General features: G+C 44.8%; 10 protein-coding genes, 2 long non-coding RNA genes, 43 other non-coding genes and 3 pseudogenes across 101 annotated transcripts; 52 read left to right on the top strand and 6 right to left on the bottom strand.

Moving 5' to 3' along the window:
* Window positions 1–88578: 88578 nt before the first annotated feature.
* On the bottom strand, window positions 88579–147299 carry LOC120397610 (programmed cell death 6 interacting protein). Of its 2 annotated transcripts, none has more exons than XM_039523747.1 (18): window positions 146978–147299; window positions 139784–139838; window positions 137280–137349; window positions 134715–134842; window positions 131299–131452; window positions 129011–129111; window positions 127892–128023; window positions 125872–126094; window positions 121483–121606; window positions 119708–119885; window positions 112381–112492; window positions 111256–111425; window positions 109820–110068; window positions 103197–103331; window positions 101925–102019; window positions 92069–92204; window positions 91222–91403; window positions 88579–89228 (listed from the first exon to the last, which is right to left on the bottom strand). In XM_039523747.1, exons 1-18 carry the CDS (start codon window positions 147181–147183, stop codon window positions 89063–89065), a joined length of 2616 nt encoding a protein of 871 aa, XP_039379681.1. In that variant the 5' UTR covers window positions 147184–147299; the 3' UTR covers window positions 88579–89062. The 2 variants fall into 2 exon arrangements, with proteins under 2 accessions (XP_039379681.1, XP_039379682.1); XM_039523748.1 differs by having other exon boundaries at window positions 127892–128008; window positions 146978–147298.
* A 42275-nt stretch (window positions 147300–189574) lies between these two features.
* CLASP2 (cytoplasmic linker associated protein 2) lies at window positions 189575–470476 on the top strand. Of its 32 annotated transcripts, XM_039523712.1 has the most exons (42): window positions 189581–190968; window positions 203593–203671; window positions 220614–220717; window positions 224170–224261; window positions 224607–224682; window positions 227746–227843; window positions 257421–257491; window positions 302083–302229; window positions 319458–319537; window positions 324871–324963; window positions 325358–325503; window positions 328936–329071; window positions 331650–331720; window positions 333001–333060; window positions 345764–345841; window positions 348249–348416; window positions 357487–357542; window positions 360482–360655; window positions 366874–366897; window positions 375942–375959; window positions 377997–378098; window positions 378230–378256; window positions 393524–393694; window positions 394774–394881; window positions 401322–401428; window positions 408595–408618; window positions 409096–409340; window positions 416294–416357; window positions 416755–416757; window positions 425405–425568; window positions 426351–426429; window positions 426557–426607; window positions 432068–432211; window positions 439305–439448; window positions 445540–445646; window positions 446333–446486; window positions 448720–448948; window positions 458184–458377; window positions 460284–460412; window positions 464803–465009; window positions 467087–467203; window positions 469748–470476. In XM_039523712.1, the coding sequence occupies exons 1-42, from the start codon at window positions 190774–190776 to the stop codon at window positions 469832–469834; spliced, it is 4623 nt and encodes a 1540-aa protein (XP_039379646.1). In that variant the 5' UTR covers window positions 189581–190773; the 3' UTR covers window positions 469835–470476. The 32 variants fall into 32 exon arrangements, with proteins under 32 accessions (XP_039379668.1, XP_039379646.1, XP_039379649.1 ...); XM_039523734.1 differs by lacking the exon at window positions 439305–439448 and having other exon boundaries at window positions 189575–190968; XM_039523715.1 differs by lacking the exon at window positions 378230–378256.
* Window positions 470477–483654: 13178 nt separating this feature from the next.
* On the top strand, window positions 483655–541984 carry UBP1 (upstream binding protein 1). 3 transcript variants are annotated; one of them, XM_039525426.1, is made up of 16 exons: window positions 483655–484550; window positions 498269–498420; window positions 506821–506897; window positions 510946–511051; window positions 511534–511640; window positions 513393–513545; window positions 513698–513808; window positions 514349–514456; window positions 523819–523922; window positions 525693–525747; window positions 525982–526075; window positions 532870–532960; window positions 533695–533807; window positions 536317–536459; window positions 537545–537596; window positions 539817–541984. In XM_039525426.1, exons 1-16 carry the CDS (start codon window positions 484438–484440, stop codon window positions 539852–539854), a joined length of 1617 nt encoding a protein of 538 aa, XP_039381360.1. In that variant the 5' UTR covers window positions 483655–484437; the 3' UTR covers window positions 539855–541984. The 3 variants fall into 3 exon arrangements, 2 of the variants coding, with proteins under 2 accessions (XP_039381360.1, XP_039381361.1); XR_005594256.1 differs by lacking the exons at window positions 537545–537596; window positions 539817–541984 and adding an exon at window positions 533125–533258 and having other exon boundaries at window positions 483656–484550; window positions 536317–536337; XM_039525427.1 differs by lacking the exon at window positions 514349–514456 and having other exon boundaries at window positions 483661–484550.
* Window positions 514801–675785, bottom strand: FBXL2 (F-box and leucine rich repeat protein 2). Of its 12 annotated transcripts, XR_005594259.1 has the most exons (18): window positions 675609–675785; window positions 643402–643463; window positions 589423–589477; window positions 587668–587742; window positions 575913–576007; window positions 572235–572303; window positions 572053–572148; window positions 571628–571754; window positions 571354–571428; window positions 569423–569553; window positions 557506–557566; window positions 553274–553318; window positions 552495–552551; window positions 545397–545609; window positions 543945–544212; window positions 534542–534636; window positions 525604–525860; window positions 514801–517687 (listed from the first exon to the last, which is right to left on the bottom strand). XR_005594259.1 is itself a non-coding variant. In XM_039525430.1 (15 exons), the coding sequence occupies exons 1-15, from the start codon at window positions 675609–675611 to the stop codon at window positions 544105–544107; spliced, it is 1272 nt and encodes a 423-aa protein (XP_039381364.1). In that variant the 5' UTR covers window positions 675612–675785; the 3' UTR covers window positions 540280–544104. The 12 variants fall into 12 exon arrangements, 3 of the variants coding, with proteins under 3 accessions (XP_039381364.1, XP_039381362.1, XP_039381363.1); XR_005594258.1 differs by lacking the exon at window positions 525604–525860; XR_005594260.1 differs by lacking the exon at window positions 525604–525860 and having other exon boundaries at window positions 514801–516025.
* LOC120398224 lies at window positions 547771–551661 on the bottom strand. Its single transcript, XR_005594266.1, has 3 exons — window positions 550778–551661; window positions 548470–548547; window positions 547771–547906 (listed from the first exon to the last, which is right to left on the bottom strand). It is a non-coding gene; the product is annotated as an uncharacterized LOC120398224 (long non-coding RNA).
* Window positions 675786–698731: 22946 nt separating the features above from the next.
* On the top strand, window positions 698732–766081 carry SUSD5 (sushi domain containing 5). Its single transcript, XM_039526043.1, has 5 exons — window positions 698732–698825; window positions 711285–711462; window positions 727787–727905; window positions 744252–744440; window positions 764400–766081. The coding sequence occupies exons 1-5, from the start codon at window positions 698732–698734 to the stop codon at window positions 765668–765670; spliced, it is 1851 nt and encodes a 616-aa protein (XP_039381977.1). The 3' UTR covers window positions 765671–766081.
* Window positions 766082–769612: 3531 nt separating this feature from the next.
* LOC120398634 (cartilage associated protein) lies at window positions 769613–814329 on the bottom strand. 2 transcript variants are annotated; one of them, XM_039526184.1, is made up of 7 exons: window positions 813681–814328; window positions 807887–808036; window positions 806468–806639; window positions 802630–802758; window positions 798491–798636; window positions 794458–794541; window positions 769613–776254 (listed from the first exon to the last, which is right to left on the bottom strand). In XM_039526184.1, exons 1-7 carry the CDS (start codon window positions 814152–814154, stop codon window positions 776195–776197), a joined length of 1215 nt encoding a protein of 404 aa, XP_039382118.1. In that variant the 5' UTR covers window positions 814155–814328; the 3' UTR covers window positions 769613–776194. The 2 variants fall into 2 exon arrangements, with proteins under 2 accessions (XP_039382118.1, XP_039382117.1); XM_039526183.1 differs by lacking the exon at window positions 769613–776254 and adding an exon at window positions 789396–790321 and having other exon boundaries at window positions 813681–814329.
* A 6669-nt stretch (window positions 814330–820998) lies between these two features.
* On the top strand, window positions 820999–821117 carry LOC120399782. Its single transcript, XR_005595379.1, has one exon. It is a non-coding gene; the product is annotated as a 5S ribosomal RNA (ribosomal RNA).
* A 1503-nt stretch (window positions 821118–822620) lies between these two features.
* LOC120399764 lies at window positions 822621–822739 on the top strand. Its single transcript, XR_005595362.1, has one exon. It is a non-coding gene; the product is annotated as a 5S ribosomal RNA (ribosomal RNA).
* Window positions 822740–824237: 1498 nt separating this feature from the next.
* Window positions 824238–824356, top strand: LOC120399777. The gene has a single exon (XR_005595374.1). It is a non-coding gene; the product is annotated as a 5S ribosomal RNA (ribosomal RNA).
* A 1501-nt stretch (window positions 824357–825857) lies between these two features.
* On the top strand, window positions 825858–825976 carry LOC120399763. Its single transcript, XR_005595361.1, has one exon. It is a non-coding gene; the product is annotated as a 5S ribosomal RNA (ribosomal RNA).
* A 1502-nt stretch (window positions 825977–827478) lies between these two features.
* Window positions 827479–827596, top strand: LOC120399780. The gene has a single exon (XR_005595377.1). It is a non-coding gene; the product is annotated as a 5S ribosomal RNA (ribosomal RNA).
* Window positions 827597–829106: 1510 nt separating this feature from the next.
* Window positions 829107–829225, top strand: LOC120399762. The gene has a single exon (XR_005595359.1). It is a non-coding gene; the product is annotated as a 5S ribosomal RNA (ribosomal RNA).
* A 1516-nt stretch (window positions 829226–830741) lies between these two features.
* Window positions 830742–830850, top strand: LOC120399788 (annotated as a pseudogene).
* A 1481-nt stretch (window positions 830851–832331) lies between these two features.
* LOC120399760 lies at window positions 832332–832450 on the top strand. Its single transcript, XR_005595357.1, has one exon. It is a non-coding gene; the product is annotated as a 5S ribosomal RNA (ribosomal RNA).
* A 1487-nt stretch (window positions 832451–833937) lies between these two features.
* LOC120399759 lies at window positions 833938–834056 on the top strand. The gene has a single exon (XR_005595356.1). It is a non-coding gene; the product is annotated as a 5S ribosomal RNA (ribosomal RNA).
* Window positions 834057–835546: 1490 nt separating this feature from the next.
* On the top strand, window positions 835547–835664 carry LOC120399783. The gene has a single exon (XR_005595380.1). It is a non-coding gene; the product is annotated as a 5S ribosomal RNA (ribosomal RNA).
* Window positions 835665–837162: 1498 nt separating this feature from the next.
* Window positions 837163–837281, top strand: LOC120399758. Its single transcript, XR_005595355.1, has one exon. It is a non-coding gene; the product is annotated as a 5S ribosomal RNA (ribosomal RNA).
* Window positions 837282–838790: 1509 nt separating this feature from the next.
* On the top strand, window positions 838791–838909 carry LOC120399757. The gene has a single exon (XR_005595354.1). It is a non-coding gene; the product is annotated as a 5S ribosomal RNA (ribosomal RNA).
* Window positions 838910–840420: 1511 nt separating this feature from the next.
* On the top strand, window positions 840421–840539 carry LOC120399787 (annotated as a pseudogene).
* Window positions 840540–842059: 1520 nt separating this feature from the next.
* Window positions 842060–842178, top strand: LOC120399767. The gene has a single exon (XR_005595365.1). It is a non-coding gene; the product is annotated as a 5S ribosomal RNA (ribosomal RNA).
* Window positions 842179–843673: 1495 nt separating this feature from the next.
* LOC120399756 lies at window positions 843674–843792 on the top strand. The gene has a single exon (XR_005595353.1). It is a non-coding gene; the product is annotated as a 5S ribosomal RNA (ribosomal RNA).
* Window positions 843793–845307: 1515 nt separating this feature from the next.
* On the top strand, window positions 845308–845426 carry LOC120399776. The gene has a single exon (XR_005595373.1). It is a non-coding gene; the product is annotated as a 5S ribosomal RNA (ribosomal RNA).
* Window positions 845427–846951: 1525 nt separating this feature from the next.
* On the top strand, window positions 846952–847070 carry LOC120399755. The gene has a single exon (XR_005595352.1). It is a non-coding gene; the product is annotated as a 5S ribosomal RNA (ribosomal RNA).
* Window positions 847071–848575: 1505 nt separating this feature from the next.
* LOC120399789 lies at window positions 848576–848685 on the top strand (annotated as a pseudogene).
* Window positions 848686–850186: 1501 nt separating this feature from the next.
* Window positions 850187–850304, top strand: LOC120399774. Its single transcript, XR_005595371.1, has one exon. It is a non-coding gene; the product is annotated as a 5S ribosomal RNA (ribosomal RNA).
* A 1471-nt stretch (window positions 850305–851775) lies between these two features.
* LOC120399754 lies at window positions 851776–851894 on the top strand. Its single transcript, XR_005595351.1, has one exon. It is a non-coding gene; the product is annotated as a 5S ribosomal RNA (ribosomal RNA).
* A 1496-nt stretch (window positions 851895–853390) lies between these two features.
* Window positions 853391–853509, top strand: LOC120399753. The gene has a single exon (XR_005595350.1). It is a non-coding gene; the product is annotated as a 5S ribosomal RNA (ribosomal RNA).
* A 1493-nt stretch (window positions 853510–855002) lies between these two features.
* Window positions 855003–855121, top strand: LOC120399752. The gene has a single exon (XR_005595349.1). It is a non-coding gene; the product is annotated as a 5S ribosomal RNA (ribosomal RNA).
* A 1488-nt stretch (window positions 855122–856609) lies between these two features.
* LOC120399751 lies at window positions 856610–856728 on the top strand. The gene has a single exon (XR_005595348.1). It is a non-coding gene; the product is annotated as a 5S ribosomal RNA (ribosomal RNA).
* A 1498-nt stretch (window positions 856729–858226) lies between these two features.
* On the top strand, window positions 858227–858345 carry LOC120399749. Its single transcript, XR_005595346.1, has one exon. It is a non-coding gene; the product is annotated as a 5S ribosomal RNA (ribosomal RNA).
* A 1495-nt stretch (window positions 858346–859840) lies between these two features.
* LOC120399772 lies at window positions 859841–859959 on the top strand. Its single transcript, XR_005595369.1, has one exon. It is a non-coding gene; the product is annotated as a 5S ribosomal RNA (ribosomal RNA).
* Window positions 859960–861440: 1481 nt separating this feature from the next.
* On the top strand, window positions 861441–861559 carry LOC120399748. The gene has a single exon (XR_005595345.1). It is a non-coding gene; the product is annotated as a 5S ribosomal RNA (ribosomal RNA).
* Window positions 861560–863048: 1489 nt separating this feature from the next.
* LOC120399674 lies at window positions 863049–863167 on the top strand. The gene has a single exon (XR_005595288.1). It is a non-coding gene; the product is annotated as a 5S ribosomal RNA (ribosomal RNA).
* Window positions 863168–864637: 1470 nt separating this feature from the next.
* LOC120399747 lies at window positions 864638–864756 on the top strand. Its single transcript, XR_005595344.1, has one exon. It is a non-coding gene; the product is annotated as a 5S ribosomal RNA (ribosomal RNA).
* A 1464-nt stretch (window positions 864757–866220) lies between these two features.
* On the top strand, window positions 866221–866340 carry LOC120399775. The gene has a single exon (XR_005595372.1). It is a non-coding gene; the product is annotated as a 5S ribosomal RNA (ribosomal RNA).
* A 1460-nt stretch (window positions 866341–867800) lies between these two features.
* On the top strand, window positions 867801–867918 carry LOC120399779. The gene has a single exon (XR_005595376.1). It is a non-coding gene; the product is annotated as a 5S ribosomal RNA (ribosomal RNA).
* Window positions 867919–869365: 1447 nt separating this feature from the next.
* On the top strand, window positions 869366–869484 carry LOC120399768. The gene has a single exon (XR_005595366.1). It is a non-coding gene; the product is annotated as a 5S ribosomal RNA (ribosomal RNA).
* A 1481-nt stretch (window positions 869485–870965) lies between these two features.
* LOC120399786 lies at window positions 870966–871082 on the top strand. The gene has a single exon (XR_005595382.1). It is a non-coding gene; the product is annotated as a 5S ribosomal RNA (ribosomal RNA).
* A 1463-nt stretch (window positions 871083–872545) lies between these two features.
* On the top strand, window positions 872546–872664 carry LOC120399741. Its single transcript, XR_005595338.1, has one exon. It is a non-coding gene; the product is annotated as a 5S ribosomal RNA (ribosomal RNA).
* A 1458-nt stretch (window positions 872665–874122) lies between these two features.
* On the top strand, window positions 874123–874241 carry LOC120399729. Its single transcript, XR_005595327.1, has one exon. It is a non-coding gene; the product is annotated as a 5S ribosomal RNA (ribosomal RNA).
* A 1472-nt stretch (window positions 874242–875713) lies between these two features.
* On the top strand, window positions 875714–875832 carry LOC120399717. The gene has a single exon (XR_005595317.1). It is a non-coding gene; the product is annotated as a 5S ribosomal RNA (ribosomal RNA).
* A 1461-nt stretch (window positions 875833–877293) lies between these two features.
* LOC120399706 lies at window positions 877294–877412 on the top strand. The gene has a single exon (XR_005595310.1). It is a non-coding gene; the product is annotated as a 5S ribosomal RNA (ribosomal RNA).
* Window positions 877413–878872: 1460 nt separating this feature from the next.
* On the top strand, window positions 878873–878990 carry LOC120399781. Its single transcript, XR_005595378.1, has one exon. It is a non-coding gene; the product is annotated as a 5S ribosomal RNA (ribosomal RNA).
* A 1456-nt stretch (window positions 878991–880446) lies between these two features.
* Window positions 880447–880565, top strand: LOC120399695. The gene has a single exon (XR_005595302.1). It is a non-coding gene; the product is annotated as a 5S ribosomal RNA (ribosomal RNA).
* A 1458-nt stretch (window positions 880566–882023) lies between these two features.
* On the top strand, window positions 882024–882142 carry LOC120399684. Its single transcript, XR_005595295.1, has one exon. It is a non-coding gene; the product is annotated as a 5S ribosomal RNA (ribosomal RNA).
* Window positions 882143–883623: 1481 nt separating this feature from the next.
* Window positions 883624–883742, top strand: LOC120399675. Its single transcript, XR_005595289.1, has one exon. It is a non-coding gene; the product is annotated as a 5S ribosomal RNA (ribosomal RNA).
* Window positions 883743–885182: 1440 nt separating this feature from the next.
* Window positions 885183–885301, top strand: LOC120399784. The gene has a single exon (XR_005595381.1). It is a non-coding gene; the product is annotated as a 5S ribosomal RNA (ribosomal RNA).
* A 1482-nt stretch (window positions 885302–886783) lies between these two features.
* On the top strand, window positions 886784–886902 carry LOC120399770. Its single transcript, XR_005595367.1, has one exon. It is a non-coding gene; the product is annotated as a 5S ribosomal RNA (ribosomal RNA).
* Window positions 886903–888395: 1493 nt separating this feature from the next.
* On the top strand, window positions 888396–888514 carry LOC120399771. Its single transcript, XR_005595368.1, has one exon. It is a non-coding gene; the product is annotated as a 5S ribosomal RNA (ribosomal RNA).
* A 1452-nt stretch (window positions 888515–889966) lies between these two features.
* On the top strand, window positions 889967–890085 carry LOC120399773. Its single transcript, XR_005595370.1, has one exon. It is a non-coding gene; the product is annotated as a 5S ribosomal RNA (ribosomal RNA).
* A 1508-nt stretch (window positions 890086–891593) lies between these two features.
* On the top strand, window positions 891594–891712 carry LOC120399761. Its single transcript, XR_005595358.1, has one exon. It is a non-coding gene; the product is annotated as a 5S ribosomal RNA (ribosomal RNA).
* A 1509-nt stretch (window positions 891713–893221) lies between these two features.
* On the top strand, window positions 893222–893340 carry LOC120399750. Its single transcript, XR_005595347.1, has one exon. It is a non-coding gene; the product is annotated as a 5S ribosomal RNA (ribosomal RNA).
* Window positions 893341–894278: 938 nt separating this feature from the next.
* Window positions 894279–977692, top strand: GLB1 (galactosidase beta 1). The gene is made up of 16 exons (XM_039522898.1): window positions 894279–894407; window positions 914663–914832; window positions 920646–920796; window positions 921530–921590; window positions 926112–926206; window positions 937306–937486; window positions 938553–938611; window positions 939332–939453; window positions 939557–939597; window positions 940207–940319; window positions 953466–953540; window positions 956486–956575; window positions 958913–959026; window positions 960192–960323; window positions 969513–969752; window positions 977028–977692. Exons 1-16 carry the CDS (start codon window positions 894342–894344, stop codon window positions 977286–977288), a joined length of 1971 nt encoding a protein of 656 aa, XP_039378832.1. The 5' UTR covers window positions 894279–894341; the 3' UTR covers window positions 977289–977692.
* On the top strand, window positions 894321–901071 carry TMPPE (transmembrane protein with metallophosphoesterase domain). The gene is given in 3 exon segments (XM_039522899.1): window positions 894321–894407; window positions 898050–898530; window positions 898532–901071. Coding segments are annotated over 2 exon segments (1320 nt in total). The 5' UTR covers window positions 894321–894407; window positions 898050–898143; the 3' UTR covers window positions 899465–901071.
* A 51442-nt stretch (window positions 977693–1029134) lies between the features above and the next one.
* CCR4 (C-C motif chemokine receptor 4) lies at window positions 1029135–1032631 on the bottom strand. Its single transcript, XM_039527417.1, has 2 exons — window positions 1032467–1032631; window positions 1029135–1031000 (listed from the first exon to the last, which is right to left on the bottom strand). Exon 2 carries the CDS (start codon window positions 1030988–1030990, stop codon window positions 1029914–1029916), a length of 1077 nt encoding a protein of 358 aa, XP_039383351.1. The 5' UTR covers window positions 1030991–1031000; window positions 1032467–1032631; the 3' UTR covers window positions 1029135–1029913.
* LOC120399294 lies at window positions 1032582–1039582 on the top strand. Its single transcript, XR_005595071.1, has 3 exons — window positions 1032582–1032660; window positions 1038000–1038065; window positions 1039045–1039582. It is a non-coding gene; the product is annotated as an uncharacterized LOC120399294 (long non-coding RNA).
* A 47523-nt stretch (window positions 1039583–1087105) lies between these two features.
* Window positions 1087106–1102527, bottom strand: CX3CR1 (C-X3-C motif chemokine receptor 1). Its single transcript, XM_039521772.1, has 3 exons — window positions 1102418–1102527; window positions 1100981–1101052; window positions 1087106–1090074 (listed from the first exon to the last, which is right to left on the bottom strand). Exon 3 carries the CDS (start codon window positions 1090059–1090061, stop codon window positions 1089003–1089005), a length of 1059 nt encoding a protein of 352 aa, XP_039377706.1. The 5' UTR covers window positions 1090062–1090074; window positions 1100981–1101052; window positions 1102418–1102527; the 3' UTR covers window positions 1087106–1089002.
* Window positions 1102528–1153433: the final 50906 nt, after the last annotated feature.

Raw genomic sequence — 1153433 nt, 5'->3', positions numbered from 1 at the left:
TTGATGTCATGCCTATTAATTACTGAAAAATACAATAATGTTGTAAAGTAGCTCAGTGTGTGAATGGAAAGCCTAGATGTTCACATAAGATCACACTGGGTTTTTTTTTTCTTTTTTTCTATTTTTCCATAAGTGGCCATAAGGAAACACAGATATTCAAAGTTTAAAGGACTGAAAAGGCATTGCAGTGATCTGCTCTTCCACTGGGAAACTGGGGAATCAATACAAGGTGTTTTTGTCTATTGGGATCGCAGGTGATAAGAGGAGCATCACTGAAAAGACATTGTAGAGCACTTCCTGGGCTACAGTCTTTGAAACACTGTTCTTGTTATACATAACAAAACTGTGAAAAAGGAAAGCTATCAAACCCAGGCACATCCACATGCAGAGGGGTTACCTAACCATCATAACACAATCATAAGGTCAGTCATTTAAATCCAGAACCAAACACCTCTGAACTTTGTAGAAATTCAGATCCAGATCTGAATTTTGTAACTGATCCCTACATCTGTAATAAACCAAATTAAAAATCAAGATCCAAACACCATCAAATGTTGTGGAAATTCAATCCAGATCTGAATTTTAGAGCTCAGACTCATCTCTAAAAAAATAAGGGGGACAGGGAACAAAGATATTAATAAAATCTAATCTGCAGTAAGAAATTTTTCTTGGAAGTTAATTTGCATCACATCAGAGCAAACCAAAAGACAAGAAAGAAAGGTAGTGTCAGGAATATGTGCATGAAGATTAAAACCTCAATTCAGCAAAGCAAGTCGTTATATACCATTGACTTCAAAAGGACTTAAGCCAGTATTTAAGTATTTTGCTGAATCAGGGCTAAGCTTGAAGCAATGGACTCTCTCAGTTGCACAATAATAAACAACCATTTGGGCAATAAATGAGCATTCACTTTACACATGAAGCAATAACATCTGATTGGAGTCATTTTCAAATTCTCTTTAATATAGGAGAATTTGATAACCTCGTCAGGTAATACAGCCGTAAGGAGAATATTTATTTCTTAGCCCACTTGTAATCTGGTATTGCAACAACTGAAAAACACCATTGCTTGAAGATACAGTCTTATTCACTTTATTCCCTACTAGGTATGAACTGAAATAGTCAGAAGCTTAAACAGAAGCTATTTTGTGTTTCAGTTAAGAAACAATTCAAGTCAAACAAACAGCCCGTTCATTTACTCATAAGGGGATATGTTTTCAGCCAGCCTCCATTTATGCATCCCCAAAATGGATTTTGTGCATTCAGAGAAGTAGTTGTGCATGTCAGTCAGTTACCTGCATGCTTAAATGCCCAATGTGCATACACAAATACCTATTTTGTGCACACAAACATGGGAATTGTGCCTGGAAATAACATGCACCTACAAATTTTGCAGAGGCTTTTTGAGAATATGCCCCCAGTGATTCACTGTTATGCCATACTATCAAGGTTTGTTTTCATCTGTGTCTCCTTCATCTCAAGTTTATTCATAGTGAAGGCATAACAATCTTCTGTCTGTTATAAATACAAAAAAATATATAGCTCACTTTGGAGATTACAAACAAATCCTTGTCTTTATTCACAAGTGCAAGGCGGTTAGAGAAACAACAAATATCTTTTTCCACTGAGCTGAAATAGCAGCATTATATAATAAGCAAAGCCAAGGACTGGGAGTGAGGAGAGCTGGATTCTGTTCACAACTCTGCCACTGACTTGCTCTGGAACCAGCGTTTCTCAAACTGGGGCCTTAAACTCTTTGTGGCTTAGTTTTCCCATCTGTAAACTGAGGCTAATAAGACTTCCCTACATTTCTAAGCATTTTGAAATCCTCAGAGAAAGAAATAAGGCCAAAGTATTGTTGTTATGAAAGCTCTATAATAGCTCCTTAGGAAACCTTTAGAATGCAACACCTACTTGGGTTCATGTACAAACATAAGATACATAGAATATTTCAGTATAAAGGTTACTGGTTTGCCTGTTCATAGGAATAAAACAGCTATCTAACCCCATTTTGGCATGTGTCAACACCTAAATTGTTGGGTTGAGCTTCTAGGGATCCTATGCCAAGAGCTACAACAGCAGCTGCTCCAGAGCCTCCACACACCATTTCCCAATCTACTTAGAGTCTAGGGTTGCCAACTTTCTGATCGAACAAAACAGAACACTCTTGCCCCGCCCCTTCTCTGAGGCCCTGCCCTGCTCCCTCCCTCCATCGCTTGCTCTCCTCCATCCTCACTCACTCGCTCATTTTCACCAGGCTGGGGAGGGCTGGGGAGGGTCCCTTTTCTACCAGGTGTTCAGTTGAAAACTGGACACTAGAGTCAGGGATAGGGACAGAAAGGGCTGGAAACTCCTTCAGAGACCAGTGGGGTGGTTTCTGATGGAGTAATTCATACAGGCAATTGTCTGTGCCATGTATGAACCAGGAGTTCCGGCTGTTTGAGTTTGGAGCTGAGAAAGAAGCAGAACAGCCCAGGAAGTTTCTGATTTACTCTCACTCCCTCCAAAGGGGGACTTTGCACTACTGTGGGATCCAGTGTGTGGTCAGATAATTCCAGCCCTGTGAAGATCAACATCCGGAGAAGCAGAGACCAGACCTGGTGCCTGCTAAATACAGCCAGCTGAGACCACCACTCCAGACCAAGGAGCCAGGAAAGGCCCCTGCCCCCCTCAGGGGTGAAAACACTCTAAAAGGGGCCCCTTTAATTCTCTTTAACCCAACCATCATTTGCAGCACTGCTACAATCTTCTCCGGACTCATCCTGAGTATCCCATCTGCCTGGCAATGCACCAGGCAGGGAGATGGGGGTTGGAGAACAGTTGTGAATCTTGAGAGGTGGGCAGTTTTATTATTTCATTAATATTTTTAGCATGTCTGCATTAACCTTAACCCTTTCCTTCCCGATAGCCTCTGTTTCCTGCCCCCCTTTGTTAGCTTATCGGTTTTAGTTATGGCATTTCATTTGTTGGGGTTTGTATTATTGCATTTTGTATCTTGTGCACTGGGTTATACTCCTTGTTCAGAGTAGCGGTATTAGTCATTTTCCCAAGGGATGGCAGCCCTTGTATCCTAGGCACAGAGAGGAACCACCTTGGGTGGAGATACCAGCCATTGCAACAAAGAAGCCAGGACTCACCCAAGCCATGCAAGGATGGGGGAGAAGCTGCTCTGATTAGCAAGCAGCAGGGAGGAGCTTTGAGCCATGCATCAGGGGAGGAGCTACAGACAATACGCTAGAATAAGGAACTATTAAGGCTGTATTCAACCTGGGCTGGAGGAGAACATCTGTCTGGAGAGCAGTGAATGGCACAAGACACCTGCAACTTCCAAATTAATAAAGAAGGGCTTAGAGCCAGCCAGCACAGCTCCAAAGTGGGCAGGCTCTGGCCAGGGAACTAGCACAGCTGACTCATCATACCTTCCAGAAAACCTCCACCAGCAGTGATCCTATTGATCCCACCACAAATTAAAACTGCCCTTCTCTGGTGAAACCTCCATAGGACCATGTAAATGCCTCCTGCCCTCCGATCCCTCTTGAGTAGCTGACTCCCTGAAGCAGGGGTATAATTTGCCAAGTTCCCTCTCTCTCTCCACACCCAAGAAAGTGAATCTAGCCCCTAATACACTACTTTTGCATTAGGACATGTTTGAGTATACTCAACAAAATACTGTATGCTAACTTAGTGTTTAACAAAGCACTTTCGTAATTCTATCTATTTTTGTAAGTTTGCTCAACATTTTCAAACTTTATGTATACTATTAGCATCTGAAAATTATCCTCCATAATAAGTATAAAGTAAGGCCATGAACTGCTCTTAAACTGCACATGCCCCTCACTCTGATCTTAAGAGTACTGAATGGACCTAAGTCTTCACTGAAAAGCAAAGGTGCGATTGTAGCATGGATAGGCATAGCCATGCTGGCTTTAATTTAGCTGGCATGAGTAATAAATAATAGCAGTGAAGGCATGGCAGCATGGGCTAGTCAACCAAGTACAAGCCTGCCAGGAACCCTAGTTAGGTATTTGGCCATCTACCTGATGCTAAAGCCCAGGCCATCACATCTACACCACTATTGTTACCTAGGCTGGCTGGGTTAAAGCTAGCAAGGGCATGTCTACCCAGGCTGCAATCACACCTTCACTCTGTAATGAATTCATACCCTTAGTGTCAGTCTTACGTATTGGACCCCAATAATGGGCTTCAAGCCTGCCAGAGCTGCACAGCCCAGGCTGGATCATCCAAATTTGCTGAATGTTAATCAAGTCACAAACAAAAAAATGTCATTAGTTAGTCAAGGTTGCTCTCATCAATAAACCAAACCATAAAAAATTAGGAAATAGAAAGATAAGGATTAAAAGATTACAAAGTCAAGCACTCTTAGGTTAGGGAAACTCTGAATGTTGCCCAAGCAACCTTAATTCAACCCTCTTGTGCATGTGTACTATGATGCGCTCTTTAATTAGATGCAGAACCTGTGAAAAGTTGGGTGTAAGTGACTTGGCCAGAATCACATAGAAACTCAGGGGCAGAGGCAGGGCTAGCATCAGTTCTCCAGGACAGAATTCAACTCCCTAACCAGAAAACCACCCTTTCTCTTCCTGTAGTCCACTGCCCCAAGTACTATAACTAGTACAAGCCCCCCAGCTTCTGCAGCAAATGAGGCAGAGGTCCTACAGACAGTGGCGGATTAATGCATCAGCCCACAGGGCCCCGCAGGAGCACCAGAACTCTGGCCCTGCCCCTGCCTCTCTTCTCCTTCTCTTCCCCCAAGGCCCCACCATGCTCCTCCTCTTCCTCCCTGAGGCCCCACCCCCTGACCAGACCAAAAGCCAGAGCCCAGCTGTGGTATGGTGAACATATTTTTCGTGGGCACGCAGAGGAGCTGGCCCGAGCCCCTCTTCCCTCCCCACATGTGGAGGAGTTGGCCTGATCGTTATGAATTTACTTTGTTTTTAATATTTTATATTGCTATTTAAATAATAAAGCACTTACGCATTTGTTGTCTTCAATGTGTATTTTGTTACCACTGTTATCTTTGTGAAGCTCCATATTTCAACTCTCAGTGCCATGTTGACCAGTCTATTGAAAATAGTATTAAACTGTAGTCAGACCAAAATTTTTTAATGCAACTTCCTCTTAACTGCACGTTCTAAATGATATTCTCGCTTAATGACATTTCCAATTTTTTTTAAAAAGTTGAATATTCAGAAAGCAATAGCCTCCAATTTGTAACAAGCATTTAAATACAATACGTCAAACAGAGCTGGAATTTTTCGTCTTATTTTCATGTAACCCTTTTTGAGGAAAGTAACAAACAATTTCCCTTTGACAAGAAGCAGTGTAACCTACCACAGTACAAACCCAGAGAAGCACAACTGGAGCTTATCAAAACCCAGTGCTGCTTCCATTGCAATTCCTCATGTGACCTTTATTTGCAACAATGTGATGGTCCTCTGAGGTAAATCAGTTACCAAAAGCAGCAGTTGCCATGACAACCAGGGTCATAGTAACTCTCCTCAAGTATGGAAATAAACTGGAGGGAGGGAGCACTGAGTGGCTGATCATCTCTGATGTGACAATGTTTCTGCTCAGGCACCTGCAGGGGGCAGCAAATGTGCATCAAGTGGGGAAAAAATTAGGCTTTTCAGGTTTTCTGGTTTTTCCAAATTTCCTAAACAACCAACAACATACAAACACAAACTACACAACGGAGATCATTCCACACATGTTAATTAGGGGTTGAAATTTGGTTCAAATTCCCCATGGCATGTTTACCAGAAAGGGTTCTGAACAAATGTGAGACCCTGTAAAACAGAAGTTCTGACACAATCTTAACTATGGTCTCACTACTGTGAGATCATAAAATAGTGATGCCTCCACCATCCTTAGGGGGAGCTAACTAAGAGCAAAGGAATGATGTATCTCAGGCACTGAGCATGCATGCCCCAGGCCCAGTTCACATACGGCTGATTCTTCCTCAGCTGTCAATCACCCATGGAAACTGAATAAGTCAGGTGGTCAAAGAGAAAGGGCCCATCAGGTTCCAGGGCTATATGGGAGTGGAGAATTCAGCTGTATAAACTCCCCAACTACCTGAAAAAATCTGCATCTCCTGAGTGCAGAGCAAGCACAATGGTCCTTCCCTCCCCACTCCACCCCCTTCTATCATTAAGACTGGTCAGGCCAGTGGCCAGTGTAAAATTGGCAAAAGCAGTGGTCAAGAGCTAATATGCCCCCACTCTATAACATACAGCTCCACCAGCATTCGGCCCAAAATGTAATCTCTCTTTGGTTATAAAATGATTTTAAAGGGCCACTCTTTGCTCTCTGCTATACCTGTGCAAACTTATTGGAGCTACTGCCCACTTACACTAAGGCCCCTTAACATTGCTAGAGTGGTGTAAAGGGGCCTTAATGTAAACAAGAGGCTATCCTCTGGTCATCAGATTTGGCCCATAACTTTTTGTTTTGTTGTATGTGTAATCTGATTGCATTACCTAAACAGCTGTTAAACCTATCAATGGCTTAAGTGCTCCTTACATATCCCTTCCCCCTCTTCACTCCAGTGTTGTGAAGTTTAATTTAATCCAGTGTACATTTATAAATATGATATTTTTCTAGGCAAAGTATTTGGAATGTCACTGAGACTCTCATTCCTGTATACTGGAGTGTGATCTTCATCTGATTTTAATGTGAGAGATTAAAGATGTATGTTGAAGATTAACTGTAATAAGCTTCTTCCTTCTGAGTGGTTTAATGTAATTCTGAGTGGTTTAGGAAGCAGATTATTGTCCTGCCTGCCAGTTCGCACACACCAAAGTTTATTATCATTGCTTGACCAAATACAAAAGAGTTTATTAAGACAATTTATCTTGACTCTATGTGCTCCTACACACTATACAGTATTTGGTGTGTAATACTTAAACCAGCTACTGCTTCTGCTACTGCTACTGCTGCCATAACAAGCTGTAGTGCACAAATTATTTTCCTCAAAATCTATTACACTCCATACACTGAATGTCACACTAGTTCTAAAGGCCAGAATGTTCCTGCACATTTTTAAGCAATAATACTAAGTGCTCTAAACAGACAGAGACAAGAGTTTTATATGGGGGAGAGGTGTGGATATGAGACAAAGGAGCTGCAGCTCTGTTCTACACTGTAATTGGAAAAGCTGTATAAATCATTCATAACAAATAACCCCACAAAGGGACCCTGATTGTGTCCCGTCTCTGAGCTGGATTAGAAGCAAACACCACCTGCTGTATGCATTACGTAGTGTCCTAAGAAGTTTTTATATTTGATACAACTTTACTTTAGTGTGATTTCCATTATATAAATTGTATACATTAGCTAATGTTAGCTAATGTATAGCTAAATAAACAATAGCAGAGGACTTGAGGCATAAATAAAGGAAAAAAATCTGTTTTTAGATGAGATTTGAAAAGAAAAAGTCAGTTAGGCAAAGAGAGACATGCAGGCTGTGCCAGATGCAAAAGCTGTGAAGGATAAGACTCTACTACCCTCTAAAACTGACTGCTTTAGAGTTCAAAATGTTTCCTGTGTATATATGGCTAATAATCCTGCATTTCACTGGATTATCCTATTGTTTGTGGGATACTTTATAAACCCAATGGGGAAATATAGTATCTTGATCACATTACATGCTTCAGTTCTGACAGGATTTGGGGATAGGTAGTTCTAGTTAGGTCTTCTCCAATTCCCACGTAGTCAGACCCATCTCCCTAAGGAGCTGCTCTGACTGCTGTGTAGATGTTTATGTGTAAGTATATTGTGTACCTAATTATCCTTTCCTGAGAAACAAAGAGACAAGACAGATTGTAGCGGTAATTTTTTCAAAGAAAAGAACAATTAGAAAATATGCATATTGTCATAAAATCCATATAAACCAAAATTTGCAAGTGTAAAATAGCATTTGCCCATGCACTAGGTAATTTGTATGGCTAACTACCTATCTGCATATATAATTACTCTGTTTTCTAAAGTTTGGGGGTATTTGGGTCTACAGTTAAGCTTGGGTCCATTTCTGGTTTTAAAGACAAAACCATTATGAGAAGGTGAATCTATTGTAAAAATAGAGGCACTTTCAAAATCACATTTAGCTGTTCTGGTTTTGAATGTAATGGTTTTAAACTGCATTACCTTCAAGTCAATTTTCAAGCTAGTGGTGGGATACCTGTAATGCAATGTAATCTCTTCATGCGTAATCATATCTTTGGATGATATCTTACATGCCACTGACACTTGACAGTCAGTTTGGTCAAGGACAGTTAAAGGGTTGTAAAAGTCAAAATAACATTTTTCTTAAAAACCTCTTTATATTGCAGACACTGTCATACAATCATGGGTCCTGATCCCTCCCCTGCCTTTCGCCTTATGTAGTCATTTACACCAGTATAAAATGGGTGTAATACACTACCAATCTGATAAAGTAGATGCACAGGTATAAATGACCCACTGATTCTGTCAATGTTCCTAAAGACTTCCAGATTGCTAGGACAATCTGAGTCTGAGAATGAAGTGTGTCAGGAATGACAAAGAAGAGTGGAATGGTTTTCACTGAAGGAGAAAAGTATGAGTCATACACTTTTCAGCACACTTCTTTGTTTCCCTGGTAAATAACTTCTAGGGCCAAATATGCTTTTAGCACTCATTACACAGAATACTCTACTCATCTCACACTTTCTTTCACCATCTACTTATTTAAAGTACATAATTGTAAGCACAGAGTGGGATCACAGTTTGTCACTTATAAGTATAAACCACACACGTGCGAATACAGTGTAAAGCCTTAGTAAAGAAAAACAGATATGGATTTAGCACAAGGCCTGGTCCACATTACAAAGTTAGGTCAACGTTAGTCTCCTTGTGTCAACCTAGTGTGCACATGTCTACACTCAAATCTGTCTGTGACAGATGTATGCGCCTCATTAAGGCAACACATAAAACCACCTCCCCAAGCAGTATTGAGCCATGGTCCACCTACTAAGGTCGACACAGTGCAAGTGTAGACACTTCATGACCTATGTCGACCTTAACAACAGTCCTCCAGCAGTTGTCCCACAATACTCAATGGTGAACACCACACAGGGATCATGGAGACTGGAAACCACCCCATACCCCTTAAAACACTCCATATATTTTTGAAATATCTTTTCTTGATTGCCCATCTTGGCAACCATACCTAGCAGCTCTCCTTTGTTGTGTGCAAACTGCCCAACCCACCATGCTGGCTCCAAGCACTAGACATACTCTGGCCTAGAGTAGACAGGAGGTATTGGATTTCCTGGGCCTGTGGGGAGAAAAGGTACAGCTACGGCCCACCATAGAAACATGGACATCTATGACAGGTGGAAGGGTATGACAGGGATCAGCGGCCATTCTACATGAAAGCAAAGGAACTGAACCAGGCACATCACAAGGCCATGGAGATCAACAATAGATCTGGTGCTGCACCGCAGACCTGCCTCTTTTACAATGAGCTGCTGCATGCTATACTTGGTGGGCACCCCTCCAGAACCCCAAAGAGCACTGTGGGTACCTCAGTAGAGCCCAAGACACAGACCCCTGCCATGAACAATGAGGCAGCAGAGTTGGGGGGAGACCGAATTGGGGGAATGAGCCAGGATCTGTTTGATACTCCACCGCAGCCTAGCTAGTCCTGCCAGTCAAGCACGGACGAGTCCAATGAAGAGGAAGGAACCTTGGGTATGTGTGTATGTATTTTCCCTTCCAATGTTTAAATGTAAAGATGGTGCCCAACCCATGCCCATATTAACAAGACACAGGCATCAACTTTTCATTGTTTTACTCACTTATAAGAGGTAGAGATGGCATCTGCTTTTCATTCCCCTGTAGGGTTAGGTGTTGGGGGAGCATGTAGAACAATTTGTTTATGTACATCAAAATGTTCCTTATATCCTCCTGAGAGATCTCAGTTAACCTTTCATGGAGATACTGGGCAATCCTCTCCCAAAGGTTTCTAGGAATGGCAACTTTAGTTCTTCTTCCATGGTAGGACATTTCCTCACACCACTCTGCGATGAGTTTAGTTGGCAGCACAGCAGTAAACAGGCTAGCAGCATACAGGCCTGGGCAGTTTCAGGATGCCAGTAGCAGCTCAGTGCCATCACCCTATATTCATAGCCATGGAAATAGGCACCAAAATTGTATTGTTTCATGCAACCGAACATTTTAATGCCCTCCTCCTTCCACTCTCCACCCTACCCGCACCCACCTCACCCCTAGCAGGCCACACTCACCATGGCTGGGACTGGAGAGCAGTGCTGACACAGCCAAAGTGTTAGTAAGCATGTCTTTTTTTAAAAAATTATAGGATAAAGGAAGGGAGTTTTGAAACGTATCTTTCGCTTTCCCTTGTGTCTGTATATCCAATGATACATCTTCTGTTTTATCTGTAGCTGCTACCATTGCTTGAGGCAGCACTTGAGGGGTGCCTTCTACACACCAGCAGAATGCCTGACCCTGAGGAGGAGGTAAAAGAAGAGGACTAGGGAAGATAGATTCAGTGAGCTCCTGCAAGCCAGCATCGCATTGGACTGCAAATAAAGGGCCTGGCGGGCCAACATGCAGATGGCATGGAGAGGGACAGTGTGGACAGGAGAAAATGGAGAATGACCCAGGAATCCCAACAGGAGAAGGTAAGTGAGATGCACCAGGACAAAATGAGGCTTCTGAGGCAGCAAACACAAAATCTGTATGCTCTGGTTGACCTACAGGTCCAACAATCCTGGACTCTCTATCCTTTGCAATCCCTAGAGAACTCTGTGGTGGTAGCTCCCTACACTCACACAACATTCCACTCGGCACCATGGGTCACATCCCTTCCCTACCGCTCCGTGCCAGGAGATAGTAAGGACAGTAAGGACCACAGCTTTATCTACACTGGCCTGTGAGAGGCATGGTTAGTGTATCTGTAACCATAATGGGCTGTGTTTGTGCACTGAAATGGCCAGAAAGGTTTGTTGCCTGTCTAATTTTCAAGTTCCATTCTATTAACTTGTATTAAAAGTTTGTATTATATCGTCCTTTTTTACTTGTAACTTTTTGCACTGTTTTTTGTAACTCAATAAAATTCTATTTTTTAAATAAACTCATCCTTATTAGTTCATCACACATGCTACAGAATGTGTCGCATACTCAAAAGCTACTTGTAAGTGTACAGTGCCACAGAGCTCATACGGTCAACAGAACACCCAATCATGTGGACCAACTCAAAATGTATAACTAGCGTCACATAATTCAGTGTGTCAGTTAAAGACAGTGGAATAATTATAAATGTACAGCAAGCACTACACAGTTCCTAATAGCCCCCAACCCTGCAGGGCCAGAGTACAGTCCAGCAGAGCACATTAATGTGACTGACCGTCAAAGTGCTCTTTCCAAGCCTCCCACAACCACATAGATTTACACTGAGCTCTTGTGTCTCGCTGTTCAAACTCAGCAGACAGCTGCTCCACCTCCACCCTGTTGGCAATTTTTCCCCTCTTTGCCTCACAGATATTATGCAGGACCCAAGAGGCAGCTATAACCAATGGGCTCTTTTTCCAGCTGAGATCCAGTCTTGTGAGTAAACACTACCAGCATCACTATAATCTACCAAAAGCACATTCAAATGTCACCCTGAGCCTGCTGAGCATCTTTTCTTGGTGCTTTACAGGTGGTGTGTGTATAGTTTCATGAGCTGGGGAGCAAGGCATAGGCTGGGTCTCCCAAGATCACTATTGGCATTTCTGTATTGCCAATGGTAATCTGTCTGTCAGGAAAGAATGTCCCTGCTTGTAACTTTCTGAACAGTTCTGTGTTCTTAAAGACGTGAGCATCATGCACCTTCCTTGACCAGCTCACATTGATATCAGTGAAGTGTCCCCGGTGATCCACCAACAGTGCGGGTCTCATTTGGTGTCCCTGTGCTGGAGGTCTGGAGCAAGCCAGGCACACAGATGAAGAAATGTGGCCTTTCACACCCAAAAGTTCTGTAGCCATTGCTTATCATCCCAAACCTGCATTACAATGTGATTCCCACCAGTCAGTGCTTGTTTCTCAGGCCCAGGAGGAGCACTCCACTTTCTGCAGCTGCTCTGGGAACACCACCAATGACCTTGAATTGTTTTTCATTATGTCCTTTAACAATCTCTCCTCAAAGAAATCATCATGTCCCCCATTGTTGTGATTCTACCTGCAGGTCTGCAAATACTGGAGGATCATGCGTCCTGTATTTGCAACGTTCTTGAGAACAGTGCAGAGCTGTGTGGACTCCATACTTCTGTGAGAGATGGTGGACACCCAAAAGTGCCTTGCGGGTTTGTGGGATTTTTTTTTAAATGATGCAAAAATTATGGGCTATGAATGGCCTTATGGGCTGGGAACTTGAACCCTAGCTCCCAGAGAACCCTGCGTGACTCATTTTTGCCCCCCAACCCATTGCGAAAACTTCCCAAAAGGCATTGTGCCAGACAGCAGCACGTGGCACATTGGGATACCTACCCATGGTGCACTGCACTTTGCATGGATACAAGCACTCTTGGTGAGTATGTGCAATACCAATGCAAGCAGCCAAGTATGCACATGCACAAGCAATATGCTAACTTTGGCAGCTGAATGCTGACATAACTTGTGTTCACAAAAGATTGTAATGAGACGTGGCCCAAGTATGTGCATGGGCAAAGAGCACAGATGTCAAAGGTAGAGTTTATGTGGCTTACATGACCTTTGTGTGAATTCTGTATGTGTGGCTTATGTTTCCTCAAAACATGTAATGGATATGTAAGCCATGCATGTGTCATATCGCCACATAATGTCCAATGGAATATCTGTAAAGCAGATGAGCCAAATGCGGAGATTCTGATTCTCATCAGGCTTAACTGATCCAGTGGTAAAAATGCCAGAGACCACCACCACTTTGCCTATGCTAGAATTAGTGATAAGTAAAATTATCTGGTATCAACATGGCCTATGATGACTAAAGAAACAGTGAACCAGTGACATCAGAAAAGCCAAGAGGAAGTTGAGAAGTTGAGAAGGAAAAGGAATCTTTGGCCTTGTCTGCACAAGAAAATTGTGTGCATTTCCCTAAGGGGAAGACTCTTCTTTCAGTTTAAGAATGCATTAGCTCACAATTTTCTCATGCAGACAAGGGTTTAGACTGTTTCAAACTTTGATTTCTAATTTTGTTTTGTTTTGTGTGTTTGTTAACACTTACCAAATCATACTGCATACAGCTGTTTGGATTCTGACACTGGGTGGTTCAATTATTTTTTGTAGTGTGGGAGCTACTCGTTCAAGCTTTTTGAAATGCATTTGCTCTGTGTGGATCTCAGCAGACTGTTTGAGGCTGCTGTTCATTGCACATTTCAAATCTGTGTCATGTGCTCTGGGAAAAGTCATAGAGGAGGTCACGCTCTATGGTCACTAGTCCTACACATAAAGAAGCAGTAAACCAGAGAAAACAAGCATGAACCTGAGCCTTGCTCATGTTCTAGCAATGAGATTTGACCATAAAGAAACAATTTTCTAATTGCAGGGCTTGCAAGGCCACACTAATTGGTTTTGACAAAAAATATCATGAAGCAATTTTCAACCAAACTTTCAAGGACTTCTGTAGATTCACTAGTTACTGGTACTCTCCACATCACAGAATGAGATTAACTGATGCAGGTTTCACATCACCACCACCAAATTGGGTAATTTTGGATGATGACTTTCCCACTTAATACACACCAGCTTTGTGGAATTAATCACCAATTGACATCAGGAATGTCCTTAACCTCCCCCTGTGTTTCAGTCTAAACTTCAGGTCTTTGTTTTTCACCAACTTTTTACTGATTTTAACTGCTAATGCTGTGCAACCCACTGGTCAACATTTATTCCGTATCCTCATCTGTTCCCAATCCAGAAAGAATGTGAATCGGTTACATGTCCCCATCAGTTATGCTGCTTTTTTAGCTCTAGCTGTTTAGTCTAATGCTTTTAGTTCCAGAGGTGCCTGGTTCAATTCTGCCAATATGGCAGCCATTACAACTGCATGATGCATTTGCTTTATATTTCTACGTTTATTGTTAAATCCCTTCTGATTTGTCACAATGAGTCACCACCAGAAAAGTTTGCATTGTTATACTGAGTCTATTTTATGACCTGAGTGGCACACCAAATTAGTTCATTAGCCTTTCACTCTGGAATTCAGTGGCAGATTAGCCACTGGGCCAAAAGGGCCCATGCCTAGGGGCCCCGGCCAATTGGGGGCCCTTGACAAAATGGGCACCCCCGTGCCCCTACCCACTCTGCCCACCTGGCACTCCTGCTGGAGATGGGGTCAGGGCACTGGGGCTTGCCCCACTCGCCCCCCCCCATGCTCCTGCCAGGAAGCAGGTGAAGCCCCTGCGCCCTGACCCCACTCCCCTGGCAGAAGCACCAGGCGGGCAGAGCGGAGCAAGCCCCTGACCCCGCTCTCCAGCAGGAGCACTGGGAGGACCTCCTCTTGCTCTGGCGCAGCGCCCCACAAAACAGTAATCTGCCTCTGCTGGGATTGTATTGTTTGAATCTTCTCTTAGGTTACAAATACAAATCAGTTTGTATCCTCAGCCGACTCCCCGGTTGGCCATATCACAAGCTGATAGTCTCAGGAAGGCCAATAATGGAAATACTGGGGATATGGCAGATTAGAACTGAGGTACTTTGGCAGGACTCTGGGTAGGAAGCTTGCTTAGTATCTACACAGACTTAGATGAAATTCATCCTATGCACAGGGCCTGCCCACAGTAGCCTCTATAACACATTAGTCCCAGTTAAGACTTATTTTGAAAGGATAAGAGAAGAACAGATGCTAAACGATAGATGGGAATCAGTTTAATTGATTTCTAGGAAATATTATGTATTAATAATCAAAGACGGCGTGTTCAACGAAAGAGGTGTAGGAGGCATATTAAAAACTTGTATAGGAGTAAGAAAAAATGTTAAACATATTATATTTCAAAAGAACCAACAGGAAGATTAGCACTAAGGGTTTTTTTTTAATGAATACTAATGCTTAGCCCTTAGATTAAGATAAAAATATGTAGTCATCTTCCCAGGAACTCTGGTTCACGCTCCTGAAAGTTATTTTGTTTAGAAGGCAAGGCTATTGCTCCCCATACATAACCACCACCCTATGCTATCCGTGCATCACTATTGCCCACCCAGCAGTAAGCCTCTTAGTTCTAATCAGTGAACTCTTATCACACGACCCCAAAATATCATCTGTTTTTAATGAAAGAATTGAGGAACTTCCAGTAAGTTCTGGCAAATTAGAGAAATTGTGCACTGAAAACAAAGAATTTCCAACTTGGATGCTTAAAGTTAGGCTCCTAAGGGTGTGATTTTCAACAGTCACTTAAGCGATTTAGGATTTGGAGGACCTGGACTCCTAGATCATTTAGGCGTTGTTGAAATCCCACTCCTAAATCCACATTTCGACACCTAAATAAAAATCTTCTGTATTTCCAAAGTGACTTTAGTGGGATTTGTGGATGCTGTGCTCCTTTGAAAAAAATCAAGCCACTTTTATTCAGGTCTCTGAGTATGGATTTTGGAACCTAACTTTATGCTACCAAGTTTGAAAATGTTGATTATGTCTTGATTTTGCTGTGATTTTCAATTGAAGCAAAGTGCAGAGTTTTCACAGATCCAGCTAGTATTGAGACCTGCTGTTACTAATATATTTAAAGCCATTGTTATATGTTACAATATCAAATGTATAAGAGGGCCAGAAGACAGCTATGTGCAGGGGAAGCAACATTTCAGCAGATAAAATAAGACTTCAGTGAAGGCTCTGAGCCCAGAGCACTGTTATATTTATGAACTCTTGCTTCTGTTTTCTCTTTTGTTCCACTTCCAATTCTAATATAAACTCTTTGAAAAGGTAGATTGTGTTAGAGTGCTCACCTACTGGTAAGCTAAGCTAATTGGGCTCAGTCTGTCTCTATTTCATCCATTCAACCTCAGTGATTTCAGTGGGTTGGAACAAGGACAACTGAGGGCAGAATGTGGCCTGTACATTCAATCAGAACAATGCAACTGCATTTACAATCCATCGTTCATTCAACTAGCTCAAAATATTAGATTAGTTACAACAATGGGCAGGTTACAATATGAAGGAAGACATATTAATAGAACTTATTCTTGTAACATAGGAATAATGCAGCTACAAAAAGAGATTGAAATGACCTTATATGTTTCAACCAAACCGTATGCATTGTTCATACATTCTATAGCACTTAGAAAAAAAAATATTTCCTAGAATGCAACAAAATAAGGACTTAATCTAAGATGAAGGGCACATTATTAAGTCAACACACAAAAATAGCCATATTATATAACAATAAATTAGAAGGAATGTGGAAATAACTTGTAAGGTGCATAAACAATTGAAGAGAGAATGTTCCAGGTATTGATGGGTCATAAAAGCCAATTTTAGAAGGTTACGAAATTATTTCAATTAAACAGAACAAATGTCACCACTAAAACCATAAGCATCTTAATGAGATCATCTGTAACATGGTGATGCATTCTGAGGCAGAGAGCTAACATGTGTTAACATATATACATGGATATTTAAAGAAATACATTTGGACAATATTGGGAACATTTTCCCCCTCAGAGTGGGGAAAGCCCTTGAAAGATGATAGGCAAGAGTCCCTGATACCCCCCCTAACATTAGGGCTTGAAGAAGATCAGCATGCAGCAAAAGAACGAAGAAAATTATTTCTTCAAATCTGGGTCTAAACTCAATAAATTAATTTAGTCTGGAAAGTTCGAATGGTCTCCTGGGAGAAGCAACTCTGATCTGATCCTGATGACATGCAGAATAGCTTTGCAACAGTAATACTCCACTAACTTAAATGAAGTTATTCTTGATTTCCTACACCAGTGTAAGGGAGAACAGAATTAGGCTGCCTTCATGCAATGTAACCAATTAGTTTTTATAAAATGACGATGGTGAACAAGATATGTAAAACAATGAATAGAACAGAGATGGTATATCAGACATTCAAATTGAGTCTCTTCTAATACATAACAAGCAGCCATTGAACAAAATTGACAGGCAACAAATTTAAAACTGATAGAAGAAAATAGTACTTCACACAATAAATAATTTACCTGTTAAACTCATTGCCACAAAATCCTGGAGGCCAAGCACTAAGTGGGATTCAAAAAAAGTTGGTGAGAGCATCCACAGTCACATTGGATAATTTTTTTTATAAGGGGTATAGAGCCTCCTTTCTATCCCTTATATACACGCCTCAAGCTTCAGAACCTGGGTCAGGAAACAGGAAATCCTCTATGGTTATTTCATTACTGTCCCTTACAGAGTTTATTGCACCTTCCTCCGAGGCATCTGGTGCTGGTCACAGTTAGAAATGGGATATTGAACTAGATCAGGGGTGGGCAAACTTTTTGGCCCGAGGGCCACATCTGGGAATAGAAATTGTATGGCAAGCCATGAATACTCACAAAACTGGGGTTGGGGTGTGGAAAGGAGTGAGGGCTCTGGTTGGGGGTGGGGGCTCTGGGGTGGGGCCAGAAATGAGGAGTTCAGGGTGTAGGAAGAGGCTCCGGGTGGGGAGTGGGGTGCATGGGGGTGAGGGCTCTGGAGTGCAGGAGGATGCTCTGGGAGGGGAGTGAGGAGTTTGGAGGGCAGGAGGGGCATCAGGGCTGGAGCAGGGGGGTGGGGTGCAGGAAGGGGTGCAGGCTCTGGCTGGAGTGTGGGCTCTGGAGTGGGGCTGGGAATGAGGGGTTTGAAGTGCAGGAGGGTGCTCTGAGCTGGGATCGAGGGATTCGGAGGGTGAGAGGGGTATCAGGGCGGAGGCAGAGGGTTGGGGCATGGGGAGAGGCTATGGGATGCAGGGTCCAGCAGTTCCTGGAAGCAGCGACATGTCCCTTTTCCAGCTCCTACATGAAGGCATGGCCAAGCAGCTCTGCACGCTGCCCTGTCTGCAGGCGCTGCCCCTGCAGCTCCCATTGGAGCTCCAGAGAGGACCATTGGAGCGGAGCCATTGGAGCACATAGGAGCCGGAGGAGGGCCATGCTGCAGTTTCCGGGAGCTGCGTGGAGCGGCCCCCAACCCTGCTCCCCGGCTGGAGCACTGGAGTGGGGCCATGCCATGGTTTCTGGGAGCCACATGGAGCGGCCCCAGACCACGCTCCCCAGCAGGAGCTCGAGGGCCAGCTTAAAATGTCTGTTAGGCCATATCCGGCCTGCGGGTTGTAGTTTGCCCAGCCCTGAACAAGATGGACCACTGGTCTGATCTAGTATTGTAATTCCTATGTTCCTGGGAATATATAACCAATTATTTCAAATGAGACTGATCAAACTGATCAACAATTCACACTCGTGGCACCTAAGAAGAGCATTAAGCTTGTGGACACTCCCTACACATATTGTTCAAGAGCTTGTTCAATCCAAAATTAAAGTTTACAGACCATGTGTCTAATGGTATAGTTATTTTGTTCAAGAAAGAAGCAAGCACAGAAGCTAAAGACCCATCATGTTTTATGATATTCACTTCTCTTTTTCTCCAAGGCAGTCTTCTGCATGATACCTGCATTAAGAAACTGCTTTCATGGGCTTGTAAGAAATACAAATTCTGTTCCACTGTCCTTCAGACACATTGGGAGAGATGAATGTGAATGACAGCTTTCTGTAAATCTCTTTTGGCAGGTGCATGATCCACCAGGATGCCATTCTCAGGAAAGCACAAGGGAAGAATTTATAATATGAAATTGTCAGATGAAAGATAGCACATGCTCCCATGTGAGTGGGCATGCTGAGAATGAGTTCTGTCCTATTCCAGACTTCTCATGGAATGGCTTGAATATCAAAGACGATAAAGTATATGCAAATTTAACCCAGTGAACAAAGAACAGACAAAAAATGAGGGAATGGTGAGAATTAGTGTGGAGGAGAGGGAAAGAAACACAAATAGAAAGACAAGCACTGCCTGGTTGTCTGATGATTCATAAGAAATTCTAGGCTCTGCAACTACTTCCACTAAAGAAGGGGAATTACATAGATCAAAAGAATTACTGATGGATCTCACAAATTGAAAAGCAAAGTCTTGATTCCAAGATTCAAGGGCTGAATGTATCGGTCAAACCTTTGAGAAAGAAACTAGGAGGTTTCATAGTTGCACAGATGGTGAAACAAATTGGGATATTTAAAAGCAAGTAGCCATGAAAAGTGCAGAAAACTGAGACCCAGATAAAAAGATCAGTGAACAATAAAAGACCAGTCCAAAGAATGAAAAAAACGGAACCAGAAAAAATAAATTAGAGAATATCTATCACAGAAACACAAGTAGCAGGTGGTTGTGTATGTGGTAATAGAACTTCATTCTCCACTTCCTTGCACCTCATGTAGTCATTTACAGCTGTGCAAAGAGGGTGTAAAATTCTACCAAACCAGAATGGTTATCACTTTACATGTACTTTGCACAGATGTAAATGACTACACAAGCTGCAAGACACTCCAGTGTGTTGAGCATAGCATTTAGCCATCCAGAAACCAATTAGACAACTGACTGATTTTATTAGAAACAAGATTAATTCATATGCACTTAACAGAACTGATGGGCAAACTGGAGGGGAAGAATTCTACTGGTTTCTTCTTCCACAGAAATTCTGGGTGAGTTCTTACCCTAGATAGGATCCCTTTGTGTCATCTGAGGTGGTATGAAGGGCTGGAATACCTGGCCCACTGAAAATTTCCCCAGGAGGCTGGAGCTTTTGGTGGGAGTCAAACTCCAAATGCCATCATGACCACTAGTCCCAGAGTAGAGAGTTTGCTAAAGATGAGAGGAACCTTTCCCAGAATACTGCTACATGCCACCAATTCTCTGCTGGTGGATGGTCCCATGCAGTCTGGAGTTGCACCAGAACTGAAGCTGTGTAGGACAGAGGATCAGCAAGCCATAATCAGCTCTGAGTTCAAGAGATAGCCTGGACCTCCATAACCAGCACCAAAACTCTCAGCAAGCATTACATCATATAAGGATACTCTTGATCATACCCTGAGGAGGTGACACTGTTGCCAACATCTTTTGGAAGCCTAATAATAAATAATAATATTAAGTACTTTTTCTCCATTCATCTCAAGGCATTTTATGAAGCTGAGCAAGCATTGCATTTCCCATTTTACAGATGGAGAGAGGCACAAATAGATTAAGTGACCTGCCCAAGGTCATGCAGCAACTCAGTACAAGAGCAATCACATCCTATGCACTGGACCATGCTACCTTCTTGCAAATTAACCCTTTGATGAGTATCCCAGAGAGCACACCACAGATAACTAGCAAAACTGACATGAATGTAAAACACTTCACTGCTGGTGATAAAAACATCAAGTTTTGTTGGTTAACACCTTTGGGACGACTGTGAAAAATCAATCAATGGCATACAAATCATAGACTCATAGGGCTGGAAGGGACCTCGAGAGGTCATTTAGTCCAGTCCCCTGCACTCATGGCAGGACTAAGTATTCTCTAGACCATTCCTGACAGGTGTTTGTGTAACGTGCTCTTAAAAATCTCCAGTGATGGAGATTCCACAACCTCCCCAGGCAATTTATTCCAGTGCTTAACCACCCTGACACTTGTTCCCTGTCAGCTCTGTGTTCATGGGGAACCAGGGCGCAGTACCCAGCCTGTCTGACTCATGAAAAACCTTCCCCCCGCCACCCCCCGCAGCCTCTGCTTGAACCAAAGCTGATCAGAAGAAAGACTTACAAAAAGCAATGGAAAGGCAGTGGGAGACACCTAAACCCCTGGGATAAGGGTGACAGAATTAAGGAAACTCCTCTAGCATCATTTGTATCGAAGATGGGACAAGGAGGAATCTCCATTAGCATACAGAATGGAGAACAGAGATTCCAAGGCAAGAACCACACGGAACTCTGGGCCCAGAAAAGCAGGGAAGTATGGCATGATGGGGGGTGGTCTCTGCTCCAGATGTTAATGAACCCACACCTGCACACACCCAGCTCAGTAGTTATCAGACCAATTCTAGTAATAAATCCTTTATTGTTATCCAAAATACTGAAGCTCCATAATTGCTTTGTGAGCTCCCTCCAAGGAACACCAACCAAAGCCAGGAATGATCAGCTCCCATGGTCTAGCCTGAACAAAACAACTTTAGTATTCTCCCTTGTTTAAACATAAACAAATCTAGTGTTCTCCCTTGAACCATTGTTGTTTCTCTACAAAAACCCCTACCCATGCTCAAGTAAGTGTTCTAATGCCTGGATCCAAAATCTGCATCAGTTCTATTAGGACTTTATCTTCTCCTGATTGATCATGCTGGGGGCTTTGCCTGCCTCCAGCACTTTATTTTCCTTTTTATAGATTGGCACTATATTTACCCTTTTCCGGTCTTCAGGAATCTCTCCCATCGTTCATGACTTCTCAAAGATAATTGCTAGTGGCTCAGATATCTCCTCAGTCAGCTCCTTGAGTATTCTAGGATGCATTTCATCAGGCCCTGGTGACTTGAAGACATCTAACTTGTCTAAGGCCTGGTCTACACTAGGACTTTAATTCGAATTTAGCAGCGTTAATTTGAATTAACCATGCACCCGTCCACACCAGGAAGCCATTTAATTCGACATAGAGGGCTCTTTAGTTCGAATTCTGTACTCCTCCCCGACGAGGGGAGTAGCGCTAAATTCGACATGGCCATGTCGAATTAGGCTAGGTGTGGATGCAAATCGAACTTAGTAGCTCCAGGAGCTATCCCACAGTGCACCACTCTGTTGACGCTCTGGACAGCAGTCCGAGATTCAATGTTCTGACCAGCCACACAGGAAAAGCCCTGGGAAAATTTGAATTCCTTTTCCTGTCTGGACAGTTTGAATCTCATTTCATGGTTGGACATCGGGGCGAGCTCGGCAGCAATGCAGAGCTCTCCAGCAGAGGAGTTCATGTAATCTCTGAATAGAAAGAGGGACCCAGCATAGACTGACCGGGAAGTCTTGGATCTGATCGGTGTGTGGGGCGAGGAGTCTATGCTTTCGGAGCTGCGCTCCAAAAAACAGAATGCAAAGACCTATGAGAAGGTCTCCAAAGCCATGAGAGACAGAGGATACAGGCGGGATGCAACGCAGCGCCACGTGAAAATCAAGAACCCCAGACAAGGCTACCAAAAAATCAAAGCGGCAAACGGACGCTACGGAGCCTGCCACCTCTGCCCCATCAGTGACCATGGACTCTGACGATGGGACAGTGTCGACGGACAGTTCCTCGGCGATGTTCACGGACGGGGAAGATGAGGAAGGGTTTGTGGAGGACGAGGCAGGCGACAGCACTTACAACGTTGGTTTCCCCGACAGCCAGGATCTCTTCATCACCGTCACGGAGATCCCCTACCAACCCTCCCCAGCCGTTAACCCGGACCCTGAATCAGGGGAAGGAGCAGTCGGTAAGTGCTTTAACCATGTAAACTTGTATTCTTAATATAACAGGAATCTGAAGTATGTGAAAAGGAGGTCTCTATATATATGGGGATAGAACAGAAATCCTCCTGGGAGATCTCCACGAAGCTCTCCTGGAGGTAATCGAAAAGCCTCCGCAGGAGGTTCCTGGGGAGAGCTGCCTTATTGGGTGCTCCGTGGTAGCACACTTTTCCGCGCCAGGCTTTCATGAGGTACTCAGGGAGCATTGCCTCCCCGAGCACGGCTGCATAGGCCCCTGGTTTGTGCTGGCTTTCACGCAGCATGCGCTCTCTATCTCCTTCAGTGACCCTCCTCAGGGCGATCTCGCTCGGCGACTCCTGCATCTAATTAGGAAAATTACCGTAATGTTACGCCTGGTCCAAAGTATTTTTAAAAAATCTCCGGACAGACGGCGTAGCAGAGAGTCAGCACGCTGCTGCGTGACAAGCATAACGGAAAGCCAAAGAATCAAATGGACGCTCATGGAGGGAGGGGGGGGACTGAGGACGCAAGCTATCCCACAGTTCCCGCTGCGTCCGAAAATCATTTGCATTCTTGGCTGAGCTCCAAATGCTTCTAGGGTCAAACACAGGGTCCGCGGTGGTTCAGGGCATAGCTCGTCAATGTACAGCCACCCCCCACCCCCAGAAGGAAAAGGGAAAGAAATCATCTCTTGACTCTTGTAAATGTCACCCTATGTGTACTGAATGCTGCTGGTAGACGTGATGCTGCGGCACGCTACGGTAGCATCCTTGGCCCCCCTCCCCCGCCTCATGGGTGACTGACGGTGCAAAATGACTGGTACCCATCCTCATCATCAGCCTTGCGGTAGATGGTGTAGTGCAATAGGACTGCTACCTGTCCTCGTCATCAGCCCATAAGTAGACGGCCTACTAACCGTCTTCATCATAGCAACAGGGGGCTGAGCTCCATCAGCCCCCGCCCTTCATGTGTAAAGAAAAGATTCTCTACTGCCGGGACTATCATAGCAGCTGGAGGCTGCCTTACCCTCATTTCATTTCCCTAACAAGTCACTGTTTCTTATTCCTGCATTCCTTATTACTTCAGCATACAAATGGGGGGACACTGCAACGGTAGCCCAGGAAGGCTGGAGGAGGAGGGAAGCAACAGGTAGGGTTGTTGCAGGGGCACCCCCTGTGAATGGCACACAGCTCGTCATTCCTGTGGGATCTGACACAGAGCGGCTGTGCTCTGTAGTTCTCTGATACACTAAAAACCTAGTACAGTTGCCCCATATTCTAGGCGGGACTGTTTCTATTTTTAGATACCATAAAGGAGGGATTGACTCGGGGAGTCATTCCCAGTTTTGTCTTTTGCGCCCCCGGCTGATCTCGGCCAGGGGCACCTATAACAGAAGCAGAAGGTGTAGTGCAATAGGACAGCTACCCGTCATCACCTTGCCAATTTACATTGGCGTGGTTGATGGTGCAATATGGCTGATAACCATCTCTGCTGTCATGCAAAAGCAAATGAATGCTGCTGTGTAGCGCTGCTGAATCACCTCTGTCCGCGGCATCTAGTACACATACGGTGACAGTGACAAAAGGCAAAACAGGCTCCATGGTTGCCACGCTATGGCGTATGCCAGGGCAATCCAGGGAAAACGGGCTCAAAATGATTGTCTGGCGTTGCTTTCCCGGAGGAAGGAATGTCTGACTACATTTACCCAGAAACACCTGCGACAATGAAATTTGCACCATCAGGCACTGGGATCTCAACCCAGAAGTGCAAGGGTCGGGGGACACTGCGACGGGGTAGAACAGGGGCAGAGTTTATGCTTTCAGGATTGCCTGCTGCAGGAGTGCGGACGAGATAGGTGCTGTGCATGGTGTTATTCACAGACACAGACTAGACTGTGTTCATTGTTCGCAAAAATGTATCTTTGCAAGAAATTCACTCCCTTTTTCCCATCACACAGCTTCGACTGTCTCCAGACCTGCCACAGCATCCCCCTCACAGAGGCTGGCAAAGATTAGGCGGCGAAAGAGAAAGACACGGGACGAGATGATCGCTGAACTTATGGGGTGCTCCCGAGCCGAGGCGGACCAGCAGAGCCAGTGGAGGGAGACCCTCTCTCTGTACCAGCACTCACACAGTGAACGGGAGGAGAGGTGGCGTGAGGAAGACAAGCAGGCAACTCAAACGCTGCTTGGACTAATGAGGGAGCAAACAGACACACTCCGGCGCCTTGTGGATGTTCTGCAGGACCGCAGCCAGGAGGACAGAGCCCCCCCGCAGTGTATCTGCAACCGCCCTCCCCAGCCACAAAGTCCCATACCTCCCGTCACCCAAAGTAACCAGAAGGAGTGGCACCAGGGGCCGTGAAAACTGTCACTGCACCCCAGCAGAGTGCTCAAGTACCCAAAAGCTCTCGTACCCTAATTTTTGAGAAGTCCTTCCCTTCCTGACTCACCCTAGCCCCAATCCCAGTTTCATCCCCTGACTGTCTGGTTAATTATTAAAAATACTTTGCTGTTAATTACTGTTTCCGTCATGCTTTTTTACAGAACGCTGCGTTTGAAGGGGTGGGTGGGTGGGTGGGGAAGGGAGTAGGGTATTGCATAGGACAGTCACCTTTAGCAGGGTACAGAGACGGGGGCAGGATCAGCAGCAGGTCACACACACAGTGCAGTCAGTAGGCACCCTGGTCGGTATGGGAGGTGGTTTGCAGGTTCTATGTGGGTTGGGGGGTATGTGACTTTGTAGCGGGGGAGGGGAGTTACAGATCTCATGCAACGGTCCCTGTCCTGGACCACAGAGCCACGCAGCAGAGGAATCTGTATCCGTCCTCCCCCGCCACAAGGCCACATAGCCCCCGCACACAGAGTCCCAAAAAGGAGGGATGGCAGACTCCGTTGAAACAACCAGTCCGGCACTGCAGACCGCTCTGGGAGCAGGAGCCTGTCATTCCTCGAGTTTAGAGGTGGTCTTTACATCACCGCACACCCTACCCAGCACAGTCTGCGTCCCAGTTTCAACCCTTTAATGCAAAGTCATCAATAAAGAAACCTTTGTAAAGTTACAGTGGAACATGTATTTTATTTTTAAACGTGTGTTGGAAGTGGGGGAAGTGGGGTGGACGGGGTATGTAACTGCAGATGCTAGTCAACAGTAACTTGGTAAAGAAACAGGGGCAGGTTCAGCTTCTCTGTAAAGAAACTGAACAGTCACAGGTCACGCTGCTCGCTGCTTGCTGGTACTTGAAGAGTTCCTTGTCGCTGTGCAAGGCGCCTGCATAGGGCTTCACGAGGCAGGGCATTAGCGGGTAGGCTGGGTCTCCGAGGATCACTATAGGCATTTGCACATCCCCAAGAGTTATTTTGTGGTCTGGGAAGAAACTACCTTCCTGCAGGCGTCTAAACAGAGCAGAGTTCCTGAAAACACGCGCGTCATGAACTTTGCCTGGCCACCCAATGTTGATGTTGGTAAAATGTCCCCCATGGTCCACCAGTGCTCGCAGCACCATTGAAAAGTAGCCCGATTTCTCAGCAGCTGACTGTGGAAGAGGTGGACGATAAGGTGCGAGGAGTTGACAACGGCCATAACTGCAGCGGGGCTCCGTGCTCGCAGTGCTGTGGCGCCCGCGCTGTCACTGAGCAGAAAAGTGCATGAACAGATTGCCCGCAGGCACTTTTGGGGAGGGAGGGAGGGCGTGATTGACGGTTCAATGATGACAGTTACCCAAAACCACCCTCGACACATTTTTTCCCCCAGCATGCATTGGGGGGAAATCCCAGAATTCCAATGGGCAGCGGGGAGTGCGGGAACTGTGGGATAGCTTCCCACAGTGCACCGCTTCCAAAGTCTACGCTGGCCCCGTTACTGTGGACTCACACAGTCGAATTAGTGTTTTTAGTGTGGATACACAAATTCGACTTCATAAGGTCGATTCCACAAATTCGACTTAAGTTGATTCGAAATAGTCTTGTAGTGTAGACATACCCTAAGTAATATGTAACTTGTTCTTTCCCAATTTTAGCCTCCGCTTCTACCTCATTTTCACTGGCATTCACTATGTTAGATGTCCAATCACCACCAACTTTCTTGGTGAAAAGCGAAATAAAGAAGTCACTAAGCATCTCTGCCATTTCCACATTTTCTGTTCTCTCCCCACTCCACCACCATCTTCATTGAGTAATAGGCCTACCCTGTCCTTGGTCTTCCTCTTGCTTCTAATGTATTTGTAGAATGTTTTCTTGTTACCCTTTATGTCGCTAGCTAGTTTGATCTCGTTTTGTCTCTTGGCCTTTCTAATTTTGTCCCTACATACTTGTGTTGTTTGTTTATATTCATTCTTTGTAATTTAACCTAGTTTCCACTTTTTGTAGGACTCTTTTTTGAGTTTCAGATCTTTGAAGATCTTTAAAGCTTCCACCACCCAGAGTAGCTGCCAACTGTCTTCAGTTGTTTTTCCCCTTAGACTTGCTTCTTATGGGATCTTACCTACCAATTCCCTGAGTTTTTCCTAGTCTGTCTTCTTGAAATCCATTGTCTTTATTTTGCTGTTCTCCCTCCTACCATTCCTTAGAATCATGAACTCTACCATTTCATGATCACTTTCACCCAAGCTGCCTTCCATTTTCAAATTCTCAACCAGTTCCTCCCTATTTGTCAAAATCAAATCTAGAAAAGCCTCTCCATTAATAGCTTTCTCCACCTTCTGAAATAAAAAAATTGTCTCCAATACATTCCAATAACTTCTTGGATAATCTGTTCCATGCTGTGTTAGTACAATGTCTTAATATATATTGATCTGGAATTTCATTAGACAGAGAGAAAAATATAGAAGAGTTTATCAGAGCAAATGGCAATGGGTAGTGCTGTCTGATTTTACATGAGATGCTCTAGAGGTGGTCAGAAGAGAGGAAGTTCCATATTCCTGATTCCAAATCAGGCCTGCAGTAGGTTTTTTTTTAAAAAGCCATAAATTTTATAAGTTAATAATATCTATAGAGAAAATGCTCCAGGGGCACAAAGTATCCTTGCAAAATTCCACTCCCCTAAGGGAGAAGGGATTGTTTGGTTTTTTGTTTTGTTTTTGCATAGGCAAATGAAATATCATTTGTTTCCTCACTATCATCATAGAGGGTGAGCAGACTTTATGACCAGGCTGTTAGATTTCATGACAATTTTGCAATGCTGACTTACAGATATGAAGAAAGAACTGGACTGTTGCACATCTTCTTCCTATGGAGAATGATGGATATTTTGAAGATTATATCATTCCCTAAGAGTCTATGTGCCAGATCCTCGGTGTAATTTGCCATAGCTCCATCCAAGTCAGCTAAATCAATTTACACCTCTGAGTACCTGATCCATTGTTTATTACATATGACCCCTCCAATCCATCTAAGAATTTGATTTTATGGATTTAAAGTGCTTAGATGTTCCTGTGAGGAAATTAAAAGATCAAGGATCTCTACTAATGTATTACAAGATGGAAAAGGTAAGACTGGATTACATGCACCTAATTCTTCTTTATTTTAATCTCACAAACCACAGAAAATATCCTGCTGCGCTAAGCCAGCCGAACAAAAGATGAATTAAAAGAAGAAGAAAAAAGAAAGATGAAATATAATCTCCAAACAGAAGAAAACTATGAATTCAGTCATGCTGTGGAATACCTCTAAAACAATGTAGTTGCATTTGGATGAGTTCACCTCTTTCATATTGCAATAGAGGTCAAAACCTCTACCTTAAGATTAAATACTGCAAACAATATGCCACTAGGGGAATAATCAGATGATTAGAAGCAGAAAGGATTATTTACATAAAACGGCTACATTTACTGTCTGATTTGTATAATGCTTTTTGCAAGTCTCAAAGTTAAAGTATAAACTGCTATGTACATTTAGGGCTCATTTTCTTTTTCTACCACTGAAATGTAGCTACCATGGAACTGCAATGTTGCCTAGTCTCACAATTTTATTGAGAGATTTACAATTTTGTGTGTTTTTCATAAAGTCCCAGATATCAGATTCAATTATTATGTGAGAATCTCAACTGTCATTTTAATGAAAAAAAGTTTCTATCCTTTGGGTTGCAGAGAAAAGCTTGAAAACAGGGACCCTAAATGCACCAACACCAGCAGCCAAATAAAAAGAATCTCAACATTCTTTTAAATCTCAATCTCATGATTTTTGGGGCTTGGCTCATGTTTTTTTAATGCTTGCAGTAAGAGGTATTGGCTGCAGTATTGTTGTACAGTGCCTGCACCCACACCCCCTGCCTGCACCCACACCCCCTGCCTGCAGCCAGCCCCTGCCCGCACCAGCCCCGCACCCCCTGCCCTGTCTCCAGACAACCCCTGCCGCACGCCCCTGCCTGAAGCCAGCCAGTCCCGCACTCCTCTGTCTCCAGGCCTGCCAACCCTTGCTGCACCCCCCTGCGGCCCTGCCTGAAACCAGCCAGCCCACCCCACATCCCCCTGTCTCCAGCCAGCCCCACACTCCTTGCCCTGCTTGCAGCCAGACCCTACCTCCAGTCAGCCCCTGCCCTGCCTGCAGCCAGCCCCATGTCCACTGGTGCCCTGCAGTTCCCAGGGCAGTATCCCTGCACACCTGCTTCAATGAGAGGGGCAGGGAATAGCTGGGACCCACACATGTGCACACCCTAGGGTGACCAGACAGCAAGTGTGAAAAATTGGAACAGGGGTGGGGGGTAGTAGGATCCTACATAAGAAAAAGAACCCCAAATCGGGCCTGTCCCTATAAAATCTGGACATCTGGTCACCCTAGCACACCCCCAGGGAGTGGTGGGGACCCACACATGTGAAACAGAGCTCATTTCTAGTTCAGGCCCATCTTTTTAAAAAAGAACTTTAGGTAGGGTTAACGTACATCCGTATTTTCCCAGACATGTCCAGCTTTTTGGTTCTTAAATCGCCATCCGGGAGGAATTTTTAAAAATACGGACGTATGGTAACCCTATTGGTACAAAAAATACATACTGTGGCACATTCCTAAAAGCAGGGCACATTCCTTAAAGCAGAACTTTTTACAGGGAACCGGTTGCTAAGAAATGAAAGGCTTTTTTTTACATGTTTTTTTTTAGTCATCCCTGCCGGGGCCCCGCCGAAAATGTTCGAATTGGGCCCCGCACTTCCTAAAGCCGGCCCTGTTCAAAGCAATCAGATCCAAACCTAATCTCTACCCCGATTCAAACTCAAATCCAAACTTTGACTCCCACTGAAAAGCTACTCCAAAGAAACATTCCTCAGCCCATCTCTAATTACCATATATAACTGTTATCAGAAGAGCAGACTAATATTCAGGTACAGGTGAGTGAAGCCAAAGCATTAGGTTGACATCAAATAATTAACAGGGTATAAGGTATCTGTAAAACTGACTTACAAGAAATGAGGCCTCTGCAAGAGACTGGAGAGGAAGCATTCTAGAGGGTTCCCTAAAGCACATTAATACTGGGAAATCAGTTCTTAAAATAAATTGGTTCCAGGTTCACATGAAAAGGACTGGGATTTTCAAGTGGAAAGAGTCCTGCTTTATGTGAATCAGTTTTCATTTCAATCACTCCACCCTTCCCCACATGTTTGAAAAATTCCATTTTGACACCAAGCTTCTGACTTAATTCACAAGGTATAGAAGACAAGAGATGGAATACTGGGCCTTTGGAGAGCTTTTGCTAAAGTTGTGAAACTCAGTGAAAAATGGTAGGGATTTTCCTTTTTGATAGGTTTGAGGATTATCTTCCATCACTGGAAAAAGTTATAAAATGATATTCTGAGAGAATACCTGGAATTGATATTTCAAAGGACTTCTTTTGAAAGGATGATTTATAGATCACAAGACCAATGGGTCTTTTATCAAAGAAAATGGATTCCTTTTCTGAACTATTGAGAAAAGATTGATGGCATCCTATAGCATAGTTCTACTTGTGTAAATTGTTTAGTGCTGGTAGATTACTACAGTTATATCAACTCAGGTCCTATTACACTGCACACAATACAACGCACATACTAAATTGCAGATGAAGTAGGTTCTTTCTGGTATATTTCAGGTTCCCTGAATGCAAGATTTTAGTACAATGCTATCTATCATGATGTATTTTATTCTGCTTGAGTTTATTGATCAGAGTCTAATTAGTTGTAGGATATGTGGCATGATAGATTGACACAAATGGTGTCACATATATAGTTTTATTTTCTTTCCATGATTAAAAAGGTGTGTATATGTGAGTATTTAATATTTATATATGTGTACACACATATTTACATATATATTTGATATGTTATAGTCTGATCCCATTCCCCTCCAAACCCATGATTAAATTCCCATTGACTTTAGAGTGAGCACAAATAAGCCATATACTGTGTGGAGATGCCTTTCAAAACTATATCCAGACAATGGGAAATAATGGTGGTTTGTTTGTTTTTTAAGGACAAAAAATATCTCATTAGCTTTTTCATTATCATCATCAGCTCTTCAAGAAGACGTTTTCCCCCAAGGGTTAGTTACTAAGATGTTAACAACCAGAAAAGAGTCTTAAACAGTCTGACCAAAATTTACTCCCCATCTCAATTAAACCAGTTAATTTTATGTGGCATCTGTGGTTTTATATTCCTGTCAGACCCCCTGTCACCTAGAGAGGCTTCCAAGATAGATGAATTGAAATGTTAAAACAAATAAACACAACGTTTTCTTAATTTTTTTAATTTGTACATAATAGAGAAACAAAAAATTGTGATTTTTTTTTGATCTTGTGCAGGTTACCTTTGAATGGTAAATTGCAATTCTTGCCTAAGATCATCCAAGACTACACAAGGATCTGCCCACTCTTATGTAGAAGTTGGAAAAAGGGGGAGGACAGCCATCTGCTTCTGTGCCATTCCCTTCCCCTGCACTTCCCTTCCCCCCCCCCACCCCCAACACACACACACAAGCATGCACACACACACAAAACTCAGAGGAAGGCATTCCATCAATCTGGGGTCCACGTGAAAGAAGATGGTAGAGACAGGGGAAGAGTATGTGTGACAGGGGTGATGCAAATCATTTCCCTGCCACCACCTATTTTATAGAGCCTAAAGTAAAAAATTTTGGGCGGTAATAATTCCACAAAGCCCTCCCTCATGGCCAGCAACAGGCAAGGGTGATTCCTGCAAGTGTTGGTCCAATGGGACCGTTCTCCTTACGAACACGGAAGAGAGGGGTCTCCAGGGGCTAGAGTCAGCATGGAAACACAAGGTCTCAACAAAAATGGTCTCCCACAGCTCTCCAGACCTACTGTTGCCTCTTTTTGGACCCAGCAGTTAGTCAACATTTGGTGCCTTGCCAGGTTGTTTCTTTTGGGTAGAGAAATTGATTACAGCATCGGGTACATTCTTATGCAATCCTGTTTATTTACAAAGAATGTACAGTAGAACCTCAGTGTTACGAACACCTCAGGAATGGAGGTTGTTTGTAACTCTGAACAAAACGTTATGGTTGTTCTTTCAAAAGTTTACAACTGAACATTAGACTTAATACTGCTTCAAAACTTTACTATGCAGAAGAAAAATACAGCCTCCCCCTTTTTTTAAGCAGTTTACGTTTAACACAGTACTGTACTGTATTTGCATGGGGTTTTTTTGTCTTTGCTGCTGCCTGATTGTGTACTTCTGGTCCCAAATGAGGTGTGTGGTTGACTGGTCAGTTCGTAACTCTGGTGTTCATAACTCTGAGGTTCTACTGTACAGAGTCCTATTTCCCTGAGCACAGTAAAAGAAAAAACAAAAACAAACAGAAGCAAATAGTTTCCTTGTTCACAATTTTCAGTTCTGCCCCTCTGATTAGTTCTGTCTCTCTGCTCTCACTCAGGGCTCTCTCAGGGCTTCATTCATGACTGCTTCTCTTTCTGTCTGCAGGCTCTCTCTTTACTTTCTGCTGGCTTCCTTCCTCTCACTCACACACAGCTTGCCAGACAATCCCCAAGCTCTTGTGTTTGCACTCAAGAAACCCCCTCATGCTTAGCTTCTGGGCAGTAGCCTCCTCTTGGTTCCAGCTCTCTCACTACATAAAGGTGCATTTAATTGCTCTTCCATTGATCCTGAAAGAACAGTGCTTAAACACATCCATTGGCTTTAACTGAGCCTGTGATTGTTTACAGATCAAAGACGTACTTGATGGCAGTCATTAGTACCTTCCACCTAACACTATTCTCTGGGGATTAGCTACAGTATGGCCAACCCCAAGTGTTCAAAAATCATAGCAACACCCCAGAAAAGCACAACATTTGGCTTGAGATATTTAAAAAAATATGTTTGAACATAAGAACAGCCATAATGGGTCAGATCAATGGTCCATCTAGCCCAGTAGCCTGTCTTCCAACAGCAGCCAATGCCAGCTGCTTCAGAGGGAATGAACAGAACAACTATTGAGTGATCTTTTTATTTGCCTTCTGGTTTCTCAGAAACATGTTTTCAAGCTTTTTCTTCACAAGCATAAAAGCTAGAAACTTTTTTTTTAAATGAAAGCCGAGATTCTCTTGTCGTGCCTTGACTCCAGGAGCCAGGGACATAACACCAAATATCACAAGTCTGTGAATAAAACCTTGGCAGCATTGGAACTGTGCCTCCTAATGGAGAGGCAGGAGAGGAACTCCACAAGCTGATCCTTGTGGAGATAGCCTCCTTTCCTTGAGCCCTCTACCATGTTTTTTCCCATGTGATGGGATGGTCCTGGCTCTAGTAACTGGGTGCCATGTAACTGAGTTGCAGAGAAGGTTCTGGTGACAGCATGCGCAGGGGAGAAATTCTTATGAAAAAGACAACGTGCTGTATTGTAATAATGTATTACAAAGTGGACTGGTATTTTACTTGTTTGTATTTTGTTAGCCTAATCAATTGGACACCATGATAAGGATGAGGATAAAGTCAGGACTAAATCTCCCACAGAAGTTGCTCTTTAATGTAATAGGCTCCTCTCTAATATACTTCAAGGACAGCTCTAGTTTTTTGTTGTTTTATATTTCTTTATTTTCAAATCCCTACATGTGCCACATTGTAAAAGGGGCTAGTCCTATAGCTGCTAATAAGAGTTTTGTTTCTCCGATGTTTTTGCTGTTGTCTATGTGCTTTGTTCTGTTGGGTTAATGTGGCATATCTCCAACACAGCCTTGGAAAATAATAATGTGATTTGGGTTTAGTATCATCATTAAACCTGATTAGCAAAGTGTGCTCACAAAAATCCATAATTAGCTTGGAAGACAAGAAGATTTTTTTTTGTTTTTTGTTTGGTTTTTTTTGCCAAGAAACTGAGACGACTTTGCTTCAGTTAACTGAATTTTTTTTTTGTAAATAAGTGTCTACACCACATTACTTTACCATTTGCATTTTCATACATCCTGTAACAATGTTTTTATGAAATATACCAAATATGCTAAAACTCTAAATTTTCCCTTAAAGTGATCTGCAGGCTTTTTAAACGATCAACTTTTTTTTTTATGTTGCTGAATACACAAATAAGTGTAGAGCATCTTAGAGGTGAAGAATGGTTTCATGATTAGGGCACTAGCCTAGAACTTAGGCGATTTAGCTTCAGTTCCCTGTTCTACTTCTTTTGTCCTTATGTACAGTGATGGATTGCTGCATGGGCCCTCTTCCCCAGTGCCCCCAGCCAATTTGGGGGCCCCCAGGAGTGCCGAAACTCTGACCACACCCATTGCTCCTCTGCTCCCTCCCCTCCCCCACAGGGAACCCCACTTCCTGGCCAGGCCGGAAGCCAGAGCCACCCAGGCAGTTCAAGTCATTGTGGGGAACCCCAGACCCCCCACCTGCCCTGGGCATGGGGGTGGGGTGCCTGAGAGCAGCCTCTGGCCCATATCCCTGCCCCTCTGGGGCAAGTGGAGAGTCCAGGGGCCCAGGGGTTGGGGGAAGGCATAGCCCTTTTAACAAAAGAAACCTGCCTTAGGGAAAAGTGAGAGTGAGGAGCACCTCATCATCAGCACCAGCCCCTGCTAAGCCGGGGCCAGCAGACTCTGTGTGTGGCTGCAGCTCTCAGGCCTGGTTCATAGGCAGCAGGTGAGTCCCGTTCCAGGCAGAGGGACACCAGCTTAGGGGAGGGGGAGGTTGTAGTGTCAGGAGCCAGGGAGGGGACACGGGCAAGGTGTGGGGATGAACATAGGGTCATATTTCACTCCTCCTCCCAGCGCAGGCAGAAAACTTTCTAATTGCTGAAAACTGGACATCTCTGCCCAGCACTTTCCCCCAGAAGTCCCCCGCCTAGGGAGACCAGATGTCCTGATTTTATAGGAACAGTCCCAATTTTGGGGTCTCTCTCTTATATAGGCTCCTATTATCCCTCACCCCCTGTCCCAATTTTTCACATTTGCTGTCTGGTCACCCTACCCCCGCCAGCCTCTTCCCTCAGGCCCCACCCCTCCGCTCACTCCTCTTCCCACTTCCCTCTGTCGTTCACTCCCCTCCACCCCATCGCTCACTCCCTCCTATCCAGGAACTCACCTGTCACCTGCAAAGCCAGGCTGGGAGGAGCTGAGTGGAGCCTGCCTGCCCAATCATGGCATGGCAAGGCAGAGAAGGGGGTCGGTCCCTGAAGCGAGAGGCTGAGAAGGGGAAACAGTAGGGCCGGGGGGGGGGGTCAGTCTCCGGAGCCAGGTGTGGGGGCGGGAGGATCGACAGGATCCCCCCACCCAGGGAGTGTCAGCGCTGGCACCTACCTCTCTGCCAGAGAGGCTGGAGCTGGTCTGGGATCCAGCCAGCCAGCCACTTCTCTCCCCCAGCAGCTGAGCAGAGAGCAGCTCCTCCAGGCTCCAGCAGCAGCTGCTGCTCTTCCTGCCCTCTTGGCGGGGAGCTGCTTGTGGTTACTCCAGTAACCAGACTTTTAGGCCTTGGCTACACTTGCAAATTTGCAGCGCTGCAGCAAGGTGTGAAAACACACCCTCTCCAGCGCTGCAAATTGCGGCGCTGCAAAGCGCCAGTGTGGTCAAAGCCCCAGCGCTGGGAGCGCGGCTCCCAGCGCTGTACGTTATTCCCCACAGGGAGGTGGAGTACAGACAGCGCTGGGAGAGCTCTCTCCCAGCGCTGGCGCTTTGACTACACTTAGCGCTTCAAAGCGCTGCCGCGGCAGCGCTTTGAAGTGCAAGTGTAGGCAAAGCCTTAGTGTCAGCACTGCTGACTGGACACTGCCAGGTCCCCTTTTTAACTGGACTTTCCAGTCCAATGGGGAAAGGAGGGTGAGGAGAGAGAAGGGGAATGTAGGAGTGGGGAAAGAATGAGGGAGCAGGGGGTGGGAGGAAGAAGCAGTGGGAAAGTGAGGTGGGGAAGAGGCAGTAGGGAATGGGGTGAGGTGAGGGGAAGAAGCAGTGGAGAAGGTGGGACGAGGGGAAAAAGAGGCAGTGGAGAAAGGAATGGGATGGGGGGGAGAGAAAAGGAATGGGGAGAGGAGCAGGGGGCAGGGCCCCATGGCAAGGGGAGTATGGAGAGTCTCAAAAATTCTTTGTGCCCAGGGCCCTAAGAAATTTTAATCCACCTCTGCTTATGCATATCACTTAATCTCTCTGCATCTCAGTTCCCCATCTGTAGAATGGGGATAAGAGTACTTCCCTACCTCAGAGGGCTGTTGTGAGGATAGTTGGAGGGGATGGTCTGATGGGTCAGCCTATCATGGCATGTGTCCCACTGGCAACTACCAGTAGCAAAAATCCTCAGCTGCTGGAGACAGGACACTAGATGGGGAGGGCTCTGAGTTACTACAGAGATTTCTTTCCTAGGTATCTGCCTGGTGAGTCTTGCCCACATGCTCAGGGGTCTAACTTACGTAAATTAAGCTGTCATGGGATAAAAGGGAAGGTCCTTTCATGGATTGAGAACTGGTTAAAGGACAGGGAACAAAGGGTAGGAATTAATGGTAAATTCTCAGAATGGAAAGGGGTAACTAGTGGTGTTCCCCAAGGGTCAGTCCTAGGACCAATCCTATTCAATTTATTCATAAATGATCTGGAGAAAGGGGTAAACAGTGAGGTGGCAAAGTTTGCAGATGATACTAAACTACTCAAGATAGTTAAGACCAAAGCAGATTGTGAAGAACTTCAAAAAGATCTTACAAAACTAAGTGATTGGGCAACAAAATGGCAAATGACATTTAATGTGGATAAATGTAAAGTAATGAACATTGGAAAAAATAACCCCAACTATACATACAACATGATGGGGGCTAATTTAGCTACAACGAGTCAGGAAAAAGATATTGGAATCATCGTGGATAGTTCTCTGAAGATGTCCATGCAGTGTGCAGAGGCGGTCAAAAAAGCAAACAGGATGTTAGGAATCATTAAAAAGGGGATAGAGAATAAGACTGAGAATATATTATTGCCCTTATATAAATCCATGGTACGCCCACATCTCGAATACTGTATATTCAGATGTGGTCTCCTCACCTCAAAAAAGATATTCTAGCACTAGAAAAGGTTCAGAAAAGGGCAACTAAAATGATTAGGGGTTTAGAGAGGGTCCCATACAAGGAAAGATTAAAGAGGCTAGGACTCTTCAGCCTGGAAGAGAGAAGACTAAGGAGGGATATGATAGAGGTATATAAAATCATGAATGATGTGGAGAAAGTGGATAAGGAAAAGTTATTTACTTATTCCCATAATACAAGGACTAGGGGTCACCAAATGAAATTAATAGGCAGCAGGTTTAAAACAAATAAAAGGAAGTTCTTCTTCACGCAGCGCACAGTCAACTTGTGGAACTCCTTACCTGAGGAGGTTGTGAAGGCTAGGACTATAACAATGTTTAAAAGGGAACTGGATAAATTCATGGTGGCTAAGTCCATAAATGGCTATTAGCTAGGATGGGTAAGAATGGTGTCCCTAGCCTCTGTTCGTCAGAGGATGGAGATGGATGGCAGGAGAGAGATCACTTGATCATTGCCTGTTAGGTTCACTCCCTCAGGGGCACCTGGCATTGGCCACTGTCGGTAGACAGGATACTGGGCTAGATGGACCTTTGGTCTGACCCGGTACGGCCGTTCTTATGTTCTTACCATATTTGGGATCAGGAAGGAAATTTTCCCCCATGTCAGACTGGCAGAGACCCTTGGGGAGGAGGGTTCGCCTTCCTCTACACCATGGGGCATGGGTCACTTGCACGTTTAAACTAGTGTAAATGGTGAATTCTCTGTAACTTTAAGTCTTTAAACCATGATTTGAGGACTTCAGTAACTCAGTCAGAGGTTGGGATCTATTACAGGAGTGTGTGGGTGAGGTTCTGTGGCCTGCGATGTGCAGGAGGTCAGACTAGACGATCACGATGGTCCTTTCTGACCTTAAAGGCTATGAGTAAAATATACTAGAGAGTCTGGGATGCTCAGATGCTTTGATATTGGAAGCTATGCAAATAGCAAAAAAACAATACATTTTACAATATAAATAATTTGGACTTACCTATTTTTTCTGTTTCTCAGGTACATGCCCCTGTGATTGTCAAACTCTTATTCCATTACATCCCAACATGTGCTGTTCCAGCAAAGTCACCATTACAATTCAGTATTGTTGGATCATAGAGTCTGCCCATAGAGCTTTAGGTCTGTCTGTGACAGATTAAATTGGGATCAATGTTTGGGTCAATCTGGCAACACACCCCTGTTGCCCCCACAACTCCACTCCTCCTCCTACAAACACACATGCAAACCCCTCTCTACATGGATTTAGGAAGTTTTCAGTGGAGATCCCACTTGATTTTTTCCAGTCACATCACCTCAGAGTGGTTTTAAGGCCCTGCATTTTTGGATGATGGAGACCATAGGTAGCCTTATTTTGTTGTCTTACCAAGAATTTGCAGATCTGTAACACAGCCCTTCCCCTCCCCAGTGTGGCAGGATAACAGAGTATTAAAGAGTAAAATTCACCCGTGCAGAGGGGTAGAACAACAAAGCCTATGCAACACTTAAGTGCTATTTGCACACTGAACTCAGTTCAGAGACTTGGGTTATGTCTTTCATGACTGAATGATGTTAAGGTTTGAAAAGTTGCTGTTTAAATATTGTAATGTGGTGGAAATGTTAAGGAAATTTGCAAATTATAAACATATGCTCATTATAAAAATGACACATGCAGGACCACGCATCTCTCGGGAGTAAAGATGGAAATAGATGATCCCTACTTAAATATATGGGGAGGGATAGCTCAGTGCTTTGAGCATTAGCCTGCTAAACCCAGGCTTGTGAGTTCAGTCCTTGAAGGGGCCATTTAGGGATCTGGGGCAAAAATCTGTCTGGTGCTTGGTCCTACTTTAAGCAAGGGGTTAGACTAGATGATCTCCTAAGGTCTCTTCTAACTCTGATTGTCTATAAATAAAGGGCTCACTTCAAAGAAGCCTACACCAGCCTCTTTTGTGCACAGGCTTAGCATCAATATATGCATGTGCAATTGATAGAATGTATTTGTGCAAAATCCTTTGGGACAGTTTTTTTTTCACCCCAGCACCAGGCTTTAATCAGATGGATAAAAGAACCTGCATTAACCTATCCTGACATTTTCCACTTGTAGACTGGAAGGGTAGGTATATCATCATATAACTGAAGACCATACTATTGGCATTCATATACTCAACAGAGCCGACAAACTGCATGTGTCAAGTGGTGAAGGTCTCAAATCATAAAATACTAAGAATCTATAGGGGCAGAGTTAAGGTTAATATATGAAACCATTATCTAGAGTTTAACAACAGATATTTAGGCCACCAGCTACCTTCCACTGAAGTGAATAGAAAGACTCCAGATGATTTCAGTAGGAGTTGGATCAGGCACTATAAATACCTTATAAAATTTAAATGTGTATTGCAAAACTATATAGCTACATCATACAAACCAAATCAATGGAAACATTCTTTACCTTCATCTTTTCACACTTACATGAATTGCCACTTCCCTGTCATATAATACTTTAAAAACAAATGAAAAAGAGTCAGCCACCGGATTAATGATGATGAACAGAGAGAAGCGGTGATTTCCTATTTTAGCAGCAACAAAAAAAGTTTAGAACAACCTTCAAGTGTCATCAGGAAAGGCAATGCAGAAATTCTCCCTCTTTCCATGACACAATTCTGTCAATTAGTTGAATATAGCAATTAACAACCCTTTTCTTTATTATTTGTGAAGAACCAAAACTTTCTAAGGATGATAAATGGCTCCTTGGAAAGTACAATGCTGGGTTCTGCTAAATTTGCACTTTTCTTTTCTCCCTCCCACCCGCCACCAATTCTTTCACATAATCAATGTGGGGAAAACATCCCAAGGAAGAAAACACCAAGGAGTGATCTAAATGAAAATAAAGTGCCTTTCCATTCTGCAAATGACCAGTTTGAGGACACATTCCTACCCACAGTAATTAATGGAAAAGCTAACATTGAGGTTCAGTTCCTAATTTTGCTAACAATTTAATTGTTTTGAAACTAAGTAAAAAATACCCAGTGTATTCAGATTATGACCTTTGAGAATTCTGGCTTCATTAGCATTTCAAACAGCACAGCACAAAATTAAGATAGGAAATAGACTTACGATGTTCCTTCATCTAAAGTGGTATGTATCATTAATGTGCACATAATTAAGAGCTGCCAATGTTTGTCCCTTTGTCTCTACTAATAATGGCATATTATGCAAATAGCATTTTTTCCCACTAATATTTATTTGGGGATTATTCTTTCAGTTTATTTCAAGTGTATTGATTAAGGCAAATTATTCTTCTCCCGCAACCCGGAGCACAGAGAGGGGCATTGCATTGCCCCACCAGACTGGGATAAAAGAATCACACAAGTTAGAGACAGCATGCAGTTATACCACACTGTGCTGTGATCCTTTCAAATCTCACAGGGCTAGGCTGACTGGGATACCACCAAGGATCATCTAGGTGCTCCAGGCAGGGTGCTAATGTTTCAGTAGGTAGCACATCTCTCTCCAAGGTATATAATGTTGCTAGAAGATACTAGCCAGCTGAATGGGACATCCTTTTTTTGTTGTTTTTCTCTTTTTAATGAGACATGAAAACAATGTTCTGACCATTTGCCATCATTACAGGTAACTAAATTGATATGTGCGTTACTAAACAGCTGCTGCATTCCACCCAAGAGAGAGGTGCATTTCAGTGGTGAGTGAAGTCATTCCTATATAACTCTTACCTAATTCAGAGGAATGCAACTTAATTAATACTGAAAAGCACTTCTGAATCTTGAGATGAAAAGTGCTATAGAAAAATAAAATGCATCCAACGAAGTGGGTATTCACCCATGAAAGCTCATGCTCCAATACGTCTGTTAGTCTATAAGGTGCCACAGGACTCTTTGCTGCTTTTATAGAAAAATAAGTCTTTACTGACAGGTCTATTGATCATAACAAATGCAGCCCCCTTCTAGTGCAGGATTTTTCTTTGTAGCACTAGGGGCAACGGGCCTGTTTCCCCACTGCATAACTTCAGTTTTACACCACGGTAACTCCATTGAAATCAATGGAGTTATGCTGGCATAAAATTGGAGTAAACATTTTAGCGAATCAGGCCCAGTGTCAAGTGGTAAGAGCAAAGGCTTGGAAGTCAGGACACCTGGCTTCTATTCCTCAATTCCTTCTAAATTTCCTTGTAGCCTTGGGCAAGTTACAGACTCTGTACACCTCAGGCTCCTCATCTATCAAATGGTAATAATATCCACCTTTGTGCAATATTTTTAGATCCTTCCATGGAAAGTGATAAATCACCCTAAATATCATTCGTTGGCACGATTCATCAGTACACTACATCTGCTTTGTGCTGCTCCACTGACAAAACCAGCAAAGCCAGGGTTACAGCTGCTTTGGGTTGCCAGTGCAGCACAAAGCAGATGGAACATACAGGTGAATGTGGTCATTTATTATTATGAAGTATTATATTCTCTGCTTTCGTTTTTACATGTCTCAAGCAGTGGAGTTTCCACCACTCTCCCCTGGAGACCATTCCACATTCTAATAGACCTCAACATTAGGAATTTTTCCCTGATATTCAGCCTAAATTATCCACTATTTAATTTCATCCCATGACTCCTAGACGTACACCTTCTTGGATGATTCTGAACTATCCTCCTTCCTTCTTGGTGTTTATAACCTTAAAATACAATACCTGTAGGCAGTTATATTGCCTCTGTCATCAGCTGATTAAACCATATGATGTGTTCTTTTTATTCTTTTCTGTTTAGACAGGCCTGACTGAGAACCTCAGAAGACACCATTCAACCAGCAAGTTCATGAACAGCTGATTGGTTGCATGGTGGTCTTGGCTCCTCCTCCTTATCGCTATATGCTATACTGCATTAAATGACAGCTAAAACACACCCAACTATTCTCCTAATATATCACTTTTCCACTGTATATGTACTTGCTACAGTGATGTTAAATGACCACAAATGGCGGGGAAAGTGGTCTGCTCTATGAAAAATAGGAGGAGAGGAGTCCACAAGACCACTTTTGTATTAAAATGTTGTGCGCACTATAAATAAGTTTAAGAACCGCTGGAGCAGGAAGACAGACATTTGGCTGGTTGGTTCACATAATGAAAATAGGTAAAAACTGGCATCGCTAGGCTGCTGTGCAATTGTCTCAATATCACAGATTAAAGTATCAACCTCCTAAGGGTTAAAGGAATAATTATTATGGGGCTAGGAGATTTATTAAACAGGAATAGCTCAAAGATTAACCAGATTTGCCAATCCCAGCAGAGAACTAAAATTAAGATGTAATATTTTCTTTTTTCCTACCCGTTTATCTATGTTAAAAAGACAATTTATACTTTGTAGTTTTCTAGTTTGGCCAGTGTACTTCACAGCAGGCAGGTAATATTAAACTGTCTATCACAACATGCTGCCCTTTCCCAGTTGTTATATTATCAAAGCCTATTGAGATTAGAGCCATAGGAACCTGAAGAAAATTCTTTCATTCCCTTTTTGCTCAGTGGCTGATAAAGTTAGAAGCTTACACTTCTGTTGTCATCTTTAATGGGGGAAAGTGAAATCCTAAAGGGTCCCCCAACAGTACTCAATGCAATCAAGATTGGGAAATGTTACAAAAATCCAACAAACTCACGTACACAGGTGTCACACAGTATCTTCCTGGGATGCCATAACAAAGTGGGAAAATTAGCCAGGCAGGAACCAAAAGCCATTGTTGCCACTCAAAAACATTGGGGTAATCTGTTCAAAGATTACAGCCATCTATCACTCATGGCATGGATGAGAAAAAGATGGCTGAAGTTAAATCCTAACTACAAGGAAGGGGAAAACACTTTGAATAGCTTGCCACCACAGAACTGCCTCCATTAGCCAAAAACTTATGTCCATAAATCATCAAGATACCCTGCAGTTCAAAGGTGGTTTTAGATGCCTTGCTGGCTCTGGACTCACACGTACCATCATCCAAGAAAAAAATGCATCCTACCACTTCTGGCTAGGAGACAACAATACAGCCTTACTGACCCGATTTTGATCATACGTGCCCTAGTTACTTCTGGATTAGATTTTGCAGTGCTGTTTATATAGGCTTCAGAGCATCAGCCCAGAGAAAACTGCTACTGGTGCATAATACAGCAACAGTTCTGCTCCACCTCTCTGGCCTAGAATCACTTGCCAACCCCATTCTCCACTCTCCTCACTGTCTCCCTATAAAACACTGCATTAAGTTTAAAGTTAATATCTAAATCCGTATTTTCAAGGCTCTAAATGCTCTAGGACCAGGATATCTAAAAGACCACTTCTCTCTTGACATGTCCACTCCTCAAAAACAATTTAACTGTCTACTGAAAGGATTAAATTTGTATGTGCAGGTGACAGGTCTTTCTTGGTTGATGTCCAAGACTGTTGAAATCACTCCCATAGGAGCTAAGAGCATGTCTATAATAGAGTTTTTAAACTCAAGATTGACAGTTAACTCGAGTTAACTCACCTTTGTACACACTAGTCTGGAACTCCACAAACATTTGTTCCAAGACACAAACATCTGTGGTGTACACTAGGGCTCAACCCAGAGAAAACTGGTACAGCATATTTAGGGTAAACCACAAACAATTGTGTCCTGAGACAAACCATCCAGACAGCACTTACAAACGTGTTAACTGCCATGAGTTAATTGGCAGTCGAACAAGTTACAAATCTCTAATGTAGACAACCCAAAGTAGAACAAGGAATTTCACCATAAGCTGGCTTCACTTCTCCACTCTTGTTTTTCCATGAAGTAGGGCATGGCATTGTAGATAATTTAAATATTTATTTAAAAGAAAAAGAAAGCACATCCACCTCATCTTTCCCTCTGGAGCAGAGGAATGGAGAGGAAACTAACAGAGGCCAGTCTCCTTGTTTATTTTAACTCTGGCAGGCATTTGGATGCCATGATGATGGGCACAATCCAAGGAATGGAACAGAATAGAATAAATGGTTTTGCAAAGAAAACTGTACTTCCACTGTATTTCCACGTACCTAGAACTGTGTCAGATCCCAGTTACACTTAACATTATTCTATATGCAGTGTAAATGAGGCATGATTCTTTGACCAGCCATAGCTGCTGATTCTCTCTGTAGCTATGGTCAAAAACAGAAAGTGGCCCTTCTAAATTAAGAAGAGGACCTGGGGAAAAAAAGAGTCTAAGAAGGCCACATATTTTATTCCAACTGTCTCCAATGACCAATTTATTCCCAGGGATGCCTGCCACAGACCCCATTAATACACAATGGAAAGCATTTAAAATAGGGGAGATTTCTTCCTAACTGCTTTCACCAGACTTGTCCTTTATCATGCCTTGTCAATAACACCTTTCTTCCACTTGCTAAGGCCCCCTGCTACTTAAAAAGGAAAACTGCCTCCGGACAGGCATGTCCCTAAAAAGAAACCACAGAACACAAACTTCCTGTCCATCCTCTGGCTGCCGATTCACATCCTCGGGGATGACAGTCTGTGAAGAAAACTTCAAACGCCTCCACAGTTCAGAGAATGGAAGTGGGGGAAGGAGGAGGGGCTAGAAAAAACACACTTCCCACATGGATTGATTTTCTAATCTGTTTTACCCTCAAAAAATGTCAGTATGAAATCCTGCAATATCAAAGTTTGCTTTTGATGGCTGTTCATTGTTTATCCCCAAATCACTGTTAAATCCAGAGAAGAGGATACTGTAGAGAGTAGCTAAGGACGGGTTCTCTTTCCAGCTCCACCACTGACTCATTGTTTGGCTTTGGGCAAGACATTTAACCTTGCTGTGCCTCAGTTTTCCATCTGTTAAATGGTGATACCATTATTTATACTTTTTTAAGCCCTCTAAGATCTTTAGCTTAAAAGCACTATAAACCCGATCTTCTGCTTGTGGAAACCAGCATAGCCCTAGCTGGGGATCTTGCCCTATCTATGTCCCAAATACCTTGGTTGTCAGTATTTTTTGGAATAGGGTCTATAGATGGGTCCCCAGGGGCTAAAGTGTGTGTATTTTAAAAAATGTTATACACAACAAATGTGAATGTTTCAGTTTTGCTGTTGTGCCCTTCACCCCATAGTGTCTACTTGCAATTATATGAGTTGCAGGCTTGGCACCCAATTCACATGCAGGCATAAAACATTCTCCATCTTACACTAAACTCATTATTTTTGTTGTAGCACAGACATTTATCCATGAGGAAAAAAATCCACCCAACCACCACCCTGCAATCCCCAAATACAGCAGTTTCTCTATTTTGGAATAAAAACATTCAGTGGATCTTGTAAGAAGCTTGGCTACACATATCCTCCTTCAGGTACCAGCTGCTTTCTTCAGACATTTTGATTCTTTAAAACCTCAGTCAGAAAGACTTGGCCCAGTGGTGCCAAATCACCAGCATTGATAAAGAAGCTCTGAACTGGAATTGGTTCCACCCTATTGCAGTCACTTTTTCTGAACAGATAACAGTTTTGTCCAGTCTACACTAGTTCAGACTTAAACCAATTTTCAATACTGGTTCAACAGGACCCATGTTCATCAAAAGACCCATTTTCTGGAGTAGACAAGTCTGAAATACATAGTAGCCACCTATGTAACAGAAAGCACAAGCAAAGGGGAAAGTATTTTTTCTGGCCTGGGCTAAATGGTCAACTACTTGATGTGCTCACAGTATAGATATAATCTCTTATGAAAAGTACAAACAAAACTGCTGATGCGAGGTCATGAAGTCCCAAACAGACCACAACATAACCTAAGCAGGGGACATGTTTGAATTTGAAAGAGAAACCCATTTACTAATACCCTTGTTCATACCTAACAAACAGAAGTAGCTGAACAGTGATAACCCCTATCAAATTGCAATATGCATGTACAGTATTCCAGAGGTTCTGATCACTGACTATGAATGCCAGTCTTCAAGGGCAGAATTTTAGTAATTTGCTAAGACCTATCAGTTTGAGCACATTAATTCTATCTATCTGGTTTTTTTCCATAGCACCTATCACTATAGTAACTAAGCTTGTCACCAAAATACCTGCAGAGTAACAGGATGGCCAAAAGAGCTACTTAGGCAGTGAAAAATAGTGTTAAGAAAGCTATACATAGGAGTAAAGATCTGTATCTAGCCCTGTTGAATCTTAAATACACCAAGCAAAGGACTGTCTTCCCTAGCACAAATGTTAATAGACAGACAAACTGGGATTTTAATTCCCACTAGACTTCAGTTTCTCAAAGATAATCAAATACCCCACTTACTCAAATAGCTTAAGAAATAGGAAATAAAAGTATTGTATTACTACAGACATTCAAAACCCCTTGCCAGGCTCACAGCTAGACACCAGTCCACCCAATGACAGAAGATAACTGCTGGAAGACAGCAAGATTGTCATCCTGTAGTAATGCTGCAGTCATCTATTGTGGAAACAGACAGCCTGAGGTACTAGAGAAATCATCAAGATTTACTTGAAATACTTGAGACTTCCCAGATATCTTTTGATACAGGAGAAAAAGCTTGATTTCTCAGATGAAGAACAGCTGGGGATAAAAGAGGATCAGCATGAGCACCTGCAGACTCCAGTATCTCCATAGTCACCAGGTCCAAGTAATACTTAGGTGAAGCCACAAATTAATCAACCTGGAATGAGTCATGTTAGTGCCTGTGTCCTGTGAATACCAGCCAGATCTACACAGCATTGAAATACACTATAGATTAACTAAGTAAGGGCCAGATTACATGACCATTACTCGCATTGCCTTTTATCTTACTCTGTGAATGGTCCCACTGATTTCAATTAGTTACTATGGTGATGAGGGCTCATTAGATAGAAGATAATGTACTCAAACTGGTGGGTCTTAGTAAATTTCTAAAACACTGTCTTACTCTATGAATATTCCCATTGAAACCATTTGCTATTTCAAAGTTACAGACTTAAAGTAGCTAAATAGAGCAGTAGGGCATAAGTGTAGGTATTGAGTTACTAGTCTCAGAGGGCTCATTTGTGCAACACTTACTCATGATGATGACCACATACCCCCGTAGTCCTATGCTCACCAACGTGTGGCTTGCAAAATCAGACCCATAGTGACTATCCTAATGATATCATGTAACATTAGTATGGTAGTGACTTTGGGCCAGATTCTGCTCTCTGTACTCATGTTGAGTAGTACCTTACTCCTCAAGTAATCTCATTGATTTAGCTGAAAAATCAAACTTTCATTTTTTCTCCCACATCAGTTGGATTACTACTGAAGGAGTAAAGCCCTACTTGACATGAGTACAAGTAGCAGAATTTATCCCCATGCTAATACCTGAGTTATACATCTGAGCATGCCCAGTACAAACTAGATGTTTCCAAAAGCCACAGCAGACTCAGACTGAGCTGAATGCTTGTGTAGTGCACAGAAGTGCTGTGCCTTGTCTCTTGACAAGCTGTACTAAAAACATAATCATTTCTTCAGGTTTGCCAGTATGTGGACAATCTCATTTAAAAATACCAAAGGACCAGCTGCTATCACATATAAACAAACCTGAACCATTACAAATAGGGAAACTGCCAACACATATGTTGAAGAAATATAATAGACTTTTTTAATATTAACTTTGTATTTATCATTTTAAAAGAGAGTGGTATATACAAAAGGGTGGACTACACCTTGGGATAGAGGGCCACCACAGAGCCTGTACAACACCTAAGTCTTACCTGAGCCCTCAAATTATGGATTGAAACGGTGCATTATTCTTGCACTCAACCACTACCCAGGGATGAGTGAATTCCAACCAACAGGCCAAAAAGGTGTGTGATAATGATAAACCATCAGTAGGAAACAACTAAGTATAAGAATTAACCAATTTTTCACCTGAAAGTCTTAAAATAACTTTGGCAAAGAAATAAACAGGGCAATCTCTGTTTAAGAACTTGTGTAAACTTATTAAAGCTAGGTTGGAGACTCTGGATTTATCCTACAGCATTTCTAACCTACAAAACAATATGACACATTTATTTAGGTCCAATTTAATTTGAACTTGTTCCTTAACAATAGCTGATTGACTTTAATGCATCAGTTCCATAGAACTTTACATTTTTTAATTTTAGACAAAAGTTTACCAATTTTCTAATCAATTTTTCCCTAATTAGTATCTATAAAGTATTTAAAGTGAAATCTTTCTCTCCCAATGCCAAAGAAGACAAACCTATAGAGAAGCTTGACCTACAGGATGGAGAGAGTATATCCTAGGAGGTATAAACATGTGAGGAAATTCCACTTTCTTCTCTAGTCTTAAGGTGAATAAATTGATCAAACTGCTTCGGTCACCTCAATTGCTCCGGAGAACTTTGCTTCTTTGGGCCTAGAGGACCAGATCCACAAAAGTATTTAGACTCCTAACTTCCATTGAAACTAATGTGAGTTAGGCTCCTCAATACCATCAAGGATCTGGACCAAAGTGCCTAGAAGAAAAAGTTACACAAGAAGTCAAAGCTAAGCCACAGCAGTAACCACTAATACAGAGGTCCTCAAATATTATTCCATGGAGAATTTGCTGGTGATTTGTGGAGAGCCAGCTGATGGCCTGTTGTTGGCTCCTTCTTTTCATCTGCTATGTTGAACTAAAAGAAGCTTTAAAATACACTAAATAGTTTCCTAATATGTTTCCATGTGAGTATTTGCTGTAGCTGACACAGAAGGGTATGCAGTCTACATGATTGTCAAATAAGTATCACATATGACAAATGTCAAATCCTTCTTTCTGATTTTTCAGAGAGATGTTGAAAAAAATCACACTGCCTGAAGTTTGTCCATTTCATCCACCACAGGACGAGAAATTAGACTTTGTTTACACTAACATTTTTCTTCAAATTCCCACCTTTACAGCTCCACCATTGGTAACCACAGTAGGACATCCGAAGAAGTGGGTATTCACCCACGAAAGCTCGTGCTCCAAAACGTCTGTTAATCTATAAGGTGCCACAGGACTCTTTGCTACTTTTACAGTAGGACAGCTACTGTAGACAGACAGTTGGTATTTTAACCACCATGGCATCTAGACCAACTCAGAATAGGATTAGCTGGCGTAGGAGTTGAAATGCTGGTGGCCAATATACACTATTATCCCCACCATTGCAACCACCTGGTGGTAGTGCAACAGAAGGAAATCTAAAGAAAAATGATAGTATAGCTACAACTACAAAAGATTATCAGAAGCTGATGAAAACACAAATCTACACTACCTAAGCTCAAGAAAGGTGACCAAGTACTTTTAAAGGAGCCAATCAATTAAATAGATGACCATGTTGAATTCAAGGAGAAGAAAGGAAGTCTTCTTACGGCTGAGACTGGTAACCATATAATCACCCAGAACGCATCTTTCATCAAAAGCAATTGGCTAGCTCAGTTCTGAGCTGAACTTTCCCCAAACACCTGACTCACATATGGCCACAAGCAGAAGTGTGTCTGTGTGTCTCTGACAAAGTTGTTATGTTTATACACACATATCATGAACAATATAGCACAATTGTAGTAGTATAAGTAAAATGTGTTCTCCTTGCGTGTAATGCTTTCTTCCAAGTTTACCTCATGCTTGAAAAGTTGATAAAGCTGGATAAGCACATTAAGTATTTTCCTAATTTATTAGAAAATATTAGAAGACTCAATTACTAATTTTTGTAAAGAAAGGGGAGTGTTGTTTTATAGATTCATAGATTCCACAGCCAGAAGGGACCAGTGTGGTCATCTTGTCTGACCTCCTGCATAACATAGGCCCTAGAACTTCCCCACAATAATTCATAGAGTATATTTGTTAGAAAAAAAATCCAATCTTGATCTAAAAATTGTCAGTGATGGTGAATCCACTGCAAAACATGGAAAAATTGTTCCAGGGTTAATTACTCTCATCATTAACATTGGTTGTTGTGTTTATAAAAGAGCTGATGTCATTCAAACAGCTCCTAGAAGGACTATACAATCAGCAAGTGCACCACTATGTAGAGTATGTTTGCCCACCAGATAGTTCATGATGTATCTGCGCATGCTTAATAAAACTGAAAACATATGCATAGATGTAGGGGGCCAAAACACTAACTCTGGATTTAACAGTCAGAGTTCCCTGTTTATTTTCCTTGCATGCCTGGAACACCCACAAAACACTCCAGAAGGCTTTGAGCAAAGCCTTCTAGGGTGCACTATCACGGTCTCAGGCTCAGAACAGAAAATAAATAGCTTCAGATGCTCTAGGAGATTAGCGGTGCTGTAGGCCATGGAAAATAAATACAGCTAAACAGTAGGATGTAGATTACTTTTGCTCCTTTAAGCTTTACACTGGAGAGATGGATGGCAAAGGCAAGTCTGGAAAGGGGTTCCCACTGTTAATGATGCCCCTGCCTGAGGAAACGATCACAACTCCATGTTAACACTGTCGACCACCTTATCCTGAAGAGGAGAAAGTCTTGTGATCGTAAAAGGCAATACCACTTCTACCACGCCCACCACCCTTTGAATACCCAAAACTCAAAACAGACCCCTAAAACCAGCATTCTGGAAAGCTCCTAAAGTTTTTTTTTTTAATTCCCATGAGCCTTTTCACTCCCAGGTTTGAAGAACAAAAAGATTGAAAGAAAAACCTGGTCCAGAGTGAGAAACAAAATTATGAGTCATAACTCACATAGCCAAGTCTAATACCGTTCAGCTTGCAAGGTGAAAAAGTAGCACATGAAGACTTCTGTTTGTGAAGTTGACTCTGAGGAGACTGAACTTGGAGTGAGACATGGATGCACAGGTCTTATCCTTCAGAACCTCCCAGGCTATATATTATCCAGCTACCGCAGTTCCATATGGTAGCATGGCAGGCCAACAACTCCTAGAATTTCATCTCTCTTTCCCACTGTTTTTCCTCTCATGTTTGGTCTCACGCCACTGTTTAGATACAGTCTCCATGCTCTATGTATTTGTATCTTCCAAGGGCAGGGATCTTATTAGCTCTCTCTCATTACTACTGGAGTTCTTCCTCAGGGGCTTCAGCTGATGGCTGATTCAGACAGCTTCAGGTAACTTCTTGAAGAGCTCAAAGCAAAGAAGGGGTAAATTAGGGACTACATAAAGCACCAAAAATAGAAAGCTCTCCTCCACCTGGCAGGTCCTTCCAAGTAATGTTAACTCTAAAAGGCTCACTGCCACTATATTAGTGTGGATGGAAATTTCAAAGGCACAAATGACAGTTTAGGCACCCAACTCCCGTTGACTGTTGGTGATATTAGTAAAAGCTGTACTCCAGCTGCCATTCTAACCCCTCTACTCGGTTGCTCATAAATTTCTCAAATTGTGTGAGATTAAATTTATTATACTTATTCTCAAACCATAAGTGATTTTGTTCTAACTTTTTTTTTAAGTTAGTTCAACCACTTTTCAGTTACATAAGCATGGGGAAAAACTCAAGCCCTGATCCTGCAATCTAATCTTTGCAGGTACAAGGACCTGTCCATGTTGATCTGACTATAGGCTCAGGGCCTAAGTTTCCTACATGCTGTGATCAGAAATGGTTTACTTAGATGGCTGAAGCTAGAAACTTCAAACTTGCCTCCTTTGAGACTTAAAAATCAAACTGAAAACTAGGGCAGTATTTTTAAACTACTAATGCATAAAGATGGCAATTTCTGCATGTTCACTAGAGCTTTTCTATCTGTATTTCAATTTTTAAATGCATCCTAATGATGTTAAAAATGTTCCCATTCAGTGCACCCTCCTGTACAGACACAGCTGATGGAATCTGTAAGCTTTACAAACTGAATATTTCCAGTTCAAGGAATGTATTTCACTTAAGTGTAGCTTGTAATTTCTGTAGACTTAATAGCTCCATATCAAAGGACTTGCAAGAGCAGTTAAGGATTGCTAAATTAAGAATAGGTTTTAAAAGCCACTAGAACTGTGAAGTCTTTGAAGATTTTGTGTACTGAAATCCTATCTATCTAAAGTGCCCAATCACTGTGGTATCTATTTGTGAAGTACTTCCATACATGAGGACTTTACCGCATAAAGACATCCCTATAATATTTATAAGAAAAAATATTTCTTATCATCTGTACACTATGATGTAGTTTGTTTTTCTGTACAGAAATTCATCCTTGTGCAGAGGACCAGCAAAAGGATAAGTCACTGCTTAAGCCCTATTACTTGTTTTGAAGATTTAAGTGGTGCCTACATATTGGGCTTCTACACAGGAGCAAATTTCATGCTATTTGAATACACACCCACATGAGATCAAGAAAACACATATACATACATACATAGCTATAATCTTAAGCTGGTTCACTAGTATTTTGCTCAGTAACAATGCATTCATCTTTTATTTTAGGTGAAGTTGAATTATTTACATCTAATACAGGGGTCGGCAACCTCTGGCACTCGGCTCTCCAGGGTAAGCACCCTGGCAAGCCGGGCCAGTTTGTTTACCTGCCATGTCTGCAGGTTCGGTGGACCACGGCTCCCACTGGCTGCGGTTCGCCATCCCAGGCCAATGGGGGCGGCGGGAAGCACTGCGGGATGTGCTTTCTGTGGCTTCCCGCCTCCCGCATTGGCCTGGGACAGCGAACCACGGCCAGTGGGAGCCGCGGTCCGCCAAACCTGCAGACATGGCAGATAAACAAATTGGCCCGGCCCGCCAGGGTGCTTACCCTGGCGAGCCGCATGCCAGAGGTTGCCGACCCCTGATCTAATATATTGACTCATTTGCAGCTTTTATAACTTTTATTTTAAAAAGTGTGTTTTTTGATTCATTTCATGGGCTGAAAACTCTCATTGTGTTACTGAGTGTCTTGTGGGATTTGGTTTTTTTCTTAGCGCTTCTGGTGGCTGTGCGAGAATCTCATTTTTTTTTAAATTAGCAAGATTCTAGCCCTTACGGTTGCAGATAAAAGCTTGAAAATAAGGCTCAAGTGCACCTTAAAGACTCAAAGCCAGAAGGCAAATAAAAAACCCCAAATTTATTTATTTTTTTAATTTCATGATTTTTTTGCAGCCCAACTCATGATTTTTGCATTTCTGGAGGTGACAATGTGGATGTGAGTCATTCACATTTAAGCAATTTGTTGGAAGAAATGTAAATAAATATACTGTGTTATTTTAGTCATATGTAAGGTGAACCGTTTCCAAACATTCAGCATAAAATGAACATTTAGTTTGCTGGATTACATTTAGACAGACATGGGTGAAATTATAGTACCTCCAGGATGTCTTAAACATTTAACTATGGTGTAAAATATATATGTCCCCAGGTATCCATGGAAGACATTTAACTGCTGTATAGTAATACAGGGAGTATGTCTAGTTGTAAGAGGAGAGGATTGAAAATCAGGAGTGCTCATATGCTTTTATATTAAGTATATCAACAAATCAGGCATATCTGATTGTCACACTTTCCGTGCCTTGGAAAGTTTTTCTGCATTAGCACTGCTGAGGTAACTGTTAAGGTTTTGCATTAGAGGGCAAGTTTGATGAAGTTGGTGTAGGTATTGCTTTTAGGATTTGTTGGAGATGGAAGTAAAAGTATTAGGGAGCAGCAGAGTGTGTTATCGACAGTATTTTAGGCAATATGAAGGTGGGAAGAAAAGCACAAATCTTTCCCCTTACATTATTTCCCTGCTTTTAAGGTTTTGGGTGATTGAAGTTGTGCCCACTCATGCTATCACTGTTCCATAATACAGTAGAGCTTACCTATTAAAAATATGGAACACATAATACAGCAGTAAGCTGTATTAATTGTTAAAAGTTAATTTTCCATAGATTTTTTAAAAAATTCAAATGACACAAAATACATTTTGTGCAGTGTTGTTTTAGCCATGTTGGTCCCAGAATATGTGAGAGTCAAGGTGGGTGAGGTAATATCTGTTATTGGACCATTCTCAAACCACTCACCACACAAAGGGCCAGCTTCCTCCAGGACACAACCAACTTCTTCCAGAAACTCCATAGTATTAACAACCGCCCTCAGAACAGAACCTTGCATCATGGATGTCACCTCCCTATACAACATCCTTCATAATAGTGGTATAGCCTGCCTCAATTATCTACAAGACAATGAACAACACTCAGATATCTACCCCAAACACATCGCCAGTCTCATCCATTTCATCCTCACCCAAACCAATTTTACATTCAACAATCTCTTTGTCCAAATCATGGGAACAGTCATGGGTAGTAGGATGGCTCCCCAGTGTCAACCTCCTCATGGGCCAACTTGAGGAAGACTCTCTGAACAAATGCACCACAAAACCGACCTGAGATATGTCAATGCTATTTTCATCCTTTGGACAGATGATCTAAACTCCCTCAGAGATTTACACTACAATTTCAACATTGACCACCCATCCATCAAAGTCTTTCTATAATACTCACACCCCACCATCAACTTCCTTGACACCATGATCTACTTCCAGCAATGGAATTCTATATACAACTATATACAAGAAACCCACAGATCACCACATTTACCTTCTCAGATCCAGTAACCACCCCAAACAAATCAAGAAATCTGTTATCTACATTAGGCATTCAGAATATGTTCTCAGGAGAAAGTGCAGGATACACACCATAACACACTTAAAAGCACTGTCATTGAACAAGGATACTCCACAGAGAAGTAGATTTCATCACGGAACAGGCCATGCAAATACCCTGAAAGAACCTGCTTCAATACAGAAATAAAACCCCCTTCAATCACACACCTCTAGTTGTTACCTACCACTCCACACTGGAACTCATACAAGGTATCATCAAACAATTAAAATCTATACTTGATGGGCACCACATCCTGAAAAAAATATTTCCCAAACCCCTTCTTTTGGCCTTCAAACAACCCCCCAGCCTTGCTACAAGTTCATTATCAGAAGCAAACTGCTCACAGACTGGGACATACGAACTCAAAACAGTACCAGACCCTGCCAGAGCAACAGAAGCAAAACTGCAGACATATCTCCACATATCTCCACATCCCTACCTACAACACACCTTTATAGATCCAGTGGTCCTACACATGCCTGTCACAACATGTGGCATACCTCATCCAGTGCACTAAATGCCCCAATAATAACTATGTGGGTGAAACCAGACAATCACTACACTGTTGAATGAACTCACACAGAAAAATGATAAAAGACAAAAACACCATATCACTCGTGGGCAAACACTTTTCACTCCTTGTCCTCAAAGGAAATCTGCACAACACCTTCAAAAGATGAGCCCAGAAGCTTAAATTCATAACTTTGCTAGATACTAAAAATCATGGGCTTAATAAAGACCCTGGATTTATGGCATAATACAACAATCTGTAACCCACTGAGACAAGGTGCATCAACCCCACACTGGTGAGATAAGGGTTAAGGAACTACTCTGGATGCACGAAATCACACCACCTCACCACTGCTGGGCATGCTTCCTGTGACAGGAGCATTCAAAAGAGAGCAGCTCAGCTCAGTCTGGGCTGACCTAGGAGAAAAGCAGTGGGGTGCAGTAGCATCCTACCAGAAAGCCACCAGGGTTCCATGCCACCAGGACCAAGTCTCGCAGCCAAGCCACGGGAGGCCCTTCAACCACAGGAACCGAGGGTGATGACTCAATGTTGCCAGTAGAGGAGACTCCTCCAGAGACAGACCAGAGAGAACACAGGAAGGATCCCCCAGTATAACCCATGACAATGCCAGAGGGACCAGAGCAAGGGTAGGAAGCAACCTAGGAAACACTCGTAATGGTACCAGACCCTATGCCCAGCACAGGGGCTACTCTGTTTTCAAGGGCCCTGGGTCAGAACCTGGTGGAGTGGGGTGGACCTGGGTTCCCCTACACCTCCCCCCAACACATCCAGAACTGTAACCATTAGGTGAAGTGGCCTTTGGACTAGTGTTGCACCCCAGAGTATCACTATTTGGTGGTAATGCTCGCCCAGAGTACAGTCAGCTCTCCACACCCACTAACAATCTTTTTTGTCTTATGACTGCAGATTTGTTAACAAGCCACTTCATCTTGGGACTGGTCTCTTAGAATATGTTTTAACTATTTATGCTAAACAATCTGTTCCACCTTGTATTTACCTCTGATTGTCTGACCTGAAGTAGAGCTCTGTATAGTTCAAAAGCTTGTCTTTTTCAACAACAGAAATTGGTCCGAAAACAAATATTACCTCACCTACAAAATTAGATCATACTTTTAAAAAATCCCTTACTGAGTAACAAATTATATTGTTCAAACTGAATGAATGTTACTTTTAATTATTTACTTTTAATTATTTTTGCTTTTTATTTACTTTTTTGCATTTCTCTGAGCTTGGTGTCACCTTATGTAGAATACATAGAATCAGTGCAGTGGGAGGATGGCAAAGGCATGGATGACCACGGCAATGTTCAAATCCATCTGAAGGGGAAAAAAAAAATGTTGCACCCTTGTTGACAAGTGCCAATGGTAAATGCACTCCTGGCATCTACTGTTACCTGTATGATGCTGGCAAGCCAGATGCCATCGTTTGCCAAGACTGCAGGCATTAGCTAAGAACTAACAAACTCCTAGCTTGAGACCAGACCAGTTCAAATATATGTTAGTTTTGCTCAGAATAGGTATTAGACTGATAAGAATGTATTTAGTGTTTAGACTCTATGAAACGCTTGTAAGTTGCTGCATGCATTAATTTCACTTGTAATGTTGGTATGCCATGCTATAAGAAAATATGTAAGTTTTGTTTTATAACTTTGAAAATGTTTTCTCTGAACTTTTCAACCCAGACACAGGTATCACCCCCACCCCCCACCCCACCCTTCACCCCCACGTACACATCCCAAAAGACTATCAAAATAAAATGGGCCAATAAGGAAAATTGGAATACAAAGGATTGGTTAAGGGCCATATCGCACCTGGGAAATGCTACATGCAAGGAGGCTCGTCCTGTGAACTTGGAAGCTGAATGAAAGAAATAAAACAAAGCCACAGAAAAATTTTCCATCTCTCTCTTTGCTGTTTCAACTCTAACAGGGCCAGAGACTCTAAACTGAGGCAAAGATCCCCAGGGGTTAACCCTGGGTCCACCTTGAAAGATGCTTTGAATTGACAGATCACTGCAACTCTATCACTCTTAGGATTTAGATGATAACTCATTTGTGTGTATATGTTTGCTTGCTTTCACCTGTGAATAACTCTTATTTCTTTTTCCTAGTTAATAAACCTGTCGATAGTTTATTATAGGATTCTTCTTCACATATGCGCAACATGTCTCAGGTGGCATGTGAACAGGATTCCTCATCAAATTTGGTCCACTGGTTGAATAATTAGCTTCCCCAGTTTGGGCCAGGTATTGACAGGGAGTATGACGTGAATGCTGATCCATGCCCCCCATTACAGGATTGGCTACAGGCATTGTCTTTGGTGTAAGATCTGGGGTACCAATTGATCTGGGGATAAGTGACTGGTCTCTTTGGACTGGAAGCAACCTGAATATTGTGTGATTTTGGGGGGGCGTAAGTAATCGTTTATCACTAAATGCAGTTTGTCTGGGTGGCAAGACAGATTGGAGAGCCTAAGGGGAATGTCTGTGACTCCATGCTAAGACTGTTACAGTGATCCAGGAGTTCACATTTGTTACTGACTTGATGAAATCTAATCACAGAATACACCACCATTTTGGGGTGTCTTCCTTGTTCTAACAGTCTGCCCTCAGGTAGGCTCTCACAGTCATGAGCCACTCCAGACAGCATGACAACCTGAACATCTGGGAGCAACTGAACGCTTGCTGTGCTCTTCACAATCTTTGTGAAGCCAGAGGTGAGCCATTTCCCCTGGAATGGACCTATGACAGCAAGGAGTTGCTGAATCAGTACCCTCAGCCAGAAAGTGCAGCTACTGCTGCTGGAGCTGGATGCACTCAGACAACAGAAGTCAGCTTTGTGCTCCTGCCTTATGGACTTGCATGGCCCAATGGAAGAGGGAGAATAATACCTTTACAAATGTGCTTGTGGGGGAGGAGGGAAGGGGGCTGATTAATTATGGGGAGGAGGGGGTCAGTGCTTGGAGATGCAATGACTTATGAAAGACTTGACCACTTATCCACTGGTGGCAGGACTGAGTCAAAGTAGGTATTGATGTACAGAAGTGATTGAAGTATGGATTGATGTAGCTAACTATATTCAGAAATATAATTTGTATATGAATTCCTAATTCCCTCATATCATGTCTTAGTTCACCTTTTTTATTTTAAATACCACATTTTGTATGAGGTGATGCAGTGATAGCAATAAACTTTCTTGATAAAATAAAAGGCTTTATTTATAAACATGTATTGAAAAAGTACATCATTCACCCATTGCCACACAGGCCAGCTGCTATTACCACACCAAAACACCAGTAACAACAGAACCTTAAAAGAAAAAAAAAACAAAATAAAAATCAAAGTGCATAAACAAGGGCAAACAGTGAAACCATGTACAAGACAGAACCCCACTATAGCTGCATGTTTCCTGGCCCCCTGTTATCCTTTTCCTTCTTTCCCTGTTTTCTGTGATCTTGGAACCAGGGGACAGGGATCATAGAATCATAGAATATCAGGGTTGGAAGGGACCTCAGGAGGTCATCTAGTCCAACCCCCTGCTCAAAGCAGGACCAATTCCCAACTAAATCATCCCAGCCAGGGCTTTGTCAAGCCCGACCTTAAAAACCTGTAAGGAAGGAGCTTGAACAAAACCGGCCCCAGGACCGACCCTTGGGGCACTCTGCTTGAAACCGGTTGCCAACTAGACATGGAGCCATTGATCACTACCCATTGAGCCCAATGATATAGCCAGCTTTCTATCCATCTTACAGTCCAATCATCCAGCCCATACTTCTTTAACTTGCCAGCAAGAATACTGTGGGAGACCATATCAAAAGCTTTGCTAAAGTCAAGGAATAACACATCCACTGCTTTCCCCTCATCCACAGACCCAGTTATCTCCTCATAGAAGGCAATTAGGTTAGTCAAGTATGACTTATCCTTGGTGAATCCATGCTGACTGTTCCTGATCACTTTCCTCTCCTCTAAGTGCTTCAGAATTGATTCCTTGAGGACCTGCTTCATGATTTTTCCAGGGACTGAGGTGAGGCTGACTGGCCTGTAGTTCCCCGGATCCTCCTTCTTCCCTTTTTTAAAGATGGGCACTACATTAGCCTTTTTCCAGTCATCCGGGACCTCCTCCGATCGCCATGAGTTTTCAAAGATAATGGCCAATGGCTCTGCAATCACATCCGCCAACTCCTTTAGCACCCTCGGATGCAGCGCATCCGGTCCCATGGACTTGTGCTCGTCCAGTTTTTCTAAATAGTCCTGAACCACTTCTTTCTCCAGAGAGGGCTGGTTATATCCTCCCCATACTGTGCTGCCCAGTGCAGCAGTCTGCGAGCTGACCTTGTTTGTGAAGACAGAGGCAAAAAAAGCATTGAGTACATTAGCTTTTTCCACATCCTCTGTCACTGGGTTGCCTCCCTCATTCAGGAAGGGGCCCACACTTTCCTTGACTTTCTTCTTGTTGCTAACATACCTGAAGAAACCCTTCTTGTTACTCTTAACATCTCTTGCTAGCTGCAACTCCAAGTGTGATTTGGCCTTCCTGATTTCACTCCTGCATGCCTGAGCAATATTTTTATACTCCTCCCTGGTCATTTGTCCAATTCCACTTCTTGTAAGCTTCTTTTTTGTGCTTAAGATCAGCAAGGATTTCACTGTTAAGCCAAGCTGGTCACCTGCCATATTTACTATTCTTTCTACACATCAGGATGGCTTTTTCCTGAAACCTCAATAAGGATTCTTTAAAATACAGCCAGCTCTCCCGGACTCCTTTCCCCATCATGTTATTCTCCCAGGGGATCCTGCCCATCAGTTCCCTGAGGGAGTCAAAGTCTGCTTTTCTGAAGTCCAGGGTCCGTATTCTGCTGCTCTCCTTTCTTCCTTGTGTCAGGATCCTGAACTCGACCATCTCATGGTCACTGCCTCCCAGGTTCCCATCCACTTTTGCTTCCCCTACTAATTCTTCCCAGTTTGTGAGCAGCAGATCAAGAAGAGCTCTGCCCCGAGTTGATTCCTCCAGCACTTGCACCAGGAAATTGTCCCCTACACTTTCCAAAAACTTCCTGGATTGTGTGTGCACCACTGTATTGCTCTCCCAGCAGATATCAAGGTGATTAAAGTCTCCCATGAGAACTAGGACCTGCAACCTAGTAACTTCTGCTAGTTACCAGAAGAAAGCCTCGTCCACCTCATCCCCCTGGTCTGGTGGTCTATAGCAGACTCTCACCACGACATCACCCTTGTTGCTCACACTTCTAACCTTAATCCAGAGACTCTCAGGTTTTTCTGCAGTTTTATACCCGAGCTCTGAGCAGTCATACTCCTCTCTTACATACAATGCAAGGAAGAATGGAGGACTCCACAGGGGAAGGGATCAATATGGAGGACTGCCTGCCCTCTCTCATCACTCCTGGGGCCTGATTGCATGAGCCACCTAGCCATTTACTTTTCCAAACTGTTTCTTGACTTCATCACAGGGGATACAGGTTTTGGTGTGAGTGATGCAGCAGGAGCCAGTACTTTTGCAGCCATTAGTGTCACCAGCTGCTGAAACAGTTCTTTTTGCTGAGCTCTGTCCTCCTCCCATAGCTGCCATTCCTGTTCCAGGAACTGTGAAGCAAATGCCTCTTCCCACGTTGAACCTTGTCCTCAAGCTGTGCAGCCAGCCTGAGTCTTTCCTCTTGCCATGACTTTCCTCTAGCTGTAAGTCCCCATCTTTGGTACTCAGCCTGCTTGTTGGCCCTGTCCAGAACTTCACCATAAGTTCATCATGGAAACACTATCTCTTGGAACAGTCCATGAAAGTATATTGGCCGAGTCTTCTGCTGCACTCTGGGCGAGTTCTGGGGGTACTGCAGGCTGTAGAAATTGAGGAGCCTGGAATAGGACAAAACACAGAGGGTTATTGTCTTAAATAGCTCAGTGCAGGAGCACAGAAAATATCCTTGTGGAATTTCAAGGACATAAAATGTTACTTTTCCAAACTGAACTTCAATATATTATGAGACAGATGCTTAAGATCACAGAAGCTCCCTGGACACAGCCTGGTTAATCGCAGTGAAAGAAGTGCAGAGACAATAGTAAGTTTAACAACTCAAAGTTGCTTTCCCTCCCAAAAAAACCAGCAAAACCTACTTAGGTTGGGGGTGAGAGGAGGGTGGTCAGTGGCCATGCTACAAAAGCTTTTTCTATCATTTCAGGCCTTCCACATTGTGAAGGACATAACTGTTCTTATGGTGCCAGATTGGCAAAGGGAGATGTTGTTATTCCAAGCAGCTGGTGGAAAACCTGCAGCATATAAGCGAAGTATTCAAACATACAGTGACTGAACAGCACATCTATGAGTGGGCTGGTCATCTATTGAGATGGCCCTGGAGAATATGCCCTGCCCTTTCCTGAAAAGTGACTACCTATCTGGAGTTCCTGCTTTAGGAAAAGTTTGCAGCTATCAGCACATAGGATTGGGTCAGAATTCATGAGGAAATCAACAGGATGCTGCATTAGTTTCCACACATGGCTTAGCCATTCTCCTCAACTTTCTTCTCCCCCAGCACATTGCTGGACAGTCGAATTTGGGACAAATGAATGTGTCACCTATGGACTGCATGGACTACGTTTAACTGAAATGAACCCCCTCCCGACCATCACAGTTTCCATGCAGTTCATTATATCATTCAGTGGCTACAGGGTGCCAATGTAAGGTTATTATTTTTAACAAACAGAAATGCTCTAGCAAAAATCTGTGCCTTTCTAACAAAAATTCACTTTCAAGGCTTTTTTACTTTTTCTATTTCCTGGCCACCATTCTGAACTGCACATGGGAGCCAAGCCATTGGAAAACAATCCACCATTACCGGATACACACTGCTAGCTAGGGTTTCTAATAACTTTTGCCTTCGTTCACAGAATGAAAATCCCTCTTGTTCCTATATTAATAAACATTAAAATAGAGCCAGAAACTTACCAGGCTCTGGGGCAGCTTCTTTCCCTTCTGTCTCTCCTGCAGGCTCTGCAGCAGGCTGTTCCTCAAAGGGGACATCAAAAAGCTTTATCAAGTATGACTGCAAGATGTGCTTCTGCTGCTGCTCCTGTGGCAAAAACTCCTCAGGGACCAGTTTCAGCAACAGAGTCACTTGCGGGACTCATTCAGAGCCTGCTGCTAGTTCCCATCAGTCCCCATGCTGGATTCTGGGGCCAGCAGGGCACCATCCCAGCTCACTGGGTCATCATGCACCACTATCAGCTCCAGGCTCAGCATAGTACCCAGCACCCTGGTCAACCTCCTCATAAAACAGTCTTGATGTCAGCAAGTTACTCAAGGTGCAGTTCTCATCCCTGGCTCTCCTGTATTAAGTCTTGAATTGCTTAAACCGCTCCCTGCACTGGTCACTGGTCCAGCAAATTTGCAATGATTCCAGTTTCTTCACTATTTGCTGTTATGCGCGATCACTCCTGCTACTCTTACTAAAGTCCACTGATTTACTGGCCTCGCAGCAGACATTTACCAACATCTGGCTGTGCTCCTGTGACGCCACACTCTGGGCAAAAGACTTCTTCTGTTCAGTCTCCATTGCAAACACAGGAGGCTCTCTGATTATGTGTTTGCAGCTCAACATTAGAAGACAATGGAAGGGTTAAATGCTGACTCACCGAGCTGCTGCACTACACCAAGGGAGGTTGCTTCTGTTTCCCTGCAGTTGATTGATGGTTCTTGGCACAGAGAGGACAAAGCTGGCCCATGGGACTGTGGGGTACTTTTGGCAGACTCCCAGTAGGCTGTGTCTACACTTTAAAGCAATAGGGCTCAAACTCTGGGTCCCAGCTTGACTGAGGCTCGAATCTTCCACCCCCTCAGGGTCCTAGGACCCTAGATCCGAGTCTGAGAGATTTGTGGGTAGATGGAAGGGGGGGAGGGATTGGGCTCAAGCCTAAGTCTGAGCCCAGACTTACACTGCAGTGTAGACATACCCTCACTGACCCCAAATATTTCGGGAATTAACTCCCTACACCCACCTCAGTAAACTTCCTCCAAACAAGAAGTATCTGAGCTAGGGAGATAACCGGATTAGTTACCGGGACTAAGGAATGATTTCATCAATGAGGGTAACACAACTGTTTCTTTAACAGAAGCTGGCATCTCTTCCTCCACATGGAGGTGTTGATAAGAGTGGCATCTATCAAACTCACATGTTGCAGCCCACACATCTCTCCACATTTACAGAGCCTCAGTGAGCGACACCACCCCAGCAAAAAAGACTCTGACTCTTCTAGGCACAGTTGTGCTAGCAGAGTTTCTACCTGCAAATTCCTCACAGCAATAAATATCCAGCTCTCATCAGATAAAAACTACTGGAATAATTCCTGCTAATCAGGGCTTTGCTGGTGCTGTGATGGAAGTGAGGAAACTTGCCTTTGTTTTTTGCACAGCCCCGGCATAATCTTTCAAAAACAATGTTGCAGCTGGTCAGATGGAGACAAAGACTTCCACCACCTGGTGCTCTATTGTTATGCTTCACCTGTGACAGATCATTTGTATATTACAGTGAACTAGCAAGCCACAGATGGAGAAGAGGGCATTTTGGTGCCATTGTACTGATCAAAAATAAGATATAACTTTTGTAACCCTTCTGCCGTGAGCAAGGGCCAGTTTCAAATAGTTTTAGGAGGGACCCCTAGTTAATAAACACTACCAGATCAAACCCCCCTACTCAGAATTTCTGAGCTCACTGCCTGTTCCTTGTGTCATGCAAGACTTGGTGTCAACATGGAAATAAACTTGTTAAAAAAATACTGTGGATCCGTTAAATTAAGTTATGCTGTACAAAGTTTAACCCCTCCAAGGCAGGGGGATGTGCCCCACAGTTTGAAAACCAATGGTTTAACTAGTAGGTATCTAGACTCCGACCTAATCTGCTCTGTACAACTGAAATATATCATGCTAGTTAGTGCAGATTGCTTGTTACTATAAGTTAGTACGGTAATAAAAGATAGACCCACACTAAAACCCTACGATCCAAATATCCCCAATTTGGGAAAGGTCAGAGGAATTAGAATTAGAATTTTGCACCTTAGACTCATTTCTAGCAATGATTCATGATCATAAAGAGCCTCATCGAGAACTTAACAGCTCTTGGAAAACATCCAGCTGATTGAAAAATAATTGTATTGAATCATCTTGTGCATAGCAAGCGATATGCTGTACTGGTGCATGGTTATATAGCTAGCAGCATATAAAGAAATGACTAAAATACCTGTACTGAGAAGACAGATTTAACAAGTTTCCTGTTTATTATCTTTATCTTCAGATTTCCATGAAACATTTTCCTAAATTCTGATAACGCTGATATATCAAAATTAAGAGGAAAATTGAGATTTCCCACCCTCTCTCTACTTCTCCAAACTGGCAAAAATTAAACTGCAGAGACAATTCTGTCTTCAGAGAAGAAGGCTCACTGATGTGCTCATACAGCACCCCCTGCTGGTCAGTTCACAATTCACAAACTATACAGTGTTTCACTTTAATCGTGTTCCCTTTGTTCATGGCTCTTACTCTACAGCAGGCCTGCACAACTCGTAAAGCGGCGAGGGCCACATTCCTCCAAAGAAAACAGCTAAGGGCCGAAACCTCCCGGCCCCGCAGAAACACCCCGCCCCAGGGCCGCCCAGCCCTGCGGAAACAAACCCTCCTTCCCTAGCGCCGCCCCACCAAAACAGCTGTGGGCCAAAAAGGAAGGTTGGGGGTGGGGAGGTGATACTTTATTTTAAAACAATCAGGGGCTCCCAGCTGAAGAGGTGGCTGGGAGCCCTCAGGGGCAAATTAAAGGCCCGGGGCTCCGGCAGCTGGGGGAACCCGGCAGGGCCAGCTCTAGGTTTTTTGCTGCCCCAAGCAAAAAAAAATGTGGCTGCCCCCCGTCACAGCCCTGGGCTCCCCCCTGTGCCCTCCTGCTGCCCCAGTCCTGGGCTCTCCCCCCACCCACACCCCCTGCCGCTGGGCTTCCCCCTTTCCTCCCCACCAGTGCCCCCCCCCACCTCCTGCCACCCCAGCCCTGGGTCACTGGTAACTTGCTCCTAGGGTGGGTCATTCAGCAGGAATTTTGGATGTGCACAAAACACAGACAGGATTGGTTCCCATATGGTTACAGAGCTGCAGTAAAGTGGAACAATTTTCAGCTTGTGTGATTGGAGGATATCTGGATGCATATTATAAGACTGTCCTCCATAAATGAGGAAAAGTTGAGGTGCCTTTATTATTCTTTTGTTCCACTCTTTCTTTCTATGGGGAATTTGCCAATGCAATATCACTGTCTTCCTTTTAAACAAACAAAAAGGCAATGGCTGTTGAAAATAGCAATTCCAGTCCTAATAAGCATTTCTTGCTCAATTTTATCCTACTTTTTCTAAGCAAGTTACAGTGGATCAGTATATTTGATTTGGGAGAAATGAAGTAACAGCTGCCCAAACTGAGCTTGAGCACTCCTGAATTTTGAGATGTTCAAATCTGGAAGGCAGGTGCTGGGGGCGGAGGGCTGTGGGCTCCACGGGGGAGCATGGCAGCAACATGTCTGGAGCTGCATGGAGCCAGACACGCTGGTCTGAGTGGCACAGTAAGGGGGCTGGAGGTGGGAGAAGGGGTAACGGATTCCGGGGGGCAGTCAAGGGACAGGGAGTAGGAGGGGTTGGATGGGGCGGAGGTTCGGGGGGGCAGTCAGGGGACAGGCAGCGGTTGGATAGGCATGGGAGTCTCAGGGGTTCATCAGGGGACAGGTAGGGGGTGAGGTCGTGAGGGGACGTTGGGGGGATCTCAGGAGGGGGCAGTTGGGAACAAGGAGAAGGGAGGCTTAGATAGGGGCTGGGGTCCCAAGGGGCAGTTAGGGGCAAGGGTCTCAGGAGGGGGCAATCGGGGGACAAGGACCAGCGGTGTTAGATAGGGGGTGGAGTTCCTGGGGGGCAGTTAGGGCAGGGGTCCGTGGAGGGGGCAATCAGCGGCCGCAGGCCGGGATTCCAAGGGCTCTGGGCTGCCCTCCGCTGTGGGCAGCGCAGAGCCCTTTGAATCCCGGCGGCGGCTGGGATTTAAAGGGCTCTGCGCTCCCCGCGGTTGCGGGCAGCCCAGAGCTCTCTGACTCCCGGCCGCGGCTGAGATTTAAAGGGGTCTGGGCTGCCCGCAGCAGAGGGCAGCCCAGAGCCCTTTGATTCCCGGCCACGGCTGGGATTTAAAGGGCTGTGGGCTCCCCGCCGCTGCAGGCAGCCCAGAGCCCTCTGACTCCCGGCCACGGCTGGGATTCAAAGGGCTCTGGGCTGCCCGCAGAGCGCCGTGTGCGGGGGATTCCGAATCCCCCCACAGGCCACACAGTGAGGCTCCGCGGGCCGCATGTTGTGCAGGCCTGCTCTACAGGAAAGGTTGTGCAGAGAAAAATCAAATCTTTCCATGGACAGCTTATTTAAAAATAAAGTACCTGATTCTTTCAAGTGATAACAATATTACAACAGTTGATACTACAGTAATTTGAAGTTGCATTGTGCTGCAGTACGCAGTGTCTTGAGGGTGCGCGCTGTAAATTTCTCCAAAGATTTATGGTACCAAATATCCATTACAGACAGCACCGCGTGTACAGGCAGCATTCCTCCCAAGATCTTGAAAAATAAGTGAACGGCCCAAGAGGATTATCATGGCATTAACTACTCTGATTGCATTCCCTACAGTTTAATAACATGGGAACTATGATTGCACTTGTATTGGCAGAACTGTAGACGCTTGGAGCAAGAAAAATTGGGGATTATTAACAGAATGTGAGAAAAGAAAAGGTCACTTGTTGAATTGCACATCTCAGGATGCAATAGTATTAAGTTCTGTGGGGGCAAAAGTAACATGCTTTCCTAACACAGTTCTCAGGAGATTCATGACACTAACAGTGACTCTGTTGGGGTGGCCCTGGATTTATTTAATCTTATTATGACAGTGTTTTGGCTGAGAGCTTAAAACCATAAGTCTGGCAACAAAAATTTGCAGTATCTGTCTCTTTTAAATATTATGGTATTTGCTAGAACATAGTTTGATAAATTAAAATTTATCTGCAGATAGCAGTAACAACTGTACATGGCTTACTCTTTGATGTTTCCAAAACATCAATAACAGAAAGAATAATGTATGTTTATGCAAATAAAAAATCTGGAAAATGGGATCTGAGCAAAGTGGTGGCTATTAACTGCATTGTTCTTCCTTCTTTTTAATGTTTTCCCACAGGCAATGTTCTGTCTCCATAGGAGTTTTTAAGTTTGTAGTATTTTATGGGAGAGAGAGAGAGAGAGAGAGAGAGAGGAGATAATGGAACAAACTTACAGCTAAAATTACAAGCTACCAATGAGATTAAACATCTCTTTCCTAGGCACATTTACTGAAGTTCTGTTGTTCCAGCTCCCTATGCTTGTTAAAGTGCAAACGACAATCTGTAGTTGCTTATTTTGTATCTAAGCAACTGTCAGACTCCATATCTACTAATAAGAAAGGGTATAATTATATGCTGCTACTTTAATTAGTAGCAGATGCCTGTGTTTATGAAATAAAATGTAAGATTTTCTGCAGTGCAGAATCTTGCTTATATGCAAATTGCAAATGCACTTTTGCAAGTTTTAAGCGCTTTGCATGACCCTGGCTATATGCATCTGTTGTTTATGATAGATTATGGGTTCAATACTCAATTGCACTAAGCAACTGATCGATGGAGCTGAGGGGTGGGAGAGGTAAAGGTGGCTCTAAATTATTTTTCTTCCTCCCCCAATCCTGGGGCTAGCTAGAGGTCTGTGGACTGGCCCCCTAAAGACTATTAAGCCAGCAAGGATTGCCAGAGCACACTGCGCTCTGGCCCACCTCCTTTGGTTCCAAAACACCTCCTCTGAGGGCTGGTTGGGGCATGAGGTGCTACTGCAGAGCTGGTTGCACCAGTTTTACACTAATTGAGGATTCTCCCATGTTGAAGGAATCCTTAACTGCCCACTTAGGGCAGGTTTAAGGCTTCTGTGCTGCTCTAGCAGCACAAAATGATGTTAGCAAGGCTGAAGATTTGGCAAGAGGTCTCATAACATTTTTCTTTAGGAGAAATAGGAAAGACAGGGCCTACTGCCAAGGTTGGTTCTTCATGTATCAAAGCACACCATGAGTACATTAAAAATGAAAGCTACAGCCTTCTTCACAAAACAATGTAAATGTATATACAAAACATACTGTAAGGGAACAATCCGGCACTGGTAGGGGCCGGGAAAGGATAGTCTAAAAAAAGTATATTCCACCTCTAACTTCTATGATTCTACACTTTTTTATTAGAAGACAACATCTGACATCAAAAATTGTATGCCCATTTACTGAGATTTCTAGTTAATAACTGCAAATTGCAAGCCTCTGTGCCTGCAAATTAGAGATGCTAACAGAATAATTGATTGCTCTGTCTTTATTGGCTGTCAGTCCTTTTTGGTGTCCTACCCTGACATTTATAACTGCCATTCATACAACTAATAAGGAATGTTGTTAGAACCAAACCAATGAGACTGGCCAGCAAAGTTTGTCTCTTTGCTCTTCCATAATTGGCTACTTGTTACATACTCTATGTCTTAGAATTTATGTGCATTAAGTAATGAACAAGTAATGATTACTGATCAAGATTCGGGATGTTTTACATGAATCCTGAATGTCTGTCTGTTGCTGTACTTCATGCTTCCTAGTCCTGTAGCAGTTCTTTGCACTCATAAATTGCTCCTCTAGTCCCATTACTCATTAATCAAATTACAAGAATGAAACTTTGTTACACTGTACCTCTATAGTCTATAATGGCTCATGGCTGCATAATTTATGGCTTTGTATTCTTTTTACTTCTCCTTTAAATCTGCAAGAACTCTGCTGTCTGCAGGGAGTGGCAACCATTTTTGTGTTTGCTGCCCTACAGGCCATCAGAGAAGAGACACATTGAGTGCTTTCCCCTGGAGACTTGATTTTTGTTTTTTTTTTTTGTTTTGTGGTTCTCAGCTGAAAATTAAGGCCACTCTGACTGAAAATATCTGTTTGCATTTTGTGTGTGGAAAAACATGACAACACAGCAGGCACAGTAATACCACCATAATTATTATTACTAAGAACATGTATGGAGGCAGAAAAGGTCTTGTTGAATGAGACACCTGGTAAGAATTTGGAGCACAAGTAGTTAATCAAAATCTTTAGTAACTACTTTATGAGCTGGGATATTTGCCACCAAGACAGTAATACTTCTGTATACATATTTCAAAAAGCCAAACACCTCACTGCCTCTATCATCTAGTTCAGCCATATAAAACCACTACAAGGTGAACTAGTCAGTATTTTAGGGAAGTAAACAGTAACTTTATTTAAATTATTGTCACTGGTGTTTAGCAATACTTTAAAACTCTCCTCTATAACATAAGGACTTTGTACCTTCTGCTACACACTCAGCCATTTCTTACAATCCATGCACAAGCAACACTCAATTAGGCCTTGTCTACACTACAAGACTATTTCGAATGTACTTAAGTCGAATTTGTGGATTCGACCTTATGAAGTCGAATTTGTGTATCCACACTAAATACACTAATTCGAACTTCTGAGTCCACATTAACGGGGCCGGCGTCGACTTTCGAAGCGGTGCACTGTGGGAAGCTATCCCACAGTTCCCGCAGTCCCCGCTGCCCATTGGAATGCTGGGTAGAGCTCGCAATGCCTGCTGGGGGAAAAAATGTGTCGAGGGCGGTTTTGGGATACTGTCGTCATTGAACCGTCAATCACGCCCTCCCTCCCTGAAAGCGCCGGCGGGAAATCTGATCGCGCCCTTCTCTGGTCGGTTACAGCACGGACGCCACAGCACTGCGAGCATGGAGCCCGCTGCGATCATCGCTGCACTTATGGCCGTTGTCAACTCCTCGCACCTTATCGTTCACCTCTTCCACAGTCAGATGCTGAGAAATCGGACGAGGAGGCTCCGGCAGCGCGGTGAGGAGAGTGGCGCAGGCCTCTCACAAAGCAGGGTACGCCGCGCCGTGGAGATCATGGTGGCAATGGGTCAAGTTCATGGTGTGGAACGGCGATTCTGGGCCCGGGAAACAAGCACGGACTGGTGGGACCGCATAGTGCTGCAGGTCTGGGATGAAACAGAGTGGCTGCAAAACTTCAGGATGCGTAAGGGCACTTTCCTTGAACTGTGTGACTTGCTGTCCCCTGCCCTGAAGCGCCAGGACACACGGATGCGAGCAGCCCTGAGTGTGCAGAAGCGAGTGGCCATAGCCCTCTGGAAACTTGCCACGCCAGACAGCTACCGGTCAGTAGTGAACCACTTTGGGGTGGGCAAATCTACCGTGGGGGTTGCTGTGATTCAAGTAGCCCACGCAATCGTTGAGCAACTGCTCTCAAAGGTAGTGACTCTCGGAAACGTCCAGGTCGTCATAGATGGCTTCGCCGCGATGGGATTCCCAAACTGCGGTGGAGCTATAGATGGGACTCACATCCCTATCCTGGCACCAGCCCACCAGGCCAGCGAGTACATTAACCGAAAGGGCTACTTTTCAATGGTGCTGCAAGCACTGGTGGACCATAGGGGACGTTTTACCAACATCTTCGTCGGGTGGGCAGGCAAGGTTCATGACGCGCTGCGTGTGTTCAGGAACTCTGGTCTCTTCAAACGCCTCCAGGCAGGTACTTTCTTCCCAGACCACAAAATAACGGTTGGGGATGTGCAGATGCCTACAGTGATCCTCGGGGACCCGGCCTACCTGCTAATGCCCTGGCTCATGAAGCCCTATACAGGCGCCTTGGACAGTGAGAAGGAACTCTTCAACTACCGGCTGAGCAAGTGCAGAATGGTGGTGGAGTGTGCTTTCGGACGTCTCAAGGGGAGATGGCGGAGCTTACTGACTCGCTCGGACATCAGTGAAAAGAATATCCCCGTAGTTATTGCTGCTTGCTGTGTGCTCCACAATCTCTGTGAGAGCAAGGGCGAGACCTTTTTGGCCGGATGGGAGGTTGAGGCAAATCGCCTGGCTGCTGTTTACGATCAGCCAGACACCCGTGCCGAGAGAATATCCCAGCGGGAAGCGCTGTGCATCCGGGAGGCTTTGAAAGCTAGTTTCCTCGCAGAGCAGGGTAACCTGTGACTGTCCACTTGATTTTAAGAGAGCCTGATCATGGGCCTGTGTCTGTATGTGTCGAGTTAGATCTGAGCTCACAAACCCGGTTCTCCAAGTTTCCCCCACTTCCAAAGCACGTTTTAAAACTAGTGAAATGTAACAGTAATTAATAATAAATCTTTCGTTGACTTTGCATTTCTGTTCCTGGGTTGAAACATGGAAGCATACTGTGCTGGGTTCGGTGTGCACTGATGTACAGACCGCTTGTCCAATACAGGACGGACAGCCTCCTGCTCCTACATAGGTCTGTGGGGTGGGGGACGGTTTAAAGTGATTGTGCATGTAGGGGTGGGTTTGCAGGAATGGGTGGGTTTGCAGGAAGGGGCGAGGGGTGCCGTCTTTGGATAGGGGTTTGCATGATGGCTGTGGGCTGTGGGTTTGGGCGTTGGAAGGGGTGAGGGGTGTGGGGGATGGGTGAGTATCTGTCCCTGGATGAGGGCTCTTTTTGGGGCTCAGGGCAGCGGAGAGGCTCGTGGCTACGGTCGAAGTGCATGGTAAGGGAAGCCTGCCTTTACATTCAGGGATGGCAGGCGCCAGGACCCTGGACAAGCATACACATCAACGAATGACCCGGGGCAGCATACACCACACAGACTGACCCTGGTGCCTAGTGACTGCAGTCTGTGTGTGCCCTGCAGTTGACCCTGCCCCCAAGTCTGTACCCTGGTAATGTGGGCTATGCACTGCAATTAAAAATCCCCCCCCACACACACAAAGTCTTCGGACACGAGAAACGTGACGGAAACAGAGAGTAACAGCAAACCGCTTTTAATAATGTTATACACAGTGGGGGGTTGAAACTTGGATTTGGGACTGGGTGATCCTGTAAGGGAAGAACTTCTACAAATTTACAGCGCGAGAGGTGTCTTGTACATTAGCGCTCTGCTGCGGTGCAGTGACAGTTCTCACGGCTCCTACCGCCCCTCCTTCTTGTAACTTTGGGTGAGGGGGGGACAGGACGTCTTGGCGTTGGAGGGCGGTTGCAGATGCAGTGCAGGGGGGCTCTCTCCTCCTGCCTGCGGTCCTGCAGAACATCTACAAGGCGCCGGAGCATGTCCATTTGCTCCCTCATTAGACCAAACAGCGTTTGAGTCGCCTGCTGGTCTTCCTGCCGCCACCTATCCTCCCGTTCGATGTGTGTGCGATGCTGCTGACACAGGGTCTCCCTCCACTGTCTCTGCTCTGCCGCCTCGGCTGTGGAGCAGGCCATCAGTTCCGCAAACATCTCGTCCCTAGTCTTTTTCTTTCGCCGTTTAATGTTAGCCAGCCTCTGCGAGGTGGATGACGGGGCAGTCCGGGAAAGAGCCGAAGCTGTGTGATGGGAAAAAGTAAGTGATTTCCTTGAACAGATACATGTTTGCGAACAGTGAACACAGTCTAGTCAGTTTCTGTGAACAAGACCATACAGGGCACCTAGTCTCACGAGATCTCAGGTGCCCTGTATGGTCTTGATTTCGGATTTCGGAGATTTTGGAATACGCTTTCAGTGGTTGCAGTCTTCCACAGGAGAGACGCCAAGCGGGGAGGGACAGCTGAATCCGTCTAGCAGCCAGTCCCGGTAAGCCTTACAGTAGAGTCTGCTTAACAGTTAATGGATAGCTGTGCCCTCCCGCTAAAGGCAATCTGGAAAGCATAAAGTCTGAGCCTTTTCCAGCCCCTCCCGGCAGTGCATGGGAAAGATCACTGTATGCTTTTCCTCTGTGGCCTCCAACACGTGGCTGTTAAGCGAGGGTCATTCTTATGCAAAGTAAAAGTCTACCATTCACAATAGTAACAGTACACTAATTGCCCTAATTAGATGCAGCACTTCCAGAATGACATTACCCTGAGGCGTGTCACTCGGAGTCAGAGAGAGCGGATGCTAAGAGAAGCCCTGCACAGACCAGGACCATATGCTGCCATGCTTGTGGAGGCGATGATTCCCCTTTACATTAGGATGGCCTGGCGCGGAAGAGTGTGCTTCCACGGAGCACCCAATAAGGCACCTCTCCCCAGGAACCTCCTGCGGAGGCTTTTCGAGCACCTCTTTGAGAGCTTTGTTGAACTGTCCCAAGAGGATTATTGTTCAATCCCTATATGTGTGGACCTACTTTTTATATAGTTTTACATTGAAAAAATTTTATATAGTATTTCTATTTTTTCTATACCTGTTTTTTAAAAATTAAATGTTTCCATGTTTATAGCACTTACCGCCTGATCCTTCCCCTGATTCTGAGTCCGGGTTAACGGGCGGGGACGGTTGGTAGGGGATCTCTGTGAGGGTGATGAAGAGATCCTGGCTGTCAGGGAAAGCGGGAGTGGGTTCGCTGTCGCCTGCGCCGTCCTCCAAAGACCATTCCTCATCCTCCCCATCGGCGAACATCGAGGAGGAACTGTCCCGGTACACTATTCCGTCCTCGGAGTCCACCGTCACTGGTGGGGCAGTGGTGGCAGACCCACCTAGAATGGCATGCAGTGCCTCGTAGAAGCGGCATGTCTGGGGCTTGGCTCCGGAGCGTCCGTTTGCCGCTCTGACTTTTTGATACCCTTGTCTTAGGTCCTTGACTTTCACGCGGCACTGCATCGCATCCCGGCTGTATCCTTTGTCTTTCATGGCTTTCGAGACCTTCTCGAAGGTCTTTGCATTCCGCTTGCTGGAGCGCAGCTCCGAGAGCACAGACTCCTCGCCCCACACAGCGATCAGATCCATGACTTCCCGGTCAGTCCATGCTGGGGACCTCTTTCTATTCTGGGATTGCCCGGACTCCTCTGCTGGAGAGCTCTGCATCGTTGCAGGTGCTGCGGAGCTCGCCCCGATGTCCAACCAGGACGTCAGATTCAAAGTGCCCAGACAGGAAAATGAATTCAAATTTTCCCGGGTCATTTCCTGTGTGGCTGGCCAGAGAATCCAAGCTCGGACTGCTGTCCAAAGCGTCAACAGAGTGGTGCAGTGTGGGATAGCTCCTGGAGCTACTAAGTTCGATTAGCATCCACACCAAGCCTAATTCGAGCTAGCCATGTCGAATTTAGCGTTACTCCACCTGTCGGGGTGGAGTACCAAATTCGAACTAAAGAGCCCTCTAGTTCGAATTAAATGGCTTCCTGGTGTGGACGGTTGAGCGGTTAGTTCGAAATAACGCTGCTAAATTCGACTTAAAGTCCAAGTGTAGACCAGGCCTTAGAAGCTAAGAACTCCTCAGGTTATACTAAATGTCAGCAAATTTTTGCTACATTACAGCTATTATAATACACAGACACTGTCCTCCCTCCCATCCCCCGCCCATGCACAGAGAGTAGATCCCTCAGTTAATCCCACGATATGCAGAACACAAGTGGTGGTATGCAAAACTGACATAACCTTTCAGTTACATTGCTTTGATCCGATGGCTGCTCTGTACATGCCCTGCTCTATGTTGAATTAGAAAAGCTCTAAGTTATACCAGCCTATATTGGCAAAAAGAGGCCAACTTCTAGTGTAAATTCATCCTAACCACATCCCCGTTTCCAGTAACCACACCCACTTTCCTGCTACATCACCGAAAAAGATGTAGTATAAAAGTCCCAATACCAGCTGAACACTGCTGCAGCAATCAATCAGCTTCCATTGGGGTGATCTTTGTGGGGCCACTTACTTAGGTTTTGTGGACAAAGTTCACTGGTGGAGCGGCACTGTGCCTGATCTGACTCACAGGCTATGTAAGAGAGGTGGCATAGGGGAAGGGACACTTTATATATGAAGAACTGCCTTTTCTATAGAGATTAAGATGAATGTCCTACCCTCTAGGACTTGTATTAACTGATGCCACAGGAATACTGCTACAGTATATCAGTATTTCAACCTATATATAATTCCTCTGCTCTTCTGTGTGAGTTGGTGAGCTATTCGGTTGTTTTTTTTCTCCGTTAGATTTTTATATATATATATAAATTCCCACAGACTTTCCTGCACGTAGCTGCTAACAATCCTGTGATGTGGTACCATGTATTTAAAATAGCCAGAGGCAAAAAGTAAAGCAATTGCCAAAGCCCAAATATCTCATTCTGCAAAACTAGCTTTCTATAGATTTACAGGTGGTGTCCAGGTTTTGCTAATATGTTCCCAACAATCTCCTTTTATAGCCTTTATTTTTCTTCCTTAAGCCTATATCATTTCATTTTGACCCTTAACAACACTGTTCAAATTTTTCCACACAACCAATGATGCTACTCAGATAGAGGTTTAACAGCAGTGCAGTGGACAACTCAGTATAATAATCAGCCCATTTCTTTCCATATAATGCCACCTAGTGTTAGCAAATTACCAATTGCTCATAGGAATGAAAAGACTCTTTCCTATGTATATAAAAACAGGGGCTCGGGCACTGAAAAAAGTTGTTTTTATTTTACTGTACTGAAAAAAATTGGTTAAAGTTGGTGATATGCACACACTGGAAATCAGCACAGCAGTCTGGCAGCTCAGTCACTGTGTTCTCATCTGCTAAAGAAAACCTTGAATAGATCCATTTCCCTTTCTGCTTAGGGAACTAAACAATTGCAGGCATCTGCAGACTAATGGAGAATTAATTGACAGAGGATGCTGATGCAGCATTCTGTGCATTATCAAAAATACAGTTAGTAACAATAGCTAGTGTGCATAATGAAAAAAAAATGTGAAGAAAAATCTCCATCCGACTCTTCTTCATGTTGTTGTCATCTACCACCAGCCCCTATGCTCCCCCATTATCACCTGGCTTTCAGATTTTGATATCTGGACACATACACCTCTTTCCCTCTCCTCACAGACTTAAAATTTCATATTGCTCCTAGTCCCTGACCTCCTTGCCCCCAGCTTTACTTACTGTTGATGTTCAAGACTGGGTCAGTTTCCCCACTCACCGTGGTGGCTTACTCCTTGGACATTCCCATTCCCTATTTTCAAACTCTGATTCCCTCCTAAAACCCACCTCCATGGCATTTGTTCCAAATAGAAACTGATGTGATCCGTTGTGATCATCTTTCCTTCCAAGACCATTCCTCCTTTGCCTGTCACTAGCTCCAAGGTTTCTTACCTACCCATTTGATCCTACCCCTTCAGCTGCTCACTTCTTTTAAACTTCCTCACTTTCACACACACCCTCCCCAGTAGCCTCACTCTCTTCTGACTCTTTCACATCAAAATAAAACCATGTACCCATTTTCCCTCACCCTCAAAAAGCTACCTGTAAGCCCTACCTCTCCTGCTACCGCCCCATTTCCCTGCTTTCCTGCACCTCTAATTTCACTGAAAGAGCCATTTACAATCATTGCCTCAAATTCCTCTCCTCCAAGTCCATCCTTAAACTGTTAGAACCTCGATTCTACCCTCCTCACACCACTGGAAATTTTCCCAACATGGTTTCTTATTATGTATTACTATTAGAGAATAGGTCTGAAATCAGCAAAATGAAATTCAATAAAGAAAGACAGGTGCAAAGTATTTCACTTAGGAAGGAAAAATCAAATGCACATCTACGAAAAGGGGAATAACAGGCTGGGGATAGTACTGCTGAAAAAGGATCTGGGGGGGTTATACTGGATCACAAATTAAATGAGAGTCAAAAATGTGATGCAGTTGCAAAAAGGTTGATATCATTCTGGGGTTTATCAACTGAAGTGTCATATGTAAGACGTGGGAAATAATTGTCATGCTTTACTCAGCACTGGTGAGGCCTCAGCTGGAGTACTGTGTCCAATTCTAGGTGCCACACTTCTAGAAAGATGTGGGCAAACTGGAGAGAGTCCTAGAGGAGAGCTACATACATGATAAAATGTTTAGAAAACCTGACCTAGGAGGAAAGGTTAAAAAAAACTTGTCATGTTTAGTCTTGAGAAAAGAAGACCAGGGAGAGAGGAGGGCGGACTTGATAACAGTCTTCAAATATGTTAATAAAGTCTGTTATAAAGAGGACTGTAATAAATTGTTCTCCATGTTCAGTGCAGGTAGGACAAGAAGTAATGGGCTTCATCTGCAGCAAGGAAGATTTAGGTTAAATATTAGGGGTGGAAACGTTAGAAGGGTAGCTAAGCTCTGGAATAGGCTTCCAAGGAAGTTGTAGAATCCCCATCATTGTAGGTTTTTAAAAACAGGTTGGACAAACACCTCTCAGGGATGGTCTAGGTTTACCTCTGTGCCTCATCTCAGGGAGCTGAACTTCATGACCTCTCAAAGTCCCTTCTAACTCTACATTTCTATGATTCTATTATTCTCCTTGGCCAAATCTCAGGATGCCTATTCCATCCTCATCCTACTCCACCTCTTTGCTACTTCCACACTGTTGATCACACCCTTAACATCCTGTCCTCCCTAAGCTTTCATGCCATCGATCTCTCCTGGTTCTCCTCCTATCTCTCTAACCATTCATTCCTTCACTGGGTCTTCCTCTATCCGGTCTCTGTCCTTAGTCCCCTCCTTCTCTCTCTCTCTCTCTCTCTTCACCGTTTCCCTGTATTGTATCATCTGCTCACATGGTTTGAACTGCCATCTCTACACTGATACACTCCTTACTTCTGACAGTCCCACACCTCTGCCGGTCTGCCATCTCCTCCTGGATGGCTCACTAACAACCCAAAGGTGACCAAAACTGACCTCCATATCTTTCCTCTGACACACTCTCCTTTCCCCTCCCTGCCACTGCCAACATTACCACTACTGCATTTCCCATTTTAGCAGTCTCCAGCTTTTCGAGCACTTCAAATCCATCAAGTGTTTTGCAAAAGCCTCTTGGTAATGGAATACAGAGCTTTTCAAAAGGTTAAAGATGAGCACGAAGACTGATCATTCCTCTTGTCTACACAGGATGATGCTCCAAGTCAGGCTTCTAGTGCACTGGCACAGTGGACCTGGGAAGTTTACATTGTTTCCTGTGCTGTACCTGTTCTGTGAATAAATAGGCAATTCTCCTGGGCCATCAATCTGGCAGCTTCCCTGAACACAACACATTCATTTAAATAAAACTTGGCATTGCTTAATTGAAGGTGATAGTCCCTCCTTTAAATCCACCTCTTTAAATCATACAAAGCTGCCCCTTTTATGTATATATCAAGCCAAAAAGACCAGTTGATAATGTGCAGCAGTTTTCATTGTTCAATGATACCAGACTGCCCTCTACTGTAGATACAGCACTTAGCATCTTTCCAAGTGAAAAAGTTCTGTCGTGGTTCATTATCTGTTAACAACAAGCATTTGAAAATTTCTAGTAACTATCAAGACAAGCTCTCATCTAACATGTATAAATGTGACCCTTCTTCACAGATTTCCAGGAAGAAACATTTGTGGTCAGTATAATTGGAAGATATAACACAGAAATACATTTCTGTTAGTGAGATGATCTGGTTGCAGACTAAGAAAAACTCCAAAATAAGTTAGTTTACACAGTTAAAAAAAGTCCTGCATGGCCTGACAACACTGAGACTTAGAAATCCTTTGGGAACACATAACAGAACAACAAATGGGAGCTGTAATGACCTGTAGCCACATCCATAGACTGATAACACAGCCATTAGCTGCCAGGTTATAATAGCATCTTCCATGTATATACAGGTCTGTCTCATCTTACGCTGGGGTTACGTTCCGCAGTCAGCGCATAAAGCGAAAATCGCGTATAGTCAAAATTACATTGAGTGTAATGGCGGGCGGAATCACCCGCACTACAGAAACAGTATTTAAATTGTTATTTTTCTCTTTTTTGTTGTTGTTTTCTTGTTTTTGCTGACCGCATAAAGCTGAAATCGCACATGTTAAATGTGCCTAAGATGTGACAGACCTGTAGTACTTTCCATCCATACAGTTTGTATTAGCTTTCAAGGCCCTTTACAATCTATCCCCACCCTATCATCTCTCATTCACTAATGCTGCTCACCTCCAATCAGGCCACCATGCCAGCCTCCACTGCCCGCTTTTAAAATTTTCAAATAAGCACCATCATTCTTTCTCCTATGCTGCCTCACACACTTATAGACTCATAGACTTTAAGATCAGAAGGGACCATTATGTATTAAAGTACTATGGGCTCAGCTCCTGTTGCTAAAGTTTTAAGCTTAACAGAATGAAAATCACCTCTGGTGCTTTTTTCAAATTTGGAGACTCCAGGAACACATGAAGAGCAAGGTTAGCCACCCCAGACACAATCACAAGTGCAAAGTCTTATTTGTACTACAAGTTTTATTAAAGCAATAAGTTACAATTACCCATGCATATATAAATCCTACAAAAATCCATGCTATGACTAAGACTGTAGTCATACTCACATCCTCAAAGATATTCTAGGGTCTGATGGCTCTCTCAACAGATGATCAATAGAGGGATGATTCCTGCTGGGGTTTCCAGTGGGGTCATTTCTTGGGGTCTTCCCACATTTACCTAATCAGGGAACCTCTTTTATATTGTTGTTCTAACCACACCTAACACCTTATTCACATGCATGAGGTTTTCAACCCTCTTTTCCTTATCTGTACTTCCACACCCCATTAATACTGAGGTGCCCCATTTTTATAGCTTGTTTCTTAGTTCCTCTTATTCTCCTTAGCATCTATGCACAACATGTAACCTGGGTCAGGACAGGACAACATTCCATGATGTTACAATTAGGTATCTTGTGATCTTGGACAATACATTGCCATCTATTGCAATCTAGTGTCTCTTAACTTCACCTAAAATGTGACTTTACTGGCATAGGATTATTCCTAGGTCACTCACTCAGATCAAGTATTCTTAAGCCTATGGCTTAATATGGCTAAGTTAAAATCTTACAGGCCACGGCCTGTAGATTGCATTCCAGCCATGCTTTACTTATATGCCTAAAACATAGTCATCACTCTTAAATACTTCTCAATCTTATACTGCTATAATCCTACAATTTAAATCTATTGATCTTACATTAATTATATATGAAATAGCATATGAATTGACCATAACACCAAATAACACAATGATAAATGGATGATAAAATGAACTAATTGATTACAAATCAAAAAAACAACTAAGTTTTGCACACAGCAAATCACTTTATCTATCATTGGAATGCAGGCATTTAGCAGAAAATAGCATCTTATTAGAATAAAATAAAAAATAATTAGCACTTTTCTTCCATTCATTTCAAAGTACTTTTCAAAGATGCGTATGCCTTATCCCCATTTTACAGGTGGAGAAACTGAGGCAGACAGAGGTTGATTGATCTTCCCAAGGTCACATCAAAACTCAAATTTACTTACATATTTCCCTGCCATTAAATTAACCATGAGAGTATAGTGATCACATTTGTGCGTAGATTCAGCACATTCATTTCAAAAGGCACTGTGGATAAGAATTGGGTGTGCTATATAAGAGATCTGGTTTCGAGTACCAGATCCACTAGGGATGATCTTGTGCAACCTCTGTTAAAATTATTTTTTTTAAATAGGTGAATGGTGCTTGCTTCCTAGGATAGCATTGTAACACCTTACTAAGTAAGGGCTATGAAGTACACAGAATTAACACTAGTCAGTAGAAGAGCTGAGATTAGACTTCATTGCTTCCAATCCAACACACATTTTTCTAAATCAAAAGGGGTAGAGATGACTACTGCTATGTACTTCCAGTCTAGAGTTCTAGTTTTGGGCCTGCCAGGCATGAGATTCAGTGGGGGTTTGAAAGAGTATGCACTGCTGATGACTCATAAGAAGCACTTGGAGGCTGGAGAATACTCAGTGCAGATGGAATGTTCGGATATTTTAACAGCAAGCCTCTAACCAACTATTGAGCATGTACAAATGACAATTTTCAGAGGCTTATTAATCAACAAAATCTGAGCAGATTTTCACTGGGACAAGCAAAGGTACCCTCCTGTTCACCCAGCTCTATCCCTCTACCAAATTTCATGTTCTTGCTTCAAAGTATGGAGTTTAGTCTCAGCCAACCTTGTATTGACTCTGCTACTGGCAGTAAAGTCTCATCTGTTTCCTTTTATCTTTGAAACTGCCAGTGAAAGTAACTAACTATTACGGACATTTTTCTGACATCCTAGTGACTACTGAACTGTGGAGCAAGTTCACTTCCATGAGATTGTTAGGAAATGTTCTCCCTCTAATCTTCTTACAAGGACTTAAAAACACAATTCCCTTTTAAATCACTTTTCTTCACTGTCATACCACGGGCTAACAATGAAAAACTATTAGGTGTAGCAATGGGGTCATAATCAGTTTGTTCCAATTCTACTGTAATAGTATTATATCCACTGATTGTAAGAACAAGGTAAACTTTAGGAGCCAAGACCTATCCTGGGAAGCCTGCATGCAACCACCGATGCCAATAGTAGGCACAAACTTGTATCAAACAATATCATTTGGCCCTAATTATAAAGTTTATGGTGATTATTTTGCCAAAAATAAACTACACCAAGGCACAAAATGAACCATTTAACACATGAAAGAGTCTGCTTAAAAACATAAGAAACCACTATCACAGTTCAAGGCAGCGGCACCTGTATTCCCCATCTATGGTATAACAAGGGGACAGTCAGGTCTCTGGCTCCCCAGTCATCACCTCTCTTGGGTGGAGACACGTGTCTCTCTCTCCCTTCTGATCAGGCTGCACAGTTCCCTGTCTTCACTGTTATCCCCAGCAGAGATAGGCCTGCTTGCTTTCTCTTCAGACGGATGGTTAACAGTGTGATTGCCCACAATTATAATTACCACAGCTCTTTTTATACAAGCCTATTTTATTTGTAAGGTAAAAGCACTACAGAGAAAACATAAAAAAATAATAAAAACCTATGCGCATACTAATAAGCTTCCCAGACATCACCCCAGTCCTAACATGGGCTCTGGCAGGAGCAGGTCTTCAACACCCGACCCAAGGGTTTTCCTTGTAGCTTCAAGTTCATCACAGCTTCAACTCCGAACAAGCACACCAGTTTTATGGGATCTCAGTAGGCCCAGTCCTTTTAATCCTTCACTAAGGATTGGGGCCCTCTATGGACCACAGGTCCTGTCCGATTGCTGGATGAGGAAAAAGGTCCTGAGCCAGTTATAACCAGGCTATTTATTCAAAATCCTTTCTTTGTCTATGGGCACCTGAAGAATCCAGTCTGAACTAGTATATGCAAACCTCACCACGAGTGTGGGGGGGGGGGAGAGGGGCTTCAAAGGGACTGATATCCAGAGGAATTACATTAGCATTCCCCTCCTCCATCTCCCTTACCACTGCCACATCAGCATGGTTCAATGTGTGTTCTGAAGCTTAGTATCTGTTGTGATAAGAAAATTCCAGTCTCCCTGTCAATTCAAGTCTTTGCTCTTTTGCCCAGTTTAACAACATTTCCACTATTTACGTCAACACCTGCCCACCAAGAGCTAATGAAACAACTTCATTTTGATAGGACACTTCTACTGGCAATAGAAGGGCCTTACTGGATTTACAAGAGAGGAATACTTCACAAAATAGCTGAGGGAAGATATTCCAAATCAACTACTTTGAACTGCAGCAAAGTAGCTCTAGGCTGAAGCACAAGTACAGATGATAAAAGTATTGTTTTGTTTTGTTTTTTAAATAAACTACACCGGAACAAAGTAACATTTAACCAACAGTTGTAACACACAACTTTGTGCTTAAAAGCAGATACATACATGAAAAGAATGAATGGATTTTTCTATTTTTTTCCCAGAAAAATTTCAAGAACATTGAAGTGAAAGCTGAATGTAGAACCCAAACTTTCTAATTACATACAAATGCAAGAATAAGCTAGAAAGGGAAATTTCTTAGTATCGGAAATTTAAATTCTAGGGAATATTTATCCAGAAGTTTAATTTTTGTACCACCGTAAAACAAGATTTATAAATTGAGGCATGAAAACTTTGAGCACTAGGGCCAGTTGTAATATACAACTTTATAATTTAATTTGAAAAATATTGCATCAGGCCCATTTACCACTGAAGTCTGCTGAAGTCAATGGAAGCTTTCTACTATTTTCTAGTGGAACCAGAATTAGGCCCTAATTGTTGGTTTAAAAATGCAGTTATCTACTCTACTTTTTTCTGGTCTATAAAGAGCCCATACCAACCAGACATGAGACATTGCCCTCCCTTGCACCTTATACTGTATATTCATTAGAAAAACTAAATTTGGGAATCATGTTCCTCTTCATTCAGATGTGTTTGCGGGGAAAAAACACAAAGCGCCCATCTTAAACTCAGCTGTGTGGAAAGTGCTTCCTGTAGTTGGAACCTGATTCACATTTAACTTTTACACTTTCCCTTGATAATAGCTAGGCAAAAAGGACACACAGATTCAGATTTTCTAGATAGACTCGTAGACTTTAAGGCCAGAAGTGACCATCATGATCATCTAGTCTGACCTCCTGCACATCAGAGGCCACAGAACCTCACCCATGCACTCTTGCAATAGGCTCATAACCTCTGACTGAGTTACTAAAGTCCTCAAATCTTGATTTAAAGACTTCAAGTTACAGAGAACCTACCATTTACTCTAGTTCAAACCAACAAGTTGCCCGTTCTCCATGCTGCAGAGGAAGGCAAAAAACCCCAGGGGGTCGCAGCCAATCTGACCTCGGGGAAAATTCCTTCCCAACTCCAAATATGGTGATCAGTTAGACCCTGAGCCAGGTCAGACCCACCAGCCAGAAACCTGGGAAAGTCCTTAAAGTCCTCCCCATCTAGCGTCCCATTTCCAGCAGCTAGAGATATTTGCTAATAGCAGTCATGGAACAGACCATATGCCACTGTAGGCAATAGCACCATATCATTCCCTCCATAAACTTATCAAGTTCAGTATTGAAACAAGTTAGGTTTTTTACTTCCACTACACCCCTTGGAAGGCTGTTCCAGAACTTCACTCCTCTGATGGTTAGAAACCTGTGTCTAATTTCTAGCCTAAACTTGTTGATGGCCCTTTTATATCCATTTGTTCTTGTGTCCTCTCTCTAATGGAAATACTTCACCTGATACATCCTAGGATTGTACTAGCCTTTTTCACAGTTGCATCACATTGGCAGCTCATAGTCATCCCATGATCACCCAATACACCCAGCTCTTTCCCCTGTCACTTCCAAATGATACATCCCCCGTTTATAGGAAAAATTCTTGTTGTGAGTCCCTAAATGTATGACCTTAACTATTACATTTCATCCGATTTCTATTACTATTACTCCAATTTTCAAGGTCATTCAAATCTTCTTGTATGATATTCATCTCTTCCTCTGTGTTGGCAAATTTTGTCATCTGCAAATTTTATTAGCATACTTCCACTTTTTGTACCAAGGTCACTAATAAAAATGAAAAATACTGGTCCCAAGACCGATGCCTGAGGAACTCTACTAGTAACCTCCCTACAGACTGTGAGCTCACCTTTCAGCATGATCTATTATCTCCCTCTTGTCCATTTTAACTAATAACGTCTCATGTGCAACAGTATCCGATGTCTTACTGAAATCCAGATATAAAGATCAGGGTGGTCTGGCAAGATTATTTTTTAAAACCATGTTGTATTTTATCCCAATTACTGTTTACCAATATGTCCTTAATTACTTTCTCTTTCAAAATTTGTTCTAAGATCTTGCATACGGAGGTGAAACTAATGGGACTATAGTTTCCCAGATCACTTTTCCCTGACGATTCTTAAATATAAATATAGGTATTCCATTTGCAACTTTCCTGTCATAAGGTATGACTCCTGAGTTTAGGGATTCATTAAAAATTCTTGCTATTGGGTTTGCCATTTCATGTGCCAGTGCCTTTAAAATCCTAGGATGGAGATTATCCAATGCCTTCCCCCCTAATTTGGTACTATTAAGGTGTTAGAATTTCTCTTTCACTTCTTATGTGATAATTTCTACTTTCATATCCTCATTCCTAGTGGCTGCTCTGCCATATCCCCAAGCTCCTAATTACTCTTATTAAAAACTGAGTGAGGCAAAGTATTCATTTAGGTGCTAGGCCATGCCTAGATTCTCTTATCTCCAGGCCATCCTTAGTACTTCACACTCCTACTACTTCTTCTTTCCTCTTTTTCTTTATATGACTAAAGAACCTTTTACTACTGGTTTTAATTTCTTTTGCAAGGTCCAACTGTGGTTGGGTTTTGGCAGTTCTCACTTACGATTTCTGACCTCCAAGAAATAGCTTTTCTTGCTGATCCATCCCTTCTACTATCTCTTAATAACCTATTTGAGATACTTGTTCATTCTGTTTGATCTGTAGCCCTTCCCTATGAATTTTCTTCTCTTGCTTGGGATGCAGGTTTCAAAGTTTCTGCAACTTTGATTTAAAAGTAATTCCAATCCTCCTGCAAATTCAGATCCCTGAGTTCTTTAGGCCAGGCCGCTTCCCTAATCGCCTTAGCTTTGTAAAGTTTGCCCTTTTAAAATCAAGGACCCTAGTTGCAGACCTATATTTTCTATCCTTCCGTTTAGTTTAAACGTAATTAACTCATGATCACTCAAACTAAGGTTGTCCTCTACAGCCAGTTCCTCTATGAGGCCCTCACTACTTACCAATACTAAATCTAAAATGGCATCACCTTTTGTTGGTTCAGTGACTATTTGATGAGGAAATGTCAGCTATTACATCCAGGAATATCTGGGCCCTCCCTTATTAGTAGCACTTGTTCTCCAATCTATATGTGGAAAATTAAAGTCTCCCACAATCACACAATTCCCCATAGACCACTTTAATTAAATAAATACTTTCTGTAAATCAGATCCTGGGGTTCTGTAGGCAACCCCAGTAAAACCGATTGTTTTATCCATTCTATCACTTCTAATTTTTTTACACTCTACTTAGTCATTAATATACGCTATTCCCCAACCTTTACTTCTTTCCTGAACAGCACATACCCTTCACTACCTGTACTCTAGTCATGACTACTATTCCACCATGTTTCTGTTATCCCTGTAATATGTGATTTCACTTCTTGCACCACTAATTTTAATTCACCCTTTTTGTTATCCAGGCTCCTTGCATTGGTGTGCAGACATCTTAGTGGTTTCTGATTGGCTCTGCAGATTCCTTGATGCAGCATAATGGGAGTGATTGCATGCAAAATGCAAACCTTGGAGGCGAGGTGAGGGGGGGAAGAGTATATATGCATATAACAGGGTTGTCCAAACTTAGTAACCCTCTGAGCCACATATGACAATCTTCAGAAGTTCAAGAGCTGCGGTGTGCCTGCCAGGGCTTCAGCCCTGTTCCTGCTGAAGTCCAAAGACCACAGGAACTGACTTTTCTTTTGCCAGTGGGTGCTTTCCACCTTCTGGTTTCACTGTGCACCATGTACATGCTCCTGCCACCTAGCGGTTGTTTGTGGGTGCTGAGCACCCTCTATTTTTTCAGTGAGTGCTTGAGCCCCCAAGCACCCATGGAGTAAGCACCTGTGCCCAAGACTCCCCTTCCCATTAGGCAGAAGCCAGTGATATGCAGGGGGGGGCATGTGGCTCATATGCCCCTCCCCCACAGATTTTTGCCAGGGTTTGCTAGCCCTGCGTGGTCATATGGTGCCGCCAGACCCCCTCCCTGCATGGCCACTGCTGGAGCTGGCAATAGGCAACTGCAAACAGTGAGAGCTGGAGGAAGAGCCACTGCCTCTCCCACTGGAGCTAAAGCAGTAGCCCCTCCCTGCAGCTTCCAGCTGTTAGCTCTCAGTAGAGAAGCAGTAGCAAACACTTAGGAACTGCAGGAAGGGGCTGCAGAGGGTAAGAGGGAGATGTGATTCATGCTATTAGGGGCGGGGGAGGCAGGGGAATGAACATTTAAATTGTGTCCTCCTACTCTCAGCAGGCATCAGTCATCTCTGGCAGAAGTCCTGAACTCCTCCCCCTACCAGTATGGTATGCAGAGAATGGGGAGGATAGGGGTGCCCAAAGCCACAGTAACTCTAGAAGAGCCACATGCGGCTCACGGGTTGGTCTCCCCCGGCAGATAATTTCCTTACAAAAAAAAAAAAAAGGCTTGGGAAAGTTTAAGAGGTTTACACTCAGATGTCATGGTGACTGGTGCCCTCAACAGCCTTAATGTTTTAATCACATTTGTTTACATCAGATATTTAATTTGAAAAAGTGGTAAAAGTTATAAAAAGTGGCAATAGAAATATTTGTGTTAGAAAGGATACATTGTGTGAGGCAGTTCAGAAAATCTAAAATAAATTGACCCATGGGACTATGGCAGGAGTCTGTCATACTGTAGACCAAACAGCACTACAGATTATCCAATCCCTTATCAAATATATACCTCTAGAAATGCAGGCTATCCCAAAGACATGGTTAATAGATGTTTCACAAAAACCATGAACCACAATCAACTTCCTCACATAAAATGAAATGCAAGCCTACACATCATTGCTGAGGAAGGAAATGGTGTGTGCTGCTTCCCCTTTGTGTCCCCCTCCTTGCTTCAAAGTCTACAGAAGCCTCTCAGGTCTCAGTTATGTGGCTACAGATGGGTAGGTGAGAACACTGCAAGTAGGCCAAGCTCTACAGAAATATTCCCCAACCCAAAACCATGAGCCAAGAACAGCACATTACTGCAGATTTACACTTGGCCCTTGGGAAGATCATTCCAGATGCAGATAGCTAGAGAACCTCTAGGGGTAGCAAGGGATGAATAGGAAAGGCAGCTGAGCAGGGAGTTAAGATGATCGTCCAGCAAGCTCACTTTTTACAAGTTTCCTCTCTTTTCTCACGCTAGAACAAGTGTTACAAAAATCATCTAGCTGTGGTAACTACTGCCATTCTTAACATGGTTTAATTTACAAAATTGCATTGATGACAAGCTCCCATAGGGAACTGTTTAGCCTTTTTCTTTGCTGAGAAACCTCAAAATGTAAATGGTATAGTCTCTTTCTTAAAATATGGAAGATGAGGTCTACGGTAGTCATCAGATCCCTATTTTAAGCCTGGGGTAGATAGGCCAGAAAACATTGACAATCTTGTTTTGAGAAGTTGAGTTTGAACAGCCCAGTTTTGGTGCTATGCCCATGCCCCTAACCTTGAATTGGTGAATGCAGTGAGCAGCTAATTCTCCCAACTTTCTGGAGGTTTGGGGGAGGGGGGAAGGGTGGCAGGAGGGAAGTGAGGGGGCCCATGAAGTGACAAAAACTTTTAAATACTTTTTGAACTGAACAACTACTTTTAGTGTGTCCTAACTCAAATCCCTTGCCAATTTCACTTCAAATTTGGTAGGCAAATTCTACCAGACTTAGTCTAACCAATGCTGAGCTGGTTGTTCCTTGGTTTGCAGATTTGCAGGTGGAATAAATGGAAACTCAGTTGCAATCTTAACTATGGAACAGCTGCTTCTGTTTCGTAAACCATCAGAAGTCAAAGGACAAATCCACAATAAGTCACACAAAACATCTTTTTTATGGTAATGAGAATAGCAAATGTTTAAAAAAATTTAAACTATTCTTACATCATTTATTTTTTATTTACTTATATGATTTACAAGGCCTTGATTAGACAAAATAGTAACTAAACTCAAACAAAAAGAGATACAAACCAACAGAATATAGAAGGAAACTCTATGTAGTTCTGTAAAATATATATCACACCCAGTGCACGCACTGTTCAAATATCCCCATTACTATTGAATTGAAGATTTTTTTAAAGAAACATTTTGGTTTAGTTTAAGTGCAGTTACAGTTTTCATACAGTTGAATTATGCTGTAATTTAATTCTGATCACATCATGCCTAGTGTTTGGACTGCAGCAGCAGCAAATCTCTCAAGAGGTTTAGTGCAATCAGAAACTGGAATACAGCTTTGAGTATTTAACAGACAGGAGCTAGAGACTGCATTCAGTAGAGTATGATACATTAATTGGAGCTAAAGTTTTAGTATGCTTATTGCAAGTTTCTCTCATTTTTAACAAGCAGAACTTCTTTGCAGACATGTTATTGCTGTGGGTAATAAGGCTGTTGAGGGTAAGGGTATCCAGGTTGTTGAGGTCCTGGGTATGGCGCTTGTCCAGGATTTTGATACATTTGTGGTGCATATGGCAGATTATACTGGCCATAGGTGTAAGGATTGTAGCCCATTGGCATTGGCATCTGGCAATACCTGTGGAAAACAGCATCCATTAATTGCAAAAATTACAAGTTAAATACTGAGACAGCAATAGGATGCAGCATTAGGGAGAAAGCTAAAAAGGAAAGAAACCCACAGGAGACAGTTTCAACTTGTTTCCCGTTACAATATTTACTACGGCACATAACCTTTAGGAAACAGATATTAAATGCAACACAATACCTTGAAGTGAAATTCAGCTAAAATGAAAAAACCAGCAGCTTTTCATAACTAGAAAGACCATGACCCTGGCTCTACACCTATTTTCCCCCCTTCTTAAAAACAATGTTGAATATAATTGTATTTATTTAGTATTTTCAGACCGTTCCAACTCACTGGTTAAGACAAGGTCTGCCTGGATAACACTGTGTTCAATCAGGGGCAGTACTCACTGCAACAACAAAGGGGACTACTAGGAAAAGTGTCTGCCTCAGAAAGGGAGATATCCCATTCACTCTAGGCTACAAGGTAGAAGAGAGACAGGAGTGGGAAAAGTCCACAGGAAGATAAGCAGGCATTAGCAGAAGCTGCAGCTGACTCCCAATTCTGGGTATGCTCCTAGGCAGCAGGGAAAGAAGTCTTATCTCATGAGGTCATCCAGATGTTTGTACAGGATTCCCTTACTAGCCTCTTCCTCTCAATGTCGCCTCTAGTTGCTACTTAATTCTCCATTCTCCCTTTCACATTTGTGTCTGAGGCAGTTAGAGGATATACAGGACATACACAGCAGCAGGTACCAGAGGAAAGGGAGACAAGAGGTCGTATATATACTGCTGGCGGTGACCACAGGAAGAGTTAGGGGTTCTCAGATGATGACGACTCCTTCCCTTTGCTTTCCTGGCAGCTTTGCAGAGTGCCAGAGCAAGCTATCGAAAGCTCCCTCCTGCCCTTGCTAGAGTCTTCACAGTTCTCCCCAACAAGACTCAGTCCCCACCCTTAGAGATGCCACATGCCGTCTTTAATAAGCAGGATCACAAAGACTCTTTGTCAGTTGACCCAGAACTGCTAGTGCTACACCCTATAGGCAGACCCCATGTCAACCAAGAAGCCAAGATGTATTCAGCTTTTTCAGATTCTAATTGCAAAATTAAAATAGGCTCTTTAAAAAAAATATTTGGGATTTCCAGAGTGTAGGATGTTGCTGTCACTAAGAGAGTGGCAATACCAATTCTTTAGTTCTTACACAAAATGCACTACTTGCAAGAGCTAAATGAAGAGCTGATTTCTACTTCACGAATCTTCCCTCAGCATGTAGCAATATAAAACTCACTACAATGGTAGGTACATACGTACATAGCTCTTACATCAGCAAGACAGAATTGAAGGCTATAAGCTACTTTTATAAGCTACTCAAACCAAGTAAAGGTATTTTGGGAGGTTCCCACAGTCTAGCTACTAGTCTCAAAGAGGGAAGGGACATAAGATATAAAAGTGAATACCCAATACTAGTTATAGAACAAGAAGCCAATATTGCAAACAGAAGAGAGGTCTGTAAAATTCTATTTATAATGCTTCTTCACATAAACCAATTAAAGACAAAGCCCTTTTACAAGAGCATCTCAAACTCTTCCCCTCCTGCCTACCCATCCTTCCCTGAAAAAGTGCACTAATCATGTCTAAAGCAGTATCATGGACCATCAGGAGCCCTCACATTTGCAACTATCTGACATTGTTCTAGCAATCATTATACGTTTTAGCTGACTTTAATATGATGTAAGAACTAGAAGCAAGGAGAGCCAGCACTTTGTGACTAGTCAGTTAAGCAAGGACCCCCAGAGCAGTCCACAGACCACAGTTTAAGAATTAACATGTATCTGAACTGCAGACATGACAAATCAAAGAAACATCAGATCTTAACACAGAAGACAAAAACCCAGTGTCCACTAAAAGCAGCTTATTTAAATTCAATTCATATTTAACAAAATAATCTAATTACAGCACCAAAAAATGATTATCTATGAACTACTTAAGCATTCTTATAGTTTACCCTGGGTATCCTGGATAGGTTGGGTAAGGTGGTCCCTGTGCCTGTGATGGTGCAGTGCTAGCTGCAGATGAACCAGGTAGAGGAGCTGGAGAAGCAGTAGCTCCAGTGGCTGTCGATACAGGAGCACTTGCTGTAGAAATCACTGGTGGTGGTGGGCGTGCTGGTGGTTGTGGTTTACTAGACTAAAAAGGGGGGGGGAGGGGTAAGTTAGACCAAGTTTTTCAAGGCAAGCACCAGGTTCAATTCTAGAAGGTTTTTTTTGGCTTTACACAATGTTATACATTTATGTTGCTGTATAATTGCTTAATTCAAACTTTCTAGAAAGTTTGAGACAAATGCAAGATGATAAAATGGAAACTGAAACAAAGTTAACTATAAACCTTATTAATTGCAACCACTGTGACATTTCCTGAATGCTTTCCCACCCCACCCCCCTTGATTTGGCAATAGATGTTAAAATATAATACAGTAGAACCTCAGAGTTACAGACACCTCAAGAATGGAGATTGTCAGTAACTCTGAAATGTTCATAACTCTGTGCAGTTCAGGCTCCAGATCCAGCAGCTGACACTCCAGGCCAGGTTTCAACAGCAGCTGAGCTCCCTACTCAGGCCTGGAATGAGTTTGCCAGCTTGATCCCCTCCCGGCCTGCAGGGGGGTGTGTGTAAAAACAGCATGCCCCCCTCCCTCCAGTTGACCGGGCAGTCTAACGCTGGTGTTTGTATCTTTAAGGTTCTACTGTACTCCAATACATTAAAAAGACTGCTAAAAGTTATTATAATCAAATACTGTTACAAAGCATGGCCCGTCTGTTATCAACTTGTATATAACACAAGCCTTTACTTACCACCATGGTTCTGGGTGCTGGAGTTGGAGTAGTTGATGCAGCAGGTTTACTTCCTCCGGCTGCTGCAGTTTGGTATGCAGGCTGTGAAGGAATAGAGGGAGCACTGGGTTCTCTAGCAATGCTTTGTTGTAAGTCTCTATAAAAAAAAAAGAGTAAAAGTATGGTTTAGATTTTAGATGAATTTTATATTTCTGTTCACTAACAACCTGAGGCAAGACAAGTCAGGATCTGGCAGTGCCAATCTTATTTTAAAGTGTAACACTTAATACTGGACCCACTTTTGACTGGAGAATGATCTCATCTTGTTCAGTCCTTCCTCCAGCCAATCCTTTTAACAATTTGCACAGCTATTTCCTATTTGGGCTCCAAATCCACCCAGAATATAGCTTAAGTGAGCCAAGCTTTAGGAAAAAACATACTCCTAGAAAAATCAGGAATGTTTCAGCAACTTTGAGCGTCTCTGAAAGGTATGTCTACAGCATATCTCCTAGCCCAGGCAGACAGGCTCAAGCTATCACATTAAAAAACAGCAGTGTGGATGTTACAGCAGCGGCTAAGACTCCGGCTAGCCACTCAAGCTCAGACACCACCACTCCCCATCATCCTCTGTCCAAGCTTGGGTAGCTAGTCCACAAAGTCCAAACTGCTATTTTTAAACACACTAGTTCAAGCCAAACTAGTGAGAATCTCTCTACTAGTGTAGACGTACTCTTAGGTTACAAAAGGTACCGCTAGACTAGGACATACTGATACAAAAATCTTAAGCTCTTTGCTCTGCAAAGTGATTGTGTTTCACATACAGAGGACAAATCATTTCACATTACATACATTTTTATTTAATTTAGAGTAAGACCAACCATGTTTCAGGGTAGGATGGAAAAGTTAGTCTCTTAGATACTCCAGTGGATATGATCTTCTGGACTAAAATGAACAGTCTAAGGGCTTGTCTACACTGGCAATTTACAGTGCTGCAACGCTCTCACTCAGGGGTGTGAAAAAACACCCCCTTGAGCACAGCAAGTTTCAGCGCTGTAAAGCGCCAGTGTAGACAGTGCACCAGCGCTGGTAGCTACACCCCCTTCTGGAGGTGGGTTTTTTTAGAGCACTGGGACAGCAGAGGGAAAACATTTGAATATGCAAACTGCCAGAAACCTGCAGCTCTCAGAACACTTGTTCTCACGTTCTTCAGCATGCGATCTCTATTTCTTTAATTAAACTTCATTAAGCAAGCATCTTATAAGATACATAGAGAGTTCAGATAGTATAAGATACTAAAAGTAACACCAAACTACCACCCTTTTCTTATATTAGAGTTCCATGGGAATTCCAAGCCAGCAGTTTGGAGATTTAAGTCAGACATTCTGAGAAATGTAGCGTATTCAAAGATGTTGGGATAAAATTAAATATTTGAGATTTGGCCAATTCTACTGAGACTCTTTGGGAACCATTTAACATTTAAAGGAAGTCTATTTCACATAAAAGTATGATAAATTAGATAAAATCAGAAAGTGTCACAGCTAGAAATTTATACATGGCATTTTGAAATAGAAAACTGACAAAGATAAAAATGTATCATTCTCTCCAATCTCACTAATAATAAACTAGAGTTTCATACTATGACAAATATGAAGGTCAACTCAGAAGAGGGAGACAAAACTGGACAACTATTGGTCTGGCTGGTTAAGCGAGAAAGAAAATTGTCATTGCAGTTAAGGGAATGAGAGATCTCTTATGAACAAGAGATCAATACTGTCTTGGTGGGTTTTTATAAGAAAGGTTATATGAACAGCCAAACTCAATTTGCTGCAGACAGCGGAACTACTATTTATTAAATACCACATCCCCAAAGTGTCACAAACAGACTGCAACATCTTAGGTGAAGGGATTTTTAGGGGCGAGATCCAACAACTAACTAGCATATCTACTCTAAAGTTAAGCCCTGAGCTTTATGCTTAAAAGAAACCCTATCCACACTTATGGTATTTTAGCCAGCTTAAAAACCATTTAAAGACTAAAAACTAGCCTTTCAAAGCTACAAAGCTCTTACAACAATGTTAGAAGTAAAATCCATTTTAATGTTCCTCCTATATCTTGATTAACATGAAAATGAAAAAAAACCTGTCAAATTATGGCTCCAAAGGTTCCAATGCCAAACAAGAAACTACCTGGGGGATGGGGGGTGTTTTACTGACAAATGTTTTACTAGGATTTTAGATTTTGCATAATGCAGAAGAGTTTTTAGTAGAGATGTACTACAAATATCCTGAAGAGTCTGATCATCTTAACCTGTCCTACAACAACTTTCTGGTGGTGATCAATTCTTAGTACAAGCAGTAACAGTGCTAGTGACACTAACCAACTACTGACAGAATAGTGGTAATATTTTGTTTGCACTAATTTTATAGCTTTAACCCTATACACTGAGAAAGTGAGACTGTCAGGCTTAAAAGTGAATTTGGGAATCTTCACCTCAAATATACCACAGTGGAGAAAATTTAGGTTCCTCTTTGCTGGCCTGATGATGTGGCAGGCAGGCGAACAACACTATTAAACATTAAGATTTACTTTACAAGCACAATTTCCATATAAAGCACTTCTAAAAAAAAGGATAGGATTGGATTTGGGGATTAAGTGTCAATAGGGCATGCGTACTGATTAAAGTAACATTCTCCAAGTAGCTTCAGTAACAAGCAGCCTTCACCAATGCTTTGGTGAATAAGATGATCTGGTTAGAAAGACAGAACATATGTAGCTTTGATAAGCTTTCTTCTTAAGCAAGAAAAAGGCCAAGTGGTTAACCCTCAAAAAGCATATTACTGTACTAACCTTATCCATGTACATATTACTGTTGCAGCATGATACTGTCACCCTACATGTGAAGGGTGAAAAAGCTATGTTATTGCCAACTATTTGTACTGTGCTTGACTAATCTAAATGACAACATAACTGTCACACAAGATCAAACCGCAGTTCACTCTGGTACTCAGGTCTCAAGCACTTGACAATGCTGGCTTATTCACCGAAAGGGATAAAATTAAGGCTAAGAATCAGCCACGGATTCCATTATTTTTATGAGACCTCTACAACTGCCTCAAAATTCCATTCATTCAGACCCAGGGGGCAGGGGAGCGGAGGGCACACCTTAGTTTCTGCCCTGGATCCCAGCCAGCCTAATGCTGGCCCTGGTTGTTGCTTAGCCAATAAGGTTTTTGTAACTGAGCAGTCAATCATGAGGAGCATATGTGGGAGCTTTAGTTGCGTGAGAGAAAAAATGGCAATGCCAAAGTACACTGAGGAGCAAAATGGCAAACACAACTGCTAAGCAGAGAAACAGTAAAATACTCAAATGGAACGTCATGAAAGTGGCGGATTGATGTATTGTACAGCATGTAACGCTCCTGTAGATTACACACGAAAAGCAAGCTGTGACAAACATACAGAAACTACTTTGCATAAACGTAGGGCACAAGGCGTTGAATCGGGTCTGGGCAAGAAAGCTAAACTACACAAAATGGTGAGCGACCTGTTTACTGTAAAGTCCGAAGAACAGATGCATCATAGGACAGATATTTACCGAGGCTTTCTGCACTGCTAACATTCTACTACATGTCTTAGCTTTTCTTAGCAGAGTAGTCTATCTGGAAAGCTCCATGAATAACATCGGCGTTATACCTACCACAGATCATCTCCAAAAAACATACCTGCCAAAGCTTTTTGAAAGACATGTAAATGCCCTGAAAGAACTGCTGAATCAGTGTTTTGGAACTGGTCTCATAGCAGTTGAAACTACTGATGTTGAAGGGTGCTACATAGTGAATATATCCCTGTTTGTCTTTTGCAGACACTTCAAGCCAACAAGGGGAAGATAGTTTGGAATTGAAGTCTTTGCTAATAGCGTGTGTATGTTTGAAGACTGTTAACTTTAAAACTGAGTCACGCAGCGGTGGAAACAGTTCAGAAATACGGAATTCTTTCTGAAAAAAAGTCACTGCTTTTGTCACTGGCAATGCTGTATATATGAAGAAAACCTGGAAGCAGAGTCTCAAAGCACTTTGTCTAAATGCAGTGCACGTAACATACACGGCACATCTTCTCAACTTAATGGGCAAAACCTGGAGAAAAACAACATTTCGAAAAGTAAATGAAATTGTCATTGCCGTAAAAAGTGCATTTACTGCTTGCCCTGCCCACAAAACACGGTTCAGTCAATCGCTGCAGCAAAAGGAAAGTGCCTGCAATTCCACCTTCACCAGTAACCATATGGCGGAACAGCTGGTTTGAAGCTGTCCATTTTCGTATCAGCCACCTGCAGGATTATGTGGATTTTTTTTGAGGAGTGGGAGTGAAGCTGTAATTCATCTGTTGAAGATGTGGTCACTCAGTAAATCAATGGAAATAAAAGCAGATATTGCAGCATTAGAACTGTTTGCACCAAGAATAATGGCAACTCTCACTGCTTATGAAAAAACAGAAGTCAGATCCCGTAAGGCGGCAAATGACTTGGCTGATCTTGTCAGTTGGCAAAGTCCTTCAGTGACACAACTGACAATCTGCTAGCTAAGAAAGCCTACATAGCTGGTTCTGAATGGTTGTGTCAACCAGCTGCCAGCTTTTTTTAAAGCCTGCTGAGCGTTTGATCCCCATCATCCCACACTTCTTGACCTTGCATCACTAAATGTATGTGTATCTATTCCCATGTTTGAAGACGAGTTGGCAAAAGCAGGGTTTTGTAGCTACAGCAGTGCAGTTTCTGAAATGAAGTGCCCTGACATTGTAAAATTTTTGGTGCAACTTAAGATCGCTTTCCAGTCTGACCATAATAGCGCTGATTAGTTTGCCAATGCCCGATAACACTGTGGACTGCTAAAGATCATTTTTGTCTTACAAAGATATCTTGCGAGATGACAACCTGGCACAATACAACAAGCTGTTTCAGAAATGTGGAACGCTCTAACTCAGGGGTCTCAAACTCAAATGACCCCGAGGGCCGCATGAGGACTAGTGCATTGGCCCGAGGGCCGCATCACTGACACGCCCCCTTGCTGCCCCTGGCCACACCCCCAATCCACCCCTTCCATGAGGCCCCGCCTCTTCTCCACCTCCTCCCCTAAGCGCGCGGCTCCCCGCTCCTCCCCCCCTGCCTCCTGGAAAGTGTTAAGCGCCACCAACAGCTGTTTGGCAGCGGGAAGCGCCTGGAGGTAGGCGGAAAAAAAAATGAAGAGTAATATAGTAGTATAGTATTAAAATATAGTATGCTATTTAAAGTTAATTTATTAATTTCTTTATTAACTTCTTTAACTGTAATGTGAAACGTCAGTGCTAATTTTGACAGTCATTTCATTTTTGGCCACTTAGCTGGCAGCGTTTTGCATCAACCAGAGCATCAATATTAGGTTTGATATCCTGAGACGAAACCAATCTCAGTGTTGCTTGCAAATGTTCATCAGTGAGCCTTGACCTTAACACAGATTTGTTAATCTTCATGGAAGAGAAAAACTGTTCACATATATATGTACTTCCAAACATTGCCATTATCCTTGCAGAAGCAGAGAATAACATGGGAAATCTTTCTTGTGAAAGAAACCTGTAGAATTCTGGAATTCCAACATCTGTATACTTCTGCTTCAAAATCGTGTCACACTGAAGCTCCACTAACTCCATCTGCATTTCCTCTGCAACATTGTCAATTTCAACAGCAAATGGTGTGGAAAAAAGTTGAAAATGTGGTTCAAGTGCCTTGAAATCTTTAAACCGCACATCAAACTGTTTGTGTAAGTTAGAAATGATCTCTGCATATTCTTTCAAGGATTTGGGTTCAACTTTTCCTAAGGAATTCAGAGTTGAGAAATGGATCAAATTGCCAGCAGTCAGCTGTTTCCCCCATAAAGTAAGCTTGACTTTGAATGACTTAATACTGTCATACATCTGTGTTATCACCTGTTTTCTACCCTGAAGTTTCAAGTTCAGTGCATTCAGGTGATCAGTTACATCTGTTAGAAAAGTAAGGTTGCAGATAAAAGTGGAATCAGCTGTGGAACCTCCTTGTTTTTCATTTTCATGAAGGAATCAATCAATCTCCTCTTTAAGTGCAAAAAAACACTTCAAAACATTTCCACAACTCAGCCATCTAACTTGAGTGTGATACAGAAGTTCCTCATATTCACTGTCCATACTTGCTAGAAAAGAAGTGAACTGTCTGTGATTCAGCCCTCGTGCACGTATAAAATTAACAGTTTTAACAACTACATCCATAACTTCTTTCATTTGTAGACTTTTACTACACAGGGCGTCTTAGTGCAAAATACAATGTATACTGGTGAAGCTAATTCCTGGTATATTGAGGCTGTTCAGTTTGGTCTTCAATAATCCAACCACACCAATGTTTTCAGAGCACATTGATGGCGCACCGTCCGTAGCCAAAGATACGAGTTTGTTCCATGGCAGCGCAGCTTTTTCAATGCACTCTTCCAATCCTTGAAATATGTCATGTCCTGTTGTGGTACCCTTCAGTGGTATTAAGTCTAGCAATTCTTCAGTTATATTCAAATTGCAGTCCACACCTCTAATGAACACTGCACACTGTGCGGTATCTGATACATCTGTACTCTCATCAAGAGCAATTGAAAATACTTCAAAGTCTTTTGCCATTTGAATCAATTGTTTTTGCACATTATCAGCTAAATCCGTTATCCTGCAGGCAACTGTATTTCCAGACAAGCTTATGCCTTCAAAAACTTTCTTCCTATCAGGACATAAAATTTCACTGGCCTTCATAAGACATTCTTTTATGAATAAGCCTTCTGTAAAAGGTCGCGATGATTTAGCTATCATTTCGCTTATCACAAAACTTGCTCTTACTGAATCTTCGCTAGACTTGTTAATCCCTGAAAATAAATTTCTTTGCTTGGCAAATGCTGCTTTAAGTTGCTGAACTTTTTCCTCTCTGATTTTTCCGGTGAATGCATCATATTTTTCACGGTGCATCGTGTCATAGTGCCGACGCACGTTATACTCCTTGGGAACAGCAATCATTTGCTGACAAATAAGGCATTGAATTTTATCTTTTACCTCTGTGAAAAAATATAAATTCTCCCATTTGTCTTGGAAAACTCTCTTTTCTTCCATGAGTGTTCTTTTTTTGGACGAAGTCATTTCCAAGCAGTTTTAATAAATATATACACTCAGGGTATGGCTACACTTACAAATCTGCAGCGCTGGTAGTTGCAGCGCTGGTCGTCCAGCTGTGCAGGGCCAGCGCTGGTGTGTGGCCACACTTACAGCTACCTGCAGTGTGGTGTGCACGTGAGCGCTGTTGGGAGGAGTGATGAATTATGGGCAGCCCAGCCAGCATTGGCAGCAACGTGCTTTTTTCAAGAGGGGTGGGGGGGGGGGGACGGGGGAGAGAGAGGAGAGAGAGAGAGAGAGAGAGAGACACTGTGCAAAAAAAAAAAAAATTTTCCCCCCCCCTTTAACTTAAAACAACCTGCATCCAACATATCTGCTCTTCCCTGCCCCCTCCCCCCCCCCCCCTCTCAAGCAAGCAAAAAACACTCAACCCCTGCAGGGTTATCATCTCATTTCATTGAGAGTTGACAGTTATTGACAGCTACAACAAGGAGCTATCAAGACAAAACACAACAAAAAAAAAGGAAACAAAACAAACAAAAGAATTAAATTATAAAATAAAGGATTCTTATAATATACCTGGGCGCCAGGAGGCCAATAAGGCGCAGACACTCCACACAGCGCTGCCAAACCCTTATACCCCACCTGGAAAGCAGACCCCCAAGCAGACCTGCAGCTGCTGAGTGCGCAGCTGCAGGTGTGTGCAGTAGTGTGTGCTGGGGACAGCTGCAGCGCTTGGCGCCTCTTGCAAAGCAGCTCAGCCAAAGGCCTCAGTAGTGCACCTCACTCAAAGGACAAAACACGCACGTAGATTTACTGCCTATGGCTCGGGGAGGGAGTTTGGGTGGGGGAGGGGGTCTGGAGTGCAGGCTCTGTGCTCGGTGCAGGCTCCAGGCTGCAGCAGGGGGTGGGGGTGCAGGCTTTGGGACGGAGTTTGGGGATAGGAGGAGGTGCAGGGGTGAGGGCTGTGGGGCTGAGGCTCAGGACTAGGGCAGAAGGTGCAGGGGAAGGGCAGTCTGCTCTGGCCCTAGTGCAGGGGGGCGCTAGGACCCTGCGGCAGCAGGTGATGCCGAAGCCGGCATGGAGTCAGCTCAGCGTGAGCTCCCGGGCAGGCTCCCCGGCGGTGAGGGGGCAGCAAGGGGGGGCCCAGGAGACACGGGGGGGCGGCGGGTGGGGGGGGCAGGTGGGGCCAGGGGAGAGACCCGGCCCCAAACATTGGGGAGCAGCGCGCGGGGAGCTTAGGCACAGAAAATAACTTGGGGAGGGGGGCGGGGGTGAAGGGCGTTTGGCAGCAACAGGAAGTAACTGGGGGAGCTCCGCGGGCCGCAGGGAAGAGCTTGCGGCCCGCGGGCCGCATGTTTGAAACCCCTGCTCTAACTATTAGTAAATGACCATTTTACACTAACAATTAATCTGGTCAGTAGTCAAAGTTACATAAGGTTTAATAGGCAATTAAAAAGCTTCTGTATTAGTGTAGTAAAAACTGCATTACTGTGTGCACAATTTGTTTATGGCCTGCATCCTGCCCATGACTTTCAATAAAAATACCCATGACAAAATCTTAGCCTTATGTTAGATCACCACAATGAAGTAAACTGAATGGGTAGCATTAGGTTTATGTTACTGGGCACACAGGGGGCAGGATGATTTCCTGATGCCAGATGACAATGACCTTATGACCTGAAACATTCAGCTTGAATACTTCCCTTCAGAAGTACAGCAGAAACAAAAAGATCCAGAGAAAAGTGAGGAAAAACCACTAAAGGCAACAGAGGAGTTGTGGAAGAAGCAGCGTTCTGAAAATGAACAGACTTAGTTTAAGAGTATACGGAAAAGCAGTGCATCAAGTGACTAGTACAGAGAAGTCCAATTGGGTTATCATAGAACAAAGGCCACAAGACAGTTTTCTCAGGGGCTGGTCCAAGATCGTGGCAGGAGCTCTCTCATCACCTTTTACCCCAAGCAGAAGGGGCATTTCTTTGATCTTGCCTTCTCTGACATAAATACATAGCAACATGCATATTAAAAAACATTTGTCTCAACAAGACATTCCATTGCACATGCTTCTCACCCTGGGGAGAGGATGAGAGCACAAAGATATGACAGAAAGGTAGTCAAAGCTTAATGTGCTACTGGAATGTGCACAGACACTATGATAATGAGGATGGTAAAAAAAATATCTATACAAAAGTAGAGTATGAAATAGATTATAGAAAATACTTTTTCATTTTACTAAGTACCACTTGAGAATTCCCTACTACAGGATACATTGAGGAAAATCAGTTAGTACAAGTCAACTCCAAATATCTATCAGAGGACATCCAAAGTATTAGGACAACTGTAATTTCTGACAAACAAATAATGAATTCTGGGGCAATGATCTTCAGCTTTAAATGGTATTTATCTGAAAAAATTTTAAAGGGGTAGATACTAGTATGAATAAGGCTAAATTATGCAGACACTAGCTAGGATAAAAATGATAAAAGCATCTTGTGAAGAGATTTCTGGAAGTTTAATAATTTGTTCAACTGCTCCCTTTACCACTGTTTTGATAATCCTTTCAAATAATTTTAATGTGTTAGAAAGACAACTTATTCTTATGAGAGCTGTACTTTATCCAGAGAGCCATCCTTCCTCCTCTCAGTTTAGTACCATAGTAAACACAACCATTGTACTTATGACTAATATATATTATTTTCGTTAGCGCTTAAACAAAATACTAGATTCTTACTTTAGAAGTTCATCTCTTTCAGTCTTACGGGCAAAAACGATGTCACTGCATTTGTTTTGGAATTTCAGCAAGATCTCTGTCAATTCATTGTAAAACTATCAAAAAAAAGTGAACATATTGCAATGAATATAGTCTTAAGATCTGCATAAGCATAATTCACACCCCATTTAAAAAACAAGTTAATGTTTAACTCTTAACATTATACATGTTTTTATAAATTGACTCAATTATGAAGAGACATTTCATGGCTCAAAACTTCTGATTCTAGTAAAACAACACCACGGAGATACATTTGCTCTTTGTTTGAAAAGCACTAGATCAGTGGTTCTCAAAACTACTTGACAACCACTGCATCCCCCAGCCCCAAGACCCCTATGCCCAGTGCCCACCCCGAGACCCCTCCACAGAGTGGGGCCAGGAGCGGACCCAGCTGTGCCGGGTGGGGCATGGCAGCCAGGGGCCCCAGACCGCGGCTGTGCCAACGGGCCAGCCTGGACCCCAGCCACGCAGGCCCTGCAGCCTTTAGCACACAGCTGGATCACAGCTGTATGCTAATTGGGCCACACATTGAGAACCACTGCACTAGATCAATCAACTAGTCTCGGCAACTGCAAATATATTATAAATGGAAGACAAATTTGTTTCAGCTCAAACAGAGATCAGAATATTTAAACAGGAGATACTAGTTTAATAAAATTTAAAATCAGACTATTACATAAAACACTAGTAGCCAGTACTATAGGGTTAATGTTAATCTCTTACTGATAAACAAGGAAGACAAATTGTCCAGAGACAACTTTCCAGTATCAAAAGTCAAAAAAAAGACAACTGAGTACGGCCTTCCTGATCTCTCTCCAGACCACACAAACAGCAATGCATACAAATACAAGTTTTATGAAGTGACCTGATATCACTGTAGATGGAGGGAAAAAATGCCTCAAATACTAGGGCTGGTCTACAGAGTCTTGCACTGAATTAACTAAATTTAACTAAAAAGGTATAATTCACACCTGTTATTCTGGGGGGCGAGGGGGAAGAGTGTGTGAGTGAGAGCGCTAAGTCTTTATACAAACATGACAAACAAGTTTTAAAACTGCAGCAATTCAGGAGTTATACAGATACACATTTTAGAGGGCGAAAAAAAAAAGAGTAAAAACAGTCAGCCAAAGAAAAGAATGCATCTGACATAACTGGAAAGTTTGCTGTTGCTTACATATAGTTCTGCATGTACACAGCAATGTACCCTTTCTGTCTCCCCTACGGTTACTATACCTTTGTGCCTTCTTTTAAATTGGCTACAAGTTCCACAAAGTTGTCATTTGCTACAGCTAAATTCTTCAGAACTTCTTCTCTTAAATTAGATTCATTGTTTGATTGTTTCATCTTTGAAAATTCCTGATGTGCATTCTGCAAAAAAAAGAAAGAAGAGTTTTGGTCCCAAGGGATGTCTAAATTCCTGAAATTTAAAATCCAAGGCATTCAAACATCAACACAGCAATATCTCCAAGGATTAAAGGCAATTATGTGTAGCGTATTTAAGAGACTTTTGCATTTAAAATATTGGGTGTAAACATGAATGACGTATTGTCATTCAGAAATAGGTTTCTCCTCCTGAAAGTAAGGAACATCTCAAATAGCCCCTGCAGCGGCAGAAGTTGTAGAAACGTTTACTAGGTTACAAACAACAATTTCATGTTTAAATAGTTATTCAGAAACTTCTGGACACTTACTCAACATCTATTGCATCATTATTTTGTAGTCATACAGAAACATTTTTGACGTAGTAAATAAAGACCAACAATATGATTTTACCTTTTTAAATTCAAGCTTCTCTTTCTTGAGAAATAACTAAAAAACTGTCATTAGAATGCTTTAACCACTCTAATGAGTATTTACTACTTGCACACCAGAAAGATTTCAACAAGGATGCAATAATTAAGCTTGTGACCAAGTGAAATGTTGTAGAGTTTTGAAGATCAAACATCCCACACATCTTTCATATGCAAAGTACAAGAGGGCACGTAAGAGGAAGTAATTATAAGGATGCTTGGCAGGACCTGCATTAGGTACAGAAATGAGAGTTTCCCAGCTTTATCTCTCAATTATCTAGAGTTTCCCTTTTTTTCTTTAAAGGGCAGTTCCCATCTCCAAGTACAGGTTTCAGACAAAAGAGCAAAAAGAACTTCAACAATTTCCCTCCCCTGCTCTTCCCCCATGACTGACCATCTCCCAGTCACCAAGCACCCACTTCCTTGTTAAAGGCAGGGGCTGTAGCATTGCTCTAATACCAGAGGGAATCAAAGGAACAGAAGAGAGCAGACAGGCAACTGTAAACTGTTAGGCGGAGACTGTGGACTCTTGTTCTAAGACTCCCACCAACTGGCTTAGAGAAAAAACATTTGTATCCTTCCTAAAAACTGTAGCTCTACAATGAGCTTTTCCAGTTTGTAGTAATGAACTGTGATACTGGCCACTGACAGGCCCTAAGCTCCACCAATCAGAATGGAAAGAGTTTGAATGCTCATTTCCCAAGCATTTTTTGCCTGTGATTTCCTGCTACATTTTTCTGTAAGAAGGTTAACTGATTTATACACTAAACAGTGAAACTGGAAATCTACAAAGCATGCACTTCTTGTGGCCTGATTTTTAAATGGTATTCCCCTAGAAAGGCCTACAGAAGGCTATGTCTTTGAAGCAGAGATCTCAAAACCCTTGTTCTTCAAACAGGAAAGAAAAGAAACCAAAAACTAAATGCCACAGTAGGATTTGAAGGTAATTGGTTTTCCAGATGTGAGGGAACATCAGCAGTCTGAGAGGCTGAACCAAGTCTTAGACCCTTTCACAACCCACGCCTTCAAAAGAAGTTATACAATAGCTTGAACCAATGTCCAGATGAAGTTACCTACCTGTAACTGAAGGTTCTTTGAGATGTGTGGTCCCGATCTGTATTCCACTGAGAGTTATACATGCACACCATGCTCCCAGAGTCAGAGAATCTGAAAGTAGTGTCCATTGGGTCTGAGCATATGCCGAGTCATCTCATGCCTGCACCCAAGGCGATAAAGTGTGGGACAGAGTGACCGCGTCTCCAGTTCCTTCTCCACCATGAATCTGACAGATCCAAAGGAGTATGGGACATGGAATACAGAGACCACACATCTCAAAGAGCCTAGTTACAGTATGCAACCTCCTCTTCGAGTGATGGTCCCTACTGACTTCGGTTTAGGATGATTGACAAGCAGTACGTAAGTTGAAGGAAGGTGCGAGGATGAGGATAGAAGGGTCATAAGGAGAACTACCGTGCCAAAGGAGGCATTTGCCATCAAGTCCTCCACCAAGGCATGGTGCGTGGCAGAGGTGTGTACAGAATTCCACGTGTCTGCTCTACATATGCCTATAAGAGGCACATAGAAGGGATGCCATGGTCATAGCTTGAGCTCAAGTGGCGGTAACCCATACTCCTCTGGGGGCAAGGAGGCTCAACAGTGGAGTTTAATAGAGACAGAAATCCATTTGAAAGTTCTCTGGGTGGACATGACCTCTAAGTCTCTCTGCTACTGCAACAAACAGTACAGGGGATTTCCTGATTGGTTTCATTCTCTGCAATTAGAAGGCCAAAGCTCATTGGACATTGAGGGAATAGAGTCAACGCTCTTCTGCGGATGTGTGTGGTTTTGGGAAGAAAACAGGTAAATGAATGGATTGGTTAATGTGAAACTGGAAGACTACCTCTGATAAAAATTTTGGCTGTAGATGTAAGGAGACCTTATCCTTGTGGAATACTGTGAATGGCAGGTCCGCCATCAAAGCTCCAAGTTCAACGACACTTCTACTGAGGGACAGCAACGAGGAAGGCAACATCTGATCTAGAAACTGCCACTCTGTAGTTATGATTAGCAAATGTATGGGCAGAACTCCAAGTTACTGTGCCTCAAATCTCCAAGATAGAAACCCCTTGAAGACATGCTATAGATGTCACCTGAGCCCTAACCGAAGAAGGAAGGGGAAGTTTATTCAACATATAATGTAGATTATATTAAGATTTCTTTAAATATCTCTGGATGGAAACAGTCAATCCCTTTGATTTACTGCTAAAAACTATAAAGAGCCTATGAGATGTACGCAAAAGCTTTACCCTAAAAAAGGTGAAGAGTTATGGCCCTAAGTAAATCACACATATGAAGCTTTGTCTCAGTAGAAGAATTGTGAGGTTTGAGGAAAAAATAGAGATAAATGTATACATTTGTTTAATGGAAGCCTGAAACAATGCATAGCAAAAATTTCAGATGTGGCCTAAGAATAACTCTGTTCTTCTGGAATACGGTATAAATGGGGCCACCTAACTATAAAACCCTGTAAATCATTCACTCTACAAGCTGAAGCGATAGCTCCTACAAATGCTGTTTTTGTGGAGAGATGATACACTGAGCATGATGACAGATTCAAAATGAGGGTCCATTAAGGACATCAGCACCACAGTCAAATCCCATGTAGGAAAGGGCTCTTCAAAATGGTGGAAACGAATTAATCCTTCAGAAATTTGGAAATGGGTGGGGAGGTGACAAGAACCTGAGAGTGGCAGAGATAGTGCCAATTGACAGACCCAAATATTGTAGGGACAATAAATAATCCAGAACAGACAGAATACTCCACCAGCTGAGTATGTCTGATTAGCCCCTAGTGAGATGGGTTTCCTTTTACCCCTGTGCCAGTACCACAGCTGGATCAAAAGCTCCTGATGATTCAGATTAGCCAGATAATTTCTTTGTTGTGAGCTGTAGAGATTTCAGCTCCAGGTGTAGCACTAGGCTGTGGTTTTGTGAAATTCAAGCCCAGATGTCCAGGAAGACTGAAAGCAGACAGGGTTGTCAGATAAAAAGGTATATTAGGTCAGAGAACGAAAATGGATACACCCACACAGGTGCTATCAGTATCACCTGGACCTTGTCTTGACATATCTTCCTAAAGACTTTGGGACTTAAGTATGTGTGGGGGGAAGCATATAGCAGCTTCTAACCCCCACCAGATCAGAAATACATCTGGAGAGCCCAGATTGACTCTTCATAAGGAATGAAACACAGGACGCTTCTTAATCACTTCAGTGGCAAATAGGTTTATGATAGGAACCCCCCCAATCCCGAAATACTTAATCGAGTCCATTTGTCCAGTCTCATGGTTAAGTAAGGCCCTCCTGCTTAGGTGACCCTCTAAATTGTTCTGGCAGATAAAGGCTATTAGGATGATCAGTGGAAGAACGTGTCAAACCCAAAAAATATTTACTTCCTGAAATAAGTGGGGGGAATGCTCTGCAAGCTAGACAAACAGCTCTGAGCTCTAACATTTACGTGCAATTGAGACACTGTCAGAGACCACAGACCATGAATTTGAATGCTGTTGAAATGAGCACTCTGTCCTTGCTTGCATGTGTCTATTACAAGAGTCCTTGAGGGGAGGTAGCTGAAACAGGACTCCAATACCCAGAACATGATCTGTCCACAAACAGAGATGCCAGCACCCTTGGAGGGACTTCTATCAATAAGTCTAAGCTGCACCTCGTTCAGTGGCAAACCAGTTTTAACCATTCCTGAAGAGGACAGAAGCGCCATCTTGCACATGGAGTCATGAAAGTACAAGTTGCCATGTGAGCCAGCATGCTTAGGCAGACTTTCACTGAGGTCTTTGGCTGTGTACAGAAGTTTGAAACGAGAGTCACTGTGCACAACCTGTCTTGAGGACGGTATGTTCTGTAGATTGAGATGGGGTGAGAATGGACTTCTAGCTGATTAGGAGACCTAGATGGACAGAGAAGTGAACACCTCTGACAACTTGCTGAGAAGAGAGACCTCAAAAAAAAAATTGTCAAAATAGGGGGTATATGTGAAAGTCTTGCCTCTCAGGTAGTAGCAACTCTCCTGAGACAATTGGTAACCACCCTTGAGGTGGCTGAGATCAAAAGGTCAAACTGAATTGGTAATGAGGTCCATTGCTCACATTGACCTCATTCCTCTTCATGAACCCTTCTGACAACACCCTGATGCAGATAGAGACCAACCCTCTCCTTCAGCAGCTGCAATCAAGATGGTGCCTCCAGAGTACTGCAACTGAGGGGTCTATTCCCAATACTTTCTCATTCCAAAAAGGAGAACAGAGGTTGGTGTCCTATACTGGACTTCAGACCTCTCAATATATTCATCCATTGGATGTCTTTTCAGATGTTTACCCTTTCCATCATTAATTCCATCCTTAGAGTTTATGAACTGGTTCACAATTCTCATCACAGGACATTTCTTTCCATGGTGCAATCCACACAATTTCTTTTTAAAACCCCATAGCAGAACTATGTGTTTTCAGTTTGCTCTTTTAGAAGTTGCCAAGATCAATGCAGGGCTCTGTCACACATCTTTAGAGGATTCAAGGATACCCTCATTGATTGGCACAGCCCAGTGGCCTTATGAAACTAGATGTAAAATAATTTGCAAGACCTTTTTGAATAATTTCAAGAAGTATCTGCACCATTTGTGTAAGAAAATCCTGAAATGCCTTAAAGTCAACTATTGTGCGAAGAGTGGATGAAATAATTGCTTCACCTATAAATGAAGATGAAACAGCCAAGACAATGGACCCAAGGATGACAGAAAGAAAGACTAAGCCAGTTTCCAAGAAGAATGAAGTGTCAGAGACAGAAGACCTGCTACTTCCCAGAACAGCATTTCTGGTAGCCAGAGGACTGGTAGACATCAGTTTGGAAACAGGTTGTTTCCAGTGAAGAACTTTGGAGTCCGACACTCCTCATTGACTTCTCTATCATGGATACTTTTAAAAACAGGCATCATGAGCTCAAAGTGTACATTTAGAGAAAGATTTACAAACTGAACATTTGCTTGCAATATGCGACTACCCTAAACAAATACATTTAGTATGTCCATCACTTGCAGACAAAAGGTGATTTGAAAGTGGGACATGTTTTGAAGCCCAGAGACCAAGACTCAGCCATGACATATACCTTGGTACCAAGTGGAGAGTCAGAAAACAGAGTGGGTTTTTTTAAATCAACAGGCACAAATAAAATAGAAACACTAACTAGAAAAAAGTATCCTAACACTATCTAAGATAGTATCCATATATTTCTCTGCACTATGTAGCTCTGTCTCAGTCATGGGCAGTAAGAAGGACCTGAGTGGCAGCTGGGGCTGCTCTGCCCTTTATGACTTGGGAGTGGAGGTGCGAGGACATACAGGGTATATGCGCTGACTCAATGGACACTGCTGGCTACACTATTCTAGACACCCCACCCCACCTCCTCCCTGAGATATATCTACCAATGTGGACAAATGCTTGAAGAATGTAGTTTCTACATGGGATGTAGTCAAGAAAACCACCATCATGGGCTCTTGAGAGACACGTTTCCTTCTGCCCAAATTTATGAGCAAAGCTGCTTCTTTTACCAGTTTTGCTTCTGATATCACCTGCTTTTTGATGTATGAAACTAGGATGAAATTGTCAGAGTGAATTACAGTTTGAAAGTTATAAACTCTAATTGGCATATGGCTGGTGCAACTTTATACACTGGTGGGCTTCAAGACTCTGATGAAGTGTCCAACTATAGTTGCTGATTAGGAGCGAGCTGTACCTCGGCACTCAAACGTGTCTTTCCAACCAGATAGGATGGCACAGTGTAAAGTGACATTCTCATTGGGAATTATTTCTTTATCAAGGATCACTTGATCAGCTATTATTTCAGCATAGCGGGAGTCCTGAGAAGGAAAAAGTAAAGACTAAAAGGTTAAGTAAGGTATCTGCAGTCCTGCTATCTCAGTAGGCCCTGTGGGTCTGGGAAAGTACTGCAAAGTTTATAAAAAAGTCACATGGAGAAACCTACTGTTAATGTTTTATACCTGAATGTTTTTGAGAAGTTCATCCTGCTTTTTCAGGGTCTCTTGCACCTTGTGTGTTAAACTTCCATATATCCGGTCCAATTCAGTGACCGAGATGGCTTCCTCATTTATAGCACCATCTTGTGCAAGTGCAGTCAGAAATTTGCTTGTCATGTCAAAATTTACAGATTTTAGGTCATTCTCAAGTTGTTCTCTCTCCTTCTTCACCTCATCCAGGCTAACTAGTAGAGATCTTAAGACACTAACAACCTACGAAAAAAAGTTAATATTTGAACTTAGTTTTGAAGCAAATTTGGCAAGCTGTACTCTACTACTCATCTTGCATTCCTCGCAGATAATTCAATATTGGTGACCTCTGATATTCAGTTTACATTCTGAAACAACTTTCATTACTATATCTTTAATGGGGGAAGCCAGCTCACTTTCATAATACTTCACTTTCCTTCAGAAGTCTTCTCCATAATTGACAGGAATGAGAATTTCAACATGGATCAAAGGGTTTGACTAATAACCTTAATTTAAATTTTATATGCTATGAAATAACTTTAAGAAGTTATGACAACACAGCCATGAAAGTAGTATCAGGTTATATGGACACTATGTATAGAATGAGGTTTTACTTTCAAAGCATGAGCTACCAGGATATGGTACTTTAACATTTTTGTTTCTTTATATATTTAAAGCAACATTCTCCTTTAAAGACTTAACGTCAACACTGCAACATTAAATATTAAAGTACTAGGAAGGATTTTTAAGGATCCATGAAATAGCTGCAAACATTTGACATGCTGTCAAACATACTGCATTCAAACTGCTCCATAGTAGGCAACTAATCATACTGACACAGTTTAAATATGGCTGCTCTGGAAATTGGATTAATTCTATTGCTTCATACTTTAGATAGGGGCTCTCAAATGTTTCCATACCATTGTCATCTTAACATCCTATGGATCACCTCTGTTCCCACATGCTGTCAACCATTTGATCAATTTTGGAACCTTTTGTTTTAGGTAAAAGGACAGAAGAGGGAGCAAAATAAAAATGAGATCCGCAGGTTACTAGAAGATAATTTCTGTAGCCCTTTCTGGGAGCAAAACTTCCCTTGATTTTAGTACCAGCTGTTTAACTCCCTTTTATACTCTAGAGAAGAATTAGTTTGGGAAGAAAGTAGGTTAGGTCTAGCACTCCCTTTTCCTAACTCTTAAGGGGAACCCCAAATACTGTAAAATAGTGCAGTTTCATATACCATGCCACTGTTATCCTGTGCAAGACAACTCATTCTAAATGTTGTCCAGATAATTGCCCATTTAATTTCATACAGATCATTGGGTTTTTTTTCCCTTTAAGAAACTCTAGACAAACTAAATAACGGTTGTCCCAATGCATTGCCATTCAGTGTAGCCACTAATATGCAACCTTCTAGTTTCTTGCCTTACCTCACTTCCCTGAATGGTTTTTGCTGGATTGGCAGAAGGAATGGCTGCATTCAATTCTGGCTCTGGTTTACACAGAAGTGAAATTGTATCCCGATGAGTCTGATAGCGCTCTTTAACATGTCCATCTGCCTGTATAGCTTTATCCAAAATATTACTGACATTGGCTCCCTCTGGCAATAAAACAGAGGTAATATTTAGACGACTATAAAGCCGTGATTTAATCCAAGTCTTATACTACAGCAACATTTGTACCTTTCAGCAATTTGTTATAAGTTTTCAAACACAAGAACATTCAAACAGAAGTCCTGTTCATGCAATGAAGGTTTAAAATGTCTAAATTAAAATCCTCATTTGTTGATTATTCAAGGAATTAAGAAAGTACATTAAAAAATTCTGTGGTGTGAATTGCACATCAAATTTTAAAAGCTTGCATGTCAGTTCAAAATTTCAAAATAAAAATCAGAAGTCAAAGAACATGGTGATGGGTGATTAAGTGCAGTGTAAGGAACAGCGGTTTAAAAATTGGATTTTTACAGACAAATTCTTTCGGAAAAGGGCAACAAGTGACTTTTTCTAATCCATCCAAAACTTAATGAAAAGCAGCATACAGTTCTTAAAACCTAAAACATGAAGTCCGTTATACCCTAGAGTACAGACTATTTAAGTGACACAATAAACCAGATATTTTGTTATAAGATCAGCCTCTTTTCACACCGCTAGTGCGATCTGGCTGTACAACTAGTATATACAGATAATTAATAGAGGCTTGTGTAGATATGAAATGTATATCTGCATCTGATCCGCAAAAATGGTCCACAGAAATAAAGTGGATACCTGCAGATTTTGCAGGACTCTATGAATTAACTTTGTGCAAAAGGGGGGCGGGGGGTAGGGAAATCGATCCTCTGATGGCACAGAACCAGCAAAGAGACTCCTATGGCAATACCCCCAACCTTGGTTCTAGTGGCGTAATGAGAGCACAGACGGATCTTTCTTCAACTGAATTGATCTTGTTGAAACTAATCCCTGGTATTTACATTACGTGAAATTACAATTTACATTAAATTTAAGAATTGCCTTTCATGCAGCAGTCCCAGACTCAGAGAAGTGAAAAGTGAGATTTACCTGCCCTCAAAGGTTTGTAGAGTTCACTGGATGGTGTTCTTTGCCAACGCTCTTTGAATTTTGCTCTTAGATCATTGTCTGTGGCTTCCTCTTCACTCAATAATCTTAGTGACTTAAAGAATTAAAAAACAGTGTTACACGCAATATAGTTTTCCTAACTATGAAATGGCTTTACAACTATAAGTTAAAGATAAATTTTAGAACATAGTAATAAAGCTGAAAAAAAGACTTATTAAACCCAACGGTCCATCAGTTATTTCAGTGAATAAAAGCCCAAAGAGAAGGTTAATCACCCTGTGCAGTAACTGTGGTTCTTCGAGATGTATCCCCCTATGGGTGCTCCACTCAAGGTGTATTTCCGCTCCATGTACCTCAGATCAGAGATTTTACGTAGCAGCGTCCGTTCGGCCTGCACATACATCCCCTGCAGCTTGTGCCCTGCACCAAGGCTATATGGAGCTGCGCAGACAAACTGACCTTAGTTCCTTCTCTACTATGGCACTCGTTGAAGAACTCTAAAGCAGAGGGGAAAAGGACTGGCAGTGGAGCACCCATGGGGGACACATCTCGAATAACTACAGTTACTGCACAGAGTGAGTAACCTTCTTTTCTTCTTCGAGTAGTGTCCCTATGGGTGCTCCACTCTAGGTGACTATGGAGCAGTACCCTCCGTGGAGGGGTGGGGCTTTGGAGTCAAGTCTAGGATTGAAGATAGAATAGTAGAGCCAAATATGGCATCAGAGGCTGAGTGACTGCACAGTAATCAGCAAATCTATGAATGAATGTACAACTCGCAGCTCTACATATTTCTCTGATGGGAACATTCTTAAGAACGGCTATTGAAGTAGAGAGGGATCTCATGGAGTGAGTTAATACTCTAGAGCAGGGGTCAGCAACCTTTCAGAAGTGGTGTGTTGAGTCTTCATTTATTAACTTTAATTTAAGGTTTCGCGTGCCAGTACTTAAAAACACATTTTAACGTGTTTTAGGTTTCTCTCTCTAAGTCTATATATAACATAACTAAACTACTGTTGTAGGTAAAGTAAACAGGGTTTTCAAAATGTTTAAGAAGCTTCATTTAAAATTAAATTAAAATGCTGATCTTAAGCTGCCGGCCTGCTCAGCCTGCTCCCGGCCTGGGGTTCCATTCACCGAGGCCGGCAGCGGGCTGAGCGGGGCCGGCGGCCAGGTCCCCAGACCAGCAGCAAGCTGAGCTGCTCAGCCCGCTGCCGGTCTGGGATTCTGTCCGCTGGCTCCTGCCAGCCAGGGTCCCAGCTGCCAGCCCTGCTCAGCCCGCTGCTAGACTGGAGTCCTGGCCCTGCCCACAGAGTGGATACTTACCTTCTCCCTGGTTTTGGCCCATTCTCTCTTCCTCTCTCTCAATCTGCACTGAGCTGAGGGTGGGAGTGCACTGAGCACAGGGCTGGGGGTGAAGGAGCAGGCTGAGGGTTGGGGTGCAGGGTCTGGCCAGGAGCTAGAATGAGGGAGGGGGCTCAGGGTTGGGGCAAGAGGTTTGGATGTGGAGCGCTTACCTGGGCAGCTCCCATTTGGTGCAAGGGATGCAGGTGGGAATGCAGGTGGGAATGTAGGGGGCGGGGGAGTGCAGGAGCTCCCATCAGGGCAGGTGGTGTGGGGAATGCAGGAGTCAGGGCAGGGGGTGTGGAGGGGGCTGGATATGTGTGGAGGGTGCAGAAGTTAGGGATGGGGTCATGAGGGGAATGCAGGGAGCTGGGATGCAAAGGGGATGCAGGGGTCAGGGCAAAGGGCGGGGGGGGGCTGGGACCAGGGGGGTGCTCCCAGCCCCCTGCCCTGAGCAGCTCACGGCAGTGGGCTGGAGGGATACACCCCACTCCTACCCCGCTTCCCCAAGGCCCCGCTCCTGTCTCCCTTCCCCACCTCCTTACCGGTCTGAGCAGCGAGGGCACTGGGGCTGCTCTTCTCCCCACCGTCGCAAGGGCCATCAGCAGCAGGGAGGGAGAGGAGGCGGCGGGGCTCGACGCAGCACGCTGGGGGAAGAGGCGGGAAAGCTTGGCTGCCAGCAGAGTCTGCCCTACAGCAGGAGCCAGCAGGACCAAGCTTGCTTCTGCCACCTGCCCCCGCCAGAAAGGGCCATAGGTGGGGGGGGCAGAGAGGAGCGGGCTGGGTCGGACAGCATTTTTAATGGCACACTGCTGCCTGCCAAGGTTCGGCAGCAGGCTGAGCGGGACCCCGGCGGGCAGCAGCGTGCCATTAAAAAAAAAAAAAAAAAGACGGCTTGCATGCCATCTTTGGCACGCATGCCATAGATTGCCAACCCGTGCTCTAGAGGAAGGTTGATGATCCTAAGACTGGTATCAAAAAGGTAATGCAACCAGATATCCATCTAAAGTGTCTTTGCTTGGAACTTTGAGATCCTTTAGTTCCATCCGCAATGGAGAGAAATCTGGGAGATTTCCTAAAGGGCTTAATCCTGTCTAAGTAAAAGGCTGATGCCTTCCTGACAGAGTGTATGTAATGTCACATCTCCTTTATACTGGTGTGGCTTAGAGAAAACTGGAAGGTGAACAGTTGATTTATGTGCAAGGCCAAAGATCCCTTTGTCAGGAACTTGGGATGTGGTTGCAATGCGATCTTATTCTGTTCTGGGGGTGGGGAGGGGGGTGGTATGCCATCTCACCCACTCTTCAGAAGTCATGGCTACTAGAAATGCAGTTTTCATAAAGAGGTGTAAAAGTGAGCAGGTGACCTTAAGTTCAAAGGAAGGCTTCATAAGACAGAGTACCAAGTTAGGTCCCATTCCAGTATAGGGCATCTGATTTGTGGGAAGAAATTATCCAGTCCCTTGAGAAACCTTGTTGTAGGATAAGCAAAGACTGAAAAAACTCTACCATAGGTGGAAGGTTATAACAGCTGCCAAATGCTCTTCTTCAGAGCTTAAAGATAATCCTATCACCTTTAGCTCGAAAATGTAAGTTACTACAAAACAATAATGGAAAGAACATAGTTGAAACACCAGTGTTTGAATATAATCCACTTTTGGTATACGTGTCACGTGTAGATTGTTTCCTGCTATGTAGCAGCACTCTTTACACCCTCAGAACAGTTTCTAATCCTGCAACTCATCTATAAACCATGACTTGAGCTGAAGAACTGCAATACTGATTTGATTGGCATCCTGAGAGAGAAGATGGGGGACAGTCTAGCGAGTGATCAGTTGACAAACAAAAAGCTGAGCGAGGTAAGGAAAACACTTTTGTCTCGGCCACACTGGAACTACGAGAATAATCTTGGCTTTGTTTTTCTTTATCTTGAACAGCATGGGAAATGCAAACGGAAGACTTGTACTCCAAAGAAGAAGAAAGGCATCTCCAGGAAGTGGTGACCCAGACCACTTCTCAAGCAGAACTGGGAGTACTACTTGTTCTTGGTTGTGGTGAACAGCTCTATCTATGGAACACCAACATTGAAATACACAGTGGAATATAGTGGGATCCATCTCTCACTTGTAAACTTGCAAGAAGCATCTGCTGTGGTGTTTTGTATGCCCAGAATGTAAGCTACTGATACTGATCTGGTTTCATATGCACCAATTCCAAAGGCTCACTGTTTCAGTGCAAGGGAAGGTGATCTTACTCCTCCTTAGCAGTTTACATAAAACATGCATGACATGTCTGTCATTATCTTTATGTATTTGGCCCAGATAAGTGTAAGGGAATGGATACAGGCCTGCTCTAAGTTCAAGCAAGTTGATATGCAAGTGGACTCAAGAAGAGACCACCTGCCTTGAACAGTGAGTGTCTAGGTGAGGCCCTCCCTCCACTCCCCCCGGAGGGATGCATCTGTTATTACTAAGAGTTGAGCAAAGGGCACCCATGTGCAAATATTGTGTTCTTCCACCAGAAGAGGGATTTTTTTCCCCCACTACCAAAGGCACGGACAGTAGTTTGTTTAAACTTTGCTTGCTTGGTGAGAAAAACAGTTCTGAGCCTCCCTTGGAGGCAGTGCATGTGAAGTTTTGCGTGATTTATTACCAAGGTGCCAGTTATTTGTCCCAATAAAGACAATTTCTGGCCAATGTTTGAGGGCTAACTTGGACTATTAGTGACTAAATTGGGTAGGGTTACAAACCCACATGAAGGGAACAATGCTTCAGCCATTACTTTATCGAAGTCAACGCCTATGAACTCCAGACTTTGTACTAAAGTTAAGGTGGACTTTCAGATGTTTAATTGTAGTCTCAGTTTGAGAAATAGATATACTGCCCTCTGAGTGGCAACTGAAGCTTTGTCGAAGGATCATTCTTTCAGCAAGCAATTGTCAAGGTCCGGGAAAAAGAGTTCCTTGTTTGTGAAGATGAGCCACAATCACAGAACAAACTTCGGAGAACACTTTGGGTGCAGATGAGAGACTGAATGGGAGCATTGTGTATTTAAAGTGCTCTTGACCCAGAGTGAAGAGTAGGAACCTTCTGTGGGAGGGGTGGATTGCTATAGGGAAGTAAACTTCATGAAGGTCAAGGGCTGAGAACCAATCCCCCTTGGTCCAATGATGACACTGTTGCAAGAGTTACCATTTTGAATCTGACTCTCTATAAATCTGTTGAGTAACCTTAGATCTAGAAGAGTCCTCCAACTACCATTCTTTTTTGGAACCAGGAAGTACCTGGAGTAAAATCCCCTACCTCTGTGCTGGATGGAAATTGGTTATTTGGCACCCATATTCAGTAGAGTTGATTTCCTGTTGCAAAAGGTGCTTGTGAGAGGGCTCACAAGAGTGATGGGAAAGAAGGGAGGTAAGGCGAATGGAGTATCCTGTTGAAATGATCTCCAACATCCACTTGTCCAAAGTGATATGTTCCCAGTTCTGACAGAAACGAGAAAGGCAATCTCTCCAAAGCAAGGGAGCAACAGATTGTTGCAGCAGATAAGAATGGGGAGGGTAACTCAGTACCTCGCCTAACCCATCCAAATTGGTGTTTCGAAGTTGTGGGTTGTGAGGCTGATGTTTGACAAGTAGCTGGTCTCTTCTTCTGGACCGTTGTCGTTTACACTGAGGTTTGTCATGTCTCTGGGAGGCAGGAAATTGGGTGGGATGAGACCTTTGTGCAGTCTGGGACTCACTGAAATTGTGTAAATTTTTGTGTAATTTCCCAAAGAGCACAAGGTAGTTCTAGAGTCAAAGTATGCAAGCATTCATCCATTTTTTCTACAAACAACTTTGAACCATCAAAAGAAAGATCCTCAACTACATTTTGGACTTCCCTTGAAAAAACCTAAGAGCTGAAGCCAGAAGGCCCTCCTCATGACTACTGCTGTGGAGATAGAACAAGCGGCTCTACCCGTGGAGTCCAAAGAGGCATGCAGAGATGTTCTTGCAAGCACAGTTGGCCTGCAGCGATGATCACATGAATTACTCCATCTGCCTGTTGGAAGATGCTCAATAATGGTATTCAACTTTGAATAGTTAGTATGGCTGTATTTCACCATGAGGGTTTGATAATTGACAATTCTAAGTTGTTAGGTAGCCTATGAGCATGACTTATGGCCAAAAAAAAATCAAGATGCTTTAAATCTGTGTTATATGGAATTAACATGGTGCTGTCTGCCATGTTCGTGCACAACGTCAACCAGAAGGGAGCTGAGGGATGGATGCAAAAATAAAAATTCAGAGTCCTTGGAGGGGATGTAATACTTTTTGTCTGCCTCTTACAGGTTCCCCCGTCACTTGATAGAGGTGGAGCAGTCAGAGACAGGCAGAGACTCTTGTCAGAACCAGGCAAATCTCCAGGGAACAAGAGATGGTCAGTACCGAGAACTCATCAGGAGAGATTCAGGCTTTTCTGTTACTGCCAAGTCCAAGGAAATGAAAACTGTTGCATATTGAAACAGTGTGTGGTACTGATGATGCAAGGTGAGTAGAGATAATGGTGGCATAGGGCACCCACGGCACCGAATGAATGACCAGTAGGTGTCAGTTTGGTCTTTTGCAGAACCGAAGTGCTGAGTACTGAGGTCCTAGTAGACTCTGTCGGTACATATTTAGAAGAGCTGGTCTTCTCTGTTGCTCTGACTTGATAGTACTGATCTTCAAGAGCCAGAACCCTTAGTCCCTTAGGTTTGCTGATGGTCATGGTACTTGAGGAACGTGCAGACTCATGGGTACCAAGTTGGATATTGGTAGGTGCCAAAACAGGTGTCTGAATTGGATACCATCTTTGCAGTAGCTTCTCTACCACAGGACTGGAAGATTGCTTTCTAGGGTCTTTTTGAGAGGATTCCTGAGACTTCCTCTTTGATGCTCAGGGGGAGTGCTGCATCAAGATCAAAGCAGCTGACCTGTTCTGAGACCACTGTACAGGCGGGGCTGCTGGCCGGGGTCAGAAGCTGATCGGTGCAAACCCTTCATCATAAGATGACGTAATTTCAGTTTCCAGTTCTGTCTTGCCCTCAACTTTAATTTCAGGCAGAAATTACACTTTGTGGGGGAAGTGTGACTCCCTAAGGCAGCAGACACACTAGGAATATCCATCACTGACCAGGATGTCTCTTGGCACGAAAGGCAATGTTTAAACCTTGGAAGACCTCCCAGGATTTCAGTTCCGGGGGGGGGGGGGGGGCACAGAAAAATAGGGGGAGGGACAATGGTTCTTATGCTAAAAGTGTAAGTAAAAAAAAAATCTTAAAATTTCTTTTTAAACTATAGGAATTACTATAGCTAACTAACAAAGGAAACTAAGAGCTAACACTTTAAGAATCAGGAAAAATACAGTTGAGGTATACTCAGCTTGGACTCTGAAGTTCTGTCTCAGGCTGAGGCAGCTGAGAAGGAATGAGGGTGGTTCGCCCATTCAGCTCTATATACCCTTGGTGCAGGGCACGAGGCTCCGGGCCACGCATGTGCGCTGTTGAACAGACACGGCTACCTAAAATTTCTGATCTGAGGCACACTGGGTGCAAGAGCACCTAGAATGGAGCACTCAGAGACACTACTTGAAGAAGTAATAGTGACTATAATAGGTATCATGTTCTTACTTTTACCAGTTTCCCTCCCCACGTAATCTCAAACTGAAAAAAAAAATCAGTCAAGACAATACCACATGTGACAGGACAACTGTAGATAAAGTGTCTACCAATCTCCATGCATATCTTTGGACTTCACATTTAAAAGCTAAAACCTTAACACACAATCAAGTGCTTTTATCATGTCACTAAAGCAACAAAATTATTTTAGACAAATCAAGTTAATTTTTTTAAAAAATATAACAAGCATGCTTTACTATTTAAAGAAGCTGAGTTAGATTCCTAAAGTTGCACATTTTAAAGATTATTTCAGTTGTTTCTAAGCTTACTTCATCTAAAATCTCCCTGTTTCTCTGTAGCAGTTCTGGTAGATCTTTGATCAGCTGATCAATGGTCTGGATGCCTCCCTGTTCAATAACAGACTTAGACTTCTGTAGAATAGACTGAGGAACACTATCACCAGACACATCTTCGATGGCAGCAGGCAGGTTCAGAGAAGCCAATACTCTGAGAAAGTCAACGTATTCCATTACAATTAGTACACCACAAAAATCACAGCATCAAAAGAATCATTTTGGTATCCAAATTAAACAGGCCATAAGAACAAGGGGGAAAAAAGGAAACAAACAGGCGCATAATGTAATCTTGGATAACAATTTAAAAACTGGAAAAGTTTAAAGATTATCCAAAGGACATACTTAACCAAAAAAGCAATAGTTTAAACATTTTTAAAAAGGTAACTTAACCTATCATTTTTCCTTTGTATTTTAGTGCTTATAAAGCATAGCAGTAGACTTGCAAACAATTTTAATTAATATATGACAGTTTTGAACACAAATTTTATCTACTTTCATCCAGAACCTTGGTTTTATATTTAACTTGTATTTACTTAAGTCAAATTCTTGTTTCAATGCCTTGAAACAATATTCAACGGCTTGAAAGAGTCATTTATGCAGGGGAATAGTAGGGACTTTTCCTGAGCAAGCAACATCAGCCTCTACAGAACTTAAGTTTAATTTAAAAAATTAAACCTCTAGCCTCATGCTTTGTTCATGAGGAAAGCCTTTAAAACCATGAGTTAAATGTAAAACTGCTGTTTTCTTATGTCTGCAGAGCAGAAACTCTAATGGCTCTGATGCTTCTCATAGTTTTGCCAATCACTACTGTGATTCAGATGCCTGCAGGAAGTAGGGAGACCAAAAAGAATTAGGTCCATTTCACTTCAACTTTGCTCTGGAAAACAGAAGCAGACAGACACACTGTGGAATTATTTAATGGGGAGGTTGACCAAACACAGATGTGGAAAAAGGGATAATGTATTGGAGACTCCCTCCTTGCAGCAACCAGAAAAAGTGATTCTCTGGCTAAAGTAAAAATAACATGTCCGTACTGCTATATCCCTTTTCATCCAAGCCATATACCATAGGGCAGCCACCAGGAGCCTTTGAGGTGACAGGGATGAGAAGAGAGAATGTTCCTCCTAACAGCCACAGGTGGTGGGTGGGGGCTTCAGTTTATAAAGACACCTACTAACTGAAGACAAATACAAAACCAATGATGCTCACAAGCAGACTGTAAGGACAGCACTATGGCAGACAACTCAGTAACCTTCCATTTCCCAGAAGCTTAGGAGGGGAAGGAAATGGCTTCACATCTGGATGTTGCCCCTAAACAGTGTAGCCCTCAATCTTTTGTATTCATATGTGGCTAATGGGATTTTAGTCCTCTATTAGATATCTGGTAAAATTTCCAAACCCTATTGAGTGGCAACCTGGTTTACCTCCTACAACAGAAGAAGTCTATTACAGTATTTACTGGCCCAGTCCTGTAAGACCCTTACTGAGAAGTGCTGAGCAAATGGAAATTAGAAGTGATTTATAACTTTGCAAGACTGGGACTTTTTTTTAAATTCATTCACATATTCTCCCCTCCATCACCCAATTTTTGTTTAAACCAGAGATTTAAAAAAAAATCTGAACAAAAAATATTTAAATAAATCTCCACTGAAGTGGATAAAAGTAAAGTTTTGATTATTCCAGACAAAGACTGACTCAGTGAAAAAATGTTTTGAAAAAGATCAGAAGTCTGAATAACCAATACTCACCCATTTGCCAGATTGGTAGCTTCTCTCATCTGGGCTATTGATCTATTTACCAAGTCTGCCTTTCTCTGGTTGTAGAGGCTCAGAGACTGCTGCACTGCCAGAGGAACCATCTTCTCAAACAGATCTGTGATTGAGGCAACATAATTATTTTAATGCAACTATAAAGGTGACCATAAAACATGGAGCTTCTTTATATCCTTAGGGATTCATCTAGACAATTACTGATAAAGAAATTTCACAAATCCAAGTTTCTAAACTGAGTGGGAAATACCACTGAGGAAAGTCAACATCTCCTTAGGCCTAGTACCAACATTCAAAACTTGCAACTTCAGATTTATCACAAAAGACTCATGGTAGAGGATATGCATAGGATTTCAACATATTGCATTAGGCAAGCTGTAAGATTAACAGTAGGGGCTGTCTTCAAGTTAAATCTGTAGGATAAGAGCTCAACAAAACTCCTTCAGAGACCAGATTATGTGCTTCATCCAAACATTTTTGAGATAGAACTAGTGCAGATTTGAATAACTAACTTGAAATTGAAGATTTACCCTTTGCAGGGGCCTGTCAGTAATCTTTCTGACACTAAAACCAATGGCTTAATGCACAATACAACCTTTTCTTAACTGTTATTCTTAGAGATGTGTTGCTCATGTCCATTCCATTCTAGGTGTGCATGCCCACGTACGCAGTCGGAGATTTTTGTCTTAACAGTATCCATAGGGTCGACTATAGCGCCTTTGAGTGCCACGCTCATGTGTTGGTATATTAGGCGCTGCTGACCCTACACCCTCTTAGTTCCTTCTTGCCAGCAACTCTGACAGAGGGGTAGGAGGGCAGGCAATGGAATGGACATGACCAACAAATCCTGAAGTTACAAAAAAGGTAGGTAACCATTTCTTCGAGTACTTGCTCATGTCAATTCCATTCTGGGAAACTCACAAGCAGTATCCTCGGAGGTGGGCTCAGAGTTCACAGTCTACCAGCTTGCAGTACTGCTCTACTGAAGCCAGAATCGTCCCGGGCCTGTTGGGTAAGTGCGCAAAATGGGATGTGAACGTGTGGATGGATGACGTGTACGTGTGTGAACGTCCTGGATAGGCACTTGGGCTAGGAAAGCTGCTGAGGAGGCTTGCACCCTGGTTGAATGAGCAGTTACAAATCGCCAGAGGTGGCATCTTTGCCTGATTGTAACAGCAGCGAATGCAGGCAGTGATCCAAGAAGAAATTCTTTGAGTGGACACTGGACAACTTTTCATCCTGTCAGCCACCACAATGAACAATTGCATCAACTTGTCTTTGTAGAAGACTGTATAGGGCGGTTCTGAGGTAAGTGCCCTAATCTCGGAGACCAGGCAGGCAGATATTATCGCAACTAGGAATATGACTTTCCAGGACAGGAGAGAGACCTGGAAGCCAGAGGCTCAAAGGGGGAGGAGGTGTCCCCGTGAGCTGTGACAGCACTAAGATTCAGGTCCCATGGCAGAATGGGGTCCCTGATGTGCAGGTAGTGGGAGGGAGAGCTGGCCATGAACTGCAGGGTGTAGCCTGAAGATATGTCAAGCACCCAACGGTCTGAGGTCAGCTGCGACCAGGCCGACTGGAAGGGGCACAGGTGGTTGAGGAAAGCGCAGGGAGGTGAATCCTGGAAAGTGACTGGGGCGCCGTCCTTGGGCGCATCCTCAAAATGCCTACTTCTGGCTTCCTTGGCCTCTGGAAGAACCAGGCTAGGTGGAGGAACGAGAAGACGAAGGGTGACACAGTTTAAGTCCTTTGTCTCTGTCTTCTTTCTGTAGGAGCTAGACTGAGGGACAACCCAGGGCCTCGATGGACGTGGACAGAAAGGCTTTCTAGCCTGCTGAGGGGTGTGAAGGCCCAAGGAATGGAGGAGGGTACAGGAATCTTTAAGGCCACGGAGCTGTGCATCAGTCAGCTCCAAAAAAGATCCCTGCTCCCTCAAACAGAAGGTCCTGAAGGGTAGTCTGCACCTCCTGGGACAGCCCAGAGGACTGTAACAAGGAGCTGTGCCTCATGACCACCACGGAGGCGACTATCCTGGACACCGAGTCCGTAGCATCCGAGGCCATCTGGAGGGAGTCTGCACCATTAGACACCCAAAATTGCAGGCTGTCCATCAAATAAATTTTCCTGCCAAACAAGTCCAGCCTCTTGGCATCTATTTTTCGGTGTGCTGCTTGCCTAGCCCTTTCACTGACGGCGGACACGACCACCAATCCTGCTGGAGGGTGACAGGTATTCAACCCCCTTTGCAGGGACATAGTACTTCTCTTCTGCCTTCTTGGAGTAGGTGCAATGGAAGAGGGGGTTTGCCACACAGACTTGGCAATTTTAAGGACCCCTGAGTGGAGGGGCTGTGCGACCCGGGCTGGGGTGGAGGAAGGTATAACATTAAAGAGATCGTCTGACTTATCCGCTAGCTCCTTGACGTCCAAGTTCAGGTTTCAGCCACCCTTTTGAGCCTGGCACTCCTTGAAGTCGTCAGGGGACCTGCTTGTTTGCGAGGGGCCTGCCACCACTTCGTCCAGAGACAACCAAGATACTGTACAGCAGCGGGAGGGGCAACTTCCCCTTTCTCGTCCGGGGACGGCTCCTTGGGCATCAGGGCCTGCTGTGTCGCCCCACGTGGGATTTGGCACTGTGCTCCGACTCAGGTGCCAGCTGTGCCGGGGGCAGCTTGTCCGATCCGGCCTGGGAGGAATGGTGGGAGTATGGGAGTGGCATAACAGGTACGCCCCAGGGGTTCCAGTACTGCCACTGAGTGGGCCATTGACCCTGCCTCCACACCCCTTGCCAGAGAAGCCATGCCAGTCTCAAGGGCCGGTGGCAATTTGCCTTTTATAGGCAAAGGACTGAAATCCCCTTCAGGCTTGGACCACTGCCTTTCCGGTGACCAGGGCGGAGCCATAGATACCCAAGTCTGCTGACTGATCCTTGTCAACGACCAGTAAGGAGAGGGAAAGGACTGGTACCTGCCTGAAGAGTGTACCAGGGAGCCAGAGACTGGTGCTGCGACCAGGAATGATCCCGCACCGGGGCAGAATCAATGCCTGGGAGACCACCTAAGCGGTGGTGATCTGTGCCATGGCGAACTCTGGTGGGAGGCCCAACGGTACCATGGGTATGGGGATCAGCATCACGACTCAGATGTCCCATGCCTTGTAGGTGGAGACCTTGGTGTCAGGAACCAAGAGACCAATTGTCAGGGACCGAGACTGCAGTGATGGGGACTGACGCCTGCAGTCCGGGGATCAGGTACGCTCTGATGTTTTAGGGGCGGTCCCATAACCGGCTTGCCCGTAGATGCTGGGGCTTTGGCTGGGTCTGTCGCTTGGCTTTGTGTCTGCAGTGCCGGTTGGCCTGCTTGGCCGCCAGGCCCACTTTGGGCATAGATGACCTACAAGGGGATGGTACGCCCTGCCACTCCCAGGAGTTGGGTCCCTGGCTGGAATAGGGGGGTCTCACGGCAGCGGTATGCCTGTGCAGCTCTGGAGCGGGCACGCAGCCTGACAGAGGTCCTTTGCCTGAGTCATCTTTTTTCTGCAGTGCCAGAAGGCCTGTTGACTTTGATGGCTTCTTCGGCACTGGGGAGGTAGAACGGTGCTGGGAGAGTTCTGGTGCCGGTGGTGTGCTGCACGGAGCGCTGACATACCAATGGAGTCCAATAGAGAGGTCTCCGAGATGGGACGAAGCACAGCCTCCATGAGGAGTGCCCTCAAGCTGATATCTTGCTCCTTCCGAGTTCAAGGGCGAAGGTTTTTGCAGACCCTGCACTTATCCTTTCAGTGGGATTCCCACAAACACTTTAAACAGCTCTCATGGGGGTCACTAATGGGCATCAACCGGCTGCACAACAAACATGGCTTAAAGCCTGAGGAACTGGGCACACTCCACTTTCAGGTGAAGTCCCAGCCGGGACTCTAACTCCTAAACAACTACTCTAAGTACCTATCAACTAATAACAAAGGAGACAGAACAATGGCCTGTAAGAATCCCTAACGTTCTTGCAATGCAATACAAGGCGCTCTGACCAACCATCACAGGCGGTAAGAAGGAACTGATAGGGCATAAAGTCGACAGCGCCTAATATACCAACGCATGAATGCGGCACTCAAGAGGGCACTGCAGCCGACCCTACGGCTACCGCTAAAGCAAAAATCTTTGACAACTGTGCACGTGGGCGCGCACACATACCTAGAATGGAATCAACATGAGAAAGCACTTGAAGAATATGTTATTGGAAATTGAACATTAACTTTAATATTGTACATCTAAATCACAGAGCTACGGTTGAACTTTAGAGCCCATATTAATCTTACATACAGGCAAGATACATTTCACCTCTAAATCTGCTCTGAATATTTTGCTTACCAGTGAACTTCTGGCTGATAGGGACAACAACTGAGGTAGATTTCACAAGACTGGCTTTGCCAATCGGATCTAGATCTTTCAAGTCAGGAACCCGGTCATGATAAATGAAGTCATTGTCCTTCTTGGCAGCTGTAAGGGCGCGGTTGATTTTGTCAGACAAATCTTTTACATTTACATATTCATCATAACGAGATGCCACTGTTTTTACCAAGTCTGATGCATGCTAAAAATCAAAATACACACAATTACAATTCAAATAGTCTCTCCATCCAGTCCTCTTCCTAGCAGTATTCCATCTCTCTAACACAAACAATATATAGTAAAACAGCTGATCATCTTAGTTAGCCAACTACGGATATTGCAAAGGCATAAGATTCAGCATTAGCTGCTCCCTGCCTACTAAGGGAATGTCCCCATCTAAGGATTTTGAGAAGAATTAGCAAAATTACTTATTGCAATACACTCACTGACTTTATATACAATTCTATTGTTAACGGGATCACGAGTCCTCTGCAGTTCATACTAAGACCTTGTCTACACTACCACTTTACAGTGCTGCAACTTTCTCACCTCAGGGGTGTGTGAGTGCTGCACCTTGTGGAGGTGGTTTTTTTACAGCACTGGGAGAGCTCTCCCCCAGTGCTGGTGCCGCAACTACACAGTCACAGTAAAGCACTGCTGTGGCAGTGCTTTAACATTGCTAGAGAAGACATACCCTAAGTAATCTCACCAATAGTCTCAAAAATCTACAGAATTCAGTTATAATTTGGGAAGTAGAGGATGGGGTAAAATTATTTCACAAGACCACTCAAAAAAAGCTAACACTATCTCAGCTCCAAGGACTAGGACTGAGTTGATTGTTCCTAGTTCAAGGAGCCTCGGCAGATGTTACAATATGTAGTTTCCTTTGTGTCCCCTTCCCATTTGCTGCTAAAGGTTCATGGGAGACATCATGTACTTCCACCCCTGTTCTCCAGTTCTTGCCTGTTTCTCGAACAATGTGCAAAAAAGAAAGGTTAAGATACAGCTGCACACCTAGGTTGTAATTCTACAGCCATCTCCCTGCTACCACTGTCTGCCTACTAGGTCCCAGCTCAGACTTTGAAAAGTTGATAATAAGGAATCCGGAACCCCCCTCTATCCTGACCTGCCACCTACACCCAGAGAAAACAACCTTCACTCCCATTACTAACCAAATGATATCTATTTTCCCTGCTTCGACCCCACCACCACCAGCCACAGGAGACCCATTCTCCCACCTGAACCTGCCTCTAGTAGCACAGACCTCCCATTTCAACAACCAAAGAAAATCATTTCCCTATTTGAACAACCAAATATCCCACAGCCAGAGGCCGGAGAGCTGTCCAACCAAACAAGGTTATTTATAAAACCCTTTCTACTTATGTCTAACATACTTATAACATTAATCAACCATTTAACAAGTATTTTACCTTAAGGGCACATTTACAGTTTATAAAATAGACCATTTACAAATGGGAAGTGTGTTTCTTAAGCCATGTCCTGTGATTTTTAGACTGAAATATTTGAAGCAGGCCTGAAACAGTGGGTGGTGGTATATTAATTTAGATTAAATATATATGCCAAAGCATTAACATAACTTAGTCACTATCCAACTTTGAACAGTTTTAAACAAGGTTTGAGATTTGGCATACAGAGACCTCAGTCTGTTTAGTACCACTAACATCATTAAACATCCTTTTGAACCTTTCATTAAAACAATGGTTTTCAACCTGCCGCCTGAGGACTGCTAGGGGTCTGTTGATTATGTTTAAGGAGTCCACGAAAGGGGACCATGAAAATAAAGTTTCAGATCCCAAAAAAGGAATTCAATTTTTCTGATCAACAGTATGTGTGGGTTTTTTATTTATTTATTTATTTTTTTAAGGAAACTTGTCAATCTTAGTGATCGGAGTTTTGCAACTCAAAGTAGATAAGATTTGTCATAGGTAGTAATTAAAAAGGTCTTCCTACATTTCTTAAGAGTTCTGTCCCAACCCACCTGTAATCTCCCGATTTCTTCACCAAATTTCTTCTGCTGCTTTGCCAGGATAGACTGGTGATACTCTGCATTGGCCTGCATAATGCAGTGCTTCGCAGCCAGAACAGGAAACACCTCCTGGAAATAAAAATACTGACCAGGGGAAAGTCCAACCACATAAACCACCACAGACAACATGGGATGCAGGAAGAAAAAGGAAGAAGAAAAGGAAATTAGAATCACCCAATTAATGGTTTAGATAGGTTAAAATATTAGAAGTAAATGTTAGAGATGTGTGACTGCATGGATTGAATTCAGTCAAAATAAAAATATTGCTCTGGTAAAATTATTTCAATTGTTTTATGTTGATCTGGGGATTGCACTTCATTTAATTAAAGCCATGAAGTCACAACATTTACTTTACAAAGATTAGAAATTCAAACATGCATTAGAAAGAATAGTAGAGAGGACATCAAAGATCCCAAGACAAAGTACTTTAAAAAAGTATGAAGGAATATTTAGTCCTCTTCGTTAATCAAGTCATCATACTTCAGAGGTTGACGTGATAGTTCTACATCTACTTTTTTCCCCACATAACCATTAATAAGGATAATAAAACCATTATCCAGCAGAAACCACTGCAATAAGTTTTCATTTACAGTGAACCAAGAATACTTAAATAATTATCAGTAGACCTACAATAATAATAGTTTTACGGTCACACCAACAAAATAAAAATTATATAAACCCCATTAGAAAGCGTTAGTTTGAAAAACAAATTTAGTAAGGAGTTAAATAAGCCATCCCTAAATATACTGTCACAAGTTTACCCAAAGTAAAAGTTTTAATAAAACAGTATTTCATGTATTTCAAAATAGTATTATTTTAATACTAAAGTGATTAGCTTTCAAAGAAAGCTCAAGTGTGCTTCTGACAACTGACAATATTTGAACTGGAGGATTTTTCTGGATTCTTACAGTTACTCAAGAATTCCCAGGGTTCCCCCCTCCCCCATTGCTACAAAAGCGTGATCATAAAAATGCTTGAGAAACCATCTTAGAGATAATTTATAGAATGCAATACTCAACTAGAGTTATGTTAGTATATTTTGTATTTTTTTTTTTTAGCAGCATTACTAACCTTGGGCAAAGTGTCCTTATATTGACACTGTTTGAAAGCATCACCATAATAATCTGCAGCTTGGTTAGCCAGTTTAGCTATGATAGCATCTTTCATTTTATCTGGAATTAAAAACAACAAAAAGACAAAACAAAAAACATTAATACAAATGTTTTCATGAAAAGAAAGGTTACTCACTTGTAACGAGCTCAGGAGGGACTCTGCACATTCACACACAAGATGTGGTGGCAGTGTAATTCTGACAATAAAATGCTTCATAGCAGTGTCCACTGCAGACAGAAGGAGCACTGTTATGAATACGATTAAGACGACATGCTCTGGACCAAGTTTTCAAATTCAGAATATTCAAATAAGTTTAAAATCTCAACTAAAAATTGCTATATTGCTAGTTTAAACTCCATTTAGTGCTGTGTTGGAATGAAATGCCACACAGAGGTCTTCTAATGAGATTATTTAGCTAGAATGTCTATTTATACCAATGTTGTATGCAGTGCAGTTATAGCTTTATCAGTCCCAGAATATTAGAGAGACAAGGCGAGTGAGGTAATATCTTTTATGGACCAACTTGTCTCTCTCACCAACAGAAGACGGTCCAATAAAAAGCTGCTACCTCACCCACCTTGAGCCAAAGCACATAATAGAAAGAATGACTGCTTAAATTATAATGATGCATCTGGGATACTTTTCAGACAGTTTTGTCAAAATCTCCTTTGTTGGCAACCTCATACATAAAAGCTGTAAGTACCATGAAAGACAACATCTTTATTGTACAGAGGTCGGAAAGGAATCCATGCCTGTAAAGCAGATTTCTCAGGAAGAAGGAAAGTCTCACCAAGACCTACAAATCGTAATGTGACTTGTCTCTGCCTGTGATCAGGAGGAAGATTTTACATGAACATTTTGGTTCAAAAGTGGGCCAGGAATATAGGTGGGCCAAATTTTTCTGAGAAATATTAAATTGCACAAAACTATGCATGTTTTCATAGGCTGTATTTGGCAAAGAGACCATTCTGCAACAGCATTTGATTTCAACTTTTACTTTTGAAATGCATTTTGCTTTGAAATTTGGCACACCAAAAAAAGATTTAACACCTGACGACGACCCAAAACTAAAAAGATTTTTTTGTTTCCAAATGTTTTGTTTGACTCAAAACTTGGTTTTTGTTTCAGCAAGAGGAAAACCCAAAAAAATCAGTTTTGGTTCAAACCAATTATTCTCTTTCCCCCATTTCAGCCCCCACACTGAAAAAATAAACTATTTGTTCACCTTTAGCAAAGAATGTACTAGTAAGTTTTGGGGTGTATTCTACACCAGTGCTTCTCAAGCTATCTGATGTGGGGGACCAGCAATTTTTTTTTCCAATGTGCCAGGGACCGGTGCCATATTATCCTATTTGACGCTCTTATGAGGAAACTCGCCGCGGACTGGCAGCTGATGGCTCGCGGACTGGACCACCGCTTTGAGAAGCACCGTTCTACACAATGTACCCCAAGACAGTGGTCCCCCTATGTAATACTGTCAGCAGCCATGAATATAGCAAGACTGAGAGGCATCCCTACTTATTTTTGGGAAGCTTCATTCTGGTCACCCTGCTTCTCACTGCAAGGAGGTGCTGCAGACCTAACATGAGCAGGGTCTGCTCTAGCAACATATTTTAACACTGTAAATTCTTCATTTAGACGTTCCTGATAGAGGTTATAAAAAACTCAGTTGTTCAGTTTACTAGTTGATACTTAATTATTTTCAATCTGTCATAAGATGTTATTAGTTGTTTTCCTTCAACTCTGCCCCTCTGCAATATCAAAAAAAGGTTGTCCAATGCCATGAATCTACAGGAATGACATTGAAGCATTTTATCAAGGAAAATTAAATTGAAAGACAGAATTCAAGTCATCCAGTAGTCTAGTAAATAGCGCTCTGTGCCACATGCAAGACCTGGGATAGATTTCCAACATGAACATGGTCACTTTTCAGGCAGCATGCTCAGTCCTGGCAAGACTCGGGAAGAGAAAGATGGGATGATGAAATGGTACATCTCACTTCTCAAAATCAAGTCACAACCTGACAGCTGATATTCACTATGATAAGAAGAGTTAAGGAGAAATGTTAAGTTTTCACACAATCAGTACTTCCATTACAGTGAAAAGAACAGTTGAGGGACAAATGAGGCAGTTCTGAAAGGCCCACATGATACTAAACTTCATTTCTCAATTTAATAAGTCAAAATCAAAACATTTGTGGAAGTTGTGAAGAACACCAAGTACACTTGTAAAATGTAAAGTTATACCTCTTGTCGCTTTTAAGAAAAACACCTCTTGAGCTTGAGCCAACATAATAAGACTAAGGGTTCCAACTGTATCTGGAGAGATGTCCACTGTAGGCTCTCTATTCAACGCAGACAAGACTGTGTCTTTAATGTGTTGGAAGGCACCACTAGCAAACTGAACCAAAACAAAAATGAATACATTATTCTTCCTGTATTTCAAACAAACTTTTGCTAATAAAAAAGGTACAGCACAAACAGATGTCTGAGAAACAAACTTACTTTTATAGTTAACAACAATGCGGAGACCAGAAAGGACAAAATCTAGAATATGGGCTTTGTAACTCTTGAGATCCCACCTGTTCTAAGACAGCTGAACAAGGCTGACTGAGAAGCTATTAACCAAAGCTATAAAGGAGAAAAGTATATAAATATGGAAGATCTCCTTAGTTGAGTGCATTGTATGTCTACATTATAAACTTAAATCGACCTACATTAGGTTGACTTACAGTCACTGCTTTAATTATTGCAGTGGTTCATGTTCATACTGCCCCCTTCTTCTGTCAATGGTGTGCATCCCCACCAGGAATGCTTCCACTGACTTAAGAGGGGCAGTCTGGGGGGGCTGAGACACTGGGCTCTCAGCTTCGCGGGCAGCTCCTCACTGGCAGCCCAGCTCCCTGCCAGCAACAGAGCAGACGCAACAGGCTTCTCGGCTCCTCACTAGAAATAGGGCAGCTGACTGGACACCAAGTGCCGATCTCCCCGCCAGGAGCCCAGGTACACTTCTCATCTGGAACATAAGTGCTCCCAGCAGGGACCAGGGAGCCAAGAGCCTGGGCAGCAGCCGTGAAATTGACAAGAATGACAGCCAATACATGTAAGTAATGCAATGTCTAAATGGACACTGCATCACCTTAACTACACAGACATAAGCCCTATGCCTCTCATGGAAGTTAAGTTATTGTGTCGGTGTAGTAGGGCACTTACAGTGGCAGGAGCAAGTCTGTAGTGTGTACACTGCCATAATTAGGTCAATGTAAGCTGCCTTATGTTGACCAAACACTATAGTGTAGACCAGACCTAAGTCAAATGAAGTGGAAAGTTAAGATTAATATGAATTATATTAAGAGCACTGAGATACAGGCTAAGACAAGGGCTACTAAGCCTCCAAGTGCAGGTTAAAAGGTAAAAGTTTGTTGTCGTGGTATTGTACTCCATAGTTATGGGCATTCTGTGATCATTAATAACTTCCTCTGAAGCATCTAGTCATGATCAAATACGATACTGGTGTAAGCGGACTATTGGTCTGTTCTGACACTGTAATGTCAACACTTCTAAATGAAACTACTGACATGGAATTAAGGCGGTCTTACAGCAATGCTAAAGATATATGAAATAAGCAGTAAAAAGGAAGGTTCCTCATGGTTGTGCACAACTGAGTTTACATTACAGCAGCATGGTATAACAAACCATGATTGAAAAATATCTAGAGGGGTACCACCAGAAAGGAAATGAGGTGGTACAATAAGAGACAGATGGATGTAAATACTGAAGAGGCAGGGAAGGGAGCACGGAAATTCATGGATTAGTTCTGTTAGAAGTATCAACACCAGTCCGGGGAGAAGAGTTGCAAAATACAAAAAGTTAAAACCGGGTAACCTAAACAGACTTTTCTGAATCTATTGTCTCTTAAAATGATTCTATGAATAAGGCAGTTTAAGACCAAGAAGATGTATGCTATCCATAATCATGGTAGACAAATTGAAGTTGCTGTAGTTTTGGTTTATTTTGTTGTTGTTGCTGAGATGATTCAATTGTCAGGTTAACTATGACATTTGTCAGGTTAACTATATGCAAACTACTGAACATGTATATATCAATTTCAGTACAAGTTCATTGTCTTTTAAGTATAGGTTGACAAAACAATTGTATACCTTTTCTCTAATGTGTACATAATCCACAATACATGCACATCTAGAGAAAGTTTTATACCTTTTACATCAATCTCAGAGAAGTTACCTATGCTTTCCACATTATGATAAAGATTTTGAGAGGTACAAAATTTGGAAATACAATTTAAGTGATATTACACAATTTTTTCCTGTATTGACGATACTGCTATGGAAGATACTGAGTAGTTAACGTTAGAGAAGGCACTTCTCATTCTAGAGGAGGAAGTGTGGAATTCCAGTTATTGGGGTTCTATCCCCAAATTGGCCAGGGACCTGCTGAGCGACTTTGGACAAATCATGTCTTCATCTCTCAGCATCTCTTCCTTCTACCACCCTTAGATCTGTTTTATCTTCTTAGAGAACAAGCTCTTTGGAGTAGGAACTGTCTGCACAAATGGGGCCCCGACATCTGGCTGAGACCTTAGCAATGGTACTACAAATAAACTTCAAAAATCATAATTGCACTCCTTTGAAATACTGATGATCATACTCTTATCACTCCATACTTCCCAAAAAGGGGCTGTTCGAACTAAGAATACTGCATAACTGAAGAAACAAGTTATGAAAAATCTAATGTTTTTCACAGCTATTATACTTCTTGGGGATTTTTTTTTTTTAAATAGGCAGTAAATAAGATGTTGGAGAACACAAAACTACATTTTTCATAGCCCTTGCTTCCCACAGATATGATTTTTATGCTCCACCTCAGCTTTCTATCATAATTAACCACCTACAGTTCCTTACAGTGTTACAAAACATTCCAAAGCTAAGCCTAGCTAGAAGCAACACTGTATTTTTGCTGAAGATATCCTTCAATATCCCAAACTTCCTTGTTTGACCCAAAAGCAGGCAAAGAGTCCAATAAGGAATTCTCTTACCACAGCCAGAAAACTCAGTATTTTGAAAGAACATTTGAGATGGCTCGTATATTTTCATAACAGTAAAAGCAAATCCTCAAAAATACTACAGCAGATTCAAAGTTTGGGATGTGGTAGGGAATTAAACATTGTTGCAATGCCCAGATTTCTTTGGACTCCTAATTTTGGAGAGGGGAGATGTGACGAACTCAACTTAAAGATTTTGAAGAACTTATTACCAAGGACATAACCAATACAGTTCAAAGGCTTCAGCAAACACAAAGATAATTCGCCATCTATTTATGATTCTCAAGGAACTTGCAAACAAACAGTATTATATCATACTTTAAAAAAAGTGTAAATATCAGTACAGAACAGCTGCTCAGCAGACCACTTAACGAAAGGCAAGGATGGGAGGTGGGGAAGAGTCACAATTACAGGTTAAAATAGATGTTTATTTGGGGTGTTCTGAGTTTGGCCAATTAGAGTTCTGGTGTTCAATCAGAGGTCAACAGTTTCAAGTTTTTCAGTAATGGGGGGTTAAGATATAGTTTTTTCTTAATTGGAAATTTTTAATTTTAAGAATTAATAGTTTCCAATGTTTGTCAGTACAGAAAGACTTCCACACCTGATAATGTTTAGCAGCAGTTTTCAATCCTTCATCATTATCCAGATTCTGCTCTGATGCAATCTGACTAGCTAATGCTCCACAGTTGAACAAAACGCAGGTCTTCTCATATCCCAAACTTGCCAGAGCTGAAACCAAAAAAGCCAGAGTGAGCATTCTGTGAGGAAAATAAGCTTCAGCATTTTGCCCTTCTAAAGACAAGAAGGCCAGCACTTACAGGAAAGTAAGTACCTTCAGAATTTGGAGACCACCAGTAGTTTCAAACAGGAAGCTAAGGAAGCAACTGTATGGAACTTTTAACACCCAAATCACTCTGATCCTGCATGTTAAAGAGAACTACAAAGAAAGAAAAATCCTTGTTTATCTAAAGAAGGCTGAATCTTACATCTAGCACAGCATTTCCCAAACTTTTGAAAGATAAGCCCCACATTAGGAAAATGAAGTCACAAAATCTTCAGTTCCAGCATGTATTATTGTTGAAGTCCTGCTCAAAGTGAGCAGTCACTTAAGAGTAGATTGTGTAGCTGTGCATGATACTTCCTATTTGATGCTTTAAACAATCAGTGAAATAGTCGAACATTTAAACTATCATCACTGACATTTAAGTTAGCACCTACTGAAATGAATGGAGCATTTCAGACCTGAGAGCTATTGTTTCACGATCTCTGCAAATTCTGGCAGATCTCTCTGCTTTAGTTACGCTAGATTTCATGTTGTCAAGATTCTCTCTGCAACCATAACAGCTAGAGACTTTGGGTATGCCTACACTGAAGCTGAGAGGTATGATTCTCAGCACAGACAGACTTACTCGGGCTAGCTTTGTTTGAGCTAGAATGATAAAAATGGCAGCGTGGACACTGCAGCACAGGCAGAGGCTTGGGCTGGCCACCTGAGCTTGAACCCAGAGGGTTGGTGGGTTTGTATTTGGGCAGCTATCTTGAGATGCTGCCTGTGCCGCAATATCTACGCTGCCTTTTTTTAGTGCATTAGCTTGAGCAAAACTAGCATGAGGGACACCATGCCCCAGGCGTTCCTAATCTCCAACTGTCAGTGGCTGGGACTGCATGATGGGACAGATCACTCCAAATTGCCTTGTTCTATTCATTTCCTCTGAAATATCTGGCACTGGCCACTGTCAGAGGCAAGATGCTAGAGTGGATGGACCATTGGTCTGACTCAGTATGGCCACTCTCATGAGTTGGTCATCAGAATTGCGTATTGCACCTCCCAGCTGCAGGGTAGAGGCATCCTTATTTAAATTAAGCCTTCATTCTGGAGAACTGAGAGGCCTGTCCAGCCCCCAACAGTTCTTCACAGCCCAAGAGGATGTACCTAACCCACACATTGGAAAACACTTGGCTCTGAATATCAAGCAGCCAAGGCCATAAATAGCCTTGGAGAAGTTATTGGTCATACGCAGCTGCCACGACGTGAGATAAGATAAATTCACTGCTGCTGGAAGTGCTTTCTCCCACCCACTTGCACTGCACCCTTCTCTGCTCTGAACAAGACTTTCCCTTCCCCACACAGTAGAGCATTTTGTAGGAAACAAACTGGGGCAGGAGGGAGGACAGAAAGGAAAGGGGAGAGAGGTCCAAAGCGATAAGGTTAGAACAAAGCAGCTGCAGGAGGGAGTACACTGTTCCTTTCTTCCCCTCCCTTCAAATAGTGACCCAGGGATTTTAATATTTCCTCTCCATGAACTGGTGAACATGTCCTACCAGGACACCCCTCAACAGTGAGCAGTACTGTAATAAATGCATCTGTAGGGCTTCAGTAAGAAACCAAAATCAACGTACTGAGGAAGACATGAAGTCAGTCTTATTTATCCAGCTGAACACAGTGATTGCCCGTACTGCCAAGTGGAATGGGGGAAATGTTTGTATTTTATGGGGAAAAAAAAAAAGTGTGACTTGGTCCCCCCGTTCACTTTTGTATTATGACCTTCTAGGACTGAGGGGTTTAAATTCTTCTCTAGGACAGGGGAATAAGAGATGGGTGTTGGTCATGTGCATACGTCTGGGTTGGTAAGTATGGACCCCCAAGAACTCTCAACACATTGAATTACCTCGAAGGGAGGACCAACCACCAGACAACTTTCAACGACTACCTCCCTTGGCCAGCAGAGCACAGGAAAACAGCCTGAGTAGAGCTTGAAACAAAGAACTGATGTTTCAGGAACTGTAGTAAGTATTCTGCTGACCACTGCAGACACACAATCCTGGATAGTGGGGGCCAGAGAGGAAGGTAGTGCTCCAACATGGTAACATGTACAAGCTTGGCTTTTTCATTCCAAAAAGAGGGACCCCAAAAATACTGTATCTAATCGGCTAATAAAAACTGCCTTGTTTTGAAAAGGCTGTTCTGCGTCGCTGCAAACACCCACTGATTGCACAGTTCTAAAGGGATAAAATCTCCAAGAGGCGTTCTAGTGCCTGGATTCACTGAAACAGCCACAGTAAGAAACAGTGATGTTGAAAACCAGGCCACCATCAAAATACAAATGTTTTCAAAATTCGTTGTTAGAAGTATTACTTGCATTTTATTTTCATTAGAATTACATACCAAGTTTGACAGATCCTCCAAAAAGCGACCCTTTATCAAAGGCATCTTTCCATGTAAAGGTCACACAGATCTGAAAAAAAGGGAAGGAGAATGCACTGCATTTCATTTTAGAAAGACTTATTTTAAAATGACATCCAGTACACAGTTTTGTTTTATTCTAATTAAAGCATTATAATGCTTAGCAATGTGTAAGTAATGTTACAAAAATCCTATGAACCTTAAGACAGTCTTTAGTTTCACATATAAATTTTCCTACTCAACTTTCTATCTGAGCTTACACAAAATTTCTTCAATAAGCAAGGTTCACAGATTCTCACAACGGGCCTTTAATGCTCACATTTTGGAAGCAGAATTATACCTGTGAATGACAGGGCAGAACCTCCTTCCCCTGAAGAGAGTGCCAATGTGAGAAATTTCCAAAGCTACATGGAAACCTAACCACTCTCCAAAGTAAAGTACACTTTTTTTTTTTTAAACTGTGATGGATTTGAAGATGCTCTACAATAATTTAGGAATATCATCTCTTGCCTGGATGATTGTGCTGCTTACTGCATGCATATACTGATTTAATTCAATAGCAGGATTGTTCAGAAATGCACCCAGGAAGGAATGTGTATGTGTGGATCCTGATACACACTTCCTAGCAAAAAACTTCAGAGACAAAACAAGAGCCATTCACTTTGAATTTCCACTTCTGAAACTCTGCTGCACTCAAACTGGTTTTGCAAAGCAGATCCAAGCTCAAGGAAAAGAGAACAAAAAACTATCTGAATTTTAAAAGGACACTCCCTCAACAGCAGAGGGAGAGAGAGAAGTAGGAGACTGAGATGCAGACACCCAGAGGTTAGGGGTCTGGGGCAAACTAGGTCTGTCTAGGAGTCTGAATGAAAGACTTATGTCGACTTTTAGTTGTTTTAATAATCCTTTTTTCTTATGTTAATATTTTGTTCCTATTGTTAAGGACAAAAAATACTTCGTTATAGGAAGGCTGTTTGAATCTCTATTCACAGCTGGTCACAGACTCCACAGAGAACCACCACTGGTACCGAGGGTTGCCAGCTCTGACAAGCTATTCTCGGAGATTTTCCACCCCCCAACATGATGTAATGTCATTTTCTTAAAATATCCTATTAAAATCTCCTGGATTGCTTTCAATAGCCACTGGGAGATCAATGCCAATTCCAGGAGACTCCAGGCCAATCTTGGAGGGTTGGCAATGCTGAATCCAGTTGTAATTGCCAAGAAAGCATAGTCAGTACATAGGACTATCCTAGGACCCAGTCTAAAAGAGGGAGAATCGTGGTATTCCATCCCAGGAAAGGCAAAGTAGGAAGATTTAGTCCTAATGGAGGTGCACTCAGGGAGACCAGAGAAAGGGTCAGAGGTGTAACTAGCCTTATAACCATGACAAGAATTACTAGTAAGAGATCTTTGAGAATTTTCCACTCTGAGCAACTACTGCTAGCAGAAAAGGGTGCCTGCCATATTTTATCCCCAGGGTGGGTGGGATTTGTAGACCTTACTTCTTGAAAAGGTTTGAGAAACTCAGATAAGTTCTTCAATTCTTCAGCATGGCAAAGTGTAAAGATCACCACAAGAGAATTTATCACAGGAGGAAGTCCCATGCCAGAATTTCTGCAACTATATACAAAAATATATTCACCTCTGGGGTCTCTTTACCATCACTTCCAATTATTTCCACTTTACTGAGCCATCCTAACTTGGAGCACCCTTTACAGACTTCAGTAGAAGCTCTCTTTGAATAAACCTTGCAGAACTTAACATGTTTGAAAGAAAGACTAAGTTGCTGTCATACAAATCTTTGTAAGAAGCGTGTCAGTCTTTCTGCCAAAGACATCACTGTCTGAAAGGAGCACACCTTGAAAGAACAGAAATGGTGACTTCTGCCCTATAGAAACTGGCGCAGCCAATTCGAAATGAATGACTGATGTCTTCTTACACCTCAAAGACTAATATAGAACAAAGAGCTAAGAGATCTACATCACCTCTTTGCTCACAAAGAATCTGCAACCCTTATTAAAAATAAATCAGGTTTAAATACAAAATTTAAAATAGTATATACTAGCAAATAAGGTGATTGCAAATTAACCCTATAGCTGAATAAGTGCCACTGTTACGGATGGACCAGATCATAGTGGCCTCCAGGGAAGGGAAAAAAAAAAAATCACGTTTTTCTGAGCCTGCATTTTGGCATCTGTAAAATGAGAGCAATGATAGTTACCACAGGTGAAAATTCAAAGTATCAGGATTAAACACATCCACAGCCACATGTAAGTAGAGAGAGAGAGAGAGAGAGATTAGGAAATGAAGCTAAAAGAGATTAATGTCTTTCCTGGGAGAAGCACTGTCTTAGACATAGGCCTAGAAGTAGTAGTAGTAGAAGAAGAAACAACAATTAAAAAATAAAAAAGACATCCTGGTTTCCATGAACTATTGTTCCAATATAGTATATGTGAAGCCAATGTAACTCTTTTACACCTTACCTGATTTTCAGAAAATGGAAATTTTGGCTCTATGGAACACAGCTGATCGTAGTATCTAGAGCAACAGACAAAAGAGCGGAGGTAAATACCAGATTAAGAGTTGTATTGGTCTTGTTTACATTGAAGAAGAGGGAGGGTTGCCCTCCATATGTAAATAATGGAATTCCTCCACTAATTCTGCAACATTTTGGGAGAGATAACTAGAACATGCAATGTGCCTCCACTGTGGCAGCAATCACTGTGGAACTAGGAGGGGAGGTGGATGAAGGCAAGGGATACTGAGGACAACGTGTCTCTTCCATTGCACTTCCCACATGTGGTAGGAGGAGGAAATAGATTCTTATGCAAAGGGTCCACTGTATGAACACATGATAGACAAGGAAACAAATTTGCCCTTGACATTCATGATCATGTTAAATTAAATTTAACATGATCATGACACTAACACAACATTTGCTAACCATCACTATGCTGATTCAACTTCTATGTTCTCTCTCTACCCACAACCATTTGTCTATTTTGATTGCAAACTCTTTGGTCACTATTTTTGCCTAGCACAATCAGGCCCCATTCTCTGCTGGCCTCCCAGAACTACTGTAATGAAAATAAACTAGAGTGTTGCACATTTCCATAGCGGAGCTCGTTGCACACACCAAGGGCTCCTTGTTTTCTTCCTGTCACCCCCACAAACTCCCTGTGCGCCACACTCCCATTCTCCTCTACTTCAGGGATTCCTTGAAAAACCCTCCACCTCCCCATCCCTCATGCCAAGGCCTCTCTCTCTCTCTCTCTCTCCCCACCCTTTTTCTTCCCCTCTAACATACCCATCTTTCCCTTGAACTGGAAGGGAAGCGCCCTCTCCTTCTCAGCCCTCCACCCCAACCCAACCAAGCAGGGTTTGGTGAGACAGGGCACTAAAAAAGAAGAAATAAAGCCGCTTTTATTCTCCACTCCTGCTGCTAAGCATCCAACCCACAGTTGTGCAAGCCTCTTTTCTGGTTTACTCAATTTGCATCAAAATCTATAGGATTCTGCCCACTGATGCCTAGAACACTCCCTCAAGGAACTAATTTGATACAATGTCCAGAAGTTACATTACATCCAACAAAGAGAAATGTCATCACTTTTGATTAGGGCCTCACTTAGCCAATAAATACTGGACCACAATATGGGACTTCAGAGTGGTAGCCGTGGTAGCCTGTATCAGCAAAAACAATGAGGAGTCTTTGTGGCACCTTAGAGACTAACAAATTTATTTGGGCATAAACATTTGTGGGCTAGAACCCACTTCATCAGATGCATGGAGTGAAAAATACAGGAGCAGGTATAAATATATGAAAGGATGGGGGTTGCTTTACCAAGTATGAGGTCAGTCTACCGAGATAAATCAATTAATAGCAGGATACCAAGGGAGGGAAAATAACTTTTGAAGTGGTAAGAGAGTGGCCCATTACAGACAGTTGACAAGGTGTGAGTAACAGCAGGGAGAAATTAGTATTGGGGAAATTAAGTTTAGGTTTCGTAATGACCTAACCACTCCCAGTCTTTATTCAGGCCTAATCTGATGGTATCCAGTTCACAAATTAATTCCAGTTCTGCAGCTTCACGATGAAGTCTGTTTTTGAAGTTTTTGTTGTTGAAGAATTGCCACTTTTAGGTCTGTTATTGAGTGACCAGAGAGACTGAAGTGTTCGCCTACTGGTTTTTGAATGTTATGATTCCTAATGTCAGATTTGTGTCCATTTATTCTTTTGCACAGAGACTGCCCAGTTTGGCCAATGTACATGGCAGAGGGGCATTACTGGCACATGATGGCATATATCACATTGGTAGATGTGCTGGTGAATGAGCTCCGGATGGTGTGGCTGATGTGTTTAGGTCCTACGATGGTGTCCCTTGAACAGATATGTGGGTAGAGTTGGCACCAAGGTTTGTCGCAGGGTTTGGTTCCTGGGTTGGTGTTTTTGTTGTGTGGTGTGTAGTTGCTGGTGATTATTTGCTTCAGATTGGGGGGCTGTCTGTAGGTGAGGACTGGCCTGTCTCCCAAGGTTTGTGAGAGTGAGGGATTATCCTTCAGGATAGGTTGTAGATCCCTGATGATGTGCTGCAGAGGTTTTAGTTGGGGGCTGTAGGTGACGGCTAGTGGCTGTCTGTTACTTTCTTTGTTGGGCCTGTCTTGTAGTAGGGACTTGGTATATTTAGTACTGAACTAAAGCAAGGAAGATCATTCTAAAATGAGGGACCAATAAATTTAAGAGACTATATTTCATGATCCATGAATTCTAGAAACATACCTTACACAAGTGGAAAGGGTAGAAGTTAGCATTTTTCTCTATATTTCACTCTTGGCAGGTGACAAAACTTAAAGTCAAGTCACTCAGAACAATGGCTTCCTTCTTTTCCTCAATAACACCTCCATTCTGATAGGAATGTAACAGGCTCTCTAAAAGTGCTAGTTAGAGATTAATGCTGTATACCATTTGCAAACTGGACTTCCAAGTGGATTGCAGATGACAAAGCAGTTTATTTCTAGCACTTCAAGATAGCAGTTACTAAAAACATCTTTAAGTCAAAGTAGTTACTGAATGTATGGCACGGAGAGAGAGGGGGATGATGAGCTGGTGATGACAGAAGTGATTTTAAAGTTCCAAAAATCACACAGCCTGCTGAAGTATTTGTACTTACTTCCTGTTCACATCTAGGTGCAGTTCAAAGCATTAATAATTAAGTTACTTTACATTCTTAAAAAATACAGGCCTAGTCTACACATAAAAATTAGATTGACCTAGCTACATTGCTCAGGGCTGTGAAAAAGTTTGCACCTTCTGCAGAGTAGTTAGGTCAACCTAAGCCCACTGCAGACAACTTGGCTGTCAGAAAAATTCTTCCCTAGTCCGAACTACCACTTCTCAGAGAGGTGGATTACCTACATGGAAGGAGTTTTTCCATCCATCAATGTAGGAAGCAGCTACACTACAGTAGCACAGCTGCAGCTGCTTCACTGTGGTGTAGACATATCACCTATATACCCTTAAGTCCCTAAATGGCCTACAACCTGGCAACTAAAGTCAGCTAGCCAACTCTCACCATCTTAGAGTCAAATACTCTGGGAATGGCTGTGGTAGAGTTCTCGCTTTATGACCCTTACACTCCCTTTGGAATTCCACACATATACCCCTTTTTATGGGCTTCTAAAGCCTAAATCTAGTCCACTACAGAGTGGAGTGGGATGTGAATTTATTTAATGTAGCTTCTGTCTGATAGCCTGCTTTATTTCATACAGTACAAAAATAAATTCTTATATTAAAAAGTTTGTTAATTTAAAAAAGTTGACTAAGAAATTCCAGTTTGATATAAATAGGCATGTCCTTTTTAAAAATCCTTATTGAAAGAATTATTCTGCTTCCATGTTGACATTTATAAACATCTTTTCGAGCAAGTGAATGCTATGCAGTGAAAACACTATGACTGTAGACATACACAAAGTCAACCAAAAAAAAAAAAGATTTCCCTCCGTTACTAGATTCTTAAGTTGTAATAATCGTAGGTGTTACCAACGTAGGGACAAAATTCTCAGACAAATGAGAACCTCAACTTGTTGTGTTCCTGCCACAGAGTTGCTGGCGCCTTTAAGACAGGTATAGGCCGGGCTACCCTTAAAAGGCTCCTTCCCCTTAAATTAGCTTATCTAGGCAGTTAATAGAAGAACACACACCGGAGCCTGTTAAAAAGCCATCAGGGCTGAGCTGCAGGATGGTGCGTGTGACACACATTGAAATGCCATGCAGTAACTTTGGAGACCATAATGTATCAAGTGTGTTCATTACTGTGGGCCAAGGACTGAATGCAACTCCAGGGGATCAGGTTATCACAGCTCCCACAAAAACAAAAAACAGCGGGGGGTGATTAAGGTGAATCATTTTGATTGTAATTACCTCCAGAGAGATGCCAACCCTTAGGGAAGCTTACATACACTGGTTCGAACTCAGTTTTCCAAATTGTAGAGGGTCTGGAAAAACTTTGGCCTACGAAGACCCCATAAGACTGATGTGCAACCTCTGGAAAGCTTTTAGCATGCAAATAGGAACTTTTGTTGTTGTTGTTATGTTTTCTCTGTATGCTTTTACCTGAAGAATAAATGTGCTTTCTTAGAGAGCTTGTGGTAAGCTGCAACTGCTGACAATACACTGTTCATAGCCCTTGTAGAGAAAGCTTCCCTTGGTGTGATCTTTATGGGGTCACTTAGGTTTTGTGGACAAAGTTCTGGCTCACAGGGTATGTAAGAAAGGTGCCATAGGGGATGAGACAATTTATATATAAAGAACTGCCTTTTCTATGGAGATTAAAACGAATGTACTACCCTCTAATATACAGGTCTGTATTAACTGATGCCACAAGAATACTGCTACAGTATATCAGTATTTCAACTTCTTCTGCGTGAGTTGGGAAGCTATTGGGTTGTTTTTTGTGGCAAAGTTAAAGCATCACTGTAGACACTGTCTCCCTCAGTATCCCACAATGTCCACTGTAACCGCTCTGCTCACTGTTTTGAACTCAGCTGCCCTACAGGCATGCACCCCTCCCAGGCCCATGATGGGGGGGGAGTGAGAGGGCCAGAGGGGCCCCCAGACACTGCCACAGTAGCAGCGGCAGGCCCTTTAAAATTGCCCAGGCAGCCCGCAGGACTCCTAGGCACACGCGGGATGGTACCGGCAGCCGTAAAGGCAGCCAAGCGCACACATGGAAGCCCTGGCTGTGCTGGAAGAGCTCACTGGGCACCAGCCAGCACAGGCAGTGGCAGCAGCTCACTGGGCACTAGCCAGCACAGGCAGCAGCACCACCCAAATGTCAGGCAAACCGTTCTGCTCTGGGCCCCAAAATTGCTGTCAGCAGGCCTCTTTCAAAATTCCAGGAAGTCCTGATAGCTGAGCATGCCATTCAGGTAGCAAAGAGCAAATCATCATCATGGAATTCTCCTGCTCTGCCCACACTAGGAACACAACACCAAGCAGGTTCCTGGTTGGGGTGGGAGAAGAAACGGGACAGGACTGCTGTGCAGAACCAAGGAGGAAGGTGGGGACTGATGAACTCAGCTGCATTCCATCTAGCTATGTATACATGTGCCCCTCCCTTTTCAAAGCTTCAGGAAGCTTTGTCATTTCTCAGAGCTGAGAGACAGAGCTGCTGAGGACATTGTTCAGAGGAGCCTGTGGGAGGACACAGAGGGAATCACAGAACCATAGGCAGGCAAAGCAGGATTGGGTGGGGGGAGGGGTCTAAACACTGTTTCTGGTCTCTCCCCACACACATTAATCCCTGTCTCTCTCACACACACATTTCAGTTGAAAAGCAGCTGGCAACCTACTAGGATGCCCCTGGAAGGATGGGATTGAGAAACCTTCATCATGTGATGCTGTACCTACCCCAGGAGGCATTGCACACCTCTCCCAAAGCACCCTGCAGCCCCTGGTACAATGGGATAGCTACCCACAGTGCACTGCTCTCTGTGTCGATGCAAGAGCTGCTAGTGGGGATGCACTCTACAGACACAAGGAGCATAGTGTGGACATGCAACACTGGTTTAATTAAAGCTGTTTAATTAAAGCGGCATAACTTTTGTCGACAAAATTCTTAGTGTATACAAGGCCTAAAAAATTAGTGTCTTCATTCAAATTCTGACCATTTGTGTAGTATGGTTCTTACATTTACTTCCCTCCCTCTAAGCTTCCACTGTGTACTTTCAGAACACAAAACACTCTGAAGTACTGATTTCTCTTTTACTATCTTGTAGTGTAAGCCTTAGGTTGGTCTAATTTGCATTTCAGAGGTCTGTTGCTCATATGGACCTTTTTACAGTATCTTTTGCCTGTGTAACTGGACAGCATAACTTGCTCTCCTAGCTGTCAAAGCAGCTTACTATTTGGAATATTTCCAAGATCTTAACAGGGATTTTGCCCCATTAATGCAGCACCCACAATTTGCCAAAGGGCTTCACATACAACATAACAGACTGCAGCCATTCCTTCAATTTAGCAATACATGTGTCACAAACTACAAGTCCCAGCATGCATCCTTATCATTTGGACATTAGTAGAAGTTACTTGGCAGGCTGAAACCTGTAATCAACCCCAAGATCAGTGTTTCCCAAGCAAACTGTGCCTAATCCAGCGGGAATGAAGAAAGATGGAGCACTTTCATGGGTAAAGGCACAGGTGGGCCGCACAGCATCCCCAACAGCTGGACACAGAAGCAGCTCAGGTGTACAGCGTTGCAGGTTAGAAGCAGCACTACAGTTGCCCACGGTTTTTTTTTTCTCCTATGCCACTCACACAGAGTGCAAGAGTCCGGCCTGGCACGGCAGAGCCACGGGCAGACTCGCTCATACCAAGCGGATCACAGACATGCGCTGCTGGGGAGGCCGGCAAGGGGCGCAAACGACAACAAGAAGTTAGGCAACAACAAACGTGACAGAAGCGAGGAGAAGGAAAACGGAGGCGGCGACGCGAAGGCAGCTCATCTCTCGGCACAAGAGGACGCGGGGCGGGACTGGGGGGGGAGCTGCAAGCCATAGGAAAGGGGCAATAAGGTCCGGAACTACCACCCACGGCAACGGGCCGGAGACAGCGGCCGGAGCGCGCCCCCCGGGCTGCACCTCGCTGCCCCGACCCGCGGCCTCGCTCAGGCCACTGGGCTCGCGGGGATCCGGCCGCCAGCGCGACGCGACGTGACGCGACGCAGCCTCGCCTCACGGCACAGGTGTCCCGGCAAGTTGAGCGGACCCCTGACGTCACGCAGGAGCCGCCCAGGCGGCGCGAGCACATCCCAGGTAAGAAACCGCCGCTCTGTGAACACAGCCGGGGGGGGGGGGGGACAGAAACCCTGTTACCCCCGGGGGGGGAGGGGTGACGCGAGGCAACGCACGGGGCACTGCAGCCCACAGCCCGGGCCTCGCTGGGACACACCGGGTCCGCTCTACAAGTAACAACTACCGCCCGCCCCTTCCCATTCCTGCTCCCCCCCGCCCAGTCCCTTGGAGTTCCTGCCCGCGCGCCCAGCGGCCGCCAGAGGCCGCCGTGGGTGTCTGCTCTGCACCGGCCGGCGCCGACCTGTCCGGACGGGACAGCGGCACAGGCCTGGCGTCGCTCTCCTCCTCCTCCCCGACCCCCACGCCGTGGAGCCCGCCCGCCCCCGCACCTCGTCAGCGTCTCGAGCGAGCTCTCGTGCTTGTCGAGTGGGCGGCCGACCGCGCTCTTGCGCAGCTTGTTGAGCTCCTCGGCCGCGCGGCAGTGATCGCTCTGCGCCTCCCCGGCCGGGTACGTCTGCTGGATGAACTTGCAGAGCGGCTTGGCCAGGTCCACCTCGGAGGCCTTCTTCGACTGCACCGAAATAAAAGTCGCCATGTTTCCCTGCCGCTGCCTGCGCTTGGTGGGCCGGTCCGCCCGCCCGCCCCAGTACTGAGAACTGCCCGCGCCCACCCGCCGCACTTCCGGGATCTGCGCAAACTCTGACCTCAGCACAGCACATCAGTCAGGTGCCTCCCCCCCCTAACTCCGCCCGGTTCCCTTAGCCCCGCCCCGTAACGTCATCGCCGAGCTCCCTCTCATAGCCCCGCCCACTTCCTCTCCCCCCTGGCCCAGCCCCGCGCCTCAAATCCTTCCCGCTCCCTGTCCCTAGGGCTCCCACCCCTCAATGGTAATTCAGCGCTAGGTGCCTGCGGCGTGACGCTTCCCTTCTGCTCAGCTGTTCTCAGTAACCAAGGGCGGGCAGAGCTGAGCAGGGCGATGCAGGCTGTGTAGCTTTCTTGTGAGCCAAACGAAAGCTGGTCCCTGGTATTATCCTTACACGGTTGTTCTCGTGCCCTCCCCACGCTGTTTATTTCATCTACTTTTATGTTTCTTAAATAAGATTGCAAGCTGAGTGTTTATTACTAGAGGGGCCTTGGTCTGCTAAGACTGCTGAGTGCTAGTGTAATGCAAATAATAAAACTGAAGGTATTTTTACTTTAAAATTTGTTTTTCTACATTGATATTTACTATATTATAGAAGGAGTAGGTAATCACTGTTATATTTAGATTGCCTTACACTTTTCATTAAAAATATTCTTGCAGTCTTTTTTTGAGACACTCTAACAACCTCCATTGTTTGCAGTTGGCTGCAAAATTCAGCAGGGAAACAAAGCCTCAAGCTAGAAAAGTGCCCTCCCACTTTTCCCCTCCCTTTGAAATTTCATTCAGGTTTGGCTGAGTTCTAAACTTTTGAAAATCACCATTTCACTTCTGTCACTTGTGTGTTTCAGAACATTTTGTCAGCATATTAAAATAACAACAGAAATATTTCACCCTGTCTACACAGCACACTACACTGTGAACACCTGGAAGCTGCTGAAGCAGCAAACGGTGGGAGAATAGGCTCTCAAAATCCAGCCCCAGCCTATGATTCCAGCATCCCATCACATTCCATCCCCTCCGCTTGTGGCACCACATGAATGTCCCCCAGCTCCCATCAGGAGAGACAGCTGGACCAGGCTCCCCTCATGTAACCCCCCCAGGATTTAGCATATGATCCCACCAGCTCATCTCCATTCAGGGAACACCACATGGATCAGGATGTCTCCTATAATCTAGTTGAAGGGAAGGGAAATACTTGGCTGGGTTGGGCTTCCCTTGACCACCCATTAAATGGAGTATATGGCACCAGTGGCTCACTCCCAGCCCCCACTGGGATGGTAGTCTTTTTCTGCTACCGACTAACAGTCCTGTAGCTTGAGTAGTAGCTATCTGTGCTGAAGGTTCATGGTTCAAATGCTGCTGATAGGGGAAGGGGGGAGATTGTTACAGTGGTATATAACCTAATTTGTTGTTATATTTTCCCCTTTTAAAAAAACTATAAAATTGCATGCAAAATTAAAAGAAAGTTATTTAAAGCTGCAAAGTCAAGCACTCAAAAGATAGGAAATACCTCATGCAACTTTAGTTTGCTCTCCGTGTGTATATGCACTATTATGCAATCTTTAACTACATGATCACATGCAATTTTTTCACAGGTCTCCTGCCTAATTCAGTGCAAAGGTTGGACACATGATGAGGCAGAATTAAGTATGCACAAGCCATCAGAAATCTGGCATTTCCTAACTTAACATCACTTGACTTTACAACCTAAATAACTTTATTTTAACATTTGTTTTGTATGCAATTGTTATTTATTTATCCAGCACCATAAGTGGGCATGACGCTTTCTTTACAGACAAGTAAAAAAGACAATGGGCCCAATCTTGCATCTACTGAATTCAATGTGAACTGTGATACTGATGTGATGCTGGCAGACCAGGTGCCAGCTCATGCCAAGGTCCAGGCATCCTCAGGAATGGTGGCTGAAGCATGAAGGACCATACGAATGTTTAGCATATCTGGCACATAAATACCTTGCAAAGCAGGTTACAAAAGTGTCATGCGAACGCCTGTTCTCACTTTCAGGTGACATTGTAAATAAGAAGCAGGCAGCAGTATCTCTCGTAAATGTAAACAAACTTGTTTGTCTTAGGGATTGGCTGAACAAGAAGTAGGACTGAGTGGATTTGTAGGCTCTAAAGTTTTACATTGTTTTGTTTTTGAGTGCAGTTATGTAACAAAAAAAATGTACATTTGTAAGTTACACTTTCACGATAATTGCACTACAGTACTTGTATGACGTGAATTGAAAAATACTATTTATTTTATCATTTTTACAGTGCAAATATTTACAATAAAAAATAATATAAAGCGAGCACTGTACACTTTGTATTCTGTGTTGTAATAGAAATCAACATATTTGAAAATGTAGAAAAACATCCAAAAATATTTAATACATTTCAATTGGTATTCTATTTAACAGTGTGATTAATCATGATTGATTTTTTTAATTGAAGTTATTTTTTTGAGTTAATCATGTGAGTTCACTGCAATTAATCGACAGCCCTAGTTAGTATAGTTAAAATAGATATTAGTGTTATAAAAATCTGTTTTGAGTTTAGACTTTATGGAATGCTTGTAGGGTGCTGCATGTAATAATCCAACTTGGAGCTAAGTTCAAAAGCGTAGTATCTGTATCTCATGGTATAAAGTTATATTGTGTTTTTGCATTGTAAACCTCTATAATTGTGTAACTCACCAAATAGGAAAAACAACATTAATTAAGGTAAAGTGCTGTTCCTGCACACAAGATGGACCACAGAAGGCAAATGAGGTATTGTGTAGCATTAAAGGACAGAGACCTTGTTGATTGTATTCCCTACTCCCTCTAGGAAGGGGAGGCCTGCACATGAACCCATCCCATCAGCTTAGATTCTGGGTTGAAGGGGATAAAAATCCCTGACAAGGAGAAACTGGGATCTTTATGCTGGCTGGACTCTGGGGCCAAAGATTCCTAAACATAAGCAAAAGATCGCCATGCTGCATGGGTCAGCCCTAAAGGACACACAGAGCTGCTTATTATAAAAGCTTATATTACCTTTTTAAATCTAAGACTACTCGTTTGTGTGTGTATGTTTCCTGTGTTAACCTTGTAAATAACTTCCTTATTTATTTTCTTATTGTTAATACATTTTTAGTTAGTTTATTACAGGATTGACTACAGGCATTGTCTTTGGTTTGAGATCTGAGTACAATTGACCTGGAGAAAGTGACTGGTCCTTTGGGACTGGGAGTAACCTGACTATTGTTTTGATTTGTGATGTAAAGTGACTGTCTCTGTCACACAGTCCAGCTTGCCTGGATGGCAAGATAGACTGGAAAGCCCAAGGGCACTGTCCATGGCTCCATGGTAAGACTTACTGGGTTGGTGAAGTCTAATCATAGAAAGAACATACAACTAGTTTGAAGTTTCTGCCTTGCTTTTTGACAGTGTCCCCTGAGGATTGCTTTCGAGCCCTAGTGACCTTTTGTTGGACATTGCTTGACTAATCCATTCAGTGGTTGTTAGTATTCCTAAATCCCTCCCGACAGCACCACATAAATTATACTAGATAATAGTATAAATCACTAGAGCTTCAGACAAACCAATATACCGACACATCATTTGCTCCCTTGCCATGGATTTATTAATACTTCTTTACACTTCTGTACTGCATTCTTTCTCAAAGAATCTCAAAGAATTTTACAAACATTGATGATTTTCCAATTGCCTCCTAACACCTCTGAGACTATAAGTGTTATTCCCAATTTACAGACGGTTAAGAAAGACACAGGGGGTACATCTACACAGTAGCTGGGAGGTGTAATTCCCAGCTCAGATAGACACCCACATGCAAGCTCTGCTTCAGCTAGCACACTAAAATAAGTAACTTCACCATGGAAGTACAGGCAGCAACTCAGTGTAGCCACCCAAGTACATCCTGTCTGAGACCCTAGATACATACTCTGTGCTGCTATTTTTAGGCAGTATTCTGGGTAGACATACCCTGAGAGATTAAGAACTTTCCCAAAGCCACACACTTATGAACAGAATTCAAATCTTCTGACTCAGAGTCTTATGCTTTACACAATAGACCTTATTTCCCTTTTTTAAAAGATTTTATGTACTAGAATTAAATGCAAATTTATCATGTGACCTGGTTACAACACAGTCTTTCCCTACAATAATTAAAAGGTTTGTTGTTTTTTTTCAGAACAAACAGGATTTAAACATGTTTTTAGCATTATGCCAGAGCCATGGATACAGTGAATTTTAGTGTAGATAAATCATTAGCTGTGCCCAGATCTCCTGTCTTCCTCCCGCAACATAAATTATGTATAAAGAGACCACAGACCAAAGTGGTCTCAAGTGTTCTGGCCTTTTTGAAAGTCAGATTTTGTTCTCATTTCACCAGTGTTTTTTCAATGTGCTACAATACTTTTTCTGTCTGTGAGAGTTTCTGATATTGAGGAAAAGTGTGAAATTTTTATATTTGCTTTGTGTTCTTTTTCATTAATTCTGTTGACTAAGGACATTTACATTAATGCAGGATGTTTATTTAGTTTTGGTTTTATTTTTTCTGGCCTTGTTGCTCTGTCCCTGAAATGATAATCCTCTGTAACTTCACAGACATTCCAGCAGCAACTGGTCCTGATATCACAAACAGATGAAAAACAAGCAGCAGGACTGCAGATAAGGGACCTAATTCCTGGGTCTATTAAGTCTACTTTGTTCTGGTCCCCTGATTAGATTGCACCAGTCATTCTCCCATCATTGGGGAATTATCTAGCAACACAGGGATGCCATAGCACTGACTATCACCACTCCTGCCCATGTGACCCCATGCTCAGCTGATCCTCATTTGTGGAATGGACCCTTGATAACATGGGAGACCAGTAAATTAGAATTGCCTTTAGGCTGTCCAATTTATGCGAGGGACCAGACCAACTGCAGTCAGATCCAGGATTGGTGGAATGTCATGGTAATTTAAAGCCACCTTTCCCCGTCCTCCTCTGGTCCTGCACCAAGCATAGCTCTTTACACTGGGGAATCTGACCCAGGATCTTAGGGCCATATCCTGCAGCTGTAACAAGACAAATAAGGCATCCGGACTGGCACATTTCCACCATACAAGGGGGTCCAGGCTGCAGACCGGACAGATTGGGGGATTGTGACGAGTCTACCAGATTCAGATTCATTACAGTATCCCATAATTAATGGGTGCATCAAGCCTTTGGGAGCTTGGTCACAATAACCAAAATGAACTACCCATAATCAGACTCTGCACTGAGAGTTCGAAAAGGCTATGAAAATAAATAAAAATAGGGTAGGGTGCTTTTTACATAAGATTCTTCCTGATATTTTCTTGCTTTCTCCCAGCAGAGAGTATATTTTTTCTACTGCACATTATTCAATAATTCATGATAGCCTGCCCAGCCCTACTATTCTGACAGCTTCTGCATTTAGAGCACATATCTCTCTTCCTTCTACTCAGAGTGAAAGAACTTTTAAACCTGTCCCTGACAATCCTAAAATGGCATCTATACATTACATAGGGACCTTGTTCCCCCCTTCTGTACCACCATACAACTGGTCTTTCAAGGGAGCTGGGTGGATAGGGGGAGGGGATGTGACTAGTGGAACTGTAATGATGAAGATCTATTGACCAAAACGTTTGTGGAAGATGGGTGTGGGGGTTGTGTCTGAAGCTACAGAAGCATAAGAATATAGGAATTGCCATATTGGATCTGACTACAACACCCCATCTACTCCAGAAGTTTCAGAGGAGGGTGTAAAATTCTCATGGTGTATGAGCGCAATTTATTTCTAACCCCAGGCAGTTACTATCCTGTAGCATGAGGGACATGTAGCCCAGAGGAAGAGTCTATCATCTCTTCTTGCTCAAAGCCCATTTACTTATGGTTTTCACAGAACACAAGATTTGCTCCTAAGGAATTATAAATCCATTTTACTGCATATTTAATTGATATTTATTATTGTGTTATAGTACTCAAAGGTATGCTCGGCACTTAACAGAAGACAATAACATTGCAAGCGCTTCAAGGCAGGGACCATGCCTACCTGTGTTTGTATAGAGCCTAGCACAATGGATATATCTACACTGCAATTAAACATCCATGGCTGGCCCGTGTCAGCTGACTCAGGTTCACCAGGTTTGGGCTATGAGACTGTAAAGTTGTGATATAGACACACAGGCTCAGGATGGAGTGGAGACTGAGCTCTGGAACCCTGCAAAGAGGGAGGGTCCCAAGCCCAGGCTGCAGCCTGAGCCCAAACATCTATACCACAGTTAAACAGCTCTGCAGCCTGGGATCACAGCAGTATGATCACATGGTGACTTAGGTTAAGCACATATACAGTACCTCATGGTAGTTCAGATATGTTTTTCTTTTTTATATGAATCAAAACTAAAAAGATAATAAATATTCTTGACATGTTTATTGTGAGCATCACAGAAAAAGCAAATTTTCAGGATAGATTTAAATGAGGAGAGGCTGCTGACTTTGTGGACCAGAATACGAAGAGCATTGCAGATATAGGACATGACATGAAAAAAAGGTGCAGAGATGCTTGTTGGAGATATAAATGAAGGGGAGCAAAGTGGACTGGAGAATGAAGCAATAAAAAACTAGATCAGGTGGGGAGGAAGAGGTGGAGTTATACAGCACCTTGAAAGTCAGCATAAGATGTTTATATTTGATACAATGGAGTTACTGAAATAATTAAAAAAGCAGGGATGATCTTGGACGAGTTAGGAAAATAATTTTATCTGCTGCATTTTGGATGGAGTGTAGCATAAGTCAAAGAGTCCATACATTGATAATGATATTTACATTAAATAGTTCAAAAATATTAGCTATAAGCAGAATTGTTTCTAAACAGAATGCTGCTCAAAGTTTTCTATGAGGTGTCAGTAGCCTCCAGAGGCAGGCAGTATTACTGATTAGGTTACTGCAATGCCTGCATTTGTTATTCAAATTCACTATGTACTGTGGATTCAAAACTACAGGAAAAGTAGCTCTTCATTAAACCACAATGCCAGCTGTAATCTTGGGTCTCTGTAAATTAATAAAATTGAATTTATTTTAAAAATACTTAAAAAGAACAACCCATTCAAAAGATTTGTTGTGAACAGTGTCAAACTCATTTTTTTTGTTTGTTTTTGTTATGTTTTGCATACTCTTAGACAGCCACAAAGTAAGTACTCTTTACTGTTCTGATACAGTATTTCATATATATTGTTTGTACGTCTCCATATGTTCATACAAAATTTACAGACCAAAAACCTGGTGGAGGACAGTGACAGTTTTCAGCTCAGTTAGAAATAATTCAGGAAGATACTGTCAAACACAGCGTAGTTTTTTGAAAATATCCATATAAAATGCAAATCTGTTTCTTAAAACAAAGGATTTGGATAAACCTATTTGTAATTAGTTGTATTGATCTGATCTGATATTTGCTCCATACTAGTGAAGGATCACATTCTTCCCTCTGATACACATGTCCAACTTAAATGGAGTCAGTGAAGGACTTGTCTACATGGGGAATTATCAGGAAGTTATACTAGCATAAGGCAAGGTGTGAATCTATACTCCAGGAGGTATAACTCCAAGATAATTAATGTAAAAAGACCAATTTTATTCCAAAAGAGAGCATCCACATGTGGAGTTATACAGCTATAACTACTGCAGTATAGATTGCCTGCTGGCATAACCCCATAGCGTAGACTGAACCTACAATAACGGAAGCGTTTTTTCCATCACTTGAGAGAAACAAACTCCCCAAGTAATAGCAGGGTTATTCGACTGGCCTAGCCATGTCTACACCAGGGATTAGGTTGGCTGAGCTATGGTGCTCAAGGTTGTGGATTTTTCGCACGCCTGAGCACTGTAGCTATGTCAACCTAAATTTTAAGTGTAGAGCAGGCCCTTGCCATATACCAGTATGACTTCCTAATAACTTCCAGTGTAAAGAAGCCTGAAGTCATGCATAAGTATTCAATCCAGATTTGGTCATGAAATCTCTGCAGTCAACATGTATTTAGGACGTGAACCTACATTTTTGGTACACCTAATCTCTTACATTAGTGGGAGTTTTGACTGCAAACGGTTCAGGGCATTGGAATGTAAGTTCCTTGGAGAAGGAAAAAAGTCATCTATATTTATTCATTGCTGAACATGTTGAAGGCCCTTAATAAACCATGAATACCGCTACTTTGCATATATAAATTATATTAATTTAAAAATACGTGTTTACCCATAGGACTAACTGGGAGATAAGATACCTGTCATATTGCAATGAGGCACATGAAAAGTAAACAAACAAACAAAAACCCAACTTCATGTGATAGTGTACTCAAAATTATCTTACAATTCTCTTATTCTTTCTACGAACATTTCTTTGAAATATTGCATAATTTCAGCAGCCCCAAACAGGGTTACTATAATCCCTGTGAATACAATAATCCCTGTGTTATTGTTCTAATGCTATACATCTTCAATTAAAAGTTAAAAGAATAAAGGATTAATGGCACTAAGGAGATGCAATCTTTTTAGTGTACTGTTTGGAAAATCTAGTTCCTATAATTATGCTGTATTTTTACTAATGATTCAATGCATTTGAAAAATGTACGACTTCATTTTTTAAAAAAGTGAGAGAGTCCTGTGGCACCTTATAGACTAACAGACATATTGGAGCATAAGCTTTCGTGGGTGAATACTCACTTGGTCGGATGCATGTAGTGGAAATTTCCAGAAGCAGGTATAAATATGCATCTGACGAAGTCGGTATTCACCCATGAAAGTTTATGCTCCAATACGTCTGTTAGTCTGTAAGGTGCCACAAGACTTTCTGTCACTTTTTACAGATCCAGACTAACACAGCTACCCCTCTGATACTTGACTTCATTTTTTTAGTACATAGTCCTTTATTCATTCCATCAAAGAGATGAATTTATGATTTTACTAAATGCTCTAAAAAACTCAGCTAATACCCCTTGAGATTACCTGTAAAATAGCTATTTTGAAAGTCAGGACGTGTCCACTTCAAATTCCCCTGTCCATGTTTCAAACAATGTTTATGTATTAATAACTGTAAGTAATTTTTTACAATAATTGCAAAGTAATACCCCTTTGACTCTCTTAATTGTTGCACTATGGGACGCATTTAAAGCAACAACTACATGGGACACTGTGGGACACATTTAAAGCAACAGAAGGATCCCTTTGTAGATCTTAAGAAATGTATTTCATTCTTTATAAGGCATTCGTCAAAATGCACCAGCAATTCAACTTGAATGTTTCCTTCTGAAGTTTAGGGTGACCTCCAAAGCAGGGGCAGCTCTAGCTATTTCGCCGCCCCAAGCATGGCGGCACGCCGTGGGGGGGCGCTCTGCCGGTCGTCGGTCCCACGCCTGCGGTGGACCTCCCGCAGACGTGCCTGCAGAGGGTCCGCTGGTCCCGCAGCTCCGGTGGACCTCCCGCAGGCGTGCCTGCGGATGCTCCACTGAAGCCGCGGGACCAGCGGACCCTCCGCAGGGACGCCTGCGGGAGGTCCACCGGAGCCGCCTACCGCCCTCCCGGTGACCGGCAGAGCACCCCCAGCGGCATGCCGCCCCAAGCATGCGCTTGGCGTGCTGGGGCCTGGAGCCGCCCCTGCTCCAAAGAGACCAAATGAGTTTGTGCCCTTTTTTTCTTTCTTTATGAAATATAAAGAATGTCTCAGGAGTTTTTCTTTTTTTGAATTAAGAAAAAAAAATTCCCCTCTTTATATTAGAATTTCAAGGAGAACTGGTAGGGTTATGACATCAAATATACCAACAAAATTAAACCTGATTAACAGTGAGAGGTCCTTTACAGGTCACCATTAAATTAATCTTTAGCTATTAGGGATCAGAATGGGACTTTAATGTGTGGCAGATTATTCCATATCTGCCTAATGAGGCATTTCTTGCACCTTCCTCTGAAGTATCTTCTGCCAGCCACTGTCAGAGACAAGATACTACTCTAGATAGACCACAGTCTTGATTCAATAAGGTCATTCCTATGTATATTCCTAATGAAAGTTGATGATATCTGAAGGTGAGTAGGTAAAACTGACATTAAAATGGTGCTCAAAGCCTCTATAGGTTAGTTTGTAATGCTCATACTGTCCATTCAGAACAGGGTAGGCTAAACCCACTTGTTTACCTTGAGTATCATCCAATTTCTATTGCCTTTACATAATATATCAGGTTTCAGAGTGGTAGCCGTGTTAGTTTGTATCAGCAAAAACAACAAGGAGTCTTTGTGGCACCTTAGAGACTAACAAATTTATTTGGGCATAAGCTTTGTGTGCTGTGTATTTATACCTGCCTCTGTATTTTCCACTCTATGCATCTGATGAAGTGGGTTTTAGCCCACAAAAGCTTATGCCCAAATAAATTTGTTAGTGTCTAAGGTGCCACAAGGACTCCTCGTTGTTTTTACATAATGTGTGTGTCTGGTTTTCTGCTATGCTTTTATGCTTTCTCTCTATGCCTCTCTGGGTGCATTTATTTCTAGTCTCTTTTTGCTCCACCTCTCACAGTCCATAAAGGGCATGAGTCATAGTAGTTAGGTAGACATGACTCATTATAATGGATCAATTCTTTCTCTTATCATATGTTTTGTTCCTTGTAATGAGTGTCATTTTTCCACTTGACCTCACTAATGTTATCTGCTTGACATGTTAGTATATTTATGATTCATGAGACATCTATTTTTAGTGAGGAAGTGACTGAAAAATATTTTTCCCTACTTCATTGTCTGGATGATATCATATTAATTCTCCACTGTTTACACACTGATTACTTAAATGTTCCTGTTCTTATTGTCCAGTAATTTATGAAGTAAACCAACTGTAAGCATTACCATTTATATGAGACATATGAAATCTAACTTCAGACATCTTATGCAGGACAACCAAGTCAGTGGGAGATGAGAAATTTTTCTTGAATGTGGAGTTTGGGATTATGCACGTGATATGTCTTTCAGAAAGAGTAAAGAGGTGGGTTTGTTTGTTGTTTTTTTGGACTACAGATGAGAAACTTTAGGTCAAAAGAGTTTATTTCAAATAGTCATAATATTATATAATAATTTATACTGTTATAGTGCTGTGACAGGGTGCAGTGAAAATGTTGGTCACTGGCAAACAGAGAGTTAATTCCAGCTCAGCTTCCCCCTCCCATTTCACAGGTACTCTGTGCACGTTAATAAGTCAGGGCCAGAAACTGCATGATAATCAGGTTCACAAGCAGGAAGGCAGAAATTTATAATGGTGGCTAGTTAGGAGATGGAAATATGGAATGCTGTAGAGTAAAGAAGACACTGCAACCAGTTACAAGCTGAGGTGGTGGTTCAGAATTAGTTTTCTGAGAATATAAAACCAGTTTGTTGTAAATATTTTCCTCTTAGTGCAATGAGGAAGGGAGTTTAATATATTTTAAATGTTTAGATTTTGGAGGAGGAAGGTTGGGAGTGTTGTTTTTTTGTTTGTATAGAATCTATTGAATCACTGAATGCATTTACAAGTGCCTTTTGCCAAAGGCTTCAAAGCACTTTGCAAATGTTAATTGAGCTTCACAATAACTCTCTAAGGCGGTTATATATTAACACACCCTTATTAAAAATAGCAGAGAAGTTGCCAAGGTCACACAGTCAATGGCAGAGTTAGGTCAGGAACCCCAGAGTTCCACTTTTGTGGCATTCTCCAGTGTTCTATAGCCAGAAGTTGTTCTCTCCCTTTTTGACTTCCTTACCCATCCCTAAGACTATTGGTACGTCTACACTACGGGACTATTCCGATTTTACATAAACCGGTTTAGTAAAACAGATTGTATAAAATCGAGTGCACGCGGCCACACTAAGCACATTAATTCAGCGGTGTGCGTCCACGGTCCGAGGCTAGCATCGATTTCTGGAGCGTTGCACTGTGGGTAGCTATTCTCTAGCTATCCCATAGTTCCCGCAGTCTCCCCCGCCCCTTGGAATTCTGGGTTGAGATCCCAGTGCCTGATGGGGCAAAAATCATTGTTGCGGGTGGTTCTGGGTAAATGTCGTCAGTCACTTCTTCCTCTGGGAAAGCAACGGCAGAGAATCATTTTGCGCCCTTTTTCCCTGGATTGCCCTGGCAGACGCCATTAGCATGGCAACCACGGAGCCTGTTTTGCCTTTTGTCACTGTCACCGTATGTGTACTAGATGCCGCTGACAGAGGCGATTCAGCAGCGCTACACAGCAGCATTCATTTGCTTTTGCATGATAGCAGAGATGGTTATCAGCCGTTCTGTACCATCTACCATGCCATTGTAAATTGGCAATGAGATGATGGTTACCAGTCCTTCTGTGCTGTACCATCTGCTGCTGTCATAGGTGCCCCTGGCTGAGATCGGACGGGGGTGCAAAAGACAAAAATGGGAATGACTCCCTGAGTCAATCCCTCCTTTATGGTATCTAAAAATAGAATCAGTCCTGCCTAGAATATGGGGCAAGTGTACTAGAGAACCAGTGTATCAGAGAACCAGAGAGCACAGCCGCTCTGTGTCAGATCCCGCAGAAACGATGAGCTGCATGCCATTCACAGGGGGTGCCTCTGCAACAACCCCACCTGTTGCTTCCCTCCTCCCCCAGCCTTCCTGGGCTACCGTTGCAGTGTCTCCCCATTTGTGTGATGAAGTAATAAAGAATGCAGGAATAAGAAACAGTGACTTGTTAGTGAGATAAAATGAGGGGAAGGCAGCCTCCAGCTGCTATGATAGTCCAGACAGGACATTAAGCAGTGTGGGGGAGAGGAGCCCAGCATCCCACTGCTATGATAGTCCAGGCAGAACAGAATCTTTTCTTTACACATGAAGGGCGGGGGCTGATGGAGCTCAGCCCCCTGTTGCTATGATGAAGACGGTTACCAGCCGTTCTGTACTATCTACTGGGAAGTAGTAGCACTCATGGGCTGATGATGAGGACGGATACCAGTCCTTCTGTACTATACCATCTGCCACAAGGCTGATGATGACGATGGATATCAGTCATATTGTACCATCAGCCACCAAGGAGTGGGGGCGAGGATGCTACAGTTCAGTGCCGCAGCATCGCATCTACCAGCAGCATTCAGTAGACATAGGGTGACATTTAAAAGAATCAAGAGACAATTTTTTTCCCTTTTCCTTCTGGGGGTGGGTGGGTGGGGTAAATTGACGAGCTATGCCTTGAACCACCGCGGACAATGTGTTTGACCCTACAGGCATTGGGAGCTCAGCCAAGAATGCAAATGCTTTTTGGAGACTGCAGGAACTGTGGGATAGCTTGAGTCCTCAGTCCCCCGTCCCTCCCTCCATGAGCGTCCATTTGATTCTTTGGCTTTCCGTTACGCTTATCACGCAGCAGTGTGCTGAGTCCCTGCTGTGCCCTCTGTCTGGAGATTTTTTTTTAAATGCTTTGGAATTTCGTCATCTATAACAGAGCTCTGATAGAACAGATTTGTCTGCCCATACAGCGATCACATCCGTACGGTCCATGCTGGAGCTCTTTTTGGATTTGGGACTGCATCGCCACCCGTGCAGATCAGAGCTCCACGCTGGGCAAGCAGGAAATGATATTCAAAAGTTCACGGGGCTTTTCCTGTCTACCTGGCCACTGCATCCGAGTCCTGATTGCTGTCCAGAGTAGTCAGTGGTGCACTGTGGGATACCGCCCGGAGGCCAATACCGTCAATTTGCGGCCACACTAACCCTAATCCGATATGGTAATACCGATATTAGCGCTACTCCTCTCGTTGGGGAGGAGTACAGAAACCGGTTTAGAGAGCCCTTTATATCGATATAAAGGGCCCCTTAGTGTGGACGGGTGTGGCGCTAAATCGGTTTAATGCTCCTAAACCGGTTTAAATGCGTAGTGTAGACCAGGCCTAAGCCTTAGCAGAAAGGTTTTCCTGGCACATGCAAAGCTGGCTATGTAGCTCTGAGTCCCAACTCCTGAAGGATTCTGAAGGAAAGAGGTGGAGTGGGAGAAGGTGGAGGTATGGCCACATTGTTCTTTTGCATCAGCTATTCTGTGCTGGTGCAGTACTACAGTGGACCATGGGAATAGTGGTACAAGTTAGGGCAGCCATCATAGTGGCTGTAACCTGTGCCAAGGATCAAGCTGGCCTCTGGCAGCCCCGGGATGTGGAAAGAAGGCACATGTTTCTTCCCTTTGTTCCCTGTGATAGATTGCATTGATACAGGAATGAATCTGGCCTGCACAGTTTCATATTCTAACTACTAGACTACACTCCCATAAAAAAATTAAAAGGTGTCAAAAGCTGGGCTCTGTATGGAAGGCATATTTCAACCTTGAACAAGGTGACTCCTAAGCAGTGATATGTTGCAGATTCTTCCATAATGAATATATATTTTATTTGATATAAGTGATGTGTGTGTATCGGGTTAGATCAGATTAGATTACAACACAGAAATACTTTTAACATTACACAATATGTCTCATGTCGACCTTCCAAAATTGTCATGAAAATTTACCAGCCTAGGCACAAAATTTTACTCCCACATCATTTACCATGATTCACTTATATATAAACTTGCTACAAAATTAAATAAATAAACTTACTTCCTCCAAGTGAGTAGAATTTTACAAGGGTGGATGTTATAGAGGTGTCACAACATACTTCTTCACAATCATCTGCCTTTTGAATTTCCTTAGAAGCATTGACTAAATAGACACAGAAGCTTATGATAACCTTATAATTAATATAATAATTTTATTGACTTTTCATAGTTTTTGAAAACTTTAATAAATTGATCATCTCTTTAAGAAGAGATTTATTACTAGGTCTTGCTTTTACTGTTGAAAACCTAAAGTCTTTTAAACAATGATTCATTATTATGCAAATTGTGCTTCCTTTGCTCCCCCCCCCACCACCATCATCATGTTCTCATTACACCTGTGGCATTTAGGGCAGCAACGAAGCTCCTCCACTCCTGTCTGTTTCTGGAAAGTCTTTCAATGGTTCCCCAGCTGTACCCCAGGTTTTTCAGCTCGACTTCCACAGCTCTTCGCCATGTTTTTTTGGGCGGCCCCGTTTTCGCTTACCTTCAGGTGTCCATCTTATTGCTATTCTGGTGATGGAATCAGTGTCCATCCGAAACACCTGGCCAATACATCTCCAACGCCTCCTGGCAACAATGGTGCTCATATCTTCTTGGCTACACTGTGTGAACAGATCTTGGTTTGAGATTGTTCTGGGCCAAAAGATACGGAGGATTTTTCTGAGGCAGGTTGTATGGAACTAAGACAGTTTGGACATGTCATACTTTCTCATTTCCCAGTCTTCTGCACTATAAAGTAGTGTTGAAGGTACACAGCTCTGATAAGTCTTGAGTTTGGTTTTGTTGTATTTTGATGATTTCCAGACTGTATTTATGCTTCTGAAGGTGTTTCTGGCTTTATTGATTCTGCTCCGGATGTCTTGGTTTGTTCCACCGTCCTGGCTGATGGTGCTGCCCAAGTATATGGATGTTTCTATATTGGTGAGAACATAATCCTCTATCAATACTGCTGATGGTGGGGCAATATTAAAGGTCATGATATCTGTCTTATTGTGGTTGATTTTCAGTCCTCTGTCCTCTGGTGTCCATGCCTTGTCAGGGCAGAACATCTTCCATGCTCTAACAATCTCCAGAATCTGTGTTGGTAGGGGCTTTTTGCTCCTGGCAGGTTCAACCATGCCAGATTGGTCTTTGGGGGAGAGGCCAAACAAAACAGACACCGTGGTCCTCCAGGTTGGGGGTTAGGCACAGGGCTAACAATCCTGTCCCATAAAAAACACAATATGTTATGGAAACAGCAGCAGAGAAATCGAACATTACTGTATATGATGGCTCTCAGGAGTCAATGACTCGCTCGCCCACCACCACCAACTAAACGGGGAACTGGTAGAAGTGCCAGGAACTTCATTTTTTAGCTACAGGATAAAGCTAAAACTAATATACTTCATGCTGTGCCTTTGATTTAGTTCTCACTGGGGCTGGTAGATTTGGTGCATACATTGCCAGTTATGGATGCTGTGATGGCAAAATTCAGCTCCCAGTGTGAAAAGATTAAACTGTACAGTGTTATTACCTAATAATGTAATATTGGTCTTTCTTTTTATTAGGACCTTGGTTTTCTCCCTAATGACAAGTAACACCTAAAAGAAACAATAACCGTGGAACACTTTAAATTGTCAGATTTAATAGTATAGTTTTTGTTTGTTTGTTTTGGGGTTGACAGGACTAGGATTCAAATAAAATCAACTACTAGTTAATGACGGGGAAGGCAATTAAACTGCAGTTAAAACTGTTGTGGATGTGCATTAAAGGGATAACTGCAGTTAATCTTAATTAAAACTGGAAAAATCTTTTAGATACAGAAAAATTACAGTTATTTAACCACATCATAGGTCATGGTTGGATTATTTGCACTTGAATATACATAGGACCCAGACCTGTACTTCTTATTCAGACAAAACTCCCATTGAAATCAACACACTGTTAACAAGAGACTGCAGAAACCTATTTTATGATGGGTGGGTGCTGATCTTCATTCAGACAAAGGTCCCCAACCGTTTCCCAATCTCAGAAAGCTTGTATGCATTATTCTTTGGTGGAGGCTGCCTCTTTGTGGCAGGACATTCAATGAGTTGTATGTTCATTTTAAGATGTTGTGGAAAACGTTTGTACCCTGTGCTATTCACTTATATTGCATGTTCATTTTCTAAATTTTTATACATGTATGTAAATGCCATTCCCATGACAGTTCATGACCATATATATTTTTGGCATCTAAAGTGCAGAATACCATGGACTGGTAAACACTGAAACCAATTATAATATTCTGATATTTAGATGTTGAAAATAGGTGGTCTCTGATTGTCTACCTCATGCCTGCACAAACCCAGTCTACTTCATCAAGCAACATTAAGGTATGTGCCTACATTGCAGAGAATGTTACTAACATTGGCTCCTAACTCTCTTGCTCCTTGAAACCCCGCAGAGCCCAGTCTCTCTATGGATGAGCTTCCTCACTATCCAAGAGGGTCTTCCGTAACTCACTCTTCCTAGATGGCAAAGTCTAATTGATTCATCTATCTCCTCTGCTTGCAGAAATGCCAAAGTCTACCTCCCCTGCTTGCAGAAATGAAGTAGATGATCAATCCACAGCTCCCTTCCCTTATATATGTTTAATTAATGGGTATTTTCATCACAAGCTGGGAGAGTTGTATATTACTGTAGCCTGGTGAGGTACACATCTCTTTTTTTCAACAATACATGAATACTCTAGATGACTGTTTTGAACATGTTATGCTTCAGGATTGTTTGCATATTTAAGTGCATTTGTAAATACTGCCAAAAAAGTTCTTTATTCCTAAATGGAGGCATACCCCTGCAGCTCTTACTCGGCACACTCCCATTAAATTCAGTATCAGAGGGGTAGCCGTGTTAGTCTGGATCTGTAAAAGCAGCAAAGAGTCCTGTGGCACCTTATAGACTAACAGACGTATTGGAGCATGAGCTTTCGTGGGCATCCGACGAAGTGGGTATTCACCTACAAAAGCTCATGCTCCAATACGTCTCTTAGTCTATAAGGTGCCACAGGACTCTTTGCTATTATTAAATTCAGTGGGAATCTTGCTTGAGCAAGGACTGTATCAGATCTCAATACTATAGATTTTTGTGAATTTCTGAATCTGAACCCAGATCTTGCATCCTAGTCTCTATCTCTATAAAGGGCCAAATCAAAACCACAAATGTGAGCAGCCCTAAATTTTGGCTAGAGTTCAAACTCTAGATTCAAACCTCAGTTTTGCAGCTCAGGCCTATCTCAAATTTAGAGAGTCTGATTGGACTAGCTCTGCAGCTCTTACTCCTGCTTTATCACAATGCCCTGTGATGAGATCTGTGATACAGATTCTCCATTTTTAGAAATGGGTATTCTTCAAGTGCATCCAATAAATGGAAGAGGCTCCCTGATTAAAAGAACACTCTGTTAGCTATTGTGAGAATGTCATTTATTTATGTCAAATGCACAAGTTTTTGTAGTTCATGAAAAATAACGATATATGTATTGGGGGCTAGAGACCAGTTTATGTTAATTACTACTGACAATTTTCAGTGTACTCTAAAGTATAACACAAATTCATCACTATTTCATAAGGACCTGATTGTGCAACCATTCCTCACTTTTGTGAGCACTTACATGAAGTAGTCTCAGTGACATTAATAGGTCTACTTGTCAGAGTAAGTGTTTCAACCTGGATAAGATTTGCTCAATCAAGGCCTAAATATGAAAAATGCTTAGTTTTATTAAACAAAACACTCTACTGGTCTCTGAATTTATAATCTTTGCCCTTGATACTACATTCCTTGCCCACCTAAAACTCATGATTTAGGTGGGCAAGGATCAGGCCCATCACTGGCATTTTAAATCACTTTAAAGCAACCCAGAGCATGTAAAATGAGTTTTTGACTTCATTAGGAGTATGGACTGAATGAGCTTTTAGACTAGTCACAAACAGGCAATATTTGGCATATCACTGCTTTTTTTTTTTTTTTAATGAAGTGTGGAATAATTTCTTCCTACCAGTGCCTAGAGTGACAGAAAATAGATCTTAATTGCATGCAAAGAGGGATCTAGAACATGCTGGCTACTGTGCTTTTGTTTCTGTTGTTAATTTGAGCACTGATATAGTGGGTATATATCCATTTAACCTTTTCTGGAAAATTCATAAAAGTGGAGGGGCAAGTGGTATGAAAAATATTGCCACACAGAGATTTTTCTATTTCAATGAAAATTTATTTTAAAATAGGCTGGTTGTTATACTGAAGTATTGCAATGAATATAACAATGTTTCTGTAATGAGTCATACTAATTATTTTTAAAAATCAAGTTTATCACTGTAGGATTACAGAGACTTCCAATATTCAGTTAAAAATAGATTAAAAAGTGCCCATTTCTGCTTCCAAGAATTTGCATATTGTTCCTCAACATTTTTGTTGAGAATAATAGAATGATATGGTTGCCTTTATTAAAATGTGATTTTCCCACCCCTTTCATCTGTATATAATGACTTTTTTCACCAAGACGTGCCAGTTGGATGAGCGATTTCTTTTAGTAGAAACCACAGCTCTGAAAGAGGAACAAAAACTCTATTCACAACCTAGCTCTAAAACAATCTCCTCTGTTCAATGTGACTATGTTAAAACTCTCTGAAGTTCCCTTATCTAACTATTTACATTCTGGAATATAGCAGCAGTTAGTGCTTAGAAAATAATTACTATAAAAGATGAGGCTAAATTGACATCTGTTTTGTTCTGTTTTATGAAATCCCTAAGATTAATTCAGCTTTACTGATTAGGGCAAAATAAACATGTCAACTTCCTTGTGGTTATATAACAAAAGGATTTGTGCAAATATTAAATAAATTATTGACTGCAATATTTGTCAGAGTGCATATAGAAGACTTTGAAAATGGTTTCAGTAAACATAACTGTAACTTCTTCAACTGCTGTCCCTGTGGGTGCTCCACTTCAGGAGTCAGTGCATCCCAGTAGCAGTGTCTGTCTGGGTCATGCATAGGCGGTAGTCATCTTGTGGCGCCATGGACGTCTCATCAAGTGTGCGAGTGACCCGACTCCCTCAGTTCCTTCTCAACCATCCTCGGCCTGAGATGGAGCTCTGTGGTGGTGTCCCAATGTCTCTCACAAACCTAGAGAAACATAGTTAGAAATAGTTTAATTTTTTTCCTAGTATAATTAGTGTTAGTTTGGTTAGTCTTAGTCAGTTACAAAAAAAAAAACAAAAAAACCCCAACTTTCCTCAGAGCGGGGATCACTTAACCCCACTCAACAATGCCTGGTTCCCCAGGTTTTAAAAGATGTGGCTTGTGCCACGATGCTATGCTCATCTCAGACAGTCATTCTCTCTGTGTTCGCTGCCTCAGTGAGTCGCACATTCCCCAGAAGTGCACTCACTGCAGCAATTTGAAGGCGAGGGCCAGACATGATCAAGACCTCTGTCTAAAACTTATTCTGATGGAAAAATCTCTCTGACCGGCCCCCGATCCAGGGCAACAGACTCCTTGCACCGGGAGCTCGTTGGGTACATCGCCTTCAACTAAAGACAATGCTCATTCCTCTAAAAGGTTGAGGAAAAGAGCTACAACCTCACAGTAGAGAGAGCCAAATAAAAAGAAGCAGTCTCCTGCTAGGTTGCTGTCCTCAGTGCCGTCCACTCCATGGGTGAGCACTTTTGAGGCACTGGTCACCTCTGGTGCTGTCTGCACCAGGATCTCTGCCTAGTCCCATAGGAAGATCAAGGAGTCGACGCACATAACTAAGACTGCCTCCTCCTCTATGGCACCGACCACATCAGTGAGAGACACTGCACCAAAGCCCTCAGCAGTAGCTATGCCTCCACCACCGGTGACGACGACACTAATGACACCGACAGACAGAGCCAAGATGGCACCATTCGCACTGAACAAGTCGGGCCACAAGTCATTGGCACCATCAACAGTCCCATCTAAAACAATGACAGCACCAAAACCAATGGCACCACACCAATTCCTACAACAAAAAGACATCATGGTATCTTCAGTACTCTTCTGCACTGATGGCTCCCTTGAGCATACAACACCAGATCAATCAGCCTCACCCACCGCCCCGCTGTTCTCTAGCAACAAGGATGACAAACAGAAAGAGAGTGCCTTCTCTTCACACCACTCTTCACCCACTGAATGCAGACTACCCTGGGGACCCAGAAAATCAAAGGCCCCCTATGGACAAGACATGCAACTTTGGTATGGGCAACCAGGGATGGGCCCACCCATGGCCTTTCCCATGCAGTGGCCATTCTGGACCTATGGGCAGCATAAAGGGCTCATTACAATAGACCTTCAACCCCACCCAGAGATGAAATCACTACCACCATTCTCCATACTGGAGACCTCTGAAGCCCAGGGGCAAACAGGGGATGAGAGGGAAGAGGGCACCAAGCAGGACATAACATCACCTGCACAAAAGTCTTCATCGTCTCTAGATGAAGCCATAATTCCCCCACCTCCCACCATGGACAACTGTTTAAAAGGACAGCACAGAGTCAGGATATTCCACTCAAGGAGATGCAGGAAACCCGGCACAAACTCCTCCACATTCTCCAAACATCGTCAACTTCTAAAATAGGGCTGCCCAAAAATAATGCCATCATGGATCCAGCAGAGACTGCTTGGCAAACACCAGCTACTACCCCACCAACATGTAAGAGGGCAGACAAAAACTATTACATGCCCAGGGTATGGTCTTCCTTTTTTCTCACCCCCACCCCCAACTCCCTAGTAGTAGAGGCAGTAAACATATGCAGCAAACAACCGCAGTATAGATCCACTCCACATGACAGAGTGTAAAAGACTCGACCTCTTCAGATGAAAGGTCTGTTCTTTCGTGAGCCTATAATTCTGAGTTCCAAACTAAAGCGCGATCCTAGCCAAATATGACTATGATAATTATGGCAAACTGAATTAATGTATTAATGACCTCCAGAGGAGAGGAGTGCACAGTGCAAAGTCATATAAATCGAAGGACAGCTGGTCGCCAAAATGGCACTACAAGTGAGCCTTGATGTGGCAGACATGGTGGCTAGAAAAACAGCCACCGCCATAGTAATACGTAGGCCATCATGGCTGGAGGCCATGAAGAGGTAGGGCCTTGGCTGGAAGAGGTGGGGCCTCGGCCAGAAGAGGCAGGGCAAAGGGAAAGCTTCACCCACCGCCTATGGGAGAATGTATGCATGGGGGTCCGCTTTCACCAGGACCCGCCATCCATAATGATCACAATAGATGCCTCGTTGAGTGGCTGGGGCACCCACCTGAATCAGCATATGATCCAAGGGAGATGGTCTTCTACAGAGACTCAATTACACATCAACCTCCTAGAATTATGTGCAATTCGCAACACCTGTCTTCACTTCCTCCCACTGATAAAGAATGAAACAGTACATGTGATGACCAACAACATCGCCTGCATGTTCTGTATACATCGACATGGAGAAGCCCACTCTCACTCCTTATGCATCAAGGCCGTGAGGCTGTGGAACTGCTGCATAAACCACAATATAAATGTTTCAGCTTCTTACCTCCTCTGTTGCCAGAACACGATGGTGGACACAGTGAGCAGACAATTTTCACAGGGCCATGAATGGGAACTGAACAGCAGAGTCTTACAATCCATATTCCAACAATGGGGCTTTTCTCCCATCAACTTATTCGCGACATCATGAAATCACAAATGCCCACTTTTTTGCTCAAGAGCAGGACTGAGACCTCGATCACTGGGGGATGCCTTCCTAATCACATGAGATACATCACTCTTTAATACATTCCAACCGATACTGCTGCTCTCATGGGTGATACACAAGATATGTGTTGACAAAGCCAAGTTCATACTGATAGCCCCGACGTGCCGCAGATAGACCTGGTACCCTTACCTGATACACATTGCTATAGGGCCTCCACAAACTCTCCCACTTTGGACGGATCTTCTCTCACAGGCCGACAGTCAGATTCTCCACCTGAATCTGGAAAAACTTCACCTGAAGGCATGGCTCCTACATGGTTCCATCATGACAAGTTAGCTTGCTCAAAATAGGTTAAACACATGCTACTAAACAGCAGGAGATCAACCACGTGTAAGATTTACCTCCAAAAATGGAAAAGGTTCTCCTTATGGTGTCAGAGCAAACCAATAACCACAGTTTCCGCACCGCTCCCGTTAGTGTTGGAATACATACTGGAGTTAAAGAACTTGGGACTGTCAACAAGTTCCATTAAAGTACACCTCGCGGCCATTACCGCCTTCCATCATACGATCAACGGAGTAATAGTATTCACATATCCAACCACCAAACACTTTCTCACCAGTATATAGAATGTTTATCTGGAATTATGCCATCCTTCCCCAACATGGGACCTAAATCTGGTGCTCAAATGCCTTACCTGCTGGCTATTCGAACCCTGTTCCCTACTTCATCTATCAATGAAGTTGCAATCACTTCCACCCAGTAAGTAAGAGAGATAGGGGTTGTCAAGGCTCATTCCCCATACACTGTATTTTTTAGGGACAAGGTCACCTTGAGACTGTACCCAAAATTCCTACCCAAAATATCATCTTCCTTTCATCTAAATCAACTGACCCACCTTCTTACATTTTATACCAAACCTCACGGGAACACAGAAGAGACTATTCTACATACTCTAGATGTCAGATGCACAATAACGTTCTATCTGGACAGATCTAAGCCTTTCTGAAAATCCTCAAGGCTTTTCATTTCCACAACCTAACTTTTCAAAGGCTCCGCTATATCCACACACAGACTATCAAAATGGATCTCTAGCTGCATCCATAAAGTATATATATATACTTAAGCTTCTAGTATCTTAATTAGTCCTTAGTTTGAGAAATATCAGGTTTGCACATCTGTAGCCAAAAAAATTCCACATCAACATCTTTGCCTACCTCTTCTGATTTTTCTTTTAAAAAAAATGCAGCATAGCATATTGAAATTTAAGCCCAGAAAATTTGGATCTAGACCTAATTTTCAGAAAGCACAGAATTTGAGTTGCTTGGATTCAGGGATTAGGTATGGGCTAAGTTTTTGTCATGTATATTTTTAGTAAAAGTCATGGACAGGTCATGGGCAATAAACAATGATTCATGGAAGCCCATGACCTTTTCCCTGACTTTCACTAAAAATATCCCTGACAAAATGTGAAGGTGCATTCATCACTCACTGCTGTTGGGGCTCCTGGGTCCCCCACCACTGCGGTGAGTTGCAGCTCTGGGGTCTCCCTGCCCATCAGGGCTCGGCTGCTGTGGGGTCCCCTCATACTCCACGGTGGCTGGGCACTGGGGGGGGGGTGCCTCGCCACTCGCCGTGGCTGGGAGCTGCAGGGTTCCCCCCTCCGCCTGCCATGGCTGGGCAGCTGCAGGAAGTCCCCCTGCTGCAGCTGGGCAGCTGTGGGGGTACCCCTGCTGTCCCCCTTGGCTGGGCAGCTGCTGTCCCTCCACCAGGGCGGGAGCTGTGAGCTGTGGGGGGGCTGGCGGGGAGCTCCATTCGCAAGGGCAGAAAATGTCATGGAGGTCAATGGAAGTCACAGATTCCGTGACCTCCGTGACATAATCGTAGCCTTAGATATGGGCCCATTGTGGTTGATTTAAATGATTCTATTTGACTAACCATTTAAAATTTTTACTATTAAAAAACCAGCCAATATAAAGCCTAAAACAAACACCATACATTGAAGTACATATAATTTATAAAAAAAAAACTTGGAACCAACAAAATACATGCAAACAGCAATCCCATGGTCTTCCATTATAACCTTTTCCTGATGTTAAAATGTTAACTGTGTTATTAATGTTACCAGAGCTGTCCCTTGAGTATGGCGAATCGGGGCGACAGCCCTGGGCCCCGTGCTTTGGGGGCCCCTGTGCCGCAATCAAATCGTGAGGAGGTAGGCGGGGTGGTGAGGCGGGAGGCAGGCAGGCGAGCGGGGTGAGGAGGCAAATGGGGAGGCAAGCAGCAGGCGCGCCCCCTACTAGAACTTCCCCCACCCCTCAGTGCCTCCTGCCTGCCAGCGGGCCCCACCGATCAGCATCTCCCATTCCCTCTCAGCACCTACCGCCTGCCACGGATCAGATGTTTCGTGGCGTCAGGAGGCGCTGAGGGAGAGGGGAGAGGAGTGAGGGTTCAGTGCGCTCGGGGGAGGGGGTGGAACTGGGTGGAGAAGAGGCGGGGCAGGAGTGAGAAGAGGCGTGGTGGGGCCTTGGCGGAGGGGGTAGAGTGGGGGTGGGACCTGGGCGGAGCCAGGGGGACCACCCATCAGCAGATTAGAAACTTGGTGCCTATGTCCTGGGCCCCGCACCCTCCTAGGAACGGCCCTGAATGTTACACTAAACTTTGGGGTCTTTATTTATTTATTTAGCATGTACAGCAATACACAATATCTTATGCTTTAACTTTTATTCCTAATGTTTAAAATTCACCTTGTAGTGGAGGCTCAGCACAGACGCTGTACAATCACTTAAATTTAACCCCTTGGGTCCTGACCCACAAAGGGACTTAGGCAGTGTGACACTGAACATCTGAGTGCTTAACTCTTAGGGACCTAGAACAGGGGTGGGCAAACTACGGCCAGCAGGCCGCATCCGACCCATCAGCTGTTTTAATCCGGCCCTCGAGCTCCCCCCAGGGAGCAGAGCCTGGGACTTGCCCCGCTCTGGCGCTCCAGCTGGGATGCAGGGTCGGGGGCTTGCCCTGCTCTGCACGTGCTGTGGCTCTGCACAGCTCCCGGTAGCAGTGGCATGTCCCTCCTCCAGTTCCTACGCATAGAGGCAGCCAGGGAGCTCCATGTGCTGGTCCCTTGCCCTAAGGGCTGCCCCTGAAGCTCCCATTGGCTAGAAACCACAGCCAATGGGAGCCGCAGTGGCAGCGCCTGAGGTCGGGGCAGTGTGCAGAACCACCTGTCTGTGCCTCCACATAGGAGCTGGAGAAGGAACTTGCCGCTGCTACCAGGAGCTGCTTGAAGTAAGCGCCGCCCAGACCCTGCACCCCTGACCCCCTCCCAGGCCCCAACCCCCTGCCCCAGCCCTGATTCCCCTCCTGCACTCCAAACCCCCCATTCCTGGCCCCACCCCACAGTCTGCACCCCCCAGCCAGAGTTCTTCCCCCTCACGCCCCAACCCTGATCCCCCTCCTGCCCTCTGAACCCCTCAGTGCCAGCCCAGAGCACCCTCCTGCATCCCAAACTCCTCATTCCTGGCCCCACCCCACAGCCTGCACCCACAGCTGGAGCCCTCATCCCCTCCCCTGCACCCCAACCCCTGCCCCAGCCCTGATCCTCCTCCCACACCTTGAACTTCTAATTTCTCACCCCAACCCCAATTTCATAAGTATTCATGGTCCACCATACAATTTTCATACACAGATGTGGCCCATAGGCCACAAAGTTTGCCCACCCCGACCTAGAAGATCACAAGAACAACACTCTTATCCACAAAACTTGAGTAAGTTGCCTAGGCTTCTATACACTGAGTTGGGAAATATATGCATCTTAGATTGTGACCCACAAAATTTGAAACCATCTCTCTCATAAACAGAAGTTGGTCCAATAAAAGATATTACCTCACCCACCTTGTCTATCTAATATCCACAAAGCCAACATGCTAGGCAGGGGGCTGCCTAAACTAGCCAACAGGTGATGCTGCCCTGAGGGGGGTGTGCTAAGCCACGCCCCTCTCTTAGAGATAGGTCCCTAAGTCTGGCTGCAGGGAAGCTCTTATTTCTGTTTGCAATCCATTAACTGGGGGGAAGGTATGCATCTGGCTGCCTAAGTTGTGGGCAGGATCTGAAACAAAATAGCCCAATATGGAGGGAGGGAGGTCCTCCCTTATAACATCTAGCCTAAAGGATAGAGTACTTGCTTGTCCTAAGAGGGCAAAAGCTTTGTCACCATTCAGGCAGTGCCCTGATCACTAGACTGATACCGATCTCCCTCAATGTTTCCTGTTGAACTTGTTTCACTTTAATTTAACAATTAAATATTAATTGGGCCAGAGAAAGAGTTAGAATGACTCTATAGCTTAATAGTTAGTGCAGGGGTCGGCAACCTTTTGGAAGTGGTGTGTCAAGCCTTCATTTATTCACTCTAATTTAAGGTTTTGTGTGCCAGTAATACATTTTAACATTTTTAGAAGGTCTCTTTCTATAAGTCCATAATATATAACTAAACTATTGTTGTATGTAAAGTAAATAAGGTTTTTAAAATGTTTAAGAAGCTTCATTTAAAACTAAATTAAAATGCAGAGCCCCCCAGACTAGTGGCCAGGACCCAGGCAGCGTGAGTGCCACTGAAAATCAGCTCGTGTGCCGCCTTCAGCACCCGTGCCATAGATTGCCTACCCCTGAGTTAGTGCATTCACCTGTGAGGTAGCCATTTTCTCTTCAAATCCCTTGTTCCCCTTAAGAGAAGGGGGGACTTGACCTGAGGGGCTCCCACATGCTTGGTGAATACCCTATCCATTGGCTAAAGGTTATAAGAAAGGGTCCCTTGCCCCAGGCTGTTTTGTGTGAACTTGTCCAAGGCGCCTAACCTGCTACCTACCAGATCAGGCCCCTGCACATGACTTAGGTGTCCAAACACCTGTCTTCCCTGGTTTCAAATTGCTCTTGGGCTTAGGCAGGAGGGAGGCAGTAGTGTGCATGCCCAGAGGAGGCAGTAAAACTTAGGCACTGAGTGAGTTTAAGTGCTTACAGGTTTAGGTAGCTGCCAAGCAGTTTTGTGGATTGCAGTGGTGCTTAAAAACAGGACATAGGTGCCTAACTACCTTTGTGGATTGAACCTGAGGGCTAAGAGCCTGTGCTTCTCCTCCAGCTGCAAAAACTGTCTCTGTACTACCTGACATCGAGTAGAGGGAAGTATAGCAATATGTGTTGGCCAGTGGTGAACCATGGGATTTGTGTTCAGGTAAATCCCAATGGCCCCACTGCATTACACAAAGGGCTCCCAAGACTTATGGTTGCTACATCAGTCCACTGGCACTGTGGCATCACACTGCTGGCCAGGAGGTGGGAGTGAATCTCACTTCCCCATCCAATCTGCACTTCTCCCACGCAGAGTGAGGTTGCATGGATGAAGTTGGTTTCACTCAAGTTTAATGTAACTGAATTTTAAAGTGCAGTTTTTTTCTGAAAAGTGACTGTAAAATTAGCACCTTCTTACTCTGCAGATCTGTCCCTTGTCTGTATTCTGTTGTACCTGCTTACGTGTGAGGGAACAGAGAGACGGCTGACAGGCACAGACAGTAGGGGTTAAAGAAAACCTGTGGGTTCAGCTAGGCCTGTCCCACTTGTAGCCAATGCCAGGCCTAGAATGGGGAGAAAAGAAGAGATCCTGGCTCAGTCGGGGTGACTGGTGAAGAGGTAGGAGCTCTCTGTGTGGCTATCTGAAGGCACAGATGCAACCTTCTGCCAATGCAGCCACTGGAAGCAAGCAAGCAAGTTTTCTCCTGCCAAGCCCCAACTGTGGGAAAATTGGACTAGAAGGGCCATGCCCCAAACTAAAGGACTTACATAGGGAGCAGTTCAAACAACAGATTCTGAGCTGGGCCCCCTCCCTCCATCCCGGTTGGGAGCAAGATCCATCTCCCCTCTCTAGGGCTGTGAGTGGCCCAGGACTATGAGGGAAAGGAGGGCAGGTCCTCCCCGCAAGGCCCTAACCAATGATCTAGCCGCTAGGCTGCCTGGCCACCGAAGGCCCTATCACATGTCCATGACAAAATAGGTTTTTACTGCAATTAGCTCCTGTTTGTTCTACAGAGCCAACCTAGCTGAAAGTGTGAGCTGGATACTAAGCTCTTTAAGGCAGAGATGTTTCATTTACTATGTTTGTGGTGCACCTAGTAAAATGGGTCCATGATCTAGTTGACCTCTAGGGACTAATGCAATATATGTATTAAATAATACAATCTTGTGCACAGAGTTGTTGACTAAATTCTAGTTACAAGACTAATTAACTGCACTTTTGTGAAACCTCATTAAATACCATGGGATTCCATATTTATTGGCTGGTTCCATGTCAAATGAGGCATTTACAAGCAAAAAGATTATTTTTCTTTCAACTGCCAGCCCTGTAAACTCTGACTGGGTTCATTCATTCTCCCACATTGTTATGCTATACAAAGCACACGGGATCTTTTATAGGAAAGGGCAAATATGCAGCATTTATTGAAAATACAACAGTTAGCATATGCTTTTTAGATACACACACACAGAGTCCTGACTGTTGATGTTTATAGTTACCAGTCTGTTGTAGCTCGAGTCAATCTAATGGCCAGTTAGATCGAGTACGAGTATGGAGCTGGACTCTTGTCGGTCGCGATCCGATGCTCCGAGGCTTTGCAGGATTGAACCCACAGTTGTAAATTCCCATTTGAGTCCATGCATTTTGCAATGTCATCCTGTAATCATTAGTCCTTAAGTGGTGTTATCATTTGATGGTTATTGACAGGCTTCCCATCGTTATCTTCTATTTGTTGTCTCGCCTTCGGGGGTGCCTGCCTCACCTCTGAGGTCGTCAATGCTGCTAACATGTTTAGCATTGGATACAATGGATATTTTCTGATTATCTCCTGGTTTTTCCAAGTCTCTCACTTTTTCTTGACCATCTGGACATCTGTGATGGCTTTCACACCTTATCTTTTCCTGATGCTTGCATTCCTCATTCACACAAACAGTCTCTTACAGAAACCTTCAAAGGTATACAGACAGCAGTATTGTATATTCAGCAGAATACATTGTAAATCAAGCCTTGCTAAATCTTATAACTAAAACAATTCACATTGGGGCTTCAGGCCCTCAACAGTCCTCTAACCTTATAGATACAATACAAGATCCTGTCTCTTACTTACTAAAACCTTAAAACAAAGAAATGTATATTTAACTAGCGTGCCTAATTTGTAATACCTATAGGAAACCATAGTAGACATTATAACTTATCCTAAAACAAAAGGGTGACCATAATCAGTCAGAAGGATTGTTCTGGTCTGTTATTCCTTTCTGCTATTTAAAAAGGGTGGCTGACAGGATGAAATCAAATCATACATTAATTCTTATGGGACATTATAAAATCCTGTTCCTACAACATCAACACCAGTAATAATTCTGCCCCCATTTTGCTGTACAGGTTGTAAAGTTGTACAATCACAGTAGCCAGTAGAGGGAGCTCTCATGCAGCCAGATAAATTAAAGAAGGGCTCAGGACCTGTTGTCTGAGCTGCTTCCTTAGTTGAAAGTGCCAAGGAAAAGAATAGTAAAGTTATCTAAGTCCCTAAGAATTCACTGTCGTCTTAAATTCATTGCAAGATGTTAATGCACACGAAGCTTAAATCAAAATCATGTTAAATGTATTATATATATTGCTTCAACAATAGAATTAGAGCAAAAACCTTTTTTTCTCTCTTTGGGACTGATCCTGCAACCCATGCTCACCTGTGTAATCCTTTCTCAGACAATAACGATTGCTCAGGTGAGCAAGGATTGCAGAAACTGGCCCCTGTATAATGTTTGATTTGCAAGTAAAGCGATGGTATTGGCCCACAAAACTAATTACACACTCTCTTCTTCTGCCACACTTATTTCTCAGCAATGGGGAGACTTGGTCGTGTTGGATAAATCTTTCTACTCCATTTAAAAAACTGCATAAGTATCAGTATCGTGCATGCCAATGCACACTGATTGGTTTCAGAAAACAGCAGATACATAATTAAGAATATATAATCCCGTATCACTTTGTTAGTCATCACATGCAAATGAGGTATGCAAGACCTTAAAAACTAACATCCTGAATGTTTTGTATACATCAGAGGTTCTCAAACTGTGGGTGGTCCACAAGCTCCATTCAGGTGATCCGCAGATAGTTCTCTCTAAGGTGTGCGCCTGGGAGACCGCACACTAGACAATGAAGGGCCACCCACCTAATTAATTTAGCTGCATAGGAGTGGCTCCACTAATTAGGTGCCTGGACCTTGGAGAAGATGCACATATAAGGTGAGGTGGTGACCTTGGGAGGGGGAATAGAGGGTAGGTAGGAGGGAGCAGTGGGGTGAGAAGAGGGGGTGGGGGGAATTTGGAATGTGCATGGCTGCAGCAGCCAGAGAAAGAGGCAACTTTTCCCAGCTCCAAAGTGCTTTACAGTAGTTAGCTAATGGTACAAACAACATTTGGAAAGATCATTAAGTGGTCTGCAGACACCCTCAGCAATTTTCAAGCAGTCCGTGGGGGAAAAAAAGTTTGAGAACCACTGATATAGATGTTAAAGATTCCATGATACTTTTTGCAAGCATAGGGGTTTTGCTGGAGTCCTTGGTGACATTTTTAACTTCCCCTAATGCTATGCTTCATAGTGACTACTGACTGGCTCCTGCCTTCCACCCCTCAGACTGTAGTAGTAGTATTTTATGTTTGTATGTTGTATAATTGAGAATGAAGGCTTCTGCATTGGAATTTGATGTTCCTGTTCAAAATGTTCTGTGTAAATTAATTCTGTTTTGTGTGTGACTAAGGAATGGGTGTTAAGAGATAAGTGTGAAGGCCATCACTGACCAGGCAGTAAGTAGTCCTGCCATTTGGTGTCGGGGCGGGACATGAGAGTGAGGAAATGCAACACGTGGAGCACAAGCGTGTACAGTTGGTTCCTGGGTGCGGTCCAGAAGCGAACTGGCTGCAGGACACAGAGCCGGCTTGAAGTATGGGAGTGGGGAGGCACCAGGAGGCTGCAACACGCCCCTATTGAAATGTCAGAGGAGGACAGATTGATGACTCTAAAGATGAGACAGGCACCTATCATTGGGGACAAGATAGCTGTGATCAAAACAGCATGAGACTTGATGAAAGAACAAGATAAAGGATGATAAAGGATGAGAAAAATAATTTAAGAAAACAACCATTCATCAAACAACAATTGATTACAGCATGACAATGCAAAACTTATTGGTCCCAATGAAGGAAAATCACTATATAAACTGGGTGCCTTGCCATGAAACTTTGGGTTCATCCTGCCAAGACTTCCCTAGAGCATCGTGTCACGATCAAGAGAACATGGCTCCTCCATACCTGTGATCAACCTAGCTGGCCACTAGATTGATCCAGATTCCGGATTGGTAACTATGAGATTTGGGGGGGGGGGGTGTGAATGCATATGCTAATTGTTGTATCTTCCCCTGAAAAAGATCCTGTGTGCTTCTTATAAGCATAACAAGATGTCTGCAGAATTTTGGATCTTTTTGCAGTGCTTAGATCTGTTGGAATAGAGGCATTAGACAATAAAGTGTAATTACTAATGATAGTAATTTAAATATAGTATCTATATTTAAAAAGTTTGTAGAACTCAATAAAAATGTAATCAAAAGTTTAGAGGATTTAAGTTTAATGTTTGAAAATTCAGTAGCAATATTTTGTTGCTGTACTACAATACGCATTTCCACACAGCATTATGGAAGAGTTGCACAGGAAGCAAAAACATCACATTTTTGTAAAGGAAATATTTTTGGATTGGTTATAAAACTTAAGAATAGCAATTCATAATGAATCGTATCTAAAAGAGTATGCATATGTACAGGCCAGAAATAATCATGGTCTTGACAAACTCTACAAACCTTTTTCTCACAGTAAACAAAGTGAGGCACAGCAATATTTACATTGAACAATGAATATGTAAATATTGACATGATAGAACAAAGTGTATTTATAAACAAGTAGCCATTTGACATTGTTTTCTTTTTGTTCTATGTACTTGTCTGTAGCAAATGTATATTGCTTTTCTTTACCCAGAACGTTGTTTCCTGAACCACTGTAAAAAGAATCTCTCATGTGTATATGAGAAATTAGAAATGCAAATCATTAAAGGTAGCTCAAAACCAAGTTTGTATCATTATAATTGTTTACATGTCTAAAAATGTTTGACACCAAGGGCAAAATTCATGCATGAAGTAATCCACTGAAAACAGGGGAGTTATACCAGATATTAATCTGTCCCCAAATATTTAAATTAAATGTATTTAATTAATGCGACAGAGGAAAAATATTAGATTACAAGTTTCAATTTTTGACCATTTCACAAGCAAGCATTCATGTTAAAAAATGTCAAAACATCTGTAATATGAGTTTCAGTTCAAGAGACAAGGTGAGTGAGGTAATATCTTTTATTGGACCAATTTCTTTTGTTGAAAGCTTGTCTTTTTCACCATTACACAGAGCTCTTCTTCAGATCTAGGAAAGTATCAGAGGGGTAGCCGTGTTAGTCTGGTTCTGTAGAAGCAGCAAAGAATCCTGTGGCACCTTATAGACTAACAGATGTTTTGTAGCATGAGCTTTCGTGGGTGAATACCCACTTCTTCGGATGCAGGCAGTGGAAATTTCCAGGGGCAGGTGTGTGTATATATAAGCAAGCAAGAAGCAAGCTAGAGATAACGAGGTTAGATCAATCAGGGAGGATGGGGCCCTGTTCCAGCAGCTGAGGTGTGAAAACCAAGGGAGGAGAAACTGGTTCTGTAATTGGCAAGCCATTCCCAGTCTTTGTTTAGTCCTAAGCTGATGGTGTTAAATTTGCAGATGAACTGGAGCTCAGCAGTTTCTCTTTGGAGTCTGATCCTAAAGTTTTTTTGTTGTAAGATGGCCACCTTAAAATCTGCTATTGTGTGGCCAGGGAGGTTGAAGTGTTCTCCTACAGGTTTTTGTATATTGCCATTCCTAATGTCTGATTTGTGTCCATTTATCCTTTTCCTTAGAGACTGTCCAGTTTGGCCGATGTACATAGCAGAGGGGCATTGCTGGCATATGATGGCATATATTACATTGGTGGACGTGCAGGTGAATGAACCGGTGATGGTGTGGCTGATCTGGTTAGGTCCTGTGATGGTGTTGCTGGTGTAGATATGTGGGCAGAGCTGGCATCGAGGTTTGTTGCATGGGTTGGTTCCTGAGCTAGAGTTACTATGGTGCGGTGTGCAGTTGTTGGTGAGAATATGCTTCAGGTTGGCAGGTTGTCTGTGGGCGAGGACTGGCCTGCCACCCAATCTGGACTGGCCTGCCACCGTATCTGCTCTAACCCCGCAGACAGAGACCAACACCTAGAAAATCTCCACCAAGCATTCTCAAGACTACAGTACCCACACGAGGAAATAAAGAAACAGATCAACAGAGCCAGATGTGTACCCAGAAACCTCCTACTGCAAGACAAACCCAAGAAAGAAACCAACAGGACTCCACTGGCCATCACATACAGTCCCCAGCTCAAACCCCTCCAACGCATCATCAGGGATCTACAACCCATCTTGGACAATGATCCCACACTTTCACAGGCCTTGGGTGGCAGGCCAGTCCTCGCCCACAGACAACCTGCCAACCTGAAGCATATTCTCACCAACAACTGCACACCGCACCATAGTAACTCTAGCTCAGGAACCAACCCATGCAACAAACCTCGATGCCAACTCTGCCCACATATCTACACCAGCAACACCATCACAGGACCTAACCAGATCAGCCACACCATCACCGGTTCATTCACCTGCACGTCCACCAATGTAATATATGCCATCATATGCCAGCAATGCCCCTCTGCTATGTACATCGGCCAAACTGGACAGTCTCTAAGGAAAAGGATAAATGGACACAAATCAGACATTAGGAATGGCAATATACAAAAACCTGTAGGAGAACACTTCAACCTCCCTGGCCACACAATAGCAGATTTTAAGGTGGCCATCTTACAACAAAAAAACTTTAGGACCAGACTCCAAAGAGAAACTGCTGAGCTCCAGTTCATCTGCAAATTTAACACCATCAGCTTAGGACTAAACAAAGACTGTGAATGGCTTGCCAATTACAGAACCAGTTTCTCCTCCCTTGGTTTTCACACCTCAGCTGCTGGAACAGGGCCCCATCCTCCCTGATTGATCTAACCTCGTTATCTCTAGCTTGCTTCTTGCTTGCTTATATATACACACACCTGCCCCTGGAAATTTCCACTGCTTGCATCCGAAGAAGTGGGTATTCACCCACGAAAGCTCATGCTACAAAACATCTGTTAGTCTATAAGGTGCCACAGGATTCTTTGCTGCTTCTACAGATCTAGGAAAGGCACTCAGAGTGTCACAGCTAAATACAAGGTGGAACAGATTGTTTAGCATAAGGAGTTAACGCATGTTGCAAGAGACCATTCATGGGGAAGTGGACAGTTAACACCTCTGCAGTTCTAGGACAAAGGAGGGTTAGTAGGTTACAGGTTGTTGTAATAACCCATAAATTCAGTGTCTTTATTGAGTCCATGATTTTGTAGTGTCTAGCAAAGTTATGAATTTAATCTCCCAGTCTCATCTTTTTAAGGTGTTGTTCAGGCTTTCTTTGAAGATGAGGACTGAGAAGTCAGATATGAAGTGCCTATTTTGTGATAAGTATTCACCACAGGTGATATGGTATTTTTGTCTTATCATTATTCGGTGTGACTACATTTGAGAGCATAGTGATTGCCTTGTTTCACATAGTTGTTATTGGGGCATAAAATGCCTCAACTGAGGTACACTTCATGTTGTGACAGGCACGTGTAGGATCCATGGATCCTGAAAAATATATTGTGGGAGGTATTGATCATCAAGGCTACGATTGTCATGGAAGTCATGGAATACATGGGTGGGTCCCTTCCTCCTTCCCCATTTTGTCAGGGATATTTTCAGTAAAAGTCAAGGACAGGTCATGGGGTTCTGTGAATTGTTGTTTATTGCCTGTGACCTGTCCATGACTTTAACTAAAAATATCTGACAAAAACTTAGCCCTAATCATCGTAGTAGTGGAGATGCATCTACAGATTTTGCATCTGTTTTTCTGACAGGGCTGGTGCCACTCTGAGTCAGTATGTCCTGTTCTAGGGGGGAGCTTGCTTCTGATGATGAGCTTGGAGATGCTGGGTGTTTAGTCCTGGGGGAATTCTGCACGTGTGCAGAATTCATGTCCCCCACAGATTTACTTGCTTCCCTGCAGAAAAATGACTTTCTGACAGGGAAGCTGCAAGAGCAGTCACACACCACTCCTTAGCTGCGCAGGTACGTTATTTCTATGTTTTCTGCCTTTTTTAGTGCGGAGATAAAGGAAGAGAGGGACACACATCAAGGCCCAAATGGGGCTCTGGGTGATTGCTACTTCCCACCACCCAACACAGATGTAATGAGGTTAAGTGGTGGCCATATAAAGAAATGAAAACTACTGATTATTCCTCAAGATAGGGCTTTAATGACTTGCGGCTATAAATGCAACACAGACAGAATAGGAAAAGAAAAATTAAAGACCAGCATTGAGTAAGGATTAATATAAATGACAAATTATATTGCAAACAAGCACAAGTACAGGTAATGTTATGCATTAGCTACTTATCACTATAAAAGCATGTCCTTAACATTGGCAGATTTTACTGACAGGCATAAGTACATGCAAAGCTATTATTACTTATTAACTATTAACCTTACTAGTTTTATTCCTGCCCTTAATAATTATAAGTACAAACAAAGATACTATAAATTAACAACTTTCTACTATTTCTAAACAATATAACACTAGTATTAAACTTTTACTACTATTTGTAATACTGCAGCACTAATATAATCTGAGATTAAATTATCCTGACACTATCATTTTTTAATACTATAGTGTCAGTACAACTTGAGATCAAAACAGCTCGAGCAACCCAGACTTCTTTACTCCATTACCTTATTTTGCATGCAACCAGACTTTTTCTTTTAAAACCTTACCCTACCGAGAATATGTTACCTTCTAGTCGACCGATCTTTGCATTGGCCAGGTGCAGATAGTTGGTGCAGTTCAGGTTTCCTCGGTTCAGGGGGTGCGGGTCAGACCGATCAAAGAGAATAACTTCTTAAACCAAGATATATAGATATACACACACACACCTGAGGTTCTACACATTTAATCTCATCTGCCCACCGTGTTTTGAAGCAGATCAACCAATCAGGTTAGGCCAAATTTAGTGTTGTCGCTTTGGCTGTATAATTCATGCTTACTTATTTTCGTGTAGCCAATTATTGTTTTAGTTTATAAATTATGCTCAAGGAGATAGCTTACTTCTATAGAGCCCACTGTCTCGACTGTGTTTTTCCTTAGTTTTCTAGATAACTTACCCCTAAATGGGCTATTGGCTTGATTGTGGGTAAGGTTATCTTGATGACCTATGCCTAAAGGCCTAGCCCATCAAACCCACATAGGAATCAGTTTTTTGGCTGCAGTGTCTCTTAACTACAAGTTTCAAAGGTGGTTTCAATAAGCCATACCCAGGGGCATGACCTATTATACCATATAGAAGTCAGCATAAAATGTTGTCTGGTTGTAGGTGTGTTTTGATCACAAGTTGCAGCTTAATTTTACAAAGCTTGCTCTATAAAGCTTCCAGAAGTTTTAGGCCTAATACTGGCAATTCTGTTGTTCATTTTAAGCTTGACAACACTTCTTGCTCAAATTAATCACATTTAGGACATGATACTACATGCTGTGGTTCTGTAACCCACTTGTATGGGATGGGGGTGTGTGCAGTACGAACAGGTTTGGTGCACAATTCAGGTTGGAAATTCACCTCATAGGGTTAGTGTGGGTTATCTAATGATTTTTAACTCCTGGTGTTGTAATAATGTACTTTACCCGTACCTTCAATCCAAAAGAAAGACTGACTGAGAATTTGATCTTGAACTCAGGTACTTGGGACAAATGTTTTCTAAAAAAGCTACCCTGCATGTTTGCATATCAAAAGGCAGTTTCCAGTTCAAAGATGACAATCCCTGAACTGAACAAACTGAACACAGAAGGCTTCTCTTGGGAGGCAAGCTAATACTTGCAGACATGAAAACCACTTGGCTCCTGTAAGAATATAATGAAAGTTGAGTTTCAAACTCTGCTTTTTCCAAAAATTTGTCTGATGGACTGAAACATTCTACAAGTATTGGTAGCCCAACAGTGCATTTTTGGAAAATGAAGCAAAATCTAGTCAGCTAATCTTTTAATACATCTGGAAAAAATAAGGAATGTACTAGTTTTACTTACTTTATTACTTGTAGCATTATGGAACTTCACAACTCCAAAGTACTGCACTGAGGAATATCCTAGCTCAAGAGCTGTTTTTTTTTCTTGTTTGTGTATTTATTTTATCCACTGATAAGATGCACCTATCAATTAGTCTCTCAAGGCCCATTTATAATAAAAGCAATTTAAAAACTGCACTAAAAGTTTTTATAACCCAGTTTTTCTTAGCTAATATAAACTCCACAGCAAGGATAGCAAACACCCAAATTAGGTGCTATTTAAAACCTATATGGATATGGGAACATGAAACTGCAAAGCTATCATGATGGGAGGCGGGGGGGATCATAGTCTTTTCAAATTTAAAATTACAATCAGCTTTAAACAAATGAACTTACTCTATTTTATTTGTTTCAGAGTAGCAGCCGTGTTAGTCTGTATCCGCAAAAAAAAAACAAAAAAAAACAGGAGTACTTGTGGCACCTTAAAGACTAACACATTTATTTTAGCATGAGCTTTCGTGAGCTAAAGCTCACTTCTTCGGATGCATAGAATGGAACACACAGACAGGAGATATTTATACATACAGAGAACATGAAAAGGTGGAAGTATGCATACCAACAGGCAGAGTCTAATCAATTGAGATGAGCTATCGTTAGCAGGAGGAAAAAAAACTTTTTGAAGTGATAATTAAGATGGCCCATAGAAGGTGTGAGGAGAACTTAACATAGGGAAATAGATTCAATTGGTGTCAATAGACCATGGTCAATAGACCATGGTTGGGTCATTACACCAATTGAATCTATTTCCCTATGTTAAGTTCTCCTCACACCTTCTATGGGCCATCTTAATTATCACTTCAAAAAGTTTTTTTTCCTCCTGCTAACGATAGCTCATCTCAATTGATTAGACTCTGCCTGTTGGTATGCATACTTCCACCTTTTCATGTTCTCTGTATGTATAAATATGTCCTGTCTGTGTGTTCCATTCTATGCATCCGAAGAAGTGAGCTTTAGCTCACGAAAGCTCATGCTAAAATAAATGTGTTAGTCTTTAAGGTGCCACAAGTACTCCTGTTTTTTTTTTTATTTTATTTGTGTTTATGATGCTAGTTCAGAGATGGGCAAACTATGGCTCGCAGGCCACATCCAGCCTGCGGGACCGTCCTGCCCGCCAGCCCGGCCCTTGAACTCCTGGATGGAGAGGCTAGCACCTAGCTCCTCCCCTGCTGTCCCCGCTCCCCCACAGACTCAGTGCGCTGCCAGCGCTCTGGCCTGCTGCTCCTGCTGGGCTGCGTGGCTGCGAGCTCTTGCTGCTCTGAGCAGCATGGTAAGGGGGGCGGGGGGGTTGGATAAGGGGCAACGGGTCCCGGCGGGAAGTCAGGGTGTTATGCTATACAAAGCACACAGGATCTTTTTAGAGGGAAAAGGCAAATACGCCACATTTATTGAAAATACAACAGTTAACATATGCTTTACAGTCACACACACATACACACACTCCTGCCAGTTGAGGTTTATTGTTACCAGTCTGTTGTAGCTCGAGTCAATCTAATGGCCAGTTAGATCGAGCATGAATATGGAGCTGGGCTCTTGTCGGTCGCAATCCGATGCTCCAAGGCTTTGCAGGATTGAACCTACAGTTCCATGGCAAAACACCCCAGCTTTATAGTTGTAAATTCCCATTTGAGTCCATGCATTTTGCAATGTCATCCTGTAATCATTAGTCCTTAAGTGGTGTTAATCTTTGGGTTCTCTGCTGTTATCATTTGATGGTTATTGTTGGGCTTCCGATCGTTATCTCTTATTTGTTGTCTCGCCTTCACGGGTGCCTGCCTCACCTCTGAGGTAGTCAATGCTGCTAACATGTTTAGCATCGGATACAATGGATGTTTTCGGATTGTCTCCTGGTCTTTCCAAGTCTCTCACTTCTTCTTGACCATCTGGACATTTGTGATGGCTTTCACACCTTATCTTTTCCCAATGCATGCATTCCTCATTCACACAAACAATCTCTTACAGAAACCTTCAAAGGTATACAGATAGCAGTATTGTATATTCAGCAGAATACATTGTAAATCAAGCCTTGCTAAATCTTATAACTAAAACAATTCACATTGGGGCTTCAGGCCCTCAACATTCCTCTAATCTCCTTAACATAGATACAATACAAGATCCTGTCTCTTACTTACTAAAACCTTAAAACAAAGAAATGTATATTTAACTAGCGTGCCTAATTTGTAATACCTATAGGAAACCATAGTAGACATTATAACTTATCCTAAAACAAAAGGGTGACCATAATCTGTCAGAAGGATTGTTCTGGTCTGTCATTCCTTTCTGATATTCAAAAAGGGTGGCTGACAGGATAAAATCAAATCATACGTTAATTCTTATAGTACAATTATAAAATCCTGCTCCTGCATGGGGACAGGGAGTGAAGGGGGGTTGGATAGGCATCGGAGTCCCAGGGGGCCCATCAGGGGGTGGGGGTATGGATAGGGGCAGGGCAGTTAGGGGACAGGGAGCAGGCGGGGTTGGATAGGGGGCGGAGTTCCAAGGGGGCGGTTGGGAGGAGGGGGTGGTCAGGGGATGGGGAACACGGGGGTGGTGGTGTGTTGGATAGGCTTGGGAGTCCCAGGGGGCCTGTCAGGGGGCAGGCGTGTGGATAGGCATTGGGGCAGTTGGGGACAGGGAGCAGGGAGTGTTGGATAGAGGTTGGGGTCCTGGGATGGGGCAGTCAGAAGACAAGGAGCAGGAGGGGTTGGATGGGTCAGCGGTTCTGAGGGGGGCAGTCAGGGGCAGGAAGTGCTAGAGGGCAGATAGGGGGCAGGGGCCAGGCTGTTAGGGGAGGTACAGCCTTCCCTACCCGGCCTTCCATACAGTTTCACAACCCTGATGTGGCCCTTGGCCAAAACCCCAATGTGGCCAAAAAGTTTGCTCACCCCTGTGCTAGGGCTTAGCAATCAACCAAGAACAGAGGACCCATTGTGCTAGGCATTGTACAAAAATAAACTAAGAGGCAGCCTCTGCCCCAAAGAATGTACAATAGAAGTAGACAAGACAGACAAAGGAGAGGGAATAGGAATGAACCCATAACCAGCATGAACTATGTGGTGACAGCAAATGTCATGTTAATTCCTACTTTTTTGGGGGGGGGGTGTCCTTCAATCCTTATTGGTGTAGATAACTAGAGGTTGGGGATGTCTATGGTTTGCATTAATAAATAAAGGAAACACTGAGTTTGGAACAGAAGCGCATTTATCTCACTTCAATAAAGTGGACAAGTTTAGTCATGGTACAAACCTACTCATTAAAGCAATATGCAACAGCTCTTATTTTATTACCTTTTCATGCTCACCCCTCCTGCCCAATAAAAAATTGTCCATGCCCCTTTCAGTGGGGTTCTACTGGGAAGGAATTAGCTATCGGTTCTCAAACTGTGAGTTGAGATCCTATTTTAATGGGGTCACCAGGAGTGGCATTAGACTTTCTGGGACCCAGCTCTGAAGCAGAAGCCTGAGCCCCACTGCCCAGGGCTGAAGCCAAAGCCCAAGGGCTTCAGACCTAGGTAGCAGGGGTCGGGATACGCATGTTCCTCTCCCCCCTGCCAGCTGCAGGCAAGCCCTTGGGTTTTGACATGCTGCCTGCAGCAGCGGGTCTCCCATCTTGGGGTCATGCAGTAATTTTTGTTGTCAGATCGGGGTAGCAGGGCAAGGAAGTTTGAGAATGACTGGATGGAAAGAACGACACAGAGGGGATGAGCGCAAACAGCCAATCAGCACCTGGGAGAGACTTCCTGTGAAAACTACAGCGAGCCCTGCAATCTGTTTGATATAAAACAACAGTAAGACAAGATGAGGGAAGTTTTTCTTGGACTAATATTACCTCGCTCAGCTAGTCTCTCTAATAGCCTGGGGACTGCCAGGGCTACAACTGCACTGCAAACATAAAACAGTGTCACCTCCCTGCTTGAACTGCTCCTGCACCAGGGCTGGCCCAGATTCTTCCTTGTAGTTTCCTTCCCCCACGCCGGCAATGCTGCTAGTAGCCAGGGTGGCGGTGGTGGGGCGGGTCTCAGTTCTGCGCCCAGGGAACTGTCTGGACCCCATTTGACACCCCCCCCCCGCCCCACATGACTTTGGCTTTGCAGATGGAGAACGTGCCCGAGCACTCCCACTGCAGCTCACTCAACCCGCCTCTCGAGGGACCCTCTGCTCATGCAAACTGTTATCCCTGGGTCCCCCGCTAGCTCACAGGCGCCTGTCTCCGCCCCGCTTTCGCTGGCGTGCGCCGCTCCCTCTACACGCCTCCGCCCGGCCCCAGGGGACTGCAGCAACAAGAGCACCGCTGCTGCATGCAGGCTAGCGGCGCGCGGGGGCTTTCAAAGCAGCATCAGCAGGGCCCCTCCCAAGGGGTGTCCCCTGCACTGCCTGAGAGCCACGGCCGCTTTCAGAGCGTTTCAGCTGGTTCCAGCATGCTTTAGCCTCTGCTATTTCTCTCTTCCCCGACTCAGTCGGCCCACTGATTATTTAGGAAAAGCGCTGTACACAGGCCCTGCACAGACATCTAAACATAGAGAAGGACCCTACCCGCTATGCTGGGGAGGTGGTGGCCGAACGGTGGCAAGCACAGCAGCCGCAGCCGACAAGCGCATGCGCCTGCTGACGCCTGTAAAGATGGAGCCGCAAGACCAAGCGCGCGCCCTGCAGCGAGAGTAGGGGAGGGGACGGAGTGCGCGCACGCTGCAGCGTGAGGCGGGAAAAGAGGTGGAGGTCCGGAAGGGGGAGTTGTATCGCGCGCACGCGCACGGAGGTGTGCGTGAGTTGGACTTGTGCCGACGGAAGGCACGCGGGCGGCCGGCCGGCGGCGCGGGGAGCGAGCTGGGTTCGGTGCTGGGAGCCGCCGCAGTCGCAGGGGAGCGCGCGGGAGTGTCGCGCGCCCTGAGAGCCGCCCGGCGGCGCGGGGAGGAGCGGGGCGGGGCCCGGAGAGTGAGTGACACCCAGAGGCGGGCGCCGGCTGAGCCGGGCCGGAGCTGGGGACGCAACTTCCACAGGACTGAGGAGCCGCCGCAGCCAGGAGACGCGACTGAGCGAGCCCGCGGGGTCCCGCGGCTGCCGCCCCCACCTCTTCAGGGACGACCGGGCGGAGGAGGCGCCGGGGCCGCTGCGGAGCGAGTCCGGAGCGGCTGAAGTTTAGACCTGTCGCGGGGCGGGTACGCGGAGCCGCATCCATTCCCCGGGCCAGGGAGCATGAAAGTTCCGCTCCGGCCCCGCCGCTGCTTCCGGCTGCGTTTGGCGACAAGGCGCCACTACCCACTGCGCTGAGAAGCGGCGGCGGCGGGTCCGTGCCGGGCCTGCGGGCTGGGGAGAGACACGCCAGCAGCTCCGCCGCCGGCCTCTGGGGATCCCCTCAGAAAGTGCCTGTGGCGCTGACGCCCCCGGTTGGAAGTTCGCGAGAAACGAAACTTGAGGGAAATCGTGAAAAACACTGAAAACTGGAATAAAAAAAAAAGCTCCCCCAAATCAGAGGATCCTGCGAACACCCCCTCCCCGACTGCGTCACCAGCAGCCTCACAAGGGAATCACTGGAGATTTAAATTTTAATGCATTTGAAAGGATTTTTGTTAGTGTGTTTCTTGGTTAAAGGCCTTGTATTTCACCTTGCGGAGTTTGTTTGGAGAGAAGAACAGAGGGAAAAAACATCTCCTTTCTGCTGGGCAGGGCTTGGAGGTGAAACGTTGGTGGCTACTTCTCCAGCTGGGCACTTCTCCCCACGCTACCCGTCACTTTCTATGTGTGTGTTTTGTTTTTGGTATTGAAGCAGTTTGATTCTTTGCCTAATAAACTTTTTCGTTCAAATCCACGATGGAGCCTGGCAATATGGACTATTTCTATGATCAGGTGCAGCAGAAAGATGTGAGTCGCAGGATGCAAATCGGCCAAGAATTGCTGGAGTATCTGGCTGACTCAAGTAGATCCACTGACCTCGAGCAGGATCAGCAGCGCCTCGATAAAGTGATTGACGAATTAACAGGATGGGTTAACTCTAGTAATTTTAAGGTAAGAATGTTGTGTAGAGGTTATGTGTAACAGGATTTTTCATGTTAAAAAGGGATGGTGTTCTTAATTATTCTTAAATCATAAACCAGCAAAACAGGACCGCAATTTCTCTTACCTATCATATCCTCTTTCTTTCTTTCTTCCACCCACAAAGAGAGGTTTTTCAGAAAAGTGGATTTTGTTGGTTGGAAAGATTGTTTTACAACGTATTTCTGGCCTGTAAAAGGAGTTCATATTTTCTGCTTTCATGTTGGATAAAAATAGTACTAGCATTTGTCATTTAAATTATTGCATTAAAAAAAGTAATTTATGGAGAGATGTTTTGGTGCATTTTTTTTTTTTTTGGTGTGGCTCTTGATTTTGGGCAGCCAAAAGCACCCTGTTTTCTCACATTGTATGTCATCCTGATTTTTGTCCTCTCCCATTCCATACACCATATATTCACTCAGGTACGTATTTTATGGAGTTGCCTTTATTTTCTGTAGGCTATACAAGTGATATTTCACTAAATGTGTATTGTATCATCTTTTCTGTTTCATAGGGGTTAACTAGTGATTGCTGTTTCAGGGTCCAAGTGTAAATTTGAGTTTATCCATGCTATCTTTTGTATAGTTTCCCAGCATGAGTAGCTATGTTGTATCTTTCTGGAGGTCTGTGGTGACTCATGTTTCAAATTGTTCTTTATGCATTTTTAGCGGATGTATACAAGATAGTGCTAATTCTGGGTGTATGGAGTGAATGTGGGCAATTCTCTTGCCTTTGGATACCCAGTAGAAACATTGGCAACGTGGTCATATTGTCCACTTGGGTAACTATTTAACTGCAGTTGCTTTGCACTTCAGTCAACTGGTGGCAGTGTTGCTCCATAGTGCTGGACTCAGGTCTGTTAAGTGAGCATAAGGGGTTTTTTTTGTTTGCAGGGCTAGTTCCATATACAAAATTGATTGTTATGTACTTATGACTACTTGATTTACCAGTCATTTTGAAGTACCTCTCAAATTAATTCTGTTGAGCTGTAATCTTCAGAGAACTATTGACTCAACAGGCAAATATCGGAACAGTTTGTACAGTATAGTAGTACGTTTTAATGGTGGCACAGTAATTAAATTTTTTTTAAGCATTTATAGATGTTACAGATCTGTGAATTATTTTATAACATTTACCCCTGATTTTAGGATTGAGCTCTGAAAACTGTCAATTTCAGCTATTTTCACAAGCACATCAATTATTACAGGTCATGTTAGTGTAGAGATGGCTCCTTATTGAATATTTAGCACAATTGTGTGTTCTTGGTCTTAAATTGCTGAATTTGGGGTAGAGATATTTCATATAGGCGCATAACAAAATTGGGTAGGTTTGAAAGAGGATAATGCTTTTAGTTTGGATGATGAGCAACTGATAGTTTTTCTCAACAGGATGTTAATTTAAAAAAAGTGCTCACTTAAGATAGGCAACAAAGACAAGCATCACCTCTGTGTGTTCTGTGTAAAAGCTCACAAAAGATACCATTAGCTACAGATAAATCCATGCTCTTTTCGAAGTGTAACTTCTTTCTCTCACATCAGAATGTTCAGTTTGGTTTAGATGTAAAGATGACTGGGTGCCTTGTTCTTTAAGACTGGTGGAAAGGCAAGAAATATGTCGTATTCTGAATTATCAAATACTGTACAAATAAGGCTCTTACAGAGCTTAGTAGACTTTAATAATGTAAAAGGCTTGCAGGCTAATTAGGATTCAGTTTTGCATTCCCTAAGTGCATATAACTCCTTTTTGGCATTGAATTTTATACACACAAAGAGCAGGATCTCTTTCTTCCCCCCCCCCCCTTTCAAAAACAAAATAAAACAAGGATGTTACATCAATACAAGGATAGTAGGAATTGCAATACTGGGCTCGTCCAATTGCTCAGTTAATCCAGTAGCCTGTCTATGATGGTAGTCACCACGAGATGCTTTAAAGGAAGATTAAGAATCTTCTCCTTGCGCTTGAGGAGTTTGTCTTCTATACTTTATTTTATCAGCTGCAGCAGTGGAAGTCATCCATTTAATTGTCTTAAGTTTATTTTAATCATACCAGACTCTTGACTTGAATGATAGTCCTCTGTTAATGAATTTCACAGGTTAATTGTGTGAGAAAATAATTTTATTCATTTTCCAAGGGACTGTCAACTTGATTCTTTCTTTCAATGTTGAATGCATTTAAATAATTCTGTACTGAAGGATTAAGATTTTTTAAAGTGTGCCCTTCATGACCTTTGATCTGTGAACTGAATGTAAACTGTTAAGGTGTTGGATTCATGATACCATAGATACACAATTTCAGTGTGGTTGCTGCTGCATCAGTAGAGTGGAATTGCCAAGACACCAGTCATCTTCCTTGCAGCAATGAAACTGAGGGGGAAAAAAACCCTATTTACTTTAATTCTTTTGGGGAAATTGGATTCGCTTAACATAGTTTTGCTTAAAGTAGCATTTTTCAGGAACATAACTACAACATTAAGCGAGGAGTTAGTGTACCTCTGATTGAATCTTGGGGTGGGGGGAAGCCCGCGGTTGCTATGGCTGCCCCGGGACTGCTGCCAGGAGCCTCCGAGCTGCGGCTTCTCCTGCCAACCCCAGGGCCAGCCGCATCGGCTGCTGCTCAGATCGTCCCCAGAGCCCAGCTGGCTACAGAGTGGCTCCTGCAGTGGCCGGTGTGGCTACTGCAGAAGTCACGGAGCCCTAGTGATGATGCAGAAAAGGCAGAAGTGTTCAGTAAATATCTGTCTTGTATGTGGAAAGAAGCAGGATGAGGTATTCTTATCATTTGATGAAGTACTTTCCAGTCCATTAGTAATTGAGAATGTTAGTTAACATCTAATAGGGATAAACATTTTTAAATCAGCAGGGCCAGATAACTTGCACCAAAGAATCCTAAGAGTTGGCTGCGGTCTTTGGTCTGATGATAATTTTAAATAAATTTTGGAATATGGGGGAAATTTCAGAAGACTGGAAGAATGGTAAATGTTGTGCCAGTATTCAAGAAGGGCAAGTGGGATGACCCAGGTAACTATAGGCTAGCTAGCTTGACATAAATGCTGGGCAAAATGATGGAAAAGCTGATAAGGGATTCAACTGATAAAGTATTCAAGGATAGAAATATAGTTAATGCCAGTCAACATAGTTTTATGGAAAATAGGTGTTGTCAAACTTGATTTCATGTTTTGATGAGATTACAAATTTAGTTGAGAAAGGTAGCTGCATGGACATAATATACTTATGCTTTTGTAATGCATTTGACTTTGTATCACACAATATTCTGATTAAAATGTTAACACAATATCAATAGAGCACAAGTTAAATAGATAAATAACTGGCTAACTGACATCTCAAAGTAGTTGTGAAAGGGGAAATATCATTGAATGAGGGTGTTTCTAGTGGGCATCCACAGGGATCTGAAGCTATTCATCATCTACATCTGTGATCTGAAGTAACTATAAAGTTAGCAAAGATAAAATTTCCAGATTATGTAGCATTGGCAGAATGGTAAATGATGACAGTCAGTCACACAGAGCGATATGGATTGCTTGATGAGTTGGACCCGTTCAGACAAAATGCATTTTAATCCATCTGAATGTAAAGTTATACATTTAGGAACAAGAAATGCAGGCCATACCTACAAAATGGGGTAATACATCCTGGAAAGCAAGAACTATGAAAAGGATTTAGGGATCATAAGTGAACAAGCAACTGAATGCAAGTTCCCACTCTGATTCTATGGCAAAAAAAGCTAATGCTACATTTGGATGTATAATGGATGTAGCGAACAGGAGTAGGGAGAAGATTGTCTTTATCTATGGCGTTGGTGAGACAGTTCTGGTATCCATGTTTTAAAAAGCATGTTGACAAATTTGTAGAGGGTGCAGAAAAGAGCCACAAAAGATTTTAGGGCTGAAAAAAATTCCTTAGTTACTTGATTAGTGTGTAAGTACCTTCATGGGGAGAAAATATCGCACCAAAGGACTCTCTTAATCTAGCAGAGAGAGACAACAAGAACCAATGTCTGGAAGCTATAGTCACACATTCTAACTGAAAATAAGGCACAGTTTTGTAGCAATTATGGTAATTCATCATTGGACCAGACTATCAAGGATCTTTTGATGTCATATAAAGACCGCATGCCTCTCTGGAAGATATACTTTGGTCAAACACAAGTTTTTGGACTCCAATACAGGAGTAACTGGGTGAAATGTAATGGACTGAGATATTCAGGATATCAGATTAGATGATTTAATTGTCCTTTCTTGTCTTAAACTCTACAGATCTCTGATAAAATAGAACCCTTGGTTCTGCCTCATCTCCATTGCATCTGTGTCTGTGTCCGTTGGTCCTTTGTGCAGCTTCTTTCTGGGTGTTGTCCCAATGCTGTTCAAAGAGGGTGTTTTCAAAAGGAGGTGCTTGCTTCTAACCCCCAAGGCTGCTCAGATGGTCCCTAAAGCCAGCTGCCCAGTGCTGTCCTTTAGTGAGTCCACTTGACAAGTTTTATTGTTGTTGGGTCTGGCTTCCATCCCCTCTCCAACTGCAGCTGTCTGGAGGTGCTTTCCTTCCATGCCTTGCTCATTCACACCTCATTCATTCAACAGGGCAATTGATTAAAGCAGGGGGAGGAGGGGCAGAGATCTTATTCTACTCCTAGCAAAAAGACATTTTTTTAACATTATACCAAGGCTCAATACAACATTTTCTATATAAGGATCTCATACAAAGTTGTATGAAAATAGAGGCATAATACAAAGTCATATGAAAGTTATGTGAAGATGCTTAATGCAGAGATTTATCTACACCAACTTGATCCAAGAACTCTTAACTCCTCACTGCCCTGGGCTTTAAAATCAGAGACGTTCATGCTTACTCGAATTCAAAGCATAGTTCATTGGAGCAGTGTTAGATTCCAGATCAGTGAGTTTACCATAAGAAAGATTCCAAATGATAGTGAGCCTCATCAGCCAACTTAGATTACCCCAAAACACTAGTGCGAACATGCCTCAGACTCTTGGGATGCATGATCTCATACACCTATGTGATGTGATTTGCCAAACCTCACCTATGTTCCATGCAGGAGCCGTTGAAATCAGTGTGTCTATCCAGCAGGCATCACATGGACAATGATTTTCACAGACCAGGAAGAACGCCTCATAAAACTGGTGGAAAGACCCTCTTTAGGTGTGGAATGGAGTACCTGTACTTACGAAGATGTTAGTGACACATGCTTCCATTTAGGAATAGAGAGTTCATCTAGATCACCTTCAAACTCAAGATCCATAAGGTAACCATAGGTCCTCTCTCCTTATGATCCACCTGGCATACAAAGCATTCCTATCTGAACTCCACAGATCCATGTAATATCACCACAGCTAGGCATTTTGCCAAAAGATGAGGCAGCAAGATTGTCTCTGCTCTGTTAAGAGGCCATTTTGACTTTGGGGTTGGTGCATTCTGAATTAGATCACACCAGTGGCTCTGCACTTTCCCAGTCTTCAGAATATGTTGGCAGATCAGCGCAGCAGGCAGTTCTCAGGCAACCATGAGCTGGACCGGATTAACTTTTTGTAGGCCAGGCGCCAAACATATTTGTCGGCCCCCCAGTGGGGAAATAGGGCATGCGATGGGGGGGCGGTCCGCAGAGTGAAGGGCTGGTTGGGGGCAATGAGGCACAGTGAGAGTGGCCCCACTCAGCCCAGCACAAGGGCACTGGTTACAAACCCACAATTCCTAGACATACACTGGCCTACCCAGCCCTGTGCTGCCAGCATGCCCCTTCCACACTGCCCCTCTGCCCAGTGCCCTGCCCTTATGCCAGCGCTCCCTCCCCCAGAGACTTCCCCACAGATCCCTATGCCCAGCACCCCCGCCCCTGCCTAGAGACCCCTCCTGCTGACCTCCCACCACAACTGCACAGCACCCTGCACACCATACTCCGTGCCGAGCTCCCCCACCCACAGATCCCCTACTGTCCAGCACCCCCTTCACAGTCCCACCATCCCAACTGTACAGTGCCCCATATTCCTGAGGGAACTCTGCATCAGATTCTGTGCATAATATTTTAAAATTCTGGATTTATTTAATAATAAATGTGGAAGCTCCACCACGGCAGTGGAGAGCACAGGCCACAGGCTGCATGGAGGTGGGAGAATACCCTGCAGCCTCCCCCGCCCCTCTGGGACAGGGACTTGGCAGTGAGACTGAACCTGATGCTGACACAGCACAAGGGCCAGGCCTGCCACAGAAACACCCTGGGGCCCTGCCCCTTTTGCGCCAGGCACACCAGATGTGGGCAGGGAGGCTCAGCCTGGCAGCAGATCCGAGTGCAGGGGGACTTAGTGTGGGTGTATCCAGATGGGGGTAAGAGGGTTTGGGGGGTGGCAGTCTGGGTGCAGGCAGCTCAGTGGGGGATCTGGATGTACAGGGAGGTGCCAGGTGCAGGGGCAATGGGAGTCTGCAGGGGGGATCAAGTGAAAGTGGTTGGAGCTCAGCGGCAGGGGGGAGTCTAGGTGCAGGGGAGGTGGGGTTGTTGTACTTAAAGTACTGCACAGGATATTTTCAGGGGCAATAAGGCAAACACCACATTCATTGGTAATACATGCATCAATCAACACTGTATCATATTCATATGATCTGTATTACACTCATGCAGTCACATACACACACACAAGCACACTCCGTCTTGTTGTTGTTACCAACTAGTTGCTCCCCTTAACTTCACTGGCCAGGTGAGTTAGATAGGGGAGTGGTGGAGCCGGGCTTCTGCCGATCCGAATCGATGCTCCCATGTTGACAAGATGAGACCCGGGGTCCTCTGCAAGACACCTCACATTTATAGTAGCTTCCCTCTCATGCAAATCTGTACTAGATTCAAAATCTGTGTCTGTGTCCTTTGTGCGGCTTCCTTCTGGGTGTTGTCCCATTGCTGTTCAAAGAGGGTGTTTCTAAAAGACGGTGCTTGTTTCTAACCCCCCTGCCCCCCAGGCCGTCAATATGTCAGCTCTTCTTCAGTGAGCCCACTTGACAAGTTTTATTGTTGTTGGGTCTGGCTTCCATCCCCTCTCCAACTAGCTGTCTGGAGGTGCCTGCCTTCCACGCCTTGCTCATTCATATCTCATTCATTCAATACAGCAATTGATTAAAAGGGCGGGGGAGATCTTATTCTACTCCTAGCAAAAAGGCACTTTTCTTCTACTTTAACTATCCTTAGGGGCTATAACGTGCGTTAAGCCTTGGTATAGTTTTCTATAAGTTTTTGTACATAGGGATCTGATACAAAGTTCCTATATCAAAGGACTTGATACAAAGTTGTATGAAAATAGCTTAATACAGAGTTATATGAAGAGGCATAATACAAAGTCATGAAAGTTAGAGGTTATATATGGATAGGCTTAATACAAGGTTATATAGAGAGGCATAATACAAAGTCATATGAAAGTTATGTGAAGATGCTTAATACAGAGATTTATCTACAGGGTTCATTTGGGTGGGGGTCTAGGTGTAGGTGGTTGGGGCTCAGTAGAGAGGGTATTGGGGGGGCTCATCAGGGTGGTACAGATGCAGGGGAGGTGGGGCTTGTCAGGGTGAGGGTTTGATGGGCCTATTTAACAGGGGAGCCCCAGCTACTGCCAAGGGGATCCGAATGCTGGGCCCCCGTTTTCCCCTATCCCAGAGATCGGCAACCTTCGGCTCGCGGCCCACCAGGGTAAGCTCTCTGACGGGCTTGGCCGGTTTGTTTATCATAGAATCATAGAATATCAGGGTTGGAAGGGACCTCAGGAGGTCATCTAGTCCAACCCGCTGCTCAAAGCAGGACCAATCCCCAGACTGATTTTTGCCCCAGATCCCTAAATGGCCTCCTCAAGGATTGAACTCACAACCCTGGGTTTAGCAGGCCAATGCTCAAACCACTGAGCTATTTACATGCCGCATCCGCAGGTTCGGCCGATTGTGGCTCCCACTGGCCGTGATTTGCAGCTCCAGACCAATGGGGGCTGCGAGAAGCCGCGGCTAGCATATCCCTCATCCTGCAGCCCCCCATTGGCCTGGAGTGGCGAATTGTGGCCAGTGGGAGCCACGATGGGCCGAACCTGCGGATGCAGCTGGTAAACAAACTGGCCCGCCCCGCCAGGGGGCTTACCCTGGCGGGCCGTGGGCTGAAGGTTGCAGATCCCTGTCCTATCCCCTTCTCTTCCCCATCCCATGCCCCTTCCCCACAACTCCATCCCCTCCCTATCCCACCCCCTTCCTTCCCCACTGCCTCTGTCCCCCTACCACGGGCAGTCACTGTTGTACAAGATGGAGGATGGCTCCCAGCACACAGAAGGGAGCTCAACCAGCACTAGGACGCAGAAGGTGTTGTCCAGCTGCAAAGTGTCAGGATCTGAGTAGCACCTTCTTTTTTTGGCCGGGCTGTGCAGGCAGAGTAGGTCTGCTCGTTCCACTCCCCCTCCCCAAGACTCCACCCCGCCTCTTCTCTGCCTCCTCTCCCCAGGTGAGCATGCTGCCACCACCCTCCTGCTGGCAAACAGCTGAACCGCAGCTGATCCGCAGCAGGGAGGGGAAGGGTGAGAACGGAGCAAGCTGTGAGAGGAGGCAGGGGAGGGGAGTTTGGCTGCCATACTGCAGCAGGAGCCTCCTCGGTGCCAGGAGCACCAAGCTTCTGCCCCCCCCCCCCCCGAAGAGAGCGGGGGGCGGAGAAGAGTGGGCTTGGCCGGGTCCCCCCTGGAATATGGGCCTGGCTCCATGGCGCCAGTGGCTCCATGGCAAATCCACTACTGACCATGAGTGGCCCTCAAAGACAGTCCTACAGGACATGTTTCATAAGTGGGGATGTATATCAATAGACCTCTTCGCCCCGCAGACCAGACAAGTGTAACGTTTTATTTCAGAAGGTGTGCAAGTTCAGGCTCCCTGACAGACATCTTCTCTTCCCTCAGACTTCTAAGCTTATTGTATGCCTTTCCACCAATCCCCATGATCCCGAGGGTTCTGAGGAAGCTATTACAAAGCACATGACTGATGATTATGATGATAGCCCTAACATAGGCTAAGTAGTTCTGGTATTCAGATCTGATGATCATTTCAATACAGCCCCTCTTCATCTTATCCACCCTCCCGGTGTCTCACAGAACAATGTTCAGATCAAGTTGGATATCCGGCATGGTAACTGGATGATGTCCACCACAAGAAGCTGTTGAGCTGAAGGTCAAAACATTTTGCTCCAAAGCAGAAAAGTCTTAGCTGGTGGGAAAGAAATATAGTGGCCTCTTTAAGGGGTCATCCTCTTGGGTGTGGCTGCAGACTAGGGATGATTAGGGTAGGAAGTAATAATCTGACTAGGTAGATAGGCTGGTGGGACTCATGTAAGCCATTGCCCCCCTTCCTGCATGGGGAAGGTGCATAAACTCTGTTCCTCCACCTTCAACCAATGTCATACCTAAATTAGCAGCACCCACCATCCCATCCCTGTTTTTTTGGTCTGGTGTGGACGTCGTGCTAGTTTCCTCTTTTGGATTGGCGAGAAGTTTTTCTCACTGCCAGATTAGCCTGGATGGCTGGTTTTCACCTTCCTCACAGGAGCTCAGTGACCCTGTGGTGTACATCAGGAGGTAATGGTAGTGTTGTCATATTTTAGCACGTGTGAGATGTCCAGTTCAGGTACTGATTTCATGGGCGGGGGGAGGGGGGGGTGTCTGGTTCCTTGATAAATTGGAAGTGGACTGTAGTGGAAGGAATCCTGCAAAGAGGCTGTGTAATGGGTTTAGGGCTCCTAACATCTGGTACTCTGAAGAGACAACTCCCTTTCTCTTGCCTCTTAACCATCATATTAGGGGAGGGTGTTTGGGGTCCAAACAACAGGTTTGGGACCAGTTTTTGTGTGTGTGAGAGGGCTGACAGCAGCTCTTCACCAGCTGGAAACAATTAGAAAGGAATCATGACCCACACCGTATGAATTATTTGCTGGATAGTTCCCAGAATAGTTAAATTAATAAAGATGCAACCTAATAAAACCACATCCCTTACATCTTGACTGTTACATGTCCAGGATGGTGTTTTCTTTGCACCTGCGGAAGAGACTACTGCTGTCAAGGGCTTGTTTAGTGCTTCAGTAAAATCTGGTTCCAGGTGCTTAACAAATTACTTACACCAGTTCAGTGCCGTGACTTCTTAAAACTTCAGCAGCAAACATAAACCTCTTGAATGGTTCAACTCCAACCTTGAAAATGATTATGGTTGATGTGATTGATGGATGATTGTAGATGTCCATATTATAATAGCATTTTCCTCTTCAGCAATTAGGCCTCTATCCTGGTAATTTATGTTGCGGATATTGGCAAGAAAATGAGGTGGGTAAGTGCTTGCTCCATTTGCTTCTTCACTGCCTGCAATTTAACTTCATTGGGTGTTTCTTCCTGCAGTGTTGCTTAAAATTCTTTCCAAATTTCAACAGCATCAGTAATAGAGCAGCTATATTTCTACAGATTGTCCAAAGCTTTGGAAACAGCTTTCAGTATATTAAACTTATCTTCTACATTTCACTTAAGTCCGATGTTGACTACTTTTGCTGTGTGTGACGGGTTCCCCAGGGTGCAATCTGAAACTGGGGTACTGCTGAGCCCTCTGGTGCACCAACCTGGGCGCTCTCTCTCACTGTGATGCTGTGACAAGCTGCAAACCTCTCCAGCTACTGCACTTACACAACCATCCACAGGCAGGGATACACCCAGCTGAGTTACATGAATGCTTCTCCTACCCACTCATGAACTAACAATAGAGAGACTCCAGTGAATTCCCACAGCTCCCCAGCCCAGGATCATCTTGCCCTGGTCAGAAGCCTGACCAGTGTAAGTTTATTACCTAGTCTGCCCATCCCTCAATGTGGAGAGGACATGCACCAGCTTTTGTATGCTACTCAGATTTTCCAAGCACTTCAACCAAAACGCATTGTTTTAGGTAAAATATAAAACAGATTTATTAACTACAGAAAGATCAGTTGGTTACCTAAGAAATAAAAGTAAGATTGCAATCTGAGTTCTATAAACTAGACAGGATTTGAATCAAGGAACTTCTCACTCTGATGGTATAGAGCCTTAATACAAGATAGGATTCTCCTTTCTAGTCTGGGACCACCTCTGCCATTCCAAATCTTTGTCCACCAGATGTGCTTCCAGGTGTGGAGTTGTGGGAGGAGAGTGGCCAAATGATGATATCACTTCTCCTTCTTTATAGGTTCTTCCAGCTTGCTGGAAAAATCCTTTATTGTGATGTGAGTTAAGCAGTGTCCATTGTCTGTGTTCCCTCTGAGAAGTCTTCATTGTATACAGGTTCTCAGATAGTTCTTGGTAGTGGAAGGGTGGAATCCCCCTAATTGGCCATCAGTGCTGTCTGGCTTCTCCATTGTTGTACCTGAAAGCCTGGTTGTGGGTGTTTTCCAATGTTACAACATATTTCAGTAAGATACACACAGCAAAGCTTCATAACTTCACATACAATGATGGCACATACAATCCAATGGAATATTCATGTTCAGCAGATCAAGACTTTTAAAATGATACCTCACAAGGTATACTTTGTACAAAACGTCACAATTATATTACAGTGGTGAATATAGTGATGCCAGGGTGTTGCTTTGGGGTAGTGTGTGTCACACTCTGAAACTTCCATCTACTTTATAGAGAATTTCTTCGCAAATTGTCATCCGGATACGTCAGTAACTAATAAATAACTCAAAACAGTTAACCACTGAATTCCATCGGACATTGTGAGGGATAATTAGTTTTGATCCTAATCCCTTCAGTGAAGCTGAAGCAAAGTGATTGTTAGAGAATTATTTTATAATTTTAATGTTTTACCTTATTCCTGGCATACCTGAGTGTTTGGCTAAATTTTTTTTAATCTCATGATTAATTTTTTTAATTGCGTGATTAATTTTAAGTTTGGAAAACAGGAATAGAAATAAGCTTAAAAGTATTTGAAAATTCTGGCAAGTACAATAAGATATTACTAAGTGATCTTCATGGTTAAAGATAGGATGTCCACATGTGCTTTCAACTGCATAGTTAAATACCTAGACAGCTGGCCAGAATGCCTTTAAAAATGACCTCCTTAGTCCAGAGGTCACATGACCTAGATTGCGCATAGGGCTAGGAACCTTACAGTCAGTAATCAGACCTGGAAACATAATTGATGTATCTGTTGTTCCTTTAGCAAATGAATTTTAAGTAAATCATTGTCAATTACAAATGCAAAAATTAGACAAATCGTTTGAGTTTAAATCCATTATAGATGAGAATATGAAAATGTTGCATTCCTAAAAATTGCTCCCTTTTGACTGAAGAATGCAAAGGTATTGAAAAATCCAAAGTGCATCATATTATGTAAACAGACTAGATGAACCCTAAATATTGTAAAAATTATTCACTTTATATAAAATCTTTAGAAAATAATTGTCAGCTCTCTAATTCGAATATTGATCTGATGGTTCAATATGGGTGATTACAGCAGTAGCTAGTCCAGGTATTTATAGACAGATTAGAACATATTTTAAAGAGCTGTCTTGTGATGCACTATATACATCTAATACTTTATTTTATTTCTACAGGTGGCGTTAGTTGGATTAGATGTCCTAGGTGCCTTTGTTGACAGACTATCAGGACACTTTAAATCCTATGTACCAACTGGTGAGTGAAGTACCAGTTAATTCTCCTTTTCCTTCAAAGAAAAATATAGGAAAAATATAGAGCAGTTTTCTTAGTAAACATTCTTATTTTAGTAACTATATCTGACAAATGGCTGAGAACTTTTGGTAGTAACTATGACCCTAATCAGGTAAACACACATGCTTTTTAGTGCAAGTGTATCTGCAGGATGAGGGCCTATATGCCCCATTAGGGTTTGACTTACAGATACTTATATTAACTTGTTGATGTTATGTATGTACTTTACCTTAATGTTTTAAGACAGCTGCATTGTGAAGAATTTTTTCTATCATTGATTTTTTGCTACACAGTTGCTTACTGTTGTCCATTATCTAAAATTGTGACAACTTGATTGTGTTACTTTAAAATTGTATTAATAAATTGCAGTTTCTGTACAATGTCTTAACCAGGGTTCCATGTATATATAACCTGATTCTGCAGCCACTATTTGCTACAGAATTCATCTCCTGCTGTAGAATTGTGCTGTAGGATTTAAAGTTTTTCTTAAAAAAACAAACAAACAAACAAACAAAAAAACCCAAAACTCTTAACAAAAATCCAAACGTTTGATTGCAAATGGGTGCAGTGACATCTGCCTAAGTGCAAAATTCTGAGAGGTCTGAACTAACTACACTGTTTGACTCATTGGATTGCTGACTTTGAAACTTAATGTTGATACTGTATTTAAATATCAGAACCATTTCTCTACTGGTCATTTTAGCAGAAACATAGTGAAGGAAGATAATTTCATGGAGAGTTCATAAAATTATAAATTTGTTGGTTACCTTGTTGCAGAAATTACTTACTATGTATTATTTCCATCTATGCAGAAAATGTTTTTTTTAATTAAATCGCTTTTCAAGCAAAATCAATGGCAGTGAGCAGCATATTACTCCATAAAGTTCTTGCCAGAACTTTAATCCTTTTTTAAACCCTGATTTACATTGTATGTCAGTTTAGCTTACTTGGTAGCTCTCACCTCTGGGCCGGAAGGTGAGGAGCTCAAGTGTCACACTAAGACTTTGAGCTCGTTGTCGATTTTGACAATGCAGAGCAGTAAATAGTATAAATATTAATTTGTATATGCCTATAAGTACAGGCGTCTGGGAGCTTTAAAATATAATTAAATATAATTGAAAACGTGATTAAAAATAAGGCAGCTTTCTAAATCCTAGAGCACGAACACCTTCCATCATACAATAAGACAACACACACTATACTTAATATTTAAGAAACATGCTTAATGTAAGAAACTACTAAGTCTTTCAGCCTGTCCTGAAAGATGTCAGATATATTTGTCTTATGTGTAGAGTGTGTTCTGGAGTTCTGCAATAAATCGTCATTTATTGGTCTTGCTTTCCATCATCTCAGGATTAAACCTGGGCTTTAATGTGATTTTTATATATAGATAGTACTTTTGGCGTACGCAGTCGAACAGATACGTAAGTCAAGTCTTTGCTCAGAAGAGCTTACAATTTAAATATTTTACCATGTTGGTGTTGAAATAAAAACAATGCCATTCTACCCTGAGCTGTGAACGCTGCATATCTGCTCCATGCAAACTGAATAAGTAGATGCTGATAAACCAGCAAGTTGCCCCAGCCCATCTGTGATGCATTTTATCCAAGTTGAGCTTGAGTGCTTGTCTAAACTCAACTTTCACCAGTTTAATTCCACTTAAAATTGCAGCTTCAGTTAAACTGCTTCTACTTTATGTGTAGACCAAGCCTTAAATTGCCTTGTGAGATCTGCTCTGGGGGAACCATGGGAATGCCAGGGGAGGATGGAACTTCTGCTTTTTATGTGTATTCACTGTTTATATGCCAGGTTGATGAGAAATAAGTTTAACTAAGAGCCAGTTTTTCTCCAGTCCATCAATGCGCAAAATCACTTCTGTGGTTGTTAATGTAGAAGGAAAGAGATATGGATTACATTACCCTAGTAGTTTCTCTTTTCAGCCATCTCTCTGTAAAACACTGCTATGTTGTTGCACTGTATATTCAGTGTTAAAAGCTTCTTGCACACTTGTGCATAACTAAGCCTGAACTAGTCAAATAACGCTCTCTTGGGTGTGAGCATACTGTGTTTAAACAGTCTGGGTTCTAGAAGAAAATATTTCCAATCCATATCTTGGCTCTATGAATAGCAGTACTGCTTACTTGAGAGGGTGTAGGACTATAAATCTTCCTATAAACTTTGTGCTGAACCCAAAGCTCCCATGGTCAAGCAGTGGGAAAGAATCAAAATTATGATTCTTTGCAAACTAAAGCTGTAACATTTTAACAGATATGGCACTGCCTATTATGGTCATAGTTAATGATGTGGGCTGGTGGCCAGTTGTGTATTGCAGATTTACACTTCAGACTAGTAGTGTGGTATGGAGGGTGAGGGAGGGCTCCTATTACTAGACAGGAGAATATTAAGGGAAGAGATGGGAGCATAAGATCTCCAAATAGAAGACAAGATGGCTGAATCTTTTTTTTAGCAAATGTGTATATTCTCTAATATGCCTCTTTCAATCTGATTTTGCTGGATCTCATCATACATCCAGATTAGAAATGGAGAGCGCTTTTCCAATCAGCTCTTAAATATTACTTTGAAAATTGAAAATGCTGATGCAAACCATTAACTTCCCCCTCTCCTTTTTCTTCATTTATATACTCCAGGAAGTAGTCTTTGTGGTTTGATATTCTTACTTGAAAAAGTGTCACAGTTTGAATGTATTCAAGGATGATCACTTACTATATTTATTAAGCACCATTCTGTCCCATTATTCTGAGATTAAATTGCTACAACTCTTTTATATAATGGTGTTGGGTATTTTTTAAATCCACGTTACCCCAACTGGAAATTTGTCTGCTCTTTTGGTATATATTATTTTCTTTAATGAAATAAGAAATTGAAGGGTTGTCTCATGTTCCCAAATCCCGCGTTTTCTCACTTCATGTCTTGTCTTTTTGAAAGATTGGAATGTTCCTATGCATGATACTTACACTCCCAGTAATAACTGAGCTAACACATTACCTAAGCATAACATGTCAGAACATGGGCATGTGCAGTTACATTGGAATGTAGCTCTTTAAAGGTGGGGCAAGAGGAATAACTGTCACTTAAGGCATTTGCTCACTTAAGAATAAACAAGGGTTTTGTTAAGGAGTGAAAGCAAAACAAAAGCATGGTTACCTATATAGCTTTATGAGCTGCCTATATCCCATAAATTAGGTTTAGCCAAGGTCAGTAAGTACAGTAGTTACAACACAGGCATTTTAATATGACCTGAATTGCTCATTAGTAATCTTTGTATGGAGGTATACCATAGGGTAAAATGTAACTAATCCGATTTCCTAGGCAACAGTGTTGCATTGTAGTGAGTGCGTTTTACAAGGTGATGACCCTTTCTTTTCAGATTAACCATATTACACATTCTTTGCAGCTATCATCAATGTTGATATTTCTGGGAGTTCTGAGAGAACTGAAATGCTGAAATTATTTTTTTAAATACCTTAATTGAAGGTAATTGAACTGTTTTCACAACCAAAGAGATTATTGTAGAAGTTTAAGGATACCTGGTAATTTGTAAGAACAGAGAGGTACGTTCTGGAGAAATTAAGCAAATTAAGCAGCATTTTTTTAAGAAGTGTCTGTCTTTGAAACAGTGTAGGTCTCTGGTGTAATTTAACACCTACTTCATGAAGATGTGATTAAAACAAAAGCCAGAGATTACGTAAACATGCATTTCTATTTTTTCTACCACATTCCATGGCTTGCAAAAATGATTGAAGTATTTTTAAAGGAGTGGTACATAAGAGGATGAAAAATAAAAGAATAAATGTATGGAGAAATGCCACAAAAATAGTGCTTTGAAACTCTGTACAAGTCCTCATTCACCAGTTACCTCCTTTTTTTTTTTTTTTCCAAAAGGAGGCAAGACAGTTAACCTCATCCCTCAAATTAATTCCTACCCCTTCCTCTAACCACAATCATTGTACTGAAGAATCTCAGCACTTCACAGATATTGGGACTCTTATTTGATCTTTGGCTGTGAACAGTGCAGCATAGAAGAACAATGATATGATAGAGGCCTATAAATTCTTGACTGGTGCAGAGAAAGTGAATAAGGAAATGATATTTACTCCTTCACATAACACTAGGGCTCACTCAATGAAATTAATAGGCAGCAGGTTTAAAACACACACAAGTAAGTATTTCACACAATGTACAGTCAACCTGTGGAACTTGTTGCCAGAGATGTTATGAAGGCCAAAACTGTAATAAAATAAAAAAAAAAATTAGGTAAGTTCATGGAGGATAGGTAGAGCCCTGCACAGATAGATGCAAATTTATATGTGTGGTGCAGCAGGGCTCTACTGGGAATCACAGTGGCAAAAGCAGCAGCCTATCAGGCTACCACTGCCAGGAGCCAGTGCCCCAAGCCGGCAGCTTCTCCGGCATGACTGTGCTGCCCACAACCCCACTCACTGGGCCAGGCACCAGGCTCACTGGATGCTGTGCCTGGTTGCGCTAGGGCATTGGATGGGGCTTGACATCAAATAAAGTATGTAAGGTCTTGGAAAAAATTTTGAAGGAGATAGTAGTTAAGGACATTGAGGTCAATGGTAATTGGGACAAAATACAACATGGTTTTACAAAAGGTAGATCGTGCCAAACCAACCTGATCTCCTTCTTTGAGAAGGTAACAGATTTTTTAGACAAAGGAAACGCAGTGGATCTAATTTAACTCGATTTCAGTAAGGCATAGGCATTTGATACGGTTCCACATGGGGAATTATTAGTTAAATTGGAAAAGATGGGGATCAATATGAAAATTGAAAGGTGGATAAGGAATTGGTTAAAGGGGAGATTACAAGGGGTTGTACTGAAAGGTGAACTGTCAGGCTGGAAGGAGGTTACTAGTGGAGTTCCTCAGGGATCAGTTTTGAGACCAATATTATTACTGTCCTTGGCACAAAAAGCGGGAATGTGCTAATAAAGTTTGCGGATCACACAAAGCTGGGAGGTATTGCTAACACAGAGAAGGACCGGGATATCCTACAGGAGGATCTGGATGACCTTGTAAACTGGAGTAATAGGATGAAATTTAATAGTGAAAAGTGCAAGGTCATGCATTTAGGGATTAATAACAAGAATTTTAGTTATAAACTGGGGACACATCAGCTGGAAGTAACGGAGGAGGAGAAGGACCTCGGAGTATTGGTTGATCACAGGATGACTATGAGCTGCCAATGTGATATGGCTGTTAAAAAAGCGAATGCAGTTTTAGGAGGCATCAGGCGAGGTATTTCCAGCAAAGATAAGGAGGTGTTAGTACCATTATACAAGGCACTGGTGAGACCTCATCTGGAATACTGTGTGCAGTTCTGGTCTCCCATGTTTAAGAAGGATGAATTCAAACTGGAACAGGCACAGAGACGGGCTATTAGGATGATCCGAGGAATGGAAAACCTGTCTTATGAAAAGAGCTTGGCTTGTTTAGCCTAACCAAAAGAAGGCTGCTCTTTATAAATATATTAGAGGGATAAATATTAGGGAGGGAGAAGAATTATTTAAGCTTAATACCAATGTGGACACAAGAACAAATGGATATAAACTGGAAACTAGGAAGTTTAGACTTGAAATTAGATGAAGGTTTCTAACCATTAGAGGAGTGAAGTTCTGGAACAGCCTTCCAAGGGGAGTGGTGGGGGCAAAAGACACATCTGGCTTTAAGACTAAGCTTGATAAGTTTATGGAGGGGATGGTATGATGGGATAGCCTAATTTTGGCAATTAATTTGGCAATTAATCTTTGATTATCAGCAGGTAAGTATGCCCAGTGGTCTGTGATGGGATGTTAAATGGGATGGGATCTGAGTTACTATAGAGAATTCTTTCCTGGGTGCTGGCTGGTGAGTCTTGCCCACATGCTCAGGGTTTAACTGATCGCCATATTTGGGGTCGGGAAGGAATTTTCCTCCAGGGCAGATTGGCAGAGGCCCTGGAGGTTTTTCACCTTCCTCTGCAGCATGGGGCATGGGTCACTTGCTGGAGGATTCTCTGCAGCTTGAGGTCTTCAAACCACAATTTGAGGACTTCAATAACTCAGACATAGATTAGGGGTTTGTTATTGAAGTGGGTGGGTGAGATTCTGTGGCCTGCATTGTGCAGGAGGTCAGACTAGATGATCATAATGGTCCCTTCTGACCTTAAAGTCTGAGTAAAGTTACTGAATCTCTCTAGATTTTTTTTGATTCCAGCCACCACCATTGCTTGAAATATATATTTCTGCAATAGTTTAAGGGCTTGTCTGCACTACTGCACAGGGTTGATCTAAGACGGGGGTCGGCAACCTACGGCATGCAAGCCAATTTTGAGCGGCACACAGCTGCCTGCCGCGGTCCTGGCCCCCAGCCCCACTGCCCACCGCTCTCCCCTGCAGGGGCAGGAGGCAGAAGCTTGGTTCTGCGGCAGCCAAGCTTCCCCCTCCCCCGCTTCTTCCCCCCATGTGGTGCTTTCCTTCCCGCCCCCTCGCCGTCCCTGTGCCAATCAGCTGATGGCCCTAGTGAGGGGGAGGGGGAAGCACGGCAGCGTTCACACAGCTCCGTATAGGAGACAGAGAGAGGTAGGGATGGGGCCTTGGGGAAGGGGGTGGAACAGGGCATATCCCTTCCAGCCCCCTGCCATGAGCCGCTCAGGGCAGGGGGCTGGGAGCACCCCTACGGGCCGAGCACCCCAGCCCTCTGCCCTGCACCCCCACACACACCCTCCAGCCTTCTGCCCTGCAGCCCCTACACCCTCCAGCCTTCTGCCCTGCAGCCCCTACACCCTCCAGCCTTCTGCCCTGCAGCCCCTACACCCTCCAACACACCCAGCCTTCTGCCCTACACCCCCCACATCCTCCAGCCTTCTGCCCTGCACCCTCCACCCCAACACACACCCAGCCCTCTGCCCTGACCATTGATCTCCCCCACACCCAGCCTTCTGCCCTACACCCCCCCACACCCAGCCTTCTGCCTTACACCCCCCCACACCCCAGCCCTCTGCCCTGATCCCTGAATCGCCCCCACCCCAGCCTTCTGCCCTGAACCCCCTCCCGCCTGGGGTCCCGGTGGCAGGCCCTGCTCACCCCGCTGCCGGCCTTGGTGAACAGAACCCCAGGCTGGCAGCGAGCTGAGCAGGCTGGTGGCGAAAGATCAGTATTTTAATTTAATTTTAAATGACGCTTCTTAAACATTTTGAAAACCTTGTTTACTTTACGTACAATAGTTTAGTTATATAATATAGACTTATAGAAAGAGACCTTCTAAAAACGTTGAAATGTATTACTGGCATGTGAAACCTTAGTGAATAAATGAAGACTTGGCACACCACTTCTGAAAGGTTGCCGACCCCTGATCTAAGATATGCAACTTCAGCTGAAGTCGACGTACTTAAACCTACTTACTACAGTAAGTTGACAGCTGACACTTTCCCATCGACTCCGCTTGCGCTTCTTGTTCTGGTGGAGTACCGGAGTTGACAGGAGAGCGCTCAGTCGATTTATAGTGTCTAGATGCACTAAATCGACCCCCGCTGGTTCAATCACTGCCCGCTGTATTGGTGGGCAGTGTAGAAAAGCCCTGTGTCTAGTCAAAAAGTTGACATTTACTTGTGCCCTGTGCTGTGCCCCCCTTTTTCCTGGTCTCGTGCTGGTAAGATACATCCTCATCAACTTTATTGTTGAAGACCTTCCTCTTATGCTGGCTAACCCTGTGTCTTCCCAAAGGCCCCACATCCATTACTAAATACATTAATCCTCCCTTCCCCCCCAAATAATGCTAGGCAGTGCCCTCCTCAAAAATGAATTTTTGCTTACCCCACAGTGTCTGCTGCTGCAATGGAAGGAGGCCTTATGCACATACTACCCTCTACTGAGGTGTCATGAAGCTGAGATTTCAGTCCTCCTGTCCCAGGCCCTATCTTCCAAAAGAAGAGCAGTAGGCTAAGGAGCAGTGATGTCCTGGCAGGCTGAAGATCTGTGAGAAGCTCCCTGCTACGTTGGAGGTCTCTTGTACTGGGGTGGCCTTGCCATGATCAGTCTCCCAAGCAAAGGTTAGGTGTATTGGCCTCTGCCATCAGCCACCCCAGCAGTGGGGTAGTGGGATCTTTGCAATGCAGAGCCCTCTGTGAGCCTCTCCTCTTCCTAAGCATCGTACTCAAAAGTGCAGTAGCTGCTCAAACTGAAGAGGCAGCTGGCAATCTCCCCTCTTTCTAGTAGTAACAGTCATCTACCACTGTTGTATGCAGCATTGTTGTAACCCTCTTGGTCCCAGGATGTTAGAGAGACAAGGCGGGTACCTTTTATTCGACCGGCTTCGGTTGGTCAGAGAGATAAACTTGAGCTTGCACAGAGCTCTCCTTCAGGTCTGGGCTGAAGGAAAACCTGAAGAAGAACTGTGTAAGCTGGAAAGCTTGTTTATTTCCCCAGCAGCTGTTGGTCTAATAAAAGATATTGCCTCACCCACCATGGCTAGTAGCAGCAGCAATAGCCTTGGCACAGTCTCTGTAGAAATAGGAAGACATGACTGCAGAGATTTAACTTCAATTTGTGTTTGTTTGAAAAGTTTTCTTGACATGTACAAAAAGGCTAGGGAGTCCTTTTTAAAAAGAGACAACATCATTAGCACATGTGCTCCAACACTTTCATCCACCTCTGAATTAAAGGATTTGTTTTATCAGCAACTTAACAGTATCATCAGCAAGCTACCACAGGTGAATGACACTATCTACTGGGAGACTTCAACGCTAGAGAAGGCTCAGATCACGAGATGTGGCTGCTATGTCTTGGCCACCATAGAGGGGGCAAAACTGAACAACAGTGCGCAAAGACTACTGGAGCTCTTTAGCCTTTGAGGACTGTTTATTACCAACACCTATTTCCAAGGTAGTCACTACTGGAAGGTCTTGCTGAGATATTCCACATCTGGACACTAGCACCAATTGGATTTAATTGCCACCCACCAAAAACACCTGGATGTTCTCCATGCTTGCAGTTTTCATAGTGCAGACTGTGACAGACAGTGCGCTTGTATTCTGTAAATAAAATTTTCATTAAGGAAACTCCATTGTACCAGACAAAGCTGTTGCCCTTGCGTTAACATTAATACACAGAAGACCGAAGGTCATGTCTCCCATTTACTTTACTTTTCAAGGAAACTATGTAATTGATTATATTTCCCTGAATCCTGATGCAGCATGGAACACTGAATTAAAAAAAATATATGTATCTGCAACCTTAGCTTTTGGAAAGGACTGTACTGCAGATAAAGTCTGGTTTGCGCATACTCTGGAGAAATGCTTCCAGTTATTAAAGCAAAGCTCGCAGCATATCTCCACCACAACATGAACCCCTCTCCTGAGACGCGCTAACTTCAGAATGGCCAAGAGCACATTGCAACAAACAGCAAAGGCAATGTTCTCACTCAGACTGGCATGGTCTGTGCGAGAAGATACAAATGTTCTTTGAGAATGGAGGTATAAGTAGTATATATGATGGAATCAAGAAGACTGCCTCATTGGAATCTCTTAATGCAGACCTCATCATTGACAGGAGCAAGGAGATGGAACTCTTGATAGAACAGTATCACAAACTTTATTTACAGGAAACCACTGTTTCTGAAGCAGCACTATGTGCACAATGTCTTGCTTGCCTGCTGGAGAGAAGGAGCGGTACCATGGAACATGAAGAATGCCAACATCATAATGTTGTCTAAAAACAAAGGTAGTTGAAGTAATTGCAACAACTACAGAGGAAGTTCTCTCATTAGTGTTACTGGCAAGGCATTCTCATGGGTCATTTGCAAAAGAGGCAAGTTCTTGCCAAATGCATATCTCCAGAGAGTCAGTGTGGCCTACATGTCAGTAGATCTACTCTAGATGTGGCCTTCACACTAAGGCAACTGCAAGAAAAGCATCAAGAACAAAGAAAACCTCTTTACGTGGCCTTCATATATCTTAAAGGCTTTTGACCTGGTCTGGAGCAGTGGCCTTTTTCAGTTGCTATAGAGAATTGGTTGCGCCCTAATCCTCCTCATTCTGGCATGAAGGCTGCAGTCTAGTATGATGGTGATCAATCTGACTGCTTTAAAATCCAAAGTGGTGTCAAATGGGATGTGTTTTGGAACCAGTGCTGATCCGTATAGTTTTCTCTCTGCTGCTTTGCTGTGCTTTCTAATTTAGTAGTGAGGTGTACAAAATGAGATGGAAAACTCTACATTGCATGTCTAAGAGCAAAACTCAAAGTAAAACACCTGCTATAAGAGAATATTTTGTGGATGATAGAGTGCTCATCGAACATAGCAAACAGGAGCTTCAGAAACTTTGCAATAGTTTTGTGCTAGCTTGTGCTGTATTTGGAATAGCTATTGGTAAGGCTAAGATTTTTGTCATGGGTATTTTTAGTAAAAATCATGGACAGAACATGAGCAATAAATAACAAATCACAGAAGCCAGCAGGTTTAAAACAAATAAAAGGAAGTTCTTCTTCACTCAGCGCACAGTCAACTTGTGGAACTCCTTACCTGAGGAGGTTGTGAAGGCTAGGACTATAACAGTGTTTAAAAGGGAACTGGATAAATTCATGGTGGTTAAGTCCATAAATGGCTATTAGCCAGGATGGGTAAGGAATGGTGCCCCTCGCCTCTGTTTGTCAGAGGATGGAGATGGATGGCAGGAGAGTGATCACTTGATCATTGCCTGTTAGGTTCGCTCCCTCTGGGGCACCTGGCATTGGCCGCTGTCGGTAGACAGATACTGGGCTAGATGGGCCTTTGGTCTGACCCGATACGGCCTTTCTTATGTTCTTCAGCCCCACTACCCTCACCGGGGCTCAGGCTTAAGTCACAGAGGTCACGTAAAATCATAGAATCTGTGACCTCCGGGACTGACTCGTAGCCTTTAGCCATTAGTTTTAAGAAGAGAGTGATTCTGGTACAAGATGTGTTGACTGCATCAGAAGTTTCAGTTGCTAACATCATGCTAGAAGTTGTGTACAAGTTCTTCTATTTAGGTTTAAGTGTTTTGGTTAACTTATCTCTAGATGGAGAGTTTAATTCTTGCATTGGAAAAGCAACTATCACCATTTGGCCAACTGACCAAGAATTGTGGGATAACCAAAAAAACTAACGCCGAACACCAGAAGATAGGGGTTTACCAGATGTGCGTTTTGAGCACGCTGCTGTATGATTGCAAGACTTGGGTTTCCTAGAGCAGTCATGAGAGAAGGCTAAACACCGCCTACATCTACTGTCTTCACCATGTTTTAACTGTGAAGTGGGAAACCCAAGTTCCTGAAATCAAAATAGTTGGGGGGAAAAAAAACCTGTCAAGTCATTAGCTCTTTAGATTACTCTTTACTCCATTAGCGTAGTCATCTGCACTGGGTGGACTATGGACACATTCCAAAGGATCTCCTGTATGGAGAACTTGCAGGTGCTCTAATGCCACTGGGCTGACCTAGGTTCAGGTTCAAGGACGTTTGCCAGAGGGACTTGAAACGTTCAACAGTTACATCTCAAGCTGGGAAGATGCAGCTAGCAACAGGCCACACTGGGAGGCTGTGCTACGCCAGGGAGTCAGAGGCTGAAGAGAGTTGGTTGAGAGAGAGGAAAACAAAGAGTGAAGAAGAAAGTGAAGCAGGCCTCAAGCACTAGTAGTGCGCTGGCTTCATCCTCTGGCCCTGCACCTGCCCTGTTTGTGGCAAGGACTGTTGCTAAATTATTTGACTTTTTAGCCACTTGCAATTCTGCAATGTGACACATGGTCACTGAACTGCTTTGGCACCTACACCATCGTCTTTCAAGAGGGAGATTTGCAACACAGAGTTTATAGATGTTGATAGCACTCAGTTGGGAAAGATTACGAGTTGCTTTCAGTGAGTAGTTTGTTTGTTTGTTTGTTTTTATTTTAAGCCTTGGTCATTGCATATCAAGATAAAGCATAGAATGAAAATATCCAGAGAAGGGCAACAAAAAATGGGTTTACATACAATGGACGTTTAAAAAGGCTAGAGTTAACTACATTAGAGAGAAGAGCCAAAAGAGAAACTTTTAAGGTTTGAGTGTTCTGGTCTTGCAGTAGGGAGACTATAGTTAAGATTGTGTCAGACTTATGTTTTACAGGGTCTATAACTCAGTGTTTCACCTTAATGAATGTATGTGTGAAGTGATCACTATTGTGTGTTTGCATGTTACATTTTTAGAAAACTTGGGAAAACAGGAGCACTAGAAAAGCCTTTTTTTCTATGCAGTGAACATTTGGTGCTCCCTGGTCTCAGGAGGAACGGGAATGAAAGTAGAGACTGAGTTTTGTTAAGTTCCTGCTGTGCTCCTCTGTGTTTGTATAGTGTATGTTACATTGTTTGCTTTCCTCAGAAAGGGTTACCTGAATATAAGATACAAAATTCTAGCTCCTTGTAATGTATATTGTTTAGATGTTGCTTTCAATTTGAGAGGTATTACTTTCTGAATATTTACCTTTTTTTAAAAAGTGGGAAATCATAGATTTGAGTCACTAATCAGTTTTCTGTCACACAATTTAAAAATATCATTTCGAAATTGCAGTAAAACTACAGTTTTATTAAAAAAACAGGTGTTTGAATACAGTTTATTTTCAATATATGGGTTGGCATGGCACTGATTGGCGAAATGTGGAGCTTCACATAGATAAAGATAACAAAGATAAATGGAAGACAACAGATATGTAGGTGCTTTATTATTTAAATAGCAATATAAAATGTTTTGTATCAGAAACTAAGGAAATTTGGATAAAAAGCTGTTTAGCCATTGGAATGAGTTACTTAAGGATGCAGTGAATTCTGCATCATTTCAGTCTTTAAATTAAGCTGGATGTCTTGCTAAAAGATACACTCTAGATCAGGGGTCGGCAACCTTTCAGAAGCGGTGTGCCGAGTCTTCATTTATTCACTCTAATTTAAGGTTTCACGTGCCGGTAATACATTTTAATGTTTTTTAGAAGGTGTCTTTCTATAAGTCTATATATAATATAACTAAACTAGTGTTGTATTGTAAAATAAACAAGGTTTTCAAAATGTTTAAGAAGCTTCATTTAAAATGAAATTAAAATGTTGATCTTATGCTGTTGGCCCGCTCAGCCCGCTGCTGGTCTGGGGTTTTGTTCACCTAGGCCGGCAGCAGGCTGAGCGAGGCCTGCGGCCGGGACCCCGGCTGGCAAGGGTCCGTCAGCCAGAACCCCAGACCAGCAGCGGGCTGTGCGGGGCCGGCAGCCAGGACCCAGAGGGCTGGAGTCAGGGCTGGGGGCTGGGTATGTGGGGGGGTCTAGGTGTCGGGGCAGAGGGAATGGGTATGGGTGGGAGTGCCAGAGTCAGGGCTAGGGTTGTGGGGGGGGGGGAGGGATGAAGGAGTGAAGCAGAGGGCTGGGTGTGTATGAGGGAGGTACAGGGCTCAGGGCAGGGGCCTGGGGGTTGTGCAGGGCAGAGGGCGTGGGGTGTGTGTGTGTGTGGGGTCAGGGCAGAGGGCTGGGTGACTGCCCCCCTAAGAACTCTCAACCCCGCTGCTCCTTGTGCCCTGACTACCCCCTCCTGGGACTCCTGCCCCCCAAGACCCCACCCCCTATCTAAGCCTCCCTGTTCCTTGTCCCCAGACTGGACCCTGCCCCCTACCTGTCCCCAGACTGCCCCGATCCTTATCCACACCCCCGTCCCCAGCCAGACCCCTGGGATTCCCATGCCCCATCCAACCACTCCCCGCCCCCTGATAGGACCCCCAGAACTCCCGACCCATCCAACCCCCCCCCCCACTCCCTGCCTGCCCCAACCCCTCTCTACACCCCTACCTCCTGACAGGACCCCCAGAACTCCCATCTCATACAACCTCCCCAGCTTCTTCTCCCCTGACCACTCCCTCCAGAGGACCCCCCCCAACAGCCCCTGCCCCCCCCACAAACCCTGGGACTCCCATGCTCCATCCAACCCCGCTCCTGACTGCTCTCTCCAGAGACCCCACCCCTAGCCACCCCCTCCTGGGATCCCACCCCCCAATACAACCCCCCCAGCACCCTGTCTCCTTACTGCCCCCACCCCTATCCAACCTCCCCAGCCCTGGGCCCTTAACATGAGGCTCCACACAGAGCTAGATACGCTGCTCCGTGGGAGCACATAGCCCCACCCCTCCAGTTGAGCGGGGAGCATGTCTGCCTCCCCGCAGAGCCCAACGCTGCCCCGCGGGAGCGCGCAGCCCCCAACCCCCAGAGCGCTGCGCGCGGCAGCAGGGCTCCATGGGAGGGGAGGAGGTGGGGGAGGGGCCGGCAGCTTGCTGTGCTCGGCCTGGCGTGCCAGCCCGGGAGCACTGACCCCGCGGCTTGCCGTGCCGGGAGAGTGGGTCCGTTTGCCCTACCCATGCGCATGGCTATGCTTCTGCTCCCTGCCCCTGCGGGGGGAGCAGAGGGCAGAGGAGAGCGGGCTGGGCTGGGCAGGATTTTTAATGGCATGCTGGAGTCCCAGCAGGCTCCAGTGTGCCATTAAAAATTGGCTCGCGTGCCGTCTTTGGCACGGGTGCCATAAGTTGCCGACCCCTGGTCTATATCAAACAAGATTATGAGCTTGGTGCAGAAATACTGGGTGCAGTTCTGTGGCCTGAATTATGCAGAAGGTAAGGCTAGATCATAATGGTCTCTTTTGGCCTTATCTTTTCTTTAGCTCAGAAACTGAAGTTGTCACAGAAGTAGCAGTGTAACTCACTGTGATCTAAACTCTACTATGGGTACCTGCTGACTTCCAGGTGGAGTTCCAGGAGTTGGATATGAACTAAAAAGCACTAGATGACTTGGTAACTGCTTAATTGAGAGACAGCAAGTGTCTCAATCATACTACCATAACTGATCAATAGACTCTTGAGAGAAAGAAGGCTCTGCCAGCAGCTATATGTTAGCTCCTTTGACTTTGAAGAGGTTGTCTGAGACCATTGGATAGGAAAGAAGGAGTCTGCTATGGAACACAGGTTATGAATTTGGCATTTTCATCATGGTAGAGCAATAAAGCCACGTCTAGAGCCTCTCCCTGTTTTAAAAAAAACAAAAAAAAACAAAACAACTTGCATAGTTTTGGTCTAGCAGTTCATCCAGGAGGTTGCTGCATAACCTTAAAACCCTATTGTGATGCTGCCTTTTAATCAAATTTAAGTTGCAATTTGGGAACACAGCTAATCAAAGTTTTTACAGGTCTGATATTGATTTCCATTACCGCTTTTTGAATTCAGCACTTGAAGATAGTCATATTATTTTTATTAAATAGTATTAAGGGTGCTTATGCTTAATATTGTGCCTTCTTGTACCCGGATTCTTGTGGAAGATACAACCTTAATTTAATAATACGTTTTGTGATTCTGTATAGATTTCAATAATTGTTATGCCTGGAAATATAAAGTTGAGGGAATTACTAAAAAAGGGCATGCATAATTAGAAGAAAACTTCATCTAAAAACAATTTCCAGGCTAGCTTTTTGAGCTGGGGTAAAATGTTTTATTTCTGAAGTGTTACCTGCACACATTAGGGCACCCCACCTTTTCCCAGTCCATAGGGCTCCAGGCGTAACCCCGTTAATTTAGACGCCCCAACCTTTTCCCAATTCGTAGGGCTCCAGGCGAAAAGCACCTGCCCTTACCCAATTCGTAGGGCCAAGGGTGCAACTAACTTGGTCAATTTAAGTACCCACACCTTTTCCCAATACATAGGGCTCCAGGTGTATACTGCTTCTGCAGGTGTGCAGGACCTAATACATAACCTCTATTTATTAACAGTCACACATTAATGGCACACGCTACACATACAGTGCTCACCACTCCCAATAAGACAGATGAACTTTTCTTGATGGCCAGTCAGGATCAGGTCCATCTGGGGGACTCCAGTTTCTGCACAGTATTGATGGCAGAATGATGAAGTCTGGCAGCTCTGATCTTTGGGGCTGTATCCTGGAGTTGGTTCCCAAAGAACTTCCTTTTGGACCTCCAGTTTATATAGTGAAATTTGAGTCCTTTTTAGCTACATTTTAACCAATCATTATACTAAAATTTTACTAACCAATCCTAGCATAGTGTAACAAAATTCTCTAACCAATCCTACCCCACCACCTTAATTAATTTATGCCTAGCAAAATTAATTATGTAACAGACAGAAACAATTAAAGAACCAGGCAGAGACCATACAAATAAACAATAGGGAAGTGAGGACCCTAATGACAAAACAATAAAGAAATGAGGATTTCACAACCATTGATGTGATTTCTTGACAGACAGGATGCTATCAAACTAATTTTTATTTAAACCATCTTAAGATCTGTTTCTTTATCTGGTGATAGTGGGTGCTATTAGGATGGGGTCTCCTTCACAGCCTGATATTACATTGTTTTAATGTAATTTAGATAGAATGTGAGGATGAGACTTCCTGCTTCTCAGCTAATGGCTGCTGCTTGGCTGCTCTTTTAATCTGGCTGCAGGCAAAGGCCTTAGGCTCTAGGCTTTACAATATGACTGCAGACAAAGGCCTTATCCTTACAGAAGTAATATAGGCTGAGAAGCCTTTGTCTGACATTCTTTTTGAAGATCAAACTGAAGTAATATATATGGTTGGCAAGAAGGGAAATACCTGTGGCTTAGTCATTTTGATAGCATTCTGCTTCTTAATTCAAGTCCAACACATTGTTCTTAAACACGCGTGAGATAAAACCGATTAGCAACTCATTTAAATAATTATTTTTTAAAAATCTTTCTTTAAAATATTTTGGACTTGTGTTCAGTCATGTCTTGATTTTTGAAGTAGAGAAATCTTAATTCTGCTTTAAGAAACGTTTCTAATAAATGTTGGTCTTAAATTGATTAATACATATTTTAATTCTTTTTTTTTTTTTGGTCCTGTAGTTCTTCTAGCATTGATTGATCGAATGGGAGATGCCAAAGACCAAGTTCGAGAGCAAGCCCAGACTCTTATATTGAAATTAATGGACCAGGTAGCACCACCAATGGTATGACCACTTCTGGAAATTCAGAGTTAGGCTCTGATTTTACAAACATTGACATGTGATCTTAACTTGAAAAACAAGTCATTCCAATGAAGTCAGTTGTTAAGTGTGCGCGCAAGTTTTAGTTGGATCATTGTTTTAATGTGTAAACTATATTGGACTGTTTTGCTTTAGCTGAAGATATAACTCTGACACTAAGCATACTGTTTTTACATTATATATGTATTATATATAAATCAAAAGCGGATCTTTTCATATCAAGATGGCAGAAGTATTTAAGTTAAACATGGTTGAAACTTCCAGATGGGCTTGAATTTTAATTAATACAGTGGAAATAAGCTTGTCCCTCAACTTTCCCAAAATGAAATTAATTAAAAAGCTATGGTGAATAATACATCCACATCCACATAAGGATAGTCTTGTGGTTGACACTGGATCACAGCTCAGAAAATCTGGGTTACTGGATCTGTCGCATAATTCCTGCCTGACCTTGGGCAAAGCAGTTAATCTCCCTGAGCTTCAGTTCCCCACGTATAAAATGGGTTAAAAATACTTTCCATCTTTTGTCTGTCTTGTTTACTTAAGCTATGTCTACAATGTGCACCTTACAGTGGCACGGCTATGCCACTACAGCCATGTCATTGTAAGGTACACAGTGTAGCCGCTCTTTGTCGGCAGGAGAGCGCTGTCTCTCTCTGTTGACAAAATAAAACCACCCCCAACAAGGGGTGGTAGTTTTGTTGGTGGGAGAGCATCACCCACTGACTGAGCACTGTCTACACACGTGGTTTTCATCAGTCAAACTTTTGTTGGTTGGGATGTGTGTGTGGTTTTTTTTCACACCCCTGAGCGACAAAAGGGCTACAGACGAAAGTGTAGTGTATACGTAGCCTTAGACTGTCTCTTATTATGTGTTTGTGCAGTGCCTAGCACAACGGGACTCTGTTTATGGTTGGGTCTTCTAGGTGGTTCTGTAAGACTCCTATTAATGTAAGTCTGAAAAATGGAAGATTGCCTAATTGGATCTATTGCTTAAGCAGTATTATTGAGGCGTCTTGGAACAGGGAGGGATAGCTCAGTGGTTTGAGCATTGGCCTGCTAAACCCAGGGTTGTGAGCTCAATCCTTGAGGGAGGCATTTAGGGAACTGGGGTACAAATCTGTCTGGGGATTGGTCCTGCTTTGAGCAGGGGGTTGGACTAGATGACCTCCTGAGGTCCCTTCCAACCCTGATAGTCTATGATTCTGTGATGAATAGTAATGCTATTGTTACTCAACTATTACTAATTCCCTCGCAAGGAAGCCCTCTTTGTAAGTTTAGATATGGAAATTAATAGGGAGACTCTTAGTTTTGTAAACCAGAGCAAGGTACTTTAAACCGCTAAAACCTGTGTATGTTTGTTCAGAGATGTGGGGATGAATGTGCAGGGAGCTTGGATCTGTAAACCTCATCCACAGCTAGAAAAAACTTTTGAAAAATTGTTTGTGTGACAAAAAGTATTGTAGTGTGATTTAAGCAATCCTAAAAATACATAGTTATCTCTCCTGAACTCCTTCCGTCCCCTGTCCTCAACCAAAAAGGATGTAGTTGCATGGGTTTCTTACTGAGCATTTCATCGCTTCTGTAATAGCCTGTTCCTAGGGAACAGTTGAATTGCTTGCTGGTAAACTCCCTTCTCTTATACTGAGATGTTGAGGATGCTTATTTCTGAAAAGTAAATAAAATACAAAAAACCCAAAGGCAATAAAATAGAGAACAAAACATGAGAAAGATATAGTAGCATAATTATAAAAATACAGCAAGTAAATGCATGGATGTGGCAAGCCAAATATGCGAAGCAGATGCTAACTATTGCTAGAGCAGATTTCTCAGAGACCCATGTGATTGTCTCTTTTTGGAGGGATGGGTGGTGGTGGTGGGGTAGTTTAAGTAATCCTAAATTTCTGTTTGAAGATGTTTGTTTTACTACCCTACAATCTCTTGCAGTTACTTCTCTGCCTATTTCTTGTCTCTCTGTCTGGCAAGATGAGTTCCTTATTTTCTCTGTTTTACCTCAGAAGATGGGCTAATTGGAGTTGCATGTTTTCTTTCTTGCCAGCCTATGCTTTATTGTTCATCTGTACTGTTTTTGCAAGCAATACTGCTTGTCTTCTCTAGTTTGTTCTCTTTACAATTTATACATTGTAAATGTAAGATTTTTCAAGCAAAAATTGATTTAAAATTTTTGATTACTATAACCTTTTTAAAGCTATTCTAAAATGTGCTACATAATTATGAACAAGGATGTTATCTAGTGTTTAGTACTTCTTACCCTACCTCTTTTTGATTAGCATTGTTGCTTTCAGTCTTTTTCAGTAAGAATACAATTTTAATAGTTTACATAGGTATGCTATAGTGTACTGTTTGGTGTAACTATGCTACATCAGAATTGCGGTACTTGAAGAGGCTAAATTATAGAATGCTGCATACACTGAAAAATATGCTATTCCTCAGGCAGTGTGCAGCTGTTGCTAGGTTACATTATTCTCAGATGCCTGCTCAATGATGGCAGCATTGCAGCTGAAGGGGCTTGCAGTTTGAGTCCATGTACTTGCTTTTAAATATCACTGGAATTCCAGAGTTTTGTAAGCTCCAAGTTGCAGCATTAACTATGTGATACAGAGCTCCAGAAGTACTGGGAAATAGAGAATTAAAAAAGATAAAACGAGAAGGGAATGAATAAAAACAGACACAAGACACTGAAAAATGACATGCAGGAAAGCAAATGAGGGATTGTTTAGTGTAAGAAATTCATAGTAAAAGAAATGGCAAGAGATCAACACAGAAGCATACTGAAAAGCAGAAGCAGAAACCAATGGAATTGGAGAGCAAATAGAACCAGGATAAATGAATGGGGAAAAAATTAAAATATAAAATGAAGAAGTGCAGAAGAAATTTAATGCAGGAGTAGAAGAATGAGTACTGGAAGAGACTAAAAACTGGGAATGGGAGGAGATTTTGATAGGGAAATAAGTAAACTATTGGACAAAATGAATAAAGAAAAACCTTTGCTTAAGTCATAATAGTAAATTTTAAAGTTTTGCTTAGGTTTTGCAGTTGAATTACAAAAGGAAAAATATTTCAAAATATATAGAATTAGGAGAATGAAATATTGGGAGTGAATAAAGATAAACTGTTTTAGAAATGTTTCTGGTGTGAGATTTTCTGTTGCTTAATGTAAATAATCCAATGATGGGGAGAGGTGGGCGGAGTTGGTTAGTGTTCCATGTTGTAAAGCCTGTTTTAAACCTCCCCCCTCATTTTTGTTCAAAACATTCCTCCATTTTACAAAACAAAACTTCAACAGAAACTGTTGATATGATAAGAATATTCTGAAGTTTTGATTTCATTATAGAAGGTGAACAGAATTGCATTGTGCTAGGAGTAATTCAAAGCAATTGTTTTTGTTTTAATAGTGTATTTGGGACCGTCTTGCTGTTGGTTTTAAACACAAGAACTACCGATCCCGAGAAGGAGTGTGTTTGTGTCTCGTTGCAACCTTAAATATGTAAGCATCTTGTTTTTATGGAGACATAAAATATTAAAATTAGTACTCTATCCTGCTTATTTCTGAATGACTTTTCCATCTGAATTTAATATTTTAAGATGCTTGATGCATTTAAAAAATGCTCTTACTAAATTGACTAGTCCAGGCTTTCTGGAGTTAGCTGAAAGAATGTTCTTTTGGCGCGCACGTGTGTACACACACTCACTCACTCGTGTGTAACCAGTGTGCCAAGAGCTGGGGAATCCATGAAAATGTTTACTTTAGCGATGCTAAGCTACAAAATAAAACTTCTGTTTTGGTGTGGAAAAAGTGTTTTTCTCTTGATTGATTTTATTTTATTTTTAGTTATGGTGCACAACCATTAATCCTCAGCAAGTTGGTACCACACTTATGTATCTTGTCTGGAGACTCCAATAGTCAGGTAAGGGTTTTATTGCTATATATTACTCGTACAGTGTGCATTTTGATATTTAAAAAATTGTAAATTGATGTTATGTCCTTAAAAAAAAAAAACCTTTATAAATCTTTTTTATGCTGTCTTTTAATTCCACCTATTCAAGCCTTACCTGTTGGCTTTTTCTCCCCGAGCCTTATGTGTTGCCAGATGGACACAGTGTTGTGGGGAAACAGTTATGGTGTGTCTGCCTGAGTGGGGCCTGTTGGCTCTCTCATCTCATTTGTTTCCTGTCTCCAGCAGCTTAAATCAAATCACTGTCTGATAGTCATTTTTTTTAGAACATATTCAGAGAAAAGCAACAAAAATAGTCGAATGACAGGAAGGATTAACCTCAGACAGAAGATTAAAATGAAATTTGTATAGCTTGACTAATTGACTAAGGAAACATAGCAAGTACAAAATGAACACATCTTGCAGGATGCAGACAGGTGAGGCGAGATATTTAGGGAAGTACAAGGATTATAGGTAAGGCTAAGATTTTGTCATGGTTATTTTTAGTTAGTCATGGACATGTCACGGGTAATAAACAAAAATTCACAGAAGCTGAGACCTGTCTGTGACTTTTGTTGCTGAGGCTCCATGTTTTCCCCAGCTGGAAGTTGCAGGGAGGCCCCCCTCCACCCACAGCGGCTGGGAACTGCAGGGTGACCATATTTCCCAAAGAGAAAATGGGACACCCCTAGCTGCTCTCCCGAGGCGTCCCCCCAGGGCCGCCCAGAGGGGGGGGCAAGAGGGGCAATTTGCCCCAGGCCCCGAGCCCCACAGGGGCCCCCACGAGAGTTTTTCGGGGGCCCTGGAGCGGGGTCCCTCACTCGCTCCGGGGGGCCCGGAAAACTCTTGCGGGGCCCGGGCGCAGGAGCTTCTTCTGCTCCCGGTCTTTGCCGGCGGGGGGTCCTTCCGCTCCGGAGTGGAAGGACCCCCCGCTGGCGAATTACCGCCGAAGACAGAGCGGGACCCGCTGCCGAGTTCAGCTCGGTCTTCGGTGGTAATTCGGTGGCGGGGGGCCCGTCCCTTCCGGGACCCGCCGCCGAAGTGCCCCGAAGACCGGGCTGCACTTCGGCGGCGGGTCTGGTTTCGGCGGTAATTCGGCGGCGGGGGGGGCCCCACCGCGGGTCTTCGGGGCACTTGGTCGGCGGGTCCCGGAACGGAAGGGCCCCCCGCCGCGAAGACCCCGGGCCCCCGGAATCATCTGGGCGGCCCTGCGTCCCCCTCCCTGTGCGAGGCTGTAGCTCATCGCTGGAACCCTGAGGAGGGGTCCCCTCAGGAGTATGCTGCCTGCTGCTGGAACCTTATAGGGGGCCCCCTGTTGCCTGTCATTGCTGTCGCTTGTCGCTGGAACCTTGCCAGGGCCCAGCTGGCTGCCACCTCCAGAATCCTTCAGCCCCTGGGGCCGAAGCAGAGATTGTTGCTGAGATCTCTGAAGTCACAGATTCCACAACCTCCATGACATAAACATAGCCTTAACTATAGCTAGTAATGAGATGAAATTAAGCAAAGAGATTGCTAAAATGAAAATGAGGAGAAAATTATTCAATGATGACATTTGCACTGTCGAATAGCCTTCAGATGGAAGTGGTTGGAGCCCCACGTGTGGTTTGTTTAAAATTGGACTTGGCAGAGCACTAGAAAATACAGTGGGGGAGGGGGAAGGTTTTGTTGGGATATGGACTAGATAACAGGTCTTCCATCTAAGTTATATGCTTCTGCTTTCAATTAGGCTAGATCCCTGTCTCCCTGATTAGCATAGGGAATTGTTTTCAAGTCTGAAAGAAGCTCTGGCATTTTGTGACTCACTTTTTTTTCTTTTCATTCTTTTTCTTTTTTTTTTTTTAAACAAGTCATGGTATGGGACATATCTTAATAAAGTGAATATGTTGTTGACCACCTGCGTTTCTGTTCACAGATCAATAGCTTTCCTGAACCAAGTACATTAATACTTTACATGGAATAGTAATATTAAGGAATTTTGTTTTAGCTGTCTTTAATATGATAGGTATGATGTAGTTTTTGGAGATACTCTCTTCCTTCTTTCTCTTCCCCCACTCCTCTGCATATATTTCTCTACTGACTGGTCCCCTTATTCTTTCCCTATCTGTGATTCTTTGTAGTAGTGCTCTTGCTTGTTTCTGGCTGCTTTTTCAGGCAGTTGGGTTCTTTTTACAGTGAAAAGCACAACTGGATTAGAAGCAGCTGGAACCAGAGGAACCAGCAGTATTTGATCAGAATATATGGAATAATGTTTGGGATTGTTGATCTAGTGTAGTAGGACTCTGAAGAAATTAACACCCTACCCCCACCCCTGGTTTGATATCTGTGTCATCCCCTCCGTGTTTCAGTTTGTAGTGTCACTGAGATGGCCGCCTCCCCAGTGCCCCCTCTTGGCTAGAGGTCATTCAGCAGGTAGGCCTGCCTCAGTCTCCTGCTTTCCCTTCTCCCTTTCAAGGGGGTTCTTGGCTTTTGAGAGTCCAGTGAAACAATCCTGCTTAGGGTATGGTTTATTAACTTAGTGTTCAAAACTGAACACAAAAGCCTTCTCCCAGCTTTAAGCTGGCCACAGCCTCAAACTCCCCGGGTTCTCAGGGTCCTTCTTTCCTTAGCAGGCTACTTCCAGCCACAACAGCCCCCCAAATACCTGAAGCAACTTCCCTGGTCTCAAGAGCTTCTCTCAGGAGCCTTTCTCACTCTTTTTGTAGTCTTTCTACAGCTTTCTAAGCATTCCCCCTTCTTTGCTGCTTCCTGCTGCTCTTTATAGGAGAATCAACTTCTTCATATTCAGTTGGTTCTACTAATTAACCCCAGACTGCATCCCAGGTGTGGTAGGCTAATTGAATGGGGAATGGCTAGAAAGGTCCTTGAAATAACTTTTTGTTACCCACCTCTTCCATCCTCATGCTTCCAACTATTTGTGAGGTAAACCTGCATGTTGGGTTGTCATAGGGGCACTGGAAGATTGGTTATTCATTGTGTTATGTCAAATATAATCTTCTACAATTTAAAAAAAAATCTTAATTCAATATGCATTCACAGGTGAGAGATGCTGCATTATTGGCAATTGTGGAGATTTATAGACATGTAGGAGAGAAAGTAAGAGCTGACCTTAATAAGAGGGGAATTCCCTCTGCAAGGTAAGTCATTATTTAATTTTACCACTTAATTATTTTGATCAGTGCCTAGAATGCATTAAAATCCTGCTACTATTAAATATGCAGTGCCATTTTTTATACCATCTGTCAATTCCTTTTGTTTACATTATAACTTCATTGCTGTTTCTAATTCTGCTTGTTATGTAACAAATTATATGTAACCAGAATTGAAAACTCCTTACTTCACCTTTTCTGCTGGAAGATGCATGGGCTATATGATGCAAACAGCTTTATCTCCAAGAATCAAATCAGATTTTTTTCTAAAGTAGACCTGGGCAAATAAGGGGGAAAAAATCCTTTAATGTAATAAAAAAAAAAATTGTAATGAACTTTGAACAAATTTATTCAAATATATTGTATCCAACTATAGATTTGTGTGAATAGGTAGGGGTGTGTGTGTGTGTGTGTGTGTGTGAGAGAAATTATTTATTGGAAAATATTTGGAAATCCTCCAGTAGCCTATTCTGCGAATGTTATTTAACCTGCTCTAATTCTAACACTATTAGTAGAAGGATTTCTTTCTTAGGGATCAAGAGTACAAAAGCTGCTTAATTCATATTCCCAAACAATTCAAGAGTTGATATTCAACTATCCAAAGTCTCAGCTTGTCCACACCAGATAATTGGAGTAGGTAGGAGCAAGACATGGCTCAACTAAACCCCTTCCTGTGTCAAGACAGGATTCAAGGCATCCCCATTCTGATAGAAAGCATAAGCTAATAGGTGACAGTTAAGACCATGCTGCAAATGGTGGATCTGATGACTGCAACTATATTCCTAGTACACATCTCCTCCACATCTTCATGTGAGGCAACCTTGGACCTTAAGGTCCACTGAGTGGAAGCAAACATCAAAGGGATTTACATTTTATCTGGGTAATAAATTTATCTTTTGGTCTCTCTATCCTGGTGACAGTCCAGGGACAAACTGCAGTTAGGTATGTATTTCTAAATTCCTACCATGTAAATTATAGTGACGATGGTTGTGTCCATTCTGAAATGCGTAAACCACACACAAATATTCCACTCTCAAGGAACTTGGGTTCTCCAGGAGCAGCATCTGCATGTAAATGTACCTGAGATGGGTGGATGCATGTAGGACCAACAGCTTCCTGTTTTCTCAAAAGGTTTTCCTGGTTCAAACAGGCAGTCGGACCATCATGTTTTGCAAAAACAAGCAGAGACGTACTGGTGCTTGTTATGAAGCCCTTCAGGGGAGGGGAGTTGGCTCTGTCCCACAAAACATTTTACAGCCATTCTGTACCTGTCATGCAAGGAGAATACAGTAGTAGACTGAGTTTATCCTTGGAATAAGCTCTTGCAAGTGGTCTCTGGATCAAGTCTGGATAGACTCATAGACTTTAAGGTCAGAAGGGATCATTATGATCATCTAGTCTGACCTCCTGCACAATGCAGGCCACAGAATCTCACCCATCCACTTCTATAACAAACCCCTAACCTATGTCTGAGTTATTGAAGTCCTCAAATCGTGGTTTAAAGACCTCAAGCTGCAGAGAATCCTCCAGCAAGTGACCCATGCCCCATGCTGCAGAGGAAGGTGAAAAACTTCCAGGGCCTCTGCCAATCTGCCCTGGAGGAAAATTCCTTCCCAACCCCAAATATGGTGATCAGTTAAACCCTGAGCATGTGGGCAAGACTCACCAGCCAGCACCCAGGAAAGAATTCTCTGTAGTAACTCAGATCTCATCCCATCTAACATCCCATCACAGACCACTGGGCATACTTACCTGCTGATAATCAAAGATTAGTTGCCAAAATTAGGCTATCCCATCATACCATCCCCTCCATAAACTTATCAAGCTTAGTCTTAAAGCCAGATATGTCTTTTGCCCCCACTACTTCCCTTGGAAGGCAGTTCCAGAACTTCACTCCTCTAATGGTTAGAAACCTTCGTCTAATTTCTAGTCTAAACTTCCTAGTGTCCAGTTTATATCCATTTGTTCTTGTGTCCACATTGGTACTAAGCTTAAATAATTCCTCTCCCTCCCCAATATTTATCCCTCTGATATATTTATAAAGAGCCATCATATCCCCCCATAACCTTCTTTTGGTTAGGCTAAACAAGCCAAGCTCTTTGAGTCTCCTTTCATAAGACAGGATGGAATCATTCTCCTCAACATGAAGCTATCATGTTCTGCACTGGTACTGACAAAAAGCAAAACTTCTGTGTGCCTGTCTACTTCTGTAGCAAACCTCATGAAAGATAAATGTTAAACGTTCCTAGTAGCTCTATGCTGGTTTAGACTGACATGGTTCTCATTTCTGTTTGTAGACGGTGAAGGCTAATCTTTATTATAATGAGAGTCTGACAGCTGATCATTACTCTTATAGAAACTTATTTTTACTGCTCTGTGGTTGAGTAACTTTCATTATTTTAAAGTACTGTAGTTGGTCTACAGTTTGAGTCAATTTAAAGTAGTTTTATTCAATCAGTTTCTCAACGATTCCGTTATATGACAGTGACTTATAAAGTGGATCATGAAGTTGTAAAGTTAATATGTTACTGAACATGTTTTCCTTTAGTATTTGTACACAAATATAGTTTAGACTGTCCATATTGTTTCATTGTGTGTGTACCTGCTTAGTTTGCTTAAAACAATTATTCATGTAAGATCTTACAGATGATGCTTCAATGCACTCTGCTATAAAGTACTGGCAAAGCAATGCTTGTGTCCTAAATTGAGGAAAGCAGGAAAGTTAATTAAGCGCAGTTTGTAAGAAATTTTGTGTAACTTAATTAATGTATGAGGCATATCACACCTAATTAAGATTCCACTAGATTTAAAAGGTCCAGTGATCTGTTTGGGGTTTTTTTGTTTTATGCTTTTTTGGTGTTTCATTTTTGCTTTAAATATGTAGGGACTTTATAAAAACTTAAACAATTTCACGTAAAGTACAGCTCTCAGTTGTTGCAGGATAATTTGTATACTAGGCCCTTTGCACCGTCTCCCACGCTGGGTCTAAATTGTGTGTTAAGACCCTGGTTTCTAAGGCAAATTGGAAAATCTGCAACCTTTTTATTGGAATGAAGTAATGGAGATTTTTATTGAATTAAACCTGAAGACCAATACAAAAGCAACAAAGAATCCTGTGGCACCTTATAGACTAACAGACGTTTTGCAGCATGAGCTTTCGTGGTGAAACCCCCTTCTCTTGTGCAAGAAGAAGAAGATTCCATAAGAAGTGGGTAATTATGCAAAAAATGCTGCCTCTCTGTCTATTGTTAGTGCAGATTCTTTTTGCTTACACAGATCCAGACTAACACGGCTACCCCTCTGATACTTAAGACCAATACAGTCATTACAGTACACCTTCTTGTGTTGTAATATAATGCAGTTTATTTTGCTAATCCACCACAGATTTCTGAGTGACACAGATCTTTGTATTGGCAATTTATAATTGTCTCCAAGAAATTGAAGAGAAGCTGGGAATTTTGATAGATGTGTTGAGGGCATTATTGGGGCTTTTGACGCAAGAAAAAGCTTGAGTGGTTTCAGTTACGGGGTAAACACATAGGTTGGATACTTTTTGCTGAAATAATTTTGTTTTTAAATTTCCACCATTCAGGCTTCAGAGATTGCCCCACTGAAATAAATGACACATCTTAAACCTTTCCAAGCTCTTTGTTTCAGGCAGTCTGCAGATGTGTGAAGACAACACAGTATAAGTTTGCATTGATTGTTATCTTCTCACCCATGAATGCAAGAGAGCCACTTTTTTTTAAATTAAGGCTGTAGATTGTGGAGCATACTTAACTGTGGAATACACAGTGTCTTGTTCATGTATAGACTGGGTCAGGGTGGATTTGATTTAAATCATGATTTAAATCACTAGTCAGAAGACTATTTTGAAAACTTTTCAGATTAGTTTTACAGCTGTATCAGAAAATGAATGATTGTTTAGTTACTTCATTTACCAAAGGTAATTGAAGCAGATATTTATGAAATCAAGGGAGGTGAACTATCTCCAATTCAACAGGTTAATCATTAATATTTGGAGGATTTTCTTGCCATGCTGTATTAGGAGGAGAACATCACCAGACAGACATTTAAATTGTTTTATTTAACTAAAACAACAACGTTATGTTTTCTGGATTTTTTTCTTAAAGAGCAAACATATATTGTTTTAACAAACAAGCATATGAATTTTTTAATTTAATTAAACATTCAAGTTTTTTTAAAATCAGGTTTGTTTTTGTTTAACTAAAATAGTTAGATGAAATTACTTAAAAAAACAAAAATTAAATTGACTATGTCAGCCAGGTCAACATGAGAAACTTAAAATATTGGTTTCTGCAGCTAACTCGGTCATCTACACCTTCATTTTCCTGTTTGTTCAGAATCTGGAAAAGAAAAACAAGATTTCCTGCTTTTTCAGGTTCCCAATGATTTCTCAGTTCGGAATGAATTGGTCCAAAGGAAGAAAATATTCTTTCTACACCAGCAGAAGAAGCTACTGCTGTTAAAAGTGAGATTGTCACTTCAACAGTCTCTGAATCCAAGTGCTTAAGTGACTTAAAACATCATCAGCAAACATATTTCTTGAATGGTTCACCCTTAGCTCTGAAGTTTATTATAGTTGGCGTTATGGAGGAATGATTGCTGGATGTCCGTGTCATAACTACTGAAGAAGAGGAGTTGGTTAAGGTTTGACCCTGGTACTGAGTATTGAGAATATTTGCAAGAAAATGAGCTGCAGACAGTGCTTGTCCCATTTTTTAAATTTTTTTTTATTGCTTGTAATTTAACTCTGTCATTGCATTTTTCTCTTTTTAAGATCTCACTCAGTTCCTTCCAAATTTCAACATCATCAGCAATAAAACAGCAGTTTCCCTGCATTTTTTTCAAAGCTACAGAAATAGACTTCAGGGTACTCAGCATGTTTTCAACATTTCTCTTATGCCCAATGTTCAGAACTTTGGCAGTGACAGTGCCATCTATTTTTTTTCACGATTTTGTTCACAAACTGTCATCAGATTAGGCCAGTTCTTGATATAGTGCTCAAAACAGTCCACTACTGAGTTCCATCGTACCTCTTGTGGGAGAGTTAGCTTGATTCCTCCCACTTTTTTTCAGAGCAGCTGCTGCAAAGTGGTTGTTATGGAAGTGTTTTTTCAATTTCCACAACATTAACCTTTATTTCTAGAACACTGAAGTCTTTGGCTAGGAGGTGCATCAAATGAGCACTGTAACCATATGTTATTAGCTTGGGACTCTCAAAGATGAGAAGAAGAAATAGGATACATTTGCAGCATTGTCTGTGACCAACTGCATAGTAGACATTTGAATTTTTTTTCACAGTTTGTATAGAAAATGATGGTCATCTTGAAGGTGGATAGTCCTCAGAATCCTGTATGTTGAGGGTGGATTCTCTTAAACAAAATAAGTCAATGAAGTTATTACCATACTGCTCATTTACTATTACTCATTGCATTCACTGACACTCAGTACTACTTTAAAGGTGACCCTTCAGGCAGTGTCGGATGCCACTGATATGGCTGCAAGGTCTATGGCTTCCGCAGTGTCCATGAGGAGGGCATCGTGGCTTTTGCTGTCTGGGCTGTCCAGCAAGGCGCAGAACTCCTTGCAGGACCTTCCGTTCAGTGGCAAGGCCCTGTTTGCGGAACAGATGGACATGTAATTGCACGGCCTGAAAGATTTCCGTACAACGCTTACAACCCTTGGCCTTTATGTCCGGGCTCCAGCCAGGACCAAGTTTAAGGGCTTGTCTACACTACAGGACTATTTCGAATCTACTTAAGTCGAATTTGTGGATTTTTTTTTCAAATTTGTGTTGTGTATAAATACACACAACACAACTTGACTCCTGAGTCCACATTCACGGGACTTTTGACTTTGGTGCACTGTGGAAGCTATCCCAGTTCCCACCCGCTTCCCCTGCCATTGGTTGGATTTTTTTGGAATTGCACCTGGGGAAAAATGGTAAAAAATCATTGCGTCGTCAATCCGCCCTCCTCTCTTCCTTGGCTCTCGAGCGCGGAAATCTGTTCGCGCTCTTCTCTGGTCGCGGTTACGCGCGCGGACTAGCGCAGCACGAGCATGGAGCCCGCTGCGATCATCGCTGCACTTATGGCCGCGCGTTGTCCTCTCCTGCCCACTCCACACCTCACCTCTTCCAAGATGAGATGCTGGGCTCGGGGCAGGCTGAGGAGGTGAGGAGGAGGAGAGAGAGTCAGAGTGGAGAGGCAGTGGCAGGAGACCATGGTGGTGGGGGGTGGTCAATGGGGTGGGTGGGAATCAAGTGGTGGGTGGAGGCGCAGATCTGGTGGACTGCAGGACCAGGTGCTGCAGCATGGGGACACAGTGTGGGGATGGTCAGGGAGGATGCGCGAAGGGCACTTTCCTTGCTTCTGACTTTGTGCCCTGCCCTGCCCTGGAGACCACCCTGAACCGCCAGAGCACAAGGATGCGTGCAGCCTGGCTGCCCAGCCCTCTGGCCATGCCCATAGCCACAGGAGCACGGACGCTACGGTCAGCCACTTTGAACCACTTGCGTGGGGCATGGGCCGTGTGGGGATTTGGGTCATGGAAATGGCCACTGGCCTGCGCAACTGCAGCTCGTCAATGTCCAGGCAGTGGTCCAGGTCATCATAGATGGCATCGGTATGGGGCTATGGGGATTCTATCCATGGGGGGGGCATCTGGGACTATGCCACCCTCATCCCTATACCCTGGCACCAGCCCAGGAGATGCAGTTAAACAGTAACCGAAGGGCTTACTTTGCATGGCTGGCGTGGTGGGTGCTGGGTTGGCGGGCAACGGGCATTCAGGTTGGGCGTGTTCGTGCGCGTTTCAGGAACAGGCAGGTTCAGGTCTGACAAGGCTTTCCACCAGGCAGGCACTTTCTTCCCGGTGATCAATGCAGATGTTGCCTGCCAGCTAGGGACCTGGCTCACCCCGCCTATAGCTGGGCCTTGCCCTGGCTCATGAAGGCCCTATACAGGCGCCTTCTGGACTGAAAAGGAACTGAAAAACTACCGGCTGAGTGCGGCTGCGTGGGTGTGGAGAGGTGGTGGAGTGTGCACTGGCGTGGCGGACAGATGGAAAACTTATCCCGTCGGAGCGGCTCCTTGCTGTGTGCTGTTATCGCTCTGTGCTGCTAGCTCCACTGTGAGAGTAAATCTAAGTGAGAGGAGGGCCTGGCTGCTTTGGCGCAGAGGCAAGGTGGCTGCCTTTGGCTGCTGTTCCAGCGTCAGCGAGCACCGTGAGAAGATATTAAGCCCAGCGGCGCAGAGCAGCATCAGGAGGGCTTTGGCGAGTTTCCTCGCAAGAGAGGGTAACCTGTGACTTTCCCCTTTTTTTTTTAAGATGAGTCTTTAAAGTTTTCCCCCTTTCCAGGTAATTTTTAATAAATTTTTACATAATTTATTAATAATAAATTAAATTTTTCGTTGACTTTGCATTTTATTTTATTCAAGAATGGTGGAAGCATGGAAGCTTTCTGTGCTGGTTAAGGGGTGGTTTTGGTTTGGGTGAGGTGGTGGGGGGGGAGGATGAGGTGGCCAGGGTGGGCTGTGGGTGGGTTGGGGGGGGGGGAGGGGGGTGGGGGTGGGGTGAGAGGCTCTGCTGGATGGTCTAGATGAGGTGGGTTTGGGCACTCGGGGGGGGGGATGTCATCCACGGTCCAAATGCACCAAGAGCAAGCACCAGCACACACCAATTGAACACCACCTGGCACCAAAGCCTGCACAACAGTACACCCAGAGGCCAAGACCCACCCAGTGTGTGCCTGGTGCCTGGTGACTGCAGTCTGTGTGTGCCCTGCTGTGTGACTGCAGTTGCAGCAAAGTCTGGCCAGCTGACACAGCAGCAGCATGCAGAACAGAACAGCCCACAGAAACACAGAACATCACAGAAACACAGAGTCTTCCCAGTACAACAGTCAGTAACAGTAGTCAGTTACACCAAAGAGCTTTTGGGGTATTGAACTTGGGTTGGGAACTGTTGATGCTGTAAAGAAATGTGTAGTGCAATTCTCAGTCCAGACAGTTGTCTCTTGTCACTTTGGGGTGTGCTGCGGGTGAGGTGCGTTGCAGGGACGGGCCCTCATGCACTGCAGGCCTCCTACTTGGGTCTTGGGTGTTTGGGGGGGGCGCGGGCTGCGGTCTTGCAGGCTCATGCGACCCAGCGGCTCAGCATGCGTTTGCTTCCTGGCGCTGGTCTTGCGCCTCCTCCAGTTCCAGGACCGGCGCTGCCGCGCTGCTGCTCTCGACTCTCCAGGCCTGCCGCCTCCACTCTGTTCCCTCCGCTCTGCTCCTGGCCTCTTCTGCCTGTGCTCTGCTCTGCTGGCATCGCTCTGCCGCTGGCTGTCTGCCAGCTGGGCCGGGAGTCTCTGGAAGGAGCCCAGTTCCTGGAACATTCCGTCCCTCTGTTTTCTTGGAAATAAGCATCTGGCAGTCGGGGATAAGCCCAGCAGATGGATGTGAAAGTGTAGTAGATTTCCCAACAGTAAACAAGAAGGTTCACTCCAGTAGTCACAGTCTAGTCATCAGACAAGAAGAGTTGAGAGGAGTCTGTCAGAGAGCGGAACTAAGTCTCAGGGAGAGATCGCTCTCATTAGGATCCTTAGGCGCGTCCTTCATGGGCGCGCCTGGCTCTCTAGCACACTGCATGGCTCTAGAGCAAGAACAGAGTGCTTCTCAGTTAGTTGCAAGCTGTGCTGTACAGAAGTGCTAATGTGCAAAGCAGAAAAGATGAAAGCAGAAAAGATGGCTGCCTGCAGGGGCTGCCAGCAAGAGCCAGAAAGACCCCTGTATCTGTTCCTCTTTCCCCTGTCTAAAGTATGCAAGTGCGAGCAGCAAAGTATTGTTAGCGAAATTCTGTTCTTTACTTCATAAAAGTAAAACTCTAGTAAAACTCTAAAGTCCACCAAAAACAAAAAAGCTCCAACACTACATAGTAACAGTACACTAAAAGCTAACTATGCACAATAGATACAGTACCGACATCACAGAGAGGCGTGTTAGGCAGAAGCCCTGCACAGAGGCGGACCCCCCCCTGCCCACACAGAGAGGCACGATGCTGCGCGATGGTCCCCAGACCGCACCCTGCCCTGCCATGCTCCCATGGCACCTCTTGGGCACCTCTTCAAGCCCCTCTAAAAGTGTGCTTCTTGGCAAACCTCTTGCTGAGACCTTTGCTGAAATTTCTCTCCTGCCCAGAGGTTTGCTGCTTCTTTTCCAGCTTGTCTCTGAGAGCTTTTTTTGTTTTTTTTTTTATATTGTAAAAATATTTGTTGTAATTTGTATTTGTTTAAATTTATTTATTTTCCTAAAAAATGTTTATAATATTTCCCCTTTTTTATAATGATCCTTCCCTGATTCAAAGGAGTCCCTGTTTGTATCTGATCCTTCCTGTCCTGATTCCTGTGAGGAGTCCTGAGAGAGAGGGGCTGTCAGAAAGGCGGAGTCTTGAGATGATGAGTCCCTCCCTCCTCTAAAGAGGATGCTCCCCATCCGCCCCCGGAGCGGGAGAGGACTAAGTCCCTTTCTCGTCTCCCCCCTCCTGGAACACTGGTCTGGAACTGTGGCACTACACTATTCCGCCCCTCGGAGTCCGCAGTGTGTGGGGGGCTGGCGGCCAGGGCCACCCGGAATGGCATGCTTTTTTTACCCTTGAGTCTTTTGTCTCTTGGGCGGCGCTTTCACGCGCTTGCTGCGGCTTTTGTCTTGTCTTATTATCCTTCACTTCGCAGGTCTTCTGCGTTCCGCACTGCACGCGCTCCTTGTCTTTGGTGGGTTCCATGACCTTCGAAGACCACATCTCGCCCGGTCAGGCCTCGCCCTCCTGGCCTTCCCGAGCACACCTGGATCTGGACGAGGATCATGGCTTCCTCTGCTGGGACCTCCATGCTGGCTCTGCGCCTTGCTTCTTTGCCGTTGCTGCCGCCTGATGCGATTCTGCGAAGAGCGAAGCAAGATTGCTGTCAAATTTTTTTCATGGAATGCAAATTGGTGATTCAAACCAGAGCTGTGTCAGACAGCTGCGGTCATTCTAAGTGCGCGGGTGTGTGGCCCGTCAGCAATTCAAGCCGACAAGCTCCCCCAGGCGTCATCTAGCTAGCAGCACTGTGGGCTAATTCCGGCTAGAAAGCTGTGTGCCGACATTACTCCACAAAGTAGAATCTGGTTAGTCGAGTGTGCGAATTAGGTGGCTTCACCTTGATGGTGATTTCATAGATTACTGATACTAAGCCTCAGCAGGCTCCCACCCCGACCACCCATTCTAAGTATGAGCCCCCTTATAAAAAGACAAGGGACTATAAGAAACGCCCACAGAGGCAGTCCCGGTCTGCCCTCCAACCTGGGCCTTCCAAGGGTAAACAGGCAGGAAAAGGTCAATTTTAATGGGACGCCTGGGGATCAACCCACAATAAAGCTTCCCCTTCTCCAGCCGATTGTGCGCTTTTCTCCCGGAGTGGTTGCGGCTGATCTTGAACCAATGGGTCCTCAACACTGTCTCTTAGGGCTACATCCTCCAGTTTACCTCTACCCCACTCAACAACCCTCTGTCCCCGTCCCTCCTGGGGGACCCCTCTCACAAGGCCCTGCTCAAGCAGGAGGTGGAGCGGCTCCTTGGCTTAGGAGTGGCGGAAATGGTGACAGCGGAGTTCAGACACAATGGTTTCTACTTCCGCTACTTCCTTACCCCGAAGGCCAAAAGGGGGCTCAGGCTCATCCTGGAACTGCGAGGCCTAAACCAGTACAGATAAAGCTCAAGTTTTGCATGTTCTCCCTGGCCTCTATCACCCCCTCCCTGGATCTCAGGGACTGGTACGCCGCCCTCGATCTTCAGGACATGTACTTCCACATTCATATATTCGAGGGGCACAGAGGTTTCCTCCGTTTCACGGTTGGGCAGGAACACTACCAACTTACGGTCCTTCCGTTTGGCCTGTCCACTGCTCCCAGGGTATTCACAAAGTGCATGTCTGTGGTAGCAGCCTACCTCAGATGTCGTGGGATTCAGATCTTCCCTATTTTGATAATTAGCTGGTCAAGGATAGCTCCAGGGCTCAGGTGTGGGATCACGTTGCGCTCCTCCTGTCCACGTCCGCCACTCTGGGCCTGATGGTAAACGACACCAAGTCCAGCTTAGTCCCGGTGCAGCACATTGAGTGTATTGGGGCAGTCCCGGACATGACATCGTCCAGGGCCTCCCTCCCACTGGACAGATTTGAGACACTAAAATGGCTCATCGACACAGTCACAAGGTTCCCCGCGACCACAGCCAGAGCGTGCGTCCAGCTTCTGGGTCACATGTTGGCGTGCACATATGTGGTTCGCCATGCCAGGCTCAGGATGAGGCTCCTCCAGCTCTGGTTGGCCTCTGTGTTCTCCCAGTCAAGAGACAGGATGGACAAAGTCCTCACTGTGCCTGAACCAGTGATCGCCTCCCTAAAATGGTGGTTCTTCCTCCCCGGGAACATGCTCCATGGGGTCCCGTTCAGGGGCAGACCCCCATCAATGGAGCTGGTGTCCGATGTGTCGGACCTAGGGTGGGGAGCCCATGTGGGGGAACATTCAGACCCAAGGTCTGTTGTCTGTGCAGGGCCTTGCCCTGCATATAAATGTCAAGGAGCTCAGGGTGATCTGTCTGACATATGTGGCCTTCCACTTGCACCTGGAGGGTAGAGTGGTCAGGGTTCTCACGGACAATACGGCCTTGATGTTTTACATGAACAGGCAAGGTAGGGCCAGCTCCTCTGCCCTATGCCAGGAAGCCCTCGGGTTGTGGGAGCTGGACCTTATCCTTGTGGAACACCATGTACGGGTGGTGATCACATCAGCTCAACGCGTCTCGGAGCTCTGGGCCCTGACATCCGAGCCCCTGTATATGGTGTTCCACAAGGATACGGTCCAGTTCTGACTGCATTCTTCATTCCTCCCCAAGGTGGTCTCCACCTACCACATGGGTCAGGACATCTTCCTACCAGTGCTCTGTCCCAGGCTCTATGCGTCCAGTGAGGAGTGCCACCTCCACGTGCTGGATGTGAGATGGGCTTTGGCCTTTTAACTGGAATGTACGAAGCCGTTCAGGAAATCTTTGCAGTTGTTCATCACCTCTGCCAAATGTATGAGAGGTTGGCTGATCTCCATTCAGCGGCTTTCCAACTTGATCACCTTGTGTATCTGTACCTGTTATGACCTGGCGGGAGTTCCTCCGCCGCTGATTGTGAGGTCACACTTGACTAGGGCGCAAGTCTCGTCAGCTGCCTTTTTGGCCCATGTCCCCATTTGTAGGGCTGCCACATGGTCTTCGGTTCACATGTTCATCTCGCATTATGCAGTTGTCTCCCAAACCAGGGAGGACGCAGGTTCGGCAGGGCTGTGCTCCGTCCTGAGAGTCTGTGAACTCCTACCCACCTCCAACAGATATAGCTTGGAATCACCTATTGTGGAATGCACATGAGCAATCATTCGAAGAAGAAAAGACAGTTACCTCTTCCATAACTGGTGTTCTTTGAGATGTGTTGCTCATGTCCAGTCTACCTCCCACCTGCCTTCCCCTCTGTCGGAGTTGTCTGGCAAGAAGGAACTGAGGTTGGGGGGAGCGCACAGTGCCCCTTATACTACGCCATAGAGGCTCCACTCCAGGGGTCGCTAGGGGCACTCCCCTAAGGATACTACTAGAGGAAAAACTTCTGGCACTGGAGCACATGACGAGGGCACACTCCTATTGTGGAACGGACATGAGCAACACATCTCGAAGAACACCAGTTATGAAAAAGGTCTTTTAAAGAGAGTGGCCTTAGATCTGAGCATACAGATGGAGGTAGTGAAAGTGTCTTCCTGCAGCCTGGTTGACATGTTAGCCACTGTGGGCCCTTCAAAAGTGAGGGCATTATGGACTCAATTAAGTCTCTGTGGCAGACCATCGCATCCTTTCCCCCTGCTTCAAAAAGGGCTGAACAAAAATACTATGTTCCCACCCAAGGTTGAGTTCCTTTAGCCCCCTCCCCCTTTGGGATCCTTGTTGGTATCTGGTGTCAATGAGTGAGAAAGACAGGGTCATCAGGGTACAACCCCAAAATCAAAGGACTCAAAGAAATTTGAGTTCAGTAGGAAAGTTTATTCTGTCATGGGGTTATAACTCAAAATTACAAACCAGCAGACGTTGCTGGGCAGATATGATTTTAACATGTGGGACTCCATGCAAAACTTCAAAGACTTGCTTCCACAAGAGGCCGGGCAAGAGTTCTCCTCACTAGTGGACGAGGGAAAATCAGTGGCGACGGCCTCGCAGGAGGTCCAACAAGACTATTCAGGACCTGCCTTTTGAAGGAGCTTTGCACTTTTCTGAGCAGACAGACGTGAAGCTTCATGGATTAAAAGACTCGAGAGCAACCCTTAAATCCCTTGGGTCGTATACCAAGCACTGTAGAAGGGGGGTATACTCTCCAGTTTATTTCTAATCCTCCTTCCCACTCTCCCTCCTTGTTCAGCTTCAGGGACCCCTCTCTGGAAGAACTTTTGGTCCAGGAGATTCAATCTCTCCTTTGGGTGGGAGCCATGGAAGACGTTCTGCAGAATTTGAGGAAAGGGTTTCTTCTCACATTATTTCTTAATTCTGAAAGACAAGGGAGGTCTCAGACCTGTTTTATAACTTTGTCAACTCAACCACTATCTCAGAAAGATAAAGTTCCATCTGGTCACCCTGGCATACGTTATGCCCGCTCGGGCTCCCGGAGACTGGTACGCCACCCTTGATTTGAGAGATGCTAACTTTCATGTGTCAGTATACCAAGGACACAAAACATTCCTCAGATTCATAGTGAACCAGTAACACTGTTCAGCCTGTCTGCAGCTCCTTTGGTGTTCACAAAATGCATGGCAGTAGTGGCAACTTTCTTGAGGACCTTAAGGGTGCAGGTCTACCCTTATCTACATGATTGGCTAGTCAAGGGCTGGTCCAGGGCTCAGGTAGTGTCCAACGTTTGACTCATCAAGTTGACATTCAAGGCAATAGGCCCTCTGATAAATGAAGACACGTCTTCCCTCTTTCCGGTGCAGAGGATAGAGTTTGTATGGGCTGTGCTGTATTCTATCCAGGCCAGGGCCTACCTCCCAGAGGTTCAATTCCAATCAATCCGATCCCTGGTAACGCATCTCAAATATCATCCAATCACAACAGCCCGAAATTGTATGAGGCTCCTAGGTCATATGGCCTTGTGTACATATGTACACAATATGCAAGGCTGCATCTCAGATCCCTCCAGATCGGTGTATTCACCAAGTCATCTCCATCTCGACACTGTACTTGTGTACCTCCACATGTTCTCTTGTCCCTAAATTGATGGTTGGATCCTCTTACCGTTTGTGTGGACACTCCTTTTATACACCCAAAACTGTCAGTGACTTTGGTCTCAGATGCGTCAGTGCTAGAATTCAGGTCCTTTTGGTCTTTGGCAGAACTTTCCCTTCATGTAAATGTCAGGGAACTCAGAGAGGTTTGCCTTGCCAGTCAAGTCTTTCTGCCCCACATTAGGGGCAGAAACTTTTGTCTCTCAGACAACACTGCAGCCATGTTATATCTCAACAGGCAAGGAGGCGCTTGCTCTTCCCTCCTTTGTCAGGAAGCAGTGCAGCTATGGGAATTTTGCATAGCCCACTCAATCAATCTTGAGACCTCTTATCTTTTGGAGGCACAGAATGAGCTAGCAGATCACCTCAGCAGGTATTTCTGACACTCATCAGTCCACTTAACAGCATTTGGCTGCACTTTTCTGGTTAGATCAGTTAGTGGGGCAGCAATTTGGCTGTAGTGTGGTACAAATCGCCTGTGATATCCGGCCAAGCCTAAGAAGGATTGGACCTGTTTCTTTGACCGTGGGACAGGCCAGTTTTGGATAGCCTCCACCTTGGCCTGTAGGGGGTTAATGGTTCCTCGACCCACCTGGTGCCCTAGGTAGGTCACTCTGTTTTGGCCTATTTGACACTTTTTGGCCTTAACAGTTAGTCCTGCCTGCCTGATGCGCTCAAAGACCGTTTCCAGGTGTTCTAGGTGTTCGGGCCATGAGTCAGAAAAAATGGCCACATCATCGAGGTGCAGTTGCCTACATTCTCCCAATCCTGCTAGTAGACCATCTACCAGCCTTTGGAAGGTGGCGGGTGCATTCCGCAGTCCGAACGGAAGCACATTAAATTCATACACCCCTGCATGGGTGATGAAGGCAGATTTTTTCTTTGGCGGGTTCATCTAGTGGTACTTGCCAGTATCCCTTGGTTAAATCTATTGTGGAGATGAACTGGGCATGTCCCAATTTCTCCAAGAGCTCATCGGTGCGTGGCATTGGGTAGTTGTCAGGGCGGGTTACCGCATTAAGCTTTCGGTAGTCCACGCAAAAGCGTATTTTCCCCATCTGGTTTGGGAACTAGAACCACTGGAGATGCCCATGCACTGGTAGAGGGGCGGATGATACCCATCTCCAGTATGTTTTCAATCTCCTGTTTTATAGCAACTTGGGCATGAGGTGACACCCGGTAGGGTGGGGTTCTAATCGGGTGAGCATTACCTGTGTCAATGGTGTGGTACGTTTGCTCAGTCCGTCCTGGGTTGGCTGAGAACAAAGGGCCGAAGCGAGTGCACAGCTCCTTGATCTGTTGCCGCTGTAGACGTTCCAGGGTTGTGGAGAGGGTCACCTCTTCCACACCACCATTTCTTTTTCCTTCGTAGTAGACACCTTCAGGCCACTCAGCGTCATCTCCTCCCTTGGCTGTAAATTGACAGACCTGTAATTCTCTGGGGTAAAAGGGCTTTAAAGAGTTAACATGGTACACTTTAGGTTTTAAGGAGGAATTAGGAAATGCAATGAGGTAGTTAACAGCTCCCAGGCGCTCCTGGACCGTGAATGGTCCTTCCCATGACGCTTCTATCTTATGGGCCTGTAGCGCCTTCAAGACCATGACCTGTCTCCTACCTTGAAGGAACGCTCTCTGGTATGTCTATCATACCAGACCTTTTGCTCTGCTTGAGCATCCTTTAGGTTCTCTTTAGCAAGGGCCAAAGAGTGTCGGAGGGTGTTTTGTAGGTTGCTTACAAAGTCCAGAATGTTAGTTCCTGGAGAAGGCGTAAACCCCTCCCATTGTTGCTTCACCAACTGTAATGGCCCCTTAACCTCATGGCCATACACAAGCTCGAATGGTGAGAATCCTAAACTGGGATGTGGTACAGCCCTGTAGGCAAACAGCAATTGCTGCAACACTAGATCCCAATTATTGGAATGTTCATTTATGAATTTACGGATCATGACCCCCAAAGTTCCATTAAACCTCTCCACCAGGCCATTGGTTTGGTGGTGGTACGGGGTGGCAACCAAATGATGCACCCCATGAGCTTCCCACAGGTCTTTCATGGTGCCTGATAAGGAAATTTGTTCCCGAATCTGTAAGACTGTCGGAGGGCCAACCTACCCTGGCAAAAATGTCAGTTAAGGCCTGGCACACAGTTTTAGCCCTGGTGTTGCCTAGAGCTACTGCTTCCGGCCATCTGGTAGCAAAGTCCACAAAAGTCAGTATGTACTGCTTTCCTCTGGGAGTCTTCTTTGGGAAAGGACCCATAATATCCACAGCTACTCGCTGAAATGGGACCTCAATTATGGGAAGTGGTTGGAGAGGGGCCTTGACCTGATCTTGGGGTTTTCCTACCTTTTGACATACCTCACAAAACCGGACATAATTGGCAACCGCCTTGCCCATCCCCTCCCAGTCGAAGGACCTTCGCAACCTGTCTTTGCTTCGGTTCACCCCAGAATGGCCACTGGGATGATCATGGGCTAAGCTTAAGAGCTTTTCCCGGTACTTAGTTGGAACCACCAACCGTTTTTGAGGATGCCAGCCTTCCTGGTGTCCACCAGAAAGAAGCTCTTTATATACAAACCGGGATCGGTTAGAAGAGCTGAGAGGCGGTGGGTTGCTCCGTGCCGCCGCCCAAGCTTTCTTAAGGCTGTCATCGGCTTCCTGCTCAGTCTGGAACTGTTCCCTTGAGGCTGGAGACACCAGTTCCTCCATAGACTGTGGACTTGGGCTTGATCCCTCTGGAAGCGATGTAGGTGATGAGGTTGTTTCCGTTGACTGTGAACCGCTCTCCACTGGTGCACTAGGTGATATTTCAGGCTCTGGCTGAGCCTCTTGGGTAGGGTTGTCTGCTGCTTCTGCCAGTTCAGGCTCGTTGGTGCCCTCTGGCGGTGGAGTTGCAAGCGCTGGCGTCAGTGGTGGTGCTGGTTCTGCCGCTGGTTGCTCTTCCAGTTCTGGTTCTGGGACTGGATGTACTATGGCTGCTGTAGTTGTTGGCATGAGATCCGGTTCCACCACCTCTGTCTGGGTCTCTGGTAACACAGACGGGGTCCTGGTGGATGGCTCAGGAACAGGGATGGGAGTGCCTGCTCGTTTGGCCTGGCTGCGGGTGACCACCTCCCCCCCCCTTGGCCAGCTTCACATGGTTGGCCAAGTCTTCCCCATGTAGCATGGGGATGGAATAATTGTCATAGACAGCAAAAGTCCACTGTCCTGACCAGTCCTTGTACTGGTCTTCAGGGATGCTGTACCCATGGCAGGTTCTTTCAGAATTTTTCAAGAAGGCCTCAGTGTCCTCACCTGCCATGTAGGTGGGAAATTTCTTGGGATGGGGAACAGTGCCTGGAGAAGGATTGTTAGGGTTGGCTGGAACATGTGGGTTAGCTCTTGCTAATCCCAGGGCCTGCTGGTGGGCCTCCCTCTGGAGCTCCAACGCCCTCCTGTGGTCAGCCTCTTGCTGCTTCAGCTTTCTCTTGTGGTCAGCTGTTTGACTGGTACTTATGTCTTTGTGCTTTTTGGTGCTGGCCACACCCCTCTGCAGTCAGTGAACTGTTTACCCCAATTCCTACCCCTTTCTATTCCCGGAGAGACTGAATAGAAAAGAAACAAAAACTCTGTATTTGTATTTGGTGTTATGCTGATGTAGCTGGTTTACAGCTACCAACTGTGCTTTAGACTGAGAAAGAGAAAAAAAAATGTCCCCCTCCTCCTCACAGCACTAAACAAACCGGTTTTGCAACTGTGTCTTGCAAATTGCTAAGTACCCTCTCAGTAGGTGTCCCTTCTAACAAAAGCCTTGTTAGAAAACCCTACACCTCCTTTTCCTCAAGCTGCCTGTCCAAGCAACCAGAAAGATAAACTGCTTCCAACAAAGCCTGCTGGAAAACTTTATTCCCTCCAGCTAGCCTCGCTGAAAATCTTCTTCTAACAAAACCATGTTAGAACTGAATACTTCTACCCCCCTCTCTTCTCTCAGGTTGCTTTCCTGCTCTAGAAGAAGAGAATAGCTCCCTTCAGCTTAGCCCAGCTGAAAAAACTCCTTCTAACAGTACCTTGGTAGAAGCTGAATACTTCTACCCGCCGCTCTTCTCAGGCTGCTTCCCTGCTCTAGAGGGAAAGAATAGCTCTCAATGGCTTCTCTGGTTCTTAATTTATCCCAGCCGCTGCCTACCATGTCATAGGTCTCACCCCCACTTAGAGCTGTTGGGTTCCAATATGGGGACCTGCATGGATTTATCTAAACTTAAATCCTAGTTTAGATCTGGTAAAAGCTGCCACCACCCAATAATGTACGTGTATTGGGACACAGTCCTTCCCCAAAATCCTTGGGGATTCCAAGAGCCCCAAATCCATGGAGTTCTTACACCCAGGAGAAATAAACCATTCCCCCCTGCTTCCTCCCCCCTCCCTTTTCCTAGGAGAGATACCGGGATCCAACTACAGAGAGATGCCTCCCTCCTCCCCTTTCCCTGAGAATCCACCCAAGGAAAGATCAACCAAGTCCTTTACAGAAAAGATTTATTCCCCCTCCTTTCTTTTTCAGTAAAAGCAATAACAGTACAGAATTAAAGAAATTCTATAGCAAAACACAGAATTGCAAATACAGAAATAAAAGTATAAGAATACTAGTTCCTTGCTAATACTCACTAGCTTGAATAGAAGAATTTATTGCAGAAACCTGGGAGGACTTGATTAAGATGTCTGGACTCCCTCAACTCCCAAGAGAGACTCTCTAAAAAAACAAAGAACAGGAAAAAAAACTTCCCTCCACAGGGATTTGAAAATATCTTGTCCCTCATTGGTCCTCTGGTCAGGTGTCCACAGGTACTGCTTGTTAACCCTTTACAGGTAGAAAAAAAACCTTAACCCTTAACTAACTGTTTATGACAGTAATAATGAGTGGTCTGTTGTCCAGATGTGGCGAGACACATTTTCCAGCAGTAGGACATACCCTGAATAGACCTATTTGCATACAGGTACAACAAAGTGTCGGCAGTTCTGCTCCCTACAAGGCCACACTATGGGTTCCATCACAGATGCCTTCTTGCTGCCTTGGATGGGCAATTTTGTTATGCTTTTCCACCTATCCTGCTCATGCACAGAACACCGCTAAAGATTAAGCGAGCCCAGGCCTGGGGTATTGTGATAGCCCCAGCACGGCCCCACCAACATTGATTTGCCATTCTACTAGATGTTTCAGTGGCGTCTCCAGTCCCATTTCTGTTGCATCCAGACCTGATCTCCCAGGACTATGGTCAGCTGCTCCACTCGAATCTGAGCTCCTTTCATCTGATGGCCTGGAAGCTTCATGTCTCAGTCCCAGAGAGCAGGCTAGCTCAGAGTAAGTTTGTAAGAGTCCTCCACCAGAGCTACTTACCTCTTGAAATGAAAGCTGTTCTCAGTCTGGGCATCCCAACGTTGAGTCTCGCCGATGCATTAATCCATATAAAACATACGTAAATATGTATTGCACCTGAAACAGCAAGACTTAGCAATCTCCTCTGTCAAGACACACCTGGCAGCAATATCAGCTTTCCACCCTCAGATGGATAACCAATCTGTTTTTTCAAATGACAGATTCCTCAAAGGCATAGAAAGGTTATACCTTCAAGTAAGGAAGCCGGTTTCTCGTTGGGATCTGAACCTGGGGTCAAAACTTGTGGGACCACTGTTTGAGCCTTTAGCAATTTGTTGCTTATTATGCCTCTCCTAGAAAGTGGTTTTCTTAGTTGCTATCACTTTGGCCAGCAGAGTGTCAGAACTTTGAGTTCTCCCATCAGAGCCTCCGTTACACAATCTTCTTTAAGGATAAGATGTATTTACATCCTCACCCCAATTTTCTCCTGAAAATGGTTTCACAATTTCAAAGCAATCAGGCAATTTACCTACCTGTCTTTTACATGAAACCTCATGCAAGTAGGAGTGAATAACGTCATCACTCGTTGGATGTTAGAATCTGTCTAACTTTCTACATAAAAAGAACTAAACCATTCTGGAGGTCCACCCAACTGTTTGTGGTTGTAGAAGACAGGATGAAAGGTCTCGCAATATCTTCAGACAGTTTTTTGTCCTGGATAACTTCATATATTTATGTTCAGGGCAGGTGTTTTGCTACCAACTAACCTGACTGCTCATTCAACAAGATCGCAAGCATCCTCAGAAGCATTCTTAGTGCCAATCTCTATTCACAAAATGTGTAAAACAGTAACCTGTCTTTGGTGCACACATTCTCCTCCCATTACGCCATCAGTCAGCATTCAAGAGATGGAGCCAGATTTGATTGAGCTGTACTGCTGTCTTTGTGTACATGAACTCAGATTCTTCTGCCTACTTAACTGCTTGGAAGACACCTAGAGTGAAATGCATGTATGCAATCATTGGAAGAAGAAAAAATGGTTATTAACCTTTTGTAACTGTTGTGCTTTGAGATGTGTTGCATGTGTTCATTTCATTTTCCAGACTAAACACATCCAGTTTTTTCAATCTTCCCTTATAAGTCATGTTTTCTAGACCTTTAATCATTTTTGTTGCTCTTCTCTGGATTCTCTCCAATTTGTCCACATCCTTCCTGAAATGTCGTGCCCAGAACTGGCCACACTACTCCAGTTGAGGCCTAATCAGCGCGGAGTAGAGTGAAAGAATTACTTCTCGTGTCTTGCTTACAACACTCCTGCTGATACATCCCAGAACGATGTTTGCTTTTTTTGCAACAGCATTACAATGTTGACTCATATTTAGCTTGTGGTCTACTATGACCTCCAGATTCCTTTCCGCAGTACTCCTTCTTAGGCAGTCATTTCTCATTTTGTATGTATACAACTGATTGTTCCTTCCTAAGTGGAGTACTTTGCATTTGGCCTCATCGAATTTCATCCTATTTACTTCAGATCATTTCTCCGGTTTGTCCAGATCATTTTGAATTATCCTATCCTCCAAAACACTTGCAAGTCCTCCCAGCTTGGTGTTGTCCGCAAACTTTATAAGTGTACTCTCCATGCCATTGTCTAAATTATTGATGAAGTTATTGAACAGGATCGGACCCAGAACTGATCCCTGAGGGACTCCACTCTTTATGCCCATCCAGCATGACTGGTAACTCTCTGGGAATGGTATTCCAACCAGTTTTGCTCCCACCTTATAGTAGCTCCATCTAGGTTACATTTCCCTAGTTTGTTTATGAGACGATCACGCAAGACCGTATCAAAAGCTTTACTAAAGTCAAGATATACCACATCTACTGTTTTCCCCGTCCCCTCCCCCAATCCACAAGCTTACTACTCTGTCAGAGAAAATTCTCTCAGGTTGGTTTGACACGATTTGTTCTTGACAAATCCATGCTGACTGTTACTTATCACCTTATTATCGTCTAGATGTTTGCAAATTGATTGCTTAATTATTTGCTCCATTATCTTTCCAGGTACAAAAGTTAAGCTGACTGGTCTGTATTTCCCGGGTTGTCCTTTCCCCCCTTTTTATAGATTAGCACTATATTTGCCCTTTTCCAGTCCTCTGGAATCTCTCCCGCCTTCCGTGACTTTTCAAAGATGATCGCTAATGGCTCAGATATCTCCTCAGTCGGCTCCTTGAATATACTAGGATGCATTTAATCAGGCACTGGTGACTTGAAGACTTCTAATTTGTCTAAGTAATTTGTAACTTGTTCTTTCCCTATTTTAGCCTCTGCTCCTACCTCATTTTCACTGGCATTCATTGTTAGATGTCCAATCACCCCTAGCTGCCTTGGTGAAAAGCGAAATAAAGAAGTCACTAAGCATCTCTGCCATTGCCACATTTTCTATTCGTTCTCTTCCTCCCTCCCCCCCATTGAGTAACGGGCCTACCCTGTCCTTGGTCTTCCTCTTGCTTCTAATGTATTTGTAGAATGTTTTCTTGTTACCCTTTGTCTCTAGGTAGTGTGATCTCATTTTGTGCCTTGGCCTTTCTAATTTTGTCCCTACATACTTGTTTTGTTTATACTCATCCTTTGTAATTTGACCTGGTTTCAACTTTGGTTGGACTGTTTTGATTTTTAGCCAGGCTCATCTCTTGCCATACTTGCTATCTTTCCTACACAGTGGGATAGTTTGGACTTGTTCCCTTATTAATGTCTCTTTGGAAAAACTGCCAACTGTCTACATTGGAGTTTCCTAAAAAGAAGGAACTGAGAGACCGTGCGGTTTGCTGGGTGCTTTATACTGGTTCTAATAGTGTGCAGCAGCATAGGGCACAGAGGGAAAAATTTCCAGCAACTATTTGCAAGGTGCATGCACACTGGAGTGGAATGGATATGTGCAAAACACCTCTGAAAAGAACAGCTACAAAAGGTTAATAAACAGTTCTTTTTTTCTGGAAATAGTTGAATTGGAGAGGATAGGGTTTCTGAATTCTGCAAGAGTTGTAGATGGCACCCACATCTCTGTACTTTGCCCACCAAAAGGGGCGAGTGAGTGTGTGAACGAAAAAGTTGTTGTTCGTTTCACTCTGCAAGGCTTGGTGGACTACAGAGGCAGATTCATGAATATCAACGTGGTTCACGATGTGAGGGTGTTGAGGAGATCAAGATTGTACTTGAGGAGGGAAGAAAGGACTTTATTCCTCAGAAATTATGTGGTTCTCTGCAATGTATGTGCCAACAGTTACTTTTTGGAACAGATATGTGGGGTTCCCCACTTAGCTCATGAAACCACACCCCAACATCTGCAACCCCGGATCAGGGGAATTCAGCTACTAGCTGCAGAATGGTCATAGAGTGCATGTTTGGTAGGCTGAAAGCTCATTGGCGCTGCCTGTGTGTCCATGTGGATGCCACTGTGGCTAGTGTTTGTGTAATAGTTCCATGCCATGTGCTATGTAACGTTTGGTAGAGTAAAGGAGAGTATTGCCATCCAGAGTGGGCGCAGGACGGATCTGGTTTACAAAATCTGTATAGACAGCTGGATTCCACCCACATGCATGCTGGTCGTAGTTCCCAACATGCAAGGGAAATCCAGGATGCCATATATGCACATACCTTGGAAAAACAGAGAGACGGAAGGTGGCACACTGTGCATCTGGTTGGCACATAGTTGTGGGGCTAAATATATTTGTGACGGTTTTGTTCCTCTGTAACTGACCGTCATTAACCGTCCTCTGACTGTTAACTATGGCTGTCAAGTGATTAAAAAAATTAATCATGATTAATCATACGATTAAACACCAATAGAATACCATTTATTTAAACATTTTGAATGTTTTCTACATTTTCAAATATATAGATTTCAATTACAACACAATAGAAAGTGTACAGTGCTCACTTTATATTTTTTATTACAAATATTTGCACTGTAAAAAAACAAAAAATAGTATTTTTCAGTTCACCTAATACAAATACTGTAGTGCAATCTCTTTATCATGAAAGTTGAACTTACAAATATAGAATTATGTACAAAAAAACTGCATTCAAAAACAAAACAATGTAAAACTTTAGATCCTAGGTCCACTCAGTCCTACTTCTTGGTCAGCCAAATCGCTCAGACAAACAAGTTTTTTTACATTTGCAGGAGATAATGCTGACAGTTTCTTGTTTACAATGTCACCTGAAAGTGAGAACAGGCATTTGCATGCAACAGTGCTAAGATATTTACGTGCCAAATGTGCTAAAAATTCGTATGTCCCTTCATGCTTCAACCACTATTCCAGAGGACATGTGTCCATACTGATGACGGATTCGCTCGATAACGCTCCAAAGCAGTGTGGACTGATGTATGTTCATTTTCATCATTTGAGTCAGATGCCATCAGCTGAAGATTGATCTGCATCCTAAGTTCCCCCTGAAAGTGGTCTGAGTTCCACCTCAACCAATATGTTCACATTCTGGTCTTCCATCCTAAGCTGTGCGCCATCCCTGCGGACAGGGCTCGTCACTCCTTTGATGTCTGCCACGCGTGGGCTTTCTTCCTGCATGGAAGTTGAGCCTTTCTCTGCCAGACTGTTTGTTGCTGTTGCTGACCGCTTCAAGGGCCAAACCCTCCCCTCCTAACGAATCTCAAAATGGGTCTCATGCTGCATCCATGAATGCTATAGGCTATCCAACACCCCTGCCACCCAGTGGAATTACAGGGGTCACTCAGTGTGGGCGCAGACAGCCACATCTGCCTCCTTGCGGACATCTCCTTGCAGGCTGTCTGTTGGGTGCCAATGTGGCGTTCCATACATTACATCAGTAGTTCTTAACCTGTGGACAATCAGCACATAGCTGTGGCCCATGTGACACCCTCAGGGCCATACAGGTAGTATATATATTGTGTGGATGCTGACCACATAACACAGTGGAGAGCTGCATATGCAGTCGACAATGGTAAATAGGTGGAAAACACTGCATTACGCAATCGCCAAAGGGACAGTGGAAGACACTGCAGTAGGCCATGCCATACTACAGGCTGCACTCCTCCTGGCATCCTTGCACCCACCTCCATGCTGAGTACTCCGTGCCCATGTTTGGAATACATATAGGAACCATCACTCTAAGAAGAAGAGGTGATTACTTACCTGTAATGGACATTCTTCAAGATGTGGGGTCCCAATTTGTGTTCCAATACCCACCCTCTGTTCCCATCTGCTTGGTGGTAAGTGGGTGACTGCAGGAGTGTTGACCTGCACAGCCTAATATAACCTCACCGGAGACATGAGGTGATGAAAGATGTATGCATGGGTCAGTGGCCATTGCTACGAAAATCTTATGTGTCTGGCACATGGCGCCTATGTGCACCCACGTTTGGAATACAGATAGGGACCACACATCTCAAAGACCCACCAGTTACAGATAAGTAACCTCATCTTCCAAGTACATCTTACAGCAGGGAGGGGCTCTTTCCAAACCAGTTGTTTATGCAAAACTATTATCAAGTACCCATCCATGGTCCAGTCAGGAAAAGACAATGGTGTACCGTTAGTTATTGGGAAAACGTTGAAACAGTTTGTAACTAAAAAGAAACCACAAGTCTTGGAAAACTAGGAGAAGAGGGAATTTCTTTCATGATGAATCGCCATAGTCTGAGAGAAAGGAAAAAAAGACCCTTGAAAGAGAAGACGCTTGAAGTGAAGAACATAGAGAAACAGAGAGGGCCAACGTTTACACAGGGTGCTGTCTGTGAAACACCGTATCCCTTTTATGAGAGAGGTCCATTGGGAAACTTCAGAGGCAATAGATAACTTTATATTTCAAAAGGGAATTTAGCGAATATCGAAGTGTAAACCCTGAAGTTGCATCTGATTTGTTTTCTGTGTAACTTGTATGCATTTGTTTTTCATTACTATTTCATCTTTCAATTTTTCTGTTAAATAAAACTTTAGTTTATTTTTACCCCCAAGTAGCCCTCTGTTGTGCAAACAGTGTGGATTATATGTGCCAAAGTGAACTGATAACTGGGGGCAGGTTTCACTCCTTCAGGGATGACGAACCAGAGAGAAAAAGTCAGAGTGCCTGGTAGTTAAGAACTTGGGGTAGACCGGTTTGGGAAGACTCAGACTGGAAGGGCTGTTGCGGTCATCCTGCAGAGCGTAACTGGGCTGGTGAAAGCCAGGGTCATACCTTTATGGTTGTAGGTTTGTTACTGGTGTCAGGGCTTTGAGTCATAGTAGTGTAGCATTAAGTCACCCAAGATTATAGGGCTGAATGTGACAGAACCCCTTACTGGTTTCAGTGATCCCCGAAATGTCACACTGCTACACCAGAAACTTGCTGAAATATGCTTATGGGACTGGGAGGCAATTCAACTGGAAGTTGACTATAATCTAAGATAGCATACAGAGTTTCCATGGGAATAGAAAAGTGAACCATGAACGCCGCCGACCCCCCCAGCCCTCTGCCATCGCTGTGGTCTCCGGCCCTTGTATCTAGCCAATAGCAGTGAAAAGAACAGGGAAAGAATAAGACCCAGCACAGCTTTATTTCATTCCCTGAAGTTTCAAGTCAGAACTATAAGCTTCACCTCTCTGCAGCAAAGCGACACTGCACTTGTATTTATGCAACTGATGGACTAGATCTTCCCCCACCCCTGTTTCTCCTAGTTTGTGCAGCATGGCTCAGTGTGGGGAGAGGTCAGACACCAAGGACAGGGAAGGTAAAAATTTTTATAATCTTCCACGGAAGAGAGGACTGCTGTGATGTTCTTTGGACATCCGAAAGTTTTCCTTTCTCTTCCTGAACCTCCCTCTCAACCACTCCTTCCACTTCCGTGCAGCTCCCTTTTGTAAGGAGACATTAAGACCAGTGAGAGAGGGGAGGAGCACATACACTGTGTAGTCTTCCAGTGAAGAAGAGAGAGCTGTTAACTTCTACAACCAGCTATACATTTTCAACACCTATTCTGTACTCAACAAGGATCTTTCTAAACCCACTTCCTCCCTTCCCTTGGTATGTATGGCCCCCCCCAAATTTTTGTTGCCTATGTATTGTCCCGTAAATGCACAGATACAGATGAAATAATTGTTCCATACATTCTATAGCTTCTGCCAAATGTGTAATAGTGGGAACTCAATTTTATTGCTATATGGTATTGTCTTGCTCGGAGACCATTTAGGGGTGAGTGGAGTGAGGGCTGGGCTTAAAATCAGGAGTGTGGCATTGTAGCAAGAGGGGATATTGGTGAGAGGGTGGTGCTCCATTGTAACTTACCAGCTTTGGGTTCTGGCTCCTGCTGCAGCTCGGGGTCCTCCTGAGGTTTGTCCAGGTGTTGGGAGGGGCTTGCTCTACTGGCTCCTTCAGATAGAGGTATAGAATGACAGGCTCCTCTTTTTCTGGAGCTTCTTTTTTGGACCCTTCTGCTTCCTCACCATAGCCCTTATGGACTTCCTTTCAGACAGTAAAACCAGCAGGATTAAGGAAGGGATTGTGAGCCACTTCTGTCTCTGTACTGGGAGCCCTTGAGAGCACCCAGTTCAGCTCATTATAGAATGGGCACGTATGAGGATCTCTCTTGGAGCGACTGAGTCTTTTGTCCTCCAGTATAGAAGCCTCAGGTGCTTCATGTGTTTCTGTCAGTAGGCTGGAATCCGGTAGGTGCCTGCCTGCTCCACCCTCCATGAAATTTGCCAGTACAGATAAATGTTCTTGCTGCTCTGGGTGAAATTGTGAAGGGCAGTGTACTCTGACCATACACGGTTCAGGACCTGGGTGTGGGTGAAGGACCAGGTGACTAGTCTCAAAACGGAATGCATGTTCACCTGTAGTGAGCTAAAGAGTAAAAGACCTTTCTGAAGTGGTCAGTGGAGTTCGTTACTGCTGGTGACAGTGGGCAGACAGGGACTTTTTTATAGATTGGGTAAGGGGTCAGGCAGGAAAGGGTTCCCTGCATTGTGTGAGTGTGGGTGGAGGACTGTTGAAACTCGGGATCTGCTACATGCCTCTTTCTCCCGCACTGGCACAGGTACAGGACTGCCGCAGCCGAGGCATGTACTTACCCCACAGGTGTACTAGCTTACTCCCTTCTACTCACATGCTTCTGGGGTTGAGATGTGACAGTAAGGGGATTATGGCACAACCAGGTGTATGGACAAGTGTACAGTCACTAGTGCAGACGTAGCCTAATTATTCTATGCTCTATTCTTTTTGTAAAAGGTCGACATATTATAGTGATATATTCCCAGCCTGGAAAATGTAAATATTTTAATTATTTTATATTAAACTGCAATTTCCATCCATTGCTTTCAAGTTTGTCTGTTTCAATAATACATAGATACAAGTACATTTTATCTCCTAGCACTTTGGGCTAAATGAGGAATATGGACAATATTAACTGAATACAGTAAAAGCTTTGTCATCTGGCATGTTGGGGCAATGAGGGGTGCTGATAAGTAAAAAATGCCAGTTAATTAATAGGGAGGGAATTTGGGTGCAGGAGGGGGCTCAGGGCTGGGGGTTGGGGCATGGGAGGGGGTGTGGGGCATCAGCTGTGTGAGGGAGTTTGGGTGCAGGAGGGGGCCCAGGCAGGCAGTTGGGGTGCCGGAGGGGGTGCGGGGTACTGGATCTGGGCAGGGCTCACCTCGGACAAGTCCCTGCAAGTGGCAACATGTCCCTGCTGCTCCTAGTTGGAGGCGCAGCTAGGCGGCTCTGCTGCCTCCACCCGCAGGCACCACCCCTGCAGCTCCCATTGGCCTTGGTTCCTGGCCAATGGGAGCTGCGGAGCCAGTGCTTAGGACTGGGGCAGCGTGCCTCCGTCTAGAAATAGTAGGGACACGTTGCCTCTTGCAGGGAGCTGTCCAAGGTGAGCACTATCCGGATATGGCACCCTGAAGCCCCTCCTGCGCACCAACCCCCTGTCCTGAGCCCCCTCCTGCATCCAAACTCCCTCCCAGAGCGTACGGCCTGCACTCCCTCCCACACTCTGAACCCCTCGGGGCCGTTCCTCCACCTAGGAGTAGCAGGGACATGTTGCCACTTCTGGGGAACCACTCGGAGCCGGATAGGGAGCCTACTGGCCCCACGCCAACCGGACTATAAACTGGGCTTTTAATGAAGATCAGAAATGCCGGTGTATAGAGCTTTCCCGTTGCTAAAGAGTCGGATAACACAGCTTTTACTGTAGTTTCTTTTACTGTCTATTTACATGCACTTAGAGCACTCAGCATATTTCTGTTCTTTTTGTAATCATACATAAAATATTGTTACCTTTTACTTTAATTAAGAGTAAAATGTTTAGTATGTTTTGAAAGTGAAATATAACTACTTTTTTCCTGCTACTGGAAAGCAAAACTACTCTTATGAACTGTAGCTTTATTAAAATAAAACAGAGATTTTGACAAATCTGGTAATTGCCACCAAACATATTCAATCTTATCCTTCATTTTTACAATATATCCACTACTTTACTTTTTAGAGCTTTACATAAATATGCTAGTATGTTCACATAAAGCATAGTGTATACCATTAATATAAATGTAATGTAGTAATTTTTTTTGTCATGTTAATTGTAATGTACAATTTTATTAATTGCTAAGTGAATTTTGTTTGTTAGAATATGTTGAATTTATTCAAGAGGAAAAGTCTTTCAGATATTGTTTCCATAGATTTCTAATGGCTGAAATAATAAACAGCTTGAGTTTCAACCATTTGTCTATAAATCTGCTCATGAAGAAAATACAGCTAGAACTGAGTTGGAGTTTAGTTTTTATTTTTCATTTTGGTGGTTGGAGAAATATCCCTACTTCATTCACAGACGTTAAAATTGATCTTTGCCCTTATTTCCAGGTTACAAACAATATTTGCAAAATTTGATGAAGTGAGAGACTCTGGAAATATGATTTTAAGTAACATCAGTGGTAAGTATGCAACTGTATATTGCTATTCAAAGTTGGAGGTTAATGTAACTCACATTTAACCTTTATTAAGCACTGTAATCTGTTTTGTGGAACTACTAGCATTACAAAAGTGAAGCTCACGTTAATCTGTTGTAGAAATACGCATTTAAGCCACAATCTGAACGTTAGACATTAGGGTAATTCTAACAAATGCTTACTTTCTCATACTGATGGTCTTTTCTTGAAGTCATTGTTAATATCCTTTTCTGCACAACACTCTTGTATCCCACTATGTGAATGACTAAAATATCTTGCAGTGATTGCTTTAAATAATTTCATTACTTACATCTCTGCACCATTGCAGTGTAAAAGTGGTAAAAACAGCTAGTTTTGCTGCACCATTGAAGCAATTAGGTCCTCAAACTATGTTCAGAATAGTTACTTTTGTGCTCAGTAAGGGGTAATGAGGAGGTTTCAGAAAAGCTATCTAAATAGGTGTGTGTAATTCCTTATTACATTTTCATACATTACATACATTTAACTTAGACCATGTCTCTCTCCAGGAATTAAACATAAATATATTGACAGTTTTTTCTTTAAAAGAAAAATATTTGAGTGTCTATAAACAATTGTAAGAGCATTTTGATACTGTTGTAGCTATTAGAAAACTTGAAGTGTGTTGAAGTAAAGACTCTGATCTTACTCAAGTTCCCTGTACTAGCAAATTTACTTTGCTAGATTTTTTTTTAACTGTAGTTTTGATGCAGTTCACTGAAGCAAACTTGTGCATTGAATTCCTATTGTAAATTCCCCATTGTGGTTCTAGTATAGTATTTGGTTTTAGTGAAAGAACAGAAGCATCACTCATTATTTTAATCAACAAATTACTTTGAGTTTTGTGTGTTAAGTGAAAGCCAATTATAAAAATTAATACTGCAACTAAAAAGGTGCTGCATCAAGAGACTTCAATAAGACTGCTTTTGGAGCTTTCATCATTCTTTTTTGTTGTCTAAGATGTAAGAAAATCCTGATTTACATTTATCGGATTTTTCTGATCGTTGTTTTTTGAGACAAATCTAGATTGCCTTAAGTGCATTCTATTATAATTTTAAAAAGTAGAGAAATTAGAGTTAATGTCACCCTGTTTTATTTAAATATAAATGCATTTTCGAAAAATTAGTATTGCGATTGATACAGCAGGGCCAGGGAGCAGTGGGATAGTGGTCGAGGGGAGATATATAAGCCCTAGGCTAATTAAGGTGTGGTTCCCTGTAGACTAGGAAAGGTTACTACAGGTTAATTGGAGCCCTAATAAAACCCCCGTGCTTCAGGCAGTCAGGTGGTACAAAGAAGGAGAGAGGACTGGAGTTTGTAGGTGTGTGGCTGAGACTTCAAAGACCAGAGAACCAGAGGAAGGGAAACCCTGCCCCAGCAGGGCAGGGAGACTCCCTCTCCCACAGTCAAGGATCAAGCATAACCCTACCCCAGAGGAAAGAGGGTAAGAAACCCCTAGGGTTTGAGAGGGGCAGGGGCTCAGAGTGAGGAGCAAGCCCAGACCGCTTCCCTCCTCTACTACCTTCTCAGGCCACTAGTGGGGCCCTTGTCACCTGAAGACCAGGGATGAGGGGTGGTGTCCTAGCCCTCCACCAAGAAAAGCATGGGACCCACCATACCAATCCTATAAACCAACTTTCTTTGTCCTCTAAACGGTAAAATTTGGTGGACACTGCACTAGACAAAAGGCTAGAGTGGTCACATTTTGGGAGGGCACTAGGAAGTCTGGGATATGGGTGGTTGGACTTGGGCCTGTATAATGCAGTGTAGAAGCGGGAGATGAAGATTGGGACCCAGGGTTTAACAGTTCCTAACCCGATGTTAGAAATGAGTGTAGATGCTGAAGCCCCAGGTTAACAAACCCATGGTCTGCTAATTTGAGTTCTATTAACCCTGGGCTTAGATTGCAGTGTATACATAACATTAGGGCAGTGGTTCTCAATCTGCGGCCCATGGGCCACTTGCAGCCCAATCAGCACACAGCTGTGTCCACATGACTTCCTCACGGCCATATAGGTAGTATTGGATGTATTGGATGATAAATAGGTTGAGAACCACTGCCTTAGGGAATGTCTACACAGCAGTATGCACTTGTGTCCTGACTCATGTGTATGTGGGCGTATATTAGCCAAGCCGACTTCTGAGAGTCCATGGGGTGGGTGGGGAATGTGCAAATCATAGCTCAACACGCACTCTTCCCCATACCCACTCAAGCACACCAGTTCAGGTTCAGCTCACCTCTTATGTGGATTTGAGTGTGGATTGGGGGGGGGGCGGGAAGGAGAGGAGTGTGTGACATTGGGCATGCAACACAACCCACTGCAAGCATGCATTGTAGATGTACCATGATACTGCACTCCTTATTGGACTCTTGTATTTTGAGATTTGCCTCAGTCTTTTTATCTGACTTTAAGCAGGTTGCTTAACATCTCTGAACCTTGGTTATCTTATCTGTAAAACACAGGTGTTCTTTGAGTGCTTGTTCATGTCAATTCCAATTAGGTGTGCACATGCTGTGTTCCCCCCAGCAGTATGTCGAGTTGGCTCAGGCACCTTCTGGGGTCGCGCCTTTAGGGCGCTGGATATAGGACCCTGCTGACCTGCCATACTCTGTTCCTTCTTACCACCTGTGATGGTTAGCCAGAATGCTCGCTCTTCCTTTGGCAAGCGTGTCTCTAACAGGTGAAGTTTCATTCTTTTATATAGTTAGTTTACATAGTCGTTAGTAGTTTTACATACAAGTTTCATTTGGGGGTTTCCATCCACTTTCTTCCCAGTACCAGGGCATGCCTCGGTCTCCAGGTTTTAAACCCTGCGAAGCTTCTGGCAAGCTTATGCCCAAGAATGACCCCCATTCTTCTTGGTTAAAGTGCCTGGGGGAAGCTCATCAAAAAGAATGCTGCAAAATTTGCAGAAGTTTCTGTCCAAGGACACAGAAGGGGAGAGATCAGCATCTCAAGTTAATACTCATGGAGGCAGCTCTCCATCTGCAATTGGACCCTGAATTGACGGAGCCAACCCTGAGCATCTCATCATCTGTGTGGAGTGCACTGGCACCGCTGGTACACAAATCGGCCCTGAGGAAGACTTGAGTAGAGACCCTCGGCACCGACAGGACAGGGTCAGCACCGCTCACGTTCACCAGTGCCTCATAAGAAAAAGAGACCTGAAAGGGATTGCTTCCCTATGTCCAGAGGTGCAGAAGGAGCCCGCCGCCGTGAGACCCATGTTGGGCCTTGCAACTTCAGTCTCGTCTTCAAGGGTCACGTTGACTCCTGCCCCTACACGGGACTAGTCGAGTCCAGGCCCCCATCTTTCACCAGTCAGTGAGGGCCATGACCTATGGATGCCATCCATGCTGGAGGCATTTGAGGTGGCGAGAGACCTTATCACCAAGGGCAGGGAACAGGACCTGCTTGTAGCCACAGCCTTGTCTTCGCCCGATGAGGTGATGGCGGGCCCCTTCCCTGGAGGATAGCAGAGTGCTCCAACAACAACTCAGGACGCTGGCAGAGAACCTGGCAATCCAGGCTGAGGAGGTGGATGCAGCATCGGACCCTATGGTCCACATCTTGGCCCCTTTGGGCCCCTCCCATGTTGCTCTGCCATTTATTAAAACAAAGACACCACTAAAACTCTCTGGCAGACCCCTGCCTCTTTGCCACCAACAGCAAAGAGAAATGAGCGGAAGTACTTTGTTCCCTCTAGAGCAGTGGTCACCAACCCGTCAATCGCGATCAGCTGGTTGATCCTGGGGAGTCTCTCAGTTGATCGTGATGTCCGGCTGCGGCAGTGTAGCGGGGCTGCCGCTAAGGCAGGCTCCCTGCCTGTCGTGGCCCTACGCCGCTCCCGGAAGCAGCCAGCATGCCCCTTGGCAATGGTCTCTGCGCTTTGCTCCTGCATGCAAGTACCAACCCTGCAGCACCCATTGGCCAGGAATGGAGAACTGTGGCTAATGGGAGCTTTGGGGGCGGTGCCTGCAGAGAGGGGCAGCGCGCAGAGCTACGTATCCACCCTCTCCCCTCCCCAGGGGCCTCAGGGGCGTGTTTGGCACCTTCCAGGAGCAGTGTGAGGCCGGGGCAGGCAGGGAGCCTGCCTTAGCTTTGTTGCGCTGCCGACCGGGAGCTGCCTGAGGTAAGTGCTGCCTGGTGGGAGGCCACAACCCAGCCCTGAGCCCTCTCCCGGAGCCAGCACCCCTTACTCCCTCCTGCACCCTGACCTTGCTGCCCCAGCCTTGACCCCATACACCCTCCTGTACCTCTGCCCCAGCCCTGACACCCCCCCCCCCCGGAGCGAGCACCCCGTCATGCACCTCAACACTCTGCCCCAACCCAGAGCCCCCTCCTGCACCTCAACACCCTCCCAGAGTTTGCTCCCCCCCCCTACACCCCAACCCCCTGCCCCAGGCTCAGCCCAGAGTCCCTCCCACACTGTGAAGCCCTCGGCCCCAGCCCAGAGCCCACACCCCCCTCCCGAACCCCAACCCGCTGCTGCAGCCTGGTGAAAGTGAGTGAGGGTGGGGGTGAGTGAGCTATGGAAGGAGGGGAGGATGGAGTGGGTGGGGCTTTTGGTAAGGGGTCATTGCCTCAGGGAATGGGCAGGGTAGATCCTTGGTTGCTCTTAAATTCAAAAAGTGATTTTGGGCGTGAAAAGGTTGGAGACCACTGCTCTAGAGGCTGTGAGTACCTCTATACCCACCCACCCCACTTGCAATGTTCCCTATAATTTTTTTCATCCCAGTGTGGAATAAATTTTATGTGCACCAACGTATGTCCGGATGTGCGACACCAGTAGAAACAAAAAAAACTAGATATAATGTATATTTAAAAAAAGTTACCATAGGGATAATTACTCCAGCGAGGACAAGTTAAGCATTTTAGAACTCACTACTCAAAATTAAATTTAAGCATAAGAGAAATAAAAATTATGAAATGCATAGACCAGTCAAAACACTAAAATAATACACTTTTGAAAGAATAAAATTACAGCGAATATGTGTGTATTGCAGAAAGTACCAAGAAGAAACCACAATAATAATACAAGTATGTGTTGGGAGGTGAGTATGAAAGAGAGAGAGTGTGTGTGTGTGTGTGTGTGTGTGAGACCCAGAAACGGTGTGTAACATTGTAAGCGTGTGACTCAGAGACTCTGTGTGCAGATATGACTCGGAGACTGTGCGCGTCCGCTGCTGGGGAAATCTCAGAAACAGTGCACTGTCTCTTTAAGAAAGGCGCTCAGTCACTCACTGTTCACTGCAGCAGCTCTGAGTCCTGAGCCAGGCTGTCCCCTCTCCTCTGCTCTACAGAGATGTGGTACAGGGGCAGGGGGAGAAGGACATACTGACATCAGCACCCTCCTCCTTCCCCCTACCTCCCTCACTGTACACAGCCAGCAGGAAAGTCCCAGGAGCAGCTGCAGGACAGAGCAACGTGAGGGGGGAGGGGCACCTGAACACATGTTGCTGGCATGTGAATCTCTCCTTGGCAGCTGCCCAAGCGTGCAGCTTACAGGGAACACAGCTGGCTGAACTCTCTAATGGTGGCTGTGGCAAATGAGGGAGCGCCAATGCCCATCCCCAAAAAATCAGGAAACAAAAAAATTGGACCTCTTTGGGAGGAAAATGTATTTGACTGTGGAGCTCCAGCTCCGTATATCTAACTACTGTCCTCGGCAGGTACAACTACAGCACCGCTGAGCGATGGACAAGTTTGTGGAGCTGTTAACAGAGGACTCTAGGGTGGAGTTTTCCTCGCTCATGGAGGAAGAGTAACTGGTTTCCTGTGCTTCGCTGCAGGCAGCCCTTGATGTGGCTGACTCAGCGTGCCAGAATGTGGCCTCAGGGATAGCCATGAGAAGAAGCTCCTGGCTGCAGGTCTCTGGGCTCCCTTACGAGGTCCAGCAGTTGATACAGGACCTCCCCTTTGAGGGTTCAGCCTTGTTTTCAGAGAAAACAGACTCACGGCTCCATAGCCGTGAAGATACGCCTGGGGGCGACGCACCAGTCTGGACACTGGATCCATCCCGCCTTACATTTTTGTGCCAACTGTCCCCTTTCTACCTGTGCGTGGGCCCGTATTACACTGGATTGCTGGGTATTCTGCACAGTAGAAAGGGGAGAGTCCCTCCAATTCTCTACCCTTCTGCCCTTCCACCCCCGCTTCCCCGTCCCTCTTCAGTGACCCTTCACACGAGCAACTCCTCACATGGGAAGTGCAGTCGCTCCCAACACTGGGGGCAGTGGAAGAGTTTCCTCAGGAGCTGAGAGGCAAGGACTTCTATTCCCGGTATTTCTTAATACCAAAAGCCAAAGGTGACCTCAGACCCATCCTAGACATGCAACATCTCAACCGGTTCATGAAGAAACTGAAGTTTTGCATGGTCTCTTTGGTCTCCATTATCCCTTCCTTGGATCCAGGGACTGGCATGCTGCCCTCGACTTGAAGGATGCTTACTTTCATATTTCAGTCACGCCGTCCCACAGAAGGTACTTCAGGTTCGTGGTGAACCACAATCATTATCAGATCAGTCATCCCGTTCGGCCTGTTGGTGGCTCCTCAAGTATTTATCAAATGCATGGCAGTTGTGGCTGCGTTCCTACGCAAGCGTCGTGTGGAAATCTTCCATATCTTGATGACTGGCTAATCAAGGGCTTCTCCAGGGCGCGAGTGCAGGCACAAGTCAGCTTCATAAAGGCTACTTAAGATGACCTGGGCCTTCTGAGTGTATAAAAGTCAACCCTATCCTCTGTGCAGTGGATAGAGTTTATAGGGGCAGTATTGGACCCTACAGAGGCCAGGGCATACCTCCTGGAGTTGTGATTCCGGTCCCTGGGCTACCTCATTCGAAGCCTTAGGCTGTTCCCTACCACCACAGCAAGGAATTGCCTAAAGCTTCTGGGTCATATGGCCGCTTGCAGCTATGTAGCACAACATGCCAGGCTGAGACTCTGGCCTCTTCAGTCATAGCTGGCCTCAGTGTATCGCTCGGTTCAGGATGGTCTAGACAAGGTTGTCACTCTATCTTGTCCTGTCCTCAACTCCCTCTTGTGGTGGATCAAACTGCAGGTGGTGTGTGTGTGGGTTCCCTTCACCAGACCACAACCAGCCCTCTTGCTGCTGGTGGATGTGTCAGTGTTGGGGTGGGATGCGCACTTGGGAGACCTCAGGACACAGGGCCGCTGGTCTCAGTCAGAGCTCTCCCTTCACATCAACATCAGGGAGCTGAGAGCGGTCCGCCTAGCATGCAAAACATTCCAAGTTCATCTGGAAGGGAAGTGTGTATCGGTTATGATGGACAATACAACAGCAATGTTGGGGGGAGTGATAGCTCAGTGGTTTGAGCATTGGCCTGCTAAACTCAGGGTTGTGAGTTCAATCCTTGAGGGGGCCACTTAGGGATCTGGGGCAAAATCAGTACTTGGTCCTGCTAGTGAAGGCATGGGGCTGGACTTGATGACCTTTCAGGGGCCCTTCCAGTTCTATGAGATAGGTATATCTACGTATATTATATAAACAGATGGGGATGCACGCGCCTCATCTGTGCCAGGAAGCCCTCAGACTTTGGGACTTTTGCTCACTCGATACACCTGGAGGCATCGTACCTGGAGTACAGAACGAATTGGTGGTCTATCTCAGCAGGTCCTTTCATGGCCACGAGTGGTCCCTACACCCAGATGTTGCAAACACTATCTATCTTCCAACAGTGGGGGTTTCCCCAGATAGACTTGTTTGCCATGCAACGCAACAGGAAGTGCCTGCAGTTTTGCTCCTTCCTGAATCACAGCCCAGGCTCCATCACGGACACGTTCCTCCTTCTCTGGAAGGGACACCTCTTGTACACGTTTCCTCCCATACCTCTCGTTCACAAAGTGCTTCTCAAGGTTCGGAGGGACAAGGCCTTGGTAATACTGTGCCCATCAGCACTGGTACACATCTCTCCTGGAAATGTCTGTGGAAGCCCCAATCAGCTTACTGTTCTTCCTGGACTTGATAACTCAGGATCATGGTCATCATTAAAGGTACATCTGGCTACTATTTTGACTTCCATCCAGGCATGCAGGGTCTGTCAGACTTTGCCAACCTGATGGTGAGTCGTTTCCTAAAGGGTCTCGACGGACTCTACCCTCACCCTAGCGCTATGTTTCTTGTTGTATCTCTCATACAAGGTGGAACTCCTGATAGCAATAACATCGGCCAGCAGAGTATTGAAGCTCAAGGCACTAACTTCTAAGCTTCCGTGGACAATGTTCAGCTCAGACCTCATCCGGCATTCCTCTCCAAGGTCGTCTCCCAGGTCCACATTAGCCAGGACATCTTTCAATCAGTTATCTATAAGCTGCACTCAAGCAGCTGGGAGAAAAAACTTCACTCATTGGATGCTCGCTGGGCTTTAGCCTTCTACATTGAGTGAACAAAACTGATCCGGAAATCCATTCAGCTGTTTGTCATAGTAGCAGACAGAATGAAGGAGCTTCCAGTCTCCTTCCAAAGGATCTCTTCTTGGATCATGGCCTGCATCCAGGCATGCAACGACCTGGCAAAGGTACCTGCCCCTCCGCTTACAGCACTCTCCACAAGGGTGCAGGCATCATCAGCGGCGTCCCTGGCCCATGTTCTGATGCAGGAAATATGCAGAGCTGCGATGTGGTCGTCAATGCATACCTTTACCTCGCATTATGCTATTACCAGCAGGCCAGAGACAATGCAGCCTTTGGTAGATCAGTGTTAGTCAGCGAACCTTGAGCTCTGACCCAGCCTCCAAACTTGGACTTGGTAATCACCTAATTGGAATTGACATGAACAAGCACTCAAAGAAGAAAAACGGTTTCTTATCTTCTTGTAATGGTTGTTCTTCAAGATGTGGTGTTCACGTCCATTCCAATACCCACCCTCCTTACCCCTCTGTTGGAGCAGCCGAAACGAAGGAACTGAGGGGATGGCATGTTGGCAAGGCCCTATATCCAGCACCATAAAGGTGCTACCCCAGGGGGTGCCTGAGCTGACAAATACTGCTAGGGGGAAAACTTTCTGGCTGCTGTGCACGCACCGCGTGCATACCTAATTGGAATGTACATGAACAACACATCTCAAAAAAAAACAGTTATGAGAAGGTAAGTAGCTATTTTTTAATGCTTATGCGCCTTGGTGAAGGATTTTGAGATCCTATGGGTGGCAGGTGCCATATGAGTGCAAATTATTATATTCCTTTCAACTCTATCATCACGGAGGCAAAATCTCTTGCATTAAATATGTACTTCAGCACATTTCTGGTTATACCTTAATGTTTTCTTCTCAGTTTAGCAGTTTTCAGTACACTGATTTATTTAAAAAAAAAAAAAAAAAAAAAGGGGGCCAACATCAAAAATAAAATTAAAAAAAAAAAAAGCTTCCCCTATCTCTCATGGAAGGCAGATTGTGATTTTGACAAGGGCAGTCTATGCTTTCTATATTTGCATCCAGATTGAAATTTATTGTACTGCTTCCTGTAGCAGCATTGCCAGCACCTTTTAGTACCTTTGCCAAACATGGCTGGTTAGAGGCCAGATTCTAATTTCCATATGCATTTGGAGTGACACTGATGGAGGGAAAATGGTTTTGAACCTTGTTTTCCTACTTAATGTTTGATACATTAAAAAGATCTGAAATGGTTTTTATTCTTCTTTTGGGGTTTAAAAAAGAGAGGGTGTGCGGGGAGCCCATAGGGCTTCTACATACTTAGCATTTTTACAGATAAATGTAATCTTTTCTGTTTTGCTGAAGGTTTCTCTTAGAGGGCCCAAATATGTGGCTTGGGAACATTGACTTAACTCAGGGGTTCTCAAACTGGGAGTTGGAACCCCTCAGGGGGTCATGAGGTTATTACATGGGGGGGGGGTCACGAGCTGACAGCCACCACCCCAAACTCCGCTTTGCCTCCAGGGTTTATAATGGTGTTAAATATATAAAAAAGTGTTTTTAATGTATGGGGGGAGGGCACACTCAGAGGCTTGCTGTATGAAAAGGGTCACCAGTACAAAAGTCTAAGAAGCCCTGACTTAACTGAAGGGAAGGATCTTTGATTCTTTAATCAAATAACCTTCTGCCAACTATTAAGGTATTTCAGTTAATACCTATTGAACAAAATTTTCAAAATAAAATACTAGGTTAAAACAATCTGAATAAAAATCACTTCCAGATTTAATTTCCATGTTTGATTTTTTTTTTAAACTTTTTATTTCTCTTGGAGTTTGTCTTCAATACAGTTTAATTCAAGTTAATTAATTGCCATTTAAGTTGAGTTAGGCATGAAGATGAACCACAAATGTTTGTACCCTGGAACAAACGTTTGTGAAGTATCTAAACTAATAAGTACAGATGTGTTAGCTAACTTGACTTAATTGGCGATCAGTTAATTTTAATTCAAAAGACTAGTTGCCTGTGGACTTCTCTTGGAAAAAACAAAGTAGAATAAAATTTGCTTTAAGAACCTCTGAACTTTTTTCAAAAATGTTACAGGTCTCCTTTATCAAACCATAAACAAACTAAATAAATAACCCCAGTCTTTTTCCTTTTAATACTTTATGGGCTGGTGTTTCTACCAAACAACATCTGTGTTGCATTGAATGAGAAGAAACAGAGTTAGAGCTGACATAAAATAATTTTGCTGTGGATGTGAATTTTCATCTCCTTCCCTGTCACGTGGTTTTCCCCATCCTTCCAAAAAAACCAGAACAAAAAACAAAGAAAAATCTGATGGCATCAGTTTCAACCACGCTAACCCAAATGCTATCCTAAAAAAGTAATCTGAGGCCTAGTCTACACAAAAATTTGCATTGGAATAACAAAAGGTATGAATTGAAATTGTGTAGTTATTTCAGTACAAGTCTGTGTGTTGACACTAGCTGCTCCAATTCCGGAATAAGTGTTCATACACAGATTTGCACTGAATAACTATATAATTTCAATCCACATCTTTTCTACTTCCAGGATGTTTCTGATTTTGTCAACTTTAAATTGATGCTAAGATTCAGAAGAATTATATAGAAGCTAAGATAAGGGATTTTGGACAGAGAGAGATAGGAGGATGGTGACAAGTTTAATGACGTAAAGGCAACAATCAGACATGTGACGAGGTGAAATCACTAAGGGAACAGATGTAGTGGGAGAAGAGGAGGGGACCGTGGACAGAATTCTGTGGGATCCTCATGTGAGGTGAGAGCGCTGAGGAGGACCCACTGGAGTGGGCACTGAAGGAGCAATAATTGGGGTAAAAGAATGGAGTCTCAAAAGCCAAGGGAAGGAAGGGAAGAATGGAAGGTTTTGCATAGATTGGCAAGAGAGCCAAGGCAGGGATCTATAGTTTTTTTGCTTTGATCAAGGGTCTTGATCCCACTTGTCTCCAACCTTAACTGATGTTGTACATTCATTCTGTCTTCAACTGAGCTTTTCTTTTCTTGGCTATGCCTCTCGTAGTACTGCAGTCACTCAGTGGTTTCTTTCCTATCTTCTGTCAGTCAACTATTTGGTAGGTGATAGAAGCAGGCGTCTTTTCTCCAGCATGTATAACACAGATGAATTAGCTAGTATGAAAACCTTTACCTTTGTGATTTGGGTTTTTGTTCACATTTATAGTTTTGTGCAGTTTTGTGCTTAATACTATGGTGGTATAAATTCATGCCAGTTATACCAACTCATAGGTTTACTGCCAGCTTTTACTCTCCTGAATTCCCATGGAAATCAATGTTGTATTCCTGCAAACTGGAGAAGGTAATTTAAAGCACCTCCCCATTTTCAGCAAATAAATGACCATTTCCATGGAAACAGGAGTGGCAGCCACACTAGAGCTGTTAGAACGCTTGTTCTGCTGGCTGAGGTTTGTAAATATGATTTCTTTGAGGATCTGACAGACTTCTAGTCTACAGGATTGTAAATGTTGGGAAGAGGGTATTAAAGTAAAAGTAATTAGAATAGAGAACATTAAGTTGGGTTTTTTTTTTCCCTCTTCAGTGGGAGAAATGATTTGAGGGTAATCTGAATTGGCTGTCTAGACACAATCTTTGCAGTTATCCCACTTAATAGTATGTCTCCACTCATAATGCCCATTTTATAAAAATAAAATGTGATAGTATGAGGTGGTGTGTTAAAGCTTTTTCTATCACAATTTTAGGACAGATATTATGGGTGGAAAGGCTATGGATGAGTTATGTAGGTCTTTCCAAACAAGTGTCAGTAAAAACTTCATAGTATCCCACATCACAAAAATATTTGTTTTGCCACTTATTTTGTTTGTTTTTAATGCTTTCCTCTAAGTTTCTCTCTGCTATTGTCTCCCTGTAAGTATAGTTGCTGTGGAAGCATTGATGTCATTGATATTGGCAAAGCTCCCAAATGTGATTCAAAATGCATTTATATAAAGGTTTTGGAAATATGGGCATTTGCTGAGAATGTCATGGCTATATGTGAGGTATAAATTATTACATTCATTTTATGACTAGCAAACACAATCCAAGTGGCCAAGGGGTAGTCATGTGATTTTTAGTTTTCATTGTTGTTGTCCTAGCTAGCTAATAGTTTTAGGCATCAAAAACTATTGATCAGCAAGACATTAGCTGAGACAGGGAAATATAACCCTATGACAAAATGTAAAAAAGAACCTTGGCCTGAATTTTTTTTCCTCCCAGAGTTGCTGAACACCTGCACCTCTCACTGATATAATTTTAATTAAAATTGCCCAGAACTGTCCTCAGCAAATGAGTGCCCCTCCCTTCTTATTTGAGATATTTTAAATTATTCTGTAGTTAAATGCATATTGCACTTGAAGCACCTCTTCTTTTAGAGGTGTCTACCATGCCATAGGAAACAAATTGGGTGTGTGTTGGGGTCAGTTTTTTTTTTTAAATCTAGATTGTGTACCTTTAATTACCTACACATTTATTACTTTTTTACAATATTACACTCTTTATACCTATATTCTTGTATTATGTAATATGGAATGTAAGAATGTTAAAAAATAACCAAGGAAAATAAATGGAAATAGCTCAGTTTTCCAGCAGACTTCTTTGGTAGATGTGACACTGTCACAGTCTATATGCATCAAGTGGGAACGAGCAATCTGTTACAGGTCTCATTTGAAAAGAAAGGGAAAGATTTTCAAGTAGATTTGAATGCCCCAAATAATGAGATTATTGTGCATCTATATCTTAAAGCCCTTTTCTTTTTAAAAAAAAAAAAAGTTTGCAAGTTGTCTTCTTAACAATGCAATAAAGGGACTTCCATATCAAATTAGAATATCCTTGTATCACTTCTTTGGGCACAAATTTTATGTAAAAATCTGATTTTTGTTTTTTCTTTGTATGTAGTTGAGTAGCATGAAGTGGCATTCTTGTAAATAAGGAAACAAATAGCTATATTCTTTCTGCATGGAGGCAGATTTGTATGCATTTTTTATCTTTCTTTGTAGGAAGCACTTGTCTGTCTTTATGGGACTGGAAAATAACTGTTGTGTTTCTTTTTGACAAAAGGTATATTACAGACTCTCTGCAGCTGCACGGTTAATTGAATTTCAGTCTCTGTCTCCACCAGAAGCAATTCTTGCTTAATGTGACACAGCTTTGTGCACACAGAAAAGCCTTTGACAGACTGCCTTTTGACGTGATTTGTTTACAGCAACCAGAAATGTTTTTAGACAATAAGAGGTTAATTGAGAAGATTTGGAATATTATTATTTTGTGCTTCTTGTTTTCTCTTTGTAAATAGTAAAGGATAATTATAAAAGGATAAGAATCCCTTTTAAAAGATGTAAATCAGATAATCCATCAGATGAGGTGATGGTCACTGATTGCAAAGGCATCTTTAGGGAGTAGATGCAGAAAGTGATTACTGAACACATGCCTTGTGTTTTGATGATTGCATTAAATGCTTTCTATGGGACAACGTTCATTGGCCAGGAGAGATTTATTTAAATAAAAAACAGGCCAGACCCTTTGTAAAGAGGAGATAAAAAGGAACCGAAATCTACCAGTATGTGCACCATTAATGTTTAAGATAGAATGATACTGGATATGCTAAATTGAAAGCAGTTTTCTGCAAGAGGTAGGACTTGTATTTTGAAATGGTGTAGCAGCTGTTGGCTATTGCAGCATAGAACTGCAGATCTGACAGGGTCACACAGTACTCTGTCTTCATGCTGCACTGGATTGAGGGTGGCGCAGGCACATACAGTCACTCATATAGTTGGCTGTCACTTGATCTGTTTCATTCAGAAAGCTCCCAGTAGCATCTAAATTGTATAATGGCTGTTGGGGATGGTGAGTAAGATTTTTATGGTTGTACATATCCATTTTTTTTGTGTACATTTGTGTTGGCTGAAACCATCTTTTAGTCTCTAAAATATTTTGCACAAATATTATTGTATGTTTTCTGTGGACTAATTGTTTTTTGTAGCTTTGCCACTTTTAGTGTATTTAAACTGATAACATTGAGAATAGCAATTTGATTTGCAAGCCAAATACTTAACTCTGTCATTATTTTGTGTGGTGGTCGTGGGGAATGTGGCTGAAGAGGATGTGTCGTGTATGTAAATGATGGGGAAATATCCAAATGCTTTTATAGTGAGAAGACAGCTTCTGGAGCAAAGGCTGATTCTTTTGAAGCAAGGTTTGACCATATTAAGTGCATCAGAGTCTTCAGTATTCAGGCTGACATCTTATCCTGAGGTGCTTAGCATCAGCTGAAGTCCCATCATGCAAGGATAATACAAACACCTAAAAGGTTTCTTTAGACACTAAAAATATTAACCTTAATACAATATTTTGGTAAACTTTTATTTTAAAATCAGGTCTTTGGACTTTTGTGGCATTTTCTGTAATTGAAATAGTTATTTTAAATAGATTAAATGTTTCCCATGTGCATTTTGTATTTGCACATCTGTCCAACAAATAGAAAAAATGCTATTACCTAAGTGTTTATTTTAACAGAACTGGGTAGTATCTGCTGGAATGTAGTGTGTTAAAATAAATAAATAAATAAATGAAGAAGAAGAGAAAAGAAAAATACATAACCTAACCAATATTTTAGGGTATTAGTAAAAGGTTTACTTTTAGAGCTAAAATATAAATACAAGAAATAAGCGTCATGTTGTTGTATTTTCTTCAGCTATAATAGCATTGTTACATAAACCAATATGAGTGGTCCAGTATTACAAGGCAAATGAAATAAGTTGTTTATGCTTTGATTAGATATAGTGCATGTGGATAAAAATGTGGCATAGCTTGGCTTTGTTTACTTTTGCAATTTTGCCTAAGGTGGTTGTATAACTGGATTGCCTTGGTAACCTTCTTCTGATTGTTCAGACAGGCTTTCAAAAGGCTCATCTGACTTTAAATATTTTATGTGGTTCTGTGTGTGAATATGCATATATATACTTTTAAAAAATCATCTTAGAAGACAAGCTTATACTTCAATCTTGCTAAAATGTATACATGGGAATCTTGAGAGAGATGTTCTCCTTTTCTAAGTCACCCTGAAAGTTTTCTTTAGGACTTGAGCTTTTTTATATTCACCCTTTCAGCTAGTAGCTGTACAGTATTGCAATCAGAATAGCTGTTAAAATTGCTGTATTATATTTCTAGAAATGTTGTCTATTGACATAAAAGAGAGACTATTCCAGTTACACTTGTTAGATTTTTTTTCTTGATCATGAAAGACACTTCCTCTCCCCCCTCCTCCCACCATTGATGCAAATTGTTTTTGACCTTTAAACACTGCTGTTTTACTTCTTTTCTGTAACACCGGCAAGCTCCATTATTTTCCTCAGAAAAAGATCATGGATTTATTTATGGAACTAAACAGATTGTAAACAGTTTCACTCAGGTTTTTATGTGACGTACCTTTAATTATATTTGTTTTTCATGTAAGGTATCTCTCATTCATATTCTAAAAATGGTTTGTGGTAACTTATAGTTCAAGGGCACAGGCATGTTAACAAATAACCATATTCTGTCAACAAGGCTAAAGAATTTTTTAGCTCTGTGATGAATTCAGGTTTACAGAGTTGGGGGTGGTTGTGGAGCTCTTGTCTGTATAAATTCATTCGTCATTAACACAAGAACTAAGAACAAAGTACTGTTCAAGCAGACAGCTGACATCCTGTGTAGGAGCTTTGAGCAATAATGTCAGATACAATTAACAATGTGTAGGATGATTATGTAGCAGTTTGTCTTGCTTAAATCTACTGCTTCATACATTTATGAGGAATTCAGTCTTCTGATATTGCATAGTGGAATGATTAGGATAAAGAAAACAGTAACTGTGCAGTAAACTTGATCCCTTTTTAATAATTTAAATGTAGATTTTGCCATTTTGGTTTTGTGTGTTCTAGATAACCTGTGCCTACGGGCTAGTAAACACTTTGAATAAATTTTTAAGAAACTAAATGTAATCTTGGTTTTAAATCCTCATGCTACAGAATATTTTTTTTTCTTTTGTAACAAAGCGAAGTCAGTAGGCATATTGGTTTTGTTTATGTTCAATTTGTGAAGACCTATGTTAAAATGCTGGAAAATGTTATACAGGACTGTTGTTAAATTCACTATCCTGAATTTGTACTGTTGAATCAGCTTCAAATTGGATTAAAAGCAAACCCTGTGATATCTGATATAAAAGTTCAGCTGTAGATATATTGTAAAGATAAGGCGGTTAGCTTACAAATTTTATGTGGGGATACTGGTATTTCATAAATGAATTTTTGGTGGGCAGTCTGGCTTATTGTAGTATGTTTTTTGCAATTATGCAGTTTTCTCCAGAATACAAACAGAAAGGTATATTAAAATGTGGTTACTAAATTTTGAGTTATAATTTTATTTACATTTACAGTTCTAATCACCATAATGAATGTGGGGGAGAGTTAGGAGTTTTTATTTGCTTTCAAGTCAGTTGTCTCAAGGTCTCCAGTGTTTTGTTTGAATGCAAATCTAAAAAAAATTACTATATATCAGACAACATAAATGTTTCAGTTTTCACTGTATGGAATATGTGCCAACATGACAATAACATTGCGTCTTATTTCTGAAGGCATTTCGCATATTTAGGTGATTGTAGGTGCATGATTGCTTTGCAAATCAGATTCTGAGGCTGCTAAGGAGAATAAGTCAAGAACTGTTCTTGGCACTGGATTTCTTGTGAGCTGTTCCTTGAAGAGGATAATGCAGCTGTCTTTATCTGCTGGTAACCAGATTAGGGCTTTTAGGATGTAGCTAACATAATTGTTGTGTACTACATCATCAATACAGGGTGGTACACACCCTTCTTCCTAGTTTGTAATTCAGTTGTTTCAAGATTTTGACACATTGTTGGCTGCTAATTAGTGCAGTGGTGTTTTTTGTCATTTCAGAGGCACTGGGCTGCCTTGCTCAGATTTGAACAGAAAAATTGGGATATGGATAAAAATTCATTCATAGATAAAACTAGATCTGTGAAAGCAGGGGGAGAGGGGGCATATTAAAACCACTCTGATTTAGGAATTAATGGTAAATTCTCAGAATGGAGAGGGTTAACTAGTGGTGTTCCCCAAGGGTCAGTCCTAGGACCAATCCTATTCAATTTATTCATAAATGATCTGGAGAAAGGGGTAAACAGTGAGGTGGCAAAGTTTGCAGATGACACTAACTAAACTACAGTTAAGACTAAAGAGCAGATTGTGAGAAAAAAAAAGAAAAAAAAAAAAAAAAAAGTGATTGGGCAAAAAAAATGAAAAAAAAAAATTGTATGTAAAAATGTAAAAAATAACACAAAAAAAAAAAATACCCCTATATACATACATACAACATGGGGCTAATAATTAGCTAAGAAAGTCAGGAAAAAATCTCTTGGTCTAGGAGTATGATTCTGAAGATGTGAGTGTGCAGTGTGCGTGCAAAAAAAAAAAAAAAAATGGAAATAATTAAAAATAATTAAGAGGATAATAAATATGAGAATATATATATTATTATATATATATATCACACATCTCGAACATTGTACAGATGTGTGGTCTCATCACCTCACCTCAAAAAAAAAAAAAAAAACTAGCACAAGAAAGAAAAAGAAAGAGAAAGAGCAACTAAAAAGGTTTAGAGAGGGGAGGGGATTGAGGAGGAGAGGAGAGGACTCTACAGTTTGGAAAAGGAAAAGAAGAGGGACAGGGGGACATGATATAGGTATATGAAATTGAGTGAAGTTGATGAGAAAAGTAAGGAAAAAATATTTACTCTACATATTTACATAATACAAGAAATAAAATAATAGAAAATTAATTTAAAACAAAAATAAAACAAACAAAGTTCTTTCTTCTCTTCAAACTTTAGGAAACTTCAACTTGAGATGAACTTGAGGCTGTGGAGGTGAGAAGGCTAGGACTAGAACAATGTTTAAAGGGACTGGATAAATTCGGGGTGGCTAAGTCCATAAATGTCTAGCCTAGCCAGGATGGGTAAGGAGGTGTGTCCCTCTGTCTGTCAGATGGAGGAGATGATGATGATGGTTGATGACAGAGAATCATTGCTGCTTTGGCTTTGCACTCAGGGCACCTGGCATGGGCATGTGGCATTGGTGGCAGATATTGGGCTAGATGGACCTTTGGTCTGACCTGCACACCTTGTCCTCAGATAATAGGTCAAACGTATTGTACTATCTAAAAACATAATCAGATTTGTGAGAGAACACACTTGTCCACTGTATTGTACTTTTATTATACTTTACCTTTGTTGTGCCACACATTTCCCCCTTATATTTTAATTCATTTGTATCTGCTGATCAATGGGATTTCTTAATAGAATTCCATCATACTTACAAGATACTTCAGTGTTAACTTCTGTCAATTGTCACATGCCAGAATTTGATCTCTGAGTATAAAGTGTATGCACAATTGGTTTGGGGAATATGGAAATTTACCTTTAAATCCCACTCTATGTAATAATATGTAACAATTTATGTTTTTGTCTACTTTAAAAATATTATTGCATTAATACATACGTAATCCTAGAGCACATGTGCCGTTATCTCCTATCTTATTGTTCCCTGACATTCTTTCTTAAACAGCAGTGTCTTTAGTAAGTCCTTAATCTGATTTACTGCTTCCTGTAAAATTTGGATGCTGTACAATTTCATGATATTTTATTTCTGGCTGTAAATATTTTACATTAAAGATTTATGTAGCTTTAGATATATTTGAAGATTTTATTGTGATATTTAAAAAGCATCCAATGGGAATGCACATCAAAAATGGACATAGCCTAGAAGTTATTTCATTTTGTGAGAAGTCAGTTCCCACACAAGAGATTTCACTTTATGTGAAAGATGGGTGTGACAATCTCTTCTTCATGCTTGGACTAAAGTATATTTACGGGACACAGCTATGTTGCTAAGGACCAGCCCCAGCTCACTTTCTAAAAAAATGTTTTTTGCAGATAATGGTAGCCAGAATGTACTCTGCGGAAATGGAAATAAATCAATCAATCCCCACTTCAGTTCTTTTATAAACATGGTCGTCCCCCCACCCATGTTAATTGTGCTTACAAACTAGTATTTTCCCTAAAATATCCTTCCATTGCTACTTCTGCTGTCGCTCCCTTAGTGTTAGCAATGCTGGGAACACTAATGTTGTAAAAGGCTACAAGGTGGCTGGCATTTTAACCATCATGTCTAGACCTGCAGGGCAGATCTGGATGACATCGGGTTCGATGCTTCTCGAGTACAAGTTAGTAGAAAAACTCCCATTGACTCTAATGGAACAAGGATCAATCTCATGATGATTAGAATGCTGGCTGCTGCTGGCACCTTGACTATACTAGGGCACCTACAATTGCTGCCAGCAATTTAGCTGCACAGGGGCTAGCAACAGTATAAGAACTTGAAGGAAAAACATGTGGTGTAAATGAGACCAAAGGGCATATGAAGACTTATTGAGATAAAATTTTAGCTAAGAATAATTATTGAACAAATAAGCATATCTAGGTACAAATATTAATATGAATGTAATTTCTTCCTTTTTCTAACTTTTATGTATAATTAATAATTACACCCTGAGTAGCAAAGTAACTGGAAGAAAAAGGAAAGAAATGTATTCTGACAAGTTCCCATAGCTCCAGGCTTAAAACATTTTTATAGGAGGTTTATGATACAGTGAGGGAAATTAATTTATATTCAGAATACTATAAAAGTGTAAACAATCTTTGTGGAATTAGACAAATTCAAAATTATTGATTTTGGTGTGTTTATGTAATGTTTTAAATGTAAGATTTATTGATGAGTGAATTAAACACTTAATTCTTTATCACAAATTCTACTTATTCCTATCTATGGAAACTAAGTTGCACAGGAATTGTATTTAAATAAATAAAAAGGATAAAAGTGAGGGGGGAAATATCTCAGTTAATTCTATGGCTTTGTTTGTTGGAAAATTTCCCCCTATTCTCAAGTCCTTAACCATCTCATTCAGAGAGTAAATTTACAAGTTGTGTAGCAAGAAGAACACTTATCAGTATGTATGTTGAGAGAGAGGCAGGTGGGACAGAACAGCACGTGCTGAGGAACCTCTCTTCTAAAAATATTGGGAGGAGGACAGGGCTAGAATATAAGAGTAGTCAGAATCGATCATATTCCTGAGTGGTTTTTTTAGATACAGTGGAACCTGACCAAATTGGAGGTTTCTAAAATATTCTGGCAAATCTTTGTTTCTGCTATCAGTTTTCTAGTCTGCCTTTTCATTGTGCTGAACACTCATCCTCCTGAAAATCAGGCCACGTTAAGGTGAGTGTAGTTGGGCATTGAAAAGTACTAGTCACTTCTGAAAATTTAGGCCAAATTATATGGGGAGAAAAAGTTTTAATTTCTGCCTCACTGTATTTAGCATTCTTTCTATCCATAAAACATCCATGTTTATTTCAAAGCACTAGTAATTCTTTAATTTTCAAAAACTTTGAAAAAAATCTGTTTTGTTCTGCATCTTAACTTTTTAATTGAGAAAATAGCTGAGGATATTAGAGTGGAATAGGAAAATGGTTCATGCAAAATACAGTTTTTAGCCTTTATCTGTTTGTTTAACTATTCTCTCTAGTACAGTATGTAAAGGTTGATGTAAAACTAGGGCAACTGGAAATTGGGAGCAATCTGCAGCATTTTTAAAGCAAATTAACTCCAAAGCACATACGAAAAACCATTTCCTTCAAAAACTATGTATTTGAATAACTTCTAAATAAAATTTACATATTTCAGTCTTGTCTTTCTTTAAAAAAAACAACCTCAACCCTGACCTCTTTTGTTTTCTTCCTCAAAATTTTCCTGCTGAGACCTTGTAATTCCTGTACCTCTTTCCATCCCCCTCCCCCTGGCAAGTTTATAGTGCTCTTAGATGATCTTCCTCCTTTCAAGAGTATTTGGGGGAAAGGGGGATTGATGACACACCATATATGTGATACATCATTCTCTATATTTGTATTTTAAAATTTACCTTATTCCTGTGAAACAACTTTTTCAATTAATTTAGCCCCACTGATGCATACCATCCAGATACCTCTGTCAGAGATTATCAGCAGTGAAATAGCTAATTTTGAGTTTTAAATGGTGGTTATGAGGTAACAGTCAACACCCATTATGTAAAATGGGGCAGTTCAGACTTTTCCTAGAGCTAGTGTGTCTACCTGCAATCTCACCAATGCAGAATGTAAATCTGGTTTAATAGTCCTTTTTAGCCACTGGAATGACTAGAAACTTATAAGTGCAAAGTAACAGTAAAAATGGTGTTTGGGGCATTCCTGTTTCTTTTAGTGACTTCATATCAAATTTACTCTGTTTTCAAAATATAATCTGATTATTTTTAACAGCTAAACGTGCAAACTCAATACCAGATCTGAAAGTTGACAGCTATTGTTTCTGCTGCACATATAATTTACAGCAATAGTGTTTCTATGAGCCATGTTCTGCTCTGTTATATTTGTAGAACCCCAATGGGATGAGAGAAGTCTGGCCCAGCTCAGTCTCCAATAGCTTTCTAGCTGTACAGAACTAAGGAGCAAATCTGTCGGAAGAAGTTGCGGTTGATATTTAATAACATTTTAGGATAGGAACATATGTTAAATTTTGAAGAAAACATGGGAAATATCACAAATCTATGGAGAGAGACCCCACATTCACACACTAGCATGGATTTTCTGTGACACTTGTTTCAAGTGACCTTACTTCTGACCAGCTTGTAGTTACTGTGTAAAGGCAAGGCTGGTTGTTTATGATCTAGCTCACAAGCCTCCCCATTATTATACAGTGTCCCAGTTATCAGATGGTAAGACCTCTTAGTCCTTGATATAGGTCAATTTAGAATACCTTGTTTAGGTGTGAAAGTTTTTTACAACTTTGCCTGTCTGAGCCATAAACTCCACTGAACATACCACGTGGTCACTTTAGAAGTATTTTAGCTTTAAAGGATTGAATATAGGATTTTGTATGGCTTTTATAGAACATCCCCACCACCCCCAAACAAACAAAATAGCATACAAGTTGCTATGGGGACAGCAAAAATTGCCCATCCAGTAATAGCTTACTTTGAAGAATAAGTCCTTGTAGTCTCTTTAGACACCTTTTAAAAAAAAAATTGTGTGTCTAAAACAAGAAGTTGTAATTTATGAACCAATAATGATTTAAATAGTCTCAAGTTTGCAACACATATGGTGGCATTTTTGTGGCCATTGGCATGTTTTCTTATGTCTGTTAGATTTCATTTTTAAAAATGATGGCAATATGTTAACCAAACAGTCTTTACAAATAATAAAAAATTACACATTTAAAATATTTTCTGTTCATTTAAACAAACAAACCCAGAGAAGGTTAGCCTATGGATGCTTTTTGGGAAGAGGGACTGGATTTGGAAATAGTTAACTAGAGCCTGAAATGTTTGGCATCTTTCAGTGGGAATCACTAGTACTGGTGTGCTTTAGGCCAGGTCTAGACTAGAAACTTTTGCTGGCATAGCAATGTTAGCTAGAGGTTTGTGGTTTTTTGCAACATTTCTATGCTGAGAAAAGCCTTAGTGTAGATGCAGATATACTGGTATAAAAGTGCGTTAGTCATTGTAGTTTATTTTGCTCACCAAACTGGTATAATTTATATTGGCAAACTTTTTTTTGTGTGGGGGGGACAGTATCAGCTTCACCTACACTTGGCGGGTTTTGCCAGATACCTATAAGGCCAAACTTTTTAGTGTAGATTAGGCCTTAGTCTGAAAATCCCTGTATGTAGAGTGGTGTAAGAAAGGGTATAAAACAAGCCTTCATTAAGCAACTGCTTAACTGATAACCCATATCACCTTTCTTAGGAGTCTTTTAATTTTGACTTTTTAACTGAAAAAAAGGAGTTGAGAATTGAATTTAGTTCTAGAGTTTTATGTTCACAAAGGTGAAGTTTTATCCTTAACAGAGTTAATAGTATGTTATATATAAGAAGACAAAAATAGTATTGATCTATGATTCAGTAAACAGAAAAGCAGAAAGTTGTTCATATTAACCGTTCAGGTTTTCAGAATTAAATTACCCAACCACAATAGAAAATAACACTTATACTCAGTTGCTGTCTGGAGAAGGTGACTTTGTTTAGATTTTTGACCAAGAGTTCCTCAAAATAGGGCCTCACTTGTGCCAACTGATCATCACCTCTGGTGTTGCTAACACAACAGAGGAAAAACAAAGCCAGATCACAAGACAATTTGGTTAATTACTTACATGCCAATTTACCAAGGTCTCCTTCCCAATGGATTTATAATAGTCAAACCTTTTAACTTATTTTCCAATTATATTAGCCCCAGGATTAGATTAACACTAACTACCGGAGACAAACTCCTACATTTGACACACTGTGTAAACTGAGGGCAGTTCAAAAAGCTTACACACTTGTTGTCATTTTATATTTGTATACACCTAGATCTTGAAAGGAAGCTTGAAATTATTAACTATGATACACATGTACAGTGTTCTACAATCTTAGTTAAGAATAGCCTGTTCAGCTTCAAAGCTACAATCTTGATTAGAACCTGTTACAAAACAAGGTTACACACTGTAACTCTTTGACAATCTTTAAAACACAAGCATGTGCTTTTCCTTACTAGTTAGATACCCAGTTTCGGGGAGTAATCAGTTGACTGATTTGGGTCATTACCCAAGAAAAGGTTTCTGCATTACTTATTGCCAGATCTTTCTCCAGCCATCAGCTTTTAGCTCAGTTGTTGTTCACAGCAGGAGTTGACACTGCAAACACAGGTGGAGTAAAGGATGGACACAACTATAGTCTTCCTTGTGCACTAGTAGTTAATGTGAATTGCTGGGAAAGAGACAGTTAAAGGTGTCTATCTGAGATAGGTACTTAGTGTCATGAGGGGGACTCCCAAGTAACCACCCAGGACCAGGGCCAGCTCTAGGTTTTTTGTCCCCCCCCCCCCCCCAAACCCTCTGGGAGAGCAACTGCCAAAGTGTCCTGAAATTGTGCCCCCACCCCACCCCCCAGCACGTGCTTGGTTTGCTGGTGCCTAGAGCCGGCCCTGCCCAGGACTGTAGTCTTCTCCCTTCCAGGTGTCTTCAGCTTTTGGAAAGTGATATGCTGAAGGAAGCAGATTGTTTTATCCTATTTTTTTTGGTGGTCCAAAGTTGTTCCTTTTCTTGGAGGTTCTGGTGTGGATCGGTCAGATGGTGATCTATACTTCTAAAGATTTGAGATGTCCAACTAAAATGAGTCATCCTTTCTATTCAGTTTTTGAGTTCTTGAAGCTGGGACTGGAATTTCCCAGTCTCTGTGCAATACATCTTTTCACACCAGCTTGTGTAAGGCAAGTTAGGCCATAACTGTTGGTACAGCCATATTGTAATATATCTTGAACGCCGTGGCAATACGCCCTTCCCTCTATATAATATTCATATTTTGGTATTCCAATACTGAATTAAAATATTTATCCCATCCCTAATTTAAAGTGAATTAAAACAAATAAAAAATAAATTGGCTTCCTTCCATCTCTCCTTCCCCAACTATCTGCCACATTGATTAAAGGAGGCTAACAATTTTTAACATGTGCATGACTGTTCATTGTGGCATGGCTTCAAACTGCCAATCAGATTACTCTTCAGGCTTGTTCATTTTTTTTAGCATGCTATGTATGTTAAAAAAAAGTCACATACTATATTATCCCTTTAAAATTGTTACTAGAGGGACGTTTTTATTTTGTTCATAAATTGATATGCTAGTTCACACTTTCAGCACCTGTGCAAACTTGAGTTTGATTTTATTTAACTTCTCCTTTGAAATGGTCCATAATTAGATTACTCTATTAATTAAGGCTGTGAAAGATCAATTTAGCCTGTTTGCACAGATATTGTTGAAAACATCTTGTAATTTTAGTAATAAAGCAAATAATGATGTATGGAAGCTCAGTGTTTGTAAATATTAAAACTGATTTTATCATGAGATGTTTTGTCAGGGTAACAAGCCAGAAAGATTCTTAGCAGTGGTCTGAATAGAGTTGCTGCGGCTGGATTGCATTTGGCAAAGCAAGAGAGGAGGAGATCACGTTGGTCAAGATGCAAGAGGAATTTTAGCTTTGGGGACTGAGGAAAGGCAGGATTGTAGAGATGTTTTGTGGAAGGATTTGGGGACAAGGGGTGTGTGTGTGTGTGTGTGTGTGTGTGTGTTTTGAAAGTGCTAAGTGAAGGAACCCCCAGATTAGACCCGAATGAAAGTAATGGTATTGTCTATTATGATGAAGAAAGGAGAACGCAATACGTAACTGTTTTGTCATAAAATTGCAGTGGGTTTAACTTTTTGTTGCTTTGGAATGTAGCACACGTGTTTCACTCTCTTTACCAGGCTTAATAATTGGGGTTGTAGGTATGTGGTAAACTTTCAAGCAATGATATGGACAAAGACTTCATTGATAGGAATGGAGAGGAAAGATTATCTTTTTGCCAGTGTTACAGAGGGAAAAGTGATGGAATGTTGATGCTTGGATGTGTAGGAGGAAGAAGAGAAGATGTGTCTAATGCTAATGAGCATGTGGGACTGGTAAGGTGCTGATGAGTTTGGGAGGAAGATGTGATTCAGCATGCCAGGTCCTGTTACTGACACTTGGATTTAATCTCAATAAGTTCCTGTTGTCTGTGTGACTACTCTGTGGCAACCACTCCTCCAAATTTGCATCCTGGCTTTCTGGCAAAGCATATTTTTCCTGCATTCCATCAAAATCAACTAAAGTATGGTGAAAGAGGCTTGTCAGCCATGCTCATCTTCATGTGAAATCTGAGTCCAGGTTTATCAGAGTAGTTTGGAATATGCCAAAGAAATATTCGAGGGAGAGAGGGGGACATATTTATTAAAGATATACTGTGTGAGAAAGGTGAGAGAACATACTTACCGTAGTGCGTTACCAAATCTATTACAAACCAACCAAGGTAAAGTTGCCCCAAAGAACTGGGTTAAGAATCTTTGATAAACTGTATTTACAGCAGTGGTATTGTAATTTGTCATTCTCCCTCAAGAGCTCCAAGCAAGAATGAACATGACAAGGTGAAGTTCAGGAAAAATGCAAAGAATCCTATGGCACCTTATAGACTAACAGACGTTTTGGAGCATGAGCTTTCGTGGGTGAATACCCACTTCGGCATCCGACGAAGTGGGTATTCACCCACGAAAGCTCATGCTCCAAAACGTCTGTTAGTCTATAAGGTGCCACAGGATTCTTTGCTGCTTTTACAGATCCAGACTAACACGGCTACCCCTCTGATACTTCAGGAAAAATGTACATTGTATTTTTCAGCAATTTCCCAGAGCCTGTAATTAACAATGGATGAAAAATCCATATATACATTGAACTCGAGATCTGCAGCATGTAGATAGTCAAGGCCATACTTTAACTCCCTCCTCCATATTTGTTCTGATTTTTCAGTAGGCCATGCTGAGACAGATAGTATGCCCAATGCACCAAATGAAAAGGATAGTAACCACTCTTCAGTGCCTTGTACTGGACCAATGAAAAACAGGGCAGAACCATTTAACTACTATAGGAATATGCCATAGGAAAAATATTCATTAAACTATCCAGGGGAAAGAGAAACTGATAATGAAGATGCAGCTGGAGAACAGAGAGAATGCAGGAAGATTATATTGAGACAACTCCTTTGTGTTCTCAGCCTACTGATGGTCCCCCATGCACATGTTTCCTAGTCCCATCTTCCTCATATCGTTCAGACTCCGCAGACCTCAGTTACATTGACGTGATAGAATATTTCTTCTATTAAACCCACTGTTTTCTTTCTTCACTGGGATTGTTATAAATTGTGTAATTTCTACAGATTCAACAGAAAATGCTTTCATACATGAAATATTTTTATAATTATACCATTCTCTTGCTCCACACTCTTCTTCATATGAGAATTAAACATGATCAGGAAGCTTTTTTTTTGTTCACATGACTTTCTAACTCAGAAAAAGACTGGCAAGTGGAGACCCATCTTGGATTTAAGAAATCAAATTCATGAGAACACAATGTTTCAGAATGGTGACTCTAACCACAATAATTCCAGTATTAGAGAAGTGAGATTGTTTCTCAGCCTTCGACCATCAGGACTCTTATTTTCATATTACCATCCAACTGTCACACAAGATTCCTGAGGTTCACCCTAGGGAAACAACATTTCCAATACAAAGTAGTACCCTTCAGCCCATCCACTGTCCCAAGGGTTTTTTCCAAGGTTCTTGCTGTCGTTGCAGTTCACCTACGCTGACACGGCGTAATGATATTTCCATACTTGGCCAACTGCCTCATATGGGCACCAATCATGGCTAGAAGCGATAAATGCCACACAGAGCATGATAACCCTTTTCACAAACCTAGGGTTGCAGATAAACTTGCAAATGTCCACACTGGTTCCTGTCCAAAAGTTGGAATTCATAGGAGCCTGTCTCAACACTACCCCAACAGCACATCCTCACCCTAGTCAGCCTAAGTTCAACAGTGAGGAACAGCCCACAAACATCCGTCTGAGCGTGTTTACAACTCTTGGGGCACATGTTGGCAACTATGTTTGTTGTCAAGCATGCCAGATTCCACGTGAGATGCTTGCAGACTTGGCTTTGAACATATATATACCGCACAGACTCTCTCAACAGATGCCTCACAGTGCCATGCAGAGTAAAAGACTCATTAACATGGTGGACACAACCAAAGAATGTCTGCTCAGGAGTCCCTTTCCAACAAAAATCTTCAACCATGACAATCATGATAGGCACATCTCTAATAGGTTGGGGGGCGGGAGAACATCTACTCAACAATACAGTCCAGCAGAGTCAAACCTGCACATAAACTTACTGGAACTAAGGGCAGTTCAAAATGTATGCAAGCACTTTCTCCCTCTAATCAAGGACAATGCCATTAAGATCCTCATGGACAATATAGCATGCATGTTTTATATAAACTACCAATGGGGAGCACAATCATACTCTATGTACAGAAGCAGTATCCCTTTGGAATTGGAGCATCACCAACAACATAGAGATACCAGCATCCTATCTGCCGGGATGCCAGAATACAACCGTAGATGTACTAAGCAGGGGTTTCTCAGAAACCCACAAGTGGGAGATGGATCCTGGAATTCTCAAATTCATTTTCAAACTATGGGGATTGCCCAACATAGATCTATTTGCAATGGCTCGGAATGCCAATTGCCCACAATATTGCTCCAGAGCAGGATTGGAACACCACTCCCTAGGCGACACTCGCCTCCTAAAGTAGGAGTTGCCACTGATGTATGCATTTCCTCCCACCCCACTCCTAAGCTGAGTCATACATGCAGGACAAATCCAGGGTCATTCTCATAGCGCCCACATGGTGCAGAAAAACATGGTTCCCTGAATTGCATCACGTGGTAGTGAAACCACCTCGAACCCTTCTCTTAGTACCTCACCTTCTATCACAAGATGCGGAATGCGCCCGTCACCCCAACCTCACAGTACACCTGAAGGCCTGGTTACTCTATGGCTGACTTGGGTTGAGAAGGCCTGTTTTGAGGAAGTAAAAGTATATTACTGAACAGTGGGAGACTAAGTACAAGAAAGACGTATATCTGTAAGTGGAAACGATTCTGCACCTGGTGCCAAGATAAACACAATTTGCCATAATCATAACACACACACACCCCAACCGCAGATCCTGGACTATATACTAGAACTTAAAAAATCAGGGCTATCCACAGGCTCCATCAGAGTATACTTGGCTGCTATTATCTCCTTCCATGACAAGTGGATGGGGTCACTATATTTGCTCACCCGACGATTAAACACTTCTTTAAAGGCATTGAAAACTCTTCCTCCACAATAAGAAACCCTACACCCATGTGGGACCTCAACCTCATTCTTCGCAGACTCATGGGAAAGCCATTTGAACCCCTTGCAACCTGCTTTTTATTGCACTTGACTATGAAGGTGGCTTTCCTCATTGCAATCATGTCCACCAGACGGGTGGGAGAAATAGGTGCCCTAATGGCACACCCACCTTATACAACATTCTTTAAAGATAAAGTAATCCTAAATTCATACCCAAATTCATAAATTGCCTCCCCCTTTCATTTAAACCATTTACTTACCTGTATTTTTTTCTAAGCCACATGTGGATGGGAAAGAGGTCTCACTCCACACATTAGATGTTCGCAGAGCATTGAAAGATTAAAAACATTTAGAAAATCACCTAGACCAAACCATCTCAAAACAGAGACTATCCAAATGGATATCAGGATGTATCCATTTGTGCTACCAAAAGAACAATTTACAAGCTCCACCACACATACTATACCAGAGCACTGGCAGCATCTGTGGCCTTTCTCAAGAATGTCCTTATCACTGACATTTGCAGAGCAGCTACCTTGGATATCAGTCCATACTTTCACTAAACGCTATGCTTAGAGCAGCAATCTGCATTGGATACTCATGTTGGACTTACGATGTTATCCACCATCAGTAGACCAGCTCCGAAGCCCCTTCCCTCCACTGAGGGGCACTGCTCAACAGTCACCTACATTGGAATACCCACAGGGACGCTCCTTGAAGAAGAGAGGGTTACTCACCTTGTGCAGTAACTGAGGTTCTACGAGACGGTTGTCCCTGTGGGTGCTCCACTACCCATCCTCCTCCCCTCTACTTTGGTGTTTCAGGCTAGTTCTCTGAGGTAGAGAAGAAACGGGGATGGTTAGCTGCATACTGCTATGTAACCGCTTGGAGTGGTGTGAGATGGCTATGGCGTGCATGCAGCCCAACCGGGCATTGCTGTCACAAATCTCCAATTACAAGCTCAGGGCATCAAGACACCTAAAGTGGAGCACCCACAGGGGCAACCATCTCGAAGAACCTCAGTTACTACACAAGGTGAGTAACCCTCTCTTCTCTGCTGTTCCAGTGGCAAAGTACTGGCAGAGGACATCTCTTCTGTTAGCTTTCCCGACTTTGGCAATTCACTCTCTACAAAAGCTTCTCCCTCAGAAAATAGGTATTACCAGGCTGGATCAGACCTTTGTCCATCTAGTCCTATATCCTGTCTCCCAGAATGGACATCACCAGATTCTTCAGATGAAGGTGCAAGAAGGTGAGTAAGTAGATGTGGGATAATCTATCCCCATCAAGGTCTCATCCTAATCTCTAGTAGTTAGACTGATTTAAACCTGGAGCATAAGTTTTTCTCTCCTCTGACTCTTATCAGTATAAACTACCATAACTCCATATAATCTTGTTAACTGTATAAACCTCCAATCTCTCTTTGAATCTTGTTACATTCTTGGCCTCAACAACATCATGTTGCAATGAGTTTCACAGTCTAATTACATGTTATTTTTTGAGTGATAGTTGTTGTTGTATTCCACTGAGTGTTAAGCATTCACACCATATGACCGGAGTCACAGAGTTTTGGAAGTAATGTCCAGTGGTCCGTGCATGCTCCCTGACTCGCCTCGTGCTTCCGGCCAACACGATAAAGGGTGGGTTGGACTGACTGCATCCCCAGTTCCTTCTCACAGCTGCATGGTCTAGGTTGGTATTTTCAGTGACCATGTCTGTGATGCATTTCAAAAAGATCATAGTTGTCGTTATTTTTACCAGTTTTATTTGCAGTTTTACTAGTTTATATCTTTCCTAGTTAATAGTTTTAATGTTAGTTTTAAAATCGCTTTGGGTTTTTTTCCCCCCCCTACACTGAACCTGTGCGTGGGTGCTGGACTATGCCCAGGACCCTGGGCGTGAAACTTTGTGCCTCATGCCCACCATCCTTCTTGGTCAGCGACAACCATCAATGCTGCCTCTACTGCCTGGGAGAAGCTCACATCGTAGCTAGGTGCAGGATTTGCTAATCCTTTCCCAGATAAACCCGAGAAGGCTGAGCCCTTCATCTCTGCGGAGCTGGCCATGAGACTGCACTTGGAGTTAGACTGGGGAACCCCCCACATAATTCGGCTTGATTCAGCGAGGAGCTTGCCTCCTGCTACTACATTCAATTCCGGTGCTGGCAGGATCACCCCCAGGGAGGGGGGCGTAATCAGGAAGTTTGAAAGTACTCCCATAAGCATGGGGCTATGTCTTCATCTAAGTCCAAGAAAATGGACATTCCCTCCACTAGGTTGGCCCAAGGGTATTGAGCTCATTCAAGTACCACAAGCATGAGAAGAAGACCCAGAAACTATGGGAGCCAACTGTCCCGGGCATTGAACCGCTGGTACTGCCGTCACTGGCACCCCACAAAGCATGAGAACTGCCCATCCAGGGAAAGTTATTGGTGCCAGTACTGATGTCTGGGAAGGAAAGAGTGCTCCTGACACTGGGAAGATCCGGATTCTTGACTGAACCCCAAGAGTTCTTTGCCTTACCCAACCCAGTGTCCTGTCCTTCGTTGGGTCCCTCCCTTCCAGGGAGATCGTATCCCCTCCATGAGATGTGCCTAGGACAGGGGTGGGCAAACTACGGCTCATGGGCCAGATCCGGGCCATAAGCCATTTTAATCCGGCCCGTGAGCTCCTGCTGGAGGGTGGGGTCTGGGTCTTGTCCCGCTCCGGGGCTCCAGCTTGGGAGCAGGGTTGGGGACCACTCCATGCGGCTCCTGGAAGCAGTGGCATGGCTCCGCTCCAGCTCCTATGCGTAGGGGCAGCCAGGGGGCTCCGCTCTGCACATTGCCCCTGCCCCAAGCGCCATCCCCACAGCTCCCATTGGCTGGGAACCACAGCCAATGGGAGCTGCAGGGGTGGTGCCTGCAGACTGGGCAGCGTGCAGAGCCGCCTGGCTGTGCTTCCAGGTAGGAGCCGGAAAAGGGACATGCTGCTGCTTCCGGGAGCTGCTTTAGGTAAGCACCGCCTGGAGCCTCGCCTGCGCCCCAACCCCCTGCTCCAGCCCTGATCCTTTGAACCCCTCGATCCCAGCCCGGAGCACCCTCCTGTACCGCAACCCCGTCATCCCCAGCCCCACCCCAGAGCCCGCACCCCCAGCCAAAGCCGCCACCTGCACCCTGAACTCCTCATTTCTGGCCCCATCCAATTTCTATTCACAGATGTGGCCTTCGGGCCCACCCCTGGCCTAGGGTATGTGGTCTCTTGCCCTCCTCACAGGTACTATATTAGGTTCCATTGGCTCCAGCGGTACCGCCACTAGAACCAGAGTCCGCCTTCTCCCCTTATGATGAATCAGAACCAGGAGAAGAACAACCTCTTCCATACTGTTCCTATACACCATCACTGAGCCATGCACATCCATGGGAACTGCTACTCCCCATCTTCATCGGAGCCACTGTTACCTCATGCCATGGGGACCTCTGCAACCTCCGGTGGATCTGGTTTATTGACCATATTGGGGGCCCTGGGCACAATATCCTCTCTCGGAACCTGCCTGACCTGCAGGAGAATCACCGCCTGCTTCCCCCCAAAGGGATCCATTAAGCAGATTCATAAATCCAATAGCGGAGGAAGGATTTTACACCCTGGTCGTGGTGGTTCTACTGGAGCCGACTAGGGTTCCCATCCTCCTCACTGGATGAAACGGTAACTACATTATCTCCCTCCCCACCAGGTGACTTCCTAGAGTTCCAGGAGCTTCTAAAGAGAGTTGAGGGAGAATTACACATCCCACTGTAGGAGATTCAAGACTCGCAATGTAAGCTCCTGGATATCCTACACACCTCAGCACCGGGGAGGATAGCACTCCCAACTAACAATGCCATATTGGTTCCAGCCAGAGCTGTATGGCATACTCTAGCCACATGTTCTGGCACTCCTAAAGGAACTGAGAAATGTTACTATGTCCCAACCAAGAGATCAGAATTCCCCTTCTCCCACCCTACTCTAAACTCGCAGATGGTTCAGACTGCTTCAGGGAGGACCAAGCAGCAACACCCTCTGTTTACTGGGGACAAGGAATGGAAGTGCCTCAATCTTCTGGGGCGGAATATCTTCTCTTCCTTCAATTTGCAGTTCTTGATGGCCAGTTATCAAGCACTATTGGCTAAATATTCCCTATTATAACAAGATTATGCCTGCTTCCAAACCCTTGTCAGGGAAGGGAAACTCATAGCTAGAACTGCCCTCCAGTCCAAAATAGAGGTAGCTGATACCTCCTCTAGGGCCATGGCCACAGCTGTCATGATACATAGGGAATCTTGGCTTCATGCTTCTGGTTTTCCTAAGGAGATCCAGAACACCATCAATTACCTCCCCTTTGAGAAATCCCATCTTTACAACCATGTAGACTCCTGCCCCAAAATGGAAGTTCCGTTGCTCATCGCCCACACACAGGTACAGGTCTCCTCAGTTCTATCACCAGAAGCCTTACAAACCTCCACAAAAATGCCATCCCGCCTCGCTGGCTTCCTCGTCTCAAACCCAGCCTGAGGCCAAGAGATATTTTTGATACGAGCTCGAGAGCCGCCAGCCACAGACCTAACACTTTGCAATCCCTCCACTCCCTTTGGGGGACCCTCCCCACTCCCATTGGGGGTTGCTTATCACTCTTATCACTCATGGAGTGCAATACTGATGGACAGATGGGTGCTTAGTGTCATCCACCATGGCTATACAATCAAGTTTGTAAAGCTACCTCTTCCAAAATCTCCCTCCTCATTCCCCTTTGGGGGGACCACTGTCATGACAGTATCCTCTCCCAAGAAGTGAACTCCTTATTGCATCGGGGAGCAATACAGCACATTCCTCTGGAATATCAAGGAACAGGGTTCTACTCAACTTACTTCCTGATCCCCAAGAAAAAAGGCAGTCGGAGATCAATCAACCTCTGCCACCTCAATTGCTTCATCTGCAAACTCAAGTTTCATGTGTTCCCGTTGCCAGTGATAATTCCATTCCTAGAAAAAGGCATGTGATTCACAACACTCGATATGAAGAACGCTTACTTGCATGTTGACATTCATCCCACCCACAGACGTTTGCTCAGATTTATGGTGAGCGCTGATGATTTCCAATACTGAGTACTTTACTTTGGAATAGTTACTGCTCCCAGAGTCTTCACCAAAGAATTTTCCATAGTAGCAACTCACATCAGGTGTTATGATTTTCTTGTTTTTTCCATTCCCCGATTACTGGCTCCTGGCAGCCATGTCCTGCCAGGAAGCCCTTGTATCAACCTCCAAACTACCAGTACTCAATCTCCTTGCTTCACTTGGAGTCAGTGTCAACATAAAAAAAATTGATCCTTAACACCACACGGTCACTAGACTTCATCGGGGCTACCATAAATTCTATCATGGCTTTGTGCACCTACGTGACCCCTTTCATAAGACTTCATTTTCGCTGCCTTCAATCATGGCTCCAGTCTGTGCACTCACTGAGCTGTCACTCTGTGGACCTCAGGCTGACATTTCTGGCCAAGGTACTGTCATCCCTTCTGTCATGGACAGACCTACATCACATACACCTGGCGTTCCCTTTGTTTCCTTTTCTCAGAGCAGAATTATCACCAATATGCCCTGGTAGGCTGGGGAGCTTGTATGGACAACTGCACAGGGGAAGGCACATGGATGCATTGTGAATCCAGAATGCACATCAGTATCCTGAAACTTTGAGCAGTGTGAAAGGCATGCAAATCCTCTCTCTCACTCATTCACTCTCATCATGTCCTCATCTTGTCAGACAACAGCACCACGGTTTTCTATATCAGAAACAAGGGGGAAGGGAGATCGTTGGCTCTCTGCATAGAAGTGATCAATCTCTGGAATTAGTGCATCAAATGTCAAATCACTCTATCCACAACCTATCTACCCAGGATCCAGAGCGTGCTTGTGGACTTACTCAGCAGACACTTTGCAATCTCCCATGAATGGGAGCTTCATGATATGGTGCTACGCAACATCTTTGAACAGTGGGAGGACCCAACCAGAGGTAGATTTGCTTCTTGGATCAAAAGCATCCATGCCATGTTCTGCTCCAGGGAAGCCCTCAGATATTGCTCCCAGGGTTATACTCTCCTGCTCTAGTGGTCACTGGTCAGACCAACTCAACTACAGGTTTCCTCCGCTGCCGCTCCTACCTTGAATACTCCACAAAATCCAACAAGACTGGGCAACAGTCATCCTTATTGCCTCCTCCTGGCCCAGAAAATTCTGGTTCCCTAGCCTCCTCTGCATGTCATTCTGTCCTCCGATTCCCATCCTAAATTTAGGCAATTTCCTGACCCAGCATGGTGGCAGAATCAAGCACCCCAATCCACATTCACTCCATCTCAGGGCATGGTATTTGGATGGGCGTTTACTCTAAAATGGGCATGCACCTCAGCTGTACAAGACATTCTCTCTAACAGGAGAAAGGACTCCACTGAACAATGTTACCAGGCTAATTGGAGGTGTTTTTCCTGTTGGGCCCAACATAAAGGAGTTCTACCAGAAGAGGTGGAAATCCCCCCTGACCCTGGAATACAGTTCTATCCCTGAAGTCACTAGGTCTCACCCTCAGCACTCTGACAGTCCACCTGTCTGCGATCAGCGCATTCCATCCACCTGTGGAGGGTTGCTCTCTTTTTACACACCTGCTAACCCCTACATTTCAGAAGGGCCTCCTCAAAACCTTCCCTCCCCTTCAAATGATCGCACCTCCATGTGACTTGAATTTGGTACCCTCAGGTTTAAAGAAACCCCAATCTGAACCACTGGCATCATTCTCCATGTTCCTCTTTTCAGTGAAAGTTGCCTTCCCGGTTCCTATCACTTCGGTTCCTATCACTGTGATGGCAGACCCTCCATTCAGTCTTCCACAAGGAGAAGGTGTCCTTAGGTGGTATCCCACTTTCATATTAACCAAGATTCACTTACCTGTTTTCTTCCCAAAACCACATGCCTCTGCAGAAGAATGTCGATTCCATTCCCTCAACGTCTGGTGTGCTCTGGCTTTCTACCTGCAGAGAACAAAACCTATCAAGAAGTCCCCTAGAATGTTCATTGCAATAGCTGCGAGATTCAGGGGACAGACCATCTTCATCTGGAGAATCTCCAAATGGATTTCTGACTGCATCACACTTTGCGACCAAGTGTCAGGCCTTCCTCCCCCTACCAGAATACAGGCTCACTCCACTAGAGCTCAAACTACGACTACGGCCTCCTTCCAGGACGTGCCTCTCATAGACATATGTAAAGCAGCCACATGGAGTTCAGTGCACACCTTTGCAATACGTTACACCCTGGTGTAGGACTCGGCGGCGGATGCTCCCTCTGGCATGGTGTTCATCTGCACAACCCTTCCTTCTTATCCTCACACCATCTGCCAATGTAGGTACTACTTGTAAGTCAACCTCCATGGAATATAGTAGGGACCATCACTCAAAGAAGAAAAGGAGGTTACTTACCCTGTAGCTGGAGGTTCTTCAAGATGTGTGGTCCCTATCTGTATTTGACTTCCTGTCCTCCTCCCCCTCTGTTTCGGATCTTTCAGATTTGTGGTGGAGAAGGAACTGGAGACACGATAAGTCTGCCCTGCCCTTTATTGCATTGGATGGGAACAAGGGGAGTCAAAGCACCTGCGCGGACCAATGGACACTACTTTGAAAATTGTTTGACTCAGGGCGCATGGTGCTCATGCGTAACCCTCTGTGGAATACAGATAGGGACCACACAGCTCTAAGAACCTCCAGTTACATGTAAGTAACCTCCTCTTGTGTGAGAAGTATTTCCATTTATCAGTTTTGAATTTTCCACTTTTCAGTTTTGCTTATCCCATTTTAGCTTTCAAAACTGTTATGCAGAGCAACTAATGGAAACTATTGGGATAGTCAATATTATTGCACTTTATTTCTAAAGTCCACCTCACTTACAGACTTCTATAGGCACATTCAGTAGCCACTCACTTCCTGAATCAACAGCTGACAGTAGCCTGACTTGAGTGTCATTAAAGTATAGTTTCGTTAACTGAGCAAAGGTTAGGCAAGGTCATCAAGGATCATGATAGGGTCTCACACCCTGATAGGATTAGTGATCTGATAGCATGATGTTAGTTACTGTTATTGATATACAACATTTATATTGCAGTAGTGCCTAAAGGCTGCAACCAGCTTGGGCCATAATGTGCTAAGCGTTGTACAAATATAATAGCAGATTATAATTGTCAGAATTCTGATATCCACATTAAAAATGGATAGACACTCCAAAAAAAAAATTAACTGTGAAGGCTTGAATTTTTTTATATTTCCCAGTCCTAGTACTAAATCTACGAGCCAGAGTAAAAAAGACTTGTATTATCACATGCCCAAAACCTTGACCCCTACAATTTAGAGGAGTTAGAGTTGTGTACTATTTATCATGTACTGTATTTAACTGAAACTTAATTAACTTGATTTACACCTGGCCATTTCTGACAACTAATCACTACCATTAGTGATTCCAAACCATTCACTTGCCCTCCTAGGCTTGTGATTCCACAATCTTCTTGACCTCCTTTAACATTGGATAACATTCTCCTTCAGGAAGATTATCATCTTCTCTTCTCCTTCTGTACTCTTTCTGTCTGGTAAAATCAATACGTTCTTATTATTTCAGCTATCATTTCTATATGGATAATTCCCAGATTTCTCTCCCTTTTAGCTGGAGATGTAAAATTGCACAGCTACCGACATGCAGTTCTAGATATTTTGCTACAACCTGTAACATAATGTGAGAAAATGGCTTGTTATCCAAGATTGGAGCCAATAGTGTAGGAAGCAAAAATCTTTGTAACTGATGCAAGAAACAGGTCTTCCTCACAAGTAGATAGATGCTGATAACAGGGCCGCCCAGAGGATTCCGGGGGCCTGGGGTCTTTGGCAGCGGGGGGCCCTTCCGTTCCAGGACCCGCCGCCGAATTACCGCCGAAGACAGGGGTGCACTTCGGCGGCGGGTCCCACTTTGGTGGTAATTCGCTGGCGTGGGGTCCTTCGGCCCTGGAGGGGAAGGACCCCCCACTGGCGAAGACCGGGAGCGGAAGAAGCTCCTGGGCCCGGCCCCGCAAGAGTTTTCCGGGCCCCCCAGAGCGAGTGAAGGACCTCGTTCCAGGGCCCCCAAAAAACTCTCGTGGGGGCCCCTGTGAGGCTCGGGGCCTGGGGCAAATTGCCCCTCTTGACCCCCCCTCTGGGCGGCCCTGGCTGATAAACAGTTGTGTGCTGCAGGAATGTACTCATAAAGCACTTCATGTTAGCACTGACAAAATGGCCCCAGGGAATGCCTGATGCAGGGGGCAGAATGCTCACTGAGAAATGCATGGCACAGCATTGAGGGATGGAATTAAAACAATGAACTTAAAGTGGTGCGCCTGCAGTCCTTGTAGCTTCCTTTTTTGTGCTTGAGAGAAACTTTTGTAAGCTGCACCAGTTCAACTGAAATTGAGCTAAAGATTTTATCCCAGATGTTCCAAGAAGTCATTGCAACCCGTGCTTGTAAAACCTGGAATGGAAATTGTGTTTGCAAACTTAAGGGGTTCCAACTATCTGACACAGTTCTTTTTTTACCTCATGTAGAATTTTGGAATGATCCCTTGTAATTGTAAACAAGCTTTGGTTGAATTTCCTAGAGAACAAACCCTCTTTAGAACCTTTTTATTTAATTTTTTTAAAATCCAGTACCTGTCACAGGTACTTGGGGGAGGGGAAAGTGGTCAGTTGAATTCTACCTTGTTATATTAATATTTTGACAAATATCACAGCATGGAGGCTACTTTCATTCAAGATATTCAGTGGTTTATTCACTGCCAATAGTTAAGGCTTTTTGTGTTAGTATGATGAGACATACTGGATCTGAAATCCTTATAGCTTGTTTTAGTCTCTGCTATTAGGCTTCTGGATCATTAGTTCAGTACAACTCCAGTTCTGTTTTTTGTTGACCTTCAGACCTTGCTCTGATTTTTTTTTTCTGTTTATTTTCAGAATTGGCCTTTAAGATCCAATTTGACCAATGACTGCACCACACCTTTGGGGTTTGTGTGTGTATGTGTTGTCTGACTTGCTGGGGAAAGGAGTATACCTCTTTAAGGGCAGGGGCATAAATGTTGCATGAGGATGCTGAATCATCCCCCCCCCCCAGCTGACTGGAAGAGGGCAGGGGAAGCCCTCTTTCACCTGGACCAAGCAGAACGGCACCCATCCTCCGAGCTTTGGAAGTGGCAAAATACCAGGTTTGGTCAGGATCTGCTGTAGGCACTCTGCTACCTACTCCTTTCTTGTCGGGCTGGGAAGGAATTTTTCCCTCACTACCAGGTTGGCCAAGGCAGTGTGTGTGTGTGGGCGTTATTTCCCCTTCCTCATAGCGAGTTTGGGCAGGGCTTAGTTTGGGCGAGTATGGAATGGGGGTTAGGCTATGATGTCGCAACTCATTCTGTAAATGTGGGGCAGATATCCAGTGCAGGTGCTCATTAGGGAAGGGATACAGTTATCAGATAAATGGTTTGGTTAAGGATTTAAAGGAGTATTTGTTAAAGGAGCAGAAACAGGGAGGTTTGTGGCTTCTGTGACTGGAATGGCAGGGATGACTTTTCCCTTCTCCTTTATAGCCCACCTTATCCTTCATTTGAGGGAGTGGGAATGGTAAGGTCCCAGCAGCGTGTTGGCTGGGGACCAGGGTGGGGGAAAAAAAGGAAGGGACTGATGGAAGCCCACCGGGTAGATATTGAAATGATCATGGAGTTACCTACACTGTACACTTTTATCTGCCAGGTACTCCAAGACAGTTGTTAATAAAGTTGCAACCTAATTAAACCACATCGAGTGTCTCCTGGCCTTCTTTGGGTATAGTTGGACAATTAGCTATTTATTTTGCCCTGAATTTCATCTCATGGTGATAGAAGCTAGTGTTCTGTGATTGTGCTTGATCTGTGGCATACTCTTCCTATTAGAAACTTTCAAACTCATTCTGCATTTGTTGTTGCTTTCAGTTTGTTCAGCCTGTATTGTAGAAGTATACAGGACTTCACAGGTTCTAGGTGACTCATTAAATACTGTATATGCTATAATAGTCATGGGCAGCAAGTACAACTCAGGACTGTTAGTCCATGCTAATTGCCATGTCTGGATTTTAATCTTAAAGATAGTGTTAATCCAAATTTTGAGTTGCTTTAATTTTTTACTTTGTCCATTTTAAGAGAAAATTTGCTTCACATTAGAAATGAATTGTCACTAACTAGTAGGAATATAGGCTTAGATTTTCAGAGAGACCTGAGCAAATTAGGTACCCAACTGTCACTGAATTTCAATGGGGAGTTGGGTGCCTAAAGGCTTGTCTACATGATGGGGTAATGTGCTGTATGGGAATGTGATTTCTAAAGCGTACTAACGTTGTGCATGAATTGATCCATGTTGATACTGCTAGTATGCTTTAATGTGGTGTTTGACGTAGTACATTAAAGCACTGTAATGAACCTTTCTTTAGTGCACACCAGTAGGGTCTACATGACTTACTGATGAGTAACACATTATTGCACTTTAGAAATCATACCCTCCTAGAGTGAATTCCCCCACTGTATAGACAAGCCCTGACTCCCTTTTTCTTCTTTAAAGAGTTCACCTGTATTGATTTAAAATTAAGTTGCTGAGTCACCAAACCACAGTCAGAGAAATGACTGAAATTTGAATTCTTTCATCCCGTTAATTCTCCATTTCCTTTGCAGCTTAATTCTGTTCATTGCTTGCTGTGCATTGCTTGCTTCCTGAAAATCTGATACCTTGTACAAAAGAATTGAACATGTGTATTATGCTAATGTATGTTATAGCAACACTCTATTTAAAGTTATGGATCAGCTTGTATAACTCTTGCTTTCAGTAACTTGTAACTTTCTGGAAAAAATATGATTTAGGGTTCTGGTTTCTTGGTCCCAAAATAAATTTTGTATGTGTGATATTTTGTGTGTGAAAATTGGCCATTTTGTGGAATCCTAGAATGGGAAGAGGTGTGTTTTTTGTTTTTGTTATTTCCCCCCCTTCACATCTTGAGGTAATTTTCAAACAATTAAATTTTAAAACTTCATATATACTTTACACATTATCCCCCGTTATTGCAATTTCCTATATTTAGTGAAAAAAATTGACTTGGAAATAGTGAAATTAATTAAATTAGAAATAATGAAATAAATTTGAAAACTGCATGCATAGACAGGACTTCACCAGGGCTGCTAATCTCAGGATGGCCAGATGCAGTGTTTCAGATGTACACAGTGGGCTAATTTATGGCCAGGAGTAGGTGGATTCAACTCAGTTGATTTTAGTGGATTTATACCCTGCTGAAAAAAATGCCCAAATCCGGAGTGCTGCAGACAGGAAAATATACAAGTGTATTTATTTTCATGATTAGGTACGTGTGTGTGTGTGTGTGTGTGTGTGTGTGTGAGTGAGAGAGAGAAAAGATGTGAATTTTACATAATACTTGAAGCAACTGTAATACATTTATATAAGCCTGTAATAATTTCTGTAAACACAGATTTGAAGCTTTGGATATATGCAAATGCTGTTATGGGTCTTTCTAGAACTGGAGTCTCCCTGAAGATCAGTGGGGATTCTGTTGTTTATAAAAACCAGAGACATAAATACACACAAGGCTGGGGGGAAGTTGCAATTCCTATAAAAAACTATAATTAAATTTTTACTTCATGTATTATCAAATCTTGCATGTAATTTTTTTATCATCTTAGATTTAAAATTTCTTATTAAACTAGGTGTCGTCATATTCAATTTATGTATTTGTAGGATTATAGAGTAATGTGTGCATTTTCAGTAGAAATCTGTCCAGTATTCTTTTTAAAGTCCCCTGCAGCTTCATATATACTCTGGAATAAGAACTTTTACAAATGTAAAATCAGCAGAAATCTTACCATTACTTTTTAATTGCACTGGAAACCGTTTTATTTTTAATAAAAATTGTCTTCTCATTCACTATTTGCAGCTCATAGACTGCAGAATTGTGCGTTTGACTATGTGAAAGTCTAACCTGTTTTCATAATCAAAGCTGAAAAAAATGCAGTATGTATGTATTAACAGTGAAAAATAAATTTAGAGTTGAGTTTTAATAATCAGCTACTTCTGGTATCATAATTTAAGAAGTTTTAGGTGGATATTCATCATGTTTAAAAAAAGATGTTAAAAATTGGCTTCATCTACAGCCTGTTTTTTAATACTATTTTGAAGTTACCTTGTTTCCCTGAGTCAAAATCCTCAGTGTTAACCACTACCATTAACATTTATTTCATGCAGCATTAAGTTTATAAAACTTAATCGTGTGATTAGATTAATAGGTCTAACAGTTTCTTTAAAAATGCTGATGTCTACAGTTACCTTTTTAAGACACTAAGAGTTAAATCAGTGTCTTTTCTTAGTTAGAACTGAAGTGTATTCTCCCAGTTCTTGTGTGAGGACTGAGTACTGTTTCCATGGAAACTCATGGACTAATGTGTGTTTCTTCACTGCCCTTCCTCTTGCATTCTGTTTTGCTTACATATCCATACACAGAAGTATTCTTAATCACATTCTCTTATAATGGTAGTTAAAAGGAAACAAGCATGTTTGAGAAAATTTTCAGATATACAATTCCTGATGTTTTCTGGGTTTTTGATTGATTGTAAATGAAAGTAGAGGTTTAATATTGCTATATGTTGTTTTGGTTAAACAAAAATATTTCTGAAGTGATACTGTCATTAGGAAACTAAAGTAAATCCCAGAATGCTCAGTGTTTTTACATCAGCTGTCGCTATAAATGCCATTTGGAAAAACATGTTTGCTCTGATATGATAGTGAATGTGTCTTCCCCCAGGAGATTCTTTTTAAATATAGCTCATTTTATAGGGAACGTTTTGCCATTCAGTGTACACCAAGGTTAAATAAACATGAAAATTCCTGAAATAAAAGCAGTGCTGTGATATTTTTTAGAAATGGCAGGTTCAAGTGAAGAAATGTGTGCTAAATTGGCTTATATCATTGTTATGCAGCTGTGTGTCAGTCTCACCCATCTCGTTTATGATATGAACTACAGATTTGTTTTTACGTGCATTACAGGGTTTAGATAAATCCAACTTTTTCTACTAAATGAATTACAAAATGGTCGCAGTCTGCTTCTGGAATTCTTTTTAATAAAAAAATTAATTTAAACACCAAGTGCAACACATCCTCTATTGAGAATATTTTAACTGTTAGCTGGAGATGAGTTTCTGACTTGACTGAACAAAAGACAAGTCCTTGTATTTTTGGGGTGTGTGTGAAAACCCTCAAGCAAAGTATGGCTATGAAATTTTTAAAAGGTTGAAATTGTGGCTGCAGATGGTGTGGGTGTGTGTGTGGGAATGAATTTATATGTATGAAGAATTTTCACCTCTTCATCTGGCAGTGGCTACCAGAAGATGATGTCACCTTGAAGCTGATTGGTTGTTTCAGCACCTAGTGCAGGGAAGAGAGAGAAAGATGCCGGCACAAATCTCAGTGGTGGAGCTATGGTGTTTTCTGACAGTTTTGGATAGAATCTTTGATTGGTATTGAGAATCTATTGTGTGTGGCCATGTGAGGTATTGGGAGCATCCTAGTGTGAGGGGAATTAAGAGCTATCAGAGGAATGAGGCGGTTGATCTGCAAGCGGATCTGTGATTGTAAGTTGCAAGATCTGGGTGGAAGGAATGAGACAGGGAGTGTTGGTAGACACATTGTGGGAGGATGTGTAGCAGAAAATGCATGCATGAGTAGAGGAAAAGGGAGCAGCATTGCTCTTGGATAGCCTGGAATGAACTGAATATTATATTTATTTTTTGTGAAGATGGACAGGAAACATTTAACCTGTGCAGAGAATTTTTCTTTTTGTGATGTTGACTGTGTAGGATTCATTTTTGTGTTTAATATTATAATGGTAATTTCAAATCCAAAGGCAGTATTGTATAAAATCTTGTGGTGTTAAAATGCTTTTTATTTTTCTTTGTCATCTGTTTCCCATGCCACAGACAAAGGGCAAAATTAGTATTGATTTTTATTTCATCTTCTGGTAAATTTCTGTGGAAAGTGCAGCAGAGCAATTTTTAAAAAAACTCCTCTGTTCTCCTAAGTAAATTTATTTTATGTATCCTTTTGTAGATAAAAGCTTTGATGATGAGGAGTCAGTGGATGGAAATAGGGCATCATCAGCTGCCTCAGCTTTCAAGGTTCCTGCACCTAAAAAACTCGTGAATCCTTCAAACAGTGCAAGAAAACCAGGTTCAGCTGGTGGGCCTAAGGTTGGAGGTAATATAAATCTACTCACACTCTGATATGCTTTTCCACCAAACCTGACATAGCGAGCACAAATCAAAGAACTTTGGAGGATGATTGTTTATTATATACAATTAACAAAGCTTTATTAATGAGTCCTTGGTTTTGCTTATTGGATGGATGTAGTACTTTAGCTGCTATATATGTGGGTATATAAGCATACAGTTAACACATAAAGGGCTACAAATGTTTCTGTCATAGAATGGGTGTCATAAATCAAATGAACGTGTCGAAGGTGGAAATCGGATTGATGAAATTGCTGAATAAATGTGTGAGTCTCTGATAACTTTCAGGACAACCAGTTATTGAAACAAACATGTTTATAAAATCTGCAATAGATTTGTAGAATTCAACTTGTAATGGAGGCCCACTCTTTTTTCAAATGGTTGAAGAACCTTGATGTACCTCAACAAAACAGAGGGGTGTGGGCATCTAGTACACCTTTAGAGTTTTTTCCCTTCTTAAATTGGATACAATAACTATGAAATATATTAAAAAAACAGAAAAAGCTGGTCAATATACGAAACTGTTAACATGATTTATATGTAATAGAAATAAGCAGTACATCGCTTGTTCTTATTATGTATGGAAGTTAATCATTTTAGTTAGAGAAATCTGTTTGTGATCTGTGGTATCAGACTCATTGCATGGAGTTCATTCTAATTCTATATCTAAGATCTAACCAGAAACTTAATTATTACTTCTTTTCCAACCATTTTATCTATGAAATGAAAGTGAATATTTACTACTAGAAGGATGACAGTTGGCATATTTGCCTTCTCAGTATTCAGCAAATGATATAGTTTGGGAAAACATTTATTTCCATTTCTGCTTTGAAGTACCTGAAAATTAAAAGGATCTGATTTCAGCCTGCTGAGGGTGCAATTTTTTCATTATGCCAGTCTTTAGCTATTCATAGCTTTTAATATCTAATTATTTTTAATAGTGATATTTTTTTTTTAGATAAGCATCACTGTTTTGTTTGCTGGAACCTGTCTGCAAGATTTTTTCAATTCTAGGTTGCTCATCTAACATTATCTGTTAAATGTGAACTGCCCAGTGAAAACGAATCGGCAAGATATATGTATTACGTGTACTCACCAACCAAGTTGTGGGGTTCATTAGCATACCAATAAGATACAACTAATATATATCTTTTCTCCCTTCCAATATAATAGTACTTTCTTGTTCACTGAAGATATTCTCAGAAGGTGATGATATAAGTACTGGCATAACAGTTCAATTTATGATGTCGGCGTGAACCAGGAAGTACATAAACAAAAGGATTTCACACAACTTGTTTTATTTTTTAAAGTTGCTTAATATTTACTTTTCTTGCCGAATACCTTTCTCATCCTGGTGCTCGTGGACATTTAGTACGGGTATCTATCTAGACTTAATTAAAATTTTTAGTTTTGCTTTGTAGGTCCCTTTTATGATAAACTGATGTTTAAAAGGAACAGGATTGTACATTAAGAGCATTGGACTATTTTTTTTTCAAATGTTACACAGATGTAATACTAGAACTGAATTTTTGAGATTCAAAATTCCTTCCGTTACAAAGTAGGCAAAGTTCTTACCAAGCTTTTAAAATTGTAATTCTATTAACTGTAGCCACTCTACTAGTATGATAAACAGTTAACCACTCTACTAAACTATCTAAAACTTCATCACAGAAGAAATATTAACTATAAAATAATAAACTTTAAATTGCTGAAACTTTATTTTGCTTTCTTTCTTTTCCTGATTGACTGCCACAATTTAAAAAACAAGTTTCAGGAAATTAGACTGTACAAAAGTAATCGCACTAGTCTAACAAAATTGAGACATGTCAAAAATAAATGTTACTTTGCTTTATATATTTGCCTTTCCTATCAGTCTTCCCTTTTCAGTTCTGGAAACCTTAAAGGTGTTTCTTCTCTCGCTTTCTATATAGATTTAGCCAGTTCACATTGCTGTAGTCAAGGTTTTGAAGATGTTTTAAAAAAAAATTAGGCTAGCATATTTGATGGAATAACTTAGTCTTCTCTCAGAGAAAGATTATACAATTACTGTGAATGCAAAAATATTCCTAGTATACGGATACTGTTTCCCATTCATTTCAGGCTGGTAAAGATAACAGAGGTTCTTGGCTTTTTTGGTTTTGTTTTGGTTGGGTCTTGTTTACTGTAATCAGGCTAAGGATTTCTTGTGATCTTGGTTATGCAAAAAGGAAGTGTTGCCTCTAAAAGAAGAAAATTAGTCCCGGTGTACACTACAGAGTTAGGTTGATGCAAGGCAGTTTACGTCAACCTACCTCTCTAAGTATCTACACTAAAATGTTGCTCCCGCCAATGTAACTCAACCATTATGCCGACTTAATAACTTGACCTCCATGAGAGGCGTAGCACTTAGGTTGATGCTGTGTCAGGTTAGACACTGTTATTTATGGCAACTTTAGTGGCCTCCAGGAGGTATCCCACAATGCCCCATTATGACCGCTCTGGTCACGGTTTTGAGCTCAACTCTCTCTCCTTTTAAAGCCTCTCAAATTTTAAATTCCATTATCTGTTTGCTTTGCGTGGAGAGCTCACATAGCAACTGCCTAGCTGACCATGCCAGCTCCACGTAGCAACACGCTCCTACCTGGAGTACACAGAGGTGGTGGATCTCCTGGTTTTGTGGGGAAAAGAGACTCTGCAGGCACAGCTCTGATCCAGCCATAGAAACGCCAGTATCTATGAGCAGATCGCTCAGGGCATGGGAGAAGGACTACAACAGGGATATACAGCAGTTCACGTGAAAATCAAAGAGCTGCAGCAGGTGTACCAGAAGGCAAAGAAGGCTAACAGTTGCTCTGGAGCGGAGCTGAAAACATGCTGCTTCTACAAGAGACTGCATCCTTTGTGGAGGCCCACTGCCTGTGGATACTTTGACGGGCTGGCACATAGTACATAGTGAGGAGGAGGTATTGGACGAGGAAATGGAGGAGTATGGGGAACAGATTACTGGAGGATCCAGTGGTGCGGCAAGCCAGCAACTCTTTCTGATGCCGGAGCAGTTGAGCCAATCCCTACCGTACAGAACTGGCGAGCTGATGTAAGGGAAGGAACTTCTGGTAAGCATGCAGTTTGCTTTGGTATTGCAGTTCATTTGCTATTTTTTTAATCAGGGTAGAAGATGTAGTGAAATAATCAATAGAGGAAGAGTTGCTATCTGCTTCTCGTTCCCTTATATAGTGAGGCAGAGTGGGTCCTGGGGAATGCACACTGGGATGTCCCATGAATCCTCCATAGAGATCTCAAGGAAACTTTCTTTGAGATGGTCTGCAATCCTCTGCTGAAGGTTTCTGGGGAGGGCTACCCTATTTCTTCCACCGTGGTAGGACACTTTTCCAAGCCAGTCAGCAATTACTTCAGCTAGCACCCTTGCAGCACACAGGCTAGCAGCATATGGACCCAGTCTGTGTCCAGAAGTGTGCAGGGGCTGTTCCCTTTCAGGGGTTACCCTCAGGAGTAAGATGCCAGCTAAAATCACCACCACTTGTGGAAAACAGTGCCAGTATTCAGTTCAGTTGCCCTATTCCACATATGCTGGTGCCTGTGTGCTCCCCACCCTCCTTGTCCCAAATTGACCCTTTCTCCCTGGGCCGTACTCACTATGGCTGGAACTGCCACCGTGCTCTATGAATCCCAGCAGAAGTGAGACTGCAATAATTGTAACTTTTATGGATCAAGGGGAGTGAAAACACTCACAATAATACCTCTGTGCATTTTGTCTTTTGCAGCTGGAAATGTGGCCTTGAGGGTCTCACCATCCACACCAGTGGAGCAGTTCAGCCAGATGAGGAGAAGAAAGACAACATGGGACTACATGTTCCAAGAGATCCTGCAAGCCTTTGCTTGGAGGAGTGCACTTCTGGACAGAATGGGAAGGGAGCGTGCAGAAAGGAGAAACATGCAGCAAAAGGACAGACGCAGGAAGACATGACAATGCTTCTCAAGTGCCGGACGGACATGATGGAGACTCTTATAGACCTCTGGTCTAAGTCACCTGTGGTGGTCATCTCCCACTGCAGCCTATTGATAACTGCATTCTGGGACCTCCCTACCGATCCAACCCACCCCATATGTTCCAGGGCCACTGCAGTACCACTACCCCTCCACCCTGAGGAAAGAGTACAGAGAATCACAGCCGCACGTACTCTGAGAATGAATGTTCTTTCCCTTTTAAAGGTTCTTTTCCCTGAATTTATATAGTTTCATTCAGTCACAATTGTTTTTGCATATGTTTGAAATAAACGTTTATTTATGGAAAATTAATTCATCTTTATTAGTTCACAACATAAGGTGGCTGGAGCTGACATCATTAAAAGATAAAAGCAATAGGTGCATTCACAATATAATATTATCACACACAGAGCACTCTTTACAAGGCTCGTACCAGGATGCTAAAAAACAATGCCCAGCAGAGCACAGTACAACAATAACACATTACTGTGGCTCACTATTGAAACAGTTTTTCAAAGCCTCCCTGAGCTTTATAGCTCCCTGTTGAGCTCTTCTTATAGCCCTGATATCTGGCTGCTCAAAATCAGCAGCCAGGCATTCCACCTCTGTGCTCCACCCTGGTGGAAAATTGCTTCACAGTTATGACGACACGCACAGCAGGCAGCTATAACCATGGGGATATTTTTTTCACTAAAGTCTAATTGCATGAATAGACAGTGCCAGTACCCTTTCAAATGGCCAAAGGCACCTTCAATAGCCATTCTGCACCTGCTGAGTGTATAGTTGAAGCGCTCCTTGCTGCTGTTGAGGTGGCAGGTCTACAGCTTCATGAGCCACAGGAATGAAGGGTAAGTTGGCTTGCCAAGGATCATGATTGGTATTTCCATATCCCCAATGGTAATCCTCCGGTCTGGAAAGAAAGTCTTTGCTTGCATCATTCTGAAAAGCCCAGTGTTTTTAAAAATTATGCATAATGCACCATCCTACACTGATGTTGGTAAAACATCTCTGGTGATCCACCAGTGCTTGCAATACCATAGAAAAGTAGTTCTTTCTGCTGATGTACTCGTTGGCAAGGTTGTCTGATGCCAAAATAGGGATACGCATGCCATCTATTGCCCGACCACAGTTCAGAAACCCCATTGCTGCAGAACCACTCAGAATGTACTACACTTTGCCAAGCGTTACAGTCCTTCACAGCAAGACCCAGTTAATGTGCCTGTATACTCGCATCACAGCAACCCCCCCACAGTGGATTTCCCAACTCCAAATTGATTCCCGACTGATCATTAGCAATCTTGTGTGGCCAGCTTCCACACAGCAATTGCTTCTTCACCGTGAGTGCAGCTTATTTTGGTGTCACTGTGCCGGAGGGTTGGGGCGAGCTCCACACACAGTTCCATTAATGTGTCCTTGCACATCCAAAACTTCTGCAGTCACTGCTTGTCACCCCAAACCTGCATAATGATGCGATCGCACCAGTCTGTGCTTGTTTCTCTGGCCCAGAACCAGTGCTCCACCATCTGCAACTGAGCTGAATGCCAACAACAACCTTGAATTGTTTCTTTCTACATCCATCAGCCTGCAAGGCATTGTTATATCCCTCGCAGCTTCTCTGGCAACTCTGAAAATGCTGAAGGACCAGGTGTGTTGTGTTCGTAAAGGTCAACACACCACTGAATAGCAGTGCTGGATGCATGCTTCTCACAGAGATGGCAAATGCATGGGTTTGTGGGGCTTTTGAAAAGAGGCACAAAACATTATAGGATGCAGATATTATGGGATGGAGAAAACAGCATCATGGTCCGTTGAAACCATGTTCTCATGTTCACCCATATGCGACTCAAAACAGTCTGTGCCAGATAATGGCAAATTGCAGAGTAAGATTGCTACCCATGGTGCTCCACTCTCTGCTTCGCTGCAAGAGCTGCTTGTGAGGACGCACACCACTGGCAAAAGGACCGTAGCGTGGACATGCAAAAGCAATTTAATTATTGTGGTGGCTGTATGTCGACACAACTTAGGTTGACTTAATTTTGTAGTGTAGACTTGCCCTTGGTAATAGTAGAAGATTTAATCTGATGATATGTGAGGCAGGAGTGCAAGCGGAATCTGTAGAGAAGTTAGTTGGCAACCTCTAAAGTCTCTGGAGAGCATGAGTGAAATCAGATTTTTCAGATGCTTATATTTGAGAGGCATTTCAAAGGAACAGAAGGCGCATCTCTGTCAAAAAGGCAGTCAATCACCTGCCAAATTTTCAAGTCCATGCTTTAAAGCATGAAAGTGCTTGAGCTTCTCAGTAAAAATGTAAGATTTTTTTTAACATGGAGAAAATATTTGTCTACAATTTTATTCTCAGAAACAGCTGAAACATTTTAGCTGAAACCTGTATCAGCCATAGCACCCAGCATGGAAAATCTCAGCCCAAATGGTTCAAATTTGGCAAAGTTGTAAGCAACTGAGCCCAACACTGCTCATAGTTTTACAATGAGCAGTGTTGGGCAACTTTAATAAATGTTTCTACCTGCATTGCCTTTAGTAACTAAGATTACAAAATTGGGGAAGAAATGTGTATAAACTCAGCTGAACAAGTTCTTGCTATTAATTTTGTTTCACTTAGGTTTAAGGGTGGTTGATTTTAGTTATGTTCAATTTTTTTCTTAGAGAATGAAACCAGAGTGTAAAAAGTTTACACAACACTTTCACTTTAATAGCATTGATTTAAAATTGCACCTTTAGCTAATCTGGTGCAAGCTTATTTTTATGCAAGGCCTTAGACAAACATAAGGGCTAGTCTACCAATGTAACTTACTTGGGTATAAATTGAACTGTCTCTTTTAAACTAATATAGTTAAACCAACGCAAAATGTTCTGTGGACACTCCTATATCAGTTTGAATGACTTATTAGGTTTATCTTAAACCCATTCCTAACTGACTTATACTAAACTGAAGTAAACCAGTCTTACATAGAAGCATCTATTCAATCTTTTTTTAACTGGTTTAATTATTTCTGTTTAGATTCACGCCTGAAGTTTTACTGATGCCACTTGTGTAGAAAGAAAACTTGTATAAGAGATGCACTATTTGGGGCAATATCCAATCACTAACATGCAAAATGTACAGTCAAAATATATATCAATTCCTATTTACTGAAGCTAAGTCTATGCTACGATCTTTTGCTGGTCAAGGATGTGATGAGGTGTGATCTCTGACTGACATAGCTGGGCTGGCAACAGCCCTTAGTGTAGACACAGTTATTCTGGCAAAACTGCAGCTTATATAGCTTATTGCGCTCGTGTGTGTGTGTGTGTGTTTGGAATAAGCTTTACCAGCAAAAGCAGTGTTTTGCCAGTGTAAGCTATGTGCGCATTAAGGCCATGTCTAAACTATGAGTGTTACAGCTATATAGCTACAGTCCTGTAGTTATGCCACTGTAATGTAGGTGCATCCTACAGTGACAAGAGGGTTTTCTGTCGTTGTAGGAATTCCAACTCCCTGAGCGGCAGGAGTTAGGGCAACAGAAGCATGTCAACCCAGCCATGTCTACACCAGGGTTAAGTTGGCATAGCTACAGCACTTGGGGGGCGGTGGAAAGAGCAAGGAGTACTTGTGGCACCTTAGCCTAACAAATGTATTTGAGCATAAGCTTTTGTGGGCTAAAACCCACTTCATCGGATGCATGCAGTGGAAGATACAGTAGGAAAATATATATGCACAGAACATGTGCATTTTTCATATTCCTGTAAAATGGAGCTAATACCCAGGTGAGTTGTGAAGATAAATTAATATTAGGGAAGCACTCAAATACTGTGGTGATGAGAACTATAGAAAAAGCCTATGAAGAAATTAATAGCTCTGTTTACAGCCCAACTTAAGTTACTTCACACTATCTGAAGCCTTTGAGCCACATATAGAATATCGAAGAGGAAGCAAAATATTGAATAACTTCTCATTAAGTAGGCACTGTCTGTTTTGAGGACTGAAGGAGGCAGGAGTTCTATGGAAAAAATAGTATGTAATGATGTAATTAGACTATATAATAATGCATATGTACAAGAGTACCAAATTAAAGTTGCACAGGTAACCTTAATTCTGGCATTTCTCAACTTTTGAGGCCTGGTCTACACTGGGGGGGTGGTATGTCGACGTAAGATACGCAACTTCAGCTACGGGACTACCGTAGCTGAAGTCGAAGTATCTTATTCCGACTTACCTCCTGTCCTCACCGCGCGGGATCGACGGACGCGGCTCCCCTGCCGACTCCGCTACCACCGCTCGCTCCGGTGGAGTTCCGGAGTTGATGGGGAGCGCGTTCGGGGATCGATATATCTAGATGAGACGCGATATATCGATCCCCGATAAATCGATCACTACCCGCTGATACGGGTACCCTGAGTGCTTAACTTTGCAACTTCAATAATGTTCTTTGAATGTTGTGTTCTTGCATGTAATTTATGTGAATGCACCAAGCCCTTTATCGTATATCAAGTAGTTTTAGCTGATTCAGAGGTTATTTAAGAGAAGACTGAGAACTTTTGAAAATATGAAATCAGAGTTCAGTACATACTTTAACTACTCCGTACTTCCCAAAAGCCTGTGAAATAGGCTTGCAGTTTGCTCTGAAAGTCAACAAATTTGGTGTATTTCAGACCAATGGAGAATGTAGCTCCAGAGCCTCCATTAATTGTATCTGTAGTGGCATGGCATCTAGAAATGGGAGTTCTTCGAGTGCTTGCTCATATCCATTCCAGTTAGGTGTGTGCGCCGTGCGTGCACGTTCGTTGGAAGATTTTTACCCTAGCAACTCCCGGTGGGTTGGCTGGGTCGCCCCCTAGAGTGGCGCCACCATGGCGCCGGATATATACCCCTGCCGACCCGACCGCTCCTCATTTCCTTCTTACCACCCATGTCGGTCGTTGGAACAGTAGAGCACGGCTTAGCTGTCCTCCACTTCCCTAGCTTCTCCTTGTTCTTGTTATCTCTTGTATATAGTTGTTTTAGTTATATAGTGTAATTAGTATAAATAGTTCTTAAATAGTTAGATTAGAAATAGTTAACGGGGTTTGGGCATTAGCCCTTCCCCGCACCCGGTGCCGGGGCCCATGCCCGGTTCACCAGGGTTCAAGCTGTGCTCGGCCTGCAAGAAGCCGATGCCCACAAGCGATCCCCACAACTCGTGTCTGAGGTGCCTCGGGGAATCGCACGTATCAGATAAGTGCCGAATTTGCAAGTCATTTAAGCGGAGGACAAAGAAGGAGACTTTCGCTTAAAGACTCTCCTCATGGAGGCAGCTTTAAACCCTTCATCCTCAGCACCGAGTGCTGACCTCACTGCCAGCAGCGCTCCTCCGGCACCGGAACGTGCCGGCACCGCCAAGACACCATGGCACCGGCCTTCTCTGGTGCAGGGTCCTGATCGGCACCGATCCCTCTCACCAAAGCAGAAGAGGTCGAAGTCTTCTGCTTTTTCGATGCCTTCGGTGACTCAGACTCAGCCCCATTCGGACCGCCCGGCACCTACATCTGCTGCGGCACCGACGGCTGTGGTACTGTTGACTCCGGTCCCGAGAGGGCCGTCGAGTCCGGTACTGGAGAGCTCCCCGCCTGTGGTTGAGCTTACGGTCCCGTCTACGCCTGAGACTTTCTCGGCTGCAAGGGACCTTATCGCCATGACGGAGTCGACCCTGCCTCAGCCCCCGGCACCGCCGGTGCGGGTAATACCTTGGAGAGGCAAACCGGCAATGATGACGCCCCCATTAGTTGCCTCGGCAGCCCAGCGCCGATCCCGATCCAGGTCCCGGCGCCGTTCGCCTTCTCATGGCCGCTCACGATCCCGACGCCGCTCCCAGTCCCGGCACCAATCGCTGTATCGGTACCGGTTGTACTCGCGGCATGGATCGACATCTCGGTACCGTTCCAGCTCTCGGCACCGATCCCGGCACCGAGACTCTCGCAGCCGTTCCCGCCGGAGACCGTCGAGATCCAGGTCGACCTCCCGGCGTAGGGCCGGTCGCAGGTCCCGGTCTCGCTCTCAGCACCGGTACGACTCCAGGCACCGATCCCCGGCACCGAGGAGATCACCAACAAGGGAGAGGGCCTCATACTATCGCTCGGCCCCCCCCGGCCGTCCAGACACCCGTCTGGGTCTTCACAGGCCGGTAATGCGTATGCCCATGATGCTGATGTGCCTGCTGCATTGTTCCACGAGCCCTGGGCTCAGGATCAGGGACCTCAACAGTGGGGTTTCTGGACACCGTGGGCATACCATCAGGCCCAAGGTGCAAGTCCAGGTCCGTCGGGCTCTGTCACCACAGAACATCGGGTGCCGGAGGCAACGATAAGCCGTCCTCCTCCCTCTCCTGTAGAGGAAGTGTCGGCCCAACCTCAGGACTCTCAACTCCCTGGCGAGGCACGACCCTCCCACCATGACGAGCCCTCGACCGACCCACTTGTCCCGGGTCTCTCCTCCTCTTCCTCCCCAGATGAGGCTGTAGCCGGAACGTCATCTGTCGGCCCTCCCCCTATCGACCTGCGTGCCCACCAGGACCTCCTCAGACGAGTTGCACAAAATATGAACTTGCAAGTCGAGGAGGTACCGGAGGTGGAGGACCCAGTGGTGGACATTTTGTCATCTGATGCCCCCCCAAGAGTGGCTCTTCCTTTCATTCGGACAATCCAGGCCAATGCCAACACGATCTGGCAGTCTCTGGCCTCCGTCCCACCTGCTGCACGTGGCGTGGAACGTAAATATATGGTGCCCTCCAAGGGCTATGACTATTTGTATGTCCACCCCCCACCTTGCTCTCTCGTTGTCCAGTCGGTTAACGAGAGGGAGCGCCACGGACAGCAGGCTCCAGCCCCTAAATCTAAAGACGCTAGGCGCATGGACTTGCTGGGGCACAAAGTCTATTCCGCAGGGGCCCTCCAACTCCGCGTGGTGAACCAACAAGCCCTCCTTAGCCGCTATAGCTATAATACCTGGGCGGCGGCGGACAAATTTATGGAATTGCTCCCCCAGGACTCCCGTCAGGAGTTTGCTGCTCTCCTAGATGAAGGGAAAAAAGTGGCTAGAACGTCCCTACAGGCTTCCCTAGACGCTGCGGACTCAGCGGCCAGGACGCTAGCTTCAGGGGTCACTATGCGACGTCTCTCGTGGTTGCAGGTCTCAGGCCTCCCCCCAGAGCTCCAATATACAATTCAGGACCTTCCCTTTGAAGGCCAAGGTCTCTTCTCGGACAAAACTGACCCTAGGCTGCAAAGCCTTAAGGACAACAGGGTCATTATGCGCTCATTTGTAGGCATATTCCAGTAACGCAGCGCAGGCCCTTCCGCCCTCAACCACACTGCCCGTACCCTCAGCCCAGGCAAAGACAAGACTTTGCCAGAGGGCAGGGCAGGACTGGTCACCTATGGCAGTCGGGCAACCAAGGGGGCCAAAACCGAGGTCCCTCCAAGCCTCCCACAGGGCCGAAACCTTCCTTTTGAAGGTGCGCCCGAGGGCGTTGTACCAGTTTCTTTAAAGGATCTGTTCCTGCCTTTCTCCAACCGCCTCTCATTTTTCCTCCCTGCGTGGTCCCAGCTAACTTCAGATTGCTGGGTCTTAGGCACGCTGGAATTTGGGTACCACCTCCAATTTATTTCACGCCCCCCCTCCCACCCACCCTCCTCGTCCCTCTTCAGGGACCCCTCTCACGAGCAATTCCTCCTTCAGGAGGTTCAGGCGCTTCTTGCCAAAGGAGCCATAGAGGAGGTGCCAGACCACGAGTGGGGCAAGGGGTTTACTCCCACTACTTCCTAATCCCCAAGGCAAAGGGAGGTCTCAGACCCATCCTGGACCTGCGGAAACTCAACACATTCATGATAAAGTTGAAGTTCCGCATGGTATCCTTAGGGACCATTATCCCATCCCTGGATCCCGGAGACTGGTATGCCGCCCTCGACATGCAAGATGCCTATTTCCACATAGCCATCTACCCACCTCACAGAAGGTTCCTCCGGTTCGCAGTGAACCGACAACATTTTCAGTTCGCGGTCCTCCCCTTCGGCCTCTCTACAGCCCCAAGGGTATTCACGAAGTGCATGGCTGTAGTCGCCGCCCACCTCCGCCGCTGTCGGGTACACGTGTTTCCGTATCTGGACGACTGGCTCATCCGGGGGACCTCCGAGGCGCAGGTGACCCATCACATCCGCATTGTCAAGGACCTATTCCTACACCTAGGCCTACTGATCAATGCGGAAAAATCCACTCTGGTTCCCACACAGAGGATAGACTTCAGTGGCACTACCCTGGATTCAAACCTCGCCAGAGCCTGCTTACCACTGCCCCGGTTTCAGGCAATGGTGGCCATCATCCGGAGTCTGCAAGCTGTTCCGTTAACTACGGTTCGCACCTCCCTGGGTCTCCTGGGTCACATGGCGGCCTGCACGTTTGTGACAAAATATGCCAGGCTACGCCTCCATCCCCTCCAATCGTGGTGTACCGACCCCGCAGAGACGCCATAGACATGATAGTCACCATTCCCCCGAGCGTCTTAAACTCCCTCAAATGGTGGCTGACCCCCTCCCACGTCTGTACATGGCTGCCGTTCCATCCACCCCAACCCTCGGCGTCCCTGACGACGGACACATCATCTCTCGGTTGGGGTGCTCATCTCGGTCATCTACGCACTCAAGGCCTTTGGTCACTCCAGGAACTGGCCTTGCACATCAATGTCCGGGAGCTGAGAGCAGTCCGCCTTGCTTGCCAGGCATTCAAACAGCATTTGCAGGGCCGTTGTGTGTCAATATTCACTGACTACATGACGGCCATGTACTATATGAACAAACAGGGTGGGACAAGGTCCTCGCCCCTTTGTCAGGAGGCCGTGCGACTCTGGGACTTCTGTATAGTCCACTCCATAGACCCTGTAGCGTCCTTTCTCCCGGGGGTTCGGAACACACTGGCGGACCGCCTCAGCAGATCCTTCCTCTCTCCCGAGTGGTCGCTTCGCCCGGACATTATTCTTTCGATCTTCCAAAAGTGGGGATTTCCCCAGGTAAACCTATTTGCGTCCCGTGAGAACAGGAAATGCCAGATGTTCTGCTCCTTTCAAGGCCTCTCACCGGGTTCCATGGCGGACGCCTTCCTTATCCCGTGGACGACGCACCTGCTATATGCTTTTCCACCGTTTCCCCTCGTCCACAGAGTCCTGCTCAAAGTACGCAGGGACAGAGCCTGCTTGATCATGATCGCTCCAGCGTGGCCCCGGCAACACTGGTACACCATGTTGCTGGACATGTCCATAGCGGACCCCATCCCCCTTCTGCTTCACCTGGACCTGATAACTCAGGACCACGGCAAACTACATCACCTGGACCTACCGTCCCTCCACCTCACAGCATGGCTCCTGAGTGGTTGACCCAGTCCGAGTTGCGTTGCTCCGCCCCAGTGCAACAAGTGCTCCTGGGTAGCAGGAAGCCTTCCACTAGAGCAACATATTTGGCCAAGTGGAAGCGTTTCACGTGCTGGTGAGAAGCACGGCACGTTCTCCCAACCGAGGTTTCCATTCCCACCATCTTGGACTACCTTTGGTCTCTTCAACAACAGGGCCTAGCACTGTCATCTTTGAGAGTACACTTGGCGGCCATCTCTACCTTCCACCCAGGAGACACTGGCCGCTCGGTTTTTTCCCATCCTATGGTATCTCGATTCCTCAAGGACCTGCAGCGTCTATACCCACAGGTCCGCCGCCCCGACCTGGGACCTTAACCTGGTTCTCGACAGACTTATGTCGCCCCCGTTTGAGCCGTTAGCAACTTGCTCCCTCCTCTACCTCTCCTGGAAAACCTCCTTTCTCGTGGCCATTACATCGGTGAGACGAGTTTCAGAGCTTCGAGCTCTTACGGTAGACCCTTCCTATACTGTATTCCATAAGGACAAGGTGCAGTTGCGACCACATTCGGCCTTTCTCCCCAAAGTGGTATCGGCCTTCCATGTTAACCAGGAAATTTTCCTTCCTGTCTTCTTTCCGAAGCCGCATTCATCCTTCAGGGAGCAACAACTGCACTCACTCGATGTCCGTAGAGCTCTCGCTTTTTACATCAAGCGCACAAAACCCTTCCGCAAAACCCCACAACTCTTCGTTGCGGTGGCTGAGCGGATGAGGGGCTTACCCGTTTCCTCGCAGAGGATTTCCTTCTGGGTGATATCCTGCATCCGCACATGTTATGCTTTAGCTCATGTTCCGCTGAGCCACATCACTGCGCACTCTACCAGGGCTCAAGCCTCATCTGCCGCTTTCTTGGCTCACGTGCCTATACACGAGATTTGTCGTGCAGCTACCTTGTCCTCGGTCCATACCTTCGCCTCCCACTATGCCCTGGTCCAGCAGTCCAGGGATGACGCAGCCTTTGGCTCCACAGTTTTACACTCTGCGACATCTCACTCCGACCCCACCGCCTAGGTAAGGCTTGCGAATCACCTAACTGGAATGGATATGAGCAAGCACTCGAAGAAGAAAAGACGGTTACTCACCTTTGTAACTGTTGTTCTTCGAGATGTGTTTCTCATATTCATTCCAAACCCGCCCTCCTTCCCCACTGTCGGAGTATCTGGCAAGAAGGAAGTGAGGAGAGGTCGGGTTGGCAGGGGTATATATCCGGCGCCATGGTGGCGCCACTCTAGGGGGCGACCCAGCCGACCCACCAGGAGTTGCTAGGGTAAAAATCTTCCGACAAACGTGCACGCGTGGCGCGCACACCTAACTGGAATGGATATGAGCAACACATCTCGAAGAACAACAGTTACAAAGGTGAGTAACCGTCTTTTCTCTCGAGCAAGCAAAACCAAAAGCCATTTAGGACTTTATGGGCCAAAACCAACATCTTAACTTCCACCGTGGAATCAAAAGGCAGCCAGTTCAGATCATAAGAAACTTGTCATGTATATTAGAATAATAGAAGACTAGGGTTGGAAGAGATCTCAGGAGATCATCTAGTTCAACCCCCTTCTGAAAGCAGGACCAACCCCAACTAAATCATCCCAGCCAGGGCTTTGTCAAGCCGGGCCGTAAAAACCTCTAAGGATGGAGATTTCCACCACCTCCCTAGGTAACCCATTCCAGTGCTTCACCACCCTCCTAGTGAAATAGTTTTTCCTAATATCCAACCTAGATCTACCCCACTGCAACTTGAGGCCATTGTTGCTTGTTCTGTCATCGGCCACTACTGAGTACAGCCTAGCTCCATCCTCTTTGGAACCCTCCTTCAGGTAGTTGAAGGCTGCTAACAACCCCACCCCCAACTCATTTGCAGACTAAATAAGCCCAGTTCCCTCAGCCTCTTCTCATAAGTCATGTGCCCCAGCCCCCTAATCATTTTCATTGCCCTCTGCTGGACTCTCTCCAATTTGTCCACATCCTTTCTGTAGTGGGTGCTCCAAAACTGGACTCAATACTCTAGATGAGGCCTCACCAGTGCTAAATAGAGGGGAATAATCACTTCCCTCAATCTGCTGGCAATGCTCCTACTAATACAGCCCAATATGCCGTTAGCCTTCTTGGCAACAAGGGCACACTGTTGACTCATATCCAGCTTCTCGTCCACTGTGTAATCCCCAGGTCCTTTTCTGCAGAACTGCCGTTTAGCCAGTCGGTCCCCAGCCGATAGCAGTGCATGGGATTCTTCCATCCTAAGTGCAGGTTTCTGCACTTGTCCTTGTTGAACCTCAACAGATTTCTTTTGGCCCAATCCTCCAATTAGTCTAGGTCACTCTGGACCCTATCCCTACACTTCAACTTATCTACCTCTCCCCCCAGCTTAGTGTCATCTGCAAACTTGCTGAGTGCGCAATCCATCCCATCATCCAGATCATTAATGAAAATGCTGAACAAAACCGACCCCTGGGGGTTGAAAATGGAGGTTTGTTATTTGTTACTGGAGGTTCTATGAGATACGTGGTCTCTATCTGATTCTAGGAAAAAATATTTAGGAAAAAATATTTGATATGACGTCCCCTATTACCAACACTGAACAAGGAAGAGTACAGTCCACGAATAAGAACTGTTATAATTTTCTGCCTGCACATTCTCAGGATTCAACAGAAAGACTAGACTCCCGCTGGAGGAAGATAAGGAAATCTAGATATTATTAGAGGAAGGCTGAAGACCATCAGTTTTCAGCCTCCATAGCCTCCAACCATTTGGCATAGCTGCTGTGCTCTTAGTAAGGGCCCTTCTCACAGTTGGTCCAGGATACCAGCTATTGTTATCCAGACAAATCAAAGTGGAAATAACCAGTCTCCAACTCTCTTCTTAAGCTAGTAGAAAAAATTTGGTCCCATTTAAAGAAAGGTGAAACTTCTTGTATCTTAATGCAGTTCTGCCAAGCACTTAATTGCAGCTAAGCCTGAATACAGTAATCTGATACTTCTGTCAGCCAATAATAGCATCACACCAATATTAGTCAGTAGGGTAGGACCAAGGGAATCAGACTGCACCAATAAAATATGTACCTTTTCCAAAAGGCCTTTGACTGCTTGGCTGAAAAAGGGATGGGGCTGTTTCAGCATCCCTACTTAAATTACTTAAAATGAAGATTTACTTTAAATATGATTTTTAAATACACTATTAATTTGTGTGGTACATGTTCAAGGAAAACCTGTTTTATTTCAGTAGATAGTGGAGGCATTCTGTTCAAGCCTGTTGTATGGTGATGGGTTTCAGTTGGTTTTTTTGGCAGAAAATGTGGTTTCAGCAAAAATGAATTTTTTTACTGTAAAATGTTGATGGGGGGAATTTTTTTATGGTAAAAATTGAAAAAAATATTTTATATTAGGTTAACAAATTTAAATGTTTCAGTTTGAGGATGTTGAAACATTTTGTTTTGCTTGAAAATGTCAGAAAGAAATTTGACATTCCCAGATCAAATTTTTTTTGTAACTTACTATTTTGTGGAAAGTTGTGGTATTTTGATTCTGTCCAGATTAAAGATGAAAACAGATGTTAGAATATTAAAATTTCCTATATATTAGAAATTCGATGTTTATCAGTTCTATTAAATTTTTCACCTTGCCCATCTTTTTCACCCAAATAAGGATTACAGTGTAACTAAAGTTTTAAATATAAATTGAATGTATTTGAACTAGAAAATCTTTGTAAATTTGAAATGTATTCGACACCATTAAGCAGTTGATGTGGTTTTTTTTTGTTTTTTTTTGTTTTAAAACTTACATAGGTGCATCTAAAGAGGGAGGAGCTGGAGCTGTCGATGAGGATGATTTTATTAAGGCATTTACAGATGTTCCTTCTGTACAGGTAAGATATTGTCATTCATGCTCAATTTTATTTTCAGAAGAAATGTCTTATTTCTGTGTGTTTTGATTTGCAATTCTTTGTGTCAACAAGCTTCTTTAATCTTTAATTTTTTTCTAATTATGCTTTGTTGTCATGAAATGATCAGCCTTTAGCTGGGCATTGTTAAATTTTCCCCTTCAAATTATTGCCAGTGCCTGCACATACATACTAAAAATGGGTGTTGGCTTCCATTATATTTTTAGGCTAGAATTAGAAGTTAGCCGTAAGATTTGTTCTGCACTGAACTTTGGTATATTGGTCTGGTCTAGGGCATTAATATTATTTCTAATGTAGGCAAAGGACAGTTTGTGCTGAGGATATTAAAAAAAAAACAAAAAAAACCCAACCCAAAATAGTGTTGTCTTTTAACAGCTTTCTTGTGTAATTTGTGTCATGGAGGGTTTGATTTTTTAAAATAAGTTGACAAGAGGTTTGAGTCACATTGCTAATTTCCTTTCTGTTCTTTGTGAATAGTGGATTAAAATTTACCAAGATATTAACTTTAGGAGTTGTTTAATACACTCATACAATGCCTGTGTTTACATATGTTGGTTATTACTTGCGTTCAAAATGAACATGTAAACTTTCTGTGTCATGGTCCCTATCATATGAATAGGTACCCTCTTTTTAAAAAAAAAAAAAAAAAAAGTGAAAATATGTATTTTTTTGATATAGCAGCTAATCATGGAAATATTTGCTTTGGAAATAAATGCAAATGTATAATTGAGACCAGTTTTGCATCATAATAGGATCGATTCCATCATCATTGCATTGTTCCTGGTAAATAGTATCAGATTAGTCGTTAAGTTTTCCATTGATGGTTATTTCCCAGCCTCTCTTGGAAACTCTTTGTTTCAACTATTAGTTACTAATTAACTTTTTATTTTCTTTTCAGGTTCAAGTCCATTATTATTTTATTAATCTTTTCCCAGTAACTGCTGAGAGAAGTGACCTTGTTCTCATTGAAGTGTTATTTTACATGTTTAATGCTGATACATGATGTGAATGAAAGAAGACATGATTTTATGGAAAATCTAGGATTGTACTTAATTAAATGCTGAACTAGACAAATGGTTTAAAAAGCAAGGCTAATGTTTTCAAAGTTGGTGCCTAAAATTTAGGACCTGAATCCAGCACACCCAGAGAGATTTTCAGAAGTGCTTATTTCTAACAGAACTCTTTTGAAAAGTCTAGCCTCATACCTGGGTGCCTAAATTACGGGTGCTGAGTTCTTTTTGATATCTGAGTTTTAATTAAGTGGTCTGAATTATCAGAGTGCTGAACTATAGATATTTGGTGCTTCTTGTGGTTGGGCCATCTGTTAATCTCTCTCTCTGGTTGGGGAAAAAATAAAAAAAACCCCCGTATGAACAAGAAGACTGAGAACTCATTTGTGATTACCATAAAGATTACCAAGGATGTGTATGTGTGATCACAGTGGGTGTGTTCCTTCCATATGACAACACAGCTGTTTGTTAGGTATACTTCTGGGGACATCTATAGGCAAAGGCGCAGCTGACCATTTTTGTGAAGTGAATAGTTTATTGCAGGTATCTCCATAACACCCTGGCCCCACCCATAAGCAAATCTTTGCAGAATTTCAACCCTTATGCTGCAAGTTCCCCCTCCCCCCCCCGTTTACATCTTGCTCCTGCGTGGATGATTTTGAATGCAAATACACCACTCTTTCTTACTAGCATTTAGTAAGAACCACAAACCAAAGGGCGGGTACCAACCAGATCCATCCAATGGTTCCGACTTACTCTTATGGGATCCGTTGAGTACTAGACCTGGATCTCCCAATCCACTTCTCAGGGGCTCCCCAGACATCAGGGAGGGTCAAAACCTGTATCTCATTTGAGGATATTTTCACTCTGTTGTAACCACAATATTCTTTTTTGTTGGTCCTGGATCTCCTTGGAGACATCCCTACACCTGAAGAAATCACCTTGAGAGGAAGATGATCCTCTCCTAATGTGTCCACAACTCATAACATCCTCCCACTGGTATCTATGTCACCACCAGGAGAGCAGGAGCCTATTATTTCATCAAGAAAATCTGTCGTTCAAGATGATGCTTCCCCCCTCATTGTGCCTGACTGGCCAAGACAGTTCTGGTTCTTGGAACTCCTGAGGATTTCAACCCATCCTCCCATCAACATCTGACCACTGCCAGATCTGTTAACACAACACAATGGTACAATCAGGCATCGCAGCCCAGGACCACTACAACTCAAGGCCTGGTATTTGAATAGGGATCAGATGCAGAGCATACATGTTCAGTGGCAGTTCAATCCATTCTTAACCAAAGGAGGAAGGACTCTATCAAGAGAAGCTCTTTGACCAAGTGGAAGTGCTTCTTTTCTTGGTTACAACACCACCAGCCATCTCCAGATCCTCTGTAATCCCTGTTTTTGTAGAATACCTGCTTACCCATAAGACATCAGGCCTCTCTATCAGTTCCCTGCAGGTCCACCTTGCAGCAATCAGAGCTTTTCATCCTCTAATTGAGGACTATCTGTATTCAGCCAATGATGACTAGATTCTTGAAGAGACTTATTAGAACTTTTCCAGCAGTGGTGAAACCAACACTTCAGTTGGACCTCAACCTTACCAAATCTCACTTTGAAGCATTAGCCACCTGTTCTTTGTCCCATCTCTGGGTGAAAGTTGTCTTCCTAGTCACTATCACGTCAGCCAGGAGGGTGAGCAAGCTGGGAGCACTCATGGCAGACCCACCATACACCATCTTCCATAAAGTCTGTCTTTGCCTCCAACTGAAGTTCATTCCTAAAGTCATTTCAAAGTTTCACATGAATCAGACTATTCACTTATCGGAATTTTCCCCCGAACCATATGCCTCTGATGCAGAGAGAAGGCTTTAGTCCCTAGATGTCTGGTGGCCTTTTATCTACAGAGAACAAAAGCAATTAGAAAGACACCTAGGCTTTTTATCATATAGTAGAGTGATCAAGGTCTAAAGGTCTATCTGTGCAGAGACTCTCTAAATGGATCTCAGGCTGCATGGAGGAGGTGAAAGTCCATTCAGTTAGAGCTCAAGCAACCTCTTCAGCATCTCTGCAAAACATACCTTTACTAGATGTATGTAGGGTGGTGACCTGGAGCTCCATACATGCCTTTACAAGACATTACATGTTAGTTTAGACCGGGGTGGCCAAACTGGCTCGTGAGCTGCGTGCGGCTCTTTTACAGTTAGTGTGGCTCCTGCCCCCCTTCTCCCTCCCACCATTCTCTGCATACCAGACTTGGGGGCGGGGGGGAGAGCTTGGGGCTTCCGCCAGAAATGACTGGTGCCTGCTGAGGGTGAGGGGCACAGTTAAGAGGTTTGAGCCCCCAATAACTTGAGTCTCACATCCCCAGTCTCACCTTCCTCTTTCGCTCTGCGTCCCTTCCGCTCCCAGATGTTAGCTCTGCATGGAGAGGTAGCGGCAAACAGCTGGGAGCTGCATGCAGGGTCCTCTGTTTTAGCTCCTTGGGGAGAGGCAGTAGTAAAAGTAGCATCTCTCCCTGCAGCTCCCAGCTGTTTCCCGTTGCCTTTACCTAAGGCACAGCCCCCAGCTTGTCAGCTCCAGTAGCTGCAGTGCAGGGAGGGGGCCCGGCAGCACATGACCCCATATGTCCTCCTCACACATTGCCTCTGGCTGAAGCCCCGTGGACAGCAGTACTACAGTCATACCATCTGCAGCCTCGCGCCCACGTCCCGTTTGACTACTGCTTACTAATCTCCCACATGTGGAATACACAGGGATTGTCACTCAAAGAAGAAATGGATGATGTTTACCTGTAACTGGAGGTTCTGTAAGATGTGTGGTCCCTATCTGAATTCCGCTGCTCTGTCCTCTCTGCTGTGGATCATGACCAGATCCTTGGTAAGAATACAACTGGAGAGGCATTGGCCTGTTCTGCTGTTTATACCTTCGGTTCAGAGCACAAGGAGATTAGCTCCCATGTGCGCACCAACGGACACGACTTACTAAAAATGTCTGGACTCAGACACATGTGAATACAAATAGGGACCACATATCTCATAGAATCAGGTAGGGACCACATATCTCAAAGAACCTCTGGTAACAAATAACAAACCTCCATTTTCAACATACTACCATTTTCCAACAACAACTAAATTTGTCAAAAAATTATTTGAAGTTGCTTAAGAGGAACTTACTTGGAACTCTGTCTCTGACCTGCTTCCCTCTGTTGGCTGGAGAAAAACCAGAACTTCAATTTAGCATATTTCGTGAAGGCAGAAAGGAGCATGTTCTGGTTAGATCCTGGGTAGTAGAGAAGGGTATGTGAGTGTAGGGGGTGGAGTAGAGAAATCAGAAGGACTTCATTAACTTGATTGTATATGAAAGTGGGTGCTTTAAACACATACATTTTCTTAAGCTTTTAATTTTCCTCCTTGTGAAATCTTCTTCCTTATACATGAACACTGGAATTGACAACAGTAGTTAACAAGTTGATTTTTGTTTTGTCGAGTTGTTGGTTTGTTTGTTGGTCAGTCAAACTTTGATTTTTTTTTTCAGGTGAAAAGGTAACCCAAACTGTGAAAATAGAGGCCTTCTTCAAAATATAGTTTTAAAAAGTGTAATAAATGTACTAAATGCATTTATTAAAGGAATGTACAGAAGGAACATTGAAAAAACCTAATTCTAGCTATGCATCACTGGGATACATATTACTTGCATAGATGTTACTGAGATTCTTAAAGTATTTTTCAAACAAATTGTTGGTTTTATTTGTGTTGTAGAATGCCTAGCAATTCAGTCAGGGCTCTATTGAGCTAAGTGCTATATACACATAAGAAAAAAAAGTCCCTGCCCCAATATTATTTCCATAGTAGAACAATTTTATATACATACTGGGAAATTAGATTGAAATTTAATCACAGTAACATATTGACATATTTCCTAAACATTTCACTCACGATGAATTGTAGCTGAATCAAAAAATTAAATTACTAAAATTAGTAAATCACTGGGGTTGGTGATTTACTTGTTCTACATACTGAGACTGAAATCTTTCCTGAGATAAAATGTTTATCACAAAATCAACGTTACACTTTTGAATTTAGAAGGCCTTGAATGACAGTTGTGTATATAAATAAAAATTTGTTCTAAAATAGAAACTCTATTAGAATCTGACTATGTGGAATTTTGTCCTTAATGTTTTCAAAATTGTAGTTCAATTTTTTTTAAACCTAAGACAATTGTTGTCCCTTTTCTCAGGTAAAGATGAAAATATTAAGTCTACATATTATTTGTTTTTAAACAGATCTATTCTAGTCGAGAGCTTGAAGAAACATTAAACAAAATCAGGGAAATTCTCTCAGATGATAAACATGACTGGGATCAGCGAGCCAGTGCGGTATGTTTTTTATCCAAACAGATTGTTCTAAAAAAGCTTTCACAAAATAGTGAAGTATTTACAATTGAGATTAATTCAAGAAATTTTTATATTAGATACACTTTTAAAGATGGAATTGTTTTTCATATTTTTATGTGGTGGTGTATCATTACAATATCAGTTTGAAAAAAAACCCCTGGAATATATAGAGAAATATATTTCTAACAGTGTTTAAGTGGTAATTTTTCCAAAGGACCTCTTCTGAGTCTGTGTGTGTATGCACAAAATTATGTGTACACACATATATATGTGCCTTGCAGGTAGTGACACTTGCCTGTAGGCTTTACATATTTTAAAAGCTCTGTCTCTGTGCAGTCAGGAGTATTGATAACTAACTGTCTTAATTTTGTTGTAGCTCAAGAAGGTTCGATCGCTGCTTGTTGCTGGAGCTGCACAGTATGACTGCTTTTTCCAGCATCTACGGTTGTTGGATGGAGCTTTTAAATTATCAGCTAAGGATCTCAGATCCCAGGTGGTTAGAGAAGCATGCATTACTGTAGCGTAAGTACATGCTTGGTTTTAAATGGCTCTAGATCTAAATAAGGTATATGAGGTATATGGCTAGCAACATCAAGATTTAAAAAAAATACATCTCAGCTGTGCCAATGCACCATCAGCTAAATATGTGTTGAGTTCCTGAGTACCATACCTGGTTGGAGGGTGAAGTCAGGATTTGAAGCTGTAGAACAATGCATATAATCTAAGGCAGCACTCTTCATTGTAACTGCGAGTATCTTCCATGATGTAGAAGATATGCTATATCTTGGCTGAATAAGACATCCGCTTGAAAAGAGAGCGTTTATATAAAAGAGCAGGGGAATATTTTAGTTAGTGAAATATTTTTACACTTAGTAATTTACTTAAACTGTTCTGAAAAGGTACATGAATGTATTGTGAATTAAGCATAGAAATAGTCATGTTAGATTTTAATTTTAATTTTCTATTGAGAATAATTCATGTGCTTTATATTTGGATAATGCCTTGTCAAAATGATTTGTTTTGAACAACAGATGTGAAGTCTTGAGTGACCTTCAGTGTATATCACTTAGGTTGGGACAAAGTTTATGTTCCCTTTAGAGAACAAGTGCAATTCTTTCATAGAAAAGAAAATCACTTGTAGAAAAACAGATGAGCCATCATTTGAGTTGTGCATTTCAGTCCTTATGATAACCAAATTGGATGTGTTTACACATAACATTAATCACTATTTACTCAGAAACTCGGGTTCCAAGCCTCAAAACAATTACTCCTGGGTGCTTGTTACCATGACTTCAGTGTGGCTATTCATAGTAACAAGAACTGTGCCCTGTAGCATTTTCAGGAGCAGGCCCTTACATTTAATAGTCTAGTCAATTGATTGAAAATAGAAGTGAAATGAGGAACTTCAATATCATATCATATATACATGTAAGTGGTCAAATATATTTAATGTAGAGCTGTCAATTAATCTCAGTTAACTCACGTGATTAACTCAAAAAACGTAATCACAATTTAAAAAAATAATCGTGATTAATCGCACTTATAACAATAGAAAGCAATTGAAATTTACTAAATATTTTTGGATGTTTTTCTACATTTTCAGTGTCGATTTTAATTACAACACAGAATACAAAGTACACAGTGTGCTTACTTTATATTATTATTTTTAATTACAAATATATGCACCGTAAAAATGATAAACCAAAGAAATAGTATTTGTCAATTCACCTCATACAAGTACTGAAGTGCAATCTCTTTATTGTGAAAGCATAACTTACAAATGCAGATTTTTTTTTTGGTTACATAATTGCACTCAAAAACAAAACAGTGTAAAACTTGAGTCTACAAGCCCACTCAGTCCTACTTCTTATTCTGCCAAATGCTAAGACAAACAAGTTTGATTACATTGACAAGAGATACTGCTGCCTGCTTCTTATTTACAGTGTCATCTGAAAATGAGAGCATGGCATTTATGTGCCAGATATGCTAAACATTCATATGTCCCATGCTGATGATGCATTCTGCTTGATAATGATCCAAAGCAGTGCAGACTGATGCATGTTCATTTTCATCATCTGAGTCAGATGCCACCAGCAGAAGGTTGATTTTCTTTTTTGGTGGTTTGGGTTCTGTAGTTTCCGCATCAGTGTGTTGCTCTTTTAAGACTTCTAAAAGCATGCTCCACACCTCGTTCCTCTCAGATTTTGAATGGCACTTCAGACTCTTAAACCTTAGGTCAAGTGCTGTAGTTATTTTTTAGAAATCTCACGTCGGTACCTTCTTTGCATTTTGCCAAATCTGCTGTGAAACTGTTCTTAAAACGAACATGTGCTGGGTCTTCATCCGAGATTGCTATAACATGAAATATATGCAGAATGCGGGTAAAACGGAGCAGGAGACAATTCTCCCCCTAAAGAGAACAATCACAAATGTAATTGACGCAGTATTTTTTTAACGAGCATGATCAGCATGGAAGCATGTCCTCTGGAATGGTGGCTGAAGCACGAAGGGACATATGAATTTTTAGCGCATTTGGCAGGTAAATATCTTGCAATGTCTGCTACAACAATGCCATGCGAATGCCTGTTCTCATTTTCAGGTGACATTGTAAACAAGAAGCAGGCAGCATTATCTCCTGCAAATTGTAACCAACCTTGTTTGTCTGAGTGACTGGCTGACCAAGAAGTAAGACTGAGTGGACTTGTAGGCTATAAAGTTTTACGTTGTTTTATTTTTGAACGCAGTTTTTTTGTACATAATTCTATATTTGTAAGTTCAGCTTTCATGATAAAGAGATTGCACTATAGGATTTGTATGAAGTGAATTGAAAAATAAAAATTTTTTGTTTCTTACAGTGCAAATATTTGTAATAAAAATAAAGTGAGCACTGTACACTTTGTATTCTGTGTTGTAATTGAGATTAACATATTTGAAAAGGTAGTAAACATCCAAAAATACTTAAAATAAATAGTATTCTATTGTTGTTTAACAGCGCAATTAATCGCGATTAATTTTTTCAATCGCTTGCCGACCCTAATTTAATGTTCATGGTATTCTCAGAGATGCAAAAACAGAAATAGACATTTTTTTCTGTGGTGTTGGGGGCTTTCCCTCACAAATGAAGAAAAAAAAATCCATATTTTACCACAGAGTAGACAGGCACTCTTCCTTCTAAATGTGTCTTCACAAAAGACATTATTTAACCCTTTGGTACTCAGAATGTCACTTGCTTCTGATTACAAGCAAATCTTGCATTTGCTCTGCACTGGTGAAAACTTTGCTCTTAGCAATGGAGAGTTAAATTGCTATGAGTATGGAAATGATCATCTACTCTGAATTTATGGCCATAACCCTTGAATAAATAAGATGGGGAGGGACTGCAGATTTCATGCATGGGTAACTGACACATTTTATAGTTTGCCTATGGCAGGATAAATTATTATGTAAAACTCAAAATGTCACTTAATGTCATTAGGATAAATGCTGTGTTAAATTACTTTTAGAATTCAATTTTAATATATTGCATTTACAGTGAATGCTTGATGTCCTTGAGAATAGCCACATGAATGTTTTGTTTTCCAAGTTTATGCTGTCATGGTATGGTGAGAAAAAAAAACACTGTAGGTCCTAAGTAATGGTACACACATTAACTTCAGGTTTTTAAAAGTGATATTTTACATGTAATCTTAATTGTAAGGAAGCCTAAGTCTGAGAGACAAAATTACTTATTGTTTAAACTTTCAAGTTGTCCGTAAGGTAAACAGTGTGATATTCATTAATTCCGTGAATCTTTTTTCATTAGGAAGATATAGACTTGGAAAAACATAAATTAAGTACTATTATAGCCATTGTTTGGAAAGATCAGTCTTTAAAATGTCTGATTAACTTTCCATTTCTTGTTTTGAGGCCATAAAATTATTTTTATTAACTAATTTTATTTCATTTCCTGAACAGTCATCTTTCAACAGTTTTGGGAAACAAGTTTGACCATGGAGCTGAAGCCATTGTGCCTACTCTTTTTAATCTGGTCCCTAACAGCGCCAAAGTCATGGCAACTTCTGGCTGTGCTGCAATCAGATTTGTCATTCGTGTAGGTATTCCTCTGATGGTATTTTATGCATTTGGTTGATAAAAAGTAACTCTACTCAGTTAGTCACTCCTAACACAAATCTGTTGCCAGTTTAATATATATTCCATATTCACATAGTCATTGTTTTTAAAGACTGAACTGTAAGGTTTGCCCCGGGGAAGTAATTTTTTTGACAGATGAACAAAATGTCATTATTCATCATCCATCACTACCATCATGGTAAAGTGTGGGCGAGGAGATACTGTGAAAGGCATGTGCATTTTCCTGACTGTTTTGCGAAGCTGGGCTATTTGTTAAGCGTATACCAAGAAATAACATTATCTTGAGGGAACGGCAAAGTGAATTAAACTGTGGACTTGCTAGTAATGAAAACATCCATTTTATTTAAATAAAAAAAATCAGACTGCCTGCAGTTTATATATAAAAAGCTCTTACCCTCTTTAGCCTTTACAAGTAGTAATTACAATTTTACACTGACCTTATCCACACTTCAGCTGGATCTGGGGTTGTTTTTGTAAATTGTTAGAGATCCCGTCAGCTTAACTAGCTGCAAGTGTTTTTATGGCATCCACACCTAGTACTCTTCCTAACCATGTTTTAAGAGAGTATTCTGGGAGATTCTGGACAGCTGTCACTTAGAACCTAAGCAACAGCTGCTTGTGCTAAGGACCATGGGTGTTTTTCTTCCAGAGCATTCTGGGATGTCTAACTGCACAGTTAGGAGAGGAGGAGAGGAGTAGTTTTTTCAGTTACAATGGCATGAGTTGGGATGTCTGTACGCACCAAAATAACTATTTCTAGTTGCTCACAGAAGCCAAACTATATACTAGGTGTCATGGGGTAAGATGCAAAAAGTGAATACAACCAATGATTTGCTTGTTGCAATTTAATGGGGAAAAAGGTTTATGACAGGGCGTAAACTTACGTCCACATAAGACTAACAGGCGATAACATACCAGATAATAAATTTGACAGTCAAATAATTCGCATCCCAGTGTGCTCCTAAGCCTTATCAATCAGATAGCTTTTGCAGTGTGCCTGGAAGGTCAGCAAATTTGAGCTCTTGTACCAAACGCTGGAAATGAGCCAAAGGACCCTCACAGAAAGCACCCTACCCCCTGGCTTGTCTCTCTAATCATGAAGGGTGGTCAGGTACCTTGACTGATATTATTCATGGCAGTAGGGCACTCGGGGGGGGGGGGTGTGTGCAGAGGTGATCTGTCGGGGCAGGTCCCAGGCTATTTAGGACTTCATACGTCAAAGCTAACACTCCAAACTCCTCCTAAAAACCAGCTGGCTGCCAGTGTAGATGCTGGGGTACTGGTGTCTTGTGGTGTTAGTGAGAGATCCCACTTATTCTGCAGCGGCTTCAGTCTCTGAATGGGCTTAAGGTGATTTACTCCCATCTTCAGTCTTGTTTGCCGTTTCATTGTGTTTCCTGTTCCTTGACCTGGCAGTGCTTAGTGTGGTCTGTTTTCCCTTCCTTTCCACCACCAGAGAGGCGGGACTTCGCTCAGGCAGTTGAGCGCTGGCTCCAATGTTTAAGCTGTTGAAGTGGGATTCTGATAAAAAGAAATGTATCTGTGGACAACATTAAAGCGGTCTTATTAATGCAGTCTCGAAGTCAATTTAAAGCAAGCCATAGACCAATATTCTGTATTTTTCAGAAATATTGGATTACATACATAATTTTGTGTATTTTTCTAATTCCTTTGTGATGCATTTTTCTGAAAGGCCTGTGTCATGATGTAAATAGCTCTAGACCAAATATTGTAAAGTAAGGCTGTTGCCTCTATTTAAAAATCGTGTTCCTTCCCCAGTAGGGTCTCATTACCACATGTCTTATATGTTGATCAAATGCTCTTATTCATTGATGAAAACAGTACAAAGTACAAATTAATTGATATTAATTTTTAAAAGTCAATGTTAAGTGAAAAATACACCAAATCCAGTTGCTGTTCTGGAATTTTTCAATGTTTATTTATTTTTAATGTTGAGAGAAGGCAGTGCATTAAAAACAGAGAAGAATCCTGCTGTTATGAGAGGTTCACATGGTCATGTGTCACATTCACAAGCTATGGGGAAAAATACCATGCACTGAATGGGTTGCTAATAATACAGTTTAAAAAAGGCCATGCAGTCTTTATATTATTTATAACAGTTTACTTTTTATGCTCAGGTATTGATTAGAATAACATCTGGTATTGTGTGGAAGCAACATCAATTTAGATTTTCTGTGGGGAAACAGATATGGTACATTTCAGCCTTCAAAGGTTTTTTTTGGTGGCTAAATGTTACATAAATGAGAAAATTGGGGTATGGTCAGAAATGTTTTTCCTTTGATATTTTTATATCTTAATTTTACATATGTTCATGACCTAGTCAGGGAAGTGTACTTTTACATACATTCTTAATTTGCATTAAACAATTAACATTTTAAATCCTATATTTAATCATTATTAATTTTTCGGCAACAAATAAAATATTTACTACATTCATTTGAAGTTTAGCACTCTGATTTCAGGAATGTTTTTGTCATTGGTTTCGTTGTGTTATAACATTTATGGATTTTTTTCAGCATACCCATGTGCCCAGACTAATACCTTTAATAACAAGCAACTGTACTTCAAAATCAGTTGCTGTCAGGAGGTGAGTATTTTATAAATAACAAATTATTAAAACTGTTAGTTTATATTTCTTAATTTTATAATAGACTACTAGCAAAATTATCTTCAAAATAGTATGTTTTTATTGCAGTCACTGGAATATAATGTGAAAATCTATTATCTAATAAGCTACCACGCACTACAGATAATTGAGATTCAACAAATTGAGATTCGTCTACATGCTGGTAATGAGTGAAAAACTTTCCTTAGCAAATATGTGAGGGGGGCCTCACCTATCAATTTCTGCAGAATTGAAGCTTTGATTTTTTTTTTAAAGTTTCAAGCTTATTTCACTGCAAAAGGTAACCTTCCAAATGGAACCTAAATGTAAATAAATGAAGTGTTTTCCCAAGTCTGAAGTGTTTTCCAAGCTCCAGTGCTTCTGCTGCCATAGGTTTCCTAAGCGGTAATAGACTGAAATTAACATTACTCTGGTCAGTTTTGCTGCTGCAGTTCAGAACCCACTGAGCAACAGTGAGTGTATCCAATTTGTCATTTTTATGCTAATGCCACTACTTTGTAAATCTATGAACAGCAGCAGAGGCAGACACAGAGGTTATTCATGGGGAAGGGGCAGCTCAGAAGCATTATAGATTTTGCCTCCCACTCTGACAGCTCCCTGAAGGGCTTGAGTGGAGTAGTGAGACCTGCTCTTCTATGGAGCAGGGGAGGGATAGAGTAGCAGAGACCCTCCTCCACTTGAAGCCATCAGAAGGTTCTGCAGGGGGACAAAAAGACATAAAGTTTCTTGCATCTTCCAGCGCCTTGGTGATTGGACTTCTAAATTTATAAGACATGAGCTAGTTACAGGCTGTTACAAAAGATGATACTCTCAAGCAAGGAACAGGACTTGCTGTCTTGTCGAAAACTCACCAACCTCTTCCTCAACAGGTTTGGTGTGGTTGATTTTCTCACTGGGGAATTGCCACTTGGCTTAGCTGGTGGGCATTTTGTGCTAAACATGTTAAAGCGGTTGTATTTGTAGTAACGCTTGTTGAATGTCAAGTGGTCATATGAACCATTTCTGCTTTTTAAAATGCAGTGTGATTGCATATAAGTGGTAAAAGATAAACAAGGTGCAAAGTAAGAAAATTTTCTACCATTACAACATAAGAAAAGCAATTTCCTAGTGTGTTAAGTGTGAGATATTTTATTATATGCAGTTGTTATTTTCCAGGAGGAAAAAGAACCAAGTTATCACCTATTATTTCAGGAAAGTAGAGAATTGCAGGTTTTTAACGTTTTTTTCCTATTTTGTTTTAGACGCTCCTTTGAATTTTTAGACCTGTTACTGCAGGAGTGGCAGACTCATTCACTGGAAAGGTAGGAGCAGTGTGTTCCTTTTTGTCATCTAGAAAAGTTTTCAATTAATTTCAAAAGAAAAATCCTTCATTTAAATTCTACAACTAGACCACTTAACTAATTTGTGAAATAGACTTTCACAAATAGTTTACTCTGTATAACTATACTATTTGCTCTTATGAATTATCCTATCAGTGTTTTATTGCTGCTGTTTAAACTTACCTTGGGATTTAGAACTGGTATACAAATACTTACCTGAAATTAAAAGGTTTTCTTAAATTTTGTTTTGTTTCTCTTAGCATTAATGTGATGGAAAAAATAATTTTATGATCCAGTAAAACAACTGTATTTTGAAGAGAAAACAGATATTTTTCTTCAAGTTGTTGTCCCTACAGGTGTTTTATGTCTCATGTGTGCATTACATCAAACTTTTTATCAGCATGCCCTCAGGACCATGCCTTTGATCTGCTCCATTACGAGAATATGTAGGGAGTGGTGGTCCTCCTCAACTGCTTGCAGCTTGAGACAGTGTTGTGGTATCTGCTAGCTAGCTACACAGCTTGTTTATTATTTTTATGAAGTATTTATTTTTGTTAGTTAGCTTTTCATTTATTTTATAGCCCAAACGTGTGCTTGGGGTGGGGGTGTTCCCTCTTCCTTTTTTGTGGTCAGGGCTTCTGTTGCCCTCAGCCCGTGTTTTTTTTGTATCCTTTCCTACATGGATTATGAAAACTCAGGACTTTCCCTTAGTGTTGTATTAATCAGTGTTATACTGATTTTAATTGTAGATTGGTAGTTGAGGTGTTAGTTACATTTTTTGTGGAGGGGATGCAAGAAGGACCTCCAGTCTCTTTAAAACATTATTACTATTCCTTCACTAAATAATTATTACAAATTAGGTTCTGATGATACACTGTGTCTGGAATTTTAATCCTAACATTAGAAAGAAAAGGAAATACTACAAAATTGTTATTACTAGAAATGCTTTCCAAGTTGGTGGTATTGTACAATCTGTGTGTTTGGCTGTATAGATGCAATATGAAACTATCTGAAAGGTGGGAAAAGATTCTTATCTTCTCTCCTAATAAACTAAACAGTTACATAACTTTTTTGTCTAGAGTGAAAAATAGGATTATGATGTTGGAAATACTGTGACTGAATATTTTTTCTAAGGATGAGTATGTTACCCACCAGTGGCCTAAATTAATGTACAGTAAAATGACCTTGAAAATATTTTACACATTACTCAGGATACACAATATACTATGTATTGCTAGCATGTTAAATCAGAGAGGTAAAAATATATCTCAGTTCCCTAAGAAAAGACAAAATCAGTATTTTGCTGCGACAGTATTTGATAGGTATTATACTGGCTGACAATATTCAGTGCATTTTAAATCCAGTCTGAAAAGGATGTAAATAAAGCATATTAATCTAGGTACTTATTGGCCATAATCACAGTAATAACTGGGCATCTCACAGACTTAAATATATTTAATCTCATTAACACTCTGGTGAGGTAGGAAAGGTAGTATTTTTTCACAGCTAGAGAGCTGAGGTACAGAGCAATTAAATGATTTGGCTACGGTCACATAGGAAGTCTGTAACAGAGCTGGGAATTGAACCTAACCTCCTAAATCCCTGTCCAGTAACTTAAATGCAAGATCATCCTTTCCTAATACTGTGGTGATATCTTATAAGTAATGAGACTTCTTTGCTTTCAACTACTAATACAGTATTTCCGAGTAAATAATCATTCTTCTTCAAGAGATGTCCCTGTGGGGTCTCCACTCCAGGTATTGGTGCATCCCTGCGCCTTCGGTTGGAGATTTTAACAGTAGTACTCATACCAGTCACGCATGCGCAGAGCCTTCCTCCTCCTTCCCCCACCCCCCACTCTGAGTGTACCTTAATAGTACGCATGCGCGACCAGTCTTCTCAGTTTCTTCTCCAGCGTCCCCAGCCTGAGATGGAGCTCAGCAGACTCGTTAGAGACTTTCTCTCCCTTTGTTACAATTACCTTTCTAGTTAGTTTGTTTGTTACCAGTAGTACTTAGTTACCATTTTTCTATCTTTTTTTTCTCTCCTAAAATAAATAAATGAATAAAATAAATGAAAAAAACCTTTTCTTTGTTCCTGTCAGCAGCAGCCGCATCCGACATGCCTGACTCCCCAGGCTTTAAGCGCTGCTCTGTCTGCAATGATGCCATGCCTCTGTCAGATGGCCACGCAAAGTGCATAAAATGTTTGGAGTCCTACATCCCCCCCCAAAATGTGCCCACTGCAGCAAACTTAAATCTAGGGCACGGAAGGACAGGGAGCTGAAACTAAAACTGCTCCTCCTTCAAAAATCATTAGGGTCAGCTTCAGACCCGGGCGCGGACTCCGGCTCCGCTGCACGCTACAGCCCCCCACCTCAAAGAGAGAAAAGAAAACTGCAAAAAAAAAAGGGCACCTTCTCTCAAAGGGAACTTTGCGGGAGAAGACTTCCACTGACAGGTTTACAGCCTCCCTCCCAGCCCTTCCCTGGCTGAACACTTTTGACACGCTAGGCTCCTCCGGTGCCGTGTAAAACCCGCCTGTGGCTGCGGCGGTACCGACAAGCTCCGGTGCCGAGGCTTCAGGCTTCCAGTTGCCTGCCTCTCATATGTCACTGTTTGGCACCACGACGGAAGCCATGCCGACACATGCTAACGTGCCTGACCCCCCGCAGGCTGTTGTTGCTTTCCGGGCACTGACACCTGCTAACTTGGCTGGCAGTGAAACAATGCTTAGGATACCGGTGCAGAGGAAATTTTTTTCGCAGCACATTCCTCTTGCACAGCCCTCCCCTCACAGAGGAGCTCCAACACTGCAATTTACAGAGTCAAGGGACCTGCTGGTATCGCCTATCCTGCAGTCACCCCTACTCAATGCCTACTTCTTTCCAAGTGCTCAGTCAGGGTTCTGACAGCCTTCCTCCAGTGATGAGGAAGGTGGACTGCAGGGGGAATTTTTACCACATCAAATCTCTCATCTTCAGACCCCAATCAATAGAGGTAATAGAAAAATGACCTCATCCTACTATCAGGGTCCTGCCCCATTCTGTGTAAACCACTGAATGGCACCACCTATGCCCTTCCCTTCCCTCCACAGTGGCAATATTGGGCGCCATGGGCATCTTCTCCTCGAGACCACACTCACTGTTCCACCTCAACGATGCACGACACCTGTCCGGCACCGCCAGCTGATGAACCTGACACTGACGTAAGGCACCAGGCAGCACCATCACAACTGCAGGATCAGTCACAACCTGCCTCAAACCCAGTAGACCCAGTTGTTACACCTTATGAAGCCTTACTTCCTCCTCTCAGAATTTCAAGACCTTTTCAAAAGAGTTGCCAGTGAGTTAAGAATTAACTTGGAGGAGGTTCCTGAACAGCAGCATGAGTTAACAGACATCCTGCAGCCCTCTTCTTTTAGGATTGCATTACCGATCAACGCAGCCCTTTTGGAACCTGCTACGGCCATCTGGCAGACTCCTGCTACAAGCCTACCTACCTGTAAACGAGCGGACCGCAAGTACTTCATCCCTTCCAGGGGTTCTGAATTCCTTTTCACTCATCCAGTGCCAAACTTGCTGGTAGTAGACGCAGTCACCAAAAGAACAAACGCCAGTTCTTCTTCGAGTGCCTGCTCATATTGATTCCAATTAGGTGTGCGCGCGCCGCGTGCATGCTCATCGTAAGATTTTTTACCCTAGCAACACTTGGTGGGTCGGCTGGGTCGCCCCCTAGAGTGGCGCCGCCATGGTGTCGAATATATATCCCTGCCGACCCAACGGCCCTTCAGTTCCTTCTTACCACCCGTGTCGGTCGTTGGAACAGTGGAGCGTGGCTTAGCTGATCTCCACTTCCCTAGCTACTTGTTAATTCTTGTGTGTATATAGTTCAGATTTCTATAGTTGTAGTTAATTTTATTAGTTCTTAACATAGTTAGTGTATATAGTTAAGAGGGGCTCGGGGATTATCCCCTTCCCCGCACCCGGTGCCGGGGCCCATGCCCGGTTCACTGGGTTTCAAACCGTGCTCGGCCTGTCACAAGCCGATGCCAACAGGAGATCCCCACGACTCCTGTCTTAAGTGCCTCGGGGAAGTTCACCTCGCAGATAAGTGCCGTATTTGCAAGGCCTTTAAGCCGAGGACAAAAAAGGAGCGGGACTTTCGTCTCAAGCAGCTCCTGATGGAGGCGGCTCTTACCCCTCCACCCTCGGCACCGAGCGCTGGATAGTCTACAATCAGAAGCACTTCCTCAGCACCGGATGGCACCGGTACCGCTAAGGCCTCTCGGCACCGACCGTCTCCGGCACCGACGTCTGTTCGGCACTGCTCCCTCTCCCCAAGGGTGAAGAGACAGAAGACTCTGGCTGCTTCCATGACAGCTGCACCGCAGCCAGAGCACTTGACTAGGTCGGACTGCCCGGCACCGACACCTGCCACGGCACTGACAACGTCGGCACCACCGATTCCGGTCCCGCAAGGGCCATCGAGTCCGGTGTCTGAAAGCTCCCCGGCGAGAGCCGTGGTTGAGCTCACTGTTCCCTCCACGCCGGAGACATTTTCCACGGCGAGGGAGCTGATCGCAATGACAGAGTCTGCGCTGCCTCAACCCCCAGCACCGCCGGTGCGGGTCATACAGTCGATCGGCAAGCCTGCCTTGATCAGACCACCCTCTGTCGGCACCACAGCGCGGCACCGTTCACGATCGCGGTCCCGCAGATGTTCTCTGTCCCGTCACCGATCCTGGTCCCGACGCCGCTCACAGTCCCGGCACAGTTCTCCTTCTCGGTACCGGTCGCACTCGCGGCACCGATCAGCGTCCCGTTCACTGGCCCGATACTCTCGGCACCGATCCAGCTCCCGGCACTGCTCCAGAGGGAGACTCTGCCCAGGGCTTTTCAGCCCCTCCATGGCCATCTCGACACACATCGGTGTTGTCTCATGCAGACAGTTCCTATACTCAGGACTGTGATTCCAATGTGCCCACCAGTGTCTTCCAGGAGACCCAGGCCCAAGACCAAGGCCCCCATCAGTGGTCATTCTGGAGACCTTGGGCGTACCACCAGGCCCAAGGTGTACCTGTAGTTCTGTCTCGCTCTGTCCCATCAGAGCACCGAGTGCCAGAGGCTACTGTTAGCCGTCCCCCTCCGACCGGTACGGAGGAAGCTCCAATTCAGCCACCAGACTCCCAGATCCACCTGGAGCAGGAGGTCGTCCAGGAACAAGAGCCCACACAGGACCGCTTGTCCCTGGCCTTTCCTCTTCCTCCTCTCCAGATGAGGCGGTGGCAGGAACATCCTCCTCGGGCCCTCCTCCAATCGACCTGAGGGCCCATCAGGACCTCCTGAGATGGGTGGCACTCAGTATGAACCTCCAGGTGGAGGAAGTCCCGGAGATAGAGGACCCGGTAGTAGATATCCTATTGGCTGACGCACCCACAAGAGTGGCTTTACCGTTTATCCGGACGATCCAGGCCAATGCTGATACCATCTGGCAGTCTCCAGCCTCTATCCCGCCTGCTGCCAGGGGAGTTGAGCGCAAGTACATGGTGCCCTCTAAGGGGTACAAGTACTTGTATGTGCATCCTCCTCCCTGCTCCCTCATAGTGCAGTCTGTCAATGAGAGGGAACGCCATGGCCAGCAAGCGCTGGCTCCAAAATCGAAGGAGGCTAGACGTATGGACCTACTCGGCCGTAAGGTGTAAGGTGCCCTACAACTCTGGGTGGCAAACCAACAAGCCCTGCTTAGCCGCTACAATTATAACACCTGGGCGGCGGTGGGTAAATTTACGGAGTTAGTCCCTCAAGACTCTTGTTAAGAGTTTGCCGCCCTCTTGGAGGAGGGGAAGAAAGTGGCGAGAACTTCCCTCCAGGCCTCATTGGATGCAGCCGACTCCGCAGCCAGGATTCTGGCCTTGGGTGTTGCCATGAGACGCATTTCATGGCTTCAGGTGTCAGGCCTCCCGCCGGAGCTACAGCATACCATACAGGACTTGCCCTTTGACCGTAGAGGCCTGTTTTCTGAAAAGACTGACCCTAGGCTACAAAGCCTAAAGGACAACAGGGTCATTATGCACTCTTTCAGCATGCACACGCCGGTAACTCAGCGCAGGCCTTTCCGTACCCAACCTCACCGCCCTTACCCTGCGCCTAGACAAAGACAGGACTTTGGCAGAAGGCGTGGCCGGGGCAGTCGTAGGCAACAGTCAGGACCCCAAGGGGGCCAAAATCAGGGTCCCGCCAAACCACCAGCGGGGCCAAAGCCAAACTTTTGAAGGCATCCCCGAGGATGGCGTACCAGTTATTACCCATCATCCATTCCCTCCCTTTTACAACCGCCTCTCCTTTTTCCTCCCTGCGAGGTCCCATCTAACCTCGGATCATTGGGTCCTACACATGGTGGAATTGGGGTACTGCCTCCAGTTTATTTCGCGCCCCCCCCCATCCTCGTCCCTCTTCAGGGACCCCTCTCTCACGAGCAATTCCTCTTGCAAGAGGTGCGGACGCTCCTCGCCGTAGGAGCTATAGAGGAGGTACCAAAGGATGAAAGGGGCAAGGGGTTTTACTCCTGCTATTTCCTAATCCCCAAGGCGAAGGGAGGTCTCAGACCTATCCTAGACCTGCGAGAACTCAACAAGTTCATGATAAAGCTGAAGTTCCGCATGGTATCCCTAGGGACCATCATCCCATCCTTGGATCCCGGAGACAGGTATGCCGCCCTTGATATGAAGGACGTGTATTTTCACGTTGCCATTTATCCTCCACACAGAAGGTACCTCCAGTTTGTGGCCAACCGTCAACATTTCCAGTTTACGGTCCTTCCGTTTGGCCTCTCTACAGCCCCAAGAGTATTCACAAAGTGCATGGCTGTAGTTGCCGCCTCCCTCCGCCACCGTCGGATACATGTTTTTCCGTATCTAGACGATTGGCTCATTCGAGGGACCTCCGAGGCCCAAGTCATCCGTCATGTGGCCATCATCAAGGACCTATTCCTGCGTCTAGGCCTGATGATCAATATAGAGAAATCCACTCTGATTCCCACACAGAGAATAGAATTCATTGGGGCCATCCTGGACTCCAATCTCACCAGAGCCTGCTTACCTCAGCCTTGGTTTCAGGTGATGGTAACAATTATACAAGGTCTATGGAACTTCCCGACATCTTCGGCTCACACTTGCCTCGGTCTCCTGGGTCACATGGCTGCCTGCACATTCGTGACCAAACATGCCAGGCTACATCTCCTTCCCCTCCAATCGTGGCTCGCCTCGGTATACCACCCGGGCAGAGACAGCATAGACGTGATCGTCACGACCCCCCCCCCCCCCGAGCATCCTAGGCTCCCTCGACTGGTGGTCGACGCCCTCCCTGGTGTGTGCAGGGATGCAGTTTCATCCGCCTCAGCCCTCGGTGTCCCTGACGATGGATGCATCATCTCTCGGCTGGGGTGCTCACCTTGGTCAGCTTCGCACTCAAGGCCTTTGGTCAGCTCAAGAGCTGGCCTTGCATATCAATGTCCGAGAGCTGAGAGCAGTCCGCCTTGCGTGCCAGGCATTTCAGCAGCGCCTACAAGGATGTTATGTCTCAGTGTTCACAGACAACACAACGGCCATGTATTACATAAACAAGCAGGGAGGAGCACGGTCCTCCCCTCTTTGTCAGGAAGCCATCCAGCTCTGGGACTTCTGCATAGCCCAATCGATAGACTTGGTAGTGTCCTTTCTCCCAGGGGTTCAGAACACTCTGGCAGATCGCCTCAGCAGATCCTTCCTGTCTCATGAGTGGTCGATTTGTCAGGACGTTATCCATTCCGTTTTCCGGAAGTGGGGCTTTCTCCGCATAGACCTCTTCGCTTCTCGCAAGAACAGGAAGTTCCAGGCATTCTGCTCATTCCAAGGCCTCTCCTCAGGCTCGATCTCGGACGCTTTTCTGATGCCGTGGACGAGCCATCTGCTGTACGCTTTTCCACCATTCCCGCTGGTTCACAGGGTCCTGCTAAAACTCCACAGGGACAGAGCGCACCTGATCATGATCGCTCCAGCGTGGCCCAGGCAGCACTGGTACACCATGTTGCTCGACCTGTCGATAGCCAACCCGATTCCCCTGCCTCTATGCCCAGACCTCATAACGCAGGATCACGGCAGACTTCACCACCCAGACCTGCAGTCCCTGCACCTCACAGCATGGCTGCTGCGTGGTTAAACCGATCCGAGTTATGTTGTTCTGCCTCGGTACAACAGGTACTCCTGGGTAGTAGGAAACCTTCCACTCGGTTAACATATCTGGCCAAGTGGAAGCGTTTCTCCTGCTGGTGCGAAACGCACAATGTTACTCCCACTGAGGTCCCGATCCATTCCATCTTGGACTACCTCTGGTCTCTCAAACAGCAGGACCTGGCGGTGTCGTCACTGAGGGTGCACTTGACAGCCATCTCTACCTTCCACCTAGGGGAGAGTGGCCGCTCCGTATTCTCGCACCCTGTGGTTTCTAGGTTCCTCAAGGGCTTGGAGCGCTTATACCCCCACGTTCGCCGCCCCGCCCAAACCTGGGACCTCAACCTGGTTCTAACCAGACTTATGACTGCCCCATTCAAGCCGCTGGCAACCTGCTCACTGCTATACCTGTCCTGGAAGACAGTTTTCCTCGTAGCCATTACATCGGCTAGACGAGTCTCTGAGCTTTGGGCTCTCACGGTGGACCCACTGTATACTGTTTCACAAGGACAAGGTGCAGTTGCGACCACATCCGGCCTTCCTCCCTAAGGTGGTATCGGCCTTTCATATCAACCATGATATCTTCCTTCTGGTCTTCTTTCCGAAGCCACACTCATCGCGAAGGGAGCAACAATTGCACTCCCTAGATGTCCGTAGGGCGCTCACATTTTATATCGAGCGGACAAAGCCCTTTCGTAAAACGCCCCAACTCTTCGTCGCAGTGGCAGACCGAATGAAGGGCCTACCTGTCTCCTCCCAGAGGATTTCATCTTGGGTGACGTCGTGCATCCGCACCTGCTATGACTTGGCCCATGTTCCATCGAGCCACCTCACTACACATTCTACCAGGGCTCAGGCCTCTTCTGCTGCCTTCCTGGCCCACATACCCATCCAGGAGATCTGTCGTGCAGCTACCTGGTCCTCGGTCCACACCTTTGCCTCACATTATGTACTGGTCCAACAGTCCAGAGATGATGCAGCCCTTGGCTCAGCAGTTTTGCATTCTGCAACATCTCACTCCGACCCCACCACCTAGGTAAGGCTTGGGAATCACCTAATTGGAATTGATATGAAGAAAAGACGGTTACTCACCTTTGTAACTGTTGTTCTTCGAGATGTGTTGCTCATATCCATTCCAAACCTGCCCTCCTTCCCATTCTAGGAGGTGACTCAGCCGACCCACCGAGAGTTGCTAGGGTAAAAATCTTCCGACGAGCGTGCACGCGGTGCGCGCACACCTAATTGGAATGGATATGAGCAACACATCTCGAAGAACAGTTACAAAGGTGAGTAACTGTCTTTTTCCCTGCTCTACCGCATCCAACAAGGACAGTAAGTGACTAGATCTGCTTGGACATAAAGTATATGCATCTTCCACTTTACAATTTTGCATTGCTAATTATACTGCTGTTCTGGCAAAATATGACCACAAAAATTACAACAAATTCATGGACTTTATTGATGACATTCTGGAAGAAAAGAAACAACAATTCACAGCTCTAGTTTCTGAGGGACAAATCTACTGTTCTTCAAGCAGCTCTTGATGCAGCCAACACTGCAGCAAGATCCATTGCTACAGTAGTGGTCATGCGCCAAGGTTCATGGCTTTCCTCCTCTTCCTTTCCTCAAGAGGTCTAGAATACCATTGAAGATCTTCCCTTCGGCGACAAATTCTCTTTGCCTCCACGATGAACGATGTACTTCATTCAATGAAACTCAAGGACAACTCTCCGGTCTCTATGAATTCAAACCCCTATGATCAGAAGGCGACAATATCGATATCAACCCTACCAGCGTCCACACTACCCCGCATATACCCAGCAATTCCATAGATCACATGAGCAACGACAACAGCAATGCCAGAGACCCATATACCATCATTGCCGTTCCAATTCCTCGGCAGCATCTCAGCCCCCTCCAACTAATGAGCAGATTTGAAGCCTTGGTCGAGGATTTAGAAAACAGTGTTCCCACTTCAGTGCTTACACTGCATGTCCCTATTTTTGGACACCGCCTGCGACCATTCTCCCATCAATGGCAGAACATTACGACTGAAAAGTGAGTTATTGAGGTTGTCACAATTGGCTATTCGATCCTTTTCCTATCTTTGCCTCCTACTCACCCACCCTCCCTGTCCCTCTTCAGGGACCCCTCTCATGAGCAACTGTTGGGTGGGGTGCACACATGTCCCACCACACAGCCCAGGGCCTATGGTCTTAAGCCGAAACCTCCCTGCACATAAATGTCCTAGAACTTCGAGACACATGCAATGCCTGCCGTCACTTCCTCCCATTAATCCGGAACCAACATGTATGGATAATGACAGACATCACCTGCATGTTCTATGTAAACAGGCAGGGTGGGGCTCGCTCTCAGTCACTTTTGCACAGAAGCCATGAAGCTCTGGAATTGGTGCCTTGCGAACATTTGGATATCAGCCGCCTATCTTCCCAGAGCTATGAATACCACAGCGGATGAATTAAGCAGACGCTCCACATGTGGGGCTATACAACATAAATTTTTTCACAATTGCGAAAAGCATGAAATGTCCTGAATTTTGCTCCCAAGCGGGACTGGGCAGACATTCCCTGGGAGATGCGTTCATGATCCCATGGCGCCAGGACTTGCTGTATGCTTTTCCTTCTATACCGGTTCTCCACAGAGTTCGAACAAAGATACGGACAGATTGTGCCATGGTAATTCTGATTGTCCCATCGTTGCCCAGACAACCATGGTTTCCGGTCCTCACCAGAATATCAATCTGCCCACTAATCTTGTTGCCCCTCACTCCAAACTTCCTATCGCAGCAACACTGCTGATTTCTTCACCCCAACCTGTCCATGCTCCACCTCAAAGCTTGGTTCCTACATGGTTCTCCCAAAACGAACTAGCATACTCTGAGCAGGTTCAAAGAGTGCTCCTACATTGAGAACACAATCTACTCGCATCACCTATCTCCGTAAGTGGAAGTGATTCACACATTGGTGCTCACCTAAACAACAACTTCCTACTTCTCTACCTCTCCCAATCATGCTTGACTACCTATTAGACCTCAAGCAATCGGGCCTTTCTTTCAGCTCAATCAAAGTCCACTTTGCTGCTATTACAACTTTTCATGACAAGATGGACAATACCTCTGGTTTTGCTCATCTAATCACCAGGCTCTAATCCCTATACCCAGACATTAAATCTCCTATCCCTCCGTGTGACCTTCACTTAGTTTTATCCTGCTTAACTCAACAACCATTTGAGCCCCTAGCCACTTGCTCCCTCTCTATGAAAACAACATTCCTAGTGGCAGTCACCTCTGCCAGATGGGCAGGAGAAATAACAGCTCTCATGGCAGACCACCATATACACTATTTTTTAAGGACAAGGTTACCCTCCAATTACATTCCAAATTCCTTCCAAAGGTGCATTCGTCATTCCACTTGCATATGTTAGACGTACGCAGGGCTTTGTCCTTCTATTTGGAGAGAACCAAGCTCTTTAGGAATTTGTCTCCATCACAGAGCGTTCCAAAGGGACACCTATTTCTACCCAGAGACTTTCAAACTGGATTTCTGTGTGTATCCGACTGTGCTATCAGATAAAGAAAATGACGCCTCCAGTCGGCATCAGAACTCACTACACTAGATCTGTGGCTACCTCCATGGCTTTTCTATGCAAAGTTCCCTTGGCTGACATCTGTAAAGTGGCCACTTTGTCTTCTGAACACACATTTGTTAAGCACTATGCCCTTACTCAAGGACCTCTCTCTGATAACACAATTAGGCAGAGCTGTATTATCTACTGCATTCCTACCAGATACGAAGTCCCTACCTCCTTGAGATACACTGCTTTTCTATCACCTGGAGTGGAGCACCCACACGGATATCTCTCGAAGAAGAGGAGGAGGAGGAGGTTACTCGCCCTGTGCAGTAACTGACGTTCTTCAAGATGAGTGTCCCTGTGGGTGCTCCACTGCCCATCCTCCTCCCCTCTACTTCGGAGTTGGGGTAGCCTCCATTGTAGAGAAGGAACTGAGGAGACTGGTCGCGCACGCATACTATTAAGGTACACTCAGAGTGGGGAGGGGGCAGACTCTGCCCTTGCGTGACTGGTACCATAAAAGACCCTTGGCATAGCTGCAGCTGCCCAGGTCAGTTGACTCATGCTGTGGGGCTAAAAATTGCAATTTAGATATTTGGGCTAAGGCTGGTGACTGGGCTCTGAGCCCCCGCGAGAGGAGTGGGTCTCAGAGCTCAGGCTCTAGGCCGAGCCTGAATGTCTCTACTGCAATTTTTAGCCTGACAGATTGAACCCCTTGAGCCCAAGTCATTTGACCTAGCTCCAAAACTTGGTGCCGCGTGTTTTTAATTGCTATTTAGATGTACTCTGTATGACTTAGAGAAACTTAATTAACAGGTAAGAAATTACCTTGGTATAATTAAATTTGTAAAAGTAAAAACTAACATGAGGAATGTTTGTCTTCTAGGCATGCAACTGTCTTGGTTGAAACCATCAAGAAGGGCATTCATGATGCTGATGCTGAGGCAAGAGTGGAGGCAAGAAAGTAAGAGTTTTGAGTGAACTTGTAACCTTGGTTGAAAGATTTGACATTTTATACCAAGGGAAGGGAAGTCTATATATTGTAGTACAGTAACTCCTCACTTAACATCCTCCCCTTAACATTGTTTCAAAGTTACGTCACTGCTCAATTAGGGAACATGCTCGTTTAAAGTTTTGCCATGCTCCCTTATAATGTCGTTTGGCTGCCTGCTCTATCCACTGCTTGTAAGATTCTGTGGAAGAGCAGCGACTTTACAAGGGAGCATTGCATAAGTTCCTCTTCTCCACCTCCTCCCCCTCCCTCTCCCTCCCAGCGCTTAGGACTTTCTGAGAGGGAGGAGGGGGAGCAGGGAAGGGCTGCGTCTCCACTGCTCCCCCTCCCTCCCAGAAAGTCCTAAGCGCAAAGCGCTGGGAGAGAGAGGGAGGAGTGGGGAAGTGCCGCATCTCCACTCTTGCCCCTCCCTCCCAGAAAGCCCAACTGTTTGGCAGCGCTTAGGACTTTCTGGGGGGAGAGTGAGAGAGCGATGAAGTGACTTGCCCAAGGTCACACAGCAGGTCAGTGGCAGAGCCAGGAATGTAACCCAGCTCTCCTGAGTCCCAGTCCTGTAGCCTCTCCACTGTACCACTCTGTGTAGTGGTGAAAATAAAACTGCTAGTAAGTATTGTTAGCATTCAAATGGTCTCAGTTAGGATTTGAAATCCTCACCTGATTGTGCTAAATGGAACTGGGGAGGGCTAAATTCACTCCTGTTTGGCTGCTTTAGTTTGGCTGTAGACCATTAAGGCAGACCACTACTGCTATGCCACCAGGCCAGTCTTTTACATTTGTGTAATGTGCAATGAATTCTGAATTACATGAAAAGTACATCTGTTTAAAATGCAGAATCAGTATCTAGTGTTTCTCAAGCACCTTCTGTTTTCCAAAATAATAATACACTTCAAAGGCAAACTTTGAAGCAAAATTAAATCACCATAAATCTTAACTAACTTTTAAAAAAAAATTTCCTTTTGAGAAATACCCTTTATATTGTGCTGGTTCACTGAAAGTTTCTTAGAATGGATCATTCTGTGACATCACAGATACTATTGGCTGCTAATATTTGATGGTATATTCTGGGGTATCTTCAGTGAGCAGGAAATATCTAAAGATATATCACAGAGAATGTGATGGGAGGACAGAAGTTACTTTGGAAAGATTAGTTCAGACTTTTGTGCTAGATGCCTCCATAACCTGGCTAGTGGAGAAGCATTCAGCACATTTAAGTGCTGGTGTGACTGGGAGCCACGCTGAGATTGCTTATTTAGGGCAAACTGCAAAGAATGGGGCAGACAATCCCCAAAACTGGTGGTTATTCTGATACGCAGATTTACCAAGCCAACAACAAAACAGCTTCTACAATACCTTACTGGTTACCCAGAAGCTAAAAACATAGTTCCCTAAAAGCAGCCCAGCCTTTGGGCTCCCACCCAGACAGCCAAGTCAAATATGAGTTTATTGAAAATCTTGTTCATCATATGAAAAGTTCTACCAATCCCAAAGGATCAGACAGGTTACCAACCAAGTTAATGAATATTTCAGATCTTACACAAATACATGCTTACAGCCAATTCTTATTAACTAAACTAAAATTTACAAAGAGAAGAGGGAGAATATTGTTTTAAAAATCATTGTACATACAGACATGAATGTTCTTCTTAGGTCAGTTTCATAGTGCAGATGGTGAGCTTTGGAGTTGTACAGAGTTCTTTTAGAATTAGTCCATAGGTTCAGTCCAATGTTCAATATCAGGGTGATCCAGATGGCACTGGAGATCTCAGTCTTGTGGTCCAAGCTTCCCCTGATGAAGCATAAGCAGATTTGAGATGAAATGATCAGGTCCCAAGAGTTTTTATAGAGATTTTTTGCAGCCTCTTTTGTGAACAATAGTCTTTTGAAGTAACCTTCTCTTTCCTAAGCATCACTAGTAGTTACCTTATACTAATCAATGTAGCTAATTATTCATTAAGCAGTTCATAGACAGTTTATCTATATTTCACTTTGAAGTTAGTAATAATGATGTTGTTATACTCAAGTTTCATCTAAGTGTTAATCCTCCCTTTTGATCTCTGCATCAATAGAAACTGTTTACATGGTTAACATTAATGAGATATAAGTAAACACATTCAAGTAGTATTACCCTAACAGTACAGGTTTCCATTTCAAAGCTCTAGTCTATCTAACATGAAATGGCCCTAATTACCATTTACATACTTTTTAACACCTTTTATAAAGATTGAATTTAGGTCAATTAGCCTGCTAGTTGTGTAACCTTTTCTAGTCTGTGTCACAGCTGGATTTTCATTTTTTTCCGTGTAGTTTAAAAAAAACAAACCCTTTCACAGTTCTACCTAGCTGTTCTTTTGTTTTGTAGGACTTACCTGGGTCTTAGAAGTCACTTTCCTGGAGAAGCAGAGGTCCTGTACAATAACCTTGAGCCATCCTATCAAAAAAGTCTCCAGACTTACTTGAAGAATTCTGGCAGTATAGCATCTCTCCCTCAGTCAGACAGGTCATCTTCAAGTTCACAGGAGAGTCTCAAGTAAGTGTCACTGAAATGATTCCCAGTCTGAAAGAACAAAAATTGTCTAGTTCTAATATGCCTACAGGTTTGAGTGGTAGCTGTGTTAAATCTGTATCAGCAAACATAACGAGGAGTCCTGGTGGCACCTTAGAGACTAACAAATTTATTTGGGCATAAACTTTTGTGGGCTAAAACCCACTTCATCAGATTCCTGGAGTGAAAAATACAGTAAACAGTATATATATTATAGCACATGAAAAGATGGAAGTTGCCTTATCAAGTGGGGGGTCAGTCCTAACGAGACCAATTCAATTAAGGTGGAAGTGGCCTATTCTCAACGGTTGACAAAAAGGGATGAATATCAACTGAGGGAAAGTTACTTTTGTAGTACTAACGAGGCCAATGCAGTCAAGGTGGACGTCGCCCATTCCCAACCATTTTCAAGAAGGTGCGAGTATCAACAGAGGGAAAATTACTTTTTGTAGTGACCCATCCACTCCCAGGCTTAATTTGATGGTGCCAAGTTTGCAAATTAATTCCAGTTCTGTAGTTTCTTGTTGGAGTCTGTTTTTGAAGTTTTTTGGTTGAAGAATTGCCATTTTAAAGTCTGTTATTGAGTGTCCAGGGACACTGAAGTGCTCTCCTACTGGTTTTTGAATGTTACAATTCTTGATGTCTGATTTATGTCCATTTATTCTTTTGCATAGAGACTGTCTGGTTTGGCCAGTGTACATGGCAGAGGAGCATTGCTAACACATGATGGCACATGAATGAGCCCCTGATGGTGTGGCTGATGTGGTTAGGTCCTATGATGGTGTCCCTTGAATAGATATGCGGACAGAGTTGGCAACGGGGTTTGTTCCTAGGTTAGTGTTTTTCATTGTGTGGTGTGTAGTTGCTCTTGAGTATTTGCTTCAGATTGGGGGGCTGTCTGTAAGCAAGGACTGGCCTGTCTCCCAAGGTCTATGAGAGTGAGGGATCGTCCTTCAGGATAGGTTGAAAATCCTTGATGATGCTCTGGAGAGGTTTTAGTTGGGAGCTGTAGGTGACGGCTAGTGGCATTCTGTTAATTTCTTTGTTGGGCCTGTCCTGTAGTAGGTCCTGGGTACCCTTCTGGCTCTGTCAATCTGTTCTTCAAGTGCTTGCTCATATCAATTCCAGTTAGGTGTGTGTGTGTGCGCCATGTGCACGGCTGTCAGAAACTTTTCTCTAGCAGAGACCTGTCGGGCCGACTGTGGAGCCCCCTGGAGGGGTGCCGATATGGCACTCTGTATATGACCCTGCCAGCCCAACCCCCCTTCAGTTCCTTTTTACCGCCAGTGACGGTTGTTGGAACAGTGGTCACTTGCTCGCAAGTGCTTCACTAATCTCTAGCTCTTATGCTTATCTTTGTATATAGTTACCCATTGTTAGTTAATTGTTCTCTTCTAGTTGTTAATTGTAGTCTTTAGTGGTTGGAGGGTTTTTCCCCTTCAGCGAGGGTCCTGCAGGGCTCTGGGGCATGCCATCCCAGGGCTTCAAATCCTGTAGCTCCTGTGCCAAGCGTATGCCCATGGGCAACCCCCATGACTCCTGTTTCCAATGTCTGGGAGAAGCCCATCAGACAGATAAATGCAATATCTGCAAGGCCTTCAAGCCTCGCACTAGAAAGGAGAGGGACATTCGTTTTAAAACAACTCCTCATGGAGTCTGCCCTTTGTCCGCAGCAGGACCTGGCCCTGAGCACCTCGGTGCAGAGTGCTCCTCCGGCGGTGCCATCCACGGCATTGAAAAAGGACTCGGCACGTCCTCCCAAGGGCCGGCAGTCTCCCGGGGCCCAGAAGAGTTCCCCTCGGCACCACTCCCACTCGCTGGCTGCCCACTAGAAGCAGGCTAAGGACAAGCCTCCACAATGGGGATTGGTCCTGCTTTGAGCAGGGGATTGGACTAGATGACCTCCTGAGGTCCCTTCCAACCCTGATATTCTATGATTCTATGATTGTAATGGCCTGACGCGGAAACCGCAGCGTCGGCAGGGCACGGTGCGGAGCATGGGCCTACGGCTGACAGACCCTCCGGTCAGGCTCAACCTTAACGGCCCCCATCTCCCCAGGAAGCCCCACACTCCTGGACTCTCCGTGGCTGCAGGTGGAGGTGGTCATGCTACCCTCCACACCGGACACTTTCGCGGCCACTGGGGGGCTTATCGAAATGACAGCGCCCAAGTCCCCAGTCTCAATGCCTTTGCTACCCCGAGGCCTGGCACGGTCCAGGGGCCAACTGGCTATGTTCGGGCCGTCTGCCCCCCAACCAGGATCTCTGCGCTGCTCTGAGTCCTGGCGCCGCACTTATGCCCCATGCCGGTCTGACTTGTGGCACCGGTCCGACTTGCGGCACTGGTCTCGCAGCCCTGACCCTCAGAGCCGTTTCCACTTGAGGTGGTCGTCGGCTGATAGGTTGTAGTCCTGCTTGAGTTCCAGATCCCAATCTGTGACCTTGCAGCACCGCTCACATCGACTCGGACTGCACTTCCCAGTCGTCCCTCTGTGTCACGGCACCGCTCCCGTTTGCAGCACCGTTCCAGATCTCACTCTGGACACCAGTCCCACTTTGGCTCGGGCCTCGATCGCAGCGCCGCTCTAAATCACAGCACCACTCTCCACCAACGTGAAGCCCTACTTCACGGCGCCGATCAACCTCCTGGCACCGCTTCACATCTCCTTGCCATTCCTTGCATTGGCACCACTGGTCACTGTCCGGTCCTCGTTATTCCCCATGGCACTCATCCCATCCATTCAAGGAGGAGGAGGCCTCCGTGGGGCAGTCCCGCACTGCTCCCTCTTGGCCCTCCCACTCAACGTCGACCTCCCTCAGGTCAGGCAGAGCATTGGGGGCATCAGAAGCACCCAGATCAGGGCCGGGAAATCTTAGACAGGACGCTTCAGCACCCCACTGGCAACCCCAGTGGCAATTCTGGACCCCTGAGACGTACCATCAGGCCCAAGGTGCCCCACCCCGGCGCTCCCCCACCATCCCATTTGGGGTCTCGCTTCCCTGAGGCAACCATCAGCTGCTCATCTCAGGATCCATCTCAGAACCCAGATCCAACCCCATCCCCAGTGGAGGTTACACCCGGGGGTTGGGAGAAACCAGTCCTAGAGGATCATGAGGCCAACACGGAATCGGTGGCTTCTTCCTCGTCATCTCCTGACGAGGCGGTGATGGGTACCTCCACATCCGGTCCACCACCCATGGACTTCAGGGCCGAAGGGTGGCCCTAAATATGAAGCTCTAGGTGGAGAAGGTGGTAGAGAACGAGGACCCTGTGGTGAACATCCTGGCACCAGAGGGTCCCTCTCGGTGGCCTTACCTCTGCTAAAGACTATCCAGTCTAACACCAAGACTATTTGGCAAATGCCTGCCTCCATTCCTCCTATGGCCAAAGGGGTCGAAGGAAAGTACTTTGTCCCCACTAAAGGGTACGAATATTTTTTCACCCATCTTCCTCCGTGTTCCCTTGTTGTGGAGGCAGTGAATGAAAAAGAGAGGCAGGGTCAGCAGGGGCCTGTGCCCTAATCAAGAGATGCTAAATGCCTTGATTTGTTTGGGAGAAAAGTTCATTCAGCAGGGGTCCTTTCTCTCCTGATTGCTAACCAGCTTGCAGACCTGAGCAGATACAGTTACAACACAGTCTGTGATTCAAAAGTTCAAAGAGCTTCTCCCATCCAAGTCAAGGGCTGAACTGGGGGCCATCGCTGAGAAGGGCAGAATTGTAGCCCGGACTTCCTTCCAGGGTTCTTTGAATGCCGTGTACCCGGGCGTCAGGTATCACGATGAGATGCAATGCTTGGCTCCATTCCTCCGGAAGTTCAGCAAACAATTCAGGACCTCCCGTTCAACAGCCAGGGCCCATTTGCTGAGCAGACAAACTCTAGACTGCGTAGCCTGAAGGACTTCCGTAATACCATTAAATCCCTTGGTATGCATACCTCGGTGACCCAAAGGAAGCCTTTCAAAGTGCAGACCACCCAGCAGTGGTCTTTCCCCACTAGGCCCAGGCAGGACTTCTCCTGCAGGAGGAATAGATATAGGCGGTCGTGCCCTCCTCCTGGGCAGGGGCAGGGCCAGGGCCAGTCCAAGCCCCCTCCAGGCCCTAAGCGCCCCTTTTGAAGGTGCGCATGAGGACAGATTACCAGTCCACAGCCCATCCAGTTATCCTCCCTTCCTGAACTGTCTATCCTGCTTCTACTGTGCATGGTCCCTTATTACATTGGACCAGTGGGTGCTCCGCATGGTAGAGGCGGGATATTCTATCCACTTCTGCTCCTCCCCATCCTCCCATCCCCCTTTCCCATCCTTCTTCAGGGACTCCTCTCGCAAGCAACTTCTTATCCAGGAGGTTCAGACCCTCCTCGCTCTAGGAGCTGTGGAGGAGGTGCCCCAGGAGCTCAAAGGCAAGGGTTTCTACTCCCATTACTTCCTCATCCCCAAAGCAAAGGGAGGCCTAAGGCCAATTCTGGACCTGAGGGAACTCAACAGTTCCACATGGTCTCCTTGAACACAATCATCCCTTCTCTGGATCCGGGAGACTGGTACGCTACCCTCGATACGAAGGATGCCTATTTTCACATATCTATCACCCCGTCTCACAAATGATTCCTCCGCTTCATGGTAAACAAGGTACATTATCAATTCACATCTCTCCTATTCGGTCGATGCACGGCTCCCTGCATCTTCACCAAATGCATGGCAGTCGTGGCAGCCTTCTTTCACTGCCATCACATGCATGTCTACCCTTACCTTGATGACTGGCTCTTCCAAGGCCGCTCTCGTTAGCAAGTGGAATTGCAGGTGCAAATGGTCAGAGACACGTTCAATCACTTAGGCATCATTTTCAGTGTCAGCAAATCCGTCCTCACCGCGACTCAAAGAAAAGAGTTCATCGGGGCAGTCCTTGATGCCAATCAAGCGAGAGCGCACCTCCCAGAGGTGTGGCATCTGGCCCTCTCGCAGATAACAGCAGCCTTTGCAGCTTTCCCACCACCATGGCGAGGCAGTGTCTCAGGCTGCTGGGCCTACGTGGTGCAGCGTGCCAGATTGCGAATCAGGCCTCTGTAAGCATGGCTCACACCGAGTATCGCCCTGGCCATGACAGTCTGGACAGGGTTCTGACCGTTCCAAGGCATATTCTCAATTCCCTATGATGGTGGCTTGACCCCGCATGGTGGCCACTGGGGTTCTTTTCCACCCTCCCCAGCCCACCTTGATTCCGGTAACGGACGCGTCTGCACTAGGCTGGGAAGCACATGTTGGAAGCCTGACAACTCAGGGCTTATGGCAAGTGGAGGAACTGGCTCTGCATATGAACATCAAAGAGCTCATGGCGATCCGCCTTGCATGCCAAGTGTTTCTGTCCCGCTTGCAGGGCCACTATGTAGTGCTGCTTATGGACCATACCACAACTATGTTTTATATAAACAGGCAAGGCGGAGCCTGATCTTTTTCTCTTTGTCAGGAAGCCCTCCTACGTCATCCACTCAATTCTCCACAGTTGGGAGTTTCCCCGAATCTACTTGTTCACTACATGGGCCAACAGGAATTGTCCAACCTTCTGCTCCTTCCAGGGTCAAAACCCAGGCTCGATCGCAGATACTTTCCTGATTCCATGGTCCAGTCAACTGTTATATGCCTTCCCACCATTTCCACTCATCCACAAGGTGCTTCTCAAGGTCCACAGGGAAAGGGCGGACGTCATACTGGTGGCTCCAGCTTGGCCTCGCCAGTGCTGGTACCCGCCATGGACCTGTCAGTCCAGTCCCTGGTACATCTACCTCTCGCTCCCGACCTCATCTTGAAGAATCATGGCTGCCTCCTTCACCCAGACCTTCAGTCATTCCACCTCATGGCCTGGAAGATCTGTGGTTGAAACAGGCAAAGCTCGCCTGTTCAGACCCGGTGAGGTAGGTACTTCTGGAGAGCTGCAAGCCATCTACCAGAGCCACTTACAAAGCAAAATGGAAAAGATTTTCTATTTGGTGTGCCCAAAGGCAGGTGCTTCCGCTCCAGGCTTCAATCTTGTGTATCCTGGATTATCTCTTGCACTTGAAGGACCAGTGCCTGGCATTCAGTTCTCTCAAGGTCCATCTCGTGGCTATATTGGCTTTTCACCCCCGTGTTTCCAGGTGCTCAGTGTTTGCGCACCCCATCGTGGGACGTTTCCTGAAGGGTTTGGAGAAGATTCATCCCCTGAAGTAGCCGCCAGTCCCAACCTGGGACCTTAATTTAGTTCTTTCTCACCTCATGGGTCCTCCCTTTGAGCCATTAGCTTCCTGTTCACTCCTCTACCTCTCTCTTGCTTTTTTGGTGGCCATCATCTTGGCACAACGCATGTCTGAGCTGCGGGCCCTCACGTCTTAGCCTCCATACACTATTTTTCATATGGACAAGGTGCAGCTTAGATCTCACCCAGCCTTTCTTCCCAAAGTTGTGTCCCACTTTCATGTTAGCCAGGACATTTTTCTGCCAGTTTTTAACCCAAAACTGCACGCCGGCCCTCATGAACAGCAGCTGTGTTCGCTGGACGTTAGAAGGGCGCTCGCCTTCTATACTGACCGAACGAAGCCTTTCTGCAAAAGAACCCAGTTGTTCATCACTTTAGCAGAGCAGATGAAAGGTTCGCCAGTCGCTTCCCAGTGGATCTCCTCCTGGATCACAGCCTGTATTCACGCTTGTTACGACTTGGCAAAGGTTTCTCTGCCTGGCATTATGACTCTCTCCACGAGGGCACAGGCCTTGTTGACAGCCTTCCTGGCCTATGTACCTCTTCAGGAAATTTGCAGGGCTGCCACGTGGACTTCAGTGCACACCTTTACGTCGCACTACGCCATCGTCCACCAATCTCAGGACAATGCAGCCTTCGGTAGAGCGGTGCTTCGATCTGCAATACCTTGACTCCGACCCCACCTCCGAAGTAAGGCTTGGGAGTCATCTACCTGGAATTGATATGAGCAAGCACTCGAAGAAGAAAAAACGATTACTCACCCTTTTTGTAACTACTGTTCTTTGCGATGTGTTGCTCATATCTATTCCATTCCCCTCCCCCCGCCCCCACCTTCCCCTCTGTCAGAGTTGCTGGCAAGAAGGAACTGAAGGGGGATCAGGCCGGCAGGGTTGTATATAGAGCGCCATATCTGCACCACTCCAGGGGACTCCACAGCTGGCTCAACGGGTAGCTGCTAGGGAAAAGTTTCTGACAGCTGTGCATGCGGCACGTACACACACCTAACTGGAATAGATATGAGCAACACATCTTGAAGGACAACAGTTACAAAAAGGGTGAGTAACCGTTTTTTTCTTCACTTCACCAGGTGGGTATTATAGTTTTAAGAACTCTTGATAGAGATCCTGTAGGTGTTTGCCTCTGTCTGAGGTATTGGAGCAAATACGGTTGTATCTTAGAGGTTGGCTGTAGATAATGGATTGTGTGATGTAGTCTGGATGAAAGCTGGAATCATGTAGGTAAGTATAGAGGTCAGTAGGTTTCCGGTATAGTGTGTTGTTTATGTGACCATAGCTTATTTGTATACTGTAGTGTGCAGGAAGTGGCTCTCTTGTGTGGACTGGTCCAGGCTGAGATTGATGGTGGGGTGGAAATTGTTGAAATTCAGTTCCACTGAACAGTGGAATAGTGTAAGTTCTATGATGAACAAAAATGAGTTAATTTTATCTTCACAATTACTTCTTCAGTTTTCTTTTTCAGTATTGTTCTAATTGCCAAAATGAAGTTGAAATTGGCACTTAGCTGCAGGACAGTACTGCTGTCCTCAATAGGTACAACTTATCTTCATCTAGAAGCCTCATTGGAAAAGGACTGGCCTTTCTTCATAAATAGAAGCTGCATGTGGTGATGGAAATAGTAGTATGTGGAAGTTCTATCCTTCAAATTATGGAAGACATCCTGAACATATGAAGTTCTGTTCTTAAATCACATCTAGTATAGGCTACAATAGAAATCTGTGTGGAAAACAAATATACTACTTCAGCTCTCAGAACCAATCTGAATTATGGTGCCAAATTTGGGGAAACCAAAACTGTAAAGACCTTAGTCTAGATTAGTGATCTTCCGAAATGAGTTAATTTGATTTTCACTGATTTTGTTTGTGGGCCAAAGGGGAGTAGAAAGAATGCCCCCCGCCCCCCAAACACTGAAAAGTTAATTTTTTGGTAGCAATACTTTTAACTAGTAGCCTTAAAAATTGAGTCCTTTCCCTTATCTATGCCAAATTTTAGCTGCAATATGTCATTTGTAATTATATAAACATTTTTAAATAGAAATTTATGGGGAACGGTGTTGGCAACACTATCTTCAACAACTAATATGTACTTTCACAGATGGCTTGCTCACCCTTTGCTTAAGCTAATGCATAATCACTACTAGGAACTTGATTTGTAATTTGTTCATGAAACTTGAAGGGTTGCATGTGGACTGAATATTGAATTGTGGATAAGATAGAATCTTACCAAAGGACTTAACATTGCTAGGTAGTATCTTTACATCTGTGTGTTGGGAGCCATGTAACTCCCAAACTATTTAAGGTACATTGTGTAGGAATATTGGGAGCAGGATTGGAAGAAAATGTAGAACAAGAGTTGGAGCAGGGAGTAGGTTCAGAAGAGAGGGTTTTTTTTTTTTTTAAGTGGGGTTTATGTGTGAGGAGGTGTAGAAAGCAAAGCAAGAGAAACAGAATCGAGCCACCTTCAGCACCCAACATGTTTCTCTCAAGCCTCTGGCTGGAACTAGATAGTTCTGTACATCTGCAGTTTATATTAAAGGGTTTATATTATGTCTGCAGTCACCAAAGTATTAAATAATACTATAGCAAGGAATTAATTTTATAATGTGCAAAAGCAGGTGATGTATTAGGATGAGCATGCTTTATGGGTCATTCTGTATAGTATGTGTGTTACCTGAATAAATGTCATAAAGTAGAAATAGAAAATGGAAGTAAAAAGATGCAGAACTGAAAAGTGTTTTCATAATGTATAATTGCTCTTTGGATCCAATTGAGATTTATCTTACTAATGTAGTTATTGTTTGCTTTTCTTTCAGTCGTCCTTTATCTTCTAAATGGTCCACAGCCAGCCCAGCAAGTATAGCTGGCAGAGGTATGCTTTCATTGCTGTACAGTACACACAAATAGACTTGTTTCTTACAAATTGACCATCTAGAAAGTTATGTTCATATTTTAAATTAGACTTACAAAAAAATCTTAAATTATGGCTATTTTTCTGTTTATTCTGATACAGAATTGTATTATTATATGCGTTGATACCAGTTCCACTTATAGTTAAGACTACTATCACTTGCCATTGTAAGACCCTGTTTTTTCTGTTATATATAACCTTGCCATACTTCAGCTTTTTGGGCTGAAATTTTCTGTGGTGGGTGCCTGCCTCAAATGGAATTTATTTTCCAGCTAAAATAGTTCAGCCGTTTCAGAGAACAAGATTAAAGAAAAATACGGGTTTTTTTTTCCCTTACCAAAAAAAAAGAATCCTAAATCTATATAATAGAGAAGCTCTAGTGCCTCTGTGCTTTGGAATAGGGACTTGAAATTTCACAGTGGGATAGCCTTGGTGTCAGGGATGTACCTTTTTGTCCCTGTGAAAATTCACCCAAATGTGGCCAAGTTCTCAGCCTTTGGAAAATCTCAATTCTTCCTTGCTCAATAGAAATGTATTAGAGTTTGGCAAGTAAATTCTCAGAGGATTGTTCTGGGTATGCTCTAGTGTGGGACTGTAGTGGCTGAGCGAGACCTTTCCTGCAGTTGCCCCTTCTGGTTGTTGGGTGCCAGACACAGGGATGGAGAACAGGGAGAGTCAGTGATGAGGAGAAAGAGAAATGAGTCTGACTGGACTGCAGAGAGGGTTGCAGGAGCTGAGAAGTAGGGGATCAATATGGTGGTTCCACAAGAGAGAATTTGCTCAAAGTACATTTGCCTGCCAAAAACAAAATGCACCTCTGCCAATTGTTTCAATATTAATATTTGATAGACACACCTGATTTGATAAATATGAACAGTCAGTAGTTTCACTCAGTTTAATAAAGTTCTAGAAATAACACATCCTGGCTAATATAAGGAGGTTCACTCTGTAATAAGGTAACATTCTGTTAGTGAGATTTGAGAATTATATTGCTGCATAATTTTTCTCTAAACAAAAAAAAAATAAACTCACTGTTGTAATTATCCGTTTGTTTCTGATATTTACATGACCATGATTTGTAAATCCCTTAAACTTCCTAAATAAATAAATAGATACACCTCTACCGCAATATAATGCGACCCGATATAACACAAATTCAGATATAACGCGGTAAAGCAGCACTCCAGTGGGGTGGGGCTGCGTGCTCCGGCGGATCAAAGCAAGTTCGATATAACATAGTTTCACCTATAACGCAGTAAGATTTTTTTTTGCTCCCGAGGACAGCGTTATATCAGGGTAGAGGTGTATTAAAAAAAACAACCCAAAACACTATCCTCTATTAGGTTGAAACTGTAATGTTCAAAAGGTAGTTAAATGCAAGAACTGAAGTTACCTGTGCAACCTTAATTCACCATCTTATGTGTTTGCATTGGTAAGAATCTTATACTATTTTTTTATACAGGACTGCTGCATCATTCAGTGAGCAAGATGGACCTGATCAGGGAATAAGTCAGGGTTGTGTCATGAATGAGACTGTTGTCTCTAGGACTTTTGCTTAATCTATTGCAGAAATTGGAAGGGTGTTTTGAGTGAGGCAGGAGACTACAGGAAGAGAAAGGATAGTCTCATAGGCAAGGTAGTTGAATTGTGCCCCAGAAAATCAAATTCTATCCCTGTTTCTGTCACAGAGATCCTATTTGATGCTGTCTAAATCACTTAAACCACACCATTTTACAGGTGGCCATTAACTGTGTTTCTCATTTTCTGGATGCCAAACTTGAGACCCACCAGTATGATTTGCAGAAATGCTGAGCACTCACAGCCATAACTGAAGAGAACTAGAGCTGTGCTGTGAACATATAAAGTGGTAAAAAAAAATGCTAAGTACTCTTAAAAATCTGGTCCTGGTTTCATCAAGTTGGGCATTTTAAATAAGTGGACAAATTTGTCCTTATCTCTTTGCCTCAGTTCTTCAGTTGTAAACTGGAAAAAATAATACCACCTAATCTCACAGATAATATGAAGATAAATTAATGTTTATGAAGCACTTGGATACTATGATGAATAGACCACAGAACTGCTTATGTGGAAATTAATGATTTTGTACTTCGTGCATGGGGGTAGGAAGATGGAATGGTGTGTATTAAATAAGGCCTGGGACAATGCATTGAATGAGGAAGGTAAAAGAAATGAATGATCCCCCTTCCGTGAGCACTATCTATTCTATGGACTGAATGAGGCAGGGGTCCTACTGGAAAAAATAGTATGTTATTCTGTAATTAAAGATTATATCGTAATACCTGCACACAGCGGGGCCGCATTAAGGTTGCACAGGCAACCACAATTCTGTCATTTTAGTATCTTTTGTGGGCTTGATTTTTGCAACCTTAGCCTTCTGTTAATATAGTTACTTTATATCAGTGGTCCCCAACGCGGTGCCCGCGCGCGCCATAGCTCCCGCTGGGGCATTTATGTGCACCCGCCTACTGACAAGGGAACGCTTCCGCCGGACAACCTGCCGCCAAGGAGCACGGCCGCTGGACAACCAGCCGCTGAGAAGCGGCAGTGCCAAGAAGTGTTGTGCCGAAATACCGCTGCTTTTCGGCGGCATTTCGGCGGCGATGCTTCTCGATGACACTGCTTCTCGGTGGCATCTTGGCGGCTGGTCATCTGGCACCCACCACACTCTTCTGGGAACATGAATATGTTATTGCAACAGAAAGGTTGGGGACTACTGCTTTATATTTTATATTATATAGGATTGTATTGAATATATTGAATCAAGTTAACCTTATGGTTTATAAGACCATATACTGGATAGAGATGGAAAATCTTAACCAAACTTTTGATAATAAGTGGGCTTAATTTAGATTTAATTTTACTATCTTTACTCTTTTTAGTTTCAGGAAGTAGCAGCAAGACTGCTCCAAGTCCAGGAACACTGCAGAGGTCCCGCAGTGACATTGATGTTAATGCTGCTGCAGGTGCAAAGGCACGGCATGCTGCTGGACAGTCAACAGGAGCTGGGCGCTTGTCTGCTGCTGGTCTACCTCCTGGGTCCTATGCTTCACTAGGTGAGAGATCCTGGTTTACTGTAAACTGTTTCTTGGAGTTCATAGAAAGCAAATGGTAATGAAAAAATACTTCCATTATTGGGAAGTACTGTGTATGGATATTTGGTGCACTCATAATAGTAGTACCTAGGCACCAAGTGCTGGATTAAGGGGCATCAGTATTGTCTGACTAGGAGTTACTGTCTTGGCTCCCTTTTTTGATTAAATGTCTTTCTATGGATAATTTTAAGAGAGAGCTAATTTTGAGGCATGGAGGTGTTCTGGATCCTTTAGAGCTTCCTTTATTGAGGAAGAAGGCCAGTGCAAAGTGTGTCTTCATTATGCTCTTAAAATACATGAGACACTCTCATTTGATCTCCGGCGGCAGATAAATAGAAGGGAGCAGTCATGGTTTCTGCCAATTTTAGAGGCAATATACCAGTCGCCATTAGAAATCTCAAATTTCCATTTTATTTAAAAAAAAAAAAATCTAAAATACTTTTGTAGCTAAGGCATGGTGAAGTGTTTCAAACTATATAAAATGGTTGCAGTATTCCATATTTGCCACTGTTTTGTACAACTGTGTACATGGTTGGTTTGGAAGAGTTCTTCATAGGTTTTCCAGCATTGCTGTGTATATTTTCACCTAAGTTGCAATTTTGTTGATGAGTAACATTACTTCTGTTAGCCATAAGAAGTGCTACCATGATATCTGTCTGAGGAGAGGTCTTTTACTGGTATCACTTCTGGTGTTAGATGCTGGAACTGTTGCAAACTCCAAACATGAACTCTGAGTCATAATCATGGTCTGCTTCTGGATGCAACAACAACAAGCTTTTCTTCAGGGCTCAAGGCAAGGCTGAGATTTAGCCTTAACTCTACAACCATTGTGGTAGGGAAGAGCAAAGGAAAGAGGCATGATAGAGACAGGAGAAGAAAGAGAAATGGTCAAATTAAAATAGTGTTGGAGGAAGAGATAGAGAATAACAAAGTTATCTTACCTATGATAAAGTGAAAGGATTACTTTGGTCTTTTGCTAAGTTTAAACAGAAAAAACAAAATTTTGGTTAGAACAGTGTTGTGCTTTCAGAACACACAAAGGACTACATATTTCATTCCCCTAGACAGGATTTTAAAAGAACACACACATTTTCAAGAGGGTAAATGCTGGCAGTTGTATGCAGGGAAATGACTGGGAGGAGGATTTACTCATGCTGTTAGTTTCATAGCTATTTTTTAGTGGATGCATTCGGGACCCGTTCCAACATATTCTTTAAATCTTGCTTTGATTAGCTGGAAAGTATTGTCTCACTGTCATTTGGACCCTTTGTGACATACATGGGGCACAGTCCAGACTAATGAGTAGCTGTGTTACCCCTGCCCTGTAACGTGGGGTGCCTTTACAATGGTTTTCTGCTGTAGCCTCCAGCTCAGAGACTGCTCACAATCAGCCTCCAGCATGTAAGTCACTCCCAGCTGTCCGTTTGTGTACTGCAGCCAGTCAGCCACACCTTGGCTCTTACCAGCCTGGGTTATACTGCAGGGTGACCCCAACACACTCGTAGTCTTAGATTTCCCCCCAGAAATTTATGTCCTATACTGCCCAGTCCTCTCCTGGACAGTACAGATTTATATAAAATCCATTATTCCACCCCAAATGGAATTTCCCAGACACTTCATTTTAAACACATTGGATTATATTAAAAAAACAACTCACAAGTTTATTAACTACAAAGAGAGAGATTAAGTGAGTACAAGTAATAAAGCATAAAAGTCAGAAAGATTTGCAAGAAAAATAAGATAAAATGCAACTGGTGCCTAACTTAACAAACTCAAAGCAAAGTTTTCTCACCACATGCCTTCAGCAGTCTCGCTGACCAAACTTCTTAGTCAGCATCCCTTCTCCCAGAGTCCAACAAAGGCTTCTTTTGTCACTTCTGGTGCTGTGAATGCGATGGGCAGGGAGAAAAAGAGGAGTGCGTTGGGGTGTTTGTCCATCTTTTTTGTAATTGCTCTTCCCCTTTTGAATAACATTTCCAGGAGACAAAAGGCTATGGGGAAGGGTTTTAGTTTCTTTTGTTTCACTTCCTGCTTGATGGCTCTGTTTACTGCTTAAATGAAAATTAAGTAGAGCACACGTTCCTTTGTTTGAGACAGACCTGTTTGCCAGCCTCAGTTTGGAACATATTAATAACACCACACAGTGGAGTCTTATAACTTCCCATGCAGTGTTGCCACAAACATTTTATCTGGACAATAATGACCAGCGAATTGAGTTTTCAAATGATACTTCACAAGGCATACATTATACAAAGATTATTACAATAGTGTATAGGGTGTGGGGACAGGTACATTCTGTCACACCTTCTTAGATTAAAATGGAAAAAATGAACATTGAGATGTATGTTTGATGGAAGAATTTAGTTAATACTGTTTGTGACATTGATCTAGAGGGTTAAAGGTAAAACAGAATATGAGTATATGTTAGTGCAAATGAAATAGGTATTATTTTTTACTATTCTCTTTCTCTGAATGATTAGTGTAGTGTTGACTAGTAATGCAAATTAGAAAGAGTTCTTATAATCAAGAAATAATTGTAAAAAGATTGTTTCAGCCCTTTCTTTGTGTTCTGATAGTGCCAAACAATAGATTCAATTAATAGAGAAAATTTACACAAGAAATATAATTTAAAATTCTACATATTTTTATTTTTGTCTGTGGTATCACATTCTTATTTATGGTCTGTCTGAATCTGCGTAGTATCATAATAGCACTAATAGGCTGAGGTATTTGAGTTTATTATGGTATCCTTGTACTTTTAAAAATATAGTGTTTATAAACTGAAAATGTAGCAGTATTAGAATTGTGAAGGAAAGAAGGGATATGGGGAAAGTAAGAAAAATGTACCACATACTGCAGAATTTTTTTTCTTTATTGTTCTCAGCATATAATTACAGTTATACATATTTTTATTTTCCTTCTGTCACATGTGGGTTCCTCGTAAATAGGTCTTATATTATGTTCTAAATAGCTGGCAGCTTCTCATAGAGACAGTATTAAATGCATAACTGCCAACTATACCGATGTGAACGAAAGGTAGGAAGAATAGTGAGAGGCCAGTATGGCTCCATCAAGAGCTCTTTAATGACCTGAAAACTAAAAGGAATCGTTCAGTAAATGGATTTGTCAATGTAATTACCTTGTTTGACAGGGTTACTGGTGTGGCAGATAGGCAGGAAGCAGTGGACAAGATCTTGATTTTAGTTAGGCTTTTGATACAGTCCCACATAATGTTCTCATAAGCAAACTAGGGAAATGTGTCTAGATGAAGGTGGGTATCAATCAACCTGTGCAAACCATTTTCAAAAAACAGTTCTTAATGGTTTTCAGTCAAATTGGAGTGGGCGTATCTAGTGGTGTCCCACAGGCATAGTCCTGGGTCTGGTCCTATTCAATATTTTCATTAATGACTGCAATAATGTTGTGGAGTGTGTGCTTATAAAATTTGCAGGTGATACGAGGCTGGGAGGGGTTGCAAGCACTTTGAAGGAAAGGGATAGAATGCAAAATAACCTTGACAAATTAGAGAATTGGCCTAAAATCAAGAGATGAAATTATGTAAAGACAAGTGCAGAGTACTACACTTAAGAGCTCTGGGACCCTCCCACACCACAGGGTCCAGCCCAAGCCTGACTGTCCACACAGCAATTAAATAGCTCTGCATCTTGAGCCCCATGAGCCTGAGTCAGCTAGCAAGGTCCAGTCCTGGGCGTCTAGTTGCTGTGTAGATGTACTGTATAAGGAAGTTAAACCCTGGAATTAGGTTTCCAAGGGTGGTTGTGGAAGCACTGCCTTTGGAGGTTTATAAGAACAGATAGTTCAGGGATGGTCTAGGTTTACTTAGGCCTTCCTCAGTGCAGAGGAAGGATTTGATAGCCTCTTGAAGTCCCCTTTTCTATGCTTCTGTAAAATATTAAGAGAATACTGTCTACTTTTTAATGTTATAAATTTATTTCATCCTGCTTTTTTTTACAATAACCTCTTAAAATAAAATGTTTTTCCAGAAATGACCATTTCTGGGTCTGTGCTTGCAGCATGACTGATAAGAATTTCTCAAGATTCAGAATTCTGAATCTTATGTAAACTATTGCAACAGTGGGTGGTATGTGCCTGCCCCTGCTAAGGATGTGTGGTCTGGGACCCATATATTTGTTGGCTGTGGATTCATCATAGAATCTACCTTGCAGAAAGGTGCCCCAGAGTCTCAGCTCTTAAAAATAAATGATCTAGTACTCTTAGTTAAGAAGATGCACTCAGTTTATATTTTTCAGGGTAACTGAAGCAGTGTAGCATCCCAGAATGTGCTGGCAGCATGAAACAGTACTGAGTAAACTGTCCCTTTTGTCCCTTTCATCCCAATGGGGTTGTTGAAACCTAAAATGACTGTTTAAATGGACAAATTTGTTAATTATTTCATTGCTGAGCATCTTACCAGAAATGTCCTACAAATGTGCTTATCTTGCTTCCAGTTTGGTTTCCATATCTTTCCATGTGGAGAGTTTAATATCAAAATAAATACCAGGGCCAGTGTTATTCGTGTTCATATTTAATTATAAACTTTTTTTTTTAATTTAAAGTAGCTGTAGAAATCAGGACCAACTTATTGGAGCATGCAGGTCATTAGTTACCTCTGCCTGTCATTGCTCGTTTATTATTGATGAAAAAGGATCTCCCCTGTGCTGTTACTGCATTAGAACTTATTTGTTTTTGTAGCTATTGAATCAGGAAGATATTCTCTGCCAGACTTTAGCCATTTTAAGGTTAGTTCTGCTTCGAGGCCTGAAATTACTAGCATCCTTATAAGCAACATTCAGCGGATTATACATATCTCACTAGTACAGGGGTTCTCAACAAATTTTTTGGCAGCCTCAGAGTGCAGCCACCAACTCTGGTTGGTGGCCGCTCTGACAATTTTTTTCCCAAAATACTTAGTTACTTTAGGAAAAACAAACAAATATGCATATTTACGTGTCCAGGTCATTATAATTGATTCATGCAGGGTTTTTTGTAGACTCAATAGTAAAAATAATGTACAGTTATATTTTGGTGCCCCTGGCCCCCGCTGCCTCCCCGGGCCCCACTGCTTCCCCCCCATTGCCTCGAGCTCCCTTCCATGGTCTCAGACCCCAGGCTCCCACTTCTTGCCTCTGGACCCCACCAACCAGTAAGGCCAGCCCTGCAGAAGCCCAGAGCTAGAGCCCCATGGCTGGAGTCAGCGGTGGGCTGAAGCCCTGAGCCCACAGGCAGAGCCCTGCTACTGTGGGGAGACTGAAACCCAAAGCACTGAAGTTGGCGGGAGGCAAGGCGCTGAAGCCCACCTTAGGAGGCCTGCAGCTGAAGCCTGCTGCCAGAGTCCTGTGGCTGCCGCTGCGTGAGGGTGAACTATAGCCTGTTGCCCAAGCCTCTGGCTGAACTGTGGAGGGGCGGGGAGGCGGGGGCTGAAGCCCGCTCTTGAGTGCTTCAGGGAGGGGCCACTGCTTTGCCCCTCCCCCACCTCTGCACAAGAGGCTGTTGTGGCTGGAGGAAAAACCCCTGTGGCCGCATTTGAGAAACACTGCACTAGTAAGTATTGTAGTGGTACTCAGCCTTTATTTTGCTTATATTATACTCAAAATCTTTGTGCTCCTTTTCTTGCAATACACACTCCATGCCAAATGAATAGAAAAATCTTTAATTGCTGCAAGCTGTACGTACTAGTTGCCCTTCCTTTTTTTCTGCTTTTATTGTGCTGTCCTGTTTGTTTTTTCTTAAATGTCTACTGTCTCCCCCTCTGAGGTTTCAAGTTAAGTGGCAGAATTTCAGAAGTGGGGTCATAGTGGTTCAGTAACACTATAAATATATGTTAATTTGAATTCTCATTGACTGTTGAGCACAAAGCAATTGATGTATCCTGAAAAAGTTCATAACCTTTGCTTCCAGGGTTTGCTCAAATCTAGATAATGCAAATAGGTTCCACATCTTTTTTGGGGGATCTTGTACCCTATCTTATATTTTTGCATACATTAGGTTGGGAACCACTAACTTTTCTAGAGTTTACACAAATGAATTTGATCTACAAATGTCTTCAGTGTTTACTATTAATATAGTTTCTTTAATTAATGTTTTATGACTCTGTTATGAATGTCTTTATTCTAACACACTAAGTTTTCCCTGTTTCTTTGCTTGCTCTTTCAACAAAGAGGATACTTCTGACAAGATGGATGGTAAGAACTTGTTTTGTCTGCCCTCTTCTAATCCTATTAAAACATCTTTTGAAATTACATTTCATGTAAAGTACTTGATGTTTGTACTACACACCTCTATTGATCAATATGTAAAATGTCTTCATTAACCCCTCTGTATACTAATTTTAGTCTTAAAGTGGTTGTCTTTTGTATTATTACTGTATTTGTCAATATATCTTGACGTTATGGATGTCAGGTGTCCAGCTTTAAAAGAAACTTCATTTATCTTAAATCTGATGTTATTTCCATAATGACCAATCATATTATAAATAGAAGTTTTTGTCCTTCTTCTTTATTTAGACGCCAACTTTGCCAGCTAGGGTACCATCAACTTGAAAACTAAATCTTGAAAGTTTTGTATATGCTACTGTGAAAAGTTTGTGTATTTGGCAGTACCTTGTGTTTCAGAGGTTCAGGGGCTTCACAATTTCTCCTGTATTGTCAGTCAGTTTCTTTTTTGCGGGAAGACCTTTATAAACATCAATAAGGGAACAGAAAATTATTGTAAAATATTTTAGATCTTTTAAAAATTAGATGTATTATGTAAAAAGTGCTCTTGTAAGAACCTAGATTTTAAAATAGTCACATTCGGGGACATTAAACAAGACACTGTTAATTTTAATCAGTTTAATTATTTTTAAAAATAATTATTGCTGATTAGGCCGACATTCATGGATTACATAGCCTCCAGCATGTTTAACAGAATGTTTTAAAGATTTATAGACTTTCCCTCAAATAGCATTTTAGTATTTGTTCTAGCTGTATATTAAACAATCTTTAGCTAGTTGTCAGCTATATCTCCTGTCATAATTGAAAAGGCCTTCTGAGAAGCAGCATTCCTCTAGCAATTGTTACTATGCGACCGCTAGATGCTTCCAATAAGTAGCTATAACTAGTGCTTTATCTGCTTCCTGCCTTGCCGTAATAGCTGAGTTTGATATTTGCTCAAGGATATTACCATTGGCCATGTTGGTTTGAAAGATGCTGAAATCTATATAAATGTTTCACATGTATTGTAACTATATCCCGGTGTTTAGAAAATGAAGAACTATAGCTACTGTTGTCAAAGCAGGCACCATTCCCTACCATCATCCCTATCTTTTCATCCATTATTGAGTCAGATGAGCAAATAATAATATTAAATACACACTCATTCTGAACCACATCGTAAAGGCCATCAGAGTCTAGCAGACCTCAGGAAGGATTGAATTCCAGAACCAAGGTCTCCATTGAAAATGCAGTTAGGTGGCACACAGGAGAAGAGATTTTTAAAATACCAGAATCCCAAACCATTTGAAGAATTATGGATAACCAGCATGGTGAATTGCACTTTGCAGCTAATTGTAAGCCAGTAAAGATCATGGAGTGCAAGTGACGTTCTTCAAGTGGCTTTGCATATTCCCATTTATGGGTGTTGCACCCATTTGTGTTGCCTTGCGGTAGAATCCGCTTGCAGGAGTATCAGCTAGAGCAGAGTTGGCCACGCTGAGCTGGAGAAGGAGCCAGAATTTACCAATGTACATTGCCAAAGAGCCAGCAGCCCCCCATCAGCTCACCCCCTGGCTCCCAGTACCTCCTGCACATCAGCAGCTCCGCCGATCAGCGCTTCCTCCTCCCTCCTCGCACCTTCTGATCAGCTGTTTTGTGGTGTGCAGGGGGGCTCTGGGCGGGAGGGGGAGGAATGAGGGAATAGTAGGCTCAGGCGAGGGGGCGGGAAGGGGTGGAATGCGGGCAGGGCCTGTGGCAGAGCCAGGGGTTGAGCAGTGAGCACATTGGAAAGTTGGCGCCTGTATCTCCGGCCCCGGAGTCAGTGCCTGTACAAGGAGCCGCATATTAACTTCTGAAGAGCTGCATGTGGCTCCGGAGCCACAGGTTGGCCACTCCTGAGCTAGAGTGCTCTTTCACCCCTCCAGTTGGCATCCTGATGCACTAAAGATGGAGGCTATAAAAGGGTTGGAGTGCCCTTCTCACCTCTGTTCCTTCCAATCACATGCCAGGACGGATGTGAATTCTCCAGTTCCTTGAAGCCAAGAGTTTTCTCTTCAAAATTAGTGTCAGCTTTCGGTTACCTACTAGCAGTTAGGGTACTTCCCCAGTTCTGAGGAATGGTGGAATCGAGGAAGCAAAAGGAACCTGATTTAAGAGATGCGCTTCCTGTCCAGCCATTTTCCTGGTATCAGAAGACATGTTCCTAAAGTGTCTATGTGAAGGCCTCTTGACATCTGGGTGTTTGATTTGCCTGACCCTCACCCTCAGAGCCCTCCAGGATGGGGAGATTTGTCTCCAACTTCTGCTTTAAGGAGACCCTTTAAGGTTAGACCCTCTTAAGGTTAGACTTTGCTTCCAGGGACTACCAACCTCTGCGCTGGTGGTCTCTGGGTGGCTCTGGCAGACTGCAGGGTTCCAAAAAGCCACATCCTCTGAGAGGGCTGGACTTGGTTCCTGTGCCTCTCCCCTTCAAACCTCCAGGGACATACGTGTCCAAATCAAGGCCTGTGTGATCACATCCCTCCACCTCGGTTATAGAGAAAATGTCAAGAACCAGCCTGGCCACCCTCACCAGTGCAGTATCTCATGCCTTACAATTGTCTAACTCTGACTGGGCCTCCACAGCTGCAGAACTGGCTCCAACTACCTCTTCCAGATCCTAGAAGATGGACATGAGTGGTACCTGTGAACAAGGACCATCAGCCTGAGATGCTGTGGCACCAAGGAAAAAGCAGCATAGGAGCAAGACTGCCAGTGTTAGCAGTGCCAGTTCCCATGTATCAGTGTTATTGGTTATGCTTATTTCAGATAACACTGTTATGGCTCCTAAGTGGAGATCAGCCCCATCCCCAGTCACAGCAGTGAGGGAGATGAGCCCATGTGGACCATCGGATTCGGTGTCACAGCAGACCTTGCTCCTGTCTTGACCCCAGCCACCTCCTTGGTTCCGAAGACTTCCGCTACAGTGATGGCCCTATTCCACCCTCTACCTCTGGAGCATGTCTTGGATCTGGCTTTGAAGTGCATGGCACACAAGAGGGGAGACATGTGCCTTCAGTTCCTGGATCCTCACCTTCATCCCCAGTTATGAATTTGAGAGATTAGGCAGGGTAGCTCCAGAAGCTTGCAAACCACCTCAAGTAAGTGCAGGTGCATTGCTGCATAGTTGATTGCCAGCACCTGTGTGCCAGTGGATAAAAACATAAGGCAGCAAGTCCACAAAAACTTTACTGCTCAATAAAGTTGTGCCAGTTGTATTCACCCCTTTTTGCCCCTTTACAGTAGATGAAACGGACAAGGGCCTCTTCAACACTAGGCCCAGGAAAGCAGTAGGAATGGACAGAATATAGGCAGAATTCCTCAAGAAACTGGGCCGGGTACTGGTCTTAACCAGCGACATAGAATCTGTGAAATCTAGCAGTTAAAATTAAAAACAGTGGCAGCATCAATTGACCTTTCTTCTGCATATGATACTGTATGTCTCAAAGGTCTCTGGCTGAAATTGGCATGGGAAAGCTAATGATAATCATCAATACTCTCATCAAGATGCCGAGTAATAGAAGATTCACTGTACATGTTGGTGAATCTGCTAGCAAATCACAGAGACTGAACAGTGGCATCCCACAAGGATCTGTTTTAGCACCTGTTTTAGCACCTTCAGTCTCTATACCAGTGACATTATGGTCACATAATCCCATAAATTCATCTATGCAGATGATATTGCACATTGCTCATGATGCCCCAGAACATAATAACCTCACTAGACTGGTAGCCAGACAGGACCAATGAGCTCAAAGGTGTGCAGTTCAATCTCTCAGATCCACCCCAGACAGTGATTTTATATGCATCATCCAAAGGTTGAAGGGCCACTTGAACCACTTAATGGTTTAAGGATGTTTGTCTTCTCAGGAAAGAATTTTGTACATCAACGTACTGGAACTAAAAGCTGTTCACCTGACCCTAAGATTGTTCCTCCCTCACTTTCAAGGGAAGGTCATGCAAGTAGTAGTGGACAAAATGTCAGCAGTGTATTATATCGTCGAACAGGTGGGTGCTCACTCCACCCCTTTTTCATGGGCGATAAAGCTATGGAATTGGTGTATCCACCAAGACGTTTATGTAACAGTACATTTGGCCGGGGAAGACACTGTACAGTCAGGCCTCGATTTAACTGTGGTTATGTTCTTAAAAAAACACCGTGCAAATAGAAATCGTGTTTAAAAAAAAAAAAAAGATTCTAAGGGTCTATGAGTTTAGGTTCCAGGCTTACAAGATGATCTTCCTAATTTATACAATACAGTATAATACTACAGGTTTTATTAAAAAAAAATTAATGACATTCAAACTTACTACAGTACAGGTACTAACCTTTATTCATGGTAAAGATGAACTTGATACAGTATCAGCATTATCATCATGTTGTTGAAGTCAGAACTCTGAGGGTTCATCTGGGGAGGCCGGGGAGTGTGGCGCAGTGGGGTGGGCCCTGACTTCAGGTGGGTGGGCAATAACGGGATGGGGGAGGGGAAGCAAGAAGGATTGGGGCCGCCTCCACTCACCTCCTCTAGCCAGCCGTGCGGGGGGCCATGGACACTCTGGCAAGAGGCCACCCATGCATGCACCCGCAGCAGGGAGTTGGAGCGCAGGGGCTTGCACCGCTCTGTCCAACCGCCTGGCGCTCCTGCGAGAGAGTGGGATCAGGGGCTCACCCCACTCCTCCTGCCCGTCCAGCGCTCCAGCTGAGGAGCGGGGTCCAGGGCTCGCCCTGCTCCTTCCAGTGCTGCAGATGGGGAGCGAGGTTGGGGGCTCGCTTTGCTCCGCCCTCCCAGGGCTCCTGCTGAGGGTCAGGGGCTTGCTCCGCTCCATGCCCCCCGCCCCCGATGCTCCTGCCGGGGAGCAGGGTCAGGGCACGGAGGCTTGCCCGCTCCCCGGCTGGAAGGCCAGGTGGGTAGAGTGGGGGTAAGGCCCCTGACCCTGCTCCCCAGCTGGAGCTCCGGGCAGGCAGAGTGGGGCAAGTTCCCAACCCCGCTCCCCAGCAGGAGTGCCAGGTGGGCGGAGTGGTGCAAGCTCCTGCGCCTCGACCCCACTCCTGGGGCCCCTGGCCAGTATTTCTGTGCCCCCCGTGAGGCTGGCTGGAGGGAGTGGGGAGAGGCACCCCATTCCTCCTGCCTTTCCTCCCCAACTCCCATCATTGCCCACCCCCGCCAAGTGTAGGGTCCTGGCTACGCCCCTGATTTGTGCATCTTGGCGACAGCGCTCCACCATGTAAAAGAGAATCCCTACCGTGTACAAATATAAAGGGTCACAATTACTTGACTGTGCATAACTGAAACCGTTCAAAGAAAATACCATGTAAATCGAGACTTGACTGTAGTTGCATATTGCCTCAGTAAGAATGCCTCCCTGAAGGACCAGTTAGTTCAGACTGTTTTTTCCAGATGGCAGCAACCAATTGTGGACCTGTTCATGACAAGTTTCAACATAAAAAGTGTCATCTTTTCGGTTCCAGAGCAAGTAGGGATAGTCTGTCTTGAGCGCTTTTTTTCTGCACTGAGGGAAGGGTTTGATGTATGCCATCCCTCCTTTTCCCTTGATGCAAAAGGTGGCAAGGAAGATACATCTGGACAGACCAAGGAATAATACTCATTGCCCTGGCTTGGCACGTCTGCAGTGGTTCACAGACCTTCAGCTGTCCGGCGAAGTTTGTCTCCAGATCTTCTGTGCAAGAAGGGGAGCAGGATTTTTCACCCAGACCTACAGACCCTTCATCTGATGGCATGAGTCGACTCTGTCTGCACTTGAGCAGTCGTGTTCTTCATCTGTGCAGGATATACTGGTTAAATCCAAGAAACAATCCACTAGAAACTGACTGTCCAAAATGGTCTATATTTCAGGCGTGGATGCAGAAGAAGCCTGATCCTATCTAATTCATTGATAAAGGTTAGGGTGACCAGACAGCAAATGTGAAAAATCGGGACGGGGGTGGAGGGTTATAGGAGTCTATATAAGAAAAAGACCCAAAAATCAGGACTGTCCCTATAAAATCTGGACATCTGGTCACCCTAATAAAGGTTCCTTTGGCGTCCATCTCCACATATCATATTCAGGTTGATGATAGATTGCTGTTTGTTCATGCTTCAGGTAAAAAGGTTATGAAAGGTTTGTCAAATGCGTATCCTTCTGCTAAGAATCACGTCCCTTCTTGGGACCTCAGTTTGGTCTTCACCACTTTGATGAAATATCTGTTTGAGCCCATAGCTGAAGTGTTTGTTGCATCATTTATTCCTGAAAACTGCTTTAATTATTGCCATTACATCAGCCAGTAGAGTGAGTGAACTGAATGCACTCATGGCTGATCCATCTTTTACTTAGTTTCAGAAGGAAAAGGTAGTCTTTAGACATGATCCTTAGTTCTTACATAAGGTGGTAGCTGATTTCCACATTTAAAACTTCTAGCCTGTTGTTCTCATATGCCAAGAATAATATGAGGCATTATGGGTTCTTCCCAGACTATTTCACAGTGGATCAAGCTTCTGTAACTTTGAGTTATATGCTAGTGAGAGTTCCTGTGCCTGCTTCAATCAGATCACATTCTACTAGAGCTGTGGCTACTTCCTTTGCTTGTCTGAGGCTGGTGCCAGTTGCTGAGCTCTTCAGAGCTGCAACCCAGATATTTTACACACCTTCACCCAGCATTGTCCTCTGAATTTAGTTTCTAGAGCGCATGCTGCGTTTGGCAAGGCAATACTTCAGTCTTTATTCAACTAGGACTCTGTTCCCATCTCCAGGTCAGTATCAGCACTGCTTATCAATCTATCCTATAAGTTGGAATATGCGGAGCTACTCAAAGAAGAAATGAAGGTTACTTACCTGTCACTGGAGTTCTTTGAGATGGCTCTGCATTTTCACAGTTCCCACCCTCTTTCCCCTCTCTGTCAGAGTTCTTGTAATTATGTTCTCTGGCTGTATGGTGGAAGGAACTCAGGAGCAAAGGGTGCTCTGTCCTCTTTATAGCCTTGCCCTCAGTGCTTTGGGACACCAAGTGGCGGGGGAATGCGAGAGCACTCTAGCTGATACAGCTAAAAAAGGCTGCTACCACAAGGTGGTAATTGGAAATATGCAGAGCCCTCTTAAACTCCAGTTTACAGGTAAGTGACTGTCACTTTTTGCTTATAGCAGCCCAAATTCCATAAGGTATTTATCTGCCCTATCGAACAGCAATGTACAGTTCTGTATTCTTTTCTCTGATTTCCAAATCAAAAATTGATTAGGTTGCATATCACTTTTATAATTAGCAGCATCCCAAATTCACCTTGAACTTTTGTGGTCAAGCTGTTTTTTTGTTTTTTTGTTTTTTTGTTCCATTTTGTGTATCATCACAAGTAATATGGCTCTGCAAGCCAAGTTCTGCTCTCAGGTAGACATGTGCAACCCTGTGGTCTTCAGTGGATTTTCAAAGGTGTCTGGAAGAGAATGGGACTACGCAGATATAACTGAGGACGTAGTTTGCTCTTCAGGACTTCTGTTACTTCTGATGGTGTGCAAGATAGAATAAACACAACTTGATAAGAGTCCAGGATGAATTTGCAACACTGGCAGTTTTAAAAAATATATATTTTATATGCAAACTGGAAAAACTTGATTTGGAAAACTGAGAGACACTCTTGCAATGCGTTTTTTAAAAAGTCATTATTAGGATAGGGTGGCACTTTAAAAGACAGGAGTGTTGCAGTCTGCACTAGCTGGAGCTTCTGAGGCTTCAGTGGTGATCCTGCTGTAAATAAAGTGTATAGAGTAGCTCAGTCTAGAAATGTGAGTTCAGTCCTTGAGAGGACCACTTAGGGATCTGGGGCAAAAATCTGTCTGGGGATTGGTCTTGCTTTGAGCAGGGAGTTGGACTAGATGACCTCCCGAGGTCCCTTCCAACCCTGATATTCTATGAATAGAAGAGGCAAAAGTGTGCACAGTTATAGCAAGGTTTACAGAGAGGTTAACCTCCCACAACCTCTAGATGAGGTGAAGATGCTGAATGGCTTTTGATTACTACAGTCATCTCAGAATTCAGATTTCAGAGTAGCAGCCGTGTTAGTCTGTAAATTTGTTAGTCTTTAAGGTGCCACAGGTACTCCTGTTCTTTTTTCAGAATTCAGAAACAGCATTGGATTAGAAAAACATTACCAACCAATAGTGGGAATATTTTACAAATCCTGTCACTTCCCGAATATATTCACCCAGAACCCACAGACCATGGTTTCAAGGGAACCTCAGTGTGGGGTGGAGAAACGGTGCTTGGGCAGCTTTTCTCCTCTTCCCACTCTTTGGTTTTCAGAACACTGATGTGTGTTTTACCTCAGATTTTGTCATAACTGTCATGTATGTGCATACTTCGCCTCATTAAACTAGCATAAACACTCCAACTGTGACCCATTTTCAGTAACCTTGTTTTTCTCACAGCTCACTTTTCAAAGCAGGACTTAGTCTAAAAGGGGTGTACATTTTTTAAGGCATCAGTTTGAACTTTGTTTGAATGAATCCTCCTTTCTAACATCTTCCATCAGCTTCTCTCTGCCTAGTGTTTAATGCACTGGGTCTGTATTGCTTACTTCAACCTGGAGCTTGTATTGGAATTCTATATGCAAATGTGCACCATGTGCATCTGTCACCTAATTTCCTTAGCAGTTGGTTGTGGTAGTACGCTTGGTAACAAAGTCTGTTCTTGACATGCTACTTAACTCATGTGCATGATGAAAACGTCCATTTTTCTTTGATATTCCATGGTTTTTCAAAGAAAGTTTGGGGTCCAGCAGTGCATTGTGTATTTCTACAATCAGCTCACAATGTAGCCTTTGGCCTTCCACTGTAGTTTAAGGATGAAGTTGCAATGCAAGAGAGCAGAGGTTAAGATCCGTTCTTACATAATAAACATATTTTGTCAAGGTACTCTAATTTCATATAAGTAGTCTCACATTAAAAGGAATTGAATCAAAGAATAGTGCTGTTTGGAATATCATTGTTTTATTATTTTTTCTGTTTAGGAACAGCTTCTGAAGATGGTAAGAAAAATTAATCTTTTGTTAGAACAGCAAATACTTCATCTTCATGTTTTCATTTATACAAACTATGTTCTAGAAGTAGAATTAGCCCATTGTGGTGGTTGGGGGCGTCATTCCATTTGGCTTACGCATCTAATATTTGATTATTGAAGTAGTATTTTTGTTAATTCTTTTGCTTTATGATTTTGGTTCTCAGGCAATCATTTTCAATAAAAATGTCATTGCTTAACATTTTACTATAAAATTACAGGAGTATTATGTTTTTATCTTTTAAATTATAAACTAATTAGGAAAAACTCATCTGTTGATCAGATGTGCTCACACTCTCAGGAAGCAGGTGCTATTATTAATTATCTATTTGAAATGTGGAAGAACATTATAAAATGTATTGTTAAAACCTTTCTACGCTAGCACCAGAGAATCAATCAGTATGCTTGCCTCATAACATTCAAACAGATTTTGTTTTTTACTTTATTGGAAATTAAATCAGGCCTTTAGTGATAATTCAGCATCAACCAAATTGGTGGCGCACTATATTCCTAAACGCTTTGGGCCAGATTCTGTACACAGTTACGTGCCTGAAACCTCATTACGATTAGTGGGGAAAATATTGGCAATGCATGGGGTGACAGAGGGTAGAGTTTGTCCCAATCAATTTAACCAGTAATGGTAATACATTGCTTTCTAGTAGCTAAGTGAATAACCTCCTTTATCCTGGCTCTCTTCCCACAGACTTTCTTCTGTGGACTGTTCCCTCTACTTGGATGAATAATATTAACTTGGCTGGTCTTGAAATCCTGAAGGGGCTGGAAACTAGATATAATGAGCCTGTGTGCCTAATTCTTCTGGGTCAAGGATTGACCGTATATGTCTGCAAAACTTTTTTATTAAAGTTAACGCAGTCTTAAATTGAATTAATTGTTGCGCTAGAGCGTCACTTCTCAAGCAGTTTCTTCTTGCAACCTTCCAAAATTGTGTCCAACTCGCTGTTCTAGGTATTGTTTTTGTGTGGGGCTCTCAGATTGGTTTAGGACTGTATGCAGAACTCTGGCTATTCACTTTTAAGAGTAATCTGCCTATTAACTATCATTCATACTGCTGGAATCCTCCCTTCTTTTGTAATTTCATTGCATTGTCTAAACATTGAGGAATAGCGATCTTGTCAGACAAAAGATGATCTTATCAGTTGGCAGTCTGGAGAGAGATGAATTCTATTTGGGTTCTGCCATAGACTTCCTGAGTAATTTCAGACAAGTCCTTAAAATCTGTGTCTCAGTTCTTCCTTTCGTAAAACAAGGGTAGTATTTCTCTACCTCACATGGATGTTGAGACTTATTCATTAGTCTTTGCAAAGTTCTTTGAGAACCTTGTATGGAAAGTGCTTTAAAGTATAAAGAATTACTTTTGTGTCCACATTCATAGGCATGAGTATAGTGGTATCCTGATGTACAGAGAAATTAGATTGCAGGTCTCTAAAAAAACGGAGCAGTGCTGCTCAGAATTGTTGGCAAGAATCCTTAGTGGCCTGTTCAAAAGAGAGCCAGGGTTGGCTTTGTTACCTGGAGGACGAAAATGGAAAGTTAGTAAAATTACAGCCTTCAAGTAGTAATGAGTAGAGTATGATATTTGTTACATTAGGTACTTCTCTCCTCCTAAATTGTGAAATATTTTCCTTGACTCTTACTTCATAAGCTTTACATTTAAAAATATAAAATCAGTGTATTTCTGGAGAAAACTAGAGTTATCTAATTTGGTGTTGATGAAGATGAGCTAGTTTAAATTCTAAATAATTCTTTATTGAAGTACTTACAGTCAGAAAGAAAAGTGTTTGTGTTTCTTAACTTGCAGTTAAATCTAGCGCGGTATTTAATTTTCTACTATGAGTTGGGTTTTTTCAAGTGAGGTTTGGATGATTGAGTTTTCCGGTATGTAAATCTTCAGTTTTCAACTATAGTAACATAATAAAACATTCATTAACACTATGACATCTCTATTCATAATGAAGACCATTTTCTTAATGTCATTTTTACTTTATAGGTCGTATACGAACAAAGCTTTCAACACCGTCTGTTGGAATTGGAAATTCAAAGACAGATTCTAGAGGACGTAGTCGAACGAAAGTGGTCTCTCAATCTCAGCGTATGTATTGCTCATTTATCAATAATACTTGATAGGCCATATGCTTAGCATACATTCGTTGACCAATGGCAATGGTCAAAGCTAATTTAAAAAACATAAGCCGCATACTGAGTTGTTGTTCTGTGCCTTAGGTTCATCATCGCCAGACAAAAATGAAGGTATTTTTTTTTTTCGGTGCTTTGGGTCAGTAGTATTTGCATGCTTTTGAAATCTTTGATAATTTGTGTTGTCATACTTTTCGGAGAAAAAGTAGGGCTAGTTCACCCCTTAAAATAGGTTGTATAACAGGAAATTAAATCTACCACTAAAGCCAGTTTGTAGTCTTAAAAACCCCCAACAAAACCTTCTATACTAACTAGCTAGAATACTTAGATATGTAATACAGAAATTAGGTAAAGTGGGTGGTGTCTTTTTGTACTTATAGATGACATGAAATCTTAGTTCTTCAGTACCCGAATCCTCTTGTTTTTTAGTTAATAGTAGTCTAAAAGTATAATTCAGTAATTGTTTCCCCCTCTACCTTTCACTATAAAGTAGACACTGCCATTGCCACCTGGGTGTACTCTAGTTTCCTACATATCACCAGTATCTTTACTCCTCAAATTTCCTTTTGTTTTGCATTTAATGTTTCTTTTTAAATTCTTCACTGAGGGTTTTTCACTGGGATTTTTTTCTACCTCAGCAGCAATAGAAATAGTTTAATTTTGGAGCTAAGGTGGTGGTTATTTAAAATATACAATGTTTAAAAGTGATTTGTGTTATCTAGGCTTTAAATGATTTTTAAAATTTTGAAATGACAATATGTGTAGGCTTGGAAAATTTAGGTATTTATCAGTAAATGTCTATTTCACTGTATACATATAAACCAATGAAAAAATATTTCCACTGATGATAATTAAAACTTACAGACAGACACCATAAGAAAAATTATGTTTGAGAATTTATTAGAGTTTGATTTAAGGGTATTTACTTTGCATATTTTGACGTGATGTTGACAGTTTGTTTCTTTAACTGTTATAAACCTTTAACTTCTTCGAGTAATGGTGTCTGTTGTAGTCCACTGAGAGTTTACACATGCACACCATGCATCCAGAGCTAGAGAATTTGAAAATAGTGTCCACTGGTCCATGCGTGAGCCCTGGTTTGCCTCATGGTTTCATCTGAGGTGAGAAAAAGTGAGGCGGCGCAACCGTGTCTTCAGTTCCTTCTCATCACCACCTGGTCCAGATTGGAACTTTCAGTGTCCTTGTCTCTGAAGCACCTTTAAAAACATGGTTGTACATAGTTTTAGAATTTTACAATTTATAGGATTTTTAGCTGTTTTATCATAGTTTATCGTAATGTTAGTGATTAGGATAGATAGGTTTTTTTGGGGGGGGGTGTTTCCTACCCTCCCTCCTGCTCTTCCCCGTACTCTCACACGGGTACAATGCCTAAGACTCTGAGCTTCAAATTCTGTGCCCCCTGCTTGTGTTCCTTCTCAGTCAGCGACAAACACCAGTGCTGCCTCTGCTGCTTAGGAGAAACCCACATTACATCATGGTGCAATATTTGCCAGTCTTTCCGCAGTTGTACCCGAAAAGGTTGGGGCCTTTGCCTCCGGAAGTACCTTATGAAAGTCTCCATGAGGACTTGCTTGGACCCCGGCCAGGGGAATCCACCCCACCCCACCCCACCACATCGTTCTGAAACAGTTAGATATGCATCTCCTGCTACTGAGTCTGGATCCAGCACTGGCGGTACCACCACTATGGAACCCACACCGGGGACTAGTCTGGAGGTAAGGAAGCATTCCCATAAGCGTGGCATTAAGTCTTCCTTGAAAACAAAGAAAGGAGATACTTCTTCCATGAGTTCGAGTCACGGAGAGGGAGCGCACTCTAAAGTGCATAAACACGAAAAGAAGTCCAACAAGCAAGGGGATCTGGTGGTCTCAGGTACCAAATTGCAGGTACCGTCAACATTGACACCCCATAAAGTGTGGGACTCGTGCGATCCAGGGAAGTCCACTACTCTACCACCACTTACCCCTAACATCAGGAAGATTGGGAAAAGCACCAGAGCCCCAGGACACCTTCATTTTAGAGGAACCAAGATTGTCTTGCATGTTGGGATCCTCGACCTCTTGGGAGACTTTCTCCCTCTCATGACATGCCACCCCTCACCTCCTGCTCTAATGGTCTACACGCTTCTGCTGACTCTGATGGTACCGCCAAAGGAACTGTAGTCCACCTTCTCATCTTCGGAAGAGTTGGATGATGGAAAGGGACCATCAATCCCCTATAGCAATACATGTATTCTAGAAGGCCATCTGGATCATGCAATACCATACGATGCAACCAGCATGGACCCACTGGTTCCCCACGCAAGGGGATCTGCCTCAACTCCCTCCAGACTGAGCATACTGGCCATATTGTGGGCCATGGTCCCAATACTTGGCTCTCAGAACTCACCTGGTCTGCAAGGGAGACTTCATCTGTCTCCCCATTAAAGGGGCCGTTGAGTAGAAGCTCAGATACAATCCTGGAAAAGAAGTCCTTTAGCCCAGTTCCAATAGTGCCACCGGAACCGGAGAGATTCCCTTCCTCTTCCCCAGACAAGGCAGTGACTTCAACGTGCTCCTTGCCTTTAGCTATTTCCAAGGTCTCCTGCATAGAGTAGTGGGGGAGCTTTACATCCCCTTGGAGGAAATCCGGAATACACAGCATAAACTCCTGGATATCCTCCATTCATCTGCACCAACTAGTGTCGCACTACCTATCAATTATGCCATCCTTAAACCAGCTAGGATGGTATGCCACACAATGGCCACATGCACACCTACCTCCAAGGGAAAAGCAATGATATGTTCCAGCTAAGGGGTCTTAGTTTCTTTTCTCACACACCCCTCGAACCCACTTGTGGGTCAGGCAGCAACCGAACAATCCAGGCAACAACACACACCTTCCACATCATCCATCAGAGAGGGCAAGCAGTTGGACCTTTTGGGCCATAAGGTCTTTTCCTTGGTCAGTCTCCAATTCAGGATTTTGAACTATCGGGTATTACTAGCCAAATATGTTTTCCTGAATTATAACAAACTGGAGGAATTTTCTGACAAACATCCTCCACAAGACTGGGCTCATTTCCAGGTGATCATAGAGGAAAGGAAGCTGGTGGCAAGAACAATGCTCCAATCAGTGGTGGATGTGGCAGATACTTCTTCCAGGACTATGGCTGCAAGCATAGTCATGCGGAGGGGGATCGTGGCTCCATTACTGTGTTTTTCCTCGGGAGGTACAGAACACTATAGAAGACTTCCCTTTTCATGAATCCCATCTTTTTAATCAAAAGATTGATGATTCCCTTTATACTCTCAAAGACTCAAGAACTACCCCATGTTCACTGGGTATTTTTATGCCTGCTCCAAAGTGTAAGCTCCACTGCCTGCACCCACACAATGCTACAGATCCTCCCAGTTTTTCTACCAGAGACCTTATGCACCTCCACAGAAGAGACAAAAGACAGAGATCCCACCCTCCGGGACCACCTTCACAGGCTTCCTCCTTGCAGATGCAATCCCCATCTAAAAGGTATTTCTAAGACATTCTTGAGAGCCATCAGCCATCTTGCCTACTGCCATGCAACCATCTTACCCCCTTCAGAGGCACTCTTTTTCCAAGCTTGGAGTGCAATAACAGACACATGGGTGCTAAATATCATCCACCATGGCTGTATGATCGAATTCATCACACTATCTCCTCCATAGCCCCCTGATCCCTCCTCAGGGACTACCGTCATGACAGCATCCTCACCGAGGAAGTGAACTTCTATCACTCCCCATTGTGGTAAGATGTTTCCTTGGAATATCACGGGACCAGATTCTATTCAATTTACTTCCTGATACCCAAGAAGAAAGGCAGATGGAGACTAATTCTAGACCTCTGGCTTTTCAGTCGCTTCATTTGCAAGCCCAAGTTTCACATGGTCACACTAGCAGCAATTTCCCATCACTAGAAAAAGGCATGTGAGCTCTCAATATGCAAGACGCTCCCACATAGACATCCATCCAGCCCACAGATAATTCCTAATGTTCACGATCTGCTCCATTTCCAAAACAGGGTTCTCCCTTTCGGACTAACTACTGCTCCCAGTGTCTTCATCAAGGTTTTTGCAGTCATGGTGACCTACATCTAGGGTGACCAGACAGCAAGTGAAAAATTGGAATGGGTGTGGAGGGTAATAGGAACCTATATAAGAAAAAGACCCTAAAATCGGGACATCTGGTCACCCTACCTATATCAGACGTCATGGAGTCCTGGTATTCCCATATCTTGACAACTGGCTCCTGGCTGCTCAGTCCAGACGCAAAGCCGAAGTTTCAACATCTGTGTTGCTCAGCCTTCTTTTGTCCCTTGGGATCAGTATCAATGTTGAAAAATCAACCTTGGACCCCACACAATCCACAGGTTTTATAGGGGCCACCATCAACTCAGTCATAGCACAGGCCTACCTATAAAGGGACAGGTTCCATACACTGAGAGAACTAATAACTTGCATTGATAACAATCCTTATGTCCCTGCCAGGACTTGTTTGTCTTTCCTTGGCCACATGGCTTCTTGTACATATGTCACTGCCTTTGCTCAACTCCACCGTTGCTGCCTCCAGATGTGGCTTCAGACTGTTTACTCACCCAGCCATCATGCCATGGACCTCGTGTTGACAGTCCTCTAGTGGTGGACAGACCCACATCATGTCTAAATAGCGGTTCTCCTCCTTCCCAGACAAGACAATCATCACCGATGCATCCCTTAAAGACTGGGGAGCACACATGGATGATCACATGACACAGGGAACATGGACTACTCAGGAATCAAGGATGCTCATCAACATCCTGGAAGTCTGGGCTGTAAGGAAAGCATGTAAGAAAAGCCTTTCTCCTGTTCATCTGTTTCCGTCATGTTCTTACTATGTCGGACAACACCACCACTGTTTTCCACATCAACAAACGGGGGCAAAAGTCAACTGTTCTGTGTGTAAAAGCAGTCAGCCTCTGGAATTGGTGCATCACCCACTTTTCTGCAGCTTCTCTCCCAGGGACACAGAACGTGATTGCGGACTCAATTATCAGGCAGTTTGCAATCGATCACAAGTGGGAACTCCACGACTGCATAACTCACTACATCTTTAACTGATGGGGATGCCGACCAGAGACCTCTTCACCTCTCACATAAACAGCAAATGCAACATGTATTGCTCTGGGGAGGTCTCAGACACCACTCTCAGAGCGATACTCTCATACTGTCCTGCTCAGACCAAAATAACTATGCCTCACCTCCTCTATTGCTCCAACCACAAGTATTCCACAAGATCAGACTAGACAGAGCAACAGTTGTTCTGATAGCCCCCTGCTGGCCCAGACAGTTCTAGTTTCCCAACCACCCATCCATCAGTTCCTATCCCCACAGTTCACGATCTGCTGGTGCACTACAACAGCTAGATCAGATGTCCCAATCCATAGGCGCTCCACCTCAGAGCATGGTAATTGGATGGGCATCTTCTCTAGAATGGGCCTGTTCCGCAGACATGCAAAACATCCTCTCTAGCAGCAGGAAAGAATCCAGTAGACACTGTTACTGGGCCAAATGGAAACATTTCGCCTCCTGAGCCTAGCAAAAGGAACTTTCCCCAGAATTGGTGGGGATCCCCTTCCTCCTGGACTACCCTCTGTCCTTGAAGGCATTGGGTCTCACCCTCATCTCTCTAGAAGTCCACCTAGCTTCGATTAGCACTTTCCACTCCCCCCAATGGAAGGGCACTCCGTCTTTACACACCCGTTAACTGTTAGGTTCTAGAAGGGCCTTATCAGAACCTTCCCTCCCATCAAACCCTTTGCTCCCAAGTGGGATCTTAACCTAGTTCTATTTGTACTAACGAAACCACCCTTTGAACCGTTGGCATCATGCTCTATGTTCCTCCTTTCAATGAAAGTTGCCTTTCTTGTTGCTATCACTTCTGCAAGAAGGGTCGGTGAACTTGGTTCCAAGATGGTGAAACCCCCTTTCATGATTTTCTATAAAGATGGAGTCTCCCTGTGCCTGCATCCCAAATTTCTACCAATGTACACCTCCTAGTTTCACATTAATCCATTCACTTACCTGTTTTCTTCCCGAAGCCACACACATTTGCAGAGGAACGATGACTCTACTCCCTAGACATCCGATGGGCCTTGGTCTTCTACCTATAGAGGACAGGCCTCATCAGGAAGTCTCCCAGACCGTTGGTGACAGTAGCAGAAAAACTCAAGGTCAGACAGTCTCCACCCAGATAATCTCCAAGTGGATTTTGGGTTGCATTACATTTTGCTATCAACTCTCTGGCTGCCTCCTGCCCACTGGGATGCAGGATCATTCCACGAGAGCTCAGGTGTTGACCACAGCCTTCCTCCATGACATGCCACTCCAGGACATCTGTGGGGTGGTCATGTGGAGTTCAGTGCACTCCTTTGCTACACACTATGCCTTGGTACAGGCCATGACAGCAGATGCCTCCTTCAGCATGGCAATCCTCTGCTCAACAGTTCCATCTCCAGCCTTGCATACTCCTCCAACTTAGGTACTCCTTATTAATCACCCTCAGTTGAGTACAATAGGGACCATCACTCGAAGAAGAAGAGGAGATTACTTACCTGTAACTGGAGGTTCTTAGAGATGTGTGGTCCCTATCTGTACTCCACTTCCCACCCTCCTTCCCCTCTGCTATGGATCTGTTGGATTCATGGTGGAGAAGGAAGTGGAGATGCTGTTGGTCCGCCTTGCCCTTTATCACCTCATATGGAAACCATGAGGTGAACCAGGGCACATGTGCGGACCAATGGACACTACTTTCAAATTATCCAACTCCAGACACATAGTGTGCATGCAAAACCCTCAGAGGAATACAGATAGGGTACACACATCTCGAAGATAACAACAGTTACAGGTAAGTAACCATCTTTTTTTGAATCTCAGCATCTGTTTTAGTTAAATTATTGTCTGACCCCTCATTGTCTGATATCCCCCCCATAATTTCCCACAACTGTAAACATTTAAAATTGATAAAAATAAAAAATGCTTGAAACCCATAATTATGCTCAACCATGAAAACATAAATTGATAAAAATGGTGCTTAAAAATAAACCATGATATCCATGAAAATTATTTTAAAAAAAATCAGATTCTGCCAAACATAAATATAAGTGGTCATTAAATAGTGGGGTTTTGACTTTTCCCCCCCCCCCACATTATCAGTTTTGTTTAAAAAAAAATAAAAAAAAATGCTATCCCATTCCACTCAGTATGCACTTTTTGTACAAAACATATTTTTTTAAATTAACAATTTGGGGCCTGATTTTCAAACATTCACCTGCACTTGTATATGGCTAATTACTGTGCAGTTACCAGGACAGCACAAACACATACTGTCAGGTACAAGAATTCAGTATGTAAACTTTTTGTTTGTAAAGTTGGCAAGTTTGTTATGAAACCAGTGAGATATATGACACACCCAATATAATTATAACCACTTTTCAGAGTAGAATGATGCTTTAAAGTGCACAGAAAGTGTAGTAACTTAAAAAGGTCATTAGTCCATAACATACCCTTTTTTAGATAGTCATGGAATAGCAGAAATTAAAAGTGAACAAATACATTTGGTCATAAAATCTTCCTTACTATAAGTTTGCATTAATTTTTCAGTAACAATTTCCTGAAGACCTTTTTATTTTCAAAGGGACGCTGGTCAAACTTGGCCCAGAATTTGCAGGTTCTGTGAAAAGAAGCTTTTACAAAATCTAAAGACCAACAGACATACGCATTATACTCATAAAAGAGCTTATTAATCAAGAAATTTTGATGGGAAATTACTCAAAATAAATGTCAAAAAAGGGTTATGCCTAAATCATTGATGGATATTCAGTTTCTTCAGAGGTGGTCAGTGTTAAGAGGTTTGTATTCTAATTGAGTTTTAGTTAATTAATTCTTCACATTCAATAAAATGTAAACTTAAGCTTTTAAGTTGCATTTTACTGGTAATTGTGGTTGTTTGCAAAAGAACTCACTTTCTGTCTGGATCAGAGCCTGAAGGGATGAGTTGGGTAGAACTCCCTGATGTACTACTGAAATAATTGGATGGCTTTACATATGGTAGTATGGAAAAATAAATCTCCCCCCACACCTTCTTAACTGGCAGCCCTACTCCCACTCAGAGCTGAATCCTTCAGCAGAGCTCATTGCTTACAAACCTCAGGAGTGTGAGAAATAAGAATTCCTAGACAATGTAAAAGAGGATTAATAGAGCAAATAAACATAACTTAATAATAGTCATACTGGGTCAGACCAAAGGTGCATCCAGCCCAGTATCCTGTCTTCCGACAGAGGCCAATGCCAGGTGCTCCAGAGGGAATGAACAGAACAGGTGATCATCAAGTGATCCATCCCCTGTCGCCCATTCTCAGCTTCTGGCAAACAGATGCTAGGGACACTATGCCTGCTCATCCTGGCTAATAGCCATTGATGGACCTAGCCTCCAGGAATTTATCTAGTTCTTTTTTTGAATTTATCTAGTTCTTTTGTAGTCTTGGCCTTCACAACATCCTCTGGCAGAGTTCCACAGGTTGACTGTGTGTTGTGTGAAGAAATACTCTCTTTTGTTTGTTTTAAACCTGCTGCCTATTAATTTAATTTGGTGACTGCTAATTCTTGTGTTATGAGAAAGAGTAAATAATACTTTCTCCACACCTGTCATGATTTTATAGACCTCTATCATATCCCCCCCTTAGTCGTCTCTTTTTCCAAGCTGGAAAATCCCAGTTTTATTAATCTTCTCATATGGAAGCAGTTCCAGACCCCTAATCATTTTTGTTGTCCTTTTCTGAACCTTTTTCCAACTCCAGTATAAATAAAAGTGGACAGGAGAGGGGCAACTGAAGCACAAGTGTGCCTGACATTTTGTGGCATAATTTTTCTAAAATTCTAATTTAAATGAGAATTTTTGACATGAAACTGTGAGTGAAAAGTTCCAGATTAGTCAGACCATTTTATAATGGATTACATATTAGGCTTAGTTTCCCACTTCTTACAGATAATTGTAGCACAGCGTTCCCTTTCTGTTGTCTTAGACCAAGTCTCCATATTTTAAAAAAAAAAGTCATTTTATAACAAGATATTATTGTCTCATACTGCCAGTATAAGTTCTTTTGAAACCAAAACCATTGTGCTAATTCAGGGATAGAGCAGTTGCTACTCTTGTTTTCAATTTGGTTCTGGCTAATTTATTAGGGATTGCATGGTGTGACTATGTTTATCTCTATTAGAGAAAAAGAATACATTTTCTGATTGAAAAAGAATTATTTTGCTTTTCCCTCAGATGGATTATAATAAAGGAAATAATAGAAAGTATGACAAAATTTAATTAAGTCTAAAAATTTTGACTCATTTTATTATTATTATCTGAAAGTGTCTTGTCGGATTACAAATGTGTTCCAGTTACCTGTGCTTCCCCTTTTGGAGCTGTTTTGATCACCCACCTCACTCCCAGCCAAATTTTCCATCATTGTTTTTGTCTTGAATAAGAAAATGTTTGTGGCCTTTCATGAAAATTGCTTTCTTCAGCTTTTAAACCTTTATTTTTTTGCAGTCTTATATTACTTGAAAATATTCTGAAAGTTGAGTTCATATTTAATTGAAAATAATGTAATTCTTTAGTATTATGCAGTTAGAAAGATGGAAACTTGTAATTTGCTTTTGCAGCTTTGCTTCATCTGATTTGTACACAAGCATCTGAACCTAGTTCTTTAGTTGTGGAAGCTACTAAAATGCATTGCTTTTCGCATAACTCTTTTGTGGCTTTTTTCTCCTGTCTAAACTGACTAAAGCTTTCTTGTTTCCATTTGCCATCCATTTTTAATCTGCTCTGCTCCCTCCCTCTTCATGGATTATAAACCTTTACCCTAATCCTGCCTTTTGCACTTGTTCAGGATCACAGTCTGCTAACCCTATTGGTGGTAAGACTCTCAGAATTTGTGTGTGCATTGTTGTGTGATCATTTGTCTACATATCCCTAACATAGGACCCTATTCAGCAGAAATTCCAGCTCATTTTCCGTGGTCCTACAACTACTTAATTTAATGTAATTCTTAGAAGGAAAAACATTTCTTCTTTGTAATTGTGGAGTATCATCTTTGTAATTTTTTTTTCTTCCACTATCAAAATAGCACTAATTGCTTAGACCTGCAACTGTTCATGGTACTGTGTGTAAGGTGAACAGTTCTGAAGATACGAGACTTCGCTGAACATGTTCAGTGAACATGTTCAGTGTACCCCACAGTAGTGGTCAACCAGATGTAACAAACTTCTATAAACAGCAGAGTGATGTATGTAACTTTGTTGATCAAGCACACTTTTTACATTTAGCGAAGGGGAAGGGTAAAAGATTATCAGGTTTTGCAAGGTTCTTCAGGGAATCAGCTGGAAATTCTCTAGTACAGAGGACAGTTATTCTATATTCTGCCAGGTCTTTCTGAATCAATTGGGATGGGCTCGATGATCTGCAGAGGCTCTGCATGAGCTCTTAATTCTCACAAGACTGGTAGAAATGTCTGCTTTTCATCTCCGTAACAGAAACTAGGTTCATGACTTCCGTGCTGCACAATATTGCATGTCTCTCATTTTTGCTGAATAGGCCCATAGATAGCAAAGGGCATTTTGCTAAATAATCATTTCAAGTGTCAATTCAACCAACAAATCATATAGTTTATGCATGGTACATTGTTTTCAGTTTCCCGACTTCCTTTCCCCCCCCCCCTCCATTTTTTCAGTCATTTCTTGCTATCAAGCTTTAATCATCTTGTGGTCCAAAAATATGCCTGTGGACTTTTTATTGTTATAGCATCTTTGCTTTTTGGTTGACACTGGTAGTTCTTGTAATGTAAGAGTACTATGAAACTTACTTAAGCTAATAGATATCTTATAGCGTTGCTATGCTTACACTGTTTTCCTTCTTTTAAATGGGGCTAGGAAAATTATTAAAGGCTTCATTTCACTGAGCTGGTTTTGGTTAAAAGTAGCTTTGCTTTTTAATTAAGATTTTTAGGTGAAATTGTTTTTATTCTGCATTTGGCAATGATGACATATAATTAAACTGATTATTGCTGTAAAATACAGTTTTAATTAGAGTATCGGTAAGGGATATGAATGGACCATTTGTTAGGTATTAAAATGTAAGATATCCACAGCTGAAACTTCAAAGGTGAAAGTGACCAGTTTCTTCCAATGGATGCAATATGCTAAAATCAAAGATCAAATTTCTAATAAATGTATAATTTTTATGAATAAAATTTGCTAAGACACTTTAACAAAGAATTTTAACATCTTGATCAGGTGTGTTTTTTCATAATGTGTTCCAGAGGTTGAAAACTGTAGTTTTAAAAAAGCTTTCTTAATTGAATTTTTAGAATAACTTCCATGGAAGTCAGTGGGAGTCTTTCCATTGTCTACAGTGAGTGTTAGATGATTGGGCTCCAAGAGAGTAGGATTTGAAGAAATACCAGGGCCTACTTCATCTTTTACATGTTTAGAAAATACAATAGTTATTTGTTGTGTTGTGAAAACCAAGGTGATCAGTCCAGGGATGTTACAGAACTAAATTAACTATTTGGTTTAACTACTGGTGGTTCAGAAAATAGCAATATGTGACCAACAGTCCCATATAATTAATTTTAAAAATGAACACACAGTTGTTGTTCTACTATATATTCCCTATGGGTACCCCACCATAGGATGTGCATATGCCTGTGCGCCCTCAATCGAAGACTGAGGCGTGTCTGTGGGCATATGCAGAGAGGTGCCTTGTGCTTTGAACAGGGAACATAAGGAGTTGCAAGCCTGTCACCACAAAGTTCCTTTTCAGCCACTTGCGGCTCGAAAGACTCTACTGTATTCAGCTTCTCACCTTCACTTTGTGAATTCTTTACTTAATTTATTTGTTTTAGTAATTTCTTTTAGTTTATCTATTTTCATTGTTACGTTTATTTTGCATAGCAGCTGTTGTGTTGGTTGGGGGCAGGGGTTGAGACTTGCCATAAGCCCTTTCCCCATATTGATGGACACTCCAGCAGCCTGCAGTGTTTGGGGGAACTCTCACAAGCCACAACCCATTTAAATGCAAGGTCTGTCTGGATTTCGAAGGTCTGGAGGTGGATGCTTCTCCGCCTCCATGTCCCAGTACATTAGGTTCTATGTTGCAGACTGCCTCAATCACAGTTGCTGATTTGTTTACAGCCCCGGACAATAAAACCGTGTACAGGAGGAGCAAGAGTCTCAGGCTGAGATCTCACCTCCATCTCTGAAGTCCTCTTCATCTCCAAATGAGGTGCTATTGTCACCACTGCTCTCCTATGCTGATGATTTTGGCTTCCCAGGATCTCATGAAAAGGCTAGTGAATTCACTTCAGATCCCACTAGAGGAAGTCCAAGAGTTGGTGGACAGAAGTTCAGGCAGCAATGTCCAGACTATTAAACACTATTCCCATCTTTGGAACTCTGCATCAATCACAAAAAAATACACTCTATCTGCAGTACAGAGAGGAGACTTTATAGGAGTTACTCTGGACTTCACAACAGCAAGAGCCTAAATACTGAGGAGAGATTCTTCACCCTATCCAACCAAATCTCAACATTGCAATGCAGCCCACAAACAACAGTGAGAATTTGTCTGTAGGTTTTAGGCCGCGTGTCTGCCTCCAGGTATGTGACACCCCATGTGAGGATGCACCTCAGGTTGCTTCTGTACGTGGATAAGGACAGCGTATATTCCAAACTGACGTAGCCTTTCCTAACATATCACAATGCCTTAGAAGATGTTGGACTACCTTACATGGTGGAAGGACCCATGAAGGGTCTGTATTGGAACCCCATTCTTGTATCCAGCACCTTTGAAGACCCTTACAATAGATACATCTCTGGGATGGGAGCTCATCTACAGGGAGACTTAGCACAGAAATCAGTGCTCCAAATCAGTGTCTGGAGTTAAAAACAGATAGATGTGCTTGCCAACACTTCTCTCACACCATATAAAGTCACTCAGTCAGAGTAATGCTGGACAACAGGATAGCGATGTATTAAGTCAATTGCCAGGGCAGAGCAAGACCCCAGTCCTTATGTGCATAGTTAAAGGCTGGAATCTGGTGTGTCTCTCATCAGATAGAAATATCAGCAGCCTGTTTACTAGGTTTCCACAATACAATCGCAGACTCATTGAGCAGGCACTTCTGGTGAGATCATGAATGGGAATTCAAGGACTCTCTCTTCCACAGGATCGGTCAGACCTGATGTATACCGGGGTAGACCTTTTCGCTACCCTGAACAAAATGAAATGTTTCCTGTTCTACTGCAATGGAAGTTACAGCTATGACTCTCTGGGGAATGCCCTGATAACAACATGGCCTTGTACCCTTCTTTGTGCTTATCTACCTGTACCATTAATCCTCCAGACTCTTCTCAAGCAAGGAGTGAGAGCTAGCCTTATATCACCTGCTTGGCTGAGACAGGTGTGGTACTCAAACCTCATCCACCTCTTGGAGGTAACACCCCTCAGATTTCCTATTACAAAAGACCTATTGGCACAGGTCTTTATCCATCCCATTCCCTTCTCTCTGAATCTGAGAACCTGGCTGCTCAGTGACTCTCAAGCATGGAATTGACCTTTTTGGATAGAGTTCAGTCAGTTCTCTTATCTAGTAGAAAGCCTAGTACTCATAAAACTTGCTTGCAAAGGTGCAAGCACTTCCAATCATTGTGCTTCCTCACATCTTCTAAAGGCTAGGAATTTCTGCTTTCTAACATCCTGGGCTACCTATTTGAATTAAAGATGTAGGGTTTCTCAGTGAGCTTTATCAGAGTACATCTGTCACCATCACAGCCTTCCAGTCATCTATCCAGGGCTTCAGTCTTTGCCAGACCCTACAGCAACCAGATTTCTTCAGGGCATATACAGCTTGCTTTTGCCCATTCGACAGCTGGCTCCCCAATGGGACTTGAACCTGATTTTGAATGCCCTAAAAAAAATCCCCTTTCAAACCAATGGCAACCTGCTCTCTCCCCAATTGCCTTCACCTCAGCAAGGTGAATGTGAGGGAGTGGGAAGATCTCATGGTGGACCCACCACGTACCACCTTCTACAAAGACAAGATTATATTACATCCCTATCCTTGCTTCCTCCCAGATGTTATATTCCTCCCTTGGAATATGAGATTACCCAGGAAATTCACCTATCAGTTTTCTGCCCAAACCTTTTGCCTTCAGAGAATAATCAAGCCTTTGTCCACTGAATGTCAGGAGGGCCCTTGCTTTCTATATAAACCATTCTGGGCATCTCCCAGACTATTTGTATCAATTGCAGATAGGATGAAGGGTCAACTGATTCCCACACAGACTAAGTGGGTTTTGACTGCATCCTGACCTGCTCTGAAAATGCTGGTGTTCACAGAGTAACAGCACATTCCATTAGTGCTCAGTCCAGATCTGTAACTCCACTGAAGGATGTTGCCATAGCAGAAATCTGCAGGACCCCTATTTGGTCTTCTGTGCATGCCTTTGCCAAACATTGCTTCATCTTATCTGCTTCCTGAGATAACTCATTTGGTGATGTGGCTTTTGTGTGTGTCCTGAACTTACCTCCTCATTGAGCTGCTGCTTGGGTGTCTCCTACAATGGAGCACCCATAGAGACATATACTCGAAGAAGAAGGAAAGGTTACTTCCTTATAGTAACTTGAGTTCTTTGGGATGTTTTGTCCTTAAATGTGCTCTACCTCCCGCCCTCCTTCCTCTCTGCTGTGGAATTCAGCTTCACTGTCAAGAATGAACTGAGTGGTGGTGGGCTGACATCTCCCAAGATGCACTCGTTCAGAGTAGGAGGAACTGCTCTGTACAGGCATGGGCTCTCAGACACTACTTTGCAATCTCCAATCACGGATGCATGGGCTTGCATACATCCTATGGTGGAGCACCCATAGGGACAAAACCTCTTGAACTCAAATTGCTGTAAGGTAAGTAACCTCTCCATCTTCACATTTGGGAATATTGGATGCTTTTGTAAATACTAGTGAAAGGAATAATGTTTTTGGTGTGCGGTTACAATTGCTTGCTATGGTGCTCATATAATCCTAAATACTGTGATAAGAATTTTCAGACTTGCAGGGATATTTTTATACCTATATCTTTTGAGAGGTGCTTTATTTTTAAGACTAGGTGTAGATCTTACAGATTTTCTCAAATTTTACATTTTATCTTGTAAGTTCTTCCAAACTATTTTTTTCAAACCATTTCAGTCAAACATGTTGTTTTTCTGTCTTTTTTTATCCTCGCTATTTATCTGCAGTTATTTATTTGTACTTATTTTGCCTTCAGCTGGTAGTCGATCTGGATCTCCTGGAAGAGTTTTGACTACAACTGCACTTTCAACTATGAACACGGGGGTTCAGAGAGTGTTAGTCAATCCAGCAACAGCACAAAAACGGAGCAAGATCCCACGAAGCCAAGGATGCAGTAGAGAAGCAAGTCCTTCTAGATTGTCAGTAGGTAAGAACTATCAAGTAACCTTTTAGATTTCTTTACAGATGATGTTACTTTATGCATTTGATGCCTAGTTACAGACGGTTGGGCTGGAAAACATTGAAACTCTAAAATCTGACTGGGGACCCGCAAAGCAAACTCCCAAAGGGAGGCCTATGATTTGCAACACAGTTTTAAATTTAAGGTGGTACTATGAAGATTGCTGTTCTCTGAATGCACTGATCTATGCCTCCATGCTTAACTCTTAAGCAGAGAAATGGAAGTGTGGAAGGAGCAAGTGAATTGGGCCTCTATAAAAATCCAGCATTGTTGGGAAACCTCAAAATCTTCATGGCAGCCTGGAAACACTGAAAACTGGGAAGAAGACATCAAGACAATTAGCATCCTTGAAATACTTGGGGTGTGTGTGTGTGTGTGTGTAATGTAAAAATGAATGCATTATGCGTCATATTTTCCCCAAGTACAGCCTCATGGTATAATTCAATTATCTATACTCTCTTGAAATATGTCAGTAAATAAAACTGAGGTTACTGCTATCCGTAAGCTGGTTTTCTATAGTATTTGTATTTAATTTTACCATACCTTTACCTTAAACTGAATTATTTCCCCCCTTTTTAAATAGATTGTTGTACTGTACACTAGTGTAGCAAAAGCAACATTTATTTCCACATGAAAAAAGAAAGATTAGCTGGAACTAAACTGAGTAAGATATTGAATGAACTACTGTGTTTGTATGCTCTTCACAGGCTGTACTGATCAATGTTTCAACTATAATCTGAAAAATGTTACCATCCTTTTCAAGCATTTTTCAACTTTCTTTAGAGAGGTTCCAAATTCACGTTAGTTTATGTTGTGGAGAAAATACTTTCATCTGAACTGGCTGCATTTAGTGCAATTTGTCAAATTCGTAAAATGTCAGAAAGAAGATAATACTGTAATGCTACATGAATAGAGGCAACGTATGTTCTTAGAAATACGTAATTGATCTGATTTATTGCACAAACAAAATTACATTAAAATTACAACTTTTCTTGTGTCTTCTCCCTTTCTGTGCTGCTGTTTGTCTGTACACTGAATCATACTAGCACGAGGCAGCCGCATTCCTCGACCTAGTGTGAGTCAGGGGTGCAGTCGGGAGGCCAGCCGTGAAAGTAGCAGGGACACAAGCCCTGTCCGCTCTTTTCCACCCCTTGGTAAGTACTTGGAGACCTTTGTTGTGCCTATTTATGCCTTTCATTATCTACATCTAGTGAACCCATGCATTCTTCATTTAGCTTATAGTAGCTAACCATTATTTTCTTTGAACTCATTTGCCATTTACTTTGCTAGAGTATTGATCAATGTGTGAATGAAATGCACATTAAAAAAGTAAATGTCACAATGGTGTTAGTCTTATCCTTTACACCAAGAATCTGGGAAGATAACCTCACCCCACAGTTCCTAGATTGAGGCTTTAGAAAAGGCAGTTCTGCTCAGAAAAGTGACTGTAAAAATGGCATTGTAAGATTACATGTTTTTGTCTTGATTTCAATATCAAAGGCTTGCATATAAATAAAAAACTAAGTGTGACTAGGTTTGCTTGAGCTCAAAACCTGGGTTTTTCTTCCTGCTCCCTGGATCAGATTGATCGGATTTATAACTAGTTTGATATTGCAGGAATAATAAAAATTATAGTGTAGTTACTAAACAACTCTATTGATAGAAAAGAAAAAAAAATTGCTATATTGTCATAATAGAAGTAAAAAAAAATTAAAATTATGTTTTTGTCACTAAAGTAAGTCAGTATGAATCTCAGTGCAGATTAGTAGCAGATCCATTGAGTTGGAAGATGCCAGTTTCATGCAGTCATTTTTCAAAGCAGACTTGCACTGTAAGAATAGTCTAAATTTTTTGGAAATAAATGGAAGCAAATAGTAAGGGCCCTTGTCAGAGTGGGTGAACCTAAATCCAGTTTTGAAACCTACTTTCAGTGTCTCAAAAACAGGATAATACACAATTAACATAGGTCACTACATGGGGGAGAGGAGACTGGCAACTTCTTTACATTTCAGATTTGCACAACCACAGATACTTCAGACTTCTTTCCTAGAGCTACTGTAAACAATGACACAGCTTTCACATGCAATACTGCAATTTACTGGACTGACACTTAATATATTTGCAAGTATCAAACTGACATCTATTTACAAAACCCAAATGGAAGTACAGGAACCCCATAGTTGGCTTTAAAAAAATCAATAGCTTCAATCATAAATTATTTTATCTGGTTGAAAGTTGCCTATGATTTAGGTAGCAAACTTGTCTTGAAAAGATTATTTTAGTTGGTTTGTGGCTCCTTCTGTAAGGTAGAAAATGTATCACTTGAAGGTTCTATTTGAAATTTACCTACTTTGTATGAATTTATCATAGATTTTTAGTGCCTTTTTTATTTCTTCCCAGTTCAGTATAGTTTACAGCAAAGATACCTTGCTTCCAACTCCTCAGCTCACTCCCAAAATATTAAGATATTTACTCTATTTTCAACATCAAATTGAGGCATCACAGTATATTCCTAATTAGCACCTGAAAGTCTGATCGTTATTTTGGGCTCTTAAGGCAGTTTGCTTCTTTCAGCCTTATTTTTACTGGCAAAGAGTTGGGTAAATAAATGGAAGCTGTCTCAGTATCTAATACTAATTTAACCAGATGCTATTTAATCAGGAAACCTAATGAATGAGCATGTTATATAGGATCCACTAGTCAACTCTTTATCAACATGCAACTGATAGGTTCTTTGGTGTACTACGTGTTTGCTTTAAAAAAGGAGAGTGTTTTCAGATACTTCTATGCTTCTTTTGCTACTCTGCAGCTTGAACAGTTTAATTGTTTGCATGTTGTATGTGATTGACGTGTTATGCCAAGCCAAATGCTCCATATTTTTAAAACACCATTATTAAAATAACTCCATAATGTTGTTGTTAGACATTGGGTTACTGGGACAGCTGTTACTTGAAATGTTATTTTTGTTGTTGTTGTTGAAGTTTTTAACCTCTGTGTTCAGATGCCAAATGCCACGAGTAGGTTGTATCTGTTGCTTGTATCAAGAATGTAAAATAACCCTATGGAAATCAAGATTTAGTAAAAAAATGTCTGTTCCTGAAATAAATATCACAGGACTTCTTACCTTTCTATTTCCTGATTTCTTTGTTTTCAAATTTCCCTAGTGATTAGGTAAGCCCAGTTTGTCTTATTCCATATAATTAGTCTATTGTCAAATTTATTTCTTTAAATAATTCTGCAGACCTTACTCTCTCAAATTTTCCACTGATTCCAGTGGAATGTAGACTAAGTAAATCAGCTGTCTCAGTGGTTAGTTTTCTTTTATAACGTACGTGACAATTTTGCAATATAACCCTTCTACAACTGTAGACTGTTGTTAATGGCTCCCAAAAAATAATATTTTGTTTGCATAATGTGCCAAGTTTATGCCATTTCTATGTGTGGTATATAAACCTTTTTGTAATCCCACATCACAGTGGGATTACAGATGCTGATATCAAAGAAGTGAGGGGGGGCACCTATTTTAATTCACTGCTCCAAGAAACAAGTGATTTATATGCAAGTGAATATTGATTTATGATATACAGTTAATTTTAAAGGTTTATATTTTTCAAGATTAGTTTCTAAATTCCTTTGACCAGAAAGTACATTATTTTTTAGTCCTTTTCAACATTTTTCATTATAACAAATCTTTAAAAATTTGGTAGAATAATAACCAAATTAAATAATTAGAGATGGTCCATTATAATATCAGGAGTACAAAGAGCACTCTTGAAGAAGAGATTGTGGAATAAAGTCAACTTTACCTGTTATAATATGTTATAGCCATGTATTATCATATTTTGGCTTGCTTGTTTTATATAATTGTGGAGAGAGGGGTTGTTTTAAATAGTATTCCTAGTGATATTGTGAACTCTTAATTCATATCTTGAGTGGAAGAATTGAATTTTCAGTGAAAGATTATAGAGAAATTGCTCCCACTATTGCATGTGTTCAAAGCCCTGCAGATAGCATGTGTCGCTGCCATTGATTTTGCGTTGACTTTTGTACTGCTGAGTGTCTAGTCGAGTATGCTGGCATATGATTGCCAAAGAACCAAGCATCCAATAATATAGTTAGTGGGGGAGAAAAAACATACTTCATAGTTAAATAACGTAAGCATATTTATATTGGTGCAAAATATATTAAACGTTGCTTAGTGGATTACAAAATTTACAATGAAAAAATGTCATCTGTTGCATACTAAGGGGGCTTGTCTTCACTATAAAGTCAACTCAGGTTATAAGTGGAATGTTACCTGTAACTCGAGTCCTGTCCATACCAGGACTGATTGATTTAAATCACAGATTTTATTCATTATTTAAATCAGCAAGCAGGAAACCTTGACTTAATAACTGATTTCAATCTTGTTTTGCATTTGTACTTCCTTTCTTTAACTAATCATTTTTAAATGCGAAATATGTTTTGATAAACGTACTTGTTTTTCTTATGTATCAACCTATTTAATGTAGTTATTTTCTTACAGACAGGTTCATTCTCATTGGTTTGTATAACCATTAAAACATGCTGATTTGCAACCAAATAAAGCCTTTACACTAAATTTGGCCGTACTTCTTACTAATCAGGAGGATGTACAAGATCTGTACATATGTATTTAATCAATTATATAGCTTGTCATACATTTGTTCAGATTCTTAATTTTTACAATTAGAAAAAGGTGAATGATACAATTCTTTCCTAGTAGATTACAATTTTTTATTCAGGGTTGGTGTCAAGATATATTTGGATGGAAATTTGAATTAAATTTAAGTAGTACAAAACCAGCATTTTCAAATTGTTAGTTAAATAAAACTACCTTAAATATGTTGATACATAAGAAAAACAAATAAGTTTATCAGAACATATTTTGCATTTAAAACTAGTTAAAGAAAGGAAGTATTAACTGTAGTTAGTAAACTGATGGATTGTTTATGGTCACCATGATCCAGATTTTTGAAGGTATTTAAGTTTCATTTCCAAGGGAAGTTAATCCTAAAAACTTGAAGGACATGGTGACAGATTTTCAAAGGTATTTAGGCACCTAAAGATGCAGAAAGGTGCCTAGTGAGATTTTCAAAAGCAGTTAAAACCTAAATACCTTTGACAGTCTGGCCCCATATCCTTCAGATGTTTAGAATTAGTAGATCTCATCCTCTCCCACCTATTTTTATTCATAGATTAGAAGAGGAAAACAAGCTTTCCTGCTTTTTCAACTCCCAATCAGTTTCTCAGCTTTGAATGAACTAGTCCAAATGAAGAAAATATTCTCTCTGTACTTGCTAGCTAAACTGAAACTAAAATTAAGGGGCAAGCTTTTCTGCACACCAGTAACTGAAAGTACTTGCATTTGGAAAAATGTAAATACAGGTTGTACCTCTCTAGTCCCGCACCCTCAGGACCTGACCAGTGCCAAACCAGAGTATTTGCTGAACCCCGGGAGGTCAATGCAGAGTGCCGGGGGTCTCTGTAAGCATGTATGTAGGGGATGCTGCAGCACCCGCAGACAGTGCACCCAGCGTGGCCCCCGCATCAGCTTGGCCCCGCTGCCACCTGGGGTCCCAGCTGTCGGCTTCCAGCTGCTAGCCCCTCGCCCAGGGTCCCAGCCCTGGCCCCAGGTCCTCCCCCTCCTTCCCAGAGCTTGAACTTGTGAATCAGCTGTTCGAGGCACTCCAGAAGCACTGGGTGGGAGGAGGAAGAATTGGCAAGTGTGGAGACACCAGCATGTGAGAGGCACGGGGGAGCTTGGTGCTGGTGAATGCTCCGCACCCACTAATTTTTCCTCATGGGTGCTCCAGCCCCGGAGCACTCACAGAGTCGGTGCCTATGCCGGACCACGGATGTCACCAGACCAGGAAGTGCCAAATTAGAGAGGTTCATCCTGTACCAATATACACTTCATTATAAACACTGAAAATAATACAGATTCTTAATTCAGTACCTGACATTGTGATATATTTATAAAATTTGAGTTGACTTCAGAAATTAAAGATATTTTCACCTGATTCTAGATATAATTTAAAAAGCAGCACTCTTTAATCTCTTAAAATTTGAAGAGGCTAATTGATGTAACATTTATTTATTTAAGTAGAATAATTGTAAATTTAGGCCTTAATAGAGGTTTAAAATTAAATTTGAATTTATTTTAAATACTTTATTATTAAAAATTAAATGAAAAGTTATTTATTTTATTAAAAAACCACCTTTTTTAAATCATTTTTTTTATCCAGGCACAAAAAAAACATTAATTTGAGCCTAGTGGTACTTTTAACTTGAATTAGCTAGCCTTTCAAGGGTATAGGCTACTGCTCAAGATAGCACAACTTGTCATCTGCTAATACAATAACTCTGTGCAGTAATCTAATTATTCTGTGCAGTTCAAGTATTATTTTGCACTGTGGCTGCTATCATTCAAGCTAGGCTCTCCACTGTAGACAAGTCAAATTAACTTTGCAGTTAAGATACAGACTCAGTGGGCTGTTTTATCAGGCTCATATAGTGGTGTATATATGTGTTTTCCTTTGAATTAAAGAAGGGAATGCTTGCTTTAAATTTTCTGCTGCATGAGTTGGCTTCTGAACAATAACCCACTTGTTATTTAGTTGAGGGACTTGTTTTCCAAAACTTTATTTCATATTTTCTCTGTTAATTTGTTCTGTTTCATGCAGTAATGCTACATCTGTTTCCTAAAAAGTATTCTCCTTATCTATACAGTTGTCACTGTACCTTGCTTCCTTGATAATAGATAAGGTTTATATGATCCTGTTATTGCAGCTTCCAGGCATCACTCCAGATCTACTGGTGCCCTCTACACCCCAGAAGTATATGGGGCTACAGGTGAAGGATGAGTACACTTTGCTGTCATCTGTGCAGTCATCCTGGATATTTTTTCCCACTTGGTTTTCCTTACAATCCATTTTTTAAAACTATTATTTATTATTTACATTAATTTGAGTTCTGTGTTTTGGATAATCAAGGTAGATGTGTACACATTGCAAGCTTTTCTTTCCCAAGGTCAACTCCCCTCCCACCCCCATCCCCAAATAATTTATTTACAGGTTTTTTTACTGGCAGATTTACTTTATTTTAGTTCCTCATTATTTGGTATTTGTAGCACTTTTTATGTATGTAGTTCTATAACATAGCGCTGTTGGTATCCCTCCTTTATATTTTGCATTTTATTTAAAAAAAAAAAATTAAAAAAACCCAAATGATTAATATATTTTAACAGGTGCTCTTCAAAAGAAAAGTAGCTCTGTAGTGCAAACGCTTCAGTTGAGCCTCTTGATTCCTTTCTTTCATAGTACAAATATTTATCAGACATTCTATTTAATCATTGATTAATTTTTGTTTATTTTTCCCATTCTTTTGCTGCAAAAATACAAATCAGATAATTGCCACATCCATTCTTTTTTTAACTTTTCAGTTAAATGAAATTAAGCAGAGCACTTGCCAATTACTATACTTCTGGTTGGGTTTTTTTAAGTGACTAAAATTCTATTTTCCATGTTGCAATTCTGATTTAAATGTTTATTTTCTTCTTCTTCTGTTATGACAGGTACAGGGTTTGGGATCAGTCAGTCAAGTAGATTGTCATCATCGGTTAGTGCTATGAGAGTTCTGAACACAGGTTCTGATGTAGAAGAAGCAGTAGCAGATGCGTTGGTAAGACTCCTCCATTTGTCATTTTAAGTAGATTAAAAACTTTGAACTTTACCACGTTATATTTGAATTTGTGTTATATTGGGTCGCGTTATATGGGGGTAGAGGTGTATGTATTTATATGCATTCTGAACTGTGAAACAGTTTAGTTCCTTAGGTTTGAAATTACGTTTGTTTACCTGAGCTAGCTCATTGAGGTGGAATTTTGATTAAATGATAGCATGAACAGCTAGTGTAATACAAGACGAGTGATTGAATTTTTTTTCCCTTTGAATAAAAACTAAAGCTCTGAACAAGCAAATTAATGATGTGTCCAAAATCTGAAACTGTTCCAATATCTTCTCAAGATTGTAGATTCTTTGGATCTGGTTTCCATTTTCTATGTCTTGGCTCAGAATTATGTTAATTATTGAAACTTAAAAAATAAAACCAAATGTTGAAAGTTAAGTTGCTCTGCCATTGTACCTCTGTAGAACAAAAGGCAGACTTGTGATTCAGAGACCGACTTGGCTGTAGTTTTATTTCCCAGCTATTGTCAAGTTAATCAATCCAGATGGCACTCAGTGTGCAAGGAGATCCTTTTGGGATTTGCCATGATAATGACTGTCAAATTGATATCACAACTTCAAAATGATTAAAACGTGGATAATAGGACATTTGTTTACCTTGTAAATCAGTACAACACAACAGGAAAATAAATATATACGCATATAAAGTTGGTAACATGTCATATTTATCCTATACTTTCTAGTATCTAAATGTATTTTGCATGTTATACAAAAAATGAAGAACCTCTTTACTGGAGCTAAGCAGCATTGAGATTTTTGTTCCATAAATTATAGATTTTGAAAAAAATTCCATTCTATAGCAAAATTGGGTAAAAAAATAGATATATATATATTTTGTGGGGAGCTGGCCAGGTGGTGAACCGGTCAGACAGGGAAATGACAGCTCACCTCCTTAAGAGGCCCCAGCTCTGCAGTGCCCCATTAGGCAAGCTACCTGGGAGCTGCCAAAGAGCTGCAAGTCTGGGAGCTTGGGAGCCAGGAGCTTGGAAGTCTGGGCTCCACAATTATCTCCAGCTGGGCTGCCAAGGAGCCCAGCAGACAAGCTGGCAGAAAAACAGGTAGGTGGGTTTCCATTGGAAACATGCCTGATTTCCATCAGAATGTTATCAAAATGGACACAGTCCCACAGATGTCTCAATTTCAACTAATTGATGCTTTCTGATGGAAGAAGTTCCTTTAGTGAATTTCCAACCAGTTCCACTTATTTACCTTTCTTTGATATTTTTAACCACCAAAAATAAAAAGTTGATTTAATATTTTGAAGGGATTTTCTTTACTTTTCCTCTATTAAATCAAGTCAGGCCTAGGCATATTTTACTTTGTTGTTGTTGTTGTTGTTTCTGTATTTTCTTAGCCTTAATTTCACATTAGCAAATGTTCAAATTCAGATTAACCTAATATCCTGAAATCAAAGGTGGTCTCCTGTGTTTTGTCATAAGTTGGTATTTAGCATGTTGTCCTGTAGTACGCCACTTATATTCATAAAGTCATCAGTTAAGTGATTCCTTGCTTTGTTTTTTCCTGTCCATTACTTTCATAGGTCAATGTGCTTTATAGATTAAATGTTTGGAGGACATAGGTTAGTGTGTCATTGGCAGAAACCACTCTGAGTCAGAGTAATTGTATCATAGCTTTTTAAAACTCCTATATCTGTACCTTGGCTGAGATAAAAGTCAAGAAAATGTTCTCCCCTTCCTCCATTGCTGAAATCCTGCCAAGCAAAACTGTTCAGGTGTGACTGACCTTTTGGTAAATCCTGGCTACCTGCACTCAGAAACTGACCAGTACCTCTGATAGTGAGGAACTTTCTGTCAGCTTCATGGAAAAGAACAATTAAGATTCAGTTTGTCTGTGTGTGTGATGGGAGGGTGGTGTCTTAGAGGGAGTCAGGTTTACGAATTTTGTCCTCTGCTACTGTTTCACTCACTGAGGTTTTAGAAGGCTGCTTACCTGAATGAGAAACTATCAGTTTTGTGCTTCTGATACTGGAAGATCACACTAATAAGGAATGCCTCTTCACCCACTGGAGAAGGAAATGTCATCTGTACATCTGTCCACCATAACCTCTTGTAGCAAAGCCCCAGGCATGGGTGGTCCCCAATCTTGTTCTAATTGGTAGTGACTATCCATTTGGATGAGAATCTGGCTCTGAGTTTATTTTGCTCTGATGCAATACAGGAATCTGTCCCTCTCCAGGTTCTTGTAAAGGTAGAACTCCAGTATCATGACATCTATTTGTAAATATAAAATATTTGTAATGTAAATTGCCCTAATTCTCTCTCTCCCCTCCTGCCCCCAGCCCCACAAAACTGCTACACTACCATTTAATTGCGAGTCAAGGATTAAAGATTTATTCTATTCCTGTTTATTTGGCAACTGTTTTGGGCTATCATGGATCAGTTGAATTTAAAGAAGTGTCTCTGCAGGGCTTGGTCACCTGAGTCACGTGGCTCTTTACATGTTAGAAATAACTCGTTAATTAATAAGCGCACCCCCTCCCTTCTGTTATGGTATTAATATAGTCTGCCCAAAACTGATGAATGCTACTTTCAAGCTATTCTGATTCTACCAATTAACATTTCTTATATGAATGTTCATTTTCCTGGTAGCAGAGAGTTCAATTAATAGAGCTTCAAGCTCTGACTGATCTATTTTAAATCAGGTTGGATTCCTTCCAAAGGTCGTGAAATAATTCCACATACAGTTAAGCATAGGCCTACTTGTTACACTGTTTCAGTGCTGTTTGTTTTAGGAGCATCCCTCAAGTTATTCAGCATTGAAGAGTGAGAATTCTGTGCAAATTGTAATGTTAATGAAGGGAAAAGTATTCACTTATACTTCTGCTTTTTTGACTATATAATCAAACAGGATTCTCACTACACACCTCTGATTCAGAGTTTGGATAGCGGGTTTCTTTTGCAGAGGTGTATTTTTTTTTTTTTCCCTCTAGGGTGAGAAGTCTGTTTTTCTCAATCCCTTGGCCTGTTTGGGTTTCATGTTTTTGGTTATTTTTTGAGGGTGTTAGTTGTTTTTTGTTTTTGTTTTTTGTATTTTAAAATTAATTCTTCTTCGAGTGCTTGCTCATATCGATTCCAATTAGGTGTGCACGCGCTGCGTGCACGTTCGTCGGAAGATTTTTACCCTAGCAACACTCGGTGGGTTGGCTGGGCGCCCCCTGGAGTGGCGCCGCTATGGCACCGGATATATACCCCTGCCGACCCATCCGCCCCTCAGTTCCTTCTTACCGCCCGTGTCGGTCATTGGAACAGTGGAGCGTGGCTTAGCTGACCTCCACTTCCCTAGCTACTCTTAGTTCTCTCGTCCCTTGTTGTGTATAATCTAACTTTTGAAGGTGCACCCAAGGACGGCGTACTAATTACAGGCCAGGATCCTTCTCCTCCCTTCTCCAACCGTCTCTCCTACTTCCTCCCAGCGTGGTCCCAGTTAACCTCGGATCTCTGGGTCCTACACACGGTGGAATATGGATACCACCTCCAATTTGTTTCAACCCCGCCCTCCAACCCTGTCCCTCTACAGGGACCCCTCTCACGAGCAATTCCTCTTGCAAGAGGTGCGGTCGCTCCTCGCCATGGGGGCTATAGAGGAGGTGCCAAAGAATGAAAAGGGCAATGGGTTTTACTCGCGTTATTTCCTAATCCCCAAGTCGAAGGGTGGTCTCAGACCCATCCTAGACCCTTGGGGCTGTGGAAAGGCCGAAGGGCAGGACTGTGAACTGGAAGTGCTGATGGTCGGCCTTTCCACAGCCCCAAGGCTATTCACAAAGTGCATGGCCATGGTCGCTGCATGTCTCTGCCGACGTTGGATACACGTGTTTCTGTATCTGGACGATTGGCTCATCTGGGGGACCTCTGAGACACAAGTCGCCCAGCATGTGGGCGTCGTCAGGGACCTATTCACTCGTCTAGGCCTGGTGATCAATATAGAGAAGTCCTCTCTAGTTCCCACACAGAGGTTAGTCTTCATAGGAGCGACCCTAGACTCCACTCTCACCAGGGCCTGCTTAACACAGCCGCAGTTTCAAGCAATGGCAACAATCATCCGCGGTCTGCAGAATTTCCCGACGACCTCAGTTTGCACTTGTCTCGATCTCTTGGGCCACATGGCTGCATGCACGTTCGTAACCAAGCACGCCAGGCTCCGCCTCCATCCATTACAAACTTGGCTCAACTCGGTATACCGCCCGAGCAGGGACTCAATAGACACAATAGTCACCATTCCCCCGAGCACTCTAGGCTCTCTAGACTGGTGGCTGACTCCCTCCCTGGTGTGTGCAGGGCTACCGTTCCATCCTCCTCAGCCCTCAGTGTCCCTGACGACGGACGCATCTTCTCTCGGCTGGGGCGTGCACCTCGGAAGCCTTCGTACGCAAGGCCTCTGGTCACCTCAGGAGCTGACGCTGCACATAAATGTCCGAGAACTGAGAGCAGTCCGCCTAGCGTGCCAGGCGTTCCTGCAACATTTACAAGGCCACAGTGTCTCAGTGTTTACGGACAACACAACAGCCATGTACTATATAAACAAACAGAGAGGGACTTGATCTTCCCCCCTTTGTCAGCAGACCATCAGACTCTGGGACTTTTGCATAGCCCACTCGATAGACCTGGTAGCGTCCTTTCTCCCGGGGGTTCGGAACATTCTGGCGGATCGACTGAGCAGGTCATTCCTCTGCCACGAGTGGTTGATACGCCCGGATGTTGTTCATTTGGTTTTCCAGAGGTGGGGATTTCCCCACATAGACCTGCTTGCTTCCCGCGAGAACAGGAAATGCCAGATGTTCTGCTCCTTCCAAGGCCTCTCACCGGGGTTGATCTCGGACGCATTCCTGATGCTGTGGACGAACCGGCTGCATTATGCCTTCCTGCCGTTCCCGCTGGTTCACAAGGTCCTGCTAAAACTCCGCAGGGACAGAGCGCACCTAATCTTGATCGCTCCAGCGTGGCCCAGGCAGCACTGGTACACCACGCTGCTCGATCTGTCACTAGCCAACCTGATTACCCTGCCACTCCACCCAGACGTCATAACACAGGATCACGGCAGACTTCGCCACCCAGACCTGCAGGCCCTTCACCTCAAGGCGTGGCTGCTGCATGGCTAAACCAGTCAGAGTTGCATTGCTCTGCCTCAGTACAGCAAATACTCCTGGGTAGCTGGAAGCCTTCCACCCAGTCAACGTATCTGGCCAAATGGAAGCATTTCTCCTGCTGGTGCGGCACACACAGTGTTACCCCCACTGAGGCCTCGATCCCAACCATCTTGGATTACCTCTGGTCTCTCAAACAGGAGGGCCTGGCGGTATCTTCATTGCGGGTACACTCGGCGGCCATCTCTACCTTCCATCCGGGGGGAGTGGCCACTCCGTATTCTCGCACCCTATGGTCTGTAGATTTCTTAAGGGCCTGGAGCGCCTATACCCACAAGTACGACGCCCCGCCCCAACCTGGTTCTAACCAGACTTATGTCTCCCCCATTTGAGCCGTTGGCAACATGCTTGTTGCTATACCTGTCCTGGAAGACAGCTTTTCTCATAGCCATTACATTGGCCAGGCGAGTTTCCGAGCTTCGTGCTCTAACAGTGCACCCACCGTATACTGTGTTCCACAAGGACAAGGTGCAGTTATGTCCACACCCGGCATTCCTCCCTAAAGTGGTATCGGCATTCCATGTCAACCAGGATATCTTCCTTCTGGTCTTCTTCCCGAAGCCGCACTCATCACGACGGGAGCAACAATTGCACTCCTTGGACATCCGTAGAGCGCTCGCATTTTATATTGAGCGGACAAAATCATTTTGTAAAACGCCCCAGCTCTTCGTCGCAGTGGCAGACCGAATGAAGGGTCTACCTGTTTCATCCCAGAGGATCTCATTGTGGGTAACGGCGTGTATCCGTACTTGTTACGACTTGGCTCATGTACCCTCAAGCCACCTCACCGCACATTCTACCAGGGCTCAGGCTTCATCTGCCGCCTTCCTGGCTCGTGTACCTATCCAGGAGATATGTCGTGCGGCTACCTGGTCTTCGGTCCACACCTTTGCTTCACATTATGCTCTGGTCCAACAGTCCAGAGATGATGCAGCCTTTGGCTCAGCAGTTTTGCATTCTGCAACATCTCACTCCGACCCCACCGCCTAGGTAAGGCTTGGGAATCACCTAATTGGAATCGATATGAGCAAGCACTCGAAGAAGAGAAGACGGTTACTCACCTTTGTAACTGTTGTTCTTCGAGATGTGTTGCTCATATCCATTCCAAACCCGCCCTCCTTTCCCACTGTCGGAGTAGCCGGCAAGAAGGAACTGAGGGGCGGATGGGTCGGCAGGGGTATATATCTGGTGCCATAGCGGCGCCACTCCAGGGGGCGCCCAGCCAACCCACCGAGTGTTGCTAGGGTAAAAATCTTCCGACGAACGTGCACGCGGCGCGCGCACACCTAATTGGAATGGATATGAGCAACACATCTCGAAGAACAACAGTTACAAAGGTGAGTAACCGTCTTTTATAAGGCATTCTAGTAATTTGTTTCTATAGAGAGTCTTTGCAATTCCAGAATTGGGTGGAAGGTTCCAGATGCTGAGAGCAAAGCTGGTCAGAAAACTTCCACAATAGAAAAAGGGGAAGAACATTTTGACAAAAAATTCCAAAACCAGGAACATTTGATTGGTTGGTGCTGAGATAGTTGACTGTACATAACAAGGTCCTCAAGTTGAATTGCCATTGTGTAAGAGAGCCAGAAAGTTTTAAGCTGGTAAGCTTGTGTCTTACCTTAGTTTATGAAGACCTAATAAATTATATTATAATGTATTTTTCTGGAAAAGTGTAGATGGGGTAAAATTTCTTATTCATAATGCATGATATGGCAGTGTTACATATTTTATATCAGAGATCGTGAGGGCAAAGAATAAATAAAGTTGCATGCTAATAGCCATTTTCTTCAATATAGTAAAAAGAAAAAAAAATAACCACTGTTGCTTCTAGTGACAGATGATACCATAATGAAAATTAGTTATAGTACTACTAGTACATGGCAATTATCCTCAATTGTTCTCAATTTCTCTATTTCTCTTTAATAATTTACTGCTATCAGCTCTTAGGAGACATACGGACTAAGGTATAGAAATCACTGTTTTCCCCTTACTTCTGATAGTTTAACATTTTAATATAGTATGTACTAAGATTGTACAAAACTAAACATAAATAAAGAAGTAATAGAAAATGTAATTTTAATCTTTATATTGCTAGTTTGAAGTTGTGTACAGTTGAGTGAAATGACTAAATTTCAGTATCTCTGTTCTCCCTCTATTATGATAAATATTTGTATTTTTCACAAGTAAAACTTATGCAGAAGAAAATTGATTAGGTGGATAACCTGTCATGTGCTATTTGCTTCATTTTTACTTTTAGAATTCTATATAATCAATCTGGCTTTAAGATATTAATGTTGCTTGACTTGTTGAACAATGGAATTGGAGCCATAATGTCAATGCAGGTGATCAGTGAAGGTGCTAGCCTTTGTATAGATATGTGCAAATACAAAGTTTGACACTTCTTTGTGATCATTGCTAATCTGGGAGTCTGTATGTGATAGAAAAAGCCTGTACGAAGGAGGTACGAGTCGTATGGAATGTACTCTGATGATGATGCCAACAGTGATGCATCCAGTGCCTGTTCAGAAAGATCATACAGCTCTCGCAATGGCAGCATACCTACATATATGCGGCAGACAGAAGATGTGGCAGAGGTCCTCAATCGCTGTGCTAGCTCCAACTGGTCAGAAAGAAAAGAAGGTCTTCTAGGTCTACAGAATTTATTAAAAAATCAGAGGACTTTAAGGTAAGAAAATGTGTCTTACTCAAGAACAGATTTCCGGGGGCGGGCGGGGCACACTGTTTTGCAGCTGAGGCTCATTTTCCCAGTACCTTTATGTGTAGATGTAGCCTTCAGGTAGAATTGGAGTTTCAAATTACTGAAATAAGCAAAGTAGTATATTCTTCTGAATAAATAATGCAGATTGCAATGTTTCTGTGAGATCTCTTTGCATTATCCTGTAAATGGAGAAAAATGATGATAATCAGTTTCCTGGTATGTAAAAAAACAGTATCTAATTTCCTGCTTTCTTGGGACAATTTTTTTTAGAAACACAGCTTAAAAACCTGAAGTCTTTACTTGCTGAAAATGTAGACTTTATCCAAAGTAAGATTTCCTTAGCTGCTGCTTTCCTAGCATACACATCTGTGGATGCCCAGAGCAAGGTCCATGTCTTTCATTGACGTAGCCTGGAGGAACCTGTGACTGTAGATCTGGATATTAGATTCACATAGATCAAATACTATGAACTGTGTAAAATTCACCAGTGGCCAATTCTTTTAGCAAGAAGGAGGACAAGGTACTTGCAAAGTCAGAAGAAACTGCAAAAACTGGCCTCAAACCAGGAATGAAACATGTTTAAACACTTTTACTTCTACAATAAGTACCAGAGATCCTTGTCCCTCATCCCAATACTCTTAAACTATCGAGAGTTGAAATTCTGGAAATAGCCACCGTCTCCCATTGCTCAGAATGGGGAGTTAAGCCAAGCTACCTGCACAGAAGAGTGAGGATTCCTGTGTGTTGGGATTCCCTCTGAAAGTGTTTCCACTCAGCTTATCCAGAACACCGGGTCCAGTTCTGGCAGAATTCTTCATCCAGTTCTCTGGGATCCAAATCACTCAGTTTGACTCCAGATTTCATCACTCAGGTTCCTGTATTTGGCATACAGCAAAGCTATGCTGAGTTGATCAGACTCAAGCGTCGGGGTTGGATTTAGGGCGTACTATGCATCCAGAGTTACACAGAAAACCTCTTCTTTTATATACATTTACACATTATATTGCATTTGCTATACATTACATCACACATTTTTGGATTGGCTTGGTTATTTTGCAGGAACCAATCCCTGTGCAGCATGTTCTGTCCATGTGCTTTTCATGCAGAACAAGATCTTCATATTGCAGGTTTATCTTGTCCATTGTCATTAGCATTAGGGTGTTGCTGCTTATTTTAGCTAGCTGTCTCCAGCATACTGCTTGTCAAGCCCCTGTTTACAACTTAACTTTCTATTCACCTTCCAAATCATGACCACTAAGAAATGAGACAAGTTACTTATGTCAAGCTAGGCCTACACTATGCTATTTTCAGGGAGCTAGTGGTTACTTTGAAAGGGCAGCTTAGGACAGCTGTGGCCATAGACGGCAGGTTTGTATAATTTTTGGTGGGGCCCAAAATGGTGGTGCCCCCCCCACTCCCACCAGGGGCGGCTCTAGAAATTCCACCGCCCCAAGCAGGGCGCTGCACCGCCCTTCCCGGTCCCACGGCCGGGCAGAAGTGCCCTGTGGCTCGGTGGAGCATCCGCAGGCATGCCTGCGGGAGCTCCGTCCGAGCGCGGACCAGCGCAGTCATGCCTGCGGCAGGTCCGGCTCCTGTGGACCTCCGCAGGCATGACTGCGGAAGGTCCGCCGAGCCAAATGCCGCCCTGCCAGGACAATGCCGCGCGCCTGCTTGGCGCTGGGGTCTGGAGCCGGCCCTGGCTCCTGCCCTGTAAGCCGATATAAAATGAAGCTACAATGCATCAGTGCCACAAGATTACAAAGGTCAATTAAAAGTGGAAAGTCAGAAGCAGCACTTGCCTACTTCAATATACAGTATTATATTTTGTTGCACCTGTTGTGATGAAGTGGGAATGTCCTTAATATTTTCTCTGAATACTGTATGGGTGCCTCAGTTTCCCCTGCAAGATGCCAACTGAAGGACAAAGATCAGGGGCCTCCTTGTCGGGAAGAGACACAGAGGCCAGAGGAGGGAGTGTCAGTTTGGAGCTGGCTGGGGAAATGGGGAGAGACCCAGAATTTGGTTCTGGGCTCCCCACCCCCCAAGATGGACCTGACAGAAGGGTTCTGTTTTCTGTACCTACAAGTTCTGTTTAAACTGTGTTCCCGTCATCTAATAAATCTTCTGTTTTACTGTCTGGCTGAGAGTCACATCTGACTGCGGAGTTGGGGTGCAGGGACCTCCGGTTGCCCCAGGACCAGCCTGGGCAGACTCGCTGTGGAAAGTGCATGATGTGGAAGGGCATGCTGAATGCTCCGAGGTCAGACCCAGGAAGGTGTAAGCTTATTGCCCTGGAGACAGTCTGCTCCGAGAGAGGAGGCTCCCCCAGAGTCCTGACTGGCTTTGTATGGAGTTGTTCCAAAGCATCACAGCATCCCCTTCCACACCGTGCACTTCCCAGAAGTCTGCAGAGGCACTGACACTCCCTCCTCCGGCCTTTGTCTCTTTTCCAGGCATTAGGAGGCCACCTGATCTCTCTGTTCTCCAACACCTTCAGTTTGCACCTTGCAGGGGAAACTGATTTGGGAGAAATGAAGTAAAAGCTGCCCAAACCGAGCTTGAGCACACCTGAATTTTGAGGTGTTCAAATCTGAAAGGCAGGTGCTAGGGGTGGGAGAGGGCTGTGGGCTCCATGGGGGAGCATGGCAGCAACTGTCTGGAGCTGCACAGAGCCAGATACGCTGGTCTGAGTGGCACAGTAAGCGGTTTGGGGGTTGGAGAAGGGGTAGGGAGTTCCGGGGGGCAGTCAAGGGACAAGGAGCAGGGGGTTTGGATGGGGCAGAGGTTCGGAGGGGCAGTCAGGGGACAGGCAGCAATTGGATAGGCATGGGAGTCCAGGAGGTTTATCAGGGGACAGGTAGAGGGGTTCTGGGGGGAAGTTGGGTGGGGTCTCAGGAGGGCAGTTGGGGACAAGAAGAAGGGCGGCTTAGAACGGGGCTGGGGTCCCAAGGGGCCGTTAGGGGCAGGGGTCTCAGGAGGGGCTAATCGGGGGACAAGGACCAGTGGTGCTTAGATAGGGGGTGGAGGTCCTGGGGGGGCAGTTGGGGCAAGGGTCTGGGGAGGGGGCAATCAGCGGCCAGGGGCTGGGATTCATAGGGCGCTGGGCTGCTGGCAGCTGCGGGAGCCCTGAGCCCTTTAAATCCCAGCCGCCTCCCGGCTGGGATTCAGGGCTCTGGGCTCCTGCCCCTGGGACAGTGCAGAGCCCTCTGACTCCCAGCCGGCTGGGATTTAAAGGTTCTGGGCTCCCGCTCTTGCAGGCAGCCCAGAGCCCTCTGACTCCCAGCCGCGGCTGGGTGCAGGCAGCCCAGAGCCCTCTGACTCCCGCCGCGGCTGGGATTTAAAGAATCTGGGCTCCCGGCGCAGGCAGCGCAGAGCCCTCTGATTCCCGGCCGCGGCTGGGATTTAAAAGGCTCTGGGCTCTCCGCGCTTGCAGGCAGCCCAGAGCCCTCTGACTCCCGGCCACGGCTGGGATTTAAAGGGCTCTGGGCTCCCCGCTCTTGCAGGCAGCCCAGAGCCCTCTGACTCCCGGCCGCGGCTGGGATTTAAAAGAATCTGGGCTCCCGGCGGCTGCAGGCAGCCCAGAGCCCTCTGACTCCCGGCTGTGGCTGGGATTTAAAGGGCTCTCGCTCCCCGCGCTTGGAGGCAGCCCAGAGCCCTCTGACTCCTGGCCGCGGCTGGGATTTAAAGGGCTCTCGGCTCCCCGCTCTTGCTAGCAGCCCAGAGCCCTCTGACTCCCGGCCGCGGCTGGGATTTAAAAGGCTCTGGGCTCCCCGCGGCTGCAGGCAGCCCAGAGCCCTCTGACTCCCGGCCGCAACTGGGATTTAAAAGGCTCTGGGCTCCCCCCCGCAGCGGGCAGCCCAGAGCCTCTGACTGGGCTCCCGCACTTGCAGGCAGCCCAGAGCCCTCTGATTCCTAGCCGCGGCTGGGATTTAAAAGGGGCGAAACCTAGCTCCAACTATTGGTGGAGCAGAGCCCCTGACTGTAAATATTCCTGGGGCTAAAGCCCCAGGAGCCCATATAAGTCGGCGCCCATGGCTGTGGCCTTTGTTTCATTGAGGACAATAGAAGATGGGAGCCATTTTGAAAAGGGCATATCTTGATGAAATTATTTGTAGAAGAACACTATTCTTTAGCTCCTGTTAAAGAAGAAATGCTCAGTTTATGAAAAATAATGGTGGAAGTGACAGTCTTAAAAAAATATTTTTTTAAAAAATACCCCTTGACCAGATTTACTCAGCAAGGAGAGCAGGAGGGGAAATATTGAGGGGTGATGTGCAGGGGAATTTGGAGCGTAGGAGAAAGGGGAAAACAGGGGAAGGGGCAGGATGGAGCAGAAAGCGGGTATGTGTGGTCTGTCTCCAAAGTGAGTAAAGCATCCAGAGTATGCTGGTTAATCTGGTCCGAAAAGTTGAAATAAAATACAGATCTTAGGGTTCTGCTGCAGATCTTCAAATCAATGGAAATACCACATGGCTAACACTACTCATGGGATTTTTTTTTTAGTGTGCAAATATGAAGTTTTTTTAAAAGTGAATCATATCTAAAAACTTAGATTAAACCATAGTTAAGTTTGATTGTATATTAGTAATGTAAGTAAAAACATTACATTTAAATATCCCGAAAAACAAGCAGTAGAAACTTAAGAAATTCAGATTTAAGATTAAATTTAAAAGAAATCCAAACATGTTAATATGTAAATACACAGTTAGGGCACCCAAATAACCTTATTTCTTCCTTGCAATGATACCATGAGGGAAGCATTTAAAAAAATTATCAGATGTCTTTAAAAATCAGTTTAGTTTAATCTGGTACTGTAGTGCACTATTCATAATTGTTAGTCATCACAATGATATCTTTACAAAGCAGAGTTAAGGTTTGTTTGTTTACTTAACAGCATTCTCATACCTTAACATGTTTAGATTTCTTTTAAATTTACTCTTAACTCTTAATTTCCTGGGTTTGTAATTCTTATTTGGGGGATAATTACAACATCCCTGTAATATTTTTATCTTTAAATTACTGATATATGTTCTAGTTTAACATAATTTTTATCTGGGAACCTTGTACGGTGTTGAAATTATTGGTGGCACTGAAGAAATAATAAATAGTGATAGAAGTCCTTATTTAATAGCATTAGAGACAAAATTTAAACCAAGAGCTCCTCAAGACAGAAGAATTCCTAATCTGTGAAGTCCTAATTTGTGTCAACTGGAGGTGCAATCCTGTGTTCAACAGAAACTATTTGATACTCCTAGGGTATATCTAAACAGCTGGGTGCTTTCCAGCACAGGTAGACAGACATTTGCTTACTCAGCTCAAGCTAGCGCACTAAAAATAGGAGTGTGGCCACAGCGGGCCAGGCCATGGCTTGGACTCGCCACTTGAGTACAGTACAATCCCGCCTGTCCCTCTGGGTATGTAGAATGGATAGCCTGAGCCTCCACCAATCTCTTTTATGGCTACACTGCTATTTTTAGCATGCTTGCTCAAGCGGAACTAGCTCATGTCTGTCTGTCTGCCTGCATTGGGAAGCACCTTCCTAGCTAAGAATGTCTCAAAATATACCCTGTTTCATATTTCAGTCGTAAGTGGAAATTTAAACAATGTTTTGGTTATATAACGTTTTGTAAGTGTTACTATAAAGCAGTGATGAGCTGCCAAATTTTTAACAACCGGTTCCCTCCTCCCTCCAAAATTTTAACAACGGGTTCCCTCCTTCCCCCCCCTCCGGGGGGGGGGGTCGTGCCCCATCCAACCCCTCATGTTCCTTGACACACACACTCCGAGACCCCTGACCCATCCACCCTTCCCGCCACCCAACCCCTCCTCTCATTCTCAATGGCCCCCCAGAACCCCTATCCCATACAACTACCCCTTCTCTCCGTCCCTGAGTGCCCCCACCACCTCATCCAACCCTGCTCTTTCCTGACTTCTCCCCAGGACCCTTGCCCCCATTCAAGCCCCCTGTTCCCGGCCCTCTGACCGCCCTGCCCCCGACCCACCCCCCCCCAACCCACCCCCTCCCGGCTCCCCTCACCCCCCTGCCTGGGGACCGGGTCCACACTGCCAGGACCACGACCGGCGCCGCGGGGCCCAACTCCCCGAGCCCGTCCGGACCAGAGCAGGCACCGCTCGGCGGCAGCCGCTCGGCCCGACTCCCCGGGCCGGCACCGGGGCCCAGCCACTCGGCGGCAGCCGCTCGGCCCGACTCCCCGGGCCAGCGCTGGGCTGGAGGGAGCCGCGGTCTGGGACCGGGAGCTGCTGAGCCAGCCATACCTCCCCTCCCCCTCCGCGCCCCAGCTTACCTGCCTCCATGCTGTTTGTTCAGGCTTCCCACGAACATCTGATTCGCGGGAAGCAGGGGAGGGGGAGGAGAAGGGGGCGGAGCAGGAGAGGAGCGGGAAGTGAGTTTGGGCCGGAACTTTTGTTAAATTTAGCAGCCCTTAACAACCGGTTCTAAAATGGCTGCTAAATTTAACAACGGGTTCGCGTGAATCCGTGCGAACCGGCTGCAGCTCACCCCTGCTATAAAGGGACATTATTGGATTAAGTCATATTTAAAAATAAATTTTGTCTGTATTAACATTAGATTATTAAAACTGAAAATTGTAAAATTAACTTTATTATTAGAGACATTTAATAGCTACTTTCACTTTGGCTTCTAGTCAGTTTCACTGGTTGTTCTGTACTAGTACCATTGTTAAGTTATTTGGGTTGCAAATAGTGCATAAGAATGTTTAAATTGAAGTTAAACTTCAAATTAGATTGTGAGCAAAAATGAAAATATTTCTGTTTGAAAAGGTATTTTTCAAAATCTCTTAATCTGAATTTTGGGCTTGAAGTATCTAGTCTGTGTCCTTTTAAAATAATTCTTACAGTATCCCATAGTTGACTAATTAATTGTTACGTCATTTTAACAGTCGCGTTGAATTGAAAAGATTGTGTGAAATCTTCACAAGGATGTTTGCTGACCCTCATAGCAAGGTATGTTTTATTTTTTTCTGTTGATATTCCTTTGTTTACTTGTAGTCAGCACATTGAAATATTGTAGATTAATACTGTAGAACAATTTCTGTAAATGATATTAAGTATTAATTTGCACACTAAAAGTATTTGCCATAAAGGTGTAATATAAGCATTGAATTGTGAGAGGTGGTCATATGAGTTATTTAGGAACTCTTTGCAAACAGGTGGTGAGGCATAGGTATGTGTTCTTAATTTTCACTGAGTTAATTGATAGAATGTAAGGAAACTGTGGTGTTTTGATCCACTTAATTTGAGATTTGAAACAAGTTCAATTTTTCTTTTATTGATACAGGATAATTGAGGTAAAGTAAATAATACTTTATTGTACCTAAATAGAAATTTATTCAACATTTAGAGAGTGTTCAACATTCTTAAATATTCTTGTAAGCTCGTAGTATTGGTTGCAAAAGTAAAATGAAAAGTGATTCTCAGGAACATATTGAATTCATCAGATGCGAGAAATATTAGTTAAATTTACAAAATGAAGCTGATTAGCAACCCCTGGTATATACTTCAGATGCTTTCTAGGGTATATGTTTTTGAGTGATAATGGATTATGTGCGTCTTCCTTTATTCTCATAGATAAATGACTGGTTGGAAATTAGGGCTCCACAGTTTATTTAATTCTTTTTATATGGTCATTAATATGTAGTAAAATACAGGTAAAGAATATATTGCTATCAGTAATAAAACATTATCATGTTTTGTTCACATTACATGACTTTTTACAAGGCAAATATAGACCAGTACCTCATAAATCAGGATGACGCTATAAAAATTAAAATATTCTTTTGGGTTTCTAAGAGCAATTTGAACTAACTTATTTTATTGAATCTCCACTTTTGGGTTATATTTTCAGTTTTGGTTGTTTGCCTTCTCTCTCTCTCAAGTGGGTGGACCATTGTGCCTTATTTAATGCTCCATTAATGAACTTATAGTGAAATGTCTCAGAAAACTGGGCACAGCAATACAGATGCTGATATGAAAATAAATATAAAACATTTTTAAAACTTCATGTTTGTTTATAATTTAGGGCTTATCTTGAATTGTAGGTATTCTGTGGATTGAAAGTAATAGGTAATCATTTTGTCTGAGATGTACAGCATATGCTAGTTTCTATCCATCTATCAGTATTGATTAAGTGATAGCAAAAACACTCAAAGTTTCACAGCAAAACAGAAAGTAGTTCATCTCAGTATTTTACAACTCTACTATAAATGTCACAACTGATGGCTGCTGCTAATAGAATACTGAAAAATGCCTATCAAAATGTTAATGTACACTTGATAAACCTTCAGAACTTAGTGATATGTTAACTGTACTGAAATCCTGACTAATTTAAAGTTAACAGTAAAGCACCAAATTAACTTGTCAAAGTTTGTCTGCTGTTTACCCTTTTTACGGATAAAGCAGAGTAATAGCCACCTATGGCAAGATTAGAAATTCGGGAGTTTTGGGGTACACGTGAGAACAGAGGCTTGAACCTGAAGGGTAAAGGCCTTGAGGATCATAGTGAGTCAAGAGAGGAGGATGCAGTGGAAAAGGGAAAAATTGAAGAAGAGATGCCCCAGAGAGATCAAGTGAACAGCCAGAAGTAGAAGAGGGGAGGAAGAGAGAATGACCACACACAAAAAAAAGAGTACTGAAAAATATAGAATTCCAGGAGATGAATAATGGCGGTGGGTACTGCTGAAACAAAGTGATAAATGTATGAGATGAGCATCTTGTGTAAACTTCTGCATAATTTTGCTTGGTCATGCATATACAGTATTCTTTTAGCAATATTGCTGTCTAGAACATTTATGTAAACTCCATAAATATACCAATGTTGATGAAATGGCAAATTGCTGATTTTTGTCACTATTTGACTTGGATGCTAGTTAATAGGAGTTTGGCTGCTGGTTTACAAACGTTACATCAATTGATATATCAAAGAACTACTGAGTGAAAAGTTTCTTTATACTAAAAACTTATTTTCCTTTGCAAAATATGCAGAATTAAAAATATTCCAGCTTGAAATTGTATATGCCAAATATAGCATTTAAATTATTTCATGAGAAGAGTGTACAAAAAACCAGAAGTGACATCATAAGCATGCATGACATCTTTTTTGGAATGAAGATGACTTTAAAATAGATACTGAGATGTCATAAAGAATTATCGCGTTCAATATGTATATAATATCTCTCTCCTTTTCGTGTTTACTGGACACATTGATATAACAACACCTCTTTTTTTTTGTAAACTGAGGTATCATCCATTTTATATATAAACCAAAGTTTGTAACTGTATAGTAGTGACTTTTAAAAATATTTACAATTAACCCCAGTTCCAATCACTGACTGTGTTGCCACCACTAGATATTACCAACCATTAATTGTCCAGCAGCACATTCCGCAGCAGGATACCCCAACTTTAAACATCAAAGAGTTAATTAAAAATTAGGTTTTTTATATGTGAGGTGACCTTATAAAATGTTTTCTAAGAGTCTTTCTCCCAGCTTCTACAGGAATTATTATAACTACAATATGTAAAGGTGAGAAGGTCTAATTTTTTAATGTGTTCCAGTACATCTTTAACCAAGTATAAGAAAAAAGTAGTGTAGTTGTGTCCTTCTGGGAAAAAAATTGGTTTTAAGGAAAAAAATGAACAGGAGTGAACCAACTGCTTATTTCCAAACTATTCTAAGAACAGTAGAGACATAATTTTAAATTTACTGTACAGGTTTTGAAATTCCTTTTTTATTTTTTGTGTTTTTTCTTCCATACAGGAACTTTGCATTGATGGAAACTAATTTGTGTGTTTTTATCTTTTTTCCCCTTTTTTCTTTTTGCATGCTGTCCCCTGTGTTGGAACTCTCTTTAGAGAGTAAGTTGGATCAATATTTGCTGGAAATCTAACCTTATTGCATGATTGTGAAATTAACGCTTTTTCTCTATTTTTTTCCTCCCCCAAAGAGTTCATGCAGTGTCAAGCCTTTCGCAATTCATATAGAATTATGCGTGGTAATGTTTTGAGATGTGTTTTTCTACTAATTAACTGACCTTATTTGGTTATGCACTCCTGTTCTATATTGTGGTGATTGGCGCATCTGAAACTTAATTCATTTTAAAGAAAGATCTCAATTATAGTTATTTTTTCTTACAATATCTGTTTATTTCTCCACTATCAAAATGTGATTAAGATGACTGATTTCAGAATTTAAAATTTAATCATGAAAACAAAGACTGTATCTAGAGAAACTAGCTAATAGCACGGATGGATTGTTCCCACTATAATTAGAGTTTGAATTCCAGCTTCCATTCTAATCTCACTCTTTTGTTTTGATGCTCATATAAGTTTCTCAAACAAATTGTCCATGCTTTGTCTCCAATTCAGAGGTGTCTGGGTTTTTTGTTTTGTGGGGGTTTTTTGGGAGGTGGTGGTGGTTTGTTTTTTAAATTTGAGCAAAATCACTGAACCATTTTTGTGTTATTCCCAGACATAAATAGACACGGCTGAAATTAGAAACAAAATTTCAAATTTGTTTTGTTTTGTAGGCATTAATTGAGACAAGACAAGGGTTGAAGATAATTTAATTTAATATGAACATTTATTTTGGGAAATCTGAAGTGCTCTATGAGCATATAAATGTTTAACCAGCTTATTCAGCCTGCAGATTTCAGTATAAGAGGCACCAAACCAAATAACTCCAGATCAAGAAATTTATGAGTGCCTGTGACAAAGAAAGCAGAGTTTGTAAGCTCCTGGCTCAATTTCTTAATGTTGAAAAATCACCAAAAAAAATCCACAATTAATTGTTATGATTGAACATCAAGTACTCAGAAGTTAAGGTTTCCCATAATATTTGTCTGTGCTGTATATATGTTGTATTTCAGATTCCTGCTTGCATTGTTAAATGTAAATATTAGAATATTATCATTATTAACAAATACTATTATATAGGGAGAGCTGGTAGCAACTGCTATATTTAATTTGCGTTTCTCATTATAATAGATTCTTGTGACCCTTTTGTTAAGAAACTCATAACACTTCCTTTGTTTGCTGTAGGCCTTTGAACTTCGACATAGTTAAAAGCCTTTAGCTAGAGAAGTCTGGTTTTGGCTCTGCACTTGCCTCAGTTTTCCCTTCTGTCAGGTGTCAAACAAGACACCGTATCTCATGTTTTCACAATACTGCTTCCTCTTCTGGGTGTGGATTAGTACCATAAAATAATACACACAACCTTCCAGCCGTCTTTCATGAATTCATTTAGTCCATTTAGTTTATAATGGGCTTTGACATCCACATAACCCTCCATCTTGGCTAAAAGTTCTTCCTGTCCTTTATCAGGGCTTCCCCTTCCTAACAGACCTCCACATTCTAAATCCTTTACATTCCTTTCTCCCTGCAGGTCCCTCAGCTGACGCTTGTCCCTCAACAAGTTGGTACTGTTCTTGCAGTTCTCTCTTCTAGGCCTTTTGCCTGGGAGCTCTGAAGAGTTGTCACCTCTCCAGCAAGCTTTTTTTCCCATACTCTCTGACTGAACTCAGGCTGCTCTGATATTCCCCAGAAAACCTAGTGACCCCTTATGTCTATCTCTTAGGGGAGAAAACCTAAGCCTAGCACAGTTGAGGCTGAGTCAGAATCCTCTTAAAGAGCCAGCATACCCTGTGACAGTATTATAGTATGCAACTTTAGATTTTCAATTAATTCATTTGCTAACTGGTAGCAAAAGAGGTATCTACCAATAAAACAGTAATGTTGAATTTTTTCCAGTAGTCCCTTATAAAATTAATTTCTTACTTTTCTATGATGTCCAACAAACTGAAATATGCATCTTGTCCTTATGAAAGTACATTTGATGTAACAATGTGCTTGATTTTAAACTTAATTATGTGTGTACATATGTACGTAGTAAGACAGCAAATAATTTTGTGACTATCTTTACATTATTTCTCCAACTTCATAATAACTGAACTTGAAAATTCACGTGCACTGTATGACATGGATCTTGCTTCACAAAGATCAGTCACAATTTTCTTTGAGTTTTTCCCCCCAACCAAGTTTTTTGTGTTTTTGTTTTTTAAAGGAAGGAAACTCAGACACAACACTTACTGTAACATCATGGTTGAGAATTGAAAATGTACAAAAGCCAAAAAATTGAAAGCTGTAATTTTCCCAGCAATTCTAACTCTATCACACTGCATGTATATAATGGTATAGATGAGTACACAGCAGTACAAAATATTAAATATGTGCTGGTGTCAGATTTATAGTTGCTGTGGAAACCATAACTTCAAAAGGTCCTTCTTTTGTACATTTAATTCTCAAGCATGACATTAGCAGTGTTTTCCCCTTCCCTCACATTTAATAAATTGGGCTAGATGAATTCTCCGTTGGTAAAAGGAGAGGCAGATTTCACCTCCCTTCTTCATAAAGGGCCATAACAGCAAGAGGAAAATTCATTCCCTGGGAAAAAACATAAGAATTGCCATACTGCATTAGACCTGAGGTCCATCTAGTCCAGTAACCTTTCTATGAGGGTGATCAGTGGGCTTGAGAGGAAGGTATAAGAACCTTGCAGTGAGCAGATGTGTGGTAATCTTTCTCCAACATTAGGTCTCATCCCTTTCTATAGTTAGATACTATCTCAGGCCCTGAAAAAGGATATTTAATATCCCTTCTATAATTTATCATTAACTACGACAGCTTCAGATATCTTGCTGTCTGTAGCAGTGTCCAGTATCCATTCCTTTTTTCAATCTTGCTAAATTCTTGGCCTCAGCAGTTTCATGTGGCAATGAGGAAAGGCACTCCCTCCTTTAGGGAACAATAGTTTTAATCTGTGCTGTACTCCTTATTAGTCCCCTGGCTGTAGTGGGAATGCACCAAATCAATACATGCCCAAATCACGTCTAATGCCTGGTCTGCTACTTCAACACACGTTTTTGGGGTTGGCTGTGTTTGCCGTAGCAAAAAAAAAAGTTGTGGATTCCTTGCTGTTCAAACATTTTCTGAGACCAATGGAAGCTGGTGTGGACTAATTAATTTGGCTTATACAATGCAAAACAATAAAAAGGTGGTGTTAACATACGGTTAAGTTTGAGAAACAAACATTCAGAAATCAGGTAGTTCCAAAAATTACAGCTGTGAGAGCAATCTTAATTCAGCCATGTTGCACATCCTATAGATACACACACACAGACACAGAGAGAGAGAAAAAAGCTACTTTAAGGGTGTTATTTAGATTCCAAAGTTAAATGCTCAAAAGTTAGGAAATGCCTGATGTAAGGTTAATCATAAACCCTTAATTTGCCCTCCTTGGACATCCATCCTGTGCACTGAGGCAGGGGTCCTGCGCGCAAAAAAAAAAAAAAAAAAAAAAAGTATGGGATCATGTAATTAAGGACTGTGGATAAAATTTTCAAAAGCACCCAGGTCCCATTTTCTAGAGTTTTTATAAATCCATATAGAAACTTAAGTCCCATGGATGTTCAAAATTTCAAATTAATTACAATTTTACCCTGTACTACAGTGTATATGTACAGGGAGCAGCATTCCCCAGGCGATGTTAAATATGACATTTCCTAACTTTTGAGTGCTCAACTTTGCAATTGAAGTAACACCCTTTAAAATAGTTTTTTATATGTAATTTTCTAGGTTTATTGTTGTTTTGTGTTTAAAGAGGAAAAAGGTAAAGATGGGCAACTGGAGCGCTGTGTTGGGCCTGGGGGAGACCAGCTTGGCCCTCTTCCCACCCTTTTCCCCCTACAGCTATTTTGACAGCTCCCAGGTATTCCCAGAGATATGTGTGCTGCTGCAGTGGCAGCATGGGTCCAGCTCTTTTGAATGCTCATGTTCTGTTATTTTGACATGTTGCCAAAATATTCCTGAAGAATGCAAGTGACAGCAGGGAAATAGTGATATTTTAACAGTTGATATCTCAGCCAAACCTAATGGAGTTTCCTGGGAGAAGGAAAAGGCACTTGGAATGCCCTGTTACAAGTCCAGTTCGCTTATAGTTATATGTAACTCAGGCAGATTAATTGACATAATTTGATCATTTGACTTTCCAGTGCTACTGTTTGGAGATTTGTATGTACAGATATAATTCTGCAAAACACATTTAGAATGGCCTACACAACAATCTGTGTGCTATTGCTTATGTGGAATCAGAGTTAAAGTCCTGAGCTTGATAGCTTTTTTTTGTTTTGTTTTGTTGTTTTTTTGTTTTCTGTGCCCTTGAATTATTAGTGGGTAGGAGCGCTGGTTGTGGGGACCTTCTAATGTGGTTCTTGAGTAACCCCTCCCCCACCTCAACCAGGAGCAGCACTGAAGTAATGTTCAGCCTTCTCCCAGCAAGAGAAACATCAAGGACAATAAATGGAAGGGAGGAGAATATACCCTACAATATTTCATTTTAAAGTGGGAAGAAAATGTTTTCTCTTGAGGAACCTTTTACCTATTTGGGACAGGAAGATGGTTTTTAATACTTAAAATATTTAAAGTAGCCCTGAAGATTATACTGTTTGGTGTCTGTAGAATCCTGAGAGAATTTGAATGTATATTTGGCATCCAGTGCCTATTAACCAAGTGCCAGCCTCAAATACCTAATAACGGACACTTGTAAACTAAGCATATGGATTTGCACCTTTAGTGTGTTGGCTATATATATCTTCATGACCGTATGACATCGGTGTTAAAAAGTAATTATAGTGAACTCTCTCATGCATGCATTTATGCAGCAGTGTGTTATGGCCTAGATTAGGCTGGAATTCTGGCATAATACATACCTTTAAAACTGTATATCTAGAACATGTATGTTCCACTCCCGCATAAGCACATGTAAATCCAAAAGCTAGTGAAAGGTCCTAAAAAGAAAAAAAAAATGCCACCTAGCAGTAAATTTTATATATACATACACTTAAAAACCCCAAACCCTAAAATACTACTTGATCTTAAGGTTGTACTATAAGTTTTGAAATTTGTTTTAAAAAAAAAAATTGTCATTCACACTTACACATTTGGTGCAGTTTGCAGTATACAAGTTGACATAGGGTACATCTACCCTGGAAAAAAAAATACTGCAGCAATTCTTAGCCCAGGTCAACTGACTAAGGCTCATAGAGCTTGGGCTAATGGGGCTAAAAATAGTGTAGATGTTTCCACTCGGTCTGGAGCCCAGGCACCGAGATCCTGGCTGAGTTTCAGAGCCCAGGCTCCAGCCCAAGCAGGAATGTCCATGCCGCTATTTTTTAGACTCAAGAGCGTGAGCCCAAGTCAGTTGACCTGGGCTCTGAGAATCACTGCCAGGGGGAGGTGCTATGCAGCATAAATGTACTTATAGATCATTTTCCTGAATATTTGCTTCCCAACACCACTCTTCCAAAATGTCATAATAGTAGCTAATATGTTTTTAGAAAGATTAATATTCCATATATTTCAGAAGGACATAATAATCAGAAATGTACTGTAGTTTTTCCTCAGCTAGGGTGAATAATTTGTTTCAGAATACTGCAAGAACAGAGAAGCCTGTTCCATTCTCCAAATCGTCTATGGAAAGGAACAAGCATTCTCTTGATGCAGATCTCCACAGATCATATTTTAATTAAGCATTCTGTGGCCTCTTTGCTTTTTTTTTTTTTAAAAAAAAGATAAGCCAGTTTTATTGTCTACGTAGAACTGACTTAATTACATAAAGCTTGAAGTGGAAAGAAGTTTAAATTTAAAAAATAAATAAAGTTGTGCCAGCCATCACAGTAAACATTTATTTACCCAATGATACTGCATGGAATAGCTAATTGTCAAACTTCAGCTGAAGTTGAATAGCAATATTCTCTTGTATCACGGAGACCAATGAAAAGCAAGACAGATTGTTTTCCTGCTTGGCTGCAAATCACTGCCTCTGTCTGCCTTTGATTCCCCTACTGCTTTCTTCATCATTTGTGAGTTCAGCACAGGTCAATGTCATTTCCTTTTCTTTCCCCCCCCCCCCTCCTTTTTCCCTTCTCTGCCTCCTTTAGGTGTTCAGCATGTTTTTGGAGACCTTGGTTGACTTCATCCAGGTCCATAAAGAAGATCTACAGGATTGGTTGTTTGTGTTGTTGACACAGCTATTGAAGAAAATGGGTGCTGATTTGCTTGGGTCTGTACAAGCAAAAGTTCAGAAGGCACTTGATATCACAAGGTATTACATTGCTGACAAAAATGTGTGTGCAATTTTAATTGGCACCAGAGTATATTCCCACATTTCTTTCTTACTGTACTGTAAGGATATTGGCCCCAAAACACAACCTGTGGATGGCTTTAAAATGTGACAAATAGTAGTAGTAGTAGTTTTCTAAATACCAGCCAATTTAAGGAATTCAGATTATCCCAGATATTTTGAATGCTTAACATTGAAAGATGAATACAGAATTAGTTTTCTAGATTATGGAATGCACATCCTAGCAGGATTGGATTTAATAAGTCACATGCCGTTGAGAGATTTCATAGTGGTAGCCGTGTTAGTCTGTATCAGCAAAAAGAATGAGGAGTACTTATGGCACCTTAGAGACTAACAAATTTATTTAAGCATAAGCTTTCATGGGCTAAAACTCACTTCATCGGATGAACTCCGATGAAGCGAATTTTAGCCCACGAAAGCTTATGCTTAAATTAATTTGTTAGTTTCTAAGGCCATAAGTATTCCTGTTCTTTTTACTGTTGAGAGAGTTTTTGTTTGTCTTACATGTTAGCACATATAATTGCTTGAAAGTAGTAAGATCATTTGATGTATGTTCTTTCTACATTAGCTGGATGTTTCTGGAAGTATGATATAGCATATCTACCCAGAGATTAAAACAAGTAGGCAGATATTGTAGTTTGAAAGGTAGACAAAGTTTTTATAAGTTAGAGCGACCACCTGTACTGTTATTAAATGCATGCCCTATGCAAGTAATGTGTTTTGCCTGATTCTTTATTTTTCAGGGAATCTTTTCCAAATGATCTCCAATTCAGTATTTTAATGAGATTCACTGTTGACCAGACTCAGACACCCAGCTTGAAGGTAAGAATTTACAAGTCTAAATTGCAAATGAAATATTTGTTGATAGAAATTTGCTTTCTCTTACTATTTGGATTTGTGTTGCAAAAAAGGTTTTCACTTGGTGGATTTTGTTTTTATAAACTTTCAGACAGTCAAGCCAGCGCTGCAGGACCAGCTTCGCTCTTTTTGGAGCTCCAAGGTTTTTTGTCTGCATTATTGCCTTTTTTAACCCTATGTAAAAACTTTACAATGTTTGATAATTTTTATTTGTATGCATCCGTCTATGGCTACTAACCTTTGCAAGAAACTTTAAGCATGCAGATATTCAACTTCAAGTGATATACTAGTGTCAGAGCGTTTTTTGCAAAAACAGACCTGATAAGACCACACTCCAATGAATACAGAAGCAACAAAAATATGGCCGCCTAACACCAAGCTGGTTATGCAAACTCACTCTATCAAGTCTTTTCTCATTTTATGTTTGTGATTTCCCAATCTTCTTTTCTGGATGTAGTTCTGACAATGAAGGTTTTTCCCTAAACTACTTTCATCTTGTATGTTATGGGCATATTTAAAATTTAAATAATGTTAATATTAACACATGTACCTAAATTTTCATTCTAAAACATATTACTTTTATGTTTAGTGCATTATTTTATTTAAGCTTTTCTAAAAGTAATGTGTTGCATTATATATGCACGCATTTTCACAGCTTAAGAATATGTTGACATAAAAATGGTTGTACAACCTAAAATTAAAACTGATTTCTCTAGGACATGTACAATTAGAGAAGAGGTTGGCTTTGGTATAAATGCAGTAAATCCTAATAAGATTTACAAATAAGGCAAATTGGGGAAATAACAAGCATATACAAAGCTGGATTTTTCTGCTCTGTCCTGCACGAAAATTTTTTACACAATTTGGAATGTTATGCAATGTAACAATGCACAAGATTACACTTTTTTCCCTGTACACAGTGGGGCTGAAGTCACATGCAAATACCTCATTTTTTTGTTTTGTTTTTGCTTTGTTTGCAGCACAGTAAACTTTATAATATTACTCACTCTGAGGACAGTTTATACTTTGACTACTATTACTTTGTGGTGGTGTATTAAATAGCAGCTACTATCTTATGATGTGATCAGAGTTGTTGAAGAAAACAAATGTAGTAGTAATGAAATCACACAATTTGTTCTGCAACATGTCCTTAAGACAGAGGTTTATTGCCGGAAGATTAACGCGTTGATTGCTGCGAGTTACTTTCTCCATAGAATTCTGATGTAATTACTAAAGCATGATATGCTCCCTTTTGTGAAGTTCATACTGTAGATTTGAAAGAAAGCATGGACTTCTGGTATGAGGATGGGGTCCAAAGAGTGGAATTCCTTAAAAATTGGAGCCAGAACTTAAGACCGAGGAAGCCAAGGCCAAGACCATCCTCCTGATGACAGAAGAAAGTTTTTTGTTTTGTTTTGTTTTTTTTAAGACTGATTTAGGGAACAGACCGAGCGGTTATCATAAAGATTCGTCAATGTTAGAGAAATATAATATTTCTCTAATAGAAGTTGGCTGGAGAAGCCACCTCTTTCTTAGAACTGTGGCTTCAAATTATTGTCTCAATATGTGTAGTTTCAAACAGATTTTTAAAGAATATTTTAAATATTACCTTTTTTGTAAAGTTTGCAGTTAACAGGCAATAATCTTGTCTTCAGAAATCCAAGAACTTATCATACACTATTCCCTACCCCTCAACTTCTTCCTAAAATTTACCACTATCACTGAAGAGCCAGAGAACATATTTATTAGAAGTAATCAAAAATGTAATATAGTAGGTAGTGTTAAGGACTCTACCTACCTGTGTTAGTATTTTGTACTGGTACCCATCCCATAGTACTTCCCAGGGTTAATTGGATTGGCATAGCAAGATTCCTTTTGAACTTGATGGAGTCCGGCTCTTCTCCTTCTATGGTTTTCAGAAACTCTTGCTGGAAGGGATGGTTATGTATCGGTGAGAGAGAATGGAGTTTGTTGGAAATATCATTCTTGTTATGATGGCAAAACTATATCAAAGAGGAAAGTCTTTTAGCATGACCTAATAGTGATCAGATTCTGGATTGCTCATCTCTTTGGGAAATTGTTTTACAGACATATCTCCCTCAGCCAAGAGTGCCTTGACTCTGGCTCACACACTCTGTGTCCTGGACTTTGTGTTCTGTGTTTTGTCCAAAGGAGCACAGCTGTCTCCATGGTTCATAGATAGCTATGTGGTTTTTAGTGAAGCTGGGACATGACCCATTAATGGCTTTGAAAATTGGAAGTAGGGCCTTGAACTGGCCTCAGAGGTAGATGGGGAGCCAGTAGGGGACCCAAAAAACAGGAATAATGTGCTTCTGAAGACCTAGTCCATGTAGGAGGCAGACAGCCAGGTTTTGCACCAGCTAGCATCTTCGCATTGTTTTCACATTCAGCTTCACATACAGTGAATTAAAGGAATGCAGTTTGAAGGTGACAGATACATGAAAAATACTGGCCAGATTGATGGCTGGAAGGAAGAAGTGAAGGTTTTTAGCAAATATTACCTGATCTGGGACAGTGATAAGTCATGTAGGACCATTTTGGCAAATGCATCATGCTTATGTAGTAGTTTGAACAGGATTTTATTCAAATAAATAAAATACATGACCAGGAGCTACTCAATGCATTTACCTTTACCTCTAAATAAGTTGTTTCCCACATTGAAGTTTTGAGAGAGGAACGATTCTAGTATGCTTTTACAGATTTATTACAAAAATAAGAAAACAAATATAAATAAGTAATATATGTCACTAACTAATTTACTTCCTATACAGCTCAAGATTACAATTGAAATACAATCAATAAATCAGTGGAGCACCTATAGGGACATTACTCAAAGAGAAAGTTACTTACCTTATACAGTAACTGGAGTTATTCAAGAGGTTTGTCTTTTGTCCTCCACTAACCGCCATCTTTCCCCTCTGCTTTGGAGTCTTTGCTTTTGCTGGACTTCGTGGTAGAGAAGGAATTGATGGTAGTTCATCTGACACTGCCCTATATACCCTCAATAGAGGGCACAAGGTTAGCTACAGCTCATGTGCGGACTGAATTGGCACTACCAAAAGTCCCCAGTCAAAGGCTCGTAGGGAGCATGCCTCACTGAAGTGGAGCACCCATAGAAACAAACATCTTGAACAACTCCAGTTACTGTACAAGGGGGGAGGGATAGCTCAGCATTGGCCTGCTAACCCCAAGGTTGTGAGTTCAATCCTTGAGGGGGCATGTAGGGAACTGGGGTAAAAATCTGTCTGGGGATTGGTCCTGCTGCTGAGATCCCTTCCAACCCTAATCTTCTATGATTCTAATGGTCATCTTTTTTTGTTCTTCAACATAGAAGTTTCCACAGACACAGAAGAATAATGTTCTTTCAAAAAAAAAACAAAACACCATGAACTAACCTTTTTCAAAATGACTGTCATCTCTTATTGTTCATAATGGGACTGAGGTCACAAGCTGCCCTTTAGATGGTTCCTACTTCTACTCACCTGCTATTCAGTACTCCTCCCTGTCTGTAGACAACATAGGGGCCACCATCTTTCCTGAAGACAGATTGACTCTACTTCCATTGGGAATGCTTTTCTTCACAATTTTTAACTGTTGAATAAGCCTTATATCTTGTTCTTAGGAATTTTTGGGTACAGATAGCTGGGTGCATTTTTGCACCATGTTATCATTGGTTTCTAATCGTAGCATCTGGCTTTAAAGGTATATGTGGTGACAAGATGGCCAATGTTAGTATGGTGGGTCCTGCTCTTTTCTTGGTGGGGGCTAAGATGCCACCTCTTCCCCCTGCTCTTGGGGCGCCGAGGGTCCCACTAGTGGCCCGGGAAGGTGGTAAAGGAGGGAAGCGGGGAAGGGGTCTGGGTTTCTCCTCACTCTGAGCCCCAGCACCTCTCAATCCCTGCAGGTTCTTACCCTCTTCCTCCTTGGGTGGGGTATCTTCAGTCCCTAGATGCTGGGGGAGAGACTCTCCATCCCCTGCTGGGAGGGTCTCCCTTACTTCGGGTCTCTGACCTTTCAAGTCTCACAGCACACCTCCAAGCTCCAGTTCTTTCCTTCCTCCTTCTTCTGACTTCCTGAAGCAGGGGGTTTTATTAGGTTCCTGACAAGGCCTTAATTTACTGCAGGTGCTCCAATTAACCTGTAGCCACCCTCCCTAGTCTCCAGGGAACCACACCTTAATTAGCCTTGGGCCTATATATTTCCCCTCTAGGACTCTACCACTGCTCCCTGGCCCTCCTGTATCACAATGTACATTTAAGATATCATTAGCAGATGGACACAGCGATGTCATAAAAAGGCTCATTAGCCTTGTGGGGGAGGAAATAGTATATGCGCACAATTATACTTGATTGGATATTAGAAAGGAGATGTTTTGTTTTCAGTATGTGTTTTGAATTACACATTTTGCAAAATATAAGTAATTTTAAGATTTTTATCTCAAAAAGAGAAAATTCTAGCTGCCGGGTTCTCAACAGTATTTTCCATTGACTTATGTACCACAAAGAGCTTCAATCCGTGGGTTATGTGTAACTTCAGAAAAGGCAAGACCTAACAGCCAGCAAGAGGGGGAAAGAATTAATATGGTTAAATTACATTTAGTTTCAGTTCCTTCCACTAATGTTTGTCACTCAGTGCATTGACACACTTTATTTTTTATATATCTGAAATAGTAGGATGACTGAAGGAAGCTTTTAAATGATCCATGTTTATTCAGAACCGTTATCAGTGCAAGCCACCAACACATTAAAAAAAAAAAAAAAACCTCTCAAGTTTTACTGTGCATAATCTCAGATCTAGCACCATAGTTAATGGAGACAGAAACAGCTAAAAAGTTAAACCAGATCATCCAAATAATTACCCACCCCATTTCCTTGTCTCATTTATGCCTATTCATAAACACACTGACATTCATTAATGTAGTGAATTCCTTCAAAGAAAAGTGTGTGTACTGATTGCCATGTGTATTATTGCTTACTTACTGGCACTGCTTTATTGTAACAGTCCTATTTCCCTTATGGTTTGTTTATAATAGGAAGATGTTTTACAAAAATTATCCCCTAACAAAGATGTTTAATGCTCAGCATAGATTTCTGCTGCTAAAGGGACTGCCAAGGGATTCTGAGTACAAATTAAATACAAGTTTACTGGAAGAAGCCAATTACGTCTGTATGTATCCTCTCCAGTTCATCAGGTGGTGCTCCCTATGCCAAATATAAACAAACTAAATAGAAAGTGAATGGCTAAACAGTTGCACATGCAGTATGCTAGTATTTTTATTTAATGTTAGTGAGAATGAAGATGTCTGTTAGTACAGTAGACTCGTTTACAGATTATAGATACTATATGGGTATTAAACAAAAACATTGACTCCAGGTAATTGATTTTAAAATCAGCTAAAAGACTTCTGATAAAATTGCCAATATTTAATTCACTTTAAAAAAAAGTATCTCATTTTGTCCCATTATGTTAGCCATTCTGGATTATTTGTTCTAAATAAATAGAACCCTGTTTCCTGAGTACAATCACATTTACAGCACACTTTTGTTTTTATCTATTTACCTGACTCTGCTTACCTTTGCAGGTTAAAGTTGCAATTCTTAAATACATAGAGACTCTTGCACAGCAGATGGACCCAGGGGATTTCGTAAATTCAAGTGAAACTAGGCTGGCGGTATCTCGGATCATCACCTGGACAACAGAACCGAAAAGTTCAGATGTTAGAAAGGTATGTCCATTCATGCTAAAAAATGTAGTTAGTTTTTCAGGGTTTTTCTTCAGTAGTTTTTAAAGCTGAAACTTATTCTGATTGTCCTATCAGAGTTAGGCGCTATTTGTATGTGGGTTATCACCATATTCCTAACTAATCCTTTAACAAAAAAAATGTCTTAGGGTTTTGTAATTTAAGACAATTTTTCCAGCAAAGGAGTCCTACAAAAATTTCTCTGTAGGTTCATTCTTTAAGGGTATGGAGAACCTACTCCATTTCACGATACATAGATTAAATTAAAGCATGTAGTGTCAAAATAGATAAAATAAAGCCTCTCTCTTAGCCTATCTAGACTAAGAGAGAGCTGTGTTTTTTAAAATATTTGAGCTTAAATGTTATAACTAATACAATTTAAAGTTCTAGACAATGCAAGTTATATTCTAGCTGGTTGGGATGAACCTATCTTAGGGTAAAAGGAATACTATTGTTTAAAACACTGTGTATGACAGTAAAATTTACTTAAGTGGCCTTCTCTAGACAGCTTTAACTAATATTACTCCAACAAGGGCCACCTTCTGTCCCAGTAATAATACATTGATCACAGGAGGAGTGAGTAAGAAACTAAAATTATAGTTCATCTGGTTGGATGTTTGCATCTGGTTTTACACATTCTTTGTATTTGACAAAAAGATTTAAGGAGCAATTGTTGAGTTGGTGACAATAGGAAGCTGACATTTTAATAAAACTACTACTTTGGCATCAAAGAACTCTTCATACAGAAGCTACTGCTGGTAACATTTGCTGTGGAAAACTAAAATACACATTCTACAGAGATTTTTTGCAGGAAGTGAGAGGGAGTTATGTTTCCCAGTAAAAAAATTGATTAAAAAGAAGAGATTTGGTTTTCACTAACAGATTATTCTGTATTGTTTATCTTTTTTGGGTCACTCCTTTCTTCTTGAGATTTTTATACCAACTTCCCACCAGCAGGCTTTAGAGAATTCTATGACCACTCCTTTGACAGCTTCTCCCTCTCTTAGAACTTGGCACCTCTTTCTCTCTTTTTTTTGTCTTTTCTGGGGAGATATAATCTAATCACATGATTACAATTATCTGTTCTTTGCTGATCATTTGTAGACCTACCTCTGCTCGCTCTAGCTTTTTCTTCATGGTGGATCTATTACTAACCTACATTAAAATAATTTCTCCTAAACCGGCCCTTTTCTACTCCTGTTAGCAACTCCACCATCATCCTTGTCCCTCTGGCCCTGACTGTCTTAGCATCATTTTTCTACTACAAGTGTGTAAAAGTATACAAAATTACAAAAAAAGCAGATTTCACAAAGTCTGTAAAAAGAAACTTCATTCGTTGTGTGCAAACAAAAATTGGTGCTAAACTTAAGGAAACTTAGTGTGTTTCTCTTTGAACTGGATCATCATTTAGCAAGAAAATGGAAAGTAACTTTTTTTAAAAGGCAAGTGTTGTATTAATTGAATATCAAACTTACACATTATGTTCTTAATTTTGGTGTCCTCTTTCAATCATTCTCTCCACTTCTGCCCCCCCTTTCCACTTACAGTAACTGTTGAATCCTGTTTTTTATCAACTGCTCAAAAAAGTCCATCATTCTTTGCCATTTCCATTGTTGAGTCTTGTCCAAGGCTTTATCAACTCAACTGAGCTATCCCTACTTGCCTTATTGTAAATCAGTCCATCCAAAACACTGCTCCCAAAATCATGTACTTTGCCTGTTGCACCAGCCCTGCCCAGACTCTTCTTCAGATCCATTTTCTTAGCTTTCCTTGTCCTCCCAGATCATGCTAAACTCCTAGTCCTTTAAGCTACTGAGAACAAGGAGATATTGAAAACGAAGGATGTGAGGGAGTCTAACAAAATGCTCCTATTTACTGGACAATCATCTGAATTAAACTGCTCCTTAAAATAGTGAAGAGGATCTCATCAATCTACTCAGTCATCAAAATGTATAGCAGTATATGGCACAAAGTTGGTCAAGCAGGTGTTCTCCAGACAAGCACAATATTCTTTAACCATTAAGACTTCATTTAAGTTGCTTATCACACACACACACACCCCCTTTTTTTAAACTAACTTTATGATTAAAAGGGGAGGGAGTCTTTTTTATTTTTAGTAGAAGTTGAGGTATTTGAATCGTTTTCTAATTATGTGTGATATATGCTGGTGTCCAGCAGTTATTTTTAAATGAACTACATGTGAACCCTTTCTGTGTCTGACAGTTTTTTAAATATTTTTTCAAACATTTTCAGAAATTTATTCTCCTGTAACTTAGTTACACTATAACACTAGCTAGAGCCCATTAAGGATGTGAACAAATTGGAGAGAGTCCAGCGGAGAGCAAGGGAAATGATTAGGGGGCTGGGGCACATGACTTATGAGGAGAGGCTGAGGGAATTGGGTTTATTAGTCTGTAGAAGAGAAGGGGGGGGGGGGGGATTTGATAGCAGCCTTCAAGTACCTGAAGGCGGATTCCAGTGAGGATGGAGCTCTGCTGTTCTCAGTGGTGGCAGAATACAGAACAAGGAGCAATGATCTCAAGTTTCAGTGCGGGAGGTCTAGGTTGGATATTAGGAAAAACTATTTCACTAGGAGGGTGATGAAGCACTGGAATGGATTACCTAGGGAGGTGGTGGAATCTCTATCCTTAGAGATTTTTTTTTTTTTTTTTTTTTTTTTTTTTTTTTAAAGGCCTGGCTTGACAAAGCTCTGGCTGGGATGATTTAGTTGGGATTGGTCCTGCTTTGAGCAGGGGGTTGGATTAGATGACCTTCTGAGGTCTCTTCCAACCCTAATCTTCTATGATTCTATGACTTGGGTATTTATATGGATAACAAGAATATTCAGAATTATTACATTTAATGCTAACACGTTTACATTAATATTTATGAGGAAATTGGATTTGCTTAACACCGTTTCGCTTTAAGTCGCATTTTTCAGGAACATAACTACAACGTTAAGCAAGGAGTTACTGTAATATAATCTCCAAGTATTGTTCAGCAAACCTACTTTTTTCATCTCACTTGTTTTAGTTCCTGTTTTTATTTCCCTTCCTGGTTAAACTTCGTTTTTCTCACTATAATAGATCATACTATGTCTAATCTTGAGTTATCTTTATTGTTTACTTTTTTCCTCCACAACTCTCTCTCCCTTTATCTATACTGTGTTCTTTACATCCCCTTCAGTATTTTTCTCTCACCACTTTTCTTCTGCTTCTCCCGCCAGAATCTTCTTACAGTATTTCTCTGTTCTGACTTCTCATGTTTGAAAATATCAGACATCTACTAGCCACAAACTAATGCAAAACACTGGGGGTCTTACTGTCCATAGGCACCACCCAAACGAGAAGCCAGTCCCTCTAGTTTCTTGGAAGGGGGAAGTTTATGATGGTATTCTTCCTAGGTGGTGTCTCAGAATACGAATTATCTTTCAGATTTGCCTCTGTTTAGGTGTTAGTGCTGCTTACATTATCAGTCATAAACTCCTCAGGCTGCTGGAAGGGAAGAAAAGACATGCATACTCTGGTTCTCTCCTTTCATGCTGTCTTTCCTCTCCAGAACTTTAGTTGTTACAAGCCTAGGTGGGATTCTGTAGTTCTTGACTCCATCCCAGCCTTCTTTTTTGATTGCTCTTCTGCATCAGCTAGCTCCAGTGCTTGCTTCTGCTTCTGCTCAGAGCTTTCAAGCACCAGCAGAATGAAATATGACCTTATTCTTGTAGATCTCACAGCTGCACACAGGACTCTTAACATTAGTGAAAACTGATCAGACTCTGGTCAATTTTCATTCTACTTTAGCTTGGCAAAGTTTTAAGCATGGGAGGTCCAGGAGCAGACTACTGACTAAAGGAGACGGCATTAATTCACTTTGCACTTGGTTCACATTTGGGAATTTAACTTCTCAACCGCAGAAGGCTAGAAATATAAGCCAGTAATTTCAAAAACGGGTGCCTGAAGTTAGGTTCCTATGTTCATATTTTAGGTGCCCAAAGTGCCTGATTTTTTTTCAGGAGTAGTGACCATACAGTAGATCCATAAATAATTATTTAGAAACCTAACTTTAGCATCATTTTTGAAAAACCTGGACTTCATCTTTTTTTAAATGAAAGCTTAAGATTCTGTAGGGTTTGGTGACACTTGTCCAGAGAAGTTTCATATTCACCCTGAGCAAGTGAATTTTTCAAGACCTGATAACACTTTTCATGAGCTTTATATTCAAGGGTCTCTTTAACCTAAGTCAGTGAAGTTTAAGTAGTAAGGCACATGGTAGTCTATCTTATCTGATGATTAAAATCTCTAGTGTGGGTTCTTATGTCAATAAGTAACTGAATCATGAAGGAGCTGCCAATAAGCTTTATCATCTGGAATACTTCATGTAATTACATTTTCTCATCTTACTTTTTGTTACCGTCAGAGAGCCACTTGCAATAGCCAGTTGCCCTGAGCGTCAAGATTACACCAGTAAATCTTCGAAAGTGGTATCCTGACATTATTAAACTGTGTTTTAAATGGTTTTCACTTAAATAGATTTGAATGAAAAATTAGATACATAATAACCATTCACAGCAACTTGCTCTATTTTTAATAAGTGGTAACTTTTTAAAATGAACTTTTCAATTATATTAAAACAAAGCAGCTTTTTTCCACCTACTTTCTACAAATGACATTTCCCATTATGAGCATTTCCAATGGACCATTTGCTGTTGGTCATTGAACTGGACTTTTTTCTGGAGGCTAACATTCTGTGCTCCAGAATCTCAGTTGTGTTTTCAGTTTTATTTTGGGTTTGTTTTTAATGAAAAGTCTCTAACATTCCTAGTTTCAAAGGTCAAATTTTAAGGTCAACAGTATGTAAACCAAAACAGTGATATGTGCATCAATCTACAGCCAGCCTGAAACAGTAGTTGCGAGAGGGTTGTGAATTAGCCCAAATCATTTAAAGGCATAGTTTACTATGAAGCAAAATAATGACCAATTAAACATCAAAATCGATAACTATTTGATTGGTGGTCACAGCATGTAAGAAAAAAATAGACAATCACATAAAAAAATCTGCTGTGAATGTAGCTCCACCTGAGACACAAAAATAAAACTTCATTTGTGGGCAGACCTTGGGAATACCATTTTTATTTCTCAATTTGACCCCCAATTATAGGAACATGTTGACACATGCTACTTCTCAGAATCGCCTACAGTATCCAAATAAAATGTGCATAATTAGAAGCCGCGATACCTCGAGATGGCAGGATTTGAGCCTTATTGTGATGGACTCTGTACAAGTATAAAATACACTTCTACCCCAGAAAGCTTAAATTCTAAATAATTTTGAATGATGCCTGGGGGGAAGGGCTTAAAATACAACAGAGAAGAGAGAGAAGATAAGAGTGACAGTAATAACCCAAGGTTACATATAAGATTAGCTACAGGTACAATCTGGAAACTTTAGAGTTCTGGGGGGATTTATGTCTCAACTGGCAAAGAGATCAGTGAATTACTACTAGCCCTGTATTTGTAAGTTTAACCAGTTAGGAGTTGATGAATCTGTCAATTTCCCTTTGGTTTTTATTAACTCAAATTGCATTGAAGTGAAGAGACTAGGACAGAAAGGAGAAAGAGGTTTAAAGATGTAGCCACTCACCAGTGAAGAACAGTTGTTCACAGCAAATTTATGTTTAACATTTTAATATTTTACTTAATTACATTTAAACACACACATGAATATTTGCTGATGTATGTTTTCAGTGTTAGCCGTCCACTTAAAGTTGCTACAGTTTATTACTCTGGAGAGAAAAAGAGAAATATCTGAAAGAATGTTCTAAATTACTTTAAATATTTTGGTACTTAAGCAAGTTGTCTGTCATTTATTCAAGCATTAGACACTGGTTCTGTCCAGCACATGGCAGACCTTGTTGGTGAGCTGCTAGATATAAGTGGTTCATTCTGGTATGAAGCGGATTCCAGATTAAAGTATTAAATAAGTCTATGTAATTCAACAATATCCCGCCTTTCATTGATAGGTGACTGGCCTCTTGCCACACTGGCAAACCTTTTGGCCTCTCAAATCAGCATTGACTAAATTGTGTAAATGATACTAAATCAGCTAAAAAAGTTAGCTAACAAATACACTGCATAACTAATTACGTTCTACTGTCATTAACAAAGCTGTGCTTTTGATACAAGTCAAGGAAAACAATTTTACAACACCAGTTTAAAAACAAGTATTTACCTCGTAAAGGCAGGGAGGATCTATAAATTGCCTAACAAATAAAAACTTAAAATCAGAAAAATTATGCAGCAAGCCAGAAGCTCTAATATTAATACTTCAAATTTTACTTTTCATCTTCAGAGTGTTTTGCAATCTGCTAAATTAATTCTTAAAACATTTACCTCGCAAGGTAATTGTTCATATTTTATAGATAAGGGAAACTGAAGAAGAAAGAAGTTAAATGACTCCCCATGTGATCTTGGGGAAGTCAGTGTAAGTTAAAGACCTATGATCAGACCACAAAACTATGCCTGCTGTTCTCCAGCTTAACAAATCTATTTGCTAAATTAAAAAATAAAGATTCTCAGTTGATAAACTTGTGGGTCACAACCCACCTGAGAACTCACCAGAAAGTGTCTGGGGAAGAGGCAGGTGTGTAGCAAGTTGGCTCCCATCATGTCTGAGGTATTCTGCTAAATATGAGTCTTCTATCATTTGGAAACTATTCTGTTTTAATGCCAAAATCACTTAAGTCGTCATGCCATTTTGTTTGTCATTTCATTTGTTGTTACTAGCACAAAGCACTCTGGGAGAATATCTCAAAATAACTTGTTGCTAGGAGGATCATGGGAAGTAAAAGGGTCATCAGTGTGTGACCAGCAAATGTCCATTGTTTTTTAATCATGTCTGCCGATACCTTTATACCTATTTTAATTATATAAAAACTTCAAGAAATCAGCATTGCATTTCTGCTATCTTTTTTGATTACTCCTTTCTCTGGAATCCTTACTGGTAAAATAAAGCAATTTTCAATATCTAACATTTTTAAAACAAAAATTCACATATAGTTTTCATTAATATTTTTTTGCTCTAGGCTGCACAGTCAGTGCTGATTGCCCTATTTGAACTAAATACCCCAGAGTTCACAATGTTACTGGGTGCTTTACCAAAAACATTTCAGGATGGAGCAACAAAGCTTCTCCACAACCATCTCCGGAATACGGGCAATGGTGGTCAGGTATTTACACTTATTTTTTTTTGCTCTGAAGCTACTGATACTTACTTTCATCTTCATCTTAATATAGGTTGTTCTTAGAGGGCTTGCTCATGTCAATTCCAAGTAGGTGGGCGCGCACTGCGTGCAGTCATTGAAAGGCTTTCCCCTAGCCATACTCATCGGATTGGCTGTGGAGCCCCCTGGAGTCATGCCTTCATCGTGGTGCATATAGGTCCCTGCCAACTCGCCGTCTCTTCAGTTCCGTCTTACCGCCCATGACAGTCATTGGAGCTGCTTTTGTCTCAGTCCCCTAGTGGTGTTTCTCTTTGTACCTGTAAATAGGTAACTTAGTGTTAATTAGTGTTTCAAGTAGTTTTTATAGTTAGATATGTTTCTGTTGGGGTTTCCCCGACTGTGTTCTTCTCCTGGGGACTGGGGCATGCCAGAAGCTGTGTGGGTCCTGCCAGAAACCTATGCCAAGGGGTGACCCCCACGACTCTTGTTTAAAGTGCTTGGGGGAGGTCCACCAGACGGACAGGTACAAGATCTGCCCAGGTTCTGGCCAAGAACCAAAAAGGAGAGAGACTTTAGGTTAAAACTACTCCTTATAGAGTTAGTTCTCCATCCTCAGCTGGCACAGCCCATGTCGGACCCAAAAATCTAAGGAGGCAAAGAAGGTGGACCTCTTTGGCCGAAAGGTCTACTCTAACATAGGGCTCCAACTTCAGATTGCCAACCAGCAGGTGGTCCTCAGCCTCTACAATTTCAGTTCTTGGAACACTATGACTAAGTTTAAAGAGTTGCTTCCAGCTGAATCCCGGTTAGAGTTTAGGACCATCATCGAAGAGGACAAAGTTATAGCAAGGACCTCATTGTAAGCCACACTTGACTCAGTGGACTCGGCAACCCGCATGATGTCGACCAGTATAGCCATGTGAAGGAGCTCGTAGCTGCAAGCTTCAGGCTTCCCGCATGAAATCCAACAAACAGTTCAGGACTTGCCCTTCGATGGATCAGGGCTGTTTTTGGAGCAAACAGACTCTAAGCTCCACAGTCTCAAAGACTCGCAAGCGACATTAAAATCTCTCAGGCTCCATATACCAGCCCCACAAAGGAAGCATTTCAAATGTCAGCTTCCCCCATTCTTCTGCCCTACTCATCCTAGACAAGATTACAACAGGCCTCCTCCCATTACAAAAATAATGGGAGGAGGCCACCTCAGCCCTCATCCACCCAGAGCCAGGGCTCAGTGAGGCAGTCTTCTGGCCCCAAGCAAAACTTTTGAAGGTGCACCTGGGGGTGATGCACCAAGTAAAATCCCAGATCCTTTCCTCCATTTCGTGAACTGTCAATCCATTTCTACCATGCCTGGGCCTGGATCACCTTGGATCAATGTGTCTTATTCATGATTGAATTGGGATATTCTCTCAAATTCTGTTCCATCCCTCCCACCCACTCCCCTTCCCCTTCCCTCTTCCGGGACCCTTCTCACGAGCAACTTCTCATACAGGAGTTACAAATGCTCCTAGAAGCTGGAACAGTAGAGGAGGTCCCTTAGGAGTTCTGGGGCAAGGGGTTTTATTCCCGGTATTTCCTAATCCCGAAGTCCAAGGGCAGGCTCAAGCCTATTCTAGACCTGCGAAACCTTAACAGATTCATGAAAAAGTTGAAGTTCTGCATGGTCTCCCTGGCTTCCATTATCCCCTCACTGGATCTGGAGGACTAGAATGCCGCCCTCAACTTGAAGGGCATGTACTTTCATGTGTCGATAGTCCTGTCCCACAGGCGGTTCCTCCACTTTGTGGTCAACACCACCCATTATCAGTTTACAGTTCTCACCTTCGGGCTATCGGCGGCCCCTCGGGTGTTCACCAAATGCATGTTGGTCGTAGATGCCTTCCTGAGGAGGTGACAGATACTAGTATTCCCATACCTAGACTACTTGCTAATCAAGTTCTGCACCAGAGTTCAGGTGGAGGAGCATGTGAACCTGGTACGGTTGATTTTTGGCAGGCTCAGGCTGATACTGAATGTGACATAGTCAACTCTAACCCGCACTCAGAGGATAGAGTTCATCGGAGCTCTCCTAGACTCAGGTCAAGCCAAAGCAGTCCTTCCGGAATTGCGTTTTCTGACCATGGGTGCCATTAGGGGGCTTACAATGATATCCTCCTACTATGACGTGAAATTGCCTGAAGCTGCTCGGTCATATGGCTGCTTGTATGTATGTAGTTCAGCATGCGAGACACTGGGTCTACAGGCCTGGCTGGCCTCAGTATACAGGCCAAACCGAGACCGCCTACATACGATAGTCACTCTTCCTCCTCCAGTTATCGAGTCCCTCCTGTGGTGGCTCAACCCACAAGCGGTGTGTGCAGGAGTACCCTTCTCCAGGCTCTGTCTCTAGTCATGGAGGCATTGGCAATGGGATGGAGGGGGCACATCTAGGAAGACTCAGGACTCAAGGTCTCTGGTCCCAGGCAGACTTTCGCTGCACATCAATGTCAGGTTGCTAAGAGCGGTTCGCCTTGCTTGCCAGACGTTCCAAACCCATCTGGAGGGCAGATGTGTATTGGTATTGACCGACAATACAACAATGATGTTCTATATAAACAGACAGGGTGGTGCCCGCTCCTCTCCCCTATGCCAGGAAGCTCTCAAACTGTAGGACTTCTGCATTGCCCACTCAATACATGTAAAGGCATCGTACATTCCGGGCTTTCAGAATGAGCTGGCTGATCATCTCAGCAAGTCCTTTCACAATCACGAATAGTCGCTCCATCCGGATGTCATGATCAACATCTTCCAATGATTGGAGTTTCCCCAGATAGACTTGTTCTCAACAGGCACAACAGGAAGTGTCAGCAGTTCTGTTCTTTCCTGAATCACAGCCTGGGCTCGCTCATGGATGCTTTTCCCCTGCCCTAGAAGGATCACCTACTGTATGCATTCCCACCCTTCCCACTTGTACACAAGGTCTTGCAAAAAGTCAGAAGAGAGGGAGCATCAATGATCTTAATAGTGCCAGTGTGGACACGTCAACACTGGTTCACCATGCTCCTAGGCCTGTCAGTGGACACACCCATAATCTTGCCCCTGGTCCTGGTCTTGATCACGCAGGACCACAGCCGCCTCCAGCATCCCAATCTAGAATCTCTCTATCTCACAGCTTGGAAACTCCATGGCTATAAACCCCTTGGAGCTCACATGCTCAGACTTTGTTAGGAAGGTTCTTCTTGGCAGTAGGAAACCAATAAGAGCCACTTATTTGGCTAAGTGGAAGCGATTCTCTATTTGGTCATTACAAAAGGACACACTACCTTTACAGTCATCAGTTCCCTTTATCCTGGACTATTTATAACACCTGAAACAGCAGAGCCTGTCAGTGTCATCAATAAAGGTGCACCTGGCCACTATCTCGGTTTTCCATCCCGATTCGGCTGGCCGGTCAGTTTTCACTAACCCTATGGCTGGATGCTTCCTCAAAGGACTAGATAGACTGTAACCTCAAGACAACCAATCCCCCCATGGGATCTCAACCGGTACTCTCAAGACTGATGGGTCCTCCCTTTGAGTCCCTAGCAACATGATCTCTTCTCTCCCTCTCCTGGAAAGTAGCATTCTTGGTGGCTATAACTTCAGACAGGAGGGTGTCTGAGCTTAAGGCCTTAACTTCTGAGCCTGCATATACTGTCTTCTGTAAGGACAAGGTGCAGTTGCACCCCACCCACCTTTTCTCCCAAGGTAGTTTAACAATTCCATGTGAACCAGGATATATTTCTTCCGGTGTTCTTTCCTAAGCCGCATGCTAGGAACTGGGAGCGAATGTTCTACTCCCTGGATGTCAGGCAAGTGTTAGCCTTTTCCATCAAAAGAATGAAGCCGTTTGGGAAATCAACGCAACTCATCATTGTGATTGCAAAGCGAATGAAGGGTCGTCCAGTTTCGTCCCAAAGAATCTCTTCATGGATCATGGACTGCATCAGGGCATGCTACGACCTGGCAAAGATACCTGCCCCTGCGCTGATGGCATATTCCACAGGGCCAGGCATCCTCAGTGGTGTTCCTGGCACAAGTACCTATTCAAGATATCTGCAGGGCAGCAATGTGGTCATCGATCCACACCTTTACATCACACTGTGCCATTACGCAGCAGGCCAGAGATGATGCCGCATTTGGCAGAGCAGTGCTGCAGTCTGCGACCCACTGAGCCCCAACCCCTCCTCCTAGGAGATGCTTGGGAGCCCTACTTGGAATCGACATGAGCAAACACTTGAAGAAGAAAAAACAGTTAGCAACCTTGTCTTAACTGTTGTTCTTTGAGATGTGTTGGTCATGTCCATTCCAAGAAGCATCTGCCTGCCCCTCTGTCAGAGTACTCCGAAGAAACTGAAGAGTCGGTGGATCAGCAGGGACCTATATACACCGCCTGAAGGCGCAACTCCAGCAAGCTCCACAGCCAACCCAATGGATAATGCTAGGGGAAACTCCTTCTGACGACTGCACACACGGCACGCGCACACCTTCTTGGAATGGACATGAGCAACGCATCTCAAAAAACAGTTACGTGAAGGTAGGTAACTGTTTTTTTTATTATTATTTTTAGTTTGGTTTTATTTATTTGCAAGGGGCTTCTAATTAGGAGTCTCCCTTAATTTATAGTTAACAATGTTCTTATTTTAAAGAGAGGTGTATGTATATATGTATTTCAAAAAGCTGAGAATTCTCAGCATTATTACTTTTAAGTAAACTGATCATGTTAGCTCTTGGTGCTCTTAACTTTCATAAACAGTAATATATCTCATGCCAATTTCTTTAGTTTCTGAAATTACTTATATCTAGCTAGGTTTCAGAGTGGTAGTTGTGTTAGTCTGTATCAGCAAAAACAACAAGGAGTCCTGGTGACACCTTAGGGACTAACAAATTTATTTGGGCATAAGCTTTTGTGGGCCAAAACACACTTTATCAGGTGCATGGAGTGGAAAATACAGTAGAGAGGTATAAATATACAGCATATGAAAAGATGGGAGTTGCCTTATCAAGTGGGGGGGTCAATGCTAACGAGCCAATTCAATTAAGGTGGAAGTGGGCTATTCTCAACAGTTGACAAGAAGGGGTGGAAATCACTTTTGTAGTGCTAATGAAACCAATGTAATCAAGGTGGCCCATTTCAAACAGTTAACAAGAAAATGTGAGTATCAGTAGCGGGAAATTAGTTTTTGTAGTGACCCATCTACTCCCAGTCTTTATTCAGGCCTAATTTGATGATGTCCAGTTTGCACTTTAATTCCAATTCTGCAGTTTCTCGTTGGAGTCTGTTTTTGAAGTTTTTTTTGTTGAAGAATTGCCACTTTTAAGTCTGTTATTGAGTGTCCAGGGAGATTGAAGTGTTCTCCTACTGGTTTTTGAACGTTATAATTCCTGATGTCAGATTTGTGTCCATTTATTCTTTTGCATGGAGACTGTCTAGTCTGGCCAAGGTAAAGGACAGAGGGGCATTGCTGGCACATGATGGCATATATCCCTGGGCAGTCAATAACTTAAAAGTGGCAATTCTTCAACAAAAAACTTCAAAAACAGAGTCCCACGAGAAATTGCAGAACTGGAATTAATTTGCAAACTGAACACCATCAAATAGGCCTAAATAAAGACTGGGAGTGGATGGGTCACTACAAAAACTAATTTCCCCCTGCTGATACTCACACCTTCTTGTTAACTGTTTGAAATGGGCCACCATGATTACCTTGGCCTCATTAGCACTACAAAAGTTATTTCCATCCCTTCTTGTCAACTGTTAAGACTAGCCCACTTCCACTTTAATTGAATTGGCTTGTTAACACTGACCACCACCACTTGGTAAGGCAACTCCCATCTTTTCATATGCTCTGTATTTATACCTCTCTACTGTATTTTCCACTCCATGCATCTGATGAAGTGGGTTTTAGCCCACAAAAGCTTATGTGCAAATAAATTTTAGTCTCTAAAGTGCCACAAGGACTCCTCGTTTTTATCTAGCTAGCTAGTCTCAGAACTTTTATGGTGTTAAAAACTAAATATAACATTAATTTAAAAGGAAATATTATTTTTTACTAGAATACCATTTTTTTCATAGGGGTCAATGGGAAGTCCTTTAACAAGACCTACGCCACGTTCACCAGCCAGTTGGTCCAGTCCTCTCACTTCCCCAACCAATACATCACAGAATACTTTGTCACCAAGGTAATATAAGGCTACGTTATAACTTTACATGTAAACTTGGTGTTACAGGTTTTTTTGTGTGTTCTCCTGAATTCCGACCCCATCAAAAACTGCAGAAAGAATTTTACCCAAGTTAAATCAACCATGGGGTACTTAGAATAATCACTTATTAAAAACTATTAACTAGGACCAATCTCCAGACAACTTAAAATTTTGGAGGGTAAAAGGAAGTAACCAATGAAATGCTCTACGGCTTAACAGCCATTTCTACCAGTCTAGAGGATTTCATAGGTCATGTTTTTGATGCTGATGGATTTAGTAGTTTGAAGTTTTAAATGTTAAAAGTGTAGGCAAGTTCACTATAATAGTTTATATTTTATATTTAATAGAGAAACTGTGCAGAAGCTCAAGGCATTAATACTTTAAGCAGTAGAGACTGGAGCAACAGTCTGCTTCCTCCTGCTGCTATTCCTAAATAAGCAGACCCCCTTGTTGGCCATCCAATTCCACCACTTGAAGAAGTCCAAGTATCAGTCATTGGTGGTCTCCTTAACAAAAGAAGGCAGGGGTGCCATTGAGAGGCAGCCACCACAGCTCCCACAGGAGTGTGGTTTCACTCCTGTGGCCCCACTCCTCAGTAAAATAATAGTCAGAAAATAAATTGAATCTTTTTATCCCCTTCTTCCATGTTTTCCCTGGATCTACAGTGCATTCGATTATGACACAGAAAACATGAATTCTGAAGATATTTATAGTTCTCTTCGTGGCGTCACTGAAGCCATTCAGAACTTCAGTTTCCGTAGTCAGGAAGATATGAATGAGCCTGTGAAACGGGATTCCAAAAAGGACGATGGTGATTCAGTGAGTGTTTGAATGACAACGCGAGGAGCTGATTAAGTACAGCTGAATTGTCTCTTTAAATGGATTTGTATATCTAGGGTAGAATTTTCAGAGCACCTAAGTACCATTTTCAAAAGTGCCGTAGGCCTTTAGGACCCTAAATCCTATTGACTTTCAGTGAGACTCAAGCTCTTAAATGTCTATCCATGCCTATCAACCTTTTGAAAATGGGACTGAGGCTCCTTAAGGCACTTAGGTGCTTTTGAAAATTGTATTCCTAGTCTTAAAGTAAAGTAACCTGTTTATGTTAGAGCTGTCAAATTCTAACTACAAAAAGCCATGCTGCTAATCAAGTCTATATAGAATGCGATCACTTTAAAGCCTGTTGGACTATGGCTTTAGTTTTAACTTGCAACTGCTTATTGGTGTTACCTGTTTTCGACTAAGTGATCTGCTTTATATTCTTGCTGTTGCACTGGAGGGCGACTGTATGATTTCTGTCCCCGAATAATATCATTTGAATGAAATATGTACTTCATGAAATCTCTTTCAAAGAGCAAAACTTCGAGTAAAAAGAATTCTAGACACGTTTTGATGTGTGTCCCTCAAAAGGAGCAAGTCCAAACAAATGTTTTATAGTGTCTAAAAGCTGTGGGCAAATTTTTCAAACTTGGGTATCTATGGTTCTGTAACTCAAGCTCAACACAACTGAAAAGCAGGCCAATTATTTAGGTGTTTAAATATCGATTTCAATATCTAACTCTAAGCTTCCCCTATGAAAATGTTGCTGTTTTGTGTTCAGTTCAAACTCCTAAGTCCTTTTAGGCAATGTTCATACACACCATTTGAGAGGAAAGCTAAGCTTTCTGAGGGCTCGTCTAAATGAACACTTAGTTCACAGTAAAGTAGCATTTAAATCTATCCTGCACTAGCGTGCTGTGCACTAGGGGTTTGTTTGGTCCCTACTTCTGTGCGCTAAAAGTTCCCTAGGGCAGTGGTTCTCGAACCTTTTTTTCGCAGACCACTTGAAAATTGCTGAGGGTCTCGGCAAACCACTTAATGATCTTTCCAAATGTTGTTTGTACCATTAGCTAATTATTGTAAAGAGCTTTGGATAAAACCGCTATATAAGAAAAAACTTAATAATAATAATAATTTTTTGTTCTACAAATAAAAGTACACAACTCATACTTTAATATCAGTAGTCTTACCTTTCTAATGCGATCGATGTGCCCTCTCTCCCCCGCCATGGCAGCCCCCGAGCTGGGGCTGGGAAGGAGAGGAGGGGTCTCCCTCTCTCCCCCACTACAGCAGTCCCTGAGCTGAGGCTGGGAAGGAGGGCCATCTCTCCCCGACAACTGCAGCCCTGGAGCTGGAGAAAGTCACCTCTTTCTCTGGCTGCCGCAGCCCTGCACATCCCAAATTCCCCGCCCCCCTTGTCACCCCACTGCCCTCTCCCCCCTAATTGTCCCAAGGCCACCACCTCATCAAATATGTGTGTCTTCTCCAAGGTCCAGGGACCTAATCAATGTAGCCATGCCTGCATGACTCCACTAATTAGGTGGGTTGCCCATCATTCTCTTGTGTGTGGCGTCCAGGCGCGCATCTTAGAGGGAACTATCTATGGACCACAGTTTGAGAACCTCTGCTTTAGGGTGCTCAATGCATGGCAGCAGGGTTCAGATGGACACTTAGTGAACGGCACAATAGTATAGGGTAGATTTACAACTCAGCCTGCTGCGAACTAAGTGTTCATTTACACAAGCCATAAGTGTTGAGAAACAATGAGCCAATTTAAGATGTTAGTTGGTATTCTGTGGCACCCATGGAACCTTGCAAACTTTGTAGTTTGTCTTTGGATTGTCTACATGAGAACTTAGCACACAGCAATTTAGGGTGTGCATTTACAGCCCACTACCTACTCTGTACAACCCCCACATGTGGACACTGTTACTGTATGATAAGAGGGCCGTCATGTGCTTTAGCTTAACTCTTTAAAGTACTGGATTTTAAAGTATACTAAAAGCTAAACCACCCAAAAGCACTTTTAGTGCACAATAGGAGTCTCCACAAAGGAATTAGTGTAGAGTAGCTAGAGTGCGGTAAATGTACACCTAGCTTGCTGCACACTAACTTCCCTGTGTAGACAAAACTGTTGTTTGCTACTGTTAACCTAAGAGGAATAGTGAACTAAAAAGTGAGTGAGATATTTAATATGTTTATGGGGAGGGGTGTTTTTATTTTTTCCTGGCAGATTTGCAGTGGCTCTGGAATAGCGGATCTGAGAGCAGGAGGTGGAGCAATTGATACAGGCCGAACAGCTCTTGATAACAAAACATCATTACTTAACACAATGCCTCCCCACTCCTCTCCACGTTCACGAGATTATAACCCGTACAATTACTCAGATAGTATCAGTTCTTTTAACAAATCTGCTTTGAAAGAAGCTATGTTTGATGATGACGCAGAGCAATTTCCTGATGGTAAGTTCTAGATTACATTCTTTGTTAGAGGGGAAATCATAAGATTTGTCTACATGTGTTGCGTATAGTCATTAAGGTTTTCATATAATAAATAGAGGTTAAGCTAAATTAGCTATACATACAAGTATCTGAAGGAACCGAACTGCTGATGCAATAAATCATGTTTTTCAGGCTAGGTTTATTAAATAGCAAATCCTATCTGAGTAATGTGAAAAGCAAGCAGTTACAAAAGCTATCAAACAAAATTCCAATGTAATGGAATACTCCAGTATTAATATTCTTCCTCATAAATACAAAGTTACAGGAAAAGTAAGGGATTAGGATAAGAGAATTGCTAACTGTAGCATATACTATATATTTGGGTTTAGGTTGTAGTAAGTATATTTTAGTGCATGACAGACAAAAAGAAAAAATATTTGTAGTTATGTTGCTTTATCTAATTTTTTTTTTCAATTTGTCAAGGGAAAAAAGATCTTTGTGAATTACATAATGAAAAAAGAAACTGGGTAAAACTAGTTTTGGCTACAGATGAAAGATTAACAGCACAGAGTTTTGGTAGTGAAATATTTTTATTTGAAACACAAGTCTGGGGTATTTTGTGTTGACTTAACATTTTTTTAAATGCCTGTGCAGAAAAGGTGGCTGCACTCAGACATGTTGACATAGATATTCAGCTTGCTGCTTTATAAGCTAAATTTTAATGTTTTCCGGTATATTTTCTTGTAATGTTTATAACCAAATGTTTTATTTTGCATTTGTTTCCTTCTCTCATTCTTTCTTGCTCATTTTTCTTCCCTAATTCTGTATCCTGTAATAACATTTTCTGTAGATATGGTGCTGGCTGTAGTTCCATTGTAAACTTTATGTTCCTAATTATCAACTGGTCTGAATTGAGGCAAAACACTGATGACCAGCTGAGGATCTGGCCTCACATTCTTGAAACAGAAAGATGATGACCACTAAGATATCACCCTACTGAGAGTTTGGTTTGAAGTATGTCCAGAGGTAGCAGTATCCCCAGGATTATGCAGCACTGCTTTGTCTACCTAGCCCCCTCTCAATCACTACTCTTTCATCCATGTCAATCAGTATAGTATCCTCTGTGTTATTTATTTATATTGATATTATATTCAATTTATTTTCCATTACCCCCAGATACTCAGTGTATTGAAGTTGCTTGGATTGGAGGGAATGGTAGTTTAACAACTGGGTAGGGAACATTTGTGGCTTTTGGTATTCAGTTGCAGGTTAGAATATGCACAACTAAATGGTAGATGGGCAAAAATAGTGGATTGTGGACCAGTGGAGAGATTCCTCTTTAAGTAAAGGAGAAAGAAGCTTGTAGTACCTGTACAAATTTACTAGTGTCTGGTAAACAATCTTTACTGTCCTATCAAGTAGACCTTGAGACACTTAAGTAAAATTATATATTATTTGAATTACTCTTTCATTTTGATAAATACCTCATGTTCATTAAAAATACATTTATAAATGGTTTTAAAGTCTAATGGTGTTTACCTTATAATCATACTGCTATCCATGCTCAGAAACAAATTCAAGTATATAGAAAAGTGATTTTGTTCATGATGAAATGATTTCATATTAAGCTGAATACACAGATTTGTAATGAAGTCTTATCTTTTCGCTTTTCTTTAACATAGAGCATACACCAGCAAAAGGCCCTTGGCCTCTTGACACTCCCAATTGTACAGGCTGTACACCTTACTGAAAATCTCAAGGAAACCTTTTAAAATATGACGGCAATGCAGAAAAATTGGAAGGGGGGATTGTTGCTGTATTGCTTCAGTAGATAGTGAATATTTTGACATGAGTATTCAGTTATAGTCTAATCTTTATTATGTCATTAAGAGTAGTTCTTATTAGAGACTGATGAGAAGGGATTTCTTGTTTCTGTCTCAACTGTAGCTCTGTTATTAAGCAATGATTTGCCATAGGAACTACCTGAAAGAAAACAATACACTGGCATTGTTTGTATTCAGCTTTAGTAATTGTACTCAGAGTGAGATTTATGAGATTCTCTACTTGGAAAATTAACTTGTATTCAGCTTTATTTTCTTGAAACGTCACCATTTATATAACTAGTTGTCAGCATTAACAGCCACTGTCAGTTAGTCTTCAATTATATTTTATGTAAGAGAAAAAGATACGATATGTACTGGATCTAACCGAAGTGCAGTTCTACTTATTGACATAGCTTTTTACCAAGTGATGGTTGGGGTGAGTAAATGGCCAGCGTTCGTGTTTTACTATTTATTTAGGAAGTTTTAACATCTTTACATATCACTGATAATGTAAACATAAGAAATGAAATGTTAATCATTACAACTCTTAGCTTTTCATTTTGGTAACAATATGCAGTAATGTAATCATTACTCCTGGGAGGATTCTGCACCAAAAAATTCAAAATTTGGCGTATTTTATTTGTCAAAATAGTGCAATATAATCACACCAGTTTCAATTGTTTAGGGAATTTATTTAAACTACAATACAGAAAACGTCACAATAACTATTCAGCATTTCCTAAACACAAGAAAGTTAAGTTTACAAACACTTGGTATCTAATACCCTGCATTCAAGTTATAATCCTGGATTTTCATTTAAATTACATTACAGAACACCAAAGAGGGGAAAAAAAATACAGAATGTCTTTTTAAATTGCTCAGACTTTCACACATGAAAGTCATACAGTTTTGCTAATCATTGTCCTGGACTTGACTGGGTACTTTGGGAAGTGCTTGCTTCTGATTCTCCTGACATTTTATTGACTGCTTGGTAAATGCTTTATTTGAGGACAAAGTCTTTTTTTATTATTATTATTATTTTTAAATGGGTAAGTAAAATAAATCCTGAGCTGTAATCTAACCCCATTGTGCCACTTTGGCACAGGAAAAATGTGAGAAAGTACATCGATCTTCCTAGCTGATTGCCTTACTGTCATTTATAAGGCTTTACATCACTGTGGCAATGTAGGGGCATTAAAACCTTTTACAAGTTTTGTGCTCCTGGGGGAATTGACTGAGGGTATGGCTACACTTGCAGCCGAACAGCGCTGCCGTGGGAGCGCTCCCACGGCAGCGCTTTGAAGTGCGAGTGTAGTCGCTGCGCCAGCGCTGGGAGAGAGCTCTCCCAGCGCTGCAGGTACTCCACCTCCCCGTGGGGATTAGCTTACAGCGCTGGGAGCCGCGCTCACATTGGTGCTTTACAGCGCTGTAACTTGCTGCGCTCAGAGGTGTGTTTTTTCACACCCCTGAACAAGAAAGTTGCAGCGCTGTAAAGCGCCAGTGTAGCCAAGGCCTAAGAATGAGAACAGTTAACTAACAAAAGAAACATTAACAATGTTACTATGCAGGCAGGCTGCTACATTTCTAGCTCCGGGAAAAGCCTTCCTCCTGCGCATGTCGTTTCCCCCCAACCCCCACAGATTCGCATTTTTCTGCTTGGGAGACACAGAAATATGCGAGCCATATGAATTCTGCACCAAGTAAAAATAATCAAATCTTTCTATTTAGCAGGGTGTTATCATATTACAGTGTGAGCCTCCTTTAACACCAAGGACATGGTATTTCTCGTGATTTTAGTAAATTGAATGAAACTACTGACTTTACTTGTATTGATCATTCCAGGCTGTCAAACATTAGTATTCCAAGAATTTGGACAGGCATGCTGGAACTTTTTTTTAGCATAACATAAGAATGGCCATACTAAGTCAGACCAATGGTCCATCTAGCCCAGTATCCTGTTTTCCAACAGTGGCCAATGCCAGATGCTTCAGAGAGAATGAACAGAACATGGCAATCAAGTGATCCATCACCTGTTGTCCACTCTCAGCATCAGGTAGTCAGAGGCCTAAGGACACCCAGAGTATGGGGTTGCATCCCTGACCATCTTAGGCCCATCAATGGCTATTAGCTGTCCTCCATGAACTTAACTAATTATTTTTTTAACCCAGTAATACTTTTGGTCTTCTCAGCATCCCATGGCAATGAGTTCCACGGGTTGACTGTGCATTTTGTGAAGAAATACTTCAGTTTGTTAGCTTTAAACCTGCTGTCTATTAATTTCATTGGGTGATCCCTGGTTTTTGTGTTATGTGAAGGAGTAAATAACACTTCCTTATTCACTTTCTCCACACCAGTCATGATTTTGTAGAATTATATCATATTCCCCCCTTAATAGTCTCTTTTCCAAGATGAATAGTCCCGTCTTTTAACCTATCCTCATATGGAAGTTTAGCCTTAATAATTTTTGTTGCCATTCTCTGTACCTTTTCAGTTTCTAATATCTTTTTAGAGATGGGGTGACCAGCACTGCATGCAGTATTCCAGGTGCGGGTGTACCATCGATTTATATAGTGGCATTTTGATATTTACTGTCTTAGCTATCATTGTCCTAATGGTTCCTAACATTCTGTTAGCTTTTTTGACTGCTGCTGCACATTGAGCAGATATTTTCAGAGAACCATCCACAATGACTCCCAAGATCTCTCTCTTGATGGGTAACAGCTAATTTAGATCCCATCATTTTGTATGTATAGTTGGGATTATGTTTTCCACTGTGCATTCCTTTGCATTTATCCACATTGAGTTTCAGTTGTCATTTGTTGCCCAGTCACCCTGTTTTGGGAGATTCCGTTTGTAACTCTTCACAGTCTGCTTTGAACTTCACTATCTCGAGTAATTTTGTATTGCTACAAACTTTGCCACTCCCTGTTTGCACCCCTTTTTCCAGATCATTTATGAATATGTTGAACATTGCTGGTCCCAGTACAGATCCCTGGGGGACACCACTATTCACATCTCGCCATTCTGAAAACTGACCATTTATTCCTACCCCTTGTTTCCTGTCTTGTAACCTGTTACTGATCCATGAGAGGACCTTACCTCTTATCCTGTGACTGCTTACTTTGCTTAAGAGCCTCTGGTGAGGACCTTGTCAAAGGCTTTCTGAAAGACCAAGTATACTATATCCACTAGATCACTGTTGTCCACCTGTTTGTTGACCATCTCAGAGAATTCTAATAGATTAGTGAGGTATGATTTCTCTTTACAAAAGACGTGGGGAAAAATCAACAACAAATCGTGTTCATCTACATGTCTAGCCCTTGCACTGTGTCAGGTCAGGTGCAGCCTCACTGCCGAGTCCCTGTACTGGGGGAGGTGGGACTTCAGGGTGAATTCCCACCTCAATGCAGCCAGTGGCCTGTGCTCCCCACTGCTAGAAATGCGGAGATCTGTGGTTTTATTAATGGCCCCCTATCACAGACTTCCAGTGTAACATTGGACCCATCATTTAAGGCTTGATATCAAAGGGAGTCTTTCCATTGATTTAAAAAGACAGCAAATAGGGGACTTAATTAACCTGTGCCTCAGTTTCTCCATAATACTTGCCTGCCTCACCGGAGTTTGTGTAAATTCACTGTTTTGGGTTAGATGCTTTGAGGTCATCAGATGGAAAGTGCTTAGAACTGCAGTTTTGCAAAGTGTTTTTTACAATTCCAAAAGCTTTATGCTTCATTCTTGCAGTAAAAACAACAAGGAGTCTGGTGTCCCCTTAAAGGCTAACAGATTTATTTGGGCATCAGCTTTCTTGGGTGAAACACCACTTCTTCAGATGTATGGAGTGAAAATTACAGATGCAGACATTATATAATGACACATGAAGGGAAGGGAGTTACCTCACAAGTGTAGAACCAGTGTTGACAGGGCCAATTCAATTAGCGTGGATGTAGTCCACTCCCAATAATAAATGAGGAGGTGGCAATTCCAGGAGAGGCAAAGCTGCTTTTGTAATGAGCCAGCCACTCCCAGTCCCTATTTGAGTCCAAATTAGTGGTGGTAAATTTGCAAATGAATTTTAGTTCTGCTGTTTCTCTTTGAAGTCTGTTTCTGAAGTATTTTTGTTCAAGTATAGCTACTTTTAAATCTGTTATAGAATGTCCAGGAAGATTGAAGTGTTCTCCTACTGGCTTTTGTATGTTACCATTCCTGATGTCCAATTTGTGTCCGTTTATTCTTTTTGATCAGCATTTATGCAGTAGGCACTCCTCCCGATTACAGGAGAATTTAAATTTGGGAGTTTATGGGATGACGACTCCTCCCACTGTGTGATGGTGGAGCAACTTGCCAGAAGGGGGTTAGGAGCAGGGCCTCCATCATCACTTTACACAATAGAAGGCAGGAGGGCTAGACAAAGATGCCAGCCAGCCTTATGCTATGTGTGCAGTCAGTCAGTGTGCTGCAGGGAAGGCTGGATCACCCTATGCTGTCCTGTCCTCAGGGCCAGTGCCAGCTAAGCAGGACTGGGCAGCTGAGACTAAGCAATAAAAATGGCCAGGAGTAATGGATCCTCCTCCACCTGGGCCAGAGCCCTTCAGAGCGTTCCCACAGGTAAGCAATGGGCCAGGGGCAATTGGTTTTTTTTACTTGTTCAAATTCTGCAATGGGCAGGGCCAGGGGAGTGCTCAGCGGGGGGGAGAAGGGGAAAGGAGAGAACTTGAGCTGCGGAAGCCTGGGGGGGGGGAGGGGTATGGAGGGAAGGAAGTGGAGGGCAGAGGGAGGAGGAATATGGTGGCGGGGAGGAGAGGATAAGACTCAACTCTTTTCAGTGGATGGGAGATTACATTTGCCTGGTGGCCAGTTTCTCATGAGAGTGGGGCTGGGGATTTGGTTCCACCACCCCTGGGGATATAGGGTCTGCTGGTCTGGTACATAAAGCTGGCACCAAAATGCTACCTCAGTGGGACTTTTTGCCTTCTTGGCTCTGTGAACTAAGCGGATATTATTGTTGAAGTAGCAGCCAGCCTTTATTTTACTGCCAGGATTCATCTCTAGCTGCAGCAGCCCACTCCCCTTGGCAGTTCTTATTCATTGCCTGAGGTGCTTACTGCTGTTGGAACAATAAACATAGGAAGCACTCTAGTTTGTTTGTCTGAAGAAGTGAAAATGAGGTGGCAGCTTTTGCAGTCTGACTCCAGCCATTTTCTTCCTGTCTGGGTGTAAATGCCATCTGAGGGTGAGGCCTAACACCTTGTTTTATTGTGTGAAGAAAGGACAAAGATTTCTCAATTAACTTTAACTGCTCTTTGCCATTGTATGTTCCCCAGGATGAATGAGGGGGTCGGGGCACTTGAAAAGGCCGTTTTGCAGGCTGCCTGCAAGTCAGCTATCAGGGTATATCAAAAAACCTGTGACTGACATTTTTTATTCCCAAGTTTAGTGCTTTTAATTAGGTACCTTCTGCATGTCCAGTCTTCACAAACACCATCTGGCACAGAGTGGAAAACATGCTCCATTTTCTTTAGAAAGAAACTGCAGAAAAGTGAAGGGTTTTTTTCAAATACATATATTTTTTTCATTTGCTTGGGTTCAGGGATTTGGCTGGAAGGGGATGTGCACGCGGGGAGGGAAGAGAAGAGGGAGACAGTGGGGAGGGGGTGGGGCCTGGAGCAGAGCAGGGGTGGAGTATGGGTGGGGCCTCAGGCAGAAGAGGCTGTCTGGGGTGCTACTGCCTCCCCAGGTGGAAGCTTCACCCACCACCCATGTTCTTCCTGTAATTGCCATGATCACCTCTGGAGCCTTTTTAAAAAATTAGTGTTGCATTAGCTACGAATTCATACTATGCATTTAATTTAATTGTTTGGTACCCAGAGCAGTATTATACAATGTCAGTCCTTCAAAAACTGCAAACTTTCTTAGCACATGAACTTATGCAATAACCTTTGAATGCGTGAAGTCAGCGATGTTGATGGGAATATCATGCTGATTAAATTTATACTGTGGAATTAATCTGTCAGGGCAGAATATATGCCTCGTTTCCCTAATATAATGTCCATATGTGTTCCCAGTAATACAATTTATCATGGTATCTTATCTTCAGTGTGTGTGGTAGGACTAATGTGGCCTGGGTAATAAAAATAATCATACTCAGTAAAAGTTCTCTGTTCCAGTCCTCTGTACTAATTAATGACTATCATAGGGTTGAGGCAAAAAACCATTTCCTTTAGGTGAACATTAATGGTCCATTTAGAGAATTTGCAAAGCATGCATTATTAGTCATATAAACTCTAACATACTCATTTATGGACAAAGGGGAGAGAGCTACTACTTGAATAAACATTTTTGTTTTCATGTATCCATGTCCTTAGCTATTCGTCCAAAACAGAGGATAAATAGAACAAGTGGAGTTCTACTCTGTGCACTGAGTAGAAAAAGTTTTGATCTAAAATATTCAGTAGATGGTAAACATTTTACTGAGGTAGTGAAAATTTACACAGCTCTAATTAATTCACTTTTTACTAGTTTCTTCTCGCCAAAATGACTTGTTACTAAATAGTAATAACGTAATAATAAACTCAAGGACTGATTAACGTGGGATTTATCTGTATGTGATGTCATAACAAATTTTGTTGCAGAAATATTTCACTTGTAGCTTAGTGTCAACATGAAATAGTCCTAGAGAAAGATACAAGACTCTGTTTAATTGCCATGTTTTGCAGATGTGAGAAAATTTAACTCCTTCCATTATATGCCTTGTAAAATAGAAGTTTATTTGAGAGAGATTTTTTTGTTTATATGTTTACCTTTTTTCCTTCAAAAAGTACTGTGAGGTTCTTAATCTTCTGCCTGTATAGCAAGATACAGGCAGACGGCATGAGAGTTCCCTTTTCAAAGGCCAGAAATATCTTACTGTTTGCTAACGAAGTAAAGACAACTTGATATTTGAATTCACATTGAAGACCAGGTTTTATTGAAGTTTTGCAGGCATCTTGGGTTGACTGCCCAATCTGTATAAGTATCAGTCTAGTTATTCATGTCTTGTTCAGCACTATAGTATCCCTCCCCTATATTTTTTTAAATTCTCCTACACAGAGAGCTTGTCCTAGGGACAGCAGCCTGAGCAGCAGCAGTCGTGTGGAATTCCCAATCTAGTTAGCATCACATACCTGTTCAGTCATTGGAAGATTCAAGCTGTCAGTTTCCAAGTTGTTTTTTGCCATCATGCCAGACATTTGTTTCTCAGGAATGCTGACCACACTGAAAATACAGTATTTGTGTTTATTTTGAGGGTAAAAATGTCCTTGCAGACAGAGCTGAGAAAAATAAACAACAGTTTCTAGGCTGATAGTTTTAAGGCCTATCTCTGCATTATGTGATAGGAGTTGCTTTTTATCACCTCTACAGTTTGAGGAATATGTCCATTTATTCCTTTTTAATAGAGCCCCCCATGGACCATTCTGATCTGGTTGCAGAGTTGCTGAAGGAATTGTCAAACCATAATGAGAGAGTTGAAGAAAGAAAGGCTGCTTTGTATGAGCTTATGAAATTGACTCAAGAAGAGTCCTTTGGTGTTTGGGATGAGCACTTCAAAACTATACTACTTCTGTTACTTGAAACTCTTGGGGACAAAGAGGTAAGTTCAGACTAACCCAAAGTTGACTGTGCACAGAAGTTGCTTTTGACATTAGGGCCCATTCTTCAATAACACTTCACATGGATGAAATTCATATTGGGTTTAAATAGTATCTCTAGAAGGGGATAGACAAGTTTCTGTTAGTAGTAAAATACTTTTTAATTACAGTATACAAATGGGACCGAAGAAAATGCCATTAAATTTAGAATAATCTCAGTGCCCCAAAAAGTAAAAAGAGACAGTAGTCATGTTTACTTTACAGGGTTTTTTTTGTCTTTTGGGTTCTCCTAGTATCCAGTCTTGTTGACTCTCACTCTGTCCAAAGTTCTGTGCATTAGGCAGACACAATCCAGCATCTGGTAATGGACTGGATAGGGGTGAGGTACATGGCTTTTTCTCCATACTACATATTTATGTTGAGATAGCAATTTAAAAAAATAAAATACAAAATAACTGAAAAATACACACCCTTTTGTATCAAAAAAGCATTTCTCTGATTCTCCCTTCCCTGTTTCCTATACTGGCTCCATGTTTCAGGTGATTTTTGTGGTGGATGACAGTATAATGCATATATATTATGCACAGCGGGTACTACTAGTTTGAACTCTGGGGTGGGAGTTATGGAAGCTTAAAATTGGTTGCTCATCCTTTTTTTACCTTAGGGTTTGGGGGTATTTAGCTAATTACTATGAAATTCAAAGTATTTTTATTTGTAGGTCGCCTTCTAAGTGGGCCATGCAAAGCTTGCCTTTAAAAATGTATAAGAAGTGTGTGTATACTAGGGATGTAAATATCGTTTAAAAAGATAACCACTTAAACTATAAAAGTAAATTGTTTAACCGGATAACCAATTAAAAGGAGAGGGGACCAGGTACCTAGTTTGTCCTGATGTGGCTTCCGCAGACTCTCCATGCCACCCCAGCCGCAGCTTCCCTTCCCTTCACTGACCAGTGTGCCATCCGCCTCCACAGCCAAACCCCTTCCAGTGGCACTGGGGGAGACCAGGGACTACTTAACGCACACTGACTGGGCTGGGGCCGGAACAACTGGGGCACAGGTCAGTCTCTGTTGCAGGAGAACCGGTTCAACACCCACACACACGGGATTAACAGTTAGTGTGGATTAACGGTAAGACTAATACTTACCAGTTAACCATTTAACTGTTTAACATTTTACATCGCCAGTGTATACATCTCCCTCCTACCCCATATTCTTCTCTTTTGGAAAGGTGGTTTCCCTAGCTTTCTGGAAGGATACGAAACCTAGCTTTCGCTAGTCCCTGCTATGTTCCAAGGTATAAAATTCTAAAACACATACAACATTATGTATAGGAAATACATTTTAAGTAATTTTAGAGGTTTCTAAAATGTGGTTGCTATAATTGGCAAGTCCCTTTCAGTTCTGTATAATTAGACTTACTATAATTAGTATACCATAGTTAGACTTGTAACTAGACATTTCTTCTCAATCAGAGGGGCTCAAAAATTGAATAACATTTATTAAAACTAAAATATTTCTAAACCATTTTTTTTGTAAAATAAGTGATTTAGACAAAATATGGGAATAGTGTTGTGTACAGGTTTTATTGGCACTCACTTGGGATAATCTGCATATGTTGTATCTACATTCGTTGCTTAGTAAAAACTTCATAACACCATGTAAGATATATGTATAGAGCGGGGGTGAGAATATGGGTTGTGATGATGTAAAGTTTTTTCTGGTAGTTCCATATGCTTAGAACTTGAATGAATAGGCTTTTACTGTATGCATTCGGGGGGAGCATATTATAATTTACATTAGATTTCCACTATCAAACAAGTTTGTGTCCAATTGTTGAGCTAATATTAAAAGCACATTGTCTGTTCAAAGAGAAATAACTCAATTATATACAATATTTAACTTTTAGCATGCAATCAGAGCTTTGGCATTGAAAGTTTTAAGAGAAATTCTAAGGAACCAACCAGCAAGATTTAAAAATTATGCAGAGCTTACTATTATGAAGACACTAGAAGCTCATAAGGATCCTCATAAGGAGGTTAGTAAGCGGCTCTGTGTGTTTTGTGTATTTGAGGATGTGACGCATGTCAAAGCACAAATCAAATGTAATGTTAAAAAAATATGCTTGAAAAATGATTCAAATGCCAGTGGGGAAGTAATTGGTTTGATAGTCAAGGATTCAGCAAATATTGGTTAATAAAGGCATGCTATAGTAGGAAGGATTGCTGTTTTATAGACCCTGAAATGCACAATTTCAACCCTAATAAAGTGGATTCCTACTTAGCTGTTGTCCCCAAATGACACACAGATGCACCGAACAAAATATGAGCATCAGGTGGATCACTTTCAGTACTACTAAAAGGATAAAGGAGATTGCCTCCCTATAAAGCTATAGGTTCTGGAAGAAATGTGTACACGGGGAAACATTTTTATATTGTATTATCACCATCATGTTTTTGCGTTTCAAAGTGTATTTCTCAGAAAAGTAGAAGCATAAAATGTACGCTACATCTAGTTCAAGAGAGGGAAAGGTGAGAAAAGATGCATCTTGATACTATTTTTGTAAACAGAAAAAAAGGAGCAAATATCTTGCTCATCATTTTAGTACTTCTCTAAAACAAATTAATCTGACTGCAAGATTATGCCACCTGGAGATTTAGAAGCTCTTTAAAAGTAAACAAAAGGTGTCAGTGGAAAACCCTATGAGAAACTACTTGTATGGTATGGTGTTGTTGCAAAGAGCATATATGATGGTTCTGTGTCCATTGACAAATTCTAAAATGTTTTGTAGCAACATGGTTAATCCAGAGCCTGATAATCCATTTTAATAATATACAGAAATGCTCTCAATTATGCATAAAGATACCAATACTTTAGAAATTCCTTGACATGTTGTTTGCTGTAACATATATGCTGTTAATAGTGCGACTTCATGGTTTTAAACTGTTTGTGCAGTCCTGGGGTCATGCAGCTTTAACCATGTCCCTTCAAAGAGAAGAACCCTGCCCTGCCACTGGAATCAGTGCGGTATGGGACTGCAGCTTTTTCCCTACCTAGTATCTTTGGCAGGTTAGTGGCTGGGTGGAGTGATGGGGGAGGCAAGAAATTTCACATCTGGCCTTGCACTGTGTTGCTTTGACCAACAGCTCAAACATCCTCCAGCATGTGTTGGAGGATGAGACTGAACATGACAAGGGGCCACAGCTCTATCCCATCCAGCTTTTTAGCCAAATTATACTACTGGGGGGACATGCTTGAAAGTTCTTTTCTCATAGCGTTGGTGCAGCAATAGAGGGGGAGCAAAGGGAAGACATGGATATGACAGGATAACCAGGTGATGCAGAGGATCAAGAAGGAAAGGGAAAATACAGTGAAATTAGGTGTGGAGGGTAAAAAGGAGAGGGTGGGAGAACGTGTGGAGAGAAGGAAGCCACAGTAGCGCGCGCTCTCACACGCGCATGCAAAAAATCCCAGATGTAGGACATACACATTCAGGGGTGGGGAGAGAGAACAGGAGACATAATTGAACTGATATATAAAAGAAATATAACTACAATGTCCACTGTAAAATTAGGGTTTCCAGGTGCCCAGTTTTCGACTGGAACACCCCATCAAAAAGGGACCCTGGTGGCTCCGGTCAGTGCCACCGACCAGGCTGTTAAAAGTTTGGTTGGCACGGGGCTGGCAGGCTCCCTATCCAGCTCTGCGCAGCTCCCCAGAAGTGAAAACATGTCCCTCCGGTTTAGGGGCAGCAAGGGGAGCTCTGCATGCTGCCCCCACCTCAAGCGCAGGCTCCACAGCTCCCATTGGCCGGGAACCGCAGCCAGTGGGAGCTGTTGGGGAGGCCCCTGTGGGCAGAGGCAGTGCGCAAAGCTGCCTGGCCATCCCTGCGCCTAGAGGCTGAGGAACGTGTCACTGCTTCAGGGGAGCCGCCTGAGTTAAGCACCACCGCTGCCCCAACCCTGAGCCCCTGCCCAAGCCCAAACTCCCTCCTGGAGCCCGCACCTCAACCCCCCACCTGGAGCCCCCTCCTGCACCCTGAACCCCTCATTTCTGGCCCCACCTGAGAGCCCCCAGCCTTAGCCCTCACCCCAACCCCTTGCCCCAGCCTGGTGAAAGTGAGCAAGGGTGGGGGAGAGGGATAGCTCAGTGGTTTGAGCATTGGCCTGCTAAACCCAGGGTTGTGAGTTCAATCCTTGAGGAGGCCACTTAGGGATCTGGGGCAAAAATTGGTCCTGCTAGTGAAGGCAGGGGGCTGGACTCGATGACCTTTCAAGGTCCCTTCCAGTTCTAGGAGATTGGTATATCTCCAATTATTATTTTTTATTATTTTATTAGGGAGTGACAGAGGGATGGGGATGAAGTGAGTGGGGAGAGTGGCCTCGGAGAAGGTGTGGGGCCTCAGGACCAGGGCGGGGCAAGGGTGTTTGGTTTTGTGCAATTAGAAAGTTGGCAACCCTACATAAAATTAAGCAATTCACATAAATATTGCTTTTGAGGTTGGTAGGCAAAGAAAGACAGAAGTAAACATTCCTCTAATTTTTTTAAATTTAAGTTTCACCAGTGTTTTTCAACCCCAATTTTTTTTTACACTATGTGGAACTAATTGATTGCCTGAGCTCAAGCTTTTGAAACTTGTGACTGCAGTCTCTCCCAGGCCCCTGCCCTCTCACATTAGTCTCTCGTTGTTTCCTCTTTTTCCTCCCTCCCCGTTTATTCCATACAGTATATTCATTATTACATTCTCTCCATCACTTGTTTTCCCTTCCCATTCTACACCCTTTTCCTCACTGTGTTCATGAAAGAGAGAAACAAAGGGAGAAAGGGGGGCAGAATTGAGAAAAGAACAAGAGCTTTGTAGACTCTTCTTCCTCACCGCTCCTGAGAGTCCCCACACACAATCACGAGATGTGGCAGGGAGTGTCTTGGTGCATTCACCTCTCCTACTTCCCTGGAAGTGGACAGGGAAAGTGCAAGCCCTGGCATGTGAGTTCAAACTCACCCTACCCCCTCCCAGAAGCAATCAGTGAAGGGGGGATGTTCTAGAGCAGGGGTGGCCACCCTGAACCTGAGAAGGAGCCAGAATTTACCAATATACATTGCCAAAGAGCCACAGTAATACATCAGCAGCCCCCAATCAGCTCCACCCTGCCTCCCTCCCACTGGCAGCCCCACCTATCAGTGCCTCTCCCTCCCTCCCTCCCCGAGGGAGGAGTGAGGGCATGGCAGGCTCAGGGGAGGGGGCAGGGGGTTGAGCAGTGAGCACACCTTGTACATTGGAAAGTTGGCACCTGTAGCTCCAGCCCCGAGTCGGTGCCTATACAAGGAGCCGCATATTAACTTCTGAAGAGCCGCATGTGGCTCCGGAGCCACAGGTTGGCCACCCCTGTTCTAGAGCACGTAGCAAGCAGCACTCTGTACATCACAGAGCTGGCTGTGTGCCGTGCCAGCCAGCGGGGAGCACAGTTGCAGAGCATGTCTTTTTAGGTAGAACCCTGTCCATTATCCCCATTTGTATCAACATCCTCTTCATCTGCCAGCTGTTAGCACCCGACTAATAACTGTTATGTTCCCTTACTAAATCCTCTATTAGTTGAAGATTCTGGTGCAAATTTTTGCTATTTTTTTCTAACTTTTATGCAAGTTAGACTTAGTTTTAGAAGTAAAAATATACTGTATGTGCTGTTATCTAAAATAATTTTCTTGAATGAATAGAAAATCTTTGTCCTTGATCAGCAAGGACCTACAAGAAGTAGAAAATTACAGTAAGGAAATTGTGTGTTAAAAATATTAACAAAAACTTCAACAGTCTGTCAAGGGTGGATGTGGAATAACAATCACTAAAGAAGCAACAAAGAATCCTGTGGCACCTTATAGACTAACAGACGTTCTGCAGCATGAGCTTTCGTGGGTGAATACCCACTTCTTCACTTGCATCTGAAGAAGTGGGTATTCACCCACGAAAGCTCATGCTGCAGAACGTCTGTTAGTCTATAAGGTGCCACAGGATTCTTTGTTGCTTTTACAGATCCAGACTAGCACGGCTACCCCTCTGATACTAATCACTAAAGAGATTCCAGGGTTGACTCAGCACCTATTGTCAGGGAGACTTGGGGAATGTTGATGTCTGTATCGCCACAATGCAGAGGTTAGGCCTAGATTATTACCCACAGTTTCAGAAGAGTCGCTTGCATTTAGGATCTACTGGGTGCCGAGGATTTTTTAAAATTTGTCTCTAATTGTCTCTTCCAGTCCAAATCATTTTACAGTACTGTAGATATGTAATTAAATTGTAAATAAAACTAAATAAAAATACAAACATATATTCATTTCACTGCAAGGTTCAAGAGCAGAACTGTCAGAATTTAGATTGCACAAGCATTTTTTAAAAACTATTTTCTCCGTTGTTTTATTTAATCTTTTTTTAGGTGGTGAGATCTGCTGAAGAAGCTGCTTCAATGCTCGCCACTTCCATTAGCCCAGATCAGTGCATCAAAGTACTTTGTCCCATTATCCAAACTGCAGATTACCCCATTAATCTGGCTGCAATCAAAATGCAGACAAAAGTGATAGAGAGAGTATCTAAAGAAACGCTTGCTCAGCTTTTACCGGAGATTGTGCCAGGTCTAATACAGGTAAGAAACCAGAGCAGATGTAAAGAATTAAACTAGAAGTTTAAATCTCTTTAGTATTTCACTCAGCTCTCATGGAAAACTTTGATTTGGGTAGTACATGGTTGCATTTGTGGCCCTGTGATGGGGTATATAAAGCCCACGCTGGCCCAGGAATGGTTAGAGAACGCTTGAGAGCTCTATCTGGTAGACCTGGGGAGAGCGTGGTCAGGTTGAGGGAGGAACTAAAAAAAAAGTGTGTGTGACAGTCTCCTGGGAGGAGAGGCTGTATAAGGAAGGGTGGGGAGTGGGAGAAAGGTATAGCTGCAGAAGCCAGGATTAGCTATGTAGTGAGCCCAGTGAAGGGGCAGTACTCGCAGAAAGTTTCTCTCAGGAGATTGAGTCACAGGGAAGAACAGAGAAATGGAGAGGCTGAAACTTCAAATCCAGCAGAGGTGAGACAGGTCCAGTGGTATTTATAGTGTAGACTCTATTTTTGTTGGAAAGGCGGACCAAAGGGAAGCCTTTGGGGTTTGCTGTATTTGTTTCAATGCTGGTGAAGGACCATATTGCCCTGGCAAAAGCAGCACTTTAAAGGAATCTGCCAGAGGCCCAGGTCCCAAACACAGAGGAGACCCTCAGAAAAAAAAACAACCCACAATGGGGTGCTCCGAGACAGGTCCAAAATATCTTTGTTGTTTGGAGCAGCATCATTCTGATTCTCAGTCAGTTAGACTTGGACTTTAAGGAGATATATTAAATTTTAATGTGTTCCTGAAGAATAAAATTATTACATTAAATTTCAGCTTTAGGGACTATTAATAGATTACTTTTAAGTAGTGGTTCTCAATCTGTGTTTCAAAACTGTCCTGTAAAGCTCTCCCTTCATTTCTTAAAATTAAATATTTTAAGAACGAGGGGAGTGGAATTTAGTTTTTGGAAAGAGTCCATGAAGTTACTTTTCTTTTGTGAAGTTGCCCAAAGAATGAAAACATTGGAGAATCTGTTTTGGGGCAACTGAGGTCTGTTTTTGTATTGATGTGCAGAATAATCTAGAAGTTATCTTACTGAATTTAGTTATTTGCGGTTTTTAATTGTGCCGTTGATTAGAAATGGCTCTCATTTACTTCAACAGACCATAATGCACAGAATCCCCAAGATCTTAAAAACATTAAAAAAGGTTTATCCAAGTCCAACACATTTTCAGTCTTTAGATTAGATTACTTGAAACCATTTTAGTGATACTTTATTTTCAGGAAGAATTCACATTTCTTAATCTAGTAGCTAGTGATGATATACATTGAAATTAACATTTGAGAAGTCCTGGTTTATGTTAAATAAATAATATTATGCAGTCATCATGTTTATGTTCCACGTGCTGATCTCTACTAAATCATTAAGAATCTTAATACAGTGATGTTATGATTTCACCTATTAGATGCTCAGCACATTGCAGGATCTTACCGTACATTTGGGTGATTTAAATTGGCTCTATTAAGTCAGTTTAAATGTTTTATAAATTGGAGGGGGAGTAGCTCAGTGGTTTGAGCGTTGGCCTGTTAAACCCAGGGTTGTGAGTTCAATCCTGAAGGGGCTGCTTAGGGATCTGGCACAAAAATCTGTCTGGGTATTGGTCCTGCTTTGAGCAGGGGGTTGGACTAGATGACCTCCTGAGGTCCCTTCCACTACCTACCCCCTTCCTCTCTACCTCAGAGTTCTATATAACATCTGGACTCAACAGTTAGAGGGAAGGAATTGAGGTGGTTGGTGGATGCATTCTTGTCGAGTAGGGCAATGATGTTGCACGCATGCAAGATCTCTCATGCTTCTCAATGGACGTGGATTTTCAAGGCAGTTTCACAGTTCTATGCTTGGGGCACCATATTCCACAAGTGTAAATGCACAGAGGTGACTCTCAAAGAACAAATAATCTCTGTTTACCTGGGCAAGTTTAATTTTGGCATTTTCTAACTTGGGAGTGCTTCTCTTGGTACCTTATTCATTTAGTGTGATTTTTGGGGGGGATGTATGTATAAAAAGAAATATCTCTCAGAATTTTAGTCATATGCTAGCTATTAATGTTCATTTCCTTGCTGTCTAGGGTTATGATAATTCAGAGAGCAGTGTTCGTAAGGCTTGTGTTTTCTGCCTTGTAGCCATTCATGCAGTAATTGGCGATGAACTAAAACCACATCTCAGTCAACTCACAGGCAGCAAAGTAAGTGGAGGATGCCATTTACAGAAATCGTAGTCCCTAATTGCATGTATATGTTTACAGTGTAGTTGTGAGCAACTATTAAAACTAAGAAAGTATATATCTGAAGGAATAATAACCCAGGTTGCTGAAGCTACTAGCAAACAGAGAGGATCAAGGTGACTTTCATATGTGAGACTCAAAAATATGCAAACCATAAATCCAATCTTCATGCAAGTGAATTTCTCATTGATTTATAAGAAATGCTAAATTAGGCCCCAGGTTTTGCTGTGTTAGATTAGATTTGGTTATATTATAAATTAGCTCAAAAGCACAACTGTGCCTCAAAATATTAAAAAAAAATTCTCCTTGAAAAATTAGATTAAGGAACCTTTGCATAAACATCCTTAAGATGGTTGAGTACACCTTCAAAATAAGTGTATTTATTTAGTGTTGTGTATATATTACATAAAATGGTAGGTAATTCCACAGTGAACATAATCAGTGTACTGACTTTCATCTCCACCATTGCTCCATCTGGTGTTGCCTTTTGAAAATGTCATTGTTTGGTGGGAGATAAATGTACAGTAGAAGTAAATTAACCAATTATGTTTCTATCTGTTCCTCTCCTTAAGTAATTTGCATGCCACAACCTTTTAAGTACATTTTATTTCTGTATTTGAAAAAAACACAATCTTCAATGTGTGTCTTTCTGGATGGCTGCACATTTGCAGAAAAATTTAATTTACATAGAGACAATTGAACATTAATTATATATAATCTTGTCCTGGGAAATACATAAGATGACTCACTTTTATGCATTATGATGAGTGATAAGATCCAAACCGTCCACTGTGTGGATATTGCCCCCCTCCCCTTTTTTTAACATGATTTTACAAAGGGTGACCCAAAACCAAGGACTTTTTAGGGAATAGAAAACCCCACTTACCCTGAGCATTAAGGGCTCCCAAAACCCTACCAGTGACTAGAATCAAAATGGGTTTTCTCCAATAAAAATAACACCAACTTATTCACAGTGCTTCTAAAATTTAGGAATAAACAACATTAACCCCAGCTCAACTACTTCAGCTTCCCCCTTTTTTGTGTGTTTAACTCCTTGTGAGCAATAACTCCTTGTGAAGAATGTTGGTCTGTTTTGAGGTTTTCACTTACAGGTACATAAAAAGATACTTCTTCCTTTATTTTAAATTCACCTAAAGATTTTTTACTTTCACCGAAGGGAAAACAGCTCAGTTATTAAAGTTGGATGAATATTTTTTGGTTACCAGATCTCCCTTATAATCTTTAGTTTAATCGTTAGGGTACTGTGCTGAGTGTGGGAAACTCAGGTTCAATTCCCTCTGCCTCATGAGGATCGGTGACTTGTACTTGGATCTCTCACATCCTAGGTTGGGTGCCCTAATCACCACACAAGAGAGTCGCTCTTACTCTTTCCCTGGCGAAATGACTATGTGTTGTCATAAATGACCATGAATATCTACTATAACTGACAATGGGTAATCATTGGGCCAGGGAGAAAGTGTGAGAATTACTCAATAGCCAGATGGTTAGGTCATCCATGTTGGTTGTGGGAGACCCCAGTTCAAGTTCCTGCTCCACATCAGGCAGAGGAGGGAATTGAACCTGGGACTCCCATGTCTCAGGAGAGACCCTAACCACTGGGTTACTCCTGGGGGAATTCTGCACAATGCAGAATTTTGCAGAAAATAATGTTGTTCACGTAGAATTTCCTTCCCCCCCACAGAAATGGGCTCAGAGCTACTGGTCAGCACTAAGGGCTGCTGGACCTGGCAAAGCCCAGCTTGTAAATAGAAGGCATGGCCGGGAGGAGGGGGAGGAAGAGGGAACTGGAGGTTTACCAGCAGCTGCAGTTCCCAGCACACCCTGATGGAAGGAAGCAGTGTCATGTGGGAAACTCCATGCAAGCCTGGGACCCAGCATCAGTCAGTTTCTCCCTCTGGATTCCTGGACGCTGCGGGGTAGTGGGTGTGAGTGTCTGGGCTGCGGGGGGAGCAAAGAAACAGGAACTGGGTTGTCGTAGGGGTTTCTTTAACTCTCTACTTCTGGGGAAAATTTTGTGTGTCTGTATTGTTACAGACATACTTGCTGACAGCTATTTTGAAATAAATTACCAAATATTGAGCCCAGAATTTTTAATTATTTTGGTGCAGAATTCCCCCAGGAGTACACTGGGATAACGGTTATAAAAGAGGTCCTCTTCTCCCCTCCCCCAGGCATTTTGTGACTCTAGTCCTTTATTTTTGTAAAACCGTTTAAAACTGAAATGAAAAATGTTGGGTTGAACCGAAATGTTTTGTTTCAACCTTACTCTAAATATTTCAGACTTTTTGATTCACCAAAACAATTCATTTTTGGTTTGACCTGAAACAAAACTTTTTTTGGTGTTTCAGAATTACCAGCAAAGCAAAAAATCCATTATTCACTCAGCTTTATTTAGAACTTTACCCATGCTGATAGACTATTTTAGAATTTTTACTGTGTTTCTGATAAATGTTAAACAAATGCATTTCTGAATTAAATCTGCAGATGAAATTATTGAACCTTTACATCAAACGTGCACAAACAGGTTCTGGAGCAGGTGACACAGCAGCAGATGTTTCTGGACAAAGTTAATGAAACTGACTACAGTGAACCAGGTCTTCTAAAGAAAGGACAGGCACTCTGATATCAGTGAAAGGAAAATTCTCACACACACCTTTGGAACTCTTTTTTTTTTTTTTTTCCAGTTTCTTTTGTTTTCTTTTTTTGTTATTTTTTTTAAACTGATGGCTACCCCTCAGCCTGCATGTGACTGTTGCAGTAGAATTATTCCAAATCCAAGGAGAAAACAGTATTAATATCAGCTGGTCAAAACACAATAAATTTTAAAAATCTAATCCATCACTTTTCCTGTTCGCACTCCTCTGTGTGTCTTCCCATTAACTTTTACCAGTGTTATGACTGTATTTAAAAAGAATTTTTAAAAATGCTAATTAAACAGGAATGCTTTAAGCTTTAAAAGTTAAAATCTAAATTCTGTTGCTTTTTTATTTTTGGCTGCAGAATAACATGCCATTTTATTGCAGTTTTGTTTAAATATCATATTTGCTAGAAAGAAGAAATTTATATGAAACAAGGCAGGACTAGTCTGAACTGCAACTAGACTCAGTCACTGTGTTGGTGGTACATCATCTTATTTGTATCTTGTTTGGGATATTCTGGAGTATGAGAATTATGCCCATAAAAAGCTGGATTGATCCAGTTCTTTGAAAGTGATATTGTTCATTGGTTGTATGTTTGTCCCATAAATAAGAATTTATTGTGAGCAGTAGAGGACTAGTACAGCTAGCACATCATAATGTGGAAGACAGCCCGTTCAGGGTCCAGTGTTGCAGAACTGGTGATAGTGTGACAACCTGCTTTCTAGCAGCAGAGAAAACACTTACTTGATGGACCTGAACCATCCTTGTCATTATCCTTCTTCAAGCAGGATGCCTCAGAGTGGAGTGCTCTGCCCAAGCATGCTCAGTATGTATTTATCTTTATCACTAGAATGTTTCCTCTCAACCTAGTTGCTGGAACCAGTAGTGTTGTATTGTAACTCACATGGGGGGTATATGACAACAGTGCAGTTCATTGGTTGTCTTTTTAAAAGCACTACAACATTCTGCACTGAATTTTTAGGGTGGCAGGGGAGAATCACAAGCACTATGAATCTTGCCACTTTTTCAAAAAAAAAATGTTTTGGATGAATTGGGAAAGCAGCACCAAATTATTTGCATGGTTTTCTTGAATAGCATCATCAAGACACATCTGGATTAAGGTGTGAAAATGTTTTCAGGTTGTTGTTTTATTTTTTAAATTTTAGTTTGTTAATAATGCTTCTTTGTATTTATGATAATGGAAAGAGAGAACAAAAATCAAGTAAATATATGTCCTTGAATGTCTTTCTGTTTCTCAGACGTAATCAACAAGCTACTTAGCTGAGAGATGGGGTAAAACAGCACCCTGTCCAGGAATGATGGAACCTGGGTTTGTTTTTGTTTTTACTATGGTATGGTCTAGTTTTAGGACATGTGTCCTGGTAAGAGAGAAAATAGCAGTGCCAAGGATGTTCTTCTGTTCTAGGCTAAAATTCTCTCTACCTCTTCAGGGTGATTACTTTACTTTTGACTGAGCTGCTGCCCATAGTGTCTTGTGGAAAAACTGTCTATAGAAATCTTTTTTTTAATTATTTTTTCAAATCACCATTTGCTACTGTGTATTTGAAGCCCTGTTCTTTATCATGTCGCCAAATATCATAAGGAACTGCTAATGCACTTCAATTGCTAGTTACCTTGAAAGACAAAACTGACTAAAAGTGGAGCTTGATACTTGCAATTACCTTCTTTGAGAGGTCATTTTCACTTAAACTGAAGTGAATCTGACAGAGAAAGTTGAGACATGGTTATTAAAGAAGCAGTTTGCTGCTGTTGCAGAGATGTGTTTTCTTTGGGCAGGGGGAAATGTAGAAATGTATGTAAAAACTTTAAAAAAGGAAAATTCTCATTATTTGTCACTGGACCTTTTTTTTTTTAGCAGCTGCATCAGGAAAGTAGTGTCTCCCTTTTCTCTCCTCCCTTGTGTGCAACTTTCTCTTTGTTTTCTACTGTTTAACTACATTGTGTATTTATAGTTCTTTGCTTACCATTGTGCATATACTGGCAATAAAATGTACATAACATTACTTGAAAAAAAATTAACAATGTATACAGGCCGTTTTTCTGTTTTATTCAATCATGTTATGTGAAAAATTATAGATGTCATAGGCACCAATATTGTTTTCAAAAGATTCTGCATAATTGCTGTGTGTTCAGAATGCTGCTTTTTTAGATATTCTAAGTATCCCATTTCTCATAAAGGATTTTGCTATCTTTATTTCAGTGGTACAGAAAATCCCAGTTTTTTTAAATTGTCACTCAGATTACAGTTTAACATTCCTACTTTAAACCTTCTTCATAAGTGTGAATGTATAAGGTCTTAATTCTGTTTGTTCTGAAGAGCGTTCTTTTAAGGCTTGACCTCAGGAGGACTTCGCTATTTCCATTCTTTCTGAACATGGAGTCTGTCCCATTTACACTACAAAATAACCCTATTTAAATATGTTTATGGCCTCATGTTATAACCTTTTTTTCCCTTAATGATGTGGGCAGGAAAAAAAATCTATCAGTCCCTTTGCGAGAGATGTTATCTTGGGTACATAGATAGCAAGGCTAAAAGTTGGTGTGGGGATTGTTTATGTTCACAAAGACAAAGAAATCTTGTTTTTATAAGAAGCTTGGACCACAGTCATGTTTCATACCATATTTAAACATCCCATTTCCTAAAAAAACTAAACGTAAATTTTAAATGTTTAAAAATTTTTAATCGTCAATAATGACTTGCTGTCAACCTGACCATATCTGCTAGTCACAGGGAACAGATTGCTGAGTATGCACTTTCCTGTGAAAAGGATCTGTTTTGTATTCATTTAATCATAGGATAGGAGTGTGGAAGTTTACAATAAAAATGCATATTGTTCCCATTGACATTGGACAAGCTACAATAATCCTTTACTTGGGCTTTATTTCCTATATTGTAAATAAAAGCTAGCTCAGTTTAATTGCAAGTATAATTAATGATGTCTTGTACATGTTAAACTGGAGATCTCTAATGAATGCGCATAAAGATGTAGTGCAGTGAAAAGAAGTTTTACAATCTTGCTGGTCAGCAAAAAGTTCAGATAGTTCTAAGGATGATGTCATCTCTTAATAGCCTTTCTTTCCTTGTAAGGTTATAATGCAAAACTTTTAAGATGGAACACATATTTTGAAACATATACCTGTGGCTCTTAAAAAGTTTGATTTTGGGGGTAGAATATCTATATTTTGCAGTTGTATGTAAAAATAAAACCACAATATATCCAGAGTCAGAATAATAAATGTAAAGGTGATTTGACATGCCAATTGTCTTAAAATTAAAATTTGATTGTTGTGTTGTGCTCAACCTAAGCCCCAGCCAGGAAGTTGGGGTAATTAGTTGAAGTTGAAGGGACACTGTAAACTTGAATTGTGTTGATTTTTAATTTTGTTTAAAATTTCCTTTAAAAACTACAGACAACAGATTTGTTTTCAGTGTTTTAAGGGCAGAGTCCTATGATAAGGATTAAATGCTTGTGTCCTGGGAAAAATATTTTGGGGATATCTGTGCTAGCCTTTACAAACGTGTTAGTTACCTTGAATTAATTGGCAATAAATTAATTCAAGGTGAAAAGTCTATTGAAGACAAACCCCAACTGTCAAATTTCAATTTTCAGTAAAGGAAGCATTTTAAAAGAATTCTCAAATATAACTTTCAAATATAACATTTTCCTTTTGAAAACAAATACATACAAGGCAAAGCCAGACTGAGGAGTAAGGCTGGTGAATTATGGAACAATAAATGCATTTGATGCTTAATGGTAACTGGAATTATTCTATTTGTTGTGGTAATGTTATGGCAAGGTCAGTTACTATGAGCCATAGACTTAGAGTATGGTAAACATTAAACTAAGCAAGAAGAAAATAAAGTGGTGAGGTTGGGACCAGCAAGGTTATCAGAATGAAAACTAGCGTTTTTCCATTTTAGCAAACTCTTACCAGTTTTGCAATTGCAAATATCCTGAAATAGTCTAGTACCACTGAATTTTTAATTAATTTGTTTTCATTACAATTTATTTCAAAGAACATTTTTAATAAATACCTTTCTAATTCTCCAGTGTAAATTTTGCCCCCAACCTTTCCAGGCATGCAACTATGTAGACTGCAAAGATACAACTCACTGATCAGAAATGTTCTCTTAAAATTCATTGAATGATACATAATTTTAAAAAGTTTGTCTACCTAAATACAGCAAAGATTTTCAGAAGCACCTACAGGATATACAGGTCCCATTTGAATCTTTGTGCTTCTTAATACCTTATACAGTGAAAATTTCACTATACACCTTTAATAAATGTTTGTCATATGAATGCATTTTCAAATGCCCAAATGTGTGTTTCTGGACTGTTTCAGTCTCATGTAAACCTTCCAAAAATATGAAAGTTAATGTTGAGTTCAGGATGAATTGTTAGCTTAAAACTGTTGAAAATAGCCAAAACATCACTGTTTCATAGATTAGGGGACTGGTAATGGAATACAGAGCCTAGGTTACCAGTCAAAGTCCACTCACTCCAGGTTAATGATGAGAGATTGATATTTGGTGACTAAGTGAGATGTATTTGTGAAATAAGTTAGTAGTCTGTCTAGCTCCTACATATAAATATTTATATTTCAAAAAATGCTGCCTGCATGATACACCTCTACCCCGATATAACGCTGTCCTCGGGAGCCAAAAACTCTTACCGCGTTATAGGTGAGACTGCATTATATCGAACTTGCTTTGATCCGCTGGAGCATGCAGCCCCCCCCACGAGCGCTGCTTTACCGCGTTATATCCCAATTCGTGTTATATCGGGTCACGTTATATCGGTGTAGAGGTATAGTTAGCTCCCATGTTGATAATTTCTGTATGCATGCCATGGACTGATTGGGTAGAATTGCAGTATACTCTCACCATTAGAGATCATTTCTTCAAGTCAGTCTGAGGCGCTTTAATGTAGTCATGGGGGAAAATTTGAGGTTGCCCAGGCCTTATTTGTTTTATAGATTAACAGAGCATTTCACTTTGGCTTCTTGCCCTGACACAAGCTCTAATTTGTTCCCATGTTAACAAGTGCCATTTTTCTCCACAAGTCCTTTAAGCCAGGTTTGTCTCCCTCTGCAGTGGATTAGGAGATAGCACAGCCAGTCTCTTCCTCTTACCATCCATACTTCTTTTGGAGACCCCACCCTGAATTTGGAAAGATGGAACAGATAATTGACAGGCAAGCAAGAAGAAATCATTTTCCTCTTTTGTTATAAGTATCAATCATTTATGTATGTATATTTATGAAAACATTGTCCTGAAGAAAGTTTACACCTTGAGTAGCCCCAGCTATATACAAGTTTCAGAAGATGATAGGGAGTAAGCCTTACCGTCCCAGGTAAATACTGAAGCAAATTTCCAGGTGGGAAGCTTCCAAGTTTATTCAGACTGTGACTGCCACATTATTTAACTACCATAAGACAAAGCTGAACAATTATTTTAATACTATCAGCTTTCAAAGAGGTTTGTAGTCAAGCTAGATCCTCTGAGAAACTATTGCAAAAGTATATGCTTTTTATAACTCATTTTAGAGTTCTTAATTAATTTATGAAACTTTGATCAGAGGCCATTATCAAAAAATCACCAATGAAAATTTATTGTATTTACAAGTTTTAGAAAAAAAAATGGGATGATTTAGTTGGAAAATTTCCATAGTGATGTTTACAAAAGCATTATTTAAAAAAACTGTCAGTGGTCTGTTACTGTTAAGCAGTAGTGACTGATAACATCAGAATGGCCATGCTGGGTCAGACCAATGGTCCATCTAGCCCAGTATCCTGGCTTCCAACAGTGGCCAATGCTAGATGCTTCAGAGGGAGTGAACAGAACAGGGCAATTACTAAGTGATCCATCCCGTCGTCCAGTCTCTGCATCTAGTAGGCAGAGGTTTATGGACACTGAGAGCGTGGGGTTTTGTCCATGATCACCATCTTGGCTAAGAGCCATTGATGGACCTATTCTCCAGGAACTTCTCATTCTTTTTTGAACCCAGTTATATTTTTGGCCTTCAGAACATCCCGTGGCAACAAGTTCCACAGGTTGACTGTGCATTGCGTGAAGAAGTACTTCCTTATGTTCGTTTTAAACCTGCTGCCTATTAATTTCATTGGGAGACTCCTGGTTTATGTGAAGTGATAAATAACACCTTCCTAATCACTTTCTCCACACCATGATTTTATAGACCTTTATCATACCCCCTCTTAAACTCTTTTCTAAAATGAATAGTTCCAGTCTTTTTTAATCTTTACTCATATGGAAGCTGTTCCATACTCCTAATAATTTTTATTGGCCCTCTCAGTATTTTATCCAGTTCTAATAGATCTTTAAGATGGAGCAACTAGAACTGCACACAGTATTCAAAATGTGGGTGTACCATGGATTTATATAGTGTCATTATGGTATATTGTCTTATTTTCTATCCCCTTCCTAATAGTTCCTAACATTGCTAGCTTTTTTGACTGCCGCTGCACATTGAGCAGATATTTTCCGAGTCATCCATGACGACTTTCAGGAGTAGTAACCACTAATTTATAACTCTTCGCAGTCAGCTGTGGACTTAACTATCTTGAATAGTTTAGTACTGTCTGCAAACTTTGCCACCTCACAGTTTACCCATTTTTCCATATAATTTAAGAGGATGTTGAACAGCACTTTTCCCAGTACAGATCCTTGGGGGACCCCAATCTTTACCCCTCTCCTCTTTGAAAACTGACCATTTATTTATGCCTCTTGTTTTCCTTTCTTAACCAGTAACTCATGAATCCCTCTTATCCCATATAATTGCTTACGAGCCTTTGGTGTGGGACCTTGTCCAAAGGCTTTTTGAAAGTCCAAGTACACTATATCCACTGGATCACACTTGTCCACATTTGTTGACATCCTCAAAGAATTCTAATAAATTTAGGGGTGTGGTGGTTTTATTTTTTACAAGTTGTGTCTTCACCAACACATCAACATTCAGCTGTGTGTGTGTGTCTCTCTCTTCTATATTATAGTTTCATAGTTCAAACTGGTACTGAAGTTAGGCTTACTAGCCTGTAATTGCCAGGTGTTCACCTCTGGAGCCTTTTTTGTGTTATTATATTATTCTAGTCATCTGGTACTGAGAGGGTAGTAGGGTGATTTAGGCTACATACCATACCATAGTTAGTATAGTTCTGCAATTGAGTATTTTTCTTTCAGAACTCTTGATACCATCGATACTATATTCTGCTTATTACTGTATTGTTTATTTTTTTTTATTAAACTTTAAAAAACTCCTTTATCACAACTTTATCTCATTAGAATGGCTCAGGTTGGGGAATCTCCCTCACGTCCTCCGCAATGAAGACTGATACAATGGCCCTTGTCTTCCTTGAATGCTCCTTTAGCACCCCAGTTGTCCAACGACCCGACTGATTGTTTGGCAGGTAAAATATGTGCCTCTTTTGGTGCAAATTGGCACATCATACAGACACAAAATTTGCTTCTCAAATGTACCTTTATCATCTAAGGGTATGTCTATACTATCCGCTGGATCGGTGGGTAGTGTTTGATGTATCGGGGATTGATTTATTGCATCTTGTCTGGATGCAATAAATCGATGCCCATACTCCACCTCGGCAGGAGGAGTAAGTGTAGTCGACAGGGGAGCCACGGCAGTTGACTCGCCACTGTGAGGACGGCCAGGTAAGTCTAACTAAGATACTTAAGCTACGCCAATAGCATAGCTGAAGTAGTGTATCTTAGTTTGAACCCCCCTGCTAGTGTAGCCCAGACCTAAGGATAAGTCCTCACTGGCAAAGGATCTCAGGATGTCATCTAGTCCAACCCCCTGTTCAAAGCAGGACCAATCCCCTGACATTTTTGGCACAGATCCCTAAATGTCCCTCTCAAGGATTGAACTCACAACCCTGGGTTTAGCAGGCCCAATGTTCAAACCACTGAGCTATCCCTCTCCCCCTTCTCCAATACTAGTCCATAGGAATTGACAAATCTTTCAGAATGCAAAGCTAACCTGAAGAATGAGAAAATGTCACAAAATATTAATTGCAGCAAAACATATCTTGTTCTTGACACATTCATTCATCATTCATTCATGGAGTTGATGGGTCCTCTCCAAGAGGTGGATGTTACTGATGGTGTCTGGCCAGCGGATCTGGAGAATCCTTCTGAGGCAGCTTTGTTCTTGACACAGTCTAAAGAAAATGGATGTGAAAAATCTCTTGTAGTTGGAATGTTTTTATAATAGACAAAGGAAGCACATTAAATTGAAGTTCAAAACTTAAATATGTAGCCCATACGGCTAGCCTGCTTGCTTGCTTGCTTGATTATATCCTTTTTTATTGGTTTGTTTGTTTTACTATAATAGATTTATAGCTTTGTATTAGAATATTTTTGGTAGTAATGCAAGGAACCTACAGGCCACATCCTGTATGAAGAGCTAAAGCAAGTTAGCATACATATGTTTGTGGTGATAGACATAGATAAGTGGCCTACTGATTGTCCTCTACTAATGTAACATGTACACCACAAAGAAGATAGAAATAACCACCACCAAACTAAGATACACTACTTCACTACACAAGGCCAGAAATAACAGGTTTGAGAATGAGCTAATTGTCATAAATATGTATGAATATGCCAGCCTGTAGAGTATGCATAACCCAATATTATGTGATAGTGAGGAAATTAAGTTTGCAGATGGAAGGTTGGACACACAATGCTCAGGTTCTATAAGAGGGGCAAACCATCATGTGAGTGAGTTCGTTCGTTTTTCTGTGGCTATAGGTTTCTAGCTCTCTGGCTTTCCCTAAGTTTTTCATCTTCCACTCGAGCATTGAGGAAGCTGGACCAGTGGACTCTTTTTTTAGTATGCCAGAGATGAGGCTGGTCCTTTGTCTCTACCACCAGGTTCTCAAGGAAGGGTGTGAGGATGTTAATCTAGGAAGTTTTATAGTAAATGATACCACATGTACCTCTAGAACAGTACTATTTCCTTTTAATTCTGGGGTTTGGAACTTTGATTACTTTTCCAATTTATGTTAATAAAAGTCTTGAAGGCTGTATTTTGCTCTCAGCATGAGTGTCCTTGTCATACATCCCAAGGGTCCTTACAACATGGAGGAGATTTAGTGCAACTGAGAGAGAGAGAAGTTATCTCTGAGCATTGTAATCCAAAGGGTTTTGTGAGTCAGGTGTTTGACGAGGAAGTAGAGCAGAAGAAAAGGAAGACTGAAGAGATATAAGGGATTTCTGTTGAATGTTTTAGTGGCTTGGGCAGAAATCGAATTAAGAAAATAGTCACTCAGAAAAGCCCAGCAAGCTTTGGAGGAGAAAGAGAAGACTATCCCGGAGCTAAAAAATCAGCTGCGTGTTGCTTCGGAGGCGTGATTAGTACTTTTCCAAAAGGGACAGGAGTTGGAGGGAAAGTTAGAATGGACTTAGTATCATGCACAGAAGGCAGGTGAGGAAACTCACTGGTGGCAGGAGGGAACAGCTGCCAAATTAAGATTGCTGGGTGGCTATACATCAGACTGTGGTCAGTTGTTGGATCAAATCAGGGAGTTGGAAGGTATTTGCGATGTAGTTAGAGAGAGAGAAGGCGAACTGACGCATGGCACCAGAATATAGGAGGACTTCAGAAATGCCCGCAACCGCAAGCTCCTTGAAAGAGATCATGAATAAAGAGGTGCAGGTGGTGACACAGATTGTCAGAGAGATAGGGGATGAGTTAGAGGAGGATGGAGTATCAGTTCCCAGCCCCATTGGTTTGGTGGAGCCAAAGGAGATAAACCAACCTGCAGGGACAATTACCAGAAGTAGGGCAAGAGAGTTAACTCAGGCTGACATGGTACCTTCAGGAGCAGAGTCAGAGACTCAGATTTAAGAGCAGCGGGGAGAGTCAGAAGAGGAAGTTAGCAGTGAAGCAGCTATGAGAAGTCTGCCAGCAGAAAAGGGAAGTCCCAGAGTGGCACAGCAGAAGATGGGAATTGAGCATCATTTTAGAGGAGACTAGTGATGCAGAGGAAGAGATTAGCGGAGGAAATAACTTTCTTCTGCATTCCTCACTACTAGAGGGTGTAGCCCCCCCCCCCAGGGCATACCTGGCTCCCCTGACTTTAAGAGGTGCCTCTCCTGCAAAGAATCGATTTCAGTAACGGACAAACACTTTCAATGTGTCCAGTACCTGGGAGAGTCCCATATCCCTCAGAAGTGCTCCCTCTGCCACCAGCTAAAGCTGAGGTCTCACAACCAGGAGCTCAAGTTAAAACTCCTCTGTATGGAGAAGGCACTCCAGTGCCAAGCCCGGATCATCCACAGAGCCTTCAAATTCAAAGGTGGTAGAGTCGTGGGGAAAAAAAAGCAGATTCCCCCCACCAAAGGCTTGAGAGAAAGAGCTCCAAGCCCCCAAACTGAGCTGTTGGCCTGCCAGAAGGGTTCCCCAGGGCAGTCAATCACCTTGGTATTAGCGGCTCTGAAACACGGTTCCTCCGCTATGAGCTCTGCCGCACTGCTTCGAGACACCAAGGGCTCAGGCTCTGAGGCAGAGGTATCGACTCATAAGGACAAAGACAAATACCATACTGTCTCTAAAGGAGGGTCACCGAGAATTCTGTCTAAGGAATGCTCTGCATCTTTACAACCATTGATACCGACAACATAGCACAGACTCTCCTCTGTGGTACTGAGTGAATCAATGGTACCACAAGAGTTCCGGTACCCTGGAGACCTGCTGATTGGGAAACAACCATTATCCCCAGTGCTCGGTCCTGGGGCCCCAGTAATGAGGATATCCCGGTGCCCAGAATCACCCTCCGCACTGGGCTGCATACCACGAATACCCTGGTCAGTGCCACCCTTACTCAGAAGTCTGACTGACCAGGAGGATGTCATTTCCCTGGCCCCTCATCATAGCCTGCTGTCACAGTACAAGATGACCTCCTGAGGTCCCTTCCAACCCTGACATTCTATGATTCTATAAAACTTTACTTATGAAGTTACATTAATAAAGTGAACAATTACAAACAATTTCATCAATTCTACACAGGCTGCCCCGGGGCTGTGGCGAGGAGAGAGGATTCCCTCCCTCCCCCCAGCTCTCTCTCGCTGCAGCAGCCCGGGGTGGAGGGAGAGGCGCCTCTCCCTGCCTGTGTGGCCCTTGATAGCCTGCTGTGCGGCCGCGCAGCACAGAGGGAACTTAGGAGCCCGATCTCCCTCCCTGTGCACAGAAGCACTCAAACTTTGGAACTGGTGCATCCATCACAACATGCTAATCTCAGCTGTCTGTCTACTAGGGATACAGAACGTGACAGCCGACAGTCTCAGTTGGAACTTTTCTCATGATTACAAATGGGAACTGAACTCCTGAGGTGCTTCAAGACATAGTTGCCCTTTAGGGAACCCCAACTATAGATCTCTTTGCTACTTACTGGAACAAGAAATTCCAGTATTGTTCCAGGGCTAACCTGGGGAAACATTCAGTGTCAACTGATGATGAAGTAAACTGCAGAATTGCTAAAGCCAGCTCTGCATTTGGCCGATTGCGCTCCGTCTGGGAACGTGGAGGGATCAGCTACCAACGAAGCTGAAGGTCTACCGAGCAGTGGTGCTTCCAACTCTGCTGTACGCCTGCGAGACGTGCACTGTCTATCGGAGTCATGCACGAAGGCTCAATCACTTCCACATTTCCTGTCTGTGAAAGCTTCTAAAAATCAGATGGCAGGACAAAGTGCCTGATACTGAAGTCCTTACCATCACACTGCTGATGAGAGCCCAGACTAGATAGGCCGGACATGTTGTGAGAATGTCAGACAAGCGCATTCCTAAACAGCTCTTCTACGGAGAACTCACCCAGGGAAAGCGCTCCCATGGAGGACAAAAGAAGCAGTTCAAGGACACGCTGAAGACCTCTCTGAAGTCCCTCGAGATCAACATCGCCACATAGGAAACCCTCGCACTGAACCGTCCAGCATGGCGCAGCCTCATTCATACAGGCAGTAATACCTCTGAGGCGAGGCGTACTGCTGAGGCTGAAAGAAAGCGTGAGCTGCGCAAGTCCAGAGCTGCCCCCACATCATCGACAGTGCCATCACATCTGCCCGACGTGTGACAGGACGTTCCACGCCCCAATCGGACTGATCAGTCATCTTCGGACGCACAGAGTCCGGTCATTGAACAAATGAGTTGTTGAGGTCTTCATCGACAACGATGGACGAACATCAGTTATTACAAGCAAGGGAAACCTTACATTGGGTTTGGGATCTATGCAGTTCCACCTGAGGGAAAAGGAGAGCATTGGGAGAAGGCATATTCCATGCACCCCACATTAGGCCCAATATACTGAATTAGCAGCAGTGGCTTGTGTTTTGGAGTAATGTGTGCAAGTTCCATTATGGAAAGTGAATATTGTATCCCAAGCCATCAAAACCTCCATCCCTTGATTAAAAATTTGCATTTTCTTTCTTATTTCTATTCTCTTCAAGGATTCTGAATCTGGTATCTGTGTAAGGCCCCATGACTTTAGCATCCTGTGATATTTTAATATAATTCCTACCTCTTTTGCCACATTTCTCTACCTTTACCATTTTCAGAAGTCATTCCTTAACCCCAGCACAATATTCCAAGGCTCTCCAAAGTCCTGCTCTCAGTTCAGCTTTTTTTTACAGCTTATATATTTATTGGCTTTAGAGCTACAGTTTCTCTTACTATTTAAAAAATTTTATCCAGAGTTTTAGTAAGACCGTAGCAGTAGTCTGGCAGTGGGTTGATCTAGCGCTAAATAAGCAATTGTTTCCCATTGTTTGTTGATTTTCTTCCTTTTTTTAAAATGACTGGTTACACTTTTAATTCAAGAGTAGGTAACAGCTATAGGTAATTGGCTTACATAGGGAGGGGGAGAGACTAAGGTGCTTAGATATCTTGGTTTTACAAAGACAGTTATGGGGCTTTGTCTTACAGTGGTGCCTATTACCCCACCTTGATTTTCCAGAGGCCACATGGTTTACTGTCCTCAACATCAGCAATAGCTTTTGGATGTTATACTGGCCCCCATTTCCCAGTACTGAGTTGTGTTTAGTTTTCAAGGGGTCCAATATTTCGGGACCCATTTAACCCCTAAGGTTCCTCTGCATTATTTCCTGCTTAGATGAGGCAGGTCCTGTTGCAAATTTCTAAACCAATAATGTTAAGACCTCCCTATGGCAAAGTGCGCCGGGGGCAAATGAGAGGAGAAAATATGGGGTTTGCCTGCAGAGCAAAAAAAAAAAAAAAAAAGGCCCAACGCTTCACTACTGAGCCAGTCCCGATTTTCTGAGACATCTGGTCCCCCCGCTGCCTCCCAAGTGCACCCCAGGCTCTTAACACACACCCCCCTTGCAGGCCGCAAGCGCTCTTGGAGCCAGGCCCCGCCCCAGGCAATGACGTGCCCAGGCTGCCCTGCCCATTTCTTTGCCTGTCACTCTACTGCCGGCCATTTCCTTATCCCGGAGAGTGACAGAGCCCCACCTCCCTTTCCAGCATGGATTGGTTCCTACAGCTGTCAGTCTTAGCCTCCAACCAGTAGCAAGGGCAGGGTTAACGCAAGCGCTGTTGGTGCAGGTACGTCCCAAATCCGCGCCGCCAATGAGGGCGGGCTGTAATACAGGCCACCAGGGCGACAACAGTTCCCAGCATGCACCAAAGGCTAAGCGCGAGCGGGCTGCGCAATGCATGTTGGTGTTTATAGTGACTTCTCCCGGAGTCGCTCGCAATCGACGTCGCGAGGCGTGGGGCACTGCCTTTTGATTGGCTACCGCCTCCCTTCGATGTCCTGATTGGACAGCCTTGCTGCCCGCCAACCAGCTCCAGCCAACCTTTCCTCTCGCTATGGCTAAGCCCCGCCCCGGTAGGGGACCTGAACGGGGAAGGGGAAATAGCCGCCCGCCATGTTAGTACAGGTTCTGTAGCCGCGCTGGAGCGGAGACCCCGGCAGAGCCCAGTCCCCGGAGCGCCCGACAAGCAGCGGCGCCGCCGCGTCTCTCAGCGGGGTGCTCGGAGCCTGGCCGGGGAGACGGGGACAGCGGTACCGGGAGGGAAGCGGCGCTGGCGGCCCGGGCTGTTCTCGCCGGCGGCGGGTCCCCGTCTGGGCTGTAGCCGGCGGCGGGTCCCCGGGCAGGGGGCGGTGCTGCTGCCGCTTCTCCCGTGAACGATGCGGCACCCGCCGCTGGGCTGGGTCGGAGCTCGGCCGGCGGCGGCCCCTTGCTGTGTCCGGGCCGAGGCCGCCGGGTCCCGGGCCCCACGCGGCGGCCGGGCGAGCGCAGGATGCTGAGAGCGGCCCCGCGCCCTGGTGCTGCTGCCGCGGGGAAAGGGCCCCCCCGGGGCTGAACGCGGACTCTCCCCTTCCTCTCCCGGGCTCTCGGCGCCTCCCCCGGGCCCTACCCGCCCCCGCCGAGTCACCGCCTCCCACAGGAGTCGCGGCGGCGGCGGCGGGGCTGAGCTGCTCCTCCCCCCGGCCGGGCCGGGCCGCGCGGCGGAAGATGGCGTGGGTGCTGAAGATGGATGAAGTGATCGAGTCCGGGCTGGCGCACGATTTTGATGCCAGCCTCTCCGGCATCGGGCAGGAGCTGGGAGCCAGCGCCTACAGCATGAGGTACCCGGACCGCCGCGGCCAGGCAGGCCCCGCTACGCCGTCAGTGCTGCCCCCACAGGCGCTGCGACACTCCCGGTGCCTGGCCACATGTTGGGCACCAGCCCAGCGTGTACCCTCCGCCCCGCTACGGTGGGGGGGGGGGCAGCCAGATCCCGGTCCCTTCTTCCTCCAGCACGTGCCCAGAGCCCGCCTTGGGCGTTACTCCTTCGTACAGAGACGATACCCCCATACCCCAATAACGTGTACTGGGGTGGGGACGCGGACAGGCAGATGGCACCGTCTACAGTAGCCCGTGTTTGCAGAGACTAGTACTGGGTTGCTCTGAGCCTCTTGTGCAGCTTAGCTTTAAACGTCTCCAGGGATGGGACTTTCTAATAGGGAATGTACCCAGGTTGCAGAAGTCTTTCCAAAATGCAGATATTCTTAACATAAGCGCTGCTAGTTTTAGATCTGTGTTCTTCCCTAAATCTACTTTTCTTGTTCTTTTGCATCCTTCAGGGTGGTAGTCTGTCATGTTTCCCAAAATAGGTGTTAACTAAATAAAAACAACTTAACTAATTTTTCATTAACTAATAACTTTTATTGTTCTTCCATGAGCTCTGATAGTCAGCATTCTTTCAAGCATAGTATCTAGTTGTACTTTTATTAGGCAGCTCATCTTTTGCTTAATAATGGTGACTGAGTCGCTGTGCAACCTAAAATAGCAATGGCTTTTATTGTTTTTTTTTCTATCATGACACTTTTCCAATTCATACCCAATTTTACAGTCTGTTCTCATTAGGTATATTTTCCCATTATGGGTTTCCAGGTGTTCTTTTCCACTGAAAGTGTTTAAGGTGCCCATCGCTATGGCATCTGGGTGCACTTCAAATTTAAATGTTTATTTAGAATAAATAGATTATATTTCACCTTCCTTCCTTTACTGGTAACACCAATCTAGTTAACCTTAAAGGACAAAGATGGAGTAGTGAAAAACCTAGCCGTAGGCTCAGTGCCAAGAAGTTCCAGAACCTGATTGGGAAAGCTTAGATAAAGAGACAAATCTCATATTGGGCAGTAAAGGTAACGAGGCGTGAACTTGGACATGTATCCAATAGGACCTAATTTCAGAGGCGGGGACTTGCTGTTTAAAATGCTGCCCTTCTCTGCACATCATCTTTGGACCAGACAAAGCATTTTCTTAATAACAGATGACCTACTGGTGCATAGGTGATAGCTGGCTACTGAGATAACTGGATTTTATTCAGTTTAAGGTTTTGTCAAGTAACAAGTACCTTGAATTTAGTCCACAAAAGAATTGGTATCAAATACAGTATGTAAAGCACAAGTGTTTTATATACTCTTGGTAGCTTACTCTAATCAGTTTGGTGGCAAAACTGAGCATTAGCTGAAGCTTCTGAGTGGTCTTCAAAGTCCAAGTATTCTAGTGTGTATACTTTCCAAGATGATTCTCATTTAATTCACTTACCTGCACTTTTAAAATAGCGATTTTTGTTAAAGGTCTGCCAATCTGACAAATTAGGTACTCTCTTTTATTATTAACTTCACAGGTAGCACATTCCCACTTGAGATTGTTGATATATATTCACTCAGCTCTCCTGTGTGGTAGCCCATCTTTCTGACCCATTCTCTTTATCTCAGTCAAGATCTGAGATGCTTCATTTCATGGGAATGAAGTTGTGTACCAGGTGGTGCAGGGCCTGCAGTTCTTGCCTGAGCTGTTTTTATAATCAGTTATTTTTGTGAGGTTAACTTTTTCTTCTTGTCCATTTCTTTATTTTTCTTAGTTTTTTTTTTTTAAATTATCATTTATTTCCTCTAGCTTACTAGTAGGCTAGTTCCTAATAAAACTCTTCTCTCAGGTATGTTTTTAAACACTTCTTGTTCCCTGTAACCAGTCTGGCTATCATTAACTCACTCTACTTTTTATTTATTTTTTAAAATCATTGTTCAGGCTTCCTCTCAAATGTCAGCTGATTTTATACACCTATTTTTGGAGCATTTTCTTTGTTTTATTTGAAAGAAAAAGTGTGGTTAAAAAAGCAAACTGACTTTTGAGTAGTCATGTGTAAAATGTGGTGTTTCTTCTGGTTCTTTATTATCTAGCTGAGGAATTCTGATCTGAGCTTTGTTTATGATGCCTTTCCTTCCATGCTTATAGATTTTAATTCTTCCTATTGCATGGTATTGTTTCTTAGCTCCAGTACTGCTGCACCCTGTGAATCCATTTCTTACTATGCGAATGCTCCTCTTTTCTCAGTCATGTCTTCCTTTGTGTTTGGTACCCAATCTGAGATTTTGCTGTTTATAGAGGATATAAATCATGGTCTCATAAGAAGTTATCACTCAAATAGTAGCCATAGCAGCAGCATTTAAAACATTTTTAAATTAAAAAAAAATGTGCAAGTTGTAAATTGCATGTAAGAATCTAAAGTCAATATTGCACATATTTTTAGGGTTACAATAAAGCACAAACTAAGTTATTTTTAGATAACCTATGGGCAAAAACATTAGCACTATTTTGCAATTTTCATCTTTAAGTATGTGGTCAAAGGAATTATCTAATTGGGATTGTATTAGTCTTTGGATAAAGTTCAGAGTAGATTACCCAAATACGTTGGGGTTTTAGGTACCAACAACAGATATGTTAGGTCTTGTATCTGCAGTAGGACATAGTAGGGTATGATTTGGGTTAATGATGGTGACATAAATGGAAAAATAAAAGCAAGTGATGGAATGTAAAGAATGTGACCATGAGTCTATTCTCTTGTGCCTGTTTTTGTATGAGCAGTCCAATATTTGTAATCTCTGGAAGGAAGTGACAGAAGAATGTGTTCATCTTTTGAAAAATAGGCTTGCTATATAGAAATAAACTTCTAGATCATATGTCCATGCTCTGTCTCTCTAAAGGAAGACTAGCATGTGCTTCCTGCCCCACTGCCAGTCTTCAGTATTTGATGACCTGAACACTATTTTTCTATGTGGGGATTCTCACCCAAGTTGATGGTCAGTTTATGTCCCAAAGTATAAGATGTCAGCCAGACCAGCATTTCTCCAAATAGAATTCCTGTGGATGTCTGTTAATCAATGTCAATATTAAAGGGATGCTGTCAACCTGAAATTGACTAATTTTAAAATGTCCAGGTTTTAATGATACTCTTTAAATAGATCATGAAATTTAAAAATATATTTAAAAACATCTTTTTCTGATCATCTGTTTAAGTGTCTTTTATGCTACAGAGAAACTAACTCTACATATGAAACACTTGATGTGTACCTAGTGCTGTTAAATGTACAGAAAACAAAACAACCCCCTGAACCGGAGAGAGAAAAAAATCAAATATTTTTTGCTAAGTTCTTTCAGTGATGGTAATTTTGGCTGTTACGAGTAACTGTACTAGCTATGACACTCACAGAAACATGACATTAAGTGCTTTTAAAGTAGGTCCTGTCAAAGTTCATGACCAAAACCAGTATGGTTCCGCAGCCCTGTGAAAAATTCTTAAGCTGTGTATTCTGAAAGAAGGTTAACGTAATCCAGATGCAGTAAACGTGGTTCTTTTGGGGCAAATGAGTGTGTTTTGTGTGTATTTTTTTAATAAGGCATCAGATAGTGAAGGCTGTGTCAAGAGAAAGTGTTCATCTAAGAAACGATTCACTTTTTCTGTGGTGGAAAGAGAATTTTTTTCTTTTCATATCATGAGCGCCGTGAGCCTTCATTTAAATTAAATCAGATTACTAATATAGTTTTTTCATGTTCTATACTTAGCCAGTTTTGAAAAAACTCTTTTGGTTTAAAAACTGCAGTTTTCAGTATTCATAAGTTACCTGCCAAAATATGGCCTACCATTTGGGGATTTGTATATTTAAACTCTGTAACTGAGAGCCAACAATAGCCATTAACAGTGAGCTAGAAAAAAATCATGTAAATGTATGTGGGAAGTAGGGTGACTAGATGTCCTGATTTTATAGGGACAGTCCTGATGTTTTGGGCTTTGTCTTGTATAAGCTTTGTGACAAAGTTCCTCCTCTACCTTGGTGGGTCCTGCGCTTATTGACAGATTTGCTCACCTCAGTGATCTTCCCCATAGTCTGGGTCAACTTCTCCTGTGTCTGATCAGGAGTTGGGAGGTTTGGGGGGAACCCGGGCCCACCCTCTACTCTGGGTTCCAGCCCAGGGCCCTGTGGATTGCAGCTGTCTATAGTGCCTCCTGTAACAGCTGCATGACAGCTACAACTCCATGGGCTACTTCCCCAGGGCCTCCTCCAAACACCTTTTTTATCCTCACCACAGGACTTTCCTCCTGGTGTCTGATAACGCTTGTACTCGTTAGTCCTCCAGCAGCTCTCCCTCTCACTCTCAGCTCCTTGAGCCTCTTGCTCCCAGCTCCTCACACACACTTCCTCTCCTCTGGCTCCCCCTTGCCTGACTGGAGTGAGCTCCTTTTTAAACCCAGGTGCCCTGATTAGCCTGCCTTGATTGGCTGCAGGTGTTCTAATCAGCCTGTCTGCCTTAATTGGTTCTAGCAGGTTCCTGATTACTCTAGTGCAGCCCCTGCTCTGGTCACTCAGGGAACAGAAAACTATTCATCCAGTGACCAGTATATTTGCCCTCTACCAGACTTCTGTACCCCACTGGTCTGGGTCTGTCACAGCACCTATTACACTCCACCCCCTGTCCTGATTTTTCACACTTACTGTCTGGTCACCCTAGTGGGAAGTGTAATGCTTGTTAGTTAAATTACTACTATTCAAAACTGTGTGTGCAGTAGAGAAACTAAGGTTTTGTCCACTTTTGTAAATTTACCAAAACAGCTATTATGAAATAGTTACTTTGGAATAAACCCCATGTGCAGAACTTTATTCTAGAAGTGGATTAAGCTAAATCAGGAAAAAGTACTCGTACTCTGGAACAAGAGCCTTAACACCAGAGCTTATACCAGAATAACTATTCTGGTATATGCAGCAAAGAGTCCTGTGGCACCTTATAGACTGACAGACGCATAGGAGCATGAGCTTTCATGGGTGAATACCCACTTCGTCAGATGCATGCTATTCTGGTATAGCTATTTCAGTATATTTCCAATTGTAGACAAGCCCTTAAAGGATCTGTTCAGTTTGACTTTGCTGCATCTTGGGAAAGTTAGGAGTGGCCTTGGGGTTGGAACTGCGTCTCTTGGGATTAAGAACCAAAACAAAGAATGGAGGATGGGGAGCTGAAATTAACACAATCATTCTTTCACCCTGACAGTATCTGAGGGAACTCCTTACAGCCTGGGGTGTTGGAGGTTTGTGGAACTTCAAAAATAATCTATTCCCTTGCTAAACAGAGGCCTTGCAATTGAACAGGATCCATGGACACTAGCTGGCTAGAACTCCCAGTTCTTTTCCCCACTAATGGGGGGTGTGTGTGAGATTGTTTGGATCTCACAGTTGGGGTCCCCCCTCGTGGATTATGTTGGTGTCTGGCTGTTTGTCTCATAGCTCTTTAGATGCCCGATAAACTGCTCAAGCTCTGCACTAACAAAGTAAAATATTTAGGTGAGTGATTCAGTACATACTTCTCATGTATTTGTGGGCACTTACTTTTGACAGATCAAATTACTGTTTAATATAGTTCCTGTAACATTACATCATTTTCTAAACAAACTTGAATCTTTGTCCAGATTTCTTGTATAGTTACACACATCAAATTATCTAAGTCAGCGGATCTCAAGCTTTAGCAGCCCAAGGCCCCCCATTTTGATTTAGAAATTTCAGGGACCCCCAAACCCCTCGCTAAGCCCCAGGCCCTGCCCTCATTCCCCCCCTTCTCTCAAGGCTCCACCCCACCCTTGTCCCTCCTCTTCCCTGTTTCTTTCTGCACCCTTCTCCAGTGTACCCCGTCCCCGCGCCTCCCCTTCCCACCCAGTGCCTCCTGCATGCCGCTGAACAGCTGTTCCCCAGTATGCAGGAGGCACAGGGAGAGAGGGGGGGTGGAATTGATCAGTGGGGCCCCCAGTTTGTGAAACACTAAGTGATCATTGAGTTTTCCTCTTAATATTTTAAAACTTCTGAGCTGCTTTTTTAACAATAGATCAAACCGCTTTTGCACTTCTTTTCTTTAAATATTATATTTTGTGTTTGGCTATTTTTTTCCACATACAAATATAAAGCACAATTTATATGAATATAACCTTATTTTTATTGTAGTAGATCCCAGAAGTCATGCTCCAATTAGGACTGCAGGTTTGTTATACTGGGTGCTGTGCAAAACGTAGACACAATCCGTGTCCTGAAGAACTTGCAGTCTAAAAATTTATGGTATAAAAATGTCATACATAAAACCATATGATTACATATTACAGATACCTTTTTAATAGAATGATAAATGTGTTTACATTTTTTGTACTGCTATCAATTTTTATTTATGGTAATGACCCCAATATTCTAGATCAGTGGTGTCCAACGTTTTTAGCCTGATGGCTGAACACATTTCTAAAAGGTCAAGGAGACATAGTTAGTACTTCAAGACAGATTCTGTTGAACTTGCCTAGCTAGTTCCTATGCCTCCCTCCTTACAACCTGTGATGAAAGGTGTGTGTGGGGAGCAGAGCAGCAGAGTGGCTTTGCATACTGCTTTTCAGTATCCCCGATGGCATTGATCCCATGACCATAACCAGCTGGCACAAGTTGGGGCAGCCAAGTGGTTTCTGTAACCTGTGCTGAGATGGGCAGAGAACAAGGGAGATGTAACTGGTGGCTGTTTCTCCGATTCTCCTTGCTCCTTTTCCTGGATTGCTGTGGGTTGTATGAGAAAGGGGAGCCATCCTTTGCTAGGTGCTCTCACAGGAACGACTATAAGCAGTTCCATAGAGCGTGTTGAGGGCTTCATAGTACACAGTCTTCTGGGAGCTTTCCCCTCCTGAACTCTGATGGCACTGTGCTCCTTACAGAGAAGACGCAGATTCTCCAGATGGGCTGAACATTTTGAAGCAGTTCTCAATTGACCCTCAGTCATCAATGATGAGGCCATTGACAAGATGCCCCAGGTTGCAGTCAATGACTCCATGGATGCTTCACCAGAAGAGGACGAAGTGAAGAAAGCCATCAACCAGCTGTCAAGTGGCAAATCCCCAGGGTCAGATGCCATACCAGCAGAGTTGTACAAAGTCGGTGGACCTGTGCTGCTACGGAAACTCACTGAGCTGTTTCAGTCCTTCTGGAAGCAGGGATCCATTCCACAGGAATTTAGAGACGCGTCCATCATGCACCTCTATAAGAGGAAGGGCAATCGCCAGGTATGCAACAATCACCGTGGAATCTCGCTGCTCTCTACAGCGGGGAAAGTTCTTGCACGGGTTTTGTTGAACCAACCTATCACTCACCTGGAGCAGGGCTTACTGCCAGAATCACAGTGCGGCTTCCGCAAGGGGCGTGGGACTATTGACATGATCTTCGCTGCGCGTCAGCTACAGGAGAAATGTCAAGAGCAGAACCGTGAACTCTACACAACTTTTGTGGACCTCATGAAAACGTTCGACTCTGTCAGTCGCCAGGGCCTGTGGAGGATCATGTTGAAATTCGGCTGTCCAGACCGATTCATACGAATGGTACGTCAATTTCATCACGGTATGATGGCTTGTGTCCTGGATAACGGTGAAACATCTGAGGCCTTCCCAGTCATCGGCATCAAGCAAGGGTGTGTTTTAGCACCCACTTTGTTTAGCATGATATTCTCTGCCAACTCTGACTGATGCCTTTCAACACTGCACTGAAGGAGTAGGCCTGAAGTACAGAACCGATGGGAAACTATTCAATCTGAGGCGACTGCGTGCCATCACCAAGGTGAAGGAAACTGTACTTCGAGACTTTCTCTTTGCCGATGATTGTGCTCTGAATGCTAGTATAGAGCCAGAAATGCAAGCCAGTATGGACAAGTTTTCATCTGCATGCAACAACTTCGGCCTCACCATTAACATCAAGAAGACTGAGGTCATGCACCAGCCAGCTCCCCGCACTCTGTACTCAGAACCGTCCATCCCTGTAAATGGACAGAGACTTCAGGCAGTGGACCACTTCACGTACCTGGGCAGTACTCTTTCTCGAGCAGTGTCAATCGATGATGAAGTAAAGTGCAGAATTGCTAAAGCCAGCTCTGCATTTGGCCGATTGCACTCCAACATCTGGGAACGTCAAGGGATCAGCCTACCAATGAGGCTGAAGGTCTACCGAGCAGTGGTGCTTCCAACTCTGCTGTACGCCTGTGAGACGTGGACTGTCTATCGGAGTCATGCACAAAGGCTCAATCACTTCCACGTTTCCTGTCTGCGAAAGCTTCTAAAAATCAGATGGCAGGACAAAGTGCCCGATACTGAAGTCCTTATCACTGCTGATGAGAGCCCAGACCAGATGGGCCGGACATGTCGTGAGAATGTCAGACGAGCGCATTCCTAAACAGCTCTTCTACGGAGAACTCGCCCAGGGAAAGCGCTCCCATGGAGGACAAAAGAAGCGGTTCAAGGACACTCTGAAGACCTCTCTGAAGTCCCTTGAGATTAACATCACCACATGGGAAACCCTCACACTGAACCGTCCAGCATGGCGCAGCCTCATTCACACAGGCAGTAATACCTCTGAGGCGAGGCGTACTGCTGAGGCTGAAAGAAAGAGTGAGCTGCGCAAGTCCAGAGCTGCCCGCACATCGACAGTGCCATCACATGTCTGCCCGACGTGTGACAGGACGTTCCATGCCCGAATCGGACTGATCAGTCATCTTCGGACGCACAGAGTCCGGTCATCGAACGAATGAGTTGTTGAGGTCTTCATCGACAACGATGGACGAACATCATCCTCGGCTCAGGCTCATAGCCAGTTGACTTTCCATCCTGCTGTCTCTGAAGCTCCCGCAGCCTGTCAGGGAAGAAGGCAGTGGAGTAGCCAGAGTTACTGTCCTCTCCTATAAAGCAGCAGGGGACTTTCTGAGCAGCTGCAAGGCAGGGGGGCCAGGGCTGCTGCTTGCTCCTCTCTCTCTCATCAGAGCTGTTCTGGAGCTGCTGAAGAGCTGCAGAGATTGGGAGGATTTGGGGATGATGGATTTGTCCCTTTCTTGTAAGTGACTACTTACTTTAACATTGCAGAGCTTGGCTGTGGGAGCACAAGTTTTACCTTATCAAATACTCATTAATACATACATTTGTGAGAAGTCACAATTTAGAGCCCCAAAGGCCACAAGTGACCTCTGGACCACAGCTGATATATCAATGCTGCATACATAAAAAAAGATGCTTAAAAAAAAGATTGATCTAATAAAAAACTAAAAAAAATTGAGTGTCAGTTTCACTTTTTTAATAAAAAATTGAAAAAAAAAATTTTTTTTTATATATAAATATGACGACTCCCCAATTACTCTGTGGCCTTGGGAGCCAGCTGTTTTCTTCACAGAGGAAGTAGTTCAGAAGGGATTTGTATTTGGGAAGGGAGGTGACCTTGTGGACCAGGCAAGGAAGACATTTCCAAGTGTAGGGCTGGCATAGAAGAAAATAGAGGTCACTGTGAGAAGGATGTGAAGACAAAATTGTCTGAAGCATGTTGTTGTGAGCATTGTTTGTTTTGAAAAAAAATCAAAAAAGAGGAGCTCTAGCTTGATTGATTTTCTCCATTGGAGAAGAGGAGAGAGAAAAAAATAAATAGAGATAGAGAGATAATAGATATATATAAAAAAACAAATTTAAGGTGGTAAAATAAAATGAAGAAAAAGTTAGATGAGAGAGAAAGATTAAAGTTGAGTAAGTTTTTTTTTTTCAAGTGTAAAGTAGAGATTATGACTGCCACCTGTGCCAAAAGTGTAAAGAGTCCAGGGTGGTTAAATCTCTGCTTTTTATTGAAATCAGATTTTTTGGTTTACATTAAATATATTTTTATTTAAAAAAATAAACCTGCTTAAAATTAAATTTGAAATTTTGACTTAGATGCTAAACTTACTAAATGTAAAAAATAAAATATAATAATAATAAGATAAGAGAAGAAAGAAAAAATAAATGAAGAAAAACCTATAATAGATGGGGTGTGCTATGTGATGCTGATGTTCATCTTCAAATCAAACATTTATTTTTTGTAAAAGCAAATTTTTTGAAATTTTGAAATTACTTCACTGAAAATACTTCAGCTTTCTTCACTGGAGGAGGAGAGGAGGAAGGGGATCCCAACTAATTCTCCCCAAATGACTATTGTGAGCTGTTTATTAAAAACTTGCCTATGCCGATGAAAACTTGTGAAGAAAAGCAGGACAAAATAGATGGAACTATGGCAGCCAAAAGTAATCAACGTAAGACTGAACATAAGATTGAAGAGAAATGTAGAAGATATGCTAAATATACTGAAACCTGTTTCTATAACTTTGGAATTGTTGCTTTGCTTTAATGCTGTGAAAGTTTGAGTTTCAAGCAAAGCAACACTGATAGATAAATAACAAACAAAAAATTTAAATGTCAGTGTCAGTGCAGCAAGCAGATGAAGAAATACCATCTAATTTTTTTTTTTTCTTGCTAACAACACAAACACAAGGTAGTAGCCTAACAGCCAAAGAGGAAGATAGAGGAAGATAGATGTTATCTCTCTCAGTCATCCATATCAATCATCATATCCATAATATATACAGGATGGAACATGTCTAGAAATACACTGTATCCTGGTTAGCATAAAACTTAGTGTAAAGTTAGTTAAATATAAATTGCAAAGCAACATGTGGTTTACTGGTCTTCTATGAAGTTATGGGTTCTTTCAATGTGGGCATGGTTTCCAACCCCCATTCTGCTTTAAATAAAACCTGTGGGAATATTCAGTCTTAAAAATCGTGAGTGGTAAATAGCATTGCTTCCTCAATTATTGTGGAGAAAAATTTGAATAGCAGATAGTCTTAAAGGTGATTTGTAAAGCTAAACTGAATTCATGCATGGATGTATACTGAATGCCACCACTAACCAGAGTATGGAAGGCTTATTCAAGGAAATAAATTTAATTTACCTTGGAGAGGCTGGGGAGAGAAGAAACTTCCTTCTAAGTATCTTCTGTGTTTTGTTTTTAAAGCTAAACTATTAACCTACACCTGTACTGTCTGGCTGCTGGAGGCATTCAGTTTATATTTTCTGGGTTTAACTAAATTTTGGTTTGATTTATACAGTTCACCTTTCATTGTTTAGAAGCTCTTTGCCACTGGTAAGCATTGGTCCCTGGATTCTGACATTGTCAGCACCAAATGCCAGATTCTCTGTTTTTTGTGCTGGGGAATTTTTAGAAGCCAATGTGGTATATATTGAATTTTAAATAGTTGCCAACTGATATATCTCAAACAGTCGTATATTGTTAGTACTGCAGGTAGAAAAAAAGATGTTTAAATGATGGTAACTGTCTACTGGAACAAATAACTGAAAGTGTGGTGGATTCTCCGTCACTTGAAATCTTTAAAACAAAATTGTCTTTTTAAAAAAGAAGCTGTAGCTTAATCAGAAGTTATGGGTTTGTTGTAAGAATTATGGAGTAAATTTCTGTGACTTGTGTTATGCAGCAGATCAGACTAGATTATCTGGCCTTCAGCATATTTGAAATAATACATCTTTTCCCGAAAGGTGCTTTCCACTGTATGTAGACCATGTGTATGTGAGCAATATTTTAACAATGGCACAAGTTGCTACCTTGCAACAATATTTTTTTTAAGTATGTCACCTCTAGATTCTAAAATTATCTGAACTTTTTCCAGTTCTGAGTGTGAGGTTACGGTTACCTGGGTATTGTTGTTTTTGCCTTCCATTTCCTCTCAAAAGGATTGCATGGCTTATGGAATATTCTTGGGGATTGTTGGGCAGATGGCATCTCTCCATGTGGCTTCAGCTTTTAAACAAATGGTCTAAAGAAATCTTGAGTTAAACGTTTTCCATTACAGTAGAACCTCAAAGTTACGAACACCTTGGATACGGAGGTTGTTTGCAACTCTGAACAAAATGTTACAGCTTTTGTTTAAAAATTTTTTACAACTGAACATTGATTTAATACAGCTTTGAAACTTAACTGTGCAGAAGAAAAAATGCTGCTTTCCTTTTTATTTTTTTAGTAGTTTGTGTTTAACACAGTACTGTACTGTATTTGCTTTCATTTGTCTCTGCTGTTGCCTGATTATGAACTTCCGGTTCCAGATGAGGTGTGTGGTTGACTAGTCAGTTTGTAATTCTGAGGTTCTACTGTATTTCCTGTCATCACTTTCTATTCCTTTTCTTTGTCTGGGGAAGGCTTTATATACTTGGAGCTGGCTGTTTTAGACAAGAGTCAGCAGAATTTACTAAACACTTAAGTGAAAATACATGCTTGGTAGCTGCATCCATATTGAGGGTGGCCTGATGAGTAGGAAGATTCACCTCCTAGATGTATCTTAAGTGATTGCCAACAACCTTTGTTCATAAACATGGGCAGAACAGGAGCCTTCAGATGGATTCTTTTGTATTTTCTTAGCTGTATTGTCTGTGATTACCACACTGGCAAGGTAAATAATCTTACTTATTTAGTGTACATAGTGTATGTACAGTAAAGCAAGTAAAGCAGGCCATGAACTTGATGTTAACTTTGAAGCTTGGCACCCTAACTTCCTCCAATAATCCTTCTTACTTTCTTTGATCTGCTGAAGTTTTACTCATGACTTGGCCCTTTAAACCTTGTCTATGCTGTACTTCTAATAGAACCTCCAGGAACTTGGTTGCAGCCTGCTTCCAATTTATAATGTAGGTAGTTTCTGTTTGTCTCTGTCTGTTTGGCAGTAATTTCACCTTTCACTAGGAAAGGGACTGTTAGTTTAGGTGCTTGAGATAAGTTGCATTGTGTAGGTGCTGCGACAAAACTCTTCTTACTGCAACTATAATGGCTTTAGACATTTGAGCTTGGAGTTCTTTCACTTAGGAGTGTGAACCTATAAGCAATATATCATATAGAACTATTCAAGTAGGTATATCTCTTAACCTTGCTTCCCAGATGGAGAAACTGAAGCAGAGCAGTCCAGTGACTTCAGAAGGTCAAAGTATATTAGTGGGAGATGAAAGAATAGAAACCATGTCTCGTGACTCCTTCCCCAGTTCTAGACATAGTCTTATCTGCATTGGTAGTTTTGGAAAACTTTCTGTGTCTTGCTTCCACCTGTCCAGCTCCACCAGAGTCTAGAACTAGCAGATCTCATCCTTCTATACTACACAATTTTATTCATACATTGGAAGGGGAAAACAAGTTTTTTTTTTCCACTTTATCAGCTCTCTTTAGTTTCTTAACTTTGAATGATCTAGTCAGTGAACTGAACTAGTTAAATGAACTGCAATGAAGAAAACATTCTCTCTGAACCTGCACAAGAGGCTACTGCTGTCACAAGCTGATTTAGCACTTTAGCTAACTCTGGTTCCTGGGGCTTGGCCAGTACCTTTGACCAGTTGAGTGGTTTGACTTCCTTTAAAACTTTGCAGCAGACATGTACTGCTTAATATTTTTTAATTTTAATTTAAATAGATTATAGTAACCTATTCTGAGGCCCAATCTATTTTAATTTAAACAAAATCTGATTTAAATATATTTGATTTTTTTTAAATTAATTTTTATCCACTCAGCTTTTTTAAAATATTTTTCCCGTGGTGGTTCTGATTTTGCCTTTGTTTTGTAAGATAAATGGATGCTGCTTTCAGACTGACGTTGTGGGATTTTTGTTTCAGTGATGTTTTGGCACTGCCAATCTTCAAGCAGGAAGATTCCAGCCTTCCACCAGACAGTGAGACCAAACATCCGCCGTTTCAATACGTTATGTGTGCTGCAACATCTCCAGCAGTCAAATTGCATGATGAAACTCTTACTTACTTGAACCAAGGTTAGTATGTGTCTTCTGCATATGTTGTTTACCATGGATGTAGCTTAATGAATGTTGGGATGCTGAAAAGTATAGGGATGAAAAATAGGAGTGGTATCTTCATCTTTAGAATTTCCATGTGAAAATGAAAGACCAAGAGTGCTGGGGGAGGTTTCTGTTTACAGCTTATAGCTTTGTCTGTCAATTTCAGTGACCTCTAGCAATGCTTATGGTATTCCTCTTATGTCTTTCCTGACCGTCATGTATGCCAGTATGTCCGACTCTCGTGACATAGGTCCATTTCAGCAATATAACATGGTCTAAGAGCAACATGTAAATATGCATGTTTTAAATTAAAAAACACATTACATCATATTTGCTTTTATCGACATATTCCTTGATGGTAAATTCAAGCAATTTGTATTTAACTAACAATAAAAACCAACAGTTGGATCATTTCTTTGGTCTGCAGTTATATGATGAAAGTGGTCTGGGACTGTATTTTAATCACTTTTCTAATGACATTACTAAAAAGTTACAGAATACCGAAGAAGTGGGTATTCACCCACGAAAGCTCATGCTGCAAAACATCTGTTAGTCTATAAGGTGCCACAGGATTCTTTGCTGCTTCTACAGAATATAACAGTATGTCTAATGTTAAAGTTGACTCCTGATATCAGTGGGAGCTGGTGGGTGCTTAACACTGTAGAAAATGAGGTAGGTAGGCATCTAACTACAGGCACCCAATTATGAAAATCTTGACCTTGATGTCACAGATATCTACTTGGCATTCTGTGTTCCTGCTTGTGGAGGGATACATAAGCAAATCTTCATTAGGTGAGTAACTCTCACGACTGCACAGGATGCTACTAAAATAAGGCTTTAGTGACTGCTACATAGGGATCAGATAGGACTTGCCTCTACCGATCAGATTTTAATGTTATGTTCCCATACTTTGGCTTCCTAGGAAGTCTCCTTCTACCTTAAACTTTAAGTCCAAGCACTAGACCACTGGGACAATCTAAGAACAGGTAAGAAGAGGTGATAACAAAATGTATCATGAAACTTCAGCGCTTAGGGCAGAGGAGTTAGAGAAGTCAGCATACATGCAGAGGGTAGTAACTAAACTTCCAAAAGGTTAAAGTGCACCCAAAACAGTGAATTAATCTTTTAGGTGTTATTCTGCAAAAGTATTTTGGTAGCTACAAAGCAGTAGGAGCACCTAAAGCCAGAGAAATCTAAAAAATTAATATTAAGTTTAAAGACTAAGGGAATCCTTCTGGGAAGGGAATGTGTAGGGATAGAAAAATGCCACTACTGAGAGGATCCTCTGCAAGTATTGGAAAAAGATACTGAAATTATTTTGCTTCACGGAAGACAAAGGTCAAGCTTACTTGTATGTAATTAACTAGAAAATCAAGCTTAAAAGACCTGTTACTGTACTAGTATGAAAGTGAAGTGTTATTTCACATTTTAAAGGATACTGTCTGAATTTTTTTGTACCTGTGGGTAGCACTCAAAATGAATATAAATAGATTTGGTATAGGTGGGTTACATCACAATTTTTTTCTTCATTCATTTGACAACATTTTATATATAGTATGTTTAATTGTGTCCCCTTTATAGCTGATCAGTTTCTTTTTGTGGGTTTTCACCCAACAATAAAGGAAAGAGACGTTATTTTTAAGAGTATGAAAATGTGACTTGGAAATGCCCCCAAATGGGGAAGGAGACACATGAACAGATGTTACTGTATGAAACTAATTTTAATTAAAATAGAAACAATTCACTAGACGTTAAGGTGGTGTCCTTTTTAAATATGGTTGGTTAGGTTATTTACTTGGCTGATGTTTTTAATGTGTGTTTGTTTTTTTGAGATAATTCAAAGGTTAAAATAATTGTGATCTTAAGTGGCAGTTAACCAGGGCTCAGGCATCTGTGTAACAATATAGGTTACTGTCAAGTCTTGGAAAGCTATTTATGACTGACGTATATTTGAAAGGTAAATTCTGAATGTTCTATCTGTGCAAATATTTACAAAGTAACACATAAAGGTAGATGTCCTTGCAGCCCTTAAGTACTTTACTGTCTGTGTCACTTATAGGAAGCCAGTTAGATTACTTGTCATGCGAGTCTCGCCATTTTATCTAGTAGCCTATGATGGAAAGATCTTCTAGGGAAGTCCTTTCCACTAAACTTCACCAGTGAGTAGGCAAACTTGGGAAGTTTTTCTCTTGCTGAGCTTAAGGGAAGAAATGCTGCCATAGTAGATAAGTTAAAAATAAAACATATAAGTCAGGGGCTCTCAAACTGTGGTCCACGGGCTCCATTCAGGTGGTCTGCGGATAGTTCCCTTTAAGGTGCATGCCTGGGCAGCCGCACATGAGAGAATGAAGGGTCCACCTCCTAATTAATGGAGCTGTGCAGGAGTGACTCCACTAATTAGGTGCCTGGACCCTGGAGAAGACACACATGTAAGGTGAGGTGGTGGCCTTGTGGTGGGAATAGAGGGTAGGTGGGAGGGGGCAGTGGGGTGAGAAGAGGGGGCTGGGGGAAATTGGGGATGTGCAGGGCTCTGGTGGCCAGAGAAAGAGGCAACTTTCCCCAGCTCCAGGGCTGCGGCTGCCAGGGAGAGATGGCCCTCCTTCCCAGCCTCAGCTTTGTGGCTACTGTGGTGGGGAGTGAGCCCCCTCCCTCCCAGTCCCAGCTCAGGGGTGCCACAGCAGGGGAGAGAGGGCACATCCATTGCATTAGAAAGGTAAAATTACTGATATTAAAATATGAGTTGTGTGCTTTTATTTGTAGAACAAAAAAGTTAATTATTATAAAGGTTTTTTTTTTAATATAGCGCTTTTATCCAAAGTGTTTTACAATAGTTCCTAACGGTACAAACAACATTTGGAAAGATCATTAAGTGGTCCCCTGAGACCCTCAGCAATTTTCAAGTGTTCTGTGGGAAAAAAATGTTTGACAACCACTGATCTAAGCCATTAGCAGTCTACTAATACCTTATGCTTTTTGCTGCAAGAAGGTAGCCTTTTTCATTTTATTATTTTCACATCATATGATGGTTTGGTGCTAATTGTTTTGATTTGAGGAAAAGGCAAGGAGAGTTTGATTTCTTTCCGGTGATATTCCCATTTGTTTGCTGTTTGTTTGGGTTTTGCAGTTTTGGTCCAATATTCTGCATCAACTGATACAGGCTTTAAATCATTGAACAAATTGTCAGAATTCAGCATTTCTGTATAAATAAAAATGTCTGACTTTTATTTTTGCCATTCACTGATACCAGCCTTCTGTGTTTGTATGTGAGGCAGTTTTACTGTTACTAACTTCTTCTGTGTAGTGAGCTTATCTTTTTATGCCATCTATTAAAATTATTTAAAAGGGATAACAGAACAGCCAAGCAGGGTTAGGAAGTTTCCTTTGGTGTGAGGTTTAATTAAGCTATTCATTTTACTCCTGCAGCTTTAGGAAAGGATGAAGGTAAATTGTTCTGAATGGTGAATCACGTTCACAATATCTTTTAAGATCCAAGGTTATTGCCTCCTCCCCTCAAGTTTGCCCCTTCATGAACCCTTTTTAGTGTACCTAAAGTTATCCTTTCATGACCTTTCTAGTTGGCTATTAAAAGACCTTGATAAATGCAGTAAATTTATTTGGAAACCTTATTTGAAGTGAGTGACTGATACAACCACCACTGTGCTCCTCCTTGTTCTCCCCTTTTTTTTTTTTTTTTTTTTTTTTTTTTTTTGATATTTGCCTTCATCCCCTGCTCCAGTTCTTGTCTCTGCTATGTCTGTTAGTTGATCTTAGTGCTTGTGTGAGGACATGTTTAATTTCAACAGCACAATCTCATGCTACTTAAAGTTAGTAGATGGAAATGTTTTAACTGTCTGAGGCCCAGAATCCATGTATGCAGACTGTACCTACATTTAATACTGGCATTATGACAGATATCATCTTCAGATTTCCACATGAATACGGTCACTGTGTATCTCATCTTGTGGCACTTGTATTTATAACCTACTCTTTCTATATTTGTTTTAAGCACCTTGAGAGTAATAGCAGTTTTTACGTGATTGAATACAAGACTATAATATATTCTCTGTGTTATGTAAGAGGTCTGACTACATCATAGTGCTCCCTTCTGGCCTTACCCTACTCCAAATATTTTATGTGTACACTGCATGTATTTGTTTTGGGCCTTCCAAGATGGAAGGGGCCATTTATAATCAAGAAGGATTTAACTGAAATAAATGTTTCTAAAAAAAATATTTTACATGTAAGTACATTGTTTGGGCTCTAAGTACTGAATGTGAAAGGGAATTTGTGTAGGCCCATCCTGTCTGAGTCTTTTGGATTGCATTTCCCTCATCGGTATCTCAGTGAGGAATATATGTAATTATTTTATGAATAGTTCAGGAAAATACCTAAATGTATTATAATAGCAATGGGCAGGAAAATACCTAAATGTATTATAATAGCAATGGGCAATATTATGACGGGGGGCTGTGTTGTGCTAGATGTTGCACAAGCTGAGTAGATATAAGGTCCTTGCCCTAAAGAGCTTTAGTCTAAGAAAAATATAAATTGTTACAGCTTTGTGTAGTTCTGTAAATAGCTTTGTTGGCTCGTCAGACATTTCTTTTGATCCTCTAGGCTAGTGTTTTGCAATCCAAATGTTTAAAGTTATTTGTCTTTATTAACACTTGATTAAAGTTTCTGAGATAGACCAACCACTAATTGAAAGAGTTCAGACAAAACTTCCTCCCATGGAAAAATTATTCCATAATGGTCCATTGCAATGTTCTTACCAGATGCTTCAAAGGAAAATGTACTGGCCACAGTCAGTGTTTCAGTATTTGACTACATGTTTTGACTTTCTGTATAACAACATTCAAGCACCAAAAGCTTTGCTTCTGGACTACTTTGGAGTAAATGTAGTAACATTTAATGTTTGATTAGATTACTGGGTGTGAGTATACATTAAATCTTCTAGTGATTTTAATCTAAGGGAATTCTATGTATCTTGGGTGTTAATATGGTACCAGTCACTGTAGTATTTAAGCAAAGGAATTGAGCTGTGAATTTAGCTGATTGTCAGTTATGTCTTAACCAGTGATGTATTAAACTGTCTTGAATATGTGGTTAGGGAATGCCAAAGTATGGCAAGTTTTGCCCTGAATCTGCCAGAGATATAGCATCTGCTAACATAATCCTTAGATAAACCCTGACTTTACTCTTAATTACATAATGCTTCATTCAACCCGACCAGCGGACAAGGTGATATAGACAAGTCTGATTCTCAGTTGGTGCTGACTGAAACGTCTCCAGGCTTGTCTACGCTCACAAAAGTTAAGGCAACGTAAGGCAACTTTCATCGATGTAACTGTGGAGGTGTACACACTGCAATGGTCCTCTTCTGCTGTGCCAACATAATAAAACCACCTTGACAAGGGGTGAAGCACTTAGGATGACATAGTGTCAGTGTAGACACTGCGTTGCTTATGTCACCCTAAATGGCCTCCAGGAGGTGTCCCACAATGCTCACCGTGACCATTCTGGTCACCGTTTTGAGCTCTGCTGCCCTGCAGCCGGTATACAGGCATGCGCCCCTACCCTTTTAAAGCCACAGGAAGCTTTGAAATTGCTCTGTTTGCTTGATGTGGAGAGCTCATATAGCTACTGCCCAGCTGAGCATGCTGGCTCCATGCAGCAAACGTGCTCCTGCCAGGAGTACATGGGAGGTGCTGGATCCCCTGTGAGGAAGGGAGGCTGTGCAGGCAGAACTTGTTCAGGGCCTGGAGGAGAAGCACTGTAATAGGGACATGCAGTAGTGCTGTGTAAAAAGTCAAAGAGCTGCGGCAGGCATAGCAGAAGGCAAGGGAAGCAAATAGTCACTGTGGTGCAGAGCTGCAGACATGCTGCTTCTACAAGCTGGGGTCTGGGGTCAGGGTTGTGGAGTTGATGGGAGGAGCAGTCAGGGTGTTTAGCCTCAGGCTCTGGGAAAAGAGGCATGGTTTTAAGGAAGAATGAAAAGAAACAGAATTAACTTTCTCTGGACAAGTAAAAACAGACATCACTGGCATTCGCATTTGTCAAACAGGTGTCAATTGCATAGGGTTAACTTTCTGATGGAGGGAGGAGGTAGCACGATGCAAACAAACAATTCCAGGCTCAGCACCCTACAGTAACACACATTACTGTGCCTCATTGTTAAAAATGCTCCTTCAAAGCCCCCTTCAGCCAAATAGCTCCCCGTTGAGCTCCTCTTATATCCTGGTGTTCATCACACACAGCAAAATACAGAAGGGCAGTGCATGATCCATGTTTTCTGGCAGAGATGGCTCGCTTGCAGGTTACCCAGGGAAGTTGAAAATCAGCTGGAAACCTAGTAGGATGCCCATGGAATGATGGGATTGAGAAATCTGCATCATGTGGTGCTGAACCTGCCCCCATGAGGCATTGCAAACCCTTTCCAAAACAGCCTGTAGCTAGTTGCACAATGGGATAGCTACCCACAGTGCACCGCTCTGTGTCAATGCGAGAGCTGCTACTGTGGATGCGCTCCACCGACATAAGGAGCATAGTGTGGACATGCAACAGCAGTTTAATTACAGTGGTGGCTATATGTTGACATAACTTAAGTCGACTTAACTTTGTAGTGTAGACATAACCTCAGATATTGAAACAGTCCTGGTTATTGCCTCCTGAGATTTTTGAAAGGCTCAGATGAAAGAGGTAAGATTAAGATCCATTGAGTAAATCTGTTAGGGTAGTGGCTTGGAGGTGTAGGTGGGAATTTTTTGAGTTGTGTGCTTTGCAATAGGATGTGGGCTTGATGGATAGACTCCAGAATGTTTTGATCAACAGATCTCATATGAAAGCTATGAAGGGTAAGCATAGTGCATGAAAAAAAGGTTCTTTGGCTTCCTTAACACTGCTTGCCTAATTGCTTTTGTGAAGGCAAAAGAGGGTTTGGGTGGGGTTTTTTTGTTTTTGTTTGTTGTTGTTTGTTTATAGTAGACCCAGGGACCTCTTATGTTGCCTTTATTCTGGTGGTATGAAGAGTGGAGATGGGTACAGGGACAGGCAGCCACTAAGACCAGAGTTCCTCCCAATGCCCTTCGAACTATAGGAGCAGATTTGTGCTCAAAACACTCTATATAAAATTCCCCCAGTATTAGTACAGCTGCACTGTTGCAGTGCTGTATGTGTAAACGTGGCCTTAAATATTAGAACAAAGAAAAAGATGTATTTGATTGTATTTTCAACAAAAAATCAACTACTAGGTGTGATTGAAAGAGGAGGTAGCAAAGGGTATTTAAGAAAGAAAGGGAATTGTTTTTAGGAATAGTATGGATTCATTCATTTTCCAATACCTATATATACACGCATACACGCGCGTGCACGCTCTCTCTCCTGGTGTACACTAAGTGTCATGCTTTTTTAACTAGAAGTTCATAGTCAGGAGTAACTTCTTCCTGAAAGTTACGGAGCAGCGGCATGAGTGTGGGTGAGGAATTGATTCTCAAATTACTTGTTCTGCTCTTGCACTGTTCATGAAGGATATAAAGCTGATGCTTTTAGCTTAGCCTTTGGTGGTGGTATCTGGTAAAACAAGCCAGCAAATGTAATGTCGGTGCAGTTGATGTTGGGGAATAAAGAAAGTTTAGGAGAACTTGAAATGGTGGAGTAAATCCAGTGCATCCTAGTGAACCTTTTAAGATTTCTGTTTAGTCCTAAATAGGAACAAATTTAGCCTTGCCAAATGTGTAGTGTTTCAGTCTAGGAGGAAAAATCTTACTTATCAGTTTTAGATAAATTGCTCCTAGCTTCCTCTGTACTGAAACAAACTCACTAAAGCATAGCAGTATGATCCATCAAGCTCTTGCTTATTGAAATAGCAGGTAACTATTTTAAAGGCTGCCACTTTTAGAAAGTTATAGAGTTTTTACCCCATAGGCAGTATGTGTTTAAGGCAAGTTAAAATACAGGCGATTAGTACATAAATGCAGCTGTAAACAGTATAAAAACTCATTCCGGTGCAGTCAGAATATATGGTACTTGTGAAAATATTCTATTTTGTCATCAACATGTTGCCTTTCAGCTATTTCAGATATAAAGGAACTCAACTTTCGGTGTGGTCTGTGTTCCTTTCTGCCAAATAGGAATAAACACTTGCACTAGACATAAAGTAGGATACCTAGGGTTTGGAAGTATCTGTAGTTTCAGCAGTACCATAAAAGTTTCACATTATTCTTATGCAACCAGCTATATACTGAGAACTCCCTATAAGAGTTCCTTAGCCTTATGTTACTACAACATGCTGAATATAAACCACATATTCTCTGTGTTAAACATAGAGAGAGGCTTTATATATCACCTTTTTATTGATGCAAACTTTTTTCTCTAAAGGTCAGTCCTATGAAATACGGATGCTAGATAATCGGGATATTGGAGACATGCCGGAGATCAGTGGAAAACTGGTGAAGGTGAAGTAGAGTTGTTCTCTAGATAATAGTAATATGAGAGTGATGCTGATTGCCAAGTTATTCCAGTGATTTTCAACTTTTTTCTACTCGTACCCCACATTGCAACAGGAAAAAAATTTGGAACCCTTTCTCCCCCAAACCTCTTAATCCAACCATAAAGAAAGTAGAAGCAGTCACAACCCCCAGGTTGAGAACCCTGTAGCTTAGTCTGGTTGGGAGCCAGGGAATATTAAAGCAAAATTAAGTATTTTCCTTCCAGAGAACATGGCTGGATAAACTCAAATCTGAGTAACTTGACAAAATAAATAAAACTTTAGTACACCTCTACCTCGATATAATGCTGTCCTCGGGAGCCAAAAAATCTTACCGCGTTACAGGTGAAACTGCATTATATCGAACTTGCTTTGATCCACTAGAGTGTGCAGCCGCCCCCGAGCACTGCTTTATCGCGTTATATCCGAATTAGTGTTCTATCGGGTCGCATTATATCGAGGTAGAGGTGCATCTTAAATCCATGGTGTGCACACATGTTGCATATTGTGTCCATTTCTAGTCACCTCATCTCAAAGGATATATCGGAACTGGAAAAGGCTCAGAGAAGAGCAACAAAGATGATCAGGGTTATGGAAGCTGTTGCATTATGGGAAAGGGAAAATAACATTTGTCTATTCATTTTTTCCACACTATTCATGTTTGTTTAGACTGCTGTCATATCCCACTTTAGTTGTCTCTTTTTTTCTAAGTTAAACAGTTCTAATCTTTGTAGTCTCTCCTGGTATGGAAGCTGTTAGCATTCCTTCAAAATATGATCAAGATGGTGGTTCTGAAAATTAGATATTCTTTTGGTCTTTTTTACCTTCAAGTGACCTGCCTTGATGGCGGAAGGAAAGAACATTCTGTGTGTATATAGCAAGGCCCATAAGAAGGCAGTTTTAAAAAACCCTAAATCAGGGGTTGGCAACTTTTTAGAAGTGCTGTGCCGAGTCTTCATTTATTCACTCTAATTTAAGGTTTTGCATGCCAGTAATACATTTTAATTTTTTAGAAGGCCTTTTTCTATAAGTCTATAATATATAACTAAACTATTGTTGTTTGTACAGTAAATAAGGTTTTTAAAATGTTTAAGGAGCTTCATTTAAAATTAAATTAAAATGCAGATTTCCCCCAGACCAGTGGCCAGGACCCGGGCAGTGCGAGTGCCCCTGAAAATCAGCTTAGTGCTGCAGGTTGCCTACCCCTGCCCTAAACTGTCCCTCACCTTTTTGCTTTCCATTGGAACCCCTCTTCTATCTTGCAGGATAGAGACTTCTTTATTTTGATTACTTTGATCGTCACTGTACATTGCTAAGCTTGAAGACTTGCTTTCTATTATAAGTCAGCTAAAGAGCTTTGGAATTTACAAAGTGCAAGGTAGCAGGCATCAGCAGGAGCCCAGCATAGGTAGTTTATAGAGAGCTCTGCATACTTTCTCTGGCACCAGAAGATCAATCAGTCATACAGGTTTCTGGACCTAATTCCCAGATGGCTTCCATGAGTCACTTGCTCCTGCTTCCCTTTTACTTAAAAGCTCTGCAGGGTGTTCTCCTTCTTACCTCTCTGTGGCTGTCATAAATATTTAAAAAGAAAATAATAAGGAAACCAGACAAAATCATTGTTTATTTAAAATTAATGTTGAGAGTACGTCATAACTTACTGGTTGTTGTGAGGGTTTTTTTGATTTTTTTTTTCTTTTTGGTTTTTGTTTTTTTAGTACAAGACTGTAGTTTAAACAAAAACAGACAAAAGCCCTTTGGAATTCAGAGCTGAAGTTAAACTTCAAGAAACCTAAACATCTGAAAGTATGAAATTAGCACTTTGACTCTGTCCTGTATAAAGCTTTGTGTTTTGGTCTGAGTTATCGCATTTTGCAGATAGAGGAAGCTGGAGCACAAAGATTCATGGGCTTGATTTTTTTCAGAAGTGCTGAACACCTGCAACTTCAGTTGAAGTCAGTTGGTAGCTGTGAGTACTCATCACCTTAGAAAAACAGATCTTAATTGTCTTGCTGAAGGTCACGCAGCAGCCCAGTGGCCGCTGAGCAAAGAACCCATCTCTTGTGACTCCCAGTCTTATCAGTAGTGCTAACCAAAACTTTCTAACTTGCTGTTAGGAGCTACAGTAAACAAAATAATGTAGAGTGAATGTAATGTTTGGCAAACTAAAAATAGGAATACACACAAGTGCTCATGAATTACTTGTTTAACTTTTTTTTCTAATAGCCAGAAGGACAGGTTGAAGAAATTAATACATACCTTATTGTTGTTAAGTCTCTGAATGAGAGGGCATTATCAAGATAGTTAATTTTTTTGCCCGCCAATGCCAACTCTGTCCATTTGAGTACTTCACTGGCAAGTATAGTCCTGCTGTTTGCTCTTGCTTAGTCATTCAGACAGGGAACTTATTCTGTGATCATTCCATCAATGAGTGCTAGATGTGAGCATCACATTGCTGGATTTATGGACCCTGGAACTGAAACACTGTCATCAACTGTGTTGCTACTTTGCTGTTGTGACAAACATTGCAGATTTCTGCCACCTTTTCATTTGGGGGCTTTAAGTAACATTTCAGTGTATCTGATGGGAACCCACTGCGATTGAGACCAATTTGAAAAGTATTTGTTGTTTTTACTGGTTGAATACACTTATGACCAACCTTTGGGTGAGTATTTGAGATCAGGGTTACTTTTCAACAGTTATTTGACTTGCATTTACTGCTTTAGTTAGGTATTTGAAATGTTTTCAGTTTGGATACTGAAATGCTTGTTGGTTGTGAAGTATTTTCTATAGTGGTATATTTTACATTGCTGTAAACAGCTACAGATATTTCAGGTTCCCAACAGGCTTAACAATTTCAATTGAGAAAGATAGTATAATGGCAAGGATATGAATAAAGCCAAACCACCATATTTGAGTGGGTTTTTTTGGACATTTAGTGGGCATTTGGCAGCCCTTTGTGAACTGCCAGTTTCTCCATTTCCCTCTGTATAGTAACTTTCCCCATTCCTGTGCATGTTCACACAACTAGGCAGAGAGAGACTTTTTTATTTTTCGAGAGAGAGAGAAGTGTATGGTTGTAAAACCACGGAATTTAGCAGGGCTACTCAGGGGCATGCATAGTATTTGAAACTTATTTTTAACTTCTTAATAAATTGTCTAGATTTTGTAGTTTTTTAGATGAATATTGTATCTAGACGAGTGGGAATAGTTCTAGAATTGGCAGTTTCTGTCCATGCTAACTCTAAATTGAAGTCCTCCTTGTGTAGTACAAGATCTTAATGTTTATCTAGTAATACATCTTTTTTACACAAATGCATCAATTTATCCATTTATTAATTTTCTGAACTGTTGGAGTCATAATTATACTTTAAATATTTCAATTAATGCACTTCTGTTTAGAAATTGTACAAAACCCCTTTTTGCAGATTTTTAGGTGACTCATTCAAGTTTGAATATTGTATTTTGTGGATTACTGCAGAATGTCACCTTTATTTCTGATTTTTCCAGGAAATTCTTCTATATGTTCGGTTCGAACCATAGATCACTTTCAAACACTCAGAATAGCACTGAAGTTATAACCTTTCTGGTTGACCAGTTCTCTGATTTTCCTAATACTAGCCTCACGGTATCCTTGTAATTTGGCCACTGTGCTGAGTGAGAGCCTTATCCTCTCCAGTTCACCTAATCTGCAACAGCCTTTATGGGCAGTGTCTGCCCCAGCTCTCCATTTCACTTCATATTGCATCTGAACCATACTCTGTTTCTTGCCCCTTCTTTTCACCTTTGTTTCTGTATTACTTAAACTAATCAGCTTAGTGCTTATACTAAATTAAGTTGGATTATACTTAATTTATACTAAATAAAGTTGGATTAAGTACTTCCCATTGATTTTGTTCTAAAAGTGTATGTATTTATCACCAGTACATATTTCAGAATATTTTTAATACTTCAATCTCCTCTTTAATGTGTACTGATTCCAAGACTAATTTTTAACTATTTCTTCCTCTGACTAGAGTATCATAAGAGTTGTGTTCCATGACAGAAGGTTGCAATATACAGAGCACCAGCAATTGGAAGGTTGGAAGTGGAATCGCCCTGGGGACAGACTTCTTGATTTAGGTATGTCTATCAGTTCCCTTATTATCTAGGATTAAAATAAGGACTGTCTTTATATGTTACATTGTGAATTTTCCATGAAGACCTCTAATGGCCTTCATCTAACATTACAGAAAACAGCAGCACTAAATAATTCAGTTAATACCCCTTTTGTTCTTTCAGAGCAAAATGTGTTCTGGTAATCAGGGAAACATGAGAGATCTGTATTGCTAATATACTGTAAAAACTTAATTATTGCAGATTTCATAAGATTTACAGTAAAACCCATAGGATCACCTCACATTATTCCCCAGAAATTAAGTACACATCTCCATCTTTATCAGAAGACTACTGTCATTAAACAGCCAATTTTTGTCATCCCGGGTGTGGTAATTTACAGTACGTTTCACTGTAGAGGAGTTTACAGATCAATGGGGTTTTATTCAAAACAAACCAAGTCCTCTCACTGCTGTGTTCCTGTAGCATATACTTTCATTTTTATGTAGATATTCCAATGTCCGTTGGAGTAATTGATATAAAGACAAATCCAAGCCAGCTCAATGCAGTCGAATTTCTGTGGGATCCTGGAAAGCGTACATCTGCCTTTATTCAGGTTTGAAATTTTGCTTTACTGGATGTGTACTGATTTGGTTTTTGTCAGGTTATGAATGTGATAACAGTTGTGCTTTATAATTGTTTCCTATATAATTATCCTAGTAAAAAGCAAAATTATCCTATTAGATCCATCATTTTTGGAAACTTAGATCCATGCAACTGCTTCTTCTGTAGGTGACACTAGCTGAGTTTTCATCTTGATATGAGGTTTTTAAACATAGCTTAGAACAGCTTTTTAAAACGGATCAATAAAATGAATATGAAAGTGGGCTTTAAATGAAAATTAATGATTACTCTTACATCTTTGTATGGATAAATATTTATGGAGGTGTATTTTTAAAGCAGCTTTTGTAAATAACTGTTGTTGTTCCATTTATCTGGAACTGAAGTATAGGGCCCCTGAATAGGACTGAATCTGCTTTACCAATAGAGAAAGCATTTGAATTCACTAGATTTCAAAGCAGATTTTCAGTCCTCTTACTTACCTGATTGATAAAATGTTAGATTCTTGATTGTTTGTTGTTATTTTCAAGGCAGGTTGTTTTTTCTAAGTGACTTACTCCATGGAATTAGATTTCCTGTCAGAGAAATTAGAATCCTTTGTATTATACTATAGTCTTCCTTCTGGATAATTTTGTCTAAAAAATCAGGTATTGGTATGAAGAAAAAACGCAAAGCAAGAAGTGGCAATATTCCTTAACCTGTTAGCTCAGGTAGATTGTTTCCACATTGGCAGTAAATTATGTTGTGTTACTGTACCCTGACAGTAATAATTCTTCCTTTGTCAAAGAATTACACAACTCTTACAATGGCTGCTTCCTTGTCAGGCTTTGCTGCAAGGGAGTAAAGAGTGTGTAATGAGCCATCCATTTTACTTTTGTTTGTACAGTTATATTTTCAGCCTTGCAGAATGTGCTAATGGCATGAAGAAAAGCTTAGTCAACTCTTACTGTTTGGAAGGTGGGAGTGCGCAGTGTGGTGGCATTGGTGATTATACTGAGTATTTAATGCCCTACAACATTGTAACTGTTGTACTGTTTCCTAGTATAACACTCTCTTTTTATTGTACCTTTTTACTGCCATGATATTCACGTGTCTCATAAAGTCAATGCCTTTATTCTGGTATTTTCAAAAAACCTGTAGGGAGTTAGGTATCAATTCCCACTGCCATTCATTGACACTTGGGCACCTACCTCCATTAGCCTCCTTTTTGAAAATCTCAGCCTTAAGTCAGATTTAAAAATCGTTCCAGTAAGTGGTTTTGATATAATGTCTTGAAATTTCTGTTTAAAAAAATCTTAATGTTCAGGCTAGCTAAATTATACCACTGTGCACTAGTACCTGGAAAAATCTTTGAATTTATTCATCATGATTAATGTAGTAGTTCTGCTCTTATATTTGTCTTAAGATCCCGTAAAAGAATTTGAGAGGGATTTTTTTAGTAACATATGATGAGGATCCACAGCAGTTGTTTAATGTTGTGAAAGATATAGGAGTTAAAGTATTACTTTTTGGGGAGAATATAGGTGATGTATTGATAGTAAATAGGGGCAGGTTTAAACCTGACATCCACGCCTGTGCGGCTGGCAAAGATACAGGAATTTGTTCTTACCTCCCTTGGATTTCCAGTTTCATTTCCTGAATAAACCATAAATTGTTGCTAACCCTGTCAGAGAAATTTATATAATGGTAGTGGCAAAAGTATTAAGAATATGCCCAGAATGGAATACAGCTTCACTTTGTTTTTCAGGTACATTGCATCAGCACTGAATTTACCCCACGTAAACATGGAGGTGAAAAAGGAGTTCCTTTTAGGATTCAGGTTGACACTTTTAAACAGACTGAAAATGGAGAATACACAGATCATTTGCATTCAGCCAGCTGCCAAATCAAAGTTTTTAAGGTAATAGTTGTAAATAATGGTTCACAGTGTTTTTTAAAAAAAAAAAAAATTTAGACATAGAAAACGTTTACATTATAATGGCTGATTTTTAGGTCCATATTTCAGTTGCAAAGCTTCTTTGTCTGCTTGTTCATTGAACTATTCATTTTTAGCCAAAAGGAGCAGACAGGAAACAGAAAACAGACAGAGAAAAGATGGAGAAGCGAACTGCACATGAAAAAGAAAAGTATCAACCTTCGTATGACACCACAATCCTCACAGAGGTAACACGATGGAACTGCATGTATTTATGAAGAAAAATTATCTAGATATAATATATGAAATATTAGCAGTGAATAAATTATATCCTCAAAATGGGGGGGAGAGTTACAGCATAAACGAAGGTAGGCTTAATATGCCAGACTTGTCCCAAAGAAAAACACCAGTAACCTTTAAGATTCTGCTGAGTAAATTTCGCTTGGCTATATAGTAGATATTGTATTCAAATACCCTTGGCTAGAGCACTGTTTGTGCTGAATTCTAAAACAAGTCTCGCGTACAGATCTAAAAACCTTGCAGCTAAAAAACAAAAACTGGGGTTTAGGATTTATTTATACGTGTCATATTTGAGCTCAAAACCGTGTTTTTAGAGACTATTGAGTTTATGGCTAGAGCCTCACTGGGTTTTTGCATTTTCTTTTTATTTAAACACCAGTGAGTTCTATACAGTTTTCTAAAGATTGCAAAAGTTTTTAAAAGGCTTTTAGATCTTTCCTCACTGTATAATGAAAAGAAATTGATCCAGATCTTTGGTGTTTGTCCAGATGAGGCTTGAGCCTATAATTGAAGATGCAGTTGAACATGAGCAGAAAAAGTCCAGCAAGCGGACTTTGCCAGCAGACTGCGGTGATTCTCTGGCAAAGCGAGGCACTGTAAGGGACTTCTGCTTACCTTTTCATTGTGCAAGATACCTTGTGCAGTGTTAGATATAGGAGAAACTTCCATGATCAAAAATAAACATTTTGACTTCCTTGGCTTAATTTCATTCACTCTTGTTTACACCAATTACTCTGTTTCAGTGAGGAATGCTTCCTAAATCTAACACTTAAGACAAATTGTTGCAGAGGGACTGCGTGACTCTTTTAAAAAAACGAACCAAGAGCTTTCAGTTTACACCTGCATTTCCTTTATTGAAATAGCTAGATGTTTTTTAAAAGCTATTTGCTTTCTTTATATATATGTAATAGCAAAATTTAGTTACAGCATGTATGTTTTGTCCCATATTTCCACCTGAGTTTAATGTAAGTTTCCATATACATTTGTACTTTTAAAGCCCCATGTATTGTTGCAGAGAGGTTGTTTGTAGTAATAGTACTTTGTTTCCTCTGGCTCTCTGCATCTTGTTCTCCTTGTGTTTCAGTCAGATACAGCAAGACTTAATGTTACTGAGCACTACTTTTTCTCACAGCATGTAGACCCTCTGTTTAATCCTGTGTCTATCTGCTTAAAAGAAGCAACTATGTGTATTTTACACTTTCCCTATCAAGTTTTAACCTTCCAGGTGTTTAAACTGACACTTATGGTGAACAATAAATATTTTCCGATATCTTTATTTCTAAAATAGATCTTAGCAACTTATTTGTTTGGGCAAGTCATGATCCCGCATCTACCTGTTGGTAAATGTGGTCATATATTAATGTCCACCTGTGAAAGTCAATTATTTGACTTAATTCACTGAACAAGCAAGTTTTGTTCGTATTTCCATTACACCTCTTCCCATAAAGCACTTGTGACAATTAGCTGACTTTTGTCCATCAGTATTCCGCTCTGCACTTCGTCATCTCTTTGTGTGCTATTCAAAATTCAGCTTGTACATTTCTCAAGGCAAGGGACCTGTTCATTCTTTGTTTATGAAATGTCACACACAACTGAGGCGCTATGATAAGTGAGCACTGTAAACAGTGGGATGAATTCTTTGGAGAATGTTGTTTTACTTGATGCTGTAGTAAACACTGGGATGTCTGGAATTAACTAAAGTTCATAGTAAAATACTGGCAACCCGGAATACTTAGTTCCTTAGCTGTTACATTTCTTCTGCAGTATCCGTTGTCAACTCAGACATTCTTCTGCTGCTGGGCAGGATGTCCATCAGCAGATGTATACAGGGGGGAAAAAAAGAATCAGTGCTCAACATGTGTGTCTCCCTATAAAGCATGTTAACTTTTCTAATTAGGTGGAGGCAGCTCTCTCAGATGGCAAGGATTGGCTTCCAGTGTTTACGTTTTTTAACCTCTTTTTCCTTTCTGACTAAATTAGGTATTTTAGAGTATGGTAATGCCCAGGGAGTTTTTCTCCCTGTGCTCAGTGAATCTCTCTTTGGAAGTGGCCTCCTGCTAAGTGCATATTGTTGCTGCTGCTAGTTGTCAGGCAGTTGTTGTCCTGTGGGACGGAGATCTCCAGTTTGCATCCCTCTTAAGTGCTGGAAAGCCAGAGCTTAGTCTCTAGAGAAAGATAGAACTTCCTTTACATTTGGCAAAAATAGACCTAGCCCTTTTCATAATGATTTCTTTAGGTCTTCACTGCTCTCTTTCTTCCCTTGTAGTCAAGACTCTTTAAGCCCAGGAGACTGTTGTTGTTTTAATCCTGCAATTCGTGTCCCCTCTGTCTCAAGGGAGGTCATGTAGAACTATAGGCTGAAGGCTTTCAATGATTAAAGGGCTCTGTTATGAGCAATACTCCTCAAACTTTATAATCTTTGCAAATGTGGAGTTTATAATATGCTGAATGTTAAGTTTTGCAAATGTAAGGCTTGTACTGTACAGAGCTTAATTCTTTTAAACAAAAGTTAATTGAAATACAAAATTAGAATACAAAAACTTCAGTTCATAGTACACTTCACTTTTTGACTTGGTGTTTATGTAATGGGGAACACGGGCTGCTCATGCAATATTGTGTCTAATTATACTGTACCTCAGCTTAACTCTTTGCTGAAGCACAGGCTAGAGTTCTGTCTTGTCTTTTTTCTTTTTTTTTAAAAAAGTCCTTACAATTAAACTTCAGGGCTATTTTATGTAAACCTTGATAAATGGATGCTAATAGGTCCCAGTCAGCTTCAGAGAGCAAGTACCATACATTTTCTTGGTAAAACAAACATTTACTGCACACAAAACACTTGTAAATAGCATAAAACATGGTAAATAGTACACCTCTACCCCGATATAACGCTGTCCTCGGGAGCCAAAAAATCTTACCACGTTATAGGTGAAACCACGTTATATCGAACTTGCTTTGATCCACTGGAGTGCACAGCCCCCCCACCCCCCGGAGCACTGCTTTACCACGTTATATCCGAATTCGTGTTCGATCAGGTCACGTTCTGTCGAGGTAGAGGTTTATTTGGAATGCTGTGAATAACTTTTAAATAAAAGCTATTAAACGGTAAATCTGCTGGTGTTCCGTATACAGACTTCCCTTTTTTATTTCTGTTACAAATATTCAAATACAAGGTTTTAACATAACGTTTTCTGTACATTAGTGCCCCTATCAAAATGCATTCCCCTCTCATCTTCAAACAGGGGCTTTCCCGCTCTTTGTAGCATGACCACAGTATGTCACCTGGACTCTTCAGAGCCTGAGAAATGGCAGCGTTTCAGTCCTTTCAAACACTTCAGAGCCCTGTCAGCAAACAATGTGGGCCTCCACAGCTAGCAGCATTCTAAGCCTTGCGTTAACAGCTGATAGGTGCTCTCTGTTGTAGGGAAACAGAAATCTGCAGCCCATGTCCAAAGTGGCACAGGGATTGGGACCCAGCCCTCACAGCAGATAGTTCTGTTCATGGTTCTATCAGTTACCTGTTGAGTCCACGGGCTACTTTTAACGCCTCTGTTTATAACCACCCCATCCAGTGCTTTCTGGTTGGCTCAGCTCTCCGAGGGTGACTAGAATATGACTGCTAGGTGAGTAGCCCACAGTGAAAACGTCCTATACAGCCTCAGAACAGCAACTGAGAGTGTCTGGTAACTACCACTCTGTTCTGGAAGTTTCTGGGTCTTTGAGTTACCATGCCCTACTCTCTGCACATGTGCAGACACTTAGTATCCAAGTGAGATCCTCCATGTGATCATATCTCCTTCCTCCACACTGCTGCATTCTCTTCCACTCCTCTGGAGAAACAAAGCCAAACGATACAGTATAAAGTGTATGGGTAGGTGACTCTTAAGGTTATCATAGTAAACTTGCTTGGCCCTATAGCATGTACCTCGTACTACTTTATGCTTGTTTCTTCTTAAATGTATCTTTTAATATATTCAAGTAACATGCCAAAAGTACAAGATGTGCAGCATGGCTGATTTAGAATTATGAGGACACTAACGGCCTCATTTTCTGACTCTGTGTTTAAAGTAACTTATTACATGAACAGAATTTTTAATTGTATATGGTCATGTTAGACTAAAAGCTATTTGGGATAGGAATCCTATATTTTTATATGTTCTTTGACATGCCATTATGGGGGCTCTATAAACAGTCATGCTGATCAAGCAGCACAGTCTAAATCTGAAAAGTGACTCTGTTCCTGAGAATAAGGATCTTTATTTTGGGTAGTCATAAAAAGGCCTCTAATTCTTTTTGTTCACTGCTGTAGTTATGATACTTTGGATAGGGAGTGAACTTCTCACAGGACCCACAATCTGACTTTTTAGGTACCTTCTCAAAGCATAAATTCAGAGTGAATTTCAGTGTTTTGAGAGTAGGGAGAAAACAGCTCTGGGAACTGGCTCCAGAGGTCCCTAATCTTTGAACTATTGGAACTCATTTACAAAACTTTTCTTAAACATTATATGAATATATTGTCTCATACTATAGAATTAGAATTTATAATCCCTAGTACATGATGAGATACATTATAGTTCAAAGATATCTTTAGATAGGTTTTTCCCTCAAAGCATTATCAAAAAACCTTTATTGATTTTTATCTACCCTGGCATATTACAAGACAGAATAATGGAGGATTGTTCCATGGATACAAGTTTTAGTTATTGCAGATGTGATTAAAGCAACTGTGGCTTGTTGGAAAGTATTTCTGGTTCTTCTGCAAGACATCATAGATAGATGTCAGCATTGTTATATACATCTTGCTGTTGTCATGTAATATTTTATTTAATCAATTCTTATATAAATAAGCTTTCTATAAAACAAGGCTGTTTAAAGAGAAATTAAGTTCATGTGGCACTCTATGGTCTGAAGTCAGTGGCTTAAAAGAAAGTAAGGGTGAACAAATATTAGGCCATTGAAAGGTTGAGAATGTTAGTTGTTTGAAAGTCATTACACTGAAATTAGGGATATTCATTTGTTTTACTATTGATGTCAAACAGAAGATGTTTGATAAGTAGCAACCACTTTACTGTACTGTGATGGACACAACTATCCTTGTCTTGCCTCTGACTGGTTGTCTTGTATATTCATTTTCTTGATCATTTTAATATATTGTGAACAGTAATGGCACATGGCTTAATGTAAAGTGGTACAGTGAGAGCAACATATAGCTTTTAATGTACATATTGTGTAACTGTTAGGGCTGTCAATCGCAGTTAACTCACGTGATTAACTCAAAAAAATTAACTCTGATTTAAAAAAATTAATCTCAATCGCACTGTTAAACAATAGAATACAAATTGAAATTTATTTGCTATATTTGGATGTTTTTCTACATTTTCAAATATATTGATTTCTATTACAACAGAATGCAACGTGTACAGTGCTCACTTTATATTATTTTTTACAAATATTTGCACTGTAAAAAATGATAAATAGTATTTTTCAATTAATCTAATACAGGTACTGTAGTGCAATCTCTTTATCATGAAAGTTGAACTTACAAATTAGAATTATGTACACAAAATAACTTAAGTTTTTGTACTGCATTAAAAAATATAGTGCCTACAAGTCCACTCAGTCTTACATCAGCAAATCGCTCAGATAAACAAGTTTTTAGTTACAATTGGCAGGAGATAATGCTGCCCACTTCTTGTTTACAATGTCACCTGAAAGTGAGATCAGCATGGCACTGTTGTAGCCGATGTTGCGAGATATTTACATGCCAGATGAGCTAAAGATTCATATGTCCCTTCATGCTACAACCACCATTCCAGAAGACATGCGTCCATGCTGATGACAGGTTCTGCTTGAAAATGATCCAAAGCAGAGCAGACCAACACATGTTCATTTTCATCATCTGAGTCAGATGCCACCAGCAGAAGGTTGATTTTATTTTTTGATCGTGTTCTGTAGTTTCCGTATCTGAGTGTTGCTCTTTTAAGACTTCTGAAAGCATGCTCCACACCTCATCCCTCTCAGATTTTGGAAGGTATTTCAGATTCTGAAACCTTGGGTCAAGTACTGTATCTATCCTTCGAAATCTCATATTGATACCTTCTTTGCGTTTTGTCAAATCTGCTGTGAAAGTGTTCTTAAAACTAACGTGCTGCGTCATCATCAGAGATAACTATAACATGTGGGTAAAACAGAGCAGGAGACATACAATTCTCCCCCAAGGAATTCAGTCACAAATTTAATTAACACATTTTAAGGAGCATCATCAGTATGGAAGCATGTCCTCTGGAATGGTGGCCAAAGCATAAAGGGGCATATGTATGTTTAGCATATCTGGCATAGTCCTTGCAATGCTGGCTACAAAAGTGCCACGTGAACGCCTCTTCTTACTTTCAGGTGACATTGTAAATAAGAAGCAGTCCTGTAAATGTAAACAAACTTGTTTCTCTAAGCGATTGGCTGAACAATAAATAGGACTAAATGGACCTGCTGGTTCTAAAGTTTTACATTGTTTTGTTTTTGAGTGCAATTATGTAACATACAAAAATCTACATTTATAAGTTGCGCTTTCACGCTAGAGATTGCACTACAGTACTTGTATGAGGTGAACTGAAAAATACTATTTTTAATTTTTACAGTGCAAATATTTGTAATAAAATATAAAGTGAGCATTGTACATTTTGTATTCTGTGTTGTAATAGAAATCAATATATTTGAAAATGTAGAAAACATCCAAAAATATTTAAATAAATGATATTCTATTATTGTTTAACAGTGCGACTAATCAAGCGATTAATTTTTTTAATTGCTTGACTGCCCTAGTAAATATTCCTCATGGGGCGGGGGACCTTGAAAATTTAAGCAAAACAAGTATGTTGTAACTATGTTTATGTTTAGAGTACTGGAAAAGGACTGAGTAAGCATTATCGCTATGGCCCTACCATATTCACGGCCACAAAAAACATGTCATGGACCCTGAAATCTGGTGGTTTTTGTGCACTTTTTACCCTGTATTCTACAGATTTCACAGGGGAGACCAGCATTTCTCAAATTGGGGGTCCTGACCCAAAAGCGAGTTGCAGGGGGGTCACAAGGTTATTTTAGGGGGCAGCGCAGAAGTAAGTGTGGCAATACCATACCATATCATCTTTACTTCTGTGCTTCAGAGCTGAGTGGCAGCTGCTGCAGGCAGCAGTGCAGAAGGGTGGCAATACCATATCATGCCATTCTTACTTCTGTGCTGCCACTGGCGGTGGCTCTGCCTTCAGAGCTGGGCTCCCACCCAGCAACCTCTGCTCTCCATCTGCCCAGCTCTGAAGGCAGAGCTGCCACCAACAGCAGCACAGAAGTACGGGTAGCAGTATTGCAGCCCTCCCTACTATAATCTTGTGACCCCCACTCCCATAACTCCTTTTTAGGTCAGGACCCCTACAATTACAACACTGAAATTTCAGATTTAAATAGCTGAAATCATGAAATTTAAGGTTTTAAAAATCCTATGGCCGTGAAATTGACTAAAATGGAGCGTGAATTTGGTAGGGCTCTATCACATAGTATTTTATCACAATCAGAAAATTCAAGTTTTTTTTGAACAATAACATTTCAGGAAAGCAGCCAAAGAGTAAGACCGATGTAATTCTTTCTTGTTTATAGTGAAGTCTCTTGGACTTTGGGGGTTGAGAATTTTGAGAATCTTCAAAGGAAACTACCCCACTGTCCCAACTGAACTGAGTGTTTCTTTTTATTTTTCCTTAAGGCTAGTCAAAAGCCCACTGTGCAATGTTACTTCCAGAACTTCAGGGTCTCAGGTCATTCTGATTTGGTGTAAATGCTAAAAAGTTAAAATTAAAAAATCTTTGGCAGCTTTAACTAAAGAAAATGTACTATAAGTTATATTAAAATCAAAACACTTCAAAACACAATGTCCTAGTGATAAGTACATACAGAAAATTGCCTCACTAGAGCCAGGGGCGGCTCTAGCCATTTCACCGCCCCAAGCACAGCGGCACGCCGTGGGGGGCGCTCTGCTGGTCCCCGGTCCCGCAGCTCCGGTGGACCTCCGGCAGGCGTGCCTGCGGATGCTCCACCGAAGCCGCGGGACCAGCGGACCCTCCGCAGGCACACCTGCGGGAGGTCCACCAGAGCCGCCCGACCGGCAGAGCGCCCCCCGCGGCATGCTACCCCAAGCACGCGCTTGGTGTGCTGGGGCCTGGAGCCGCCCCTGACTAGAGCACAGGCAAGGGGTAGTATCCTGGCCATGTCATGTTTTAGGGATGTCAGAAACCTCCACCCTCTAAACTTTCCTCTTAGTGCTAGAGAAATAGATTGCTCGTTAGTTTTATTATTTGTATTGTGGTCGTGCCTAAAGCTCACAATTAGGGATCAAAGCCCCATTGTGTTGGGTGCTGTACACACACATAAGTCCTTGTCCCTGAGAGCTTAGAGTCTTAGTTTATGATGAGAGACATTAGGTAGATATGACAGAATGGGTGGGGAGTACCAGGTAACAGTGAACAATCATGTTTAGTGTGAGTGAAGTCGCAGTCTAGTATGCCAGTGTTGGCTATATCTGTACATGGTAACAATGTGACATTCTTTGTAATAAAAATAAGATCACAAATCTGCCTCTAGAGTGAGTCCACTTTATATGTGATTTCCAAGTTTTCCAGCTTTTGAGGTCCCAAGCCAGTGTCTTTAGGAACATTAACCAGTTTTAGGATTTTTGGTGTACCCATTGCTGGCAAGTGAAAGCCAGACTTCCAGCACAAAAAGATTAAAAAGCATATCAAAAAAATGTGCCGGCAGCATAAGATTTTTCTCATGTTATTGTCGATAAAAAAGGCCTTTCAGTACTCAAACATATGAGGGATTTCAAGTTCACTGGATCGTCCATGTTTGAAGTGCAGGCACCTGTTAAATTCTGGGACTTACTGTTTAGCTCTTGCTTTTCAGGGACAAGAAATAGCTTTAAAAACTGCCTGAAAGAAACTTTAGCTTACACTTGGGTTAACAGACAATCGAGAAGAGTGTATCAGAGACCTGTGTTGGCATGTCTAGCATGGTTTTGGCCTTCAGTTCATTTAATCTTTTTGTTTGGCTGCTTGTTTTACAGTTTATCCATGTGTCCTTGCACTTTTCCTTATTAAAAGCTACATCTTTTTTTAAAAATTAATTTTATTTTTAATAGATTACGATAAAGCATTTGGAGCACTAAACACCAGTGTCATTTTAAAGGGCCTTTATCCTGGCTGGTCAATTTTAAAAAACATTGACCTGACTTGACAGTGGGTTTATCAGTAAATGCTTGTGATGAATTACTACTTCATGAATAAAACTCCTAGCTTAGCATGAAACTTAAGAGAAAGCAAAACTGCATGTGGGCATCAATTTAGTCTTCTACTAAATAACTCTTAAATTTCAGTCCAAAGAATGATTGTTTGAAAAAGAAATACTGCTAGACATCTCAGAGTAACAGCTGATGTGAGCACCGTCAGGGTAGGCACATTTCAAGCTTATGGACTGAGTGCCGTTCTGAAATCTGGTTTCTCAGCTTTGCTTATACTCATTACCCCTGAACCTTCTGTAGCCATTTGCTGCCTATTGGGGTGGTTTTGTGCAGATTTCAGATGTCGTTTTTTAAACTGAATAATCTCTGCAGTCCTTCAATCAGGTCCATCACCACCACCTTCATTGTGTCATTAGACAGCAATAATCAAGTTAATAATAAATAGGAATCTCCTTCATGGAACAGAAAAAATAAATAGAATGGCTTTGGTTTAGTTAAAATTCCTGGTCAGGTTCAGATACATGGATGGAACAAGTGGGGGTGGGGGAAACTTAATTTGAAAACTCAGATTTAAATTCTACAGGAGTGAATTCAGGGCTTTTGAGTGTAGGACTACATACCAAAGTGACATGAGGTTTTATAATAAACTTATTGTTTAATTCTTTTCTCTGTCTTTAGTGCTCACCATGGCCTGATACTCCTACGGCATTTGTAAACAACAGCCCTACCCCAACACCAACTTTTACCTCTGCTCAACATAGTACCTACAGTGTCCCAGACAGGTAAGTTTCTTTTCTGTAGTTTGATTTTTAAAAAATACTTCAAATTAATCTCGTGCTTAAAGCATTTTCCTTTCATTTGAATGTAGATTATGTATAAATTTGGAAGATTGACTACCAATCCCCAAAATTAAGTTGCGGGGGAGAAATGTAGAACTTTGGCCAAGATTTTTCAGAACTCCGAAACTTTTGGCATTATTTTTTTTTTTTTTCAATTGTAAAATTATTCCTCCAGTCCCAGGAATCTTTTTTCCTGCTCAGCATCCATTGCTGGAAACTTAACTTTATTGACCCTAGCACAATTCATAGCAAGTTCTTTTCCTTTTAACTGGGGTGCTTACTAAGGCCTTATCTACACAAAAGTCAGACCACTTAAACTGTATCAGCGAAGTTACAGCAGTACCACCCTCCCCCCCCTTGTGTGAACAGTAATATTGGTATAGAAGTGCTTGTACCACTATAGCTTATTCCTGTAAGGGAAGGGGGATATTACAGTAAATCTAATCTATGAAATTCACAGTGAAATTCAGGAATAGCTGCTAAATCAAATACTTACTTTTCTTCATTTAAAAGAAGGGGGGGGAAGAGTCAGGTGAGATAGCACAACTAAAGATGAGGGACCTAGGGGAAGATTTATGATCAAGAGTGTTGTCTTTCTTTCCCCACCTTTCTTTTGTCTTTCTACTTTATCATCTTCAAGGGTGGTGGCTTACTGGCAGTAGATGCTGTAGTTGAAGCACTTAGAGAAAAGATTAATATGCATCTCTTTGCTTATGGTGATGTTTGGGAAGGAGATGCCATGACAGTGGCAGATTACAGATTTTACCCAGCAGACCTGGTCTAATGGGGTGTTGCGGGGAAGAAGAATGTTTGAGAGAAGTGTTTTCTGCATAGAAAAGCTTAAAGTACCCACAGTAGCTCTGAAACTTACAGGCGCTGCTGGAAAGGATTGCTTAGTAATCTAAATATCAGGTTTTAAATGTTTCATTTGTCTTGTAGAAATGTTTACACCATTTTGGTATGGTTGGCACATCCTTTAGTTTAAGCCTCAAAATAGAGCTCCATGCCAGTATCTATATCAGTCTTTCAGATCAAACTTTAAAAACTGAACCTATCTGAGCTGAATGTTACGTAAGAGTAGAGGTTAGCCTACTATTATATCTCATGTTTTGCTCTGGTTGACTGATGCCCTCCCATGTCAGAGGCCTCTGCCGTGGTGCCATATGTATAAAAATATAAAACTGGGGTGAAAAGTGCTATATAAATGTGAAGTATTGGTGTAATTTACTGTCACTAATGCAACATTCAGGAGAACCACTAATTTTTTTCAGGGTGTTCAGAAAGCTGATCCTGGCATCTCTACCTTTTTTGTGACTGACCCTGTGCATCAGAGGATGGACAGCACCTCTCTTACCTCTTCAATCCTGTGACCACTATTCATTTCTTCCTTTTAAGATAGATGGTTGGATGTGTGAGTTTATTATGGGTGCTGCTTTTTCAGTTGACTAGCAGGGATTAGATTAGGAACCAAGTGATTTGCACAGTCTAAGTGATGATATTCCTCTTTCTTACAGCATATCTCCACCAGACCAGTTTATTCCCTGAGTGGTCTTTAACCTAGGAATCATGCTGCTGCCATAAAATAGGGACATTTTTTTTTATCATTTTGAAAATTGAAGGTTACCTTTATCAGTAATGCTTGAATGGTTTTATTCTCTTAACTTTTAAAAATCCAGTAATATCATTTATTTTTGTTCCACCTCTCCACCGTAGCAATTCTTCCTCCCCAAATCATCAAGGAGATGGAACTTCTCAAGGGTCTGGAGATGTAAGTATATCTATTCCTGTTTGGTCGTCTTTACACAATGCAAACCTTGTACCTAATTGCTGAATAATCAGTGAAGTGGAGGTGATTCATACCGATTTAATTATTGGTGTGTTCTGATGAAAGGAAATGAGATACTTAATTGTTTTTAATAATGTAACAAAATTAGTTGACTTATTTGTTTTATAAAAACAAATTAACATCAAAATTGTCTTCTTCAACCCCTGTTTCTCACAGCAACTTCATCCTTCAGCCACAATCCAGGAAACTCAGCAGTGGTTACTCAAACATAGGTTTTCTACCTATACAAGGCTTTTTTCAAATTTCTCAGGTATTTTTTTTAATGTCTATTTAGAGTTTTTCCTCAAGTTTTGAGTGAGAGTCTTATCTGAAAAATTACTCTGTAAAAATAGTGTCATGGGGCTGACTATTTAGTGTCTTTCTGATTTCTAGGCCAAACGTTCAGTTTACAGGGAAAAAGCTGCCTTTGACTGCCAGCTCTACAAATTCAACCTGACATCTGAAAATGAAACTGGGTTCATTTGTTCTTCTGCATCACCACGAGTAATGATGGTTCACAAACTCAATTAAATGCTGATTCACTCCTTATTTAGGAAGAAAATGAATTGACACACTGGATTAGATTCGTGGTTTGTCTAGTTCAGTGTCCTGTCTCTAACACTGGTCAGCACCATGTGCTTCAGAGGAAGGTGCAAGAGACTTCTCATAAGGCAGCTGTTAGGTCTCCCCAGTTAGGTCTCCTAATTCCTAGTAGTTACAGATTTAAGCCCTAAAGCATGAGGCTTAATCTCGTCACAAAATTTGTTAGCATTAACTATAACAACTATTCTTATTCGTATGTATAGCTGATCACTTTTTGAATCTTAATATTTTTGGCTTCAACATGATGTAGCAGTGAGTTCTAGTTTCTTCATATGGTGTGTGAAGTATTTTTTATTGTTTTGAATTTTCTACTTCTAAATTTTATTGAAATCCCCCTTTTTCTTAGAGCATGTCAGTGTAGATCCCACTGTAGACATGCATGGGACTGGAATTTCTTGAGTAGCAGTGTCTGTTGGGGCTGCATGTACACCCTGTGCCACATCATGCTCCCACGTGAGGGCATAAAGAGTGGAATGGCCAGTCTATTCTTACCACCCGTGGCAGCACAATGGAACATGGCGAATGTCTGACCATAGATTTGGCTCAGCCTTCTTCAAATCTTGTGAACTTCTTCAGAACTCCTTTGATTGCCTTCCTCTTCAACTGCTGGGATCCTATTCACTTTACTTGCCAGGGTATTGGAGGTTAACCCGCCCTCTAAAATTGCTCCTTAACATGACAGACTTGAAACGTGCAAGCTTCAAGCCCTGTTCATGCTGTACTGGACGAGTCCCACTAAAAGATGGATGCAGTAGGTGCCTCTTCTGCCTTGGAGAATCACACGTACCAAGCAGATGTTCAGTGTGCCTGACATTTCCTGCTAGGATATGTTTAGTCATAAGACACACGGGTCAAACTCTACTTTTCGGAACAATCCATAAAGGTCTGTCTTAGGGCCTGAGGAGACAAGCCAGGCTCATTCAGCACCCTCCACAGCAGACAAGATACCAGTGTGGACAAAACAGCACCAAGAAAGACAGGGCACAGCTGCCATGGCACCAAAGCAGATATCATCAGCATCAGAACAGGGACCACCAACTACAGCGTCAAAGTCCAGCACCAACAGGTTGCTTAAAGCATAGTGGTAGAGACTCCAGACAGAACTTTCGGTGTCCTCCCATGAAGACAGGTAATACAAAGCCTCTGCAGAGAAATCCACCAGGCCTTGTATAGCATTGAGGGCTAGAGAAATGGAGCAGCTTGTGGCACCCAAGACCACACCAGCACTGACCCTCGCTCCAGGACCTGCCCCCTCAGCATCAACACCAACCATGGTGAATAAGCCCAAGGTAGACTTGGAAAAACCACCAGTGCCGAAGCACCTGCTGGTACTGGTACAGACCGTGGTATTGACTGTGCCATGTAAGTTGTTGTTGCTCTTAGAGGAGTTGTCTCCTTCTCACTATGACCTGGACATACATTCTTCCCATCTTCAAGCTGAGAGGTTTGGAGATTGGAGGTCAGTACCATGGAGCATCTTGCCAGAATCCCCTACAGGGATCAGCCCCCACCACAACACTAGCAGTGGACTGGTCAGTGCCCGAGAGTCAACAGTAATGCCACCATCTCGGGCATCAGGGAACCGGTCTTCACTGTAATAGAGGAAGAGGTCACACTCCCGTTCAGCATCTTTGCCCAGACCATGCTGGAATATTGGGAGGAACCAGAGTAGAGGTTCCTACGGTAGAGAAACACCAGCACCCCATCTTGCCACTTAAGGAACCTCTTAGCTTCATCTCCTGAAAAGGCAGTATCCTTGGCATTGGTACCAATGCCTGATGACTTTAAAATATTCCAGGAACTCCCTTGGCAGGTTACTGGAACTATGGAGGTAGAGACAGCAGTGGTAGAAGAGAAATACCAAATTATGTGACATCCTAACAGTTCTTGGCCTGGATAATATTACCATCCTGAGAAAGAAGGGGCTGCTTGACCCAACCAGGCCCTGTGGCAGGTGCCAGCCACAATAATGCCCACCATGAAACAGGTTGAGAAGAGGTACCAAATACCTTTAACGAGGTTTGAGTATTTCTGTATTCCACCCAACCTAGGCTCCTTAGTTGTGTTCGTGGTACAGGAGAAATCTAAGTTGAGCAAGAGTACCATCAGACATGGGTGGGTGAGATTCTGCGGCCTGTATTGTGCGGGAGGTCAGACTAGGCAATCATAATGGTCCCTTCTGACTGTAGTCTATGACTCTGACATGGACTTGAAAAGGCTTGACCTCTTTGGGAGAAAGTTACACTTTTCTGCCTCTCTCTACAATTGCATGCAGTGAACTGCCAGGCCTTACTGGCCTAATATAACTTCTTAACCTAGGACAAGGTGATTTCCCCCTCCCTCCCTTTTCTTGCAGTTCTCCACAAGATGCCAGAGAGGTGGTTAGAAACATAATCAAGGGTTGAAGTTGTGTCAACTGGTAGCCTGGATGACACACCAAGTCACAGTGAACATCTCCAGCACTGTGGTGAGATCTGTGGTCACCATAGTGATGTGCAGAACTTTGTGGCTCCAAGTATTGGGTATCCTGAGAGGGGGAAAGGTCACAGTTGAAGACTTAACCTTTGTGGGCACAGAGCCCTTGAGCCAGCAGAGTGCTCTATACACTCAGTAAGACTCAAAGGCCACCTTAAATTCTCCGGGGAATTACACCTCAGCCCTGTATCTCAAGCCATATGGTCCTCACCTGCAGATGAGGCCTTGGATGCCTGCATACCAGCACAGGCATCCTGAATACCAGGCACAGAAAATACCATGGTATGATAGGATGCCAGCCTTCCTCCTCTTCAGCAATGCATACCACTCCTATGACATGCCAACAAATTTGATTGCACAGTTGGGAACCACATCAGAGCTGGTCAAATGAGCATTACCTTCCAAAGCCACCTTGCCTGTTCCACTGGGCATGGTCTGCCATTATATCAGACAGATGGGTGTTAGAGATCCTTTCCATGGCTACCCAATCTACTTCCACTCTTCACCCCTTCCCACCACTTCCCTACCCCTCTCATGCAATCAGCGATGGCCTCATTGCTTTTAGAAACCATAGAGAAGGTTCCAAAGAAATGCAAGGGAAGAGGCTTCTACTGTCAGTATTTCCTAATTCCAATTAGGATGAAGGCCTCCCCCTTCTTATCTTAGACCTGAGGAGACTCAACAAATACAGACACCATGGCCCTTCAGCCTCTTCTTGGCACCTAGAGTATTCATTAAGTATCAGGCAGTAGTAGGAGCACATTTGTCTATCCTTACTTGGATGACAGGCTGATCAGATGTAGATCCCAACCTTGGATTAAGTTTTTCTCTCTGTTCCCCCAACTAGAACTCCACATGAGCAATGAGAAAAAAAATCCCTAACATCCCAGATGAGAGAGTCTGTGTGATCAACTCCCTATCAGCCAGTCTACCTGCCATAGAGCAGAGTCCAGTGTCTCCAGTTGATGGTAAACTACCTGTAGTCAAACCCAATTATGATGGTGTGTGCATGTCTGGAGCTCTTAGGCCACTTGTTGCCATGTGTGTATATATATGACATTGCTTGCCAGAATTAATCTTCAGCCCTTACAACTGTGTATGCCGGTCCGGACACCATGTGAACAAAAAAGTCAGTCCTATCCCACATCCTACAAGAGCTGTTGTGGCTGGATCCAGTGAACATAGAGAAAGGGAACTGACTCTGTCCCCTACCTGACTGACATTTTATCACAAACAATTCAGGGACAGGGTGGGATGCCCTCATGAACCACCTGCAGGTGCAAGACACATGGGTCCAGGATCTGTGATTACATTTGACCATCTTAAAGCTCAGGGCCATCAGACTAGTCTGCATAGTGTTCCTGTCCTTCTGTGAAATTCCATGGTACCAATCCTGACAGACATGTCTGCTATGCACTGTATAAAAACAGGGAGGAATGTGATAATCCCCTCTGTACCAGGAAGCCATCAGGCTCTAGAAGCAGTGCCATCACTACAGGATTATCCCATTGTCTAGACACCTCCCAGAGGTTGTCATCAACCTGGGAGACGTTTTACAGAGGCATGCAGTGGCCCAACGTGAGTGGTAGTTGAATTATGTCATAGACCTCCTATTCCATCAATTAAGAACCCCTCATTGTCCACAGAAGACAATACCAAATGGACAAACTTCTATTCCAGAGAAAATATAAACCCAGGCTTAATGCTGGATGCCTTTTTTTTTTCTTCGGTGGTCTCTGACTCATATATTCGTTCCCAATGATTGTTCCTTTAGTCTGTAGTGATCTAGCAGACCTCACTGATTTCTTTCTGCTTCTGATGTACTAAACTTTTTGTTAGTTTTTACATATTTAGCTATTTGCTCTTTGAAATCCACTTTGGCCCTTCGTATTGCCTGCTATAACTTATGCTGCTGTCTGACTTCTCTAGTGTAAAATTTCCAAATTTTGAAGGATAGCGGTTTTGGGTCAAGTAACTTCATGAACTTTGTCATTTCACCATGCTGCTTTACACTTTGCTGCCTGGTTCCCCTTTTGTTCAGTAGCATGCAGGTCTCCTGAGTCTATTTTCTTCTTAGGTAGTATACATGCTGCGTCTAAGGATTTTACTTTCTTTAAGTTTTGCCTTTAGGGACTTTTTGACTACTCTTATTTTATTAAAATCTGTCTTTCTGAAACTGTCACTGTGTCACTTTTTGGTATCTTACATCCCCCTTGAATTTTGACCCTAATTATATTGTGATCACTCTTACTTAGCCGCACAGTATAATGACACATTATAAAGATACAGACTAACACAGCTGCTACTCTGAAATCTAACACCAGTGTGTTACTTGAGAATAAATTGAGAATAGCCTCTCGGGTTCTAGATATAAGCAATTACTTAAAACGTCGAGAAAGTGTTTCTCTAAACTTTGCCCGGCTGTGCCATTTAGTTTATATGTGAATAATTGTGGATTTTTTGTTTTTTTTTTAACAGATGTCTGTTTTTATTTAACACCTTTCTTTGAAGTTTTCTCTGGTTTTCCTGTCCCTTGTCTAGATCAGTTGCATTTTGTGCTACCCTGTATTGGCCACACAGTACTATTCCTTATAATTACTGATACCTTTGAAAGATGTCTCTGTACTGCTCATCTCCTGTCCTCTTCCCCCAAGCTCCTAGTTTAAAAAGTCAATCAAACCCTAATTTATTTTGTGCCATCAGTCTGGTTCCATTTTTATTAAGATGGAGCCACTGCTTCTGTATAGTCTCTCTTTCCTAAAAAGATCCCCAGTGTCTAATAATGTAGACCTTTCTGCACCATCTTCTCCACTGCACATCAAGACCCTGAAGTTCCTCTGCCAAACTGGAGCTGAATTTTCAGAATATGCCCTCAGTGACATCTGTATAACCTCACTGTCTTCAGTAGATTTGCAGAGGGCCGTAGGCCTTTAAAATCAGAATTCAATACACTGTTCTGTTGCACAAGAAAGAAATGGAATTGAACATGTTATGTTACTGCTAGGATAAAAAAAATTGTCACGTAAGCTGATCTGACTCCGAATACACTGTAGGATGCAGATTTGTCTATTAGGAAGGTGCCATTTTTGCATAATCACTTTTCAGAGTAGAACTGCACTTAATATTGTGGTCTTTTTATTGGTTGGCATATGGTAGAAATAGTTATTCCTCTGTAAATGTGGATCTTGATACCATTTGTGAGACTGTTCTTTGGTAACTGACTCAGATTAGAGAAGGTTGGAGAAGTGGACATCAGCTGATCTTGTGGCACAGCAATACACATTGCCAGAACTTGGTAAATATATGTTGAAGCCCTACTCTCTGAGGTTCTTGATACAGCTAACATATGGACATAGAGCAACTGTGATGGGTGTCAGAGGAACTTCTTTTTCATTCCAATTTTCTCATATGCACAATCTGTCTAGGGAACAGCAATGTAACCAGAGCATTTTCAGTGCACAGTCTAGGATAAATAGTGTCCCAAAAGCTATACTATAATATAAGGATCAGCAGGCTGTGATAAATCAACACTTCTATGAGGGTGTACTTGTTTTCCCCTCCATTTTGCATCTGACTGAAACACATTAGCCCAGGTGCAAATATCCTAATCTTGTCTTAAGCCAGTTAAAACTATGATTTATCTATATATAGAGCAGTCTAATATTTGAAAACCATTTTTACTAAAACAGGTGACACTTTGCAGTCACATTATCTGATTTTTCAAAGGGGCTGAATTAAGCTGGAGCTAGGGGTGCTACTTTCTCTGAAAATCAGGTAATTATTTCTTAGTGTCAGCAAGTACTTGTGTGTTTTGCAGGAGTGTTATCAAAATCATCTTTTGGTCTTTGCTGTCAGTGTTTATCTTACAGAGCTGCATTGTTTTTCAGGGGCCAATTTCTCACTTGTTTTTAAATGAATATTGGATTCTTTTGCGCTTCCTTGTCCTAAAAGAAACTAGCTAAATCCTGCTCTTTTGAATTTCTCCAGGTGCTGATTTATTAAAGCTGACAAGAGAGGACCTGGTACAAATCTGTGGTCCGGCCGATGGCATTCGGCTATATAATGCACTGAAATCCAGGTAAAATGCCAAGTTTACGTTTAAGTGTGTTCAATCACAGTAATGTGCCTTCCTTAGAATAGGGGATTTGGGAGATGAGAATTAGGTTGGCGTATGCCTGTTTAGCTGTCTCAGGAGTTGGCAGTAATATGCTCAAAAGAAGACTGTTTTGTGTACACCTTCAGGGCAGGCTACAGATATGATGCAGGCACTGATGAGTTCAAAGGTAGACTGTAAGACTGGTAGCAATGCAGTTGGGCAGTACTGATTTCTTGAAGACGGATGGGTTTGTTGCCAAGAGACAAAACTTCTCATTTAGGTGAGCTATAAAGAACCTAAATTTTTTGAGGTCATGGCTGCTAAATAATATACAGAATTCTAATTACAAATGAAACTGATAATACATATTTAGTAACATACTGTCTTTATAAGAGATGTAATTATTGCTATTCAGTAGCAGGATTCTATTGTAAGCAAGTCTTGTGTCAGTGATTTTAAAATTGTTGAATTAATTTTTAAATTTAAATTTACCAGCATCTGGCAGACCATCTCAATGGTTCTGAGACTAGATTAAGCCACTAGTGATAGTTTGTATGAGGTGTTTTTGTTTTTTTTAAAATAGCTTGTAAAGCAGCAAAATGTTAAGTATATTATTAATGCAAGGCAGCTGAAATGAGATGGATATAAATCCTTCATACCATTTTTGGGCAAGTGTGTTTATTTTTAAAATTATATGTATCCTTTGTAAACTGCAGGTCTGTTAGGCCCCGTTTAACAATCTATGTCTGCCAGGAGCCATTGAGGAGCATACAACTGGAAAGGCAGCAAGATGCAACCAATGGTGATGATAACAATGGTGCAATATATGGTATGATCATACAGTGCTCTTTTTATGACTTACTAAGCAATGAAATGTTTGAAATAAACATGTGAGGACAGGAAAAAGAGGAGCTGAGAATAGATTTTCAATAAAATATAATAGTTTAGACTAATTTATAAACTGCTAGAATTGTGTATCCAGCAAGTGAATATGCAGAGGAAAGTGGATTAATGATGCCACAGCAGTTTAGCATTGCAGAGATGAGTGCACTCCTTAGACTTTAAGCCAGAAGTGGTATATGTGCTTTTATGCTGGAACACATCACACCTTCAAGAATAGAAAATTTAATAAAAAGTAGGCTAAGTGGCTTGGGAAAAAAAAATCTAAGGTTTTGTTTTTGTTGCATGGATAATGTAGTTAATGAGCATTCAAATGATCTATGGTGGTCTGCCAAGAAATTCACTTTAGGTGAATGTACAACTGTAATTGAAAGAACTTATGTTCATGTCCATTTCAATTACTTTTTACTGATAGGACTTTATATACTCGAAATGAAACTAGTGTGGTTTGGATAAGGGAAAATAGCTGAGTGTATTAAAGGATATGCCATTTTACTGTTTCCACCACTACTGAGAACATAACTGAGTACATTACAGAGCAATAACGTTAAAGAACAAGTAAATCCACATTGCTTCTATTATTCGAGCCACTGGAACTACTTGAAGCTAAATTTATCTTGCTCTTTCACTTATGTCAACTTTTTGGAGGGAGTGGAGACTCACCCTCCCATCGGATTTCCTGGGGAATGACTGACTGAGGATCGTATTCCAGCACTTAAACGCTTTCCAGCCAGGAAACGGGGGCAGAGAGGGAGTATCTGTATGGAGTACAGTAGAACCTCAGAGTTACAAACTACCCAATCAACCACACACCTCATTTGGAACCAGAAGTACGCAATCAGGCAGCAGCAGAGACAACCCCCCCACCCTTCTTCCCACTCCTCCAAAGCAGCAAATACAGTACAGTACTGTTAAACGTAAATTACTAAAAAAAATAAAGGGAAAGCAGCATTTTTTTCTGCATATTAAAGTTTCAAAGCTGTATTAAGTCACTGTTCAGTTGTAAACTTTTGAAAGAACAACCACAACATTTTGTTGCAAGTTATAACTTCCATTCCTGAGGTGTTTGTAAGAGGTTCTACTGTATGTCCTATGTTAAATAAGTTAAACTTCCTCTTGGATAAGTGTAGCATCATTAAATTTAATGATGCCTAACACATCCAAGGTTCAAAATTGCTGTGAAAGGAGGAGATCGAGGGGGAGGGGCTTATCCAAATATGTCGCTGCTAGACACTTCTGCCTCTTTTCATTTATTAGAGCATTCCCAGCAACATGTACAACATATCTGACCAAATATTGATCACAGTTGTTTAAGTGATATTGGTGTAAAGCTTTTTAATTTTCATCTCTGAGAACCCACAGTTGTATAAATCTGTAAAATTCAAAACCAAGCATTAAGCTGCCCACAGCCATGCTACTGTTTGGAAAATAAGAAACTTTGACCATGTTTTATTTTGCTGTACACCAGGGGTTGGCAGCCTTTCAGAAGTGGTGTGCCAAGTCTTCATTTACTCACTCTAATTTAAGGTTTTGTGTGCCAGTAATACAATTTAACGTTTTCAGAAGGTCTCTTTCCATAAGTCTATAATATATAACTAAACTATTGTTGTATGTAAAGTAAATAAGGTTTTTAATCTGTTTAAGAAGCATCATTTAAAATTAAATTAAAATGCAGAGCCCCCCCCCAGACTGGTGGCCAGGACCTGGGCAGCGTGAGTGCCACTGAAAATCAGCTTGTGTGCCGCCTTCGGCACGCATGCTATAGGTTGCGTACCCCTGCTGTACACTCTCACTTTTATTATCATATCAAGTTATATAAAATTGAAGGGAGAGATTAAGGGGGAAATCATCCGGGTGGACTCTGTAGAGAGATTTCTTTGCAAGAAAACTCATGAAGCAAAGTGATTAGTCTAGTAGCTCAGGCCAAATATATTATCTGCTTTAAAAATAGAATATGGTAGATAATGTCGTGGATTAAAAGTTTTCCAGTCATTTTTGTAGCAGAACTAAAACGGATTTTTAAAAGGTAATTTTATACATGATACTGTAAAAAAAATTTTCCTACAGATGCTTTGAAGGTTGTTTCAGTATCAAAATAAATGCCAACTAGCCCTATTCATAGAACTGTGCTGAATATTGATCATTCTGATGAGAAATCAGATTGAAGGAAAAGTCATGGTCATTTGTGCACATGAATGAACTACAGAATGGGAAGAATCAGTGTTTGCCAAATAAAGGAGAACACTGTAGAAAAAGGTATTCAAGTTTCTAAGAAGGTATTGCAGACCAAGGACAGTTTCAAACAAACAAAAAAAAAGGGGGGGGGGGGTTAAAGTGAGGGGGATGTAAATTTTACAACCCTACAGGAATGTTTTCACCTAAATAGTTATCAATGACAGTATAATTCTTATTAAAAGTAATAAGCTTTTTTCTTATAGTTTATCATGCAATCTACTTAGAAGAAATGGCAGCCTCAGAAGTCACTCGCAAACTTGCTTTGGTGTTTAATATTCCTTTGCATCAGATTAATCAGGTTTACAGACAGGGTCCTACTGGTATCCACATCCTGGTTAGTGATCAGGTAACAAAATTATTTTGTTTAAAAACATTTCCATTGTTTAATTTGCTTTTTTAAATTGCAGTTTCAAAACTGACAAGTTTACAAATTAAAAGGTGGTAAGTTTTAAGTTAAGAGTTGTAGTTGTAAAATACATTTGTATCCACACTTTATTTAGGCAGTTCTCTCTGAGCAGCACTGCTTTTTTCTCTTGCATAGTATGTAGCTTACACTTAATGTCTTCTGATAGTTAGAACTTGTGTTTTTCCACAGCAACAGTGTGACTGGAATCAAAGCCATTTTAAATAAATACATTAGATTAAGGTTCTCCTTTCTTCACTCCCAAAGGTCAAAAAGACATTCCATAAAACTCAGAGTAGAATCTGGCTTAACCAGATTTTGGTGAGAGCGGTTATCCTAGTACAAAATTCATGTCTGGCAGTATAGTAATGACTAGGGCACAAGGGATCTGAGAGAAGGTCCCAGTAGTATATAATATTTGAACATCAATATTTTCATGATGTTGCATGTACATCAGTTGTAATACTATGAAGTCTTTTTACCTTGCAACAGTAAACAAACCATCTAAGAGTTCACTGACACTTTGGTTTGTTTAATTTCTCTTCCTCACAATTAGTAATTTAGGAATTGAAAGAGTATGGGAATGCGATTTACTATGTAGGCAGTTAATTATGAAATGCAATTTGTTTTCTTGACTAGATACATAGGGAAGAAATATAGTATGTAAGTAGCAAGGTTTAAATACCATTGTTAGCTGCGAATTACTTAGGCAGTTTATGCAAACAAAGATTCTAGCCACGTAATTCTGGAGCCCTTTAAGTAGTGATGTTGTAAATGAAGTATCAATAAATTATTCTTGTATTTATATATTGACATTTTAGTAGCTCCTTTTGGGGAATCTAGTACATTGTACTAGTATAATTTGTATATAACTACATGTACTGAGAAAAATATTATGAAAATAGTTGCATAGAGTGCCCATTTAGAAATATTTATGGATCACTTTTGTCATTCAAATTGCTTAACTGGCTTGCTGGCCGCCTAGATGGTACAAAGTTGGGATTTTAATATCTCCTTTTTCTTTCTAGATGGTTCAGAACTTTCAAGATGAGAGTTGCTTCTTAGTCACCACAATAAAAGGTATATTATTTTTTGTAATAATAAAGATAACTGGCCTAAATAGCATCTAGATTTTAACTTAGCACCTAGACGTGCCAGCAGTGTTGCGTCTACAAACAAGTAACAGTGCAGCCAAGTAAAGTAACTTGAAGGAAAGAGGTGGAAACTATTGCTTTCAACCCCAAATTAAGAGATTTTTATAATGTGAAAGGTCTAATGCTTTTTCTTTTAGATAAACCTTTATCTAGAATTTGTTACTTATTAAATATAAATCCATGCCAGTACAGCTGTCTTGCAAATTTGAGTGAAGTAACCTGATCCAAATCTAATCCCCAAACTGTCAGTTTTAAACTAACAGTTCACAGGCTTTAAGTGTGATTCTATAGCACTGTTTGTATGACTGCTCGCTACTGTGCGAGATACTCCAATAGTACTTTAAGTTATATAGGGATGAATTAAAGTTTCAAAGAGAGAAATACCATAGTGGGTGATAAAAAATTGAAGGTTGCAGCTTTCTGTAAAATTTAACTTTTTAGAATTTGTATGCAGCTTGATGCAGGGCAAATTTCCAAAGGTTAGCGAGCCACCAGATAGAGCATTATTTTAGGTTGGCACAAATCCCTCTTGTGATCTTGGTGTATACGCTACTCTAGCTGGCTGTTCCAATTCACATTTGTATAAAACAAAACCAAAAAATCATTTAGTGGCTGCACATGCTCAGGCTGGCATTACATGTGTACTACTTCTTGCTTTCCAGCTTGCTTCATCACTAACCCTAGTCTCCTCACACTTCCTGGGCTGTTGCTTACATCCCTCAGATGTTTTCTAGCCTGTATTCCTTCCATATTTGCACATTATATACAATGTCTTATAGCCAATACATAATGAATCCAAGGCATTTGGATCATCATCATTCTTACTATATAAGATAAGAGTATTATGTACTCTTCACACAGCGCACAGTCAACCTGTGGAACTCCTTGCCTGAAGAGGTTGTGAAGGCTAGGACTATAACAGGGTTTAAAAGAGAACTAGATAAATTCATGGAGGTTAAGTCCATTAATGGCTATTAGCCAGGATGGATAAGGAATGGTGTCCCTAGCCTCTGTTTGTCAGAAAAGAGATCACTTGATCATTGCCTGTTAGGTTCACTCCCTCTGGGGCACCTGGCATTGGCCACTGTCAGCAGACAGGATGCTGGGCTAGATGGACCCTTGGTCTGACCCACTATGGCCATTCTTATGTTAAATTTTATTTGGAGGGGGTCTCTTAACATCATACCAGGAGGTTTGTGGCTGTGGTTTGTCATTAATCAAATCTTTGTTACATTTAGATCTTATGGCTAAAAATAAAAAATAGTAGCAGGCATCTGACATAAATCCAGCTTTTCCCCAAAAATGTTGTGGTGGTGTTTCTGTAAATAGTCACTAATTTCTACTCCTACTGAATCTGCACTTTTCTACAGATATAAAAATTGTTTTGAAAAATATTTTTTAGAAGTTCAGTTTGGCTTCAGTAACTATTTACTGCAGTTGTTTCAAAAGGCCCACTGCTTTATTTGCATCCTGATGTTCTGGGCTACAGGGCAGGTGGCTTTCCTATTCTCACACTTGTTTTGCTGATTTACCTGCTTTATTCTAGGATAACTAACCCATTTGCTAATGTTGCTATAGACAACCAAAGAATAACACTATGCAATCTACTGAATTTACTTGAAAAACTTAAAATAACCACTTCATGCGGATTCTATTGTTCATCAGTTTTGTGAAGCACAGCATTATAGAACAGATGAGATTTGAGGATAAAGCACTAAAAAAAAGCTTCAGCAACTGGAGTTGCATGGGACCCTTTGGGTCTGTGTCAGAACTGATGAGAGAGATCAAAAATAAGAAAGCAGGAGGGACTGCATGAATTGAAAAGGAAGTTCTAGAAATAAAAGTAGTAGCAAGTGTCTAGATATTTAAAATTACATTCAAGATAATTTGAGCTTAATTTATTAGAGAGTCAGTATTGTTGGAAAGTGGTGCAGAATGTGTTACGCTGGGAAAGTTTGCTGGTTTTATTCCAAAAAAGGTCAAGTAGTCATATGATAACACAGATCAATTTAGTAGTTAAAAGTTTTGCTTTTCAGTATGAGCATCAAGAACATACATGAATTTTATATTCTGTCTTCAGTAGCTGGGGTTTTGGGTAAAGGGATGTCATTCTTTCATATAAACCTGTCCTTTTTCTTCTCTGCAGCTGAAAATGGTGAAGGTTTCCATATAATTCTGAAGTGATGTCATAGAGAGAGGTGTGTGTGTGTGTATATATATACTGGACTGATATTCCAATGCAGAATGAAGTCACACTTAATGACGATGAAGAACATCCAAAAACTCTTAGGATTGGACTTCACCATATAAAATGTTTCATATTGAAAACACAAGACCTTTCTAATGAGCTGTTTGATAGGTGAACTTTCTTATCACTGCCATAGCTAAGTGTCCTCATAAGAGGTATAATGCCATGACAGCCTATGTACAGGCATGGAAGACAATATAAGCAAAGGTGCTTGCCCGTTACTGAAATAAGGCAAATTATGGCCAGTAGATACAGTTTCTAGAAGCAGTATTGCTTTCCTATTATACTGTGTCCAGTTTGGAGATGAATGTAAACTTATTCTGGGGCATTTACCTTTCTATGCCAGTTTGTCTATTACTTGCTTGTACGTTATGCTGATTTTATTTTTTGATGTTAGCAGAGCACATAGTAATCTGTGTGGAGACGAGTAGTTAAGATGATAGTGATCAGGTTGTGGGGTCTTTGAGAGTAAAGCTGTCAAAACAGCTTCCCTGTGTAAATTGTGTATAAGAGTGTACGTAAGAAATGTAAATGCCAGAATAGGATTTTAATAAGTCCTAGCCAGATGCAATATATGCATGCAGCAAACTGCATTATTGACAGTACCTTATTGAAAGGATTAACATAAATCCTGTGGGGTACGAAGTAATTGTTTTGCTTTTAACAAATTTAATGGAAAAGAATTGCCTATGCATCCTTAAGTTTTAGTTTCCAGTTTCTCTAAGAAGCACTGCTGTGGGGTTTTTTTGCTTTTTAAAATGGTGGGGTTAAAAACAACAAACTGCCAGTAATGATGATTGGGGGGAGCCAAGGCAAGAATTGTGCTAACAGGGAAATTTGGCACAAAGGGGCTACAACCCAGCTTTAAGTACTGTCAATTACGTTGCTCAAGAAACACTAAATATACCATCACTTAATTCTCTTTATGGGCAGGTATCTTGCCCTTTTCTGTGATTTCTTTATTCTCAGATTGATTCTGTACATTTTTTTTTACACTGCCTCTTCCATATGACCAAATACTTGATTTTGAAAAATCATATTGCTTATGTCAAAAGATGAGTTTTTCCTTGAGATTGTCAAATCTATGGCAGTGAAATTCAAACAAACATTTTAATATTAATGTCCACTTAGAGTTTATGGTATGAGTTACACCTCTACCCTGATGTAACGCAGTCCTCGGGAGACCAAAAAAAAAATCTCTCTGCGTTATATCAAACTTGCTTTGGCCCCCTGTTCCTTGTTCCCTGGCACTCATGGGCAGCAGAGCAGCCTGTTCTGCTCCACTTCCTGCTGCAGATGAGTGTGGGAAGGTTGGGGAAAGGATCTCCCCACCCCCACTGGCATTCACCTGTGGTGGGAAACAGTGATGCAGCCCTAGCCTGCTCAGCTTCCCTTGCCAGGGCCCCCAACAGTGTCCTCCCACAGCTCCTGCCCCCCTTAGATCAGTGTGTCCGAGCTTTACCTGCCTTGTATCAGATTGTGTTATATGGGGGTAGTAGTATATTAATTAGGTACTCTGGGGAAGATTTTTCAAAGGCAAAAAAATTCCCCTTTAACTCTCAGTATCCCCCATCAATTTGAAAGTTTTGAATGCTGTAGTGTGAAATCATTTATAGAGAACAAAAACTACTACAGCATGCAAAATGCTACTTTGATATTATTTAATTCCTTCTTTAAAGTGCTTACCAAGAAAGCCTTTCTAAAGCTCTAGCAATTCTGCGAACTTAAATGTTTTTCTACACTGATAAAATGGAATTTTGTGGACTTAAGTTCGAGTTTCTTCTGCCTATAAATTGTTCATCTTTTGGTATTGGTTGGGTCTTAATAGTTTATTGAACTGACAATTGTCATTTCACCTCAGCACCATTTTCAAATCCTAAATGTTTTATAAAAGTGGAAAAATCCTTGATTGGAAAGTATCCAACTAGTGATCTCATTTTAAAGGAACTGTATAAGTCGTTTGTCCAGCTCACTTGAAATTGGAATTAAATTATGGCACCAGCAAATGGCTTTTGTTTTAAGATGTACACATTTCAATTTCAGTATAAATAAATGTTTTTCAATAATTTTGTAAATGTGCTTATTTTTCTGCTAAAATAGAATTAACATTGTTAGTAGGAGCAATGCATTTCAGAGCAGCTAATTCTGCTCCCCCCAGCAATATTTTAGAAAACAAATTGAAAAAACTCAATTTCAGCTTGACAAAAACCATACTTTTTAAGAGTAAAATAGTAATGGCTTGCAGTGCTCCTTAATTTTTGAAATCAGTGAAATAGAAGTTCAAGTAAATATCAGCTGATCATTTATTTGTTTCCTATATAATTTTTCTTAATGTAGGCATGTGTTAAATTTTGGTTTTTGTACAACTTTAATGCCATAAAAGCCTCACAATAATATCCATAAAAATGAGCCAAACACTACTCATTCTGACAAGTTGCATTGAGTTCACATTTAATTTTGGTCTTCCCCCAATGTTCTGCTAAGAAAATTGTATTACCAAGATTCCCACTTAGAAATTTGGATTTATACAAGTGTATTCATAATATGAAAATTAATCTAGGAATTTTTGCTGTTGCTACAAAGCTGAACCACCAAAGTTTAATACTAGGTCTTTCTACCGTATTCATATAGATTTTCAGCTATGTTCAGTATCTTAAGTTTGCAGAGCTGCAGCTGTAAAAAGCTGCCTTACATTTTCACATTTTAAAACATGTAGTTCTAAACATTCCCCATAATAGTAAGGCAATATTTCCAGGATTTAAACACTATATCAGTTGACCAGGCTTTTTTAAGCCCAAGATATTTTCCTTTAAAGGGTTACTGTTGAGCCTGGGTACCTAAGTGAGTACACAGAGACTGTGCACACCAACCATTTCTTTAGGTGGCTTAATATAAAAACATAGCTCCCCGTTAGAGTTGTGGTTTTACATTCAGATTTCACTCTCCTTTGTAGAAGGCTTAAATCTACAGCTGAAATTCTGTCCCTACTGATGTCACCCTACCAGATTAAAAAAAATTAAGGTATTAAATGTAATTGTCATGTTGAATGCTCTCAGTTTCTGAAAAGTTTGGCTTCAGTTTTTAAGGGAACAGAAACCACTGCTTGTTCAGGGTCTCAATCTACTCAACCATGTCAACTACGTTAAATTACTTAGCCCAGGGGTTTTCAACTTTTTCATTTGCAGATCTGAATAGTCTAGGATCCCCAGTTGATAACCACTCAGCTCATTGGTTAGGGTACTGGCCTGGGATGCAGGAGCCCAGCATTCAATTCCTTGCTCTGTCTCACGGCAAATTAACCCTAAACAGCTCTGAGGGGTATTAATGCCTTTTTTTACAGAGTTTACTTAAATATATTTAATACCATGGCAATGAGGGGAAGTATCATACATAATATTATTTCATCCACTATAGTAAACAGCTCTACCTACTCAGCTAGAGCATATAAAAAGACCTTTTGTGTACAGGGCACAAACTGCCATACCTTTCTTATCCTAACCTATTTGGTAACACTTAAGAGAAATATTCTATACAGACCATTCAACGAGTACTTTTGTATATAACAAAGTTCAAATTAAATAGTTTTCAAGAGGTCTGCTACCTCTTAACATGTTGGGAGTTTTTGTAGAAATTAAATAAAGCTGTAGCAAAATAGGAAGCTATTTTTCATTATTACTGTCCCTTTTTTGGTCAACTTCTACTAAAGCTGATTTGTCCTTAAACCTGGTGATGTAATTGGTTATGTGTATTGTACAACAGCAGTTTGGACTCTCATGCTTAAGAGACCCTGAATTTTTTTTTACACTGAAGAATGCTTACAAATAGGAACTAATATTCAGGATTAGTGAGGCTTACAGTGTTGGGGCTGTCACTGAGCATCTACAACTCTGCAATACCCCAGTCCACATTAGCAAATGGTACTATGATTGTCATATCAACAGCAGGGATGGTGGAGTAGATATAATACCATAAAAAAAAAAAAGCATCAGTTACTCCACATCCACATGTAACATTAAGACTTTTTACCTGCGAAAACACCTTTCTTGAGTCAGTACCAGCACAAAATTGGATGACTGTGACATCACTCCTACGGCAGTTAAGAAACTGACACTCTGCAAGCCACTTGCAGTCTGATTTTGTTTCCATAATTAAATGAATCTTTCTTCCTCTGCTGATGCTCCTACTGTCAAAGAATAATGCAGCACCTGCAGAGTCGCTGTCGACTACCTCCTACAGAAGGAGGAGGGGTGACTGGAGCAAAGTAGGCATGAACTTTCACATCAGGTAAATGAGCCTGTAGATGAAAATTCAAATGAAAAATGTAACCCAGAAGTATGAAGAGCAAAACCCAACTATTGCTGACAGATCACACTACTGTCAAAGCTTTTCTTCCTGCTCATATTATCTATATATAGGGCATCCAGGCAAGCCATGGCTTAACCTGCATTACCTAGATGCCAAGTCTCAGTGCTTATGTCCAGCAAAACTGGAAAAGTTATGGCACAGGAGTAATATTTAAGCATAGGAGAGCAATGTAATAATCTAGAACCCGGCCATTCACTCATCCCAAAGCTACCACCTTAAATGTCAGTGACTGACTCCTTTCTGTTGAACTGGTATTTACACTGCTGGTGTGGGCTGGCTAACTTTCATTCTGCTGTTAATCACTAGAGTGTGGATTTCTTGCCAGGGAAGAAACAGAAGCAAGACTTCTAATTGTGTGTCTCCCGTACAACCATTCTTTCCCCATGCTTGCCTCAGCAGGGGAGGGAGTGGTGGTACCTTCAGCAGGTCCTGCAAGGGAGAGAGGCAGACTTAATCACTTTGCACTGATGAATTTGAAAGTTAACTAGCACAGCATTACTGTGTCTGTGGATCAGTACTGTGCCCTAAATGTTGCCATGTGCTCAGCAGAAAAGTTCTGTTCTTAAAACACAGGGAGTTACGTAGAGGAGGGGAGACTGATCCTGCAAGGGCAGGGAATGTTAGGTCTGCTGTTACTAGGTAGATCCACAGGCCTAACTGCCCCTATTAACCAAGTGTCCTATACTTTATTATATCTGCATTGTAATGACTATGCATGGTTGGTAGAATTTAAATAATTCTACAGTCCTACAGAAACACAACCTACACTTTAAAAAACCGTGAGGGACTGAGAAACAAACATTAGCAACTAAACACAGAGCTACAGCTGGAATCCAGATGGACAATTATTCTGATACCAACCATAGCTTGGACTATAAATGGAATTAGGCACTGGGTGGTGATTTTTGATCATATACGCATGGTAGTTCTGATGCCTACAGTTGGGGATCTTATAAAGTATGTTAATCAACATCCTTAGTTTTCATCCTACCTTCCCTTGCTTTGGACTATCTGTTATGCTACTGTAAGTGTATCTGATACGATCAATCTTCCCTGATTGCATAAATGACGGTCTTTCCCAAAGCTGAATCTTTAAAAACACAAAACACATACTCTTATTCTTTTGATTCCTGCGCGTGTGACTTGCTGACAGTCATATAACTCAATTCTCTCCAAACTGTGGCAGTTCTCTAGGTGCTCCAGGGTCACATCGGTGATAAGAAGACAATTGTCTAACTCTAGAACCTGGAGCCTTTCATGACCACAGGTACTGTTGCTCAGATGCAGAATCCCATCATCTGTGATCAGTTCACAGTGAGATAAGCTCTACAAGACAAAAGGACAATGAAATGTTTCATTCCACACTTTTTTTTTTAATTATGTCCTGTGGAAAAGATCAGGACTAAGAACAACCTCCAGTGACTTTGTATTTGGATTACCATGTTCAAAATACTTGTACCATTAGTGCCATTTCATTCCTAATCCTTTTGCAGAAGCAAAGACGCACATTTAAAGGGCTATCTCCTTAAACCTGAAGAGCAGGAGAAGCAGCTGCCAAAAGGAGTAGCTTAGGGTTGCAGCATTTAAATCATAATTTGACTTCATCATTACAGCCCCAGGGCAGGCACTTTGTAGCAACAGCCAAACTCAGCAACCCCCTCTGTGTTCTCTAGAGATGTAGAAATCCAATTATGTTGTTGCACAGCTCAGTTTACTGAAAATAAGGGGCAAAATGCCAGAGGAGAGACATGATATTCTTCCATGCTCTCCCAGCACATGCATTACTCTTACAGACCTGCAATTATACAATCTATGTATGAAGAACAACAATGGCTTGATTTTTCTGCAGTGCTAAACTCACTTCGGCAGGAGTTACGGGCACCTCAATACCTCTGAAAAATCAGATCTTACATTCAAAACTGCTAGATTTCTTGCAGAATAAGTTACCTATACAGTTGTGTATCTGTGATATGCCACATGAACACTGCAGGCATGTATTAGTGCATACTCTGGATCCATGCAAGCAATCACCTCAAAGACCCAATTACTATGCTGAATTAACTGCTTTTTTGGGAGAGTGTTTTCCTCAGCCTTTTGTTTTAGCCTTTATTTACTTATAAAACTATAGTTTTTTCACCAAGGACTTTTATACTGAAGGTGGTAAAAGTAGATTTAAGAATTGTATTTCAAGCATTCAAAGCACTGGCATTCCCTTAAAAGATGTCAGCTTGCACTTGTTTACCTCTCATGTTTGAAGAGAATTGAAAAAGCCTCATGTCCCCTACTCCAGAAAACCATTTCAAGCTGAGCTGGTTCCTGCCTCCTTCAGAGGATTCGTGGCCTTCACAGAAGCATTGTCAGGATAACAAGACACCCTTGAATTTTCACTGCAGATACTTTGAGACCCTTGTCAGCTACCTATAAAATAAATGCTCTGCACTGTCATCACCTCTGCAGAAGGTCTTGATGTGTTGAGTTGATTCCATCTTTCACTCTGACCCAGCTCAGAACCATGAATTGTCCATAGACCACCAGCTATCTGCTCTGTGTGCCTTTTTCCTTGTCTGGAGAGAGCTTCTGATGCGGAGACCCTTGGTCATGAATGGAAAATGGGTACACTTTCTAACTCCTCACCAGAGGCAAACAGCAGTGCTCAACAGTCCTTTAGATCCAACCACCTCCCACTGAAAGTTCAGATCCAACAATTGGGAAAGCTGTGGGACACCTGTATCCTTTCCTCCGCCTGTAGCACATTAGACCTTTTACTCCAGCAGGACACCGAATTCTGAGGACTAGTAGTGGGGCATGGGGTGGATTAAAAATTTATTTAAAGAAATAAAAATAGGATTTTATTAATTTAAATTAAATACAAGGTTATTTAAAATATAAACCTATTAAAAATTCAATTTGAAATGACAACCTATGTTAATAGCACTAAATTTACTATAATCTTAAAATCATTTAACTTAAATACAAATAATATTAAGCAGTATGTTTTCTGCCAAGATTTAAAGAAAGTTAAATCACTGAACTGGGGGAAATCACTGGCTAAGCACCTGGAACCAGAGTTTGTTAAAGTGCTAGTCAACTTCTGACAGCAATAGTCTCTTCTGCGGATACAGAGAGTATATTTGCTTCATTTCCATTTATTCAACAAGTTCAGTTCCAGGGCTAGTTCATTCAAAGTTAAGAAACCAACTGAGAGCTGAAAAAACAGAAAAGCTTGTTTTCCTCTTCTAATCAATGAATAAAAATTAGGTGTGAAATGAGATCTATCAGTTCTAAAATCTGAAGAACATAGTAACTAGAAACAAGCAGTTTAATTAATTAACTACAGATATATCCTTTGTTTAATAAATCAGTTTTAAATGGAAAACATGTTTTGATAAACTGTTTTTCTTATGTATTCAGCACTTTCAAGGTAGTTTTATTTATTAAAAAAATTAAATTGTGTCTCTTAACTGAATTTGAATTTCCATCCAAATAGAGCTTGACAAGTTAAAAATTAGAGAGACAAGGTAGGTGAAGTAATATCTTTCTTCCATTGTGGCTTGAAAACTTCTCTCTCTCTCACCAACAGACGTTAGTCTCTAATATCCTTGGACCAACACGGCCCAACTACACTGCATACAAGAAGTTAAAAATTAGCCATCTAGTAAATAAGAAATGCACCAATCATTTTCTATTAAAAATATAAAAATTAATCTGAATAAAGGTAAATTAAGCTATATAATTGCTTAAATAAAGGCGTATAGATAAATTGTATCCTCCTGATTAACAAAAAGAAGCACCTAATTTAGTGTGAAGTTTATAGTTGCAAACAACATATTTTAATAGTTACCAACCTTTACTGGTAATGAACCTTTGTTTAGCAAAATAACTAAAAAAATGTAGAACTACAAATCACAACTGAAATAAATTAAAGTTGCTTATTTAAATCATGATTTACATTGATAATCTGAAACTTTTTTATTTAAATCAGTGGTTCTCAAAGGTATTTGATTGTGCCCCCCTTCTTTGTGTCTGTAGTAGTTTACGCTCCCCCTGCCCCACAAGTACATAGAGCATTTAAAAAAAAATCAACATGCAGCTCTCACTAAATATTAAAAACAGTAAAGCATTGATTCAAACAGAGCCAACGATCCACTGTAATAAGAGCAAATGCAAAACTGTGATCAATGCTTACAATTAAATGTGCACACCGCGTCGTAGCAAATGAGGACGTGATATGTCTGGAGGAATCAGCTTTGCTAGTTATTCATTGCTGTGGGTAAAATGTGCACAATAAGTTTTTGTTTTGTTTTTTCCCCTAAAGCAGAGGTCGGCAACCTTTCAGAAGTGGTGTGCCGAGTCTTCATTTATTCACTGTAATTTAAGATTTCACGTGCCGGTAATACATTTTAATGTTTTTAGAAGGTCTCTTTCTATAAATCTATAATATATAACTAAATTATTGTTGTATGTAAAGTAAATAAGGTTTTTAAAATGTTTAAGAAGCTTCCAGAATAATTTTCAGCTGGCCAGTCTGTCAAAGATTTGGTCCCTTTCTCACTTAGTTTGTAATCAATTTAGTTCATATTAGGTCCTGCTTTGAGCAGGGGGTTGGACTAGATGACCTCCTGAGGTCCCTTCCAACCCTGATATTCTATGATTCAAAATTAAATTAAAATGCAGAGCGCCCTGGACTGGTAGTCAGGACCCAGGCAGTGTGAGTGCCACTGAAAATCAGCTCGCGTGCTGCCTACCCCTGCCCTAAAACTTCTTGCCTCTTGCTCCCTGCCCCCCAGTTTGACAACCTCTGATTTAAATCAATCCATCTTGGTGCGGCAAACCCTTACGCTTACTTGCTTTGGTTTATGAGGGATTCTTGGCCATTAACAGGCACACACTAACCTGTATATCCTTAAGATTAGCTTCCTCCTCATCTGTTTTTCCCCTTTACTCAAAGTTGCAAAGGAAAAACAGAGACCAGAAAGAGGGGGAGGACTCAGAACTCTCCAGCTCTCTCACTGAATCAGTCTGATGAAGAGAAGGGGGATTTCAACCACTTCTCCAGAGGAACCATCTCAGCATTTCCCCTTCAATTCCAGCTGCTTCGTGTTGTATTTTCATTTTCTTCACCCAACAGGGTGCAGTGTGTTTTGTATTAGAACATCATGTAATATATGCATATATTATTTTTTTAAGTCACAAAATGCAAGTGCTTACTCTTGTCAACTCTTTTATTTTAAGGTCTATGTTTACATTCTTAGCTCCTGTTCAGTCTTTGGATGTTTTAGATCTCGTTTGCGTTCTCTCTGTATATACTTGTATACAGATCCTCCTAAGCACTTACTTGGCTGGCAACCTGGAAATTATCAGGAGTCTAAAGGTTAAAAGCATGGGAGTTTGTGTCCCCTCTCTCCCTTGCAAAGTCTATTTATAACAAACCTGTGGTTTCAAGGAAGGAAGGAAGGTTATATGAAGACAAATGTAACCTTTTGGCTATTGTATCAGTCTACTGGCTAATTAAGAGAGTTTCACATCCTAGGAAATAAGCAGCTTATAAAATTCAGCTTTCCTGAGAGATTGTACTCCAGTGACTTGAAACAGAATAAGACAATACAGGATGTACAGCTAAATTCAGAAGCAAACGTACCTAATGTAATATTCTGTATTAAAACACAAGATACTTCAGACTTGATCAATCTGGCTGAAATAGTTAACAAGGTAGAAAGTGTCAGGTTTACAGTTTTAAAATCTTAGAATACAGAGGGCTGGTGAACTTTTTGGTTTGCTATTTAGAAATAAATGTTAGGTACAAATCAAATTAAGACGAAGTTTGTTGAGCTAGCTGAACTACAAATTATTAACAAACAGTATAAAGAAAATAACTGATTGAAATAAGATTATTTTTCTGCTGATGGAATATCAATAGGCCAATTACAATTTCTCTGGTGTATTTGTTTAAAAAAAATCACATAAAACTGTTAAATGCTTCTGAACGTCTACAAATTGATTATATAAAGTATATAAGTAAAGTATATATGGAGTATTTGAATTCTGCCAGGTAAGTTTGTGTGTCTGTTCCCTGATTTGTTCTGTAAGGAAACACTGGTGAATTTAAAATTTGATTTCTGCCACTTTGAAATGCACTTTGTAAATACTTGTGCCGCTAACACTCAATTGGATAAATGTTCACAGCACAGCTAAAGTAAAAATTTAAATTAAGATTAGTGGGCTTATTTTTGTTTTTCCAATTCACCTGGTGGTGTTCTCTACACAATTTGCGTGAACATTTTGTAATGTTCTCTGCTATACACAGGATAGCAGTGGGCCGGAAATTCAATTTTTATTACTAAACAATCACAGGATGCATGGTTTCTGTACTAAAAGGTTCCATAATATATATTAACATTGTACCAGTTCTCAGCCAATGGACTGTGACCTACAAGTAGGTCAGCAGCGGTTGTCTGAGGCACAGGATATCATAATGGATATCACAATCCTATTACCTGTGAAGTAGATTGTTAAAGGAGGAATAACATCCATAAACCATGATTGCGGATTCCTATGACATCTCCTTTGAAGTACTGGGAGAGGCACAAAAAATTCTTGTATGTACCTGAGGAGGACTGGTTATAAATGGGATGACGATATCAAAAAATACAATACTGTAATTTCTATAGTAATTACTCCTCTCCATTCATTTTGATCCCTAAACTGAGTTTTATTTTTAAACTTTCCTTTCCATTTCAAGTAAGTGATGCTATAGTATATCGTTCCCAGCCACAGAGACAGACAGCATTTTGTAAAGAACTCTTGATAAAGCCATCTCTAGTCATACCAAACAGACTGTGTCAAATTATTAATCTAAGTAAGGCTACAATGAGACTCAAATGGAACAGTAATTCTTTATAAAGTAGATTCCCTCTGCTGAATGGGATTGCTAAATTACAATATATGTTCAAGTCCAATATTTAATAGGAAGCCAATAAATATTTTGGACTGACTGACCTAGATTTGTGCAGTTTAAAATATGTTTGGATATAAGTGATCCTATGAAGATTCAGAGATGGGACAGAAGCCATTTTCAGTACTGTGGGACATGTAGGCAAACATATTCTTATAAAGACTCACATGTAAACAGTTCCTTGTCTGACTGGTAGACTACTTCATTCACTGAACTAAAGCATACAATGTGTGGAATTATGACCTAGGGATGGGATGATTAATCTGCATATAGCAGTGAATACGGTTCCTTTTTAAAGCCAAATCTTTTCCTGAGCCTGCTGCTGCCTTAGTAACACACTTCCTTGAGCTGAGGGTGTGGAGGAAGTCAATGACATGGCTACGCAATTAATGAAGAAGTAAACATTTCCTTAATCCCTCCTAAACATAGATTAGAAAGTATATCTCTCTTCTTCTGGTAGATTTAAGGCAGTATATCATAATAAACAGTGACCTGACACACATGAAATACAACCCCCTTTCTTATGCCAAATGGTAGTGTGACAGTTGGCTCCAAATGCCTAGTCCTAAATTTTCAAAACCCACTAGTGATTTGGGGTACCTCAATTCAAAGTGGCCAATCTGAGTCACTTTAAGTGACCTGAGCACCCACCCTATGAAAATCAGATCCATTAAAATATCTCAAGTTGGATTCTTTAAGAATGAGGTACCCAAAATCCCTAGTCACTTTTGAAAATGTAGGCAGCAAAAACTGACATTAGATACTATAAATCCACTGCTGCGAAAAATCACACACATGACTGTTTACTGGATTGGGCCATATCTGTATACACTTTTGCTAAGCAATTATCCTTTTTTTAACTAATCATTTGATCTGTTTCAAAATATATTGTATATTAAAATTTCATGATTTCCTAGAAAAATCTTTAGAAATAAAATATGTAATAGAGCATCTTTAAATATTTTAAATGGTCTCATGTAGCTTTTTATTCTAATTGCTCACAAGTAAAGGATAGTTACAGGTTCATTATAACATTTAAGCCGTTTTTCTGATTATATTGGGATTCATGGATTGCTTTGAGATGACCTACTTACAGTACTTGGATGCCATATTTAAAACAATCTTAGAAATAAGCCTCATTTAAAACATATTTTGTAAAGTATAAATTGTACAGTGTTGTAACACAACAAAAAACTAGTAGCTACAGGCTGAGAACCAATCCTTATTATTAATATATATATATAATAAGACAAACTCACCAACGCTTGCAGTTTAGGACAGTGAACAGAAAGTTGTATCAATGTGTTATCTGTTATCTAGGAAGAGAAGAAACCAAACAATTGGCTACATAAATGCAAAGTTATAGACTGGCTAATACATAATAATAGAGCTGACTAGCTGAAAAAAAAATCCACTTTGATCAAGTAGCTGAACAAGTACACTTGGGTTTAATTTTATTCCATTCATACCCTTCTGATCTATAAACCCATAAAGAGGATAAAAACTAAAGTCTTCCCCTTTTCCCAAATTTTCTCTGAACAGATGGATGAAGAGCCTAAAATGTAGGAAAACAGTCACTACATGCTGAATTGAACTTAGTCTATCACCAAGCTATTTGGATAGATTTATGTCACCTTGCCAATTGTCTGAGAGGACGAGATGAAAAAAAACCACCACCCTTTTTTCCAGCAGAGAGGGTTTTGTAGACCTTCTTAAAGGTCCAGTAAATTCTGCCATGTTTTGTTCCTTTGCTCGTTTTTATCATTTGATACCATAAACAACAGGTTTGTAACCCAATCCCTACGTCAAGGATAGGTATTTCTCTCTGGCAGATGACGGTTCTGATATAACCTGGTCTATTAGAGATGTCTCTGGGAAATGGATAAATGTTCGTAATCACCTTTCTTTGAATTCCCCTTTATACAGACCTCCCAATAATTATCTGCATCTACTATTAGAAACATTAGAACTTGGAATTCCCCCTATTGGTTCTTATAATGGACTTATGATGAATACTCCTTGTAAAACTGATTCTCACCAGAATGCACTCTTCTAAGTCCATCTTTTCCAGTTCATGGCAATTCTAAAAAATTAAAATAATAAAAACAAAAAAATACCACAAGTAAGAGGAAGGGTGGCAATTTGATCTTGAATTCTAATGGGTGGCCCTAACTTCATCACCATTAATACTGGGGCACAGACAAGGGGAGAAAGAATATTTGATTATTACAGTGTTTCAGGCATCCATGCTGGCTTTTGCCATTATAAAAATGGTTACATAACTGTCTGGTGATTGTTGTTCTTTAAGATGCGTTGCACATGTCCATACCACTTTAGGCACGACCTGTCTGGGCATCACATGTGACCTTTGCATGCTTGTGCTGCTAGATGAAAGTATAAAAATATGGAGCTGCCCTGACTCCTCCCTCAGTTCCTTCACACTGGAAGCCAATATTTGCTGTGCCTCCGATGTAGAAGGGAAGGAGGGAAGGTCGTGGAACGAACACAGGAACAATAGTTCTCAAAGAACAATAGTTACTGAACAAGTACGGAACCGTGTTTCTTCTTTGCGTGATTGCACATGTCTATTTCACTTTAAGTGGCCCATAGGAGTCTGATGGAAGAGAGTATCAGAGTCTACTTAAAACAAGGACTGCAGCACCGCTCTCCTAAACTTAGCATTGTACCTAGAGGCCTGGGAGAGAGCATAATGAGCAACGAACATATGAGCAGATGACCAGGAGACAGTCTTGCAAATGTCACTGATGGGAACATGACCCAGGAAAGAAGCCAAAGCTGCTTGAGCTCTTGCAGAGCATGCTAAAACACTTCGAGATCATGGAACATTGGCAATATCATAACACAGATGTGGGAGGGAGGAGATCCAGAAAGAGATCTTCTGTGATGTAACAGGCTCCCCTATCAACAAAGGAGGCTAATAACTGCAGTGTCCTAAACTCTTTAGTCCTGTCCAGGCAGGAAGCCACAGCTCTGCAAACATCTAAAGTATGGAGCTTTTCCTCAACTTTGCGTTAGTGAGGTTTGGAGGGAAAAAGTTGGTAAGTATACTCTGATGAATATGAAAATCCAAAAGCACTTCCGAGAGAAATTTAGGGTGTGGATGGAAACCAACTTTGTCCTTGTAAAACACCACCTAAGGAAGGTCAGCCATCAAAGTCTGACGTGCTCCTGGCCAAAGTAATAGCTACCTGGCATGCTACATTCATCAAGAGGTGAAACAATGAGCACGTAGCAATAGGTTCAAAGGAGGTCCCATTAAAACGGAGAGAAATAAATTTAGATTCCAGGATGGAGTTGGGTCTCAAATACGTGGGAAAAGCCTACTCAAACCTTTCAAGAACTTTATAGTCATAGGGTTGAAGATAACAGCCTACCACTACCCTATAGATTAAAGGGCTAAGATAGCAGCCAGATTAACCCTCAGGGCACTGACAGAAAGACATTTTTCCTTTAGGTGACGCAGGTAATGATGAATAAACTGAATGGGAACCCATAAATGAAAGGTATCTTTCTGCTGGGACCTCACAGAGAACATCTTCCATTTTATGAAGTGTACCTAGTGGAGGGCTTTCTGCTATTCAAAAGAATGTTTCACATTGCAATAGAACAAGTAGACTCATGAGTAGTTAACCACTGAACATAACCAATCAGGTGAAGGTTAAAAGGGCTGGAATGCAATTCGGCCCTGGTTCTGGGAAACTATGCCTGGGACCCGAGGAAGGATTATGGCAGGGGTGGCCAACCTGTGGCTCTGGAGCCACATGCAGCTCTTCAGAAGTTAATATGCGGCTCCTTGTATAGGCACCAACTCCGGGGCTGGAGCTACAGCGCCAACTTTCCAATGTGCCGGGGGCGGGGTGCTCACTACTCAACCCCTGGCTCTGTCAGTGGGTGGGAGGCAAAGGTGAGCTGCAGCCGGTTCGCACCGGTTCGCTAGAACCAGTTGCTAAAATTAGACGCTGGTGGAGAGCCGGCTGTTAAAGAGCCAGGCAGGTAGGAGAACAACTCTGGTCCACAGGCCGTATGTGGCCCGTGGGACCATCCTGTCCCCCACCTGAGCTCCCAGGATTGCCTGCTCCCCACACAGAGCCGCAGCATGGCCAGCCGCCGCCAGCTGGGCAGCTCAGCTGAGCTCCAGCTTTGTCCTGCTGCTTTGAGCGGCTGCCAAGGTAAGGGGGGGTGCGGTGAGGCTCCGGGGCCACCTGGGGCGTGGGGGGGAGCAAGTGGGGCAATTTGCCCTGGGGCTGGGCCCTGCGGGGCCCCCCGGCCCCACGAGGATGTCTCCCCCGGGCTCTCCCCCGCTTCCCGCACCCCGCAGAGCCGCAGCATGTCCAGCAGCTGGGCAGCTCAGCTGAGCTCTGGGCTGCCGGTAAGGTAATGGGGGGGGGCCTGTGAGCTCCAGGGCTGTGGCGGGGGGAAGTGGGGCAATTTGCCCCGGGCCCCTGGCCCCACAAGGATGTCCCCCACCACCACCAGCAGTGCTGCAGCATGGCCAGCAGCTGGGCAGCTCAGCTGAGCTCCTGAGTCGTCCTGCTGCTTTGAGCTGCCGGCAAGGTAAAGGGGAGACCACAAGTATGTCTCCCCCCCGCCCCGGCCCCTCCCCTGCTTCCCTCCCCTTAAATCAGAACTTTTTATAGGGAACCGGTTGTTAAGATTTTGGCAGTTCATCACTGGTGGGAGGCGCTGGGAGCAGGAGCTGATGGGGGGCTGCTGACATATTACTGTGGCTCTTTGGCAATGTACATTGGTAAAATCTGGCTCCTTCTCAGGCTCAGGTTGGCCATCCCAGGATCTCGAACTGAAAGGTTCAACAGGTCTGAAAACCAATGCTGTCAAGGCCAGGCTGTTGCTATCAAAATTAAACAGCATGATCTTGCCTGAGTTTTCCCACCACTTTCAGCACCCCAGGGATTTGGGGGTGGTGGGAGGGAAGCATTAAAAAGTTTCCCCTTTCAGGATAGTAGAAAGGCATCTGATACGGACCCTGAACCGACACTCATCCTGAAACAGAACTGGTGACATTTCCTGTGCTCTCAGGTAATAACCACGTCCATTTCTGGCATTCCCCACATCTGAAAAATGGACTTTGCTATGTCAGGTCTCTGGGGACCATTCGTAATCTCTTCTGAACAATCTCCTGAAATGGTACATTAGACAGTTCTGACACCCGGGAAGGTGAGATATTTTGAGCATAATTTTGTTCTTGATGCAAAAAGACCAGAGGTTCATTGTTTCTTGGCAAAAGAGGTCTGACCTGGTACTTCCATGCTTGTTAAGGCAGAACATAGCAGCAGTGTTGTCTGAGTACTTGTATGGAACAAGCCACAATGTGGGAAAGAAATACTTAGGCCCCAAAATTACTGCAATAAAATCAAATAACCCAGAGACAATATAAATACAAGAAGAACTAACTGACCTCCCCATATAGTTCACACAGCACTATTATCCAGCCCTACCAAACCCTCATCTCCTCACAAGCCAGGGGAAAAGGTGCATCTTGCTGCACATGCTAACAAATTTGGGATGTTACAGCCCTGATAAGGAACCATGTTCCAAAGGTCTAGAGAATACCCTGCCAACTGCCCCCTATACACATCAAATGTTTGTTATACAACTCCTATTTAAATAAAAACATTTTTGTGCTTCATTTTATTTAAAATAAACCTTACACAATTTTATAAAAGAGTGAAACAAAAATTAGATCCATTAAAACAGAAACCTTTTTCCTTTAAATATTCAGTTCTAGCCAGTCCCTTAATCAACACAGTAAGTTCTAACTATACGCGCTATAGAAGTCTCACTGAAGTCACTAGGCATGAGTTAAGGCTTAACTGAAAATATTATCTAGATATATTTTGCAGCAATAACTGATACACAGAACAATCTGCTATAAGGAGACTTTCTCTATGTAGGAAGCCTGCTTGCATTATAGTTATAGGCTTTAAAATTATTGTTCTATATATGAAAAATACATGTGATTAAATTTAAATGCATTTTTAGAAAAAAATAAAAAGAGCAGGGGTGGAGAAGGGAGAAAGCCACTGTAAAAAATATTCCAAGCTCCAGTTATTTGTAAATACGTTCCAGAAATAAAATCAATTATTTTGGTTCTTTCCTGGCCACCTCCTCTAAGGGGCCTCCCTTCTACTCTACTTTCTTCTCATCATTCCCAGCATGATTGGATAAATTCAGATATGTACAGTAGCAGTGAAAATTAGGTAAACTGTACATTTTTAAAATAATCCTTACCCGTGCTAAAAGTGTAAAACCTGCATCTGTCAGGTGGGAACATCTTGCAGCTTCCAAAATCCTAAAAAAATAATTGTTTTCAACATAACAATATTACTGATACAGTAATGAAAAGCAATTACTTCTTTTTATTTAACTCTATTGTCAATATGTTGTAACATAAAACTGATTTGAACCAAACTCATAAGTCCATTTTGCAATTTTAATAAAGGCAGGACTGATTTTTGATTCAGCTAATCAGAAAGATGTTCAGGCTATATAGCAGAATTAAAATTATGTACAATTAAGAATTATACCTATGGACATTTGTAAAGAAAAAATTTACAGTGAATTCTTGTACTTCTAAGGCTATGCATATACTTATTGTAATACTCAAAACTAAATTTTGAAAAATACCATTTTCACTGCATATCTTATTCCTGATACACAAAAAAATAAATGCATTAGACAGAAGTGGAGTTTCTATGTTGGGGAAGAGTATACAGAGAGGAATTTAGGAAAGTGCAGGTCAAGCCATCACAATGTGCCTCCAATGTTCTATTTATTGTCAAGTTCTTACATTAAGCATTTTGGCTTCAGGTATCAGAAAGCAAGGAGACAAATAGCTGTCAAAGCCAGAACGTAAAGCTAAACCTACCTGATTCAATCTTCCAGAAACAAATATAGAAATATATTAGGAAAAAACTCATCACCCGAGAAGCAGTCCCTTAGGAGAGGTGTGAGTGAAGTAAAAGAAGAGAAAAAAGGAAACTATGATAAACAATACCAGTATGTATGGTTTTCATTGTAGTACTTCTGCTCTTTCCTTGTTCAAGTTTACACTAAGCAGATGGTAGTGAGCAGTGAGACTAACAAGGAGAGAGTGTCACAGAGTAACCACCAGAGGTGGCTCCAGGCACCAGCATGCCAAGTGCATGCCTGGAGAGACAAGCCGCGGGGGGCGCTCTGCTGGTCGCCGCGAGGGCGGCATGCAGGTTGCCTTAGGCGGCATGCCTGTGGAGGGTCCGCTGGTCCCGTGGCTTTGGCGGACCTCCCGCAGGCAAGCCGCCGAAGGCAGCCTGCCTGCTGTGCTTGGGGCGGCAAAATACCTAGAGCCACCCCTGGTAACCATGAGCACAAAGTCCCCCATTCAACACAACAGCCACCTCCTTTATGTTTGACAGACAAATTAATAAAGGAGAGATAAAGGAAATAGACTATGAGACTGCTGATTTAGATTTCTCAGTTTAAATATAGCCACAGATAGCGTTTAAGAGGTAGCTAGAACTCAAGTGTCTCTCTTTGTGGACAAAGAGGAAAGGGATATCATCCCATATCCATTGGATAAATGTGATCTTACAGGATTCATACCTTCTCTGAGTCCTGAGATTGTGTAGAGGGCTTGGTTGGACTAGTCTAGCAACATGCTCAGGAGAAACTAGCATAGGTATCAAAGATTAGGGGTAGGCTATAAAAATTTGCCATTTCTACCATAATGCATTACACATCTAGTATTAGTTTTCAAAGTACTAACCATAAATCACTATTCAGAAATGCCTCAAAATCTCATCTCCCTCCCAGCAGGGTCACTGAGTAAGTATTCTCTTTTCTGTCAATGGGGCTATACTGAACGTCCGTATGCCCTTCATAGGCTTCTGAGGCCCACATTCTTCTTCAAGTGATGGTCCCTATATGGATTCCAAACATGGATGCGCAATTTTTGTAGTAGTTTGCGTTGACCTGCACATCGTGGGTCATCCGTATGCTCGCATCTGAGGCTATCAGAGGCCGTGAGGGTTGACACCGCTCCAGTTCTCTCTTATCACCGCACGGCCAGAGTCAGAATCCCTGTTCCTCAGTGTTCCTAGCCTTGCTAAAAGAGATGCTTGTCTCTTTTTCCAGTATATATAGTTGTATATGGATGTTTATAGTTTAGATTCCTAGTTGATCCTCACTGGACCCTTCCCCCATCAGGGAGATCCCCCCCCCCCTCCGGGGATTATGCCCCAGCAAGCTGGCTTCAAAAACTGTGCTTCATGCCTGCATTCCTTCTCTGTGAGTGACAAGCACCAACGGTGCCTCTACTGCCTCAGCAAAGCTCACATCATCACCTGCTGCTCCATCTGCCGCTCATTCCTGCTCAGAATGAGAGAAGTGAGAGAACTTCGACTCCATAGGTTTCTAATGGAGGAGCCTATGCGCCCCACATGTGCAGTCAGATCCAGACCAGCAGATCTGCTGGAATGCCTCCCATCACCACTAGTGAGTTCCCCTCCATCTTCCTCCAAGGCGCCAAACCTAGGGGTACCGCCGCAGCCGCAGAAGCCCACTGTGAGCATAAAAAACACAGATATGGGCATAAGGTTGGTTCCCCAACAGGGACTGTCCCTAAACACAGTGTTGCCTTCCTGAGCTATGCCAAGTCGGGTGGGAAGTCATGCATCAATCCGACTGCTCCAGCTCCTAAGAAACCCCAGACGGAGCATAAGTTGAAGTACCGATGTGATCCGCTGATGTCACCTCCGGCTCCGGTCACTGGTCCTGCACCCTTATCACTTCTGGCACCATTGATGATGCCGGGCCCCTCCAGGCCACCACGCATGGTTCCCTGCACACCTGGAACCACTGATGCCTACTGTGGAGCTGTGGCTCCCATACATTCCAAGGTTCTCCCACTGCTGTCTGGTCCCCCAGCCACCACAGAGCTCCCGTCTCTGGTGGATGAACCCTTCCTTCTTTTCCCGGCACGATGCATATCTTCCACCCATCTTGCACCAGCGGCTCCGCCCCCATTAGACCCGTCCTCCAACTCAAAAGACTTTTCAGAGCTGGATTCCCTCATTCTCACCTGGCCAATCTCACAGCCCATATCCCAGGCGCCGACCATCCTATCTACTGGTGTATGACCTTACTTCCGACCCAGGGCTCCACTATCCCTGGTGTCCACCGATGCCTGACAACCTGTACACTTGGCCTCACTGGCCTTCTTGGGACCGCTACCAGGACTGTGGACTAACACTGGTAGCCTCTTACCAACCCGGCCACACACCAGGCCTTTCTCGGTTGACGATGAACCAGATGATGCTACAGTACAGCCAGTACCATCAGTACTGCCAGTCCCCACTGTAGCCTCATTGTCACTGGACGAGGCACTAATTCCGCCTTCCCTCTTCCCGCTGGATGATCATAAACAATACCACAACCTGCTTCAGCAGCAGCTCTTGGCCTCCCAGTGGAGGAAGACCAGGACAAATGAAACCAGGAACCCTCTTGCACTGCCCTCCACATCCACGGGGCCATGCTGCAACCAGCACAATTGGTCTGGCATACACTGGTATACACCCTACTCCTAAGCGGCAGAGTGGTGATACTCTGCTACTACAACCTCCGCTCCCTCAACCTTCCTGCGATGTCAGTCTAAGCAACAATTTTGACACTCTCACCAAGACTTGTAAATGTCTCCCTATCCCCACATCTTGCCCTCTTTGCCCACAATTGGGGCAAGATCACCACAGACCACTGGGTACTGGACATCATTCACCAGGGGTACTCTATAGAATTCCTCACATTCACCCTCCCCCCATTGCCCGCCCCACACTGGTTGTGAAGATCTTTTCCGAGAGAAAGTAGATGCCCTTCTCCAGAAAGGCACCATAGAGTGTGTCCCCCTCCATTACCAGGGCTGCAGCTTTTACTCCCCATATTTCCTTATTCTGAAGAATGGAGGCGGCTGCCGCCCCATGCTCAACAGGTTTGTATGAAAATTCAAGTTCCAGATGGTCATGCTTCCCCTCATTATCCTTTCTGTCTTCCACAGAGCCTGGTTCATGGCTCTCAATGTGAAAGATGCATATTTCCACATTGATATTCACTCGGCTCATTGGAAGTTTCTCCGCTTACGGTTGGTCACCCCCACTATCAGTTCCATGTCCTCCCCTTCGGTATCGTCCCCAATCCACATGTATTCACAAAAGTCTTCACGATTGTCACAGCCCACATGCTATGCCTCTCTCTGCCATTCCGTGTTTCCCTACCTAGGTGACTGGCTCCTACTGGCAACTTCACGCAACCACCTCCTCTGAGCAATTCAGACTCTTTATGATATCCTCACCAATCTGGGCATTTGTGTCAATGAGGAGAAGTCCATCTTTGTTCCTACCCAATGGATCACATTTATTGGGGCATGCCTGGACACTCTCGTGGGTCAGGCTTTCCTCCTGGCAGATCGGTTTACCATCTTTACTTCTCTCATCACTTTACACCACACACCTGCATCTGTGAATGCCTTTCCTTCCTTGGCCACATGGTAGCCTGTACCTCTGTAATGCCCCTTGCCCTCCTGTATATGTGCTGCCTTCAACTATGGATCAAATCAATCTACAAACCGCAGACAGACCGCTTGCAAATCTGTCCCTCTCCCGTTTCATCCTGGCCTCCCTCACCTGGTAGACTGACCTGTCCATGGTACTGATAGGCACCCTGTTACACCTCCCGCCTCCTGCACCACTCTAACTATGGACACCTCCCGATACGGATTGGGGCACCCACCTGGATGCTCACACGGCCCAGGGCCTTCCCTTCATACGATCATGTCACATTCGACTGCTATCCAACAGCATGGTGGCAATGTTATATATCAACAAGCAAGGCAGTGCCAGGTTGCCCCCCCATGTGTGGAGGCCATCCAACTGATGCATCAGATACGATGTCACGATTCAGGCCATGTACCTTCCAGATGCCAGCAACTCCCTCACGTACATGCTCAACAGGTCATGCTCAGCAGGTCCTTCTATGCTAACCACAAGTGGGAACTACATGATCCCACACTACGCTCAGAATTCTACTGCTGGGGCCCCTGGCGTCGGTACCTGTTCACAACCAACAAGAAACAAAAACTCCCCCTCTTTTGTTCCAGAGCAGCATTTAAGATGGACTCACAGGGCTATGACTTTCTCCTGCCCTGGACCAACAAAGTCCACTATGCCTTTCTGCCCATTCCCCTCCTGTGCAAGATTAAATAAATAAATAATAGGAGATATACCAATCTCCTAGAACTGGAAGGGACCTTGAAAAGTCATCGAGTCCAGCCCCCTACCTTCACTAGCAGGACCAAGTACTGATTTTTGCCCCAGATCCCTAAGTGGCCCCCTCAAGGATTGAATTCACAACCCTGGGTTTAGCAGGCCAATGCTCAAACCACTGAGCTATCCCTCCCCCTGACGGGATGGGATCGAGCGACGTTCATTCTGTCCTCACCAATATTGGTTCATGGACCTCCTCTACATCTCTGCTCATCCCTGGATCCACCTCTGCCCTCACCCAGATCTCCTCACACAGGCGCAGGGCCAACTCTGACATCCCAACCTGAGCCCACTCCATCCCACGGCCTGGTATTTGGATGGAGCTCGCAAGCAAGCAGAGCATGCTCCACCCCAGTGCATGACATCCTCAAGCACAGCAGGAGGCCGCCCACCAGGGCCTGCTATCAGGCAAAATGGAAGTGGTTCACCGCCTGGGCACACTGACAACATCACCCACTATCCTATCCATTCCTATCCTCCTGGACTACCTTCTCCAACTTGAGATGTCGGGCCTATTTGCCTTCCAATACCCACCCTCCATCGCCTCTGCTATGGACTACTTTGCTTATCGGTTAGAGGGATATTGGAGCAGCAGCAACCCGCATGACCTCGTACAGCCTCGGGTGCAAGCTTGTAGACGATGTGTTTGGGTTCAATGAATACCACTACAAAAACTGTGCCGGCTCCGGCAAAGGGCACACATGCACACCCACGTTTGGAATCGAAGTAGGGTTCACACATCTCAAAGAAAGCTCCAGTTACAGTAAATAACCTCCTCTTCTGTAGTTTTGAGCAGCTCATCATAGGTGGTTAGCAACCCTTAATGAAAGCCTGGATAGAGCAATCACATAACTGGTGCAAAAAGTATTTAGAATGTCAAGCATAAGGGAAAACATGTTTTAGAACCATCCATGTGCTATCCCTTTCTTTGTTTGCATACCACTAACCTTTTTTCAATTCTAATTGTGTGTGAGACCTCTGCCGCTCATCAATCCTGCAAACCTCTTCTCTAATGCTCCATAACATAAAAACATGCATAGTGATGGGATATGCTTTAAAAAGAAAGAGCAATCACGCAACTTACTTGCTACACATCTGGTTGAAAAGCACTGAACACTTGTGCACAGGCAGCAGTGGGTGAGAAGGAAAAAGAATGGCAATTCCACCTTCAGATTAGCTGTCCCTCGATCTAGTGACAGGGGGTGTGGAGAGGTGAGCTAACAGCTGTCCTACTGTGTTATTCAGCTAGGGAGCCATGATGCAGATTAGGTTGGGCCATAATATTGGGGCATACTGATCACAGATATTGCACTGATAAGCATGAAGGTGAGTGAGGTTCTGGTGTTGGTCTGTTTTGATGATTGCACCAGATTTGATGTGGCTGTCTAGAGAAATTCTTTCTAGGCACTGGCTGGCATTTTCTCTGTTTATTTCTTTACACTGTAACTAGTTTTGGAGGGGGATGCAGGTGAGTGACCATCTTAACTGGCTTTGGTGTGTGACAGATACATAGATCAGGGTTCAGCAACCTACCCCACATGAGCCAATTTTTACTGGCACGCTGCTGCCAGCTGGGGTCCCGGCCGCCGACCCCGCTCAGCCCCTGTCTGCCTGGGTGAATGGAATCCTAGGTCGGCAGCGGGCTGAACAGAGCCGATGACCGGGACCCCAGCTGGCAGGAGCCGGCGGCCGGAACTCCAGACCGTGAGCTGGTTGAGCCGCTCAGCCCGCCGCCAGTCTGGGGTTCCGTCCGCCGGCCCCGCTCAGCCCCTGTCTGCCTGGGTGAATGGAATCCTAGGTCGGCAGCGGGCTGAACAGAGCCGATGACCGGGACCCCAGCTGGCAGGAGCCGGCGGCCGGAACTCCAGACCGTGAGCTGGTTGAGCCGCTCAGCCCGCCGCCAGTCTGGGGTTCCGTCCGCCGGCCCCGCTCAGCCAGCTGCCAGCGTAGGGTTCTGGCCGCCGGCCCCACTCAGCCCGCTGCTGGCCTGAATGGAAGGAACCCCGGGCCGGCAGCGGGCTGAGCGGGGGCCAGTGGAAGGAACCCCAGACCGGCAGTGGGCTCAGCGCGCTACCAGTCTGGGGTCCAGGCCGCCGGCCCTGCTCATCTTGCTGCCGGCCTGGGTGAACGGAAACCCAAGCCAGCAGCGGGCTGAGTGGGGCCGGCGGCCAGGACCCCGGCTGGAAGGAGCCAGCGTCTGGAACTCTAGACCATCAGCTTGCTGAGCCGCTCAGCCCGCCGCCGGTCTGGGAATTCCTGTCGTTGGCCCCTTGCCAGCAGGGGTCCCGGCCACCGGCCCCACTCAGCCCACTGCCAGCCTGGGTGAACAGAACCCTGGCTGAGCAGGGCCAGGACCCCGGCTGGCAGGAGCCGGCAGACAGAACCCCAGACCAGCAGCGGGCTGCCAGACCCGTGCCAGCCGGGGTCTTTGCCCCGTTCAGCCCACTGCCAGCCTGAATGGACGGAACCCCAAGCTGGCAGCAGGCTTGCTTAGCCTGCTGCCAGCGTGGGGTTCCATCCAACCCTGCCGGTCTGGGGTTCCATCCGCCAGCCCCTGCCAGCCGAGGTCCCAGCCGCTGGCCCAGCTCAGCCCACTGCCAGTCTGGGGTTCTGTCGGGGGCCCCAGTAAATGTAAAATTTATTTTGTCATGCGAAACCTTAAACCCGTCTGGCAGGAGCCAGCGGATGGAACCCCCAGCGCTGCCTGTCTGGGGTCCCGGCTGCCGGCCCCACTCATCCTGCTTCCGGCATGGATGGACAGAACCCCGGCCTGCAGCGGCTGAGCTGGGCCAGCGGATGGAACCCCAAACCGGTAGCGTGGGTGGTAGACGGAACCCCAGACCGGCAGCGCATTGAGCTGCTCAGCCCGCTGCCGGTCTGGGGTTCCATCCGCCAGCCCCTGCCAGCCGAGGTCCCAGCCGCTGGCCCAGCTCAGCCCACTGCCAGTCTGGGGTTCTGTCGGGGGCCCCAGTAAATGTAAAATTTATTTTGTCATGCGAAACCTTAAATTACTGAAGACTTGGCAAACCACTTCTCAAAGGTTGCCGATCCCTGACATAGACAGTGGATCCGAGTTACGGTGAAGATACTTGGTGAAGATCTGAGCACACTGTTTTTAGGAAACTACAATTACAGTTAAGTAATTTTTTCTTTCTTCCAAGGTAAGCATCCTCAGCATAGTCATACTCTTTGGAGACTAGAGAGATAAAGGGAGGTATCTCTGCTAAGGAAATCGAAGAAGAAAAAACCAGGACAGACAGACACAGTGAGAGATTCCAAGTTATGTAAGACAAACCAGAGGGAGGAAAGAGGTGTAACTTAACTTGGAAAGAGATACTATAGATGAAATTTTAATTCATCCATGACACCTTGTCTAATAGCACTGCATAGGGAGCAGCCATGACTGCCTTGTAAGAGCAGAGCTATGACTGAAGGCTCCTTATTGTCACTTGTGTGTTAGAAGGCATTTATGATTAATACAGTTCTTGACTCGGATCATTCTAAGTAAACACATCATTCTAAGGTTTAAGTAGTCATGTGTTTCAAAGTGATAACCATAAAGCACTACTCAGAAATGCCTCAAAATCTCATCTTCCCAAGTCTACACAGCGTAGGGTCACTGAGTAAATACTCTCTGTAATACAGGAACCATCTTCTCTCAATAGGGCTATATTGAACATCCATGAGCAACCCTTTATAGGCTTGTTAAGCCCATGTTCTGTGATCCTGAGCAGCTCATCATAGGTGGTTAACAACTGTTAATGAAAGGTCTAAGTGTGTAAGAGAGAGCACTATATGGCTACACCTGCCATTGTCATATGCAGTTGATCAGGAAACAACCTAATCCCCCCTTTTCAGCTGAAGTATAGTAGATCATTGAATGTTGATTTTACTCTATTCAGTACACCGGATATTTTCTACTAGTATTGCAGTGTTGGCAATACTTGAACTGTTTCCTTCCCTTTCTCTCAAGAGAGGGTGCATGCATTGCCAAAGCACCTTTCTGATTCATTGGATTCCTCACTCTTTCCTAAAGGATAGAGAGAAATAGGTGATAAGTGTGTGAAGAAGAGGCAAGGCACTGGCAGTCATGATCTGAGTTTAATCACCATAGTACTTTTTGTAATGCTAATTCTGCAGAAAGCCTGAGAACAGCATGTGGAGTTGTAGGACTGATCCCTGGATAGCAAATATTCTTATAAGGCTTTCCTCTAAATTGGCCAGTGAGTAAATCAGCTGATCCAATTTTAGGAAGGGAGTTAGAAGGTTTTTGCAGGTTTTCTAGTTCTTCAAAACGTGTTATTTAGGAGGTACAAAGAAGTGGGGAGTTGTATCTCCCATTGATTGAAATTTTTAATACAGTATATTTTAGTACATGGTCTTGAAGCTCAGTCTATGGCAATTTGCATTACCTTTACTTTGGATGAGAGACGGATCTATGAGGATCATTTTGTCAGATTCATTTTCCTTGGTGATATCTTGTTACTGTATGAGAAATGGCTGAAGCCTGTCCCCTGGTGGCACTGAGGGAAACTAGCAAGCTACAGAGTAGTAAATCAGGCTTGCTTAGCTAGCAGTACATTTTCTGGTGCCCCGCATTAGGTGCTTCCAGGGGCGGCTCCAGGCCCCAGCACGCCAAGCGCATGCTTGGGGCGGTATGCCGTGGGGGGCGCTGTGCCGGTCGCCGGGAGAGCGACAGGCAGCTCCAGTGAACCTCCCGCAGGCGTCCCTGCGGAGGGTCTGCTGGTCCCGCAGCTTCGGTGGAGCATCCGCAGGCACGCCTGCGGGAGGTCCACAGGAGCCGTGGGACCGGCGACCGGCAGAGCGCCCCCCGTGGCGTGCCGCCATGCTTGGGGCGGCGAAATGGCTAGAGCCACCCCATGGTGCTTTCTTACATTTTTCTTGAGAGATTTCTCATGAGAGCTGTCTTTCACTTGAAAGGAGGAGTGAGAGACTGATAGGTATTTTAGGCCTCTTTCTTTGCCTTAGAAAGTGAGCCAGGAATGATTTCAAAGTACTATATTTTTCTGACATCAGTTAGAAAGAAAGACTCGGATTTGTCCTAACTAGTGACAAGGGGTTTAGCCTTCTAAGGAGTGTGACAAATCAGTTTGAAAAAAGACTCTTGTGACTGAAGCAAGAGCATGCATAAGCACTCATAGCTATTTGCATAAGCAGTCAAATTTGGATCAGATACAGACATTACTTGAAGAAAGTCTTTCTAAATTAAACAAAAGCTCTTTTTTCCCCCTACCAATCAGGTTAAAAATGAACATGGCAGAATGTGTTTGGTAATTACATACAACACTGGCATCCAAATATAGTTTGTCAGAATTTTTTCTGATACAAAGTTTACTGATGTATATATTTTCCTTAATGGTCCATAATTAAAGTTTAATTGGTCAGTCTCCCTAAGAACTGTTATGACTCAGAATCTGTTTCTGTCATAATTTAGGTTTTAATTTCACCTTAAGAAGCTTAATATTTTTGTATTAAAAAAATCATCCTTAAAAGGAAAATGTCTTACACTTTTAATTAGAGTTGCCCCATAATAGAAATCTTCTTCATGACTAGGGTGGAGGCAGATATGCATTTTTGCATTAAACAAATTCTTCAAAATATTGAGAAATGAGGATTAACTGTGCAGTGTTACCATACATTGTCAAATAGCTATATTTCACTCCTGAGATGGCTGCATTTCAGTGGTGGGTGAAATAAAATCTGTGCAGGAACTGCCCATAATTACTGCATCTAACGTACACACAGAGGTTTGTGGCTTGAAATCATTCTTGATACCATGTATCACTTTAAGTAAAGTAACCCAAGGAAGGGAAACTATAGTGAATACTTACCCTTTAGAGAAAGTTTCCTTAGAATTAAGAGTTAAATGAAATTATTTTGGTTCATATAGCGGGCAAGGTGCAGCTAATACCAGTATAATATTAAAAGTTAACAACAAATTTATATTATTTCTGAATTGGCAGATTATTTATTTATAGTAATAACATTCTAAAGATAAATTCAGATATACTTAACCAGATTCTTTTCCTTGTTCCAGACCCTCTGTGCTGCTCTGGTTGTGTAACGGGGCCAAAAGCAAAAACATCTCTAGAGCTGAGCATTGCCCCATTGTGGGAGAGTCACCAGCTGGCTTTAGAGCAGGCACGGCCAACACCTATGCCATTCCCACTGCATCCCTCAGCATAAGGGCATTACAATCTGAAGGAGGGAGAGATGTAGCCAAAGTGCTACTGTACTGTAGCTATTCTTGGCTGGCATACTGGACCTAAAGGCTGTTCTAAGTACACCCATGCCAGGAAAGAACAAGACAGAGGATCAGGGAGCTGCAACTAACTTCATTTTGAGCCACCCAACCTCAGCTGTGCCCATCAGATATTGGTGTAGATAATTTAGACCATTGTGCATTTAAGTCTAATAATGTTGGGCAGCATAGCATACTAATGGAAAAACACACCTAAAATGTCACCTACGTGTAGTTCTAGTTAAGTATTTCAGGTATGATTTACAGTACTATTTGTAAAGCAAAAGAAGATACCGAACCATAAAATGTAGTATATATTGGACAGATCCTCAGCTCGTGGAAATTGTCATATGACAACTCACAGCAGCTGAGGATCCTTTGTATGTATCTATGAAGTAATATAGAGTCAGTTAGTAACTGTGACAAATTCTTTTTCCTCTTTTCACATGATATGCAGGGGTTGGGTTTTTGCCCTGATGCTGAACACCCTTAACTCCAATGGAAATCAATGGAAGTTGAAGGTGCTCAGAATTTCATAGGAGAAACTTAATCTCCCAGGATCAGGCCAATGACGAATATAAAAACTGATACTCACTTCAATCTCGGACAGTTTAGACCAAGTGCTGTGAGAGAAGCATCTGTAAGGTTGCTACAACCAGAAACACACAATGACTGAAGTCTGTGGCATCCTCTACAAATTTTTACAATGCCTTCATCTGAAATTTGCTGCAACAAATAAAAAAGGTTGATGTTTATCCTGCTATCACGTAATTTGTCTAGGAATAAAAATAGAGCCATGCAGCATGACATCAGATCAACAATGTGCAGCCATGATAAATTGTCTATTTTCATCCACAAAATGTCAGCAGGAAATCACACACCAGGTGACAACTCTGCTTCTTTGAGACAACCACCACATAGGATTCCTGCTCACCCACATCTTTTTGTAGATTTGAGATTCTGTTCTAATGCAGTGTGAAGCTGGGTTTTCTCCCATCTTTGGCATGGTTTTCATGTGGTAAAATTTTAATTTACAATCACATGCAGTTTGTATTTTTAGGGGAGCTTTTCCTTCCCACAAATTTAGGGATTAACTAAGAAATGTCTAGAGGGAGTTGAGGCACAAACAGTTAGAATGAAAGATGAGGGAGGGGTTCATGCCCAATGCCACACACTGCCAAAAACTAAGAGCAATTACCACCTGTCTTGAACTGGGGATGCAAAACCCAAGAGTGGGAATCCGATTGTATGGTATCTTCAAAGAAACAGAATTACAAGTCATCAACTATTTCTTATCCCTGTTTTACAGAAGGTATGTTGAACTACAGAGATTTGCCCCAAATTACCCAGGAAGCCTGCAGCAGACCCAGGAAAAGAACCCAGACCTCTCATTTCCCTGTCCTTTGAGTTAATCTTTCATTATAGTGTTCTGGTTTAGCCACTCTGATAGAGAGAACTAATTTATGTTCTGATATGCCTGGTGTTGAATTTGCATGGTTATTTTCTGAAACAGGCATAACTGAAAACAGCTCCTCAATACTAGTTGCACACATGATATGAATTGTCTTCTAGGACACAATGAAGGATTATAATATTTAGAAATATGAATTGTGTCAGTTCTTCTGGATCTTCCTTTCTGAAAGAAGTGTTTTTCCTACTTTGGTAACTTAACGTCTCCCAAATAAATTATCCTTTGTGTTAATATAAGCTCATTCCTCTTTGGATTGTCATTCGCATGTGATAAAAACAGTGATTTCTGCTGCCTTTTGAGATGACTGTGTTTATTGCCTTTATGAGCCAATTATCTAGATATGTTAATATGACCTTACTTCTGAGACTAACCACTACCACAAACATTACTTTTGGTAGCCCCCCCCCCCCCCAAAAAAAAGGAGCCTGCCCTGCCCCCAGTGTGCGCCAGGCCAGAGCCGCTCTAGGTAAACACTGGAGGGAGCGGGGGGGCCGTGAGGAGCTGCAGGCCACGTGTTTGAGACCCCTGATCTAGTAGATGTAATGTTACTAGAAATTTATTTTTTTTTAAATATCCAGCACACAAGAATGTGCTTAGCACCTCAGACATGGTCTCTGCCCAAAGAATTTACAATTAAAAATAGACCACAGATGACAGACTTTGGGGCTTGAGAGAACAGGGATAACATGACATCAGTAAGACTGCATGGTTACTTTGATTGTATACAGTCCATGGTAGTTGACTGATTCCAGTTACTAGTTAAAAGCTAAAGCTATCTACAAATAAAAATAATGGAAAGCCAAAGGTTCCAAATCTGCATTCAGCAGTGGAAATATTCAGCTGGTTTATGGCCTCCAGGCAGCACAGGCCATGTTCCACTTAGCTATTTTATCAACACTGTGACTGAAATATTCTGTGACTTGTAGAAATGTGCTATCCCAACTATTCAAAAGCATAACACTTGAATTCATCAATGTCTGAAAAATGCTTTGAGATCCTTAGATAAAAAGTGCTATAAAAGTAGAATGTACTCTTTCAAAGTTTAAAATACATACTGTGCATGACTGCAAGTTCAGGATTACAAGTTCATGACAGTGATTTTGAATGTGTTTCAGTGCTTCGTCTTCTAACTGTATTAATGAATAAAAAATAAATGAGCAAGGAAGGCATTAAAAGTAGCGCGCTACAAATGTACGGACTTTATAGTGTTAAAAAACAAAAAGACTCTGTAACAAAAACATTATCATTTAAATTCAAGGAGGTTTTCAAAATACCAAAATATAAACTGTACTCCTGAAGGATTATCTTCACACCCAAGCAATTATGTACCTGTGTGCAACCTCTAAGAAATAGTGCTTTTAGTCCACTGCACCCTTTCACCAGTGCTTCAATACCATCCTTCGTAATCTGATCACACCAGGAAAGATTCAAATGTTCCAGATTTCTGCAACCCTCACTGGGAGAATTTAAAAAAATGCATAAAGTTAAATCCAACCTTAGAATAGTGATAACAGTGAAAAACCCAAATGAAACATGCTGTTACAAATTCATGATGGATAACTGTGCCAGGGCTCTACAGAAAAACCATGGGGAAAGACCATACATAAGCACTATACATTACATCTTTAGAAATGCTAGGTATAGTGCATATATGAGGCTGATACACAGTATAAGTTTCAAAAAAATAGTGAGAAATATGTGATTTCAGTAAATGTTCTTCAAAATAGTCTTTTAACATGAATAAATATTCTTACCTTAAACCTTTCAAAGAGCTGTTTGTAATAGATACACAGGATGTCAGATCCAGATGTTTCAGCTTGGAACAGAATTTGCTAAGGCTATAACACGTGCTGCAAAACAGCAGATACACTAAAAATATCTTCAGTCACTTCTTTTTTCAAATTTCACTATCACATGGAAAAAGCTTTTCACCTACCTGTCAGTAATTTTTGTACATCCATTTAGATTTAAATGTTCAATATTTCTACAGTTCTGTGCAAATGTCCTAAAACAGCAATAAAACGTTAATGAAATTTGATATGGAGCAAGTTACAATTCAGCCACTAGAGCGCACCCTCCCCTCAACCTCTTCATTTAATATACAGAAACAGCCAACAACCTTGAGATGTGGGCCACAAAGTAACTACAAAGTAAATTTCAGACACAATTGTCACAGGAGCTGCTTCTTTCTTTTGCCAGAGTTCTTTTGTAAGTTTTTGTCTCTGTTAACTTGCAAAACCATTTTCCCTCAAACTTGATTTTAGGGAGAAGTCTATTTCTGTTGTCTCCTGTATCTGTCGTGCTTTACACCTATTAACTCAAAACATTAATAGGAACAGAAGAGAGCAAGTATCACCACATTTGGATATTTGACTCTAGTTAAGCCGCCAGACAGAGGATCACTCATTTTTCTGTTGTATTACTGAATCCTCAAATGGGCCACATTAGGGGCCGATCCGTCCTAAGTCAAAGGGAAGTGAAGATGCCCAGCAGGCTATAGGATGAGGCCCTAAAGCTACTGGACTATCCATGCAGGTCCCCTAGGCCTATACTTTGGTCATGAGCTATAATATATGCAACTGAATGAAGTACTGCCATCAGCTGGGTCTGAATTGTAAAGATGATTATTGTCACTATCGTGTTAAAATCCTATATATAACATTACCCTAATTACCTGGAGGAAATACATAAATATCATAGAATCATAGAATATCAGGTTTGGAAAGGACCTCAGAAGGTCATTTAGTACAACCCCCTGCTCAAAGCAGGACCAACCCTCAACTAAATCATCCCAGCCAGGGCTTTATCAGGCTGCACAGATGAAAAGAAAATGTACAGCTACACAGCATTTCAGAACAGTATTTTTATATCTAGGTTTCCTCCAACTTTATTAATGTTATGGGCACAGTTGGAGGTTCACACACAAAAACAGCTTTGCCTGGAGTTTTGCCTTGGTTAACAGATGCAACTGCACACTCAGCTGGTAACAAGTTGCTGGCTCTCCAGTGTGAATTGAAAACAAGGGGGTGGGAGGAGAGAAGAAACAGATTGTAGTTATATGGTTGATAGCTTCCACTTGAATCTTCAAAATGGCTATTCCAAAGTTCAAGTATTTACTGGAGGGAAACTTACATTTATTAGACAAATGAGACATCTGTTGATTACTCTCAGCATTTTCTCCATTCTGCAATAAGCTGTAGGAATAGTAAACCTATTGGGAAAACTGTGTCCTGCAAAACCTATGTGTGGATTTTCTGATACAGGTACCTCAACCAAGCAATATTTATGTATCTGACATCTCTTTCGGTGACTGGGAATTATTTTTAACACAAGCATGGTAAAACAAAAGGGGTGAGAAAGCAGATCTGAAAACAGAACAGCACAGAAAGACAGTTAAACAGAAAAGTATTTTCAGATTACCGTATATACTCGATCATAAGCTGGTTCGTTTATAAGCCGAACCCCCCAAGATGGATAAGTACAAATGGAAATTTTTTATGACCTGTTCATAAATCGACCCTATAATTCAGGGGTCAGCAAACTTTGGCTCCCGGGCCATCAGGATAAGCCGCTGGAGGGCCGAGATGTTTTGTTTACCTTGAGCGTCCGCAGGCACAGAGGTAAACCTAATTAAACAAAGTGTCCCGGCACACTATCTGCTTACCCTGACGGGCCGGGACAGCCCCTGTGACCACCCCCCACATGACCCCACCCCTAACCCAGGACCCCACAGTCTCCCCATTCCATCCCTTCCCACCTTATCTGTGGAGGGTCAGAGGAGGATGTCTCTGGCCTGGCTGGAGCTGCTCCGACAGGCTTGGCAGCGCGGCCGCAGCATGCTCTGGCGGGCCAGACCGGGTGGCGCAGCCGCAGCATGTTCCAGCGGTCTGGGCCAGGCGGCACAGCCGCAGCCTGCTCTGGGGAGCAGGGCATAGCGGCTGCCTCTCCTTGCTCCCTCTGTTGGGGGGAGGGGCTGTGTCCCACCTCTCCCTCTCTATATCCATTCATAAGCCGACTCCCTTCTCTGGTGCTTCCCTTTTTAACTTAAAAATTCGGCTTATGAACAAGTATATACAGTAATTATTTGAAAATGAAAGCAATCTTCCTAACTATTTCCCTAAAGAAAGCTTAGGCCACTTACTATTTACTGGATTTTCTCTTGACTACATCATCCCATCTATACTTGGAGTGTATATAGGCTACAGCTTTTTCCCACTACTTGCTATCACCAGTGCAGCTCCACCAATGGCACTCACTGTGGAAGCAGCAGTGTACACAGGCCACCAGCAGGTAAACCATGTCATCTAACTCTCTGTTATTTCCTGTTTGCATCATTTACTTGAATGAGCTCATGAATATTCTGTGTACCTGTTTAAATTATCTGTATACATCTTTTCAGCACCTGCCTGTAATCTGAACCACAAATAAACAGTTATAAATGTCAACACTGTTAGTATTCATAACAGGGAAGGGGCGGGGATAGTAGGGGACCTGATTCTCTTAACAAATCCCAACATTTGAAAAAAAGATGAAATCAGCCTCAGGATGTGAAGAGACTCTGAGGTTATTTAAGTGCCCTTAACTGAAATTATGGCCCATCTCATTTCTCTGCTGTGGGCCTCACTGCTCATCTAAATGGAAGCATACTAAGATGTCAAGGTTACACTGCAGATAATTGATATAAGGTAAGTTATTCCAGAAGGACAAGAGCTTCTCACTGGAAGAAAAAAAAAAAAAACTAAGGAAACACTAAGGTTTCCTCTTGAGAATATTTTAGTAAATTATAAAGTTATTCAGTTTTTAAAACAGTTGTAAAGGTTAAAAAGGTTTCCAGACATCTGCATAGAGAACATTAATGTTAGTTGGTTTTAATTGTTTTTTTCCTCTTTCCTTTTTACTCTCTGGAAAACAAGTTTTCCTTTTATAAAACATGGCTTTTTCCTTAAAAGATGTTTTGTTCCTACATGATCTTTGTTCTAAGTTTTATATTTTTATTGATTCCAACATAATTTTTCATTTTAAATAGGAAATTTTGACTGATTCCAGCATTAACTTTATTTTACAAAGCAGAGTATGTTCTATTTGAACAGAAAATTTGGTTGTTTCTTGCTTTTTTCCCCTACTCTTTATAAAGAAATTCTGTTACTAGTATGGGGTTTTCATTTTGAAAAAGAATGCATTGTTTCTTGCCAACCTTTTTTTTTATGTTGAAAAGAAAATTTGGTTGGTTCTATATATGGCTTAGCTATTTAAAAGCAACAAGGCTTCTATTGAGAAAACATAGTTTATCTTTTAAGACTAGTCATGAAAAAGGAAGAAATAAACTGTTCACCACAAATTTGTTGAATACTTACACCAAAAAACTTTTTTTTTTTTTGTTAGGTGCAAACAACTAGTCTGCAAAAATATGTTCCACTGTCAAGCATTTGAAATATTCAAAATCAGTAATAGCTGGGAAAACTAAAAATGATCTCTCATTGTTCTCATTACTTAATTCATTTCAAGAAAACATTAACTATTCTCTGCCCAAACTGGAATTCACATTGAGTGACTACATTAAGTCATTAAGATTTGTACAAATATGTCTAAATCAAGTTGTGGATAGATTACTTACTTCAAAGCGGAGTCTCCAACACCAAGACATCCTCTTAAACTAAGCTGTCTCAGGAACCCACCACACCTTTTGGAAATATTTTCCACCACACGACCCTTAAGCCAGATACAAATAAAGTTTTAATAAATGTTGTTTCGACACACCTAATATTCTAAACAAATATGAAATTTCAATGCTGAGTCTCTACCCCTGCCATCCTCCTCCAGAAGGAGATTTCTAAAGTACGTAAGGAAAAAAAGTACTTGCTCACTGAAGATCTGTACCAACTCCAATTGAAGTAAACGGCCAAATTCCTGCTCACTTCGGTGGTGTTGGACTGAGCCTTCAGGTAATCTGGTGAAATGAACTACTATTTGCTTCAGCAAAACTCTATGGTAATATATTGCTGAAACAAAGTTTTTTGAAACAGATACTCGTACACTTAGGCCCCAGTCCTGGAAACACTGATGCACATTAGTCATCCCACTGAGTTATTACATATTTAAGACTCTGTCTACATTATAGGCACTACAGCACTGCAGCTGTGCTCCTGTAGTGCCACATAGTAGACATTTCCTACAGCGACAGGAGGAATTTTTTCACTGTAGCTAATCTGCCTTTCCAAGCGGTAGTAGCTAGGTCGATGGAAGAATCCTTCCATTGACCTAGCCGCATCTACTCCTGGAGTTAGGTCGGCTTAACTATTGGGATCACGCCTGTGTTTACCAAATCTGATTCTTACCATTAAGCACAGGTTTAAGTCCTCAAAGATGCATATACTTTATACACCACTCTGCATTTGTAAACTTACAGGCATTTGCTCCAGAACACTATTTATTTATGTCTCTCAACTGAATGGCATGATTCAACATGCAGACTGAAAATAGCATTATTGTTAAAAAAATGTCCCTTAAAGAGAATTACGGTATTACACCCTTCTCTTCCACCCTGATTTTTTTTTGGCGAGAGGAGGGGGGAATACATTAGTTCAGCGGTGCTCAAACTGTGGATCAGGACCCTAAAGTGGGTCAATGACCCTGTTTTAATGGGCCAGGGCTGCTGTTAGACTTGCTGGGGTCCAGGGCTGAAGCCGAAGCCCAAGTTCCACCACCTGTGGCCGAAGCCTAAGCCCCACTGCCTGGGGACAAAGCTGCCTGGGGCTGCAGCCCTTGAGCTTCAGCTTTGCCCCCCCCACCCAGGGTGACGGGGCTTGGGCGGGCTCAGGCTTTGGTCCCCCCTCGTGGGGTCTGGTAGTAATTCTTGTTGTCAGAAGGGGGTCGCAGTGCAATGAAGTTTCAGAACCCCTGCATTAGTTTATACCGAAAGGCAGAAGCATTATATATTGTTGGCCACACCACCACCTTGCTAAATACTTACAAAGTAGAATAATTTTAAGGGAGCAATTAAAACTTTAATAAACTATAGAAGCAAAAATAAATATAATTACAAAATTGATCATTTTATTTACTAAACAAATGTATACTTAAATGCACAAGAAAAGCAAACAAACATTTTAAAATTAGAGCAGATTAAATACACAAAGGTTTTATGTTCCTTCGCGATCTTGAAAGGAAGTTATACTGAAATACAGGCAAACACACAACTTCCCCAAATACAGTATTTTTAATATTTATTATTCACTGCTAATCCAAACGTACTGGCTAACGTACATGAAAACATTTTGCTCTGTTATGAGGCATCATTTCTCATTGTTAAGTAATAGAATGTTTAAATTTTATACGATTTCTAGAGTAAAAAAGACAAACTAAAATTGATAATACACTTCCTGAGATGCTGTGATTTTTTTAAGCTAGGCTCTCATTAGTCACAACTGCTTCCTAACTGAAGCTAATGACCTCTAATAAAAAGATGAAAAAACATCACCAAAATAAACTGAATATAGTGTAGATACATAAACCATGAAAATGCAAAAATGCCAACTGTAAAATGTAATTACTAAGAAAAAGCTCCAGAACAATAATATTTCAGATTATTTAATCTAAAATTAAAAGATGCACAAATAAAATATATTCTAAATTTTCCAAACCCAACTGTTTTAGGAATGTTCAAAATATTACCAACTAAGTAGCATATGGTTGGCCACAGAGTTGTGAACCAATGGGCCATAATGACATGGCCCCAGGGGGCTCATTGTGTACAATGCTTAAACTGAATTATAAACCTCAAACTAAAAATTGCCTCAGGATGAAAGTTATCAAAAAATATGTTGCATCAGTTATTGATTCTGTATTGAAAATATCTTTCAGATAAGAGAAAGCCCACTTCATTAGTGGACACAAAGCATAGATTAAGGATCTACAAATTTAAATATATCCACATGATTTTTAACACAACTAGCTATAATTAATGCCTTGTGGGACAAACTTTCTAAAATATATTCTGAAGACTTACCTGAAATTTTGCACATGAATTTTCATGAATAAACCTGCATATGTAAAAACCATATTTGTCTGCACAAATGCGGTGTGTCTAACTACCCAATCTGGATACACAAAAGCTTAGACAAGAAAACATCAGAATGCCCACACTGGGTCAGACCAATAATCGATCTAGTCCTCTATCCTGTCTTTTAACAGTGGCCAATGCCCGGATGCTTCAGAAAGAATGAACAGAACAGGGCAATTATCTAGTGATTCCATCCCTTTTTGACCACTCCCACCTTCTGGCTGTCAGACGTTTAGGAACACCCACAACATTGGGTTGCCTCCCTGACCATCTAGGCTAATAGCCATTGATTGAACATACCCTTCATGAACTTCTCTAATTCTTTTTTGAATCCAGTTAAACTTTTGGCCTTCACAATATCCCCTGGAAACGAGTTCAACAGGTTGACTGTGCGTTGTGTGAAGTACTTCTTTATGTTTGGTTTTAAGCCTGCTGTATATTAAATTCATTGGGGGACCCCTTTTTTGGGGGGAGGTATGTAAGGGGGTAAATTACACTTCCTTATTCACTTTCTCCAAACCATTCCTAATTGTACAGACCTCTAGCATATCCCCTCTTAGTCTCTTTTCTAAGGTAAACCGGTCAGAAGAAGGGGTTCAGGGAAGATTTTCTTTCAGGATGGGGTCCACATCAAGTATGGCCTTCAAACAACCCCTAATCTCTCCAAGCTCATCATCAGAAGCAAGCTCCCCACAGAGCGGGACACATCAACTTAAAGCAGCACCAGACCCTGCCAGAACAACAGATGCAAAACCTGCAGACATATCTCCACAGCTACAATGATCAACATCCCCCGCGCGTGCGCACGCACACACCCACACACACCTTTGATGGGTCCCACACATCCCCATCAAAGCATTTGGTGTACCTCATCCAGGGGACTAACTGCCCCAATAGCAACCATGTGGGTGAGACCAGACAATCACTATGCTCTCAAATGAACTCACACAGAAAATTGATAAAAGACAAAACACACCGTCATCTGCAGGTGAACACTTTTCATAAAGCGATCACTCTGTACCTGACCTATCAGTCCTCATCCTCAAAGGAAACTTGCACAACGCTTTCAAAAGATGAGCTTGTGAGCTTAAATTCATAACATGGAGTGAATAGAGACACTGGATTTATGACGTATTACAACAAAATGTAACCCACTAACAACCCCCACTCCCAGCTGTCTTTCTCCCCTTCCCTTCCCTTTCCTTTCCTCCCTATAACTGGAGGAGTGTTCACAGGCCTCTTCACCTTGAATGACCCTTTGAAATGTGAGTTATCTGCTTATGCTAAACAGTCTGTTCAAATACTTGTATTTGGCGGTGACACTTTGAGTCAGTTTCCCAGACCTGAAGAAGAGCTCTGTGTAAGTTTGAAAGCTTGTTTCTCTCACCAACAGAAGTTGGTCCAATAAAAGGTATTACCTCACCCACCTTCCCTCTCTAATATACTGGGATCAATACAGCTACACCACTACTGCATTATCTGGAGTAATTTTGTACTGTCTACAAACTTTGCCACCTCCCTATTGATGCCCTTTTCCAGAACATTTATGAGTAAGGCTGCATGTCTGTCACAGAGGTCATGGATTCCATGAATTTCCATGACCTCTGTGACTTCTGCAGCAGCCGGTGTGGCTGGCTCTGGGGCTCAGGCAGTCCCTGGGCCAGCAGCAGCAGCAGTTTGGCTGTGGGAGGGGACTCAGGGCTGGGGTAGGGGTTCAGGGCAATGTTTACCTTGGGGAGGCTCCCCAGAATTGGCCAGCATATCCCTGCATCTCCTAGGCGGAGGGGCCAGGGGGCTCTACACGCTGCCCCTATCTGCAGGCACCGCCCCTGCAGCTCCCATTGGCTGCGGCTCCCGGCCAATGGAAGCTGCGGAGATGGCACTTGTGGCAGGGCAGCACACGGAGCCCCCCTAGCCTTCCCTCCCCATAGGAGCTGCAGGGACATGCCGGCCGCTTCCAGGGAGATGCGTTGAGCCGGGTAGGGGCCCTGGGCCACATGCTGCTGCCCCCCCCTCACCCCGGCACCAGCTGGTGGTTATGGGCCTCCTCCTCCAAAACCTGCGGAGCTCCCAGACCGCTGCCCTAGAGGGCCCACGGGTCCCTAGCCCAAGCTTTAGTTGGGGTATATAGTACAAGTCATGGACAGGTCATGGGCCATGAATTTTTGTTTACTGTCCGTGACTTGTCCATGACTTTTACTGAAAATATCTGTGACTAAAATGTATCCTTATTTATGAGTATGGCTAAGATTTTGTCATGCATATTTTTAGTAAAAGTAACGGACAGGTCACAGGCAATAAAGAAAAATTGGGGGACCCGCTGCCCACGGCAGCTCCGAGCTTCAGGGCACCCCCGCTGCCTGCAAGCTCCTGAGGCATCCCACCTACCTGCTGCGGCTGGGAGCTTGGGGCCCCCACAATTCCCAGCCACCACAGGCAGCGGGGGGCTTTGTAGCTCCCAGACGCCGCGGGCTCAAGTCACAGAGGTCAAAGAATTCTAATAGATTGGTGAGGCATGATTTCCCTTTACAAAAGCTGTGTTGACTCTTCCCCAACATATCGTGTTCAGCTGTGTGTCTGATAATTCTATTCTTTTCCACAGTTTCAGTCAATTTGCTTGGCACAAGCTTGGAGGATGAATTAAGGCCCCTTTGAAAGACTATGCTGCTCACTTAGAGGTGATCTGCAAACAGTGGTGGATTAAGCTTTTGTGAGGCCCAAGGACAGAGCAAGTGGCGGCCCCTCCCCACCCCTTCTGCCTGCAGCCCCCCCGTTGGGGAGTAGGGTTGGGGCACTGGGGGCTTCCCCGCACTCCCCGGCAGGAGCAGCAGGCAGGCAGTGGGTTGGGGTGGGGGAGCACCCATTCTTCCGGAGCCCTCAGTTGACCGGGGCCCCTGGGTACGGGCCCTGTTGACCCAGTGGCTAATCCACCACTGTCTGCAAATGTATTTAAAAACAGACAGGTAGTTTCAGTATTAAGAATTAAATGCCCTGAATAAAACATGAGGTATTTTGGTGCTTTAGTAGTTTAAATGTACTTTTTTCCTGGTCTTTGTTTATGAGATCAGCAAAGTGCAATTCCCTCACCATCGCTGCTAACATTTGGCACCACACCCCAGCACACACTCTTTGGCATAAGATTGATAAATCCCTAAAACAGCAGTTTGCTTATAAAGTTAAGGCAGTTTATTTTTTTTCTGGTATTGTGTATACAAGACCAATATGTATATTTGTTTTATACATTACAAAACAGTGTACTATCTTAACCCTATGGCAGAATAAGGCTTCGGTATTGTTTGATATGATGGTATATGGTGACAGCTTTTTTAAGTGGTAGAGCCATTGCATGGGAGCAATCCCACTCTCTCAACCTTAGAAGCCAGACACCAATGGTACGAAAAATCGTCACGACTGATAACTTCTTTGGTTGCAGTGGATGGCCTTGACGTCTTTCGTGCCTCGTCAAGCCCTTCGCTGTCCACAAAGCGTTGCAGAACCGTCTTCTTGGCGGTTGGATCTTAGTGATCTCTTTCACCCAGTCTGCCAGAGCTGACGTTGCATGCAGGGTAGGCATATCCCTAATTCACTGAGGGTTTGAGTCCCATCAGTTACACTCACCTGGTTTAGCCGGCCTGTCGAAGCCGTTGCCTGGGGTGTGGCCACTGCGCATGCTGCAGCTACTTGGAGCCACAGGTGACAGCTGAGTGACAGGTGGGGACCAAAGTGGATGGACCACCCCTGAAGGGGTACAAGTCCCCCCATCAGAGGTACTACCACTCCCTGGGCACCCCATACACCCCATCATCAAACATCATCATCATACCTGCGGCAATGGGGGAGGGGCAAAGCGACAGGTGGAGGTTACCACTGGGAGTCGTAGTCCCAATCCTGCACGCAGGCGGCCTGTGGATAGGTGGCCGTCCAGCTCTGTACCTGGGGCAGCAGAGTTGCCTGGCAGCATCCCAGGCATCTGAGCAGCCCTCTTCAGGACAGCACTGCTCACCCTAGTAAGGGAGGGGCCTAGAAAAGGTGGCCTAAAAATTGCCTGCCCTACAACAACTGGCCAGCAAGCCGCGGCTGGCAATTTAACCCAACCTGTGGCCGAAACCAAAAGAAAAATTTGAGGAAACTTACCATTGGTGTATGGAATGTTCGTACCCTCATGGATCGAGAAGCTGTTGCAAGACCTGAGAGAAGGACAGCTCTCATTGCTCGAGAACTAGCCCGCTACAACATCGATATAGCGGCATTAAGTGAAACAAGATTGCCTGGGGAAGGTTCCTTGAGCGAACCAGGAAGTGGTTACACCTTCTTCTGGAAGGGTAAGACTGAGACAGAGGACAGAATACATGGAGTTGGTCTGGCAATAAAAACCTCATTGATGCATCAACTCCCAGACCTTCCAGTGGGTATCAATGAAAGATTGCTGAAACTACGCTTCCCACTAAATGCCAAATGTCATGCCACCATCATCAGTGCATATGCACCCACTCTAACATGCTCTGACAACTCAAAGGAACAATACTATGAAGATCTCGACAGACTGATCAAGGCCACACCTGTAACAGACAAACTACTCCTACTTGGAGATTTCAATGCCCGAGTCGGGGCTGACAGCGAGAACTGGAAAGGAGTAACCGGGCCACATGGTGTAGGCAAAATGAACAGCAATGGACTACTCCTTTTGAGCCTTTGTTCTGAAAATGACCTGACCATTACCAACACTCTGTTCCAACAAGCGGACAAATATAAAACGATATGGATGCACCCTAGGTCTAAACAGTGGCATCTGATAGATTATGCCATTATCAGAAGGCGAGACATCCGAGACGTACTGATCACCAGAGTAATGCGAGGCGCAGAGTGCTGGACAGATCACAGATTAGTCAGGATGTCTCCAACTTCACATCGCTCCCTCTCGGCACAAACGCCCTAAGCATGTGCAACCTGCTTTCAACATAGCCAAACTGAAGGATGCTCAGTGTTTCAACAATTTCCAAAGGAATCTTGATGACAAACTGACATCCCACGGACAATTGATCGGTACTGTAACCGAAAAGTGGGACCAGTTCAAGCAGATAGTGACTGACACAGCAATAACATCTCTTGGACCAAAGAAAAGCACACATCAGGATTGGTTTGATGAGAACCAAGAAGAAATATGCTTAGCACTGGAAGTAAAGAGAAAAGCCTTTATCGAATGGCAGAATGACCCCTCCTCAGTCTCTAAACGGGACCATTTCAAGTACCTTCAGAGCAAAACACAGAAAGACCTCCGTCAGATACAAGACAACTGGTGGGAGAGCAAAGCCAAAGAAATTGAGTACCATGCTGAGACTCACAACTCAAAGATGTTCTTCAGTGCTATTAAGACTGTCTATGGACCTTCTAAACCAAGGACCACCCCATTGCTCTCATCAGACAACACAACGCTGATTAAAGATAAAGAAGGCATCAACGAAAGATGGCGAGAACACTTTAGCAACCTTCTCAATAGACCATCAACCGTAAATAATAATGTCCTCAATGAAATTCCACAACAACCTGCTCTGACAGATCTTGACTTTCCGTCCACTATAGATGAGATTAAGAAAGCTGTTAGCCAGATGAGTTCAGGAAAAGCTCCTGGAAAAGATGGGATACCAGCAGAGATATACAAAGCAGCAGGTTCAGCAGCACTAGCAGCATTCCACAGCGTGATCATCAGCATCTGGGAGGATGAAAACATACCACAGGACATCCGCGACGCTACTATTGTCTCTCTTTTCAAGAACAAAGGCAGCAAAGCAGAATGTGGAAACTACAGAGGCATATCCCTCCTCTCCGTTGGTGGGAAGATCATCGCCCGCATCATCTTGAACCGCCTAATAGCCAGTATTTCCGAGGCAAATCTACCTGAAAGTTAATGTGGTTTCCAACCTGGCCGGAGCACAGTCGACATGGTGTTTGCTGTCAGACAAATACAAGAGAAGTGCATTGAACAGAATATGCACCTGTATGCTGTCTTCATAGATCTGACAAAGGCGTTTGATACCGTCAACAGGGAAGCCTTTGGACCATTCTAACACGACTTGGCTGCCCAAGAAAATTTGTCCAGATTATACGCCTTTTTCATGACAGCATGACAAGCGAAGTATTGTCTGATGGAGCCACATCAGCCCCCTTCAACATCACCAATGGCATGAAACAAGGATGTGTTCTCACTCCTGTCCTATTTAACCTGTTCTTTGCATGCGTCCTTAACCATGCAATGAAAGATCTGGACCGAGGTATATACTTGAGGTATATGGCTCACTTTTTGACCTCCGTCGCCTGAATGCAAAGACTAAGACAGTGCAGAAACTCCTTCTTGAGGCACTCTTTGCCAACGACTGTGCCCTCATGGTTCACACTGAAAATGATCTTCAGCACATTGTCAACAAGTTTGCTGAGGCCTCGCAACTCTTCGGAATAACTATCAGCCTCGGAATGACAGAAGTTATTCATCAACCTGCACCTGGATCAAATGCTTCTGTCCCGAGTATCTCCATTGACGGCACTCAGCTTAAAGTAGTGGAGAACTTTAAATACCTGGGTAGTGTCATATCCAGAGATGGATCACTGGATAATGAGATCAACGCACGAATATCCAAAGCAAGCCAGGCACTTGGCTGTCTGCGTGTCAAAGTTTTAAACCACCACAACATCCGGATGTCAACAAAACTGCTTGTGTACAGAGCTGTTGTTCTCTCATCTCTTTTGTACGGGTGCGAAACATGGACACTATATAGGTGTCACATCAAGCACCTTGAAGCATTCCACATGCGCTGCCTCCACAACATCATGAAGATCCACTGGCAAGACAAAGTGCCCAATCTCGAGGTCCTCAAGAGAGCCCAGATGACAAGCATCGAAATGATGATCATGAAGTCACAGCTACGTTGGACCGGTCATGTCAGCCGCATGGATGCCAACAGAATCCCCCGCCAGCTTCTGTATGGTGAGCTCTCCCAGGGCATCCGGCATATAGGTCGTCCACGGAAACATTACAAGGACACCATCAAAGCCAATCTGCAGTACAGCAGTATCAAACCTAGGGACCTTGAGGACGCCGCCAGCGACAGAACACAGTGGCGTGCAACAGTTAGAAATACCTGCATCGCCTTTGAGGAAGACCGCTGCCGGCATCTACAAGAGACACGCGAACGACGTCACAGAGCATCAGCAGCGCACAATCCACTGACCGCGAACTTCCCATGCACCATTTGCAGCAAAATGTGCACCTCTAGAATAGGCTTGTACAGTCATCAGAGGGCACACCATGAGACCAACAATAGATGATTTGCTCAGATTTGTCATCATCGGATCGACGGACTACCAAGATATGGTGACAACAAGGGCATATTGTGAAGTCATGCTGAGCAAAAGATTTTGTCTACAGGGACTTTACAATTTGTGGTCCTCAAACATAGTAATCCAAAAAGATGCTGTTTTGAGATGGAAAGACATCAAAAGAGCTCTATTTTTTCTTATGAGATCACTGGGTCTGGGTGGGTGTCTGTTTAATATTCTATTAAAACTACTTTTAAAAAGTTTTTAGTGTGCCTTAGATAAACAGTGAATAAATTAATTAAAAGGTAAATTTAAATTACTATTGAGCTCAAATTCAAAGTATAGCAGCCACTGTATTATTTTAAATCTAAATGATAAAGGGACAATCTATACTGAAAATCAAACACATCCTGGGACCAGATTATAACATGGTTGTCCCAGGACACATCAAGAACACAATACTGCCTTGTAGCACATAGGCTATGCTACAAATCCATTGTCTAATCAAAGAATTAGAAGTTATAGCATATGAAAAACATATGTCCCAAAACAAAAGCATAATAATCCAGTACTGTCTGTATGATACCTGTTCTATGAACAGAAGTCTTGAGTCTCCACGTCAGTATCATAGAATCACGTCAATCCCATACCTTTTGTGAACAATGTGTGCCCAATGAATTACTTAAACCAAAATAAATAAATTATTTGTCACTTAGCTGAAGATCAAAACTCAGATACAATTCCAAGGTAAAAAGTGAGCCAAATACAATTACATCTCTACCTCGATATAACGCTGTCCTCGTGTCAAGGTTCCTTCCCCACTCTGAACTCTAGGGTACAGATGTGGGGACCTCCATGAGAACCTCTAAGCTTAACTACCATCTTAGATTTGGTTTTGCTGCCATCACCCAAATTATTTATGAGTCATTTGGGAAACTCTGTCTACCTCCCCCCCAGAATATCTCCCTCCCAAGTACTATAACCCTTCCCTGGGTAGCCTTGAGAGACTTCTCCACCAAGTTCCTGGTGAACACCAATCCAAACCCTTGGATCTTAAAACAAGGAGGAATTAACCATTCCCCCTCCTTTCCCCCCACCAATTCCAGGTGAGTCCAGATCCAACCCCCTTGGATCTTAAAACAAGGAAAAATCAATCAGGTTCTTAAAAAGAAGGCTTTTAATTAAAGAAAGAAAGGTAAAAATCATCTCTGTAAAATCAGGATGGAAAATAACTTTACAGGGTAATAGATTCAAAGAGCCCAGAGGAACCCGCTCTAGCCTTAGGTTCAAAGTTACAGCAAACAGAGGTAAACCCTTTAGCAAAAGGAACATGTACAAGTTGAGGAAACAAAGATAAAACTAACATGCCTTGCCTGGCTGTTACTTACAAGTTTGAAATATGAGAGACTTGTTCAGAAAGATTTGGAGAGCATGGATTGATGTCCGGTCCCTCTTAGTCCCAAGAGCGAACAACCACCAAAACAAAGAGCACACAAACAAAAGCCTTCCCCCGACCAAGATTTGAAAGTATCTTGTCCTCTTATTGGTCCTTTGGGTCAGGTGTCAGCCAGGTTACATGAGCTTCTTAACCCTTTACTGGTAAAAGGATTTTGGTATCTCTGGCCAGGAGGGATATTATAGTATTGTACACAGGAGGGCTGCCACCCTTCCCTTTATAGTTATGACACCCTCAGGAGCCAAAAAATCTTACCGCGTTATAGGTGAAACAATGTTATATTGAACTTGATTTGACCTGCCGGAGTGCACAGCCCCGCGCCCCCGGAGGGCTGCTTCACCGCGTTATATCTGAATTCATGTTATATCAGGTGGCGTTATATCGGGGTAAAGGTGTATCTGCTTTTTCTATCTGTTCTACACAGCATTACCATTTCCTATTTTAAGACTGAGATACTTATACTGTGAATGAGGTCTCTGGGATAATTAAGACAGTTTATCCTTTTAACATCCCATGTAAAGACAAAAAAACTACAGTACTAACCTCTATATCTGTCTGAAAGTTAAAAAGATCTATTCTTTGCCAGTTACTTCCATCCAGAGCCAAGACATTCCATGCCTAGAAAAAACATATATATGTTTAATAAATCTTCTCTATCAGGTACCTATATAGCCCTCCCCTCATCGCTATAGTATGAGTGTCTTGAAATCACAGACACGACACAATTATTCTTTCAGAATGGAATATTTTGTATGTAAATCAAAAGTGATTTAGGCATTAAGGGTTATGAAAAAGTAGCTTGCTAAAAACAGATTTTGTTGGACTGAGTCTTTTAAATCCTGGGATTGCATGTTTTCAGACTGTAAGGGCGAAATTCTGCCCATGGATACGTGCATGAACATTGACTTAAATGCAAGCCACACACATACACAGTATAATGGCAGAATTTTAACCTAATTATTTAAAGCAATTTTAGTAAGTTCATTGTTCAATAAATTATTTTTATTAGAGCCGTATGTAAAGAAGAAGAATTTAAAATGTAGCTGCTTCTAGTCAAAGAATAAAAAGGAAGAGCTGGGAACGCTTGAAATACATGTATTTATATAGAGGTTTTCAACTCAAAAATTTTTTATAAACTTTACAAACTATTGGCTCAGTCCTGAGAGGAGCAGAATGCCTTCTGCAAGATGCTACCTTCTGAACCCCACTATTTTCATGGGAATGGAGGCATTCAGCCCCTCTCAGGATTGGACCATATTTTATTATATAGTACACACACACACACACAAATTTCTTCATCACCACTGGGGTGAAACATAGCAGCTGTTAAATAGCACACATCACCTCTACACAACAGCTCAGGCTAGAAAGTGAAAAGGAATTCCTTATTCAATAGAAACTGCTGGGACATGTGGTTACTCAACCAGTTCAATACTGACTCAGAGGGAAGACTACCACCTACTGATTCATCAACATTATTTTCTGCAGCATCCTAGGTTTTAGCTGGAGATATTGACCAAGATTGATGCTGCTTAGCTTATTAAATCACAGTTCATGGTGGGATGGAAACAGGAATAATATAGTTATGTTCTTAATTAGAAAGAAAAAAAAAAGGTTTGAATTTCACTGAAAAAAAAAGTGAAGTGAAAATTTTAAAGCCTGCCTTTTGAAATAATACAGAAAAAAGTTCACTGTGGTAGCCTGGTGTATATAAGGTTTGTTTTTGTACACATTTCATGTAAGAATAAAATCTATTTCATTTTAATTCAAGCAAAACAAGCTAGATTAACATAAAAATGTATTTAGATATGCCTTTTCAATTGTCTTCACATGAGTGCCCTTTTCTCTACTGGTAGTAGATTTACTTAATACCTTCAGCATTTGGCAAACACAATGGATACACTTCTTAAACATATGTTGAATATTAACAGAGTTACATGGAATTTCAAGCCCAAAATACTTCTGAAAAATAGTGTTCTAAAGCCACAAACTTTAAATAGCAAATGCCACTATACCAAAAAAGGCCTAATTCTTTCTGCAGATACAAAGCATGTATCATTGCACATCTCTTGCCCCCACCCCGCCACCCTGTAAGAGAAAACTCCAGACACACAGTGATTCATTCTGCATATCTGATTGCAGGATTGGGCTCTCAGTTTCTTATCCATTGATCATCAAAATCAATGTAAGATTACCTTTGATTTCTAAGAGCCTGATTTAAAGCTCATTGTTTGCTGGTAATTAAGAGAATAGTCCTTTCCCAGTGCACAAATGACCCAAGTAAAGCAAATACTGTACCTTGGAAACTTGCGCACATCGGCACAAAGTGACAATATCCAAGAAGGAAAATATTCTAGGAAGAAAAGGAACAGAATAAAATTATGCTGATGTTTGCTTACTAATCCAGTCTAATATACAGGCTCACAGTTTCATAATCATAGGAAAAAATTCAAGTTACATAAAAAGCTAAATTACATTTAACTCTGCAATACTACAAAATTGTATGGGATAGGCTGACAACATCTATATATACTGACTAAGGGGCAAATCCACCCTCTTTGTCCATGGTTGTGGAGGACCTCAATGTAGCAGAACTAGTGCACAGCTGCAGCTGCTGATGCTGACATCTGAATTTTGGCTTCTATGTATGTATTACTAGAGAATTCATGACCAAACAAGTACTAGCAATAACCAATCCTAAAGCTGATTTTTAGATTAAAGAGAAACTAGTTCATAAACATTTTATGGGGTGCCACTTTCTAAAAGAATAATTACTAAAAAACAAAAGCTTAGATTTAGAAGGTTTACAGAACAATCATTTGAAAATAGGATACATATGCTATTTTTGATCAGTCCATTCCAATCACGTGTGCGCCCACGCACATGCACGTTGGCTGGAAGATTTTTCCCCTAGCAGCATCTGTTGAGTTGGCCAGGGCGCACCCTGGAATTGTGCCTTCATGGAGCCTAATATAGAGCCCTGCCGACCCACTACCCACTCAGTTCCTTCTTGCCGGCTACTCCAACAGAAGAGAAGGAAGGTGGGTATTGGAATGGACATGAACAACACATCTCAAAGAACAACAGTTACGAGAAGTGAATAACCATTTTTTCTTCGAGTGCTTGTTCATGTCCATTCCAATGAGGTGACTCTCAAGCCGAATTTAGGAGGTGAGATAGGAGCTATCCACTGATTGGAGTACTGCTCTTCCAAAGGCCATCGTCTCTCTGTCACTGGTGGTAAGAAGGAACTGACGGGGTGGTGGGTCAGCAGGGCCCTATATTAGGTGCCATGAAGGCGCAACTCCAGGGGGCGCCCAGGCCGACCCGACGGATGCTGCTAGGGGAAAAATCTTCCGGATAACGTACACGTGCACGCGCACACACCTGATTGGAATAGACATGAACAAGCACTCCGAGAAGAACAGTCCAGATTTCTAATAGGTCACATATTGCTCACTATGCCTGTGAAATTCAATAATTTAAAAAAAAATTAGACTTACTCTACAAGAAAGAATGACACAGGAGTTCAGTATTCACCAATACTATCTATACATGATACCATTTATGTAAACCTGTCTACTCTAACTGTTCAATTCTGAAGGAGATTTGCATTGGCAAGATGAACACATGTTCCAAATATCAATAAAGGCAGCTCAGGGGAGGAAAGAATATTGGTGTAAGCACAAAAATGCAGATTCTTTTCCGAAACTATTTTCTACTACAATCACTCACAAGAATATATACTAAAGTTAAAAAACATTACCTGCTCACGAGGCCATCAACATTTTTTATCCTCAAAATTATGAAAATCTTAACTTGCTTTCAGTATTATCTTGTACTAAAATCTTAACACCGATGGTAAATACAGTTGATGTGTTGGTGAAGAGGTGATTATTAAAAATGATCTAAAAAATCTGACCAACATTTTCAAAGCTTAAATCAAGGCACCTAAACCCATAATTAGGAACCTAAATAAGTTGCCAATTTTTAATACCCATGGAAGTTGACAGAATCTACAAATGCCACTTGGATACCTAATTCTAGACATCAGGTTTTAAAATGGTCTTTCCTGATATTCCATTATCACATTTGAACACATTCTATTTTTCAATACCTAAAAATATACATGAATTAAAATAGATCCATTTACCGTGCAAACTCAAACAGAAGAATGAGCACCTTAGTATGGTATGAATTGCATTTTACAAAAGAAGCATTTTTGACAATATTTATTGTGATTGGAATACCCATTTGAAGCTCAAGGCACTATATAAAACTAAATACCAACACCATGTGAATGGATTTGGAAGGTCTAAGATTTATACATGCTGATTTCAAAATAGTTGTCCAAATTATTTCAGTAAATTTGCCTTCACATTCTATCTAGTCAAAAAATAAAGGCGGTGACAAACCATTTTGAGGCACTCTTGTTTGAATGGAGAGGAGGAGGAGTGTTTTGGCTTTCATACTAGTCTTATTCATTTTGTCATAGGTAACATTATATAGAGATCTGGGAAGAGGAGAAGAGGAAAGGAGTTTGTAGATCCCATTACTCTGAATTGTCTAATAGTGTGTCCTAATGTTTCACTGTTTATGATGGTGCACATTAATACATCAATATTCTGTTTTAAAAGAAGGAAAGAACACAAAGGTCAAACATACAGTTAGGCTTTTATTTCTTTCTCCTCTGGCAGTTGGCCATTATTCTAGCAGAGGCAACTTTCTACAGGGAGTTGCTTTGCATTACAAGGAGAATCTTCTTAATTAATTAATTTAATTCAACTGGAGAAGTTTTTAGCTTTATCTGATGAACTTTTCTACCATCCTTGGAAGTCAGCCAAGTTGGCCTCATGAAACAGACAACTTAAATAATGGCAATAACAGAACATATGCATCATACCTCTTCTTTTCTTTACAGGCATTAATTAATGCTTGTCAGCACTTTGAAGGTGTAATATGCTATGCAACTGTTAAGTATTACAGCTGATAGCATGAGATACCATTGACTTGTTTAGCTATAATTGCTATGAGTCATTTCACCAATGCCATAATTTATCCATTGCCATTATCTTTGCTTGAAATACTAAGCAAAAAGATTTCCATTCTTCTTGTTTATTTCATTCATATCATCTTGAAAAGACAATTATCTGCCTTCCGTATGATTGACCAATCTAACAGAAATTTGTTTCTGCAGATACTGATATAAATGTCTGATTCAGAGTTCACTGAAGTCAACGGAAAAGCCCTCATTAACTTCAAGTAGGCTTCTGATCAGGTTCCAGGCCTCTTGGAGTTGGCTAATCTCTATCCTGAATAGGGACTCCTTCTCCCATTGTGTTTGTGGAATGAATGCCAAATTAGGCAATTCCATGCCATCTTCTCAACAACAGAGTCTACGTAATTTCACCTAGCTCAAGTGCAAAATATAGCAAATACAGTCTTGGGAATAACAGCAAGAGACTCCGTGAAGTGAACAGAATCCAATGTGCTCAAAGTCAACAGTCAACCATGGCAAAAGCTGCTCTCATTTCCTCCTATTCCCCTATTTTTCTTCCTTCCCTCTGTCCAGTTCTCTCTAACCTCTCCATTTGTCTCTACCACACTTCAGCTTTAATATGTGACTCCTTGTATAGGCACCAACTCCAGGGCTGGGGCTACAGGCGCCAACTTTCCAACGTGCAGGAGGGTGCTCACTGCTCAACCCCTGGCTCTGCCACAGGCCCAGCCCCCACTCCACCCCTTCCCACACCCTCCCCTGAGCATGCCATGCCCTTGCTCCTCCCCCTCCCTCCCAAGCCTCCTGCACACCACAAAACAGCTGATCGGGACGTGTGGGGAGGGCTGCTGGTGGGTGGGAAGCACTGGGAGCAGGGGGGAGCTGGTGGGGGGCTGCTGATATATTACTGTGGCTCTTTGGCAATGTACATTGGTAAATTCTGGCTCCTCGGGCTCAGGTTGGCCATCCCTGATATAGAACATAGCGGCAGTATTGGCCATCAGGACTTGAACCACTCTTTCATATAAGGCAGGAAAGCTTGACAGGCCAGGCTTACCACTCTAAGCTCCTTGACGTTTACGTGTAAGAAGTGATCACAACTCGACCAAAAACCTTGCATGCCGAGGTCACCCAGATGGGCTCCCCATCCCATATCCAAAGCATCGGAAACCAGGGAGACCGAAGGGGACGGGGCCGCAAAGGGGACTCCCTCCAATACCGATGTGGGATCCAACCACCAAGCAAGCAACGACAGTATGTGGTCCAGAATCTTGACTACCTGGGCTATGTTGTCTCTGTTTGGGACATAGACTGACACCAGCCATGCCTGTAGGGGCCTGAGATTTCTTCTCATTTATCAACAGACCTAGATCGCGACGTGTGGAGCAAACCAGCCCAAGGTGCTGCTACACCTGATGCCAAGACCTGCCCTTGATCAGCCAGCTATCACGGTATGGGTAAATTTGAATGCCCCAACACCTCAAGTAAGCGGCCACTGGTGCCATGCACTTTGTGAACACACTCTGGGCTGATGAGAGACCAAAGGGCAGCACCGTTAACTGGAAATGGAGCTGGCCGAACACAAAACAAGGAACCAGCTATGTCCTGGGAAAATGGAAAAATGCATCCTTCAAGTCGAGGGTGATGTACCAGCCTCCTGGATCCAAGGAGGGGATGATGGAGGCCAGGGAGATCATTCGAAACTTCAAGTTCTTGAAATGTTTGTTGAGGCAATGCAAGTCCTGGATGGGTCTTAGGCCCCCTTTTGCTTTCGGGATTTGGAAATATCAGGAGTAGAATCCTTTTCTTTTCATATTCCAAGGGACCTCCTCCACCACTCGCAGCCTTAGGAGGCTTCCCACCTCCTGAGCGAATTGCTTGTGAGAAGGGTCCCTGAAGAGGGAGGGGAAAAGGGGGGTGGAAGGGAGGAACAATCGAGAACTGTAGGGTGTAGCCCAAGGATATTATGTTGAGAACCCAATGGTCTGATGTAACTTGCAACCATGCCAACTAGAAGGGTTGTAGGCGGTTGAGGAAAGAACAGGAGGGTGGATCCAGGTACTTGACTGGGGCACCATCCCCGGTCGCACCTTCAAAACACCTGTCTCTGGCCCCCGTGGTGTTTCAAAGGGCCAGGTTGAGCCGGCGAGCAAGAGGATGAAGGGTGGTGGTGCTTAAACCCTTTGCCTTTGTCCTTTCTCCTGTAGGACCCCTGCTGTGAAGATGCTCAGAATCTAGATGGAGGAGGAGGCCAGAACTGCTTTCTGGCCTGCTGTGTAGTGTGGAGGCCCAGCAACCGCCAGCAATCTTTAAGGCCATGCAGCCTCGCGTCAGTGAGCTCAGAGAAGAGCCCCACGCTCTCAAATGGGAGGTCCTGGATCATGGCCTGCATCTCTTGGGATAACCCCGAAGACTGTAGCCAAGAGCTGCGCCTCATTGCCACCACCGAGGCAACCATCCTGGTGGCTGAGTCAGTAGTGTCCCAGGCCATCTGGAGGGCGCTCTTCGCCACCGCTTTGCCCTCCTCCAGGATTGTGGCAAACTTGAGGGCCAGGTCCTGTGGAGGGGCCTCCCTGAACTTGATAAAGGAGTCCCCTAAATTAAAATTGGACCTGCCCAACAGGGCTTGGCGGTTGGATACCCGGAACTGTAGGCTGGCCATTGAATAAATCTTTCTGCCAAAGAGGTCTCGTTATTTAGTGTCTTTATTTTTTGATGTGCCACCTCACCTGGCCCTGCCTGGCCCTCGCGTTAACTGCGGACATGACCAGCAACTCTGCCGGTGGGTGCATATAGAGATCTTCAAACCCCTTTTCAGGGACGAAATACTTCTTTTCCACTCTTTTGGACATGGGCGGAATCGAAGATGGGGTCTGCCACAGTGTTTTAGCAATCTTTAGGACCCGTATTGGGTCACTACGTGGGTGGACATGTAGTGCAATGCGGGCCAGGGTGGAAGACAATATAACATTGCACAAGTCATCCGATTGCTCCTCCAGCTCCTTGATTTCAAGGTTCAAGTTGGTAGCCACCCTTTTAAGGAGAGCCTGGTGCTCCTTAAAGTCATTGGGGGGAATGCCAGACCGGAAGGGACCGGCCACCAGTTTGTCCATCAATGAAGATGATGAGAGCATCACCAGGGGAGGGAGGGTTCCCTCTCCCTTCTGGAGACAGCTCTTTGGGCATTTGCGCCTGTTGAGTTGTCCCCACGGTGGATACCTCACCATGTCCCAAACCCAGTGCCAGCAGTTTGTCTGAGGCGGCCACAGAGGAGCGGTGGGAATATGGAACTGGCATCACCGGTACCCCCCAAAGCTTCCAAGCTGGCCATTGAACAGGCCACTGTCCCTGCTGCCATGTCGCTAGTGTCAATGCCATGCTGGTCTCATGGCCTGATAGGAATTCGTACCCCGTTGGCAATGGGCAATGGCAACTTGGACCTGTCCCCTTCCAGTGACGACGGTGGGGCTGTGAAGGCCTATGTGTGCCACCTAACTCTTGCCAGAGACCAATGTCTAGAGGGCAGAGATTGCCGCCTGTCCCTCGAGCGGTACCAAGGCAGCAAAGATTGGTGCCATGATGGGGAGTGGTCCCACACCAGTGGGGATTGGTGCCTAGAAGACCTCCTGGGTGATCTGCACCAAGGTAATCTTAGGCGGGAGGCAAATCGTTACCAGGATTGCGGGGACTGATGCCTTGATTCCGGCGATCCATGCCTCGTGGAAGGAGAATGCAGCACCAGATACTTGGGCCATCTAGCCAGTGACCAGGGTTGTGGGACCAGTGTCCTAGGCTATTGGGACAGGGAAGAACGCCTGCAATCCGGGGACCGATGGTACTCCCCTGCCCTTTGGCAAGGTCCCATGACAGGCTTGCCCTTGGGCTGCAGGGCCTTACTCATTTCCGACACCTGGCACAGCATTTGCAGTACCACTAGGCCCACCAGGTCTTTGGCCCCTTGGACTGTCCCAGACAACGAAGGTCCCTGTAGAAGCTGGGATATCCCCTACTGCTCCCAGGAATCAGAGGCAGATCCTTGGCTGGGCTAGGGGGGGTCCAATCTTATCGGTACTCCCTTGTAGCTCCGGGGCGGACACATGGCCTGAACTAGGTCCTTTGCCCAGAGCCCCTTTCCTCTCTTTGGACGGTGCCAGGAAGCCCTTTTTCTTCAGATGCTTCTTGGGCACCGGTGAGGGAGAATGGTGCCAGTAGTATCCTGGTGCTGGTGGGGTGTTCTGCACCGATGCTGAGGTGCTATGAGCGGAATCCAGTTGGGAAGGTTCCAACACCAGGTGCAGCGCGGCCTTCATCAGGAGGGCTCTCAAGTGGATGTCCCTCTCCTTCTGGGTTCTGGGATGAAAGTTTTTACAAATCCCGCACTTATCTTTTATATGGGATTCCCCCAAGCACTTCAAACGGCTGCTGTAAGGGTCACTGATAGGCATCAGCTTCTTACATGACAAACACAGCTTAAGCCTGGGGAATGGGGCATGCTCTGCTTCAGGGCAAAGTCCCTGGCAGGACTCTAACCACTAAACTAACAACTAATACTTACTTAAAATGCTAATTAAGTACCTACAAACTAAACAGAAAGGGAATAACAATGAGCTGTTAAGAACAGCTAACTCTCTTGATATGCAAGACCAGGCACTCCGACCAACCGTCACAGGTGGTAAGAAGGAACTGAGAGGGTGTAGAGCCAGTGGCGCATAATATTTCGAAACATGAGCACAGCACTCTAGGGTGCACCACAGCCAACCCTATGGATACCATTAAGGCAAAAATCTCAGATGACTGTGCACATGGGCGTGCACACACCTAGAATGGAATCGACATGAGCAAGCACTCGAAGAACTCCCTGATTCACTTTCTTCACACCACACATTATTTTACAGACCTCTGTCATATCCCCGCCTAGTCGTCTTTCTTCCAAGCTGAAAAGTTCTTCTTTTTAATCTCTGCTCATATGGATGCTGTTCCATACCCTGAATCATTTTTGTTGTTTTTCTCTGTAGCTTTTTCAATTCTAATCTCTCTCCATTAGATAAAGCTTTCCTCTCTTTTGCTAAAACAGTAAGGAGCTACAAACTTCATATAAAGAAGAAAAATTGCTAGAAATAATAATAATAAAAAAGGTTTCACAGTAGCAGCCATGTTAGTCTGTATCCCTAAAAAGAACAGAAGTACTTGTGGCACATCAGAGACTAACAAATTTATCTGAGCATAAGCTTTTGTGGGCTACAGCCCACTTCTTCGGATGCATAGAATGGAACATATATTGAAGAAATATATATACACATACAGAGAGAATGAAAAGGTGGGAGTTGTCTTACCAACTCTGAGAAGCCAATTAAGTAAGAGAAAAAACTTTTGAAGTGATAATCAAGATAGCCCAGTACGGACAGTTTGATAAGAAGTGTGAGAATACTTACACAGGGAGATAGATTCAATGTTTGTAATGGCTCAGCCATTCCCAGTCTCTATTCAAGCCTAAGTTGATCATATCTAGTTTGCACATCAATTCGAGTTCAGCAGTTTCTCGTTGAAGTCTGTTTTTGAAGCTATTCTGTTGCAAAATTGCCACCCTCAGGTCTGTTATTGAGTGACCAGACAGGTTAAAGTGTTCTCCTACTGGTTTTTTGAATGTTTTGATTCCAGATGTCAGATTTGTGTCCATTTATTGTTTTGCGTAGAGACTGTTCGGTCTGGCCAATGTACATGGCAGAGGGGCATTTCTGGCACATGATGGCATATATCACATTGGTAGATGTGCAGGTGAATGAGCCCTGATGGCATGGCTGATGTGATTACGTCCTATGATGATGTCACTTGAATAGATATGTGGGCAGAGTTGGCATCAGGCTTTGTTGCAAGGATAGGTTCCTGGGTCAGTGTTTTTGTTCAGTGGTGTGTGGTTGCTGGTCAGTATTTGCTTCAGGTTGAGGGGTTGTCTGTAAGAAAGGACAGGTCTGTCTCCCAAGATCTGTGAGAGTGAGGGATCATCTTTCAGGATAGGTTGTAGATCTTTGATGATGCGCTGGAGAGGTTTTAGTTGGCGGCTGAAGATGACAGCTAGTGGTGTTCTGTTATTTTCTTTGTTGGGCCTGTCTTGTAGGAGGTGACTTCTGGGTATTCGTCTGGCTCTGTCAATCTGTTTTTTCACTTCAGCTGGTGGGTATTGTAGTTTTAAGAATGCTTGATAGAGATCTTGTAGGTGCTTGTCTCCGTCTGAGGGATTGGAGCAAATGCGGTTGTATCTTAGAGCTTGGCTGTAGACAATGGATCGTGTGGTGTGTCCTGGATGGAAGCTGGAGACATGTAGGTAAGTATAGCGGTCAGTAGGTTTCCGGTATAGGGTGGTATTTATTTGACCATCGCTTATTAGCACAGTAGTGTCCAGGAAATGGACCACTTGTGTGGCTTGATCTAGGCTGAGGTTGATAGTGGGATGGAAATTATTGAAATCATGGTGGAATTCCTCAAGGGCTTCTTTTCCATGGGTCCAGATGATGAAGATGTCATCAATGTAGCGCAAGTAGAGTAGGGGGCGTTAGGGGACGAGAGCTAAGGAAGCGTTGTTCTAAGTCAGCCATAAAAATGTTGGCATACTGTGGGATCTCTAGAAGATTTCCAATAGTATCTAGTTTTGGCTTAAACAAAATTCACTCTTTTAAATAAATAATATCACCTTTGTTTTAATCAACTTTTCCTTATATTGTAAGACCACTGTCTGTATTTACAGCTCAGACACTGCTTTTAAAGAGTACAGAGCTCCACATTACAATACCCTAAAATAATGTTTTTGCTTACTCATAAAATTAACATATACTGTAACATTAAACCTCAATATGTATAGTAACTACAGCTTTAACATCTAAACTTCCAAAAGCTCTAACAACATATTTGAGAAAATGATTTGATACTCCATCTGATCAGTCCATCTTATGACTAAGTACAGAGTATAGGAAATGCTGTATATATATGAAATTAATGCAGTATCAATTCTACACACAATGGAAACCCACTAAGTTAAGCAGATCAAAGCTGAAATGGAGCTGTAGTCTGAAAGCTGAGCACAAAAGGCATTATAATAGGTTCCATCTCTACTGACTTTTAATGGCTTTTCAAATTTGTTCAGTTCACAAGTAAAAATACATTGGTATGCAACAAAAAAGCAGTACAGATGCTCCCCGGGTTACGTAAACCCGACTTACACAAGTCTGCACTTACGGAAAAAGTTCCATAAGTTCCGTAAGCTAGAAAGCTTTTTGTTGTTGTTGTTGTTGTTATTGTTTTGGGGGGGGGGGGGTTGTGTAATGGTTGGGTATACGTTCCCGACTTATGCAAAATTCGAGTTACGCAAGGCATTCTGGAACGGAACACTTGCATAAGTCGGGAGCGTCTGTACTGTGAAAGTAGAATGAATTATATTGTAAAAATAAGAATGGATTAAAGAAATGTTGTATGTACCTTTAAGCAGAAATAAGAAATGTTGAAACACAGGTGCCAGGAAAAGAAACATTAGGCATAAACAATGGTGCTAATGGCGAAACATTAACAGAAGATGGGTAATAGTTAGTAAGGAAATAAGATATGCATGCCTAGCCCAGGTAAACTTATCTGATTCTGCTTCCTTTGTTACCTTGTTAAGTTCTCACCCTTTTATCTGTATAAATAAGATAGTTTGTGTCTTGCATGGTGCTCACATTATCTGGGTGTTATTAGCAGAGCGCTGTGCTAATAAAACAGAGTGGTCTGACAAACTGTGAGTCCTGAGTCTAACTTTGACAATTTGGAGGTTCCACCGAGATGGCAACCGTCTTCATTAGGGCTGTGTGATTCCTGACTGTTTTTGTAGGACGACCGTGGCAGCCGGCACCTGGGCATTTGGCCCGAGCGGTCCTCCACCAGAACAGAAAGGTGCACGACCACAGTGAAGTCTACGCCATTGAACCTGTTGGTTCCCACTCTGTTCTGGTAGGGATCCCGGGATCTGACATCAGGAATCTGGTCAGGTAATTATTTCTGTGTTTTGTCCGGACTGAGGACTGTTCTGTCTCTGTATCTATCCGTCTTCCTGTGGAGTGTTTGAGTCTGGGTGCTATCTCCGTCCGGGGATCGGCCGACCAAGGGGTTCCTGTCCCTGCGGTCTGAGTGAGTGGAATCTGCACAATTGCAGCCGCACCACACTTTGGGTAAATCCCTGGGTGTGAAAGCAAGGGCAATTGAGGCAGTAGCCTGTGGGCTCCTTTTGTGTCTTGCACCAGGCATTGCTCTCACGAACCTGAATTTCCTTCTTGTGCGATTGGTGTGTGCAGTCCTCCTGTATGGGTAACCAGACGTCTAAGTCGGGACAGTTCCCTAAACGAACGCCGGCTCATTTTATGTATTTAGGATGGGTCCGGACTCCTGTAAATTTCTGGAAAAATGGTCTAGGCTAACTCAGGGGGATCCCAAAACTCAGTGGCCACTGTTAAAATCTTGGAACAAGACCGAGTGGACATCTTAAAGGACAAACTCGGCCAACCTAAAACTAAATTGGCTAAAGAAGAGGTTAATTGTTTCATTCAGTGGTGGGAAGAGGCAAATCGTAGCTGGACAAAATCAAAAACTCGCCTCTCTCAAATATTCAAATAATAAGTTGAAAGCTTTATTAAAAGCCTCCTCTCCCACCACCAGACCGAGCGCTCCCCTTTACCCCGTTCTCAAAAACCCACCCTGGATCGATCCAACCCCCTTAATACTCCCATCTCATTGTAAAAAGGACAAAAAGCCCCTTGTTCTGTTCCCCTTTGTTTGCCTCAAAAACTGATTCTTTAGTGTTCCACTACCAATTCAGCAAAGAAGGTGGGCTCCTCAACTAGCCCCCACCCTTCCTGGTCCCTTTCCTTAAACATTTATTTCAAAATTGTGAAGTGACCACAATATCACTCACAAACGGTTCATTGGGAAAAAAAGAGCAGGATCAGGCCCAGAAAAGCAGGCAAGCAACAGATAAAGAAACTGAAAAACAGGTTGAAAGCCCTAAGGGCATAGTGTAAGAAGTAAGAAAAGCAGTAAGTGCAGGCATAAACCCCTGAAACAATACTTAAAATGGTGAAATCTGAGGTAATAAAGGTGTTATTTTGGGAAATAAACAAGTAATTTATAAAAAAAGAGTAAAAAGTTAACTCTACAAAGGCTGGAGAGAATTAAGCAGTTAAACTTTGTGAAAATGTTAAAAAGGACCATGTTAAAGAGAGAATTCTTGGTTTCTTTGCAGCCATTCTGAAGGGAAAATGGGCCCTTTTCCAAAAGAGTGCCTGTAAATAATCCAAATATATATAGAGCTATGTAAAAAAAAAAAAAAAGTGTAAAGAAATGTTAAGAAAAAGAAAATGTGTATGTATCTATTTGTCTGTGAAAATATGTAAAGTTCTAAAAATCTAAACCAGCACATCTGGTTTGTAAAACTCCTGTTTTGTAGGTGTAAGATAAATTGGTTTTGTTTTTGTTTTTAATGCCACTAAAAATTCATTTGACTCTTAATTCAAAGTTGCAAAACTGACAGACCTTTTTGCAAGACACAGGTAATTAGTGTTGTTTGACTTTGGGATTTAGCATTTAACCCACAACTACTGGCATACTAATGTTACTACCCCTAATTGTTTTTGGTTTTAAATTGTATGTGTTTAACTAAAATGTTTAAAATATGCTGGTAAATAAAACAAATGTATGCAAAGCTAGAAACTCAGGCCCAAATCACCTCCCAGTATTTTTACTACATAAGAAGTGACACTGGCGATTGATAATCTTAGTGTCAAAAGGGAGATATGTAGGAGCTGAACTTTATAATGTATAATTTGATTTCATCCTGCTAGCCATCCTTTTTGAATAGCAGAAAGAAATGACCCTCTGGGACTATAAGATTCTGTTTTCCCATATGCATTACAAATTGGGCCCTCTCTAACTCTTTGTTTTAAGATTTAGGTAGTAAGAGACAGGATTCTCTATTGTGTCTATGTTAAGTAAATTAGAGAAACATTAAAGGCCTGGGTCTCAATGTAAATTGTCTTGGTTATTAATTGTAAAACTTAGCAAGGTTTAATTTGCAATGCCTTTTTGCTCGACATAAAATACTACTGTTTGTATTCTCAATCTGTTTGTGTGAATGAGGAATGAATGCTAGGAAAAGATAAGGTGTGAAGGCCATTGTTATAGCCAGAGTCAAGGAAAGAAGCAAAAAGACTTAAAGAGTATCAAAGAATCATCAGGCACTGCTTACTACCCAGACAGCTGTTAAACTGTCTGGCATCCGCAGCATGAATACATGCTTTGCCGTGTAAGAATGCACCACCCCCAGCGAACCAATCATCACCTCAGGACCACGCAGAGTCAATTTTGACTCCAGAAGATGACGTAGAGGAACAGCCTGCAATACCTTACAATCTACGTTCTCATAAGGGTTGCCAGAAGCAGACGACTACCTAAAGCAAGGCCCAAGAAAAAGCAGTAGTGAGCCTAGCGCCTGCTGCCTGGTGGACATAAAACTGTGACTACAGTTTCCTCAGTTGAGGTTGTCAGAACCAGAAGGGCCCTGCCTCCAACATGCGCCTCTGGTGGTGCCTGTTCCTCAGCTGTTGGTGTCTGAAGGTCTGGGGAGTCCACAATGACAATTCTTTTATCCAGCAGCAAGTGGGGATAGCTCAGACCCTTAATATTTCTAAATGCTGGGTCTGCAGCCACATCCCAGCCCACTCTCAAACTGATGTTCCTGTCCTGGCTATCCCACTCAATTCCCCAGACCTCACTGGAGGACCTTGTCCGTTTAACACAATATGGAACAGTAATGACACCTGGAAAGAGACTATTGGCAGTTCCTTTAACCCACTTGGGGGAGTAATACACCAGGAAAAAAAAAAAGGCTCCTAAGGTTAAAAGAAGTAGTTAAAATAATGGCAAATAAAACTGAAGAAAGTTTAAGAGCCCTGGCCAAAGAAACAGGGGCAATCCGACAGGTGGCCTCCAAAACCGTCAGGCATTGTACATAGTGCTGGCGGCCAAAGGAAGGACCTGTGCTCTCATTGGAAAACAATGTTGTGTGTTTATACCTGACGATACCAATGAGGTAATAGATCACGCTAGCCACTTAGAACAAATCGCATATCTTCCCCATGAAGAGCCAAGTTCTTTATGGAAGTGGCTAAGTATTCTCTGGCATAGGAAACTGGTTGTTTCAGGAAGCCCTGACTATCCTGTTTGGAATCCTAATAATTTTTGTATGTTTTCAGTTAGTCTCCTGTTGTACCCAAAATTGTGTAAGGCATGCCACTCAGGTGACTACCCCAGAACAGAGTGCTAATATGATGATTTTGAATATTGCTAATAAACAAAGAGATAAAAAAAAGACGGTTACTCACTTGTAGTAACTGTTGTTCTTCGAGATGTGTTGCTCCTATCCATTCCAGTTAGGTGTGCGCGCCGCGCGTGCACGGCATCTCGGAACTTTTTTACCCTAGCAACACCGGCGGGCCGGCTGGCGCCCCCTGAAGTGGCGCCGCTATGGCGCTAGTTATATACCCCAGCCGGCCCGTCCGCTCCTCAGTTCCTTCTTGCCGGCTACTCCGACAGTGGGGAAGGAGGGCGGGTCTGGAATGGATAGGAGCAACACATCTCGAAGAACAACAGTTACTACAGGTGAGTAACCGTCTTTTCTTCTTCGAGTGATTGCTCCTATGCATTCCAGTTAGGTGATTCCCAAGCCTTACCTAGGCGGTGGGGTCGGAGTGAGATGTGGCGGAGTATAATACCGCGGAGCCGAAGGCTGCGTCGTCTCGAGACTGCTGCACCAACGCGTAGTGGGAGGCGAAGGTGTGGACCGAAGACCAGGTTGCCGCTCGACAGATGTCCTGGATCGGAACATTGGCCAGGAAGGCAACAGATGAGGCGTGCGCCCTCGTCGAGTGTGCAGTAACGCGGCCTGGCGGTACGCAAGCCAGCTCGTAGCAGGTCCGGATACACGCAGTGACCCAGGAGGAAATCCGCTGGGAGGATATCGGCTCTCCCTTCATGCGGTCAGCAACCGCTACGAACAGCTGGGGCGAACGCCGGAAGGGCTTAGTCCGCTCGATGTAGAAAGCGAGCGCTCTGCGGACGTCGAGGGTATGCAGCTGCTGTACCCGAGGCGAGGCATGCAGCTTCGGGAAGAACACCGGGAGGAAGATCTCCTGGTTGAGATGGAAAGCTGACACTACCTTCGGGAGGAAGGCCGGATGAGGGCGAAGCTGCACCTTGTCCCCATGGAAGACCGTGTGTGGCGGGTTAACCGTTAGAGCGCGAAGCTCAGAGACTCGTCTCGCTGATGTAATGGCAACGAGGAAGGCCATCTTCCAAGAGAGGTAGAGCAGGGAGCACGTGGCTAAGGGCTCGAACGGAGGACCCATCAGCTTGGCCAACACGAGGTTCAAATCCCAGGTCAGGGCAGGGCGCCGCACCGGCGGGTACAAGCGGTCCAGGCCTTTGAGGAAGCGGGAAACCATCTGGTTCGAGAACATGGACCGACCTTCCACGGATGGACGAAAGGCGGACACTGCTGCCAGGTGAACTCTCAAGGAGGAGACCGCAAGACCTTGCTCCTTAAGGTACCAAAGGTAGTCCAGGATGGTAGGGACCGGGACCATGAATGGATTAAGACCTCGATGATCACACCAGAGCGCAAACCTCTTCCACTTCGCTAGGTAAGTGGAGCGAGTGGAAGGCTTTCTGCTCTCGAGCAGGACTTGTTGAACCGCTGCAGAACAGCCCCTCTCCGCATGGGTCAGCCACTCAGGTACCAAGCTGTAAGATGGAGGGACTGCAGGTTCGGATGGCGGAGTCTGCCGAAATCCTGGGTGATGAGGTCCGGCCACAACGGAAGGGGGATGGGTTCCCGAACGGAGAGCTCGAGCAGCAGGGTGTACCAGTGCTGCCTCGGCCAGGCTGGCGCTACCAGAATGACGTGGGCTCTGTCCCTCCGAAGCTTCAGGAGCACTCGGTGCACGAGCGGGAATGGAGGGAAGGCGTAGAGGAGGCGATCCATCCAGGGGTAAAGGAAGGCGTCCGACAGGGAACCTGGCGAGCGACCCTGGTATGAACAAAACAGGTGGCACTTCCTGTTCTCTCTGGAGGCGAATAGGTCTACTTGGGGAAACCCCCACCTCCGGAAGATTGTGTGGACGACATCTGGACGGAGGGACCACTCGTGGGAGAGGAACGACCTGCTGAGATGGTCGGCCAGCGTGTTCTGCACTCCCGGAAGAAAGGATGCTTCTAGGTGAATTGAGTGGGTCACGCAGAAGTCCCACAGGAGCATCGCTTCCTTGCAGAGGGGGGAGGAGCGGGCTCCGCCCTGCTTGTTCACGTAGAACATCGCGGTGGTGTTGTCCGTGAATACTGTCACACAACGGCGTTGCAGGTGGGTGCAGAAGGTGCGACAGGCCAGGCGGATGGCGCGCAGCTCGCGGACATTGATGTGCAGGGCGAGCTCCTGGGGCAACCACAGGCCCTGCGTGTGGAGATCGCCCAGGTGGGCTCCCCAACCGAGTGCTGAGGCATCCGTGGTCAGAGTGACGGACGGGCGAGGAGGGTGGAACGGGACTCCGGCACACACGACCTCCGGGTCGAGCCACCAGTTGAGGGACTCGAGGGTCGTCCTGGCGACCGTGACCACCATGTCGATGGGGTCTCGATGTGGCCGGTACACCGACGCGAGCCACGACTGGAACGGACGGAGGTGGAGCCGCGCGTACGCGGTGACATACGTGCACGAAGCCATGTGGCCCAGGAGGCGGAGGCAGGAGCGCACCGTCGTGGAAGGGAAGGCGACAAGATCCCGGATGATGGAGACCATCGTCTGGTGTCGAGCGCGAGGGAGACAGGCCCTGGCCACCGTGGAGTCGAGGACCGCTCCGATGAACTCCACTCGCTGTGTCGGAATCAAAGTGGACTTCTCGGCGTTGATGAGAAGACCGAGCCGCTGAAAGAGAGACAGGATTTCTGTTATCTGGTCCATCACAAGTTGCCGGGACTGACCTCGAACCAGCCAGTCGTCGAGATACGGGTAAACGTGCATCTGACGACGTCGGAGGGCTGCGGCGACTACTGCCATGCATTTGGTAAATACCCTCGGGGCGGTGGAAAGTCTGAACGGCAACACGGCGAACTGGTAGTGGGTGTCGTTGACCACAAACCGGAGGTAACGACGATGGGGAGGATAGATTGCGACATGGAAGTACGCGTCCTTCATGTCGAGGGCGGCAAACCAGTCTCCCGGATCCAGAGAGGGAATGATGGTCCCCAGGGTGACCATGAGAAACTTGGACTTGAGCAGGTACTTGTTCAGCTCGCGAAGGTCCAGGATAGGACGTAGCCCGCCTTTCGCTTTGGGGATGAGAAAATAACGGGAGTAAAAACCCCTGCCCCGCCTGTCTTGAGGCACTGTTTCTATGGCACCCACGCTCAACAGAGTCTGGACCTCTTGTAAGAGGACTTGCTCGTGAGAGGGGTCCCTGAAGAGGGACAGGGAGGGTGGGTGGGAAGGAGGGGGCGAAACAAATTGCAGGCGGTATCCCGACTGGACTGTTTGAAGCACCCAGTTGTCTGTTGTTAATCGGGACCACGCCGAAAAGAAATGGGAAAGGCGGTTGTAAAATAACGGGGAAGGATCCGGTAGGGAGAGTGATGGGCCGTCCTCGAGCGTCCCATCAAAAGGCCTGCTTGGCCCCCTGAGGGGCCTTGGAAGCGGCCTGGCCCTGGTTGCGGCAGTTGCCGGACGGACGACGGCGATTTTGGGCCGGTCGCCGGCTATTGTAAGGCCGATACCGAGACTGATAGGCCGGTCGGGAGGGCTGCGGACGGAAGGGCCTGCGCTGCGTCGCCGGCGTATGCATGCCTAGAGTACGTATCGCAATACGGCCGTCCTTCAAAGTCTGAATGCGAGAATCCGTCTTTTCAGAGAAAAGACCCTTTGTATCGAACGGCAGGTCCTGTAGTGTGTATTGGACCTCCGGCGGCAGGGTGGAAGACTGCAGCCAGGCGATACGCCGCATCGTCACACCGGAGGCCAAGGTCCTAGCACCTGAGTCCGCAGCGTCGAGGGCGGCCGTGATGGAGGATCTAGACGACCTCCTCCCCTCCTCCAACATCGCCGCGAACTCCTGGCGGGAGGCTGTTGGCAGGAGCTCCGTAAATTTCGCCAGGGACGTCAAGATATCGAAGACGTACCTGACGAGGAGGACCATTTGATTGGCTATCCGCATTTGCAGGCCTCCAGCGGAATAGACCTTTCGGCCTAGCAGGTCCATACGCCGTGCGTCCTTTGATTTGGGTGCAGGGGCCGGTTGGCCGTGCCGCTCCCTATCATTAACCGACTGGACTACCAGGGAGTCCGGGGTCGGATGTGCGTACAGGTATTCATAGCCCGTGGGAGGGACAGAGTACTTGCGTTCAACCCCACGGGCTGTAGGAGGTACGGACGCAGGCGTCTGCCAGATAGTGGTGGCATTCTTTTGCACTGTCCGCACAAAAGGCAGCGCAACTCGCACCGGCACGTCTGCCCCAATGACGTTTGTGATGGGGTCCTCGTCCTCCTGCACTTCCTCTATCGGCAGGGCCATAGCCGTCGCCACGCGGCGAAGGAGGTCTTGGTGAGCCTTTAAGTCGATGGGTGGAGGCTCCTTTGACGACGCTCCGGCCACCGCTTCATCAGGTGAGGACGAGGAGGACAAGCCCTGGATGACCGCCTCCGAAGAGGGGTCCGCTGCGTGCTCGTCGGGGGGGGTGGGCTGGGCATGCCCCTGGGGCTCCGACGGTATAGCATCCGCAGCCGGTGGCGAAGGGGCCGGTCGGGTGATTGTCGCCTCTGGAACCCTGCGCTCGGACGCGGGAGGCCTTGGGGGGAAGGGCACCCCCTGAGCCTCATACTGGGCCCATGGAACCCAGAAGCCCCACGGCTGTGCCCCTTGAGGATGGCCTTGTGGGGTGGGTGGTAGGAGTCTGTAGCCTTCCGCCCCAGAAGCGACCGAAGCGGGCCGAGATGGCCATGGAGGTGCCGAGGCGCTGACAGAGTGCGATGCAGAGTGAGGCAGTCCGTCCCCGAATGGCAGGGAAGAGCGATGCTGTTCCGCTCGGTACCGGGAAGGCGACCGGGAGCGACGTCCGTCATGGTGCCGGGAGCTCGACCGGTGCCGGGAGCTCGACCAGTGCCGGGAGCTCGACCGGGACTGGGACCTGCGGTGCCGGGACGGCGACCTCTGACGGTGCCGACGCGATGGCGACCTGGACCTCGTGCGGCGCCAGGAGTACGACCGGTACCGCGATGACGAGCGGTACCAGGACTGCGACCGACGTTTCGACGGCGATCGGTACCGCGATGGCGAGCGGTGCCGAGATCGCGAGCAACGGGACGGAGACCTGCCGTAGGACCGGGAACGAGACCGGGACCGGGTGCGTCGTCCATGTCGCCTGTCCAGGGACGGTGGCCGGGTCATTCTGGCCGGCTTTCCCGCCGACACGACAGCCCGCACCGGCGGTGCCGGGGGCCGGAGGCCTGGTGCCTCTATGAGCTGAATCAGCTCTCGTGCGGAGTAGAATGTCTCCGGCGTTGACGGCAGCCGGGGCTCAACCATGGACGGTACCGGGGAGCGTGGCGGCGCCGGACTCGACGGGCCTTGCGGCGCCGGAGTCAAAAGTCCGGTGCACGGCTTGTGCACGGTCACCGCAGGGGCCGCAGGTTGCGCAACCGCTTTCGCCGAGTCCTCAGCGCGAACCTGAGCCAGTGCCTTCGCCAGCCTCTGCTTCTTCGAAGGCGAAAGAGAGCGGTGCCGAGACTTCGTAGCCGCTTTCTGAATCGGTGGTGCCACGGAGCTGGAGCGGCTCGGTGCCGCCGGTGCGCTCTGCACCGAGGCAGCTCGCGGTGCCGGCGCGGACGGTGCCGGTGGCTGAAGCGACGCCTCCATCAAGAGCTGCTTCAAGCAGATATCCCGCTCTTTCCGAGTCCGCGGTTTAAATGTAGAACAGAGCGAACACTTGTCTGTTCTATGCCCTTCACCCAGGCAACGGAGGCAGGCGTTGTGCGGGTCTCCGACGGGCATAGGCCCCTGGCACGTAGCGCAGGGCTTAAAGCCCGGTGCTTTGGGCATGAGCCCGCACCGGGTGAGGCAAAAGGGGAAAAACCCCCCTTTTACCTTATCTATTTACACTAACTATCTAACTAAGTAACTGTTAAACTAATCACTAAACTAACTATATACAAACAAGAAGCGAGAGCTAGGGTCGTGGAGAACGAAGAGCACTCCACAGTTCCAACTGGCCGTCACGGGCGGTAAGAAGGAACTGAGGAGCGGACGGGCCGGCTGGGGTATATAACTAGCGCCATAGCGGCGCCACTCCAGGGGGCGCCAGCCGGCCCGCCGGTGTTGCTAGGGTAAAAAAGTTCCGAGATGCCGTGCACGCGCAGCGCGCACACCTAACTGGAATGCATAGGAGCAATCACTTGAAGAAGAACGGTTAATATGTGGAACCCCGTAAAATTTTGGTCATGGCATGAGCTTGACCAAAAGGAGGGATTGTGAAAGTAGAATGAATTATATTGTAAAAATAAGAATGGATTAAAGAAATGTTGTATGTACCTTTAAGCAGAAATAGGAAATGTTGAAACACAGGTGCCAGGAAAAGAAACATTAGGCATAAACAATGGTGCTAATGGCGAAACATTAACAGAAGATGGGTAATAGTTAGTAAGGAAATAAGATATGCATGCCTAGCCCAGGTAAACTTATCTGATTCTGCTTCCTTTGTTACCTTGTTAAGTTCTCACCCTTTTATCTGTATAAATAAGATAGTTTGTGTCTTGCATGGTGCTCACATTATCTGGGTGTTATTAGCAGAGCGCTGTGCTAATAAAACAGAGTTGTCTGACAAACTGTGAGTCCTTAGTCTAACTTTGACAGTACTTAATCCGACTTCAGACAGGTCAGAAAAACTGAGCAGCAAAAATTAGGTATACTTGATTTCCTACTGCTCGAAGATAGTGATTTTAGAAAAGAACCTAAAATATATTTCAAACTAAAAAATTGCGAAGCTTCCAACAGGGGTGCTGGAACAATTTTTATAGTGGGGGTGCTGAGAGCTATTGAATCAAACTATAAACCCTGTATATAATGGAAACCACTTCAAGTCAGGGGATCCCTCAGTTCCAGCATCTATGGCCTCCAGTGATACTGGTTGGGAAGCTCATGGGAATGTTTCCAAGAGGGAAACTCATTAGTTAGTACTGCCTCTAGAAAAAAAGGGATCCAAAGGAACACATTAAGGCATAGATAAAAAACTGAAAATTCTCACAAATGCTTTCTAAAAATATAGTTATGGAACTTCTTATTAGAGGCCATCCACTTAAGTGTTACTTTTCAAAAAGGCATAGGGTGAGATCCTGTGCTGTCTCTCTAAGAGGAGCAGCCACGACTCACAGCCCAAGGGTAGAGGAGCTAAGGTGACTTCAAACCACCTTAGTGTCCTCACGATCCTAGGCTGTGTTGAGGGCTGGAGACTTTAATAACTGTGTAACTTTAATAACCCTGAGGGCCTGTAAATTACAGCAGTCTCCCTGGGCAGTGCTATGAGCCTACTGTGGCTCACAGAACAGCTACAGCAAGCCTGTAATTTCCACAACATTGCATGTTGCAACTCATTTCTTTCTTTAACTTGGATGTTAAGATTTTTGCCAAAGTTCCAGCTACGAGGATAGAACCTATCTTACCTAGATTGGTGAAAAGAGATCAGACCTGTTCTTTTCAAGGCATCAACTGGCACACAATGTAAGAGGTCGGCCGGAATGATCCATTGAGGTTAGCTGAAGGTCCCTAATATGAAGAAAAGTCTTTAATCAAGTTGTAGAATTATTTAAAGGGGGAAATTCAAAGCATAAATCTGGGGGATATAATGCACCAGACTAAGTTATTACACAACACTCCATAGCCAAGGTTATAGTTTGGGCACTAAAACAAATTAATTGTTTTGCACAGTGGAACTGGGCATGGGTACCCTCTGTCACTTCTTTTTGTCATATTGACAGAACTCTTTGCATGGATAACTAGGAACAAGAGTGGCATTCCTGGCACATAAACTAGAGGCTCTGAGAATAAATTAGCTTTATATGCTAATAATGTTTTATTGGAGACATCTGAAACCTCAGTTTTTCTTAAGCAGAAATTGTGGAGTTTAAGGTGGTCTCCAGTTTCAAGATAAATTATTAAGGCTCCAAAGTTATGGAACTAGGCCTTGACCAGTAAACTCAAAGATTCTTAAGTTTAAATTTAAATAGGCAAAGTCAAACATAAAACACCTAAATATAGAGCGTATGTATCTGGCAGTGATCTATTTGATATCAATTTTTCTATCCCTTGTAATACAGTTTAAACATATCTCATCAATTCTAACTTTCTCTCCAGTATTTGTAGGATCACAGCAATCAAAATGCTTACAGCTAGATACCTAGCAATCCTGTCACCCACGGCCTGTTTTTTCTTTCACCCAAAATTCCCATAAAAGTATAAGAGTTTCTCCCTACAGTAATACAAAATGGATGAAAAAATATGCTTGCAGTTACCTCATCTACACTGCATATGTGTTGCCATTAAAAAAAAGGTGATGTTTCAGTGGTATCTTTCTTCCTCTCAAATAAAAAAACAAGTACCTATGATGCCTGTTAGAAACTGCATGAGGAAATATACCTTTCTCCATAGCTGGTGGGAAGATTCAAAAATGACCAATTTCTCATTGTGTATCTTAGATTAAACTTCTGAAACCACTTGATCTAGACTGCCCACCTAGTTCTCTTTCAAACTCCGGTAGGAAAAGAGCCCCCCTACTGAAACACTTTTCCAGACTAATTTCTTATCTTCTGGCTGGGGAAAGATCATCATTAACTGAATACTGGAAAAAAAGAAAAGAGCCCCCCCAATATTAATTGAGTTAGAAGGGTCTGAGATACATGGAGAAACTCAGATATGAAAATAACTAGGATTTTTTTTTTTAAATCATGAGGCTTCTGTTAGACTATGAATAAAATAATCCCTCAAAAATCCATGAGGACAAATACAAATGCTTCATTTTATGATGATATATATATTAGGGCTGTCTAGCAATTAAAAAAATTAACCAGGATTAATCATGCTGCTAAACAATAATAGAATACCATTTATTTAAATATTTTTCAATTATATTGATTTCTATTACAACACAGACACAGAATACAAAGTGTACAGTGCTCACTTTATATTTACTTTTGATTACAAATATCTGCACTGTAAAATTATAAAATAGTATTTTTCAATTCACCTAATACAAGTACCATAGTGCAACATCTTTATCATGAAAGTTGAACTTACAAATGTAGAATTATGTACAACAAAAAACCGCATTCAAAAATAAAACAATGTAAAACTTTACAGCCTACAAGTCCACTCAGTCGTACTTCTTGTTCAGCCAATTGCTCAGTGACACACGTTTGTTTACATTTGCAGAAGATAATACTGCCTGCTTCTTGTTTACAATGTCACCTGAAAGTGAGAAAGGGCATTTGCATGGCACTGTTGAAGCTGGCATCACAAGATATTTACATGCCAGATGCGCCAAAGATTCATATGTCCCTTGATGCTTCAACCACCATTCCAGGGGACATGAGTCCATGCTGACGATGGGTTCTGCTTGATAAAAATCCAAAGCAGTGCAGACCGACGCATGTTCATTTTCATCATCTGAGTCAAATGCAACCAGAAAAAGGTTGATTTTCTTTTTTTGGTGTTTCAGGTTCTTTAGTTTCCGCATCAGAGTGTTGCTCTTTTAAGACTTCTGAAAGCATGCTCCACAACCCATCCCGATCAGATTCTGGAAGTTACTACAGATTCTTATATCTTGGGTTGAGTGCTGTAGCTATCTTTAGAAATCTCACATTGGTACCTTCTTTGCGATTTGTCAAATCTGCTGTGAAAGTGTTCTTAAAACGAACAACATGCTGGGTCATCATCTGAGACTGCTATAACATGACATATATGGCAGAATGCAGGTAAAACAGAACAGGAGACATACAATTCTCCACCAAGGAGTTCAGTCACAAATTTAATTAACATGTTATTTTTTTAACAAGCATGATCAGAATGGAAGCATGCCCTCTGGAACAATGGCCGAAGCATGAAGACGAATATGAATCTTTAGCATATCGGGAATGTAAATACTTTGCAACGCCATACAAATGCCTGTTCTCACTTTCAGGTGACATTGTAATTAAGAAGTGGGCAGCATCCTCTCCCGTAAATGTAAACAAACTTGTTTCTCTCAGCAATTGGCTGAACAAGAAGTAGGACTGAGTGGACTTGTAGGCTCTAAAGTTTTACATTGTTTTGGTTTTGAGTGAAGTTATGTAACAAAAAAACCTACATTTATAAGTTGCACTTTCATGATAAAGAGACTGCACTACAGTACTTGTATTAAATGAATTGAAAAATATCATTTCTTTTATAATTTTTACAGTGCAAATATTTGTAATAAAAAATAATATAAAGCACTGTACACTTTGTGTTCTGTGTTGTAATTGAAATATATTTTAAAATGTAGAAAAACATCCAAAATATTTAATAAATTTCAATTGCTATTCTATTGTTTAACAGTGCGATTAATTTCAATTAATTTTTTAAATCGCGATTAACTAATGAGCTGCATCATCAACAGAATTATAAAGTAGGGTCTGCTTTAGCCTGCAGAACCTTTATCATCAATGATAAAAAAACAAAAAAACAAAAACAAAACAAAAAAAACAGCTTGATTCATGGAGCCTAGGTAGAATTTTCAAGACTCACAGAAAATAAATATGGATCTCTACAATTTTAGTTTTACTTTTCAGAATAGAAAGACATAGGATTAAACATAGGATTTTGAGTAAATCAATGTTTTTTCAATACCTGATGTGTCAGCTTTTTATTTCCATATATTTCTTTTTATTCATTTTGATTTCTGATTTAATATCAAGATTTGTTAGTGCCATGTGTGAAGTGTTTTTACAATACGAATCCAAACAAACAAACAAACAAAAATGACATGAATTGCTAAGCACTAATTGATCAGCGTGCAACTGAAAATAAGACAAATAGTTCCAACACAGACAAGCTCTGTATAGACAATTAATAGATTTTTAATTAGAAAATCTATTCTCTTTAAAAAAAAAAATCAAATAGAGGGTCTAAACCAGGGGTCAGCAACCTGCGGCATGCGGGCTGATTTTTAGTGGCACGCTGCTGCCACCCGGGGTCCCGGCTACCGCCCCCGCTCAGTCCGCTGTCAGCCTGTATGGATGGAACCCAGGCCGGCAGCGGGCTGAGCAGGACTGGTGGCCAGGACCCTGGCTGGCAGGGGCCATCAGACAGAACCCCAGACCGGCAGAAGGCTGAGCGGCTCAGCCCGGGTCTGGGGTTCTGTCTGCCACCCACGCTGCCAGTCTGGTACGTGAAATCTTTTATTGGCACGCAAAACCTTAAATTAATGAAGACTTGGCACACCACTTCCCAAAAGCTGCTGACCCCTGGTCTAAACTAAGACAGATGATAAGGTTCAACAGCAAAGGAGAAAATCTGCAAAATAAATTGACCTGAAATTCTTGTTCTTTATATCATATTCCTACTTTGACTCAAGCCTGACAATCAGAAGCTCATTGGCTAAACTGTAATCACTCCTACTGGCAGGTCAGATAACCACTCCTGTTGCCAGCCCAAGTATGGTGTCCTTCAGAGCATAGATGAAGATCACACACAGAACATGATGTCTTTGTTTAGTGCAGCTTTTGGTTGCATTAATTTTGTTTTGTTTTTTGCTAGATTTCATCACAATAACACTACCAGTTTATTTGTGACCAGTGGTCTGCTCTGGTTTCCAGCTGCCCGTTAACATTCTATGAAGTTTCAGTTAAAAACAACTCAAATGGTGCAGGATCACACCAGGGCCGTCCCTAGCTATGGGGCCCTACACAGCCCCCCCGTGGGGGGGGGGTGTCCCAGGCCTCCATGGGTGTGTGGGGCTGGCCCCAGGCCTCCACGGGGGTGGGGGAAGGATGGCTTGGGGGGCAGAGGGAAACACCCCTCAGCACTCACCTGCAGTGCGGCTGAGGCCAGGTCCCTGCACTGCCGCAACTGGTGAGTGCAGACCCAGCCCTGCTTCAGTCCTCATGGGTGGGAAGAGGCGGGGCTGGGTAGGAGCAGGGGCGGGACGACATGGGGCAGAGCCAGAGCAGGGCAGGGGCTTTGGGGAAGGGGTGGAGCGGGAACAGAGCTGGGGTGAAGCAGGGGCGGGAAGAGGCAGTGTGGGGCAGGGGCCATGGGGAACAGTTGGGGCAGGGGCTGGAGCAGCACGCAGCTGCGCAGGGCACCATGAAATGTGGTGCCCGAAGTTTCCTGGTGCCCTATGCAGCTGCGTACTTTGCATATGGGTAAGGACAGCCCTGGATCACACCTTTGTTAATGAGTTTTATCACTAACTTCAATGGGAGCAGACTGAATCCCGAGGGAACAGGATAGGCAATTGAGGATTATGTAAGCAGTATCTTTTGCAAACAATCACCATGGGTATACATTTCTTTTTATTCCAAAAAAAGGTGAGAGACAATGGATCATTGCTTTTTAGCAACTGATAAGCTACAGGAGTTTCTCCATAGCCATTTGTAATTATTTACATATCATGTATTAAAAAGAGTTTATCTGAAATATGTACATTTGACCAACAATAGATGATGGGATGGCAATGGAAGGGAAAAGAGTTATGAGCTTTTTTAAAAAAGCTATAAAACCTCATATAAAAAAAAGTCAATTATATGATTTGTCTTCATCAGGACGAGTGATAGAAAAGTCTGAAGAGTCAAGATTTGTCAGGTTATTTAAAAGCCGTTTAATTTACTCTACAATGTTACACAGTAAACATGGCTTCAGTAAAACTGAGTGAAAAATCTGGGAAATATTAGTACTAAAATATTGGCACTAAAACAAAATAAATTCTCACTGACCACACAAGATTGAGGAAGGCATTAAGAGACTAGCATCTTACCACTTTCGAAGACTTTTTATAATATATGGATTAACAGATAAAAAAGCCCATCATACTAAACAGTATATAATGCCTGAATTTCATAGATAAACCAATCACATTCCGAGAAGTATTCCGTATTCCAATGTGACTAAAGTCATATTTCCAGCTATGCATTTTGTAAGATAATCTATACATACAGTTCTTCAGCATTGTATGTATTATGTTTCAGACCACGCATACAGTTATATTTATCATAGCGGTTTGTGGTCATTTAAAAATGTTTAAAATAGGTGTTTGACATCTAGACAATCCTACAATGTTCCTACAAAGATGATTTACTTGTCAACCACTTATGCTGTTTCATTTTCCTACTTCAATAGACTCAAACAAAACAAGAGACTGTTTCATGTTCTGGTTTGAGTTCTGAACAAAGCTATTGGAATGCTGAAGTCCCAACAAAGACATTTTTAACTCTCGTGAAAACACTGGTTATGATTTAGAATATATATACACCTCTACCCCGATATAACGCTGTCCTCAGGAGCTAAAAAATCTTATCGCGTTATAGGTGAAACCGCGTTATATCAAACTTGCTTTGATCCGCCGGAGTGCGCAGCCCCGCCCCCCTGGAGCGCTGCTTTACCTCGTTATATCCGAATTCATGTTTTATCGGGCCACGTTATATCGGGGTAGAGGTGTACATACATAAAACCAAATCACAAAAAGACCTTACCTGACAGTCTGGTATATATGGCTTGTCTACACAGTTTTTGTACTGATTTAACAACTATCAGTTCTAAACACATGTAAAGTTGGTTCAATTCCCCAGTGAGAGTGCAGTTATACCAGCATAAAAGGTGCTTATATCACTATATAGTATTTCCATTAAATGGATACAAAAATTGTGTGTAGACCAGACTTAAGATAACATCTTAGAATGCTTTTTCTGCATTAAGAATTAAGCCAGGGGGGAAGGATAGCTCAGTGGTTTGAGTACTGGCCTGCTAAACCCAGGATTGTAAATTCAATCCTTGAGAGGGCCACTTAGAGATCTGGAGCAAAAATCAGTACTTGGTCCTGCTAGTGAAGGTAGGGGGCTGGACTCAATGACCTTTCAAGGTCCCTTCTAGTTCTAGGAGATAGGTATATCTCCAATTCTTTTTTTTCAGTGCACATAATTAAGAATTAAACCAGTGCACATAAGTACACTAGGACTGTTAAAGGTACATCAACTTCAGTTTCACTTCTCCTATACAGTCAGTTACTTAGTCCTTCTGTTTGGATGGGTCTTTCAGACAGCACCGAGGAAGTGTGAGAAGGTTTTGTTTGGGAGTGGGGGTAATTTTTTTTAAAGGAAAACAATTATATAATGACAAAAACTGGCAAGCTAACAGACAGGTAAAGCTTCTGAAGCTACTCTTAATTTAGTAAATTCAATATATTTAGTTAAGTCCACAGTGTCCCTTTATTATTGTTTATACAGCACCCCAGAAAACATAGTAAGTAAGTGCTTTACACAGTAAATGCCCTAATGAGATTAACAAAAAGGATGATACCATGAGGCAGCACCAGAGTTACATATTCAGTTCCATTAACTATTTAACAATTGTTTAACACAGTTTTTGAAAGTGACAAGGAAGAAGTGTTATTAGGTTGGTGTGGTGTTTAGATGTGCTTGCAATTATTAGAACTGGGAGCACTGGCTGTTGGGAGTCTGAAAGGACAGGAAACAGGAAGAGGGGGTGGAGGAGTTAAGGAGGCTGAGTGAGAGTTAGGCCTGGTCTACACTACGCGTTTAAACCAGTTTTAGGAGCGTTAAACCGATTTAATGCCACACCCGTCCACACTAAGAGGCCCCTTATATCGATTTTAATGGCTCTTTACATCGGTTTCTGTACTCCTCCCCGACGAGAGGAGTAGCGCTAATATCGGGATTAACATATCGGAATAGGGTTAGTGTGGCCGCAAATCGACAGTATTGGCCTCCGGGCGGTATCCCACAGTGCACCACTGTGACCGCTCTGGACAGCATTCTGAACTCTGATGCACTGGCCAGATAAACAGGAAAAGCCCCGCGAACTTTTGAAATTCATTTCCTGCTTCCCCAGCATGGAGAGCTCATCAGCACAGGTGACCACGCACAGCTCATCTGCACAGGTAACAATGCAGTCTCCTGAGAATCGAAAAAGAGCCCCAGCATGGACTGCACGGGAGGTACTGGATCTGATCGCTATCTGGGGAGAGGATTCAGTGCTAACAGAACTGCGTTCAAAAAGACTAAATGAAAAAGTATTTGAAAGAATTGCAAGGTCTATGACGGATAAAGGCCACAGCAGGGACTCACTGCAGTGCAGAGTGAAAGTTAAGGAGCTCAGACAAGCCTACCAGAAAACCAAAGAAGCAAACAGAAGGTCCAGGGCAGGGCCAAAAACATGCCGCTTCTATGCTGAGCTGCATGCAATTTTAGGGGGCTGCGCCACAAGTACCCCACCCCTGTCTGTGGATTCCGAGGTGGGGGTTGTAATCTCTGCCATGGCTGAGGATTATGCGGACGGGGAAGATGACGATGAAGAAGGTGAGGAGGACGACCTTGCAGAGAGCACACAGCACTCCGTGAGCCCCAACAGCCAGGAGCTTTTTCTCACCCTGACGGAATTACCCTCCCAACCCACTACCCCAGACAATGAAGCCATGGAAGAGACCTCTGGTGAGTGTACCTTTGCAAATATCAAAGATTGTTTTTTAAGCAAGCGTTTTTTAATGATTGACTTGGGATGCATTCGCTGACAGTATAGTTAATTAGAAAAGTTTGTTAACATGTCTGGGGATTGAGCGGAAATCCTCCAGGGACATCTCGATGAAGTGCTCCTGGAGGTACTCCAGAAGCCTTTGCAGAAGGTTTCTGGGCAAGGCAGCCTTGTTCCGTCCACCATGGTAGGACACTTTACCACGCCATGCATGTAGCAAGTAATCAGGTATCATTGCATGGCAAAGCATAGCTGCGTATGGTCCCGGCGATTGCTGGCATTCAAGAAGCATCCGTTCTTTATCTCGCTGTGTTATCCTCAGCAAAGTGATATCGTTCAGGGTAACCGGTTGAAAATCAGGAATTTAAGTAAGGGGGATGGCCATTTTCCTACTGGATTCGTGGACTGCAGCAGCTTAAAAAAAATCCTTTCCTGCACGTAGCCAAGCGGGGGGAGGGGAGGAGTGAAATCCCGATGATCTTTTTCGTGTTTGGTCAGCAGGGATCTTCCCCAAGCTACCAGACAGGCAGTGGGGGGTGGGGAAAAGGTGTTGATTAGCAGGGAGCTAGCATGGTATTAGCCATGCGCTGGGGGGAGGGGTAAATCACTGCAGAAGCCGAAAGACAGTGGCTTACCATGGCCGCATGCAAGCTGAATTCTGATGCCCGGACCTGTGTCTGTGAGATCTGTAACCCCAGAGCTGCAGGCACTCAGTATTAAGATGAAAAATGCGACCTTGTAGGGAAATCACATGTGCTATGTAAGGTGAATAGTGCTGTTCACTGTGAAAGAGTATAACCATTGTTCTGTAAAATGTATCTTTTTAAATACTTCTCTCCCTCATGCAGCTGCAAATTTTTCAAGCCTCCCTACTCCATCCCAAAGACTAGCCCAGATAAGGCGGAGGAAAAAGAAGACGCGAGATGAAATGTTCTCGGATATTATGGAAGTTACACGCAAGGAAAGAGCTCATCTGAATGAGTGGAAGGACGTGGTATCAAATTACAGGAAAGATGCCAGTGAACGTGAGGACAGGAGAGACACCCGGGATGAGAGGTGGCGGCAGGAAGATCAGCAGGAAAATCAGAGGTGGCGGCAGGAAGATCAGCGGTGGCGGGATGCAACTCTGGGGCTGCTGCGTGATCAAACTGACATGCTCTGGCGTCTGGTGGAGCTTCAGGAACAGCAGCAGGATCACAGAGTGCCGCTGCAGCCCCTGTGTAACCACCCTCAACCCTCACCATGTTCCACATCCTCCTCACCCAGACGTGTAAGAACGCGTGGGGGGAGGCTCCGTGCACCCGCCCACTCCACCTCCGTGGACAGCCCAACCAGAAGGCTGTCATTAATGTGAAATTATTTTAGTGGCCTTCTCCATCCCGCTTATCCTCCTCCCAAACCACACCCTTACTTCTCTCCCTCTTTTTATAATGAATTAATAAATAAATCATGATTTTTAAAATATAGTGCCTTTATTTGCATAAGTAAGCTGTACTCGAAGGGAGAGGGTGAGTTGCTTACAGGGAATGAGTCAATCAAGGGGGGTGGGTGTTCATCAACAAACACAGCAGTCACACTGTACCCTGGCCATTGATGAAGCTCGTTTTCAAAGCTTCTCTGATGCGCGCCACTTCCTGGTGTGCTCTTCTAATCTCCCTGGTGTCTGGCTGCACGTAATCAGCGGCCAGGTGATTTGCCTCAAGCCTGGTCTACACTACGCGTTTAAACCGGTTTTAGGAGCGTAAAACCGATTTAACGCCACAACCGTCCACACTAAGAGGCCCTTTATATCGGTATAAAGGGCTCTTTAAACCGGTTTCTGTACTCCTCCCTAACGAGAGGAGTAGGGCTAATATCGGTATTACCATATCGGATTGGGGTTAGTGTGGCCGCAGATCGATGGTATTGGCCTCCGGGCGGTATCCCACAGTGCACCACTGACCGCTCTGGACAGCAATCTGAACTCGGATGCAGTGGCCAGGTAGACAGGAAAAGCCCCGCGAACTTTTGAATATTTCCTGTTTGCCCAGCGTGGAGCTCTGATCAGCACGGGTGGTGATGCAGTTAAAAATCAAAATAAAGAAAGAGCTCCCGCATGGACGATGCGGACGTGATCGCTGTAAGGGCAGGCAAATCTGTTCTATCAGCGCTCCGTTACAGAAGACGAAATTCAAAATCATTTTTTAAATATCTCCAGACAGATGCCATAGCAGGGACTCAGCGCACTGCTGCGTGACAAGCGTAACGGAAAGCCAAAGAATCAAATGGACGCTCATGGACTGGAGGACTCAAGCTATCCCACAGTTCCTGCAGTCTCTGAAAAGCATTTGCATTCTTGGCTGAGCTCCAAATGCTTCTAGGGTCAAAAACAGTGTCCGCGGTGGGTCAGGGCATAGCTCGGCAATTTACGGCTCCCCCCCACCCACACCCAGAATTGAAAGTGAAAACAATCCTCTCTTGACTCTTTTACATGTCACCCTATCTTTACTGAATGCTGCAGATAGACGCGATGGTGCAGCACTCAACACCAACATCCTTGCTCCCCCCACGCTATGGCTGGCTGATGGTACAATACGACTGGTATCCGTCCTCGTCATCAGCCTATTGGCACATGGGGCAGTGCAAAAGGACTGGTAACCATGCTGACTAGCATCTGTCAGGTCGATCAAGGGCGCCTGGTCCTAATTTTTCCTAGTAGATGGTACAGTATGGCTGATAACCATTGTCGTCATAGCAACAGGGGGCTGAGCTCCATCAGCCCCCGCCCTTCATGTGTAAAGAAAAGATTCAAGTGCCCCTGAACTAGCAGAGGGATGCCGGGCTCCTCTCCTACACACTCCTTACTGTCCTGTCTGGACTATCATAGCAGCTGGAGGCTGCCTTCCACTCATATCTCACTAACAAGTCACTGTGTCTTATTCCTGCATTCTTTATTACTTCATCACACAAGTGGGGGGACAATGCTACGGTAGCCCAGGAAGGCTGGGAAGAACGGAATCAACAGGTGGGGTTGTTGCAGGAGCACCCCCTGTGAATAGAATACAGCTCATAATTTCTGCAGGATCTGACACAGAGCAGCTGTGCTCTCTGGTTCTCTGATACAGTGGTTCTCTAGTACACTTGCCCATATTCTAGGCAGGACTGATTCTATTTTTAGATACCAAAAAGGAGGGATTGACTCAGGGAGTCATTCCCAATTTTAACTTTGCGCCTGGCTAAGAGCAGCCAGGGGCACTTATGACAGCAGCAAATGGAACAGTGCAAAAGGACTGGTAGCCACGATCATCTTATTACCAATTTATGGATTGGTAGATGGTACAGTATGGCTGATAACCATCTCTGCTGTCATGCAAAAGCAAAAGCATGCTGCTGTGTAGCGCTGCTGAATCGCCTCTGTCAGCGGCATCTGGTACACATACGGTGACAGTCACAAAAGGCAAAACAGGCTCCATGATTGCCATGCTATGGCATCTGCCAGGGCAATCCAGGGAAAAGAGCCGCGAAATGCTTGTCTGCCGTTGCTTTACCAGAGGAAGGAGTGACTGACGACATTTACCCAGAACCACCCGCGACAATGATTATTGCCCCATCAGGCACTGGGATCTCAACCCGGAAATTCCAAGGGGCGGGGGAGGCTGCGGGAACTATGGGATAGCTACGGAATAGCTACCCACAGTGCAACGCTCCAGAAGTCGATGCTAGCCTCGGACCGTGGACGCACACCACCGATTTAATGTGTTTAGTGTGGCCGCGCGCACTCAATCTTATACAATCTGTTTTACAAAACTGGTTTATGCAAATTCGGATTAGTCCCGTAGTGTAGACGTACCCTCAGCCTCCCACCCCGCCATAAAGGTCTCCCCCTTACTCTCACAGAGATTGTGGAGAATACAGCAAGCAGCAATAACATAGGGGACATTGGTTTCGCTGAGGTCTGAGCGAGTCAGTAATGTGCGCCAGCGCGCCTTTAAACGGCCAAATGCACATTCCACCACCATTCTGCACTTGCTCAGCCTGTAATTGAACAGATCCTGACCACTGTCCAGGCTGCCTGTGTATGGCTTCGTGAGCCATGGCATCAAGGGGTAGGCTGGGTCCCCCAGGATAACGACAGGCATTTCAACATCCCCAACTGTTAATTTCTGGTCTGGGAAGTAATTCCCTTGCTGCAGCCATTTAAACAGAGTAGTGCTTCTGAATACGCGAGCGTCATGAACCCTCCCTGGCCATCCCATGTGGATGGTAGTGAAACGTCCCTTGTGATCCACCAGTGCTTGCAGTACCATTGAAAAGTACCCCTTCCGGTTTATGTACTGGGTGCCCTGGTGCTCCGGTGCCAAGATAGGGATATGGGTTCCATCTATCGCCCCCCCACAGTTAGGGAATCCCAGTGCAGCAAAGCCATCCACTATGGCCTGCACGTTTCCCAGAGTCACAACCTTTCGTAGCAGCAGCTTAGTGATTGCTTTGGCTACTTGCATCACAGCAGCCCCCACAGTAGATTTGCCCACTCCAAATTGATTCCCGACTGACCGGTAGCTGTCTGGCGTTGCAAGCTTCCACAGGGCTATCGCCACTCGCTTCTCTACTGTGAGGGCTGCTCTCATCTTGGTATTATGGCGTTTCAGGGCAGGGGCAAGCAAGTCACAAAGTTCCATGAAAGTGCCCTTACGCATGCGAAAGTTTCGCAGCCACTGGGAATCGTCCCACACCTGCAACACAATGCGGTCCCACCAGTCAGTGCTTGTTTCCCGGGCCCAAAATAAGCGTTCAATGGATAGAATCTGCCCCATTACCATCAGGATCTCCAAAGCGCAGGGGCCTGCGGTTTGAGAGAATTCTGTGTCTACGTCCTCATCACTGTCATCGCCGCGCTGCCGTTTCCACCTCCTCCTCGCCTCAGTTTGAAGGTCCTGGTTCACCATATACTGCACGAGAGTGCGCGAGGTGTTTAAAACATCCACAATTGTGGTATTGAGCTGAGCAGGGTCCATGCTTGCTGTGTTATGGCATCTGCACAGTTCACCAAGCAAAAAAGGCGCGAAACGGTTGTCTGCTGCTTTCAGGGAGGGAGGGGTGAGGCTGTACCCAGAACCACCCGCGACAATGATTTTTGCCCCATCAGACACTGGGATCTCAACCCAGAAATTCCAAGGGGTGGGGGAGGCTGCGGGAACTATGGGATAGCTATGGGATAGCTACCCACAATGCAACGCTCCAGAAATCGACACTAGCGTCGGACCGTGGACGCACACCACCGAATTAATGTGTTTAGTGTGGCCGCGCGCACTCGATTTTATACAATCTGTTTTGCTAAACCGGTTTATGTAAAATCGGAATAATCCCGTAGCGTAGACGTACCCTTACAGAGGGTGCAGCTGCAGCTTGGTAGAGGTTTCCACTGTAAAAATAAAGTCCTGTTGAAGTTGTTAGTAACTTGCCTGGTTGATACAACATTTTGGCGATGAGGATGGATCTTCTGCCTCTGAACCCACCTGCACCCTTTCTGCAAAGCTCAAGTGAGCCTCCTATTGCTTTTACTTTCTGGATCCATATGTTTGAGACTTATCTGCTTGCAATCAGTGCTACAGAGATTTCTGAAGTAAGAAAGCATGATCTGCTAATCCACTGCCTTGGAGCAGAAGGGCAGCGTATATTTTACACTTTTCCCCTTGCAGATGATAAATATGAGACTGCACTCACTGCATTAAAGAACTTTTTTGTGCCTAAAGTGACTGTAGTAGCTAAATTGCTACAGATTTTGCCTTTGTGTGGACTTAAGGGAGCCAAATAAAGCTATTGTGATTGACAGCCATCCTCTTCCTCACATAGAGGAAGTATTTGCAGAACTCCATGGAGCAAAGATGTTTTCTACTCTTGATTTGCAGAGCATATACCTCCAGGTTATGTTGCATGAAGACAGCAGAGACCTCACAGCATTTATTACACATGAGGGACTATTTCGTTTTAAATGTGTTCCATACTGTCTCGCATTAGCCACAAGTCCTTCCAAAAAATGATGTCATTGATTCTGAAGAATCAACATGGAGTTCACTGCTATTTGGATGATATTATCATGTTTGGAAATACTACTGAGGAGCATGACAATAACCTGCAGTCTGTACTAAACTGCATCAGCAAAGCAGGCCTCAAGCTCAATAGGTCTGTAGCAGGGTGGACCCTGCTCCTGCTGTGAGGGGTTTAAAAGTGGCCTGGCAAGGCTTGAGAGCGGTAGCTCTCAAGGCTGGGCTGATTGAGGAAGTGGCTGCAGCTGGGGCCACGCCCCAAACTGAGCCACAGGCCTTATAAAAAAGGCCAGGAAAGCCAGAAGCCCAGACAGTCTCTCTCTGCCTGAAGAGGAAGAAGGGCCTGGCTGCAGGGGCTATAGGTAAGGTACCTAGGGTGAAGCAGGGCTGGGGAAAGGCTGAGGAGCTGGGGAGCTCCAGCCTAGAAAACCCCAGGCTGTGGCCTAGCGAAGGGCCAACTGGTACTGGGGGTCGCAGAGGGCAGCCCAGGGGTAGGCCAAGGCAGCAGGTCCAAACCCCTTTGCCTGTGATGAGTAGGCTGATACTGCAGTCTGCCCCAGAATGTGGGGCTAGACAATGACTGGCAGTAGCCAATACTAAGGCAAGGTGGGGATAGAGGGTGAGGGTTCCCTGAGGAGGGGAGACCCTAAGAGAAAGGGGTTACTGCTAGGGGGCAACACCCCATGTAAAAGGGCACCGGGTCCAGGGAGGGACACGGGGGCCTGAAGACAGGTGGATCACCAGCCTGCAGAGGGCGCTCCGAACACTGGACTGAGCTAATTCCCAGAAGCACCAGCAGGAGGCGCCGCAGGGGTGAGTCCGACCCGTTACAAGGTCCAAATGCAAATTTAGACAAACTGAACTCTACTTTCTGGGGCATACAATTTCACAGGCTGGACTAAAACCTGATCCAGATCATATCCTGGCAATTTTGAAATGCTCCTCCTCCAATAGATTTGCAAACCTTATGTTCCTTCTTGGGTCTTACCTTCTGGTATGCAAAATTCATTCCCAATTATGCTTCTGTCATTGAACTGTTACGAGAATTACTACAGAGAAGTTCAACTTTAGTGTGGACAATGGATGCACAAGCTAGTTTCGAAACGGTGAAAGACCTGATTGTACATAGTCCAGTATTTGCACTATTCAGTCCTTCATTGCCCACAATTGTAACTACTGATGCCTCTGATTATGGACTTGGGGCTGTCATCACACAACTTCATGAGGACAACACAGAGAGGACTGTTGCATTTGCTTCAAGGACACTGAGTAATGCTGAGAGAAAAACAGTTGAACAGAACCAAGCAAAGTATAAGGCTTTCACAGACAAGTGGCGGGGTGCTAAGGAACCAAAGTTTGAATGTGGTTCCTTCATTAGAATACGAATACCTGGAATTTTACACAAAGAGGACCCTTCCAGTCCTAGAGTCTAGGAATCTATGAATTCACAGCTCCTCTTAAAATCATAGAGAAAAAGGGGCCTTACACCTATCAACTTTCTGATGGGTGGGTACGGAATGCTTCTTATCTTGCACCTGCCTATGCACCAAGAGGAGATTATGCCAACACCCAGTCTGCATTGGATGACTTCACCATAGAACCAACACAACAAGACATTGAACTGGAACCGGGGCTATGAGACATGGCATGTCAGACCAGACGACCACCTGTCTGGACTAAAGACTATGTCATATAGTATCTACAGTGCTTCCAGTGTAATATTTCTGCCAGTAGTATAGTGTCTTGTTTCCTATTTGTTCCTGTGGTTAGAACAACAATGTTTATTTTAATTGGGAGAGTTTCTTAAGAGAGGAGGGAATGTGGTGTTTAGATGTGCTTGTAATTATTAGAACTGGGAGCACTGGCTGCTGGGAGTCTGAAAGGACAGGAAATGGGGAGGAATTGAGGAGGCTGAGTGAAAGTTACAGAGGGTGCAGCAGCAGCTTGGTACAGAGGTTTCCACTGTAAAAATAAAGTTCTGTTGAAGTTGTTAGTAACTTGCCTGGTTGATACAACAGTTGGATATGAAGGAAGAGAGCATAATGGCTTAGTGAACTGGAACTTGTATGGTATTTCAGACATGAGAGCATGGAACAAGGAACACAGATAGGAGTAGAAGGAGATGAAGGGGTGTTGTGGCTGACATCACTGGAAGAGCAGAGACAGCAAGGGAAATATAAATAGACAAGGTCAGAGCTGCATTTAGGGCCTTGAGAACAAGAAATTTGATTGGACAAATGAATTTAGCACACTGATCATTAAAGTCAGATCTTGCAAAGGCCTTTAGGAATAAAACATTAAATTAAATTCTAACAGTTTCTCTTCTGGCTACAGCGCTGGAGTGCCTAAACCCTTAAAATAATCACTTAATTTCAGAGATCTGACTGACTTCTATTTCTGTGCAAGGAATAAAAAGAGAGGATCATAGGACAGAATGATCTAGCAGTTAAAGCACTTGTGAGACCTGGGTTCAATAACCTGTTCCAGAGACTTCTTGTGTGATCTTGAGTACGTGACTTAGCCTCTCTGTGCCTCAGTTCCCCATCAGTAAAATGAGGATAAAAGCACTCCCCTATCTTACACGAGTGTTGTGAGGATAAATACATTAAAAATAATGAGGCACTCAGAGATACTAAAGTGATGGGGGCCATATAAGTAACTAAGATAGATAGGAAACGCTAAGTGCATTTATGACATTTCTTGCTGTATCCTGCCCCAGCTATGACTCTGAAAAGAGACAGGAAACAATTTAAAATGATTAACATCAGTATGATATACCACTTCAATACAAATTGTAACACCACACTTTAGCTCACTTTATGCCTCTATCAATTTTTCCTCTTTCCAATAATGGAAGTACTACAGAAAACCGAACAGAATGGCAAGCTGAAGTAACGAGAGTATGAACAAGAACAGAACATGGAAGCATATGTAGCATTTAGTAAGGCACTTCAAGAGCTGTATACTCTCACATACAAGAAAAATCACTAGCAGTTGTCAACAGGAGAGTCCATCTACCCACTTGGGTCCCGTGGATGTATTTCTTTTGTGGATTGTAAACCTTTAGCTGGATAGACCAATTTTGACTCTGATGCCTAAGGTATGAGACCCAAGCATAAGTATCTGTTTTGGATTGCTTACCTTTGGATAGCCCAGTGTTTTGTAGGGCACGTAGCTGAATATGTTTTTAGCACAGTTTATAACGATCAGTATCTTGGAGTCATGAAGGGGCTGAAAAGAATAATTCAAGTAACAAAGGAAGAGTTGTTTCCCTACAGATATTGACTCTGGTTTTCCCTTCTTGACTCTCAAGCTTACACGTCAAAATAAAAAAATAAAGTGTGAAAACTAGGAAAACTGAGGGAGGCTACCTTAGGCTAAGTTAGGCTTTATTAGGAAAGAGGAAGGAAGAAAAGATATTTCTGCTTGAAGTGGTGAATCCTAAGGTGCTTAATAGGAAATTTTAATACATAAGAAAACTGATTAAGAAAGTTACAAATAAAAATATTGTGAAAGGGTTTTATTTCTTGTCATGTTCTTACCGAATACTTTATTTGAATAAAAAATTAACCTGAGTGAACAGTGTTGCATGACAGCATATTAATCATCTTATGTAGCTGTGAGCAGAGGAAGTTAATGCAAGTTTTGGAGGGAGTAGCTCCAACTACAAACTCTGCATGGAGGCTGCAGGACTTGGTGAGCAGTGCATTTGGTCCCTCAGTGGATTGCTTGTTAGACTGTATTTGTTCTCTGTGTATAGGGTGTTTAGCAGTATCAAGGGCCCCTGGGGGCCCTGCAGCTGGTCTCTGGAGGGAGGGGGTGCAGGTATGTGGGCAAAGAGGGGCCTGCAGTTGGGCTCTGGGGGGAAGAGGGAGCGGTGTCTGGGCTTGTGGGGCCCACAGGTGGGCTCTGTGAGTGAGGGGGTGGTGTCTGGGCTGGGGGGGCTCTACAGCTGGGCTTGGGGGGGGGAGGAGTGTGGTATCTGGGCTAGGGGGGCCCCCACGGCTGGGCTCGGGGGGGGGGGCTGCAGGTATTTGGGCTAGGGGACCCCGTGGGTGGGCTCTGGGGGGAGGGAGTAATAGCAACAGGGGAGGGTAAAAGGAGGAAAGAGATGAGCACTCAGCACAAAACTGAGATGTTGAGAACAAAATTAATCCAGGAACAAAAGGACATGAAGAGAAGAAATTCCTGAATTGCCTGTATGTTAATACTAGGAACATGGATAACAAATAGTAGGAATGGGAATTGCTCATTCATGAGCATAAATTTGATCTAGCTGGTATTATTGAAACCAGGTGGAGTGATTCACACAACTGAAAAGTTAAAATTAATGGTTATAACCTATTTAGGAAGGACCTAGTGGGCAAAAGAGAAGTCGCACTCTACATCAAAAATGGCATTATTTGTTTGCGAGTCACAGATAACTCAGAAGAAAATCATCTTGAATGCTTATGGATCCATGTCCTAACAAATAAACCAGAAGAGCGGGTACTAGTTGGTGTCTACTACAGACCTCAAATCACACTTAGAAACAAGATAACCACTTCCTATCTACAATGTGTACAAAAAAAACTGAGATCATGTGGAACTTAATTTGAGTGATATATGCTGGAGGTCTCATGCTGCCAGTACTAAAACACCCTTGGAATTTCTAAACATTATAGATGACAACTATAACTCAAAAAGGGTTGCCTTCCCAACTCAAAGTGTTGCAGCCGACACAGGGGAATTCTACATTAGACCTTGTCCTAACACATGAAGAGGAATTGATCATAGAACTAAAACTTAATGGTAGCTTAGGTACAAGTGATCATAACTTGATCACACTTATAATGTGCAAGCAGAATAAAGTCCAGACCAGTAATATACATACTCGGTGCTTTAACAGGGCCAATTTCACAAAGCTGAAAACAATTATGAGCCAAATCAGCTGGCAGGAAGAATGTAATCAGAAAAATGTGAATAATAATTGGGAATCATTAAGAACACCTTACTAGATGCTCAAAAAGCCACAATTCCACAACTGTGGAAGAAGGGTGTGCTGGTTAAAAAACTAACCTGGTTTATAGGGGAAGTGAAGGTAGCTCTCTGTGCACACAAAATGGAAGAAATAGAAAGTTGATAGTAATGAATATAAATCAGAAGTTACAAATTGTAGAAAATGTATATGAGAAGCCAACGGACACATGGAGAAATTTATGGCCAGCAGAACTAAGGACAATAAGGAGTTTTTAAATATATTAGGAATGAAAAGAATCCTCATAATGGTATTGGTCCATTGCTAGATGAAAATGGTAGAATTATCAATAATAATGCAGAAAAGGCAGAGGTATTCAATAAATACAGCATTTCTGTGTTCTGTATTTAGGGAAAAACAGATGATGCAGTGTCTCATTATATGGTGAAAACACTCTTTCCACTCCACAGGCATCTCTACAGGATGTTAAACAGAAACTACTGAAGTTAGACTTTTTTAATCACCAAGTCCAGATAACTTGCATTCAAGAATTTTAAAAGAGCTGGCTGAGGAACACATTGGACAGGTAATGTTGATTATCAGTAAGTCTTGGAGCACTGGGGAAGTTCCGGAAGTCTGAAAGAAAGCTGCTATTGTGCCAATTTTCTAAAAGGGTAATCAGGATGACCTGGGTAATTATTATAAGTCTGTCAGCCTTACACTGATCCCAGGCAAGATAATTGAGTGGCTGATATGAGACTCAATTAATAATGAACTAAAGGAGGCTAATGTAATTAATGCAAATCAACATGGGTTTATATTAAATAGAGCCTGTCAAACTAACTTGATATCTTTTTTAGACAAGATTACAAGTTTGGTTGATAAAGGTAATAGTAATGATGTAATATACTTAGACTTCTGTAAGTTGTTTGACTTGGTGATATGTGATACTTTGATTAAAACTAGAATGATACAAAATTAACATAGCACACATTAAATGGGTTAAAAACTGGATAACTGATAGGTTTCAAAATGTAACTGTAAACAGGGAATCATCATCAAGCAGGTCTCTTTCCAGTGGGGTCTCACAGGGATCTCTTCTTGGCCCTACACTATCTAAACATTTTTAGATAACACACAAATTGGGGGGGAAAAGTAAATAATGTAGAGGACAGATCAGTGATTCAGAGAAATCTAGATTGCTTGGACCTATGTCCAACTAAATCATCCCAGCCAGGGCTTTGTCAAGATGGGCCTTAAAAACCTCTAAGGAAGAAGATTCCACCACCTCCCTAGGTAACCCATTCCAGTGCTTCACCATCCTCCTAGTGAAAAAGTTTTTCCTAATATCCAACCTAAACCTCCCCCATTGCAATCTGAGAGCATTACTCCCTGTTCTGTCATCTGGTACCACTGAAAACAGTCTAGATCCATCCTCTTTGGAACCCCCTTTCAGGTAGTTGAGAGCAGCTATCAAAATCCCCCTTCATTCTATTTCTCTTCTGCAGACTAAATAATCCCCGTTCCCTCAGCTTCTCCTCATAAATCATGTGCTCCAGCCCCCTAATCATTTTTGTTGCTCTGCGCTGGACTCTTTCCAATTTTTCCACAACCTTCTTGTAGTGTGGGGCCCAAAACTGGATACAGTACTCCAGCTGAGGCCTCACCAATGCCAAATAGAGGGGAATGATCACGTCCCTAGATCTGCTGGCAATGCTCCTACTTATACAGCCCAAAATGCCGTTAGCCTCAATTACTTTGAAAGGCACCCTCTCTTGTATACATATGTATATGTCTATACTCTTTCAAAAAGGCCTTTCAAAGCAAGTCCATTGTTTGTTTCTGGGGCTGTGTGTTTTCAGTCTTATTACAATGTCAGCACTTCAAATAATATAAACTTTTTTTCCCCAAAACCTTTGTCACCTCTCTTTTCTTGCCAAAATTATAAGTAATAGACATGCTTTCTTTTTCAATCATATACTGTTATATTCATTGTATTAAATACACATCACATTTTAAAAATATTTTCAAAAACAGTTTCACAAAACTGTACAATATGTACACTATTTGAAGTGGTTAATTTCTAATGCTTTAATTAAAATTTTAGCTTAAGGCTAAAAAAAATCCTTTCATTTTTCCAGCAATTTACAGTTACTATTACCAGCACAAAAACACCTCCTGTAATTAACAATTTAGAGGTCTTTAATTCCTTCTTGAGTATTAGCAGTTGAAGGTTGTGCCATCTCAATAGAAAAGTAGTTGTGTCCAGATTTGACTTATTACTTCTGTCATTATACTCTGGGGTTAAGAAACCTATTTCGCAGGGCTTGGCTACACTGGAGAGTTGCAGCGCTGCAACTCACTCACCGTCCACACTTGCAAGGCACATACAGTGCTGTATCTCCCTGGCTACAGCGCTGGCTGTACTCCACGTCTGCCTGGGGAATAACGACTGCAGCTCTGGTGCTGCAGCGCTGGAGTGCCAGTGTAAACAGTGATTAATCTTACTACGCTGTAACTGACCTCCAGAATTTTCCCATAATGCTTTTAACTAAAGAACTCTTTGTTTTGTTATGATGCCTCTCTTTGTTTTGTTGTGAACTTGAGGTTCCTAGAGCTGCTTATCTAAAAAACAAACACAGCTCCTGTTTGCTGTGAATGAGGCAGGCAGGGGGATGAATGTCCACAGCTAGTATTTGCTTGAGGAGAGAAACAGCACGGCGAGGGGTGTGGGGGGGAAGGGAGTCCCTCGGAGCAGCTGCTTATAGTCTGAAGGCTATTTGCATTTAGGAGTGTGGGGGAAGTGGTAGGAATTTGCAAGGCAGGGAGCTGACACAGTATCGGCTCAAAAAATCCACTCTCTCTCTCTCCCCCACACTCCCTGTCACATTCCACCCCACCCCCCTCTTTTGAAAAGCACATTGCTGCCACTTGAACGCTGGGATAGCTGCCCATAATGCACCACTCCCAACACTGCTGCAAATGTGGCCACACTGCAGCGCTGGTAGCTGTCAGTGTGGCCACACTCCAGTGCTTTCCCTACACAGCTGTACAAAGACAGCTTTAACTCCCAGCGCTGCACACCTGCAAGTGTAGCCAAACCCTCAGATTGCCCCTATATTAGAGTAACTGATAAACTGAATAATCAAATAATGCTTTACCATACAAAGAAAGAAAGAACTAACATGCAGTTGTATGAAGATAATATCTAATTTTAAAAGTAAGTACCTCTCGGTATTCTTACTCAATTATGCAATTAAATATTTATTCAGCCTTTCACTTTTCATAATATAAATGTAGCTGACCAGGCCATGGGCAGTCAGGCGCAGTGGTGGAAACAAGAGTTCTGCCTACCGGTTAACAGCTAGATCCAAGGTAGGCAGAGTCCAGGAAATGAGCCAAGGATCAGTACCAAAGAGACAGAAGCCACATGCCAGAGCCAGAGGGTAAACCAGGGTCCTAAGCCAGAGGCAGAGCCAGGGATCAATACCGGTGAGACAGAAGCTGAATGCCAGAATTAGAGGATAAGAGTCATAAGCCAGAAGCAGAGCTGGGGACTGAAGCCAGAAGTCTGAGGCCACAGGGGAGCAGGGACTGGAAGCAGGCTGGAGCAGGTGCTGGAATAAGGAGTGGAACAAAGCAGGTGCAGGGACTGAACAAGGGCAAGCACAGCTGTGAGCCTGGTATGTGTTCAACTGCTGCTGGTCTGCTGTGGGGGGCTAGGCTTATAAGCAGGGCTGATAAACCAGCAACCAATCGGGGCTGTGGCCACTGTCAGGTCCAAAGCAGCACAGGGCTCACTAACTGCGCTGCTAGACAACCAGTCAGGCAGCAGGCCAGCAGCTGGTCCTAGCTGGTCTGGTCCCCAACAATACAATAGCACAAGGAAAAGAGTGGCCCTGGCCAAGTGGTAAACTAACACTGCAACAGCTGACATCTGTGGTAATTTTTCTTCTGGCTTGGACAATGGCACTAAGCAGCAATTAACATTTATAAAAGCAGCTTGTTTTCTTTGTAGAGTAAGTCTACTCAAATATCGGTTTTAAGATTATAATGTCATTAAACCAGAAAAGGTACACAAGGTAGACCACTCTCCACATAGATCAGCCTCCTTCCCACCTGGAATTGAAACAATGATATCCCTCCATACAAAGAATGTCTCCTTGGAGACACCCATTCCCTCCAGATGTCTTCTTGCTGCCCTGCCCAATCCTCTGTGTCTATGTAAGCAGAGTCAGGATGAGCTCTACCCTGACATCTGGAGGTGAATTATGGCGAGTGTGCAAAAGAATTTCAGAGGCTGATTGTGTTTGCATAGGCACACCCACTCCGCCTAGCATAGCCCACGGCAGCCTAAAATGGTTACTTTCACAGCTGCGGGATCCCCAATTTCTTTGTTATTGGGGCAGGAGGAATAAAGTGTTGTCACCCTGAGTAAGTAAATGAGGAACTACGAAACTGTTTTATGATAAAGGGTTTCACTATCAACTAAATAGCACTTGCTAGACAAGGGACATGGGTTCCAAAACCCAGTGAATTGAGAGAGGCTGGGGATAGGTATCTGTACCTGGTGGTGTAGGCTCTTTGTGTGAGCCAGAATCATCAGTTCCACCTACTCCTCTCTCCACTGTGGAATATCAGAGTTGATTTTTGATTCCCTTAAGAATCTAGATACAGGTTACTGAACTAACTTTGGATTAATGGTGCACTAGCACTGGGGCTCCCCTACTATGAGCTGAAATCATAAGAGCTGAAATCACTAAAGAGCTGGAATTGCTGCGCTAAGAGCACTAAGTACTGTGCTAACTAGTGGGGGAGCCTGAAGCTATACTGCGGAGCAGAGCAGCTGGCAAAGTGGAGTGGAGCAGTTTGTGGAGCCATGGAGTGAGTGGAGCTGAGCAGTTTGCGGGGACGGCTGGTGGAGCAGAGCAGAGCAGCTGGCGGAGCGGAGCAGTTTGTGAGGACAGCTGGAGGAGCAGAGTGGGGTGGCTGGTAGAGCGGAGCAGTTCGTGGAGAAGGCAGAAGCAGAACCCCACGGAGAGGCAGGGCAGTTGGCCCCGGACCACGTAAGGTGCCCCTTTCTACCCAGGCTGGGGGGGGACCTCTGCAGATAGACTCTCGAACTCTGGGGCTGCACTGACCCAGGACAGACACTTTCGGATTGTGGGACTTTTGGGACTGTGGGTGATCTTTGCGTTGCTGGACTCTAGGGACATTTGGGGTATTGGAGAGTCTTGGGGTGATTTGGGGGTTGCTGGACTCAAGAGCCCAGGGAAAAGGACACGGCTCAATTTCCTGAGGTGGGTCTTTGCTCACGGTTTGGTCTATGAACTCTAGTTGAGGTATTTTCCCAATTTAATGCTTGTTGTTTATCTCATGTAATTAAACCTTTTCTGCTACACCGAGACTCTGTGCTTGCGAGAGGGGAGTATTGCCTCTTCGAGGCGCCCAGGGGTGTGTGTAAGATTTTCCCAGGACACTGGGTGGGGGCTCGAGCTGGTTTTGCATTACGTTGTAGGGAAGGGACCCCTATGTATTGAACCCGGCCCTTGCTGCTATCAATTTGGCCTGGCAGAAGGGTTACATCTACATCCGATGACTTGAAGAGGTCTGTTTGGTTTCCATCTCAGACAGACCTTTTCCCCACTCAGTAAGGCTGAACTTTTCTGTTATTTACAATAAAGTGTGCTAGGCACTTTGTAAATCAAATATAAAGACAGTCCTTACCCTGAAAAGCTTACAGTCTAATTTTAGATGTGACATGAGTGTGGGGAGCATGGTAATGAAGCACATTTACAGTAAGAAGATTACTTGGTTACTCTGTCGTAGCTGAACATCTTAGACGTTATTTTTTTTAACTGGCACACGCTTCTCATAAGTACTATGTTAGAAGTGGAGTTATAGGTGAAGTTTTCATGATGGGAGGGAGATAAGCAGTTTCATTATAACAAGCTAAGTTTAAAGAAAAAAGAATGCAATGTGAATAAAAACAAGATTTTGATTGTCTTCTGTTTATACCCCGCAAATATATCAATATGATAAGAATATGCAATAGCTTTTATTTTTAAACATTATGTTTTTTGTACACGTGGAAAATAGAAGAGAGCAGTCAATATCATATTGTTATAAATAGCTATAAATGGGAGAATAACTAATTTTGTTATGACAACTAGCAATAGAGCATTTGATATCACTTTTACTTTCAGCAGTACTTACTGTCTAATTCCTAAACAGTGAGCAAAGTCTTTTTGCTAAGGTTGAATTACTCCTTAATTAAAGGAGGCAATACAGAATTAATTTAGTGAAAAATAATGAGGATGTTAATTATATTCTGTAGAGCAATTCGGAGTCTCTGATGGTGCAGTAATACCTCAAGACAATAAAAAAATAGAACACTACACATGGACACAACCTGTGCCTTTGGTTTTTCAGACTGTGCATATTTTGGAGTACATTAGTCATCTTAACTGATCTTTCTGGATGCTGCTGGTTGATGTCAATATTAATTATACTATTTTTGGTTCATAAATTTGTAAGACTTCAAATAAATATTTATTCTTGGTTAAACAGATAATTATACATTTTAGAAGGTATGATCTTTACCACATCATCAAAACAGTTATTTAAAAATATATATTGGCTATGTTAGTAGTTGACACACCCCATCAAAAAAAAAATAAACCCTATAAATAAGACACACTTTTTTATACCGAACAGCCAAAATCTGTTTCAAAATTGGAAAATCTCAGATTGACATGGGAGACCATTTTCTGTAGTTTCACTAGAATTATATAATTTTGGGAAGGGGGGCAGAATATTAATGATCTTAAAATCAAAAAGGAATCCTACAGGACGTGGAAACATGGACAAATTACTAAAAATAAGTACAAAAGAATAGCGCAAGCATGTAAGGATAAAATCAGAAAGGTTAAGGCTCAAAATTAACTATGCCTAACAAGGGACATAAAAGGCAGTAAGAAGAGTTGCTGTATATACATTAGCAGCAAGAGAAAGCCAAAGGAAAGTGTACGTCCACTCCTAAGTGGAGAAGGAGGTCTAACAATAGATGACACCAAGAAGGCTGAGTTGTTTAATGCCTATTTTACTTCAACCTTCACTAAAAAGAGTAATGATGACCAGATACTCGACATAATTAATATTAACAACAAGGGGGAAGGAACACAAGCCAGAATAGGGGGAAACAGTTTAAAGAATATTTAGATAAGTTAGATGTATTCAATCTGGCAGACAAAATTCACCCCAGAGTACTTAAGGAACTAGCTGAAGTAATCTTGGAAATATCTTTGAAATTACCTTCAAAAACTCATGAAAGATGGGTGAGGTCCCAACGGACTGGAGAAGGGCAAATATAGTACCTACCTTTAAAACAGGGAACAAACACAACCTGGGAAGTTATAGACAAATCAGCCTAACTTTAATACCTGGAAAGATACTGGAACAAATTATTGAGCAATCAATTTGTAAGCACCTACAGGATAATACATTATAAGTGGTAGTCCACACAGATTTGTAAAGAACAATCATGCCAAACCAACCTAATTTTCAATTTGTCAGGGTTACTGGCCTAGTGGATGGGGGGGAAGTTGTAGATGTGAGACATCTTGATTTTCCTAAGGCTTTCAACAGAGTCTCACAGGACATTCTCGTCAGCAAACGAGGTAAATGTAGTTTAGATGAAAATACTATAAGATGTGTGCTTAACTGGTTGAAAGCCCATACTCAAAGAGTAGTTATCAATGGTTTGCTGTCAAACTGGTAGGAGTTTCTTGCAGGGTCCCACAGGTGTCTGTTACTATTTGATATCGTCATTAGTGACTTGGTAAATATACTTATAAAATTTGTGGATGACACCAAACCGGGAGGGTTGCAAGCACACTGGAGGACAAGATTTGAATTCAAAATGACCTTAAAAATTGGAGAACTGGTCTGAAATCAACAAGATGAAATTAAATAAAGGTAAGTGAAGTATTTTGCACTTAGGAAGGAAAAAAATCAAATGCACAACTACAAAATGGAGACTAACTGGATAGGGGGTAGTACTGCTGAAAATAATGTAGGGGTTACTGTGGATCACAAATCAAATGAGTCAACAATGTGATGCTGCTATGAAAAAGGCTAATATTCTGGATGTATTAACAGGAGTGTTGTATGTAAGACACAAGTAGTAACTGTACTGGTCTACATGGCACTGATGAGGTCTCAGCTGAATTAGTGTGTCCAATTATGGGTGCCACACTTTAGAAAAGGTGTGCACAAATTGGAGAGGAGTCCAAAGGACAGCAATAAAAATGATAAAAGTTTCTAAATTCTAACCTATGAGAAAAGGTTAAAAGAACTGGATATGTTTAGTCTTGAGAAAAGAAGACAGAGGGGGGACTTGATAACAGTCTTCAAATAAGTTAAGTGCTGCTCTAAAGAGAAGAACTGTGATCAACTGTTCTCCATGTCCACTGAACGTAGGACAAGATGTAATAGAGTTAATTTGCAGCAAGGGATTTTAGGCTGAACATCAGAAAAAGCTAACTATAAGATTAGCTAAGTACAGTAAAACCTCAGATACAGACACTTCAGGAATGTGCATAACTCTGAAATGTTTGTAACTTTCAACAAAACGTTACGGTTGTTCTTGCAAAAGTTCACAACTGAACATTGACCAGGGTGGATAAAAATCAATGGTTAAAAAAATCAAATTTTTTTATTTAGATTGGATTTTTTTAATAAAATTTTGAGGAAAAAACTTATCTAAAGATAATTTTAAGATACATTATAGCTCAAAGATATCTCATTATAGAATAGGGATTATAAATTCTAATTCTATAGTATGAGACAATATATTCATGTAATGTTTAAGAAAAGTTTTGTAAATGAGTTCCAATAGTTCATGGATTAGGGACCCAATCTTATGGCGCTTCAGGAACTTCTGTATAGATTATTTAGGTTAATCTTTCTATCTACTTAATGGGACTCAGTCTAGAAGATACCATCAGAGATGCTTAGTTTTGCAGTTCTCAAACTGTGGATTTGTGTCTCCAGAGGTAACATGCTTGTTAACAGCAAAAATGGTTTTAAATAATATATACAGGTGAGAAATAACAAACCTCAACTCTATTGTCCATCTGCAAATTTGTGTACACAGAGTCAATCCCTTACCTCTCTCTAAAAGTGCAAAGTTTCAAAAAGTTCAATGAATAGAAGATTGTTGGGACGGAATAGATCTGGACAAGGAGAAGAAGTCTGGAGATAAATGTGAGAAGCAAGGGACATATGCTTGTTTTGTTAAAATATTATGTTTGCTGTTGAAGAAAAAAATCCAGAACACTTAACGTTGTTGTTTTAGTTAAATAAAACAATCATTCATTTTCTAATATAGGTGTCAAGCTAATCTGAAAAGTTTTCAAAATAAATCAGTTTAAAAATGTATAGAATGTACCTTCTAAAAATGAAACCTACATCTATCTCTGAGTTGTGAAGAATATGTATTAAGGTTAGAACAACCAAGAAGAATGCACTTTTATGTAGAAAACCATGATTAAATCGAGTCTTCCTGACTAGTGATTTAAATCATGATTTAAATCAATTTGACTTAAATCAAATCCACCCTGACATTGACTTAATATAGCTTTGAAACTGCTATGCAGAAGAAAAATGCTGCTTTTAATCTTAATTTAAATGAAACAATCACAGAAACAGTTTCCTTATCTTGTCAAATCTTTATTTTTTAAATTTTCCCTTTATATTTAATATTTTACATTTAACACAGTACTGTATTTCAATTTTAAGTAATTTCTCTTGCTTCTTTTTTAGTATTCATTATCCATGAAAAAATGCCACCACAAAAGCCCACCAATTTAAATGTCCATTCAAACAGCACTAAAAAACATGCTGCAGCAAAATGTACTGGTATGAGTTTTTATAATAACTTAAAAAAAAGTATCCAAACTTAACTTTCCTGCTTAAGTACTACAGGATAAACAACGCATATGTGAAAAAATCCTTTAATGGTACTCTACTTGAGGTTGCCAACATGGTTTTTTGCTGCCAAGGTGCATAGCTCTTGAAACATCATTAAGTTCATCAGTATAGCTTCAGGCTGTTGTTCATAAAAGCTCTTCCCTCTCATGTGAGCCAGAACCTCTTCTATGGCTCCCACCTGAAGGAGGGATTGGACTTTCTTGTTCCAACAGATGCTCGTGAGAAGGGTCACTGAAGAGGGACTGGGCGGCAGGAGGGAGGGCGGGAAGGAGGGATAGATAAAAAGAACTGGGTTATACCATCCAATATCATCTTGAGGACCCAGTGGTCCAATGTGATCTGAGTCCAGGCATCCAAGAACTGGGAAAGGTGGTTGGAAAATAATGGGGTAGCTGGATCTGATGCAGGGGGAATAGCAGTGCCAACCTCAAGCATCTTGTCAAAATGAGTTTTTTGATGATCCCAAGTGTCCAGGTCTGGATTGAGTGGGACCTGCCGATGAAGACAGGGGAGGAGGTCTGCATCTAAACCTCTATTTTTCCTCCTATGTTGGTCCTGCCTAGGAGGTGGACAGAAATAGTGACTTGTCTGCTGTGGCTTGTACTGCTTTCTTGACCCTGCCGGCACATAAAGTCCCAGGGATTTCAAAGCTGCTTTTGAGTCCTTGAGGCCATGCAGCCTACCATCCATTTGCTCCAAAAGGAGCAATGTTCCCTCAAACAGGAGGTGCTCAATAGTTTGTTGCACCTTGTTAGGTAGCCCCGAGGACTGCAACCACGAACTTCTCCGCACTGTCACCGCAGTGGTCACTGATCTGACCTGTATGGATTCTTATGGGCGAAGGTTCTTGAATTTCATCATGGACTCCCAAATATTAAAATCATAACAACCCAGCAAGATTCACTATGCAGAGTTGAAGGCCCCCCATGGAAAATGCCTTCTGTCTGAATAGGCCAGTTCCTTTGGTTCCTTTGACTTAGGCGTAGAGGCCATCTGTCCCTGGCGGTCCCTCTCATTGGTGACCACAACAACCAGGGATCCTGGGGGAGGGTGAGAAAAAAGGAATTTGTACCCCTTGTCTGGTACAAAATACTTGTGCTCTGTGTGCTTTGCTGTCTGAGGGAGAGAAGCAGGGGTTTGCCACAGTGCCTTGATTGGTTTCAAGATGGCAATAGAAAGTTACATATAAAACTAAATCAGTATATGCTTTCTAGACATTAAACTTAACAGGCTAACTTTCTGCCTAAAGAAGTTTCTCTCATGTTAAAAGTCTTTTACAGTGCTTCCAAACAGGTTGGGATCTGATTATCATGAACGTGATGACAATCCCTGATTACTTCCTCAGGTGCAGGATAAAGAGGTGTCTTTTTGCCTTACCCTTACATTCCCCAAAGTCATTGTTTGTCCCCAGAGTTAAGACAACCCCCCCCCCCCATGGTTTATTCCCTGCTGTGCTGTCTCCAGGAGGATTTCATATCCTCATGTTGACTTTGTATGCTAACAGGGTTTGGCTTCCATTGTGTTGACATATGATGTTTAATTTACACATGAACCATGGCAGAAAGGTGAATATACATCCTTTGTTTTGCAAAAACCCCTTTGTCAACTCTCCCTTGGAGACAGACTTTAAAATGTATTTTCAGTACATACACACAACTCCTTAAATATCATCCGTACATACATCTCACAACCACTATGAAGATCAGTATGACAAACTTTTATTAGAGACCTCACATGATATAATTTATGGAAAATACCATGAAAGCAGTGTGCTAGCTGTAGTGAATTTGTCAGGCCTGTTAGGAATTGCTGTTACAGAACTTTGAACCTTTTGACAGCTGGCACCAATGGGCCTCCGGATCACAAGTTTGGAATGCAACAATACAAAATGAAATTGTTGGAAATTTGTTATCAGAGGACCTCTCATACCGAGTCTATGCATCTTCAAGATGTGAAAAATTTTTATGTCACAATAAAAAATGTTGAAAAATTGAAAGTTCATATGCAGACATGAAATATTTTAAAATGTATTAATATAGCACACTGTGCAATGTGCTATGTGTGTTGATATAACAGCCAGAAATTTTCTAACAGGTCTGTAGATGCAAGCTACACCACGTTCAGTGTGAAGAATTTATTTTTCCCTCAAAGAAAATTCAGGCTTACTTGAAAAAAACTGAAGTCTAATTTCTTTAAACATAAATTAGTTTCTTTGATGCCACAAGAATACCAGTATTCTAACACATGGACACATTTGAAGCATGGATAATATTTTGGGAACACTCCTTTTAACACAAGATTGAAAATACAAAGCATTGCAAACATTCTTCCACTTAAAATTAGGCAGGAAGTGATGACACACTGGTTAACCTATGCCTCTCTTCAATGTATGAAGGATGTAGTGTGAACTCAATTCTAATGACACCACGACAAAGAATGGCAATTGCACCAAAGTATATATTGAAATGTTAGCATAAAGGAAGGGCTACAATGAGAACTACAACCATGTCAAGCTACCTACTGAGCTGTCTGTTTCAGGCCAGGTGTGGCTTCATACAAAAATGGAATGTCTTCAGATATTTCAGAACTGGATGTTGTCATGATAGGCAGTTTAGGTTTTATTTGAAATAAAGTTCAACTGAGGTGTGAGAGATGGGACATCCATCAATTCTTTAACTACATATTGTATTTTTGAGCATATACTATAGCTAACTCCTGCCCACTTTGAGCCTGTCCAGAAGAGACAACAACACTCCAGCAAGTCTAAGGCTGGCTGAATTAACATGAATAAAATCTCAGTTTGCTTGTTTTCTCTTTTCCTACCCAGTCTGCTTGAACTATACGTAGCACAGAGCAACAACAAAACAGTTACAGGAGATGTCTCATTAAAATAACTTTTTGAAAGCTTTCGTCTTTTCATTTATTTTTATTAACAAAAGAGATTTCATAACAAAAAGCCCAAACAGCCACTGGAATAATTGCATTAAGGACAGAATGCTATTCCCATAGTGTGTGAAGGTAATATGTGTGACAGGGAAAAGTTTAGAATAGTCTATTCAATATGCAGTTAACAGAGCAGACAAACAATATCTGCACCTATTTCAGATCCCCCGAAGTTTTTTTTGTTTGTTTTTAAAAGAATCCTATATCAACCAAAGCTTTGCAAATATCGTCTCTTACTGCTTTATCTCATAATAAGACCAGATTACTAGCGCATAAATTGGCACTTAATTGTATAATGTTATACCATACTTTAAAATAGATTTCAGGAGCAAAGCTATATATTTTGCTACATTCTCCATTAAGAATAAAATGTAAGTTCAAGAACTGTCAAAAAATAAAATCAGATAAACTATTTATTTTGAATCATAGACTTATGTAAGAAAGAAGAGTATATTTAATTTCACTAAGCCATACAAATCTAAGCATCACATTCAAATTGTAACTCTTAATGCACAAGTTAACTAGAATTACCTTAACAGAAGTTCTTTGGGTAACTTTTTGTTAATGGGGGCTTCATCACTGTTTGAGAAAACCTGAAAAAAGAAACGAAGTACATTATGAAAAAAACACTAGTTCATTAGGACAAGAAGAAAATTCATGCATTGTCTCTTCTTTTCTTTTTTTTAAACTCAACAAATCCTGCAAGTTTAGGCAACAGCACTATACCTAGTATCTAACAGCCTCCTTTTGAAACCCATAATTCAGGCTAAGATTTTGTCATGGTTATTTTTAGTAAAAGTCACGGACAATAAACAAAAATTCATGGAAGTCCATGACCTGTCCCTGACTTTTACTAAAAATAAGTGTGACAAAATGGGGGTGGAAGGGAGTCCAACACTCATGGCTGCTGTGGCTCTGGGGAGCAGTGGAGTCCCCATCACAGGCTGACAGCTCCAGCCCTGTTGCCACAGGGCTGAAGCAGAGAATGTCACAGAGGTCTCTGGAAGTCACAGACTCCATGTCTTACGTGACCTCTATTACATAACCTTAGCCTTACCCATAAGACACACATACTCCCCCACTACTGGGCCTGAATAAAGCTGCTACGTCTTCTGATTCCATCATGGATTGTTACCCAGATCTCTGAGACCTAGCTAGATAATGCTGCCAGCCCAATTTTGGCACACACAGGCCAGGTGTGCATTGCATGATCCACCCCTCTTATAAAAATGAAGAGTATGATTTTTTTCTGTTCTTGCTTCCAATGTGTACTGGGGAAAACAGCAGACGCAAGTTTATTTAAGCATCCATTCCATTTCCCGTGTCTCTGGAGAAAGATTCTGTGGGTGTATACAACCTAAAATGTCACATGAAAGATTTCCAGTTCTGAGATGCTGTTGGAGTTACTATGAATTACTGTCCTTTCAGATATCACACTGCACATTGATCACGATTCCAGTGGGCCAGCCCCTGCTTCCCAGGAAATGATGGACTCTAGATTTTATTCTCAGGGCTCAGATCAACTCCTGCAGGGCTGACCATACACTCACCCTCATCTTTGATTATTTCTAACCATCAGGTCACTGCTGTTGGGTGGCTATTTCAGCTCCTTGCACTGAAACACTATAAACCTCAAATATCAGTGCCTGAGCTGGTTTACTGCTTCAGAAGCGTAGAGATTAAATATACATATGTCAGTGCCATTTTTTAGTCGCTAATGTGGTAAGTAGGCCTTAACACACAATCATGTACTAATTTGTACTACAGCAGCATTTAGAAGAACCAAACAAGATTGAGACCCTATTAGGCTAGGTGTAGTTCAAACAAATAGTAAGAAATAATCCTTGCACCAAAGAACTTAATATAGACAGACAGTCAAAGGGTAAGAGAAAGGAAGTATTATTCCTGTTTTACAGATGGGGAACTGAAGCACAGAGAAAACCTGTGGGTAGATCTGAGAACTGAACCCAGATCCCCTGATTTACAGTCTGGGGCCTTAACTACACCACCATCTCATAATTGTATATGTGCAAAATTATTCCAGAAGAACTGTAACACCAAAGGAGAATGAGGCTGAAAGAATGACACTTCTTGTTATGTAGGATAGCACTACCAATTTACATATATGTGCCACTGTTTTATTGTATGCAAACACTGACATTTATCCTTTAACTAATAATTCCCCACATGTCCATTAATATGGGCATACACTTGTTATGAGAATGCAGCATGGCATTTAAGTAAATAAGGCATCAGAATAATAATACATATTTAAAGCAGTTACAACACATGCTCAGTACTTCAGCGATTTTTAATTCTCCATCACTTTCTGCATCAAAAAGCCATGTCATTATTAAAGACATACTACAAATTTGGGAAACTAAGCAATTCCTCTATTAGATCTTAAAACTCTAAAACTGCATTCAAATTACATTTCTGGCAACACTCCAAGGAAAAAATACTTCTGAGATGGATTTTTTTTTTAATTTACAGCTGGACTGACAAATTGTCTATCACATTTCAGCCCAATGTGATCTGATATGGCCAACAAATTAATCTTCAGGAATCCTGATTAATAATGGGAAAAATGTTCAACTTTTAGTATTGCACATAAGAAAGATAACCTCCATGAGCTAATTACACATGAAGTATTCACTTATCTAGTCCATCTGTTAATGAAAAGTAAGTCATACCTCAGTCATTCTGTTACAAAGTTTTCTTTACATAATATGTATTAGGTATTCTTGTGTGCCTCAGCTGCAAATGTCATATCATATAGTATTGTTTTTGTGGATTAAGAATATGTAGCCGAATGAAAATAGACACTTAAAGTGCTCTTTTACTCTGAAAAATATATTTAAAAATCTACAAACATGGTATTATGCAGGGCTCCATATTTGCATCTCAAGGACACCAAGATAAAATCTGCTCACTTTACAAGCAAAAACAACTTTTTAAAACCTCAAGTTCCCGATATCCAAAAGTCAAGTTACGCTCTCTTGCTCATCCATGGACCAGTAATCCTACCCCAACTAATACGTACTACAGGTGTAGTCATGGGACAAGTGAGATAAAATTCTTTAACTAAAATTTAACTTTCTGATGTGAAAGCATGAAAAAAAAAGGATTTTGCTTCTGTAAACATGTCCTGCAAACATATTAAAATCAATTAAGTCAAAGCAGCTATTTTCTTACTGAAATAAACAAACACAGTATATATGCATGATTGCATCTGTTCCAAGTCAGAAATAATCTGTTAAAATATTAAAAATGGAAACTATACCCAAGAAAGAAAATGAGCCAGAGTAATATGATACTTATCTGTGTTGTTCCTTACCAAACTGTGCCCTCCATTGCATTTTCTCCTCTGTAAACTCCACCCCCGCCAACCACCATGTGTTCAATGAATAAACAGCCTTTTCTCCTCAATCCATTAGGTTTTATTATGCACACAAACACACAGAGACAGCAAAGAAGAGTAAGATAACCTGGGGCAAAAGGGCTGATAACACTGAGGGAGGGGGAGGACAAGGAAAGCTTGCTTACAGATGCACTGCAATAACAAAGGTGTGGGAATGGGCACCTTCTGGTCCTTGTACCCTCCCCTGGTATTGGGTGCAAGGGATACCAAACTCCCCACCCTCCCCCCGCCTCATAGAACCTTTGGGGGAGGAGGATGTAGAACTGGGTGATGATGGCAGCAGGTCCAGCATAGGCTGCATCTATGCTGGACCTCTAGCATCCAGCAGCTGCCTTTCTCGAACTTCAACCAGACGCCTCAAAATGTCTGATTGCTCCTTCATAATCCGCAGAATCTCTTCCTGCGTGGCACACACTTGTTCCCTGCATGCTGTCCTGTCCATGTCCAGGTTATCGGACAGTGTAATCCTCCATGCTCCGAGCTCCATCTTGTCATTCTCAAAGGCGTGCACATTAACTCATTGAACATGTCCTCCCTCCCGAATCTTCTTTTTCTGCCTTCTAATCTCAGAAAGTCTCTGTCCCATTGGTGGAGGATGCATCAACCAACAAGGTTTCAGCTGCAAGGAATGCAAAGCACAAGGGTAGCACTGACAGTGCATACACTGTTTCTGGTGCACAGTTAATTTTTTAAATTAAAAATACACCCCTCAGTACACTTCTCTGCAAGCCACAGCGTAATCACAATCGCTGGCTATTGCAAGAGTCAGTTTGCTGCTCTAGCCACGATTAGTAAGGCCACAAGGCATGGGCGAGAGGTCTCTGCTGGTGCTTTTGTGAAGACATCCTTGGTCTCACAGGTTGGAACTTGAGAAAAGCCCCCTTTTCCCTGGATGGTGCTTGAGGACAGGCACCAGTGTAAAGCCCCCCAAACTGTTTTTCACTGGGTTCGGGGACGGAGGGAGACAAACAGGAAGCCGCTACCACCACCCGTTTTTTGTTTGTTTGTTTTCCTTCAATGCTGCTTGCAATATATGGTGATCCCTTCCAACCACAAACACAGCATATTTGGGAAAGTGTGGTTTTGTGTCCCAGATTTCACCAAACAGGGGGCAGTTTACTTGTTGAATTGTTTGCAGTTTAAGTGCTAGCACTGAAGACTTCCCCCATTTCCCCTAGGTGACTATATCCGATATCACTCTCCTGAGGGTAACAGAGGTGGCAAGAGAGCAAATGTTGCAACCATCTGAGTACGGATCTGGTCCTTATGCTGGAATGCTGTGTGCTGCAATGATGCCAGCAGAGTTAATACTGGAGTGGCGCGAGAAAGAGTCCTACCATGGTGGATGAAATAAGGCAGCCCTTCCCAGAAACCTTCTGCAAAGGACTGCAGAGTACCTTCATAAAAACTTCCTAGAGATCTCCATGGAGGATTCTGGGGCCATCCCCGTGCACATAAACAGTCTTTTTTGGAGAGCACCCTCTGCGTAGCTGGAGTGCCAACAACACCTACTACACCTACTTTTTAGTTCAGATTAAACACAAAAAATAATAGCATGTAACCCCTACAGTTAGATTGGAAATGTGTACTCACCAGAGGTGCCTTCCCTAGCATAATGCTCTGCTGCCAACTGCTCCTGTGAAGTGATGGGCTCCAGGGTTAAAAACTGTTCTTGGCTGTCGAGGAGAATCGATCCTCCGCCTGCCTGCCTCACAGTCTCCTCCTCCTCTTCCTTGTCAACAATGTCCTCATTGGGAGGTATCCAGAGCATTTTGGGGTAGTGGTAAGGTCACTGCCAAGAATCGCATGCAACTCCTCATAAAAGCAGCATGTCAGTAGGGCAGAACCAGAATGACTGTTCGCCTCCGTTGTCTTCTGATACGCTTGCCAAAGCTCCTTTATTTTCACGCGGCACTGCTGCATGTCCCTAGTGTAGCCCTTCTCCCCCATGCCCCATGCAATCTTGGCATAGATGTCAGCATTTCTTCTGCTGTATCGGAGCTCTCCCTGCACAGACTCTTTTCCCCACACAGCAATAAGATCCACTACCTCCTGTGTACTCCATGCTGTAGCGTGTTTGCGGCCTTGAGTCTCCACAATTAGCTGTGCTGGCAAGCTCTCTGCACTGATCAAACAGGAAATGAAAATTCAAAAGTTCCTGGGTCTTTAACAGGGGAGCGGTATTTCCTGTGTACCTGGCTGACGTGCAGTGCAGTTGAAAGTGCTCTCCAGAGCAGTCACAATGGAGCACTGTGGGACACCTCCTGGAGGCCAATTCATTCGAATTACACACCACAGTGTTTACACTATCCCCATGTCGACCCATGGGTGTCGAATCAAGCGCTACACCTCTCGCAAAGGTGGCATACAAAAGTCAACTTTCAGGCCACTTAGGTCAGCGGAAAGGACTCAGTGTAGACACATACATTATTAGATCGCTTTAACGAGGCTTATGTTGACCTAAATTTGTAGTGTAGACCAGGCCTTTGATTCAGATTAGTTGCCTTGTACACCATAAACATTTAGTCAGCCAGATTTACAAATATCTCCTTTTTACTACCCTCTACTGTTATGACAATATTTGATATTTTATGGCATCAGTATTATTGTTTAAATCAGATGTTCAGATACTCTGGTGATGAATATGGTATAAATAGCTAACAGTAACCACTATTATCTATTGCTACCAGAGCTCAAGATAGCTCTTTCTTCAGTTCTACTCAATATGCATACCACTCAGATTCTCAAATTAATTTAGAACATGTAAAACACCCACAATAATCCAGACCAGATGTCCCCCCGAGACCTTCTGTTCCAGTATAGCAGAAAGAAGGTTATTGTACTTATAATACCAGATTATCCAAATGTATTGGGAGGAGGAGACAATCAGAAACTACTGATAATCAGAATGTCAGATAAATTTAAACATTCTGTGGGGAGAGGGTGCAAGTGGGGCCCACACCTGGCATCTGGCGGAGGTGGGGATGCAAGTGGCTAGGTTGGGGGCGCTCCATAACTGGGCTCTGAGGGGCGGCACAGGGTACATGAGAGTGCCTGGACTCGGAGAGACCACAGGTAGGCTATGATGGGGACAGGGTGCATGCCAGTGAATGGCTGGGGGGGGCCCACAGCTGGGTTCTTGGGGATATGGGGTGCGCGCAAGTGTCTGGACTAGGGGGCACCCAGCAGCTGAGCTCTGTGGGGAGGGGGAGAGGTGTCTGGCCCCCCTACTGGGCTCTCTATTCCTGGAGGAATTATTTTGTGTCAGTACTGTTACAGACATAGTTGCTGAGAGATATTTTGAAATAAATTACCAAAATAATTGAAACTGGTGTGATTATAGTGTTATTTTGACAAATAAAATATGCAGAATTTTAAAATATTGTGCGCATAATATTTTGGCACAGAATTCCCCCAGTAGTATATGTATCCATCTTTGCAGACATGAGCTGCTGCAGGTACGCACCAAACTGTGGACATTGAGGGATAACTGAATCTTCACAAATATGCTAAGAGAGTTCGTTGGGAGAAGACACTTCCTCCTCTGCTCTTGGGGGAGGGAGGAGAGGAGGGCTGGCACAGTGGAAAGTTACCGAAACACCGAACAAAGAAGGTTAGGTGTTGGAAGGAAGTTTGGGCAGGAGGAAGGGAAGGAAGAGCACGCACATACAGCCAAAGTGAGAGGAGGTGAGCTGGGTGAGAAGACTCCATGTTTCAACACACAACCCATGCTCTGCAGCAGAAAAACCTGAACAACCCAGAGGATCCAGCCTCCATCTCAAAGAATGCTCTGGAGTGGTGTGAAAACAGGCAGGGAAGTGTGTATAGGGTTTATTATTTTGTATGGACCTGTGTATATCTCGGTCTATTAAAGAGCAATAATGTGTTAGACTCTGGACAAAGAATGTGTGTGTGTTATATGCTTTACACTTCCACAGGCCTCCTGAGAGTGTTAAAAGTTAACCTAGAACATTCACACCTTTGGGTGGAGTTCTGGGAGAGGGTGTGTTTAGTTACAAGGGAGTCAGGCTAGGCAGCAGGACGGTTGGTTCCAGCACTCAGGAGCAGGTGCTTTAACAAAGTAATCTTGGTGCAGAGAAGGAAGAACTACTAGATACAGCAGTCATCTTAACTTGCTCTAGATATCTAATATACTTTCACAGAGTTGTTTAAACAGCACCATAATTCATTTAAACTGCAAAGGGCTTATTTAGCACTTTAGCCTTTTACACATTGATATAAACTAAAGAGGCATGAAACAATCTTACTGAAAGTTATATAAATTTTTCAACGTTACTGTGTTAACTTTTCAGGAGAGGGCTGTGAGTAATTAGGTAACTGATTCAAAAGCAGTCTAGGTAAATAAATAACCAATATTTAGTTCTATTTGACCATTGGGAGGCAAGAGGGGAGGACTCCTGCCTCATACTGAGAAAGCAGGACAATCAGCAAGTTATCTTACGTGCCTATACACAAATGGAAGAAGCCTGGGAAACTAGCAGAGAGATCTGGAAGTCCTGGCACAGTCGTGGAATTATGATGTGATTGGAATAACAGAGACTTAGTGGGATAACTCACATGACTGTCATAGATGGATATAAACTGTTCAGGAAGGACAGGCAGGGCAGAAAAGTTGGGAGAGTTGCACTGTATGTAAGAGAGCAGTATGACCGCTCAGAGTTCCAGTATGAAACTGCAGAAAAACCTGAGAGTCTCTGGATTAAGGTTAGAAGTGTGAGCAACAAGGGTGATGTCGTGATAGGAGTCTGCTATAGACCATCAGACCAGGGGGATGAGGTGGACGAGGCTTTCTTCAGGCAACTAACAGAAGTTACTAGATCACAGGCCCTGGTTCTCATGGGGGACTTCAATCACCCTGATATCTGCTGGGAGAGCAATACAGCAGTGCACAGACAATCCAGGAAGATTTTGGAAAGTGCAGAGGACAATTTCCTGGTGCAAGTGCTGGAGGAACCAACTAGGGGCAGAGCTCTTCTTGACCTGCTGCTCACAAACCCGGGAAGAATGCAAAAGTGGATGGGAACCTGCGAGGCAGTGACCATGAGATGGTCGAGTTCAGGATCCTGACACAAGGAAGAAAGGAGAGCAGCAGAATCCAGACAATGGACTTCAGAAAAGGAGACTCTGACTCCCTCAAGGAACTGATGGGCAGGATACCCTGGGAGAATAACATGAAGGGGAAAAGAATCCAGGAGAGCTGGCTGTCTTTTAAAGAATCCTTATTGAGGTTGCAGGAACAAACCATCCCGATGTGTAGAAAGAATAGTAAATATGGCAGGCGACCAGCTTGGCTTAACAGTGAACTCCAGAAGCTTACAAGAAGTGGAAGCTTGGACAAATGACCAGGGAGGAGTATAAAAATATTGCTCAGGCATGCAGGAGTAAAATCAGGAAAGCCAAATCACACTTGGAGTTGCAGCTGGTAAGGGATGATAAGAGTAACAAAAAGGGTTTCTACAGGTATGTTAGCAACAAGGAGGAGGTCAGGAAAAGTGTGGGCCCCTTACTGAATGGGGGAGGCAAACTAGTGACAGAGGATGTGGAAAAAGCTAATGTACTAAATGCTTTTTTTGCCTCTGTCTTCACAAACAAGGTCAGCTCCCAGACTACTGCACTGGGCAGCACAGTATGGGGAGGATATAACCAGCCCTCTCTGGAGAAAGAAGCGGTTCAGGACTATTTAGAAAAGCTGGACAAGCACAAGTCCATAGGGCTGGATGCACTGCATCCAAGGGCGCTAAAGGAGTTGGCGAATGTGACTGCAGAGCTATTGGCCATTATGTTTGAAAACTCATGGAGATCGGGGGAGCTCCTGGATGACTGGAAAAAGGCTAATGTAGTGCCCATCTTTAAAAAAGGGGAAAAGGAGGATCTGGGGAACAGACCAGTCAGCCTCACCTCAGTCCCTGGAAAAATCATGGAGCAGGTCCTCAAGGAATCAATTTTGAAGCACTTCAAGGAGAGGAAAGTGATCAGGAACAGTCAGCATGGATTCACCAAGGGCAAGTCATGCCTGACTAACCTAATTGCCTTCTATGATGAGATGACTGGCTCTGTGGATGAGGGGAAGACAGTGGATGTGCTATTCCTTGACTTTTGATATGGTCTCCCACAGTATTCTTGTCAGCAAGTTAAAGAAGTGTGGGCTGGATGAATGGACTATCAGGTGGATAGAAAGCTGGCTAGATCATCGAGCTCAACAGGTAGTAACCAATGGTTCCATGTCTAGTTGGCAGCCGGTATCAAATGGAGTGCCCCAAGGGTCGGTCCTGGGACCAGTTTTGTTCAATATCTTCATTAACGATCTGGAGGATGGCGTGGATTGCACCCTCAGCAAGTTTGCAGATGACACTAAACTGGGAGGAGTGGTAGATATGTTGGAGGGTAGGGATAGGATACAGAGGGACTAGACAAATAGAGGATTGGGCCAAAAAAAATCTGATGAGGTTCAACAAGGACAAGTGCAGAGTCCTGCACTTAGGACAGAAGAATCCCATGCACTGCTACAGGCTGGGGACCAACTGGATAAACAGCAGTTCTGCAAAAAAGGACCTGGAGATTACAGTGGATGAGAAGTTGGATATGAGTCAACAGCGTGCCCTTGTTGCCAAGGAGGCTAACAGCATTTTGGGCTGTATAAGTAGGAACACTGCCAGCAGATCGAGGGACATGATCATTCCCCTCTATTCAGCATTGGTGAGGCCTCATCTGGAGTACTGTGTCCAGTTTTGGGCCCTGCACTACAAGAAGGTTGTGGAAAAATTGGAAAGAGTCCAGCGCAGAGCAACAAAAATGATTAGGGGGCTGGAGCACATGATTTATGAGAAGCTGAGGGAACAGGGATTATTTAGTCTGCAGAAGAGAAATAGAATGAAGGGGGATTTGATAACTACTTTCAACTACCTGAAAAGGGGTTCCAAAGAGGATGGATCTAGACTGTTCTCAGTGGTACCAGATGACAGAACGAGGAGTAATGGTCTCAAGTTGCAGTGGGGGAGGTTTAGGTTGGATATTAGGAAAAACTTTTTCACTAGGAGGGTGGTGAAGCACTGGAATGAGTTACCTAGGGACGTGGCGGAATCTCTTTCCTTAGAGGTTTTAAGGTCAGGCTTGACAAAGCCCTGGCTGGATGATTTAGTTGGGGATTGGTCCTGCTTTGAATAGGGGGTTGGACTAGATGACCTCCTGAGGTCCCTTCCAACCCTGATATTCTATGATTCTATGTGTTTTAGTTGTGGAGGCTTAGTCCTGTTCCTAGTACTACAGAATCCACATCAGTACTGTGTTACCAATATTTAAATAGGAGGCTCTCAAAAAATTTTCCTGTAACCTATAAATGTACTTTCTCTCATAACCAAGGAGGGAGGCAAAATAATTGGGCAAATGTTTAATATAGGATGTAGCATACTGGATCAGACCAGTGGTCCATCTCGTCCAGTATCCTGTCTCCAGAGACCAGCATAACTCTGCAATAGGCATATGTGAAATAATCTGTCCCCACACAAAGATTTCAACCTGATGTCTAATAATTAGGGATTTGTTTAAGCCCTGAAGCACAAGTTTTAAAGTTATTGTCATTATTTATAATTATCATAGTTTCAGGGTTAAGTGCATCTTTGACATACACACCCCAGGTCTTCCTTGAGGGCACCCAAATCCTTGGGGGCAGAGACTTATTTCTTTCCCCTTTCAGACCAGGGGTTTAGGCTTGCAATCCTTCTGCACTTCAATATGAGTTTGAAACTGACCTGGTATCAGCACCTGTGATTATCTCTTTCTCCTAGGGCTAGCATAGTGTACACCAATTACTAACCAGTCTTCAAAGCATATTATATTCTTAGGGCAAAAGCATTACGAAGAAAACATATCTAAAAACCTACATGCATGCTGAAAGATTACCAGAGGTCATCTCCAACTCCAATGTAGACCTCTGGTAGATATTAGTCTTTCAAACCCCAAAACTGGGTTTGCCCCCTTGATTACAAGTTCATATCAGTGTTTAGATCAGGAACCAGATACCAACTAGACAGTTCAGTTATACCAGGGGTCTCAAATATGCGGCCCGCAGGCCAGCCCACCAAGCTCCCTGCATGCCCCCCACCCTCAGTTACTTCCTGTTGCCGCCAAACTCCCCTCACCCCCGTCCCCCCCAAGTTATTTTATATGGCAGCTAAGCTCCCCGCGCGCTGCTCCCCAATGTTTGGGGCTGAGTCTCTCCCCCGGCCACACCTGCCACCCCCACGCACCTCCCGCAAGTGTCCCCCAGCCTCACTTGCGGCCCCCTCACCGCGGAGCCTGCAGCTCACGCTGACTCCGCTCGGCTCTGCTGGCTTCCAGCATCACCTGCTGCCACAGGGTCCTAGTGCCCCCCTACACTAGGGCCAGGGCAGGCTGCCTTAGTCCTGACCCTCTCCAATGCCCCAAACCACTCATCTCCAGCCCCACAGCCCTCACCCCTGCACCCCCTCCTATCCCCAAACTCCATCCCAAAGCTGCACCCCCACCCCTGCCCAGCCTGGAGCCTGCACCCAGCCCCAAACTCCATCCCAGAGTCTGCACCCCAGACCCCCCTCCTCCACCCAAACTCCCTCCCAGAGCCTTAGGCAGGTGGGGGCGGAGTTTGGGGGAGGGCAGGTTCTGGGCACCACCAACATTTCTACAAACCTGCCACCCCTGGAAGAGGCAGAGCAGGAGTGGAGTGGTGGTGCAGTGTGGGGGCTTTACTGAGTGTATATATTTTATTAAAGCCGCTTGGAAATGACTTCATCGAAAAAAAGAACACTCATGGAAGAAAAGAGAGTTTTTCAAGACAAATGGGAAAATTTATACTTTTTCACAGCGGTAAAAGATAACATTCAATGCCTTATTTGTCAGCAAACTATTGCTGTTCCCAAGGAATGTAACGTGCGTCGCCACTATAACATGATGCACCATGAAAAATATGATGCGTTCACTGGAAAAATCCGAGAGGAAAAAGTTCAGCAACATAAGGCAGCATTTGCCAAGCAAAGAAATTTCTTTCCGGGGATTAACAAGTCTAGCGAAGATTCAGTAAGAGCAAGTTTTGTGATAAGCGAAATGATAGCAAAATCATCACAACCTGTTACAGAAGGCTTGCTCGTAAAATAATGTCTTATGAAGGCCAGCAAAATTTTATGTCCTGATAGGAAGAAAGTTTTTTGAAGGCATAAGCTTGTCTGCCAATATAGTTGCCTGCAGGATAACGGATTTAGCTGATAATGTGCAAAAACAATTGATTCAAATGGCAAAAGACTTCGAAGCATTTTCAATTGCTCTTGATGAGAGTATAGATGTATCAGATACCGCACAACGTGCAGTGTTCATTAGAGGTGTGGACTGCAATTTGAATATAACTGAAGAATTGCTAGACTTAATGCCACTGAAGGGTACCACAACAGGACATGACTTATTTCAAGGACTGGAAGAGTGCATTGAAAAAGCTGCGCTGCCATGGAACAAACTCATATCTTTGGCTATGGATGGCATGCCATCAATGTGCTCTGAAAACGCTGGTGTGGTTGGATTATTGAAGACCAAACTGAACAGCCTCAATATACCAGGAATTAGCTTCACCAGTATACATAGTATTTTGCACCAAGAAGCCCCGTGTAGTAAAAGTCTACAAATAAAGGAAGTTATGGACGTAGTTGTAAAAACTGTTAATTTTATACGTGCACGAGGGCTGAATTGACAGTTCACTTCTTTTCTAGCAAGTATGGACATTGAATCTAGGGAACTTCTGTATCATACTCAAGTTAGATGGCTGAGTCGTAGAAATGTTTTGAAGCTTTTTTTGCACTTAGAGAGGAGATTGATTCCTTCATGAAAATGAAAAACAAGGAGGTTCCACAGCTTGCTGATTCCACTTTTATCTGCAACCTTGCTTTTCTAACAGATGTAACTAATCACCTCAATGCACTGAACTTGAAACTTCAGGGTAGAAAACGTGATAACACAGATGTATGACAGTGTTAAGTCATTCAAAGTCAAGCTTTATGGGGGAAACAGCTGACTGCTGGCAATTTGGTTCATTTCTCAACTGAATTCCTTAGGAAAAGTTGAACCCAAATCCTTGAAAGAATATGCAGAGATCATTTCTAACTTACACAAACAGTTTGATGTGCGGTTTAAAGATTTCAAGGCACTTGAACCACATTTTCAACTTTTTTCCACACCATTTGCTGTTGAAATTGACTATGATGCAGAAGAAATGCAGATGGAGTTAGTGGAGCTTCAGTGTGACACTGTTTTGAAGCAGAAGTATACAGCTGGAATTCCAGAATTCTACAGGTTTCTTTCACAAGAAAGATCTCCCATGTTATTCTCTGATTCCACAAGGATAATGGCAATGTTTGGAAGTACATATATATGTGAACAGTTTTTCTCTTCCATGAAGATTAACAAATCTGTGTTAAGGTCAAGGCTCATTGATGAACATTTGAAAGCAACACTGAGATTGGTTTCGTCTCAAGATATCAAACCCAATACTGATGCTCTGGTTGATGCAAAACGCTGCCAGCTAAGTGGCTAAAAATGAAATGATTGTCAAAATTAGCACTGACTTTTCACATTACAGTTAAAGAAGTTAATAAAAAAGTTAATAAATTGACTTTTAATAGCATACTATATTTTACTATACTATACTACTATATTACTCTTCTTTTTTTTTCTGCCTACCTCCAGGCGCTTCCCACCGCCAAGCAGCTGTTGGTGGCGCTTAGCACTTTCCAAGAGGGACGGGGGAGGAGTGGGGAGTCACGCGCTCAGGGGAGGAAGTAGAGAAGAGATAGGGCATAGGCGAGGCCTCATGGAAGGCATGGAGTGGGGGCGGGGCCAGGGGCAGTGAGGGGGGGTGTCAGTGATGCGGCCCTCGGGCCAATGCACTAGTCCTCATGTGGCCGTCCTGGTCATTTGAGTTTGAGACCTCTGCTTTATACAGTTCAGGCTGTTGATGTCCAGTCTCCAGGAACAGGTAATCACTAGTCAATGGCCCTATCCTCAGAATGGAGCTTCAATTTAAGTAATCTGCTGTGTGCTGGCAGAGATTAAAGGAACATTTCAACCTGGAAAGTTTGTTTACATGTTTTGTTTTGCTTTAAACAAATGACCCTTAAGATTATGACTGAAAAAATAGACTAAAAATTTTTTGTTTTTTGTTTACACAAAGTGCTGTTAAGTTTTGTTGATGGCCAGTTGTACTCATCTCATGAAACCAGCATGCCTACATACATTTCTGATGCACTACTCTGGGGATGAGGCAGTTCACATGCAATTCAACTTTGACAGTCCCTATAAGGCCAAGGCAGCCGTAGGGAGAGGGCAGAATCCCTCCCTACAGGAGATTTTTTTGAAAAATAGCTTATTACATTTCAGAGGCAAAGAGGATATATTCTTCAAAAATATTTTTTCTGAGCCCCAGAAATAAAAGCGTCATTCATTACAGAGATGATTCTGCAATATCCAGAGAATGACTGAACCCCAGAAGGAGGCAAGTCATCCCAACTGTCCCTAAGGTTTTAGAAGAAGCTTCTCTGACCACACTCCAAAACATCACTGATCCACTTAAACTCACCACTGTAACTCACATCCTTGTTGATACTGAGAGCAAGGACTGAACTGACACAGTGTCCTATTACTCTTACTCAAATGAAAAACTTATGATTTGCTGAATATGATTGTATTCATGTATCATTTTTGTATCTGAAGTTATGAATATTGACTATGTACCAGTCACGGAGTTTGGGGGAGACAAGGCCCTGCACCCCCAGCTTCCTGTAATTCACCGTGACTCTCAGTAGAGCAGGTTTATTAGATGACAGGAACACAGTCCAAACCAGGAGGCATAAACAGGATCCCTTAGTCAGGTCCTTCTCAGGGGTAGGGAGCTTAGACCACAACCTTGCGTCACATCTCTCCCCCCTTCGAGACTCAACTGAGCGGGGTCACTCTGTCCCATGACCTGGGGAAGTTTAGGGCCCCCTCTACGGAACAACGCATCCGCTATCATGTTGGCACTTCCCTTCACATGGACCACGTCCATATCATAATCTTGCAGGAGCACACTCCACTTCAGGAGCTTGGCGTTGGCTCCTTTCATCTGGTGTAGCCAGGTCAGGGGAGAGTGGTCGGTGTACACGACGAAGTGTCGCCCAAATAGATATGGTTATAGTTTCTTAAGGGCCCACACCATGGCCAGGCATTCCTTCTCGATGGCCATGTAGTTTTGCTCCCGGGGTAGCAACTTTTTGCTCAGGTACATGATGGGGTGTCTCTCCCCCTTTTCATCATCTTGCATTAACACCGCCCCCAGTCCTGTGTCTAAGGCGTCAGTGAACACCATAAAGGGCTTGTCAAAGTCTGGGTTTGCCAGAATTGGGCCACTGACCAGAGCCTCCTTCAGCGCCTGGAGAGCCTTCTGGCAGTCCTCGGTCCAGACCACCTTGTCTGGCCTCCTCTTCTTGCACAGCTCAATGACGAGGGCGGCTATCTATCTTCAATAGTACCCCGCCATCCCAATAAAGGCTTGGACCTGCTTTTCGGTTTGGAGATCGGGCCAGTCTTGGATCATCTCCACTTTGGCTGGTTCCGACTTTAGGCAGCCACTCCCCCACCTGATGGCCCAGATAAGCTACTTCAGCCATCCCAACCTTGCACTTCTCAGCTTTTATGGTCAGCCCCGCCTCCTGGAGTCAGTCCAGCACTTGACTAACCTGGGACACATGGTCCTCTCAGGTCTGACTAAAGACACAGATGTCATCAATACGCCACAGCAAAACTCTCCATCCCCCTTAGTAGCTGATCCACCAGGCGCTGGAAGGTAGCAGGCGCCCCTTTGAGGCCGAAAGGCAGGATCAGGAACTCAGAGCCCTAGAGGGGTGATAAAGGCCAATTTCAGCCTGGCAGCTGCATCCAGCAGCACTTGCCAGTAGCCCTTTGTAAAATCCATGGTGGTAAGGTACTGAGCTCCTCCCAGATTGTCTAGGAGCTCGTCAGGCCTGGGCATGGGGTAGGCATCAGATACAGTGATGGCACTGAGCTTCCGATAGTCCACACAGAACCCGGATCAACCAGTCCTTTTTGGGGAACAGCACCACCGGCAAGACCCAAGGGCTGGAAGATGGCTGGATCACCCCCAAAGCCAGCATGTTACTGACCTCTCTTTCCAGGTCCTGAGCAGTTTTCCCTGTGACTCAGAAGGGGGAGCATCTTATAGGTGGGTGTGATCCGGTCTCCACCTGGTGGACAGTCAGATTAGTGCATCCAGACTGGTTGGAAAACAGCTGTCGGTGCAGATGCAGCACCCCTCTGATCTCAGCTTGCTGAGTAGAGGTCAGCCGATCAGACAGGGGAATTGTTTCCTGGGAGGAGCCAGGGAATAGATCTACTAAAGGGTCATCTCCCTGCTTCTCCCAATGTCCACACACAGCCAGCACCACATTTCCCGTTATAGTATGGCTTCATCATATTGACATGGTACACCCGGCGGTGGTGTGCCCGGTTAGACAGCTCCACCACATAATTTCTTTCATTTAGCTGCTTGACAACCTTGAACTGAGCTTCCCAGGCGGCCTGTAGTTTGTTTTTCCTCACAGGGATGAGTACCATCACCTGATCCCCAGTGGCGTAGGCACAGGTCCACACTGTGCAGTCATACCAGACCTTCTGCTTCCTCTGGGCTCTGGCCAGATTCTCCCTGGCAAGGCCCATGAGCTCAGCAAGTCTTTCTTGGAAGGTCAGGACATACTCCACCACTGATTCTCTATCGGGAGTGGCCTTCCCCTCCCATTCGTCTCTCATCAGGTCTAGGGGCCCCTTACCCTCTTGCCATATAATAGTTCGAAAGGCGAAAACCGGGTAGACTCCTGGGGCACTTCCCTGTATGTGAACAGCAGGTGAGGTAAGTACTTGTCCCAATCCTGCGGGTGCTGGTCCACAAAGGTTTTCAGCATAATCTTTAACATTCTGTTGAACCTCTCCACCAGCCCATGGGACTGGGGGTGGTATGCTGAGGCCCAGTTGTGCCGGACCACACATTTCTCCCACAAGCACCGGAGCAGGGCCGACATGAAGTTGGACCTTGATCTGTCAAGACTTCCTTGGCTGAAAATGGTTAGCAGCACATCTGCCATGGTGTCTGCTTCAATGGAAGATAAGGGCGCTGCCTTGGGGTAGCGGGTGGCAAAATCTACTACCACCAGAATGTATTTCTTCCCTGACCAGGTCGTCTTGCTGAGAGGTCCCACTATGTCCATGGCCACCTTCTGGAAAGGCTCCTCTATGATGGGCAAAGGTCTCAAAGCCGCTTTCCCCTTGTCCCGAGCCTTCCCCATCCACTGACAGGGGTCACAGGATCAGCAATACTGTTGGACAGTAGTAAAGACCCCAGGCCAGTAAAAGTTCTGTAGCAGCCTCTGCCTGGTGCGCCAGATCCCCTGCGAAAGGGAGGTCATGGGCCAGGTACAGTAGCTTGCGGTGATACTTCTGGGGGACTACCAGCTGCCTCCTGCTCCTCCATGACTCCATTTCCCTTGGGGGAGCCCATTCTCAGTACAGGAACCTCTTCTCCCATAGGAACCTCTCCTGGCAACCTCTCCCCATGGTCTGTGCCTCCCTGAGGTTGGCCAGGCCCCTTAGCTTCCACAAGGAGGGAACTTTCTGCAACTCAGCGGCAGGGGAAGGAATGGGGACCTGCTCCCTCTCACCTGCTGGGTCTGAGGCCGCAGCCCCTCTGAGCCATGTCCCTGGGCACTCCCTCCCCTCCGGGATGGGGTCCTGTGCCTCAGGTAAGGTACCCTTCCCAAGGTCAGGGCGTAGTGTCCCTCAACAGCTCTGGGTCATGACCAGGGCACCCTGGGGGTTGCTTGGCCAGTCCTCTAGGTCCCCTCCCATCAACACCTCAGTGGGCAAATAGTGGTGCACCCCCATGTCCTTGGGACCCTCCTTGGCCCCCCATTTCAGATGGACCCTCGCCACAGGCACCTTGAATGGGGTCCCGCCCACCCCTGTCAGGGTCAGGTAGGTGTTGGGCACCACCCGATCTGGGGCCACCACCTTGGACCAGGCCAGCGTCACCTCCGCGCCATATCCCAGTATCCACTGACCTTCCTCCCATCCACCTCCAGGGGAACAAGGCACTCGCTCCGCAGGGACAGCCCCACGTCCACCCTGTACACGGAGAACCTTGAGTCCGGAGCATCCAGCCCTCCAGAGTAGCTGGTCTGGGGCCCTCTGCCCTCCTGAGAAGTTGCAAAGCTGTGGAGGATTCTAGCTAAAATATTGGTAATGGCTCTGGTATGACCCATTGAAGCATGCAAGGACATGTGACTAGACCATGTGGTACTGAACTCCATCTTGTGCCTGTACTTTTCCACAAACTGTGCTGAGGGCTTTGCTTGGAACAATGAGTTTCCCTCCTCATGGCAAAAGCTATAAAAGGCACTGGAAACATCTCCATTTTGCCTCTTTCCTGCTCGGATCTCTGGACTACGGACTCATACTAATGGGAGCATTCTAACCAACGGACTGAGGACCTTCCAATCATCTGAAGCAATCAGAGACTTGACTTGAGCCAGCAGTTTATGCCATCACTGCTTCAAGCCTGATCCAATAACTTTGCAATTATTGTGTGTATTTGAGTCCTTTAACCAATTTTCACTATCACTTCTTTCTTCTTATAAATAAACCTTTAGATATCAGATACTAAAGGATTGGCAATAGCATGATTATTAGGCTAGATCTGAGTTATATATTGACCTGGGTATGTGGCTGCTCCTTTGAGAGCAGAACCCCCCCTTGGCTGATGAAATTGGTTTTAAATAACCGCCCATCATTTAGTCTAGTGTCTAAGGAGGCTGCATTTCTGACTTCTTGTTAGCCAATGTGGTGAGATAGAAGTTGTTGCTGGTTTGGTATATCTTATGGAAGAATAACCACCAGTTTTGGGCTGTTCTGCCCTATTTCTTAGCAGTTTGTCCTGAATTTGGTATACTCACTGAGGCACAGTGACAATGGTATACTCATTCTGCCTATAATATAACAGCCCTCACTTACAAGGGCACCTTTTCATAATCACAGAGAAATCACTAAATAGAAATTCTGACTGACTTCACTGGGAGCAGGATCAGACTCAAGCTTTCAAAAAGTATTTTTAAAATGCTCCAACAAAGGGAAGAAATTGAGAATTGGAGAAGATGCATAACTTTTATGTAACTTTCTACACAGTTGACCTTTGTCTAAATTCCAAGGCTCTGAATGGTAGAAATAAAAGATCCTAGTTATTCTTGCCCTAAATACATAATACAAATAGAGAAAAGTTTCAGAATTGCAAGCACACTAAAATATTATATCCCTTCACATTTGAGTAGCCTTCCCATACCACAGCAAACTGAAGTCATAAAATGGCAGGAGATTGTTTCCTTAGTGAAGCTGACCTCAGTATCTGCCTCTAAGGCTGTCTACACTAGACTTTTTTTTGACAAAAGTTATTTCGATGATCAAAGAGCGCAATAATTTTAACACTACTGCATGCTCACGCTACACTCTCTCCGTTGGCAGAGTGCGTCCACATTTGGTGCTCTAGCATCGACAGTGAGAGCAGTACACTGTGGGTACCTATCCCAGAGTGCTACTTGCCACCTTCTACAGCTAGGACTTGCGGGAAGGCAGAGTGGATCGCAGCACATCATGGATGCTGAGTCAATGTCCCATGATGCATTATTTTCTGTCCCAGCATTCCACAGTCTTCTGACTTCTTTTGCAGCATTTTTCAATGGCCCCTGTTTACTGTGTGCCTGGTGTGAAAGGATGGATCCTGCACTGCTCTCTGCTGTTGTGGTCACTGTTATTAACACATCACCGATGGTAATGCAGTTCATCATGAGCTACCAATCTGACCAGGAATCAGAGTTGCCTGACCTGCTTTGTGCCATGGAAAGAAGCAACACCAGATTACTTTTGGCATTCATGGAGCAGCTGCACACAGCAGACATCGCTTTTGGGCTTGGGAAACAAGCACTGAGTGGTGGGACTGCATTGCTCTGCAGGTCTGGGATGACGATCTGTGGCTTCAGAAAGCCACCTTCCTGGAACTGTGTGTGGAGCTCACCCAGCCCTGAGGCACAAGGATACCAATGGAGAAGCACATGGAGATCACTGTGTGGAAGCTGGCAACCCCAGACTGCTACCAGTCAGTCACAAATCAGTTTGGAGTCAGGAAGTGAACTGTGGAGGCTGTGTGAACACAAGAGTGCAGGGCAATTAATCGCATTCTGCTAATCACATGACTCTCTGAAAAGTGCTTGAAACAGTGGATGGTTTTGTGGAAATGGGATTCCGTAACTGCAGCAGGGCGATAGATGGAATGCATAGTTCAATTTTGGCCCTGGACCATTTTGTGACAGAGTACATCAATAGAAACGGGTACTTCTCTATGGTATTGCAGATGCTTGTGGATCATACGGGTGTTTCACTGATATCAATGTGGGGTGGTCTGTGAAGGTGCATGATGCACACATCTTCAGGAACACTGGCCTCTACAGAAAGCTGCAAGCAGGGACTTTCTTTCCAGACCAAAGTTTACAGTGGGGAGATGTTGAAATGCCCATAGTGATCTTGGGATACGCAGCATACCCCTTACTCTCATGACTCATGAAGCCTTACAGGGAAACCTGGACAGTGGCAAGGAGTGCTTCAACAACAGGCTGAGTAGGTGCAGAATGACTGTGGAATGTGCCTTTGGCAGATTAAAAACATGCTGGTGCTGCCTTTATGCAGGTTAGATATAAGTGAGGAAAACATTCCAATGGTCATAGCTGCATGCTCCATAATCTTTGTGAGGCTAAGGGTGAAAAGTTTGCCCCCAGTGGAGCTCCGAGTCATGTCACCTGGCCGGTGATTTCAAGAAGCCTAATACAAGGGCTATTAGAGGGCACAAGGAGGAGCAATTCAAATCAAGGAGGCTTTGAGGCAACATTTTGATAATGAGCACTAGTAATCTGTTTTTTCTATACAGCAATCTGCCATGCATCATTAAACTCAGTTATCTTATTTGGCCTAGCACTTGTGATGATTCCTGACTGGGATGTGTAGTAAACAAATTATTAGAATGCATGTATATGTTACTAGCAGCAGCAATCACTACATGTAGGACACAAATAAAGACTGGCTATCTTTCAGAGAGTTTGTTTTTATTAAACACCAATTAACTCACACAAAAGGGTTGGTGGGAATGGAGGTAAGAGTGCTGAGCAGTGGAGGGTTCTCACAGCTGTGCATAAATCCAGCTATAATTCTGGAAGGTGTCTCAAGGGCTGGAGTGACAGGATATTGAGATGTTTGGGGAAGTTGCAAGGAATGTATGGGAGGAGTTTGGGGAGGGCATGGAAAACAATTCTGTAGAGGCTGAAGGGGGGGGCGAGCATGCATCTGTTCTGCCAGGAGTGTGATTAGGGACTTCAACATCTCTGTTTGCTCCTCTATCACTTTCATCATCTGCTCATGGACCTTTAGAATGCACTCCTCACTATACTTTCTATCCCGTCTTTCCATTTCTCTCAGTTCCATGGTGCTCTGTTTTTTCTGATTGGAGGATTGAGCATCCCTCTGAACATGTCCTCCTTGCTCAGTCTTGGTTGCTTCCTTATCTGGCAGAGGCGCTCCACCAGTGTGCAGGGGGTTCCCCTGAAGGCCACATCTGCAGAAGCACAAGAAAATTCACAGAAGCATGACTGTTTGTTCGCTCACAGCACTGAAACATTACAGTAAAATACACCTCTTTTAACATAGCAATCACTTTCTCTCTGTCCCTTGGCAAACACACATCTCAACGAACACCCTAAACATGGTGAGTTCAGCCTGGGTGGGCATTCAAAATGGGGCAGGGGTGTTAGTGGTGCTTTCAGGGGATCAGTTAAAGCAACTGAGGACAATATTTTAAATTCTGCCATCATTTTCCACAGGCAGAGGTCACTGAAGCCGATATCTCACTCCTGAGGGTGAGCAAGGATGCATCTACTGCATATGTCTGGGTTCAGACCCGGTCCCTATGCTGCTCGCCTGTGTGCTGCTTTGGTCCCTGCACAAGCGACTGCCGAGTGGCACAGGAAAGTTTCCTACAAACGAGGGAAGGAGCAAAGCAGCTTTCCCAAGGAACCTTCGGCATAGGATTACCAAGTACTTCCAGGAAAGTTTCCTAGAGATCTCTCTGGAGGGTTCCCGGGAAATCTCGGTGTGCATTAACACACTGTTCCACCACACTGCTTAGCTGAGCAGGTAAATGTGGAGCTCACTGAAATACAGCTAGTCTTGTAAATTTCTACCCCTTCCTTCACCCACTTCTACAATATTCAGAGCAAAGGACAGCTGTACGCCATGTAACCAAACAGCATCAACTCAAAAAGATTACTTACTCCGCTCCTGCACTATGCTTTCTGGAAACTGAATGCTGGGACTGGCTACACCCCTGTGGACTGGAAGGGAGTTCCTGACTCGCATGGTACTGGACCACCCTGCAGTGGGCTCCACAACGTCCTCCAACTCCACCTCCTTGTCCACAACTTCATCCTTGGGGTTAGGTCCACTTTCCGCTGCCTCCAGTCCCACCAGTCCACGGGGCTCTTGATGGTAGAGGTACGGTCACTGCAGAGGATGGTGTCCAGCTCCTTGTAGAAGCGGCAGCTCTTGGGTGCAGTAATGGAATGACCATTTGCCTCCCTTGCCTTCTGGTATACCTGCTTCAGTTCCTTTATCTTTGCTTTGCACTGCACCGTGTCCCAATCATAGTCCTTCTCACACAAGCCACGAGAAACCTGCCCATAAGTATTGAAGTTCCTACAGCTGGAGCAGAGCTGGGACTGGACAGCCTTCTTTTCCCATATACTCAGCAAATCAAACAATTTTGCAGTGGTCTGAGTGGGAGAGCGTTTGCCACATGGAGCTGCCATGGCCAGCTGGGAAGATGCGACATGAGCTCTCCACGCCGAGCAAACAGGAAGTGGAATTTCAAAAATTCCCAGCCTTTAAGGGGGGGAGGCACGGATGCTTGTTTACCTGGCTGCAGGGCAGCAGAGTTTGAACTGCTAACTAGAGTGGTCATGATGGGCATTGTGGGACACCTCCTGGAGGCTATTTACAGCGACAAAACGATGCGTGGTGTCTACACTGGCACTTTGTGGACAAAATTTTGTTGCAAAAAGCTCTCTCTCTCTCATCAAGGTGGTTTTATTTTGTTGGCAAAACAGGAGAGTTTTGTCATCAAAAGTGGCATTGCAGTTTGTACACCTCTACTGTTTTGGTGTCAAAAGCTGCCTTTTGTCAAAAATCTCTGTAGTGTAGACAATGCCTAAGGCCATCTCTACACTACAGCAGCAGCACTATGGTGCTGAAGCTGTGCTGCTGTAGCATAGATGCTTTCTACATCAAGAGAAAATGTTTTCTATTGATGTAGGTAATCCACCTTCCAAAGAAGCAGTAGCTATGTTGGCAGAAGACTCTTAGGGCTTGGCTACACTTGAAAATTGCAGCACTGGGAGTTACAGCGCTGGTCGTGCAGCCGTGTAGGGACAGCGCTGGTGTGTGGCCACACTGACAGCTAACAGCGCTGCAGTGTGGCCACACTTACAGCATTTCCAGCGCTGTATTGAGAGGTGCATTGTGGGCAGCTATCCCACAGAGCACCTCGTCCCATTTTGGCGCCGTGGGTTGTGGGAAGGGGACGGAAGGGTGCGGGTCATTCCGCTTCCTGTCCCAACACCCCGTGGTGCATCGCTTCACATCCCAGCAGTCACAGTTTTTCCGGCCACGTTTGGCACCATTGTGAGTCGCTTGCTGTGTTTTACTCTCTCCGGGAATCGCGATTTCTGTGGGAAATGGAGCCCGAGCTGCTGAGGACTGTGCTGATGAGTGTCGCCAGCACAACACGTTTGGCAGTTGAGCTCTTCCTTCAGCTCCAAAGTGACATTGAGGAGTCCGACGATGATATCGAGTCGCCTGCCGCGTGTGACACTACATTGCTTGTGGCATTCACGGAAATGCTCAGCACCGTGGAACGCCGCTTTTGGGCTCGGGAAACAAGCACTGAGTGGTGGGATCACATCGTCATGGAAGTCTGGGATGACGAGCAGTGGCTGCAGAACTTTCGCATGAGAAAAGCCACTTTCATGGGACTGTGTGCTGAGCTCGCCCCCACCCTGCGGCGCAAGGATACAAGATTCAGAGCTGTCCAGATGGTGGAAAAGCGGGTGGCTATTGCAATCTGGAAGCTGGCAACTCCAGACAGTTACCGGTCGGTCGGGAACCAGTCTGAAGTGGGAAAGTCGACCGTTGGAATCGTGTTGATGCAAGTTTGCAGGGCCATTAATCGCATCCTGCTAAGAAGAACCGTGACTCTGGGGAACGTGCAGGACATTGTGGATGGCTTTGCAGAAATGGGTTTCCCTAACTGTGGAGGGGCGATAGATGGGACGCATATTCCTATTCTGGCACCCCCCCACCTAGCATCCGAGTATGTTAATCGGAAGGGGCATTTCTCTATGGTTCTTCAGGCGCTTGTGGATCACCGTGGGCATATCATTGACATTTACACAGGCTGGCCTGGAAAGGTGCATGATGCACGCATCTTTCGGAACAGTGGCCTGTTCAGGAAGATGCAGGCAGGGACTTTTTTCCCCAGACAGGAAGATCACAGTAGGGGACGTCGAAATGCCCATTGTGATCCTTGGAGACCCCGCTTACCCATTACTGCCTTGGCTCACGAAACCCTATACAGGGAAGCTTGACAGGAGCAAGGACCGGTTCAACTACAGGCTGAGCCGGTGCCAAATGACTGTGGAGTGTGCTTTTGGCCGTTTAAAAGCGCGCTGGAGGTCCCTGTATGGGAAGCTAGACTTGGGGGAAAGCAGCATCCCCGCAGTTATATCCGCTTGCTGTACCCTCCATAATATTTGTGAAGGGAAGGGTGAAACATTCAGTGAGGCATGGACCACCGAGGTTCAAGTCCTGGAGGCTGAATATGCACAGCCAGAGAGCAGGGCTAATAGAGAGGCCCAGCACAGGGCTACAAGGATTAGGGATGCCTTGAGGGAAGAATTTGAGGCTGAAAGCCAACAGTAATGTTTGCTGCCTTGCATGGGAGTGAAGTGCAGTGGTTACACTGTTATTCTATTATCCCTAAAATGATTTGCAGTGCCTGTTTCTTTACTGGGCTACGGTATCTTTCACTATCTGCAATAATAAAGACTGTTTTCAAAGCCAAGAATTCTTTTATTGAAAATAAAAAAACTTCCTTGACAGACAGACACACAACATTTCAGGAACATAAGAGGGCAGGGGGGGGGTTGGTGAACTGTACAGTCACAAGTTTGCATATGTCCTGTCTGGAGTGCTGTGCAATGACTGCTGCACTTCAGGGTGCATATACTGCATGGTGATGGGGGTTGAGCGCAGAGGGTAAGGGTTGTAGTTCTCAGGGCTGGTTGGTGAACGTACATGTGTTGGAGGTGGTGGTAAGAACCTGGATGCTGGGGAAGGGGGGTTTGAGCTGACATTGGGGCACAAGGGAAAAAGCTTTGGGATGGGGGGGGGCGGGGGAGTAGCACGGTAGTGCTCTGCTTGCATGGCTACGAGTGACTCGATAGAGTCCGCTTGGCGCGACAGGATGCTTAGCAGCTGCTCTGTGCTTTCCCTCTGGCGGATCCTGCTTTCCCTCTGGCGGATCCTGCTTTCCTTTTCTCTCCAGTCCTGCAGGTTTTTACTCTCTCTAGCAGAGTGATCAATAACTGTTTTCAGCATGTCTTCCTTGGTTTTTCGCGGCTTTTTCCTCAGATTTTGTAGTCGCTGTGCAGTGGCGAAGCTTGGCAGTCCAGCAGTCAAGGTCACTTTTGGAAGGCAAAAATGGCAACAGTTAACAGGGTAGCATTGTTCATTATCTCATCCAGACAGTAATTCCCACACACTGAAGGAGTTTACAGTCTTCACTTTAGCATACTTTTCCCATACCAAATAAGAGCACACATAACACAACAGGAGCCACAAAATGGTTAGTAAGGGGTACTGAGATTGCTTCAGAGCTGTGCAGGGGTTTCTGTGCGTTGGGGACAGCAAACAGCTACAGGGGGGATCTGCACTAAACAGTCTCCCAACATTTTCCACAAGAGTTACTCCTGGAAGATATCTCGCTGCTGCGGGTCACCAGGGAAGAGCGGGAAGGTCTTCTACAGCAATGCGGATTCCGCCCTGGCCCCTATGCAGCTTGCCTGTGTGCAGCAATGGCCTTCCCACCCGTCGCGGTACAGTGGCGCAGACGCGTTAGCCTGACTGGGACAAGGACCACAGTGGCTCTCCCTATAAACCTGCGCAGGCACATTGCCCACGCTCTGGCTGAAACTTTTGAGGAGATTACTGCAGCCGATTACCGGGACGTGATAGACCACATCAATGAGCTATTCCACATCTAGGCATGCATGCATGCAGCCCTAACCCCCCCTCCTCTCCCGAAACATTTCCACCCTGAAAATAAAAGCCGCTTACCGGTAACCCGCTCCTCTGCTTGTCCTTCAGCAACTGCTGGCTGCTGCTGCTGCGATTGGCTACCTTCCTCCTGGCTTGAGAAGAGCTCCTGGCTGCATGCCTCCTGGGACTCTGGGGTGTCTTCCCCCATCCCAGTAGCTTCACTCGCGGTTTCCTCCACCCCCGCCTCCTCCTCCTCCTGCTGCTCCTGTCCCCCACCCTGCTCAGAAGTGTCCAATGTGGTCCTCGGATTGGCAGTGGGGTCACCCCCAAGTATCACGTCCATCTCCCTGTAAAAACGGCAGGTCGTGGGGGCAGCGCCGGAGCGGCGGTTTCCCTCGCGGGCTTTGTAATAGGCACTCCGCAGCTCCTTTACTTTAACCCTGCATTGCAGCGCGTCCCGCTCATGGCCCCTATCCAGCATGGACCTTGATACCTGCCCAAAGATATCATAATTCCTACGGCTGGAGCGCAGCTGGGACTGCACAGCTTCCTCCCCCCAAACACTAATGAGGTCCAGCAACTCGCCATTGCTCCATGCTGGGGCTCGTTTGCCGCGTGGAGGCATGGTCACCTGGAAAGATTAACTGATTGCACTCCACACCTGGCTGCAGCAAACAGGAAGGGGATTTTTAAAATTCCCAGGGCATTTAAAGGGCGGGTCACCTGAGGCCAGAGCAGTAGAGTGCAAACTGATGAGCAGAGTGGCTGAACAGGAATTCTGGGATATCTCCTTATTCCCTGGAGGCCAATTACAGCGCTGGTGTGTGTCCACACCTGATGAGCAGCGCTGGATCACCAGCGCTGCATTCGCTACACCCCAACCAGACCAGGTGTTCAGCCAGCGCTGCAGCCAGGGAGTTGCAGCGCTGGATGTGCCTTGCAGGTGTGGACGGTGACTAATTGCAGCACTGGAAAGCCTCCACCAGCGCTGCAATTTTCAAGTGTAGCCAAGCCCTAAGTCAATCTAGCTGCATCTATAGTGGGGTTAGGTCCATTTAACTACATCACACAGTGCACAAACTTTTCACAGTACTGACTGATGTTGCTGAGTCAAGCTACTTTTCAGGTGTAAAGCAGACCTTAGGGACAAAAGCCTGGAATACTGAATGAGTTTAGCAATTATGCAGAGCGGCTGATGGCTGCTTAGTGATTTAGATTTTCAGGATAGAACTGGTTAACCAGTTTATCGCTAATCAAATCCAAGAGAAAAAAAATACAATTTGTTGTTTAAGGCTGAAACAGGATAGGAAAAAAAATGCTGGGGCAGGAAATACTTTTCCAAATCAAGAAGCACCTTTTCACGGAAATTCAGAAAGTGATATTTAAAGCCTTGTGTACTCCCACACAGTTTTTTCCTAAAGGCAAGTGTACTGTAGACAATGATGGGAGGCAACATAACCACAGGAGGCGTCAGGGTGACAATATTAAACAAGTTGCACCCTGAATCTTAAAAATTGTTCAAAAAATTCAAAAAGTAATATAAATTCAAAGTGTGGCTCTTGACAACTGTTGGGTTACTCTACTGTAAGGCAGAAGGAAACAAAAACTGTCCTTCGTAAATGTTGGTTCTTATCTGTGTCTTGATTGTGCTTTTACCTTTCCTTGTGTTCCAAAGAAAGGATGGAGGAATCTGACTTTAGCCCCTCTCCAGTAATGGCTAGAAGTACATAAAGTCTGCTGGGAGCAATATTGTCTAGAATCAGGAAATGCCCTACAAGTAGAGCTCCAATAAGCATACTGAAAACCTGTGTTTTCTTTTGAAGGGATTATGCTGATCTAACATTGTTAATCAACCCCTGAGAAACCATACCCATGAAGTAAGTTAGCTCTCAGAGCAGCATTCAGTATTTAAATTATAACAGCATGTTATTCAAGTGAGCTGTCTTCCTCATAGGAGCACCTTCACGTGTCCCAATAAGGTGACTGTAGGTTAAGGTCAAACTCCATGTATAAAATGATACATTTTATTCCAGATTTAGGGTTAGATACCACAGCCACTGAAATGTGGAAGCCACTGAAATAATTTTGTTATTGATTTAAAATTCTGGCAGAGAAGAGAGAGAGAGAGAGCGCATATATAAACTCACACACTTACTATGCATATATTCTTCTAATATATTCCCCCCCAAAACAAAACATAAATCATATCTTTAAGGCACATATCTAATGGCAAAAAATTTAGTCCAAATGTACAAAAACACTCAACTGTTTTGTAGTTCTTTAAATCAAAGATACATCTTAATGGGCTATCCTTCCCCAAATAAAACAAACAAGGAATCTACCAAAAATGAATCATAAATTACAGATCTGTTTTAATTTTGAATTGTCAATTCTATTTCAGCTTTTAAAATGAGATATTATTCTCTTAAATTATAAGAAAACATCAATGATTTCCCATTTTACAGTATTTGGTTTGATTTTAGCAACAGTAATTTTTTAATGGTTTTGAATCTTTTTAGATTCAGACGATTAAACTGAAAAGTCTCACAAACTACAATTAACAATTTTGATCATGTAATAGTCAAGCAAGGGTTCTATGACTCTAGGCCCTCTCTTGCATCTGTTATCAGATTCCATTAGTTTGATTTTCTATTCTCACCAATAATGATAAATTGAGTAGACTAAAATTAAAAACTTGTGTACACCTGAATCTGGATTTCAAATATTTGAAGATATTCCCATTGACCATTCAAGAAACTTTATAAGTACAAAATGAATACTTTCATGGCATCCAGTTTCAGAAGCAATCTACACTAGAATGCTGTTCACAGGGACTATATAATAACCAAATTCCAAGGATCAAAAATAGTCTAATATAATGTCAACTTCTGCTGCATGAAAACATTCTATATGCACATTCTCTCACATTCATAGCAATTTACAATACTGAGCGATGGATCAGAGAGCAGGCTTTGTTCTTCATAAACTATAAATAAAATATTTCACTCTTAAAAAAAGAACTTTTAAAAATATGACTAAGCTCCAACTTTGCATGAGTTTAAAACAGGAAAGCTGGGTTACATCACTATTTCAGATGACAACTGGAAAAATCAGTGTATGTACTCTCAGAACAGGGAAATTAATTTTAAATAGGAAATAAAAAGGTTATTAGAAAAACAGATGTGGCATTTTGCTAGAGAATGAAATTAGGAATCTATCAGAAATATGTATTGTAAGGAATGCACATGAACTGAGTGGCTGGCTAATTGGCTGAAAGAGCTCTAAGCAGAATCATTATGAAAAAAACTCACAAATTATGAAATCCATCTCACTCAACTCTTTGTCATCTTCCTTTTCTGTATCCAAAAACTCTCATGAACAAGGACAGAATTACTGTACATCTAGTTAACAAGTTATACCAAGTTATGGACTTTTAACTCACAAAGCACCTGAAAGACTGCTAATATTCACCATTTAAGTGATCTAAGATTACCATTCAAAACAACATTGCTATAATTCTGAAATTAGTGTTGCTTTCCTAGACCAAGCTAAAAGAGCAGCTATATATCAGTGGAAATCTGACTCTGGCTCTCATTTTAAAAAAACAAGTTTCCACATTTAGCAGCCCTACCTTATCTCAGACTAACTTTAAAGGCACCTCTGTAGCCCTAATTTACTTCCCTTTTACTATTTTGCAGGGAACATCATTGTTTCACCATTATATCAACACCTGGTGTTAACTGGTCAACATAATTTCTTGCTCATTCGATTTAACATCAAACTATTGAAATTATGCAGATCTGAAAGAAAGTGGGGAAACAAAAGCCTTGTTATAATCCTTATAAAGTGAATGGTCCATGTAAAAGTGTTCCCACAGTGAATATTTGAAAATCAAAAACAATATATTCCATTCATTAACAGGTCTTTTTCATTAGCCTTCAAATTAAAAGTATGGGGCTGCCCAACAACTAGGACTCAAATTAGAACAACAAGAGGGCTTATCTAGCATCATTAACTTGATTTCACCTGTGAACTACATTGCCTGTTTACTTTCCAAATTGCAAGTTTGTTGGAATGAGACTCCAAAAAAACTTTTAATTAGAACCTCTACCACCAGCAAAGAGGGAAAATTGCTTATGACAGCCTTCAAAGAAAGTCTATAATTGAATCTCAAAAACAACAAGGAGTCCAGTGGCACCTTAAAGACTAACTGATTTATTTGGGCATAAGCTTTTGTGGGTAAAAGACCCACTTCTTCAGATGCATGGAGTGAAAATTACAGATGCAGGCATTATTATACTATATATCTATATAACTATAATTACATATATAGTTATATCTATATAATTATACTATATTAATAATGCCTGCATCTGTAATTTTCACTCCATGCATCTGAAGAAGCGGGTCTTTTACCCATGAAAGCTTATGCCCAAATAAATCAGTTAGTCTTTAAGATGCCACTGGACTCCTCGTTGTTTTTGTGGATACAGACAAACACGGCTACCCCCTGATATTTGAATCTCAGTAGCTAGAAGGCATCTACTTACACAATATTGACATTGTATAAATGAATGTGTTTTATTTTCAAAAACTTAGTTTTCCCTACATTTAGAAGATGAGTTGTGCCTATTTTAGACTTATTTGGAAGCACTCCATCAATGCAGCTCCTCTGTTGGAATTGATAATGGAAACACCAGTGTAGACAGGACACTTTTTTTTGGAGGGCGAAATGGAAGGGGTGCACACCGAATATTGCTCTCCTCAGTACTACATAAAATGGCGGTAAAAGTGTCAGCAATCATCTGAAGTCCATCTGGTGGTGGTGTAATGGAGATTTCCAGATCAAACCTAGCATAAAGACGGCCTCCACAATTAACTGTCTTCCTCCCAGAAACAAAACTGATTACACAGAAGAAAGTGTAGTGCAGCCAAAGGAAATCTCCCTTTTTATTTCCCAATAGGTTTTTATGTTTTGTTTCTTTTAAATGAATACACATTTAAAATGTACAGACTAGTAGCAAGGTTGGAGAGAAGGAAGAAAGGATGGAAATGCTTGCGTGTGGAGGAAAAGGAAATAAACCTTTCACAAAAGTTATCACTAACTAAAAGCCCTCTACAGAATCAAAGGCAACAACACACAAGATACATCTACACCTTTCTTCTTCCTAGAGCTCCTCCTATCATTTATATTTTTCACACGTATGAGGACACAACACGATTATAGACTGCCTCTGTGCATATACCACATTTGAGTAAACCTGTACAGATCTCTGGTTATACAACCTGCTGCCTCAGAAGACAAGAGTATCCCCAAGTCTATCAAAGCATGGCAGAGCTCTGGTCCCCTTCAACAGGAAGCAACCACTGTGAAACAACTGAGGCTCAGGATCCCCTCCAGGAGTCAGTGGAAACACACGTCATATGCATACCTCCCTCCTCAAACACAGAGATACATACCACAGCGCACACACCCCTCCCAGGACATAAACATACCCCCATTCCCTTCCCTCCTACTCACTCACCTCATCCCCGTCTCACTCACCCCTGCCTCCTCCCATCACCCCTCAGCCTTCCCCCCCACACCGCACCCCTCCCCCAACACCCCTCAGCCTTCCCTCCCGCACCGCACCCCTCCCCCCAACACCCCTCAGCCTTCCCTCCCGCACCGCACCCTCCCCCAATCCCCTCAGCCTTCCCCCCGTACTCCTCCCCCCCCCACTGCACCCCTCCCCCCAACACCCCTCAGCCCGCCCCCCTAACAGCGCTTAGCCTTCCCCCCAGCTAGGGCGCTCGAGTCGCGGGGGGGGGGGGGGAACACGACACTCACCATGGCAAACGCGCTGCGGCGGGGCCGGTTGTCCTGGTGACAAGGAGCCCAGAGCAGCCACTGCCAGGTGCAGGGTCTGCGCGCGCAGCCGAACCGAGGGGGCGAGACTAGTGGGGCACGTGACTGGGAACACCCCTGCTGATTCGGCTCATCCTCTTCACGTGACCTGAACGGGCGGAGAGGGGTGGGGTCGGGGTGTCGCGTGCACATATCAGAGGTCACGTATTCGCGGGGAGGCGGAGCTCGAGGAAGTTGGGCGGGGCGGGAGAGGAGACGCGGGGAGGGGGGCGAACACTCTGGTGGCAGCAGCGCCCCCTAGAGGCCCGAGGGGGCTGCGCTTCTCTGCGACTAGCCACTGCGGGAGGGCACGTGCCACGTCTCGTAGGCGCCAGGCACATGAGATGCGGGAGCCCCAGAGGCCAGCGCACAGGCTGGTTCTCGCTGCCCTCGTTAGCCTGGCGCCTTGTGACCATGTAATCCTCCAGCAAAGAAGTTTAACAGCAGAGGGCCCGTTGCGAACTCCCTTGTGCCTCGCCAGGCTTCCCAGGCGCCTGCCCTGCAAGGGTTTCCGCTCTCGGGATTTGAAAGAGCCCCTCCAATAAGCAGTGCAGGGGTCTCCCCCAAGATAGGAAAGGTGGGGATCAGGGGGAGGTAATATATATTCATTGGACCAACTTCTGTTGGCAAAAGATAAAGAGAGAGAAGCTTTTGAGCCAAAGATATTACCTCATGGTCCTCACCTACCCTCAGCAATTTAAGATGGCTCAAGGGTTAAGTAATGACAGGATACTGTGGGTACTCTGTGCATAAAACTAGCATTAAAGCCCATGATAACTTTCCCATAGGACCTTTGCAACTTACATCCATTTGGGGTCCTTGCTGGCATATTGCCAGGGCCTAAAGTCTGAAATCTGGGCCCTGGTCTACACTACGAGTTTAGGTCGAATTTAGCAGCATTCGATCAATTTAACCCTGCACTTGTCCACACGACAAAGCCATTTTTGTCGACTTAAAGGGCTCTTAAAATTGATTTTGATACTCCTCCCCGACGAGGGGATTAGTGCTGAAATTGACCTTGCTGGGTCGAATTTGGGGTAGTGTGGACCCAATTCAATGGTATTGGCTTCAGGGAGCTATTCCAGAGTGCTCCATTGTGACCGCTCTGGACAGCACTCTCAACTCCGATGCACTGGCCAGGTAGACAGGAAAAGCTCCACAAATTTTTTAATTTAATTTCTTGTTTGGCCAGCATGGCAAGCTGATCAGCACAGGTGACCATGCAGAGTTCATCAGCACAGGTGACCATGGAGTCCCAGAATCACAAAAGAGCTCCAGCATGGACTGAACGGGAGGTACTGGATCTGATTGCTGTATGGGGAGATGAATCCGTGCTATCCGAATTCTGTTCCAAAAGACGAAATGCTGGAATAGTTGAAAAAATCTCCAAGGGCATGAAGGACAGAGGTTATAACAGCAGTGTTGCGTTAAACTTAAGTAGCTCAGGCAAGCCTACCAAAGAACCAGAGAGGCAAACGGCCGCTCCGGGTCAGCGCCCCAGACATGTCGCTTCTATGATGAGCTTCATGCCATTCTAGGAGGTGCCCCAACAACTACCTCACCCCTGTGCTTCCCTCCTTCCCCACCTCTCCCAGGCTACCTTGGCTGTTATCCCCCCATTTATGTGATGAATTAATAAAGAATGCATGAATTTGAAACAACAATGACTTTATTACTTCTGTAAGTGGAGATCAAAGGGGGGAGGGGAGGGCGGTTGGCTTACAGGGAAGTAGAGTGAACCAAGGGGGCGAATTTTCATTGAGGAGAAACAAACAGAACTTTCACACTGTAGCCTGGCCAGTCATTAAACTGGTTTTCAAAGCTTCTCTGATGCACAGCATGCCCTGCTGTGCTCTTCTAACCGCCCTGGTGTCTGGCTGCATGTAACTAGCAGCCAGGCGATTTGCCTCAACCTCCCACCCGCCATAAACGTCTCCCCCTTACTCTTATAGATATTGTGGAGCACACAGCAAGCAGTAATAACGATGGGAATATTGGTTTCGCTAAGGTCTAACCGAGTCAGTAAACTGTGGTGTTCAGGCAGACAATGAGAATGTACAAATGAGTGCTCAAAAGGGGTGAAGCACTTTTAGTCGCCTATCTTCTTGACATACCGAGTGAAACATCAGCCTCTGGAGGTGACAGTGACAGCTGTTCAAGTGCCCCTAAAACTCTACAGATATTTTCAAAACTTTTGTATACATTCCTAGATTTTAAATCCAGGAGAGGTCATTGTGACCATCTGTCTGGACCTCCTGCACACCACAGCCATGCGGGGGGCGGGGGGGAAATCCCTGCTTCTTTTAGCTACAGTTACTCCTAAAATGGCAGTGCCAGATATGGCAGCTTGTAGCAACTAATGCTGAATCAATACAGTAACAGTGAGGGTCAATAGGAGTGTGTCAGGATACCAGGACATAGGCAGTCTGACCTAGTTGTTAGAGGCAAAGCTCAGAACCCTAGTCACAGCCCAAATTCTAGACTCAAGGGTCAAGACCAAGTATGAGCTAGGAATTGGAACTGAAGATCACAACCAGAGTCAGAGAAGGCAAGACCAGTCCTGATTCAGAGGCAGGAGTGAGACTGGGAAAGGACTGAAACAAGGCTGAGTGCAGGGCTTAGAGTGAGACAAGCATCCAGAGGTATGTGCATTGTGCAGCAAGCCAGCTATCGCTGCTGCTAGGCTAAGAACCAGTTTGCTAGCTTCCTTACCCAATCAAGCAGATCAGTTCATCAGGGAGCTTAGTTGACTTGTTAGACCATCAGGAGACTGAGCAGGTGCAGCTGCGGGGCCTTACTCCTGACAGGGTATCTGAAGAGGAATCATGGTTTAGTATCATATATTACACAGCAAACAAAATGGCAGATTTTATTAGGGATATATCAAGTTTGGTTTGGGCCCTGGGCCTACTGCCAATTCCAAGGGGTAGAGTTAAGGTTTTGTTGGGGTAGTGAGGGAGACATTACCTTTAACTCTGTAGCTCCCAGTTTTCAGAGTTTGAGTTAGGAAATAAAGAGTTAAGGTCAAACTGTTTCAGAGGTTTAAGTATTGGTGCATTTCACATTCTGGAAGAGTTGAGCCACTGCCAGTTAAGCTTAACTCTGCATTAATTAAGTTTTTTAAGGAATGCATTTATAATAAAAATTTAAAGAATTTAATCAGTTACCATACTTTAACATCTACAGTAATCATTCACTCAAATATAATGGAGCACCATAGTTTGGCAAGTATTTCCTGTGTGCTAGATCTTGACAAACTATGGTCCTAGTCTTGCAAACACTCACACAACTGGTTTTCCTTACATACCTGAGTAGTCCCATTAAGTAGAGAAGTCAGGAGTCACTTGAGATTTACAGTAGCATAACTGAAATCAGAATTTGCCTTCTGTGTATTTTATATAGATTTGTTACCTTCATTATTGTGTTTCAAAGCACATTTTTATTAGCTGTGTGGTTTTGACAGGAGATCACAGCTCAAGTGTTTTTAGTTTAATTTCTCATTTAAATAATGGGTGTTGAAATTTCTATCATATTCACCATCAGAAAATACCTGTTTGAGAAAATTAGTCTGGTGAAAGTTTGAAAAAAAAATTAATTATGTGACTGCCAAGGACACAGCGCATATATTTATCCACTGCCACATATATCTATCTGCAGTGCACAATATAGACCAACTTTCCATACAATGCAGACTTGTGGTGTCTATTTAACCACATACTGCATACACCATAGTTTAATATATTTGACTTAGAGATATATTTAAGACATTAAGTCAAAATCTGAAGAATGAGCAACTTCTGAAATAAGATTCATGTGCTTTGAAATAAAAAAGAAAGTTCACAAGTAGCAATAGTATTTTATTACCTGATTTCATCTTCCGCTCAGTTCAAAGTAGATTTTTATAAAGCTTACAATTTATATTGTACTGAGTTATATCCACATGTTTGGCTTATGTAAAAATTATAAAACATATAGGATATGATACCTTCTACAAAATGTCAAAAAAAACTTATGTTTTATAATTTTTACATAAACCAAACGTGGATATAACTCAGTACAATATAAATTGTAAGCTTTATAAAAATCTACTTTGAACTGGGCAGAATATTAAATCAGGTAATAAAATACTATTGCCACATGTGAACTTTTTTTATTATTATTACTCATTCTAACTATTCATACAGTTTAATACATTTAGCTTTAGTTTAGCTGAAATGGTCTGTGGTAGTTTCCATCAGTTTTACTTCTTGAAAATGTTGAAATTTAATTTTCTTCCCCTTATCTTATCAACTGGGGTCATATCATCATGGAAGCATCCACCATCATTGCATGTCTGAGGAAGCACTAAACTCCACTTACCTACTATCTAGTTTGATGCAATCCATCCATCATTTCCTCAGCGTCTCCATTCTATCCTTTCCTGCCATACTATCTTCACCAGGTCACCTTCATTCCTCCTCTGCATGTGTCCAAACCCACAAAGTAATGCTTCCTGGATTTGTCAGCCACATCTTAGACTTGGATTTCCATCCTAATACTTTCAGTTAGAAACCTGTGTCCTCATGTAAGTCCTCTTATGGCATGAAGACATCCCATCTCAAACATCTGTAGGTATTGAATCTGCCATCTCTTTATCGCTCAGGCTTCTGCACCATACAGCTTTGCGAGGCACACCATTGTTCTATACAGTTGGGCTTTTAGGCTCAGTGGCATATGCTTGTCTTCCACAACCCCTGAGATGTTATTCCATACACTTCCACCACTCCCTAATCTAGACTATAGTTCATATTCAAGTTTGCTGTCTTCTGTCCACTGAATTGTATACTTTTTCTACATCTATAAAAGTCTAGAAACTATCCTGTTGGTAGTCTAGCCACTTCTCTATCCCTTACTAATTACAAACATGGCATCTATGGTTCCTCATCCCTTCCTAAAACTGATTGTTCTTATTCAAGGAGCGATTCCACCATTTTTCTAATTCTATTGTCCATGATACGTTCCAGTATATTCATCCCATGCAACAATATCTTTATCCCTCAATATCTTTGCATTGATGGATGCTTCCCTCCTTATGTACTGGGACCAGGATAGATTTGCACCAGTCTTCAGGAATTTTCTTGTCTCATTATATGGCTTTAACCACTCTACTCATTGGGTATGTCTACACTACGGGATTATTCCGATTTTACAGAAACCGATTTTTGGAAACAGATTGTATAAAGTCGAGGGCACGCAGCAACACTAAGCACATTAATTCGGCAGTGTGCGTCCATGTACCGAGGCTAGCGTCGACTTCTGGAGCGTTGCACTTTGGCTAGCTATCCCATAGCTATCCTATAGTTCCCGCAGTCTCCCCCACCCATTGGAATTCTGGGTTGAGATCCCAATGCCTGATGGGGCCAAAAATTTGTCACGGGTGGTTATGGGCAAATGTCATCAGTCAATCCTCCCTCCGTGAAAGCAACGGCAGACAATCATTTCGCGCCCTTTTCCCTGTATTGCCCGGGCAGATGCCATAGCACGGCAACCATGGAGCCCGTTCAGCCTTTTTTCACTGTAACACCGTATGTCTACTGGATGCTGCTGACAGACGCAGTACTGCAGTGCTACACAGCAGCATCCCCTTGCCTTTTGAAAGTTAGCAAAGACGGTTACCAGCCCTACTGTACCATCTGCTGCTTTGCAAGTTGACAAAGATGGTTAACAGTCATACTGTACCGTCTGCTGCTGTCATGGGTGCTCCTGGCTGGTCTCGGTGAGGTCGGTCGGGGGCGCCTGGACAAAAATGGGAATGACTCCCCAGGTCATTCTCGTCTTTAAGTTTTGTCTAATAGAGAGTCAGTCCTGCCTAGAATATCAGGCAAGCCGACTAAAGAACCAGAGAGGCAAACGGCCGCTCCAGGTCAGAGCCTCAGACATTCCGCAGAAGTGATGAGCTGCATGCCATTCTAGGGGGTGCCCCCCTGCAGTGCTGAAGCCAGGATCCCGGATGCCACTTCCCCATGGAAGCCAGGAATGGCAGGGGAGCCCCTGCGCCCCCCCATCCCGGGCTGAAGCAGGGAGCAACATAGGGCTGAAGCCCTGAGTCCATGCGCTCCCTGCGGTTAGAAACCCTGAGCCCATGGGTAGAGTTGGGGGGGGCACAAGGCTGTTACTGTTGCCTCGCCAAACTGCAGTGCCTTACCCAGAGGGGGGCACTCCTGTGGCAGCTCACCCCGCCTCCTCTCTCCCAGTCTCTCTTAGGCCCTGCCCTCTGGCCAGGTCATAGATGGGAACATAAGAACGGCCATACTGGGTACCTCCAGCCCAGTATTCTGTCTTCCGACAGTGGCCAATGCCAGGTGCCCCAGAGCGAATGAACAGAACAGGTAATCATCAAATGATCCATTCCCTGTTGCCCATTCCCAGCTTCTGGCAAACAGAGGTTAGGGACACCATCCCTGCCTATCCTGGCTAATAGCCATTGATGGACCTATCCTCCATTAATTTAGCTAGTTCTTTTTTTAACCTGGATATCCAGTCAGGCTGGAATAGAATGGCCAGACAGATAAGGGATGGTATGATGTATTTTCATATGACCACAAACCAAAAGAGAGTTATTAGGTCTTATTTTAAGCACACCAGTCGTGGCTGTATCCCTTTCGGCAAGTATTCATCAGTAATTTAGAAACACATGTTCCAGTAAAATATCTGGTTAAGCAGTACCTCAGCTACAGAGATAATATAATTTCTATTTATAATAAAGTATGAATTATTTATTATATATTTACTCAAATGGATTGCATACATAGCTAAAATACTTTGTCATGTTATATTTTTAACATTCAGAAAAATCACTCATTGTCATATTTTAAGTGTATTTTACATATTCCCAAATATGTGAAACATAACATGTACATACAGTATATGGAAAAAATATATTAGTTTTCCAAATAAATGGTCTCAGCCACAAATCTAATTTTAGAGATCTCAGCTCGTGATGACATCTGCACTATTAGATTCATGTCTGGAAATCACATATTGGCCAGGTTCTCAGTTGCGGAAATAAAAAAGCTTGGGAAAACTCTCTCTCACACACACACATGCACACATGACTTTGTGATTCAACCTTCCCCCACTCTTTAGTACAACAATTATAAAATGCTGATGTTCTAAAAGGTTGTGCAAAGTCCAATATAATTTGCAAATTCAGTATTTTACTTATGGAAAAAAATACATTATAATATTTTAACCATCTCCTCAGCAGCAATGTGGCATCATTGCACTGTCCTGGAAATCCAATAGTAGTAAAAGTTTCCTGCATACTTCTACCTCTGGAGCCAAAATTGACCAAATATTTTTTAGGACCCAAAGAAATTAAAGCTCTTTAGGTTGTTGTTTTTTCTTCTTCTTCTTCTTTTGTCATATGAGTAAGGAACTTTTTTTCTTTATTTTTTAAATAAACATTTTAATTTGGAAAGGATCCTAACTAATTCTATCACCAACCAATGTACCAAGGCAATGTCTCTGAAAGGAACAGGGAAAGGGAGTAGGGGTGGTAACATTTAGCAAGTGGCAGGTGGTTTGGTGTGGAGTAGGCCCAGTGTTGATTGTATGGCAGGTACAGATTGCTCCTGCTTGCTACACCTGACCTAAACCCACCTTTTGCCTTAGCAAAGGGAAGGAGTTAGACTGTTATACAGGACACATACATGTGCTCTGTTCCCAAAGTGTTCTGTAGTGTTTGTGAGAGCAGAATTGTTGTGTTGGTGTATAGTCCAAAGAGAGCAGAGATAAGGTTATGTGGCAAGGGTGGTGGGTACCTTAACTGTATTTCCTGGTTTTCAGACGTTTAAGTTTAGCCACTCTCCATGTTCTGGAAGATCATGATGCACCACCAGGCAACCTTAACTCTGTGTTAACAAAGATTTAGGGCATTTAATTTCCTTGTTTTTTTAAACAAATAATTTCTCAGTACTCCCATGTACCACAGCCCTGTTCTTCCCTCCACTATCTCTGCCTCCTTGGCAATGATTACCCCAGGCACAGAATGCACAGAATTCACAGTTAGTCCCTTCACTTCTTCTTAGCATATACACAACGGGCCTCAGGTGGCACATGACCAGGATTCATCACCGAATTTGGTCTGCTGGTTGGATCATTAGCTTCCCTGGCTCGGGTCAGGTACTGAGAGGGAGTGCGACATGAAGGCTGATCCATACCCCCACCTCTTCACTGTTTCTGTGTCATCTCATCAACTCCTGTCTCTAGGTCTGTCCAGCCCAGCCTGGCTATCCCTCCTCCCCCTCTGATGGAGAGGCAGGCATCAGCATGGGACCAGCAGGTTTGGGATAGCTGGGGAGAGGGTGCAGGGACTAGCATGGAGTCAGTGGGGACATTTTTTAAAGGCGCGAACAGATATGTGGGGGAGTACGGAGATGAAGGTTCCCCAACATCCCTCTCTGCACTCCTCTGATGCCCTGCTTTCCATCCCACTCTTCCCTGACTGCTCCAACAGCCCTCCCCCCACTGCTCTGACCCCCATATTCCCTCCAACTGCTAAGACACCCCCAGCACTGCTCTGACATTGCTCCATCACGTCCATTGCTCTGATGCTCCTACATCCCCGCTGCTCCAAGCCCCAACACATACAACCCCACTGCTCTGAGCCCCGCCCCACACACACCAGGATCACCCTCCTCCTTGTGACTCCCATGCCCTTTGAAGCTTGGAGGGGCTATGGTGAGGAAGCTGGTGGGGCTGTTTTAGATGGAGGCAGGGAGGAGCAGAAGAGTGGAGATACAGAGTCCCTGCCTCTGATCTGGAGAAGGGGCTCTACACATCCACCTGCAGCATAGACGGCTCAGAGAGGTGTGAAATGGCCGTCATCTCAAGGAGATGTCCTCAGCTGAGTAAGAACACCCCCTGAATACAGCCTGAAACAATAGCTCTGAGAGGTGTGAATCGCTCCATTTATCTCAGCACCTGTTCTCATGGTTAAAAGACAGGGAACAAAGGGTAGGAATTAATGGTAAATTCTCAGAATGGAGAGGGGTAACTAGTGGTGTTCCCTAAGGGTCAGACCTAGGACCAATCCTATTCAATTTATTCATAAATGATCTGGAGAAAGGGGTAAACAGTGAGGTGGCAAAGTTTGCAGATGATACTAAACTACTCAAGATAGTTAAGACCAAAGCAGATTGTGAAGAACTTCAAAAAGATCTCACAAAACTAAGTGATTGGGCAACAAAATGGCAAATGAAATTTAATATGGATAAATGTAAAGTAATGCACATTGGAAAAAATAACCCCAACTATACATACGATATGATGGGGGGTAATATAGCTACAACAGGAAAAAGATCTCGGAGTCATCGTGGATAGTTCTCTGAAGATGTCCATCCAGTGTGAAGAGGCAGTCAAAAAAGCAAACAGGATGTTAGGAATCATTAAAAAGGGGATAGATAATAAGACTGAGAATATATTATTGCCCTTATATAAATCCATGGTACGCCCACATCTTGAATACTGTGTACAGATGTGGTCTCCTCACCTCAAAAAAGATTCTAGCACTAGAAAAGGTTCAGAAAAGGGCAACTAAAATGATTAGGGGTTTAGAGAGGGTCCCACATGAGGAAAGATTAAAGAGGCTAGGACTCTTCAGCTTGGAAAAGAGGAGACTAAGGGGGGATATGATAGAGGTATATAAAATCATGAGTGATGTTGAGAAAGTGGATAAGGAAAAGTTATTTACTCATTCCCATAATACAAGAACTAGGGGTCAGAAAATGAAATTAATAGGCAGCAGGTTTAAAACAAATAAAAGGAAGTTCTTCTTCACGCAGCGCACAGTCAACTTGTGGAACTCCTTACCTGAGGAGGTTGTGAAGGCTAGGACCATAACAATGTTTAAAAGGGGACTGGATAAATTCATGGTGGCTAAGTCCATAAATGGCTATTAGCCAGGATGGGTAAGAATGGTGTCCCTAGCCTCTGTTCGTCAGAGGATGGAGATGGATGGCAGGAGAGAGATCACTTGATCATTGCCTGTTGGGTTCACTCCCTCTGGGGCACCTGGCATTGGCCACTGTCGGTAGACAGATACTGGGCTAGATGGACCTTTGGTCTGACCCAGTACGGCCGTTCTTATGTTATTTCCCCTCCACTGGGTATTTATTATCCCTACTCACACATGGGGGGCAGGGAGAAGGGCTCAGTCCCCCAGCCCATAGAGGGACAGATCCTGGCTCACATGGGAAGGGAAGTGATAGGGGCTCAACCCACCCCAGAGGGGAAGGGCTCCCCAGACCTGGCTCACATAGCATGCAGGGAGAGGGTCTCGGATTCCCCCAAAAGGTGCAGGGCCTTCCATATCCCAGCTAACACACGGAGAGAACAGGGAGAGAGGCTCAGATCCCACACATAGAGGAGAAGTGTCCTCCCTGATCCCCCCTCACAAGAGGGAGCAGAAAGAAAGGCTCAGACTTTCCAGAGGAGCAGTGCCTCCCTGATCATGGCACACTCACAGGGGGAGGGAGACAGGCTCAGACACCACCCACAGAGGGGTTGTGCTCCCCAAATTCTGTCTCACACATGGGGCAACAAGGACCCCCAGAAGGCCAGGGTACCCCAGATGCCAGCTCACATGGATGGCAGGCAGAGGGGCTCAGAGACTCCGAAAGTGGCAGAGGCTCCCTATATGCTGGTTCACACATTCCCCTTCCTCACAACTTTGTGTGAGATACATCCTCCCTCTGGACCCTGCCCTGAGAGAGGGGGGCCATGAAGGGAGGCATCTTCTCCTAGGCCCAGCCCAGGCAGGACGAGGAGGAGGGGAGGGAGATAGAGGGGGCAGAAGTTTCAAATGGGAGGAAAGAATGTATAACTGACAGCTGGCCCCGCTCCTCTTACTACCCATGTCTCCCCGCGCTAAGCAGGCGCTTGGGGCCGGCGCGGGGGCATTTTTTTTCTCGTGGAGCTCTGCGCCGGCATGCGGCGGCAGGTCACGGAGCCGGCGGAGCCGGACCTGGCCCATGCGCGCGCGGCGGCGGGGTTCCCCCGCGCGGCTCGCTCCGCAGGCGCCGCCCGCGCAGGCGCGCGGTCCCGGCCGTCCGGGTGCCGCGGGCCCAGGCAGCAGCCGCTCAACCGGGACAAGCTGAGCGCGGGGAAGAGACCGGGAGAGCGCCGGCGCGCGCGGCGCTCGCGCGCCGCCTGGGGCAGAGCCGAGCCGCCCCGCCTGCTCCTAGCTGCCTTTTCCCTCCCATTCCCCTTAATTTCCACCCCTCTCCATGGCTCAAACTCGCCCAACCCCTCTCCCTGGCCCTTCATCTCATTTCCTATTCCCCATCCCCATTTATCACCCTCCCTTCACTGCAGCCCCCTAATTCCCCTCACCTCCCAACCCTTACACCCCCATCACTGCTCCACCTCCACCCATCCCTCCCCACTCCAACCCCCTATATTCTCAAGCTCTGCACGGAAAAAGTTGTAAGAATCTGAAAATGTTATGAGCAGCTCACGCATTGGGGCTGGGTATCAGGAACCCCTGCCTTGACCAAAAGACTTGCTTTCCTTTGAGCATACTTAGCTCTCTCATTAAAGCCGGAACATGATTATGTTATCCTAACTCCTTCCTGGAGTCCTCTCTCTATTTAATTAGTACTGATTTATTTACAGTACTTCTAAAGCAGAATCTGCATGTCTATTTTAGAATACTTTAAAAATCTCGTTCTGCAATTAGAAGTGTTAGTCTTGTGGGAAAACTTACAAAGGATCTCCTGCAGAAAGCAAGGAATATGCACCCGACACATTCTTTGAATACCTCCAAGGACAGGGTTCAAATTCACAGCCCGTGAGTGTAGATCAGATTCAATGACCACAGTATGCTATCTCAAACCACCCAGTTACTATGACAACAGCCTGTCTAGAAAGCCTCTCCTTCAACAGATTCCTAGTCTTGATGAACATGCATACTTCAATCTCTTTGGCTCAATAGTTTATCACAGGGGTAGGCAACCTATGGCACGCGTGCCGAAGGCAGCACTCGAGCTGATTTTCAGTGGCACTCACACTGCCTGAGTCCTGGCCACCGGTCCTGGGGGCTCTGCATTTTAATTTAATTTTAAATGAAGTGTCTTAAACATTTTAAAAACCTTATTTACTTTACATACAACAATAGTTTAATTATATATTATAGACTTATAGAAAGAGACTTTCTAAAAACATTAAAATGTATTATTGGCACACGAAACCTTAAATTAAAGTGAACAAATGAAGACTCGGCTCACCACTTCTGAAAGGTTGCCAACCCCTGGTTTATCAGGACCCAACCTAGAATTCCAAATTCTAAGGTTAATAACTTTTTCAGTATTTCTTCCCCAAAGGGGCAGTGGGTGGTGGTGGTATTAAGGCTATGTCTACATTAGCAGTTTTGTCGCTATAAAAAACAGTTACCTACCTCTCGGAACTGTTGTTCTTCGATTATTGGGGTAACCGGTTTTATGAATTAATGCTGTTTCATTCATAAAACTTTACTTATGAAGTTATATTGATAAAGTTAGTAATTAAAAACAATTTCATTCATCAGTACAGCTGTGCCACTGTAAACTCTCAAGTCTAGACACAACCTAACTGAGATAAATTCCAAGAAGCAGAGATTAGTTTGGAGAGAATCAGAGCCATAGTTTGAGTCCCAGGTGTGCACAAAATCATGTTAGATAAACCAGGTGATTTTGTAAAGTGCTAATTTGGGGGGGAGGGAGAGGGAGCTGTATCTCAAGAACCACTTATTCAAATGACCACAAATTTGAACTATGAATCCTACCCCACATCCCATAAGACACAGTACATTTAAAGACAAATAAAGCATGTGGTTTGTAGAACACTTAGAACTAGGGTGACCAGATAGTGAAAAATCAGACAGGGTGGGGGGATTAAGAGGTGCCTATATAAGACAAAGCCCCTAATATCGGGACTGTCCCTATAAAATAGGGACATCTGGTCATCCTACTTAGAACAGTCATCTTTTAAACAGTAAGTGAGTCTTAGGGCATGGCTACACTTGCAGATGTAGAGCACTGTGAGCTAAACCCACTTTCGTAGAGCGCAGTAAGGAAAGCACTGCAGTCTGTCCACACTGACAGCTTCAAGCACACTAGCGTGGCCACATTTGTGGCACTTTCAGCGGCATTGGGAGCAGTGCATTATGGGCAGCTATCCCAGCATGCAAGTGACTGCAATGTGCTTTTCAAATGGGGGTGGGGTGGGGTGGGGTGGAGTGTGACAGGGAGTGTGTTGTGTGTATGTAGGGGGAGAGAGAGTGGGGTTTTGGGGTGCTGAGAGTGTGTCAGCATGCTGTCTTGTAAGTTTAGACCCCCTGTCTCCCTTCCTGCCTCTCTCTCACTCACTCAAAGCAAACAATAAATGTTTGCTTTTTCTCTGAGCTGATAAGCAGCCAGCTTCTCCTAAACGGAGATTTGAAAGGACATTTCCACATTCCTGCAGCTGATTTCACAACAATGACAAGAGTGACCACTTGACTTAAGGGGATTATGGGACGTTTCCAGAGGCTGATCACAGTGCAGTAACACAACACCTCATTCACACTGGCACCGGGGCGTTCCAGTGGGGGCAAACGTTATTCCACTCGCTGAGGTGGATTACCAGCAGTGCTGTAGCCCCGGAGTCAGAGCGCTCTACATGCCTTGCCAGTGTGGATGGGGAGTGAGCTAGGGGGCCCGAGGCTGCTCTGTTGCACTGTAACTTGCAAGTGTAGCCATGCCCTCAATCTTAACTATAGCCAGCTGCCACTCTGCTATAATACAGGCCCAGTTCCTAGTGCTCTGTGCAGCACTAGAGGGCAGAGTTAACTTTGCTAATGAGAAGTGAAGGATTCCTTAAAGTAAACCACTACCCCTGAAAGAACATTTGTTACTCTAGTTTCATTGCCCATGCTGAGTGAAATGCAAAAACTAAATCAACGGGTAAAAATAAATTAGATTTTTTTTAATCTTTCAGTTTTCATAATTTAAGGCCTTATTATAAAAGCACAAAATAGTGTTCTTATTAGTACCTTTCTTCAGAAGATTTCAAAACAGTTTACAAATATCAAGCCTCCTCATCACATCCCACTGTGTACTCTGTGGCACAATGAGACCATTTGGCCCCCTTCTTATTATGGGTCGAGCCCGACTGCGTACAGGGTGGAGGCAGGTGGCTCAGGTGGCACTCGCATAGGTGCCAACTCCATGGGTGCTCTGGGACTGGAGCACCCATGGGGAAAAATTGGTGGGTGCTCTGCACCCACCAGCAGCTCCCCGCCCCAGCTCACCTCTGCCTCCACCTCCTCCCTTGAGCATGCCTTCTCCGCTTCTCCCCCTAGCTCTCAGAGCTTGCCGCCACAAAACAGCTGTTCCGTGTTGGCAAGCGCTGGGAGGGAGGGGGGAGGAGGGGGAATGCGGCGTGCTCGGGGAAGAGGCAGGGCCGCAATTTGGGGAAGGGGTCCAATAGGGGCAGGAAGGAGGCAGAGTTGGGGTGGGGACTTTGGGGAAGGGGTTGGAATGGGGGCAGGGCAGGGCTGAGAGGAGGCAGGGCAGGGGTGGAGTCGGGGCGGGACTGGGAGCAAGTGGGCGGGCCGAGCACCCACCGGTGCCGGGAAAAGTTGGTGCCTATGGGCGCTTGTAGCCCTTGGCTCATTTATGGGGCTGGTCCTGCTGAGGCTGACTCCCTTGATCCTGCGGCTGCTGCAGTTTGAACCACTTACGTGCCGGGGCTGGGATGTAGAGACACAGGGTTTTTAGGGTGGTGCAGGAGTCCTTGAGATCATGCAATTTGCTGTCTGTTTTTTCTGCAGATAGGGTCCGGCCACCGAAGGGCAGGTCCTGCATTGACTGCTGAGCCTCAGCAGACAACCCAGAGAGGAGCAGCCAAGAGGCTCGCCTCATGGAGATAGCGGAAGCCATGGTGTGGGCAGCATTGTCCGCAGCATCTAACGCCATCTGGAGGGCCACCCTGGGCATGGTCATGCCCTCATCCAGGATCGATTGGAACTCCTTCTTGGAAGCCTCAGGGAGCACCCCTTCGAACTTGGCCATGGCTTACCGCATATTGAAGTCATATCAGCCAAGGAGGGCTTGGTGGTTGGCCACTCTCAGCTGAAGGCTGGATGACAAATAAACCTTTCATCTGAAAAGATCCATCCTCCTCAAGTCTTTATTTCTGGGGGTGACCCCGGTTTGTCCCTGCCTCTCCTTGTGGTTAACTGCCTCAAAAACAAGGGAATTGGGGGCTGGGTGGGAGTATAAGTACTCATGCCCTTTGTTTGGCAGAAAGTACTTGTGTTTGGCCCTTTTAGAGATAGGAGCCAAGGAAGAGGGGTCTGCCACAGGGCATTAGTGATCTTAGAAACCCCTTCATGAAGGGGTAGAGCCACCCTGGCAGGAGCCAAGGAGCAGAGGACGTCGAACAGAGAGTCAGGGAATGTGCACTATGATTCAGTTAACTCCCCTTCATGGAAAAAATGAGAGAGCAAGAGGCTGCTGCAGGAAGGTCAGGTGTTTGGTGCGGCAGATATTGCAAATTCGTAGAAAAATGACAGATTCCACAACTAGAACATTGCAGAGTCTACAGAGACCTGATTGGGGCAGCTCACAACTGTGGGGCTGTTGTTCACTGCACTGGTTATACTCTGTTTGCATTTTCAAGGATCTGTATGCACCAAAAGGACTAAAAATATTATTTAAAAATGAAAGCTGAGATTCTGGAGCACAATTCTGCTGCATGAGATGAACTTCCTGGCAACAGAATCCAGGAGGTTCTAAGGTGAGTAGTATTATATTTAATTTGCAGATTGAGAAACTGAGGGCAAAAATCCATCCCATTGCAGAAGGCCTGCACATGCTTTATGCACCAAGACTCCTAGTCCTATTTTCTAACCACTAGAGCATGCTGCTTCCAAATTTGTAACAGAGGACCTCATAGCTCCCTCTTGCAAGAAAGCCTGTAGCTGCAGGAAGCTAAACTGGAAGTACTTTGTTTGAGAGTTTCCTCCCATACATTTCTCCCCAATTGTTCTATGGGAGGAAGGTGTGACGTCATGCTGGCCCTGGGTCTCTAGTTGCTTCCGCATGTCTGTGCAGCACCAGTGGTGCTACGTAGACAGGACTACTACAGTCAGAAACTATGCCCAAGCATCTCACACCGCACATACCCTTTAAAGGGAATCCCAGCAAGGCTTGGACCAGAGCTGGGTAAAAATTGGTTTTCCCATATGTTTTTTTGCCATTTTGCGTCAGGATGAAACCTAGACCTTTCAAAATGTTTCTCAGTGAGTGTCCTAACCACTGGGTTATTGGCTATTCTGATCTCTCTCTCACGCTTGGTCCTTGTGACAAGAAATTCCATTCTGGAGCTGAGAAACCCTCCCATAGAAACTGATATATTGCCACAAAAAGGTTTTGTTTTGATGAATCAGCATCTTCCAACAAAACAACATTTTGTTAGAAAATTCCCGACCGGCTCTAGTTGGGACCTGCCCAAAACTGTATTACCTTTTTGTCCTGACTGTTACACAGGGGCAGTGGGAGGATTCAATGCATCCCCTTGACTTGCCCTCCACTCATCCCCAGAACCCAATGAAGCCCTTTGTGGGGCCTAAGGAAGGGGGAAACAATGAAATAGAGGTAGCTGACCCCCCAACTTCCACACAGGAGGAGGAAATTCATGTGAAGAGGGTGCACAGAACTAGGGGATACAATCGGGTTAAATAACGTATATTTTAAAACGCTGCATAATTTTCACCTCTTTAAACCTTCTAAGAGGATATTATAAACAATTGAGAGGAAAACAAAGTAAAAATCTAATAACAAACAAACAAAATAACCCTGATAGTGTCTTGTACATTGACTTTCTTCAGCATATTAAACTGAACTCAATAAAACATGTGATCTTTATATTTTACATAGTAATTATTGATTATTATTAATATTATTGCTTACTGGCCTGGCATCTTCCGCTTTCTCTCCCTGAGTCTGCTCAGTCCTCCAGGAATTAAGTGTGATTTTTACAGTTTACATCGCATTGCAATGATTTATATGTAGGTCCTGGCCTGTCACATGATGTCCTTTGACTGCACAACATGATGTAAGTGTAAGAATCACACTCATTCTCATAGAACCATAACACAGTTTTCACCACACCACCCACAAACTGGGGTACATGCCTTTTTATTTTATTTTTGGCAGCTCCCTGAATTACTTTTAGGTAGCTCTGCATGTTCCTGCTTTTCATTTAACGAGGTGCAAACACTCTGTATAAATAAAATAAAAAGCTCCATGTGGCTAACAGACTGCTGCTGACTGCCACACACTGAAAAATGTTTGTCTCCATTGCTGTAGCTTAATAATTCAAATGTTATAAACAAAGAAATCATTCTCTCTTTCCCTGCCCTCACCCCTCTCATCTGGTTTTGGGGGTTAGAAGCTTGTATATAGCTGCAAAAAAAACTTCAGCTGACAGTATACAGTACTATCAATGCATATAATAGTTGTACAGTACTACAGTGTTTTCTGAGTACCTCAGGCACACAGGCTCTGCATCCCTTAGGATCCATATGTTCACCAGTGCAGTGCTTGTATGTAAATACTGCATTGTCTGTTGGATAGTTCAATTCCCTTTACATAAGATTTGCCATCCAAGGCCAGACACTTTTATATGTCTCATATCCTGTTTCTGGCATCAGCTGATACCAGAGGCTTCAGAAAGTAAAAATTTGCCACAATAACAATGTAATATTACTAAGTTATCTATTAAGATGCCCAGACAGGTCACATGAAATTACACTGACAGTCAGTGTCAGAGTCAAGAATAGAATCCAGCTCTTCCGGGCTTCTATTCCTCTGTTCTAACTACTAAAGACTATTATTTCTCAAATCTCCTCATTGGTGACCAAGTCTCTCCATCCAAGGACTAGAATCTTTCACAGGCATTTGTTTTCAAAGGCAACTAGTTTTCTAGATAACATTTTAATAGATCTTCAGCTCTTGCTACCATAGGTTAGCACTGAGATTACATTCCAGTTGAAAAATCTGTGGGTTTTTTTGGTACTGTGTATCTTTCATTTCCGTATGTTGTTGAGTTTAGTGGATGCTGTGGAAGCCTTTCCTATTCTTGATGTCACTTCTTTATTGAGGTCTCCATTCACTAATACAGTGCTGGCCAAGTAAATGCACTGTTTCAACCTTCTTGATGTTTTTGCCTTCTAACATGATGTTACTGCTTGACGTCTAGGTTCAAGGATGTTTGTTTTGGCATAACTGATTTTGAGCCCTACTTGGTCTGCTGTTTTTGCCAAGGTATCTGTAGCTTTTTTGGGGTGTCATTCAATAGCATAATATCATGAGGAAAGTCTAGGTCTTCTAGGCATTGCCATCTACCCATGCTATGCTAGTCTTTGTGTTGTTCATACATTTCTTCATTATCCAGTCTGGGGATTTAAACCTAACTGGTTTAAATTACTTAGATGCAATATCTTTCCCCATATCATTACACTGACTGATTTTTAAATTAGTATAAAACTACCAGAAGCTTTATAACCCTATGGGCTCCTATAACAGCTTCCAGCAAACTGCTTCAGATATGTGTTGTCTTCCACATAGAGGTTGATATCTCTCAGAACCTGATGATGCTACTTGGTGGACAAGACTGACCACTTGTGTCATGGATTCATGTCTTTCCTGGCTGGTTAAAGCTAACGAGAGGGCAGTATGCTGTAACTCAGGCCTGCATAACATACGGCCCATGGGCCGCATGTGGCCCGCGTGGACTCACTGTGTGGCCCACAGGGGGAGAGTAGGCAAGCAGCAGGGTGGGGCAAGCCAACAGCCGGCTGGGGGGAGCTGAGGAGGCGAGCAGGTGGGCAGTGGCGGGGGATGAGTTGGCGAGCCGGGGGGGGGCTGAGGAGGCGAGCAGGCAGGCAGTGGCAGGGGCTAGTGGCTGAGGAGGTGAGCGGGCGGGCAGTGGTGGGTGGGCTGGGCAGTGAGCTGGTGGCAGGAGGCGGGGCTGAGGAGGTGAGCGGGCGGCGGGGGTGAGTAGGCAGGCCAGGGGTGGGGCTGAGGAGGCGAGCGGGTGGCGGGGTCAGTAGGCAAGCCAGGGGTGGGGAGCTGAGGAGGCGAGGGGTGGGCAGTGGGGCGGGTAGGTGAGCCGGCGGCTGAGAAAGCGAGCAGACGGGCAGTGGCGGGGGCAGGTGTGGCAGTGGTGGGGGAGGGGGGCTGAGGAGGCGACCAGGCGGCAGGGGGTGAGCAGGTGAGCCTGGAGGGTTGGGGGGATGAGAAGGCGAGCAGGCGGCAGGGGGTGAGTAGGTGAGACGGGGGGTGGGCAGCTGAGGAGGTGAAGGGGCAGGCAGTGGCGGGGGGGCAGGTGTGGTGGTGGCAGGGGAGGGGGGCTGAGGAGGTGAGCGGGCGGCAGGGGGTGAGTAGGTGAGCCGGAGGGGTGGGGGGATGATGAGCTGGGCGAGCAGGGGTGGGGGGGCTTTATACCTGGGGTGGGGTGAGGAGGTGAGCGGAGAGTTGGAGGCTGACCTGTTCTACTGATCTTCTCTCGTAAAAATTGGTCCTTTTTGCTGCTTTTCTCTGGTCTGGGGGTTGTCCCAATGCTGCAAAGAGGGTGTTCCCAAAGGAAGGTGCTTGCTTCTAACCCCCGTGCTCTTCTCTAGTCAGCCCACTTAACAAGTTTGATTGTCCTTGGTCTGGCTCCCATCCCCTCTCCAAGGGTTGCAGCTGTCTGGAGGTGCCTGCCTTCCACATTCACACCTCATTCATTCAACAGGGCAACGGATTACAAAGTGGGGGGAAGATCTTATTCTACTTCTAGCCAAAAGACATTTTTCTTTTATCTTAATTATACTACCTTAGGGGCCCGCTATAACATATTACCAAGGTTCAATACCGCTGTTTCCGCGGGGTGGTGCTGGGGAAGGAGGGTTTGTTTCCATTGGGCAGGCGGTGCTGGGAGGGGGTGTCATTTCCACGGGGCCAGGTGGCGCTGGGGTGGAGGTGTGTGTTTTGGTGGGACTGTGGAGCTGGGGGGGGTGTTTCGGAGAGGGGTGGGGGGTTTCAGCCTTCAGCTGTTTTCTTTGGAGCAGGGGCGGCTCCAGGCACCAGTGCAGCAAGAGCGTGCCTGGGGCGGCAAGCCACGGGGGGCAGCCTGCCAGTCGCTGTGAGGGCGGCAGTCAGGGAGCCTTCAGCGGCATTTCTGCGGGAGGTCCGCCGGTCCCGCGGTTTCGGCAGTAATTCGGCGGCGGGTATGCCAAAGGTGCACGACCAGCGGACCTCCTGCAGAACCGCCACCGAATCCGCGTGACCAGGGCAGACATCCCGCAGAAACGCCACTGAAGGCCGCCTGACTGCCATGCTTGGGGCGGCAAAAAACATATAGCCGCCTCTGCTTTGGAAGAATGTGGCCCTCGCCACTTTACGAGTTGTGCAGGCCTGCTGTAACTGCTGCTGCTGGAGATCGTTACTGCTGCTTTTCAGGTCAGGGACCCACATGTACATATATGCGTACTGATTCTCTACTGACTTGCACCTTGTGCATTCATTTACACATATGCAAAGGTGAGTGTGAAGTGGGTGTAAAACGCAACTATTCTGGTCTAGCAGAATTTTATGCCCACTTTGCACATGTGTAAAGGACTACACAAAGTGCAAGGCAATGGAGAGTCAAAGCAGATGTGTGGCCCTTTCTTTAAAAAGTCTTATTTTTGTTGTTAACTTTGGTGAACTATTGGCTACTCCCTTATCTTTTTACCTGCCCCCAGACTGACGTGCTTGCTCTCCTTTGGCACAAAAAGATTTTAATCGTTTAACAGAATGTTTGTTAAGGACCTAAAGATTTTTAAATTAAAAATGTACAGGATACCATTTAATTATAATCTCATGCGGATATAAAATTTAATACTTTCTAACGCATTTTTTAAAAATTCCAGGCTGAGAAACTAGTCCTTTAGAAGACATATATATATATACACACACACACACACAGACACTCCTATGAAATAATTTAAATAGTTTATACCTAAACGTTGGTGTTCTGTCTTCAGACAGATGGTCAAATCCTGCACACCGTAGTTATGCATGTATTTTGGGGCCAATAGGAGATATATATATATATATATTTTTGCATGAATAAGACTAGCAAAATATAGGCTCCTTTAGAGGGTTAACAAATAGCAAATATCAGGTTTGTTTTATTTCAGTAGCTACATCATTAGTAAAAGAATCAAATGAATAAATCCAAAGAACTCCAAAAGGTTATTTTCCCCTTGCTATCATGTTGTACATTAATATCTGTTGTATTTAGCACACATTTGCAATAATAAATAATGTAATCAGATAATGACATTAGGCCAAGGACTGAATGGGCAGGAAACTGACCTAACTTCTAACCCCTAGTGGTGGTTGTCCTTCCAGGTTAGGTTTGAGACAGATTGGCAGGGCGATGTAGAGAAACCCCCTTCTATGTGTTTTCTGTGCATAACCAGAAGACTTCAAAGCTGTCAATCTAAAACCCTTTGCAAGGATTAAATTCACACACACCAGAGAGAGAGAGAATGCTGAGGGCATCCAGCACCGAAGTCTCCCTTGGAGATCACACAGAGAGACTCTTGAGCTTGAGCCATTTCTACTAGACTGTGAAAATAACTTTCTGAAGGTTCAACACAGTAGCAACGTAGTCTGCACTGCAGCTAGGTATCAGCGCCCTTTCATTTACTACACTGGGGGAGGGTGCAGAGGGAAGGCAGCGGCAGCCTCCGTTTGCAGTCTGCTCTCTCGATGGCTCTGCCTTTCTCCAGCAGGCTGGCGCGTTCCTGCCCAACCTCATATGTCCGGGGAGAGGGGCGGGGGATCTTAAGAAGCCGGAAAAAACCCATCCCCAAACAAGAATATGAAAAACAACATTTCTGAGCTCTGCTCAGTTCCAACAGCAACACAAACTATGTGCCGTTTATGTATTTCACGAAATGGCTCTTGGTACAACTGTCAGTCCCTTTCGGTCTGCATCCATTCCTTCCTTTTAGTCTTATTCGGGTACGTGTTAGGGTGCGGGAGAACAGGGACCGAGGAGTGCCGACAGTAAGGGACACAGAGTGCTGACAGAAGCTGCAATCTTCCCACACAAAGCTCTGTCAGTGGACTTCATTCCTGAGCGGCCCTAGCCCGTTAGTCTGGGCCCTGCAGAGCGGGCTGATGTACTTATCTTGATCTGCAGCCCTCGGCCCCAGCCTCCTCTCCAGCCCTGGGATTCCACACCGCTCAGCCAATGCACCTGGCTCCTGGCCTGCACTAGCCGCTCTGCTCTGCCCTTTCCGTCCTGGGTTCCCACACAATTTAGTCAGTTCACCTCAGCCTGACCTGCAGCATCCCTCCTGCTAGTCCAGCCCTGGGAATCCACACCGCTCAGCCCATGCACTCAGCCCTGACGACAGCACCCCTTGCTATCCCGGATCTGGACCTCGCCTGGGCTGAGACTGCCAAACAACGTGGCGATGAGTATGTGGTGCAGACCACACAATCTCCATACATTTGAACCCAGATCTCCAGAGATGAAAGCCCCCTCCGTGAACTCACCACTCGCAGCACCACCCGCTATCTAACTCCCCCTTTTCAGGCAGGGGTTTCGCCTGCTTGATGCTTGCAGCTTCCCCCTTTCAATCTCCCTCTGGGCTTTTACATTTCTTCCACTCTGACCCATTAGATATTTACTGACAGCGCAATGTGACTTTTAACACCGGTTCTCCATGTGCACTGCCCTGCAGAATTGGGCCAGATAAAACCGCTCCCCAAACCCAGCTGGCTGGACATTTTCCTCTCCCTCTATTCTCTCACTGTAGCAGCCAAGCGAAGGATTCCTCTTTCTTTCTCTCTTTCTTTTTCCATCCCTCCCTCCGTTAGTGCAAGCCCAAGACGCAAGATCCTGCCGAGGGAAAGTGCTCGTTGAAATCATCACCACCAGCGATCCTGCGCCTGAGGCTCAGAGGAAATAAAACCCCTTTATAGCCAACCTCCTGCGGCTGACGACTTAATAGCATGGCAATGGCTCCAGGCTCTAAGAGATTCACACTCACCTTTGTCCAGTACATGGGGTCTGTCTGTTTTCTTCTCCAGATCGTCTCTGTTGAGGCTGATGGTGAGTTCAATGCAGTTCGGGCTGAGTTATTATTAGTGGAATCAGATTTGTATGTTGTTATTGCAAAAAACAAAAATTAAAAAATAAATAAACTTAAATATACGCCCCATTCCGGGTTAAGGAACGCCTGATTCGGAGTTTTTTCAAACTCTATAAATATCCTGGGGTTAAACAGAGAAAAGAATTAAGATCTCATAAGGCTGAGATTATGTTATTAGAACAAAAATATGTGACTGGGAACTTGTCCGGGGAAATAATAATAAAAAGGCAGGGTAAGAAGAAGAATTAGTTAAATTTTAGAGAGCTTCTCCCACAATCAGTAATGTCTCCCCAAATACCGAACCTGACATCTCCTCAGTACAGGTCCCTCTGGTTTTTAAGCATCAGGTACCTGAAAAACAGGAAGACAAAAGTCAAAGACTTTTTCCTGTAACATCTTCTCGCCGGTACTACACACGCTCAAGACATTTGCCAACGTTACTGCATGAGCGTAAATTTCTTCATTTCACTGCGAGGTAATTCCAATGGAACATGAATTCGGCTGAAAGCACCAGCTACTAGCTACCATGAAATGATCCTTTTTGCTCTTTGACAATAATTTGAATGAACTGTATGCTTTTCCTTCCTAGAAGCCTGTACAGTTTTAACGATTTCACCTTAATTAATGGTGATCAAACTGCCTTAACAAGAACATGATTTATTTAAAAAACAACAGTCTGTTTTCCTGGGAGAGAGTAGTGCTGAATGGCCACGCTTGTTTCTTCATGCTCACAATCCGGGTAGACAGAGTTATGCCTGATTTCATTTTTTTAAGTACACTAACCTCATTCCATTGATGTTTGCTATGTGATTACAGAGGATGGTAAGACAAACATTATTGAATAACAAAAATGTTTTCATTTTGCTCCGAGAATATTTCATCTCAGTTTTTTGTCTTTGATTTTCATTTAATAATTGAAATAAGAGACGGAAGAGAAAACGGAGACAAACTTTCCTTGCATGTGTATGTTTATTGCATGCTGTGTATAATAAAGGTTTATGCAGCAGAATTCGCTGTCATGAATTTGGTGACAATGAAATTAAGTTAAGAAGGAAGAAGAAGGAAAGGTCACATCCTTGGAAGCCCTGCAACTTGCAAAACTGCAATTCCAGTTTTAGTGAAGGATCCTCATATAGCAAAACTGCTTTGTGGGGAGAAAAAAATACTTCACTATATTTGGAAACAGGGACACAGAGAAAGGAATAATTATTTTGCTTGGTTAGGAAAGCTTTTCCTTAAGTATCAGTGGTAGCTATCCCAGAGACCTTACTGCGTGTCTGGAATGACTGGCTTCTGGTTCCATCCTAAACCGACCTCCTCTGAGATAGCCAAGAGAAAAGGTGGGTGAGATAATATCTTGTATTGGACCAACTTTTGCTGGTGAGAGAGAAACAAGCTTTGGAGCTTTTACACAGAGAGGAAAAAATGTTGTTGAACAGTATTTCAGTGACCATTTTTAAAGGCTTACTTAAGGGAGTTCATAACATATTTTAATGGGCATTCAATAGTTTGTCACATTCATCTTACACATGAAATATACATAGATATGGTAAAATAATTAAGAATTACAGGAAAGAAGACGTAAAGTACAATATAAGTGCAAAGCATTATTATAAAATGGTAAATAGTCTCCATTTTTATTTAAGCAGCAAAGAATCCTGTGGCACCTTATAGACTAACAGACGTTTTGCAGCATGAGCTTTCATGGGTGAATACCCACTTCGTCTTGCATCCGACGAAGTGGGTATTCACCCACGAAAGCTCATGCTGCAAAACGTCAGTTAGTCTATGAGGTGCCACAGGATTCTTTGCTGCTTTTACAGAACCAGACTAACACGGCTACCTCTCTGATTTTTATTTAACTTCTTCTAAACGACATTCTGGAAAACTTGTTGGTTCATTATTACCAAGCTATTCAATGTGTTTTCTTTATATCGTGATTTAAGCCAACTCCTGTAATGCTGAGAAATCACTTTATATGAAGTTATGTCACTATATAGAATTGCCAGGTTTAAACAGATCTGAGAGTATAAACCAGGAACAATATTTCCTTTCATAATAGATTCTGAACTGGCCTGAACAGGAAACCATCTTCTCATTTGTGAAAATTATAGATGAAAATTTAATTTTACAGACAATTTCTGCTCTGTAAGGTCTGGAGATGTTAGTGGTGAAATGACAAGGAACGATCTGGATAATATATATATATTTGTTACTTTTAACAAAAAATAACAATGTTTTGCAAACTCCTGAGGGGATTTAGAGTATACCTGTAAAAACCTCATGAAACCAAGCCTGGCCTCTATATAGGCAAACCTCAGAAACTGGTTACAATATATTTCCCTAAGGGAGACTCTGACTTTATTCTCTGACATGCAAATAATGACATAGTGTAGACAATATAACTAGAGATCATACAAACCTGGTGGAGGTGTAAAGCCTCAAGGATTATTTGATCTCTTTTGACTAATAGTTTGCCACAACACACATGGACGTGTCGTAGCTAGAATCCATGAAGATGTAGGTAGAAGCTAAAATAAAATATAGTTTAGAATTGCTATGTGACTTTTATAAGTTAAGGCTATGTCTACACTGGCAACTGAACAACAAAACTTTTGTCTTTCAGAGGTGTTAACCCCCCCGCCTTCCCACCCCCAGAAAGACAAAAAGTTTTGCTGATGACAAGCACCCAGTGTGAACAGCTCTTTGTTGGCAGAAGAGTGACAAACAGCTGCTACACTGTGTGTGCCTTTTAGCGACAAGGCTGTAGTGACACAGCCCTGTTGCTAAAAGCTGCGTACTGTAGACATAGCCTAAATGTGTCTGCTAATGGCACCTGGACTGAGGTCAGTCAGAGAGAAGCTTCCCTAAGACCCTGTTTCTCCTTTAATTTACACTGGTGTAAATCAGGAGTATTTTAACTCCATTAGAGTCAGTGGAGTTACTATAGAATAAAACAAGGGTAAGTAGAGAACTAAGCCCTAAGGCTGTTCATCCATGACAATCACATGTAGATTCCAGATTTGTACATGGAGGGAATGTAGAGTCACAAGGATTTACATGGATAGCTTAATTTAGTACAACTACCTGCACATCAAAATAAACTCTAACCCTCATCCTTGTAAAGATGGAGATTTTAGCTATTTCATTATGGTCATGACTGGCCTCAGCTATACCAGTGTAAATGTGGAGTAACTGGAGTTTGCATTTACACTGGGTTAAATGAATCAGGCCCTGTAAAAGAATTTAAACTTTTACTCTCTGTTTTACCTTTTTCACAGCTGCCAAAATGTCCATATATACCAACAGTAGTTTTCTATAGAACATTTGGTCAGATGAACAAAATGTAACAGTGTGACAGTAATTAATCAGTACAATTAATATAATATTGAAGTGAACACCAGTAGTTTACTTTTGGCAAAAGCTTGCAAAATTGCTCCAGCAAGAAGTAATTTTATTTTTTAGGTTTTGTGTTACATGCAAAACATTTTGCCTGCTCTACTAATTGGGTCAGTACATAGATTGCAAGTGGAAGAAATTCCAGGAATTCTGAATCCATAAAGTTAGACACAATTAGACACTGGCCTGAGCTACAAAATTCTGACCTCAAACCATATCTAATGTTTCTAAAATTAGGCTGTTGTGGTACTCAAATCTGGGGTTTTGGTTCATTTCTCAAATACAATCGAGAGTATTCTCGTCTCAATATGTGCTTACAAAACTGCCATTAATGTTCTCACACACACGCACACAGAGTGCAGGCTACACCCCCACTATTTCAAATGTGAGGTTTCTTCTTATGGAACTATCAGTAAACAAAAAAGTCAGAGGAACTAATGGGCAGATGGAAAACTGATACATTTAAAAGAATAAGGGAAAAGAAGCAACTTCCTGTACTGAAAATGGATTAAGAAAGCTGTGACAAAGGCAGCTCCCAGTTTCCTCCTGAGCACTTGGTTCCTGTTGCTTTTATCTATTTAGATGGAAGGGAAAATAATTTAAAAAAAGTGTAAAATAAAAAATATATATATTATACTGATTCTTTATGTTAGGGGTGTAAATCAAACCCAAGAGAATGAATGGGAATTTTTCTTTATCCTATTCTAGATGATTTGGTGGTCTCTTCTGGTCTCAAACTCTATGATTCTATTTTTGTTTTATTATTTCCAGGAATTTGTGCATGAGCAGCAGGTGCAAGCAATTCAGGTTTCCATTTACACAGCGTGGAAAATAAATTTGTCAGCTGCATCAATAAATAAGTAAAAATTCAGCCCTTACTATGGTAAAACAGAAGGTAAAACCGAATTTACCTGAGTAAGAAGTGCAGAGTTTGTCTCCCACTTTGCTGTTTCTCCGATTACGCAATATTTAAAGCAGTTTCAATTAAATAAGAAGCAATCATTCCTTTTAGATCCTTACAGGAATAAACTCTCCATTCATGAACAAGCACAGCTGATAATTGCAAAAATCTTGCTGTCTGTAATTGAACGCTCCACCCTTGCTATTACAGCCAAGGCCATTGCACTCTATAGCCATAGAAACAGCAATAAAATTGCTCTCTCACTACAAAATGGAATAATGACCCCCACAAAATGTACCTCTTCTCATTTCCAAATGGTCACCACCTCTGGTTTGATGTGACTCATCAGATTATATAACTTCAGGGGACCAACCTGCTGGCATCAGGTCCTGGGGTCAGCAGACTAGGTGGGCATTTTGGGGGAGTCAGTAGGTCTGTTTTGGATGTGCACAGACTGGGGGTGGGATTGGAGGAATCCATACCATTGGCCTACTGGTTTTTGGAGATTAAGCAGGAAAGGGGCTGTATTATTGTTCAATGGAACTGCTCCATGGTTGGGACCCCCCTATAAAAATGAGCTGCAAACAATTTTTGGAAAGCTAAGTTTATGGCTTTTCTTGCTTTGCTTTTCTCTAATGCATAAAGAAAGCCTGAAAAGTGTTGGTCAAAGAAACAGGATTTTTTATTGTTGATGAAGTTTTATTTTTGGTTTGCTTTTTATCTTAGAAATGTTAGGAATGTAAAGTCTGTTCTGGCCTTAAGTCATACCCAAAGGAGCTCAATCTATTTAGCTCACCAAAGAGAAGGTAAGGGAAATTTGATTACGTCTATAATCACTGGCAGAGGGAGAAGATGTCTGGAAGTAGAGAGCTCTTTAATCTATCAGACAAAGGCATAAAAAGGTTCAGTGGCTAGAAGTTAAAGTCAGCAAATTTCAAATGGAAATAAGGTACAGTGCATGTAAGGACCATTGAAACATATTACTAAGTAATAAGGTGTAAATTCTCCATTTCTTGGAGTCTTTGAAACAAGACTGGATGTCTTTCTAGCTGACATATTCTAGTTCAGCCACAAATTACTGGTCTGGACAGGAGTCACAATGTGAAATCTAAGGGCTTGGCTACACTTGTGAGTTACAGCGCATTAAAGGAGCCCCGGGCGCACTAGCTCACTCCCCGTCTACACTGGCAAGGCACGTAGAGCGCTCTGACTCCGCGGCTAGAGCACTCCTGGTAATCCACCTCACCGAGTAGAATAATGTTTGATGCGCCCCCGCTGGGGGAGCGCCCCAGCGTCAGTGTGAAAGAGATGTTGCATTACTGAGCTCTGATCAGCCTCCGGAAAGGTCCCATAATCCTCTTAAGTCAAGTGGCCACTCTTGTCATTGTTTTGGATATGCCCTTTGAAAGCTCCGTTTGACAGCCGGCCGCTTATCTGCCCCGAGACAAAACAACTACTACTGTGGAATGCTGTGTGTGAGAGAGAGAGGCGGGGGCGGGAAGGAGGAGGTCTGCTGCTGTCTGAACTTACAAGACAGCATGCTGACATGCTCTCAGCCCCCCCAAAACCCACTCTCTCTCCCCACACATACACACAACACACTCCCTGTCACACTCTGCTGGGATAGCTACCACAATGTACTGCTCTCTGTGGTCGTTGCAAGAGCTGATAATGTGGCCACGCCAGTGCACTGTCAGCTGTCAGTGTGGACAGACTACAGCGCTTTTTCTACTCTGCTCTACGAAGCGCTCTACATGTGCAAGTGCAGCCATGCCCTACACAGGAGGACAGATTAGATGATCATAATGGTCTCTTCTGGCCTTAAAATCAATATATCTCTGGATACTCTAAGGCATCTTGACTTCTATATATCAGAATGTATTTTTTTACTGTAAACTATTTGGGGCAGAAACTATCTTTACTTTTGCGTGTTACAGGGTGTTAAATATATTGTTCATGCTAATCAAATAATAAATAATAACTTTCATAAGAACATACATAAGAATGGCCATACTAGATCAGAACAATGGTCCATCTAGCCCAGTATCCTGTTTTCTGATAGTGGCCAGTGCCAAATGCTTCAGAGGGAATGAACAGGGCAATTTTGAGCGATCCTCCATCCCCTGTCATCCAGTCCCAGCTTCTGGCAAAGCTTTTCTTTTTCCAACAGATCAAAAGCTAAAAACAGAATAGTGTAATAATATCAGTACATTTAGAGGCTAAAAAAGCAATGCAGTGATTGTGAAAACCACTCACTGACCTTTGCTTTATAAGATGCAAACTGCAGCAAATTAATCAAGTGTAAGGGGACTGTTGCCCCCTTACTAACATTCAGTGGGGGTGTTTTGGTTTGCTAGCTCCCAGCACTAAAAGGGGAGGGGTCGATGGAAAATCGGGAACCTGAGACTGACAGTCCCCAGGAACAATGGTGAGAGGCCAATGCTCTAGGTCAGCCTGATTGACAGGGTGGGCAGGCTAATCACGGAGACAGAAGGCCAGGGTGGGTCCCCTCTTCCGTGTGAGCTGGAATTGCCTGGGTCAGACAGAGTGGGGCCGAGCTAAGGAGAGAGCAGGGGCCCAAGCTGAGCTGAAGAGCAGAGCTGTGCCAGATCCAGAGGGGCCAGAGCTGCAGCCACAGAGCCAGAGACACAGCCCAGGGAGAGTAGATCCTGTGCTGGGAGCAGAGCTGCAGCCATAGAGCCAGGTGTGGTGAGCAACTGGGGCCAGCCAAGGGGGGACTTGGGCAAAGGGCCCAGCGCAGAAAGACACCCCCAGCCAAGCGTCCTTGCAGGCCAGGCTGGGAGGGGGATCTTAACCTGATGGGGGGCTGGCACTGGGAAGAAGGGTCCCACCACCCAAAGCCCGGAGGTGTGTGGCCACCACCATTGCAAGTGTCTAACCCGCAGCATACCTGCAGCACAGCCAGGGCCTGCGAAGGAGGCCTGGGACCTACAAGGAACAGGCTGCAAAGTGCCTTGATGTCCAGAGACATTGTTTGTAATGTTCCCTGCCACAGAGCAGGGTGATGTGTTTTCCTTTAACTTTTCCCATTTTTTCTTATTCTTTTCTTTAAATTAATTGTTAAGTAAACAACTTGTATTTGCTTTAAATTGTATGGAATAATCAGTGGGTCAGGGAGGTGCCCAGTGCAGAGAGGGTACCCTGGAGTGGGGACACCCTAGCCCCTGTCCTAGGGGACAACAGCAGAGTTGGGGGTCGAGCCCCCCCAGGAATTCTGGGCCCAGCCTTGTTGGGGCTACGAGAACTCTGCCAGACAGGAGAGTGGAAGGGGAGTCCTCAAGGGCAGGGAGGCCTCTGGGTAAAGGAAGTGGGAGTGAAGACTCAGATCCTTTCGCTAGCCCACTTCACCGGGGTAGCGCAGAAGCCAGGAAAGTTCCCCGCAATAGCGGAACCATTCCCCTGCTTACACAAGCATCAAGAACACTACAGTACAATTGTCAAAAACAAAGGCCATTTAAAACACTTAATAATTTTGATACATACACTAGTGTTTTTGTGAACTGTGTTGTCTTATGCATTAGGACAGAGAAAACAAAAAATCTGCAGCAGAAATCAACATCATCTACAGTGGAATTTGTTATGTTTTACATATACAAAGAGAGACATACATCACAGACTCCAACAATACCTGCTATCAGGATAGCTGTGAAATTCTAAAGGTCCTGGACATAACACTTCTTATAAAATGCTCCCAACTATATCTAACTGGCTGCTCTTACTATAGAAAAACATTGCCTGTAAATGGAATGTCATTAAATATTAATGTCTTGCACTGTTTACTAAGGCTAGACTCCTATTGGCTTCAAGAAGTAATCTTGCCTGAGTACGAGAGCATTGAGCCCATTACTATTGATTAGTGATTGGAAGAAGAGACCCAGTTTTTTTCCCAAAACTTGAAATGAGCTTTCTGAGGTTAGAAAAAGGTTGGTTTATGTCTCTACTCTTCCTGGTTTCAGCTGGAACCTGAAGAAGAAATACCAAAATACTGCAAGAAAGACTAATCTCACAGTATTTCTGAACTTGCCAGAACCAAGAAGTGTATGAAATCTCTTGAGAAAGTCTCACAAGAATTCCAGATCAATTTCTAGGCCAAAGAGGCATGACTAGTTTGAACAGGCTAAAAATAAGCATGCAAAATTTAGGGAGGGATTCTGTCTCCACACTAGTCCCCCTGGCCAGCCCTGGTGTGGGAGCATGGTGGGACAGAGATCAGGTGTGAGGAAGCATGTTAGGGGTAAGAGAGACGGGGGGAATAGCACCAAAGCGTTAAGAGGAGTTCTGAGCTGCTCTGAGTGCACAGAACGCCCGGTGGCTGGCTAACTGATGCCAGGGCCATGGCATAAAGCCACCTTTGCCTCCCCAGCCCATGGGCTATGCATTTTTTGTTGTATCTCCAGGAGGCTATCTAAAGCAGACTGAACCTGGGAACCTCCTGAGGTTATCAATTCAAAAGGATTAACTCCATCTATCTAGTACTTCTATCACAATATGTTAAGCTCTCAGCCCTAATGTCAGTATACGTGCCCCCAGATCATTAATATTTTCCTCATTTACATTTTGTGTGCTTATGAATTTGCCCCTGATAAAAGTGAAGGGCTCATAAGCAGTTACTACACTGGTGTAAAAATCCCCAGTGTAGATAAGCCTTTTCAGCCAGCAACCTGAAAATAAAAATTTTATTAATTATGTGTTATTATTACTCTAGTGCCCAGTGGCCAGAGCCCCATGGTGCTAGGTACTGTATAAACACATAACAAAAAGGCAGGCCATGCCTCAAAGAACTTGCAATTTCAATAGGCGAAGATGTACTTGAAATTCTATTCATATGTATTTTGCAAGCCCTCCATTAGAAATGTTTCCAGGCCAAATACTGTCTTGGGGTATGTGCACAAAACATGCACTGATTTACGAGCTTCAACTTTGTACAAGAGGGCTGAATTTGACCAAAAGCTAATTTTACAATTCTGATTACTCATTTCAGTTATCAAATGATGAGGCTCCCAAGAATGCCCACCTATAAATAAAATTATACGTTAATAGCCCCAAAAACTTCTGTAACACCATTATAAGATGTGGAATTCAAAAACAGTATTGTAGTTTTGATTTATATAAGGGAACTTACCAAGTAGGTGTACTAGTATATTTTTCCTTTCATTCCCCAAAACACTGCTCTAATGTGACACTACTGAGAATGATGTAGACACACTGGAAATGCCAACTGTCTTGCAAGTCAAATACCAGAGGATTAAAGCTTATTTGTTTTATTTTATTTTAAATGAGAAAACAAATAAAACTGAGACCACATGTTACAAACTAGGCAGATAGCCATAATGTTCTTGAAAACTTTAGAAAAAGTATATAGGTCAATCTGGTATCCAGGTCAGTCTTGTTTATTTGTACCCCATCTAACCAAAACTTCCTAATAACTTTCCCCAACACAATGGATCAGTCTCATGTTCCCCTAAAATCTATTTAGCCAAATATTTTGGACATCCACAAAACCTTTCAGACAGGTAGGACTGTACTATATTTAAAAACAAACAAACAAACAAAAACTAAATAGGTTGTCAGAATTTTCTGAATTTTCAATAAAACCTCATTGAAGAGCAGTGCTTGATTTGCCATAATTACTTGAACACTATAAGGAAAGTTGTCCCTTAGGTCTCAGTCTTGGTTGGCTGGAAAAGGAAACAAGCTTTGGTGCAATCCTGCAAAGCTGCAATTGATATGGACTGCTGGTAAAAAAATTAATGAACTGCACTGCCTCAGATTACATTTTGATGGAGCTTGATCACTTACCAACTTAGTTTAATCTTACATTCATGTAATTAAAATGTTTGTGGATGAAAGTAGTGCTTATTAAGGTGAAGGACTAACATTTACTGCTCAAGTCAGATGCTGCATATGGTTGCCCCAGACAACTTTGCTGGTGCACCTCAGTCCTGAACAGAGCCCTTCAACTGTGCTGACCTGTGTGATGGCTTAGTAATGTAGACAAATTCCCTGTTGGAGAGATCCCAAATGGTGGTGGTGAAAACATGCTCTTCTTCCCTTTGGGGGTCTCACTGGATACATTATCATGCCTAGATTTTTAGGTGGCAGTTGTGGCACCTTTTTTTCAGGCTATAGTTGGTCCCAGGTCTGCCAACATCTCCTCTGATGAAGACCTTGACACAGTCATCTGCATATTTCTGATCATCAGGCTACATTACTGCCATGCACTCTATTTGTTGCCTTTGAAAAGTATTTAGAAGTATCAGTAGTAGAAAATGTAGAGGCTTGCTGCCTTCTCTGCTCTGCACTGGCTCCAGCTCATTTCTGATGGGAATTCAAGGTGTATATACAGTGCCTACCACATCAGAGACCTAATCTTTGATTGGGGTCTGTGTGTTACCTGAAACATAACTCATTGCAGGCATTGTGATCCTCTTGATTGATCTCATTGTCAATTACTGGGGTTAAAATCTTTGCTGCTGATGGCAGGATGTTGTCAGTCATGGGGCCACATCTCTGGAAGTTATTCCCTCCAGCAGTCTGCTAGAGCCAAAGATTAGTTAGATCCAAGGGTTATCTGTTTGCTAAAGCCAGAAGTGCTTGAGGAAGGTGATGCGCCTGACATACAATGTAGGATGGATTGCCTGAAGGGTTCCTGAGCTAGTTTAGTCAGGGCCCATGTAATCTGGGATGAGGGAATTTGCTACTAATGCCCCAATTGCTGTCGAATTGTGTTGCAGAATCTAAGATTTTATTTAAATAAAATGTTACTTATGAAAACAAGAAGTCCTTCCTGACATAAACTGTTGTAATCTGATGTACTGCTGTCTTCCTGGGTCTGCAGACATCCAAACACAAATGCTCTGAGACTTGCGTTAACTCAATGGGGTGTTAACTTCAAAACCTAATTATGAAAATGTAAATGTCAACATTGTTAATTATTTTGCTACTTATCATTTTTTGCTGAATCATCTAGCAAATATGCTTATTCTACAAATCAGTGATGTCCTAGGCATGATGCAAAACCCTACCTGCCTTCTGCCCAACTGCTAAAACCTCCAGCTTCTACCCTGATAAAGTCCACAATGCAGGAATGCGTTGTAAGAACAAAAATCTGCAGTGCATTGAAAATTTAAAGTCAGGGTAAAATAAACTGAGTTTAAAACAAAATCAAATTATAAGGAATACTCTGCTGATTCTATTAGTCACTTTCATATTTCATTAAATAAAAGCCTTCCACTTTTTAAAAATTTACTTGAAAGTGCTGCATCTTTTCCAGTCTGCAGCTCCAGTATGATATGGAAACCATGGTGATTTGCAGCAGAATTTAGGTCCAGGTTATTGCAAATTATATGAAGCCTTGCCTTGCCTTGTCTAGTAGAAACTGGGAATTACTTTGTTGCTGATATGGAAGAGCAAGTTACATTGATAGCTTTTTAAACTGGTATTTGTTATTTTATAAATTTGATTGATTTTATAAATTAAGTGTAAGACATGCATTACCAGTTCCTATGGGATAGATTCTGACTCTGACTATACACCCATATGAGGGAGTAAGAACCCCTATTTACGCTCCAAGAGCTATACAGACTTTGGATCCAGGCATGTAGGAGTAAGGAGAGCCACTCACCCGGCTCAGAAATATATGGAAACTTAGCCCCGCTTCTCTAATTACTGACCAAAGGAGCTAAACCACATAGCTCTCTGTGTGTGTGTGTGTGTGTGTGTGTGTGTGTGTGTGTGTGTGTGTGTGTGTGTGTGTGTGTGTGTGTGTGCATGCACACACTTGTATACAGGAGTAGTAATTTACTAGTGGTATAGGCCAGAAGCAAGGACCAGAACCTTAAAGGTGTTTGGATGCCCAATTCCCATTGATTTCAATAGAAATTAGGCACTTAAATATCTTTGAAGATCTAGGCTTAAGTTACTAGCTCCCAAGATCAAGGAGCTCAGTTAAAATTAAACTGAGATCATAAAAGAAAATAAGTTTAATTTTTCAGTTGATAGGTTTGTCACAATCCACAATATATTTGTGTATTTATTTAATACAACACTGTGATGTGACACATTTTCTTGTTGTGTGTGTCTGTCTTTGGTGCTGCAGGGAAGTTGTTCACAGTTGAATCCAGAAACAGCTCTCAGGATCTGGACCTAACTGCAGCTCAGAAACTGTGTACTGACCTGGGCGCTCGCTTAGCCACTGCAGAGGAATTGAGACAGGCGGTAGTGGACTGTTCTTTTGCCGTGTGCACCAGAGGTTGGCTGGCCGACGGTACCATTGGGTAAGGAGAATGGAAACAGCAAAATCCACCCTAACCAGCATGAATGATTGCTCTCAAACAAGCTTTCCCCCTTTGGCTAATATTATTACTGAGGAATACTGGCCACAAAGAAATCCTTATGTAACCAAGTCTCAAGTGTTTCATTCAGATAAGCTAACTACGCTGTTACCTTTCACAAAATCAGTCATGTGCAGCTGATGCTGCAGAGATGTGAGTGTACATAGATCACCTAATACACAGTTCTAAAATATATTTGTCTTCCTTTTAATCTTAGAAATATGTTGTTTCAACCAAATTACCTCTGGCCCACACAATATCTTGTTTAAATCCAGAAAATATTGAGTAGCTAGGTGTCAAATCTTGGCTGTTGTCATTCACTATTATTTGTTGAATACCAACAGTGTACCAAGCCCTAAAGGAATGTAGGCCCAGATCCTCAAATTTAACTCCCATTCTGAGTGTTAAGTTAGGCACCTAAATACTTTAGAGGATATGAGCTTTACACCTTACAGGCCCAATCCTGTGGCCACTGAAGTCAATGGCAAAACTCTCATTGACTTCAATAGTGCAGGGTTGGGCACTCTGTGGACAAAATAAATAAACACAGGGTCTGATCCAGAGCCCATTGAAGTCAATGGGGCCATGCAGCATAAATGTATTAGTTATTATTAATTTTTATAGTGCCCAAAGGAGTGCTAGGTTCTTCACAAAAACAAATTGAAAGACATGTTTCTGTCATAGGGAACTTACTTAGATCTGACGTGATGAGTGCAGATAACAAACAGGAGGGGATTGGATGAAAAAGGACATTGCTTCAGCTATATGATCACACGGTGACTCAGTTTAGGCAGGAGCACACCTTAATGGTTTAGATAACTGATAATTGATGGACTTCTTGTGGGCACTGGGAAGAACTACACAATTTTTGGTCAGTGGACTAAAATGTATAGGTGTAATTTATCTAGATTGCAAAATTGTTGGGGCAAGGGTGCCAAATTATTCGGCCTAACACAACAAGGCCATTACCTCACTTGAGGTCTCTAGGTGCTCGTGTCTAAACAGAGTTACTGTGTGATCATATTGCTGAAGCAATGTTCTTTATCATCCTATCCCCTCCTGTTTGTTACCCTCACTGGTCACATGATATCTAACTGTAAATTCCCTATGACAGGACCATGTCTTTTTATTCGTTTCTGTGAGGAACCTAGTACACCTTTGGGCACTATAAAAATAACAAAACAAATAATAAATATTAAGGAGGGGTATTAGGGAGAGACCCTCAGAAGAATGGTGAATGCTTGGTGGATCAGGTCAGGGAGCTGGTCCCAGACATGGGAAAGCCATGTAGGAAAAAAACCACAAAGACAAAAATGGAAGAAGGGGAAAGAATGGATAATTATGTCAGAGACAGGCAAGCTGATAAGAATAAAATAGAGTTCTTAACTGTCAGATATGTTTCTTCGGGAAACAAGAGAGCAGTAAGTAACACTTCAAAGCCTTTGCGAACATTCAGGAACCTTCCCCAACACATGATGTGAGGTAAGGAAGAATAGTTACCCTCATTTTATAGCTATGAAAACTGAGACATAGAGACTTATTTAATGGTACATAGATAGTCATTAGTGACATGGGAACAAAGGCCAAATTTTTTTGGCTCCAAGTCATGTGCGTTAATCACAAAGCCATTCTTTCCTCCCCTCATATAGTAAACATCTGGCCTTAATTTCAGAGGTCCTGAGCACGCACAGTTCCCATGGACTTCAACAGGAGTTTGTAGGTGCTCAGCACTTCTGAAAGCTAGACCTTGAGTGTTTACCATCTTCACAACAAGCTAAAAAGTATTTTCCTGTATGATGTATGGATTGGGACACTTTAAGCTAGGTCTGGTTTAATCTAGAGTGTTTTACTACAATTCTATTGTATATAAAAATAACTAAAATTGACACATGGGAACAGGGGCTGATGTGCCTGACTGAATAAGACGGGCTAGTGTGCAGCCAAGGTTTACATGGTGGAGGCTCCCTAACAATCCCTCCATGCCCAAAAAAACCCTGATCCAAACTTCTCTCACCCACACCCAACAACTTCCAAGTTCATACCCAGGCTCTTTCCCAGCAATCACGGTACTTCCCTCTCCCTCAGCTCCTCCATTACCCTGTCTCCCCTAAGCCTTTGCACTGCTTCTGAGGGGTGCAAGAAATATATTTCTGTATTGTAGTTTAAATGAATTATTACTCAAAGTTCTGTATTAATGTGCCTAGTACGGAATCTATTTGTCAACAAATATTTCCTGAATCTTTTTTGTTGTCTGTATTGTTACAGGCATAGTTGCTGACAGGTATTTTGAAATAAATCACCAAAATAACTGAAACTGGCATAATTATTTTGACAGATGAAATATGCAGTATTTTAAAATATTGTGCACAGGATTTTTAATTTTTTGGCAGAGAATTTTTAATGTTTTGGTGCAGAATTCCCCCAGAAGATACAGGTTGGTCTTATCCCTATTTTACAGATGCAGAAATTGAAGCACAGTAACATTAACATGATAATCCCACTTAAGAAAATGGAGCAGTGCAAAATTCTGTCCTCCTGGACAGAAACATAGCCACATTTATTTTTGCATGTGGCACATATCAGTAGATACGATACTATGGCCAGCGGTGCATTATAACAACATAGGAAAGAAACAGTGACTTGGTCAAAGACACACAGCAATTCCATAGCAAAGCCAGGAACAGAATCCAGGTCACCTGATTCCTAGTTTTGAGAGTTAACCACAAGAACATCTTTCCAACTTGTGAACAACTCTGCCTTCAGCTGGTTTCTCACCTCTTTAACCTTGCTCTACTTGACTGCTTCCTTCAATTGGTATTTGCAAAATTCTCCTGAATAAAGTACATTAGCTCATTTACTGTCAGTGTCCAGTGTTGACAAAGTTATGTTTTTCCACAGAATACTGTTCCCAGGTTCTTAAACTTTAGGGAATTATTAGCTTTGGTGACTGTTATTTGTTATTTTAGATAGCATTGGGCTACATGCACTTTTTAATGATAAAATACAATTTCCAATTATTTTTTTCTAAAGGGCAGAAAATTTTACTATAAATGAAAAAAACTTCAAATGAAAGCAATTATTTCTGGCATTTTTTTTGTACAAATGAAAGTGTTTAAAACTAATTTTAAAGTACTTTTGGAATTTTAAAAAAATCTAGTTAAAAAAAAAAGGAATAAGATAGCTTCCTTCACTCAAACTTTTCTTTTTTTCTCTTACCAGCCCAGTCCCTGAAATAGGTTGCAGGCCTGAAAGCCAAGAAAACTATTTTCATCCCTACAAAGTACATGGCAGGATTATTAAACAGGTCCCTTTATACAACTTTTCAGTAGAATTAAATGAGGAAGTGGGGTGAGTGGAGTGGGTGAGACAAGAAGGGTCCCCATTCTTCCCTCTCTAAGCACTGCCAGCTTTTTAAGGTGCAAGACAACAAAAATATTCTCTATTTCTGAGCCACAATAGGCTGACGGGCCGATCTCAACTGCTCATTGAAGTCCATGGTGCTATGACAATTTACACCAGTTGAGGATTTGCCCTGAGTACCGTGATTATGAAGAATGCTAAACTATTCATAATTAACAGCAGTCTGCTGTAGCACATCAGAATGCAATAGCTCTGTAGGATTGAATACCAGCAGCTCCCATTAAAATTACTAGGAACTGCTGGATCCTCAGCACTTCTGAAAAATTGGGCCACGTGTTTAGATTTTAAATAATATAGGCACCAAACCTTGGTCTCACTATGTAAAATATTAAGAAGAATACAAAGAACCCCCAAAACAACAAAAGCGTGTATTGAAGCATATGGAATACATGTAATTCTTATTATTTTGTGAGGGAAAATAGGACACTAGGGTCATATGGCAAACAATGATAGAAAAGTACAATTAAGATGTATTCCTTAAGGATTAGTGAAAAGAAAAAAAATGCAAGTCCCAATGAAGTAAATGGTCATTCTTAAAACCGTTACTCTGCTTTATACTTGAGAGGGGCTCTCTCTTGGTGGGGACTCCCACTGTGTTAGACACTGTATAAAGACATAGTAAGAGACAGTCCCTACCTCAAAGAGCTGAAAAAAAAGGGGAAAGAGAGATCCAAGCTCACCCAGCTAGTCAGTGGTAGAGCCAAGAACAGAACAGAGGTCTCCTGCATAGGGCTAGGTGCAGTGGAAAGGGTCTCATTCTCTTCAAGAAGACAATGAAAATTAGGCAAGGAGATGACAGCTCTGGTGGGGATGAAAGGCAGCTGGGAAGAGGGGCTGGGAATGAGTATATTTGCCCTGAGAACTTCAGTACAGAACACTGAGAATGATTATAGGGTTTTCACTATAAATAATAGCTATTTTATAGTATACTGTATGTGAGCCCCCATCACCCTGGATCATCAGAGATTCCAGGAAGACAGAATAATCTGTGGGATGTTCATTTTCCAACTTTCAGAAACCTAAAAATAAACACAAAGAAGAGGCTGGAATGAAAACCTAAAGAACATACTGTACCATGCTGGGCTTCACATAGGGCTTTCAGATTTAAAGTTTAAATTCAAAAAGTACCGGTAGTTTCAAAAGACCATTATGTCTTCACAAAGCATTCCACCTCTTTCTTCCTTTCATTCACTGGCAGCTCACTTACTGGTTTTATTGAGTCATTTATCTGACAGGCAAGTATGTCACAAGAGTGTCATTTTGTTGCAAATAGCTATTAGCACTTATTCCAAGCTGACAAATGAGAATTACACCACTTCACTGCCTAAAATATAACAATTTATACTACCTTATCTCCAGAAGGTGCTAAATATTTTAGAATTCATTTTAGAAAGGTTTGTGCAGCTTTTCCTTTGAACCCACCAAACACCACTCCAAATCTTCACGGATTTTCAAAAATTAAACTGATAGTAACCTGAAAAGCCATCGTCTTGATCTCTCTCAAAACCAAAAGTCCTCTATTTATCCACATAACAGGTAAAAATAAGGCAATGACAGTGCAAGCTCTTCCAGGCTGCCCTACTGATGTGCCCCAGTCCTAAAAAGAGCCAATTTTGTGAGTGAGAGGGTATCTGTGGGCTTTGAGTCCTTTACACATGTCTGCTGAAATTACCACCAATGATATCATAGTCAGTTGTGGACATCTATTTACTAGGGACTGGACTGTGACCACCCACTCAGACTGCAGCATTGCTATCAGATGGTAACAACTTTTGCTCGCTACTGACCAGGGCTAAATTTGAAATAGTGATTTAGAGATTAAAGGATCCATATAATATTGCTTGATGTAGTGTTCCGGTATGTGTGCGTGTGGTAGAAGGAGAGAAGGATGTGTCACCAAATCAGTGCCTTTTTTATTTAAAATGAAATCAGTCATTCAGGCTGTTTCTTTTCTGCTCTGGCTGCCAATATCTAATCTAAGTATTTCCCAAAGGAGCACTAAGCAGAAAATAAATATATAAAAATATTTTATTTCCAAAAATAGGACCTAGACTTTTTACTCTGCCCTCAAATCATGTTGGTTGTTGTTATCTAGGAGGTTAAACCATTTTTATAGCTCCACTATTGGAAGACTTGACTATACAGAAGGTCTTACATTGTGTCCTAAAAGTAGTAAGGTTTGGGATCATCCGGATCTTCGTTGGCAGGCAATACTGCAGCTCGTCGTCCCTCCCCTAGAACACCCTGCCTCCAGCACTTGAATTTCATCTCCAGCACTCTCAGCCACAGTATCCTTTGTGATCAGAGTTATCCTCTGTGACACAGAATCAGTGCTGATCTCTGAGACAGATCAGACCTAGACCCGTCAGGGATGTAAAGAATAGGACAACACCTTGAATAGATTATTGAACTGGCAGTTAAGAGGGCAGAATGTGTGAAGTAGAAGACCCTCCTGAGGCAGGATTTTACAAAGTTGGTCAGCAATGGACTGAGGTGTTCCCTGCTGGCTTTCACTATCAAAAAGGACATGCAGGGGCGGCTCTAGGAATTCCGCTGCCCCAAGCAGGGTGGAGCGTCGTGGGGGGCGCTCTGGCGATCGCCGGTCCCGCGGCTCCGGGGGACCTCTTGCAGACGTGCCTGCGGAGGGTCCGCTGGTCCCGCGGCTCCAGCAGACCCTCCGCAGGCATTTCTGCGGGGGGTCCACTGGAGCTGCGGGACCAGCGGACCCTCCGCAGTCATGCCTGCGGGAGGTCTGCCAGAGCCGCCTGCCGCCCTCCCGGCAAAATGCCGCCCCAAGCACAAGCTTGGAGCCCTGGGGTCTGGAGCCAGCCCTGAGGACATGGCTCTTTTTGACCATGATGGCACAGTTTGTCAGGAAATTCACATCACCCAGGTGCTCTGCTCCCACACCCCACCACCAGGGAATTTAGTCTTCTTTTATTTTATTTTTTAATCCATGGTGAAGGGATCATGGTTGTTGACACTTCTTTCTGGTTGAATTTCCCAACTTTGGAGTGGTCTGTGGGAGAAACGGGACAGTCAATGTGGTGCTCCTCGTCTGACAGATCAAGGAGTGTCCTGTCAAAAGTTTGAACAGGATCAGACATCACAATTTCTGAGGTCAGGGTCAAGTCAGCAGATGGTACATGCTGCATCCTCTGACTAGCAAATGAGGATGCCTCCATTCAGATATCATCACTCTGTCCCCATCTTGGATGGAGCTATCCTGGATGTCAAGAAATGTATTTCTCAATATAAGAGCGAACAGGGGGTTGGACGAGATGACCTCCTGAAGTCCCTTCCAACCCTGATATTCCATGATTCTATGAGAGCATAATAGGAACAACTGGCAAATAGGTAGTACTCCATCTGATAACCTGCCTTTCAACATCATCAAAACTATTCATGGCATCCTACACACAGAAGTCCTCCTCTTGCAACAGGCTCATGCCTGTTCATGTTAGGGTATGTCTACACTGCAATTAAAAACCCATGGCTGGCCCATGCCAGCTGACTCATGTTCGCGGGACTCAGGCAAAGGGGCTGTTTAATTATGGAGTAGACAATCGGGCTTGGGCTGGGGCCCAGGCTCTAGGATCCTGCAAGATGGGAGGGTCCCAGAGCTAGGGCTGCAGCCCAAGCCCGAACATCTACACTGCAATTAAACAGCCCCTTAGCTCGAGCCCTGCAAGCCCCTGTCAGATGGCACAGGCCAGCTGTGGCTTTTTAATTGCAGTGTAGACATACCCTTAGAGTCTCAGACCTAGCCATTGCTAAACCCTAGCTTCCTCCAGTAAAAACTGCAAGATCAAATGGGCGTTATTTGGCTACAGATAATCTTGTTTCAGGGTTAAACCCACTTCCACAGGCTTCCTTCTACAATCATTGATATTACAATATTGTATCTTGTATATTACATACAACTTAAAAGATTAGATTTATTTAAATATATAATAAAACAAAGGTGAAGTATCATTATACTGCAATATAACATTAAAATAATCATTATTATGTTAATCAAACATTCTTAACTATTCTCAGACAAAAAGCTAAGTTAAGACAGAATGAAGCTTGAGGGTAGTTTGAAGGTAAAAAGATCACCACAGGAAGTTTTCAATTATCCCAAAAGCAAGCATTACTAATCCAGTGAATTCAAAGGTAAGGTTAAACGATCAAAGATTCCAAACATGTTAAGGTATGGAAATACAAAGTTAAGGTCCTCACCCAATTCTGATTCTCCCCTATAGTGATACTATGAAGGGAAAATGTTGTGAAAAAAAATCTATATTATCTTTAAAGTTGTGTCTAATTTGAGGCCACAAACACTAAAATGTCTTAATCATAATTGTATGATTATTGAATGGCATCAAAACTTACTAGCATTCCTCTTGGGCCATTAATTCCACCAGGTTGATCATTTGATACTTTTATGGTATACACTAAAACACGACCACAATAAAGTTAACATTTAACAAGTAAAACAGGAATCGAAAATACATATGTGCAATTTAGCTGAGTTAATACAGCAGAAGCAGCCTTAACTTTTCAATTTCTTGACTTGGGTGTGCTTGATTTCTCAAGCTTAACATTGCAGTATTTTTATATTTAGTTATCTTGTTTCTTTAAAGGAAAAATAAAAAAAGAAATCCGGAGCTATTTGGTATGGGGAGATTACAAGCTGCCCTTGATTCACTTCGACATTCCTTGAATAGGTCAAGAATTATAGTTGGCACCACTGCCACTAAAAAGCCGTCATCTCATATGCATGTCTCAACTACGCTCTCAGTTTAAGGGCACCACTAAAGCTGAAGGGCTGATTGGCAGAACCAACATTTTAAAAGCTCCATGAAAAACCTTAAATAAAAATTCTAATGCCTATGTGCCAATCTGGCATCTCTAAATGCTCGTAACTGTAAAACCACCGAACCATTTTTTGTCTTCAGATTTGGCTTGATTTTTTTACTTTAATTGGGATGCGAACCCTCTACTTGAAACTATTTTGTTATTTATGTAAGTGAATTAATTGTAACATATAGGAAAAGTATATTTTTCACATTCGGGTAACTAAGGAACAATTAAAGCAATTTTCCTTTGCAACCCAAAAAAGAATTTGTTTGAGAGGGTTCTGAGCAATGGAAGAAAGTGCAATGTACATATGGAATCTGGATTTTACCCAATGTGTTATTAGTGCCCTCTATATAATAATTGTATGGGTATTTTTTTTCTCCTAATGATGATTGGAGGAACAGTTTTTCTGTATTCATGGTATTGTAAGAGGTTTTCAGAAATAGCTGACATCCAGGTCAGATGTTTACCAGAACACATAATTATTATGGATGATCAGTATTCTGACTCATTAGTTCCTTCCATGTATATCTAAGTGTTGCATAGACCTCTGCAGAGAGAAAAAAAATTGTACCTACTTGTGAAATAACAGTGGGTACAAATCACACACCAGACTGGACTAAGCAATAGACTAAAGGATATGCTAAAAAGATGTAGAATTCCACATACATCTGGGCTCAAATCAGAACTGAAATCATCCACTCAAATTCAAATCCCACAGGGCATGTCTATGCTGCAACAAAACACCTGTGGCTGGCCTCAGTCAGCTGACTCGGGCTCATGGAGCTCAGGCTGAAGGCAAGGCTGGCTTTAGGCCGATTCCCGGGAATCGGGCCCCACGCCTAAGAGGGCCCCCTGCCTGCGCCTAAGAGGGCCCTGTGCCTTAGGCGCCTTTTTAATTTAAAAAATTTTTTTTACTCACCCGGCACTCCTGGGGGTGGGGGGAGGGTCCGGGTCTTCGGCAGCATTTCGGCGGCAGGGGTGTGTGTGTGTGTGTAGGTGTGTGTCCGCTCCGGGTCTTCAGTGGCATTTCGGCGGCGGGGGGGGGTCCTTCAGTGTTGCGGAAGACCCAGAGCAGACCCCCCATCGCTGAAGTGCTGCTGAAGCCCCGGGCCGCCGCCAGGTATTCAAATCGGGCCCTGCAGTTCATAAAGCCGGCCCTGGCTGAGGGACTATAAAATTGTAGGGTAGAGCTTCAGGCTTGGGCTGGATGCTGGCCCCTGGGACCCGCCCCCGCTCACGAGGTCTCAGAACCTGCGCTCCAGTACAAACCCAGATGTCTACACTGCAATTTTATAGCCCCAGCCCCGGGGGTTTTACTGCAGTGTAGACATATGCAGAGTGACCCCCCTCTTCCATTCTATTTGGTATTCAGAGTGTGGTATCCTCTTAACCCTGGTGATTCCTAAGCAGCAATAGTTCTAGGACTGGGAATGGTAAATAAAAAACGTGTGCAGCTTTTGTTAACAGCTCTGTTACATGCATCACCAATAACTGTTTCTATAGCGGTTGGCACTTTACAGACATGTAGAAAGACATATACCCATCCCAAAGAATTTACAGAAAAGGGCCTGATTTTGCAACTCTCACTCACACAAGTAGGCCTATTGACTCCAAACAGTCAAGTAAGGCTTTATAGGCCTGCTGGATCCTTAAACCCAATGGTATGAGGTGCTGAGCCCTCTCATTTGAAGGGCTCAGTGGGAGTTGAGTGCAGTCAACACCTCACAGGAAATGCTCATCACCTTGCAGGATCGGGCTGTAGGCAGGAAGCATACAGACAGAGAATGTGGGGTTGGGAGAATCAAATAGGCTTTTGTTATTTCCCTATTTACATGAGAGAGGATTTCTTCATTCTCAGAGAAATTGTATCTGGATGTTTTCAATTTTAATCAAAACAAATTCACAATTCTAAATTTTATAATATACAGTACTAAGTTAAACTCTCAAGTGCAGTGTCACTTAAAACCTTGTTTGAAGCAGGAATGAATTAATCTACCGGAAGAGTATTTCATTTTTTTAACTTAATGAAGGAACATGGTTTAGCTATAAATCCAACAGTTTGGATCTTTTTGTAAGGGATTCAAAAGGTCAGACACACTGGAGTCTTACTTTGTGTATAATGGTAAAAATTACTTACTTCATAGCCTTTTTATTAAGTCTTATTTCTATCAACAGTAACTAATAAATGCTATTCTAAGGATTAACAAGTCAATGTACTATATTAGATTTCCATCAGCTATATACTTGCAATAGCAAACCACACAGGAACTTTATATGGCATCTGAAAAATATTAAAAAGCAGTTCGTTCTTTAAACACACAATCCTATATATGATTCACAGTATCCTATTTTGGACATGATAGCAAAATTCCAAGGATCCGTCAGCCAAAGAGAAATTTTTAGTCTACCCCAGAAATAGCACACTGAGTAGTGGTGCTTTGGGCTGCAGTAGTGGATAATAGCTAGAACAGAGGATTAAAAGTCAGAAAATGTAGGCTCAAAAGTTCAGAACTGGATGCCTGAGATCAGGCATTGAATCCTTAGGCACACACAGAGTATGTCTACACTGGAGATGTAAGGTGTAATTTCCAACTGGAGCAGACATATCCATGCTAACCAGAGTGGTGCAAGTGGTGCTGACCACCTGAATATGTATCTAGGGTCTTGGATGAGACTGTATTCTGGGCAGTGCCCACCCTGCCACTTGCACCACCACACCTACACTTCTGTTTTTAGTGCTCTAGCTTGATCAGAGCAAGCACAGATATGGCTCCTTGAGCTGGAAATTACACCTTCCAGCTCCAGTGTAGTCATATCCAAAGGGACATCGATTGATTTTCAGAGATCATGAGTGACCAAAATTCCCACTGAATTTACTGTGGGGCAAATTTTCACTCTCTGATTCTGAGTGCCTTGGATTTTGGGTACTAAACTTTAGACACCTAGAACCAGACTTTTAAAGCTATTTAGATGTTTCGCTGCTCAGCACTGCAAAGCCTAAGCGATTTAGGCAGTTAAATCTCATTTTCTGAAATGACTTAGGCATGTAAGTCTATGTCCCATTGACTTTCAGTGAGACTTTGTTTGCATATAAAATAATGCAAACAAATTGTTATGGCTGAAAGGATCAAACAGCTAGAATGCACTTAGGCACAGACGCTGCAAGAATTTATTATCATGAGTAATTCCATTTATTTCAATAGTAAAAGTTAAGCATGTGCCTAAATCTTGGCACGGCCACATCCTTATGCAGAAGGAGGGAAAATCTAAAGATTTCCTTCCTACTCACACATGCATGTGTGAATGAACGTGCACACGCACACACATGAACGCTTTTTATGTAAAATGAGCTCATCAAGTGCAGTGTTGTTTTTCCAGGAGGAAAAAATGCATCGGGGGTGGGGAAGGGCTTGGGGGGGCAAGGGGGACTTTCTGATGAGGTTTTCCAAGTTTTCATTTTTTTGAACTTCTGTATCACTGAAATATTTACATGAACATAACTTGTATTTTGTTTATGGTGCCAGCAATTAAATACTGGTATCAACTTGTGAATGACATATTTAACTATTCTAGAAAGTTAAAAAGGAAGTAATGAGACCATCAATTTTTGTGATGTAGTATATTTTAATAGCTCATTAATATTGTTTTAAGTTTGTAAGCCTTCAAAACAATTTTTAAGAATAACAATATTTTGAACAGGTAAAAACATATGCATATATACATATGATATGAAGAGTTATCAGGTCTCCCCTCAGTCTTCCTTTCTCAAGAATAAATATAAACAGTTTTCTTTTTAACCTATCCTCATAGGTCAGGTTTTCTAAACCTTTTATCATTTTTGTTGCTCTCCTCTGGACGTTCTCTAATTTATCCACATCTTTCTTAAAGTGTTGTGCCTAAAACTGGATACAGTACACCAGCTGAGGCCTCACCAGTGCCAAGTAGAGTGGTACAATTGCATAGTCCCTGCATCCCTGGGATGGAGCATGCTCAGTGAAGATGTAATCTTGGAAGAATTTAGCTGCCAAAGTCTCTGCTAAGCATATGGGAACAGATTTTTCAAAGGCTTTCAACTTGGCCAAATTCAAGCAGATTTTCAAAAGAACAGCAAAAAATAAATAAATTTAAAAAAAAATCCCTGCCATCAAGTGCATCCCTGCCAAAATGTCATGTCCCTGCTCTAAAGCATGTAAGTGCTACAGTTTCTCAACGAAACATTCATAAGAATTTTTTTTTAGCATGGGCAAAACAGTGTATTTTTCCCTAATCTAATCCTTGGAAATGTCTGAACCATTTTTTGCTGAAACTTTCCAAAAAAATTCAGCCTAAGATAGATGCCAGCATGAGAAGTTTCAGCCTGAACAGGTAAAGTTAATCAAAATTATAAGCAACTGAAAATAGGATCTTATAATGGTAAGTTTGGGTAGCCATAAGTATAGGCAGTGCTAACAGCTTCATCTATAATATACTACTGTTTGCTCCTCTTAGTTCTGTATAGACACCATAGCTGAGATAGAGAGAGATGGATTCTATGCCCCTTTTTGTTCAACATCAACAGAATTGTATACTTAGTTCGAATTTGTCACTTTTGTTAAAACCCATTAAAGGCAATAGGATGGCATAGGTGTTACTGAGGGCCTAACTGGAAGACGGTGGGATTGCATAAGTGCCAGTGAGGCCATAATTTGTTCTACAAAACCTTAATTGTAGGTGAGGAAGATGTATAAGGAAAAAAAGAGACTAGCTTGACTCCAGGGTCTCAAGCTGAGTTTTCAGGGCTTGCAGGTGGGGAAAAACAAAACACATATTTTGCTTGTAAATAAATGGAGCATATTTGATCGAAATCACAGACACAAAAAATGTGGGTGTCAGTTTCAAGTGTCACTTTTCACAGTAGTGTCATCAGATGCTACCGGTGTGGTGCTCTGCTCTGTTCAATGTTGATAACAGTGGGCTGCATGCGTGTGTTCCCTCTGCGTGCTGCCTCAGCTCTGTGCAGATAGCTGACACAGCAGACCCTGAGAGAACCCCCAAAGCCCACAGACTCTGATAAGGTACGAAGGCACCCGGCCAGGTTTGTCAAATGAAGCACAGTAATAGTTCCCCGTAGACTCTACAGGACGTACTACGAATATGTGCCCCCTGACAATGGACCGGCTCAGTCAGTGGCGGGACTCTCCACTGCCCTCTAGGCCAGACAAAGACACCGCCCTAGGGATGCATTCTTATACACAGGTACAAACAAGTATCATTCTTGACATATTGAGGTGCAACCCCTCTACATAGCAAGGTACAACCAGGGCCGCCCCAGGCACATACAACCCATCTAAGCAGTAAGCTGCCACCTCTCACCTTGTACATGTTGGTTCGAACAAAACAACTCTATCCATCATAGTACCCTTTTGACCCTGTCATTAGGATGGGTCAGCCTGTTCCTTGTTATCTGCGTGGAATGTGCCAGTATCAGGGTGTCCTGGTACCGTATGTTTATATCTGTAGTATCCAATACATTGTAGGTATATGTTTGTGCAACATCAGCCCTTTCCTTGCCAGCTTCTGTGAGCAGGACCTGCCTCTGGCTCACAGCTTAACTTTGCTTTATATTAGCAAAGTCTTGACCGTTACTTTAGCTCAGGCCTTAGGCCTCAAACCGGGCCTCTGATACCAAGGGTTTATGTGTCAGGGCCTCATCTTACTACAAGTAGTAGTGCACTTTGTACCATTTTTGTGCCTATCCATTCACCCAGTAATGGCCCCTAAGCACATCTTGTATCAGTCTTAGAAAGGTTTATATTGTTTACCAGATTCACAGCTGCAGTAGAATAACAACTATTCGTCTTTACTTTTAAGACCCTCCATGGACTATTTCACCCTATTTATCATTTTTCATATTCTATCAGACGGATATTCCCACCTCCACTGTCAGCGATGCCAGACTTCATTGCCTAATTGTCTAATTTTCCACTAAGCACCTTCATGCTCTTCTCCTGTCCCCCATTATGCTTAGAAAGAGCACCCTGTAAAAATCTGCAAAACCATCACGTTGCTTCCTTCAAATTGCTTCCTAAAACTCACCTCTGCTTCAGCACCTACAAAAAACTTGACACTGGTTAGCTGGTGTGCTCTGACTGCTGCTTATCACTCAGATAATAATTTTCTCATTGTTACCTTTTATTCCTCTATTTGTTTGCTTTCCCCCCCCACTGTAGGATAGTCCAATAGTTAAAGCATTGCTCTAGGACTCAAGAGATGTGGGTTTTAATTCTCTACTCTGCCACAGACTTATTGTGTGACCTTGGGCAAGTCACTTAGCCTCTCTGTGCTTCAGTTCCTCTTTTATAAAATGGGGATATTGGCACTGCCCTATCTCACAGGGGAGTTGTGAGGTGGTCAGATACTACAGAGAGGAAGGCAAGATCTACTTTTCAGGGCAGAGATCACATTTTTGTTATGGAGCTGATGCCTTTAGACATTAGAGATTAATTAATCCTCACAACACCTCTGAGATATAGGTAGGTGCGTAAATATTATTCCTATTCTATAGGTGCAGTAACTGAGGTACATATATGCTGCAGCTGGCGGTGTAATCTCCAGTTTAGGTAGACAAAAACACACTAGCTATAATCCAGGTAGTGGACTAAAAACAGCAGCTTAGCCAAGGCAGCACACTGGTGGCATGCAGCAACCTTGTGAGTATACGCACAGGATCCTGGAGGAGACTATATTAGGGTGGCTAGCCTATGCTGCTGCTTGCGCCGCTGTGGCTACACTGCTATTTGTATACACATGCTAGCTTGATCAAAGCTAGTGCACAGGTCCGCTTGAGCTGAAAACTGCACAGTGTGGATATACCCTGAGACAGAAAAGTGAAGTGATTTGCCTACAATGTTGCAGATCAGTGGCAAACGGATTAACTGAACAAACATGATAAAATACTAAGGATAATATTTTAATAAAGTATTTTGAATTATTGGTGATAATAGGAAATCCTGGGATCTTTACCTAATTTGTACTCAGGCAAAACTATTAAATTCTATTAAACTCGCACTTTAATAGGAGTTTACTTGAGTAAAGAACTAAAAAAGACAGAAGGCCAAATTTTGCTCTGATTTAAACTGTTTTGAATCTGGAGTACACTGTGGAAGCCAACACTGTTGCTGTGGATTTACACTGTTGTAAGTGAAGCATCATATGGCCCTTAGGCAGGACTTGGGATTTGTCCCAATGTTTAGACATACTGTGCACAAATTGAAACGTGCTTTCAAATGCCAGTCCTAAACTTTTAGTGCTTCCTGTGCCCTTGAATTAATATATGAATTAATATATGACCAGGCATTTAAAAAAATTACTTGTCTCTCTTATCTATTCTTTACCAGAATGGCCTTTTCCACATTACTAACCCAGTGCAAGCTCCTCAGAAGTTCAGTCCTGACAATATAAAGACTGGTGCAATGCTGTTCCCTGACTGTATGATGGAACAGCCTAATTCTGGCAATTGATTGATCTTTGCCTATTAGCGGTAAATATGCCCAATGGCCTATGGACACTAGATAGGCTGGGATCTGAGTTACTACAGAGAATTCTTTCCTGGGTGTCTGGCTGGTGAATTTTGCCCACATGCTCAGGGCTTAGCTGATCGCCCTATTTGGCGTCGGGAAGGAATTTTCCTCCAAGGCAGATTGGAAGAGGCCCTGGGGGTTTTTCGCCTTCCTCTGCAGCGTGAGGTACGGGTCACTTGCTGGAGGATTCTCTGCACCTTTAAGCCTTTAACCACAAGTCGAGGACTTCAATAGTTCAGACATAGATCAGGGGTTTGTTACAGGAGTGAGATTCTGTGGGCTACGTTGTGCAGGAGGGAAGACTAGAAGATCATAATGGTCCCTTCTGACCTTGAAGTCTATGAGTCTATGAAGTGATATAAAGCCAACCAATTTCACCTATCTGTGCAGTACAGTTCCTGCAGAACTTTTGATTTTGTTCTCCTTCTTCTCTATTTTAGGACAATGGTGTGCAGTAAGACAGGCAGCAACGAACAGAGTGTGAAAGCTATCGATGTTAACATTGAAAATGATCCCTCTCCCAGTGGCAGATACAATGCATTTTGTGTGAAAGATGAAGGTCAGCATTGATATGTCATTGAAACAATGTACTGTCACCATTGTCTTGCCTACAAAAAAGACTTTTTTCTTACATTTTTCTACTAGTGGGAGCAATTATGGGAAATTTTGCAAAATAAATCCTTACAGTGTGTCTCCATTAAGTGAGGAACCTGTTGCAAGGACATGAGTTGCATGACATGGTGGTCCAACTTATTCTTGCAAAAGTTTAGCAAGTTCACACAGCAACAAGGCTACTGATAGAACCATTTTGGTGTTCACAAAACACATCTTACAACCTGAGCTGGGCTAATTTCTTTTGTCCAAAACTTTTTTCTGCAAAAAAATTCAGATTCAGCAACACAAACACTTCACAAAGTAGTTTGCTAAATTGTTCATGTCAAAAAACAAAAATCTCAAGAGTCAGAACATTTAATTACAATTGCAAAATTAAATGTTTTGAGTTTTTGGTTCCTTTAGAAATTTCCTTCCAACTTATTTTTCAAACACTCAAAATTGAAATAACATGTTTCTTTTCAGAATGAACAAAATCTCTCTCTCTCCCCCCCTTTTTTTCTTACTTTTTGATTTACTGAAAATTTCATAAACAAAAACAAAACAAAACAATCAATCAGTTTGACCCAAAATGATTCCCCCACACACATTTTTTTGGAATTACTCATGAACCAAAAAAAAAAAAATAATAATTATTCACACAGCTCTGCTTACAACCATGGTTGTACCAATACATTCTGGGATTCAAGAAGCACTGGTAGTGCTCAGCTGTGTTGTTGGGAACAGGGTTTTTTGGATAATTTCCCAACACAAAACATTGTATTGTTGGTGAAGTTACTCTAGGAAGAAATCATCTAATACTACACAGCTAAAGACCTCATCTAGGATATTGCAACAAACCAGTGCAAATAATATTTGTGAAACCCTTAAGATGGCTATTATATGTTGGCATGAAGTGCTGCACACATGTTACGATTACAAGGTATGCCAGTCAGTTGGTATAGATCAGGCCTGCTTTGGGGACTCTGGATGTCATGGTTCATCCTGAATGTGAAACTAAAGTACTGTGCTAGAGGTTAACCTTAGTTGTAGATACTCAGAGATCATGGCCCACCAGTAAAGATGCATTATGAGAAAAATATTGTTATTGATAGTAAACTTATCATACTTTTAAAAGCCACTTTCCAGTATGGAAATTCAATCTCATTTTCAGCAGTATACGGAACTGGATAAATTTAGGCATTCAAATTCTGTGCAGTTGAGAGTCACACTGGCCCTTATGGCTACTGGAAGACTTTGGCAGCTAGGGAGTCGGTATTCTGAACTCAGCATGTGGAATTAAATCTAGAATCTCTTTTCCTCATTCAGATGATAAACTGAGGGACAAATTGTGCTCTCAAATACACCCTGTACATCCAAACTAACTCCATGGATATCAGTGGATTTTCTCTAGATATATGTTTATGTAACAGAATAATTTAAACCTGGGAATTTTTATATAAAATATAGACTGTACAGTTGGGATGATGGGATAGTGGGGATGACCTGTTAAGTCCACAATGTGGTTTTGTGTGCCACTTCAAAAAAGGACAGAGATAGGCAGATGGCATTGACTGACACAGTACTTGAAAAACAGTAAACTCACACAGTGCTTAGGGTGTTTTAACAAATCTTGAGTAGGGCTGTTGATTAATCGCAGTTAACTCACACAATTCACTCAAAAAATTAATTGTGATTAATAGCACTCTTAAACAATAGAATACCAATTGAAATGTATTAAATATTTTGGATGTTTTTCTACATTTTCAAATATATTGATTTCTATTACAACACAGATTACAAAGTGTAAAGTGCTCACTTTATATTATTATTTTTATTACAAATATTTGCACTGTAAAAATGATAAACAAAAGAAATAGTATTTTTCCATTTACCTCATACAAATACCATAGTGCAATCTCTATGGTGAAAGCACAATTTACAAATGTAGATTTTTTTTGTTACATAACTGCACTCAAAAACAAACCAATGTAAAACTTTAGAGCCCACAAGTCCACTCAGTCCTACTTCTTGTTCAGCCAATTGCTAAGACAAACAAATTTGTTTACATTTATGGGAGATAATGCTGCCTGCTTCTTATTTACAATGTCACCTGAAAGTGAGAACAGGCGTTCACATGGCACTTTTGTAGCTAGTGTTGCAAAGTATTTACGTGCCAGATATGCTAAACATTCATGTGCCCCTTCATGCATCGGCCACCATTCCAGAGGACATGCTTCCATGCTGATGATGCTCCTTAAAATTAAATTAAATTAAATTTGTGACTGAACTCTTTACGGGAGAATTGTATGTCTCCTGTTCTGTCTTACCCACATTTGGATTGTTATAGAGCAGAACCCACCATCAGCATGGACGCACGTCCTCTGTAATGGTGGTTGAAGCATTAAGGGACATATGAATCTTTAGCACATCTGGCATGTAAATATCTTGCGACACCGGCTACAACAGTGCCATGTGACTACCTGTTCTCACTTTCAGGTGACATTGTAAACAAGAACCGGGCAGCATTATCTCCTGAAATTGTAACCAAACTTGTTTGGTTTGATTGAGTGGACTTGTAGGCTCTAAAGTTTTACATTGTTTTGTTTTTGAATGCAGATTTTTTTTGTACATAATTCTACATTTGTAAGTTCAACTTTCATGATAAAGAGATTGCACTACAGTACTTGTATGAGGTGAATTGAAAAATACTATTTCTTTTGTTTTTTACAGTGCAAATATTTGTAATAAAAATAAATATAAAGTGAGCACTTTACTCTTTGTATTTTGTGTTGTAATTGAAATCAATATATTTGAAAATGTGGAAAACATCCCAAAATATTTAAATAAATGGAATTCTATTATTGTTTAACAGCGCAATTAATCACTATTAATTTTTTTTAATTGCTTGACAGCCCTAATCTTAGTCAAGCCTGTGAATATAATGACATGACAATATCAAGCTGAAGTGACAAAAGGTGTGCAGTATATCTGATCTATTGTTAGACAATCAAATATTGCAACATTTGACTTGAAAAGGTCCAGTTTTCTATCTATTCAGTAACTTCTGCAAAGATCATTGTGCTACTTTGTCACTTTGACCATGTCACCCCTGTCTTTGAATCCTTCCACTGGCTCCCCCTTCTCAATGGCACCAAACACAAACTACATGTCTTCACTTTCAAGGCCCTTCACAGCCTCTCCCCAACCTTTCCTATCGTTTGTCATTGATTATCATGTCAACTTTCACCTACTGCTCTTTGATGCCATTTTCCTCACCCAACTGTTGCATTTTGAAACAAGCACCTTTCTCCCATGCTGCCTGTCACAGGAGAGAAGCTCCCATAAATAGCCACCCAATCATCTCATCTTCCTTCTTCAAATCCCTCCTTAAAACTCTCCCTTGCTGTGTGGCCTATAAAAACTGGGCAATGGTTAAGTAGTTAGAGTACGGATACCACTGCCTGTCATGCTGGGCAGTATTGTCTTATTGTTTCATTGTGCTCTGCCTGCCTGTCTCTACCTGTTGTCCCTTGTCTTATTCTTAAATAGTAAGGTCTGTGAGGCAGGGAGGGACTCTATTTGTTTTGTGCTTGTGCTAGCAGGGTCCTGGCCCTATTGCAATACAAATACACCATAAAAACTGTTTTTCAAAACATGGAAGAAATTGTTTTAGGACACTGTGGAACTGCACAATGAAAACTGAGGGAACTGAAATATTGATACAGAAGAGACAATTTCTGAGCAGCTCATTTGTGCGGGGCAGGTAGGCTCCTGATAGAGAAAGGATGACTATACCAACACACTCATCTAACAGTGTTTAATTCAGCAATATTTCCAGATGACCACAAGGTGCCCTCATGCTTGAATATTCAACAGATACTGGATAAACAATTTATGTTTTAACAAGAACTCTTAAGTAAAGGTTGGCTGATCTGAGACCTGAGCCTCTTCATGACAAATTGTTCCACTTGGCTGGTTGCCTGTGAAGTTCTTTTCAATAAGCGGCAGTCTTTTCACACATAATACCCTTTGTGAAGTATATTAATTATCATAAAACTTGGCTGCTCACTGTATTTCTGAATGACAGCAGTATGGAGCCAATCACTGTTACAGTCTGTGGCTAATTCTCTGGAATGTAATATCAACATTCTAATGCTTATATGATTTTTCCCTCTTTTTGAAAAAAAAATTGATTTTAATATGTTTGCTATGGGAGAATTACAAAAAAAATACTAAAAGACAAATCCTGATCCTATTAATATCGGGCAAAAGCCTATTGACTTCAATGGGTTTAATATTTAGCTCCAACCTATTCTGAATACACCGGATACACAGATTTCCCCATAGCTGGGTTTAGTGTTCGTATAGTTTTTTGTGGATTGACGTCCATTAATCCTCATCCCTGTGCTATTTCGTGTTTTATCTAACCCTAGGCCCAAACATATATAGTCTGATTCTTTTATCACTTATGCTGGTGTAACTCAGAAGTAACTCCACTGAATTCACTGGATTTAGAATGGTGTGTAATTGATGTAAAATGAGAGAAGAATGAAGCCTGTAGGGTACTGGAACTCAGTACTTCCTGTCCTCCCAGGAGGCACTCAGCACTTTGCAGGACTGGATACCTACAATGTAAGATGGGACTGTATCTTTTATTTGCATGTAAAGCATTATGCACATCTGTGACACTATATAAATAATAATGATAGTAGTATTAAGTAATTGAATTATTGCTGAAAGAATATCCTAGATTTCAGAAGCAGCAGTTTCGCCCCAGGTGAGTAATAACACTATATTAATTATTATTATTAAGCTCCTACAAATATGCTAGGTACCTCACAGTAACAACTACAGACATGGCCCAAGACCAACCTGTTTTGCAGTTTTGTCAGAAAGACTAACTACAGGTCTAAATCTTTCAATTATTTTACTTTCCACTGAAACGTATTAACTCAGGCTTTGTCTACCCTAGCACTTTTGTTGGTAAAACTTTTGTCAGTCAGGGATGTGAAAAAAACCCACACCACTGACTTACCAAAGTTTCACCAACAAAAGCACTGGTGTGGACAGCACTATGTCAGTGGGAGACGCTTTCCTGCAGACATAGCTACTGCCACTCGCTGGGGGAGGTTTAATTATGCTGGCGGGAGAGCTCTCTCCTCCTGGCGGAGAGCAGCTACACAGGAGACCTTACAGAGGTGCAGCTGCATCAGTACAACTGTGCTGCTGTAAGGTCTGTAGTATAGACATAGTCTCACTTGTTAGAGAAATATCATCATCACCTTTAATCAACAGGATTTTAACAGTGTTGAGGCAATATAATCATTAATATTAAATGAATAAATCTGGCAGAATGTTAAGCAGAGCTCAACCTTTAGGGATTAAAATAAAATCTTTAAAAATAAGGCATTTTACAACCCTTAATGCTATACAAAGTGCATTTGAGAGAGTCACAGCAGATTCTAATGTAAACTATTCCAAAATTTTCTTCTAAGACCCTGATCCTGCATTCACTTATACATGTGCTTAACTTTAAACACGTAAGTTCAATAGGACTGCTCACATGAATGAAGTTTGGCCCATGTACAAGTACGTATTTGCAGGATTGAGGCCTACGGACCATAATGCTGCATTCTTTGCACACTCAAGGCTTTTAATGAACTCAATAGTAACAGTGTTCTCTAAAATCGAAGAGGACTTATGAGTGTAGAAGGAATGCAGAATCAATCACTTAAAGTTAAAACTTTCTTAATCAGCACCTTTCCCTCTGCACTTCTAGAATTCAGATCTATTAAATTGCACAAAGTCAGATGGTAGTCTTTGACACTGAAGGTTATGTTTTACCAGCGAGAGATGCAGCTGAAATATTTTAAGAATGCTGTTTTCACAGCACGGGGAAGTATATCTCATCATTGTGGCATTTGCTGTCAAAAAGACCCCTGTATGGAATGAAAAAGATGAATGTTGTGATAGTTTGAGATTTACTGCAGCTCTGAACACAAAATATATTTATGTGTATCTGCAGACAGCCCCAAAGGTAAATTTTAAATAAGTACAAAAAATAGATGTTAATGCAAGAAAAATAAGATATTGTAATGGCTGGAATGGGAAAAAAAAGAAAAGCCAGGAAGAGACAGAAGAGGAAAAAATTACCACCCTCGTGTTATATTTCTTTACATGTACTTAGGTCTTGTCTACACTGGCAAGTTTCTGAGCAAGTTTCTGAGCAGTAAAGCAGCTTTCTGTGGTGTAACTCCCGAGGTGTACACACTACCAAGGCACTCAGTGCGCAGAAACTGCGCAGTTGCAGCGCTGTTAAAACACCACCCCGACGAGAGGCGTACAGCTTTCTGTGCTGGGGCTACAGCGCCACGGTGCCAGTGTAGACACCCTGGTCGATTACAGTGCTGCAATTGGCCTCTGGGAGGTATCCCACAATGTCCGTTCTCTCCTCTCAGTCATCAGTTAGAATTCTACTGCTCTGTCCTCAGATAACCAACCATGAGCCCCACCCCTTAAATTCCTTGGGAATTTTAAAAGTCCCCTTCCTGTTTGTTTGGTGATGCATGCAGTGGTCTCAGCACATCTTTCCAGGTGACCATGCCTGCTCCATGCACCAGGTGATTCCCCCGCTTGGAGCAATGCTGAGCTGCTGGACCTCATCAGCAGTTGGGGAGAGGAGGCTGTCCAGTCCCAGCTGCGCTCCAGCCATAACAATTATGATACCTATGGACCGATTTCACAATGCATGACAGAAAGGGCCCATGACCGAGGCACATTGCAGTGCAGGGTCAAAGTGAAGGAGCTACGGAACACTTACCACAAGGCGTGGGAGGCAAACCGCCACTCCCACAAGCTGCTGGTTCTACTAAGAGCTGGACGCGATATTCGGTGGCAACCCCACCTCCACTGCAAAGGCCACTATGGAGACTTCGGTGGCTCGCGGGCCAGTCGACAGTGGACCAAGCCAGGAGGAGGAAATCTTGGATGAGGATGTGGAGTGGGAGGGGGACCCAGAGGCAGAGGATGACTCAGAGGTCAGAGATGCACTCAGCCAGGAGCTCTTCTCTACCCCGAAGGAGGCTAGCCAGTCACAGCTGTCAGAGCTTGGTGAAGCACAAACAGGAGAGGAGGCCCCGGTAAGTGACTTTGATTTTGGGAATCATTGAAGTGAGTTGTTGGGGGCAGGAGGGTTGCAGAAAGCAGGCTTGTGTCTGTATGATGCATGTACCACCACATGCCTAGTCTGAGCGGTGGAACAGGGTGTTGATTGACTCTGTCACTTCATGGGAATCTGCCTCAGAGCTCTCCACGAAACTCTCAAGGAGATACTGGGCAATCCACTGCCGCGGGTTCTTTGGCAGAACTGCTTTGTTTCTTGCCCCATTAAGGGTAGCTTTCCCAAGCAACTCTGCTGTCACTGCGGGGGGGAAGAAGGAAACACCATTGCTGCACACAGGTGAGCCGCATAAGGACCAGGGCGGAAGCCACAGTCTTGGAGAAGACCCTCCCTTGATTCCCTGCTCACTCTCAGCAGTGAGATATCTTCCATAATGATCACAGCCTGTGGAAAATGTGGGAACAGTAATGATTATAAGGCACCCCCTACAGTGCTGGCTCTCTCCAAGAGCCACGTGCCCAGTGTACAGTACAGTCCCGGAACACTGATTTCCCCTACCTCTGCTGTTACTCACCATTTTGGGGGTCTTGTGGCTCATGTGTGCTTGCCTGGGGTCAGTCAGTTACTGACAGGTGTGTGAATAATGGCTGTGTTTTAAAATCACTGAATCAGCGGTCTGTGGGTTGCAAATAATACTGCTTCTGTAAAATGTTGCATTTTGGCTTCACAGATATGACCTTGGGAGCCCAGCCTCCCTCTTTGTTATCTCCAGCTGAATGGCTGTGCAGAATTAGAAAGCGGCCACAAAGAACTAAAGAGGATTTTCTGCGCGATGTCATGATGCACTCTGCAGCCAAAAAACAAGAATTGAAGGAGTGGCAGGACAGTGAGAAGAGGGACCGAAAGGAGAATGTGGAGTGCCAGAATGAAGCCATGGGACGGCTCTTAAACATTATGGAGTGCCAAGCGGACACGCTCCAGGCACTACTAGCACTGCAAACCAAGCAGCTCCACACCCGCCTTCCCCTGCAGCTGCAAAACTCTTTTCCATGTGCCCCCCAGACACCGCCAACACACTCTTATCAACCTCCTGGATCCAGTCTGTAGCCGCTGCATTCCACACCTGCCCCATCACAGTCCAGCCCTGCGGACTCCCAGTACCCACTGCACTCAATATCCGTCCCTCTGCAGTTTAGCCCGGCTGAAGTACAGTACCCGCTGCACTGTACTCCATAGGACAAGGTTGCATATGATACCTGGACATACACAAACCTTTAACCGTCCCGGGACTCCACCTCTGCCTGGGACTCTCCCTTCTCCCACAGTGCTGATGTGGTTTTTTTGTTTGTCTCTCTCCTCTAGTTGCTGTTTTTAATAAAATAATTGTTTTGTTTTGAAAGCAATCTTTATTCCATTAATTGAAAGCAAACAGAGACCTTCAAAGCAACAGGCAATTTTCTTAAACCTCCATAGTGCATCGTCTGCACCAATCACAATCACCTCCTAGCATTACAAGCACTTCACTCCTGAGCATAGCAACAAATATTAGTGGCTTTCAGCTTCAAATTGCTGCCTCAAGGCATCCCTGATCCTTATGGCCCTGCGCTGCACCCATCTCACTCAGGAGTCCAGCCTTGAGTGAAGCTTTAATCCTTCCCTTCACAAATATTATGGAGTGTACAGCACGCGGCTATAAGCATAGGAATATTGTCATCGGCCAGGTCAAGCCTTCCATATAGGCAGCACCAGCAGGCCTTTAAACGGCCAAAAACACACTCAACAGTCATTCTGTACTTGCCTCAGCCTATTGTTAAACTGCTCCTTGCTGCTGTCAAGGTTTCCCGTGTATGGCTTCATAAGCTATGGCATTAAGGGGTAGGCAGGGTCTCCCAGGATCATGATGGGCATTTCAACTTCCCCTATGATGATCTTCTGGTCCGGGAAGAAAGTCGCTGCTTGCAGCTTCCTGAACAGGCCAGTGTTCTGAAAGATGTGTGCGTCATGCACCTTTCCGGACCAGCCTGTGTTAATGTCCATGAAACGCCCACGGTGATTCACAAGCAGGGACGACTCTGCCTTTTTTCCTGCCCCAAGCAGGAAAAAAAAAGGGGAGGGGGTGGCTGCCAGAATGGCAAAGCAAAAAAAAAAAAAAAAATGCAGCAAAGCAAGGTTAAAACAAACAAACAAACAAAAAAAACCCCGCAGCGCAGCCAGAGCGGCAAAGCAGGGGAAAAAAAAATTACATTATTTACATCACTGCAGGTTGCTGGTATTTTTAAAGCTTCAAGGGTCAAATCAAGCTCATACCTCAGTCACTGTTTCATGCTGTCTGTAGACTCAAGATGGCAGCTCGTTGATTTATATTCAATTCACATTTGAAAGGTTATCTTCTCAACACTTAGGGATAGAAACTTTCTTTATTTAAAAAAAAAAGAGATTACATTCTGCAGGTTCCAAATATGCCATGTGATCCTCATGTAGGCCAGATCTGGCCCAAGGGATGTATGTTAACACAATCTGTTTTAAGCCATTCCACAGCAAAGTTCACAAGAATACACATAAATACAGAAGAAATAAATAAAACAGGAATAATCATCAAAGGGTTCTGCTATCAAGCAGACTTTTCCCCAGGGAAACATAACATGCATTTTCAATCTCATATTTAAACAACAGTTTTGGTTCACTCTAATTTTCCTGTGTAATTTAAAAACAAACAAACAAACAAGCAAAAACAATAGAAAGACACCACCACCACCACCATCAATAGTTCCTGGGCTTTACTGGTTCCTTCCTTGTTTGAACCATTGATTTTATAGGCAACGAGTGAGATCTCTGTAGTGTTCCACTGCAGACATGCAAATCAAATTTTGTTAGGCATAACCTCTGACTCCAAATATTCCTCAAAAGTTGATGGATTGTGTAGTGATTTCAATTTGCTTTTTCTTCGGCAGTAAAGGGAAAATCAAGTTTTGGTTGGAATTTTCTAAGGCAAACATTTTAAAGTTTACTTTAAAAGAGTAAACTATAGGTTTCTGTGTGTTTATGCTGTTTTTTTAATTTGCTATGCTTTACCATGAACATGGAGGTTTTTCAATTTCTGTAGTTTTCTTTTCCAAAGCTTTGCATTTAGCTGCCAGTGAATTTCCATCTACCTGGTGATGTCATTTAAACTAATAAATCAAGTTATTTTTACCAGCCATTCTCTGATGAAAGAGGTATTGGCATCCCAACAATAGTAGCTTACAAGGAACACTTATATGGGTGTGTTTCGGTTCTTTGCATTTCATTTCATCTCAGTGTTTATCTGGAAAAAGGAAAATTCTCCATGCTTAAGTATCTCCAAGATCAAGAAGGAAAGTAAAGCAGCCACCCTCATCTTTCAGAGATTTGGCATCAAGAGTGACTCTTCTAAACTCTTAACAATAGGACAACTCATCACAAACCCCAGAGATCTCTCTGGGAAAATTCTCCTGGCTGACCTTCAAAGAAACCAGAAGGCAGATGTTTCATGGTAGCTTCCAGAATCTGGGAGTCAGTGAAACATATGGAATGGTAACTGGAAAGATTACTAATCCTGCCAAAAGGAGATTTACCTGTATGAGGAAACTGAGTTTTGTGTCTTTATTGAGTTATTTGTTTATTTCTGATTGTCCTTTATTTGCATATTTAAATTTAGTCAAGATGGCTCAGAAAACCTTTACGGATTTAACAGCTGCATCTAATTTAAGTCAAGAAAGTTTCTTTACTGGAAACTGGGGATTTCTTTTCCCCTATAGAGACTTACATCAATGCTACTGAAAAATCACCTGCCACTAACTTTCTTCAGATGGTCATTACTACTGAAGTCCAAGTCAAGACTAAATATGCAGTCTGAAGTAATTCAGGTCTCTTAAACCCCCTTGTAAAGAAAAGGCTACTGAATCAATTGCCATTCTGTAACCAGAGCTATCACTGACCTTAACTGATTTGTTGGTGCCAAACAAACACTCTTAGGCCTTGTCTTTTCTGGACAGTTGACTCGAGTTGACACCTGTCTGGTTCCTCTGACCCAAGTCCTGTTCATATACAAAAACCTCTTGTTCAAGCATGGTAGTGCTTTTCACTGAACGTCAGCTGGCCCAAGAGGCAGTATAGGCTCTAGTATTGCTAACACTTGAGCTATGAACATAACCACTCTGCAGTGTGAACACAGGCCTAAGCCACTCAAGTGCTGTTAGTTCTCTAATATCTTCTCACAATTCCACTTGAGCTTAGGGTTGCCAATTTGCTTGGACGTATTCCTGGAGATTTAATCACATGACATAATCTTTAATTAAAGATTAATCTTTAATTGCTGGATACTCCAGACCAATCATAGAGGCTTGGCAACCCTATCTGAGCTGCATTTTCTTGCCAGATATTCACTCCCTACTTGTGCACCAGAAGTCACCTACCAACGTATATAGCCTGGTTTGGCGTTTGACCCCACATTCACAGGCAGCTCACTGCACCAGTACCATTGCTTGTACAGGAAATGGTGTCCAGGAGGTTGTCTTCCAGCATGCTACCAGCTGGCCAGATGGTGACATGGGGGTTCTTGTGGATCTCTGTTGGGAGGCCCACAAAGTCTGATTTCAGGACCAGTACTTGAAATTCACAGTTTGATTATGTGCTCTCTAGGAAACTGGCAGAGCAAGGGATCCCCCAGATAGGACCTCAGGACAGAAGGGGAAAAAGTATCAAGTCCATAAAGATCACATATGGGAAGACCAGGGACCACAGTGCTCTGTAAGTCACTGAGAACAGGCCAGTTCTATGATGACTAGGTGATCAGCAATGTCCCAAGCACACAGTCCTGTTTCAGAACTGCCAGTCAGCATAGGGAGATTCATCAGCTATTAAAATCTGCATCAGCTCTCCCCACTCCTCTATTTCTACATCCATTTAACATGATCTCCTTAGTAAGCCATATTTCTGCTTTCTCCTGGTGACCCCCATTCTCTCATAGAGACAAGCTGCTGCAGAAACACCCTCCACCACCTATACCTGCGTCCTCTTCCCAAAATGAAATTTGCATTAATGCCAACATTTGGTACAGACCATTGCTCCAAGTTGGACCCCGGCCTTCCCACCTGCTGGAACAGTGGCCACAGACAGAAGTCTGAAGCATGCCAAGCTGCAAGTGGTTTACTTTAATGAGTTGCTAGCCAAGATCACTTCTGCACAGGTTTCCAGAAAGGACAGACAAGTTCTCTCACAATACAATGAAAGAATGCAGAGAAAGCAGCTCAGATTAGTGCAGCTACGAACCATGGGCTATGCCCCCCTGAAGTCCTGCCACCTCACACAAATGAGTGCAGCACCTCTATGGATGCAGTAATTCAAGTTTGGCTTTGCAGTGTTGGCTCTCGGACTCAAGCTAGGCAAATTTGAGTGATCACACTCAGATGCCTGTTACTCGAGTGAACTATGCATTGAAGGCAAGACCATGGAGAACAGTCTCATGCCAAGGGTTCACATATTCCACATCTAGGGTTTGTGCATCAACATCACCAAGATCTTCCCCTTTTCTTTCCATTCCTACAGCCAATTCTTTCATGCAGGCTCTCATTATATTCTACTTTGACTACTGCCACCTCCTTTGAGGTCTGGAAACCCTGCTTTACGACGAGAGATTAAGAAGCTCAATCGATTTAGTTTAACAAAGAGAAGATTAAGAGGTAACTTGATCCTGGTCTCTAAGTACCCACAGAAGGCTTGCATCCGAAGAAGTGGGTATTCACCCACGAAAGCTCATGCTGCAAAACGTCTGTTAGTCTATAAGGTGCCACAGGATTCTTTGCTGCTTCCACAGAAGGAGAAAATTTCTAATAGCAGAGGGATCTTTAACTAGCAGACAAAAAAGACATAGCAAGATCCAACGGCTAGAAACTGAAGCTAGACAAATTCAAACTAAAAATAAGGCACAATGTTTCACAGTAAGGGTAATTAACCATCGGAATTACTGACTTAGGGATGTGGTAGATTCTCCCTCACTTGAAATCTTTAAATCATGATTGATGTCTTTCTAAAATATATGCTCTGACTCAAATCAGAAATCACACGCTTGATGCAGGAACTACTTGGTGAAATTCTACAGGGTTTTTTTATGCCAGGGGTCAGACTAGGTAATTATAAGGGTCCCTTTTGACCTTAAGATCTTGAATCTATTAACTTTGATCCCCCTGTTCTTAAACAAAGAAAAAAGTGTTTTTGCTGGTGCTAATGTGCTTTAATATCTTGAAAGGCTGGTAGAACTCTCTCTAACTTTACTCTTCAGGAGCAAGGTAAAGTAAAGAAAATTTCCCCATAATAAGAAGAGTTACTGACCTGTATTTAAAAGGGTCTTCTAAAGTTATGAATGATTTCTGGATGCACACTCACTTGCACTATCCTTTTCTTTGGGAGTTGGTTACCTTCTCAGTGCATCTATCTTAGGTATTTCTAGGGCACCCATCACTATAGTAATTTACATTTACGTAGCATTATACTTGGACAATATCACAGCTGACTGTGCTCTTCAAGAACCTTGCCCAGGTTCTTAAATTCTCTCCTCTTTTTTTTCCTTTTAAATTGAGTGTCACTAATTATTTGTTTATGGTGGACAGGTTATGGGAAACAGGCAGACTTTGCAGCATGCTCTGAAGAAGGACAGGCTCCATTTTATCTCCTCATTAGGTTGCTCTGTAGCTAGGGCCCTTCACAGGGTTGCCAACCCTCCAGGATTGGCCTGGAGTCTCCAGGAATTAAAGATTAATCTTTAATTAAAGATTGTGTCGTGATGAAATCTCCAGAAATACATCCAACCAAAATTGGCAACCCTAGCCCTTCAACTCTGTCTCCTGGAAGGATATAGTGTGCATATCAAATGTGTTAAGTATAAGGTATATTTAAAGTATGGAGATGTTAATTTCCCCCACCATGCCCCATAATTTTGCAGCTTGACTGTAGGTTAGGATAACTTCAAATAAGTAACTATTACTAGAATGCTTTGGGATCAATTCTCTCCTCAGTGCAAACACCTAACTCTTTTCAACATTAATTAATGTAACTACACAAATAGAGCACACCTATTCCAGTGGTCTGTAGCTTTCCCATGTGGCAGCCAAATATTTTTTATTCTTTTCACCCATGTCACTCTAATCACTCTTATCAGTTCACAGGAAACACATTAGCTGGTAACTGCTCCTCACTTCCTCAGGTGCCAAGCCTAAATGATACAGAGCATAAACTGAGCTTTGTGTGGCTCAAAGAGGTGTGTTCTCCTATCAGTGGATGTATATATAATTCCCACTAACTTCTGAAACTTGGATGCTGTATGTGCGTATTAAAGGGAGAATAAATTCCAAAGCTTTAACGTTGCTCATGTCTCCTCTAAATTAGCGGCTGATGGTCTTGCGGTACACCTGGTTCAGAAACATTCAGTGAGGGCCATAAAGCATCCCCATACTGAGAGGAAATGCTGACAAAGGAGTATCCCTCCACCAAATGCACCTTCATGTAACAGTATTTTCTGTATGACAATAAAGTTCCACAATAAGGCTAATAATTCTCAACATAAAAACATATATCATTAATAACAATGTATTTCCCTTTAGCCTGGATCTTAACCTAGATAGCCAGTAGAAATATCCATGGGAGCGGATCTGGGCGCAGGAAAATACAACAAGGATCTTGTGGGACTTTCCTAGGATTGTTGAGGTGTCTCCTCCTGCAGGAGAACAAGTGGTCCTGGCCCCACAAGCTACAAGTCCCATAAGATTTGCAAGAACAGTGCCATCTGCACCAACTCCTTGACAATGTGGCTTCGCTGAAGCTATGCTGTCAGCAGTATCCCCCAAGCCATCAATGCCTCTGGAGTGAGTGAAAGGAAGTGTGGAAGGGGCTATGAAAGAGTTAATATGTCCTGCGGTTGTATTCACTGTCCATTGCGGTTTTGGTAGGGCATTCCCCCTGACACCCTTGGCCTTCCAAGGGGGGCTTATGGAATCTGAAGCAAGAAGGGATGGTGACATGGTTGTAACTAATCCTTCTCTCACAGGATGTTCATGAGGAGGGGAGAATCTGCAAGGAGAGGACACTGTGCTCTTATTACTACCTGAATAGTCTGGCCTTATGCTATTGACACCTTCTTAGATTATTCAAACTGTATAAATTTTTAAAATGCAGTTTGCTCTTCACTATGGCTGTTGTTTTTTTACTGTTTGCATTTCTCTCAGGTAGAAAAAAATAAATTCAATTAAGTCAATTACATGTATGTTTATACTGTATTCATTTTCACTTTCAGGTTCTCAGCACTGCATACACAAGTATTGTCAAATGAGTTATTCAGTTAAATGCATTTTATATTTTATTTCCTGACAAACATGTTGATTTAGCATCTCAGTTTTCTCACAGGCGAATTCAGAGCTTTATTAACCCTAGCTGTCTTTGTGAATTTGAGAACACGGGTCAGTGCTTCACAGATTAGGTTTCCTCTTTGGAAGCCAATTTGAGATTGTAAATGAGTTCCTGTTATGAGAAGGAAAAGGTTAATGAGAATCCTGTAGATTAGATATGCTGTTTGGTAGGGGACTGGATGGCTCAGAGGATTGAAAGTGGCCTACTGAGCCTTTCATTACAGGTTTTAACTTGGCTCAAGTTAGATCTCACCAACTGACAACTCTTTAGAGGACTATATAGAATGACCTGGAAGTCTCAGTCCATTTCCAAAGCTTTGTCTTGACTCAGAAAAAAATGGTTGAGTTTATGTCAGGTTTAGCTAACATGCTATCTAGGCCTGACCAAAATTCGACCTTTTTCATAGTGTGGATACATGATACGACATTGTAACCTTAATGTAGCTGGCTGATTTATAATGTAGGAAAAAACCCTACTAGATATGGGTCCACACATATCGCCATCCCAACGGGTACTGACACCTCTCCAGCAAAGAACCCAAAATTTCATGGGCGTGAAGCTCAAACTACTCTTTTAACTCTACCTCTGCCTGTCCAGGGCATGACTGAAGCATAATTATGAAGTACTCTGGGGAGTGTGTACCATATGTGGTGACTAGTGTATGTGTTCTGTGGATATACAGGCGATTGTATCTAGACTTACCAGTACTCTTAGCAATATACTTCAACATACTACATTTTCTCCTAACAATTCTTGTTTCTTTTTCTTCTCAGACAAACCATGTGGGGACCCCCCATCCTTCCCTCACACGATCCTGCATGGTCACACTGGGTTTGAAATGGGGGATGAGCTGCTATATGTTTGTGCTCAGGGCTACGTCATGGGCAACAAAGACACTGCTTTTACGCTGCTCTGTGACAGCTGTGGGGAATGGTACGGGCAAGTTCAGGCCTGTGTCAAAGGTAAGCTTATCTAGCACACACACCAAGATTCCTATCAACCATAGCTGTCAGGAAGTCCTGGTCTGGCTGATAGTGTCCCAAATGGTACGAGATATTTTCAGTCCCCAGGACTTGACTGCAACTGTGTACAGTTGAAGGTGTTTATAGCAGTGCTGTGTAACAATGCTTCTCTAGCTGCTTATGCACCAGGTGATCCTCCACAACTTGCCCTCCCAATGGCCCTCAGAGGCCTTAACCTTACAGAAAAACCTCAGAGTTTCAAACACCAGAGTTACAAACTGACCAGTCAACCACACAGCTCATTTGGAACCAGACATACACAAATCAGGCAGCAGCAGAGACCAAAAAAGCAAATACCGTACAGTACCATGTTAAATGTAAACTACTAAAAGATAAAGGGAAAGTTTAAAAAGAAGATTTGACAAGGCAAGGAAACTGTTTCTATGCTTGTTTCAATTAAATAACGATGGCTAAAAGCAGCATTTTTCTTCTGCATAGTAAAGTTTCAAAGCTGCATTAAGTCAATGTTCAGTTGACTTAATGCAGCTTAACATTTTGTTCAGAGTTATGAACATTTCAGAGTTATGAACAACCTCCATTTCCGAGGTGTTTGTAACTCTGAGGTTCTGTACCAAGCCGGTCACATCTTAGATATTTTTAGGGGGACCTCAAGGCAACTGCTTCCACTGAAGCTGTGCAGCATAATGTAGGTGCTGGGCTGGAGTGGGGAATACACACTCTATACTGGTAACCAGAAGGCTAGGCTGGGAGGATCTTACATTAGGCAGCAATAGGATACTCCTCCAGTATATGTGGGGAGCACAAAGTAAGGGCTAGAGAGAAAACAAATTGAGCACAGCAGGGGTGCTGTGTGGAGGGGAGCACAGAGGAGTGCTATTAGGGAGAGTATGGGGAAGCATTTGAAATAATCAAGGGACAGTTTGTCAAATAAGCTGGTGGTCTGGAAGGTCACCTGAGCATTCTACAACACATTGGTGGTTTCCTATGCCGCTATCATCCTTATACGAGGAATAATTAGGAAAAACAACATAAAATTCACCAGGATGCACAGAAAGATCTACAGCAACTCCCAGACCCTACCTACCTACCTACATCAAGACCTCCACCGTGTCACTTTATCATCAGACCATAATAAAATGCATCATATCAGCAAGATAAATGGAAAAATGGACTGGTGGATGCATTCAAACTTAACAACATAAAGTATAAGCAGCTAAATAACTTCATTTTCCAAGGCAGCACTTTAAACAGAGTTCCATAGCACTTTCTAATATGGCAAAAGGTCCAGGGTTACCATGTCTTCCAGTGTTTGTTCAACAACCAGGCACTGTGGGTTTAGGGCCTTTGGGAACTTCTGTTACACAATTAATAGATAATAACAGTAACAAGGCAGAGTGATAAATATACTAGTACCAGTATGCTCTGAAGTCATCAGCAGAAGCTTCCTTTGTGGGAAGCAAAGACTAGTTAAAATTAAATATTTTAACCTTTGGTGCTATGTTTATCCCTGGTGCATAGGCTTTAAAACCAATGGAGTTACACCAATGGTGAATTTGGCCCTACAAACTTGCCATCTACATATTTTTTGCAAAAGAGTGTGGATCAAACTCTTCACGCTGTTGCACAGTGAAGTGGAATGGGTGTAAATAAGTGCAGGATTTGGCCCTGCATATTGTTGGGATTCCCTCCAAGACCTCTTTCCATTCCGCTTCCCAAGAACTCAGTTTGACTCCACCCTTCGTCACTCAGGTATCTTAATTTGGCATACAGCAATGCTATGCTGAGTTGATCAGACTCAAACATGGCGGAGGGGAGGGAGAGAAATGGATGCAGGGTACATCACAGCTCCAAAGTTACTTAGAAACCTTCTCCCTTTTTATACATTACACATCTCGTTGTATTTACTATACATTGCACCACACATTTTTGGCTTGGCTTGGTTACTTTGCAGGAACCAATCCCTGTGCAGTATGTACTGACCATTATTCGACTTCCTCTTTACCTCATCTCTACATTCCTTGTCCCTTGTTGTCTAGTTCATAGTAAATAGTTCCCTGCATGTTTGCACTACAGACCTTACAAGGCACAGCTGTACCACTGCAGCTGTGCTGCTGTAAGGTCTCCTGGGTAGCCGCTCTATGCTGGTGGGAGAGAACTCTCCCGCCAGCATAATTAAACCACCCCCAACGAGTGGTGGTAGCTATGTTGGCAGGAGAGCGTCTCCCGCCAACATAGCACTGTCCACACCGGCGCTTTTGTCGATGAAACTTATGTCAGTCAGGGAGGTGTTTTTTCACACCTCTGACTGACAAAAGTTTTACCAATAAAAGTGCTAGGGTAGACAAAGCCTTAGTTGGTTCAGACAGTCTGTCTTCTTAGCCTACTGACCTATTTATTTACCTTATTTTGCACAAACATTCTGTTTTCAACCTGATGATTTATTTCCTTCCTTAATTCTCTCTTTCAAAAAATGAGGCCTCGGTCCATGTGTTAATTATGCATGTCAGGCCAGGCCATGTCAGGCTATGACGATTTGTGCATTCCTTTAATAAACTCAATATCTTTTGAAAAATCCAAAAGGGAGGGATGCAGTTATTTAAGAAACTAATTACACTGTTTTATCACTTATGGTTTCCTCATTTTATGGAATCTTAAGCCTTTTACACTGGAATTCAATGCATCAGTAGTTTCTTGCAATGAAAAAGATACCACTAACTGCTGTTAAGGGCATCTTTTAAGGGTTAGTTGCTTCTGATATCCATCATGTCACTTTCTCTGGATATAATTTTGACCCCAAAAACTTGGGCACCAGTTACTGGCTATTTGTTCATGTAGACATTCATGCTGACTCTGTTGACTCATAGTGTTCCACTCAAACAACTCTCTGATTAGGTTTACTGTCTCCTATTTTCTTTGTTTCCTCCAGTTTGTGGGGGCTGACCAGCCAGATTTGCCCAGGAGTGTCTCTCAGTCTTTTTGGGGTCATAGGAGACATGATCATTTTTTCTGGTGAGCCAGATCAGGAAAGAGACAATTAATTTAGGCCAAGAAGGAAGGGAGTGGCACTGAGTGTAAACAACTTGAATGGGGTTGCATGCATGGAAGGGAGGGCTGGATTTGGTTATTAGCATATACAGAAGTGTGAACACCATTCCCAGCATACTAGATTTTCAAGCCCTAGGGCAAAGTGGTACCTGCAATTCAAGTTGTACGCCATCCACTTTTAAAGTGCACCAATGATGGTCATCTCTGTGGATTTATGGGACTTCATCACGTCATGTAGGATAATGTTGCATCATGGTGCCACATTACTGTTGTGCTTTTGCTGGAGGGTATTCAATATATTTTACTAGAGTTCATTCTCAGTTTAATAACCCTGCCTTACACTCACTATCTTTCTCCTCATTCTCACAAACCCCCTTTCTCTGCAGTATTGGGCACAATTCCCATTTACTGGAAATAAGCTCTGGGAATGTGCCTCCAGCTATGATGTTGGAACCAGCCCCTTAGCAGTGATCTGCTGTTTATTATTTTGTATTTGCTAATTCTGATGTGGGATGTGACTCACAGGTCTTTAACATACCGTTCTTGTTTTATTTACTTAAGGAAGGGAATTAACTGCTGATGTTACAACAAAATCAGAGGTTCATTTTTCAAAGCAGTTCAAGGTAGTTAAGCCCAGAGACTGTTACATTGTTTACCAGATAGAGGGACAAGATGTGAATGCAGGTTTTGTATGTCTTGTGCTATGTTTATTTTCCACACACAACACCAGAGTTGCTACAGCCTGGGCTACTGGAATGAAAAACTGGATTTTGCACTTGCCTTTGGATACTTAAAGGCAGTATACAGTACATATCTGAAAACCCTATGTCTTTTCATAGTAAAGTTGCAAGAGCTGCATATATAAAACATGGTTCTCTCAACTACAGATATCGCTGTGTTAGCCATACCATTATTATGTTGTCACTGTTCTAACGTCACTCCATCTTGAAGTCTGTCCGAAACTGAAATTTGTGCAGAATGCACCTGTCTGCTAATTTTTTGGCCCAATCCTGCAAAGTGTTCAGTTTCTTCTATAAAGAGCTGAGTGCCTTAGCTCCCATTAATTTTAGAGAGACTTGGGGCCTAATCCTGTGAAGTGTTCATTACCTTCTTATTGCTCTCTAGAAAGACCTAGGCAAATTGGAGGGAATTCAGAGATGCTCAGAATTAAATCCTATAGTCTAAGTTTGGAATCATCAAAGTTGAGCAGATTCTCTCTTTGAATACATCCCAAAACCACATCCATCACATTCGTGGTGTTATATTGCATTGCAAACTTATTTTAAATTTGTTGTCCACTATCACCTCTAGGTTTCTTTCAGCATTACTGATTTCCAAGTATCAACCTTCTAATAAATCTGTGTTCCATATTGTTTTTTTCAAGATTAGCTAGCTTGCATTTGTCCAAGTTAAATCTCATTTTGTTATTTCTTTCCTGTACCTTTCACTCATCTGTTACACTTCACATAATTTCTCTGTCCTCATCATCCAGATGAGTCTTCTCTGCAAAGCTAATTAACACACTTTACTCCCTCTTCCAGTGCATTAATGAAGATGCTAAATAAGACCAGACCTAAAATTGATGCATATCACCCCTCTTTAGACATCTTTCCTACAAAAACAAAGAGCTCACGGTTAGACCTGGTCTACACTATGATATTTTATCTAAAGTTTCTCAGGCTTTGTCTATACTGGCAACTGAACAACAAAACTTTTGTCTTTCAGAGGTGTTAAAAAAACATCCCCCTGAAAGACAAAAGTTTTGCTGACAACAGCACTGTGTCGCCAGGAGCGCTCTCCTGCCGACAAAGGTAATGCCTCTCATTGGGGGTGGAATTTTTTTGTCGGCAGGAGAGATGACAAACAGCAGCTACGCTGTGCACTTTTTAGTGGCATGGCTGTAGCAACACAGCCGTGTCATTAAAAGCTGTGTAGTGTAGACATAGTCTCAGTTATTCAGCTCCACCAATGATAGGGGCACTAGTGTAGACAATGCACCACTGACATCTTAAGCATTTTGTCACATATTTCTGCTCCCAGCAGGCTTAGACAACACAGTTCTTAAAATGCTTGCAGCCCTTTCTATTCTAATGCTTTCATTATTGCCATCACCAGTGGGAAATTTCGGGGCAATATACACACCTGTAGACAGTCAACCAAATCAGGGGAAACTGAAGGAGTGTTTGGGATGGCTGAGAAAGAAAAGGGGGCGGTGGGGGGCAGGGAGAGAAGGACCAGGCATCTTCCACCAACAGATTTTGAATAAAGTTTGCACAATTTTCTGAATTTTAGAAAATTTACAAAAACTTTAAAACTTGGAACAAAAAAAACTAAGCTTATCTATATCTGTACTTCAATAAATTGCCACATGGCCAAAATTTGTTCCTTTAAAATGTTAATTTTCCTGCATCAAACCTCTTAATACTCTCATACATTTCTCATCAGATGCATACAGAAACATAGAAAAATATACTGAAGAAGTCAGCATCATTGTTAACAACTAAACAAAGCATGTTACCCCCATCCCATACGCAGGACACTGGGGCTCTAATACCCATAGAACCAGACCAGCCAAACACCCCTACTTCTGTACAATCATTTCACGTGAGGGTTCCTGCTATATAAAAAATCAAAGTGTTTTCAGGTACTCTTCTGGCAATAAGCTTTCTTTAAACTTAAAGTAATAAATCCAAACAAAATGTCAATTGTATTGGTTTTCGTCACTACTTATTTTCCTTCATTTATACATTACCTGTGTAGTCTGTAAGGTCTTTAGGGCAGGCACCTTGAATTTATACCAGTCTTTAAAGTGCCTTGCAACTATAGGTGCTAGCCAGATAAGAATAGTAACTTACTGTGTCTCCCATGATTTATCTTCTATTCCTTGTCAACTGTCACTCGACATTTTTATTTTCTTCTATCTCTTCATCTGTCTCTTTCTGTTATTTTCAGCATTTGTTTTTCTGCTGATCAATTTTTCTGTCCTTCCCTCCACCCCTCCACTCTCCTCTCTCTTGCTGACCTATTCTCTTCCCTCCCACTAGGTTGTGTCACTGTGGTCTAGCACCTGGAATCTCTCTCTTCACTGACAGCCTCTTTCACTCTTCCAGGGGTTTGCCCTAAGTTCCCTTCCCCTCACCCACTCGGGTTCATTCCTCTCTCCCGCCTTGGGTACTTTTCACCATTTGATCATCTGCTTCACTGCCTCATCCTTGTGGGTCTCTCCACTTCCCTCTCCTGTGGCGGCGGTGGGCGGGGGGGCTCTCACCTCTCTTTTCCCCCTTGGGACTCTTTTTGCAGTTGCTCTCTTCTTCCCTTTGTAAGTGTTTCTCCTTAGGCCCAATTGGAAGCTCCTATCCCTCTCTGGGGTCTCGCTCCACTGCCTTCATACTTGGCTCTCCTCATGGCATTTCCCATTGGGGGCAGGGGTCTCTCTTTTCTTCAGTGGAATCTTTTCCCACCCTGTTCCACACACTTGGGGGTCTCCATTTCCCTCTCCTGCCCCCCTATTTCCCTTAGAAATTTGTTTCATTTATTAACAGTCTCATGACTCATTCACAGGTGGGGGAGGGTCTCTATTCCCCTTTCTTTTGCTCCTGAGGGGGGTGTATTATTCCCCTTCACTGCCCCCACTTGAGAGGCACTAATGCCCCATCAGAGGGTACCCCGCTTCACCTCCGCCCCATGGGGCATGTTTCTCAGCTGCTCCTTTGTTGGAGGAGAGGGAGAGAATTTCTGCATTTTCCCTCCCTATTCTCCCTTGCCTCTGGCACTCCCCTACATTTAGCCCCCTTTTACTGTGGGATAGGGAGCCTCCCTCAGTCCCTTATTGCTGGGGGTGGACTCTCAAGTTTACCCCAGCCTGTCTCTCTTTGCCGGTGGTAGGGTCACTAGGTCCCTTCCCCCATTCATCTCTAGCTGGTCACCTTGTGGTGCTGGTTGCCCCTCTTTGTTTTTCACTGACAGGAAGCAGAGGGAGGAGTCCAGGAAGGAGAAGCACCACAACCCCACCCTGTTGCTAGGAGGCCAGAGGAGCTGCATGGTCAGTGCTATCTGCAGGACCAAGGCAGCTAAGTGGGGTTACGAAGTGAAGCAGCAATGGCAAGACTACACCCCTAGAGTTTCTGTCATAGGCACAACTATGCACCCACCTCGGTTTTCCCTCTCAGGTAACCCAAGGGTTCTACACCCTGCTCTCTTGCCTCCACTGATCACACTAGTCCATGTAGTCATTAAAATCCCAATACATCTCACCCTTTGATATCTCACAGATCACACATCAGTGCCTCCTACCACACCTGGACTCTCTTCAGTCCTCTTCTGTCTTTCTGCTAGGGTAGCCTCCCCCCAGCCCTTCCAAATGGAGCACAACCCCACTCTTCCCAGTGGGAACCACCACAGCCTCTCTGCTGGGAGATCATCCTATCCAGGGGAGCATCCCCCTCTCCTCCAGCCCTCTTACTGTTCCCCTGGGCCCAGCTCCCTGGTGTGAGACATCAGCAGGTAAGCCCCTCCACTGCCTCTCTGCATTCAGTCCTTTCTGGCCCTCACCTTCAGCCTTGGTATATACCATAGCTACTATGCTTAAAATGCTACAATGCCACAGCTGTAGCACTTCAGCGTAGGAACTTACTACATTACTACAGTGACTGGAGGGATTCTCCCATTGTTGAAGGTAATCCTGCTCCTCCTCCTCCTCCCTAAGAAGTGGTAGCTGGGTCAATGGAATGGCTGTACTGGGGGTTAGGGTCATCTTAATGATCTCTCCCAGTGGTGTTTCTCAAAATAAATAAGTTTTCAAATAATAATTTGCAATTATTTAGCACCTTAGATTGGAGGAGCTCAAGTATTAGTCATGCTAAATATCCCTGTGGATAGGCTTTATTCCAGTGTTATAGGTTGGGAAAGCTAAGGCACAGATAGGTTAAGTTATCTGCCCACCTCACACAGGAAGTCTGGGGCAGTGTCTACAATAAAACCATTCTTATAACACCAGGCCTAGAAAAAAGCGGGGAAAGGGGTGAAGAAAGCCTACAGCTACCTCCTCCCAGGGCTGGGAAAGGGAAGAAAAGCACCTGCAGCTCCCCCCAGCCGGGAAGGGGGTGAAGGACCCCAGAGCTGGTGTGGGGCCTGGGGGGGAAAGGCAGATGTGGGGGCTGGGAGTGTGTAATTAATTGCTGGGAGCGATGGACAGATGTGGAGATGAGGGGCTACAAACTTAACTAGAATGTTGGGGTTTGAGGAGAAGCTGGAAGCTCTGCGCTATCAGGCAGATAGTGATTGCTCCTGCAGTCAGAGCCAAAGTCACTTTACTCAATACATTTGGGAGTGGGCAACACTAATTCTCTCTCTCATATATAGTGGGTATGGGTAGGGGGAGTTCAGAAATCAACAGACACTCTCCCCCCCCCAAAAGACAATAGTCTTATTTTTTTGTTTGTTTGTTTTAAGTCTTGTGATTTTTGGGGTCTGTCTCATGATGTTTTAACTTTTAGGGTTGGCAATGCTGCACTAGTAAAACTCTTGTTGTCTTAAGTGGGAGCAGAATTAGGCCAATACACATCCCTCTTGGAAATCCCATCCTACACATTCTGGCTCCCAATCTTCAGGTGAAATCCTTTTCCCATTAAAGTCATTAGGAGATATGCCATTTACTAGAATGGAGCCAAGATTGCACTGTTAGCTTTTAACCTTTAGAAAATGTATCTTGTCTAGTAACTAATACTTTCAGCTAGGTCTACATAGTATCTTACCTCAACTCCTCCACCATTCCAACATGAAGTTAAGTTTGTTAACCCCTCCCTGCAAAAAAAAAAAAAAAATCATGAAACTGGCTTAAAAATCATGGACTTTTTTAAAAATTGGGATTCTTTTTATTTTCCTATTTTTAAAAAACATTTAGGATAGATTTGGGACATGTTTTCAAAGCTTTTCTCTGCAACCACAAAGGCTAGATATTTCCTTTTTTTCCCCCACAGTGAAAGCTGAGATTCTCACTAAATGACATTACTCCGGGAATTGGTGCTCTAAGAAAATAAATCAAACATTGTAAAACTCAGGATAAATTTGTAATACATGCCACTGACTTAATTTACACTAGCTGAGGATCTGTCCCTGCAACCAGCTTTATTTCTAATTTAGATAAAAAAATAACTCAGCCAAAGTGGCCCATTGCATATAGTTTCTGACATAATTTTCAAATGAGTTCCTTTGCCTTTTTTTTTCCTCTCCCTCTCTTTTTGTACATAATTCCATTCAATAACTAAAGCTTGGGACTGGAACAGCATTCAGAATTTCCTTGTCAATATTTCACTGCTTGTTCAGAGAAGCATCAAACCTCTAAGAAGTTAGTTCTGGCAGAACTTTCCACTTTTTAAAAAAAGGATTGGGCAGTCATGACACAACTGGACCAGACAAGTAAAACAGAAAGAGACTCTCAAAATTCCAAATGGTGGAGTGGTGGAATACACTGATTGGTGTTACTGTCTCCATTTCAGAATACACATGCCTGGAATGTTTGGGATCTGCTCAGTTATTTCATGTCATGAATACACAACAGCAGATACTGGGTAAAAAGGAGGAAAAGTCAAAGCAGTTCTCAGTAAAAGTGAGTCATTACTAGTACTACAGCTGTTACATTTTCAAAAGTGCCCTAGACCCTGTTTACATGGGGAAGCTTTAGTGAAATAAACTAGGATGTGAATGTAAAGTGCAGTAGCTATTCCTCACTAGCTCGGCATGTGGACAGTCTTATTCTGGATTGAGTGCTTTCTTGTGGATAAACTTAATCCACAAAGGCACTTTTACTGTGGAATAAGACTGTCCACATGAGGAGATACTGAGGAACAGCTATTGTACTTTACATTCACATACTACCTTATTTCACAATAGCTTCCTGTGTAGACAAGCCCTGAGGCTCCTATATGCATAAGTCACTTTTGAAATGTGATTTAGGCTCCTAGGAAGCCTGTTTTGCAACCTTAGAATTAGCTAAGAAAAAAATGAGAATGATTCAAAAGAATTGAATTAGAATTAAAAGGAAGTTGGGTTATATTTGGTTGTTGATATTTTCTGGTACAGCAGAGAAAAATAATCACTAAATGTTTTTGGGGAAAATGTTCCAGCAGAGGCCCATGAGCAGAGCTTTTCAGATGCTTTTATTGCAGCTGATTCCTGTCAGAAACGAGGGACCACAAAAAAGATACTGTAATCTAATGCCTGTGTGGAAAAACTGTTACATTAAAATGACATTTCCCAAACAACTGGCTTGATTCTGACACTGCTCTGAGGGAGTAAATACATAATCAGATTCAATGCTTTTACAGATAGAGGCCACATAGACCAAGAGGGAGGACACAAGTCTGGGAATCAAAAAAACAGGTTGCTAGTCCCAATGCTGCCAATGACTCACTCTGTGAGTTTGGGTAAATGACTTCACCTCCTTGTACCTTTTTTTTGTCTCTATCTGTAAAATGAGAATAATTATTCTCACCCAGCTTTGTAAAACATTTTGAGATTTCTAGATGATAAGTGCCATGTAAGAGCTACATAATATTATGATTACTCTACAAGCTTTGTTTGTCGTATATTACTATTGCCCAGCTTAAAAAGAATTCATTAATAAGGGTACAATCTGAAAGATTTTGGAAGAATTAGCATAAGCACATTGAACAAAATAATCCTAAAGTTTGACATTTGGTCGTAGTCAATGGATTGTGAATACAATGAAGTACATCAAAAATTAATAAAGCAACATGCTGCAAGAGGCCTAAAATGTTTTACACACTTGAGGTAATGCACTATGCTTTTTAATCAAGATATTCTTGAGGGGAAAAATGGTTCTATATAGTTACTGTTTCTTGCCATTTCCCACTCTGAAAGGGCACTGTGTTAAAACTGAAAACACAGGGATTTCAACCCAAACAAAGCAACCTTAGGCAGAGAACAGGAAAATACATTTTGGCAGTTTATTATTTTTTCTGCTGCAGTGAAGAGAATGCATTTGTTTCAGAAAATATATCCTGAAGCTTGGGATTGTAATAAGGATCTGAAAGCTGGTATTTTGCTGTCTTAAAGGGTGAAAAGGAAACTACCGCTTACTAAGTGACAATGTTCCTTTATTTTTGCCCTAAATCATTGGTTCATTATAGACCAGTGGTTCTCAAACTGAGAGTGGGGACTACAAAGTGGGTCATGACCCTGTTTTAATGGGGTTGCCAGGGTTGGCGTTCGACTTGCTGGGGCCCGGGGCCAAAGCCTGAGCCCCATTACCGGGCGTCAAAGCCAAAGCCCGAGGGCTTCAGCCCTGGGTGCAGGGCTCAGGTTACAGGTCCCCTGCTTGAGGCTGAAGCCCCAGGCTTTGGCCTCCCAAGCCAGGGGCAGTGGGGCTCAGGCTTTGGCCCCCCAAACAGGGTGGTGGGGCTCAGGCTTTGCCCCCCGCCACCTGGAGCAGTGGGAACTCAGGTGGTCTCAGGCTTTAGTTACTGCTGCTGGGGTCATGTAGTAATTTTTGTTGTCAGAAGTTTGAGAACCCCTGTATATAGGCAAAACTAATACGAGCATTAACACTTACATTGTAAAAGCTCCTAGAGGCCTCATTGTATCTGGCACTGCTCAGACAGAATAAATACCCCCAAAAGCTTATGTTCTAAAAAACAAGTCATTACAGATATGAGAAATCATATCAATTCCCAGTCCCCAAATTTGAACTAAAATGATGCTTGCCAGACTTTACTTTTATCCTTTTGCTTGTATATTTTATTGCTTTCCCCTGGTCTGTTTTTTGTCCTTTTAGACTGTTAGCTCATGAGAGCTGAGATCACATCACCTCTGCCTGAAAAGGACCCATGCTAGGCACTAAAAGAAACATACAAGGTGGGGTTTTCAAAAACATTCATCATTGACCTGGCTTTGTTCCCATTGGAGTAAATGTTACCATCGACTTCAGTGGAAGCCGAATGAGGCCAACACTAAGTGTTTTTGAAAGTTCCACTCATAATAAATATCTGTAGCACCTTTCATCTCAAAGCACTATGGGCCAAATTCTACAACCTCACCCTTTCTATCATAGTCCCACTACAATCATTTTTAAAAACTGAGATTATCAATTCACATTAAGGCAGAATGGGATAATTAATAAAAGTCAGTTCATTTTTTAATTACTATTATTTTGAGACATGTTGGGACAAAAGTCTATTGCTTTGTGTGTGTGTGGGGGGGGAACAGGGTGGTGGTATCTCACAGGCAAAATATTTCACAGGCCTGTCAAAAAATAATGCTGTCCGTGGTTCCTGTTTTCAGCTCTGCACTGACTCGCTTTGTGGCCTTAGACAAATCACTTCACAGCTCTATACCACAGCATGATCACCTGTCAAATAGATATTACTATATCCGTTTCAGAAGGATTATAAGAGACTTAATTAATTTGTTAATGTTTGGAAAGCAATTTGAGATTTAGATGAAAAGTATGGTATAAAAATGGAAGCTATTAATTATTATGATTTCCACAGGGTGAGATTCTGCTATCCTTACTCACATTAAGTAGTCCCTTAGTCTAATTAATTCCTGAGTCCCCAGCAGTAATGAGAGGTGTGTGTTTGGGACTCTGACTGAATAGAGAAAGACTTGAATCTTGGACTAATGCTTTTCAAAAGCAGTTTTAAAGCCAAGCCTGCCTAAAAGGAAAGGTACAACCACTTTAAAACCAGCTGGTAATTGGTTTAAATGCATGTAAATAAAGGCTACAGCTGTTTAAATAAGGGGTGGACAGAGTGACACTTTGGTCATTAGTCTTCAGTTATGATCCTATAAACTGGAAGATAGAAAGCTCCAAAAAGTGCTTAGGTAGTGAGCAAAACTGAGTGTAAAAAGTAAGCTAGCCGTGCCTGGAACATAGGGTCCACAGCTGCTAAAAAGGCTGTCCTCATAACATTAACTTGCTAAATACCAAATGTAGGCCTCATCTAGAGGTCTAAAACCAAGAAGAAAGAATGGGCTACTACTACTACTACTACGGGAAGCAATCCAGGACTATGTGAGGCCAAAGCTTCAGGGCAATGCTTCCTTTGATGTTTAAAGAGATTAATAGATCCTTTCATTCTGGCATCCCCTAAGCTAACATTAGTTATGTATATAGTCTTCTTTGCTATAAACCATGCAAACAGCAGACATTGCATATGAGAATATGTTATAGCAGCTTTACAACTTGGACCACAATAATTATCTAAGGGCTTATCTACACTGACAATTTATAGCACTGCAACATTCTTGCTCAGGGGGGTGAAAAAACACCCCGCCTGAGCGCAGCAAGTTTCAGTGCTATAAAGTGCTAGTGTAAACTGCACCAGCGCTGGGAGCCGTGCTCCCAATGCTGGCAGCTTCGCCCCTCGAGGAGGTGGTTTTTTTAGAGCACCGGGAGAGCGCTCTGCCATGACCACACAAATCACGTTAAAGCAGTGCCGCGGCAGCGCTTTAACATTGCCAGTGTAGACTAGCCCTAAAGGAATAAGACTTAAGTATGCATGGGCAGTAGATACTGTACAGCAAGGTTAGGAGCTCCTAATAAAAAATACAAATTTGCTTGTTCTTGTTTCCAGTTAAGTAATTGGTAAAACGCCAATTGATTTTTGAGCAGGATTGGGCCCAAAGAGTACAAATTCTGGGTACTTGATTGGAGACTAACATTTTATCAAGAGCTCATGCTATTATTTGACTTAGATATTTCAGTAGAAAAATCCTTCTAAACAACAGAAAATGTATTTCAAGTGAGATTCTGAAAAGAAAGAATGTCACTTTATATAGCAAGGCCATTTATTACTATTATTTAACATTGACAAAGTGATCTGTGCTGTTCAATATAGACACCCCCCTGGGTTATGCAAACCCGACTTAAGCAAATCCGCACTTACGGAAAAAGTTCCATAAGCTAGAAATAGGAGGGGTTTTTTTTGTTTGTTTTTGTTTTTCGGGGGTGGGGTGGGGGGGAATATAATGGTCAGGTATACGTTTCCACCTTACACAAAATTCGGTTATGCAAGGTATTCCGGAACTGAATGGTTGCGTAAGTCGGGGAGCATCTGTACACAAAATAAAGCTCCTGGCCTGAAGAACTTCCTATCTGAAAAACAGATAAGGAGGCTACACCACACATAGGGAAAGAGAGAGAGAAAAAGAGTATGGAGGGGTGGGGGACTGGTTTGCTAAACACCAACATGTAAAATCAATGTTACACCCTCACTTCACCTGGATTACTGTGGTCATCCTATCTCAAAAAGGATATTTTAGAAGTAGAAGGCTTTCAAAGCCAGGTGTAAAAACTAATTAGAGACGTAAAAATTTCCATATGAAGAGAGACTGGGACTGTTTAGAGAAGAGATGAGTAAGAGGGAATATAGGCTTACAAAATAATTAATGGTAGACAAGGTAAACTGTGTGCTCCTATTTGCCATGTTTCATAACACGAGAACAGTCCCTGGAAAAATCATGGAGCAGGTCAATTTTGAAGCACTTTGAGGAGAGGAAAGTGATCAGGAACAGTCAGCATGGATTCACCAAGGGCAAGTCATGCCTGAGTAACCTTATTGCCTTCTATAATGAGATGACTGGCTCTATGGAGGAGGGGAGAGCAGTGGACGTGTTTTTCCTTGACTTTAGCAAAGCTTTTGATACGGTCTCCCACAGTATTCTTGCCAGCAAGTTAAAGAGGTATGGGCTGGATGAATGGACTATAAGATGGATAGAAAGCTGGTTAGATCGTCAGGCTCAACGGGTAATGATCTAGTTGGCAGCCAGTATGAACCAGAGTGCCCCAAGGATCAGTCCTGAGGCTGGTTTTGTTCAATATCTTTATTAATAGTCTGGAGGATGGCATGGATTGCACCCTCAGCAAGTTTGCAGATGACACTAAACTGGGATGAGTGGTAGATACGCTGGAAGGTAGGGATAGGATACAGAGAGACCTAGACAAATTAGAGGATTGGGCCAAAAGAAATCTGATGAGGTTCAACAAGGACAAGTGCAGTCCTGCACTTAGGAAGGAAGAATCCCATGCACTGCTACAAACTAGGGACTGAGTGGCTAGGCAGCAGTTCTGCAGAAAAGGACCTACAGGTTCCAGTGGATGAGAAGCTGGATATGAGTCAACAGTGTGCCCTTGTTGCCAAGAAGGCGAACAGCATTTTGGGCTGTATCAGTAGGAGCATTGCCAGCAGATCGAGGGACGTGATCATTCCCCTCTATTTGGCATTGGTGAGGCCTCATCTGGAGTACTGTGTCCAGTTTTGGGCCCCACACTACAAGAAGGATGTGGAAAAATTGGAAAGAGTCCAGCGCAGAGCAACAAAAATGATTAGGGGGCTGGAGCACATGATTTATGAGGAGAAGCTGAGGGAACGGGGACTATTTAGTCACAGAAGAGAAGAAAGAGGGGGGATTTGATAGCTGCTTTCAACTACCTGAAAGGGGGTTCCAAAGAGGATGGATCTAGACTGTTCTCAGTGGTACTAGATGATAGAACAAAGAGTTATTACCTCAAGTTGCAGTGGGGAGGTTTAGGTTGGATATTAGGAAAAACTTTTTCACTAGGTGGGTGGTGAAGCACTGGAATGGGTTACCTAGGGAGGTGGTGGAATCTCCTTCCTTAGAGGTTTTTAAGGTCAGGCTTGACAAAGCCCTGGCGGGGATGATTTAGTTGGGGATTAGGTCCTGCTTTGAGCAGGGGGTTGGACTAGATGACCTCCTGAGGTCCCTTCCAACCCTATGATTCTATGATTCTAACATGAGGACATACAATGATCAAGCATGCCAGAGGAGCACATTGCAAAAAGAGAGATTGTGCTGAAGTGCTTCTCTGTGAATCAGAGCCCTCCATCTCCATGTGCGAGCAGATTGGGCTAGAAAGAGAGAGAGAGAAGGCAGGAAGGACTCTGCCTAGCCTGAAACACTGACAAGACCTTCTCTACCTCCCAGAATGGGTGAAAGCAGACAGGGGCGGAGCTGGAGCTGCATCTCAGGACTTTTATTTTGCAAAAATCTGTTAATCTCTAGTGCTCTTTAAGAACAGGTTGAGAAATTCCATTATAAACCATGTTCCTTGCCTTCCTACCATGTTTTCCCCAAAAGAATTAAACTAGAAGTCAGGGTGGATCTCTGGGGTAGAGGGGGAGCATGTGTAAGCAAAAAGGAGGATGTCTACACAGCAGTTTGGAGCCCCTAGGAGCAAATCTGAGAGCCTGCAATGCCAGACTCAGGTGAGGGGGCCTCTAAAAGCAGCTGCATAGACAACGTTTTGAAGTTTAGTGTTGGGGTGGAGCTTGGTCTCTAAAGCCCACACCCTTCCCTACACATTAGGGTTGCCAACCCTCCAGGATTGTCCTGGAGACTTCCAGGAATTAAAGATTGTGTCATGTGATGAAATCTCCTGGAATACATCCAACCAAAATTGGTAACCCTGCTAGGCTTCAGAACTTCATCCTGAGCTGTAACTTCAAAGCACTGTCAATGCAGCTACTTTTAGAGCACCCAGCATGAGTTTGTTGACCTGGGCTAGGAGGCTCACTCCCACATGCTCCAAAACACTGTGTAGACAGGCCTATGCGGCTCAGAAGGTCTGAGGTCCTGGTTCCAGGACAGCTGTAGGGTTGCCAACTTTCTGACCAAACAAAACCAAACACCATTGCCCCGCCTCTTCTCCAAGGCCCCAGCCCACTCACTCCATCTTCCCGCCTCCCTCTGTTGCTTGCTGTCCCCCATCCTCACGCGCAGTTGGACTGTGCAGTCCACAGTGGCTTAGAAGCATGTTGGGCCTACTTACAGAGGGTGACTGGGCCAGGTTGTAACAGGCATCACACAGGTATTTTTTAGGAGGGATTTGAATAAGTAGGAGGTGGTGGCTTGGCAAGCTGGCGTGAGGCATTCTTTCCAGAGGGGACTGTGGAAAAATTCATGAGTGGGAGAAGGGAATTAAGGTATTGAGGCTGGCATGTTGTAACTGTTTTATGTTTTGTTGACAATTTATATATGATTTTATTTTACAAACCTATTGATTTAATATTCTGGTAATCTTCCAAATACCAGTTAGGATATGAAAGACTGCACAAGCACATTTTATGAACAGTTAGAGGAATTTGTGTCCTACCAGAAATGTTTGTGCTTTAAAGGGCTGAATTCTCCTGTCTGCTAAATCCACTCTGCATTGCATGGAAGTTTTCCCATGTTTTTAACTGACCACAGAGGGCCAGTGGAGAAGTTTCTTTGTGTTGGGAAAATTCTCTGCTGGTGTATCTGCTTCCTACATCAGACACATCCTAACTCCTCGTTATGAGGGGAAGCAGGGAGTGTGTTGTTAGGGGAAGGGGTTGGGGAGAGTGAAGCTATACATTATCCCTCATAGTGTAAGTCAGCACAAGGGCACAGCTCTCTTACATGCTTTGGGACCAGGGATGGAGAATATGAGACAGGCCTCAGTCAAGAATCTCACCCTAAATTGTTAGCCTATAACAAGACAGTAAAAACACAAGACTTTGTACATTATAGACTGATGCATTTATAGTTTCCTATTATTGATTTCTTTCCTGCCTCTCGCTAGGCTCAGGGTCATTGCTTCACTATCTCCACTGAAGGTTAAACAGTCTTTGGTTTTTCTGATTCAGTTTATTTTCCAGATTCTAGGCATGGTTCTCTAGGCTCGTATGCCAGCACAAACCAGGAGAAATTGCATCAACTTTCAATTGAGTAAAACTAGTGTGAGCTCAAAATCAGGCATCCTGCCCAGATAGCAACATTTTCATTGGACTGTAATTATTTTTCAGTTAACAGCAGAAATATTAATAGTAATGCAGTCTTCTATTTTTTGTCTTTAATTGAAACTTTTGTTTAGTGTTGTAAGCCTTGATTATTTCAGGCTGTTGTGAAATGAGTAGTGGGGATGAAAGGGCTAGGGGAGTGTCTCTATATCAAACTCAGACATTATGTTATTTCCCCCATATTGCACTTGATTGTTCTTGGGTAACCATAGGTGCTGGAACTAGGGGTGCTGGGGGTGCTGCAGCACCTCCTGGATTGAAGTGGTTTCCATTATATACAAGCTTTACAGTCCGATTCAATGGCTCTCAGCACCCCCACAATAAAAATTGTTCCAGCAGCCCTGTTGGTAATCTATTTATTGAAATAGATGTGTAGTCCAATTGGTGATGGCCGAGGGCATTATTCTGAAGTACAGGCATCAGTATTTACATACCTGGCACTATAGATATATATCCCAGCAGGCAAGCCTTTCATTCTTCTGAGGTACATAAATACAGATCCATATCACATACAGTGAGTGTTTTCCAGGTGAGACCTTTCAAAACTGAGGTCCTGTCTGCTCTGCATGGACAAAATCCCATGGCATATCTTAGAAGATTAAGGGTTTCCCTGTGTATCCCTAGCCAAAATTTCACCTACTCTGTTATTGTGCAGAATGCAGAGCACCCCCGGGCTGCTACCCTTCCACTAAAGAGCTGACTGTATTTCAGTGGCAATATCATTCCTCATTTATAGGGCCTAATCTGATAGTCCTTTTTGAGGCAAACTCCCATTGAGTTCAATAGTCAAGACTTATTTTGACCCTTCAGGGTCAAATACATCAAATACTATACCTCTTCGAAAGTAGATTTTTAGCAATGTATTCTAGAAATTGTTTTAGTCTTTCCTTGAAGAATACCTTGATAAGAGCAGGCTGTTTTTACACAGTCAGCAGTGATATACTTTTTGTTGCATACAGTGGTCTAGCATTAGAGATTCAAAGTGAAATCCTGGCCCTTTAGAAGTCAATGGCAAAACTCTGATTGACTTCAATAGGCCCAGGATTTCAACACCATCCCTTTGTCTTGTTGATATTTGGTATAAAAACAGCACCAGGTTTGACTTTTATAAATTTGGCAGTATTAATCATTGGGAAGCAGTTTCTGACAATGGAATATTGTTCTCAGAAAAAAGCTTTAAAAGGGGTATTATGGTTGGTAATATTAAACCCCAACACTAAGTGACCATTTAATTGAAATATCAATGTTGATAGTGTAAGGCTGTAAAATAAAACACTCAAGGATCATGAAATGCCTGTGAACCTTAACTTTACCTCTTTGCATGTATACATCAGTCAATTACCTGATAACATATGGATGAGAAATTCCTATCAATTCACATATGCATAGGCAGAGTGTCAGTGGAACACTGGGACAGCATTTAAAAAAAAAAAAAAAGATAAAAATTTGCATAATAGATGACATTATATACACACATACATATATATTTAAACCTTCATAAATTGGGCAAATAAAAATTTATTTTCCACCAGACCATTGGAAGGCATATGTTCCAGGGAATATTTTCCCATAAATATTTAGGACTATTTTTAAAAATTTGAAACTTTTGAAACAAAAGCAGAATTGTCTTTTTTCCTCCCATTTATTCCCCCTGCTTGAAAATAGCTGAACTGTTTTGCTAAAAAATTTTAAATGTTGCCCTCAGGGAGCAGAGTTGGAAAATAGTCTAAAAGGTGAACACTTGATAAAATTATAAGCAACTGAAAAGGCTCTTTAGAGTGGAAACATGTATACAACTTTAACTGGGGGCATAAAAAATTCTATGTGCTTTTTTAAGTGTGTTGGAAAGTCAGTAAATTTAAAGTTAAAATTGTAGCAACATTATCCAAACTGTATATAACTTGCTATAATATATCAGAGTTATGGTGACCACTTATATTTCAATGAAAGGCAGAACAACATATAAAATATGGTAAGCCATGTTTTAAGAGACACCACTACACAACACTTAATTCACAGCATAACAAATCTTCATTCTAGGAGCCCAGCGTTTTTTCTACCAAATTAAACTTTTTAAAAAAAACTTTTTCAGATGAGACTGAGGCACATATTGACTATGAAGATAATTTTCCCGATGACAGGTCTATGCCTGTGGCTGGGCATGAGGAAGAGCATGGCAAAGAAGAAGGGGAGGAGGAACAAGAGCAGGAGTTTTCCCACCCTAAAGAAACAGAGGCAGAAAGAGTTGGAAGCAGCAAAGATGTTACTCAAGGTATAGATTCTACTGAGAAAGGAAGCAAGGCACCAACTGAATCACCTGTGTCACTGCTGAGCCAAAAACACTTGTTTTGGTTCCCTGCAGAGTCTTTCAATGAACCTGAATCTGACAAAGACACAAACGATGCCACTAAAACACAATTTTCTGATGGCAACAACCACATTGGAGTGAAAACCATCTATAATGAACCTGGCAACAAAATGATTTATGACAGCAAGGATTTCCCCATTGGACCTGTTCTTGTGAACAACGATACAAAGACAATGAAAGATACAGTCACCAATACTGATGAATCCTGGTTAGATGGTTACCCTGTAACTCAGGAAACAGTGGAGGATGACGAAGAGGAGGATAAGGTTGATGGATCAATGGGAACAGAAGATGACATTATCCTTACAACTGATCAACCAAATCATGTTGAAGTTAGGAAAGCAGGCAATAGTAATCCAGCCTCAGACAAGGATTTAACACAGATTGTGGCAGCCCCAACAAGGATGCATGATTATGGGATCAAAGAAGTACCATTAGTACTAACACCAACAAGTGCTCCAGAGAACGTGAGTGCTAGCAAGGGCTCTGAGGATGTGATCAGGTATCACGCAACTACATCTTTGGGATTTGTGACTCAGGAGTCTACTACAACAACTACACAGCATGACCGCCCTAGCTTGAAAACTGCTATACTGAAAACCTCTACAACAGTCAGTCCCATTGACCACATTCCATATCCAGAGGCAGAAGAAACAACAGCATACTCAACACAAGCAGCAGCCACTATACCAACTCGGGAGGTCTTTACTAACTCATTGTCTAATGAATTTCTTGAGCAAGAAAATCTCACTTATGGCACAGGAGAAAAACTTCTCCCCACTTCTGAACCTTGCGTAGGAGAGGATTGTCCTAGCCCAAGTAAAGGTCCCATGATAGCTATCACTGTGATTGCTCTAGGTTTATTACTGTTTGCATCTATACTGGCGGTGTGGTGTTTCAAAAAACGGCAACAGAAGAGTTCTGTATATAAATTGAATGGAAAAGGTCAGGCTAGACATCCCCATCACCAACAGATTGAAATGCAGAAAGTCTAACCTGCTACCTGTTTTTCAGCAGACACTAGAAAGCAAGAAAAAAAGTCACATGAATGGTGGACACTGAAATCCATCAGTGCAGGAAGCAGGGGGCAACCCCCCCCCCAAAAAAAAAACCAAAACAAAAAAACCCACCTGTGTGGGACAGAAGGAAGTTCAGCTGTTTGAAATCACAACTTAATATACCTTGACATTTCAGTGTTAAAAAATCTGTACATTTTTACCACATGGGTCTTTTTGGAGATCTCAGCAAAAAAGAATGTAGCGCAACTGGAGATCATCCAGCATTTACATTTTGCTTATATTAATTAATAAAAGCAAATTCTTTGTCTACGACATTGTCTGGTTACAAGCCAATGGCAGGACTGGTCAGACCTTTCTGCTTTACTTTCAGTGAGCCAGACAAAGAGATGTGGGGCAAAAGTCTCTCTTTGAGCTACCACATATGTTGGTGTTTGTTATTTCTTTTAGAACTAACCAAATTTGTCAGGATAGACCAAAACCAATGATTACATGGCATATCGTGTGAGGAAAAATATTTGGTACAGTATGTTAATGTAATGGGTGATATTGCATTTGGAGAGATGATCACTAAGGTACTTTTCTTCAATGTTGTGAAATTTTCTTGAAGCACATTAACCAAACATGTAGGACATTAGGATATTTTGGGGTTAGGGGGTGTTGTTTTAACCTTAGGAAAGAAGTGCCTTTTTTGATATTAATATTTTTTGTGGAAGTAATGCTCTCTCACTGGAATTGAGATAATACAAATACTAGAAAACTCCATTCTTCCTTTAAAAGTAAGCAAGCACTGTGGTAGTCAGTGCATTCCTCCTTTCAGGTGCTATGAGTAGCCCCTTACTCATCAGGGAACCAGACAGGAATAAAGACCTTGGCAGGAAAATACATCTAAAGTAATTTGTTCTTCTGAGTAATAGTGCTTTAAGACCAACTGATCAAGATGTTGAATTTAAATACACAGCCTATAATGTATGAATTAAAAATGTTATGTAAAATATATTTGCCACATTCTTCTATGGGATGACTGAAGTACACTTGTATACTCAAATACGTAAAAAAAAAAAAGATCTTGGGGTCAGATGGTTCTCTGAAAAACTTCTGTTCAATGTGCAGCAGCAGTCAAAAGAGCTAACAATGTTAGGAACCATTAGGAAAGGGATAGATAATAAGACAAAAATAATATGATATAAATCTATGGTACTCTAATACCTAGAATACTGCATGCAGTTCTGGGCACCCCATCTCAAAAACAAAACCAAACAAAACAAACAAAACCAAAAAAAAATTAAAATTGGAAAAAGCATGGAGAAGGACAACAAAAATTATTAGGAGGATGGAACAGCTTCCAGATGAGGAGAGATTAAAAAGACAAGGACTGGTCAGTTTAGAAAAGAGAGGAGTAAGGTGGAAGATGCTAGAGGTCTATAAAATCATGAATGCTGTGGATGAAGTAAGTGTTATTTACCCCTTTACATAACATGAAAACCAGGGATCTCCCCAATTAAATTAATAGACAGCAGAGTACTTCTTTGCACAATGCACAGTCAACCTCTGGAACTCATTGCCAGGTGATATTGTGGAGACCAAAAGAATAACTGTGTTAAAAAAAGAATGAGAAGTTCATGGAGAATAGGTCCATCAATAGCTATTAGCCAAGATGGTCAGGGATGCAACCTTGTGCTTTAGGTGTTCCTAAACCCCTGACTGCCAGTAGCTAGGACTGGACAACTCAATAATTGCCCTGTTCTGTTCATTCCCTCTGAAACATCCAGCACTGGCCACTGACAGAAGACAGGATGCTGGGCTAGATGGACCACTGGTCTGAACCAGTATGGCCATTCTTATGCTCTTATTCTCTGATGAACTGAAGGGGAGTAGAAAGTTGCCAAAGATATGATGTGGAACAGTGAGAGATACATAAGTTCATAAAAACTGCTTATTTTGGTTTGAAGTATAAAAACAAACCTAGGCAAGGAAGACCTTGCCTAGTTATTACAATGAAAACTCTTGCCTTTTAAATTGGATGTTGTTTCAGTTATTGCAAACATGGAGGCTCTTCCAACATAACATCTTATTTAGAATTGTTAAGAATTCGGAGAGAGAGATAGAAGATGTCTTCTATCATCCCTGGAATAATTTTGCTTATTTAGGAATGAAAAATCTTACTGTTTGTTCTTACCTGTCCTAATGACAAAAGTAGTACTCATAACTATGAATAATCTGCAGGTCAGAAATGAGCTCGTCTTCTACTCCTTGCAGTGCAGTCTCAGCCAAAATATTCACCTTATTCAATAGATCAAAGCATGAAGGGGGAAAAAGGTGAAATATTGAAAGACGAATCAGTGGAGATCATATAGGACCAAATTCTGTCTTCAGTTACAGTGGTGTATATTCTGAGTAACTCTGGCCCCATTTTGTGTAACTCAGTCCCCATATACAGGTAACCAAAATTAAAAACAGGATTTTAAAAATATAGCTACACATTTTGTGACAGAATATGACTTTATAGTGAGCAAGAGGAGTTGAGTATTGTTGCCTGGATATAGACAGCAAGAATAGAAACTGTGCAGATTTGTAAATAGTGTGTTTCCTGTTATACTGCATTACTTTAATGTGTTCTAGAATATGAAATAACCTAGGATTACAGTTGTAAAATATTTTTATGAGGCAACTTTTTTTAAACAATGGATTTAGCACTAAGTAACTTTATGGAGTCTGTTAACTCAACTAAAACATATTGTGTTATCTGTGTGGAAATATACTGCAAAATAAATGCAAAACCCATCAATTTTTAAACTTTTTTTTTAATCTTAAAGCATGAAATCAGTGTTACAGTTCTGCATAGTGTTATTTGAATGAAGTACAGCTCAACAAGCTAAGTAAACAAAGTCAATACTGTTAGTGTAAGGAAACGTACACAATGTAAAAATCATACACAAATAAAGTTACAAATGCAAACTGCATGGGGCTCTTGTGAGACTCACAGATGCTCATTATTCATGAAAAGGAACAAAATGTACATTAACATAGTACTCTGAGGTATCTACAAAGGCGGGGAGGAGAGGGGTGTTCTTGTTCAAATAACTGACTAAACAAATTTGTTTGTAGAGGAAATACTGGTCTCTCCATCAGGGATTTCTTGGAGCAGATATACTCCTTGTTGTTTTTGTGGATGCAGAAGTAAGGTGCCACCAGACTCCTTGTTGTTTTTGATATTAGAATTAGTCAAAAAGTGTTAAATCCAGGTCATCAGCCCGATTCTATTCGGCAGAATGTTTTTTCCTCCTCAAATTTACATCCTGAACTAGAATGCTGTTTGCACTTGTGGGCACTTAATAACCAGAGAGACACTGACCAAAAAAATTGGGGGGGAGGGGGAAGGGGAGGAGAAGAGGAAATCAAACTCTCCTCTCATGTGTAGCTTGGCTGATCAACTAAGGCAGGGTGTGGAGAGCAAGATAAATACAAATACTGGAAGGATGAAAAGGCAAAAGTGAGGGGAGGAATTCTTAACATAGTAAAAGGGTATAACTAGCAGCAATGGGCTGAAATTAAGACAGGGAAAACCCCTTCTCCCTGATGCCCCTGGAACCCCTGCCGCCCGTCCAACCCTTCCTCTCATTCCTGACTGCCCCCCATGTGCCTCGCCCTCTGCCCCCCCATGTGCCCCGCCCTCTGACCGCCCCGACCCCTATCCACACCCCCGACCACTACCCCGAACTCACCCTCTATCCAACCCCTGCAGCTCCCTGCCTCTTTACTGCGCTGATTGGAGCACTAGTGGCTGGCAGCTACAGCCACGCCGCCCAGACCACCAGGACAGGCAGCCTCGCCACCCGGCTGGAGCCAGCCATGCCACCGTGCAGCACAGAGCACCGGGTCAGGCCGTGGCTCTGCAGCTGCACTGCCCCAGGAGCTCGCAGGTCTGCCGCCAGAGCATTGTGCTGGCAGGGCAGTGAGCTGAGGCTGCGGCGGATGGGGGAAAACCAGGGGAGGGGCTGGGGGCTAGCCTCCTCAGCCAGGAGCTATGAGGCCAGCCAGGAGGGTCCCACGGGCCACAGTTTGTCCACCTCTGTTTTACAGGATTATGCTCCAGACAGTAAATAAATGTCCCAACACTTTTTGCAGATAAATGGTAGAGAGACTGACACACAGGGACAAAACTAATTTTAAAACAACAGTTAACAGTTATATGCAATTACAGCTCTGACTCCCATAATCCCATTATTTTAAAATAAGTAAAAATTCCATTGCTTTGCAAATGTAAAAATAAATCATATTAACTACTTAATGCCATTTAAACACAGCTATCCAAAAGCTATATTAAAGGGGAGAGGTTAAAAATAAACAAAGAAACTTCTACCCAAAGGTTACCATTTATAAACTTTAAAAACCGAGAACTCAACAGAATTTTGTTTCCATACATCACCAAATGCTTTTGGGGGGGGGGGGGAGGGAGAGGAAGAGAGAGAGGAGAGTCTAAGCAACTGAATATTTCCTTACCAAAAGAAAAAAGGTCTCAATTTATTACATTTTTCTCTAGGCACTGAAGAGGAGTTAAGATACAAAAACCTGATCTGCTGGTGTATATAGCCAAAACTTTTGTAAGTCAGGCTATTTCTTACTAACATCTCTTTTTGTATGTAGCTTAAACTCTCCACACTAAGTCATTCACCCATTGAGTCACCAGAAAAAAGAAGTCGCTGTTTAAAGGATGGCAGACAACCAAAAGTTCAGACAGCAGCAATGAAGGATTAGTTGTGGTTTTTTCTCACTGCTCTGCTGCAAACTGCATCACAGCTCTATGTTCAAACATTATTAAAGGAGTATGTTTTCTCTGGCATCAGTACTTCTCTCCACAGTTTAAGTATTGAATTTTTTTCTGAACTGAAGTAGGTTTGGTTTACAGCCCACATTAGAACTTAAAAAACATATTTCCATAGTAGCTGGCATATGCAGGCAACTGTTTACCCTCAATTGCAGCCATAATAAACATGAGTACATTTACAATCCAACACATCTTTATCTATTTGCAACTCAGTATTTAGAGCTGTAAGAAGTGCAGGTTACTAAAAATCACTTTTTAATGGAACCTCTTTAAAAGGACAGATTTCCTGTGTTTGCCTTTGCTGTAAATATCCACCAATATTACCTTTCTTGAATGCAGGGATATGCAATGGAGGTTAGCTACAGCAATGGGGTAAGAAAAAGCCATATAAAGCAGAATGTTCTAATATGGTTTTAGAAGGAAGAAAGGAATAGTTTGTTTTGGAGGTATATCTTTAGTTATATCTATGAGCATGGTTCTATACTGTAAAATATGTATGTAAAAAGGGCACCTTCTTACTCAGAAGTATTTCCCCAGAGATATTCAGAATCATCTGCTTTAATTATTAATTTAAAAAAATTTTCTTGGTAGCATTGCAAAGCAATACAGCACAAGGGGAGAGAGAAAGGGAGAGACAACTGGATTCTGTTTTGCCTTATGAATTGGCAACAGAATTATTAATTAAGGTTTCATGGCAGAAACTTTATTGCTGGCAGTGTGAGAGAAAGAACCCAGCTTAACTTTCAGATTCCAGGTTGAATTTGCAGGAACTGACTCTTAGAAAAGATTTTTCCTTCTAAATTGAACATATTTAATATAGAAAGCGTTGAGACACAGTAAATATGGAATCAATCATGCCATTGTATAGTAGCTTTTCAGAACATAACCATTCTAATGTTTGAACAATACACGAAACCACCACCACTCTTATCTATTTTATTTGAATGAATGTTGAAGCTTATGAAAGTGAGTTAGAAGCAAGTGAGGCACTGTAGTAGCTAGAAAGAATCCATGTTAAAATACTCAATACAGGTCTGCCAAATAAACTCACTCCCAACTTGCAATACTGCTAATAGTCTAGTCCTGATTCACAGTCTACAGATCAATAGAGACTGTCACTATACCCAACTGTCTGATAGTTTAGACATGTGGACAAATACCCATTGGGAACTAGACTGTGACAGTCAAAGTCTGTGATCCAGTTCAAGCTAAAACTTCCAGGAAATTCACTATCTTGCAAAAGGCCTGTGCAAAGCCCTCTGTCCAACATAAGATCTTAACATAGAGCTTAAGTGGGGCAGAAGGCCTGGTGCTAACCATACCCTCTGGGATGAATTTCATTCAGCGTTCACCAGTAACGCTGACAACATTATTATTTGTGTAATCTGCAACAGGCTATTACATAACTGCTTGTGGGCAGCAGGAGGCAGCTCAGAGAGACTAAGAGCAATTATCCAAATATCTTGCTGGATTATTAGAAAAGTAAGCAATTATTAAAGGCTCAATACTACAGTTCTGTCATAGGCAAGACCATCACGGAGGTCAGTTGAGTTATACCCACATATGAGTGGTAGGATGAGGTGCAAGATGTCTGTGTGCACCAATGCCACATGTTAAAGTGGTATGGAACACACTTCTGTCAAAACTGCCACATGTACACTGTAGCTTGAATGAGATGCAGTACAAGAGAAGGAACGGAGCATAAAATAAGCCTTGAATAAATATTAAAAGAAAATGAAGATGTAACATCAAAATCTCACCAACTAGGCAGAAGCTGCTAGGATGAAGGTGTTGCAGGACATTTTTTGGGGGGATGGGGAAGGGGGAGTGGAGGGAAGGGGGCACTGCCCTGCCCACCTGCTGACCCCAAGAAGAAATGGCAGGAAGGACACAGATTTATTGCAGTAACACATAGTGATGGCATTTACCAATACAGCAGAAGAAAAATCACTTGAAAGAACATGAGAATGCTGAAAAAAGCTGCATTAAATACTACAGGACTGGAAGAGCAGCTATTTCTCATTAGAAAAGAGCTGGAGCTAGAGAATTCCCTGCACTTGTTAAAACTGAACTGGCTTGGGACCATATGTAGTGGAAATTAGAAGGAGTCATAAAAATTCACAAGGCACATGAACAAAATGAAAACAGATCACTGCCATTTTAGAAGGGTACATGAATTTTTACACAAATAGTTTACAGTATAGAACCACACTAATAAATAAGGCTCAGATTTTGTCATGGATATTTTTAGTAAATATCATGGACAGGTCATGGGCAATAAAAAAAAAATTCATGGAAGCTTGTAACCTTGTCCCTGATTTTTACTAAAAATATCCTTGACAAAATGGGGAGGGAGAAGGCCCAATCTCTGCCCGCCATGGCTGGGCTGCTGTGGAGGGGTCCCCCACCGTGGCTAGGCTACTGCAGGGTTCCCTGCTACCTGCCACAACTGGGCAGCTGCGGGGGGGGAGGGGGTAAGAGGGGGGCTCCTGCCACCTGCCGCGGCTGGGCAGCTGCAGGGAGCCCAGCCTCCCGCAGTGAGTGGGAACTGCTGGGGGCCTCTGAGAGAGCCGTTGCCTGCTAGCAGTCCAGCCCCGGGGCAGAAAATGTCACAAAGTCCCTGGAAGTCACGGATTCCATGACATAATCGTAGCCCTACTCATAGATGTATCTAAATATGTCCATCAGAAACAAACAAATTGCGGGGAAAGCTAAAGGGAAAAAGACCAAAATGATCACTTAGATGCAAGTAAAACTGGAAAAATCAGTCCCAGTAAGTCAAATTGCGAGCATCCATTCCTGAAGAGGTCTTTAAGGCACTTTATTTATTTATTTTTGTATTACAGTAGCACCTACAGGCTCCACTCAAAAGATTAAGGCTCACTGTTCCAGGCACCATACAAACAAGTAACAGGAAGACCGTCCATGCGCCACTGACCTCACAATGTAGGTTTACGAAAAGACACAACAACAAGAGAGGCAGAAGAATTGAAAACATAATTAACAAGAACAAGACAACATGCATGGAAGTATCTTTCCCAGAACAGCCCCATATCACTCATGTGATTTCTGAAGGAGAGGCTGAGAATCTCATTGAGGAGAAGACATTTGGGCAGATGACTTAACCTTGGATGTCAAGTTTCTGATAGGAGAGATTGGAAACTGTCCTTCCATACATATCTTTGAGAGCCAGGGGATAGGCGATAACTCCAGAGTAGCAGCCTCTCCTCGAGCTCTTGTACTAAGCATACATAAATTCTCTAGGAGATAAAATATCCCAGTAGGGTACAGGCACTCATATACCACGATGAGCGGTATATTTTAGTATGGAATGAAAACTATCTTATAATAAACTGCTACACATTTTAAAAGCAAAGTTAAATTCATGCATAAACATACAATAAATAAACCCTAATGCTGTGAAGCACAACAACATGCCACATATGCTAACGCACCAAGGCAGAGAGTGGGCCAAATTCTGCTCTCATTATAATGGTAGCTGCACTGAAATTAATGGGGATATTACGCTGGATATACAACTGTGTAACACAAAAGAGAATTTAATCCATTGAAGTCAATGGATTAAATTGGGATTAAGGGATTGCTTACAAGAACATTTAGCAGCCAACTGGGGTATGAATCTACTATGCCAGCCTGCTGTGAACTAACTGCTCCTGTGGACCCTGCTGATCCACTTTGATCTAGTCCTCTTTGAAATGAGACTACATCAAAGTTCATTAACTAATTGTTAATGGAGGTCAGCAGAGTCCAAACGACAATTAACCTGCAGCAGATTAGTATGGGGATTCACTCCCCATCTTGCAGCAAACAATGTTCTGGTAGAAAAGCAAGAGAAACAGCAGACAGAATCTGACCCTGTACATCTTTGGTTATATTTTAAGGGTTTGGGGGGTTTTTGTTTTTGTTTTTTTTATGACTAGGGATTGTACGACAATCTAAAAATGATTCCTCAACTGTGGATTTCCTTTCTTATTTTCTGATACGGCTTGGAGCTAGTGTATAGCTGGTAAATGTGTAGGCAAAATAGCAGGGTTCAAGTTTTTTTTACTGACCATACTTCTCCAAATTTACTTGCACATACTGGAACTCCATAGCCAAGTTAGGGCTCAGCCATGAAAGGGGCTGAATGCCCTTGCCTCCCACTGAAGTGAGTAGATCTCAAGCACTTGCAGGTTCTAGCTCTTAAAGACCTGATATCCTGGCTTCACTGAAGTCAATAGGACTTTTGCCATTGACTTCAATGGGGCCAGGATTTCACCTATTATCTTTAAATACAATATTTTTCATGGTCTTCAAAATACTTGTTTATAGGGCAGGATCATATAACATAACAAGGAAAATACACTAGTGAAAAAAGATAGGAGTTCAATCTCCCAAATAGTCCTTCCACCGATGGTCAAAAGTTGGTATAGATGTATTCTTCATGATCACATCCCATCTACCATCAACAATGGGTACAGAGATTATGATTACATCTCAAGTTTGCTCTTTATTAAGATAAATGGTTCTTCAAACAGATAGCTTTATCTCTACTTCCTTTTGGGTATGAAAATATGCAGATTGCCCATCAGACTAAAGAGCCTGAAAACCCTTATCTTGATGAGAGAATACACAAACCATACTTTTTACCTGATTAGCTCTTACTCACACAAGTGAAACTACTCACATGGACAAGAACTACTTGTGAGAGAAGAGGTATGCAGGATTGGGCCCTAAAGGAGCAAAAATTGAGAGAGAGAAATTTAGCTACTTATTGCATTAATTCTGACTGATCTCCTGCTTCATGCCATTGAACCTTGTGCAATTTTCAAGACAGATCAAAATTGCTGACAAAAGGAACTTCTCAGAGCAGTTTTTAAAAGGCCATTAGTTAAGTCAGTATAGTTGTAGCCCTGTGAGTCCCAGTATATTGCAGACAAGGTGGGTGAGGTAATATATTTTATTAAAATAAAATAAAAATACTACTTCACCCACCTTGTCTCTCTAACTAGCTAAGTCAGTTAAAGCAGATTTCAGTTGTTTTTTTTTTTATTACCATAATGCCTGGGAACGCTAGGTATGGACCAGGACCCCACTCTACTAGGGGTTGTATAAACAGAACAAAAGAAGAGCCTTTGCCCACAAAGTTTACAATCTAAATTATGGAGCAGTCTGTTTGATGCATTAGCATCTTTTGATGCACTGAAATTTAGTGCAAGTTTGTTACTCATCATGGGAAAGCCATATACAAAATACCATTATATGCCTCAGAAAATCTGGAGAGTTGGTATGCCCTATTCAATTACTTGGTCCATATTCTGGCAAAACTTCTTCAGAATTTAGCCAAGCTATTACAATTTAGCTGAGCAGACTGAAGGAGTCTCAGTGACAGGTGAGAGCATCTGAATAGCTTTCTTTTTTAAAGTACCATTTTAAAGAATTCAAACACAAGATTATACCCCATATGGCTCAACTTTGAGAGCATACAGTGAAAAACCACACTCATGAAAAGATCAGTGCAGTGTGGCAGTGATCACGCAGGAAAGATTCATGATATTTGACTGAGGTTAAAGGCACAGCTTTGAAGTATCTCTAACCTGAGCTACAAATGATGATATGAAGGCACAACAGTGGGTCTTTATTTTTAAAAATAAACTATGCCTTATTTTTGTTCATCAGGATTCACTGTTTTCATCCACTTCAAGGAGTTCATCAAGGAATTCCACAACTTCACCCTAAGGGAGATTAAAAGATAGCAGGACACATGTTAATTACTTACAGTGGAATGGATGGAAAAGGCTTTACATTTTATCCTAGAACTAGATTGTAGCTGAAGTTGTCAAGAACAGACTGATTTTATATAGCACCTTTTGTTTGCTCAAGATAGTGCAAAGCTTTCAAAAGTAATGAGATAGCCTATTTAAGTGTAGAGCACATGGCTGCAGCAATGACTCCATAGTTATGTGCCAGATTTTACAAACTCAGGACCCTGAGTAGTCACTGACACATCCAGATTAGTTTACTCATTAAGGTCCTGATTGAGCAAAATACTAAAGCATAAAACTTAATTTTAAGTATGAGTAATTCCACTGACTTCAACAGAACTACTCACATGACTAAAGTAAGGCATATGCTTAATAGTTTTTGGAAAGATGGGTAGTTAATTTTACAGTTATATCAATCTTTGGACTTCAGAAAAAAACTAAGATCTTGGCAGAGGTAACAAATTTCAAAAGCCTAGTGGAATAAGAAGCTCTGCCAACCAAACCACTTGGGTTCAGAAAGGTTACAAACCCCTCCATGCTAAATCATTGATTAGAATACTGTGCTGTCTTGTTTTTCATTTAACATATGTTGTTTTTACACTTGGTCTATAATTACAGCAAAATATAGACCTTATCAGAAGAGAATATTACAGTTCACAGCAAGTTTTCATACATAGTTTTTTGTAGTTCAACACACCTGGGATACGTCTACACAGCTGCTGAGAGGGTGCTTCCCAGCACAGGCTGACAGTTAGGTGCTAACTCTGCTCAAGCTAGCATGCTAAAAATAGCTGTGAAGGCAGTGTAGCACGGGTGGCAGTTTGGACCAGCTTCCTGAGTGGGTATTCAAGAAGTCCAGGTGAGTTTATACTCAGGTGGCTACTCTAAGCTGCTGCTGGACCGCTATTTTTAGCGCACTTCCTTGAGCAGAGCTAGTCTGTCTGTCTCTACCTGCACTGGAAAGCATCCTCCCAGCAGCAATGCAGATACACGCTAAGGAAACTCAGATTAAAAATGCAGCAGAATGTACTTTAAGGTTGCATTAAAATATCCATTAAATTAAGATGGATGCATCAAGGATTCCCATATGCTGCTCCTCCGCCCCTACTTCTCTGGCCTAGTTTTCCACCACTGACCTTTGTTCCTGCACTACCTACTCTTCTTTTTACCTACCTTCATTCTAGAGCTGGTCGAAAATTGGAATTTCTGTTAGGTGGGAAATTCCAACTTCTTTTTTAGGAAAAAAATATTCCTAATCAGAATGAAAAAGTTGAAGTTTCCCATAAAATGAATTTTCCAATAAATAAATAAAAATATAATTTGGGACAATCAACACAATTTGATTTTAACTTTTTAAAATTTTAAATACAAAATCAAAAAATAAAATAACTTTCTAAACAAAATGTTGTTTTGAAATGAAAAATCCGAACACTTTGTTCTGATCAGGTTGAAACATTTAGTTTTGATTTCCACCCTCTCCCCCCAAAAATGAAATTTTGTTGAAATTTACACATTCCTGTAGAACATAATGGTTTTGATTAATGACATTATCCAACAGAAAAACAATGCACTGGAAAAATTCTGACCAGCTGTGCCTTGTTCTCAGTTTTTAAAAATGAGAATTTATAAGTTTTGTTTTCAACACATTTATTTGAATTCTCCTCTCTCTTTTTTGTACTCCCATTCTTTGTCCACTATGTTCATTTTCTAGTTTGTCACATGTAAACTGTTTGGGGCAGGGACTGTTTTTCCTTCTCTCTGTGAAGTATCATGCTAAATTATGGTACTACAAAATAATAATTTAAAACTTTAACTAGATTTTAACCAAGTTTCTGTCTGGGAATTTATTCATTGAGCATACTGCACACCTAAGTTTATTTCTGCAGTTTCTGAGCCTGGATATTGCTGCAATCTTCCGTACAGATGGGAAAAGGGTATTATATCCTCTGAGGTCAGTGAAAGGAATTTAAATCAGAGAGAGGCTCTGTTTATTTTTAATGCAATAGTCACTGTGGCCAGGATTAAAAAAATATATATATCAGGTTCTTCAGAAGCGTGAATTAGTAAGGACAAAAAAACCTCCAAAAGTGGGATGACAGCTGGCTGGAATAACTGCTGCTCTCATTCCCAAATTCACAGTTCCTTCTTACAGCTTTGTTGGAGTTTAACCAAGCTGTGAAGTGGTTTCAGCGGCTTCTGAAGGATGACTGTTTATTTTGCATTTCGCTCACTTGAAACATATAAGTATCCAAGTCAAAAAAGGTGCAAGAAACAAACATCACCAGTTCTTTTATATTCTCTATTTGTCTTGCTGTAGGCAAGCAGTTTGGGGTTATGGAAAAAACATCGCTGCATAGCAAGGAACTGGTTCTTCTTTATTAAAAATAATAATTTGCACTTCTGTAGAGCCTACCATTTGTGAACCTCAAGATACCTTATAAATGTGAATGTATAAAGCCCCACAACACCCTTTTGGGGTGAGTATTATCATCCTAGATATGGAAACTGAGGCACAGAGAAGTTACGGCCCAAATTTTCAAGTATAGGTACCCAAATTTAGAGGCTATCTTGAGGGGCTGATTTCTGCAGCTTCCATTGACTTTGATTGGGATTTTGGGTATTCAGCACTTCTGAAAATCATGCTCTAAGGGTGTCCCTGATCTAACTGAGAATACTTTTTCTATGCCTCAATATTACATTTTAATAAAATGCTAAAACAGGATGACAAAAGGAAATTTTTATCTTTTCAGTAAATCTGCAAAGAAAGGGAACCTTTAAAAGGTAGGTTATTTTGGGCAGAAGGGGGGGGGGAAACATAAAAGTCTGACAGTATTATTTCTAATGACAGCATAGTTCAGAGTGAAGACACAGTGATCTTCACTACTATGATTTTAATAACTCAGCCTCTGCTACCCCGAGAAATAAATCCTGACTACATATATTGTATTGCATTTCTAGAATTTTGCTCACACACTCGCCATTAATGCAGTACACTCCAAAGACACTGATGGCCCAAACAAAGTTTAGCCCTTTTCCTTTGTACTTGAAAGTCTGCCAATCTCATGTAAAAATAAGTATTACTTAAACCTGAAAAAAGGGATGAAATAAGTTTGACTAAAATCCCAAATTATCTAAAGTTTCTTTTCACAGACTCTGAATATCCAAAGGGAAAAAAGAGAGACATTTTATTCCCCCATTATGCTAATGCAAATCCATAGGCTCTAACAGAGTTAAAGGGCTGGAATGGAGAACAAGATTTAGCCCAACATGTAAAAAATAAATACCCAGAAAAATCTGCTGCAATGCAACAGAAGACTGGTTTAATTTTTCTTTTGAGAAAGCAGCAACTCTAGATTATGTTTGAAGAAGACTAAAAGCTGTACCTAAACTCTTTGCCTGCCCCACCCTCATAATGTAAAACATAAGAACATAAGAAAGGCCGTACCGGGTCAGACCAAAGGTCCATCTAGCCCAGTATCTGTCTACCGACAGTGGCCAATGCCAGGTGCCCCAGAGGGAGTGAACCCAACAGGCAATGATCAAGTGATCTCTCTCCTGCCATCCATCTCCATCCTCTGACCAACAGAGGCTAGGGACACCATTCTTACCCATCCTGGCTAATAGCCATTTATGGACTTAGCCACCATTTAACTGGAATTTATCCAGTTCCCTTTTAAACATTGTTATAGTCCTAGCCTTCACAACCTCCTCAGGTAAGGAGTTCCACAAGTTGACTGTCGCTGCGTGAGAAGAACTTTCCTTTTTTTTTTTTTTAAACCTGCTGCCTATTTTTTTCATTTTTTAGTTCTTGTATTATCTTTAATAAGTAAAAAAAGTAACTTTTCTTTCTCCTCTTCATCAACATCACTCATGATTTTATATATATGTCTATCTCCCCTTAGTCTTCTCTTTTCCAGAGAAGAGTCCTTCTCTTTTTTCTTTTTTTCTTCTGGGACTCTCTCCCTCTCCCTAATTTCATTTTTTTTTTCCTTTTTTTTCTAGTTCTTAGTGCTAGAATATCTTTTTTTGAGTTGAGGCACACATGTCTACACAGTCGAGATGTGGGCGTACCATGGATTATAATATATATAATATATCTCTCATATATTATTCTATTTTTTTTTTTTTTTTCCTAACATCCTGTTTGCTTTTTGCTTTTTCTGCACACTGCACACTGCTCTTCAGAGAACTCTCCTGAAAGAGATCTTTCCTTGAAGATCTTTTTCTAAATTCGTTGTAGCTTCCCCCATCATGTTGTATGTATATATTATTTTTTTTTTTTTTTTTACTTTACATTTATTTATTTACATTTTTTTTTTTTTTTTTCATTTTACACTTAGTTTTGTGAGATCTTTTGAAGTTCTTCACAATCTGCTTTGGTCTTAACTATCTTGAGTAGTTTAGTATCATCTGCAAACTTAGCCACCTCACTGTTTACCCCTTTCTCCAGATCATTTATGAATAAATTGAATAGGATTGGTCCGAGGACTGACCCTTGGGGAACACTACTAGTTACCCCTCTCCATTCTGAGAATTTACCATTAATTCCTACCCTTTGTTCCCTGTCCTTTAACCAGTTCTCAATCCATGAAAGGACCTTCCCTTTTATCCCATGACAGCTTAGTTTACGTAAGAGCCTTTGGTGAGGGACCTTGTCAAAGGCTTTCTGGAAATCTAAGTACACTATGTCCACTGGATCCCCCTTGTCCACATGTTTGTTGACCCCTTCAAAGAACTCTAATAGATTAGTAAGACACGATTTCCCTTTACAGAAACCATGTTGACTATTGCTCAAGAGTTTATGTTTTTCTATGTGTCTGACAATTTTATTCTTTACTATTGTTTCAACTAATTTGCCCGGTACTGACGTTAGACTTACCGGTCTGTAATTGCCGGGATCACCCCTAGAGCCCTTTTTAAATATTGGCATTACATTAGCTAACTTCCAGTCATCGGGTACCGAAGCCGATTTAAAGGACAGGTTACAAACCTTAGTTAATAGTTCCGCAACTTCACATTTGAGTTCTTTCAGAACTCTTGGGTGAATGCCATCTGGTCCGGGTTACTTGTTAATGTTGAGTTTATCAATTAATTCCAAAACCTCCTCTAGTGACACTTCAATCTGTGACAGTTCCTCAGATTTGTCACCTACAAAAGCCAGCTCAGGTTTGGGAATCTCCCTAACATCCTCAGCCGTGAAGACTGAAGCAAAGAATCCTTTAGTTTCTCCGCAATTACTTTATCGTCTTTAAGCGCTCCTTTTGTATTTTGAGCATCAAGGGGCCCCACTGGTTGTTTAGCAGGCTTCCTGCTTCTGATGTACTTTAAAAACATTTTGTTATTACCTTTGGAGTTTTTGGCTAGCCGTTCTTCAAACTCCTCTTTGGCTTTTCTTATTACACTCTTGCACTTAAGTTGGCTGTGTTTGTGCTCCTTTCTATTTGCCTCACTAGGATTTGACTTCCACTTTTTAAAGGAAGTCTTTTTATGTCTCACTGGTTCTTTTACATGGTTGTTAAGCCATGGTGGCTCTTTTGTAGTTCTTTTACTGTTTTTCTTAATTTGGGGTATACATTGAAGTTGGGCCTCTATTATGGTGTCTTTAAAAAGGGCCCATGCAACTTGCAGGGATTTCACTTTAGTCACTGTACCTTTTAACTTTTGTCTAACTAACCCCCTCATTTTTGTATAGTTCCCCCTTTTGAAATTAAATGCCACAGTGTTGGGCAGTTGAGGTGTTCTTCCCACCACAGGGATGTTGAATGCTATTGTATTATGGTCACTATTTCCAAGCGGTCCTGTTATAGTTACCTCTTGGACCAGCTCCTGCGCGCCACTCAGGATTAAATCTAGAGTTGCCCCTCCCCTTGTGGGTTCCCGTACCAGCTGCTCCATGAAGCAGTCATTTAAAGTATCGAGAAATTTTATCTCTGCATTTCGTCCTGAAGTGAAATGTTCCCAGTCAATATGGGGATAGTTGAAATCCCCCACTATTATTGGGTTCTTAATTTTGATAGCCTCTATAATTTCCCTTAGCATTTCATCATCACTATTACTGTCCTGGTCAGGTGGTCGATAATAGATCCCTAATGTTATATTTTTACTAGAGCATGAAATTTCTATCCATAGAGACTCTATGGAACATGTGGATTCGCTTAAGATTTTTACTTCATTTGAATCTACACTTTCTTTCACATATAGTGCCACTCCTCCCCCTGCACGACCTGTTCTGTCCTTCCGATATATTTTGTACCCTGGAATGATTGTGTCCCATTGATTGGTCTCAGTCCACCAGGTTTCTGTGATGCCTATTATATCTATATCCTCCTTTATCACAAGGCACTCTAGTTCACCCATCTTATTATTTAGACTTCTGGCATTTGTGTACAAGCACTTTAAAAACTTGTCCCTGTTTATTAGCCTGCCTTTTTCTGATGTGCCAGATTCTTTTTTATGTGACTGTTTATCATCTGATCCGGCCCTTACATTATACTTTTCAGTCCTCTGCTCCTGACTATAACCTGGAGATTCTCTATCATCAGACTCTCCCCTAAGAAAAGTTTGTGTCCGATCCACACGCTCCTCTGCAGCAGTCGGCTTTTATAATATGCACATTTATATTTTGTGCATATTATGGTCTGTGGATGGCATCCACATTAAAAGGCTATCTACGCTACAATGGTATGTCAGAAGATTTAATTAGATTGTCATGTTAAAGCTAAGAATAGACAGATCACTATCCTTGTCCCATTAGCACCCTCATGACAGGGCATCATCCCTTTGTTGGGAATGCAGAGCTGAAATAAAAATGCATTTTAAATTATTGAGGTCAGCAAATACTTCACAGATGTTAACTCCTGGGAAAGTTGCTTGTCAACAGAGCTCTAATAGCTTCCTACTGGCCTGGAGTCCAAGGGCCTGGATGCAGCAAAATATTTAATACCTCCAGCAAGATGCTGGATGCTCTCAATTCCCAATGCTCTCTATGCCTTCTGGATACTAATAGAACATAAATAATAATAGTAAGACAAATGTAATGACACCCCTAGTCAGATTGTCTGTGCGTCTCTAGTGATTCAGATAAAAGGATTAAGCCCACTGATGCAGAGGCAATAGCAAAGTCAACCTCCTCTGTCTGTCTACTGTCTTTTTTGTAGGGGGACAAAGTCAACCACAAATTATACATACACAAACATGGTGCAAAAATCAAATCAAACAACATCCTATGTTGCTAAATGGTAGAATAAAAGACTGAGGAAATATTGGGGCCACACCACATATCTTGACAGTACCAAAAAGACAAGTTGAGCATGAAATTCTCAAAATGGGAAATGTGAGTAGTTGCATTTTAAACAAACCTCATTGCTTAGTGTCTCTGCACAATCTAATCCAATTTGATGAGACTTACTGGCATGACAAGCAGTTACAAGTGTAGCCAGTGTTTAAAACAAATAAAAATAAAAAAAAAGATACAGATCCCTTTGGTTTCAGAGCGGTAGCCGTGTTAGTCTGTAGAAGCAAAAAGAACGAGGAGTACTTGTGGCATCTTAGGGTATGTCTACACTACGGGATTACTCCGAATTTACAGATTTCCATTTTTGGCAACCGATTGTATAAAGTTGAGTGCATGCGGCCACACTAAGCACATTAATTCGGTGGTGTCCGTCCATGTACCGAGGCTAGCGTCGACTTTCAGAGGGTTGCACTGTGGGTAGCTATCCCAGAGCTATCCCATAGTTCCCGCAGTCTCCCCCGCCCATTGGAATTCTGGGTTGAGATCCCAATGCCTGACGGGGCCAAAAATTTGTCGCGGGTGGTTATGGGTAAATGTCATCAGTCAATCCTCCCTCCGTGAAAGCAACGGCAGACAATCATTTCGTGCCCTTCCCCTGGATTGCCCGGGCAGACGCCATAGCACGGCAACCATGGAGCCCGTTCAACCTTTTTTCACTGTCACCGTATGTCTACTGGATGCTGCTGACAGACGCGGTACTGCAGCGCTACACAGCAGTATCCCCTTGCCTTTGCAAGTTAGCAAAGATGGTTACCAGCCATACTGTACCGTCTGCTGCTTTTCAAGTTGACAAAGACGATTACCAGTCATACTGTACCATCTGCTGCTGTCATGGGTGCTCCTGGCCGGCCTTGGTGAGGTTGGTCGGGGGCTCCTGGACAAAAATGGGAATGACTCCCCAGGTCATTCTCTTCTTTAAGTTTTGTCTAATGGAGAGTCAGTCCTGCCTAGAATATCAGGCAAGCCTACTAAAGAACCAGAGAGGCAAACGGCCGCTCCGGGTCAGAGCCTCAGACATTCCGCAGAAATGATGAGCTTCATGCCATTCTAGAGGGTGCCCCTACAACAACCCCACCCATTGCTTCCCTCCTCCCCCACCCCTTCTGGGCTACCGTGGCAGTTATCTCCCCATTTGTGTGATGAAGTAATAAAGAATGCATGAATAAGAAACAACACTGACTTTATTGCCTCTGCAAGCAGAGATCAAAGGAGGGGGGGAGGGTGGTTGGCTTACAGCGAAGTAGTGAACCACCATTCTGCACTTGCTCAGCCTATAGCTGAAAATGGGAATCTGTGATAAGCACTAGGATAGAAGCACAGGCAGGACTGAATCTCCATTTGTGTGGGGGCCTTTGGCTGACACTGGTAAAATACAAAATGTTCCAGGATATGTATGTTGGGGGACAGTTCTAAACGGCAGCTTAATTTTTTTATTTTCAGCAAAATGTAGAGGTCTAAGTATCTGATTGTGAGCCCTGGTAGCAAGGGGTAGGCTGGGGTAGGTGCGACCGCGCGGTGCTGCCGACTGGGAGAGCAGCCTGAGGCAGAAGCCTCCAGATGGCATGATATTCCAGGCAGGACTGAATCTCCATTAGACAAAACTTAAAGAAGAGAATGACCTGGAGTCATTCCCATTTTTGTCCAGGCGCCCCGACTGACTTCACCAAGGCCAGCCAGGAGCACACACGGGATGACGATGACGGATACCAGTCATACTGCACTGTCTGCCATCCGCAAGGCAAGGCAAGGCAAGGGGATGCTGCTGTGTAGCACTGCAGCACCGCGTCTGCCAGCAGCATCCAGTAGACATACGGTAACAGTGAAAAAAGGTGAGAAGTGATTTTTTTCCTTTTGCTTTCAAAGGGGGAGGGGAGGAGAGAGAGAGGCTGACGACATATACCCTGAACCACCTGCAACAATGTTTTTGACCCTTCAGGCATTGGGAGCTCAACCCAGAATTCAAATGGTTTTCAGAAAGTGTGGGAACTGTGGGATAGCAACGGTCGTCAGTCGCCCCTCCCTCCGTGAGCGTCCATTTGATTCTTTGGCTTTCTGGTACGCTTGTCTCAGCTCAAGTTTCATGCAGCACTGTGTTAAGTCCCTGTTGTGGCCTCTGTCCATCATCACCTTGGAGATTTTTTCAAATGTTTTGGCATTTTGTCTTTTGGAACAGCATTCTAATAGAACAGATTCATCTCCCCATACAGAGATCAGATTCAGTATCTCCCGTACGATCCATGCTGGAGCTCTTTTTTGATTCTGGGACTGCATGGTCACCTGTGCTGATCAGCTCTCCACGCTGGGCAAACAGGAAATAAAATTCAAAAGTTCGCGGGGCTTTTCCTGTCTACCTGGCCAGAGCATCCGTGTTCAGATTGCTGTCCAGAGCGGTCACAATGGTGCACTGTGGGATAGCTCCTGGAGGCCAATAGCGTTGAATTGCGGCAACACTAACCCTAATTCGAAATGGCAATGTCAATTTCAGCGCTACTCCCCTTGTCGGGGAGTACAGAAATCGATTTTAAGAGCCCTTTATGTTGACAAAAATGGCTTTGTTGTGTGGAAGAGTGCAGGGTTAATTCGCTTTAACACTGCTAAATTCGACAAACTCGTAGTGTAGACCAGGCCTTAGAGACTAACAAATTTATTTGCGCATAAGCTTTTGTGGGCTAAAACCCAGAATCTGCAAAGGATAGGGTAACACACTGGGTTTGAAGTTTCACCCCATGTCCATGTGTCACTGCTGTCCATTTCCAATACATTACATATACAACACAAGGAGAGAAAGAAATAAAATACAACCTTTTAGGAGAAACACCCAGCTATTAAAATGAACAGGATAGAGAAAAAAAAACTGTCAATATGGCTGTCTCAGTCCATTTGGGGCTGATGGTCCAGCACTATCTTTTCCTTGGCCAGCACAGTGCACCTAAACATAGTAATAGTGACCATTAGCACTCTTATCCCCCCGTCACCTCCACCCTCTTGCAGGCCCATTGGGCACACAGGGCAGATGCTTTTCCTTTGGCTGCCAAAAATGAACACTAGCTTCTGCATGGCAAATATTAGTCACCCTTTTATGTCACTGCCTCTAAATATAATCTGCTTTAACATTTCTTATTGTGGACTGGAAAGACTGTGGGGAAAACAACTTTTCTGTAATAACCCATGCTTTCCATACAGATCATTGACAGTATTTTGTACAGGAATTTCATACAGACTGTCATGAAGCATGTTTGGTTGCATAGCAGTATCACAGAATATTAAAATAATGCATTATTATGATGTGGCAAAATGGCCGGTGTTGGTATGGTGGGTCCATGCTTTTCTTGGCAGGTGGGGTGGGGCTAGGATGCCACCCCTTGCCCCTGCTCTTGGGGCACCAAGGGCCCCACTAGTGGCCTGGGAAGGTGCTGGAGGAGGGAAGCAGTGAAATGGTCTGAGTTTGCTCCTTACTCTGAGCCTCCACCCCTCTCAACCCCTGTGGGTTTCTTACCCTCTTCCTCCTTGGATAGGGTTACCCTCGGTCCTTGATGCTGTGGGACGGAGTCTCTCTGCCCTGCTGGGGCAGAGAGTCTCCCTTCCTCCAGTTCTCTGGTCTTTCAATTCTCAGCAACACACCTCCCAACTCTAGCCCTCTCTCCTTCCTCGCACCATCCTGTCTGCCTGAAGCAGGGTTTTTGTATTAGGTTCCTGACAGGGCCTTGATTTACTACAGGTGCTACAATTACAGGTGCCCCCACTGGGGTGCAGCCAAAGCCGCTCCAGCCCTCCCAGTCCAGCCCAGCATGGCTGGGGTCCCGCTGGCCTGCCGTGGCTGGGGTCCCACAATTTGGCCGACCCGGTGCAGCCAGCTGCGGGGGTTAACGGTTAAGGTCCAGTTACCGGTAAGCATTCGGCTTACCGGTAAATCTTTTACATCCCTAGTTCAGGGACACTCCCTTGGATATGGCTTACAGAGCACCGACAACAAATTAGTGCTACTTTGATCAGTATTAGCTTCCACTGAAACAAAACACACACAAAAATAGTCAACAAAAAAATCCCCAGCACGTTTCTTAATGGAGCAAGCCATTGTTACACAGCTTTCCTGATGTAACAATGTAGCCTATCTTGATGCAAAATCCTAGTGGAGACAAGGTCAATCCAGGGCAGGGGGTATAGGGTTAACTAGTTTGATTAGCTACATCACCATAAAAGCAATCAGTTTCTTGTCTCCACTAGGATTTTACATTGGGATAGCTCTGTAAACATCCCCCCCCCCTTTTTTTTTTGCATTGAAAGCAGTCTTTGTAACACTCCCCCCACATTACCCAGATGGAGGGACTAGCATGGTACATCACAGGGGTCGGCAACCTTTCAGAAGTGATGTGCTGAGTCTTCATTTATACACTCTAATTTAAGGTTTCGCGTGCCAGTAATACATTTTAACATTTTCAGAAGGGCTCTTTTTATGTCTATAATATATAACTAAACTATTGTTGTATGTAAAGTAAATAAGGTTTTTTAAAATGTTTTAAAAGCTTCATTTAAAATTAAATTAAAATGCAGAGCTCCCCAGACCTGGGCAGGACCTGGGCAGTGTGAGTGCCACTGAAAATCAGCTTGCGTGCCACCTTTGGCACGCGTGCCATAGGTTGCCTACCCCTGGTACATTATATCTCTGGCTAAATACTGCAAGAACATTTCTTGCAAACACTGATTCAAATTCCAAAAGCTTAATCAATTAGACCATGTTCATGCTTATTCTAGTCACTATTTACAAACATTCACAAGGGTTTTTTGTACAAATACCTGGAGAAAAACTGCTCTTCATATGTATTTGCAAACAAACAAGTAATTGCTATTCTTCTTTTTAAAAAGTTGTCACCCAAACAGGGAGTAGAAACAATACTATGTGACTTCCATGACCAACTGCACACCAGTAACAGTGACTAGTACATAGTCAAAGTGAACAGGTGGCATTTAAACAACACATTAGTCTGCACAAACATTTGAACAACTAGAAATAACAAGTAAGCTTATAAAACTCAAAGTCTGTTTGCTAACGATTTACAAACAGAAATTTGTTTCGGCTAAACTGAGATTACCATTTGCAAATAATAATTTGACCAATGCTGTGCCATCTCTTCTGCACGCAGCAGCCACATTCGGTCAGTATTTGCAATCGCTCTCCTTTGCGCCACACACAAAGGAAGTTTGTATTTGAACCTCAATCATTTTGTTTATTTATTTTTCTATACAAGTAGAAAGAGTGGGACAAAAAAAAGTCAAATCCGCCAACAATTTTTCCATCTACTGATTTGGTACGAAAAAAAGACATGTTAGACGATCATCTCAGCCAAATACTTGTGGATGTTGCACAATTTACAATGGCCAAGTAAAAATATCCCTAAACCCCCCACTTCCAACAAAACACATAATTATGGGTCAAATCCTCAGCAGTTGTAAATTAGTGTAGCTCCATTAGAGTCAGAGCTACACCAGATTACTCCAGCTAAAGGGTAATGTGCTGTAATGACAACATAAAGCAACTTTTCGCTCTGCTATTTTAAAGCTGTGTAATTTGAATGTTAGGGTTTAGATTTACTTTGTCCTCTAAGGATCCCTCCTGCACAGGATATTCATTACATGTCTGAACATAAATCAAGATACACAGTATTTCAAGTGCCAACATTGCTCTTTATGCAGTGTTGTCATTCCTGAACAGAGATTCCTAATGTATTTGTATCTGTATTGTGGAAAACTCAATAATGATACATAATAAGTAATCTTTTTTAAAGAAAAGAAAGTACTTTGTAACAAGTTGGTGTTAATATTTTCTGTCACTCCATGTACATAAAATATTTGAAACAGAGGTTTTAATTTCCTTGTGGAAAAGCATTAAAAAAGTAACAAGAATGAGGCAGTATTTCTTGTAGTGACATATGCAAAAATTATTAGTGCATATTCAGGCCTCTAACTATTGCACTATATTGTTGAATGACATACTTGCTTTACTACTAGGATTTAAAAATACATGCTTTGTTTTGGACAGGAGAGCACTGTGGAATCTAAATAAAGAGCTAAATGATTTTAGAGAAAGAGCACCGTCCATCTAGGAAGAGACCTACACACTATTAATCCTTTTGGCTGGGAATCATCCACTCAAGGACTGATGAAGTGGTTTTCTTCTGAGGTTACAGTTTAGGGTTGGTGGCTTATAGCTCACTATAAAGACAGCAAGCTTGGTCCAGTACACTTCACAGAGATATGGTCCATGTCATAAGACACTTGCAGCTGAAACAGATGGACAAGAGCAAAAGGAAGATTCTCTCCCCCGGCTCAATTTTTAATATATTTCCCTGTAACACATCCCTATTTAATGTTGTCTTCTACTTTACACTGTTTGTATAGAATAAACTGTCCTGTCAAATCTGGGTGAAGTTGTTGAATTTTCCAGCCTTCTTGTTTCCAAGTTCTCTTTTGTTAGGACTTTCTCACTCCCATCCCAGCCATCCTTAATCAGGTGGGCAAGACATGGAGCACCACAGGCCTTGCATCTGTCCCGACCAGACAGTTTCTTTAAAAACAGACTGTTCGCAAACAAACTCTTTGGCATGGATCCTCCCAGAGACCTGTGCACAGCGAGGACTCCCCACATGCAAATCAACTCCTCCTGGCATGGAAGGTGGGTTCAGTCACCTGTACTGAATCATCTCTCTTCCTTTAGACCTTGCAAGGGTAGCCTCTGTACCCAGAATCTGTGTAGGGGGAGAACTGGTGACTGGAGGGCTTGGGACAAAACATAACCCTCCCCCTGACAAGCAGAAATGCTGTTTTATCTTTTCCATCTGATCCCTTCTGGGGACCTCAGAAGCAGCAGTAGCCAGGGAGAGCTCCTGGTAGCCAGGAACATAAGGGGTAAACCAGTAGAGGCCAGAACCAATGCAAAAGCACATGGACTCCATGGGGATGGCCATGGTCTCCTGTAAGTTCCTCAAGATCTGTAAGGGAAAAAACTGCAGAGTTTCTTGGTGAACCATGGAAGGAGGGAAGTGATGCCCCATATTGTACAATGAGGATGTATTTATTTATTTGGGGATAGCGGGGGAAGATATTTTTTAAGTGATCTTCAGAGATCACATGGCCCTTGATAGTGCTGTTTTTTACCCAAAATGTAATGCCCGCTCAGAGTTTAAACTAAGATCGTATTGTACCTGCCAACAAAGATTGACCTGACCACCTTCTGCAGAATCCAAACGCAACCAGAAAAAGGTCATTTGCTGGTTTTGGATTCATAGGTGCCAGGGCCAGAAAGGACCATTTTGATCATCCAGTATAGCACAGGCAATAGAACATCCCCAAAGTAAGTTCCTAGAGCAAATATTTTAGAAAAATATCTAATCTTGATTTAAAAATTGCCAGTGATGAAGAATCCACTATGACCCTTGATAAGTTGTTCCAATGGTTAATTACCTTACTGTTAAAAATGTACCGTTATTTCCAGTCTGAATTTGTCTAGTTCAACTTCCAGCTACTGGCTCACATGATAGCTTTCTCTCCTACATTGACAAGCCCATTATTGACTATTGTTCCTCATGTTGGTACATAGAATCTGTGATCAAGTCACCCCTTAACTTTTTCTTTAAGATAAATAGATTGAGCTCCTCAAGTCTATCACTATAAGGCATCTTTTATAATTCTTCAATCATTCTCCTGGGTCTTCTCTGAAACCTCCCCAATTTATCAATGTCCCTCTTGAACTGTGGGCACCAGAACTGAACACAGTGCCAAATACAGAGGAGTAAAATAACCTACCTACTCCTACTTGAGATTCCCCTGTTTATGCTTCCTGAGGTCACACTAGCCCTTTTGGCCATAGTGTCACATATTCAGCTGATTATCCACCATGACCCTAAAATCTTTTTCAGAGTCCAGCTTCCCAGGAGTCCCCCATCCTGTAATATGGCCTACATTCTTTGTTCCCAAATGTATACATTTACATTTACTGATATCAAAACACCATTTGCTTCTGCCAGCTTCTCAAGAGATCCATATCCCTCTCAATCAGTGACTGGTCCTCTACGTTATTTACTACTCCCCCAATTTTTGGGTCACATGACAAACTTTATCAGTGATTATGTTTTCTTCTGGATATTGATAAAAATGTTAAATAGTGTAGGGCTGATCCCTATTGGACCCCACTAGAAATGCACCTACTTGATGAGGAGTCCCTATTTATAATTACATTTTGAAAACTATCAACCAGCTTTTAATCCATTTACTGTGTGCCACATTAAAAAACTAGAACAATATAAACTTAATCAAAATGTTGTGTGATACAAAGTCAAATGCCTTACAGAATTCTAAGTACATTAAATCAACACTTGCCTTTATCAACCAAACTTGCAATCGCAGATTTCAGATTAGTTTGACAAGATGCATTTTCCATAAACCCATATTGAGGGGCATTAATTATACTACCCTTCTTTAATTCTTAATTAATCGATTCCCATATTAGCTGCTCCATTATCCTGCCCAGGATCAATGTCAAACTGACACACCTATAATTACCAGGGTCTACCCTTTTTAAATACTGGCACAACATTAGCATTTTTCCAGTCTTCTGGAACTTCCCCAATGTCCAAGACTTATTGAAAATCAAGATTAATGAACCAGCAAGCTCCTCAGTTAGCTAATTTAAAACCCTTGGATGCAAGTTATATGGACTTGCTGATTTAAAAATGTCTAAGTTTATTGGTTGCTGTTCAACATCTTCCTGAATGAAAAGAGTGTTACCATCATCATCATATGACTGCATCATCTATTTTTTCCCCCAAATAGAAAACAAATATTTATTGAACACTTTTGCCTTTTCTGCATTATTACTGATAATTCTACCATTTCCATCTAGCAATGACCAATACTACTATGGGGATTCTTTTTGTTCCTGATATACTTTAAAAACTCCTCCTTATTGTCTTTTACTCTGCTGGCCATAGATTTTTCCTTGTGTCCTTTAGCACCCATTATGAATTTTCTACAATTCCTAGCTTGATTTATATTCATTACTATCAACTTCCCCTTTCTTTCATTTTTTTTAAATAGTTGCCTTCACTTCTTCTCTAAACAAGGCTGGTTTTCTAATACGGCCTTCTTCCTTTATTGGGGCTTTTTGAGCATCTAGTAAATAGTGCTCTTAATCAATTTCCAATTATTACACACATTTTTCTGCTCATATTCTTCCTCCCAGCTGATTACCTCATAATTGTTTAATCCAGCTTTGTGAAATTGGCCCTTTTAAAGCATGAAGTTTTAGGGGAACATGTAATGACTATATTATATTGCTGAATGACTTAAAGGAATAACAGTCAACAACTATTCACTCCCATTTATTCTATGTACCGTGCCCAGGGCTATAGTTTGTCTCCATAATCTCTGTTCTAAAAACATATGTTCAAGGTCATCACGGTGGAATGCTTCCCCACCTCCTTCATTACCCTTCCTTTCAGTTATAACAGCAGATGCAAAGTGAGAAAAATTACAAAAGAAATGTATTCTTATGTCTAACATTAAACTTTATGGGCTAATATTTTACAAGTCAACTGGGGAACTTAAAAAGTGCCCAAATGTTTGCAATCTCTGAGAAAACCAAAAACACTCTATGGATACAGGAAAAATACTTTTTGAAATAATGTATTAACCAAGCAAGATCTCTAAACCTCACCTAAACTTAACCCTACAGGGAGCCTTACCAAGAACACATCACAGAGTTAAATCACAATAGACATCTTCTGAGGCGAGGGTGGGTGGGGTGTCTTTTCAACCTTTCTAGAGTCTAATCTTGGAATGGAGCTTTACTTCTAGTACAGGTTTTTAGGTCATTCATATAGGTGGCATTGCTTCTAAGATGTAAAATATGTATCCTTTCCTTTGTGTCAGACACAGTCAAAATCACAAGGTAACAATTTCATATTATAAAATGGTACACCTTCCCTCCATTTTCAGTTCTAACTAGGGAACATCCTAACAGTGGTCATTGCAAGGAATATTTATCGTAGTTATATGATAGATTTCAACCTAGTCCTAGGCCAAATATTTTATACACTGCATTTATTTTTATGCCACCAGTGGGCTGTTCCCTAACTTTAACAGAAAATTAAAACAAACAAACCCTTTCTGCCTGAAAGGTATTTTCTTTAAACACATGATTTATACTTTAATTCCAGCTGTGGGGAAGAAAAAATTGGTCTCTTAGCAATTTAACCAATTTTCCTGCACTGATGAAAATACATAAATAATTTCATACCTCTTAGTAGTCAATTATGTATCATTTGTTCATGAATTTTAAGCAATTAAGAAATAAGACTTGAAGACCAAAATTTAATGGTGTAATAAGAATTAGCAAAGATAACAGGACTATTTGCTGAAGAAGAGTTAAATTTAAAAAAGTGGTTGTTTCTAGACAAAAGTTAGAATAATTTTTAAATCTAGTTTTAAGTAGATTAAAAAAAAGACTAAGAAAATTTCAAGCTTAGATATACAAGCACCACTTTTGTGCCCCCTGGTGCTCCTGTTTTGCAGAGCAGATGATCTTATAAAGTCATTTTTGTTTGCTGAACACACAACTTCTACATTTGTGTCAACAGTGCTACTGTCCCATATATACTGTCCCAAAGGCACATATATACACTAGATTTTCTGGGTCTTTTTCTATTTTCAAAGAAGACTATGATAATCTGAATAATTATTTTCTTTACAAAAAAGAGTATTTTGTCATATTCTATACATGCCACAGGATTATATCTATGATACGTCATAAATATTTCACATATCACATTTATTTTAGTGTCACTAGTGGTATATATTACTATACCCTCAGCTCTCAAAAACTCACCTCATCATCATCCATTATATGCTGCTTTGCAAATTCATACATTTCCGTCTGAAGTGTGGTTATGTTATAATATCGAACTGCTTCCTATCAGAACAATAACAAAATTTTCAGATTATTTTTTAGGCCAATGAGACACTGTGAACATATTTCTGAATTTATCCCAAGGCATCAGATACCACCTGTAACTATTCTAGCAAAGCCAGTTCCAAACTCAGCACTATTCAGGGTTAATTTCAAGATTGCCCCATGTTTGCGAAAGGAAGATGGAAGTAACGAATGAACAAATACACTAAGCAGAATATCTAATACTTTCTGTGAATCCTTCAAATTGTGTCATCCTTTTGAATCTTCTTGACGTCTTAAAAATTAGCCAGTTTGAGACTAAATGAACGAGATCCCAAAGTAAGCAGCTATAGGGGTCCGACCATACCTGGCCTGGTGTTCATGAAGAGGCACAAAGTGAGTGGTTAGTGTGCTTGACGGAGCCCAGGCTTCCTTCCACACCATTCTATGGAGTTGGCCAGCCATGGAGAGAGACGCATGCTGACAGTGGCTCTGGAACTCTTTTTATAGTGGGCGTGCTGAAAGCCAGCTAATGAAGCTGCAAACCATGTGTGTTCAAAAGCAATGTGAAAAAGCGCAATTCCTGCTCATACCACACGGGTGCAGCACAGCTCCGGGATTCTCAAGAATCATGAAATAATGCTAGCTTTGTTCTGACAGCACCAGCAAACTTTTCACAGTGAAACCTGGGGGTGCTGCAACATCTGCCACTCCCCTAGTTCCTGCGCCTATGCATGCTGAGGTATGGTGCATTGCCCTCTACCCAGAGTGGTGGCTGAACATCACAATCTATCTTATAGTAAACAGTTGCAATGTTTGGTGGTATTACCACCATCTGCAATGTTTGTCCCATATAACTCTTTCGGGGAGAGTAACAGGAGAAAGGACTCCTTCTCTCTCACAACAGTGTCCAAAGCATAGCATATGGGCAAAATGCAGCCCCTGGCCAACGTAACCCACTGTAACTACCAGGGCCGCCCAAAGGGGGGGGCAAGTGGGGCAATTTGCCCCGGGCACCAGGCCCTGCAGGAATATAGTATTCTATAGTATTGCAACTTTTTTTTTTATGGAAGGGGCCCCTGAAATTGCTTTTCCCCAGGCCCCCCTGAATCCTCTGGGTGGCCCTGGTAACTGCTAGGGGAATGCAAAGCAGGCCAACTGTGGGATTTTCTTCTGGGCAACTCAAACAAGCAGCAATTTTTAATAATTTTTGGAGGCTCAAAGGATAAGCACAATGTAGTTGTATGCATTTAAAATAGTGCATAAACATACAGGTGCTGCAGGCTTTAGCTCCTGAAAGTAGTCAATGAATCATGGGCGGGCAAACTTTTTGGCCTGAGGGCCGCATCGGGTTTCGGAAATTGTATGGAGGGCCGGTTAGGGGAAGCTGTGCCTCCCCAAACAGCCAGGCATGGCATGGCCTGGCGCTCACCCCCAATCCCCTCCTGCTTCTTGCCCCCTGATGCCTCCCCGCCCCCCGGGACTCCTGCCCCATCCACCCCCGTTCCCTTTCCCGACTTCCCCAGAACCCGCGCCCCTGACTGCCCCCTCATCACCCCTACAACCACGCCTCTCATTCCTGACTGTCCCCCCAGGACCCCTGCCTCATCCAACCACCCCTTCTCCTTGTCCCCGGACCATCCACCCCCGACTGTCCCCCGCTGCCCCATTCAATCCCCCCCCTTCTTGACTGCCCTCTCGGGACCCCTGCCCCCATTCAACCCCCCTGTTCCCCCTCTGACCACCCCAACCCCTATCCACCCCCACCCCCTGACCACCACCCCAAACTCCCCTGCCCTCTATCCAACCCCCCCGCTTCCCGCCCCCTTACTGCACTGCCTGGAACACTGGTGGCTGGCGGTGCTAGAGCCGCGCTGCCCAGAGCACCAGGACAGGCGCCCGGCTGGAGACATCCATGCCACCATGCAGCACAGAGCACTGGGTCAGGCTGGGCTCTGAAGCTGCACTGCCCCAGGAGCTCGCAGCCCTGCCGCCCAGAGTGTTGCGCCAGCGGCAGGGCGAGCTGAGGCTGCGGGGGAGGAGGAACAGCAGAGTAGGGGCCGGGAGTGAGCCTCCCAGGGCAGGAGCTCAGGGGCTGGGCAGGAGGGTCTCCCGGGCCGGATGTGGCCCGCAGGCCATAGTTTGCCCACCTCTGCAATGAATCCTACAGTGTCAGAGTATGGGTGTCTGTGCTTCTTTCTCTGCATTCCACATCCCAAATGCATTTGCAGGTGGATAATTTCTTAGAAACTTTACATTTATGGCCATTACATAAGTCACTCCCTATGGATCTCGCAGCCATGTTGAAGTTCACTCTACTTTGAAAGGGGACTATATAAAAATGGCACCTTCTCACTCACCAGATCTGTTCCCTGCGTGAGCTCAGACTCATACCTACTGACTGTCAAGACAATGAGATTTTACTGCATTTTGCTCCTGTTAGCCCTGCAAAGCCAGCACAGTTCAGGGCTTGTCTTAACTACAAAGTTAAGTTGAAGAATAACTCTTGTGTTGCTCCAACTCATGCACACACAAAACCCTTAGACTCGAGGGGTCGTGCTTTTAACTTGAGTTTGTTGACCTGAGAGGGGATATAGGCTCAAAGTTCAAGTGAACACAACTTGTCAGCTGCTAACATGATCACTCGACAGTGTGGATACAGGCTAGTGTCATTTGAATGCCACTTGTCCTCCAATGCCTTCTCACAATTCTCCGCTACGTGCCCAGAAAGGACAGACAAATTCTCCTCCAATTCACAGAGCGGTTCAGGTTATTGCAGTACTAAGAATCACATGACATGCACCTACACATTTAAGTGCCACACACGAATGAGTGTGGTGCCAGTGTGGATACAGCAGCTTGAGTGTTGTTTCAGAGTGTGGCTGCTCTCACTCCAGCTAGGCTAACCCAAATTAACTGTGCAATGAAGACAGACCCTAAGTGAGAGTGAGCCAGATTATATTCTGGATCATGCATCTTCAACAGAAATGTTAACTGAATTCCAGTCAGTAACACATGTGCAAACCCACTGAAGCTGATGGGGTTGTGCACGTGTCACTAGTGACATTATTTTGCCTGCAGAACCATAATACTGGCAAGAAGGCACGAGAAAGAACCAAGTTAAAAAAACATGAGTTTTTTTTGTTTTTTTTTACTTGTAAACTGGGAACATTGGATCTGGAAATCAAGCTGAGTCAGAGCCCCATTATACCATTTTTACAGAGTCACTTTTCAAAGTATAGCCACACTTTATCTTGGTTCCTTGCTAAACTGATTTATAACATGGCTTGGCCGGCCGGTTTGGAAGAAAGCCACGTTAAAAGTTTTTTCAGAAGGCATTCTAGGTTAGATGGCTAAGTGTAATACAGCATAGGTATATCCCAGCCACCCTGGCTATGTAACTGCTTTCTCAAAAACCTTTTTAATGTGGTTGTTCCTGTCCACAGCAAGCAAATATGTTCTGAAATCATTTGTGGAAAATGGTGTAAATATGGTTATTAAACATAGCTACAGTCCATTGCTTACAGAACTTAGAAGAAAACAAAGCAGCTTTCATGACGTGGGAGTGATCTGTTGACAAGCAGTAAGTGACCAACAAGAGTCCCAATGCTATTCTGATGCCACTTAGATCTGGAGACTTCCAGACTTCAGTGACTGGTTAGGTAGCCCTCACAGGCAGATAAAATAAACAAGTGTAGATAAGGTGGTAAACAGGCATGTTTGATATCTCAGTGAATTAATGTGTGCATCAGCATACTCCAGCAGAGAGGGAAGAATTGTAAAATCCCTTCCCTACACATGTAGGACAACACAATATACAGATATTTTTCACAACTCTCTGATTCTAGTAAGTGAATTGTGTTCTACACAAAAACCTCTAAACAATCCTTCTCTGCCATAACTTTCACTCTGTTGGATTCGGGGGTAATATTAGGAGACATCTTGCAAGCAATTTACCCACTCAACTTACTGGTCTGGGCTGGAAATCCTCCTCTGTGAGTCCCCATTTGTCTTTATGGTACTGATAATAGACCATGTTCTGTTTCATCACTTCATCTTTCTGGTCAAAGAGCATGTAGCTAGCAACACAAGGAGCTGCATTCTTCATGTCATTCACTGAATTAATAAAACAAACATAAGCCTTCAGAGAAGGTAAATGAGCAACAGCCCACATTTCCCTTTATTATCCAAACTCAGGAAATTCAGGTGATGACAGGCACAGTATTCCTCCTAAATTCTTCCCTCCTAACTGTATAAAAATAAATAACCCCCCAGAAAGGACATACTTAAAAAACAATATCAAAAAAATCTCCATCCTGGCCTACTCTGAAAAGCTTGGACAGAACATTACCTGGCTACAACTTTGCTCAAGTAACAGGATGAATGATGTGTACCACTCAGAGGTTATTTCACGAGATGACAATATGCAAGGCATGCTCCAAAGAGCCCACTTCTTAACTGTGGAGATTGTTTGAAAGACCTGCAATTCTCTCACCATAAAAATGCAAGAGATAATCTTATATCAAAAGTCTACCATTGACACACAAACAAAACAAAAACAAAAACAAAAACCACAAAAAAAAACCATAACCAAAACCTCTTCCCTGCATTCCAACAACCAGGGCAGTATTGGCCCAGTTTGGTTATCTTCCCCCATTCTGTAGCATTTTTTATGGCAAAACTGAGTTAAGTGGGTGAGGGAAAAGCAAACACGGAGGTGTTTAATAAAAATGGATAATAAAATGGCACACACAAGAGGCAGAAAAGACCCCAACTCAAGCCTGAATTTTACCCTCTGATAGGAGTCAGCAGGAGCTAGGCATGCATCCAAAGGCAAAATTTGGCTCTTAAAATGCAGGTCTATACCTAAAAAGAGACTGTAAAATTCTCAGTGATCTTCTTATCAAATGTGTTCCTTCTAACTGCTAGCCCTTCAACCTCAATGTGGTCTAGAAAGTCAAGCCGGACTCTTTCATTTTGTCATCGGGTGTGTACTCACATACAGCTAAGGAATGGATTAATATGGGCTTGAGAAGCCAAGTATACTACCTGGTTGCACCGGAGGATGGGCCTGGTTTAATTAAAGATGAAGCTCAGCTGGGGCAGGGGTGGTCACGGTGACTATAAAGAGAGGAAGCTTAGAAGGAGACTGTAGTCCTTTTCTTGGTGTTAGAGAATGGAGAGATCAGCAAGGTCACAGATGAAGATCAACGGAAGAGTTGGCCCAGCACATCATCTCCTGAGTAGCAAAGTCTAGCAAGAGGCCAGGAAAGATACAGAGCAGCCATCGGGCTGGCACAAGCTCTGGTGAAGAGGCCTGATAATAAGGCAGAATCTGGACTTTCACAGAGCCCTGCAAGGTGTCCCACTGAGGAGCAAAGGGGGATGGAAAGTCACACCTGAAGAGGGCAGAAGTTGGTTTAAGTTGGTACTCTTAGCTTGGGAATTTTGTTGGGGGATTCTGGGGTGGGAGAAAAAGAGTCCTGGCCCTGAGAGAAGGGTAAACCTGGAGAAGCCTGCTGACCGGCTATGGCAGGAAGAAGTCCAATGAGGCAGCAGCAAGGAATCTGATAGAGCAGACCTTGGTTGCGGGTTACAGGGTCTCTGAAATGAAACTCAGTGTAGTGGGAAGGCCTGGGTTCCTCTACCAGCTTCTGGGAAGGGTAATGAGAGGTCCCGGACAATCCCAAGTGAAGGGTGGTGAGGACTACAGGGGCCCATTGGGGGCAAAGCCCTTTTGCAAGGATGCTGGACTTTTTCCATTGGACTTTGTTATTCTGGAAATGGTGGAACTAAAGCAGAACCTGGCCGGAGGGCTATCACAAGAAGAGGCAGACTACTACAAGGCCAGAGTGGCTGTCGGCAATAAGCGCTAAAGGAGGTGTCTGCTGTGCCATGTCCAGCCATGAGTGGGTGCACAGTAAGTCAACCCTTCTACACCTTTTCACATATCCACAGCAATAAAAGTTCAGTTGGTCAAATTAGGCTTTTGTTACACTTCCCTTCAGAGGGCTGCAAAGGTGTAATTGATTGGAAATTAGTAAACAATTATTTTCTGAACAAGGAACAGAACCTAGCTTCGTCTCTCAGCTGTATTGTCTCTGCAGAAATTTAAAAAGGTTTAGGGAAAAAAGCAGGGAAAATTCTTCTAGTCACTGCAGTCAGTAGATGTGATTCTGAATCCATGCAAGGAGCAGATCTGCTGAGAAAGCAGGGACAATGTTTACAAAGTCACTTTTAAGAGTACAACTGCACTTTAATAATTGAGGGGTATTCAAAGAGCCAGCCAACGACAAATGAAAAAATATCCATCATAGAAAGTGTGCAAGGAAGCTTTCATACACAATTACAGCCATATAGCGGTTCCCATACCACGTACACCCTATGAATACCTCATTTGCCCAAACCCCTTCATAAGAACTATCATTCCTGAGAGAGTTGCAATAATAGGTTCCCTCTTTATTCATGTCCCCAGTTCTAGTCAGATGAATGAGGTCCTACTATGAAAAGAAACACATGTATGAAACAGTTTGCAGTCCTTTGTGATGGAAAAACTACTACTTGTAAAATTAATTTTCAATGGTTTGCATTATATTTGATGCACTGCCTCTAGGTCATAATTTCTCTTCTTCCTAGCTGAAATAGTTGGATGTCCTTATGTAACAAAAAAGCTCTCTTGTCTTGGTAAAACCGCACATTTCTCTAACTAAAAAGGCTGTGCAAGCTAGTTTGGGACTGAAGGCTTGTCTGCACTGGGGTTTTTGCACCTGTATAACTACAATAATCTAGCTGTACCAAGGCAAATGCCTAGTGTACATGTGCTGCACCTGTGTAAAAAATAGCCTGCATTGATGCAGTTTAACCCAGAATGCACCAATTCCAGCCACTGTACATCAGATAAACATGTCTACAATAGGGGGCGAGGAAAGAAAGGATAGTTAAGTGGTTGGAACAATGGCTTGATTACTCAGGAGACTCAAGTTCAACTTCTGCTTCCCCACACACTGCCTAGATTATCTTGGGAAAGTTGCTTGGTGTCTCTGTGACTCAGTTCCTCATCTGTAAAATAAGGATAACACTATTTCCCCACCTCACAGGAGTATTGAGAATAAATACATTAATGATTGTGAGGTGCTTACCAGGGGTGGCTCTAGAAATTACGCCGCCCCAAGCAGGGCAGCGCGCTCGCCACCCTTCCCCGGTCCCGCGGCCGGGGCAGAAGTGTCTGTGGCGGGTGCGCTGTTTCCGCGGCTCCGGTGGCGGGTGCGCTGGTTCCGCGGCTCCGGTGGAGCATGCCTGCGGGAGCTCCGTCTGAGCCGCGGGACCAGCGCACCTGCCGCAGTCATGCCTGCGGGAGCTCAAGCGGAGCCGTGGGAAGAGAGGACCCACCGCAGTCATGCCTGCGGCAGGTCCGCTCGTCCCAGGGCTCCTGTGGACCTCCCGCAGGCATGACTGCGGAAGGTCCGCCGGAGCCAAATGCCGCCCTGCCAGGACAATGCCGCCCCACGCGCCTGCTTGGCGCGCTGGGGTCTGGAGCCGGCCCTGGTGCTTACACACTACAGTAATAGGGGCCATATAAGTATCTAAGATAGATTGATGCAGAAGTCCCCAGTGGAGACAAGTGCTGAGAAGGACCAGTAGATTGTACCAACAGGAGACAAAGAAATGCAGCAGAATGTGACAAATAAAATCACGCTTATTCTGTAACTGTCTAAGATGCAAGTCTTCATTTCTCTAATAGAAACCTGATTAGAGACCATTAACAGCCAAGCACCTCCTACAACTTCTGTCACTCCAGTGGCAGTTGAGAGGGGCTCAGCACTTGGCAGGATCATGCCATAAAATGCTTTTTTCCCATATCACTTTCATAGGGGGGCTATTCACATCTCCTCACATATGTTTGTCTCCCATAGATATCAACAGCACTTACACATGTCCAGGTAGAAAGGAGACTAAACGTCTCAGACTTTTAGGTCCAAAATAGATTAATTGTAATTTCAAGATGCTATAAATAAAATATTCTAAATCATTGTCACTAGAGGTGAAGGGCACTGAAGGAGGCTTGCCAGCACCATCCCAAGCTTATTTAAAAAACAACACACTACTTACATTTATAATAGGCAAACTGTAAGTAATGGTACATGGTTGCCACAAACTTCTCCACAACAAAGCCTCCTATGACCGGCGTCAGGTTGATTTCACACTGTAGTTTGCATTCAAGGACTTCAATGTAGTGATCTAAAGGAAAACAGAGATAGAACTGGATAGAACACAGTTAGCTGTTTCAGAAGTACTCCTTCAGCCAGCTCCTCTATACACTATGGCTCCATACTGCTCCCCTGGGTCCTAGGCACCAAGGTCCTCATGTTCACAGATCCTTAGCCCTCACAATTCCAGCTGAAGTCAATAAGAAGTGTTAATGAGCAGCACTTCTGGAAATCAGGCCCCAGTGACTTCAGACCAAAAGTTTCAGTCACAGTAAATAGCTATGTTATGTTTTACAGACACCTAAAGGCAGCCTGTGTTGACACATTTTATATACAGTGATATTTCTATCTATTAAATGATTGAAATGGAGTACTGCTGTATTTCTACCTGTGACCTTAATAGAGATTTTTTTTTAAGTAGTTGATACCTTTGCAGTCTTATTTAATTGCCTTTCTCCGGTATTTGGTCTCAATAAAATAGATGCAAATATGATAACTTATTCATAGAATGTCTTTCATCATATAAGATCGTAAATTCAAGTTCACAAACTCATTTACAAACCACCGAACAGCTCAAAACAGGCTAGAACCCGAAGTAATAAATAATTTTGAGATATACTTCTTACAGGCCTTTTAAAGGATCTCAAAGTCCTGAACATTAATAACTCTTTAACACTCAACACCCAGGTAAAGCAGATATTGGCGCTTCAGTTCCTTTGTCAACAAAATGGAACTGACAGGTAATGCACTGAGTCATCAACAGAGACAGTAAAAGATCAAGAACTCAGCCCCTCCATTCCTTTTCTCTATCTACTAAGCCCTCTTTCCTTCCAGAAGTGAAGACTACTGTATCCATTGAAAATGCAGGGTGAACATGGGAAGGCAGAATATAATTACCCACATCAGAAATTGATTAGAACATCAGGGCTTATCACTCCTTCTTTCACAAAAGATATGGAATCTCTGAACGCAGCAATTAGCATTTTGGTGTTATGTCTTATCTAAATGACATGAGGCAATCAGCAAAAGTGTTTCCGGGACTGATATCTGTATACAAGTATTATCCATAATTCAGGATCCCCAAATATAAAAGTGTTACTCATAAAATTAGGAACCCATCTCCCCATACTTGCAGTCAATTATAATTCAATTTAAAAAAAGTTATCTTGACTGGTGGTGCTGAGACATTTCAGGATACAAGGTCAAGCTAGCCATCCTTTTGGCAATTTAGAAATTCTGCTGGATTTCTAGTGCTGTGTTACCAGACACCTACCTTTGAAAAGAAGTCTCTCTGCAACCACTTTACTGAGATTCATATAGCTCTGGGGATGGTATTTATTGTCATTGTTACTGAGGAGCAAGGGAAACTTACACATGCCATTTTGATAACACAAAAACTGTGGCTTTTCTAATTATATCCTTTGCGATGCAGGCATTTCAATTTTTTTAAATTCCTCCTCAAACAACAGTGCATATCTCTATTGCAGAGCATGCAACAGATATTCACAATACAGACTGGAGAGGAGAAATTTGCCAGGTCAAATGTTGAGGCTGTGATGCTGTCTAGCAGGTTGCCAGCTCAAATCAGAGCCAAAGGCCAATTCACTTGTGTTAGCTGAGTTGAAAGGGAATGTTAATGGCATTGTCTTCACTTGTCAATAAACCGGTTGATGCATTACATTATGTATGTCCCTGTAATTAAATAACCCCAGATTAAAGTGTGTGTATATTCAGGTATTAGAACTTCATGAATGCTAATGAACGATAGACACTTATATTGTTTCACTTATCTATCCCTATTATAATGTAATGGCAGGCAACCGCATTATTATATCACGGTATGGCTTTGTCTACACTTAAAACTTTTGTCAATCAGGGGTGGGAAAAATACACTCCCCTGACCAACATAAATTTCACTGACAAAAGTGCTGGTGTGGACAGGGCTAATGGTTAGCACTTTTGGTTAGCAGAGGCTCTCCTGCCAACATAGCTAATGCCGCTCATGGGGTTTAATTAAAGAGCGGCTACACGGGAGACCTTACAGTGGCATAGCTTTCGGTACAGCTGTGCTGCTGTCAGGCCTGTAGTATAGACATAGCCTAACTAAATTACTTGTGAATGCCGGGAAATAGAATGCTGACTTGACCACAATGACCCTTGCTTTGAATAATGGAAATTCACAGGCTCAATCTGCAATTGCTGCTCATCAAAACCCACTTGTATTTTATCTGCTTTAACCTCTCAATAACTCTAATTTCTTTTCCATAGCTAATAATTCTTTAGTTAGTTTACTAGAGAAATTGGCTGTCGGTGTTGTCTTTGGTGTGAGATCCTGAGTATCCATTGACCTGAGGTAAGTAACCAACCCGCTGAGGTTGGAAATAAAATCACCTCACTGTAGGTTATTTCAACACAAAGTCTAGTTTGCCTGGGTGGTAAAGGGGCTCTCTGTGACTCCATGGTAAAACTAATATAGTGATCCATAAGTGCACATTTGTTACTGGCTTGGTAAAATCTAATTATAGAATATATCACCAGTTTGGGTTGTCTGCCCTCTTTCCTGACAGTCTGACCTGAGAATGGCACTCTGAGTTGTAAGCCATACCAGACAGTGTGACAGAAGCTCAATAGCAAATAAAGTTACTGGTGAGAAATGGGTCTGGATTAATACTGCTAATGAGATGGAGAAATTCTTACCATTTCCTAGAAGGCTACTCAGATATACAGAAACACCAACACATTTCACTTTAATAGTCTTCTCTATATGAACACCCTCCATTATGGCTTTCCTATAGTACCTATGTTTTCCAAGGACAAGATAGCTATTGATAAGGCCAACTATAACTCTTCTTTAACATGGGCCCCATTCTGGCATTGATGAGGCATCATGCAGGTCACCATGCAGAACGAGGAGCATGAAAAGCACACACCAACACCACTCATTTAGAAACTAAAATACGTATTCAAGACTCCTTGTCCTAGAGCAGGGGTGGACAAACTTTGGCCCACAGGCCAGATCTTGCCAGCCAGCTCCCACTGGGGAGCGGGGTCTGGGGCTTGTCACGCTCTAGTGCACCAACTGGGGAGCAGGGTCAGGTGCTCCACACGGCTCTTAGGAGCAGCGGCATGGCTCCCCTCTGGCTCCTATATGTACGAGCAGCCAGGGGGCTCCAATCCACATGCTGCCCCTGCCTCAAGTGCCGCCCCCAAAGCTCCCATTGGCTGGGAACCACAGACAAGGAGAGCTTCAGGGGAGATGTCTGTGGACGGGGCAGCGTGCAGGGCCACCTGGCCACACCTCTGGGTAGGAGCTGGAGAAGGGACATGCCGCTGCTTCCGGGAGCTGCTTGAGGTAAGTGTAGCCCAGATGCTACAACTCTGAGCCTCCCCCCACGCCCCAACTCCCTGCCCTAGCCCTGGTCCCCTCCCGCCCTCCAAATCCTTGATCCCAGCCCGGAGCACTCTCCTGCACTCCAAACCCCTCATCCGCAGTCCCACCCCAGAGCCCACACCCCACGGTGGAGCCCCCTCCCGCATCCCGAACTCCTTATTTCTGGCCCCACCCCAGAGTCTGCACCTCATTTCTGGCCCCAGCCAGAGCCCTCACCCCCTCCCACACCCCAACCCCAATTTTGTGAGTATTCATGGCTTGCCATACAATTTCTATTCCCAGATGTGGCCCTTGGGCCAAAAAGTTTGCCCACCCCTGTTCTAGAGCTAAGGTGCTGCCGAACACCAACCTGCTATTGAAAGATAAAAATCTTTAAAATCTTTGATCTCCCGGGAACCTTCACAGGCTGCAAGGCAGTCATCATAGGCTTTGAAGAAATCAGGAAGTGCAAGCTCCATATCGGAGATGGAGGTCCTCCAGTTATCCCCATTGTATGCCCTCACAGCCCTGACAAAGAGAGTCTGAAAAACAAGCAGAAGTGAGAAGTAGCAGTTTTTAAATCTGTGGAAAAAAGTAGTGGCTCTATGGGCTCCAATGAATAAAAATAAAATGTTTAATTACGGGGATTCAAATACAATGAATGCCATTTATTTCTCAATCTTAATACAACCTCATTTATTCAAGTAACATGTGGGAATAAGTAAGTAAATTTAGATAATCAAGAGAGATTTCAAGGTATTTACTAGAGAGAGTGGGGGACATGATCCTATTTCAGAAAGCTGATAGATAAGTTTGTGGAAGAGAGATTTCAGTGTGACCCTGAGCCACAATCAAATTTTAAAAATATATTTTTTCAACAAGGTCCAAATAACATAATGAGAGTTCTAGGAGATGTCTACACTGCAAAGAAAAACCTGCATCACTGTGTCTCAGAGCCCAGGTCAACTGACTCCTACTTCCAGGACTCAGGCTTCAGGGCTAAAAACATCAGTATGGAGTTCCTACTTGGGCTGGAACTTGGACTCTGAAACCTGGCAAGGGGGGGAGGGTCTTGGAGCCCCAGCTTCAGCCCATGCGGGACCATCTACACTGATGTTTTTAGCCCCGCAACCCATGCCCAAATCAATTGACCTGGGCTCTGAGACTCGGTGCTGTGGGTTTTCTTTGCAGCGTAGATGTATTTCCTAGTTGTTTTAGGCCCTGATCCTGCACTTATACACCTGAATAACTTTGCATACTTGCCTAGTCCTGTTGAGTTCACTACTCGCATGCACAAAATTAAATGGCTGTTACATTCTTAACAGGATCTGGCCCTCAGCTTGGACACTATTATATAAAGGCTGCTTTGACTTCATGGTTTACTATAAACTAGCTGGATGACATACCTACAGGCATAAAGTTCCAGGTCAAAGGAGTAAGCTTTCAAATCGGTGTGCTAGTGTTATAGCTACATTTACTGTAATGAGGCGAGGGTAGAAGAGAGTGAGCTTGAGATGAGTTATAAGAAGGGATTTGACAGAGGAGAAAGAAGATTGTTGGCAGATGGAAAAAAAAGGGGACTGCCCCAGGCACAAAGGGTAATGTAACAGGATGTGAGAAACAGAAAGTAGCAAACAGGTGACTGGGAAGATGAGAAGGAATGGGATGGAAAATAGGGATAGAGTTCAGAGCAAGATTATAAGAAGAATGAGAACCTTGAATCTAATGCATTGAGAGAGAAAGTCAATGGAGGTATTCAAGGAGAGCAGACTGCAGGTAAAGAACTTACCTCATATGGCTTTGTCTCCAAGTCTTTAATATACTCCTCGGCATCAGGCATGCTCTTGTAATAAGCCATATTCCTCTGCATCATCTCGTCATTTGGGTGCTTCAGCAGAAACGTATGAGCTGCTGCAATGGCTTTTGGAAAGTTATTAGCCTAAACAGGGAGAATACACTTAACTTAAAAAAGCAGCTTTTCCATTATCTGATTTTTGCCAGCAAACTTTCCTTCCATCTCATTGTACACATTTATTTCCACTTTATAGAATCAATGAATGACCTCTGAAGACTTTTCACTACAGCAAGTTCATATAACTGTCTGGCTATGAGAACCAGAGGGTAGATTTAGTGGTGAACATCGAACGAAAAGATTTATTTATTTAAAGAAAGAGAACTGAATTCAACTCTGAAATAAGCAGAATAAAACACATTAAACATTTTCTTTGCAGGTCTGAAGAGGAATCGTCCCCAATGTTCTTTTTCAACAAAACTATGTGGTGTGGAGTTACACTATTAAATTTAAAAAGTGATTGATTCCTGGCATAAACTGCAGGAAAAAAAAAAGTGTATTTACCATGAATTCACACTCTAAGTGTTACAAGGCACTAGGACATACTATATTGCTCAATTACAATAAATCACTCCACTGTTTGACTGCCTAAAAGCCACGTACTGAGATTTCTGGATGCCATTTTGTAATTCAAGTACTGTATTACATTTGCTCTGGTGTCTTACTTTTTATTTCTTAACCCACTGATAATCTGCTCCACAGTCTACTGTACAAGACCCAGAAAAAAACAAAACCCACTGTTTGAGAGCTAAGGGCTTTACAATCTAAAAAAACTGCAGTAACGTGCTACATTTTGGGACATGAATAATTTTATCAGACACCCACTATGCAGAGAACAAAAGATAGTGGTGGGAAAGGAGGGCAATTAGTGAGGTCACAGCTCCAGTGGGTCTGTTCTGCTACTCAAAAGCATTCCCAAGCATCAGCAGAGTAAAATTGACATGATCCTGGTTAGTTTTACTGCTGCCAACACAGTTCTGAACTGTTCATTTTGTCTTAATGTTTACCACCTATTGTTACAAATAGCAGCCATGATTATTATAAATCAAAGAGACCAGTAATTTTTAATTTTTTTCCTTCCCAATTCATATAATGGTCAATGCACAAAATGTACAGTTTCCTTTGCCCAATCCTGCACCACTTTTGTGCATAAATGGCTGATGAATTGGGCTGTCTGCCAGCTTCCTCTGCTGTTTATGTAATCATTCACACAGCAACAGGGGACAAATATATATATATAAAAACACCTGGGAAAATGCTGTTATAAAACCACAACAATTGGGTAGTGGACAGATAGGCCAATACGCTACCTGGTCATTTATTTAATTGACCTGATTTCAAACTGACATTGTCTCTTTGAGCCACATTAGAGATATTTAGTAAAGTATGCATTTGGTACCCAGAACTATTTACATGCCAACTTAGCTGGAGGGGGAGGGAGCAGCAGGCGGGAGGGGAAGGGAACCATCTGACATTTCTGGAAGTGCTAAATCATTTTCTCCCCATGCTATGATAAGCTAAGATTCTGGCCAACACAATCCAGTGTGCTCTTCACAATGTCTGAAGTAGCTTATGCAAAGATACTTATGAACAAAAAACCCAAAACAAACATGCACAAACCCCCAACATTTTGCTTATAGAAGGAAAAATTTCATTCCCACTGGCTAAATCAAGAGGAGAAAGGGCACAAAATTGCCAATCCCACCCTTAAGTATAGTTTGGCTGCTGTGAAGCTATAACTGTCAAGGAGCTGTAATGTTGCCAATAGCATTTACTGGCCTTCTCCACATATATGTGTAATCAGGCCAGACATAGCAAAGACCAAGAATAAATGCAGCTGCACTTTCGTCAGCTGTCCAGTTCTGCTTCCTGTCTTGTGCTTTACTCTTCAAACCTGTTTGCTGGTTAGGTTGATATTTATTTCTCTTTTGCTTAGTCCATGATTTATTTGTAATCTCTGTGTGTTACATTAAAAAAAAAAAAGTTGTATACATATTGAAGAAAGTAAACTCAGCAGAAATGAGAAAGACAAACCTGACCTTCAAAGGAGCAAATGCAGGAATAAGAATATCTGCTCCCAGGATCTGAGACGTGGCAAAGTTTTTCTTCTACACTCACATGAGTAAATACTAAGTCACTTGAAAAATTTCATCCAAAGTTTCCCCTGACAGTGGTGTTATCGAGAAAATAAATGACAAACATTCCTTCCTTAACAAAACCCATCAGCCAAGAAACGGTTTGTGGGGCCTGCAGTGATTTATAGCTGCACGATACCTAGAATGCAGAAGCCACGTAAACTCTTAATTTTGATGACTGAATCAAATTGCAAATTATAATATATTCTGCAAATGATCTCATATACTTATGCTGTTGCTTGAGTTAAGGCACTGATGTGTTCGCTAGTAATTTACTGAATACTTTACGCATAAACATTTTATGTATCCGGCATGCTTGCTACCGTGATCATAAGTACTTTGTAAAGACTGCATGCTCTGTAAAGGGTGGGGATGGGAGGATAAATTAGGGCTGGTATGGTCAGGTATATATTGGTTTGGGAATTAGGAGGGTGAATATGAGTTGAGGGTAGAGTTACTGCCCATTCATTTTTAAAGAGATGTATTTGGTACCTCATGTCCTGCAACTTGTATCTAATAAGGAGTTACTTATCTACATGGGAATTTTTGTTTGTTTGTATTAGGTGTGAATTTAAATCAACCTAGTTATGTCGAAATAACTCTCCACCCCCATGTGAACACTCTTATTCTGGCATAAGCGTTTTGTTTTTTTCCAGTTTATTTCATGACAACTGGGAAGATTTCTGGTTTAGGTTATGTTACTTCACAAGGGGTTTAGCTTATACTAGAAGAAGCCACTCTTATAATGGAATAAGAGTGTGCACACAGGGTGTTATGTTGGTGTAAGTGGTAGAAATTTCCCATGCAGCAGAAGCCTAAAAAGCACTTTATCAGATAAAGAATATGCTTTCAAGCAGCAACCACCAAAAAAAAATAAAATCAGATCATGTAATACAAGTGATCCTGCTGAATACAACATTACAGGGTGATGTCTCTGAAAAATAAGTTCCTCTTCTTTTTGATATTGTTGTCCTGTTTCCTTGAAATAGGAAATGTGAAATGGCTGCATCTTGCCCAGCACAGGGCAGAATGAGAGCGTCCTGGCTCTCGCTGTATTCAGCCAAGAGAATGAGAGCTTGGAAAGCCATTCCCCCTGCCCTGCCTTGGGCCTGCTGTGCTGCCTAGCTTGGGTTGAGGAGCGGCGGGGATAGGGATGCCCAAGGGGGTAAGGGAAATAAAAAATTCTCCATGAAAAAATAAAATTCTGTGAGGAACATGAATTCTGTGCAAATTCTGCATTGTGCAGTGGTGCAGAATTCCAGCAGGAGTAAGGCAGTTGGTGAGAGAAGGGCTGAGTGGTGTAATTCAGGCAAGTAGGTGGGATGATTTTCGGGAAGACTGAGAAAATATGGGGTTGTGATCAGAGCTGCATTATATTATAGGGGCATGAGATGGGAGCATATGGGAGGAGTGGGCTACAGGATCTGGGGGTGAGACAGCACAGGGAAGTCACAGAGTGGGGGCAAGGGGTAGGATGGCCTAGGGGAGCCAGTGGAGAGAGAACATGTAGGTGAGGCAGTGAAAAATGGAGCAGGATAACCTGTGGGCAGGGGCGGCTCCAGGCCCCAGCACGCCAAGCGCGTGCTTGGGGCGGCATGCCACGGGGGGTGCTCTGCCGGTCGCCGGGAGGGCGGCAGGCAGCCAGCCTTCGGCGGCATGCCTGCGGAGGGTCCGCTGGTCCTGCGGCTCCGGTGGACCTCCTGCAGGCGTGCCTGTGGAGGGTCCGCTGGTCCCACGGCTCCACCGAAGCCGCGGGACCGGCGGCCGGCAGAGTGCCCCCCGTGGCATGCCGCTGTGCTTGGGGCGGCAAAATGTCTAGAGCCGCCCCTGCCTGTGGGAGAAGAGAACTGTGCGTATTGGGGTGGGATAATCTGAAGTGGGGGGGAGGGGGAATGTATGAGAGAGTAGACTAGGTTATTTGAAGTTCAGTTGGCCTAGGGGAGGCAGTGCGAATTGGAATGGGATGGCCTGGGTGAAGGCAGTGAAGAATAAGATAATGCAATAGACTGTAGGATGGGATGTCCTGGCAAAGGTAGTTGGCTGAGGTTGGGGCGTAATTGGTAGGATAGTGGGTATACATCCTAGGCATGGGGTGTACAAGAATCCAGTAGTAGGATATATGAGGGGAGATAATGGGCAGGGGATGCACTATTACCTTGAAGAAGGTGATTGGGTGAGGGGGACAGGCAATAGGGAGGAAGCAACCGAAGTATAAGGAGATGTGTGTGGGGGTGTGCATGCAGGGGCACACTGAAGTGTGTGCTGAGGTGGTTGGATATCCTGGGAGAGGGAACATATGGGGGGCAGGTGCAGCATTACACTGAAATACAGAGTGGAGTACATGAGATAGGAAATGGGCAGGGAGGGATGTGAGTGCAAGCAGAGAGTGTGTGTGTGGAGGAGGGTGTAAAAGACATTACACTGCAAAATGAGACTATGGTATAGGGAAAGGGGAGGTAGTGGGGTGCAGGGCCAGGAAGCACTGGGGTGTATGACAGGGTGGGGGAGGCAATGGGCACAAAGTAGGGTGGGGTAGAGGCAGTGGAGACACTAGTGATAGGGTGGTGAATGCATGACAGCAGAGAGCATGGTGTGTGTATTGTGGCAGTATGATAAGGTGGTGAGTAGCACTAAAAATACAGGGCCAGCTCTACGGTTTTCGCCGCCCCAATCAGCGCGCCGAATTGCTGCCGCGGGTGTGGAGGGGGAGGGGGGGGCAGTCCGTGTGCCCTTAGGGTGGTAGGCGCGTTTCCGTGGCGGCAATTTGGCGGCAGCTTCTATGTTTAGCTGAAGCCGCCGCAGACAGCGAAACATAGAAGCTGCCGCCGAATTGCCGCCATCGCGGAAACGCGCCTGCTGCCCTAAGGGCGCACGGACTGCCCCCGCCGCCAGCGGCGGCAATTCCGCACGCTGCTTGGGGGCAAAACAACAGGGACTGCCGCCCCTTGCAGAATGCCACCCCAAGCACCAGCTTGGAATGCTAGTGCCTGGAGCCGGCCCTGTAAAAATATGATGGGGCGGTGGTCATGGGGGTTAGAGGATCTGTGAGGGGTAGGGGGCAGTGGAGGCACCATGGGTGAAATGGGCACTCAGGTGGGGGCACAGTATGTGTGATGGGGCACAGTGGGCAGTAAGTATGTCGGGACACTGGCTGTGTAATGGGGCAGTGAGGGGCAGAGAGAACACTGGAGTGTCATGGGGCAGCAGGTGTGGGGGCAAGGAGGGGCCATGGAGGTGCAATGGGGATGGTAGGTGTATGATAGGGCAGTGGGCACTATGGGTGCACAGGGATGTAATGGGGGCAGAAAGTGTGTGGGGCATTGTGTGTATGCTGGGGCATTGATTGGCAGTGGGGCGCTGGGTTTATACTAGGGCAATGGGACACTGGATATATGACAGGGCAGTGGGGCACTATGGAGTATGGTAAGGCAGTGTTACACTGGGGAGCAGTGGGGCACTGGGTGTATGACAGGGCAGTGGGGCACTGGGGGGGTACGGTAAGGCAGTGGGGCACTGGGTGTATGACAGGACAGTGGGGCACTGGGGGGGTATATGTAAGGCAGTGGGGCGCTGGGGGAGCCGCGGGGCGGCCTCACCTTGTAGTAGGCGTACTGCAGGAACTTGTAGGGCTCTCGCCTCTGGAACTCGTCGAGCACCTCGCGGCTGGGCTGGGACTGGCGGAAGGCGGGCAGCCCCTGCTTGCAGCGCTTGAGGCACTGCGCCCGCTGCAGCACGTCCGCGAAGAGGCGCAGCTCCGGGAAGCCGGCGAAGCGGGCCGGGGAGCCGCGCGGCGGCAGGCGGGCAGCGCTGCAGTTGAGGTGGCAGAAGGCCTCGCTGTCCCGCAGCAGGCGGTGCAGCCGCATGCTCACCTCCAGGTAGCTGACGCTCTCGGGCCAGTTCTCGCTGCTGTACTGGTCCAGGCCGTAGCGATAGGCGGACTCCAGCGGCATCAGCTCGTCCCGGGGAAAGCTCTTGAAGCTGTAGCGCTCGTACTGCGCCCGCGCCCCGGCCAGCGCCAGCAGCAGCAGCCCCAGCCCCAGCCCCATAGCTCCCGGCCGCTCGCAGCCCATCCTGCCCGCCGCCAGCGCTGCTCCCGGACCCGGCACCGCGGGACAGCTACCAGCCCGGCGGAAGCACGACGAGCGGGCGAGGCGGCCCTAGGGAAAATGGACAATGGGCCTGCCGGCCCCTTTGCACCGGGGGAGGGGAGACGGGCCCCAAGCCGGCATGCAGCAGGGGCGGGGAAAGAAGCACTGCGCCTGCCCGCCCAGCACATGAGGTGTCAGAGCCAAATATAAGGAGGGAGGGGAACTGTCAGGCAGCCTCACTGCTGCGCCTACACGCTAAGAGACACCCCAGGCAGTGCCAGGTTTACAGTGGCACCAGTGGCTCCATGGAGCCCGGCCTATGCTCAGAAGGGGCCCTGGCCTGCTCCACTTGCACTGTGCCCTGAGACCCTGCTGGCTCCCCCCCCCGCCCCCGCCCACTTGCTCCTCTCAGCCTGGCCCACACCCCCCTGCTCCTCTTTGCCCCCTGGCTGGACCCCTGTGAACCTCTCGCTCTGGGCAGTCTCTGCTTCCTACCAACTGGGGGGCACCACCTGCTGTCTCCTCAGAGCTGAGCCGCCTGGGACTGGTGCAGAAGCCTGGCCAGTCTCAGCCACGTGGGAGCTGGGGGTCTGGGCTTGGCCCGAGGAGGGGGGGGGGAGGGCGATGGCTGGGCCTCTCCAGGCAATTGCATCTTCAGGGAGCCTGGCCCAGGCAGATCTTAGCCTGTCTGACTGGGCCACTCCCAATGGGCTGGATCAATTGACCCTGGGACCAGCACTGGCTATGCTACTGGCTCAAACCTGCAGACACAGTTGTGGCTGGGAGGCAGGGCATGGGGGAATGGGTTTGTGAGAATGGGGGGAGGTGCTGGGCTGTGAGGGGGTGGGGAAGATCTCTGTGTGTTGGGGCACTGAAGAGCGGTGTTTTTTGGGGGAGTGCTGGGCAGTTGTGGTGGGGCTGTGGGCACGCTGGGTAGGGGTGGTGTTGTGCAGAGTGCTGTGCATTTGTGAGGGTGTGACAATGCAGTTCTGGTGGGACCCAACTGAGACTGCCAGTTCAGGACAAATCGCTTAAAACAGGGCAGTTACAGCCCAAGGCTGGGGTTTTTCCACCTCTAAGGCAAACCAAACCAGCCAGACAAAGAGGACTTTGGGCTCACCCCACTGGCTAACCACAAGTCACATAAGCAATTCCCTTAGACACTCCAGTTTCCCAGTATCACCACCAATGTCACTCGTCCTGGGGATGAATGGTTATGAAAACCAACACCCCAATAAAATAAAAAGGTTCTCTCAATCCCAAAGAATCATGCCCCAGACCCAGGTCAATATACAAATCAGATCTTACCCACAAATCACGCTGTTGCCAATCCTTTAGAATCTAAAATCTAAAGGTTTATTCATAAAAGGAAAAAGATATAGATGAGAGCTAGATTTGGTTAAATTTAATCAATTACATACCGTAATGGCAAAGTTCTTAGTTCAGGCATGTAGCAGTGATGGAATAAACTGCAGGTTCAAATCAAGTCTCTGGAGTACATCCTCCGCTGGGATGGGTCATTCAGTCCTTTGTTCAGAGCTTCAGTTTGTAGCAAAGTCCCTCCAGAGGTAAGAAGCAGGACTGAAGACCAGATGGAGATGAGGCATCAGCCTTTTATAGTCTTTTCCAGGTGTAAGAACCTCTTTGTCCTTACTATGGAAAATTACAGCAAAATGGAGTTTGGAGTCACATGGGTAAGTTCCTGCATACTTTGCTGAGGGCTTGGCTACACTTACAATTTGCAGCACTGGGAGTTACAGCGCTGGTCATGCAGCTGTGTAGGGCCAGCGCTGGAGTGTGGCCACACTGACAGCTACCAGCGCTGCAGTGTGGCCACACTTGCAGCACTTTCCAGCGCTGTATTGAGAGGTGCATTGTGGGCAGCTATCCCACAGAGCACCTCGTCCCATTTTGGCGCTGAGTATTGTGGGAAGGGGAAGGAAGTGTGCGGGTCATTCCGCTTCCTGTTTGCCAGCGCCCCGTGGTGCATCGCTTCACATCCCAGCATTCACTCTTTCTTTCCGGCAGCGTTTGGCGCCATTGTGAGTGTCTTTCTGTTTTACTCTCTGTGTGAATCGCGATTTCTGTGGCAAATGGAGCCCGAGCTGCTGAGGACTGTGCTGATGAGTGTCGCCAGCACAACACGTTTGGCAGTCGAGCTATTCCTTCAGCTCCAAAGTGACAGTGAGGAGTCTGACGATGATATCGATATCGATTCTCCTGCCGCGTGTGACACCAAAGTGCTTGTGGCATTCACAGAAATGCTCAGCACCGTTGAATGCTGCTTTTGGGCTCGGGAAACAAGCACTGAGTGGTGGGATCACATCGTCATGGAAGTCTGGGATGACGAGCAGTGGCTGCAGAACTTTCGTATGAGAAAAGCCACTTTCATGGGACTGTGTGCTGAGCTCGCCCCCACTCTGCGGCGCAAGGACACAAGATTGAGAGCTGCCCTGACGGTGGAAAAGCGGGTGGCTATTGCAATCTGGAAGCTGGCAAATCCAGACAGCTACCGGTCGGTCGGGAACCAGTTTGGTGTGGGAAAGTCGACCGTGGGAATCGTTTTGATGCAAGTTTGCAAGGCAATTAATCGCATCCTGCTAAGAAAGACCGTGACTCTGGGGAGCGTGCAGGACATTGTGGATGGCTTTGCACAAATGGGTTTCCCTAACTGTGGAGGGGCGATAGATGGGACGCATATTCCTATTCTGCCCCCCCCCCCACCTGGCATCAGAGTACGTTAATCGTAAGGGGTATTTCTCTATGGTTCTCCAGGCGCTTGTGGATCACGCAGGCGTTTCATTGACATTTACACAGGCTGGCCTGGAAAGGTGCATGATGCACGCATCTTTCGGAACAGTGGCCTGTTCAGGAAGATGCAGGCAGGGACTTTTTTCCCAGACAGGAAGATCACAGTAGGGGATGTCGAAATGCCCACTGTGATCCTTGGAGACCAGCGTACCCGTTACTGCCTTGGCTCATGAAACCCTATACAGGGAAGCTTGACAGGAGCAAGGACCGGTTCAACTACAGGCTGAGCCGGTGCAGAATGACTGTGGAGTGTGCTTTTGGGCGTTTAAAAGCTCGCTGGAGATGTTTGTATGGGAAGCTAGACTTGGGGGAAAGCAGCATCCCCGGTTATAAGCGCTTGCTGTACCCTCCATAATATTTGTGAAGGGAAGGGTGAAACATTCAGTGAGGCATGGACCACCGAGGTTCAAGTCCTGGAGGCTGAATATGCACAGCCAGAGAGCAGGGCTAATAGAGAGGCCCAGCACAGGGCTACAAGGATTAGGGATGCCTTGAGGGAAGAATTTGAGGCTGAAAGCCAACAGTAATGTTTGCTGCCTTGCATGGGAGTGAATTGCACTGCTTACACTGTTATTCTATTATCCATAATAATAATATGATTTGCAGTGCCTCTTTCTTTACTGGGCTAAGGTATCTTTCACTATCTGCTATAATAAAGACTGTTTTCAAAGCCAAGAATTGTTTTATTGAAAAGAAAAAAACTTCCTTGACAGACAGACAGACACACAACATTTCATGAACACAAGAGGGCAGGGGTGTGGGTTGGTGAACTCTACAGTCACAAGTTTGCATATGCCCTGTCTGGATTGCTGTTTAATGAATCCTGCACTTCAGGGTGCATATACTGCATGGTGATGGGGGTTGAATGCAGAGGGTAAGGGTGGTGGTAGGTATCAGGGCTGGTTGGGGAATGTACAGGTGTTGGAGGCAGCTGGTGGTGGTAAGAACCTGGATGCTGGGGAAAGGTGGTTTGAACTGACATTGGGGCACAAGGCACAAAGGACGGGGCGGGTGGGGGAGTAGCACGGTGGTGCTCTGCTTGCATGGCAACGAGTGACTCTATAGACTCCGCTTGGCGCTCCAGGATGCTTAGCAGCCGCTCCGTGCTTTTCCTCTTGGCCACTGCATTTCTATGCCGGTTCCTGCTTTCCCTCTGGCGGAACTTGCTTTCTTTCTCTTGCCACTCCTTCAATTCTTTACTCTCTCGAGCAGAGTGATTAAGAACAGCTTTCAGCATGTCCTCTTTGCTCTTTCGGGGATTTTTTCTCAAATTTTGAAGCCTCTGTGATGTTGAACATCTGGGCAGTCCAGTAGTCAAGGTCACTGTAGAAACAGAAATGACAACATTTAACACGGGCAGCATTGTATCCACTATCTCCAGACATGAATTGTTACACTGAGGGAGTTCTCACTTCAGCATTCTTTTCCACACACGCATAACACAACAGAAGTCACGAAATGGTGAGTGAGGAGTGCTTACTTATATAGGGAGAAGTGGGGCTTGAGTGATAGAGGGGGGCTGGTTGCTTCGGGTAATCTGGAGTGCTAGAGGGGTTGAGTGAAGATGCAGATGCAGGGGTGATCTTATCTCCCTATCTCTTCACTAAAGAGTCTCCCAACATTTTTCACAGGACTTAATCCTGGAAGATGTTTCCCTACTGCGAGTCACTAGGGAACAGCGGGGGGCTCTTTTAGAGCAATGTGGATTCCGCCCGGGACCCTATGCGGCGTGCCTGTGTTCAGAAATGGTACCCCCAACACTGGCAGCAGAGTGGCGCGGACGCGTCACCGTCACTGGGACAAGGGACACAGTGGCTCTGCCTATAAACCTGCGCAGGCATATTGCCCACGCTCTGGATGAAGCTTTGCTGAGATAACTGAAGCAGATTACCGCGACGTGATAGACCACATCAACGGGCTATTCCACATTTAGAGGCTGGCATGCATGCAGCCATAACCCCCCTTCCTCTCCAGAAACATTTCCACCCAGAAAATAAAAGCCGCTTACCGGTAACCCGCTCCTCTGCTTGTCCTTCTGCAACTGCTGGCTGCTGCGATTGGGTACTTTCCTCCTGGCTTGAGAAGAGCTCCTGGCTGCATGCCTCCAGGGAATCTGCGGTTTCTTCCCCCATCCCAGGAGCTTCACTCGCGGTTTCCTCTCCCCCCCCCGCCGCCGCCGCCGCCGCCGGGCCCCCAGCCTGCTCAGAAGTGTCCATCGTTATCCTGGGATTGGCAGTGGGGTCACCCCCAAGTATATCGTCCATCTCCCTGTAAAAACGGCAGGTCGTGGGGGCAGCTCCGGATCGGCGATTGCCCTCGCGGGCTTTGTAATAGGCACTCCGCAGCTCTTTAACTTTCACCCTGCATTGTAGTGCGTCCCGATCATGGCCCCAATCCAGCATGGCCCTTGATATCTGCTCAAAGATATCGTAATTCCTACGACCGGAGCGCAGCTGTGCCTGAACAGATGCCTCACCCCAAACACTGATGAGGTCCTGCAATTCACCAGTGCTCCATGCTGGGGCTCGTTTGCCGCGTGGAGGCATGGTCACCTGTAACTGATTAACTGATTGCACTCCACACCTGGCTGCAGCAAACAGGAAGGAGATTTTTAAATTTCCCGGGGCATTTAAAGGGCGGGTCACCTGAGGCAAGAGCAGTAGAGTGCAAACTGATGTGCAGAGTGGCTGAACAGGAATTCTGGGATAACTCCTTATTCCCTGGAGGACAAGTGGATCACCAGCGCTGCACTCCTTATACCCCTGCCAGGATGGGTTTTCAGCCAGCGCTGCAACCAGGGAGTTGCAGCGCTGGTTGTGCCCTGCAAGTGTGGACGGGGTGTTGTTGCAGCGCTGGAAAGCCTCCACCAGCGCTGCAACTTGTAAGTGTAGCCAAGCCCTCATCAGTTACAAGGCGTATCTGCCTTCTCTCAATGGATCAGTAGTATAGCTGATGGTCCTTAATGGGCCATCAAGCAGGCTAGACAGAGCTAACACTAACTTGTCTAGGATGTCTCCCAGAAGCATAGCATAAGTTTGAAGTACAGACAGTATAGAGCCAATATTCATAACTTCAACTACAAAATGAAACATGCATACAGACAGCGTAATCATAACCAGCAACCCATAATCTGGTTTTAGACTGCTTATATGACCCCCTTAACATAAGATTTGGTGCAATTACAGGACCTTGGTTGCAACCATGCTCTATATGGTCCCAGATAACATCAATAACGTCACAGAGGGCATCTATTGGGCTGCTGGGCATGGTGGGACAGGAGAGGTTCTGGCCATAGGAAGCTGGGAACCTGGTCAGGGGGAGATGTGTGGTGTGGCATGGGCTCATACAGGGGGGAAGGAGCATTCTGGCACCAAAGGATAGGTTAGCCAGTGTGCATCTGGCACAGTGGCGGTGTGGGTGTCACATCCTGCATCTGCGGATCGTGGGTTGGGGCGGGAGCATTGGTGTGGCCAGGGAGGGGTGTGAGGCTGGTGGCGCCTGCCTGTGTTGCTTAGGCCGGGGCAGGGCGGGGCTGGGCCAGAGGGGACAGGACTGGATATGAGGCGAGAGGTGCGGCGAGCGCCAGGAGCTGTGAGCAAAGGGCGAGCGGCAGCGGGTGTGCGCGGGGCAGCGGGGTCCTGGGCGTTGCGTTGCGTTGCACCGCGGCGCGCGTGGGGGTGGTGGTGCGTGGGGTTTTGTGTCGTGGGTGGGTGCGGCGGGTTCGTGAGGGTCCCGCTTTCGGGAGCGAGTGCGTGGCGGGGAGAGGGGTGTATTCGTGAGGGTGGGGGAGTGTTAGGCGTGGTGTGTGCGGGCCAGGGTCGGGGTCTGCGGATGGTGGGTCGGGCGGAGCGTTGGTGTGGCGAGGAGGGTGTGAGGCTGGTGGCGCGTGGCTGTGTTGGTTGGGGCGGGGCGGGGCGGGGCTGTGCCGGAGGGGCCAGGACTGGAAGTGGATAGCAGTGAAGAAGCAGGGCTCGTCAGCGGGCTGGTTTAAAGGCAGTCAAAGCGGCAGGTAACCATATACGGCCATACCACCCTGAACACGCCCGATCTCGTCTGATCTCGGAAGCTAAGCAGGGTCAGGCCTGGTTAGTACTTGGATGGGAGACCTCCTGGGAATACTGGGTGCTGTAGGCTTTTGCCGCTCCCTGACGCTGCCCGGCTGCAGGTCTCCCTCGGGCACACGCTTTTGCCGCCTCGTCCTGCCTTGCTTCCGCTAAGCTCTCCCAGGCCGTAGCCGCCTCGCCCACCGCGCCCGAGCCGGAGGGTTTGGGCTTTGAGCACCCGGCCCCGTGGCGCGGGCTTGCTCGTTTTTTTTTTGGAACCCAGCCGGCGGTCTTGCCCCGTTGGCAGCAGGCGCGGCTGGGAGGGCAGGTGGCCGAAGCGGCGGCGGGCGCCCCGAGGCCTGTCTGCGCTGGCGCTCCCTGCCAGCCGCTTCGGGGGAAGTTGGGTGCTGGTCTCCTCTGGGCTGATCCCCCTGAGGAGGAGGCCGTGGCGGTGGCGGTGTCGGCATGGGTGCCAGGTTTGTATAATTTTTGATGGTGCCTAGAATGGATCCAAGCAAAGTCGTCCCATACATAGTACAGACGGGGGCAACTGCTTTGGGGGGCCCCTGTGCCTCGGGGATGCAGGGTCCAGGACAGCCTGGGGAATTAGTGGGGGGACTGGCACCAGCAGCAGCAAGTGACCTGGCCCCAACCTACCCCCCTCCACTCCGCCCTACCAGCTCTGGGTGTAGTTCGGGAGGGGCGGAAGCTGGAAAGAGGTGCGGGGGAGTATGGGGCAGAGCAGGGGTGGGTGTGGGGGGGGGGCGGGGGCCGAGTCGCTTGCTGCTGCCAGTGCTAGGCCCCCCACTAACCCTCCAGGCTGCCCTGGACTTTGTGTCCCCCCAAAGCGTGGGGCCCAGGTTGGTTGCCCTGGTCCATCCTATGGACGGGATGGCTCTGAAAATATAAGCACAAACATCGGTGGAGCTGGGTCTGTGTTCCTGAATATTGGTGGAGCACAGGCACCACGGGCCCATGTAACTCACCGCCTATGGGTGTCGGTGTCCCATCGTGCCTCCCCCGGGGCCTTGCGAAGCGGGAGACGGGGCAGGACGCGGGCGAGGCCTCGGGCGCGCGTCCCGGGTTTGCGGAGCGAGCAAAGGCAGGCCAAGTGCGGGGCGTCCCCAGGGAGGCGTGAGTGCGGCGGCGCCAGGAGCTGTGAGCAAAGGCGGCGGCAGCGGGTGTCTTGCGAGGCAGCGGGGTCCTGGGCGTTGCGTTGCGTTGCGCGCGCGCGCCTGGGGTGGTGGTGCGTGGGGTTTTGTGTCGTGGGTGGAGTGCGGCGGGTTCGTGGGGGTCCCGCGTTCCGGCGAGTGTGCGTGGCGGGCGGGGGAGCGGGGGGGGGTCGTGGGGGGGGGGGCGGAGGGGTAGGGGTGGTGTGTGCGGGCCAGGGTCGGGGGTCTGCGGATGGTGGGTCGGGGCGGGAGCGTTGGTGTGGCGAGGGAGGGGTGTGAGGCTGGTGGCGCGTGGCTGTGTTGGTTGGGGCGGGGCGGGGCGGGGCTGTGCCGGAGGGGCCAGGACTGGAAGTGGATAGCAGTGAAGAAGCAGGGCTCGTCAGCGGGCTGGTTTAAAGGCAGTCAAAGCGGCAGGCAACAGCGTCTACGGCCATACCACCCTGAACACGCCCGATCTCGTCTGATCTCGGAAGCTAAGCAGGGTCGGGCCTGGTTAGTACTTGGATGGGAGACCTCCTGGGAATACTGGGTGCTGTAGGCTTTTGCCGCTCCCTGACGCTGCCCGGCTGCAGGTCTCCCTCGGGCACACGCTTTTGCCGCCTCGTCCTGCCTTGCTTCCGCTAAGCTCTCCCAGGCCGTAGCCGCCTCGCCCACCGCGCCCGAGCCGGAGGGTTTGGGCTTTGGGCACCCGGCCCCGTGGCGCGGGCTTGCTCGTTTTTTTTTTGGAACCCAGCCGGCGGTCTTGCCCCGTTGGCAGCAGGCGCGGCTGGGAGGGCAGGTGGCCGAAGCGGCGGCGGGCGCCCCGAGGCCTGTCTGCGCTGGCGCTCCCTGCCAGCCGCTTCGGGGGAAGTTGGGTGCTGGTCTCCTCTGGGCTGATCCCCCTGAGGAGGAGGCCGTGGCGGTGGCGGTGTCGGCATGGGTGCCAGGTTTGTATAATTTTTGATGGTGCCTAGAATGGATCCAAGCAAAGTCGTCCCATACATAGTACAGACGGGGGCAACTGCTTTGGGGGGCCCCTGTGCCTCGGGGATGCAGGGTCCAGGACAGCCTGGGGAATTAGTGGGGGGACTGGCACCAGCAGCAGCAAGTGACCTGGCCCCAACCTACCCCCCTCCACTCCGCCCTACCAGCTCTGGGTGTAGTTCGGGGGAGGGGACGGAAGCTGGAACGAGGTGCGGGGAGTATGGGGCAGAGCAGGGGTGGGTGGAGAGGGTGGGCTGGGGCCGAGTCGCTTGCTGCTGCCAGTGCTAGGCCCCCCACTAACCCTCCAGGCTGCCCTGGACTTTGTGTCCCCCAAAGCGTGGGGCCCAGGTTGGTTGCCCTGGTCCATCCTATGGACGGGATGGCTCTGAAAATATAAGCACAAACATCGGTGGAGCTGGGTCTGTGTTCCTGAATATTGGTGGAGCACAGGCACCACGGGCCCATGTAACTCACCGCCTATGGGTGTCGGTGTCCCATCGTGCCTCCCGGGGCCTTGCGAGCGGGAGGCAGGGGCAGGGCCTTGGCGAGGCCTCGGGCGGCGCGTCCCGGGTTTGCGGGCGAGCAAAAGGCAGGCCAAGTGCGGGGCGTCCCAGGAGGCGTGAGGTGCGGCGGCGCCAGGAGCTGTGAGCAAAGGCGGCGGCAGCGGGTGTCTTGCGAGGCAGCGGGTCCTGGGCGTTGCGTTGCGTTGCGCCCGGCGCGCCTGGGGTGGTGGTGCGTGGGGTTTTGTGTCGTGGGTGGAGTGCGGCGGGTTCGTGAGGTCCAGCGTTCAGGAGAGAGTGCGTGGCGGGCGGGAGAGGGTGTATTCGTGAGGGGTGGGGAGGAGTGTTAGGCGTGGTGTGTGCGGGCCAGGGTCGGGGGTCTGCGGATGGTGGGTCGGGGCGGGAGCGTTGGTGTGGCGAGGGAGGGGTGTGAGGCTGGTGGCGCGTGGCTGTGTTGGTTGGGGCGGGGCGGGGCGGGGCTGTGCCGGAGGGGCCAGGACTGGAAGTGGATAGCAGTGAAGAAGCAGGGCTCGTCAGCGGGCTGGTTTAAAGGCAGTCAAAGCGGCAGGCAACAGCGTCTGCGGCCATACCACCCTGAACACGCCCAATCTCATCTGATCTCGGAAGCTAAGCAGGGTCGGGCCTGGTTAGTACTTGGATGGGAGACCTCTTGGGAATACTGGGTGCTGTAGGCTTCTGACGCTGCCCGGCTGCAGGTCTCCCTCGGGCACACGCTTTTGCCGCCTCGTCCTGCCTTGCTTCCGCTAAGCTCTCCCAGGCCGTAGCCGCCTCGCCCACCGCGCCCGAGCCGGAGGGTTTGGGCTTTGGGCACCCGGCCCCGTGGCGCGGGCTTGCTCGTTTTTTTTTTGGAACCCAGCCGGCGGTCTTGCCCCGTTGGCAGCAGGCGCGGCTGGGAGGGCAGGTGGCCGAAGCGGCGGCGGGCGCCCCGAGGCCTGTCTGCGCTGGCGCTCCCTGCCAGCCGCTTCGGGGGAAGTTGGGTGCTGGTCTCCTCTGGACTGATCCCCCTGAGGAGGAGGCCGTGGCGGTGGCGGTGTCGGCATGGGTGCCAGGTTTGTATAATTTTTGATGGTGCCTAGAATGGATCCAAGCAAAGTCGTCCCATACATAGTACAGACGGGGGCAACTGCTTTGGGGGGCCCCTGTGCCTCGGGGATGCAGGGTCCAGGACAGCCTGGGGAATTAGTGGGGGGACTGGCACCAGCAGCAGCAAGTGACCTGGCCCCAACCTACCCCCCTCCACTCCGCCCTACCAGCTCTGGGTGTAGTTCGGGGAGGGACGGAAGCTGGAAAGAGGTGCGGGGGGGGGGGGAGTATGGGGCAGAGCAGGGGTGGGTGGAGAGGGGTGGGCTGGGGCCGAGTCGCTTGCTGCTGCCAGTGCTAGGCCCCCCACTAACCCTCCAGGCTGCCCTGGACTTTGTGTCCCCCCAAAGCGTGGGGCCCAGGTTGGTTGCCCTGGTCCATCCTATGGACGGGATGGCTCTGAAAATATAAGCACAAACATCGGTGGAGCTGGGTCTGTGTTCCTGAATATTGGTGGAGCACAGGCACCACGGGCCCATGTAACTCACCGCCTATGGGTGTCGGTGTCCCATCGTGCCTCCCCCGGGGCCTTGCGAAGCGGGAGACGGGGCAGGACGCGGGCGAGGCCTCCGGGCGGCGCGTCCCGGGTTTCCCGGAGCGAGCAAAAGGCAGGCCAAGTGCGGGAGGCGTCCCCAGGAGGCGTGAGGTGCGGCGAGCGCCAGGAGCTGTGAGCAACGGGCGAGCGGCAGCGGGTGTGCGCGGGGCAGCGGGGTCCTGGGCGTTGCGTTGCGTTGCGCCGCGGCGCGCCTGGGGGTGGTGGTGCGTGGGGTTTTGTGTCGTGGGTGGGTGCGGCGGGTTCGTGAGGGTCCCGCGTTCAGGAGAGTGCGTGGCGGGCGGGGAGAGGGTGTATTCGTGAGGGTGGGGAGAGTGTTAGGCGTGGTGTGTGCGGGCCAGGGTCGGGGTCTGCGGATGGTGGGTCGGGGCGGGAGCGTTGGTGTGGCGAGGAGGGTGTGAGGCTGGTGGCGCGTGGCTGTGTTGGTTGGGGCGGGCGGGGCGGGGCTGTGCCGGAGGGCCAGGACTGGAAGTGGATAGCAGTGAAGAAGCAGGGCTCGTCAGCGGGCTGGTTTAAAGGCAGTCAAAGCGGCAGGCAACAGCGTCTACGGCCATACCACCCTGAACACGCCCGATCTCGTCTGATCTCGGAAGCTAAGCAGGGTCGGGCCTGGTTAGTACTTGGATGGGAGACCTCCTGGGAATACTGGGTGCTGTAGGCTTTTGCCGCTCCCTGACGCTGCCCGGCTGCAGGTCTCCCTCGGGCACACGCTTTTGCCGCCTCGTCCTGCCTTGCTTCCGCTAAGCTCTCCCAGGCCGTAGCCGCCTCGCCCACCGCGCCCGAGCCGGAGGGTTTGGGCTTTGGGCACCCGGCCCCGTGGCGCGGGCTTGCTCGTTTTTTTTTTGGAACCCAGCCGGCGGTCTTGCCCCGTTGGCAGCAGGCGCGGCTGGGAGGGCAGGTGGCCGAAGCGGCGGCGGGTGCCCCGAGGCCTGTCTGCGCTGGCGCTCCCTGCCAGCCGCTTCGGGGGAAGTTGGGTGCTGGTCTCCTCTGGACTGATCCCCCTGAGGAGGAGGCCGTGGCGGTGGCGGTGTCGGCATGGGTGCCAGGTTTGTATAATTTTTGATGGTGCCTAGAATGGATCCAAGCAAAGTCGTCCCATACATAGTACAGACGGGGGCAACTGCTTTGGGGGGGCCCTGTGCCTCGGGGATGCAGGGTCCAGGACAGCCTGGGGAATTAGTGGGGGGACTGGCACCAGCAGCAGCAAGTGACCTGGCCCCAACCTACCCCCCTCCACTCCGCCCTACCAGCTCTGGGTGTAGTTCGGGGGAGGGGACGGAAGCTGGAAAGAGGTGCGGGGAGTATGGGGCAGAGCAGGGGTGGGTGGAGAGGGGTGGGCTGGGGCCGAGTGGCTTGCTGCTGCCAGTGCTAGGCCCCCCACTAACCCTCCAGGCTGCCCTGGACTTTGTGTCCCCCCAAAGCGTGGGGCCCAGGTTGGTTGCCCTGGTCCATCCTATGGACGGGATGGCTCTGAAAATATAAGCACAAACATCGGTGGAGCTGGGTCTGTGTTCCTGAATATTGGTGGAGCACAGGCACCACGGGCCCATATAACTCACCGCCTATGGGTGTCGGTGTCCCATCGTGCCTCCCCCGGGGCCTTGCGAAGCGGGAGACGGGGCAGGACGCGGGCGAGGCCTCCGGGCGGCGCGTCCCGGGTTTCCCGGGCGAGCAAAAGGCAGGCCAAGTGCGGGGCGTCCCCAGGAGGCGTGAGGTGCGGCGGCGCCAGGAGCTGTGAGCAAAGGCGGCGGCAGCGGGTGTCGTGAGGCAGCGGGGTCCTGGGCGTTGCGTTGCGTTGCGCGCGGCGCGCCTGGGGTGGGTGGTGGGTGGGTTTTGGTGTCGTGGGTGGAGTGCGGCGGGTTCGTGAGGTCCCGCGTTCAGGAGAGTGCGTGGCGGGCGGGGAGAGGTGTATTCGTGAGGGTGGGCAGCAGTGTTAGGCGTGGTGTGTGCGGGCCAGGGTCGGGGGTCTGCGGATGGTGGGTCGGGGCGGGAGCGTTGGTGTGGCGAGGGAGGGGTGTGAGGCTGGTGGCGCGTGGCTGTGTTGGTTGGGGCGGGGCGGGGCGGGGCTGTGCCGGAGGGGCCAGGACTGGAAGTGGATAGCAGTGAAGAAGCAGGGCTCGTCAGCGGGCTGGTTTAAAGGCAGTCAAAGCGGCAGGCAACAGCGTCTACGGCCATACCACCTGAACACGCCCGATCTCGTCTGATCTCGGAAGCTAAGCAGGGTCGGGCCTGGTTAGTACTTGGATGGGAGACCTCCTGGGAATACTGGGTGCTGTAGGCTTTTGCCGCTGCCCGGCTGCAGGTCTCCCTCGGGCACACGCTTTTGCCGCCTCGTCCTGCCTTGCTTCCGCTAAGCTCTCCCAGGCCGTAGCCGCCTCGCCCACCGCGCCCGAGCCGGAGGGTTTGGGCTTTGGGCACCCGGCCCGTGGCGCGCGGGCTTGCTCGTTTTTGGAACCCAGCCGGCGGTCTTGCCCGTTGGCAGCAGGCGCGGCTGGGAGGGCAGGTGGCCGAGCGCGGCGGGCGCCCGAGGCCTGTCTGCGCTGGCGCTCCCTGCCAGCCGCTTCGGGGGAAGTTGGGTGCTGGTCTCCTCTGGACTGATCCCCCTGAGGAGGAGGCCGTGGCGGTGGCGGTGTCGGCATGGGTGCCAGGTTTGTATAATTTTTGATGGTGCCTAGAATGGATCCAAGCAAAGTCGTCCCATACATAGTACAGACGGGGGCAACTGCTTTGGGGGGGCCCTGTGCCTCGGGGATGCAGGGTCCAGGACAGCCTGGGGAATTAGTGGGGGGACTGGCACCAGCAGCAGCAAGTGACCTGGCCCCAACCTACCCCCCTCCACTCCGCCCTACCAGCTCTGGGTGTAGTTCGGGGGAGGGGACGGAAGCTGGAAAGAGGTGCGGGGGGGGGGGAGTATGGGGCAGAGCAGGGGTGGGTGGAGAGGGGTGGGCTGGGGCCGAGTCGCTTGCTGCTGCCAGTGCTAGGCCCCCCACTAACCCTCCAGGCTGCCCTGGACTTTGTGTCCCCCCAAAGCGTGGGGCCCAGGTTGGTTGCCCTGGTCCATCCTATGGACGGGATGGCTCTGAAAATATAAGCACAAACATCGGTGGAGCTGGGTCTGTGTTCCTGAATATTGGTGGAGCACAGGCACCACGGGCCCATATAACTCACCGCCTATGGGTGTCGGTGTCCCATCGTGCCTCCCCCGGGGCCTTGCGAAGCGGGAGACGGGGCAGGACGCGGGCGAGGCCTCCGGGCGGCGCGTCCCGGGTTTCCCGGAGCGAGCAAAAGGCAGGCCAAGTGCGGGAGGGCGTCCCCAGGGAGGCGTGAGGTGCGGCGAGCGCCAGGAGCTGTGAGCAAAGGCGGCGGCAGCGGGTGTGCGCGAGGCAGCGGGGTCCTGGGCGTTGCGTTGCGTTGCGCGCGCGCGCCTGGGGAGTGGTGGTGCGTGGGGTTTTGTGTCGTGGGTGGAGTGCGGCGGGTTCGTGAGGGTCCCGCGTTCAGGAGAGAGTGCGTGGCGGGCGGGGGAGAGGGGTGTATTCGTGAGGGGTGGGGAGGAGTGTTAGGCGTGGTGTGTGCGGGCCAGGGTCGGGGGTCTGCGGATGGTGGGTCGGGGCGGGAGCGTTGGTGTGGCGAGGGAGGGGTGTGAGGCTGGTGGCGCGTGGCTGTGTTGGTTGGGGCGGGGCGGGGCGGGGCGGGGCTGTGCCGGAGGGGCCAGGACTGGAAGTGGATAGCAGTGAAGAAGCAGGGCTCGTCAGCGGGCTGGTTTAAAGGCAGTCAAAGCGGCAGGCAACAGCGTCTACGGCCATACCACCCTGAACACGCCCGATCTCGTCTGATCTCGGAAGCTAAGCAGGGTCGGGCCTGGTTAGTACTTGGATGGGAGACCTCCTGGGAATACTGGGTGCTGTAGGCTTTTGCCGCTGCCCGGCTGCAGCTCTCCCTCGGGCACAAGCTTTTGCCGCCTCGTCCTGCCTTGCTTCCGCTAAGCTCTCCCAGGCCGTAGCCGCCTCGTCCACCGCGCCCGAGCCGGAGGGTTTGGGCTTTGGGCACCCGGCCCCGTGGCGCGGGCTTGCTCGTTTTTTTTTTGGAACCCAGCCGGCGGTCTTGCCCCGTTGGCAGCAGGCGCGGCTGGGAGGGCAGGTGGCCGAAGCGGCGGCGGGCGCCCCGAGGCCTGTCTGCGCTGGCGCTCCCTGCCAGCCGCTTCGGGGGAAGTTGGGTGCTGGTCTCCTCTGGGCTGATCCCCCTGAGGAGGAGGCCGTGGCGGTGGCGGTGTCGGCATGGGTGCCAGGTTTGTATAATTTTTGATGGTGCCTAGAATGGATCCAAGCAAAGTCGTCCCATACATAGTACAGACGGGGGCAACTGCTTTGGGGGGCCCCTGTGCCTCGGGGATGCAGGGTCCAGGACAGCCTGGGGAATTAGTGGGGGGACTGGCACCAGCAGCAGCAAGTGACCTGGCCCCAACCTACCCCCCTCCACTCCGCCCTACCAGCTCTGGGTGTAGTTCGGGGGAGGGGACGGAAGCTGGAAAGAGGTGCGGGGGGGGGGGAGTATGGGGCAGAGCAGGGGTGGGTGGAGAGGGGTGGGCTGGGGCCGAGTCGCTTGCTGCTGCCAGTGCTAGGCCCCCCACTAACCCTCCAGGCTGCCCTGGACTTTGTGTCCCCCCAAAGCGTGGGGCCCAGGTTGGTTGCCCTGGTCCATCCTATGGGCCAGGATGGCTCTGAAAATATAAGCACAAACATCGGTGGAGCTGGGTCTGTGTTCCTGAATATTGGTGGAGCACAGGCACCACGGGCCCATATAACTCACCGCCTATGGGTGTCGGTGTCCCATCGTGCCTCCCCCGGGGCCTTGCGAAGCGGGAGACGGGGCAGGACGCGGGCGAGGCCTCCGGGCGGCGCGTCCCGGGTTTCCCGGAGCGAGCAAAAGGCAGGCCAAGTGCGGGAGGGCGTCCCCAGGGAGGCGTGAGGTGCGGCGAGCGCCAGGAGCTGTGAGCAAAGGGCGAGCGGCAGCGGGTGTGCGCGGGGCAGCGGGGTCCTGGGCGTTGCGTTGCGTTGCGCCGCGGCGCGCCTGGGGGTGGTGGTGCGTGGGGTTTTGTGTCGTGGGTGGGTGCGGCGGGTTCGTGAGGGTCCCGCGTTCTGGAGTGCGGGCGGGGGGGGGGGGGGAGTGGGGTGTATTCGTGTGGGGTGGGGAGGAGTGTTAGGCGTGGTGTGTGCGGGCCAGGGTCGGGGGTCTGCGGATGGTGGGTCGGGGCGGGAGCGTTGGTGTGGCGAGGGAGGGGTGTGAGGCTGGTGGCGCGTGGCTGTGTTGGTTGGGGCGGGGCGGGGCGGGGCTGTGCCGGAGGGGCCAGGACTGGAAGTGGATAGCAGTGAAGAAGCAGGGCTCGTCAGCGGGCTGGTTTAAAGGCAGTCAAAGCGGCAGGCAACAGCGTCTACGGCCATACCACCCTGAACACGCCTGGTCTCGGAAGCTAAGCAGGGTCGGGCCTGGTTAGTACTTGGATGGGAGACCTCCTGGGAATACTGGGTGCTGTAGGCTTTTGCCGCTGCCCGGCTGCAGGTCTCCCTCGGGCACACGCTTTTGCCGCCTCGTCCTGCCTTGCTTCCGCTAAGCTCTCCCAGGCCGTAGCCGCCTCGCCCACCGCGCCCGAGCCGGAGGGTTTGGGCTTTGGGCACCCGGCCCCGTGGCGCGGGCTTGCTCGTTTTTTTTTTGGAACCCAGCCGGCGGTCTTGCCCCGTTGGCAGCAGGCGCGGCTGGGAGGGCAGGTGGCGAGCGGCGGCGCCCGAGGCCTGTCTGCGCTGGCGCTCCTGCCAGCCGCCGGGAAGTTGGGTGCTGGTCTCCTCTGGACTGATCCCCTGAGGAGGAGGCCGTGGCGGTGGCGGTGTCGGCATGGGTGCCAGGTTTGTATAATTTTGATGGTGCCTAGAATGGATCCAAGCAAAGTCGTCCCATACATAGTACATCCGGGGTCAACTGCTTTGGGGGGGCCCTGTGCCTCGGGGATGCAGGTTCCTGGACCGCCTTGTGAATTAGTGGGGGGACTGGCACCAGCAGCAGCAAGTGACCTGGCCCCAACCTACCCCCCACCACTCCGCCCTACCCGCTCTGGGTGTTGTTCGGGGAGGGCGGAAGCTGGAAAGAGGTGCGGGGAGTATGGGGCAGAGCAGGGGTGGGTGGGGGGGTGGGCGGGGGCCGAGTCGCTTGCTGCTGCCAGTGCTAGGCCCCCCACTAACCCTCCAGGCTGCCCTGGACTTTGTGTCCCCCCAAAGCGTGGGGCCCAGGTTGGTTGCCCTGGTCCATCCTATGGACGGGATGGCTCTGAAAATATAAGCACAAACATCGGTGGAGCTGGGTCTGTGTTCCTGAATATTGGTGGAGCACAGGCACCACGGGCCCATATAACTCACCGCCTATGGGTGTCGGTGTCCCATCGTGCCTCCCCCGGGGCCTTGCGAAGCGGGAGGCAGGGGCAGGGCCTTGGCGAGGCCTCCGGGCGGCGCGTCCGGGTTTCCCGGAGGCGAGCAAAAGGCAGGCCAAGTGCGGGAGGCGTCCCCAGGAGGCGTGAGTGCGGCGGCGCCAGGAGCTGTGAGCAAAGGGCGGCGGCAGCGGGTGTCTTGTGAGGCAGCGGGGTCCTGGGCGTTGCGTTGCGTTGCGCCTTGGCGCCTGGGGTGGTGGTGCGTGGGGTTTTGTGTCGTGGGTGGAGTGCGGCGGGTTCGTGAGGTCCCGCGTTCAGGAGAGTGCGTGCGTGGCGGGCGGGAGAGGGTGTATTCGTGAGGGTGGGGAGAAGTGTTAGGCGTGGTGGGTGCGGGCCAGGGTCGAGGGTCTGCGGATGGTGGGTCGGGGCGGGAGCGTTGGTGTGGCGAGGGAGGGGTGTGAGGCTGGTGGCGCGTGGCTGTGTTGGTTGGGCCGGGGCGGGGCGGGGCTGTGCCGGAGGGGCCAGGACTGGAAGTGGATAGCAGTGAAGAAGCAGGGCTCGGCAGCGGGCTGGTTTAAAGGCAGTCAAAGCGGCAGGCAACAGCGTCTACGGCCATACCACCCTGAACACGCCCGATCTCGTCTGATCTCGGAAGCTAAGCAGGGTCGGGCCTGGTTAGTACTTGGATGGGAGACCTCCTGGGAATACTGGGTGCTGTAGGCTTTGCCGCTCCTGGCGCTGCCCGGCTGCAGGTCTCCTCGGGCACACGCTTTTGCCGCCTCGTCCTGCCTTGCTTCCGCTAAGCACTACCAGGCCCAAGACGCCTCGCCCACAGCGCCCGAGCCGGAGGGTTTGGGCTTTGGCCACCCGGCCCCGAGGAGCGGGCTTGCTCGTGTTTTTTTTGGAACCCAGCAGGCGGTCTTGCCCAGTTGGCAGCAGCGCGGCTGGGAGGGCAGGTGGCGAGCGGCGCCCCGAGGCCTGTCTGCGCTGGCGCTCCCTGCCAGCCGCTTCGGGGGAAGTTGGGTGCTGGTCTCCTCTGGGCTGATCCCCCTGAGGAGGAGGCCGTGGCGGTGGCGGTGTCGGCATGGGTGCCAGGTTTGTATAATTTTTGATGGTGCCTAGAATGGATCCAAGCAAAGTCGTCCCATACATAGTACAGGCAGGGCAACTGCTTTGGGGGGGCCCTGTGCCTCGGGGATGCAGGGTCCAGGACAGCCTGGGGAATTAGTGGGGGGACTGGCACCAGCAGCAGCAAGTGACCTGGCCCCAACCTACCCCCCTCCACTCCGCCCTACCAGCTCTGGGTGTAGTTCGGGGGAGGGGCCGGACGCGGGAAAGAGGTGCGGGGAGTATGGGGCAGAGCAGGGGTGGGTGGAGGGGTGGGCTGGGGCCGCGTCGCTTGCGGCTGCCAGTGCTCGGCCCCCCACTAACCCTCCAGGCTGCCCTGGACTTTGTGTCCCCCCAAAGCGTGGGGCCCAGGTTGGTTGCCCTGGTCCATCCTATGGGCGGGATGGCTCTGAAAATATAAGCACAAACATCGGTGGAGCTGGGTCTGTGTTCCTGAATATTGGTGGAGCACAGGCACCACGGGCCATATAACTCACCGCCTATGGGTGTCGGTGTCCCATCGTGCCTCCCGGGGCCTTGCGAAGCGGGAGGCAGGGCAGGGCCTTGGCGAGGCCTCGGGCGGCGCGTCCCGGGTTTCCCGGAGGCGAGCAAAAGGCAGGCCAAGTGCGGGAGGCGTCCCCAGGGAGGCGTGAGGTGCGGCGGCGCCAGGAGCTGTGAGCAAAGGCGGCGGCAGCGGGTGTGCGTGAGGCAGCGGGGTCCTGGGCGTTGCGTTGCGTTGCGCCCGCGCGCCTGGGGTGGTGGTGCGTGGGGTTTTGTGTCGTGGGTGGAGTGCGGCGGGTTCGTGAGGTCCCGCGTTCAGGAGAGAGTGCGTGGCGGGCGGGGAGAGGTGTATTCGTGAGGGTGGGGAGGAGTGTTAGGCGTGGTGTGTGCGGGCCAGGGTCGGGGGTCTGCGGATGGTGGGTCGGGGCGGGAGCGTTGGTGTGGCGAGGGAGGGGTGTGAGGCTGGTGGCGCGTGGCTGTGTTGGTTGGGGCGGGGCGGGGCGGGGCTGTGCCGGAGGGCCAGGACTGGAAGTGGATAGCAGTGAAGAAGCAGGGCTCGTCAGCGGGCTGGTTTAAAGGCAGTCAAAGCGGCAGGCAACAGCGTCTACGGCCATACCACCCTGAACACGCCCGATCTCGTCTGATCTCGGAAGCTAAGCAGGGTCGGGCCTGGTTAGTACTTGGATGGGAGACCTCCTGGGAATACTGGGTGCTGTAGGCTTTTGCCGCTCCCTGACGCTGCCCGGCTGCAGGTCTCCCTCGGGCACACGCTTTTGCCGCCTCGTCCTGCCTTGCTTCGCTAAGCTCTCCCAGGCCGTAGCCGCCTCGCCCACAGCGCCCGAGCCGGAGGGTTTGGGCTTTGGGCACCCGGCCCCGTGGCGCGGGCTTGCTCGTTTTTTTTTTGGAACCCAGCCGGCGGTCTTGCCCCGTTGGCAGCAGGCGCGGCTGGGAGGGCAGGTGGCCGAAGCGGCGGCGGGCGCCCCGAGGCCTGTCTGCGCTGGCGCTCCCTGCCAGCCGCTTCGGGGGAAGTTGGGTGCTGGTCTCCTCTGGGACTGATCCCCTGAGGAGGAGGCCGTGGCGGTGGCGGTGTCGGCATGGGTGCCAGGTTTGTATAATTTTGATGGTGCCTAGAATGGATCCAAGCAAAGTCGTCCCATACATAGTACAGGCAGGGCAACTGCTTTGGGGGCCCTGTGCCTCGGGGATGCAGGGTCCAGGACAGCCTGGGAATTAGTGGGGACTGGCACCAGCAGCAGCAAGTGACCTGGCCCCAACCTACCCCCTCCACTCCGCCCTACCAGCTCTGGGTGTAGTTCGGGAGGGGACGGAAGCTGGAAAGAGGTGCGGGAGTATGGGGCAGAGCAGGGGTGGGTGGAGAGGGTGGGCTGGGGCCGAGTCGCTGGCCGCTGCCAGTGCTAGGCCCCCCACTAACCCTCCAGGCTGCCCTGGACTTTGTGTCCCCCAAAGCGTGGGGCCCAGGTTGGTTGCCCTGGTCCATCCTATGGGCCAGGATGGCTCTGAAAATATAAGCACAAACATCGGTGGAGCTGGGTCTGTGTTCCTGAATATTGGTGGAGCACAGGCACCACGGGCCCATATAACTCACCGCCTATGGGTGTCGGTGTCCCATCGTGCCTCCCCCGGGGCCTTGCGAAGCGGGAGGCAGGGGCAGGGCCTTGGCGAGGCCTCGGGCGGCGCGTCCGGGTTTCCCGGGCGAGCAAAGGCAGGCCAAGTGCGGGGCGTCCCAGGGAGGCGTGAGGTGCGGCGGCGCCAGGAGCTGTGAGCAAAGAGGCGGCGGCAGCGGGTGTGCGCGAGGCAGCGGGGTCCTGGGCGTTGCGTTGCGTTGCGCCGCGGCGCCTGGGAGTGGTGGTGCGTGGGGTTTTGTGTCGTGGGTGGAGTGCGGCGGGTTCGTGAGGTCCCGCGTTCAGGAGAGTGCGTGGCGGGCGGGGAGAGGGGTGTATTCGTGAGGGGTGGGAGGAGTGTTAGGCGTGGTGTGTGCGGGCCAGGGTCGGGGTCTGCGGATGGTGGGTCAGGGCGGGAGCGTTGGTGTGGCGAGGGAGGTGTGTGAGGCTGGTGGCGCGTGGCTGTGTTGGTTGGGGCGGGGCGGGGCGGGGCTGTGCCGGAGGGGCCAGGACTGGAAGTGGATAGCAGTGAAGAAGCAGGGCTCGTCAGCGGGCTGGTTTAAAGGCAGTCAAAGCGGGAGGCACCAGCGTCTGCAGCCATACCACCTGAACACGCCCGATCTCGTCTGATCTCGGAAGCTAAGCAGGGTCGGGCCTGGTTAGTACTTGGATGGGAGACCTCCTGGGAATACTGGGTGCTGTAGGCTTTGCCGCTCCTGGCGCTGCCCGGCTGCAGGTCTCCCTCGGGCTGCGCTTTTGCCGCCTCGTCCTGCCTTGCTTCGCTAAGCTCTCCCAGGCCGTAGCCGCCTCGCCCACAGCGCCCGAGCCGGAGGTTTGGGCTTTGGGCACCCGGCCCGTGGCGCGGGCTTGCTCGTTTTTTTTTTGGAACCCAGCCGGCGGTCTTGCCCCGTTGGCAGCAGGCGCGGCTGGGAGGGCAGGTGGCCGAAGCGGCGGCGGGCGCCCCGAGGCCTGTCTGCGCTGGCGCTCCCTGCCAGCCGCTTCGGGGGAAGTTGGGTGCTGGTCTCCTCTGGACTGATCCCCCTGAGGAGGAGGCCGTGGCGGTGGCGGTGTCGGCATGGGTGCCAGGTTTGTATAATTTTTGATGGTGCCTAGAATGGATCCAAGCAAAGTCGTCCCATACATAGTACAGACGGGGGCAACTGCTTTGGGGGGGCCCTGTGCCTCGGGGATGCAGGGTCCAGGACAGCCTGGGGAATTAGTGGGGGGACTGGCACCAGCAGCAGCAAGTGACCTGGCCCCAACCTACCCCCCTCCACTCCGCCCTACCAGCTCTGGGTGTAGTTCGGGGGAGGGGACGGAAGCTGGAAAGAGGTGCGGGGGGGGGGAGTATGGGGCAGAGCAGGGGTGGGTGGAGAGGGGTGGGCTGGGGCCGAGTCGCTTGCTGCTGCCAGTGCTAGGCCCCCCACTAACCCTCCAGGCTGCCCTGGACTTTGTGTCCCCAAAGCGTGGGGCCCAGGTTGGTTGCCCTGGTCCATCCTATGGACGGGATGGCTCTGAAAATATAAGCACAAACATCGGTGGAGCTGGGTCTGTGTTCCTGAATATTGGTGGAGCACAGGCACCACGGGCCCATATAACTCACCGCCTATGGGTGTCGGTGTCCCATCGTGCCTCCCCCGGGGCCTTGCGAAGCGGGAGGCAGGGGCAGGGCGCGGCGAGGCCTCCGGCGGCGCGTCCCGGTTTCCCGGAGCGAGCAAAAGGCAGGCCAAGTGCGGGAGGCGTCCCAGGGAGGCGTGAGGTGCGGCGGCGCCAGGAGCTGTGAGCAAAGAGGCGGCGGCAGCGGGTGTGCGCGGGCAGCGGGTCCTGGGCGTTGCGTTGCGTTGCGCGCGCGCGCCTGGGGGTGGTGGTGCGTGGGGTTTTGTGTCGTGGGTGGAGTGCGGCGGGTTCGTGAGGTCCCGCGTTCAGGAGAGTGCGTGGCGGGCGGGGAGAGGGTGTATTCGTGAGGGTGGGGAGGAGTGTTCGGGGTGGTGTGTGCGGGCCAGGGTCGGGGGTCTGCGGATGGTGGGTCGGGGCGGAGCGTTGGTGTGGCGAGGAGGGTGTGAGGCTGGTGGCGCGTGGCTGTGTTGGTTGGGGCGGGGCAGGGCGGGGCTGTGCCGGAGGGCCAGGACTGGAAGTGGATAGCAGTGAAGAAGCAGGGCTCGTCAGCGGGCTGGTTTAAAGGCAGTCAAAGCGGCAGGCAACAGCGTCTACGGCCATACCACCCTGAACACGCCCGATCTCGTCTGATCTCGGAAGCTAAGCAGGGTCGGGCCTGGTTAGTACTTGGATGGGAGACCTCCTGGGAATACTGGGTGCTGTAGGCTTTTGCCGCTGCCCGGCTGCAGGTCTCCCTCGGGCACACGCTTTTGCCGCCTCGTCCTGCCTTGCTTCCGCTAAGCTCTCCCAGGCCGTAGCCGCCTCGCCCACCGCGCCCGAGCCGGAGGGTTTGGGCTTTGGGCACCCGGCCCCGTGGCGCGGGCTTGCTCGTTTTTTTTTTGGAACCCAGCCGGCGGTCTTGCCCCGTTGGCAGCAGGCGCGGCTGGGAGGGCAGGTGGCCGAAGCGGCGGCGGGCGCCCCGAGGCCTGTCTGCGCTGGCGCTCCCTGCCAGCCGCTTCGGGGGAAGTTGGGTGCTGGTCTCCTCTGGACTGATCCCCCTGAGGAGGAGGCCGTGGCGGTGGCGGTGTCGGCATGGGTGCCAGGTTTGTATAATTTTTGATGGTGCCTAGAATGGATCCAAGCAAAGTCGTCCCATACATAGTACAGACGGGGGCAACTGCTTTGGGGGCCCTGTGCCTCGGGAGGCAGGGTCCAGGACAGCCTGGGGAATTAGTGGGGGGACTGGCACCAGCAGCAGCAAGTGACCTGGCCCCAACCTACCCCCCTCCACTCCGCCCTACCAGCTCTGGGTGTAGTTCGGGGGAGGGGACGGAAGCTGGAAAGAGGTGCGGGGGGGGGGGGAGTATGGGGCAGAGCAGGGGTGGGTGGAGAGGGGTGGGCTGGGGCCGAGTCGCTTGCTGCTGCCAGTGCTAGGCCCCCCACTAACCCTCCAGGCTGCCCTGGCCTTTGTGTCCCCAAAGCGTGGGGCCCAGGTTGGTTGCCCTGGTCCATCCTATGGACGGGATGGCTCTGAAAATATAAGCACAAACATCGGTGGAGCTGGGTCTGTGTTCCTGAATATTGGTGGAGCACAGGCACCACGGGCCCATATAACTCACCGCCTATGGGTGTCGGTGTCCCATCGTGCCTCCCCCGGGGCCTTGCGAAGCGGGAGACGGGGCAGGACGCGGGCGAGGCCTCCGGGCGGCGCGTCCCGGGTTTCCCGGAGCGAGCAAAAGGCAGGCCAAGTGCGGGAGGGCGTCCCCAGGGAGGCGTGAGGTGCGGCGAGCGCCAGGAGCGGTGAGCCCAGGGCGCGCGGCCGGGGGTGGGCGGGGGGCTGGGGGGTCCTGGGCGTTGGGTTGCGTTGCGCCGGGGCGCGCCTGGGGGGGGGGGTGCGTGGGGTTTTGTGTCGTGGGTGGGTGCGGCGGGTTCGTGAGGGTCCCGCGTTCAGGAGAGAGTGCGTGGCGGGCGGGGGAGAGGGGTGTATTCGTGAGGGGTGGGGAGGAGTGTTAGGCGTGGTGTGTGCGGGCCCGGGGCGGGGGTCTGCGGATGGTGGGTCGGGGCGGGAGCGTTGGTGTGGCGAGGAGGGTGTGAGGCTGGTGGCGCGTGGCTGTGTTGGTTGGGGCGGGGCGGGGCGGGGCTGTGCCGGAGGGGCCAGGACTGGAAGTGGATAGCAGTGAAGAAGCAGGGCTCGTCAGCGGGCTGGTTTAAAGGCAGTCAAAGCGGCAGGCAACAGCGTCTACGGCCATACCACCCTGAACACGCCCGATCTCGTCTGATCTCGGAAGCTAAGCAGGGTCGGGCCTGGTTAGTACTTGGATGGGAGACCTCCTGGGAATACTGGGTGCTGTAGGCTTTTGCCGCTCCCTGACGCTGCCCGGCTGCAGGTCTCCCTCGGGCACACGCTTTTGCCGCCTCGTCCTGCCTTGCTTCCGCTAAGCTCTCCCAGGCCGTAGCCGCCTCGCCCACCGCGCCCGAGCCGGAGGGTTTGGGCTTTGGGCACCCGGCCCCGTGGCGCGGGCTTGCTCGTTTTTTTTTTGGAACCCAGCCGGCGGTCTTGCCCCGTTGGCAGCAGGCGCGGCTGGGAGGGCAGGTGGCCGAAGCGGCGGCGGGCGCCCCGAGGCCTGTCTGCGCTGGCGCTCCCTGCCAGCCGCTTCGGGGGAAGTTGGGTGCTGGTCTCCTCTGGACTGATCCCCCTGAGGAGGAGGCCGTGGCGGTGTCGGCATGGGTGCCAGGTTTGTATAATTTTTGATGGTGCCTAGAATGGATCCAAGCAAAGTCGTCCCATACATAGTACAGGCAGGGCAACTGCTTTGGGGGGGCCCTGTGCCTCGGGGATGCAGGGTCCAGGACAGCCTGGGGAATTAGTGGGGGGACTGGCACCAGCAGCAGCAAGTGACCTGGCCCCAACCTACCCCCCTCCACTCCGCCCTACCAGCTCTGGGTGTAGTTCGGGGGAGGGGACGGAAGCTGGAAAGAGGTGCGGGGGGGGGGGAGTATGGGGCAGAGCAGGGGTGGGTGGAGAGGGGTGGGCTGGGGCCGAGTCGCTTGCTGCTGCCAGTGCTAGGCCCCCCAGTAACCCTCCCGGCGGCCCAGGACTGTGTGTCCCCAAAGCGTGGGGCCCAGGTTGGTTGCCCTGGTCCATCCTATGGACGGGATGGCTCTGAAAATATAAGCACAAACATCGGTGGAGCTGGGTCTGTGTTCCTGAATATTGGTGGAGCACAGGCACCACGGGCCCATGTAACTCACCGCCTATGGGTGTCGGTGTCCCATCGTGCCTCCCCCGGGGCCTTGCGAAGCGGGAGGCGGGGCAGGGCGCGGGCGAGGCCTCGGGCGGCGCGTCCCGGTTTCCCGGGCGAGCAAAAGGCAGGCCAAGTGCGGGAGGGCGTCCCAGGAGGCGTGGGGTGCGGCGAGCGCCCGGAGCTGGGAGCAAGGGGCGCGCGGCAGCGGGTGGGCGCGGGGCCGCGGGGGCCGGGGCGGTGCGTTGCGTTGCGCCGGGGCGCGCGTGGGGGGGGTGGTGCGTGGGGTTTTGTGTCGTGGGTGGGTGCGGCGGGTTCGTGAGGGTCCCGCGTTCAGGAGAGAGTGCGTGGCGGGCGGGGGAGCGGGGTGTATTCGTGAGGGGTGGGGAGGAGTGTTAGGCGTGGTGTGTGCGGGCCAGGGTCGGGGGTCTGCGGATGGTGGGTCGGGGCGGGAGCGTTGGTGTGGCGAGGGAGGGGTGTGAGGCTGGTGGCGCGTGGCTGTGTTGGTTGGGGCGGGGCGGGGCGGGGCTGTGCCGGAGGGGCCAGGACTGGAAGTGGATAGCAGTGAAGAAGCAGGGCTCGTCAGCGGGCTGGTTTAAAGGCAGTCAAAGCGGCAGGCAACAGCGTCTGCAGCCATACCACCCTGGACACGCCCGATCTCGTCTCAACGCGGAAGCTAAGCAGGGGCGGCCCTGGTTAGTACTTGGATGGGAGACCTCCTGGGAATACTGGGTGCTGTAGGCTTTTGCCGCTCCCTGACGCTGCCCGGCTGCAGGTCTCCCTCGGGCACACGCTTTTGCCGCCTCGTCCTGCCTTGCTTCCGCTAAGCTCTCCCAGGCCGTAGCCGCCTCGCCCACCGCGCCCGAGCCGGAGGGTTTGGGCTTTGGGCACCCGGCCCCGTGGCGCGGGCTTGCTCGTTTTTTTTTTTGGAACCCAGCCGGCGGTCTTGCCCCGTTGGCAGCAGGCGCGGCTGGGAGGGCAGGTGGCCGAAGCGGCGGCGGGCGCCCCGAGGCCTGTCTGCGCTGGCGCTCCCTGCCAGCCGCTTCGGGGGAAGTTGGGTGCTGGTCTCCTCTGGGCTGATCCCCCTGAGGAGGAGGCCGTGGCGGTGGCGGTGTCGGCATGGGTGCCAGGTTTGTATAATTTTGATGGTGCCTAGAATGGATCCAAGCAAAGTCGTCCCATACATAGTACAGGCAGGGCAACTGCTTTGGGGGCCCTGTGCCTCGGGGATGCAGGGTCCAGGACAGCCTGGGGAATTAGTGGGGGGACTGGCACCAGCAGCAGCAAGTGACCTGGCCCCAACCTACCCCCCTCCACTCCGCCCTACCAGCTCTGGGTGTAGTTCGGGGGAGGGGACGGAAGCTGGAAAGAGGTGCGGGGGGGGGGGAGTATGGGGCAGAGCAGGGGTGGGTGGAGAGGGGTGGGCTGGGGCCGAGTCGCTTGCTGCTGCCAGTGCTAGGCCCCCCACTAACCCTCCAGGCTGCCCTGGACTTTGTGTCCCCCCAAAGCGTGGGGCCCAGGTTGGTTGCCCTGGTCCATCCTATGGACGGGATGGCTCTGAAAATATAAGCACAAACATCGGTGGAGCTGGGTCTGTGTTCCTGAATATTGGTGGAGCACAGGCACCACGGGCCCATATAACTCACCGCCTATGGGTGTCGGTGTCCCATCGTGCCTCCCCCGGGGCCTTGCGAAGCGGGAGACGGGGCAGGACGCGGGCGAGGCCTCCGGGCGGCGCGTCCCGGGTTTCCCGGAGCGAGCAAAAGGCAGGCCAAGTGCGGGAGGGCGTCCCCAGGGAGGCGTGAGGTGCGGCGAGCGCCAGGAGCTGTGAGCAAAGGGCGAGCGGCAGCGGGTGTGCGCGGGGCAGCGGGGTCCTGGGCGTTGCGTTGCGTTGCGCGGGGGGGCGCGGGGGGGGGGGGGGGGGGGGGTTTTGGGGGGGGGGGGGGGGGCGGGGGGTTCGTGAGGGTCCCGCGTTCAGGAGAGAGTGCGTGGCGGGCGGGGGAGAGGGGTGTATTCGTGAGGGGTGGGGAGGAGTGTTAGGCGTGGTGTGCGGGCCCGGGTCGGGGGTGGGCGGATGGTGGGTCGGGGCGGGAGCGTTGGTGTGGCGAGGGAGGGGTGTGAGGCTGGTGGCGCGTGGCTGTGTTGGTTGGGGCGGGGCGGGGCGGGGCTGTGCCGGAGGGGCCAGGACTGGAAGTGGATAGCAGTGAAGAAGCAGGGCTCGTCAGCGGGCTGGTTTAAAGGCAGTCAAAGCGGCAGGCAACAGCGTCTGCGGCCATACCACCCTGAACACGCCCGATCTCATCTGATCTCGGAAGCTAAGCAGGGTCGGGCCTGGTTAGTACTTGGATGGGAGACCTCTTGGGAATACTGGGTGCTGTAGGCTTCTGACGCTGCCCGGCTGCAGGTCTCCTCGGCACACGCTTTTGCCGCCTCGTCCTGACTTGATTCCGCTAAGATCTCCCAGTCCGTATCCGCCTAGACCACCGCGCCCGAGCCGGAGGGTTTGGGCTTTGGGCACCCGCCCGTGGCGGGCTTGCTCGTTTTTGGAACCCAGCCGGCGGTCTTGCCCGTTGGCAGCAGGCGCGGCTGGGAGGGCAGGTGGCCGAAGCGGCGGCGGGCGCCCCGAGGCCTGTCTGCGCTGGCGCTCCCTGCCAGCCGCTTCGGGGGAAGTTGGGTGCTGGTCTCCTCTGGACTGATCCCCCTGAGGAGGAGGCCGTGGCGGTGGCGGTGTCGGCATGGGTGCCAGGTTTGTATAATTTTTGATGGTGCCTAGAATGGATCCAAGCAAAGTCGTCCCATACATAGTACAGACGGGGGCAACTGCTGTGGGGGCCCTGTGCCTCGGGATGCAGGGTCCAGGACAGCCTGGGGAATTAGTGGGGGGACTGGCACCAGCAGCAGCAAGTGACCTGGCCCCAACCTACCCCCCTCCACTCCGCCCTACCAGCTCTGGGTGTAGTTCGGGGGAGGGGACGGAAGCTGGAAAGAGGTGCGGGGGGGGGGGAGTATGGGGCAGAGCAGGGGTGGGTGGAGAGGGGTGGGCTGGGGCCGAGTCGCTTGCTGCTGCCAGTGCTAGGCCCCCCACTAACCCTCCAGGCTGCCCTGGACTTTGTGTCCCCCCAAAGCGTGGGGCCCAGGTTGGTTGCCCTGGTCCATCCTATGGACGGGATGGCTCTGAAAATATAAGCACAAACATCGGTGGAGCTGGGTCTGTGTTCCTGAATATTGGTGGAGCACAGGCACCACGGGCCCATATAACTCACCGCCTATGGGTGTCGGTGTCCCATCGTGCCTCCCCCGGGGCCTTGCGAAGCGGGAGACGGGGCAGGACGCGGGCGAGGCCTCCGGGCGGCGCGTCCCGGGTTTCCCGGAGCGAGCAAAAGGCAGGCCAAGTGCGGGGCGTCCCAGGAGGCGTGAGGTGCGGCGCGCGCGAGGAGCTGTGAGCAACGGGGGTGGGGCTGGGGGTGGGGGGGGGGCTGGGGGGTCGTGGGCGTTGGGTGGCGTGGGGCGGCGGCGGGCCTGGGGGTGGTGGTGCGTGGGGTTTTGTGTCGTGGGTGGGTGCGGCGGGTTCGTGAGGGTCCCGCGTTCAGGAGAGAGTGCGTGGCGGGCGGGGGAGAGGGGTGTATTCGTGAGGGGTGGGGAGGAGTGTTAGGCGTGGTGTGTGCGGGCCAGGGTCGGGGGTCTGCGGATGGTGGGTCGGGGCGGGAGCGTTGGTGTGGCGAGGGAGGGGTGTGAGGCTGGTGGCGCGTGGCTGTGTTGGTTGGGGCGGGGCGGGGCGGGGCTGTGCCGGAGGGGCCAGGACTGGAAGTGGATAGCAGTGAAGAAGCAGGGCTCGTCAGCGGGCTGGTTTAAAGGCAGTCAAAGCGGCAGGCAACAGCGTCTACGGCCATACCACCCTGAACACGCCCGATCTCGTCTGATCTCGGAAGCTAAGCAGGGTCGGGCCTGGTTAGTACTTGGATGGGAGACCTCCTGGGAATACTGGGTGCTGTAGGCTTTTGCCGCTCCCTGACGCTGCCCGGCTGCAGGTCTCCCTCGGGCACACGCTTTTGCCGCCTCGTCCTGCCTTGCTTCCGCTAAGCTCTCCCAGGCCGTAGCCGCCTCGCCCACCGCGCCCGAGCCGGAGGGTTTGGGCTTTGGGCACCCGGCCCCGTGGCGGGCTTGCTCGTTTTTTTTTTGGAACCCAGCCGGCGGTCTTGCCCCGTTGGCAGCAGGCGCGGCTGGGAGGGCAGGTGGCCGAAGCGGCGGCGGGCGCCCCGAGGCCTGTCTGCGCTGGCGCTCCCTGCCAGCCGCTTCGGGGGAAGTTGGGTGCTGGTCTCCTCTGGACTGATCCCCCTGAGGAGGAGGCCGTGGCGGTGGCGGTGTCGGCATGGGTGCCAGGTTTGTATAATTTTTGATGGTGCCTAGAATGGATCCAAGCAAAGTCGTCCCATACATAGTACAGACGGGGGCAACTGCTTTGGGGGGCCCCTGTGCCTCGGGGATGCAGGGTCCAGGACAGCCTGGGGAATTAGTGGGGGGACTGGCACCAGCAGCAGCAAGTGACCTGGCCCCAACCTACCCCCCTCCACTCCGCCCTACCAGCTCTGGGTGTAGTTCGGGAGGGACGGAAGCTGGAAAGAGGTGCGGGGGGGGGGGGAGTATGGGGCAGAGCAGGGGTGGGTGGAGAGGGGTGGGCTGGGGCCGAGTCGCTTGCTGCTGCCAGTGCTAGGCCCCCCACTAACCCTCCAGGCTGCCCTGGACTTTGTGTCCCCCCAAAGCGTGGGGCCCAGGTTGGTTGCCCTGGTCCATCCTATGGACGGGATGGCTCTGAAAATATAAGCACAAACATCGGTGGAGCTGGGTCTGTGTTCCTGAATATTGGTGGAGCACAGGCACCACGGGCCCATATAACTCACCGCCTATGGGTGTCGGTGTCCCATCGTGCCTCCCCCGGGGCCTTGCGAAGCGGGAGGCAGGGCAGGGCGCGGCGAGGCCTCGGGCGGCGCGTCCCGGTTTCCCGGAGCGAGCAAAAGGCAGGCCAAGTGCGGAGGGCGTCCCAGGGAGGCGTGAGGTGCGGCGGCGCCAGGAGCTGTGAGCAAAGAGGCGGCGGCAGGGGGTGGGCGCGGGGCCGGGGGGTCCGGGGGGTGGGGTGGCGTGGCGCCGCGGCGCGCGGGGGGGTGGGGGGGCGTGGGGTTTGGGGGCGTGGGTGGGTGCGGCGGGTTCGTGAGGGTCCCGCGTTCAGGAGAGAGTGCGTGGCGGGCGGGGGAGAGGGGTGTATTCGTGAGGGGTGGGGAGGAGTGTTAGGCGTGGTGTGTGCGGGCCAGGGTCGGGGGTCTGCGGATGGTGGGTCGGGGCGGGAGCGTTGGTGTGGCGAGGGAGGGGTGTGAGGCTGGTGGCGCGTGGCTGTGTTGGTTGGGGCGGGGCGGGGCGGGGCTGTGCCGGAGGGGCCAGGACTGGAAGTGGATAGCAGTGAAGAAGCAGGGCTCGTCAGCGGGCTGGTTTAAAGGCAGTCAAAGCGGCAGGCAACAGCGTCTACGGCCATACCACCCTGAACACGCCCGATCTCGTCTGATCTCGGAAGCTAAGCAGGGTCGGGCCTGGTTAGTACTTGGATGGGAGACCTCCTGGGAATACTGCGTGCTGTAGGCTTTTGCCGCTCAATGACGCTGCCCGGCTGCAGGTCTCCCTCGGGCACACGCTTTTGCCGCCTCGTCCTGCCTTGCTTCCGCTAAGCTCTCCCAGGCCGTAGCCGCCTCGGCCACCGCGCCCGAGCCGGAGGGTTTGGGCTTTGGGCACCCGGCCCCGTGGCGCGGGCTTGCTCGTTTTTTTTTTGGAACCCAGCCGGCGGTCTTGCCCCGTTGGCAGCAGGCGCGGCTGGGAGGGCAGGTGGCCGAAGCGGCGGCGGGCGCCCCGAGGCCTGTCTGCGCTGGCGCTCCCTGCCAGCCGCTTCGGGGGAAGTTGGGTGCTGGTCTCCTCTGGGCTGATCCCCCTGAGGAGGAGGCCGTGGCGGTGGCGGTGTCGGCATGGGTGCCAGGTTTGTATAATTTTTGATGGTGCCTAGAATGGATCCAAGCAAAGTCGTCCCATACATAGTACAGACGGGGGCAACTGCTTTGGGGGGCCCCTGTGCCTCGGGGATGCAGGGTCCAGGACAGCCTGGGGAATTAGTGGGGGGACTGGCACCAGCAGCAGCAAGTGACCTGGCCCCAACCTACCCCCCTCCACTCCGCCCTACCAGCTCTGGGTGTAGTTCGGGGGAGGGGACGGAAGCTGGAAAGAGGTGCGGGGGGGGGGGAGTATGGGGCAGAGCAGGGGTGGGTGGAGAGGGGTGGGCTGGGGCCGAGTCGCTTGCTGCTGCCAGTGCTAGGCCCCCCACTAACCCTCCAGGCTGCCCTGGACTTTGTGTCCCCCCAAAGCGTGGGGCCCAGGTTGGTTGCCCTGGTCCATCCTATGGACGGGATGGCTCTGAAAATATAGGCACAAACATCGGTGGAGCTGGGTCTGTGTTCCTGAATATTGGTGGAGCACAGGCACCACGGGCCCATATAACTCACCGCCTATGGGTGTCGGTGTCCCATCGTGCCTCCCCCGGGGCCTTGCGAAGCGGGAGACGGGGCAGGACGCGGGCGAGGCCTCCGGGCGGCGCGTCCCGGGTTTCCCGGAGCGAGCAAAAGGCAGGCCAAGTGCGGGAGGGCGTCCCCAGGGAGGCGTGAGGTGCGGCGAGCGCCAGGAGCTGTGAGCAAAGGGCGAGCGGCAGCGGGTGTGCGCGGGGCAGCGGGGTCCTGGGCGTTGCGTTGCGTTGCGCCGCGGCGCGCCTGGGGGTGGTGGTGCGTGGGGTTTTGTGTCGTGGGTGGGTGCGGCGGGTTCGTGAGGGTCCCGCGTTCAGGAGAGAGTGCGTGGCGGGCGGGGGAGAGGGGTGTATTCGTGAGGGGTGGGGAGGAGTGGGCGGCGGGGTGTGTGCGGGCCTGGGTGGGGGGGCGGCGGAGGGGGGGTCGGGGGGGGAGCGTTGGTGTGGCGAGGGAGGGGTGTGAGGCTGGTGGCGCGTGGCTGTGTTGGTTGGGGCGGGGCGGGGCGGGGCTGTGCCGGAGGGGCCAGGACTGGAAGTGGATAGCAGTGAAGAAGCAGGGCTCGTCAGCGGGCTGGTTTAAAGGCAGTCAAAGCGGCAGGCAACAGCGTCTACGGCCATACCACCCTGAACACGCCCGATCTCGTCTGATCTCGGAAGCTAAGCAGGGTCGGGCCTGGTTAGTACTTGGATGGGAGACCTCCTGGGAATACTGGGTGCTGTAGGCTTTTGCCGCTCCTGGCGCTGCCCGGCTGCAGGTCTCCCTCGGCACACGCTTTTGCCGCCTCGTCCTGCCTTGCTTCCGCTAAGCTCTCCCAGGCCGTAGCCGCCTCGCCCACCGCGCCCGAGCCGGAGGGTTTGGGCTTTGGGCACCCGGCCCCGTGGCGCGGGCTTGCTCGTTTTTTTTTTGGAACCCAGCCGGCGGTCTTGCCCCGTTGGCAGCAGGCGCGGCTGGGAGGGCAGGTGGCCGAGCGGCGGGCGCCCTGAGGCCTGTCTGCGCTGGCGCTCCCTGCCAGCCGCTTCGGGGGAAGTTGGGTGCTGGTCTCCTCTGGGCTGATCCCCCTGAGGAGGAGGCCGTGGCGGTGGCGGTGTCGGCATGGGTGCCAGGTTTGTATAATTTTTGATGGTGCCTAGAATGGATCCAAGCAAAGTCGTCCCATACATAGTACAGACGGGGGCAACTGCTTTGGGGGCCCTGTGCCTCGGGATGCAGGGTCCAGGACAGCCTGGGGAATTAGTGGGGGGACTGGCACCAGCAGCAGCAAGTGACCTGGCCCCAACCTACCCCCCTCCACTCCGCCCTACCAGCTCTGGGTGTAGTTCGGGGGAGGGGACGGAAGCTGGAAAGAGGTGCGGGGGGGGGGGAGTATGGGGCAGAGCAGGGGTGGGTGGAGAGGGGTGGGCTGGGGCCGAGTCGCTTGCTGCTGCCAGTGCTAGGCCCCCCACTAACCCTCCAGGCTGCCCTGGACTTTGTGTCCCCCCAAAGCGTGGGGCCCAGGTTGGTTGCCCTGGTCCATCCTATGGACGGGATGGCTCTGAAAATATAAGCACAAACATCGGTGGAGCTGGGTCTGTGTTCCTGAATATTGGTGGAGCACAGGCACCACGGGCCCATATAACTCACCGCCTATGGGTGTCGGTGTCCCATCGTGCCTCCCCCGGGGCCTTGCGAAGCGGGAGACGGGGCAGGACGCGGGCGAGGCCTCCGGGCGGCGCGTCCCGGGTTTCCCGGAGCGAGCAAAAGGCAGGCCAAGTGCGGGAGGGCGTCCCCAGGGAGGCGTGAGGTGCGGCGAGCGCCAGGAGCTGTGAGCAAAGGCGGCGGCAGCGGTGTGCGCGAGGCAGCGGGGTCCTGGGCGTTGCGTTGCGTTGCGCCGCGGCGCGCCTGGGGGTGGTGGTGCGTGGGTTTTGTGTCGTGGGTGGGTGCGGGGGGTTCGTGAGGTCCCGTTCAGGAGAGTGCGTGGCGGGCGGGGAGAGGGGTGTATTCGTGAGGGTGGGGAGGAGTGTTAGGCGTGGTGTGTGCGGGCCAGGGTCGGGGGTCTGCGGATGGTGGGTCGGGGCGGGAGCGTTGGTGTGGCGAGGGAGGGGTGTGAGGCTGGTGGCGCGTGGCTGTGTTGGTTGGGGCGGGGCGGGGCGGGGCTGTGCCGGAGGGGCCAGGACTGGAAGTGGATAGCAGTGAAGAAGCAGGGCTCGTCAGCGGGCTGGTTTAAAGGCAGTCAAAGCGGCAGGCAACAGCGTCTACGGCCATACCACCCTGAACACGCCCGATCTCGTCTGATCTCGGAAGCTAAGCAGGGTCGGGCCTGGTTAGTACTTGCATGGGAGACATACTGGGTGTTGTAGGCTTTTGCCGCTCCCTGACGCTGCCCGGCTGCAGGTCTCCCTCGGGCACACGCTTTTGCCGCCTCATCCTGCCTTGCTTCCGCTAAGCTCTCCCAGGCCGTAGCCGCCTCGCCCACCGCGCCCGAGCCGGAGGGTTTGGGCTTTGGGCACCCGGCCCCGTGGCGCGGGCTTGCTAGTTTTTTATTAGGAACACAGCCGGCGGTCTTGCCACGTTGGCAGCAGGCGCCGCTTGGAGGGCAGGTGGACGAAGCGGCGGCGGGCGCCCGAGGCCTGTCTGCGCTGGCGCTCCTGCCAGCCGCCGGGAAGTTGGGTGCTGGTCTCCTCTGGGCTGATCCCCCTGAGGAGGAGGCCGTGGCGGTGGCGGTGTCGGCATGGGTGCCAGGTTTGTATAATTTTTGATGGTGCCTAGAATGGATCCAAGCAAAGTCGTCCCATACATAGTACAGACGGGGGCAACTGCTTTGGGGGGCCCCTGTGCCTCGGGGATGCAGGGTCCAGGACAGCCTGGGGAATTAGTGGGGGGACTGGCACCAGCAGCAGCAAGTGACCTGGCCCCAACCTACCCCCCTCCACTCCGCCCTACCAGCTCTGGGTGTTGTTGGGGGGTGGGGCCGTACGCTGTAAAGTGGGGGGGGGGGGGGGGGAGTATGGGGCAGAGCAGGGGTGGGTGGAGAGGGGTGGGCTGGGGCCGAGTCGCTTGCTGCTGCCAGTGCTAGGCCCCACTAACCTCCTGGCTGCCCTGGACTTTGTGTCCCCCCAAAGCGTGGGGCCCAGGTTGGTTGCCCTGGTCCATCCTATGGACGGGATGGCTCTGAAAATATAAGCACAAACATCGGTGGAGCTGGGTCTGTGTTCCTGAATATTGGTGGAGCACAGGCACCACGGGCCCATATAACTCACCGCCTATGGGTGTCGGTGTCCCATCGTGCCTCCCCCGGGGCCTTGCGAAGCGGGAGACGGGGCAGGACGGGCGAGGCCTCCGGGCGGCGCGTCCCGGGTTTCCCGGAGCGAGCAAAGGCAGGCCAAGTGCGGGGCGTCCCCAGGGGGGCGTGAGGGGCGGCGTGCGCCGGGAGCTGTGAGCAAAGGGCGAGCGGCAGCGGGTGTGCGCGGGGCAGCGGGGTCCTGGGCGTTGCGTTGCGTTGCGCCGCGGCGCGCCTGGGGGTGGTGGTGCGTGGGGTTTTGTGTCGTGGGTGGGTGCGGCGGGTTCGTGAGGGTCCCGCGTTCAGGAGAGTGCGTGGCGGGCGGGGAGAGGGTGTATTCGTGAGGTGGGGAGGAGTGTTAGGCGTGGTGTGTGCGGGCCAGGGGCGGGGTCTGCGGATGGTGGGTCGGGGCGGGAGCGTTGGTGTGGCGAGGAGGGTGTGAGGCTGGTGGCGCGTGGCTGTGTTGGTTGGGGCGGGGCGGGGCGGGGCTGTGCCGGAGGGCCAGGACTGGAAGGGGATAGCAGTGAAGAAGCAGGGCTCGTCAGCGGGCTGGTTTAAAGGCAGTCAAAGCGGCAGGCAATAGCGTCTACGGCCATACCACCCTGAACACGCCCGATCTCATCTGATCTCGGAAGCTAAGCAGGGTCGGGCCTGGTTAGTACTTGGATGGGAGACCCTTGGGAATACTGGGTGCTGTAGGCTTTTGCCGCTCCCTGACGCTGCCCGGCTGCAGGTCTCCTCGGGCTGCGCTTTTGCCGCCTCGTCCTGCCTTGCTTCCGCTAAGCTCTCCCAGGCCGTAGCCGCCTCGCCCACCGCGCCCGAGCCGGAGGGTTTGGGCTTTGGGCACCCGGCCCCGTGGCGCGGGCTTGCTCGTTTTTTTTTTGGAACCCAGCCGGCGGTCTTGCCCCGTTGGCAGCAGGCGCGGCTGGGAGGGCAGGTGGCGAGCGGCGGCGGGCGCCCGAGGCCTGTCTGCGCTGGCGCTCCTGCCAGCCGGCCGGAAGTTGGGTGCTGGTCTCCTCTGGGCTGATCCCCTGAGGAGGAGGCCGTGGCGGTGGCGGTGTCGGCATGGGTGCCAGGTTTGTATAATTTTGATGGTGCCTAGAATGGATCCAAGCAAAGTCGTCCCATACATAGTACAGGCGGGGCAACTGCTTTGGGGGCCCTGTGCCTCGGGATGCAGGGTCCAGGACAGCCTGGGAATTAGTGGGGACTGGCACCAGCAGCAGCAAGTGACCTGGCCCCAACCTACCCCCTCCACTCCGCCCTACCAGCTCTGGGTGTAGTTCGGGAGGGACGGAAGCTGGAAAGAGGTGCGGGGAGTATGGGGCAGAGCAGGGGTGGGTGGAGGGGTGGGCTGGGGCCGAGTCGCTTGCTGCTGCCAGTGCTAGGCCCCACTAACCCTCCAGGCTGCCCTGGACTTTGTGTCCCCCAAAGCGTGGGGCCCAGGTTGGTTGCCCTGGTCCATCCTATGGGACGGGATGGCTCTGAAAATATAGGCACAAACATCGGTGGAGCTGGGTCTGTGTTCCTGAATATTGGTGGAGCACAGGCACCACGGGCCCAGATAACTCACCGCCTATGGGGGGCGGTGTCCCATCGTGCCTCCCCCGGGGCCTTGCGACGCGGGAGGCAGGGCAGGGCGGCGAGGCCTCGGGCGGCGCGTCCCGGGTTTCCCGGGCGAGCAAAGGCAGGCCAAGTGCGGGGCGTCCCCAGGGAGGCGTGAGGTGCGGCAGCGCCAGGAGCTGTGAGCAAAGGCGGCGGCAGCGGGTGTCTGCGAGGCAGCGGGGTCCTGGGCGTTGCGTTGCGTTGCGCCTTGGCGCCTGGGGTGGTGGTGCGTGGGGTTTTGTGTCGTGGGTGGGTGCGGCGGGTTCGTGAGGTCCCGCGTTCAGGAGAGAGTGCGTGGCGGGCGGGAGAGGGTGTATTCGTGAGGGTGGGGAGGAGTGTTAGGCGTGGTGTGTGCGGGCCAGGGTCGGGGGTCTGCGGATGGTGGGTCGGGGCGGGAGCGTTGGTGTGGCGAGGGAGGGGTGTGAGGCTGGTGGCGCGTGGCTGTGTTGGTTGGGGCGGGGCGGGGCGGGGCTGTGCCGGAGGGGCCAGGACTGGAAGTGGATAGCAGTGAAGAAGCAGGGCTCGTCAGCGGGCTGGTTTAAAGGCAGTCAAAGCGGCAGGCAACAGCGTCTACGGCCATACCACCCTGAACACGCCCGATCTCGTCTGATCTCGGAAGCTAAGCAGGGTCGGGCCTGGTTAGTACTTGGATGGGAGACCTCCTGGGAATACTGGGTGCTGTAGGCTTTTGCCGCTCCCTGACGCTGCCCGGCTGCAGGTCTCCCTCGGGCACACGCTTTTGCCGCCTCGTCCTGCCTTGCTTCCGCTAAGCTCTCCCAGGCCGAGCCGGAGGGTTTGGGCTTTGGGCACCCGGCCCCGTGGCGCGGGCTTGCTCGTTTTTTTTTTGGAACCCAGCCGGCGGTCTTGCCCCGTTGGCAGCAGGCGCGGCTGGGAGGGCAGGTGGCGAGCGCGGCGGGCGCCCGAGGCCTGTCTGCGCTGGCGCTCCCTGCCAGCCGATTCGGGGGAAGTTGGGTGCTGGTCTCCTCTGGACTGATCCCCCTGAGGAGGAGGCCGTGGCGGTGGCGGTGTCGGCATGGGTGCCAGGTTTGGATAATGTTTGATGGTGCCGAGGATGGAGCCACGCAAAGTCGTCCCCTACATAGTACAGACGGGGGCAACTGCTTTGGGGGGGCCCTGTGCCTCGGGGATGCAGGGTCCAGGACAGCCTGGGGAATTAGTGGGGGGACTGGCACCAGCAGCAGCAAGTGACCTGGCCCCAACCTACCCCCCTCCACTCCGCCCTACCAGCTCTGGGTGTAGTTCGGGGGAGGGGACGGAAGCTGGAAAGAGGTGCGGGGGGGGGGGAGTATGGGGCAGAGCAGGGGTGGGTGGAGAGGGGTGGGCTGGGGCCGAGTCGCTTGCTGCTGCCAGTGCTAGGCCCCCCACTAACCCTCCAGGCTGCCCTGGACTTTGTGTCCCCCCAAAGCGTGGGGCCCAGGTTGGTTGCCCTGGTCCATCCTATGGACGGGATGGCTCTGAAAATATAAGCACAAACATCGGTGGAGCTGGGTCTGTGTTCCTGAATATTGGTGGAGCACAGGCACCACGGGCCCATATAACTCACCGCCTATGGGTGTCGGTGTCCCATCGTGCCTCCCCCGGGGCCTTGCGAAGCGGGAGACGGGGCAGGACGCGGGCGAGGCCTCCGGGCGGCGCGTCCCGGGTTTCCCGGAGCGAGCAAAAGGCAGGCCAAGTGCGGGAGGGCGTCCCCAGGGAGGCGTGAGGTGCGGCGAGCGCCAGGAGCTGTGAGCAAAGGGCGAGCGGCAGCGGGTGTGCGCGGGGCAGCGGGGTCCTGGGCGTTGCGTTGCGTTGCGCCGCGGCGCGCCTGGGGGTGGTGGTGCGTGGGGTTTTGTGTCGTGGGTGGGTGCGGCGGGTTCGTGAGGGTCCCGCGTTCAGGAGAGAGTGCGTGGCGGGCGGGGGAGAGGGGTGTATTCGTGAGGGGTGGGGAGGAGTGTTAGGCGTGGTGTGTGCGGGCCAGGGTCGGGGGTCTGCGGATGGTGGGTCGGGGCGGGAGCGTTGGTGTGGCGAGGGAGGGGTGTGAGGCTGGTGGCGCGTGGCTGTGTTGGTTGGGGCGGGGCTGGGCGGGCTGTGCCGGAGGGGCCAGGACTGGAAGTGGATAGCAGTGAAGAAGCAGGGCTCGTCAGCGGGCTGGTTTAAAGGCAGTCAAAGCGGCAGGCAACAGCGTCTACGGCCATACCACCCTGAACACGCCCGATCTCGTCTGATCTCGGAAGCTAAGCAGGGTCGGGCCTGGTTAGTACTTGGATGGGAGACCTCCTGGGAATACTGGGTGCTGTAGGCTTTTGCCGCTCCCTGACGCTGCCCGGCTGCAGGTCTCCTCGGCACACGCTTTGCCGCCTCGTCCTGCCTTGCTTCCGCTAAGCTCTCCCAGGCCGTAGCCGCCGCCCACCGCGCCGAGCCGGAGGGTTTGGGCTTTGGGCCCCCGGCCCCGTGGCGCGGGCGTGCTCGCTTTTTTTTTGGAACCCAGCCGGCGGTCGTGCCCGTTGGCAGCAGGCGCGGCTGGGAGGGCAGGTGGCCGAAGCGGCGGCGGGTGCCCCGAGGCCTGTCTGCGCTGGCGCTCCCTGCCAGCCGCTTCGGGGGAAGTTGGGTGCTGGTCTCCTCTGGGCTGATCCCCCTGAGGAGGAGGCCGTGGCGGTGGCGGTGTCGGCAGGGGTGCCAGGTGTGTATACGTTGTGATGGTGCCTCGACTGGATCCATGCATAGTCGTCCCATACATTGTACAGACGGGGGCAACTGCTTTGGGGGGACCCTGTTCCTGGTGGTTGCTGGGTCCAGGACAGCCTGGGGATTTAGTGGGTGGACTGGCACCAGCAGCAGCTAGTGACCTGGCCCCAACCTACCCTCCACCCGCCCTACCAGCTCTGGGTGTAGTTCGGGGGAGGGGACGGAAGCTGGAAAGAGGTGCGGGGGGGGGGGAGGATGGGGCAGAGCAGGGGGGGGTGGAGCGGGGGGGGCTGGGGCCGAGTCGCGTTCGGCTGCCAGTGCTAGGCCCCCCCCTAACCCACCCGGCTGCCCTGGACGTTGTGTCCCCACAGCGTGGGGCCCAGGTTGGTTGCCCTGGTCCATCCTATGGACGGGATGGCTCTGAAAATATAAGCACAAACATCGGTGGAGCTGGGTCTGTGTTCCTGAATATTGGTGGAGCACAGGCACCACGGGCCCATATAACTCACCGCCTATGGGTGTCGGTGTCCCATCGTGCCTCCCCCGGGGCCTTGCGAAGCGGGAGACGGGGCAGGACGCGGGCGAGGCCACCGGGCGCGCCCCGGTTTCCCGGAGCGAGCAAAAGGCAGGCTGGCGCGGAGGGCGTCCCCAGGGAGGCGTGAGGTGCGGCGAGCGCCAGGAGCTGTGAGCAAAGGGCGGCGGCAGCGGGTGTGCGCGGGCAGCGGGTCCTGGGCGTTGCGCTTGCGCGCGCGCGCGGGGGGGTGGGGGGGGGGGTTTGGGGGGGGGGGGGGGGGGGGGGGGTTGGTGTGGGTCCCGGGTTCTGGAGTGTGTGGGGGGGGGGGGGGGGTGTGGGGTGTATTCGTGTGGGGTGGGGAGGAGTGTTAGGCGTGGTGTGTGCGGGCCAGGGTCGGGGGTCTGCGGATGGTGGGTCGGGCCGGGAGCGTTGGTGTGGCGAGGGAGCGGTGAGAGGCTGGTGGCGCGTGGCTGTGTTGGTTGGGGCGGGGCGGGCGGGGCTGTGCCGGAGGGGCCAGGACTGGAAGTGGATAGCAGTGAAGAAGCAGGGCTCGTCAGCGGGCTGGTTTAAAGGCAGTCAAAGCGGCAGGCAACAGCGTCTACGGCCATACCACCCTGAACACGCCCGATCTCGTCTGATCTCGGAAGCTAAGCAGGGTCGGGCCTGGTTAGTACTTGGATGGGAGACCTCCTGGGAATACTGGGTGCTGTAGGCTTTTGCCGCTCCCTGACGCTGCCCGGCTGCAGGTCTCCTCGGGCACACGCTTGCCGCCTCGTCCTGCCTTGCTTCCGCTAAGCTCTCCCAGGCCGTAGCCGCCTCGCCCACCGCGCCCGAGCCGGAGGGTTTGGGCTTTGGGCACCCGGCCCCGTGGCGCGGGCTTGCTCGTTTTTTTTTTGGAACCCAGCCGGCGGTCTTGCCCCGTTGGCAGCAGGCGCGGCTGGGAGGGCAGGTGGCCGAAGCGGCGGCGGGCGCCCCGAGGCCTGTCTGCGCTGGCGCTCCCTGCCAGCCGCTTCGGGGGAAGTTGGGTGCTGGTCTCCTCTGGACTGATCCCCCTGAGGAGGAGGCCGTGGCGGTGGCGGTGTCGGCATGGGTGCCAGGTTTGTATAATTTTTGATGGTGCCTAGAATGGATCCAAGCAAAGTCGTCCCATACATAGTACAGACGGGGGCAACTGCTTTGGGGGGGCCCTGTGCCTCGGGGATGCAGGGTCCAGGACAGCCTGGGGAATTAGTGGGGACGGGCACCAGCAGCAGCACGTCACGTGGCCCCACCCTCCCCCCCTCCACTCCCCCCTACCCGCTCGGGGTGTAGTGCGGGGGCGGGGACGCAAGCTGGAAAGAGGTGCGGGGGAGTATGGGGCCGCGCGGGGGGGGGGGGCGCGGGGGGGCCTGGGGCCGAGTCGCTTGCTGCTGCCAGTGCTCGGCCCCCCACTAACCCTCCAGGCTGCCCTGGACTTTGTGTCCCCCCAAAGCGTGGGGCCCAGGTTGGTTGCCCTGGTCCATCCTATGGACGGGATGGCTCTGAAAATATAAGCACAAACATCGGTGGAGCTGGGTCTGTGTTCCTGAATATTGGTGGAGCACAGGCACCACGGGCCCATATAACTCACCGCCTAGGGGTGGCGGTGTCCCATCGTGCCTCCCGGGCCTTGCGGCGGGAGACGGGCAGGACGCGGCGAGGCCTCCGGCGGCGCGCCCGGGTTTCCCGGAGCGAGCACAAGGCAGGCCAAGTGCGGGAGGGCGTCCCCAGGGAGGCGGGAGGTGCGGCGAGCGCCAGGAGCTGTGAGCAAAGGGCGAGCGGCCGGGGGTGTGCGCGGGGCAGCGGGGTCCTGGGCGTTGCGCTGCGCCAGCGCGCGCGCCTGGGGTGGTGGTGCGGGGTTTTTGTGTGGTGGGGGGGTGGGGGGGGTTCGTGAGGGTCCCGCGTTCAGGAGAGAGTGCGTGGCGGGGAGAGGGGTGTATGCGTGAGGGGTGGGGAGGAGTGTTAGGCGTGGTGTGCGGGCCAGGGTCGGGGTCTGCGGATGGTGGGTCGGGGCGGAGCGTTGGTGTGGCGAGGAGGGGTGTGAGGCTGGTGGCGCGTGGCTGTGTTGGTTGGGGCGGGCGGGCGGGGCTGTGCCGGAGGGGCCAGGACTGGAAGTGGATAGCAGTGAAGAAGCAGGGCTCGTCAGCGGGCTGGTTTAAAGGCAGTCAAAGCGGCAGGCAACAGCGTCTACGGCCATACCACCCTGAACACGCCCGATCTCGTCTGATCTCGGAAGCTAAGCAGGGTCGGGCCTGGTTAGTACTTGGATGGGAGACCTCCTGGGAATACTGGGTGCTGTAGGCTTTGCCGCCCTGACGCTGCCCGGCTGCAGGTCTCCTCGGGCACACGCTTTGCCGCTCGTCCTGCCTTGCTTCCGCTAAGCTCTCCCAGGCCGTAGCCGCCGCCCACCGCGCCCGAGCCGGAGGGTTTGGGCTTTGGGCACCCGCCCGTGGCGCGGGCTTGCTCGCTTTTTGGAACCCAGCCGGCGGTCTTGCCCGCTGGCAGCAGGCGCGGCTGGGAGGGCAGGTGGCCGGGCGGCGGCGGGCGCCCGAGGCCTGTCTGCGCTGGCGCCCTGCCAGCCGCTTCGGGGGAAGTTGGGTGCTGGTCTCCTCTGGGCTGATCCCCCTGAGGAGGAGGCCGTGGCGGTGGCGGTGTCGGCATGGGTGCCAGGTTTGTATAATTTTTGATGGTGCCTAGAATGGATCCAAGCACAGTCGTCCCATACATAGTACAGACGGGGGCAACTGCTTTGGGGGCCCTGTGCCTCGGGATGCAGGGTCCAGGACAGCCTGGGGAATTAGTGGGGACTGGCACCAGCAGCAGCAAGTGACCTGGCCTCAACCTACCCTCCACCCGCCCCTACCAGCTCTGGGTGTAGTTCGGGGGAGGGGCCGGAAGCGGGCAAGAGGTGCGGGGGGGGGGGAGTATGGGGCAGAGCAGGGGTGGGTGGAGAGGGGTGGGCTGGGGCCGAGTCGCGTGCTGCTGCCAGTGCTAGGCCCCCCACTAACCCTCCAGGCTGCCCTGGACTTTGTGTCCCCCCAAAGCGTGGGGCCCAGGTTGGTTGCCCTGGTCCATCCTATGGACGGGATGGCTCTGAAAATATAAGCACAAACATCGGTGGAGCTGGGTCTGTGTTCCTGAATATTGGTGGAGCACAGGCACCACGGGCCCATATAACTCACCGCCTATGGGTGTCGGTGTCCCATCGTGCCTCCCCCGGGGCCTTGCGAAGCGGGAGACGGGGCAGGACGCGGGCGAGGCCTCCGGGCGGCGCGTCCCGGGTTTCCCGGAGCGAGCAAAAGGCAGGCCAAGTGCGGGAGGGCGTCCCCAGGGAGGCGTGAGGTGCGGCGAGCGCCAGGAGCTGTGAGCAAAGGGCGAGCGGCAGCGGGTGTGCGCGGGGCAGCGGGGTCCTGGGCGTTGCGTTGCGTTGCGCCGCGGCGCGCCTGGGGGTGGTGGTGCGTGGGGTTTTGTGTCGTGGGTGGGTGCGGCGGGTTCGTGAGGGTCCCGCGTTCAGGAGAGAGTGCGTGGCGGGCGGGGGAGAGGGGTGTATTCGTGAGGGGTGGGGAGGAGTGTTAGGCGTGGTGTGTGCGGGCCAGGGTCGGGGGTCTGCGGATGGTGGGTCGGGGCGGGAGCGTTGGTGTGGCGAGGGAGGGGTGTGAGGCTGGTGGCGCGTGGCTGTGTTGGTTGGGCGGGGGGGGGGCGGGGCTGTGCCGGAGGGGCCAGGACTGGAAGTGGATAGCAGTGAAGAAGCAGGGCTCGTCAGCGGGCTGGTTTAAAGGCAGTCAAAGCGGCAGGCAACAGCGTCTACGGCCATACCACCCTGAACACGCCCGATCTCGTCTGATCTCGGAAGCTAAGCAGGGTCGGGCCTGGTTAGTACTTGGATGGGAGACCTCCTGGGAATACTGGGTGCTGTAGGCTTTTGCCGCTCCCTGACGCTGCCCGGCTGCAGGTCTCCCTCGGGCACACGCTTTTGCCGCCTCGTCCTGCCTTGCTTCCGCTAAGCTCTCCCAGGCCGTAGCCGCCGCCGCCCACCGCGCCCGAGCCGGAGGGTTTGGGCTTTGGGCACCCGCCCCGTGGGCGCGGGCTTGCTCGCTTTTTGGAACCCAGCCGGCGGTCTTGCCCGCTGGCAGCAGGCGCGCTGGGAGGGCAGGTGGCCAAGCGGCGGCGGGCGCCCGAGGCCTGTCTGCGCTGGCGCCCCTGCCAGCCGCCGGGGAAGTTGGGTGCTGGTCTCTCTGGACTGATCCCCCTGAGGAGGAGGCCGTGGCGGTGGCGGTGTCGGCATGGGTGCCAGGTTTGTATAATTTTTGATGGTGCCTAGAATGGATCCAAGCAAAGTCGTCCCATACATAGTACAGACGGGGGCAACTGCTTTGGGGGGCCCCTGTGCCTCGGGGATGCAGGGTCCAGGACAGCCTGGGGAATTAGTGGGGACTGGCACCAGCAGCAGCAAGTGACCTGGCCTCAACCTACCCTCCACTCCGCCCTACCAGCTCTGGGTGTAGTTCGGGGGAGGGGCCGGAAGCTGGAAAGAGGTGCGGGGGGGGGGGAGTATGGGGCAGAGCAGGGGTGGGTGGAGAGGGGTGGGCTGGGGCCGAGTCGCTTGCTGCTGCCCGTGCTCGGCCCCCCACTAACCCGCCCGGCTGCCCGGGACTTTGTGTCCCCAAAGCGTGGGGCCCAGGTTGGTTGCCCTGGTCCATCCTATGGACGGGATGGCTCTGAAAATATAAGCACAAACATCGGTGGAGCTGGGTCTGTGTTCCTGAATATTGGTGGAGCACAGGCACCACGGGCCCATATAACTCACCGCCTATGGGTGTCGGTGTCCCATCGTGCCTCCCCCGGGGCCTTGCGAAGCGGGAGACGGGGCAGGACGCGGGCGAGGCCTCCGGGCGGCGCGTCCCGGGTTTCCCGGAGCGAGCAAAAGGCAGGCCAAGTGCGGGAGGGCGTCCCCAGGGAGGCGTGAGGTGCGGCGAGCGCCAGGAGCTGTGAGCAAAGGGCGAGCGGCAGCGGGTGTGCGCGGGGCAGCGGGGTCCTGGGCGTTGCGTTGCCGCGCGCGCCTGGGGGTGGTGGTGCGGGGTTTTGTGTCGTGGGTGGGTGCGCGGGTTCGTGAGGGTCCCGCGTTCAGGAGAGAGTGCGTGGCGGGCGGGGGAGAGGGGTGTATTCGTGAGGGGTGGGGAGGAGTGTTAGGCGTGGTGTGTGCGGGCCAGGGTCGGGGGTCTGCGGATGGTGGGTCGGGGCGGGAGCGTTGGTGTGGCGAGGGAGGGGTGTGAGGCTGGTGGCGCGTGGCTGTGTTGGTTGGGGCGGGGCGGAGCGGGGCTGTGCCGGAGGGGCCAGGACTGGAAGTGGATAGCAGTGAAGAAGCAGGGCTCGTCAGCGGGCTGGTTTAAAGGCAGTCAAAGCGGCAGGCAACAGCGTCTACGGCCATACCACCCTGAACACGCCCGATCTCGTCTGATCTCGGAAGCTAAGCAGGGTCGGGCCTGGTTAGTACTTGGATGGGAGACCTCCTGGGAATACTGGGTGCTGGAGGCTTTGCCGCCTCCTGACGCTGCCCGGCTGCAGGTCTCCTCGGCACACGCTTGCCGCCTCGTCCTGCCTTGCTTCCGCTAAGCTCTCCCAGGCCGTAGCCGCCGCCCACCGCGCCCGAGCCGGAGGGTTTGGGCTTTGGGCACCCGCCCCGTGCGCGGGCTTGCTCGCTTTTTTGGAACCCAGCCGCGGTCTTGCCCCGCTGGCAGCAGGCGCGGCTGGGAGGGCAGGTGGCCGGCGCGGCGGGCGCCCGAGGCCTGTCTGCGCTGGCGCCCCTGCCAGCCGCTCGGGGAAGTTGGGTGCTGGTCTCTCTGGACTGATCCTGAGGAGGAGGCCGGGGCGGTGGCGGTGTCGGCATGGGTGCCAGGTTTGTATAATTTTTGATGGTGCCTAGAATGGATCCAAGCAAAGTCGTCCCATACATAGTACAGACGGGGGCAACTGCTTTGGGGGGGCCCTGTGCCTCGGGGATGCAGGGTCCAGGACAGCCTGGGGAATTAGTGGGGACTGGCACCAGCAGCAGCAAGTGACCTGGCCTCAACCTACCCTCCACTCCGCCCCTACCAGCTCTGGGTGTAGTTGGGGGGTGGGGCCGGAAGCTGGAAAGAGGTGCGGGGGGGGGGGGAGTATGGGGCAGAGCAGGGGTGGGTGGAGAGGGGTGGGCTGGGGCCGAGTCGCTTGCTGCTGCCAGTGCTAGGCCCCCCACTAACCCTCCAGGCTGCCCTGACTTTGTGTCCCCAAAGCGTGGGGCCCAGGTTGGTTGCCCTGGTCCATCCTATGGACGGGATGGCTCTGAAAATATAAGCACAAACATCGGTGGAGCTGGGTCTGTGTTCCTGAATATTGGTGGAGCACAGGCACCACGGGCCCATATAACTCACCGCCTATGGGTGTCGGTGTCCCATCGTGCCTCCCCGGGCCTTGGCGGCGGAGACGGGCAGGACGCGGCGAGGCCTCCGGCGGCGCGCCCCGGTTTCCCGGAGCGAGCAAAAGGCAGGCCAAGTGGCGCGGAGGGCGCCCCAGGAGGCGTGAGGTGCGGCGAGCGCCAGGAGCTGTGAGCAAAGGGCGAGCGGCAGCGGTGTGCGCGGGCAGCGGGTCCTGGGCGTTATGCTGCGCTGCCGGGCGCGCCTGGGGGTGGTGGTGGGTGGGGTTTTGTGTGGGGGGTGGGTGCGGCGGTTCGTGAGGGTCCCGCTCAGGAGAGAGTGCGTGGCGGGCGGGGGAGAGGGGTGTATTCGTGAGGGGTGGGGAGGAGTGTTAGGCGTGGTGTGCGGGCCAGGGTCGGGGGTCTGCGGATGGTGGGTCGGGGCGGGAGCGTTGGTGTGGCGAGGGAGGGGTGTGAGGCTGGTGGCGCGTGGCTGTGTTGGTTGGGGCGGGGCGGGGCGGGGCGGGGCTGTGCCGGAGGGGCCAGGACTGGAAGTGGATAGCAGTGAAGAAGCAGGGCTCGTCAGCGGGCTGGTTTAAAGGCAGTCAAAGCGGCAGGCAACAGCGTCTACGGCCATACCACCCTGAACACGCCCGATCTCGTCTGATCTCGGAAGCTAAGCAGGGTCGGGCCTGGTTAGTACTTGGATGGGAGACCTCCTGGGAATACTGGGTGCTGTAGGCTTTTGCCGCTCCCTGACGCTGCCCGGCTGCAGGTCTCCCTCGGGCACACGCTTTTGCCGCCTCGTCCTGCCTTGCTTCCGCTAAGCTCTCCCAGGCCGTAGCCGCCTCGCCCACCGCGCCCGAGCCGGAGGGTTTGGGCTTTGGGCACCCGCCCCGCGGGCGCGGGCTTGCTCGCTTTTTGGAACCCAGCCGGCGGTCTTGCCTCGCTGGCAGCAGGCGCGCTGGGAGGGCAGGTGGTCAAGCGGGCGGCGGGCGCCCGAGGCCTGTCTGCGCTGGCGCCCCTGCCAGCCGCTCGGGGAAGTTGGGTGCTGGTCTCTCTGGACTGATCCCCCTGAGGAGGAGGCCGTGGCGGTGGCGGTGTCGGCATGGGTGCCAGGTTTGCATAAATTTTGATGGTGCCGAGAATGGATCCAAGCAAAGTCGTCCCATACATAGTACAGACGGGGGCAACTGCTTTGGGGGCCCTGTGCCTCGGGATGCAGGGTCCAGGACAGCCTGGGGAATTAGTGGGGACTGGCACCAGCAGCAGCAAGTGACCTGGCCTCAACCTACCCCTCCACCCGCCCTACCAGCTCTGGGTGTAGTTCGGGGGAGGGGACGGAAGCTGGAAAGAGGTGCGGGGGGGGGGAGTATGGGGCAGAGCAGGGGTGGGTGGAGAGGGGTGGGCTGGGGCCGAGTCGCTTGCTGCTGCCCGTGCTAGGCCCCCCACTAACCCTCCAGGCTGCCCTGGACTTTGTGTCCCCAAAGCGTGGGGCCCAGGTTGGTTGCCCTGGTCCATCCTATGGACGGGATGGCTCTGAAAATATAGGCACAAACATCGGTGGAGCTGGGTCTGTGTTCCTGAATATTGGTGGAGCACAGGCACCACGGGCCCATATAACTCACCGCCTATGGGTGTCGGTGTCCCATCGTGCCTCCCCCGGGGCGTTGCGGCGGGAGACGGGCAGGACGCGGGCGAGGCCTCCGGCGGCGCGCCCCGGTTTCCCGGAGCGAGCAAAAGGCAGGCCAAGTGCGGGAGGGCGCCCCAGGAGGCGTGAGGTGCGGCGAGCGCCAGGAGCTGTGCGCAACGGGCGCGCGGCAGCGGGGGTGCGCGGGCAGCGGGTCCTGGGCGTTGCGTTGCTGCCGCGCGCGCCTGGGGGTGGTGGTGCGGGGTTTTGTGTCGGGGGGGGGTGCGGCGGGTTCGTGAGGGTCCCGCGGTCAGGAGAGAGTGCGTGGCGGGCGGGGGAGAGGGGTGTATTCGTGAGGGGTGGGGAGGAGTGTTAGGCGTGGTGTGTGCGGGCCAGGGTCGGGGGTCTGCGGATGGTGGGTCGGGGCGGGAGCGTTGGTGTGGCGAGGGAGGGGTGTGAGGCTGGTGGCGCGTGGCTGTGTTGCTGGGGGGGCGGGCGGGGGGGCCCTGTGCCGGAGGGGCCAGGACTGGAAGTGGATAGCAGTGAAGAAGCAGGGCTCGTCAGCGGGCTGGTTTAAAGGCAGTCAAAGCGGCAGGCAACAGCGTCTACGGCCATACCACCCTGAACACGCCCGATCTCGTCTGATCTCGGAAGCTAAGCAGGGTCGGGCCTGGGTAGTACTTGGATGGGAGACCTCCTGGGAATACTGGGTGCTGTAGGCTTTGCCGCCCCTGACGCTGCCCGGCTGCAGGTCTCCTCGGGCACACGCTTGCCGCCTCGTCCTGCCTTGCTTCCGCTAAGCTCTCCCAGGCCGTAGCCGCCGCCCACCGCGCCCGAGCCGGAGGGTTTGGGCTTTGGGCACCCGCCCGTGGGCGGGCTTGCTCGCTTTTTGGAACCCAGCCGGCGGTCTTGCCCTGGCAGCAGGCGCGGCTGGGAGGGCAGGTGGCCGGCGCGGCGGGCGCCCGAGGCCTGTCTGCGCTGGCGCCCCTGCCAGCCGCCTCGGGGAAGTTGGGTGCTGGTCTCCTCTGGGCTGATCCCCTGAGGAGGAGGCCGTGGCGGTGGCGGTGTCGGCATGGGTGCCAGGTTTGTATAATTTTGATGGTGCCTAGAATGGATCCAAGCAAAGTCGTCCCATACATAGTACAGACGGGGCAACTGCTTTGGGGGCCCTGTGCCTCGGGATGCAGGGTCCAGGACAGCCTGGGGAATTAGTGGGGACTGGCACCAGCAGCAGCAGTGACCTGGCCTCAACCTACCCTCCACCCGCCCTACCAGCTCTGGGTGTAGTTCGGGGGAGGGGACGGAAGCTGGAAAGAGGTGCGGGGGGGGTGGAGTATGGGGCAGAGCAGGGGTGGGTGGAGAGGGGTGGGCTGGGGCCGAGTCGCTTGCTGCTGCCAGTGCTAGGCCCCCCACTAACCCTCCAGGCTGCCCTGGACTTTGTGTCCCCAAAGCGTGGGGCCCAGGTTGGTTGCCCTGGTCCATCCTAAGGCCGGGATGGCTCTGAAAATATGAGCACCAACATCGGTGGCGCTGGGTCTGTGTTCCTGCATAGTGGTGGAGCACAGGCACCACGGGCCCAGATAACTCACCGCCTCTGGGTGGCGGTGTCCCAGCGTGCCTCCCGGGCCTTGGCGGCGGGAGACGGGCAGGACGCGGCGAGGCCTCCGGCGGCGCGCCCCGGTTTCCCGGAGCGAGCAAAAGGCAGGCCAAGTGCGGGAGGGCGCCCCAGGAGGCGTGAGGTGCGGCGAGCGCCAGGAGCGGTGAGCACAGGGCGAGCGGCCGCGGGTGTGCGCGGGCAGCGGGTCCTGGGCTATGCGTTGCGCTGCGCGCGCGCCTGGGGTGGTGGTGCGTGGGTTTTGTGTCGTGGGTGGGTGCGGCGGTTCGTGAGGGTCCCGCTCAGGAGAGAGTGCGTGGCGGGCGGGGAGAGGGGTGTATTCGTGAGGGGTGGGGAGGAGTGTTAGGCGTGGTGTGTGCGGGCCAGGGTCGGGGGTCTGCGGATGGTGGGTCGGGGCGGGAGCGTTGGTGTGGCGAGGGAGGGGTGTGAGGCTGGTGGCGCGTGGCTGTGTTGGTTGGGGCGGGGCGGGGCGGGGCGGGGCTGTGCCGGAGGGGCCAGGACTGGAAGTGGATAGCAGTGAAGAAGCAGGGCTCGTCAGCGGGCTGGTTTAAAGGCAGTCAAAGCGGCAGGCAACAGCGTCTACGGCCATACCACCCTGAACACGCCCGATCTCGTCTGATCTCGGAAGCTAAGCAGGGTCGGGCCTGGTTAGTACTTGGATGGGAGACCTCCTGGGAATACTGGGTGCTGTAGGCTTTGCCGCCCCTGACGCTGCCCGGCTGCAGGTCTCCTCGGGCACACGCTTGCCGCCTCGTCCTGCCTTGCTTCCGCTAAGCTCTCCCAGGTCAGAGCCGCCGCCCACCGCGCCCGAGCCGGAGGGTTTGGGCTTTGGGCACCCGCCCCGTGGCGCTGGCTTGCTCGCTTTTTTGGAACCCAGCCGGCGGTCTTGCCCCGTTGGCAGCAGGCGCGGCTGGGAGGGCAGGTGGCCGAAGCGGCGGCGGGTGCCCCGAGGCCTGTCTGCGCTGGCGCTCCCTGCCAGCCGCTTCGGGGGAAGTTGGGTGCTGGTCTCTCTGGACTGATCCCCCTGAGGAGGAGGCCGTGGCGGTGGCGGTGTCGGCATGGGTGCCAGGTTTGTATAATTTTTGATGGTGCCTAGAATGGATCCAAGCAAAGTCGTCCCATACATAGTACAGACGGGGGCAACTGCTTTGGGGGGCCCCTGTGCCTCGGGGATGCAGGGTCCAGGACAGCCTGGGGAATTAGTGGGGACTGGCACCAGCAGCAGCAGTGACCTGGCCTCAACCTACCCTCCACCCGCCCTACCAGCTCTGGGTGTAGTTCGGGAGGGGACGGAAGCTGGAAAGAGGTGCGGGGGAGTATGGGGCAGAGCAGGGGTGGGTGGAGAGGGGTGGGCTGGGGCCGAGTCGCTTGCTGCCAGTGCTAGGCCCCCACTAACCCTCCAGGCTGCCCTGGACTTTGTGTCCCCAAAGCGTGGGGCCCAGGTTGGTTGCCCTGGTCCATCCTATGGACGGGATGGCTCTGAAAATATAAGCACAAACATCGGTGGAGCTGGGTCTGTGTTCCTGAATATTGGTGGAGCACAGGCACCACGGGCCCATATAACTCACCGCCTATGGGTGTCGGTGTCCCATCGTGCCTCCCCGGGCCTTGGCGGCGGGAGACGGGCAGGACGCGGGCGAGGCCTCCGGGCGGCGCGCCCCGGTTTCCCGGAGCGAGCAAAAGGCAGGCCAAGCGCGGAGGGCGCCCCAGGAGGCGTGAGGTGCGGCGAGCGCCAGGAGCTGTGAGCAAAGGGCGAGCGGCAGCGGGTGTGCGGGCAGCGGGTCCTGGGCGTTATGCGTTGCGCGCTACGCGCGCCTGGGGTGGTGGTGCGGGGTTTTGTGTCGGGTGGGTGCGGCGGTTCGTGAGGGTCCCGCTCAGGAGAGAGTGCGTGGCGGGCGGGGAGAGGGGTGTATTCGTGAGGGGTGGGGAGGAGGGTTCGGCGGGGGGTGGGCGGGCCAGGGTCGGGGGTCTGCGGATGGTGGGTCGGGGCGGAGCGTTGGTGTGGCGAGGAGGTGTGAGGCTGGTGGCGCGTGGCTGTGTTGGTTGGGGCGGGCGGGGCGGGGCTGTGCCGGAGGGGCCAGGACTGGAAGTGGATAGCAGTGAAGAAGCAGGGCTCGTCAGCGGGCTGGTTTAAAGGCAGTCGAAGCGGCAGGCAACAGCGTCTACGGCCATACCACCCCTGAACACGCCCGATCTCGTCTGATCTCGGAAGCTAAGCAGGGTCGGGCCTGGTTAGTACTTGGATGGGAGACCTCCTGGGAATACTGGGTGCTGTAGGCTTTGCCGCCCCTGACGCTGCCCGGCTGCAGGTCTCCTCGGCACACGCTTGCCGCCTCGTCCTGCCTTGCTTCCGCTAAGCTCTCCCAGGCCGTAGCCGCCGCCCACCGCGCCCGAGCCGGAGGGTTTGGGCTTTGGGCACCGCCCGTGGCGCTGGCTTGCTCGCTTTTTTGGAACCCAGCCGGCGGTCTTGCCTCGCTGGCAGCAGGCGCCGCTGGGAGGGCAGGTGGCCGGGCGCGGCGGGCGCCCGAGGCCTGTCTGCGCTGGCGCCCCTGCCAGCCGCTCGGGGAAGTTGGGTGCTGGTCTCTCTGGACTGATCCTGAGGAGGAGGCCGTGGCGGTGGCGGTGTCGGCATGGGTGCCAGGTTTGTATAATTTTGATGGTGCCTAGAATGGATCCAAGCAAAGTCGTCCCATACATAGTACAGACGGGGCAACTGCTTTGGGGCCCTGTGCCTCGGGATGCAGGGTCCAGGACAGCCTGGGGAATTAGTGGGGACTGGCACCAGCAGCAGCAGTGACCTGGCTCAACCTACTCCTCTCCACCCGCCCTACCAGCTCTGGGTGTAGTTCGGGAGGGACGGAAGCTGGAAAGAGGTGCGGGGGAGTATGGGGCAGAGCAGGGGTGGGTGGAGAGGGGTGGGCTGGGGCCGAGTCGCTTGCTGCTGCCAGTGCTAGGCCCCCACTAACCCTCCAGGCTGCCCTGACTTTGTGTCCCCAAAGCGTGGGGCCCAGGTTGGTTGCCCTGGTCCATCCTATGGACGGGATGGCTCTGAAAATATAAGCACAAACATCGGTGGAGCTGGGTCTGTGTTCCTGAATATTGGTGGAGCACAGGCACCACGGGCCCATATAACTCACCGCCTATGGGTGTCGGTGTCCCATCGTGCCTCCCCCGGGGCCTTGCGAAGCGGGAGACGGGGCAGGACGCGGGCGAGGCCTCCGGGCGGCGCGTCCCGGGTTTCCCGGAGCGAGCAAAAGGCAGGCCAAGTGCGGGAGGGCGTCCCCAGGGAGGCGTGAGGTGCGGCGAGCGCCAGGAGCTGTGAGCAAAGGGCGAGCGGCAGCGGGTGTGCGCGGGGCAGCGGGTCCTGGGCGCTATGCTGCGCGCGCGCGCGCCTGGGGGTGGTGGTGCGTGGGTTTTGTGTCGTGGTGGGTGCGGCGGGTTCGTGAGGGTCCCGCTCAGAGAGAGTGCGTGGCGGGCGGGGAGAGGGGTGTATTCGTGAGGGGTGGGGAGGAGTGTTAGGCGTGGTGTGTGCGGCCAGGGTCGGGGTCTGCGGATGGTGGGTCGGGGCGGAGCGTTGGTGTGGCGAGGAGGGGTGTGAGGCTGGTGGCGCGTGGCTGTGTTGGTTGGGGCGGGCGGGGCGGGGCTGTGCCGGAGGGGCCAGGACTGGAAGTGGATAGCAGTGAAGAAGCAGGGCCTGTCAGCGGGCTGGTTTAAAGGCAGTCAAAGCGGCAGGCAACAGCGTCTACGGCCATACCACCTGAACACGCCCGATCTCGTCTGATCTCGGAAGCTAAGCAGGGTCGGGCCTGGTTAGTACTTGGATGGGAGACCTCCTGGGAATACTGGGTGCTGTAGGCTTTGCCGCCCCTGACGCTGCCCGCTGCAGGTCTCCTCGGCACACGCTTTGCCGCTCGTCCTGCCTTGCTTCCGCTAAGCTCTCCCAGGCCGTAGCCGCCGCCCACCGCGCCCGAGCCGGAGGGTTTGGGCTTTGGGCACCCGCCCCGGGCGCGGGCTTGCTCGCTTTTTTGGAACCCAGCCGGCGGTCTTGCCGCTGGCAGCAGGCGCGCTGGGAGGGCAGGTGGCCGGCGCGGCGGCGCCCCGAGGCCTGTCTGCGCTGGCGCCCCTGCCAGCCGCTCGGGGAAGTTATGCTGGTCTCTCTGGACTGATCCTGAGGAGGAGGCCGTGGCGGTGGCGGTGTCGGCATGGGTGCCAGGTTTGTATAATTTTGATGGTGCCTAGAATGGATCCAAGCAAAGTCGTCCCATACATAGTACAGACGGGGCAACTGCTTTGGGGGCCCCTGTGCCTCGGGATGCAGGGTCCAGGACAGCCTGGGGAATTAGTGGGGGACTGGCACCAGCAGCAGCAGTGACCTGGCTCAACCTACCCTCCTCCACCCGCCCTACCAGCTCTGGGTGTAGTTCGGGAGGGGACGGAAGCTGGAAAGAGGTGCGGGGGAGTATGGGGCAGAGCAGGGGTGGGTGGAGAGGGTGGGCTGGGGCCGAGTCGCTTGCTGCTGCCAGTGCTAGGCCCCCACTAACCCTCCAGGCTGCCCTGGACTTTGTGTCCCCAAAGCGTGGGGCCCAGGTTGGTTGCCCTGGTCCATCCTATGGACGGATGGCTCTGAAAATATAAGCACAAACATCGGTGGAGCTGGGTCGGTGTTCCTGACTCTTGGTGGAGCACAGGCACCACGGGCCCATATAACTCCCCGCCTAGGGGTGTCGGTGTCCCATCGTGCCTCCCGGGCCTTGGCGGCGGGAGACGGGCAGGACGCGGGCGAGGCCTCCGGCGGCGCGCCCCGGTTTCCCGGAGCGAGCAAAAGGCAGGCTGGCGCGGAGGGCGCCCCAGGAGGCGTGAGGTGCGGCGAGCGCCAGGAGCTGTGAGCAAAGGGCGAGCGGCAGCGGTGTGCGCGGGCAGCGGGTCCTGGGCGTTATGCTGCTGCGCCGCGCGCCTGGGGGTGGTGGTGCGTGGGGTTTTGTGTCGGGTGGGTGCGGCGGGTTCGTGAGGGTCCCGCGCTCAGGAGAGAGTGCGTGGCGGGCGGGGAGAGGGGTGTATTCGTGAGGGGTGGGAGGAGTGTTAGGCGTGGTGTGTGCGGGCCAGGGTCGGGGTCTGCGGATGGTGGGTCGGGGCGGAGCGTTGGTGTGGCGAGGAGGGGTGTGAGGCTGGTGGCGCGTGGCTGTGTTGGTTGGGGCGGGCGGGGCGGGGCTGTGCCGGAGGGGCCAGGACTGGAAGTGGATAGCAGTGAAGAAGCAGGGCCTGTCAGCGGGCTGGTTTAAAGGCAGTCAAAGCGGCAGGCAACAGCGTCTACGGCCATACCACCCTGAGCACGCCCGATCTCGTCTGATCTCGGAAGCTAAGCAGGGTCGGGCCTGGTTAGTACTTGGATGGGAGACCTCCTGGGAATACTGGGTGCTGTAGGCTTTGCCGCCCCTGACGCTGCCCGCCGCAGGTCTCCTCGGCACACGCTTGCCGCCTCGTCCTGCCTTGCTTCCGCTAAGCTCTCCCAGGTCAGTAGCCGCCGCCCACCGCGCCCGAGCCGGAGGGTTTGGGCTTTGGGCACCCGCCCCGTGGCGCGGGCTTGCTCGCTTTTTGGAACCCAGCCGGCGGTCTTGCCTCGCTGGCAGCAGGCGCCGGCTGGGAGGGCAGGTGGCCGGGCGGCGGCGGCGCCCGAGGCCTGTCTGCGCTGGCGCCCCTGCCAGCCGCTCGGGGAAGTTGGGTGCTGGTCTCTCTGGACTGATCCTGAGGAGGAGGCCGTGGCGGTGTCGGTGTCGGCATGGGTGCCAGGTTTGTATAATTTTTGATGGTGCCTAGAATGGATCCAAGCAAAGTCGTCCCATACATAGTACAGACGGGGGCAACTGCTTTGGGGGGGCCCTGTGCCTCGGGGATGCAGGGTCCAGGACAGCCTGGGGAATTAGTGGGGGGACTGGCACCAGCAGCAGCAAGTGACCTGGCCTCAACCTACCCTCTCCACCCGCCCTACCAGCTCTGGGTGTAGTTCGGGGGAGGGGACGGAAGCTGGAAAGAGGTGCGGGGGGGGGGAGTATGGGGCAGAGCAGGGGTGGGTGGAGAGGGGTGGGCTGGGGCCGAGTCGCTTGCTGCTGCCAGTGCTAGGCCCCCCACTAACCCTCCAGGCTGCCCTGACTTTGTGTCCCCAAAGCGTGGGGCCCAGGTTGGTTGCCCTGGTCCATCCTATGGACGGGATGGCTCTGAAAATATAAGCACAAACATCGGTGGAGCTGGGTCTGTGTTCCTGAATATTGGTGGAGCACAGGCACCACGGGCCCATATAACTCACCGCCTATGGGTGTCGGTGTCCCATCGTGCCTCCCCCGGGGCCTTGCGAAGCGGGAGACGGGGCAGGACGCGGGCGAGGCCTCCGGGCGGCGCGTCCCGGGTTTCCCGGAGCGAGCAAAAGGCAGGCCAAGTGCGGGAGGGCGTCCCCAGGGAGGCGTGAGGTGCGGCGAGCGCCAGGAGCTGTGAGCAAAGGGCGAGCGGCAGCGGGTGTGCGCGGGGCAGCGGGGTCCTGGGCGCAGGTTGCGCTGCGCGCGCGCGCGTGGGGGTGGGGGTGGTTGGGTTTTGTTGTCTTGGGTGGGTGCGGGGGGTTCGTGAGGGTCCCGCTCAGGAGAGTGGCGGGCGGGGGAGTGGGGTGTATTGGTGTGGGGTGGGGTGGTGTGTTTGGCGTGGTGTGTGGGGGCCTGGGGGGGGGGTCTGCGGATGGTGGGTCGGGGCGGGAGCGTTGGTGTGGCGAGGGAGGGGTGTGAGGCTGGTGGCGCGTGGCTGTGTTGGTTGGGGCGGGGCGGGGCTGTGCCGGAGGGGCCAGGACTGGAAGTGGATAGCAGTGAAGAAGCAGGGCTCGTCAGCGGGCTGGTTTAAAGGCAGTCAAAGCGGCAGGCAACAGCGTCTACGGCCATACCACCCTGAACACGCCCGATCTCGTCTGATCTCGGAAGCTAAGCAGGGTCGGGCCTGGTTAGTACTTGGATGGGAGACCTCCTGGGAATACTGCGCTGTAGGCTTTGCCGCCCCTGACGCTGCCCGCTGCAGGTCTCCTCGGGCACACGCTTGCCGCTCGTCCTGCCTTGCTTCCGCTAAGCTCTCCCAGGCCGTAGCCGCCGCCCACCGCGCCCGAGCCGGAGGGTTTGGGCTTTGGGCACCCGGCCCGCGGGCGCTGGCTTGCTCGCTTTTTTGGAACCCAGCCGGCGGTCTTGCCTCGCTGGCAGCAGGCGCGCTGGGAGGGCAGGTGGCCGGCGGGCGCGCGGCGCCCGAGGCCTGTCTGCGCTGGCGCCCTGCCAGCCGCTCGGGGAAGTTGGGTGCTGGTCTCTCTGGACTGATCCCCCTGAGGAGGAGGCCGTGGCGGTGGCGGTGTCGGCATGGGTGCCAGGTTTGTATAATTTTTGATGGTGCCTAGAATGGATCCAAGCAAAGTCGTCCCATACATAGTACAGACGGGGGCAACTGCTTTGGGGGGCCCCTGTGCCTCGGGGATGCAGGGTCCAGGACAGCCTGGGGAATTAGTGGGGGGACTGGCACCAGCAGCAGCAAGTGACCTGGCCTCAACCTACCCTCCACCCGCCCCTACCAGCTCTGGGTGTAGTTCGGGGGAGGACGGAAGCTGGAAAGAGGTGCGGGGGAGTATGGGGCAGAGCAGGGGTGGGTGGAGAGGGGTGGGCTGGGGCCGAGTCGCTTGCTGCCAGTGCTAGGCCCCCACTAACCCTCCAGGCTGCCCTGACTTTGTGTCCCCCAAAGCGTGGGGCCCAGGTTGGTTGCCCTGGTCCATCCTATGGACGGGATGGCTCTGAAAATATAAGCACAAACATCGGTGGAGCTGGGTCTGTGTTCCTGAATATTGGTGGAGCACAGGCACCACGGGCCCATATAACTCACCGCCTATGGGTGTCGGTGTCCCATCGTGCCTCCCCCGGGGCCTTGGCGGCGGGAGACGGGCAGGACGCGGGCGAGGCCTCCGGCGGCGCGTCCCGGTTTCCCGGAGCGAGCAAAAGGCAGGCCAAGTGCGGAGGGCGCCCCAGGAGGCGTGAGGTGCGGCGAGCGCCAGGAGCTGTGAGCAAAGGGCGAGCGGCAGCGGTGTGCGCGGGCAGCGGGTCCTGGGCGTTGCGCAGCTATGCCACGCGCGCCTGGGGGTGGTGGTGCGTGGGGTTTTGTGTCGTGGGTGGGTGCGGCGGTTCGTGAGGGTCCCGCTCAGGAGAGAGTGCGTGGCGGGCGGGGAGAGGTGTATTCGTGAGGGGTGGGGAGGAGTGTTAGGCGTGGTGTGTGCGGCCAGGGTCGGGGTCTGCGGATGGTGGGTCGGGGCGGAGCGTTGGTGTGGCGAGGAGGGTGTGAGGCTGGTGGCGCGTGGCTGTGTTGGTTGGGGCGGGCGGGGCGGGGCTGTGCCGGAGGGGCCAGGACTGGAAGTGGATAGCAGTGAAGAAGCAGGGCCTGTCAGCGGGCTGGTTTAAAGGCAGTCAAAGCGGCAGGCAACAGCGTCTACGGCCATACCACCCTGAACACGCCCGATCTCGTCTGATCTCGGAAGCTAAGCAGGGTCGGGCCTGGTTAGTACTTGGATGGGAGACCTCCTGGGAATACTGGGTGCTGTAGGCTTTGCCGCTCCTGACGCTGCCCGGCTGCAGGTCTCCTCGGCACACGCTTGCCGCTCGCCCTGCCTTGCTTCCGCTAAGCTCTCCCAGGCCGAGCCGCCGCCCACCGCGCCCGAGCCGGAGGGTTTGGGCTTTGGGCACCCGCCCCGTGGCGCGGGCTTGCTCGCTTTTTTGGAACCCAGCCGCGGTCTTGCCCCGCTGGCAGCAGGCGCGGCTGGGAGGGCAGGTGGCCGGCGGCGGCGGCGCCCGAGGCCTGTCTGCGCTGGCGCCCCTGCCAGCCGCTCGGGGAAGTTGGGTGCTGGTCTCTCTGGACTGATCCTGAGGAGGAGGCCGTGGCGGTGGCGGTGTCGGCATGGGTGCCAGGTTTGTATAATTTTTGATGGTGCCTAGAATGGATCCAAGCAAAGTCGTCCCATACATAGTACAGACGGGGGCAACTGCTTTGGGGGGCCCCTGTGCCTCGGGGATGCAGGGTCCAGGACAGCCTGGGGAATTAGTGGGGACTGGCACCAGCAGCAGCAAGTGACCTGGCCTCAACCTACCCTCCACCCGCCCTACCAGCTCTGGGTGTAGTTCGGGGGAGGGGACGGAAGCTGGAAACAGGTGCGGGGGGGGGGCGTATGGGGCAGAGCAGGGGTGGGTGGCGTGGGGTGGGCGGGGGCCGGGTCGCGTGGTGCTGCCAGGGCTAGGCCCCCACTAACCCTCCAGGCTGCCCTGACTTTGTGTCCCCCAAAGCGTGGGGCCCAGGTTGGTTGCCCTGGTCCATCCTATGGACGGGATGGCTCTGAAAATATAGGCACAAACATCGGTGGAGCTGGGTCTGTGTTCCTGAATATTGGTGGAGCACAGGCACCACGGGCCCATATAACTCACCGCCTATGGGTGTCGGTGTCCCATCGTGCCTCCCGGGCCTTGCGGCGGGAGACGGGCAGGACGCGGGCGAGGCCTCCGGCGGCGCGCCCCGGTTTCCCGGAGCGAGCAAAAGGCAGGCTGGCGCGGAGGGCGCCCCAGGAGGCGTGAGGTGCGGCGAGCGCCAGGAGCTGTGAGCAAAGGGCGAGCGGCAGCGGTGTGCGCGGGCAGCGGGTCCTGGGCGTTGCGCTATGCGCCGCGCGCGCCTGGGGGTGGTGGTGCGGGGTTTTGTGTCGTGGGTGGGTGCGGCGGTTCGTGAGGGTCCCGCGCTCAGGAGAGAGTGCGTGGCGGGCGGGGAGAGGGGTGTATTCGTGAGGGGTGGGAGGAGTGTTAGGCGTGGTGTGTGCGGGCCAGGGTCGGGGTCTGCGGATGGTGGGTCGGGCGGAGCGTTGGTGTGGCGAGGAGGTGTGAGGCTGGTGGCGCGTGGCTGTGTTGGTTGGGGCGGGCGGGGCGGCGCTGTGCCGGAGGGGCCAGGACTGGAAGTGGATAGCAGTGAAGAAGCAGGGCTCGTCAGCGGGCTGGTTTAAAGGCAGTCAAAGCGGCAGGCACCAGCGTCTACGGCCATACCACCCTGAACACGCCCGATCTCGTCTGATCTCGGAAGCTAAGCAGGGTCGGGCCTGGTTAGTACTTGGATGGGAGACCTCCTGGGAATACTGGGTGCTGTAGGCTTTTGCCGCTCCTGACGCTGCCCGGCTGCAGGTCTCCTCGGGCACACGCTTGCCGCCTCGTCCTGCCTTGCTTCCGCTAAGCTCTCCCAGGTCAGCCGCCGCCCACCGCGCCCGAGCCGGAGGGTTTGGGCTTTGGGCACCCGGCCCGTGGCGCGGGCTTGCTCGCTTTTTTGGAACCCAGCCGGCGGTCTTGCCTCGCTGGCAGCAGGCGCGGCTGGGAGGGCAGGTGGTCGGGCGCGCGGGCGCCCGAGGCCTGTCTGCGCTGGCGCTCCTGCCAGCCGCTCGGGGAAGTTGGGTGCTGGTCTCTCTGGACTGATCCCCCTGAGGAGGAGGCCGTGGCGGTGGCGGTGTCGGCATGGGTGCCAGGTTTGTATAATTTTTGATGGTGCCTAGAATGGATCCAAGCAAAGTCGTCCCATACATAGTACAGACGGGGGCAACTGCTTTGGGGGGGCCCTGTGCCTCGGGATGCAGGGTCCAGGACAGCCTGGGGAATTAGTGGGGACTGGCACCAGCAGCAGCAAGTGACCTGGTTCAACCTACTCCTCCACCCGCCCTACCAGCTCTGGGTGTAGTTCGGGAGGGACGGACGCTGGAAAGAGGTGCGGGGGGGGGGGAGGATGGGGCAGAGCAGGGGTGGGTGGGGAGGGGTGGGCGGGGGCCGTGTCGCGTGCTGCTGCGCGTGCTAGGCCCCCCAGGAACCCTGCCGGCTGCCCTGACTTTGTGTCCCCAAAGCGTGGGGCCCAGGTTGGTTGCCCTGGTCCATCCTATGGACGGGATGGCTCTGAAAATATAGGCACAAACATCGGTGGAGCTGGGTCTGTGTTCCTGAATATTGGTGGAGCACAGGCACCACGGGCCCATATAACTCACCGCCTATGGGTGTCGGTGTCCCATCGTGCCTCCCCCGGGGCCTTGCGGCGGGAGACGGGCAGGACGCGGCGAGGCCTCCGGGCGGCGCGCCCCGGTTTCCCGGAGCGAGCAACAGGCAGACCCAGTGCGGGAGGGCGCCCCAGGAGGCGTGAGGTGCGGCGAGCGCCAGGAGCTGTGAGCAAAGGGCGAGCGGCAGCGGTGTGCGCGGGCAGCGGGTCCTGGGCGTTGCGTTGCGCAGCGCGGGCGCGCCGGGGGGGGGTGGGGGGTGGGTTTTTGTGTGGTGGGTGGGTGCGGCGGGTTCGTGAGGGTCCCGCTTTCAGGAGAGAGTGCGTGGCGGGCGGGGAGAGGGGTGTATTCGTGAGGGGTGGGAGGAGTGTTAGGCGTGGTGTGTGCGGCCAGGGTCGGGGTCTGCGGATGGTGGGTCGGGCGGGAGCGTTGGTGTGGCGAGGAGGGGTGTGAGGCTGGTGGCGCGTGGCTGTGTTGGTTGGGGCGGGCGGGGCGGGCTGTGCCGGAGGGGCCAGGACTGGAAGTGGATAGCAGTGAAGAAGCAGGGCTCGTCAGCGGGCTGGTTTAAAGGCAGTCAAAGCGGCAGGCAACAGCGTCTACGGCCATACCACCCTGAACACGCCCGATCTCGTCTGATCTCGGAAGCTAAGCAGGGTCGGGCCTGGTTAGTACTTGGATGGGAGACCTCCTGGGAATACTGGGTGCTGTAGGCTTTTGCCGCTCCCTGACGCTGCCCGGCTGCAGGTCTCACTCGGGCACACGCTTGCCGCCTCGTCCTGCCTTGCTTCCGCTAAGCTCTCCCAGGTCAGAGCCGCCGCCCACCGCGCCCGAGCCGGAGGGTTTGGGCTTTGGGCACCCGCCCCGCGTGGCGGGCTTGCTCGCTTTTTTGGAACCCAGCCGCGGTCTTGCCCTGGCAGCAGGCGCGGCTGGGAGGGCAGGTGGCCAAGCGCGGCGGGCGCCCGAGGCCTGTCTGCGCTGGCGCCCCTGCCAGCCGCTCGGGAAGTTGGGTGCTGGTCTCCTCTGGACTGATCCTGAGGAGGAGGCCGTGGCGGGGGCGGTGTCGGCATGGGTGCCAGGTTTGTATAATTTTGTTGGTGCCTAGAATGGATCCAAGCAAAGTCGTCCCATACATAGTACAGACGGGGGCAACTGCTTTGGGGGGGCCCTGTGCCTCGGGGATGCAGGGTCCAGGACAGCCTGGGGAATTAGTGGGGGGACTGGCACCAGCAGCAGCTAGTGACCTGGCTCAACCTACCCTCCACCCGCCCTACCAGCTCTGGGTGTAGTTCGGGAGGGACGGAAGCTGGAAAGAGGTGCGGGGGAGTATGGGGCAGAGCAGGGGTGGGTGGAGAGGGGTGGGCTGGGGCCGAGTCGCTTGCTGCTGCCAGTGCTAGGCCCCCACTAACCCTCCAGGCTGCCCTGACTTTGTGTCCCCAAAGCGTGGGGCCCAGGTTGGTTGCCCTGGTCCATCCTATGGACGGGATGGCTCTGAAAATATAAGCACAAACATCGGTGGAGCTGGGTCTGTGTTCCTGAATATTGGTGGAGCACAGGCACCACGGGCCCATATAACTCACCGCCTATGGGTGTCGGTGTCCCATCGTGCCTCCCCCGGGGCCTTGCGGCGGGAGACGGGCAGGACGCTGGCGAGGCCTCCGGCGGCGCGCCCCGGTTTCCCGGAGCGAGCAAAAGGCAGGCCAAGTGGCGCGGAGGGCGCCCCCAGGAGGCGTGAGGTGCGGCGAGCGCCAGGAGCTGTGAGCAAAGGGCGAGCGGCAGCGGGTGTGCGCGGGCAGCGGGTCCTGGGCGTTATGCTGCGCTGCGCGCGCGCGCCTGGGGTGGTGGTGCGTGGGGTTTTGTGTCGTGGGTGGGTGCGCGGTTCGTGAGGGTCCCGCTCAGGAGAGAGTGCGTGGCGGGCGGGGAGAGGTGTATTCGTGAGGGGTGGGGAGGAGTGTTAGGCGTGGTGTGTGCGGGCCAGGGTCGGGGTCTGCGGATGGTGGGTCGGGCGGAGCGTTGGTGTGGCGAGGAGGGGTGTGAGGCTGGTGGCGCGTGGCTGTGTTGGTTGGGGCGGGCGGGCGGGCTGTGCCGGAGGGGCCAGGACTGGAAGTGGATAGCAGTGAAGAAGCAGGGCTCGTCAGCGGGCTGGTTTAAAGGCAGTCAAAGCGGCAGGCAACAGCGTCTACGGCCATACCACCCTGAACACGCCCGATCTCGTCTGATCTCGGAAGCTAAGCAGGGTCGGGCCTGGTTAGTACTTGGATGGGAGACCTCCTGGGAATACTGGGTGCTGTAGGCTTTTGCCGCTCCCTGACGCTGCCCGCTGCAGGTCTCCTCGGCACACGCTTTGCCGCCTCGTCCTGCCTTGCTTCCGCTAAGCTCTCCCAGGCCGTAGCCGCCGCCCACCGCGCCCGAGCCGGAGGGTTTGGGCTTTGGGCACCCGCCCGTGGCGCTGGCTTGCTCGCTTTTTGGAACCCAGCCGGCGGTCTTGCCCCGTTGGCAGCAGGCGCGGCTGGGAGGGCAGGTGGCCGAAGCGGCGGCGGGCGCCCCGAGGCCTGTCTGCGCTGGCGCTCCCTGCCAGCCGCTTCGGGGGAAGTTGGGTGCTGGTCTCCTCTGGACTGATCCCCCTGAGGAGGAGGCCGTGGCGGTGGCGGTGTCGGCATGGGTGCCAGGTTTGTATAATTTTGATGGTGCCTAGAATGGATCCAAGCAAAGTCGCCCCATACATAGTACAGACGGGGCAACTGCTTTGGGGGCCCTGTGCCTCGGGATGCAGGGTCCAGGACAGCCTGGGGAATTAGTGGGGACTGGCACCAGCAGCAGCAAGTGACCTGGCCTCAACCTACCCTCCACTCCGCCCTACCAGCTCTGGGTGTAGTTCGGGGGAGGGGACGGAAGCTGGAAAGAGGTGCGGGGGAGTATGGGGCAGAGCAGGGGTGGGTGGAGAGGTGGGCTGGGGCCGAGTCGCTTGCTGCTGCCAGTGCTAGGCCCCCACTAACCCTCCAGGCTGCCCTGGACTTTGTGTCCCCCAAAGCGTGGGGCCCAGGTTGGTTGCCCTGGTCCATCCTATGGACGGGATGGCTCTGAAAATATAAGCACAAACATCGGTGGAGCTGGGTCTGTGTTCCTGAATATTGGTGGAGCACAGGCACCACGGGCCCATATAACTCACCGCCTATGGGTGTCGGTGTCCCATCGTGCCTCCCCCGGGGCCTTGCGGCGGAGACGGGCAGGACGCTGGCGAGGCCTCCGGCGGCGCGCCCCGGTTTCCCGGAGCGAGCAAAAGGCAGGCTGGCGCGGAGGGCGCCCCAGGAGGCGTGAGGTGCGGCGAGCGCCAGGAGCTGTGAGCAAAGGGCGAGCGGCAGCGGGTGCGCGGGCAGCGGGTCCTGGGCGTTGCTATGCTGCGCGCCGCGCGCCTGGGGGTGGTGGTGCGTGGGTTTTGTGTCGTGGTGGGTGCGGCGGTTCGTGAGGGTCCCGCTCAGGAGAGAGTGCGTGGCGGGCGGGGAGAGGTGTATTCGTGAGGGGTGGGGAGGAGTGTTAGGCGTGGTGTGTGCGGGCCAGGGTCGGGGTCTGCGGATGGTGGGTCGGGGCGGAGCGTTGGTGTGGCGAGGAGGGGTGTGAGGCTGGTGGCGCGTGGCTGTGTTGGTTGGGGCGGGGGCGGGCTGTGCCGGAGGGGCCAGGACTGGAAGTGGATAGCAGTGAAGAAGCAGGGCCTGTCAGCGGGCTGGTTTAAAGGCAGTCAAAGCGGCAGGCAACAGCGTCTACGGCCATACCACCCTGAACACGCCCGATCTCGTCTGATCTCGGAAGCTAGCAGGGTCGGGCCTGGTTAGTACTTGGATGGGAGACCTCCTGGGAATACTGGGTGCTGTAGGCTTTGCCGCCCCTGACGCTGCCCGGCTGCAGGTCTCCTCGGCACACGCTTTGCCGCCTCGTCCTGCCTTGCTTCCGCTAAGCTCTCCCAGGTCAGAGCCGCCGCCCACCGCGCCCGAGCCGGAGGGTTTGGGCTTTGGGCACCCGCCCGTGGCGCGGGCTTGCTCGCTTTTTGGAACCCAGCCGCGGTCTTGCCCCGCTGGCAGCAGGCGGCTGGGAGGGCAGGTGGCCGGCGGCGCGGGCGCCCGAGGCCTGTCTGCGCTGGCGCCCTGCCAGCCGCTCGGGGAAGTTGGGTGCTGGTCTCTCTGGACTGATCCTGAGGAGGAGGCCGTGGCGGTGGCGGTGTCGGCATGGGTGCCAGGTTTGTATAATTTTGATGGTGCCTAGAATGGATCCAAGCAAAGTCGTCCCATACATAGTACAGACGGGGCAACTGCTTTGGGGCCCCTGTGCCTCGGGATGCAGGGTCCAGGACAGCCTGGGGAATTAGTGGGGACTGGCACCAGCAGCAGCAGTGACCTGGCCTCAACCTACTCCCCTCCACCCGCCCTACCAGCTCTGGGTGTAGTTCGGGAGGGACGGAAGCTGGAAAGAGGTGCGGGGGAGTATGGGGCAGAGCCGGGGTGGGTGGAGAGGGGTGGGCTGGGGCCGAGTCGCTTGCTGCTGCCAGTGCTCGGCCCCCCCCTATCCCTCCAGGCGGCCCGGGACGTTGTGTCCCCCCAGAGCGTGGGGCCCAGGTTGGTTGCCCTGGTCCATCCTCGGGACGTGATGGCTCTGAAAATATAGGCACAAACATCGGTGGAGCTGGGTCTGTGTTCCTGAATATTGGTGGAGCACAGGCACCACGGGCCCATATAACTCACCGCCTATGGGTGTCGGTGTCCCATCGTGCCTCCCCCGGGGCCTTGCGAAGCGGGAGACGGGGCAGGACGCGGGCGAGGCCTCCGGCGGCGCGCCCCGGTTTCCCGGAGCGAGCAAAAGGCAGGCTGGCGCGGAGGGCGCCCCAGGGAGGCGTGAGGTGCGGCGAGCGCCAGGAGCTGTGAGCAAAGGGCGAGCGGCAGCGGTGTGCGCGGGCAGCGGGTCCTGGGCGTTGCGCAGGCGCTGCGCGCGCCTGGGGTGGTGGTGCGGGGTTTTGTGTCGTGGTGGGTGCGGCGGGTTCGTGAGGGTCCCGCTCAGGAGAGTGCGTGGCGGGCGGGGGAGAGGGGTGTATTCGTGAGGGGTGGGGAGGAGTGTTAGGCGTGGTGTGTGCGGGCCAGGGTCGGGGGTCTGCGGATGGTGGGTCGGGGCGGGAGCGTTGGTGTGGCGAGGGAGGGGTGTGAGGCTGGTGGCGCGTGGCTGTGTTGGTTGGGGCGGGCGGGCGGGGCTGTGCCGGAGGGGCCAGGACTGGAAGTGGATAGCAGTGAAGAAGCAGGGCTCGTCAGCGGGCTGGTTTAAAGGCAGTCAAAGCGGCAGGCAACAGCGTCTACGGCCATACCACCCTGAACACGCCCGATCTCGTCTGATCTCGGAAGCTAAGCAGGGTCGGGCCTGGTTAGTACTTGGATGGGAGACCTCCTGGGAATACTGGGTGCTGTAGGCTTTTGCCGCCCCTGACGCTGCCCGGCTGCAGGTCTCCTCGGCACACGCTTGCCGCCTCGTCCTGCCTTGCTTCCGCTAAGCTCTCCCAGGCCGTAGCCGCCGCCACCGCGCCCGAGCCGGAGGGTTTGGGCTTTGGGCACCCGCCCGTGCGCGGGCTTGCTCGCTTTTTGGAACCCAGCCGGCGGTCTTGCCTCGCTGGCAGGCGCGGCTGGGAGGGCAGGTGGTCAAGCGGCGGCGGGCGCCCCGAGGCCTGTCTGCGCTGGCGCTCCCTGCCAGCCGCTTCGGGGTAAGTTGGGTGATTGTCTCCTCTGGTCTGTTCCCCCTGAGGAGGAGGCCGTGGCGGTGGCGGTGTCGCCATGGGTGCCAGGTTTGTATAATTTTGATGGTGCCTAGAATGGATCCAAGCCAAGTCGTCCCATACATAGTACAGCCGGGGGCAACTGCTTGGGGGCCCTGTGCCTCGGGATGCAGGGTCCAGGACAGCCTGGGGAATTAGTGGGGGACTGGCACCAGCAGCAGCAAGTGACCTGGTCTCAACCTACCCCTCCACCCGCCCCTACCAGCTCTGGGTGTAGTTCGGGAGGGACGGAAGCTGGAAAGAGGTGCGGGGAGTATGGGGCAGAGCAGGGGTGGGTGGAGAGGGGTGGGCTGGGGCCGAGTCGCTTGCTGCTGCCAGTGCTAGGCCCCCCACTAACCCTCCAGGCTGCCCTGGACTTTGTGTCCCCAAAGCGTGGGCCCAGGTTGGTTGCCCTGGTCCATCCTATGGACGGATGGCTCTGAAAATATAAGCACAAACATCGGTGGAGCTGGGTCTGTGTTCCTGAATATTGGTGGAGCACAGGCACCACGGGCCCATATAACTCACCGCCTATGGGTGTCGGTGTCCCATCGCCTCCCGGGCCTTGCGGGCGGGAGACGGGCAGGACGCGGGCGAGGCCTCCGGGCGGCGCGCCCCGGTTTCCCGGAGCGAGCAAAAGGCAGGCTGGCGGGAGGGCGTCCCCAGGGAGGCGTGAGGTGCGGCGAGCGCCAGGAGCTGTGAGCAAAGGGCGAGCGGCCGCGGGGGTGCGCGGGGCCGCGGGGTGCTGGGCGTTATGCTGCGCAGCCGCGCGCCTGGGGTGGTGGTGCGTGGGGTTTTGTGTCGTGGTGGGTGCGGCGGGTTCGTGAGGGTCCCGCTCAGGAGAGAGTGCGTGGCGGGCGGGGAGAGGGGTGTATTCGTGAGGGGTGGGGAGGAGTGTTAGGCGTGGTGTGTGCGGCCAGGGTCGGGGTCTGCGGATGGTGGGTCGGGCGGGAGCGTTGGTGTGGCGAGGAGGGGTGTGAGGCTGGTGGCGCGTGGCTGTGTTGGTTGGGGCGGGCGGGGCGGGGCTGTGCCGGAGGGGCCAGGACTGGAAGTGGATAGCAGTGAAGAAGCAGGGCCTGTCAGCGGGCTGGTTTAAAGGCAGTCAAAGCGGCAGGCACCAGCGTCTACGGCCATACCACCCTGAACACGCCCGATCTCGTCTGATCTCGGAAGCTAAGCAGGGTCGGGCCTGGTTAGTACTTGGATGGGAGACCTCCTGGGAATACTGGGTGCTGTAGGCTTTTGCCGCTCCCTGACGCTGCCCGGCTGCAGGTCTCGATCCTGCACACCAGTTTGCCGCCTCGACCTGCCATGCTTCCGCTAAGCTCTCGCAGGCCGGAGCCGCCGCGCCGACCGCGCCCGTGCGGGAGGGTTTGGGCTTTGGGCACCCGGCCCCGTGGCGCCGGGCTTGCTCGCTTTTTGGAACCCAGCCGCGGTCTTGCCCCGGTGGCAGCAGGCGCGGCTGGGAGGGCAGGTGGCCGAAGCGGCGGCGGGCGCCCCGAGGCCTGTCTGCGCTGGCGCTCCCTGCCAGCCGCTTCGGGGGAAGTTGGGTGCTGGTCTCCTCTGGACTGATCCCCCTGAGGAGGAGGCCGTGGCGGTGGCGGTGTCGGCATGGGTGCCAGGTTTGTATAATTTTTGATGGTGCCTAGAATGGATCCAAGCAAAGTCGTCCCATACATAGTACAGACGGGGGCAACTGCTTTGGGGGGCCCCTGTGCCTCGGGGATGCAGGGTCCAGGACAGCCTGGGGAATTAGTGGGGGGACTGGCACCCGCAGCAGCAAGTGACCTGGTCAACCTACTCCCTCCACCCGCCCCTACCAGCTCTGGGTGTAGTTCGGGAGGGACGGAAGCTGGAAAGAGGTGCGGGGGGAGTATGGGGCAGAGCAGGGGTGGGTGGAGAGGGTGGGCTGGGGCCGAGTCGCTTGCTGCTGCCAGTGCTAGGCCCCCACTAACCCTCCAGGCTGCCCTGACTTTGTGTCCCCCAAAGCGTGGGGCCCAGGTTGGTTGCCCTGGTCCATCCTATGGACGGATGGCTCTGAAAATATAAGCACAAACATCGGTGGAGCTGGGTCTGTGTTCCTGAATATTGGTGGAGCACAGGCACCACGGGCCCATATAACTCACCGCCTATGGGTGTCGGTGTCCCATCGTGCCTCCCGGGCCTTGCGCGGCGGAGACGGGCAGGACGCTGGCGAGGCCTCCGGCGGCGCGCCCCGGTTTCCCGGAGCGAGCAAAAGGCAGGCCAAGTGCGGGAGGGCGTCACCAGGGAGGCGTGAGGTGCGGCTAGCGCCAGGAGCTGGGAGCAAGGGGCGAGCGGCAGCTGGTGGGCGCGGGCAGCGGGTCCTGGGCGTTATGCTATGCGCCACGCGCGCCTGGGGTGGTGGTGCGTGGGGTTTTGTGTCGTGGGTGGGTGCGGCGGTTCGTGAGGGTCCCGCGCTCAGGAGAGAGTGCGTGGCGGGCGGGGAGAGGGGTGTATTGGTGCGGGGTGGGGAGGAGTGTTAGGCGTGGTGTGCGGGCCAGGGTCGGGGTCTGCGGATGGTGGGTCGGGGCGGAGCGTTGGTGTGGCGAGGAGGGTGTGAGGCTGGTGGCGCGTGGCTGTGTTGGTTGGGGCGGGCGGGCGGGGCTGTGCCGGAGGGGCCAGGACTGGAAGTGGATAGCAGTGAAGAAGCAGGGCCTGTCAGCGGGCTGGTTTAAAGGCAGTCAAAGCGGCAGGCAACAGCGTCTACGGCCATACCACCCTGAACACGCCCGATCTCGTCTGATCTCGGAAGCTAAGCAGGGTCGGGCCTGGTTAGTACTTGGATGGGAGACCTCCTGGGAATACTGGGTGCTGTAGGCTTTTGCCGCTCCCTGACGCTGCCCGGCTGCAGGTCTCCTCGGGCACACGCTTGCCGCTCGTCCTGCCTTGCTTCCGCTAAGCTCTCCCAGGCCGTAGCCGCCGCCACCGCGCCCGAGCCGGAGGGTTTGGGCTTTGGGCACCCGCCCGTGGCGCTGGCTTGCCTGCTTTTTTGGAACCCAGCCGGCGGTCTTGCCCGCTGGCAGCAGGCGCGGCTGGGAGGGCAGGTGGCCGGCGCGGCGCCCGAGGCCTGTCTGCGCTGGCGCCCTGCCAGCCGCTCGGGGAAGTTGGGTGCTGGTCTCTGGACTGATCCTGAGGAGGAGGCCGTGGCGGTGGCGGTGTCGTCATGGGTGCCAGGTTTGTATAAATTTTGAAGGTGCCTAGAATGGATCCAAGCAAAGTCGTCCCATACATAGTACAGACGGGGGCAACTGCTTTGGGGGGGCCCTGTGCCTCGGGGATGCAGGGTCCAGGACAGCCTGGGGAATTAGTGGGGACTGGCACCAGCAGCAGCAAGTGACCTGGCCCCAACCTACCCTCCACCCGCCCTACCAGCTCTGGGTGTAGTTCGGGAGGGACGGAAGCTGGAAAGAGGTGCGGGGAGTATGGGGCAGAGCAGGGGTGGGTGGAGAGGGGTGGGCTGGGGCCGAGTCGCTTGCTGCTGCCAGTGCTAGGCCCCCACTAACCCTCCAGGCTGCCCTGACTTTGTGTCCCCAAAGCGTGGGGCCCAGGTTGGTTGCCCTGGTCCATCCTATGGACGGGATGGCTCTGAAAATATAAGCACAAACATCGTGGAGCTGGGTCTGTGTTCCTGAATATTGGTGGAGCACAGGCACCACGGGCCCATATAACTCACCGCCTATGGGTGTCGGTGTCCCATCGTGCCTCCCGGGCCTTGGCGGCGGGAGACGGGCAGGACGCGGGCGAGGCCTCCGGCGGCGCGCCCCGGTTTCCCGGAGCGAGCAAAAGGCAGGCTGGCGCGGAGGGCGCCCCAGGAGGCGTGAGGTGCGGCGAGCGCCAGGAGCTGTGAGCAAAGGGCGAGCGGCAGCGGTGTGCGCGGGCAGCGGGTCCTGGGCGCAGCTGCGTTGCGCGCGCGCCTGGGGGTGGTGGTGCGGGGTTTTGTGTCGTGGGTGGGTGCGGCGGGTTCGTGAGGGTCCCGCTCAGGAGAGAGTGCGTGGCGGGCGGGGAGAGGGGTGTATTCGTGAGGGGTGGGGAGGAGTGTTAGGCGTGGTGTGCGGGCCAGGGTCGGGGTCTGCGGTTGGTGGGTGGGGGCGGGAGCGTTGGTGTGGCGAGGGAGGGGTGTGAGGCTGGTGGCGCGTGGCTGTGTTGGTTGGGGCGGGCGGGGGCTGTGCCGGAGGGGCCAGGACTGGAAGTGGATAGCAGTGAAGAAGCAGGGCCTGTCAGCGGGCTGGTTTAAAGGCAGTCAAAGCGGCAGGCAACAGCGTCTACGGCCATACCACCCTGAACACGCCCGATCTCGTCTGATCTCGGAAGCTAAGCAGGGTCGGGCCTGGTTAGTACTTGGATGGGAGACCTCCTGGGAATACTGGGTGCTGTAGGCTTTTGCCGCCCCTGACGCTGCCCGGCTGCAGGTCTCCTCGGGCACACGCTTTGCCGCCTCGTCCTGCCTTGCTTCCGCTAAGCTCTCCCAGGCCGTAGCCGCCGCCCACCGCGCCCGAGCCGGAGGGTTTGGGCTTTGGGCACCCGCCCCGTGGCGCGGGCTTGCTCGCTTTTTGGAACCCAGCCGGCGGTCTTGCCCCGCTGGCAGCAGGCGCGCTGGGAGGGCAGGTGGCCGAAGCGGCGGCGGGCGCCCCGAGGCCTGTCTGCGCTGGCGCTCCCTGCCAGCCGCTTCGGGGGAAGTTGGGTGCTGGTCTCCTCTGGACTGATCCCCCTGAGGAGGAGGCCGTGGCGGTGGCGGTGTCGGCATGGGTGCCAGGTTTGTATAATTTTGATGGTGCCTAGAATGGATCCAAGCAAAGTCGTCCCATACATAGTACAGACGGGGCAACTGCTTTGGGGGCCCCTGTGCCTCGGGATGCAGGGTCCAGGACAGCCTGGGGAATTAGTGGGGACTGGCACCAGCAGCAGCAGTGACCTGGTCTCAACCTACCCTCCACCCGCCCCTACCAGCTCTGGGTGTAGTTCGGGGGAGGGGACGGAAGCTGGAAAGAGGTGCGGGGGGGGGGGAGTATGGGGCAGAGCAGGGGTGGGTGGAGAGGGGTGGGCTGGGGCCGAGTCGCTTGCTGCTGCCAGTGCTAGGCCCCCCACTAACCCTCCAGGCTGCCCTGGACTTTGTGTCCCCCCAAAGCGTGGGGCCCAGGTTGGTTGCCCTGGTCCATCCTATGGACGGGATGGCTCTGAAAATATAGGCACAAACATCGGTGGAGCTGGGTCTGTGTTCCTGAATATTGGTGGAGCACAGGCACCACGGGCCCATATAACTCACCGCCTATGGGTGTCGGTGTCCCATCGTGCCTCCCCCGGGGCCTTGCGAAGCGGGAGACGGGGCAGGACGCGGGCGAGGCCTCCGGGCGGCGCGTCCCGGGTTTCCCGGAGCGAGCAAAAGGCAGGCCAAGTGCGGGAGGGCGTCCCCAGGGAGGCGTGAGGTGCGGCGAGCGCCAGGAGCTGTGAGCAAAGGGCGAGCGGCAGCGGTGTGCGCGGGCAGCGGGTCCTGGGCGTTGCGTTGCGCTGCCGGGCGCGCCTGGGGTGGTGGTGCGTGGGTTTTGTGTCGTGGTGGGTGCGGCGGGTTCGTGAGGGTCCCGCTCAGGAGAGTGCGTGGCGGGCGGGGAGAGGGGTGTATTCGTGAGGGGTGGGGAGGAGTGTTAGCGTGGTGTGTGCGGGCCAGGGTCGGGGTCTGCGGATGGTGGGTCGGGCGGAGCGTTGGTGTGGCGAGGGAGGTGTGAGGCTGGTGGCGCGTGGCTGTGTTGGTTGGGGCGGGCGGGCGGGGCTGTGCCGGAGGGGCCAGGACTGGAAGTGGATAGCAGTGAAGAAGCAGGGCCTGTCAGCGGGCTGGTTTAAAGGCAGTCAAAGCGGCAGGCAACAGCGTCTACGGCCATACCACCCTGAACACGCCTGATCTCGTCTGATCTCGGAAGCTAAGCAGGGTCGGGCCTGGTTAGTACTTGGATGGGAGACCTCCTGGGAATACTGGGTGCTGTAGGCTTTGCCGCCCCTGACGCTGCCCGGCTGCAGGTCTCCTCGGGCACACGCTTTGCCGCCTCGTCCTGCCTTGCTTCCGCTAAGCTCTCCCAGGCCGTAGCCGCCGCCCACCGCGCCCGAGCCGGAGGGTTTGGGCTTTGGGCACCCGGCCCGTGGCGGGCTTGCTCGCTTTTTTGGAACCCAGCCGGCGGTCTTGCCCGCAGCAGCAGGCGCGCTGGGAGGGCAGGTGGCCAAGCGGCGGCGGGCGCCCGAGGCCTGTCTGCGCTGGCGCCCCTGCCAGCCGCTCGGGAAGTTGGTGCTGGTCTCTCTGGGCTGATCCTGAGGAGGAGGCCGTGGCGGTGGCGGTGTCGGCATGGGTGCCAGGTTTGTATAATTTTGATGGTGCCTAGACTGGATCCAAGCAAAGTCGTCCCATACATAGTACAGACGGGGGCAACTGCTTTGGGGGGCCCCTGTGCCTCGGGGATGCAGGGTCCAGGACCGCCTGGGGAATTAGTGGGGGGACTGGCACCAGCAGCAGCAAGTGACCTGGCCCCAACCTACCCCCCTCCACTCCGCCCTACCAGCTCTGGGTGTAGTTCGGGGGAGGGGACGGAAGCTGGAAAGAGGTGCGGGGGGGGGGGGGAGTATGGGGCAGAGCAGGGGTGGGTGGAGAGGGGTGGGCTGGGGCCGAGTCGCTTGCTGCTGCCAGTGCTAGGCCCCCCACTAACCCTCCAGGCTGCCCTGGACTTTGTGTCCCCCCAAAGCGTGGGGCCCAGGTTGGTTGCCCTGGTCCATCCTATGGACGGGATGGCTCTGAAAATATAAGCACAAACATCGGTGGAGCTGGGTCTGTGTTCCTGAATATTGGTGGAGCACAGGCACCACGGGCCCATATAACTCACCGCCTATGGGTGTCGGTGTCCCATCGTGCCTCCCCCGGGGCCTTGCGAAGCGGGAGACGGGGCAGGACGCGGGCGAGGCCTCCGGGCGGCGCGTCCCGGGTTTCCCGGAGCGAGCAAAAGGCAGGCCAAGTGCGGGAGGGCGTCCCCAGGGAGGCGTGAGGTGCGGCGAGCGCCAGGAGCTGTGAGCAAAGGGCGAGCGGCAGCGGGTGTGCGCGGGGCAGCGGGGTCCTGGGCGTTATGCGCGCTGCGCGGGCGCGCCGGGGGGTGGGGGGGGGGTTTTGGTGGGGGGGGGGGGGGGGGGGGGTTCGTGTGGGTCCCGCGTTCTGGAGAGCGTGCGTGGCGGGCGGGGGAGAGGGGTGTATTCGTGAGGGGTGGGGAGGAGTGTTAGGCGTGGTGTGTGCGGGCCAGGGTCGGGGGTCTGCGGATGGTGGGTCGGGGCGGGAGCGTTGGTGTGGCGAGGGAGGGGTGTGAGGCTGGTGGCGCGTGGCTGTGTTGGTTGGGGGGGGGGGGGCGGGCCTGTGCCGGAGGGGCCAGGACTGGAAGTGGATAGCAGTGAAGAAGCAGGGCTCGTCAGCGGGCTGGTTTAAAGGCAGTCAAAGCGGCAGGCAACAGCATCTACGGCCATACCACCCTGGACACGCCCGATCTCGTCTGATCTCGGAAGCTAAGCAGGGTCGGGCCTGGTTAGTACTTGGATGGGAGACCTCCTGGGAATACTGGGTGCTGTAGGCTTTGCCGCCGCTGCCCGGCTGCAGGTCTCCTCGGCACACGCTTGCCGCCTCGTCCTGCCTTGCTTCCGCTAAGCTCTCCCAGGCCGTAGCCGCCGCCCACCGCGCCCGAGCCGGAGGGTTTGGGCTTTGGGCACCCGCCCCGTGGCGCCGGGCTTGCTCGCTTTTTTGGAACCCAGCCGGCGGTCTTGCCCCGCTGGCAGCAGGCGCGCTGGGAGGGCAGGTGGCCGGCGCGGCGGGCGCCCGAGGCCTGTCTGCGCTGGCGCTCCCTGCCAGCCGCTTCGGGGGAAGTTGGGTGCTGGTCTCCTCTGGGCTGATCCTGAGGAGGAGGCCGTGGCGGTGGCGGTGTCGGCATGGGTGCCAGGTTTGTATAATTTTGATGGTGCCTAGAATGGATCCAAGCAAAGTCGTCCCATACATAGTACAGACGGGGCAACTGCTTTGGGGGCCCTGTGCCTCGGGATGCAGGGTCCAGGACAGCCTGGGAATTAGTGGGGACTGGCACCAGCAGCAGCAAGTGACCTGGCCCCAACCTACCCCTCCACCCGCCCCTACCAGCTCTGGGTGTAGTTCGGGGGAGGGGACGGAAGCTGGAAAGAGGTGCGGGGGTGGGGGAGTATGGGGCAGAGCAGGGGTGGGTGGAGAGGGGTGGGCTGGGGCCGAGTCGCTTGCTGCTGCCAGTGCTAGGCCCCCCACTAACCCTCCAGGCTGCCCTGACTTTGTGTCCCCAAAGCGTGGGGCCCAGGTTGGTTGCCCTGGTCCATCCTATGGACGGGATGGCTCTGAAAATATAGGCACAAACATCGGTGGAGCTGGTCTGTGTTCCTGAATATTGGGGGAGCACAGGCACCACGGGCCCATATAACTCACCGCCTATGGGTGTCGGTGTCCCATCGTGCCTCCCGGGCCTTGCGGGCGGAGACGGGCAGGACGCGGGCGAGGCCTCCGGCGGCGCCCCGGTTTCCCGGAGCGAGCAAAAGGCAGGCCAAGTGCGGAGGGCGCCCCAGGAGGCGTGAGGTGCGGCGAGCGCCAGGAGCTGTGAGCAAAGGGCGAGCGGCAGCGGGTGTGCGCGGGCAGCGGGTCCTGGGCGTTATGCTGCGCCGCGGCGCGCCTGGGGTGGTGGTGCGTGGGGTTTTGTGTCGTGGGTGGGTGCGGCGGGTTCGTGAGGGTCCCGCTCAGGAGAGAGTGCGTGGCGGGCGGGGAGAGGGGTGTATTCGTGAGGGGGGGGGAGGAGTGTTAGGCGTGGTGTGTGCGGCCAGGGTCGGGGTCTGCGGATGGTGGGTCGGGCGGAGCGTTGGTGTGGCGAGGAGGGGTGTGAGGCTGGTGGCGCGTGGCTGTGTTGGTTGGGGCGGGGCGGGGCTGTGCCGGAGGGGCCAGGACTGGAAGTGGATAGCAGTGAAGAAGCAGGGCTCGTCAGCGGGCTGGTTTAAAGGCAGTCAAAGCGGCAGGCAACAGCGTCTACGGCCATACCACCCTGAACACGCCCGATCTCGTCTGATCTCGGAAGCTAAGCAGGGTCGGGCCTGGTTAGTACTTGGATGGGAGACCTCCTGGGAATACTGGGTGCTGTAGGCTTTTGCCGCTCCTGACGCTGCCCGCTGCAGGTCTCCTCGGGCACACGCTTGCCGCCTCGTCCTGCCTTGCTTCCGCTAAGCTCTCCCAGGCCGTAGCCGCCGCCCACCGCGCCGAGCCGGAGGGTTTGGGCTTTGGGCACCCGCCCCGCGGGCGCGGGCTTGCCTGCTTTTTGGAACCCAGCCGGCGGTCTTGCCCCGCCTGGCAGCAGGCGCGCTGGGAGGGCAGGTGGCCGGCGCGGCGGCGCCCGAGGCCTGTCTGCGCTGGCGCTCCCTGCCAGCCGCTTCGGGGGAAGTTGGGTGCTGGTCTCCTCTGGGCTGATCCCCCTGAGGAGGAGGCCGTGGCGGTGGCGGTGTCGGCATGGGTGCCAGGTTTGTATAATTTTTGATGGTGCCTAGAATGGATCCAAGCAAAGTCGTCCCATACATAGTACAGACGGGGGCAACTGCTTTGGGGGGCCCCTGTGCCTCGGGTCTCCAGTGTCCAGGAAAGAGTGGGGAAGTAGTGGGGGGACTGGCACCAGCAGCAGCAAGTGACCTGGCCCCAACCTACCCCCCTCCACTCCGCCCTACCAGCTCTGGGTGTAGTTCGGGGGAGGGGACGGAAGCTGGAAAGAGGTGCGGGGGGGGGGAGTATGGGGCAGAGCAGGGGTGGGTGGAGAGGGGTGGGCTGGGGCCGAGTCGCTTGCTGCTGCCAGTGCTAGGCCCCCCACTAACCCTCCAGGCTGCCCTGGACTTTGTGTCCCCCCAAAGCGTGGGGCCCAGGTTGGTTGCCCTGGTCCATCCTATGGACGGGATGGCTCTGAAAATATAAGCACAAACATCGGTGGAGCTGGGTCTGTGTTCCTGAATATTGGTGGAGCACAGGCACCACGGGCCCATATAACTCACCGCCTATGGGTGTCGGTGTCCCATCGTGCCTCCCCCGGGGCCTTGCGAAGCGGGAGACGGGGCAGGACGCGGGCGAGGCCTCCGGGCGGCGCGTCCCGGGTTTCCCGGAGCGAGCAAAAGGCAGGCCAAGTGCGGGAGGGCGTCCCCAGGGAGGCGTGAGGTGCGGCGAGCGCCAGGAGCTGTGAGCAAAGGGCGAGCGGCAGCGGGTGTGCGCGGGGCAGCGGGGTCCTGGGCGTTGCGTTGCGTTGCGCCGCGGCGCGCCTGGGGGTGGTGGTGCGTGGGGTTTTGTGTCGTGGGTGGGTGCGGCGGGTTCGTGAGGGTCCCGCGTTCAGGAGAGAGTGCGTGGCGGGCGGGGGAGAGGGGTGTATTCGTGAGGGGTGGGGAGGAGTGTTAGGCGTGGTGTGTGCGGGCCAGGGTCGGGGGTCTGCGGATGGTGGGTCGGGGCGGGAGCGTTGGTGTGGCGAGGAGGAGGTGTGAGGCTGGTGGCGCGTGGCTGTGTTGGTTGGGGGGGGGGGGGGGGGGGGCTGTGCCGGAGGGGCCAGGACTGGAAGTGGATAGCAGTGAAGAAGCAGGGCTCGTCAGCGGGCTGGTTTAAAGGCAGTCAAAGCGGCAGGCAACAGCGTCTACGGCCATACCACCCTGAACACGCCCGATCTCGTCTGATCTCGGAAGCTAAGCAGGGTCGGGCCTGGTTAGTACTTGGATGGGAGACCTCCTGGGAATACTGGGTGCTGTAGGCTTTTGCCGCTCCCTGACGCTGCCCGGCTGCAGCTCTCCCTCGGGCACAAGCTTTTGCCGCCTCGTCCTGCCTTGCTTCCGCTAAGCTCTCCCAGGCCGTAGCCGCCTCGCCCACCGCGCCCGAGCCGGAGGGTTTGGGCTTTGGGCACCCGGCCCCGTGGCGCGGGCTTGCTCGTTTTTTTTTTGGAACCCAGCCGGCGGTCTTGCCCCGTTGGCAGCAGGCGCGGCTGGGAGGGCAGGTGGCCGAAGCGGCGGCGGGCGCCCCGAGGCCTGTCTGCGCTGGCGCTCCCTGCCAGCCGCTTCGGGGGAAGTTGGGTGCTGGTCTCCTCTGGGCTGATCCCCCTGAGGAGGAGGCCGTGGCGGTGGCGGTGTCGGCATGGGTGCCAGGTTTGTATAATTTTTGATGGTGCCTAGAATGGATCCAAGCAAAGTCGTCCCATACATAGTACAGACGGGGGCAACTGCTTTGGGGGGCCCCTGTGCCTCGGGGATGCAGGGTCCAGGACAGCCTGGGGAATTAGTGGGGGGACTGGCACCAGCAGCAGCAAGTGACCTGGCCCCAACCTACCCCTCTCCACTCCGCCCTACCAGCTCTGGGTGTAGTTCGGGGGAGGGGACGGAAGCTGGAAAGAGGTGCGGGGGGGGGGGGAGTATGGGGCAGAGCAGGGGTGGGTGGAGAGGGGTGGGCTGGGGCCGAGTCGCTTGCTGCTGCCAGTGCTAGGCCCCCCACTAACCCTCCAGGCTGCCCTGGACTTTGTGTCCCCCCAAAGCGTGGGGCCCAGGTTGGTTGCCCTGGTCCATCCTATGGACGGGATGGCTCTGAAAATATAAGCACAAACATCGGTGGAGCTGGGTCTGTGTTCCTGAATATTGGTGGAGCACAGGCACCACGGGCCCATATAACTCACCGCCTATGGGTGTCGGTGTCCGAGCGTGCCTCCCCCGGGGCCGTGCGCCGCGGGAGACGGGCAGGACGCGGCGAGGCCTCCGGGCGCGCGTCCCGGTTTCCCGGAGCGAGCAAAAGGCAGGCCAAGTGCGGGAGGGCGTCCCAGGAGGCGTGAGCTGCGGCGGCGCCAGGAGCTGTGAGCAAAGGCGGCGGCAGCGGGTGTGCGCGGGCAGCGGGTCCTGGGCGTTGCGTTGCGCGCGCCGCGCGCCTGGGGTGGTGGTGGGTGGGTTTTGTGTCGTGGGTGGGTGCGGCGGGTTCGTGAGGGTCCCGCGTTCAGGAGAGAGTGCGTGGCGGGCGGGGGAGAGGGGTGTATTCGTGAGGGGTGGGGAGGAGTGTTAGGCGTGGTGTGTGCGGGCCAGGGTCGGGGGTCTGCGGATGGTGGGTCGGGGCGGGAGCGTTGGTGTGGCGAGGGAGGGGTGTGAGGCTGGTGGCGCGTGGCTGTGTTGGTTGGGGCGGGGCGGGGCGGGGCTGTGCCGGAGGGGCCAGGACTGGAAGTGGATAGCAGTGAAGAAGCAGGGCTCGTCAGCGGGCTGGTTTAAAGGCAGTCAAAGCGGCAGGCAACAGCGTCTACGGCCATACCACCCTGAACACGCCCGATCTCGTCTGATCTCGGAAGCTAAGCAGGGTCGGGCCTGGTTAGTACTTGGATGGGAGACCTCCTGGGAATACTGGGTGCTGTAGGCTTTTGCCGCTCCCTGACTCTGCCCGGCTGCAGGTCTCCCTCGGGCACACGCTTTTGCCGCCTCGTCCTGCCTTGCTTCCGCTAAGCTCTCCCAGGCCGTAGCCGCCTCGCCCACCGCGCCCGAGCCGGAGGGTTTGGGCTTTGGGCACCCGGCCCCGTGGCGCGGGCTTGCTCGTTTTTTTTTTGGAACCCAGCCGGCGGTCTTGCCCCGTTGGCAGCAGGCGCGGCTGGGAGGGCAGGTGGCCGAAGCGGCGGCGGGCGCCCCGAGGCCTGTCTGCGCTGGCGCTCCCTGCCGCGAGCGAGGGGTGTGAGGCTGGTGGCACGTGCCTGCGTTGGTCAGGATGTTCGCGGGGTTTTGTGTTGTGGGTGGGTGCGGCAGGTTTGTGAGGGTCCCATCTCAGTAAAGATTGTGTGGGTTGTGGAGCAGGGGCAGTGGTGCATTGTGTGGGGAGGAGGCTTAAGTAAGGTGTGGTCCAGTTGCTGCTTAGATGGAAAGCACTATCCGGCCTGGTTAATACTGGGATGGGAGCCTGGCTAGGAAAATTCTGGAGTTTGGAATTGTCGCCTAGTGTCTCTGTTTCATTTCATACCTTGGCTGGAGACTGTCAGGGTTTACCGGCTGTTGTACCATTTGCTGTCAGTTTTTAAAATCAATTCGTCTTTTCTTTTTTTCTGTTTACTTTTGCTCTCTGTCTTGCCTGGAAGAGGGGGGCTTCAGCAATACCGGTCATGGGACGGGAAGGAAGCGAGGCCTTTGTTTGAAACGTGGGTCTGTGGGCTGCTCCCGCCTTCCCTCTGCCTGCGATAAGCAGCTGCAGTTCCCACCACGCCGTCTGCGCGGGCGGCCCCAGTGGAAAACCTGGGCGGTGCGCCGGGGCCGGGGCGTTGCACAGCTGCGGGGCGCTGGGCGAGGCTATCAGCTGACTCCGCCGAGTCACGGGACTCGGCTCGGGCTGGTGCTGCGGAGTCACAGCGGCCGCGTGTGGTGCAGCTCCTGCCGGTCATGCTTCGCCTCCTGCTCCGAGCGGCTGGGCTGGTAGCGCTGCTTCCCGTGGGGCTCGGCGCCGCTGTAAGTGTTTCCCCGGGGAGCTGCTCTGCCCTGCTCGGGGCTCCCGTCCCTGGCTGGGCTCACGCGGAAATGGGCAATAGCCCGCGGCGTCCTCTTGCGCTGGGGCAGGTGGAGGGATCCCTGCGGGCCCTGGGCTCCCCTAAGGGCGTCAGTGACTGTGCAGGGATCATGGGGGTGAAGCACTCACTGAAGAGGAATTTTGGGGCCCCATCTCCACCCATTTCATTTTATTTACATATATTGCAAACGTGGAGGGGGGGGGGTGAGCTGGGGCCTCGGTACAGTTGTTTCCCCGCACGCCCTCCTCAGGGCTGACTGCCAGGAGGTGGGCGTGCATGAGTTGGATGCACGGCAAGCACTCATGCTGTCTGCACTGTCCTCTGAGCACGGATTCAATTTTGTATCGGGTGGGCTGAGTACAGGGTGCAAAGCATGTGGAGCAGGGTAGTCATGGGGCAGCCATGACTGTGTTTTCAGCTGTATTTTCTGAGGACAGGTGTGTCTGCCTCTTCCCACTCCTCAAGCTGTGCTGATGTGGAAAGGGGCTCTCTAACTCTCCCCTCAAGCCCAATAAGGGCCTGATGCCTGTGGAGATTGCAGGAGCCTACTGCTCCTTTATTCAGCTAGTTTGGTGGATGGGACAGATGCAGGTTACTTAGGCCTTGTCTACACTGCCACTTTACAGTGCTGCAACTTTCTTGTCCTGGAGTGTGAAAAAACACTCTGATGAACACTGCAAGTTTCAGCGCTGTAAAGTGGCAGTGTAGACAGTGCACCAGTGCTGGGAGCTACTCCCCTCGTGGGGTGGCTTTTTTTACAGCACGGGGTGCCGTGGTTACACAGCAGCCACGGCAACGCTTTAACATTGCTAGTGAAGACACATCCTTAAATATGGTTACCTTTTTTAGTAGAATCCTGCCCACTTTCCTCCCCGCATGGTTATGAAGCTTTGATTCTGACCTTTTTTGAGGCCGTGTTTACAATTTTCTTACAGCAAACAGATTTTGTGCTGTCTGTCTTAGTGAGACACTTAGGGTATGTCTACACTGGCAAGTTTCTGCACAACAAGTTATACCATTCTTCTTAATGGGCTGGAATTAAACTGCTATTGCGTGTCCACCCTGTGCTCCTTGTGATGGTGGAACGCATCCACATTAGCAGCTCTTGCAACTGCAAAGAGAGCAGTGCATTGTGGTAGCTATTCCACTGTGCAACTGGCCCATAGGGTGCTTGGGAAGGGTTTGCAATGCTTCATGGGGCAGGCACAGTGTCATATGATGCAGGTTTCCAGATCCCATTGTTCCATGGACCTCCTACTGCATTGCCAGTTGCTTTTCAACTGAAGGGTGTGTGTGTGTACAGAGGTGGGGGGAGAGTGTGTCAGCAGACAGCAGCAGGAAACAACCAGTCTTGAGGCAGGGAGGGGCGCAGGTCTCCAGCAGAGTTCAAAACAGTGAACAGAGCTGCCACAACACTTCTGGAGGCCTGTTTACAGCACACAAAGCAATCGTGTGTTTACACTGCTGGAGCCTCTGTGCTTTTAAGGCTTACAATTCTTGTCATGGTGAGGTTTTTTTGTTTTTTGTTTTTGCAGCGCTGCAACTGAGGACTTTCTGTGTACAAAGTGGCTTGGCAGTGTGTACACCTTGGGAGTTACACCCCAGAAAGCTGCTCTGCTGCGCAGCTAACTTGCCAGTGTAGACAAGGCCATAGTTTTGCTCATTACTTTCTGAACTCTCATCCACAATAGAGAGAAAATCCAGGATATCCTGAAAGACATGAATTGTCATTTAAAAAAAGCCCCCCCACACCTCTTGATAGGCCTATTTTAGCCTTTATTATTCAGAATCTATCTTGACAAGTTATACATTAGATGACTCTAGATCTTTAATTGTCTTGGTTGAATTTGTTTTTGTGCTGTTCTGCAGTTGTCAGGGCTCTGGCACCATCAGACAACGTACCACGTAGAACACATTAATTTACTAGCATGGGTTGAGAACGGGGAAGTGTATCTGTCTTTTCTCTGCCATTTTTAATGTGCTTTATCATGCAGCTTGCTCTTTCTATATAGATTTGCATCAGATTGCATCCAGTGTTACACAGTCTTGCTAAAGGCCTATTTGAGTTGCAATACTTAGGCTTAAGGTCTGAGTGAAGAGTACTGTTGGAGTTCCAATGCAGCATTTCCTCTGGGTTTTTGTGTTTGAAGTAAACCCTTAGCATTATTTTAATAGTCATCTGTTTTAATGTTGTATACATATTCTAAAGAATGTTAACACGCATTAAAAAGCAGAGTAACTCCATGAGAGTTTTGGTTTAAACTGAGAGCAGCTTGTAACACAGTACCTGGTCTTTTTAATTATCTTGAAAAAGCAAACATGGTTTTAAACTTTAAATAATCAGTATCGTGGCCTCTTGGCTTAAAAATAAAAGGTGAGGGGAGAGACAGAATGTTGTCAGAATGCATATAAAAGGGGTTTATTGAGGCAGGGTATAGACAAGGGTGGTCTAGGTCAGGGGTTCTCAAACTGGGGGTTGGGACCCCTCAGGGGGTCGTGAGGTTATTACATGAGGGGTCGTGAGCTGTCAGCCTCCACCCCCAAACCCCACTTTGCCTCCAGCATTTATAATTCAGAGGCTTCCTATGTGAAAGGGTCACCAGTACAAAAGTTTGAGAACCACTGGTCTAGGTCTCAATGGTTCTTTAGTTCCCAGGCCAAAACTCCGATTGATACAGAGTCTCCATAAATCCTGGCCTAGAATATGCAGGTGTGGAAGGGACACTAAATATATAATGTTCCTTTAAACTAGCTTTCAGAATTCCACTCAGCAAAATGAGTAAACTATCATCTTGAGAAGTGCAGGCTTGTATATTTTTTCAGCCTGGGCTGGCAAATTTTCATCATAACTTTACCAGGCTGCCTTAAAGGGAGTTTTGTGCATGTCTCATTTTTCCCCCTATGGTTCCTCTGAAGAGCAGAAGTAAAGGGTGAGATGTGGGAAGTGGTTTGCATGCTTTGTGTTTGTGCTCCAGTGATCCTGAATGTATGAAGGCTGGAACTGAATGATTGATGGCTATGTCATTATTCTGGGGTGAATATAGTCACCATCATGAGTCAGTGATTTTTTTGTGTTGGGTTCTTGAGACGGCAACATTATGTACCACTGACACCTACTATTATGTAATGGTGTGGTGTTGGAATGGAGATGGTGTTGTGCCAGGGAAGCAGATTAGGTAGTGAGTGCAAAGTGTTAACTATAGCTGTGCTTCTTCGACGGAATAAGCAGGGTCTGGTAATATTGTATTAGTTATTGGAAAGCAATCATCACTGTATGATTTGTGAGACAATATCCCAAAATTGTGAGGAGAATTCTTATTACTGGTTTAGCATTCACAGGTTTTTGTGATAACTTATCAATGGGAACTTTGAGGATGGGAGATTATAGAGATCAGGACTGGGTTGTCAGAGTTCTAGATCATTTTTATTCTAAGTTAATAAACCTTTTATAGCTATCCTTGATAGTGATAGTAGTCTCTCCACCAACCCTGGTGCCAAATAATACCTCTCTCTGGTTTCTAGACTGGGCAGGGGGGATTGTATGTCTTAATATCAAAAAGCTGATGCTGGTTCCTGGTTGCAGGCCAAGTTGACCAAGAAGTCCCTTCACAACCACATTCTAACCTACCGGAAACTCTCATAGAACAGGAAGGTGCAGGGACTGTCAGTCGGTAGAGATGATCTCCTTCAAGCAATTGCCGCTTGAAGCAAAGGCTGCAGTGGCTGCTGGAGTTGTCTTCTTCTCCATGATGATATCCCGGACCTTACTGGCTGAGCAACTTGCGTTTGGTACACAGAGGTGGCTGCGGAGATTACAGATGGCACTGTTCGTTAATGCGCTGATGCTCATAGGTTCTCTTTACATCTGGAGATGTATAGTGACCACATTCTACAGGCTTTCAGCTGCTAACTCCTATTGTTTCATGTCATGGAAAATAGCTGTGTTAACGTTTCTAGGTTTGGCACACTCTAGCTTTTTTACGTTGCTGTTTCTTGTTGCAGAAGAGCCCTATTTCTTTTCCTTAGCTTCTTACACATGTCTAGGAGCCTATATAATCCTTATTTTTTTTTCTCTTCACTCTGGGCTCTGTAGAGCAAGTTTATAAACTCTTGGTCAGCAGAGGTGCTAAGACAAGTGGTATCAATAAGGGTAGTAAAACTGTCATGAAACCTGTTTTGGTTGTTATGGTGACAGTTGCACTGACTGCTCTTGGGTTGTTGAATGCCTCTCAGCCTCCTGCAGTGACCTCAGTGGTGATTCCTGTTCACAAACTGCCTTTATCCATGGACGGCCTGAAGGTGGTGTTGCTATCAGATATTCATCTGGGACCCACTGTAGGGAAGACTAAACTTGCAATGGTTGTGCAGATGGTCAAAGCTTTAAAACCCGATATCACTGTGATTGTAGGTGATCTGTCAGATTCTGAAGTGATGGCCATCCGACCTGCTGTCGAACCTCTTAGTGAGCTTAATTCCCCATTGGGAAATTATTTTGTCACTGGAAACCATGAGTATTATACTTCTGATGTCAACAGCTGGTTTGAATTACTGAAGTCATTTAACATTCATCCACTCCACAATGAGAATGTGAAGATCTCTTCTCCAAGGAGTAGCAATGATTGGTTCTGTCTGGCTGGGGTTGATGATATTGAGGCTCAGGTGTTGCGCTATTCTGGGCATGGCATGGATTTAAAAAAAGCCCTCGTTGACTGCAATGCTGATCATGCAATAGTACTTCTGGCTCATCAGCCACTGGCTGCAAAATGGGCTCTCCAAGATCGGCCAGACATAAATTTGATCCTTTCTGGCCACACTCACGGTGGGCAAATATTCCCTCTGAATGCTGGTGCCTATTTGCTGAATCCCTTCTTTGTTGGCTTGTATAAAGTTGGGCAGAGCACTTTCGTATATGTCAGCCCAGGGACTATGTATTATGGAATTCCAATGAGGCTGGGCAGCAGAGCTGAAATAACGGAGATCATCCTGCGCTCTTCCTGAATGGTCTGCCAACTTACAAATTCTGTGTCCTCTATCAGCCAGTAGAACTGACAGTTTGATTCACAAGTCCCCAAGCCAAGTCCGTCCCTGATATAACTCTGGGGAAGTCAGTGAAGTTAATACAGTGATGGACTTGGTCGTGTAAGTCTGATACTGCTTTTTGTTCAGAAAGCACTATTTCTTCTGCCACATAGTAAGTTTATCAAACACCCATTGCAGATGAGTGGAAGTGATGAACTCATCTGATTGATTTATAATTTGTGCTATTGATATGTTGCATTTTAAAGATATCACCATGAGATCAGTGTTTGGTTTCAAGTGTGCTTACTGTGTATATTTAATATCTGTAATCTGTCATTAGTTCATATTCCATTTTTCACTTGTTTGTTGGCATCTGATGGAGTGCCGCCTAACTCATGATGATGTGCAGTTCACTCACTGAGAAGTGTGGTGAAACTGTGGATGCAAATTTTGCAGAGTACTCTACAAAGTCTTCATTGAGGTCTGTCGAGTCGTCCTACTATGGGAAGTGAATGGGGTATTTGCAGGTGATAGCAAGGATTCTGTTTAAATTTTTTATGGGGGGCCTTTATCTCAGTTGGGGCCTGTAGGTGCTTCTGCAAAATGACCAGTAAAGTAAGGTGCCTGTGCTAGGGTTACCAATTTTGGTTGGATGTATTCCTGGAGGTTTTCTCACATGACATAAACTTTAATTAAAGATTAATTTTTAATTTCCGGAGACTCCAGGACAATCCTGGAGGCTTGGCAACCTTAGGCCCTATGCATCTGTTCGTTTAAAATCTACATAAAAAAACAAAATCATAAGAATTGGAGAGACTTTTATAGTGGGGAAGGGTGGAAATAGCTTCCTTGTTTTGCCTAAATGTAACCCGTCATCCAGTGAGTATCTAATAAAGGTATTATAAAAGGGCCATTGTTAAACTCCCACTTCAGTGTGAGCGTTCAGTACTTTACTGTTGGTATGAGCAACACTTACGCTATGTCTACGCTAGCCCTTTTGTCAGTAAAACTTTTGTTGTCCAGGAGTGTAGAAAAAAACACACCCCGATCAACATAAGTTTCACCAATAAGTTCTGGTGTGGACAGAGCTATGGCTCTTCTGCCGACGTAGCTACCACTGCTTGTTAGGGGTGGTTTAATTAAGCTGAAGGGAGAGCTCTCTCCCGTCAGCACAGAGCGGCTACACAGGAGACCTTACAATGGCACAGCTGCAGCAGTACAACTGTGCACTGTAAGGTCTCTAGACATAGCCTTAAAATCTACAGTTGAAAGAATTGGAGTGCAAACCTTTTTTTCCCAGTTGTATTATTTGGGTAGGGTTGGTTAGTTTCTTTCCATTGTCTATAGTTAGTTTCTTCTTTCTGTTTTGTGTGGGGTTTTTTTTTTTTTTAACCCAGCAACTGGGGGGAGAGAGAATTTTAAAAACAAAGCAGCTGCGACTCAAAGGAAAGGTACTTAGATTGTAAATTTAATATTTTCCCTTGACCAGAACTAGATTAGATAGCAAGTACTGAAGAACCTCAGGAGTTCAAACTCTGAAATGTTCCTGTGAACAAAACGTTATGGTTGTTCTTTCAAAATTTTGCAGCTGAACATTGACTTAATACAACTTTTAATACTATGCAGAAGAAAAATGCTGCTTTTAACATGTTTTAAATGAAACAAGCACAGAAACCGTTTCCTTACCTTGTCAAATCTTTTTTTTAAACTTTCCCTTTATTTTTTTAGTAGTTTACATTTAACACAGTACGTATGGCTTTTGCTTTTTATTTTTATGTTTGGTCTCTGCTGCTGCCTGCTTGTGTACTTCCGGTTCCAAAATGAGGTGTGTGGTTGACTGGCCAGTTCATAACTTTGGTGTTTATAACTCTGAGGTCCTACTGTAACTTCTGTTTGTGTAGAAAAAAAGATGGCCGCCTTTTTGTGCATCTCTTTAAAGAGCACTGTCTAGCATTCAAATCTGTACTTCAGTCTGGTGTGTTTCTTAGTGCAATTTAATATAGCTAAATTAATAATTGTTTGGTTTTTAATATAAATAAAAACAGGTTCTTTTTGGTTCTCCCACATTGTTTTAGGGCATGAGAATCAAAAACTGAAGTGGAATTAATTTGTATTTACTGTCCAAGCTGACTGAAGTGCAAAAATAAGACTTTTTTCACTCTTTCCCCAAGTGTACTAATCTGAGAGGCTATTAGTAATTATAGCTAAGGGATTATTAATTTTTTAATCTGACAGTGTCCCTTTAACTCTTTAACCGGATACAGGATTCTCTCTCCTCATATAATCACTGTCTAGCTGTTTCTCTACTCCATGTTCCCACCCACCAAAACTGTGGACCCTCTTGTTCTTGACAGTTGGCTCTGGGCAAATCAACATCTTTATTAAATCTTCCTGTGCCTCTGTCTAAGTCAGATGACCTCTGTTATTGGGGTATCTGAAACACCCCACAATCTTCCTCACATCAACCCTGTGAGAGTAGAGAAGTTCTAGCAGATGAGGAACAGAGACAGAGGAAACTTGTGGCAGAGATGGGGAATTGAATCCAAGTCCTAAGCTAACCCCCTAACCACTGGACCACTTCTCCCCAGTTTCCCAGTGTCTAAAACAGTGATAATACAAAGCATTTTGTGAAGGTGCAGTGTATTTATGGAGCACCTTTCATCTGAGGATCCCAAAACGCAACTTGACCTCCATACATATCCATACAATTTTTGTGTGTATGCCTTATGTTTCTCTGACTGGTCTTTCCCTGGCTGACTTAGTGTTGCTGGTACCTGACCAGCGTGAGTTGTGTAGATAGCCCCCAGTGATGGGTCAGTGAAAGACCTGAGTTAAAATCCATGTCTCCCACTCGGTAGTGCAAAGCATTCTCTCCTGGCCACTTTTTTTTCTAATCATTAAATTATTTGAGGATTATTGCTATGTTATGCAGCTAATTGTCTAGCTAGTTACCTTCCATGGGAGGGGGGCACTGTGGTTTGCTTCAGTGTTAGTTTCTCAGTGAGCAGGGAAATGTCAGTTTATCTCTTTTCCTCTCCTGCCCTTCCCAAGAAAACATAAATGTGCACAAAAATCAGTATGGAGAATTGACTCCTACCACAAATAAGCAGGTGATTTTAAATTGTTCTGTGACTTTTTTGACCGTTTTTCATCTATTTTTGTTTTTAATTGTGACTATATTTCTTTGGGGTTTAATTAAATATTTTTGTTGATCTTGATTTCTTTTCTACCAGAATGCAAAATTATTGAAAAGGCTACTCGGAGCACCATTGCAGCCATACCCAAATCCTACAATCACTTTTTGTGAAAATAAACCATATACATTGGAGAATCAATGTGCATATTTATAAATCATAGTACTGATATAATGAATGCATTGAACACTAAGATTGTTACTGTTCCAAGCAATTAATAAAAAGTTAAAATTGTTCACAAGTGTCTTCTATAATGATCATTCAATTTGATTTTTTGATGTTCCTGAGTGCAAGTGAAAAGGGAATGTCACTGTATTAAACCTGTGTGTAACATGGAACATCCAGGCAGGGAAAAGTGAGTCCAGTGTTATCAGGTAGGGGAGATGAGTCATGTTATGTGATTGCAGGGATGGGGATGAGGAATATTAAAGAAGGAGGGGAGGTTACAAGGTGAGGGAGAGCAGAATGTATGAGTGGTTCTTAGTTGGGTTTTATATTTGAGTGGTGGTGGTCAGGACAGGCTGAGGAGGGAGTCTGTTGTTAAGGAGGGTATCTAATATGTTTTGCCTGGTGGATCATATGTTGTATGATGGTCATAAAAAAGATGGCTGCATCCTCTTACCACACCTCTGAGGGTTAAACAGAACAGTAGGAGAGGCAGATAAGCATGGACATGTTTATTGATATGGTAGGGGCCATATCCTGCAGGAAAAATTCCATGGACTTAAATGGGAGCTGTGCCTATGTAAGGACTATAGGATCAGTAAGTACCTAAGTAGCGGGTCCCCATTAAAAGCACACAGACTTGACTGCAGTTAATTCCACATGGCATGGGTGGTGCCACCAATAGTTAAGATTGCCTGACACTGCCTTGATGTGCCTTAGGCATAAGTTTTATACAGGGTAAAACGGATTTATTTGGGTTTAGACCTCATTGGGAGTTGGGCATCTGGGTGTTAAAGACAGGAACAATTCTGTGAGCTGCTTTCAGGTAAACCTGCAGCTTTGGGGCAAGTAATTCAGACCCTGGGTCTGTGTTGGAGCAGACAGGTGTGTCTGGCTCAGCAAGACAGGGTGCTGGAGTCCCGAGCTGGCAGGGAAGGCAGGGGTAGAAGTAGTCTGGGCACATTGGCAGCTCCCAAGGGGGTTCTGTGATGCAACCCATCGCAGCGGTCAGTATGGTTCTGTACGATCAAATTTTTGTGGTGTTTGTGTTTTTTCCATTTTTTTTTAACTTAGAAAAGTACAAACAAAAACTGTTAAATGAGGCAGAAGTCCTGTGGAGGACAAAGTATATGATCTTGCAGGGTGGATTTGATTTAAATAATCAGTCAGGAAGACTTGATTTAATCATGGTTTCTACATAAAAGTGCATTCTTGTTGGTTGTTATAATCTTAATACATATTCTTCACAACTCAGAAATAGATGTAGGTTTCATTTTTAGAAGGTACACACTATACGTTTTTAAACAGTGATTTATTTTGAAAACTTTTCAGATGTAGTTTTACAGCTATATCAGAAAATTAATTGTTTGGTTATTTCATTTACCAAAGGTAATTGAAGCAGATATTTATGAAGTCAGTTCACCTCTCAATATCTCCAATTCAACAGGTTAATCATTAATATTTGGAGGATTTTTTCTTTCCATGCTGTATTAGGAGGAGAACATCACCAGACAGACATTTAAATTGTTTTACTTAACGTTGTTGTTTTAGTTAAATATTTTAGAAATTTTTTCTTCAGCAGCAAACAATATTTTAACAAAACAAGCATATGTCCCTCACTTCTCACATTTATCTCCAGACTACTTCTCCTTGTCCAGATCTGCTCTGCCTCCAACAATCTTCTAGTTATTGAACTTTTTGAAACTTTTCACTTTTTTTAGAGAGAGGTAAGGGATTGATTTTGTGTACAGAAATTTGCAGAGGGACCATAGAGTTGAAGTCTGTTATTTCTTACCTCTCTCTATATATTTATCTATTTATTAAAACCATTTTTGCTGTTAACAAGCATGTTACCTCTGGAGACAGAAATCCACAGTTTTTGAGAACTGCAAAACTCAGCATCTCTGATGGTATCTTCTAGACTGAGTCCCATTGGGTTGATAGAAAGATTAACCTAAATCTATACGAAGCCTGTGGAACCCCATAAGATTGGGTCCCTAATCCATGAACTATTAGAACTCATTTACAAAACTTAAACATTACATAAATATATTGTCTCATACTATAGAATTAGAATTTATAATCCCTATTCCATGATGAGATATCTTTGAGCTATAATATATCTTAATTAAAACTCTCTTGAGAGGTTTTTTCCTTAAAAAGCATTTTATCAAAAATCCGATTTTAAAAATTATTTTTATTTTTTTAATTGATTTTTATCCACTCTGTGATCCTGTAATTGAAGACTATATCATAATGTGTATGCACAAGGGTTGAATTAAGGTTGCATAGATAAGGAGCAACCTTAGTTCTGGCACCTTCTAGCTTTTTCGTGATTGACTTTAGAACCTTAATGTTCTTTTAACATAGTTGTTTGCTGTCGTTTGTAATTTTATTAACAGGATAGTGTAACACTGTTACTGTGCCCAGGTTCGAAGCCCTAATCTGAAACTGTTGCTCCAACAGTGGCACTGAACTTGCATTTGAGGCATGTCCAGAATGTGTAACGCCTTTTGTTTACTGGTGGTGTTGCTTATGAATGTTTTCCCCATGGAACATACACTGTGTTTCCATTCATGTACAGTGGCAGGATCTCTGTGAATTGAGGTGCAGATTGCAAATAAACAGTTGCATCATTCCACTCAGATTTAAAATAAAAATCATCAAGCTGGCATTTACTTGGGCGTTCTCTGATGGCTTGAGATTCAGTAGTCGGGAGGTAGTGCAGCTAGGAGAGGGACTGCTTATAGAAAAGTAACTCCTAGGATAAGACTCCAGACTTTTGAGTTATTTTTGTTCTAAAATACTTGGTAATCTGCTGCTTTACCCTTCAGCTGTCTAAGGCCCTGATCCTGAAAATGCTTTAGCATGTGTATTAACTCATGCAAGTATCTCTTTTGACCTTTATGGAACAGCTCACATGAATGAGGTTAAGCATGTGCTTAAATGTTTACAGGATCTGGACCTAAATAGCTTCCATATCCAGCTGTTCATTGCCTCCTTGTCTATAGTCTTGCTTTAGAGGGAGATGAGGTAATATCTCTTATTGGACCAGATTATGTTCACATCCTATGGATGGGTTTTTGATTTATAGGAGTTAGAGGGGGAAAAAAGACCTATTTGATCATCCATTCCAGTTCCTGGTCAATACAGGATCACTTTAGCCTGTCTAGTTTTAAATCTCCCACAAGTGATGGGGCTTCAGCTACTTCCCTTGGGAGGCTGTTCTAAAGCCTGGTCTACACTGCAAAGTTAGGTTGACATAAGTTACCTTGTGCCACGTTATTTGGGCATGTGTCTACACTCCAATTTGTCTCCAGCCAATGTAACACAAGAGCTAGGGGTCACCAAATGAAATTAATAGGCAGCAAACACACAAAAAGAAGTATTTCTTCACACGATGCACAGTCAACCTGTGGAACTCCTTGCCAGAGGATGTTGTGAAGGCTAAGACCATAACTGGGTTAAAAACCGAACCAGATAAATTCGTGGAGGATAAGTCCATCAATGGCTATTAGCCAGGATGGGCAGGCAGGAATGGTGTCCCTAGCCTCTGTTTGCTAGAAGCTGGGAATGAGTGACAGAGGATGGATCACTTGATGATTACCTGTTCTGTTCATTCCCTCTGGGGCACCTGGCACTGGCCACTGTCAGAAGACAGGATACTGGGCTAAATGGACCTTTGGTCTGACCCAGTAGGACCGTTCTTATGATGTAAGTGCCCTGTTATATCAACGCAGTCAAACCTTCTCCCCAAACCGTGTGGAACCATGGTTGTCCTACTGAGGTTAGTGCAGTGCGAGTGTAGACAGTGCATGGCCTGTGTCAATCCCAACAGTCAGAATCTGTCCCACAATGCCCCATTCTCTGCAACAGTGACCACTCTGGTTACAATTTTAAACTCCACTGCCTAGGGGTCACAGAGACCAGAAGCCACCCCCACCTTTCAAAATCCTCCCTCCCCCTCACATGTTGTTGAGATGCCTTTTCCTGAGTGCAGATGTTGGTAAACGCACCTAGCAGCTCTCCCTTCTTGTGTGCAACTGCCCAGCCAACTGTGCTGGCCCCGCACAGACAGACAGAGAGAGGTATTAGATGTGCTCCAGGCTGGAGTAGACAGGTGCTTTGGATCTCCTGGGCCTGTGGGGAGAAGAGGTTGTGCCGCATGAAAGTGAAGGAACTTCACGGGATGCCACAAGGTCAGGGAGCGCCACAATAGATCTGGTGCTGCGCCTCAGACCTGCTGATTCTGCAAGTTACTGCATGGCATACTTGGCAGAGACCCCACCAGCACCCCGCAGTCCCTTGTGGATACCTCCGAGGAGCCCAAGACAGACAGACCTGGCGTGTACAGTGAGGAGGAAGGAGTGTGGGGAAGACACAGCAGGGGATTCCAGCCATGCAGCAAGCCAGGACCTATGTGAGATTCGGACACAGTATAGCCAGTGCCACCAGGTGAGTGTTGATGAGCCTGATGAAGGGGAAGGGAACTCGGTTAAGTGTGTACATGCATTTTTCTGTACGTTCTTTAAATTTAAAGATGGAACCTGGCCCAACACCAAGTTAACAAGAGACGGGTATCGACTTTTCATTTGCTCATACAAGAGGAAGTAACGGTACAAAACACATAGGTAGAGTTATCTACGTGTCCCTAGCCTAACCCTACTGGGTAATGACATGTGCAGCATCTTGGTTTTGTGCCTAGGGATGTCCCTTTTATCTTCCTGAGAGAAGTTTGATGAAACTTTCATGGAGGTACCCTGCAGTCCTTTCCCAATGATTGCTAGGGATGGCAGCCTTATGTCTTCCTCCACGGTAGGATATTTCCCCGTGCCAGTCCGTGATGCCTTTGGCTGGCACCATTGCAGTAAACAGGCTAGCAACATATGGGTCTGGGTTGCTTCAGGAAGCCAGTAGTAGCTGTGCTGCCTGTGCCTTTGATACCTTCCAGAGTGAGACATCAGCTTACAGCACCACTGCCTGTGGAAAATAGTGCCAGTGCTCAGTGCCCTATACTACTTATGGAATAGGGACCAAAATTATATAGCTTCATACAACGGAACATCCCCTGCCCTGGCATGTCATACTCACCATGGCTGGGATTGGAGAGTGGTGCTGTGCAGAGTTGCTCCAAAGGAGAAGGGCCAATAAGCATGTCTTTTAAAAATGTTTATGGGAATAAGGGAAAGGAGTTTCAAAACTCATCTTTCCCTTTCCCTTGTGTCTGTAAATCGAACGGTACATCTGTCTGTTTTTTATCAGCAACTTCTAGAGTGGCCGCTTTGAGGAGTTCCCCCTCCACACCTGCAGAACACCTGATCCTGATGAGGAGGAGAAAGAAGAGGACTGAGAGAGACGTATTCTACAAGATCCTGCCAGCCAGTGCTGCATCGGACCACGAACAAAGGGCTCAGAGAGCCCCGTACGACCAACAACATGGAGAAAGACAGAGGACAGGAAAAGGCCCAGGAGTCCAAGCAGGATAAGGAGTGGGAAATGTGCTAGGACATAATGGGTCTTCTCAGGCAGCAGATTCAAATGCTGCTGGTTGTCCTACAGGTCCCAAAATCTTGGATTCTCCATCCTTTGCACTATTTGGAGAACTTCATGGTCACTGTTCCTACACCCCACAACATACCACGTGGCATCACGGGGCAGATCGTTGCCTCTATCATTCCACGCAGGGAAGGAGGGAGGTGGGGCAGCAAAGAAAATCATAGCTTTGCATACACTGACCTGTGAGGACCACAACTGGTATGTGTGTTTCCACAATGGACTACATTTGTGCATTCAAATGGACATAAAATTAGAAAGGAAGTAAACATTTATTTTCGCCTCGTTATGTTACACATTAGTATTGCATTGCTTGTGGCGGGTTTTGTACATTACTTTTTTTTATACTGTTTTTTCCCCACTTAATGTTTTTGGAGAATCAAATGATCTTTATTAGTTCACAACAAATACTGTAGAATGCATAGCGGTATTCAAAGCAAACAGTCCTTGTAAATGTACAGCAAGCACCATAGTATTCATAGTTTCAGGAAAACACCCAGTCATATTTATGAATATATAGCAAGCACTACAGCGTTCTGAGCAGCACCTGAAGTTCCAGGCCCAGAGAACACTACATCACAGACCACTACTGTGGCTGGCTGCTAAAGGGCTCTTTCAAAGCCTCCCTCACTTCATAGTGCCATGTTGAGCTCTTGTAATGACCCTTGAATCTGGCTTTTCAAACTCGGTCAGCTGCTCCGTGTCCGTCCTCCACCCTAGCAGCAGCTTATCCCCCTTTGTCTCACAGCTGTTATACCAGAAACAACAGCCAGTGATAACCATTGGGATGTTTTTCTCACTGAGATCCGATCTAGTGAGTAAACACAGCCAGCATCCCTTCAATCTACCAAAAGCACATTGAACTGTTGAGCTGGTAGTTGAATCTTACCTTGGTGCTGTCCAGGTGGCCTGCGTATGGCTTCGTGAGCCAGGGGATCAAGGTATAGGCTGGGTCCTCCAGGATCACTCTTGGCATTTCCGTATTGCCAGTGGTAATCTGCTGGTCGGGAAAGAAAGTCCCTGCTTGCATTTTTCTGAACAGTTCTGTGTTCTTAAAGATGTGAGTATCATGACCCTTCCCTGACCAGCCCACACTGATATCCGTGAAGCGCTCCTGGTGATCCACCAACCCTTGTGTAACCACAGAAAAGTAGCCCTTTCTGTTGATATACTCTGTGGCAAGGTGGGCTGCTGCCAAAGTATGGATGTGTGTGCTGTCTGTGGCCACACTGCAGTTTGGATGCCCCATTGCTGCAAATATATTGTCTGTGTCTTGCACTTGCCAAGAATCCCTGCATAGCAGGACACGATTCATGGCCCTGCACAGTTACATGACAATGGTTCCGACTTCCCAACTCTAAAAACTATTTCCCACTGACCTGCAGCAATCCAGGGCTGCAAGCTTTCAGAGCTCATTCACTATTTGATTCTCCACTGTCAATCCAGCTCTCATTCCGGTGTCCCTAAACTGGAGGGCCTGGGCAAGCTTGGCACAGAGATCCAGAAATGTGGCCTGGAATTCTGCAGCCATCCCAGATTTAAATTACAGTGCAATCCCACCAATCAGTGTTTGTTTCTCGGGCCCAGAAGTGGCACTCCACCCTCTTAAGCTGCTCTGTGAGTGCCACCAACAAGCTTCAATTGTCTTTTAATCTGTCCCTCAGCAAGCTGTCCTCAAAGCCATCCTCATGTCTGTGGTTGTTGCGGTACCTCTTGCGGAGAGGTATTTGTCCTGTATTTGCAGCCTTCATGAAAATAGTGCAGAGCTCTGCAGGCTCCATGCTTCTCTCAGAGATGGCAGATGCCAACAAGTGCCATGGGGATTTGTGGGAGTTAAAAAAAAAAAAAAAAAAAGCTGAAAATTATGGCATGTGGATGGTATTATGGAATTGTGCATGCTGGAAATTTGACTCCCTAGCTCTCAGAGATCCCTGAGAGAGTCATTTCTATCCCAGAACATATTGTGAAAATTTCCCAAAAGGCATTGCACTCAATGGCAGTGTGTGTCACACTGAAATACCTATCCCCAGTGCACCATGCTCTACATCAACACAAGCACTCCTGGTGAGTACGCACAGCACCAACACAAGCAGCAAAGTGTGCACCTGTGCCAGCGATATACAAACTTTAACTTTAATCAACCACGGTTTGTAGTGTAGACATGGCCTGTTCTGAAGTGCTGCCAGGATGTCTTTCCTCAAGTTCATTTTAGCTTTTCCTTATTTGCACCCTTTTATCCTAACTGCACCTCACCAAATACCTCCCCCACCCTTGGATTTTGCACTCTTCTCACATTTCCCTCTCCCTAAGTGGTACTCTTGAACTGTGTGTGTTTGCCTCTCAATCTTTCCCTCTAGCATTCTGAGAGTTCTTGCTCTTCTGAGCTCCTTCCACTTTGTCTTTGTTACTCTGTTGCACTTCAGCTCATCTACAGCATGAACTTTGAAAGTGGGTTAAACGAAATGAGAATGAAGCGCTCTTAATTCCATTTGTGGGCACTTTTTCTGGAGTGATTTAGGAAGAGCTATTGCACTGTAAATTCACACCCTACCTTAATCCACATTAACTTTAAGGGTGGCTAGGCCCTTTTTTCTTTCTAGTAATATTGTGCCCAGCACTGAACATACTCCAGGCGCTGTCATACCAGAGCCATGTTGACTGTTACCTTTTTGGTCTGTGACATGCTGTTTGTGTAGACAGCCTAAAATCCCATTGGCTCCTTTTGCTGTCATGTTGCATTGCAAATACACATTTAATTAGCTGTTCATTATTATCCCACCCACTGTCTAGCTCGTGGACCGCTGGAAGGTTGGTTGTTTTTTAAATAGTGACATGCATGGGTCCCAAAGGAACTGCTTGCACCCCCAATAATGGGATCCCAGAACTGTTCCTGGGTTTCTTTCTCTAGTGCTGCCATCACCATAGTGTCTCAGCAGCTCTGTTTCCAGGTTTCTCCTGCCCATTGAGTGTTCTTATTTGACTCATTCCTGTTCTTCCCCTCCCCCAGAGCACTAGATTTCATTTGATGCTGTCTCTCTTCCCTCCTCCTACCCCCCAACTCCCTTTTCCTTCTTATTTCCTTCTATTCTGGCTAAAATCTTCTCTCAAGATACACTTAAGGCATTTTTTATTTAGGTAGTATGGGCCCTCATTTCCTGAGAGCTGCAGTAGAGAATTTTAAAACACAAACTATAGGTAAAAAGAAATTGGTACTGCTCTTGATTGGAGAGAGTTTGCTTGTTGAGGAACTCTAGAGCCAAATGCTAACAGGGAGAAGATGGCAGGAACTTGAGAAGCCTGCAGAAGTTAAGAATCCATCAGATGCCTTTGAGAGCGTACAAATCTGTCAAGATACCGTGTTAGCTGTACTAAGTTAATAGTTATTTGTATGGCAGTAGTGCAGAGAGGCCCTGATCACTGCTCCATTGTGCCAGGCATTGTACACATACAGCACCTGCCCCAGTGTTTAAATCCACATCGGAGACTCTGTTTTCACTGGAATTTAAAATATGTATAATATGTAAACATTTCTATTAAAGTTATGTTTTGAAAATTGTTTTTTGAGCATTGGCCTGCTAAACCCAGGGTTGAGAGTTCAATCGTTGAGGGGGCCATTTGGGGATTGGTCCTGCTTTGAGCAGGGGGTTGGACTAGATGATCTCCTGAGGTCCCTTCCAACCCTAATAATCTATGATTCTAAATATCCACACCAAATGTTTTAGTTCCCACAGATGTCAAGCAATGGTGTTGACACTGTTTTTGTGAAGTCCTCTGGGGCAACTGCCCTGTTTTGCAGTGCGGGGACAACCTTAGCACGTGCCTATCTGCACCAGACCCTGGTTCTGCCTCCTGCAAAACCTCCTGCTGAGGTGCTGGCTGCACTTCCCGCCATCTTTTCTTCCATGGATTCCTTGTCTGTAGCCACACAAAGTGATGGGACCCCCTCATTCACCTTCTGCTGGCATTGGCTGGGATGGCCATCCATCTGTTTGGGAGGTGGACGCTCAGTGGGGAGGTTTTCTGTTGCTGTGGGGCCTATTTCTGTTCCTTAATTGTGTCTCACATCTGGGCAGAATTCTACTGACTCCTTTGCAGAGCAGTTAGTAGTGTTCAGGGTTCGTTACTTGGTGCCCCCCATCCAGTATCCTTGTTTTGATTCTCGTTCCCCAGCTTTCCTGATTTACCATTTGTTTTTCCACTGAATCTATTTCCTGGGGTCCCTCCCTCAGTTGAGGGTGTGAGCGTTTTGTCCTATGTTAACTTAGGCCCACCCTTCCAGAATTAAAGTAGGCCATTGCCTTTCAGCTGCATTAAATTCACTCAATTTAAAAGGTCTGTTTCAACTGGACAAGGGTGCTGCTTATTTGTCCGTTTTGTGTTTTGACTTCTGACCTACCACCTGATGCTACATGAAGGTGTGTGTGAGGGGGAGGGAGGGCAATGTGGAAAGGTCATGCTTGAAGGTGAATGACCTAGAAACAATACCCGCATGCAAGAAATCTGGTTGAAACAAGGAAATAGGTGTACGTGGGAACAGGAAAGCATCTGTCTAGTGGTTAAAGTGTACAGTTTAACTCAAAAGTAATATATTGTAAACAAATATCTGTATCTTGGTGCTAACAGCTTAGATTATTAAAAGTGAAAGTTATAAAAGTCCAATTAATTGGTCAGTTTGTTACTCTCTTCTCTCTGCTTAGAGAATGAAAATAAAGTCAGTGTCATTTTTGTGTGTGCAGTCAGTTTCTCTTTCAGGTTCCCAGCGCTGCAGGGTTTCAGACACTGTGGGGAGGCAAAGTGAAGGGGTTGATAGTTTTAAAAATACTTTTAATTGATTTTTCCGTGCTCCAAAATTACAAAATTTAAAGTGTGGTGTCTCTTTAAAAGCAGAGAAGTAGGATTGTAGAACAATCTGGATTCTGTTCCTGGCTCTGCCCATGACTTCCTGTGTAATCAATCTTTGCCAAGTCACTTAAGGTCAGATTCTAGTACCCTTACTGATGCTGGGTAGCACCTCACTAAAGTCAATGGAAGCCCTTGAGGAGTGAACCTATAAGCTCTTGAGGAGTTAAAATATCATAATCTGGCCCTTAACTCTCTGCTCTAGTTTTTCCATCTGCTAGATGGAGAGATTAATCATACAAGGGTGTGATGAGGCTAAGCTCACTGCTTGTAAATTGCTTTGAGATCCTCAGTTGAAAGGGGCTACAGAAGAACCCAGTATTACATGGAGTGCTCGTGGAAGTTTATTGGTAATTGTCTTAAATTATAATGTAGGGGTTTGGTTGCAGTATACCTTGCTTTGTCTTTTTAACTTCGTAGATAATATACCTTATTTGGCAGAAGTTTGCTGTCTTTTTTTGGCCATATGTCTGAACAATTCTCCTTCCTTCACCTCTCCTGAAAATTGATTAAATTGTTTAATATAGAGACTAATGGAAATTTAAGAGCATGGGCAACTGAACAGCTCCCCACTTATTAGAAACTAAGCTCTTAAACCCTTCAGATAACATACTCTTGCACATGGAGTTTGTCACATGTCTGTGTCAGAACTCAGGGCTGGTTGCGCCTTTTAGTTTTCAATGTGAAATTTAGCAGGAGAAGGGTCATTGCAATTAATTCGCTTTCCAAAGTGTGAATGAATTGATCAGTGACTTGATGTGTTGAACGAGTCTTTAGAAGTCTCTGAATCAGTTCAGGTTCCTTGTTCCTGATTCTCACTGTCCTGTACCTTGTGCAGTCCGGTAGACCTGTGCAAAGTGATGCTACCAGCACAGAGTGATGATGCTTTACATCTGTTTGATGCAGACGAAAGACTATCCAAGGTGAAAGGCAGTGGAGAACCAAACCACTTCAGTGCAGCATTAAATATTGCCATCACTGCTTGGCCTACATGTGTGCTGTGGTTCCTCAACATCTTGCCTTTTTGGAGTGGATCAAATTGCACCAAATGAGGCAAGCAGTCCAAAAATGCCCCCCAAAAATGGAGACCCAGGATTGCCCATTCCTGATCTCTGCAGCACATGCGCCCCAACAGGCGGGGCCTACTAGGTGAAGGTGGATTTTTATTTTTATTTTTATTTTTTTAAGCAAGGGTGGGGTGGACGAGACCTTGCATTGTCAATATAATATCACTGCAGGTTGTGCTTCGGAACATCCCAGAGACCTAGTGTACTGAAGAGTTCAATTAGCAGGATGTTTTAACAGAAAATTGTTGTCCTTTTCATGGAGGTTGAAGTTCATGCCTGGTAATCTTCTTGATACACAGACTGCATCGCAGAGGAGTTTTGAAATCGATTATGACAAGAACTACTTCCTCAAGGATGGGAAACCGTTCCGCTACATCTCGGGCAGCATTCATTACTCCCGTGTGCCCCGGTACTATTGGAAAGACCGTCTGTTGAAGATGAAGATGGCGGGGCTTGATGCTATTCAAACGTAAGTAACTGTTGACTTTTGGGAGCAGTCTTAGACCAGAACAACGAGGGAGAGGTAGGCAAGCTAAATGTACAAGGCAACTTCTTTTAAATTATAGCTGACAACACCCTAGAGAATCCAGGAGCGCTGCAAATATGTAGCTGAGCTTACAAATGCTCCACTTCAAACTGAAACAAATTATATAACGCTCTACTTGCTACACCTAATCTTCTAATCTACAAAGCTTTTTATGATTTGGATCCTGTATATTAAACTGCTTCTCTCCTTGTATTACAACTTGGCAGTTGAGATAAATTATGACACACTAGCAGACAGCCCACGGATATGTTCATGAGCAGGCATGGTTTGCTCAGTGGGGAGTGCCTGCATGTTTGGAACTTAGCCCCTCCCATCTGAGTCCAATAGTTTTTTGACACCATACAGCTTGTCCATTTTCTAAGGAGCTCTGTAAGGGGGATGGATGAGTGAGTGTGGGTGAGTGGTTGAGAAAAGAGGAGATTTGTTTGATGGTTCCAGACTGTCTCCTTGGGGGTTGAGTCCATCTTTATTTGGTGAGTTACAAAAACATGCTTGTGCTTCTAGAGCTGTTGAACTGCTGCTCTTTTATTAATCTAAGCCAGTAGCCAATGACTCCGGTCATACGAAAAAAGAGGGATTAGTAGATCATTTGCTGGGTGGCTCCTGGAGATGTTGCTTCAAGGTGTACGAATAGTTGCTTTTAAATTTGGTTATAAATTGCAATAACAATAATCCCAAATTGTTAAATGAATCTATACAGTGTCAACAGTTGGTCTGATTTGCTCTTCTTTTCCTCTGTTTCCTAACCTTGACTACCAACCTAGGTGTAGTAGTATGCACTGCCTCTATGGCTCATGATCTCGAGTTTCTTATATGTTCCCCTCTGATTCTCTCTCACTTTTCTGCTCTGTTTCTTTCTTTTAATCCTTTTTGTTCCTTTCCTGCTATTTAAAATGCTTTCTCTTTCCTGTTCCTTTGAGATCCTTTATCTTCTCTCTATTATTCTGTACAATAGGTCATTGGTTTTTCTGATGGATCTTCCTTTGTGTGATGGACTGGCAGATGGGTGGCTACTTCATGCCTCTGCTCCTGCTGTGTCTTGGCATAATTATTGCATTTTTATCCTGCTATTTTCTCTTCCTTCCCTATTCGTTTTTCCCTACTCATCTTTTTTAAATTTCTCTGCATGTTGTTTTTTTTTTACTGCTTTCTTGTTTTGTGGCTCCCATCCCGCCCTTTTCCCTCACTTTGCAAAAGGCTACACAGGATGCTTGGAGTGCTAGTGTCCATTGGTGGCTCTATGAGGCATGTGCTCTTGCAAAGAAAGGGAAGTAGGGCTGCAGAGGTATTCCCTGAGTATGTAGTGGTTGCTATTAGTTCAGGGATGACTGACAGGTACCACCATAAAGTACTTCTCTTACCTGTGCCGCAGGAACACATTTACAGTGGGATGTGGGGTAATGCATAGGTGCTGACTTTTGTTTTTTGCCAGTGGGTGCTCCTCTCTACTCACTCCTCTCCCCTCCCCCGTGCAAGCAGTGGGCGGGGCCTCAAGGTGAAGAGGCAGGCAGGGGCGGGGCCTTGGTGGGAAGAGGCCGAGCAGAAAAAGAGGTTGGCGGGGCCATGGTCCGGGCACTGCAGCCCACAAAATATTAATCCAGCTCTGCAGGTGCTGAGCATACCCTATTTTTTTCCAGTGGGTGCTTGAGCCCTGAAGCACCCATGGAGTCGGTGTGTAAGCGGTCACATAATTTTCTTCACTACCATTACTGTTCTTTTCCATATGCTTTCCCTGGACTAGCTTCAGGTGGGTGGGGCTGCTGGCTTTCAGGTTGGAGGATGTCTGCAGTAAATCCCAGGAACTCTATTGCTGGTGTGTGCGCGCGTGTGTGCATGTGTGTTTATATATAAAATCAATCAGAAACTTTGCAGGTAGCCAGGCAAGCAGCTTTTGATTAATGGGACTTAGTGGTAACTTTTCACACTGCCAAAGAAAACTTGGATGTGGCATGTGTGGGTTTTTAGTTAACGGGAGGGTGGGGAGGAAGATTGAGTGGATTTCTTTTTTTCTCCACTAATAAAACTTGGTAAGATGAGTAAACTTCAAACGGATTTTACAAACTGTCCCTCTGTGAAAATTAGTGCTTAGTTCTAGTTTTACCATTAAGTACTTTACTGATTTAGTTAACAATATAGACTGTGGAGAATTATTTTTATGGAAGCTCAAATTCTGAGGGAAGTAGCTGTGCCTCAAGGAACTCCTTGCACACCCAGCAGAGCTTCCATGCAGCTTGACTCTTGGAACTTCAGTATTCCATGGAGATTGCAATTGCAATTTGACATTGATCCCATAAATTACAATAGGTGCTAGATATGCTTCTTTAGCTTTAGGCAGGGGGACTTGGCTGGTCCTCGTTACAGAACAACTCCTAATATAGCTCACCAGGGAAGAAGACTCTGGATCCTTGTGCTGTGTGGTTCCTCATGAATCCCTTTCAGTGAAAGTCAAGCAGACCTTCACTTCCTCTCATTCCTTTCTGCCTCCCTTCAGAAATGGCCAGCCAATCCTTGCTCTCCATCCTGACCGTGACTATGTAGATTAGCTGGCTGCTGTCTGAGGCTCTCAGGGCTTGGCTACACTTGAGAGTTACAGCGTTGGTGGTGGCTTTACAGCACTGTAACTCACTCCCCGTCCACACTGGCAAGGCACATACAGCGCTGTATCTCCCTGGCTACAGTGCTGCATGTACTCCACGAGAGGAATAAAGAGAACAGCGCTGGTGCTGCAACGCTAGAGTGCCAGTGTAAACAGTGATTAATCTTACTATGCTGTAACTGACCTCCGGAACCTTTCCATAATGCTTTTAAGTAAAGATAACACTTCGTTGTGTTGTGATGCCTCTGTTTGTTTTGTTGTGAACTTGGGGCTCCCGGAGCTGCTTATCTAAAAAACAAACACAGCTCCTGTTTGCTCGAGCAGAGGCAGGCAGGGGGATTCTTTTGGAACGTCCACAGCTAGTGTTTGCTTGAGGAGAGAAACAGCATGGCGGGAGGGGGGGTGGTGGTGGTGTCCATTTCAGAACAGCTGCTTATCTGGTCTGTGAGGAAAAAAACAAACAGGGCTATTTGCATTTAGTGAATGAGAGAGGGATGGGGGAAGAGGTCAGAACTTGCAAGGCAGGGAGCTGACAGTGTCAGCTCCCAAAATCCACTCTCTCTGTCTCCCCCACCCCCCTTTTTGAAAAGCACGTTGCAGCCACTTGCATTATGGGCAGCTATCCCAGCGTTCACCACTTTCAACACCGCTGCAAATGTGGCCACACTGCAGCGCTGGTAGCTGTCAGTGTGGCCACACTCCAGTGCTTTCCCTACACAGCTGTACGAAGACAGCTTTAACTCCCAGCGCTGTACAGCTGCAAGTGTAGCCAAACCCTCAGAGAAGAGAGAGGGTTTAGTAGGCCACTAGTGCGCCTCCAACCTGTAAACATTGACAACAGGACATAAGAGAGCACCTGGTTCTGCAGGTAGATTGGTCCTGTAGTTAAGGTTTTAAATCTCCATGATAAAACTTCAGAAATGCTTCCAAAATAACTGATTAAAGTTGGATGCTATAATCCTGGTGATATTTCAAAATGTGAAGGGGTGGAATGGTGGGTAGAGTTGAAGTATAGATTGGTAACACCATAGTCAAAGGTTTAAAAAGGTCCAGCTTAATTGATATTAACTTAAATTTCTATTTCAGACTCTGTAGTGTGATCACTGGTGCGCCACAGAGAGCTGCCTAGCCCCACATGCCCATTATCCTTCTTTACAGCTGTATTCACAGACAGCTAAAAATAAATACTTTCCTGACATTGCCTTTCTGGGTAAACTGTTGGTGTAGTTGTCAAAGGGTTGTTAGATGATCATGAATTGGAGAGAAGATAGCATGTGTATTCATGCATTGGAGAAATATTGGCACATAAGACAATCTCTCTTACAGTGTTGTTTGCACTATAAAAAACAGGAGTTTGAAAATCCCTGGCTGAGACTACAGGTGATTTTTCGGAAGATGCAGTTAAGTAACTAACCACTAGATGGAGCCAGATATTTACAACACAGGAGAAATTAGTAGCCAAAAGGCTTCTTTGAAGAATCAATGGATACTGTTGGCTGCTCTGAATTTATATGAAGGATGTTTGAACATCATAGTCTGTCTGTTTGTTTGTTTTTTTAATTTTGTTAGCTGGTGGCAGATACAGTTATACCTTTTGGAAACTCATTCTCCAAGAAACAGCTGTGTCTAGGTACTTGAAGTTTCAGTACTTTTTTTTTTTCTTTAAATGTAGATATTAGTTCTTAAAATAAAACAATTCCAGGAGTTTTGTAAAAACCCTTGTATCCTTTTAAGAGCTTTAATGTTGCTCTGTTGGTTTTTAAAGTGATTCCCCCACTATGTAGGCAACTGGAAGAGAGAACACAGAACAGATACTATGTGGCCGGTTCAGCAACCTGGGATGTGCTGCTGTTCTCCACTTCATAAAGAATATAGTCTAAGCAACGGCAAAGTGTTTTAATGTAGAAAGCAAACGAACCCTTTTCAGCAGTAGTAGTGACCTGGTAAACGATGAAAAAAACACTGATTCATCACAATAGTGATGGTGGTATAGGTGTTCTTTCAGTGGCTTTAACGTGTGGGACGATGAATGTGTTTTAAAAGTAAGGGTGTAGATTTTTATTTATTTATTTTAATTGTCAGCTTTAATGATCCTGTCTTTAATGGAAGCAGTCAGCTTGCGCCTCGTTAGCCTTTCAAATCCAGGCAAGAAAACAAAACTGACATTGAACGTGCTTCCATTCATATTCAAATCCTTGGCTATAGAAGAGCCAAGTAATAAGGATATTGGAAACATTAAAGATAGGTTGGGAAGGCAATTAAAATTACTTTGCAAAGCTGAAAGGATTCATCTTGGCTGCACAGAAAATTGGGCAGATTCCTCCCTTGTGTTACAAATCTGAGACTTTCTGATATTTTGTAAGTAGTGTATAACCTTTAAATACATACATTTATGTAATCCACGCATGTACCGGTTCTTGTTTTTCCTCTATCGACAAAATATATTACTGGCACTGCATTGTTCTCTTGGCTTTTTTTTACAAAACATAAAAACTCTTTTAATGTAAAAAAAATCAAAAAAATCCTAGAAGTGCTGTGTGAGAGGCTTTCTGCTTGACTACCCACCACTTCTCTTTCACAATGACTTTTCAGAGTTTTAAAGCTAGATGAGGATGCACAATGAATTATTTTTGCTTTTAATATGTTTTATGACATTGATGCTGTTAGAAAGGAAGAGTATGTGCAAAAAATACTGACTACATGAAAAAATAGAGACATCTGTTTCCCTTCTAAGTTCCTGATCATACCTGGTGCTAACCTTAGCAGCTTCAGTTTCTAGAAGTGCCTTACAGGAGCTAGGTCCTAAGTTCATTCTTGTATTTCATAGAATCATAGATTATTAGGGTTGGAAGGGACCTCAGGAGAGCATCTAGTGTCCAACCCCCTGCTCAAAGCAGGGCCAATCCCCAAATCCCTAAATGGCCCCCTCAAGGATAGAGCTCAGTGGTTTAGCAGGCCAATGCTCAAGCCACTGAGCTATCCCTCCCTCCTCATTAGTCTGGAAGTAAATACATCTTTACAGAATTGTAAAGTTGAGGTGCAAATAGTTTGTTTCCTTGGCATTAGATTAAGTCATTATTTGGCGTTCCTTTTTCATTCTAGTCTAAGTCACTTCTTATGGATGGTGTTTTCTTCACAGGTACGTGCCATGGAACTATCATGAATTCAAACCAAAAGTGTATAACTTCTCTGGTGACAGAGATATAGAATATTTCCTGCAGCTAGCTAATGAGATTGGCTTGTTGGTAATACTAAGAGCTGGACCTTATATCTGCGCAGAATGGGACATGGTAAATTTGTATTTAAACTTCCTAATTTCTAGGCAGAATTAACATCTGATCTCTGTCTAATATGTGTCCTCCCTTTTTTGGGGGGGGGAGGGGGTGTGAGGGATTCCCTACCACTGAACATATGGCTCAAGGCAGGATTCTTCATCTAGAACACTAAAAGTTGTGGGTTCAAGTTCTGCTTAAGTGACTTCCTATAGCCTCAAGCGCATTGGTCCTTAAATCGTGATCATTTTTTAATACGATCTTGGGTACTATAGGTCTAGGGCAGTGGTCCCCAACCTTTTTTGCCTGGCGGTGGCGGCGGACAAGCATCTGCCGAAATGCCGCTGACAAGTGGCAGCGTCAATAGGTGTCACCTCTAAAATGCCACCGACAAGCAGCAGCATCTAGACGCTGCCGCTGGCACTTCAGCGGATGTTCGTCCACTGGCCAGTACGCAGGCGCACTTAGACGCCCTGGCAGGTGCCATGGTGCCCGCAGGCACTGCGTTGGGGACCCCTGGTCTAGGGTGACCAGATGTCCCTATTTTATAGGGACAGTCCTGATTTTTGGGTCTTTTTCTTACCCCCCACCCCTGTCCTGATTGTTCACACTTGCTGTCTGGTCACCCTATGTAGGTCCCCAATGACTAGTACTTACTTGGTAATATCTATATAGTTATGGGATAGCTAGTTAAACTTATCCTTGTAATTCCTGCAAATGGTCATTGAAATGGTTTCCTTTCCCTTCACAGGGGGGTCTTCCAGCATGGTTATTAGAGAGAGAATCTATTGTTCTCCGATCTTCTGATTTAGGTAAGGAGCTCAAAAAGATTTATAAAAATGTTTCAATGGCAAGCAGACTTGGTGGCCAAACTCTAGGGTCAGGCAGTATTTTCAGATATGGTATTGTGTTACTGTTTCTACTAAAAGTTTGGGAATAACAAATGTGAATGCTCTCTGAATAAGGTTTTCATACTCGCTGAATACTTTTGCACTGTGCATAAATGTATGGAAAGAATAAGGTGGTAACAGGGAGGAAAAGAGCAAGACTACTTGTGTAAGGATTTGCAGTGCTGGACCCTTAAATTGTAAAGGATAATGTTCTTGAAGGTAACTGGATATTTTTCTGTTTTGTGGGGACATTACCACCTGTTTTTAGACTGGCTTCAGAGTAGCAGCCGTGTTAGTCTGTATCCGCAAAAAGAACAGGAGTATTTGTGGCACCTTAGAGACTAAAAAATTTATTTAAGCATAAGCTTTCGTGGGCTACAGCCCACTTCATCGGATGCATGTTGTGGAAAATACAGTAGGAAGATATATATATATATATACACAGAGAACATGAAACAATGGGTGTTACCATACACACTCTAACGAGAGTGATCAGTTAAGGTGAGCTATTATCAGCAGGAGAGAAAAAGAACTTCAGGGAGAGACTGTTGAATTGGGATTAATTTGCAAACTGGACACCATCAAACTAGGCTTGAATAAAGACTGGGAGTGGATGGGCCACTACACAAAGTAAAACTATTTCCCCATGTTTATTCCCCCCCCCACCCCCCACAGTTCCTTATATCTCATTGTCAATTGCTGGAAATGGGCCATTTTCATTACCACTACAAACAGTTCTTTTTCTCTCTTGCTGATAATAACTCACCTTAACTGATCACTCTCCTTATAGTGTGTATGGTAACACCCATTGTTTCATGTTCTGTGTGTGTGTATATATATCTCTTCCTACTGTATTTTCTACTACATGCATCCGATGAAGTGGGCTGTGTAGAACTGATGAATGAATTTGTTTTTAATTGTTCACTTTATTAATATAACTTCATAAGTAAAGTTTTATGAATGAAACAACATTCATTCATAAAACCAGTGACCCCAATAACTGGCTAATTGACAATAAAAAGCTTAAGAGCCATAGCTGTTCAGTCAGCTGCCTTTGTAAGTTTCACTATCTGTCCAATTCCTGCTTAAATCACTGAGACTTGCACTGTTTCAGTATTGTAACTTTTGTTCATCATTTATTACACTTGCCTACATTGTAACTTCTGTTTACTGTTTGCCATCCACTATACTTGTCTATATTGTAACTTCTGTTCACTGTTTGCCATATTGTAATTCAAACCCCATTTTAAAACGCTCACTCCATTTTGTAAAAGCTTCCTCCAACCTTCATTTTTGAAAACTCTGCTGTAATCTTATTAGTTTAGTTTAGATGTGTGACTGAGGTATGGATGGATGATGGAATCAATCTCCAGCCCCAGCCTTCCTGATGAAATAGAGTTCAAACACCACGGGCTGAAGATGCAGACAAGATCCCTAACAAAGTAAGAAGAGTCCACCCTAAAAAGAAAAGGTACAATAGAAGGAAGATCAAAACCAGGTCCAAGGCTGAAAGTCACGCCTGCAATTGACAGGTAATCAATCACCAAACCCAGAGGCAGCGTGACACAGCAAGACCTATAGACTCTGGATTCAAACTAAAGCCTACAAAAAGGATGGGTGAGATGGAAGACTTTGGAGGGTAACATTCTTCTGCCAACATGGAAGGGCATCAGTGCATGCCCAACAGAGACCCAGCTCGTCCTTGTACCTGGCTTTCCTGGCCAGTTAGCCGCCACAAGCTACGAACCCAGGCTGCAAAATCAAGCCACGAACTCAAGCTATGTCCAGGACTGGTAACTATGCAGCAGCTGCAGAACATCTGATGGGTATGTGTGTGTGTGTGGGTACGTCTACACTACGGGACTATTCTGAATTTACACAAACCAGTTTTGTAAAACAGATTGTATAAAATCGAGTGCGCGCGGCCACACTAAGCACATTAATTCGGTGGTGTGCGTCCGCAGTCCGAGGCTAGCATCGATTTCTGGAGCGTTGCACTGTGGGTAGCTATTTCGCAGCTATCCCATAGTTCCCGGAATCTCCCCCGCCCCTTGGAATTCCGGGTTGAGATCCCAGTGCCTGATGGGGCAAAAAACATTGCCGCGGGTGGTTCTGGGTAAATGTCGCCAGTCACTCCTTCCTCCGGGAAAGCAACGGCAGACAATCATTTCGTGCCCTTTTTCCCTGGATTTCCCTGGCAGACGCCATAGCATGGCAACCGTGCAGCCTGTTTTGCCATTTGTCACTGTCACCGTATGTGTACTAGATGCCGCTGACAGAGGCGATTCAGCAGCGCTACACAGCAGCATTCACTTGCTTTTGCATGATAGCAGAGATGGTTACCAGCCATTCTGTACCGTCTACCTTGCCATTGTAAACTGGCAATGATGACAGTTACCAGTCCTTCTGTGCTGTACCCTCTGCTACTGTCATAGGTGCCCCTGGCTGAGATCGGCCAGGGGCGCAAAAGCCAAAATTGGGAATGACTCCCTGAGTCAATCCCTCCTTTATGGTATCAAAAAATAGAATCAGTGCTGCCTAGAATATGGGGCAAGTGTACTAGAGATCCAGTGTATCAGAGAACCAGACTGCACAGCCGCTCTGTGTCAGATCCCCCAGGAATGATGAGTTGCATGCCATTCACAGGGGGTGCCTCTGCAACAACTCCACCTGTTGATTCCCTCCTCCCCCAGCCTTCCTGGGCTACCGTTGCAGTGTCCTCCCACTTGTGTGATGAAGTAATAAAGAATGCAGGAATAAGAAACAGTGACTTGTTAGTGAGATAAAATAAGGGGAAGAAGGCAGCCTCCAGCTGCTATGATAGTTCAGACAGGACATTAAGCAGTGTGGGGGACAGGAGCCCAGCATCCTGCTATGATAGTCCAGGCAGTACAGAATCTTTTCTTTACACGTGAAGGGCGGGGGCTGATGGAGCTCAGCCCCCTGTTGCTATGATGAAGACGGTTACCAGACCGTCTACTTATGGGCTGATGATGAGGACAGATACCAGTCCTTCTGTACTATACAATCTGCCACAAGGCTGATGATGAGGATGGGAGCGCAGTCCTTCTGCACTGCACCCTCTGCCACAAGGCTGATGATGACAATGGATATCAGCCATATTGCACCATCAGCCACCAAGGGGGGAGGGGGGAGGATACAGCAGCTCGCTACTGCAGAATCGCGTCTATCAGCAACATTCAGTAGACATAGGGTGACATTTAAAAGAGTCGAGAGGATTTTTTTCCCTTTTACTTCTGGGGGTGGGGTAAATTGATGAGCTATGCCCTGAACCACCGCGGACAATGTGTTTGACACTACAGGCATTTGGAGCTCAGCCAAGAATGCAAATGCTTTTCGGGGACTGCAGGAACTGTGGGATAGCTTGAGTCCGTCCCCGCTCCCTCCCTCCATGAGCGTCCATTTGATTCTTTGGCTTTCCGTTACGCTTATCACGCAGCAGTGCGCTGAGTCCCTGCTATGGCGTCTGTCTGGAGATTTTTTAAAAATGCTTTGGCATTTCGTCTTCTGTATCGGAGCTCAGATAGAACAGATTTGCCTGCCCTTACAGCGATCACATCCGTACGGTCCATGCTGGAGTTCTTTTTGGATTTGGATTTTGGACTGCATCGCCACCCATGCTGATCGGAGCTCCACGCTGGGCAAACAGGAAATATTCAAAAGTTCGCGAGGCTTTTCCTGTCTACCTGGCCACTGCATCCGAGTTCAGATTGCTGTCCAGAGCGGTCAGTGGTGCACTGTGGGATACCACCCGGAGGCCAATACCGTCGATTTGCGGCCACACTAACCCTAATCCGATATGGCAATTCCGATATTAGCGCTGCTACTCTCGTTAGGGAGGAGTACAGAAATCGATTTTAAAGAGCCCTTTATATCGATATAAAGGGCCTCTTAGTGTGGACGGGTGTGGCGTTAAATCGGTTTAATGCTCCTAAAACCGGTTTTAAACGCGTAGTGTAGACCAGGCCTGTGAATGTGTGTGTATATAAGTATTAGGTATAATGTGTGTGTGTATAAGGATTAAAATATTAGTTATTGGTCATAAATCAAATTGTTATCATAATAAATGTGGCATCTTTGTCTTGCCCCCTGAAAAGATCCTGTGAGTTTTGTCTGTATAACAGCTGTAGCCCACAAAAGCTTATACTCAAATAAATGTATTAGTCCAAGGTGCCACAAGTACTCCTGTTGTTTTTAGACTGTACTATATTGGAATGATTCGGGTATTCCCTACGTACTGAGAGGCTGAAGTTATGAGCAAGTACAGAATGTCATCTGTTCATTATTTGTTGATCTTGTTCACATTGTGCATACCCTTTGTATTTAGGGTATTGGTTACAAAAATATCTCATTTGTAGTTTGTTTTTGTTTTAAAGTAGGTAAACTGTGGTCTGCCCACAACTTTCTCTTTGTATATTCCAGATTACTTGGCAGCTGTAGAAAGGTGGATGGGTGTCTTGTTACCCAAAATGAAGCCTTATCTCTATCAGAATGGAGGGCCAGTTATTATGGTGCAGGTAATCAATTTCAAAAATCAAATGGGAACACTAACTATGTGAATGCAAAAGGCCTTTCGGTCCCCATTATTGAATTATTAACAGTGCTTCCACAGGTATGTTTCCAGTAATGTACATGGGTGCTCTTTAAAATTTAAATAATATTTGCTCTCCATGATAACTGGGATTAAAATTAGTTTAAACTGTATCACAAACAAAAGGGTCTGGTGTCTGATAATATTTTAGTATGCTACCCTTGCATCCCCAACATTTTAACAAGTGAAGCTTTGAGTGTCGGCTTTTAGTCCTTAGTGTAGATGTCTCTTTACCACGTGGAAAGAGACTGTGCTTGAGGATGTGATGAGCATGGCCACTCACTCACACAAGTGATGTATTACTAGCCAACCTGCTTGCCTATATTGTTGATACATATCTCATGTTGAAGCAGCTCAGCTGAAGCCAGCACTTCCTGAGACTCAGGGACTCTTGAATCAAACTTATTTCTTAACATCTCTTCTGCTTCTCCCTCTCCTTGCTCCCCTTTTCCATATTACATACAGAATCATCTGCAGGGCTTCCCTGCAACTCCCCACCAAAAATATGAAATGCCGGCTCTGTTGAAGTCAATGGGAGTTTTGCCATTCACATCAATGGAACCAAGATTTCACCCCAGGTCTTTTCCCCCTGAGGCCTGTTGGAGATTTTCTTGATAAATCTTCTGTGCACTTGCAACCCCTTTATCTTAAGTCACTTTACAAAGCTGCGTTAGTAGTATTATCACCATTCCACAGGTTGGGTAGATGAGGCCCAGAGAGTGAGTCGCAGAGTACCAGTAGAACCCAGATCTCCCAGCTTTTTGATCAGTCCACTCTTGATGGGTTTGTTTTGTTTCTTCCCATCTTGTGGTATCTACAACTTTGCTAAGTGGCTTCACAGAGAGGACTAAACCACAGCTGCCCTTCCCTTCCCTCTTCCTTTGCCTCCTGCCACCCTCCCATCACTTATTCCCTTGCTTTCTTCCAACCCTCCCTGCATGACTTTGACATTGTTTGCAAGAATTGGCAGTCCCTGTTTAGAACAGGAGTCAGGAGTAGAGCAAGCCTGCCTTAGAGTGCTCTGGTAAAGCTGTGTGGGGAGACATGCATAGGATAATCCCCCACAATGCTGGGCTCTAACCAGTGCCATCTGTTTCAGTAGCCCAAGCACCACAAGTTACTCAGAAAAAGAGGGTGAAAGCTACGCCATGACACAGCTCTGTGCTTTTTATTGCCGTTAAATGGAACGTTTTCTTTACTTAGCTTGATAAAGCTCTAGAGCAGCAGTTCTCAACCCAGGGGCTGCATGACACCCAATTAGCACGCAGCTGCGGCCCTGTGCTAAAGGTTGTAGGCTCCAGGCTCCCGGATGCCTTGCCGCAGTCTCCAAGGTCCCAGCGGGTTTTGGGGTCCTGGCGGTGACGGGGGTTTGGGCAGCTGGCTGCCTCTCAGTGGGGCTTGGGGTCCAGGCAGCCGACTGCTGCCCGGCCCCCCACAGTGGGGGTCAGGGTCCCTGCCCCATGCCAGCTCTCCACTCCTAGCCCCACTCTGTGGAGGGGTCTCTGGGTGGAGGGCACTGGGTATAGGGGTGTGTGTGTGTTAGGTGGGGCCACTGTGGTTCTCATCCTGCCGCCCAATTAACGCTTTGTGGGCCACTTCTGCGGCCCACAATGATAAATAGGTTGAGAACCACTGCTCTTGAGTATCTAGCCTGACAAGACCTACTATAGCTAGGAATGAAAGAAGGATAAAATACCTTAAATATTTGGCCCTGGTGCTTCCACTGGTTATTACACTGAACAAATTAAGCATTACGGTTCAGATTTTGAAAGAAGGTTTCAAAGATGCACTTTCAGGGTGGATTGACTTAAATCAGCGATTTAAAGCATGATTTAATTCACCCAGAGGAAAACCTTGATTTAAATCATCCATTTTAATCAATTTTTCAATTTATACTTCAGTTATTTTCTAAAGAAAGGTGCATTTTTATTGGTTGATATAACATTAAAACGTTGATTTACAACTAAATAGAGTCTTTACACTAGATTTGGTCCATCTTTTTGTGGGTACACTATAACTGTATATATTTATGTAGTTATGTAGCTTAACGTTTTCAAATTCTTATTAATTGTACATTTTTAGTATGTTAGAAAATAGTGAATGAGTAACTTTTTGCACATAATTTGTGTTAAGCTGCATGAGGTTGGTAACTGGAATTTAATTAAACACACAAAACAGCATATAAAATTTATTTTTATTAACCAAAACAACTTTAAGTGATTTGGATATATAAGCTTCGCTTATCAGAACAGGTTTCACATTTACAACTAAATTATGATTAGTTTACCCCTTAACATATTTTGTATTATATTCAGACTTAATTTTAAACAGGTTTATTTTTAAAACGAAAAATTGTTTATAATTTAAATAATTAAAAAAATCTGGTTTAAATACAAAAAAATGCAATTTTTCTAAATCATCAGTTTTTAATCTACCCTGCTCACTTCTATACCTGCAGTTAGCCATGTGTGCATATGATAGGACTCTACTACAAAACAAGTACTGTAGTTAAGAAAGTATGTCCTGTGTCTTGTTTGCAAAATTAGACAGTGGGAGGAGGCCCATATAAACATTTCCCACTAATTTAGCCATGGATCTACTGGCTAGGATGGCGATTGTTTGTCAGAACAGGCTATTGCAAATAAAGAGATTTGGGTTTGACCCAGCTTTGCTTCTGACTCACTGTGAAGCCTGAGGCAAGTCACTTAAGGCTTGGCTACACTTACAAGTTGCAGCGCTGGTGGAGGCTTTCCAGCGCTGCAACAACACCCCGTCCACACTTGGCAGCAACCCAGCGCTGCAACCCCTGTGGCAGCGCTGGCTGAAAACCCATCCCGGCAGGGGTATAGTGCAGCGCTGGTGATCCAGCGCTGCTCAGCAGTGTGGACACTCACCAGCGCTTTACCTGTCCTCCAGGGAATAAGGAGTTATCCCAGAATTCCTGTTCAGCCACTCTGCACATCAGTTTGCACTCTACTGCTCTTGCCTCAGGTGACCCGCCTTTTAAATGCCCGGGAAATTTAAAAATCTCCTTCCTGTTTGCTGCAGCCAGGTGTGGAGTGCAATCAGTTAATCAGTTACAGGTTACAGGTAACCATGCCTCCGCATGGAGCACTGGTGAATTGCAGGACCTCATCAGTGTTTGGGGTGAGGCATCTGTTCAGGAATTACGATATCTTTGAGCAGATATCAAGGGCCATGCTGGATCGGGGCCATGATCGGGCGCACTACAATGCAGGGTGAAAGTTAAAGAGCTGCGGAGTGCCTATTACAAAGGCTGCTCCCATGACCTGCCGTTTTTAGGGAGATGGATGACCAATCCCAGGATAACGATGGACACTTCTGAGCAGGCTGGGGACAGGAGGAGGAGGCGGAGGCGGCGGCGGGGGGGAGAAACCGCGAGTGAAGCTCCTGGGATGGGGAAGAAACACCAGATTCCTGGGCATGCAGCCAGGAGCTCTTCTCAAGCCAGGAGAAAGTATGAAAGTACCCAATCGCAGCCAGCAGTTGCAGAAGGACAAGCAGAGTTATTTTCTGGGTGAAATGTTTCTGGAGAGGAAGGGGGTTATGGATGCATGCATGCCAGCCTCTAGATGTGGAATAGCCCGTTGATGTGATCTATCACGTCGCGTAATCTGCTTCAGTTATCTCAGCAAAAGCTTCATCCAGAGCGTGGGCAATATGCCTGTGCAGGTTTATAGGCAGAGCCACTGTGTCCCTTGTCCCAGTCCACTCTTCTGCCAGTGGTGGGGACCATTTCTGAACACAGGCAAGCCGCATAGGGTCCCGGGCGGAATCCACATTGCTCTAAAGAGCCCCCGCTGTTCCCTAGTGACTGAAACATCTTCCAGGATTAAGTCCTGTGAAAAATGTTGGGAGACTCTTTAGTGAAGAGATAGGAGATAAGATCACCCCTGCATCTGCATCTTCACTCAACCTCTAGCACTCCAGATTACCCGAGCAAACCAGCTCCTCTATCACTCAAGCCCCACTTCTCCCTATATAAGTAAGCACTCCTCACTCACCATTTCGTGGCTTCTGTTGTGTTATGCGTGTGGGAAAAGAATGCTTAAGTGAGAACTCCTCAGTGTAACAATTCATGTCTGGAGATAGTGGATACAATGCTGCCCGTGTTAAATGTTGTCATTTCTGTTTCTACAGTGACCTTGACTACTGGACTGCCCAGATGTTCAACATCACAGAGGCTTCAAAATTTGAGAAAAAATCCCCGAAAGAGCAAAGAGGACATGCTGAAAACTGTTCTTCATCAGTCTGCTCGAGAGAGTAAAGAATTGAAGGAGTGGCGAGAGAAAGAAAGCAGGACCCGCAAGAGAAATGCAGTGGCCAAGAGGAAAAGCACGGAGCGGCTGCTAAGCATCCTGGAGCGCCAAGAGTCTATAGAGTCACTCGTTGCCATGCAAGCAGAGCACTACCGTGCTACTCCCCACCCGCCCTTCCTTGTGCCTTGTGCCCGATGTCAGCTCAAACCACCTTTCCCCAGCATCCAGGTTCTTACCACCACCAGCTGCCTCCAACACCTCAACCAGCCCTGATACCTACCACCACCCTTACCCTCTGCACTCAACCCCCATCACCATGCAGTATATGAACCCTGAAGTGCAGGATTCATTTACCAGCAATCCAGACAGGGCATATGCAAACTTGTGACTGTACAGTTCACCAACCCACACCCCTGCCCTCTTGTGTTCATGAAATGTTGTGTGTCTGTCTGTCAAGGAGGTTTTTTTCTTTTCAATAAAACAATTCTTGGCTTTGAAAACAGTCTTTATTATAGCAGATAGTGAAAGATACCTTAGCCCAGTAAAGAAAGAGGCACTGCAAATCATATTATTATTATGGATAATAGAATAACAGTGTAAGCAGTGCAATTCACTCCCATGCAAGGCAGCAAACATTACTGTTGGCTTTCAGCCTCAAATTCTTCCTAATCCTTGTAGCCCTGTGCTGGGCCTCTCTATTAGCCCTGCTCTCTGGCTGTGCATATTCAGCCTCCAGGACTTGAACCTCGGTGGTCCATGCCTCACTGAATGTTTCACCCTTCCCTTCACAAATATTATGGAGGGTACAGCAAGCGCTTATAAGATGCTGCTTTCCCCAAGTCTAGCTTCCCATACAAACATCTCCAGCGAGCTTTTAACGCCCAAAAGCACACTCCACAGTCATTCTGCACCGGCTCAGCCTGTAGTTGAACCGGTCCTTGCTCCTGTCAAGCTTCCCTGTATAGGGTTTCATGAGCCAAGGCGATCACAGTGGGCATTTCGACATCCCCTACTGTGATCTTCCTGTCTGGGAAAAAGTCCCTGCCTGCATCTTCCTGAACAGGCCACTGTTGCATCATGCACCTTTCCAGGCCAGCCTGTGTAAATGTCAATGAAAGATCCACAAGCGCCTGGAGAACCATAGAGAAATACCCCTTACGATTTAACGTGCTGATGCCAGGTGGGGGCAGAATAGGAATATGCGCCCCATCTATCGCCTCCACAGTTAGGAAACCCATTTGTGCAAAGCCATCCACAATGTCCTGCACGCCCCAGAGTCACGGTCTTTCTTAGCAGGATGCGATTATTTGCTTGCAAACTTGCATCAAAACGATTCCCACGGTCGACTTTCCCACACCAAACTGGTTCCCGACCGACCGGTAGCTGTCTGGAGTTGCCAGCTTCCAGATTGCAATAGCCACCCGCTTTCCACCGTGGGCAGCTCTCAATCTTGTGTCCCTCAGCACACAGTCCCATGAAAGTGGCTTTTCTCATACGAAAGTTCTGCAGCCACTGCTCGTCATCCCAGACTTCCATGACGATGTGATCCCACCACTCAGTGCTTGTTTGGTGCTGAGCATTTCCGTGAATGCCACAAGCACTGTAGTGTCACATGCGGCAGGCAAATCCATATTGATGATATCGTCAGACTCCTCACTGTCACTTTGGAGCTGAAGGAATAGCTCGACTGCCAAACGTGTTGTGCTGGTGACACTCATCAGCAGAGTCCTCAGCAGATCGGGCTCCATTTGCCACAGAAATCGCGATTCACACAGAGAGTAACAGAAAGACACTCACAATGGCGCCAAACGCTGCCGGAAAGAGTGAATGCTGGGATGTGAAGCGATGCACCACGGGGCGCTGGCAAACAGGAAGTGGAATGACCCGCACACTTCCTTCCCCTCCCCACAACTCTCGCGCAAAAAATGGGACGAGTGCTGCTGGGATAGCTGCCCACAATGCACCTCTCAATACAGCGCTGGAAAGTGCTGCAAGTGTGGCCACACTGCAGCGCTGGAAGCTGTCAGTGTGGCCACACTCCAGCGCTGGCCCTACACAGCTGCATGACCAGCGCTGTAACTCCCAGCGCTGCAAATTGTAAGTGTAGCCAAGCCCCTAAGCTCTCTGTGACTTCCTTTGTCAGACTGGGATGACAGTACTTACCAATTTTTTGAAAGCACTTTGATATTGCTAGATGGATGCTAGGATAAAAGTACAGTGTTGTTAACTGCGGTTGGAGTTTCATGCATAGAACAATTTAACTGGATCTCAATATTAAATCTCTTCAGTATTATGAACTGCTTTATTTTCATAATCACATTAGCACTTTATGAATTATACTTTTGTTGTTAAAGAAAGCTTTTGCAACTTACTATATATTTACATTTTAAGAAACTGGCTGAGATAATTTGCAAGAGCCCCAAACTCACTATTAATTACTACACTTAGGGGATATAGAGTCAAAGCTAAGACAAATCATCTGCTAAAGGCAAAAGTTAGCAGTTTTAACCACGTATCCATATACTGGACTCTGAAATAGCTTGAGAAAGTCTATTGATAGCCAGTCAAAAATCACTCCAGTTCTGTGATGCTGGTGGCTATACCAAGGCCTATGAATAAATGAGTCAGTAGTGGGAGAAACATATTACCATCTGAAAGCTGTTCAGGGATCTGTGACAAATGAGTTACTCAGCTCAGTCAGGTCCCTAGTAGTGTCTTCATCACAAATGGCATTATTGCTCAGTCCCCGTACCAATTCATGCCTTTGCCTTTCGAGAACTTATTACCCTCCTGACTTCAGATGGACTCTCCAGAACATGGCTGAGGCCAATGGATGGCTTAACATGGGGAAGCTTGCACTGCAATTGATAGACTTGCTCTTTTTAATAAAAAAAAAAAGCCTGCAGTGTCAGCTGGCCCCTTTAAGAAGGGCAGAAATCAACTGAAGCTTCAGCCCTAGGTGAAGGAAATGAAGTGGAGGCAGACATGGAAGGTGAGAACAATCAAGCAGAAGTGCTTACAGAGCTGCTTTTACGTGATTAACTATCAGAGCAACGTGCCCTGCCTGAATTGCCTCCTGGCTACCTTTTGGGGTTGAAATTTCACAGTCTTGGCCAGAGGGTTATTTTCTTAAATTTTTTTTTTCTGTTCAGACTTTGGTAATTGATTCCGGTAAGCCTGAGAGACACCTTTTCTCTTCTACATTTAGACACAGTGCAGCCATGACCATGGCTGAGGACTTTAGCCTTCACCACAATACAAACAGTAATTCTTCTAATAATAAGAAATCATTCAAGCTGACTCTGTTAATCCTCAGTCTTGGTATAGGTAATGGAGAGTGGTGCTTCTGTCAAGTTTCTGAGGAAAATTGGTTTAGTAGTACTGAGTTAGAAACACTTGAAAATACCTTACTATGTATGCATGCAGGTAATTTACTTTCCTAAACTCTTTAAGGGCGCAACGTGGAGAACATAGCTGAGCAGAGGTTATTTGAAACTCCCTGACTCTTTGTGACGGGATGGGAGGCCACTCTGACACATCAGCAAGGGTGGAGTCATTATGCCTACAGGCTGTCATTATGGCCTCCTGCTGGTCGTTCTGGGAATTAGCTCAGTCTTTTCGCTGGGCGCCCTCCTCCAGTGGTGTCTCTCCTGCCGTCACTTCTTCTCCAGACCCACGCCGCCTCAAGGATTGCGGTGTCCTCTTCAGGACACAGCCCTCCGGCCGTGCCCCATTCCATTTCCTCCACACACTTCCAGGGGAGCAGCAGTCCCCTGTCCAGCCACTTGCCTCATTGGCAAACTGCAGCCCTTCACTGCCCTCAGTGGCAAGTGGGGGCGGGAGACCCGGGCCCGCCCACTACTCCAGGTCCCGACCCAGGGACCCTCTAAGCGGCAGCCATGCACTGCGTCTCCGTTAACCCCCACCATCCATTTCCCTGGGCCTCTTCCCTGTAGCCCTGGCACCTTCAGTGCCCCTGAATCCGGGCTTCAGTCTTTAAGCCAGTCAGGCTGGATCTCCCTCTTGCTCCCCTGACCTGGCCCAGCACTGCTCTGTTCAGGGTGCTGATGGTTCCCTCAGTCCTTCAGGGACCCAGTCCTTTCTGCCTGGGCTCCCAAGAGGGAACTGACTCCTCTGCCCTGTAGCTGTCTTTATATATGGGCCTTCTCTGCCCTGATTGGCTGCTCCTTACAGCCCCTCACTGATAGGCTGTCTGCTGTGCAGCCTCCCCTGGGCTGCTTTTAATCCTTTTTCCACCAGTGTGGGGCAGACGCCCCATCACACAGGCAAAATGAGTAATAAAACAGACAATCTTCAAGTTACTTTATGTACAGTGTATGTGTATTCAATAAAACATTTTGGGCCAAATTGTCCTCTGTGCAGGAATAACTGGAAATTCAGAAGTTTCCTTTGAGGCATTTCCCTGGCATTGTTTCCTTGGCTTAGGGGCAGGACAAGGGGTTACCTTCCTGTGGATCTAGCTGAGGAACCTACTTGCAAAAAGTTATACAGCTTCCAAAATCTTTGGGAAAGTGCAGTCCCTAGCCATCCACATGGAAATTCTGGCCTCCCTGCACTGGCTCCAGAACTCCTCTAGAGCTCTCTTGTTGTGCACCACATCTTAAACTAAACAGGGCTCTGGATCCACGAACGACTCCAAATTGTGAGTGTATCGAACACCATTTATAATCCACTCCATCATGTCATCAGTTGTGTGGGCAATTTTAAAGCGACAGTACTGGGCAAATTGCCAAACCCCAAGATGTTTAGAAACAGTCCCAGGCTCAAGATGTTCCTCTTTCCCCAGTTTGGTTTACAGTTGCAGCAGATACATTGCCATGGCAATGCCCCCAATATTTCCTTATCTTTCTCATTATAAAGTTATTTTTCACAAACAACTCTTGACTGCTTAAAACCTCACATTCTTGCTTCGGTTGTCAACATGCAACTCACATCAAGCACACTTCATCCACACTAGGCCTATAACATATTACACAGATATGTCCATAAAAATAACTCTTTATAACAGTTTGAGTTGTTACCAAATGTAAAAAACATTTGGTAACAAAAATTCAACTCAAACTGTTATAAAGAGTTGTTTTTATAAAATAAATAAAAGGGAGAGACAAATACTGAGTTAGACTAAGCGAAAAGGTCTAATAATACCACCCAAGGACTGTGTTAATATCATGATTGGTAAACAAGAGGCAAATGGAACCAGAAATGAATTAACTAAAACTGGTATGTTGGAAATTAGGCCTAATTGGTGAACAAAATAGTGAGGGGATGGGTTACTCCACCCTTTACTCCCTTTTAGAGTACTTAAAAAGAGACTTTGGGGAGGCTCAAATAGGCTAGAAGATGGGTTGACTGAAAGGAGCGAGCTTTGTTATCATGACTGCCAACCCCACCATCTCCAGAGACCCTGGAATGTACCATGACTCTGTTAGACCTTCACCATCCTGATTCTGAGAGAGGTCCTGACCAGTCCAGGCCAGAGAGAGGGACCCAGATGACACCACCACCCTAACGCTACCTGGCATATGGAACTTTGGTTTCTGCTGTCACTGCGCTCCATGTGTCCTTTTCCTTCCCCAACTTATTTATTCTTTTCCCTATCTCTCTTCCTTTGCCTTCTGTTTAGTAAGAGTTTGGCTTAGCCAAACAAGACAGCATCTCTTGCAACAATGCTCTGAGTCTGTCCCCAGTAAGGCAACCAAAAGCAATGCCTTAAACAACCCACTGCTGCTACAAGTTTTCCAGGTCTTGGAGTGACTGTGTGCTGGGCCTGTGTTTCTCCAGCAGTGAAGTTGCAAGTGAAAATCAGCACCAGAGACAGAAGTTACATTTTCTGTCTTTGCTGTTCCTTTCATTGCCATTTTGCATGTGTGCCTTGTTTTGTCTTTATGTAAACAGGATCAGACTTCAGCAGCAATAACAGCAGCTCCAGTTCATCTCAACAAGCTTCTCTTTTCCTCAAAAAGAATACTATCTAAAAAGTGGCAAATGGGGTTTTTCCCCTATAAAAGCTCTCTACAGGGGATAAGGGATATTGTAAAGTATTAAGTAAGGCTTTAATTTGGGCATTTCAAATACTATTACTGTTTTTCCTTTTCAGTATCTTTAATAAAAGGTTTAAAGATTTTTAATACTGGTGCATTTGCTACAGGATTAAGCAGGCCGAGATCTCTGTACTTGACCACATTTAACTGACTAGTGGTGTGCAGTGACAGGATCGTGTTAACTTCTTTGATTCTGTAGGCCCATTTATTCCATCAAAGTTAACACATCTCCTGCCATCCCCGTGTTAGCAGAGCTACAATAGAACTTTGTCGGTTGTACTTGGGGCACACCGTTTACGAGTGAGACAGTGCTTAGGCTAACGTTGTTTAAGCCAGCATTAACTAAGGCAGAGCATTCTTGTGGAATTGGGAGGTTGATGCTTTGGGATACAACGCCTCTCCAGATAGCTGTGGAGCTCTCCTGCAAGACTGGCTTCTGGGAAGTGAGAAGAATGATGCTGCCGGTGTGGTATCTTCTCCCCTCATACCAGGCATCTTCTCTGGAGTTTCTGTTGGGCTTTCATTGTCTCTGTGCAAGGAGGAGGCAATCCAGATTAGGCTTTCATGGTGTCGCATTGAGTGGCTTTTCCATTTTCAATATGAAAAGTCTTCTCCCCATGAAGGATGCAGGTCTGGTTATCAAATGTCAGCTTTGCTGCTGATCTATTATTTTTATTGCATAGGTTGAAAATGAATATGGAAGCTACTTTGCCTGTGATTACGATTACCTTCGTTACCTTCAGAAGCTCTTCCATCACCATCTTGGAGATGAGGTGGTACTGTTTACAACAGATGGGGCAAGCAAACAATACTTGAGATGTGGAGCTCTGCAGGGTCTTTATGCAACGGTGGATTTTGCACCAGGTTAGTGGCAGCTGTTCGTAGCAAGATAACTAAGCCAATGTTTGTTCGCTTGTAGCAAAGTTGATGGTCTCCTTGACTCCTGGGTTTAAGTGGTGATCTGCATATTGCCATTTGATATAGACTTAAACATATAGAGGGAGCCAGCTGGTGCGATTCACTAGGGAGTCACCTCTGGGACCAGTCTGGTCTCTTTACTGTGCAAACCTACTGAAAAAATATAGCAATGGTCAGCAGTTTTTCCAAGGGCTCTTAGTCCAGCCCAAATTCCAGCGCCGTCAGATTATCACCTTGCATTCCTCTGAAGAAAATCTAGTGCTGCAGAACATAGTTAAAATGGGACACATTGCCCCAATCTGTGGTACTGTAAGCATGCAGAATTAAGTGAGTGTTGTGCTTGTGAAAAGTGCCCAGTTCGAACAGGAGACTTCATCCTCACTAGAAACTGCACAGCCTTGGCAGTATGGGAGGTTTCCTGGGCTTCAGTCCAATGTGAATGTAGTTCAATTTCCAAGTGCCTTCAACCTGGGACCTCCCTTGTGAATTGTCCTTTGTGGTAAGGTATGTTTGTAGTCTCAGTCCATTTATGAATGGAAAAAAATCCACATCTCTCACACCTCCTATTTCCTGGAGGTAATCTGTCAAATAGTAATGACTTTCAGTTACTCTTGGCTTTCAGACCAGTGACTTAGAGATGGCAAATCAGATTTGGAGTTTCAATTCCCTGACTTTTACACTTCCCACAAATAAATCTACTTTAAACTAAGGCTTACATTTTCAAAAATAACTAGGGATTTTTGGGTGCCTTAGTTCTTGGTGTTCAGCTTGAGGCTCCTGAAAGGGGCATGGTTTTCAGAAAGCACAGAGCACTCAGATAACTAGGCCCATTTCTGGTGCCTCAAGTTGGGCACCCAAAATCACTAGCCTCTTCTGAAAATTTAGGCCCAGATTTCCACCTAGGTTGTTGCTGATACAGGGGAGAGAGGTACAGCATCCCAGTTTCTGCTCCTGAAGGCAAAGGACTGAAATAGCATGGATATTGCAGCTCAGTTTTGTTTTTTATTTGCAGGTGGTAATGTCACAGCAGCATTTTTAACTCAAAGAGGCAGTGAACCCAGAGGCCCCTTGGTATGTATTTTTTTTTTTTAATTTCCATATGTTCTTAATTTTATGATAGTAATGAAAACCGAGGGGTTGACAGCAGCAGTGCTTGTTGTTTGTGCTGCTTGGGGTGCCTGGGTTTATGGGGCATTGGAACTCTTGTTTCATGGTGAGGCAGAGGTTGGGTACAGTTTCTCTGTACATGGCTGTGCCATGCTGCTGTTCTGTGATCCCTGACTGCTGTTCTGTGGAGTAGTTTTTGGCCTCAGAAGATCCCAATTTGTCTTGATTTTTCCCAGCCTAGGAAAGTATGTACAAAGCAGTAGAGATGCTTAGATGAGTGAGTCAAGTGTGTGTGGGAGCAGAAGTTAGAAGCAGAATTAATAGAGCGGGTTAAAAAACTGCATCCTGTTTTTAACTAGCATAGATTTTTTTACACAAGTTAATGGGATGTGAGCTGATTAGGAGCCATTTTGATGCCTTAGCTGCTCTGAGAGAAGGACTTAATCCTAACTAAAGGGCTACCTCATCTCCTGTGACTTTTAACATATTTCACCATATTTATAGTAATTATTTGAATAGGATTCAAATGCACTTAGCTGCTTTTTTTTTCTTATTGCTAGTGACATAAATTGAGCTTAAAATAACTTCACCTCCAATTCTGATATTGCTTCCTTAATATTCCCCCTTCTCCCCATCTGATTTTCATGTTCTCTCCCCAACTCTCCATATTTTCATTCCGGGCAGGTAAACTCTGAGTTCTACACTGGCTGGCTGGATCACTGGGGTCACCCTCATTCTGTTGTGCCAACAAATAAGATAGCTAAAACTCTTGATGAAATCCTGGCACGTGGTGCTAACGTTAACATGTAAGTGCTTGTTCAAGAGAGGATTTGTTTTTAATGAAAAATGAGAGTAAGGTGGCAGTCAGCAAAGCCTGGTTTGAGTGGCTTTATTTGTTTTTCTTTTTAGGTACATGTTTATAGGTGGAACCAATTTTGCCTATTGGAATGGTAAGGAACAATTTGAAAAAAAGTGGCTTGGTTTCCAATTGCAGGTGAGGTCTACACCTGTCGTTTACAGTATATTACACAGTACACACACTCTAAACCTTCAGCCTCTAGGTCTGCCATGTCCTAAATCAATTCTATATTCATTTTCTTATGACACACAGGTAAGTATTTTAAATGCCAGTGGGGAAGGAGGATTAGGTGCCCAGGAGCCCTTGAATTTAAAAGTGCCGGAGCATATCACCTTCTATATTTCAGGTTCAGGAGCGATACTTCAGCAGCACTACATCTCTGCTAATCACTATTATCCAAAGCCCTCATTCAGGAACACACTTAAGCATATGCATAAATCCGTTCCAATTCAGGGCGTTCCTTAAGCATGTGCTTAACTCCAACAGACTTCAGTGAAATGTAAGCAGGTGCTTAAGTTCTGTCCTGAATAGGGATGGTTTCCTGAAGGGAACCCAGGCTGAATCACTAGACTTAGAGATCTTGCTATGAACAAAGAAATTTGTGGGTGGAAAGAAACAAGTCTAAAAACTATCCCATTGGGGAGGGGACTGGAGAAGGTCCATCAATTGTTTTTAATTGATTAATTTTTGATTTTCACAGGGGCAAACATGCCATATGCATCACAGCCTACTAGTTACGACTATGACGCTCCACTGAGTGAAGCAGGGGACCTCACTGACAAATATTTTGCTCTGAGAGAAGTCATTGGTAGGGTGAGTGTTTATAAAAGACACGGCTTTTAGAATGTTTCTTTAAAACCTCACTGGCTTGTTGTGTGAGCCCTCTTGGTTTTGCATGGGTGTGGGCAGGGCTGCCCAGAGGTGGGGGGCAAGTGGGGCAATTTGCCCTGGGCCCCACAGGGGCCCCCACGAGAATATCCTATTCTGTAGTATTGCAACTTTTTTTTATGGAAGGGGCCCCCCCAAATTGCTTTGCCCAGGCCCCCTGAATCCTCTGGGCAGCCCTGGGTGTGGGTTGCCTCCTGATTTATTATTAGGTTTGGAAGGTTTAGGTTTTTTATCAGTAAATGTCGATTTCACTGAGCACACACAAACCAATGAAAAAAGATAAGAACAGAAATGTACAGATAGGCAAAGTTAGAAAAGTGCTGCTTGAGGGCTTATTTAGACTTTGATTTAAGGATGTTTACTTTGCATATTTTGACAGTTGATGTTGACGATCTGTGATTTAGAGGTTATAAAGCTTTAACTGTTTGAATCTAAATCTCTGCTGTTCTTAGATAGTTATTGTCTGACTCCTCCATAATTCCCCCAACTGTGAAAAATTTAAATAGATTAAAAATAGGGGGAAAATGCTTAAAAATAAACATGGATGTTATCTATCAATTATAAAAAAAAAATTCTGCCAGCTTATTTATTATCCACTTCAGGTGTTGAAACACGCTGCTGCTTTTTGCTGCTATTGAATTCTGTGATTATTGTGTAAAAAATCACCCAAAGTCTGCTTTCAAACTTGATGTTGTGCACTCTAGTGTTTGGGGTCTCTAAGAGGGGGAAAGCTTACTCCGATGAACAGATTTTCCCTTCATAACTTTACAAACAAGAGATGGGCTGAGCTGTGGAATTTGAATCTGGGTTTTGAACACCCCAAAATTCAAGACTGTTCAATCCAAGTAGTTGCTTTGGGCCCCTCTCTGTGTTTAAGCACATGTCACGTTGGGTTTATTTTTGTCTCCATTGAAAGGCTCCTGTAGAACAGTCTCATAACCTTCTGTATTTTTCCCAAGCTTCACTTGCCAAGTCTCATCACATTTTGATAGCTTTATATTGCCTCCCTTAGAGTATAGTTTACCTCAGTCCTCACATCTTTGTGTGGCTTCCCTTGCCAATGAACATTACAAAAAAAGTGCTGCTCTTGAGTTCCTTAATTAAAGTGTGTGCCTATCTGAAATGTGATCTTTAGTGTTTGCATGCATGTGAACCAAGGGAGATGCAACTTTATGCAGAGAGCTGGTTTTGATAGGATCTGAAGTGTTGGCCATAAGCACTGTCAGTTTTGGTAGGCCAGACTGGTGTACGCAACTTTTTACACTGTGGTTTGTTTAGCTTTTACCCTGCATATCCATAGTATCTAAACAAAATCTTCCTGTCTGTGCTGTGGGTTCTAAACCAATAACAATCTGTCTGCTCAATCACATTTTGAGGTAAAGTTATGTTTAAAAAGAGAGTCATCCTGTAATGAATATCTGCTTTCAAAATGATAGATTTGTTGTAAGCATAACATGTGGTGAGCCCTATAGGCTTTTTGGGGGGCACAGAGGGAGGGTGGAGAGGTGTCTGTTTTCCTGTCCTAACAGGCCTCTTTCAGTTGCTTAACTCTTTCTGCTTTTGGACTTAAATGATCCATGTTTGGTTTCTTCTCTAGTGTGAAAATTGTTTGGAGTGGATTTTATGAAAGCTTGAGCAGAACTGGTTGAGCCATTTTCAAGTACAAAGAGCGAGGAAGAAGTGGAGTTATGCCATTATCTAGAGATGTAAATTATTCTTTCTTTTAACAGCTCTACCAATGAAGTGGTTGAAACTTGGCAGGGAGATATGTCAGATGTAGGGAGTGATTTGTCATGGTCCAGTGGACAAGCTGCTTCAGTTTGGCTTTTAAAAACATGCTACTTGTTCTGACTGTCTCCTGGCTTTTCTGCCCCTGATTCCCTTGGTCTGTTCTGGTGCTTCTTAGCTATCACCGCTGGCCATGTCTACACTATGATGGCTATAGTGGCATAGCTCATAGACTTTAAGGTCAGAAGGGACCATTATGATCATCTAGTCTGACCTCCTGCACAACACAGGCTACAGAATCTCACCCACCCACTCCTGTATCAAACCTGTGTCTGAGCCATTGAAGTCCATTCATTAGCCTTTCCATTAACACACAAGAACAAACAAACAAACAAACAAAAAAACGGAGCTTTTCTAGTAATAGATACCAAAAGGAAGGGCTAAGCGGGATCTGCTGCTTTCTAGAGCATCCCAAAATCCTCTACAGGATTGCTGTACAGCAAAATTTTATGCTTATAAGAAGCCCATGGGATCTTTTTCACGGGAAAAGGCAATACACCACGCTTTTTGAAGATACAACAATTAGCATATGCATTTTCTCTCTCTCGCTCTCTCACACCCACACCCACCCACACACACCACTGTCCCGCCAGTCGAGGTTCTAGTTACCAGTCCAGATCAATGTAGTGCGCAGCAAGGTTGATCACAGGTAGGGGGGATCCGGGTTCTGTTGGTCCTGACAATGATACTCCAGGGAAGTCTTGGCAGGATGAACCCAAAGTTTCATGGCAAGGCATCCTGTTTATATAGTGATTTTTCTTCATTGCAGTGAGTTTTGCACCGTCATGCTGTAATCAGTTGTTGTTTGACAAGTGCTTGTTTTCTTAAATTGTTGTTTTCATCCTTTATCTTGTTCTTTCATCAGGTTTCTCAGGGAGTTACCCCATGCTTGTTTTGATTACAGTTATCTTGTCCCCATTGATAGGTGCCTGTCTCATTTGTAGAGTCGTCAATCTGCCCTCCTCTGACATTTCAGTAGGGATGTGTTGCAACCTCCTGGCGCCCTTGTGCCTGTCTTCGGTTCCCCCCTAGAACATTTGGTCTGGTGATGACCTTCTTCACGTTTATCTTTTAACACACACATTCCTCCTTCACACACAAAACGGACCTGATTTACTCAGAACATTTGAACAGGAACATCAAATTGCAATGCAAGAGTAAAACAACCATTGCATTCTTTCACTTATTTTAAAATGCTAAACCTACAACTAAGTGGTGACCCTAAAAGGTCTGTCACTGCCTTGAAATCAGCACAGCCACAGATTCTGGCTGATGCATTCTGCCAGTGGCCCATTGGCTGTTCCTTTCTGCTTTCAGAAAGGGTGGCTGGCAGGATATGGTCAAATCATACACCAGTACATTTAATACATGCTATGGTATTATTCTTTATCCTGCAGTCTAAATTATACAAAATACAAACATAAAATCTTACTACTACATAACCACATAGTGTAGCTGCAGACTGCGTGGACGGAAGGGGTTTTTCCATCGCTGTAGGAGTTCTGTCTCCTCGAGTACCAGTAGCATTTTTTGTCAATCTAGGTGTGTCAGGGTTCCCTCCCCACTCTGAACTCTGGGGTACAGATGTGGGGACCCGCATGGTAGACCCCCTAAGCTTATATTCCATCATCTTAGGTTAAAACTTCCCCAAGGCACAAATTCCTTTCCTTGTCCTTGGACGGTATTGCTGCCACCACTAAGTGATTTAAACAAACATTCACGGAGGGGTCACTTGGAGCCCTATCTCCCCCAAAATATCTCCCCATACCCTTTCACCCCCTTTCCTGTCGGGGCTTGAGAATAATATACCAACCGAGAGGTTAACAAAGTGAGCACAGACCAAATCGCTGGTTTTTAGGACACTGAAAATCAATCAGGTTCTTAACAGAAGAATTTTATTAAAAAAGTAAAAGAATCACACCTGCAAAATCAAGATGGAAGATAACTTTACAGGGTAAATGAAAAGATTTAAAACACAGAGGATTCCTCTCTTGGCTCAACTTCAAAGTTACAAAAACAGGAATAAACCTCCCTCTTAGCATAAGGAAAATTCACAAACTAAAACAAAAGATAATCTAACGCATTTCCGTGCTATTACTTACAATTTCTGTAATTTTTAGATGTATCAGTTCAGAATCTTTTTAGGAGCTGGGTTACCTGCTTGGTCTCTTTCTTTGTCCCGAGAGGGAACCAACAAAGAGAGCACAAACAAAACCTCCCACCCCTCCCCTCCTCAGATTTGAAGGTATCTTCTTTCCCCATTGATCCTTCTGGTCAGGTGCCAACTAGGTTAATTGAACTGATTAACCCCTTACAGGTAAGTGATTCTGTACCTCTGGTCAGGAGGGATTTATGTTACTGCATACATAACAGTTGTTACCCTTCCCTTTATATTTATGACATGGTGTATCTATATTGCTATATGGAGATATACCTATCTCATAGAGCTGGAAGGGACCCCGAAGGGTCATCACGTCCAGCCCCCTGCCTTCAATAGCAGGATCAAGTACTGATTTTGCCCCAGATCCCTAAGTGGCCCCCTCAAGGATTGAACTCACAATCCTGGGTTTAGCAGGCCAGTGCTCAAACCACTGAGCTATCCCTTGCTGCAGTTACGTCAACCTAACTTTTCAAGGGAGACCAGACTTTTTGGTCTCCTTCTGTGGCATTACTGCCACTCTTTCAGAGACACGCAGCCCTTCACAGAACAACAGCTAGCGCAACCTCTTTGCTTATGTTACTGAAATATCGGGTCCGTCTAGCTGAGAGCCAATAACAGCCTGACAGGGATAAGGAAAAGATTGCTTTATTCTGCAGAAGAAAGGAGAGCCCTGTAATAAGATACAGAAGTCTCTGTCTTACACACATTTCACAGATCCTTTATACACATTTAGACAAAGACCCTTGCCGTGTTCACACCTGATTGGTGGTTGCCAGACCCCGTACTTCTGCTATCTGGTCAGTGAAAACCAGTTTGGAGCTAGTTTCTTCTGCTTCAAGGCAGAGGAGAAAAGACAGTTCAAAAGTTCAGGTTACTGTGTACGTGAGGCTTCTGCTTCCCCCTACTGGCTGCCTGCTAGTTGTTAAGGGGGGTCACCAGTAACTTTCACACTTACATGTGCCTTGTTTTGGATGGTGAGGAGTGCCCTTGTGGTGGAGGCTGCTGTTGTTTCATTCATCTGGTTCCATAAAAACAGGTTTGGAATTTAACTGTTTATTCCAGCTATCTTAAATGGAGGGCAGCAATTCTTCAAGTAATGTCCCTATAGGTGCTTCACTGTAAGTGTATGTGCATCCCCGCAGTTCTGATCAGAGATCTTTGGTAGCAGTGTCTGTTTGGCCTGCACAGGTGCTCCAAACCCTCCCCACCATGCTCTGCCTCGAGGCTAATTATCATTTTACAGGCAAACCCCCCTCAGTTCCTTCTCAATTGCCCCTGGCTAGAGACAGAGCAATTAGCAGTCCCTTCAAGGATACTTTACTTCTTTAGAAATGCGTTCTTAGCTGGTTTTTAGTGCTTTTGTTCTTTTCTTAGTCTCATAGTTTTCTTTTTTTCTTCTCTCCTCCCACCCCAAAAAAACCCTTAAAATAAGTTATTTACTTTAACCCTTTCCCCCCACTATACTGGGGATTGCCCCCAGTAAGAGGCCTGCCTGGTTTAAGAATTGTCTCTCCTGTAGGGAGGCCATTCCAGTATGGGATGGCCATTCCCACTGTGTCTTTTGCCTCGTTGAGGGCCACGTTCCACAGACATGTCAGCAGCTGAGGGCCAAATTCTGAAAAAAAACAGAAATTGAAACTGCTCCTTATGGCAGGAGCTCTTTAGCCTGCGACTGACCCGCGGCCTCTCTCTCCCAGATGATGTGAGCCATCTCCGCAACCTTACACTACCAAGGACGATGAACCAAGGAAGAAATCCTCAGATTCCCTATGTAAGATCTCTTAAAAAGAGTGAGCCGTGAGCCAGCCAGAGGAGATCCCTGGCATGTTCAGTCTCCTTGGTACTGAAGGTGTCTGAGCACGATACCCACAGATTGTGTGGGCCCTCTGCTACAGATGCTGCTGGTAAGCCTAAAGAACCTATGGCACAAACACTGAAGCAGTGGTACTGCTGGTCAGGGACAGGAGCCTAGATCATACCAGCTCCAAGCAGATGGCACCAGTACGGATGCCCCTGGTACCAATGACTGCAAGACAACCATCATCGGACTGTTTCGTGTGGCCAAGATTTCTGATCCCTTTGGTACCATCGACTCAACACCGGCAACCACTGTTGGTACCAGTTACTGCTGCACCGCAGGAGTTTAGATTCTCTTAGGACCTCACGGTATCTGAGGCACCAGAGTCTCCTCTGCTTGGTACCAGGGCCCCAGTATCGGCTCCACCACTTTCCAGTGGAGATTCAAACAGTGTCCAGGAGGAGGTTCTTTCTTGTCAGTCCCACTATGCTCCTTCTCCCTACCAGCTGGCCCTTCCCCGTCAGACCCTCGCTCTGGACAGCCCCCACAGTATGCCCAATCATGGGCCTCAGCCACCCAGGCCTTTCCCACCACCCCAGTGGCCCTACTGGTATTTGTGGGTGGCCTATAGGCATCATCCCTCCTGGGCGTCTAGTATCACACACCAAGAGACTGTGAGGCGTTCTCCCACAGCCACTGCATCTATGGCTTCAGACCCTCCTGAGGATATCCTGGAGGAGCAGAAGGTTGGACTAGAGTGGGATGTTAACCACATACTAACATCTCTTCCTCCCCTTCAGAAGAGACAGTTATGCTCCCTCCACTGTCTATGGCAGATGATTTTAAGTTGTTCCGAGACCTTACCAAGAGGGTGGCAGATACCTTACTAATACTTCTGGAGGAGATAACAGACACTCACCATAAGCTGCTGGATATTTTACAGACATCCTCCTCCTTGAGGATAGCTTTTGGACCCAGCTAAGCTCGTATGGCAACCACCAGCATTGGCCCCACCAGTAGGCAAAAGGTCCGATTAAAAATTACTATGTACACCTCCCTCCCCACAGATACGGAATTTTTTTCCCACCCTCCCTCTAATTCCATCGTGATATAAGCGGTTAACTCCTGTGGCCACCAACATCGTTCCAGATCTACCCCTTATGATAGGGATTGGAAGTGCCTTGACTTATTTGGAAGGAAGGCCTACTCTTTTGCTACTTTGTAGTTCAGAATTGCAAACTACTAGGCCTTCAGGGCAAAGTACAACTATAGGAACTATGCCAAATTCAGCATCTTTATTGACCATCTACCGGAGTCACAACGGGAATAGTTCTGCTCCATGATGGATAAGGGTCAGTCAGTGGCCAAAACAACACTGCAGACAGCACTTGATGTGACTGATACAATGGCCTGTTCCATCTCAACGGCAGTTGTGTTGTGGTGAGCTTTGTGGTTGCATCTTTTGGGTTTCCCAAAGGAGATTCAGACAACTGTCGAAGACCTCCCCTTTGAAGGCTTTAAGTTGTTTGCTGAGAAGACTAATGAATCGCTCCACACACTTAAGGATTCCAGAGCCACACTTTGGTCAGTGGGGATCAAGACGCCCGGACAAAAAACAAAGAATATAGCCCTCAGTCTTCTCACAAACTGCATACACTGCAGTTCCCCCTCCCCCCCCCCACAACTCTATTATGAACCACAGAGGAAAAAGGTCCAAGTTTCTGAGGTGCAGACCATCAGGACCTCAATTCTTAACATTGCAATCTTCCACCTCAGAACATCAGTTTTGACACCTTGGTCGAGGCCCTGACAGACCACTGCATTTGACAACAGCTGCCACTTTCCAACCTCTCTCATCCTTTTGGATACAGCCTTGCTCTTTTCAGTCCCAACTGGGAATCCATCCAACAGATGGGTTTTGGAAATTATCTCCCATGTGTATTCAATCCTCTTCAGGGACTCTTCTCACGAGAGACTTACGACTGGATCAGCTCCTCTGCCTAGAAGCCATAGAACCCATCCCACTGCATCTCTGAGGCAAAGATTTTTACTCTCGATATTTCCTGATCCCCAAGAAAACTGGAGTTTGGAGACCCCTACTGGATCTCAGAGCACTGAACAAATATGTCAAGGCTCAAAAAGTCAAGATGTGTCACACTAGTGGTGATTATTCCATCTTTGGAACAGGGAGATTTGTTCTTGGTCCTCAAGTTTCAGGACACGTATTTCCACATATTGATCCTGCCATCCCACTGACAATTCCTCCAATTTACTCTGGGTCAGGATCAGTACCAGCACAGAGTGCTCCCTTTTGGCCTCTTGTCGGCTCCCAGAGTATTCTCCAAGGTCCTCTCCATAGTGGTGGCCCACCTGCATATCCAGGGGATCATGATCTACCCATGCTTAGACAACTGTCTCATCAGGCCTGCTCCTTCGAAGAAGCTCTATGGGCCACCCATGGAACTATGGACGTATTCACAAAACTGGGCATACAAGTCAACATCCAAAAATTGACCCTAATTCCAGTACAATGCTTGGAATTTATAGGGGGTGATCTCGACTCACTGGAAACGAGAGTGCTCTTTCCACAGCACAGATTTCCCAGCCTGTCCGCACTTACAGAGACAGTGCAAACTAGCCCTCAAACATCGGCCAGACATTGCCTCCAGATTCTGGGGCACGTGGCAGCAGGCGTGTTTGTAATATCTCCAGCCAGACTTCACATGAGGTGCCTGCAGATGTGGTTCAGCTCAGTTTACAGGCCAAAAAAAGGCAGGTTAGACAAACCTCTCTCAGTGCCTTTCTGGGTCAAACACTCCCTGATTTGGTGGAAAGACTCAACAACTGTTTGCACAGGGGTCCCACTCACACAGTCCCCCCAACACTACTACTCACTACGTAAGCATCCCTGATAGATTTGGTTGCACATCTCAACAACCTCATGACTCAGGGCAAATGGTCGCCCATGGAGGCAACTCTCCACATCGACCTCGGAGCGGTCAGGAACGCTTATGTTCACTTTCTTCCACTGATTAGAGGTACACACACGAAAGTCATGATGGACAACATTGTGTGCATGTACTATATAAATTGCCAGGGAGGCACCAGATTGTCGTCCTCTGTGCAGAAGTGTTAAAGCTCTGGAACTGGTGCATTTCCCATAATGTTCTATTGTCAGTGGCCTGTCTACCGGGAGTGCAGAACACAACAGCAGACAGTCTTAGTCGCAAGTTCTCACATGACCATGAGTGGGAAATGAACCCTGTAGTACTTCACAGCATATTCAGTCAATGGGAGACACTGATAATATACTTGTTCGTCACTTACCGGAACAAGAAATGCCCATGCCGCTGCTCCAGGGCTGGCCTTGGACACTCTCCTTCTTCCAAGGGACGAAGGCCTTCTATACACCTTCCTCTCGTTCCTTCTGCTGCTGAAGATCCTGTCACAAATAGAAAGAGAAAAAGCAAATGTCATACTGATTGCTCCCAACTGGCCAAGACTGATGTGATGCCCATAGCTGTCACAGCTGGCGGCGTGTCCACCAATCCCTCTTCAACCCACTCCTTACCTCCTCTTGCAGAGTGACGGATCCACTTTCCATACCAACCTGCGGATACTCCGACTCAAGGCCTGGCTCCTTCATGGTTCCAATACATAGAGAACTTCTGCTCTGAGGAGGTACAGAAAGTGTTACTATACAGTAAGAAATTGACTGCCAGTCGTACTTACCTGAAAAAGTGGACCAGGTCTCAAGTTTGGTGCAATTCCAGGCAAATTATCCTGGCATCTGCTACTCTCCCTGTGGTTTTAGACTACATACTCAAGATGTCAGGGTTATCTCTCAGTTCGCTCAAAGTATGCCTGGCGGCCATAGTGGTTTTCCATCAACCAATAGAGGGATACTCAGTTTTCTCACACCCAGCTAGAAAGAGATACCTCCAGGGCATAACAAACCTCTTTCCCCAACCCAGACATCCCATCTCAACATGGGACCTGAACTTAGTTTTAAAGAGCCTGACTAGACCACCTTTTGAACCTGTGGCCACCTGTGGGAACCTGTTCGCTTATACACCTGTCAATGAAGACAGCATTTCTGATCATCACTTCAGTGAGGAGAAATGGGGAGATAGCAGCACTGATGGTGCACCCCCCTTTTTACAGTCTTCTTTCATGACAAGGTTGCTCTCAGGCTGCACCCAAAGCTCATACCCAAGACGACTTCATCTTTTCATGCGAACCAACCGATTCACCTCCCAACCTTTTATCCTAAGCCTCACTGCAATAACAGGGAGGCCATACTTCACACTCTAGATGTTAGAAGAGCCCTGGCCACCTTCTTGGACAGGATGAATGCTTTTAGGAAATCTTCTAAGCTCTTCCTTTCCATTCCTGATATGTCTAAAGGCGCAGCAATATCAGCCCAAAGACTCGCCAAATGGGTCTCGAACTGTATCAAACACTGCTATGAGGTTTGCAGTGTAGTACCTCCATCTTTAATCCGCACACACTTCACAAGGTCAGTTTCCTCCTCGGTCACCTTCCTCAAGAACGTCCCTATCTCAGAAATCTGCAGAGCAGCCATCAGGGCGTCTCTTCATACCACTGCAGAACACTACATGATCACTGGGAACTCTGCTTCCAATGCTAGCTTCAGCTGTGCAGTATTATCATCCATAACAGACTTGATTCCGAAGCGCCAATCTCCCATCTGGGACACTGCTTGGGTGTCACCTACAGAGGAGCACATATAGGGACATTACTCGAAGAAGAGGAAGTTATTCACACTGAGCAGTAATGATGGTTCTTGGAGATGCGTGTCCCTGTGGGTGCTCCACAACTCACCCTCCTCCCCTCTACTTTAGAGTTCTTAACAGAGGCTTTGTGATAGAGAAGGAACTGAGGGTGGTTCACCCGCTCAACGCTAATTAGCCTCGAGGCAGAGCACGGGACGCGTGGAGGAGTGTATATGTGGGCTGAATGGACATTGCTACACAAATCTCCGATCAGAAGCGCAGGGACACACATCTATAGTGGAACACCCATAGGGGAATGCAGCTCGAAGAACCAGGGTTACTCCACAAGATGAGTAACTTCCTCTTATGCCCACCCTATACCAGCTAGGGTTGCCTGATGTCTGGCAGAAAAGGGACCCTGGCGACTCTGGTCAGCACCGCTGACCGGGCTGTTTAAAAGTGCACTTGGTGCCACAGCAGGGCTAAGGCAGGCTCCCTGCAGCTCCTGGAAGCAGTGGCATGTCCCCCCTCTGGTTCCTACGTGCAGGGGCTGCCTGAGGTAAGCAATGCCCAGAGCCTGAAACCCCTCTCCCCCGCATCCGAACACCCTGCCCCAGCCTTGATCCCCCTCCTGCCCTCTGAGCCCCTCGATCCCAGCCCAGAGCACCTTCCTCCACCCCAAGCCCCTCATCCTTAGCCCAGAGCCTACACCCCCAACCAGAGTCCTCCCCCCGCCCCCCCGCCCCAGCCCAAAGCACCCTCTCGCACTCCAAACTCTTCAGCCCCAGCCCGGAGCCCCCTCCTGCACCCCAAATCCCTCATCCCTAGCCTCACACCAGAGCCCACGCTCCCAGCCGGAGCCCTCATCCTCCCCTGCCCCAGCCTGGAGTCACCTCCTGCACCATGAACCCCTCATTTCTGGCCCCACTTGGAGCCCGTACCCCCAGGCCAAAGCCCATACCTCCCCAACCCACTGCCTCAGCCTGGGAGCCTTCTCCCACACCCAAATCCCTCATCCCCAGCCTCACACCAAAGCCCACACTCCCAGCCAGAGCCCTCATCCTCCCCTGCCCCAGCCTGGAGTCACTTCCTGCACCATGAACCCCTCATTTCTGGCCTCACCCCAGAACCCGTACCGCGAGCCCAGAGTCCGTACCCCCTCCCACATCACAACCCCCTGCCTCAGCCCAGAGCTCCCTCCCATACTCTGAACCACTCGGCTCCACCCCCCAGCCCAGAGCTGTCTCCTGCACCCCCAGCCGGAGCCGTCACCCCCTCATGCATCCCAGCCCACTTTAGACCTCAACCCAGAGCCCCCTCCCACACCCTGAACTCCTCCTTTCTGGCCACACACCCTGCTGGAGCCCTCACTCCCTCCTGCACCCCAACCCCCGGAGCCAGTCCAGTGAAAATGAGCAGGTGAGGGAGGGAAGAGCAAGCGACAGAGGGGAGATGGAGTAAGCAGGGAGGGGGCCTCGGAGAAGGTGTGGGGTCTCGGAGGAGGGGTGGGGCAGGGGGTGTTTGGTTTTGTGCGAGTAGAAAGTTGGCAACCCTAATACCAACACTTTGTGCATGTGCACTTATTATTGTGTTTTTTTTTCAAATTCCATGAGCTATTTTAGTATCTCCCAACAATCTATTAGTATTGTGCATGCAGAAGTAGATGATTTGAATGAATTTTTACCTCAGCAAATGGATAAGAGATGAGGCAGGGCTTTGAGCATGCATCTTGTGCAAGACATAACAGCCTGGTGCTGAATAGCAAATAGGTTCACAAGATGGAATTTTTTATTTAAAAGAAAAAAACAAACCTAGGAAACTTAAAAAAAAAAAAAAAAAGTGTTAAGAGATTTAGAGATGCAAAACTAAGTACTCCAAAGTGAGGCAATGTTTAAGGCTGTGCAGGCAATCTTAATGAGGCCCTGTTGTGCACTTGTAAGTATGCATCTCTTCTGCTGGAGTTCTGCCTCTTCAGTGCCCAGACAGGATCTTGTTCAATGAACAAGGCAGGGATACAAAGTGAATAAAATGGGTTCTGCAGAGCTCTGCCTTATTTCTGAACAATGTCTGTTTGCAGTTGCCACTGGGCTTGTCTGGAGTAAATAAGAACTTGTCTGGTGGCACTGAGTATGGAGTTGGGCCCTTAGTGGATAGAACGTGTGATGTGTATTGGATGAGGCAGAGGCTTATAGAGACTCTGGCAGACCCAGGCTAGCTATCATAACGTACAAAAACCTGCTTGAAAGAACAGATGGTTTCACAAACTGGGAATGGTTTACATGAGATTTGAAGAGAGTGCAGTCTCAGGCAACTATTTGTCTATTTATCTAGGTTCTTATGAAGGCTCCCATTTCTGAGTTACTGTTAAAATAATGTGTAATACATAACCAAATCAGGTGGACTTTAACACTTCCATTTTAAGACCTACTACAAATGCATTCCTACAGCTCTATGAAAAATGTTGCTTTTGGCAAAATCTATCTTTAGTTTGGTGTCTTTGTTCCCCTTAAGTTACAAAATGTTAGATGAGAATTTGGTTAAAATGTGTTTCATATTAAAGTTTCATTTGGTCTCTCTTATTTTCCTAGTATAATCACTTACCTGAGGGCCCTATCCCACCAACAACACCCAAATATGCATATGGACAAGTGACAATGGAGAAGGTAAATGTTCATTTATTACCCTGTAGGTCTGTCTGTGTGTGCATACTTGTTTCTTTTTAAGGAACGTTTTTATAAAGTTGAAATGGCCATCTACGGGCACTATATAAAGGAGCAGGGAGGAGAGAATAGAAACTCAGAGATAAAAGGCTTCTTAACCCTCTTGAAGAGAGACAGATACGGGGCATGGGACTAGGAGACAGGAGTTCTGACTTCTCTTCCTAGCTCAGCCATTTTCTTGCTGTCTGACTTTGAGTAAATCAGTTAACCTCTACCTCAGTTTCCCCATCTGTAAAATGGGAGGATGATGATTTTGTTAACCTCTTTGAGATCTGCAGATGAAAAGCACTATGGAAGTGCTAAGCCATAGGGCTAACACTGCTTTGCCAAAATTAGCTGTGTAAAATGGGGTTTATTCAGTTTGACAAGCATTTTGACTTTGGTCTCAAAATTACCTCCACCAATTACTAACATTTACCTTATTACACCAAAAGGAAATATGTCAATGTACATGGCTTGTAAATAAAATGCCATGTTTATAATATGCACTGTGCTGTGTGTTAAGTCTCACTAAAATGAGTGATATTTGTATAGGTCTAGTCATTCAGCCTTTGGATAACTCAAAGTTTGGGTAAGCCCGGGGGGTTTATTTCACAGCCCGCTGAAGATAAAAGTTTAATGAGAGGCTGCTTTAGCTGCTGGTGTATTGAAAGGAAAGAGGAGGACGGGAAGAGAGGAGGTGCTGTGTTTTGCAAATAAAAACTCTATATGCCATAAGGGACATTTTTGTTTGTTTGTGGGAGTTGGTAAGTTGGATGTAGTAATTCATAAGTTTGGATGGTGCTGTGTAATTCTTTAGTTTTGGGCAGACAGCATTTTTGATTGATAAGTCTGACCCATTTTGCTATGGCATATGAAGTGTTGCAATATTCAGTACTGATAACAGATAATACAGCACAGCCTGTCTTAAGTCATCCAGCCCAAGTGGTCTGCAGAAGTGAAATTTCTCACAGAAATGACTATCCAGTCAAGGTGAAGCAGAACTGCCCCCTCTGACGAAGCATACTTTAGGGTGGTCTCAGAAGACAAGAGGCTGCTTTATAAGGTTTCTCTGAGCTAGTATATATTCAATAGTGAGTAAAATTACACACAGCTATGTGTACATCCTGGGTGGGCTGGAGCAGCCCCAGCACCAGCCTCGCTGGCTGGAGCAGCCCTATGGCCTGCTGGCTGGCCAACCCCAGCCTGCCTAACGGGAGCAGTGGCCACACCGGTGGGACCAGCGGCCTCAGGCCATGCTGACCCCAGCAGCGGCCCCGGGCCGCAACCACTGATCCCAGGAGCAGGAGCAGTTCCAGCCCTGCGCTCTGTTAAACAATATAACTTTAATCATTTAACCAGTTAACTTTTTAAATGATATTTACATCCCTAACATCCACAGCTTCTGGTGACATAAATGGGAGGTGCAGATCCATGGCATCTCTGAGAATCACACCACAGGATTTTTAAGTGGCCTGTTACTCCACATGCTGTATCCATATTGCCTGAGGGATCATCTCTCTGCTTGATTATGATCTCCCACAACAGCTATTTGGCACTGGAACTGTCAACCTCGAGAATCAAACTCGTGTTCAGAAGACCTAGCTTTCTAGGTGACTAATTCATTAATCTGGTTTTCTTGCACAAAGAGGTTGGCATGGACCATGAACCTCAGCATGGTCAAAGCAAAATACAAAACCCACTACTTTGACCTGACCGTACCACAGTAAGCCACGTTCCTCCCATTTCTCTCCTCTGCCAAAAGAGTCCACTCCCTGCTTGCTGGTGGGAAGAGAAATAACCTTCCTTTGTGTACACTGGATAATTTTGGGAAGCACTCATTTACCATGGTGATGCACATGCCATAGAACTGGTAAATTTTAAAAGATTATTGCATGAGTAGCCCACTTATATCCAGACTACTGTCTTTGAGTAGTCACTCTATTTTTATGTACAAAATCAATGATTGCATGTGAATAGATGATTTGTGTTATCCTATACCATGTGTAGAAATGATTGCATACATAATGTTGATGTTTGTTTTTAATGTTGCTGCACTTCTCATTTTTGAATGTGCCTGTGCAAAAGCTTGCTCTTTTGTTATTTTGAAACACCCAGCATTTCATTGTTTTCTTTTTACTGTGAATGTGTATAAAATATATATTGAATCCTACAACATTTTAAGTGCCACTTTTTGTAGTGGCTCTTCTGCAACATTACTTGAAAGCAAATACTGACTTTGGAAAATATTTGGAATCACCAATGTACAGTTTACGCTGGGCCCGCGGAGACACTTATGTAAAATAGACTGAAATTCTGATGCTGTTGTTTAAAAAAGCCCAAAACACTTGAACCTTTGAGCCCATAGAGGGTATTATGCATATTGTGTGCATCCTGACTAATATATAGAATCCACAGCAAATGTTGAGAGAGAAGCATAATCTGAAAGAGAGCTTTTATCATCTCAAAAAGAGGTCAGAGGGCATCATAAGGTATGTTAACCTGCAGTATAGTTGTGCCTATTGGACCGATTCAGAAAGGTACTTAAGGACATGTTTCACTTTAAGCTTGTGCATTGTCTCACTAAAGTCAGTGGACTGATTGCATGCTTAAATTTCAACTTGTGCCTAAACATCTTGCTGAATTGGGGCCTTACTGCTTCAAAAATAAATGCGGGTTCAGTTATTTTAAAAGTCCTCTTAGATGGTACTTGACAGAGCCAAATTCTGCTCCGAGCTACCTCAGATAATAAATTTGGAGTAATTCATTGGAAGCGAATAGTTACATCAGATTTACACCAGTGTAACTGAGAGCAGAATTTGGACCGTATTGTTGTCTTGTCTTATTTAGCTACTAATTAAACATTGAATTTTATGACCAGTCTAAATCTGCTTTTTTCTGCATTGCAGCTAGGCACAGTAGCAGAGCTTCTTGATGACCTGTCACCCTCTGGGCCAATAAGAAGCACTTACCCCTTAACCTTTGTTCAGCTGCAGCAGGTAAGACTTTCTCATATAACTACTAAGTGATCATTTTCCAAATCTTACATGAAATTCAACCTTGATATCACTGCATTGGGGTGAAGGGTCTTAAACCATGTCTGAACTCGGTCCTTTAAACCTTGCAGTGTTGCACTTCTTACAGTAGTTGTTCCAAGGTTCCTTGGGTTGGAGTCCCCTCCCCATTTGTGACTCCATCTGTTCCTGCGGCCACCATATTTTTGGCATCACTGCTGAATCTCACCCGGGGTTTTTTTGGCTCATTTTCTCTCTCCCTTTTTATGTATTCTTGTTATCTCTGCTTCCCATTTCCATTTATCTTCCTCCATTTCTCGTGCTCTTTCTCCCCTTTTATAGTCTCTCTGTGAAGCACTAGGTTTCAAAGATCCCTTCCACCTTGTTCCTCCCTGTTTTCCAGATTTTCCCCACTCTTTCTCCTTGGTCTGTCTGTTCTTTCTTTCTCTGTGGTATATAGTTGGTGATATGTCAAAACATCTGCCAGGGACAATTCTTGATAAACAGGGCAGGGGATCTGCGGGGGTGGGTTGGGGACATCACAAGGTTGATGTTTTGTGGGTATCTTGTTTATTTTTACTTCCTTTCCTCTTCAGAATGTAGGTAAAAAAAATTCTGAGAGTAGTCACCCAGAACTCATCAGAGTGCACACATCCCATCCACCAAGGGGCCTCTACACCACTGGTAGATGGTGATTTAGAAAAATACCCCTTGAAAAAGCATCTTGCTCCCATCTTCCTCTTCTTGCCGTGGCTTCCTCCTCCTCCTCTCCCCACATCTTTTGCCCCTTCTGCCCGACTTCTTTTCTATTCGCCTCCTGGCTGCTCAGTGGCCCCACCTTTCCACTGCATGCATCTGGCTCCCAGATCACCCCCTCTGCTGAGCTAAGTACAGATTAGGAGCAGTTGCCTGCAGCTGAAAGAAGCAACCACTAGGAAACGTGTGGTGGGCAGGATTGCTGAGCAGCTACCTGCCCCATAGTCCCAGGACACTGGATGGGATGGGTTCAAAACCCAGTTCTGAACGTTAGCTGGGCTGGGTTCAAAACCCAGATCTGTCCTGGCCAAACCAGAACGGCCGGTAAGCTGGATGGCTTGCCTTCTCTGCCTCTACCTGCACATACCAGAGGGATCCAGCCGGGGGAGAGAGGCTCAGTAGCTGTCCTGCTACTTGTGTGCTTCTGTGGGAGCAGAGAGCAGGCGCTCAAGTCAGCTGCTGAAAGACCCTATGAAAAGAAATCGGTTTAAAAGGAGCCTCTGACCACTCAGCTCTCTGGTTTCAGCATCCTGGCTCATCGGGTCATGTTTCAAGCAGCTCATCCTCTATGCATTGCTCTTCTCCACACTCTGCTGGGCTTTGCAGCTGTTACAGCCTGTCACCTGCCTTGGTCTCATGGGGACCTCAGAGACGCCTCAGGAAAAGGGGCAGTCCATAATGGTCACAGCCCCCCTCTGTTTTGTTCTTTCCTACCATCTGTGCTGCCGGTTGAATGCATTGGTGGTCACATGTGACTGGCTGGAACAAAGATGACCAGATAGCAAGTGTGAAAAATCAGGACAAGGGGTGGGGGGTAATAGGCACCTATATAAGAAAAAGCCCCAAATATCGGGACTGTCCTTATAAAATCAGGACATCTGGTCACCCTAGCTGGAACTGCCATGCTCCCACCTCTTCTTGCCCCAGAGGCTGGGAACCAGGTTAAAATCCAGTTCATGTCAGACTATGGTGTTATGTTAATGCTACTGGGGAAAAACAGAGTGGTTTCAATGTGTTTATTTCATTTGTTACAGGAACAAACCCAGCAGCACTGATTCTATTGTCCCCTGATGGCAGTATTTCACATGAAAATATTCTTAATTGTTCCAGTAGCATAGCAGCTGGTTCTCCAATACAGGCAGTACTGGGTGTCAGTTTTTGGTTGTAGGGTGCATTTTTTTAGCTTGTTACCTAAGCTTCAGTTGCAATGTTTTTTCCAGTTGTCAGTAGTTCACTGAAAATGGATAAAAATCAGTGGATTCAGTTCATGACCCTTTACTCTTACTGAGGTGCAGAGGAGGAGAAATCTTAACTGAGATCTTTATCTTTAAGGTTATGTAAATATGTGTAGGAAATTTTATGAAATTTACATTGAGTATTGAAGATTGAAATCACTTGACAAGATTTTAACCTGGATATCTGAAACCATTTATCACTCCAGACAGGATATGAAAGTTTAAATTACTCTTCTAATGTGTAGGCAGAAATTCTGGTTAATGGTTTCCATTGTGTGGCGTCAAGTGTAGCCTCAGAATAACTTGGTTCTCTCATTTTTTTTTCTTCTAGTATTTTGGGTTTGTGCTGTACAGGACTACTCTCCCCAAAAATTGTAGTGAGCCAACACCACTCTTTTCACCTTTAAACGGAGTCCATGACCGTGCTTATGTCTCTGTAGATGGGGTAAATATTGACCTTACAACTACTGATATCCATGTCTGTCACTTGCCGCCGTTGGGTAGCTATGATTAATAATTGTACTGTGTACTTTGTGACTTTTCCCCCCATGTACACAAATATAGTTTAGTTTATTTAATTTAATACGAAACGTAAAGAGAAAAAAGGGATCATACAGTTGATACATTCTGCACTTTACTAAAGCTTTTAAAATATTCTAATCTGTACACACCATTTCTGTGGTCAGCTTGAAAGTCTTACCATTAGTATCAAGACAATTGAAAATTGGTCTAGGGTCTTCATAGGAGTAGGAAAAAAAAACCCTATAAACTGGGCTTGCTTACTACTGGTTTGATATAAATCAGAAGTTGACTATATTTGATCAGCTTCTGCAGATTGTTTCAATTGATTATTGCAGGAAGCTTGAGTCTACATCTTTGCTTGTGACATTGGGTTATTGACCACAAATTTAAAAAAAATTTTTTTACAGGATGTAGATTCCTCCCCCGCTTTCCTCCTTGAACTGTGTACAGCACAGCTTTGTTCCTGCTCAATAAGGAGAAGAGTCGATTTATGGACTGTCAAAGCCCAGCTTTCATTCTTTATTCCAGCATATTGCATTAATATTTCTTTAATGAACCCTGTTTTCTATACAATACATCCTTGATGTATTATATAGTAAACAGTACAGTCTCTATTGGCAAAACCAAACTATGGTTTTCTATTCAGAATCTTAGTGTTTTTTTACAAAAAAAAAAAAAAAAAGAGCATCCAAGCTTAATCTGAGAATGAGTCATATTTTCACCTATAAAGTGTGCAAACTGTTTTCATCTGAACAGACCTTAACAACTCGTTGAGTTTTTTAGGAATAAAAAGCCTTGCAGAGCTTTGAAATGTCAAAACCAATAGAATTAGTGAACGAAGTGTACCACACTTTTGAGGAAACTGATAACTTTCCATTATTAGAATAACTGAAACGCTACTTAGCTGAATATCTTACTGACCAATTTAAATGATAGTTGTGGGGGTTGACTTGAGCAGGGCAGCAGGGGGATATTTTCCTCTGTACAAGCCAGTAAGCCTCAGAAATGAGTAATCCAGTGTAATAGCCTGAGTTTTGTCCTGTGTTTTGTCCTTATGTTATTGTCTCCTTTTGGTGTTATGCTTACAGGTTCCGCAGGGAGTCCTTGAAAGAGGCAAATCAAACATGATAAATATAACCGGGAAGGCTGGAGCAAATCTGGATGTGTTGGTAGAAAACATGGGTCGAGTAAACTATGGTAGATACAACAATGACTTTAAGGTAAACTTAGTCACTAATGATTATAAAATGGAACTTGTCAAAGCACACCAGAAATCAGCTTTTCTTCTATTGGTAGAAGAAAATCTTAGTGCAATAGTAAGAGCAAAGGGTTCGGGAGTATGCTGGTGCAACTCTACCTAACTCAAAATACAACTAATACTTTTCTTATGAGTCCCGCTCTCATTGAGGTCAAAGTAGCATTAAAAGCAGACGGACACCCTTTAACTTTTGGTGGCTTTATATCACCCACAGGGGTCTCAAGAGGTGTTGAATCTTCTGATGCATCATCTAAGGATGCATGAACCAGTTCAAATGAATTAAAAACAGCTGAAACGTCATCTAGAACTCAAGCTCAAATTCAGATTTTATATATAAAATTAGTACTTTTGATTGTCCATACATGTCCTGGTTCAGTTGCAAGTGCTGCACTTTTAAGCATCACTGGAAGACGGATACCTCATGCAAATCCTTTATCTTGCCGAATTTCCAGCCCAGGTTTGAGCAGATGAGATAAGGCTTGGTTATAAACTTCAGAACCCCTGGGTGCTTATCTAAAGCACACTTCTGAATGTAATTCATCATTAGTAATGTCCGAACGTTGTATTAACATGAACCAGGGGTGGGAGAAGTGCTATCATATGCATTTTGGTGAGTATCAAGCTTGGTGTTGACCTTTAAACTTCAGCTGCCCCTGCTCCTCCTGAGTCCTCCAGCCCGTGCTCGCAGGGCTGCATTCCAAAAGGGGCTTTAGAGCTGCAGACCAGGGCCCCAGGGCCCCCTTAGCCTAGGGCCCTGCAGCCCCTAAAGCCCCTGCATTCCGGGGGGGGTGGGGGGCAGCTCCCCAAGTCGTGGCCATGGGGGCGGTGCCGCACTGCGCAAAACCACCTGCACACCCCCTGCACCAAATAGGAGCTGCCCAAAGTAAGTGCTCTGCACCTCCTGCCTGCCCCACCCTGAGTGCCCTCCCACACCCTAACCCTAATCCAGACCTTCGAATCATTGTATCACAAAGTGTTAAACCAAGATTTTCAAAAATAATGATGCATATTCAATCACATTATTCTCACTAAAAATATGAATAATAATTTTTTGTGAGAGCAAAAAAGTTTTTGTACCGTTAATAAATCAAATACAATAAAAATTATTTTTAAAATATTGTTTTTCATCTTTATCTCATCCTTTTTTTAATTTCTATTTTTTGTATGTTTGTACATAATATAGTAGTATAGTAGTACATTTATATAATTTATACATAAATAAATATACATATATTGGGAGTGCGTGCTCAAAAATTTTTTACTGATAGGGGTGCGCGATCAAAAAAGTTTGGAGACCACTGCTTTAGAAGAGCTGCATTGTGTGGAGGCTTGCACGGCTGTTTGGCAGGATTGGGACCAATTGCAGTCAGATTAGTGATGCTTCGCTGGCATGAGCATGACTTTTGGAAGAAAAATAATTTCATCTCCAGTTTGCTTCAGGAGTTGACCATCTGGCCATTAAAATGGGGTTTCTGTAGCCCTACTTGGGCATCAGGGAATCCTGACCATTTATATCAAGATCTTGTCTTTTCTGCAGCCCCCCTGGTAAGCTAAGCACCTCACAGTGCTGTTAAGATTTTGGCAAAGGCTTACAGCCCAATTTAGATGTGAGGGCAAAAGCAAACCGCTAGAGAAAGGCTAGAAGAAGAGAAGGTGCCACAGCAATGAGATTATGTGGTTACTCAGCAAAGGCATGTGTGCAGAAGGAGGAAGTAGATTTTTTAAATACATGAAAATAAATAAAAATAAAATGTCTTTCTTGACTTGCTTTGGTAGACCGCTCTCTAAATGTGTTTATCCAAAGCACATCTGAGACTTGTCAGTGTACCGCATATAGTGGATATTGCTCACTGTCTTCAGTTATACTATGCAGTGGATATTTTATGGAATCCTGACTAAGAGTTTGATGTTGTCTTCCAGGATGGTGAGATGCAAATTATAATAACCTAGTGTGACAAAGTTCCTCCTCTGCCTTGGTGGGTCCTGCGCTTATTGGTGGATTTGCTCGCTTCACAGATTCACCATGTCAGTCGGGAAACAGCCCAGAGACCTTCCCCTCTGGTAGAAACCACAGTCCAGGTCAATTCCTCCTGGGTCTGATCAGGAGTTGGGAGGTTTGGGGGGAACCCGGGCCCACCCTCTACTCCGGGTTCCAGCCCAGGTCCCTGTGGACTACAGCTATCTAGAGTGCCTCCTGGTACAGCTGTGCGACAGCTACAATTCCCTGGGCTACTTCCCCATGGCCTCCTCCCAACACCTTCTTTATCCTCACCACAGGACCTTTCTCCTGGTGCCTGATAATGCTTGTACTCCTCAGTCTTCCAGCAATATGTCTTCTCACTCTCAGCTCCTCGCATGCACGCCACAAACTGAAGTGAGGTTCTTTTTAAACTCAGGTGCCCTGATTAGCCAGCCTGTCCTAGTTGATTCTAGCAGTTTCTTAATTGGCTCCAGGTGTGTTAATTATCCTACCTGTCTTAATTTGTTATAGCAGGTTCTTGATTACTCTAGTGCAGCCCCTGCTGTGGTCACTCAGGGAACAGAAAACTACTTGTCCAGTGACCAGTATATTTGCCTTCTACCAGACTCCTGTACCCCACTGCTCTGTCTTTTTCACACTAGATACACAGTGAAAGAATGAACTTGTAATGGTGATAATGCAGAGCAAAAGGATTTAAACTAGATTTGGGTTTAACGTAAGAACATTAGAATGGCCATACTGGGTCAGACCAGTCATCACCTAGCCCAGTATCCTGTCTTCCAACAGTGGCCAGTGCCTAATGCTTTAGAGGAGATGAACAGAACAGGGCAATTACTGAGTGGTCCAATCCCAATATCTGGCAGTCAGAGTATGAGGTTGCATCCCTGACTATTTTGGATAACAGCTATTGACAGACCTATCTTCCAGGAACTTGCCTAATTCTTTTCTGAACCCAGTTGTAGTTTTGACCTTCACAACATCCCCTGGCAATGAGTTGCACAGGCTGACTGTGCATTACGTGAAGAAGTCCTTCCTTATGTTTGTTTTAAACCTGCTGCTTGTTAATTTCATTGGGTGACCCTGGGTTCTTGTGTTACTGGAAGGAGTAAATAACACTTCCATATTCATTCTATCCATACTAGTCATAATTTTATAGACCTCTAGCATATCCCTCCTTAGCCGTCTCTTTTCTAAGATGAACAGTCCCAGTCTTATTAATCTCTCCTTGTATGGAAGCTGTTCCATACCCCTTATCATTTCTGTTGCCTTTCTCTTTACTTTTCCCAATTCTAATATACATTTTTTGAGATGTGGTGATCAGAACTACATGTGGTATTCAAGGTGTGGGCATTATGATATTTTCTGTCTTGTCTTATCTATCTTGGTCCTTAACATTCTGTTAGTTTTTTTGACTGGCGCTGCACATTGAGTGGATGTTTTCAGACAACTGTCCACAATAACTCCCAGATCTCTTTCTTGAGTGGTAACAGCTAATATAGACCCCATCATTTTATATGTGTAGTTGGGATTGTGTTTTCCAATGTGCATTCCTTTGCATTTATCCACTTTGAATTTCACCTCCCATTTTGTTGCCCAGTCACCCAATTGTGTGAGATCCCTTTGTAACTCTTCCCAGTCAGCTATGGACTTACCTATCTTGCATCATTTTGTATCATCTGCTGATTTTCCCACTTCACTATTTACTCCTTTTCCAGATGATTATGAATATGTTGAACAACACTGGTCCCAGTACAGGTTCTTGGGGGATCCTGCTATTTACCTTTCTCTACTGTGAAAACTGACCATTTATTCCTACCCCTTGTTTCCTTATTTTCAACCAGTTACTGAACCATGAGAGGACCTTCCCTTTTATCCCATGATTGCTTCCTTTGCTTACATGCCTTTGGTGAGGGACCTTGTGAAAGGCTCTCTGAAAGTCCAAGTACACTTTATCAATAGGATCATCCTTGTCCACAAGATTGTTAACATCCTTAGAGTATTCTAATAGATTGGTGAGGCACAATTTTCCTTTACAAAAGCTGTGTTGACTCTTCCCTGACATACCATCTTCATGGGAAGGGGGGAGGGATAGCTCAGTGGTTTGAGCATTGGCCTGCTAAATCCAGGGTTGTGAGTTCAATCTTTGAGGGGGCTACTTAGGGATTTGTGGCAAAATCAGTACTTGGTCCTCCTAGTGAAGGCAGGGGGCTGGACTCAATGACCTTTCAGGGTCCCTTCCAGTTCTATGAGATAGGTATATCTCCATATATTATTATCTACATGTCTGATAAGTTTATTCTTTACTATAGTTTCAACCAATTTGCCTGATACTGAAGTAAAACTTACTTGCCTGTAATTGCCAGGATCACCTCTGGAGCCTTTTTAAAAAATCAGCATTACTTTAGTTATCTGCCAGTCATATGGTACGGAGGCTGATTTAAGAAAGAGGTAACATAACACAGTTAGTAGTTCTGCAGTTTCATATTTGAGTTCCTTCTGAACTCTTGGATGAATACCATCTTGTCCTGGTGACTTACTACTGTTTAATTTATCATTTTGTTCCAAAACTTTTTCTGTTGACACCTCAATATGGGACAGTTCCTCAGATTTGTCACCTAAAAAGAAGGTCTCAGTTGTAGGAATCTCCTTCACATCCTCTGCAGTGACATTTAGCTTCTCCTCAATGGCCTTATCCTCCTTGTGTGCTCCTTTAGCACCTCAGTTGTCCAGTGGCCCCACTGATTGGGAGGTTTCCTGTTTCTGATGTACTTAAAAAAAAAATGTTGTTTAATTTTTGTGTCTTTTGCTAGTTGCTCTTCAAATTCTTTTTTGGCCTGTGTAATTATGCTTTTACACTTGACTTGCCAGAGTTTATGCTCCTTTCTATTTTCTTCAGTAGGATTTGTCTTCCAACTTTTAAAGGACGTCTTTTTGTCTTTAGCTGCTTCTTTTGCGCTGTTATTTAGCCACGGTGGCATTTTTTTGGTCATCTTGCTGTTGTTGTTTTTTAATTTGGGGTATACATATAGCTATGATGGTGTTTTTAAAAAGTTTCCATGCAGCTTGTAGGCATTTCATTTTTGTGACCGTTCCTTTTAATTTCCACTTAACTAGCTTCCTCACTTTTGTGTAGTTCCCCTTTCTGAAGTTAAAAGGTACTGTGGTGAGTTTCTGCAGTATTTTGCTCCCTACAAGGACATTAAATTTAATTACATTATGGCCGCTATTACTGAGCGGTTCAGCTCTATTCACCTCTTGGACCAGATACTGTGCTTCACTTAGGACTAAATCAAAAACTGTATCTCCTCTTGTGGGTTCCAAGACTAGCTGCTCCAAGAAGCAATCATTTATGGTGTCTAGAAATTTGATTTCTGCATCTTGTCCTGAGGTGACATGTTACCCAGTCAATATGGGGATAGCTGAAATCCCCCTATACTACTGTGATTTCTATTGTTATAGCCTCTCTAATCTGTCTGAGTATTTCACAATCACTGTCACCATCCTGGCCAAGTAGTCAATAGTATATTTATACTGCTTTACTCTTATTATTCAAGCATGGACTAGCTATCACAGAGATTCTGTGGTACTGTTTGATTCATTTAAGATTTTTACAGTATTTGACTCTGTGATTTCTTTCACTTATAGTACCACTCCCCCACCGGCATGACCTACTCCATCATTCCTATATAATGTGTGCCTGGTATTACCATGTCCCATTGATTATCATCATTCCACCATATTTCTGTGATGCCTATTATGTCAATATCCTCATTTAATACCAGGCTCTCAAGTTCACACATCTTAGTATTTAGACTTTTAGTATTTGTATACAAGCACTTATAAAATGTATCTGTATTTAGTTGTTTGCCTTCCTATGGTGCAATTGAATAGAACTCCTTTTTGTTTGACTGTTTCTCTTCATCTTCTACTTGTTCTTTATCAACTTCTATCCTCTCCTCTTTACTAGGACATAGAGAATCCCTGTTAATAGATCCTCCCCTAAAGGATGTCTCTGTCTGAACTGTTGGCTTTCCCCCACCTCTTAGTTTAAAAACTCCTATGTGACCTTTAAACCAGCAATCTGGTTCCATTTTGATTTAGGTGGAGCCCATCCTTCCTGTACAAGCTCTTCCTTTCCCAAAAGGTTCCCCAGTTCCTAATAAATCTAAATCCCTGCTCTGAACACTATCATCTCATTCACATATTGAGATCCTGCATTTCTGCCTGGCTAACTGGGCCTGCATGTCGAACTAGAAGCATTTCAGAGACTGCTACCATGGAGGTCCTGGACTTTAATCTCTTACCCAACAGCCTAAATTTGCCTTTCAGGACCTCTTTCCTAGCTTTCTGGATGTCATTGGTACCTACATGTACCACAGCCATCAGCTCTTCCCCAGCACGGCACATAAGTCTGTCTAGATGCCTCGAGAGAGCTGCAACCTTTGCATCCAGCAACCAATTCTCCCAGTCATCACATACCCAACTATCTATATTTCTGATAATTGAATCCCCTTTTACTATTACCTCTTTGTTCCTAGGAACAGGAGTCCCCTCCACCGAAGGGTTATCCTTAGTACGAGAGGATACCATGACGTCATATGGAAGGAGTGTCCTAACTATAGGATAATTTCCCTCCACTCCAGCTTGATATTGTTCTTCCTCAAGACTTTCATCGTCCTCAACAGCACAGAGAATGTCACACTGTGGGTGGGACCACTCCACTGTGTCCTGGAAAGTCTCGTGAATGTACCTCTTTGTCTCCTTTAGCTCCTCCAGTTCAGCCACTCTGGTTTCAAGAGCCCTCTAAAGGAGTCTAGTTACCTAAAGTGCTTACGGTTCTAAGATACGTTTTGGAAATTTGTGTGGTTTAGGGGTGTAGTGCTGGAGTCTGTTAGCTAGTCCAATCTTTGTAAAACTCTAATCTTTCTAAAACTCTAATTAGGAGAAAGGAAGCAGTACCTCAGTGCCAGGCTTTCACCAGCTTAGCGCATGCCAAAGTACTATTTTACTTGTCCTGTCTTGAGTTTTAGAAGTTGCTAGTTAGATTGAGCTAACAATACACCTTTAAATCCTAGCCTGGGCAAAGTGTGTGTGTGTGTGTGTGTGTGTGTGTGTTGCTTGTGGAAGCTGGTGGACTAAGTCCTGCAGACTGAAGTCCTTTCTTTATCTACTGAACAGGTGTTGCATGGGCAACAGTAGAGCCAGTTCCATCTGTACTACCCTGCCAGTATGCGTCACCCTTTATCTGATGGGTGTGAGAGTCACTTAGCCCACGACTGCCAAGAAGGATAAGAAGTGTGCTGGTAGTCTGGGGGATGTGTACCCCTTTTTACTGGGAACTAGATTAAGATAACAAAATGAGTGTAGAAGATGAATTATGGAGGAGCCAGTTGTGCTTCCATAGATTATGGTTGAGTTGAGCTTTTAACGAAAATCTGGGATTCAGCATTTAAATATTAGGAATGAAATCAGGTTCAGTAGACATGTATGGTATGAAAAGAAACCCGTGTGTGCACCAGAGGCTGCAGAGAAGTGAGATCCTTGCATAGAGAAGAGATTAGGATTTTCCAGATACCTGTGGAAAATGTGTAATCCTGTTTCTTGCAGAAGGGAGACTCTCTCTCTGCTGTGGTAAGCAAGGGCTAGGGGCAATTTATACAAATATCAGTTGGGGAAACTAACTGTCTAGACTTTTTTTAAAGTACTTTTGTCCTCAAAGCTAAACTTGAGGGAGTTGTGCCACAGCCTTGAAGAAAGGCTCACATTTTTAAAGTAAATAAGGTAGCTTTTGTGTTTCCTTTTTTGGTTAAGGTTTAACAATGTGAAATGGAATTAAGTATCTAGATTTTGGGGAAGTAGTTCAAAATATCTGTTGTTTTGCATTTGCTGATCTGTGTCTTGTTGCTGAAGGAAACAAAGGAAGGAAGCAGATCTAGTGTGGTTGTAGGTGCTTCCTATATCTTTTGCTGTATGTTACCTGGAAAACTCGCTTCTCTATTTTAATGCATGTTAGAAAGGTGCTGATAAAAACAAAAGACACAGTGTCCATTCGGAGCTGTGGGTTCTTAGCACCATTTGAAAGTCAGACTACTCCTTATCTAAGTACCTAAACATGGATATAGGGAAGCAAGTTCAGAAAACCTGGCCAAAGATATACTTATGACATGAATTCAGACTGTCTATTAGAGTAAGGGCCTGTCTACATGGGAAAGCTTTACCAGTATAATTCGCTGTGTGGACACTCTTATTCTGGTGTAAGAGAGGCTTTTTTTTTTTTTTTTTCATTTTAGTTTATGTTGCTTGGGAAGGGGTTTCAACTATGCTGAAAGACCATTCTTATGCTGGAATAAATGTGTCTACGTTAGGAGTTATACTGGTCTCACTATATCCATTTAAATTCAACCCTGATACTGTGTTTGCATGGGAAGGTTTTATTGGTGTGACCTAAGTGTAAAATACTGTAATAGAAACTGTTGTAACAACTTTTGTGGGTAGGGGAGGATTTGATTTCTGTAAGCAAGCCTCTGAATCTGCCTCTGATGTATGAAATATGTCCTCACTTAGGTCCCACTTCAGCATGATACTTAATAACATTCTTCACATTAAGCACATTAGTCTCATTGAGGTAACACGGACTACTATACTGAAAGTTAAGCACATGCGTAAGTACTTTGCTGGCTCAGGGTGAGCCTTGAAGCCCTGACTTTGTGATGCTGCGTATGAGCTCCAGTAGTTCTGTAGGAAGGAAATAATGCTGTCTCTACTACTATGTACAGTGTTGCTAACTCTTGTGATTTCCATAATGCGCCCGTTCCTGGAATCTCATGATTGTGAAAATTGCAGCTTGATTTTAACACTAAGTTTTCTAGCCTCCATGGTTGCAGAGAAGAGCTTGAAAATGTGACTCAAATGTATCCTAAAGGCTCAAAACCCAGAAAGCAAATAAAAGTGAGCATTTTTTTGGTTTGGTTTTTGCTTTTTTTAAGCTGATCTTAATTTGGGGGGATCTGACACATGTTTTGAACACTTGAGGTTGGCAAAACTGGTGACTACTGTAGTTCAGCCAAGTTTTGGTTTCTCTTAACTGTTCTGTACTCAGGACAGTTGGAGATAAATAACTGTAATGAGATGAGATGATTGATTTTGTTAACACCTTTAATTTCTTTGCAGGGTCTAGTGTCAAATTTATCTCTTGGCCAAGTTACACTCATTGACTGGGAGATCTACCCACTAGACATAGACAGTGTGGTGGGCCATGGCCTAAACAGCAGAGGAGGTGAATCAAAAACATCTGGTGGCAATCCCTCAAGATATGCAGCTCCTGCTTTTTACACTGGCAGATTTTCTATTCCCAGTGGAATCCCTGATTTACCCCAAGACACCTATATCAAGTTTCCTGGCTGGACAAAGGTAGGTTTCTTTTTCTAAGGTGTTTACCAAAAAACCTGAATCTGACTCTCTAAAGTCACCTTAAAATTGCTATTAAAGGTCAAGAACAGCCCACTAAGAGGGGTGGAGGACTAGGTAACAACGGTGTGGTAGTTTTGAAGGGTCTCACACACATCAGATGATATTCAGAGCTGTTGAGATCTTATAAGTGATTTGGCTGTGGATCATACATTTTAACTAAATCTTGAATAAATCTGGAGATAGCAAACTAAGATGAGGGAAACTCATATTAAGTAGTCATTCAGTGACGTCGGCTAGGCAAATGATGTGCCACGTAAGTATGCAGCTATTATAGATAGTGAATAGGACACAAAGATATGTGTGGTCAAGCCTATTTAGAATACGGCATTTGGTTTTGGTCTTGGGGGGATGGAGAGAGAGCTGCCCTCTGGAGAAGGGAAGTGAATACAGGAGTTTTAAAGGCTGCTTGTTCGGAAGAAAGTGAGATACTGGAAGTTGGCCTCTTGGGCAAGAGTGGAGTCAAGCTGGCTGAGCAGAAGTAACAAAGGACATAATTGCTGAAGTGGTGCTAGAAAAACTTTTCATGCTGAGGAGCGGAGAAAATTAGCCAGTGTCTTTGTATGGAGATTTTAGCTTTTTAAAAAAAAATTAAAATTGCTCATTAACAAAGCACGCAATTCTGACAGAGTCAGAAGATGAGACTTGCTATCTCGGAGGAAGGATCCCAACAGGAACAGTCATGACCTAACTTGTAACACGGTTGCCTAAATGATTCTAAAACCTGTTGCCCCACCCTCACTACCCACAAAAAAAATCCCGTTGGAACGCAAAAATCCCTAATCGTGTCTCACAACTGGACATTGGCATGGCTTCCAGTTCTGAGTCACGTTGCTCCCCCTTGCATCAGGTTAGCGATTGCAGCTAGCAAGCTGCTTGATAAGATACGTGCCGATCCAAGCTTTCCCTTGTTCAGTGACCTCTGTAGCCCACCAGCTGCACATCATTCATCACAGCACTCACTGTGATTGAGGCTGCCACACCAGGATGTGACAGTGAAGTCCCTGTGGTGGGAAGACTGGTGCTTAACATCAGCCACCAATCAGTTCCTCGTCACAGACCCTACTGCTTGCCCACCCAGCTTTAACCTGGCCATGTCGCCAGGCCCTTCTTAACTGATTCTGGACTGGGCAAGACCTCTGTGCAACCAGCCAGCTCCATTGGGGTCTTCGAGACAGTCCAAGCTGCAGTGCAGGTTGAACTGTGATACCCATTGTCGAGGAGTAGCCGCTAACCAAATTCAGCGGTGGGCTCCGAGAGCTGCACTTGGCCACTAAGAATGCTAATGCTTGGCAAGGCGAGCGCACAAAGGCTAAATAAATAAATTGGCATGGTTAAACCTGAGTGGGTGGGATTTCCAACAGCTCTCACTGTTGGCTTCTCTGCTTCCATTGAAGCCCATAGTGGAATTTACATTGACCTCTCGCACCCCCTGAAGTCAATGCTAAGTGCTTATTGAAATTGCACCCATAGCATAGCTGGGCCCTTTCTGTGGTGATTACAAGCCCCAATTTCTATGTGGATTTAGAACTCCATTTTAAATCCCCATCTAGCTGAAACTGCATATGAGCTGGTGGCATGCAGCAGTTATCGATCCTCTCAAGGAAATCACTTGGATTGGTTTAGCATCCTCCCCCAACAATTATTTCTCCCCCCCTCCCCCCCAGTTCAATTTTATGTCTTCCTCCCTGACCGAGCAGGCTCCTCACTTTAAAAATGGACTCTTCAGATAGTCCAGCTTTGTCTGTACCTGGGAACAGCAGTTCAGTGATCCCAGGATACATGAATGGCCCAGTGTGCTAGCTCCAAGGGTTGGCCCTTCCTGGCCTGAACAGTTGGTTTGGGTTGTTTTGTACCGATTTGTTGGATGTGATATTTAGACTATCGAAGTAGCTACATCGACCCAACTCCCTAATATGGATGCAGCTGTAGCTGTATAAAGATGCCTTATACCAATTCAGCTGATATCCCTTCCCTTATGGGAATAAGCTATACTGGTACTTTATACCACTATAGCTGCATCCACGCTAGAGTGGTTGTACCACCTTAGAGGTCTGCCCAGGCCTAATTTTCAAGCCTGACCCGGACTTGTACCCGACCCAAGCACAGCCAAGCCAAACCTGATCCAAAAGCCCCAACCCAACCCAACACTCACTCCATCCCTCTCCGAACCTGTGCATGTGGGCTTGGGGTCATCCTGGTGCCAGCCACCTCCTGCCCTTAGGGCTGGCACAGGAGCAGCTGCGTGGCCTGCTCCTGCCAGCTGCCACCTGGCTATGTGGCGTGTGCTCCGGAGTGAGGGTGACGAGTAGTTGCAGCGCCTCTTACCTGGCAGCACACAGAGCAGTGAGGTGACAGTGGTTGGCAGGAGCAGGGCATGCAGCTGCCACCGTGCCAATCCCACAGGCAGGGGGAAGTGATCAGTGCTGACCCGAGCCTGAGAGTGGGAGCTGGCTTCCAACCCAACCCAAACCCCACACTTGTAGTTGGGTCCTGTTGGGTTTGGGTCAGGTTGCGAGGCTCTGTGCCACTTTACCTATATTGGTATAATTAAAGCAGTACAATTTTGTGTGTAGACAAGCCCAGAATTTCTCCCTAGCTGAGGGGAATGAGCCCTCGGGATGGCAGTCAAGTGACCATCCAAAGTACATAAGGAGCGCCAATAGCCCACTTTGAGAGTGGAGGTGGGGAGAAAGCATGTGCAGGGTGAAGGTTCATCCTACTTCCCAGGCAGAGGGCCTGGGGAGTGAGGCTGCTGGGAGCAGAAGGCTGCTGGGAGAAGACTCAGCTGAGACACCCTGGGAAGGGGGTTTATATACAGGGGAAGCTGGAGGAAGGCTTATGGAGGAGTATGGCCTGGGGAAAACTGAAGGACAAGGCTAGAGCTTGAGTGGCTAAGGACAAATAGCCCAATTATAATATGGAACCTGTAGTAGACTGTGGGCATTGGCCCCCTTCTATGCTGTTACTGTGGATGTGGGAAGATTAATTAGAGGCAGGAAGCTGAGCTGGTGGAAGGGCTGAAGATTGCCTAAGACCCTCGGAGGGAACTGCTGTGACCTGGAAGAGTGTAGGGCAGAAGACTGTGTGTTGCCACTGGACTTTATTTTTGATGCTCCGGAAGTGATGAACTCTGACTTAACCAGAGAGCTAAGTCACCGCAGTGCTGCAGTGCAGAAAAGACTCCTGCATGCGAGCACTGCAGCAACCTACAAGCCTGTGGGAAACTGAGAGGGGAAACTGGAGCAGTGGAAATGCCTAATGCTGAACTGGATAAGCCCGAGCTATCTTGGGATTCAGCCATAGCAACCTGTGTAGCTGCACCAGCACAAGCCCCAATTGTAGTCAAGAAAAGCAGTGGTTTGCATAAATTGAGGTTTACACAGGCAACTGGTGCAAGTCATGGCTTTCCGTGGCAACACTTGGGGTTTGCACAGATGCAGGTACACCAGTTGCTGATTGCTGATTTGGAGCTAATCTCGCTCGCACCTAGAGAAGAACATGTAGGGTGATACTTGTTTTCAAAGAAGGAAGCAGAATGACCACAATGATGTGTCTTTATAAAAGAAAATGTGGATCTTGATTTTTTCAGTCTTCAAAGTTCAGGCCATTCACAGGTTCCAGATCTTTTGTTAACCCACAAATTGAAACACAGACCAATTGCTAAATTCTGATTTGGATTCCAAAACCTACTAACTCTCAAATTTTGGATGAACTTAGATCCAGGGTTTTTGTTTGGAACAGAGCCATTTAAAAGTGCCAACACCTAATGCTTCTTAGGTAGTTTCCACAACCTTTCTGTATTTGCCATGAATGACATTAATGTGATTTGAGAGATTCCTGAAAATTCAGTGGAATTAGTATCATGGCCAAATATTCCACACACCCACCCTATACAGTGTCATGGTACACTATATATGCATAACCATGTATGTGTTCATGAAGGACGTAAGGGTTTTTCTGACATTTTTATCAATTCCACAGGAGCCTTCAAAATAATACAGTATTGGTAGAAATTGAAAATAGTTTTCTGCTATGAAATTGTTGCATACTTCATAGCCATTATTGGGCAATCTTAGTTTGAATGAGTAACATTTTAAAACTTCATTGAAAACAAGTAGCAATTGTTCATCATGAGTGAGATTTTAAAATCGCTATGAAAATAAGACAAAATAAAAGTACCTCCCTCCAAATGAGTGATAGTTGCAACTCTGCACTATCTCAGCGTACTGTGCATGGTCAGTCGTCATTACACTGGAGGGTTTTTCTTTCATACAGTACTCTTGAACATTTGTGGGTTTTTTTAAATGTGTAAGACTAACATTAAGAAATGGATTTCAGTAACTATATTAGTGGCCAAAAGAGTTATTTTGAGGAAATGGTGCTCTGCAATTCCTCAATCATACACAGACTGGCTTAGTGAGTTCTCTATTACTGCATTAATGGAAAAAATTACTCTAATAGAAATTCTTGGAAAAAAATATGAGGATGTCTGGTTACTCATGAAACTATTGCGTATTTTTTGCAGTTTAGTATATATTAATCCGCATTATTATTATTGAATTTACTCCTAAAAAATTGCATAGACTTTAATTGACTGAGTACAAAGTTAAGTTGTTGCTGTGTTGTAGCATATCAACATATAGTGTGCTGTACCCTTTAAAAAAAAAAAACACAGTGGTTTAGAGACTCCTGTCTGTTGCAGAACTTAATGGTATGATTTAAAAAGGGTTTTCACAGTTGAGATAGTTATTCACAACTCAGCAGAAGTTTCTAGTTCAATATCTATTCATATAAAGGAAGTTTTCTGTTTCTAATCGCTGATTCTTCTGTTTCTATTTTGTATAACGTTATTTAGTCTATATGGATGTTATAAATTAGTAGATTTGGGGGCATATATGGACATATGATTTCATAATCATGCTGCATACGTGACCTGTAAACTTACGAACAGCTTCTTGCAAATTAACCTTTGAGCTCATGTTTTCCAAGAAATTGTATGAAGTAAACTGTCAGACTTAAAGACCAGAAGGGACCATTATGATCATTTCATCTGACCTTCTGTAAAGGTCTTAGAATTTCCCCCACTAAGTCCTGCACCAACCCACAAGTTCTCAATGAGCTAGAGCATATTTTACATTACCGTAATGAATTCATCATGTGTGTGGGATAGTAACTTACAGCAATTCTAATGCCATTTTTCACCCTAAAAGAACACAGAAGCAAAGCACTGAGGCAGAATATTTTCTTTTCCCCTACGTACCGCAAAAACAAGCCACAGAATGAGATTAATTTGATTAAAAAAAATGTTTGGGGTTGAAGTTTAACAACACCTTGGCAGAACAGAGCAAGATAGGATCTTGGGCCACAGAGGCAAATGGAAAGTTGAACTCGCCTTCATTTGTGAATTTACCATCTCTGAGAAAAATTATGAATTTGATATAAATTGATTTATAAAGATTTGAAATAAATTTACAGAAACAACTGCAATATAACCATTTTCTTTTTAATACTCTACTAATGATCTATGTTTGGGAGACTTCGCTACATTTTCCTAACCTTTCATTTTTAATTGCAATTTGACATACCCTAAGTTTTTCGGAAGCCACAACGATGCTGTTAAAGTCCTACCTTCCCAGTGCCTTATAGAAACCCTTTTATTTAGTCATCATTCTGCCTTTGTGTCATGCATCTCATAGTTTTTTCCCCCAGTCTTAAACTGCTAAGGATATTTTATATGGGGAAAAATTGATGCTTTAATTCACCTGCTCCTGTTGAATTCTCATCCATTGAAGTCCCAGTGTTCTGAGCCTGTAGCTGACTAACACAGAAAGGGCGTTCGTGAGAGATTGGAGCTGTGTGGCATGTTAAACCTCAAAAACACGTGGAACTTTCCTTTTTGTTATGAACTCAAAACAGCACAGTTCAGTCAAAATGTTCATGAACCGAGGTTCAGTTTTGAGTGAATGTGGGTCCGTTTACAATTCCACTGAAATGGTATGAACTGTTTTAAAGATGACTAAGATGATTTTTCTAAAAATAATGAGCTTGGGGGTATTTTTTTGCTGCCTTATGATGCGTTTAAAAGATGCAAGTTTTTGAAAGGCTTTCTTAAGCTTGTTTTTTTACATTACAAACACCAACAATGTCAAGTCATCCCTCTTTTTGCAAGAGTGCTTCTTGGATGTCTCAGATGCTATGTGTGAGATCTCGCATTATCAGACGTGGTCTGGGTCTTGCAACTTTAACAAGAGTATTATTTTTTTCTCCTAAGTCTTGGTGGTCACTAGAACCTGACTTTAACCAAACAACAACAACCCACCGAAAACAGAGTTTAACAGTCTAGTTAGACTGTCCCTTTTTCTTCTCAGTTGCTCAGGTTTCTCTTTCGTGATGTTACTTATCAAGTTCTCCTGTTGCCATAGAGACTTTGAGTCGGAAACGTCTGAATTTCTGATATCCAAAACAAGCTGCAAATAAATTACTTTTTTTGCACAAAAACTCTGACGTTTGTTCAGTGCACTTTTTCAACAAGTCCACCCCCTCCCCTTTACCAGTTACCTTTAAGCAAATATAATTTTGTTTTCAGGTTTGTTTTAACCTGAAACTTAAAGCAAAATTCAGGGCTGGGAGAGGGGTGGACATTATGTAGCTTCCTCTTGAAATAAAACCAAAGGAAGGTTTGCCAGAAGCTCCTGAAAACTAAAATACTGAACTTCACAGAGCTCTGCAGAGAATGGCTTCAGGTGAGACACAAACTCAACATCCAGAAATTCTGTTCCTCCCAAATATCTCCAGTTAAACTTGCCAAGAGTCACTTTTTCAAGCTTCCCAAGTAGTATTGACTGGTCTGGGACACAGTAGTTCTCTGTCTCCTTGGTGTTTTATGGATACTGCTAATTTATTTTCTTGGTGTGCAAGTCTTCATTTTTTAGTACAGGTATATTTTCTTTGAACATCTCATTTTAAAATGTTGACACTGTTTTTAATTAATCAAAGAACTACGATTGTTTTGCCTGTTTTTAAAGTGTGTTTTGATCAGGATTTAAATCCCAGCTTATTTTAGCCTGATCAAAATATAGTGTGAAAATATAGTGTTTCATTGTATGAAACATGAAGGCTCAATTCCTGACCTCAGGATGGTAGAGGTTAAATAAGCTATGAATTTAATAATTTTTATTTGACTTAATTATTTTTTTTTGTTTCTCTTTTTGGCAGGGACAAATTTGGATCAATGGTTTTAACCTCGGTCGTTACTGGCCAGTCCGTGGTCCTCAAGTGACCCTATTTGTTCCAAGCAACATCCTCGTTTCATCGTCACCGAACAATATCACAGTGTTGGAGCTGGAGCAGTCTCCGTGTGGCATTCAGAAATGTGCCATAGAATTTGTAGACAAACCTGATATCAATGCAACACTGCAGTATGAAAGCAACACCCGGAAGCTGTTCACTAAAGATTTATGGCTGGACCCTCTATGATTATTTAGGAATGTGTCCCCTTACCTTCTCCTGTTTTTCTACCCCACACCCTCAAATCCTACATTCTTCGTGGGGAAAATCAGTATTAAAAATCAATAAGTATGTTTAACTATGGAAATTTTTTCAAGCACTGAAAGCATAGCTGTTTTCTAACAGGAGATACTAAATACAGGGTCTCCTTTAAAAGTGAACATTCAAGCGTTAGAGTAAGTTTTTGTGCACGAGACTTGTCTTAGATGGAAGATAATATTTAACATCAAAGTCTTAGTAAACAGATAGCTTTGGGAACTGTGGCTGCATTTTAAACTAGTCATTTTACCAACTCTTGTGAACCTAGAGAAATTTACCTTGCTAAGAACTGAGTGGCCCCACTCCCACGCTTATAAACATTTAATGTCCACAAACAAGTATCCAAAGGGTTTGTGTATTCCAAGTACCATTTAGATTTGACTTGTTTTCCTCCAGGCTTAAATACCTGGCTAGTGTGGCTACTGTTTCAGTCTGCAGTAGCTTACTACCAGCATGGTCAGTCCTCTGCCGCCCTCCCTCCAAACCTTCCCAGTGACCTTTAGAATTCTCCCAGAATCTGCTGCTTCTGGGACCTGTGACAGGAATTGTGGGGTAGGTACCTAGAGTGCATTGCAAGTGAAATGGTGAAACAGCACTGATGTGGATGTTAGCGAGTGGCTTCTGGTCACAGGTCTGCCTCAGTTTCTCCTTGGGCTAACTCACTGACTCCCCTCCAGCTCCCAGCACTGGCATGATTTAGCCGTTTGGCTAAGTAACAAAGTCCACTCCTTTTGGAATTAACAAATCTGCAAACGGGGTCTTTGAATCAGTTACAATCTTGCCTGACTTTAGCATTCAAAAATCATGATATTGGTGTAATCATGAGACTTTAAGAAAAAACAACTTTTTTTTCCCCATTTTGGCTCCTGGTATTTGAGTCTTTGAGGTACACGTAAGTCATGTTCTCAAATTTTTCTCTGCAACCATGGGAGCTAGATATGTTTTAATGAAACCTGAGCCTCATGTAATAGTCTCCAGGAGCGGAGGCTCTTAGAAAAATACCCAATAACACAAGAGTTGTGATAAAATCATAAAAGTTGGGGCTCGCTGGGGCTCAGTAGTCCCCTCCCTGGACCTGGTAATCCCTTCCACAGGGATATCCACTTGCCGTCCTGGAGGCACTGCGGAGTTGAAGAGGAATTTCCACGCCACCTCCAGTTGGTGCCATAGGAGAATCCAGGTGTTCTCTCTACTCTGAGTTCTAGTTAGGTGACCGTACAACAAGTAGAGAAAGTCCATTTGCACGCCTTGCTTCATCTCCCGGGGCCTGTCTCTCTACGTCTTTCCTACTGTCCTTTCCTGGATTTTCTGTCACTCTCTCTCTCTTTCTAGGTCTCCTCCTTGGCCCACTAGGGTTGGTGACCCCCTCACAGGTTCTCTCCCAAAGCCTGGTCTCTGCAGGTCTCAGCTGGTTTGTCAGTCAGCTTTTTGCTGTTTTTTCTAGCTTGGCTTCAGCCTCTAGACAGCCTTTTCCTGCTCCTGTCTCTACCCAGGACTGTCCCCATACTGTCAACCCCAGATTGTTTCTTATGCAGTTCTAGGTGGTCACCTGACCCACTTCCTTCCCCCCAGCCACATGACCTTCCCAATCCCTGAGGTAGCGACGCCTGCTTTTAAAGAGGCTACTTGACTCCGGTACACTGGACATTAGGAGCTTGTTGGCAAATTATGACGTTTTTCTTGTGAGAAAAATTGACAAAAACAAAATTAACATTTCTTTGTAAACCCCCAAACTGTGGTTTGTTTGGGTTTTTTTTACATAAACCGGAAAATGTTGACAAAAGCAGGGGGAAAAACATCCACATAGTCAAAAAGGCATTTTCTTTCCAAAAAACGTTTAGACAGAACATTTTAAAGTGGTTTTAGTGGGCATGAAGCAAAACTGCAATGGTTCAGAACACAAGTAAGCATGGCTAGTGTGAACTCAATAAACTGTTTATGCTTAAACCGGTGCAAACTGGTCAGTAAAAATAGGTTCAGTTTTCCAGGCTGTGCACAACCTACGGGCCTGTTTCTGGTATCATTTATGCTGGTTTCATGTCCGTGTAACACTACTGACTTTAAGGGAGTTGCTTCTAACTTACAATAGTGCAAGTGAGATCAGATCAGTTTGTCATTGCTGTCCAGGTGGAACATCCATGGAGCTGTGACGTGACACATTGTCACGATGAAACCAACTACTGAATGCAAATTTTAAAGAGAAATTTTAAAATAGGCCTTAAACGTGATCATGTTTTCTAAAATGGGCTGGAAGATTCCCGTTTTCTGTTGTCAAATGCCATAGAAGATGAAGATTTTCCATCCAATAGTTTTCGCTCTTACTTTGGGAACATATTACAAATCACTTGGTGGTGTCTTCCATTCTGTTCCAGTTAATTACTAATCATGATGTAAGTGCCTGATTTTTGTTTGCAACCATGCAGAATCTTTTCTTGTTGCTGTCAATGAAAGCTGGCTTTCTATAGCAGTCGCTGTCTCTACTTACTGCTCCTCTTTGGTGTTAATTCAGTCTTGCAAACTCTGTATGAAAGGAGGAGCCTTAAAGAACAAAGGGTTGATATAGTGACATTAAAATGTTTTAATAAACTATCAACTTGCTTCCTTTGAATTTATCGAAAGTGAGTAAAGCCTCTTTCTTTAAAGAGGAGTCTTCCCTCAACTGTAGGCATGCTGAGAACAAAGAGAAAGCAGAAAGAAGATGAGGACATGATGACTTGTGTAATCTGCACAGTTTATGAATTTTAGTTGATCTGATGAAATTGCTGTATCATTGAATCCCTCAGTGTATATAGGGTCAGCCATATGGTGTTGGACTGTGTCACATATCTCCTGGATCAGGGGCAATGGACAGTTGTTAAACCTTGATGAGATGATCACATAGGTAAATCCAATTTTCTCCAACCTCACTGCATGGGGACTAGGGTTTGGAACAGTGGGATTTTCCCACAAGCAGAACAAAGAGTGGACAGCAAAGACAGTGTTAACGCTGGATCTTAAAAAAAAACAACAAAAAAACCCAGAAATTAAGGGTACGTCTACACAGCAAAGAAACCCCACTGCAGCAAGTCTCAGAGCCCAGGTCAGTGGTCTTGAGCTCCTGCTGCAGGGCTAAATATAGCAGTGTAGCCGTTCAGGCTTGGGCTAGAGCCTGGGCTGAAAAACCTGATGAGGGGAGTCAGTTGACTCAGGCTCTGAGACGTGCTACACTGGTGGGGTCTTTTGCTGTGTAGAAGTACCCCAAGAAACTTGGGCAGAAAGGCTCACAGAGACAAGGAAGCTTGGGCAGGAGCACAGGGACATGCTTTCATGGCAGAGGGGTCCTCCTGAACTGCAGGACCATCCGAGGAAGAGGGAACCTGACTGCAGCAGAGAAGGGCTCCATGATTGAGAGAAGAAGCTGTGTGTGCAGGAGGAGGGATCCTGGATTCCTTAGAGGACTCTGACCTTAAACCAAAGAATGCTCAAGTGGTGAGGAAACTGAGACAGGGAAATGCATACAGCTCTACTGTTTTGTCTAGGTTTGTCTATTTCTTGTACTAGCTAAAGTAAAGAGCAATTGGATTTTGGAAGCCTTACAAAGCGTATGTGTCTGTCTGCTTCCGCTACCATGTGTCCTGGAAGAGGTGGAGTGTAAATGCAGAGTACCCACAAGATTGCAACTCTAGGAAATGGTGTGCTTACACTATTGGGGAATCTAGGGGTCAGCAGTGGTCCTGGAGACCAAAGGCAACTGGGTTGCAGTGTCCTGGTTCTTTGAAGGGGTAAATGACAGAAAGCCTGGTCCTCGGAATCATGCCAGAGAGACCAAGAAAAGATGCAGTGCTATAGCCTACTCAGTCGAAGGGAAGCTTAGGAACACCCAGGCACAGCAGCCTGGTGAATGTTCAGCTGGGGGAACTCTATCAGAGCTGTGACAGGGCACTTGGAGTAGTGTGGAAGGAACAAGATTTAGTATATCTAAATATAAGGTGCTCCAGGAACATTTTTTATTAATAGCTGCATTGATAAGATTGGTCTAAAGCAAACCATGACAATCAGATTGGGCTGCAGAGGTCCAGAAATGGTCGCTATGTCTGGATTGGCTAACTCAGGAGAAATGCAACTATATGCCCTCTCACCTAGTGGTGATGGCTACTGATTTCAGTTACTGTCTTTTTTCTAGTCGATGGCTCTGTGCTCCTGTCCCTGCCCAGAGATGCATGTGAAGAGAGAGCAGAAACGGAGTGATGCCTCTCCTAGTAAAGGTCCTTCAGTCCTTAGTGTTCTGGTTTTGTAACAGTCTTTTTCCCTTCACTAGCAATTTACCTTCCTCCAGATACTCTGGCCATTGTTGCTTTCAAAGTTCAGAAGGCTCCAGATAAGATGGGCTGGATAGAGAGCCCCTAAAGTTAACATATTAAGTGGCTAACCCCTTTGTTATGTGCAGTCCTTCATATGCAAAATCCAGTGGTTTAGGGACTGTTTTACGTGTTGGCCCCTGGAGTATTTAATTGTTGGGTGTTTTTCATGGTACCTGTGTCTATACAGGTCTTCGAACACATACTCTGAGTTAAATAAATGGTTAAGTGTTATTAATACATCAGAGCCACGTTTTGAGCCTACGGAATGGAACAGAATGAGTTTCACACCGGTTGTGGGTTTTGTGGGTACAAGTGTTCACAGAATTGCACTTCCATTTTAAATACATTTTTTATAGCTATTCAGCACTTTAACTATATGGCTGCCATATGGCAAATCATTCACAGCCATGAAAGAAAATATGTGCTGGGACATAAATTTTGGGAGGTTAACGGTGAAAAAATCAAACTCGTAGCGCTTGTAACAGTTGCCACTGGAGATACTGTTAAATCTCTCAGATCAGGAAGAAAGTCAAGGAAAGTGTGGGCCCCTTGCTGAATGAGGGAGGGAACCTAGTGACGGAGGATGTGGAGAAAGCTAGTGTACTCAATGCTTTTTTTGCCTCTGTCTTCACAGACAAGGTCAGCTCCCAGACAGCTGCACTCTGCAGCACGGTATGGGGAGGAGGTGACCAGCTCTCTGTGGGAAAAGTAGTAGTTCGGGACTATTTAGGAAAGCTGGACGAGCACAAGTCCATGGGGCCGGATGCGCTGCATCCGAGGGTGCTAAAGGAGTTGGCCGATGAGATTGCAGAGCCATTGGCCATTATCTTTGAAAAATCATGGTGATCGGGGGAGGTCCCGGACGACTGGAAAAAAGCTAATGTAGTGCCCATCTTTAAAAAAGGGAAGAAGGAAGATCTAGGGAACTACAGGCCAGTCAGTCTCACCTCAGTCCCTGGAAAAATCATGGAACAGGTCCTCAAGGAATCAATCCTGAACCACTTAAAGGAGGGGAAAGTGATCAGGAACAGTCAGCATGGATTCACCAAGGGCAAGTCATGCCTGACTAACCTAATTGCCTTCTATGATGAGATAACCGGCTCTGTGGATGAGGGGAAAGCAGTGGATGTGCTATTTCTGGACTTTAGCAAAGCTTTTGATACAGTCTCCCACAGTATTCTTGCCAGCAAGTTAAAGAAGTATGGGCTGGATGAATGGACGGTAAGGTGGATAGAAAACTGGCTAGATGGTCGGGCTCAACGGGTAGTGATCAATGGTTCCATGTCTAGTTGGCAGCCGGTATCAAGTGGAGTGCCCCAAGGGTCGGTGCTGGGGTCGGTTTTATTCAATATCTTCATTAACGATCTGGAGGATGGTGTGGACTGCACCCTTAGCAAGTTTGCAGATGACACTAAACTGGGAGGAGTGGTTGATACGCTGGAGGGTAGGGCTAGGATACAGAGGGACCTAGACAAATTAGAGGACTGGGCCAAAAGAAATCTGATGAGGTTCAACAAGGACAAGTGCAGAGTCCTGCACTTAGGACGGAAGAATCCCATGCACTGCTACAGACTAGGGACCGAATGGCTGGGCAGCAGTTCTACAGAAAAGGACCTAGGGGTTACGGTGGACGAAAAGCTGAATATGAGTCAACAGTGTGCCCTTGTTGCCAAGAAGGCTAATGGCATTTTGGGTTGTATAAGTAGGGGCATTTCCAGCAGATTGAGGGATGTGATCATTACCCTCTACTCAGCACTGGTGAGGCCTCATTTGGAGTACTGTGTCCAGTTTTGGGCCCCACACTACAAGAAGGATGTGGATAAACTGGAGAGAGTCCAGCGGAGGGCAACAAAAATGATTAGGGGGCTGGAACACATGACTTATGAGGAGAGGCTGAGGGAACTGGGATTGTTTAGCCTGCAGAAGAGAAGAATGAGGGGGGGATTTGATAGTTGCTTTCAACTACCTGAAAGGGGGTTCCAAAGAGGATGGATCTAGACTGTTCTCAGTGGTAGAAGATGACAGAACAAGGAGTAATGGTCTCAATTTGCAGAGGGGGAGGTTTAGGTTGGATATTAGGAAAAACTTTTTCACTAGTAGGGTGGTGAAGAACTGGAATGGGTTACCTAGGGAGGTGTTGGAATCTCCTTCCTTAGAGGTTTTTAAGGTTAGGCTTGACAAAGCCCTGGCTGGGATGATTTAGTTGGGTTTGGTCCTGCTTTGAGCAGGGGGTTGGACTAGATGACCTCCTGAGGTCCCTTCCAACCCTGAGATTCTATGATCATTTGGCTTCATTTTATACTCCGTGAGTGAAGCATAATATAATAGCTATTACCTTGTGCCTTTACTCAACGTGTGGCGCCTCACAAAGGCCTTGCCCCAATGACCTTACAATCCAATATTGACCGATACAAACAAGGATTAGGTGCAAGCGAGGGTATGATGTTTTATATGTAGGAAATGGATATAATTTCAGCTATATACCTGCCCCACTCATTGCTGTTTTCAGTGTGGACTGTGATTTGTTGGTTAGAGAAGGGAACTGTAAAATGAAGGCTCTGAGTTCTATTTCTCCTTCTCTTGCATGTAACCCTATTAGGTTGTTGTCCCTGGTCCTGCTTCTGTGGGGGGCTGGGATGGGGGCACTATCTTCGATGCTTTCCTTCTGTCCTGGTCAGGCCAGTTTCTCTATGCCATTCTCCCCCATTCCCACTGATTGGCAAGGTCCTGGAAAAGATAAAGGCAGACAAAGCCCAGGTCCTTCCGATTGCACCAGCATGGCCCAGGCACCATTGGTACGGGACCCTCACAGGCCTGGCCATCACCCTGACGTGGACATTGCCATCCCGCCCAGACCTGCTCTCTCAGGACCAGATCTGCCTCCTCCACCCCAACCTAGCGGCACTCTACCTCACAGCATGGCTGCTCAATGGTTAGGCCGAGAGGAAAGGACGTGCTTGGAAGGGGTTCAGCGCATCCTAGAAAGCAGGTGGCCCTCCATGCGCTGAGCCTACTTGGCAAAGTAGTCTCAGTTTTCCAGATGGGTGGACGAGTGTGGCGTTTCCCCGGTGGCCGCCCTGATCCAGTTTATTCTGGACTACTTCCTTCACCGTAGAGCCTAAGGCCTGGCGCCCTCATCAGTCAAGGTGCACCTGGCGGCCATATCAGCTTTCCACTCGCCGGTGCAGGGCCACATGGTATTTTCCCATGGTATGACTGGCCGATTCCTTAAGGGGCTGGATAGTCTCTTCCCTTATGTTAGGCCCCAAATCCCACAGTGGGACCTAAACCTGGTGTTGGCCCATCTCATGGGGCCCCCTTTGAGCCACTAGCCACGTGCTCCTGGTCACACCTCTTGTGGAAGGTGGCCTTCCTGGTTGCGATCATATTGGTTAGGCGAGTCTTGGAGCTCATGACCTTGACCTCTGAGCTCCCCTACATGGTGCTTCATAAGGATAATGTCCAGCTCCGCCAACACCCTTTGTTCCTCCCGAAGGTGGTCTCCACCTGTCACATGGGTCAGGACATTTTTTTGCCGGTCCTCTGCCTGAAGCCCTCTGCGTCTAGTGAGGAGCACCGCCTCCACACGCTGGATATGAGACTGGCTCTGGCTTTCTACCTGGAGCGTACTAAGTCATTCAGAAAGTCCTTGCCAGGGGCAGCTCTACATATTCCACCGCCCCAAGCAGTCATGCGCGGGAGGCGCCCCGGAGTGCCGGGAGCAGCGGACCTCCCGTGGGCTTGACTGGTGAGGCTCCGCTAGTCGCGCAGCTCGGCTGTACCTCCCGCAGCTGCGGGCGGTTCGCTGGTCCGGTGGCTGCGGTTGAGCTGCCGCAGTCATGCCCGCGGGAGGTCCAGCCGACCCGAGCGACCAGCGAACCGTCCGCAGTCACGCCTGCGGGAGGTCCACTGGAGCCGCGGGAGGAGCGCCTGCGGCAGGTCCAGTCCTCCCGGGTCTCTGGTGGACCTCCCGCAGGCGTGACTGCGGCAGGTCCACCGGCCCAATCTGCCGCCCCTGCCGGCAAGTGCTGCCCCACGCGCGTGCTTGTCGCGCTGGGGTCTGGAGCCGGCCCTGGTCCTTGCAACTGTTCATTGCCTCAGCCAAGTGCATGAAAAGTCAGCCAATCTCCACTCAGCGGCTCTCCAACTGGATCAGTTCCTGCATCTGTACCTGTTATGACCTGGCGGGACTTCTTCCGCTACCAGTTGTGAAGGTGCACTTGACTTGGGTGCAGACCTCGTCAGTTGCCTTTTTGGCCCATGTCCCTATTCAGGACATTTGTAGGGCTGCCACATGGTCTTCAATTCACACGTTCACCTCGCACTATGCAATCGTCTCCCAGACCAGGGATGACACCGGGTTCGGCAGGGCTGTGCTCCGTCCTGAGAGTTTGTAAACTCCTGCCCACCTCCAACAGATATAGCTTGGAATCACCTATTGTGGAATACACATGAGCAATCATTCGAAGAAGAAAAGAGTTACCTTTTCCGTAACTGGTGTTCTTTGAGATGTGTTGCTCATGTCCATTCCATATCCCACCCTCCTTCCCCTCTGTTGGAGTTGTCTGGCAAGAAGGAACTGAGGGTGAGGGGAGCACACAGTGCCCCTTATACTGCGTTGTGGAGGCGCCACTCCAGGGGTTGCTGAGGGCGCTCCCCTACAGGTACTGCTAGGGGAAAAACTTCTGGCACCAGTACATGTGGTGAGCAAACACACCTATTGTGGAATAGACACGAGCAACACGTCTCGAACACCAGTTATGGAAAAGGTAACTGTCTTTTATAAACATGCAGATAAAAATATAATGTCCCCACCTAGGACTCCACATTTTTATTCTCTCACAGCCCCTCCCCCATCACCTAATTTGTTGGTGGTGGATGAATAAGGGAACCAACCCACACCAAGGTGACCCTGTGTGACAAAGACCAGGAACACTTGAACCTTTTTGGATGGAAGTCCTACTCATCTGCAACCCTATAGTTTCAGAGAGTGAATTACAAGGAGATCATGGCAAAATGTTGACACAAGTTAGACAAAATTTACTGCTTTTATTGCGCACCTTCCATTGGTGCAAAGAGAGCAATTTCAGGCCATCATTGCTGAGGGACAGTTATTGACCAGGATATCCCTTCAAGCAGCCCTAGATGCAGCAGACACCCTAGCATATTCCATCTCTATGGCAACAGCAGTTATGCGCAGGGTGTCCTGGCTCCAACTGCCCGGCTTTCCCAGAGAAGTCCAGAGCACTGTAGAGTACCCTTTGGGTCTGAAGTTGCCTTAAGAGGCAAGAGAGACATCCCTGCGTGCTTTGAAAGACTCCATAGCCACATTATGGTATCTGGGAATTTGCACCCCTACAAACAAAAGAAAATTCCTGTCTGGTTCAATTCTCTGGGTTCCAAAGACCCACTGAACCCCCCAAAAAGAAATACAGATTCCAGAGAGAGAGAAGTGCTCATCCACCTGGCCTAAATACTCAGCTGGCTTCAAAATGCCAGTTTTGATGAGTTGGACAAGGATTCGAATCTTCCCCATTCTTTATCTGATATCTGCAGAGCCGTTTACACTGTCTTCAATACATACCTTTTCCAAGCACTGTGCCTTGGTCCATGCCTCTAGATCCGAGGTGACAGTTGGCAGTGTGGTTCTGTTTTCAGTTCCGGACCCAGTTCTGAAGCTTACTCCTCCCTGAGGAGATACTGCTTTGAAGTTAACTGAAGTGGAGCACCCAGAGTGACACTGTGACCCCTAAGTATACCTATATTCACACCCTACACACTATTGTATTAATCTTTGCACCAAATTTGCCTGGTGTGGTGTCATTTGAAAACTACTAACATGTTGGTCAATAATAGGGTGAAATGTAAGTAGCAACATTATATGTAAAGTTATGAAATCCCCTGTGTGATGATCCTAACACATGTTCAAAACCAGATAGCTTTGCCCATGTAAAGGTATGAAACAGGTCTATCCTAAACAAAGGAATGTAGGTTTGCCCTAACTTGCATATAAGCAGTAAATAGGGCCATAAAACTAGCAAGGGAAGGAGATGGCAAGAAACAGAACAATTTTCATTTTAGCGAACACCAGAGTGTGTGTGTGGGGGGGGGGGGAGGGGACAGCATGTAGCTTCCTTCAAGACCAGACTCCATGTCACCTTTTGCACAGCTTGAATAAACTTTACTTTGAGCAGTAACCTTAAGAACAATCCATTTCAAAGGTTGACTGAGCTTTAAAAGAAAAGGGCAGAGAATCCCAAGTTCTCTCTTTCACCTAGGAAGACAAAGGAACCAGCACTTTGGACTTCTGGAGGAGATCCTGACTGAGAGGGTGGTCAGTCATCTGGCTGGGGGACTGTGGGTAAGAAAAGTCATCATGAACAAAGCCTGTACCTCATTAAATTAAGTTTTAGACTCTTAGATGTGTTTTCATTTTTATTTGCTTGTAACCATTTCTAATTTAGGATTTTAAACAAGTATAAAAGATAATCTTCTAACTTTTTACTATTAATCTAAACCAGCAGTGCTGATTAGGGGGTGGGGCTTCTCTGACTTGGGGTCCTATAAAGATAGTCAACCAGTCAGGCAGTGGCACAGACAGCTGCAGCGGCACAGGAGCTAGCAAACAGAGCTGTAAATGGGAGTTTGAGTGGGAGTTTTGAGGGAAGACTAAGAGGCAGGCAGAGGAACGGACAGACTAGTGAAGGGAGTGTGTGGTGTTCTGACAGTGTTTTAATGCTTGTTGGGGGTTTGTTTCTCTGTGGGGGGTGGGTGGTATGGTTTGGTTTGTGTTTCCCAGATTTACAGGATTTAGGTGGGAAGGCTATGACAGATACAGAGGCAGCAGTGGTAGTGACCCAAGCAGTGGAAGACACAATGAAGATGACTGGATGTAGAAGCTGCGGCATGTATGTGATCCTGGAGGGGGTACCTGAAACGAGTTTTGTCTGCATGAAGTGCCGCCTGATAGAGCTGGTGGAAGAAAAGATCTGAGGATTGGAGATGCAGGTGGAAACTGTGGTAGAGTTTAGAAGGGGGTCCGAGCAGACGATGGAGCAAAGACATAAGGCGTCTGAAGGGAAAAGCTCAGACTTGCAGATGGAAGCAGGACCAAAGAACTCTGAAGGGAGACCTCTGGGTGAGGAAAGTGGACAGTGGAAGCATGTGACTAAGAGAATCAGGCAGAGGAAAAGACGGGCTAGTGAAGGAGAAATAGAGCTCAGGGACAGATTTGCGGAGTTGGAAAGTGAAGAAGGGGCACAGCAGGTGGTTGCTGAAGGTGAAAGGGCAAGGAAGAAGAGAAGAGCAGCTAGTCCTGTAGGAAGAGGGGAAGAGTCAATGGAGACAACACCAAATGTGAGCCCGAGGAGGATACAGGAAGGGTTGCGGAGGATTGCAAGGGAGAATAGGAATCGAGAGGACTTGCAGACAGAGGGAACAGAGGATAGACTGGAGAATCACATTGTCACCAGGAAAAGGCAGGTCTATGTGACTGGGGACTCCTTACTGAGAAGAATAGACAGGCCTGTAACCAGAGCTGATCCAGAGAACAGAAGGGTGTGCTGTCTGCCGGGTGTTAAGATACAGGATGTGGACCTGAGGCTGAAAAGGATCCTAATGGGAGCAGGAAAGAATCCGCTGATTGTCCTTCATGTGGGAACAAATGATACAGCTAGATTCTCGCTGGACCGTATCAAGGGAGACTATGCCAGACTGGGGAAGACGCTTAAGGGAATCGAGGCTCAGGTGATCTTCAGTGGGATTCTGCCTGTTTCTAGAGAAGGGCAACAAAGGCGTGACAAGATTATGGTGATCAACAGATGGCTCAGGCAGTGGTTCTATAAGGAGGGCTTTGGGATGTACCGCCACTGGGAAGCATTCATGGACAGAGCACTGTTCTCTCAGGATTGACTTCACCTGAGTAAGGAGGGAAATAGACTTCTAGGATGGAGGCTGGCACAACTGATTAAGAGAGCTTTAAACTAGGAATTGGAGGGAGATGGTTGGGAGATGTCCAGGTAATCTCCATGTTGGATTTTAACATTGAGAGGGAAGAAAACAAAGTAAGAGAGTATACAGCCGTGGGTAGGAGAATGGACATAAGGAGGAAGGGTGCTGTAGATACCAGTCTAATAGATGATACTGGTGGTAGAATGTCTGGGCCTAAGTGGGTAAAGAATGTCAGTGAAGCCAAATGGCAAAAATTAAGATGTTTGTACACTAATGCGAGGAGCCTAGGTAACAAAATGGAGGAACTAGAGCTACTGGTGCAGGAAGTGAAACCAGATGATATAGGGATAACAGAAACATGCTGGAATAGTAGTCATGACTGAGTACAGGTATTGAAGGCTATGTGCTGTTTAGGAAAGACAGAAATAGAGGCAAAAGTGGTGGAGTAGCATTGTATATCAATGATGAGTTTAGCTGTAAAGAAATAAGAAGGGATGGAATGGATAAGACAGAGTCTGTCTGGGCAAAAATCACACTGGGAAAGAGCTACTAGAGCCTCCCCTGAGATAGTGCTTGAGGTGTGCTACAGATCACCGGGATCTGATTTGGATATGCATAGAGACCTCTTTAATGTTTTTAATGAAGTAAACACTAATGGGAATTGTGAGATCATGGGAGACTTTAACTTCCCAGATATAGACTGGAGGACAAGTGCTAGTAATAATAATAGGGCTCAGATTTTTCTGGATGCGATAGCTGATGGATTCCTTCACCAAGTAGTTGAAGAACCAACAAGAGGGGATGCCATTTAGATTTGGTTTTCATGAGTAGTGAGGACCTCATAGAAGAAATGGCTGTAGGGGACAACCTTGGTTCGAGTGATCATGAACTAATTCAGTTCAAATTAGATGGAAGGATAAACAAAAATAGATCTGGGACTAGGGTTATTTATTTCAAAAGGGTTAACTTTAAAGAATTAAGGAAATTAGTTAGGGAAGTGGATTGGACTGGAGAACTTGTGGATCTAAACATGGAGAAGGCCTGGAATTACTTCAAGTCAAAGTTGCAGAAACTATCAGAAGCCTGCATCCCAAGAAAGGAGGAAAAATCATAGGCAGGAGTTGTAGACCAAGCTGGATGAGCAAGTATCTCAGAGAGGTGATTAAGAAAAAGCAGAAAGCCTACAAGGAGAGGAAGATGGGATCAGCAAGGAAAGCTACCTTATTGAGGTCAGAACATGTAGGGATAAAGTAAGAGAGGTCAAAGGCCATGTAGAGTTGGACCTTGCAAAGGGAATTAAAACCAATAGTAAAAAGTTCTATACCATATAAATAAGAAGAAAACAAAGAAGAAGTGGGACCACTAAACACTGAGGATGGAATGGAGGTTAAGGATAATCTAGGCATGGCCCAATATCTAAACAAATACTTTGCCTCAGTCTTTAATGAGGCTAATGAGGACCTTAGGGATAATGATAGGATGACAAATGGGAATGAGGATATGGAGGTAGATATTATCACATCCGAGGTAGAAGCCAAACTTGAACAGCTTAATGGGACAAAATCGGAGGGCCCAGATAATCTTCATCCAAGAATATTAAAGGAACTGGCCCATGAAATTTCAAGCCCATTAGCAAGAATTTTTAATGAATCAGTAAACTCAGGGGTTGTACCGTATGACTGGAGAATTGCTAACATAGTTCCTATTTTTAAGAAAGGGGAAAAAAGGTGATCTGGGTAACTATAGGCCTGTTAGTTTGACATCTGTAGTATGCAAAGTCTTGGAAAAATTTTTGAAGGAGAAAGTAGTTAAGGACATTGAGGTCAATAGTAATTGGGACAAAACACAACATGGTTTTACAAAAGGTAAATCGTGCCAAACCAACCTGATCTCCTTCTTTGAGAAGGTAACAGATTTTTTAGACAAAGGAAATACAGTGGATCTAATTTACCTCGATTTCAGTAAGGCATTTGATACGGTTCCACATGGGGAATTATTAGTTAAATTGGAAAAGATGGGGATCAATATGAAAATTGAAAGGTGAATAAGGAATTGGTTAAAGGGGAGACTACAACAGGTCATACTGAAAGGTGAATTGTCAGGCTGGAAGGAGGTTACTTGTGGAGTTCCTCAGGGATCGGTTTTGGGACCAATCTTATTTAATCTTTTTATTACTCACCTTGGCACAAAATGTGGGAATGTGCTAATAAAGTTTGCGGATGACACAAAGCTGGGAGGTATTGCTAACACAGAGAAGGACCAGGATATCATACAGGAAGATCTGGATGACCTTGTAAACTGGAATAATAGTAATAAAATGAAATTTAATAGTGAAAAGTGCAAGATCATGCATTTAGGGATTAATAACAAGAATTTTGGTTATAAATTGGGGACACATCAGTTGGAAGTAACAGAAGAGGAGAAGGACCTTGGAGTATTGGTTGATCGCAGGATGACTATGAGCCACCAATGTGATATGGCCATTAAAAAAGCTAATGCGGTTTTAGGATGCAGCAGGCGAGGTATTTCCAGTATAGATAAGGAGGTGTTAGTACCATTATACAAGTCACTGGTGAGACCTCATCTGGAATATTGTGTGCAGTTCTGGTCTCCCATGTTTAAGAAGGATGAATTCAAACTGGAACCGGTACAGAGAAGGGCTACTAGGAGGATCCGAGGAATGGAAAACCTGTCTTATGAAAGGAGACTCAAAGAGCTTGGCTTGTTTAGCCTAACCAAAAGAAGGCTCGGGGGGGATATGATGGCTCTTTATAAATATATCAGAGGGATTAATATTAGGGAGGGAGAGGAATTATTTAAGCTTAGTACCAATGTGGACACAAGAACAAATGGATATAAACTGGACACTAGGAAGTTTAGACTTGAAATTAGATGAAGGTTTCTAACCATTAGAGGAGTGAAGTTCTGGAACAGCCTTCCAAGGGGAGTAGTGGGGGCAAAAGACATATCTGGCTTCAAGACTAAGCTTGATAAGTTTATGGAGGGGATGGTATGATGGGATAGCCTAATTTTGGCAATTAATTTGGCAATTGATCTTTGATTATTAGCAGGTAAATATGACCAGTGGTCTGTGATGGGATGTTAGATGGGATGGGATCTGAGTTACTACAGAGAATTCTTTCCTGGATGCTGGCTGGTGAGTCTTGCCCACATGCTCAGGGTTTAACTGATCGCCATATATGGGGTCAGGAAGGAATTTTCCTCCAGGGCAGATTGGCAGAGGCCCTGGAGGTTTTTCGCCTTCCTCTGCAGCATGGGGCACGGGTCACTTGCTGGAGGAGTCTCTGCACCTTGAGGTCTTTAAACCACGATTTGAGGACTTCAATAACTCAGACATAGGTAAGGGGTTTGTTACAGGAGTGGGCGGTGAGATTCTGTGGCCTGCATTGTGCAGGAGGTCAGACTAGATGATCATAATGATCCCTTCTGACCTTAAAGTCTATGAGATTAAACAAACCTAATTTTTTTCAATCTTCCCTCATAGGTCATGTTTTCTAGACGTTTAATCATTTTTGTTGCTCTTCTGTGGACTTTCTCCTATTTCTCCACATCTTTCCTGAAATGTGGCACCCAGAGCTGGACACACTACTCCAGTTCAGGCCTAATCAGCGTGGAGTAGAGTGGAAGAATTACTTCTCATGTCTTGCTTACAACACTCCTGCTAATGCATCCTCCCAGAATTATGTTTGCTTTTTTTGCAACAGTGTTACACTGTTGACTCATATTTAGCTTGTGGTCCACTATATAGCCTCCAGATCCCTTTCTGCAGTACTCCTTCCTAGGCAGTCATTTCCCATTTTGTATGTGTGCAACTGCTTGTTCCTTCCTAAGTGGAGTACTTTGCATTTGTCCTTATTGAATGTCATCCTATTTACTTCACATCATTTCTCCAGTTTGTCCAGATCATTTTGAAGTTTAATCCTATCCTCCAAAGCACTTGCAACCTCTCCCGGCTTGGTATTGTCCGCAAACTTTATGAGTATACTCTCTATGCCATTATCTAAATCATTGATGAAGATATTGAACAGAACTGGACCCAGAACTGATCCCTGCATATAGTAGCTGCATATAGGTTGCATTTCCCTAGTTTGTTTATGAGAAGGTCATGAAAGACAGTATCAAAAGCTTTACTAAAGTCAAGATATACCACGTCTACCACTTCCTCCCTATCCACAAGACTTGTTACACTGTCAAAGAAAGCAATCAGGTTAGTTTGACATGATTTGTTCTTTACAAAGCGATGCTGACTGTTACTGAAACCTTATTATCTTCTAGATGTTTGCAAATTGATTGATTAATTATTTGCTCCATTATCTTTCCGGGTACAGAAGTTAAGCTGACTGGTCTGTAATTCCCTTATTTCCCTTTTTACAGATGAGCACTATATTTGCCCTTTTCCGGTCTTCTGGAATCTCTCCTGTCGTCAATGACTTTTCAAAGGTAATTGCTAATGGCTGAGATATCTCCTCAGTCAGCTCCTTGAGTATTCTAGGATGCATTTCATCAGGCCCTGGTGACCTGAAGACATCTAACTTGTCTAAGTAATTTTTAACTTGTTCTTTCCCTATTTTAGCCTCTGATCCTACCTCATTTTCACTGGCATTCACTATGTTAGATGTTCAATAGCCACCAACCTTCTTGGTGAAAACTGAAAGGAAGAAGTCATTAAGCACCTCTGCCATTTCCACATTTTCTATTATTATTTCCCCTCAACCTCCCCATTGGTCTTCCTCTTGCTTCTAATGTATTTGTAGAATGTTTTCCTGTTACCCTTTATGTCTCTAGCTAGTTTGATCTCTTTTTGTGCCTTGGCCTTTCTAATTTTATCCCTACATACATGTGTTATTTGTTTATATTCATACTTTGTAATTTGACCTAGTTTCCACTTTTTGTAGGATTTGTTTTTGATTTTTAGATAATTGAAGATCTCCTGGTTAAGCCAGGGTGGTCTCTGGTTAGGTAGACCCCTACCATGACACCACCCTTGTTTTTTACCCCCTTTATCCTTACCCAGAGACTTTGAACAAGTCTGTCTCCTATTTCCATCTCAACCTCTGTCCAAGTGTATACATTTAATGTATAAGGTGACGACACCTCCCTTTTTTCTCTGCCTGTCCTTCCTGAGCAAGCTGTACACTTCTATACCAATATTCCAGTCGTGTATTATCCCACCAGGTCTCTGTGATACCAACTATGTCATAGTTGTGTTTATTTACTAGCATTTTGAGTTCTTCCTGCTTATTCCCCATACTTCTTGCATTAGTATACAGACATCTAAGATACAGATTTGATTTCCCACATCCCAGTTCTGTCTTGTCTCTCCTTTATCCCTGCTATAGCAGCCTATGCTACCCCCCAATTCTGAACCTTCTCCCAGGTCTCCATATTTTTGACTTACCTGTGGGCTTTGGTCACCTGCCCCTTCGAACCTGCTCAAAAAGTTTAAAGCCCTGCTCACTAGGTTATCCAGTCTGTATCCAAATATGCTCTTCCTCGATAGGTGGACCCCATCTCTGCTTAGCAGTCCTTCTTCCTGGAGCAGCATCCCTTGGTCAAGGAAGCCGAAGCCCTTCTGGCGACACCATCTTTGCCACCAGGCATTCACCTCCAGGATGCATCTGTCTCTGCCTGGGCCCCTACCTTTGACTGGAAGGATTGAAAAGACCACCACCTGTGCTCCCAACTCCTTCACCCTTATTCCCAGAGTCCTGTAGTCATTTCTGATCTGCTGAGGGTCATACCTTGCAGTATCATTAGTGCCCACATGGATGAGTAGCATGGGGTAGTAGTCAGAGGGCCGGATGATCCTCGACAATCCCTCCATAATGTCTCGGATACGGGCCCCTGGCAGGCAGCATACCTCCGGAAATGCCATGTCAGGGTGACAGATGGGTGCCTCCATTCCCCTCAGAAGAGAGTCACCTGGGAGTGGTGGCTGTGATCCTCCCAGCCTTGGGGGTACATGTCTTCTCTTCCTCCACCTTCGGGGTGATTTCTTATCACTTTTTGCCAGAGCAGCATATCAGTTTTCCATCACCATGGTGGGTGGATTGGGAGTAGGGGTGGAACATTGCCTGCTGCCAGAAGTAACCAACAGCCAGTGTCCTCCCTGTTACAGAGCCATATCCTCCTTCCCTGGTGGGGTGACAGCAATCCTCTGTAGCTGGATAGCTTCCTCAGCCTTGGATGTCTCCATATGAATACTTTTGAGGAATGCTTTGTGGGCATGGATGCTCCTTAGCCTAGCCACCTCCTCCTGTAGCTATCCCACCTGCTTCCTGAGAGATTCCACCAGCAGGCACCTTTCACACGGAATGGTCTCCCCAGCCTGGCTTTCTGAGAAATGCAGGCCATAGTCTCTGCAAATCCACACCAGGATCTGGGTAGAAGTATCCATGGTTAGGTTGTCTGTCTGGATACAGGCGCAGGTGGAGGAGACAGGAGCAGTGTTGGCACTGGCGATGCAGCCCTTCCTAACCATAGCAATTATATTACAACTCCCTCCTACAAACTCCCCTGTTGGTGGTAGGGTGACCAGACAGCAAATGTGAAAAATCGGGACATGTGGTGGGGGGGTAATAAGAGCCCATATAAGAAAAAGACCCAAAAATTAATCACACATGGGTAGGGTGATTGTGAGGATGATCAAGGATGATCCAGGGAACAAAGGCTCAAACAGTCCCCAGACACACAATCCCAACTAACCCAGTAACTGAAATAACTGACAGGTTTCAGAGTGGTAGCTGTGTTAGTCTATATCAGCAAAACCAACGAGGAGTCCTTGTGGCACCTTAGAGACTAACAAATGTATTTGGGCATAAGCTTTTGTGCATGCATGGATGAAAAATACAGTAAGCAGTATATATATTACAGCACATAGGGGCGGGGGTCAGTGCTAATGAGGCCAATTCAATTAAGGTGGAAGTGACCTATTCTCAACAGTTGACAAGAACAGTTGTCACTTGTTGAGAATAGGCCACTTCCGCCTTAACTGAATTGGCTCGTTAGCACTGACCCCCCACTTGGTAAGGCAACTCCCATCTTTTCATGTGCTGCAATATATATACTGCTTACTGTATTTTTCACTCCATGCATCTGTTGAAGTGGGTTTTAGCCCACGAAAACTTATGCCCAAATACATTTGTTAGTCTCTAAGGTGCCACAAGGACTCCTCGTTGTTTTTGAAATAACCTGAAAGAGAGAGAAAAACAAACAGCCAAGCAAACTCACTCACCTCAAAGTTAGTACTTGCACCTTGTTCATTCAGCAGGGGGATCTCCTCCCCCTCTCACACTCACCTGTGTGCAGTCCCCTGTTCACCCTGTTGAGGTCTGGCAGCTGTGAACTTGGGGCTGTGTCCTGGAGTTGGTTCCAAGGAACTTCCTTTTGGACTTTCCTTTGTGGGACTTTGCAGTAGAGACGAAAGGAAGGGCGGTTTGCCTGCACAGCCCTATATAGGCTTGGTGCAGGGCACAAGGCTGTGTAGGGCACATGTGCTGGCCAAAGGGATACTGCTAGCAAAGAATGAGTTACTGCACAGGGTGAGTAACCTTATCTTCAAGTGTGCACACAAGTAGGCCCACAACTTTAACCTTTTAAAAACCACGTGACTTGGCCAGGGGTGACAGAAACTCCCTTAAAGAGGGGGGGGGCACCAGCTCCCGAAATGTGGCCCTTCCCTCACACCGTCCCTTCTCCCTGAGACCCCGCCCCTGCCCCACCTCTTCCCTCAAGACCGGCCCCCCCCCCGCTCGCTCCTCTTTGCCTCTTCCCCCCGTCGCTCAGCCTTATAGACAGTAAAAAGTGGTGGAGCACGGCCCCTGGTCCCCTGTGTTCTGGTGCCCCTGGACGTCTCAGTAATCTCTGCAGTCCAGACAGATGGCAGCTTGGATACTTAGAGAATTGCTGTCACCAAAACAATAATCTTTGTCAATTAAAAGCTCCAAGCCATATGATGTCAGTATTGCCAAGGCTGGTCATCTGGAAAGCTGAAAACACATATTTTCCTTCACCCAGTTGTTTTTGTGCATAGGGAAGTCCATGTGAAAAGCAGCTCACTTTGGTCTAAAGAGATCACCAGCTAGAATAATGGAAGTCTTACTCATGTCAAAACCATAAGTGTCAGAGGTAAGTCAGCAATTCTTAGTTATGTATCATGTAAACATTCTGTCTTTTGTCCTTTGGAGCCCAGTCCAGCCAGACCTATCCCTGTTTAAATCCGAGTCCATGATCCAAATTTTGGGCAAATGGCCTGCGTGCAGTGCTTGATGGAAGCTAATCAGATGCTTTGTAGGTGATTTGTGCTTGCAGTAGGCACAGTTCTCTTCACCCACAAAAACGGATATTGCACTTGAAAGTGGTATTTGTTTGTTTTGGTCGTGTGGCTTCATAATCACACTTAACCTCCCCCTCTCCATCACTGCTTACAGATACTACAACAGATCATTTCTTTAAAAAAAAAAAAAAAATTACCAGGGCAAAGATGGTACAGAAGCCTTGATTCATGAGCTCTCACTTTCTCCTTTACTGGTGTATGGTGATGTATAACTTTCTGCTTTGCCAGTGACTTAGTGTATGTCTACATGTATTGATGTTGAACTGCAAACTCCATTTTGTTTTGTGAGCATCGTTTTGGTTGTGAGACTGTCCTGGGCTTTCTCTGATGTCTTTTTGCGTCCATCTTGGACTGGAATTCCATGAGGTGTTTAGAGAGGGTGAATAATGCAGCGTGATCAAGGTCACTAATGATGCATGACTTTGCCCTAGCAATATAATGACTATGCTAAAGAGGGTGGGCAAGCTACAAGAATCCAGTTTTTCTTGTCTGGACTTTAAGTAGGTGGTAACCAAGCAATGAATCACCTGATAGTAACTTTGGGTCTCACCAGGGGGTCCAAGATAGAGGGGCCTGGAAGTTATAAAAGGACATGGCTTGCTCTTAGGAGGTATCTCTTACCAACCAGAACAAGGAGGCAAGACTAGGCAGGAGGAGAGGAGGGACCTGGGACTCTGAAAAGCCTGACCAAATCTCAAAGGGCTCTCAGAGTGGTGAGGACACCGAAGGGAAGAGTTCTATGTACATTTGTTTATTTTTGCCTGCATCTGTAAGGCTCTCATGCTTTATCTCACTGAAGTGTGTGTTTAGAAATCCGTTTCCAGAATCTCTATTACTTGCTTTCATTGTCACACAGTCCCCAAAGAGGGAACTAGTGAACGAGTGGGTACACAGCTTTGGTGCAATTCAGGGAGCATGCCCCAGCTGCTAGGGAGGTTTGGGACAACTGACACTAGTTGGAGGACCCAGGCAATTGGATCACAGGGTTCCCACTGCCAATAACTGTGTCAGATACAGGGTCTGCACCTGGAATGCATGCCTAGAGGCCCAGAGCCTAAACTCTGCCCATCCTTCGCAAGCCAAGAGCACTTGGGACCCAAAGTTAGCAAGTGTTAACTCGAGGGAGCTCATCTAGGATTGTAACAGCTGTTCTTTTGGTTTTGCTGATACACATCACTTGTGTCAACTCCCCCGTTCCCAGATAACCATCATGTATTCAGAGTTAGTTCACTGGGCAGGTGTCTTGCTGTGATCATTTCACGAGAATGTTGACAATTGCATGTCAAAAGTCTGACTTTGCAGTTGCAGGTATGACTTGGTTCCCTGCCAAAGTATGTTGTATCAACGTCATCCCTGGAATCGGTGTAGTCACACCATGGTCTTTAATCCTGTACTGTACCATATGTTTTTACTCACCATCTTTTCAGATCTCCCACCTTCCTAGTAAATCTAGCTGAGAATTCACAGTGGTTCCTGAGGAACTGAGCAAAGAGAGGGTCTGAGCACAAATTGCACATCAATATGCCAAGTAAGATGCCGAGCAAAGGGATGAAATTAGTGAAAGAATCAATTGCTGGTGGTCTCTTCTTCCCATTTCTCTTTAGAGAAGCTGATTCTTCCCATTGCTTTTAGGAATGAAAAAACTGATTTGGGAAAAATTAAACTGTTTTAAAGTTTTTTCAGTCCTACAAACTGAAATGGAAACTGTGCCTACCCGTACCCTACCTGTTTGTATTTGGTTGGCTAAAGATCTTTGATCCTTTCTCCTCTCCTGCATGCCTGTGGCCCCTTCCTTCACACTCAACTCTCAGGCCCTAATATGCATCCTCACAACTCCCCTTTCCCCTGGAGATCTCATGGTAAAGTCCCGCGTTTGTTAGCCATTTGCTGGTCTCTGGTTCTACTTTGGAGTATACAAACTCTGCGCGCACAAAATTCACTCCCTAAGCCTAGTAAAAAGGCTAACCAAGCTGTAGAGCTTTGCAATGTTTTTTTTCAAAGGTGTATGGAATCTCTAACTGGAAAGTGTTGAACAGAGGTGGGAATAGTGAAGGTGGGGAATATGTTTATTGCAGGATTATCGGGGGCAGGAACATAAAGTCAGAACAGTTGTGAGGCATTTCTTGTTTAGGAGGAAAACTAAGTGGTTTTAGCATATCATTCAGCACTCTTCATGCTATGCCTCAGCTTTCTGGACATGAGATCACTGAGCTTAAACAACAATGCTCTGCTTATTTTCCTCTCTGCATGGAAAATTTGGAGCTAGATACTATGGGATGCTTCCCTCATGGTAGCCTGAATCAAGTTAGCAAATCATGTGCTCTTGTGGACTCCAGGAGGAAAATTCATATAGCTATTTTGTGGCCATCTACATTTTTATGTAGCAGTCACTTGAATTTTAACTCTGGACACTATGTTCCCTTATATCAGGAAAGTCTGCCATTGGAGCATTGGTTCAGACTGGAAAATTATCCTATCCTCAACAGCCTGTAGGTGGCCACTACAGACTTTCTAGCTTTTTTGTAAAATGGCCTTTCAGTTTTAGGATGTGGTTTATAGTTCTCATGAATATGCAAGCCTCATAGCAATGGGTACAGCCAATCATGTGAACCCAGAGCTCAAGTCATGCATGCTACTTTCTGCACTATTTAGCTCTACTGGTGAAATTTTACTCCAGGGGTTTCTGCTGCAACAATCCCTTCCTATGATGCTATTCTTGCGCTTTTGATCCACAGCCCTATGTACTTCAAATATGAAGGACAAGGTTGTATAAACCATTTAATTAAAGCCATATTTGGACACCCGAATAAATGTCCTGATGTTGAGAATTACTGAGGTCAGTGGAAATTGTCTGGCATCTGTTGGGGGCAGCCACTTATTTAAGTGCCTAACTTTGCCCATCCAAGTTTGTTCAGTTTGGTTTAAATTCCTAGGAATGGCAACATTTTCCACATCTAAAGGGATGAAATATTGCAAAAAGCCTCATTTGAAGGTTCTTCTGATCAATTCTAGCAACCCTACATTTCTCCTTCAATTGTTTGTCATAGACTTTAAGTTCAGAAGGGACCATTATGATCATCTAGTCTGACCTCCTGCACATTGCAATAGACCTCCTAACCTCTGTATGAGTTACTGAAGTTCCCAAAGCATGACTTAAAGACTTCAAATTATAGAGAATCCACCATTTACACTAGTTTAAACCCGCAAGTGATCCGTGCCCCATGCTGCAGAGGAAGGCAAAAAAAACAACAACCCAGGGTCCCTGCCAATCTGACCCGAGGGAAAATTCCTTCCCAACCCCAAATATGGCGATCAGGTAGACTCTAAGCATGTGGGCAAGACTCACCAGCCAGAGACCTGGAAAATAGTTCTCTGTAGTAACTCAGAGCCCTCCCCATCCAGTGTCTCATCAATGGCCATTGACGATATTTGCTGCTAGCAGTTGCAGATCAGCTACATGCCATTGTAGGCAGTCTCATCATACCATCTCCTCCATACACGTATCAAGCTCAGTCTTGAAGCCAGTTAGGTTTTTGCGCCTGCCCCTCCCCCCCCTCTGTTCTCCTTGAAAGGCTGTTCCAGAACTTTACTCCTCTGATGGTCAGAAACCATCATCTAATTTCAACTAAACTTGTTGATGGCCAGTTTATATCCATTTGTTCTTGTGTCCACATTAAATAATTCCTCTCTCTCCCTGGTATTTATCCCTTTGATGTATTTATAGAGAGCAATCATATCTCCCCTCAGCCTTCTTTTGGTTAGGCTAAGCAAGCCAAGCTCTTTGAGTCTCCTTTCATACGACAGGTTTTCCATTCCTCGGATCATCCTAGTAGCCCTTCTCTGTGCCTTTTGCAGCTTGAATTTATCTTTCTTAATCATGGGAGACCAGAATTGCACACAGTATTCCAGATGAGGTCTCACCAGAGCAGGGGTCGGCAGCCTTTCAGAAGTGGTGTGTCAAGTCTTAATTTATTTCATTAATTTTTTATTTTTTGCGTTAGTAATATACCATTTTTTTTTTTTTTTTTCTCTCTCTCCAAAGTCCTATATAATATACTACTAAACTGTATGTAAGTAAAAAAAAAAATTAAGAAAATTAAAATAAAATAAAATTAAATTAATTAGCCCCCACCCCCAGCGCAGACCGGGCAGTCTGAGTGCCACTGAAAAAAAATCAGCTCATGTGCCGTCTCGCCGCGCGCACGCCATTGGTTGCCTACCCCCCACCCTTGCCTTATTTACTCCTGGGGGGGACTGTGCTGTGCACATGTAGATGTCATGTGCCTTTCTTTTTTTTTTTTTTTCAGAAATAACATCTGCCTGAGAGGTGCTTGCGCTATGCTTTTTTTTTACTCATCTCTGCTGCTGGAGATGGGAGAGAGAGATGGAGGGAGAAGTCAGTGCCCATAGAGAGGAGAGGAGAGGCTTTCCTCACAGCCTGCCTGCAGGGGCCAGGGGGAGAGGGGGAGAGGGGGGGGGGAGGGAGAGAGAGAGAGGGGGCACATGGGGTTACCAGGGGGTCAGTGGGTCAGAGGTTCAGAAGGGCTGGTCGGGGGGGCAGGGGGGGGGGGGGGGGGGGGGGGGGGAGGGGGGGGGGGGCGGGGGGGGGTGGGGGGACACATCGGGACAGAGGAGGGGGTGACACAGAGATGTGCTTGACTGAATGGGAGGGAGAAGCCAGGGGGGGGTCTGGGAGGGGGACCTTTCCCAACCCATCCCCTCCCCCAACCCCTAAAAATCCTCTCCAAAATACTTCTCCCCCTCCCCCCTCTCCTCCCCCCTTCCTCCTCCCTCCCCTCCTCAGCCCCCCTCAGCCTCTCCCTCCTCTCCAAGCCCCCCCTGGTGCAATGAGGGGGGGCAATGTGTGTGTGTATTCTAAATGTAAAAAAATTTGTAAGTTCTGTTTTAATATGTTTAAATAAATAATTTGTTCTGAATTTTTATTGCTGAATTTTTTTTTGTTGTTTTGTTGTATTTTTTGAACTTATATATTGTTTTGATTATTTTGAAATTATTTTTATTTTTTTTACAAAATTTTAAATTTTTTATTTTTTTTTATTTATTTTTTTTTTTTTTTTTTTTTTTTAATTAATTTTTTTTTTTAATTTTTTTTCCCCAGGAGTATATATACTGTCCCATCTGTCCCATCTGTACTGGATGGCATTGCCCTATGGCATCATCTTTTTTTTCATCAGTTTTTCATGATCAGGCATCACATCCATATCCTGTGATCAACTGACAAACCCAGGTCTTTCTTTCCTCTTTCCACTTCTCTCTGATTTCAGCCAGCCAAAAAAAAGCTTAAAAAATAAATGTCCTTGCATTATGACCTATTAACTTTGCACTATTTTATATTATTCTTTTTCTATTTTTTATTATTCCAATTCCATCCTCTGTTATGATATTCTTGCATTCTATTCTCCATCCTTACTCCAACTTTGTGTCTTCTGCAAATTTTGTTAGCACACAACCACTTTTTAAACAAAAGGTATGAATAAAAATGTTAATAAATTTTCCATCAAATAAATCCCCAATTCCTCACACCACTCCCTCCCAAACCTAGTAAATAGTTTCCCTTCAATATGATTTTATAAATATTATATACTAACCTATTATATTTTTTTATTTTTACATAAACCAATTAACTTAAAATAAAAATAAAAAAAAAACAAACAACAAAAAACACAAAAAAAAACACAAAACTGCCGGTCCCGCGGTGTTGAGTATGTCGGTCCGTTTCTCACGCCCCGTCCTGTGGAGGTTTCCTGTGGCATTGCATAGTGTTTAGCTCCCCTCCCTCCGCCCCTTGTTCCCCCTTCCCAGTCATTGAGTGGGGAAAATCACATCAAAATCTTCGGGCATAAATGTCATCCATCAGTGGTTCTGGGGAAAGCAACTGCCTGGGAAACTTTTCCTGCCTTTTTTTTTCCCTTTTTTCCCTGTTTTTGGCCTGCCTTTTTGCCTTTTTTTGGCTGCTGCCTGCATGATTTTGCTTTTTGTTTGTGCTTGCAGATGTGCTGTGCATGTACTGAGCAGCGCTTGCTTCAGACAAGAGCTCAGCTTTTGCACAGAGCATGCACTTGCTTTGCAGACCATGACACCAGACATACATAAATACCCATACTATGGTAATAAATAAATCATATGTACCTGCTTGGTTGTTGCACAGTCCTGGCTGCTGCTGAGATCAGCCAGGGGCGCAAAAGCCAAAATTGGGAATGACTCCCTGAGTCAATCCCTCCTTTTTGGTATCTAAAAATAGAATCAGTCCTGCCTAGAATATGGGCAAGTGTACTAGAGAACCACTGTATCATAGAACCAGAGAGCACAGCTGCTCTGTGTCAGATCCCGCAGAAATTATGAGCTGTATGCTATTCACAGGGGGTGCTCCTGCAACAACCCCACCTGTTGATTCCGTTCTTCCCCCAGCCTTCCTGGGCTACCGTAGCATTGTCCCCCCACTTGTGTGATGAAGTAATAAAGAATGCAGGAATAAGACACACTGACTTGTTAGTGAGAAATGAGTGGAAGGCAGCCTCCAGCTGCTATGATAGTCCAGACAGGACAGTAAGGAGTGTGGAGGAGAGGAGCCCAGCATCCCTCTGCTAGTCCAGGGGCAATTGAATCTTTTGTTTACACATGAAGGGTGGGGGCTGATGGAGCTCAGCCCCCTGTTGCTATGATGAGGATGGTTACCAGCCATACTGCACCATCTACCAGGAAAAATTAGGGCCAGGCGCCCTTGATCGACCTCACGGATGCTAGTTGGCATGGTTACCAGTCCTTTTGCACTGCCCCATGTGCCAATAGGCTGATGATGAGGACGGGTACCAGTCATATTGCACCATCAGCCACCCATGGCGGGGGCGGGGAGCAAGGATGTTGGTGTTGAGTGCTGCAGCATCGCGTCTATCTGCAGCATTCAGTAAAGATAGGGTGACATGTAAAAGAGTCAAGAGAGGATTGTTTTCCCTTTCACTTCTGGGGGTCGGGGGGGGGGGGCATAAATTGCCGAGCTATGCCCTGACCCACCGCGGACACTGTTTTTGACCCTAGAAGCATTTGGAGCTCAGCCAAGAATGCAAATGCTTTTCGGATACTGCAGGAACTGTGGGATAGCTTGAGTCCTCCAGTCCATGAGTGTCCATTTGATTCTTTGGCTTTCCGTTACACTTGTCACGCAGCAGTGCGCTGAGTCCCTGCTATGGCGTCTGTCTGGAGATTTTTTAAAAATTATTTTGAATTTCGTCTTCTGTAACAGAGCGCTGATAGAACAGATTTGCCTGCCCTTACTGTGATCACATCCGCATGGTCCATGCTGGAGCTCTTTTTTAATTTTGATTTCGGACTGCATCGCCACCCGTGCTGATCGGAGCTCCACGCTGGGCAAACAGGAAATATTCAAAAGTTCACGGGGCTTTTCCTGTCTACCTGGCCACTGCATCCGAGTTCAGATTGCTGTCCAGAGCGGTCAGTGGTGCACTGTGGGATACCGCCCGGAGGCCAATACTGTCGATTTGCGGCCACACTAAACCTAATCCGATATGGTAATACCGATACTAGCGCTACTCCTCTCGTTAGGGAGGAGTACAGAAACCGGTTTAAAGAGCCCTTTATATTGATATAAAGAGCCTCTCAGTGTGGACGGGTGTGGCGTTAAATCGGTTTTACGCTCCTAAAACCGGTTTAAATGCCTAGTGTAGACCAGGCTATAGTCTCCCCTTTAACCAGTTCATTACCCAACTTTCAATTCTTGTATTAATCCCCATCTTCTCCAATGTAACTAATAATTTCCTATGTGAAACTGTGTCAACTGCCTTACTGAAATCCAGGTAGATTAGATCTGATGCATTTCCTTTGTCTAAAAAATCAGTTATCTTCTCAAAGAAGATCAGGGTGGTCTGGCATGATCTACTTTTTGTAAAACCATGTTGTATTTTATCCCAATTACTGTTTATCTCTATGTTCTTAACTACTTTCTCTTTCAAAATTTGTTCCAAGACCTTGCATACAGTCGAGGTCAAACTAACAGGCCTGTACTTTCCTGGATGACTTCCCCCTCCCCTCTTTCTTAAAAATAGGAACTATGTTAGCAATTCTCCAGTCATAGGGTATGAGCCCCAAATTTACAGATTAATTAAAAATCCTTGCTACTGAGCTTGCAATTTCATGCGCAAGTTCCTTTAACTTGGAGATTATCCGGGCCCCCTGATTTAGTCCCATTAAATTGTTTGAGTTTAACTTCCACCTCAGATGTGGTCATTTCTACCTCCAGATCCTCATTCCCATTAGCCATCCTGCCACTACCTCTAACGCTTCATTAGCCTTATTAAAAACTGAGGCAAAGTATTTGTTTAGGTATTGGGCTGTGCCTAGATTATCTTTAATCTCCACCCCATCTTCAGTGGTTATCGGTCCCACTTCTTCTTTCCTTGTTTTCTTTTTATTTATATGGCTATAAAACCTTTTACTATTGGTTTTAATTCCCTTTGCAAGTTCCAACTCTGCTTGGCTTTTAGCATTTCCCACTTTATGACCTCCAAGAGGTAGCTTTCCTTGCTGATCCATCCCCTCTTCCATTCCTTGAAGGCTTTCTGCTTTCTCTTCATAACCAGTTTGAGATGCCTGCTCATCCAGGTGGGTCTGCAACCCTTCTCTACACATTTTTTCCCCTTGCTTGGGATGCAGGCTTCAGATATTTTCTGCAACTTTGACTTAAAGTAATTCCAAGCCTCCTCCACCTTCAGATCCTTGAATTCTTCAGTCCAGTCCATTTTCCTAACTAATTCCCTTAATTTTTTAAAGTTTGTCCTTTTGAAATCAAGGACTCTAGTTGCAGACTTATTTTTGTTTATCCTTCCATTTAGTTTAAACTGAAATATCTCATGATCACTCGAGCCAAGGTTGTCGCCTACAACCATTTCTTCTATGAGGTCCTCACTACTTGCCAATACCAAATCTAAAATGGCATCCCTTCTTGTTGGTTCAGTGACTGTTTGGTGAAGGAATCTGTCAGCTGGGGACTGTATGTGATGGCCAGTGGAATCCTGTTGGTTTCTTTCTTTTCTCAGTAGACCTACTGCAAGACAAACCCAAGAAAGAAACCAACAGCACTCCACTGGCCATCACATACAGTCCCCAGCTCAAACCCCTCCAACGCATCATCAGGGATCTACAACCCATCCTGGACAATGATCCCACACTTTCACAGGCCTTGGGTGGCAGGCCAGTCCTCGCCCACAGACAACCTGCCAACCTGAAGCATATTCTCACCAGCAACTGTACACCGCACCATAGTAACTCTAGCTCAGGAACCAACCCATGCAACAAACCTCAATGCCAACTCTGCCCACATATCTACACCAGCGACACCATCACAGGACCTAACCAGATCAGCCACACCATCACTGGTTCATTCACCTGCACGTCCACCAATGTAATATATGCCATCATATGCCAGCAATGCCCCTCTGCTATGTACATCGGCCAAACTGGACAGTCTCTAAGGAAAAGGATAAATGGACACAAATCAGACATTAGGAATGGCAATATACAAAAACCTGTAGGAGAACACTTCAACCTCCCTGGCCACACAATAGCAGATCTTAAGGTGGCCATCCTGCAGCAAAAAAAACTTTAGGACCAGACTTCAAAGATAAACTGCTGAGCTCCAGTTCATCTGCAAATTTGACACCATCAGCTCAGGATTAAACAAAGACTGTGAATGGCTTGCCAATTACAGAACCAGTTTCTCCTCCCTTGGTTTTCACACCTCAGCTAGAAGAGGTCCTCATCCTCCCTGATTGATCTAACCTCGTTATCTCTAGCTTGCTTCTTGCTTGCATATATATACCTGCCCCTGGAAATTTCCACTACTTGCATCCGACGAAGTGGGCATTCACCCACGAAAGCTCATGCTGCAAAACGTCTGTTAGTCTATAAGGTGCCACAGGATTCTTTGCTGCTTCTACAGAACCAGACTAACACAGCTACCCCTCTGATACTTAACATTAAAGAGGTCTCTATCCATATCCAAATCAGATCCTGGGGGTCTGTAGCACACCCCTAGCACTAGCCCAGGAGAACCTCTAGTAGCTTTCTTTCCCAAAGTGATTTTGGCCCAAGCAGACTCTGTCTTATCCATTCCATCACTTCTTATTTCTTTATGGTCCATCTCATCATTAATATCCAGTGCTACTCCACCACCTTTACCTTTATTTCTCTCTTTTCTGAACAGCACATACCCTTCACTAGCTGTACTCTAGTCATGACTATTATTCCACCATGTTTCTGTTATCGTTATAATATCTGGTTTCACTTCATGTGCTCCTAACTCTACTATTAATAGGCAGGCATGTTGCACTGTCTTACCTTTTATGCCACCTTCTTTATCCTTGTGCTGAAAAGAGTATAAAACCCAAACACTATGTCGTGGGAAATTTTGTGGCATCAGAGGTAGAAGAAGAGGTACACTTGGTTTGAAGCTGTCAGTAATTCAAGTGCACGGGCACAAGCTGATGATGGATGACTCTCCAAAAGATTTAGTTGCTGTAATTTTACAAATGAGCCTATGATGCGGACATTACCATCTGCCTGCATCCGCCTGTTGGCTCTAGTCTCATACTGGGAGTGTAAGCGTTTTGTAGTAGAGGCCATCTTTTTGTTCTGAGTTTGTACAGCACCTGGTCCATGACTGGGGTCCATAGGCACCAATGAAATAGAAACAATTATTAATTTTCATGGCTCTAGTTATAGTCCAGATAAGAAGCCATGTGAAGGTTTTTTGATGGGTAGAGGGAAGCAATGTCTCAGGATGTGATGGGGTGTCCACCCCACAGAGGAATGGAAGGGATTACGGTAGCCAGGTAAGCCTATTAACTCCGCAGGCTGCACCTGGTGGAAGAGCCAGGAAGCAGGGAAGTGATTGCAAGCATGTTCAGGTGCGCAGGAAGAGGTGGGCGCTATAAAGCCAGGAAACTGGCAACAGATGTTCTGCAACTGGGAAAGTCTGCAGCCACTTCCTCGGAGAAGGCAGGTGCGTTTGAGCTGGCAAACCCAGAGAGGAGAAGCCAGGAAGGTAGGCCAAGGCTCAAGGAACAGGCCTTGATTGCTGGCTAGAGGTTCCCTGAACTGAAATGTGGAGTAGAGGTGGGGCTTGAGTGATCCTGCCAGCCACTGAGGGAGTGGCACTATATGGCAGCAAATGGGAAGACTACCCAGGATTGCTGAAGGAAGACTTTGATACCCTGGAAATGGACAATGGAGATCATGACTCAGCCCTCCAGCCAGGTCACTAAGAGGCAGCACAGTGAGAGAGGAGCTGCAGACCCACAGAGAGCGACTGAGAGACAGTATGCAACCGCAGGAAGGGGTGTTGACCTCGTGAGCTATTCCTCAGAATGACCAGGAGGAGGTGCCATCCTAGTGGTGAGTGGAGCACCCTGTCACACAGGGGATTAGTAATGGCTTAGAGATTCCTTTCCCTTTATTTGCTGGCTCAAATCTGGCTCAAATTGGGATTGAGGAAAAATCAGTGACCTTTTCTGAATCCTCCTACCATAAGAATGGTCCTACTGGGTCAGGCCAAAGGTCCATCTAGCCCAGTATCCTCTCTTCCGACAGTGGCCAGTGCCAGGTGCCCCATAGGGAATAAACAGAACAGGTAATCATCAAGTGATCCAGCCCCTGTTGTTCATTCCCAGCTTCCAGCAAACAGAGGCTAGGGACACCATTCCTGCCCATCCTGGCTAATAGCCATTGATGGACCTATCCTTCATGAATTTATCTAGTTCTTTTTTGAACCCTGTTATGGTCTTGGCTTTCACAATATCCTCTGGCAAGGAGTTCCACAGGTTGACTGTGCATTGTGTGAAGAAATACTTCCTTTTATTTGTTTTAAACCTGCTGCCTATTAATTTCATTTGGTGACCCCTAGTTCTTGTGCTATGAGAAGTAGTAAACAACACTTCCATATCTGCTTTCTCTATACCAGTCATGATTTTATAGATCTCAATCATATCTCCCCTTAGCCATCTCTTTTCCCAGCTGAAAAGGCCCAGTCTTATTAATTTCTCCTCATACGGAAGCCGTTCCATACCCCTAATAATTTTTGTTGCCCTTTTCTGAACCTTTTCCAATTCCAGTATATCTTTTTTGAGATGGAGCGACCACATCTGCACATAGTATTCAAGATGTGGGCATACCATGGATTTATATAGAGGCAACATGATATTTTCTGTCCTATTATCTATCCCTTAATAATTCCCAGCATTCTGTTCACTTTTTTGACTGCCGCTGCACATTGAGTGGATGTTTTCGGAGAACTATCCACAAAGACTCCAAGATCTCTTTCTTGAGTGGTAACAGCTAAGTTAGACCCCATCAGTTCATATGTATAGTAAAGTTATCAACATTAACTTTCATCTGCCATTTTGTTGCCCAGTCACCCAGTTTTGAGAGATCCTTATGTAGTTCTTTCAGTCTGCCTGGGTCTTAACTATCTTTAGTAATTTTGTATCATCTGCTAATTCTGCCACCTCACTGTTTACCCCTTTTTCCAGATCATTTTATGAATATGTTGAATAGGACTGGTCCCAGAACAGACCCCTGGGGGACACCACTATTTACCTCTCTCCATTCTGAAAACTCCATTTATACCTACCCTTTGTTTCCTATCTTTTAACCGGTTTCTTCTACCCAACTCCCTGGGGGTGGCCCTGAACACAAGTGAAAGGTCGAGGATGCATGCTGTTTGGCTGCTGCTTCTGGTAACATTTTCATGGCCAGAAAGGGGGAATTCAGGCTAAGAGAAGAGCAATGGGCTAGGGGTGAACAGTTCAGGGCTGCAGGCTGGATGAGGGATGGGGAAATTTATTCAAAACTAAAAATTTATATAAGCTGCATGTGTGTGTGGACATGAGAACCTTATCTCTGTAATAATCCTACTTCTCTTGGGTCTTGGCTTACCCAGACTGTAAATTCTGGTGCAGGGAATGTGCCTTTCATGGTTTTAGGTGCTCAAAAACTAGCTAGACTGTCTGATGCCTTGTACCAAAATGAGTTGGTCTCACTCCAATACCCAGTCAGCGGGTATCTTAATCAGAAATCAGAACCACAACTGTTGACTCGCTGGCTGTCTTGCTAGAGAGGCAATAGACTGAACGGGTGTGGAGCCTGAACTGTTCTCTCCAATAATTCCTAGTCAGGTTCTGACACATTGACAGAAGAGTGTGAGGTCGCTTGAACATGTATCTGTTTGGATAGAGGACTTCAGTACCTAGATACTCCGTTGATAAGAGCGATAGTAAACCCTAAGAAAGCCGGACTTCAGCCTTGAGGGCTGACTGGCATTTTCTGTGGTTCTCTCATGCATGCTTAGAAGGGGGAAAAGGCTTGTTTTTCAAAGATACTAAGCACTCACAATTCTAGGTGAAGTCAGTGTGTGCTCTGTACAGGGCTGGATTAATTTTTTGTGGGCCCAAGGCCAAACATATTTGTGGGCCTCCCTGGGGAATGAAGGGGACAGGGGCAAGAGCACAGCAGACAAGGTGGATTTGATTTAAATCACTAGTCAGGAAGACTCGATTCAATCATGATTCTCTACATAAAAGTGCATTTTTGTTGGTTGTTATAACTTTAATACATATTCTTCACAACTCAGAGATAGCTGTAGGTTTCATTTTTAGAAGCTACACACTATACATTTTTAAACAGTGATTTATTTTGAAAACTTTTCAGATTAGTTTTACAGTTATATCAGAAAATGAATTATTGTTTGATTATTTCATTTACCAGATAGTTCACCTCCCTTGACTTCATAAATATCTCCAGTTCAACAGGTTAGTCATTAATATTTGGAGGGTGGGAGCTAGGGTTGGTCCCTGGATCAAGGGATGGGTCAGGGGTAAACTGCAAGTGCAGTAGGGCTGGGGAGGGGGTAAACAGGATCCCCCCTGCCCCTGCCCAAATAGAGCGGGTACCTGCCTTCTCCCTCGTTCTAGCCCATTCTCTTCGTCTCTCTCTGCACTGAGCTGACGGTGGGGGTGCACTGAGCAAAGGGATGGGGTTGCAGGGTCTGGGAGGGAGTTGGGGTGCAGGAGCAGGCTGAGGGTTGGGGTGCAAGATCTGGCCAGGAGCTAGGGTGAGGGAGGGGGCTCATAGTTTGGGCAAGAGGTTGGGGTGTAGAGCGCTTACCTGGGGCAGCTCCCATTTGATGCAAGGGGTGCAGGTGGGAATGTGTGCGGGGGAGGGTGCAGGAGCTCCCATTTGGTGCTCAGGGTGGGGGTGGGGATATGGGTGTGTGTGCAGGAATCAGGACTGGGGTCTTTGGATCTGTGAGGGGGGTGCAGGAGTCAGGGCTGGGGTCATGAGTGTGAGGGGGCAGGAGTCAAGGCATGGGGTTGGAGGGTGTGAGGGGGTGCAGGAATAAGGGCATGGGGTGGGGGAGCTGGGTATGTGTGAGGGGTGTGCAGGAATCAGGGCAGAGGGCTGGGGATGTAGGTTGGGGTCATGGGGGTGCTCCCAGCCCCCTGCCCTGAGCGGCTCACAGCAGGGGGCTGGAGGGGGTATGCCCCAATTCCACCCCCTTCTCCACGGCCCCACCCCTGCCTCTTCTCCACCTCTTCCTCCCAGCAATGGCTCTGCTCCTCCCCATCCCTTGCATGGGCGAACAGCTGATCGGTGGCAGGGAGATGGGGAGGGGCAGGAACGCAGCATGCTGGGGGAAGAGGCGGGGGAGGAGCTTGGGCTGCTGGCAGAGCCTGCCCTGCTGCAGCAGGAGCCCCAGGAGCCAGCAGCACCAAGCTTCTGCTCCCACAGGAGAAAGGGTGGTGGTGGTGGGGGAGAACGGGCCTGGCCAGGGCCCCTTTGGAGCAGGGGCCCAGCGCCATGGTAAAGCCGGTACTGGCTTTGTGTTCTCACTAGCTTCAGTGGGTTTTTCAGTGCTCTCGGCTGTCATTCCGCAGAAGATACTCAGCTTTCATTGCTGATTCCGCTGTGAGGAGCTCAATTGCCATGGCTGAGTTTGCAAAGCCCTAGCTGGGCTGTTCAGGAATAGAGTACAGTACTCAAGTGTTTTAAAACCTGAATATTTCTCTAAAAACCAAGACCTGTGTCACCCAGTGCATTTTGGCTTTCACTCATTCCTGTGTTGGTGGCTTTTGAGATTTCACAGTGAAAATGACACTGACCTGATTCAAAGGGAGAGAACCTGAGGTTCTTGGTAAGTGCTCAGTTCTTCCCCGTTACCTGTTTAGTGTGTTCATGCAAATTGGCAAAACCCCCTGCTGATTACAAACGTCAGACGTTGAGCAGAACAGCATGCAAGTAGGGTTAAGAGGATTAGATATTTATGTTAAAAACATCCACAGTTACATTAGATAGGATAAAGCAGTTATGGACCTTCACGCTTCAGGGCACAAGCCAACAATTAACTGATGGGTGTGTGTGGGTGTTAGGAAGAAACTTCCTCAATGGGAAGTCTCTTATAGTTAGGGTGACCAGATAGCAAGTGTGAATAATCAGGGTGGGGTGTGTGTGTAACAGTTACCTATATAAGACAGAGCCCCTAATAGCAGGATGGTCCCAATAGTATCGGGGTCTCTGGTCACCCTACTGGTAATACTCCAGAATGAAGTTGCTTGCACTTTCTTCTGAAGCATCTGGTGCTACTCGTGACAATCTGCACCACAGGTCTGACTTGGCATAGCAGTGTCCCTATGTTCCTAAGTAATGAAGCGATAGTCTAGCCCTGAGCACACAGATTTTGCCCTTTTAAAGGAACTTTAGACCAGGAATGTAAAAAGAATGTAAGTGAATGTGCTGCAATCTTTTTCTCAAAGTGGAGCTTCACTCTAGAGAGTGACTGTGTAAAAATGGCACCTTCCTACTCCCAGCTGTGCTCCCTGTATGTTTGGAGTCATGGCTATTATTTCTGTTACAGCAGAACCCAAATTGTGCTAGGCACTGTACAGACATGTAGGAAGATACAGTTCTTGCCCTAAAGAGGTTACAACCAAAACACAACAGATGACGGCTGGAGAAAGATTTGCACAGCACAGAAGCAGTGTGGTCAGGGTAGTGACTGGCACTGGGCTTGTTAGTGCCACATCTTAATTTAAAAAAAAATGTTTTCTGCTTTCACTTCAGCATTTCTCCTTTTTTGAGGGTGCAGCAGATCCTAAATGTTGCTTAGTCCTGTCTGTACTTGAAGTTAAATTGCAGCGCTGCTTCAGCTTTGCCCTCTTCTGTTACCTATTGTCAGCAGCAGGTAAAAAGTACTAATATAGACAAAGATTAGAAGGTCTGTAGTGGAGTACTGAAATGTCCATGTCTGTTGCATTGATTCCCTTCAGCTGATATGCCCCACTTATCTCCTCTTTACTGACTAGAGTATGTTGCTCATTTGATTTTGGTTTTTTTGACCACCTATTCCCTTAGTTACACTGAACTTTTTGTCTCTGATTTTGTTAGTCCAGATTTTCAGTTAGACACATTCAAATCTCTGTGCACTTAATGTATGTGCACAGATATCTGATACCCATGTCTAAATCACACACACCCATTCAGGTACATACATCAGGCAGATATTTTCACATACCTAACTGGAAATCTAGTCCATGTTTAGTCATAGTGTTGGGCTGCCATACAATATGGACAAAACCAAGAATTTTATTTTAAAATGGTTTACAATAAAATTATCAAAATCCTGTTTATAATATTGTTTGTGGTTTCACTGTACGTGTGCAAAGACATTCCGGCAATAGAAATTTCATATAAGGAAAACAAATTCTGCATTAGATTGCTGATCTAGTAAATAATGAAATATCACATGGAGATTGTTGACATTTTACACTGTGGCTTGTTTTCTAAGGCTCTAACAAAATCACCTGTTAAATGCCAAGTCATCTAATGTTTTAATCTTTTATGTAAGGTTTAGATCACTTAAATTTCCTGCACACAGTATCACTTTTAACATAATCTTCAAAGTGGAGACTTTTCAGAGTAGTAGCAACAAAGTTAATTTGCTTGGCAGATTCTTTGGAACAAAAACACAGTGGGTGGCTTTTGGTAAAACATAGTAATCCTAAATCTGCTCTCTGGGACTCTGCTGGTTCTTCAGCTCTCCCACATGAAAATCTATCACTCAGTTGAAAAAGAGATGTGTCCGAAAGAAATTTTTCATCATATGAGTCATCGTACTGCTGTTGTACTGCTGCAGGCAGATAGAACTGACTGCTAATGCATTCGTTGTTTTATGCAGTAAAATTATTCCACCACTGTTTAAACTGAATAGCAACAATGAAAATATAATTTCTGTTAAAAAAAATGTTTTTTTAAATTTGTTTATTTAAAAGTTTTAACCGGCTCACAAATCATTGCCATGTAAATATCAGAGACAAAATGATAATCACTGTAACAGCGAGCTTTGGTTTGTGGAAACATTTTATATTAACATACGTCAGACATCTATGTTTAACAGAGTTTACCATATTGCTGAGTGAGCCTCTGTGCTACCCCGGATATATTATTTCTGCTGATTTTAACTAAAATGAGTAAAACTTCTGATTACTCTCTTATCAAATCAGGCATTTCTACCAAATGTTAATATTAAAAAAATTGGACAGGTGTTCTGTTTTGTTCCCCAGGTGAATGTGTTTTGCTTGAGTATTAAATAAATAGTACTCAAATAGCTAAGTATTTGTTTTCTGTCTGTTTTGCTGGGTACATAAGTGGGACATTAATTTTTCATAACCTCCCAACATTTTGTTTTTTTAACCATTCCTCTAGGGTCAGACCTACTGGGTTTTTTAATGTTCTTTACATATTTTTAAAAGTGAATTTAATGTGCAATTGGCAACTCTAAAATCCTCTAGCCACAGTACCCCAACCTGGCATCTTTTCCCCCTAGGTTTCCAGCTCCCCTCCTTCCTAAATGAAGGGGTTTCACTTGTGATTTTTTCCCCCCGTAGGCATGAAGAGAGTTAACAGTTTGAGAACATATCCGTCTTATGTGGTCCTCAAGCCATCAGCACTACCTGCTTTGCCTATTTTTAGTCTTTGATCTTCCCTTGAAACAGGCTGGAATGAACATTAGTGAACATTATTGTGAGATTGCGTCCAGTTTTGGGCCCCCCACCACAGAAAGGATGTGGACAAATTGGAGAGAGTCCAGCAGAGGGAAACAAAAATGAGTAGGGGGCTGAGGGAACTGGGCTTATTTAGTCTGCGGAAAAGAAGAATGAGGGGGGATTTGATATCAGCCTTCAACTACCCAAAGAGGAGGAGCTAGGCTGTTCTCAGTGGTGGCAGATGACAGAACAAGAAGCGGTGGTCTCAAGCTGCAGTTGGGGAGGACTAGGTTGGATATTAGGAATCACTATTTCACTAGGAGGGTAGTGAAGCACTGGAATGGGTTACCTAGGGACATAGTGGAATCTCCATCCTTAGAGGTTTTTAAGGTCAGGCTTGACAAAACCCTGGCTGGAATGATTTAGTCGGGGTTGGTCCTGTTTTGAGCAGGGGGTTGGACTAGATGACCTCCTGAGGTCCCTTCCAATCCTAATCTTCTATGATAGTAAACATACTGTGGGTAGAGCTGGTAAGAAAATGGAGTTTCCATTCCGCAGGAAATTCCAGTGCTTGAAATTTGTTTTGTTCTAAATTGGAACAAAGTCAAAATTTCCTGCAGAACAGAAACTCCAAAACAATTATTCTGGGAAACATCAAAACATTTGGTTTTCATGATGTCACAACATTTTATTTAACATTTGATTATATATTGAAATATATAATATTATAACATTGATACCAAATTAATCAAAACAATAGCCAACTTAAATGTTTTGACATTATCAAAAGAGGAAATTAGAAATTATTCTTTTTACTTTCTCCCATTGAAAATTTGGCCAAAATTGGCACGTTCCTGCTGACATGCTTTGATTTTGATGAAACTCTGTTTTCCTACAGAAAGCTGTTCTGTCAGATTTTTCAACCAGCTTTAACTCTGAGTAAAAAGGGTTAAGGGCCAGTGGCTGATGCCTTGTAGAGAGAAGGCACTACTGCTAAGTTGTGGAATGCTGCTAGAGAAGGATGTAAGTCAATGTTATATTGGCATGTGTGCTCCCTTACCTTCCCCCCCCCCTTCTAAAACATGTTATCTTCTGCTTGTAGTGTTGAGAGAGTTTCTTGCCATATCATTGTGTTTTTTTGTTTTACCCTAAGGTTCTTCTATTCTGAGAAATGCAGAAAGGGAGATTGCACTGATAGGGAAGCTGCAGAATGTGAAGCAATTCTTGCTAAGCGTTGGGGTGCCAGCAGTCATGCTTATAGGAGACTACAAAGTTTGTTATCCTAGTTCCTTTCAGTCTGCCATCCTTGTTTCTTCTTTTCCTGTACTCCCCCTGGGTGTTAAGTCCTCATTTGCTTTCAGTGAGTACATGGATCATAAGCATTAGGAAAAGTTATCCCCTCCCCCCAATACTCATGCTCCTTCCCCAGCTGCTTTAGTAGCAAAATAGCCACTCTTCTTTGTATGCAGGTTATGTTTAACAGCTGTACACTCCAAGTTGGCCACAAGCATACTCAAAGGACCAAGCACAAGTGTCCACCTCTGACTTTATCTTGGCTAGGTCTCTCTAAAGCAGGGGTGGGCAAACCTTTTGGTCCGAGGGCCACATCTGGGTGGGGAAATTGCATACAGGGCCATGAATGTAGGGCTGGGGCATGGGTTGGGGTGTGGGAGGGAGTGTGGGGTGTGGGAGGGGGCTCAGCGCAGGGGTTGGAGTGCGGGAGGGGCTCGGGGTGCGGGTTCCAGCCCGGCGCCACTTACCTGGAGCAGCTCCGGGGTGGCAGCAGCATGCACTGGGGCCAAGACAGGCTCCTGCCTGCCTGCCCTGGCCCCGCGCCGCTCCCAGAAACGGCCAGCACCATGTCCCTGTGGTCCCTGGGGAAGGGAGGGGCAGAGGGCTCCGCACACTGCTCTCGCCTGTGGGTACCTCCCCCGAAGCTCCATTGGCTGCGGTTCCCTGTTCCCATGGTGCCATGGGGTGGCAATCCCACAAGCTGGCTCCAAAGCCCTGGCGGGCTGGATCTGGCCCATGGGTCATAGTTTGCCAACCTCTGCTATAAAGGCTCAGCTAGCCAGTTCTGCTTTGTTGGTTCCACAGTGTTTACTTAAGGTGACTGAGCATATTTTCAAAATGAAACAAAAAAACCCAGGATGTTTCTGTGGAGATATTTTGAGGGTCAAGCATTGTTCCCTAGGAGAGTACATTTGCAAGTGTAGCCATAACCTTATAAAAATATGTCAGAGTGCCAGGAGTTAAACCAGACCTCAGAGACAGCATCAGGAAGCTGCAAGCTGGGACTTTCTTCTTGGACCAGAAGATCACGGTAGGGGAAGTCGAAATGCCCATTGTGATCCTTGAAGACCCCGCTTACCCTTTAATGCCGTGGCTCATGAAACCCTACACAGGGAGCCTTGACAGCAGCAAGGAGTGGTTCAACAACAGGCTGAGCCGGTGCCAAATGACTGTGGAGTGTGCTTTTGGCCGTTTAAAGAGCCGCTAGCGCTGTCTGTATGGGAAGCTGGACCTGGCCAATAACAACATCCCTACAGTTATAGCCACGTGCTGTACCCTCCATAACGTTTGTGAAGGGAAGAGTGAAAGCAGTGAAGAGTGAAGTTGAGGTTCAGCTCCTGGAGGCTGAATTTCAACAGCCAGAGACCAGGGCAATTAAAGGGGCACAGTGTAGGGCTGTAAGGATTAGGGATGCCTTGAGGGAGCAATTGGAGGCTGAAAGCCACCAGTAATGTTTGGTGCCCTGCATGGGAGTGAAGTGCAGTGGTTCCAATGCTAGCAGGCATCTGTGTTGGCTATGTATGATGCACTGACTACCAGTGCCTGTTGCGTGTCTGGGCTATGCTATCTTTTACTTAATGCAATAAAGAATGTTTCCAAAGCCAAAAAAATCATTTATTGAAAATAAACACAACTGCTGGAGAAACACACATGGCATGACACATCTGTGCTGTGTGGGAGGAGGGAAGGGGGTGGGGTGGGGAATGGAACAAGCACAGATTTGCGTATGTCCTGTTATCATATTCAGCCTTCCTGTCTGGAGTGCCGTGTAATGAGTACTGCACTGCAGGCTGGCTAAAATGCATGGTGATGGGGGTTGAGTGCAGTGGGTGAGGGTTGTAGTTTGCAGGGGTGGGCGGTGAAGCTAAAGGTGTTGGAGGCAGCTGGTGGTGATAAGAAACCAGATGTTGGGGAAACTGGGTTGGCGGTGACATGGGGGCGCAAGGGAAAGAATTTTGGGACAAGGGCTGCAGGGGTGGGCGGACGCGGATCTGCTCTGTATACAGTGCTACAAGCGCCTGCATCGAGTCCACTTGGCGCTCCATAATGCTTAGGAGCCGCTCTGTGGTGTGTTGCTGGTGATCCACATTCTCCTGGCAGACCCTCCTTTCGGTCTCCCGACACTCCTGTCGTTTTTGATTTTCAGTAAAGGGGGACTGCTGCATGACTTCATGCCGAAGGTCTTCCTTGCTTCTTTGCAGCTGCTTCCTGATTCTTTACAGCCTTTCGGCTTTTGATAACAAGGACGGCTTTACAAATCTGTAAAGCCAAAATGCAACATTTAACAGAGGCAGCATTGTTAACACTAGACAGAGGAATGATTTGACCAAACTTAAAGACAAGCACAGTGCACACAATAGCACAAGCTGCCTGTCCCAAGGCGAGTGCACATAACCCACAAGAGCCCTGAAATGGTGAGTAACCACAGGAGCAGGGGGGACTGATTGTTCCAGGGCCGTACTGTCCTCTGGGGTCCTGTGTCTTGGGCAATTGTCCCCCCGCCCCTCACGGCACAGTGGCACAGATATGTTAGCCTTACTGGCACAAGGAACACAGTAGCTCTGCCAAGGAACCTGCACAAGTGGATTGCCCAGCTTCTGCATGCGACCTTCGATGAGATCGCTGAGGCCGATTACTGCAATGTGAGAGAGCACATCAACGCCCTATTCTGCATCTAGGCATGCACGCAGCCCTAACTCTTATTTCTGCAACCCTCCTTGCCCCAACAGCCCGCAACAACTCCCTTCTCAAAATAAAAGCTGCTTACCAGGCACCTCCTCTGCTGTTTGTTTTTCCCCAAGCACTGTCTGTTGTGACTGGCTACCTTGCTCCTGGCTGCATGCATCTATGGATGCCGGGCCATCCTCTGGCTCTGGGCCCCCCTCCTCCTCAGCACCCTCACTCTCGCTTTCCTCCTCCTGCCTTGTTGCACTCTGGGCTGCCATAGCCTCTGAAGTGTCCATGGTGGTCTTTGGAGTGGAGATGGGGTTACCCCCAAGTATCTCATCCAGCTCTTCGTAGAACTGGCAGTCATGGGGGCAGCATCGGAGCGGCGGTTTGCCTCTCACGTGCTGTGGTAGGCATTCTGCAGTTCCTTCATTTTAACCCTGTACTGTGTCCCGGTCATGGCCCCTTTCTATCATGGCCCTTGGTGTCTGCCCGAAGGTATCGTAATTCCTATGGCTAGGCACAGCTGGGACTGGACAGCTTCCTCCCCCCAAACACTGATGAGATCTTGCACCTCGCCATTGCTCCATACTGGGGATCGCCTGGCGTGTGGAGGCATGGTCACCTGGAAAGATGCACTGAGAGCACTTCATGCCTGGCTGAGCAAACAGGAAGGGGATTTTCAAAATTCCCAGAGAATTTAAAGGGTGGGTCTGATGGTTGGTCATCTGAGGGCAGGGCAGTAGAATTCAAAGTGATAACCAGAGTGGCTAGAACAGGCATTGTGTGGGGCACTTCCTGGAGACTGATCAGAGTGCATTAATAGATCAGGGCATCCACACTGGCACCATGGCGCTCCAGCCGGGGCGCAGCAAGCTCTATGTTTCTTGTGGAGGTGGATTACCAGGGGTGCTCCAGCCGTGGAGTCCTGGCGCTCTACATACCTTGCCAGTGTGGACACCTCAGGAGTTATGGCATCCGGGGCTGATTTAATGCTCTCGAACTTGCAAGTGTAGCCAAGCCATAAATGTCTGCAGGTGTTGACTGCGTGGCTTCTGACTCAGCAGCAACATGTGTGAATTTCACAGCATGAAGAGGGTTTTCTTCCAGTAACTTAGTAACTACCTTTAACATGAAATGCTGAGTGGGTGTAGCTAGTGTGAGATGCTTCAGAAGAATGTGCAAGAAACTTTATGCTGGGCACATATGAATTAACTTGCCCATAGTGGAGGTTTCTTCTTAACCCTGTAGTCAGTGGTTTGCTAATGCACTGAAGCATGAAGGGCTGTAGCCTTTCTTCAGGAATAACATTATATTTAATGCACAGTAACGTACTACATGGAAATTCTCATTGTCCATATAATAGTCTAACATTTTGAACAAGAAAAGCAGCTTGGTAATGTCTATACTACTTCAGCTTTTCTCTTCACTTCACTTCAGTATCTGCTAATGACACCAAGCACTCGCTGTACTAGTGGCTGTTCCTAGTAAATGGAGAGCAAATTCGTCTCTTTGTAGTAATATATCTTAAATAGTTTGCAGTTACTTAAAAAACAAACAAGCAAGCAACCAAACAAAAAAAACCCCAGTCATTTTTGATAAAATGCAAAACTGGCACGTGTCAGTATCCTGGGAGTTTTGGGGAGAGTGTGTGTGTGGGGGGCGGGAAGAGGGTCGGGCCACCTGAAATCATGTGAAAAACTGAAATATGTGGTTACTGTGCACAAACTGCATCCTCTGTATTGCTCTGAAGCAAAAAGTTAACACCTGTTGAAACTTCACAAGCAGATTCTTCAAGATTAGTTGAAACAAAACCATGATAAGGAGATAGTATGAAAGAGCTTATCAGGTGTGATAATTGACTCTAGTGTAAAAAAGAACTGGCAGGTGCTCAGTACTTTGCAGAGGATGAAATTATCTTTACCCCATATACATACATGCAACAATCCTGGCCCTGGCTTACTTATACATTATAAAGTCAGGCAATACAGTTACAACATACTCAGCACTGATTTTAGTGAGAGGTAGGTTTACCCATGGGAGGGGGCAGGTTTTTACCTGCCTTTTAAAAAAAATGTGTTAAATGTAACAAGAAAGTGGCCCTAGCCACAAAGTTTGGCTTCTGAGTTCAGGGAAGCTCAGATTTGTGGTATCAGTGCGGGTTCGTTATAGAAAGAGACCTGATCATCACACTTTGGAGTCAGGGTCCAGATCTGAATCAACAATGCCCTGTTGTGTTCTTATATCAGAGGGGTAGCTGTGTTAGTCTGGATCTGTAAAAGCAGCAAAGAGTCCTGTGGCACCTTATAGACTAACAGACGTATTGGAGCATGAGCTTTCGTGGGTGAATACCCACTTCGTCGGATGCATGTAGTGGAAATTTCCAGGGGCAGGTATATATATGCAAGCAAGAAGCAGGCTAGAGATAACGAGGTTAGTTCAATCAGGGAGGATGAGGCCCTCTTCTAGCAGTTGAGGTGTGAAAACCAAGGGAGGAGAAAGGATTGAACTAACCTCGTTATCTCTAGCCTGCTTCTTGCTTGCATATATATACCTGCCCCTGGAAATTTCCACTACATGCATCCGACGAAGTGGGTATTCACCCACGAAAGCTCATGCTCCAATACGTCTGTTAGTCTATAAGGTGCCACAGGACTCTTTGCTGCTGTTGTGTTCTTGGTTGCTGCCATTTCTGGCAGTGGCATGTGCTTTCACTGTTTGCTGTGTTACAATAGGATTGTCAGCATTACTCTGGCTATGATGTGGTGACAAGACTTTCTGCACCTGCAATCTTATAATGCTTATATCAACCATTCCTTTCCAGTCTTGTGCTTATAATCAGCCCTTTGTGTCTTTCCCTAATGAAATCACTGAGGTGCTTTTATGCATTTTAAGTGCTTTTCTCAATATTTGGCAACAGCATTTAAAACTAACTTTTTTAATGTATAGCAATAACAGCTTGAACAAATAACTGTATATGTAAACTCAAGCTAATAAACCGGGTGGTGGAGGGGGGAGATGCTGCTCTAAATGCAAGAGTTAGAAGTCCTGGTAGAAAAGGAATATGTATGTCCTGGAGTTGGGGCGTGTCACAGTTATGGGTCTCCTGCTGGTGACAGAGGAGCACTGATGTTGCTGAGGCAGCCATGCATCCTCACAACACAGCTAAACAGATGACAGGACAGAGACAAGAATATGGGCATAAAAGGAGCGACCTAGGACAAAGAATTGGATGGAAACCTTGGCTGTCAATGCTGGAATTTCCCCTGGCTGAGAATAAGGGAGCCCGAGCTAGGATGCTTCAAGGGCTTCATCGCAAAATCAAAAGGGACAAGTACAAGGTAATTTGGTGATTCAGAATAAAATTTATATTGCTATAACTTTCCTTCAGTTTCTGTATAAAGAGTGCCTGCACTGATGCAAGCTCCTGGAAAAACCACGCCAGACCCCCCTGTTTCTAAAACCACTGCACTTAGTTTTCTGTACCTTTTTCACAAGGTCTTCAAGTCAACAGAAGAGAGGATTAAATACTACATAAAACACCACACGGGTGTTCTGTGGAACTGAGATGTGGAAACACCAGTCTAAGAATGACTCAGTCAAGCGCCTGCTATGGTCCTTTGTGGTTCAGTAGGTCTGGACACAAAAGAATGAACTGCTTGGAAACTACTGTGCAGCTAAAGTGATTCTTCATTCATGCTCTTAGTGACAGAGACACATTGAAAGCCGTGCTTTATATTTGGAGCTGTTCTTAATACCTAGCTCTTATACCGTGCTTTTTAGCAGCAGATTGCCAAGTGCTTTATGCAGGGCCGGCTCTAGGTTTTTTGCTGCCCCAAGGAAAAAAAATGTTGTCTGCCCCCCACCCCAGCCCTGGGCTCCTCACTGCACCCCCCCTGCTTCCCCAGCCCTGGGCTCCCCCTCCACACCCCTGCCTCCCCAGCTCTGGGCTTCCTCCCCACCATTGCGCCCACACCTCCTGCCACCCCAGCCCTGGGCTCTTCACCCCAACCTGCACTGTCCTTCCCCTGCAGCCCTGGGTCACTGGTAACTCGCTCCCAGGGTGGGTCATTCAGCAGGAATTTTAGATGTGCACAGAACACAGACAGGATTGGTTCCCATATGGTTACAGAACTGCAGTAAAGTGGAACAATTTTCAGCTTGTGTGATTGGAGGATATCTGGATGCATATTATTAAACTGTCCTCCATAAATGAGGAAAAGTTGAGGTGCCTTTATTATTCTTTTGTTCCACTTTTTCTTTCTATGGGGAATTTGCCAATGCAATATCACGGTCTTCCTTTTAAACAAACAAACAAACAAAAAGGCAATGGCTGTTGAAAATAGCAATTCCAGTCCTAATAACCACTGGGAAGCATTTCTTGCTCAATTTTATCCTACTTTTTCTACAGCAAGTTACAGTGGATCAGTATATTTGATTTGGAAGGGGCAGCTGGGGACAAGGAGAAGGGAGGCTTAGATAGGGGGTGGGGTCCCAAGGGAAAGTTAGGGGCAGGGGTCCTGGGAGGGGGCAATCAGGGGACAAGGAGCAGCAGCGCTTAGATAGGAGATGAGGTCCTGGGGGGCAGTTAGGGGCAGGGGTGATCAGGGGACAGGGAGCGGGGTGTGTGTGTGTTTGTGTTGTATAGACAGAACTACACAGGATCTTTTCAGGGGGCAAGACAAATGCCACATTTATTATGATAATTTGATTTATGACCAATAACTAATATCTTAATCCTTATACACACACATTATACCTAATACCTATACACACACACATACACATTCACACACATCCATCTGATGTTCTGCAGCTGCTGCATAGTTACCAGTCCTGAAGATAGCTTGAGTTCATGGCTTGATTTTGCAGCTTGGATTCGTAGCTTGTGGCGGCTAACTGGCCAGGAAAGCCGGGCACAAGGACGAGCTGGGTCTCTGTTGGGCATGCACCGATGCCCTTCCATGTTGGCAGCAGAATGTTACCCTCCAAAGTCTTCCATCTCACCCATCCTTTTTGTAGGCTTTAGTTTGAATTCAGAGTCTATAGATCTTGCTGTGTTAGGCTGCCTTTGGGTTTGCTGATTGATTACCCATCAATTGCAGGCATGACTTTCAGCCTCGGACCTGGCTTTGATCTTCCTTCTATTGTACCTTTTCTTTTTAGGGTGGACTCTTCTTACTTTGTTAGGGCTCTTGTCTGCATCTTCAGCTGGTGGGGTTTGAACTCTATTTTATCAGGACAGGCTCAGGCTGGAGGTTGATTCCATCATCCATACATACCTTAGTAACACATTTAAATTAAATTAATAAGATTACAGCAGCGTTTGCAAAAATGAAGGTTGGAGGAAGCTTTTACAAAATGGAGTGTGTGTTTTAAAATGGGGTTTGAATTACAATATGGCAAACAGTGAACAGAAGTTACAATATAGACAAGTGTAGTGGATGGCAAAGTAAACAAGTTATATTGATAAAGTGAACAATTAAAAACAATTTCATTCATCAGTTCTACAGCTGGATGGGTTGGGGTTTCTGTGGGGGGCAGTCAGAGGGAGTGGATGGTGGCAGGGAGGGGCTACCCTCCCTCTCCGTGGAGTGTCCTATTTTTTGAATGTTAAAATATGGTATCCCTACCCTTCACAGTGCAGCTCTCCATTCACAGCAGGCTGTAGCATGAGATCCCAGCTACCTCACTCCCTTCCCCTCTTTCCTGTTGGTAGTGGCCAAGGGAATGCTGGGAAATGTAGTTCTTTCCCTGCTCCAGGGCTGGCTTTATAGGCAGGGAGCTAACCAAGGAACTACAGCTCCCAGGGCCCCCTGTTGGTTCTCAGCTCCCATGCTGGATCCCTGCCGCCCCTGCAAATGGGGTGCCCCAAGCACGTGCTTGCTTTGCTGGTGCCTAGAGCTGCCCCTGGCTTTATGAGGAAGGTCACCATCATCATCATCCCTATTTTGCCAATAGGAGGGATGATCACCTAGCCGGGACAGAGCCAGAAATAGAATTCCTGTCACCTGAATGCCAATTCAGTGCTCTATCCACTTGGCCACTCCCTCAGCTGTACAGAATTCTGGCTGCTGATCCAGCTGGTGCAGTGAATAATTGACTCTGATCACATTCATTAGTGCCCTCCCCTCCTCACCACTCTCCAGCCATCCTCAAGAAAAGCTGACAGTGCCCAGCTTTCACATGTATAGGTTTCTCTAGGATCAGTTTTACAGTGCTTAAAATTCTCTCTCCACTAAACAGTTTGGTGGTTGTCCACTTCATTGGCACCTATGGTCTATTAATTACTGTGGCCGACATTGACCCTAGCAGGGAGCTTGCACACAAAGCAGTCTCTGTGCCAGCTAAACCCTGTCATACCCCAAATGAGTGAGTGTGTGAGGTGTCCGACAGAACTGCCATAGAAGTGGTTGCCTCTGAGTTCTGGACAGAAAAGGCTCTACTCAAGGCAGTGTTGAAGTGACAGGTTGGTGCAGGCCTAGGCAAGGGGTTGTTGATTCCACATATGTGTGGATCCAGTATTCCAAACTCTCCAGAAAAGTGTGCAGAGGGACTGTTGCCCTTCTCTGCCCATAGACTGGAAGAACAGCTGGTGAGAGCCTGGATTTCATTCCCTGGTGGAGCTCTGGGCACAAAACGTTTTGATTTGGTGATTGCACAGTGATGGAGGAACTTCAGCCTGTATGAATAATAATCCCACATCGACTGAGTTTTACCAACCATTGACATCTGCTTATAGTCCATTGATTTCACTAATCGCTATTTTACTATGAAGGGTAGCAAGTGCATGATTTTTCTCAGCAATAAACACATTCCATTATCAGTCCCAGAATATTTACCTTTCAAAAGAACAGGCTCATCCTTTTTTTCACCTAATTATAAGGGTTGCAGAGTTAGGATTATTCTCTCTGAACCAATCTTGCAGTCCTGCTCGCAGGCTAGTCCTATTACAAAAATGGTAAACGAATGTATGCACATCAGCATTTACTGTGGAGCTATCATCATGGAGCCAATACATCATTGGTGTCTTGCGTGTGCTTAGGAACATAGGAGTTGCCCAAGTGGCTCAGACCCATGGTCCTTCTAGCTCAGTATACTGTCTTTGACAGTAGCCAGCATGAGATGCTTCAGAATGTGCAAGAAACTTTACGCTGGGCACGTATGAATTAACTTGCCCATAGTTTCTTCTTAACCCAGTAGTCAGTGGTTTGCTAATGCGCTGAAGCATGAAGGGCTATAGCCTTTCGTCAGGAAAAGCATTATATTTAATGCACAGTAACATACCACATGGAAATTCTCATTGGCCATATAATATTCTAATTTTTATGTGAAGATCTTGGTTTCAGTGATATCTGATGGTATCACAGGTTAATTCTGAAGTGGGGTTTTTTTATGTCTTTTAATCAGTTTAAAATCTGTTGCTGTTGAATTTAACTGAATGGCCCCCTGCTACAGGGTGTCACTGGCCCTTTAAAAGGGACGAGACCAGTGCCTATGACAGGTTAACTGACCTCCAGTTAGGCCTCAGGCATCTGAGCCCTGGAGGGAGGAGAGCTGGATGAGTCAGACAGGAAATGGGCAGAGAGAACTGCTGACATGGGGCTCCCACTGCTGCTGCCTGGGAACAGGGAGAAGGAAGAGCTGGAGCAAGAGAGGCCACTGGGAGGCAGGGGGCTGGGAAAGAGCCCAGGAGAGATGTGAGACGTCTATTATGCCCAAGGACAGAGTTTGCATAAGTGGCTTGTTTGAGCTTTGCACACTGGTGGATAACCCTGGGAGCCCTCCAGCCTAAAGGACGAGTGAGACTGATGAAGAGCCTGGTGTCACAGAAGGCGGTGTAGCCAGAATCCTTTGAGTCACGGTATTGAGCTTCAATTTGTGATCTGAGGTGTCCAAATTAATCCGTTGCAAGTTCCTGTTGGCTGGAGAAGGATCCTTGAGGGGCCCTGAGAAGGGGAAACTGATGGTGGGATGCCTGCAAGACCACCCCACACCAGAAGAAGGACTTTCCAGATGGCAATCCTATGACAGCCTGTATTGTGAGAGAGGGTAGATAGTAGTGATGGGTGTTGTCCCCAAATTGTATAGCTTGATGCAGGGCGGGGGGGAATGTAAAGGTTTAGCTGCTCCCTGAATGCCTCGAGTCACATACACACCTCAGGCAGGCCCCACCTTATCTTCAGTCTCCCGTCCTGGAAAGCAGTGGCACCTCCCTGCACTGCCCAGCTCTTGCTTCCCAGAGGCAGCTCATAGCACATTTCACCCAGTCTTCCAGGTCATGTATCCCATGTCATTTTATTATGTTTATTACAGTAGTGCCTAAGGGCAGCTCCAGAGGGCTTGGCACTGTGCAGGCAGAGTAGTGGAAGGTCCCTGCCCTCAAAGAGCTTATAATTTAAAGAGAGCAGAAAAGAGAGGGTAGGAGAAGGATTCTAGCACGCCAGCAGAATGACCCATGTGATGGCAGCAAACACCAGGTCAGTAGCACCATTTTAAAATGGTTAGGTTTAGTTAGTAGGGGATCAGCTAAATGGAAAGAAATGAGAAGAAGGTGAGGGGGGGCAGGGCAGAGGAGAAGAGGATAAGAGGGGCAGGTGTGAAGTCACGCTGAGGTGAAGAGACTGTGAGGGAGAGGAAGGGTTGGAGCAAACAGCACAGGGCAGTGAAAGCCCAGTCAAAACTGCAGAAAGTTCTCTGAACGTCTAAAGGTCCCTGCTTAGGAGCAGAAGCAACCAACTAGCTGTGCCAAGGCCACATTGGGGCCGGGGGGAAGAGGGATAGGCATCCCCTAGGTCCTAGTGCCCCCACAATGTGGTGGTCTCTCCTGCACAGTACTAGGTCCAGGGGGATGCTAGGAGGCGGAGTGGCCCTGGCTGGGCCCTCTTTTCTCCCTCACCTCTAATGTTGTGATTCCTGCTTTGGCAGCTTCTCCAACTGGAGACTTTTGTTGCTTAACGTCATTTTGTGAGGGGGCATTTTTCAAAGGCTTATTAGTCTTGTTTTTTAAAAAGAGTGTTGAAGTAATTTCACTTAAAAACATGACTAGGAACAAGATGTTTTAAATGATGCACATAGGATGCATTGTAGGTTTTTTTTCCCTAAAACCTCATTTTTTATTTAAAAATATTTCTAACAATGTCCATGTTAATTATTATGTAAAACTGCTATTCTAGGTAACAACATGATGGCAGGTTCATTCAAAATGTCTATATATGTGTGAAGACTTGTATAAAAAAGCATACATGACGTGGTATTACATATGTGGTAAACCATTGTACAATATAGGTCTTGGTGAACAGCAAGATTTTAAATATATCTTGTTTCAGTTTTCTTAGACACAAAGTATGTATTATCTAGGACATATTCAACAAGAAAGCATGCTAGATAGACAACTGTTATACATGAGGATTCTGATCTAACAAACCCTATGCCGATAACTGGATTGGACCCAGTACACTAAACGTGATAAGCCCTCAATATGCCAAGATTTCCAAAGCATTTTGTGATGACTGTTAAGCTTGTCCCCTCTCCCCCCCGCCTTCTTCTTTCCCCCTAGTGGGGCTCGCTGTTGGTGCTGATGAAGAACAAAAGGCACAGCATAGCACTGTAAATGCAGGTGTTGTTGCCACTGATTTGTAATATAAAATCAATTTTACATTTCCAAAAGCCTAGCCTAGGTTTCACTTCTCAAACATTTTCTCTTTTTTTCTCATTACATTCAAAAAAAAATCCAGAGGCAGGACTGAAAGCTTATGGTACATTTATTTTAAGGTGCTAGCTTATTATTAAATGCACATCTGTTCAGCTTAAATGAGACACTTTTTAATGTTGTGATGTTTGTCAGTTTTTCTTGTAACTGTGGTAGACACTGCAGTATCTTTACAGAGCATCTTGATCCCCAGTAGACTGTGTGTGGAATGAACTGGTTGATTCGGTGTGGTAAGTGGTGAGAAGTCCACAGCGTTTAAAGAACATTCTAGGTACCGCCCAGCTCTTAAAGAGCAACTTCACGTACTTCTTGAATTTTTCCCCCATAAAGAAATAGATAACAGGATTGAGACAACAGTGGAAAAAAGCCAGTGTTTCTGTCCCTTGCATTGCATAGTCCAGATCTTTGCTGATTTCACACTTTGTAATGACACCCAGGTCTTCCAGCAATTTTAAGAAAAGCACAATGTTGTAAGGGGTCCAAAAAACAAAAAACACAATCATGACAGCAAAGATCATCTTCACAGCCTTATTCTTTTTCTCACTTCTACAGTACAGCAAGGTTTTAATTATCATCGAGTAGCAAAAACTCATAACCACTGAAGGTAGTATGAGCCCTAGTATATTGACTTCCAAAGAGGACAAAATCCTCCAGTTTGTGGAATTACCAGGGTACCGTGGTTTGCAGGTGGTATGATTGCGTTCCTTATAGGATTCACTAAATATCAGCTCTGGAATGGAGGCTGAAATGGCTACTAACCATACAATAAGACTGGTAAAGATGCCATAGGTGACCGTTCTTGCTCTCAAGGCAAGCACAGCATGAACTATTGCCAAGTATCTGTCAACGCTCATGAGCATAATAAAAAATATCCCACTGTAAAACCCAACCAGATAGATCCAAGAAATGATTTTACACAATCCGTCCCCAAAAACCCACTGATCTGCTGCATAATAAGACCAGAAGGGAAGGGCGAAAACAAACAGCAAATCTGAGATTGCGAGATTGAGCAGATAAACGTCAGTCATGCTCTTCAGCCTCTTGTATTTGAACAGGACCAAAATGACCAGACAGTTCCCTACCAAGCCAAGCAGGAATACCAGAGAGTAAAGTGTGGGCAGAAAGTATGATCCAAAATTCTTGATGCCTTCTTTACTGCAAGGTTTTGGAGAATTGTCATAATTGTCATTATAGGTATCATTTAGAGATAGCAAATACTCGTCGTATTCTGTGGTTTGACTGGTCATTTTCCACTTCCTGAGAAGAAGCAGAAACAAATGTTAATAGATGCTCAAGGGGGAATTAAAAATCTTTACTGAAAATCGAGGCAACTTTGAAACAGTATCACCAAAGAAGTCTTTGAAAAGAACTTGAATAAGAATGAAGTCTTTGCAATTCTAATGCATGTTTCAACTGTGGTTTGAAACGCTAGGTTTTTCTTGGCTCCAGATCTCAGTTAACATTAAAGATTTACAAATCCATACTGGACAGAAATGGGGCCACTCACTGGTACGTTAATGGACACTCCTAGCACTATGCAACACTACATAAAAGTTTAGGGCACGCAGTGGGGCTGTTTGGTTTCAGTTGAAACTGCAGCTGGAAGGGAGGAAGGTGGAGTTTAATTAGCAAAATAAGTGACAGAAATCCTTCAAACCTAGGAACCAAATCATAAGAACTGAAATCCTAGTCCCAGTGAAGTAAATGATAAAACTCCAATTGACTTCCACCCACAGTATTTACTCAGGCAAACATTGTCTAAGGACCAAGTGAAAAATAAGCAAGGACCTCACTCTCTGACTCATTTTTAGAGCACTACTCCTTTTTAATGCGGTGTTTATGCAGTTCCTGAATATCAGCAGTAGGACTCTCTTGCTTAACAGTACCAGAAATTAACTTGCTGTCCAGAAAATATATATGTAGTTTCAGTAGCCTCTTTCTTCAGTGGCCAAGCGAATGACAGGAATTTGTTACATTAGTATGCATGTTCTGTTTTAGTAGATGTATTTTAATTGGCATTATTTTAAGAAGGGTACACTGCTCAGTTGGTGAACACAGCATAAAAAGACTGCATGTGACTGTAGGTAACAATAGCATTATTCATCCAAGCATTTCCTAACTTTTTGCCAAAGTGAATTAAGTCTCTCCACATTTTTGGAGGTTGGTAAGTATCCCCATTTGTAGAAGAAAATGAAACTGAGTAGGGTTAAGTGACTTGTCTAAGATCGTACTAGGACCAGGGACAGAATTGATAATAGCTGTTTTCAAGTTTTATGCTCCAGTCAGAAGAGAGAACTCCTTCCCACCCTGTAGTTGTGTTATATTGCAGATAGATATTGACTTGTTAAACTGAAGTACAAATTACATAAAACACCAATAGGGGAAAAAAAAGAAAGACCTTTAAACCAATGGTCCAGAAATTGCTTTTAGTGCTAGAGTATATAAACTGAACAACTCACAAGAATTAGTAAGGAGTCACTGCAACTAGATTCAGAAATTTTAGTTAATTTTAAAATGCAAATTCTACCCTTTTGTAATAAAATAAAAACTAAACATGAACATTTTGATTATGCCCATGTTTGAAAATTGTTCAATTTCAAAGTGAAGCAATAGCAGAAAGAAAACTCTTTAAAGTACATGGATACTTGCATAATCATATATATAAAACAAATGTATAAAATATACAAAATCACTGTTTCTGAATGGCATTTTGTAAATTGTACCTTTTTTCTCCCCCTTCACAATTGATCTGAAGAAACCCTTTGCCTGAAAGTGCAGAATCTCCTGTTTTCTGGGTAAGTAGGTGGCTTGCTCACTGCAACTGTGAATGTGATGTGGCATAATCTGAAAGGAAGTACAAGGTTTTTGTTGGGGAGTCCGTCTCAGAGCAGAGACATCAAATTCTGATGATAATGAGGTGAGATAATGTGCCTTTAAAAATATATATTGAAACAACCAGCACTTTCCTGCAAATGCCATGAGGCAGGGATTCGTGTCTTATTCCTTCTAGCTTCCTCCATTTCCAACTGGTGATTGGTCTTCTGCTTGTGTCTCTTTCTGAATTTACTTGAACACAGTTGCTCCCTTGTTTTCATTTCTCCCAGCTAGTTCTTAAGGACCTGAGAGGTCATGAAAGATTTATGGGATCTTTCTGATGTGAGTAGTTCATTGACTCCGGTGTAACATTGACCCCCAGGAGGATTACTCCTATGAAAAGGGACTAAAGGATGAGTTAATTAAAAGCTGAGAAAAGTGCCTATAACATACTCTTTGAGCTGTTCAATAATCTGTTTGGTTTTATCTTTGCACATGGGCTTTCCACATTTTGCTCTAACATAATTCTCTAAAGCAGGGGTTTTCCAATGCCTTCCATGTGTGTACAATATCTTAATAGGGAGATTGTCTCCTGGTTCGCCTAGCATGGCATTGCAAAAGCACGGATTGCCTTCCTCTTATTTATGGTGGTGCAGACCACTTTTCCCTCATTTACAAACACATCTAATTCCATTGGCAGCTGCAAGAATTGCTTAAATGGAAAATAATATCAAGAAATCACTGTGCATTTCTAGCTGGCTTTAATGTAATACGTTATGACTGAATGCTCCCCTGTATTCACACCACACTCACTATTGTAATAATCTTTGTACAAAATATGCCTTGTGAGGTAGCATTTGAAAATTAGTAACTTGTTGGTCAATAGTATCATGATGAAATGTACATTGTCGTCATCATCATCATGTTCCTATTATGCCTCTGGTGTTTAGAGCAGTGACGAAGCTCCTCCCTCCTGTCTGTTTCTGGCAAGCCTTTCAATGGTTCCCCAGCTGTACACCAGGTTTTTCAGCTCAACTTCCACAGCTCTTCACCATGTTATTTTTGGGCAGCCTCTTTTTCACTTGCCTTCATGTGTCCAACTTATTGCTACTCTAGTGATTGAATCAGTTTCCATCTGAAGCACATGACTGATCCATCTTCGGCACCTCCTGGCAATGATGGTGTTCCGATCCTCTAGGCTGAAGTGTGTTAATAGATTTTGAGATTGTTCTGGGCCAAAAGGTATGGAGGATTTTTCTGAGGCAGGTTGTATGGAATGAAGACAATTTGGACATGTCATACTTTCTCATTCTCCAGCATTCTACCCTATAAAGTAGTGTTGAAAGTATGCAGCACTGATAAATCTTGAGTTTGGTTTTGGTGTTGTATTTTGATCATTTCCAGACTGTATTTAAGCTCCTGGAGGTGTTCCTGGCTTTACTGATTTTGTTCCAGATGTCCTGGCTTGTTCCACCATCCTGGCTGATGGTGCTGCCCAAGTATGTGAATGTTTCTACATTGGTGAGAACATAATCCTCTATCCGTACTGGTGATGATAAGTCAATATTAAAGGTCATGATATCTGTCTTATTGTGATTGATTTTCAGTCCAATTTGCTGGCTGAATGCGTTGAGTCGAGTTGTTTTTTCTTGTTGTGTGTTGGGTATGTGATAGGAGAGTGACATCATCCGTGAAGTCCAGGTCTTCAAGGGATGAGAAGAGTGTCCATTTAATGCCTCTTGGCATGTCTTCTGTTCTACGCCACTGTGACATTCCCCTCTGGTGTTAACTGGACTGGTGATCTATAGGGCTCTCCAATCCTAGACTCTGGGAGCCAGCCTTACCCTGCTCCGCTGTGAGGACCCCCACTCTCTGGGCTGTTCACACACAGCCTCTGGCATGTAAGCTTCTCCCAGCTACTTGCAAGCAAATGACACTAGCCAATATCTCTGGTCCCAGACACAAACCTAGGAACCTCCGTCTTGCAGTGTCCAGTTATGCCTACTGCAAGCTTATATGAGTTCGTCAATTTAACAAAGAAATTGATATGTACCAGGCTTGTTATCCCAAGGACAGCCTCTGACACACTTCAAACCAAACACAGTGCTTCAGGTAGAATAAAGAAACAAATGTATTAACTATAAAGATAGATTTTTAAGTGATTATAAGTCAAAGCAGAACAAGTCAGATGTGATCAAATAAAATAAAAGCAAAACACATTCTAAGCTGATCTTAACACTTTCAATGCCCTTACAAACTTAGATGCTTCTCACCACTGGCTGGCTGGTTACTTTTCAGTCAGGCTCTCCCCTTTGATCAGCGCTTCAATTGCTTGGTGGTGGTGGTGTCTGTAGATGTAGGTGGAAGAGAGAGAGCGAGCATAGCAAAATGTCTCTTCCTTCTATCATGTCCTTTCTTTTCTCTTGGCTTTGCCCCACCCCCTTCAGAGTCAGGTGAGCATTACCTCACCACAGTCCCAAACTGACCAAAGGAAGGGGGTGACTCCCTTGAGTCCATTGTTCCTATGAGGCTGGGCTGGGTTTGTCCCATCTATGCCCTGATGAGGTGTGAACTGCTTCTCTGTTCTTGGAGAGTTTTTGCATGGGCTTGCTTTAAGGATAGATTTTTCAGCCTCATAACTATATACATGAAATTATAACCTATAACCTTACTATAACAATTACTATAACATCACTATAACAACCATGCTGAGTGCATTGTGAGCCTTCCGAAGACACCCAACATGACAAACTTTGCATTGGATACCACACAATCATTTTATAAAGATGAACATGGGGGTGTAGGGTGTTCCCATGAGGTACAGAGTGTCACAGCCGCATTACCCAGTTCATGGCAGTGTTGAAGAGGATTGCAGACATGACACACCCCTGATGTACTCCTGTTTTGACTTCAAAATTGAGCTCACTGTAAGCAACGCTGCATATAAAGTTGAAATAGAAGGCTTTGATTATGATGATTATAAGGAAAGGAATTCCATATGCCCGCAAAATGCGCCATAAACTGGTCTTGTGAATGCTATCAAAAGCCTTTTCAAAGTCTATGAAACTTATGTAGAGTTGCCATTGCCATTCTAAGCACTGTTCTATTATGTTTTTTGTAAGTGAAGATCTGATCTGTGCATCCACGCCCTTTCCGAAAACCAGCTTGCTCTTTTCTGAGAACGCTATCAACTGCCTCTGATATACACTGGACTATGATCTTACACAATACGTTGCTTGGCACAGATAAAAGTGTGATACCATGCCAGTTGTTATAATCGCCAAGAGTTCCTTTTGTTTTTGTATCTTCACTATAATCCCATTGGTCCACTCATCTGGCACTTTCCCCCTTTCCTAGACTGATGTAAATAAAGGGGACAGAATAGATGCTGCTAATTTAGGGTTTACCTTGAACAATTCTGCATTCAAGTTTATCCTTGCCAGGAGCATTCCCATTTTTTAAGAATTTGATGGCTTGAATGATCTCTTCCTTAGTTGGGGTGTCTGTGTTGATATCAAGATCTTCTGCCTCCTGGATGTTTGCTTCCTCTTTAGGTGGCTCCCTGTTCAGCAATTCTTTGAAATGCTCTGTCCAGCACATTTCTTATTCTTTTTCCTTTGTTCCTGATGAGAATGTTTGTTGGTATCTGCCATTTACCACTGATAAGTCACATCATTTTGTAGACGGTTCCTTGTTTACCACAAGCAGATGCATATAATGCCGTTTGTCTGCTCTCACAAGGTGTTTGACCTCCCAGTGTTATGCTTATAAGAAGCACGTGGGATCTTTTTCAGGGGAAAAGGCAATATGCTGTGTTTATTGAAGATACAATTATCATATGCATTCAATCTCTCTCTCTCTCTCTCTCTCTCTCTCTCTCTCTCTCTCACACACACACACACACACACACACACACACACACACACACACACACACACACACACACACACACACACACACACACACACACACACACACACACACACACACACACACACACACACACACACACACACACACACACACTCTCTCTTTCTCTCTCTCTGTCCCACCAGTTGATGATATAGTTACCAGTCCAGACTCTGAATCAATCTAGTGGCCAGCTAGGTTGATCACGGGTAGGTAGAAGCCATGTTCTCTTGGTTGTGACACAATGCTCCGGGGAAGTCTTGGCAGGACGAACCCAAAGTAATCAATTGTTGTTTGACGAGTGCTTGTTTTCTTAAATTGTCCTTCTCATCTTTTATCAAGTTCCTCAGGAAGTTATCCCATGCTGGTTTTGATCACAGCTATCTTGTTCCCATTGATAGGTGCCTGTCTCATCTTTAGAGCCGTCAATCTGCCCTCCTCTGACATTTCAATAGGGGTGTGTTGCAGCCTTCTGGTGCCCTTGTATCTGTCTTTGGTTCCTTCCTAGACCATCTGGTTCAGCGATGACCTTCATACTTATCTTTTAACACACACATTCCTCATTCACATACAAAACAGGATTAATTTACACAGAATATTTTGAACAAGAACATCAAATTTCAATGCAAAAGAAAACAATCATGGCATTCTTTTACTTAGTTTAAAATGCTAAACCTACAACAAATTGGTGACCCTCAAAGGTCTGTTACTGCCTTGAAATCAGCTCAGACACAGATTCCGGCTGATGAATCTTTACCAAAAGGCCCATTAAGCCATTCCTTTCTGCTATTCTCAAAAATGGTGGCTGGCAGGATGTGATCAAATCCTACACCAATACATTTAATACATGCTACATTATTATTCTTTATCCTTCATTCTAAATTAGATAAAATACAAACATAAAATCCTACTACTACACTGGTGTGCCTGGCTATACTGCTCATGGTATTTGTCCTTTAGCTTCTGGGATTTAGTGTCTAAGACTTTTTTCTTCAGGGCTCGTCTGGTTTCTATGGTGTTCCATGTGCTGGGTGTAATCCACTCCTTCCTTCCCTTCTGCCTGTAGCCTAGACAGGGTTCACTGCTGTGTTTATAAATTGCTGTTACTTTGTCCCACTTCTTGTTGATCTTCTCATCTGCATTCCCTCCTCTTCATCAAGGTCTGCAAGTGCTTGAGACTGTTCTTTAACTGCAGAATGAAGGCTTTCTGTATTTCAATGGACTTTAGCTTGTCAATATCATAACATCTATGTCTCTTGTTTGGTGGACCCACACTTCTCAGGTTTAGCTTGATGGAGGCTGTCACAAGGTGATGGTCGCTGCCAACATCTGCACCCCTTCTCACTTTCACATCTGTCAGTGGGCGTCACCATTTGCCATTGATCATGATATGGTCAATCTGGTTCTTATCTCTGCCATTTGGAGAACATCATGTCAGCTTGTGAATTTCACAATGTTCAAATAGGGTTCCGCTGATGACTAGGTTGTTCATATTACAGAAATCAACAAGCCTTTCTCCATTTTCATTCATAGTGCCACACCCATTTCTTCCCATTGCTCTGTTAGGAGCAGAGCATGAGGTCGGGGAGGGCACCTCTGGTGAGTACACATTTTCAATCAAACTGTAGGGGTTACATGCTATTATTTTTAATCTTGAATCTGAACAAAAAAATAGGTATAGTGATTATCGGTAGCCACTTCAGCTACAACGAGGGTGCTCACCAAAAAAGATTATTCATCTCCCTGAGGGTGACCTGGGAATCCTCCCTTGAGATCTCTAGGAAGTTTTCATGGAGGTACTCTGCAATTCTTTGCAGAAGGTTTCTGGGAAGGGCTGCCTTATTTCGTCCACCACAGTAGGACACATTCCTGCACCACTCCAGTATTAACTCTTCTGGCATTATTGCGGCACACAGAATTGCAGCATAAGGACCGGGTCTGTACCCAGACGCTTGCAGCTTCTGCACCCTTTCCGCCTCCGTTACCCTCAGGAGAGTGATATCACATTTGGTTACCTGGGGAAACAGGGGCAGTTTTAAAAGCAAGCCCTTAAACTGCAAGCAATTCGATAAGTAATCTGCCCCTGTTTGGTGAATTCTGGGTAACACAACCACACTTTCCTGAGCATGCCCTGGTTGTTGTTGGAAGGGATTACCCCGTATTGCAGCCAGCATTTAAAGAATTGGGGGGACACTTCCTGTTCGTCTCCCTTCCACCCCAACCTGCTGCCGCTTTTGTAACAATCAGACTATTTGCAGGGCTTTACGCTGGTGCCTGTCCTCAAGCACCATTCAGGTTGCTATGGGAAAGGGGGCTGTGCTGAGGTTGGAACCATTGATCCCAAGGATATCTTAACAAAAGCTGCAGCACAGGACCTCTCGCCCATGCCTCATGGCCTCACTCACCGTGGCGGGAGCAGCAAACCGACTCTTGCGGTAGCCTGCAGTTCTGCTTATATTGTGGCTTGCAGGGAAGTGCATGGAGGGGTGTTTCTTTTATTAAAAAAAAAAATTTAACCTTGCATCAGAAACAATGTTTGCCCTGTCAATGCTACCCTTGTGCTTGGTGTTCTTTGTAGCTAAAACCTTGTCCGTCGGTGCATCCTCCAAAGCGGGACAGAGACTTTGCCAGATTAGAAAGCAGAAAAAGAAGACTCGTGAGGACATGTTCAATGAGTTAATGCGCGCCTCTGAGAGCAACAAGATGGAGCTCAGTGCATGGAGAATTGCACTGTCCGACAGCCTGCACAATGTTCGAGAGGACAGGAGAGCATGCAGGGAACATGAGCATGACACACAGGATGAGATGGTGCGGATTATGAGGGAGCAAACAGACGTGTTGAGGTTCAAGAAAGGCAGCTGGACGCTAGAGTCCTGCTGCAGCCTATGCTGAACCTGCTGCCATTATCACCAAGTTCCACATCCTCCTCTCCCAGACATCCTAGGATGCGTGAGGGAAAGTCAGGTATCTCTTGCATTCAACTCCAGGGAAGGGTACACCTTTGATTGCTATTGCAGTGCAATTGTAAGCAAGCTGTCCTTGTTTCTCCCCTAGCCCCCACTGTTATCTTACAATGTTATCAGCCCCTTATCCCTGGTTATTACTCTTTTTTGCTGTCTCTCTGTGTTTATGAGCATAATAAAAATAAGTGGACTGAGGAGAAAAGGCTCTTTATTCATTCAGCACACTGTGGTTACTAGGGGTGTAGTTTACAGGGGAGTACATGCAAAGAAGGGGACAGCTTGGTAAGGAACAACACAGATAAATGTCACATTACTGTGAATCATTGATGAAACTAGTTTTCAAAGCCTCACAGAGATGCAGTGTTCCTCAATGTGCTCTTCTTCTTGCCCTGGTGTCTGGCTGCTCAAAATTGGCTGCCAGGCGAGCTGCCTTAACCTCTCACCCCTTAGGGAACTTCTTCCTTTATTTCACAGATATTATGGAGCACACAGCAACAACAATGGGGATATTGCTTTCACTGAGAGCTAACCTAGTATGCAAACTACGTCAGCGAGCTTTTAAAGATCCAAAGGCACATTCCACCACCATTCTGCACTTACTCAGTCTATGGCTGACATGCTCCTTACTGCTGTCCAAGCTGCCTGTGTATGGCTTCCACTCTGCTCCATGCACCGTGGGATAGCCATGGGTGGTGGGTCACATAGGCTGGGGGAGGCTTGGCTCCCTAAACAGCCAGGGCTGACTCCACTCCCTGCCCTGACCGCTCCATGCCTGTGACTCCAGCCCCCACAGTGCTCCGAGTTTGCTGGGGTGGCATGCTGCCTACATTCCCGTGCTCCAGAGCAGGGCAGGCTGTGGCTGGCGGCTGCCCGCACTCTGGGGCTGGAGAGGATAGGGCCACATGCCGCCCGCCCTCCCATGCTTCAGAGCTGGGGAAGCTGTGGCTGGCTGGCTGACCTGCCCTGCCCCAGGCTGGAGAGGCTAGGGCCACCCGCTGCCCACCTTTCCGGTGCTCCTTTGGGGCTGGGCGGGCTAGCCACCAAATTGGGCCGGTGGCCGCTGTGTGTGCGGGGGCAGCTCTGCGGGGGGGAAGTAGAGGGGGCTCAGCTCCAGCTGGGGGCAGTGGAAGAGGTGGGGGTCTTGGGAAGAAGGGGCAATCCCTGCTTGTGAGGATGCGCTCAGGGGTGAGCTGGAGCCGGTTCGCACCGGTTTGCACGAACCGGTTGTTAAATTTAGAAGCGGTTTTAGAACCGCTTGTTAACTGGCTTCCCTGCGAGGGAAGCTTTGATGGGCTCTGGCTGGGAAAGGTGTAATTCCTCCTCCCGGCCGCCAGAGGGCGCGGTGCTGTGCTGCGGGAGCCATGTGGGCTGCCTCCTGGCCCTGTTGCTGCTGCTGTTCCTCGGACCTCTGGCCCTGGGGCTCCCGCTGCTGCCTGATGAGTCCCCGGCTGCGTCCTGCTGCTCGGGCTGCTCCCAGCCGCTCTCCCCGTGTGAGTACCTGCATCTCCTGCCCACACAGCCCCTGCCCCAGCCACCACCTGTCCCTGCCCCAGCCCCAGCTGCAGCCGCCCACAGCCAGCCCCTGTCCCCAGCCACCCCCAGCCAGCCCCTGTCTGCATCACCTGCCCACAGCCAGCCCCTGTTGCAGCCAGCCCGTGTCACACTCCCTGCCTCCAGCCAGCCCTGCCCCATGCCCCTGTCTGCAGCCAGCCCCATGTCCACTGGTGCCCTGCAGTTCCCAGGGCAGTAACCCTGCTCACCTGCTTCAATGAGGGGGGGGGGGGCAGGGAGCAGCTGGGACCCCACATGTGCACACCCTAGGGTGACCAGACAGCAAGTGTGAAAAATCGGGACAGAGGGTGAGGGGTAATAGGAGCCTATATAAGAAAAAGACCCAAAAATTGAGACTGTCCCTATAAAATAGGGACATCTGGTCACCCTAGCACACCCCAAGGGAGTGGCGGGGACCCACACATGTGAAAAGGAGCTCATTTTTAGTTCAGGCCCATCTTTTTAAAAAAGAACTTTAGGTAGGGTTAACATAAATCTGTATTTTCCTGGACATGTCAGGCTTTTCGGTTCTTAAATTGCTGTCTGGGTGGAATTTTTTAAATTTTAAAAATTCCTCCCGGGAAAGTACGGACGTATGGTAACCCTATTGGTACAAAAAAATACATGCTCTGGCACATCCCTTAAATCAGAACTTTTTATAGAGAACCGGTTGTTAAGATTTTAGCAGCTCATCACTGGATGCGCTCCACTGATATCATGAGCATAGTGGGAACAAGCAAAATCGACTTGCTTAAATTGGAGGCTCAATGTCAACTTAAATAAAATAGACCTAATTTTGTAGTGTAGACATACCCTCGAGTGTGACCTGGATGCTGTTTGACTATTTGTGAGCAGCCTAAGTGGAAGCTACAGCTAGGGTGACCAGATGTCCCGATATTTGGGTGGGGTCAGGACACAATTTCTCTCGATATTTCGCTCTGCCAGTAGCACTGTTTTTTTCCCCTCCATTGGCAACACTCAGCTTTTTTTTTTTTTTTTTGCTTCACCGGCGGACCCCCCCCATGTGTCCCGATATTTTCTTCATCTCCTCTGGTCACCCTAGCTACAGCATCAAAGCATTACGAAGCACCCAAGATTGCAGGACAGGCGGTCTCACCACTCCTCCCTCATCTTGATTACACCCCAGAATGTGAGATATGTGTCTAAACTGTTTTGAAAAAAGTTAATAACACTGTCTCCTATTGCTCTGCATTTCATACCCCACCCCCTTCGCACTGAGAGTGGCCAGATTGTGACATAACACTCAGGTATCTGTGTTCACCCTGGCACAGACTGAACTCACTCGTGTGTGGCACTAAGACGTCTGGGGACACACCCTGAGGATTCTTAGCTCTGCAGTAAGCTGAACTACACTATGACTCATTTCCCATAAATTATGAAGGAACTTCTCTGTCCTTTCTGGGCACACGAGGGAATTGTGGCACTGGAGGACTAGCAGCACTGGTTGTGGAGCGAGCCTGCATCCACACTACAGATTGGTTGTGTTAGCTATTCATAAATTGTGCTAATTTGATGGGTCAGCTAACTTGAGTTAAAAGCAATATCTCACTCGAGTTTAGAGGCTGGGACTCAAATTCGGGGCAACACTTGAGTTATGATCTGAGCTAACTTTGCAGTGAGCACAAGCCTTAACACAAGGTAAAATCCTAGAGAAGATAAGGCAACTTGTAGTTTTCACACGAGTTAACAAATCAAGTTGAAGACTATGGAGGAGCTTAGGGTTTATATCACCCTTGTAACTCATATTTAATTTTTTTTATTAAAGCTAATGTTTAAAAAAGTATATTATACATAGATTGTGAAAAAGGTGTCTGTACATCTGGGTATAGTGCTTAGATTATCCACAAATACAAAGTTTGTTTTTAACGTCATAAGATACATACAGTGCATAATCAGCAAATGACCCAAATTTAGGTGAATGAATTTAAGAATACAGTTTATATATTTATCATCCATGCATTTGGGTACATTACTCATGAAAAAAGTTATACAGAGAGTTGGTTGTGGAAAGTACATATATCAATGAGTGAAGATTGTCCCTCAGTAATTGAGAATTTAGGGTAGGTTGTCCATTTAGAAAATACAGTCCATCAGGAAAGTATCTGAGTTACTTTCCCAAATGCGCTTCTGTCATAAACATACAGCTAAGGGTAGCATAAAATACCTCCTTACCCGTAAAGGGATAAGAAGATCAGATAACCTGGTTGGCCTGACCAAAAGGACCAATAAGGGGAGAAGATACTTTCAAATCTGTGGGGGAAGGTTTTTGTCCTGTTGTTCTCTCAGGAGACAAAGGGAGAGACCAAGCAAGTAATCCAGCTTCTACTGAAATGATACATCTAATATTACAGAAATAGTAAGGAAAAGCGTTAAAGTATCTTTTGTTTTAGCTTGTGAATTTTCCCTGTGCTAAGAGGGAAGTTTCTCTGTTTTTGTAACTTTAAAGTTTTGCCTAGAGGGGAAATCTTTTTGTTACCCTGTAAAGTTATCTTCCATCCTGATATTACAGAGGTGATTCTTTTATCTTTTAAAAAAAATAAACTTCTTTTAAGAACCTGATTGTTTTTCGGTGTCCTAAAGACCCAGGGGGTTTGATCTGTGCTCACTTTGTAACCAATTGGTTAGGATGTGATTCTCAAGCCTCCCCAGGAAAGGTGGAGTAGGGGCTTGGGGGCATATTTTGGGGTAGGTAGGGCTCCAAGTGGCCCTCCCTGCATGTTTGTTTAAATCACTTGGTGGTGGCAGCATACTGTTCAAGGTAAGGTGAAATTTGTGCCTTGGAAAAGTTTTTAACCTAAGCTGGTAAAAATAAGCTTAGGGGGTCTTTCATGTGGGTCCCCGCATCTGTACCCCAGAGTTCAGAGTGGGGAAGGAACCCTGACAGCTTCTCATTGGCATTCCAGCTCATCCCTCCTGGTATTGCCAATGTCCAGTGACGTGTTCTATGTAGATGTCCCTTGACCATCTGATGGCATCCGACACTGTGAGTTGCTGCATCAGCTGAGCATAGCGTTGACTGACTCCACAGTCTCTCAGCACTCGCTCATTATCAGGGTCCCATGCACCCAGAGCTCTGACGACCAGTGCGTGTGTCTGAACCTGGTAACCCTTAGCTCTCAAGGTTTCGGCCAGAGTGGCGTTTTCTCCAGCTTTCGAGATTGGGCATCGTGGAAAGCCAGGGTCCTTTTTTTTTTGAAGGGCACTGTGGCATCCACCATGATGATCTTCTTCCAGTCCTCGTTGGTGATGACGATGTCTGGTCGCAGCTGGCTGTCCGTTCCGGGGATGGCAGAGTTTATTAAAACTACAAACTGCCTTCGCTAGGATTTCACCATGTGTTCGTTACCATGTGTTAGCTAACACAAGTTAAGAACACACCCTTTTCCCAGTGAAAACAAGGACCAAGAGTTTTTGTTTCATTAAAGGAGGGGAGGATTGAATTGGTAACTCACTGGCCCATTGGCCCCCCTCATTTTGAGCCACAGTTACCAGACTTGTTGAAATCCTCCCACCCCATTGACTCCATAAAGTGATGTTGAGATCAGAGCAGACTTACAGGCTCCCTTTTCAGTGCTCTTTGGGGCAGAATGAAACTTATGAGCACAGATTTAGCCTGAGTTCAGGGCTCCCTCCACCCCTACCTAAGGAGCATCACAAGGGGTCCAGGCAGCAACGAACTAAGGCACAGGGAGAGAAGGAGCTGGCCTCTCTTCTTTCAAGGAGATGGGGTGTATAGAGATGTTTGTGGAAGATGATAATTTAGAGACACTTTCTCATAAGGGACAGTATTGTGAATATAAGAATATAGAGATGTGCCTGGAGGCTGGGAGGTTGAGAATACAGTGTGATAGCTGTGTACAGCAAGTCACCACTGAAGCTCTCTAGTTTGTTTTATTAAAGTTTTATTCCTTTCTCCTTCACTAGTTTGTTGTTTAATGAACCCCAAGATCATTGCACAGTGTCGGAGGTGCTGAATGAGAAGGAAACGGCAGTCATTTTGAAGTAGGGTGATCAGATGTCCTGATTTTATAGGGACAGTCCCAATTTTTGGGTCTTTTTCTTATATAGGCTCCTATTACCCCCCCACCCCATCCCAATTTTTCATACTTGCTGTCTGGTCACCCTATTTTGAAGTTAACGCGTGTTTGCAACTGAAAGCGGAGGCAAGGGATGCGCGTGGAGCAGCAGAGACGCACTGGAGCAGCAATCGGAGAAGAACAAAAGCTTTTGTAGGTATTTTTTGAGCACAGTAGTAGCTTGACTAGCTTAAGAAGGGGAAAAAAGTAAAAAATGGCTGTGTTGCAACCTCCAGCCAGTCTGCAATTGTCAGGCAATGTTGCAGAGAACTGGAAAAAATGCAGACAGATTTAAATTGTATTTAGTAGCCATAGGTGCAGAGGAGAGAAATGATAAAGTGAAATCATCAATCTTTTTGCATGTTGTTGGGGAGGAAGCATTGGCTATTTATAACAACTTTAAGGTTGAAGAAGGTGAAAGCATGAAGTAAAATACTGACTAAATTTGAGGAACATTGCATGCCAAAAAGGAATGAGATCTTTGAAAGAGACAATTTCTTTACATGCATGCAAAAAACTGATGACATCATAGAGCAGGGGTTCTCAAACTTTTGTACTGGTGACCCCTTTCACATAGCAAGCCTCTGAGTGTGACCCCCCCCCTTATCAATTAAAAACACTTTTTAATGTATTTAACACCATTATAAATGCTGGAGGCAAAGTGGAGTTGGGATGGAGGCTGTCAGCTCGCGACCCTCAATGTAATAGCCTCGCGACCCCCTGAGGGGTCCGGACCCCCAGTTTGAGAACCCCTGCCATAGAGTAATATGTCACAAAATTAAGGAAACTCAGTAAAACCTGTGACTTTGGGAGTTGGCCATCTCAGGTTAGAGAGAGAATTAAAGATAATGTGTTAAGAGTGAGACTGCTCTGTGAAGGAGATTTAATTTTAGAGGAAAACTTTCCAGACATGCAGGGCAGCAGAAACTGTGAAAGCACAAGTCAAAGAGCTGAATTCACCAGAAGGGCTTATCAGTGTACTGAGTACCAAAAAATATAGCCAGAATGGGTCAAATCAAAAAGTCCAACCACTTGCTATGAAAACAACTGCTAGGGAGAAGACTGGGTACAGATGGTTATGTGGAAGGTGTGGATCATAGCCAGCACAGGCAGTCAGGCAGCCTTCGACGGCTTGCCTGTGGAAGGTCCGCCGGTCCCGTGGATTCGGCGGCAATTTGGCAGTGGGTACGTCGAAGCCCTGGGACCGGCAGACCTCCTGCAGGCATGCCGCTGAATCTGCAGGACCAGGGACCTCCCGCAGGCGCTCTGCCGAAGGCAGCCTGACTGCTGTGCTTGAGGCGGCAAAAAAGCTAGTCACCCCTGATCATAACATGGCCCCAAACAGTGTGGTGCCTTTGGGGAAACTCTGTCATAAATGTGGGGGAAATACTCATTTTGCAAAATGCTGCAGATCCCAAATGCAGAAAAGATCAATGCATTCAGTTGAAGACAACCTGGCTGAGGAGTTTTTCATAGACGTACTGGGATTAAGCAGTCTTGATGAGAGGGACTGGATACTGCCCATGAAAGTGAATTAAACAATTATTCCACTGAAACTGGACACAGGAACTCAGGTTAATATTCTGTCTGAACAAGAATCAGGAGTAGCCGTGTTAGTCTGGATCTGTAAAAGCAGCAAAGAATCCTGTGGCACCTTATAGACTAACAGTCGTTTTGAAGCATGAGCTTTCGTGGGTGAATACCCACTTCGTCGGATGCAAGTAGTGGAAATTTCCAGGGGCAGGTATATATATGCAAGCAAGAAGCAAGCTAGAGATAACGAGGTTAGTTCAATCAGGGAGGATGAGGCCCTGTTCTAGCAGTTGAGGTGTGAAAACCAAGAGAGGAGAAACTGGTTCTGTAGTTGGCAAGCCATTCACAGTCTTTGTTTAATCCTGAGCTGATGGTGTCAAATTTGCAGGTGAACTGAAGCTCAGCAGTTTCTCTTTGAAGTCTGGTTCTGAAGTTGTTTTGCTGCAGAATGGCCACCTTAAGATCTGCTATTGTGTGGCCAGGGAGGTTGAAGTGTTCTCCTACAGGTTTTTGTATATTGCCATTCCTAATATCTGATTTGTGTCCATTTATCCTTTTCCTTAGAGACTGTCCAGTTTGGCCGATGTACATAGCAGAGGGGCATTGCTGGCATATGACGGTGTATATTACATTGGTGGACGTGCAGGTGAATGAACCAGTGATGGTGTGGCTGATCTGGTTAGGTCCTGTGATGGTGTCGCTGGTGTAGATATGTGGGCAGAGTTGGCATCGAGGTTTGTTGCATGGATTGGTTCCTGAGCTAGAGTTACTATGGTGCGGTGTGCAGTTACTGGTGAGAATATGCTTCAGGTTGGCAGGTTGTCTGTGGGCGAGGACTGGCCTGCCACCCAAGGCCTGTGAAAGTGTGGGATCATTGTCCAGGATGGGTTGTAGATCCCTGATGATGCGTTGGAGGGGTTTTAGCTGGGGACTGTATGTGATGGCCAGTGGAGTCCTGTTGGTTTCTTTCTTGGGTTTGTCTTGCAGTAGGAGGCTTCTGGGTACACGTCTGGCTCTGTTGATCTGTTTCCTTATTTCCTCGGGCGGGTACTGTAGTTTTGAGAATGCTTGGTGGAGATTTTGTAGGTGTTGGTCTCTGTCTGCGGGGTTAGAGCAGATGCGGTTGTACCTCAGTGCTTGGCTGTAGACAATGAATCTTGTGGTGTGCCCGGGATGGAAGCTGGAGGCATGAAGGTAGGCATAGCGATCAGTAGGTTTTCGGTATAGGGTGGTGTTAATGTGACCATCACTTATTTGCACCATGGTGTCTAGGAAGTGGACCTCCCGTGTAGATTGGTCCAGGCTGAGGTTGATGGTGAGGTGGAAGCTGTTGAAATCATGGTGGAATTTTTCCAGAGTCTCCTTCCCATGGGTCCAGATGATGAAGATGTCATCAATGTAGCATAGGTAGAGAAGGAGCGTGAGTGGATGGGAGCTGAGGAAGCGTTGTTCCAGGTCGGCCATAAAAATATTGGCATATTGTGGGGCCATGCGGGTGCCCATAGCAGTGCCACTGATCTGGAGATATATATTGTATATATTGTATATATATTATATATATTGTCATCAAATTTGAAATAGTTGTGTGTGAGGATAAAGGCACAGAGCTGAACAAGATTATGAGAGACTGAAAATAAGACCAAAATGTGACTATCAAAAATAAAAGTAACTGATTATTCTGGAATAAACATACCAGTCAGGGGGAGGTGCATTGCTAGCATCCACCATAAAGACACTATATATATATATACAAGCTCCTGCTCATCATAGTGCCAAAGGAGGTGACACCAGTTTTAGGCCTGTCTGCCTGCATGTGAAAAACTCAGTCTGGTAAAACAGGTGATCTCACTACAAGGTCATATTGAATCTGGCTCTGAGGGACTCATTCGGGAATATCATGACCTATTTCAAGTGTTGTCTTGCTTTCAGGGTAAATATACAATCCAGGTAAAGAAGCAGGTCCCTCCAGTTATCCATCCATGTAGAAAGGCGCCATGTGCACTCAGAAATAAACTCAAAGATGAGTTCACAAGGATGGAAGCGATGCAAGTGATACAAAAAATTGAGAGGCCAAAGGAATGGCCAAAGGAGCTCTCTAATCATTGTGGAGAAAAGTAACGGCCAGCTACACATATGCTTCGATCCAAGAGACCTCAACAAGGCTATAAAAAGAGATAATGTTTCAAAATACCAACCAGAGAAAGGATTATGGCTCAATTTGCAAATGCACAATATTTTAGTAAATTGGATGCATCTTTGGGTTTTTGGCAGCTAAAATTAACTGAAGAAAGCTCAAAACTATGCACATTTGATACCATTTGGAAGGCACAGATGATTACGCTTACCCTTCAACATAGCTTCAGCACCAGAAGTGTACTACAAAGCCATACATATGATCTATGACCATATTAATGTTTTTGATGCCACAGTAGATGACATCATCATCTGGGGCTCACCAAAAAAGGAGCATGATTGCAGACTTCGGGAAGTCCTGGATGCAACTAGAGCTGCAAACCTCAAACTAAATAGGAGAAAAAATGCGCTAGGAGAAGAACTGACTTTTGTTTGGGATTTGTTTTTTGTTGTTTCAAACTAGAAAAGAGGAAGATTTCAAGATTTTTGTCATGATGCCACATGCCATTCAAGAAAAAGAAAGATGTGTCCAACAGTTCATTAGATTATAATTATAAATTAGAATCTTCAATATATATACCTGCAGCAAAGCAGAGAAAAAAAAGCAGAGAGAATAAAAATGGAATGGTAGTGGGAAACAAGGAGGAGAATCAACAACTGGCTACAAACACCAACTGAAACAACCAAGAACCAGAAGTTCTATGCCAGGATCTCTTAGTTAAAATCTTCCTTAGGGTGCAGTGATTAGGGGTTATAGGCAGTGATTTTATAGAAGCATGATTATTATTGGCAACCAGCACTGGGTCAGCAAGCCTTCAGAAGTAGTGTGTATTCTTCATTTTTAAGTTTTATGATTTAAGGTTTTTTTTTTTTTTATTAATTTTAATCTTTTTTTTTTTCTCTCTTTCTATATAATATAATATTTCTATAATTAAATAAGTTTTTAAAGTAAATTAAAATTTTAAAAAAATTAGGAAAATCATTTAAAAAATAATAAAAAAAAAAAAATTAAAAGGCAGAGCCCAGGCAGTGCTGGTGGCCAGTGGCAGTGTGAGTGTGTCTGCCGCAGGCTGTGTGTGGCCTGCATAGCATGTGCCCATAGGTTACCTACCCCTGCAATGCATCAGAATCCAAAAGACTGAGAAGAAGAGAAACAGAATAGGGACAGACTGGAATATTTATTTGTATTTTTGAGATTCCAAGATATTTATTATATATTTGTGGCTGAACAGGCACACTGGCCCCAATGGAAATGGAGCAGCAAGAACTGCAAAAAAACTGCAACTCAACAAGAAAAGGATTAAAGAAAAAATTATAAACTGCAAAGTGATGAAAGGTTGTGACCTACATGCCCAGTTCACTAGAGATCACTGCAGAAGCAGATCCACTACTTTAGAGCACTATGACAGAGAGTAGAGATAGAGAGATAGAGATGCAAGAGGAAAAGGAAACACATAAGAGGGGAAACAACACAGAAGAGGGACAAACACAAGAAAGAATCATTGGGGATCAGAGGTGAAGAGATAATTAAAGGAAGGACTGAAGAAAAAGCAGTTGCTATCCAAAGATGAGAGATGATTGACTATCAGATATGCAGAGACTGTATTGATATATAATGATTCTCAAGGGCAACAAGGAACTAATTTTGATGAATCAACAAAAGAAATGCTCTAGAAGATCCACGAGGGTCATTTAGGAATTAGGAAGTGCAAACAACAAGTATGAGAGGTGTGGTAGGTATTGAGGATGTGTCAATCACATGCTTATGAATGTAGGAACTGCTTTTCGTGCTTGAAATACAAATGCAAACCATTGCCAATATTGATAGCCATTGAATCCCATTTCTGCAAGGCATTTTACTTGAAGGTAGGTTAGATTTATATTTTACCTTTAAAATCAGTTATTTAGTATATTTAGGAATATTTATTTTTCTGTATCCAGAATCGTTGTATAAGGCTTTATTGGTTTACTGAAGTACACTTCTGGAGAAGGGTTTTTCTCCAGCTCAGCTGTTAATGGGCAAAAGGATCAGCTCTAATTTACCAATCACTGGTAACTTGCAGAAATTTCATGACAAAGACAATATAAGAGATGAAGAAAAAAGAAAAGTAAAAGTGAAAATTATTTTTTTATTTTGAGGGGGCCCATCTCCTCATCTCCTTACCCAAGGAGATAGTGTGGTGAGGAATCATCAATCAAATATTTGGGGGGGGTAAAAACAAACACAAGAACAGCAGCATCTAAAGGTCTAGAGTAGAGAGACAGACAGAGGAGGACACATTTCAATAAAGATTAGAATAATCTAATAATCCATAATGGATGGTGGTATTTCTTGATCATGATCTCTATCATCCTTTACACACACAGAAATGGTCAAAAAAAAAGAGAAAAAACTCAGGGTATGTTTACACTATTACACTGATCCATATCCATCAATCCACATTATCACTCGATGTAAGTGGGTCTAGTGAAGAGTGAGAAAACTGAAATAGACTGCAGATCACTCTCTCGTCGATCCCAGACTCCAAAGTTAAGAAGAGAAAGGGTCGTTGTCCCTGAGTTTCCCCTGTCCACCGTCTAAGTTGACATATTCACGTAGCTAGAGTTGCGTAACAATTTTGACTTAGGTTGACTTAGCCCTGTAGTATAGACCAGGCCTCAGACTCTAATGAAAGGCTGATACTGAATCAAAGGAGAAGAAAAACAGCCTAAAAAGAAAGATAGAGACTGCTAAACTGCCTGCCTGGAGGATTTGTTTGTGGAATGTGAGAGTGCCTCACTTTCTTGCTCGGGGTGTGAAAAAACACCCCCTGAGCGCAGCAAGTGTCAGCGCTGTAAAACGCCAGTGTAGACAGTGCACCCAGCGCTGGGAGCTACGCCCCTCGTGGAGGTGGGTTTTTTAGAGCACTGGGAGAGCTCTCTCCTAGTGCTCTGCCATGACTACACAAGCCACGTTAAAGCGCTCCCACGGCAGCACTTTAGAGTTGCCAATGTAGACAAGCCCTCACTTCAGAGTGACGTGCTGGTGACCTCTGCTCTCTAGGTAGTTGACACATTGGGTTTATGGAAATGTATTGAAAATTTCATGTATGTGTTATTAGATACTTGTTAGCTGTTTATATATATATATGGATATGTGTGTATATAAGAGCTAGTTGTTTTTTCTATAACAGGGAGAATGTAGAAATATGTTTGTGGAAAATTATAATTTAGAGACACTCTGGAAGCTGGGATGGGGTTGTTGTTTAATGACCCCCAAGATTATTACATTGGGTAGTAGAGTGGCAAGGCGGTGAAAGGGGTGGAGAGGGGTAGTCTGCGTGACCCAGTAAGAGGAAACTGCCTGTTCATTTTCAGGATCCAAGGGGTGGTGGTGCTGTTGGGGGAGGGGAGGAGCCTGGGATTCATAGATTTTAAGGGCAAAAGGGACTATTAGATCATCTAGATAGAGCTCCTGTATAACACAGGCCATAAAATTTCATCCAGTTAGTGAATTCGATAACATCCAGTCTTCATGTGAACACTGCAAGATATGGAGAATCCATCAGTTCCATCAATAGTTTGTACTGTGCTTAATCACCCTTATTGCTTGAAATTTGTGCTTTGTTTCTAATTGAAATTTGTCTGGCTTTAACTTCCAGCCCCACTCCTTCCTGTTATGCCTTTTCCCCGCTAGATTAAAAGAGCCCTTTAGTACCTGGTATTTTCTCCCCATGAAGATTCTTATGCACTCTAATCAAGACACCTCTTAATCTTCTCTTTGACAAACTATATAAACTGAGTCCTTTAAGTTTCTCACTGCAAGGCATTTTTTCCAGCCCTCATATCATTTTTGTAGCTGTTCTCTTCATCCTCTCCAATTGTTCACTCTTCTTTTCAAATTATGGACAGAGCTGTACACAGTATTTTAATCTCAGCCTTACCAATGCCACATACAGAGGTAAAATCATCTGCCTACTCCTATTTACTGCTCCTCTGTTTATACACCCAAGGATCACATTAGCCCTTCTTGCTACAGGATCACACTGAGAGCTCATGTGCAGTTGCTTGTCCACTGTGACCCCTAATTCCTTTCCAAAGTCCTTTCCAGGACACAGTCTTTCATTCTGTAGGTATGGCCTTTCTTTGTTCTTGGATGTATGATCTTGCAGTTGGCTATATTAACACACATTTTGTTTGAATGAGCCAAGTTTACCAAGAGCTCCACATCACTCTGTACGACTGCCCAGTTCTCATAATTATTTATCACTCTGCTAATCTTTGTTATCCACCAGTTTGTCAGCAGTAATTTTATATTTCCTTCCAGATTACTGAAGAAAATATGGAATAAAGTTGGGCATAGAGCTAATTACTGTGGAACTCCAGTAGAAACACCCCCATTCATTGCGGATTCTCCATTGATTACTACTTTCTGAGCTGTCAGCCATTTAAAATGCTTTATTTTATAGTACTAATGTTTTAATCAGAATGCCATGTGGTACTGATGCCAGATGTCTTACAAATATTAAGTATATTACACCTACGCAGTTGCCTTTGTCAGCCAACTTGTAATCTCATCAAAGAAAGAAAGAAATCAAGGTTGTCCAAGAAGACCTATTTTCCATAAAACCAGGTTGACTGGCATTAATTATGTTTCCATCCTTTAGTACTTTATGGATTGAATCCTGTATCAGCTTTTCCATTATTTTTTTCCTGGACTGATGTCAGGCTAACTGGCCTGTTGTATCCCACTTGCCCTTTTAGAACATTGGCACAGCATTACTACTCTTCCTGTCTTGTGGAACTTCCCCAGAATTGTTTAGTCAGCTGGCTGTGGTGTCAGATGTAATTTCTGTGGAGTGGGAAGTTAGAGGAGGGAAGGGTCTCTTGTCATCAGCCCTAGTTCTACCACTTATTTTGGCACGAGCCACCACTGGGCTGTGGAAGATAAGTCAGGTGGCAAAAGTAGAGTGGGCGCGCTGACCCAGATATGGAGATCCTCCATAGCAATGGATACTAAAGATGTCTGTGACCTTTGATAAGAGATGATAAACTTGTGGGTGTGTATTCAGAGCTCTTCAAAAAAACAAAACACCCCTCCCCGCCAAACTCCCCTGAAACATAATGTCCTTCACAAGATGTAAACAGTGTTTGTTTTTGCCGGATTTTACTAAGCGTACAAATTCACTGATGCAAAAACACAAGCTGTACTCTTGTGAAATACCTATTAACCGCATAAAGATCTTTATTTGTGGTTGCTCACTGAGGCTGTATCTACAGGAAGATAAAAGCTACACCAGCTCCCACCCTGACAAACGATTGACAATAAACACCTGAGATATAGGCCTTTTTCCTGGCTATACACACTTTTTCTTAGCCACTGTCCAAAAGCTACTATACTATTTAGGTCCAAGGACAATCTACTTCATTCACTGTTTCCTTTCTCTCTTTCTGCAGAAGAGTTTAATTCATTGTCAGGAGGGGAGCTGAAAAAGTTTTAGATATAATAGGCTGCTGGTGTAATTTCTGCGGAGTGGGAGGTTAGAGGAGGGAGCAGCTGGGGGCTCAAGGTATGGTGTTGGCTTTTTTTATTATTTTGCAGTATTGAGTAGGAATCCTAGGCCTGGAGCAGGGCCTGATAGTACTAGGTATTGTACAAACCCATAGCAAAAAGACAGTCCCTGCTCTAAACAGCTGCACAATAGGTGTCTGTATTAACTCCATGTACACGATGTTCAGTGGGGACTTGAGCCAAGATTTAAAAAAAGTAGTTAATGTGAATATTTGTACTGAATCGAAACTGATGGGGAACCCAGGGCATCACCTTGGGGATACCAGTTATTGATGGAACACTCATTGTTTTGTGGTAATGCAGACCTAATTACTATAAAATAACATGCTAACAACCATTTCAGTCTGAGCTCTGCTGGTGTCAAAATGGGATAGATAATATGCACACCAATTTATTTCACTTTACTATTGAAGTAAACCACACAGTATTGCATAACTGCTGGGATTCTGGTAGGAACAAAGGGAAATGCTTTGTTTGAATGTGTTGCCTTTTAATGCAACTTGTTTTTTTGTAATTCCTAGGAATTTTCAAGTGCTAAATTAGCTGCAAGCAGACTCCCCAGTCATTTTCAGAACAATAGAAATTTTCTACCTATCCAACCGGGCATCTATAGTGAGCCTCTCGCCATGGTTAGTAACCGAAGACTACATGAGTGAATGACAATGACCACTTAAATTACAAACTCTGTTACAATTGTACTTGAATTAATATTTCCAACAACATTTTTCTTCCGTTGGAGAGATTTATAGATTAATTCTTCGTAAAGACAAATATTTTTCAAAATAATAAAGCTGTGCAAAAATTACTCTCGTCAGAAGACACTCCAAATCCAGGTGTCCTGTTTGTTAAGGCCAAGTATTACTATTAACTACTGTTAGTAGTCAGGTAACAACACAGTCAGTGCTGCCGGAGTTTAGCAGCACCATCTTGTGGAAAAGCACAGAAAATAGCAGCACTAGAGGTGACCACGGTGAACCCTTAACACAGCAAAGATGTGGTTTGAGCAAACTTGAAACAAAGAGTGATGAAATGAGCAAGATGAACTTCAAGAATGAGGTGAGATTAATGAAAGTAGGTGATAATCCTGGAGTGTCCTGGAATAGCTTGAACTCTTTGGCTCTAAAGTGGTGACACCTTTAGCAGTAGATCGAAAAGGTGCTTTTGATGGGATGCACTAGTGTCAGCCCCTGGCCTCTCTGCTGCTCTGAGGCTGCACCACTTCTTCCACACCCTCAAACCAGCAGCTTTTATTCATTTCATGTTTCCCTCTTCTGGCTCCATTTCCCATATTCTACTTACTGGCAGCAGGCTTGCTTTAGCTCACCCCTCTCTAGTTAATTCACAGAATCATAGAAATGTAGGGCTGGAAAACTCACTTCAGAGAGCCCCTAGTCCAGAGGTAGGCAACCTGTGGCACGCGTGCTGAAGGCGGCACGCAAGCTGATTTTCAGTGGCACTCACGCTGCCCGGGTCCTGGCCACCAGTCCAGAGGGCTCTGCATTTTAATTTTAAATGAAGCTTCTTAAACATTTTAAAAACCTTATTTACTTTACATATAACAATAGTTCAGTTATATATTATAGACTTATGGAAAGAGACCTTCTAAAAACGTTAAATTGTATTACTGGCACGCAAAACCTTAAATCAGAGTGAATAAATGAAGACTCAGCACAGCACTGCTGAAAGGTTGCTAACCCCTGCCCTAGTCCATCCTCTCTGAGAGGCAGGAACAAGTAAATCTGGACAGGGGTTTGCCTAACCTGTTCTTAAAAGCCTTCAATGACAGGGATTCCACAACCTCCCTTGGTAACCTTTTCCACTTTACTCTACCCTAACCATAGCTACCCTTCTACCTAGAAAGTTGTCCGTAGTATCTAACCTAAATTTTATTTGCTGCCGAATAAACCTATTGCTTCTTGTCCTACCTTCAGTGACAATGGAGAACAATTGATTGCCATCCTTTTTGTAACACTCCTTACCCTATTTGAAAACTGTTCTCAGGTTCTCCCCTCAATCTTCTTTTCTCAGGACTAAACATGCCCAGATTTTTTAACCTATCCTCAGTGGTCAGGTTTTCTAAACCTTTTATTATTCTTGTTGTTCTCTTCTGGACTCTCACCAACTTGTCCACATCTTTCTAGAAGTGGGGCATCCAGAACCGGACACAGTACCTCAGCTGAGGCCTCTCCAGTGCCAAATAGAATGGGTCAATTACCTCCTTTGTTTTACACACAGCACTCCTGGCAATACACCCCAGAATAATATTAACCTTTTTCGCAACTTCATCACATTGTTGGCTCATATTCAGTTTGTGATCCACTATAACCCACTTATCCTTTTCTGCAGTACTACTGCCTGTGAGTTGCTCCTCACTTTGTATTTGTGCATTTGATTTTTTCTTTCCTTCCACTGTTCTGCTCCATTGTATAGGGGCCCAGACCATCTTCTTTCTTCATTGAATCCAACATTTCTCACACTTCCCACTCCATCTAACACTGCTGTCCTTCAGACTCCCAAGAGTGGCCAGACCCAACTGCCTCTTCCATTTCCCCCAGGCTGAGCCTCCTGCAGCTAGAATCTCTTGCTCTATGCATCTTTACTCTTCCTTTCTCAGCAGGCTGCTGCTCAGGGCTCCCTTTATATGCCTTCTCCTGTTTCTCCATTGCTGCTGTCCCTCTTCTTAGGCCATGTGATTACTCACGTAACACTTCCCACTCTAACTGGCACCTGTATAGACTCATCTGTATTAAATTCAGGAATGAAGGGGGTTAATGAAACAAATGACAGGGTGAAACCTTTACAAGCCTAGTGAATGGCAGAGTAGTATATGTGTATTCTCAGAATGGCTGCAAGGTAATGGTGATAATGACTCTGTGTAGTGGGTTATTAAGCTCTATTAAAACACAGCTTAATTTCTGAAGGAGAATTCTATTTATTTTTGGAATTCTGACCTTCTTTGGGAGCTGGTAGCAGGCTGAGTCCTCCCCAGTGCCCAGCTACATTTAAATCATGGATGTAAAGTTTTATGATTCCTCTAACATTATCATTGTGCAAGCCAGTCAAAACTGACTAAAAGCTGACTTGGAGCCAGTTCAGGCTGGTATTTTAGTGCAGAATCTGCCTCTCTGATGCAAAGATAATTCATTGATGAATATACATTGCATGCCACAGGAAGTCCTGTGCAGTCTCTCTAGGGTTTTGAGCTGCCTTAGTGAGTTTTTGGTAGAGCTCTGGGCCTTTGTTTTGATAATGTATTTGAAGGATCAGTTAAAGGTAATAATTGGAGATATACCAATCTCCTAGAACTGGAAGGGACCTCAAAAGGTCATCGAGTCCAGCCCCCTGCCTTTCACTAGCAGGACCAATTTTTGCCCCATATATAAGATCATCTGTATAACAAATGAACACAGGGAGTTTTTTGTATACCAAGTGTTTATATTTTGATTCCCCTCAACAGCAATTTGCTGCAGACCTGGATATTGCAACAAATTTACTGTTGCACGTTTTACTGAAGTGTAAAAGTAAGACCAAACTATAATGTGCAACTTTGTCATTCTTGCTGTTTATGAAATAGTCTTAGAACAATGGCATTTTCTGTTCAGTCTATTCTAAAAATGTATTTTTGCAATATTCCTACTCTGTAATGAGTCCTTGCAACAAACTGAGGATAACTAGATGAAATACATCATGGGCTGTAAACTTTGATACAAAAATACATCATCTATTGCACCAGTAATGACAAAGTGCATCAAGAGAAGTCTTATACCCTTAGTCAGTTCCAAGCAAGAAGGCAAATGTTTACCAGTAAACCCTGGGAGTAAGATTTAATTATATTTCAACTTACCTTTTGTTTTGTAAATGATTATCTTAACCAAATAGTGATTATTCAAGACATCATGTATTGTAAAATTCTTGTATAATTGCTTAACTAGCATTATTTTGGCAGACTGACTCTTACTCTGCTGTACTCCTAATTGACATTAAATTAGGAGTACAGCAGAGTACACAGTGATCCCTAAGTGGCTTACCTCAAGGATTGAACTCACAACTCTGGGTTTAGCAGGCCAATGGTCAAACCACTCAGCCAGAGCCATCTGGAGAAGAGTTCTGCTAAATATTTTCAAACCCACAGAAGCCCCAGCATGCCTTGTGGGGCTGAAACTGCAAGCCCTGGCATGACCCACAGGGCTGAAGACCTAAGCCCCAGGGCTCTGGGAAATGCTCAGTGAGAATTTAAGCTTTGCCTACAAGTAAATTCTGAACTTTAATCCTGGACTAATTGCATAGACCAGACCGTATGTGATTTCTGACCCAGGAAATCCTCTCTTTGATCCGTTTTCAGTTGCTATTCTAGACTTCTAAAACATATTTTTTCCGTTTTGGTGGAGTCACCAACATGGTCTGTAATTCTAGAATGTCTTCTACATTATAATGGCAGGTTCAGTTGGATCTGAGACTGTCTCTCTCTGTATTCATCTCACTTTGAATAGGCTGTGTTGATTCACTTTGTGGCAGTTTAGCTTTAATTTCTTTTTTTTGTTTTTGTTGTTTTTTACTTGTTCCATATCCTGCCATGCTAGCAAGGGTTCAGCCTAGAATTCTTCCTGGCCTATAAGGACTTACCCAGAGTCCTCTCCAACTCCTGCATGACATTATAGTCCCTCTTTTCTCACTTGGACAAGGGATAGCTCAGTGGTTTGAGCATTGGCCTGCTAGACCTAGGGGTGCGGGTTCAATTCTTGAGGGGACCATTTGGGGATTGGTCCTGCTTTGAGCAGTGGGTTGGACTACATGATCTCCTGAGGTCCCTTCCAGCCCTAATAATCTGTGATTCTATAATCCTATTGCACATTCCCTCATCTTTCCTATTTATCACAAGATCTTATAAGCATTCATCTCTGCCTGTTCTTCCCCTTCAAGGCTGACGCAATCCTTCTGCTCTTCATTCTTTAAGTCTGATGTCGAATTTCTTTTTTCTGCCATCTTTTTTGGAAGGTCTGGTGCAGTCCAGATAAGCAAGTAGACCCCAACAATGCATTGCATGTGCTATCTCCATTCAGACTAGAACTGGGGTCCACCAAAGACACAGCCATAGTTTCTGGGCCTCACAACTTTAGCAGTAAGGGTAGAAATGCACAGGGAGAAGTGAAGGAGAGCATACTACCTTTCAAGGACCAGGCAGGAAATGCAATCTGAACCACCTGAACATAGTCAAAGATGCTCCTGACCCACCAGGGAACTACCAAATTTAAAACAGGAAGAGGAAGCTGAACATGACAGGTGTGGAGACTAGAAGCAATACAGCTGGCATGGAATGGTGACCCCTGGCCCAGCTCCCTAAAGATTGGTCTGGTCTGATCCCAATACTTTTTTTTTTTTTGAACTTTTGGGTAGAATGCACCTGGGCTCTGAGGCAAGGGCCTTTAAATTGTTGTCCCAAGTGATCGTTTTATGGGACTTCATTAAAGGGAGACTTACATGTGTTAGTTAGGGTGTTTGGCATCTCATTGCTGTGGTCAAAGCTATGTAGCACAGTTGTTAACACCCAGTCAGGGTAAAGTAAGGCAAAGTGTACCTGCAGGGCCACACCTGGCCATGATGGGGGCGCATGAGGGTGGTTCATCCCTTTACAGGAGCCCTTTTCCTAACTGCTTTGAATCCGAAAAAAGTTAAAGGTTCAGTTCAGGGATGGACAAAGGTTCAGGGCAGTTCTTATTTTGTGGGAACGGTTTCAATCATCCATGCTGTGGGGAATTTATAGGCTTATTGATGTGCATGTTTACTTCTGTAGGAGCCACTAACTCCCATCATCCCCGGTGGTGGATAGAGGAATGTTCTGAAGATACGCAGGACCTCTGAGTATTCAATAAGCAGTCATGGACCAGCTGGCAACATCTCTCAATAGGGTGTGGTGGGGTAGTTGGTGACACGGCACCCTCTATAAAATGCCACTTAGGCCTTGTGACAAGGATGTCAAGGTAAATAAAGACAGCCTTAAAATAAACCTTTCTGGGGCAGGTGGGGGCGTGTCAGCCTTGGCAAGAAGCTTTCTTAGGCGAAGGAAAACTCCAATGTCAAACTAAACTTGTCAGGCTTGCACAGCCGACCTGTAAAGTTCATCCAGTAGATATGCTCATGTGAACTGATGTGCAGGTAAAGTGTATCCCAGAGGGCCAGGGCATTTCCCACAAGCAACATACAGCAGCCTTGCCTGACATAGCTGGCCAAGGGCTGCTAAAGTTAAAGAAGTGAGTGACTATGCTGAGTAAGCTGATATCTGCAGGTTGGAATGCAGGAAGGCTGACTGGAAGCAGCTTGGAACTATGTGAAGTCTGAAGGAGGAGAAGAGTAAATATGGCATGTGTACAGGCAACCAGATGGAAAGGTTGCAATACAAAGATGCTGATGGAGAGTTACAAAATCAATTACTCATGGAGTTCAACCTCCCAAAATAGTGTTGGAGTTATTCTGGATGAAATTAAGCAGAGGCATGTGATAGAGGTTATCAGAAGGTTATCTGATAACTGATGATGTGTTAAACTGTGTTGGGAAGAGGTAACTATGAGGGCTGTTGATTAATCACGGTTAACTCACACAATTAACTCAACAAATTAATTATGATTAATCACACTGTTAGAGAATAGAATACCAACTGAAATTTATTAAAGATTTGTGGATGTTTTTGTACATTTTCAAATATATCGTTTTCAGTTACAACACAGAATACAAAGTGTACAGTGCTCACTTTATATTTTTTATTACAAATGTTTGCACTGTAAAAATGATAAACAAAAGAAATAGTATTTATGAATTCACCTCATACAAGTACTGTAGTGCAGTCTCTTTATCATGAAAGTGCAACTTATAAATTTAGACTTTTCTGTTACATAACTGAACTCAAAACCAAAACAATGTAAAACTTTAGAGCCTACAAGTCCAGTCAGTCCTACTTCTTGTTCAGCCAATGGCTAAGAGAAACAATTTGTTTACATTTACAGGAGATAATGCTGTCCATTTCTTAATTACAATGTCACCTGAAAGTGAGAATGGGCATTTGCATGGCACTGTTGTAGCTAGTGTTGCAAGATATTTATGTGCCAGATGTGCTAAAGATTCGTATGCCTCTTCATGTTTCAGCCATTGTTCCAGAGGACATGCTTCCATGCTGATGACACTTGTTAAAAAAATAATGTGTTAGTTATATTTGTGACTGAACCCCTTGGAGGAGAATTGTTTGTCTCTTGCTCTGTTTTACCCACATTCTGACGTGTATTTCATTTTATAGCAGTCTCAGATGATGATCCAGCACATATTGTTCATTTTAAGAACACTTTCACTGCAAATTTGACAAAATGCAAAGAAGATACCCATGTGAAATTTCTAAAGATAGCTACAGCACTCAACCCAAGATTTAAGAATCTGAAGTGCCTTCCAAAATCTGAAAGGTACGAGGTGTGGAGCTTGCTTTCAGAAGTCTTAAAAGAGCAACACTCTGATGCGGAAACTACAGAACCCAAACCACCAATAAAGAAAATCAACCTTCTGCTGATGACATCTGAATCAGATGATGAAAATGAACATGTATCAGTCCACACTGCTTTGGATCATTATCGAGCAGAACCCATCATCAGCATGGACGCCTGTCCCCTGGAATGGTGGTTGAATCATCAAGGAACATATGAATCTTTCGTGTATCTGTCATGTAAATATCTTGTGACACCAGCTACAACAGTGCCATGCGAATACCTATTCTCACTTTCAGGTGACATTGTAAACAAGAAGCAGGCAGCATTATCTTCTGCAAATGTAAACAAACTTGTTTGAGTGATTGGCTGAACAAGAAGTAGGACTGATTGGACTTGTAGGCTCTAGTATTTTACATTGCTTTATTTTTGAATGCAGTTATTTTTGTACATAATTCTACATTTGTAAGTTCAACTGTTATGATAAAGAGATTGTACTACAATACTTGTATTAAGTGAATTGAAAAATACTATTTCTTTTGTTTTTTACAGTTTAAATATTTGTAATAAAAATAAATATAAAGTGAGCACTGTGCACTTTGTATTCTGTGTTTGTAATTTAAATCAATATATTTGAAAATGTAGAAAACATCCACAAATATTTAAATAAATGGTATTCTATTTATTGCTTAACAGCGTGATTAATTGTCATTAATTTTTTTAATTGCTTGACAGCCCTAGTAACTATCCATATGGTAAGTGGTTATGCAACACAGTTAGGAGAGGAGTAAAAGGTAAAAGAGGATTTTTTTGGCGAGTAGTTGTGCCTTACTGGAAACATGTAGTGAAAAGGTAATTATTGAAACCGATCTAAATGCAAAGGCTGGCTATGAACCAGTCCATGGAAGGCACATAGGGTGACCAGATGTCCCAATTTTATAGGCACAGTCGGTCCCAATTTTTGGGTCTTTTTCTTATATAGGCTCCTATTACCCCCGACCCCTTGTCCTGATTTTTCATACTTGCTGTCTGGTCACCCTGAGGGCATGGCATAGGAGCCAGGAACTCTGAGTGGGATAATGTCTTACCGACTTGTCTGGCACTGGACATGGCGATTGCAAGCACACACTTTCACAAGAGGGAAAGCCATCTCATAATTAATGTCAGTGGAGGACACTAGTCCCAAATTGACTTCTTTTTAATAATACTGAGAGGGCGATCACGAGTAATCAATTGTTAGGCAATACCTGGTGAGTACATTGTGAGAGAACAAAAATGTCTTCTTATGGACTTCAGAGTGCAAAGACCTATGAAGCATCTGAAATCCTGGGGCACAGGAAAGGCCTAACTAGTGGAAACTTTAAAGATGGGAACAAAAACACTTTCAAACAAGGAGGAATGTGTATACTTCCTGACCCCACACAAGGATGTGCAGAGAGTAACTGGTTCAAACTAAAGTCAACTTTGCTGGAAATGGCACATGAAGTCCGAGGTGTGATGAAACAAGCTCTGAAAAGACTAAGTAGGGAGACTTGGTGGTGGAATCTTCAAGTTAAAGAATCTATTGAGGAAAAAAAGGTAACCTTCAAAAAATGGCAGGCCAGTGGGTTGAGCAGTGATAAGATGGTACATGTGGGGGCCAAAAAAGAAGGCCAAAAGATGCGTCATGGCAGTTAAAAATGTGGATGATGCTGTGCTGTATAACCAAATAGGACATGAGAAATAGAAGACCCGCCATGGCAAGAGAAATGATGATGACTACGGATATGATTTAGTCACAGAGGTCATGGATTCCATAACTTTAATGAACCTCCAGACCGTGACTTCTTTGGCTTCAGCCCCTGTCACAGCAGCTGCAGCAGGGGCTGGAGCAGTCAGACCCCATGGCAGGGCTGGAGCTGTCAGCCCCTGCAGCTGCGGAGCTCTGGCTTCAGTCCCCTCCGGCAGTCCCTCTGGTTATTTTTAGTAAAAGTCAGGGACCGGTTGTGGGCTTCCATGACTTTTTGTTTATTACCCAAGACCTGTCCATGACTTTTATTACACATAACCATGACAAAATATTAACCTTAATGATGAGGGTTATGAATGTGTTTGCTTATATTAGAAATGAGTATGGTATATTGCAAATGAATGATGAAGCAATCAATCAAAGTTTGGAGTGAGTATTTTGAAAAAGTTATGAATAAGGAGAACTGATAAGGAAGAGTAGGACTTCAACTTGGGGGCCAAGCAACCAATCTCCACACTGCCACCCAGTGGCAGCTGTAATCTAGCATGCAACCTGTATGGATTGTGGGTCAAAAGGAGCAGACTGGTTATAGCTGCTGCTGGGTAGCAATATGCGGAGGTTGGTTGCCTGGTAGCCGCAGTCCCAGATTCCAGTCCTGTGGATCCTTACAGAACGCAAGGGAGGAATTAAAAAGATGTAAGATGAATCAGGGCCTGATAGATTTAATACAGGACAAAGAGATTGCAAAGGCACTTGAGAAATGAAAAAGAAGAAATCACCTGAGCCAGCTGAAGTACCAGTGGATGCAGTGAAGTAACTGGGAAGGGAAGGCACCAAGTATCTTCCAAGTTTGTTCAATTATATTCTTAAGAAAGGGAAAATGTTGTATGAATGGCATAAAAGCTTTGTGGTGCCTATTTTTAAACACAAAGGAGATATTACACTGTGTGCTAATTATCACCCAATTAAGCTGCCATCACATGCTATGAAAGTATGGGAGAAGATTATTCAAAAGTGTCTGTGTGGAATGGTTGAAATTTGGAAAGGGTAGTATGAGTTCATGCTGTGAAGGAGCACAACTGATGCCATCCATGCACTATGAATTTTCTTGGATACATTCATGGAAAAGAGATGGCAACCAGGATGGTCTTTGTGGACCTGGAGAAGGTGTATGATAGTGTACCAAGAGAACCAGTTTGGTGGAGTTTGCAATGGAGAGGTGTGCCAGAAGGATATGTCCATTTTATCCAGAGTATGTGTGATGGAGTGACTACTGTAGCTCTCCACCACAGAAGTGAAGATGTTAAGATGGTCAAGTGATTGGATATTCCATAACAGGAAACAAAATGAGGTTGTAAGGGGCACAATGTGGGTTGCTCCAACTGAAGACAAGTTGAGGAAGGCTAGGCTATACTGGTATGAGCATATCCCGTGGAGACTGGCGCACTATATTGGTAGGATGGCTCTTGCAAGGATTGTGGATGGAAGGCAACCAAAGAGGAGGCCACAGAGTTGGTACATGGACCAGGTATTAGCGGATCTCAGAGAGACCAATCTGGGTGACAGCCTGGCATATCATCATGAAATTTGGAAGATCTATATAAGTCACTGACACTGAATAGGCACGTTGCAAGAAAAAAATGATTGATGTGCATGTTTAGAAATGAAAGCACTTTTAAACTGTTTTAAATTTACCAGAAAGAGAGTCAGTGCACCATCACCTTGAATTAATATATTGCCTGATTAGTGTGAAATGGTGCCACCTAGTGGCTTCTGATAGAACTGCATGGTGAAATTTCTTTTCATCTCATTTGGAAATTATGATAATCTGATTTGTCTCTTGTCCTGGTGTGAACAGTGAATCACAAGCAACTCCATTGAAGTCAGTAAAAAACAGTGGTGTAAAACCAGTGTAAGCAAGAGGAAACAGGTGCTATTACCTAGTCTTACTTTAGAGCAAGAAATGGAAAATGTATGGGCCAAATTCAGACTTAATGAAGTGAATACATTGTTTGACCTGCTTCCCTTACATTTAAATTCGACTCTTTTCCAATGTAACTAACTTTTAAAACCTAAAATATTAGCATGAAGCTGTATACAGAGCAACAATAAGTACACATACATCAGTTTCCTGTAAGTTTATGTATTAGTTTGGGGCTGAATGAAGCTGTTCATTCATTGCCTGTTCCTCCTACTATTGAAATCGATGGACATGAGTGGGAGTTAGGTCCGCCCCACTGTTGCCAACTATCTTTCTTAAAGTCCCAGCTCCTGGAATCAGGTGATTCATCACACAAATGGGGAGATAACTGCCAAGATAGCCTGGGAGGGGTGGGAGGAGGAGGGAAGTACAGGGGTGGGGTAGTTGTAGGGACACCCCCTAGAATGGCATGCAGCTCATCCTAGATGTGGCATATCTGGGGCTCTGACCCGGAGTGGCCATTTGCCTCTCTGGTTCTTTGGTAGGCTTGCGGGAGCTCCTTAAGTTTCACGTCCTACTGCTGCGGGTCCCTGTTATAACATCTGTCCTTCATGCCCTTGGAAATTTTTTCAAATATTCTGGCATTTTGTCTTTTGTAATGGCGTTCGGATGGCATGGATTCGTCTCCTCATACAGCGATCAGATGCAGAACCTCCCATTCGGTCCATGCTGGAGTTCATTCAAAAGTTTGCGGGGCTTTTCCTGTCTACCTGGCCAGTGCATCTGAGTGGAGAGTGCTGTCCAGAGCAGTCACAATGGAGCATTCTGGGATAGCTCCCGGAGGCCAATCCTGTTGAATTGTGTCCACACTACCCCAATTTCAACCCAGCAGGGTCGATTTCAGCTCTAATCCCCTCGTCGAGGAGGAGTACAGAAATCGATTTTAAGAACCCTTTAAGTTGACAAAAATGGCTTCGTCTTGTGGACAGATGCAGGGTTAAATCAATCTAATGCTGCTAAATTTGACCTAAACTCGTAGTGTAGATCAGGGCTAAAACTAAAGGTTTATTGTAAAGAAAAAAGAAAGAACAAGAAGAGAATTGTTAAATAGTAAAGCAGCCAAATAGATATAGAAACTTCAAAGTCCATATATCAGGTTCTTAGCAGCATTGGTGAGTCTGCTGGCTTGAAAGTCCCTCTGGAACACATCCACAGCTTGGATGGGTCATTCAGTCCTTTGTTCACAGCTTCAGTTTGTAGAAATGTCATCCCAGCAGCAAAGAAACAGGATCAAGACAAAATGGAGATGATGCAGCTGCCCTTTATATTTCTTTTACCACGTGGCTTGTACTTCCCACTGTGTCCCAAACACAAGCTTCACAGCACATGGCATGGAAAAGCCTTAGTTCTCTGTCCACATGCATAGCCCTACAAGTTCTGCTGAGCCATCAGCAGTACTTCTGGCTCCTTTCAGTGGGTTCATTGTACAGCTGATGACGCTTGATGGGCCATCAAACAGGCTAGGCAGTGCTGATGCCACTCTGGCTGGAGGTGTCACCCAGACACACAGCACAAGGTTGGAAATACGGATATACCATACATCTCTATAACTCACAGTACAGAAGTGACACAAACTTGTAAACAAAATAATCATACCTGGGAAAATAGAATGTTTTCACAGAGACCTCACATGGCATATCTGGTCAGATTCCTTGCAGTTCTATAATATTAGTATCAACAATATCATAAAGTGTCTCCCATATTCCATAAAGTGTCACACTGGGCTCTTTAGGATTGTCAACCCTCCAGGATTGTCCTGGAGTTTCCAGGAATTAAAGATTAATCTTTAATGATTATGTCATACGATAAAATCTCCAGGAATACGTCCAACCAAAATTGGGAACCCTACCATTGAGGCCCCCTGCTGGAAACCTTGTGGTCCTACAGTAAAGGTGGGTCTGCCAGGCCTGCGTAGACAGGGTGCAGGGAAGCAGCCAATCAGGACCCACCAGGCTCAGATAAAAGGAGCTGCAGGGGCTGAGTAGGTCAGTTGCTGGCTGGGACCAGAAGGTGGAAGGAGGACTGGAAAGCTGCAAAATTCCACCGGTAAAGAGGCGTGAGAGAGACCTGGCTCAAGCAGGAAACAGACAGAAAACCCTGAAGTAAGGGTAAAGAGGAAAGGCCTATGTGGGAAGTGGCCCAGGGAATAGCAGCATTGGACTTAAGGGAAGCAGCATGGGGCTGCTCTTTGTAGGGTTCCTGGGTCAGGACCTGGAGTAGTGACCTAAGCCCCAAGAAGGGGATAAGACTCAGTACTTAAAGCCCAAGAAAGGGGCTAGAACTTAAACATGACACCAGAGAACCACTGAGGACAAAAAGAGCCTCCAAGGAGAAAGCCCTGGAGACAGTGCTTAAAAACAGGACAGTGACAGACTTAAAGCTAGCCCAGAAGTGGCTGAGAACTAAGCCCAGAAACACAACTGCAGACACCAACAAGGGCAGGGTGGTAGTCCTTGTTGGACCTTTGTTACCCTGGAAGGGGTTCATCCATTTTAGACTGTGTATGACTCAGCCAGAGGTTGAGCCATTGAAGACCTACCTGACGAGAGCAACAGCTAACAGGGGACATGTGAGCAGAGAGTGCAGGTTTGCACCCAGCTGACAGGAGGCGCTCAAAAGAGGTGAGTGCACCCATCACACCCATGGGCGGTGGGTGAACTACTAGCTCTGGGATGCTACCTCCTATCCCAGCCCACCCCTTCTTCCTGAGGTCTCTCCCCTTCCCCCATGTCCCCTGAAGCCCAGAGGTTCCCCCTCCCCGGCTGCCAACCCCCCCCGCCATGGCTGCCAGCTCTCCCCGCTCCCCGCCCCAGGTCACGTGAGTGCCTACAACCCCAGTGCTCCTGGCAGGCAGCGCATAGCCCCCGCCCCTCTCCCAATCCAGAGCACTGGGTGGGTGGGTGGTGCACACCCCTGCCCCCAAACCCTGGAGCACCTGGCAGGCGGCCCTCCTTCCCCCTAGCCCTGGAGTGTTGGGTGGCCCCAGCCACCCCAAGTCCCAGCCATCCCTAGTCCCAGCCCCAGCAGACTTCCTGGAAGAGGAGCAGTCTGCCTGGGCTGGGGCCAACTAGCAGCAGGAGGGGACCTCAGTGCAGAGCATGGACGGGGCCACAGAGGGCTGTTTGGAAAGGCACAGACTTCCCCAACCTATTATACGCACTGCCCATGGTCACACCCACATTCTCTATCACGTGTTGGGGAGTTGGCTGTGTTCTCCGGGCTGGCCATTACCACCTAGGGTGTAACGCCTAATAGCGAGAGTCCAAAGGTCAGTTTCCCTGGCAGTTGCAGTTCTGGGTAGTGTCATCCATTGGTGAGTGGGGGAGGTAGGGGAACCCCATGCTCACCCTACTCCACCAGGTTCCAACCTAGGGCCCTTCAAAACAGTGGCCCTTGCTCAGGACCTGATAACCCTAATCGTGCTGCCTGGGTCACTTCCTACCTTTGCTCCAGTCATTCAAACATCATCTCTCAAGTTGGACTTGGGGTCTTTTCTCTGTTCCATCTCTGGAGTCTCTTCTGCTGGCCACAGTTGATATGCAGACAAAACTACACAGGATTGTTTCGGGGACAAGGCAAAGATGCCACATTTATTATGATAACACAATTTGATTTATGACTAATACCTAATATACACACACACACACACACACACACACACACAGCCCTTAGATGTTCTGCAGCTGCTGTATAGTTACCAGTCCTGAACATAGCTTGAGTCTGTGGCTTGATTTTGCAGCTTGGATTCGTAGCTTGTGGCAGCTATCTGGCCAGGAAAGCCGGGCACAAGGAAGGGCTGTGTCTGCCCTCCCATGCTGGCAGCAGAATGTTACCCTCCAAAGTTTTCCATCTCACCCATCCTTTTTATAGGCTTTAGTTTGCATCCAGAGTTTATAGGTCTTGCTGGGTCACACTGCCTCTGGGTTTGGTGTGATTGATCACCCGTCAATTTCAGCCTCGGACCTGGCTTTGATCTTCTTTCTATTGTACCTTTGTTCTTTTCTTTTTAGGGTGGACTCTTCTTACTTTGTTAGGGCTGTTGTCTGCATCTTCAGCCATTGGTGTTTGAACTCTATTTCATCAGGACAGGCTGACGCTGGAGGTTGATTCCATTATCCATACATACCTTATTCACAAATCTAAACTAAACTAATAAGATTACAGCAGGGTTTTGCAAAAAATGAAGGTTGCAGCAGGCTTTTACAAAATGGAGTACGTGTTGTAAAATGGAGTTTGAATTACAATATGGCAAACAGTGAACAGAAGTTACAATATAGACAAGTGTAATGAATGGCAAAGGGTGAACAGAAGTTACAATACTGAAACAGTACAAGTCTCAGTGATTTAATCAGCAATTGGATTGATGGTGAAACTTACAAGGGCAGTGGCTGAACAGCTATGGATCTTCACAAGCATCTCAATTGTCAATTAGCCAGTTATTGGTGAAACAAGTTTTATGAATGAAATGTTGTTTCATTCATAAAACTTTACTTATGAAGTTACATTAATAAAGTGAACAATTAAAAACAATTTCATTTATCAGTTCTACACAGTGAGTTGTCACCCTTGGCTCCCATGTGTTTCCAGTGGCTCGGCTATGAGGTTCAGATCTGGTGGAGTGGAGCTCTGATGTGTTTCCTGGCAGAAGGCTGCCGCACCTGACTACTCTAGTCCTTGGTCAGCCCAAACTCAGGCAATATCTGCATTACAAAATTACGTTGACATTCAGCTTCCACAGTTATTACATCACTTGTGCATGTCCATGCTACACTTCTTGTGTTGGTGGTGCATGTTCTCACCAGAAGAGCTTGTGTCAATGTAGAGTGCAGTGCACCATGGGTAGCTAGCCCACTGTGCAGCTCGCTTCCATCCAGAGTAGGATGTTTTGGGAAGTTTTTGCAAGGCCTCATGGGGCTGAAACAAGTAGCACAAGGATGACTGGGAGCATAGGTTCAACTTCCCATAATGCAGTGTTCTCCATCCCATAATTACATCTGCACCACATAATATTTCACTCTTCTTTTCAAAATCCCACACACCCACGTGCCTCTCCCCACTGTTTGTCATTTCCGACAGAAGCATGGAGCCTGCACAGCTCTGCACTATTGTCATGAGTGTTGTGAGCATGGGCCCCCTGATCCTGCAATATTTACAGACCTGCAAGAGAAGCCAAGGGAAACATATTGATTCCTTAGAGGCTAGATTGTGGTAGGTTATAGATTCAATTAAAGGTTGTTGACGGTATTCACAAGCATCTTCATATGGTGAATTAACGGTTCTGGGCCTGAGAAACAAGCACTGCCTAGTGGGATCGCATTGTCATACAGGTGTGGGATGATGAGCAGCGGCTGTAGAACTTTTGGATGCGCAAGGCCACATTCCTGGACCTATGTGTCAAAATAACCCCCGAACCCTTCCATGCAGCAACATCAAAATGAGCTCTGCCTTGACAATAGAGAAGTGAATGGTGATCGCACTGTGAAAACTTGCAATGCCAGATTGCTACCGATCAGTCAGGAATCAATTTGGATTTGGAAAATTCACCACGTGGGCTGTTGTGATGCAAGTGTTTAGGGCCATTAATTGCATCCTGATATGCAGGACATAGTGGATCGTTTTTCAGCAACATGGAGTTCCCAAACTGCAGTGGGACAATAGTTGGTACGCACATTCCCATTTTGGCACAGAGTACATCAATAGAAAGAGCTACTTTTGTATGGGAGAGCCAGCTTAGCAGCCAGATATCATTTTCTATGATAATACAAGTGCTGGTGGATCATCAGGGATGCTTTACTGACGTCAGTATGGGCTGGTTATGGAAGATGCATGATGCGTGCAACTTTAAGAACACAGGACTGTTCAGAAAGCCACAAGCAAGGACTTTCTTTCCTGACTGTGGGGTCTGAGGCCTTTTTCTTTAGTGAACAGCAGCAGCCACATTAGGGCAGCAGCAGCCATGAGCTAAGAAGGCGAAAGTCACATCCTCACATTCCATCTAAATTACATTGAAACAATGTACTATCAGACTCTTAAGAAGGCAATCCTGTCCTAATAGTATACGCCATCACCACATAAAGAAACAGAGCTTAAGATCTTTAAAGGAAACTTTGTTTGATAGCGTTCTGTCTGGCAAGAAACCTCTTATCAACAGTTGTGATTGTGAAAGCTATATTTTGATTGTTTTGCCGTTATGGTCCCCACTTCTCTACTTTTGTTCTCTACTGTTTCTCTGTCTGGTCTCTGTCTGGTTCTTTGAGTTTTCTGTCTGTTGCATAACTAATTTTGCAAGATTTAAATCACTCAAGGTGGTGGGGTCTGGTTGCTTAAAGAATTGTTTTGTGATGGGCTAGGACTGGTGAAAAATACTGTTTTGTAGCGCTTTAGTTTAAAATGATTGGCTAAAGTACAGCTAAGCAGGACTCACGTTTGACTAAATAACCTGGGGTACAAAAGGAAATTCTTTGAAACCTAATTCCAGGACACAGGATCAGAGCTACCAGCCCTCAACACCCTGCCAACCATATTGTGCAGAAGTTGGAGGAACCACGGATGACCTGATCCTGACTGGCCACCAGGAAAAGTTCATCTGCCTTATTGAGAGTGGGGAACATTGTATACTTAGCGTGTGTATTCTGTTTTGATGACTGTTAATAGATAGAGGTAAAGGATATTATGGTGTAAGTCTCTTTCACTGGTAAAAAGGCCCCACAAACTCACAGAAGATTATGACCTGAGCCCAAGGAACTGGGTAAGGGTGGGTACCTAAATTTACCAGATTACACCCTGAGCCCTGGGAACTGGATGTGATGGGTTGGATCACAGAAACCCCCTGGGAGCTGCCAGCTGATGTGCCAAGACTACTACTGCCTTTGCTTTCCCTGCCAGCTTGGGACTCCAGCACCCTGTCTTGTTGAGCCAGACACGCCCGTCTGCTCCAACACAGAACCAGGATCTGAACCATGTGTCCCAAAGCTGCAGACTTAACTGAAAGCAACTTACAGAAGTGTTCCTCAGATGTCCAACTCCCAATGGGGTCCAACCTCCAAATTAATGTGTTTTACCCTGTATAAAGCTTATACAGGGTAAACTCATAAATTGTTCACCCTCTATAACACTGATAGAGAGATATGCATAGCTGTTTGCCCCCCTATTAATTAACCCAGAGTATTAATACATACTCTGGGTTAATTAACAGGTAAAAAGTGATTTTATTAAATACAAAAAGTAGGATTTAAGTGGTTCCAAGTAGTAACAGACTGAACAAAGTGAATTACCAAGCAAAATAAAATAAAACACACCAGTCTAAGCCTAGTACAGTAATAAAACTGAATACAGATAAAATCTCACCCGCAGAGATGTTTCAATAAGTTTTTTTCACAGTCTGGATGCCTTTCTAGTGTGGGCACAATCCTTTCCCCTGGTACAGCCCTTGTTCCAGCTCAGGTGGTAGCTAGAGGATTTATCATGATAGCTGCCCCCTTTGTTCTGTTCCACCCACTTATATATCTTTTGCATAAGGCGGGAATCCTTTGTCCATCTCTGAGTTCCCACCCCTCCTTCTAAATAGAAAAACACCAGGTTAAAGATGGATTCCAGTTCAGGTGACATGATCACATGTCACTGTAAGACTTCATTACCCACTTGCCAGCACACAGGTATACAGGAAGACTTACAAGTAAAATAGAGCCATCCACAGTCAATTGTCCTGGTTAATGGGACCCATCAAGATTCCAAACCACCATTAATGGCCCACCCTTTGCATAATTACAATAAACCCTCAGAGTTATATTTCATATTTCTAGTTTCAGGTACAAGAATGATACATTCATACAAATAGGATGAACACATTCAGTAGATTATCAGCTTTGTAAGGATACCTTACAGGAGACCTTTTGCATGAAGCATATTCCAGTTACATTATATTCACATTCATTAGCATATTTTCATAAAATCATATAGGAGTGCGACATCACACTGGATATGGGTGTCCCTGAACCCTATGAATTGGGAAAGGGTTGGGGTGCCTAAATTAACCGGGTTATACCTTGAGCACACAGAAGGGTAAAAGTGGGATGCCCCTGAGTGTGCAGGTAACAAACTGGCAGATTACCATTGGTGATGTTGAAATGTCAATAGTGATCCTGGGAGACCCAGCCTACCCCTTGCTTGCAGGGCTCATGAAGCTGTACACCGGCCACCTCAACAGCACCAAGGAGCGGTTCAACTAGACACTGAGGACATATGGAATGACAGTTGAATATGCCTTTGGTCGTTTGAAGGCTCGCTGTGCTGTCTACTCATGAGATTGGACCTCATTGAAAAAAATATCCAAATGGTTAGCTGTCTGCTATGTCCTGCATAATATCTGTGAAGCAAAGGGGGAAAGTTTCTGCTGAGGTGGAGAGCAGAGGTGGAGCAGCTGCCTGTTGATTTTGAGCTGCCAGTTACCAGGACTATAAGAAGAGCTCAACATGGAGCTATATGGCTCAGGGAGGCTTTGAGAGACCATTTTAATAGTGAGCAAGAGTAGTGTGTGTTGATATAGTGTGCTCTGCCTATCCTTGCTCTTTTACAGACCTGTATGAACCCAATGGTGAATGCTGTGTATGTAGTAATAGAACATTGCCAATGCATCTATTAATATTGTTTGTGAATGATGTTAGCACCAGCTACTGTACAGGGCAATTGAGCTGAATACAGGCACCCTTTTTCACAGATGGTGGTGATTTTAGCTGATATCTCCAATGCATTTATTAATATTGTTTGTGAATGATGTTAGCAGCAGCTACCATATCTTGTGATATGGACATGCTGTCTGCGACGGTGATCCTCCAAGCCCTGTGCTTGTTACCTGAAGCAGCAGAGCGTGGCAGGCTCTCTTGGACCACGTCAGTCCAAATGCTCTTCCTCCTCCTTATCTGGCTCAGCCATTCCACTGGTGTGGATGGAGAGACCCTCAAGGTCACATCTGCAACTGCTGAAGATACCATTGTCAGTGTAGTCATAAGATAAATTGAAACTTAGGATACTGAACTCACTCCCCTTGATCCACGCAAGGTGTAAGCACTACAGTCACACCTCTCCTTGGGATTTATACAGCACCAGGCATGGTAAGTATGGCTCTGGACATTGTGGGGATTGGGGATATGAGGGGGGATAGCTCATGAGTACATGGGTACATTGAACTGTGTATGCTGCAGTGGTTCCTGCTGAAGTAATCAATGAGTGGTTTGGGAAAGTGTCCTACTGCGATGGAAGAAATAAGGCAGCCCTCCCCAGAAACCTTCGGCAGAGAATTGCAGGAAACTTACATCATGATATCTATGGAGGATTCACGGAACAGCCTGGTGCACATAAACAGAGTGTTCCTCTGCCTAACTCTGTCTCTTCTTGCATAAGTAAAAAAGTGTAAATCAACAGATGTTCTTCTACCTAGGGGGTTCCATCCCAGTAATTTCAAAACAAACTGCATGCTTGGCAGAGGTTGCTTCTCCTGCAGCAGGCTCACTCCTACTGGACTGTAGAGACTGGCTGGACTGCGCTGGAGTCAAAACATGTCCTGGCTCGCTGAGCTGGAGTCAAAATGTGTCCTGGTCACCTGTCCCCCATATGCCTCCTCTTCCTCGTCCACTAACTCCTCCTTGCTGTTCATGGCAGGGAGCCACTGACGCAGGCTCCTCCGAAGTATCCTTGGCATTCTTGGGGGTGGAGTCTTGTCTCAGGATGACACACAGCTCTTTGTAAAAGTGGCAAGTCCATGCCAGAGCAATTGTTAGCCTCTCTTACTTTCTGGTGTGCCTGCTACAGCTTCTTGGCTTTCACACAGCGCTGCTGCAGGTCCCTCTGTAGCCCTTCTCCTCTGTGCCCCAAGCAATCTGCTCATAGATATCAACATTGCTGTGGCTGGATTGGAGCTGTGCCTGTACAGCCTATTGTCCCCTCAGACCTTGCATTATGTTTTGGGATTGGCTTGGTTACTTTGCAGGAATCAATTCCTGTATAGCATGCTCTGTCCATGAGCAACTTTACCTCGTTTTTACACTCACAACCTCTTTTGTCTGTTATCTTGTTCTTAGTAAACGGTTCTCTGGGTGCTCCCCCTCTTCTCTTAGCTAGCGCAGACAGTCTGTTGTTTAGCTCACTGACCCGTTTACTAATCCTAGCACGAATATTCTGTTTTCAGGCTGCTGACCTAGCTACCTCCCTAATCCTGTCTTCCAAGAAACAAGGCCTCCCTGTGTTTAATACTCATGCCAAGCCAGGCCTACAATGGGCAAAAGAAAGCATTTTGAAGAATTGGCAGACACAGTGCAGTCTCCTTTGGTGAATTCATGCACCCACAATTCAGTCTGTACTTTAGGAGTGCTCTTGGATTCTCTGCTGACATTCATGTCTCACATAGTGGCATCCATGAGTAATGCTTTTAATCATTTCCGGTTGGTGAGGAGATTCCCTCTTATCCTGGGGAACTATGACCTGGCCTTGGCTATACATACCTTTGTCACCTCCCCTTAGACTACAGCAATGCAATATTCCTGGGAATGAAGCCATCAGCACGTTTCCTCAACAGCACTGGCTATAGTGTGGCTATAGTGTGCATATCACATCTGGCCTCTTTTCTCTACACTATCTTCTCATACAATATTGAGTCAAGTTCAATGTCCTGGTCCTTATCTTCAAGGTGCTCAGTGGTTTACGCCCAGCATATCTAGAAATCACCTAAAGCTCTGGGTTAAGGACCATGTTTGACAACTTCTCTCCTTAGTCACAGTGGCACTTCCTACCATAAGTGTAAAGCTCATCTCTGAGGAGACGGAGCTTTTTGGAGGCTGGTGTGGAATGAACCTCACTATCATTCCAAGTGCCAGGTACATGTCTTCGACCTGCCTTATCTAAAACAAACACAGAGCAGCGTGCACATATTTTAAACAAACAGCCCCCACCCCCAAAAGTAAACACACTACACTGCTCACAAATTCTACCACTTCGAGAATGATCCACATGAGACAGATGTTAGTCATGTCACTTAATGCACCACTGGAAGGTGCTCAAGTACTACACTGAAGATGGTATAAGACTCTATCTAAAACAGAATAGAATATAGAAATCTTTGCATTTCTGTAGCATTGTTTGCCTAAAGGTCTCAAAGCACTCCGCAGACATTAATTAAGCAAGCCCCAAAACACGTCTAGGAAGTGGGTAAGTATTGCTAGACCCATTTAATGACAGGCATGTTGAGACAGCAGCTAAGTGACACACGGTGTCAGAAACAGAACCTAGAAGTACCTACTCCCATTCAGCACTCTGTCCACTAAAACACAGTGTGAGTCTTCAGTGGTGTCCAAATGAGGGGGGAGGGAAGAGTATTCTCTGATCATTGGGGCAACACAAAACTTAACAATAGTTTTGGAATGTGCAAGATCAAATTTCAAACATGCGAACAAATACTGATGCAGCTGGTGGGAACACTTTTCTCACTTTGCAAAATGTGTCAACGCTTAGTTTGCAAGATACAAGTTGTCTAGGCTTGGGTGTGTCTATATTTTAAAAACCCCAAACCCTCGTTGGCAGTATTAGGAACTTAATAATAACTATGGGCTGAAGTCAAGGAGAGTTGTGTAGACGTGACCAGTGTCAGAATTTGTCCTTTAGTAATTTAAACTTGCTCTTGTTTTTAATCTTGAACGCCAGAAAATAATCATAAAACCTATAATTTTATGTTACCTTTCCTCACAGTCCAAAATGCTTCATAATGTAACAAACTGAAATGCAAACAATGAAGCCATTGAACTGGATTGGCCAGGTCATTAATACAGATATGATTTCCTTTGCCACTGAAATGCAGGCACTTTTGGGGTGGAAATGTCTTTATCAATGAATAAGAACACCATATTTTAGGACAAGAAGTGAAGAAGACTACCATGTCCAATTGAAACAGAACAGAAGCAATGTTAGGTATGCAATGCTATTACTTGAACTGAAATTTGAACAGGGCACACACATTAATTCCCCTTCTCTTATGAAAAGTCCTTTGCATTCTTTAATAAGCACAAGTGGTCAGGGATTTGGATTTTTGTTTCAGCTGAAAGATGTCACCTTCAACAGCACAATGCCCCTGCCAAGGCATTGCTTTTGTACTGCCTTGAAGGAAAGAGTCCTACTCAATGAATCACTCCTTCCAGCATTTTATGTTGCAATGTGAAATAACAAAACTGGAAATGAGAAAATAATAAAGCATGTTTTTATTAAAAAATATGACTGTTTTCTTCTCAAAAATTTGAGATGGGCCTGAATTGAGACCCTGGATCTACTCCCAGAGCACTCAGAACTTTGTGGAAGTTTGGATTAAGATTGTTGCCTAAATGTGACTCTCATCAAAACCCTAAATCTCACCCACACCCACACATGGAGAACATTTGGATTTTGATTCAATCCTCATCACATGGCTCTGGTTCATTTCTACTTAAAATCAATAGAACTGATGCAACAGCTGGTAATACCACAGCTGGGGCACCCTGCATATATATTTATAATGTTCTAACATTCAGCTTCTATGTGGCCCTACAGATCTGGAACCCAGGCCTGAAGAGATAGGGACAGATGACATCTCCAGGCTGATACCTAACAGCAGTTGTAACCAGCTTGTGCTCCACTTCTCTTGACCAATGTGGACACAGACCATGGGAAGTTCCACCTCAAGAGTTTGATGGACAGCAGCCTCATGGCACCTGATTCGCTCCCTGCCCTATATAAACCCAAGGGGCATTCTAGGAAGTGTCCAGGCAACAGTGTGGCTTTCCTGTAGCAGCTATGACTGTTTCTGCTCCTGAATTCCTGGCTTTGCCCTCAGCTTGATCTGGACTTCACTTCCTGACTCAGACCCTGAAACCTGACTCGGACTCTGACCCTTGGAATTGATCCTGGCCTGGAACCTGAATACAAACTCCTTGGCTACTCTCAGCCTCAGGTTTGCCCTTGCTCTGACCCTTGGCCCTGACTGAGCTTGTTGGGATCCTGACAGCTACACCAGTGTCTTGATTGACCATTTACTGAGCACTTTAAATAAACTCTGCAGGACTCCATCAATAATCAGGACAGTTTACACTGGGTAAAAAGTATAAATTTAAGAGTGTATTGGATTTATTAGTTGTTCATTTGCTTTTTCATTTAAATAGGAATAAGAGACCATAAATAATTAGGATTCACCAGGTCTGCCTGCATGCTATTCTGGAGGGCCTGGTTCATTAGATGACTTGCGATAACCACCAGTTTACGACATGGCTGGGTGGTGCAGAGGTGGCTCTTGGGGCCCTAAAATCTGTGGGTGAAGGGCAAAGCCCAGTTCAAAGAAGACTCCCAATTAGTGTGACAGGGCTCTGCTGCTGTCTTAGTTCCTGATCCTGCAACTGGCTCTGTCTGTGTGGAGCTCAGAACAGGTTCATGGGATGGCTTTAGTGAATAAGTGACATGCTTTGCCTAATCTGAGGCAGAGTAAAGGTCAATATGCTTTCTGCTGCTCCTCGCTGGGAAAAACTCTGTTCACCAGGCCGTGAACCACCTTCCAGCCATCACATGAGTCAAGGGAGGGGAAGAGGCGTATAAATGGAAGATGGAGGGGAGGGAAGAGAGAAGTCCTGCTGTTTTCCCTTCCCAGCTGTAGATAGGGGAAACAGTAGCCACAGGAAAAGGGATGGAAAGGGAGGACAGAAAAGAAACAGAAGGGATTTATATTGAAAGGGAAGAAGGGAGAATGAGGAAATTTAAGGGAAAGAGAGCATGGAGGTTTCTAAGAATACCTGTGCTGGGGACCCCAAAATCGTATAACCCTGCCTGTTCCCGGATTACAATGAGGTTATTGAGCATGTAGCTCAGTGGTGGCATTAGTGGTAACATGCTGGTGAGAGGATGTGGTAAGCTCTAGTGCTGGTTGTGTATGTGGTAAAACGTAGGCATTTAAAATATGCAAAACACCACCATGTTATCACGAGTAACTGGATATTGGCCCCTGCTCAGAGCAAGTCTCCCAAGATGAGAATCTCAAGCCTTCATGTGATGCCCAGAAGCTCTGATTTGCTGCCTTGTAAAAGCCTGAAAACATTAACCCTAAAGCCTGAACAGTGGACGGCAAATAAAAAAAAACCCTGTGGTGTATTGAAAACTGTGTAACAATGACAAGTTGTCACTTCAAGAGATGGGTGGTTTCCTAGTCCTGCTTGCAGGCTGGCGAGCGGGATCTGTATGGACGTGTCTGGACCTAGAAGAATCATTTTGCAGACAGACAGCCTAGAGTAAGGTGGGGTGAGTTTGCCCCTGCTGTAGGGAGCAGCCAGCTTCGTTTGTGTTTGGCTGTGGGTTCTTGTGCTAAGGTTCTGGATTTTAAGAAATCTAATGTTATGGCCTTCCAGCAAGAGTATTTTTTGGTTTTATCTCTCTTCTCTGTTTGCATGCTGTGAACATAATCCCAAATTTATTATGTTTACAATCTCTTGGTTTTGGGGCCTGAGACATGATTTTTGAATGCTTGGGATTGGCAATGCTGAAAACACATATTTCTCTCTGCGTGCCCTGGTCCTAATTATTCAAATATGCTGTTTCTCACCCTGGTTACAAGTACAGTAAAATGAAGAAGTGCTATTACTGCCACAGCATTGTGGGCAGCCTGACTGGGAATATGTCATATAAATAAGACTCTGGAGTCTTTTGAAACAGGAACAAATATGGGTGATTAAAGAAGAAAATCCATGTAGTTGCAATAGTATTTCCTTTTTCTTTTAATTGCTTCATTTCCTGTCTTTCTTCCCCCAAATACAAAAGAACTAGTATACCTTAAAGTTGAGGTGGAAGAGCAAGGGTGTGCATTTATAGTTTACTTGCTAGAGCTGGTTGGAAAATGTTTTATCCCACCCCCTGGAAAATTTCAGTTTCTCAGTGAAAAATTGACAAACTAGATCAATGCTGGTGCTGAAAGGGAGTTGCAGTTTGGGTGTGTTGTGCTCCCATAGTCATCTATAGGCCAGGTTCCCTGACTGGACTACGTAGCCCACAGTGGCGGATTTAGAGTTAATGGGGCCCTGTGCTCAGCTTCATTTTTGGGGCCCCCGCGACGGGGCCCAGCCAAGAAAAAGAACATTCTCTCTTATCTCTCCTGAGCCCTGTTTTTCATCCTTTTTTTTCTTTATCCTCCTCCTATATTGTAAGTTATAGGAAGTAAATGAAAATAAAGTGAGGTACCTTGATTGTTTTTGCAGTCTAATTTTTTTTTCAAAGACCACTTGAAAAGTGCTGAGGGTCTCGGCAGACCACTTAATGATCTTTCCAAATATTGTTTGTACCGTTAGCAAACTATTGTAAAGTGCTTTGGATAAGAGCACTTTATTTAAAAAAAAATCATAACCTTTCCTTGGTCCACCTGAATGGAGTTCTCGGACGACAGTTTGAGAACTTCTGGTCTAGATGAAAGCTTGTATTTGCATTACGCTAACATGAAAAATCTGTAAAAATAAAAAAGTATAGATGATGCATGAATGGAAAAATAAAAGTTAACTTCCTCTGAAGAAACTTATTCAATTTGAAATATTTTTTTATTCAGATAGCTTTTTTTCTACACTTTTTCTTTACAGAATCATCAATTAAGTCATCATAAGTAATATTTTGTAAAGAGGCACTTTCAATTGTCAATATTGCTGAATTTGTCAAATGTTCCTGACTCATCGTATTTCGCAAATAATTTTTAACTCGTTTCAATACAGAAAAAGAACGTTCACCAGAAGCATTTTTGACAGGTATTGTTAAAAATATTTTCAGAAAGGTTTCTACATTTGGAAAGGTTGCCTGAAAACCGTCATATACAAGTCTATACAAATCAACTGATGATCTCGAAGCGCAGACCTCATCATTTTTGATAAAATAAATGAAATCTTTCACTTCATCTTCAAAAAGATTTATGTCTATGTCCTCTCGGTAGAATTCACTTAATTTCTTACTGTAGTGGTTTTTAGCATTTTCATCCATACATCTGTCAAAAAACATGCAAAATAAATCAACAGTTTTCTTTAGAGATTTGTCTCTACTCTGCAATTGCACTGTTATTGTGTGACAAATAACATTGCCTGTCTCCAGGATGATCTTCTCTTTCCCTTTTAAATTGATTTCACTGTCTCTAGTTTCACTGAAAAATAACTTCCTTTTTTTTTTTACGCTCTTCATCAGATATATCAGAGGAACCTATATTTTCTATTAATGTTAGTGCCTCTGCTTCCACGGAGCTATAGTCATTTTGAACTTCCATGACAAAACTTGTAACTGAGGCTAAAAATTGTGCAGCATTCAATAAATTTGTATCAACTTTTTGCAGCAATTTGCTGATGGCAGTAATTCTTTGAAGTAAATGGTTCTACAAAAGAGTAAAAACAGCAATATCGTACTTTTCAAATTTTTCTGCTAAGGATTTTGCTTCAGTTTTCGCATGTGGTTTTTTCAGAATTTGATGTGGCTATGTCTAATAAGGTTTTCTTTATAACTTCATAGCTCATTTTCAAAGTCAAAACAGCATCTTCATGAGCAGACCACTTGGTGCCACAAATTATTTTGACTGTCAAATATTTTCCATTTGCCTGCTCCAAGCATGATTGTAGCATACTCCACTGATGTGGGGAAACTGAAAAAAATGGAATACATGTTTTGAATGAAGTAAAAAAAAATGTGTAGCTCCCTCACAAAATTTGGCCATAGCATTGAAGATTAAATTTAAGGAATGTCTGGAACATGGTATGAATAAAGCAGAGGGATTTGCATTTTTCAGTCTTGCCTGTAGACCTGAATATTTTCCTGCCATATTTGTGGTGTTATCAAAGCTCTGCCCATGACAATTTTTGATGTCCAAACCTAAATTTGCAATGATTTCCAAAACAGTTGTCTCTAGACATTCATAAGTGTGGGATTTTAGCAGGACAAAACAAAGAAATCGCTCTACAACTTCACCGTTGCAGTTAAACATATCTTAAAATTAACGTTAATTGGTCTACATGCAGGGGCGGCTCCAGCAATTTCGCCGCCCCAAGCATGGCGGCACTCCGTGGGGGGCGCGCTGGCGGTCACCGGTCCCGTGGCTTCGGTGGACCTCCTGCAGACGTGCCTGTGGAGGGTCCGCTGGTCCCGTGGCTCCGGTGGAGCATCCGCAGGCATGCCTGCGGGAGGTCCACCGGAGCCGCGGGACCAGCGGACCCTCCGCAGGCACGCCTGTGGGAGGTCCACCGGAGCCGCCTGCCGCCATCCCGGTGATAGGCAGAGTGCCCCCCACGGTATACCGCCCCAAGCACATGCTTGGCGCGCTGGGGTCTGGAGCCGGCCCTGTCTACATGATTCACATGTGCTGTTGAATCGACTATTCTGGTATACTACTTGGCATCCTTTACTTCATCAGTGAATTGGTTTCTGAGCTGCTCTGCCATTATAGTGATGAATTCATTGTAAATTTGGTGCATTAAAAAGTTGGTCTTCCCTGAGCCACAATACTGATAATTTTTCAAATGTTCATTGAGAAAATTGTCAAATTCACTAAGATATTGAAGGCAGATTCAAAATTACCTTTTCTATTTGACAACAATGACTCATCATGTCCTCTTAGAGGTAGTCCCAAAGAAGACAGCAGTTTGACCCTGACAACAACACGTCTCAGCACTTTCCTCCAATAAGAACACTCTTTTTCAAACTGAGCCGATAACACAGAATCAATTCTTCCAGATACTTTACACCTTTGAACGAACTTACACATAGCATTAATATGAGCTTTGGAAGTTTCATGATCAGCAATATGTCTTGCAATGTTTCTCCAATTAGAGTGCCCATCAACAAATGTTTGTTTTCCTTTACCATGGTCAGGGAATAATTTGCAAACAAAACAGTAGACTGCTTTGGTGGTTTCTGAAAAAATTACCCAATTTCTCATTTCTGTCATCCCATTTTTCTTCATCCTTAGAAAATGAGACTCATGAAGACCTCTAAATTGCTTTTGACCTCCAATCTCATACTCTCTTCTCAAATTTTCCATTTTACCTACGTTTTTCAGTTTATTTACTAAGAAAAATTCTATCATATCCAATTAAACAGATTTTGGCCATAATGCAATGTCTTCAGAGTAGGTTTCTTCCCTTACTTTGACAACATTACCAATATTTTGTAGTTCCAGAGACACTTCAGAGTCCACTTGTTCAACTTTTGCAGTCGTCATAGTATCCCCACAACTCGGCAAGTGAGCAGATAATTCAGATGTTTCCTCGCCTATACTTTCTGATGAATGTCCACTATTCAATCCTTCAAGCTTTTTAAAATAAGATGACAAACTATCTTAGCTTAGCTTTGTCTTCTTGCCTCGCCTTCATTTTTTTTGCGCTTTTGACTGCCAGACTCATAGTGTCGCTTCATTATTGTTAAAAAGCTGATCTTGATTTTAGGCAGATTAAAAATGTCTGAAAGAGCATAGGTGGGCCTGGGTGAGCCGTGGACCACCCAATTAGGTTTAACACCAGTGGCACTGGAACATTTTTAATAGTGGGGTATCCCATGATGTACCACAGTTCTCCCCCCCCCCCCCCCCGGAAAGGGGCGTCAATGCATCATGCAGTTGTATGGCCATAATGCATCCTGGAAGATGTAGTCAGATTAGGGAGCCTGGCCCATAGAGGTTAATGGGAGCATGAGGCACCTAAACTACAACTCCCATGAGGCACCATGGCATTTCAGTATCAAAATATTTTGGAGGTTGGATATATGATGTTTTTGGATGAAAAGTGAAAATGTTTTGGTTTTCAGGCATTCAGTTTCTTGATGAAAGATCAAAAATTTCCATGGAAAGCACACACTTTCCATGGAAAAATTTCTTTATTTGAAAACATATTTTACGTCAAATAGGGTCAATGGAAACCTTTCAACCACCCCCATTACTCTGCTTAGTACTGGTCCTTAGCTTTCATAGATCAGAAATAGTATGTGTGGAATTGCTCCCATTGTTATGTAAAGTAATGGGGACGCGGCTGCAGAAACTCAGGGCTATCTTCCATTTTGGAAGGTAGATTTCTGGAATATACGGTGCTGGCTGCAGCTTACAGTGGGCTCTGATTGCCTGACTGTGTAAAGTGTAAATAGAAATAACGTAGTGGTCAAATACAAGCTCATTGTGCCTTAATAAGAATCACAGAAGGGATAGGAAAGGGTTTAATAGCGATGAAATAGCTGGCCCGGTTAATACTAGATTTGATATTATACATTCACATGGAAGGAGAGTTACATATTTAGGCCAGGATTCTGAGCTGCACCTCCAAGAAATGCAGCATGGTCCGTGCGGTTCCAGGGAGGAGAAGGGGTGGGGTGAGCAGGTAAAAGTGGCTTTAAGACATCATTTGAAATCTTCTGTTCTTACCTTACCACAGGCTGATGTAGCCCCTGGTGTAAGGTAAAGGGTAAAGTGCAACCAGGAGCTGCCGTCTCCCTCCTCCTGCCCCTGACCCCATAGTGGTGTCCTCCCCTCCTGTTCCCAGCCCTACTCACAGCAAGTGTCCTGTGGCCCTTCACGTATCCTACCAGCTCCAGCATGAGGACACTTGGGATAGCCCCATGCAGTGCCTGCACTTGGGGTGTTCTCCCCCTGCTGGCTGCAGAGCTTTTATAGCCCTTGTTGTAGGACAACGGCGAGTGCCAAAATCCGCCCTTAATCTATGGCAGGCAGTAAGTACTTTATCTGATCCTGGTGGAGTGCTTCATCTGTTCACACTCCACACTGCAGTATGCATTGGGTTGGATGCTGACTAGTCCTGGTCCTGTGGGGTGAGTGTTGATCCAGGCTAATCCTCAGAGTTGAGATAATCTGTGCTAGTGAGTCATGTTGCCTTAAATTTGCTGTGTTAATGTCACAGGTCTTAAGCTTAAAGTAACTGAATTATCACACGCCATCTTAGCAGCATGATGGTTCTGAAAGAGAGCTAACTTCTTTGCATGAGGGTTGCTTGTTATTGAGGGCATGATTCAAAGCCCACTGAAGTCAATGGAAAGATTTCAAGTGAATTCAGAGGGCTTAGGATAAGGCTCTAAATACATAAAGAACATATTGGAGCTGGGAGCACGGAATACAGAATGAACAGAAATGCATGTCACCGTGCAATGTAAATAAACTCTCTTGGTTATTGGTTACCTTTATAGTGGAGATGTGTTAAAAAAGTGGTGATAACAGCAGCACTTTTACGGCTAGAGCTATGAACATCGTGCAAGGAAAGCAAATGTGGTTATTTCTGGGGGAAGAGGGGAGTTCACAACTTCTCCTAGTATGAGACATTTCTGAGATTTCAACCAAGTGTCACTATAGTAAAAATGAGAGTCTGTAAACTGAACCAGCATTTTCAATCCAGCAGAGCACTTGCCCTCTTGTAGCACTTTCCCGCCAAGGCTCTCCAAATACGGTACACCAAAATTCAGTGAAATTAGCTTCATAAAATCCCTGGGAGATGTCTGTTTCACAGAGAGGTAAATGAAGACATAGAAGGGTGGAAGTATCGTTTGTTCCTGACAAGTGTAACTAAGGGAATATGTAAAAAAACGAGAAGTCCTCGTGGCACCTTAGAGTTTAACAAATGTATTTGGGCATAAGCTTCTGTGGGCTAGAACCCACTTCATTAGATATATGAAGTAAAAGATACAGGAGGAGGTATAAATACATGAAAGGATGTGGGGTGATTTACCAAGTGTTAAGTCAGTCCGAGCTAAATCAATTAACAGCAGGATACCAAGGGAGGAGGGTTATATTACTGCGAACTAGGAACCTTTTAGTTCATGCCTGGAGCAGCCATGGGAGGGAATTACAGGGCAGCACTTCAGTGTGCATTGCTGTTCACACACCACTGTAGTCTGAGAAAGGGCAGAGATCTCTTATCTGGCTTGTTTAAACATTTAGGCCAAAATTTTCAAAGTAATCAGAGATATCTGGGCACCCAGTTCTCATTAGAACGAATGGAGAATGGGTGTCCACATGCCTCTAGTCAACATCTAAAACATCAGCTGTAATATTTTGATTAAATCTAGTGCATTTAATTAGCAATTTCTATTTCATTATTAATCAGTGCTGGTTACTCAATTGCAAAAATGGGATATTAGTAAAATTACATGTAAAGAAGAAAACATATCAGGTGGTTCTGTGGCTTTATCATGTTTCAAGTTTATAGGTGGGTTCAGATCCTAACGTCCTTGCTGTTCAGTGGTGATGAGATCCAGAATTTTGGATCCCAGTTCTCCAACTGACTCTGCATAAGCAGATCTCTCAGCCCTCCCACAGCCCCATGAAAGCCAATGAAGGGGGGAGCGAGTTGAAAAAAGGGAACTTTTTTTTGTGTGGAAAAAAAAATTCTATTGAAAATTTTCGGAATTAGACATTTTTTGGACCAGCTGTATCAATGAGGATCCATGAAAGCGCAGGCGTCCACCGATGTGGGCTCATTTTTCAGGATTGGATCCTTGGTTTTGTCAGACACTGGGTCGGCATTGGAACTCTGAAGAGGTTAAGATTCTAATTGCACTACTTCTTGTTATTCATTACATTTACCTATATACTGTTCATATATTATTGTGCTATTCAAATCATTTTATAAGTGCGAAGTATAAAATATGTAAGCTGACTCTTGGGCAGGTAGTACATGCCTTAAATCCAACAGATCTAAACTGCTCCTTATACTCACAGACTTTAGGCAGAGAAGTTGAAATCTGTAAATACTTTAGGGTTCACGATGTATCCTTGGTTCCAGAAAACTGTGATGTTGGAGTTGCTTTAATTTCTTAAAAAACAGTCCAATGTGATTGATTAGCAGGGCATGATTAAGAGTCATATATTTACAATGCACTGAATATGGCCCATTTCCCCTACTCTTGAATAGCTTGTGTGAACTCAATCATTGAGTTTATAACTTAAACGATGACGCTTTCAAAAATATCCCAACCTACTTATCTCCTCTCCAGGTGTATCTTCCGTGTGTCAGCTTTTATTCAACAAAGCGTTTAAGCACATGCTGCAGTGCTCGGCTGGACTGGGGCTTTGGGCTGTAAGGCCATGATCCACAGCCGCTGAAGTCAATGGAAGGACTCCTTTTGATTTTTAGTGGGCTTTGGATCAGGAAACAACTTAAAGCCAGTCTCTGCCCTTTTTACATATTATGCTGAGCATATTGTTGGTACTAAACTAATAATAATAATTAAAGAACTTTTTAAAACCATTAGTATTTTATTAGCTATGCATTAACAAATAAAATACTTGTAGCAACCAGCAACAAGTAATCCAGAAACAAACAAACAAAAACCCTTTACACACTGCTTTAGAAATGTGCTGGGTGCTTCCCATAAGACATAAGAAGAGGTTCTTGCCCCAAAGAGGTTTCAAACCAAATATATACAGTATAAAAGAACATGCTGGTGTATCAGAAAGAATGGAAAAACAAAAGCATTCCTCAGTTTACGCTGGACTCTGAGAGTAACCCAACATACAGTATATCAAATATCAGGGCCGGCTCCAGGCACCAGCTGAGCAAGCTCGTGCTTGGGGCGGCAGATTCTACGGGGCGGCATCCGCCCAAACCTAGGGCGGCACGGACGCTTTATTTATTTATTTATTTTGTTGGCTGCTCCGGCCGCCCTGTAGGGTTTTTTGTTTTGTTTTTCTCCTGCTTTGCTGGCCATGCTGTTGTTTCTCTCCCTCCCCCCGCCCCCGCTTTGCTGGTGTTCCTTCCCCCGTTTGCCGGTCCAGCTGTGCCGTGTTCCCCCTGCTTTGCCGCTCCAGCCGCGCCGTGTTCCCCCCCCTTTGATGCTCCAGCCGCACCGTTTTTGTGTTGTTCCTCCCTGCTTTGCTGCTCCAGCCGTGCTGTTTCTTTTTTCCCCCCTGCTTTGCTGCTCCGGTGGCCCCGCCCTTTTTTTTTTTGTTTTGCTTGGGGCAGCAAAAAAGCCAGCGCCGGTCCGGTCAATTATTGCCCATTACTATCTATCAGCTGGACCATGGACTCTACAGAGATTGCTTTTTCCTTAAAAGTATTCATGTGTGTGCATACAGGTATATTTATATTCACAAACACACTTTGATAGTCTAAATTTCTATCAAATTATCTGTCCTTAAATTCTTCTTTTCTTCCTGGTGCTGTTTTTCTCTTTTTTTTTCTTAATTCTGCTGCAATATTGTTTTTACGTGTTGTTCTGTTGTCATCATTAAAGCTGTACTTTTAAAAAATAATTAATGCTGAGCAAAAGAAATGCCTGGCATTCAGGTACACTCACATGTTATATTTAACTCCCATCTTTTCATGTGCTGTATATTTATTCTTGCTTACTGTATTTTCCACTCCATGCATCTGGTAAAGTGGGTTATATCTCATGAAAGCTTATGCCCAAATAAATTTGTTAGTTTCTAAGGTGCGACAAGGACTCCTCGTTGTTTTTACTGGTACAGACTAATACGGCTACCCCCTGAAGCCTGAAGAAGGTGTATTTCTAAAGGTGTGCTAATAAAACCTTTCACAGAAGGACAGAGGCATCCTGGTCACTGGTATTCTGGGTCTGGTTGCTGCTTAGCATGCTTTCTGGAGTGGTAGTTGGAGATCTAGCCTGGTATTGGTGGCAGGGCCCACAGAGGCACATGAATGAGCAGCACTTTAGAAACAAGTGACAAAGGTACTTCCTGAATTTTTCCCCAGCAAAAGCATAGATAATTGGATTGAGACAACAGTGACTGAATGCTAGTGTTTCAGTCGCATGCATTGCATAGTCTATAGATTCGTGGCATTGGTTAACCAATTTATAGTGTCTTAAAGTTTCCAGAAAAATTAGTACATTGTATGGGGTCCAAAAGAGGAAAAACACAACCACCACCACTAAAATTAGTTTGATGGCTCTTTTTTTTTTGTGATTTTTGCAGGAGAGCAATGTCCTGATGATCCCAAAATAGCAATAGCTTATGACACAGGCTGGGATAAGGAATCCTAAGACATTCATTGCCACATTGCAGAAAATAGGCCAGATTTCCTTAAGATCATCAGGGTACCTGGGGGTGCATTGTTCCTCTGTCTCCTGGGTGAACACAAATTGTGGCACTGAAACTAAAATGGCCACCGCCCACACCCCAAAAGTGGTAAGAGAGCCATGGCTGACTGTTCTGGCTTTCAGCGAAAATGCTGCCCAAACTATGGCCATGTATCTATCGATGCTTATGACAGTGATGAAAAACATGCCCCCAAAGAAACCCACATAATAAAGCGAGGAGATGATTTTGCATGGAATGTTCCCAAGCGTCCATCCAAGCATCACATAGAAAGCCCAGAAAGGAAGAGAGATCACGAAGAGCAGGTCCGAGATAGCCAAGTTCAAGAGAAAAATGTCTGTTATGCTTTTCTGTCGGCTGCCCTTCACGATGGCAAAAACCACCAGGAGGTTCCCCACCAGGCCAAGAACAAACACAGGGGCATATAATGCTGGCAGAAATACTTTCCCAAATGCCTGGATGTGTACTTGATCACAAACTGCAGCTGCTTCATCATAGGTAAATTCAGTTGTCACCTCAGGGAATTGCTGGGTCATGATGAGTGATTGCCTTGGAAAAGAAAATATAAAAGAAGGAAAATTAGTCATCAGAGAGGTAAATCCAGCAACCTGCAAAATACAGTTAAGTGAGCGAGCCAGGTTCTCTTCATGGAGACAGTGAATCAAGAGTTGGCCTCCACAAATAATGCCTTAAATAAATCTGTTCATCAGCATAAAACGTAGGACACCCTGAGCACTGGTAGATGTAGCATTTAAGGATTTCTATAAACAGTTCTGTTTGTGGGGGATGATAAAACCCAGTGAGGTGCCCATGCTGCTTGCATAAAGCATGTGTTATTTTAATGGGTTGGCTCCTTTGTTTGATTGCAAATAATCATTTTTTTAATGTAGGAAACCCACAGGAATTTTGTATACCAAGAATATGTGACACAGAAGCCCAGTAACAGCACAGAAAGAATGGCCTGTGAAAGCCCATGATGATGAGGCAATTTTACTGGTGTTCAAACCAGTCTCCGGCTCAGAGGAGCTACCCGCTGAATCATGCTCCCACCATCCTCTGACAAACAAAAAGAAAAAGTAGATTGGACATTTGCATGCTTCATTGTTGTTCATTTATATAGCAGTGTTGCCCAGGGGCCCCAGTTTAGATTAGGCCCCGTTGTGTTAGGCACTGTACAAACGTAGTAAAAGACAGAGGTTTCAGATGCTTGAGTAGAAGTCACAAGAAACTGCACTATTGACCATTAGGAATTCATTTGCCCACAGAGGATGTTTCCTTGTAATGCCAAGTCATCGGTGATTGATTTCTGCCATGCAGCGTGAAGTTTATCTCTTATTTCGTAATAATTTATCAGCTATTTTCTGTGCTAGCTGGCAGCTGCGGCTTTGTTTTACAACATCTCCCTGTGCAAAGTTCAAACCTGCTCTACTCCAAAATGTTTTAAATTAAAAGTCCTCTTACACATTTAAAATCCTCTTTGGGGTTTTGGCACAGGAAAGAGGGCTGGAGAAAGGCTAACGGTTCTCTGACTGCTGCTAGCTGCAAAGCTAGAGCAGGGAGTAGGTGAGGCAATGTTAGTAATAAGCAGAAATCATCCTTAGCCTGCGCTTGCAGTGCCAATACAGGTGGCATTCTCGCTTAAAACAATGGGCCGGCCTGCAGAGTCCATCCAGCAGCCACATCTGTGTGTCTGGATTTAAATTCAGTTGTCTCTATGCATTGATCATGCTATAAAAAGCTAAATGGGGAGAAGAAATCTGATGCTAGCAAAGGCATAATAAGCACCAATGAAGTTAGAAAAATTCTAACTGGAAATGCTCTGTAAATCTTTACCAGTGGGAGTAATTATTGGAACAGTTTACTAAAGGGATATGATACATTCTTCCTTACTGCATGTGTATACTAGTTCAGCCACAAGGTATTGGGATGCTGTAGAAATTACTGAGAGAACTCAATGGCCTCTGTATGCAGGAGGTCAGACTAGGTAATCATGATGGGCCCTTCTCATCTGATCTGATTTTTTTACTTGGATACACAGCTCTGATGGACACTGCAGTATCCTGGCTGGCAGGGTGAGCAATGGCCTTAATGCTCAAATCATCCTCTCTGACACCATAGCAAAAGCGATCTCTGCTCTGCTCTGCCTGCTCTCATGATTCTGAGGTTTTTCTTGGACATCTGCCCATCACACAGTAGGTCACATGTTACTCTGATCTATGGGGTAAGTTTATCCACCTAGTCCCAAATGTCTGATCAATAGGACTTGTAAATACGGCTAGCTCCTGAAGCTGATTCTTGAGGTTTAACAGCATCTGCTGGCTACCCCCATCATCTCTATGCTGCATTTGATCCCCAGGTGTGTTGTTTGACATTCACTATTTTGAGACAGGGAACTTATGTGGTTTCTGCTTTTTCCTTTCTCTCCCCCTTTATGGGTTGCCTCCTGCGCTGACCCTCTCTCAATGATACAGGCTTAACCACTCTGCTTGTGGGTTCCTTTGGAAAGTTTCAATACCATACCACACGCACAGCTGTGTTTGGCAGACAGTGGCTTTCACGCCCTAGGGCATGTTGAGTCTTGGGGGGAATTGCAGACACAGTCGGCTGGTTGTACACTTACTTACCCATATTGCACATGCAGTTGGAATGTGTGTGTACATAGTCACCTCGTGTCTTCCCATAGCTTCCTATTTTGTGTACGTAACGTAGGCGCCTCTTTTTTGAAAAATCGGCTCTTATGGTAACACTGTACTCAGTTAGGCCAGTGCCTCTTAACTGGTGGTTCGTACCCCTCCCCCCCCCCCAGGAAAGCTCATTATGATTAGTAGTACCAGTTGGTATGTATGTATGTATGTTATGAAAGGCAATCTGGGAGGTCATGGGATGTTGAAAATATTATTAAAGTCTAAAGCTAAGAGAATCTCCCTCTCCCTGCAAACCCTGAGCCCTTTGCAGTTGGGATTCTCTGTCAGGCTCTTGAAACACATACACATAAATTCTATAGGCTTATCATTGTTCTATTTATTGCAAACGTAAGGGGATTTTGAAAAATGTTGATCCCTAGTGAGGGATCTAATTTGAAGAGGCTGAGAAACACTGCACTAGGCTAGAAATGTTTGTAACAACCCCTCACTCAAACACTTGCCCTTGTAGAATACAGCAAACATTAAATCAACTTCTGCTTCTTTCTCAAACCATTTCTCTCACTTTTTTTTTCTTCTCCAGCTCATTTTATTGTAGTCTACTTCCTCTGGTCCCAACCACAGCCCTGCTCTATTTTTGTGTCTACCAAGCTTCCAAAAACATAGCTGTAGAACATATTCTGCTTTTTGGTTTCAGGTAATGGATGATATACTGCCCTGCCAACCAGGGCCAGATTAAGGCAGGGGCTTTAGGTGCTGCAGCCCAGGGCCCCAGCTCAAGTGGGGGCCCACAAAAATAAATCAAAGGCAGTGATCTCCAACTCCATGCCGCTAAAAGTTCTGCGGTGCAGCAGGGTGCTCAGGCAGGCTGCCTGCATGCCATGGCCCCATGCTGCTCCTGGAAGCAGCCGGCACCTAGCATGTCCCCAGCCAATGGGAGCTACAGGGGAAGCGCTTGTGGGCGCGGGCAGCACACAGAGACATACTGTCCCCCTCCGCTCCAGGGGCTGCAGAGATGTGTCCGCAGCCGGCTGCTTCCGGGAGTGGCATGGGGCTATGGCAGGCAGGCAGCCTGCCTGAGCCCTGCTGTGCCACTGACTGGGAGCTGCCTCTGGTAAGCACCTCCCAGCCAGAGCCTGCACCTCACACCCCTTCCTGCACGCCAATCTCCTGCCCCAGGTCAGAATCCTCTCCTGCACCCAAACTCCCTCCCAGACCCTGCACCCCCTCCTGCACCCCAATTCCCTGCCCCAGCCCTCTCCTGCATCAGTCTCCCTCCCAGACTCTGCACCCCCTCCTACACCCCAATTCCCTGCCTCAGCCCTCTCCTGCATCAAACTCCCTCCCAGACCCTGCACCCCCTCCTGCACCCCAATTCCCTGCCTCAGCCCTCTCCTGCATCAAACTCCCTCCCAGACTCTGCACCCCCTCCTGTACCCCAATTCCCTGCCCCAGCCCTCTCCTGCATCAGTCTCCCTCCCAGACCCTGCACCCCCTCCTGCACCCCAATTCCCTGCCCCAGCCCTCTCCTGCATCAAACTCCCTCCCAGACTCTGCACCCCCTCCTACACCCCAATTCCCTGCCTCAGCCCTCTCCTGCATCAAACTCCCTCCCAGACTCTGCACCCCCTCCTGTACCCCAATTCCCTGCCCCAGCCCTCTCCTGCATCAGTCTCCCTCCCAGACCCTGCACCCCCTCCTGCTCCCCAATTCCCTGCCCCAGCCCTTTCCTGCATCAAACTCCCTCCCAGACTCTGCACCCCCTCCTGTACCCCAATTCCCTGCCCCAGCCCTCTCCTGCATCAAACTCCCTCCCAGACTCTGCACCCCCTCCTACACCCCAATTCCCTGCCTCAGCCCTTTCCTGCATCAAACTCCCTCCCAGACTCTGCACCCCCTCCTGTACCCCAATTCCCTGCCCCAGCCCTCTCCTGCATCAGTCTCTCCCAGACCCTGCACCCCTCCTGCACCCCACCTGCCTCAGCCTCTCCTGCATCAAACTCCCTCCCAGACTCTGCACCCCCTCCTGCTCCCCAATTCCCTGCCCCAGCCCTTTCCTGCATCAAACTCCCTCCCAGACTCTGCACCCCCTCCTGTACCCCAATTCCCTGCCCCAGCCCTCTCCTGCATCAAACTCCCTCCCAGACTCTGCACCCCCTCCTACATCCCAATTCCCTGCCTCAGCCCTTTCCTGCATCAAACTCCCTCCCAGACTCTGCACCCCCTCCTGTACCCCAATTCCCTGCCCCAGCCCTCTCCTGCATCAAACTCCCTCCCAGACTCTGCACCCCCTCCTGCTCCCCAATTCCCTGCCCCAGCCCTCTCCTGCATCAGTCTCCCTCTCAGACTCTGCACCCCCTCCTGCTCCCCAATTCCCTGCCCCAGCCCTCTCCTGCATCAAACTCCCTCCTAGGAAAACAACTTGTATACAGGGGCCCCACAAAATCCAATAGCCCCGGGCTCACTGTTCATCTGGCCCTGCTGCCAACACACCCTTTCTCACATCAGTGACTCTCAAGCATTCTATACTGTAGTGCAGTGGGCTCCAACCTTTTTACGCCCAAGATCACTATTTGAATTTAAGAGCAACCCCGGATCCACCCTGCCCCTTCCCCAAAGCCACGCCCCACTCACTCCATCGCCCCTCCCCCCGTCACTCACTCTTCCCCATCCTCACTCATTTTCACCGGCCTGGGGCAGGGGGTTGAAGTGCAGGGGGGGATGGGCTCTGGGAGTTTGGGTGCAGGAGGGGGTCCAGGCTGGGGCAGAGTGTTGGGATGCAGGAGGGGGTACAGGGTGCTGGCTCTGGGAGGGGAGTCAGGGCTGGGGGTTGGGGTGAAGCCTCCCTCCAGGCAGCATTTACCTCCAGCAGCTCCCAGTTGGCTGCACAGCATGGCTGCCCCTAAGGCAGGCTCCCTGCCTGCCCCAGCTCCACGCCACTCCTGGAAGGGGCCAATGCACCCCTGCAGCCCTTGGGAGGGGGCGGGTGGCACACGGCTCTGCACGCTGCCCCTCTCTGCAAGCCTTGCACCTGCAGCTCCCATTGGCCACAGCTCCCTTTCCTGGCCAATGGGAGGTGCGGGGGCGGTGCTTGCAGGCAGGAGCAGCATGTGAAGGGAGACCCCTGCCCTCCCCGCCTCCGTGAGGCCATGCTGGCCTCTTCCAGGAGTGGTGTGAGGCTCAGGCAGGCAGGGAGCCTGTCTTAACGACAGCCCCACTGAAGATCGCGATTGACCGGTTGGTGACCACTGCTGTAGTGTGTATGTGTATAAATGTAAATATACACACACATATATATATAGTTTTGCAATGTTTAGTGGCCATGAACCACACGCCTGGTGAAAAGAGAGCAAACCCAGTTTACATTTCTCATCTTTCCAGTCAAGTTGCTCACTCATTTCAACATGATGTTACAAAAACTCATGCTAACCACGTTTAGATCATGCTAAGAGCCTGCGGGGGTTGTCTCTGTGGTGCAGAAATGTGCAATATGGGGGCATGATTTCTACATCTCACTAACGAGTTAGGCATTAATTGGTGCATGTAGCCCATGCTGGTGCGCACTAAAAGTTCCCCAGTGCTCTTTAATGAAGTGCTGTGGTACTATGTTAAAATGCACAAGGGGACTACAGATCAATTAATGAGCAAATTGTTAGTGTGCTTTAGAAATCACAGCTCTGTAGAGTGCATTATCCCTCTATGTAGATGTGCCCTGAGTTACAGGCATTACTGCCGACAAGTCAAAAACAGACCTTTTAGCCAAAGGTCTATTTTAGATGTTCTCACTCGGATACTAATTAACACCCTGCTGAGACAGGGAGTGTAGCACTCAGAAACTTAACCCTAAAGGAGTTTTCACACCTCAGTCACACCCTTCACACTCTTGTTTGATTTGCTCATCTAAACAAACCATGGCTTCAGTGCACCCATCACAGATGTGGGGTTTTTTCCATGAGACCGTGTTTCACAGCAGGGAGGTATATTTAGATAATACCGAATAATTTATGCCTGTACTGGCCCTGGACAAGCCTTAACTTATAGTGGGGACATATGTGAAGACATACAGATGCCTAGGCAGTCCCACCCTAGTTATTCTCTGCCACTGCCCTTCCCACACACAGATGCACTTGCTTCTGCATACCCGTGATTACACCCATCCGCCTCTTGCCTGCCTGGGATCCGCTTGAAGGCTGGTGTGTGTCTCTCTTTCACTACTTGATGAAGTTTTATGGCTTCTGGTGATGTCTCTGTGATACTGGCAGCTCTTGCCAAGCATCTTGCCAAGGCTGCAGCCATTATGTAAGAATGGACAAACTCCTAGTTGGAGACCAGACCAGTTCACTTGTGTGTGTTGAGTTGCTCAAAATAAGTATCAGTCTTAGAATGTATGTAGTGGTTAGAGTCTATACAATGCTTGTCAATTGCTGCATGCATTCATCTCACTTGTACTGTCTGTATTCCGTGCTATAAGCAAATATGTAAGGCCTGGTCTACACTAGGCGTTTAAATCGGTTTACGGCTAAAAACCGATTTACGCCACAACCCAACACACACTAGGGGGGCACATATATCGATTTTTTTTGGCTCTTTTGTTTCTCTCTCTCTCATTAACGGAAGAAGAGAGACGCTAGCATCGGTATTATATTATATGGGTATAGTGTGGGGTGGAGATCGATCGTGATATTGGAGCTATCTCCAGTGTCACAGTGCCCGAGTGGACAGCAATCTGAGCTCGGATGCAGTGCCACCAGGTAGACAGGAAAGCCCAAAAGCTTTCCTAATTTTTGAATGCCCAGCGTGGGAGCGCGGCGCGGCGGGTGGGCGTCAAAAAAAAAAAAAAAAAAATCAAAAAAAGAGCCGGATGGACCATGCGGATGATCGGGCAGGCAAATCTGTGGGCATCAAAATCAGCGCTTAAAGAAGACAGAAAGAAAATCAAAAAAAAAAAATTTTTAGAAAAAATCCAGAGCAGGGGCTCAGGCACAGCGCGCGCTGCTGAGCGACGCAAAAGAAAGGAAAGAAGCCCATGGGACAAAGGACCATGGACTGGAGGAGACAAGTCTGCCCACTCAAGTCTCAGCAGTCTCTCTGGAGCTGCAAAATGCTTGGCTGAGCTAACAAAGGCACCAGTGTCGCTGTGGGTCAGGGCATAGCCCCAGGGCACACAGCACCCACCCACCCACCCAAAGGGAAAACAAAAAAACAATCTCTCTTGACTTAACAACATGTCCTTTCTTTGCTGCTGCATGCTGCAGATAGACCCGATGCAAACCAACATGCACCCCACTCCTGCTTGGTGGGGTGGCTGATGGGCTGATGGTGCATGGTACCTAGTCATCGGTTCATCATCATCAGCATAGCAAAGGAAGGGCAACAATGATGACTGACAGCATCTAGACAGTCGATCAAGGGGGTGCCTGGTCCTAATTTTCATAGTAGATGGTGCAATTTGGGTGGTAACCATCCATTTATACAGGTCATAGGGGCCATCAGCCCCACCCCCACCCTCCCACCAAAGAAACAAAGATCAGCCCCCTGGAAGCCCCCCTGCTCTGGCAGTCTCCTCACACACCTCCCTGTCTCCTGGTCACTCTCCTGTGCTGGCTCTTGCTGCTACTCATCACTCACATCTCACTCACTGTTCACTTCTTCTTCCTTTTATCTTTATTATTGCATTGGGACAATGCACCGGGGGGCCCAGGAAGGCTGGGGAGAGAACGGAATCAAGGAAGGGGAACAGGAGAGGAGCAGTTTGGTGAGATAAATACCCTGTGAATAGAATATGAATCATTCATTCAGCTCAGAACTGCTGCAGCAGCAGACTGGCTACAGCTCTGATACTCTGGTTCTCTGTAGTTCTGCCCATCTTATAGGAGGGCCATACTGGGGACCTGCCCATATTCTTTGCCCATATTATTTTGAGGGAGGATTGATTCTATTTTTTTTCAAAGGAAAGGGGACTGACTGGAGAGATTGAGCCAGAGCAGCCAGGGGCACTGAGCAGCAAGCTGGGGGGGCAGCAAAAGGCACAGCCATGGAAAAGTGCAAAGGATCATATAAAAAAATCATAGATAGTGCAATATATGGTAGGTATAGAGTGGCTAATAAAAAAAAGCAAAGCATGCTGTCATGCAAAAAAGCAAGCTGCTGTGCTGTGTGTCTGCTCGCCATCGCCTCTGTGATCTAGTCCACATACCACATACAGATGATTGCCAAAGGGCTAGCAGCTGCCAGGGCACATGCATCAAAGGCTGCAAAGGCTTCAAAAAAGGCATGAAATGAATGACTGCCGCTTTCCCAGTTGCTCCAGGAGGGAGTGACTTTGACGCCGAAATTTCAGAACCCGGGAGGAGCGAAATAGGGGGGAGGGCGGGCCGGGAGGGGGGAGGAGGATAGCGGGGAGGCGGGGGACTGCGGAGGAGAAGGGAGTAGCCGCTACCGCTGCGGACACCAGACCATCGAGACCTTAATGTGTGGCCACGACCGTGGACTTTTAATCGTTGTTTTACAAAACTGGTTTATTGTTTTATCTGTGATTTTTTTGTAAATTTTATATGTAAGTTTTGCTTTATAGCTTTTTGAAAATGTTTGCTTTAAACTTGTGAACTCAGATGGGAAGAATCAAGAGTGATTCCCTTGCCTGTCCAGAAAAACTGTCAAAATGAGGTGGGCCCTCAAGGACCAGCGCAATACAAAGGAATGGTCAATGGCCTATCACACCTTGGAAACGCTACATGCAAGGAAGCTCGTCCTATGGACTTAGGCTATGTCTACACTGGCAATTGAAAGACAAAACTTTTGTCTTTCAGAGGTGTTAACCCCACCCCCACCCCAAAGACAAAAGTTTTGCTGTGGCAAGTACCAGTGTACCAGTGTGAACAGTGCGTTGTTGGCAGGAGCAACAACGCGAATGCCACTCATAGGGGGTAGAAGTTTTTTGTCGGCAGGAGAGCCGACAAACAGCCCTGTCGCTAACAGCTGTGTAGTGTAGACATGGCCTTAGAGACTGAATGAAGGAAATAAAACAAAGACACAGTAAAATTTTCCATCTCTTTGCTGTTTGAACTCTCTTAAGGCCAGAGACACTGATCCCCAGGGGTTATCCCCTGGATCTGCTCTGAAAGACACTTTGACTTGATCACTCATTACAACTGTCACTTTTAGGATTTAGGCTATGTCTACACTACGCAGCTTTTAGCGGCACGGCTGTGCCACTACCAGCGTGTCACTAAAAGGCGCGCAGAGTTTTAGAAGTCAAAGTCCCATTTTCAAAAGTAACTTAAGGCAGGTCTACACTTAAAATGATGCTGGTGTGCCTCTGTAGCGCTTAAGTGAAGATGCTTCTCCCATTGGCGTAGTTAATTCCCCTCCCTAAGAGGTGGTAGCTATGTCAATGGGAGAAGCATGAGGGGTTAAGTCGACCTAATTACATCATTCGGGGATGTGGATTTTTCACACCGAGCGGGGTAGTAATCCTGACCTAGGTCTGTAGTCTTTCTTGTGTCTCATTGACAGTCAGTGGGACTTAGACTCCTAAATCCCAAAGGACCAGATTTAACGGTATTTAGGTGCCTAAAGATGCAGGTAGGCACCTGATGGGATTTTTACAAGCATTTATACACCTAATTTCCATTGATTGCCTGATAATCCCATTGAGGTTGTTGGTGTTTTGCTGTTAGCCTTACAGGATGATAATTGCTAGGCTCGCTCTGCTTTTCTTTTTTTTTGAAAATGTGTACTATATTCCAGTGATTCAATGGTTGTGGGGGGGCAAGATGTCTAGACAGGGGCGCCTGTATGTTTTTTGCCGCCCCAAGCACAGCAGTCAGGCAGCCTTTGGTGGCGTTTCTGCAGGCGGTCCGCTGGTCACGTGGATTCAGCGTACCCGCCGCCTAATTGCCACCAAAGCTGCGGGACTGGCAGACCTCCCGCATGCATGCCGCCGAAGGCAGCCTGACTGCTGCCCTCACAGCGACCGGCAGGCCACCCCCCACGGCTTGCCACCCCTGTGTCTAGAGGGCCCAGCCCTCTCCCCTCCCCCACGTTGGCCCCTGACCAGAGCTGGGAGGCATAACAGCAGAGCTCCTTCACTGCTGGGATGACTGGGTAGCCAGGCTAAATTTGAGGGGCATTGTGAGATCCTGCTCCTGCTTGGCCTCCACACCTTTGACGTCTTTCCTGCACCCTATGGGCACTGGGCACCCCCAGTCTCTGTGGAGAAGTGGAGCAAGGGCCACTGGGAAACCTTAGATGGGTGGAAGGGTTGGATCTGGGATTTTGGTGCTTCCTAGGGAAGCAGAGAGACAGTAGGCTTCCAGAACTGTCCGCCCCCTGTGGGGGGATGGTGCTATTCAGCCAGACTGCCTCTCTGGGTAGGAGCTTGGGGCTGGGTGTGGAGGTGGAGAGATCACAGAGCTGGGTGCAGGGCAAAGTGAGGGAAAGAGTGTGGAGCTAGGTGTGGGGCAGCAGGAAGGGAGTGTGTGTGGAGTGGGTGCAGGGCCGAGAGTGTGGTCTGGGTGCAGAGGAAGTGTGAGAGAGCTCAGGACAGGGGTGGGGGAGCAGCAGGGGGAGTGCTCTGGGCTGATCAGTGTGGGGAGAACGTTGGGCCCCCTTCTTATGAAATTTCTGATTGTGCCCCTGCTACATTTGTTTCCCCCAGTCTGCTGACCTTCCCCGAGCAGTCCATACTTTTTAGAAATTAATTTTCCATGGTAAATATGTATGTTGGAGGATTCCTTGAATGCTTTTAAAATGCATGTAGACTGGATGGGCTAATTCATACAGATTCAATTTTTTTTCTAAGTTTATCTTACCTGCTCTTTGTCAGTAGTTCTTTCTACAGGGTCTTCCCTCCTCTCTAATCATTCAGATTTCTTTTCTGTGTTCTGTTGAAGACAAATTTTCACATGGAATTCATTATCCTGCCCTTTTGCAGTGACTGTTAATTCCACCCTCTCGTTCTTCCTTAAAATACCACACCTACTTATGTCCTCACTCCTCCCCTTCCCTTGTTGTTGTTTGTATGATTATTTGTAGGATGCCTTCCTTGAAATTAGAGATGAAAGACTTGTTAAATCAGTTACTTCATCTGCCTGTCAATGAGTTACATTGGAGCCTGTCTTTTTACAGAACTGTCTAGCCAAGTTTTCAGTAATGGGGATTCCAATCACTTCTTCCTTTTAGGGATTATTCCACCATCTAATAGGAATTGGGAAATCTTTCTTGGTATTCAGCCTTAACTTTCCTTAAAACAACTCCTTTCCCTCCTTGGTATTTTAATGAGATTCTTCATATAGTTGTAGATAGCAACCATATTTCTCTTTTGTTATAGTTTAACCAGTTCACTACCCGTGGGGTGCGCTACACTTATTGATGGTTTGTTGCAAGGGAACATATTTGGAAGCACTTGTTCATCTTTCTGGAGGTGCATCTATCTCATTACAGGTACCTGTCTGACCTACATCACCATATTAGAGAAGCATATCAGAAACATAAATACATGTATCTTCACAACCCTGTGAGGTAAGCCTGCCTTTATTTATTAATTATCCCAGTTTTTTACAAATGGGAAGCTGAGTCATAAACGGATCAAGCAATTTGACCAGGGTCACATGGAAAGTCTGTGGCAAAGCCAGGAATCAGATCTTTTGGGTCAGTGTCTATACCATAAGATCATCATGCTTTCTCGCTTCCCTTCTCCTCTCTGCCATTTCCTCTGTATTAAAGGGATGTACATAGACATTGGTGTTGTGGGGTGGTTGTCTTTTGGACCATGTTGGTCAGTAATATACCCTGGCACCTTGTGTATTTGTAAAATCTTAATACAAATCTAAAATAAAAAACAATATCCAGAGACAGTCAGATGACAGGGTAGATGGATCCTTCAGTCCATCCCTCTGCTCTAGTTCTGGACTGTCCTACACACTAAATTCATGAGTGTTTCAATATGTCCTTAAAGATCTCTGGTGGTTGTGCTTAATTATTTATCCCGGCAAATTATTCTCCTGTCTACTTGATCTCACAGCAAGATTTCTCCCCTCCACCTCCATAATGACTAACCTAAACCTCCCATTTTCTAGTTTCATGGCTGTTACCCATTATACTGTCACCTTTAAGAACCTTAACTGTCAACTCAGATACCAGGAGGTTGGTACCTACAGAGTTCCTTAGATACATAAGAGACCATTAGTAAATATCCCTCTTCTATGGTGTCGCCTTCAAATTCTACATAAAGCATAATTCTCTCTTACCTGATGGTATGCTGCCACGGAAAGTGAATATGTTCTTCTAGCTGACTCTGATTGTTCCTTAAAAAGATTTCTACTTCTTCTATTGTCCTTTTGTGGTATTAGTAGTGCACAGCATCTATACAACCAGCTGCTGCTTAGCAGGGGAAATGAACATTTCCTGGGCTGAACTGCAAAATGTTCTTGGGCTATTCATCTACTCATGCAATAATGTATTGCAGAGTCAGCTCTTTGCTCAGGTCCCACACTGGTGGTAGGGTGGAATAATGAAGCCAGGCAGGTGTCGTGTTTTGGGGTGTGACCCAAACCAGTGAGAGGTTCTGCCACTATTTGTCCTGTAACCCTGAGTGTCTTAAAATGGTCTGTTGCTCTAGCTCCCTGTCTGGATGCTCCCAGCCAGCGTACAAGCACACACCGAATGTCAGTGTGTGTTAAGCAGCCCTGGTTCAGCAACTCTGACTCCACCAGCCTGCTCAGAGAATAAATATAAAATATTAGAATTAGCTTAAGTTTGGTTAGAGAAATGTGTGTTGTAAAGAAAAGCCCTAACTAGCAAGCAAAAGGCCTTGAAAGTAGTAAGTTGTAAGATCAGAAGGAAAGAAGTATGGAGGAGGTCTGGCTCCAAGACTAATGAAATAAAGGGAAGCTTCTAAACAGAAGGTCTCTGACCAACAGCAGTGACTGAAGATGGTTTTAAATAAGACAGAGAATCTGTCTTAGAAAGAGCCAACATGGCCCTTCCCACCCCACTTAACAGTGTTATCTCAAATATTAGGGCCTATGTGAACCCAGATGCAAAGGAAAAACTGTTGGTCAACCAGGAGGAGGGAAGAGAGAGGGAGGAAAGGCCCTGAGGAGAAAAGGAGGTGGTAAATTTTATCTGGATGAATACTGGAAATAAGGATGAACTTTCTCAAATTGTTTTTTAGCTGAAGTCAGTAATTGGCAGTGACATCATTGCTTGTTAAAGGGTATAAAAAAGTAAACTCTTAAAGGATTCATTGCAAATACCTGCCTGACCAGGTTGGAGCTAAGAACCCCTGCGTTTAGTCCAATTTGTAAGTACCTGATCAAATGATTATAAACGTTTTGTTAATGTTCAGATGTAGTAAATTGCTTGTAAATTCAGCTTTTTAGGCATGTTTAGAGCAATTGTGTAAATACCATTCAGCCTTTGTATTTAATAACAGGAGTTACAGTTACATCAGTGTCATGATAATATCCAAGCTTAAAAAAGCTTAAAAGACACAATGGCAGAACAGGCGGATGAAGCAGGATCACTTCTCAATGGCTGTGAAGGCGGATGAAGACTGCAATGGAGCAGAAACCCCCGGTCATCTTGGACCTCCTTGCCACTGGATACAGGTGCCTCTTCTGCCAAGATTTGTGTGTCTGCTGGTGCGCATCAGTTCCCCCACATTAAACTACTCACATGCAGGCTTCTTTCACAGGAAGAACTTTTCCCTCATCTCTGTGGAAAATCCTGCAGCAATGGGCAAATGGCGATGGGAAGAGGTGAAGTGATCACCAGAAGTCCCTAGTCACAGACCCACATGCAGGCGGTGACCGCAAGATGGTCATCATGTGCCCCTGGACTGGAATAGGGGGGCAATTTTGGCAGCAGCAGTCATGACTGAACAGGCCTTTTTAGGAACCCCTCTGCTCACCCCATATGGGGAAGGGGCTAGAAAAGGTGCCCCAAACATAAGCTATCCCACCATACCTGCCTGGATAACCATGTCCAGAGGGATCTCTCCCAATGCGGTAGAAATACAAAAATGTTTCTTGCAACTTGGAATGTCCGTACCTCTCTAGATGAATCAGAAAGTGAAAGGCCCAAATGCAGAACAGCAATTGTTGCCCAAGAACTCTTGAGGTATAACATCGACATTGCTGCTCTCAGAGAAACAAGATGTGCAGATGAAGGCCACTTGAGGGAAGAGGGCGGCGGTTACACTTTCTTCTGGAAAAGAAAACCAGCAAGTGACAGGCGAATACACGGTGTTGGCTCTGCAATCAAAAACCTTCTAGTCAGCCGCCTGACTGAGCTCCCAATCAGCATCAACAAGCACCTTATGACCCAAATAAATCATTTGCCACTATCATCAATGCATATGCACCAACTCTTGATGCTGAAGAACAGAAAGAATCCTTCTACACTGACCTTGATAAAATTTTGTCATCCATTCCAAAACCAGATCCTTTTAGGGGACTTTAACTCAAGAAATTCTGGATGAAATTTTAACGCAGGGGTGGACAAACATTTTGGCCCAAGGGCCACATCTGGGAATAGAAATTGTATGGTGGGCCATGAATACTCACAAAACTGGGGTTGGGGTGTGTGTGGTGGGTGAGGGTTGTGGTTGGGGGGTGGGGCCAGAAATGAGGAGTTCAGGCTGTGCGAGGGGGCTCTGGACAGGGGCAGTGAGGGCGGGAGGGCTCTGGATGGGAGTGCAGGCTCTGGGGTGGGGCTGGGAATGAGGGGTTTGGGGTGCAGGAGGATGCTCCAGGCTGGGATTGAGGGGTTTGGAGGGCAGGAGGGGGATCAGGGCTGGACAGGGGTTGGGACAACAACAACATTGAGATTACAGCCCTTTTCAACCAAAAGAGAAAAGATGTTTTGTGACTGGCAAAACCAACCACTATCCAGTCAGAAGCAGAGCTCTTTCCATCAGCTCAAAGCTGAAGTTCAAAGGAGGAGCCAAGAAAACAAAAACAAATGGTGGGAGGACAAAGCAAAAGAAATCCAAACATTTGCTGAGAGACATGATATCTATGCAGAGCTTTTTTTGTGAGACAAAGACCCTCTCTGGATCAAGCTCATGTGGCCTCATACCTCTGAGGTCCAAAGATGGTAGTACCCTTCTTAAAGATAATGAATCCATCTCAGGAAGGTGGGAGATTAGCATCTTCAAAGTTCTATTGTCCTTCTTAATGCTCCCACTGACTTCAGTGGTGCCAAATTGTTTTATCCTCTGCTACACTGACAGGAATAATCTCCTCAGACAGAGATCACCAGAACATGACACACTCTAGTCATAATCCACCCTACTTCTAGCTCTCCCTGACAAACACCCTGTCCTGGGGAAAATAGCTGATATATCACCAGTTACTTCAGCTTTACACCAGCCGGGAATTCTCCTGTATTGGCGTATCGCCCACCAGACCCATTAGGGTAGCTCTCCAGCTAGTTGAATGTCTTTGAGCAGCTCAAAGTGGCCAGAAGAGGGCTGAGTGTCTGGCGCTCTGGGAGTCTAAATCTGCTAAGCAGATAGTTGGTCCATGCCAATTATCTTACACAGTTGGGAATTAACAGAGTGAAATATTCAGCATGGTATGCTCTACTTTGTAAACTTTCTCACAGGTAGATGTCAATATAAAGAGTATTTTGATATTGTCTTTTTTTTTTATCTTAGCAGTGCAAAACAAAGAGAGTTTTCAATGGAAGTGCCAAAGAAAAATAATGTTAAAAAAAGTCTCCTCTATGACTCTTATACAGTAATATCATGGAATATAGAGCATGTGCTTCATTTAATTAAAACTTAACTAAAATAAAGACAGCATTGGGCCAACATCCAATTAGGTTAGAGAAGGGCCTAAGCTGCAAAATTCAGATCAGGATCTCAGGTTTGGTTCAGCAAATAGCAGAGATAGAGACCAGCTGTGAAATTTGGATCCTTATCTGGGTTTGCACTGTGAACCTGCCTCCTCCCCTTCAAAGTTCAGACATGTTCAGATCCAGACTTTTAGTTTGGGTCCATCTCTAAAAATCAATATTTTCCCAGAGCTCTTAGGTTAGGGGCAAGTCTCCCCTTGCTTTTCTGCAGGCACAGGAGCTGTGACCACGGCCAAACCAATAAGGTTCCACTGCATAGGGGTTAGGACAGGATATGGGGAGTGTTTGCTGGGGGTTTGCATCCCAGCACTGAGCTGTCCCTGGGTGTAATTATGGATAGGCTATCAGAATTAAATTTTTATGATTTTATAATTTCCACTGATAATATCAATGTTTATTTTTAAGCATTTTTTCTATTGTTATCAATTTGAATTTTCACAGGTGCAAGAAATTATGGAGAGACAGACAAAAATTACTTAACTCATTAAGTAACAGCAAAAAACCTGAGTGGTCAAGTGTTGGCAGACTAAAGAGGAAGGAAGGAACAAGAACTTAAAATGTTTCCCATTGACTCAGCAAAATGTGTACATTCTGAAAGAATCATTCTGTGTGTGTGTGTGTCTGTTTGTGTGTGTGTGTGTGAGAGAGAGAGAGAGAGAGTGAGAGAGACCACACACAACACATAGTGATACTTGTATGTATGTGTATTTTTTGTATATACCTATTTCATACCAGTTTTTGTGTCCTTAAAAGCGAGAGGTATGAATGGAAGAATAAACAGCAATAATCATTTCTTGACCTATTCACATTTTTGTTTTAATGTAACAACCCATTTTCACATTTTAATTTTGCTGTATCTAATTAATTAGGGTGAAATCGGAGAAACAGGTGTTCCAGGGGAATCTGCATCAAAAGGGAACAGAGGAAAAATGGTCTTTTATAGTCTTTTATGAATATTGATTTGTCTTGAAGTTGGCTTGTTAATATATTGCAGAAATCACATCTTTTTACATCCTCAGGTGATAGAAATCTGTTTTGAATGGATATCTTTTAACATGCTTAATATATATGTATTACATCAGTTGTAAACACAATAGTCCAGATCCTGCACTCTGTTGCAGTTGCTCTGTATATCACTAGTATGGCTAAAACTGGTGTAGCCAGATATGGAAGATCAACCTAGTGCAAGAGGCAGCCTCCAGCGGCCTATAGCTGGATGCCACGTCTGTCTCTTGGGACCAGTCTAATGGGCTAGTACCTTGAATGGTCCCTTACAGTATGTGCTAACTACTTATGCTAAGCAATCTGTTCCACTGTGCATTTTGCTGTGACACAGGGACAGGGCTGACGGGGGGAGCCAGTACAAATTAGCAGGGCCCGGCGGTCCGGAACAAGGCCTGGGGCCTGGATTCCCTGGCTTCGTTGGCCCTGTTTAGCCGGTCCACCCTTGCTGGGGGGCCCCCCTAAATTTTTTTCACCGGGGCCCAAACCCGCTCTCAGCGGCCCTGCACAGGGAGTACCTTTCCCAGACTGGAAGAAAAGTTCTGTGTGGCTTGGAAGCTTGTCGCTATCTCTCACCCGCAGAATATCTTTCACTGGTCCAATGAAAGATACTACCTCACTCCCCTTATCTCTCTTGGTACCAATGGCAGCCTGAATAGTTTACAATGAAAGACTCGTGTGGCACAGAGCTGGCTCCAGATAAGGGAAATACAGAGTCTATTTGATAGAAATCCTATGGCGGGCTGAGGTTATGGGGAAGTTGGTGGAGTGGGCGGGGGTATGTTTTGTTGCTGTTTTTACTGGCTGAAATGTTAAAATTTCTTATTGTATTTTGCTCCTTATGAACAGTAAGCTTAATTTTTCTCTTATAAGTGATTTTATATTTTAAGTTGAAATGATAAATAAGGTACCTCATAGTTACTAGTTCGAAAGAGTCCGATAGATGGTCAAGTCGTCTTCATTTAATAGGCCAAGGTAAACAAAACACTGCTTTTGTGGTAATTGTTTCCTGTTGAACTGTGTTTTCAGCTTATCTGACAAAGGAAGGGAAAAGTCTTAGGCTATGTCTACACTGGTGCTAAGACTTTTGTCCCTCGGGGGTGTGAATAAACACCCCCAGGAACGACAAAAGCTTTAGCGATGCAAAGTGCAGGTGTGGGCAGCGCTTCGTCAGCGGGAGCCAAGTTCCTGTCGACAAGGCTACCGCCCTTTGTGGGGTGGTGGTTTTATTTTGTTGCCAGGAGAGCTCTCTCCCGGCGATAAAGAACAGCCACACAGTGCACCGTACAGCAGCGCTGCTGCAGTGGCACAGCTGTGCCATTGTAAGGTGCGCTGTGTAGCCATAGCCCTAGTAGTAGTAGCAGTTTGTATTATAAGTTAGCCAGGCATATTGCTCACCTTTTTCAACTCTTGTTTTTGTAGTTATCATGCTATGACCTATTTTTTCCCTCACTTCAGCCTGATCTTGCTCCTTCTGAAATGAAGGAGAGTTTTGCCTTTAACTTCAGTGGGAGCCAGATTGGGGATAGAGGGAGTGGGACACTTACGTAGCACCTCCAATCCAAGGATATCAAAGCACTTTACAAATCTGAATGAATTTAGCCTCACAGTGTCTTTGTGAGGAGTAGGCAGACAGGCAAGAGTTGCTGTTCCCATTTTACCATGAGGAAACTGAGTCACAGAGAAGTTAAGAGACTTTCCCAAGGTTACACAGAGTCCATAGTAGAGGTGGGAGTAGAATCCCTATCTCCTGAGTCACTGTGCAGTAAGCATTGCTAGAATTCAGCTGAACTGCACAAAGAAAAGCAGTAGTATGCTGCCATCCTGTCTATTTTTCTTCTTTTAAAAATGGTTATATGTGAAAATATATGGGGCCTGATTCTCTTCTCACCCAACTATAAATTAGGAGTATATCCACTGAAATGAATGGAGTTAAACTGGTGTAAAACTGGCATTAATGAGATGGAGAATTGGGCCCTAGAGTCGAGAAGTACGCAATAGGATCATAACTGCTCTATATACCATTTGTAGATTGTCTGTCTGTAATTTATGCCAATGTTTCCAGGGTGATGCAGGTTATCTTGGTCAGAAGAGTACCAGGGACATCAAGGACACAAGGTATGAATTGACCACAAAAAGTGGTATGTAATTTTATTTTCATGAAAAGCTACTCTCTTTAAATTTGAAGATGAGGATTGGTGATTTTTTTCCTGTCTCAGGATACCATATATGTTCAATAGTTTAAATTATTAATGCATTTTGGTGGCCTGGGGGTGGGTATATTGTAAGCTGCTTGATTATGTCACTTTGAAAATGCTACTTCTGTATTTTTGCCAGCAATATGAAAATAAGTTTGTGTGTTAGTATGTATGTCAAATTATCTTACAAATACTATGAACTAAAATTCTAGGAGTCAGATTTTCAGAAAAAAAAGAGATCCAAAGTCCAGGCATGTAACTGTGTGTCTACATTTCCACACTACTGCAGCTGAGAGGACAAATCAGGTATTTGCATGTGCAAATGACTATTTAGATGCCCAAATCTAATTTTTCATGCCAATTTATGCATCTATTTAAATACCTAATTGTACTTAAAATATAGTTGCACTTTTTCATTTGGATCTTGGGCCTTTCCTGAAAATTGTCAATTAAAGAACAATACATGTTTGGCGTTCTGTGTTGCAATATTTTTTAAAAATTAGGAACGTATATCTGGTTTTGGAATTATTTCTGTCCATGTTTGATGTTTGCAGCTTATGGATGTTTTTGGATAGTTTGTAATCACAGGCTGGAATTAAAAGATCACAATAAAAGTGAGCTGAGATGTCACTCATTTCAGAAGTTAAACCTAGACTCCACTCAAATCTAATTCTTGTTTGTAATCATTACTGCTGTTTATGCTTCAGTAGTGTCATACAGAGATACATTGGACTGATGCTTAGGGGCAGCAACATTACACTTGATTTTCAAAGGTGCTGAGCACTTTGATTCCCATATATGTTATTTATTTATTCTTCTCTCTCTTCCCAGACCCCGTTTAAATAAAACACCCACACAGAAACAGTAACAGTTATCATGATCCCACCATTCTGGAACTTAAATTGCCACAATAGAACAATACATATTAAATGAAAAGAGATAAAATACATAGTACAGTGAAGTTCTGCTATGATTGTCTTGTTTTACAAGCCATTCTCGCATTTTAATGATCATAATTATCAATGCAGTTGAAAGCTTTAAGTTAGCTAGTAATCTGCAATCCTTTTCTTCTAGGGTGCTAAAGAAGCAAAGGGAAAGCACCCTTTTTCCGTATGTATATCTGGCATATTCTATATTCAATATACATTTAGAAATAAACCACTTCATCAGCTAAGAATTCCTTTCTTTCTTCTTGTTTTGTTTCTGCTCTGCAGCCATGTGAACTCATTAACTATGTGCGCAACCACAACTGTAAGTACTATATCTTGCTTTATTAAATTGCATCACCAATTTACAGACTTATCGGCCATGTACATACAAAGAGCGAGTAACTGCTTGACAATTAAACCACCTTCATTTCAGAAAGAGTACATTTTGCTCACAGTATATCCTTTTTACAATGCTGCTTTAGCTGTGTTTGTACCGTGTACAAAGTGAATCGCTAAATGTCTATTGATTCTAGTAATCAGTCGGTAAGTGCATGATCATTTCTAACATGCTTCCTTGATTTCCTTTGAAAGGCCACAAATTACAAAACAAACAAAAAACCCTCTTTTGAAATAGAAGACACTTTTAAATGGCAATAGCTGTTCTAGGGATCTGTGTTCCCTTTGTTGTGTATAAAATAGCCTTCATGGAAATTAGGTGCATGGGGTACTTGGAAATGGCTAGTGTCTCTATGAATAATGAAGATGCCCTGACTGTCCTTAAGGGAAGATAAATGAGTAAATTATATTATTTTCTGTAAATCAATCTTAAATACAGATTATGGACCATTACTCATGTGACTAGTCTTGATCTTCAGCTGAGCTTATTTAAGCAGAGAATATTTGGGACAATATTAGAATGTTTCAGTCCAGTGTCTCAAACTGTAAAATTTGCCAAAACAGAAACTCAGGAGTTTGGATAATTTGCTGAGTTACTTACATCTGTTTCTCTAAACTCTGTTAGAAACCAGGGACCATAGAAATCTACAATAAGAACATACAGTGCAAATGAAGGGACAGAAGCTGAACTCCCGGTGCACCTAACAACTTCCACTGAAACCAATGAGAGGTTGTGAACATCTGCATTTCCATTCAATGCAGTGGAAGATGCAGATGATCAGCACCTCTGAAATTTAGGCCATTACCGTAAAGATACTTATGGCACATCGCTCCGGATTACTTGCCTTTTAACTACTAAAGCTGTGAATTATGTCACTTACCCATGTGAGAGCTGCAGGATAACTTTTGTCATGTGAGCCGTCCAACTGACTTTAGAACCACAGAGGTAAAACTTTTATTCATGTTTATGAGAATTGCAGGATGATTTGGCCTTAAAACTTCATTCATCCTCCCTAATATCTGGTGGAGTACATAGCATCTGAGGCAACTTTGCAAACAAATATACTTGGAGATGATCATCAGGTCCATTGGGAAAACCTGCTCCACTGTTTTCTTCTCCTCTCACTCCCAGAAGTTCTCACTGACCTTCTCAGAGTGCAATTTTTACACTCACAATTTTCAAGGCCCTGAATTGAGTCCTCCACTGTGGGATAAAGGGTATTGGACATGTGATCAGAAAGGGGCCATCAGTGCTTCTCTTTAACTGGTCAGAGTGATTGGTATGTGTTATGATATACCCAAGGTCCTGAAATTGCTGTGTCCACAGCAGGAGTGAGAAACCAGTATGCTTCCTTTAATCAAGAATTTCTTCACATCGAATGCCAGCCTTGACAACTATTAACACTTAAGAGTTTGTTGTCCTCACAGTCTGCATATATTTGCAGTTTCAGATGTATTGGAGTTGGTAGGATCATGCATTGAACCAAAAAGAAGGATATATGGTTCTTTTAGTTTAATTTCCACAAATCTTTTAAGTTTATGGCCCAGTATATCACTGATTCCCATTGTATGAATATTTTCAGCTTATATTTTCTTGGCCTTTTCTTACATGTTTCCGACTTGCTTCTTGGTATGTTAGCATCCTCGATCCTTTGCATCATTCGTCTTTGATATTGTTAAAGCCCCATATAGCTAATCTCCTGGAATGTTACTATTACCAGTTCCAAAGCGATATGTAGCCTTCTTTTGTATCTTTTCTTTCTCTTGTATCTTTCTGTCATATTGTTATCCTGTGTTGTTCTCTTTCCCTTTTTCCCCCTTTTTCTAATCTCTCAGACAAGGACACAGACAGGGCTACACTCCCTGACCCTACACATTCCAATGGTGCCTCACTTCCTCGAACTGCTGATGAATTTTGTTCTCTGACTCCATGACATACCCGGGTTACAATCCAGATTGACTAGCTGTGTCACCCCTGCCCTCTAACCTGGAGTGCCATTTGCAATGTTTTACTGCTGTAGCCTCCAGCCTGGACTGCTCACAAACAGCCTCCAGCATGCTAGCCACTCCCAGCTGTGTGTGTGCTGTAGCCAGCCAGCCACACCTTGGCTCTTACCAGCCTGGGTTATACTTCAGGGTGACCCCAACACACCCCCAGTCTTATATTTTCCCCCCAGAAATGTATACCTTGTACTGCACAGCCCTCTCCTGCACAATCCAAATGTATATATAGTCCGTTATTGCTTTAATACAAATAATATACCCAAATGGCATTTCCCAGACACTTCAATTTAAAACACTGGATTAAATAAAACAATAAAACAAGTTTGTTAACTATGTGTTGATTGTTTTTTAATCGGTATATGTACTTGTTTGGTAGGAGTAAGGGGGTGTAAACTACTACAGACACAAAGAAGGAGGTGGGGTGCAATACAATAAGTTTGAGAACTACTGGACTAGTTAGGCTGGTCTATAATTCCCCGGGTCCTCTTTGTTCCCCTTTTTAAAGATAGGTACTATGCTTGCCCTTCTCCAGTCCTCTGGGACCTCACCCAACCTCCATGAATTCTCAAGGATAATCACGAATGGTTCCAAGATTGCTTCAGCCTAGCTCTTTAAGTACCATAGGGTGAATTTCATCAGGCCCTGCTGACTTGAATACATCTTACTTATCTAGTAGCAAAGGGGTAGCCGTGTTAGTCTGGATCTGTAAAAAGCGACAAAGACTCCTGAGGCACCTTATAGACTAACAGATGTATTGGAGCATAAGCTTTCGTGGGTGAATACCCACTTCATCAGATGCATGCATGCTCCAATAATGTCTGTTAGTCTATAAGGTGCCACAGGACTCTTTGTCGATTCTTATTTATCTAAATATTCTTTAACTTGTTCTTTTCCTATTTTGGCCTCTGTTCCTTCCTCCTTGTTAATATTAATTGGTTACGTATCTAGTCATAGTTTACCTTTTTAGTGAAGATTGAAGCAAAACAGGCATTAGACACCTCAGCCTTCTTGATGTCATCCATTATTAGCTCTCTTTTGCAGCTAAGCAGGGGACCTACACTTTCCTTCATCTTTCGCTTGCTCCCAATGTATTGATAGAACCTCTTGTTATTGCCTCTTATGTTCTTGTACATTTTGTGCCTTAGTCATAGGCACCAACTTCCTCTCTATCCGGGGGGTGCTCGACCCCCCCCACCTCAGCCTTGCCCCAACTTCACCCCTTCCTCCAAGCCCCCACCCCTGCGCAGCCTCTTCCTGCCCCTGCTCTACCCCTGCATCCCCACTCCACCTTTTTCCCAAGGCCCAACCCCACCCTGCCCCGCTCTACCCCTGCCCCACCTCTTCACTGCTTCTCCCCATCCCCTCCCCCAAGCGTGTCTCATCCCCGTTCCTCCCCCTCCCCCCTAGCGCCTCCTGCATGCCGCTGAACAGCTGTTCCATGACATGCAGGAAGTGCTGGATGGGGGAGAGAAGTTGATAGGTGGGGCTGCCGGCAGTCAGGAGGTGCTGGGGGTAGAGGGGAAGCTTGGCTGCTGATAGGTGCTAAGCACTCACTAATTTTTTTTCATGGGTGCTTGTAGCAGGGTGGACCCCTGCTCCTGCCCTGAAGGGGTTAAAAACAGCCCTGGGAAGGGGCTGTGGCAGGAGAAAACAGCCTTTAGGCTGGGCTGATTGGGGAAGTGGCTGCAGCTGGGGCCACGCCCCAAACTGAGCAACAGGGCCTTATAAGAAGGCCAGGGAAGCCAGAAGCCCAGACAGTCTCTCTCTGCATTCAGAGGGAGATGGGCCTGGCTGCAGGGAGCTAGACCGGGTACCTGAGTGGAGCAGGGCTGGGGAAAGGCAGAGGAGCTGGGGAGCTCCAGCCTGGAAAGCCCCAGGCTGCTGCCTAGCATTAGGCCAAAAGGTACTGGGGGTTGCAGGGGGCAACCCAGGGGTAGGCCAAGGCAGCAGGTTCAAACCCTCCTTGCCAGTGATGAATAGGCGGATACTGCAGTCTGCCCCAGGACGTGGGGCTAGACAATGACTGGCAGTAGCCATACACTGAGGCAAGGTGGGGGTTCCCTGAGGTTACTGCCAGGGGCAGCACCCCATGTAAAAGGGCACTGGGTCCAGGGAGGGACCTGGGGGCCAGAGGACAGGTGGATCACTGGCCTGCAGAGGGCGCTCCAGAGCTGGAATGAGCTAATTCCCCGGAGTCACCAGCAGGAGGCGCCGCAGGGGTGAGTCTGGCCGGTTACAGTGCTTCATGTCAGCACCTTTTGGCCTTAGCCTTTCTGATTTTGTCCCTACATGCTTGCGCTATTCTTTTACATTCATCCTTAGTAATTTCTCCATGTTTCCACTTTTTGTAGGATTCCTTTTTGATTGTCAGGTTATTAAAGAGCTCCTCATGGAGCCAGGGCCGCCCAGAAGGGGGGGGCAAGAGGGCCAATTTGCCCCGGGCCCCACAGGGGCCCCCACGAGAGTTTTTCGGGGCCCCTGGAGCGGGGTCCTTCACTCGCTCCGGGGGGCCCGGAAAACTCTTGCGGGGCCGGGCGCAGGAGCTTCTTCCGCTCCCGGTCTTTACCGGCGGGGGGGTCCTTCCGCTCTGGGGCGGAAGGAGCCCCCACTGGTGAATTACCGCCAAAGCGGGACCCACCGCCGAAGTTCAGCTCGGTCTTCGGCGGTAATTCCAGACCCCAGGCCCCCGGAATCCTCTGGGCGGCCCTGCATGGAGCCATATTGTCCTCTTATTATTCTTTCTATCTTTCCTTTGCATGAGGATAGCTTGCTGTTGTGCTTTTAGTACTATCTCTTCGAGAAACTTCCAGCTCTTCTGTGAACTTCTTTTAGCCCTTAGATTTTCTTCCCATGAGACCTTATCTACCAGTTCTCTTGTTAAAGTAATTTTGGTATTTCTCTTTTCTCAGAGTTTCTTCTTATGTTATAACAACCTTTGTCTGGGTACCATCCTAGTCCTCTTTATGGCCTATACCATGAGCTTAGATTACAATTCCCTTCCCATTCAGGAAGCTGATTCTTGCTATAGAACTCGGAGAAGCGGATCAGATAACAAATATTGGAATTGTAGGACAAAACAGTGACTCTAGCTCCCACTGGGCAGGCAGTTGCTGTCTCTAATTTTGGTGGCATTCACTACTGATTTACAATCTCTCTTATTCTTTCAAGTAACTGGGATATGTCCAAAACAAACACTAGTTCCGTTGGATAGACTGGGCATTCTGGTTTTCCTAGAAGATAAAAACAAATGTTATACAAATCACAAGATAAAAAAATGCAAGCTATTTTAAAGCGATTAATAACTATTTAATTTTGCTTTCCCTAGATAACCTGATATAATGCTGCATGCTATCTAGGGACTCACTATACAGAAAATGATGCAAGGGCAGGTTGTGCTGGGGCACAGTTCAGGAATGCAATGAGACTTTTTCAGACACTGCACTGAGGAGTGCATGTGCTGGACACAATTGCCATCCATGTACTCCTTTGAACTGTGGGGAAGGGAGGGGCAGGGAGAAGCCAAAGTCATAGTCTTGCCCCCTCCCATGCCACATACAGACTTGCAAAAGTGGCTTGGTGCAGAGGGGGATAGAATATTAGGGTTGGAAGAGACCTCGGGAGGTCATCTAGTCCATTCCCCTGCTCAAAGCAGGACCAACAACAGCTAAATCATCCCAGCCAGGGCTTTGTCAAGCTGGGCCTTAAAAACCTCTAAGGATGGAGATTCCACCACTTACCTAGGTAACCCATTCCAGTGCTTCACCACCCTCCTAGTGAAATAGTGTTTCCCAATATCCAATCTAGACCTCCCCCACTGCAACTTGAGACCATTTCTTTTTGTTCTGTCATCTGCCACCACTGAGAACAGTGTAGCTCCATCCTCTTTGGAACCCCCCTTCAGGTAGTTGAAGGTTGCTATCAAATCCCTCCTCACTCTTCTCTTCTGCAGACAAAATAAGCCCAGTTCCCCAGCCTCTCCTTGTAAGTCATGTGCCCCACCCCCTAATAATTTTCATTGCCCTCCGCTGGACTCTCTCCAATTTGTCCACATCCCTTCTGTAGTGAGGAGACCAAAACTGGACGCAATACTCCAGGTGTGGCCTCACCAGTGCCGAATGGAGGGGAATAATCACTTCTCTCGATCTGCTGGCAACGCTCCTACTAATACAGCCCAATATTCCATTGGTCTTCTTGGCAACAAGGGCACACTGCTGACTCATATCCAGCTTCTCGTCCACTGTAATCCCCAGGTCCTTTTCTGCAGAACTGCTGCTTAGCCAATTGGTCCCCAACCTGTAGCAGTGCATGGGATTCTTCTTTCCTAAGTGCAGGATTCTGCACTTGTTGTTGAACCTCATCAGATTTCTTTTGGCCCAATTCTCCAATTTGTCTAGGTCACTCTGGACCCTATCCCTACCAACCAGCATATCTACCTGTCCCCCCAGCTTAGTGTCATCTGCGAACTTGCTGAGGGTGAAATTCATCCCATCATCCAGATCATTACTAAAGATGTTGAACAAAACTGGGGCACTCCGCTTGATACCGACAGGCAACTAAACATTGAGCTGTTGATCACTACCCATTGAGCCCGACAATTTAGCCAGCTTTCTATCCACCTTATCCATTCATCCTATCCATACTTCTTTAACTTGTTGGCAAGAATAACTTGTATAAGAGCTGTGCATCCTGTGAGTAAGGATTGTAGGACTTGGTGCTTAATTGGAGTATTTTATAAACTTAAATTCAAGAAAACCAGCCTGATTCTCCACTGCCTTACATTGTCTGTTGTTTACTCGTGTGCAAAGTGAGCGCAGAATGGCAGTAAAACGGTACCAAACCAGAACAGTGGTGTTTTCGACTCACTCTGTGTGGGGGAGCTAAATGACGACTAAACAAGGGGCAAGGCAGTGGAGAGTCAAACCCAGTGTGCTTGAGAACTGTAGAGTTCACTACTAACCAGGGGTGAAGGTAACTTAAAGGATTTACCAGTACGCCGGAGTCCTGAGTGGGCATGCCCTCAACCAGAAGAGTGTGGCCTTAATGGGAAGAGGTGGGGCCTTTCAAGATTTAAAGGTCCTGGGGCTCTGGCTGTGGCTGGGAACCCCAGGGCCTTTAAATCACCCCAGAGCTACCAGCTGCAGAGGTGGCTGGGAGCCCTGGGGCTCAGGGGCAAATTAAAGGGCCCAGGGCTCCGGCCACTGCTGAGCTCTGGGTCCTTTAAATCACCGTGGGGCAGGAGTGGCACTTTAAAGGGCCTGGGGCTCCCCGCAGGGGCCAGAGCTCCAGGACCTTTAAATCCCCCCTCGAGCCCGGCTGCTGGAGCTCCGGCGGGGATTTAAAAGTCCCAGGGCTCCCCACAGCAGCTGGAGCCCTGGGCCCTTTAAATCACTGCGGAGAAGCTGGTCCAGTCTGACATGGCGAACCGGCTCTTGCTGGTATGCCGTACTGTACCAAACTGGCTTACTTTCATCTCTGCCACTAACATAATGTGTCTGTGGAACTATTAGCATTTGTGACAAGAAAACACTTTAAATAATAGTGGTTGACTCAAGGAATGGTAGAGAGAGTAGGATAGCTTATAAAGAAAAAACTGATTCTTAATTATACGGTGGCTTGCAGTGGTATCATTGATTACATAATCTAATGACAGTGGGGTTGCATAGTTGTAACTGAGGGAATAATTTGCCCTGCAGAATCTTTATTAATGTTGATGCTGTGTTTAAATGGAAAGAACCTAAGTTGACTGTCCACAACTAAACTGAGTGGGTGGGAGGCCAGACAGAAAAAGTATCTTCTTGCAAACTGTGTGTAACCCCCAAGGAGATTACCTACATTCCTGGGGCTCTGTCTGCTGGCAGCTCAGGAGAGGCATGCTGTCCCTGGTAGGGAGGGGGCGCCAAGGCAAACTCAGAGTCTGCCCAGCAACCAATAGGGAGTGAGATGCCCTTCCCAGGGAGCTCAGGAAAGGGGAGAAGCCATTTTTTGAGCTAGCCAGGGCAAGGGCAGGACTGGTTGTGTGGGGAGCTGGTGATTCCCAGGCCTGCATACAGGGTTCCCCCTGAGAACTGGCCTCTAGGGACCTGAAAGCATGATCCCTCAGCTGGGCTTTTCCTTCTCCACTGATGATTCCCAGTTTGTAGAGTTTTGCTGGGAAACTTCCCCAGCCAGGCTGAGTTAGCTCTCCAGCTCCCTAGGTGAGACCAGTCACCACATGGTCAGCTCTGCTCTGCCTGCTAGTCCAGGGCTGCTGCCTGCTGTGGGTGGGTCTGGATGCTGGGCTAGGAGACGACAGTTTGGATTTTAGTACAGTTGTGTAATCTGCATCTTGAGCCCTGCACATCTTTGTGGTGAGGGGAAATCCTGGGACAGAAGCAGCCTGATTCCTGCCTGAAGAGTATCCCTGACAGCAGAGATCAGCCCCTCTGCAGTGACTGAGGAGTCCAGAGTCATCTCTGAACCTGAGGATCATTCATAGAGTTTGTGAGTGCGCCATCTTTTAGTTAGTCACTCAGGGAATTTGTTTTGGGGACCCCCTACTTCCTGAACTGTGTCCTCAAGCCAGGGAGTAAGGGTTTGGGGATTTTATAACCTGCTGCATATTAAACCTGTGGAGGGATTTTCCACCTTCTCCCACTTGTGAGTCCTTTAGGCTGTACTGAACCCAGTCAGCCACACTGCTAAACCACTGCAGAGAAGAATTTTGTGGTCATAGGTCAAGGCTCCCAACAAAGTACACGTACCAACAGGACACTGATCTTACATTTGCTACATCAAGTCACGTAGCAATTGTCAGCTCAACAGCAGGAAGGGAATGCAAATTTTCAAGATGTTGTGGTAACTGGCGACAACAAACAGTAACAGGGAATGGTGCGACGGAGCCAAAAAGGCCCATTGCTCTAATTCACGGGCTGGGTTGCAATCAGGCCTGGTAAAGCCTGGGACCAGCTGTCCAGCAGGATGCTGGGTGTGCCTCAGTTTCCCCTTGGAATCGACCTGTGCAAAGGAACATTGTCTTAGTGGCACATTCAAATCCTTTTATTAATATAAAAAGTCACAGTCCACAGACCCCTTATAGTAAAACAGTTCTTCTTGAACCCCCAAAGTTAAACAAGGTTACAGTGCAGCAGCTTGTCAATCCCGTGCAAAGGTCACTGTTGGTGTCATCAGGCATCTGTATTAGGCCTGAATGAACCAAAGTTATTCTATGCTTGCCTAGAGGGCCCCTCATGTTAAACTCTAATCGACCTAGCAGGCCAGTAACCGAGAATGGAATGTGTAGCAGCTAGTTATCAGTGCAACACTGATACCAGGAGGCAATAATGAGGCCTGCTTGCACCTGGCTGGGGGGGGGAGGCAGAATAACGGATCCAGGAAAGTAAAACAAGATAACAGTTGAAGAAAATGTCACTAACGAGATAAAGTGTTTGCTGCCAAAAATGATTTAATCTGCTTAGTGTAATTGCTACTTTATAATGTATTTGCTACATGGGAAATAGGAGGGGGTGGTAAAGGGGGATGAGTAGTGTGGGGGTAATGGGAATGCTTAGCTAAAATCATGTATAAGAAGGGAAAAACGGCTTGTATCTGTGTGCAGGATTTGAGATTGCTATGTCTCCCTTGCACCTTATTTGGGCTCAAATAAACTTTGTCTGCTTCTCCACCTTGGTGTGTTTATTGGAGCGAAGCACACTGGGCAACGAACCACTGTTGCTGCCTCGAGCATTCTGTGCTGGCAACAGTTTTGGCATCCCTGGGTGGGCTCGAGGCAAAATTGTGCCTTGCCCGGACTCCTCCAATGGCGGCCAATGACGGTCACAGCCGACGCCCAGCGCGCACCGGTGCCTTTACCGGGGGCCTCGGCAGAGACGCGTCAGGCTGACCTTGGAAGACACAATGGTGCAACGCGCTCGAGTAGTGGAGAAGCGGCTGCGGGCGACGGTGGGGAACCGGTCTCGTGGATAAGGTAGGAACAGTCCAGTGCTGTTAACCTTTTGTTTGCCTGTTAAGATCTGGGGACGCCCAGTGTCTTCCCATAGGTATGGGGCAGGAACAGAGTACAGGCAGGGCACGGTGTACGCCCTTAGAATGCATTCTGGCGAATTGGAAAGTGTTTGAATCAGATCCATTGACTAAAAGCAAACTGAAAAGGTTCTGTACAGTTGACTGGCCTCAATATCAGCTAGAGAGCCAGGAAAGGTGGTCACTGGAAGGATCACTTAATTATAACATGATCCTTCAATTACTCCTGTTTTGTCAGTGAACAGGTAGCTTCTGAAGCTGTTTGTATGAAGAGCTCTTGTAAAAATCCCCCATCATATGCCCCAGAGCTGCACTGGGAGGAGAACTGTCCGTGGGGACGTCTGTCTCTGTTGGGCTCACGCAATCTGAACTTATTGACTGTGCAACAAGATAAGATGCATCGTGGTAATAGGAAATAATGGCCTTGGTGTGTGTGTGTGTGTGTATACCAGTGTGAGTGACTGTTACCAGAAGACGCCCAGAGTACCCTGTGAAGCGAAAGCTTGTGACCAGGACTACTCTAACGCAAGCCCGGTAACTAGTGGATCTTTAGGAGATCCGACCCACGGTGGGCTGAATCGGCCTGGCATAATCCGGCGAGGAAGCTGCCTGGGTCTAGGAGTGTGTGAACCCATCTTCCCTCCCCTCTCCTTTCTGTGTGGGCTACTGACAGTCTGATCATCTCACTGGACGCAATCAGAGTAAGCGGCGCTGTCTCCCAGAGACTAGCCGATGCTCTTTGCTGAAGGGAGGTGTAGGAGAGTCATGGTCATCCCCGTTAGTCTCTCCTGTGTGAGTGCCCTGTAGGGAGAGATCCTTAGTTTATGAGCCGCTAGCACGGACAGGGCACCCTCTCTGTGTGTGTAAGTGGAAAATGGGGGAGGGACAGTCTAAACATTCCACCTCACCCCCTAAGGGTACCCCGGCATGTTACATGTACATACATTATGGTCCTAAAACCTGCAGGTATTTAGAGAATTGGAATCTTTACACGTGTGAAAATCCATCTAAACAATGTCCATTAGAAGGTACCTTCAATCTAGATAAGATCATATATCTCAGAGGAGCTTTTAATCACCAAAGAAAAGCCTCTGACACAGTGTGAGCAATTTGTCTAGGAACGGGTTAATTTGAAATTCAGCTTGGCCTGGTGAAACTGGAGAAGCCACAGGCAGCTGACCTGGACTGGAATCTCTGAAAGAGACACCGCAGGAGATTCCAGGGTGTAAAAGAACAGCCCTCCCAAGAGTGAAAGCATGTTGGAAATTCTGGACAAGCTGTATACAGGATAATCTCCCATCCACCTATTCCCCTTCTCTGAATGTTATATACAGACGTGAACAGTCTGGATATGTGTGAGTATTAAAGTGGCTTAAGGCTTGGGGTATTCATGTTCTTCCTGAGTGATGTGGGAGCATTCCCAACACTCTCCATTGTTGTTTTTATTATTTTTAATGAAGCTTTAAAATTCGGTTATATGGTGTGTTTTATCTTCCCCCAACGTCCTGCAGTGTCAGCCTGATCACCTGACATAAGGGATTGATTGGTAACAGAAATTTGTCATAGTTTGGTGAGCAATAGAGAATGGGGGAGCCCTGCCGAATTTACACCATCTATCTGTTTTACCCTTGTTATTTTATGTTTGCTTTGTTTGGTACTGTTGGTGTTATATGATGAGGACTGCATAATTAAAGGTGTGCCCACTCTCAGCCGCAGTAAGTCTGAGAACTGGAGAGGGGTTTAGCATTCCTCTCTCCACCCCAGTTGTAGCAGGACTGGGCAATAGAGTAGTTGGAGAAAAGGGAGGACTCGGGTGGTCTTGTGAGTAAAAATGTTTTAGGGAAAAGACCAGAAGGGTGGGGGCTAGTCAGGGGCGGCTCTAGACACCAGCGCGCCAAGCAGGCGCTTGGGGCGGCCGTTTCCCGGGGGGGCGGCATTTGGCTCCGGTGGACCTCCCGCCGGCATGCCTGCGGCAGGTCCACCGGAGCCTGGGACGAGCGGACCTGCCGCAGGCATGACTGCGGCAGGTCCCGTCTTCCCGCGGCTCCGGTTGAGCTCCCGCAGGCATGACTGCGGCAGGTCCGCTCGTCCCGGGCTCCGGTGGACCTGCCGCAGGCATGCCGGCAGGAGCTCAACCGGAGCCGCGGGAAGAGGGGACCCACCGCGGGACCGGGGAAGGGCGGCGCAGCGCTCCGCGCTGCTTGGGGCAGCCCGATTTCTAGAGCCGCCCCTGGGGCTAGTTAAGAAGCCCACCCTCCTAGCTAAACTGGTAGTGGAACAAGTTGGTGCCCATGGAAGGGACAGTTCAGCGAGAAAAGCAGGATCGGGCCCAGGCGGGCAGGCAACAGAAAAAGAGACTGGAAAACAGGTTGGAAACTTTTGAGGGTATAATGGAAGGAAGGAGTATAAGTGATTTAAGGCAGAGTGAAAAGTTGACTCTGTAGTTGCTGGAGGGAACAGCAGTTGAACCTTGTAAAAATGCTAAAGAGAAAAGTTCTTGGTGTCTTTGAAATGTTTGTAAATAAATTCAGGCAAAGAAATTATTAGATTGTAATCATTTGGCTATGAACCATTTAGTTGAATTATCTAAAGAATGTATATAGTGCTATGTAATTGAAATTTTATTAGGCTCTAAGGCACTATAAGTGGTGATGTTTTCTTTCAGTGTTTTAAGCAGGAGTTAAAAGTAAAAAGCAAGCCAGAAAGCATCTGTATTAATGCAAATTATCTAACTGATAAGGTAGAAGCCACTGAAACCCGGGCTGCCTGTAAAACATATATAAGAAAATATGGGGTAATTCCCCTGTTTTGCCTGAAATCAACAAGGGTATTTGTATATTTTAAACAATGATTGACTGCCCAGAAAGGGTAGACCTCTGTTTTTGTCTTTCAGATAATCAGAGAAAATTGATGCCAGCTGAACAGCATTCAAAATACCATGCATTTGATGGCACAGTAAAAATTATGTTTTGTGTTCTATGTTCTGTCTTGTGGTGTTTGTCTCGTGGCCAGAATTGTTTTGTTTAATATTTTCATGGGATGGTCTGGTTTAAAATCAAGCAGAAGGGTTATATTGAAATGCAGATACTTGTTTTGTTTAACTTAGAATACAAAGTGTTTGGATACATCAGGAAAATGTGATATACTAAAGTCTAGTACATTTCCTTAAGAGAAAGAGAAACTTTATTGGCCAAATCTTTTAATTGAAAATTGTTATTAAAATTTGCATAGTAACAGTCTTTGGAAGCAAGGACATGAAAAGTTAACCCACTCCCCATATTGTACATGGAATCCTTCTGGCTACCTCAGATTTCTAGCCAGAGGGCTGGGGATGGTGGGAGGCTATTGGACTAGAGGTTGTATTGACTAAACTCATCAAAGTGGGTGTGCTTGTCCTGGCTTGTTGTTCCAAAGCTCTGTAATAAGGTTATTTTAGTGAAAGGGTTAAGTGTGGCATACATTAAATAATAAGACTAATGTACTGTATAACAGGGCCGCCCAGAGGGGGGAGCAAGAGGGGCAATTTGCCCCAGGCCCCGAGCCCCACAGGGGCCCCCATGAGAGTTTTTCGGGGCCCCTGGAGCAGGGTCCCTCACTCGCTCCGGGGGCCCCGGAAAACTCTTGCGGGGCCGGGCGCAGGAGCTTCTTCGCTCCCGGTCTTCACCGGCGGGGGGTCCTTCTGCTCCGGGGTGGAAGGACCCGCCACTGGCTAATTACTGCCGAAGACGGACCCGCCACCTAAGCGCAGCCCGGTCTTCGGCGGTAATTCGGCGGCTGGGGGCCCTTCCGTTCCGGGACCCGCCGCCGAAGTGCCCCGAAGACCCGCGGCGGGGCCCCCCCCGCCGCAGAATTACTGCCGAAGACCGGGCTGCGCTTCGGCGGCGGGTCCCGCTTCGGCGGTAATTCGGCGGAGGGGGGCCCCCGCCGCGGGTCCCGGAACGGAAGGGCCTCCCGCCGCCGAAGACCCCGGGCCCCCAGAATCCTCTGGGCGGCCCTGCTGTATAACGGCAATGTGTATGTGTTCATTGTTAACAAAAGGTGTATAAGTAAAAAGTAAAAGTTTCCTTTGTAGGTTTAAAAAAAAAATGGCCAAGAAGGGAAAAGGAAAACGAACGAGTTAACTGAGAAAAAAATAGTTAACATGCTCAGTCTAAGGATAAGGCGCTGACTCCGTTCAAGGACACTGCTCACAGCTAAGACTTGGCTAACAACCAAGAAAAGGGGGGCTTAAATATACCCAAGCAGCTGTAAAATCTGCAAAGACACTAATGAAATGTGTTAGGTTTCTTTTCTCACAGGAAAAGAAGCACTACCCGAAGACCCTAGCAGCCCTGCCACTCCTTGGAACCAGGAGACCGGATCAATGTAAAAGTCCACCAATGAAAGACTGCTTTGGCTCCATGCTGGAAAGGCCCTTAAGTCCTGCTGACTACCAACACCGCTGTGAAGTGCCAAAGACTGACTGCCTGGACCCATGATTCTTACTGCAAAAAGACCCCTCCACCTCAGGAGAATTCTCCTACTCATGATTAGCCTATTCCTTTTTCTAGTTTTACTGTGTCTTCTGGACAGCAGGGAAAAAGGACAAGGTGACGTGCTTGTTAACCTCTCCCTTGTCCACTGACAGATCTACTGTGCCTTTGAACTTTTCTAGAAGGAACACTCACTCCACTAACATTGCCAAAGTCCAGGAATTCCTGACCAGAAAGGACATTGAGAACTGACCCTGGTGAAGAAACCAAGGAATTATACACTGGCAGGAAGAAACTTGTGGGACCTATGCTTGGGAATGTGGTATTGATTGGATTTTGGGGTTTATTCTACAGGCTGCGCCCTGTGTTTTGGATAAATCCTTCAGCATGTATTGCCCTCCCTAACTGGATTTTAAATGACATTGCCTTTATCCAGTTTTTTAGATCACTTTTACATACCCAGATTGCTCACAAGGGGCTGCCATTAGATTAGCACAACAGAGAGCCTGGGTTATTTCCTATAGAAGGAAAGGGAATTAACCTGATCCCTGTGAGCTAGGGCCAATAGTGTAGCAGCCATTTGGAATATTCTTAAAAGCCAAGAATATGATAAGAAATTGGGCCAACTAGAAAAGGCCACTAGCCTTATTTTTGAAGCTCAGCTATCTTAAGTACAGGCTGGAGTTGGTGAGTTATATGTCATTTCCACCCTTAGTTCTGTGACCCAGAAGTTACTGATAGAGATGGTATTGAATATCACTGAGGCTGGGAAGGCATTGCAGTGGGATCTAGTATGTTTAGAAATTCAGGATTTCCTGAATGACCAGCTGATGGCCATTTGGAGTGATCTTGAGCACCAGACTTGGCCCACTGCCCTTACAGACATATCAGGAGTATCATCTGATCTGTGGTCATGAAGACATACTTGGACACTTTCTGGGTGGAAGTGTGTACATTTACAGTGCTCCTTCCAAGCATATGGACCGGTTAGGGTGGGTGTGGGCTCCCACATACCGAATCCTGCCGGGTCCATGGGGAGGATGAATGTGGAACTGAATACCCCCTCATTAATAACCCCAGCTCCCTAGAGCTTAATTGTTTTTTTTATCCTTAAATATGAGAAAACTCTGCCAAAAGTTTGAGTATTCTCAAAGGGGGGAATTGTTGGTGTCATCAGGCATCTGTATTAGGCCTGAATGAACCAAAGTTATTCTATGCTTGCCTAGAGGGCCCCTCATGTTAAACTCTAATCGACCTAGCAGGCCAGTAACCGAGAATGGAATGTGTAGCAGCTAGTTATCAGTGCAACACTGATACCAGGAGGCAATAATGAGGCCTGCTTGCAACTGGCGGGGGGCAGAATAACAGATCCAGGAAAGTAAAACAAGATAACAGTTGAAGAAAAAGTCACTAACGAGATAAATTGTTTGCTGCCAAAAATGATTTAACCTGCTTAGTGTAATTGCTACTTTATAATGTATTTGCTACATGGGAAATAGGAGGGGGTGGTAAAGGGGGATGAGTAGTGTGGGGGTAATGGGAATGCTTAGCTAAAATCATGTATAAGAAGGGAAAAACGGCTTGTATCTGTGTGCAGGATTTGAGATTGCTATGTCTCCCTTGCACCTTATTTGGGCTCAAATAAACTTTGTTTGCTTCTCCACCTTGGTGTGTTTATTGGAGCGAAGCACACCGGGCAACGAACCACTGTTGCTGCCTCGAGCATTCTGTGCTGGCAACATCACCATTCCCCAGTCACCCAGCCAAGAGTCACTAACCACTCTGTCCCAGTTCTTTTAACTCTCCAGGGCATCTCCCTGAGTGTTCCAAGACCCACAACTCTTCTCCCATAGCCCCAAGGCAGGTCTCCTGGGACAGAACTCTCCAGTGTTCCACTGAGCCAGGCTTCCGTCCCTGAGAGTCCTACCTCTGCTCAGGGAACATCCCTCCAGGACAACCCTCTTGGTTTGGGCTCTGCTCCCTGCAGCCCTCCACTCAGGCTTGCTGCAAGGGGGCTTCCCCTAGTGTTCTACTCACACAGGCCTCTCTGCCTGCGACTCCTACCCCTGGGATCCACCCTCCAGCATCAACCCTCCTTGCTTTGGGCTCAGCTTCTCCCAACCAGCCTCGTTCTTCCTCTTCTTCATAGGGGCTTCTCCCTTAGCGCCACAGGATTCCCCAGCTGTGGCCAGGCCCCACTGCTGACCTCTTGCTCTTTCCAGTGTCTCTCTGTACAGCTCTCCATTGCTGCTGTTTCTCTCTGTCTCTCTCCTCTCCTCCTCGGGCAGCTCGCACCTGCCCGTCTCAGTCAGTGCTCTTGAGCAGCTCTGACTCATCAGGTCTCTCTCCCCACTAAGGCCAAAGCTGAGGTGCCCTCTTTTAAGCCTAATTGGGGGTAAACTGACCAGTCACAGGTACACTGGCCTCTTCTCTCGTAAAGGGCCAGTGTCACCCTATGACAGAGTGGTATTTTTTTTTAAAAACCTACAGGTTTTGGCTGTAGAGTAGTTTAAGGGTGAGAGATGGGAGCATGGAGTAAGAAATCCAGAAATAGGTAGTTGAGGGATACATGACATGTTTCTTAAATATGTCAGACCCAATAATCTGACAAATCAGTGCTGGCTAAGAATAAAAATTCCTAAGCAATCCCAGAAAGTGGGCATAGAATTTTTCTGACTCACCCATTTCTCTATCATGTCTCCCCATTTTTCTCACTGTCCCTTCGCATAATAAATCCTAACTTGTGTTATATTATTGTGACGGGACCCCCGGGGTGCAGCATGGGACCGTGGGACTGCTGTGCCCCCTTTACTCACTATTCTGGGCTGTCTCTGACAATGCCTTACTGGTAGCAAGCAGCAAACCCCTCCAAGTGCTGTTACCACTCAGTACAACCGCATGTGGAGCCCCACACCCAGCTAGATTGCATGAATGCTCCCAGAGCCACTCACAAATCACACGGAGAAAGGCACCAGCCAGATCCCCCCAGCTCCCAGCCTTGTACCCTAGGAATATACCATCTTGCCCTGCTCAAGACCCTTTCTTGAGCAATGCAAGTTTATTGATTCACCGTTTCATCAATGGAAAGTGGACATACACCAGCCTTTGTAACCTGAGCAGATTTACCCAGCGCTTCAGTCAAACTCACTGGTAAGGATAAACATTAAAATAAGCTTATTGATTACAAATCTGAAAATCTGGTCCTAGAATGATCCTTGGGAAATGTAAAGTGCATGAAATATCAGCAGAGAAGACACACACAACTCAGTGTGACTCAGGCAACATACCTGCCTTCACACATAGTGTGGTATTTTATAATGTTTTTCTATAATGAATAAACTTAGGAGGTATATGTTACAGCAGTTTTCAATGTGCATGCCTTGTCAGTGGAAAGACTTCTTATTCCAGTGGAAAGAAGACAGATTAAGAGGTACTTTAGATTTCCTGGTGGTGATTTTTTTTGGAATTTAGTATGTAATTCTGGCAGGTACTGAGTACCTTTAGCTCTATAGGAGGTGTGGTGTGCAGCATCCTGCATGATCAAAATGTGGAAATCTACATGGAAAATTGCACCCAGAGTGCTTATTGGAACACTCAGTGTGGTATTCTTTGAACAAAGACATTTCTCCTTTTAGTTATTTCTCATTCAATAAATATACAAGTTTTTCCCAAATAACAATTCCGTGATAATTTCTAGTACAATTCCAATGTATATTTTGATACAATGAACTCTGAACAGTTCCTTACATATTTCTCAGTGCTAACTGTTGTTTTTAGAGTATTGTGTTTTAGGGTATTTATATGTATTACAAAGTTGCTTCTGACTCTAAATTTGCACCAAAGTAAATATTGCCACAAATGTCACCTGTCTCCTAGAACAAGTGAATGGGAAGGAAAGGCCTAATATTGTGAGGAGCGGATTATTTCACAGGATCAGGCCCTTAGCTTTCTGATTTTAATTATACATTAACTTTCATGGAGGTAGAAGATTATTGTTAATACTTTAAGGTTAGCAGGGGCGGCTCTACAAATTCCGCCGCCCCAAGCAGGGCGGCGGGCCGTGCCGCTCGCGCTGCCGGGCGCCGGTCCCGCGCCTTCACGGGACCTCCCGCAGACGTGCCGCTGGTCCCGCGCCTACGGTGGAGCTTCCACAGGCATGCCTGCGGGAGGTCCACACGAGCCGCAGGACCAGCGCACCCGCTGCAGTCATGCCTGCGGGAGGTCCGGTCGTCCCGTGGCTCCGTTGGACCTCCCGCAGGCATGACTGCGGAAGGTCCGCCGGACCCGCCTGCCGTCCTCCCGTTAAAATGCCGCCCACGTGCGCGCTTGGCGCGCTGGGGTCTGGAGCCGGCCCTGAAGGTTAGGCTCTTTCATCCTCTCCAGAACTGAGAGCTCAGACAACATTTCTCGTCACACTTTCAGTTAATTCAAAAAGGAAATGCAAACAAATTTTCTGTTTATTTGCAGACAAATGTAGACCTGATGACTTTTGTGAATGCCGCAGATCCCGATCACCACTGGCATATATGGATGTTGCTTTCATTTTGGATAGCTCACAGAAAATGAGTGGTGCCAAATTTGAGAAAGTGAAAGACTTCCTGAGTAGAGTACTTGATAACTTTGACATTTCCTCTGAGACAGTGATTTCTTCCACAGGTGATGGGGTGGCTAAGGTGAGCCATGCTCCACCAGGTTTCAAACCCCGCACAGGGAGGAGCAGTGTAAAGGCAGAGTTTGACTTTGTCGCCTACAGCAGTAGACAGTTAATGAAAAGACATATCCAAGGACCTGTTCAACAGCTGAATGGCGCAGCTGCTCTTGGCCATGCCATGCGGTGGACAGTTGATAATATTTTCTTAACTGAACCCCACTCCAGACAACACAAGGCTATCATTGTTATATCTGCTGGAGAAAAAAGTCAGTGGGACAAAGAAACATTAAAGAATGTGTAAGGATAAGGCCAGGGCCGGTGCAAGGAAGTTTCGTGCCCTAGGCAAAACTTCCACCTTGCGCCACCCCCGCCCTGCCCCCCCCGGCCCCCCTCTCTGCCCTGAGGGTCCCTCCCCGCAGCAGCTATGCCCCTCTGCCCTGAGGCGCCCCCCTTGTGGCAGCTCTCTCCGCCCTGAGGCATCCCCCCCCCGCCCCAGCTCACCCCTGCTCCACACACGAGCACACCGTCACTGCTTCACTTCTCCCGCCTCCCAGGCTTGCGGTGCTGAAGCTGATTGGCGCCGCAAGCCTGGGAGGCAGGAGAAGTGAAGCAGCCACAGCGTGTCCGGGGAGGAGGTGGGGTAAGGGTGAGCTGGGGCAGGGAGTTCCCCTGCGTGCCGCCCCCCGCCCTTACTTGCTGCAGGCGGCGCTCCCCTGCCCCAGCTCCCTCCGCCTAAATGCCGGCGGTGACCGGGGCAGCCGAAGATCCGGCTGCTGCGGTTGCTGCCGAAGAAAATGGGGCCCCCCAAATGCTAGCACCCTAGGCGACTGCCTAGGTCGCCTAAATGGTTGCACCAGCCTTGGATAAGGCCTTAGGCTTTAGGCCTTACAATATGGTGGCAAACAAAGGCCTTCATCTGCAGCCAGATTAAAGGAGCAGCCGAGCAGCAGCCATTAGCTGAGAAGCAGGAAGTCACATCCTCACATTCCATCTAAATTACATTAAAACAATGTAATATCAGGCTGTGAAGAAGGAGACCCCGTCCTAATAGCACCCACTATCACTAGATAAAGAAACAGATTTTAAGATGGTTAAAGAAAACTTAGTTGATAGCATCCTGTCTGTCAAGAAATCACTTATCTATAGTTGTGGTTGTGAAATCCTCATTTCTTTATTGTTTTGTTATTATGGTCCTCACTTCCCTATTGTTTATCTGTATGGTCTCTGTCTGGTTCTTTAATTGTTTCTGTCTGTTACATAATTAAATTTGCTAGGTGTAAATTAATTAAGGTGGTGGGATAGATAATTGGTTAGATAATTTTGTTACACTATGTTAGGATTGGTTAGTAAAATTTTAGTATAATGATTGGTGAAGGTATAGCTAAACAGGACTCAAATTTCACTATATAAACTGGCGTCCAAAAGGAAGTTCTTTGGGAACCAACTCCAGGACACAGTCCCAAAGATCAGAGCTGCCAGACCTCAGCACTCTGCCAATGACACCCTGCAGAAAATGGAGCCCCACAGATGGACCTGATCTTGACTGGCCATCAAGAAAAGTTGATCTGTCTTATTGGGAGTGGTGAGCACTGTATGTGTAGCGTGTGCCGTCTGGTTTTGGTGATTATTAATAAATAGAAGTTACGTAATATATTACTGAGTAAGGCTCTTTCACTGGTAAAAGGTCCTGCACACCTGCAGAAGTAGTATACACTCGGAGCCCTACTTATTGGGAAAGGGTGTGGGTACTTAAATTGACCAGGTTAGTTACACCCTACACTCCATAGGACAAGCTTGCTTGCATGTAGCATTTCCAAGGTGTGATTGGTTAACAGCCTATCCTTGTATTGCACTGGTCCTTGATGGCCCATCTGATGTTGATAGTTCTTCTGGACGGGCAGCGGGAATCACTCTTGATTCTTCCCATCTGAGTTCACCAGTTTAAAGCAAACATTTTCAAAAAGTTATAAAGCAAAACTTACATATTTCCTTGTAGCACGGAATACCGACATTATAAATAAGATGAATGCATGCAGCAACTGGCAAACATTGTATAGAGTCTGAACACTACACACATTCTTATAAAACTGATACCTATTTTGAGCAATTCAAAACACACAAGTGAACTGGTCTGGTCTCCAGCTAGATGTCTGTCCGTTCTTAGATAATGCCTGCAGCCTTGGCAAGATGCTTGGCAAGAGCTGCCAGCATCACAGAGGCATCACCAGAAGCAATAGAACTTCATCAAGTAGTGAAAGAGGAACACACACCAGCCTGAAAATTAATCACAGACAGGAAGAGGTGGCTGGGTGTAATCACGGGTATGCAGAAACAAGTTCATCTGTGTGCGGGAAGGGCAGTGGCAGAGAATAACTAGGGTGGGACTGCCTAGGCATCTGTATGTCTTCACATATGTCTCCACTACAAGTTAAGGCTTGTCCAGAAACAGTGCAGGCATAAATTATTCAGTATTATCTAAATATACCTCCCTGCTGTGAAACATGGTCTCAGGGAGAAAACCCACATTTGTGCTGAGTACACTGAAGCGGTGCTTTGTTTGGATGTGCAGATCAAACAAGAGTATGAAGGGTGTGACTGAGGTGTGAAAATCCTTTAGGGTTAAATTTCTGAGTGCTATACTCGCTGTCTCAGCAGGGTGGTGTTAGATTAGCACCCGAGTGAGAACATCTAAAATAGACCTATGGCTTTTATTTTTGTTGCACCTAGAGTGAATGACATCAGCAAACTACGGCAAGATGAAGAGCTAAAAGGTCTGTTTTTGACTTGTCAGCAGTAATACCTGTAACTCAGGGCACCACTACATAGAAGGATAATGTGAACTACAAGGCTGTGATTTCTAAAGCGCACTAACATTTTGCTCATTAACTGGTCATGTAGACCCTGTTGGTGTGCACTCATAGTCCCCTTGGGCATTTTAACATACTACCTTAATCACCATCCACTGTCTTTAGTTCCTGAAGAGCTGGTGAGGCAGTGAGCAGAACAAGTGGCTGGAGAGGCAATGAGGAATTGTGGCTGGCAGGGTGGCCAGGAACAGCGGCTGGCAGGTCGGCCAGCCAGCACAAGTGCTCAGATCACGGAGCTAGCAAGGTGCCTTCTTCCCCGGGTGGAAGGTGAACTCACATAGATGCACCTCTGACCCCTGGGTCCTCCTGACCAAGGACAACCACTGTGAGTGCGGTATGGTGAGGGAGCAGAGAGGGACACAGAAAAGGAACTTTTGGTTGTAGAACTCAAGAACATGAGGTGGAAGGCACTGCCCCATGCACTCTGGGGTGGGTGTCCTGCTCACAGTTTTATGATTATGAATCTCGCTTGTGGCATTTTCCCTAATTAATCTCGGGTGACTTCCCTCCTTTCAGTAAAAGTTTCTTTTCTACACTCAGACTCTATGCTTATGAGTGGGGAAGTATTGCCCCTCAGAGGCACACAGGCATGGTGTGTAATTTTCCCAGGTTACTGAGGCAGGGCTTGACACGGTTCTGTGTTGTATAGTTGAAGAGGAACCCCTAGATATTGAACCTGGCCTTGGTTGCAGCCGGCTCCACTTGGGAGAAGGGTTACAGTAACTCTCAGTCTCAGTTCCTGTGAAACCAGTCCCAGCAAAAGTTGGCTCCTGCACAGAACAAGCTTTTCCCTTGGTGCAGACAATTCCATTGGACCGGCGAAGCAGAGCTAGAGGTGATAGTTGTGGACCTAGGCAGTGAGGTAATTTTCCTTTGGGGAAGGGGTGGGGACTAATCCTGGGCCCAAACCACTAAGTGCCTTGAAAATAAGGACCAAGGTTTTGGATCTGAAGCTGTATCCTATGGCGAGCCAGTGCTGTGAGCAGAGAACAGAGCTGATATGCGTGCAGTAGCCTGGGTTACTAAGGAAGAGCACTTCTGCATTCTGTACCAGAGGTGCCTTTTTCAGAGCTGGTGCCCATGCAAAGTCCCTTGCTACAATCTGGTTGAGAAGTAAGGTGCATCATCAAAGCTGAGCCAGCATCCATGAGGATGGCCTGCAGTATCCTGGCCAGTCAGAGATGGTAGAGTATATTAATTATGGATGCAACTATGTGGAAATGCAGCATTGTGGAGGAGTGAGATGGGACTCTTATACTGCCCACTGACTTGACTAGTTGTGGGAATGTTGAAGTGTCTTCCTCTGCCAACAAACATAAACTCAGTCTTGGTAGAGTTTAGCTTCAGCCAGTTCCTCTTCATCCCTGTGTCGATCTTATTATTGGTCATGTTTATTACAGTAGTACCTCAGTGCCAGCCAATCTGGTATGCCCACTGTGAAAGGCACTGTACAGACAGAGTAGGAGCCCTTGCCAGTTGGCAGTCAGTGGTGGTATCATTAATTGGGAAGGACAATGAGTTGGGTATTGTCCACGTGCTATTGACATAGTAGCCCGTGTTGTCTCACCAAGTTGCTTAGTGGTTCTTTGGCCTGTGTTATGTAAGAGGTCAGACTAGATGATCATAATGATCCCTTTTGGCCGTAAGTCTGTGAATCTAGGCATATACAGGAGCACAGAGGGAAGGAAAGTGGAATTAGCTGTCACTGTTTCTCCCTGGCCATGACTTTTCACATGGAATCTGCAGAGAGGAAAAAGAGCCGGTCAGGGGCAGGGGACACACACATCACGTTCCCCTCCCCTTCAGCACAAAGTAGTACAGATTGAATCCTGTGGCACCTTATAGACTAACAGACGTTTTGCAGCATGAGCTTTCGTGGGTGAATACCCACTTCGTCGGATGCAAGTATGCCCACTTGCATCCGACAAAGTGGGTATTCACCCACGAAAGCTCATGCTGCAAAACGTCTGTTAGTCTATAAGGTGCCCCAGGATTCTTTGCTCCTTTTACAGATCCAGACTAACACAGCTACCCCTCTGATACTAGTACAGATTGAGACACTCTTCAGCCTTGTCCCCTCTCTACACCTTAAGGGGCTTGGGGGGGGTCTCTGCACAGCTACAGCTAAAGAAGCGCCTGACAGTGCTGAACCATTAGAGCTCACTGTCAGGGCATGGACAGAGCCAGTGTAGAGGCACAGGGCATCCATACAAGTGGCTCTAGTCCCCTATGGATCCCCTAGGATTTATCCCATTTTTGGGAATACATGGGATTTAGTATCCAAACTCAGCTTATTCAGATAGGGAAAAGGGGTAGAAACCCTGACATCTGGCAGAAGAATCAGAAGTTAATTCTGTGAAAGGAAACTTCGATAAGTCTTCCTTCCCCTTCAAACCATCTACTGTAGGCTTTCCTGCTGGAAGGGTTGATCTGGCCCCTTTTTCTGATGCATACTGAAACAGACTTGTTCTTCAAACATTAGTCTGGCCTCTGATATGTGACTACTTCATTAACATGCCTTTGTTCACGGTTAGCTCTTACATATAACAATCGCCATTTTCATTCTTACCATTTTTAGTTTTTGAAAATCATGAAATATTAATAGTTGGAATAGACCCACTACTGCAAAGAAATGCTCATCAGGCCAGATTCTCTGATTTGTCCAATTTATGATTCTCCTCCCATTTAGCGCAATCTGAGGGAGAAAAGGTCTACACTACAATTAACCCCTTTAGTGCTGGACTGTGTTGCAGGCTGTCTGTGGAATTCTGAGATGGCCCTTTGGAATGTCCAGAACTTCAAAGGGGATTGTCCTGGGCTGTATGTACCCCATGCTGGCCCAGCGACCAAAGGGTTAATACAGGCACTGCTAGCCACTGCTGATTGGAAGCCTCACAGCAGTTGGGAGGATAAAAGGGCTGGGAAGCAGAGGGCTGGGGTGGCCCCCAGAGGAATGAGCAGTCTGGAGAAAGGAGCTCCTGCCAGCAAGCTACTAAAGAGCTGTCCAGAGACAACAGCCCAGGAGGGGATGAATTGCCTGATAGGCTGGAGAGCCTGCAAAGACCCAGGGGAGGGTAGGAAGAAGCACAGGGCACTGTCAGAGTCGAAGAACCATGATCATGCTTATCTAGCTTGAGGACCTGAGCTGGAATCCAGTGGAGTGGGTGGGCCTGGGTTTCCCTGCTAACCCCCTGACAGACTTGGGAGTGAAGAAAGGGTTTTTCAGACTTCTGGGCACCAGGAATAGATTGACAACCTCACTAGGCTATGTGAGCCCAGGGGATGTGCCATACCTGGCCAGAAGGGGTGCAACTGAATGGACGCACCGCCTCACAGGTCTGTATTGTACATGGTGTGTGGGATAGCCCTGAAGTCCATAGGATCTTTTCCATTTACTTTGAGGGACTTTAGGTCAGACCCAAGGTGCATTTCATTTCAGGGGATGTCTACGCTTTGAGCTGAAAGTGCTATTTCCAGCTTGGGGAGCCATACACATGCTAACTTTGCTCTAGCTAGCTTGCTAGGAATAGGAGCGTAGCTGCACCAGCAGGAGGGGCCTGCTACCCAAATTCATACCTAGGGTTTTGAACAGGATTGTAGTGGGGGTGGGAGGTAGCTAGCCCCTGATGCCACTGGCTACAATTCTATTTTTAGCACACTAGCTTGATCAAGGCTAAAGCGTGCATGTCTACCCAAGCTGGCAATGGCCCCTCCCGTTCAAAGTGTAGATGTATCTGTACATGCATTCAGCAGCAATGAATTTGTTCGGGAGAGCTTGGTCTCTAACCCTAACCCCAGACTAGGATCCCACCCTGTTTCATCCTAACCTAAGTCCGGGGCACTCCACCTTCTTTAACCCTAACCCAGCTAGCAATACCAGGCCAAGTCTAGCCTACCTTCTGTAACCCTCACCCTTGCCTGGGGACTCCTACCAGCTGGAACCTTAACACTAGCCTAGAGAACCATACGCTGTGTGACCCTAATGTTACTGGGCCTTTATTTCTCTCAGCTGACCACCTGTGTAAATGACTATTGTTGTTCCAGTCATTCCTGTGTAAGCAGAATCAGGATGAGCTCTACCCTGACATCTGGTGGTGAATTGTGGTGAGTTGTGGAAAAGAACTTCGGGGCCGGTCTTGTTTGCATAGGCACACCCACCCCGCCTAGCATGAGCCCACAGCCGCCCAAATGGTCGCATTGGCTGCTGTGGGATCCCCAGTTTCTCTGTTATTGGGGCAGGAAGGATAAAGTGTTACCTTGATTACGTGAATCAAGGCCAGTGGAACTGTTTTATGACCGAGGGACTCACCATCAACTCAGTAGCACTCACTAGACAAGGGATATGGGTTCCAAAACCCAGTGAAGGGTGAGAGGCTGGGGACAGATATTAGTACCTGATGGCCTGGCCCTGCCTCCTTTTGAGGGCCTGAATGCCAATTGTATCTGCTCCTCCTCTCCACTGTTGAATAACAGAGCTAATTTTGATTCTATTAAGAGTCTAGTTACAGGTTGCTGTGCTGAATTTGCTCTGGGCCAATGGTGCACCAGCACTGGGGCTCCCCTACTATGAGTTGAAATCACTAAGAGTGGAGATCACTGAGTGCTGTGTTAACTAGTGGGGGAGCCTGAAGATATATTGCTAAGCGGCTGGTGGAGCGGAGCTGAGCAGTTTGCGGAACGGTTGGAGTGGCCCACGGGATAGCAAGTGGAGTGGAGTGGAGCAGTTTGTGGGATGGATGGAGTGGCCCACGGGACGGCAAGTGGAGTGAAGCGGGGCAGGGCAGAGCGGAGCAGTTCGTGGGACAACTGGAGCGGCTAACGGGACGGCTGGTGGAGTGGAGCGGCTCGTGGTGAAGTCTGCAGCAGAGACCCATGGAGAGGTGGGGCAGTCGGCCTTGGACTACATAAGGTGCCCCTTAACACCCCACGTGCCCCTTCCTCTGCCTCCATTTCCACCCAGGGTGGGGGGTTAAAACTCTGCAGATTATCTTTTGAACTCTGGGGCTGCACCGACCAGGGACGGAGACTTTTGGGTCGTTGGACTTTTGGGTGATTTTTCGATTGCTGAACTCGAGACTTTTGGGGTGTTAGACTTTTGGGACTTCGGGGTGATCTTTTGGTTTGTTGGATTTAAGACCCTGAGGGGAAAAGGATACTGCCAAACTTACTTGGGGGTGGGTCTCTTGCTCATGGTTTGTATTATGAATCCTGTTTGTGGCGTTTCCCCTACATAATGCTGTGTTGTTTCCCTCCTTTATTAAAAGGATTTTGCCACACTCAGACTCCGTGCTTGAGAGAGGGGAAGTATTGCCTCTTAGAGGCGCCCGGGGGGTGGTATGTAATTGTCCCAGGTCACTGGGTGGGGGCTTGAGCCGGTTTTGCATTGTGTTATTGAAATGGGACCCCTACATACTGAACCCTTGTTGCTGCCAACTCAGAGAGGCAGAAGGGTTACACCTGCACTGAGGCCAGTGACCTGTGGTTGAATTGGGGCCTTATTTCTTTCATGCAAACTATTGAATCTGCAACAGTTGATAATTTTGCTGTAAGCTTGTAAGAAACTCTGTAAGCCCAAGCACAAGCAGATATTGACAGAAATTGAAAACGAGTTGCCTTCTGTAGACACATGCCTATGTGTATGCTCAGGCTATGGGAGTTTGTGTGCTGGAATGTGTTTCTTTTAAGGTGCTTGTTTTTCTTTGGCATTGTTCTTAAGAAAAACCTGTTCAGGCTTTTCATTTTACCACACTGTTGTTTGGTTCATGCCTTCCTCTTCTTTTTTTGTGTAGGGCTCATATGCATGTCTTCTCTGACTCTGTCACACTGTGGTGACATGAAATGACTTGCTGAGTCCAACATCCTCTCCGTAGGGTCAAAGCACAGTGTTTCAGCACCACCTTGGGGGCGAGAGGGACAACAGCAGAGGTCTTTAGCTGTTGATTTCCCTGTCCCTAGTGGCTGAGCTCAGGCACAGTCAGGGAATGTATGAATAGTGACTCCCATGCAGAAATCCAGGAGTCACCTGAAAAATCAACCAAAATCTGGGCATGCCTGGGTGATGGAAGATCCTGGTGTAGTGATAGGCTGGGGCAAAGGACTAGGAGAGGTGAGACCTGGGCTCTCGTTTTGGCTCGTTAACAGACTCCGTGCATGACTGTGGGTGCCTCAGTTTCCCCATATGAAAAAAATGGGGATAATTTTTTTACCTGGGGTGGGGAAGTTGTGAGGCTTAATCATTAATCTTTGTAAACTGCCCAGAGTCCATGGATGGGAGGTACTATAGAAATGCAAAGTTTACATGGATATTTTGGAATTGCTGAGGTCTGCCTGTTTCAGAATCTAAATAAAATTCAATGGGAACAAAAGACATCATTACCTGGGTGGTTCTCATCATGTTGGTTGCTAAGAAAATAATAATAAAACATGCGAAAATGATCAGACAGCCAATAGTTCAAAAATAGCTTTTATTTCCTCGCAGAATCATTCAAATACGACAAAAGCATTCATAGGCTGATAGTAACTCTGAAGGCATCTGGAGGACGTTATTTGAAATGCTGGGATAATCAAAGAATATTGTTCTGTCTTCCTAATTACTCTAATTTTATGTACCCCAACATTGGAGTGCCTGAACTGATGCATCTTGGACCTAATTTTCGGAGGTGCTGAGCACCTCCAGTTCCCATGGGTTTCCATTAGAATTATATCTGCTCAATGCCTCTGAAAAAAGTTTTAAAAAGGTATTTAGGTTCCTAAAGCTGCAGATAGGCACCTAGAGGAACTTTCAAAAGCACCCTAAGCATCTGGTGTACAGTAAATAGTTATCATGCCACTAGAGTCAATGAAATTGCTGACAGATCACAACAGAAAGATTAAATCCCAGCATGGATTGCAAACACTCCAAATTTAGGGGATAATCATTAGAATATCAGGGTTGGAAGGGACCTCAGGAGGTCATTTAGTCCAACCCCCTGCTCAAAGCAGGGCCAATCCCCAGACAGATTTTTGCCCTAGATCCCTAAGGCCCCCCCCCCACAGGATTGAGCTCACAAGCCCTGGGTTTAGCAGGCCAATGCTCAAACCACTGAGCTCTCCCAACCAGATGGAGGGCTTGGTTCAGCTCATTGGCCCAATCCAGGGACGTTTATATCTGTTGGGTTCAGGCCCGCCTCTAGTTCATAATAATCAATTGTTATTTAAGTATCATAGAATTTCTATGCTAATAGGTCAAATTCATCCCTATGTTAAAGCCACCCACTGCACTGGCACTATGCCAGAGGTATAATCCAGTTACACCTAAATGAGGTATCCATGTTAGACACCAACCTACAGCAATGTGTCACTAATTCTACTGTGATAGGAAAATGTCCCCATAAGTCTAGATGTTGATATGACAGAAGTACTAGTGAGTGATAGACAAAGTATATCAAGGGGAAAGATTATTTCCACTGATACAGTGCCATTAATATCACCTCCAAGTCAGAACCAAAGACACAGTGTCAGATTCTTCTATCACTTCCACCACTGTACATCTGGAGTAACTCCAGAGGGGTATCAATGGAGTTACTGCAGATCTACACCACAGTGATGGCTGAAATCGGCCCAGAATATTTTAAAATGTTAACAAGAATGAATCTGAGTTGTCACTTCCTGCATGGATGGAAGCAGAGTGCTATCGATACTGATCTGCCTTTGTGCCTGGTAAAAGTGGAAAGCAGCCTTCCGACCCCTCTCGTTTTCTTATCTTATAACATTAAATGGTGAGAAGGCATTTTTCAGCCTGATGCCTGTGGACTAAAGAGCAGAAGCTTGTAGGGGTGCAACTCTGTATAATGCAGAAAATGCAACCCTTAATGCTCTCTCTCTCTCAAGAGAGAATCCACAGTAAAAAGGCTCAAAGGGTTAAATATATATAAGGGCCAGGTCCACAAAACTTTTGTATCATCAAATCATTCAAATTTAAAAACCCCTCCACGCCCATGCCTAGCTCCCGTGCAGTGCTTTTGGAACCTGTTTATCTCAAAGCATTTTACAAAGGAGCTAAGTATCATTATATTATCCCTATTTTAGGGATGGAGCTACGGCACAGTGAGGTGACTCGCTCAAGGTCTCAGTTGCCCAGAAGGCCATAGGCAGAACTGGGACTAATACCCAGGGCTCTTGTGTTCTAAGCAAATGCCTTATTGACTGGGCCACACTGCCTCCAAGGCTGCCATTGCCACAGCTCAGCTCAGAACTCCTCCCCCCAAACTCAGCCCTGGCACAAATTAAGCACTGTGTGTGCTGCATGCAGTAGTTGGAGTAACGTGACTCCCAGCTGCTGCTTTCCGCCATTAATGCATTTCCCTTGGGTCATGTCAGTAAGAGTGGAGCAGCATGGGTGCATTTCCCTCTCCCTGGATCCTACTTTGTGCTGCATTATGTTCAGTTCACTCACAAAGTATAACACCTTCCATCTGATCTGAGAATACCAGTGAGCTTCCCAAACATGAACGAATTAAATCACAAAAGAACACTGTGATACAGGTAAATAGCGTTAGCTGCATTTTACAGATAAGGAGGCTAAAGCACAAAGATGCAACTGGGGGGAAATGTAACAAATTCCACATAATTTTCAGCAAATCCAAAGGTCTTAAACTGGCACCAAGGCCTTATATTGGCCCTCTGCATGAATGTCACGGACAGACTGTACTCATCCAGCTGAAAACAACAATCCAAGAGGAAACAATTGAAAAAGATGCATCTTGCCACACCCCTAAAATTGCCCTTGTATGAGCTCTGAGGCACAGATAGGAAACAAGTTACAGAGCAGGAAAAAAGACCTCACACCAAGAATATTCTTTAACCCCTTTTTGACCCAAGTTGTTAGTCAAAGTTTGGGACCCTGCAGGTTGTTTCTATTAGGAAGAGAAACTGATGATGCAGTCAGGTGTTTTTGGTGCAATCCTGTTTACAAAGAATGTCCAAAGTCCTGTTTCCCTGAACAAAGCAGGAACCAAACTGCAGGTGACAGTTTCTTTGCTCACAGTTCCAAGCGCCTTTCTGCCAGCACTCAGCCCAAAATGGGTCTCTCTCTAGGATTTTCTCAGAGCCACACTGCTGGTGCTTGTTCAGACTGTCTGGAGTTTCCTTGCCATTTCTCTGGTGATTCTCTCCCACACACAGACACCTGCGCCAAAAAATACCCAGCAAAAAATCCTCCACCCTCATAGTTCTAAAGCCTGAGCAGACTCACATCTGCCATGGTTTGAGGCCCCGAATTTTTTTTTCACATTTATCCGAAATGAAGAGCAGCTGTTATGCTCACCAGCTGCAGTGAGATTTAATCCAAACTGTAAGAACACAAACTAAAGCAAGGGGACTAACAGCCAGAGTCCTGCAGCTGTCAGGGGCCATAGGAGGAGAAAGATGGTCTCTGGATCTTAGGCCATTTGGGACTTTATAGAACTTTATAACATTCATTGGCCCAAGTTTCCTTCAGGGTCCATCCACTTGGATCTGTCTTTCTCCCAATCTACTCCACTAGATTCCCCAGACTATGCGGTAAATGGACCATTAATAATACTTAGCACTTTACATCTTCACAAGCTCTACTTAACTCTGTCCTCTCGTTAGATTTCCTTGGAGATGCTACAGCCATATTTTTCCCTGACATTGCTCCTTTCTCCACTCAAGTTGCTGGTCATTTGCACATCAGGCAAAGAGAGGCACATAACAGACAGGTACAAGTAATGAACTTTCCTTCTCTACCTGCTGATGTATATAAAGGACAGAGTTAGCTTGAACAATGTCTACAGGCCTTTCCTTCTGTGATCTAATGGTATGAGCAGGGATGAAGAATTGGGAATCCAGAGTTCTGTTTCAAGTTTATGATGAACTCATTGATCTCCTTGAGCAAGTCATTTTACCTTTCTGTGCCTCAACTTCCCTATTGTAAAATGAGGATAACAATCTCTACCTCTATAGGAGTATTGTAAGGGTTAATTGATATTGGTAAACTGTTTTGAACTCCTTAGGAGACAGGCACTGCTCCATAAACATATAGAGAGTTATTACAGATGCCTGAATGGAAAGATACCTTATAACGTGGCAGTTCGTTAAGTACAATTCTGTTCCCGGTTTGTGTCAGTGTAACCTTCACCAGAGTTTCACTGATGCACCTTTGAGCAAAATTTGTCCTTTTATGAAGCATCTCCATAGGAACCAGACAGTACCAGCATGTCAAGTCTGTTTCCATTTTAACACATAGTTGCAATTAAAAACAGAAGTGAGAAAATGTTGATTTGAATACAGATTTCAAAACCAGAACTTTGAACTATATGGGCTGGCTAGAATACAGGGAGCTGGATCATGCTTCTCTCCTGAACTTCACAGGTGGGAAATGGGTTCAGAGTTGAGGTTCCAGTTGGCACCCCCCTTGAATCACAATATAGCGAATGGATTTCACACTCTTATCACCCATGTGCATGTGCTACCAGTGCACTAACATACACATTTCCTACCACTTACCAGACTTCCTGACTGATAACCAGAACTGTCATCAAACATTTAAGGTGTCAGAAATGAGGGGGTAGCTATGTTATCCGGTGAGCACTAGAAAAAATATCTTAACTTTGTCACATCATGAGCTGAAGTTAGAGATCAGACCAATTGGAAGTTATTTTGAAGCAGGGTTATGATCTCCCAGGTTCTGATCCAAAGACCACTGAAGTTAATGGAAAGCCTCCCATCAGTTTTGATAGGCTTTGGATCAAGCCTTAAATTTGCTTTGCTAATCCATGTACTTACTCCCTGCCTATTGTCCCCTCTTGAATTCTCCAGTACCATGGAGATCACAAGCTGCTGATCCAGGTCTCTTCCTATTGCTACACTCCTACCCTATGCAGGACTGAAGTGTGCTTTAATAATTACTGAAGATAATATCTCACATTTAGGTAGCACTTTTCATCTAGAAAGACCCCAAACTATATGCAGAAATCACTTCGTCAAGAACTGACACTTGTCTCTTGTGAAATAAGGCACGCTGTAAGAGCACACAGCAACACTAGACATATTTAGACTGCATGTTGCCAGAAATCCAGCAGCAGAAACCTTATTTAAGAACAGATGCTAGTGATACATGTGCTAATGATAAGTAGGCCATGCCGGCAAATTGAGTAACAACCAAATCCCCAAATGATCTTATTTGTCTCCATTTCCTTCTAAGCAAATAATAATTAATGCATAATAGTACACATTATTCAGTACATTTGAATGCAATACCATGTCAGGTCAGAGTTAGTGTAATGTTGAGTTGCATGATGGTAGTTTGAAATTGCCAACTGTGAAATAGACTTAAAATCTCCATAGGACTGGCTAGTGACTTGGTAACAGCTTTCTTTTCTGCTCTGCACCAAGCTCCTACACTTGTTTCCTTAAATAAAAACTGAAAATTCCTCCGATAATCAGTAGGTAGTTTTTTCCTCCCCACTTCTCATCTAGTCACTTGAAGTTATTTCCATTAACGTACTTCTATACCCAGTAAACTGCAAAGAACAGTCAAATTCAGTACATGTGTAGGCAGGTACAACTCCATGGAAGTTCTTGGGCTGAAGCAGACCTAATATCTGAAAAAGAGAGAGGACTCTGTTGATAGATATTCAGCTGCATGTGTGTGTTCTCTCTGTGCTCTCCCACTGTGCTGCCTCAGCTCTGTGCAGACAGCCAGCACAGCAGACCTCAAGCAAACCACCCAATGACCACAAGATTCATAAAGGTACAAAGGCACGAAGCCAGGTTTATTGTCAACGAAGCACGGTACTAGCATCCTGCAAACTCTACCAGACCACTAATACATGTAACAATGGACCAGCTCTGTAAACGGCAGGACTTTCCATTCCTCCCTAGGCTAGACAAAGACACTCCCTCTGAGATACATCTTTTACCCTGATACAAACAAGTTACATACTGCCCCTCAGACATAGTTAGTTACTGCCCCCTGAAGTGGCTATTATCACTCATCTCCTTGTACATGTTGGTTTGATCAAAACATCTCTATTACGTACTGTCATCCTTATCTTTTAGGAAGGTCAGAGTGTTTCTGTTATCCTTGGAGCATGTTTTTGTACCATCCTTGATATTGGGTCGTTCTGGTACTACTTGATATTGGGATGTGTTTGCATGAGTATTCTGTGCCTAGTACTTCTTAGGAAAGTGTATATCAGCCTTATTCTTGCCAGATTCTCTGAGCAGGTTCTGCCTCTTACTCACAGCTTGTCGTTTCTTTATATCAGTGAAGCTTCAACTACTACTTTAGCCCAGGCCTCAGGCCTCTGATACAAGGGCTTATGGCTCAGGCTATCTTTCTACTACAGGCTCTTTTATAGTCATTGAAATGGCCTCTGCTTAGAATACCAATCCCTTTAGTATCTCTGTTCAGGATGACAACTACCTTTGGTTTTTTGAGAGGCAACATCACACCTGCTTGTCAAGGGATTTTGGTTACTTTGGTTCAGCTTTTTTTTATTGAGAACAGTGTGATCTTACCAGCTCACAGATGACCTAGGCAATAGTTCTGATTAGTTAACTACGTGCCTCTCTTATACTGCTTTATTTTCTCAAGCTACCATGGTGGTTTTATTTATTTAGTTACTTTATTTATTAGGTGTTCTTGGTGAACTATTTCTTTGCAGGTTTCAGTAATGTTGTCCTTCTGCATATTGCTCTGTCTGGGTGTGATTATCTGTGGCATCACCAGAAATCAGGCACTATATTCAACCAAAATGCTAGCCATATTTGCTTATTTTATTCCCTGCTACACAGTGGTGAGCTGGAGCGGGTTCCCACCAGTTCCCAAGAACCGGTTGCTAAAATTAGACCACCGTGGAAAACCGGTTGTTAAAGGGCCAGGGGGTGGGCAAAGAACTCCGGTCCGTGGGCTGGACCATCCTGTTGCTCCCAGGATCCCCAGCTGGGGAGGCTGAGGTTCCCCTGGCCCCTCCCCCGTTTCCCCTCCAGCTGCAGTGGGGCCAGCCGCCGGCAACAGCTGAGTGGCTCAGCTGAGCTCCTGAGTCGTCCTGCTGCTTTGAGCTGCAGGCAAGGTAAGGGGGGACTGCAAGCTCCAGGGCCACTGGCGGGGGGCAATTTTCCCCAGTCCCTGCAGGGGACCCCGGTCCCACGAGTATGTCTCCCCCCGCCTCGGCCCCTCTCCCGCTCCCCATTAAATCAGAACTTTTTATAGCGAACCGGTTGTTAAGATTTTGGCAGCTCATCACTGCTGCTACAGTTCAGCAAATGCGATAGTTCACCTTTGTAACACAACACACCCAATAGAACAAGTAGAAGATGGGGGGGAAATAACACCAACTAGTGCCATTCCAGGATATGTATGTTTTCCCATTCTGCCAAAACGAAGAAGTCTAGAAGATAGATTTTCTTTGGTCAGCCCTTGAACCTTTTAAGTTAGCCTTGCCTGCTGAAATTAAACCTGAGTTCTTTCTGCTGTCTTCTGCAAAGGTCTTCATTATGAGGTTTTCTTGATCGTAGCTGCAGTGAAAGATGTAACGGTAGATAAGCGGTAAAAAAAAAAACCAAACCATTGTTGTCTGGTGCCTGATTTCCTGCTGGTGTTTCTTATTAATGAACGTCACACTATTTCTTTCTCGATGTCAATCTGTATGTCCTTCAGATTGATTAAAATCTTTGGAATGGTAATGCCTTTTCTTCAGGAGCTCTCATCAGAATAAACCAATTCTTTTCACCCCCAGATTAATGTCTTATGTTGCCTCTAATCATGAAGAATTCCAAAAAGTGTTTTACAAACCATTAGCTCAGTTTTCAATGGGAACTTCTCAATAGGATTTCCAGATTCTGCACTTGGCCTGATCAACACTTAGCAAGAGTGTAAATGTCTATTTTACATGCCTACAAAGTCAATTCTGAATAGCAGCTGCAGAGTGTTGATGTCCTTCAAGGCTTCTATGCTTGAAAAAGGGCCATATAAATATACATGAGTGATTCATTTCACCCACTTCTGAAATGCAATGGAACATGGCAGTTCTTCTGCTGTGGAACATGGCAGTTGTTTCTGATTATTATTACAACAGGGCCTCTGGGTCCCCAGTGAGATTGGGGCTCCATTGTGCTAGGCACTGCACAAGGAAGAGACTGTCCCTGCCCTGCACAAGGCAGGCAAAGGATGGGAGAAGAGAAATAAAATAAAGCAAGAAAGGTAGAATTATAATAGTCCCATTTTTACAGATGGGGAACTGAGGCACAGAGAGAATAAGTGACTTGCTCAAGGTTTAACAGCCCACAGAAACTCTTAGCAGTAGTTTAGAACAGAAAATGAAGCATTATATACTGTATCCAATTACAACATCCTGGAGAACTTTAGGGAGGCAAAATGTGGTTACTCAGAGGAGAACCTGGACAGAACTCCAGGGCTGATATCTCTGCTCTGGAGAAAAGGACCAATGTTAATGGCTAGGACCTTGGTTTTGTATCTTTTATATGACAGGAAGAACCTCCCACTTTCTGGGATCCACTAACCTTAGACTGTGGCCTTGCTTGGTACTGGCTATTTCCCCAAAAGTGGCATGTCACATAAAGGTGGCTCAAGAGGGAATGGTCACTGGGTCACATCCCACTGGCAGAGAACCAAATAACCTCAGCAAAACCTGAAAGTGGTAGGACCCAGTAGAAATGAGAGAAGTAGATGCTCCCTTCCTCTGTGCTGCTGCTTGCCCAGCTCAATACTGGATCCTCTGATCCACACCCTACCTTCACTGCTGCACATGGGGGGCATGGGTCAGCGTTCACGTCACACTCCCCATCAGTAGCCGGCCTGGCCCGGGGAAGCTAATGATCCAACCAGCAGACCAAATTTCGTGATTAATTCTGGTCATTTGCCACCTAAGGCACGTTGCCAATACGCTAAGAAGACTGCAGCACCACTGCATCCCATGTGGCTGAGCATTGTGTGTGTTTGGGTGGTGTGAGGAGGAGCGAGATTGGGGGGAGGCGGGGAGGAAGCAGACATGCACTGCAACTCTAAAGACATTCAAAAGGATTGGGGGATTTGGCATTGTGGCAAGAAACAGCAGCAGAGGAGTGTGCAAAGATTCCCCTTCATGTCACATTCATTGATTGGGCCTATGGAGAGCTATGGTGGTACTAATTAATGTTGAAATGATGCTTGGGAGTGACAGAGTGACAAAACCGTCAACACTCTGTGAAACAAATTTAGCAACTGAGGCTTTTCTCAGGGCAGGTCTACACTTAAAATGTTTTAAGCGACAGTAGCGCTTCAATGAAGACACTCTATGCCAATGGGAGAGAGCTTTTCCATCCGCATAGTTAATCCACCTCCCAGAGAGGTAATAGCTATGTGGGCAGGAGAAGCTCTCCCGTTGACATAGCACTGTCTGCATGCGGGGTGAGGTGGGGATTAGGTTGGCATAACTTAGTAATAACAAAGTAATTCTGTAGTGTAGACCAGAGCTTCAACGGGAGTTTGCCTGATTAATAAGAACAGCATGAGACCTCTTGGCACAATCTGTATTTCATGACTATGAACACTTCAAACGCTGCATTATATTCAGCAGTATCATTCTTTTCCATATTATGTGGTATTATACGTTAAGGTCAATGGAACAGAGTGTCCTCTCACACCTGTTTTATTCCATTGACGTCATTGACTCTGAGAGGAGAGGTGACCCAAGATGCCAAATTCTGTCACCAGCCACCAAGGAAACTTCTGGGCCAGGAGTGGCCTCTAATCTATAATCAGCAGAGGTTGTGGAATCAGTGTCACGTCAATGCTGACTTCTGAGTAAAAAGTTGGGGATTTCTGTTGCACATCTCAGTACATTATGTGACGTAGCAGCAGTGAAGAGAAATGTACATTTATTCTAGACTGTACAGACGTGCACAGCCAACTAGAACTAAAGCCCTATGTCACTGGTATAATGTAGCATCAGCAAAAGCTTGCAATATGACCCAAGCAACTGCAGTGAAGTCAGTGGAGCTGCACGTCTGCATATTGTGGTCAGGACTTGGGCCCAGTGAATGCAGAGTCGGCTAATGTAGTTTGCTTTTTAAAAAGTGCAATGATTAAAGTGCATGCTTAAGCTTGCTAGGCCAAGATTTTCCAAAATTGAGACTTCTAGGCTGGCATTTTCCAGAGGGCCTAAATCTATATTTAGGTACCTAAATAAATGGGATGATTTTTCAAAAGTGCTGAGTACTCAGAAGCTCCCACTGGATTCAGTGGAAGTGCTGGATGGTCAGCAGTTCTGAAAATTGGACCTTTTATATTGGGCCTAAATATGGATTTGGAAACCTAAGTTTAGGCAACTGCTTTTGAAGATCTTGGCATGAAATATAAAGTAAAAAAGAAGAAAACAGCCAAAGCATAATTGAAATCTCTTTTAGGCAGGGACTGTTATTTTGTTCTGTTTATTCAGTGCTGAGAACAACTGAGTCTGGTTAATGACTGGAGCTCCTAGAGGCTACTGCAATACAAATTAATAATAATAATAAAAAATCTTCTGGTCATTCCCAATTTTATTTTATAAAACACACAAAAAAGTTTTGGAAAAGATGAGATTTCAGGCATCTGATAGCATTATGTTACAGCCGTGATCCAGGACCTTCTTCTGGTTGGTTATGGGCATACTAAAAATAAGTCAATATATCTTTAATCGCTGCTGCTTAAATGTCACAGAATTTACCAAATTTGCTTCAGGATTTCCCCAGGCTTGATGCAGAAAGTAGCACCAACGTGACATTGATTTCTATAGACCGATTGTCACGCAGACTTTATAACACTAATTGATGACTGTCTAATTTAAAATGTTTATTTTGAATTAACTTTGCATCTGCAACCTTAAAATACATGGAACAGCCTTTATATGCCTTACTCCGCACAACTCCAATAACTTTTGAAAACTACTGACATGAAATGTGCACCAGGGTCTGACAAGATTTCGCTGGGAAACCTACTCTGCTAAAAATGATGGCTAGGGCAGTAGCCACAGTCTCAGCTTCTATATTAGATAGCACTGCGGCTTCAGGGTACCTGGTGGCAGAATTCACAACAAGTATATATTTCTTTCTAATCCTGGAAAGTTTGGAGAGGTGCCCTACAATAGCTAAAGACACTCTGGCAAACATTGCCTTAATGATACGCCATAGCTGCAAAGGTGATTTGCAGGGTCCTTTTAACCTCTCATGCTTCTGACATAAGTCACAACTCTGCCCGTAATTTTTTGCTGTCTTAAACATGTGAGGCCAATAGAAATTCTATTTAAGCCTGTAATAGGTTCTTTCTACTCCTAAATGTCTAGTAAATGGGCACCCATGGGCTAACTGCAGCAACTCTGTTCCATATTTATCAGGCACAAGCGCTTGCTAATCTCACCAGGATGCCTCTTTTTACCTCTGGGAGCTGCTGAGTACAACAAACCTCCAAGAAAAAAATCTACCCTTCCCTTTCCCAGCCAGCAACCCTCTCCTGGTTCAAGGAAGGGTCAGCTGGTTGAGCCTGAAACTCCTTTTAAGTTTCACTTAAGTTCAGAGCAGACTCCGGTAAGACAGTGGAATTTTCAAACATCTCTTCTGAGGACAGGCTGACAGAGGACTGAGCGTATTTCCCTCCCTCTCACAGCCATCCCTGCTGTCCACAGATAAAGCAGGTGAGGCAGATCTAGACTCTTTCTGGTTATGAGTTATGATGTTAGCCTGCTTACACATGGCTAAAATATTCTTGCCTATTAAAATATCCACAGGAAGCAGATTTCTGATGCCTACATCTCCCTTAAAATCCTCCCTCTGGAGGTGAACCTTACCCAGAAATACAGTTACACCAAATTCAGCCAAAGCTAAAATATTTGAACTCTTATTAAGGAGTTTATCTTTCTAACTTACCAACCTTTCCTTGACCTTAATGACTTGGGACACTGCGTCCCTCCTTACAATCTATGCCATTTACTTTAGTAGCCTTAATAAATCCCTCACCACCTTCCCAAGACTCAGTCTTAATATAGTTCACTGGGTCTTCCACCTTTTCTGCTGGTACATTTATGGCTATGATAGCAACACTCACATTGTGGGGTGGATCCTGGGGTTCCTTTAAGTTTTGGGCAATTTGGTTTTATATGGCCAGGAGCCCTATAGGGACAGCAGACTAACTGCCTTCCCTTAAGGTAGGAGGTTTTAAAACCTGGGCTCCCTTGTTTGTTTGTTTTTTTTAAATCAAAGTTGGGATTAAGTTTATGCCCAGACCTCTCTTCCCTCTTAACCTGGGGAACAGGGAGACTTCCCTTCCCCTGGGATTTATGACCTCCATCAATCCTTGATTTAACATGTTCATCAGCAATTTCTGCAGCCTCCAAAAGGGTGGAAGGTTTTTTTGTCACAGATGGCTGCTTGTACCTCATCTGTAACTATCCATAGCAATTGCGTCTGGACCATCAGATCAAACAGTTTTTCATTATCACCTTCAGCCCCTACCCCCATTATCCATTGTCTCATGTTGAATATGTGTAATTTTATGAGTGATGTAGTCAAACATTTTAGGATCTCTGTACTTCAATCGATAGGTTTCAGGGGTAATCGTAAACCTTTCCAGTACATTTTCTTTAAATTTCTTATACACCATAGCATCACCCTCCTCCATATCTTTAAAAACTTGTCCCATCTTCCCCATTAATCTGACCAAGAGGATAGGCATCCACTTACCCTCTGGGATCTTGTAGATCCCATACAGTGTCTCAAAGGTGGACAGGAACATTTCTATATTGTCAGTCTCTTGGAAAATTGGGCACACTTTCTCCCACAACCTTGTGTGTTGCGGGGTGGGGCGAAAGGGTGGTTGTACTCACTGGATGGAGAGTATTTGCTGCTCCAGTATTTTGAGCTGTGTTGTTTGAGCTTCCATCAGCATCCTGTGGGCTCTCTCTTCTGCTGCCTTGACTTCTTTGGTCTCCATGGTCAGGGGCGGTTCTAGGAATTCTGCCGCCCCAAGCAGAGCGGCGCGCTGCGGGGCGCGCTCTGGTGGTCGCCGGTCCTGCGGCTCCGGGGGACCTCTTGCAGACGTGCCTGCGGAGGGTCCGCTGGTCCCGCAGCTCTGGTGGACCTCCCACAGGCATGCCTGCGGATGCTCCACCGGAGCTGCGGGACCAGCGGACCCTCCGCAGGCATTTCTGCGGGAGGTCCACCAGGGCTGCGGGACCAGCGGACCCTCCGCAGTCATGCCTGTGGGAGGTCCGCCGGAGCTGCCTGCTGCCCTGCCGGCAAAATGCCGCCCCAAGCGCGCGCTTGCCTCGCTGGGGTCTGGAGCCCTGTCCATGGTCCGCCCTTCTGCCATCAGGTTCTTATGTTCCTGGTCCTCTCGGGTTCTCAGGTGCTGCAGTTGGGCCAGTTCCATTGTAGTGGTCTCTGTGTCACCTGGGGCAGGAAGGTCCTTGGACACCTGGTCAGAACTTACGAGCAAAGCGCTCAGTTCCAGATATGGGATTTTATTTTCATGGGATAGTCCCCTGTCCTTACATAACTTTTCAAGGTCTTTATTTCTCAAGACGATCATATGACTGTGATTCACTCATTGTGGCTAATCTTTAACATTTAACAATTGTATGTTCTATAATTATATTTCACCAACCCAATGACAAGTGTGAACACCTGAAGCACTATAACAGTCTTACCATAGAGTCATGGACAGTCCCCTTGGGCGCTTCCATCTATTTTGCCTCCCAGGCAAGCTGGACTTTGTGATAGATGGTCGCTTACACCAAAAACCACAACAATATTCAGGTATCAGAAGGGTAGCCGTGTTTGTTGCTTTTTACAGATCCAGACTATGAGTCCTGCGGCACCTTAAAAACTAACAGATGTATTGGAGCATAAGCTTTTGTGGGTGAATTCAATATTCAGGTTACTCCCAGTCCCAAAGGACCAGTTACATACCCCAGTTTGGCTATACTTTAGATCTCGGACCAAAGACAACGCTTGTAGCCAGTCTTGTAATAAACTAACTAAAGGTTTATTAACTAGAAAAAAAAGAAATATGAGCGTTATTGACAAGTTTAAAGCAGATAAAGAGACACACACAAATGAGATATGATCTTAGGTGCCAAAAGATTGTAGTAGCTGCTATAACATTCACGCTTTATAAGTCTCTTAGGGCTAACCCAAGCTAAACAGCTGGGGACTCCTTGGTTATGCTTAGAAATCCTTGCCCCTGAGAGTTCAAGCAGCATAAGAATAACATTTCTCCTTAACAGGCATTTTTATTCTCTTCCTCCAGAATTGAAGCTGTTATGGGAAGAGGGCTAGAGCCACATACCCTCTTCGGGGGGTGTTTGAACTCCACTGCCCTGCAGCCAGGTAAACAACCATCCGCCCCTCCCCTTTAGAAGCCCCTGGAATTTTTGAATTCCATTTTGTGTTTGCTCTGCATGGAGAGGTTTCATTGCATCTTCCCAGGTGACCATGGCAGGCTATTGCAGCAAACACTGTCCTGCTTGGACACTGCAGATCTGCTGGAGAGGAGGCTATGCAGTCACAGCTGTGCTTGAGCTGTAGGAATTTTGATACCTACGGGCAGATTTCTCGAGGCGTGTGCGAAAAGGGCTATGATCGAGACACACAGCAGTGCAGAGCGAAGATAAAGGAGCTGAGGCATGTGTACTATAAGGCAAGGGAGGCTATCCATCGCTCCGGTGCTGCACCTAAGACCTGCACCTAAGACCTGCTAATGGTAAGTCATCTTTATTTGTTTCCTATAAAATGAGATAGCAGGCACTACCAGTACATACACAGGCAGTTTAATCATTTGCTTACTGGAATGTAAGGCCCCAAATGTCACCATTGCTTCCTAGGAAAACT

Source organism: Mauremys reevesii, linkage group 2 (genome assembly GCF_016161935.1).
Source record: "Mauremys reevesii isolate NIE-2019 linkage group 2, ASM1616193v1, whole genome shotgun sequence".
Lineage (NCBI taxonomy): Eukaryota > Metazoa > Chordata > Testudines > Geoemydidae > Mauremys > Mauremys reevesii.
This window is presented reverse-complemented; position numbering and strand designations above follow the sequence as displayed.

Coding starts and splice junctions, on each gene's coding strand:
- CLASP2 (XM_039523712.1), top strand. CDS start 190,774: ATGGAGCCTGGCAATATGGACTATTTCTATGATCAGGTGCAGCAGAAA. Junction 319,538..324,870: donor CAGATGTTCCTTCTGTACAG/GTAAGATATTGT, acceptor GTTTTTAAACAG/ATCTATTCTAGTCGAGAGCT. Junction 439,449..445,539: donor ATACGGGCAATGGTGGTCAG/GTATTTACACTT, acceptor TTTTTTTCATAG/GGGTCAATGGGAAGTCCTTT.
- LOC120397610 (XM_039523747.1), bottom strand. CDS start 147,183: ATGGCGACTTTTATTTCGGTGCAGTCGAAGAAGGCCTCCGAGGTGGAC. Junction 121,607..125,871: donor TATCAGCCAGAAGTTCACTG/GTAAGCAAAATA, acceptor CCTCAATCACAG/ATCTGTTTGAGAAGATGGTT. Junction 89,229..91,221: donor ACCTATCCAGGATACCCAGG/GTAAACTATAAG, acceptor TGTTTTCCACAG/GTATTGCCAGATGCCAATGC.
- FBXL2 (XM_039525428.1), bottom strand. Junction 571,755..572,052: donor AGCTCTTTGAAAGGTTTAAG/GTAAGAATATTT, acceptor AAATTCTCCCAG/TGAGGGTTGCAGAAATCTGG. Junction 571,429..571,627: donor TTCTTAGAGGTTGCACACAG/GTACATAATTGC, acceptor TCATTAATACAG/TTAGAAGACGAAGCACTGAA.
- CCR4 (XM_039527417.1), bottom strand. CDS start 1,030,990: ATGACCAGTCAAACCACAGAATACGACGAGTATTTGCTATCTCTAAAT.
- GLB1 (XM_039522898.1), top strand. CDS start 894,342: ATGCTTCGCCTCCTGCTCCGAGCGGCTGGGCTGGTAGCGCTGCTTCCC. Junction 914,833..920,645: donor GGGCTTGATGCTATTCAAAC/GTAAGTAACTGT, acceptor TTTTCTTCACAG/GTACGTGCCATGGAACTATC. Junction 938,612..939,331: donor GTGAACCCAGAGGCCCCTTG/GTATGTATTTTT, acceptor CATTCCGGGCAG/GTAAACTCTGAGTTCTACAC.
- LOC120398634 (XM_039526183.1), bottom strand. CDS start 814,154: ATGGGCTGCGAGCGGCCGGGAGCTATGGGGCTGGGGCTGGGGCTGCTG. Junction 806,640..807,886: donor TGGAGACAAAGCCATATGAG/GTAAGTTCTTTA, acceptor CTTGTTTTTCAG/ACTCTCTTTGTCAGGGCTGT. Junction 794,542..798,490: donor AGGATTTCCAGCCCAGACCA/GTAAGTTGAGTG, acceptor TTGTTCTGATAG/GAAGCAGTTCGATATTATAA.
- UBP1 (XM_039525426.1), top strand. CDS start 484,438: ATGGCGTGGGTGCTGAAGATGGATGAAGTGATCGAGTCCGGGCTGGCG. Junction 484,551..498,268: donor GCCAGCGCCTACAGCATGAG/GTACCCGGACCG, acceptor TTTTTGTTTCAG/TGATGTTTTGGCACTGCCAA. Junction 513,546..513,697: donor GCCAAATCAAAGTTTTTAAG/GTAATAGTTGTA, acceptor ATTCATTTTTAG/CCAAAAGGAGCAGACAGGAA.
- CX3CR1 (XM_039521772.1), bottom strand. CDS start 1,090,061: ATGACCCAGCAATTCCCTGAGGTGACAACTGAATTTACCTATGATGAA.
- SUSD5 (XM_039526043.1), top strand. CDS start 698,732: ATGGCTCCAGGCTCTAAGAGATTCACACTCACCTTTGTCCAGTACATG. Junction 698,826..711,284: donor CGTCTCTGTTGAGGCTGATG/GTGAGTTCAATG, acceptor TTGGTGCTGCAG/GGAAGTTGTTCACAGTTGAA. Junction 744,441..764,399: donor AGTTCAGGCCTGTGTCAAAG/GTAAGCTTATCT, acceptor AAACTTTTTCAG/ATGAGACTGAGGCACATATT.